Genomic DNA, 924,355 nt, shown 5'->3' with positions numbered 1-924,355 from the left:
GCTGCGGGGCCAGGGCAGCCTGGCCGGGGCCACGGGGCCAGGGCCGGGGCCACAGGGCCGGAGCCGGAGCCGCTGGGCCAGAGCTGGGGCCGCTGGGCCGGGGCCGGGGCTGGGGCCGCTGGGCCGGAGCTGGGGGTGGGGCTGGGGCCGCTGGGCCAGGGCTGGGGCCGGAGCCACGTGGCCGGAACCGAAGCTGCTCGGCTGGGCCGCACTGCCGCGCAGCACCTCCCTGGAACCCTCCTCATGCCCCCCCACACCAGCTCACCTGTGCGAAGCTGCCGCTTGCTTCTCAGCCCTCCCAGGCTTCCCACACGAACAGCTGATTCGAGGGAAGCAGGGGAGGGGGGAGGAGAAGAGGGGTGGAGCGTTCAGGGGAGGAGGCGGAGGTGAGTTGGGGCCGGGGGCAGGGCAGAGAGCTGCCGGAGCTTTACCGGTTGTTAAATTTAAAAGCCCTTTTAAAAGGGCTTCTAAATTTAACAACCGGTTCCCGCGAACCGGTGCGAACCGGCTCCGGCTCACCACTGAATTAGGGTTTTCTATAGTATCCATCACTCTAGTACCTGACTGCTTGCCAGGTAAATTAGATCTACATAGAACTGTAGGACTGGAAGGAACCTCGAGAGGTCTTCTAGTCCAGTACCCTGCACTCAAGGAAGGACTAAGTATTATCTAGACCATCTCTGACAAGTGTTTGTCTAACTTTCTCTTAAAAATCTCCAATGATGGAAATTCCACAACCTTCCTAGGCAATTTATTCTAGTGTTTAATCACCCTGACAGTTAGGAAGCTTTTCCTAATGTCCAACCAAAGCAGCCTCTGCTGCAATTTAAGCCCATTGCTTCTTGTCCTCAGAGGTTAAGAAAAATGATTTTTCTCCCTCCTCCTTGCAACAACCTTTTACATATTTGAAAACTGTTATCATGTCCCCGTCTCAGTCTTCTCTTATCCAGACTAAACAAACCCAATTTTTTCAGTCTTCTCACATAGGTCATGTTTTCTAGACCTTTAATAATTTTTGTTGCTCTTCTCTGGACTTTCTCCAATTTGTCCACATCTTTCGTGAAATGTGGCACCCAGAACTGGACACAATACTCCAGATAAGAACTAATCAGAGCGGGTAAAGTGGAAGAATTACGTCTCGTGTCTTGCTTACAACAGTCCTGCTAACACAGCATTCTAGTATTTGCTTTTTTTTGCAACAGTGTTACACTGTTGATTCATATTTAGCTTGTGATCCCTTTCCACAGGACTCCTTCCTAGGCAGTCATTTCCCATTTTGTATGTGCGCAACTGATTGTTCCTTCCTAAGACAAGTACTTTGTATTTGTCCTTATTGAATTTTGTCCAATTAACTTCAGACCATTACTCCAGTTTGTTCAGATCATTTCAAATTTTAGTCCTATCTACTTCTTATCAAACTGTCTGTACTGGGCTATCTTGATTATCACTTCAAAATATTTTTCCCCCTCTTACTTAATTGGCCTCTCAGAGTTGGTAAGACAACTACCACCTTTTCATGCTCTCTGTATGTGTATATATATCTCCTCAATATATGTTTCATTCTATGCATCCGAAGAAGTGGGCTGTAGCCCACGAAAGCTTATGCTCAAATAAATTTGTTAGTCTCTAAGGTGCCACAAGTACTCCTGTTCTTTTTGCGGATACAGACTAACACGGTTGCTATTCTGAAACCTTCCAAAGCACTTGTTACCCCTCCTGGCTTGGTATCATACACAAACTTTATAAGTGTACTCTCTATGCCATTATCTAAATCATTGATGAAAATATTGAACAGAACTGGACCCAAAACTGATTCCTGTGGGACCCCACTCAATATGCCCTTCCAACATGACTGTGAACTACAGATAACTACTCTCTGGAAATGGTTTTCCAACCAGTTATGCACCCACCTTTATAGTAGCTAGGGTTGCCAACCCTCCTGGATTGGCCGGGAGTCTCCCAGAATTGAAATCGATCTCCTGGTGGCTACTGAAACCAATCTGGGAGATTTTAATAGGCTACTAAGTGCCCCCCCCCCCAGATTGGCCTGCTGGGAAGGGTGGGAGAGGGGCTTTGTCTTCCTGCTGAGCCTGCCCATCCCACCCCACCACACTCAGCTCCGTCCCTGGCAGCCGGGCTGGGTGGGGAGCGGAAGGGGCAGAACCAGCTGTTTCTTGCACCAGCCGCTGGGTCACTGCTCCAGTAGCGCAGCAGCCACCTGAGAGAGCCTGGCTGAGGTGGCAGTGGCCCACCCAGGCCAGGCTTTGAGGGACTGGGGCTGAGAGAGCCAGAGCCCCCTCTCCCACGGCATGCTTGGCCCTTGTCACCAGCAGCCAAGCCCGGGCAGGGAGCAGGACACTGCCACCTCCCCATACAGGTTCTCTCTCAGGAAGCTGCTGTGCTGCATGGAGCAGTGATCCAGCACAGCTGGCTTCAGCCATGAGAGGTGGCTCTGTCATGCTTCTCACCTGGGCCCAGCTGCCAGGGAGAGCGGCCGAATATGCCGGGGGTGGGGTGGAGCAGTGGGAGAAGGACAGAGCCCTTCCCCCACAGATAATGTGGGGTGGGGAGAGTGCAGCAGCCTCAGGTTAGGTGCGGGGAGGGGGTCATTTGGCAGAGGAGACACATGGGGTGGTCACGTGTATGACGTTATTGACATGAACTGTGACCGTATAGATCATTGTTTCAACCAGGGTCCTATGGTTGCACCAGGTCTTGTAGAGAGGAGGTCAAGTGGGGTGTCTATGGAAAGGTTATAGTTTGCTGGTTATGATTATGCTATCTGTATGTGTGTATCATTTTTGTATTTGAAGTTATTAATTTTGGCTAGGTACTTGTATCTCAATGTGTTTGATTCTAAGTAGCCTCAGTGAAGCATTTGGTCAGCTTCTTGAGAAAGGACTATTCTTGCCCAATCAAAAAACACTTAACTGACAATGGACTTTGGGAGACGCCAATCCACATCTGAGCTTTCCTGGGAACATTCAAACTAACATGTAAACAATGGTGTCGGCTAACAAAAAGCTGAAACATTCATGGACATGTGACTTGCCCAGGTGGCTACAAATTCCATCTTGTTGCTATGACTTTGCACAGAAGAACAAAGGGATTTCCGCTCACAAGAGAGAGAATATAAAAGGCCCTGGAAGCCTTTCCATTTTGTCTTCAGCTGGCTCAAGAGATGGCCTCGCCACCCCCAACAGATGCCTGAAAGAAACTGGAATAAAGGACAGTAACTACAAAGGTGTGAGTGATTGCTGAACCCAGACTAGGAAGGAGTCCAGTCTGTGAAAGAAGCTTATTGGAACATCTCTGAGGGTGAGATTTCATCTGTAATTAGTTTCTTAATGTATTAGGATTAGACTTGCGTGTTCTGTTTTATTTTGCTTGGTAACTTACTTTGTTCTGTCTGTTATTACTTGGAACCACTTAAATCCCACTTTTTATATTTAATAAAATCACTTTTTGCTTATTAATTAACCCAGAGTAAATAATAAATACCTGGGGGAGCTGTGCATATCTCTCTATCAGTGTTATAGAGGGCAGACAACTTATGAGTTTACCCTGTATAAGCTTTATACAGAGTAAAACGGATTTATGTGGGGTTTGGATCCCACTGGGAGCTGGGTGTCTGGGTGCTAGAGACAGGAGCACTTCTTAAGCTGTTTTCAGTTAAGTCTGCAGCTTTGGGGCATGTGGTTCAGACCCTGGGTCTGTGTTGGAGCAGACTGGTATGTCTGGCTCAACAAGGCAGAGTTCTGGAGGCCCAAATTGGCAGAGAAAACGGGCTCAGAGGTAGTCTCAGCACATCAGGTGACAGTCCCATGGGGGCCTCTGTGACCGAACCCATCATAACGTGTTCTCCCCTTTAGATTATGTCCCCCCCAGTATGGGGAGGCATGAGTCATCTATGAAGTGGCCACTATTTCAGTGCATAGACTGCAGTAGCAAGTGCAAAACAGCTGTGTTCCATCCCTACCTAACCACTGCACAAACCTAGTTACCTCTGTACTCTAAAATTGCATGGGATTATTATAACCTATTAAAAATAATTCTATAAGCAAATCTGAGGCAAAAACATCTTTATTTGTAATTTAATGGGTATCAGGTTCAGAACTTTTTTTTTAAATTGTTTTTACTTACAATTATGCAGCATATATAGAACATATATTTTCTACAGAGCATCATGCCAATCGGCCAGACATTTCGTGTAGTCTAAAGACTGATTCTTGAGCACAGATGGAGGAAGTTTTATTTAATGTGTACACTAAATGTGTTTGCTGCTGTAGAGAGTGGCTCAGCCACAGCCAGGGTGGTGTTTGAGGAACACCGTCCCTGTGAAATCTCTAGGAGGCATCATGACCATAGAGAGCTGCAGCATTCCTTGCAAGATGGGGTGATAAGCCATGGCTCTAGTCCTCCACTTTTCCACTCCTTGTACAGCAGATATGCAGACAGTTGTGAATCCCAAGCTAAAACTTCCATTGGGCCTAGCCCTGGTGCATAGAGAAGGAGGAATGTGAGAAACTTCTTGCAGGCCCAAGCAGGAATAAATAAAAGAACCAATTATTACATTTATATAGAAAGCCTACCAAACTCACGGTTCATTTTGGTCAATTTCATGGTCATAGGATTTAAAAAATAATAAATTTCATGATTTCAGCTATTTAAATCTGAAATTTCACAGTGTTGTAATTGTAGGGGTCCTGACCCATAAAGGAGATGTGGGGGAGGTTTCAAGGTTATTGTAGGGGGGTTGCAGTACTGCTAACCTTACTTCTGCACTGCTGCTGGCGGTGGTGCTGCCTTCAGAGTTGGGCAGCTGGAGAACGGTGGCTGCTGGCTGGGAGCCCAGCTCTGAAGGCAGAGCCACCTCCAGCAGCAGCACAGAAGTAAGGATGACAGGGTATGGTATGGCCACCCTTACTTCTGCACTGCTACCTGCAGAGCTGCGCCCTCATTCAGCAGCCGCCACTGTCCGGCTGCCCAGCTCTGATGGCAGCAGCGCAGAAGTAAGAGTGGCATGGTATGGTATTGCCACCCTTACTTCTGTGCTGATGCTGGTGGGGCGCTGCCTTCAGAGCTAGGTGTCCAGCTAACAGCCCCTGCTCTCCAGCCAGTCCAGATCTGAAGGCAGCGCAGAAGTAATGTTGGCAATACCATGACCCCCGCAAAATAACCTTGTGACCCCCCTGAAACTCCCTTTTGGATCAGGACCTAAGTTCCCTGTAAGCTGTGCGGCCACACAGCAGGCTATCAAGGGCCATAGAGGTGGGGAGAGGTGCCGCTCCCCTGGCCCGGCCCAGCCCAGCTGGAGCTGCTGGGGAGAGGAGTCCCTCCCCTTGCCCGGCCCAGCCCAGCCCAGGCTCACTGGAGCTGCTGGGAAGAGGAGCCTCTCCTCCGGCCCAGCCCAGCCCCATTGGAGCTGCCGCGGCCAGGGGGGCAGCCTGGACCCCAAACTCCTCATCCCCGGCCACACCCCAGAGCCCGCACCCCCTGCACCCAACCCTCTGCCCCAGCCCTGAGCTCCCTCCCGCACTCCGAACCCCTTGGCCCCACCCCCACCACACATCGCCTCCATATTGGTGCACATAACAAAATTAATTCTGCACATGGATGTAAAAAATTAGAGGGAACCGTGGTCAGGACCCCCTATTTGAGAAACACTGGTCTCTCCTATGAAAACTTTATAGTATAGGGTAAAAGCATACAAAAGACCAGATTTCATGTTACGTGATGCGGGGTTGGAATAAAACATGACCTTGGAACCTCCATTCTGTTCCTATTCAGCTCCACCAGGTTGGAAACCTTCAGGAAGTGTCATACTTCATACCCATTAGAGTAGACTTCCCAATGGCTACTATCTCCAATCAGATGAGGATTTTTTATTTGAAATTGGGAGCTTTCTCTACAGAGATCCACTATTGTACTTTTAATTCAGACAGGTAGTCCTCACAACTGTCATAACATTCATTCCCCAAGTACATTTAAGAAATATTCTTTCTTTGAGGCTTAACCAAAGTCCAGTCCTTAGGAGCACTGACAGTCTCAGGGCAGAGTAATCATGGCTTCTGTACTAAGAGCTGTTAGATGACCACATGGCCATCAATACATAAATTCACCAAATTCTGCATATTGATCATCCAGTCGCAGCCAAAGACTTTTTTTTTTTTTTGGACATGCCTTAGTTCCCAGGGGAATATTCTCATTTTGGTTGTCCCTTTTTAAAGGATGATCCTGCTTCCCACCCTGAAGGCATGCTGCTGTGAAGATCCCATTGTAACAGATCTGTAGACCTTTAGCATGAGGAAGAATAGGAAAATGTATCTGCCTAAAAAGTCCCTTCTCTGAGTAATAAGGTCCACAGATCCAGCCCACCTTGGAGACAAACAGATCATCAAGACTAGAGATGGAAATTGACATAAAATAATTTGGTTTTGTTGTCATTAGGGGGAATTTTCTTACTGCAGAGCATGGGGAAATTGTGCTTTTTCCTCAAAGTACAGTTAACACAATCTGTAAATTGGGAAAGTAGAAGTGAATTATCCTAGCTGTGGAAATTGGAGGGTTGGAGGGTACTCCAGGGAGCAAGGCAATACCCTGCTGTCAATGACTGACAGGTCTGGTTCTGCCCCACAGCTGCAATCTGGCTGAAGTACTCATTGTAATGGATCCATGGATCTTATAAATAGAAGAAAGAATACTTTCAGGTAAGTACAGATACATTTTCCTATTTCTCTCTGCTCACTGCGAAAGAACAGGTCAGATATCACAATTTCTGAAGCTGCTGTACCCAGCCCACCTGGCCAAATGGCTGTTTAGCATACATCAAATTAAAAGAATGATATAGACATAAGAATGTCTATCGCAATTTCTTTAGTCACATGGCTGAGATGTAGCTGAACAATTAGGATGGGTTGTTCCATAACATAACAATTCAGAAATGATTCACACTCTGTTTGAAGCTGACCACCTGCTCTATCAGGCAGAGTGCTTGTTATCTGGCCAGCTTGATGTCATCTTTCTCTCTCTGGTCATGATACTAAAATTCCCCTCATCATAGACTTAGTTACCAATGCTGCAAATATTATTATTCCTATGGAGTCCTCTGATAAAGCTTCTCTTACAGGTCTTGGATCCAAAGTGCTGGCAGCTTCCCTGGTACAGTTGAGGCAGATGTCATATTGGCAGCTTCCTGTGCCCTTGTAACTTGTAACTGTGAATGAACTTGGCTCCCTTCACTTGGCTTGTAAATGCTGCCCCATGGAGGAAAACAGAAACATTAAAATTTCCCTTGCATTTCTTGATCTATCTCTATTTTATCCCACTGATGATTGTGTATTTGAGCCTTTGGAAAGGACAGAACACAGCAGCAGCTGGTTGACTCTTGGGAAAATTCTCTCTACCTGCCAGTTAGTGAAAGAACATAGTCTGTTGATTGGTAATAGTATAAACAATCAGGGCTGGATTGACAATATGCAGGTACCCAAGCTTACGGGAAATAGGAAATCAATCTATGAATTACTTCCTTTTACAGTACTCCCTCTTCAAGGGGGAAAGGGATGTCTAGCATTAAATTCCTTCCCTACTCCAGGCAAACTACCAGAGGGAAGATCATGCCTGGCAGCCAGCTGTTTCCCTCCCTACCACACTGTAGTTGTACTACTGGAGATGGAGATAGAGCTGGTCAGTGAGTTCCAGCATCCACATAGATTATGGGGGCCAAAAAAGTGGTGAGTCTCAAGCTTTCACTTGCTTTGCTTGTGCTTAAGGCTGGTCCTGTAAACAGTGCACTGTGAATAGATACTCTATCACTGTTTTGGGGCTGCTATGGGTTATTGTGATGGGATCCCCGGGATGCAGCCTGGGACTGCGGGACTGCTATGCCCTCCTAACTTTCCAGCCTGGGCTATCTCTCACAATGCTTTGCTAGTGACAAGCAGTGAACCCCTCCAGGCACTGTTATCACTCAGCACAACTGCATGTGGAGTCCCACACACAGCTAGATTGCATGAATGCTCCCAGAGCCACTCATGAAGCACACAGAGAAAGACACCAGCCAAATCCCCCCAGCTCCCAGCCTTGTACCTCAGGAATATACTGTCTTGCACTGCTCAAGACAAGCAGTGCAAATTTATTAATTGGTTCACCACTTCATCAATGGAAAGTGGATATACACCAGCCTTTGTAAACCTGCGCAGATTTACCAAACACTTCAGGCAAACTCGCTGGTAAAGATAAACAGTAAAACATGTTTATTGATTACAAAAGATAGATTTTAAGTAATTATAAGTGATAGGCAAAAAGTCAGAATGGTTACCAAAAGAAAAAATATATAAGCACACAGTCTAAACTCTCAACCCTATTAGACTGGACAACAACTAGATTAAGCAGTTTTTCTCACCCCACTGGATTTGCCATTCATAGTACACAGGTTTCACCCTTGAAACCTGGGCCAGTCTCCTCTATTGGAGTCTTTGGTCTTCTGAATGTCCTTGTTTGCTTGCACTGTGGGGGGTGGGGAGGGGAGGGAGGAGAAAAGGCAAAGCATGGGGCCACTGTGTTCTGTTTTATACCCTTAGTCCCATGTGCTTGGAGAACACAAGTCCAGGCATGTCTGGTGGGCATTGCTGAGGCCCCAGGCAAGGTTGAGCAATTCCCCTGGTGTGGCCTTGTGCAAGTGAGTAATTGCATTGTAGCTCCCTTGCTGGACAATGGTTGTTGATCGTTGTTCGACACACACCCAGGTGTTGGTTACTTTCCTTGTAGTTGTCTCTGGAGACCTAATATATGGCTGATTCCTCAACTTACAGCATGGTTTAGTGACAACCATACAACACAATCCCATAACTTGATATGCACTAATGACATACATATTTAGATAGAACAATGACTTTCTGCAGATCATAACCTTTCCCCTGATACCTTACATGGTATGCTTTATATGCAAGATCACAATTATATATATATGAGGAATATGGGGGTTACAGGGCGCTCCCCTGAGGTATAGCGTATCAGAGTTATTTATTAGGATCTCATCTGAGGATCCTTGGTCTGGGACTCGGTGTTAGGACATAATTAATCTCCAGGGTGGGCAAGAAGAAGGCCTCCTGCACCACTGTTGAAGCCTCCTTCCGAAGCTAAACAATACAGTGATATCATTGTTGGAGGAATTTTCGGCAGAAGCCATGTGAGTGCCTTGTCCTCCTTGATGTGTATGGAGGGGGACAACACTCCAAAATGGGCCTAATTGTTGATTATTTTAATTTGAACCAAAACTCTGGAACTGAACATTCTATCTTAGGGAAAGTTTGGCTCTAGTGTGAATTTTGCAGCTAACTCCTTTCTCTAGGTTGAGTCCAACCAAAACATAGATCCAAATGCCCTTGAATTTTGGAGGAGTTTGGATCTGGACCTGAACTTTACAGCTTGGGCCCATCTCTAATTCCAAAGTGTGGATGTATCCATTGTTGCCCCGAATCAAATTTATAAAAATGCTAGTGGGCCTTTTGTGACCCCCATCTCTATCTTCAATCAGGAAGTGAATACAGGGTGTAAGAATAAACATGAGCTAAAAGTTAACTACTGATTTTAAAGTAGTTGTTGTTTAAAAATATTATGATTCTATTTTGACATATTACTATTTTAAAAATACAGTTTTAAACCACTCTTTAATGTATGTAAATATTCACAGCGCCCTGAAACTCATGATCAGAGTCCTGTTTTTTTCCATTATGTCTAATAACATTGTCTTCCTGTCTGCTTTTGGGTAGCAGATATGGAACAGAAATTAGCAGTGTCAAAACACCAGAACATCCAGTTAGAGCCAAGCTCTAAGTCTGAGTTTACCCTGTAATGTAGAACAGGTCTTAGAAGTATTTCTGTGTAGGTCATAGCCACTGGAGAAAGACAATCTATGTAACTGACATGTGTAAATTTCCTGTCTCTTTTTTTTTTTGGTATATTTCTGTCCAATTGATTTGGACTATCTCTGAAACACCATCGGAGAGATTGTGCGGTAATTTGCAGGCAAGAAGTAGATTAGAGATTAGTGAAAATGCATGAAAGGAAAACTACCCAAGCAAAATCTTGCTGTGGTCTTAACGGCACACGCTCGTTCTGTTTCAGATTCTCACTATGCTGAGTAACAGTGGCATCTGCACACAAAACCAACTCATATAGTATGGAGTTGTATGCAGGGCTGGCCTGACGAGTGGGCAACATGGGCCATCACTCAGGGTGCCATGGTCAGGGGGGGTGCTGTGATCAAGAGGCAAAGAGTGGGGCAGGCCTGGGGTGCGAGGCCGTGGACTGGAGCTTGGGGCAATTGGGGTAGGCAGTGGGGCCCAGGGGTGATGGGTGAGGAGTCTGAGGAGGCAGTGGGAGCCAAGGGTGATGCGGGGCGGGGTGGGGGAGGGAGCCTGGGGAGGCAGCCAGGGCCAGGGGCGCCAAAATACAAGTGTCTCAATCTCTGATCTTATACATGCAGTACAATGAATCACTATCAACAATAAACTCACAGGACGCAGATGTCTGTGAACACAGACTGCTATGAGGCTTATTATGGCATTGGATTCCTACTTTATATCAGCAAGGGTCTTGTATTCTTAATATGCTACTCGTAGCTGGACCTGGGCTATAACTAATGACTAAATGAGAAAACCGACTAAGAATTATCTCCGTTATTTCTTTTTTTCCTTCAGTCCTCAGATTGTACCTCTGAGCCTGTCATGCTCTAAAAGGATTTGTTATAGCTATTGCACTTCAGTTTAAAAACTAACATGACATTTTTATAAGTAACTTAGTCACTATAAACTTATCTCTTTGGTTTGTGCTCAGCTGCAGCACCTTAACTGTGGGGAGACAAGAAGAAACAATGAGACACAGCAGTTATACAAGCAGAAGGTCTCTCAGGTGTGCAATTGATGAGAAATTGGGGACTTCCCTTTGTGCTCGTGTTTAGGGGACAAAATTAATTGTAAAGGGATAGACAACAAGGATAGAAAGGATTGTTTACACTGGTACAAAGGAGTATAACTAGGAGTAAGGGGATGGAATTAGGTAAGGGAAAAGCTAAACTAAATATCAGGAAAAATATCCTGACAATGATGTCTCACACCAGAAAATAGTCTCCCAAGAAATATGGTGAAAGCTCCATCCCTTGGAATATTTAAAGTAAAACTCCAAAATGCATTTGGATGCGGGGGATGGGGGGAGGGGTTAGATTGGATGACCTAATATATCATTTTCACCCCCATTCTATGATTCTCCTTGCACAAAGATGCTCTCAGGTATCAGAGTGAGTCTTCATTAGCTCATCGTGCTAAATCAGCTGCTGCAAAGGGGGTTCCTACACATGCATTCTTAGCTGCCCGAGTTTCCTTTTTCACAGCTTATTCTCTCATCCCTGTATACAGCTGCACTGCAGCATTAATGCCACAGTCCAGAGGCTAAATCTCATCTGAGACTGTGATGCAGCCTTGGTTCAGTAGCAGGGTAGTTCCAAAGTGATGCAGTCCACAACTTATCCCCAGAAACTGACAATGTAATTCCGTTGCTCTACCCATTGTTGAATAGGTATAAGCTTCCCGAGCCATTCTCATGTGTACTAGTTTTACTGTGATAACTATGGCAATAGTTACCTATCTTAGAAATGCATACATAATCATAGGTTTGAGGCTCTGTGATTGGGAGATCTCCAGAATGTGGCCATCCCCAGAGACTGACACTGTTATCCCCAGCACTTCACTCCTGACCAACTCAAGGTGTAAAAATCCTGGGGCAAAGTGTTCCCTACATAACTCACACAGAATCAGTTAATACTGGACAAACAACCTATTCATCATCACAATTAGGGCCAGGGATAAATTCTTAATGAGACACACTCTGGTACATCAGTAGTAAGATCACCCAGTTCTGTTGATGACAGAGTTGTTTGGAGGAATAAAGAGTGAGTGTGTTAGTGAAATTCTATGCTATCCATGTGGCAGCACTGAATCTGGCACCCAGAAGGGGCTGCACAGGCCTAGGAAATGGGGTATACATCCACTGACTAAAAGGAATATTCAAATCCTGAATAATGCCTGTCATTATATTTAGAGGAGTTGCTATAGAACCAAATTCTCATAGATTTAAAGTTTTTGCCTAATGTATGACATTTCCATCATAGTCATATAGCTCACAGGCTCCTTCACAGGCATTTGATATGTAACTGAATTTTGAATATGTTTTCCTTGATGAGGGAGAATGTGGATGTGAACTTACCTATGACTCTGGACACCAGACATGACTCTGGACAACAGATTATATTACAGCCATCCTAATTTTCATACTGTCACTAATAGGGCTACAATTTTGGTTTGGAGGTCACAGTGTTCATGATAACTGAATTTCAACAAAGTCAGTGACCCTGCTCCAGTGGCCAGGGCCGGCTCTAACTTTTTTGCCACCCCAGGCAAAAAAGAAGAGTGCCGCCCCGCTGTAACACCCTCTCCCCCCCCAGCGCTGCGCCGCCCACCCCGCTCCCGAGTGCCACACCGGGCTGCTGAAATCCCCACCCCCACCCCCAGCGCCACGCCGGGCCGCCCAAATCTCCCCCCAGCGCTGGGCCAGGCCGCCCAAATCCCTGGAGCACCAGGCCGCTCAAACCCCCACCCCAGTGCTGCGCCGGGCCGCTTTGGGACAATGGTGCACCAGCACTGAGGCTCCCCTACTCCAAGCTGAAATCACTAAGTGCTGTGTTAAGTAGTGGGGGGCCCTGAAGATATATTGCAGAGCAGTTGGCAGAGCAGTTTGTGGGAAGGCTGGAGTGGCTCATGGGACAGCTGGTGGAGCGGAGCAGCTGGCAAAATGGAGCAGTTTGCAGAATGGCTGGTGGAGCAGAGCGGCTGGTGGAGCAGAGCAGTTTGCGGAACGGCTGGAGTGGCTCATGGGACGGCTGTGTGGAGCGGAGCGGCTGGCGGAGTGGGTCGCGGTGAAGGCTGCAGCAGAACCCCACGGAGAGGTGGGGCAGTTGGCCTCGGACCACGTAAGGTGCCCCTTAACACCCCCATACCCTCTCCCCCATTGCCACCCAGGCTGGGAGGTAAAACTCTGCAGATAAACTTTTGAACTCTGGAGCTGCACTGACCAGGGACAGAGACTTTTGGGTTGTTGGAATTTTGGGTGATTTTTAGGTTGCTGGACTTAAGACCCTGAGGGGAAAAGGACACTGCCAAACTTTTGCAGTTCTTTTGCTCATGGTTTGTGTTATGAATCCTGTTTGTGGTGTTTCCCCAACATAATGCCGCATTGTTTCCCTCCTTTATTAAAAGGATTTTGCTACACTCAGACTCCGTGCTTGCGAGAGGAGAAGTATTGCCTTTTAGAGGTGCCTGTGGGGTGGTATGTAATTATCCCAGGTCACTGGGTGGGGGCGTGAGCCGGTTTTGCATTGTGTTATTGAAACGGAACCCCTAGATACTGAACCCGGTCCTTGTTGCTGCCAACTCAGACGGGCAGAAGGGTTACATTAACTATCCATAAACTTTTAAAATGTCCTGTGGGAATATAGCACTGGAAGGCTTTCCCTTCATGCTGCCTATTTTCCCATCTCTCATGCCAGCTAATCACTGGGGAACTCAGAAGAGTATTGGAAATTCAGGAATGCAAATACACAATTTTTATGCTTCATAAATGTTAAGATTGTACTTGTCTGAATGAAGCCTCTCTCTGTATAAGCCCCCTTGTACATACAAACATAAAGCTCTCACAATTTTTGGTTAGCCTTACCAATTGCAAACAACATTTGATTCACTATAGAATGGTGGTCATAGAGTATGGGTCTTTGAAAGTTTTTTCAAAATCTCTCCATATTTTAAAATCAGCGTGACCCCTCTACCTCTTCCATGGGAGAGAGAGAAAAGAAAAAAAGGTGTCTGTACTAAGGCAGTGAACCTGACCTTACCCATTATTGTCCTACAAAGAAAGAGAGAACATTGGAGCTCAGAGGAGGAATTATGACAAAAGGGAAACCACACGTGCATATAGATAAATAGATTCTAGGGCCATACGGGACCACTGTGGTGGTCATGTAGTCTGACTTCCAGTATAGCACAGACCATAGATCTTCCTTAAAATAATTACATTTGAACTAGAGTATATCTTTAAATAAACATTCAATTTTGACTTAAAAATTAACTATCTAGTCACTTAGTTAGGATTTGTGCAACACAAAGGCCAGCACTGTCCTGTAGACACCAGTAAATGGGGTTTGAATTGAAACAATCGTTTAAAAGGAATGCGCAGAAAAGGAGTAGTACACCTAGAGATTTCAGAAACGTCCTTTTTGTACTGAAAATCCTCATACACATAACAAGAAATCATCCGTCTATTAGAAGGAATTGCTGTGAGGAAACTTGTTTTGCTAGATAAAAGCTGTATAACAGAGCAGAAGTGTCTGAAATTTATATAATGCCAGAAGGTTGCACACTTCGTTGTTGTACACCCAGTGAGAGAGAGAGCGAGAGCAGTGTATTAAGCTGCTGTCTGTGTTGTGTGTAGGCGGCAGTAGCGAGTGCCAGAGATTCCTCTGCCTGCAGCATAAAATGGGCACTGTGTGGGCTTGATTTTCCTCTCACTTAAATTAGTGGGAAATCAGGTTTTTCTGGTTTTCCTATTTTCACCAAAATCTAGGCCCAGAACAAAGAATTTTGGGGCCCTGTGCACTATGGAAATTGGGTTCCCCCACACCTTCCTTAAACTACAGTACTGCTAGTGCAGCATGAACAGTATAGAATCATAGCAATGTTGGGCTGGAACAAGGGACCTTAAGAAGTCATCAAGTCCAACCTGCTGTGCTGAGGCAGGACCAAGTAAACCTAGACCATCCCTGACAGGTGTTTGTCTAACTTGCTCTGAAAAACCTCCAATGATGGGGTTCCACAATCTCCCTTGGGAAACATGTTCCAGAACTTAACTGCCCTTATAGTTAGAAAGTTTTTCTTAACATCTAAACCTAAATCTCCCTTGCTGCAGATTAAGCCCATTCCTTTTGGTCCTACGTACAGTGGACATGGAGAACAATTTGATCTCAGTCATCTTTATAACAGCCCTTTAACATATTGAAAGACTGTTATCACGTCGCGTCCTTCTCCCACCCCCCACCCCAGTCTTCTTTTCTTAAGACTAAACATGCCCAGTTTTTAAAATCTTTCCTTATGGGTCAGGTTTTCTAAACCTTATATCATTTTTGTTGCTCTCCTCTGGAATCTCTCCAGTTTGTCCACATCTTTCCTAAAGTGTGGTACCCACAATTGGACAGAGTACTCCAGCTGAGGCCTCACCAGTGCTAATAAAAGTGGGACAATTAATTCCCTTGTCTTACGTACAACACTCCTGTTAATACACTCCAGAATATTAGCCTCTTTCACAACTGCATCACATTGTTAAATCATATTCAATTTGTGAGCTACCATAACCCCTGGATCCTTTTCAGCAATGCTACCACTAGCCAGTTATTCCCCACTTTGTAGTTGTGCATTTGATTTTTCCTTCCTAAGTGAAGTACTTTGCACTTGTATTTATTGAAGTTCATCTCGTTGAATCAGACCAATTCTCCAATTTGTCAAGGTCATTTTGAATTCTAATCCTGTCCTCCAAAGTGCTTGCAACCCCTCCCAGCTTGGTGTCATCTGCAAATTTTATAAGCATATTCTTCACTCCATTATCCAAGCCATTAATAAAAATATTGATAGTACCAGACACAGGATTGACCCATGTGGGACTTTACTAGATACGCCCCCCCTTATCTTACAGTGAATCACTGCTAACTACTCTTTGAGTTCGGTCATTCAACCAGTTGGGCACCCGCTTTATAGTAATTTAATCTAGACCACATTCCCGAGTATGCTGAGCTCTTGCACAGGGACCACTCAGCAAAGTGCTCCTAAAGCCTCTCTCACCCCACCTATACCTCAACAACCCTCCACTAGCCCCCACTTATCCTGACAGCACCCACATACATCCCAGCAGCCCTGACATACAGCCCACTCACCTCAGCCCCACCAGCCACAACCCCCAACATCTCCCAGTTGCCCCCAAGCCCACTGCCCACCAACAGTTTGCCCCCAGCTCCTCACCTACTGCCCCCAGGACCTTCCTGTACACTCACCAAAGCCCTCCCCACTCAGTGCTTCGCTACCCTACCATCCTGGGCTATGGTGGCTCCTCCCGATCCCAGCCACCAGCTCTGCTTGCTCCCATCACCTGTCCTATGCTTACACGGATCTGCACTGCTCAGGTTTTGCCCGGCCACTGCTTCATCATGACCAGAAGGGCAGCTGTGTCAAATCTGAGTGAGTGGCATTGCGACCCCTTACATGGTGTCACAGCACTGCTTCCCTCCCCGCAGTGATCAGGGGCCCCGCTCAGATGGGGACCCTGTGCAAGTGCCCCAAGTGCACATTGGTTAATCTGGGCCTGCCAAAATCAATAGAGTTCTGCCCACTAATGCTAAAACATTGCCTGACATCCCCCCATCACCATTATGCTGCCTTCCCTGCTCCCCTTCTGCATGGAACAGTCTCTCCCTCTTCCCATGTGTCCTGGGACTTCCCATTCCTTCTTCACATCCTTCCCCAGAGCTCGCTCCTCTCAACAGTGACCCCTCTTTGACATTCCTGCACCTGGTCTCTGATCTCCATCCCTCTGCAGGAACTGTGTGAGGAAACTCACCTGGCTCCGTGGCAGAGCAAAGGTGTCTGCTAATTGTTTACTCTGCTGAGGTGACAGTATGAACCTGCACTGTCTTGAATAACAAGCTCATACCATGCAGTTGGCAATGCCCTGTGTTTGCTGTGATGAAAACAGTAGTGCTGCAACCCTCGCTGGCATCAGCAGGAGCTCCTTGTTCTTAATGTGCCCCTACATACATTAGCTTGGTGGGCTGGAGGGATGGCAGAAATATTTAAGAGAAGTAAAAATTGTAATGGATTTTGATGCATTTCTCACTCCTGCATTACATCCCTCCTGGGAGGTGTCCTTCTGGTCCTGCAGCTCCTGACGTGGTCTTCCTGGGAAAGGAGTGGCTGTGGCAGCTGTTTAGTTTGAAAAACAACAACATAACCTTTTATTAGTAACTTAGTTCTGATGATCTTGCTTCCCTGTTTGCACTGAGTTACAGCACATGAAATGTGAAACTTAATGGTAGGCATGCATTTGGTGGTGATGGGGGACTTCAACTATCCGGATATATGTTGGGAAAATAACACAGCGGGGCACAGACTATCCAACAAATTCTTGGACTGCATTGGAGACAACTTTTTATTTCAGAAGGTTGAAAAAGCTACTAGGGGGGAAGCTGTTCTAGACTTGATTTTAACAAATAGGGAGGAACTCGTTGAGAATGTGAAAGTAGAAGGCAGCCTGGGTGAAAGTGATCATGAAATCATAAAAAGAAGAACAGGAGGACTTGTGGCACCTTAGAGACTAACAAATTTATTAGAGCATAAGCTTTCGTGGACTACAGCCCACTTCTTCGGATGCATATAGAATGGAACATATATTGAGGAGATATATATACACACATACAGAGAGCATAAACAGGTGGGAGTTGTCTTACCACCTCTGAGAGGCCAATTAATTAAGAGAAAAAAAAAAAAAAAAAAACTTTTGAAGTGATAATCAAGCTAGCCCAGTACAGACAGACAGTTAGATAACAAGTGTGAGAATACTTACAAGGGGAGATAGATTCAATGTTTGTAATGGCTCAACCATTCCCAGTCCTTATTCAAACCAGAGTTGATTGTGTCTAGTTTGCATATCAATTCTAGCTCAGCAGTTTCTCGTTGGAGTCTGTTTTTGAAGTTTTTCTGTTGTAATATAGCCACCCGCAGGTCTGTCACTGAATGACCAGACAGGTTAAAGTGTTCTCCCACTGGTTTTTGAGTATTTTGATTCCTGATGTCAGATTTGTGTCCATTAATTCTTTTGCGTAGAGACTGTCCGGTTTGGCCAATGTACATGGCAGAGGGGCATTGCTGGCACATGATGGCATATATCACATTGGTAGATGTGCAGGTGAACGAGCCCCTGATGGTATGGCTGATGTGATTAGGTCCTATGATGATGTCACTGGAATAGATATGTGGACAGAGTTGACATCGGGGTTTGTTACAAGGATAGGTTCCTGGGTTAGTGGTTTTGTTCAGTGATGTGTGGTTGCTGGTGAGTATTTGCTTTAGGTTGGGGGGTTGTCTGTAAGCGAGGACAGGTCTGTCTCCCAAGATCTGTGAGAGTAAAGGATCATCTTTCAGGATAGGTTGTAGATCTCTGATGATGCGCTGGAGAGGTTTTAGTTGGGGGCTGAAGGTGACAGCTAGTGGTGTTCTGTTATTTTCTTTGTTGGGCCTGTCTTGTAGGAGGTGACTTCTGGGTACTCGTCTGGCTCTGTCAATCTGTTTTTTCACTTCAGCAGGTGGGTATTGTAGTTTTAAGAATGCTTGATAGAGATCTTGTAGGTGCTTGTCTCTATCCGAGGGATTGGAGCAAATGCGGTTATATCTTAGAGCTTGGCTATAGACAATGGATCGTGTGGTGTGTCCTGGGTGGAAGCTGGAGGCATGTAGGTAAGTGTAGCGGTCAGTAGGTTTCCGGTATAGGGTGGTATTTATGTGACCATCGCTTATTAGCACAGTAGTGTCCAGGAAATGGACCGCTTGTGTGGATTGATCTAGGCTGAGGTTGATGGTGGGATGGAAATTATTGAAATCATGGTGAAATTCCTCAAGGGCTTCTTTTCCATGGGTCCAGATGATGAAGATGTCATCAATGTAGCGCAAGTAGAGTAGGGGCGTTAGGGGACGAGAGCTAAGGAAGCGTTGTTTTTTTTTCTCTTAATTAATTGGCCTCTCAGAGGTGGTAAGACAACTCCCACCTGTTTATGCTCTCTGTATGTGTGTATATATATCTCCTCAATATATGTTCCATTCTATATGCATCCGAAGAAGTGGGCTGTAGTCCACGAAAGCTTATGCTCTAATAAATTTGTTAGTCTCTAAGGTGCCACAAGTCCTCCTGTTCTTCTTTTTGCGGATACAGACTAACACGGCTGCTACTCTGAAACCTTTCATGAAATCATAGAGTTTGCAATTCTAACGAAGGGTAGAAGGGAGAACAGCAAAATAGAGACAATGGATTTCAGGAAGGCAGATTTTGGGAAGCTCAGAGAGCTGATAGGTAAGGTCCCATGGGAATCAAGACTGAGGGGAAAAACAACTGAGGAGAGTTGGCAGTTTTTCAAAGGGACACTATTAAGGGCCCAAAAGCAAGCTATTCCGCTGGTTAGGAAAGATAGAAAATGTGGCAAAAGACCACCTTGGCTTAACCACGAGATCTTGCACGATCTAAAAAATAAAAAGGAGTCATATAAAAAATGGAAACTAGGACAGATTACAAAGGATGAATATAGGCAAACAACACAGGAATGCAGGGGCAAGATTAGAAAGGCAAAGGCACAAAATGAGCTCAAACTAGCTACGGGAATAAAAGGAAACAAGAAGACTTTTTATCAATACATTAGAAGCAAGAGGAAGACCAAAGACAGGGTAGGGCCACTGCTTAGTGAAGAGGGAGAAACAGTAACAGGAAACTTGGAAATGGCAGAGATGCTTAATGACTTCTTTGTTTCGGTCTTCACCGAGAAGTCTGAAGCAATGCCTAACATAGTGAATGCTAATGGGAAGGGGGTAGGTTTAGCGGATAAAATAAAAAAAGAACAAGTTAAAAATCACTTAGAAAAGTTAGATGCCTGCAAGTCACCCGGGCCTGATGAAATGCATCCTAGAATACTCAAGGAGCTAATAGAGGAGGTATCTGAGCCTCTAGCTATTATCTTTGGAAAGTCATGGGAGACGGGAGAGATTCCAGAAGACTGGAAAAGGGCAAATATAGTGCCCATCTATAAAAAGGGAAATAAAAACAACCCAGGTAACTACAGACCAGTTAGTTTAACTTCTGTGCCAGGGAAGATAATGGAGCAAGTAATTAAGGAAATCATCTGCAAACACTTGGAAGGTGGTAAGGTGATAGGGAACAGCCAGCATGGATTTGTGAAGAACAAATCATGTCAAACCAATCTGATAGCTTTCTTTGATAGAATAACGAGCCTTGTGGATAAGGGTGAAGCGGTGCATGTGGTATACCTAGACTTTAGTAAGGCATTTGATACGGTCTCGCATGATATTCTTATCGATAAACTAGGCAAATACAAATTAGATGGGGCTACTATAAGGTGGGTGCATAACTGGCTGGATAACCGTACTCAGAGAGTTGTTATTAATGGTTCCCAATCCTGCTGGAAAGGCGTAACGGGTGGGGTTCCGCAGGGGTCTGTTTTGGGACCGGCTCTGTTCAATATCTTCATCAACGACTTAGATATTGGCATAGAAAGTACGCTTATTAAGTTTGCGGATGATACCAAACTGGGAGGGATTGCAACTACTTTGGAGGACAGGGTCATAATTCAAAATGATCTGGACAAATTGGAGAAATGGTCTGAGTTAAACAGGATGAAGTTTAACAAAGACAAATGCAAAGTGCTCCACTTAGGAAGGAAAAATCAATTTCACACATACAGAATGGGAAAAGACTGTCTAGGAAGGAGTACGGCAGAAAGGGATCTAGGGGTTATAGTGGACCACAAGCTAAATATGAGTCAACAGTGTGATGCTGTTGCAAAAAAAGCAAACATGATTCTGGGATGCATTAACAGGTGTGTTGTGAGCAAGACACGAGAAGTCATTCTTCCGCTCTACTCTGCTCTGGTTAGGCCTCAGCTGGATTATTGTGTCCAGTTCTGGGCGCCGCATTTTAAAAAAGATGTGGAGAAATTGGAAAGGGTCCAAAGAAGAGCAACAAGAATGATTAAAGGTCTTGAGAACATGACCTATGAAGGAAGGCTGAAAGAACTGGGTTTGTTTAGTTTGGAGAAGAGAAGACTGAGAGGGGACATGATAGCAGTTCTCAGGTATCTAAAAGGGTGTCATGAGGAGGAGGGAGAGAACTTGTTCACCTTAGCCTCTAAGGATAGAACCAGAAACAATGGGTTTAAACTGCAGCAAGGGAGGTCTAGGTTGGACATTAGGAAAAAGTTCCTAACTGTCAGGGTGGTTAAACACTGGAACAAATTGCCTAGGGAGGTTGTGGAATCTCCGTCTCTGGAGATATTTAAGAGTAGGTTAGATAAATGTCTATCAGGGATGGTCTAGACAGTATTTGGTCCTGCCATGCGGGCAGGGGACTGGACTCGATGACCTCTCGAGGTCCCTTCCAGTCCTATATTCTATGATTCTATGATTCTATGATCTGCCCTATTATCAAGGGGGTGGGAGTGGTCTGTTTGTGCTGTATGTGACCTATTGGGGATCGTGGCCCTGCTTTTGTGGAGCAAGACTTTATCACAAAGGATGAAAAGAAATTTTCTAGGTTGGGGAAAGGGGGTTATTGCAACAAGGAATAATGGGATGTAATGAGGAAAAGGAAAATATAAATGGAATCTTAGGGAGAAATACCATAAGGTTTAGTTCTGACCAGCTATGGAATGTTCTCCCAAAGAAGGAGGCCCTAGTCCCATCCATCTCTTGGGTCTTTAGAACTGGACATAAAATGCACCTGTTGTACTTAAAGTACTGCACAGGATTTTTTCAGGGGGAAGAAGGCAAAGCGCCACATTTATTGGTAATACATGTATCAATCAACACTGTATCATATGCATATGATATATATATTACACTCATGCACTCACATACACACACACAAGCACACTCCATCTTGTTGTTGTTACCAATTAGTTGCTCCCCTTAACTTCACTGGCCACATGAATTAGATGGGAGAGGGGTGGAGCCGGGCTTCTGCCGATCCGGATCGATGATCCCATGTTGACAAGACGAGACCCAGGGTCCTCTGCAAGACACCTCACATTTATAGCAGCTTCCCTCTCATGCAAATTTATACCAGATTAAAAATCTGTATCTGTATCTGTTGGTCCTTTGTGCTGCTTTTTTTCTGGATGTTGTCCCAATGCTGTTCAAAGAGGGTGTTTTCAAAAGAAGGTGCTCGCTTCTAACCCCCAAAGCCGTCAATATGTCTGCTCTTCTTTAGTGAGCCCACTTGACAAGTTTTATTGTTCTTGGGTCTGGCTTACATCCCCTGTCCAACTGTTGCAGCTTGCCTTCCATGCCTTTACTCATTCACACCTCGTTCACTTAACAGGGCAATTGATTAAAACCGGGGGGCGGGGGGCGAGATCTTATTCTACTCCTAGCAAAAAGACATTTTAACATTATACCAAGACTCAATACAAAGTTTTCTATATAAGGACCTGATACAAAGTTGTATGAAAATAGAGGCATAATACAAAGTCATATGAAAGTTATGTGAAGATGCTTAATGCAGAGATTTATCTACACACCAAAGGTGACAATCTTTCATAATCACAGGGCTGGACCGAATGATCCATGGAATTTTTTGCACACTCCCACATGCAGTATCTGCATATGAGTTTTCTTGACTGACTGGGTTAAATCAGAGTCTCTGCAAAGTGACTCTGACATTCCTGGGCACCACTAGTTCCCACTGCATAGTTTCTTCCCTCTTCTGCAAGTAACACTACTGCTGCAATGCTCCTGTTCCCACAGCTGAGAGGACAGGGTTACTGCTTCTGAGGCTGTACTTCTGGTCTATAGACAGAAGTGGGGGAGTTCCCAAAGGATGTTGATTCTGCTCCTTGGAGCTGATACTTCAGCTCCCATGCTCAACCCAGGACTGACCCAACATGTGAGAATGCATGGACTGGTATTCATTCTGTGTTACATTCTGGTCCCAAACACAACTGCTTTTCTGTTCTCTCGGGATAGCACTGGGATACAAGGACCATAGCTGTCTCTGGCAGAACATGTGGATATTGGGCTAGTACTTTTCGAAGAGGCAAGATCCCAGCAGAAAACCTCACCTTGTTTCTGTTTCATTCACAAACAGTGAAGCTGAATGCAGGTTATGTCAAACAAATAGAACTTTATTCAACTCCGTGGTCTGCTCTGTCCATGTGGCTGTGTCCAGCCTAACTCCCAGCATTCCTATTCCACTGGTGTCTCATCAATAATAGTCCCTCCAGGGAACACAGGCCCTCCGACTCCTGTCCCACTGATCATGCTACAATTTCTGTTTGCACATGTGGTTCCTGGTCCTGGAGCAGTGAGACAAATAGGTAAAGACTGGTGGAGAGAAGAGAGAAAATGAAGAAAATTGAGGGAAAGTTTCCTTGTCTTTCTTCCTAAATTCTAATCTCAGGATAAGACTCTTTGAGGAAAGCCACAAAGAATCTGTTCTCTAAATCAGTGACTAAACTTGTAATATCAAATTCTTATGTGCACTGGCCAGTTGTGGTTTGCAGTTCCTAAGATGCAAGGTGTGGAAATACCGTGGAAACCTCCTGGTCAGCCCTCTGGTGAGGTCTAGTGCATATTGCACCGAAGTGCCACTTCTACATGACTAAGGAATGAGATTGATGGGGTGTGATTTGGAGTCCTGTGTTTCAGCCCACTCTCAGGGTGAGGATTACAGATGAGAACAGTAAAAGAGAAATCCTCAGAGTCCCAGTGAAAACACATAGCACACCACCTGTGTGCTATGCAATTCATCCCTGAGCCAGTTACAAACATCACTTAAATGCCAGTGCCCTATGACCTTCTGACTGGATCTACTCATTGACCCACAGCATCCACTTTGACTCCTCCTTTCATCCAAGATCTTCTTGATGGCCACACCTGTACACACATTTAGATTACTTCATAACCTTTACAGAGAAAGAGAGATTGCAAGAGTTCATTCATGCTTAGTTTTAGCCTATTGTTTGGTCCTGCACACTTCATTCTTACAGACCTGCTGGGCTTTTTGATACACACATTCTAAGCAAATACATTATTAATGGGGAGAGATAGCTCAGTGGTTTGAGCATTGGCCTGTTAAACCCAGGGTTATGAGTTCAATCCTTGAGGGGGGCCACTTAGGTATTTGGGGCAAAATCAGTACTTAGTCCTGCTAGTGAAGGCAGGGGGCTGGACTTGATGACCTTTCAAGGTCCCTTCCAGTTCTAGGAGATAGGCTATCTCCATTAATTTATTTATTTGTTTTACATGTACATAGAAGGATGTAAAAAGAACAGGAGTACTTGTGGCACCTTAGAGACTAACAAATTTATTAGAGCATAAGCTTTCGTGGGCTACAGCCCACTTCTTTGGATGCATAGAATGGAACATATATTGAGGAGATAAGATAAGTTGGTAAGACAACTCCCACCTGTTCATGCTCTCTGTATGTGTGTGTATATATATCTCCTCAATATATGTTCCATTCTATGCATCCGAAGAAGTGGGCTGTAGCCCATGAAAGCTTATGCTCAAATAAATTTGTTAGTCTCTAAGGTGCCACAAGTACTCCTGTTCTTTTTGTGGATACAGACTAACACAGCTGCTACTCTGAAACCTGTCATAGAAGGATGTGAAAATTTGGTTTTAACCGCACTTTTGACAGTTGGCAAAGTAACTCAAACTCATGGGAAGGTCATACTGAGGTCAGAGCCCTCTGATGTCCTAATCTTTGTGCTGTCTCTCTTTTTGTGAGCTTGCAAGGTGTTACATGGGGGCGTACCTGGGAAGTGTGCATTTCCTTTTTGGTATCTGGTGTCCCATGCAAACTAACCACTAGTGATGTTGGGAAAGTTCAGGGAGTTCATGGACTACTGCTGTTCAGCTAAGAAAAGAACATGGTATTTTATTAGAAAAATTTATAAAACCTCTCCTGCCTTGTGTCTGCTGTGCCCCAGACTCTTAGCTCAGTGAAGTGAAAAGGCAAGTTGGGAAAACCCTAATTATATAAATTTATATATATATATATATATATAATAAAACCCTAATTATATATATTTATATATAATTATATATTTGGCTCCCAGGCCAGTGGTGTTCAGAAACTTGGGTTCTTTGGTTTGCCTGTGTGGATTCCCCACTCTGATACAACCCTCAAATTCTCCCAAGATCCTGCCATTATTAACCCAGTAATCCTTAATGACTGATCCAAGGTGAGAGAATGCAGAGTTTAGTGTAATCACCGTGTCACAATGCCCTCTAGCTCCCCAAAGCATGAGGCCTCAAGCAGAACAATGGATGTTCTAATGAGAGCTATGGAATATTGCTTCTAAAAGAACCCAGGGGGTACAGGGGAAGCCCCACTGTAACAGCGAATCATATTCTCCACAAGGTATGCCTCTCACCTCAGCTCAATCTGTGCTTGCTTTCTCTGATCCCAGAGCAGTCTGGCCAGCAGGTGAAGGCCTGGGAGAAAGGTGGAAAGGAAGGCGAGAACTCAGAGTAAGTTTCCTTGTGTCTTCAAGTGTGAATTGTTGGTGGAATGCAGGGGTATGTCAGACAAAAACTGGTCTTTCAGCCAGTAACTGCAGAAACCCCAGGTGTGAATCCCAGTTGTGGGTTGCTATTGCTGTGGTGGGAATTTTAGACATATTGTGGAGGCTCAGCATGAGCCTACTCAGTGGTGAAATTTGTGAGCTCAGATTTGGAGCCCTGTTCTTCTGTTCTTTCTCAGATTGGGAGTTGTAATTTAGGACAAAAATGAGGAAATCTTCAGAGCCCAAAGGAAAATATCAGGAAAGCCCTTCTACCCCTACCTCTTCAATCAACACATATTCTAAAAAAGGCTCCCTTAACCTTCACTGCCATATTAATACACAATAAACGGATTACAACCATTTACAATCAGAAGAACAAACCAAACCCCTTTCAGGCAGAAGAAATGTCCATCCTTCTTACTAGAATCTCTCTGGAGTTATCCAGCTCCTTTTTTCTCTTTGGTGAGAGGCCAGTCTGTTCAGTAGTCTTACCTGCTGTATCCTTCAAAGCAAGTACACCTACAATTCCCGTTTACTTGAAAGTAACACTGCTCTACAGCCAAAATGCTTCTGAAATAAATGTAGTCAAACTTTACTAATTCTGGGTCACTGAGAACTAAAATGATGCTTAAAATTGTTGATTGGCTCCGTTGCCTTCCTACATAACGTACGCATTTCTGACATCTGTAAAGTGGCTACGTGGTCCTCTGAACAGACGTTTGCCAAACACTATGCTATCATGCAAGATACCCTGGCAGACACCATAGTAGGCCATACAGTACTCTCTACAGTACTCACTGCCGCATCTCCAAAGTCCTACTGACCATAGTGGGAACTGCTATACATTCACCTAGAGTGGAGCACCCACAGGGACAGCACTCGAAGAAGAAGGGAAAGTTACTCACCTTGCAGTAACAGAAGTTCTTCGAGATGTGTGTCCCTGTGGGTGCTCCACTCCCCATCCTCCTCCCCTCTACTTTGGAGTACTAGCATAACACTGCTCTACAGCCAAAATGCTTCTGAAAATAAATGTAGTCAAACTTTACTAATTCTGAGTCACTAAGAACGAAAATGATGCTTACAATTGTTGATTGGCTCTAGTTTTCAAGATATGCTATTGGGACCCTTGACTTGGGAATGGCGGAGGATAAGTGAGTTATAAAGGGAAGGGATCTCAATTTAAACCAGAAATGACTAAAATACATCTTTGACTGGATCTATGAATAAATCTATGACTGGGTTTGGACAGTACTTGCTTTTTAGGCAAAACAATGAATGATGCAATCTGAAGCTGGTATTGCATCATACATGATATGAATTGCATCATGTTATTCCTAGAAGTCATGGATGATGCAATCATAATGAAGCTTACATCACTCTGCTGAACAAATTGCCCTATATCAGCTCTAGAAATCATACAGTGTCGTGCTCTCTTATTTGTTAGTGTTTGATTTTGCAAAGGGACACATTTCTGTTTAGCCAAAGTGAGCAGAGATGCCTCGTACTTGTGTGAACAGTGCAGATAACTTCTGCTACGTTTGTGGTGAAGTGACTTTTGCATCACAAAAGCGCAGTATAACCACTATGGTTAAGAAAGCCTATCACCTTTATTTTGGCTGCAAAATTGGAGATCAGGACAAGAGGTGGGCCCCACACATATGCTGCAACACTTGTGCAACAAATCTTCGCCAGTGGTTGAACAGGAAAAGGAAATCTATGCCTTTTGCAGTGCCAATGATTTGGAGAGAGCCAACAGATCATACCAGCAATTGTTACTTCTGCATGGTGCCTCCAGTTGGGAAAGGTGTGTCAAAGAAGAAAAAGTGGACTGCGCATTATCCAAACATTCCATCAGCTATACGCCCAGTACCCCATGGAGAAGGACTGCCGGTTCCTGATGCACCAGAATCATTCTCATTTGAGTCAGACGAGAAAGAGGAAGAGGATGAAACTTCTGGTCCTGAACCATCAATGTCACAGGACCCACATTTTCTCCCATCCTCCTCCTCTGAACCACACCTCATAACACAAGGTGACCTGAATGACCTTGTCAGGGATTTGGAACTACCCAAGAGTAAGGCAGAGCTGTTGGGCTCCAGACTACAGCAGTGGAATCTCCTGGCAGGTGATGTTAGGGTTTCCATGTTCCGTGACCGTCAAAAGGATCTTGTCCCATTCTTCTTCATGGAAGGTGATCTTGTAGCCTGCAACAACATCGATGGTGTGATGGCAGCCCTCAACATCGTTCACAATCCAGATGAGTGGAGACTGTTCATTGATTCATCGAAGACGAGTCTTAAAGCTGTTTTACTGCATAATGGCCATGTTTTGCCATCAATTCCAGTTGGTCATGCAGTCCATATGAAGGAAACCTATGACAACATGAAACAACTTTTGAGGTGCATAAACTATGACCAACATCAGTGGCAGCTTTGTAGCGATTTGAAGGTTGTTGCTCTCTTGCTTGGTCTGCAGACTGGATACACAGAGTACTACTGTTTTCTCTGCGAATGGGATAGTCGTGCAAGAGATTCCCACTACATCAAGAAAGATTGGCCACTCTGACAGTCATTGGAGCCTGGGAGGAAAAGTGTTCAGCATCCACCACTTGTTGAATCAAGGAAGATTTTGTTACCACCCTTACACATCAAGCTGGGTCTGATGAAGAACTTTGTCAAGGCCATTGACAAAACACAAGCAGCTTTCAAGTACCTCTGTGGAAAATTTCCAAGGTTAAGTGAAGCTAAGATAAAGGAAGGTGTCTTTGTTGGTCCTCAGATTCATGAACTTCTTTGAGATGATGCATTTGACCATGCACTGTGTGGCAAGGAAAAGACGGCATGGTAAGCCTTCCAGTTAGTGGCAATAAATTTTCTCGGAAACAACAAGGCAGACAACTACAGGTTGTCTGTACCTCCTCAAGGCATACAAAAGCCTTGGTTGCACATGTCACTGAAGATACATTTTTTGCACTCTCATCTAGATTTTTTTCCACCGAACTGCGGAGCAGTGAGCGACGAGCACGGTGAGCGATTTCACCAGGACATTGCAACAATGGAGAAATGCTATCAGGGCAAATGGAGCCCATCAATGCTTGCAGACTATTGCTGGACAGTGACAAGAGATGCTCCATTTAATGAATACAAGAGACAAGCCAAGAAGCGCCGAGTAGACACTGAATAGGACTAAACTATGTACATAATAGTTTTTTGCCTTTTGTTTCATAATAAATTTTATTTATATAACCCTTTTGCTGATTAAGGCCCGGTTTGACAAAAACCTGGCTGGGATGATTTAGCTGGGAATTGGTCCTGCTTTGAGCGGGGGGTTGGACTAGATGACCTCTTGAGGTCCCTTCCAACTCTGATATTCTATGATTCTATGATTTTTAAAGTGTTACATAAACAGAACAGGTGAAATATTATCATGTAAAGCAACCATAAACACATGAAAAGACCTAGGTTTACAATTTATGATTAAAACTCTACTATCTACACAATATACATAGACATAAAATGTAAAAATTTAAATATCTTAGAAACAGTAGCCAATCAGTTGTTTTAATTGTCATATTTGAATTCAGCACATCAAAATACATAATAAATAGCACATTTTATCTCTGAAGCAGATGACTTCTCAAAAATTGTAGACCAGTGTAATTAAAGCCTCTAGCCATGACATCATAGTGAACTAGTTATGAAGTATAGATTGGATTTTGCTCTCCCCTGCTAGATCCGTTATCTAGTTCAATGAAGTAGGTTACAGTCAACATTTTCAAAATGGCCAGTGATATTGGGTGCCCAACAGGGGACACATTAAGCATGATTTCCAGAAGTACTGAGCACCAGCACCTTGATTCATTTGGGGTCATGGAAGCTCAGCAATTCTGAAAATCAAGTGCTAGGTGTTTCAAATAGGGAACTCAAAAATGGAGATATGCAAAATCACTGCCCACTCTGAAAGTTTTGCCCAATAATATTAACTGTCCTGAACTGCAGAGTTTGAATCCAGCATACATGAATCTTCACAAAGCTCAAAGATGTTTGGCATGGGCACCCGCATGGCCCCAAATATGCCAACATTTTTATGGCTGACCTGGAACAACGCTTTCTCAGCTCTCGTCCACTCACATCCCTTCTCTGCCTACGCTACATTGATGACATCTTCATCATCTGGACCCATGGGAAAGAGACCCTGGAAGAATTCCACCACGATTTCAACAGCTTCCACCCCACCATCAACCTCAGCCAGGACCAATCTACACGGGAGGTCCACTTCCTAGACACCAAAGTACAAATAAGCGATGGCCACATTAACACCACCCTATAGCGAAAACCCACCGGCCGCTACGCCTACCTTCATGCCTCCAACTTCCATCCCGGACACACCACACGATCCATCATCTACAGCCAAGCGCTGAGGTACAACCGCATCTGCTCCAACCCCTCAGACAGAGACCATTTGCAAATTTGACACCATCAGATCAGGATTGAACAAAGACTGTGAATGGCTATCCAACTACAGAAACAGTTTCTCCTCCCTTGGTGTTCACACCTCAACTGCTAGCAGAGCACCTCACCCTCCCTGATTGAACTAACCTCATTAGCTCCATACTGATTTATACCTGCCTCTGGAAATTTCCATTACTTGCGTCTGATGAAGTGGACATTCACCCACGAAAGCTTATGCTCCAATACATCTGTTAGTCTTAAAGGTGCCACAGGACCCTCTGTTGCTTTTTACAGATTCAGACTAACACGGCTACCCCTCTGATACTTGAGTTATATCTGTATCTCTGAGAGCAGAATTTGGCCCTTAATATTTTAATTAAGATACCCATTTAAAAATGAATACACTTAAACTCCCATTACTCCAATTCTCTGCCTTTAGTGCCTAGGATAATTGTTATGAGAGTAAAACATTATTATACCAAAACTCATTTTATTCCATGTTGGGTCAAGTTTCCCTCATAATTATACCTATGAAACCTCAGTGATTTCATTGGAACTGCACAATGTAAATATTAACAGACTTTTCCCCATACAGTATAAAATTATCACTTTTACTTTCTCCATCAGCCAGTTTGCCCAGTGTTTGCTCTGAATTCCCACTTCCTCTTCCTGTGAAATTCCTCTTCATTCTCTTGGTTAAATCCCTCAATCTCTGCCAGTTTCTGGGGATATTTATCATGCATTTCCATTCCTCTAGGATAGGCTATTCAGTCTCTTTCTGCTGACAGGATCTGATCTCTCCTGAAGTTCTTGAAACATCGCTCTCTCTCTTTCCCCCCCCACCCCCGTCTTAAATCTGTATTCACCAGATACACCTCTACCCCGCTATAACGCGACCCGATACCTTCTGCCTCTCAAGCTCCACGGCCTGTCCAAGGACATCTATGAAGGTCCACTTGGCCGCTATTTCGGCCTTCTGTCCACCGCTCGAGGGTGACTGCCAGGTTCCTCAAGGGCCTTGACCGCCTCTATCCACACGTCAGGGGCCCCGTTCCACCATGGGACCTGAATCTTGTGCTGTTACAGCTCAGGGGACCTCCCTTTGAGCTCTGGCTTCCTGCTCTCTCCTTCTTCTGTCCTAGAAGGTGGTGTTTCTAGTTGTGATAATATCCCCCCACCATGTCTCTGACATTAGGGTGCTTACCTCAGAACTACAGCTGCATCTGGCTTTCCTGCCCAAGGTGGTCTCACAGTTTCATATGGGCCAGAACATTTACTTACCTGTCTTTTTTCCAAAGCTGTGTAAGTCGGAGGAGAAGCGTAGGTTGCATTCCCGAGATATCAGGAGGGCATTAGCCTTCTACATTGAAAGGACCAAGCCATTCCATAAGTCGATGCAATTGTTCATTGCAGTGGCTGACAGGATGAAAGGTTGTCCAGTGTCTACTCAAAGAATTTCTTCTTGGATCACTGCCTGCATTCACTACTGCTATGATGAGGCAAAGGTGCCACCTCTGGCAATCGTAACTGCCCATTCAACCAGGGCGCAAGCCTCCTCGGCAGCTTGCCTAGCCCAAGTACCTATCCAGGACAGTTGTAGAGTGGCCAGCCAGTTGTCCGTCCACACGTTCAAGTCCCGTTATTCACTTACCCAGGAGACCCGGGCTGATGTTGGCTTTGGTAGAGCAGTGCTGCAAGCCACTAGACTATGAACTCTGAGCCCATCTCTGAGTATACTGCTTGTGAGTCACCTAGAATGGAATCAACATGAGCAAACACTCAAAGAAGAAAAAACGGTTACCTACCTTTTGTAACTGTTGTCCTTCAAGATGCGTTGCTCATGTCCATTCCATTACCCACCCTCCTACCCCTCTGTTGGAGTTGCCGGCAAGAAGGAACTGAGAGGGCATAGGGTTGGGAGTGCCTAATATACCAACACATGTGCATGGCACTCAAGGGGGTGCTATAGCTGACCCTACGGATACCGCTAAGGCAAAAATTTCCGACGACTGTGCATGTGGGCGTGCATGCATCTAGAATGGAATGGGTATGAGCAACACATCTCAAAGAACAACAGTTACAAAAAGATAGGTAACCATTTTTTGGAGGGAAACAAACCCTGAAGAAGGGGGAAGAAAGAGGCAGAAGAAAAAGTGGAAGCTGAAGAGAAAAGGCAGAAAAAGCTACAATAACATCATAAGAGGCTTTTAGAAAGTTTGCTTTTTTCAGTGTTTGGAATCTATGATCTAATAGAGATTTGGCTCTTTGCAGTTTATTACAATTGTTTTTAAAAAGGAGAGCAAGACATTTTACAGCCTATGGATAGGGAGAGGCCATCAATTCCTCCCCAGAGCCTATTTGGATACTGTTTATAACATTCCTTTTTGTTGTGGGAGGTTGCCAGGTGCACTGTGAACTCACCAGTGATTCAGCAAACAATGTGGGGGTTAGCAAGAAGACTTATTCCTCAGGAAATGTGTCTCACCAGAGACTAGTCAGGGTGAGGTTTGAAGTGACATAGCATTGTTACTTGATAGTGCTGAATCAGTCTTTCAACAACATTCTCAGGGATCTCATGTAGAAAGCCTGAAGCAAATAGCAGTACAAACTACTTGTCATGGCTGCCAAAGGGGACAGTGCTGCGTAAGATGACATATACTATAAATGGCTCAAATAGATAATGACACATTCCAATTGAAGGGCAGTTCTTTTCATGTTGGAGTTTGACAAAATCTCAATGATATTAGAAAAATCAAGTGCCTATTCTGAACTCACACTGGTTTTACACTGGGGTATCTCCACTGACTTCAAAGGAGATACTCCAGTTTACACTGATGTAAATGAGAGTAGAGTCAGGCCCAATATGTTTTAAAAGTACATCTTTTCTGAAAGAAAACTCATAGGGCCAGATATCCTGTTCATGTAAATCAGTGTAGTTCCATTGACTGGGATGGAGATATGCTGATTTACACCAGCTGAGGATCTGGCCCATAGTAAGTGCAATTTGTAATCAGAACTCTAACAAACCACTGTCTTCAATTAACAGACAAATTAGAGGATTGGGCCAAAAGAAACCTGATGAGGTTCAAAAAGGACAAGTGCAGAGTCCTGCACTTAAGACCGAAGAATCCCATTCACTGTTACAGACTAGGAACCGAATGGCTAGGAAGCAGTTCTGCAGAAAAGGACCTAGGGGTTACAGTGGATGAGAAGCTGGACATGAGTCACCAGTGTGCCCTTGTTGCCAAGAAGGCTAACAGCATTTTGGGCTGTATAAGTAGGGGCATTGCCAGCAGATGGAGGGACGTGATCATTCCCCTCTATTCGACATTGGTGAGGCCTCATCTGGAGTACTGTGTCCAGTTTTGGGCCCCACCCTACAAGAAGGATGTGGAAAAATTGGAAAGAGTCCAGCGGAGGGCAACCAAAATGATTAGGGTTCTGGAGCACATGACTTATGAGGAGAGGCTGAAGGAACTGGGATTGTTTAGTCTGCAGAAGAGAAGAATGACAGCTGCTTTCAACTACCTGAAAGGGGGTTCCAAAGAGGATGGATTTAGACTGTTCTCAGTGGTAGCAGATGACAGAAGAAGGAGTAATGGTCTCAAGTTGCAGTGGGGGAGGTTTAGGTTGGATATTAGAAAAAACTTTTTCACTAGGAGGGTGGTGAAGCACTGGAATGGGTTACCTAGGGAGGTGGTGGAATCAGCAGGGGGTTGGACTAGATGGCCTCCTGAGGTCCCTTCCAACCCTGATGATATTCTATGATTCTAACAGCTAATTAGAGATGATTCCATACATTTACATCAGAACATAACTAGAGGTATATCTGATAAATAACTGACACAAGCCACCTTCCTCTAAACTCCGTGTGTAAGAAGTGATAGCAGATGTTATGAATCAGATATCTAAAAGGACTGTAACAAACTGGATCATCTGGCAGGTCAACACCATGAAATATTAAGATGGTAAAATTCTTCCTAAAAAGCAACAGAGAGTTCTGTGGCACCTTTAAGACTAACAGATGTATTGGAGCATAAGCTTTCGTGGGTGAATGCCCACTTCGTCGGATGCATCCGACAAAGTGGGCATTCACCCACAAAAGCTTATGCTCTAATACATCTGTTAGTCTTAAAGGTGCCACAGAACTCTCTGTTGCTTTTTACAGACCCAGACTAACACAGCTACCTCTCTGAAAATTCTTCCTAGTACACCACAAATCAGATGTCATGGAAATAAATGATCTTGGTTAAAAAGTACTTCGTGGAAATCTTAGAGGATGTTTAATATATCTCAGTGCTTATTCAGACATTCACTATATTCTAGAGACTGGAATTAGCCATGGGAAAATTTCAGTCAAAAGCTTTAAAATAGATTTATGATTTTCAGAATCCTTATTAACATACACTTGATTGTGTTTAATAATACAATCCATTTCAGGTTGACCAACAATTAAATTACCACCCCCCCACCCCCCCCACAAGAAACATGTTTGTGGGAGATTATTGTCTTGTTGTCTTTTTTTAGCCTAGTCACATTTTTTCTGTTTGAGATAAATATATGTAGGTCTAAATAGAGGAGATAATGAACAGTATTCATACTGCAATAGGAAATGTAAGCTGTTAAATCTTCCCACACACCAGAGAGCAAAACATGTATTTTTCAGTGTAGATTACTTTTATTTTATAACAAGGAAGGCACAAAGAGAGAACTATATACTGTCCTCATGGGGGAAAAGAGAGAGCACAATGACTTAATCACTACTTAAATAAACCAGAAGAATTTTTTTCATGCCAGTGATAATATTTTTCCAATAGCAAATAAGTTACTGAAATATACCATCAGTTGATGAGACTTCTTACTCCAGTGGGTTTTGCATTCAAGTCCCAGTATCTTCACTGATCATCCATGGAGGATTGGCATTACATATTTCCTCTTTCTATTGTGATGGGGCAAGGCCAGATGGCTACAGTAAAGTAGTGAGGAACAGGTATGTTAGCCCCAGGCTAAACAAATCCCTGGTACCATGGTAACCAAATGGCAGTTGCTCCAGGTAATCAAGACACCTGGGCCAATTAAGATCCTTCTAGAAGGCAGTGGAGATAGCTAGATTGATTGGGACACCTGAAGCCAATCAAGGACTGGCTGGAACTAGTTAGCCTCCCAGTTAGTCAGTGCGGTGTGGGTGTCAGGAGCTATAGGAGGGAGACTGTGCTGTTGGAGGAACGAAGTAGTACGAATCCATATCAGGTGCAAGGAAGGATACCCTGAGGTAATTGTGAAGAAGATATTGAGTGGGTGCTGCTGTGGGGAAGTAGCCCAGGGAATTGTACATGTCCTATTTCCAAAAAGTCAGCTTCCATAGCTGCTAATTTTAGGGTCTCTGGGCTGGAGCCTGGAGTAGAGGGTGGGCCCGGGCTCCCCCCTCCCCTCCCTGATTAATCACTGATACTGGGAGACAACAGAGACTGTGCGAGGGAGGGTTGTTTCTCCTCACCTCCCTTGCTGGCTTATGATGAAAATGGCTCAATAGACTGTGACCCTTGCCTCTAGAGAGAGAAGGGCTATGTGGAGTGTCACAGTGAGCCTCTGAGGTTAGCAAAATCCGTCAGGAAATGCAGGACCCACAGAGTCAAGGACAGAACTTTGTCACAACTGATGTAAGGAGTGGGATCATTATTTACAGTGTGGCAGAAGAAAGAGGTTTAAAAAAAAAGTGCACTGGGGTTTTGGATTTGTTTTTGTGTTTTTTTGTTTGCTTTGTATCACAATGGAGGAGGTGGTAAGAGCTCTGGTACAAGCCACTGCAGCCCAGCAGGAGGCCACCCGGGTTCAGGCAATGGTGCAACAGGAGTCTATGCGGCTACAGCAAGAAACCAATCAATTATTAATGGGCCAGGCAACCCAAGATCGTGCCCTCTTGCGAGAGGTAGTGGACCAGCTGAAGATCCTCACCACCCAGGCCCGGCGGTCAGATGGGATGTGAACCCTGAGGGCCACTGGTTGTCTGCCAAAGATAACATCAGAAGATGACGTAGAGGCATATCTCCTCTCATTCGAAAGGACTGCTCAGCATGAGACGTGGCCCCAGGAGCAGTGGGCCAGCATTCTTGCCCCTTTTTTGTGCGGAGAGGCCCAGAAGGCCTACTTTGACTTGCCTGCCACGGACGCCTGACTATACCTGACTGAAGGCAGAGATCCTAGCACGATCAGGGGTGACGGCAGCGGTACGGGCCCAGAGGTTCATGGAGTGGAAGTACCAGGAGAACAAACCCCAGAGGTCCCAGCTATTCAACCTCATACACCTCGCACGGAAGTGGTTACAGCCCGAGGTGTGCAGCCCGGAGGAGATGTTGGAAATGGTCATGGACCATTACATGCGAGGACTGCCACCAGATCTCCGCAAATGGGTAGGCCAGAACAATCTATCCACCTATGATGAGATGATCACGCTGGTAGAAAGACGCATGACAGCCAGGGAATTGACCCGACTACCCAAGGAAGGCCCCTTTCGAAGCAAGCACCCGACCCCAACCCTGGAAGCTGGGACAGCCAAACCCCTGGGGAGTTCTAGGTGGGGGGGGGACAACCAGCAGGGACCCCAGAAGGAAGGGATTGGCCTGAGTGGGGGGAACCCTGGGATTAAACCCCCTAACCTCTGTGATAGGGAAGTGATTAGAAACAATTATAGATGTTATGCATGTGGGGAGCGGGGACACATAGCAGCACAGTGTCCCAGTACTGAGGAGCCTATGCAATGCAACTTGGGGGATTGGGAGATCCCATGCTCCCTTATCCACCTTGCAGGCATCGCATTAGCCTCACATAACTACACCAGGCTGGTGAAGATAAATGGAGCAGAGACTACAGCGCTTGTGGACTCGGGGAGTGCTATCACCCTTCTATCAGGTAAGCTGGTAAAAAGTAGCCAGCTGCTACAAGCCAAATGTGTAGCAGTGATGTGTGTGCATGGGGCCGTGAGCCATTACCCCACCATCCCAGTGGAGATAGAGGTTCAGGGGAACCCCATTGAGGTGACAGTGGGCATGGTTCCTAAACTCCCATATCCTGTAGTCATTGGGAGGGACTATCCAGGGTTTGATAATTTACTCCCGCCCTAGTAGGCAGATGGACACAAGCAGCCATCAGAGAAACTACCACCACGGAAGGTGAGCCAAAGGCTGGCCCCAGCCATGACAGCGGTGAGCTGTTGGAAGAAGCCGAAGCCAGCCCCTGGGAGCTCAGGCAGGTTAGTCCCGGGAGAGAGACTTTCGGGCGGGACCAGGCAGAAGACCCTAGATATGATAACATCAGGAAAGAGGTGGCTGAGATAGATTGGATACCAGTGGAGGGGAAGGTCCGGAGTCCAGGACCTTACTTTATAGTGAAGAAAGATCTCTTGTACCGCATGGTGCAGGAGCAGGAGATGCATCAACTTCTGGTGCCACGAAAACATCAAAAAGCCATATTGAGCCTCACCCACAGTCACCTGTTTGGAGGACACCTAGGGGTAGAGAAAACCCAGGCACGGATCCTGCAGAGGTTCTTCTGGCCAGGAGTACATGAAGATGTCCGGCGATACTGCACCTCTTGTCCAGAGTGTCAGCTACATAGCCCTCGCCCGCACTTGCGAGCCCCTTTGATACCTCTTCCAATAATAGAGGTACCATTTGAATGCATAGCCATGGATCTGATTGGGCCCCTAGAGAAGACAGCTAGGGGCCACCAACATGTGCTTGTTGTACTAGAGTATGCAACCCGATACCCGGAAGCCATCCCCCTACGCAACATGGCTTCCAAGACAATAGTTAAGGAGCTAGTACAGATCTTTTCCCGGGATGGGCTACCCAAGGAGATACTGACTGATCAAGGGACACCTTTCATGTCCAAGTTGATGAAAGATCTCTGTTCATTGCTCCATGTACAAGCCCTACGGACCTCTGTATACCACCCACAAACAGACGGTCTTGTGGAAAGGTTCAATAGGACCCTCAAGGCCATGATCAGGAAAGTAGTGAGCCAGGATGGGAAAGATTGGGATACCCTATTGCCTTACCTCATGTTCACCATCCGGGAAGTCCCACAAGCCTCCACAGGTTTCTCTCCGTTCGAACTACTATACGGGCGCCACCCCCAGGGCATATTGGATATAGCCAGAGAAGCCTGGGAAGAGGAGCCAAATCCTGGAAGGAACATAGTCGAGCATGTACTGCAGATGAGGGATCGGATAGCCCAAGTTACACCCACTGTACGGGAACACTTGGACAAAGCACAGGAAACCCAACGAACCCATTATAACCACCAAGCAAAGCTTCGACGGTTCCAACCAGGGGATCGAGTGACATGATGAAAAATAGTTTTAAAGGATTATATTATGCAAGGGCAAGAACATAATGATGAACTCAGCCCTCATTAAAGATCCTCACCTACCTTGATCCTCTTTTATTGCTTGATTAACAAACACTGAAGTCTGGTATAAAATTTTGAAAAGTTTTCCATCTTGCAATTATCCCTTTTTATACATGAACTTCTGGCATCTCTTTAGGCCCTAATTCTGTTGACTCTGGCAGCCAAAAGTCCCATTGGAGTGGAAACTACAGAATCTGGCCTTTAAGGATTGCTGACTTCTTACATTCAGTGCCAGCCATTCAGTTCCTTTCTTTGGGTCCAATTTTTTACTCTCATTAGTAGTGCCATTGGGACTATTCACATGTGCAAAATTACTCATATGCATAAGAGTTTGCAGGAACAGGTCTGTACATTTGTAAAAGCTTTTGGCTTATAATGTGTAAATAGGGAACAATACAAGTGAAAATAGGCCATAAACCTTTCCAACAGTTTTGTAACATTTCAGCAATTCACTACACATCAAAATAGAATTTAGAGTAAGCTACAAATGCAGTAATGAGATTTAGTGATATAATTGCTAGAAAAATAGACCCAATCCAAGTGTGCCTATGATAATAGAAAGTAACCCGAATATAAATACTGTCTCAGTGTGAGATGTTGGTAATTAATTACACTAAACTTATGAAGCCATAGAAAATATGTGATATAAAATGTTACATAAAAGATCACAAGAGAAACCCCTGAATGACAGCTAAATTTCAGCTGATGTTTATCTCCACTATTTTCTGTCAAACATTTTAGGCTCAAACCTATGAACACTTATGCATATGAGTAGTCCACTTGAATAAAATGAGATTACTAGTGCATAAATCTTTTCAGCATCAGGACCTTAGATCATGAAAACTCTTCAAAGGAGCAACTGTGCCTTCTTATATAATTAATAGAATCGTAGGACTGGAAAGGACCTTGAGAGGTCATCTAGTCCAGGCTCCTGCATTTATGGCAGGGCTAAGTATTATCGAGACCATCTCTGTCAGGTGTTTGTCTAACCTGCTCTTAAAAATCTCCAATGATGGAAATTCCACAACCTCCCTAGGCGATTTATTCTAGTGTTTAACCAACCTGACAGCTATGAAGTTTTTCCTAATTTCCAACCTAAACCACCCTTGCTGCAATTTAACCCCATTGCTTCTTGTGCTGTTCTCAGAGGTTAAGGAGAACAATTTTTCTCCCTCTTCCTTGTAACAACCTTTTAAACTTGAAAACCGTTATCATGTCCCCTTTCAGTCTTTTCTTCTCCAGACTAAACAAACCCAGTTTTTTCAATCTTCCCTCACATGTCATCTTTTATAGATCTTTAATCACTTTTGTTGCTTTTCTCTGGACTTTCTCCAATTTGTCCGCATCTTTCCTGAAATGTGGCACCAAGAACTGGACACAATACTCTAGTAGAGGCCATATCAGCGCAGAGTACAGCAGAAGATTTACTTATTATGTCTTGATTACCACACGCCTGCTAATCCATCCCAGAATGATGTTTGCTTTTTTGCAACAGTGTTACACTGTTGACTCATATTTAGCTTGTGATCCACTATGACCCCCAGATCCCTTTCCGTAGTATTCTTTCCTAGGTAGTCCATTCCCATTTTGTATGTGTGCAACTGATTGTACCTTCCTAAGTGGAGTACTTTGTATTTGTCCTTATTGAATTCAATCCTGTTTACTTCAGACCATTTCTCCAGTTTGTCCAAATCATTTTGAATTTTAATCCTATCTTCCATAACACTTGCAACCCCTTCCAGCTTGGTATCATCTGCAAACTTTATAAGTGTACTCTCTATGCCATTATCTAAGTCATTGATGAAGATATTGAACAGACCCAGAACTGACCCCTGCGGGACCCCATTCAATATGCCCTTCCAGCTTGACTTTGTATCATTGATAACTACTCTTTGGGAATTGTTTTCCAACCAGTTATGCACCCACCTTATAGTAACTCCATCTAGGTTGTATTTCCCTGGCTTGTTTCTGAGAAGGTCATGCAAGAAGCCTTAGTAAAGTCAAGATACACCACATCTACCGCTTCCCCACCCCATCCACAAGGCTTGTTACCCTGTCAAAGAAAGCTACTAGGTTGGTTTGACACAATTTCTTCTTGACAAATCCATGCTGACTGTTACTTATCACCTTATCTTCTAGGTGCTTGCAAACTGATTGCTAAATTATTTGCTCCATTATCTTTCTGGGTAGTGAAGTAAAGCTGACTGGTCTGTAATTCCCCAGGTTGTCCCTATTTCCCTTTTTATAGATTTGCCTTTTCCAGTCCTCTGGAATCTCACCTGTATTCCATGACTTTTCTAAGATAATTGCTAATGGCCCAGATATCTCCTCAGTCAGCTCCTTGAGTATTCTAGGATATATTTAATCAGTCCCTGGTGACTTGAAGACATCTAACTTGTCTAAGTAATTTTTAACTTGTTCTTTCCCTATTTTAGTCTCTGATCCTACCTCACTTTCACTGGTATTCACTATGTTGGACATCCAATCACTACCAACCTTCTTGGTGAAAACTGAAACAATGAAGTCATTAAGCACCTCTGCCATTTACACATTTTCTTTTATTGTCCCCCATCCCCCTTCATTGAGTAATAGGCCTACCCTGTCCTTGGTCTTCTTTTTGCTTCTAATGTATTTGTAGAATGTTTTCTTGTTACCCTGCATGTCTCTAGCTAGCTTAATCTCATTTTGTTCCTTGACCTTTCTAATTTTGTCCCTACATAATTGGTGCAATGCTGTGGTGTTTAGATGCTGCATGTGATTATTGGAACTGGGAGCACTGGCTGTTGGGAGTCTGAAAGGACAGGAAACAGGAAGAGGGGGGAGGAGTTGAGAAGGCTCGGAGAGTTACAGAGTGTGCAGCTACAGCTTGAAAAAGAGACTTCCACTGTAAAAAAAGTTCTGTTAAAGTTTGTTAATACCTTGCGTGGTGGATACAACATTTTGGCGACAAGGATGGATCTTCTGCCTCTGAACCCACCTGCACCCTTTCTGCAAAGCCCAGGTGAGCCTCCAATTGCTTTTAATGCCTGGATCCGTATGTTTGAGACTTATCTGCTTGCAATCAGTGCTACAGAGATTTCTGAAGTAAGAAAGCGTGCTCTGCTAATCCACTGCCTTGGAGCAGAAGGGCAGAGTATATTTTACACCTTTCCCCTTGCAGCTGATAAATATGAGACTGCATTCACTGCATTAAAGAACTTTTTTGTGCCAAAAGTGAATGTAGTAGCTAATCACTACAGATTTCGTCAGCGTGAGCAGAAACCAGGGGAGACTATAATGCAGTATATTGCCTCCCTGAGGAGTCTGATTGCAACTTGTGACTTTGGGAATATGGCAGATGAGATGATTAGAGACCAGCTCATTGAGGAAACAACCATGCTTCGTGTAAGAGAACGCTTACTTCCAGAACCACAACTTACACTAGAAAAAGCATTAACCATTGCTATTCAGATTGAGTCAGCTACAGCTGAAGCCAAAATAATGAGCAAGGGTACAGAAGGCCCAGTCCAGACTGTGACTCCTTTGCAGAAAAGTTCACTATCACTGCAGACAAACAATTGCAAAAGGAAAACTAATGAAAAGCCACTGAATCAGTGAATGCAAAATACAGTAAAAGCATGCTTTCGCTGTGGATCCCCACAACATTTTGCAAGCTACCCAGGATGTCCAGCAAAAGTAGCTCAGTGCAATCATTGCAAAAAGATTGGGCATTTTGCTAAAGTATGTCGCAGTAGCCAGTTCAATCAACAGGTGCATGCAGTTACAATACCAGATGTTACTGTGCTGAGTGTAGACAAAATCACTACTGCACATATTCCAGAACAGATAAAGTGCACTGTAAATGTTTCTGCCATACCCTCAGGCAAATCACACTCTATTCAGCTAATGTTGTTTCACACTGGCTCAGCAGTATCTATACTACCTGATTCCATCTATTTGCATTACTTTAAAGATGTGCCTCTTACTGAACCCAAACTTCACTTGGTATGCTATTTGAAAAACCATATTCCAGTACATGGCTGCCTGCCAGCAATAGTTACTTTTGGTGATTGCTGTGTAACTGCGGAATTCTACATTGTTCACAAAGGCACTCCTATCCTTGGCAGAGATTTATTAGCTGCTTTAAATCTCAGGGTAGTTAATGGACGAATTGATCTTCCTCAGCAAAGCACTCTTGCGGTACACACACCAGTTTCAGCTGGGACCCAACTCCAGGTTGAGGAGAAACTCGGCTGTGCTTATGGGTTTCTGCATAAAGTTAAAATGCAGAATAATGTGTTGCCTGTACGACAGAAATTACTTGCATCTGAAGAAGTGAGGTTCTTACCCACGAAAGCTTATGCTCCCAATGCTTCTGTTAGTCTTAAAGGTGCCACAGGACCCTCTGTTGCTTTTTACAGATTCAGACTAACACGGCTACCCCTCTGATACTTGACAGAAATTACGGCGCTTACCATTTTCAGTCAGGGAAGCTGTTTCAGAGGAACTTAGAAAACTTGTTCAAAAGGACATTATTGAAGAGATTAACTCCTCGGAATGGGTTTCACCTATAGTAGTGATGCAGAAGAAGGGTGGAGACATTCGCCTTTGTGTGGACTTAAGGGAGCTAAATAAAGCTATTGTGATTGACAGCCATCCTCGTCCTCACATCGAGGAAGTATTTGCAGAACTCTGTGGAGCAAAGATGTTTTCTACTCTTGATTTGCAGAGCGCATACCACCAGGTTATGTTGCATGAAGATAGCAGAGACCTCACAGCATTTATTACACATGAGGGACTATTTTGTTTTAAACGTGTTCCATACGGTCTCGCATCAGCCCCAAGTGCCTTTCAAAAAATGATGTCATTGATTCTGAAGAATCAACATGGAGTTCAGTGCTATTTGGATGATATTATTGTGTTTGGAAATACTACTGAGGAGCATGACAATAACCTGCAGTCTGTACTAAACTGCATCAGCAAAGCAGGCCTCAAGCTCAATAGGTCCAAATGCAAATTTAGACAAATTGAACTCTCCTTTCTGGGGCATACAATTTCAGAGGCTGGACTAAAACCTGATCCAGATCATATCCTGGCAATTTCAAATGCTCCTCCTCCAACAGATTTGCAAACCTTACGTTCCTTCTTGGGTCTTACCTCCTGGTATGCAAAATTCATTCCCAATTATGCTTCTGTCATTGAACCGTTACGAGAATTACTACGGAGAAGTTCAACCTTAGTGTGGACAACCGATGCACAAGTTAGTTTCGAAAGGGTGAAAGACTTGATTGTACATAGTCCAGTACTTGCATTATTCAGTCCCGCATTGCCCACAATTGTAACTACTGATGCTTCTGATTATGGACTTGGGGCTGTCCTCACACAACTTCATGAGGACAACACAGAGAGGACTGTTGCATTTGCTTCAAGGACACTAAGTAATGCTGAGAGAAAATATTCTACAGTTGAAAAAGAAGCACTTGCTTGTGTCTGGGCTACTGAAAAATGGAGAACTTACCTTTGGGGCCACCCGTTCAAGTTGCGCACAGACCACAGCCCTTTGACAACGTTGCTCACCACGATAGGACTGGGAAGAGCAGGATATAGTATTGCTAGATGGTCTGCAAGACTACTTTCTTTCAATTATGAACTGGAATATAAGCCTGGAAACCAAAATGTGGTAGCTGATTGCCTTTCTCGCCTGCCTTTGCCTTCACCAGATGGTCCACCGGAGGATGAGGATGTAGTAGTTGCGCTTATTACAAGCACTCTTACTGCAGTTACAAGAGAACAATTTCAAGCTGCTTATTCAGCGTGTCCAATTCAACAAAAATTACGGGAATTTCTGACAAAGAGATGGCCCAGTAACCCTAAAAACCTTGACCCAGTTTTGCTGCCTTATTTTAGAGTTCGGGATGAACTTTCTTTGCTCTATGGCTGTGTGCTACGAGGTACACACCGGCTACTTGTGCCAGAAGAATTACAGTCAAAACTCATACACCTGGCACACGATACTCATCAAGGAATTGTCAGAACCAAACAACGACAACGGGATCTGTATTGGTGGCCAGGGATGGACTCTCAAACTGAAGTACTCATAAAATCCTGTGTCACTTGCCAAATGCATGATAAGACAGCAGTGATCTGTACCCCTCCATTACAACCTGTTCCTCTTCCTGAATCTGCATGGGAAAAAGTGGCAATTGACATTGTAGGACCCTTTGATACTGCTCCACTTGATTGTCATTATTCCATCACTTTAATAGACTATTTCAGCAATGGCCTGAGGTAGCGTTTACATCGCAAATTTCTTCTGCTACAGTAATTAAGTTCCTCTCTTCAGTTTTTAGCCGGGAAGGTAACCCCAAAGAACTGGTTTCAGATAATGATAGTCAATTTACTTCCCTGGAGTTTGAAACTTTTCTAACAGAGAGGAACATTCTACACAGGAGGTCATCCCTATATTACCCTCAAGCCAATGGGGAAATCAAACGGTTTAACAGAAGTTTGAAAGAGAATTTGCAAACAGCTAAACTGGAAGGGCGATTGTGGATACCCTTCACTACTGATTTCTTGCAAGCATACCGGGTTACACGACATGCCACAATGAAAAGATCATCCACAGAATTACTTCATGGAAAACAGATGACTACTAAACTGAACATTGCTGGATTGTTAAAGGCACAACCTGATGCCCCAAACAAGGATGATGTGAGAAAGACAGTTGAACAGAACAAAGCAAAGTCTAAGGCTTTCACAGACAAACGGCAGGGTGCTAAGGAACCAAAGTTTGAGTGTGGTTCCTTTGTTAGAATACGAAAACCTGGAATCTTACGCAAAGGGAACCATAAATTCACAGCTCCTCTTAAAATCATAGAGAAGAAGGGATCTTACACCTATCGACTTTCTGATGGGCGGGTGTGGAATGCTTCTCATCTTGCACCTACCTATGCACCAAGAGGAGATTATGCCAACACCCAGTCTGCATTGGATGACTTCACTGTAGAACCAGCACAACAAGACATTGCACTGGAACCGGGGCTTGAGAGACGGCCTGTCAGACTCAGATGACCATCTGCCTGGACTAAAGACTATGTTATGTAGTATCTACAGTGTTTTCAGTGTAATATTCTTGCCAACAGTATAGAGTCTTGTTTCATATGTGTTCCTGTGGTTAGAACAACAATGTTTATTTTAATTTGGAAAGTTTCTTAAGAGAGGAGGGTATGTGGCGTTTAGATGCTGCATGTGATTATTAGAACTGGGAGCACTGGCTGTTGGAAGTCTGAAAGGACAGGAAACAGGAAGGAGCGGGGAGGAGTTGAGGAGGCTGGGAGAGTTACAGAGTGTGCAGCTACAGCTTGAAAAAGAGACTTCCACTGTAAATAAAGTTCTGTTAACGTTTGTTAATACCTTGCGTGGTGGATACAACAAATGCCTAGCAAATTTTGGATTCCAGTGTAATAAAAATTATTATACATAAAGCATACCAGTTAAAATGTTTAAATAACAAATATTGTTTGAGGAATGCTTTTTGAAATTTAAACTTCTCTGTGAGTGATATCAATGAGCTTTTTCTATTGAAGCTGCCATTTATCTGCTAACAGGAAGGAAGAAATTAAAATCATGGCTGGAGGTAAATCCTTTTGCATTGAAATCAGTGGTAAAACCATTGGACCATTTTTACGTAAATTGCATGATATAGTTTAAAATTTTCAGTTAAACATAGTTTTGTTTTTAGTTAACTTGTACTTCTTTTGCCAGGAATTTCAAAGAAAATAGATAATCTGCATCTCCTTTAATAAGAAATGCTATGAATCCTCTGACTCCCTTTTTCCCACTTCCTCCTACTCTTTTTCTTGCTACTGTTGTCTCTTAGTAATCAAGAATCATTAGTATTTGTAAAGAGATAAATGAGTGGGCATAGAGTTGGGATAGTTTTTCCTAGTCTATTTTTATGCACAGTGTTGGATATAGTTGCTATTATTGCTTTGAACATGGATGCATAATCAACAATAAAAGCACCAGCAAAGCTTACACAGATGTAGCACCACTTTTAGAGCTGCAGCAAAACAGTTTGGTGTTCAAACCTCCAGCCAGACTACTTTGCAGTCACAAAACTGCTGCATCCCAGAACCTGCTCCTAAATGCGGTGTGCCTTTGTACTGTACTGCTTGTATTGTAATGCATTAAAACAGTCATAGTCCTGGCTGTCCTTCATAGCCATTACCACCAGCCACCAACTAGATATCAGTCTGTCTCAGATTGCTTGGGGTTAGAAAAAAGGAGATTTTTTTTAGCCAATTACATTTGAAAGGAACTTTGTCTTAGAGACAGTGGGCCAAATTCAGATCTTGTGTAAATAGGTACAATTCCACTGAGTTTAGTTTAATTGTACCTGCTTACACCAGGTTTAAATTTGGCCCAATGTATTAACAGTTGTCTAAATTCTCTACTTAAGTGCCTTTAACACATAAGGTCCAATTCAGCCTTGGTGTTATTAGTGAAATTGCATACACTTACACCAGGTCTAAATTTAGCCTTACATTATTTAACCCAGTCTATTGGGCTAATGGGATAATGACAAAAGTGGTGTTTAGCCCTTCCTGTGTGGAAACTGAGATATTCAAATATGCCCTAGTACAGGGAGCTTATTGAGCCAGATCTCCCACTGAAGTAGAGCTATGCCAATGTAATCCTGTTGTGGACCTAACCCAATAGTTACAAATCTTCATCACTTTTATATTATTATTATTTAAGATAATCGTATTTAAGATACACTTATGCAGAATGTGGTAGTCTGCATTACTGAAGAATTTCCATCAATATATCAGTTGAAATGCACTATGATGCCTTGGATTTTCTGCTAAAACTCTCCTCTCCTCCCTAGAGCTTTCTCAGTTTGGACCAAAATATGTTACTAAAAATATGAAATATATTGTTTTTCTTGAAGCATTGAAATGTGTGTGCACAAGCACTTCCCTCTATAGTCCATATTTTTTAACTTTGGTAAATAGTGATAAAGGAATAAGGCTTTAGAACAGTCCTTTCTGTCACGGAGTTGAGTCTGTTGTACATGGCTTGCATTAATAAATGTAAAAAGAGTGAGGAGTACTTGTGGCACCTTAGACACTAACACATTTATTTGGGCGTAAGCTTGTTTGTTTTTGTTAGTCTCTAAGGTGCCACAAGTACTCCTCGTTCTTTTTGCTGATACAGACTAACACGGCTACCACGCTGAAATTAATAAATGTGACTATCGTACTAGCACTAGAAATGCCTGACTGATAAGCTGATGCACTTTTTATCTACTTTGAGCCTGATTGACATCTTTGAACACTTTTGTATCTGAACAGTTTGAATATGTGACCTCATTCTATAAATAAATCATTCCAACAGCTCCTGTTGCTAAAATAAAAATACCGTTGGGTTCCTTCTGTTTTAAAAAGGTCCTACAGACCCTCTGTCAAGTGCAAAGCCACACCTTCCTTTACTATGTTAAAAATGATTGCTACATTGCAGTTATAATGTATATAAAATAGCAATTACACTGCAGGTATTGCTTGCACTTGTCTGACATTAATTTTATATAAATATCATGTGACTCTCAGGGAGAGCTCTATTATAAAGAGTAAAAATATGAAACAGATCTCAAAGAAAATTATCCCTGAAAGGTAAAGTGGTTGAATAATTTAATTTTCTTATATTTATAGATAAGATATTTCTGAAATAATTTGCTAGCTGATCACATATAGCTAAATTTAGGAAAGGTTGGAGCTGAGCCAATCTTTCTAGGAAAATAAAGGGGGGACAAGGGTCATCCTTCTCACTCAATTCTGCCTTTTAAAGCTCTGAAATAGGCCTCCTGCTATGCAGTTTGTTCTAACTACTCTGTATCTCTATTCCATAATAAGGACAGATTTTGAAATGCAGGCTATGTTCTCTAACCAGATCTAGCTATTTTTCTGAGAACAGATTTCATAAGGGTTCTGCAAGATATATTCTCAGAACAGCGTTTAGCATTTTTTTGAGGTGGGGGAGTGCGACGGAATTTTTTTTTTCAATTTCAGCTTCTTCACAACTGGAATGATGTGAAAACAAGTTTTACTTAGAGAGTTCACTGCAAAAATCCCCACAATTTTTCTGATCTTACTGAAAATACTCTCTGACCGATGTTTAAACTGTCTCGTCAATTAGTTTATCGAGTTTAATGCTTAAAATTGCCAAGGCTCGGATTTTAGTATTCTCTAGTGCAGTTGCAATCCCATATGTGCTTACATAATCATAATTGTTATATTTATGCTTTATTACTACCAGCAGTACTGGGACAAATGACAAAAGGCCAAAGGAAGTAGTATGAGAGGTGGCAATGTTCAATTAGCTCAATTCATTTAACATTATAATTTAGTACAGTGGGGTTTGCTAGGATATAATCTAATTTCCTTGAAGTATTAAGTTTTCTCTATAAAAACTCCACTCTTAGGCCCAGTTCTGCAAACCCATACACGTGTGGTTAACTTTACTACCATGTGTAGTTCCATTGATTGTTAGTAAAGTTAGCAACATGCATATGGGTTTTCAAGATTGGGGCTTTATGTAGTACACTATATACGGGCATGTTGAATCCATGTATGGTTTATTCATGTCTGGAAATCAGAAACATTTCAACAGTATTCCGTTTGAATCACGTACTGCATATACCGATGACTTGTTTATTGAAAGTTTTATCCAATCTAAATAAAAATGGATTGTGTAGACTGATTTGGATTAAGGAGATCTGACTATAGGTATCCTTTTCGTCCAGTAATCAGCAAAAAGAATGTGTCTTTGGTCTTACTAAATGACATGGTATCCAGTTATTTCTATAACTTCTCTGTGATTTTGGTAATGTTACAACTTTAACTTGTACACTATTTTATAAAGAAGACACACATCAGAACATTTTACAGAAGAATAAAATAATGTAATATAACCTCCACTGCCAAGTCAGCAGTGAAATAACTGAAAATAAAAGGCAGAAGAACTGAGACTACAATCTGAATTTAACCAGTGATAATTACAGCAGCCTGGACATCTCTCAATAGGGAGTTGTAGGGGAAAGATGCTAGATACAGCCTAAGAACTTGTCACCTAGCACACATTTGTAGTATGCACTAGTGAGACAAATAAGAATCAGATAAATTTATTTGGCACATAGGGATGTAAGGGGTCATTGGATCAGACAACAATCTTGGATTAAGATTCCACAGGGCTTTATAAATCTAGAGGAAGCACCTTGAGCTAATATGAAATCTGGTGCCAGCAAGAATCCTGCCAGCATCATTTTGTACAGATAAAGTCTGCTAGTTCTGCGTGCATAGATACAAGCAGTAAGAGTCTAACATTACACTAAAATAAATGGAAGAAAACCTAGGCATGAAGATGGACCCCCCAAATCTGCTAGAGGTAAGGATGTGAACTGGCAAGGCTCCCAAAGAGAAAGGAAACAGTAAAGATTAGATTAAATTGCAGGAAATTTCTTGACCTACTGCCTCCACATCAGTTAGATGCACAAAAGTGGAAGCACAGTTCAGTAGAAGCACAAAAGTGGCAGTGGAAATATTTTGGTGATTTTTAAATAAATCTGTGTGACATTGACATATGAAGGAAATTTAAGTTCCATTATGACATCATAAATTCCTTACATGAAGAATGTACATATTACAAAGGTAAGGACTGAGAACAGAGCTGCGAGGACACCCATAACAACTGATTTAGTGAAGTGGTTAAATGCACTCTAGGACACAACTGATTTTAATTGGGAACACAGAAACTGAATTAATAAAAGAACAGGAGTACTTGTGGCACCTTAGAGACTAACAAATTTATTAGAGCATAAGCTTTCGTGGACTGCTAGAGTGGAATAAATATTGAGGATATATATATATATATATATCCTCAATATTTATTCCACTGTATATGCATCCGAAGAAGTGGTCTGTAGTCCACGAAAGCTTATATATATCCTCAATATTTATTCCACTCTATATGCATCCGAAGAAGTGGTCTGTAGTCCACGAAAGCTTATGCTCTAATAAATTTGTTAGTCTCTAAGGTGCCACAAGTACTCCTGTTCTTTTTGCGGATACAGACTAACACGGCTGCGACTCTGAAACCTGAATTAATAAAGAACAGTTTCGTCCTATCACAAAATGTTCAAGGAAAATCAAATAGTCAGTTGTATTAAAAAGTAGCTCAAACGCAAGGAGAAGGATACTTACTATCAACTCTCTATAAGAGGTCAATAACAAGTTTAATTGATTCTAATTCAGTGCTTATGCTGTGGTTGAAAATTAGAATAGAAATATTTGAACCAGTTGTTCTTAGAGAGATAGTGAAGGAGATGTCTTATTACAACTTATTCAGGGGAGACCTCAGCTAGGAATGGAAGGACAAGGATTGGATGGAAGTTAGGAATACAGTTGTTATAGCTTGGATTTTATGAGTACTTCTCATCTCATCTTGAAAACCAATTGTAGATTTGGCCAACATCCACTTACTATCAGGAATGCATGTTAATATTCAAGCTACACAGAAAAGCACTGCATCATTTGGTGTTAATTATTTTTGGGATGGAGGATTAGTTTTCATCTAAAGGGTCCCCGTACAGCTGCTCACTGTATGTTTCTGCGTACAAAGTAGAAAAGTGGACTCCTTTGAAAATCAAAATACTTCTGAAAAAAAGTAAATGAATATCATTTATGGCGGTTTTGAGACAAGTCTTTAGCTTGCTTGTTTGTTTGAAAAGTGTGAATTGGGAGTGCTTTGTTCCAGGTGGGCCTTGAGTGGGCCTGACTGGTATATAAGGGCAGTCAGCAGTGAACCAGCTGAGCGGCGAACAGCAGAGGCTAACAGAGGGAGTTTGCCTGGGATCTCTCCGAGAGGAAGTACGCTACGTGCTGCATTAGGGGGGCTGTGTTGGTGAGTATCTGAGTGTCTGTTGCTGGGACAGTTTGTCAGTTTGACCGTGTGCTTGATTGCTTGCTTGTTTGTTTGAAAAGTGTGAATTGGGAGTGCTTTGTTCCAGGTGGGCCTTGAGTGGGCCTGACTGGTATTTAAGGGCAGTCAGCAGCAAACCAGCTGAGCGGCAAACAGCAGAGGCTAACAGAGGGTATGTCTACACTACGAAATTAGGTCGAATTTATAGAAGCCGGTTTTATAGATATCGGTTTTATACAGTCGATTGTGTGTGTCCCCACATAAAATGCTCTAAGTGCATGAAGCCGGCGGACCGCGTCCATAGTACCGAGGCTAGTGTTGACTTCCGGAGCGTTGCACTGTGGGTAGCTGTCCCACAGTTCCCGCAGTCTTCGCCGCCCATTGGAATTCTGGGTTGAGATCCCAATGCCTGATGATGCAAAACAGTGTCACGGGGGGTTCTGGGTACATGCCATCAGGCCCCTCCCCGTCCGTCAGAGCAACGGCAGACAATCGATTCGCGCCTTTTTACCTGGGTTACCTGTGTGGACAACATACCACGGCAAGCATGGAGCCCGCTCAGCTCAGCTCAGCTCACCGTCACCATATGTCATCTGGGTGCCGGCAGACATGGTACTGCATTGCTACACAGCAGCAGCCCCTTGCCTTTTGGCAGTAGATGGTGTATTAAGATTGATATCCGTCATCATCGTATTCCAGTTCAATCAGAGGCACCTGGGCAGACATGCTTTGTGTCCTGGAGACTCAGTCCTGCCGGCAGTCCGATTGAACCGTCTTGACGATGATGGCTAGCAGTCGTAGTACAGTATCTTCTGCCAAGCACCCAGAAGATGCCGAGGGCTATCAGTCATGCTGCACCATCTGCTGCCAGCTTAAGATGTAAAAAATAGATGTATTCATTTGCTTCCCCCTCCCTCCGTGAAATCAACGGCCTGCTAAACCCAGGGTTTTGAGTTCAATCTTTGGGGGGCCATTCTGTGTGACAGTTGTTTGTGTTTCTCCCTGATGCACAGCCACCTTTGTTGATTTTAATTCCCTGTACCTGTACGCCATGTCGTCAGTCGCCCCTCCCTCCCTCCGTCAGTTTCGCGCCTTTTTTCAGACCAGACGCCATAGCACTGGGATCATGGAGCCCGCTCAGATCACCATGACAATTATGAGCACTATAAACACCACGCACATTGTCCTGGAGTATATGCAGAGCCAGGACATGCCAAAGCAAAACCAGGACCAGCCGATGAGGCGATTGCAGCGCGGCGACGAGAGTGATGAGGAAATTGACATGGACACAGCCCTCACACAAGGTACGGGCCCCAGTAATGTGCAAATCATGGTGTTATTGGGGCAGGTTCATGCCGTGGAACGCCAATTCTGGGCCCAGGAAACAAGCACAGACTGGTGGGACCACACGATTCCTAGTGGCTGCGAAACTTTCGCATGCGTAAGGGCACTTTCATGGAACTTTGTGACTTGCTTTCCCCTGCCCTGAAGTGCCAGAATACCAGGATGAGAGCAGCCCTCACAGTTGAGAAGTGAGCGGCAATAGCTTTGTGGAAGCTTGCAACACCAGACAGCTACCGGTCAGTCGGGAATCAATTTGGAGTGGGGAAATCTACTGTGGGGGCTGCTGTGATCCAAGTTGCCAGGGCAATGAAAGACCTGGTGATATCAAGGGTAGTGACTCTGGGAAACGTGCAGGCCATAGTGGATGGCTTTGCTGCAATGGGATTCCCAAACTGTGGTGGGGTGATAGACGGAACCCATATCCCTATCTTGTCACCGGAGCACCAAGCCACCGAGTACATAAACCGCAAGGGGTACTTTTCAATGCTACTGCAAGCCCTGGTGGATCACAAGGGACGTTTCACCAACATCAACATGGGATGGCCGGTAAAGGTACATGATGCTCGCGTCTTCAGGCACTCTGCTCTGTTTCGAAAGCTGGAGGAAGGGACTTTCTTCCCGGACCAGAAAATAACCATTGGGGATGTTGAAATGCCTATCATGATCCTTGGGGACCCAGCCTACCCCTTAATGCCATGGCTCATGAAGCCGTACACAGGCAGCCTGGACAAGAGTCAGGACCTGTTCAACTACAGGCTGAGCAAGTGCCGAATGGTGGTGGAATGTGCATTTGGATGTTTAAAAGCGCACTGGCGCAGCTTACTGACTCGCTCAGACCTCAGGGAAAAGAATATCCCCATTGTTATTGCTGCTTGCTATGCGCTCCACAATATCTGTGAGAGTAAGGGGGAGACATTTATGGCGGGGTGGGAGGTTGAGGCAAATCGCCTGGCCGCTGATTATGCGCAGCCAGACACCAGGGCGGTTAGAAGAGTACAGCAGGACGCGGTGTGCATCAGAGAAGCTTTGAAAATGAGTTTTGTGACTGGCCAGGCTACGGTGTGAAACTTCTGTTTGTTTCTCCTTGATGAACCCTCAGCCCCCCTCACCCGGTTCACTCTACTTCCCTGTAAACCAACCACCCCACCCTCCCCTCCCCCCTTAGAGCACCGCTTGCAGAGGCAATAAAGTCATTGTTACTTCACATTCATGCGTTCTTTATTAATTCATCACACAACTAGGAGGATAATTGCCAAAGTAGCCCAAGAGGGGTGGGGGAGGAGGGAAGGAAAAGGACACATTGCAGTTTAAAAATTTAAAACTTTAGCACTTATTGAAGGCCAGCGTTCCGATGCTTGGGCAATCATCTGGGGTGGAGTGACTGGGTGGCTGGAGCCCCCCCCCCACCGTGTTCTTGGGCGTCTGGGTGAGGAGGCAATGGGACTTGGGGAGGAGGGCTGTTGGTTACACAGGGGCTGTAGCGGCGGTCTCTGCTCCTGCTGCCTTTCCTGCTGCTCAACCATATGCTGGAGCATATCAGTTTGACGCTCCAGCAGACGGAGCATCGACTCTTGCCTTCTGTCTGCTAGCTGACGCCACTTATCATCTTCAGCCCACCACTTGCTCTGTTCATCCCATGATTCAGCCCGCCACCTCTCCTCTCGTTCATATTGTGCTTTTCTGTAATCTGACATTGACTGCCTCCACGCATTCTGCTGTGCTCTTTCAGCATGGGAGGACATCTCGAGCTCCGTGAACATATCATCCTGAGTCCACCGTTTTCTCCTTCTAATCTTTGCTAGCCTCTGCGAAGGAGAAACATTTGCAGCTGGTGGAGGAGAAGGGAGAGGTGGTTAAAAAAGACACATTTTAGAGAACAATGGGTACAATCTTTCACGTTAAATTTTGCTGTTCACATTACACAGCACATGTGCTTTCGTTACAAGGTCGCATTTTTCCTCTTATATTGAGGGCCTGCCGGTTTGGTGTGAGAGATCACTCACGTGGTGCCAGGCAACAGAATTCGGCTTGCAGGCAGCCATGGTAAGCCACAGTCTTTTGGCTTTTTTAACCCTCATAACATGTGGGAATGGTTTCAAACAGTAGCGCCCTCATTTCCCATACCAAGGACCCGTTGGGTTGGCCATTTAAAATGGGTTTGCAATGTAAAAGGAGGGGCTGGGGTTTCCGGGTTAACATGCAGCACAAACCCAACTACCCTCCCCCCCCCCCCCCCCCCCAATTCTCTGGGATGATCCGCTCACCCCTCACCCCCCCACCGCGTGGCTAACAGCGGGGAACATTTCTGTTCAGCCGAGCAGGAACGGGCACCTCTGAATGCCCCCTTAATAAAATCACCCCATTTCAGCCAGGTGACCGTGAATGATATCATTCTCCTGAGGATAACAAAGAGAGATAAGGAATGGATGTTGTGTGCATGCCAGCAAACACCGAGACCATACGCTGCCATGCTTTGTTATGCAATGATTCCAGACTACATGCTACTGGCCTGGCATGGTAAAGTGTCCTACCATGGCAGACGGGATAAGGCAGCCCTCCCCAGAAACCTTTTGCAAAGGCTTTGGGAGTACATGAAGGAGAGCTTTCTGGAGATGGCCCCGGAGGATTTCCGCTCCATCCCCATACTCGTTAACAGACTTTTCCAGTAGCTGTACTGGCCGCAATTGCCAGAGCAAATTAATCATTAATCATTAAACATGCTTGCTTTTAAACCATGTGTGATATTTACAAAGGTGCACTCACCAGAGTCCCTTGTGTGCCCTCAGGGTCTGGGAGAATGCCTTGGGTGAGTTCGGGGGTTACTGGTTCCAGGTCCAGGGTGATAAACATATCCTGGCTGTTGGGGAAAACGGTTTCTCCGCTTCCTTGCTGTGAGTTATCTTCATTGTCGTCATCATCATCATCATCTTCCACGTACCCCGAACCCGCTTCCCTGTTGCGTGTTTCTCCATTGACGGAGTCAAAGCACACGGTTGGGGTAGTGGTGGCTGCACCCTCTAGAATGGCATGCAGCTCCACGTAGAAGCGGCATGTTTGCGGCTCTGCCCCGGACCTTCCGTTTGCCTCTCTGGCTTTGTGGTAGGCTTGCCTTAGCTCCTTAATTTTCACGCGGCACTGCTGTGCGTCCCTGTTATGGCCTCTGTCCTTCATGGCCTTTGAGACCTTTTCTAATATTTTGCCATTTCATTTACTGCTATGGAGTTCAGCTAGCACTGATTTGTCTCCCCATATGGCGAGCAGATCCCGTACCTCCCGTTCTGTCCATGCTGGAGCTCTTTTGCGATCCTGGGACTCCATCATGGTTACCTGTGCTGATGAGCTCGGCGTGGTCACCTGTGCTCTCCACGCTGGGCAAACAGGAAATGAAATTCAAAAGTTCGCGGGGCTTTTCCTGTCTAGCTGGTCAGTGCATCTGAGTTGAGAGTGCTGTCCAGAGCGGTGACAATGAAGCACTGTGGGATAGCTCCTGGAGGCCAATAATGTCGAATTCCGTCCACACTACCCCAAATCCGACCCGCAAAGGCCGATTTTAGTGCTAATCCCCCCATCGGAGGTGGAGTAAAGAAACCGGTTTAAAGGGCCCTTTAAGTCAAAAGAAAGGGCTTCATTGTGTGGACGTGTCCAGGCTTAATTCGATTTAACCCTGCTAAAGTCGACCTAAACTCGTAGTATAGACCAGGGGAATTTGCCTGGGATCTGTCCAAGAGGAGGTATGCTAAGTGCTGCATTAGGGGGGCTGTGTTGGTGAGTATCTGTGTGTCTGTTGCTGGGACAGTTTGTCAGTTTGACCGTGTGCTTGCTTGCTTGCTTGTTTGTTTGAAAAGTGTGAATTGGGAATGCTTTGTTCCAGGTGGGCCTTGAGTGGGCCTGACTGGAATATAAGGGCAGTCTGCAGCAAACCAGCTGAGTGGCGAACAGCAGAGGCTAACAGAGGGAGTTTGCCTGGGAGTTCACCTGAGGAAAGCCCACTGAGGCTTTTATCTGCGGGTTTCTCTGAGTAGTTACTGCAACAGCTGATGAAGCTCTTAAGAGGAAGGTGATATGGAAGGTGAGCGATCAGCTGTTGTAACCTGCGCAGGTTGTGCCATGTTTGTCTTTCTTCCACAGGACAGAAGCGACTTTACCTGTACAAAGTGCAAGCTGGTCTCCATATTGGAAGAGAAGGTTCGAGGTCTGGAGAAACAAGTGTCGACCCTGCGTTGCATAAGGGAAAATGAAGATTTCCTGGACAGACGTCAGGAGATGCTTCTACGGCCACAACGTTCTGAAGATTCAGAGCAGGCGCAGCAGGGACAGAAGGATGGTGAAGTTTGGCAGCATGTAACCTCCAGAAGGAGAAAGAGGAGTGTCCATGTACCATCAATGGAGATACAGGTGAGCAATCATTTCCATGTTCTCTCTACAGCTACCAATGCAGAGAGTGGACTAGATGACACATCTGAGGGAAGGGAGCAGAAGGAGACTCCACCGATTGGAAGGCAAAAGATGCACTATCCTAGGGATAAGGGTTCCACAACCACCACTCCCAAGAGGAGGAGGAGGGTGGTGGTGGTCGGGGACTCCCTCCTCAGGGGGACTGAGTCATCTATCTGCTGCCCTGACCAGGAAAACCGAGAGGTCTGCTGCTTGCCAGGAGCTAGGATACACAATGTGACGGAGAGACTGCCGAGACTCATCAAGCCCTCGGATCGCTACCCCTTCCTGCTTCTCCACGTGGGAACCAATGATACTGCCAAAAATGACCTTGAGTGGATCACTGCAGACTACATGGCTCTGGGAAGAAGGATAAAGGAGTTTGAGGCACAAGTGGTGTTCTCGTCCATCCTCCTTGTGCAAGGAAAAGGCCTGGGTAGAGACCGTCGAATCGTGGAAGTCAACGAATGGCTACGCAGGTGGTGTCAGAGAGAAGGCTTTGGATTCTTCGACCATGGGATGGTGTTCCAAGAAGGAGTGCTAGGCAAAGATGGGCTTCACTTAACGAAGAGAGGGAAGAGCATCTTCGCAAGCAGGCTGGCTAACCTAGTGAGGAGGGCTTTAAACTAGGTTCACCGGGGGAAGGAGACCAAAGCCCTGAGGTAAGTGGGGAAATGGGATCCTGGGAGGAAGCATGAGCAGGAGAGCGTAAGAGGGGAGGACTCCTGTCTCATACTGAGAAAGAGGGACGATCGATGAGTTATCTTAAGTGCCTATAAACAAATGCAAGAAGCCTGGGAAACAAGCAGGGAGAACTGAAAGTCCTGGCACAGTCAGGGAACTATGATGTGATTGGAATAACAGAGACTTGGTGGGATAACTCACATGACTGGAGTACTGTCATGGATGAATATAAACTGTTCAGGAAGGACAGGCAGGGCAGAAAAGGTGGGGGAGTTGCGTTGTATGTAAGAGAGGAGTATGACTACTCAGAGCTCCGGTATGAAACTGCAGAAAAACCTGAGAGTCTCTGGATAAAGTTGAGGAGTGTGAGCAACAAGGGTGATGTTGTGGTCAGAGTCTGCTATAGACCACCAGACTAGGGGGATGAGGTGGACGAGGCCTTCTTCTGGCATCTAACAGAAGTTGCTAGATCACAGGCCCTGGTTCTCATGGGAGACTTTAATCACCCTGATATCTGCTGGGAGAGCAATACAGCGGTGCACAGACAATCCAGGAAGTTTTTGGAAACTGTAGGGGACAATTTCCTGGTGCAAGAACTGGAGGAACCAACTAGGGGCAGAGCTTTTCTTGACCTGCTGCTCACAAACAGCAGCAGGTTATTAGTAGGGGAAGCAAAAGTGGATGGGAACCTGGGAGGCAGTGACCATGAGATGGTCGAGTTCAGGATCCTGACACAAGGAAGAAAGGAGAGCAGCAGAATATGGACCCTGGACTTCAGAAAAGCAGACTTTGACTCCCTCGGGGAACAGATGGGCAGGATCCCCTGGGAGAATAACATGAAGGGCAAAGGGGTCCAGGAGAGCTGGCTGTATTTTAAAGAATCCTTATTGAGGTTGCAAGAACAAACCATCCCGATGTGTAGAAAGAATAGTAAATATGGCAGGCGACCAGCTTGGCTTAACAGTGAAATCCTTGCTGACCTTAAATGCAAAAAAAGAAGCTTACAAGAAGTGGAAGATTGGACAAATGACCAGGGAGGAGTATAAAAATATGGCTCAGGCATGCAAGAGTGAAATCAGGAAGGCCAAATCGCACTTGGAGTTGCAGCTAGCAAGAGATGTTAAGAGTAACAAGGAGGGTTTCTTCAGGTATGTTAGCAACAAGAAGAAAATCAAGGAAAGTGTGGGCCCCTTACTGAATGAGGGAGGCAACCTAGTGACAGAGGGTGTGGAAAAAGCTAATGTACTCAATGCTTTTTTTGCCTCTGTCTTCACGCACGAGGTCAGCTCCCAGACTGCTGGACTGGGCAGCACAGTATGGGGAGGAGGTGACCAGCCCTCCGTGGAGAAAGAAGTGGTTCGGGACTATTTAGAAAAACTGGACGAGCACAAATCCATGGGGCCAGATGCACTGCATCCGAGGGTGCTAAAGGAGTTGGCGGATGTGATTGAAAACTCATGGCGATCGGGGGAGGTCCCGGACGACTGGGAAAAGGCTAATGTAGTGCCCATCTTTAAAAAAGGGAAGATGTAGGACCCGGGGAACTACGGGCCAGTCAGTCTCACCTCAGTCCCTGGAAAAATCATGGAGCAGGTCCTCAAGGAATCAATTATGAAACACTTAGAGGAGAGGAAAGTGATCAGGAATAGTCAGCATGGATTCACCAAGGGGAAGTTGTGCCTGACTAACCTAATTGCCTTCTATGATGAGATAACTGGCTCTGTGGATGAGGGGAAAGCACTGGATGTGTTATTCCTTGACTTTAACAAAGCTTTTGATATGGTCTCTCACAGTATTCTTGCCACCAAGTTAAAGAAGTATGGGCTGGATGAATGGACTGTAAGGTGGATAGAAAGTTGGCTAGATCGTCGGGCTGAACAGGTAGTGATCAATGGCTCCATGTCTAGTTGGCAGCCGGTTTCAAGTGGAGTGCCCGAAGGGTCGGTCCTGGGGCTGGTTTTGTTTAATATCTTTATTAATGATCTGGAGGATGGTGTGGACTGCACTCTCAGCAAGTTTGCAGATTACACTAAACTGGGAGGCGTGGTAGATACACTTGGAGGGTAGGGATCGGATACAGAGGGACCTAGACAAATTAGAGGATTGGGCCAAAAAAAACCTGATGAGGAGGGGAGAGGAGGGATATGCCTCTGTAGTTTCCACATTCTGCTTTTCTGCCTTTGTTCTTGAAAAGAGAGACAATAGTAGTATTGCGAAGGTCCTGTGGTATGTTTTCATCCTCCCAGATGTTGATGATCACGCTGTGGAACGCTGCGAGTGCTGCTGGACCTGTTGCTGGACCTCTCTGCTGGTATCCCATCTTTTCCAGGAGCTTTCCCTGAACTCATCTGGCTAACAGCTTTCTTAATCTCATCTGTAGTGGTCGGAAAGTCAAGATCTGTCAGAGCAGGTTGTGGAATTTCATTAAGGACATTATTATTCACGGTTGATGGTCTATTGAGAAGGTTGCTGAAGTGTTCTTGCCATCTTTCGTTAATGCCTTCTTTATCTTTAATCAGTGTTGTGTTGTCTAATGAGAGCAATGGGGTGGTCCTTGGTTTAAAGGGTCCATAGACAGTCTTAATAGCACTGAAGAACATCTTTAAGTTGTGGGTCTCAGCATAGTGCTCAATTTCTTTGGCTTTGCTCTCCCACCAGTTGTCTTGTATCTGATGGAAGTCTTTCTGTGTTTTGCTCTGAAGGGACTTGAAATGGTCCCGCTTAGAGACTGAGGAGGGGTCATTCTGTCATTCGATAAAGGCTTTGCTCTTTACTTCCAGTGCTGAGCATATTTCTTCTTGGTTCTCATCAAACCAGTCCTGATGTGTTCTTTTCTTTGGTCCAAGACATGTTATTGCTGTGTCAGTCACTATCTGCTTGAACTGGTCTCACTTTTCAGTTACAGTACCGATCAGTTGTCCATGGGATGTCAATTTGTCATCAAGACTCTTCTGGAATTTGTTGAAACATTGAGCATCCTTCAGTTTGGCTATATTGAAAGCAGATCGCACATGCTTAGGGCTTTTGTGCCGAGAAGGAACGATGTAGAGTTGAAGAGACATCCTGACTAATCTGTGATCTGTCCAGCACTCTGCGCCTCGCATTACTCTGGTAATCAGTACGTCTCGGATGTCTCGCCTTCTAACAATGGCATAATCTATCAGATGCCACTGTTTGGACCTAGCATCCACGTCGTTTTGTATTTGTCCGCTTGTCGGAACAGAATGTTGGTAATGGTCAGGTCATTTTCAGAACAAAGACTCAAAAGAAGTAATCCATTACTGTTCATTTTGCCTACACTATGTGGCCCGATTACTCCTTTCCAGTTCTCGCTGTCAGCCCCAACTCGGGCATTGAAATCTCCAAGTAGGAGTAGTTTATCTGTTACAGGTGTGGCCTTGATCAGTCTGTCGAGATCTTCATAGAATTGTTCCTTTGAGTTGTCAGAGCATGTTAAAGTGGGTGCATATGCACTGATGATGGTGACATGACGTTTGGCATTTAGTGGGAAGCGTAGTTTCAGCAATCTTTCATTGAAACCCACTGGAAGATCAGGGAGTTGATGCATCAATAAGGTTTTTATTGCCAGACCAACTCCATGTATTCTGTCCTCTGTCTCAGGCTTATCCTTCCAGAAGAAGGTGTAACCACCTCCTGGTTCACTCAAGAAACCTTCCCCAGGCAATCTTGTTTCACTTAATGCCACTATATCGATGTTGTAGCGGACTAGTTCTCGGGCAATAAGGGCTGCCCTTCTCTCAGGTCTTGCAACAGCTTCTCGATCCATGAGGGTACGAACATTCCATACACCAATGGTAAGTTTTCTCAAATTTTTCTTTTGGTTTTGGTCGCAGATTGGGTTAAACTGCCAGCCGTGGCTTGCTGGCCAGTTGTTGTAGGGCAGGCAATTTTTAGGCCACCTTTTCTAGGCCTCGCCCTTACTAGGCGAGCAGTGCTGTCCTGGAGAAGACTGCTCAGACGCCTGGGATGCTGCTGGGCAACTCTGCTGTCCCAAGTACAGAGCTGGACGACCACCTATCCACAGGCCGCCTGCATGCAGGATTGGGACTACGACTCCCAGTGGTAACCTCCACCTGTCGCTTTGCCCCTCCCCCATCACCGCAGGACTTGGGTAGTATGATGATGATGATGTTTGGTGATTTGCATAGGACCTGTGCGTGAAAGCTTTTTAAGTGGTAGAGCCGTTGCATGAGAGCAATCCCACTCTCTCGACCTTAGAAGCCAGACACCAATCATACGAAAAATCATCACAACCGGTAACTTCTTTGGTTGCAGTGGATGGCCTTGACGTCTTTCGTGCCTCGTCAAGTCCTTCGCTTTCCACAAAGCATTGCAGACCCGCCTTCTTGGCCGTTGGATCTTAGCGATCTCTTTCGCCCAATCCGCCGGAGCTGACGTCGCATGCAGGGTAGACATATCCCAAATTCACTGAGGGTTTGAGTCCCATCAGTTACACTCACCTGGTTTAGCCGGCCTGTCAAAGCCGTTGCCTGGGGTGTGGCCGCTGCACATGCTGCAGCTACTTGGAGCCACAGGTGAGAGCTGAGTGACAGGTGGGGACCAAAGTGGACGGACTACCCCCAAAAGGTACGACAAGTCCCCCCGTCAGAGGTATTACCCCTCCCTGGCCACCCCAAACACCCCATGTCTTTTGCTATTTTTTTAGTTTTGTTTAGTTATCATTTGATGACAAATTATCCATCTACAAGTATATATCTGAGCGTTGGCATGCATCTGTTTAGATATGTGAATTATTAATTATTTAATAGATATGTGTATATGGCCATGTCAAATATTGGTTTATATAGTATAGTGCCTTCTTTTCATTAAAGCTTTACAGAATTACAAACTGAATCTCCACAGGAGCCGAGTCACTTCACACACCATGGAAATGTAGCTGTTGAAAAGGCTGGGTGACCTTGTGCCCCTGATTTTGGTAGTCAAGACTGCAAAATCCAGTTCTCAAAATATTAGTAACTCTGCAGTAGCAATACTGGCCCAAATCCATTCACCCTGCACCAGATTTAATTTCTGCCTTAGTAACTGTGCCCTCAGATACCCATGCACAACTGCCCATGACTTCCGTGAGAGTTGTGTGTGCCTATCTGAGAGAAGAATTTAGTCCTTAGAGATAAGATTTGAATAAGAGAATAAAAAAGAGAAATACTGTAGGATTTTTTTTTTAAATAAACAAGTTTGTTAGGCAGTGATTCAAGCCCTCCATACACTCAATACAGTGAGATAACTTGCAAATCACTTATCCGTTCAGCTGGATTTGTCAATATGGCTTTCTCCCCCATCTACTTTCTCTGCTCTCACTATAAGCAGGATTCCCTTACTCTATCTTTTTTTCTTTTGTCATCTCACTTTCAATTTCCTTACACTGGTCTTCTTATACACTTTACACTGTTTCTTGTTAACCTTTTCTCTTTGCTCTCATCTACCCTTCTTAAAGGGGACCCTGCTCCTGTCACTCCATTTTATTCTGCTCATTTCCTTCTTTATCCACCTGCTGCTCTCAATTCCCAACTGCCACTGCCCTGCCCAACTGTCCATGCCCCTCCAAATTGCAAAGCCCAGCTAACTTGCCAAACTGTCATTCCCAGATTCTCTCCTATACCCATATCGAACTGCCACCCTCAAGTGCCACTTCCAGCTTTCCCACCCACAAACAATTGCCACAGAACCCCCTGATTCCAACATGTCATCACTGCTTCTGTTAAAGGCGTATCACTCAAAACATTTGTCTTACTGTTTAAAAAACAGCAGATAGAAAAAGACAATCACTCTTTGTGTACCCTGTTACTTACACAGCCATTCCTTGGCAAGAATGCCACACACCTAATAATGATGTCAGCAGCACTACACAACAGTATAGGGAAAAGGAATCCCCAGCACCATTTCTTGTAACAACCTTGGGGATTCCACCTCAAGGTACTGACCAGGCCCCACCCTGCCTAACTTGTGAAATCTGATGTGACATTGCCCAAGGTGGTATGGCTACACACATTGCATACATACACACCACACACCTTTATGTTGCCAATGCTCAAAAACATTTTAAAACAAATAGCAGGCATGTGCAGACCAATATTTTTCTAAATCTGATACCTGGACTTTATCTGCTTATTGCATCTTGCTTGAAAACTGTTCCATTCTTTTCTTAATGGAAACAAAATTGTCCTGCATACTATACTATTAACTTGTATGGATAAAGTTTAAGCTTTCAGTAATGGTCTGATGTTTCCCAAAGGCACCCAGTATTCTGAGGCACCTTGCTACCAGCTGCTCTTAGCACGAGAGAACCTTGTCTGTGCCTGCCAAGGGTCAGCTCCCTGACTCTCCCAGCCACAGGCAACTTAAGCACTCCCCTCTCACCCCACACGGGCTCTACTGTCCCTCATGCAAGCTAGTGATAGGCACATTCTGAGTCCTCTGAGTGTCCCCCTGTGGTGTCCAGCCCTTTATCCACTGGATACTCAGAATTACCAGGCCTGTTGTTCTCAAAGGAACTGATCACCACAGCTTTCTAGTTACACTTTAAAATACAGCTCCACTTAATGCAATGTACAGCACTAAGATTTGTTTATTGGAAATCAAGTATAAGTTTAATTAACAAAGAATGCAAAGGCTGAAGTAAAAAACTAAATTACATTGGCTCTGGTCTGATCAGGTTTGGTTTTGTTTGGTTTCAGGATTATTTCATTACCTTTTCCGTAGGGATTGTCCAGTTTGGCCGATGTAAATAGCACAGGGGCATTGTATATTACATTGGTGGACATGCAAGTGAATGAACCGGTGATGTTGTGGCTGATCTGGTTAGGTCCTTTGATGGTATCACTGGTGTAAATATGTGGGCAGAGTTGGCATCAAGGTTTGTTGCATGGATTGGTTCCTGTGTTAGAGTTACTATGGTGCGGGGTGTGGTTGCTTCCCATGGGTCCAGATGATGAAGATGTCATCAGTGTAGCGTAGGTAGAGAAGGGGCGTGAGTGGACGTATGGAAGGAGACTCTGGAAGAATTCCACCACGATTTCAACAGCTTCCACCCCACCATCAACCTCAGCCTGGACCAATCTACACGGGAGGTCCACTTCCTAGACACCACGGTACAAATAAGTGATGGTCACGTTAACACCACCCCATACCGAAAACCCACTGACCACTATGCCTACCTTCATGCCTCCAGCTTCCATCCCGGACACACCACACGATCCATCATCTACAGCCAAGCGCTGAGGTATAACCACATTTGCTCCAACCCCTCAGACAGAGACCAACACCTACAAGATCTTCACCAGGCATTCTCAAAACTATGATACCCGCATGAGGAAATAAGGAAACAAATCAACAGAGCCAGATGTGTACCCAGAAATCTCCTGCTGCAAGACAAGCCCAAGAAAGAAACCAACAGAACTCCACTGGCCATCACCTTCAGTCCTCAGCTAAAACCTCTCCAATGCATCATCAGTGATCTACAACCCATCCTGGACAACGATCCCTCGCTTTCACAGGCCTTGGGAGGCAGGCCAGTCCTGGCCCACAGACAACCTGCCAACCTTAAGCATATTCTCACCAGCAACCACACAAATTTGACACCATCAGCTCAGGATTAAACAAAGACTGTGAATGGCTAGCCAACTACAAAAGCAGTTTCTCTTCCCTTGGTGTTCACACCTCAACTGCTAGAAGAGGGCCTCATCCTCCCTGATTGAACTAACCTCATTATCTCTAGACTGATTCTTGCCTGCATATTTATACTTGCCTCTGGAAATTTCCACCACATGCGTCTGACAAAGTGGGTATTCACCCACGAAAGCTTATGCTTCAATACTTCTGTTAATCTATAAGTTGTTACAGGACTCTTTGTCGCTTTTTACAGATCCAGACTAACCTGGCTACCCCTCTGATTCTTTACAACCTAAGAGAACACACATAAGAGTGTGGGGAGATGGACACAGTCAAATATATGTATAATGTTCATATACAATATATACTAGTATATACTGAAACAACAAGGAGTCTGGTGGCACCTTAAAGACTAACAGGTTTATTTGGGCATAAGCTTTCGTGAGTAAAAACCTCACTTCTTCGGATGCATAGAGTGAAAGTTACAGATGCAGGCATTATATACTGACACATGGAGAGCAGGGAGTTACTTCGCAAGTGGAGAACCAGTGTTGACAGGGCCAATTCAATCAGGGTGGATGTAGTCCACTCCCAATAATAGATGAGGAGGTGTCAATTCCAGGAGAGGAAAAGCTGTTTCTGTAATGAGCCAGCCACTCCTCCCAGTCCCTATTCAAGCCCAGATTAATGGTGTTGAATTTGCAAATGAAGAGGCATTGGCACTCTGACAGCAGGATTATCTGGCTATTTGGACTCTCTCCTCAGACCCTATGCTACCAGCACTCCCAGCTATCTTCGAGACACCACCGACTTCCTGAGGAAACTACAATGCATTGATGTTCTTCCTGAAAACACCATCCTGGCCACCATGGATGTAGAAGCACTTTATACCAATATTCCACATGAGGATGGACTACAAGCTGTCAGGAACAGTATCCCTGATGAGGCCACAGCAAGCCTGGTGGCTGAGCTTTGTGACTTTATCCTCACCCACAACCACTTCAGATTTGGAGACAACTTATACCTTCAAGTCAGTGGCACTGCTATGGGTACCCGCATGGCCCCACAGTATGCCAACATTTTTATGGCTGACTTAGAACAACGCTTCCTCAGCTCTCGTCCCCTAGTGCCCCTCCTCTACTTGCGCTACATTGATGACATCTTCATCATATGGACCCACGGAAAGGAGGCCCTTGAAGAATTCCACCTGGACTTCAACAATTTCCACCCCACCATCAACCTCAGCCTGGACCAGTCCACACAAGAGATCCACTTCCTGGACACTACAGTACAAATAAGTGATGGTCACATAAACACCACCCTATACCGGAAACCTACTGACCGCTATACGTACCTACATGCCTCCAGCTTCCATCCAAGACACATCACACGATCCATTGTCTACAGCCAAGCCCTAAGATATAACCGAATTTGCTCCAACCCCTCAGACAGAGACAAACACCTACAAGATCTTTATCAAGCATTCGTAAAACTACAATACCCACCTGGGGAAGTGAGGAAACAGATTGACAGAGCAAGACGGGTACCCAGAAATCACCTACTACAGGACAGGCCCAACAAGGACAATAACAGAACACCACTGGCCATCACATACAGCCCCCAGCTAAAACCTCTCCAGCGCATTATCCACGATCTACAACCTATCCTGGAAAATGATCCCTCACTCTCACAGACCTTGGGAGGCAGGCCAGTCCTCGCTTACAGACAACCCCCCAACCTGAAGCAAATACTCACCAGCAACTACACACCACACCACAGAAAAACCAACCCAGGAACCTATCCCTGTAGCAAACCTCGTTGCCTACTCTGTCCCCATATCTACTCTGGCAACAGCATCAGAGGACCCAACCACATCAGCCACACCATCAAGGGCTCATTCACCTGCACATCCATTAATGTCATATATGCCATCATGTGCCAGCAATGCCCCTCTGCCATGTACATTGGCCAAACCGGACAGTCCCTCCGCAAAAGAATAAATGGACACAAATCGGACATCAGGAATGGTAACATACATATGCCAGTAAGTGAACACTTCAATCTCCCTGGTCATTCTATTACAGATTTAAAAGTCACTATCATTGAACAAAAAAACTTCAGAAACAGACTTCAAAGAGAAACAGCAGAACTAAAATTCATTTGCAAATTCAACACCATTAATCTGGGCTTGAATAGGGACTGGGAGTGGCTGGCTCATTACAGAAGCAGCTTTTCCTCTCCTGGAATTGACACCTCCTCATCTATTATTGGGAGTGGACTACATCCACCCTGATTGAATTGGCCCTGTCAACACTGGTTCTCCACTTGCGAAGTAACTCCCTGCTCTCCATGTGTCAGTATATAATGCCTGCATCTGTAACTTTCACTCTATGCATCCGAAGAAGTGAGGTTTTTACTCACGAAAGCTTATGCCCAAATAAATCTGTTAGTCTTTAAGGTGCCACCAGACTCCTTGTTGTTTTTGTAGATTCAGACTAACACGGCTACCCCCTGATAGTATTTACTGGTTTCTCTCTATGTTTGTACAGAGCCCAGCACAACAGAGTGCTGATTTTGGCACAATGGGTCCCTGATTTTTACTATTTTTATTGTATGATTAGTTTCTCTCTCTGGTAGTGGATATTGTTACTTGCTTTGATTTAGATGTGTCTCTCAAGTCCAGATGAGTCCAGCAACACATGAAATAGAAACAAAATAATCCTGAAACCAAACAAAACAAAACCTGATCAGACCAGAGCCAATGTAATTTACTTTTTTATTTCAGCCTTTGCATATCTATTTTTGTATATGTGTATATAAAATTATAGATTGAGGTTGTCAGAGTTCAGGGCAACTACACCTGTATTTCCCATAAGAACATAAGAATGGCCATAGTGGGTCCATCTAGCCCAGCATCCTGTCTTCCGACAGTGGCCAATGTCAGGTACCCCAGAGGGAATGAATAGAACAGGTAATCATCCAGTGATCCATCCCTTGTAGCCCATTCCCAGCTTCTGGCAAACAGAGGCTAGAGACACCATCCCTACCCATCCTGGCTAATAGCCATTGATGGACCTATCCTCCAGGAACTTATCTAATTCTTTTTTGAACCCTGTTATAGTCTTGGCCTTCACAATGTCCTCTGGCAAGGAGTTCCACAGGATGACTATGCACTGTGTGAAAAAATACTTCCTTTTATTTGTTTTAAACCTGCTGCTTCTTATTTTCATTTGGTGACCCCTAGTTCTTGTGTTATGAGGAGTAAATAAAACATCCTTGTTTACTTTCTCCACACCAATTATGATTTTATAGACCTCTGTCATATCACCCCCTCCTAGTTGTCTCTTTTCCAGCCTGAAAAGTCCCAGTATTATTAATCTCTCCTCATACAGAAGCCGTTCCATACCCCTAATCATTTTTGTTACCCTTTTCTGAACCTTTTCCAATTCCTATATATCTTTTTTGAGATGGGGCCAGGACCAGCTCCAGGAACTAGCTAAGGAAGCAGGTATTTGGGGCAGCCAATACAAAGGGGCGGCACTCCGTCCACTATTGGGTCTTCAGCAGGAATTCGGTGGCGGGTCCCTCGGCCGAAGTGCCGCCAAAGAGGAAGAGAGGGAGTGAAGAACCCGCCGCCGAACTGCTGCCAAAGAATGGAGCGGCGCGATTGAGCTGCCGCCTAAGTGCCGCCGATTGGCTTTTTTTTTCTTTCTTTTTTTCGCCGCTTGGGGAGCCAGAAAACCTGGAGCCGGCCCTGGATGGGGCGACCACATCTGTACACAGTATTCAAGATGTGGGCATACTATGGATTTATACAGAGGCAATATGATATTTTAAGAACATAAGAATGGCCATACTGGGTCAGACCAAAGGTCCATCCAGCCCAGAATCTTATCTACTGACAGTGACCAATGCCAGGTGTCCCAGAGGGAGTGAACCTAACAGGTAATGTGATCTCTCTCCTGCCATCCATCTCCACCCTCTGACAAACAGAGACTAGGGACACCATTCCTTACCCATCCTGGCTAATAGCCATTAATGGACTTAACCTCCATGAATTTATCTAGTTCTCTTTTAAACCCTGTTATAGTCCTAGCCTTCAACCTCCTCAGGCAAGGAGTTCCACAAGTTGACTGTGAGCTGTGTGAAGAACTTCCTTTTATTTGTTTTAAACCTGCTGCCCATTAATTTCATTTGTTGGCCCCTAGTTCTTATATTATGGGAACAAGTAAATAACTTTTCCTTATTCAATTTCTCCACACCACTCATAATTTTATATACCTCTGTCATATTCCTCCTTAGTCTCCTCTTTAATCTCTCCTCATATGGGACCCATTCCAAACCCCTAATCATTTTAGTTGCCCTTCTCTGAACCTTTTCTAATGACAGTATATCTTTTTTTTTGAGATGAGGAGACCACATCTGTACGCAGTATTCAAGATGTGGACATCCCATGGATTTATATAAGGGCAATAAGATATTCTCCGTCTTATTCTCCCTCCCTTTTTTAATAATTCCTAACATCCTGTTTGCTTTTTTGACTGTCGCTGCACACTGCGTGGACGTCTTCAGAGAACTATCCACAATGACTCCAAGATGTCTTTCCTGATTAGTTGTAGCTAAATTAGCCTCCATCAATTTGTATGTATAGTTGGGGTTATTTTTTCCAATGTGCATTACTTTACTTTTATCCACATTAAATTTCATTTGCCATTTTCTTGCCCAATGTCTTAGTTTTGTGAGATCTTTTTGAAGTTCTTCATAGTCTGCTTTGGTCTTAACTATCTTGAGTAGTTTAGTATCATCTGCAAACTTTGCCACCTCACTGTTTACCCCTTTCTCCAGATCATTTATGAATAAGTTGAATAGGATTGGTCCTAGGACTGACCTTTGGGGAACACCACTAGTTACCCCTCTCCATTCTGAAATTTTACCATTTATTCCTACCCTTTGTTCCCTTTCTTTTAACCAGTTCTCAATCCATGAAAGGATCTTCCCTCTTATCCCATGACAATTTAATTTATGGAAGAGCCTTCGGTGAAGGACCTTGTCAAAGGCTTTCTGGAAATCTAAGTACATTATGTCCACTGGATCCCCCTTGTCCACATGTTTGTTGACCCCTTCAAAGAACTCTAATAGATTAGTAAGACATGATTTCCCTTTACAGAAACCATGTTGACTTTTGCCCAACAATTTATGTTCTTCTATGTGTCTGAGAATTGTATTCTTTACTATTGTTTCAACTAACTACTGATGTTAGACTTACCGGTCTTTAATGCCGGGATCACCTCTAGAGCCCTTTTTAAATATTGGCATTACATTAGCTATCTTCCAGTCATTGGGTACAGAAGCTGATTTAAAGGACAGGTTACAAACCATAGGTAATAGTTCCACAATTTCACATTTGAGTTTTTTCAGAACTCTTGGGTGAATGCCATCTGGTCCCGGGGGCTTGTTACAGTTAATTTTATCAATTAATTCCAAAACCTCCTCTAGTGACACTTCAATCTGTGACAATTCCTCAGATTTGTCACCTAGAAAGGACAGCTCAGATTTGGGAATCTCCCTAACATTCTCAGCCGTGAAGACTGAAGCAAAGAATTCATTTAGTTTTTCCGCAATGACTTTATCGTCTTTAAGTGCTCCTTTTGTATCTCAATCGTCCAGGGGCCCCACTGGTTATTTAGCAGGCTTCCTGCTTTGGATGTACTTAAAAAACATTTTATTATTACCTTTTGAGTCTTTGGCTGACTGTTCAACTCCTTTTGGGCTTTTCTTATTACATTTTTACACTTAATTTGGCAGTGTTTATGCTCCTTTCTATTTACCTCACTAGGATTTGACTTCCACTTTTTAAAAGGTGCCTTTTTATCTCTCACTGCTTCTTTTACATGGTTGTTAAGCCACGGTGGCTCTTTTTTAGTTCTTTTACTGTGTTTTTTAATTTGGGGTATACATTTAAGTTGGGCCTCTATTATGGTGTCTTTGAAAAGTGTCCATGCAGCTTGCAGGGATTTCACTCTAGTCACTGTACCTTTTAATTTCTGTTTAACTAACCTCCTAATTTTTGCATAGTTCCCCTTTCTGAAATTAAATGCCACAGTGTTGGGCTGTAGAGGTGTTCTTCCCACCACAGGAATGCTAAATGTTAGTATATTCTGGTCACTATTTCCAAGCGATCCTGTTATAGTTACCTCTTGGACCAGATCCTGTCCTCCACTCAGGACTAAATCAAGAATTGCCTCTCCCCTTGTTGGTTCCTGTAACAGCTGCTCCAAGAAGTAGTCATTTAAAGTATCGAGAAATTTTGTCTCTGCATTTTGTCCTGAGGTGACATGTACCCAGTCAATATGGGGATAATTGAAATTATTGAGTTCTTTATTTTGATAGCCTCTCTAATCTCCCTTAGCATTTCATCGTCACTATCACTGTCCTGGTCAGGTGGTCAGTAATAGATCCCTACTATTATATTCTTATTAGCGCATGGAATTACTATCCATAAAGATTCTATGGAACATGTGGATTCATTTAAGATTTTTACTTCATTTGATTCTACATTTTCTTTCACATACAGTGCCACCTCCCCTCACCACCCCCTCCCCCCCCATGACCTGTTCTGTCCTTCTGATCTATTTTGTCCCATTGATTGTCTCCACTCCACTAGGTTTCTGTGATGCCTATTATATCAATATCCTCCTTAACACGAGGCACTCTAGTTCACCCATCTTATTATTTAGACGTCTAGCTTTTGTGTACAAACACTTTAAAAACTTGTCACTGTTTATTTGTTTGCCCTTTTCCCCTTTTCTGATGTGTCAGATTCTTTTTTATGTGAATGGTTTCTCATCTAATCTGGCCCATACTTTATCCTCTTCCATTCTCTCCTCCTGACTAAAATCTAGACAGTCTCTATCAATAGACTCTCCTCGAAGAGAAGTCTCTGTCCGATCCACGTGCTCCTCTGCAGCAATCGGCTTTCTCCCATCTCTTAGTTTAAAAACTGCTCTGCAACCTTTTTAATGTTAAGTGCCAGCAGTCTGGAGCCACTTTGGTTTAGATGGAGCCCATCCTTCCTGTATCGGCTCCCCCATCCCAAAAGTTTCCCCAGTTCCTAATACATCTAAACCCCTCCTCTCTACACCATTGTCTCATCCACGCATTGAGACTCTGAAGCTCTGCCTGCCTACCTGGCCCTGTTTTCTGTCCTATTATCTACCCCTTTCTTAATGATTCCCAACATTCTGTTTGCTTTATTGACTGCCACTCCACATTGAGTGGATGTTTTCAGAGAACTATCCACAATGACTCCAAGATCTCTTTCTTGAATGGTAACAACTAATTTAGACTCCATCATTTTATATGTATAGTTGGGATTATGTTTTCCAATGTGCATTACTTTGCATTTATCAACATTGAATTTCATCTGCCATTTTATTGCCCAGTCACCCAGTTTTGTGAGATCCTTTTGTAGCTCTTTGCAGTCTGCTTGGGACTTAACTATCTTAAGTAGTTTTGATCATCTGCAAATTTTGCCACCTCACTGTTTACCACTTTTTCCAGATAATTTATGAATATGTTGAATAGCACTGGTCCCAGTATAAATCCCTGGGGGGACACCAATATTTACCTCTCTCCATTCTGGGAACTGACCATTTATTCCTATTCTTTGTTTCCTATCTTTTAACCAGTTACTGATCCATGAGAGGACCTTCCCTCTTATCCCATGACAGTTTACTTTTCTTAAGAGCCTTTGGTGAAGAACCTAGTCAAAGACTTTCTGAAAATCTAAGTACACTATATCCACTGGATCACCCTTCTCCTTATGTTTGTTGACCCCCTGAAAGAATTCTAATAGATTGGTGAGGCATGATTTCCTTTTGCAAAAACCCTGTTGACTTTTCCCCAATAAATCATGTTCATCTCTGTTTGATATTTCTGTTCTTTACTGTAGTTTCAACCAGTTTGCCCGGTACTGAAGTTAGACTTACCAGCCTGTAATTGCCAGGATCACCTCTGGAGCCTTTTTTAAAAATTGGTGTCACATTAGCTATCCTCTAGTCATCTGGTACAGAAGCTGATTTAAATGATAGATTACATACTACAGTTAGTAATTCTGCAATTTCACATTGGAGTTCCCCCTCTGTGGTCCCTCAACAGCACCCACTCAAGGTTCCCGGCTCCTAAGCCATCACCTCTCTGGGGTAGAGATACATGTATCTCTCCCCCCTGACTGGGCGTTTTCCAGGCTGCACAGTTCTCTGCTTCAATACTGTGATATCCCCAGCAAGCCAGACTGTTGAAAAGGCCAGTGTCTGCACTTTGTTTTCTCTCCAGAGGTATGAATAGGGTAATTGCTTGCAGTTAAAAGCTATCACACAGCTCATTATAAGCAAGCACATTTATTCTTAAGGTAAAAGCATTACAGAGAAACATTTAAAATAATAAACTGAAGATGAAAAATGTTACCAGTTAGATGTCTAACCACCTGATTTGTGGACATAAACAGGTCATTGCATGTATAACTGGTGGCATTTGTACCTAAGTTTCTATTCCTTGTAGGTGACTTTTGGAGACAAAAATGAGATTTTAGGAGGGATTTGAATGTGAGGGTGATGGCTGGGTGAACACAGATTCAGTGCAGAGGGACTGCATTCAAGGAACAATGGAGGCAAGAAAATAAAGACTGTTTATGTCTAGCCAGCATCTCAGAAGATGTTTATTAAAGGATATCTTCAGTTGGGTTGTGGTTTCTTCCATCATAAGGGTCTATTCCACATTTTAATGCTACAGTGCAGGAAAGATTGGATTCAATCAGTGTGGCAAATTATATTTTAAGACTGTATATGCTATAACTTTGAACAGCTATTTTTACTTATTAAAGGTTAAAATGGTCAGGATTTGGATCAGAAACAATTAAAGTATATTGCCTTCAAAGCCATATCTTTTATTACCTCGTGTATCTCTGTCCAGAACATGCTCAAGTTAAAACAGTCTAAAAATATGGAAGTTGATAGCATCTTGCCATAGTTTCTCCAAGTGGATTAGGTAATGTAGGGTTAAGGATAGGAGGAGAATCTGTTAACAGACTTCTATCTGAAACCCCACCAATCTAAGGATAGAATTGGGCAGGATCCTTGAGATCCAGATGTTGTGGTCTCAGGGTCTGGACTCAACACTGAGTTGGAAGGAATGGTTCATTGTACAGTTGATGTCCCTTGGTGGGCCATCAAGCCAGATTAGTGCTGATGCCATTCTGTCTGGGGGTGTCACCCAGAAACATAGCACAAGATTGGAAATACAGATATACCATACATATCTATAATTTACAATACAAAGGTGATACAAACATATAAACAAGATTATCATACTTGGCAAATTGTAACATCTTTGCAGATACCTTACATAGCATATGTGGTCAGATTCCTTGCAATTTTATAATATTTGTATCAGCAATATCATAAAGCGTCTCCCATATTCCATATAGCGTCACAGCCCCATTTAGCCTTAATCCATTCATTATGATTTCCTTTCTGTAAAAATAAAAATATACATCGGACTAAGTCATTGTCGTCTTCTTTCTTGCCACTTCCCTATTCAGGGGTTGGTAACTTTTATAGCCTTCTTACAAAACTTATGACAACCAGGTACTTCTGGCTGTCATACAAATTGGTCTCTCTAAAGTCTGCTGATATCCAGTCCATGTACATAATCTTTGGCCTCTCCCTTGGTCATCTTCCATCCACCATTATTGTAAAGGCCATTTTTACCAATATAACTCTCAGGGCTCCACTGGACATGTCCATACCAACATAGCCTACCCTCCCTCAACTTGTCTTCAATTGGGGCAACCTGCATTAGGCCCCTCACAACCTCATTTCGTCTCTTATTGCAGAGTGTCTAGCCATTTGACCATCTCAACATCTTCATTTCCATGGTGTAGAGCATACTGACTTCTCTTCTTGTAGCTTGCCACAAGATAGAGGAATGTCCTGCAGATGCTGAACAGCTGTGAATAAGCAGTTGCAGATCAACTGGTGGCATCTCTCAGCAGGGCATGGTGAGATAGCTGATGGGGTGGCTACCTCTATAAAAAGCCACATAGGCTCTATGACAAAGCCGTCAAAGTGAATAAAGACCATCTTAAAATAAGTCTTACCAGGGCAGGTGGGGTTCAGTAGCCTCAGTAGGCAGCTCATCTAGAAGAAGGGAAACTCTAATTTCAAATCCAGGCTGTCAGGCTAGGACAACTGACTTGTAAAGCTCATACAGTAGATACACTTAGGTGAACTGATATCCATGCCAAGTGTACCTCAGAAACTAGGGGGGGTGTTTGAATATACAAGGGGATGAGGTCTGATGAGGACAAAGGTGAGATTGTGACGGCGAAGGTGTGCTGTATAGCACTATAGTAAAAGATGAAAAAATGTTTTATAATCATTTTATTAGATTTAACTCATGTTTTAAAATCCTCACAGAAATTAAAGCTGGCTACTCAAGCCTTCTGTGAAGTACTACATCTACATCCTTTTTTGTTTCTTGTAATTTTGCACAGCTCTGTTAATTAACTTCTCTAATGCAGTGTGTTCATCTCTGGTGGCTTCTTGTGTGTCCAGTACATCCAGTCCTTCATGATATGCTCAAGATCAGGCAAGAGGTGACTTCTTTCAGAACACAAAATTCTATTCAATGATGAAAAAGAACGTTCAACTCTAGCTGTTGTGACTGGGAGTAGCAAGAGATGAATTCCTACTTCTTTCATCCCAGGAAACATAGCACGAATATTGAGTCGAACTGCTAGTGATGATAAAGAAGAAGTTGAAGGCAAATCTTCATTTGTTCATTGTATGATATTCTACTCTGTGTTCAAATGATCTATTCTGTCCTGATCACATAGCAGCCTCATTGCTGGTAGTGCCTCACTCCACTCAACTATTGATGTTTTATAAGACATGCATCTGTAAAAGCTATGTGGAGGTTGAATAGAATCCAGAAATCGCTATTGTAGATTTGTAAGACTCAAGTCTAAGTACTTATTCAGCTGGTTTAAAAAGCACTTTTTGTCCTCTTCACTTAAAGATTCAATGTAAGTGCCTTCATTAGTCAACTTCTGGACTAAAGTCTTTGCTTCTTCCAGTGTGTTTTCAATGTATATCTCTCCAATTGATCCAAGGGTAGCTTCTATTGCTGGACAAAGATCTACTACTATTGTAGCAGATACCTAAATGGCATTGTTTAATGACCCATGTGGGTTCAACAGTAGACTTACAAAAGAGAATGGCAATTGTCTTCTCTGAACTTAGTAGCAAAAGTAGTCCACCAGCCTCACTACTTAGATCCATCCCATCTCGGTAGATACTTTCCAAAGCCAGTAATAATGGTTGCAGTAATTTTAAGACAACAGGCAAGGATCGCTCATGAGAAAGCCAGTAGGTTTTCCCAGGTTGGACTAATTTGAACTTCAGTCCCAGTGTATCTTCTATTTTTTCCAAGATGTTCTATCCTTTTGGACTCTTGCTGAAAAAAAGAATATAATGAAGACATTAAATTTATGGCTTTTGTAATGTCCTTTGAAGATTCTGCAGCTCATGCTAGTGCTATTTGGAGTAGATGGCCTCTTCTGTGTGTATAGGAGAGATTAAGGTTACACTTTTCTCTGAGCAAACCTTGTAATCCACTGTGTCTTCCAGAGAAGTTTGCAGCACCATCAAATGCACAAGCATTTGAATTGGTTCATTCATCAGCCATGTATGCACATTTTCTGAATGCGGTGAGAGAGTTCTTCACTTTTTCAACTGCTGAATCTTTCACTGTTGTACCACACGCTTCTAACCAGTTAGTTGAATCTTTTGCAGAAAGATAGCGAGCATTTGCCAGTCTTGTTCAGAACCAGTGTCCTGATTAACCTATCAGGATTAACAGGTGACAATACATTTAACATTGGCCTCCAGTTTGTAGTGTGGTATTTCTTGCTTAAATAGAAAGTATGATGCAACAGGCATTTTTGTTCGCATAAACTGTGCTGTATCTCCAGCATTCTTAACAGCCTCATAAAGTATTTCTAAAATAGGCTTGGACAATGACTGGCTTATAAGGCTTTCTGCATGTCGATGCAGTCCAGAGGCTTGGAGTTTTGCAGCCTTTTCATGTAGGTTGTCAGTATTGGTGTCAGAAACATAAAGCTAAGGATAGCATAAAATCCCTCTTTACCTTGTAAAGGGTTAATTCCTCTTTTACTGTAAAGAGTTAAGAAGCTCAGATAACCTGGATGACACCTGACCAAAAGGACCAATAAGGGGAGAAGATACTTTCAAATCTGTAGGGGTTTGGGGGGATATTTGGGGAAGGTAGGGCTCCAAGTGGCCCTCCCTAAATGTTTGTTTAAATCACTTGGTGGTGGCAGCGATATTAAGGCTAGAAAGGAATTTGTGCCTTGGGAAGTTTTTAACCTAAGCTGGTAAAAATAAGCTTAGGGGATCTTTCATGTGGGTCCCCACATCTGTACCCCAGAGTTCAGAGTGGGGAAGGAACCCTGACATGGTGTCAGCGCGGTATGATCATTTTGAACCAAAAGCCCAGTAGGATTTTAAAAGGACACGTTTTTTTCTTTTTTGGCTGCTGAGAAAGCAGAGGTTTTTTTTAAAGCTGTGAGCTGCTGGAGATTTTTTTCTCTGCCTGAGAGCAGGGTAGTTAACTCCCTGCAAGGGAATTCACAAATGTTTTTTTTTCTTTCTAACGCTAGGATGACAGAAAGTGATGCCCAGAAAAAACTGGAATTAGCCAGATTTGAAGTTGAGGAAAGAATAAAAGAACATGATAGACAGATGGCCAGGGAAGAAGCTGCCCACAAGAGAGCTATGGAGGCAGAAAAAAACAGGATGGAGGCAGAAAAAGCCAGGATGGAAGCAGAAAAAGCCAGGGAGGAAACTGCCTACAAGAGAGCGGTGGAAGCAGAGGAAACTGCCCACAAGAGGACTATGGAGGCCCAGAAGCATGAACTGGAGTTAGAGATGGCAAGGGCTAAGCAGAATATACCAGACAACCCTAGCAATCCTTCTCCAGGTACCACTTCCCATCCCAGAGAGTTCCCCACCTACAAGGGAGGCGATGATACAGAGGCCTTCTTAGAAAATTTTGAAAGGGCCTGTCTTGGGTACAGTGTCTCTACAGACCAGTATATGGTGGAGCTGAGACCGCAGCTCAGTGGACTCTTAGCAGAGGTGGCAGCTGAAATGCCTAAGGAACACATGAACAGCTATGAACTTTTTAAAAACAAGGCTAGTATTAGAATGGGGCTAACACCTGAGCCAGGACGGACCGAACGGGCATACCACTCCATTGACACAGGTAATGCTCGCCCAATTAGAGTCCAACCTTACCGGGTGTCTCCTCAAGCCAAAACTGCTATAGAACGGGAGATCCAGGACATGCTACAGATGGATGTAATCCACCCCTCTAATAGTGCATGGGCATCTCCAGTGGTTCTAGTTCCCAAACCAGATGGGGAGATACGCTTTTGCATGGGCTACCGTAAGCTAAATGCTGTAACTCGCCCAGACAACTATCCAATGCCATGCACAGATGAGCTATTGGAGAAACTGGGATGTGCCCAGTTCATCTCTACCTTAGACTTAACCAAGGGGTACTGGCAAGTACCGCTAGATGAACCCACCAAGGAAAGGTCAGCCTTCACCACCCATGCAGGGCTGTATGAATTTGATGTGCTCCCTTTCGGGCTGTGAAATGCACCTGCCACCTTCCAGAAACTTGTAGATGGTCTCCTAGCAGGATTGGGAGAATCTGCAGTCGCCTACCTTGATGATGTGGCCCTTTTTTCTGATTCATGGGCAGAACACCTGGAGCATCTGCAAAAAGTCTTTGAGTTCATAAGGAGGCAGGACTAACTGTTAAGGCTAAAAAGTGTCAAATAGGCCTAAATAGAGTGACTTACCTTGGACACCAGATGGGTCAAGTAACTATCAACCCCCTACAGGCCAAAGTGAATGCTATCCAAAAGTGGCCTGTCCCAAAGTCAAAGAAACAGGTCCAATCCTTCTTAGGCTTGGCCGGATATTACAGGCGATTTGTACCACACTACAGCCAAATCAACGTCCCACTGACAGATCTAACCAAAAAGAAACAGCCAAATGCAGTTCAGTGGACTGAAGAGTGTCAAAAGGCCTTTAACCAGCTTAAAGCAACACTCATGTTTGATCCTGTGCTAAGGGCCCAAGATTTTGACAAACCTTTCCTAGTAACCACAGATGCGTCCGAGCGTGGTGTGGGAGCAGTTTTAATGCAGGAAGGACCGGATCAAAAATTCCATCCTGCTGTGTTTCTCAGCAAAAAACTGTCTGAGAGGGAAAGCCACTGGTCAATCAGCGAAAAAGAATGTTACGCCATTATATATGCACTGAAGAAGCTACGCCCATATGTTTGGGGATGGTGTTTCCACCTGCAAACTGGCCATGCTGCGCTGAAGTGGCTTCATACCATCAAGGACAAGAACAAAAAACTTCTTCGGTGGAGTTTAGCTCTCCAAGATTTTTATTTTGAAATACAACACATTTCAGGAGCTTCTAACAAAGTGGCTGATGCACTATCCTGTGAAAAGCGACAAAGAGTCCTGTGGCACCTTTTAGACTAACAGACGTATTGGAGCATAAGCTTTCGTGGGTGAATACCCACTTCATCAGACGCATGTAAAAGTTTCCCAGAATCAACTGGTTAAAATAGTCCTTGAAATGTGGAAAATATTGTTAGTTTTTACATAATCAGTAGCATATCTAAAGGTGCATGTGTCTTATTAATTCTGTTTTCTCCTAGAGTTCCAGGAGGAAATCACAGCCAGTGTGGAGCAGGGTGTCCAGCACTGTCTATGATTTGGGGGGGGCGTGTCATAAACATACAGCTCAGATAACCTGGGTGACACCTGACCAAAAGGACCAATAAGGGGAAAAGATACTTTCAAATCTGTAGGGACTTGGGGGGATATTTGGGGAAGTTTGTTTAAATCACTTAGTGGTGGCAGCGATACTAAGGCTAGAAAGGAATTTGTGCCTTGGGAAGTTTTTAATCTAAGCTGGTAAAAATAAGCTTAGGGGGTCTTTCACGCGGGTCCCCAGATCTGTACCCCAGAGTTCAGAGTGGGGAAGGAACCCTGACAATTGGCTTTGCTGATCAGTCTGGCAAACCAAACTCCTCCACTTTTACTACATAAATCCATGATACATCCACATCTTGAATACTGCATGCAGTTCTGGACGCCCCATCTCAAAAAAGATATATTGAAATTGGAAAAGTTACAGAGAAGGGCACCTAAAATGATTAGTGGTGTGGAACAGATTCCATATAAGGAGATATTAAAAAGACAGGGACTTTTCAGCTTGGAAAAGAGATGACTAAGAGGGGATACCATAGAGATCTATAAAATCTTGACTGGTGTAGAGAAAGTGAATGAGGAAATGTTATTTACCCCATCACTTAAAACAAGAACTAGGGGTCACCAAATGAAATTAAATGACAGCAGGTTCAAAACAAACAAAAGGAAGTATTTCTTCCACAATGCACAGTCACACTGTGGAACATTTTGCCAGGGGACGTGGTGAAGGCCAAAACTATAACAGGGTTCAAAAAAGAACTAGATAAGTTCCTGGAGGATAAGTCTATCAATGGGTATCAGCCAAGATGGGCAGAGATGCAATCCCTTGCTCTGAGTGTCCCTAGCCTCTGTTCACCAGAAGCTAGGAGTGGATGACAGGGGATGGATCACTTGATGATTGCCTGTTCTGTTCATTCCCTTTGAAGCACCTGGCATTTGCCACTGTTGGAAGACAGGATACTAAGTTAGATGGACCATTGGTCTGACCCAGTATGGCCATTCTTATGTAAAAATTAATATAATAAAAATATTTAGTACAGAAACTCCCCAAGATAAAAACCTCTTGAGATAGCAATGATGTGAGATAACAACCTTCGCAAATAAGGCATTTTATAAATCTTGGACTAATAGGAAATGTATATTTATATAAGTTTCCCAGTCACAAATCTAGCATTATGGATCAAAGTCACTAAAAGAGTCCAACAAACAAATGTTCCTTTAATGTGCCCCTCCCTTCTCCCTCCACTGCATCCCACTCAGAGTTGTTGTACTTGGTCAGTGGAGATCCAGAGTTCAGAGGTGATTTTGCATGAGTTCACCTCCCACACCTCCGACCTTTGCTTGTTCTTCCAGCCCTTCGCCACTCGCTCTGGCCACTTGCTCTGGCCATTGTTGTTTGTTGTGCCACCGTTCCCTCCACCGCTCCATCGCTGATGGCCCTGTGCCATCAATTTCTGCTGCCACCTGCCACTGTGACCTTTGTGAGTTGGTCTCTTGAGGTTCCACTCATCTCTCAGTGATTTCATCTCTCTGTGTGGCAACCTCACTGCTAGTGCAGGCTGGGCAGTCTTTTCCACAGAAACACTGTCCAGCAGCTGGTCTAAGCTCTTAGACCTGATTATGAGTGATTTCAGTTATAGTGGTCACTTAACAAAAGGCTCTCTATGGAGCCTAAGCAGCTCAAAGGGCAGGTCAAATAGTGCCTGTGACTCTTAGGCAAGAGACCACACCACCAAGCAAAACACCTGTCTCCACCCTCTCTCTCCACTGGGATCTGGCATCCAAACCCCCTGCTTAGTGAGTGCAGTTCATTTGAAGGTGACCAGTGCTTAATTTGTAATGAAAGAGGTGCAGGGGCTCAAGCAAGCTTTTACTTTCATAACTGATGTGGCAAGCCCAGAGGTCCCGGGGCTATCAACTGCCAAGCCTAGGATGTGCCAGGGCTCAGCCCTGGCAAGCCCTGGCACAAATGAAGCACTGAAGGTAACCCCCTCAATCAGGACAGGCTAAGTACAGTTCCGGTGCCCTTTACTCATACAATAAAGTGATTTGTAACTCAACACCAGGCAAAATTGATCACTTGGGCAACACAGCTCTGTCTGCTGGATAACTAGGCAGAGTAGTAATACAGTCTGATCCTAAAGCCTTTCCTTTCACCCCCTAGCTCATCATTAGCTGTCAAGAAAGAGCTCATTCAGACCTTGCTTACAAATCATAATTTGAAATTATTAGGTTGGACAACATCACCAAAACAAACAAACCGACATCGTCATAACAGCTTTGTGAGGAAGCTACTCTTTGTTCATACTTTTTAAACCTATAATGTTTTTTCAGGTACAAGGATTTTATATTGTATATGCTTTTAAAGTGTGCATTAATGTTTCAATTTAAATTCAAATTTCCAATCAATGACTAAATTGGCAACACTAGGGAGGTGCTGAGGAAATTCAGGGGGCATGCCTGGCTAGGGCATACCCTGCAAGCGACATAAAGCACTCTTGCCTGACTGTTGTAATTGGGCAGGCTGCTAAAGAAGTGAGTAAGCAGATTAAACTAGAGATATATGCAAAAGTTGGAATGTAGGAATGCTTACTGGGAGAACCTGGGAACTATGGGAGATCTTAAATAGGATAAGATACAGTGGACTAAGTAAATTCTTAAAATTGTCTTGAAAAAATATCTACAATAATTCAGAGTTGTTAAACTTAAGATGCTGTAAATGAACATTTGCTCTCCATAAAGAAATAATGATAACACAAGATGGAAATGGTGGAAATTTGATATGAAGAAACACCAATAGCAAAAGACTGGATTAGAGATTGCATTCTTTGACAGCAGATGTGGTATTTTTTCAGGCAGAAGTTATAAATCACAAATAGCTCATTTGATCTCTCTGAAAGCATCTACATTCTTTCCAGCATGTGCTTATTTATTTTTAGACTCAGACTTTAAACTCCATGCTATATAACACTCTAGTTCTAATTGATAGAACTAAAAACAGTTAATCTGAACTAATAATCTATCTGGACTGGTGAAGTCAATTTGAGCATGTGTTATATGAAAAGCTACGTTTTAGTCATGGGTATTTTTAGTAAAAGTCATGGACAGGTAAACAAAAATTCACTGCCCATGACCTGTCCATGACTTTTACTATATACCCCTGACTAAAACTTGAGGGGGGTGAGGGTGGCTCGGGAGGGGGCTGTGGGAGCTGGGGGGCTGTGGCTGTGGCTGTGGCTGTGGCAGGCTTCCTACCCGGCTCCTGGGAAGCGGTGACCCCAGCTCCTAGCTCCACCTGCTGCCTCCACTCTTCCCCAAACCCCAGTTCTGCAGCTCCCATTGGCTGGGAACCGCGGCCAATGGGAGCTGCGGGGGCGGTACCTGTGGGCGGAGGCAGTACATGGAGCTAGGAGCTGAGGGAGGGGAGTTCCTGTCACCTTTCCAGGGAGCCCCCACCAGGTAAGCACTGCCCCACACCCCAACCACCAACCCTGAGCCCCCCCCCACACACATACAAACTAACCTAGTGAGGAGGGCTTTAAACTAGGTTCGACGGGGACAGGTGAGCAAAGCCCACAGGTAAGTGGGGAACATGGAGACCTGGGAGATGGGTCGGAAACGAGAGGGAGTGTGGGCTATATTGGCAGAGAGAAAGGAGGGTCAGGACAAAACTGGGAGGAAAGATCAAACCAGTATCTTAGATGCCTATATACAAATGCGAGAAGTATGGGAAATAAGCAGGAAGAACTGGAAGTGCTAATAAATAAATACAACTATGACATTGTTGGCATCACTGAAACTTGGTGGGATAATACACATGATTGGAATGTTGGTGTGGATGGGTACAGCTTGCTCAGGAAGGATAGACAGGGGAAAAAGGGAGGAGGTGTTGCCTTATATATTAAAAATGTACACACTTGGACTGAGATAGAGATGGACATAGGAGATAGAAGTGTTGAGAGTCTCTGGGTTAGGCTAAAAGGGGTAAAAAACAAGGGTGATGTCATGCTAGGAGTCTACTACAGGCCACCTAACCAGGTGGAAGAGGTGGATGAGGCTTTTTTTAAACAACTAACAAAATCATCCAAAACCCAAGATTTGGTGGTGATGGGGGACTTCAACTATCCGGATATATGTTGGGAAAATAACACAGTGGGGCACAGACTATCCAACAAATTCTTGGACTGCATTGCAGACAACTTTTTATTTCAGAAGGTTGAAAAAGCTACTGGGGGGAAGCTGTTCTAGACTTGATTTTAACAAATAGGGAGGAACTTGTTGAGAATTTGAAAGTAGAAGGCAGCTTGGGTGAAAGTGATCATGAAATCATAGAGTTTGCAATTCTAAGGAAGGGTAGAAGGGAGAACAGCAAAATAGAGACAATGGATTTCAGGAAGGCAGATTTTGGTAAGCTCAGAGAGCTGATAGGTAAGGTCCCATGGGAATCAAGACTGATGGGAAAAACAACTGAGGAGAGTTGGCAGTTTTTCAAAGGGACACTATTAAGGGCCCCAAAGCAAGCTATTCCGCTGGTTAGGAAAGATAGAAAATGTGGCAAAAGACCACCTTGGCTTAACCACGAGATCCTGCATGATCTAAAAAATAAAAAGGAGTCATATAAAAAATGGAAACTAGGACAGATTACAAAGGATGAATATAGGCAAACAACACAGGAATGCAGGGGCAAGATTAGAAAGGCAAAGGCACAACATGAGCTCAAACTAGCTACAGGAATAAAGGGAAACAAGAAGACTTTTTATCAATACATTAAAAGCAAGAGGAAGACCAAAGACAGGGTAGGCCCACTGCTTAGTGAAAAGGGAGAAACAGTAACAGGAAACTTGGAAATGGCAGAGATGCTTAATGACTTCTTTGTTTCGGTCTTCACCGAGAAGTCTGAAGGAATGCCTAACATAGTGAATGCTAATGGGAAGGGGGTAGGTTTAGCAGATAAAATAAAAAAAGAACAAGTTAAAAATCACTTAGAAAAGTTAGATGCCTGCAAGTCACCCGGGCCTGATGAAATGCATCCTAGAATACTCAAGGAGCTAATAGAGGAGGTATCTGAGCCTCTAGCTGTTATCTTTGGAAAATCATGGGAGACGGGAGAGATTCCAGAAGACTGGAAAAGAGCAAATATAGTGCCCATCTATAAAAAGGGAAATAAAAACAACCCAGGAAACTACAGACCAGTTAGTTTAACTTCTGTGCCAGGGAAGATAATGGAGCAAGTAATTAAGGAAATCATCTGCAAACACTTGGAAGGTGGTAAGGTGATAGGGAACAGCCAGCATGGATTTGTAAAGAACAAATCATGTCAAACCAATCTGATAGCTTTCTTTGATAGGATAACAAGTCTTGTGGATAAGGGAGAAGCTGTGGATGTGGTATACCTAGACTTTAGTAAGGCATTTGATACGGTCTCGCATGATATTCTTATGGATAAACTAGGCAAATACAATTTAGATGGGGCTACTATAAGGTGGGTGCATAACTGGCTGGATAACCATACTCAGAGAGTTGTTATTAATGGTTCCCAATCCTGCTGGAAAGGCATAATGAGTGGGGTTCCGCAGGGGTCTGTTTTGGGACCGGCTCTGTTCAATATCTTCATTAGCGACTTAGCTATTGGCACAGAAAGTACGCTTATTAAGTTTGCGGATGATACCAAACTGGGAGGGATTGCAACTGCTTTGGAGGACAGGGTCATAATTCAAAATGAGCTGGACAAATTGGAGAAATGGTCTGAGTTAAACAGGATGAAGTTTAACAAAGACAAATGCAAAGTGCTCCACTTAGGAAGAAAAAATCAGTTTCACACATACAGAATGGGAAGAGACTGTCTAGGAAGGAGTACGGCAGAAAAGGGTCTAGGGGTTATAGTGGACCACAAGCTAAATATGAGTCAACAGTGTGATGCTGTTGCAAAAAAGCAAACATGATTCTGGGATGTATTAACAGGTGTGTTGTGAGCAAGACACGAGAAGTCATTCTTCCGCTCTACTCTGCTCTGGTTAGGCCTCAGCTGGAGTATTGTGTCCAGTTCTGGGCACCGCATTTCAAGAAAGATGTGGAGAAATTGGAAAGGGTCCAGAGAAGAGCAACAAGAATGATGAAAGGTCTTGAGAACATGACCTATGAAGGAAGGCTGAAAGAATTGGGTTTGTTTAGTTTGGAAAAGAGAAGACTGAGAGGGGACATGATAGCAGTTTTCATGTATCTAAAAGGGTGTCATAAGGAGGAGGGAGAAAACTTGTTCACCTTAGCCTCTAAGGATAGAACAAGAAGCAATGGGCTTAAATTGCAGCAAGTGAGGTCTAGGTTGGACCTTAGGAAAAAGTTCCTAACTGTCAGGGTGGTTAAACACTGGAATAAATTGCCTATGGAGGTTGTGAAATCTCCATCTCTGGAGATATTTAAGAGTAGGTTAGATAAATGTCTATCAGGGATGGTCTAGACAGTATTTGGTCCTGCCATGCGGGCAGGGGACTGGACTCGATGACCTCTCGAGGTCCCTTCCAGTGCTAGAATCTATGAATCTATGAATCTATTGTTTGCAGTAGCCATTTTAAAAAGGAAGCATACAGGGTTGGAACACTGTTTTAATCTTTAAGCAACCCGCAACAACAGTGTACAGTAGCTGAAGAATGAATGTTGAGATGAAGAAAAGTGCTGCACGATGGGGAGGAAATGACAATCACGTCATATACACAAGATTCAAAAATTAGTCACCGGTTGCCATGCCAATGCAAACATTACCCTACCACCCACTCCACCATCAACACATTTGAATAAGTAACAATGATGGTAGACTGCATGCACTAAAAATGCGATTTGAAAAAAGTTAAAAGTGCTACTGTCTTAGGCCCTTTCTCCCGAAAGCAGCCTGTACCCCCACAAACCAGGTTTCTCCCCCAGCCACCTACCCCCTTTCCGTCTTCTCACAAAGCCCGGCTCTTGGCCCCCAACCCCCTTCTCACCTCCACCACTGCCTCCTTCTTCCCACTCCCTCCTCCTGTCCCCACGACTGGCAGTGGATCAGACCTGGGGCTTGGCGGGGCCTATGCTCAGTCCTGGGCCTCCCCCGGCCCCTCCTCAGCTGTCAGTCACAGCTTGACAGGCCTGTTCTTCCAGGCCCCCTCCTTGGACATGCCCTGGCCACTGCTGGGGCTCGGTGCTGCCTTCACCGGGGCTGCCCCTGCCTCTGAGGCCAGGAAGGAAGAGGGGACATGCTAATGGAGTGTCGGGCTGGGTGCTCAGGGCAGCGGCGGCTGCCGGACGAGGAGAAGCCCAGATGTGCCCAGCGTCACCATAAGTCGTGCCAGTGCTGAGGAGGAGCCGCAGCTGCCATCGTTGCCTTCCCCCATCCCCTGCCCAGGGCCCTGGTGGCCAACACTACAAAGCCCCATGTCCTCATTACCCCTTAGGGTAGGGGAAGAGAACCTATGGGGCTGCGGGCCGGATGAAATTAAGCAATGGGCCGGATCCAGCCCGTGGGCCATAGGTTCCCCACCCCTGATTTAAGCCTTGCTCAAAAAAAGGACAGAGCAGACAGGTTTAATTGTATTCTTACGGAGGCAGCACTCTGTCCATCCTCAGAGCCAGAATGGGGCACTGGTACATTAGCATAGGTCCAGAATGCTCTTCCTGAGTCATCTCAGTTGAGAGCTCAATTGCTGTTTCTGCTGCTGAGGAAGAGGCACAAGACCTGCAGGGTCTTGGTACCTTGCTTAATAAGATCCCCATTACTTGAAGCCTTCTAAAGGCAAAAGCTCTGGAAGGGACACTGAAAGGAGGCACTCCTCAAAACACTCTTCAGTGACGAAGGGGTTGTCAACTCCGGAACCTGTGCCAGATCCATCAAGACTGACCACTGAACTGCTCACTGCAGCTTCTTCAGGCTATCTCCCAGCACTTCAGAACCAAGAGGCATTAGTGGTACTATTGACACTGGAGGCATATGCAGCTGCTAGGGAGCCACTTAACCTCTTGGTGCCAGTTTCTCTGGTAGTACAGGAAGGATTTCAGCCAGTATCAATGCCTAGGGACCCTACTCTGGCTCCTCTGAAACATGCAATGCTGATGCCACCTAAACTTTCCTTACCTTGGAAGACAGTACTGTTGAGAGGGAAACTAGCTATGATTTCTCAGGTACCATTATCTTCAGGTTCTGGCTATCTCTCTCCAGTACCAATAGATCCTGCTTCCCATTTATCGGGGGACTCAGATTCTTCATCTTCAGATTTGGAGGTTGGATCCTATGTGTCTCAGTCTAGATGAGACATGCAACCTCCTTTGGAGGCTTATGTCCTATGGTTGCCACAGCAGCCTCAGCAGTGTCCACCAGACAAGGGGCAATGGCCGGGTCAGGGTTGGGTCCCAAGACCTTGTCAATAGCCTTTCTGGACCCCAGGGGGTTTCCCCTCATCCATCACAGTCTGTCTCCTCGGGTATGCATTGGGAGCATAGGCACCAGAGACAACATCTTCCTGTCATCAGTACCAGGACTGGGGCTGAACAGGTGGAAACCACTCTGGTGGTTCCTCTAGCACAGGAGATAGAGCAAACTGTTTCAAAATCTGTATACTTCCTCTTCCTTATCACTAGATAAGATAGTAGAGGTAGTGAGTGACTCTTCTTCACCAGATGATTATAGAGCTCATCAGGTCTTGCTAAAACGAGTAGCCATAGTCCTGGATATCCAAGTGGAGGAAGTCTGCGAGAAATCCCACAAGCTGGTGGATATTTTAGCTTCAGCAGACCCACCAGAGTGGCTCTCACAATCAATGAGGATATTATGGAGCTGGTCAAGGCATTGTGGCAGACTCCATCATACCTAAAGAATCCTTATTGCGGTTACAGGAACAAACCATCCCGATGTGTAGAAAGAATAGTAAATATGGCAGGCGACCAGCTTGGCTAAACAGTGAAATCCTTGCTAATCTTAAACACAAAAAAGAAGCTTACAAGAAGTGGAAGATTGGACAAATGACCAGGGAGGAGTATAAAAATATTGCTCAGGCATGCAGGAGTGAAATCAGGAAGGCCAAATCACACTTGGAGTTGCAGCTAGCAAGAGATGTTAAGAGTAACAAGAAGGGTTTCTTCAGGTATGTTAGCAACAAGAAGAAAGTCAAGGAAAGTGTGGGCCCATTACTGAATGAGGGAGGCAACCTAGTGACCGAGGATGTGGAAAAAGCTAATGTACTCAATGATTTTTTTGCCTCTGTCTTCACAAACAAGGTCAGCTCCCAGACGGCTGGACTGGGCAGCACAATATGGGGAGAAGGTGACCAGAGCTCTGTGGAGAAAGAAGTGGTTCGGGACTATTTAGAAAAACTGGACGTGCACAAGTCCATGGGGCCGGATGCGCTGCATCCGAGGGTGCTAAAGGAGTTGGCGGATGAGATTGCAGAGCCATTAACCATTATCTTTGAAAACTCATGGCAATCGGGGAGGTGCCGGATGACTGGAAAAAGGCTAATGTAGTGCCCCTCTTTAAAAAAGGGAAGAAGGAGGATCCGGGGAACTACAGGCCAGTCAGCCTCACCTCAGTCCCTGGAAAAATCATGGAGCAGGTCCTCAAGGAATCAATTATGAAACACTTAGAGGAGAGGAAAGTGATCAGGAACAGTCAGCATGGATTCACCAAGGGGAAGTCGTGCCTGACTAACCTAATTGCCTTCTATGATGAGATAACTGGCTCTGTGGATGAGGGGAAAGCACTGGATGCGTTATTCCTTGACTTTAGCAAAGCTTTTGATACGGTCTCCCACAGTATTCTTGCCACCAAGTTAAAGAAGTATGGGCTGGATGAATGGACTGTAAGGTGGACAGAAAGCTGGCTAGATCGTTGGGCTCAACGGGTAGTGATCAATGCTCCATGTCTAGATAGCAGCCGGTTTCAACCGGAGTGTCCCAAGGGTCGGTCCTGGGGCCGGTTTTGTTTAATATCTTTATTAATGATCTGGAGGATGGTGTGGACTGCATTCTCAGCAAGTTTGCAGATGACACTAAACTAGGAGGTGTGGTAGATACAGTAGAGGGTAGGGATCAGATACAGAGGGACCTAGACAAATTAGAGGATTGGGTCAAAAAAAACCTGATGAGGTTCAACAAGGACAAGTTCAGAGTCCTGCACTTAGGACGGAAGAATCCCATGCACTGCTACAGACTAGGGACCGAATGGTAGCAGTTCTGCAGAAAAGGATCTCAGGGTCACAGTGGACGAGAAGCTGGATATGAGTCAACAGTGTGCTCTTGTTACCAAGAAGGGTAACGGCATTTTGGGCTGTATAAGTAGGGGCATTGCCAGCAGATCGAGGAACGTGATCATTCCCCTTTATTCAACATTGGTGAGTCCTCATCTGGAGTACTGTGTCCAGTTTTGGTCCCCACACTACAAGAAGGATGTGGAAAAATTGGAAAGAGTCCAGCGGAGGGCAACAAAAATGATTAGGGGTCTGGAGCACATGACTTATGAGGAGAGGCTGAGGGAACTGGGATTGTTTAGTCTCCAGACGAGAAGAACGAGGGGGGATTTGATAGCAGCCTTCAACTACCTGAAGGGGGGTTCCAAAGAGGATGGAACTCGGCTGTTCTTAGTGGTGGCAGATGACAGAACAAGGAGCAATGGTCTCAAGTTGCAGTGGGGGAGGTCTAGGTTGGATATTAGGAAACACTATTTCACTAGGAGGGTGGTGAAGCACTGGAATGCGTTACCTAGGGAGGTGGTGGAGTCTCCTTCCTTGGAGGTTTTTAAGGCCCAGCTTGACAAATCCCTGGCTGGGATGATTTAGTTGGGAATTGGTCCTGCTTTGAGCAGGGGGTTGGACTAGATGACCTCCTGAGGTCCCTTCCAACCCTGATATTCTATGATTCTATGACCTCTTCCCCAATAGTGAAAAGGGCAGAGAAGAGATAATATGTCCCTTCTAAGGGATTTGAGCATCTGTACATACATCTCGCACTGGGCTCCTTAGTAGTTGCCAAAGCTGATGAGTGGGAGAGGCAGGGACACCAGGCATCAACTCCAAAAGGAAAGGACTCAAAGAAGCTGGACCTTTTTGGTTGAAAACTTTATTCTACAGGGGGTCTGCAATTTAGGATTGCAAATCAACAGGCACTTCTCAGTCGGTATGAGTTCACCTTGTGGGATAACATATTGAAGTTCAAGGACAAGTTACTGGATGACTTCAGCCAGCAATTCACTGCAATGGTGGAGGAGGGCAAGCTAGCGGCCAGAACAGCCCTTCAGGCCGGGTTGGATGCAGCTGAATAAGCATCTCAAGTCTGCCATAACTATAATTCATGGTTGCAGCCATTTGGCCTCCCTCCAGAGGTCCAGTAGACCATCAAAGACATCCCATTTGGAGGTCCTTCCCTTTTTTTGGCAAGACAGATCATAGGCTCCATAGCCTATAGGATTCTAGAGCAATACCGAAGTTGCTTGGAAACATGCTGGTGACAAAAAGGAAGCAGTTCCATCTGCAGTAGACCCACACATATCTGGGCTTTATGCCTCAGTCCCAAGACCTATCAAGAAAAAGGGTCAGAAATTACAGGAGGTGACTGCCACCACTACCCTCTTCTTGAATTTCAGGTTTCTGTCATCCAGCAACTTCATTCAAACAAGTGTTTGATGTGTTGGTCGAGAACAGACTGCTAGTCCCCAGAGTGCCATCCACTTCTCGCCTTCTATTTGCCAATTGTTTATCCCACTTCCTAAGTACTTGGTCCCACATCACCTCAGAAAAGTGGGTCTTAACCACAGTGGTTTGGGGTTTCTACCCCTTCTCACCCCCATTCCCTGCCCCTTTTCAGGTACCACTTTCACAAGACTGTCCTTCAGCAGGAGGTTCAATCACTCCTTCCAGCGGGTGGCCATAGAGGAAGGGGACACAAAGACATCCACTCAAAAACTGGAACTCAAATCCTACTGAGGAAAATAGAAAGGAACATAAACTCTGGCAAGTTAAATGTAAAAGTATAATTAGTCAGGCCAAAAAAAGAATTTGAAGAGCAATGAGCAAAAGGTGCAAAAACTAACAGCAATTTTTTTAAGTACATCAGAATCAGGAAGCTTGCCAAACAGTCAATGGGGCTAGTAGATGATCAAGGTGCTAAAGGAGCACTTAAGGAAGACAATTAATTCTTTGCATCCGTCTTCACGGCAGAGGATATGAGGGAGATTCCCATCCCAGAGCTATTCTTTTTAGGTGACAAATCTGAGGAACTGTCCCAGCTAGAGTTTTCAGTAGATGTGGTTTTGGAACAAATTGATAAATTAAACAGTAGTAAGTCATCAGGAACATATGGTATTCACCCAAGAGTTCTGAAGGGGCTTAAATATGAAATTGCAGAACTACTAACTGTGCTGTCTAGCCTATTGCTTAAATCAACTTCTGTACCAGATGGCTGGCTGATTTAAAAAAAAAAAGGCTCCAGAGGCAATGCTGGCAAGTACAGGCATGTAAGCCTAACTTTAATACCAGGAAAATTGGTTGAAACCATAGTAAAGAACAGAATTATTAGACACATAGATGAACACAATATGTTGGGGAAGAATCAACATGCCACACCAATCTATTAGAATTCTTTGAGGGTGTCAACAAACATGTGGACAAAGGTGATCCAGTGGATATAACATACTTGGATTTTCAGGAAGCCTTTTACAAGGTCCCTCACCAAAGGCTCTAAAGTAAAGTAAGGAATCATGGGAAAAGAGGGAAGGTCCTCTCATGGGCCAGTAACTGGTTAAAAGATAGGTCTAAATTAGCTGTTACACTCAAGAAAAAGATATTGGAGTCATTGTGGGTAGTGAAAACATTTGCTCAATGTGCAGTGGCAGTCAAAAAGGCTGACAATGTTAGGAACCATTAGGAGAGGGATAGATATGACAGAAAATAAAATGCCAATATATAAATTCATGGTACGCCCACACCTTGAATAATGTGTGCAGTTCTGGTTGTTCTACCTCAAAAAATATATATTAGAATTGGGAAAAGTAGAGAGAAGGGGAACAAAAATGATTAGGAGTATGGAACTGCTTCCTATATGAGGACAGATTGAAAAGATTGAAACTGTTCACTTTGGAAGAGAGATGAATTGGGGGAGGGGGATGTGATAGAGATTTATAAAATCATGAATGGTACAGAGAAAGTGAATAAGGAAGTGTTATTTACTCCATCACAGAACACGAACCAGTGGTCACCCAATGCAATTAATAGGTAGCAGGCTTACAACAAACATAAGGAAGTACTTCACACAATGCATAGTTAATCTATGGAACCTGTTGCCAGGGGATTCTGTATAAAAGTCAAACACAAAATGGGTTCAAAAAAGAATTTGATAAGTTCATGGAGGATAGGTTCATCAATAGCTATTAGCCTATATGGTTAGGGATGCAACCCATGCTCTAGGTGTCCCTAAACCTCTGACTGCTAGAAGCTGAGACTGGATGACAGGGGATGGATCCCTTGATAAATTGCCCTGTTCTGTTCACTCCCTCTAAAGCATCTGGCACTGGCCACTGTCAGAAGATAGGATACTTGGTCTAGATACACTGTTGGTCTGATCCAGTATGGCCATTCTTATGTTCAGGGGGAACATAATACAAAGGCCTGAGACAACCTTTTGTTTATTTTCGATCTAAGAGAGTTAAATTCCTGAAGAAAATAAAATTCTGCTTGGTTACCCTAGCTTCCATTATTCTTTACCTGAAGCAGGTATGCTACCCTCAACTTGAAAGGCGTTTCTCAGATTAGTGGTAAAATGAATTTACTATCAATCTACAGTGCTTTCATTTGGACTGTCAGCAGCTCCTCATATCTTCACCAAGTGCATGGTGGTGGTAGCAGTGTTCCTTTGAAAGTCAAGTGTCCATGTATTCCCTTACCTGGATCACTGACTAGTGAGAGGCCAGGCCAGGTACTGTCCAGTATAGCCATTATCCAGTCCACTTTTGACATGCTGGAGCTCCTAGTCAAAGTGGACAAATCAGTTCTGAAACCAGTTCAGAGTAAAAAATGTATTGGTATGGTCCTGGACTTACGAAGGCCAAAGCTTTTCTATTGCAATAGAGGTTTGAAACACTATGGGACATAATTCTGGAACTAAAAGCACATCCAGTCATCACAGTATGCAGTTGCCTCAGGTTCCTAGGGCACATGGCATACTGCACCTCAGAAAGCTACAAGGATGGCTAGCTTTGGGGTATTCCCTGAGCCATCATAATCTAGATATGGAGATCTGAGTACCAATCCTAATCTTGACCTCTCTGGGTTGGTGGACAGACCCTCTGAAAGTGTGGGGGTCCCTTTTGCCTCCCCACAGCCAGTGCTCACTTTAGTCACAGATGTATTGATCCAGGAGTGCACATAGGATCCCTGCAGTCTTTGGTCTATCCAAGACTTGAAGGCACATATAAACATCAGGGAATTGTGAGTGGTCCATCTAGCTTGTTTGGCCTTCCTTCCAAATATCAGGGGGTTGGGGAGGAATCTGCTAGCGTTAACAGATAACACAGCAACTATATTTTATGTGAACAGACATGGAGGATCCCGTCAACTGTGCCAGGAGGTGATTCTCTTTTGGGAATTCTGCAAGTCAACTCCATTCATCTGAGAGCTGCTTAACGTCCAGGAGTTCAGAATACACTGGCAGATCATCTGAGCAGGTCCTTCACCAATCACCCTAAGTGGTCACTGCTTCTTCCATCAGTTGGGGAAGCCCCAAGTGGACCCATCTGCAACAAGCATCAACAGAAAGAGCTATCAGTTTTGTTCCTGGGTGTGTGTGTGGGTCACAACCCAGGGTGATTGACAGATGTCTTCCTGTTGCCCTGGAAGAATGGCCTACTGTATGCTTTCCCTCTGATTCTGCTATTTTCCAGAGCTTTATCCAAGACCAAACAAGACCATGATCACCTCATACTTATAGCACCAACATGGCCTTGGCAACACTGGTTCTTGAACCTACTAGCCTTGTTGGTTAGACCTCCACTGTCTCTCCTTCTGGACCCAGATGTGGTTTCCCAGGATGCCTCCTCCATGCCAGCCTGTAGTCCATACACTTAGCAGCATGGATGCTTCATAGCTAACACTGTTGGTAAAAGCTTTCTTAAAGAACGTACAAGAAGTACTTCTAAGAATAGAAAGCCTTCAAGCAGGAGTACTTACCACGCTAAATGGAAGTGTTTTTCCATCTGGTCCCACTAGAAAGGTGTTTCTCTGGAGCAAGCTCCCACCCATCATATATTGGACTACTAGCAGTTAGCTCTATCAGGGTTCATCTGGCACCCATCTCAGCTTTCCACCCGTTGGTGAATAACAGATCTCTATTTTCCAATCCCATCACTATCAGTTTTTTTAAAGGGCTGGACAGATCATATCCACAGGTGCAAGAACCTACCCGCCATGGGATCTGAAACTGGTATTAGCAAAGTTAAGGGAGCCATCCTTTGAATCACTTGGAACTTGTTCTCTACTCCAGTTCTCTGTGAAGGTGGCATTCTCGATCATAATTACCTTGGTGAGGAGAGTAGGCAATGTGATATAGCATGGCCAGAGGGCAGCAGGAGAGTGATAGATGGGAGATATGTAAGCCCCAGGATGATGAGAGCTTTATTCCCTATAGAGGGAAGAGAGGCTGCTACAGATTAATTAGAGCACCTGAAACCAATTAAGCCAATTAGAGCACCTGAAGCCAGTCACCTGATAAAACCCCCCTGCTCCAATCAGACAGTTGGAGGAGTTGAAGCAGAGTGGTTTGGTGTTGGAGCAGAGAGCAGTTTGGAGGAGTTAGAATCATAGAATCATAGAATATCAGAGTTGGAAGGGACCTCAAGAGGTCATCTAGTCCAACCCCCTGCTCAAAGCAGGACCAATTCCCAGCTAAATCATCCCAGCCAGGGCTTTGTCAAGCCGGGCCTTAAAAACCTCCAAGGAAGGAGACTCCACCACCTCCCTAGGTAACGCATTCCAGTGTTTCACCACCCTCCTAGTGAAATAGTTTTTCCTGATATCCAACCTGGACCTCCCCCACTGCAACTTGAGACCATTGCTCCTTGTTCTGTCATCTGCCACCACTGAGAACAGCCGAGCTCCATCCTCTTTGGAACCCCCCTTCAGGTAGTTGAAGGCTGCTATCAAATCCCCCCTCATTCTTCTCTTCCGGAGACTAAACAATCCCAGTTCCCTCAGCCTCTCCTCATACGTCATCTGCTCCAGACCCCTAATCATTTTTGTTGCCCTCCGCTGGACTCTTTCCAATTTTTCCACATCCTTCTTGTAGTGTGGGGCCCAAAACTGGACACAGTATTCCAGATGAGGCCTCACCAATGTCGAATAAAGGGGAACGATCACGTTCCTCAATCTGCTGGCAATGCCCCTACTTATACAGCCCAAAATGCCGTTAGCCTTCTTGGCAACAAGAGCACACTGTTGACTCATATCCAGCTTCTCGTCCACTGTGACCCCTGGGTCCTTTTCTGAAGAACTGCTACCTAGCCATTCGGTCCGTAGTCTGTAGAAGTGCATGGGATTCTTCCGTCCTAAGTGCAGGACTCTGAACTTGTCCTTGTTGAACCTCATCAGGTTTTTTTTGACCCAATCCTCTAATTTGTCTAGGTCCCTCTGTATCTGATCCCTACCCTCTACTGTATCTACCACACCTCCTAGTTTAGTGTCATCTGCAAACTTGCTGAGAATGCAGTCCACACCATCCTCCAGATCATTAATAAAGATATTAAACAAAACCGGCCCCAGGACCAACCCTTGGGACACTCCGCTTGAAACCGGCTGCTATCTAGACATGGAGCATTGATCACTACCCGTTGAGCCCGACGATCTAGCCAGCTTTCTGTTCACCTTACAGTCCATTCATCCAGCCCATACTTCTTTAACTTGGTGGCAAGAATACTCTGGGAGACCGTATCAAAAGCGTTGCTAAAGTCAAGGAATAACGCATCCAGTGCTTTCCCCTCATCCACAGAGCCAGTTATCTCATCATAGAAGGCAATTAGGTTAGTCAGGCACGACTTCCCCTTCGTGAATCCATGCTGACTGTTCCTGACCACTTTCCTCTCCTCTAAGTGTTTCATAATTGATTCCTTGAGGACCTGCTCCATGATTTTTCCAGGGACTGAGGTGAGGCTGACTGGCCTGTAGTTCCCCGGATCCTCCTTCTTCCCTTTTTTAAAGAGGGGCACTACATTAGCCTTTTTCCAGTCATCTGGGACCTCCCCCGATCGCCATGAGTTTTCAAAAATAATGGCTAATGGCTCTGCAATCTCACCCACCAACTCCTTTAGTACCCTCGGATGCAGTGCATCCGGCCCCATGGACTTGTGCACATCCAGTTTTTCTAAATAGTCCCGAATCACTTCTTTCTCCACAGAGGGCTGGTCACCTTCTCCCCATGCTGTACTGCCCAGTGCAGCAATCTGGGAGCTGACCTCGTGCGTGAAGACAGAGGCAAAAAAATCATTGAGTACATTAGCTTTTTCCACATCCTCAGTCACTAGGTTGCCTCCCTCATTCAGTAAGGGGCCCACACTTTCCTTGATTTTCTTCTTCTTGCTAACATACCTGTAGAAACCCTTCTTGTTACTCTTAACATCTCTTGCTAACTGCAACTCCAAGTGTGATTTGGCCTTCCTGATTTCACTCCTGCATGCCTGAGCAATATTTTTATACTCCTCCCTGGTCATTTGTCCAATCTTCCACTTCTTGTAAGCTTCTTTTTTGCATTTAAGATCAGCAAGGATTTCACTGTTTAGCCAAGCTGGTCGCCTGCCATATTTACTATTCTTTCTACACATCGGGATGGTTTGTTTCTGCAACCTCAATAAGGATTCTTTAAAATACAGCCAGCTCTCCTGGACCCCTTTGCCCTTCATGTTATTCACCCAGGGGATCCTGCCCATCTGTTCCCTGAGGGAGTCAAAGTCTGCTTTTCTGAAGTCCAGGGTCCGTATTCTGCTGCTCTCCTTTCTTCCTTGTGTCAGGATCCTGAACTCGACCATATCATGATCACTGCCTCCCAGGTTCCCATCCACTTTTGCTTCTCCTACTAATTCTTCCCTGTTTGTGAGCAGCAGGTCAAGAAAAGCTCTGCCCCTAGTTGGTTCCTCCAGCACTTGCACCAGGAAATTGTCCCCTACACTTTCCAAAAAATTCCTGGATTGTCTGTGCACCGCTGTATTGCTCTCCCAGCAGATATCAGGGTGATTAAAGTCTCCCATGAGAACCAGGGCCTGCGATCTAGCAACTTCTGCTAGTTGCCAGAAGAAAGCCTCGACCACCTCATCCCCCTGGTCTGGTGGTCTATAGCAGACTCCAACCACGACATCACCCTTGTTGCTCACACTTCTCAACTTTATCCAGAGACTCTCAGGTTTTTCTGCAGTTTCATACCGGAGCTCTGAGCAGTCATACACATCTCTTACATACAACGCAACTCCCCCACCTTTTCTGCGCTGCCTGTCCTTCCTGAACAGTTTATATCCATCCATGACAGTAGTCCAGTCATGTGAGTTATCCCACCAAGTCTCTGTTATTCCAATCACATCATAGTTCCCTGACTGTGCCAGGACTTCCAGTTCTCCCTGCTTGTTTCCCAGGCTTCTTGCATTTGTGTATAGGCACTTAAGATAACTCATCGATCGTCCCTCTTTCTCAGCATGAGACAGGAGTCCTCCCCTCTTGCGCTCTCCTGCTTGTGCTTCCTCCCAGGATCCCATTTCCTCACTTACCTCAGGGCTTTGGTCTCCTTCCTCCGGTGAACCTAGTTTAAAGCCCTCCTCACTAGGTTAGCCAGCCTGCTGGCGAAGATGCTTTTCCCTCTCTTCGTTAGGTGGAGTTGAAGCAGAGTGGTTTGGTGTTGGAGTGAAGAACAGTTTGGAGGAGTTGAAGCAGAGTGGTTTGGTGTTGGAGTGAAGAACAGTTTGGAGGAGAACAGTTTGAAGGAGTTGAAGCAGAGTGGTTTGGTGTTGGAGTGGAGAGCAGTTTGGAGGAGAGCAGTTTGGAGAAGTGCTATGGTGGGCCAGAAGACCAAGACCCTAAGTAAAGGGAAACCCGGCTTGTGCAGAGCAGAGGGACTCTACAGACACAAGGGGTTGAGAGAAACTTGGCCCAAGCAGAGAGAGGGCAGGAAGCCCCACAAGCTGAAGGGCTGGAGAGGGAAGCAGCCCAGGGGAAGGAATCGCTAGTTCAAGTGGTTTACTGCTTTCCCTAGGGCTCCTGGGCTGGGACCCGTAGTAGAGGGTGGGCCCTGGGCCCTCCCTCTCCACTCCCCTTTTCTTGGACACTAGTGGGACAGTTGATACCCCAGTTCAAGGGTGAGAAATGGTGTCCTGAACCCCCACAAGAGGAGAAAGCATGGGACCCATCATAATAGTGCTGGCAATTTGCCACAGCAAGTTGAGCACTCTGGGATCAGAGCCTCCCTATTCAGTCTATCAGGTCAAGGTTTACCTTCGGCCTCACCTGATACTGTTAGATCTTAAAAGTTGGATCTTAAAAGTTGAACAAAATATAAAACTGATGTCTTAACTACTTGTCTTTAAAGATCTTAAAAGTTAGATCTTAAAAGTTTAACAAGATATAAAATTGATGTCTTAACCACTTGTCTTTAAAGATCACCTGGTTCTTCTTGTAAGAGTAAGGTTGGCCTGGCCAAAATCCAACTTGGTTAATTACTTCTATTTACCTAAAATTCCCCTGGAGTTTCAATTTGATACATTCTTTACGTCATGTTCTCACTTACTGTGAAGTGTTGTGCACTATTAAATGGTTGCTAGGCTTCACTTCAGAGGCAGGTACATTTTGATGGTAGATAAAGTGTTCCTTGTTTATGATTTTAATATCAGTTTAAGGTTGCAAGTCATCGTGGGGTCCTTTCAAATGAAAGATGCTATACAAAAGTAAGTTATTTTATAATTATGATATAATGATAAACTTTACTTTATAGTAACAGGCAGTAAGAGAAATGACTGGCTGTATTATGAGAGAGAAGATTGATGAGGTAATATCTTTTATTGGACCAACTTCTGTTGGTAGAAGGTAGAAGCTTTCAAGCTTCACAGAGCTCATCTTCGGTGTTCTGAAACTTCTGATATTTGCTGTATTTCTCAGTTGTCAAGGACGATCTTATATGATACAGATGTTCAGATTTTTTTTCTTTAGTTTAGGGTAACTACATGCTAAAACCTTCTTACCCACATGATATTATCTGAGGTAGATATTGTATTAACTAGATATAACAAAGAACAAGCACTCTATGTAATAACGAACAAAAACTTTCCTTATACTTCTCATCTCCATGTTGTTACTGTGAATATATGTGAAGAATAAGGTAATATTTATAAGTATATTTTATTTACTATATTACTTAGCTAAAAAACAGAAACACTCCAATATCCCTTTGAATAAAATGTACATGCATCGGCGTGCGCACGGGGTGTGCCCGGGCACACCCTAATGCCCATGGGCTGGATCCGGATCCGGCCCCTCTTGGCTTTGGATCTGGCCTGCAGGATTTGCCCCCCGTGGTGCCACAGGCCCCACGCTGCTTTCAGAAGTGGCCATCAGGGCACCATGTCTCTAGGGCTGGGGAGTTGCTCCAGGCACCGCTTCCCGAAGCTCCCATTGGCCAGGAACGGGGAACTGCGGCCAATGGGAGCTTCAGGGGAGGTACCTGGAGGCGTAGCAAGGGCAGCATGCAGAGCCCTGTGCTGCCCCCCTCTCTCGGGGCTGCACGGGGACATGGTGAGCAGCGCGGCGTGGGGGCACTGGCAGGCAGGGAGCGTGCCCGAACCCCTCCTGTATCCCCCCCCTGCCCTGAGCCCCCGGCCTGCACCCTGTTGAGCCGGGCTCCTCTTCCCCAGGGCTGGGCTGGCTGCTTTAATAGCCCCATGTGCTCGCTGGCAGCCTCCCACCCGGCAGCACCAACACAGCTGCTTAAGGTGGTCTGCGGGACTCGCGGGGATGCTGCCACAGCTTCCCCCCCCCCAAGGCAGCTGCCCGCCTCCAGTGCCCAGGGCCACAAACCCGCCTGCGGCTCCCCGCGCTGGCCGGGGGCCCAGGCACCACCCAGGGGGTCAGGCCGCCCCTGAGTCCAGCCCACCTTAAGTGGGACCCAGGAGCCAGCAGGCCCGGGGCAGGGGGCGAGCCTGGCCCACAGGCCCCCCCCGCAGCCTGGCTGCAAACTCAGCTCCCCGGCCCTGTTTGGGGGCTCCGGCCCGCCACCCTCGGCCTTGAGTCCAGCCCTGGGAGCAGCCCGGCCCCTCTGCAATCCACCCCGGCTTCCTCTGCCCCAAGCGCCCAGCCCAGCCCCCTCTGCCTGGCCCCCGAGCCTGCCTGCCGGGACGGGGGAGCCCAGATCCCCAGCCCCGGGCCTGCCTGCAAACAGCCTACCCTCCTGCACCCCAACTCCCTGTCATGAGCCCCCTGTCTGCACCTCTCACCCCAACCCCCTGCCTGCACCCTGTACCCCTCCTGCACCCCAACTCCCTGTCCTGAGCCCCCTGCCACACCCTGCACCCCAATCCCCTGCCCTGAGCCCCCTCCTGCACTCCGCACCCCTCCTGCACCCCAACCCCCTTCCCTGAGCTCCCTCATACCCCTCCTCTGTCCCAGTCCCTTGCCCTGAGCCCCTTCCTGCACCTCTCACCCCAACCCCCTGCCCTGAGCCCCTGCCTGTCCCCCGCCCCCCAACCACCTGCCCTGAGCCCCCTGCCTACACCCTGTACCCCTCCTGCACCCCAACTTCCTGTCCTGAGCCCCCTGCCACAACCTGCACCCCAGCCCCCTGCCCTGAGCCCCCTGCCGCACCCCGCATCCCTCCTGCACCCCAAACCCCTTCCCTGAGCCCCCTCATAAACCCCACACCCCTCCTCTGCCCCAATCCCTTGCCCTGAGCCCCTTCCTGCACACAGCACCCCCTCCCACACCCTGCACTCCCTCCCACACCCCAACCTTTATGATGTTCGCCTTTAAAAAAAAAATTCCCTGGGTGCACACCCTAATGAAATGTGCTGTGCACACCTATGTGTACATGTATAAACATGTTTTCGTTTAGACAAGGTGCTGCTGCTATAATAGTGAGGATATTTTTTGGTCCATATTCTGCATTGTGTTTGGGTAGCTTTGTGCTGTACTGTCTTTGTGAAGCAAGCCCTAAAGCTGATGTAGCTACAGAAAAATCCCCCAGTGCATAAAGCAGCCATAGCAGCTCCTATTCCAACCCCCTCCTGGGGGCTGTGGTAGAGGGTGTGGCCAGGAGAAAGGAGTCCCTGTACCCAGCAATTCACAGCTACCTTAAATGCTCCTTGGAACTTGGAAGATGGTGTAATTTATAGCAGCCCTTAAACTGCTTTCACTTATACTGATGGATTGACCCAGTTCAAGACTGGAGAAGCACAAAATAGTTTAAGCATTTTTTTTACCTTGTGTGATTGATTTGGAGCTGCTTTGCAATAATGTATTACTCTAGAATACTGTATGTTGACCTGATTATTGGAATATTTGCTGTATGACTACAATGGTTTAATGGGGGGGTATCACAGGTTAACACTGGGCCTTTAAGAGGGAGTAGGGACAGTGCACCTGTGCCTCATCCACTGCTTCCAATTTGAACTTAAAAGAGGGCACCTTGGCCAGGAAGAGACCCAGTGCGGCAGGGCTACTTGGGAGAAAGAGATGAGCGGGGCCAGAGATTGCATGTGAGTGGTTTCTGGGAGAAAGGCTGAAGCTAAGAGAGCAGCAAGAGGAGTTTGCTAGCTGGCATCCCCAAGCCAGAGTGAGCAGAAAGCTAGAGAGCAGGGATGGAGTTAACATCTTGGATGTAAGCCAGAGAGCCAGAGCCAAGGGCTGCAGAGAGTTAAAGGCAGGAGAGGAGTGGAGGAGCTTACCTGCTGACATCTTCAAGGTTGAAGAGCTAGATACAGAAGAACAGTGAGAGGACCAGTGGGAGTGAGGGATGTTCCCAGCAGAGAAACTCTGGGGGTTTCCACAATGCACAGCTCTATGGGCTGGGGTGGCTGTTCTGGATCAGAGGGACAGAACAGGACTGACAGAGTCTGGGTGTGGCCAAAGGCACCAGTATGTGGCATTGAGGGATGAGATGTCAGGAGTTCTAATGTTGCACTGGAGTGAGAAATGGACTATATGTTTGGGACTTTTGTTTTTATAACAAACCAGCCCCAAGGAGGGTATTACTGAGTCAAGAGAGCCTGAAGTAAGTTATTGGGTTACCAGAGGAGGGATACTGAAGCAGGACACTGCTGAGCCACCTCATGCCATGAGGGGGCTTTCAGATGTCCCCCTTGTTACAGGGAGCTATTGGGGGCGGGGGGACAAACAGGAGAGAGAAAGAATGTCTCAAGATAAGTTATCCCTCAGCAAACGCTTGAGGGTTGTTAAAAGAAAATGCCAGGCCAGAAAAAGGCCTGGGAACATAAGAGATCAAAAGAACTATAGCAGGGTTTAGGGACTCTCCTTCAGGAGAGGGGAGTAACTGTTTGAGGGAACCAGAGTGATACACAGACCCCATCAGGGTATGTCTGAAGAAGATAGACCTGCATCCGTTACCATCAGGGGATGGTAAAACTTCTTGGTAGGATAGACATGAGAGTAGATTTTTTTTTTAAACCCTTTTTCTCTAAATGCTTTGTTCCTACTGTTAAAATACACAATACTTTGTTTCAAGAAGGCTATTTTGTCAGTGTATACCACTGGTCACAAACTCCTGAAGGGAAGAACTGCAGGTGTCTGAACTCAGTCACACTTGCTGGATAAGAATGGTCAATACCCAGAGCCAGGGCTAAGAGGGGGAGAAACGCAGAATTCCTCCTAACGAGAGGTAAAGGCATGAGGCTGAGATGTGAGGGAGTGAGCTGAGAAAGACCAGAAAGGGGACAGAGCTGCATGTAGTCCTGCAACCGAACACTTTGTTTTTAAATTACCACACATTTGTGTTTAAGCCATCACAGGCCAAATGTCCTCCATCACAGGCCAAATGCCCATCCTGTGTGATCCAGCTGTAAAGTCATAATGCTGGATTTGTAAAATTACAATTATTTTCCTAGCAGTAGACTCTGATATTACTTTAGTGTAGGATTGAGCAGAAGGCCACACTGGGACGTGAGGAAGAATGCCCTTATAAAACACTTCTAAACACTAAAAATCTTCAACACTGCCAAAGGAAATTGAAAAATATTAGCCAGTATATTTCTTTTTTAATTATAAAATGCTTTATTTTTCCAAGTAAGTTTGCTCCATATGAAAACTTTCCTTTCAGTTTTCAAATGATCCAGTTGAATATCTACAGTGGACTCTAACTACTATTGTAAATTTTTATAAGACTAAAATGTCTGTCTAAACAATTAATAGAATTGCTGTTGTACAGCATATATTAAGTACTTAGGAACTGTAGTTTCTACAGCCTATTGACTTGGATTGCTCAATCCACTTGGAACTTCCTCCTTACCTTCCTCCAAGATATTAAGTCACTTCCTCTTTAAATAAAAACACTTTCTTTTCTCTTTAGGTGGTGACTGACCACACATACAACCATTCTGTGGTACAGCATATGAAGGATTATATTTAAAAAAGAACTAATATATATATTTCTTATTTACTTCTAAAAGTCAAAATCAGTGATTAGTGAAATTTCAATTTGTGCTGTCATTATGACTGTGTTAAAATTATGTAAATTGTTACAAATAGGTTCTCTGTAGTCTGAAAATATACATTTTAACGGAACTTTTAATCCATTATTGTGGCCAACAAAAAATAAAAACCATTTTAGAACTGCAGATAAAATGATAAAGAAACAACTTGTTCAACTAAATTGCTGTTATTTGCAGTACAGAAAATAAAAAGATGTTTTCTCTTCCAGTATGCAATGAATGAATGAATGTATGTGAATTTTGCTTTTAGTAAAATATTTTAGGTCAGATTCTTTGCTGGTGACATGAGTGAAACGCCACTAAAGATAATGGAATTATGCAGAGAATGTGACCCATTATTTTTAGTATGAATAAAAGCTTTGGACCATGGGCCTACTTTTGATTAATTTCTTAAGTAATTCACTGAATTCATTTTAAGCTCCCTAAAGATGTTGTCAAAACCACTCAGCATTGTATTTGCATAGCATTCAGTGTTTAATAATCTATTTCACATATGTTCTAGAGACTTACTACTACATGGTAGGAAAGAATAGAAAAGTATTATGTCTTTAAGTACTTTGGAGATGCTCATGTATTATGGGTGCTAATAAAAGAAACTGGATGAAAGGATGAAGGCTGGTGAGGGTAGATCATATGTTTAAATACCAATGGCTCAAATTCATCCCTTGTGCAATTCAGTTGACTTCAGTGGAGTTACACCAGAGAACCTGGCCCATGCTCCTCCACCTTACTGTCTCCACAACCTTTACTTGATCAGAAGTAGTATTCAGGGATAACTATCCTAGCTCAAGGTGAAGTTCAAGACTTGAAGTTATGACACTGGACTAAATTCAACCCTGGTAAAGCAGTGCAGTCCTCCTGATTTTTATATGTATGACTTGGTCCACCGGGCTCAATTTTGCCTACACTTAACATATGTACAATCCATTAACTTCAATGGGGCTAAATAGGTGTAAGTAAGGGTAGAATTTGACCCATTCGTTCCATAGGGGAAAGCCTGCCTGTGTTCTGTTTTAGCACCACCTGTAATTTAATCAAACTACCTTGCTGCCACTAAATCATTCTTTATTATATTACTATACAAAGGCTGACTAAAAGTTGCACATGGATGAATTGTTTGTCCCCAGGAAGCAAAAATGTTAGAACAAACATAAAACCCAACCCTTATATATTGTTTTAAGTGCTTATTCACATGCAGTGAAACTTTAGATTTTTTAATAATGATACTTATGTCACCTTCACTGTACTCTTGAAACTGACTTAAATTGTTTTCTTACACACATTTTAGATGGTTTTCAGGAAACAGAACAAATGTGTGTGATCTAGGTTGAGTTTCACACGAGAGCAGCTTCAAGCTTGGGTATAAAATGCTGCTGTTCAAATGAAATCAGACTTGCCACGTAGGAAGGCATAAAAGAGGATAAATGGGTTATGGAATTAAAAATAGTTGGCTTATGGGCCTTTTACCTCCACATCACTGGTCTGAATCCAGCCCATGTCAATAATACTTAATTTGAAAATCATTAAATTTCATGGCTATCGTGGCCTATGTGAAATGAGAGAGTGGTCTCAGTTCAGTTTCAGTACACTTGAAGAAAATCTGCACTAATTGTTAGTTTCAGCAGAAAACACAAGAACTGAATGTAAGCATGGAAACTGAACTACCCTCTCTGCCATCAGGTGATTTATCTAGGTCTAGGATGAGGCAGAGAAGTAGAAGCTTATATGGGTGCTGCCTGTGCCAGATCTATTGTATGGACAAATTACATATGTCATTGTGACATTCCACTCTGGTGTTATCCGCACCTGTGATCTGCTAGGTCACTACAATCCTTGATTGAGCTGCTCCTTGGATTGTGCAACCAAATGACACAAGTCAGTATCTCTGGTCCCAGACACAACCCTAGGAACCTCTGTACCTTAGAGACTAACAAATTTATTAGAGCATAAGCTTTCGTGGACTACAGCCCACTTCTTCGGATGCATCCGAAGAAGTGGGCTGTAGTCCACGAAAGCTTATGCTCTAATAAATTTGTTAGTCTCTAAGGTGCCACAAGTACTCCTGTTCTTCTTTTTGCGGATATAGACTAACATGGCTGCTACTCTGTAACTAGGAACCTCTGTCTTGCATTGTCCAGTTATGCCCGCTGGATGCTGCAAACTTATCTGAGTTTGTCAATTTAACAAAGAAATTGATATGTACCAGCCTTGTTATCCCCAGGGGAATCTCTGACACACTTCAAACCAAACACACTGCTTCAAGTAGAATAAACATAAAGATTTATTAACTACAAAGATAAATTTTAAGTGATTATGAGTCAAAGCATAACAAGTCAGATTTGGTCAAATGAAATAAAAGCAAAACGCATTCTAAGCTGATCTTAACATTTTCAATGTCCTTACAAACTTAGAGGCTTCTCACCAGAAGCTGGCTGGTTGCTCTTCAGCCAGGCTCTCCCCTTTGATCAGCACTTCAGTCACTTGGTGTGATGTCTGTAGTTGTAGGTGGGAGAGAGAGCATGGCAAACGTCTCTCCCTTTTATCATGTCCTTTCTTCCCTCTTGGCTTTGCCTCCCCCCTCCCGCTTCAGAGTCAGGTGAGCATTACCGCATCACAGTCCCATACTGACCAAAGGAAGGGAGGTAACTCACTTGAACAGATCCTTTTGTTGCTGCCTAGGCCAGGGTCCTTTGTTCCTGTGAGGCTGGGAGAGTTTGTCTCATACCTGCCCTGATTAGGTGTGAAATGCCTCTCTGCTCTTGGAGAGTTTATGCCTGGGCTTATTTTAAGCCATGAGGATACATTTGTGTAACTATATACATAGTTATATAACCTATAACATTACTGTAACAATTACTATAACAACAATGCTCATTGCATCATGAGCCTTCCAAAGAAACCCAACATGACAAACTTTGCATTGGATAGCACACAGTCATTTTACAAGGATGAACATGGGGGTGCTGGGTGTTCCCCCGAGGTACAGAGCGTCACAGTCATTTATATCAAATGCTATTTTGAACAACAAAGGAAATTGAGAATTTTCACATATGTATTTTTCAGTTAGTAATAAGCTGACAATTGTGAACTATAGATCTACAACCCCATCAATCCCTTCTGAATCAACTGTTTTAGAAGTAGAGCTATTTGCTTGCTAGGCAGCAGACAGAACCCAAGTGCAGGGACCTAGGCAGTTCACAAATGATGAACTTTTATCTAGGCCTTGTGCTGGCTCTTTGCAAAGGGGTAAACTTTACCATGAAGATACAATTCTGCAACCCTTACTTATGTTGAGTAGTACTCACTAATGCAAGTAGTCCCATAGCTCATGTAAATATCTCCATTGAACTTAATGGGACTGCTCATTTGAGTAAGTAGAATGCAATGTAAGTAAATGTGGTAGAATTGGGCCCTGAAGTTAGAAAGGGTATTTGGTGCTTTTTATTTTACACTTAAATAAGGAGAGAGAGAATTACCCATTTGCACCCTTCCTTTTTCTGTAACTGTCACATGTGGGTGAATTTGCAGTTTGCATCTCACTTTGAATGTCTCCATACATTGACCTCTAAACCCATATATATGAAATCAAGGAATGTATGTGTCCATGATCCAGAGGTATGCAGTTTGGAAGAGTAGAGGATTATGCCATTAGAGAGGCAATGAAATGTGAGACTGTGCTCACTTGTCCTTGCTGTGGTGACTGTGTTGATTTAGTTAAACTGGTGCTAAGGGTTCTGTAGACACACTAATTTCTGTTTAAACCAGTCTTATTTCAGTTTAGTTTAAATTGATTAGGAATTGGTTTAAAAACCAATTTAAATTAAACCAGTACAACTTCCATGCCTAGAGAAGGCTACAGTCAGTGTGATAATAATACTCATCAATGCTTTAAAAAGCAATTTGGGATGCTTTGCATAAGAAAGGCAAGTCAGTACCATGAATCTTATTGTGTATGGGTCTTTTGAATAATAACTTAAAAACAGAGGTCTTGTCTTCTCTGCAGGGACATGGAATAGACAAGGTATTTTTTGTACATAGGGCATTTTTTTCCTCTGGTACTTTTGGCCAAAATTTCATTCTCCTTTTGCACCCCCTCCACCAATTCTGCTATTGAGTGGCATGCTGACTGGTCACCATCTTCCATTCCAGCAATGGCTGTATTTCAGTGATGGTGTCTGTATACAGTCTTGTGAGATGCTTGTGGGTAAGTGCTATATAAACATAAGATTTTATATAAAAAGTCTCAAAATGTAGATATGGTATCCCATAGATATTCTTTAATGTTGACTTCATATTTTATGATTCTGAGAAGTATAACTGACTAAAATGACTGTTCTTCCTGTTCACCAAAGGACTGATCCAGCAAGGTGATGATCTCTAGCTAAGATGTACTAGTACTGAGCACTCTCAATTCACCTTGAAGACAAGGGAAATTGAGGGTGCATTTTGCAATATAATCAAGTCCTAAATTAATAAAAGGATTCCCCCCTTTAATTTAATGCATTTAAGGTTGGCCAGGCCCTGTTAGAAATTGTTGAATCATTAAACTGAGCCCCCAAAAATTGATGAATAAATTAGCCTGGCATTATTTAAAATTCCCTTTCAGAGTTTAAGTTTTTAGCTGTGTCACTCATTGGGCTGACTCATCCCACAATTTATAAAACCTAATGCAGGTTGGAGAGCTACTGTATATAGCCACTGTGCAGAGAGAGATGTGATCCGCTCATTACTTCATATATAGCAGCAAGACACCGCAGCAAAGCCTGTCTGTGTCTGACAAAGAGGATTCTTCCAACCTCTCCTTGTCCCTCCGCCCCTCGCAGAAAAAGTTTTGTGCCACAAAATGTCTGGCACGCAGCAGACTGTTGTCTGAACCGCAGACTGGGAGCTATTGTTGATCCTCCTAGGGGCGACACCCTGAAATGGACCCATCCTTCTCCACGCCTTTTATCTCCGCTATACAGCCTCCCCGCCCCGCTGTACACACACACACAGAACCCCACCCCTCACAGAGCGCTCCCACCCTCTGCAGCCATACAGACCATCCTCTCCGCCTCAGACACAAAGAGCTCCCATTCTCCCCTGCCCCCCTCAGTTATAGAGCTCCCCTGTCCCTTTACAGTAAGAAAGCAACCTTCAGACTCTCATGGACCCCGTGCCCATTCCCCCATGACACACAGCTCCCCTCAGAAACACACGCAGCCCGCTGCCCCTCCACTGGGTCTCCCTTCCCCCTCACCAATACAGACTCTCCACCCTTCAGGGCTCGCCCCACCCACATTCTCTGCACCGAACTTCAGCCGACTTTTCTATCCCTGTTCACTCGCCAGCATCCATCCCCTGTTGAATATTCATAAGGCAGCGGCGGCGGCAGCAGGAGCAGCGTCTCTCATTGGTTCCCCGCGTGTGTCCCTGCTTCCTCTCCCCCTCCCATTGGCTAGCCGGGCTATCCCTCTCTACTCTCAGGCGGGGAGATTCAGCTCTGCCTCCCCTCCCAAGTCTGACTCAACAGGGCGTGGAGGCTCGGCACCGCGGCAGCTGCGCAGCCCGAGGAGCCGGCGGAGAAGAGCCCCGCTCACTCATTGTTCCTGCGGCCCCAGCACCATGGACGAGCAGGACCAGTCCCCCCTGGTCTCCTCCTCCGGCCCAGCCCGGCCGCAGCAGCCCCGCTTCCAGTACCAGTTCGTGCGGGACCCGGAGGAGGAGGAGGAAGTTGAGGAGGACGACGACGATGACTTCGACGAGCAGCTGGAGGTGATGGAGAGGAAGCTGCCGGCCATGGCCTTGCCCCCCGCCCCGCTGCTGGACCTGGAAGGCTCCGGGGAACTCCCCCGCCCTATAGCCGCTGAGCAGCCGCAACCGGACAGGAGGCCCCCCGTCGTGTCCTGCTTCTCCAGCCCGCCCCCCCCTCAGGAGCCCGAGCTCCCTGCCCCCCTGCCTCCCAAACCGGAGCCCCCTGCCAGCAGCCCCTTGCGGGCACACCCCGCCGCCGCTCCCAAGAGAAGCACGTCCTCCGGCTGTGCTGGTAAGTGCTGTCCCCCGCTGCAGCCCGGTTCCTGCTCCGGGGGGAGGGGAGCAGCCGGCCCAGGGGGCGTGGCTGGCTTTGTGGCGGGGATAAACTGGGGAGGAAGGGGCACCCCGGCTCCCACTCTTCTTCCCCGGCAACGCCGGCGGCCCCAGTCTGCCGCAGCCGTGCGGAGCAGGGAGTTTCCCCTTTGTCCGCAGCCTCTGCTGGCCTCCTGAGGCGTTTCGGGTCCCTTCTGCTGGGCTGGGATGTGCCCGGGCTTGGTGGCCCCGAGAGCGAGGTGTGCATGCGAGGAGGATGCTGCCTGCAGCAGCTGGGAACAAGAGCCATGTGCGTCTCTCCACGTCCCGCTGCTGCTGCCGCCCATCCTCCTCTAGTTCCTCTCCCTTTTCTGTCCGCTGCCTCCCATCCCCCCACCGCCTTCTCTGCTCCCCAGCTCCCTTATTGGCCGTTCCCTCCTCCTCCGCTCCTTCCCGTCTGCGCCCGGGGACGTAGAGCTGCTGATTCAGGGCAGATTTTCGTCTTTGTCTTTTAAAACAATATATATTAAATGGGGGACGGGGAAAACGCTGCCTTGCGCTGACTGCTGCTTCCCACTGGTCACTGTGCGGTGCAGTGGTGCACATTTTTTGTCTGCAAGTCTCTTGTCGCTGTCTGGAGACATGGGTGGTGGCGAAGCTGCTAGTTCTACCAGTCCATTAACCCTCAGCCAGCGCCCCACCTTTTCGACCCCGTCGCTCATGCTGGGCGGAGACTGGCTGAGTGGAGCGCCTCCCTCCCCTGGTGCCACGCCTAGAAAAAAAAAGTGGGGAGGGAGGCAGCTGCCTGCCGCGTGTCGCCGCCCAGTTTCCGCAGCCGCGATGTAGCTGCTGTAATAGCAGCAGTGAAGAACCGAGGCAGACCTTGTACTGTTGCTGGGTATTGTCTGCAGTGGAAACCCTCCCGCGTATTCCAAGCTAGGGAGGGACAACGGGGAATTCATTTGAAAAGAATGACTAAAGCTAAGAGCTAATTAGAGCGCATTAGCTATTAGAGGAGGAATGGTGCTGTTAAAATGGGCGACACAACTGAACACCGTGGAGCTGGTGGATTCTTTAAGTATTAAATTAAAGCTATCTGAGACCTAATAATTGTTTCCCTGCTTTTTCCCTGTCTGCGTCATTTTATTCCTCTTATGGGATATTTTTTGTTTTGAGTTTAATAACTAAGTTATAATCTATTACTGTAAAAATAATTTGTGGTGTTTCCACTAACACATTGATAGTCCGATATCATTAGTATTCTCAGTGACCAGTAAGGTGAACATACTGCAGTGTTAGGATCACTCTGTATCCTTCCCCAGAATATGCGTGTGTGTGTGTGTTTTTTTAAAAGTACTATTTGTACCCTGCCCTAGAATATGTGTATATATATAATTTTTTTTTAAGTACTATTTAGTACTGGGTGGGGAAGAAAGAGGGGAAGTGAAAAACAACTTTCCTCCTGTCTTAAGTCAATCTCACAGGGATGTAGTCAGGCAAAATACTCTTGCAAAGAATGCAATACAATTTTGTTTGTAAATAGCTTATTTATTGTAAATTCTGGGATTCTTTTTGTTTGCTAAAAACTATTAACCTGAAAATGAAATCTTCTCTCCCCCGAAAGAAAACTAATGTAATACAAAAGCATATACTGAGTACTAAAGACATATATAGGTATACATGTTATTACAGGTATGGAAATAGATCACAACCTCCCATCCCTCACTTCCAGCATGGGACCTTTAGAGACCCAAATGGCCTTGGTCTCGGTTCTGTTTCATTGTAGAGACAGCATCTTCAACAGTAGAGTGCTCCTTACATCATGATGAGTACTGGTTCAGTGCTGACACAGACTAAAAGAGTACCACTTGTTGAGCAACCACCGGTAGTACTGAGGTTTCTTCGAAAGTCTCTAATCCCAAGTACTGACCAGCATAGCTCTGTCTAATTTATGATAGTGCTTGTTGCCATTGTATTTTAGCACCAGTCATGCTTAGTTTGAAACTTGAAAAGATCATAGCCAAAGACGTAGTGACTTCTTGTTAAATAATAAAAGTGAAGAAATCAAGATTCCTCATAATCATGCTATCCTTAACTCATAATGACCCATGTGCAATAATACATAAGCAAGGCAAAGATACAAAAGTGCAGTAATACCTAGGTACATTGGTGGGAATAAAGACACTCAGTGAGATGCACTTAAACAAATGTTTCGTCTGGGTTTTAGGTTAATTTGTTATTCATCTTTTTAAAAAACTTTGTTAAAAGGATACCAACGTAAAAATTTCACTTCTGTCTAAAAATACTGTCACTTACAATTGTTACATTTAGCACCAAAGATTACTATAACTGAAGGAAATTTGCAATGTAAACTTTTCCTGTTGTTTCCGTTTATTTAATTTGAATATTTGACAGCAATGTGTGTAGACAGATTTGCTGGTTTGTTTTCATGTAGTTAGTTTTTCTGTTTGTATGGTCCTTCACAAGCAAGTGGGCTGAGGTGTATAGGGGAAGGGATAATAGTTGATGGCTGAGTAGAAATTTTGCCTAGGAAAAATTCTGCTTGAGCAGAGTGGGGAGTAAGGAACAGAGCAGGTCTCTTGCACTCCTTTTAGCTGGAGGTAGGGAGCAGTGTTCCTGGATCTGTTGTTTTTCAGATAAAGGGAGAGGCAGGGAGCAGAGCAGTTCCTGAGCCATTTCTTCTTTATAGAGTAGAGATGATGTATCAAACAGGATTTGGATGCAGGAGGAGGATGATGACCTGGGTGATATTTTCAGAGAGAGACCAGACATTAATAAGAGGGGTGCAGAATTTCACTTGGAAGAGGCAGAATTTATTGAAGACAAAATTAGTTTAAAGTAGTGGTGCAGAACTGACTGATGTAGGATGGGCTCTTTGGAAAAGCATGGCTTTTAGGTAGGGGGCATGGCAGCACTGTAGTTCACTCATGCTAGTAGCCTTAGTCTTTGTCTAGTAGGCAGTAGGGAAGTGTGTTGAGTACTTGTATCTGAAACTACTTTTAACTCTTTGACTCTATAAATATTGTCTATATAGTTGCTTTATTTAAGGACTACATGAGTAACTCCAGTTTTCTTAGATGGAAGAATATATTTCAAGCATATTGTGTGTCTTTAAACTTCAAATGTTTTTGGGCTGGAGCAGTTAGCTTAATAGCTGATGTTGGAACAGTTTATCCCTATGTAAGTGTTTAGTTTGGCTTCAGTTTAGGTCACTTTTTTAGTCTCTGTATACAATTGACAGGATTAAATTTGTACCTGTATCTTGAGGCAGTATAGCTGACAGCGAAGATGTGGTGTATATATGTAACAGTTCTGCCTGCTTTTGGGCATTTTAGTTGCATACACTTTCTGTTCTGTTGTATATGTTTCAGGTGTACTTTGTGATTTCATGTGTATGACTTAGAATTTAGAAAAATCACTTTTGGGCAGAAGTTGCCCACAATATGTGAGATTTGTTTGTTTTAATTCAGTTGTTTGCATTTTGAATAATTTAGAAGTTTTATTTAAAATAAACAAAGAATGGAGTAGCATTACCTGTAGTAAGAACATGTATGATGACATTTCGGACAAAGGAAATGGTTCTTCAGTGTCAGAATTGAGTAAATGTATGAGTATATTAATCTTAATATGTTGTCCAATACAGAAAAAGCAGCACACCATTGGAATATGTAGAAAAGACAGATGTACAAAGTTAAAGGATAGAACGTGGCATGCAACAACTTTGAATGTATATGCCTTTCCCAGGCAACATTTCCTGTCTGCATCATCAGGTTATCAAGATGATATTTTTCTTGATTATTAATGTTTGTTTATGTTTGAGATACTTTTATTTTCACTCCTAATCTAATACAGTGAGTATGTCCTACATTACAATTTTCCTCTACGTATATCAAACTTAGAATATGGCTTTATTTTGCTATTCAGTTTCTCCTTTTTAGAGCAGTGTTCCCATGTAATATGTGTAGGAGAGGTGAGTGATCAGTGGGTTGATTGGTTCCAGTAGTGCTATCTTCAATTTTTCCTCTTCTGCTCATTTCCATGGTCATGATTATTCAGGGAGGAACTATGCTTCATTGTTTTGTCTGAAATCTTCTGACAGTCATTGTCCATCTATCTGGATATGAGAGGGTGTTATTACTTTTTCCTTTACCATCAATGAAGTCAAAAGAATCTATTAAATTTTTGCAGTGGAGGGCTTGAAAACAGTCACTGGTGGGCCTAACTTTACTTGTGCTAAAGCATCTAAATTTTATTTCCATGGGAGTTGTGGGTAGTTGTCATCTCTGGAAAATCAAACCTTATTGCTTAGAAGACTCCATCTACTAGCCTGAGGATGGTATTTTTTTAATTTTTTTTTTTTTGGCAGGGGTCTAGAGAATGAGCCCAGTGTGGTTTAAAAGCAATTCTGTAGTAGGAAGCCCAGCACAGACAGTCCTTCTTTCTCTGGTGTCCGGAAAGGGAGAAATAGACCAAACTTCCAGCAGAGTTCAGGGCAGCACTTTAAATGAAAGATCCTGCCTTTCATATTTGCCTTGGTTAGATGAGATCTGCCAATTTGGAGCTCTCCTGGCTGCAGGAGGGAAGCTATTCTGTCAACAGCAGGGCAGAAGGGCTTCAGTCATTTTCAATCCCTTACTCCTTTGCAGCCTTTGCTGATTTGAGCATAGGTGTGAAACTGACATGCCAGTTTCACTTTGCTGCTCTCAGGGTCCCTATTTCAAGGATACTTTTGCACTTATGTTAACAAATGAGAAGACTGCCCCCCACCACCTGTCCCTAAGTTTTGTTGCTGGGCCATTTTGGCTTGTGCTTTGCTTACCTCTTAAATTAAGGGCTCTTGAATATTTTCCAGAGGTGGAACCCAACTTAGTAAAAGGATTGTATTGTGGATACCTCCTCTACCACTGGCATTTGTCTAGACCAGGCATAGGCAACCTATGGCACGCAAGCTGATTTTCAGTGACACTCACACTGCCTGGGCCCTGGCCACCAGGCCGGGGAGCTCTGCATTTTAATTTAATTTTAAATGAAGTTTCTTAAACATTTTAAAACCTTATTTACTTTACATACAACAATAGTTTAATTATATATTATAGACTCATAGAAAAAGACCTTCTAAAAAGGTTAAAATGTATTACTGGCATGCAAAACCTTAAATTACAGTGAATAAATGAAGACTCGGCACACCACTTCTGAAAGGTTGCTGACCCCTGGTCTAGACCATTTTCCTTCCTCCAGGATCACATAGCACCCATATGGAAACCACAACAATTTCTAACAATTTGGAGTAAATTTAGTTCATTTATTTTTAATGAACTTTAATGCGGTAAGTTTCATCCTCCCTTTTTTTTTTTTTTTTTTTTTTAAACAAAGTAGACAGTATGGGCAGTTCTTTACATATCCACACTCCTATTCATTCTGTTCTACTCTCCCTCTGCTCCCCTGCACATGGGTTCTCTGCTGCGTGTACCCCTTCAACTCTCTCCCTGCACCTGCTTCTCTGTTCCCTAGACATATTTCCTAGCCATTTGGTTCTGTTCTTCCTGCCCCATTCTATTCTGCTTAGCTCTCCTGGACTTTCCTCTTCTGCTGCTGATGTAACAGCATTTCACTTTGTAGGCCATCAGAAATGGGGAAAGAACCCCGACCTCTTGTTCTTAAAAGGTGTGAGCTTCTACTGTAAGAACTAAAAGACGTATGCCTGTTAGCCTGATCAACCTCTATATGTAGTTCAGAACAAAGACTCTTGATGGACCCTCCGAATTTGCTACGCTTTCAGAAACAAGGCTCAGATTTTGAATGAGAACGCAGTTTATTCTTGGAATTCTAACCTTTCTTCAGAGCTTCTTGTAGGCCAAGTCCTCCCAAAGCAAGCTGGCCTCCTCAGACAGCAGCACATACACTGCTGAGGGTATTATTCACCTTGTTCTTAAAGGGGTGGCTCCCATTTCTCTCATTCCATAATTTACAGAGCTAGTAACAAAAACAACAATATAAATGCAACAATAAATAAATATTCACACATTCAAAAACTTATTAAATACTAATGAGGGCTGTTGATTAATCACAGTTAACTCATGCGATTTCATCAAAAAAGATGAATCGCGATTAAAATAATTAATCACAGTTTTAATCGCACTGTTGAACAATAGAATACCAATTGAAATTTATTAAATATTTTGGATGTTTTTCTACATTTTCAAATATTTGATTTCAATTTACAACACGGAATACAAAGCATATAGTGTTTACTTTCTATTTTTTATTACAAATATTTGCACTGTAAAAATGATTAAAGATCTAGCATTTTTCAATTCACCTCAGACAAGTACTGCAATCTCTATCATGAAAGTGCAACTTACAAATGTAAGGTTTTTTTGTTTTGTTACATAACTGCACTCAAAACCAAAATAATCTAAAATTTTAGAGCCTACAAGTCCACTCCGTCCTACTTTTTCTTCAGCCAATCACTAAGACAAACACATTTGTTAACATTTACAGGAGATAATGCTGCTAGCTTCTTGTTTACAATGTCACCTGAAAATGAGAACAGTTGTTTGCATGGCATGGTTGTAGTCGGCATTGCTAGGTATTTACGTGCCAGGTATGCTAAACATTCGTATTCCTCTTCATGCTTTGGCCACCATTGTAGAGGACCATGCTGATGCTTGTTTAAAAAAAAATACATTAATTAAATTTGTCACTGACCTCTTTGTGGGAGAATTGTGTGTCTCCTGCTCTGTTTTACCTGTATTCTGCCATATATTTCATGTTATGGCATTCTCAGATGATGACCCAGCACATGTTGTTCGATTTAAGAATACTTTCACTGCAGATTTAACAAAACGCAAAGAAGGTACCAATGTGAGATTTCTAAAAATAGCTATAGCACTCAACACAAGATTTAAGAATCTGAAGTGCCTTCCAAAATCTGAGAGGGACGAGGTGTGGAGCATGCTTTCAGAAGTCTTAAAAGAGCAACACTCCGATGCGGAACCTACAGAACCAACCACCAAAAAAGAAAATCAACCTTTTGTTGGTGGCATCTGACTCAAATGATAAAAATGAACGTGCATCAGTCCGCATTGCTTTGGATTGTTATGGAGCAGAACCCGTCATCTAGAATGGTGGGCGAAGCATGAAGGGACATATGAATCTTTACCGCATCTGGCATGTAAATATCTTGCAACGCTGGCTACAACAGTGCCATGCAAATGCCTATTCTCACTTTTGGGTGCATTGTGAACAAGAAGCAGGCAGCATTAGCTCCTGCAAATGTAAACAAACTTGTTTGTCTGAGTGATTGGCTGAATAAGAACCAGGACTGGGTGGACTTGTAGGCTCCAAAGTTTTAAATTTTTTATTTTTGAGTGCATTTTTTTTGTACATAATTCTACATTTGTAAGTTCAACTTTTATGATCAAGAGATTGCACTGCAGTACTTGTATTAGGTGAATTGAAAAATACATTTTTTTTCTTTTTTACAGTGCAAATATTTGTAATAAAAAATAAAGTGAACACTGAACACTTTTGTATTCTATGGTGTAATTGTAATCAATATATTTGAAAATGTAGAAAAAATCCAAAAATATTTAAATAAATTATATTCTATTATTGTTTAACAGCGATTAAGTTTTTTAATTGCTTGACAGCCCCAATACTAACAATATGAACCTATTTCTAAAACTTTATTTTAGCATCCTCATGCTGGCTTAGAGGTCCAATCCCACTAAAATACAAAAATGTGGGCATAGCATAAAATTGAATGGATCTCAAAACAAAGACAGGTCCTATCATACTGACATATTATAATTTAAATAATCTCAGTCTTCTAATTTAAATAAAGAAACTTCAGAATTTTCACTATGCTACATCAAAGTGGCATGATATCTAGGGATTTTGCCATAGAATTTAGGTTTAGCTTGTTTGGACTACGTGGGGTATTGTAATCAGTCATGGTATATTTTTCCCAAACATCTATGTTTTTCCTTCCACATTCTTACATATTTGTTTCACTACACTGTGTGCTCTATCTACCTCTTCTATTGTATTTTATCCTACCCTTTCCACTCATGCACCCCTCAAGCTGTTGGGGGGAAAAAGCAGGATACTCAATTTATATCAAGAGTGCTGTCCCTGGATTCTACTTGGGAGTTTCATCTTTTGTAACTGCTAGCTAGTAGGCGTCTGACAAATTTGAAGGATGCTCTCCTTCTCTCCCTTCTTCCTCACCCCTCCAAAAAACAAAAGAAACCATAAAATAACTAGGGTTGTCAAGCGATTAAAAAAATTAATCATGATTCATTGTGTGATGAAAAATATTGATTGCAATTAATTGCGTGATTAATCGCAGTGTTAAACAATAATAGAAGACCATTTGTTTGAATATTTTTGGATGTTTTCTACATTTTCATATGTATTGATTTGAATTGCAGCACAGGGTGCAGGGTGCAAATATTTGCACTGTAAGAAAACCAAAAGAAATAGTATTTTTCAATTCCCCCATTGCAAGTGCAATATTTGTCATGAAGGATGAACTTGCAGGTGTAGAATTATGTGCAGAAAAAACCTGCATTCAAGGATAGGACAATGTGAAACTTTGGAGTCTACAGGTCTACTCGGTCCTGCTTCTTGTTCAGCCAGTTGCTCGGACAGACAGGTTTGTTTGCATGTGCAGGAGATGCTGCTGCCCGCTTCTTGTTTGCCATGTTGCCTGGGAGTGAGAGCAGGCGTTCACATGGCGTTGTAGCCGGTGTCGCGGGATATTTACATGCCAGATGGGCTAGGGATTCATGTGTCCTTTCATGATTCCACCACCATTCCAAGCATGTGTTGATGATAGGTTCTGCTTGATAATGGTTCAAAGCAGTGCGGACCAACGCATGTTCCTTTTCATCATCTTAGTCAGATGCCTCCAGCAGAAGGTTGATTTTCTTTTCTGGTGGTTCGGGTTCTGTAGTTTCCACATCAGAGTGTTGCTCTTTTAAGACTTCTGAAAAAATGCTCCACAATTCCTCCCTCTAAGATTTTGGAAGGTATGTCAGATTCTTAAACTTTGGGTTGAGTGCTGTAGCTATCTTTAGAAATCTCACATTGGTACCTTGGCCTGTTTGACCTTTCCTCTGCATATTTTCTTTAAAAGAAAAAAATATACACACACACTATACATATATATATATATATATATATATATATAGTCCACATTACTGCCTATAACAAACACTAACAACTTGCATATTTTTGCCTTCATTTGAGATGAATAAGTCTCTGCATCCATTTTTTTTATTTTTCATTTTGGTTCTACAGGCTATAATTTCTTAGGTAAGAGGCTTGGTACACAAGGTAATGTGTTGCAAATAGATGTTAGTATGGATGCTACTGATTTCTTCTAAATCCTGTTAACATAAGAATGGCAATACGGTGTCAGACCAAGATCCATCCAGCCCAGTATCCTGTCTACCGACTGTGGCCAATGCCAGGTGCCCCAGAGGGAGTGAACCTAACAGGTAATGATCAAGTGAACTCTCTCCTGCCATCCATCTCCATCCTCTGACAAACAGAGGCTAGGAACACCATTCCTTACTCATCCTGGCTAATAGCCATTAATGGACTTAACCTCCATGAATTTATCTAGTTCTCTTTTAAACCCTGTTATAGTCCTAGCCTTCACAACCTCCCCAGGCAAGGAGTTCCACAGGTTGACTGTGCGCTGTGTGAAAATGAATTTCCTTTTATTTGTTTTAAACTTGTTGCCCATTAATTTCATTTGTTGGCCCCTAGTTCTTATATTATGGGAACAAGTAAATAACTTTTCCGTATTCACTTTCTCCACACCACTCATGATTTTATATACTTCTGTCATATCCCCCCTTAGTCTTCTCTTTTCCAAGCTGAAAAATCCTAGCCTCTTTAATCTCTCCTCATATGGGACCCGTTCCAAACCCCTAATCATTTTAGTTGCCCTTCTCTGAACCTTTTCTAATGACGGTATATCTTTTTTGAGATGAGGAGACCACATCTGTACGCAGTATTCAAGATGTGGGCATCCCATGGATTTATATAAGGGCAATAAGATATTCTCCATCTTATTCTCTATCCCCTTTTTAATGATTCTTAACATCCTGTTTGCTTTTTTGACTGCCGCTGCGCACTGTGTGAACATCTTCAGAGATCTATCCTTGATGACTCCAAGATCTTTTTCCTGAATAGTTGTAGCTAAATTAGCCCCCATCATATTGTATGTATAGTTGGGGTTATTTTTCCCAATGTGCATACTTTACATTTATCTACATTAAATTTCATTTGCCATTTTGTTGCCCAGTCACTTAGTTTTGTGAGATCTTTTTGAAGTTCTTCACAGTCTGCTTTGGTCTTAACTATCTTGAGCAGTTTAGTATCATCTGCAAACTTTGCCATCTCACTGTTTACCCCTTTCTCCAGATCATTTATGAATAAGTTGAATAGGATTGGTCCTAGGACAGACCCTTGGGTAACACCACTAGTTATCCCTCTCCATTCTGAAAATTTACCATTTATTCCTACCCTTTGTTCCCTGTCTTTTAACCAGTTCTCAGTCCATGAAAGGATCTTCCCTCTTATGCCATGACAACTTAATTTACGTAAGAGCCTTCGGTGAGGGACCTTGTCAAAGGCTTTCTGGAAATCGGATCCCCCTTGACCCTTTCAAAGAACTCTAATAGATTAGTAAGATATGATTTCCCTTTACAGAAACCATGTTGACTTTTTCCCAACAATTTATGTTCTTCTATGTGTCTGATAATTGTATTCTTTACGATCATTTCAACTAATTTGCCCGGTACTGACGTTAGACTTAGCAGTCTGTAATTGCCCGGATCACCTCTAGGGCCCTTTTTAAATATTGGCGTTACATTAGCTATCTTCCAGTCATTGGGTACAGAAGCTGATTTAAAGGACAGGTTACAAACCATAGTTAATAGTTCCGCAATTTGACATTTGAGTTCTTTCAGAACTCTTGGGTGAATGCCATCTGGTCCCGGTGACTTGTTACAGTTAAATTTATCAGTTAATTCCAAAACCTCCTCTAGTGACACTTCAATCTGTGACAATTCCTCAGATTTGTCACCTACAAAGGACGGCTCAGGTTTGGGAATCTCCCTAACATCCTCAGCTGTGAAGACTGAATCATAGAATCATAGAATATCAGAGTTGGAAGGGACCTCAAGAGGTCATCTAGTCCAACCCCCTGCTCAAAGCAGGACCAATTCCCAGCTAAATCATCCCAGCCAGGGCTTTGTCAAGCCGGGCCTTAAAAACCTCCAAGGAAGGAGACTCCACCACCTCCCTAGGTAACGCATTCCAGTGTTTCACCACCCTCCTAGTGAAATAGTTTTTCCTGATATCCAACCTGGACCTCCCCCACTGCAACTTGAGACCATTGCTCCTTGTTCTGTCGTCTGCCACCACTGAGAACAGCCGAGCTCCATCCTCTTTGGAACCCCGCTTCAGGTAGTTGAAGGCTGCTATCAAATCCCCCCTCATTCTTCTCTTCTGGAGACTAAACAATCCCAGTTCCCTCAGCCTCTCCTCATAAGTCATGTGCTCCAGACCCCTAATCATTTTTGTTGCCCTCCGCTGGACTCTTTCCAATTTTTCCACATCCTTCTTGTAGTGTGGGGCCCAAAACTGGACACAGTATTCCAGATGAGGCCTCACCAATGTCGAATAAAGGGGAACGATCACGTCCCTCGATCTGCTGGCAATGCCCCTACTTATACAGCCCAAAATGCCGTTAGCCTTCTTGGCAACAAGAGCACACTGTTGACTCATATCCAGCTTCTCGTCCACTGTGACCCCTAGGTCCTTTTCTGCAGAACTGCTACCTAGCCATTCGGTCCCTAGTCTGTAGCAGTGCATGGGATTCTTCCGTCCTAAGTGCAGGACTCTGCCCTTGTCCTTGTTGAACCTCATCAGGTTTTTTTCGGCCCAATCTTCTAATTTGTCTAGATCCCTCTGTATCCGATCCCTACCCTCTAGTGTATCTACCACGCCTCCTAGTTTAGTGTCATCTGCAAACTTGCTGAGAGTGCAGTCCACACCATCCTCCAGATCATTAATAAAGATATTAAACAAAACCGGCCCCAGGACCGACCCTTGGGGCACTCCGCTTGAAACCGGCTGCCAACTAGACATGGAGCCATTGATCACTACCCGTTGAGCCCGACGATCTAGCCAGCTTTCTATCCACCTTACAGTCCATTCATCCAGCCCATACTTCTTTAACTTGGCGGCAAGAATACTGTGGGAGACCGTATCAAAAGCTTTGCTAAAGTCAAGGAATAACACATCCACTGCTTTCCCCTCATCCACAGAGCCAGTTATCTCATCATAGAAGGCAATTAGGTTAGTCAGGCACGACTTCCCCTTCGTGAATCCATGCTGACTGTTCCTGATCACTTTCCTCTCCTCTAAATGTTTCATAATTGATTCCTTGAGGACCTGCTCCATGATTTTTCCAGGGACTGAGGTGAGGCTGACTGGCCTGTAGTTCCCCGGATCCTCCTTCTTCCCTTTTTTAAAGATGGGCACTACATTAGCCTTTTTCCAGTCATCTGGGACCTCCCCCGATCGCCATGAGTTTTCAAAAATAATGGCTAATGGCTCTGCAATCTCACCCGCCAACTCCTTTAGCACCCTCGGATGCAGCGCATCCGGCCCCATGGACTTGTGCACGTCCAGTTTTTCTAAATAGTCCCGAACCACTTCTTTCTCCACAGAGGGTTGGTCACCTTCTCCCCATGCTGTACTGCCCAGTGCAGCAGTCTGGGAGCTGACCTTGTTCGTGAAGACAGAGGCAAAAAAATAATTGAGTACATTAGCTTTTTCCACATCCTCTGTCACTAGGTTGCCTCCCTCATTCAGTAAGGGGCCCACGCTTTCCTTGATTTTCTTCTTGTTGCTAACATACCTGAAGAAACCCTTCTTGTTACTCTTAACATCTCTTGCTAACTGCAACTCCAAGTGTGATTTGGCCTTCCTGATTTCACTCCTGCACGCCTGAGCGATATTTTTATACTCCTCCCTGGTCATTTGTCCAATCTTCCACTTCTTGTAAGCTTCTTTTTTGCGTTTAAGATCAGCAAGGATTTCACTGTTTAGCCAAGCTGGTCGCCTGCCATATTTACTATTCTTTCTACACATCGGGATGGTTTGTTCCTGCAACCTCAATAAGGATTCTTTAAAATACAGCCAGCTCTCCTGGACCCCTTTGCCCTTCATGTTATTCTCCCAGGGGATCCTGCCCATCTGTTCCCTGAGGGAGTCAACGTCTGCTTTTCTGAAGTCCAGGGTCCGTATTCTGCTGCTCTCCTTTCTTCCTTGTGTCAGGATCCTGAACTCGACCATCTCATGGTCACTGCCTCCCAGGTTCCCATCCACTTTTGCTTCCCCTACTAGTTCTTCTCTGTTTGTGAGTAGCAGGTCAAGAAAAGCTTTGCCCCTAGTTGGTTCCTCCAGCACTTGCACCAGGAAATTGTCCCCTACACTATCCAAAAATTTCCTGGATTGCCTGTGCACCGCTGTATTGCTCTCCCAGCAGATATCAGGGTGATTAAAGTCTCCCATGAGAACCAGGGCCTGCGATCTAGCAACTTCTGCTAGTTGCCAGAAGAAAGCCTCGTCCACCTCATCCCCCTGGTCTGGTGGTCTATAGCAGACTCCAACCACGACATCACCCTTGTTGCTCACACTTCTCAACTTTATCCAGAGACTCTCAGGTTTTTCTGCAGTTTCATACCGGAGCTCTGAGCAGTCATACTCCTCTCTTACATACAACGCAACTCCCCCACCTTTTCTGCCCTGCCTGTCCTTCCTGAACAGTTTATATCCATCCATGACAGTACTCCAGTCATGTGAGTTATCCCACCAAGTCTCTGTTATTCCAATCACATCATAGTTCCCTGACTGTGCCAGGACTTCCAGTTCTCCCTGCCTGTTTTCCAGGCTTCTTGCATTTGTTTATAGGCACTTAAGATAACTCATCGATCGTCCCTCTTTCTCAGCATGAGACAGGAGTCCTCCCCTCTTGCACTCTCCTGCTTGTGCTTCCTCCCAGGATCCCATTTCCCTACTTACCTCAGGGCTTTGGTCTCCTTCCCCCGGTGAACCTAGTTTAAAGCCCTCCTCACTAGGTTAGCCAGCCTGCTGGCGAAGATGCTCTTCCCTCTCTTAGTTAGGTGGAGCCCGTCTCTGCCTAGCACTCCTTCTTCTTGGAACACCATCCCATGGTCGAAGAATCCAAAGCCTTCTCTCCGACACCACCTGCGTAGCCATTCGTTGACTTCCACGATTCGACGGTCTCTACCCCGGCCTTTTCCTTGCACAGGGAGGATGGACGAGAACACCACTTGCGCCTCAAACTCCTTTATCCTTCTTCCCAGAGCCACGTAGTCTGCAGTGATCTGCTCAAGGTCATTCTTGGCAGTATCATTGGTGCCCACGTGGAGAAGCAGGAAGGGGTAGCGATCAGAGGGCTTGATGAGTCTCGGCAGTCTCTCTGTCACATCGTGTATCCTAGCTCCTGGCAAGCAGCAGACCTCTCGGTTTTCCTGGTCGGGGCGGCAGATAGATGACTCAGTCCCCCTGAGGAGGGAGTCCCCGACCACCACCACCCTCCTCCTCCTCTTGGGAGTGGTGGTCGTGGAACCCCCATCCCTAGGACAGTGCATCTTTTGCCTTCCAATCGGTGGAGTCGCCTTCTGCTCCCTTCCCTCAGATGGGTCATCTAGTCCACTCTCCGCATTAGTACCTGTAGAGAGAACATGGAAACGATTGCTCACCTGTATTTCCATTGCTGGTGCATGGACGCTCCTCTTTCTCCTTCTAGAGGTCACATGCTGCCAAACCTCCTCACAATCCTTCTGTCCCTGCTGCGCCTGCTCTGAATCTTCAGAACATTGCGGCCGTAGAAGCATCTCCTGACGTCTGTCCAGGAAATCTTCATTTTCCCTTATGCAACTCAGAGTCGATACTCGTTTCTCCAGCCCTCGAACCTTCTCTTCCAATATGGAGACCAGCTTGCACTTTGTACAGACAAAGTTGCTTCTGTCCTGTGGAAGAAAGACAAACATGGCACAACCTGTGCAGGTTACAACAGCTGATGGCTCACCTTCCATATCACCGTCCTCTTAAGAGCTTCCTCAACTGTTGCAGGAACTACTCAGAGAAACCTGCAGATGAAAGCCTCAGTGAGCTCTCCCCAAGCGAACTCCCAGGCAAACTCCCGCTGTTAGCCTCTGCTGTTCGCCGCTCCCTGAAGCAAAGAATTCATTTAAAGATGATAAAGTCATTGCAGAGAAACTAAGTGCTTCTTTTGTATCTCGATCGTCCAGGGGCCCCACTGGTTGTTTAGCAGGCTTCCTGCTTTGGATGTACTTTAAAAAACATTTTCTTATTACCTTTTGAGTCTTTGGCTAGCTGTTCTTCAAACTCCTTTTGGGCTTTTCTTATTACATTTTTACACTTAATTTGGCAGTGTTTATGCTCCTTTCTATTTACCCAACTAGGATTTGACTTTCACTTTTTAAAAGATGCCTTTTTATCTCCCACTGCTTTTTACATGGTTGTTAAGCCACGGTGGCTCTTTTTTAGTTCTTTTACTGTGTTTTTTAATTTGGGGTATACATTTAAGTTGGGCCTCTATTATGGTGTCTTTGAAAAGTGTCCATGCAGCTTGCAGGGATTTCACTCTAGTCACTGTACCTTTTAATTTCTGTTTAACTAACCTCCTAATTTTTGCATAGTTCTCCTTTCTGAAATTAAATGCCACAGTGTTGGGCTGTAGAGGTGTTCTTCCCACCACAGGAATGCTAAATGTTAGTATATTCTGGTCACTATTTCCAAGCAATCCTGTTATAGTTACCTCTTGGACCAGATCTTGTCCTCCACTCAGGACTAAATCAAGAATTGCCTCTCCCCTTGTGGGTTCCTGTACCAGCTGCTCCAAGAAGTAGTCATTTAAAGTATCGAGAAATTTTGTCTCTGCATTTTGTCCTGAGGTGACATGTACCCAATCAATATGGGGATAATTGAAATCCCCCACTATTATTGAGTTCTTTATTTTGATAGCCTCTCTAATCTCCCTTAGCATTTCATCGTCACTATCACTGTTCTGGTCAGGTGGTCAACAATAGATCCCTACTGTTATATTCTTATTAGAGGATGGAATTACTATCTATAGAGATTCTATGGAACATGTGGATTCATTTAAGATTTTTACTTCATTTGATTCTATATTTATTTTCACATACAGTGGTAGAGAATGGGACCAAGCAAGTGAACGCTTGGCTTTCAGATCTCCTGTTCCTAATGTTAATGATATTCAATGCTAATTTGGATATCTGTTGTGGATCATCATAAACATTATTTTATCAACTTAGTTAATAAAGTTGTCACTCGCTGTGAAACAATCTGTCCGGACATTCTGGCTGATACAGTGCTATCTGCTTGTGAGATAACTGAGTTGTGTATGTTTTTGAAGATTGTATTCTCTACTTTTTTTTAACACTGCTTTTGTGTTGCTCTAGTTGGGTATTATGGTTTCTAGATGCTACAAATGACACTGACTATCTTAAGAAGAAATAGCAAAATGGTCGAGTGGGTCTTATTCTCCCCTGAATTAATTTTTACCTAGACTTTTTTTTTTTAAATACAATCCATAGGTTTGCTTAATGAATTGCATTAGGACACTAGATTTTCTAATCTCTTCTTAGCTGCTTCATTCATGTATCTAATTCAGTTCTCCAGTTTCAGCCTAATTGTGCCTCAGTTTCAGTAACTTTTTAAAATTGTGACAGCATAGTACAGTCCAGATAAATAGCAAAAAGTACATCTACAGATTACTAATAGTTCAAATTTTTGATGGCACATCTAGCATTTCGTAAATAATAAATATGAACTGCAGTGTCTTCTCTCGCACAAATTAGGTACCAAGTCTGTAATCCTATAGCTGATTCCCTCACATGGGAGAGATTTATCCACAATTTAATATTAATTCAGATAATAATTCTCATATCTCTTAATGAATCTCCTACGTGTTTACTATGTCAAGTGTTGTGCCAAAATTCAAGTAGCCTTTCCACCACAATTTATTTCATTTCATTTATCCATCCTGTTTAGAATTGGTCAGGGTTGCTTGGTATGACATACGTATCGCAAGCCAATGCTAGCTGTTTTATGGTGTTCTTTCGTTTCACACAGATTGCCTTGTTTTCAATAATTTTACTTAAATCGAATAGCTTAATTCTCATTTTTCTTTGGGGTCGATTAATGTATATTACCCTACATTATCTGCTCTATGAACAAAATTTGGTGGATCAACTTCCATTGTTAAGAAAATAGAGACGTTGCGTAGTTTAGGAGATTGGTAATTTGAAAATAGCAAATGGAGCCTTTCTCTAAATTACTGGTTTGGATCTTGCCTAGTGACAAAGTTATATTTGGTCTTTATAAACAAATTGGTGGTCAGAGTCCAGTTCCTAATGTACCTCCCCAGTAATGTGGTAAAGGAGTGAATAGGCAAAAGGACTGAACTAACGTATTTTTAGTCACTGTTCTGACTTATCAGTATGGCAGGATGGTGTAGAGAATCTTGCAATTGTGTAGTCTGTGTTGCTTTTACTATGTGGCTAAATAAAAAAAAGTGGAGCTGCATCTCTAGTGCTGTCAGTTCAGACCTTTGGATCTTTATAAACTACTTTTGAGTAATCCATCTCAGTAGTCTTCCTTTCCAGGGGAAGAATTGTTGCTTCAGAAATAACTACCAATTTCTCTGGGAGATGTGCAAGCCTGATGGGGAAGAACTTGGACTCATTCAATAGGAAATCGTTATTTAGCCATAAGATATGTTCCTTGGTGCTGAGATAGGGAAAAAACTGAGCAGGTATGAAGATTTTTTTGTAATGATCTTGGAAGTGGGGGAAGTAGGTTGCAGAACTTGAAGGAAAGTACTTGTTTTGAGTCCATTTTTGTCATTGGTCTGAGGTGACAAATTCTGTATGGGAGACTACTAGATTAATGTACCAATCTTCAGATTAAATTGCATGACTCCAGTTTGCACTAATTGCATGAAAATGTGAGAGGACCTAAAATATTGTAAAAGGATAACTGATATCCTCAATATGTCAAAACTATAGTTCCTTTTTACATATAAAACTTTATTGATCTTCACTGTTATAGCAATTTGCATTTCTTTTCATCCAAGCACTTCACAAGGTGGATCTGAGTTTCATTTTACAGGTGGGAAAACTGTGTAAAAGGAAACCTTTAGTAACTTGTCCAAAGTTCAGTCATTGAAAGAACCTGGGGTTTTTATTCTGCCAGGTGTTCTTATTAGATGGTTTAAGGGATTTGAAATACTTCATTTGTAGCCTTCAACAAATGGAAAGTGAAGATATCTGCTTCTTGAAGAAATGTTACTTAGTTCTGCAGAGATTTTTTCCCCCCATTAGCTGTCTTACTAGCTTTCTTGACTTATGTGATCAACTTGTAGCTGTTGTTTTTAAATTGATAGGGACTCTTCCCAATTACTTATCAGCAAGTAAATTGGTAGCTGGGTGTTCTAAACTACAGCTTGACTAAGCACTTTTGTTGGCAAAACTATGTTGGTCAGGGGCTGAAAAAATACCCTCCTGACTGACATAAGATTTGCTGACAAAAGCACCTGTTTGAACAGTATTGTCGGCGGGAAAGCTCTCTCCCCCGTACATAGCTACCACCGACCCTTTGGAGTGGTTTAATTATGCCGGCAGGAGAGCTCTCTCCCATCATCCTGGAGCAGCTACATGGGAGACCTTACAGTGTAGTGTAGACATAACCTAAATATGGCTTCAGTTAATGGAAAAAATCCAATTACTGATTGCAGAGTTGCAGTCATTCCTAATGTTACGAAATGATACTTCTAGTATCTAATTGTGTTCCTTATTTTGTATTCCTTAAACACTTTGGTACAATGTGGTAGTTGTAATAGTTGTATCACAATGGGAAATCATTTAAATTGAATATAGGCTTTGTCTACACATGAAAGTAAATCCAGAATAAATTAAGTATTCCTGATTAACACCTTGTGTGGATGTGTTTATTACAGAATAAATAAGAATAAGAGCATCCACACATGGAATTAATCAGGAATAGCTATTCCAAGAATGACTCCCTTTGCAGACAAGGCTTTATTTTGGGCAGCTTTCAGATTATGGTCTTGGTTTTTTTCATGAGATTCTTTCATAGTAAAATATTCATTTTAATGTCCATGTATACTAATGAGAAGTTTAACAGATGAAGGATAAAATTTTCAGAAGTGACTTCTCCCTCCTAGTTAGGGTCCATCAATTTTGCTTTCCAGATCCAAAGCTGAGGATGAGGGATTTTACCCATATGGGTTCTCTTCTGTTGAAGGGCATGGTAGTATCCTCCTCTTTCCTTTCTCTGCTCGCTAGGACCCTCTTGGAAAAACTAATGTAATAAGAAAAAGTCAAAAGCCAAAAAATGTAATAAGAAAACCCAAAAAGGAGTTTGAAGAACAGGTAGCTAAAAACTCAAAAGGTAATAATAAAATGTTTTTTAAGTACACCAGAAGCAGGAAACCTGCTAAACAACCAGTGGGGCCCCTGGACGATGGAGATACAAAAGGAGCACTTAAAGATGATAAAGTCATTGTGGAGAAACTAAATGAATTATTTGCTTCAGTCTTCATGGCTGAGGATGTTGGGGAGATTCCCAAACCTGAGCCGTCCTTTGTAGGTGACAAATCTGAGGAATTGTCACAGATTGAAGTGTCACTAGAGGAGGTTTTGGAATTAATTGATAAACTTAACAGTAACAAGTCACCGGGACCAGATGGCATTCACCCAAGAGTTCTGAAAGAACTCAAATGTGAAATTGCGGGACTATTAACTATGGTTTGTAACCTGTCCTTTAAATCAGCTTCTGTACCCATTGACTGGAAGACAGCTAATGTAACGCCAATATTTTAAAAAGGGCTCTAGAGGTGATCCGGGCAATTACAGACCGGTAAGTCTAACATCAGTACTGGGCAAATTAGTTGAAATGATCGTAAAGAATAAAATTGTCAGACACTTGGAAGAACATAAATTGTGTGGCAGAAGTCAACATGGTTCCTCACCAAAGGCTCTTCTGTAAATTAAGTTGTCATGGGATAAGACAGAAGATCCTTTCATGGATTGAGAACTGGTTAAAAGACAGGGAACAAAGGGTAGGAATAAATGGTATATTTTCAGAATGGAGAGGGGTAAATAGTGGTGTTCCCCAAGGGTCAGTCCTAAGACCAATCCTATTCAACTTACTCGTAAATGATCTGGAGAAAGGGGTAAAAAGTGAGGTGGCAAATGAAATTTAATGTGGATAAATGTAAAGTAATGCACATTGGGAAACATAATCCCAACTATACATACAATATGATGGGGGCTAATTTAGCTACAACTAATCAGGAAAAAGATCTTGGAGTCATTGTGGATAGTTCTCTGAAGACGTCCAGTGTGCAGCGGCAGTCAAAAATGCAAACAGGATGTTAGGAATCATTAAAAAGGGGATAGAGAATAAGATGGAGAATATCTTATTGTCCTTATATAAATCCATGGGATGCCCACATCTTGAATACTGCGTACAGATGTGGTCTCCTCATCTCAAAAAAGATATACTGTCGTTAGAAAAGGTTCAGAGAAGGGCAACTAAAATGATTAGAGGTTTGGAACGGGTCTCATATGAGGAGAGATTAAAGAGGCTAGGACTTTTCAGCTTGGAAAAGAGGCGACTGAGGGGGGATATGTTAGAGGTATATAAAATCATGAGTGATGTGGAGAAAGTGAATAAGGAAAAGTTATTTACTTGTTCCCATAATATAAGAACTAGGGGCCACCAAATGAAATTAATGGGCAGCAAGTTTAAAACAAATAAAAGGAAGTTCTTCACACAGCGCACAGTCAATTTGTGGAACTCCTTGCCTGAGAAGGCTAGGACTATAACAGGGTTTAAAAGAGAACTAGATAAATTCATGGAGGTTAAGTCCATTAATGGCTATTAGCCAGGATGAGTAAGGAATGGTGTCCCTAGCCTCTGTTTGTCAGAGGGTGGTGATGGACGGCAGGATAGAGATCACTTGATCGTTACCTGTTAGGTTCACTCCCTCTGGGGCACCTGGCATTGGCCACTGTCGGTAGACAGGATACTGCTCTGGATGGACCTTTGGTCTGACCCAGTACGGCCATTCTTATGTTTTTATGTAAAGACCTTGTCAAAATAATTGTTGTTCTATTTTGGCTATTCAAATCCTTTTTCTCTTGAAGATGTCAGTGGGCGTGGCTATTCAGGGAGACCAGGGCTTTAAAAAGCCCACTTCTAAGCGACCGGAGGAGCTAGTGACCAGGAGCGGCTAATGGGAGTTTTGCAGGGGGAATGTGAGTAGGGACTAGAACTCAACATTCTTTAAATTTAAAAGCCAAAAACACCCCCTTGATATAAACAAAACAACAACAAAGGAACCAGCTGCAGGAGTAAAAAGCAAATGCTGGCAGAAGTCCAGCAACAGAGTGGGGGCTACTGAGTTTATTGCACCCAATGCAGCATGTATGAGTACCTGCCCTATGGGTAGGTGGCGTACGTGTGCATTCAGTGCAAGGAGCCCCTGGTCCTCAGAGACCGTGTACGGGCTTTGGAGACCAGAGTGGCTGAACTGGAGGAGCTGTAGGAGACCGAGAGGTACATAGATACGTACATAGATGAGACTTTCCGGGACACAGTAAAACGGTCCCACCCCAGGTCTGACCGCCTCTGTGCTGTTGAGGAGGATGAAAGGCCGAGGGAAGGAGAGCATCTAACTGGAGTAGAGGGAAACAATCCCATAGTTGGGACCCTCCTTCCAGATGATGATGAGGTATCCTCTTGCACTGAGCATACCTCTCCGGGGGAGGGAACTCCAGCTATTAGAAAGAGACAGGTATTAGTAATGAGCGATTTGATCATTAGAAACGTAGATAGCTGGGTTTGTGATTACCAGGAGAACCGCATGGTAACTTGCCTGCGTGGTTGCGGATCTCTCGAGACATCTAGGTAGACTTGTGTGTAGTGCTGGGGAGGAGCCAGTAGTCATGGTACATGTAGGTACCAATGACATAGGGAAGAATAGGAGAGAGGTCCTGGAGGCCAAATTTAGGCTGCTAGATTGAAGTCCGGGACCTCCAAGGTAGCATTCTCTGAGATGCTCCTAGTTCTATGTGCAGGGCCAGTTAGACAGGAAGACCTGCAGTCTCAGTGCATGGATGAGATAATGGTGTAGGGAGGAGGGGTTTAGATTTATTAGGAACTGGGGAAACTTTTGGGAAAGGAGGAGTCTGTACAGGGAGGATGGGCTCCACATAAACCAAAATGGAACCGGATTGCTGGCACTTACCATTAAAAAGGTCATAGAGCAGTTTAAAAACTGATGGGCTGGGGGAAAGCCAACAGGTGCAGAGGAGCATGTGGTTCGGACATCCCTTAGGGGAGGATCTATTAATAGAGAATCTCTATGTCCTAGTGAGAACGAGAGGATGGAAAATGATAAAATCCAGGCAGGGTCTGATCAGAAATAGTCAAATAAAAAAGAGTCCCATTCAATTACATCATGTAATGGCAGACAGCTAAAAGGAGACAAGTTTTTAAAGTGCTTATATACCAATGCTAGAAGTCTAAATAATAAAATGGGAGAACTAGAGTGCCTCATATTAAATGAGGATATTGATATAATAGGCATCACAGACACTTGGTGGAATCATAGAATATCAGGGTTGGAAGGGACCTCAGGAGGTCATCTAGTCCAACCCTCTGCTCAAAGCAGGACCAATCCCCAACTAAATCATCCCAGCCAGGGCTTTGTCAAGCCTGACCTTAAAAACCTCTAAGGAAGGAGATTCCACCACCTCCCTAGGTAACCCATTCCAGTGCTTCACCACCCTCCTAGTGAAAAAGTTTTTCCTAATATCCAACCTAAACCTCCCCCACTGCAACTTGAGACCATTATTCCTTGTTCTGTCATCTGGTACCACTGAGAACAGTCTAGATCCATCTTCTTTGGAACGCCCTTTCAGGTAATTGAAAGCAGCTGTCAAATCCCCCCTCATTCTTCTCTTCTGCAGACTAAACAATCCCAGTTACCTAAGCCTCTCCTCATAAGTCATGTGCTCCAGCCCCCTAATCATTTTTGTTGCTCTCCTCTGGACTTCCTCCAATTTTTCCACATCCTTCTTGTAGTGTGGGGCCCAAAACTGGACACAGTACTCTAGATGAGGCCTTACCAATGTCGAATAGAGGGGAACGATCACGTCCCTCGATCTGCTGGCAATGCCCCTACTTATACAGCCCAAAATGCCTTTAGCCTTCTTGGCAACAAGAGCACACTGTTGACTCATATTCAGCTTCTCGTCCACTGTAACCCCTAGGTCCTTTTCTGCAGAACTGCTTCCTAGCCATTCAGTCCCTAGTCTGTAACAGTGAATGGGATTCTTCCATCCTAAGTGCAGGACTCTGCACTTGTCCTTGTTGAACCTCATCAGGTTTCTTTTGGCCCAATCCTCTAATTTGTCTAGGTCCCTCTGTATCCTATCCCTACCCTCCAGTGTATCTACCACTTCTCCCAGTTTAGTGTCATCTGCAAACTTGCTGAGAGTGCAGTCCACGCCATCCTCCAAATCATTAATGAAGATATTGAACAAAACCGGCCCCAGGACCGACCCTTGGGGCACTCCGCTTGAAACCGGCTGCCAACTAGACATGGAGTCATTGATCACTACCCTTTGAGCCCGACGATCTAGCCAGCTTTCTATCCACCTTATAGTCCAATGAGGATAATCAATGGGATACAGTAATACCAGGGTACAAAATATATCTGAAGGACAGAACATGTCATGCTGATGGGGGAGTGGCATTATATGTGAAAGAAAGCGTAGAATCAAATGAAGTAAAAATCGTAAATGAATCAAACTGTACCATAGAATCTCTATGGATAGAAATTCCATGGTCTAATAAGAAGAATATCGCGGTAGAGATATATTACCGACCACCTGACCAGGATGGTGATAGTGATTGTGAAATGCACAGGGAGATTAGAGAGGCTATTAAAATAAAAAACTCAATAATAATAATAATGGGGGGTTTCAATTATCCCCATATTGAGTGGGTACATGTCACCTCAGGATGGGATGCAGAGATAAAGTTTCTTGACACCTTAAATGACTGCTTCTTGGAACAGTTGGTCCTGGAACCCACCAGAGGAGAGGCAATTCTTGATCTAGTCCTAAGTGGAGCACAGGATCTGGCCCAAGAGGCGAATATAACTGGACCTCTTGGTAATAGTGACCATAATATAATTAAATTTAATGTCCCTGTGGCAGGAAAAACACCACAGTGGCCCAACACTGTAGCATTTAATTTCAGAAAGGGGAACTACACAAAAATGAGCAGATTACTTAAACAGAAATTAAAAGGTACAGTGCCAAAAGTGAAATCTCTGCAAGCTGCGTGGAAACTTTTTAAAGATACTATAATAGAGGCTCAACTTAAAAGTATACTCCAAATTAAAAAACATAGAGAACCAAAAAAGAGCCACCCTAGCTAAACAAAGTGAAAGAAGCAGTGAGAGGCAAAAAGGCATCCTTTAAAAAGTGGAAGTTAAATCCTAGTGAGGAAAATAGAAAGGAGCATAAACATGGCAAATGAAGTGTAACAATACAATTAGGAACGCCAAAAAAGAGTTTGAGGAACAGTTAGCCAAAGACTCAAAAAGTAATAGCAAATTTTTTTTTAAGTAAATGAGAAGCAGGAAGCCTAAACAAACAGTGGGGCCACTGGACGATCGAGGTGCCAAAGGAGCACTCAAGGACGATAATGCCATTGCGGAGAAACTAAATGAATTCTTTGCATCAGTTTTCACGGCAGAGGATGTGAGGGAGATTCCCAAACCTGAGCCACTCTTTTTATGTGACAGATCTGAGGAACTGTCCCAGATTGAGGTATCATTAGAGGAGGTTGTGGCGGGTTGGATCACAGAAACCCTGTTGGGAGCTGCCACCCGATGTGCCAAGACTACTTCTACACCTGCCTTCCCTGCCAGCTTGGGGCCCCAGCACCCTGTCTTGCTGAGCCAGACACTCCCGTCTGTTCCAACAAAGACCCAGGGTCTGAATTAATTGCTCCAAAGCTGCATGTTTACCTGAAAGCAGCTAACAGAAGTGTTTCTGTCTTTAACACTCAGATGCCCAACTCCCAATGGGGTCTAAACCCAAATAAATCCGTTTTACCCTGTATAAAGCTTATGCAGGGTAAACTCATAAATTGTTCGCCCTCTATAACACTGATAGAGAGATGCACAATTGTTTGCTCCCCCAGGTATTAATACATACTCTGAGTTAATTAATAAGTAAAAAGTGATTTTATTAGATACAGAAAGTAGGATTTAAGTGGTTCCAAGTAGTAACAGACAGAACAAAGTAAGTCACCAAGCAAAATAAAATAAAATGTGCAAATGTATGTCTAATCAAACTGAATACAGATAATCTCACCCTCAGAGATGCTTCAGTAAATTTTTTTTCCTCAGACTGGACACCTTCCAGGCCTGGGCACAATTCTTTCCCCTGATACAGCTCTTGTTCCAGCTCAGGTGGTAGCTAGGGGATTCTTCATGATGGCTCTTCTCCCCCTTTATATATCTTTTGCATAAGGCGAGAATTCTTTGTCCCTCTCTGGGTTCCCATCCCCTCCTTCTCAATGGAAAGACACCAGGTTAAAGATGGATTCCAGTTCAGGTGACATGGTCACATGTCACTGCAAGACTTCATTGCCCACTTGCCAGCACACACACATACAGGAAGACTTACAGGTAAAACACAGCCATCTGCAGACAATGGTCCTGGTTAATGGGAGTCATCAAGATTCCAAACCACCATTAATGGCCCACACTTTGCATAATTACAATAGGCCCTCAGAGTTGTATTTCATATTTCTAGTTTCAGATACAAGAGTGGTACATTTATACAAATAGGATGATCACACTCAGTAGATTATAAGCTTTGTAATGATACCTTACAAGAGACCTTTTGCATGAAACATATTCCAATTACATTATATTCACTCATTAGCATATTTTTATAAAACCATATAGACTGCAATGTCACACCCTCCTTCGGAACTTGCTGCCAGAGACTTGGACACTGACCATGGTGGAGGCAGTATACCTAAAATTAGTTTTTGGCTCCCCTATGGGGCAGACACTCCTGTGTCCCGCAAAAGGGAATACCCTGATCCAGCTATAGGCTCACAGGTATCAGCTATGACAGACTTTTCACTGGCTAGCAAAATCCCGCCCCCCCCCCCCCTTTCACTCAGGTTGGGTTTGCTTCCAGCTAGAGTCCTTGGGGTTTGTTCCCACCGCAGCAGTCACCAGGATCCCAACTTCCAGCTCCAGAATACATGTCTGTGTGCACTTCTTCCACTCCATTACAGCCAGTTCATGCTTCTGGGTCTTAATTGCTTTGTCTTTTAAGTCCAGGGTTTGCTGGTGGGCAGCCTTTTCTTTTACCAGGGCAGCCTTTTCCCAGGCAAATTGCACATCAATTTCCATTTGTCTTCCCTTGAGATCATCACTTGATGAGCTGGGATACCACAGAGAACCCCCTCCTGCCAGAACAGGCATCCCTCCATTCCTGTCTTCCTAAGTTAGACATTCCAGTCAGCTTCAGCACAGACACAGAGGTTGGGCCACACCCGTTTGCAGTTCACTGAAACTGAGATGCACTCAGCTCCGGGGCTTCTTAGTTAACAGAAAGAACAGGAGTACTTGTGACACCTTAGAGACTAACAAATTTATTAGAGCATAAGCTTTCGTGGGCTATAGCCCACTTCTTCGGATGCATATAGAATGGAACATATATTGAGGAGATATATATACACACCTACAGAGAACATGAACAGGTGGGAGTTGTCTTACCAACTCTGAGAGGCCAATTAAGTAAGAGAAAAAAAACTTTTGAAGTGATAATCAAGATAGCCCAGTACAGACAGTTTGATAAAAAGTGTGAGAATACTTACAAGGGGAGATGGATTCAATGTTTGTAATGGCTCAGCCATTCCCAGTCCTTAATTAACAGAGTCCTTAGTTAACAGAGACTTTCCCAGTGCTCAGTGTTGATTGAGCCTTTCTGGGCAATTTGCAACTTGTATAGTTCTAGCTTCTTTTGATCTTCAATCTTATTTATTTTGCTTCCTTTTCTGTCCCTACTTCCCTTACCCGAAATAAGCAAACAGAAAATAACAAACCAGTAACCACTTTGTCTGTTCTCCAGCCACCACACTTAAAATCACTACCAGTACCTCAAAGCAATCAGCTGTGCACAGATCCTGCTCGACTACGCCACTGTGACGGTTTTGGAACAAATTGATAAACTAAACAGCAATAAGTCACCAGGACCGGATGGTATTCACCCAAGAGTTCTGAAGAAACTCAAATGTGAAATTGCATGAACTGTGACCATATAGATCATTGTTGCAACCAAGGTCCTATAATTGCACCAAATCTTGTACAAAGGAGGTCCAGTAAGGTATCTATGGAACGGTTATGATTTGCTGGTTATCATTATGCTATCCTTATGTGTGTATCATTTTTGTAGTTGAAGTTACGAATATTGGCTATATACTTGTATCTCAATGTGTTTTGATTCTAAGTAGCCTCAGTGAAGCATTTGGTCAGCTTCTTGAGAAAGGACTAGTCCCAGTAAGTGCCCAATCAAGAAACATTTAACTGACAATGAACGTTGGGAGATGCCAATCCACATCTGAGCTTTCCTCGGAACATTCAAACTAACTTGCATGTAAACAATGGTGTTGGCCTGTAAAGAACTGAGTCATGCATGTACATGTGACTCCAAACTCCATCTTGTTGCTGAGGTTTTACAGAGGAGAACCAAGTGGTTTCCGCCCACAAGAGAGAATATAAAAGGACCTTGAAACCTCTCCATTTTGTCTTCAATCTTGGAACTTGGGTACAAACTGAAGCTCTGAACAAAGGACTGAATGACCCATCCCAGCTATGGATGTACTCCAGAGAATTGATTTGAACCTTCAGTTTATTCCATCACTGCTACAAGCCTGAACCAAGAACTTTGCCATTACTGTATGTAATTGATTCCATTTAACCAATCTTAGCTCTCATCTATATTTGTTTCTTTCTTTTTCTAAATAAACCTTTAGATTCTAATGGATTGGCAACAGTGTGATTTGTGGGTAAGATCTGACTTGTATATTGACCTGGGTCTGGGGCTTGGTCCTTTGGGATCAGGAGAACCTTTTTTCTTTTACTGTGGTATTGGTTTTCATAACCATTCGTTCCCATAACGAGTGGCACTGGTGGTGATATTGGGAAACTGGCGTGTCTAAGGGAATTGCTTGTATGACTTATGGTTAGCTAGTAGGGTGAAACAGAAGTCCTCTCTGTTTGGCTGGTTTGGTGTGCCTTACAGGTGGAGAACCACCAGCGTGGGGCTGTAACAGCCTTGCTCTAAGCAATTTGTCCTGAATTGATACTCTCAGTTGTGTCCCACCAAAGCCAGCATCATTACAGACGTGAGTTTTTAAAAAGGGCTCCAGAGGTGATCCTGGTAATTACAGGCCTTTAAGTCTGACTTCAGTACCGGGCAAACTGGTTGAAACTATAATAAAGAACAATATTGTCAGACATATAGATGAACATAATTTATTGAGGAAGAGTCGAGATGGTTTTAGTAAAGGAATATCATGTGGATGTAAATATTAATTACACATGGTTACTGATTGTAAACTGAATACTTGCTTACTCTTCTTTTCAAACTAACTAGCCTTTATTTATTTCTGCTGAGGTTTTATGTATTTGTTTTTCAGATGAGACCCTTTTTGCTCTTCCTGCTGCATCTGAGCCTCTGATGCACTCCTCTGCAGGCAAGTTCTTTCTGCTAGCCTTTTGTCTTAGAGTACATTCTGCACTTTGACTGTCATCTCATTAACTCCTTCCAACTAGTTTGCATTTACTAAAAGTTAGCATGGGTCCAAGAATAGCATTTATCTTCCAAATTCTAAGCTTGCAGTTTATCTGCTCAAGATTCAAATATGCATTTATTTATATAGATGGCAGATAATTCCTATTATAAACAAGCTACTGCTCTGTAGATTCTTGGACTCTTGATACAGGAAATCATGTGATACAATTAACAGGTTAAAATTTTAAAGCATAGTTGCTCTTACTGACTAGCGAAAGCTTTAATCAGTAATAACTTTTTACAGTATTTTATGTGTAAATGAAATCCATGGTATAGCATTTACTAGGTGGCTGTTCTTCTAATATGCTATTCATTGAATCACTTTTTTGTAAAAGGGAAAATAAGACCGATTTCCCCTCCCACCTCCCTGCCAACACACACACCTGGTTAGAGTTGCCTGACATTCTTATTGGTGATACTTGGATTGGATACTATTCTCCTCTGATCTTTTGATCTTAACTAATCTTTGCACTGCATAAAGTTGCTGCTTCTCTAACCTTTTGCATACTTCCCTGCTTGCTAAAAGAGGTGAAATAGAATAACATTATATTCTAACCCACACTTTATTTTAATGGCTAGTAATATTTATGATAGTTTTAGAGGAATATTTTAATAACTAATATTATTTTGAACTTGTCATACAATTTGCATTAACTTTAAGAACACTTGCATTCTCTAACTTTCCTTTCTGTCCATGGTCACAGAAAAAGTTATGGACTTGCAGGAGCAGCCAGGTAGCACTATGTCGTCTGGCCAAGAGGATTTCACTGCAGTCCTGCTTGACACTGCTGCTTCTCTTCCTTCTCTCTCTCCTCTCTCAGCCGATCCCTTTAAAGAGCACGCAACCTTTGATATGCTATCAGATGGATTACCTGCAAGAAGCATTTACAACAAAAATGAAAGTGAGGCTTATAAAGAAACTAAAGAAATTGCAAGGAATCCATTTCTTATAGAGAAAAATGCCAGAGATGTTCCAGAGATGGAATATTCAGAAATGGAATTCCCATTTGCTAAAGCAGAAGAAGCCATTATATCACAGACTATAGAAGAAAAGCTGCTAGAGAACAGTAAAGAAAGGTTTAACCTAGAAAAAATCTCTGCACATCAGCACCATACATTTCCAAAAGTTCCTGTTGATTTATTTGGAAAGCATGATGAAGAGGCATCTTCCGAGAAAGTGAAATGTGATAGCAATGATCATGGTGAAAAAGTGGCTTTAGAAGAAAACACTCCTATAAGGGAAGAATATGTAGACTTCAAACCATTTGAGCCAATATGGGAGGTAAAAGATACTTGCCATGGAGTTAGCAGCTTGAAAGTGGTTGTTGGAAATCAGATAGATAGCAAATTAGAAAGCAGTTTAGATGAGAAATATGATGCAGATAAACTTCAGATACTAACAATACAAAAAGATCTTGAAAACAAAAGTGAAAGCAGTAATGAAGATCTTTCTTTCCCAAGCACCCCAGAAGCTATAAAAGAATCTTCACAAGCTTATATTACTTGTGCTGAATTTGAATCTACTGTAACAATTGAGGACAATATAGCTAAAACTCTTTTTCCATTAGAGGAGAATATGTCAGAAAATAAAACGGATGAGAAAAAAATAGCAGAAATGAATGCCCAGATTGGCACAGAACAGAATGACACCAGCATTAAAGTAGTAGAAAGGCAGAGCCAGGAAGCTGACTATGCTAAAACAGATAGTTTATCAGAGATGTCTGCTGATACTGCAACAAATATGTCTGAAGGTCTTACTCCAGATTTAGTACAAGAAGCATATGAAAGTGAAATGCATGATGCAACATGTACAAAACTTGCTTATGAAACAAAGATAGATTTAGTCCAAACATCTGAGTCATCACAAGAGCCTTTGAAACCTGTGATACAGCTCTGTCTTTCATTTGAAGGAGCTGAAGCTGCCCCATCACCAGTCTTGCCTGATATTGTTATGGAAGCCCCATTAAACACCGGAGTTGCTGGTGCAGATGCCACTGCTGGGCAGCTTGAAGCCTCCCCATCAGAAGCTTTTACTCCTGTCATTGATTATGATGATGTTAAACAAGAGTCTGGGAAATCTCCACCATACCAAGCGGCAGTGAATGTATCATTAACACAGGCACAAGAAGCAAAGGAGGAAGCTGTATTAAAAGAACCTGATCATAAGAGTAGTGCAGTTGCTGAAGAAATAGAGACTCCTTATATATCTATTGCTTGTGACTTAATTAAAGAAACAAAGGTCTCCAGTGAATCTGTTTCCCCAGCCTTTATAGATTATTCAAAGACACTAATAACAGAATGTGTTTCACAGCATGTGCCTGAACATATTGAGTCCTTTGAAAAAATTTCACCCCAGTCTGGAAAAACTGCCTTGTTAAGTGGTCAGCCAACATCTGAGCTTCCTCAGAAAGAACAAGTAGTTGCATCCCTCACTGTGGAAGATAAATCAGTTGAAAATACTGACAAGATTGTAACAGATGATGATGGTAAGGAGGGACTTACAGATTTGCTACATTCTACTGGCAAACCCTATTTGGAGTCTTTCCAAGCTGAAGTGGAATCTTCCATAACTACTACTACTTTGCCCTCTGAGTCAGCTTTTATAGAAATAGCCAAGGAAAAAATTCCTCTTCAGATGGAGGAGTTGAGTACTGTGGCCTATTCAGGTAATATGTCTGTTTTTAAGGAATCAAAAATAGTAGACAAAGTTCATTTACTCACAAAGTCATCTCCAGTCACGCTGACAGAAGACTTTATGACATTAGTCAGTCCTAAAACTGCTCCTAAATTGGTGACAAAAAACACTGACAAAGAAATATTCCACAAAGATGAAAGTAAACAGATTACTAATGTTATCAAAGCTGAGATAAGTCACTTGCCTTGTCCAGAACTATCCCATGATCTGTCTTTAAAGAATGTGCAAGTGGAAGCTGAAGAAAATATTCATGCCTTGGAAAAGTCCTCAGAGGTTTTGGTCAGAGAAGTGCCTGAAGTATCCAAGGTGGTGTTACTGCCTACTGATGTTTCACCTTTGTCCACTGAGAAAGAGGTAGTCAGTATAGGAAAGCCTGAAGCTATTGAGAAAGAAGCGGAGAGAGAAGTTGCTTCTGTTAAAGACAAGGAAAAATCTACTGCTATATTTACAGCAAAGATGAGTAAATCCTCAGGTAATCTGCATACACTGTCTTGCACTTCACTAATCAACATATTTCTTTAGCTAAACTTAAGCATTAATGACATCTTTTTTTTTTTTTTTTTTTTTAATGGATCATTATTTGTACATTTTATTGTCTAACGTATTTCTGGTGCCCTCAGCTTAAAATGTGAGTACATTTTCCCCATCCTGACTGCACCAGTATTTTTTTGTGTTGAGTCTTGCCTACCAGCCACTCCGGGTGGATTTCCCTTCCCCAGTCTTCTCCTCTCCTCTCCTCTTTTTACTGGTCTGTCGGTACAGAGCTTTACCCTGAGCAAAGAGAACAGCTTACTGCTTACTTCAAAATTCTTTGGTGCTCCTTAATAAACTAGGCATCAAAAGCCCTGGAAACCAGTTTTTATTGCTCGAAGCCGTGCATGTTATCTCCATGTTGCTAGCCCCAAGTTTTGAGACCAAATTATCTGTCAAAGGCAGGTTGCCATAGTAACTGGGGTGGTGAGTCTCTTAATTTATGTTGTATGAGTTTATCTCAAATGCTTTGTTTCTTCACCTACAGAGTTTAATCATAAATCAGATCTTAAAACTGTCTGGGTAGCTTTTCTGCAGCTGCATGTACAACTTGTAGCCATCAAAGGCGTACTGATACAGCCTAAGCAATAACTTATGTCTTGTTTTTCATTGTTGTAATCATTGGGCCTACATGTACATCAGGGATCTTAATATTCACATTATTGAAAATGCTGAGCAGTAAGAAGTCAAATATTCTGTGAACATTAAAATCACTTTGTACACATACAGTTATATTAGACATGCCCATTTCTTATTTTTAAAATGAGATCTTAGTGAGCTGTACTCTAGCACAGTATTTCCCTACATTCACATTGATTTAAAGTAGCAGAAAGGTAGAGGGTAGGATTCTCAGCATTTCATGTCTCATAATTGCTGCTCCAAACTATATGCCTCATTCAAATCCAGCTTAATTGTGGGATAAAATAAAACTGCTTGCCTTTTTGGTGCAGAACACTGTGCTGCTTCTTGAAAAATTCTTGTGAATTATACATAAGCCTGTGGTTTACTGGAAATCTGCTTCTGGCACAAGTAGTGGTCAGTCTTTATACACTTCAGTTTAGTATAAATGTGGATACATTGGAATCAGCAATCATTTCAGTGTATGTATCCCTATTAATCTGAATTCTGTGAACTCTTGTTTTACTACATGCATGATGTGCAGTTTAATTTTTATGCTTTGTGTTGGTATTCTGTGTTACCTGCATGCAGCAGACTTCAAATTCCATAAAGGTTCTGTTTTGTGTAAGTGTGTGTATACCTACTGGTACGATTACCTTATTTATCCAATCCCTACTTCAAGAGCTTACAACTTAAAATTACACAACATAAAATTAAATGCAGACGTTTTCCTTCCTAAAAGTTGCCGCTGTTTCTTTAAAATAAACAAAAAGACCTTTTCTTTTCCTTCCCGGATCCTATTGCCACTTAGTATAGTGGTATTTATATTACAAAGTATTCCTTTGCTGTTGTATGAAGACTTCACATCCAACACCAGTTGACCTCCCTGGCATTTTTCTTGAAACTAGTTTCTCATCATTTGAACTCAGGGAAGCTATCCTCTGTTTTAAAAAAAGTTGTTATTTGGAACAAGAACTTTTTAAAACACATTGTTAATAGACTCAGACTTTAACGCCAGAAGGGACCATCATGACCATCTAGTCTGACCTGTGGCCTGCAATGTGCAGGAGAACCTCACCCACACTCTCCTGTAATAGATCCATAGCTAAGGCTACATTTTAGTCACAGGTATTTGTAGTAAAAGTCATGGACAGATCACGGGCAGTAAACAAAAATTCACGGCCCGTGACCTGTCCATGACTTTTACTATGTACCCCTGACTGACTTGAGGGGAGGGGCGGCTGTGGGTGCTGAGGTGGGAGGGGCACTGTGCGTGCTCAGGGGACGCAGTTCAGGGGGGAGCTGTGGGTGCTGGGGGTGGGCTGGAGCAGGCTCCCTATCTGGCTCCTGGGAAGAGGCGACCCTAGCTCCATATGCTTCCTCTGCTCTGGTCCAAGCCCCAGTTCTGCAGTTCCCATTGGCTGGGAACTGTGGCCAATGGGAGCTGCCGGGGGAAGTGCCTGCGTGCAGGCAGAGGCAGCACATGGAGGTAGATGCTGAGGGAGGGAAATTGCTGTCGCCCTTTCAGGGCCCCCCCAAGGTAAGCACCGCACCCCAACCCTGAGCCCCCCCCACCCAAATTCCTGCTGCTGGGGAGTGGGGTTGGGGCCTGAGACTGCTCCAGCAGGGGCCAGTGAGCCTGGCCTGGAGCTGCCCGAGCTGCTCGGGTGCACTGGCTGCTGCAGAAGTTGCGGAAGTCATGGAAAGTCATGGAATCCGTGACAAACACGGAGCCTTACCCATAACCTCTGGATAAATTACTGAAGTCCTCAAATCATAATTTAAAGACTAAAGTCACAGAGAATCCACCATTTACACTAGTTTAAACCTGCAAGTGACCAAGGCCCCATGCTGCAGAGAAAGGCGAAAAACCCCTTAGGGCCTCCACCAATCTGACTCGGGGGGGGGGGGGGGGAATTCCTTCATAACTCCAAATATGGCAGTCAGACCCTGAGCATGTGGGCAAGACCCACCAGCCAGACACCTGGGAAAGAATTTTCTGTAGTAACTCAGAGCCCTTCCATCTAGTGTTCCATCACTGGCCGCTAGAGATATTTGCTGCTAGCTGTTGCAGATTGGCTACGTGCTATTGTGGGCAGTCTCATCATACTCCATCAACTTATCAAGCTCAGTCTTGAAGCCAGTTATTTTATTTTATTTTTTTTGTCCCCACTATTCCCTTTGGAAGGCTGTTCCAGAACTTCTCTCCCCTGGTGGTGACAAACCTTCATCTAATTTCGAGCCTAAACTTGTTGATAGCTAGTTTATAGCCATTTGTTCTTGTGTGCACATTGGCACTTAATTTAAATAACTCCTCTTCGTCCCTCTGTTATATTTATAGAGAGCAATCCTATCTCCCCTCAGCCTTCTTTTGGTTAGGCTAAACAAGCCAAGCTCTTTGAGTCTCCTCTCATAAGGTAGGTTTTCTATTCCTTGGATCATCCTAGTAGCCCTTCTCTGCATCTGTTCAATTTTCATTCATCTTAAACATGGGAGACCAGAATTGCACACAGTGTTCCAGATGAGGTCCCACCAGTGCCTTGCCTGATGCATCCTAGGATTGTAGTAGCCTTTTTCACGGTCACATCACATTGCTGGCTCATAGTCATCCTGTGATCAATCAATACACCCAGGTCTTTCTCCTCCACTGTCACTTGCAACTGATATATCCCCAGCTTATAACAAAAATTCTTGTTTTTTGTCCCTGTCACAGGGTCTGCACAAGTCTCCGCCCTCTCGAGCCTGTGCCCTGCATTGGCTGGTTCAATAGAGTCCCCACGCCTTCTTGGTGCTTCACCCATGTGTCTTTATTTACAGTGCAACTGTGTAGTCCCCCTTAATCCCCCAACAGCTATCCCCATTCAGACCCTTCTCAGGGTCTAACCACCATGAGGCTCCCTGCCTTTGGTGAGGAGACAGAGATGTAAGCCTCCTATCCTCTCCCAGGCTAGCCTCCTGACTGAGCTTTCTCCAGGGCTTTTATAGCCCTCCCCTTCCTCAGCCCAGCTGTCTCTACTTAACTCAAGTCATTGCTGTGAGCTGGCCCTCATTAGGGCCTGCAGCTGGGCTCTCTGCTGGCTGCCCAGACCCCTGCATCTGGCTCCCTACCAGAAAGCAGGGCTTAGCCAGCATTTTAGCAGGGCATTCCAGGGGTTTACCCCTGCCCTGCCACAGTCCCTATATGCATGACTTTGTACTATTAAATTTCATCCCATTTCTATTACTCTAGTTTTCAAGGTTGGTCAGATATTCTTGTATGATATTCTTGTCCTTCTCTGTATTGGCAATATCTCCCAACTTTGTGTCATCCGTAAATTTTGTTAGCACACTCCTACTTTTTGTGCCATTGTCATTAATAAAAATGAACATGCTACATTATTTTAGAGGAGGAAAAACCTCTTTTCTCCAAGATCAGGTACTGAGGTAAAAAGGCTGTAGCAGCAATTTGTATTTGTTCCCACTAGTCTTAAAGCTAATGTGATATTTTCTTGAGACCTGTTTATAGGGAAGATACTTAGATTGTTGGAAACTGGATGCAATTTGTTGACAAAATTACTCTTTACTGTTTCATAGTTTCATGGTTTCCATGCTGTTCCATCCTCCTATCACTGTCCTGAGGAAGACATATCTCTCCTAGTCTTTGTCTTGAATGGAGTTACTCCAGGCGATGCCACGGACCCCCTGATAGCCATCAGGATGAATGGCAGTCTTTGGTCCCAATCCTTCCCTTGCTGGTTTACTACTTTTCTGAGAGCTGTTTTTAGAGTACAGTTAGTTCGCTCTACTTGGCCTGAACTTTGGGGGTGTCCAGCTGTATGTAGCAGCATTTGTTTAATTCCAAACACTTGGCAGATTCCTTTTGTGATTTCCCCAATAAAGTGGGGCCCTTGGTCTGAATCAGTTTCCCTTGGGATATCCCATCTGGTTATTACTTGTTCAGTGAGCACCCGAGGTGTAGTTTAAGCTGTGTTATTTTGAGTAGGGATAGCCTAAATCTATTTAGTAAAGCGATCAACAATCACCAGACAATACTGATTACCCCTTGTTGTCCTCGGTAGCGGCCCAATAAAATCAATTTGCATTCGGGTCCATGGTCCTTCTATTCTCTGAGACATCAGAGAATAGGTCCTTTGATTATTTTGGGATCAGCATTATTAGCCGTGGTAGACAGTTATTTACAAACTGCTCCACATTGCTGCTCATGTGTGGCCAGCAGTCGGCAGCCTGAAATCAGGTTAAGGTTTTCTCTACTCCTAGGTGTCCCCCATCGTGAACTAGGGAAATCATTTTTGTTCTTAATGCTGCAGGAACTACCCAGATTGCTTCTGGTTCCCCTTCTTTAGTTGCTAGAATTAATTTTGATTCATTCTGCCACACCTTCCACTCCCGGTGCTTTCCCTTTTTCACTAATTCTGTCAGGCTGGGATACTGGCTTTGGAGGGTTATTAAATCTGTTTGAACTGAGTCTTTTTCTGGCTGCAGCTATAGGAGCTATACCTTCCCCCATTTCTTGGCTGCCACAATTTTCCTTCTTTGGCTCCCCCTCCTTGCTTCCTCAAATGCCCGATTTTTCCATTTTGACTCCTCATTCCCCTTCTTGTGTGCTCTGACTTTTCCCAAGTGTACCACAGTGTTCCGGGCCTTCGTCAGTGCCCACACATATGTCATTTTGTTGGCATGGGCTAGGGGTTTCCAGTCTGCAGATCTCATCCCTCTCTTTTTCCATTCCGGAACCCAATCCACTAAGGACCCAAGGACCCAGTCTGAGCCTGTGAAAATGGCTACCGCCTGAGTGGTGGGGGTATTTTCGAGGGCTACTGCTATAGCCACAATTTCGGCTGCTTGGACAGAATATAGTGTACACTGTGCCCTCAGCACCTCGCCCGTAGGCACTTTTAAAGCAGCGAAGCCCGCATGCAGATGGCCGTTTTTGTAAAAACAAGAGCCGTCCACAAACCAAACAATATCTGCTATTTTCAGCATCTCACTCAGCACGGCCCCTCCCTCGAAGAGCGACGGCTCCCAAGGCAGTGGCTCAGGTAACGGACATTCGTGCTCTTCCCCCTCTATCAGGAGGCCGTAAGGTATTGGGAACAGTACTGGGTTTTTTTCCATATCTACATTTTTGTTTAACAAAGCAAGGGTCCATTTTGCCAATTGAGAGCTAGATACGTGGCCATTGTTGATTTTGCCAGTGAGTACATGCTTCACTGGGGAGTGGGTTATTTTTAGTAACACAGGGGACAAACCCACCAGGTAGTCCCAATGCTGTAGTGCCCAAACGAGTGCCAAGACCTCCTTTTCACATGGGGTGAATCCCTTCTCTATCTCACTCAGGGTCTTAAAGGCATAAGTTACAGGTTGGAAACCTGTTCCATGGTTCTAGCTTAGCACAGCTCCCATTCCCTTGTCTGTAGTTGCCAGTTGTAATACAAAAGGTTCTCCTACCTGGAGACATGATAGGGCTGGGTCTTGGGCCAAGGCTTGTTTTAACTGGGCCATAGCTTCCAGCTGCTCTTGGCCCCAGTTCCATTCTGACCCTTTCTTTAACAATTCATGCAGTAGTGCTGCTTTTTCTGAAAACCCTTCTATAAGATCTCGGGAAAAGTTAACCATGCCCATGAAGGATCTCAGAGCGGTTATGTCTGTGGGGGCTGGGTCATTGAGAAATAATTCAACCCTCTGTTGGTCAGGGGAGTGCCCTTCTTGTCCGAGGGTTACCCCAAGATAGTGTACCTGCTGGGAGCACAGTTGGGCCTTCTTTGGGCTTACTTTAAACCCTGATTCCTGAATCTTTTGCAGCAGTCTGTCCAACACCTTTAAATTTTCCTCCTGGTTCAGGCATTCTCTCCCACACTTTTGCTACATGGGCATGGCAGATAACAGGTGCGTTATTCCAGCCATGGGGACCTGGGCAAAACACAATAGTTTTTCCTGAAAAGTGAAAGCAAATTTTATAGTAGCTGTCCTGGTGTAAGGGGATAGCAAAGAAAGCATTAGCCAAATCTAAAACTGAAAACCACTGGGCCCCTCCTACAATGGAAGCCATTACCTCCTGATATTTAACCACTATGGGGGCCATAGGTGGAGTCACCCAGCTGAGAGGGCAAAAATCCACAAGTCTCCAAGTTTTGCCATCACTCTTAAGGATGGGCCATAGGGCAGCATTGTTAGTGCTGAGCTGTTCCACTAAAACTCAAAAGCCCATCAATTGTTTCCTTTAGACTAGCTTCCGCCTCCTTTGGATATTGATACTGCTTCTGGCTTGGAGGATCAGGGCCCATGACTAGGAATTCTGCATCAATTTTACCACATTCTATTTTATTTTTGTCCCACACCTCCCGATATTTCTCTGCAATTGCTAAAACTTCTGGGGGTCAAGCAGCCCATTCCAATTCCTCAGATGCCTTAAGGGCTGCTATTCAATAGCTGACTGAAATCTCCACTGGCTCCCTTGGGGTGCAAGGAGGCATTTCCCACAAATCCCTGTTAGCACAATCAACCAGCACTTTCAATTCCCTCAGAGCATCTATTTCTAGAATACCTTCTCCCCCCAAATCCATCAAGCCAAATTGCTTTTCACTCTTCTTCGTTCCCACACTATATGGGATTTTTTTTTTTACAGAAGGGGACGATGCTTTGTACCTCATTAAATCCCTGTAAGGTTTTGACTCCAGTCGGAGGTCCAAACACTTGCTTATTTTGGGTACTAATTAGGGAGTAGGTGACACCTGAGTCTACGGGTAAATTTTGTCCGAACGCCCCTCCTGCAAACTTCACATAAACCACGAACCTCCCCCACTCCACCAGTGTTTAATTGTGCTACAATTGGGGGATCCTGGGGCGCCTGTCCTCCCTATAGGACAGCAGTCGGTGGTGCACTGGCGCTTTTTCCTCGATGCTTGGCCAGTTCATGTTCTGCCAATTTCGCTAGGAGTTCAGCAGTAGGCAGCCAGTGTACCGTTTCCTTTTGCTCATATTTTAAAAGCTGCTTCCAAATTTCCCCACGCCATGGGTTCTGCCTCGTCCCTTATGGGGTCTGTCTCCTCTTTCCTTTTTCTGTGTGCTACTTGGAGGGGCTATAGCAGCCACCTTATCAGTTTTTCTTTTAGGAGAGTGGATATCCTTTTGGATCTCAGAGGCCTGTTTTGCTCTATTCTCAATATCTCTTGTTAGAACTGCTGCCAGATCCATACCCACTAAGGCCATACAAATTAAAGGGAGAAATCCTTGGATTGAAGCTTGTTTGAAAGGGAGGGCTGCAAAGTCTGGGTTAATGACATTTGTCAGCCCAGAATGTCTTCGTGCCAGTTTTTTTCTGCCTATATAATTTTCCACTCTCTCCCCGGACTGTTTCTTCTCTTGGTGAAATATAACTGTAGGGCTTTCTCCCAGGACGAGGGTGTGTATTACTTCTCTGTGTGCATTTATGTGCTTCTCTATATCATCTGCTCCGGGGGGTGGCGCATCTGGATATCATAAGGGGGCCCTACAAAATCCTTGGGGGACATACAATCCCTGCATATAGCTGACACATCAGCCGGAGTGAATACAGCCATGCCAACTTCTGTTAGTCTCAAAGGTGCCACAGGACCCTCTGTTGCTTTTTACAGCCATGCCAGATACTCTTATCATCCACCCCAAGGCTGCGCTCCTATTCAGCGGGCCAACTGATTTCTCTACTGCCCTAACCTGGTCAGGGGTAAAGGGTCTAGTCTCCAGCTGCTCCTCTGTTCCTCCCTGACGTCCCCTTTTTGTGACAGAGGTATTGTCTATGGGGGCCATTGGAGGAGGTCTTTGCAGCTTTTCCAGTGATTCCTGTAGGGGACTTTGTGGAGACTGCCCGATGGGATCTAGGTGAACTCACCAGGGTCCTTCAGCTCATAATTGCAATAAGGGGGTATGCATTGGGATCCTCCTCTGATTCTATGTCTTCCTCCCAACTACAATTCCCGCTGATCCCTGCCATGATCCCCCTTTGCTCTCCCAAATGAGCGTTAAGGGCACAAATCAATCTCAGGCATTCCCCGTGGTCTGCCTGGCTTCTGCTTTGTGAATCCTGATAAAATACAGGCAGAGTCTGATCAGAAACAGTCAAATTAAAGAGTCCCATTCAATTACATCATGTAATGGCAGACAGCTAAAAGGAGACAATTTTTTAAAGTGCTTATATACCAATGCTAGAAGTCTTAACAATATTGTCAGACATATAGATGAACATAATTTGTGAAGGAAGAGTCAAGATGATTTTAGTAAAGGGAAATCATGCTTCACCAATCTACTAGAATTCTTTGAGGGGGTCAACAAGCATGTGGACCAAGGGGATACAGTGGATATAGTGTACTTAGATTTTTCAGATAGCCCTTGACAAGGTCCCTCACCAAAGGCTCTTACGCAAAGTAAGTTGCAACAGGATAAGAGGGAAGGTGCTCTCATGGATTGGTAACTGGTTAAAAGATAGGAAACAAAGAGTAAGAATAAATGGTCAGTTTTCAGAAGAGAGAGAGAGGTAAATAGTGGTGTCCCCAAGGTGTCTGTTCTGGGACCAGTCCTGTTCAACATATTCATAAATGATCTGGAAACGGATAAACAATGAGGTGGCAAAATTTGCAGATACAAAATTACTAAACTTAGGTAAGACCGAGGCAGCCTGCAAAGAGCTATAAAAGGATCTCCCAAAACTGGGTGACTGGGCAACAAAATGGCAGATGAAATTTCATGTTAATAAATGTAAAGTAATGCACATTGGAAAGCATAATCCTAACTGTACATATAAAATGATGGGGTCTAAATTAGATGTTACCACTCAAGAAAGAGATCTTGGAATCATTGTGGATAGTTCTCTGAAAACATCCACTCAATGTGCAGCGGCAATCAAAAAAGCGAACAGAATGCTGGGAATAATTAAGAAAGGCATAGATAATAAGACAGAAAATACCATGTTGCCTCTATATAAATCCATGGTACTTCCACATCTTGAATACTGTGTGCAGATGTGGTTGCCCCATCTCAAAAAAGATATATTGAATTGGAAAAGTTTCAGAAAAGGGCAACAAAAAGGATTAGGGACATGGAATAGCTTCCATATGAGGAGAGATTAAGACTGGGATTTTCAGCTTGGAAAAGAGATGGCTAAGGGGAGATATGATTGAGGTCTAAAATCATGACTGGTGTAGAGAAAGTAGATAAGGAAGTGTTGTTTACTACTTCTCGTAACACAAGAACTATGGGTCACCAAATGAAATTAATAGGCAGCAGGTTTAAAACAAATAAAAGGAAGTATTTCTTCACACAACACATGGTCAACCTGTGGAACTCCTTGCCAGAGCATGTTGTGAAGTCCAAGTCCATAATAGGGTTCAAAAAAGAACGAGATACATTCATGGAGGATAGGTCCATCAATGGCTGTTAGTCAGGATGGGCAGGAATGGTGTTTGCCAGAAGCTGGGAATAAGCAACAAGGGATGGATTACCCGTTCATTCCCTCTGGGGCACCTGGCACTGGCCACTGTCGGAAGACAGGATATTGGGCTTGATAGACCTTTGGTTTGACTCAGTAGGGCCATTATGCTCTCATGTTCACTTTTCTCTGAAGGCTTTTGTTGCTGCCTTGCTTGTGCTCTCCTTTTCTCAGTTGCCATGGAACCTTTTCTCTTCTCTGATTGATTATTATTTTGTCTATTTTCTTTGTTACTTAGAGCTTTTATACTAAATGTATACATAGCATGTATGTGACTACTGATGGTTGTAATCAGAACATGATTACTTTGTTTTCAGACAGTTGCTAACAGGTAACAGTAAAATTTAGCAGTAAAAATGGGGATTTAAAGCAATATATACGTGCCACATTGTCATTTCTGTAAAAATAAAAGGCCTATTTATGTCCCTAGTCTCTGTTTGCCAGAAGCTGGGAATGAGCGACATAGGATGGATCACTTGATGATTACCTGTTCTGTTCATTCCCTCTGGGGCACCTGGCATTGGCCACTGTCGGAAAGCAGGATTCTGGGCTGGATGGGCCCTTGGTCTGACCTAGTAGAGCCATTCTTATGTTCTTTAAAAGGGCTCTGACTGCAACTTTGCTCTCTGTGGTCTGCTGTGTCAACTCAGAAACTTCCTCCTGCAGCTTGCCACTGACCCTCTCACTGTCACACACCTGCTTCTGCAGTCCTACAATCTGTGCTGCTTGTGTCAGAGACGTAGCTCTGAGAACATCAGATTCTGCCTTCAAATTAATCACTTCACTTTCCTTTTCAGCTCTGATTCTTTCCAATTTCTGTACCTGGTCTTTTAGCCGATCTATCTCCTGATCCAGTGTTGTTGCAACCATCCACAACCCCTGCAAAACAGCCTTTTTCTTTGCCCTAACATTCAGACCTCCCCATCTTCCTGCACTAACCCAGATATCCCATTGCTTGTGGAGCTGCAGGAAGGCTCGGGGGCCAGTGAGGGCACCGTGCTTCCAGAGTCCATTACCCCTATACTTTTGTACAAAATCTGTCAGTCTGTTTCCCAACATCATTTTCAACTGTTCTTTCTTTCCAGTTGTTTCCCTGTCTCTGGACATAACTTCCTCCACTGGAGCAGGCAATCAGCCTGAGTTCTGAGTCCCAGTAACGGAATGTATCGGTAAATTAACTCATGAACTGCAACACAGAAACTTGTAGGGAGCGACCCCACCCCGCTGTCTTTTACTTCCTATTGCAATGGACAAACTACAAACTATTTGTACCATCCGTCTCCTTCCTCTCTACTATCCTCGCTGGGGCCTTCAAATTCTGTTACCTGGGGTTCTTTCAACCCAAAGCTCTTGGTAACTTACTCTTTGCGAGGTGATGTCAGGAAATAAATTAGGGGAGACACTGCCATCCGACCGATAGATGGCTGGCACAAACAGGACAATACAAGAGTGCTTACACTTTAAGCTAAACTTTACTTAGTCTCAAGCACTTACATCTGCAACAGGTTAGTAAAACACCCCCAGCCCTCAATAATTACCAAAGCTGAGTGTGGCTCTCGAGTGGCACAGCAGCAGAAGGAGAATTCCTGAAGAAACCCTCCCGAAGAGTCCAGCTAACTCATACTTTCCCCCCTAATTTAAACATTAGTAATACAATGACATGTCACTTAAAGAAAACTTGTTAAGCAAGCAGTTTTAGAGGTCAAGCAAGAGGTTTCCTTCTGGTCATCGATTAACCAGGTGTGTTTTTTTCAGAGTTTGCACACCTTGAGGCCCTGTCATTCCTGAGGGCACATGGACAAACTTCCTGTTCTTCTAAAATTCATGTATCAGCAATTTCAATAGAATTCTTATCAAGAAGGACGCGGAGTCAAGCTGACCTTTCTATGGCACCTGAAACCCCCTCCCCTCCTGCCTTGGTTATGCTAAGGCTGCTGCATGGCCATTTTATGGCCTGCTGACTTGGCTGCTTTTAGCAATAAGCAATAGTGGTTTCAGGCACTTTATTGGTTTGCCAAAATCTCCCCGTACAGTTCGCACTTTCAGAAACTCAAGTATGTAACAATTACATTGAGAGGAATATCTGTAGATGAGGAGTTTGGTGCCACCTAGTGTTTGTAAATGAAAAGGGTAATTTAGTGGATATTTTTCACTCAACACAGTACTATACAAAGGCGTGACAAACTCCTAAGCGGAGCAGTTCAATGGGATATTGTCAAATAGCTTTGGTTTTCTTTCTTTATCTGAAATGCTCTTAGAAGTTAGGAAATGAAAAGCCCGTTACATTTCTTGATCCTCTTCCGTTTCCCAAACTTCGTTCACACCTTTGTATATTTGAATAATACCTGCTTTTACTTACATAGTTTTATGAAAAATACTTGTACACCAGCATTGTTTCCCTTAAGTGATGTTATTGTTTTTAATTTTTTAATCTTTTGCCCTCCTGTTCCCCAAACACACAACGTACAAAGGCATTGAATATCATAAATGTCAGTTGAAAGTCAGTGGGAGATGTGGGTTTTCTGCGCTTCTGGAAATCAGACCACTTATTTAGGTTCCGAACTTAAGCACCAGTTTCTGAAAATGTTTGGGTTTAATTCCAGCTAAGAATTTCAATGCTTTTGTAGGTTTGTGTGCGTGTCTTGTTTGTGAACTTAAACCTGGCCAGGTGCATGTGGATGTAGTTCATACTAAATGCTGCCAGCATACCAGTACTTCAATCTCGATTATATTGGTCCATAGGAAGTAAAACTTAATTTGCAGACCAAATCAAAGTACTAAACAGCAATCCAAAAAGTCTGTTTAACTGTTCCAAATGCACTCTGATACTGTGTTAAAAATTATGAAACATCTGTTTTTACATAATGAGAGCACTAGTATGATACTTGCCTTGTGCAAGTCTATAACTAAAAACCAAATCATTTTATGTGAAGCTCAAAGCAAGAGAAATAACTAAATGTTACCTTGTATCAACATTATCCAGTTACTCATCTCCATTGATTTCAAATATTCAAGTCTGTAGCACAATCAAACATAAAGAGCAGCCCTGCACCTAGGTAGTATCGTCATTGAAAGAAAGCTAACCCTGAAGAAGCTTCAAAATTGCTTTGAGAAATACATTTTTATATTAAGGGTATGTCTTCACTACCCGGATCGGCAGGTAGTAATCAATCTATCGGGGATCAATTTATCGCATCTCATCTAGACACGATAAATCGATCCCGGAAAGCGCTCCCCGTCGACTCCAGAACTCCTCCAGGGCGAGAGGCGGAAGCGGAGTCGACGGGGGAGCCGCGGCCGTCAATCCCGCGCCGTGAGGACGCGAGGTAAGTCGATCTAAGATACATCGACTTCAGCTACGCTATTCTCGTAGCTGAAGTTGGGTATCTTAGATCGATTTCCCTCCCCCTCTCCCCAGTGTAGACCAGCCCTAAGTCAATCCTGATAAAATTTTCCTGCTCTAAGTGCCATTCAGTTTGTATTATCTTGCCTCTACTACTGGCTGAAAGGTGAAAGGACACTTCTCAGTTAAGATGAAGAAGAAGAAGAAGTGTTTTCCGTTGAAACTGTTCTGAGTGTACATATTCGCAGAATTTCCTTATGGATGGAAAACGTTGTGAATTTTAATTATTAAATGAGACCAATAGTAGTGCCTATTACTTAGCATTATGCAGTCATTCTGTGGTAGTTCACTTCAACCTGCATCACCCCTGCTATTCTACTTTTTGGCCTCTCCTGAGCAGCAGCTTCCCCTTATGCTGGCTTTTGTGATAAATAGTCTTGTAATGTTAGACAGTTTAATTAAGGACTTAATCTAGATGACTAAACACATTTTGGATCACAGTTGTCCAGAGGCAGAAGGCTAGACCACTGCCTGGTCTTTAGGACTCTTTATTAATAAACATTTTATAGTTGCAGGATTGAGAAGCTGTAGAGTTTTTGGTAATGTCTACATTAACATTTGGATTTTCATAAGCACTGAGTGTTGGTCTAACTCTGTTTCCAGAGAAGTCAGTGGGCATTTTACATTTAACTTCAGTGGGAGCAGAGTTAGTCCAATGCAGAATGCTTTGTAAAAATCCCACCCTAAATTATGGCAAAAGAAAGCCATAAGAACTGCTCTAGTATAGAAATGCCACTTTAATTCTAGCAGCTCTAGATGAGCTAGTCAGTAGCTTATGACTCAGAAGCTTCATAGCAGCATGGGAGCAATTTTCAAAGAATGTAGCTATGTATAATAGGAGAACCTGTTTGTGAATCTCAAAGTTGCACCTGTTTTAGATGTGTAGTACTTGAAGCCATTACTTTATAATTTGCTTGTTGACTGAATAGCTATCTGTTTTATTTAAGTCTTGATGCTGAAATATACTTTAACATTAATATTTAATAGCCATCTATCATTCCATAATAAAAATTCAAGTGTTAAGATCCATTTTGCGTGTATATGTGAAGTATGTGGCGGGGAGAGCTGTCTGAAATTAGTAATTACTGAGGGGCATAGATTTGACTGTACAGAGTATTTAGACTAAATGACTGCAAAGAGAAGGAGGAATAAATATTGTACATGTAGAGAATAAAGGAAAAGATCTGAGTACAGGGGTAAGGAAGTGAGAAGGGTCTGTCCAGGAGGCTAATGAAGCAGTAGTGACTTCTAGTGCACCTAGTGCTCTTTGTGTCGTGTGTGTATTAAAACACAAAGAACAAGAGAGAAAAAGGGACAGATTTTAATTGTACACTTACAAGAATTTTACCACTGGCTACAAGAGATACCCACAGCATCAGGGTTGTTTATTAATTTTAAATGTTTAATAAAGTTTATATCTGTTCTAAATTACTGTAGGTGAGAAGGGTAAGTGTCAGCAGCAGAAAATAAATAATTGTATGGACACTAAAGTGAGTACAGCTTTATCATGCTTAAGAGTTAAACCATTTAAATAATAATAATACCTAGCTCTTACATAGCAGTAACAACAAAAAATTATATCTGGCTTCAGAAAGCAAGAATTTAGGAATCGCCTTCTTCCAGGCTAAAAAGATAGTTGGTCTAGGGCTCTGATAACAGCAAAATCTGTGTGCTGGTTGGTGACTAATGTTCCTGAGTGCTGAAGAGAAGCTGTTGCACACCATGCATGTCAAGCTTAACAAGGAGTCAGATTTGGGTGGTTTTTAATGGAGTTCATCTCAAGTGAGAGGAAAACAGGAAAAGATGGTAAAGCTCATTTTGGTAGTAACCAGCCTACCTTCAGTTATAGTTTGGTAACTGAAGATAAGATCTGAGGGAATGTATATAGTTGTGAATATAAAGATTATGGTAATGTTAAAGTGAATAAAATTTAGATGTCTGTTATGCCTATTAAGTCTAAAACTACAGATGCAAACCTAAAGTCAAGAGGCATTTTATTCATAGTAACTGAGTGCAAATCCGTGTAAAGCAGGCCTGCACAACATGTGGTCCGGGGGCCGCATGCGGCCCGCGTGGGCTCACTGTGCGGCCCGTGGGGGGTGAGTAGGCAAGTGACGGGTGAGGGAGGGGGGCTGAGGAGGCGAGCGGGCGGGCAGTGAGTAGGCGAGTCAGGAGTGTGGGGGGCTGAGGAGGCGGGCGGGCAGGCAGGTGAGCCAGTGGCAAGGGAAGGGAGCTGAGTAGGCGAGCCGGGGGGGGTGGAGGACTGAGAAGGCAAGCGGGTGGGCAGTGGTGAGGGGTGAGTAGGCGAGCCGTGGGAGTGGGGCTGAGGAGGTGAGCAGCGAGTCAGTGGCTGACTTGTTCTACTGATCTGGTCTGGCTCCCATCCCCTCTCCAAAGGTTGCAGCTGTCTGAAGGTGCCTGCCTTCCATGCCTTCCTCATTCACGCCTCATTCATTGAACAGGGCAATGATTACCAAGTGGGGGGAAGATCTTATTCTACTTCTAGCAAAAAGACATTTTTCTTTTATCTTAATTATGCTACCTTAGAGGCCCGCTATAACATATTACCAAGGTTCAATACCGCTGTTTCGGTGGGGCGGCCATGGGGAAGGAGGGTTTGTTTCCGCGGGGCAGGTGGCGCTGGGGTGAGGGGTTGTTTTGGGGGAGGCTGGGTGGCACTGGGGGGGTTCCATGGGGCAGGCAGCACTGGGGTGGTGGTGTTGTGTTTCGGGGGGGGCTGGGCGGTGCTGGGGGGTGGGGTTCAGCGGGGCCAGGGGGTTTCAGCCCTCAGCTGTTTTCTTTGGAGTAATATGGCCCTCGCCGCTTTACGAGTTGTGCAGGCCTGACTGTAAAGTCATGTCTAGGACTACTTTGAGTAGCTTTCTGATCAGCTTGGTCTGTGCAAGATAACATTTTACAATATGAGAGATTTACACATTCTGCGGAGGAAGCTGAGTATTAAGATGCAAATCACTAATTTAGCACCAGCTGCAAGAGCACACTTTGATATAATTTTATGAACGTCTCTTTCTGGTTTGTTTTTATAATATGACACATCAAGTCTTGGCTATGTTTCTAAACAGCATTGGGGAACTTCTTGTCATGCTCAGTATTGATAAACCCAAGTACTCAGAAATCATAACTCAAGTGCAAAAAACCATGAACATTTTAAAATATTTGGGATTCTTCTGGATTTTGAGCCTTCAGGTTTTATTTGTGTCATATTTTCAAGCTTTTCTAACCCTAATGGATGTGGAGAAACTTACTCATTTTTAAAATTCAGATTTGTGATTCCTGGATTGGGTGCTTTAAGAATAACTCAAAATATGATAAAATCATGAGCATCTCTGCATGCTGGTAAAATAACTGTCTGTAAGATTGTTTACATGTGGTAGGAAAAACCTTTTTACACTAATACTTCTACATTAAATACTCTTTGGGAATTCTGCACCACTGCACGCACACAGAATTCATGTGCCCCGCAGAATTTTTTTTCTCCACAGAAAAGTGCTGCAGTTACATTTTTTGCCCACCATGGGCTGCTCTGGCAACATAACAGAAAGCAGCTGCTCCTGCCAGCAGCAGCCCCAGCTGTGGATAGAGAAGAGGCCAGGTTAGGAGGCACAGGGTACAGGGGAATGGACAGCGTGGGAGACATGGGGCTGCTGGAGGGTCACAGGCTAGGTTCAGAAGGGCTGGGGGCGGGACAGACTGGGGCAGGGGCTGAATGGGAGATGGCAGCACCATATGGGGACAGGGGGAGGTGGGTGCAGGGGCACATGCTAGAGGGGGTGGCTGAGTGGGGATGCAGGGACACATGGGGGGATGGCAGATGTGCCTGACTGAATGAAAGAGGCTAGGTGTCAGCCAGGGTCTGCATGGGGGAGGCTCCCTAACAATCCTAACCCTAGTCACAACCCTAACCCTCTTCCTCCTCCTTCCCCCCCCCCCCCCCAAAAAAACCCCCTGTTCCATACTTCTCCCACCCACACCCAACAATTATTTCTCTCTCCCTCAGCTCCTCCATTACCCCTGACTCTCCCAAGCCTTTGCACTGCTTCTGAGAGAGGTGGGAAATACGGTTCTTTATTGTAGTTTAAATGAATTATTATTCAAAGTTCTGTATTAATATGCCTAGCAAGGAATCTATTTGTCAAAAAATATTTCCTGAATCTTTTATGTTATCTGTATTGTTACAGACATACTTGCTGGCAGGTATTTTGAAATGAATCTCCAAAATAATGGAAACTGGTATGATTATATTGTGGTTTTTTCATCAAATAAAATATGCAGAATTTTGCAGAATATTAAATTTTTTGGCGCAGAATTCCCCCAGGAGTAAATGAGGTATGAATAAAGAATGAGTTAAGGATTAAGGCTATTGGAAGGTATTTCTGGTATTGAGATTTCCTTCAGTCTCTTTATGAGCTTTTAACTACTTCATTAGAGCTGTAGACAGAATGATAAAGCACTTTGTATTTCCTACTTTCCCAAAGAAAATGAAATCTATAGTTGACAAAAATATTAAGGTTATAAAGAAATCTGCGTAGGTGTGAGGAAGGGAAAGACAGATTTTGTAGAAATGTAAATGTAAACTTTCACCTTTCCATTTTTTCATAAGAGCAAACCATTTTGAGTTTGTCTGGTGAAGTCTTGCTCTGAGCATGAATTTTATAACTTCTGGCAATGTGACAAAAAAAGCAAGATTGAAGTAGTTTAGCTTTGTTGCAAAAGCCTCTGTGTAATGTTGTAGTATTGATACATTTCAAGTTTAGCCTAGCTGCTTTGAGGAAAAGCTGATTTCCTTTGTACTGGAGATTCCTCTCCCTACCTTCCCCACTCCCTTCGTTCTGTGTGGTACTAGCATCAAGAAAATGGTTTTAACACTAAGGAGATTTAACTGAAGAATTAGTGCTGGAGTATTAGTAGCTTAGTTACAGATTGCACTGCGTCAGTCTTCTTCACACCCAGAAGACAGTCATGTGACTTAAGTCCTGCTGCAATTGTGCAGCAGACAAGACTGCAGACCTCTGTGGAAACTGATGTTTCATATTTCAGACTGTAGATTTCTCCAATTGCAGCTATTCTATTGGTATGCCTAATTGATAATCACAGCTGGAGGGTAGATCCTGAGGAGAGATGGACAGTCAGCTGAGCAGTTGGAAAGATAAGGGTATTTGCTGTTTATTTAACATTTTTATTAAGCTAAACATGCTGTGGTTTATTTTTCAGTAAATGAGACTTGTAGCATAGATATTTTTAAAGTTGTAAGACATGGTGAAATATGTAAAAATGCTAAATGTCTAGGGTAAAAGGAATAAACGATGACCAATACAAAGTAACAAAAATTATTTAAAAAAGAAAAATAGCTTGTATAACACACTGCAAATATCTTAGCTGGTTAGATTTTTGCAGTCCTACATAGCATAGCACAGAATAGCTTGGTTCAGTATACTGCACAAATGTCAATGCAGCCCTGATTTAGCCAATATGTTGCTTTCAAAGTTTTTAAGTCCTGTTAATTGTTAATGCAATCAAATTGTTAATCTAATGAGGTTAAGTGTGTCTGTGTGAAGTGTAATCTATGCTGTGTTGGTCTCAGGATATTAGAGAGACAAGGTGGGTGAGGTAATACCTTTTATTCTCAAGCTTACACAGAGCTCTTCAGGTCTGGAAAATGTACTCAAAGTGTTGCAGCTAAAGGCAGGATAGAACATATTGTTTAGCCTAAGTAATTAACACACATGTCAAGGGACTGTGGTGGGTTCGGTCACAGAGACCCCCTTTGGACTGTCACCTGACGTGCTGGAATTATCTCTGAGCCCGTTTTCCACTGCCAGCTTGGGATTCCAGAACCCTGCCTTGTTGAGCCAGACATGCTAGTCTGCAACAAAACAGATCCAGGTCTGGTCCACGCCCCCAAAGCTGCAGACTTTAACCAAAAACTGCTCAGCAAGTCACTTATCTCCAGCAACCAGACACCCAGTTCCCAAAGGGATCCAAACCCCAAATAAATCTGTTTTACTCTGTATAAAGCTTATTCAGGTTAAACTCATAAATTGTCCGCCCTCTATAACTGATAGAGAGAGATGCACAACTGTTTGCTCCCCCAGGTATTAATCACTTACTTTGGGTTAATTAATAAACAAATGTGATTTTATTAAGTATAAAAAGTAGATTTAAGTGGTTTCAAGTAATAACAGACAGAACAAAGTAAGTTACCAAGCAAAAGAAAACAAAACATGCAAGTCTAAGCCTAATACATTAAGAATCTGTTTACAGGTAAAATCTCACCCTCAGAGATGTTCCAATAAGCTTCTTTCGCAGACTAGACTCCTTCTCAGTCTGGGCCCAATCCTTTCCCCTGGTACAGTCGTTGTTCCAGCTCAGGTGGTAACTAGGGGATTTTTCATGACTGGCAGACCCCTTTGTTCTGTTCCATCCCCTTTTTATAGCTTTGGCCCAAGGCGGGAATCTTTTGTCTCTCTGGGTCCCCTGCTTCTAAATGGAAAACCACCAGGTTTAAGATGGATTCCAGTACCAGGTGACATGGTCACATGTCCTGTGAGACCCCAAGCCTCCATTCTTTCTGGCCTGACTCACAGGAACACAGGAAGGCTTACAAGTAAACAGAGCCATTTACAACCAATAGTCCTGGTCAATGGGAGCCATCAAGTTTCGAAACAACCATTAATGGCACACACTTTGCATAATTACAATAGGACTTCAGAGTAATACTTCATATTTCTAGCTTCAGATTCAAGAATGATACATTCATACAAATAGGATGAACACACTCAGTAGATTATAAGTTTTGTAATGATACCTTACAAGAGATCTTTTGCATAAAGCATATTCCAGTTACTTTATAGTCACATTCATAAGCATATTTCCATAAACATAGGGAGTGCAATATCACAGGGACCATACAAGGTGACATGGCCTATTAACACCTGTCCAGTCATATAGGTGAAACGGGGGTAAAAACTGGAGGAGGGGGGAGTTAAATGTGTTATAGATTATTGTAATAAGCCATAAATCCAATTTCTTTGTCCAGTCCATGTTTTTAGTGTCTAGCAAAGTTAAGAATTTAAGTTCTCAGGCTTGTCTTTTGAGGATGATGTGCAGGTTTCCTTTGAGGATGAAGACTGAGAGGTCAGATAAAGAGTGATCACTTTGTGAAAAGTGTTAACCCACAGATGATATGGTGTTTTTGTTTTTTATCATTTTTCTGTGTGAGTTCATTTAAGAGCATAGTGATTGTCTAGTTTCACCCACACAGTTATTTGGGCATTTAGTGCACTGGATGAGGTACACCACATGTGATAGGCATGTGTAGGACCTACGGATCTTGAGAGTTGTGTTGTGGGGGATGTTGATGATCATAGAAATTTCACGGTGTTGTAATTGTAGGAGTCCTGACCCAAAAAGGAGTTGTGTGTGAGGTCGCAAGGCTATTGTTGGGGCGGGGGGGTTGCGGTACTGCTACCCTTAGCACTGCCACCAGCAGCAGTGGAGAAGTAAGAATGGCATAGTATGGTATTGCCACCCTTATTTTTGTGCTGCTGTCTGCAGACCTGGGCCCTCAGTTAGCAGCCGCCACTCTCCAGCCACCCAGTTCTGAAGGCAGCGCAGAAGTGAGGATGGCAATACTTGGACCCTTGCCCTAAAATAACCTTGTGACCCCCCCTGCAATTTGAGAAACACTGGTCTCCCCTGTGAAATACGTATAGTATAGGGTAAAAGCACACAAAAGATGAGATTTCACAGGGGAAGACCAGATTTCATGGTCCGTGATGCATTTTTCATGGCCGTTAATTTGGTAGGGCCCTATGCATAGTTGTCTGTAGGGTTCCATCATTGGAGATGATCATGGTGTCCAGGAAGTTGGTGCTAATGTGGGAGTGTTCTAGAGAGAATTTAATGGATCAGTGTGATGGTTGTTGAAGTTGTGATGAAAATCTGTTTAGGTCGTCTGTCCAGAGGATGAAAATATCATTGATGTATCTCAGATATATCATTGGTTTCATGGTGCATTTGTCCAGAAATTCTTCTTCAAGATGGCCCATGAAGAGGTTGACATATTGGGAAGCCATCCTAGCACCCATGTAATTTAGTCATTTAATGAGTACTAGGGAGAAGCATAGTACAGCAGACTTTCTCTTTTTATAGTTTGTTTATATTGTATGCTTTAAAACATTGATTGTTTACAATCTTTCTTACTGGATCACAAATAATTATTTTTGTGACTAAATTTCAGAATTTGCCAGCATAATCTACAATAGTTTTAGATAAATAAGTAGTTAGGCTTAAAATAGTGTGACCTTTGTCCGGTAACCACCAATCTGCAATCACCCTTCTGAATCTCTCTGAATCATTTAGAAGAATTTAAGTCCTATTTGTATGTGTGAGCTTCAGATTTTGTCCTTGGATCTACAAACTCAAAGAAATAACTTCTTAAGGTTGGTACTGGTATGTCCAAATTTGACAATTTTTATAACTGGCTTTCCAAGTTCATATGGGTTTTGGATTGTTCCCCCTCCCTCCCAATATATGCCAGCTGCCTCACACTCACGAGGTACCCTACAATAACCACCTGCGCATACATATGTGGATAAGGGAGGAAAAAAACTTCAGTCAGGTCATAACTTCCAGTTTTTAAGTCTTTTATTAGAGGTTCAAAATTTATAAAGCATGGAAAATCCTTACTAGTATCATTTGCAATGTTTAGGTTATATAGTAAACAGTATTGCCAACCTCAAGCATTCAAAACTCCATGTGTCAGGCAAAAAAAAAAAAAAAAGACTTCCTTAAAAAAATTTGTTTTGTTTTTTTTCATTTGCCTTCAAATTTTTGAGTCTTTAGGGTACTCCCAGGCCATGTTTTCAAGTTTTTTCCTGCAACCATGGGAAACTTACTTTTTCCCCTCCCCTGCCCTCTTTTTCTAAATGAATGCTGAGACTCGCATGTAATCATTCCAGAATATGGGGCTCTAAGACCTTTTCCCCTCCTTACCCCCTAAATAGTCATACTGGTGCAATCCACTACAACAGTAGTGTGGACACCGTTATAGCAGTATATCTTATTTCCCTTCCTGTAAGCACAAGCTACACCAGTATAAGCACTCTTATACTGATATAACTGCATCCACACTGGGGAAGTTGTACTGCTTTAATTATACTAGTATAGTAATTTTTGTGTAAAACAAAACAAAAACCCCATAGCCACAAATTTGTGTTTTTCCTTTTAGATGTAAAGTCATTTATTTACATAACATTTCAAACTGTACATTTTCAGCACAATCTCCTTACATGGGCTTGAGGGGAGGTCTCGGTGTTGCACAAGCAGGTCTGAATCTGGGCAGAGGGGCATGGTCCTTTCAGGCCTCCCAGAAACAGTTCTTGATATGGATGGCACAGCTGACGCAGTAGTTCAGCTTTAGATAGAGCTTGGTCAGCATGTACGAATCAAATTAGGGAGACAAAGTGAGCTCGGAAAAGCAGGTTGACAAATCACTTCCATTTTACTCTGCTTTTTCAACTATATGTCCTGTGTCATTGCTTTTAAGTCTCCACCTAAGGACTGGGTAAGTTCTTGAAACCTGTTAGTGCTGTACATGATAAGGTTTGCTACAGGAGGTGGAGATATCTCACTTTACAGGGGACATATGTTTCTATCCTACTTTCCTCTAGTATTCCAGGCTCTGCTAATCTGCAAAATATGCGGCGAAGTCCAAAAACTGGTTAGACCAGTAGTCTGGTCCCAAAATAAATATATCATTTGACATACCCACCTACTATTTTTTTTTGAGTGGGGAGTTTTTAAGCTTGTTTGCCTGGAAAGATCAACTTTAAAACTAGAGAACATTTAGAAGCTTCATTGTACCTGGGATTTTCAGTTTAAACCAGAACATACTAGCAAAACTCAGCTGAATTTAGGGCAGGTCTAGACAGATTGTGTACTGCAATAATTCTATGGGTTTACAAGGCGATATAGGTATAGCAGTGATGCAGTTACACATACATAGTTTATTTAGGTAAATTTGCCTAACTGCATCCACACTAGAAAGTGAGATATTATAACAGTACAACCTACTAAACAGGTGGGATTACACTGATACAAAAACTAGGGGTATACCAGTCCTTAAAGTTGTCTGAGGACTAAGTAATGAATATTCATATGCTCAAAAATTCAAGTTTTTTTTTAAATCACTTCCCATAGTCAGTCTTGTCTCTTTTATAAAACTCTCTAAAAGTATTGTTAAGATGAGCAAAAGAGGTGGAAAAACACCTTTCTGCCCTCTGTCTGTATATCTCATGAAAATTGACTTTTTGGCTTAACATTTTACTGAAAACCAGAGTCCTTATTATAACAAGTTACATGATGGAAAACAAAAAAGTGAATCTTAAAATGTTAATTTTTGAATGATTTGCTCAGGATGCTTAAGGCTTTGGGATGGGTGCCTCTTGTTAGTACATAGAATGGTTGGACTGGGAGGAACCTCAAGAGGGCATCTAGTCCAGTCCCCTGCACTCATGGCAAGACTAAGTATTATCTAGAACGGAGATGGCCAAACTTACTGACCTTTTGAGCTGCTTATGACAATCTTCAGAAGTTTGAGAGCTGGGGTGCCCCTGCCAGGGCTCAGGGCTTCAGCCCTTTGGGGAGGGGGTTGTTGGGACTTCAGCCCTGCAGAAGGTGCCTGCCAGGGCTCGGAGCTTCAGCCCTGCAGGAGGTGCCTGCCGGGGCCCGGGGTTGCAGCCCTGCTTCTGCTGAAGCCATGAGCCCTGGCAGGTGTGCCCCGCAGGGCTGAAGCCCCAAGACCCCTATCCCTGCTGGGCAGAAGCCAGAGGCGATGCGTGGAGGGACACGTAGGGTCATGTGCTCCACCAGATTTTTGCCAGGGCTTGCTGGCCCTGCTTGGTCACATGGTACCACCCTGCATAGTAACTGCTGGAGCTGGCAAGCTGGGAGGCAAGGCAGTGGCAAACAACAGGGAGAGCTAACACCTGGGAGCTGGAGGGAGGTGCTGCTGAGGGTAAGAGGGGGAGCATGCCTGGGGGGCCTGACTTAAGTTGTTGGAGGGGGGCAAAGCTTTAAATTGTGCCTCCCGACTCTCAGCAGGCACCAGTCATCTCTGGCAGAAGCCCTAAGTCCCACTGCATGGCAAAACTCCCAAGCTACCTCCCTGCCAGTCTGGCAGGCGGAGAATTGGATGGCGGGGGGCTCTGCAAGCCTCACTTTTTAATTATAAAAGAGCTACATGCAGCTCACAAGCTGCAGTTTTGCTACCCAGATCTAGACCATCTCTGACAGGTGTTTGTCTAGCCTGCTCTAAAAAATCTCTAATGATGGAGATTCCACAACCTCCATAGGCAATTTATTCCAGTGCTTAACCACCCTGACAGGAAGTATTTCCTAATGTCCATCCTAAACTACCCTTGCTGCAACTTAAGCCCATTGCTTCTTGTCCTATCCTCAGAGCTTAAAGAAAACAGTTTTTCTCTCTCCTCCTCGTAACAAGCTTTCATGTACTTGAAAACTGTTATCATGTCCCCTCTCGGTCTTTCCTTCGCCAGACTAAACAAACCCAATTTTTTCAATCTTCCTTCATAGGTCATGTTTTCTAGACCTTTAATAATTTTTGTTGCTTTTTTCTGGACTTTCTCCAATTTGTTCACATCTTTCCTGAAATGTGGTGCCCAGAACTGGAAACGGTGCTCCAATAGAGGCCATATCAGCGCAGAGTAGAGCAGAAGAATTATTTCTTGTATCTTGCTTACAACACTCTTGCTAATACATTCCAGACTGATGTGTTTTTATTTTTTTCCAAGTGTTACTCTTTACTCATATTTAGTTTGTAATCCATTATGACTCCCTGATCCATTTCTGCAGTACTCCTTCTTCGGTAGTCCTTTCTCAGTTTGTATGTGTGCAACTGATTGTTCCTTCCTAAGTGGAGTACTTCACATTTGTCCATATTGAATTTCATCCTATTTACTTCAGACTGTTTCTCCAGTTTGTCCAGATCATTTTTGAATTTTAATCCTATCATCCAAAGCACTTGCAACCTCTCCCAGCTTGGTATCGTCCACAAACTTTATAAATGTACTCTCTATGCCCTTGTCTAAATAATTGATGACGATATTGAACAGAACTGGTCCCTGTGAGACCCCATTCGTTATGCTCTTCCAGCTTGATTGTGAATCACTGATAACTACTTTCTGGGAATGGTTTTCCAACCAGTTATGCCCCCACCTTATAGTAGCTCCACCTAGATTGTATTTCCCTAGCTTGTTTATGAGAAGGTCATGTGAGACAGTATCAAAAGCCTATGGGCTTGGCTACACTTGCAAGTTAGGGCGCCCGGGGCTGCTTTAATGTGCTCTAACTCCTGAGGTGTCTACACTGGCAAGGCACATAGAGTGCCTGGACTCTGCAGCTGGAGCGCTCCTGGTAATTCACGAGAAAGCATAAAGCTTGCTGTACCCTGGCTGAAACAACCAGGCGTCAGTGTGGATGACGTGTTGCGTTACTTTTGATCCCTGCAATGAGCTCTGGGAGAAATATGGCTCTTTGACTTTACAATGCTCTCAGAGCAAATGTCCGTGAGTTTAGTGCTGCTTCTCAGGGCTTGTCTACATGGGAACAGGCAGGAAAATTAATCTGAATTAACTAAAGGTGTTAATTTGAACATGATTCACTGAACCACATTAAATCCCCATGTGGATGCTGCTGTTCAGAATTCAAGTGGTGTTAATTCACTTGAATTCTGAATGAGGGTATTCACCAGGGCTTAATGCATCCACTGCAGTTTAATGTATCCACTTCAAGTTCACACCGTTAGTTAATTTGGATGAACTTTCCCGGATGTCCCTGAGTAGATAAGCCCATAATAGAAGGGCCAGTCTACACTACAACATTTTGAGTATACCCCTATGGTGTCATTCCACTTACAGCAAGCTTAAAATCAATCATGGGACACGAGACAAGGTAATAGGTCAACAGAGTGGAGTTTTGTAGCTGATTGGACGAAGCCATACGTTACCATATTATTGAATCATTTTAGGGCCTGTCTACATCATAATTACATTTGAGCTGGGGATCTGGTTACAACACTGTTCCAGCTTGCCGTATAGAAGGGACTTTAACTGTCTTCTGCAACATTGATTGCTTTATTCCCATTATGGAAGATGAATAAAATCTCATCTGGAGTACAGATGGAATTGTGTTGTAGGTAGATCCTCTGATTTCCTAGTAATTGTAACACAGACAGATCCTCGCAGAACAGTAAAGATCAGAAATGTACCGTGATTTTGTTATATGGTTTAAAGTATTCTTGTCCCATTCAGAGCCAGGAGCAAATCCGGTTATAACACAATTCAGGGTGAGTGCTCTTATAACTATTTTATCAATGCACACATTTTTCTAATGTATGTATCCATCCCTTAATTTAAATATGAGCAGCACTAGACCCAAGGCTTTCATTTCAGTGAAAGGGGCAATGAGATCAGTTTCTTTCTGGTACAGTCGCAAAACTCACCACCATCTTGCAGTCACTGTTGTCTTGGCTTAATTTTTTGTGAATAGTTTTATTGGTAAATATTGGTTTAAACCAAGGATCTTTAGGCCTCAGTAACTTGCAAAATCCTGTGAAGTAGCCCACAGAGGAAGTGGCACTGTCCTGCTTCTTCATTCTTGTCTGCCTCTCTTTTGCAGCTACTTTGATCCCTCGCTGGTAGCTCTTTCTTGGCTTTGACTGTCTAATGCTTTTCACAGAAGATGCTGCAATTTATGAAGACCTGTGTGGTACTTCCTCAGAAGCAGAATGAGGCAGCCAAGCCTAGAAGGCATGATGGTCAAGCTTCTAGCCCACAAATGGCCCGATCATATTTGTTCTCTAGCCTGTTTGGATACCCCTGGTTTAAATAAAAACAGCAGCTTTATTTTTTATATCCATTTTTTTCTAATGGTCTTTTAAGCAGAAAACCTAACATTTTGGAATTCATGTATATATTTAAGTTTTAATTTGCCTTACTGGAAAATGATGCTATAGTAAGGGGTAACATAAGACCTTCATAAGAATGTGCCCATATAAGGTACTATCATAATACATATTGTAGATGGTTGATTTGACAAAAATATTGCACCCTAAAGCTGCAGATGTTCAACCCTTCTTAACAGATTCCCATGTTAGTACACTAGCAATTGTAAAATCAGGCCAAAAAATGGCAGTTGTCTGCAGCTGTAATTTTTTTTTCTTTTAACTGGTATTTGAATGAAACAGTCATCAAGAATTTCAACTTAACTGTTAGACTATAGGAAGGTATTTGAGAAATGTTTCCTGATTCATGCATTCAGTCTCTTAAATGGGATGTGATTTTGTCCTTTCTCTGTTCATTCCTTTTTTCTAAATAGAATCTTTATTTGGCCCTGAAATCTTTTTTACGCTAGATGTAGAATGTTTACTTGTCCGATTCAGTTGCAAATATCTATTTTTTTAATTTTTTTTTAATACTTTAACTGCATTCCAAGGACTTAACTGGAGAAACAGCTATTGGCTGAACACTTAAAGCATTCTGTGTTAGTCTGTGAAGCTTCTAACTGTAGTAGTGAGACGGCAGGCAGTTGCGTATATCAGTTGACCTTTGAATACCCTAGCCGGAAGTGAAAAGGATCTGGCTTGTCAGCTGTACAAGATCTGGGTGCATGCAGGCAAACTCAAGATGGATGCCAAAATTGGTTAGTTCTTTTTTGTTTTAATATATATACATGAATTTAAAACTCTTGTGAATCCTGAGGCTTTTAATTTGTTCAAAAGACAAAAACAGTTTCTTGTGGCTCATTTACTTTTTGAGAGAGGATTTTCAGGTCAAATATATAAGCGCTTGTTTTTGTCACAAAAACAGCTATTGAAAGCCTTAAAAATAAGAACCTGTGATAGAAAAGGCTTCAGAGAATTCAGCAATCAGCCTCTTATCACGGCATTTGCGTTAAAGGCAAAATGTAATTGGATGCGTTCTGCATGTGAGGCATGGATGCTAACAGTACTATTTTTAGATGTGCCAGATGACAATTCATGCTTACCATATGTAGACAGCTGCACTTGCTTTAGATTAGGCCTGGAATACTTACGTTGAAGGGCTGTAATTGTAGTTTACACAAGTGTAAATTTAAGCAAACACAATTAGTATAAGGAAGGATACTGTTTGGAGTGTCCCTGAGTATATTTATTTTTTGTGGGTATACTGTGTTTAAAGCCAGCACGCTGTTTTCACTAATATACAGTTTGGATTTTCTAAATTACCTTCTCTTGGAGGTGTGGGGGAATTTAAAGCAGCTTTTACCTTTTATCAGTCACATGGACTAAAAGTTACAATTCAATTTTGTAATTGTTTTACAACATTGAATTTTTTTAGAATGTTTACTGTTTCATTTTGCAATAGTGTATACATGTGGGATTAGCATTGGGACTTATATGGTACTTCTCATTTTGAATGGGACAGGGCAGAGTGTATGTGGGGGAAATGTAAAATGAAAATACAGTTCCAGGTCCAAATGAAAGATGGGAGTAGATTGAGGTCACCAATCTTCAGTCATTAATGAACAAAGTATTTGAAGCTAGGGTGCTAGTTTTTTGGAAGACACTATACAAATAGACCCTCGCGGACTACCCCAATTTTAGAATATCTCCCTTTCCAGTGAATGTTACTGGGAATTTTCATGATTGCTGAATTATTGCCTTTACACTTGTTATAATTTTTAACTGTGCAGATGTAGTCCTTTACCACAGTTACAAACTGGCCCTATCAAGAGACAATGACACACTATTAATGCAGATCTTAAAATAAAAAAATCATGACAATGAAGCTATTGTACATATATATGAAAATTGTTAATATTTTTAGAAGTTTCAAAGCATAGAGTTCTTGCTTTCCAACACCAGCTGATTAGTTCAAATCTTGTATTGAAATGATTTCATAATGTTGAAAGGAAGGCTTCAGTTTCAAAAAAGCTTATGCATGTGCACTTGTATGAATAATTCTATTGTCTTTAATGGGACTATGTATGATAGTAAAGTTATGTCTACACAGGTATTAGCGGAATCTGGCCCTAAGGTAGCACATAATTATTTAAAGCTAGTGCATGCAAATTTCCATCAGATTATACCTACAACCCCATGTTATTTCAACTGCTTATCGTGTTCTGAATTAATATAGGGATTTGTTCTGGATTGTGATTGTTTTGTCGTTAGAGTAAAATTCTTAAGGTAGACAAGATGCTATTGGAGTGCTAAGCTCAAATAAAGCTTAACACAACCAAATTCAGGAAGATAAACAGATGTCCTGGTGGTTTTAGAACAGATAATAAACATAGTAGTGCTTCACATTTTGAAAAGACTAGATAACTAGCTAACATTATGTATAATGCTAATAAAGCTTTTTCTTTTACCTTTTTTTATATTGCGCTCTATATCTAATAAATTTTATATACTCGCTATTGATGGAGAGGGAAATCAGCTGTGAAGTTAGGCAACTCAAAACTCACCCATGACCGTTTCCCATTACATAGCATTGAGAAGTGAATAAAACCCAGTTAGATCAAATACTCCTGCATGCTACAATGGAGGTTCTCTCTAAATCTGTGATACTTCACTTAAAAATGCAGCAGACTCAAACCCAGAAAGAGGAAACTTGATATTTTAACCCAGTGACCAGACTAATTGCTCTTTGGGTAAATCTTTGAACAGTAATACTAAAAATGGCATCATGTGTTTCTATGGTTATATAGAAAATATATGCTCAGTTTACAAATAAACATTTTGCCCATCATTGGCCTGCAAATTTAGCTTTGATTGGAAATCAAACTGGGTTCTCTCAAGGTCCCTTCCTACATTTCCATGATTGTTCCTAACTTTGCATCAACATCATCACCAGTAGAAAAGGTTATGCAAGCCCAATTATGCCTTCAGTTATATTTGTGTAACCAGCCCCATTGTCTTAAAATGCTGCCCTCAGTGATATGTGTGCACTTGCCATCATTGGGTTTACACAGGTGTAGTGGTTTCGAATTCAGTAAACAATTCTGTTGATTAGCCTCAAGAAAAATAGAATCTCTCTTAGCTGTTGGGTGCACAGAGGTACAGGAATAAAAAGCAGTAAAAACTTTTCACTGATGTGAGCAAGTATGGCTTGGAATGCTCACGAGGAGCAGATTAATTAAGATTTCATTTTGACATAGTCTCTTTTCAGGGCAGAACTGCACTTGAATTTTAGCAAATGCATTTTGGGTAATTCCAACAATCCAGAGTCTAGTGTAAAACCAGTTCTAACTCTTCCCAGAATGCTTATTGTTTATAATTAGAAACTTCTAATAATGTAGAAATATGAGATACTGGGTTCAATTTTTTAAGATGTCATATTCAGATAAAACAAATATATGTAAGATGTCTTGTATTCTAATTTCAGTCCTTTTAACTTTTAGTTGTTGACCTCCTTTACTGGCGAGACATTAAGAAGACAGGAGTGGTGTTTGGTGCCAGCTTGTTCCTGCTGCTTTCGTTAACCGTATTCAGCATTGTGAGTGTGACAGCTTACATTGCTTTGGCCCTTCTTTCTGTGACAATCAGCTTCAGGATATACAAGGGAGTTATCCAGGCAATCCAAAAGTCCGATGAAGGCCACCCATTTAGGTGAGATTTTTCTTTAATACCAAATACATGGTTGTTGGAATAGCACTACAGATTCAGCTAACTGCATTTGAATATATATACGATACCAGTGCATGGCAATGTAAAACAGCCTCAATACTGTACAATCTAGCTCTCTCAACTGTAGCTACTCTCAAACATGATTGGGATTTTCACAAAATAATTTCGTAGAATGGACACAAGAAATGGTAAGAAAAATGAACTAAGACTGTCTGGCATAGTGTATTTCTTCAAAAAGTCAAGACAGACTCCAGTAGCACTGTAAAACTTTATATTCCGTATATATTCGTTCATTAGGCTGTTTGTTTATAAGCCGACCCCCCCCTAAGATGGTTAGGTTAAAAATAGGAAAAACTGTATGACCCTTTCATAAGCCGACCCTATATTTCAGGGGTTGGCAAACTTTGGCTCCCGGCCCGTTAAGGTAAGCCTCATTGGCTGGGAATGGTGAACCGCGGCCACAGGGAGCTGGGGGGCTCCATGCCTGCAGACGCTCCAGGTAAACATAACGACAATGTATTAGATATTCAATTAAATGATTCCATAGAGTTTAAAATCATCAAAGTTTGGTGTAGGCCTATTTATAAGCCAACCCCCACTCTTTGATGCGTCACTTTTTTACCAAAATATTCAGCCTATGAACAAGTATATACGGTATTTATTTCAGTTTGGTTCATTGAACTTACTTACACATTAATACTTGATTCAGCACTTCAAATATGCCCTGACATCAGGTACTAAACCACTGAAAATGTCATACTTGGATACCTGTAAAGCAATTTGTGGTTTGGTAAAGATTAGTAAATACAGCACAAGGTATGTTCAGTTGCTAATTATTCACATTTTGTTATATACCGCTTTCTGAAATCCTTTCTCAATAGCATGCTTAACTCTTACTATGCTAGCATGAATGTGCAATAAGGCAGCAACATTCTAAATGAGTCTATGTGGTTGGATTATAAGCAATTGGTTAGATGCAATATCCGGGTTCAGTGACCTGATCAGTGGATAAATCTGAAAACTTGGACTCTAATGAGGAAAACTGTAAACAATTAGGGTCAATTTTGAAAACGTGGATGACTGAGTTCATTGAAATCCCCAAGAGAATCAATGATTAATTTGTTAAATAATAATTGTGCCCACTCCCAAGAATGTGGCATGGGCATAGTTCGTGTGGTGTAGAAAGACAGGGAGCTTTGCTATTACTATTGGGTTCATATAGGCCATAGTAGTGCACCTACTGTAGAATTATGTCTTTAGAGATGTAAACTTCACATTAATGCATTAAAATAATTAAGAGTGCATGTTTCTTAATCTCACAACCAGCCACACTATCCAGCAACTGCTTTCCTCCTCTCCATTCCAAAATATGGTTCAGTCTCCTTTTCTCCTCCTTTATTTTCCCATTTTGCGTTTCTTCAGCTGCTTTTTTTGTGCTATTGCCAATTCTCTTTTCCAGATAACATTGATATGTGGTAGTTTTTAAAACCTCTCCTCCATGAGGACAGATGTAGCCTTCCAGTGGAAAGGACTCTCAGGGTCAGTTCTCCCTTCCCTCCCTCCCTTCCATTCCTTCAAAACCAAGGCAAGAGAGGTTTGCTGAGGCAGCTGGTCTGGCTTCCCCTTTGGAATCTCCTCAACTGCACTCTGTAAATGCTTACAGAGGTGGCCAGTCCACACCACCCCCTAAAAGCCAACAGCTGCCTGCAATAAGCTTGTCCTTTAAATTAAGGTGGGTGAAAACTCTAAGAAGGGGTAATGTTACAGTGCAGTCAGATCAGGAAAAATGCATCTGTGGCTATAGATGTTAAAACCATAGACCCACAGCTGTGACAGCATTCAGCAGAGCAATGCAAAATAGGATGCTGGCCACCTTAAAGAAGCTGGTTTAAAAAGGAAAGCCTTTAATTTAAAGGAACAGTCTGCTGGCAGTTGGAGTACTCTAAATGTAGTTTCTCTGTTACAGGTTTTCAATAAGTACAAACTGGTTTACAATAAGTACATAGTAAAATCCACAACATTTCTAAGATCTGATCTTTTCTTTCTGTCCATACAGTGGATATTCTCATTCAGGCCCTTTCTTATTCACTACAAACTGTTCCTCCCTGGCCTATCCTCTCCCTGACAGTCCATACAAAATGCAACTACTGGGACCACATTTCTGACCTATTGATCAAGTCATGTCATACACCTCACCATCAAGGCCTTGCATGACTCTGCCCCTCCTTCCTTATCCAAGGTTGTCTCTTGCTAGGCTCAGCTCTGCCAATATTAGCAGCCTTGATGCCGCATTTGTCCACTTCTCCTCTGTTTCCCCCCTCTCCCAGCACTGCTCACTTACCTTGGAATACCCTTTTTGAGTTGGTCCCTGTGGCCCTTACCATCTCCTCTTTTAAAATCCACTTCTTCTAGAATGCCTACCAATGAATAACATAAATGTCTTTGTTGTCCTAACGTGCTGTGTGTTAACTTCATTTACGACGTCCCCTTTTTCCACCCTCAATCCATTCAGACTGGTTGCTCCGCTATATTGCAGTTTGCCTGAACTTAGATTTCAAACTCCTCAGGACAGGGAATCTGTCCTCTTTTGTTTGTAGTTTTGTGGGACACCTAGCACGTTTTTTGAGAATTGTAAAACAATAAATACTTTTTACAGGTAAATAATACTTAACACAACTGTATAAATACTATATAATGTGTCTCATAATTCTAATTACCTGTTAAATAAAATAGGTGACTTAATGCGTAAATGTGGAACAGAGCTAATTTGCCAGTCATGGGGCAGTGTAGAATTTGGTGCCATATTCCAGATAAGCAACATCTCCCCTCTGAGCCCTTACTGGACATGAAACTAAATTTTAAAATGATAATTTTCTATTTAAAGAATCTAATACTGACCTAGCGACTCTGCTTATTAGTAGATGGAAAAGGTGGGAAATGGAATGGGGGATGGGTGTGTGTGAGAACACTTTAACAGGATTACAGGATTTTTATCTTTCTGATTGGAAAATTCCCAGAACTTTCAGCTAAATCTTCAGACATTAAGCAAAGAGAGGGAGATTGCATGGCAGAGTGGAGGAAGCCTGACCTGTTGCAAATTGCAGACCTTAACCTTTCACTTCCAAAAAGTGGGGTACTAAATCCTTTTGGACCAAACTCCTTCTCTAGAACATTAACCATCATTTGTTTAAAGAAATTCCATTTAGAAGACTTAGTAAAATGAAGAGTAACTTTATCCATGTCTTCGAGTTGATTATTGCTTAAAGGTGAGCTGCAAAGAATTTTTTTAATACTGCCTTTTCACATTTTTGCTGCATTAAAACAGGGTCCTGACCCACAGTTTGAGAACCGCTGCTATAGAGTCTTCCAGAGCAGAGAAGACCAGATTTAGTAACGTAAAAAACAAGCAGGTAAAGCTTGTGTTTCATGAATGATTCTTTCATTTTTCAGGGCTTACTTGGAGACTGATGTTGCTGTGTCTGAGGAGCTTGTCCAGAAGTACAGCAATGCTGCACTTGGCCACATTAATGGCACAGTAAAGGAGCTCAGACGTCTTTTCCTAGTTGATGACTTAGTTGATTCTCTGAAGGTAAATGATAAAGCATTCAACATACAGCTGTAGATTTGACTTTCCTCAACAGGGCTTAAAAAGAGAGGTTTAAATTGAACTAGTGGTCAGATGTTAAAGGTATTTGGAATGTATCTATTTCTTTAAAAATCTCAATTTGGGGGTAGCTGGGCAGAGTCTAACTCCTTTCTATTTTTGTTTTTTGGCTCACATGTCAGCACCAGTAAGTGGCCAGCATCTGGCCAATTGAATTTCTTGGTACAGTTTCTCATTCTGCTAATCTTAAATACCCAAAAGAATATTTATAGCTGTGCAGCTTGAGATTACCTAAAGCATTGATGAACATTACATTTCAAATGGCGTTTGACATGAATTTTCTAATGTTGTACAAGTCTCCAACAATAATAGACTTGTAAATAGTTCCCTCAACCACCTGTTATATCCTTTCCCTCTGTGTCTGGGTCTACCTGTTGCAGTGCAGACTCCCGCAGTCCCAGGGAGAGGCTACATAATAACACTGTCATATAATTTAAATCCTTAGCAGCAGGGAGGTTTGACTCATGCCAGTATTTTTATAAAGATCCTGTGGTTCTTCAAGTGCTGTCCCTGGGGGCGCTCTACTCTAGGTGACGGTGCGTCCTGGCGCCGCTGATCAGTGATCTTCGGTTGCAGTGCCTGGTCGGGATGCATGTGCTCAGCTGCTGTCTCGTGGCGTTGTTAGGGTCTGCCTGAGCGCGCGCATCCCGCACCCCTCTCCGTTCCTTCTCAGCCGTCCTCGGCTGAAGACGGGACTCTGGGCAGTGCTGATCCTCTTCCCTGGCTTCTGAAGGAAACAATTACAAAGATCATAGAAATAGTTAGTTAGTAACATCCCAGTTGTTTCCCTTCCTTTAGAATAGTTACTTAGTTTAAAAAAAAGAACAAAAAACTTTTCTCCAAGTTTGTCTCCCACTGAGACACTCTCCCCTGGCATTCCTAGCGCAATAATGCCAGGGGCTTCAGGATTCAAGAAATGTGCACCCTCTCATGTGAAGAGGCAAGAAGCTCTGCAGCTGCCTACGGAGCAGGGCAGTAAACCCTCTCTCTCTCAGGCTCCCCTGCCAAGGCAGAACCGACCGGGAGCCCAGCTTCACCCTCTCACACTAGTAGTCAAAGATGAATTAATTGCCAAAATTAGGCTATCCCATTATACCATCCCCTCCATAAATTTATCAAGCTTCGTCTTGAAGCCAGATATGTCTTTTGCCCCCGCTACTCCCCTTGGAAGGCTGTTCCAGAACCTTCGTCTAATTTCAAGACTAAACTTCCTGATAGTCAGTTTATATCCATCTGTTCTTGTGTCCACATTGGTACCGAGCTTAAATAATTCCTCTCCCTCCATGGTATTCATTCCTCTGATAAATTTATAGAGAGCAATCATATCTCCCCTCAGCCTTCTTTTGGTTAGGCTAAACAAGCCAAGATCTTTGAGTCTCCTTTCATAAGACAGGTTTTCCATTCCTCGGATCATCCTAGTAGCCCTTCTCTGAACCTGTTCCAGTTTAATTTCATCCTTCTTAAACATGGGAGACCAGAACTGCACACAGTATTCCAGATGAGATCTCCCCAGTGCCTTGTATAACAGTACTAACACCACCTTATCTCTACTGGAAATACCTCGCCTAATGTATCCCAAGACTGCATTAGCTTTTTTCATGGCCATATCACATTGGTGGCAGTCCAAAGTGGAGGATCTCCCCTTTGACAAAGATAAACTCTTTTCCAAAAAAACTGCTGAAGTCCTTCACACTATGAAAGACTCTAGAGCCACCGTGCGCACATTGTGCATATACCCATTCATTCCCAGGAGACCACAGTATCAACCTTATCAAAGGCCCAGCGCACAACAATATCATTGACCCTAGTCCAGACCGTATGACACTGGGAGAAACCGCAACAGACCTCCTAGGCACAGGCAAAACCAGGCGCAAGCAACTACTTCCCACCATCGGGTAACAAACAACAATTTTGAAGTGTTGGTCGGGGGTCTGCGTGACCATCCCTTGACTCCGCTGCCTATTTGCCCATTTGGCTACCGCCTCCAGGCTTTCACCATGTCTGGCAACAGATCACACAGGACCTCTGGGTCCTGGAAATAGCTCAGTCAGGTTACTCCATCCCTTTCCTATCTTTCCCGCCCACCCTTTCCCCTTCCCCATCCCTCTTCAGGGACCCCTCTCACAAGCACCTTCTCTGCATGGAGGTGGCTCATCTTCTCCACCTAGGTGCAGTCGAACATGTACTGACGCAACATCGGGGAAAAGGATTCTACTCCGACTACTTTCTAACCCAAAAGAAAGGTGTACGTCCTTCATCCACAGCTCTGGAAACTCCATCTGACGGCATGGTTCTTTCATGGTTTCAATCCCATGAATTAGCCTGCTCGGAACAGGTCCAACACGTCCTCCTGCACAGTAGAAGGGGCTCCACTCCTAAGACTTACCTGCAAAAGTGGAAACGCTTCTCCATCTGCTGCTTCCACACATGCCTAGTACCCCAGACTGCAACCCTCCCTGACATCTTATATTATCTTTTCGAACTAAAACAGGACGGGCTTTCGCTCAGTTCTGTCAGAGTACACCTCGCAGCCCTTACCATCTTCCATGACACTCTGGATGGCTATTCACTTTTCGCCCACCCCACCATGAAACGCTTCCTCACTGGTTTGCAAAATCTCTACCCTGAGATTCATTCACTAGTAGCCTCCTGGAGTCTCAACCTAGTTCTCTGTGCTCTTATGAAACCCCCTTTTGAGCTCCTGGCCACCTCATCCCTGCTCCACATGTCCATGGAAGTGGCTTTCTTGGTTGCCATAATATCAACAAGAAGAGCTGGTGAAGTAAGTGCCCTGATGGCCTACCATTCCTACACCATTTTCTTTAAAGAGAAAGTTACTATACCCGCCCCAAATTCCTCCCCAAGGTGGTGTCTACCTTCCACCTTAACCAGTCAATACGCTTACCTGTATTCCATCCCAAGCCTCACACGACTCCACAGGAAACTGCGTTACATACCCTTGGCATCCGACGGGCTCTTGCATTCTATTTTGACAGAACTAAACCATTTCGTGAATCCCCTAGGCTATTTGTTTCTACTACCGAGAGATCAAAGGGTGACGCTTTCTCTAAGCAAAGACTCCCCAAGTGGATCTCAGCCTGCATCAGATCCTGCTATCAGACCAGAATGTTCAAACAACAGGGGGTGTTAGGACTCCTTTTACTAGAGCAATGTCAACATCCATTGCCTTCCTCCACAACATACCTGTTACAGACATAAGCAAGGCGGCCACGTGGACATCTGACCACGCCTTTGCCAAACATTATGCTATCACACGGGATACCACGGCAGACACCATAGTCGGCCGTACGGTACTGTTTACCGTTGTCCCTCACACAATTCCAAAATCCCACCAACCATAGTGGGTACTGCTTCACATTCACCTAGAGTGGAGCACCCATAGGGACAGCACTCAAAGAAGAGAAAGTTACTCACCTTGCAGTAACTGAGGTTCTTTGAGATGTGTGTCCCTGTGGGTGCTCCACTACCCACCCTCCTCCCCTCTACTTTGAAGTAATAATAAGACAACTCTACGGTAGAGAAGGAACTGAGGGAGGTGCAGGACACGCGTGCTCAGGCAGCCCTAACGACGCCATGAGATAGCAGCTTAGCGCGTGCGTCCCGAGCAGGCACTGCTACCGAAGATCACCGATCAACGGCACTGGGACGCACTGTCACCTAGAGTGGAGCACCCATAGGGACACACATCTCGAAGAACCTCAGTTACTGCAAGGTGAATAACTTTCTCATTCTCATTTCTTGCACTTCCCATTTCTATTTCTGTTGTTACAGTAGTCCTCTGGTGAGGTGGTCCAATCAGATCTGTTTCTACTTCTGCGTGAGTTTCTGCAGTAACTATATTCTGACTGCTGCCCCTCCCTCTCAATCTTCACACTTAGTGATCCTCTGGGGGAAGAGAACACCACTTCCACAGTCAATAAGAGGGAACTGAACTATAGACCACAGATTGAAAACCACAGTATAGAACACTGTAAAATGTAAAAACACAGTATAGAAGTAATGACAACCTTTCATGGACCCCTTACACATAGTCTGCGGACCCAAGGGGTCGGCGGACTACAGGTTGAAAACCACAGTTCTAGCCAATTGAACAGCTGTGAAATGACCAAAGTTACATTTTGATATATAATCAATTATCTTTTAAATTGCCCTTTTTAAAAAAAGCAAATTCCCTACATATATTGTATGCTCTTATAGTTAGCTATTTGTGAGGCATGTTTTAGCCTTAGATTTAAAGCCTCTTTTGGCCAGGACTAAAATCTTGTGGATCTGTCTAAGGAATTAAATACATCATGGAAAAACTTAATCACAAAGGGCTTTTGTCTGGCAAAAAGGTTTTAATAATTAAGGTGCTCCTCAAGGTGCAAGCCCTCATTTGTGATATCACCAACTGCTTGTGATGCTACAAACAAAGAATTAGGCCATCGGTTAAGGGAAAAGAATGGACAGCCAAACTGTTCTTGAAGATCTGATTTTCATTCAGTCATTATTAATGAATGCAAGAAAAGAGGAAAAATCCTTCCAAATAAATATTCCAGTTGCTCTTTAAATATCTTGGTTTGTGAGCTTCAGGAAAGCTGCTGTTTATCCTGCTAAACTATTATTTCTTTTTCTTCAATTTCTTTTGATTTCTAAATAATATTGAAAGAGGCTCATTTGTCTTGGAGGAAAGCTTTAACCTACTTAAACCTAATGCACTTTTTTATTGTATGGTAGTTGGATGTAGGCTTTGTATGAAATCAATAAACTGGAAAGTCAGCTTACAAAATTTCATGGCTCTGAAGTAGTTTCTGTTGTAGGAAAACTTTAAGATATTGAGGTTTTATGCCTAATAAGGGCCCCGGTGAACAAATGACATTGGTTTATCTATTTAAATAAACATCTTGGGTGTAGAAAATTACATTTATGCTTTTACATAATATTCCATGTTACTGAAGTTGAAAGTGGAACAGGAGTATAGTCCAGTTTATCATATGTACTTATGCTAACAGTGAAATCTAGGTGTAATCATTTCTGAGATATTTTGATTTATTTGTACTGTATATGGTCAAGTTCAAAGGAATTCTTTCAGTTATAACTTCAAAGAATAGCTTTGTACAGTACTTGCCAGGAAAAGCCAAGGAAGGGAACTGTATTGTATTGGGTGTGCGGTTATATAGTGATTCATCCAAAACTCATGCGATAAAGAACATTTCTGTTAGGACATGAATACTATGAAGCCATGTTGTTACTTGAGTGATGGAGTCCATTACTTTAATTGAACTAGCTCATAGTAAAACAACTTGTTTTTTTTAAATTTGCCATTAAATTAGATTACAAATTACTTGTATTGTGTAATCAGTTACTAATAATTGGAATAAAGTGGGTGAAGAATTACTTACGGCACTTGGCTCACCCATCAGGATTACAGTAGGAGTCAAGCATATCACTGTAACTCATGTAGACAGTTAACTTTAGACCTTATGCATGCATTCTTTCCTGTATGGAGCAGTACTATCTTTGTGATAGACTTTGGACTGCTTATGCTTCACTCTGGCTTGGAGCCATAGAAATAAAGAGCTTTAAAAAAATCTTACTAAGAAAAAGCAGCAGTAGTTACCGTATATACTCGATCATAAGCCGGTTCGTTTATAAGCCGCCGCGTCCCGCCCCCCCCCCCCCCCCAAGACGGATAAGTAAAAATGGAAATTTTTTATAACCCGTTCATAAGCCGACCCTATAATTCAGGGGTCAGCAAACTTTGGCTCCAAGGCCATCAGGATAAGCCGCTGGTGGGCCGAGATGGTTTGTTTACCTCGAGCGTCCGCAGGCACGGAGGTAAACCTAAGTAAACAAAGTGTCCCGGTGTGCCAGCTGCTTACCCTGACGGGCAGGAACAGCAACTGGTGGGGAAATTTTTTGGGGGGGAGAAGCAGGGAGTCAGGGGAGTACCCCTGTGACCACCCCCCACATGACCCCACCCCTAGCCCAGGACCCCTACACTCTCCCCATCCCATCCCTTCCCACCTTATCTGGGGAAGGCCCGGGGAGAATGTCTCTGGCCTGGCTGGAGCTGCTCCAGCAGGCTGGGCAGTGCAGCCGCAGCCTGCTCTGGCAGGCCAGACTGGGCGGCGCAGTCGCAGCATGTTCCAGTGGGCTGAGCAGGGCGGCGCGGCCGCAGCATGCTCCAGTGGGCCAGGCGGCACGGCTGCAGCCTACCAGCCCCGGAGCTGCAGCTGCTTCAGAGGCTGGGGGGAGAGCAGCGTGGCCAGAAGCGGAGAGACTGGCCCCGCCTCTTCCTTTCTGCCTCTCCTTGCTCCCTCTGTTGGGGGGAGGGGCTGTGTCCCACCTCTTCCTTTCTATACCTGTTCATAAGACAACCCCCTTCTCTGGTGCTTCCCTTTTCTGCTAAAAAAAATTTGGCTTCTTCTTCGAGTGATTGTTCACGTCCATTACACATTAGGTGTACACGCGCTGCGTGCACGGACGTCGGAAACTTTTTCCCTTAGCGGCTCCCGTTGGGCCGGCAGGGCCCCCTCCCTCCCGCCAGAGCGGCGCCCCGCTCTAGGGTATATATATATCCCTGCCGACCCGACCCCTCCAGTTCCTTCTTACCGTCCGTGGCGGCGTTGGAACAACTCTGTATCTCGTCTGAGAGTGTCCCTTAGCATAGTCATTAGTGTTATCTACAACAGTTATCAGTTATTTAGTAGTTAGTGTTGAGCTTAGTAGTTAACAGCTCATTAGGTACTTAAAGTTCCTGCCGTGGTTGCTTGGTCAACCCCGGCACCGGCCCTGGGCGGCGGGGCATGCCGCACGCCCAAGGCTTCAAGGCTTGTGCCACGTGCCGTAAGCCTATGCCATTGAGCGACCCCCATGACTCGTGTCTCCGCTGCCTGGGGGAAGCTCACCAGAAAGAGCGCTGCAAGATCTGCAAGGCCTTTAAGCCCAGAACTAAGAAAGAAAGAGACTTTCACCTCAAGCAGCTGCTCATGGAGACGGCGTTACAGCCCTCCACTTCGGCGGCACCGTCTGCCTCAGTGCGGAGCGCCCCGGCATTGGTGCGGGAACCGGCGCCGGCGGGTCACTCGAAGCACCGACCCAATGGGGGCATGTACGGCACCGGTCGTCTTTGCCGACAAAATCGAAGGGCCAACCCAAGGTCCGAGGACGCTCCCCGCATAAGAGGGTAGCGCCGGCGAAGACCTCGAGTGCGCCCAAGGCCGGCATGGCCCCGGCACAGGCCCCGGTAGTGGCTCTGGCGCCGAAAGGCCCGTCGAGCTCCAGGATAGGCGCGTCGAGTGAGGAAGAAGGGCTGGAGGAGCTCTTGGAACAGCCCTCCACTCCGGACACATTTGAGGCAGCAAAGGACCTCACTGCATTGTCCGTTGAGGGCCCTCCACAAACTGAGGACGCTCCGCTGAGACTGCCACACAGAGGCAAGCCGGCGATGGTGCGCCCATCACGGTCGCCATCTCGGCACCGTTCAAGGCACCGGTCCCAGTCGAGCTCCGCCTCGGTGGACTCCCGGTTGCCCTCCGCGCAGAAAGCGCCGCAGCAGTCGGGCCTCAATAAGCGGTCGGCACCGACTCAGCAGCCATACTCGAGTCGGCACCGGGATGCGTCGACGGTACGTTCCCCGAGACCGACCACCCGTAGTCGTTCCCGGTCCCGTGGTCACCGGTACCGATCCAGGTCCAGGTCGGCGAGACGCTGCTCCAGGTCCTGGTCCGGAGGCGCTACTCCCCATACCCAGACCGGCACCGTTCTACGGCTCCGCCGTGGCCTTCCAGATCACCGTCCGTGGTGTCGGAGACTGACTCGGGCCGGTACGGTGGGTATGCCCATAGGGCACAGGCTAGTAGGGACTACGAAGCCTCTGGTCATCCCCAATGGGGCCAACCAAGCCAATGGCCGTTCTGGACACCCTGGGCCTACCACCAGCAAGGGCCCCCATCCAGGACCTTGAGATCCGGGCCATCGGGGTACCGATCCCGCTCTCCGCGGTACCGCCCGCCCTCTCACAAGGAGGCAACGGTCTCTAGACCGCAGGAGTGGGAGGGAGTGGACTCAGCACCGAGCACGGTACCGTCCCAGTCCCACACCGTGGGACAGGCCCCAGAGGAACAACCAGGCGATGAAGGGTTGCAGGAAGGTGAGGATGGACAAAAGGCCCCGACCTCTTCCTCCTCGCCGGACGAGGCAGTAGCGGGCACGACAGTGTCCGGCCCTCCCCCGATTGGTCATCGGGCGCACCAAGACCTGCTTCGCCGGGTAGCCCTCAATCTGGGCTTGCAAGCGGAGGAGACTGTAGAACAGGAGGACCCCATGGTTGACATCCTGAGCCCGGAGGGGTCCTCCAGAGTCGCTCTCCCGATTATACGGCCAGTCCAGTCCAACTATAAGACGGTGTGGCAAACGCCGGCCTCCAGTGCACCAACTGCAAAAGGCGTGGAGAGAAAATACTTCGCCCCGTCAAGAGGGTTTGACTTCCTCTTTTTACACCCGTCTCCTTGTTCGCTGGTGGTCTCGGCGGTCAACGAGCGAGAGCGTCATGGCCAGCAAGCCCCTGCGCCCAAGGGCAAGGAGGCAAAACGATTGGACTTATTCGGAAGGAAAGTCTATTAGTCTGGGGGCCTCCAGCTGAGGATCGCTAATCAGCAGGCGATTCTAAATAGGCACAATTTTAATTCTTGGGCATCAGTCTCCAAGTTCAAAGACTCCCTACCTCAGGACGCACATCCTGAGTTCACGGCCCTGGTGGACGAGGGGATGGCGGTGGCCAAGACCTCATTGCAGGCCTCCCTTGATTCAGCCGATGCAGCGGCTAGAACAGTCGCGTCAGGGGTAGTGATGAGGCGTTCGGCATGGTTACAGGCTTCAGGCCTTCCGCCAGAGGTGCAGACCACCCTGCAGGACCTCCCGTTTGAAGGTTCGGGCTTGTTCTCCGACCAAATGGACGCAGCGCAAGCCCTTTAAGCCTCAACCACCACAGAGGCAGTACCACCCTCGCCCTCGGCACGAACCGTACCGCCGTCGTGGCAGGGATAACAGGCGGAGACGTAACAATACGCCTAACCAGAGCCAAGGTCACGGCCAGGGCAAGCCGCAGCCAGGGAACAAACCAGGCTTTTGAAGTTACGCTCGAGGACAGCGTACCACATTCCATACCGGATCCTCCTCTGAGTTTCAAGGACCGCCTGTCCCATTTCTACCGGGCATGGTCGCGCATAACATCGGACTGCTGGGTCCTGCGCACAGTGAAGGCGGGCTATATCCTCCAGTTTTCCCCGTCCCTCTTCAGGGACCCCTGTCACGAGCAACTTCTCATGCAGGAGATACAGACCCTTCTCACAGTAGGAGCAGTGGAAGAGGTCCCACCAGACCTAAGGGGAAAAGGATTCTACTCCAGGTACTTCCTGATTCCCAAGGCAAAAGGGGGCCTCTGTCCTATCTTGGACCTGCACGACCTAAACAAGTTTCTGGTCAGAACGCGCTTCCGTATGGTCTCCCTTGGAACTATTATCCCATCCCTGGATCCGGGGGATTGGTACGCTGCCCTCGATATGAAAGATGCCTATTTTCACATCGCCATCAATCCGGCCCACAGGCGGTTCCTGCGCTTCACCGTCAACCAGCGCCATTTCCAATTTACAGTCCTGCCTTTTGGCCTGGCATCAGCACCACGAGTATTCACGAAATGCATGTCCGTGGTAGCAGCCTTCCTTCGGAAAAGAAGGATGCGCGTGTTCCCGTACTTGGACGACTGGCTCCTCGCGGGCAGGTCGGAGGCCGAGGTCCGCTCTCACATGACGCTGGCTCTACAGATGTTCGGCAGGCTCGGCCTCCTGGTCAACGTACCCAAGTCCACGTTAGCTCCCACACAGAGACTGGACTTCATAGGTGCAGTCCTGGACTCGGTGACCACGTGGGCAAGCCTCCCAGAGTCGCGGTTCCTGACAATTCAGAGGGCCGTAAGCTCAGTCCAGAAGTTCCCCACGACAACGGCAAGGTGTTGCATGCAGCTCCTGGGACACATGGCAGCCTGCACACATGTAGTCAGACATGCCCGCCTAAGGGTCCGGCCCTTGCAGTTGTGGTTTACCCAAACGTACTGCCCCAACAGAGACCCCTTGGATCTGGTGGTGACGATCCCGGATCGGGTGTTGGGCTCGCTCCGCTGGTGGCTCGATCAACAGCAGGTCTGCGAAGGGATCCCCTTCACTGCCCCACAGCCCACTCTGACGTTAGTAACAGATGCATCGGACCTGGGTTGGGGGGCACACCTGGGGGAACTGCGGACCCAAGGCTTGTGGTCCAGGGAAGACAGGTTGCTTCACATCAATCTAAAGGAGCTGAGAGCGGTTCGCCTCGCCTGTCAGACCTTCCACGCCACCATAGAAGGTCACAGCGTGGCAGTCCTGACGGACAACACTACCGCCATGTTCTATATAAACAAGCAGGGCGGGTCCCAGTCCTCTCCCCTCTGTCACGAGGCACTCCAATTATGGGACTTCTGTATAGCCCATGCGATCCATCTTATTGCAATGTATCTCCCGGGGATCCTAAACGGGTTAGCGGACCGCCTCAGCCGATCCTACCAAATGCACGAATGGGCGTTGAGGCGGGACGTCCTGCATTCGATCTTCCGGAGGTGGGGCTTTCCCCGGGTGGATCTTTTCGCCACCAAGGACAACAGTCAATGCCCTCAGTTTTGCTCGTTTCAGAACCTCAGCCCGGGATCATTGGCAGATGCCTTCACGATTCCGTGGGGAGGGAGCCTGAGGTATGCCTTCCCTCCATTCCCGCTCATCCACAAGGTCCTCCTCAAGACCCGCAGGGACAGGGCGACAATTATACTCATCGCCCCGGCCTGGCCACGCCAGCATTGGTTCACGACCCTGCTGGAATTGTCCATAGCCGACCCGATCACCCTACCCCTCCATCGCGACCTAGTCACACAAGACAGGGGTCGCCTGCTCCACCCGAACCTGTCATCGCTACATCTCACGGCGTGGTATCTCTCTGGCTGAACGATGCGGAACACAGGTGCTCTCACCAGGTTCAACAAATTCTCCTTAGTAGTAGGAAGCCCTCCACAAGAGCGACCTACCTGGCCAAATGGAAAAGGTTCTCCCACTGGTGCGAGCCTCAGCACATACAGCCTCTACAGGCCTCAGTTCCGTCGATCCTGGACTACTTACTACACCTCAAGCATCAGGAGCTTGCGCCCGCCTCGATTAAAGTGCATTTAGCTGCCATTTCGGCATTCCATCCGGGAGAATTGGGAGTGTCAGTGTTCTCCAACCCCACAGTAGCCCGATTCCTCAAGGGGCTGGAGAGGGTGTTTCCCTACTCGCGCCCACCGGTCCCTGCGTGGAGTCTGAACCTAGTCCTAACTAAGCTCATGGGGCCCCCCTTTGAACCCCTAGCCACTTGCTCCCTCATGCACCTCTCGTGGAAGGTGGCGTTTCTCGTGGCCATCACATCGGCCAGGAGGGTATCGGAATTGAGGGCCCTCACTTCAGAACCCCCTTATACAGTTTTTCATAAGGATAAGGTGCAACTGAGGCCGCACCCCAAATTCCTCCCGAAAGTGGTATCGCAGTTTCACATGGGACAGGACATTTGTCTACCGGTGTTCTTCCCTAAACCCCATACGGACCCTCATCACCGCAGCCTACATACCCTCGATGTTCGAAGGGCATTAGCGTTTTACCTGGAGCGGACCAGGTCGTTCCGCAGAACACCTCAGCTGTTTATTGCCATTGCGGAACGTATGAGAGGCCTGCCTATCTCGACACAGCGCTTATCGGCGTGGATTGTGCATTGTATACGCACATGTTATGAGCTCGCCAATGTTCCGGCCCCAGAGATCCGGGCCCACTCGACTAGGGCCCAAGCGTCCTCGACGGCCTTCTTGGCGCAGGTCCCTATCCAGGAAATCTGTAAAGCGGCCACCCGGTCGTCCGTACATACGTTCACAGCCCACTACGCGATCCACCATCAGACCAGAGAGGACGCGGTGGTCGGACGGGCTGTGCTACAGTCAGTTGTACCTTGACTCCTACCCACCTCCAATGGTAAGCTTGGGAATCACCTAATGTGTAATGGACGTGAACAATCACTCGAAGAAGAAAGAACGGTTACTTACCTTCTGTAACTGTTGTTCTTCGAGATGTGTTGTTCATGTCCATTACACTTCCCACCCTCCTTCCCCTCTGTCGGAGTCTCCGGCAAGAAGGAACCGGAGGGGTCGGGTCGGCAGGGATATATATACCCTAGAGCGGGGCGCCGCTCTGACGGGAGGGAGGGGGCCCTGCCGGCCCGACGGGAGCCGCTAAGGGAAAAAGTTTCCGACGTCCATGCACGCGGCGCGCGTACACCTAATGTGAAATGGACGTGAACAACACATCTCGAAGAACAACAGTTACAGAAGGTAAGTAACCGTTCTTTCCCTTTTCTGCTTAAAAAAAAAATGGTACTTTTGGGGATCAGTAAACTTCCTTATTCTATCTAGTATCTCGGCATAAAGGAGATGAATATATGGATGTGAGGCTAAGCTGGGCTCTAGTGTCTTCGGTATATGCTACTTAATTTTAGAAAGTGCTTGTTCCTGCAATAGTGGGGTTTTCACTTTACATTACTATGATTTTGTGCCACGTCCTTCAGGGTAAGGACTGTCATTTACTAAATGTTTGTATCGCCCCCAGCACAAGGTTGCCACTTTTGCAGTATAAATAGTGAAGTTGACAAAAGTTTAAAAAATTGTAGATTCAGAACTTACATAATTTTGGGCTTTCTCTGTGTAGAGCAGGGAGGCAAACCTTTCTATCAGCAGTACTGCTCCAAGTCCAAACAAAGTCCTGCCTTCCTGATACACTCTGCTGTGCTGAGTATGGACTGGACACAAGCAGAGGATTTGGTCCAGACTGTGTGAGTGAGAGAGAGTTTAATTCTGCAGTGTGGTTTATGGGTATTATGCCTATAATTCAGAAATTACAGCAATACATGGGTTTCAAGAGTCTTTCCTACCAGAATATACACTTATTTTCTAAATTTTTGTTAGTCCAGATTTTTAAAGCTTTTTTGTAACCTTAAAATTCCATCAGCACTTTTAATTCTTAAGGCTTTATGCTTTTTGGTTTAAATGTTCTATGCCATAAAATGGAAGATCGTCTTTGGCTCCTTCCTACTATGAATATTTAATAACTGAATCCACACTTGTAAGAGTATCTGTACTGTTCATTTAAAATGAAAAAAGAAGGAAAATAAACTTGCCATTTCTTCCACACTGCATTTCAAACAGGCCTGTGCCCTGACACAACATTACCAACTCTTAACAGTTCGGGCTACAGATTATTCAATTCTTGGCCTCTGTACTGAGTCAAATCAGCAAAAATGTGGGTATAATGGTGCTTTTTGTGATGTTGACTCTTGTACAGGGGTAACCAGCTTAATTTCAGCAACTCACATCCTATGTAAAGGGGAGGCTCTGACCTTGTGGATTTGGGTGTTGGGTTGTAAGTCAGGAGACGTGGGTTCTATTTCATCTCTGCCACTGACTTGCTGTATGACCTTAGGCAAGACAGTTATCCTCTTACCATGCCTCACTTACTCCATCTGTAAGGAAAAAATATTCATGCTTACCCGTCATTATAAAGCACTATGGATTGAAAGTGCTGTGTAAGTGCAGAGAACACTGAATAGTCATCAAATGGTAGCAGCTTTTTGGTCACTACTGACTTGGGCTGAATTCAGACTTGTGACCTCGAAATGAAAGGCTGCGTATCCTATTACTCATCGCCTCACCCATACAGTCCCTCATCTATAATTATCTTTGACATACAAAGTGTGTTTTTGTTGAGCTTTATACATGCCTTCAGAGCAGGGCTTTGGAGCGCAGAGCAGCTCCGGAGCAATGGAGCTGCAGGTCTTTGCCTGGAGCTGGAGCGGAGCCAGAGCACAGCTCCAAAGCTATGCCTCAGAGAAGGGTAATTTTGTTAAAGGCACCTCTCTTAATGTTCTAATTAACACATCTTGATTAGACTGTTTATGGCCTAACTGACCTTTGTTCTTTCAGTTTGCAGTGCTGATGTGGGTATTCACTTATGTTGGTGCTTTGTTTAATGGTCTGACATTACTGATACTGGGTAAGTGCTTTAAATTGTGTTAAATACTTTGACTTGTAAAATAACTCTGGAAAAGTATTGAAGCCTCTTAAAATGCTGTGTGTATCTACTCGCAGTACAACAAACTGTAGGGGAGGGATAGCTCAGTGGTTTGCGCATTGGCCCGCTAAACCCAGGGTTGAGTTCAATCCTTGAGGGGGCCACTTAGGGATCTGGGGCAAAATCAGTACTTGGTCCTGCTAGTGAAGGCAGGGGGCAGGACTCTATGACCTTTCAAGGTCCCTTCCAGTTCTAGGAGATGGGATATCTCCATTTATTTTATTATCTTTTATTTTATTTTTTTAGATTGTGGAATTATAAAAATAGTATTTTTGAATTTCATTGTTTGTCCTTAGGTTGCCAAGTTTCAGGACAAAACAACATCATTTAAAAAGTTATATTCAGTTTTGCTCATTGCTTTCCAGGCTGCCTGTAGTTCTTACTTTCAAATTCCAGTTGCCTTGTATAAATTATATGATGATGCAAAACTGTTTACTGTCATGTTCCACCAGGATGACAAAAACCTGAATTGTAACTAATACAGTATTGCTACACAACAGCTTTTTCTTATAAGATCCATTTAAATTACAATAACCTAACCATTTTTGCATTGTGATTTAGTTCTTTTTTTGCTTTTTTAAAAAAATGCCAGACTGTGAATTTAAATTTTAAGTTTTGGTTGAGTGGCGTCTTTATCTTGTTTGTATTTAAACCCGCTTTGTTCCTTTCCAGCTCTGATTTCACTCTTCAGTGTTCCTGTTATTTATGAGAGACATCAGGTGAGTGCTTAATGTCTGACATTCACAAATGTCTGATTAAAAATTACTCCTGTCGAATCAGAAACACTTAAGAATGAATAACTAGAAATCTGATTTTAGTCTTCTAAACCTTTAACCTCAATACCTGATATTGTTTCTGAAGATTGCCAGTGTAGGTTTCCTGACAGTGTTCCGATGAGTAGTACAATTAAAGCCCATAGTGCATTGTGCATCTCCCCTCTTCTTTAGGAAATATGTGAAGGCTCTCCCAGCAAACAATAATTATAAGAGAGCTTTGCTTAGTATGATTTCACCTTCTGTCCCTCTGATCCCGATTTGTTCAGTACTAAAGTAGCAATATCTGAGTTATGTAAAATCTCAGTAAGTACTTTATTTAGTTTTTTGAGACGCCACCTTGGAGCTGGCATTCCCGACTTTTATCCCTGAGCCCATGTGATCTGTAGAACTGGCTAACGCATGTAGGGAGAGCTTGGCACAATCTAATGCTCCTCTGGTAAGTCTGTTGACAGTAATTGCCGTGAGGGACAGGAGATTGTAGCAGTACTAGGCCGGAATTGGCCAGGGTGAGCAGTGACACAGGGATTCCTTCTCTTCTGAAAAACACCTATACAATAAAGACCAGTGTAAACGGGCAATGCAGTGAAGAAGGCAGCAGGGACCAAATACAATGAGGCATACAGGGCAATTTCGGGATGCTCCCATCATCTGCTCTCAAACCCACCTGCACAGCAAAGAACACTCAGCACCAGAAAAGAAGGAAGTACTCATAAGATGAAGGGAAGTCACATGGCCCTGGAGGAGGAAGACTGACAACTTATCCTGGCTGCCGGCTTCCTAGTCCCACTGACTTAAATCACCAGCTGCTTGTTGCTTTCTGAAAGTATAAAAATAATCCCTTTAAAATGCCCAACCTCACTTACGAAGCCTTCAATCTCTGAGGGCAAAGGGACACAAAGGAACTGAATGAATCTCAGTACATCCTGGCTCCCAGTAAGGCACGCTGAAGACAAACAAGGCTCTGCTTGTGCATTCTGCGTCAGACTGATCTTGATAGTCATGATAGTATTCCTTGTGCTACAGGTCAAATGATTGTCAGGTGTCTGAGGTAGATTTTTTTTTTATGTTGGAGGGAAGTCCAAATTTTTGAGGTAAATTCATCAAAATCTTGCAGTCCTTGAAAGTTGGCAGCTCATAGGTTCTGCTGTCCAAACAGAGGGGACTAGGCCCCATGTTTTCATTATAAGGGAATTGTTTCTTATAAAAGACAAAGCTCACGGGGCTCTGCAGTGCAGTGATCAAGTGTACCAAGATAATGAGCTCTCAAGAGAGACTCTGCCTTGGCAGAAGCTGAGAGATTTAGCAGTTTTACTGTCAATTTCCAGGGAAATTTCTGAACCCCTGGTGAGAAACTCCTACTGGTGATAATGTGTGAGTAGTAATATACATTTTTATGGTGGGCTTCATCCCACCCTTCTGCAGTCCAGCTTGGCTGTTCTGTTTCAGTGGTAATAAACTACTTTTTGTAACATCCTTGTGGCATAGTGACTAGGAGTAAAGGCAGATCACATAATTGGCCCATGTGCAGACTTGACTGTTTGGAACCTGTTAAACTCCAATGTGCCAGCCAGCATTCAGTTGATCAGCCCCTTCAAACTGCCATGGCATCTCTGGTAACTGTCCAGGTGTATGTGGAGAATAGCAGAAGGGAACTGCGATATCTCACTTGTTCAAAGCATTGTGCTTCTAACAGTATACATATACAGAGACCCAATACTGCACTGTCAGGAAGAGCCCAAGAATGGTTGTGACTCTTAACGTATACCTCTACCCCGATATAACGCGACCCGATATAACACGAATTCGGCTATAACGTGGTAAAGCAGTGCTCCGGGGAATGGAGGGGGGGCGCTGCGCACTCTGGCGGATCAAAGCAAGTTTGATAAAACGCGGTTTCACCTATAACATGGTAAGATTTTTTGGCTCCCAAGGACAGCATTATATCGGGGTAGAGGTATATAAATTACCACCTGTTTTGGAGCTGTCAATATAAATAGTTCCTCAAAATAAAGCAAACCAGAAGCGTGAACAGTACATTTGTTTTTGTGCATACAAGGGTCTTGGCTGTGCACTCTGTGTGGGAGCAGTCTGAAGAAAAGGGCGGTTTGAGCTGCTAAGAACTAGACTACTTATATGGAAGAAACACATGAAACGCTAGAATATACTGATCGTGGTTTGCAAGTGTACATATGTATTAATCTCTGCTGCATCACATGCATTTCAAAAAGCAAATAGTGATGGTGACTTACTGCATGAGCTGGTTAGAATCCAGGAACCTACAGTAGCAGGCCTTTCCATGTTCAGAACGAGGGTTTCACCATCCTGTCACTTTATGTTGCCTGTGACTGGGAGGGGCAAAGACTAGTGAGATTTTCCTGCAGGTGGATGTATTGATTCAGCTTCCTTTTCGCAGTGATTCTCAGTATCTGTCCATCTGCTATTATTCTAGGAAAGTCTCTTCCTTCACCATACAGCACTGTTTATACTAGAAGCTGGGCTGTTTTATTTACTGGCTGGTAGAGATGTGAGCAGAATAGTTTTATGCCTGTGATTTGCAAAAAATTATATGAAACCCCAGAATAAACAAAAAATGGGCTCTTTGCTTGTCTTAGAATATTTCAGGGCAGTTAATGAAGCATAAACTAATTAGACAAGGAACAATGATGACTTGCAAGTAGTAAAGCAGCCTTTAGCAGCAGTAAAGCTAAACAGCTAACTTTTCTGTTTTCTCTCTTAAATTTCAGGCTCAAATTGACCATTATTTGGGACTTGTGAACAAGACTGCCAGAGATGCAGTGACTAAGTGAGTTTATGTTGGCTGTTTTAAACTAGCTTGTATATAGCCTTTTTGATGTACATACAACATCTTGGGTATGTTAAGGAAGCTATGTATAGTCATCAAGAAGAAAAAACTTACTTAAAAACTGTGGGAGACTTGCAGAATCAACTGATTCCTTGCAGTGCAGTTAAAAATATTTGATGGAAAATGTTTGAATCATTCTAATAGGAGTCCAGATAAGTAGATTTATGTGCAGAGGACTTTAGGTCCTCAGCGGAACAGGGCTGAGTGAAGAGAGATTTAGCAACTTTATTGCCAATTTTCTTAGTGTGGCAAATTAATATATCTATGATAATTATCTGTAAACATTGACATTTTCAAGGCTACATTTATGCTATAAATACTGCTTTATTTCCAAATTTAAATATCTTTTTAATTTTCTCTCACTCTTTTTTAGGATCCAAGCTAAAATACCTGGATTGAAACGCAAAACTGAGTAAAAAGCCTGAAGCAACTTCTCAATAGGAGTTCATCTTTCAGGGGGCAAATATTCATTTGAATTACATGGGGAGGGTCAGGGAATAGCAAAACCTTGACATTGCAGTGCAATTTCACAGATCTTTATATTTTAGCAGCACAGTGTTTGAGGAAAAATACCTGTTTTGACTGGCATGTGTTTCATCATCTTAAGTATTGTAAGCTGCTATGTATGGATTTAAAACTAATCATCTTTGTTTTTCCTGTGTGCAGCACCAGCTAATGCAAAAGATTTAAGAAAGCTGTACATTGTGCTTCATCAGAGGTAATTTTGCTGCATTCAAGAAAAGGTAGAGCAGAGGATAACATTTCTCATTTTGTGCACTGTGTATGGTCTGGGTATATTGAGGCAGATTTTCTAAAATGAGCTGTTAGAAGAATATACCATTAAGCAAGTTTGAAAAACTTTATCTTTTTGGTATGAGTGTAGCTGTATTGTGATTTTATTGTTTTATCAATTTTATATATATATATATATATATATATTATATATATATATATTATATATATATATATATATATATATATATATATATAATTTCACAAAGCTTAGAACTTTAAGCTGCTCCACAGTGCTTGATATTTCAGAAAATGGACTGATTTTAGGACTAGCCATAGCGCACAATCTTGAAAAATAAAATATTTCTAGAAACACTACCATCTATTTAAAAAAACAAATGAATTTGCACACACATAAAACTTAAAGCATACACTGTGTTGCACAAACATAATCTGTGGAGCAAATATCTAATTCCTCAAATGTTTGAAAATGTCAAGCATTGTTATGCAAGAAATTACAAATGAAAATGTATACACTTGTGGTTTTGAACTAAGCTGTATTGAACTAAGTCTGTGGAATGCATTGTGAAATGTAAAAACAAAAAACCCAAGTATCAATAAAGCTTATAGACTTAAAGAATTTTGGTGTTTTGTCTTGAAGAGACTACCAGATTATAATATATATATTTATTACACAAGTCAGTCGAGCATCTGTCTTATGTAGTTCAGCACTTTGGAAAATTGAGAGGGATACGAAGTTAGTCCAGCAATATTTCTGGATAACTTGTTGATTCTACTAACTTGACTGTAAAAATAAGATCAATGAAAATAGATAACCAAATTTATTTGACACGAGGGTTTTCAAATAATTATTTGGCCATTGAAAAATAAATCCATGCATTAATATTTTCAAATACAATATAATAATACAGCATTACTTCTGAGCATATTATATATAAAACCAAACCACATAAACATATACAAATCATATTTATTTAAATGTTTTCCTGATAGATACTATTGCTCTTAAATATTTTTCACAAATCACCATTTAGCAATTCATTCCATCACACAATTATTTTTATTCAGAATACAATCAACGTGAAAGGCCAACATTACAACATAGGCAAAGAAAATGCTCATCCAACATGGTTACATTATCATAATACAGAAAAGATTTCTTAAAAAAAAAAAAAAAAATTAAGACTACATAGGGTCTCCTATTGTGTGTCTGACAAACTGATCTTTTGCAGAGTATTGTAAGGCAATAGTTCCATTTATTTAAAAAAAAAATTCACTAAGCTTCCTCAAGCACTTTTGTGTTAAATATATATTCATTACATTTTGATAATGCTTGCCTTCTCTCTTTTCTATGATATCTTATAGCCAATAGCTACCTTCTTATTAGAGAAGTGCAGGAACCAGAATTTCCATTTTTCAGGAAATTTTGTGTTGCTTTGGAACAAAAACAAGATTTCCTGTAACCCACATTTACTTAAACCAGGGGTAGGCAACCTTTCAGAAGTGGTGTGCTGAGTCTTCATTTATTCACTTTAATTTAAGGTTTTGCATGCTGGTAATACATTTTAACGTTTTTTAGAAGGTCTCTCTCTCTAAGTCTATATTATATAACTAAACTATTGTATGTAAAGTAAACAAGTTTTTCAAAATGTTTAAGAAGCTTCATTTAAAATTAAATTAAAATGCTGATCTTACGCCGCCAGCCTGCACAGCCCGCTTCCAGCCTGGGGTTCTGTTCACCTAGGCCGGCAGCAGGCTGAGCGGGGCCTGTGCCGGGATGCCGGCTGGCAAGGGGCCGGCAGCCGGGACCCCAGACCTGGGGGGCGGTTCAGGGGTCAGGGCAGTGGGGTGGTTCAGGGGTCAGGGCAGAGGGCTGGGGTGTGTGGGGGTGTAGGGCAGAAGGGTGGGGGGTGCAGGGCAGAGGGCTGGGTGTGTGGGGAGGTTCAGGGGTCAGGGCAGAGGGCTGGGTGCGTGTGGGGGTGCAGGGTAGAAGGCTGGGGTGTGTGTGGAGGTGCAGGGCAGAAGGCTGGGGTACTCGGCTCGTGGGGGTGCTCCCAGCCCCCTGCCCTGAGCGGCTCATGCCAGGGGGCTGGAAGGGTTATGCCCTGTTCCACCCCCTTCCCCAAGGCCCCTCCCTACCTCTTCTCTGCCTGCTCTACAGAGCAGCGAGAACGCTGCCGCTTGGCTCTGCTCCGCTCCCCCTCCCTCTCCCCCTCGCAAGAGCCATCAGCTGATCAGTGCAGGGAGAGGGAGGAGGAGGAGGGGCAGGAAAGTACCACGCTGGGGGAAGAAGCGAGGGAGGGGGGAAGCTTGGCTGCCGCAGGACCAAGCTTCTGTCTCCTGCCCCCGCAGGGGAGAGCGGTGGGCGTGGGGGCTAAGTGGGGCTGGGGGCCGGGACCCCCCACCGCTCTCTCCTGCAGGGGCAGAAGCTTGGTCCTGCGGCAGCCAAGCTTCCCCCCTTCCCCGCTTCTCCCCCCAGCGTGGTGCTTTCCTGCCCCTCCTCCTCCTCTCACCGGGCAGGCAGCGTGCCACTCAAAATCAGCTTGCGTGCCGTGTTTGGCATGCGTGCCTTGGGTTGCCGACCCCTGACTTAAACACACACACACAGGCTTGGGTCAATCAAACATTTCACTTTTTACATTTGTTTATAATATGAAATATATACCAAAATGAAAAGTTGTTTTGTTTTGGAATGAAAACTCAAAATGGAGCATTTCCACTGTGTGGTAGTTTAGACTTTTTTAAAACTAAATTTCACTGAAATAGACAATTTCTGTCGAAAGATTTGGTTTTGAAAAAATGGCATTTTCTGACAAACGTTCCATTTGAATTTTCATTCAGTTCTATTTATTTTTGTTAATGTCACATACATGTTTCTAAACAGCATATTAATGGTTACCAGACTAACCTAATCTCTTCTTACTGCTTTAACTGTCATTCATTATGTACAATTAGCACATCTCCGAGAAGCTCTTCCTGAGTAAAAGATGGGAAATGGTGCTTCTTGGAAGAGTCCAAAGCAATTTACTAAACTTTTACTGTATAAGTAGTCAACTATAAAGCACAGACCCAAAGAGAGGGAGGAACACAAGAAGATAACAGTAGTTTTTAATTATTTTCTTTTCCCCCCTCCCTGAAAAAAGTCCTTTGTACCCATATCATCCCTCAGAGTTGAGTTGAGTTTAAATCCTGGCCTTGACCTGCTACCTTCTTGAGCCAGATACATTCCGCCCATTAATAGATTGTTCATGTCACTGACAAACAGGAGGTTCAGATAATTGCTTGTATAACAGTATGTATGTTCTTTCTGAAGGAAACATTTTGGAATTCAGTTGTGACAGTATTAAGAATAGTACCAGCAAAAAATGGGTGACCATGTCAGATCTGGAAAAAGTGTTTGTGTTAAGCCCTCCTCATGATGGAAGTTTATAGCACCATATGAAGAATGCTGACCGTGGTGGGAGGCCTATTGGCAAACTCTTTCAAAGGCACTTCATGGATAGAAAACTTTGTAAATTAAATGTGTTCTTTTAAAAAATAGTGAACTTTAAAAATGTGTTACTTGGTTCATTTGGTTATTGAACGTGAATGTGAAACCCCCTGTGGTCATTTAAAAAAAAATACAAAGCCTTACTCACAATGCATAAAATTCCAAACAGGAGTTTTAAAGTTGTGTTAAAATGGGAACATTCCTGAAGGAAGGTGTAAAGAAATGATTTTACAGATTCACAAATTAAATTCTGTGTTACATTTTAGGATTACTGACTCTCAAAGGTGGGGTGTTTTTTTGTTTTTGTTTTTTTTGATAGGCTTCAGTTGTAGCTGCTTGGAATAATTAAAAAATATTTAGCAAAAGCAGTTTAATGATTGAACTGTTCATTGCTGAGGCCTAGGAACAACCTTTAAAACTTCAGCTTCCATCACCAGGGCATCACAGTCTTTCAAATACAAGATCGTAGTAGCACTCAATATTACCACACTCAGATTCCGAAAGTGTGTAATCCATGCAGCATTTTTGTTATGAAATTAGAGCAGCCAAAGCATTGTGGACTGGCGTGACTCTTCACTCCTCTGCAGTCACATGGTAGTTGCAGCACCAGAAGCAAGGGAATTCCTCTTTCAAAGACATCTCCACACAAATACACTAAAAAAAGTTAATTGGTGGTAAAGTTATCTTTAACAATTAGCACTAGAATAATACTGTACAGATTGCAGGTTGTGTTTGCAGCTTCAGCACTTGTGGAAAAAAACCCTATCCTTTTACTCCCAAACTGAGCAGGTGTAGTATGGATGTCAATAAGAGAAAATGACCAAGGAGCCCTATGATACATTTTTGCGCAGTCACTTTTCAAAGAACAACACTACTCCCTTATTCATAAAACAACTGTAAACACCTAGTATGTGGGTTTTTTTTTTTTTTTTACTTTCAGCGTTTGCTCACAAATTATCCAGCTTGCTTCAGAGAGAAGTTGGGCGGGTACAATGACTGAATTTTAATCTTGGCTGTACCCCAACTCATTGTGTGCCTTTGGACAAAGTCACTGGCATGTTGATGGTTACTCAGTAACACATGGTAAACTGCTCAACAGTTACACTTGAACCAGTATTTGGTTTTGTGAATCATGGAAATATGCATATTTCCATAGAACCAATAGCAATTCCTACGTGAATCAGATCAATTGTCCTGTCTGTGAAATTTTCCTCTGAATGAGGTTGGTTCAGGATATGGTGACTAAGCATCTGTGAACAACTGATAGGAAAGATTTGCCTAATTGCCAATCAGTTAGGGTTGTCATATCTATGGAAATCAGTTTCTGCCAACACTTTCATTTTTGACATTTCAAACAGTGCCTCATCTTTCGTACGTAAAAAATGTAGGTATCTCACTACCATGGTCTAGGACAACTGATTCAAAGCAATACTTCAGCTGTCTCACAGTGGCCTTTTACTTACTCCTTTTGCCTGTGCTAGGTCAATAGCAACTTTCTCTTGCAGCCTTCCTGCTTCTCATCTACATGAACTTCATTGTGTTATGGGTATGGTTAGTTGCTCGTCCATCAAACCACTCTAGTTACACCTTACATTTCACTGGCATTGCTTACTTTTCTGTTTGAGCTGCATTTCTATTTTCTGGATCTCTGTGTGGCTCAACTAAGTTCTTGCAATTTGCCATTTAGCCATACTTGGAGTTTGTTTCTTGCATTTCTGCTTACCTGTTTTTTGAGGATTATTATTAATAATAATCATATGTATTATACTGAATAGGAACCCCACTCACAGACCAGCGCTTTCCTGCCTCTGGGCTATATAGCCTCCAATCTGTCCTCTGCCTGATTCAGAGCAGAGACTTCAACCCGTCTCCCACCTGAGTGCTCAACGTCCTATACAATGATTGAGGTGGGTTAGGCAGCTGAGAATGGGATCCAAAAAGCCAACAAGATGAGTGGGAAGACACCAAAGCTAATGAGAAGGGTGTAACCTAAGCCTAAGGGCTTGTCTACATAGTGCATTAGTGTACACAAGCCAGGTGTAAATACTACGGCTGACCAGTGGGTCACACACTAACTGGCCCTGTGGAACCTGCTGGCTTGCTCTAAAAGTTCCTGAGTGCATCCTAGCATTGTATTGGGCTGAAGGGAGACCCTTTGGGAGATTCTGCTCAGGATTCACAGCTGGGCCCCCTCTCCTGGAGTTAGGTACTGGAGCTGTTTGTTTTGGAAGAAATGCTGCTGCTGCTGCATTATGCCCCCACCCCCTTATACACTTTAAGCCAGAGGCTAGGACAGTGTGATTTGGGAGAGTTCTTCTCCAGCTAACGTGGAGAAGGATTTTGGGTCTCCCACCTCTCAGGAGTATGCCTTAACCCCGGAGCTATAGGATATGCTGGGGTGGGTCACTCTCAATTTCTCCTGTTGGAGCTGTTCCACTTTGGATAAATTATTAAATGAATAATTATATAGGCATTGGGCCAGCAGGAGAGTTGAGTGGCTCTATAGTCTAGAGTAGGGCACTCCCTGCAGATGAGAAACCTAAATTCAATTTCCTTCTTCCCCTCAGGCAGAAGGGAGAATTGAACCTTGGTCTCCCACACCTAGGGTGACCAGACAGCAAGGGTGAAAAATCGGGACCGGGGAGGGGGGGTAATAGGTACCTACATAAGACAAAGCCCCAAATCTTGGAACTGTCCCTATAAAATTGGGACATCTGGTCACCCTACCCACACCCCGCATGAGTGCTCTAACCATGGACTAAAGGTTATAAGGGAGAGTGCCTCCTTGCCATCTTATGGGGGCTTAGAATGTGTCCTAAGTGTGACTCCTGCTGGGGTTTAGGTACCAAGTTTATGGGTGGTGTCTGGACTTAGCTGCTGAATTTTGGGGTCTTTTCCATCAGAGATGTAGGCACCTAGGGACTTTAGGTGCCTCTAGGGCAGTGGTCCCCAAGATTTTCATGGTTGCAGCTCCCAGGCAGACAGGGGCAGGAGGGCCAAGGCTGGGGGGGGTTGCAGCTTGGAGCAGGTGTGGGGCCGGGACTGGAGCCACAGCTGGGAATGGAGCTGGGGGTGGGACTGGGAGCAGAAGCCATGGCTGGGCCATAGTCAGGGGCCAAAGCAGAGGCCGAGAGTGGAGCCACGGCCCGGGGCTGAGGCTAGGGTCAGGGCTGAGAGTGGAAGCCGTGGCTGGGCCATGTTTCGGGGCCAAGGCTGGGGCAGGGAGTGGTGCTACAGCTGGGAGCCGGGGCTGCAGCCGGGACTCCGGCAGAGCTGGGGGCGGAGTGGGACTGGGTGGTGCTCCCTCCTGGGCCCCCTGTGGGGGCTGGCCAGGCCTTGCTTTGTCCTTCCCGAATGTTCCTCTGCACTCCTCTAGGGCGGGTGTGCCCCACAGTTTGGGGCCCACTGCTCTAGGGTAAGGGGCAGCTGAGCAGGGGTTTTGTGAATGACAGTGATGCCTTTGGGACTCTACCCCTTCATGGTTAGTTTAAATCCAAAGCATGAGGGTTGATATTCCTTATAACGTTTTATCCTGGTTTGTGATCTTTGAGGTTGTCATTCATATTATTTTTCTTTAAAATGTGTTAAATTTTCTGACCTGTGTTTATTGAGCATGACATCCTCATCAACAGTCCAGCCTTGATAGCCAAGTACTGAGAGTGTTTTAGCCTAGTCTTTATGTTGCTACATAAATGGATCTCAGATGCCGTGTGGCAGCATGCTCTGAGAAGATGCAAACACAGTGTTGCAATGGGGGGTGGACCATACCTGTTTATAAAATTCTTGCTTAGTAAAATAAGGAGTTACCTGCAGTCATCTCCTCCTGTACTGATAACATACTTGTCATCATGAGAAAAGCGTATGCTGGTAACATGAGCAGAATGACCAAAATAACGCTTGTGTTTGGCCTATTAGAAAGAAGACAGAGTATTGCAGACAATAAATAAACTATTACAGCCATTAAAAACAAACAAACCCTATATTCTTTTGCAAGTATATGAAAATACACATTTCATTTAGTGTAATACACTTCTAACCTATTGGTACTTCTTTGTCTTCAGGGCATTGTAAAACTGGTTAAACACAAAACCAAGCATTTTAGAGTAAAATAAAAGCTAAAATGTACACTTACAAATTTTTCTGTGCATGGAAAGTCAAAAAGTTTCACTAGACCAAAATCATCTCCTGTCACTATATTTAAACCAGCATGGGTCACACACGCACAGTTCACATCTGCTTTATCAGCGTTTCTTGGCCAAATCCCAATGACTTCATCTCCAAGAATGCTGCTCCAAAATATAAAAAAAGAAGATAGTTATGAAAAAGCATGGGCCACTAGCTCTTCTGGACCAGTGTTATGGGCATAATGGTTGGCTTTACAGCAGGACAATGGTGGGTGACTATTAGTAAACTGCTCTCCCTAGGGATTCACCTTGTCCTTTTACATTATTGCACCCAAATGCATCTTCATGGTATGGAGAGAGCACCCCATGTGCTCATTTTCCCTCATGCCCTAGACCACAACACAAGTCCCATCAAGATGTACACCCCTCATGAGGCACTAGTCCCCATATATCCCCCCTCATGTGAGATATAAATACATCCTGTCTCAGTGAGACTCTTCCTTTCCCCCACATGTATGCTCCCACTCACATTGAAATTTTATAGCAGTGATGCCTCCTAGTAATACTCCTTTCCTGGGCCCTAACTACTCAAGTGAGGGGATTATTGTTTGTATCTAGAGTGTTTCTTAAAATAACTGTTATTCCCTCACTTAGAATGTTTGCCTACATATCAGCTGTCAAATGTATCGGCACCCTCTCCTACACTCGCTGACAGAAGAGGCCATTGTAATTGCATTGCAGTCTTGTGTTTGCTTGATAACAAGGCAGTAAGAGCGAATGTGTTATTCAATCCTACCCTTGTTCCCTAAGAGCTAAGCTTGTGTGTATTGTCATCTCACTGGATACTGGCAGATCTTCTGATTAATGCCTGTACCAGTGGCATTAGTATAGTTCATTAGTTTTAAACTACACTGTAATTAAAAAGCCATAGAGAGTAAATAGGCTGCGCTGTTCATTACAGCTCTGTCTACACTACGCGTACAGCCATGTTTTTTTAATCAGGTTGTGATGGTCCTATGTAACTCAGTTATAATAACCACATTTAAGTAGCGGCCATGCAACAACTTTTTCATAACATGATCATGTCAGCCCTGCTTTCTTTCTAGCCACATCTATCATGCCGCCTAACTGTGTATGTATTGGTGCAAAATGGCAAAATGTGAGAAGTGACCGCAGAGTGCCTCAGCAAGGGACAGAGTGCCTGGAGGGCTGCACACAAAGTGCATTCTGGCATATCAGGCAGCTCAGGTGGCTGGGAGTAAAGGGGACTGGCCAAGAGTGATTACACAGATGTGGGTAGGGGATAATCCTGAGTACCAACCACATTGTGTGTGTGGGTACAAACCATCTACAGAGGCAACTGTGACACCAACTAGTTATAAATTCATTCTAAAAGTACAGTGCAGACAGGGCCTCAGAAAAGCAAAAGAGCTAGCGTTCTTCATATAACAGTTTTGCAAATCTAAAAGAGCCCAAAACTCTGTGAATCCCAGCACTAGCTGCACTTTCATAACAGTTCATAACACTTATCCTATTTCTGTAGTACAGATTCATGCACAATCAGTTGCTTGTAAAAACAAGTTCTTTGGTTTTTAGACATTTCATCACCTTGTCCATGTGGCCCATGTGATCTTTTCTATTAGTGTGGCATCTACCACTTGCTTTCCCAATGGCACCTCATGAACCTGACGTTTATAGGCACCGGTTGATACCTGAATGTAGAAAGAGTATATTAACTTTTCCATAAATGTATTTTGATGTTATTTCAATGTTTCAAAATTAAAAGTTTATTTCTTAACAGTAATGGTTTCCAGAGGGACAATATAGTAATTTACCTATATCTCTAAGTTTATGGCTTTCCTTGGGCTTTTGTAATTGAGTTATATACAATATAAACTAATCACAACAAATTTACAGTATGAACTAACGATTTGGCTGTTGAATGAGCAGCTCATACTAATAATCCATTGCTGATGAATAATCTCTCAATCAGATTATTACCTGTACTATCTCACATCTTCCTGTCAAAGTTGGCAGCATCTGACATCTTGGAAGGAAACTGTGAACCATTTGGGTTCATGTACTTTAGTACTGTTGACTTGGACAAAAATATGTGAGATACTGTATAATTATCTAGTGTGGTATTAAAAGTGTGAAACTAACTTTGCTTCTAGCTAATAGAGAACTTTTGCATTTTTGTTGCCAGCAGATCCTCTTGCTATGTGATGATATACATTGCACTATGCTCAGTCTTAGAGATTTTTCATACAGTATCTGAGAGTAAAGAGAAGCCTTTATGCTCTCAGCTTCCATAGCAAAAATTATAGGTCAAAACATTGCTGGCCCCTTGAAGCAGGTGCAAGGTAAAACAAAATCCCTACTCCCTGAATCCCCTTGCAAGAACTAGCCACCCTTGCAGACTACTACTCTTTTGTGATCCCAAAGGGGCAATGACATTTGTGAAAGACAAGGATCTGCCCCCACTCCCTTTACTGTGGATAGCATAACTGCCCAGCTGTGGAGAAGAGCACATGCTGTACCTCCCCCTTAAAAGGAATAGCAACAGGTATGCTACCCACACACACTTGGGAGCTTCAAAAGGTGTCGTGCACAATACTTCATGCAGCTCCCTGTAGCTCAACATCTTTGATGATGAACAGCGCTCTAAAGGCATATTTGAGCCCTAAGGGAACAGAGTACTTGTGTGTGTGAGACCAGCCTTTTTCTGTGGACTTTGCAGAACACAATAGTGAAAGAATGTTGTGACAGGTTGGACACCCCCTCTCCCCCCGGGATGTCACCTGGTGTGCTGAGATACCCCTGAGTCTACCTGTTTTGCCAGCCTGGGCCCTCTTTAACCTGTCTTGCTGAGCCAGGTTCTTAAAACATCCTCTAACACACACACAGGCAGGGTCACACCCAGCTGCAGATCAGCTCTGGGAAGACTCAGCTTAAGGGACTTGCTCCAGCACTCAGATGTCCATCTCCCTTGGAGTACAGACCCAAAGATATATTATGAAATGCGCCTCTTCCCTCAATGTGGAGGAGGGGGTACACAACTACTGTCCTTCCCCCACCCTCTGCCGCTAACACTTCAGGTACAACAATGAAAAAGCCCGATAGTGCTGATGGCCCATCAGCAAGAGACAATGGAATGTAAAAGAGTTTTGTGTTCCTGTGAATATGTGGGTCAGCCTGTGAAGAATGGCTACAGGAGCCCTACAGAGTCAGGTGGTCTTGTTACCTGATACTAAAACATTACCTGGGACTTCTTGTAACTTTCCACTGTAAGAGAAGGGGGGCCAAACTAGGAAACAAAGGACTCCCGCCTTATGCAAATCCTATTTAAGGGTGGGGAGTGAGGTAATCCTGGTTGTGAGAGCTCTCCTGCTTCCCCACCCAAGATGACTGCTGGAAACAACTAAGAATGAACTGGGGAAAAGAACTGAACCCAGGCTGGAAGGGCGTCTGGCCTGTGAAGAAGATTATTAGAACCACATTTAGAACTTACATGTAACCAGTTTCTTTAGTGTATTAAGCTTAGTTTGCATGCTCTGTTTTATTTTCTTAGTAATCTGCCTTGTTCTGTCAGCTACCTCCTTAACTATTTCAAATACACCTGTTATAGTTAATACATTTATTTCTGGTTTATAATATAACCCAGTTTATGTGATTTCTAACTGGGGGAAAGGAGCAAGAAATTGTGTACACCCTCCTCCACATTAAGGGAAGAGGTGAATTTCATATAATGTTGGGTTTGTACTCCAAGTGGGGGTGAACAGCTGGGTGCTGTGGCAAGCCCCTTAAGCTGAGCATTCCCAGAGCAGATCTCTATCTCTTTGTGCAGGTGGGTGTGGCCCTGCCTGTGTGCTTGGCTGGAAAAGGCTGGGGACCCTAACCCAGCAAGGCCAGGTAAAGGGGGGGACCCAGGCTGACAGAACAGTCTGACTCTGGCATCCCAGCACACCTGGTGACATCCCAGGGGGTCCAACCCGTCACAAATGTACCCATTTTTACTGTTCTACCATTACTGTGGGCGCCTGTACTCTAGACCCAGCTTTTACCTTCATGAGGCCAGGTAATTCTACCATACTGATAAGTCCTAATAGGGTAATATATAAATGTAGTTACAAATCCCTAGATTCATTAATCCTTAATTCCAACCCAACAGCTATTTGTTATTGCAGTTTTGAATACAGGAATTTTGCTGACAATTGGGATGCTGGTTATACTCACTTGCATACATGCCAGTACCCCAAAATGCTCTTCTAACTCATAGACCATTTCATAGCAAGGCTTGTACTTGTTTCTTGGGACAATGGATAGATTTACGGGATGTTTGTGGATGAACAGAGCTCTTTAGATCATAGAATATCAGGGTTGGAAGGGACCTCAGGAGGTCATCTAGTCCAACCCCCTGCTCAAAGCAGGACCAATCCCCAGACAGATTTTTACCCCCATTCCCTAATTAACCCCCTCAAGGATTGAACTCATAAGCCTGGGTTTAGCAGGCCAATGCTCAAATCACTGAGCTATCCCCCCCCTTTAGTCTTATGCTTTACAGGCCAGACTTTTGGAAGGCTTTTTATATGCTTAATTTTGTTCCTTTAAGTGTTTGATGATCAATTAATGAGAGGAACTCTAAACAACTGCACACCCACCTAAAACATACCTGAATATATCTGCTGTCTGCTGAAAAATCCATCTGAATAATAAAACTTGGAATATCTTTGCAGTAGCCTATCCGGTTTAAGGTTGTGCCTTGGGTGAGGTCATAAAAATCGACCGTATGTTCGTGTGAGCCAACAGCCAAAAATCTGTTATCGGGGCTGATTCTAGACAACAAATCATGAAGCAGGGATATAATTTGCTGTATTGGTGCATTTGTTAAGATTTTTGTTTGCTTTGATCCACTGTTCTTAAGGTATAAAAGTTCAATCTTTTCTAAGAAAAGACTGACAAACAATAACAAGTTCTGTTCCAGACCAAACCTCACCACTAATGTTGAAACAGTTGAATCAGAAAGAAACACTGATGCTTGAAGCATATGTAGTTAAGAATTGTTAATATTTCATTATTATGAAGTGCCTAACAATATGGGTAAAGTACCATTTACCCTTTGAGGCTGAGATACGGGATTTCCCAGTGCTATGTGGTGATATTGTACCGTAACTCCTCTTATTAAAAGTCTAATATGCAAAGACTACTAGCTGTATTCAGGTGGAGATTAGACTCCTAGACTTTAAGGCCTGAAAGGGCCATCATGATCACCTAGTCTGACCTTCTGTACAGCACTGGCCACAGAACTTCACCCACCCATTCCTATAGTAGGCCCATAACCTTTGTCTGAGTTACTGAAGTCCTCTAATCTTGATTTAAAGACTCCAGTTAAAGAGAATCCATCCTAGTTCAATCAGGAAATGACCCTAATAAGGACTGCAGGTTTAGGGCCACATTGTCCTATTTCAACTGAATTTCTGATGTACCTGATATCCTGAATAGCTGATTTCCGGTCTCGTTTTTTGCCCCAAACTTTAAGACTGTTTACAAGCAAGATGACAAATTCTCCATTCTTCATTCCAATAGCTACCATCTCACCATCAGGACTATATGCAGCACATCTTGCAGCATGGCCTAAATTCACTTTATTCAGCAATTTCTGTAATAACAAAAACAATGATTTCTTACTAGTTTTTTCTCTTTATAGAAAACTATCAAGAAATAAGTCTCTTTTAAGCAAAGCTATCTATAAGAGAACAAAAATACACTTACTTAAAAGAAAATTGTGTAGTTTCCTCAAAATGACAGTGTGAAATTTCGCATCGTAAGTCACTTCTCACCAGATATACATTGTAAAATAAATTTGAAAGTAAGGCTTTGATTAAAATGGACATTTCAGTGCTTCCAGTCATCTTGCACTGAACTCATTACAAGGAGGTAGCCCAGCAAAAAAGGCTGTAAAATCAGTTTCTATATGGGTTTAACGTTGATTTGAATAATTTATTTAACTATTAAATCTGAAGTTCTTTTGATTTGTTAAACCAGTTAATGCCATCAATGTTCCTACTTTTTCACTTACCTTACTGTGTTTATATTAAATGTAGTTGATATTAAAAAATGGTCCATATTATTTTTGAGCCACTGTCAGGTAGTTTGGATGCAAATTATTCCAGTAAAGGGGTGCTTTTATTATCTTATTCCACATACATACCCAAGCAAAACAAGCTATAATGGTAAAAGTGTGAGCTTTGCTGGTATAACTGAATCTACCCCAGGGACTTCTGCCAGCACAGCTATGTTGTTCAGGGATCACATCTCTTTACATACCTGACAGACATAACTATGCTGGCAGAAGTCTGTAGTGTAGATATAACCCAGGTCCAACCAGATAATTAATGCAAATTTAAGACTAAGATACAGCTCTGGGGGCCAGTGGAGCTACAGAACTTAAGTGGTGGTGGAAGGAGGTATTATGTTTGCAGACAGGGAGTTTTGGAGCACTTTCTACACAATTTTTGACGGCACAGTGTGTACTTTCCCCACTGCTGGCCCTGTGCACCCTAGCTGTTTGCATTCAATTAGAACATTGACCCAAGCCATTCTATATCTTCTAAATGTTGTTTTTAAATACATTTCACAGTCCATACGTGACAGAAAGCACTTCTTAAGCCTGGGAGGTTTCAAATAGCTGTACATCTCAGCAAAATGCAGATGGATTTCTTTTAGAAACAGCAATGAACCATATCACCAAAGACTCACCTTTTCACACTACAGATTAATATGGGAACAACATGGAAATATAGGGACAAACGTGCCCTGTATATGTGTATGCTTCAAAGAGAGTTGCATACATGAACAGAGGGCAACACATAGCTTACAGTTGGAAAAATCTTGATTATGTAATGATAGTGCTACTGATGACATGCTTCTTAGTTTAAATGGTACTCACTTTGTCACAGAGGTCCCATATTCTTGCTGTTCCATCATTACTTGCAGTGATAAATATGTCTTTCGTGGGGTGAGCTGCTAAACCCCAAATCTCTCCTTCCATGTGATTGTCAATCAGCAGGTTTGAAGCAGCATTTTTTTCTCCTACTTCAAGTATTTCCCCATCTTTGGTTCCCACTAAAATTTTGCCCTGTTGTAGTCAAAATATGGTGAGAACCAGATTATCAAAATAATGCACATAATATCAACACATTAAAATATAAGATGTGTAACAGAGAATTTATTATAACTAGCCTTGATTTATGCTTCATTCAGCATCTTGAAACAATATATTAAGTGAACTAGTCTTTCATTTCCAGAGGCCACTTTTCAAATCCTTGTTTAGGTCCCTAGGGGTTTTTTTTGTCCAGATTATAGAGTTTATATACAATTTGGCATGACTGGCAGACTCTGCTCATGAAAGACACAGAAGTGGAGTAACAGTGATGTTGGAAGGATTCAGATGCAGTGGCGGGCTTCACGATAAATTGTAGCACCTGCGTATGTTATCAGTCCTTGACTGGTATGAACACAACATTCATCCACAAGATTAGGAAAAAATGTCACTGTTTTCCACATTCTTTATCTTTCATTATTTTTATCTTATATTCTTTTACCACTGAATCTCTGTATCTCCTCCACAGTCAAATATACTCATCCACTGTCAAGTAGTGACATTCACTGAAAACGGGTGGTTATAACACTTAGGTCAAATTCAGAAATGATACATAAGGTGGTGTAATTTAGACCTCTTTTGGCTAATTTAGACTTGCTTGATCCTGATTCTCATTTATGCTAAGGGCTCCTTTACACTGTGAGAAATGTGCAAAGGAGTCAATGTAAATGATCATTAGGGCATCTTATGCTCAGTTAGATTTTCTTAGACCTGCTCTACCTATACTTAATGTACTCTAAGTTGGTCTAACTTACACTGCAAGGAGTTGGAAGAAAAGTGTAAGAAGAGGTAAATTAAAGTAGAGTGAGACCTACTTATTAATGATTTAGAGCTAAGTAATATTGTTATTATTATTGCACTGAATTTGAACCTCTGACTGTACACTAACACAACATGTTTAGAAGATTAAGGATATTCTGAATTCCTAGGGTCCAATAATGCAAAGTTAAATAGAGCCAATATCATTATGTATCAGTATGTGCAAATAGCTGTTAGACATGTACTGTTTGTGCCTAAAAATGTAGATGTGCAATTGTTTACTCATTACCATAAAAGTCAGGCCATAATGTCTACATTTTACTGGTGCACAAAAATCTACTATTCAGGCTGAGTTACAAAACTTTTTACTTTTTTAATATTAAATAGAAAACTATTTGTAATTAACATGTTTAGAATTTTAGTGTATTCTATTACTGATTTATTATACAGTTTAAATCAAATGTTGTAATTCACCTTTTAAAATAGTATTCTTTGTCTATCATTTACATCTAAAAATACTGCCATGTATTACACAAATACAAAACATAAGTATTTGTTTTTAAGAGCTGATGCACATGAATCAATATTATATTAAATTTCCAAGGTCTAAATTTAGCAAGGTACTTAAAAGCAGTGCTTAACTATAAGCATATGAGTAGTTCCACTGACTTCGCTTGAGGACCAAATCAGGGTCTAAAGCCAATTCTGTCCTCAGAATGCATGTATGACTCCCACAAAGGAGTGGTTTGAGCATTGGCCTGCTAAACCCAGGGTTGTGAGTTCAATCCTTGAGGGGGAGGGGGGATTTGGGGCAAAAATCTGTCTGGGGATTGGTCCTGCTTCGAGGTCTTGAGGTCTCTTCCAACCCTGATATTCTATGATCCTAAAAGGAATCTCTCTGAAGTTCCACATGCACTGATCTAAGCACAGAATTTGGCTCATAGAGGCACAGTTTAAGCCAGACTTCTAAAAATGTTCATACATCCCTTTGGAATTCATACCCCATATTTGGATGTGCAAATGGGCATGCAAATCAGGTAGATTAGTGCATGCAAACTGAGCTAGGTGCATGTGCAAAATTTTTGCACATAAACTTACAGGGGCCTCAGGGGCCTCAGTGATTATCATCTCTTTGCTCTCTTCCTGCTCCTCCATGCAACAAGAACAACATCAAGAATAACATAGGGACTTCTTATGATGAAAGTAATAGGCAGTAAATTGTAAAACTTTTCATGTTGACTCACTTACTTTTCCTCTACAAACCGAGCGCACACTCTCAATGAGCTGTCCTGTCTCAAGCTGAAATGCTCGGCAGCGCTTCATCTCCTGGTCCCACAATTTTACGGCACCGCCTTCTTTTGTCCTGAAAAAGAGCAAGTTGTCAACTATTATATGGAATTCTCCTTTCCCACTGACTGGAATTTATCAAATATGCAGATTTCAGTGCTAACGTAGTACTTTTTAGAAATTATTGTTTAAATACCAAAACATATGCATAATCTCCTTGTATTGTATTTAAAGAAGGTGCATTACTGTATTATGGCAAGGAAATAATAAAAATGAGTGTATCAAGCCATCATTTTGCATATTTTCCAAAGCAGTGCTGCTACTATTACTACTACCACCACTACCATGATGTAAATGGCAAATAGGTTTTGTGATAAAATCAGGACAAATGGCTGCAAGGGGAGAGGAGAAAACAGACCCAGAAGGTTAAAAGGCCCTCCTCCCTATCAACTGGGGAGGGGTGACTACAGGTCAATCAGGTTCAGCTAAAAAGTGGTTACCAGAGCTCAATTAGGATCAGCTGAGTGGGAGTTACATGAGATCAGTTAGGATCAGCTGATTCCAACTAAGGGCTGCCTGAGACCTTTTTAAACTTCTCCCCTCCTGTGGGGAGAAGAAGTGGGAAGAGAGAGAGGAGTCAAGCTACCAGTAGGCAAGTAGCAGCAAGGAAGCAAGCCTCTCCAGGAGGAGAGGCTGCATTCCCTCCCAGAAGGGAGAAAAACAAGCCCAAAACACTGGCTAAGAGAAGGACGGACTGCCCCTGTGCAGCCAAGAGGGACTGTTTTACCCCAAGCCCGTCTCATCAAGGCTAAAAACAGCTGAGGCTGGTCAGACCGAGAAGGTGCCTTGCCACAATCTCTCTGTTAATTAATCTCAAACCACTATCGCATTGGCTGTAAAAGTGGTCAACTCTGAAAAAGGATATTTGACTTCTGGAAAACAGAATATCTTGTAAATGAAAGATAAAGAAATGGTCAGAAGAGAGAGTCTGGAATTTGAGTAAATCTAACAATTATGACAAAAATGCTGCTCTCAGTCTTTACTATGCAGGAGGTCAGAAACCCCACAAAAACAGAAGGAAGATTGCACAAAAGTTATCTCTGCTGCCATACTACTGCTCCTCCTGCTCCCCATTCCACTGTTGTGACCCACATCCTCCCCCCGTATTTTACTTATTAACATCCCTTGCTATGTTTTGTGTCATTTAGATTATAAGCTTTGTGGGACAGGTACCTCTGCTTTTTATATATAGACGCTCCCGAATTACATAAACCCGACGTACGCAAATCCGAATTTACGAAAAAAGTTCAGTTAGCTAGAAATAGGAGGGGGGTTTTTGGGAGGTGGAGGGGGGGGTTGCATAATGGTCAGAGATACATTTCCGACTTATGCAAAATTTGAGTTACACAAGGTGTTCCGGAACGGAACGCTTGCATAAATCAGGGAGCATCTGTATCTATGAAGCACTTTGCACATCTAGGGCTTTGTATAAATAATGATCTAATAATCTGCCACAGACATAAACAATCTATTTTAGGAAGATGTGTATCTTACGGTCTTTCCTTCCCTCCAGTTACAATTAGTCCATCTCGAAGAGTTGTGTACATTGTAAACACTGGACCTGTATGAGCTTTTGCCACCAGTCTAACCAGAAAGTGATCCTTCCACACATAGACATCTCCATTTATGGCACCAGTAAATGTAAGGTTATTCTATAACAAACAGAAACAGTCTTCACTATAGAACTCATTAATAACATTTTTACCATTTCTTTAGAAAACTGAATTAAAACTCTCTTCTTGTTACTGTATTTCTCACAGAAAAGTCAGCTGTGATACAACCATAGTATGTTAGTAAAATCACATACTTTGGAAAAGAACAATTGCTTACCCTATAGTATCTGTGGTTCTTCAAGATGTTGTAGTCAATGTGGATTTCCCTGTAGGTGTGCATGTGCTGAAATTTTCAGTGTCCACTGGGACCACACATTCACCCTCTGTCTGGTGCCTCCTTGTGTTCTCACATGAGGGCATAAAGGGTGAGGTGGACACAACTCTCCTTCAATTGCTTTGCAATTCAAAGCTCATGTTAGGTGAGGACTCTAAAAAGTGGGGATGGATGGCAGGTTGTGAACTCCACACCTACAACATCTCAAAAAACATAGTTACTGCCAGGTAAGTAGCCATTCTTGGATGTGAAAAGATTGTGTGCTTCTGTATTAGAGTGTGATAGGCCAGTATTGTTGCTAGGTGGACTTGGAGAGAATTGAATGCCAGTGCCACCTTTTTTCAGGAGCAGCATAGAGTCCAGGATCTTTGGTATCAGTGCCTCCACTGGGTTCAAACTGATTGCCCTGTCCCAATTTAAGAAGTCATACTCAGCCAGTTAGACATGGCAGTGAGCCAGATGAAGAAAGGCAGAAGAATGTAATTTTCTCCCAAATAGGCTGAGTTGTCTTTGGGGCCACTCTTGCTCCATTTAGACTTCTCCTGTCCACAACTAAGGACCCTGGAGTTGGAGTGTGTGTAGAAGTCCTCAAATCACATTGAAGGTACTTGGTACCTCAGTCTTTCATTTATAGGGAAGGCAATCCTGGCTTGACCAGAAGCTAACAGGATGTCAAATAGCTTGTGGGGGTTCTCTGACATGCACAAGTTGCCACTGAAATGATTTAAAGACATCAGACACTGGTACTTGTGTCACTTTGTCATGAGATGAAGATGAGAGGTCCTTAGGTGGTGATAGGGGGTGTTGGAGTTGCTCTGGCCCCGATTTGGTTCTTCCTGATTCTGTGGCAGCAGCGGTCTGCCCAGCAATGCTGAAGGGGAGAGTGACTTCTTCCTCTTGGCAAGTGCGGTGAAGACTGAGACAGTGGACCCCAGTAACCCAAATAGGGCCAGCGGGGCCTTCTGTATTAGTACAGTTGGCTCTCTAGGTAGTGGCCATTCTAAGAGCTGGTGGTGTCTGAATCCTGTAGGGGAATCAGGCAGATCTCTCCATGGTGTTGACCACTGACCTGAGGGGATAGGGTTCTGTACTTGAGTACAGGGAGACTATAGGACCTTGTGAGGAGTTGCTCTCTTCTAGGGTCATGGATGAAATGTATGGCACTCTCAGTACCAAGGTCTGTCCTGGCAGGTCCTTCCTAGATCTGTCTTCCACTGAAGGGTGCAGTCCCAGAGCAGGCTTGGTGCCAGCAGGGTCTCATGCAATGTAGTCTGCTCCTTTCCTCTAGCCCAGGGGTAGGCAACCTATGGAATGCGTGCTGAAGGCAACACGTGAGCTGATTTTCAGTGGCACTCACACTACCGGTCTGGGGGGCTTTGCATTTTAATTTAATTTTAAATGAAGCTTCTTAAACATTTTAAAAACCTTATTTACTTTACATACAACAATTGTTTAGTTATATATTATAGACTTATAGAAAGAGACCTTCTAAAAATGTTAAAATGTATTACTGGCATGTGAAACCTTAAATTAGTGTGAATAAATGAAGACTCGGCACACCACTTCTGAAAGGTTGCTGACCCCTGCTCTAGCCCTTGATGCCGTGGGAGGCCTGGTGGATTTTTCTCCAGAGAGTTTGTGTTTTCCGTCCTTATGGAAGGACACCAAGTTCCCCTGGAGACTCTGCCTCTATGTTTGTAGCGACTCCTGACAGCGCTGGGACTTTGACATTGTAGATGTTGGTGCCTGTTGTGATTCCAATGATGTATGTGGTGGCTTTTGTGATGGGGTAACTATGTTGGTTACTTTTTTGGCACAGTATTTTCTGTGCCAGTTTCGGATGTGGTCTGTCTACTGACAGAGAGCTGGATGACACTGGCTTGTCCACTAAGAGGATCTTGGAGCTTGTCTCCTCAGGGTCTAGTGAAATCTTCATGAAATATTCCAGAAGGTGGAATTTGAGGCTCCTGTCTTTCAACTTCTGCATTCTAGCAGAAAATGACAGGCACATCGAGCATCTGCTAGTTATGTTGGACTCTCCTAGATAGAAGAGGCACTTATTGTGCCCATCTTTTAAGGGGATTAGTTCATCACAGAATGGATAGGGCCTGAAGCTCACAGGTTTTGAGCATGTCATGTTAAGAAGCCTCGCACCAGGAGGTCTGTAAATGAAGATGTCCAGATTTGTGTGTATAGAGGTGTGGGGTCTAAATTAGCTGTTACCACTCATGAAAGAGATCTTGGAGTCATTGTGGATAGTTCTCTGAAAACGTCCACTCAATGTGCAGCGGCAGTCAAAAAAGTGAACAGAATGCTGGGAATAATTAAGAAAGGGATAGATAATAGGACAGAAAATATCATGTTGCCTCTACATAAATCCATAGTATGCCAACATCTAGAATACTGTGTGCAGATGTGGTTGCCCCATCTCAAAAAAGATATTTTGGAATTGGAAAAGGTTCAGAAAAAGGCAACAAAAATGATTAGGGGTATGGAATGGCTTCCGTATGAGGAGAGATTAATAAAACTGAGACTTTTCAGCTTGGAAAAGGGACGGCCCATGGGAGATATGATTGAGGTCTATAAAATCATGACTGGTGTAGAGAAAGTAGATAAGGGAGTATTGTTTACTACTCATAACACACAAGAACTAGGGATCACCAAATGAAATTAATAGGCAGTAAGTTTAAAACAAATAAAAGGAGTATTTCTTCACACAACGCACAGTCAACCTGTGGAACTCCTTCCCAGAGGATGTTGTGAAGACCAAGACATAATATAATGTTCAAAAAAGAACATGGAGAATAGGTCCATCGATGACTATTAGCCAGGATGGGCAGGAATGGTGTCCCTAGCCTCTGTTTGCCACAAGCTGGGAATGAGTGACAGGGGATGGATCACTTGATGATTACCTGTTCTGTTCATTCCCTCTGGGGCATCTGGCACTGGCCACTGTCGGAAGACAGGATACTGGCCTAGATGGATCTTTGGTCTGACCCAGTAGGGCCATTCTTATGTTCCTATCGATATTGGTCTAGATGGGTCAATATGAACACAGAGGTTGAAGATCAAGACAATCAAAGGAGTTCAGAAGGGCTGCAGAAGGTTTAGCCAAAGCCAAAGCTCAGAAGTAGGGGGTCCGACACTTTCCAGGTTCCATCTTGCTGCCACAGGTGGTAAGAGGGAACTCTGTGAGGGGAGCAGCCACCGCCTCACCCTTTATGCCCTCACATGGGAGCATGAAGAAGCACAGGATATATGCCTGGCCTCAGTGGACACAGTTCCTCAAAAAATTCTGGTCTCTCACATGAGGCATATGTGAGACCCACTGACACATACTTGAAGAACAAAACTTCCTTTGGACTTGTGTAAACTGTCTGGATTATGAGTGTTTAGGAGAGGGTCTACCTGCTGATTTTGGAGTGTAATCAACTTTTGTTCAATGCTCCCAGCAAACAGTGCCCCTTTACAGGAAGTGGGTCTCAGTTTATAGAAGATATAATTTCTGTTGGAATCTCTCCATGAGAAATACAAATGAAAAGGTTAAAATGAGTTAACAGTACAATATTGCTTCTTTTTGTTGATTATTGTTCTCTACTGAATAAATAGTGATTAATAATTCTGAGTTTTGACTTGTCTGTAGGTGGACCTTCATGTATGAAAAGAATTTTGTGATGACAAGTAATGGGGTTACACCTTGGAACTTATGTAATGAGAAATAATTAATAGTATAGTCTACAACAGCTGTGATTTTGGGCCTTATTCTCCACTGCATTATTCCAGTTTTACAACACTGTAAATCCATGAAATCAAAGGGTGCCAGGCACTTTTGACAATAAGGACACTTATTTGGGCACCTGAGGATTTAGGAACCTACCTTTATGCACTGATATTTAAAACCTTGGCCCTGTTGTTTAGCATGGAAGTTTAAGGGCAGGTTTAGTGTTACCATTGGTGTCTTGTATAGATTATGCCTGTCCCTGGCAAGAATAATCTGCATGGGATTTCTGCAGGAGGCAGAGACTAAATAAGATCCTGGTCTCACATTAACACTTCATTTTCAGTGCTGATGCACATCTGCGTGTGCCCTTAAAATCAAATTCGACCATTAAATTGTTCCCTAATGACCACACAGGAAAGACTATACAGTGTCATCACAAGCTAGATCACTACAGTATGTCACATATAACATCATGGGAAATTTTTTTTTATAAAATCTCATCACAAAATTAAAATATTTAATTTTTCTAAATTAACTGATCATCTGCTAAATAATTTAGTACTGGAAATAAAAAAACACATTAGGAGATGTTCCAGGTAAGCACTAATATTCCAAAGGACATTTATTATGGGACAAATCCTAGTTCAAGAGGACCCCCACAATGTTTAGAGCACCATTTAAAAGTCCCAAGTTAAAGGTTTAAGTGTGGAGTAAGGGTTCACAGAGCTTTGCATGGGTCACCCACATTGGAGTGAATTTCATCCAAACTGGCATTGATACTTTTGGGTTTTAATAAAAAATTATTGAAATTTCATAACAAGCAATTTGAACTCACAGCTCCGAAGGCAACAGAAAGCATGGTTTGCATTTTGGCATCTTCCCTGGAACCAACGACTCCTTTTTTATAAAGTAAAGCACTGCCAGCTAGTGTCCAGAACTTCATGTGTTTTACCCCAACGGACACAAACTGAGTATCTGAATCCGGGCGGAACTCTACAACAAATATTCTCTCCAGATGTCCTCCTCTGCTAGCCACTTTAGCCCCTGTTTTAAATTAAGAAGACATTAAAAATAAAGCTAAAGTTACTTGCAAAATTAATCTTCCATGTACTTTTATAAAAATAAGTTGACTAGTACTACTGGATGGCTTAGGGCACTACTTCCCAGACACCAAAAGATGAGTCCCTGTTCAGGAAAAGAAATAAATGCACCCATCTTGCACCATTGCTTAATTTATTTTAATTTTGCAAGCCCCCTGTCCCTTTACAACACCCACACTTAAGAAATGTTGATGTGCAGACAAATGGATCCTACTTTCAAAATTCTTTGGCTCTGGGCACATGCAGTGCATGCATACCCACAGTGTAATACACATAGGGACCAGTACTCAAACAAGAACACTAGTTTAGGGGTCACTCTACCTCTGATAGTATGAGCCATGCCATGAACTGCTAACTGCAGGCATGCCAGGTCAAAACACTAAAAAATAAAATCAGAACAATTTGAGACATGGCCACTTTAAAGAATGCGGTACCTATAAGTCAAATGCAATTATACGTTGGGATTTAAGGGTTTTAATCCATACCACGTACAGAGAAAAGACTTTTTAGTATCAGGCTTGTGGAGAAGAACCTCATAGGGATGGATATGCAGGAGTGGGGAAAATAGTGGCAGGGTGAGTGAAGTGCCCTGGCTGTGAGTGATTACATACAGACTCTCAGCCTAATGGGAATTATTATCACTGATCTACCTACTGCAGGGTTGAAAACTAAACCTTATGGAGCCATTAAGATCACTGATCATTGTCAGTCTGACAGCTACAGCAATTTCCTGCAATATCTTTGTGAGATCTTATTGAATTAAGTTTAAATAGCTTTGGAGTCTATTGGATTATAAATACAAAGTTTATGTATTATTGTGGGATTGTATGTAACTTCTCTAGGGAGGAGAGCTGGCCAATATAAACCCTAAGAAGTGTTATAAGCTTCAAAGAACTACAATAGATTCCACTTAATAGCAACCAACTATTGACAACTTATTATTTAGTTGACAAGTTGTCAAGATATTGACGACTTCCAGTTCATAGCAACATTTTGCTGGAAACCAATCTTGTCCTATTGACTTTAATGGTAATGGGATTTGGATATTGGCAATGGCATGCCTCTTATTAACAACATTTTTTGGAAGATAGGCGTAGTGCTTCCTTCTGGGGCTGCAGCCCCACAAACCTGCCTATGCACAGAGACTGCACAGGAAGTAAAGGGCTGTGGGCTGGGAGAGGAGGCTGTGGACAGGGCAGTAGCATGGAGGGGACGGCAGCCCAGATGCTGGAACTGCACAGTATCTCTCCAAGCTGTGTCCTGCCAGGAAGGGAGGGAAGGGGAGGCTGCACCAAAGAAAGGATGTGCTGGGCCCCAATCCCCAGAGAATATAGGGACAAGTATGGAGCCCCCAGCTCCCCTGCTCTCTGTAGAAAGCCCCAGCATCCGGGCTGCAGGTTCCCGTCACTGCTGCTGCCCTGCCTGCAGGCAGGCTTGCAGGGGTCCAGCCACGGAAGGCATGTCCCAGAGCTTCCTTTCCTGGCTAAAGCCCCACAAATCTTCTGTCTGCTTATTAGCAACTGCTGGATAATTGCAATTTTTTGCTGATAACTGAGGGGTTGCTGAGGGGAGAGGAATCATTTTTTTAAACAATACGCCAGACAAGAAGGAACTTTTGGGACAATGTTAAATGGGTGTTCTAGGAAATACCTGGAGGGAGGGGAATGCAAATTTCCACCTCGGGTCCTAACCTGAGGGACCCAACCTATGCCCTGAGGAGAGAACCATTGTCTGACTGATTCAATCTCTGAAGATCAAAGACCCAAGCAGTCTAAAGGCCAACTTATGCATAGGTGTTCTTGTTCTGAGCAAAATGCTCTTATGAACTTGTAAACAAAGAAAACCCCTGTGGGGGGTTTGAAGGACTGATAACCTACCAGAGCCCTTGCTGGAGCAGGGGGTGATCTCTGGTAAGCTTATTAGCATGCATGTAGGTTTGTTTATTGTTTTTAGTATATTTTATCTGTAAAACTTTAATTTTAAGAATAAATGTTCTTGCTTAGCTGTGTGGTAACTTACAACTGTGACAATTATTCTGTTTTTAGCCTCTGGAGAGAAAGCAAAGTGCAGACACAGGCCTTTTTAGGTAGTCTGGCTTGCTGCGGAACTCACAGTGTAGGCAGGGATCTATGCAACTTAGAAAAACTCTGGTCAGGAGGGAGAGAGACATGGATCTCTGCCCAAGAAAGCTGAGGAGCTGAGAGCGTAAACTGGTTGCCCTTGCTGGACCATATAAAAAAATACAGGTGCAGTTGCCTTGAACTGTGACATTCTGGAGCACCATTAATCAAGGGTACAGGTTGAAAGCCATACAGGAGCCTCCCTCCATAACAAATGAAGGAAGCAACAATTCCTAGTGTGTGGTCTTCTCCTAGAGTTAAGATCAGAGGCCAGTAGTTTCTTGTGCAGTGAGTGGCAAAGAGATCCATTTCCCACACCTCGCACTGGAAGATCTGACGAAAACTTCCCTGACTTAAGGACCACTAATGAGGTTCTATTAATTACTGACAGTCACATTCTTCTTCTCTGCTAGATAAGTTGAAACCAGGAATTGTATTACAGAACAGAGCCCTCTCCCACACCTATTGAGTTTCTTGACATATGATGTATTCCCTTGTGTAATCCCTGTGTACTAGGCTGAATTTCACCTTGATGATAGTTATATGAATTTATTGAAGATAGAATGGATCACTTAGTACAGAAGAGTTGTCGTTTGATTTATCTGTGTCACACATGGGGCTAATCACAAAGTCTTGACCGACAAAGTAAATAATTGCAAATAATAAAGAGTGAGGGGCTCTAGATTTACCTTCTTGCCACCTCCACACAATGATAGTATGTTCTGGATCGACTCCTACTGAAACCAGAAGTTTGCCAGTAGCACTGAAGTTAATATAGTTGACCCCTTTGGCATGGAAGCAGCGCAGCATAGAAAGAGTCTGCTTATTCATAGCATCCCATACATGAATAGAAGGAGTTGTACCTTAATGCAAAGATATGCATTAAAATGGAATTAATTCAATTTGTGAAGGCTTCAATGTAAAATAAGAATTTTCAAGAACAGGGCATTAAAAACATTTTTTAAAAGATTAAGAACCACACAACTTAAAAAAAAGCTTCTAACAACTTATGAAACATAGGGAAAAATTACTGTAGTTCATGAAATAAGACAAATTCTAAATGATCAGCAAAACACACATGGAAAACCTCATGCAAAATAAACTGTCTGTAGATGTTTTTACTTGTATCCGCAATTCACACAGATACAACCAATTAACATGAAACTTTTACATAATTGCGTTGACTAGAACTCACAAAACAGCCTTACCTGGAAATTCTGTTATATCACCTGCATTGTGAGAGCAACAGCAAATGAGGAAGAACCAAGGGAAAACGATAGCTGAAATAAGTCATGTTTCTAATGCTGAACTCAGCATCAGCACCAGAAGGAAGCACAAAATTAAAAATTTGAAAATGGATATGGATTAAATAAACAAAATAAAAAAGTAGGAATACTGTTGATGTTCTTTAGGAACACTGTCTTTTATACACAAATATAAAACAACAATATTGATTGCTTTCTCTGTTTTAAATAAGGCATTTAATGCTAGAGCTATGCAGGCCTTTTTACATTAAGTGATTTTTTACACTAAAATGTGTCAATAATTATGTAGATCAAAAGTCAGAAAAACTGATTTTATGGGTTCTTTATTAAACAATGACAGAAAAGAAGAAAGGGGCTGTTCTGCAAAATTTTGTTTTTCATTCCATCCCATCACAGGAATCTAGTTGAGAAAAATGTACATGTATTTTATTATAAGGAACGTGTGAGTATAACAGGTCCTAAACATATTTTTAAAAGGGCTCAGAAAAAGTATGCAATTTGGGTTCTATTTCAAAATTTAGGACATGATAGTAAAAGCTATCTCCAAGATACTATGAGGAATGTTGAAATATGGTGAATTGTTTTCCAAATATAAGAAATTTAAACTTAGGTACCAATGAAGTCATGGATAAGGGTTACTCTGATGAGAGTTACATGAAAATGCCCCTTTGACTCCAAATATCAGGAGAGAAATACAGGGTGAGATTCTCCTTTCACTTAAACTGGTGACTTCAGTTGGACTACTCACATGAATAAAATTACACACAAGCTTAAGTCTTTGTAGGACTGAGTTCTACTTTAGCATTGTTGCATGAACTGCAGAGTCAACTATTCTGTCAAATGAGATCTTAAGTTAAACACATGCTGCTTTCTGTGGGCATCAAAGATTCCACTGCACTTTTTGTAAATGTTCTCATATTTCTCTTCTCGGTGTTGTGCAGCATGTTGTGCTATGGTTCGCTCCAGAAGTGAATGCATTTCAGAGAGCTCATATATAGCTAGTGTGTAATGCACTTTGGGACCCTTCAGGATAAAAAGTGTTATACACATGTAAATTATTATTATAGAATATTATTAATGTATTTAACTAGACACTGTGGATTCACCTGAATGAGATAGAGGCAGAGTGAGACCAATAGGGAAAAGGCATTTTTTCTTTTTAAATGTTATACAAACTCTGAGAATAAGAAGACAACAGCAAATAGAATATATAAAATAAGATTTGCTCCTGGCCTGAAACCTTTTTATTCTGAGTTTTAGCCCAGGATGCATTTACAGGTAAGTTCTAATCTTCTATAAATAGAGATTTCTAATGGAAAGGCTGACAGCAGCTGAACATTAGCAGGAATAGCATGTGAATTTTAAGAGCAAAACAGTGAATAAAGAAACTGCAAAATATTCCTTTGCAATAGCACACTAGGTACTCTTTTGACGGAAGTAAAAGAATTCCATGTAGTAGTTTTTTTGAATATTTTTCCTAATTGTAATAGTTTGAACTTGTATTTCAAATAAGGCTAATAGATAGCTAAATATATTTTCCCTACCTTTGAGCCTGCTAAATAACCAAATTTGTATTAATTTCAATGAGAACCGATCATGCTCAGAACCTCACAACTGGCAAGGACTATTTGTCAAGGTGATGCTATACTGACATCTCCCTGTCTCACTGTTAAGGTTCATTAGTATAAAAGTTATGGGTTTGAGTCTTCTCTCACTTACTGTGGTGTAAAATCAGGAGTAACTGTGCAAAGTTCAGTGGAGTTACTTACAGCAGTGTTAAATCAGTTTAAGTGAAAAGGGAAATCAGACCCTATTTTTCTATCTTGAAGCTTGCATCTGAAGGGGCTTGATCATGCAGCTCTTAGTCCTGTGAGTAACCCACTGGGACCACTCATGTGGGTAAAGATTACTCATATAGGTAAGATTTCAGAATTGGGCCTTTGGGGCTCAAACTGTTTTTTACTGCTAAAGGGAGTTCTTTGCAGTTTTCTCTTATCCTGTTTCACTTTCTGAGGTTTTATGAAGGTGGTTTCATTATAATGCTTTCATTGTTCAGGAATGTCTTTGTTATACTGTCAAGTATCAGAGGGGTAGCTGTGTTAGTCTGGATCTGTAAAAAGCAACAAAGAGTCCTGTGGCACCTTATAGACTAACAGATGTATTGAAGCATAAGCTTTCGTGGGTGAATACCCACTTCGTCAGACGCATGTGACACATCTGTTAGTCTATAAGGTGCCACAGGACTCTTTGTTGTTTGTTATACTGCTGAACAGTGGCTTGGTAGGAGCAAGAAAGTGGGCTCTTTATAAATGAGAGGATTACCAGCAATACTAGCAGTCCTATTAAAATTTTTTGTTTTTCACACTATTATAAGACATGATATCCCATGATCTAAAATTCAGTGGCTCGCAATCAGAGATGACAGACATTTAAATAATAAGATAATGCTGAAAGTTTTCATTAAGGGTGAAAGGATAATCTGGGGAAAGTAACTCTGATAATTCCCAGATTCCTAAATATGAACGCACCCAGCCCCAATTAATCAGTCCCCCAGATAAATTTTAAGTAATACTTTGTTAATATGGAGAATCACTTACCAATCTGGCTGGTAGCCACAACATTTTTATATTTCGGGTGCTGGTTCACAGTGAGGCAGAGAATATCATCAGTATGCTCCAGATAGAAACTCTGACTTCCTAAGAAAATTCAAATAAGGTTTTATTAAAAATAGTATTTCAGCGATGGCAGTGAAGAATTTTTCCAGCAATCCATTGCTATGGTCCACACTAAAAGATCAAGTGGAAGGATGGGAGGCAGGGCAATCATTACTTAAAATACAGCACAAACTTGCTGTAAACAGAGTTTTAAAACTGTTCACAAAAAGACTGTTTGCTCTTTTTCAAATACTTACAATCAGGGATGACTAGGGAGCAGCCCAAGGGCCACAGCCTGTAGCCATCATCTCCCTATAACTTCAGGGCAAGGACAAAGTTGATCAGTGGATAGCTCAGCTCTCTTTCTTAAGTGGAGAAACCTGTGAGAGGGGGCCAGAGGAACTCTAAAGCTTTGTGAAGTTCATTTAGCAAATTATCCCCTCAAGGATGACTTTGGATGGAGAGAGGAAAATAGTGTAGATGGGATAATGCCTCCCAACCCCACAGATACTGGGGATGCACTGGGAAGGACATTCCCAAAGTGATGGAGACACGATGGCTCAGATGGCTCTCCTTTCTTCCTGGCAGAAAGATCCTTAAGATGTACTGCTGACATTATCTTTGTTCCCTCTGGCTACTCAGTAGCAATTACAGACTGGGGCCTTGTCTTCACTACAGAGTTTTGTTGACAAAACAGTGGAGGTATACACACTACAATGCTCTTTCCACTGACAAAACTCTCCTGCTTTGCCAACAAAATAAATCCTCAACGAGAGGCGTAGAGCTTTTTGTGGCAAAGTTACATCGACAAAGTGTCAGTGTAGGCACTGCACTTGGCTATGTTGCTGTAAATAGCCTTCAGGAGGTGTCCCACAATGCCAACACTGACTGTTCTGGTCAGCAGTTTGAACTCCGTTGCCCTGCACCCAGGTACACAGGCATCCGCCCCTTCCCCTTTAAAGGCCTGGGAATTTTTGAAATTCCACTACCTGTTTGTTTGGCGTAGACAGCTCACATCCCAGCTGACCATGGTGGCTCCACACAGAAAACATTGTCCTGTTTGGAGCTGAGTTGTTGGATCTGCTGGTACTGTGGGGAGAGGAGGCTGTGCAGTCCCAGCTCTGCTCCAGCCATAGAAACTTTGATACCTACGTCAGATTTCTCATGGCTGTTGAGTAAGGGCTACAAACAGGAAAAACATCAGTGCCATGTGAAGATAAAGGAGCTGGGGTAGGCGTACCAGAAGGCAAGGGAGTCAAACTGTTGCTCTGGTACTGTGCTGAAGACCTGCCAATTCTATAAGGAGTTGGACGCTATCTTCGGCAGCAATCCCACCTCCACAGCCAAGAGACCCAGGATACTTTGTGGGGATGGGGCTGGAGACAGCGGACAGTGGGCTCAATCCTGAGGACGAAGTGGTGGACAAGAAGGTCGAGTTGGAGGACAAGATGGGACGGGAGACAGGCTTGTCCGGTACCGTGGTGAGCCAGGACCTCTTCTCAATCTAGGAGAGTTCAAGCCAGTCCCAGCACTCCATCTATGGTGTGCATGATGCAGGAGAGGGGAGCTGTGGTAACTAGTCTTTTGAGTTGATGCTGCTCAGTTACATGAGGTAGAGCTGTCCTTTGCTTTGTTATATGATAGAAGTGGGTTAAGGGATAGAAATGTACAAGACTAGCTGCACTGGTGTGTGCTTCACATTCCCCTGTGCAGCTACACAGTAGGACAGAACATGTGTTAATGCACACTGAGATTTCACAGGAATCCTCCAGAGAGATCTTTAGGAAACTTTTCTGAAGGTACTTGCCAATCCTCTGCTGAAGGTTCCTTGGCAGAGCTGCTTTGTTCCTTCCCCCATTGTGGGAAACTTTCCCGCTCCAATTGGCAATTACCTATGCAGGGACCAAAGTGGCACACAATGACCAGCATATGGACCCAGTCTGAAGCCGCATGCATACAGGAGATGCACCTTTGCTTACCCTCAGGATATTGGCTTTAATGACCCCTGCCTGTGGAAAATGGTGGCAGAATTTGTAATTTTATCCCTACTCCCTTGCAGTGATCCCTTTAAAAAAAACACCTAGACCCTTTGTCCCATCTTAAGCGTCCCCCGCCTCTGCCAGGCAAACTCACCATGTTTATGGTATTCGCTGAGCTGTGTGCTTGCCAAGGGACAGTGAGAAACTGATTCATATTTTAAAAGAGGCGTATTTTACTGTAATGTTTCAATGCTGCAATAACCATCATGCTTCTGTTTCTTGTGCTTCTGCAGATGTGGCCTTCAAAGAACCCCCTACACACCGGTGGAGTGCCTCTGCCAGATAAGGAGGACATGTTTTGAGAGATGCGCCAATCCTCAGATGCCAAAAAACAAGAACACAGGGCATGGAGAGAGACTTTAAATGAAAATTAGAAACTAGAAGGCAGGTTGGTATGGAGAGCCAGGGGAGCACCTGCATAGATGATAAATGTGATAGAGGAGCAAAGGGAGATGTTGAAGTCCCTAATCGCACTGCAGGCAGAATATATGCATGCTCACCCCCCACCCCAACAGCTGATACGGCACTGCTTGCCACATCCTCCCCAAACTGCTCCCACCCATTCCTTGCAGCTTCCTGGCCCGTCTCAGTACCCCATTCACTCCACCCCTTCAGACAGCTTCCAAAATGATAGCTGGAGTTACACGCAGGAATTAGAGCCTATATCAGGACACTGCCCTTCACTGTTATCTCTCTTTCCACCAAACATTTTCTGTGTGTTATTAATTGGCTTTTAATAAAAACATACTCTCTGAAAGATAATCTTTATTTGTCTCCTACACACGGTGGTTTCTGTTGGAATTAATATACAGTGGCAATTGGAACATTTGCAGACTACAAATTATGGTCAGGAATCATCAAAATTTTCATGCAAGGCGGCAAGTTAACAAAGCATGGCAGAGTGCTATATAAAAAGACTTACATTACTGGTTCTCATTGTCAAAATGGTGTCTCAAAGTCTCCTTGATTCAAATAGCCTCCCATTGTGCCCCTCTAATAGCCTTGGTATCCGGCTGCTCAAAATCAGCTGCTAGGTGATCTGCCTCTGTGCTCCATCCATTCCTGGGGGAAACTTTTTACTCTTAGTCTCACAATATTATGGAGCACACAGCAGGCTGCTATGACCATGGGAATATTTTCCTCATTCAGGTCAAACCTGCCATAAAGGCAGCCCCAGCGTGCTTTCAATCTGTCAAACGCATATTCAACGGTCATTCTGCACCTGCCTAGCCTATTGTTGAAGTGCTCCTTGCTTCTGTCCATGTTTCCGGTGTAAGGCTTCATGAGCCATGGGAGCAAGGGGTACCAAGATCACTATGGGTATTTCAACATCCCCCATTGGAATCTTCTGGTCTGGAAAGAAAGTCCCTGCCTGCAGCTTTCTGTACAGGTCAGTGTTCCTGAAGATGTATGAGTCATACATCTTTCCCTGACCACCCCGTGTTTATGTCAGTGAAATGACCACGGTGATCCACAAGCATCTGCACTACCATAGAGAAGTACCCCTTTCTATAGATGTACTCTATCACAAGATGGTCCAGGGCCAAGATTGGGATATGCTAGTCATCTATCACCCCACCGCAGTTAGGGAATCCCATTGCTGTAAAGCAATCCACTATTTCACACACATTGCTAAGAGTCACAGTTCTTTGTAGCGGGATGTGATTAATGGCCCTGCACACTTGTGTTAATGCAACCCCAACAGTGTACTTCCTAACTCCAAACCAATATATGACTGACTGGTAGCAGTCTGGAGCTGCCAGTTTCCACACAGTGATCGCCACGCACTTCTCCACCAAGAGGGCTGCTCTCATTTTGGTGTTCTTGTGCTGCAGTGCTGGGGCGAGCTCCACACACAGTTCCAGGAAGGTGGCTTTCCACATCCGAAAGTTCTGCAGCCACCTCTCGTCATCCCAGACCTGCATAATGATGCAATCCCATCACTCCATGCCTGTTTCCCGAACCCAAAAACGACGGTCCACTGTGTGCAGCTGCTCCTTCAATGCCAAAAGTGGTGTTTCTTTCCATGGCACACAGCAGATGAGGCACCTTGGATGCCTGTTCAGATTTGGTGCTCATGATATACTGCATGAGCAGCCACGATGTGTTCAAAACAGTGACCCCCAACAGTAGAGAGCAGTGCAGGATCCATCCTTTCAGGCAGAAATGACGGGTGCACAGTAATCAGGGACCATTAAAAATGGCATGAAATGCAGTTGGAAGCCCATGGAATAATGGGATAGAAAAAACATTGAGCCCACACCCATGATGCACTGTGATCCACTCCACCTTCCCACAACTGCTTGCTGCAGAAGGTGGTGAGTAGCACAGTGGAATAGCTATCCACAGTGAACTGCTCTCACTGTCAGTGCTAGCGCACCAAATGTGGATACGCTCCGCCGACAGAAGGAACGTTGTGTGAACATGCACAAGCGATATAATTATATTGTTTTTTGATTGGCGGCATAACTTGGGCCGACAAAACTCTAGTGTAGATAAGGCCTGGGACTGAGAGGGAGTAAATACAGCTAAAAGCAGGATTAACTTCCAAGTCTATTTCTCCATGGAAATCTGGGGCATATGGAAGGGTTGGGGCTAGTGCTTAATTTGTGCCAGGGCTTGCCAAGGCTGAGCCCCGGCACCTCTAGGCTTGGCAGTTCATAGCCCCAGCACCTCTGAGCTTGTCATGTCAGTTATGAAAGTAAAAAAATTGCTTGAGCCCCTCTTTCATTACAAATTAAGCACTGGTTGGGACTGTGGAGCATGGCCAGACTTCTCCTTGCTCCTCCTCCTGTTTGTTATATGAAGAGAAAGTTGTTTTCTTATCCTCTCCAAAACACAACATACACACACTGTGCAAATGAGTAAAACTACGCTTTTCCTGGGATTTGACTGTGTTAAAAAAGTAACTCAAAATGAAAAAACAGGTTGGGATCCTCCTAGGGTTCATTCCTGAGGACTGTTCAGCCCTAGGGTTACCATATGTCTTGGTTTTCCCAGACATTGCCTCTTTTTTGAGCTTCCTTTCTCTCTCTGGGTGGATTTTTCAAACAACAGGAAATATCCAGGATTTCTAGAGAGCAGACAAGCTGCAGCTCAGAAAGTGCCCCAGTAGGTCCACTCCTTGGTTGTTTCCTCCCTTGCATCCACAGCTGATTGGTCCATTCCCTTGAAAGCCACAGCTCCTGTATTCCGCCCACCCAGGCCCCAGTTCCCATCCTTGGGGTGGGGAGGTCTTGCAGGAATGTGGTGACTGATGGCTGGCGCTGTGTCCTGAGCTTGCGCTAGCCACATTGCCAACATGACAGGGTGTGACATTGCCCCCCATCTCCAGTGAGTACCCATGCCACAGGTAATCCCTCTAGCTGTCCCAACTATACTCCCACCGGCTCCCTCTTTTTGGGAACCTGAAATATGGTAACCCTATTCAACTCAACCCTAGGCCCCCTTTTCCTAGAGAGCCACTGCCATCTCTCTTATATTCAGGGTGGATTTTAACAAGGGACAGTCAAAAAGCCTGCAAGAATTTCCATAGCATCTCTCACAGGAGCTACATCTGCTCACAGGAACAGGGTGGCTTCACAAAAAACAGTGGCACCCTATTACATTCATACTACAGTACAGTAACCAACAACTATAGGCTAATTTACATTAATTCCCTACCAGGATGCAAAAAGAAAAAAGATATCTAAGAAAGTGACAAAATTATGATTGTTGAATGAAAAGGTTGTCTTGGCCATAGATTTTTTGTTTTTGTTTTTTTAATTTCGCAGTACTGTTTCATTGTCAATTACCTGTGGAAAGATTTTGAACTATGCCTGCTGCAGCTGTGTGGAAAATAATATCAGCACCATCATTGAGGTAATGAAGATTGTTGCGACAATCAAATCCTCTGTATCCAAAAACATGGTCTAAAGCCAGCTCCTAGTTAAGTAAAGAAAAAAGATTACATAGTGGAATAAAAACAAACAAGGGAGTTACAAACCATGTTTGGATCAGATAAAGCGGGGTGCTAAACTAATTAGACAAGCAGGAGCGGCTCCAGGCACCAGCGCACAAAGCACATGCCTGGGACTGCAAGCCGCATGGGGCGGCCTGCCAGTCGCCATGAGGGTGGCAGTCAGGCTGCCTTCGGCAGCATGCCTGCGGGAGGTCCGCCAGTCCCGCGGTTTCGGCGTCAATTCGGCAGCGGGTACGCCGAAGGCGCTGGACCAGCAGACCTCCCGCAGGCATGCCGCCGAATCCGCGTTACCAGCGGATCTCCAGCAGGCATGCCGCCGAAAGCTGTCTGACTGCCGTGCTTGGAGCAGCAAAATACATAGAGCCGCCCCTGTAGACAAGCAAATATTTTGGGAGACAAAGAAATAATTAAACAATAATTAGTAAAATTTCCCTATTCTACTATTTTGAGGATGGTATTTTCATTGACTATCTACAATACTACTGATTGACTAAACCACTGAATTCATATTCTGATTCTTAAATATATCAGTCAGCTATAAACTGATTGTTTCTTTAAGGTCTATTCAAGGTAAATTTAAGGTTAACAAACATCTACATTTATTTTTTTTCACCCAAATTAATACAAAGAAATTACAATGCAAAATTTATGTGTAAAAAACAGTTACCTACCTTTCATAACTGTTATTCTGCGAGATGTGTTGCTCATGTCCATTCCATGTTAGGTGTGTGTACGCCCATGTGCACGGTTGTTGGAAATTTTTCCCCTAGTGGTATCCGTAGGGCTGGCTCTGGATGCTCTCTGGAGTGCCGCACCTATACACCAGTATATGAGGCACCACCATATGAAGTTCCTTCTTGCCATCGAATCCAACAGTGGTGATGGGCGGGTCATGGAATAGACATCAACAAAACATCTCAAAGATCAACAGTTATGAAAGGTAGGCAACTGTTTTTTCTACTTTGAGTGCTTGCTCATGTTGATTCCATGTTAGGTGACTCACAAGCAGTATCCCTAGAGGTGGGCTAGGAGTTCACGGTCATGCAGCCTGCAACAGTGCTCTGCTGAGACTGGCATTGTCCCGGGCCTGCTGGATGATGGCATAATGGGACTCAAAGGTATGGACAGCCGATCAGGTAGCGGCTCTACAGATGTCTTGAATTGGCACCTGGGCCAGGAAGGCTGCTGCTGAGGCCTGCACTCTTGTGGAATGGGTGGTTTCAATTGCCGGCAGTGGGTACCTTTACCTGTTCAGAACAAAACTTGATGCAGGCTGTTATCCATGAAGAGATTCTCTGCAAAGAGACGGGCAGACCTTTCATCCTATCCGCCACTGCGACAAAGAGCTGAGTTGGTTTTCAGAAGGGTCAGATCCTCTCAATGTAAAAGCTAAGGCCCGTCTAACATCCAGAGTGTGTAACCTAGTTCTTCACTGGATTTATGAGGTTTTGGAAAGAACACCGGGAGGAAAATGTTCTGATTATTGTGAAATTGCAACACAACATTCGGTAAGAAGGCTGGGTGCAGTTGCAGCTGGACCGTATCCTTGTAGAATACAGTATATAGGGTGGTTCCCACATGAGTGCTCTAATTGTGGACATCTTCGGGCCGAAGTGATTGCAATATGGAAGGAGACCTTCCACGAGAGGAGCAGCAGTGAGCACGAGGCTAATGGCTCAAAGTGGGGCCCTGTGAGCCTTGATGGTACCAGGTTCAGATCCCAAGCCAGGATAGGGTAGCAAACTTGAGGATAAAGTTGCTCCAAGCCTTTGATAAATCTAGTTGTCATAGCATGGTAGAAAACAGATTTGCCCTGGACCAGAGGGTGGAAGGCCAAGATGGCTGCCAAGTGGACGTTGATAGATGAGACCACTAGGCCTTGGTACTTTGAGGTGCAGCAGGTAGTCTAGGATGGACTGTAGTGAGGTCTGGTCAGGAGACAGATTCTGATCTAAGGCCCAACATGAAAAGCGTTTCCATTTGGCCAGGTAGGTTGCCCTTGTGGAGGGCTTTCTGCTACCCATCAGGACTTGCTGAACTTGAGTTGAGCATGCTTGTTCCTCCTCATTCAGCCATGCAGCAGCCACATCGTCAGATGCAGGGATGCTAGGTTCGGGTGCAGCATATGACTGTGATTCTGGGACAGTAAGTCCGGCCAGAGTGGGAGCTCTAGCGGCGCTGCTGTTGAGAGCTGCAACAGCATGCCAAACCACGGTTGGTGTGGCCATGCAGGAGTTATCAGGATAATCCTTGCTCTGTCCCACTTGATCTTTAAGAAGGTCCTGTGCATCAGTGGAATCGGGAGGAAGGCGTAGGTCAGTGCCCCCGACCATGGGAACAAAAAGACATCAGACAGGGAGCTGCTGTTGAGCCCTCAGATCGAACAGAACTGATAGCATTTTCTGTTCTGCCTGGAGGCAAACAGATCCACCTGGCGAGTCCCCCACCTGTGGAAGATCACATTGACCACCTCTGGGTGGAGTGACCACTCATGGTGAGACAAGACGGACCTGCTGAGGAGATCTGCTAGTGCATTCCTGGCCCCTGGGAGGTGCGATGCTACGAGATGAATGGTATGTTGGATGGAGAAGTCCCCCAGCCTGACACAGGGCTGAGGAGCGGGCTCCGCCCTGCTTGTTGATATAAAACATAGCAGTGGTATTGTCCATTAGAACTTGGACTACCCTGCCTCTCAGGTAGGGAAGGAACGCCTGGCAAGCCAGGCATATCACCCTGAGTTCCCTGATATTTATGTGTAGGGAGGGTTCCTCCTGCAACCAGAGACCTTGAGTGCTGACATCAGCTCCCCACCCTAAGTCTGAAGCATCAGAAACCAGTGTCACTGATGGGGAGAGAGTTATGAAGGGGACCCCCTCCAATATCACATGCAGGTCTGTCCACCACACCAGGGATGACAGAATGTGTGGCGGAACTGTGACCATTAGGTCCAGATTTTGTCTGGCAGGGGCATACACTGAAGCCAGCCATGCCTGCAGTGGTCTGAGGTGTAGGCGAGCATGTCGGACCACGTAAGTACATGCTGCCATGTGGCCCAGTAGTTTGAGGCATACCCGGGCAGTTGTGAGTGGGTGAGCTCTCATATGGGTGATGAAGTATGTCGTGGTCTTGAACCGTGACTCTGGTAGGGAGGCCTTGGCATAGGTAGAATCTAGCACTGCCCCTATAAACTGTATCCACTGAACAAGGATAAGAGTTGATTTTTGCTCATTTATAAGCAGGCTGAGATCCTGACAAGTGGCTCGCACCAACACAAGGCTGTGTTGGACCTGGACCCACGATCTGCCTCTGATTGGCCAGTCATCTAGGTACGGATAAATCTGTATGCCTCTCTGCCTCAGGTAGGCAGCCACTACCACCATACATTTCATGAAGACCCTTGGAACGGAGGCAAGACTGAAGGGCAGCGCCGTAAACTGGTAATGACTCTGGCCCACCACAAAACAGAGGAATCTCCTGTGCTAATGGAAAATAGAAATGTGGAAATATGCATCCTTCAAATTGAAGGTGGCGAACCAGTCTCCTGGATCCAAAGAGGAAATGATGGAGGCCAGAGAGACCACACAAAATGTCAACTTTTTGAGATATTTGTTGAGGCAGCGCAGGTCTAGAATGGGTCTGAGGGCCCCTTTAGCCTTCAGTATTAGGAAATACTGTGAATAGAAACCCTTTCCTCTCATGTTCTGAGGGACTTCCTCCATGGCCCCTATCTGCAAGAGGGTCTCCACCTCCTGGGTGAGGAGTTGCTTGTGAGAAGGGTCCCTGAAGAGGGACAGGGAAGGGGGGTGGGAGGGAGGGATGGAGGATAACTGCAGGATGTAACCAGATGTTATGGTGTTGAGCACCCAATGGTCCGAGGTGATTCTGGACCAAGCAGTAAGGAATGGGAAAAGCTGATTCAGGAATCGAGAAGGGGCTGGATCCAGGGGCAAGTCTGGTGCGTCATCTCGTAGCATCGCACCTCAGCTGGGCACACCTTTAAAATGACTGCCTCGAACCACCTTGGTGGTGAGCAGGGCCCAGTTGGGAACTGTCTCCTGGTGGCCTAAGGTGTATATAACCGGAGGGATTGGAGGCTGGCCTTTGAGTTCTTTAGCCTGTGCAGCCTAGTGTCCATTTGCTGCGAAAAGAGAGCTGGTCCTTGTTTGACATCCCAGAAGACTGCAGCCATGAACTATGCCTAATGGTCACAGCTGAGGACATAGATTGTGAGGCACAGTCAGCTGCATCCAGTGCCGCCTGAAGAGAGGCCCTGGCCACCGCCTTAACTTCCTCCAAGATGGCCGAGAACTCCTGCCTTGCCTCTTGAGGCAGGGAGTCTGTGAAAACTTGACAATCTAGTTCCAAGTGTTATTATTGTATCGCCCCAGTAGAGCTTGCTGGTTGGCAATACGTAAGGCTACAATTATGTCATGGAGGTCACGGAAGTCACGGAATCCATGACTTCCACAGACCTCCATGACATTTTCTGCCTTGGGGTTGGAGCTCCTAGCTGGCTCCCCTGCAGCTCCCAGCCCTCACCCTGGTGGGGGGACATTACACCTCCCAGCCATGGTGGATGGTGGGGGAATCCCACGCAGCTGACCAGCCATGGTGGGTGATGGGGGGACCCTGCAGCTGCCCAACCACAGCGGGTGGCAGAGGGATCCCATGCAGCTGCCTACCTGTGGCAGGTGGTTGGGGGACCCCCTACAGTTGCCCAGCCATGGTGGGGGGACCCAGCAGCTCCCAGCTGCCGTGGGAGAATCCTGAAGCTGTCCAGCTCCAGCAGGGGAACCCCCTGAAGCTCCCAGCCACCATGGGGGGGTGAGGGGACCCCGCAGCAGGTCAGTCCCCAAGAGTGGTGGGAGACCCCGGAGCTCCCACTCACCACACGTGGCGGGGAAGCCGCTGACCTCCCTGTTGCCGGGGGTGGCGGGCCCCACCCAGAGTTGCTCAGCTGCTACACTGGGGGGGACCCCAGAGCTTCCTCTCACCGCAGCGGCGGAGGACCTGGGACTCCAGGCAGCAGTGGGTGCTGAACCCGTCTCCCCATTTTGTCAGGAATATATTTAGCAAAAGTCAGGGTCAGGTCACAGTCTTCCATGAATTTTTGTTTATTGCCCATGACTTATCCATGACTTTTACTAAAAATATCCATGACAAAATCTTAGCCTTAGCAATACATAACTGGAAACTGGCTGTCGAATAAACTTCCGAAAAGGTCCAGTTTGTTCGCGTCTATGTCCTTCATCGTCTGTTGAGACCACCAGTGACCTGGGGGAGGGTGGAAATACATGTACTCAAACCCCAGGGCCAGGACATAGTACTTTTTCTCTGCCCTCTTTGAAGTTGGGGGCAGAGAAGATGGCGTTTGCCACAATGCTTTTACTAGTTTTAGCACCCCTGTCATGCACTGGTAAGGCCATCTTAGAAGGAACTACTGCAGCCAAGATGTCAAATAGGCTCCTTGAGAACCTTGATTTGCAGTCCCAAGTTGGAGGCTACGCTTTTGAGCAGCTCTTGACGGGCATGGAAGTCATCAGGTGGCAAAGGGTTGGCAGGCCCGGTCACTGCCTCATCCGGGGAAGAGGAGGAGGAGGCAGCTATAGGCAGTGTGGCTGGTTCCTCCTCTGCCACAGGTGCCAATTGTGCAGGGGCTGCCAGAATCTTGGTGCTGAGGTACAGCTCCGAGTCTGATGCCTGTAGCGCCGGTGCCTGTAGTGCTGAAGCTAAGGTCTAGCCCTCAGAAACCACAGAGGGGTTTGAATATGAGCCCTTCATGGACAGAAATCCCCAGGGGGCCCAATACTGTCATTGGGGTGGCTATTGGGTGGACTGCCAGGGGCCCAACGGTGGGCCTGTCGCGGTTCTGGCCCATGGGATCAGTGCCGACCATGCCTAGGGGATTGGGAGCGCTCACACTCACACCCAGAGGAAGACTCCTCCCTGGGAGTCCAGGGTGGGGCTGAAGCTGCCACATGCTAGCTGGTACCTGGCTGATTGGGGACAGACGTCATGATTGGAGAGATGCCTCGGAGACAACGACTGGCATCTTGGTGCCAGAGATGCACTTTGTGGTGCCAGGGATCGGTGCCAGGCAGGCAGAGATTGGCCGGCTGGAGAGTGACAACGTGGTGATGGGGAGCAATGGGCTAGGGATTGGTGCTGTGAAGGAGATCAGTGCCACGAAGGAGATTGGTGCCATGTTGGAGGCCCAGATGGTAGGGTCTCATTGTGGGCTACCCTTTAGAGGGAACCCGCCTTCGAGGAGTCCGCCGAAGATGGGCCCAGATCCTGAGGCATGAGTGGCACCAGGAGAGACATCAAGTCTCTTGCCGCTCAGAACACCTCCGGCGTTGAAGGCACCAAGAAATGTTACAGGCCCCGACCACTCGTGGGAGTCGGTGGTGGATCCTGATTTGGGCTTGGTGTTCTGGGTGGAATAGCCACTGCCCAAAGTGGCTCCAGGGAAGATGAGTAGCCCGGCAGGGGTCTCAACTCATGTGGGGATTCCAATTTCCCGGGTAGTTGTGCATGGTGCTGGGGAACAACCTCAGTTCGACTGTGACTTCTTACATTTCTTCTTAGACATGGAAGAGGGGGAGCGGTGCCAGGAAGATCCCAGTGCTGGGGGAGCACTCCACACTGATGCCGAGGTGCTCAGTGCTGAGTCGGAGCAGCATGGTTCTGACGTGGAGCACAGGGCAGCCTCCATTAATAGTGCTTTTAATCTGATGTCCCTGTCTTTGAGAGTGTGAGGTCTGAAGTTTTTGCAGATCCTGCACTTCTCTTTAATATATGCCTTCCCGAGGTACTGAAGGCAACTAGTGTGTGGGTCACATAGTATAGATTATTTTTAAAACCTATGTGATATTGACAGACCAGGTAATTGCTGCAAATTGTGTCGATAGATAGCTATAGTATTTGGCTTGCTCAATGCATGTAGTGAACATATATTTTTAAAATTAGGGACTACATTTTCAGAAAAATGTGCACTCCATAATGCACAAAAAACCAGCATAATTTGGGGCACCATTTTGATTTTGTATGCAGTCATGATAACTGCATGTGCAAATAACCAATGTGTAACTAGTATTTACATGTTTAATATATCAAATGTCTGTGTAAATTAGGGATGTACAGAGAGTCACAACCAGGCCTATACATTATTTTAGTCTGCACTCAAAGTATGGGTGAAATTAACACAATAAGCATTAATACTACAAAAAAAGAAGAAAAAGTGCTAAGCCTGACCTCAACCAGTTTCTTTTTTTTGTTGATATCATTCTTTTGCAGTTTCTCAGGCTGAGGAGCAGCTCTGCTAACTGGTGGCCTGAAACAAACACAGAGAAAACAAAAAAAGAAGATAATTAATACATCTGAAATGCCTGCTGTACTTGCATTGTAATCCTTGTATAATTAATCCTTACTTGGCAAAAAAATCACTTCAGATGCAAACGGTAAATGATAATTTATTCCTTTTTATTTAATCTGAGCTGCTTTTTCTGTGGTGATATAATCTTTGGGGTATTTTAAGGGCAACATTTCACAAAGCATAGAGCTAGTGTATTTATTGCAACATTATATAGCACAGAAAGTTGGACTCTAGAAGAACAAAACAAAATCGAAAGTAAACAAATAGAAAGTAAACAAACCAAACCCCCACAACTCAACCAGGCAAATAAAAGCTCAAAATATACATTAACAAAATATATCAGCAGGTGATCTTATGACAATAAAAGAGGAAAGAGTTACCTTGATCCCCTTGTAAGCGGCAAATAAAACCAAGTAAGAAACTTAGTACGGTTTATACAAATATTTTGGCCATTTTAATCATGCACAAGCATTTTCAGAGTTCATCAGTCATTCCTATGTGGCACAAACCATGCTATTCAAGCATGCCAGCAAGAACTAAAACAGAAATTAAAGAGTGCACCAGTCTACAAATTCAGAAAGGTCATACCCTGGCATCACTGGGCAAACTCTGCACTAAAGCTCCTACAGAACAGGGAGAAAAAAGGAAGCTATATTAATGCTTCCCACACACTTTATACTGAACTGAGAGTATACTTTTGTGTATTTTAGTTATTTCAGAGTGCCTTATAGAAACTGTAGCTGTTGGAAACATAACAGTCTCATGAGTGCTGCTGAGAGTTTCACACAATGGATGTTTGTTTGTATTCTAGTTCATCTCATAATTTAGCCTAATTCCTATTGATTCTTGGTAGGTCAACTTGTGTACTGAGACAGCTTCTATTTTTTTGCTCTCAGGGAAACAAGGTTCCTTTATTTTCTCTGAAAGTGTTCAGTCAAAACACATTATGTAATCATCAGTGATAACTGAACCAAACCATGGTATAATCACCACCAGAGACTAGATAGGAAGTAAATGATCATAAAATTTCATTCCATATAAAACATTAAGCTAAGCTAGAACATTTTGCAAAGGCCAATTTGAACCCAGAACTAGTATGAGGCCTTTAAATGAGCAATTCAGAAAAGCATCAATTGTTTTCTTGCATGTTTCCTGTTCTTTTTTCTGTTTTAGTGTAATTTTAAAATGAATTGATTTTACGTTTCTTCACCTAAGAATGTCTGTTAAAGTTTATGACAAAAGCAAGCCAGGATTTGTGATGAAAGTAAGAGGATACTATCACTATGACACAATCAGTAAATAATTAAGTAGCCAACACAAAATTTATTTTGAAAATATAAACACACACAAACACACACACACATATATATATATATATACACAAATATTGTGTGTATTTATATATACATATACATGTATATATATACACATATGCATTCAGTGCTTTATTTTCACATTGTGATTCATAAAAGAAATGTAGAAGAAAAGCAGCATCAAGTTCATTTTCACTTTTAAAAAGTCTATGGTCATCGCTAATTTGTTTGAAACTTAAGATGGCAGTGTTGAGGGTGAGAAATTTGCATTGTAATAAATTAAGAATATTTACCCTTTGTGACCTGTGCATTCTGTACTGCACAGTCATAGAAACCTGTGATTTTCCTGTGTGTTAATACTTACTTGACAATTCCCTGCCTCCAAAGGAAAGCAAGTTAAAACATAATACAAGTATTAACGGTTTCTTTCCAGTAATTTAAAGAAAATGTGTGCACATTAAGAGATAGGAGAAATGAATTCTAGAAAAATGTAGACACACTCAAATGTTATGGGCTTTAATATTTGCAGGCACTCTGAATCACTACAGACTTAGTTACTGTTCGTAATAATGGGCCTGATTCTGTTCTTACACCAGTTTTACACAGCTGTAACTCATCTTCCATGGACCTAATCCAGATTTATACTTGTGTGAGTCAGAACAGAATTAGCCCTGCTGTTTCTATGGATGGTTAGGTGGGAGTGGAAAAAGATATGAGTGACAATTCTCTTCCTCCCTTCAGCTAACCAATAAGTCTGTAGTGAAATATTTAGATGTAGCAGCAGAAAGAGGAGGATAAAACATGCATGAGCAGAGGTTGCAGCATTGGGAGGATATACAAATTAAGTGGCTAGGTGAAAAGTTGGGAGTGGGAGATTTGGAAGAGAGAGGAAGAAAAGGGGAGAGGTTTTTAGAGGAAATGGAGTCAGGGTTGAGAGGAAAGGGTACAAGTGCTGAAGGGAGAGAAAAAGAGGCCTGACTGCAGGAAAAAAAAGAGACAGAGCTATTTAGGAAGGAGAGTAAAGAAGTAGAAAGGGCAGGTCAGAAAGAATTAGGATAAGCTCCCTGGGGCAGGGATTGTCTCTTGGTCTGTGCGTGTACAGCACATAGTACAATCTGACTCTGATTAGTGCAAGCATAATAAAAATGATAATAATAATGAAAATCCTGTTCCTAGTGAAGTCATTGGAAACAGGATTGGGCCATCAGAGAGGACCTTACATGAAAGAGACAAATAAAACCGCTGTCACCTGAGAGAATCCAAGGAAAAAGTCCTGGCAACTGAGATTGGGAGTGAGCCCAAAAGCAAAGAGATGGGCAGAGAGGAGGACCTGGGTGCCAAGTCAGACACAAAAGTGAGCAAGGTGGCTAGCTCGAGAGCGCATGTTCTAATAACAGAAAAAGAAAAAAAAGCAAGCCTGAGAGAGAGCATACTCCCAAGAAGAGAAAGGCATGGTCAGAGAGAGAATAAGGGGATCCAAACCTGGGAAATCTGTTTGGGCGACGAAGTTATAATCTGAGATTTGATAAAAAGTTGTTCATATCATAAAAGATGTAAGCGAGACCTTAAAAAGCAATTTCCATTGGGTGCTGAGAAGGAATGCACATGTTTTTCTCATCATTCTAAAATCTGTTACAAAACATCGAGAACTTTTCACAGAAGTTTTAAAGATTTTGTGAAACCTAAAACTTCTTCATGTTCTCCCATCCTCATGTATGTATGGGAGTGTATTATAATAACATCATAATATTCAAGTAATAGTTAGGCTACACAATCTTTTTTTGTCATTACTTTTACTTAACATTTCATGGATATTGGACAGGGGAGTAAAAATAATGTTATTTGACACTGGAAATAGCCTGCTTTGGAATATAATGGATCAAATCAAATTTAATCAAGGTTAGAAGAAAACATCATTTAAAAAAAATCATATCAGTACAACAAAGTCACTAACGTTTTTACAGTACCCTGAATGATTTGACATGTATGCTGATGCACTCTTTAAAACAAAAATAAGATATTGCAGAATGCATGGTGGTCATAGCCATTTTCATATATTTTAAGAAAGGAAGCTATTCATTGCATTCACATGTCATTCTAATTCAGTCTCCAAACATGAACAAGCAGAAAAGCAGATCAATAGGAACTATAGTCAGTTCTGAATGGGAACTAGAGACCTTTATTTTTAAATCAGCTGATTGTTGTAAGTATCCTGCAAAGCTGTTTAGCTGTTTGGCTACTGCAGGATCTTGGTATAGGCCTCCTGCACCTATCTATGGTTCCTTCCTATATAATAGTATGCACAAATAGGGCAATTTGGAAGATCTTGTTTGGTGATGCTAGCTGCAGACAGCATATTGCATCAGTTTCTTGCTTCACTGACTTCCAGGAAAAAATTAAGTTGTTAACTCTGAGCTAAAAAGCTTTGTATAACTTGTTTACTGGCTATGCGAGAGATCACTTTCTCCCCACATATTACCAGACTAGTAGGTATGATCAGCTGAGGCACTCAAGCCAACAGTCCCCAAATTTAAATGGCTAGCTGATCTTACTGGAAATTCCTCAACTCTGGTATTTATTTCCCTTAGTAGTCTGACAGAATCCAAGTTTGCTGACATTTAGCATACCCTGCAAAGTATGTCTCTTTTCACAGGCTTCTCTCGGGTGCTGGGGCTAGGTTTGTATTTGGTGTGTTGGGGGACATCAATTTATTGTATTAATTTAATACATCCATGATAAGACTGTTGGTAGCTGGGGACATTTGATAAATAAAAATATTCACTCAGTGAATGGAGAACTTTTGGAATGAAGGAGGTGGTATAGTGAGTGAATACATTAGTCTCTCACCTCTGGATGATTGGATTCAAGCCAGGTCATAAATGACATGCCTTTGAAGGTTTCCCTATGGTCCCTAGTGGACTCCAGTCCACATGATAAAAAAACCTCAAAGCAGTTGACAGTTCCTGAACAATGCTGGAGCAGAAAGCAATTTTCAAGTTAGAATGGAGAAATGTTGATGGCACTTTGTGTGGATAGACGCACTGTACTGGAATGACTTCATTTTCAAGCACACAAAGCTTCACACAAACAAAAAACCAGTTTGGAGCCAGCCCTCTGATCTGGCAACAGCACAATGGCTGCCTTGTAGAGATTGATCCTGAGTTCATTAGGCTACCAGCAGCTGGGAGTATAGCAGTCATAATATGTTCAAGTTCTGGGGGAGAACCACAGTGGAAGCAGTGTCCTGTCAATTACAGCTTGAATAGGTCATTTTGACATCAAGCTGTAGAGAAGGTAAAAAAGTGGGATCCTAGAAGACTCCAATCCACCCCAATGACCACTCTTCTGTTAAAAGACTCATTGTATTATTTCCTACACCCCAAATATATTTTTTTCCAATATATTCTGAATAGTCTCCACGAATGCGTGTATACAAATAGGGATTCATTTCCAAGCTGGCTTCTGAAATTGCACCCACAAAATTATACATGTAACATCCATATTTGCATGAGCAAATTGTGTAACTATGCATCTAGCTATTCAATTTATAGTGCAAAAATGTGTGTGCAATTTTGGAGGCTTGTTTGAAAACTGAGCCCCTGTGTTATAAGAAATAAATCATCAACAAAAGAATAACCAATATTTGAGGATAGGAAAATCCTCTTTTTGCACCCTACTACAGTGTAGGATTACAAATGATACACAGTAGATAATTTGAAAAACAGCCTATGACAGATAATTTACAATAAACAGGACAGACTAGTGTGATACAAAACAGAGGACTAGACATGCTAACGCTGCTTTTGGTTTTCCACATATTCAACCTGCATTGAAGGATTTTCCATCACCATAGTTATTAAGCTGTTAGTTTATGTAGACATGCAAGTCAAACAAATGAATGCTGCAAACACAAGATATGAATTAGTGTTAGCAGAATACAAAATGCAAACATTATTATGCCTCCCATATTAGTGGCATGAAACGTAATGTTAGTCAACAGGCTCATTGTACTTCTTGTCATTTAAATTCTAGCTTTGGTCAGTTAAAATGGTCCCAATTCAACCATTAAACTGGTTCTCATATAAGACATAATTCCTATGTATTTTCCTAAGTAATATATAACATGGCTTACAATTGTCCTGGATTGTCCGGGACAGTCTTGCCACTGACCAAGGTGTCCCGTGGTGTGGGAGCGCTGCTCTTTGGGCTCCCACACCGCGAGACTATTCCTGCAGCAACTCTGATTGACACCCTGTTCCTAAATTACATAGGCAGAGCAGCGAGCAGAATGCCAATCAGAGGAGCAAGAAAAGAAAAGAGAAATAAGGGGAGAGAGGAAGACAGATATGGAGGGAGGGGGGAGAAGAAAAACAAGGTGGAGGAGAGGAGAGAGAAACAACAATGAATTAATTATCTTAATTGAATGCACAAACTAATACATCTGCGAAGACATTTTAAAATTGCACCCCCAGCCCCACCTCCCCGGAGCTCCACCTCTGCTAGGGGGAGGGTCCCAGAGCCCAGGCTCCAGCCTGAGCCCAAACATCTATACCGCAATTTTACAGCCCTGCAGCCTGAGCCCAATAAGCCAAGTCAGCTGACACAGACCAATCATGGGTGTTTAATTGCAATGTAGATATATACCCACTGTTACATGCTAAAACTGCATCTGCTGAAGAGGCTTCACCCAGACTCCCTGACCAGTACATTGCCATTGGACTCTGCTAAGCCTCAGGGGCTCCCAACCCTGGCCATGACTAATCTCACATTTTGTATACTATATGATTTCTATAATCGTCACAGGTACTTACACAATGATTATTTTTTATTAAGCAACTAAAAAAGTAAAAGAAAAGGCATATGCTACAAGGGGTTTTAACTCTTTTCTGAAGGCATTGACTTAGGTTAGGTTAGACTTGTCCAGATGGGCTTACAAAGTTGTTGTCTTCCCCTGTACAAGGATGAAAATCCTGCTGCTTAAAGGCTCGGCACTTTGGAGTGTCCTGTCAGTCTGCCCCTGAGTTGGAAGTCCAATGCAGTACAGGACTTTGATCTGTACTCCACTGGCTTTGAATGTGCTGTCTCTACATAGAGCTTGGATGTGTGGTGAAATCAGGGCACATTGCAACAGCGGGATGGAGTTCAAAGTCCCTGCTCACTCTGCTAGTGGCAATTCAGCTATCATAATCAACCCTCTTCTTATAGCCTCTTTCCTATGGAGCGGCAAGAACAATCAGCCCCTTTCCTACATAGAGAGGGAAACAGTAGAATAATCCTGCTTCCCCACAACCCTGCCTGAAGAGAGAGGTGGGTTCTGATGGCTCCCTTCCAAGACAGAAACATCCACCTGGCTCCCTTCCTCTTGTCTGTGGGGATGGGGAGGGAGGAACTTTTCTGTCTCAGGGGGAGGGGAGGGGAGCTGAGGAGAGGCACTTGAAGGCTAGAACCCTTCTGCTCCTCTGACGATACCATGGAAGGTACTCTTGCCTGTCTACCGCTAGTGTTAGTGCACGTCCTGGTGTGTGACTAGTGTGTATGGATGTTGGCATATATCTGGTATGCATGGGTGTGGGTGAAGACTGTTTATGCTTGGGTAATGACATGCATACAGGTGCATGGCTTAGGAGGTAGAAAGGGAATGAAGACTGATGCAGAAGTTCGTGGAGAGACTATCTGAGGAAAGGAAGAAAAACTGTGTGATGGAGAATGGGGAGGCGGTCACTTCACATTTTGTTTGAGGACTTATTTAAAAATGGTTAAGCTCATGGTCCATCAAACTGGATCATCATTTCACCACTGAAATCTCAGCCCTTCTTCCCTTTTGCTTTTCCAAAGGCTGAATGCAGAGGAGTAAACCAAAGTCACAAAGTCTAGCCTCCTTCCTCAGACATGGAGAAAGTCACCTTTGCAACACTTTAGCAAGTGATAGGCTGAAACCAGGCCTCCATTGTGATAAAACATTTTGTTGCTAGCCTGCTGAACTGGTTCAGCTCAATGTCTTGTCAGCTTTCTCAAGGAGTAATCTTTTCTAAACTATGGAGCTTCAACACCTTCATTTGTAGTAGATGTAAAGAATTTTTGTGACTGGCTCCATCAGTGCTCAGTGCTATCCTCATTAATCAATGCCAGGGATGCCAAGCCTGGAAGCTCCTGCTATGTCAAAGAATTGAGGCCTTCCTATCCATTGGCAAGAGAAAACTTGTAGGTTTTTTATTTTGTATCGTTTGTTCTATCGCCAACTCTTTGTATTCTTGCAGCCCAGCATCTTTAGGAAGTGTTCAGAGTGTGGTTGGACATGTCCCTCACAGACTGGCATAAACGTTGAATCTTGAGCCCAGGAAAAGAGTTTGACTGGCACAGCTATGAGACTTGCTTCCAAATGTCCTTGCAAGTTGTTAGCTCCCATCTAGCCTCTCTGGGCCTCCTCTGATGTTTCCCAGACATCTAATATAACGTCGGCCTAGCAGACCTGGAGGTTCTACATCAGTGTTGCATGTATCAGCCAGATTGGTCCCAAAGCCAGACCTCAAAAACCCCCTTTCGGCCATCAACAGACAATTCATCAATTTAATCTTAATGTATAACGGCTCTAGAATTTTTGATGACTTAATGCACTACTCTGGCCATCAATACCAACTCCATGTCAAGTGAAGCTTTACCTGCTCTGCACTAATGGAACTCCACTTTATACTTGACTCTGTCTTTTATTCCTGACATAAGAAGGTCGATGACTGTGCTGAGGCAATTGAAGGTGTGATAGCAACAGATGGATCAGATCTTTGACTGAAGAACACAGCAAGAAATAATGGACAGTCTGATGTGTTCACTTAATTTGTACTGAAAAGTTTTGCACTGATGTATTGAAATCTAGTCTCAATGCCAACAATACTGTCAGCCCTTAATATCATGGGAGCATAAAATGTAATGGAATTGAGGCTTGCACCCCTATGTCTCAACTTCAACACACTTTCAGCAGATCCTGTACCATTGGCCTCAGAGAAGCAGGTGTCTATGAATGCTTCAAATACCTTGACATATTTGGCCACTGATCTTGTAAATTGTGAACTCTGTCCTTGAGCTCGGTTAATACATGCCTAGGTTGCATATAGGAACATAATGATTAGTAGTGATTAGTATCTTGGGATAATTCATAATTATTTGTATTGTTTGATGGTCTCATATAAAAACAAACTACCTAATTCAGACTGAAGAAACTTTTTATCATAATATGTATGAGTCATATTTATTTGTTACTTGCACATATAATTCAGATGAACTAAATGTGTATCAAATATGATTTGTATATGTTTAACACATATTTTTATCCAGTAAGCTACATATGAAATGTGTGTGATCCACAATAAGGTCATCAGATCTGCAAATTCCATGTATATAAAGTAACCCAAACCATACCTTTCATATATAAAAATATGAACATCAGCCTGTGAATCTTTTGTGAAACACATGGAAAAATGCAGCTCTTAATCTGCATTATAAGGGATTTTTGAAAAATTTCAGATAGCTGTTAAAATGTAATATGCTAATCTTGATTATTAGACAGAAACAATAGCTGAAGAACACATAGTGCACAACAGATGGGGGATGTTGTAAGCTACGATTGTACTCTCTCAATCTCAGGCTGGCTGTGGGGTGGATTGTCCTCTGCAATAGTTTACAGCAGCTTGAGTGGTGTTCTAATTTATACTGATTGCCAAGAAGTTATTATAACAGTTGGGGACTACTGGAACAAAGCACCTCCCTTCCCTAGGCTGTGTTCCCTATCACAGCTAGAGGCAGGGGGAGCGATGTAGGAGCAGGTCTACTGGCTCTGCTTCACCAGAGAATCCCTCTGCTCTGGTCTGATTCTCCCACAGCTAACTGCAGCAGCTGTAATGTTGTTTTGTACGGATTAATAGCACAAAGCAATCCAAATGTGGGGGGAAATCTGGGCCAATATATCATATAATGAGGAAACATGTATCTCCTATGCCACCAATCATTAATGTAATGATGAAGATTTAGTAGTCTTGTAAACAAGGTGGGTCAGATTCATGGGTATGCCATGGCTGCTTTTGATGCGCCAACAATGCAAAACAGGTGTAAACCAGATTTTTAGTAAGTTAAACTGAATATACAGCTACTTTGTATCACCCAAGCAGCATAAGCAGCCAGAACATATGAGGGAACGTGGCCCAGTATATTCTGGAATTGTGTTTTCTGGACCCAGTGTGGTATTCCATGCATACTACTGACTTAGGTCTATTCTCCCACAATTAAAATTTAACATTTCTAAATGAACCTCAAAATGTTGATGTGCAGTAGGTATCATTATACACATTTTACAGAAAGATAAAATGAAATACAAGGATTTTGTTACTAAGAAAGTAGAGAAGATGTACATATGGTGAAAGAAAGGGGAGGAAATGATGCCCAAACGTAAATTTTTAAAAACACATGAACTCTGGGACTTCATGTCTTTGTTCCAAAAATTATGGGTCCCAAAATATGTGGGCCAAAATTTTCAAATTTGGATTAGGTGCCTATATTTTCATTTAGGCACTTAAATAAATGACCTGGTTTCTGAGATGCTGGGCATCCAGAGCTTCCATTAAAGTCAATGGGAAATGTAGGGGATTTTAAGTGCTTACATATAGATATAGGTGTCCAATTTTAAGCACGCCAGTCTGAAAATTTTAGCTGTGTATTTTGCAATGAATTATTGTGTTCCTTCTGTGCAGCATGAGGTCTTGACCCAGGAAAACATCTCTAATCAGGAAGGGCACATAAGCATTTGTTTAAATATGTGCTTAAGTCTCATTGATTTCAAAAGAACTTAAGAAAATGCTTAAGTGCTTTCCTGAATAGAGGTGGATTTAAGAACAGGTTTAGAGGCTTTCCAAAATCAGGGCCTAATATAAGAATTTGATTTTTTTTAAAGTAGTATACTAAATAGGTCCACCATATAACCCATCACATCCTTAAAAACAACAATAAAAGCAGCTGAACTACATGCAAGAAAATTAAGCTGAGAATAGAATCCAGGGTTCTTGACTGAGTCCTGTGCTCTAACTAGTAAATCACAAAAATACATATCGTTAATCCATTTTAATTTCCAGTGTATCCTATTTCTATTTCCAGGTTTGATGTCCAATTTGAAGTTCCACATAGCACACAGTTTGCATTGCACTGCAAATGCCACATAATGTATAGAATATTTGAGCTCCTTTAAATATGGAGTCACCTGATAATTGCCAAGTAGTTATTAACCTACTCTTTTTTCTATTTACTTGCAAGAACTACAGTAAATAACAAAACTATGCCCCCCAATTTTTTATTGGTAGGTGGTACTAATTAAAAAATAAAAATAAATTGTGACACTTCCCTGAGGCCCTGTCCCTGCCCTGTCCTTTCTCCAAGGCCCTGCCCCCCACTTATTCCCCCCTCCCTCCATCGCTTGCTCTCCACCACCCTCATTCACTTTCACTGGGCTGGGGCAGGGGGTTGGGGTGAAGGAGAGAGTGAGTGCTCTGGCTGGGGGTGTGGGCTCCAGGGTGGGGCCAGAAATTAGGGGTTCATGGTATGTGGGGGAGAGGGTTGGCGTATGGGAGGGGGTGAGGGTTGGGGGTGGAATTTCTGGTTTTTTTTAGGGTTTTTTTCTTAATTAGAGAATTACATTTTTTTTAAAAAAAGATGAAGCTGCAAAGTCAAGCACTCAAAAGTTAGTGAGGGCTGAGAGAGTAAAGCCCAGAACTGCTGGGTTCTGTGTCCCTGGACTGGGACCCAGAATACTGGGCAGGCCAGAGTTCCCCTACCAGCCACTGGGGAAGAGGCACCATCAAGACAGTGCTGGAGAAGGCGACCTGAGATGGTTTGCATGGAAGGACTTTGGATAAATCTCTGTGAGAGACTGTCCTGGGAAGCTCTCATTGCTAGCGGCGCCTCCCCTTGGTTGTCCTGGGGATTAGCTCTGCCAGGCATCACACCCCTATTTGATGGTGTCTTCACACATCCTATCTCATGCTGCAGCTCCTCTCACTCCAAGAACTGCAGCCTCCTCTTCATGATGCTCTTCCAGCCAGGTCACTACATGGTTTCCTCTTCTGAGTCATCAGTAGGGTTCAGACTTTTAGATCCACAGCACAGACTTTTACTACTTGAGCTAACATAGTAACTGGTAGCAGTACTAGAGTGTTATCCTCCATGTGGATTAGCCACATACTCTGCCAGTGCTTTCACAGCAGAGTAATGCCAGTGATTTGCTCAAAGCAGAATAATGTAGAAACTCAGGACTCCTAGGTTCAATACCTGGTTCTGTAGGGAAGCATGCTGTAGTGGTTACAGAACAAACTCTTCTGTCCCTGGCCTGTCTCTGTTCCCCTCTGCTCCACCTTGGTTCCTTTCCCACATCCCTTTTGCAACTTCTCATCCTCTGGCTTCTGCAACACCCCTCTCTCCTTATCTTCCTCCCAATTTCTCACTCCTCTGCATTCCTATAGGACTACTTCCTCCTTCTTACTGTCTTATAATGGAAACTATAAACTATAGGTGATGCTACCAGTTCCATCTTTTTAAAACAAACACACACTAATTAAGAGAGCATACAGCAGCCATGTAAAAGATAGAAGGGGAATTCAAAAATGCCCACAAGGAATTTATAGGATATAAGGCTGGTACTGAAACCAAATGCACAGATGAATGGGAATATTTTTAAAGAATAAATATTTCAAAAAATGAGCATCTTCACCCAAAGAGCACAGTATAGTTCAGATCTGATCAGTAATGCCCTTTTTATTCATGTCCTAAACCACTCTTGAAGGCAGACTGCTGAATTCTATGGTTTAATGATAAGGACAAACATCCTCTAGATATCAAGATGAATCATGTCAACTCATTTAACTTGAGATTTGATTTGATTTCATTCTGTAATTTTGAAGATGTAAGTTCACAAAGATTAGCAGATATTACTTCCTATTTGGGGATACCTTAAGTTTACTGTTTTACTTCATATCTAAAAGTAAGAATACATAAGTCCGTAAACATGAATTTGGAAGAAAAAAAGATTGACACCTCTGTGATTAACAAATAACCCTTCTCCACTGCCCAAGGCACACAAACATATCCCCAATTTAACCCATGATGCACTGGGACATAAGAATTTTAAAATGCTGTCTTGTCAATATTTATAACAGACTTTTTTTAGTTCAATAAAAGCAAAGTCAGAAGAATTTATTGAATATATGGAAATGAATGCCTTTGCATGCCATACCTTTCCTCAACTGAAACCTCCTTCAGCTGCTGGTGTGGCTTTGTTCCTTCCATTTCTCGGATGCTTACTGCATAGATCTTTGTTGTATAATCAATAGCCTTTTCTCTTGCAACATCACTGTCATAACCTTTAATAATGTGAAAAATAAAATGACACCTGTGTAGTTTGTTTTCAATTTTGTATTGGAGAAATAAGAAATAGAAAGATCTGCAACAACAGAAGCAGTCTAAGGCCTGGTCTACACTCCGGGAGGGGGGCTTGACCTAAGAGCCAACTTCAGCTACGAGAATAGCGTAGCTGAAGTCGACGTATCTTAGGTCGACTTACCTCACACCCTCACGGCGCGGTGTCAACTGCCACCGCTCCCCCGTCAACTCTGCTTCCGCCTCTTGCCGTGGTGGAGTACAGGAGTCGATGGCAGAGCAATCGGGGATCGATTTATTGTGTCTACACTAGACACGATAAATTGATCCCCGATAGATTGATCACTACCCGCCAATCCAGTGGGTAATATAGACATACCCTTAGGTCCTGATCCTACAAAGACTTACACATAGTTAACTTTAAGCATGTACTTAACTTTAAGCACATGAGGAGTCCCATTGAACTCAATAGGATTCCTCACATGCTTAAAGTTAAGAACATATGTGAGTCTTTGTGAGATCAGGGCTACATTTAATATGTATTTTGCATATTCTTCTTTTACCTCCATCCTCTTCTGCATCTGTATCTGACTCCTCACTGTCAACCAGTTTACTCTCTTGGATGCCCACAAACTCTCTAGTCCAGATCATCAAAGCAGTATCAGCACCACCTACAGTCAGTAGCACAGAATCATTATGTAACCATCGAACGTTGGTTACATGGGCACTATGACCCACATACTTCTTGAACTTTGCACGTTGTCCCTGAAATATAAAGAATACATGTTATCACTTAAACTATTCATTTTTCACATTTTCCTACAGAAATTTTCCCCACTTCCCTTTCCAACACGGCTTCTAATCTGATGAGTAAATACTATTTATTACCTTCACAGGATATGAAAAAAGCTTCACAAAACCAAAGTCATCTCCTGTAGCTAACAGTGAACCATCTTTTGTCAGAGTAGCTGCATTTACAACAGTGACATCACTATGCATGGGCCAGATTCCTTCACAAGTAGGACCAAGAACACATGTCCAGGTATCCCATTCAATCTTCTCTATCTGGAAACAAAAATTCCCAAAACAAAGTAATCTTGACAAATGTCCAATACACTGCTTGAGTTGTTACATTTTTCTCTTGAACTACGAAACTAACAAACTAGTTTTGATAGATCAACTTGCATATGGGCTTGGCCAAAATGATTTTTTGTTTTTGTTTTTGTTAGCTTACAGTATGTTTATTTCCAGATGATTAATGCTAAATACCATTTATTACCTTTATTAAAACTGCTATACTACAAGGTAGAGTTCCTGGTATTTTACTTTTTTGCTAGTAAAAGGAGAGATCATTGGTCATTTGGGAGAGATCATTGGTCATTAGCATTTGGATTTAAACTGTTTAGAGATTTTCGGAGGTGATGAATATTGGCACCTCTCATTAAAGTTATTGAGAGTTGCAGGTGTTCAGCATCCCTTAAAAATGAGGCCACACGCTTTTAAAAGTAGCTTCCTACATTGCACTTAAATTGCCTGCACACAGATTAAATATAAAACAAGTTCATGCAAAGAGATTATGTGGAATTACTTGTCTGGAATGCACAAATACATATTTGCACATAAATCCTTCTTCTAAAAGAACAAATGGATGCACCTGCAGATATTGCAGGTGATGGAAAATTTGGTGTTGTCTTTTCTGCACTCATGTAATTTCATTCTGAGATTTATTGTGAGAATTTTAGTAAATTTGCACTTTTTAATCTACTTTTCAACTTATTTCAATGGGAGAGAAAAGTTAGTTCAATGCCAAGTCCTTTTGAAAATCTCACCCACAATATTTACAATATTTGATCAGATCTGAATTAAAGTGCTTATCTGAAATGGTTCTAATTTTGAAATACTAATGTTTGTTAAGTGCTTAGAGTAATGTAGCTGCATAAAAGGTATGATACTGAGTGATTAAGCAGTTCTAATTATATCCATTATAAGGATCAACTTTTGTATATGTAACATCTGTATGTTATAATACTTACAAAGGCCTACTTCACAGGGCTGTTGTGAAAATTCACTAATGTCTGTGATGCACTTTGTAAACTTAAAAGTGCGGTAGCATAGGGGAAGGTATATGAAGAAGACATACCATTTAAATAAGTAATACACTAATTTTCAGCAGTAGCATATAACAACATTCACAATATAAAACCTTCAAGTTAGTACTGAGTGAAGTAATCAGAAAATGTAATTAGTATGATCCATACCTCAGCAGCTCTTATAATATGTCTTTTTCCTCTTGGTGCTTCAAAAAACAGTTGTTCTTTGGCACCAGAATTGACTTGCAATAACTTTCCTGTATATGAAATACGAGTTTATTATTTATTTTATACATGATTGGAATATTATGAAGTGCCCTTTTTATTGAGTGATGAGGTGTTATAAAAAATTTGAATGCACATCCTGCATAGGTATTTGTGACAAAATGATAAGCATGACCTACAGAGCATTAATATAAATACAGTCCATCTGTATTAATATAAATACAGTCCATCTGTATTTATATTAATGCTCTGTAGGTCACGCTTATCATTTTGTCACAAATACCTATGCATTATCATTTATTAATATAAATTCAGTTTCTAAAAATGGTTGTTTAGATACTACTCACAAACAGCTGAGTACGGGCCAAGTCATGCATGGTGCTGAGTAGCCTCAGAGGTGCTTAGCACTTTGCTGGATCAAGTCCTAAATGTGAGATTTCATATAATCATATAATAATTATATATATGATTATTTTATAAGACGGCTGTATAGCGATTTTAAAAAAGTTATAAATCTCTCTCTCTCTCTCTATTCAAGCACTGCCCAATACAAATGTATAACAAACAATCCTTGAATACAAACATTACAAATGTGATCCAAATTGTATGCTAACAATTAGGCAGGCTTATGTGAAACTGAATGTACATTATTTCAGAGTGGTAACCGTGTTAGTCTGCAAACCGTGTTAGTCAGCAAAAACAACGAGGAGTCCTTGTGGCACCTTAAAGATTAACAAATTTATTTGGGCATAAGCTTTCGTGGGCTAAAATCCACTTCATCAGATGCATGGAGTGAAAAATACAATAAACAGTATATATAGTACAGCACATGAAAAGATGGGAGTTGCCTTACCAAGTCGGGGGTCAGTGCTAATGAGGCCCATTCAATTAAGGTGGAAGTGGCCTATTCCCAACAGTTGACAAGAAGGGGTGAATATCAACAGAGAGAAAACTACTTTTGTAGTGCTAACGAGGCCAATGCAATCAAGGTAGACATCGCCCATTTCCAACAGTTGATAAGAAGGTGTGAGTATCAGCAGAGGGAAAATTACTTTTTGTAGTGACCCATCCACTCCCAGTCTTTATTTAGGCCTATTTTGATGGTGTCCGCAAATGAATTCCAGTTCTGCAATTTCTTGTTGAAGTCTGTTTTTGAAGTATTTTTGTTGAACAATTGCCACTTTTAAGTCTGTTATTGAGTGTCCAGGGAGACTGAAGTGTTCTCCTTCTGGTTTTTTAATGTTACAATTCTTGATGTCTGATTTGTGTCCATTTATTCTCTTGCATAGAGACTGTCTGGTTTGGCCATGTACATGGCAGAGGGGCACTGATGGCACATGATGGCATATATCACATTGCTAGATGTGCAGGTGAATGAGCCATTGATGGTATGGCTGATGTGGTTAGGTCCTGTGATGGTGTCCCATGAATAGACATGCAGACAGAGTTGGCAACGGGGTTTGTTGCAGGGATTGGTTCATTAGTAAGCCATTGGGCAGGAAGGGGAGAAACAGAAAAAATAAACAGGCTGCCTTAAATTTGAGTTTTATGATATAACTGAAGCAGCAAGAAAGACCACTATAAAATGACTCTGGAGCTTCCCTTGATTGATAAAGAGCTGGGATGCTCCGGGTTCGAAAGGCTTCTTCACCCCTTCACATTGATGGAGGAAAAACAACATAAGATAGCTGACTTCTGGCTCCACTAGAAATCTGCCACCCTCCCTCACCTCCTGTGCTAGAGCCTTCAAGCAGGAGCAAAACATTTTCTTACTCCTAGGCAGAGAGTGGGAATATATTTATCAGCTGCATGTGTGCTGCCTGGATATTCTGCCCACATGTCATCAGGAACAACACCCTCCTGTATAAGTCTCAACCAGAAATTGAAGGCAGAACCCACAAATTTAAAATTTGGTCAAAAACTAAGTTATTTTTTAAAAATCCACTTGGGAATTTATTATAAAAGAGGTTTTCCAGTAAATAAATAGTGTGGTTTGATAAGGGAAGCAGTTATTAACTAAGAAACACTGGATCAGATCCTCAGCCAGTGTAAATAGTGTAGTTCTAATGGAGTTATAGAATAATAGAATATTAGGGTTAGAAGAGACCTCAGGAGGTCATCTAGTCCAACCCCCTGCTCAAAGCAGGACCAACACCAACTAAATCATCCCAGCTAGGGCTTTGTCAAGCCGGGCCTTAAAAACCTCTACGGATGGAGATTCCACCACCATTCCAGTGCTTCACCACCCCTACTAGTGAAATAGTGTTTCCTAATATCCAACCTAGACCTCTCCCACTGCAACTGGAGACCATTGCTTCTTGTTCTGTCATCTGCCACCACTGAGAACAGCTGAGCTCCATCCACTTTGGAATCCCCTTTTGGGTAGTTGAAGGCTGCTATCAAATCCCCCCTCACTCTTCTCTTCTGCAGACTAAATAAGCTCAGTTCCCTCAGCCTCTCCTCATAAATCATGTGCCCCAGACCCGTAAATCATTTTCATTGCCCTCCGTTGGACCCTCTCCAATTTGTCTACATCCCTTCTGTAGTGGGGGAACCAAAATTGGACACAATACTCCAAATGTGGCCTCACCAGTGAAGAATAGAGGGGAATAATCACTTCCCTCGATCTGCTGGCAATGTTCCTACTAATACAGCCCAATATGCTGTTGGCCTTCTTGGCAACAAGGACACACTGCTGACTCATATCCAGCTTCTCATCCACTGTAATCCCCAGGTCCTTTTCTGCAGAGTCATGTTGATTTACATCAGCTGAGGATGTGGCCCATTATTCCAAGAGCCCTGTTCAATTCTGCAGGAGTCACTGCTGATGGCACTTGGGGGGGGGGGGGTGAGTTATATTGCTGCCCATCACTGTAGTATCTGAGCCTCTATTTTATTCTTCTCTACTATGTTGAACACTATGACCAAATAACTTGTGGATGAAGTAGACAATATCTTTTGGGAAGCCATGTTGCTTTCAAGACCATTACACATACAGAGGGGAAGGGGGTAAATCAGCATGAGCTTCAGAGAAAAGGCAAAAGACGTAATGGAAAGGAATGCTAGCCTACATCTTCTAAGTAGTAGTAGAAATAACGGAGAGTAAAATCAACAACAAAAAAGGAGCTAGTGGTGTTCTTTCATATGTGTTCCTTCAAAACAGATAGATCATTTCCAAATAATTGTAAAGATACTTAAAGAGATTTCAGTGTCCCTATTCTTAAGACAGGCATTATCCGCTATACATGTTGTGACACAATGCCCTCTGGTGCCCACTGGCAAAGGGTTCACTGTTCTTTACAAGCAACTCCTGTCTCAAACCTGAGAAACTCACTACACCAAATACACCACTTTCACGGTATTTATCCATAAAGGGTAATTATATGAGGTCTCTACTGAAAGCTTGCAACTTATCAATACTCATAATCATTGTGAGATGTGTGTATGGGTAATATTTAAAGAATAATGTAACTATATTGAAAATTATGCCCTTACAGTTCGGGGGTAAAAGTGAGTCACCAGGGAATCATATGTCTCAGTGATGGCCCATTCAAGCAGGAGGGAGTTGCTACCCCTCCCTGGCTAGCTAATTATGTAATGTATTGTTTGATTGCCCACCTTTGCACCAACCCATAAAAGTCAATGGGAAAACCTCAAAGATAAACTATAAAAACATCAAAACCACTTGGAAGTGAAAAGGAACAATATGACAGCAGGGGGGTTGGCCTTGCTGTGAATAAAAACAAAAGACTGATTCAGTAGATAATAGAGTGGAAAAAGACACTCTGGGTCCATTCGCTGAGGAGGTACCTTGATGAGCAGGGGTGCTTCATGAAAGACTGAGTTCTAGCTCCTTTGGCATCAGTACTGCCAAAGATTGAACCTTTGGGGTAAAAATGTGCTTTATTAGGCCTTGTCTACACTACAGAGTTTTGTCAACAAAAGTCAGCTTTCGTCGACAAAACAGTGGAGCTGTACACACTACAACAATGCTCCTTCCGGTGACAAAACTCTTCTGCTTCACCGACAAAATAAAACCACCTCGATGAGAGGCGTAGAGCTTTTTGCGGCAAAGTTATATAGACAAAGTGTCAGTGTAGACACAGCAGCAACCACCATATGTAGACAAATAAAGATTGATTATCTTTCAGCGAGTGTGTTTTTATTAAAAACCCATTAACAACACACAGAAAATGCTTGGTGGAAAGTCAAATAACAGTGAAGGGCAGTGTCCTGATGTAGGCTCCCATAGCTGTGTCACTCCAGCTATCATTTTGGAAGCTGTCTGAAGGGGTAGAATGAATGAGGAACTGAGACAGCCAGAAAGATGCAAGGAATGGGTAGGAGGAGTTGGGAAGGGCATGGCAAGCAGTTTTGTATCAGCTGCAGGGGGGCTGAGCACAGATGTATTCTGCTTACAGTGCAATTAGGGACTTCAACATAGAATCATAGAATATCAGGGTTGGAAGGGACCTCAGGAGGTCATCTAGTCTAACCTCCTGCTCAAAGCAGGACCAATCCCCAACTAAATCATCCCAGCCAGGACTTTGTCAAAAACATCTAAGGAAAGAGATTCCACCACCTCCCTAGGTAACGCATACCAGTGCTTCACCACCCTCCTAGTGAAAAAGTTTTTTCTAATATATCCAACCTAAACCTCCCTCACTGCAACTTGAGACCATTAGTCCTTGTTCTGTCATCTGGTACCACTGAGAACAGTCTAGATCCATCCTCTTTGGAACCCCCTTTCAGGTAGTTGAAAGCAGCTATCAAATCCCCCCTCGTTCTTTTCTTCTGCAGACTAAATAATCCCAGTTCCCTCAGCCTCTCCTCATAAATCACATGCTCCAGCTCCCTAATCATTTTTGTTGCCCTTCACTGGACTCTTTCCAATTTTTCTACATCCTTCTTGTAGCGTGGGGCCCAAAACTGGACACAGTACTCCAGATGAGGCCTGACCAATGCCGAATAGAGGGGAATGATCATGTCCCTCGATCTGCTGGTAATGCTCCTACATATACAGCCCAAAATGCCGTTACCCTTCTTGGCAACAAGGGCACACTGTTGACTCATAAGCATCTCTATTTGCTCTTCTACTCCTGGCTAAAATTTGCTCCTGGCTTTTCTTACTGTTCTGCCTTCGGGTTTCTAATTTTCATTTACAGTATCTCTCCATGCCCTGCGTTCTTGTTTTTTGCTGTCTGAGGATTGGACCACCTCTTGAAACATGTCCTCCTTGCTCCTCCTTGGTCACTTCCTTATCGGGTGGAGGCGCTGCACTTGTGTGTAGGGGGTTCCCCAGAAGGCCACATCTTCAGAAGCACAATAAACAATAAACAGAGCATGATTGTTAATGCACATACAGCATCGAATCATAACAGTAAAATGCACCTCTTTTCAAATTTTAATTAGTTTCTCAGTGTCCCTGACAAGCACACAGCTCAGTGAATGCCCTAAACATGGTGAGTTCACCCAGGAAAGGGGCACTCAAGATGGGGCAAAGGGTCTAGGTCAGTGGTCCCCAAACAGTTGGGCGTGCCCTCCTAGGGGGTGCAGCGGGCCAGGGCCAGCAACCCTGGGAGACAGGGAGAGAGTGCCACTTGGCCCTTAGTTCTGCTTCAGCCCCAGTCCCAGCTGCCCAGACACTAAAAGTCTGATTACCCGCAGTAACTGGCCTCTGCCACTGGGGGGTGGGAAGAGCAGCAGCAGCTGCTGGAGCCTGGAGGAGCACTCAGGGATGGCTCAAGTGTGGCTCCCCATCCCCTGTCCTGCCCCATTCACCCCCTCACCTCCCACCCCGGCTCCTGGGTGGGATGTGGACCAGGTAAGGGGGGGGGCAAGTGAAAAAGTTGGGGACCACCAGTCTAGGTGGTTTTTTAAGGGGATCACTGCAGGCGACTAGGGGCAATATTGTAAATTCTGCCACCATTTTCCACAGGTCATTGAAGCCAATATCTTACTCCTGAGGGTAAGCAAGGATGCAAGGGTGCATCTCTTGTATGCGTGCGGCTTCAGACCAGGTCCCTGTGCTGCTCGCTGTATGCCACTTTGGTCCCTGCACAAATGATTGCCGATTGGTGCTGGAAAGTTTCCTACAGTGGAGGAAGGAAAAAAGCAGCTCTGCCAAGGAACTTTCAGCAGTGGATTGACAAGTATCTCCAGGAAAGTTTCCTAGCGATCTCTCTGAGGATTCCAGTGAACTCTTGGAGCTGCACAGGGGAATGTCCAGCACACACAAACACAGCTAGTCTTGTACATTTCTATCCCTTAACCCACTTCTAGTGTATAACAAAGCAAAGGACAGCTCTACCTCATATAACTGAGCAACTTCAACTCAAAAAGATCACTTACCAGAGTTCTCCTCTCCTGCATCACGTGCACCAGAGATGGAGTGCTGGGACTGGCTCGAACCCTCCTGGGTCAAGAAGAGGTCCTGGCTCGCCACACTACTGGATGACCCAGTCACCTCTCCCATCTTGTCCTCCAACTTGACCTCCTCTTCCACCACTTTGTCCTCGGGGTTGAATCCACTGTCCACTGTCTCCAGCTCCCACATCCCCGAAGTATCCCCGGGTCTCCTGGCAATAGAGGTGGGGTTGCTGCCAAGGATGGCGTCCAACTCCTTATAGAAGCAACAGGACTTCGGCACAGCACCAGAGTGACAGTTTGACTCCCTGGGCTTCTGGTATACCTGCCTCAGCCCCTTTATCTTCACACGGCATTGATGTGTCTCCCATTTGTAACCCTTATCCAACATATGGATAATCTTCTGGTCTGGAAAGAAAGTCCCTGCTTGCAGCTTTCTGTACAGTCCAGTTTCCTGAAGATGTGTGTGTCATGCACCTTTCCCTGACCACCCTGCATTGATGTCAATGAAATGACCACAGGGATCCACACACGCCTGAAATACCATAGAGAAGTACCCCTTTCTATAGATGTACTCTGTTCCAAGATGGTATCCAAATTTGGGATATGCTAGCCATCTATCACCCTACCAGTTAGGGATTCCCATTGTTGTAAAGCCATCCAGTATTTCACACACATTGCCAAGAGTCACAGTCCTTCGTAGCAGAATAAGATTAAAGGCCCTGCACACTTACATTAATGTAACCCCAACGTTGGACTTCCCGACTCCAAACTGATTTTCAGTGGACTAGTAGCAGTCTGGAGTTGCCAGCTTCCGCAGAGCAATCGCCACACACTTCTCCACCGAGAGGGCTGCTCTCATTTTGGTGTCATTGCACCACAGTGCTGGGGCAAGCTCCATACACAGTTCCAGGAAGGTGGCTTTCTGCATCCAAAAGTTCTGCAGTTACTGCTCATCATCCCAGACCTGTATAATAATGTGATCCCACCACTCAGTGCTTATTTCTCGAGCCCCAAAATGATGGTCCTCCATGTGCAGCTGCTCTGTGAATGCCCAAAGTAATCTGGTGGTGTTTCTTTCCACGGCACATAGCAGGTCAGATATCTCAGATTCCTGTTCAGATTGGGTGCTCATGATATACTGCATGAGCAACCGCGATATGTTTATAACAGTGACCACAACAGTAGAGAGCAGTGTAGGATCCATCCTTTCAGACAGAGATGGTGGGCACACAGTAAACAGGTGCTGATGAAAAATGCAATGAAATGCAGTTGGAAGCCCATGGAATGATGGGATGGAAAAACTGCATCATGGGATGTTGAGCCCGCACTCATGATACATTGCAATCCATTCCACCTTCCCACAACTCCTAGTTGCAGAAGGTGGCGAGTAGCACAGTTGGATAGCCACCCACAGTGCACTGCTCTCTATCTTGATGCTAGAGCACCAACTGTGAATGTGCTCTGCTGACAGAAGGAGCATTATGTGAACATGCACAAATGATGTAATTATATTGGCGAAACTTGCATCGACAAAACTCTGTAGTGTAGACGAAGTCTTAAATAGGAAAAGTAATTATTGATAAGCATAGGCCCTAGTTCACGTTTTATGATTTTGTTTTGTATGTAACCATTTGTTTCCATCATTCACACTTGTTTCTATTTCAATCTCTAGTCTTACTTAAATAAATTTCCTTTTGTTTTACTATAATTGAACCCAAGTGCTGTGTGTGATACAAGAGCGGTGGGCTGAGGTAAAACTGGGGTACACTGTTCCTTTGGAAACAGAGGACCTGGCATTTCTGTGGGCTGGACACCACAGAAGGACACTTTGAAGGGACTTGGACGCTGGGGCATATCTGTTGTGAACCTGCAGGGCAAAGGCAGGCTGATATAGCCCAGAGGAGAGTGCTTGAGTGGCTGACAGGCTGGTTGGGTGGAGCTAACACCAGCTAGCACAGACAAGATTCCCTTGTGCTGGAAGCAGGTGGCCAGAAGGAGGACTCACTGCCCCGGGTGCCCCGAGAAGTGTCATACATGTATCATATCCCACAACTTGATGTCCAGGTATTGTAAAACAAGTTGTTATTGTTTGTATCACAATAGTGCCAAGGAGCCCTAGTCATTGACCAGGACCCCATTGTTCTAGATGCAGTACAACCAGAGAAAAAAAAGATGGTCCCTGCTCCAAAGAGCTTAACTAGTTAAGAGTGACATTATCTTGGCCCAGGTTCTAATCAAAATGCACAGACCCTGACCCGCAGTAAACTCTGATGAAGAGAAATTAAAATATATAAGCTGCATATCACTTCTATTCCTCTGCTGACTACACCCTCCCTTCCACATTGCAAAGTGGGATTTTGGTGTAAGTACAACATTCCACTTCTTCACTAGAATCGTACCTATGAAAAGGACTCACTCACTGTCTTTTTTCACTTCCCCTTATGTCAGTCATAACCCTCAAAGTGGGAAAATGTTCAGTAGTTGTTGTTCACAGAGAATTGATGTGACACAACTGGTATGCTGGATAACTTGCAAACTTGTACATGTTCGTTAATATGAAAGTAAGATCAAAGAGAAGCTTATTTTAATGCTTTTGTTTTACTCTCATCCCTGAGCCTCAAGTACTTAGGTGGGTGTCTGGTACTGTACAAAGCACATGTATAAAAGAGTCAGAAAGTGAAATATTTTAAAGTAAATCGATCCAGTTAGTGGACTGGAGAAGTTAGAAAGAGGAGGAGGTAGCTCAAGAACTAATAACTGTTTGGAATTAGCTTAATTGAAGGGATTCTAGTATTTAAGGAGTGAAGAGCTGATAATGAAAGCAGGTTTAAAACTGGAAAGTATATTGGCATCTACCATGCATATATGATAGGGTCATAATTCAGAACCTGAATGCTTATATGATAAGATCAGAAGTCCCTCACTTTCAAACTGCATCAGCCTTATCCAACCAAATCAGAAGTAACAATAGCAGGCTTCTAAAAGAAGGGTATCCAGCCCTCCTTGATCAGGAGCACAGGTCAGTTTTATGCCAGGTAAGAGAGAGGGAGAAAAGAGCAAAAAACGACCTAAAAAATTAGAGGACTAAATAAACAATAATCATACTTAAGTCTTTTTAAACTGGTAGGTCAGCACATTCCCCTGGATGTCCACATGACTGTGATCAAAATTATTTAATGTACTACTCCTTTTGTTGGAAAGTTCCCACAGTCAGAAATCCCCATAGACAGGAATGCATACCAGTCTTTGCTTCCTTACTTATTCAAAACTTTTTTTTTTTTTTAACTTTTCAGAAAGTTAGAGCTGTATAGTATTATGAAACATGATGCTCGATTACCAGAAGACTGTTCAACAGATAGAGTTGAAAAAGATTATGTTTAATCAGCTTTGGACTGTGCAACTGCATGTAGCAAAACGCAGCTAAAATTCATAAAATTTGCCATTGTGAAATATTAAAATATTTCAGTATAATAGGCAAATATTTTTGTAATTTTGTAATTACTTCTTAAATACAGCAAATCCTCATTATAATTTCACACAGGGAGATGGAACTAAAAGTTGCATATCCATGGAAAGTTATATCTACATTTGAAAAAGACTAAGAAAATGAGGCTACTTGTATCACAGTATGGTATGATTTTGGTAATGCTCTCTGACTGGCTTCATCACAATAAACGCCACGTAGTGCTCAGTGAACAGAAGAAGGAGGAAATCAGTCATGAGAGGTGGAATAGATGTTCGTCATGTGTTGCTAGCATGCAACTACAGAGCATCAGATAAAGAAAAACATCAACATTACATTCATGCATGACATTTTAGTTAGATGTTCTAAGTGAGTACCACAATCTTCAGCACAGATGTTGTCAGTAAGTATGCATTCCATCAATAAAAATTAATTGCATTTGGGATGTGGGATGTATAAGAGCATTTTTTCTGGAACAAGGATATTATGAGGCAGTTTTTCTATATCATAATTGGAACAGGCACACATTTGACATTTACTTTTACTGTAATTATAGACATTTCAATTCACATATTTGGTCAAAGATTTTACCTCTTGAGTCCCAGTCAATGTGTGTGATATAGCTAGATGCACCTTTGCAGATGCCAACTCTTTTGCTGGTAAGCACATTGTAAATATCTACAAAATTATCATGGGAAGCCACTGCCAGATATTTTCCTGAATCTGTAAAAGAAAGAAATCCAAGTTAACTAAAGTATATGTGAGTATTCTTGATATTATTATTATTATTATTATTACTTATTTCTAATGCAGTAGTACTCAAACACCTCAGTCAGGATTAGGGGCCCATTGTGCTAGGCTCTGTACAAACACATCAGAATGAAAAATACCTAATAGCCATGGTTCACATATAAAACAAATTTGCCCTCAACATTCCATTTTAAGTCTATCATTGAAAACAAAACCAAAAAACAACAACTTATTTTATCCTTTGACTGCACCTCGTGAAAATTTGATATCAGAGATCATTTCCTTTCTGTGGTGGAAAGAGACCATATCTTCAACAGTATCAACATTCACTACCAGAAAACTCCCATCAGTCAACCCTACAGCCAAGGCTTTCCCATCAGGAGAAAAGGCACAGCATCTTCCACCTGGAAAAGAAATTCAAAAGAAACACCTTATTGTTTATAATGTTGGACTGAGGAAACCAGCAATAATCTGCAGCTAGAAGGTCTCCCCACAGAAAAGGTCTATAAATTAATCATTTCTTAGGGTATGTATACACTGGAATCAGAGGTGTGATTGCAGATCATGTTGGCATACTGACACTACGGGTACGTCTTCACTACCCGCCGTATCAGCGGGTAGCAATCGATTTATCTGGGATGGATATATAGCATCTCGTTAAGACGTGATATATCGATCCCTGAATGCGCTCACCGTTGACTCCGGAACTCCACCAGCACGAGTGGCGGTAGCACAGTCGACGGGGGAGCCGCAGCCACCGATCCCGCGCCGTGTGGAACCGCTATTCGCGTAGCTGAAGTTGCATATCTTAGATCGATCCCTCCCCCCAGTGTAGACCAGCCCTACCTTTAATCTAGATAGTACAGCTAAAAATAGCTGTGAAGATGTGGTGGCACGGACATGGCACAGGCTGTACACTCATCATACACACTCATGTTACTAGCCTATGCTGGAATCCATGCTGCTACATTTTCACTACTATTTGTAGTTGTGCTAGGTAGATTAAAGTTACCATGGATATGTCTAGCTAAACTGCAATCACACCTCTGAGTGGAGCGTAGTCATACCCTCCTAACCTTAATGAAACAGTCTAACTGCATAACTATTATTTGTTGGAATTTTCAGGAGGCACCATTTCAACAGTTACTCCCTGCTTTATGTAGAGGAGGAAGGATGTATATCCACAATTGACCAGCTGCCCAGAAGTTGAAGTGGGGGAATAAAATATAAAGTTCACATTGCCACTGGATCCTGATCCTGACTGCTTTTTATCACATGGAAAATTATCTTGTCTGTAACTTGGTAAGAAAACTTTTTAAAGCAGAACAATAAACAATTTGTGGGCTTTAAAATGTCCTTAGGGAGAGAGAATGATTTTGTGGTTAAAACATAGGACTTGTAGAGTCAGGGGAAATGGGTTCTTTTCCCTCCTTTGCCGTAGACCTGCTTTATGTCAGGGACATCACCCCTTCTGTGTCCCAGTTTCTCTATATGCTCCTATTCCCTATCAACTTACTAGGGATATTAGAGGCTCAATTCATTTATGTCTGTTGAGTGCATTGAGAGACACAGATGGAAGGCATTATAGAAATGCAGTGCATATTATTCTTGCAGTATATACAGTCAAAGGAGAAAGTTACCTTTTTTCAGTTTCCTCACTGCTAACATGCGGTGTTGTGAGGAAAGTTCCCAGATTCTCAGTGTTTTATCATCACTCACTGTTGCACAGATAGGCAAGAGAGGGTGAGCTGCCAAGCCCCACACTTCTCCTTCCATATGGCCCTAAGGAAAGTCATAGAAGTTAAGGATGGATAACACCTTTTAATGTCTGTAGGCCATCCCCCTGCGAGTGCATTTTCTAGTGCTCTGTCTAATCTTTTAAATGTCTCAGATAATAGGGCTTCCACCACCTCCTTCAGAAGATGTTTCTCATTCTAAGGAAGGGTATGTCTACACTTCCAAGATGGAGATATAAATTCCCAGCACAAGGAGACATACATACACACTAGCTCTGATCAAGCTAGTGGGCTAAAAATGCAGCTATGGCAACGTGAGGGACTAGATGCCCCAAGTACGTTCTTAGTGTCTCTGATGGGCATGCATTCTGGGTAGCTAAACCCTTCACTGCTGAAGCTGCTGTGACTACACTATTTTTAGTGCACTAGCTCAATCAGAACTAGTTCAAATATGTGTCCTCGAGCAGGGAGTCATCCCCCCCACTTCCCCAACTCCAACCCAAGTATAGACATACCCTAAGAGAACTTACTGTCAGGTCCTGCTCCTGATAATCAGCCTAAATGTACTCTTCCTTCATTTCATTCCATCACTACTAGGTGTAAACCTTGTACAATCCTAAACAAATTATCTCTCTTCCACCCTTCAATACTTGTACAGGAGACAGTTATGTCCATAGAGTGCTATCCTAAGATCCTAACACAGGCAACGTTCTCAATGATGTTTATGGAAGTTAAGCATTCTGCAGGATTCTGATCTGGTATTAGTCATTGTTTAGTTCTTTTAATTTTTTCTCATAAGTCAATCTTTATATCCCTTTAATCATTTTTGTTGCTCTTCTCTGGATTTTCTCCAGTTTGGATACAGCTTTCCAGTACTAGATACTGCCCAAATTACAGGCCTGAATGACAGGCAGGATGGTGGTGGTGTCAAATGTCAGAAAGAGAAACCAAGATTTTAATTTGGCTAAAAGGAGACAGGTCTGTAGTAAAGAGCACGTCGAGCTACCTATCTCTTCCTCATACCTTTTCAGTGATTTTTCTCACATGCATAAACAGAGGAATCTTGAGTATGAGTTGACAGATTATTTTACCTCTGGTGTGGTGTGACCACTCCTGGTATACTGTGCCCACAATTCAACAAGGATGTTGATACAGTGGAGAAGGTTCAGAGAAGAGCCACAAGAATGATTAAAGGATTAGATCACATGCCGTACAGTTATAGACCCAAAGAGCTCAATCTATTTAGTTTAACAAAGAGAAGATTAAGGGGTAACTTGATTATAGTCTGTAAGTGTATATATGGAGATCAAATCTTTAATATTTTCTCCTCAATCTAATAGAGAAAGGTATAACATGATCCAGTGGCTGGAAGTTGAAGCTAGACAAATTCAGATTGGAAATAAGGTGTACATTTTTAACAGTGAGGGTAATTAACCATTTGGAACTACTTACGAAGGGTCGTGGTGGATTCTCCATCACTGACCATTTTTAAATCAAGATTGAATGTATTTCTAAAAGATACTCTTTAAGAATTGTTTTGGGGAAGTCCTATGGCCTGTGTTATGCAGGAGGTCAAACTAGATGATCACAATGGTCCCTTCGAATCTATGAGTCTACTGAAGGACAAGGTCAGATCATTTCCTATTACTGCGAATGATGGACTCCAGTTTAGCAATTTGCATTTTGTAGACATGGAAAAACTACACTAAAACAACAAAAGTTTACTGATTCATCAGGACCTCTTGATTACATCTTACATATTTTCTATTTGTGCTTGAGTTGATATATGTATAACAGTAATTTTGTCTGGATGACATATTATAAAAATTATTTCTATATAACTTTATTATGCTAGATGCAGGCACCACATATTTTCTTTATCAGCAGAACTCACCACAGAAATCAGGTTATTTTCATACAATTTCAGTATCACACTACATTAGCATTTGTCAGAGCAGAAATATATGAGAAGATTATCATTTCAAATGTTCTGATTAAAACTCAAGTACAAAATACATCTGCTCATACCCCACGTTGTTATGGCTATCACACAAGTAGCAGAAACTGCAAGGTTGCTTTACATGCCTGGAACTAATTCCATACAATAGTATTACAGATAAGAAATAATGTTTTGTAAAAACACTACACATTTTAGATATAGCTATGATTTAATAAAATAGAATGTAAATAAAACAAAAGAAACATTTTGACTACTTTAACTGAAGTCTTATTTTTAAAAAGTGGCTCAAACTCCCCAAAAGTGGATCAAATTACAATAAACTCCATACCTGAATTAAAAAACAACAACCCAAACATACAAAAGGAGAGCTTAAACAACTTTTCAGTATAAAAGGAGTGCTATCCTGCAAAGTTGGTACAGTTATTAAAACAAAACAACATCAAGGGGCACATATACTAGAAATTTGTAAAATATTTTGCTAAATCCATAGATGTTATAAGTCACACAAATAGTTGTCTCTCCACTTCTCAGGAAAGATGTAATAGCAGATTGCTGTAGTGAGCTGTCAGTTTACTAAAACATTTATTACAAAATAAAGTATAGAATATTTACTAGTATGCTATATGATTTCAGCATAAATAAACTGAACCACAACTATCAAAATAAAATGAACAAATTACGTTTTGTGTTGCAAAAGCCCTGCTTTTTAGTTCTTATTGTTATATATATATATATATATTTACATAGGTCCTAATCCAGCTCCCATTAAAGTAAATGAAAAGACTCAATAGTACTCAAAGTTAATGGGCTCTTACTTGTTTTTCCCCCCTCAAAATTCAGTAATTCACAACAGGTCTCCAACTCTTCAGTATGAATCATCAAGATCCTACTGTACATCAGTTTCTGAATGAACAGGGAGGGATGGCAAATAACTGACCAACAATATTAAAGAAAACAAAAAGAGAGCAATTGGGGAAATCTTAGGAATTCTTGCATTCTTATGAACTATTTGATGAAGAATACTAGATTGTACCTGAACAAGCAGAGTCATGGGGCCACTTTTATCAATTTCAAGTATCTCTCCATTTCTGGTCCCCACTAGTATATGCCCATGTCCTAAGGTGATGGCACGAATGGAGGGATTATCTTCCAAAAGTAAACCTGAAAGATAAAAAAATGTGCATTTAAACTTCTTATTTGCAAAATCAAATATTATACCTTATATAATATATTAGTATTATACCTTATGTTTTCTATGATCAAAATCTATTTAAGATAGTCACACCATTAATATGTAAGATGTGCTTGTTTGTTAGTTAACTGACCTGTGGATTTATGTAATAGTTGGGAATGGGGGCGGGGTTGTGCTCTTCTGCACTGTACAGGGAATCCTCTTGATAATTTAAAGGCAGATATTTTATTATATTGTAAATCATTGTGTTTAATTGCATAAGGTGCTCAGGTGCTATAGCAATAAAGGTGTTAGTTTTGTAAATATCTGTACATATTATTTTGAAGACTTTGATCATATGATCCAAACTAGCACCTAACAATAATCCATTACAGAAGAAGAAACTGTATCTGAAACATCATAATTCACAGGGTTCTTTAAATTTACAGAGAATCTGCTTCTACTCAGAAATCTGGCCATGTAGACAGAGCACTTGAAGAGCTAGTTATTTAACAAGGAGAATGCATTTTGAAATGGTTGGAAAAATAAGTTGGTGACACTTTTTTTAAAATGCTCTTACTTATCCAAAACCAATGCCAAATGTCAGGAGAATGAGGGAAGAATTTAATTGGTCAACCGGTTGTTTTGGTAAGATTTTGATACTTTTCACACCATTTTACCAACCCTGATGCATATGTCCTTTATCAATATATTCTGAAAAATAATACCTTTAGAGCTAGGGGATAATGCTGATCTTTTAATAGCATATGTCTTCAGGCACCTCTCAAACATATCATCCCAGAGTGCCACAACTCCATCTTTTCCACCTGTTACGAAACCCTGCACAAACACAGTTTGAAAAATACAATTAAATTCCAATCTTCTACATTAAAATGTTAATTCATAAAATGAGATATGTCCATATTGATCAAGTTACAGTACAACTTTTTCTTTGTTTGTTTTGCATAGGAGTCTCCCCCAAAATCTGTGGTCAGATTACAGATGTCCTGCACACAGGTATTAAAGCAGCAGAAAGTTTCTTCCCTAGAGCCAGAGGTGAAAGTAAGCCGGTACGCCCCAGTACAGCATACTGGCAAGAGCCGGTGCACTGTACTGGGGCGGCCTGGCTTCCCCAGGCGGCAATTTAAAGCAGTTGCTGGAGCCCCAGGCCCTTTAAATTGCCTCCAGAGCCCTGCTGCTGGAGCCCTGGGGTAGCAGCAGAGGGCTCCGGGGGTTATTTAAAGGACTGGGGCTCTCGCTGCCTCTACTGCCCTGAGCCCTTTAAATAGCCGCCGGAGTCCCGTCGCCACTACCTGAGGGCTCCGGGGGCTATTTAAAGGGCCGGGGCGGTAGAAGCAGGTGAGTCCTGGGCCCTTTAAATAGCCCCCAGAGCCCTGGAGTAGCGGTGGGGCTCCTGGGCCCTTTAAACCGCTGCCGGAGCCCCTGGCTGCCGCTGCTACCCCAGGGCTCTGGCAGCAGGGCTCCAGGGGCTATTTAAAGGGCTGGGGCCGTAGAGGCAGTGGGAGTCCCGGACTCTTTAAATAGCCGCTGGAGTCCCGCCGCTACCCCAGGGCTCCAGGGGCTATTTAAAGGGGTAGAAGCACTAATGACACTACAAGAAAGAAGAAATAGTTTTGCCAGTTATTCAAAGTATCCTGAAAACAATATCTTCCTTGGATGTTGGAAGTTTTTCTTGTCTGTGTGATATTCTAATGAAAAAGGCATTAGTGCTATCCCAATGCATGAACAGCTTCATCATAAAAATAGGTTTTGTGGTGGTGATAGGGTATTAAAAATATTCTTTGTTACGCTGCATGCCTTCAAAGACATGGAAATGAAAGAAATGTGTACACAGTGAATGTATATTTTAGAGTTACAGTATTTTGGCTCATCTTAGAAAGTTATTGACCATAGGTCAATACATTAAATGTTGGCAAAGGAGCATATCACCACAAAACATTGCAGCTCATTATCGTCAATTACATTTTGTGTTTTTAGCCACATTCCATTTTACCTACTGAAATCTGTTCTGCTGATACAGAAGCCATGTTTTTAAAGCACATCCATTGTTTTCACTAACAAAACACAATGTACTGATGTACTTCTGTACAAAACCACAAGTGTCTTTTTTAGTATATACCCTCCCTCTCTATGCACTTTCAAAATCCTCAATTGTTATGAAAATAATGAACAGAAAACAGACTATATAAGAAGATGAATACCTTATCCAATGCATGCATAGCAAATACTGGTCCATCATGGGCTTTCACTGTCTTAAGCAACCGAATATCTTTCCAGATGTAAATGTCTCCAGTAGCAGCTCCAGAGAAAACCAGATCTTCTATTCGCCCATAAGAAATATTCATCATAGTTTCCAGTTTCCCGATATTTCCAAAGGTCCCTCGTTTAGATGTAAAACCTCCTCCTGTAACGTGAACAACATTAAGTCTCACTACATTTTCAGTTTGTATCCTCAGTGCGCCGAAGGACAAAAACTTGCTGTGAATGTGGAATACCAAGCTGGCAATAGTAATGTTGGGATTTCAATGCACAGCAAGACAGTAGAATGTGGGAAATTCATGTAGGGCTACTATACCCCCCACCCACCCCCAACGCTGTGCAGAATTTTCTTCTACGGGTGATTATTTCAAGCTGCTGATGAATCTTGGGGATAGATCAGACGGAGAAAGTAGGGGTCTGGTTGGTGAATCAATTGTTCCACAAATCCACCTGCCAAATCTCCTTTTCCTCTGTGGTTGTGGGCACAGTAATGCAGAAGCTATGTATAGCATGAAGGTTGTAGAAGTGGGCATGGAGCAGTTCTGCAGACTGAGTGGGAGGATTCTGTCCTCACTTGACTGCCAGAGATCCATACTGTGCCATATTGTGCTAAAACCATTTGCTTGGTACAGAGGTCACAGCTTGGGCCTAAGAGCACAAAGAATGAAAGATCCTCGACAAAAATATAAGTACAATATGTACTAGGATAATAAGGAAATAATATAGAATTTGATTAATTTGCTTCAATTTACACATATAGGCTCATATTCAGATACTCTTAACATGAAGAGTGGCTTATTCCACAATAAGTCTCATTAATTCCAATGAGTCTATCCATGGAAAAAGCTGCTATTTAATGTGAATATATATACCAGACTTTGTCCAGTAATACTGCATGTGCTTTTATTTTATTACAGTAATACAAAATATAATAAAATCTTGTCTTCTTTAATCTGTTGGTACCTGAGCCATTTTGGTGTTATAAACCAGCATGGCATCTTGTAAACTATGTCATTCTGAGTTAGCTTCAGTTCTAGTTTTAACTATCCCTGTACTGCCTGTCTTTATTGATCTTAACATAGCCAAGGTTTAATCCAAAATTACTTTACATAGTACTTCATGAATATGAGAGTAATAGTCCTGGAGAGTGGGTCAGCCAAAATCCTTACTCAAAAATCAAGTCTACGTGTTTGCTCTCTCTCCTATCTTTGATAGGACAGTCAAGAAGAATGGTGTCAAGTATCAGAGGGGTAGCCGTGTTAGTCTGAATCTGTAAAAAGCAACAGAGGGTCCTGTGGCACCTTAGTCTCAAGAAGAATGGTCACTCCCAGTCTGCAAGGCTTGCTTAATAGTTTGCAGAGTGTAACAAATGTTCTTAAGCTGGTAAAAATCCTGTGTGTGTGTCATACATAGGCATGATACTGTATTACTATGAAACAATATCATGACATGGCGAAGAAATTTTTTTGCCCATAGGATAAATGTAAACCATCACAACTTATGCAAAATAATTGGTCTCCATTTTTTTTTTCCAGGCAGTAGGTGTTTTGAGGCCACTCACAAACCCAGTTGTTCAGTCTGGCAACTTGAGTCTAGGCTGCTGTGTCTTTCTGATGACTAAAGAAAACTCTATCTGGAAAACATGAGGATTACAGAACTGTTATGATGGTAGCTGGAATTCAAACACTACCATTTTTAGCAATCCAGCTTGAGGTCATTAAGGCTCATAACTACCAGCTGGCTTCCCTATGGGAAAGGTCACACCTCTTGTCTCTACATCTGGCCAAGTGGCTCAGCCAAGTCACAGGAATGCATCTTTTCTGAGAGCCAAAGAGGCATGCTCAGTGGACTCTCTTTAGCATTATGATTAGAGTTAATACAGCTATTAGCTGGAGATGGCTTCCAAAGAGAAGGGCAGGAACATGGTTTCATTTGCAGACCCAGAAATAGATTCTGCAGTTCTACTGTATTTTGATTACTAGAAACTTCAGATAGACTGAGACTCCTGATATACAAATGCATTAAAATATTAACCCAGTACAGTACCTGCTTGTTGCCAAAATTTAATATGTTTCATCCCAACTGTGACTAGTTTGTCTACATGATGTGGGTTACACTTCACTACAAATATTTTATCTTTATGGCCCCTGCAATAAACAAACACATGATAAAAATGACTGAACATATTTAAATAAATAATTGTATACATTTTTGAATGTTTTACAATTTTCTACAAACCAACTGCAAACAAGTAGATTTTGGATAAAAAGATTACTTACCCATACCGTACCTCATGTTCTTTGAGATGTGTAGTTTGTATATATATTCCACAGCTGGTGAATGCACATTTAGTGTGCATGCATCAGAGAATTTTCTAATCAGCAGTATTTATTGGGATGGCGCGTGCAACCTTCCTCTCCTCATGCATTCCAGCAAAGTTGAAGTCACCCCACCACACCTAGTTCCTTCGCTACTGGGAGAGCCCATGACATCAGACTGGTGGAGACATCCATAAGATGCCTTTCGGTAACCTCTTTGTCATAGGTGGAAGAAGACTGAGGATTGGTCAGTTGGTGGGTGGATAGTTGAAACAGCTGCCAGATGAACCTGCAGCAAGCTTTGCAAGAGCCCAGAGTGCTTCAGGTGCCACAGGTACTGTTGCAGGGTGGTCTATCCAATCAGCTGGCCTCATAATTAGGCCCTGCTGCTTTAGCATCTCTTTCAGTTCAATGTGTTAGGGACCCCCTGAACAGGATTCAGCTTGGTCAGTTTTCTTAAGAACATAAGAACGGCCACACTGGGTCAGACCAATGGCCCATTTAGCCCAGTATCCTGTCTTCTGAGAGTGGCGAATGCCAGGTGCTTCAGAGGGAGTGAACAGAACAGGTAATAATCAAGTGATCCATCTTCTGTGGCCCATTCCCAGCATCTGGCTAACAGAGGATAGGGACACTTCAGAGCATGGTTTTTCTCCCTGCACATCCTAGCTAATAGCAATTGATGAATCTAACTTCGCATGAACTTATCTAGTTCTTTTTTGAACCGTTATAGTCTTGGCCTTCAGAATATCCTCTGGCAAAGAGTTCCACAGGTTGACTGTGCGCTGTGTGAATAAATACTTTCTTTTGCTTGTTTTAAACCTGCTGCCTATTAATTTCATTTGATGAGCCCTAGTTCTTGTGTTATGAGAAGGAGTAAATAACACTTCCTTATTTACTTTCTCCACATCAGTCATGATTTTATAGACTTCTATCCCCACCCTTAGTCGTCTCTTTTGCAAGCTGAAAAGTCTCCTCATATGGAAGCTGTTCCATACCACTAATCGTTTTTGTTGCCCTTTTCCAATTTCAATATATATTTTTTTGAGATGTGACAACCAGACCTGCATGCAGTATTCAAGATATGGGCGTACCATGGATTTATAGAGACGCGACATATTTTCTCTTTCTTATTGGTAGCTCCCTAGTCCTGCCCATCCCAGGGCTAGACGTAGGGGAATCTGATCTGGATAAGAGAACCCGGGCACTGGTCCTGGCCCATGGACCTGAAAGTGTGACAGTGAGGGCTAGCCTACCCTTCTGTTCACCTTCCCCATGGCCACTTCCTAACCCACCCAATGCCTCAGTTTGTGTGTAGCTGCTGTTTGATTATAGTCCTTTGTTACAAACCTCCAGAGTCTTGGGGCTGATGCATGCAACCCTCTGGTGCCCTGCACATGGTCTTGCTATCTCTGGGTGACGTGGCTGAGAGGTAGACCCCCCAATTAGCTTTCTTTTCAAAGACCTCTGCCTGAGTCTCGAGGGCACAGGTTGCCTATACTAGAGAACAGTGGCTGCTGCTGATAAAGTTGGGGCCTGAAATGCTTTCTCTAAGGCAGCCCTAAAAGCCTTGAGGGATCTCTGCCTCATCATCTTCTCAAGGAAGACTGAGCAGACCCTAAATAGCAAGTCCTTAGGTGGTGCATCGTAATCATTGTTGCCATTGCTCTGAAGGCCATGCCTGCAGTGTGCTTCTGGCCACCATATGTCCTTCCACAAGGATACTCTGGAAATTGACCCTGCAATCTTGTGGCAGCCTGTCAATAAACTTCTGTAAAATGCACCAGTTGATGTAGTTGTAGTCTGCCAAGATCACCTCGAAGTTCGAGATCCTCATTTGGAGGCTCAAAGTAGAGTAGGATTTTCAGCCTAGCAGGTCAAGGTACTTTGCTCCTTGCCTTTAGGATTCTATTTCTGGTGTCCCTGATGGGTTCTCTCATTGGCAACCATTACCACCAGGGAGCCTGGTTACAGGCACAAATAGAACTGTTTATATCCGGTTGCTGGGACTTGGTATCATCTATCTGCTCATTTTGATATTGGTGCCAATGAAGCTGGTGTCTGCCAATAGCCCCTCATTGATTGGAATTGTTATGCATCCTGGTCCCAACAAGTGCAGGATATTAAGGAGCTTGTGTGGCAAGTCCCATACCTCCTCAGTAGCTATCTCCAAGGCCACTACTACCCACCTCATGAGGTCTTGGAACATCTTGTAGTCCTGGGGAGTAGTAACCAATGCCAATGCTAGGGCATCATCTAGAGATGATGAAGTCATGGCTAATATCATCTGCCCTTCACCCTAGATATGCTGTACTGGAGCCACCCATTCCTGGCTCTGGTCCTGGGGAAACACAGGGAACGAAGACAGCCTCTGGTGCGTTGGGACAGTTTGAGCCTTGAATGTGCCAGAGAGGCTGGGCCCAGGTACTACTCTGGTCCCAAAGGGGCCTACATGTGTCACATGTCACAATCACATAGGTCAGGGGCCACAGTATTTAATACCAGTGGTCCTGGTACAGTGATAGATTGGTACTGTGCGCCACCTTCTGCCATAAGTATATACCTCTCAGCACCCTGGGCAACATCGAAACTGTCAATTGGACAGGGATGGCTGTTGGCTCTCCAGCAAGTTATAATACAAAAGGGCATAGTCCTCCAGGAAGGGTGGGCTCACCTGGTGAACAGAGAGAGAACCTGACTAGAAGGTGGAAACCTTCAAGTCACTGGGTCCAGAAATCTGGACTGTGGGGCTCCAGTTTCTGCTAGGCTGTCAGCCCTGGTGATGCAGCCTGAAGTGGTGGAGCACTTACAGATCAGTGCAACAGTGATGACACAGGTACTTGTGCCTAAAACAAGAGCATGGTCCTTACTGGAGACAGGCTTCTACCACACTAGCCAATGATCGTTCCGACTGTCTTGGTACCAAGGAGGTTAATGTATGGCTGTCTGTCATAGCCAATGATAATGTCACAGCATCTCATGTGTTCTCTTGTGACTGTATAGTTCCATCTGCAAGGAGCAAGGTCGTGAACAGATATCACATAGGAATGTGTAGGCTCCCAATGAAGACTTGACATGATGCTTGGCCCTTTTTTCAATCAGTTTTTCCTGGCTGTCTTTCTCAAAGTGTTTACAACCTGTATTGATAGTTGCTCTTCATTCTGGTCTGTCCTTGCCTGCGTCTTAAAAGGTATCAATATTTATGCTACATGAGTTGAGCTTCTGCTTAGGGGTGTCTTTGAAGTATTTATGTTGACCACCTTTCATGCATTCTCCAAGTTTAAGCTCACCATAGGAGACTTTTTGGGGGAGTCTATCATCAACCATTCTGGTACCATAACCTATCCATTTAAGCTGAGTTTTGATCATCATTACCTCAATGCTGGTTATTTTTGCTCTTTCAAGGATGGATATCTTGTCAGCAGACCTTCAAGATAGAGCAAAGATAGTGCATATGACATTTTTCAAGTTGCTTGATGTGTCTGCAGTAAGCTTTCCACATTTCACACCTTTATAAAAGAGATGCTATCACTGCTGCATTGTATATCGTCAGTTTTGTTGACAGTTTGATGATATGCTAGTTGAGTATCCTATAGCGAAGTTTTCTGAAAGCCTGGCTTGCCTTTTGTATTCTGTGTGATATTTCTTCATCCAGGGAACCATCACTTGAGATGGTACTGCCAAGGTATATAAAGTAATTGACTTTCTTCAGATTTGTACGATTAATGGTGGTGTTTAACTCAGTGGTAATGGTTGATGGAGCTGGCTAAAGAGGACTTCAGAGTTTTCCAGCATTATGATGAGTTGAAACTGTTTAGTTGCCTCTGAGAACCTGCAGGTTAATACAGACATGACAGTGTTGGGTAGGGCCTCTATTGCAGCCAAGTGTATTTGGTGGGTACCTGCTCCAGTGCTCAGGGAACTTTTCCTAAATTTTGAGGCACCCTTAATATTCAACAGCTTGGTAGCCTTATACAGCCTTGAAAACAGATCAGGGGAGGTGATCTTCGCCTCCTCTCCTTTGAAGACCTGAACTCCAAGTTTGATCAGTCTCTGTGCTTCCCAGATAAGGAAGCCACAGGTCTGACTGACCCTGCAGCTAGTTTAGAAGTCAATGCCATGGCACATTTTGATGACCTCCAGTCCCTCAAAGACCCAGATGCCTAGAACCCATGGTCAGAGTCCAGCCTCATCACCTGCTGCATGATGAAAGCCCTTAGATGTGCTTCTCTCAAGTGGTGAGTCAGCTTTGAGAAGGACTTGCAGATGTCACAGTGTTCCAGGGCATGTCTCTTGATGAAGCAGAACAGATACCTTGTGTGTCCATCATTCAGAGGCATAACTGTCTCACAGAATGGAAAGTTCTTAAAGCCTAGGGACTTGTTGCACTCAGCCATGGTGGCCAGTACCACTGGTAACTGCAGGAAAGGGAAAGGGAACCCCTCTCCCCACAGGGTCCCATAGGCCTACCTAACTAAACCGACACTGCTAACTAACTACAATGCTGAAGTGGAGGTAAAATCCAAAGAGAGTTGCTTTGACATGTACCACAGGTAGCAGAAAGAACTTGCATGTGGTGAGGCAGCTCTGGAAGAAAGGAGGGATGCATGCACTGCCCTATTGGATACTGTTGATTGGAAAGTTCTCTGATGCATACACACTGGACGTGCACTCATCAACTGTGGAATATGTATACAGGCTAGTGCTCGAGGAACTAATAACATTAACTCTGAGAAACTAAACAGACACTAGTAGTGGATTCATATGTATTTTGGGCCCTGTACCAACCCAAGGACTAGAAAAGGCTATGGAACTGTTGCGTGCCCTACTACAGGTTGGGGTTGGTTTCTGTGATCCCTGACCCAAGCTTAATTCTCCCACCGTCTGTATTTTCTCAGGCTTTGTGTGTATGCCAATGTTACAGAAAAGAGTGAGGGAAGCAGGGCAGAGAAAGAGAGCACATGCAAAAGGAGGATTAATTTTGCCCTCTATGTGTATATTTTTCAAAATAATTGCTTCCATGCTCTTTTTCAAAAATGCAAATTTATAAAACAGACCATCTCTTACAGGAAGTGGAATAACCCCAAACTAGTGTATGCTCTTGATGGAGAAAAACTATCAATAAGGATATGGAATAAAAAAAAATTAAAAACCACCTAAGTCATTTAAACATTTTTTAAAATTATAAAAAATAGTTGCTAGTTAAAAGAATTGAATTACAACTGTAGTGCAGTGGACATAACACTCAACTGGGAGTTAGGAGGCCAAAATTCTATTCCTAGCTCTTACACTGACTAGCTCCATGACTTTGGACAAATCACTTCACTTCTCTATGCCTCTGTTTTCCCTCCCATGCTTAGTCTGTCTTGTCTAGAGTCATAACTTTTCAAGATAGAAGAGATCATTATGATAATCTAGTCTGACCTCCTCCATAATACAAGCCAAAGAATGTCACCCAATAATTTCTGCATCAAATCCACAACGTGTTTGAACTACATACATCTTGTCTTTCAGAAAGATATCCAGTTTTGACTTAAAATCTGTAAGTGACTGAGAATCCTTCACATCCCTGAGTAAGTTGTGCCAATGGTTAATTAACCTCGCTTTAAAAAGTTGGCACCTCAGTAATCTGAATTTGGCTAGCTTTAACTTCCCATCATTGGATCTCATTATGCATTTTTCTGCCAGAATGAGGGTTGGCAGAATGAAGCTGTAACAGAGTTGCTTGCCTTTGGACTGAGGAGCTGGAGTCAAGCCAACCCTGATTACAGAATGAGCCCCACCTGCAGGGAATGAGACAGTTTCTGATAAAGAACAGAAGGTGGCTGCAGTAGGAGAGGAAGACTGTGTGAGACTTGAGAAAGGTCTCCCTGAGACCAGAGGAATTGCTCCAGCTAGGAAGGGCTGATGATAGCCTGCTAAGCAGGGGCGGCTCTAACTTTTTTGCCACCCCAAGCATGGCAGGCAGGCTGCCTTTGGCGGCGTGCCTGTGGGAGGTCCGCCAGTCCCGGGCTTCAGCGTACCCACAGACGAATTGCCGCTGAATCCGCAGGACCAGCAGACCTCCCGCAGGCACGCCGCCAAAGGCTGCCTGACTGCCGCCCTGGAGCTAAGGCAAGAAGGACTCTGACCAGAATGGGGGAGTTTGGGCTGTATTAGATTGGAGAAAAGACTTTGTTTTTAACTTTGAATTTTAAGTTAATAAATCAGACCATAAGGAGAGCTTTAATGACTGGACTAGGAAAATTCTGCATGGAGTTTATTTGGGGATGCAAGAAGGGAGGTGAGGCGCTGTGTGAAGGGCTGCCCTAGGGCCACGAGGAGGGGCTCTGAGGCAGTCACTCCTCTACAGTATACTACAATATAGGAAACAGACTATAGCTAAGTGGTAAATAATTCAGAAAGTGTAGGTGGAACAATTGACTTTGAGTCTAGTTAAGGCTTAGAGCAAGAAAATAGGCAACAAAAGTCAATTCAATTAGGCAAAGATGTAAAGGATGTATAAACAGACAGATACGTAGGCATTTTAAAATATTTAAACAAATCTGGCAAGGAGGACTAGGAAATGTGAAATAGGATGACACAAAATAAAATAATAATTAGAAGGACAAAAACTAAAATTATATTTCAGAGGATAGTTTAACTAGCAGCAAATAAGTCTTCAAGCCCATTCTCAGGTAATTACAGTTACAGTTGTTTGAGTTCTGGGATCTTCTATGTTCAGTTTTGGACCTGTGCAAAAAAAGCAATGCTAGATGGGCACTAATGATAATTTCTAAATTCAATGTGTTGTCAATCATCAAGGGTAGAAACTGATACTTTATACCAGGGGTTCTCAAACTGGGGGTTGGGACCCCTCAGGAGGTAGCAAGGTTATTACATGGGGGGTCGTGAGCTGTCAACCTCCACCCCAAGTCCCGCTTTGCCAGCATTTATAATGGTGTTAAATATATTAAAAAGTGTTTTTAATTTATAAGGGGGTCACTCAGAAGCTTTCTATGAAAGGGGTCACCAGTAAAAAAGTTTGAGAGCCACTGCTTTATACTATTAGTATTTTAACACGAGGATTCTCAGCTTTCTAGAATGACCATGTAATTTGTTCTAGATAGGTCCAAAATATCAGACCTTAAAAAAAGTCATATAATTCTGATGACCCTCTTGATTTTAACAACCATTCTCTGGTGAACCATTAGAGACAGAAACCAATTCTTTATACCCCAATGAGTAACTTGGCATCCCAGCTTTCATATGATATGGAACAGTATTTCTCAAACCTTTTCAGCTGGGCTACCCCTTATTCAAAGTAAAAAAATTTCATGAACCCTTTACATTTACTATATAAGGAAGAGTAAAAGATGTATCAAAGAAATAATTTGTGTATTATGAGAAGCTGACAGAGAATACTTCCTTGAAGAGTGTGAGGAGAGAGGGAGCAAGATTCTCTCTTTCTTTAGTTTGCTATAAATTTTTAACACTTTTGTCTGAATCTTGCTACGAACAGAACTATTTTAATAAAAAGAAACAACTGCTATTCAATATTTTAAAATAAAAAAAGATCTATCAGACATGTGACCTGCAGACCAATTCTATTCATACTATCTGTTTCAAGCAATTACAAAAGTTTCTTAACTACCACTGAGTTAGCAGCTAAGCTTCCTGATAGTGACTCAAAGGGTACATCTTCACTACCCGCCGTTTCGGCGGGTAGCAATCGATTTATCCAGGATCGATATATCGCGTCTCGTTAAGATGCGATACATCAATCCCCAAATGCGCTCACCGTCGACTCCGGAATTCCACCAGAGCGAGCGGCGGTAGCACAGTTGACAGGGGAGCCGTGGCCGTCGATTCCATGCCATGTGGACCCCAGGTAATTCGATCCAAGATACTTGGATCGATTCCCCCCCCCCCCCCAGTGTAGACCAGCCCAAAGGGACAAATACTGCAGAAACTGCTGATTCATCAGGGAGACAGGTGACCTGGCAGTACCAATAGGCCTGGAAAAATCTGTTTATATTAGAGGAACCACCTCCCCTCATTTGAAATAAAGCAGCATATGTACATTCAGAGGGAATCTTCATCCAGAATACTATCCATCATATAAGGGAAAATATACAATTTTTGATTTAAATGATTTTGACAATCCTGGGTCAGGGGATGAAAGAATGAAAAAAAAAATGTTACATGAGCCCTATAAAAAAAAGGTTATTCTTTTTTAAATTAAGATTCCAATGCAGCAATCTTCACAGAAAGGATAGGGAGTTCCCGGTTAGAAACAGTTTACATAATTTTACAATTTTAAACTATATATGCTAATGTTTTTTACCTAGATATGTTCTTCTGAAACATTACTCTGTTTTCAGTGAGATGTGATACTTTTTATTGCAAAAAATATCTTAAAATTTTTAGTTAATATTATACAGAGCAATGTAAAATGGTGATCAGAAATAGGCAGTGATCATTACAGTGCATGTTTGCATTTGGAAATATTCTTACCTTGTTGTGGCTATCTTTTCTCCTTTTTTCCAATCCCAAAATACAATGGTGTGATTATCATCTAACCCAACAGATGCCAAAAACTTCCCATCAGCTGTACAAAAATAATATACAATATCAAAGGTGATACTTCATTAACAGCTTGTACAACACAACAAATATACTGCAAATTGAATTTCAAAGCAGTGATAACATTACAGATGGAATGTTTTACGGTGGGCAATGTTATATCCTTGGGGGCAACAGTTTTAGGAAGAAATCACTGGAGACACAGAGAGCTGTAAACCTTGGAGCAGCCATTTATTGCTACACACAGAACTAACCAACAGCCAGCCAAATAGGCTGGGCTATCCCCAAATAATCGAACTCAGTTGCCAGAGCAACACAAGATTCTATTACCACGACAACCAAATACATAACAGGCAACAAATACATAATCAAGTACTCTTACACTGAAAATACTTTTACAATTCCTGATCCTCTGACATGGCACAAAAGGCCTTGAATGCAACAGAAGGGTAAAATTGTATTGTGCCGGGTTGAGGTTAGGATTTGAGAAAATGTGCAAGGGTCTATACAGCTATATGGAGAAACCATTCATTCTACCATAGAGAGCAGGTTTAAGAGCACACCAGCTGCAAGTCTTGTGTGTAACTATTTGATCCATTGGCCAATTGACCACCATGAAAAGGGATATAGGAGGAAAGAATGGTTACTTACCCTATAGTAACTGGGGTCATAGGCACTGACTTCTCCTCTGCCCAGTGGGTTTTTTGGCCCCGCCCCTGCCCAGCCCCTGCACCACCCTTGTCCCACCCCCATTCCACCCCCTTCCCCCAAGTCCCCGCTCCTGCCCCACCACATCCCTTCTCCTCCCCGCCCTCCCGGAAAGTCCTAAGCACCGCCAAACAGCTGTTAGGTGGCAAGGGGTTGGGAAGCGCTGGGAGGAAGGGGAAGGAGCAGGGACACGGCATGCTCGGGCGGGGGGGAGAAGGAGGTGAGGAGGGGGGAGCTTGGCTGCCGGTTGGTGCAGAGCACCCGCTAATTTTTCCCCGTGGGTGCTCCAGCCCCAGAGCACCCACGGAGCTGGTGCCTATGACTGTGGTTCTTTAAGATGTGTTGTCCATACAGATTCCACTCTAGGTATGCATCCATCTAATTCATGTGAGATCAGATTATTTTTGAATAGCAATTCCACTGGGGCCATGCCTGCACTTGCATAACCTCACAACCGCCATAGCTGAGGGTATAAAGGAGCCTCAGCTGCAATTCACTTCCTTTACCAGTAAGAATCCCATATGGATAGGACTCTGAATTAGTCCTTAGGGAAGAAGAGTAGGCCATGGAATTTTTAATCAACACATCTCGAAGAACCACAGTTATTGTAAAGTAACCATTCTTTCTTTGAGTGATTGCCCATACAGCTTCCACTCTTGGTGACTAGAAAGCAGTTATCTCAAGCCTGGAGGTGGAAAGAGACGTCCTACTTAAAGAGTGACTGCAGGACTGTGCTATCAGAGTTGGCTATTCAATCTGGAAGTCTGTACCAGGGAATAATGGGAAGTAAATGTATTAACAGAGTTACAGGTTTCACCCTGCATATTTCAGATATTAGTCTATTACCCAAGCAAGCGGCAGAGACTGCCTGAGCCTTAGTGGAATGGGTTCTAACGTAACTTGGATGATACTTCTTAGCTATCTGATAGCAATTCTTAATACAATCTGAAACCCATTTAGATAACCTCTGGGTGGAAATAGGTTGTCCTGTAACCTTTTTTGTGAAAGCCACAAACTGTTTGGGAGAGGATCTAAATGACTTCCAAATAAAAGGATAAAGCCTCACCAAGTCTAGAGTATGAAGTTTTGTTTTGCCTGGGGTGGAATGAGGTTTTGGGGAAAAACTAGTAGGTAGATAGATATGACTGAGGTGAAAATCCAAGCCTTCCTTAAGAAGGAACTTGGGGTCCAGCCTAAGTTTGACCTTGTCTTTATGAAATATGGTGTAAAGTGGGACTGGCATAAGGGCCTGAATTTCTGCCACTCTCCTAACTGAAGTAGTAGCCATCAGAAAGGCCATTTTTATTGACAGGTAGTAAAGAAAGCAGGTTGCCATGAGTACAAAGGGGGCTGGGTCCTATTAACTGAATGACAACTAAGTTGAATTCACAGGAAGCGGGAAGCTAACCAACAGATGGGAAGACATGGGTGAAACCCTTAAGAAAATCTCCCCATCAAGGGATGTGTAAATATAGTGTAACTCTGAACTGGAGGGTTATTTGCTGAGATCACTGTTAAATGTACCTTAATTGAACTGACGAAGTCTAGATTGCTTCAGGATAAGTAAAGAATTCAAAACAGTCAGGACTGAGGTTGCCAATGGCAAAAGCTGCTGCTGAACAACCACGATAGAAAATCTCCTCCATTTAGCACTGTAGGTCATTCTGACTGAAGGTTTTTCTGCGTTGTAACAAGATGTTTTTGAATTCAGATGAGCAGCTCCTCTCTAATGAAGTCATTCAGCCACCACCTGGGTGGTCCTGCTGGAGCTGGTTGCAGGATCTGGCCTTAGTTGTGGGAAACTAAGTCAGAGAGAAGGTGTAAGGCAATTGACAAACAGGCTGGTAGACTCACCAGGATGGAGAACCAAAACTGCCAGGTCCATGCTGGGGCTACCATGATCACATGGCCTGCATTCTGTTGTAGTTTTCTAAGAACTCTGGAGCAAAATGTCTGACATTTGTTTTTGAGGTGTATAGCAAATAGGGAAACCCACCTGAAGATGATGTCATGGAGGACTGAGTCATTGAGGGACCATTTGTGATTCACTGAAAAATCCTTGCTGAGTTGATCCACCAGGTGGTTTTGTTGCCCAAGTAGGTAGAGGACTACTGGTGTAAAATGGTGAAGTATGCACCAGTTCCAAAGTTGTGTTGTCTCTTGACACACTGTGTGTTGGGGGAGAGAGGGAGAAATGTGTCCCCTCCCTGACCACGTTTGTTGATATAGTACATTGCAGTGATGTTATCTGTCAGCATTTGAATGGTGAGGCCTTGGGGAAGGTGTAGAAAGGCTTTGCATGCCAATCATATGGCTCTGAGCTCCAGGACATTTATATGTAGCATGGCTTTCCATGAAGACCATAATAATTGAATCCTGAGTTGGTCGAGACGAGCTTCCCATGCTTCTGTGTAGGCATCCATCAGCAAAGCCCAGGCACCAAGAAAGGAATTCCATTGCATAGCTGAAGTGGTTCTGTCCAGCAATTTAATGAGAATAGGACTTCTAGAGCAACTGTAACCAACAGTTTCATGCTGTGTCTGTTCGGTAGATATGCTGATCTCAACGACCCTTGCAGAGGCTAAAGGCAAAGTATGGCATACTGTGTAACAAAGTACATGCTGCCATGTGTCACATGACTTTAAGGCACATCTCATTGATGTTCTGGGAAATGTCCAAAACGCTCTGACCTATCATCATTTGGAATTTTATATGGCCTCAATGAACTCCATGGTCTGAGTCGGGGTCAAAGTGGATTTTTCCTTGCTGACATTTAGCCCCAATGAGGTAAACAGATGGAGGATATAATCCATCTGTTGGCAGCCGGTATCAAGTGTAGTGCCACCTGGGTCGGTCCTAGGGCCAGTTTTGTTTAACATCTTCATTATGATCTGGATGATGGGATGGACTGCACCCTCAGCAAGTTTGCGGATGACACTAAGCTGGGAGGAGAGGTAGATAAGCTGGAGGGTATGGATAGGGTCCAGAGTGACCTAGACAAATTGTAAAAAGCAACAAAGAGTTCTGTGGCACCTTATAGACTAACAGATGTATTGGAGCATAATCTTTCATGGGTGAATACCCACTTCATCAGACGCATGTGACGCATTCACCCACGAAAGCTTATGCTCCAATACGTCTGTTAGTCTATAAGGTTCCACAGGACTCTTTGTTGCTTTTTACAGATCCAGACTAACACGGCTACCCCTCTGATACTAGACAAATTGAAGGATTGGACCAAAAGAAATCTGATGAGGTTCAACAAGGACAAGTGCAGAGTCCTGCACCTAGGACGGAAGAATCCCATGCACTGCTACAGGCTGGGGACTGACTGGCTAAGTGGCAGTTCTGCAGAAAAGGACCTGGGGATTATAGTGGATGAGAAGTTGGATATGAGTCAACAGTGTGCCCTTGTTGCCAAGAAGGCTAACGGCATATTGGGCTGCAATAGTAGTAGCACTGCCAGCAGATTGAGGGAAGTGATTATTCCCCTCTATTCGGCACTGGTGAGGCCACATCTGGAGTATTGCATCCAGTTTTGGACCCCCCACTACAGAAAGGATATGGACAAATTGGAGAAAGTCCAGCAGAGGGCAACGAAAATGATTAGGGGGCCAGAGCACATGACTTATGAGGAGAGGCTGAGGAAACCAGGCTTATTTAGTCTGCAGAAGAGAAGGGGGGGAGTGGGATTTGATATCAGCCTTCAACTATCTGAAGGGGGTTTCCAAAGAGGATGGAGCTCAGCTGTTCTCAGTGGTGGCAGATGACAGAGGGAGGGAAGGATTGCTCAGTGGTTTGAGCATTGGCCTGCTAAACCCAGGGTTGTGAGTTTAATCCTTGAGGGGGGGATTTGGGGATTTAGTTGGGGATTGGTCCTGCTTTGAGCAGGGGGTTGGACTAGATGACCTCCTGAGATCCCTTCCAACCCTGATATTCTATGATTCTAACAAGGAGCAATGGTCTCAAGTTGCAGTGGGCGAGGTCTAGGTTGGATATTAGGAAAAAACTATTTCACTAGGAGGGTCATGAAGCACTGGAATGAGTTACCTCGGGAGCTGGTGGAATCTCCATCCGTGACAAAGCCTGGCTGGGAAGATTTAGTTGGGGTTGGTCCTGCTTTGAGCAGGGGATTGGACTAGATGACCTCCTGAGGTCTCTTCCAACCCTAATCTTCTATTATTCTAATAAATCAAGTCGGTTACCTGCTGTAGGGATTTTCCCTGAACCACCAAGTCATCTACATAGGGATAAACCTGTATTCCTCACCTACAAAGATGTGCAGTCATTACAGCCAGGACTTCAGTGAAGACCTGAGGAGCTCTTAAGAAGCCAAAAGGCAGTACTCTGTATGGGTATTGAGCTGCTTCTACCAGGAATCTCTGGTACTTTCTGTGAGCTGGGAGGATGGAGGTATGAAAGTAAGCATCTTGAAGATTGAGAGCTATGAATCGGTCCAGAGTATCCAGGGAAGGTATTACGGAAGCAAGCTGATGACACAGAATTGGACATGATGAATAAACATATTGAGACCACAAACATTGAGGATGGGTCTCCAACTCCTTTCTTGTTTGGAAGTAGGAAGTAATGGGAATGAAAGCCCTTTCCTGTGAATTCTATGGACACTTCTTCCATTGCTCTGAGTTGTAGCAGGGAGTCTATTCCCTATTTCAACTGTTTCTCATGAGACTGCACTGGCTGTGAAGGTATGCAGAGCACAGCCATTGAAACAACAGATACTGCTATTCAAAAAGAATCCAATCTCAAGTACATGGGGGCATGAGCACTGAGAATGGAATCTGGGTGGGCAATCACTTGAAGAAGAACATAGGTTTATGCAGCAGCAATTGTGAAACAGCTCAGCTGCTGCTCGGTAAACATGGGTAAGAATTCTTTCTCCCACTGTACATGAAGAACTCCTAAGCACACATCTGGTTATCAAGCTGTATGCTAAGAATACGATTTGTTTCCAAGTGAAGTATTGACTAGCAATAGAGAAATGTTTCTTTGTAAAAATTCTTTATTAATATCCCTGCTTTAAATGCGAAACAGAATTCCACTTTAACTAAGGAGTTGCAATTGGCATCGGCATAATTTGGAACTATGAATTTGTAGGCAGAATTTTCAGGGCAGGACACAATGAATGATTCTGAAAAAATGTGTGTACCTGTTGTACCATATGTGAATGGAAACAGACCTTTGTGTTCAAAAATCCAGTAACTGTTTGCAAAACATACCATTCCCATTAACATACCATTCCCATTAACATTTAGAGGAGAGGAAAGTGATCAGGAACAGTCAGCATGGATTCACGAAGGGGAAGTCGTGCCTGACTAACCTAATTGCCTTCTATGATGAGATAACTGGCTCTGTGAATGAGGGGAAAGCAGTGGATGTGTTATTCCTTGACTTTAGCAAAGCTTTTGATACGGTCTCCCACAGTATTCTTGCCGCCAAGTTAAAGAAGTATGGGCTGGATGAATGGACTGTAAGGTGGATAGAAAGCTGGCTAGATCATCGGGCTCAACGGGTAGTGATCAATGGCTCCATGTCTAGTTGGCAGCCGGTTTCGAGCGGAGTGCCCCAAGGGTCGGTCCTGGGGCCGGTTTTGTTTAATATCTTTATTAATGATCTGGAGGATGGTGTGGACTGCACTCTCAGCAAGTTTGCAGATGACACTAAACTAGGAGGCGTGGTAGATACACTAGAGGGTAGGGATCGGATACAGAGGGACCTAGACAAATTAGAGGATTGGGCCAAAAAAAACCTGATGAGGTTCAACAAGGACAAGTGCAGAGTCCTGCACTTAGGACGGAAGAATCCCGTGCACTGCTACAGACTAGAGACCGAATGGCTAGGTAGCAGTTCTGCAGAAAAGGACCTAGGGGTCACAGTGGACGAGAAGCTGGATATGAGTCAAGAGTGTGCTCTTGTTGCCAAGAAGGCTAACGGCATTTTGGGCTGTATAAGTAGAGGCATTGCCAGCAGATCGAGGAACATGATCGTTCCCCTTTATTCGACATTGGTGAGGCCTCATCTGGAATACTGTGTCCAGTTTTGGGCCCCACACTACAAGAAGGATGTGGAAAAATTGGAAAGAGTCCAACGGAGGGCAACAAAAATGATTAGGGGTCTGGAGCACATGACTTATGAGGAGGGGGGGGATTTGATAGCAGCCTTCAACTACCTGAAGGAGGGTTCCAAAGAGGATGGAGCTCGGCTGTTCTCAGTGGTGGCAGATGACAGAACAAGGAGCAATGGTCTCAAGTTGCAGTGGGGGAGGTCCAGGTTGGATATTAGGAAAAACTATTTCACTAGGAGGGTGGTGAAACACTGGAATGCGTTACCTAGGGAAGTGGTGGAGTCTCCTTCCTTGGAGGTTTTTAAGGTCCGGCTTGACAAAGCCCTGGCTGGGATGATTTAGTTGGGAATTGGTCCTGCTTTGAGCAGGGGGTTGGACTAGATGACCTCTTGAGGTCCCTTCCAACCCTGATATTCTATGATTCTATGATTAACTCAGTTTTGTGGAACTAAGTACCTAAACATTGGGAGAGCTCCCACATCCATTATAACATTCTATTGTTCTAGAGATTATTATATGTTTATAATAGCACCCATGATGTGCTAGGCATTTTCTGGACACATAAAGAAGGGGTGTCTTGAAGAGTTCATTGATGGACAAACAGCAAAATAAACATACTTCAAAGAAGAGCAATTATAAAATGGATTTTCTATACAAATCAACTAGATTAATTATGAGTAACAACAGAAATAGATGTTTAAGAAGGACTTAAATGTGAACGGGTTGAGGCCTGGAGGATGAGCTCAGGAAGGCTGGACCATGTGGAAGAAGGCATATAAGTGATTGTTAGAGCAACTAACTAATAGGTGGATGAATGTGAGAACGGGGGCAGAGTAGAGGACACTGCAGAACTTGACAATGGGAAACCAATTGTCAAGGATCTCACACCTGTGTGGTTGTCAGCCATCACCTTAAGTCTCTCCCCTGCAAGCTGTATCTTACATGTACAGTCCATGTCTAGACTAGAAAAACAGATTGTGTTTTAATATGTTAGCTATCATATTTTCTATCTAAAGTATTTATGTGACCTCATTACAATAGTATCTGAGGACTTCACAATCTTTTAAAATGTATTTTTACCTCACAGCATCCCTGTGAGACAGGCCGGTACTATTCTTCCATTTGACAGCTGAGGGACAGAGGGTGAGATTCACAAAGGCATTTAGGCACTGTGATGCTGTGCACAACTATACCTCACTTTCAAGCACCTAGAAAATCACTGGGATTCACAAAACCTGAATTGATGCTCAGGTTTCTTATTCTGTGAATGAAGAGCTACAGGACGTTCTGATGTGGGTCTCCCTCAGTCTCTCCTGTTGAAGCTGCTGCCCTTTGGATAAAATAATTCAAGCCACTGGAGTAGGGGGACTGGACCATAAATCTCCCGCAGCCTAGAGGAGTAATCTAACCACTAGAAAGTCATTCCCCCTCTCAGTGACTAATTATTTATTCAAAGCGGAACAGCTTCAACAGGGAAGAGGGAATATATGAGAACTCAGCACAAAAATGAGATGTTGTGAACAAAATGAACCAAGGAACCAAAGAACATGAAGAGAAGAAATTCTTGAATTGTCTATACACCACTGCGAGGAGCCTGGGTAACAAATAAGAAGAAAAGACAGTTACCTTTTCCGTAACTGGTGTTCTTCGAGATGTGTTGCTCATGTCCATTCCACAATAGGTGTGTGTGCTCACCACGTGCACTGGTGCAGGAAGATTTTCCCCTAGGAATACCCGTAGGGGAGCACCCCTAGTGATGCCTGGAGTGGTGCCTCTATGGTGCGGTATAAGAGGCGCTGTGCGCTCCCCCCCACCCTCAGTTCCATAGAATCATAGAATATCAGGGTTGGAAGGGACCTCAAGAGGTCATTTAGTCCAACCCCCTGCTCAAAGCAGGACCAATCCCCAACTAAATCATCCCAGCCAGGGCTTTGTCAAGCCTGAACTTAAAAACCTCTAAGGAAGGAGATTCCACCACCTCCCTAGGTAACCCATTTCAGTGCTTTACCACCTCCTAGTGAAAAAGTTTTTCCTAATATTCAGCCTAAACCTCCCCCATTGCAACTTGAGACCATTACTCCTTGTTCTGTCATCTGCTACCACTGAGAACAGTCTAGATCCATCCTCTTTGGAACCCCTTTCAGGTAAATGAAAGCAGCTATCAAATCCCCTCTCATTCTTCTCTTCTGCAGACTAAACAATCCCAGTTCCCTAAGCCTCTCCTCATAAGTCGTGCTCCAGCCCCCTAATCATTTTGTTGCCCTCCACTGGACTCTTTCCAATTCTTCCATATACTTCTTGTAGGCCCAAAACTGGACACAATACTCCAGATGAGGCCTCACCAATGTCGAATAGAGGGGAACGATCATGTCCCTCGATCTGCTGGCAATGCCCCTACTTATACAGCCCAAAATGCCGTTAGCCTTCTTGGCAACAAGGGCACACTGTTGATTCATATTCAGCTTCTCATCCACTGTAACCCCTAGGTCCTTTTCTGCAGAACTGCTATCTAGCCATTCAGTCCCTAGTCTGTAGCAGTTCATCGGATTCTTCCATCCTAAGTGCAGGACTCTGCACCTGTCCTTGTTGAACCTCATCAGATTTCTTTTGGCCCAATTCTCTAATTTGTCTAGGTCCTTCTGTATCCCATCCCTACCCTCCAGCGTATCTACCACTCCTCCCAGTTTAGTGTCATCTGCAAACTTGCTGAGGGTGCAGTCCATGCCATTCTCCAGATCATTAATGAAGATATTGAACAAAACTAGCCCCAGGACCAACCCTTGGGGCACTCCGCTTGATACCAGCTGCCAACTAGACATGGAGCCATTGATCACTGCCCGTTGAGCCCGATGATCTAGCCAGCTTTCTATCCACCTTATAGTCCATTCATCCAGCCCATACTTCTTTAACTTGCTGGCAAGAATACTGTGGGAGACCGTATCAAAAGCTTTGCTAAAATCAAGGAATAACACATCCACTGCTTTCCCCTCATTCACAGAGCCAGTTATCTCGTCACAGAAGGCAAATAGTTAGTCAGGCATGACTTGCTCTTTGTGAATCCATGCTGACTTTTTCTGATCACTTTCCTCTCCTCTAAGTGCTTCAGAATTGATTCCTTGAGGACCTGCTCCATGATTTGTCCAGGGATTGAGGTGAGGCTGACTGGCCTGTGGTTCCCCGGATCCTCCTTCTTCCCTTTTTTAAAGATGGGCACTACATTAGCCTTTTTCCAGTCATCCAGGACCTCCCCCGATCACCATGAGTTTTCAAAGACAATGGCCAATGGCTCTGCAATCACATCCGCCAACTCCTTTAGCACCCTCGGATGCAGCGCAGCTGGACCCATGGACTTCTGCTCGTCCAGCTTTTCTAAATAGTCCTGAACCACTTCTTTCTCCACAGAGGGCTGGTCACCTCCTCCCCATGCTGTACTGCCCAGTGCAGCAATCTGGGAGCTGACCTTGTTCGTGAAGACAGAGGCAAAAAAAGCATTGAGTACATTAGCTTTTTCCACATCCTCTGTCACTAGGTTGCCTCCCTCATTCAGTAAGGGGCCCACACTTTCCTTGACCTTCTTGTTGCTAACATACCTGAAGAAACCCTTCTTGTTACTCTTAACATCTCTTGATAGCTGCAACTCCAAGTGTGATTTGGCCTTCCTGATTTCACTCCTGCATGCCTGAGCAATATTTTTATACTCCTCCCTGGTCATCTGTCCAATCTTCCACTTCTTGTAAGCTTCTTTTTTGTGTTTAAGATCAGCAAGGATTTCACTGTTAAGCCAAGCTGGTCACCTGCCATATTTACTATTCTTTCTACACATCAGGATGGTTTGTTCCTGCAACCTCAATAAGGATTCTTTAAAATACAGGCAGCTCTCCTGGACTCCTTTCCCCCTCATGTTATTCTCCCAGGGGATCCTGCCCATCAGTTCCCTGAGGGAGTCAGAGTCTGCTTTTCTGAAGTCCAGGGTCCGTATTCTGCTGCTTTCTTCCTTTCTTCCTTGTGTCAGGATCCTGAACTCAACCATCTCATGGTCACTGCCTCCCAGGTTCCCATCCATTTTTGCTTCCCGTACTAATTCTTCCTGGTTTGTGAGCAGCAGGTCAAGAAGAGCTCTGCCCCTAGTTGGTTCCTCCAGCACTTGCACCAGGAAATTGTCCCCTACACTTTCCAAAAACTTTCTGGATTGTCTGTGCACCACTGTATTGCTCTCCCAGCAGATATCAGGGTAATTAAAGTCTCCCATGAGAACCAGGGCCTGTGATCTAGTAACTTCTGTTAGTTGCCAGAAGAAAGTCTCCACCACCTCACCTCCCTGGTCTGTTGGTCTGTAGCAGACTCCCATCATGACATCACCCTTGTTGCTCACACTTCTAAATTTAATCCAGAGACTCTCAGGTTTTTCTGCAGTTTCACACCGGAGCTCTGAGCAGTCATACTGCTCTCTTACATACAATGCAAGTCCCCCACCTTTTCTGCCCTGCCTGTCCTTTCTGAACAGTTTATATCCATCCACGACAGTACTCCAGTCATGTGAGTTATCCCACCAAGTCTCTGTTATTCCAATCACATCATAATTCCTTGACTGTGCCAGGACTTCCAGTTCTCCCTGCTTGTATCCCAGGCTTCTTGCATTTGTGTATTGCCAGACAACTCCGACAGAGGGGTAGGAAGCCGGGATGTGGAATGAACATGAGCAACACATCTCGAAGAACACCAGTTATCGAAAAGGTAACTGTCTTTTCTTCTTTGAGTGATTGCTCATGTGTATTCCACAATAGGTTATTCCAAGCTATATCTGTTGGAGGTGAGTAGGAGTTCAGAGACTCTCGGGACGGAGTACAGCCCTGCCGAACCAGGCATCCTCCCTGGTTTGGGAGACGATCACATAATGCGAGGTGAACGTGTGAACTGAAGACCATGTGGCAGCCCTACAAATGGGAACATGGGCTAAAAAGGCAGCCGACAAAGCTTGCACTCTAGTCGAGTGTGTCCTCACAATTGGCCACGGGGGGACTCCCTCCAGGTCATAACAGGTACGAATACACAAGGTGATCCAGTTGGGGAGCTGCTGAGTGAAGATCGGCCGACCTCTCATGCGTTCAGCCAAGGTGATGAACAGCTGCAAGGACTTCCTGAATGGCTTAGTACATTCCAGGTTAAAAGCCAGAGCCCGTCTCACATCCAGCATGTGGAAGTGGCGCTCCCCACTGGATGCATGGGGCTTGGGACAGAGCACTGGCAGGAAGATGTCCTGACCCATGTGGTAGGTGGAGACCACCTTGGGGAGGAACGAAGGATGTGGTCGGGGCAGGACCTTATCCTTGTGGAACATGGTGTACAGGGGCGTGGAGATCGGGTCCTAAGCTCTAAGACCCATCTAGCCGATGTGATCGCCACCAGGAAGACTACCTTCCACGAGAGGTGCGACCAGGAGCATGTGGTTAGCGGCTCAAACGGGGGACCCATCAACCGGGCCAGCACCAAGTTCAGGTCCCACTGTGGGACTGGGGGGCCTAACATACGGGAAAAGACAATCCAATCCCTGGAGGAATCGGCCAGTCATAGCATGGGAGAATACTGTGTGGCCCTGCAATGGTGGGTGGAAGGCCGATATGTCCGCCAAGTGCACCTTAATGCTAGGCCCTGGGCTCGAAGGTGAAGGAGGTAGTCTAAAATGAGCTGGATCGGACCAGCCATGGGTGACACGCCCCTATCAGCTGCCTACCGGGAAAACCAAGACCACTTTGCCAGGTAGGCCTGATGTGTGGAGGGCTGTCTGCTTTCCAGGAGCACGCGCTGAACCCCTTCCAAGTACGTCCTTTCCTCCTGGCCTAACAATTGAGCGGCCATGCCATGTGGTGGAGTGCCACTAGGTTGGGATGGAGGAGGTGGCCCTGGTCCTGGGAGAGCAGGTCCGGGCGGGATGGTAACGGCCACGGCGGGGCTACTGCCAGGCTCGTGAGAGTCCCATACCAATGTCCATTTTTATCTTCTCCAAGACCTTGCCGATCAGCGGGATTGGGGGGAAGGCATAGAGAAGCTGGCCAGACCAGGATAGGAGGAAGGCATCGGAGATGGCACCCGCGCCCAACCCCCCCAGAGCAGAAGCGGGAACACCAGCGGTTCTGCCATGTCACAAACAGATCCACCTGGGGAGTGCCCCACTTTTGGAAAATCCTGTGCACCCCCTCTGGGTGTAGTGACCAATTGTGCCAAGAGAAGAAGTCTCGGCTCAGGTGATTCGCCCACGAGTTCTGGGCGCCTGGTAAGTGGTGGGCTTGTGACCAAATATTGTGGGCTATACACAGCCTGAGGGCTTCCTGGCAGAGGGCAGAGGAGCGGGCCCTGCCTTGCCTGTTGATGTAAAACATCGAGGCCATGTTGTCCATGAGAACCCTGATCACTCTGCCCTCCAGGTGCGAGCGGAAGGCCATGCATGCCAGACAGACCGCCCTGAGCTCCTTGATGTTTATATGCAGGACAAGGTTCTGTGCAGACCACAGACCTTGGATCTGAACGTTCCCCACATGGGCTCCCTATCCCAGGTCCGACACATTGGACACCAGCTCCACTGATGGGGGCCTGCCCCTGAACAGGACCCCGTGGAGCATGATCCCCGGGGAGGATCACCATTGTAGGGAGCTGATCACCGGTTCGGGCATAGTGAGGACTTTGTCCATCCTGTCTCTGGACTGGGAAAAGACCGAGGCCAACCAGAGCTGGAGGTGCCTCATCCTGAGTCTGGCATGGCAAACCACATATGTGCACGCCGACATGTGACCCAGAAGTTGGAGGCACGCTCTGGCTGTGGTCACGAAGAACCTTGTGACTGTGTCGATGAGCCTTTTCAAGATCTCGAATCTGTCCGGTGGGAGGGAGGCCCTGGCCGATGTTGCGTCCAGGACTGCCCCAATAAACTCTATGCACTGCACCAGGATTAACATGGACTTGGTGTCATTTACCAACAGGCCTAGAGTGGCGCACGTGGACAGGAGGAGCGCCACGTGATCCCGCACCTGCGACCTGGAGCTGCCCTTGACCAGCCAGTCGTCGAGATAGGGGAAGATCTAAACCCCACAACATCTGAGGTAGGCTGCCCACCACAGACATGCACTTTGTGAATACACTGGGAGCAGTGGACAGGCCAAACGGGAGGACCGTAAATTGGTAGCGTTCCTGCCCAACCATGAAATGGAGGAAACGTCTGTGGCCCTCGAATATATGAATGTGGAAGTACACGTCCTGCAGATCGAGGGCGGAGTACCAGTCCCCAGGATCCAGGGAGGGGATGATGGAGGCCAGAGAGACCATACAAAACTTGAGCTTTACCATGTATTGGTTCAGGCCTCGCAGGTCCAGGATGGGCCTGAGCCCCCATTTGGCCTTCGGGATAAGGAAGTAGCGAGAGTAGAAAACCTTGTGTCTGAACTCCGTTGGCACCACTTCCACTGCTCCTAGGCCAAGGAGCTGCCCCACCTCCTGCTTGAGCAGGGCCTCGTGAGAGGGGTCCCCCAGGAGGGACGGGGGTGGAGGGTGGGTGGGCGGGGTAGAGGTAAACTGTAGGGTGTAGCCCCGGGAGATGGTGTTGAGGACCCATCAGTCCGAGGTCAGCGGTGACCACTCCGGGAGAAAAGCACACAACCAGTTGGAGAAGGAAAGCTTTATTGCGGGTGGATCACTGGTACGAACTGGTAAGTCGCCTCCAGGCGTCCCATCAAAATTGACGTTTTCCTGCCTGTTTGCCCTTGGAAGGCCCAGGTTGGGGGTCAGATCAGGACTGCCTCTGCGGGCGTTTCTTATAGTCCCTTGATTTTTTATAAGGGGGCTCATATTTAGAGTGGCCTGGGTGGGAGCCTGCTGTGGCTTAAACTTGGTTCTGGCTGGAGCCGGGACATAGAGGCCAAGGGTCTTAAGCGTTGTGCAGGAATCTTTCAGGCCGTGCAATTTCACATCCGTCTGTTCAGCAAACAGGGCCTTGCCATCGAACGGAAGGTCCTGTAAGGAGTTCTGTGCCTCGCTGGACAGCTCAGACAGCAGGAGCCACGATGCCCTTCTCATGGACACCGTGGAGGCCACAGACCTTGCAGCCATATCCACAGCATCCGACAGTGCCTGAAGGGTCGCCCTTCTTGTCATGCTCTTGGAGGGAGTCCTCAAATTTGGCCAGAGAGCCCCACAAATTGAACTCATACCTCCCCAGGAGGGCTTGGTGGTTTGCCACCCTTAACTGGAAACTTGAGGCCAAATAAACCTTTCTCCCAAACAGGTCCAGACTCCTTGAGTCTTTATTTTTTGGAGTAGGGGCTGGTTGGCCCTACCTCTCCTTGTGGTTGACTGACTTGACCACTAGGGAGTTGGGGGCAGGGTGGGTGTACAGGTATTCATGCCCCTTGGTGGGCACAAAGTACTTCCGTTCTGCCCTCTTAGAGATGGGGGGCATGGTAGCCAGGGTTTGCCACAAGGCATTTGAAATCTTTGCCACCCCTTCATGGAGTGGGAGGGCCACCCTGCCTGGTGCCGAGGCCAAGAGGACATTGAAGAGGGAGTCCGAGGGTTCCTCCACCTTCTCGGCTTGAAGGTTGAGGCTTGATGCCACCCTTTTTAACAGTTCCTGGTGGGCCTTAGAGTCCTCTTGCAGAACAGGTGGAGGAGGGGCCGTAATCACCTCATCAGAGGAGGATGAGGATGGGGGTGTGGTACTCTGTGTACCCACCAGTGCCGGAGGTCCCACCACTTGATTGCCCTCTGGGCGCAGAACCGGAGATGAACACCCCACTGACTCCTTCCTGGGAGGCTGAGATAGGGTGGCTGACGGTCTCTCTGAGGCTCCGGCCACTGAGCGAGCTACCACCGGGGGCTGTATTGAGGGCCACGGGGCCCATTGGTACCACGGTGCTGGCCAAGGAGCCGGGATGCCACTGCACCTGCTGTGGCACCGGCGGAGCAGGCTGTTCAGCCTGACTAGCCTATCCCATCAACTGATGACTACGAAGGGAGACCAGGCTGGCGTACGATCAGGAATGGTGCCGACCACAAGACCATGATCCCAGCGTGGAGGAGCGGGAGTACCACCGGTAGCAGCTGCTCCGCGATCGGCTCTGACGGGCACATCCGCGATGACAAGGTGCCGGCAATTGACACCTGGGACTGCGGGAGTGGTGCCACAGTAGGGTCCTGGAGCGAGACGAAGAATGGGAACGGCGTAGCCTCTTGGAGACGAGGACCTCTGGTGCCATCTGTTCCGGTCTTGATGGGGCATGTTCTCCTCACAAGGTCTATGGTCCCTCGAGGTGGAGTGGTGTCTGGAACCCATGCCAGTCGGTACCCAGCCAGACAACCTGGTGGGGTGGACGGGGACTGGCGTGGCCTGCGCACGGAGCGGTCGCTGAGCCGTGAACGGCGTCGGGAACATTCCCTAGACCGCGAATGGTACTGACCAGGTGGCAACTGCAGAGATCCAAGCAGTGGCTTGCCTCTGGACCAGGAAACCAATGGTGGCAGTGCCCCTGCTACCAGCAGAGACATAATGTCCCGGGCCACTTGCAGGGCCTCCGGCATGGAGGGTACCTGGACGTTGGGGAGATCGGCACAGAGTGGGCCGGGTTACTCAGCTCAACCTGAGTCGGAGGCCTGGAGGCCGACGGGGATTGGGAACTGCCCAACGTGGGTCTAGTCTCTCCCCCAGTCTTGCTACAGTGTCTCGGTGGAGAAGACCTCTTCTTAGCCTTTTTGGAGTGTCCCGCAGATGGCGAGCGGTGCTGGCTGGTGGAAGGCACTGAAAGGTCGCCGTGCACCAACGCTGCAGTGCTTGGTGCCGACTCGGAGTGGTGCACCGGAGTTGGGGTCAACGCCGACTCCATCAGAATGGCTCGGAGCCAAATGTCCCTTTTCTTCTTGGTCTGAGGCTTGAAGGATCTGCAAATCTTGCAGCAATCGCTGAGATGGGTTTCCCCCAAACAGTGTAAACAATCTGTGTACGGATCACTCACTGACATCAGCAGCCTGCAAGTGTTGCATGACTTAAAGCCTGGGACACGGGGCATGCCCCAACCCGGGTGCATTAAACTAACACTAAACTAAACTACTTTAACTACAGGTACTAATAACTATGAACGAACAAGACTTCCAGAGGGAAGCTGCAGCCAAGCTGGAGCAGAGCAGTTCCGATGCACCTTCACTGACGGCAAGAAGGAACTGAGGGTGGGGGGAGCATGCAGCGTCCCTTATGCTGTGCCATAGAGGCACCACTGCAAGGATCGCTAGGGGTGCTCCCCTACAGGGTTCTGCTAGGAGAAAAACTTCTGGCACTGGTGCACGTGGTGAGCACACACACTTATTGTGGAATGCACATGAGCAATCACTTGAAGAAGAATTGGAATTGCTCATTTATGAGCATAAATTCCATCTAGTTGGTATTACTGAAAACTAGTGAGATTATTCATACCACTGAAATGTTTATAACCTATTTAGACAAGATCGAGTGGGCAGAATGGAAGGGGGAGTGGCACTCTGTCAAAAATCGCATTACCTGTTTCTGAGTCACTGATAACTCAGAAGAAAATTATTTTGAATGCTTATGGATGAATGTTCTAACAAATAAAGCTGGGGTATTAGTTGGTGTCTGCTACAGCCCACCAAATCACACTAGGGAACAGGATGACAGCCTCTTTAAGCACCTATCTATTATGTATAGGGAAAAAGCTACATGATTATGGAGGTCCTAAGTTTGAGTGACATATGCTGGAGGTCTCATTCTGCCAGTACTAAAACATCCTTGGAATTTCTAGGTTTCAGAGTAGCAGCCGTGTTAGTCTGTATCCGCAAAAAGAAGAACAGGAGGACTTGTGGCACCTTAGAGACTAACAAATTTATTAGAGCATATTAGAGCATAAGCTTTCGTGGACTATAGCCCACTTCTTCGGATGCATATAGAATGGAACATATATTGAGGAGATATATATACACACATACAGAGAGCATAAACAGGTGGGAGTTGTCTTACCACCTCTGAGAGGCCAATTAATTAAGAGAAAAAAACTTTTGAAGTGATAATCAAGCTAGCCCAGCACAGACAGACAGTTAGATAACAAGTGTGAGAATACTTACAAGGGGAGATAGATTTCAATGTTTGTAATGGCCCAACCATTCCCAGTCCTTATTTAAACCGGAGTTGATTGTGTCTAGTTTGCATATCAATTCTAGCTCAGCAGTTTCTCGTTGGAGTCTGTTTTTGAAGTTTTTCTGTTGTAATATAGCCACCCGCAGGTCTGTCACTGAATGACCAGACAGGTTAAAGTGTTCTCCCACTGGTTTTTGAGTATTTTGATTCCTGATGTCAGATTTGTGTCCATTAATTCTTTTGCGTAGAGACTGTCCGGTTTGGCCAATGTACATGGCAGAGGGGCATTGCTGGCACATGATGGCATATATCACATTGGTAGATGTGCAGGTGAACGAGCCCCTGATGGTATGGCTGATGTGATTAGGTCCTATGATGATGTCACTGGAATAGATATGTGGACAGAGTTGACATCGGGGTTTGTTACAAGGATAGGTTCCTGGGTTAGTGGTTTTGTTCAGTGATGTGTGGTTGCTGGTGAGTATTTGCTTTAGGTTGGGGGGTTGTCTGTAAGCGAGGACAGGTCTGTCTCCCAAGATCTGTGAGAGTAAAGGATCATCTTTCAGGATAGGTTGTAGATCTCTGATGATGCGCTGGAGAGGTTTTAGTTGGGGGCTGAAGGTGACAGCTAGTGGTGTTCTGTTATTTTCTTTGTTGTTCCATTCTATATGCATCCGAAGAAGTGGGCTATAGTCCACGAAAGCTTATGCTCTAATATGCTCTAATAAATTTGTTAGTCTCTAAGGTGCCACAAGTCCTCCTGTTCTTCTTTTTGCGGATACAGACTAACACGGCTGCTACTCTGAAACCTTTCATTATGCAAGGCACTGCATTTAGCCGTATGGAGTGGAAATCCATCAACCTCATGAAAAAACTCGTACAGATACAGACAGACATCATCTTCCTTTCCAAATGCAAGCAGATGGACATCATACCAAAAGGACTAAAGGTAAAAAATCCATTACAATCTACATATCACACAGACTATGCTGAGAGACTGTGTCACACACTCTCAAAGAAACTGCGAAATCACCTGATCAGCATCCTATACAGCAAACAGGGAAAGATTAAGAATGAGCTCTCAGAACTGGATACTCTCATAAGAAACCAACCTTCCACACAAACTTCCTCATGGATAGACTTTACAAAAACTAGACAAGCCATTTACAAGACAAACTTTGCCTCTCTACAAAGGAAAAAGGACACTAAACTATCTAAACTGCTACATGCCACAAGCAGCCACAACAGTAGTTCCCTTAACCCACCCAGCAATATTGTTAATCTTTCCAGCTATACTCTTAGCCCAGCAGAAGAGTCTGTCCTATCTCGGGGCCTCTCCTTTTGTCCCTCCAGACCCATGAATATGATACAGTTCTGCGGTGACCTAGAATCCTACTTTCGACGTCTCCGACTCAAAGAATATTTCCAACATACCTCTGAACAGCATACTAACCCACAGAATCCTCCCTACCAGCACTACAAAAAAAAGGATTCTGCGTGGACTCCTCCGGACGGTCGAAACAACAGACTGGATTTCTACATAGAGTGCTTCCGTCGACGTGCAAAGGCTGAAATTGTGGAAAAGCAACATCACTTGCCACATAACCTCAGCCATGCAGAACACAACGCCATCTACAGCCTCAGAAACAACCCTGACATCATAATCAAAAAGGCTGACAAAGGAGGTGCTGTCGTCATCATGAATAAATTGGAATATGACCAGGAGGCTGCTAGACAGCTCTCTAACACCACATTCTACAGGCCATTATCCTCTGATCCCACTGAGGATTACCTAAAGAAACTACACCATCTGCTAAAAAAACTCCCTGACAAAGCACAGGAACAAATCTGTACAGACACATGCCTAGAACCCCGACCAGGGGTATTCTATTTGCTACCCAAGATCCATAAACCTGGATATCCTGGACGCCCCATCATCTCAGGCATTGGCACCCTAACATCAGGCTTGTCTGGTTATGTAGACTCTCTCCTCAGACCCTACGCTACCAGCACTCCCAGCTATCTTCGAGACACCACTGACTTCCTGAGGAAACTACAATCCATCGGTGATCTTCCAGAAAACACCATCCTGGCCACTATGGACGTAGAAGCCCTCTACACCAATATTCCACACAAAGATGGACTACAAGCTATCAGGAACAGTATCCCTGATAATATCACAGCTAACCTGGTGGCTGAACTTTGTGATTTTGTCCTCACCCACAACTATTTCACATTTGGGGACAATATATACCTTCAAGTCAGCGGCACTGCTATGGGTACCCGCATGGCCCCACAATATGCCAACATTTTTATGGCTGACTTAGAACAACGCTTCCTTAGCTCTCGTCCCCTAACGCCCCTACTCTACTTGCGCTACATTGATGACATCTTCATCATCTGGACCCATGGAAAAGAAGCCCTTGAGGAATTTCACCATGATTTCAATAATTTCCATCCCACCATCAACCTCAGCCTAGATCAATCCACACAAGCGGTCCATTTCCTGGACACTACTGTGCTAATAAGCGATGGTCACATAAATACCACCCTATACCGGAAACCTACTGACCGCTACACTTACCTACATGCCTCCAGCTTCCATCCAGGACACACCACACGATCCATTGTCTACAGCCAAGCTCTAAGATATAACCGCATTTGCTCCAATCCCTCGGATAGAGACAAGCACCTACAAGATCTCTATCAAGCATTCTTAAAACTACAATACCCACCTGCTGAAGTGAAAAAACAGATTGACAGAGCCAGACGAGTACCCAGAAGTCACCTCCTACAAGACAGGCCCAACAAAGAAAATAACAGAACACCACTAGCTGTCACCTTCAGCCCCCAACTAAAACCTCTCCAGCGCATCATCAGAGATCTACAACCTATCCTGAAAGATGATCCTTTACTCTCACAGATCTTGGGAGACAGACCTGTCCTCGCTTACAGACAACCCCCCAACCTAAAGCAAATACTCACCAGCAACCACACATCACTGAACAAAACCACTAACCCAGGAACCTATCCTTGTAACAAACCCCGATGTCAACTCTGTCCACATATCTATTCCAGTGACATCATCATAGGACCTAATCACATCAGCCATACCATCAGGGGCTCGTTCACCTGCACATCTACCAATGTGATATATGCCATCATGTGCCAGCAATGCCCCTCTGCCATGTACATTGGCCAAACCAGACAGTCTCTACGCAAAAGAATTAATGGACACAAATCTGACATCAGGAATCAAAATACTCAAAAACCAGTGGGAGAACACTTTAACCTGTCTGGTCATTCAGTGACAGACCTGCGGGTGGCTATATTACAACAGAAAAACTTCAAAAACAGACTCCAACGAGAAACTGCTGAGCTAGAATTGATATGCAAACTAGACACAATCAACTCCGGTTTAAATAAGGACTGGGAATGGTTGGGCCATTACAAACATTGAAATCTATCTCCCCTTGTAAGTATTCTCACACTTGTTATCTAACTGTCTGTCTGTGCTGGGCTAGCTTGATTATCACTTCAAAAGTTTTTTTCTCTTAATTAATTGGCCTCTCAGAGGTGGTAAGACAACTCCCACCTGTTTATGCTCTCTGTATGTGTGTATATATATCTCCTCAATATATGTTCCATTCTATATGCATCCGAAGAAGTGGGCTATAGTCCACGAAAGCTTATGCTCTAATATGCTCTAATAAATTTGTTAGTCTCTAAGGTGCCACAAGTCCTCCTGTTCTTCTTTTTTCTTGGAATTTCTAAACATTAGAGACAAAAATTTCCCAAATCAAAAATAATTGCAATCACCATGGGGGAGTTCTTTATTAGACCTTGTCCTAACAGATAAAGAGGAACTGATCACAGAACTAAAAATTAATGGTAGCTTTGCCCCCTGTCATCATGACTTGATCATATTTAAAATGGGCAAGCACAGTAAAGTCCAGAACAGTAGTATATATACTTGGTGCTTTAATAGGATCAATTTCACAAAGCTGAAATAATTCTAGCCAAATCAGCTGGCAGGAAGAATTTAAATCAGAAAAATGTGAATGATAATTGAGAATCATTTAAGAACACCTTACCAGATGCCCGGAAAGCCATAATTCCACAACTGAGGAAGAAGGCTGTGCTGATTTAGCGGGAAAGTGAAGGCAGCTAAACATTTTTTAAAAATTAACAAATGGAAGAAAGGAGAAGTTGATAGTAATTAATATAAATAAAAAATTATGAATTGTAGAAAATTGATATGGGAAACCAAGGGACACAAGGAGCCCTCTAAGGCCAGCAGAGTTAAGGACAACAAGGAGTTTTTAAAATATATTAAGAACAAAAGGAATCCTGGCAATGTTATTGGTCCATTACTAGATGGAAATAGTAGAATTATCAATAAGAATGCAGAAAAGGCAGAAGTGCTCAATAAATATTTTAGTTCTGCATTTGGGGAAATTACAGATGATATAGTCTCATCATATGGTGATAACACTCTTCCCATTCCATTTGTATTCCTGGAGGATGTTAAACAGAAGTTACTAGACATTTTTAAATCAATAGGTTCAGATAATTTTCATACAAGAGTTTTAACAAAGCTGGCTGAGGAGCTTGCTGGCCCATTAATGTTGATTTTCAATAAGTATTGGAGATCTGTGAAAGTTCCCGAAAACAGGAAAAAAGTGAATGTGCCAATTTTTAAAAGGATAAATGGGGTGACCCAGATAATTATAAGCCTGTCAGTCTGACATTGATCCCAGAAAAGATAAGAACTCAATAAATAAATAGTAAGAGGAGGGTAATGTAATTAATGGAAATCAACATGGGTTTATGGAAAATAGATCCCGTCAAACTAATTTGATATCTTTTTTTTGATGAGATTACAAGTTTGGTTGATAAAGGTAACAGCATTGATGTACTGTACTTAGACTTCTGTAAAGCATTTGACTTGGTACTTCATAACATTTTTATTAAAAAACTAGAACAATACAAAATTAACCTGGTACACATTAAATGGATTAAATGCTAGCTAACTGATAGGTCTCAAAATGTAATGGTTAACAGGAAAAGCATCATTAATATAGTGTGTTTCCAGTGGGGTCCCACAGGGATTAGTTCTTGTCCCTACACTATTTAATATCATCACTAATAAAGTTTGCAGATGACTCAAAAATTGGGGAAGTAGTAAATAATGACGAGGACAAGTCACTGATTCAGAGTGATCTGGATCACTTGGTAAACTGGGTGTGAGCAAACACTATGTGTTTTAATAGTCTAAATGTAAACATCTACATCTACAAACAAAGAATATAGGCCATACTTACAGAATGAGGGACTCTATCCTGGGAAGCAGTGACTCTGAAAAAGATTGGGGGGGGTTTGGTGGATAATCAGCTAAACATGAGCTCTTAATATGTGACCCTGTGGCCAAAAGAACTAATGTGATCCTGGGATGCATAAATGGGAATCGTTAGTAGGAGTAGAAAAGTTATTTTATCTTGTTGATAAATTGTATAGTCAATTGCTTGACCACACTTTGGTTCATTATGAAATATACTCAAGAGACCAAATTACCAACATCAGTCAGGTTTTATTAATATGGTACAAGACAAGGTTCTATACGATACCAGTCTCTGAGGAGCCATCCAGTGTAGCGATGTTACATTCACGTTACACAGAAGGTGCGCTCCTCAAAGTTACATCCCTAAAGCCATCTTTTTATATCTTACTTCTTTACCAGTAAAAGGTACCGTATATGTCATCTGAAACTAGATTTAACCAATCAGCTTTTTACCTTGTTTTTCTGGTACCATCGTGTATCCCTTATCTTTGTTTTGAAAACATACATTCCAGGTACTGATCTGTGAAGGTACTTTCCTAGCTTGTACTAAGACTTAGAATGAATGTATCTTGATTTTGACAAGTTTCCTATCTGCTTGTGCCAAATGCTTACATCATAAATGCAAAGAGTTATGGGATATTTAGCATAAGTGAACAGAAGTATGATTTAGGGTAGTTTAGGCTATATCACTGTTACAATATTTGTGCTTAATGTTATTGGATATATATATATATATATGGTGTTGGTAATACATATTGTTAATATGATTTTATATATGCTAATCTGCATATATTAGTCAAACACCACTATAATTTGACATGGGGGTGACCGCTACTAGAGTACTGTGTCCAGTTCTGATGCCTACAATTCAAGAAAAATGTTGATAAATTGGAGAGGGTTCAGAGAAGAGCCGTAAGCGTGATTAAAGGATTAGAAAGCATGCTTTATGGAGGGAAATAACAAAGAGTATGTTAAGGGGTAGCTTGATTACCACTTACCACTCAAGTATCTACTTGGGGAATGAATATTTAATAATGGGCTCTTTAATCTATCTAGCAGAGAAAGGTATAACATGGTCCAATGCCTGGAAGTTGAAGCTAGAAAAATTCAGACAGGAAATAAGGCATACATTTTTGACAGTGAGGGTAATACGGGTTTTGGAGGCCAGGGTGGCGGAACTGGAGGAGCTAAGGAAGGCAGAGAGATATGTTGATGAGGCTTTCCGGGACACTGTAAAATTGTCCCACCTCCGGTCAGACAGTCCCTGCGCTGTTGAGGAGGATGAAAGGCCCAGGAAAGCAGAGCAGTCAACGGGAGCAGAGGGAAACCTTCCCATAGTTGGGACCCTCCTTCCAGATAGTGTTGGGGTATCCTCTCGCACTGAAGATACCTCTCCGGGGGAGGGAACGCCAGTCACTAGGAAAAGGCAGGTGTTACTAATGGGAGATTCGATCATTAGAAACATAGATAGCTGGGTTTGTGATGACCGGGAGAACTGTATGGTGATTTGTCTGCCTGGTGCAAAGGTTGCGGATCTCTCGAAGCATCTGGATAGGCTTATGTGTAGTGCTGGGGAGGAGCCGGTGGTCGTGGTACATGTAGGTACCAATGACATAGGAAAGGTAGGAGAGACGTCCTGGAGGCCAAATTTAGGCTGCTAGGGAAGAGACTGAAATCCAGGACCTCTATGGTGTCAGTCTCAGAAATGCTCCCAGTTCCACACGCAGGGTCAGGTAGGCAGGCAGAGCTTCAGAGTCTCAATGAGTGGATGAGACGATGGTGTAGAGAGGAGGGGTTTAGATTCATTAGAAACTGGGGAAATTTTTGGGATGGGAGGAGCCTACACAGGAGAGATGGGCTCCACCTAAACCAAAGTGAACCAGACTGCTAGCACTTAACATTAAAAAGGTTGCAGAGCAGTTTTTAAACTAGGAGATGGGGGAAAGCCGACTGCTGCAGTGGAGCATGTGGATCGGACAGAGACTTCTCTTAGAGGAGAGTCTATTGATAGAGATTCTCTAGGTTATAGTCAGGAGCAGAGGATGGAAGAGGATAATGTAAGGGCCAGATCAGATGAGAAACATTCACATAAAAAACCAGACACATCAGAAAAGGGCAGACATATAAACAGTGACAAGTTTTTAAAGTGCTTGTACACAAATGCTAGAAGTCTAAATAATAAGATGGGTGAACTAGAGTGCCTTGTGATAAAGGATATTGATATAATAGGCATCACAGAAACCTGGTGGACTGAGGACAATCAATGGGACACAGTCATTCCGGGATAAAAAATATATCGGAAGGACAGAACAGGTCGTGCAGGGGCGGGAGTGGCACTATATGTGAAAGAAAATGTAGAATCAAATGAAGTAAAAATCTTAAGTGAATCCACATGTTCCATAGAATCTCTATGGATAGTAATTTCATGCTCTAATAAGAAAATAACATTAGGGATCTAATATCGACCACCTGAGCAGGATGGTGATAGTGATGATGAAATGCTAAGGGAAATTAGAGAGGCTATCAAAATTAAGAACTCAATAATAGTGGGGGATTTCAATTATCCCCACATTGACTGGGAACATGTGTTACCAGTGGCACCTAAATTCCTTTGTGAATCTAGCCCAGAGAGACTATGTGTCTTGCCCAAGGTCACACAAGAAGTCCGTGGTAGAGCAAGGAAACTGAGCCCAGGCTTTCTAAAACCCAGGATAATGCCCTAACACCGTCTCATCCTTCCTCTTTTTAACTAATATGACTTTAAATAGGATTTTGCATCTAATGTGGACAGGGCAAGTTGTATTTAAGGTCATGGTAGTTGGTCATGGTAAACTTGAATGTGACCATGATCAGCTAATATACTTTTAGCACAAATTGCCTTATCCACACTAGGTGCAAAATCTTGTTTAAAATCAAGTTAGCTAATGTGATTTAAAACACTACCTATTTTTCTAGTCTAAACATGTCCAATGGTAGCAAACTGTCAGGATTACAGAGACCATAAATGATGCTTAAAATATTAAACTCATGAAAAGGTTTAAATGTAATTTCATAAGCTTACATTTAACTAATTATTATGGTGGGGAAATTAAGAACAAATTCTGATCTAAGTAACAGTGACATAACTACTGACTTCAGTGGAATTACTCCAGAGGTAAACAGCTGTAACTCAGATTAGAATTTCCATTTTAGCATAGATAGCACTTTCATCTTCAAGGCACTTTATAAACAGTCAGGAACTAAACAGCTGACCTTCACAATACTACTCTGAGACACAGAACTCCCATTGTTACTAAAATGGTAGTTCTGAAAACAGATCAAAGAGAGGATACTAGACCAAATGAGTAAGATTTTGCAAAAGGTTATGAACTGTAAAAATGAAAAGCATTTTCAAGGACTTTTTGTGTACAGTTGTTATTTCACTCCATCCCTTTCAGCAGGTACCTGAGCGTGTGCTTACCTTTAAGCATTTGAGTAGTCCCATCAACAATGGGGACTATTCACATGCTAAATAACTTGCTGAATCAGCACCTTAATTTCCCCAAAATGATGCCATTAATTTGCATGTACATATACTGTATACAACTGCTCAGAACTGTAAGCCACTGTAAGTGTTATCCCTCTGCCTCAGAAAGAGTGAGCACCACTGGAGATTAGACTGTGTCAGCTCCTTGCCACACCAGACTGTTCACCTCACTAGTAAACTCAAGACTCTGCCAGTCTTAACCTTGCCTTGCAGGTTACAATTAGTGAATCCCAATTCCCGAGCTCCCCAGAGATGTCCCTCTGCAGTGTCCAGTCCCTCTGACAGGACTCACTCACAGAAATTAAGTTCACTGCCTCCAAAGAAACAATGAGGAGTCCGGTGGCACCTTAAAGATGAACAGATTTATTTGGGCATAAGCTTTCCTGGGTAAAAAAAACCCACTTCTTTAGATGCATGGAGTGAAAGTTATAGATACAGGCATAAATACATATTGGCGCATGAAGAGAAGGGAGCTACCTTACAAGTGGAGAACCAATTTTGAAGGCCAATTTAGGCAGGGTGGATGTTGTCCACTCTCAATAATTGATGAGGAGGTGTCAATACCAAGAGAGGGAAAATTACTTTTGTAGTGAACCAGCCACTCCCAGCCACACCCAGAATAGGTTGGATTATGAACAGGAGGCTGCCAGGCAGCTCTCCAACACCACATTCTACAGGCCACTATCCTCCGATTCCACTGAGGAGTACCAAAAGAAACTACACCATCTGCTCAAGGAACTCCCTGCTACAGCACGGGAACAAATATACACAGACACACCCCTAGAGCCCCGACCAGGGATATTCTATCTGCTACCTAAGATCCATAAACCTGGAAATCCTGGACACCCCATCATCTCAAGCATTGGCACTCTTATAGCAGGATTATCTGGCTATCTGGACTCTAGCCTCAGCACTCCTAGCTATCTTCGAGACACCACCGACTTCCTGAGAAAACTACAATGCATTGGTGATCTTCCTGAAAACACCATCCTGGCCACCATGGATATAGAAGCTCTTTACACCAATATTCCACACGAGGATGGACTACAAGCTGTCAGGAACAGTATCCCTGATGAAGCCACAGCACACCTGGTGGCTGAGCTTTGTGACTTTGTCCTCACCCACAACTATTTCAGATTTGGGGACAACTTATATCTTCAAGTCAGCGGCACTGCTTTGGGTACCCACATGGCCCCACAGTATGACAACATTTTTATGGCTGACTTAGAACAACGCTTCCTCAGCTCTCGTCCCCACCATCTACCTCAGCCTGGACCAGTCCACACAAGAGATCTACTTCCTGGACACTACAGTGCAAATAAGTGATGGTCACATAAACATCACCCTATACCGGAAACCTACTAACCACTATACTTACCTACATGCCTCCAGCTTCCATCCAGGACATATCACATGATCCATTGTCTACAGCCAAGCCCCAAGATACAACTGCATTTGCTCCAATCCCTCAAATAGAGACAAGCACCTACAAGATCTCTATCAAGCATTCTTAAAACTACAATACCCACCTGGGGAAGTGAGGAAACAGTCTGACAGAGCGAGATGGGTACCCAGAAGTCACCTACTACAGGACAGGCCCCACAAGGAAAATAACAGAACACCACTGGCCATCATGTACAGCCCCCAGCTAAAACCTCTCCAGCGCATCAACAACAATCTACAACCTATCCTGGAAAATGATCCCCAATTCTCACAGGCCTTGGTAGGCAGGATAACTAGACTGACTTTTTGCTTCCCCTTATATTTTCCAAAACCCAGTATCTTTGTCTCAAGAGCCAAGAAGACTTCCTAGGGGTGCAGACTCGTACCACTGGTGAGCTCACTAGCTCTTTTCTCTGTTGTTTGTTAGCTTGATTGCTTTGTTTACCTTATATGTAAATGTACTTTCTTTGTCCTCTGCCTGTAATCAAGATGGTCAGACAGGTAAATCCACGTTCCTTTTGTCTAGGGCAGGCCTGGTTTATGCACTGCCTCCCAAACACATTTTAAGACTATACTTTCAGTATACATATATAACTCTGTACACAACCCGTACATTCAATGATTTTCAGGATCAGCATGTCACCAGTTTACATACGATGCCTTACATGACACCTTTTCGATACATACATGATAACAGTGTGTTGGGAGTAGTGAATGTGTCAGGCCTGATATGAGTTACAGTACAGTGGGCCCTCTGCCAGTTAGCATTGAGGGGTTCTTAGGGTCACACAGCTCTACTGAGTGCTTTCTCCCCACTATTTTCCCACTAATTTAAAGTCAATTCTGTACCTGCAGTCAAGCTAGTTTGAAACCTTCATTGTTATAATTTAAAGTAAAATGCAGATCCATACAAGCCATATTCCTACAGTACTACAGAGTATAAAAATAATCGAAAAAGACATTTCATATGAACAAAAAATCCAAGTTAGAAAAAGAATAGTTCACTTAGATGTCAAGCTAATAGAACTAACTTGAGGACTGATCCCACTCCTAGTGAAATCAACAGGAGCATTGCCACTGATTTCAGTGGGAACAATATCAGACTTCTAACACATTTACCAAAGTTCATAAGTCCATATGGGAATTCTCAATTTTGGTCATGTGAGCCTTAATAATGTTTTGTTTAAATATATATGGCAAGACTGTTTTTTCTAGACATCACATCCCTTACGGTTTTTTATGATGATTTTTTGTATGTGAAATGTTTATGTTTTATTTTATATTCATTAACTGTTGGCGAAAACACAAAACAGTTTACAGTTTCTGAGGGCAGACTTGACATATTCCTATACTGTAGTTACTATATTCAATTAAATAAGATAATAGAAATCAATTTCCACAACTCAAAGTAATCCAGAATTAGGGTCCATTTTATGTGAAATGTTTTTGATCAGAAACCATTTCTTCTTTTCTTTTGCTTTAGAAAAGTGTCAAGAATGAATTATTCCATAATCATATGGACGAATACAATTTAATGAAACCACAGCAGGAATGAAATGATGAAAAACTGATCACCTACCAGAAACTATTGCATTTGATTAATGTAATGGAAACATTTATAATGACAAAGAAAAAGAAAAAAAGATTTAATACAGAATTCAAACATACTTATATATAGTATGTGGGAAGAGCACGCACACCACGCTTGGTTAAAAAAAAATGCAGACAAACTACTGCCATGCAAAATTTCAAGAAAAACAGACTTGATCAGTGCAGTACGTAATAAATTAATTATCTTTTCCAAGATTATAAGCAGGAGCTGACTTGGCCCATCTCTTGCTGTTCTTTCTGGGAAACAGATTCAAGAAGAGGAAGTATAGAGAACCTGGGGAGAAGGCCATAGCAGTCAGCGAAGTCATTGGGAGTTGACAGTGCCCAACCTCATTGGACTGACTACTAGGGTCTCGATTCTGAAAGGTGACAAGCACTTTGGCCTGATCCAGCAAAGCACTCAAGCATCTGCTTAACTTTATGAATGCAAATAGTGACACTGACTTTTCCCCCCCTCAGATTCTACAGCCAGAAAGTGTGATGCTATATGGGAGACCATTTATAATAATAATTATACCAATATTGTAAAATTACAAGGGATCTGACCAGATATGCCATGTAAGGTATTTGTAAAAATGTTATAATTTGCAAAGTATGATAATATTGTTTATATGTTTGTATCTCCTTTGTATTATGAGTTATAGATATGTAGGATATATCTGTATTTCTAAACTTGTGCTGTGTTTCTGGGTGACACTCCCAGACAGAATGGCATCATAGAATCATAGAAGATTAGGGTTGAAAGAGACCTCAGGAGGTCATCTAGTCCAACCCTCTCCTCAAATCAGGACAAACAACAACTAAATCATCCCAGCCAGGGCTTTATCAAGTCGGGCCTTAAAAACCTCTAAGGATGGAGATTCCACCACCTCCCTAGGTAACCCATTCCAGTGCTTCACCACCCTCCTAGTGAAATAGTGTTTCCTAATATCTAACCTAGACCTCCCCCATTGCAACTTGAGACCATTGCTCCTTGTTCTGTCATCTGCCACCACTGAGAACAACTGAGCTCTGTCCTCTTTGGAACCCCCTTTCAGGTAGTTGAAGGCTGCTATCAAATCCCCCCTCACTCTTCTCTTCTGTGGACTAAACAAGCCCAGTTCCCTCAGCCTCTCCTCGTAAGTCATGTGCCCCAGCCCCCTGCTTGATGTCCATTAAGGAACATCAGCTGTACAATGAATCAATTGAAACGGTCAGGAACTACACCTTTTCACTCAGCAAGGCATGCAGGGGCATGCCTGTGGGGAGAACTCTAAGCCCTTTCAATGCCATGTGCTATGAGTTTATGTTTGAAACAAAGGAAGTACCAGACACATGGCAAAAGGACTATAAAGGGCAGCTGCATCAACTCCATTTTGTCTTCAATCTTGCTTCTTGTCTTCATTCCTGCTTCTTATCTCTGGAGGAACTTTGCTACAACTGAAGCTCTGAACAAGGCAGAAAACTCATCAATACTGCTAACAACCTGATACATGGACTTTGAATATATGTATGTATGTGACTGCTTTACCATTTAACAGATCTTTTCTTGTTCTTTCTCTTTTCTTTAGTTTTAGACACTAAAGGATTGGCTGGCGGCATGTTATTTTGGGTAAGAGCCAATCTAATATTGACCTGGTAATGTGGCTGGCCCTTTGGGGTCAGAAGAACATTTTGTACAGTGAGAAGAGTTTTAAAATAACTTCTACTGTACTGGATCTAGGTGCTGACTAGGAGCCAGAGAACTGGAATGCAATAATGGGGCTGTTTTTTGTTTTGTTTTGTTTTGTTTTTTTGCTTCTTGATAACCAGTCTGGGGTTCAGAAGAACAGTTTGGGACTGGTTGGGGAGTTTAACTTCAGTGTTACCCACCATTCTTGGGAGTATCTGCTCTCCTTTTTGCAGCTTGCCCTGACCTTGGCATTTCCAGTTTGGGCTACCCCAGGCACCCCGGGTTACAGAAGGAACCACTATGGTCATCTAGTCTGACTCCTGAATAAACAGGCCATAGAACTTAAATGACTTCCACAGGGCTATTCAAGTGTTTAAAGTTAAGTAGGTGCTTAAATGCATTGCTGGACTGTGGTCAGAGTGCTCAGCATCTAGCAGGATTGAGCCATAGGAGAAGCAAGGTGAAAAAGGAAATGCAATGGGGACTTAAAGAAGTAGAAAGAGGAACTGTATTGGGAGTGGAATGGAACTAAAAGGGAGGAGGAAGATTAATTAAGAGGCAGGAAGTAAAGAAGTGGAAAAAGGAGGACAAGAGAACATTAACTGGATTGCAAAGAAATAAAGGAGAAAGAAACACACAGAAGGAAACAAGAAATAAAAAGAAAAAAGACAGTAAAAATATATCTTGCTTTGGTTTTGGTAGCGATAAAGGGAGCTAACAATGAAAGGTCATATAAAGGGTTACTATGTTTGCTTCTTTAAGAAAAAGATCTGTTTACATATTTCTTAGAAAAATACAATGTTCAAGGGTAAAAAGTGCTAAAAAGCTATACATTTGTCATAGAAAAAAGATATGAACACTTTTCATTAAGAAAACAATCTCACTTAGATTTAAACTCTATACATTTGAAATATAAGGGAGCACTTTATTCACTAAATTACATATAATCTGGTTAATATCTATGGAAAAGTACAGGTGTTAAATTTGCCACCAAGGGCACACATAATGTTGCATGAATGCAATAACACCAAGTGTCATACTAATGCAATTTGAAACTAATTTGGGTGTGTGCGGGAACAAAATGAAAGCTACTACTACTTCTACCACCATTCCCCACCACCTACACAGGTCCACACTAGGGCCCCAACCCTGCAATGAGATGCATGTAGGTACACCTCTGTGTTCATGCAGAACCCGAATGACGTCAACTGAAGTCAGTGGGATTAGTCATATGCTTAAAGTTAAGCATGTGTGTTTGCAGGATCAGGGCCTAAGGTACTGCCATGACAATACCAAAGATTGTATTTTTTTGTATTTTTGTACAGACCTATCACTAACAGACAGGTGCCCAGTTCATGCTTTGTGTTTATAAAAGGATATCTATCTATCTATATATCTATATATATACACATCAAAAGTAAACTAAAATTAAAATGCAGGTGAAATATTTAGTTTATGTTGAAGAAGTAAAACACACATTTCAATTGTGTTTGTATATTCATTAACATTTGTAATCATGTAGATATTGACATAAACTAGGTAACACAATCACTGAAAGTTATGGCCTTTATATTAATTTTAAAATAAGTCAATTTTTCCTTCCATCTAATTCTTATTTCTGTTGCATTCATGAAATAGTACGATTAGACTCTCTAAAGTTGATAAGAAAGCACCTTCAAATTCTCATTAATGTTAAATTCCCATTCACATTAACAAAGATTGTTTAGTGGATAGCGAATCTCTATTATATTTCAAGGGTACTGAGAGTACAAATCCTGTATTTTTTTTAAACCCTTTTATTTTTTTCTCTTGGGCCATGTATAAACTAGAAAAATAGGTTTTATTTAAGAATATGTTTCTAAACACTATAATAGATGGGGGATCCTCAGGTTGACCAGGACCAGCTAACACATTTTCAAAGGTGTTCAGCTCTGTCTATACTACGGTTTAAAACACACTTTTTAAGGTGCTAACCAATCCATTTTTAAACTCAACCTATTTTCCTAGTCTAGGCATGACCTTAGTGCCAAACAGATTGATAAAGATCATTAAATGCTGAAAATGTAGCAATAAAAATGTTTAAGCACTTTATGTTGAAGAAGCTAACACATATAAGATTAAGTCTATTTTCAAGAAATTTTGCTTCAGAAAAGGTTGGTAAACTTTTAGGTATAAGGATTCTAGCCATGCTTGTCACATGAAAATTAAGGGCCCAAACTGGCAGTCCTTGTAGAACATAAGAATGGCCGTACAGGGCAGACCAACGGTCCATCTAGCCCAGTATCCTGTCTTCCAACAGTGGCTGGTGCCAGATGCTTCAGTGAGAATGAACAGAACAGAGCAATTTATTGAGTTATCCATCCCCAGTTGCCCAGTCCCAGATTCTAGCAATCAGAAGTTTAGGGACACCCAGAGCACAGGGTTGCATCCCTGACCATCTTGGCTAATTGCCATTGATGGACTTACTTCATGAACTTATCTAATTCTTTGTTGAATTGAGTTATACTTTTGGCTTTTACAGCATCCCCTGGCAATGAGTTCCAGAGGTTGGATCTACATCATGTGAAGTAGTACTTCCTTTTGTTTGTTGTAAATCTAATGCCTATGAATTTCATTGGATGACCCCTGGTTTGTATATTAGGTGAAGGGGTAAATACTTCCTTATTCACTTTCTCCAAATCATTTGTGATTTTATAGACCTCTATCATATTCCTCTTTAGTCATTTCTCTTCTAAAATGAGAAATCTTTTTAATCTCTCCTCACATGGAAGCTATTTCATATTCCTAATAATTTTTGTTGCCCATCTCTGTGTCTTTTCCAATTCTAATGTACGTTTTTGAGATGGGGTGACCAGAACTGCATGCACTATTCATGGTGTGAGCATATCATGGATTTATATAGTGGCATTATGATATTTTCCATCTTATTATCTATCCCTTTCCTAATGGCTCCTAACGTTGCTAGCTGTTTTGACTGCTGCTGCACATTAAGCAGACGTTTTCAGAGAACTATCCACGATGACTCTAAGATCTCTTTCCTGAGTGATAACAGCTAATTTAGATCCCTTAGTGACAAATTATTCAAGACCCAAAGGGCTGCTCCTGGTCTTTCACTAATGTCACTAGGTTGTGCTATCTAGAACAATGGTAGAAAGGAAGAGTCATTTAAAGGGTGAAGTTTAATAAAGATGATCAGGATGCACTTGGTCCCGCCTTTTCAGTTAAGACTTCAACGTGTATATTTGTGAAAGAGGAGGATCAAACTGGTCCTTAATTTATTCTTGTTCATCTTGACTATTTAAACAGCAAACACTTTTCAAACATAGCTAGAATTGTATGTGTCTTCTTGTTTACATGATGGAACTTTTTTCTTTTTTTTAATTAACTGTGAATTCTTTGTGGTCAGATATATTATGATCTTACACTCTGTAAACATCAGCCAGAAGTGGAACCTTGATTTTGAAACTCCTCAAATTTTGATGGAGGGAGAAATAAAATCAGTAGATTTTAACCAAACCCTACAGTTTTGGTTCCAGATAAAGATCCAAAACTTGAAGGATAGGTGTTTGTACTCTAGTTTGAATCCAGATGCATTTCAAATCACCACCAGAACAGCCAAAGTTTGCAGAAAATTTGCAAGGACAGATGATCAGCTGATCTTGCAAGATTTCCTTAATTTTGGAGTAGTTTACAAGTTTCTAATGCTATTGAATGCAAACCTGAACCCAGAAGAACTTTTACCTAGGACTAGCTCTGAACCCCAAAACCTCAATCCATTCCTATTTTTAAGAGCATTATAATTAGACAATGTTTCATCATTAATATTTAATTAGGGATGAAAATTTGTGAATATTCAGTGCAACATTTTATTTAGTTTCCTTTTTCTGCTTTTTAGTTAGAGAGGCAAAAAACTATTGTTTTTCCAGAATTTTGTAATTTTTGAGGCACCATTCTGCTATTTAGGGATAAACTTGAAAAGGAGGCTTAAAGTTGCCACATACCATGCAATATACTATACACCACAATTGTTGTTGATTATATTGCACACACAAAGACAGGACAACCCAGTTACAGAGACTGAGTCAGAGAATGCAGCCATGCAAAATTACAACAGCACCAATACTGTGTTCTCTTAACTTACTTTGTGAGCTAAATAACTTATTCAAAAACCTGCCTCAATCAACAATGAAATATCACAACTTTAAGAGAAAGGATTTCATATTAAAAATGAATAAATTTTTAAACACATTTACCTGGTACCTTATGGTATTATTATGTATTAAACCCTCCATACTTTTAAAAACAGACACGTTATCAATGTTTAAAAATTCCAACCAGTGCATGAACAAGTGTTTATAATTTTCCAATACATTGCTGATTAACATATAGTAGCATCACAAAGTCAATCTTATGTGTTGACATGATACAGCACAACTAGAGATGGGCCCAAGCTGAAAAATGGGATCCAGTTCTAAATTTTTCCGAACCTTGTTGGGCATTTGAATCCAGAATTTTGGTGGAAAGTCTGGCTACTTACCTGGTACAGTAACTGGAGTTCTTTGAGATGTATAGTTCCTATGTATATTCCACTTGAGATGTGCATGCATTCCATGTGCCTCCGAGATCAGAAGATTTTTCATTAGCAGCATCCATTGGTCTGTACCTCAGCTTTTCTCCTCCTCATGTTCCAAACTGAGGGCATAGGAGGTAATGTGGACCTCTCCAGTTTCTTCTCTATTGTGAATAACCTTAGAATAAGGATCAGAAGCAAGGGAGAAGGAGGGTAGGTAATGGAATACACATTAGGGACCATACATATCAAAGAACTCCAGTTACTGTACCAGGGAAGTAACCAGACTTTGTCAAATGATGGTCCCTATGTGTATTCCACATGAGGTGACTCACAAGTAGTATTCATTGAGGAGGAGGGTGTGAGGAACCCTATTGTACCAGATAGCAGGAGTGCTCTGCAAGGGCATACACCTGCCATAGAACCTTGCACCAGGGTGCAATGTCCCACAAATGTATGCACAGAGCTTCAAATTGCCACTCTATAGCTCTCCAGAAGAGGTGCATCACTAAATGAAGCTACTAGCCCAGCCTGAGCTCTGGTCAAGTGGGCTCTCACACCCTGTACGGCAGGGATCAATGTCAGCACATAGCAAAGCAGGATGCAGCCTGATATTCATTTGGAAAGTCTCTGTGCAGAGATAGCTGAAAGTATGACAGGGGAAGCAAAGGAGACAAGCAATTTAGGATATTTCCTGAAGGGTTTCGTCCTTTGCAGGTAGAATGCCAAGATATGACAGACATCCGGAGAGCAGAGCCTCCTGTCTTCTCTAGTGGCATGGGGCTTTCGATAGAAGATAGGAAAGTGGATGACCTGGTTCAGATAGAATTCTGAGATTACTTTAGCAATAAATTTAGGATGTTAGCACAAGAAAACCTTATTCTCATGGAAGAACATAGAAGGAAGATCCCTGATAAAGGCCCCTAGCTCACCCATGCTTTCTTCTGGCTGAGGTCATCGGAACCAGAAAGGCAACCTTCATAGATAGATGACAAAGGGGCACGAGGCCAAAGGGTTGAATGGACAATCGGTTAATTCTGAAAGGACTAGACTGAGGTCCCATATCAGGGTAGTCTTCAGCACTGGAGGAAGAGTTCTGACTAGTTCCTTCAGAAACCATACTGTGGTAGGATAGGTGAAGAGTGAATGTCTGTCAACCAGAGGGTGAAAGGTGCTAATAGCTGCCAAGTGCACTTGCAAAGAGCTGATAGTCTAGATATTTTTAGAAGGAGAGGTAGTACAGAATAGTAAGGATCTCAGCAGCCTCTGGGGGGTATCTGATAAGACTGGCACCAGGTAGAAAACCCTTTTCCATTTTCTGTATAGCATTTTCTTGTGGAGTCTTTTCTGCTATTGTTAAGGATGGATTGTACTTCCACCATGGATTGTACTGCTGCCGAGCATGATTGCTCTAGGTTCGTCACCCATCCGAATACCAAGCTGTTAGACAGAGATATGCTGGGTTGGAGTGGAGAGGCTCTTGCCCTTGTCCTGGGTCAATGGTCTGAGAAGAGCTGAATGTGGATGCATGTACACAAAGCCATCTGGAGAATGCTTGTAAACTAGAACTGCCTCAGCTACTGAGAAGCAACTAGAATCATTGATGCTTTTTCTTGTTTAATTTTCCTCTGAACGTGAGGTAAAAGAGGATGGGCCGAAATGCGAGCATTGTGGTTCTGACTATTGCACTAGAAATGCATCTCCTCTGGAGTAGAGGCCCTGAACTGCTCTGGAGCAGTAGATCAGGTATTTCTTTATCACTAAGAAATCTCACAATGGGAATCTCCACTGCTGAAAATGCTCTGTACTACCAAATTGTGTAGTTCCCACTTGTGGTCTCTGGAGAAATGTAGACTGAGGCTGTCCATCAGAGCATTCTGCACTCCCAGAAGTGCACTGCCGAGAGCATGATTTGGTGGTGAATGCACCAATTCCAGAGATTGACAGCTTCTATAAAAAGAGGGGTGGAGCTTGCTCCTCCCTGTTCATGGATAAAATAAGCTGTCATCTTCTCAGACATGACTTGTACATGCAGAGTTCAAATAAACAGCAGGAACTGTTTGCAGGCCTCATGGACTGTAGACTGTAGGCCTCATGGACTGTCTACAGTCCATGAGGGTCCAAGTACCCTGTTGTTGGGTCCAAGTACCCTGTGCCATTTGTTTGATGAGATAGGCTCCCCTGCCTAGAAGGGAGGCATCTGATCAATCTTTTTGTGGATGGCAGAGGTGCAAAGGAAATCCCCTCACACACTGCCTCCCTGTTTTCCCACCAGATAAGTGAAGCCAGAACTCTGTGGGGGAGCAAGACCAGTTTGTCCGGACTGTGCTTGCTGGTGCGTAGACTGTGCACAACCAAATCTGTAGACTTCTTAGACAAAATCTCACAAAGGATGTCACAAATATGAGGCCATCTGACCTCGGAAGACAAGACAGGATCTTACTGTCATCTGAGGGCTTAGCTGAAGCTAACTCATGAGGTTCTTCATAGATCGGAACCTGTCCTGAGGTTGATATGCTTTGGCTCTGATTAAATACAGGGCTGTTCCAATAAAGTCTATAACCTTTGTGGGAGTTAAAACGGACTTTTCTACTTTAACCACAAATCTTAATGAACGTACGAGTTGGAGTAAGAATAGGGATTACCATCTGCACTTCTCAGTTGGATTTCCCTGTGAGCATGTGGTTGTCAAGGTAGGGGAATACAGATGTGCCTTGATGATGCAAGTGTGCTGCCACTATGATAATACTTTTGTGAAGCCAAAGGGGAGCACTCCATATTGGTAATGGTGTGGGCCAACAGTGAACTGCAGGAACCTTCTGTAGGCAGAGTGGATGTCTATATGATGTGATCCTTCGCAATCCTGTATTCACACCCTACACAGTACTGCAATAATAATTGTCCAAAATATGCCTTCTGAGGTATCATATGAAAGCTAACACCACACTGGTTATTAATGTCATTGTAAAATGCACATGTTAACATTATATGTGAAAGTATACATTCTCTCTGTATGATGTTACAAAAATGGGTTTGAACCAGACAGGTCTGGGGAGTGGGTGAACAGGTTTTTTCCCTATACAAAGGAAAGACCAATGCTTTTGTGAAATCACAGACAAGTGGCCATTCATTGGCATATCGGAGACTGCATGGACAGATCGATTTGCATTGTAGAAAGCACCAGCAGGGAAGAAACCAGCAGGGAACCTTCCCCATCAGACTTAATGGCTCTTTCCTCACAGCAGGGGCACTGAACTTTGAGAAGGATACATTTCTATAAAAGAGAGGGGCAAAGAAGCCCAAGTTATCCTTTACCTATGACTACAAAGGAACCAAGCACTTTGTATTTTGTGGGAAATCTGACCAAGGGGGTGGACAGCAATCTTGCTGGAAGGAAGTGTGGTAAGAAACTCATCTTGAACCAAGGCTGTAGTGTGATTAAGTTTTGGTTACTAGAAAGCATTTTTCACTTTTATTTACCTGTAACCATTTCTGATTTTATCCCTTATACTTCAACTCACTGTAAACCTCTCTCTTTCATTAAATAAACTTTTACTTCTATTCTGAATCACTTTGAAAAGGTTGGTGATGCTCTCCTGTTGATTCCAGATTTGCTGGGAGGAGTATGAGGTCTTTGTATTGATAGGTGGTGCCATCTGTATTGGTGGTCTTATTATACCTCAGCTAGTCATTGGTACAGGTGAGTGTTGAACAGATGGTGTGAGGACCTCCCTGGTTAGGACTGGATTAGATAGTATTGGCAATACCTTACTGACCTTACTGCACAGATAGTAAGGTCCTCCAGGATAGCATACATGTATGGAACTGAAGAGATGGCTGGTCTGCATTGCCCCTTATATCCTTGGTTCAGAACATGAGGAGAAGGGGTCAGGCATAGATCAATGGACACTGCTAGTGAAAAAAATCTTCCAGTTTCAGGCATGTGGAGCACATGTGCACCTCCAGTGGAATAAGCATAGGGACCATCACTCAAACAAGTACCTATTTTAGAAACAGAGCAGCCACAAAATTTAGATTCAGATCCAAACTCTTTTGAAGTTCAGAGATGTTTAAATCAGATAATCACAACAGTTCACAAGGAGCAATTAAACCGATGTCTGAATATCAAACTACTTGTAGCTCTGCATCATGCATTGACGAGATACTGTTGAGAATGAAGGCTAAAAGGAAAACTGGATCCACTAAAACTTCAGGGCCCTTGGACAATCTTTTGTTATCAACGTACCACCTCTTCCTCCTAGTCCAATACTCCTGAATGGACCTTTTCTCCCACTCCTGTCACCTTCCTGTTTATGGACACCACTGTAGCTAAATCTTGCAATTTTATCACTAGGCTCACAATATTTGATGGCTTTCTTAAAGTCCTATCTCCCAAAGATATGCAAATACTTGAGGATCTGAGCTTTCATTAAAAAAAAAAAAGAATGAAATTTCTAGCCCTCATGGCTAGAGAAAAGTTGCAGAAAAAAGTTTGACCTGAGAGTACCTTAAAGGTAAACCAGTAGAAAAGTTTGAAAATGTGACCTGAGAGTACCTTAAAGGTAAACCAGTAGTCAGTAGTTTTCTTTTAAAATGTTATGATTTTTAAGCCTATCTGATGATTTTTGGGGCATTTTTAAGCCTATCTCATGATTTTTGACCATGTGGGGGTTTGCAATACTGAGACACTGTCTTTCTCCCACTCTTGAATCTTGCCTCTCAAAAAGTGAGGCAACCCAGACAGTACAAGACCATCTCAGAAGGAGATTATAGCAGCAACAGACAACCATGCTTTGTACTGCCCTCTGCCTCAGACTCACTCCTGTATTTGGGCATCTCTAACCACAATTAAGAAATTGCATCAGCATGCAAATTACACTTCCATCTCGCTTACATGCTCCAGGAGATTCTTTTGTCTACTTCAAAATAATTGCACCATCCTGTAAGCATCCAATAAATGGAGTCTAATAGCTGTACTCTTGATATATGTAGGAACTCACAGAAGTACATGATTTCATTGGGACTATATGCATGAGTAAGGGCATCTAATCTACCTTCTCCTTGAATAGGCTGGCTTGCAAGTGCATTCCAGGAGGCCACTGATATTTTGGCTGACTAGGGACCTGAGAGATGAGAAGGTTACTTACTGTAACTGAAGGTTCTTTGAGATGTGTGGTCCCTATCTGGATTCCAAATGTGGGTGCACATGCATACCATGCACCAGAGACGGAACTGTTCATAGCAGTATCCGTTGACCCGCACGTGCGTCGACCGCATGGCATGCCTGAGGCTTTAAGAGGCTGTGCAAGTCGACGCCACTCTAGTTCCCTCGTACCCGTAAAGAATGGAGCCTGGAGCAGACGAGATGGAGGGAGGGATTAGAATCCAGATAGGGACAACACATCTCAAAGAACTTTCAGTTACAGTAAGTAACCTTCTCTTCTTCGTCAAGTGCCGGGCCCTATGTGGATTCCAAAGGCAGGAGAATAGCGAACAGTGGTCAGCATGGAGGCTGACGTGAGGGCTCTCGAAAAGACCAAGTCTGTAGGACAGCGTGACCAACTGCTGCATCCGCAGTTGTGGAGGGAGCAATGGCATAATGAATGGAGAAGGTGTGGATGGAGAACATAAGAATGGCCATCCCAGGTCAGACTAAAGGGCCATCCAGCCCAGTATCCTGTCTACTGACAGTGGCCAATGCCAGGTGCCCCAGAGGGAGTGAACCTAACAGATAATCATCAAGTGATCTCTTTCCTGCCATCCGTCTCCACCCTCTGACAAACAGAGGCTAGGAACACCATTCTTTACCCATTCTGGCTAATAGCCATTAGTGGACTTAATCTCCATGAATGTATCTAGTTCTCTTTTAAACCCTGTTATAGTCCTAGCCTTCACAACCTCCTCAGGCAAGGAGTTCCACAGGTTGACTGTGCGCTGTGTGAAGAAGAACTTCGTTTTATTTGTTTTAAACCTGCTGCCCATTAATTTCATTTGGTGGCCTCTAGTTCTTCGATTATGGGAACAAGTAAATAACTTTTCCTTATTCACTTTCTCCACACCACTCATGATTTTATATACCTCTATCATATCCTCTTAGTCTCCTCTTTTCCAAGCCGAAAAGTCCTAGCATCTTTAATTTCTCCTCATATGGGACCTGATCCAAACCCTTAATCATTTTAGTTGCCCTTTTCTGAACTTTTTCTAATGACAGTATATCTTTTTTGAGATGAGGAGACCACATCTGTATGCAAGTATTCAAGATGTGGGCGTATCGATTTATATAAGGGCAATAATATATTCTCCGTCTTATTCTCTATCCCTTTTTTAATGATTCCTAACCTTCTGTTTGCTTTTTTGACTGCCGCCGCACACTGCGTGGATGTCTTCAGAGAACTATCCATGATGACTCCAAAATCTCTTTCCTGATTAGTTATAGCCCCCATCATATTGTCTGTATAGTTGGGGTTATTTTTTCCAATGTGCGTTACTTTACATTTATCCACATTAAATTTCATTTGCCATTTTGTTGCCCAATCACTTAGTTTTGTGAGATCTTTTTGAAGTTCTTCACAGTCTGCTTTGGTCTTAACTATCTTGAGCAGTTTAGTATCATCTGCAAACTTTGCCACCTCACTGGTTACCCATTTCTCCAGATCATTTATGAATAAGTTGAATAGGATTGGTCCTAGGACTGACCCTTGGGGAACACCACTAGTTACCCCACTCCATTCTGAAAATTTACCATTTATTCCTACCTTTTGATCCCTGTCTTTTAACCAGTTCTCAATCCATGAAAGGATCTTCCCGCTTATCCCATGACAACTTAATTTACATAAGAGCCTTTGGTGAGGGACCTTGTCAAAGGCTTTCTGGAAATCTAAGTACACTATGTCCACTGGATCCCCTTTGTCCACATGTTTGTTGACCCCTTCAAAGAACTCTAATAGATTAGTAAGACATGATTTCCCTTTACAGAAACCATGTTGACTTTTGCCCAACAAGTTATGTTCTTCAATGTGTCTGACAATTTTATTCTTTACTATTGTTTCAACCAATTTGCCCGGTACTGACATTAGACTTACTGGTCTGTAATTGCCGGGCTCACCTCTAGAGCCCTTTTTAAATATTGGTGTTACATTAGCTATCTTCCCAGGAGGACGAAGTAGCAGTTTGACGTATCTCCTGCCAGGTAGGCTGATGTGGTAGCGTATGCCCATGTGGAGTGGACCGTGACTCCCAGGAGAAGAGGAGTGCCAGAGAGCTCATAGCAGGTCTCGATGCAGTGGGAGATCCACTTGGAGAGTCATTGTGGGGATGCACGGAAAGCACAAGTGCAGTAGAGATCCATGGGTGAGGTATGGAGTTTGGGGTAGAAGACCGGAAGGTATATACTTTGGTTGAGGTGGAAAAAGGAGGCCACCTTGGGTACAAACTTGGGGTGTAGACGTAAAGAGACTTTGTCCTTGTGGAAGACCATGAATGGTGGGTCCACCATCATGTCCACTAGTTCACTTACATGGTGTGCGGAGGGGATGGCTACCAAGAAGATTACCTTCATGGAGAGGTAGGTGAGGGAGCAAGTAGCAAAGGGTTTGAAAGGTAGCTTGGTGAGAGCAGAGAGGACCAAATTGAGATAACAAGACAGTGCAGCCTTCTGCATGGGATGAAAAGCGTTGAAGAGGCCCCGGAGGAAGTGGGAGGTCTTCGGGTGAGTAAAGACGGAGAAGCCATCCACAGGAGGAAGGAAGGCACTAAGCGCTGCTAGATGAACATGAATGGAGGAGTGAGTGAGGCCTGATTAGTGGAGATGAAGAAGATAGTCTGGAAGGACAAAAATAGACAAGAATGGAAAAGGAGTCCAGAGAGATGTGATGGTGGCGTGTCCATGCAGTGAAGCGGCGCCACTTAGCTGCATAAAAGGTCTGAATGGATTGGCACCTCCTGTTAGTGAGGATGTTACTGATGGGTGCGGAGCAGGCTCAGTCTATATGCAAGCTCCGATCAAATACCAGGCCACGAGATGGAGAGGGGGCAGGTTGGGGCTGCTGCAGTTGTCTGCGGTCCCACATCAGGAGATCTGGGAGGGTGGGAAAGGGAATGGGGGGCAAGCGAAGGGTTGGAGAAGATTGGTATAACAGTGTTGGCGAGGCCAGGAGGGAGCCACGAGGATAACTATTGTGCAGTCCCTGCACACTTTGCGTAGGACCTGGGGGAGAAGAGGAATGGGTTGGAAAGTGTAGAGGAGATCTGAAGTCCAGGAAATGAAAAGGACATCACACTCTGAGCCCAGGCCCAGGCTCCCTCAGGAGCAGAAGAGGGGAAGTTTGTGGTTTGTGGACATCGCGAAGAAGTCCCAATGCGACATGCTCCACCGACAAAAGATGGACTGGAGAAGGGGGGTTGTGGAGTTCCCACTCATAGTTGGCATGGAAGGAGTGGATGAGTCTATCTGCCAGATCTTGTGTTGGAGACACCAAAGATGGGCAGCTTCCGGACAGAGATAAGGAGACCTAGCACCGCCCTGTTTTTTGATGTATATGACATCCGTCATATTGTTTGACAGTATTTGGACATTGTAGGAGCGGAGGAAGGACAGAAAGGATTGACAGGCAAGGTGACTGCCCATAGCTCCAGGACGTTGATGTGCTTCTCTGCATCTCTGACCAAAGGCCCTGTGCCATGCAGTCGTCTAGAGGGTGCCCCAGCCTACCAGCGAAACGTCCATGGTGAGAGTGGTGGTGGGCGTCAGAGATGTAAACGGGATGCTCACTAGAACTGTGGATGGGTTGCGCCACCAAGAGAGGGAAGTCAAAACAGGAGGAGGGAGGATTGGTGGTTTGTTTAGTCATTCCAACTGTGGGTTATAGACAGTACGGAGCCAGAGATGAAGGCAATGTATATGAAGGTGCGCATACAGTGTAACAGCAGTGCAGGCCACCATATGACTCAGGAGGGAAGCACTGACAGATGTGTGTCTGCAGACGGTGCCAGAGTGTCGTAATAAGGGAAGTAAGGGTGGCAAAGCAGTCCTTTGGAAGAAAAGTGTGGGCCGAGACAGAGTCCAGGCATGCCCCTATGAAAGTGAGCATGCGGGTAGAGACGAGGATTGACTTGTCCGTGTTGATGCCGATACTGAACCTGCTGAGGAGGGTGCGGAGAGTCTGTATAGTGGCGAAGAGATGGGACCAAGAGGGCACCACAAGAAGCCAGTTGTCCAGGTAAGGAAAAAGGGAATGGCCCAGTCAGCACATGTGGGCTGCCACGACTGTGAAGACCTTTGTGAAGACACAGGGACAGAAGCGATTCCGAAGGGGAGGATGCAGAATTGATAATGGGCACTGCCCATTGTGAAATGGAGGAATTAGCGATGAGTGGGGTAGATGTCTATGTGAAACTATGCATCTTTCATACCAAGAGCCGTGAACCAACCTCCCTGGGGAAGGAGGGGATAATGAGAGGGAAGGTGACCTTACTAAAATGAAACTTGCAAATAAACTTGTTCAGGGAGCAGAGGTCCAGGATGGGGCGAAGACCACCTCCTTTCTTCGGAAAGAGGAAATAGGGGGAATAGAAGCTATGGCCATGGTAGCATTATGGGACAGGTTCTATGGCACCCTTTCGGAGGAGGGTGGTGGCATCTTCGTGGAGACCATCTTTGGAAGGGTCTGGAGGATGGCCACCAGGCAGGTGGCAAGGAGGGAAGGAAAGGAATTTGATAATGAAAGCCCTGGTGGATCATGTCCAGCACCCATCGATCAGTGGTGATCCTGCCCCAGTTGCAGGCAAAGAGGGCAAGATGACCCCTGAAGATGACTTGCAGTGTGGCTGGAAAGACTAAGGAGGGTTCGCAGATCTTGAGGGAAGAGTCAAAAAGGTTGCTTAGATGGCCGGTGAGAGGTGGAGGTAGCGGAGGCAGCGGAAAAAAAAGTCAAGGCCATTGGGAGTGAGGGTGGTGGCAAGGTTGGTCAAGTGGTCATTGGTATGGCTGGTAAGAGGCACAGGGGTGAGGATGGAAGGACAAGCGTTGTTGTCAACAGGTGGGGGCTGGAGTATAGATGCCCAGGGAATAGAGGGTAGCTTGGGAGTATTTAAGGGAGTGAAGGGACTCGTCCGTTTTATCACTGAATAATTTGTGATTGTCAAAGAGGAGGTCCTCGAGGGTTGTCTGCACCTCTTTGGGGAAGCTGCTAGACTGGAGCCAAGAGTCATGGTGGAGTACTATGTCGGATACCAAGGAGCGAGATGCAGTGTCCATGGCATCAACAGTAGCCCAAAGAGTAACTGGCTACCAGTTTGCCCTTGTCTAGCAGGCATTGGAAATCTTGCTCTTTGTCCGGTGAACGGAAGTCTTGAAAGTCCACTAGTGTAGAGTAGGACTAGGAGTCATATTTAGCAAGAATAGCCTGGTAACTGGCAATGTGGAACTGTAACCCCCACAGAGGAATAAACTTTGCAGCCTCGCAAGTTCAGTTTTATAGCAGTGCAGTCTGGAGGAGTAGACTTGAAGTGTTGCTGACGGGTGCATTCGGTGGCAGCATGGACAACCAGAGAGTTAGGTGGTGGGTGGGTAAAAAGGAAGTTAGTGCCCTTAGAGGGGACAAAGTATTGGCATTCCACCTGATTTGGTGTGGGGGTGCAGGACACTGGCACGTGCCATAAAGCTTGGACTGTCTGTAAGGTGATGCCATGTATTAGTACGGTGGTACGAGAGTCTGGGAGGTTGAAGGATGCCCAGGAATTGGTCCTGGGAGTCTTGAACATCCTCTACTGGGAGATTGAGTGCAGCAGCCATCAATTGTGTATGGTCATCCAGTGGTGAGAGGGAAGGTGGAATAAGGGCATCGTCCAGTGACTACAAAGTGTCTGTAAGGACTGCTGGTTCCGATGGTGCGGCTGAGGGCAGCAGTGCTGACGGAGTGGGAGCACCCAGGGGTTCCTCCTGGAAGGTGGCAGTATGGACAGGAGACAGGCCGTACAGGCAATGCATACTGAAATGGTGGTAGGGGTCCCACGAGAGCCAGTAAAGCTAGGAGTCGGGATCTCCATGCATTGGCGGTGCCTGAAGGTAACAGAACCATGGGTTGGCCGCAGGATCATATCCTGGAGGGTAGGACTGGTGTATTGGTTCCAGGCTGCAGGAGCTGGCCAGGGAAAGGGCCATGTCTGGGTCAGAAGACCAGTTGGATTCTGAAGGGTCCGGAAGAGGAGGAGCCGTTGGTACCAATGGAACCGACAGTGTTAGGCATGATCCGGGAGGACGGTCAACTAGGAAGAGTGGAGAAGGGTGGATCACAAGAGGTTCATTGCCCAAGAGTCCCAGTGGAGTTGACAGTGCCGGGAATGAAGTAGGGGGCCCTGGTCTGGAATGGAAGACTGAGACGGTGGTGTTTGGAGTAGTGCTCCGTGAGCGCTCTCTTTGGAGCTAGAGCAGGAGCCGAACCTTCCGCAGTAATGCACGACTTCTCGCCCGACCAATCATGGCTTGGGGAGGCAATGCTGCATTTTGAGGTGGTCCCAATCGGGGAGCTGCCCTTGTGTCCATACTTCTTGTGCACGCAGTGGGGCTTCGGTGGGTGCGGCGGTGCCGCTGGTGCCAGGGACGGTGAGTTGTATGGACCCATTGTGCCCGGGCTGCAGCAAATTCAGGGCCCCGGGGGCCTGGCTCCACCAATGTTCAGGGGCGGGTCTATCCCCCAGCCCTGCCTGCCACCCCAGCACACCTCCTCCATCAAGCGTCTCCTCCCCTAAGCGTCCCTGCCTGCCCTAGGTAGCGGGTGGCTACCCCCCTGCAGCTCCACGCTGTGCTCCCTTGCTGGCTGCTGATGGCTACAAGGGAGTGGCACCGGGGGGCAGGCTGAGGCAGCTGCCAGGGCCAGCCTTTGACCAGGGTGATAAGGGCAGTTGCCCAGGGCGACGTGCTGATGGGGGCGCATTTGATATGTCCCACTCAGGGCCAGCTCCAGGCACCAGCCGAGCAAGTTGGTGCTTGGGGCGGCACCTTGTAGGAGGTGGCATTCCGCCCAATCCTAGGCGGCACGGCCACTTTTTTGTTGTTGTTCCGCTCTGGCCGCCCTGTAGGGGGCAACAGCGTGGAGGACGGGAGCACCCTGCAGCAAGCCCGGCAGGGCAGCCAGCGTCCTTCCCTCCCAGCTGACCGGAGCGGTGCAGAGCCCTCCCGGCAGGGGGCACGGCGGGAGGGGCCACGTGGCAGCGCCCCGCTGAAGCCCTGGCCACCCCCCTTCTCTCTCTCCCTCCGCTCCCTCCCTCTCCCCCGCTAGCCAGGGCACATCTGCAGGGCACCCTGGCTCCGGCCATGCCGCGGGTTTGTTTGTTTTTTGCTTTGCTGTTCTGGCTGCTGCAGTTTTTTTTTTTTTGCTTGGGGCGGCCAGAAAGCCAGAGCCGGCCCTGGTCTTAAGGAGGGGAAGCCAACCAGCTGGGCTTAAGGAGGGGAAGCACTACTGCCAGCCCAGCCAGGGTCAGGGAGGGAGAGAAAAAATAAAAACACACATCCAAGCTGCAGCTTGAGGCACTCACTCTCATGTAATTCCTCTGGTGGGAGCAACAGCAGGGGTGGGTGTCCAGGGTGGGCAGAGAGTGGGCTCCCCACTCTCCCAGGACAGAGGGCCCCCTGTAGAAACCATGGGGAGTGAGTGGGGCAGGCTGTGCTGGGTCCCGACCTGATGTCTGGGATGGGTGGCTGCAGTTGATGCGGGTGTTGAAGGAGGAGTGTGTGTGCAGCTTGTCTCTGTGTTCCGGCTGACTGGATGCTTGGAGCAGCCCTGCTATCTGGTTGTGTGTTAGTGTAGAACAGATCCTGGTCCACCCCCCTTTTCTTCCCCGTCCCCAGTAAGAGCCACACTTGTCCAGAAAAGGGCTTGCTCTTTCCCTGGGCACTGCCGGCAGGACTGGAGTGCACATTTAGCTCTGCACATTTAGCTCCCATGCTAACCAGGGGTGCTGCTGCAGCCTGCCTGCTCCCATCCTATCCATCCCATCCCTGCAGAGAGGTGACACATGGAGGGCGGGGGCATTCACTGGGTCACATTACCCCTCCTCCCCAGTTTCTGCCAGGGTTTGCCTGCTGAACTCTCTCCCTTCTTCCCCCGCTTGCTGGAGGCAGCCTGGGACCCCAACGGGAGAAGTAAACAAACAGCATGTGCACCAAATAGCTGGGAGATTGGGAGCAGTAGAGAGGAAGGTCTGCTGCTTCAGCTCTGCAGGGAGAGGTTAGGTAGGGGAGGAAGGAAGGAACAGCTTCTTTCCCATAGGGGAACTGAGAGCAAGGGGGAGGGCTGGGCTGCCTGGGGGGGGGGGGGTATGACGACACTGGAGCTGTTGGAGGGGAACCTTTAAATTGTGCCCCCCCCACCCATCAGCAGCTGACGGTCCTGTCCTCCCTGCTCCCATGGCTCAGAAGCTTCACTCACGTGGTCCGGGAGAGAGAGAGAGGGGGGTGCTGGGCTGCTGCCTCCCCAGAGTCAGGCAGGCGGGTGCATCAGAGATAAATGAGTGTGACTGAGATCAGCTCCCCCATGTGCCTCCTTCCCTCCCCCCCGCACAGTATTCTTGCCAGCAAGTTAAAGAAGTATGGGCTGGATGAATGGACTGTAAGGTGGATAGAAAGCTGGCTAGATTGTGGGGCTCAACGGGTAGTGATCAATGGCTCCATGTCTAGTTGGCAGCCGGTTTCAAGTGGAGTGCCCCAAGGGTCGGTCTTGGGGCTGGTTTTGTTTAATATCTTCATTAATGATCTGGAAGATGGTGTGGACTGCACTCTCAGCAAGTTTGCAGATGACACTAAACTAGGAGGCGTGGTAGATACACTAGAGGGTAGGGATCAGATACAGAGGGACCTAGACAAATTAGAGGATTGGGCCAAAAAAAACCTGATGAGGTTCAACAAGGACAAGTGCAGAGTCCTGCACTTAGGACGGAAGAATCCCATGCACTGCTACAGACTAGGGACTGAATGGCTAGGTAGCAGTTCTGCAGAAAAGGACCTAGGGGTCACAGTGGATGAGAAGCTGGATATGAGTCAACAGTGTGCTCTTGTTGCCAGGAAGGCTAATGGCATTTTGGGCTGTATAAGTAGGGGCATTGCCAGTAGATCAAGGAACGTGATCGTTCCCCTTTATTTGACATTGGTGAGGCCTCATCTGGAGTACTGTGTCCAGTTTTGGGCCCCACACTACAACAAGGATGTGGAAAAATTGGAAAGAGTCCAGAGGAGGGCAACAAAAATGATTAGGGGTCTGGCGCACATGACTTATGAGGAGAGGCTGAGGGAACTGGGATTGTTTAGTCTCCAGAAGAGAAGAATGAGGGGGGATTTGATAGCAGCCTTCAACTACCTGAAGGGGGGTTCCAAAGAGGATGGAGCTCGGCTGTTCTCAGTGGTGGCAGATGACAGAATAAGGAGCAGTGGGGGAGGTCTAGGTTGGATATTAGGAAACACTATTTCACTAGGAGGGTGGTGAAGCCCTGGAATGCGTTACCTAGGGAGGTGGTGGAGTCTCCTTCCTTGGAGGTTTTTAAGGCCCGGCTTGAAAAAGCCCTGGCTAGGATGCTTTAGTTGGAAATTGGTCCTGCTTTGAGCAGGGGTTGGACTAGATGACCTCCTGAGGTCCCTTCCAACCCTGATATTCTATGATCTGAATAGGAGTGGGAATGGGAGTCACAGTGGGTGGTGTCTGGCTGCCTGCTGGGACCTCCTTGAAACCCATTTACCTTTCATTCAATCCCTGATAGCCCAAGGGTGTGGGTAGGCATTCTTTTTTTAACTGTTTCAGTTTCCACTACAAGTTGTATTTAATGGTATACTGAAATTCCTTGGGGCAGGACCTTGTCTAAGCTGTTGGGCACAGTGTTGTGTACATTTCTATGCTGCATCAAGATTAAGAATAAGGAAATTCCTTTCTTTACTCCCAGCTTAATCCCATATCCTTCAAACCTCATTCATCCTCTGGAAGTCACTGGGGTTCCTGCTGTTAGTGTGAGGATGGAACTGAGGATAATGTGTGATTGTTGTGGCTTACAGTTTCAATCAGGCCCTTAAACTGAGACATAACTCTAGAGGGGACATCTAGACGGGACATCCCCACTTCATCTCTGCTGCTCTGGTTTATAAATAGGCTTGGTAGAATGCACTTTTTTATAACTTTGATGTGTAATATACATTGTTTATTTTAAAAATTGTTTTATTTTTAAGCACCCCAAGCTCCCTCCCGCACCCCCTCCTGCACCCTAACCCCTTGACCCAGCCAGGAGCTGGCACCCAGCACCCAAATTCACTACCAGAGCCTGCACCCAAACTCTCTCCCAGAGCCTGCACTCCAAACCCTCTCCTGCACCCAAACTCCCTCTCAGAGCCTTGGGCAGGTGTGGGGGGAGGGTAGAATTTGGACCCATTCTGGACACCACCAAATATTATACAAACCCGCTGTCCCTGGCCGGTGGGGCATAGACTAGTCCCCGGGCAGGAGAGGAGGAGAAGTCCCCAATAGGGGAAAAAAGCTCAAGGGAGAACCTAACTAACTCCTACGAACAAATGGACAACTATCTAACTAGAAAAAACTATGTACAATGAAAGGCAAATGTAGTACTCTTAGCTGGGTAAGAGCACAGAGGAACAGAGGGTTCCGACTCTGGAGTGGCGTCGACCCACACAGCCTCGTAAAGCCTCAGAGTGTCATGTGATCAATGCATGATGCACATGTGAGTCAACGGAAACTACTATGAACAGTTCTGGATCCGGTGCATGGTGCGCATGTGCATCTGCATTTAGAATCCACATAGAGAGCAGCACTTGAAGAATAATAATCCATTTTCAGGGAAAAAAAAAAAAAAAAAAAAAAAAAAAAAAAAAAAGTCTGTGTATTTGATTTCCATACACAATCCTGCTTTTATCAAACAACCTATGTGAAACTGATCTTAATTATAAAAATGTCCTTTTATCTAAAAGAGAAAATTTATTTTTAGACTAAATGACTAATTTTAATAATTTATTCTGATGTGCGTGGGTTGTTGCTTACCTGAAAAATCCAGTGCACATACTCCTCTTTGGTGCTGGCCTTTCAGCAATGATAAACATTTTAGTGTCTGTGTGTCCCACACATGGATAGCAGCATCTCTTCCAACCTAAAGTAAGTATCAGAGGGGTAGCCATGTTAGTCTGGATCTGTAAAAGCAGCAAAGAGTCCTGTGGCCCCTTATAGACTAACAGACATATTGAAGCATGAGTTTCGTGGGTGAATATGCATGAATATTCACCCACGAAAGCTCATGCTCCAATACGTCTGTTAGTCTATAAGGTGCCACAGGACTCTTTGCTGCAATCTAAATTAGAATGCTAATCTTAATAGCTTTTCATAAACTACTATAACAACAACATTTAGCAATTTTGCATCTTCAGAACACTTTAGAAGCATTAACCTTTGCACTCATTAGATCTTATCTTCACCAAGAACTGCTCTCTCTCCAATTTCTCCATCTCTGACTTCCACATTCCTGGTCACCACCACATCTCCCTTACTACCACCTACCTGCCCCCTCAGCCTTGCCCCAAAACCCCATCCTTCTGTGATTTCCTATCCATCAACATTGAGAACTTCTCTTTCATTCTCAGTGCCCTCTTCCTTGCCTTCTCCTATGGTGGATATCCCACAACCATACACATTCTTCCACTAATTCATTTTTCTGTTTTGCCGTCCTTTCAGCCACACAGCTCTACTTCTCCACCTTCACTCAATCCCACACCCACAACCCCAGCTGTATTTTTTTTACCACCTTTGAATCTTTACTTAACCTCCCCCTTTCTGTCCCTTCCCCCAATCTCTGCCCAGTCTTGAAAGGAAATATTGAAAACAATCTGGTATAACCTCCTCCTTCTCATCTCTCCTTTTCCACTGCATACTCTCCTGCTTCCCTCCTCCTCCAGCTCCTTCCAGTCTCCTGACCTCCCTCACCCCTTACTCTATTTCTTCCTTCCCCTCCCTGTATGAGCATGCTTTGGTCTCCCCCATTGTAAAAAAACAAACAAAAACCGCCTCACTCATGGTAGCTTCCTTTCAAATTATCACCCAATCTCTCTTCGCCTGTGGGGGAGGAATAGCTCAGTGGTCTGAGCATTGGCCTGCTTAAACCCAGGGTTGTGAGTTCAATCCTTAACGGGGCCATTTAGGGATCTGGGGCAAAAATCTGTCTGGGGATGGGTCCTGCTTTGAGCAGGGGGTTGGACTAGATGACCTCCTGAGGTCCCTTCCAACCCTGATATTCTATGATTTCCAAATTCCTTGAATGCACCTTCTAGAACCACTGTGTGAAGTTCCTTTCCTCCCATTCCAGCCTAGATCCTCTTCAGTCTGACTTCCAGCTTTACACGCCACACTTAACAAAGGGTCTATTGAGCACTTTGCATCCAAATAACATGGCTTCCTACTGGCTAACTTTGATGCTGCTGGCCATGGTCTTTTAAAATTTCACCTTCCCTCAGCTTTTGAAACTGTTCTGCCCTAGTTCTCTTCCTACCTCTTTAATCATTTCTTCAGTGTTTTGTTTGGTGGGTCCTCCTCATATGCCCTGTAACTAATGTTGGGGATTCAAGAAAGCTCCAGCCTTTACACTCTTCTTCCTCTGCACTCTGTCTCAGGATGATCTTATCCATAAACAAAATGTTGACTTCATATCCACTCCAGACTTGCCTTCATCTGCACAAACTTAAATCTCAGCCTGTCCTTCTGACATCTCTTTGTGGATGTGCAGCCATCAATTTAAATGCAACATTCCCAAATCAGAGGTCTTATAAATTGTCCCAAAGCCTCTCCTCTCTCTCTTTTCCCCTCTGGGCACCATCTCTAATTCAGCCCCTCCTTCATCTAGGCTGAGTCTAAATTTGTGGTAAAGAATGTTTCTGAAATTTGACCTTTTCTCTCTCTCCACCATCAAATTCTCATCTAGGCCCTTATTTTGCACCTTAACTGCAGCAACTTCCTCCTCCCTGGCCTTAACTGCTGCACCTTTGTTCCCCTCACGTCCATTCAAAATGCTGCTTCTAGGGTTATCTTCCTGGTTCTGAGCACATCAGTCTTCTCTTTGAGTTTCTCCAAATGCTTTCACTTATCTGCACATCCAACATATGCTTCTTGTCTCTATCTATAAGCCTTTTCATGATTTGGTCCCACACTACATAGTTGACCTAGTAATTTATATCATGATGATGATCCCTGCTTTTGGTTCTCCAACATTCCCAGTCTTTACTGCCCACCAGTCAGCTTCTCCCTAAACACCTTTGAGCTTCCCCCCCCCCCCATCACCACTCTTTATACATAGGTAAAACTCACTTTTATAATTCATATAGTTCTATTTCATCTTCCTTCAAATCCCTCAACATTCACCCCTGCCATGATGAGTACAAATCCCTGCCTGATGAGAATGGATAGGGAAAAAGTAGGGCTACAGGTTTGTCATGGTGGGTGAAAAAAACAAAGTCACCTTTAGTGTGATTTTCCCATTTGCCCATGACTTTTTCTGTCAGTCACTCACTCACAGCAGCAGCAGCGCTGACCCTACAGGGCTGGGCCCAGCTCCCTGCTCTGGGCATTATGACCTAGTACACCAGGTTGCAGTGCTACTCAGGTTTGACCCACTCAACCTCTGTCATAATGTGTGTGTTGGGGGGAAGGGGGTACTGGGCAAACCAGAGCAAACATGCCAAGTCACAATGCCCAGAGCAGGGTGCCAGGCGCAGGCCCACATCCTGCAGCAGCAGGTCCTGAGTGTGGGCAGGCTCTCATTTTTCAGAGCATCCTCCACCTCGTGGGGGAGCCCTCCCTTCCATACCAAGTCAGGATTAGGGTTGCAGTCCTGAGGTTGAAGGGGCTGCTGTGGATGGTCCATGTCTCCTCCACAGGGTAAGGAGGACAATATTTTTTTTTAAATCAAAAGGCAGGCAGAAGTCAAGGTAAATTTGGTAACCCATGACTTACTATATCTGCCATAACTGCTTCCTGATTTTTGTTTAAAAAAATGCTATGACAAATCTGCAGCCCTAACAATCAGGAATCTAATGTTACTGCTCTTCTTCGTCTTATTATACCTAAAGATTGTGAACATTGCTAATCTTTACACAAATATTCTGTTACTATCATTAGCTCATCCTCCCTGGCCCCTGTCTATATGTCTTGCCATCCTGTTGTATCTTAGCATTAAGAATTAAAGCTTTTTGCGTCAGGACAGTCTTATTTTGTCAGTATGGTGCCTACTTGGGACCTTTAGGTGCTACTGTTATGCAAATATAATAAAATAATAAATACCGAACTAAACATCAGAAGACTCATGGGAGGTAGGCAAAAATGTATTATTTTCTACATTTTACAGATGAGGAACAAAGGTTCAGAGTGAATACTTTCCAAATGCCACAATAGGAGACTCGAATTTCTGTTTTTTAGGAATACTGTAACAGTGTCATAATCATTGTTTCCACTACTGCTTTCCCTAGCAGTTAGGCAATGACATGGGTGGCAAAACATTTAATCTGTGATTTTCAAAGCAGGAAAATGCCTCTTTATGACAAAGGTACACAAACTGTTTTGCATTTCTCAAATATAGTTTGTGATAGAGAATCCCTTAATTTGTTTTGTCATGACCAACACTCCTAGATACACACCTGTCCAGTAGCAACATAATCTTTCATTGGATGGATGGTTAGGCTGAGGATGTCATCATCATGACCAAGATATAGTCTTTGGGTGTGTTGTTGCCTACTGTATACAATGGCAACAGCAGCGATATGGTAAACTACCTCTCCAGTTTGTGTGTAGAACAAATTATTTCGACAGTCGTAGCCTCGGTAACTGAAATAAATATAAAGCAAAGGAAGTTGAATATGCCACCAAAAAAATCCATGTACTTTGGGGGAAAACAATCTAACTGCAAATGACTTACCTGAGCTAGACCCAAAATATGATACTATACAGACTGACTACAACCATTTAAATGTCTTATATTACATTCATAATTGTTAACAACTAGAGCTGTGTAAAACTCCATGGTTTTCTTTGCACTAGTTAAGTATACATTTTTTTCTGCATTCAAAGAGTTACCTCTCAAGTTTCATTTTGATTTTGGGGATTAACTGAACCAAAAACTCATCCAAAACTGTCAGGGTTCACCTGATTTTGCATCAAAATTATGAGAAAATCATGATTGGTTCTGCTTTGAGGAGGAGGTTGGACTAGATTACCTCCTGAGGTCCCGTCCAACCCTGATATTCTATGATTCTAAAAAACAGAGTTCCTATGGTCTAGATGAGACATCATAAATTAGCTCAAGTTCATACAAAATTATGGCAAGGAAAGTTTTGCATGCTTCTGTGCTGCAAATGTAACAACCATAGCCTATGGACCTAATGACAGCTCCAGGAAATACCAGGGAAAATCAACTGTGAGTTGAAAAGGTGATCTTAAAAAAAAGGGTAATGCTTGGTCATTACTTAGGTACATCTTTATATCCTCCTCCCTAACAATCACAATTGAAAGAAAGAGAAATGTATAGGTGATATTCCCATTTTTACCACAATACTAGTAAGCACAGTAATTTACCTGTGGGTAAGCAGTGGAAAATGTTACATCAAATACTTTACCTCAAATTAATCAAGATGTGTTTAAGAGTATTTATTTAAGCACTGTGATATTCAATGGAACTTGTGGTTTACAAAAGAGAAGTCCAAGAACCTTTACTTAGTAGTTACAATACCCATGTACAAACTGCAGTTTTAAGCTGTCCCCAGGAGCTCTCTCTCTTTTAAGGAAGGGCACTGAATGGTTTTTCTCTTTACTTTGTTGTTTCAGCTGAGGTAGATCTTCTTTGTAAACCTAAAGAAGAAGTTAGACTTAATTATACATCTCAAGTGTATTGAATATAAATACACACTGACCAATTCCTTAAATAATAATAATGAAAAATATTAGTTATATGTCGGTGTGCTCAACAATGTACAAGATATAGAAGAAGTCATGATCCCTGCCCTAAAGAGAGGAAGAGGATCCCCACTTGTGGTATATGATATTAATGGAATATCAGAAAAAGGTCATTGCTATTCAAGAAGTTTCATGTATCACATACTACTTTGTGAACAGGATTTTTAATACCAATTCTCTAAATTTCTTTTTCCAAATTAATACATGTACTCAAACCTGTACATAATAATGAAATAATTCCATCAAGAATTCTGGCGACATACACAATAAGCACGCTACTTAAGTGATTTGCAAATGTCACCAGAATCCTGAGATGGAATTACAGTCTTAATATATATACCAGAGATACAAAATATTATACATATAAATCAGTTAGAGATGCTGACACATTGTGGAACTGCTAGAGCTCCTTTGAAGCCACTCAGAGGTTGTGACATCAATTAAATCCACAATGAGGCTGAAATATAGCTTTACATTATTTTTTTTTGTACATCTCTTCATTTCTTGGTTTTAGCTGGCAGTGGAGGTACCAAAATCTCTTTCAACAAAAGTTATTTCCACACTAATTCTGACCTAATTGCAACCCAAGGGTGCTGAAAACTTCATAAGAATGTCTGATCTGGAAATGTTACCACACAGAGGTTTAGATAACCATCTGAAATTTGGATGCCTATACAAACACAACCTCTAGACATTTTGCCTGTTACTAGCATACACTGTACTGTTCACACACTCTTTTAATCTGGTTTCAAACACCATCTTCAAAAACTTTTAAAGGATGCAACCTGTAAATAAGTCCACTCACTATTAGGGCCCCCCTCCTAGCCAGGCATGGCATAGCAATTCTCTCACTACTCTAGCACTGTCCTGCCAACGGTTGCTCCGGCACTGTGGTGGCTTCTCTTCCAGTAACTTGGCCCTTCGGCTGGGTCACCATTTTAAGTCCACCCCTTTCAGAGTCACAACTGTCCAAACGAAAAGTCCCAAAATGTCTGGGGCTAATCATCTGCCTATCTTCAGGGCATACTCTGTAGCCCCCCCCCATCCTGGGCTCAATAATCCTTGCGAAGGGTTCGTAGGTGAACCCAGTTCCACCCTCTGGGTTTTGACTTAAGGCCATGTACTCATACACTTTAAGGTTAGAAGGGACCATTATGATCTTCTAGTCTGACCTCCTGCACAAAATCTCACCCACCAACTCCTGTACAAACCCCTGACCTATGTCTGAGCTACTGAAGTCCTCAACTTGTGGTTTAAAGACTTCAAGGTGCAGAGAATCTTCCAGCAAGTGACCCGTGCCCCCTGCTGCAGAAGAAGGTGAAAAACCCCTAGGGCTTCTGCCAATCTGCCCTGGAGGAAAATTCCTTCCCAACCCCAAATATGGTGATCAGCTAAACTCTGAGCATGTGGGCAAGACTCACCAGCCAGACACCCAGGAAAGAATTATCTGTAGTAACTCAGCTGTATTGAATAACTAGGTCTGCTCCTTTACCTGTGCTGCAGTTCTGTCTGGGCTGCTTCCTATCCAGCCTTTTCAGTTCCCCTCTGGGTCTCTCTGTCTCCTCCCTGCTTTAGTCAGGGTCTCTCCCAGACCTCCCTGCCTAGAGAGCTTTCCTTCTTCCTCTGGCTCTTCTGCCATCTCTTTCCCCAGCCAAGCTTTATCACCACTTAAGCCCAGTTCTCCTTCTTTACTGCAGCCACTTTCTGCTTGATATGGGGAATTGCCTGATTCCCCTCAGGTGGGGCTCATTTTGTAATCAGTTTGGTTTAGCCCCAGGCTGTCCAGTGCGTGGGGCAAGCCAGCCCATTACACTAACAATGAAACATAAAATATTATAGATAACATTTTCAAAAGTGCCAAAGTAATTTAGGAGCCTAAGTTCCATTTTCAGAAGTGAAAAGTAAGATGATAAGTCACTTCTGTAAATGGGACTAGGCACTTTTGAAAATTCTAGCCTATCTCTAATCTCAGCCAGAACTGTTCAGTTGTTTCCACTAATGAGGCTTGTGGAAAATGCACTCTTTTACTTATAATAAAGTAATTCTGGCAACTTTTTCTTTAAATATCTTTACCAACCATGATTTGGAGCAAGGATTTGAAATCTGGCATTTGTTTCAGGGATGTGCCCTTTACCATGTATCTGAAAATCTGCCAATATTTGGCCAAGCTATAAGTCTTTGAAAAATCACTGTTCACACATGCTCAATAGAGACTTTTTCAGTTTTAGCAGCTACAGCTAAAGGTGGAGCTGGAGGGTGATGATGGGGGAACTAGGTCTGAACAGGCAAAAAGACTGGGACAAGGAGCCACATAGTGAGGAGACTGGGGCAAACAGCAGGGTGAGGAGTAAGAGGGGAGGACTAAAATTGAATGAGGATCCCAGGGAGGAAGACAGGGAGCCAGTGTTGGGGGGTGGGCAGGGAGGAACGGGACAGACAGAGTGGACAAGGAGCCAGGAGTGGGGAACTGGGTTTGGCAAGGAGACTAGGAGTATGAGGGGGCTAGGAGACTAAGCCCGGAAGAGGAGACTGGGTAGGTGAAAAGAATGGGACTGAGATGAGAAGCCTTAAGAGTGGAAAAGAGACTACTGGGACAGAGACATGTTGGAAAGGATAGGACAGAGCGGGTTAAGCTGGAGAGGAATGGGCAGAAGAGTTTGTGCCCACTAGAGCACACTCCCCTCGAATAGAACCCAAGATTACTGAGTCTCACCATTCCTCTGCTGTTAGCAAACACCTGTGAAACCCACAGGCAAGATGTGTGTTTAATCACCCTCTAGTGCTGATTGACATAGAGGACAGTAACCTACTGTTGCTATCAGTTACTCCACTAGTTCAGAGGTCAGTACAGTGGATCTAAAGCTTCCAATCCTGCTGATGACCCATGTGACCCATATGATGCCACATGATGGAATTTCTGTTCCTTCGGTTTGCTTTTTAAAAACCTAGACAATTACACACAAAAAACTATATTGAAAGACCATTATTAAGGTTGTAAACTCAAGCTCTCAAAAGTTAGGAATTGCCAGAATTGATGTTCATAGATTCATAGCTTTCAAGGCTGGAAGGGACCATTGTGATCATCTAGTCTGACCTCCTGTATTACACAGACCATTGAATTTACCCAAAATAATTCCTATAATATATTTGTTAGAAAAATGTCCAATCCTGATTCAAAAATTGTCAGTGATGGAGACACCACCATGACTATTGGTAAATTGTTCCAATGGTTATTTACTCTCACTGTCAAAAATTTACATCTTATTTCCAGTCTAAATTTGTCTAGCTTTAACTTCCAGCCATTGGATTGTGTCATACCTTTCTCTGCTAGACTGAACAGCCCATTATTAAATATTTGTCCCCTGATGATCAAATCACCCCTTACCGTCTCTTTGTTAAATTAAATAGATTGATCTCTTTGCATCTATCACTTATAAGACATGTTTTCTAATCCTTTAATCGTATTTGTGGCTCTTCTCTGAACCCTCTCCAATTTATCAACATCCTTCTTGAATTGTGGGCACCAGAACTGGACTCAGTATTCCTGCAGCGGTCACACCAGTCCAACTACTACGGTAAAATAACCTCCCTACTCCTACCTGAGATTTCCCTGTTTATGCATCCCAGGGTTAGCTTTTTTGGCCACAGCATTACATTGGGAGGTCATGTTCAGCTGCATATCCACCACTGACCCCACATCTTTTTCAGAGTCAGTGCTTCCCCAACGTGTAGAACCTTAATTTGGCCCCCTAGTGACATTATGATACAGTCTTTAATTACATGATGATACACTATTTTTTCCACAGGACCCCTGCCTCAGTTAGGGCACAGGATGGACATTACTCACTTAATAAGCAGCTATCCAATATTTTGTTTTGTTCAGTGTGTGACCCTAGGCCTCATTTACTTAGCTCTGAACACAGAATTATTAATTTCCTCATGTGCCTTTCTATGGTGCTCGTCTCAATAGTATCTGAATGCTTCACAAACATTCATTAATTTATGTTCACAACACCTCTGTGAGATGAGGAGGTGGCATTATCCCATTTTACTGTAGGGAGCTGAGGCACAGAGAGTAAGTTCAAAGTATCCACTAATTTGGATGACCAACGTGAGACAGGAAGGATGTGATTTTTCAGAATAACTACCATTATTAGTTAGCATTTTTTAAATTCAAAGCGGAGCTCATCATTGACTTCAGTTGCAGCTGTGAGTTCTCAGTACTTCTGCAAATCAGACCCCAGGGTATCAAGTCAAACTCCCAGAAAATGAGGAACACGCAATTAATGACTACTTCTAAAAAGCCTGATTTAAATGACTTGCTCGGCATCACATAGAATTCTGTGGCAAAGTCAGGGATAAAATCCAGTTCTCCAGGACAACAGCATTTAACTGCCTTGACCATCAGAACTTTCTTTTTCTTCTGCTAATCCCCTACCTCATTCAAAATACACCTTCCAATTTCTACAGCAAATGAGGCAAGGTCCTACAGACAACAGCCTCCTTTATTATACCACCCTAATTCATCCCAAGAGCAAGTCCATCCTGTAAGCTGAATGATGCATTGGTTCTGTGGAAAAAATAGTATGTGAACATATAATTAAAATCTATCATAATGCATACACACAAGGAGAAAGAATTAAGGTTGCATAGCATCCTTAATTCTGTCATTTCCATACTTCTGAGTTCTTGATTTTGAAACTTTAATAGTGTTCTTTTTTAAGTAGTTTTTATGTGTGATATATTATAATACAGGTTGGGTGAAACCTCATTGAAGCTGGTGGGCATGATAATAAAAGGGCATATCTACCATACTAGTATATGGCTTTTTCTTAAACTCTTTTCAAATACTCATCTGTAGCTAAAGTACACACTACAGTATTTTTATTTTGTATATTGGTTGCATAGCCAGCCTAAATATTGCCAAAATATTTTTTCTCAAAGTAGACTGATGAATTTGCTGCAACTTTATTTTAACTGGCTTTACTGAAAAGGTATAGTGGATTATTAGGCAGCTGAGTTTACATCTGTAAATTCATTTTTACTCACTTGGCGATCATAGTTGATTTGAGCTTCCTGCTCAATATCTGAATCTAGCTCTGGCACATCAGATAAATCAGAATCTGATTCTTCACTGTATGAATCAATACCACCCTCTGCATAAAAATTAATCCACATGTAACAGTTATTATCTAGTCAGAATAGAATATTATGTCACATTTTCACAAATTTTTAGACTACCAGGAATTAATGCAAAACCTTTAGAAGCTTTAAAGTGTTTGCAAACATTCTATGGACTTGGTGAACATTTCTGGTTTTGTATCACAAAGGTAAATACAGATAATTCTCACACTTCAATGCCAAGGTCTCTATTGTAAAAACCTGAATAATCAGTTAACTCACGCGATTAACTGAAAAAAATTAATCGTGATTAAAAAATTAATCGTGATTAATCACAGTTTTAATCGCACTGTTAAACAATAGAATACCAATTGAAATATATTAAATATTTTGGATGTTTTTCTGCATTTTCATATACATTGTATTCTATCTTGTAATTGAAATCAAAGTGTATATTATTTTTGATTACAAATATTTGCACTGTAAAAATTATAAACAAAAGAAACAGTATTTTTCAATTCACCTTATACAAGTACTGTAGTGCAATTTCTTGGTCATGAAAGTGCAACTTACAAATGTAGATTTTTTTGCTACATAACTGCACTCAAAAACAAAACAATTTAAAGCTTCAGAGCCTACAGGTCCACTCAGTCCTACTTCTTGTTCAGCCAATCGCTAAAACTAACAAGTATGTTTACAATTACAGAAGATAATGCTGCCCACTTCTTATTTACAGTGTCACCAGAAAGTGGAAACAGGCATTTGCATGGCACTTTTGTAGCCGGCATTGCAAGGTACTTACGTGCCAGATATGTTAAACATTCGTATGCCCCTTCATGCTTTGGCCACCATTCCAGAGGACATGCTTCCACGCTGATGACACTCGTTAAAAAATAATGCGTTAATTAAATTTGTGACTGAACTCCTTGGGGGAGAATTGTATGTCCCCGGCTCTGTTTTACCCGCATTCTGCCATATATTACATGTTCTAATTGAAATCAATATATTTGAAAATGTAGAAAACATCCAAAAATATTTAAATAAATGGTCTTCTATTATTGCTTAACAGTGCGATTAATCACTATTCATTTTTTTTAATTGCACGATTAATCACGATTAATTTTTTTAATCACTTGACAGCCCTAATAATGATTACTGCAATTCATGCAACTGGGACTATAGCTTACTACCTTTTATAGTGATGACATGCAAAAATTATATGGTCATCCTGAAATATTGCATGATGTGTGATCCCTCTACGTGCTTGAAATAATGTGTTATATCACATGGAAAAAATCAGTTAATTTCTGCAGGGCCTGAGACAATGTGAAAGATTTCCTGCAGGGAAATCCAATATTTAGCAGTTGACATTATGTAATGTATATGCTTCTGTTGATTATTACAGGCACAATGCACATTACAGGTACAATTTTCAAATATGACCATTTAAATTGTACACACAAATCTCACATATTCGTATGCATATTTGCACATAGACACACAAAATGGCATTTACACAGCTAAGTGCCTTTTTCATGCACAATTAGGATCTGTGTCCACAATTCAGGTGTCCAATTTTGAAAACTGACTCTGATCTAGTACATCTCTCCCTCTTAGACGTTTCTTATATTTGATGTGTGTTGAAAATATCCCTGCTTTCTTCCCAGATATATTCTCTGAATCCTGCAAAAGGATTATTTAAGTGGACTTTGCCTGGTCCATACACTAGTCTATTAACTCTAATTAATCTACAGGAAAGCAAAAGGCACTGTGCATGCTGGATGTGTCGCATTCCAGAGATTAATATGAAAAATAATATTTTTCTCTTCATTCAACACAACCTTCTGCATCAGTGCTACATATTTCTTTGATTTTTATAAAATAAAAATAACAAAGTAAATATCATAAACAAATTTTCAGAAATGGTAATTTTTACCTTGGGATGCTGTTTCGGTTATTCCATTTGTTACACTTTCTGGAATAAATCTCCACTGAAAAACAGAGTGATCAGCACCTCCTGTACTTAACACCCACTGAAAATCATGTGACCAATGTACATTAGTTACATGAGCTGAGTGGCCAGCATATTTTCTAAATTTAGCTCCTAAAATATATAAAAATAAAATTGTTAAAAGTGAAAATAGCCACTGAATGAACAAATTATATAGTTAATTTTAAAAAAAGGTGACAGGACAGTACATATAAATTGTTTTTTTTAATGGGACCATACATTAAAAATCTGCCTTGTGGCTTGTAATCTCTTGCAAATTTCCAACATTTCAAATCAAGCTTCCACCATCCTAACTGTTTCATTATATGGCCTAAAAGATAGAAGGTTATTTTTTTAAATTTCATGCTGAAATAAAATAAAATAAAAAGCCAAATTGTCAGCAAAGTAACAGCATAATGTGGTACAATTATAAAAAAGCACAAGGTTCAGCAGTGCTATTGAAACTCTTGGTTCCTCAAGGCAACTGTATGATAATGTTGAAATGGTGAAATGATTAGACTGCAAAAGAGAAATATGAGCAAGTAGGCAGCAACATGGCAGTGCTGGAGTTGGTTTTAGGGGATACCATTTACATATCTTCTAAGGGTCTGTCTAGATTAAGAAAGGAAGTTGGGGTTAGCTAACAAATTTTACCTAACCCCAACCTTTACTCTACTGTACACACAAGGTCAACAACTTTTAGCTCAATATAGCTGGTCAAGGTCAGGTGACCTTGATCATTGATCGTTTCCTAATCTGGATGAAATTTCAGACAGAGTATAACAACAATAGAAGTCCTTTACCAAAACAAAGTAGTGATGGAATTATAAGACATTCTCCAGTCCCCTCTGTATAATTCTGAAAGCCTGACCAGAAAATGGAGTAGAAACTATTCTTAAAACTAGGATGAAGCGGATCCCTGTCACCACCAATCTAATAAATAACTACTGATGAGCTACCTAAGAAAAATGAGAACAGTAGCTCAGTAAATTCAGTATTTCCCAAGATAAAATAATCTTCTGAAGTTGGATTTTGCATGCCAACAGTACAAATGTGTGACAGAGAGAGACACACACTGCCCCTTTAAGTACGCTGCCCTTTTAAGTAGATTGGCACTCAGGAGTCTGAAGCCTGCTTGTTCAGACATAGCAACAGCTGCCAGCAAGCTCCCTCCATCCTGAGCCCTGTCCTGAACCCTGTTATGTCCCACCCCCGCTCTGTGGAGATGGGGTACAGGGGCAGGGGGACACCCTGATATCAGCGTCCCCTCTCTTCCCTGATCTGCACAGCAAGCAGGAGGCTCCCTGTAGCAACTGGGCATGGGCTCCAAGGCAGAGGGCAGGAGCAGCACAGCAGTGGGGGGAAGGACACCTGAAGTGCCCAGCACTTGATAGCCTGCTGGGTGGCCACCTGGCCGCGCAGCTTAGAGGGAATTTAGAATCTGACCTATTTATTTATGAGGGCTGGAATAAAGGTTGGTGCCCTAAGGAAGCATTTAAAGTTGGGATTTGTACAAAACTTTCTTTTCTTGAACATGCTGAAGACATTATATTACAAAGGCTTAACCTCTTTGCCTATTAAGGCCACATTAACACCTCCTGGACGATGTCAAGGCTATACTTAACATATTAGTTAAACTATGGACTTTGCACCAGCCAGTAGAATAAGTTCTATTCATTGACTTCTTTTGAAAATCACTTCACACAAATATCCATTTTGAACCTGTCTGGACCAGGATAAGGATTGGTTTTTATACTATGGATGAATGACTTTTGCAATAGCAGACCTCCTCTGTGAGACAGAGACATCCAAAGGTCCAATGCTAAGTTAATCCTGCCTGAGAGTCCAGACCTCTTCAGTCAGAAAGGCATAAAAAGTATTTATCTTTTGTATAGTCCTGGAAAGCAGTGGAAAAGGCAGGGAGGCATATGGAAGAAACATTGCCCAACTTTGTGAGAAGTCATTCCCCACATCACATCTTGACCTTTCCTGAAGAGGCTACAGGTCACTTTATTGCTGTTTCCAGATACAAAGAGGTCAACCACTAGCCTGCTAACTTGATGAGTGAGGATTTTTCTGGTGCTAATTCCACAATTCTGCCATGCAAGTCTTATTGTTCATCTTTCCCTTAATGATCAGTGCACACAGAGATAGGAAATTTTGCTTTGCCAGGACAGGAAAAGTTGATTTTTCTCTCAGGGATAGGGCTGATCATGTTCTTTGTAGTTTATTTATGAAAACCACATCAGATACATTAACTGTGAACTCTACGTTATTGATGTTTATCTTCAAGAACTAGGGGTCACCAAATGAAATTAACAGGCAGCAGGTTGGAGGGTTTGGAATTGCACTTTGTCTTCCTGAAGGAACTTGTCTCTGAATTCCAAAAACTTGCAGTAGTTGATGAAATCATACTTCACAAGTAGTGCCTGATAACTGGCTATTCGGAATTGCAGACTGGAAGATATAAACACTTTTTTCCCTAGGAGGGCCAAGCATTTAGCCGCCTTATCTGAAGGGGTGTCTTGTTGCCTACTCCTTTCTGGAGCAGCCTGAACAACCAGGAAATTCAGGGCAAGATGCGTGAATAAAAATTCTGCTCCCTCACTTGGAACAAAGTACCTCTTTTCTGCCCTCTGAGGAATAGCTGCGCATGTTGCTGGAATATGTCCCTACTTTGGCCACTATAGGATATGACGGAGAGCTCCACCTTATGACACACTGCATTCTGTAAAATGACCAGGAGTTTGTGGGATGTCTCTTGGACTTCCTTCAGAGGAATCTGGAGTATATCAGCAACCCTCCTTAGCAGCTCCAGGATCTGCTTGTGATCATCCAGCAGAGACGGTGAGACCAGGGCAACTGCCTTGTTAGGAGATGAAGATGATATTCTTGGCAGAACCAGCAGAACTGCTGAATCCTCCACAGGCTCCTGGAGCAGGCCAGATTGGTCTCTTGGTGAAGAAAGAATGGTGTGATTCTTGATAGGACTGTACCATTTCTGAATACTGCATGTATGGGTTCCACATCCCCAGTAAGGCCAGTGAGAAGAAACCAACATGGGTTGAGGCGGTCCCCGTAGCATAGGTCATGGGGGAGCCCAGGAGATTCTCAATCCTCTATCTGGGCTCACCTTCTGTTGTGGAGATGATGTCAGTCCCTCCTCAATGTTGAATTGTCTTGAAGAGGAGAATGTAGGGTTCAATTCTAATGTAGGTGCCAGCAATATGGTAGGTGCTGCAATGCCCCTATTGATAGACAGACTGGAGACCAGCTTCTCCCTTTATAGTGCTCATGGACTGATGGTGTCAGAATCTCCCTAGACAGGACCAGATCCAATAAGATGAGAGACTGCAGATCTGGGAGGATACTCTGTTGTCATATACCTCTCCTCAGTTAGTTTCTCCCCATATTGACAAAGCCAGTGTATGAAATCCCTCAATGCAGATGGAGGTGCGAAACTGTTTTCAGGCTCTCTGCACAGGTATTAGTGCGGAGAAGGATTTGGAAGAGCCCTCTGTGGGAAGGTATCAGAAGGAGACCCCATCAGCCAGAAGGCATGTGATGCATTGTCCTAGGGATGGGGGTTCCATGACCACCACGCCCAAGAGGAGGAGATGGGTGGTGGTGGTCAGGGACTCCCTCCTAAGGGGGATGGAGTCATCCATCTGCCGACCAGACCGGGAGACTCAAGAAGTGTGCTGCTTGCCTGGAGCTAGAATCCAGAATGTGACAGAGACAGACTGATCAAGACCTCGGACCACTACCCCTTCCTACTTCTCCACCTGGGCACCAATGATACTGCCAAGAATGACCTTGAGCGGATCACTGCAGACTATGTGGCTCTGGGAAGAAGGATAAAGGAGTTTGAAGTGCAAGTCGTGTTCTCGTCCATCCTCCCTGTTGAAGGAAAAGGCCCAGGTAGGGACCGTCAAATTGTGGAGGTGGTGTTGGAGAGAGGGCTTTGGATTCTTCAACCACGGGATGCTGTTCCGGGAAGAAGGATTGTTAGGAAGAGATGGGAGCCACCTAACGAAGAAAGGGAAGAGCATCTTCATAGGCAGGCTTGCTAACCTAGTGAGGAGGGCTTTAAACTAGGTTCGCTGGGGAATGGTGACCTAAGCCCAGAGGTAAGTGGGGGAGTGGGATACCAGGAGGAAACACAAGGAGGAGGGTACAAGACGGGAAGCCTCCTGATTCATACTAAGAAAATAGGGCAATCGGCTAGTTGTCTTAGGTGCATGTACATGAATGCAAGAAGCCTGAGAAACAAGCAGGAAGAATTGGAAGTCCTGGCACAATCAAGGAACTATGATGTGATTGGAATAACAGAAACTTGATGGGGCAGTTCACATGACTGGAGCACTGTCATGGATGGGTATAAACTGTTCAGGAAGGACAGGTACGGGAGGAAAGGTGGAGAATTTGCATTGTATGTAAGAGAGCAGTATGATTGCTCAGTGTTCCAGTTTGAAACTGGAGAAAAGCCTGTTGAAAGTCTTTGGGTTAAGTTTAGAGGCGAGAGCAATAAGGGCGATGTCGTGGTGGGCATGAGCTATAGATCACCGGATCAGAAGGATGAGCTAGATGAGGCTTTCTTCAGACAACTAACTGAAGTTTCCAGATTACAGGCCCTGGTTCTAATGGGGGACTTCAATCACCCTGATATCTGCTGGGAGAGCAATACAGCAATGCACAGACAATCCAGGAAGTTTTTGGAGAGTGTTGGGAACAACTTCCTGGTAAAAGTGCTGGAGGAACCAACTAGGGGTCGTGCTTCTCTTGATCTGCTGCTTACAAACAGGGAAGATTTGGTAGGGGAAGTAGAAGTGGGTGGCAACCTAGGCAGCAGTGACCATGAGATGTTTGAGTTCAGGATCCTGAAAAAAGGAAGAAAGAAGAGTAGCAAAATACAGACCCTGGATTTCAGAAAAGCAGACTTTGACTCCCTTAGAGAACTGATAGGCAGGATCCCCTGGGAAGCTAATATGAGGGGGCAAGGAGTCCAGGACAGCTGGCTGTATTTTAAAGAAGCATTATTGAGGGCACAGGAACAAACCATCCCAAAGTGCAGAAAGAATAGCAAATACGGCAGTTGACCAGCTTGGTTTAACAGTGAAATCTTCAGTGAGCATAAATTCAAAAAGGAAGCTTACAAGAAGTGGAAATTTGGACAGATGACTAGGGAGGAGTATAAAAATACTGCTAGAGCATGCAGGGGTGTAATCAGGAAGGCCAAGGCACAACTGGAGTTGCAGCTAGCAAGGGATGTGAAGGGTAACAAGAAGGTTTCTACAGGTATGTTAGCAGCAAGAAGAAGGTCAGGGAAAGTGTGGGACCCTTATTGAATGAGGGAGGCAACATAGTGACAGATGATGTGGAAAAAGCTGCAGTACTCAATGCTTTTTTGGCCTCGGTCTTCACAGACAAGTTCAGCTCCCAGACTGCTGCACCGGGCAACACAGTATAGGGAAGTGAGCAGCTGTCAGTAGTGAAAGAACTGGTTAAGGACTATTTAGAAAAGCTGGACGTGCACAAGTCCATGGGTCCAGATCTAATGCATCCAAGGGTGCTGAGGGAACTAGCTGATGTGATTGCAGAGCCATTGGCCATTATCTCTGAAAATTCGTGGCAATTGGGGGAGGTCCCGGACAATTGGAAAGAGGCAAATATAGACCCGGGGAACTACAGACAGCTCAGCCTCACTTCAGTTCCTGGCAGAATCAGCAGGTCCTCAAGGAATCCATTTTGAAGCAGTTGATGGAGAGGAAGGTGATCAGGGACAGTCAGCATGGATTCACCAAGGGCAAGTCATTCCTGACCAACGTGATTGCCTTCTATGATGAGATAACTGGCTCTGTGGATATGGGGAATGCAGTGGACATGATGTAGCTTGGCTTTAGCAAAGCTTTTGATACAGTCTCCCACAGTATTCTTGCCAGAAAGTTAAAAAAGTATGGATTGGATGAATGGACTATAAGGTGGATAGAAAGCTGGCTAAATTGTTGGGCTCAATGGGTAGTGATCAATGGCTCGATGTTTAGTTGGCAGCTGGTATCAAGCGGAGTGCCCCAGGGGTCGGTCCTGGGGCCGGTTTTGTTCAACATCTTTATTAATGATCTGTATGATGGGATTAATTGCACCCTCAGCAAGTTTGCAGACGACACTAAGATGGGGTGGAGGTAGATAGCTGGAGGGTAGGGTTAGGGTCCAGAGTGACCTAGACAAATTGGAGAATTGGGCCAAAAGAAATCTGATGAGCAGGGCCAGTGCAACCCATTAGGCGACCTAGGCGGTCGCCTAGGGTGCTGTGATTTGGGGGGGCGGCGACCGCGGCGGTATTTCTGCGGCGGGAACTTCCGCTGCCTCTGTGGGGGGACGGCATTTCGGGGCAGGACCTTCCACCGCCTAGGGTGGCGGAAAAGCTGGCAGCGCTCCTGCTGATGAGGTTCAACAAGGACAAGTGCAGATTCCTGCACTTAGGACAGAAGAATCCTATGCACTGCTATAGGCTGGGGATCGACTGGCTAAGCAGCAGTTCTGCAAAAAAGGACCTGGGGATTACAGTGGACGAGAAGCTGGATATAAGTCAGCACTGTGCCCTCATTGCCAAGAAAGTAAATGGCATATTGGGCTGTATTAGTAGGAGCATTGCCAGCAGATCGAGGGAAGTGATTATTCCCCTCTATTAGACACTGGTGAGGCCACACCTGGAGTACTGCGCCCAGTTTTGGTCCCCAAACTACAGAAGGGATGTGGACAAATTGAGAGAGTCCAGTGGAGGGCAACAAAAATTATTAGGGGGCTGGGGCACATGACTTACAAGGAGAGGCTGAGGGAATTAGAGTTATTTAGTCTGCAGAAGAGAAGAGTGAGGGGGGATTTGATAGCAGCCTTCAACTACCTTAAGGGGGGTTCCAAAGAGGATGGAGCTCGGCTGTTCTCAGTGGTGGCAGATGACAGAACAAGAAGCAATGGTCTCAAATTGCAGTGGGGGAGGTCTAGGTTGGATATTAGGAAACACTATTTCACTAGGAGGGTGGTGAAGCACTGGAATGGGTTACCTAGGGAGGTGGTGGAATCTCCATCCTTAGAGGTTTTTAAGGTCTGGCTTGACAAGGCCTTGGCTGGGATGATTTCGTTGGTATTGGTCCTGCTTTGAACAGGGGATTGGACTAGATGACCTCGTGAGGTCTCTTCCAACCCTAATCCTCTATGATTCTATGATTCAATCACTACTCACTTAGTAAGAATGGTGCAAGATTACAGAATTAAACTAAAACTAAAACAAAACCTTCCCCCCCCAATACTCTGAAATATTTAGCTGGCCTCTTGGTATTATATAGTCTCTATGTTCTCTGTAGAACAGTCTACAATGTGGCAGAAAGAAGAACGGGAACAGCCTACTCTGCTAATTATTATAGAAAACCATGACTTTTCTGTTTTGCTTATGTAATTCCCTTGGTTCCTCTCTCACCCAGAGACAATGAGAAAGAAAACACTAGAAATAAGATGGCAGCTTGAGGTCATTTGACCTCCAGGCCTGATGGAACTTGGGTCACAGGCTACAAAAGGACAGCAAAAAAATCACAGTCTCCATAATGTCTAGCCTCTCCACTTTCTTAGTGAAATGAGCATACTGACAGGGGTAGAGAAAGATGTGAAGAGACAATCAGGAGGCTCTAGGAGTCAGCCCCAGAGGAGAGTCAGCTGGCTGGACCTATCTCTGGTTTCCTCCGAGAGAGAGAATCAGAAGTCCTCATGCACAGAGACAGAAAGAGAATCAGTAATTTTGTGAAATGAGGGAAATAGTCAGCCTAGCTGAAAAAGAGTGGGAGAAGCACAGATGGTGAGCCCCACCCAGATGCACAGATCTCACCTCCCAAGAAGAGGTGACCCTGCTTGCTGAGCTATTTCCCAGCCAGGGAAGAAAGGAGTCAGAACCTGCTGCAGGAAAGAACTTCAACCCAGGCCCAGCTACCAAGAACCAGCTGGTATCCTGGGGGAAAAGATAGGGACTTCAAGCAGCTGAGGCCATCACATGCTAAGCTGACGAGAACAAACTGAGTTATCCGTGGACTGTCCCTGCTACAACAATTAGGTAATGTGAAAATAATATTCAACAGCTATTATTTTTAACTGTAGACCTTCCCAAATAAAAAAAGTTGCCTATCTCCCTGCCTGATGAAAGGATTTGGGAAAGACTGCCTGTTCTCAACGTACCCAAAACCGAGAATCCCCTTGTTACCCTCTGCCTCCAGTGAGAGGGAGTCTTTCTTGGGCTAGCTGGGTATTAGCTTCCTGACACTGCTACTGCCACTGCCATTTCAGCCACTCAAGGTGGGCTTATGCCAGCCCTTCCTTTGCCTTGCAGGTTAACAACAGTACACCCCAATCTTTGAATCCCTTTGAGTCATTCCCCTGTGATATCCAGCCCAACACTGGCTACTCTCAGAAATTCCAGATCCTCTGCACCCCAAGATGTAGTGTAGCTTGCCAGTTTTACCTTAAACCACTGTTCCTGTAAACCACACAGCACTTGTGAGCACTTATAATAAAACAGAAAATCATTTATTTAAGTAAGAATTAAGATTTAACTAGAAACAAAGTAGAGTGGTGGAAACAAGTAGTTACAATACTAAACAAAATCATAAAATGCAAACATGAGTCTATACTTATCAATAGTTACCTTTCCTAGCTAGTAAAGTAGATTTCTCCCCAAAAGTTCAGAGCACATCTACACCTAAAACACTGCATTGGCACAGCTGCACCGCTGTAGCACTTTAACGAAGCCACTCCAAGCTGACAGGAGAGACCATTCCCATTGGCATAGTTAATCCATGTCCCTGTGAGGCAGTAGCTATGTCAGCAGGAGAAACTCTCCCGTTGACATTGCGCTATTTACATGGGTGGTTAGGTTGGTATAATTACATTGCTCAGGCATGTGGATTTTTCACACTCCGAGCGACATAGATATACCAATATAGGTATGTCATCTAGACCAGACATAAGTCTGTTGCAGAGCTGATCGGTTTCTCAATAACCAGGATCCAAACATTTAAAAAACCCCTCTCCCCAGTCTGTCTCATCAATACATGAATATATTATGCTAGTAAGGAGATGATTTTTATAGGACAGAGTTATAAAGATGCTATGAAATAACAATAGCTCAATTGCAACAAGTGGATCTTTTCCAGAATGGTGAGATAGGAATATTTTACTAAAAGGCAAGGGTCTAAAATATGCAGGGGAAAAGAAATACACTCTTCTGGAAAGAGATTAGAATAGTCTTATTTGACATCTGCTTATATTAGGCTAGGTCTACACTACCCGCCTGAATCGGCGGGTAGAAATCGATCTCTCAGGGATCGAATTATTGCGTCTCGTCGGGACGCGACAATCGATCCCCAAATCGACGCTCTTACTCCACCAGTGGAGGTGGGAGTAAGCGCTGTCGACAGGGAGCCACGGAGGTCAATTTTGCCGCCGTCCTCACAGCAGGGTAAGTCGGCTCCGATACGTCGAATTCAGCTATGCTATTTGCGTAGCTGAATTTGCGCATCTTAAATCGACCCCCTCCCCCCCGTAGTGAAGACCTGCCCTTAAGTGTTACATAAGGCAATACCCACTCAACTGATCATTTTAGAATCAATGGAACATATTCTCTCCTATGTGCACATCATTCTCATTAATATTAATGGCAGTTTTGAATGGGCATCAAGGGGAGATTGAATTCCCAATAATTATATTAGTATAATATCAGTGTAATATGGCATACATTCCGTGGAAGTTTAATTACTTAATTCCTGAGACGAAAACTGTGTCTTACCTTTCTTTAGGCAAGGAAATTTGAATAATTTTACAAATCCAAAATCATCTCCAGTCACTAGCACTGAGCTACTGTAATTTCCATCCACAGAGTTGACATCTGTAATGTTGGTATATTTTGGCCAAATTCCATTCACTTCAGGCCCTATCACACAGGTCCATGAGGCCCAATGAATTCCTTTGATCTCATCTTTGCTTGTTAAATGCTTCCCAGCTGAAAATAGTCAAATTAATATGCTGTTTAACCAACTATCTTTCCATTAAAAAGATGCTTTTCTCCATTATAGTTAGTTGTGTGTTCTTTTTGAGCTCCGTGTTTTTATGTCAAGAAAGAAAGAAAGATTATTTTATTTTAAATAAACAAGATCTATCTGGTTATGATTTTTCCTAGATCATCACTGTGGAATCTGAGCACTTTAGAGATTATCTAGATCCTGATTTTACACCATTTTGACTCAAAAAGTCACATCTTCTATGGCAGTTCTACAAAAGAAATGCCTCTAACTGTAGTTATATATACACATAAATAAAGAGAACACTTTTAGGTGCTATAAAATTAATAAAATAATATATACTAATTCAAATTTTGAAATGAGGACTAAAATTCTAAAATATCCTATCCTAAATCTACCTCCATTTATTAACGTCACTTTAACAACTGGTACAGGAGTTTGCTTTATTGGATTATATAATATCAATTAAACAAGAATATTTGGTTAATCTGTCACTATACAATAACTCTTTACATTAACAACGACTTTTCTATGGGTAATAGCTTTCCCCTAAGTTAATTAGGCATGTTATTACTTCATGGTAATCTTTAATGCTCCCCGTGTAAATAGCATTTCTGAATGTCTTGTATGTACTAGGAGAACACAACTGGGGAAAGAATATTAGCTGACAAACATTTTTATTCATGTTTCATTTGCGATGATCGCAAGTAATCTTATTGTATTAAGATTGTATCAGCAACACAACATGAGCTGATCAGCAGAATAATGTTTGAAGTCAAATTTCATTGAAGAATAATTTCAAGAATTGTTATGAAGAACTTTGGACTTGTCCCAAGAAGACTATAACAATTCTGTAGGGGAAACAAAGTTAAACTTACCACACGTGATAGAATGCATTAGCTACATTTTAAACATATAAGGAGATGTCAGCTGAAAATAAAGCAATTTAATTTTAAAACTTCACTAAATTAGAGCTGGGTCTAATTCTTGGGGGTGTCAAATCCAGGGTTTCTGGTTCAAGCTCATATATACAGTAGACATTAAAAATTATGTGAAATCAATTAATTGTAACATTTCTTTTTTCTTCAAAATTGTTAAATATAGAGTAAATCTTTAGCTTTCATTCTAAAATGATTATAAAGCTACTAGGGATGTACAGCCCACTGGATTTCTTGGCCAGAAGACTATTAAAAACATTTTAATCTAAATGTAAATCTATCAACAATTCTAAAGTGCCTATCACTATATTACACTGGTCTACAATTTTTGAGAAGTCGTCTGCTTCAGAGATAAAATGTGCTATATGTATTTTGATGTGCTGAATTCAAATATGACAATTAAAACAACTGTTTGGCTACTGTTTCTAAGATATTTAAGTTTTTACATTTTATGTCTATGTATATTGTGTAGATAGTAGAGTTTTAATCACAAATTGTAAACCTAGGTCTTTTCATGTGTTTATGGTTGCTTTACATGATAATATTTCACCTGTCCTGTTTATGTAACACTTTAAAAATCAGCAAAAGGGTTATATAAATAAAATGCATTATGAAACAAATGCAAAAAACTATTATGTACATAGTTTAGTCCTATTCACAGTCCACTTTTTCTTCTTTGACACACCTTTCCCAACTGGAGGCACCATGCAGAAGTAACAATTGCTGGTATGATCTGTTGGCTCTCTCCAAATCATTGGCACTGCAAAAGGCATAGATTTCCTTTTCCTGTTCAACCACTGGCGAAGATTTGTTGCACAAGTGTTGCAGCATATGTGTGGGGCCCACCTCTTGTCCTGATCTCCAATTTTGCAGCCAAAATAAAGGTGATAGGCTTTCCTAACCATAGTGGTTATACTGCGCTTTTGTGATGCAAAAGTCACTTCACCACAGACATAGCAGAAGTTATCTGCACTGTTCACACAAGTACGAGGCATCTCTGCTCACTTTGGCTAAACAGAAATGTGTCCCTTTGCAAAATCAAACACTGACAAATAAGAGAGCATGACACTGTATGATTTCTAGAGCTGATATAGGGCAATTTGTTCAGCAGAGTGATGTAAGCTTCGTTATGATTGCATCATCCATGACTTCTAGGAATAACATGATGCAATTCATATCATGTATGACGCAATACCAGCTTCAGATTACATCATTCATTGTTTTGCCTAAAAAGCAAGTACTGTCCAAACCCAGGCATAGATTTATTCATATATCCAGTCAAAGATGTATTTTAGTCATTTCTGGTTTAAATTGAGATCCCTTCCCTTTATAACTCACTTATCCTCCGCCATTCCCAAGTCAAGAGTCCTATATACTGACCCAATAGCATATCTTGAAAACTAGAGCCAATCAACAATTTTAAGCATCATTTTCGTTCTCAGTGACCCAGAATTAGTAAAGTTTGACTACACTTATTTCAGAAGCATTTTGACTGTAGAGCAGTGTTATCTATGTGCTGGATATGCTTAATTTAGCCTTTAATGTGCCACAATTTATTGAAGTAAACATTTTTTCCTCTGTGCTACTCATTATTTAATATTAGCAAAAAAACCTTCAAATTGTTATTCCCCAGGACATATGTATATTACATGCAGATATGGAAACCTCAAGTGATGCAAACTTTGAGAAACAGAGGAATGCTGGTCATAAACTGATTTTTTTTTAAGATTTGTTCATTTTAAAGTTAACACAGTGATGACAATTAAATAAAGTTTAACATGAGAGATTTAGGTAATCATTTTAAACTAGTTTTTACACTAATTTTGATGAAGACATGTTTTAAACCAAAACAAAATCTTTCCCTGTTATTTGTCATATTTTTCTAAATCTGAAAGGCAGTTTTAATCTAAGTACTTACTTATTAAGCTTTAAACAAAAATTAATGATTTTTACTATGGTAGCACTCAGAGGGTCCATACAGGATTGTGATCCTGTTGTGCTAGGTGCTGTACAAACACATATGATCAAGCCCCAAAGAACTTATTACGTGCTTGTCCTTTCAAATGTATAAATAATATAAAGAACCTTTCAAATTCTAAATTTTGGTGCAGGCTAATATATTAGCTTTTCACTTTTGGTGACCTGGATTCAAATCCTGGCCAAGGTCATAAGTGAAAATGAGTTTAGTAGTCTCATCATAATCTTTATGTTGTTAATGTCACAAAACCATTACATAGTTCGTCATGATCAGTAGATCTGGCCAAAACTCAGGATTTGCAGTTTGGGAGAAACAAGCAGCAATGAAATGGACAAGAATGTCAATTTTAGTCAGCAGCTGCCTGGGCTACCAGGGTATGCGTATCCAGGGTAGCCATATCATGCAGACTGCCCCAGGGCCAGGTCTTCCAGAATCCCAGCTCCACAGCAGAAAGCCCATAAATCCTGAAAGCCCCAGCTTGAGCCAGGGTTGTCATGGCTTCCAGGCTCCGTGCTGTGGGGTTCTCTCTGGTGGTGTGGGGTTCCATCCAAGAACCTGCAGGTTCCCAACGCTGTGCCCTGGAGCCTGGATATCCTGAGAGCTCTGTCTCAAGACTGAGTTCTCATGACTTCCAGCTCTGTGATGCACAGCCAGGATCCTAGACCATGGACGCCTGGGCATGGTGGGGCATGGGACTCCACTTTCTGACCAGCTCTTATGATTAGCAGTTTTTGTTCTACATAAGATCAATATTGGAAGAGTGGACAAGTTTAGGTTTAAAGTGAATTAGCTACTCTCTTGGGTAGAATGAACTCTACTCTCATACCCTCTTTCTAATACTAAACTTGTTACTACACTTTAGGCTGTACTGCTCTTCAAACTGCTGTTACCCATACATTTCCAGTCTTCTGCTGAGGATTTTCTGGCATGATCTGTGTTCATGATTTTCAGTGGCCCTGTCAAAGCTTCACAGTGTCATTTTGGAGTGCCAATAATTATTGTGGAATTTTGAAAATGTTTATATTTCAAGGATACATTTGACATTTACCCAAACATTTTTAATAATTAGTTTAACCACCAATTCCAGAATTATGCATTATATGAAAGGAATGAAACCAGTGTATAACAAAGGGTGGCTGTTTCAGAAATTAATGATGATTTAGAATTTATTTCTTTAGTGGATCAGTATATAATATAACTAATACTATGGGAAATGTGCAATTAGATGAATACTGATGTGGAGAGATATTTCTTTTACTAAAAAACTAATGGAGATATCTGATCTCCTGGAACTGGAAGGGACCTTGAAAGGTCATTGAGTCTAGCCCCCTGCCTTCACTAGCAGGACCAAGTACTAATTTTGCCCCAGATCCCTAAGTGGCCCCCTCAAGGCTTGAACTCACAACCCTGGGTTTAGCAGGCCAATGCTCAAACCACTGAGCTATCCCTCCCCCCAGATTAATATGAATTGTAAATATATCTGATTTTATAAGTAAACAATAGATATTTAGGTAAATAATAAACAAGTATTTCTGCTTTGAGATGTAAAATTTGAATACACATATTGTATTGTCCTCTTAGAAACCATAAAACTAGCTTATTTGTTCATAAATCTAACTTCTCTGAACTTACATGGCATTTTGTAGAACAGTCGCTCTCCTGCACCATCATTGCTTTGCAAGAATTTACTATCCACAGACCAGTCAATATGAGTAATAAAACTAGAAGACTTGTTGCATTCTCCTATCTTCTTGTATCGTTGAGCAACTGCATAGATATCCACGAGGCCATCATTAGAACCCACAGCAAGATAAGAGCCATCTGGTGAAAATTTCATTTCATGAATCACTTCCTTTCGGTCTTTAATATGAACTACCTCTGTCATATCTCTGAAAGAACCAAGAGCAAGAATATAGATTATGGACTTGTAAGTATGAAACACAAAAATATTTAAATTAAGACAGACATACTAAACACTTTCTAAAAGCAAAATCGGACTTCAGAAGTCAGAATCCTCCATTCTGAAAAGTCTCTGTTGCTCTTACTGTCTATACTCACAAGTTTTAAAGCAAAACAAACAGGTTTATGTCTAGCAAAGTGACTTTACCATTTTGACTTGACATTTATAAACATTTATGATTCTCTTTGTTATACTCCTCATGGCCAATTAACTGCTTTCATCTTGTTTTTTTCTAGTTTAGAAAGAGAAATGACTATACCTCTTTGTAAATGTTTTTCATTAGAAAGAAAATTATGAAGTCAAAATATGAACTGTTACTCTAAGTTATGTAAAGTATATTTGGGGATGTAATGTAACTCAGTAGCCCACTGTTTGCCATTATAGTAGTATAAGTTAGGTTTTTTCTGTACAAGAGACTACTTAGTATCAAAGCCAGTCAGCATTATACTGGTTATATTATAGACTGGGGCTCTAAGGAAGATTTTTGGAGATGAAGCTGCTTGTGTTACCTCATGGAACTTTTAACATTTTTAAAATAATGTAGTTTTTAGTTTGCTTCATTACTGCTACGTGGCCTCAAAGTTTATAAATTTGAATAAACTTTAATGAGACTTTTCTTGTTGCAGATCTATCACAGAATTCAGAGAGGAGAATAAACAACATTAAGAGTAGGAATAGACTGGGATTTGGTGGTATTAGTGGTGAAGCTGGTCAAGGAATGATTTTTTTTCCTCCACAAGAAAACAATTTCTTTTCATTGAAATGTTTCATCAAAATGTTTTGGGTATTACTTGAAAACCCAAAATCTGAAAAAATGTCGGGTTTTGGTTTTTCAAAACTCCAAAATTGTCAAAGAAAACACATTATTTGTTTGAATATTTCCATTTTGTCATAAAGAAATTGGTTATGAACCTGTCCTGTATTGTGAGATGTGTTGCACATTTTCATTCCACTTCAGGTGTGTGCATACCCAGTGCACAGTTGTTGGGGGGTTTTCTCTCAGCAATAACCATCAGAGCAGTATGTCCATTTTCTGCTGCCTCATGCCACCATTCGAAGCTACAAAGGCGGAGCTTCCCCCAACCCTCCTCAGGTCCTTCCTTCTAGAAGATTCAGACAGAGAGAAGAAGGAGGATGGGTCATGGAATGGACAAGTGCAACACATCTCAAAGGACATCAGTTACAGGACATGTTAGGAACTGCTTTCTTCTCCAAGTGATTGCACATGTCCATTCCACTTTAGGTGACTCACAAGTAGTTTGATCAGGAGGTAGAATCAGAATCTATCTGAATAATGATTGAAGGACCACATGTCCAAACCTGGCATCATTTCTAGACTGCTGAGAGATGGCATAAAGTGAAGCAAAGGTATGAACTGATGACCAAGTTGCTGCTTTGCAAATGTCCAGACTAGGCAGCTGGCCCAGAAAAGCTGCATGAGATCTGGTTGAACGTGCTAGCATTCTATTCAGTGGCAGAACATCAGCCAAGTCACAGCACAAATGAATACAAGAAGAAGGCCCTTCATTCTGTCTGTAATTGCCAGGCATAATGTGAGAAAATGGCCTAAATGGTTTAGTCCTGTCCAGGTAAAATGCTAACACTCCTCTAATGTCTAATGTGTGGAGCGTCTCCTCATCCCTATGATTATGAGGCTTAGGGGGGAAAAGTTGGTAAATATATTGCCTGATTAATGTGGAAGTGAGGTCCACCTTGGTGAGAAATTTCAAATGAGGGTTTGTTTTTGTAGAAGATTGTTTATGGAGGTCCAGAAACTAGTACTTGTAATTCACTCTCTCTCCTGGCTGAGGTGATTGCATCAAAAAAGTCTATCTTTATAGAGAGATGGAGCAATGAACAGCTAGCCAATGATTCAAAAGGAGGACCCATTAGCTTTTCTAATGCCAGGTTTAAGTCTTAAGGGGGAATAGGATCCTGTACTTGAGCATATAAACCCTGCACGAAGCTAACTGTCAAAGGATTGGAGAAAAATGAACAATTATCAATAAGTGACAGGTGCCACAAGGACTCCTCGTTGTTTTAGCTGCTAGATAGACCTTGATGGAACTAATGGCAAGACCTTGTTGTTTCAAGTGTAACAAATAGTCCAACACACGATGGAGCAGAGCCCAGACAGAGTGAATGCCTTTTTGCTGGGAGCAAATGGAGGATCTCTTACACTTTGCCAGGTAAATAAACCCAGGAGAAGGCTTTTTACTATTTACAAGTACATCTTGAATCCCCTTTGAACAAACCTCCTCCTGTTAGCCATGGAGCAGCTAGACTATCAGATGGAGGGCCTGCAGGTTAGTGTGGAGGAGGTGACCATGGTCCTGAGAGATCAGGTCTGAGTCCAGTTGGTAGTGGCAATAAGGCTCCATATAAAAGGGTCAGCTTAGTAGAAAACCAATGTTGCTGAGATCATACTGGATCTATGAGTATGACTCGAGCATTTCAACAACATTCTGGATAGAAGTGAAACTGGGGGAAATGCATATGGGAGCCTGTCTGTCCAAGGCAACAGGAAAGCATCCATCAGAGACTGTGGGCTGTGACCTGCTCAAGAACAAAACTGACGACACTTCCTGTTGACTTTTGATAAAACAGGTCTATATGGGGAGTCTCCCACAGTTGGAAAATGTATCTGGCTGTGTCTGGTAGGAGAGACCATGGTTACTGGTAAAAGATCTGCTTAATCCATCTGCAAGATTGTTTTGAACACCTGGAAGGGTGAGAGGCTTTGAGATGGATTGAGTTAGCAATACGAAAGTACCACAGCCACATTGCATCCTGGCAAGTTGACCATGCCCCTCTTTGCCTGTTCTCATAGAACACGGCAGCTGTATTGTCTGCAAGTATGAGAAGATTTCTTCCCTTGTTATGGGGAAGGAAGGCTTGATATGCTAGCCAGATGGTCCTTAGTTCACTGACATTTTATATGTAGAGTTAAATCCTGAGCAGATCATAAACTTTGAGTTTCAGGGACCATAAGTGAGCCCCTCAACCTAGGGCAGACATATCCATAGCTATGGTCAAAGATGGTTAAGGAAGAGCAAACAGAACCCTTCTATACACACACACCTTGAAGGGTCTCTCCACCAGTCTAGAGAGGCCAAGATTTGAGTGAGCTCCTGAACCACCATGTCTAGGGGAAGACAAATTGTACATTACACCGATGCCAGCCACCTTTGCAGCTTCCAGAGACAGAGCCTGGCAAATTAAACTACATAAGTGTATGAGGCCAATTGCCCCAGACGTTTGAGGCAAGTGCATACTATCATTGGCCTTCAGGTCTAACACAATGGCCAGCATAGTCTGGAATCTTATCTGTGAAAGGAAGGCCTTGGGTTCCATAAAGTCCAAGACTGCTCCTATAAATTCTACATTTTCTACAGGAGACAGGATTGACTTTTGTATGTTGATGAGCAACCCTAGCACATTGAAGGTGTACTGGATGACAGACACACTGAACAGTACTGAGCCAGTTGTCCAGGTAGAGAAGAACTTGAACTCCTGACTTCTTCAGGAATACTGCCACCACTGTAATGTAGTACTTTGTGAACACCCATGGAGCTGTGGACAGGCCAACCAATAATATTGTGAACTGGTAGTGGGATTGATTTACCAAAAACCTGAGGAATTTTCTGTGGCTTTGATGTATTGCCATGTGAAAATACAAGTTTTTTAGGACAAGGGAAGCATACCAATCTCCAGGGTCAAGGGAGGAGATAATGGAAGCCAGTGTGACCATATGAAAGTTTATTTTCTTCAGATGTTTGTTGAGCTGCCACAGGACTAGTATGGGTCTGAGTCTTCCCTTTGCTTTTGGGATCAGAAAATAGTGGGAATAAAACTCCTTCCCTCTGCATAACTGAGGAACTTCCTCTATGACTCCCAGCTGGAGGAGAGATTACACCTCCTGAAGGAGGATCGCCTGGTGAGAGTGGTCCTGAAAAGGGATGGAGAAGGAGGGTAGAAGTGGGGATAAAAAGAAATTGAAGACTGTATCCTAATTCTTCCATGCTTAAGACTCACTGGTCTGTAGTGATGCAGGACCAAGCACCCACATAGTTGGAGACCTGGTTGGCAAACAGTGTTCTAAGAGAGGCTGGCATTCTGGAAACTGGGAGGGTGTTCTCGACAAACACATGCAAATATTTACTTAGAATTCCCAGGCTGTGTGGGTTAATGAGGAGCTGAGACAAAAGGAGTGGGTGGTCTTCTGCACTTTTTTTCTGGCTAAGTCTGGGTGACAAGGCATGAAAGCAGGATAATGGTGAGGCTGCTGAGGACAGAACAGCTTCCTCTTTGGTGTAGGTGTATAAATGCCCAAAGATTTGAGCATCAGCCTAGAGGCTATGCAGCTTGTCATCTGTCTGCTCAGAGGAGAGTTGCAACCCCTCAAAGGACAAGTCCTATATGGTCTGTTGGACCTCTTGAGGAAGACCCAATGACTGGAGCCACCAGTATCTGCACATCATAATGGCCAATGCCATGGCTCTATCTGCAGTCAACAGTGTCCAAACCCACCTAAAATGAGATTTTGGCTACTAATTCACACTCGTCTGTGAAATTCCTTGCATCCTCTGGCAATTTGTCTTTACATTATAATATATTGTCCCAGAAGCTACAGTCATAGTGGTCCAGCAAAGCTTGCTGTTTACCAGTCCTGAGCTGCAGATCTGGTGTCAAATAAAGTTTTCTGCCAAAGAATCATAGAAGATTAGAGTTGGAAGAGACCTCAGGAGGTCATCTAGTCCAACCCCCTGCTCAAAGCAGGACCAACACCAACTAAATCATCCCAGCCAGGCTTTTGTCAAGTAGGGCCTTAAAAATCTCTAAGGATGGAGATTCCACCATCTCCCTAGGTAACCCATTCCAGTGCTTCACCACCCTCCTAGTGAAATAGTGTTTTCTAATATCCAACCTAGACCTCCCTGTAACAGCGCTGACTCATCGGCGCAGTGCCTCCTGCTGGTCAGTCTGGGAATTAGCTCATACAGCTCAGGAGTGCCCTCCTCTGTCCAGTTTCTCCCCTGCCCTTACCTGCCCCTCTGCAGTCTCTTTATCTCCACCAGTTCAGGCCCCGCGTCCCATCCGAACCACGGTGCCTCTTACCTTGGGGTGCTGCCTCTTGGCAGTGTCCCCACACTCTGGGTCTCCCTTCTCAGGGGAACCCCAACCCCCCTATACCCACCTTGCCTCAGCGGCTACTGCCAGCCATAATCTAGGCCCTTCTCTCAGGGGCAACCTGCAGTCTGAAAAAGCCACTCATCAATAACAAGGTGGTTGGACATGTTGCCTTTTCTTGCCCTGGCTGCCTTCCTGCAGCCCTAGTACCTCCTCAGGCCTTTGCTGCAAGGCCTCATCCTGGGAGGTTGCCAGGCCAGAGCTCCCCGGCTCAGCCTGCCCTTTCCCAGTACTGCTCTGTCCAAGGTACCCATGTCTCTACCAGGCAGCTAGGTCCTTCTTGCTCCACTCCTTCTCCCCAGGATCCCTTCTTATATTGGCCCAGCCGGGCTCTGATTGGCTGCCTCAAGCCCGCTCATGATTGGCTCCCCGGGGCAGCCCTTTCCCAGGGCTGTTTTTAACCCCTTCCAAACTGGAGCGGGGCCCCGCTACGCTCCCCCTCTGTAACTTGAGACCATTGTTACTTGTTCTGTCATCTGCCACCACTGAGAATAGCCAAGTTCTATCCTCTTTGGAACCCCCCTTCAGGTAGTTGAAGGCTGCTATCAAATCCCCCCTCACTCTTCTCTTCTACAGACTAAACAAGCCCTCTTATTTAGAGCCCTCAGCCTCTCCTCGTAAGTCATGTGCCCCAGCCCCCTAATCATTTTCATTGCCCTCCGCTGGACTCTCTCCAATTTGTCCACATCCTTTCTGTAGTGGGGGGCCCAAAACTGGATGCAGTACTCCAGATGTGGCCTCACCAGTGCTGAATAGAGGGGGAAATCACGTCCCTCGATCTGCTGGCAATGCTCCTACTAATGCAGCCCAATATGACGTTAGCCTTCTTGGCAACAAGGGCACACTGTTGACTCATATCCAGCTTCTCATCCACTGTAATCCCCAGGTTCTTTTCTGCAGAACTGCTACTTAGCCAGTCGGTCCCTAGTCTGTAGTAGTGCCTGGGATTCTTCCCAGGCACTATTACATGCACTCCCCTAAGGTCTCAGAGCCCAACTACTTCCCAGTCAATGGTCTCTGGTTGATGGCCAAGATGGAGCCTCAAAGGAATACCAAGGATGGTAGGCTGTGGAAGGGGAATGGCTCCTAAGTGCAAAACTCTGCATTTTTCCTTGTTGAACCTCATCAGATTTCTTTTGGCCCAATCCTCCAATTTGTCTAGGTCACTCTGGATCCTAGCCCTATCCTCCAGCATATCTCCCCCCAGCTTAGTGTCATCCGCGAACTTGCTGAGGGTGCAATCTATCCCATCCTCCAGATCATTAATAAAGATGTTGAACAAAACCGGCCCCAGGACCAACCCCTGGGGCACTCCACTTGATACCAGCAGCCAACTAGACATTGAACCATTGATCACTACCCATTGAGCCCGACAATCTAGCCAGCTTTCTATCCACCTTATAGTCCATTCATCCAATCCATACTTATTTAACTTGCTGTCAAGAATACTGTGGGAGACCGTATCAAGAGCTTTGCTAAAGTCTTTGCTAAAGAGATCTAACTTCTTTGCATCCTTTCCTTTGGGGGTAGATGCCTGCTGCCACTATATTCTCTCTCATTGGCAGCTCAGACTACCACCAATCCCGGAGTGGGGTGGTGTAAAAATGTTCAAATCCCTCTGAGAGGACAGAATATCTGTGCTTGGCCCTTTCTGCTAGGTGGGAGGAGCGAAGGTGGAGTTTGTCACAACACTTCGGTGGGCTCAAGATAGCTTCATTAATTGGAAGCACTACTCTCGATGGTTCCACAGAAGCTAAGACGTTAACCAGCCTGTAAGACCTTTCTCCAACCTCTTCCACCTGGATATCCAGAGTGGAAGTCACCCTCTTGAACAAGTCCTGATGAGCCTATAATCCTCAGGGGGAAGTGAGGAACTTTCTGATACCACTGCCTCATCAGGTGATGAAAGAGGAGAAAGCCAAAACTGGCTGTAGTGGAGCCTTCTTCAATTCCTCTAAAGGGAGAATTTCCTCCTGCTCGGTACTGAGACTGTTACTGGGAGTGGCCTCCCTCTGCACCTGGTGTGGTAAATCTTGGTGCCTACTTGATGAAGCAGAGTAGGAAGGGTGTGGAGACGACCTGGAGGAAGGAAAAAAAAACCTAAGGGGTCCAAAATGTCTATTGGTAAGGACTCAGAGCCCAACTACTTCCCAGTCAATGGTCTCTGGTTGATGGCCAAGATGGAGCCTCAAAGGAATACCAAGGATGGTAGGCTGTGGAAGGGGAATGGTTCATGGTCTGGCTGCGACACACGGGAGCCAAACTCGGAATTTGAAGATGAACCAGCCTCCTCTAACCAAGTAGGGGCTATTCCAATCATTGCCCAAGATCAAGGTTGGGAACCTGGAGATGGTGCTATCAGTGAGATCATGGCTGGCTTCCTTCTTGAAAGTACCACATGAAGACATACACGGAGTACTAGAGGCACCCACAGTACCGCATGCTGGGACAAAGTCAATAAAGTTACAGTGGGCACTGGTACTGGGCAAGAAGATTATTGGATCGCTGGCAAAGCCGGCACATTGAGAATCACCAGATCCCATGCTGTCACATTAGCCAGAGTAGACGGTACCGGAACAGTACTATTGAACTAAATGGAGCCACTTTGGGAGCCAATCTCAACGGTGCCGGTGCCAGAGTTGACAGTCCCTGCTGAGCAGATGACTGCCTTGGAAAGTGCCTTGGCCTTGAGTGCACTCTGTTGTGCTTGTCCATGTGCCTGCTGGACTTAGGTGCTGGGGACCTCAATCTCCCAGCGACTGGGCCCTTAAATGCCTTCTTCTGGTGTCTCTCCCACACTATTAGGGAGGGCAATAGGCCCCAAAGCTCAATCAAAACAGAGGGAACACTTCTGATGGATGCAGATGCACTCAGTACCCACTCCGAAGGCTCTAAGGGTTGATGCAGGGCTGCCTCCATCAGAAGAAACTTGAGTCTGGCCTCCCTGTTTTTCTTGGTTTTTGGGTTAAAGTCCCTGCAAATTTGAAACCAATCCTGATGTAAGTCTCACCATGACACTTCAGGTATCCTGAGTGAGCCATACTCACAGGCATTGGTTTCTTGCAGGAAGGGCAGGGCTTGAAACCCGTGGACCTTGCCATGCCCTACCTCTGGGACTCAGCAGTGGGAATTGAAGCTTTAAAAACACTTTAAAAAACAATATTTCTATATCTACCAAACAGTCTAAACTAAAAAACAAGTACCAACTACATACAAATATGAGGGGAAATTTTGCAATTGCAAGACAACACATTCCTACAACTGTCACAGGTGGTAAGAAGGAACTGCTGAGGGGTGGGGGGGGGAGGTCAGAGGCAGCTCTGCCCTTTATACTTTTGCATCGTACCACCAAGGGAAAAATCTCTGACAAGTGGGCTTGCACACACCTGCAGCAGAATGGACATGTGCAACACATCTCAAAGAACCATTTTTTCTTGAAAAAGTGTTTTGACAAAATATGTTCTACCAACTCAATGCAATAGTTTAGTAGTGACTACAGCACTTAACCACTCCACAACAGGAAATGCCACCCTCTAGATTTCCTGTTTATGGCCACAGGGCCCAAATCACTGAGATTCTGAGAGCTCCATGCCACAGAGTCCATTTGGATCAGAATTTGACCCTAAAAAAAAAAGAAAAATATATTGCCAGAACCCATAGTTTCCTGCGTTCAGGGTTTGCAGAATTGCTCATCTTCCAAGAAATCTTGGAACAGGAATAGATGGAGAAACACTTACACTTAGGGTTTCCCACACAAACATTGTCATTTTTTTAAGACTAGAATAATGGATCCAGGATTTGTTATTACCAGTATCTAACATCAGAATCATGAATAATGTTACATGCCAGCCAAATCATCAAAAACAAGATTACCGTGAGCCAGAGACGAGATTAATTGCCAGAGAATGAAACTGATCTTTTAAAAGGAGTTTTAATGTAATATTACTACATTATTTAAAAATTAAGCTTTGTAAAAGTCTGTGCTAGTACTATTATGTGGCAGTACTTTTAATGACTTTAAATAAAAATTGTATGACTATACAGCTGAACAAATTTAGAAGTTTAAAAGTCATTTTTGTGTTAGAGAATAGCTGACAGATCTCCCTGGGTTTTCTTCACTGTTTATGCTCTCCCAGCCATAATATTATTAATACCCTCTTAGTGCACACCTTTTGCAAATCTTCACTGGGTGAGGAATACCTTTGTATTTATGTATTTGGGATGTGTACTTCAAGTATCCAAAGAAGTGTTCCTTTCTTCCTATTAAAAAGCCTTGACTGCATAACAATATCATGCATTTTACTTCTATTATGTACTCATTTTTAATTCTTTTATCCACCAACCTCAATAATAAATGATTTATTAGGGCCCTATTCAGAATCTTTTACTCATGCAAAACCTTTGTTGACATAAATGAAAGTCTTCCTGGAGTAAAGAGTGCTCAGTAAGATGGACATGTTATATTGCTTTGGCTTTCCATAGAAATGAATGGGTAATTTTTTCTATTTCACATAACATGAAGCAGAAAAATGGAGGTTCTGATTGTGGATTGCTTCTGCACCTTGTATAGTGAGACAAAGTTCCTCCTCTGCCTTGGTGGGTCCTGTCTTATAGGTGGATTTGCTCACCTCAGAGATTCACGGCAGCCTTCAGCTTGGCTATACCTATCTCATAGAACTGGAAGGGACCTTGAAAGATCATCAAGTCCAGCCCCCTGCCTTCACTAGCAGGACCAAGTACTGATTTTGCTCCAGATCCCTAAGTGGCCCCCTCAAGGATTGAACTCACAACCCTGGGGTTAGGAGGCCAATGCTCAAACCACTAAGCTATCCCTCCCCCCTTTAAAATCTTCCAACATTTGTGCACACCTAATTGGAATCGATACAAGCAAGCACTTGAAGAAGATCTTTTATTGGACCAACTTCTGCTGGTAGAAGGGACAAGCTTTTGAACAGTGGCTACTACTTTTGCTAGTGGCTCAAACCTGCCGTCCACTCAGCTAACCTCATCACTGGCCAGCATGGGGGAAATGGAGAACAATCCCCACAGTCTCTGTGTCCCACCTGGTGGGTCAGGGACAGGCCAGATCCCTTTCCAATTTAGACCTTCCCTTCTGGTGTTTCTCACAGATCAGGTCAACTCTTCCTGCGTCCGATCAGGAGCTGGGGGGATGGGGGAACCCGGGCCCACCCTCAACACCGGGTTCCAGCCCAGGGCCCTGTGGATAGAAGCTGTCTACAATGTTCCCTGTATTAGCTGCGTGACAGCTACAACTCCCTGGGCTACTTCCCCATGGCCTTCCCCAGCACCTTCTTTATCCTCACTGCAGGATCTTCCTCCTGAAGCCTGATCACGCTTGAACTCTTCACTCCTCCAGCAGCACGTCTTCTCACTCCCTGCTCCTTGCACACACCCCTATTATCTGATGGGAGGTCCTTTTTAAACCAGGTGTCCTGATTGCTCTAGGGCAGCCCCTGCTCTGGTCACTCAGGGAACAGAAAATTGTTCATCCAGTGGCCAGTATATTTGCCTTCTACCAGACTCCTGTACCCCACTGTCTGGGTCTGTCACAATAGCCATTTGCATCTCTGCAATTAAGGGTAAAACACAATCAAAAGAGGATAGTAGCATTTTACTCTCACTTAGCACAGTGGTTCACAACTTTACACAAGCTGCAAGGCAGTGGAGAATCAAGTCTGGAAACATTTGGGTAATGAGTTATATAAAATATGGGATTATTTTATGGGAAAAAATAATAGGCCAATTTTTCATATACATATGCCTTCATTGCAGCCACAAAATATGTATGCACACCTATGGAACTTACAGAGCAGCATGTGCATGTGCAGTAGTTACATATTTAGTTATCTGTTCTCATGCACAGTCACTTGAGTTTTGCTCACAAATGAGAACTTCATTTATATATCTGTTCTGCTGGTGAAATGTGGGTACACATTTTAAAATCTGTCCCAGTATGGTAAAAGTGCACTACAGCAACTTTCACAGATCTCCCACTGTTTATAGGTTTTTCTTCCTACCTAAATATTTCACTTGCTGTTGCACTTCTTCCATTCCCTTATTCCAACAAAAAATACCTTGTGATATGGCTTTTGAAATAGACAAAAATTCATTCTAAAGAGTTAAAAGGGGCTGTCCTATTACATGGGAAGTTTGATTTTCACTTAACATGCAAATGTTTGCAAACTTTCCTGCAGACAACACTAATGAAACTATTACAGATAGCAGTCTTTCCTATATTCGTGCAGGAAATTGACTTGGTGATTGAAGAGGTTCTTCTCAAACCTAGCATCTATTAGTATGTCATTAACATGGTTTCTGTTCCCCAAAAGATGTATTTAATTTCAGAGCTACTAAGCCACAAGACAGATGCTTTTCACTTGAAAATGCTAAGTCTGAAAGCTTAAACTTAGACAACATTATTAGTGATGTCATGAGAGACATTTTATGTTAACTTTAAATTTAAATAAAATTATACATTAAAGCTTGGATGTAATATACATTATTTAAAAGTAGTCACCTCTAAAGTCAACTGAGGAGAAATACCTAGAGGCTTTGATAATTTTTTATTCAATTTTTTTTCCAAAAAATATACCCACTGATTTAAAAAATATTAATAAAGGACTTTAGGATTTGGCCTTGAGTTACTAGAAGAGTCATCAGTGCTGAAATACAATTCACTATCCTACCTTACTCTGAGAACAATGAAGGAGCCATCTTTCATTCCAAGAGCTAGTTGAGATCCATCAGGACTGAAAGATACACTGCGCACAGCTTCTTCCATATTACAGCGAGCAATCAAGGCATGATCAGCAAGGCTCCATAATCTACACAAAAAATTGAGAACCAAAGCACATTACTTAAGATTACAGACTTTCAATACTATCAACTGCAGAAATGAAATGCCAGCTTCTACAAATTGATCCACAGTAAGTATGCTTACATTGACTGCACACATGAAGTAATTTTTGTGGCTAGAATGTGTAACTGGGCTTTCATAGAATGCTCCCGTATTCCACTTATATCTGTACCCCTCCAATGTTATAGTTAATAAATTCATGAAGTAGTCATAGTTTGGTACAAGGTGGTGTTTTTACCATAATGCACTATTACATTAAGTTGAATTTTATGGTTACCACACATGCTCATGTTAAATGAAGGTCTGTTGAGATAGAAATCTTATTTTGATAATTAGGTCATTAAAAAAATCTCCTCCAATGTTAAACTAGTAGGCTCTTGGCTAGGTGCATATTTTCTCCCACAAATACTGATATCTGTTAATGTAAAGAACCAATACATACACTGTCACTCAGTAACTGTTTTATGTTCATAGGAACATAGAAACTGCCATACTGGAATAGTGGTTAGTCTAGTCCAGTATCCTGTCACTAACAGCGGCCAGTACCAAATGCCACAGAGGAGGTGGAAGAAATCCTGCAGGCTATGAGATAACCTGCCTCTGGGAAAATTTCCTCCTAAACTTCAATGAAATTAATTGAGTTAAAACTGGTGTATGACTGAAATATTGCATTGGAGACTCAGAACTGTTATGGAGCTTTGGGACACTCTTAGAATGATGTTGGTTTCCTAGAAAAAATTATGGTAGCTGGTGACAAATTTATTTAGAGAGCCACTGTATCCAGTTTTCTCAGATTCTAAAATTACAAGACAAAAAAGCACCTAAGGGGAAAAAAACCAAAGCCTGAAATATATATGGATGAATAAACTGGCATAAGTTTACGGAAATGGAGAAATGAAGGAGAAATGAAAGTTACTTATTTGTAGATGGACTCATGGGATGCGCCAGCCAGTGCAGCTCAGACAGTGGAACCTTCTTATAGGAGTGCCTGTTGGAGCACTCACCCCTCCCCAACCGCCATTGCTGAACATTCTGAGGATGAGGATATAAAAGGGCACTTGGCACCCTCGGCCAACAAGTTCCATCATGATTTCCTCAGACTCAAGATTCCATTGGGATTCTGAGAAGAAGGGCAAAGTGGGCAGGGAGAGTGAATAGGCAGAATCCATCTAAAAGAACTCTGTTATAGATAAATAACCTTCATTTTGTCTTTTGAAGTCTGTACATTCCCTTGGAGAGTTGAAGAAGATCCACGAACTATTCTTGTCTGGGGGCGGCCGGGGGTGACTAGAATTATCCTGTTACTACCTTGCCTTATCTTCTTTATCACTCTCTGAATGAGAGGAAAGTGGGGGGAAACATAGAACTGATCCTTCCCCTAGTTTAGGAGAAAGCATCTGATACAGACAGACTCTCTCCCTGCTTTTGAGCAAAAGTGGTGACACTCCAAATTCTTTCTAGTAGCAAAAAGATCTATGTCCTGGAACCCTCGCAGATTGAAGATATCATCTATCACCAATTTCTTTAACAATGATCATGCAATCCTGTTACATCTCTGCTCAGTTAGGCTCCTGCTAGATACACAGCTGTGAGATAAACTACTGTGCTGGAAACACCAATTTGACTGCTTCTTGGGTAGGCTGAGAACAATGAGCCCCTCTCTGTTTGTTCATGTAATATACTGCTGGCATACAGTCTGTGACAACTTCCACTACATTTTTCTGGATGTGAGGTAGAAAAGATTTGAGAGCCAAACAGATCACTCAATTCTAGGATGTTTATAGGTAATCTCTTTTCTTAAGAGCTCCAATGACCTCAAACTGCTAATTTGTTGAGGTGTGCTCTCCACCCTTTGTTGGAGGCATCCAAGATGTTTGTTACCAATGGAGCTGCTGAGTTGAATAATAGCCCTGTCAGAACATTTGCAAACATACACTATTGGTGAAACTACAGGAACTGATATGTGGAAAATGGTGAAGGGTGAAAAAACTTTACAGAAGGAGCCCAAAAATGGGGGCAGTAAGGAAGGGTCCATGGAAAACTGAGACAGCTCATCCAACTGCTTCAGTTTCTCAGATGGAGAGTTCTGAGAAGTGTGACTCACAGGAATATTCTTTTTATCCCCTTTAGGCAATGTCTTTTCAGATCTGGTAAATGACCCAACTGTGGATCTATGCAATGCATTCATAATATCACAACAACAATGGAAACTGAGAATTGGCAATGGAGACATCACCGCTAGTTCCAGAACTCTCTTTGGATCTGATGCAACCCTTGGAACTGGAGGATGAACTTTAGGGAAGGATTCACCCTGATCCAAACTCCTCATCTTTGGTTTAGAATTCAGTGTTCTTGGATCCAGATCTGAGAAGTCTTCTGAACGTAACTTGACTCTGCTAACAGGAAACTACTTGTCTTGTGCAATCTTTTTAGGAATCAGTTTAGGCAGTTCTGATGGTTTTTACTGCAGTTTGGTTGTTATCTCACAGGCATGTTTTAAGGTTGAATCCAGTTATTTAGGAACCAACTGTACAACAGTCTTGGAACTTGCATCTTGTGTTCAGATCTCTTTGAGGTATCAGATCTGACAGGCTTCACAGCCAGAGCCTCTTGGAGCATTAGGACTTTCTGCCTGTTATGGCACTCCTTAGGTGCTCTCTGGTAAAGGAGCTGCCAATAGAGTACCTCAAAGGAGAGTGGCCCCCACTGAGACACTCCAAGCATCAAACATGGACCTGTCTTGATCAAAAAGACTACAGACAAAACACACACATTTTAAAGCCAGGTGTCGTCACCTTTGGATCCATCACGGAACCAGTAGTCAAAGCTGAAGAACTATTAACTATGCTAAGAATAAAACTTTTCCTTAACAAACTAACACTACAAATTGCACTAGGCTGGGACACTAATATCTACATGAAAGAAGGCTCTGGAAAGGCTCAAGTCCATCTGCTGCTGCAGTTGGAACAAACTGAGGCATCAGAGAGTGCAACACTTCCTCTTATAGAGTCATCCTCAGAATGTCCAGGAAAGCAGAAGAGAAGGGCAGGAGGGGTGTGTGAGTGCTCCAACTGCAACGAGAAGGTTCCATGGCCTGAGTTGCACCCACTGGCACAAAGGACACTGTAAGATGTAGTCTAGGATAAGTTGTTCTTTAATGGTTTACAGACACTATATCTGAGGGCTTAAAAGAGATTGGAAGTTAGTTATCTACACTGTATGAGGAACTTGCAGCATTCTGTGACATTCAGTAAAATGAAAGACATGTTTCACACCTGCTTTTCAACTATATCATACCATCTTGCTTCTGCCACACCACAAATTAGCAGTAGCATGGCAAAACCTAGGTGAAATAAGACTAAAAGCAAGTGTGTAATATAACTGTCACTTCACTGACATTCATGTGTGGCACAGAGTGAGCTGGCCCTTTTTAACGAGTTTGGACCCTGTTCTGTCTTTGTTTTACTCCTGTCTCAGAAGACCAAGGAGCTCCCAGGTGAAGTCCCCTAGTCAGAGGGAGTTTGTGACTGGAAAAGATCATGTGACTAGCTGGAAGCAACACCTCTGAAAAGGTCTGGCTTCCTCTTAGTCGTAGGCCTTGGCTACACTTGCAGATGTACAGTGCTGTGAGTTAAACCTGACTTCGTACAGCTGAATAGGGAAAGCGCTGCAGTCTGTCCACACTGACAGCTGCCCAGCGCACTGTCATGGCCACATTTGCAGCATTTGCTGCGCCATTGGGAGTGGTGCATTATGGGCAGCTATCCCACAGAGCACCTCTTCCCATTCTGGCACTGTGGGTTGTGGGAAGGGGGCGTGAGTGCGGAGCATTCTGGGTCCTGTCCCAATGCCCCGTGATGCATCGCTTCGCATCCCAGAAATCCCTTTGTGTCCGTCCACCTTTGGAGCCATCTTTCAACGGTTTCTGTGCAGCGCCATCTATCTGCGGGAAATGGAGCCCGAACTGCTGAGGCGTATGCTGACTTATCCCGCCAGCACGTCACGTTTGGCAGTCAAACTATTCCTTAAGATCCAAAGTGACAGTGAGAGCGAGGAGTCCGACGATGCTATCGAGCCGCGTAACGCGTACGGCATGAAATTGCATGTGGCATTCACGAACATGCTCAGCACCGTGGAATGCCACTTTGGGGCTCGGGAAACAAGCACCGAGTGGTGAGATCACATCATCATGGAAGTCTGGGATGACGAGCAGTGGCTGCAGAACTTTCGGATGAGAAAAGCCACTTTCACGGGACTGTGTGAGGAGCTCGCCCCCAGCCTGCGGCGAAACGACACAAGATTGAGAGCTGCCCTGCCAGTGGAGAAGCGGGTGGCTATTGCAGTCTGGAAGCTGGCAACTCCAGACAGTTGGTCGCAAACCAGTTTGGAGTGGGAAAGTCAACCGTTGGAATCATGTTGATGCAAGTTTGCAGGGCCATTAATCGCATCCTACTCAGAAGAACCGTGACTCTGGGTAACATGCAGGACATAGTGGATAGCTTTGCACAAATGGGGTTCCCTAATTGTGGAGGGGTGATAGATGGGACGCACATTCCTATTCTGGCACCACCCCACCTAGGATCCGAGTATGTTAATCGGAAGGGGTATTTCTTTATGGTTCTCCAGGCGCTTGTGGATCACCGTGGGCATTTCATTGACATTAACGCAGGCTGGCCCGGAAAGATGCATGACACACGCATCTTTTGGAACCCTTGGCTGTTCAGGAAGATGCAGGCCGGGACTTTTTTCCCAGAGCGGAAGATCACGGTAGGGGAAGTTGAAATGCCCATTGTAATCCTTGGAAATCCCGCTTACCCGTTGATGCTGTGGCTCATGAAACCCTACACAGGGAGCCTTGACAGCAGCAAGGAACGGTTCAACTTCAGGCTGAGCCAGTGCTGAATGACTGTGGAGTGTGCCTTTGGCCGTTTAAAGACCCGCTGGTGATCTCTGTATGGGAAGCTGGACTTGGCCGAAAATAGCATCCCCGCCGTTATATCTGCGTGCTGTGCCCTCCATAATATTTGTGAAGGGAAGGGTGAAAGCTTCACTCAGGCATGGACCTCCAAGGTTCAACACCTGGAGGCTGAATTTACACAGCCAGAGAGCAGGGCTATTACAGGGGCCCAGCCCGGGGCTGCAAGGATTAGGGATGTCTTGAGGGAGCAATTTGAGGCTGAAAACCAGCAGTGATATCTGGTGCCCTGCAGGGGAGTGAAGTGCAGTAGTTCCAATCTTTAGGAATCAGTGTTTGCTAAGCAGACAAGCAGACTTGCAGTGCCTGTTTATTTCCTGGGCTAAGGAGTCTTTTACTTTATGCAATAATAGAGAATGTTTTCAAAGCCAAAAAATCCATTTATTGAAAAGAAAAAAAATGTATTTATTGAAAAGAAACAAGGGGGTGGAGTGGGGAATGGTACAATCAGAGATTCGCGTATGTCCTGTCTGGCGTGCTGTGCAGTGAGTGCTGCACTTCAGGATAGCTATACTGCATGGTGATGGGGGTTGAGTGCAGAGAGTAAGCATCATGGTTTTCAGGGCTGGGTGGTGAAGATACTGGTGTTGGAGGCAGCTGGTGGCGTGAAGAACACGGAAGTTGGGGAAAGTGGGTTGGAGGTGACAGTGGGGCACAACGGAAAGAGTTTGGGGACAAGGGCTGTAGGGGGGGGCGTTTGCGGTACTGCTCCTTCTGCATGGCTACGAGCTCCTGGATAGTGTCTGCTTGGCGCTCCATGATGCTTATGAGCTGATCCGTGCTTTGCTGCCGGTGCTCCGTGCTTTGCCGCCGGTGCGCTGCGTTTTCCTGGTGGATCCTGCTTTCTCTCTCCCTCCAGTTCTGTGCTTTCTCATTCTCTTTAATAGATTGCTGCATCACTTCTTGCAGCATGTCTTCTTTGCTTTTTCGCAGTCTCTTCCTGAGTCTTTGCAGTCTCTGAGCAGGTGATAAGAGGGACGGCTGAGGTCTCAAGGTTGGTGCAGCTGTATAGGCAAAATGCAACATTTATCAGAGGCAGCATTGTTTATACCAGAGTAATGATTTCCCCCGCACTTAAGGAGTAGAAAACACACAGGGTCTACACAATTGCATAATTTTCCCGTCCGAAACAGAACACACATATCCCACGGGAGCCTCAAAATGGTGAGTAAGGGGGACTGATTGTTTCAGGGCTGCACTGTCCTCTGGATTTCTGTGCCTTGGGGAGAGCCAACAGCTTCAGGGGGCACCTACACTGAACACTGTCCCAACATTTTCCACAGGAGTTTGTCCTGGATGATATCTCGCTGCTGAGGGTGACCTGGGAAGCAAGGGAGGGTCTTCTACTGCAATGCGGCTTCCGCCTTGGCCCATATGCAGCTTGCCTGTGTGCAGCAATGGTCCCCGCCCCTTGCGGCACAGTGGCGCGGACATGTTAGCCTGGCTGGGACAAGGACCACGGTGGCCCTCCCGATAAACCTGCGCAAGCACATTGCACACGTTCTGGATGAGACATTTGAGGAGATTACCGAGGCCAATTACCGCGATATGATAAACCACATCAATGCACTATTCCGCATCTAGGCATGCATGCCTAACCCTCCTCTCCCAAAGAGCCCGCACCGAAAAAAACCCGCTCACCGGGAACCTGCTCTTCTGTTTGTCCTCCACCAAGTACCGGCCGCTGTGACTGGCTACCTTCCTCCTGGCTCGAGAAGAGCTCCTGGCTGCATGGCTCCAGGGATTCCGGGGTGTCTCCATCCGGCCCAACACCCTCACTCCCGTTTTCCTCCTCCTCCTTCTCCCCCCACACTGGCTCAGAAGTGTCTATGGTGGTGCTCGGAGTGGAGGTGGGGTTAACCCCAAAGTATCGCATCTAGCTCTTTGTAGAATTGGCAGGTCGCGGGGGGAGCACCTGAGCGGCCATTTGCGTCGCGGGCTTTGCGGTAGGCACTCCGCAGCTCCTTCACTTTAATCCTGCACTGCAGGGCATCCCAGTCATGGCCCCTTTCCATCATATCCTTTGATACCTTCCCGAAGGTATCAAAGCGGAGCTGGGACTGTACAGCTTCCTCCCCCCAAACACTGATGAGGTCCAGCAACTCGCCATTGCTCCATGCTGGGGCTCACTTGGCGCATGGAGGCATGGTAACCTGGAAAGATTCGCTGATAGCACTCCACGCCATGCCGGGCTGAGCAAACAAGAAGGGGATTTTTAAAATTCCCGGGGAATGTAAAGGGTGGGTCACATGGTTGGTTACCTGAGGCCAGGCAGTAGAGTTTGAACTGATGACCAGAGTGGTTAGAACAGGCATTGTGGGATACTGCCGAATACTTCTGGAGGCCAGTCACAGCGATTGGACGGCCACACTGGTGCCGGCGCACTGCAGTGGCAGTGCAATACACGCTATTGCTCTTGGGGCTGTGGAGTACATGCAGTGCTGCAACCACGGAGATACAGCGCTGCAAATGCCTTGCCAGTGTGGGCGGGTAGTGAGTTACAGTGCTGGGGGCGCGTCAGGCCTTTGTAGAATTGGCAGGTCATGGAGGGAGCACCCAAGCAGCCGTTTGCGTCACGGGCTTTGCGGTAGGGGCTCGCTTGACGCGTGGAGGCATGGTCACCTGGAAAGATTCGCTGATAGCACTCCATGCCACGCCACGGGGAGTGAGTTACAGCACTGGGGGCGGCTTTACAGCCAAGGCCTGAGGCGCCCCAGCGCTGTAACTCACTCCCCGTCCAAGATATAAATGTAAATAAACTTGCTTGTCTGAGCAATTGGCTTAACAAGAAGTAGGACTGAGTGGACTTGCAGGCTCTAAAATTTTACATTGTTTTATTTTTGAATGCATTTTTTGTACATAATTCTGCATTTGTAAGTTCAACTTTCATGATAAAGAGATTGCATTACAGTACTCGTATTAGGTGAATTGAAAAATACTATTTCTGTTGTTTTTTTACAGTGCAAATACTTGTAATCAAAAATAAATATATAGTGAGCACTGTACACTTTGTATTCTGTGTTGTAATTGAAATCAACATATTTGAAATGTAGAAAACATCCCCAAAATATTTAAATAAATGGTATTCTGTTATTGTTTAACAGTGCAATTAATTTTTTTAATCGCGTGATTAATCGCAATTAATTTTTTTAATCACTTGACAGCCCTAATAATTTCCAGTTGTGGTGTATACTAAAGAGAAATTGGACCTCATCAAGTATTTTGGGGAATAGGGGCCAAATTGTTTAATATGATCATAAATACAAGAGGAAAATGTGACAATATCAGTGATTAAATATGTTAGGGTAATGCCTTCCATTTTAGCCACAGGAAGAAATGAAATTCAGCATGCTTTAAGCCTAAATTTTTATAGGCAATTTCCGATGGATTTTACATGATTTACGGAATGTGTGCACTAGGGCTGATTCAAAGGTATGGCTGCAAGGAAATAAGTAGAAAAAATACTATCTTAATTAAGCTAAAGGTTTTACGATTTCTTGGGAAATTGTTGCAATTCTTTACTTACCACTAAACCTATTTTTAAAGAAATGACAAACGTTTCAAAAAGAATATTGGTTAAAAAATGTTCTTGTTAAAAGTACATGACTAATTGAATATATATATCAGTAAATGAGCTCCAGCCTTACCGTACGGATCGATCATCACTGCCTGTGACAGCTAAAGGCTTCTTTGGATGGACTGCCAGGGCCCAGAGCTCCCCTTCACAATGACCCTGCATTATCAGCATTGGTTTATCTCTTTCTCTCACTATCACCTCAAATATTTCACTGTCCTGTGTCCCCGCTAAAAGTCTGTCTCCTTTCCAACAAACACTTCGGATGGACAAACCTGACAAGGAACAGCGTAGTTTTAGGTAACCAGTAATAACAAGACAAAGTTATATCCAACATAATAAAGAATAGGAATTTTAAAAATTCCTTTATAACAACCATATTTTGAACTTACATAGTATCTTCAGTCTGAAGACTGAAGGCACTTCATAGCTTATCTAGCTATAAAGCTAAACAGAAAGCTATAATTGCACTTCTATGAGGTAAGGCAAATATAATTATTCCCATTTTACAAATAAGGAAGTTGAGGCACTGGGAGATGCAGGGGCAATCCTGAGAAGCGCTGAATGCCCAGAACTCCTATTGCCTATAGTGGGAGTTGAGTATGTTCATCATGTCACAGAATCAGTCTCCTAGGCTTTGTCTATAATGGGGAAATTTACCCCCCCAAAAATCCAACTTTATTTAACACAGGTTCCCCTGTGTTAAAACTTGTGGGAAATTTAGATTAGGATAGGCTCCTGTGACTGGAACTGTTTTTACCATCATTTTCATTAGACTTGCTTTTTAAGCAGACTTAACTAAAACAGTGATAAAAATGGTTCCCGTAACCACAGCCTTATCTACACCATGACTCTCAGCGGTTCTATTTTTAAATTTCAGTAAATTTCTCCAGAGGAGAACTGGCCTAAGTGACTTACTCTAGTATGTGCAGGAAATTTGTGGCAAAAGTGGAAGTGACATGCAGATTTTCCATTTATCAGTTCTGTGCTTTAACCATCAGAGTATATTTGCCTCACAAATCATCCTCCTTCCTGCCCTTTTTATAAGGAAAAGAGTTATTTTTAAACCACATCTGTCGTTCATTACAAGAAACAACCCTCACTTTAAAACCAAATATATGTCTATATCACAGACAGGCTGAGATTTCACTTTTATTGTAAATTATTTACACTAGTAATAGTGAATCATGACTCAGGCAATAGAATTTATTATAAAAATTAAATAATTGATTCAACATAATTTTAAGTCTCTGTACTTTTGGGTCTCACTTTCCATTCCCCCAGTGTAAACTGGGAATAACTCCAGTCAAAAGAGTTACACTGCTGTAAAACTAGTACAAGGAAAAGGATAATCAGATCATATTTAGGTTTTGGGAGGTAGAGAGGCATACATACATTTTTATAGTTACTTTTTCATTTTCCACAGTTTTAATCTAGTGATTAAGTTTATTTTTTATTTTCATGTCAAGCCTAACATTACAATCAGATTTCATGCTATCTTTTTAAATATGCAATATTTTTGCTAATTTATGGATCTGCCTACATATATTTGCAAAATTATATTCCTTTTTAACCTGAGCAGTTGCCATAGATGAATTTATACAAAGTCATGTATTTTTTAAGAACTGTAAGTGATGGGTTTTATTTGATATGGAAAATGATGAATCATTTCTATCTCTGGGATACCGGCAGTGTCTGTATTAATAAAGTACCTATGGATGAACACCACAGAATAGTTAATCTCATTGGAGGCAGGCTTGGCATCTGCTTTATCAGAACAGACTCCTTTCTACTACATAAACTGATGTGCCATGTCCCAGAAATATGCAAATGAAAGTGATTTCAACTTCAAAATATCATTATAAACATTTGTCACTGAAAACTTCACAAATAAATGAATCTCTAATTGATTAGTTCTAGGTTTAAGTTTCAGATCATTCAGTTCACCATTTATTCTGCCAGTTTATTATGCTCCCTCTTTTACATGCACAGCTTCTGATGCTATTTGTTTCTAAAGTGAAAGTAAAAACGTGCAGTTGTTCATACTATTTTATTCAATGACTTAGGATTCATAAGGTGAGTTACTGAACTATGGGTAAAATTTTCAGACATGCCCAACTGATTTAGGAGTCTAAGTGCCATTTTCAAAAGTGACAGTCACTTGGAAGCCCAAGTCCCATTGACTCCTAAGTGTCTAAGTACCTTTTGAAAATGGGACATAGGCTCCTTAGATTTAGGTGCTTTTGAAAAAATTTACACTATAATTCCAGGTTGATAGTGTCGTTACCCAGCAAGTTTTAATCCTGATTATTGATCCGGGCACAGAAGTGAATGAGGACAGACACAGGGATGGATTTGAAGTGGCAGGCCACAACTTTATTAAATTTAACATCGGAGACGAATTGTATCTACCCACATTTTGCCATTGCAAGCATTTAAGTGAGTCTATTGTAGGGTTTATAGGGCTCCTGCCATATAGCCTATCATTCAGGCTAGACTCCCCACTGCCTACTCCTAGGATTCAGCTCATTTGCTGAATTATCTTACTCTCACCAGTGAAGGGGACAAAGGTACAAAAGAAGGACCTTAGTCTGCAAAGACTTCAGATCTCTCCCTTTCCCATAGGTCCATCAGCAAAATCACATCTTTATTTCTGGATGCTGACCCTTTTCTATCCAGTGTGGACACCACCACAAGTTGTGACAAACTAAGCATTCATACAATTCTTAATAGTAAATTTCTAAATCCTAGAATCCTAGAATCCTAGAATATCAGGGTTGGAAGGGACCTCGGGAGGTCATCTAGTCCAACCCCCTGCTCAAAGCAGGACCTTAAAAACCTTTAAGGAAGGAGATTCCACCACCTTCCTAGGTAACCCATTCCAGTGCTTCACCACCCTCCTAGAAAAAAGTTTTTCCTAATATCCAACCTAAACCTCCCCCACTACAACTTGAGACCATTACTCCTTGTTCTGTCATCTGCTACCACTGAGAACAGTCTAGATCCATCCTCTTTGGAACCCCCTTTCAGGTAGTTGAAAGCTGCTATCAAATCCCCCCTCATCCTTCTCTTCTGCAGACTAAACAATCCCAGTTCCCTCAGCCTCTTCTCATAAAACATATGCTCCAGCCCCCTAATCATTTTTGTTGCCCTCTTTCCAATTTTTCCACATCCTTCTTGTAGTGTGGGGCCCAAAACTGGACATAGTACTCTGGATGAGGCCTCACCAATGTTGAATAGAGGGGAACGATCACGTCCCTCGATCTTCTGGCAATACCCCTACTTATACAGCCCAAAATGCCATTAGCCTTCTTGGCAACAAGGGCACACTGTCGACTCATATCCAGCTTCTTGTCCACTGTAACCCCTAGGTCCTTTTCTGCAGAACTGCTTCCTAGCTATTCGGTCCCTAGTCTGTAGCAGTGCATGGGATTCTTCCATCCTAAGTGCAGGACTCTGCACTTGTCCTTGTTGAACCTCATCAGATTTCTTTTGGCCCAATCCTCTAATTCAGGGGTCAGCAACCTTTCAGAAGTGGTGTGCTGAGTCTTCATTTATTCACTCTAATTTAAGGTTGTGAGTGCCAGTAATACATTTTAACATTTTTAGAAGGTCTCTTTCTATAAGTCTATAATATATAACTAAACTATTGTTGTATGTAAAGTAAATAAGGGATTTAAAATGTTTAAGAAGCTTCATTTAAAATTAAATTAAAATGCAGAGCCCCCCAGACCGGTGGCCAGGACGCAGGCAGTGTGAGTGCCACTGAAAATCAGCTCGCGTGCTGCCTTTGACACCCGTGCCATAGGTTGCCTACCCCTGCTCTAATTTGTCTAGGTCCCTCTGTATCCTATCCCTACCCTCCAGCATATCTACCACAGTTTAGTGTCCAGTTTAGTGTCCTATTTAACTATTCCTATTTAACCTCTGTCTCTATGAGACTGTGAGGTTTTTTATTTTTTGCCTTCCTATCAGGCCTCAGCCAATATGGCTCCTATGGGAAAAAATATTTTCTGACCCCCTAAAACCAGGTGATTGGTCAGACCCACAGCATCTTAACACCACAGTTCCAATATTATATAACTACAGGGATGAAGGGTGTTTTCAGCTAAAATGGAGCAAGAGGCTTAAGAAACCCTGGGCAAGGGTTTAAATTAATGAAATATGGGAAGCAAGGAGCCAATCGGCACTTCTCTATCTGGCTGACCAACTGGCAAAGGAGCATGCAGGGGGAAGAGAGGCCTATCCCTGCATACATTCCCCCTTTCATTCTATCTAAAGCTATCATGTACCAGGCGGATCCAATCAAGTCTCCGACCCATTAAACCAAGTGGGTAGCATTGCTTACTGAATTTTCAATCTGGATTTTTCTCATGTTGCCCAGTCCGAAAAGCCCTGAAATCAACTTCTTGACCCTGCCTTACATATAATGTAGAGACTCTGGGCTCAGTTTTGCAAAGTTAAGCTCTTCACTTAGATGGCCCAATTCTGCATTTGGACATTCAAATAGCCATTAAGGCATGTCCATTTTTAACACAGTAAGAACCAATTTTAAGAACCAAATATGGGATTGGCAATCAATTTAGGTAGCTAAATGTGAAGATTAGAGCTCTCTATCTCAATATCTCCTACAAGAGAAGAAAGCCTGCTGAGGTTGAACACTTTAAAAGAAGACAGTAACAACTTGATAGCATTTTCTGTTTGGTTGCCTGCTTTAGTAAATTATTAAAAAATCAGTAACTTCTGTAGTGGGATGAAGTATGGGGGAATGAAATGAATGAATGAAAAATCAAATTGTCATGTTAAAATCCATGAAAAAGTCAATTGCAGCTATGGATTTTATAATAAAAGAGTACTTGAATAAAATATTGGTGGAAAATTGCTTGTCAATAAAATTCCCACTATGAATAAAATATATGTATTAGCATTTTGTTGGCCCCTTGAAAGGATAAAAGAATGTTCATGCCTTCTATCTTGCCAACAAGAACAAAAATCAGAAGATGACTTAGTCTGTACCTTTCTGTAAGTTATCTAGGAAATAGTTCAAGCTCAGGTCTTACAACACCCTCCTCCTGCAGAGCAGCAAATTCAGCATAGGGAATGGAGTTCTGATATACCTTACAAATCCTCAGTAATTGCAGTAAAGCATGGGTGTGTAGACAATCTTATGACATCTACACCAAACCTGTTTTAAATTTCTTGAGAGCAATCATTCCTAGTATATATTTGAAGGAAACTGTATTCTTCATCACATGTTCTATTACAGGGATGGGAAAATTTTTTGGGCCGAGGGCCACATCTGGGTGGGGAAATTGTATGCAGGTTCAGGGCAGGGGGTTGGGGTGCCGGCGGGAGGTGTGGTGTGCAGGATCGGGCTCAGGGCAAGGGATTGGGACAGAGGAGGGGCTTGAGGGGGCTCAGGGAAATAGGTTGGAGTGCAGGAGGGGTGCGGAGTGCAGGAGGGGGCTCAGGGCAGGGGTGCAGGAGGGGTGTAGACTGCGGCAGGGGGTTCAGGGCAAGGGGTTGGGGTGCAGGAGTGGTGCAGGGTGCAGCAGGGGGCTCAAGGCAGGAGGTTGGGGAGCAGGATGGGTGCGAGTTGCGAGGTGCAGGAAGGGGGCTTACTAGGAGGATGGTGAATCACTCGAATGGATTACCTGGGGGGGGGGGGGTGGAATCTCCATCCTTAGAGGTTTTTAAGGCCCAGCTTGACAAACCCTGGCTGGGATGATTTAATTGGTGTTGGTCCTGCTTTGAGCAGGGGATTGGACTAGATGACCTCCTGAGGTCTCTTCCAACCCTAATATTCTATGATTAAGGACTGCTCCTGTCAGAATCCATGTTAGGGTTTAGGTCAACTCTGGTAAGTTTATTAGTATGCATGTAGGTTCTTTTATAGTTATTAATATGCTTTCTCTGTAATGCTTTTTACCTTAAGAATAAAGTAGGTTTGCATAGGAAGTGCTGTTTGGTAACATATCTGTAACAATTACACCTGTTAACAGTCTCTGAAGAGAAAGCAAGCAAGTGTCCTTAGTCAACCTGTCACTTTGTGTTTCCCATCATAGACACCAGGGAACTATGTGACCTGAAAATACCATGGTCAGAAGGGAGAGGGACTTGTGTCTCCACCCAAGAGAGGCAACAGCTGAAGAGCTGGCTGCCTGAGATTGGGTGCCTTGGCTAGACCACTGAGGGTGGGGGGGAACAGGTGCAACTGTCCTGAACTGTGACAGTGGCATTTCTACCATGGAAAAGTTTTGGTATACTGAAGGAAGGGGATAGCTGGTTAGTTAGTATGTGCGAGAAAATGTACAAATTCCTGATAGCACTCTAGTACTAAAACAATTGTAAATCCAGCAGTGGGCTGCCTCTGCAAAATGCTTAGGAAAGAAACAAAGGGGGAGGGGACGGGGAAGAAATTGGGACTACTCATATACTTAGTGTTAAGCACATACTTAAATGAACCAGGGCCGCATAGAAGATAGCTGAAGTCATCACGGAATTTCTAGAGTTCTGAAGAATCCCAAGACCTTGACAGGGATGTAGACTATCAGTTGACTTGTACGGGGCTGCTCAACCACTTAAAGTTAAGCATGTGTTTTACTGGATCAGAGTCTATGTGCACTATCAACAAAGTGAAACAGACAAGAATCCTGATGTCTAAAGTGCTCTCTGGCAAAGCTCCAGTGATAGAATTCTAGTCAAATTAAATCCGTAGCTTGCAAACAGAATAGATCAGCAGTGGGTAACAATACAGGAACCAAAGAAAGGGCTAGAGATGGAAGAAGGGATAAAGGAGGCAGGTGAGAGAAGCATCACATTGAAAGGACACAGTGGAGAGAGAAAACAGAAAAGAGGACATGAGAAGACAGACAACAAAGGGTATGGACAGGGAGAGGTAAGACCATAGGTTGCTTGGATTTTATGATCTGTAACCTTTTTCCTGCCCTAAATTGATATTTTAGTAGTTTGTCTATTGTTAGAAAGCAGTTTTCACAGATAAATTTCTTCTTACTTAATCTAAATGATTATGCAAGTAAACAGATCCCCTTTACATTTTTCAACACAAAGCACTTTCTTCCAATAGAATAGCTGTAGCATAATTCGGTATTTACTGGCTTGTTTAAGTAAAAGTTCTAGTCTTTGTCACTGTCATTTCAGTACAGAGTGACAAAATCTCTTCTGGGTTTGGAAAAACAAATTTAAAACATGAGTGGGAGAGGCCTGAAGTGCAGTCTTGCATGTTGAACCATGTAAGTACATGCCACCATGTGCCCCAGTAGCTTGAGGCAAACCCAAGCTGTCATAATTGGGTGGACCATGACATTGGATATCAGGTCCAACATGGTCTGGAATCAGGCCTCTGGCAGGAAGGCCCTGTCTTAGTTGAGTTGAGCACTGCCCCAATAAATTCTATTCCCTGAGCCAGGCCAAGAGTTGATTTCCATTCGTTTATCAGCAGGCCAGCACTTGGAAGGTGGCTTGGACTGTGCTAATGCTGTTCTGAACTTGAGCCTGTGACCGACCTTTGATCAGCCATCATCAAGGTATGGGTAGATGCCTCACCGTTTGAGGAAGGCTGCTACTACCACCATACACTTCATGATAACCCAGGGGGCCGCCGATAGGCTGAAGGGAAGAGTGGTGAATTAGTAGTGGTGCTGACCCACGACAAACCTGAGAAATCTTCTGTGGCCACAGAAGATAGAAATGTGAAAGTATCCATCCTTTAAGTCAAGGGCAGCATACCAATCTCCGGGATCCAGGGAGGTATCTGTTGAGGCAACGCCGGTCCAGAATGGGCTGGAGGCCCCCTTTGGCCTTTGGGATTAGGAAATATCAGGCGTAAAACCCCTTTTCTCTCAAGTCTTGTGGAACCTCCTCCATAGCCCCCAATTGTAGGAGGTATTGCACCTCCTGGACAAGGAGTTGCTCGTGAGAAGGGTCCCTGAAGAGGCATGGAAAGGGGTGTATGGCAGGGAGGGGATAAAAACTGAAGGGTATAGCCAATTGTCACTGTACTTAGAACCCAATGGTCCAATGTTATGTATGACTATGCTGGGCTGAAGTGGGACAGACAGTCCAAAAATAAAAGGGGAAATGGATCTGAAGTGGTGACGATATAGCGCCCTCTGGCATACCTTTAAAAGGCCTGCTTGAACCCCTCATAGTACCTCTGAGACCCCAACTGGGAGGTTGAGGTGGACAGGAGTGGTTGGTGCCGATTGTAACCTCTCCCTTTTCTTTTGTAGGGCTCTTGTCTTGGAGACACCGAGAAACAAGGAGTTTGCTGGGGCCCAAAGTGCTTTCTGAAAAATGATGGAGCATAAAGGCCTAAGGATCATAGGGTGGCCCTTGAGTCCTTCAGGCTGTGAAGTCTCATGACTGTCTGCTCTGAGAATAGAGAGGAGCCCTTGAAGGAGAGGTCCTGCATGGACTGTTGGACCTCATGAGGAAGCCACGAGGCCTGGAGCCAAGAATGCCTCATGGTGACAATAGAGGCCATTATTCCAGCTGCCGAGTCAGCTGCATCCAGAGCTGCCTGGAGAGAGGTCCTGGCCATATTTTTTCCCTCTTCCAAGAAGGCAGTGAACTCCTGCCTTGAATCTTGGGGCAGGGAGTCTTTAAATTTAGCCAGGGAGTCCCACAGATTATAATCCTATCTTGCCAGCAAAGCTTGCTGGTTATAGATACGTAGTTGAAGGCTACCTGTCGAATAAATCTTTCTTCCAAAAAGGTCCAGTTTCTTCACCTCTTTTTGTTTAGGGGTAGCGCTCAACTGTCCCTGTCTGTCCCTCCTGTTTGCTGCAGACACAACCAGGGACACTGGGGGGGGGGTGCAAGTACAAGTATTCAAACCCACTCGCTGGTACATAATACTACTTCTCTGCCCAATTTGAGGTGAGGAGCAAAGAAGCAGAAGTTTGCCACAGGGCCTTGACTGGCCCCATCACAGCCTCATTGATGGGTAAGGCCACCTTGGATGGAGCTGCTGCATCCAGGATATTACTAAGGGTGTGTGATGTCTCTTTAAGATCCTCAATTTCCAGACCCAGATTTGCAGCAATCCGCTTCAAAAGGTCCCAATGGGCCCTGAAATCATTCTGTGGAAGAGGACACCTGGTCCCACGACAGCCTCATCTGGAGAGGATAAGCAGGAGGCTTGCACCAAAGGAGGAGCTCCCTCTTCTTCCTCAGCCCCAATGACATCCATTGGAGCCAGCTCCTGAACATCGGTACTGGGGTCAGTACTGGGGTCAGGGTCCAGTGCTGACTAAGAAGGAGTGAAAGCCTGTCTCTCGGAAACCACTGAGTAGGAGCAATGGGAGGGAGGACCCGGTGCCGGGGGAAAATCCCAGGGGTTCCAGTAAGATCACTGCATTGGCCAGTGACCCACTGACCAGGTGCTGGGGTGGGGGGCCAGCTTGGTGCCGGAGGAGCACTTCGCACTCATGCCAAAGTGCTCGGCACCAAATTGTAGTGGCTCTGCTCTGGTCCGAGGGCAGCTTCCATGAGGATACCCTTCAGCCTAATGTCTGTCCTTTTTAGTGCGGGATTTGAAGTCCCGACAGATCTGGCAATTGTCCTTCAGATGAGTTTCCCCCAAGCACTTCAAGCAGCTGGAATGTGGGTCACTCACAAGCATAGGTTTGCCACAGGATACACAAGGTTTGAAGCCTGGGGACTGAGGCATGCCTGGCCCATGGTGCAAAGGAGTCCCTCAACAACGGAAGCTAATTATGTACATTAATTCTAATTTCAAAAACTATATACACTAAACTATGATAACTAAGAATGAAGTGTTAGAGTCCAAAAAACACTGGGAAGAAAATCTTGCTGAAGCAAGAAGGGTCATTCCAGTCATGGGCAGTCATGGGCAGTAAGAAGGAACTGAGAGGGTGCATAGCCAGTAGTGCCCCTTATACTGGCACACGAATGCACAGCTCCAGCAGGCACTAGAGTTGGCCCAATGGATATCACTAAGGGAAAAATCTCCAGCAATGGTACGCAGAGTGGGCACATACCTAACATGGAATGGACATGAACAAGCACTCACAGAAAAATATTGAATACTAAGAGTCATAATGACTGGCTTCCTCTCTCTTCCCCCTCTTGTGCTCAGAAAGCATGAGTAACCTCATTCTCACACTTTTGTGATGAGTGTACCTTTGTAGATCATGTTCTGAACTTCCACAGCATGTTAAAAAGATGACAAAGCACCCTTCTATTTTTACTATGGAACATGAAAACTGCTCAAAGATATTAAAAAACATTATTGTCAAACAAATAATTGTTTAAAAATCTGTATATAATCTATCCTGTCTGGTAAAATTCAAAAGGCATTATGCACAGGCATTAAAATTTTATATTGTATTAAAATGTAACATCCATTATCCAAATATATCAAAATCCACTCACAAATAATTGTATTACCTTTGTATCCTTGTTCAGTCTCCCTGAGATCAATTTTAGTTATTGGCTTGAAATCGTTGTCCCATAACCGAATACAACCATCTCTCCCACCAGTGGCAAAACCTTCCTCACAAGCATACATACTAAAAATTCCAGCCTGTTAATCAATAGTATAATAGTTTTGAAAGTTGATAACAATTTAAACATAAAAACAAATCCAAGTGTGTTTGAGTATGCTCTTGTTAAAGGCCAAACTATTAAGAACTGTTAGATAATACTGTTTAAAAGACAAGACGCTCTCCACTCAGAAAACAAACCAAACACACAGGTGACAGTTTATTTCAAGTGCTCTCTTACCAATCCATTGATTGTGAATTATAATGGAACTTTCGTATAAATGTCATACATATAGCATACATATGTGACTATAAATTAAATTTAATGAATGTTGTTTCAAAAGAGTATTAAGTAAACGATGGGACACTTACAATAAATTGTCACCCAGAATAAACAAAAACAAGCAAACAATTGACACAAATATTCTTACAGGTGAAGAGATGGCTCAGACAATGTTTCATGAATTCATTTCAAACATCATTTGGAATCTGATATAAACTGAAAGAGTGTGAATTTCATTTTTTGTTGGCACAAAAAGTATCTACTTAGTTTGAATTGCTTTTTCACTTTTAAAAAGGGCAAAATTTATGGATTACCATGTTCTTCTACATTAAAATATTTTTACAGTACTTGTTAGAATGCTTACTAATGTATCACCCACCTTGTCTCTAGTATAATATCTTTTATTGGACCAACTTCTGTTGGTGAGAGAGACAAGCGTTCAAGCTTACATAGAGGTCTTAATGAGGTTTGGGAAACTTAAATCAGAGTGTCACAACTAAGTACAAGATAGAATAGGTTGTTTAGCATAAGTAGTTAACACATATTTCAAGGGATCATTCAAGATGAAGTGGCCATTAGTAGGGTATAGATTATTGTAATAAGCCATAAATCCAGTGTTTCTATTTAGTCCATGATTTTTAGTGTCTAGCAAAGTTATGAATTTAAGCTTCCAGACTCATCTTTTGAAAGTGTTATGCAGGTTTCCTTTGGGGATGAGGACTGATAGGTCAAATGTAAAGCGATTGCTTTGTGAAAAGTGTTCACCCACAGATGAGGTGATGTTTTTGTCTTTTATCATTTTTCTGTGCAAGTTCACCCACATAGTTGTTATTGGGGCATTTAGTGCACTAAATGAGGTACACCACATGTTGTGATAGGCATGTGTAGAGCTCATGGATCTTGAAAGGTGTGTTGTGGGATTTTTTTTTTATCATTGTAGTAGTGGAAGATATGTCTGCAAGTTTTGCATCTGTTGTTCTGGCAGGATCTGGTGCCACTTTGAGCTGGTATGTCCTGGTCTGTGGGGAGCTTGTGTATGATGAGGAGGTTGGAAAGGCTGGGAGGTTATTTGAAGGCCAGAAGAGTGGGTTCAGGAAAGATTTATTTCCAGGTGGGGTCCCCATCAAATATGGGTTGTAGTTGTTTGATAATACCCCATATGGGTTCCAGTGATGGGTGCTAGGTGACAACTAGGGGTGTGTGGTCAGAGGGGGGTGGTTATTTCTGTATTGAAGCAGTTCCCCCTGGGGTATTTGGGTGGCCCATTCCATGATGGAACTCTATTTTTGAATATTACTGTGATTCTTCATACGTCAGCAAAGCTGTGTTTTTCTTAGGCTCATAACTACTGAGGCTCAGCAACAACTATATATCGAAATTGTTGTTTCTACCAAGGTTCCAGAAATATGCTATAAGAGCTACTCAGGGGATTTATAAAACTGCTCTAAGGAAACAATCCCTATCCACATGTTACAAAAGGTAACATGAACATATGTAATCTAATTAAGGCACTAAAGTTGAATGTTTAGGAATATGAAATAAACATTTACAGTAGTAAAATATGCCTCTGATATTTTTTAGCTCCAATGTTCATCTACACTGAATAGATTGAGATTTTTGTTTGCTTCAAATTACATTTTTAGTATTTAATGAGAGTTTTTAAAATCATTTCCATGTTATGTGAGCAAGCCAAAGAGGAACTCCACTGTAAAGCAGATTTGCTCATATTCTTATTGCCTTGGTTAATGAGAAAAACACATAAGATGCTTATTATGCTTAAGATCTCATTTTTATGAAAAACCTTAGTACAGAATATTGGGAATCCTATTTTAAATAAGACTAGCACATTAGAATATATGTTTATACAATTAGTCTATTCAGAACTGAAGCCACTTTAAAATCTGTCAAGATGATACCTTACATTTAAGTCTGTTCCATGAAATCAGTGTCAAAACTACAAACAAACAAACAACAGCAGCAGTTCTGTCAGTAGAACAAAATACTGTAGCTAATACTTAAATACCTACATAATCAGAGTATAAAGTGAACAATTCATAAAGTCCCACTGAACACTATACATTCGGTTATGATTTGACACAGATTAGAATCTATTGAAATATCAAAGATCCATTACAGTTCTTCAATTCAGTGAACAAGGTTAATTTTCATAAATTAGAATTAAAAACACAACTTACACTATGAGCTCCTTGAATTGTGCGGACTAAGTTTAGCCCTTTCCAAACATAGATGTCTCCATTTAAAGCACCAGAGTATGTGACATCTTCTTTTGCACATGCTAAGCAAAGGATAGTTTGGAGATCTCCTGTTTTGCCAAATATTCCTCTTTTTGCTGTCAGTGCATTTCCACACAACGTCCAAAACTATTAAATGTAAATGATACATGAAGAGAAGTCTCTGCAGCATTTTTTGTTTTGACATCAGTTTGCAAATCTTACAGACATATCTCCGCAGGGCCGCCCGGGGGTGGGGGGTGGGGGGGGGAGGACAAGTGAGGCAATTTGCCCCAGGCCCCGGGCCCCACAGGGGCCCCCACGAGAATATAGTATTATATAGTATTGTAACTTTTTTTTATGGAAGGGGCCCCCGAAATTGCTTTGCCCCAGGCCCCCTGAAGCCTCTGGGCGGCCCTGTATCTCCGTATTGTTCAGTAACTGAGCTAGACACTCTTGCCTCTTAACTGACTGTTCCATCATGCTACAAATAACTTATAAAGAATGGGAAACTACTACAGTATATCTGAAGATCACATATACAATGTGATAGTTCAATTTTTTGTGTATGTATGTATGAAACTGAAAAATAACTCATGGTGTTTTATTATTGTTACCCTCATTCTTTTAATAACCTCACCCTCACTTTGTCTGTTGCCATTTCATGCGTGATATGTAATAGAATGGAATCTTCTTAAACAAGGGACCTGTCTCATTTGTTTGCAGAGCTCCATACATACCTATGGGCTGTAGAAATACAAAATAAATAAAACTAAAGACCAAGTCCTGAGGTCTTCTCTTATTACTTATTCGTGTAAAATTCCCATCCAGTTTGCCTGATTAAGGATCAAGTAAGACTCTCAGAATTTGGCCCAACAGTAGTGTGTGCTGATAGGAAGTCAGGAAAGACAAGAAGATGAGCCATTTATAACCATTAGATTGTAATCTGAGACAAATTAAGAACATGCTTTGGGCATTTATAACAAAATTCAGATCTTGATATGAACTTCCTTAGAGTTGAAAGTATTTGGATCAAGGATTTTGGTTTGGGGCCCATCTCCAATTTCCATATCTTTTAACAGGGGCTTAACATAGTGAGGAGGGATTGCTCAGTGGTTTGAGCATTGGCCTGCTAAACCCAGGATTGTAAATTCAATCCTTGAGGGAGCCACTTAGGAATCTGAGGCAAAAAATCAGTACTTGGGCCTGGTGAAGGTAGGGGGCTGGACTCAATGACCTTTCAAGGTCCCTTCCAGTTCTAGGAGATAAGATAATTAATTATAGGTGTGGAAGGGGAACATTTTCCACACAGCTTTCAAACTTAGGGAACACTATACTCCCCACCCTAACTTTTGGTTGGCTGTAGAGGGAGAAAGAGGAGGCAGAAAATTATACCTAGCTTAAGAGTCATTAGAACTCATAACTGCTGCCCCATTAACAACAGTTTAGCAAAATAATTCAGCAGGAGGTGGCATATCCAGTGCAGCCTCCACCCCAGCAGGGGCTATTGATGTGGACACCACAGCAAAATGAAGACAAAAAGTTGAATGGAATGTGGGGGAGGGATAGCTCAGTGGTTTGAGCATTGGCCTGCTAAACCCAGGGTTGTGAGTTCAATCCTTGAGGGGGCCACTTGGGGATCTGGGGCAAAATCAGTACTTGGTCCTGCTAGTGAAGGCAGCGGGCTGGACTCGATGACCTTTCAAGGTCCCTTCCAGTTCTAGGAGATGGGATATCTCTATTAATTTAATTTAATTTAAAAAAAAGCGGCAGGCTGCAACTTTTATTAAACTTTAACAAAAGGGAGGGGCCCTACTTGTCCATCACCCATATTCTCCTATACCAGGCATTTAATTGGCTCCAATGAGGGGATTATAGGGCTCCTTACCATATAACACATAACGCAGGGTGACACTCCTCAGCCTACCCCCAGGACTCAGCTCTCTCGGAGTCCCATGTGGGGGACAGAGGATGCAGCAGGGTAGGGACCTCAGCCTATGAGGGCCACAAGGTCTGCCTCTATCACATGAGCCCTTCACCAAAATCCCAGTCTTTTACCTCTTGGAGCCGTTCATTTTATTCTTTTAACCACACTAGAAACCAGCTGCAAGTTGTGATAAATAAACACCATCACTCCAGTACCTCAGTCAGGCAGTAAGAGCATTCCTATTTAATCCACTGTGGCTTGAAGATGCTGCAAGGATGCCAAAAGATTCTCTGGTCTTCTGCTAATTGGCCCATGGAAGAAAAAATTCCTTCCTGACTCCCTAAAAAGGCGATCAGCTAGACCCGCAGCTCCTGTCTGGCCGGGTTCCCATTCCTAGTTCTGATAGGTAGGGTGGGCTGCTGGAATGGAGCTGGAAGAGGCTCCACATTGTCCCTGCAACAGTTAAATCTTGGGAGCTGGGGAATGTTGGCCAATCTGCACCCCTCTCCCCCAGCTGACCAATGGGTGCCTTCCAGGGGGAGGAGCTGAGTGTCTCCCTTCCTTGCTACTGGGACTGTCCCCCTTTCAGCACTGACCCCACCAACTTCCCCACCCATTGATGTGGATGGCCAGCATTTCTGACTAGGCAGGAGGTAGCAGCTGTGATTCCTGCCTACAGCAAGCTCAGCAACAGACTCAACTCCATCCAGCCTGGGGCCCTCTGGCCAACTGTCTATGGGACACAGATTGCCAGGACTGAGTATCTACAGAAGATAGAACTCAGACATTGTTCCTCCTGCTGCACCACTTAGGGATAATTTTATATGTGGCAAGTCACTTTTGCCAAGACTTTTGCTAAACTTAGGCACCTAACTACATATTCAGGAAGCTAAATTAAACTGATCCTGTGAAGTAATTAATAAGAAAAATAAGAATAACACCTACCTCTTAAATATGTTTTCATCTGTAGACCTCAAAGCTCTTCACAATCTTTTAAATGTATTTAAAAGTCAATGGTACTTATTCATCTGAAATTGCACACAGGCTTTGAGAAATGTGGAAGGTTGCAGGTCTGGCTTTGATACCCAGCCTAGCCATTCAGCAAAAGCTCAGCTGTAGTACACTTCAGAAATGGTTTGGATTGCTTGAATAGAGAGAAGCTCAGGCCTAGTCTTCACTTACCGGCTGGTCCGGCGGCACGCCATCGATGTTCTGGGATCGATTTATCGCGTCTGGTTAAGACGCGATAAATCGATCCCGGATCGATCCCGGAAGTGCTCACAGTCGGCGCCGGTACTCCAGCTCGCTGAGAGGAGTACGCGGCGTCGACGGGGGGAGACTTCCGGCCGCGTCTGGACCGCGGTAAGTTCGGACTAAGGTACTTCGAATTCAGCTACGTTATTAACGTAGCTGAATTTGCGTACCTTAGTCCGAAGTCCGGACTAAGTGGGGACCAGGCCTCAGAGAAAAGACTACACTCTCCCCATTTCTCCCTCCCCAAATATTAATCTTGATTTTACAATGCAGAGTAATTACCCTATAGTATAGAGCAGGAGAAGCTATTTATTTTATCTACCTCTAAGTTCAAGCAGTGATCCCCATCCCTCTAACCTTAATATGCAGAAATAGTATGGACTACTGTTTGTACATTTTTTGATGGGAATCCAACACCTAATCCACAAACATTTTAACACACAGTTTTCTGGCATGCCTTAATCTATATCTGTTTGTTTGAATGGTTAATTATGACCATTTTAACAGTGCACAGGTGCTAACGAAAGATAGGTTTTGAGAAGCAGCTTGCAGAACACAGAAAATAGCATAACTACTGCCAAAACTACCCCACAGTTTTGAAAATAGTGCAAGTTTAGGGGTTCAAATTTCTCAGCCACCTGAGTTAGAGAGATTAGCAAGTTTTCTAAAACTTCTGTTTTTCCCACCCCTAATCATGTGAAATAATTGCCATCTAGTAAAGATGCGTCTCAAAGACAGGGGAAAACAGAAAACTTTGTCAAAGTGAGAGACTTCCCTCCAAGCTTTGCATAAGCCCAAGGAGGTTTTATCCAAAATATGAACCTTTCAAGGGGATTTTCATTTTGCTTTCAATTTTACTTAAATTTTGGTCCTATTTAAATTTTAATACTAGACAACAAATTAAGGCAGCAGGAAGGCAATTTACAAATATGTATTTAGGTCCTCACGTGCCTCCTGTGCAAAATTGTGTGAAAGGAACAAATACTAGAGCTGTGGAGTACTCAGGTTCTCTCCCCAGTTTCATGAGATCAGAGGTACAGAAAAGGCAGGGAGCTGAGCCAAAAAATGGACTGGAAAACCAAGGATCTCTAAGAAACCTGACTCCCAAAGCTGAAGAGGATGTCCAGCAGCATGGAGTGACTCCTCTCATACCTTCTTTGTAGTCTCTGTCCAGACTGTGGCTGAGCAGTTAGGATCCCTATCTCATTCATAAGAACATAACACAAGAATGGCCATACTGGGTCAGACCAATGTCCTGATTTAGCCCATCTAGCCCAGTATCCTGTCTTCCAACAATGGCCAATGTCAGGTACTTCAGAGGGCATGAACAGAACAGGTAATCAAGTGATCCATGGTTCTGCAATTTTCTTAGCTTGAATAAGTGAAGCAGGGCTCCATCAATCCTTTCAGACCTTTTCAGTGATGCCTAATTGAGACTTAACTAGGAAGAGATAACTGAAGACCTTGATGAGCAGTTTGGTGGAATAGAGAGGGCAGAAGCCAAAAATGGGAGTGAGTATTGGTAAATATTAAGACATTAAATGTTTATACTTTGCTTGTTAAGCTGTCCTGCACTGCAGTCACTTCGTATTTCTGAAAATCTGCCTCATCATGTTGAATTGGCTGCAAACCTAGAAATCTAGATAGTGTTCATGGGGTTTGGGGGTGGCAGGAAGCCGCCTACTGAAAGAAAAGATGGCAAGCAGTTCAAGACATCAGATGACTTTATAAACTTTAAGAAATGAAAATATAAAAGCAACAAAACCAATTTACCTTTATATGTTTCACTCCACAGCTAACCATTCTGTTTGGCTGATATGGATCCCAGGAAATATCAAAAATCTGTTAAAAATATTTAATTTGAATTATAAACCAGTTGAATCTGCCATATATTTAATTTGCTTTTGCACATTTTTAAATGCAGTTCCATCGCTCAGTATTTGATTAAATTAATAGCATAATCTTTAGGTGAATGTAATGCTGTTTGACATGAATGACAAGTATAACTATAGCTAGACTGAGAGATAATGCAGACATGTGCTTGCAGGCTTCCGCACACAGCTCAGCCAGCAGACCTTATTCATAACTTGCAACAAACCACCTATTCTAGTCCCAAGAAACTCTTGAACAGAGAACATTTACTTTGCCAAACTGGGGAAAATAAAGTGCAGGTTGTGTGATGTGAGCTAATGTCCCCCAAAAGTTAAGAGGAGAGACCATTACTCATCTTCACTCATTACCTATGGGAAAAGGTGTACCCAGGTCAGGTTAGGTGATATTAACTCAATATGCCACCTTTTGTAATGCAGCTAAAGTGGTAATATACACAGAAATAAATTTACATAATAAAATTACATTCGTCATTTTCGCAAGCAATATATATTTTTGTCTATAATACAATGTAAGCATATTTCAAAATTAAGGACTAGATCCCACATTTTTTACTCAGAACAAACTCCTGTTGAGGTCAATGAGAACTTAGTCTAAGTAATGACTGCACAATCAGTCCCTCAGGGACATATTGTATAAAGCTTGAAAATGAAGAGTTTATACTATGGTCCAAACTTTCAAGAGTGCTGCAGTTTTTGGGTCTCCATATTCAGACACTTTACAGGGGCCTGATTTTCAGAAAACACTGAGCAGCCAACCTCTGAAATTTAAGGTGTCTCAATTTGAGTACCCAAAAATTGAGGCACCCAAATCACTAGTTTCTTTTTAAAATGTAGACTAGTGATATTCAGACCTCAGAGGTTCAGGAGCCAAATTAGCAATCAACATTACCCAAAAGAGCCACAGTAGTGTGAATTCATTGTTTCATTTACTATATATATATATATATATATATATATATATATATATATATATATATACACACACACACACACATACACCCTTGCCTAATTTCTCCATTTTGATTTAAAGCACAGTAGCTACTCCAGTCAGCTAATAAGTATTTTATCATATTAAATATGCAACCAGTCATTTAGTATAATAAACAACACTGTCTTTCAAAATATAAAGTGTAACTCTTCTTTATAGAAAGTTGTGATTTTGAAGTATTTTCTAAGTATTATACTTCTTAAAATATGTAAATGACAGACTGCAGCAATGCCTTATGACCCCCTCACACTAGAAAAGACAGTTACCTTTTCCATAACTGGTGTTCTTCGAGATGTGTTGCTCATGTCCATTCAACTTAGGTGTGTGTGCTCACCATATGCACCGGTGCCAGACGTTTTTCCCTCAGCACTATCTGTAGGGGACCGGCTATGGCACCCCCTGGAGTGGCTTGAACATGCCATGGTATATAGGGCACTGCTGGTTCCCCCCACCCTCAGTTCCTTCTTGCCAGAAACTCTGACAGTGGGGAAGGAATGGACATGAGTAACAAATCTTGAAGAACACCAGTTACGGAAAAGGTAACTGTCTTTTCTTCTTTGAGTGCTTGCTCATGTGCATTCAACTTAGGTGACTTCCAAGCAGTACCCCTCAGAGGTGGGTAGGAGTTCATGGACGTGTAGATTGCAACACCACTCTGCCGAACCCAGCATCATCTCTGTCCTGCTGAGTGATGGCGTAGTGGGCTGTGAATGTGTGCACCGAGAACCACTTCACATCTCGAAATGTGCCAGGAAGGCCACCGAAGATGCCTGCGCTCTGGTCGAGTGGCGGCTGAGGGACTCCCACCAACTCACAGCAGGTCTGAATGCAAGAAGTGATCCAGTTAGAAATCCTCTGCATGGACACTGGGAGGCCCTTCATCCTATCTGTTGTAGAGATGAAAAGCTGAGTCAACTTACAGAAAGGCTTTGTCCGATCTAGGTAGCAAGCCAGGGCCCTTCTTACATCCAAAGCTTGAAGGCACCTCTCTTCACTAGTCTCATGGGACTTAGGGTAGAAGACCTGGACAGAACCAAGTTGAGATCCCACTGAGGGACTGGGGACCAAACTTGAGGAAAAAGTCTCTTGAGTCCTCTGAGGAACCTCACCATCATGTCATGGGAGAACACCATCTGCCCCTGGATAGGCGGATGAAAGGTGGAAATGGCCGCCAGATGCACCCTGACAGAGGAGTGTGCCAGGCCCTGGTTCCTTAAATGAAGCAGGTAGTTTAAGATTGACTGCACCGAAGAATGCAAAGGGGAGATGCCCCATTTGGCCCTCCTGCGGGAGACCCTCATCCACTTTGCCAGGTAGGTCTGTCTGGTTGAGGGCTTCCTGCTCTCAAGGAGGACCTTCTGGATCCCTTCCAAACAGACCTGTTCCTCAGGGTTCAGCCACGCAACATTCAAGCCATGAGGTGGAGGGACGAGAGGTTGGGGTGCAAGAGTCAACCATGATCCTGTGACAGCAGGTCCGGTTGGTTCGGCAGCGGGCATGAGGGATCTCCAACAGGCTCGATAGCATCCCGAACCAGTGCTGGCGAGGCCATGCTGGGGCGATCATGGTAACCTGTGCCTTATCTCTCTTGATTTTTGCTAGGACTTTGCTGATGAGTGGAATCAGAGGGAACACGTACATCAGGCTTTCTGCCCACAGCAGGAGGAAGGCATCAGGGAGGGAGCCCTTTCCCAGACCCCGTCTGGAGCAAAACCTGTGGCACCTCCTGTTCTGCTAGTGGCAAACAAATCCACTTGGGGAGCTCCCCACCTCTGGAAGATCATGTCGGCTACCTCTGGGTGGAGCACCCACTCGTGGTGAGAGGAGAAGTCCTTGCTTAGGTGATCTGCTAGCATGTTCTTGGCACCGGAAGGTGACACACTTCTAGGTGGATTCCATGTCGATGCAACGTCCCAAACACGGAATGCTTCTTGGCAGAGTGCTGAGGATCACACTTCCCCGGTCTGTTTATGCAGAACATTGAGGGTGTGTTGTCCATCAGGACTCTGACCACTTTGCCCAACAGGTGAGGTAGGAAGACCATGCACGCACTGTGCACCACCCTGAGTTCTTTGACGTTTATATGTAGCATTGTTTCCACTGGGGACCACATACCTTGGGTCTGGAGGGTGCCGAGGTGCGCCCCCCAGCCAAGGTCTGAGGCGTCCAAAACCAACTCACTGCCATGTGACCTAGTAGGCGCAGGCAAACTCTGGCTATGGTTAGGGGAAATGCGGAGACTTCCGCGATGAGGTCTGTCAGTGCCCAGAATCTCTCCAGTGGCAGGAATGCCCTGGCGCAGGTCGAGTCGAGCACCGCTCCGATGAACTCTATACTCTGTACCAGAACTAACATGGATTTTTTGTCATTTACCAACAGGCCGAGGCAACGGCAGGTGGCTAACAGCATCGTGACATGTCTTTGGACCTGGGACCTGGAGCTGCCCTTGATCAGGCAATCATTGAGGTACAGGTAGATCAGGATACCCCAATGTCTGAGGTAAGCAGCCAACACCAACATGCACTTGGTAAATACCCATAGTGCTGTCGCTAGATCAAATGGGAGGACCACAAACTGATAGTGGTTGGGACCTACCATAAACTGGAGGAAGCGTCTGTGTCCCTCGAAGATGGCGATGTGAAAGTAAGCATCTTTCAGATCAAGGGCAGTGTACCAGTCTCCCGGATTCAGGGAAGGGATGATGGAAGCAGGGAGACCATGCGGAACTTCAGCTTCGCTAGGAAGTGGTTCAAGTCTCACGGGTCCAGGATAGGTCGTAGACCACCCTTGGCATTTGGGATTAAAAAGTAGCAGGAATAGAACCCCTTGTTCCTGTACTCTGGAGGAATGACCTCCACTGCACATAGCTGCAGTAACTCCTCTATCTCCTGCGTGAGGAGACTCTAGTGAGAAGGGTCCCTGAAGAGGGATGGGGAGGGGAGGTGGGAAGCAGGGGTAGAAAGTAACTGAAGGGTGTAACCCCACGCCACCGTACTGAGGATCCATCAGTCCGATGTTATAGATGCTCATGCACAGAAGAAAGGAGAAAGGTGGTTGGAAAAAATAGGGGAGGGAGGATCCTGGGAACAGACCAGTAGATCGCCCTTGGGCGTACCCTCAAAATGAGCACTTGCCCACCTACTTATTGCGGGTTGAGCTCGACTGAGAGGCCTGCGAAGGCTGTTGGCTAGGACGCCTCTTGTAGCCTCTGGATTTCTTATGGGGAGACTCCTGGTGAGGGTGGCTCCCCTGGCCCTCAGGCTGCTGCAGCTTAAACCACTTGTGGGCAGGGCCAGGAACATACAGGCCAAGCATTTCTCTTGGAGTCTGTGTTCTTAGGGGTAGCCCTGGGTTGACCTTGTCACTCCCTGTGGTTAACAGCTGCTATCACTAGGAAGTTGGGAGCAGGGTGGGTGTACAGGTACTCGTGGCCTTTGGATGTCACAAAGTACTTGCACTCAGCCCTCTTGGAGATGGGTAGCAAGGAGAAGGGAGTTTGCCACAGGGCATTAGTGATCTTAGAGACCCCATCATGAATAAGCAGAGCCACCCTGGCTGGTGCTGTGGAGCAGAGGACATTGAAGAGAGATTCTGAAGGCTCCTCTAGCTCCTCTGCCTGAAGACTCTGGTTGGCAGCGACCCTCTTTAGTTCCTGGTGCGCTTTAGCATCATTCGGAGGAACCGGGGGAGGGGGCCCCGTTACCGCCTTGCTTGCGACGACAAGGAAGATGACAGTGCTGTAGGGTCCTCCACAACCATTGGTGGCCCAGTGGCTTCTTCCCCTGCTCCCTCTTGGACCTACAGGGTCCTCGCACCCGAGGTTTCGTGCACCAGAGGAGGGTGGTAGAGAGAGGCAGCTGGACTCTCCAAGGCTCCGGACACCGAGCGGGCAGCCTGGGAGGGCTGGTGAACCCACGGGTTCCATGGGTACCACGGCGCCGGCCACTGTGCTTGAGGCCCCGGGGCCGGTTTCAGTGCCAACAATGTAGCTGGTATCGCTGGTACCGGAGCTTGTTTCACTGTCAGGGAACCTTTCTCTGAACCAGGGCTAGATCCTGAGCGGTTGCTCCCAGGTGACCAGGACGGAGTGGAACGGTGGCTCTGTCGCAACCAGTGCCGGTTACTCCGTCTGAAGTCTGATGTGGAGTGGGATCTTAGGGATCGGTGGCGCTCGACAGATCCGCAACGGCTTGGAGTCGGTGATCTACGTCCTGCACTTGACGAGCGGTACCGGTATGAGGAACAGGACCCGGAGTCAGAACAGGCCTGGTGCCGGGAAGCACCCGCACGCGGTGATGCCCTCCTAGGGGATCGGCAACGGTCTGAGGAATGGTAACATTGATCCATCGACGGGTCCCTGGAGTGGTACCGCAGTCTCAGAGATACCGGGTGCCGAGACCGGTACTTCTGCCAGTGGGCAAGTCCCTCCAAGGGTCTGCACCCAATGGCCACCGAGCTGTGCCTCAAGCCTCTCTGCCCGAGGCCAAAGTCCAGGGACCGAATGGGGCTGCGCTGCGTCTGCCTTTCGCAGTCAGATGCGTGGCGGCTACTGGAGGGCGAGCACTGGCAGGACATTCCCTATGACGGGGAACGGTGCTGCTGAGGTGGGGACCAAAGCAGTCCAAACGTGGGCTTACCCCATGAATGGGGAACCACAGGAGCCGGTGTGGGCAGCACCGGGAGGGACATGATCTCCTGCGCTACCTGCAGGGCCTCTGGCATGGACAGCACCCGGAGCTGACAGAGCCCTCTGCCGCTATCCGGGGTAGCTGACCGGGAGCCGGTTGGGCTACATCACTCCACCGGAGCTTGGGCCTGAGATCCCAACATGGGTGAAGAGTTGCCCAGCCTGGGACCTTGCTCACACCCAGTCTTATCCTCTCCCTTGCGGGAGGTTGGAGACCAGCCTCGCCCCACCTTCTTGAGCTTCTTGGTTGGAGCCAGGGATGGGGACCGGTGCCAGCCAGTGGATGGTCCCAGTGGGGCGCTGCGTACCAAGGTCATGGTACTCGGCTCTGAGTCAGAGCATTGCTCCGGTGCTGGGTTGAGGGCCGACTCCATAAGGCGCACTCTTAAACAAATATCGTGCTCCTTCTTAGTCCTTGGCTTGAAGGACTTGCTAATTTTGCACTTCTCACTAATGTGTCCTTCACCAAAGCAACGCAGACAACAGCTGTGTGGTTCACCAGTTGGCATAGGCCATTTGCAGAGATCAAAGCCTGGGGACCGGGGCATGCTCCGTCCCAAGGAAAAGTCCCATTCGGGACTTACCAAGTCTCTAACTATAGCTAAGGGATTTACAAACACTAACAGAAAACTAATATACACTATAATACAAGAGATAACTAGTTTGTACGAACGAACAGCAACAGCATGAGCTGAAGCAGCAACAGTTCCAGCACTGTCACTGGCGGCAAGAAGGAACTGAGGTTGAGGGGAACTGGTGGCACCCTGTATACCACAGCATGCACGCGACACTCCAGGTGGCGCCAGAGCCAGTCCCCTACAGATACTGCTGAGGGAAAAGCTTCCGGCATTGGTGCATGTGACGAGCACACACACCTAAGTTGAATGGACATGAGCAACACATCTCGAAGAAGAACAAAAACATTCAACCACTAGAATTTAGGATCAGATTAGACAATCCCCTGCTGAACACCCTTTTGCTTTCGCTGTGGGGAGGGCTTGAAGGGCTAAGCCTTGAAACACTTCAATCATGGCTTAGAGCAGGGATGGGCAAACTACACCCCGTGGGCCAAATCCTGCCCGCGGGACTGTCCTGCCCAGCCCCTGAGCTCTTGGCCCAAGAGGCTCACCACCGGCCCCTCCCCCACTGTTCCCCCTCGCCTCACTCAACTCACTCACTCTGCCGCCGGTGCAATGCTCTGGGTGGCAGGGCTGTGAGCTTCTGGGGCAGCGCAGCTGCAGATCCCGGCCTGACCCAGTGCTCTGTGCTGCGTGGTGGCGGCGGTAGGGTGACCAGATGAGGGGAAGAAAATATCGGCACACATGGGGGTGGTGCCCGCCAGCAAAAAAACAACCGGGTCCTGCCGGCTGAGCAAAAAAAAAAACAAAAACACAGTGCTGACGGATATCGGGACAAGATCAGTCGGGACACAGGACAATCACCGAGATATGGGGACGGTCCTGATTTTATCGGGACATCTGGTCACCCTAGGTGGCGGCAGCAGCGGCAGCATGGCCCGGCTCCAGCCAGGTGGCGCGGCTGTAGCGCTGCCAGCCACTGGTGCTCCAGGCAGTGCGGTAAGGGGGGAGGGAGCAGGGGGGTTGGATAGAGGGCAGGGGAGTTCGGGGTGGTGGTCAGGGGGTGGGGGTGTGGATGGTGGTCGGGGGGGAAATGGGGTTGAATGGGGACAGGGGTCCAGGGGGCAGTCAGGAAGCATGGGGGTGTTGGATGGGGCAGCAGGGGGCAGTCAGGGGCAGGGGTTCCGGGGGCAGTCAGGGGACAGGAAGAAGGGGTGGTTGGATGGGGCAGGAGTCCCAGGGGGGCCTTCAGGAATGAGAGGAGGGGTTGGATGGGGCAGGGGTCCCGGGGGGGGGCTTCAGGAATGAGAGGAGGGGTTGGATGGGGCAGTGGGGGCCCAGGGGCAGTCAGGGGATAGGGAGCGGGGGTGTGTGGATGGGGCAGGGGTCCCAGAGGTGCCATCGGAGAACAGGGGGGGTTGGATGGGGCAGGAGTCCGGGGGGGGGCAGATAGGAGGTGGGGGCCGGGCCACGACCCCCTCCCCTAACCAGCCCTCCATACAATTTATGAAACCCGATGCGGCCCTCAGGCCACAAAGTTTGCCTGCCCCTGGCTTAGAGAAACAGAGCCTGAAATGGCTCCCATTGAAGTCAGTAGCAAAACTTCCACAGACATCAATGGGAGTTGCATCGGACCCTAAAAAAGTAATTTTGAAAAGCGAATAAAAATATTAATCTTGATGTGTTAGAAATATAGTACACAACAGTGAAGCACTGAATTCACCCAACTCACAAACACAGTATTGTTTTGTTTTGCTGCCACTATTTATGTATATTCTATCATGTGAAATATTCACAGATATACCATGCATAGTAAAATATATATGCACAATGAAAAGATTAATTTATCTTCATATATGTGTATGTTTATGTGTGTGTTTTTTTGACTGGTGGTGAAATCGCTTTGACATTTCCCAGCTTTGGGCAATATTCTCCACTCAGATCCACCTGATGGACCTTTCTGTGGACTAACCTAATGAAAAAATAATACAATATAGAAACAAAAATGTTACATGTTATCGAGAAATGCTCCGGACAAAATTCAGATAATTCCTTCTATATGATTACCCTATCTGAATGGCCAGTAGCTGTTGCTAGTAGTTTTCCTTTCTTCCAATCCCAAATACATACTGTATTTTTGGCATCCAGTCCCACTGAGGCTAAACACTAAGGAAAAAAAATAATCTAGTTAATTGAAGATCAGCCCAAAATAAGTCTTTCAAGTAAGCATTGTATGTGTACAGAAGGATTTCTCCAAATATGACTCAAATTAAAACTAAATTGCTAAAGATACCATCAAGATATCCATGTTAAATATTTGTTTAATATTAGAACATGCCAAAAATTCTAGTCTTTTCTAGAAGCTTGACATTAATGACTTGACTTTTAAGTGTACCAAACATAGGTTAAATTCATCAGAAGATCTGAAGAGCTTGCTTCAGTAACACAACAATCTGGCATTCACATCTTACTGAACTGTTATTAAAAGTAAATGGGGGATTAAAACACTCCTCTCCCACCACCCACACCACCACATTTCATTATGTTTATGGTGCTCATTTTTGTGGACTTTTCTAGTAGCATTTTATAACTGTAATTTACCCTTTAATTTTCAATTTTGTTTTTGAAAGAATGCATAACTAGTTATTTTAAAAGCTTAATACAAATAAATGAACTCCCCTCTCCTAAGAAACAAGAATCCCTTTTTGTCGAGGCTATGGCTATAAACAAACAGGATGAAGAAGAGATGTTTAAGATATAAATTAACATCTAAGTCTCTTCAAATTTTGTCTAATTTCACAGATCCTTAGGAGGATGCAGGAACATAAAAATTGTCCTGTTGTATAACACCAGTGGTTCATCTGGTTCAGTATCCTGTCTCTATTAGTGGCAAGTACCTTGTCTGCAAAAGATTATTTTCTTCACATTTCCCACTGTTGATATCACCGGTACTGCTATACCAGGCAAAAGAGCAAAAAAAGGCACCAACTCATGGGGATTTGCAGAAATACAAGGCCATGTGCCTCCATGCTTGGCTATCCTCTCCACACAATCAGGGAACACTGAGCCAGGAATTGTCCTCTATGCTTCATCAGAAGGCATTTCATGGCATGGAGGACAATAAGGCAAAGTTAATATAGCTTCATATTGCTATAACTTAATGGTAGATTACTCATAGGCCTTGTGGGAGGTGACCATGTGCATCCCCCTCAAACCCTCCCTGTCCTGTTTTCTCCCCAACTATAGATCCCAGAAAATGAAAGAAATTCCTGGATTCAGAAAAGTAAACAAAAATGCACCTAAGCACTTTATAGTCACCATTCTTTTATTTAACAACACTGAAATGCATCTCTACCTTTGGCTTCTTGGGATGTGACACACCACGTGTCATCTCTTAGTATCACTGGTCCTATCTAGGGAATAGTGCATGCCCAAAGCAATAGGGAATAGTTCTGGTGAACAACTAAAATTATTTTCCTCTGCTGGCTGCCAAATGCATCTATATTTTTCCTGGTTTGTGCAGAGTAATGAACTTGCAAATAAGTAAATCTGACTTACTGTAATTTCTCGTATGTGTGTGTGTATGTTGAGAGAGTAACAATGTGTGATGATGCTGAATCACTACTCAATTATAGCAACAGGTGGATTAAATTAAATCCCAGGGGCCATGGATCAGTGTTCATGTCACAATCCCAGTCAGTACCTAGCCCAAGCTAGGGATACTAATGATCCAACCAGTGGCCAAATTCAGTGATGAATCCTAGGGCACGTCTTCACTACCTGCCGGATCAGCGGATAGCGATCGATCTATCGGGGATCGATTTATCGCGTCTAGTGTAGACGCGATAAAATCGATCCCTGATCGCTCTGCCGTCGACTCCGGAACTCCACCGCAGCAAGAGGCGGAAGTGGAGTCGGCGGGGGAGCGGCAGCGGTCGACTCGCCGTGGTCCTCACAGCCAGGTAAGTCGACCTAAAATACGCAATTTCAGCTACGCTATTCGCGTAGCTGAAGTTGCGTATCTTAGGTCGACCCCCCCCCCCCGTAGCGTAGACTAGCCCTAGTCACGTGCCACCTGAGGCACATTGCACATACGCTAAGAAGAATTAAATCCCAACCAAGATAAAAGGAATTGAAGCATCCCTTCAATGAAGAGGGTATGAAACTCTGGGATAAGGCAGTTCTTCAGGAAAAGCCTAGGAACATGCAATTTGGGGATAAAGAATAGTTTGAGATTTATGTTAGCGTTATCTGAATTACCAGAAAGGGGTTAAATTTGGACTATGCATACACTATATCAGGGGTCGGCAACCTTTCAGAAGTGGTGTGCCGAGTCTTCATTTATTCACTCCAATTTAAGGTTCCACATGCCAGTAATACATTTTAACATTTTTAGAAGGTCTCTTTCTATAAGTCTATAATATATAACTAAACTATGGTTGTATGTAAAGTAAATAAGGTTTTTAAAATGTTTAAGAATCTTCTTTTAAAATTAAATTAAAATGCAGAGCCCCCCGGACCAGTAGCCAGGACCCGGGCAGTGTGAGTGCCACTGAAAATCAGCGCACGTGCCATAGGTTGCCTACCCCTGCACTATATGTTTTATTAGCAGCAGGGTAGGAACTCCAGCTGCTTATATAAAATTGTGGCACAAAGGCTGAACTCAATTTTAACATCTTTATACTCTTAGTAACAAAAATAAAACTAATTTATTTTGGAATTAAGTGTAAAGAAAGAAAAAGTGTCTAAAATAACTTTTTGGCAGTCCTATTACTTGAAACACAAAAATGGTCAATTGTAGCGCACATTTAGGGTTGCCAACTTTCTAATTACTGGGAATTGAACCCCTGAGGCCTCCCCCTGGCCCTTCCCCGACAGCCCTGCCCCCATCCTGCCCCTTCCTCTTAGCTCCGTCCCCACCCCTTTCCCCCAGGCTGTTCCATTTCAGGTAGAACCCAGCACTTTTGAGAAGCCTACTGACTTCAGCGCAGAACAGCTTGTAATATGGGTCATAGTTAGTTCCTGATTCAAGTAAATTGTTTCCTCATTAATTTTACGGTAGCTATGAAAAAATTCTGAAGATGCAAAATATAAAAAATGTAGCTTCAACAAAACATATCTTCATCTATATGCAAATTGACCGCTCTTTTCTTTAAAAATTTGTAAACTATCTAGGCCATAAAATCTGATAAAGGAAGTAACATTTTTTCAATCAAACAGGAAAAAATTCTTAAGTGGCAGCAGCTCAGACTGGTGTGCTGGATATTCAGGATGTATTTTACTTTAGTTTTTAATTATAAAAAATTTGAATAGCAAGTTTATACTAAATACAGGCTGGGAAGGATTAGATTTTTATCTGTAAATGTCTATAAACGTTGATTTCACTGTTCACCACCCAAAAACTGATGAAAAATATATCCACCAATAATCATTGGAATTTTCAGATAGGAAAAATAAGAAAAACAGTACTTGAGAACCTATTAGAGTGTGATCTAAGCATACTTTCTTTGTATATTTTGACATGATGATGACATGTTGTGTTTTAATGGTTATAACACTTGAACTGTTTGAATCTCAATGATTATTGTAATTAAATAATTATCTGTCTTTCCCCATTATTTCTCACAACTGTGAAAATGTATCTCCATAAAAATAAAAAAAATTGCTTAAAACCCATAATTTTGTGCAAATGTGAAAATAAATAAAAGTATAAAAATACTTAAAAAAAATTATTATCCATCAAAATTATAAAAAACCCAAATTCTCCCAAGCCTAACTAAATATATTTGTCTCTGAAACTCGGCATCTTATTAAGTATACATAAATAAAAATGTGTACATAAAATATTTCCTGATTTAAACTGCAGATGTTTTTGTATGTTTTACCGATGATAAAGTATAGTAATACCAAATTACTGTGGACAAATTGGAGAGAGTCCAGTAGAGGGCAACAGAAATGATTAGGGGGCTGGAGCACATGGCTTACGAAGAGAGGCTGAGGGAACTGGGCTTATTTAGTCTGTAGAAGAGAAGAATGAGGGGGGATTTGATAGCAGCCTTCAACTACCTGAAGGGGGGTTCCAAAGAGGATAGAGCTAGGCTGTTCTCGGTGGTGGCAGAAGACAGAATAAGAAACAATGGTCTTAAGTTGCAGCGGGGGAGGTCTACGTTGGATATTAGGAAACACTATTTCACTGGGGGGGGGGGGGCGGATGAAGCACTGGAATGGGTTACCTAGGGAGGTGGTGGAATCTCCATCCTTGGAGGTTTTTAAGGCCTGGCTTGACAAAGCCTTGGCTGGGATGATTTAGTTGGTGTTGGTCCTGCTTTGAGCAGGGGATTGGACTAGATGACCTCCTGAGGTCTCTTCTAACCCTAATATTCTATGATTCTATGAACACATAGACAACCTTATTCTCCCTTTTCAGCCCAAGATATTTACTGGTTTTTCAATTTTAAAATGCATTCAGTGTATAAGGATGAGGAGTGCATTTGAAGGAAGTGAGTAATACATATGTAGGCGGAATCTGTCTAGTCCCAGAACAGGACACAGATTTCCCACAATGGTGTTCAGAACCTAGAAGTGTCTTGGCCAAAATGGAACTGTTGACAGCTATAAGCTCCAGGTACCTGGTTTCCATGACTCCATGTCCCTCCTGGTCTCCTCTCCCTCAAATCCATGCCCTCCAGTTCTGGCTCAGCCCCACAACTAAAGCTGCAAAGCTTATACTCAGCATCTGGTCAGTTTATATCATGTTCGTAAAAATAATTCTTTATATCTTTGGAATTCCCACACTAAAACCCAACCTCAACCCCAACCCCTGCTCCCACTGCATGTCTAGAACACTGTTATGCAAGGTCAACAAATTTGGAATCTGTAGGGTAAGGGGCCAAAATTTGAACGGTATTTAGATGCCTAAAGATTCAGATAGGCACATAGTAGGATTTTCAAAAGCACTTAGTGGTCTTAGGCACTTTTAAAATTCCAACTAAATGCCTATCTGCATCTTTAACCACTAAACTACCTTTAACAATCTGTCTCCCAGTCATTTTGAAGATAGGAGGACACAAGAAAGTTAGGAGATTTTGGGACACAATAACATTATAACTCCCTTCCCCATTTTTTCCCAGTCTTCCCAGAAAGACTGTACACTGGGGATGAGATATGGTGTATGAAATTTTAGAGGGACTGGTTTCCTTTTTTAGGAAGTTGGGGGAAGAGAGTTGAAAATTGGGCTTGAAATAGAAAGCAAGCTTAAATCTGGAGCAGCAACCTATAATAATGTTAATTAGTTGATGCTGCGCAATATAAAGCACTACGTGATAACTATTATTATTACAATCCTATATATGTACTGAGTGTTATTACCTTTATAGAGAAGGAAGGAAAAACTTAGTCATTGAATTGGTTTAACACCCGTGACCCTTGAAATTTCCTAAAATTCCTCATTCCTCTCATGTCTATTAACCATTTCACAAATCTTTCTATGTTACTAGGTAGCAAAATTAACACTCACATTTATTAATTTAAGACTAAAGTAATGTACTATTACAAATAAGATATGTTAAAGGGAAGTTGCTTCTGGCAGTGTCCTTCCTTTCAGATTAAATTTTAAACTGAGTGAAAGGATGTTAATTTACATTAAAAAGTAAAGGTAGTTTTGCTCCATATGAGACTATTCTTTTAAAACATCATGGTCCAATTCTGCCCTCAGATACAGACAATCCAACGCTCAGTGATGTCAGTGGGAGCATATCTGTGTATCTGATTGTGCAACACAAACCAAATATAGCTGACTGATTATTTTTTAAAAATATGCAAATTCAATTCTCTCTCTGATGGGATTAAACTTTGAGTTAATGGGGAAGACTGCACAAGGTGAAATGTACTCTAATGCAGATGGCCTCTAGAAGGATTTAGGCACCCATAAAGGTCCTTAAAACTAACATAGGGTAGGAATTTTAAGGTGTGACAAAAATTTACACAGTGGAATACTCCAGACATTGATAGTACAATATTACACAGGTAATCTTTCTGTAGGGATGAACTGTTCGGAATAATTTGCTCAGGTCTCTGTCTGAAGCACAAATATGCATTCTTTTGACACTATGTTAAAGTCCTTGTGGTTTACCATTACTTTTTCTTCTAGAAATTTACTTATTGTGACTAATAAAGAAAAATCCATTTCTCCATTTATATTTGACTTCCATCTTTCTTAAAATATCTAGTTAATCATATGGTCAAAACACTCTGATTCTCAGAGATTTTTGTGAGTGATCTTCTGTTTGTTTGTTTTTTGCAGGATTCCAATGCTAAGCTCCAAAGCCATACAGTTTTTCTATTTCAAACACTTTATTAAATTAAATTTACTATGCATTACAGCTGGTGAGAATCCCTTAACAGTGAGACCAATGCAGTTCTGCTGCCCAAGGAGGGACAAGACTGGGGGGACACAGTGTATATCAATATACTGTAGAAGCTCTCTGAACAGTAGGCTCAGGTGAACACTGGCTGGTTCTGAAGACCAAACAATCACTATGCAGTTCCTCCAGTACTAACTCTTCAGGAGATAGGGCTGCATTTGGGCCATGGAGGGCTATGTCTACCATCTGCCCAGTGTCCCACACAACTACCTGGAGTGCTAGGCTGAGGTCTTGGCCCCAAAAGCATTTCTTTTTAAAAAAGAGAGAGATTTGCAGTATTTTGGATCCTGTATTAGTATTCAGTGCTGATGTAATGCTATAATTCTATATGCAGGCTACATATATAAAAATTTACTTCTATGTGTAAACTTAAATAGAAGAAAAAGAGAAACTGAAAATATACAAACCTGGCCATCTGAATCAAAAGCCAAGCAGGCAACTCCATGCGTATGCGCATCCTTAAGAACAGAAAGAGTCAGTACACTGTAGGAATTCCAGATGCAAATGTAAGGGTCCTTCCCAACCTGTCCTGTAGCAACTAAGGTTTTATCTGGGTGTACAGCCAGGCTAGAAAAGAATATAGTTCAAACCACACTTCATTCTCTAGTTCAGCACAACATTGTAGAGTAATCAAAGATGAGAACAAATATTGATTTTTTTCAGTTTTCAAAAATCCCAACTCCTTTAACATATCAAAACCTTGATAGCAACAATCTCTAGATAAATGTATTTCAAATTGTTTCCATCTTAATTTAGCTTGCTAAATTTAAACAGTATGTTCAGCTGAGACAGATTAAGACGATCAATAAAGTACAATTCAGCACACAGTCAGATTTTAGCTAGTGTATTGTCAACAAAAATATAAACTATTGTATTTTAAATAGTTTTGTTTATCTGATAGGCCTGTTTCTTTCATGGGCCTCTCTTTGTCTTTCCATGGTTTTAGAAATTAGTATGCAAATTTCAGTTCAAATTAAAAAAAAAAGTAGGCCAGCAGCTGAGTAAAATATATTTTTCACAATTAATTTAAATTATAGGAAGGCCTTCATCATCATCATTATACATTTTTTAAAGAATCAAAACCTCAGAGGGGATGGGGAGTCAAACTACTGCTTCTACCTCTGAGATAAGGAATTGCATGTGTTTATGGATATATTTTTAGTTACTACATCCTCAGGAAAGCTGAAATTTCCTGTACCTATATATTTTACCTTCTTTTCTCTGATATTCAAGAAAAATTAGCAACAGCCATATCAAACAGTACTTGTACTACCTCATTTTTGTATATAGATAGAAATGTTTAAAAAATATTATGCAGGGTTTTTAACCCCTCCCATTGGGGTTACAGAGAAATTGGTTTTGAACACTGCCCATATGCATCTCTTTAAAAGTAAATATATTATAAAGTATGTCAAGCAACATCCTTACACTCTTTGTTATTTGGATATGCTTGTTACTGCAAAATAGTATAACCCAGGCCAACCTGAAAGCCTCCCCCCCCCAAAAAAAATTGTTATTGCAGAATTAAGGTTGCCTGCTCTTCCAGAATATCAAATTCAAACCAACAAAACTCAAACTTAGTAAAAACCAGGAAATGAAGAGTAAGTTTCATATCAAACTTTTGAAAACCAGGAAATACAGAATTGGGAGGAGGGATGTCAGACCCCCCTCAGAGGGGCAGGCAGTCCTCTCCCCAATCTCTCTCCACCCTCCTGCCCAGATCTCAGCTGGCTTTCACTGAGAGTCCCTGGCATGGCAAACTGCAAATTCAGAGGCAGCTTCAAATAAATATGAAAACGGAGTTTAGTAAATGAGACACAAAAAATAATACAATCAGTACAGTAGCCCCTGTTTTGTTTATATTGTTAAGTTTAATTTTACAATAGTCTAGTATTTTAAATTTTTGTATTGGCAATGAATATTTACGTTGGAGTAGTCAGAGGAAACTAGAGATTTGAGAGCTAAGCATGGGTATGGTTGGGGAGACGGAAGCATTGCCCCCCCAAAACCCTCTGGCAGGCACAAATTCCCCCCCACCCCACCCCACACAGACGAAGCCCCATTGGCCTGACTGGAGCTGCCCCCCTAAATATAGAAGTCAAACTATGCCTGTGGAGCTAAATAGGAAATATTTGGAGCTTTTGGCACTGAGGAAGGGCTGAGGTGGTTTAAGATTGTGGAATAAGCACATTAACTGGATGTCCGCTAAAATGATCAGCAGTGAAATAGGTAACTATTTGAACGGTTTCATCATTTGTTTTTAGAAACTACCCATTCAGATGAATGGGACAGTTACAGTGTTCTCAGAAGTATAATTTCAGGCTGACTGCAGATTCAGGAGACAACAGTGAAACAGTTTACACTCTGTTCATGTTTACTTTGCACCCATAAAAGTTACACATGGGGAAAAACACTTATGCTGGGTCTACACTACCCGCCTGAATCGGCGGGTAGAAATCGACCTCTCGGGGATCGATTTATCGCGTCCCGTTGGGACGCGACAATCAATCCCCGAATCGACGCTCTTACTCCACCAGTGGAGGTGGGAGTAAGCGCCGTCGACAGGAAGCCGCAGAGGTCGATTTTGCCGCCGTCCCTACAGCGGGGTAAGTCGGCTGCGATACATCGAATTCAGCTACGCTATTCGCGTAGCTGAATTTGCGTATCTTAAATCGACCCCCCCCGTAGTGTAGATGTAACCTTAGATTCTGTGGTAGGAGGTGAATTAGAAGGCTAATTATCTAGCTGGACCACATGGGCCCAAACTAGAACATCTTTCACTATGATTCTTTTGTAACTAAACACATTGTTTGGAAGAGAATTACCCAAATTATTTGTTGCTGTCCATTAAAAAAATCAAAAGAATAGAGAACACTTTTGAGGAATAAGAATATTGGAGAGCACGCTAGTTAGTGTGTTGCCCTATTCCTTTATGTGCCACCATTTTGTTTCTGTTCTAGGAATACAATAAAGAAGTAGCCAGGGCCGTAATCAGGATGGTGCAAGTGGGGTAGCTGCCCAGGGTGCAAAGCCATTGGGATGGAAAGATGGGGCCAGAGGCGCCCCCAACCCACACAGGCTGGGTGGCCTGTTGAGGTGAGTCAGGGGTGGAGGTGGTGTTCCCTCTCTGACCCCGTCTGGCATCGCCGAACCAAGCCACCTGGCAACGCCACTCTCCCCCCAGAATGTTCCTCCACAACCCCTGGGGTGTGCGCCTCACAGTTTGAAAACCTCTATGGGGTGGTCACCTGCTCCACACCCCATTATGAATAGTTACATGTTACCTCTGAATGGGGTGGAAAAATAACCCCCCAAAATGGCATGGGTGCTGTCAAGGCTGCTTCCCCACTCTGAACTTTAGGGTACAAATGTGGGGGCCTGCATGAAAACGTCTAAGATTAACTACCAGCTTAGATCTGGTCCGCTGCCACCATTCCCAAGTGGATTCCCTTCCCTGGGAAGCCTTGAGAAACTCTTCACCAATTCCCTGGTGAATACAGATCCAAACCCCTTGGATCTTAAAGCAGGGAGAAATGAACCATCCCCCATCCTTCCTTCCACCAACTCCTGGTGAATACAGATCCAACCCCCTTGGATCTAAAAACAAGGAAAAAATCAATCAGGTTCTTAAAAAGAAGACTTTTAATTAAAGAAAAAAGGTAAAAATCATCTCTGTAAAATCAGGATGGAAAATAACTTTACAGGGTAATCAAACTTAAAGAGCTCAGAGGACCCCCCTCTAGCCTCAGGTTCAAAGTACAGCAAGCAGAGATAAACACTCTAGTAAAAGGTACATTTACAAGTTGAGAAAACAAAGTAAAACTAACACGCCTTGCCTGGCTGTTTACTTACAAGTTGGAAATATGAGAGACTTGTTTAGAAAGATGTGGAGAACCTGGACTGATGTCTGGTCCCTCTCAGTCCCAAGAGTGAACAACTTCCCAAACAAAGAGCACAACAAAAGCCTTCCCCACCCCCAAGATTTGAAAGTATCTTGTCCCCTTATTGGTCCTTTGGGTCAGATGCCAGCCAGGTTACCTGAGCTTCTTAACCCTTTACAGGTAAAAGGATTTTGGAGTCTCTGGCCAGGAGGGATTTTATAGTACTGTACACAGGACAGCTGTTACCCTTCCCTTTATAGTTATGACAGGTGCAAATATGCTTGTTCGCCCTGGGCACTAAAATGGATCTGGGGGTAGCCACATTAGGACCTAACCCAGCTGAAATGAGCTCCCCCGTTGCTGCTTACTCAAAGGTTTCAAAGGCTGCTCCCTTTGAGGGGAAACTAGTCCCTATCTAGAACATATTGAATGCAACATCATTTTCCCATAGCCACTCTCTCCCCAGGAATGCAGTGTATGTCTGAATAGTAGTTATGTGGTTGTAAGTAACTTTTAAAGATGCTGGCACTGAATTGCATTTATGTCAGATTGAAAGAAAAGGGGAATCTGGCAGTTAAAGAGTATGTCTACACTTTGAACTGGGGATGCAATTCTCAGTTCAAGGAGACATACCTGCACTAAAACAGAGTGTAGCTGTGGTGGCACTAGCAGTGGGAGGAGTTAGTCATCTGGAGTATGTGTCTAGGGCAGTGGTTTTCAACCTTTTTTCATTTGCAGACCCCTAAAAATTTCAAATGGAGATGTGGACCCTTTTGGAAATCTTAGACATAGTCTGTGGATCAGCAGGGGTACACAGACCACAGGTTGAAAACCACTGGTCTAGGGTCTCAGACAGGATCATATTCAGAGCATCTAGCCCCTCCCGCTGCCATGGCTACACTATTTCTAGTTCACTAGTTCAATCAGAACTAATTCAGGTATGTCTCCTCGAGCTGGAAATTATATTCCCAGCTCAAAGTGTAGACATACCTTAAAGATTCACACATGCCCCTCTAAAATATAGCAACTATAACTTGAATAAACACTCACCCAGATTTCAGGATTCACCTACACACTAACTGGGTAGATGGGCTAGAAGTTCTCTGCTCATCTGTGTCTACCTTCACTACATCCTGATGACAAAGTACTCCCCCCCCAGTTATCTTTTTTCCTAAAGCACGTGTGTGCATAGACGCTTCCCGATTTACGCAAGCATTCCATTCCGGAACGCCTTGCGTAAGTCGAATTTTGCATAAGTCAGGGACGTATACCCGACAATTAAGTAAAAAAAAAAGCTTACAGAATTTACGGAACTTTCCGTAAATGCGGATTTGCGTAAGTCGGGTTTGTGTAACCCGGGGAGCGTCTGTATTATATTACAAACAGGTTAAAATCAAATGTTCATGGTTTAAGTATTAACCTTTCTTTCTAGTGATCCAAAGGATTTCTAGTATAAGAACATAAGAACAGCCATACTGGGTCATACCAAAGGTCCATCTAGCCCAGTATCCTGTCCTCCGACAGTGGTCAATGCCAGGTGCCCCAGAGGGAATGAACAGGTAATCATCAAGTGATCCATTCCCTGTTGCTAATTCCCAGCTTCTGGCAAACAGAGGTTAGGGACACCATCCTTGCCCATCCTGGCTAATTGATGGACTTATCCTTCATGAATTTATCCAGTTCTTTTTTGAACCCTATTATAGTCTTGGCCTTCACAATATCCTCTGGCAAAGAGTTCCAGGTTGACTGTATCACCACATACTTCCTTTGTTTGTTTGTTTGAAACCTGCTGCCTATTAATTTCATTTGGTGATCCCTAGTTCTTGTGTTATGAGAAGGAGTAAAATACACTTCCTTATTTCCTTTCTCCACACCAGTCATGATTTTATAGACCTCAATCATATCCCTTACTCGTCTCTTTTCCAAGCTGAAAAGTCCCAGTCTTATTAATCTCTCTTCATACAGAAACCGTTCAATACCTCTAATCATTTTTTTACCCTTTTCTGAACCTTTTCCAATTCCAATATATCTTTTTTGAGATGGGGCGACCACATCTGCATGCAGTATTCAAGATGTGGGCGTACCATGGATTTATATAGAGGCAATATGATATTTTCTGTCTTATTATCTATCCCCTTTTTAATGATTCCCAACAGTCTGTTCACTTTTTTGACTGCCACTGCACGTTGAGTGGATGTTTTCAGAGAACTATCCACAATGACTCCAAGATCTCTTTCTTGAGTGGTAACAGCTAATTTAGACCCCATCATTTTATATGTATAGTTGGGATTATGTTTTCCAATGTGAATTACTTTGCATTTATCAACGTTGAATTTCATCTGCAATTTTGTTGCCCAGTCACCCAGTTTTGAGAGATGCTTTTGTAGCTCTTCGCAGTCTGCCTTGGACTTAACTATCTTGAGTAGTTTTGTTTCATCTGCAAATTTTGCCACCTCATTGTTTACCTCTTTTTCCAGATCCTTTATGAATATGTTGAATAGGACTGGTCCCAGTAGAGACCCCTGAGGGACACCACTATTTACCTCTCTCCATTCTAAAAACTGACCATTTATTCCTACCCTCTGTTTCCTATCTTTTAACCAGTTATCAATCCATGAGAGGACCTTCCCTCTTATCCCTTGACAGCTTACTGTGCTTAAGAGCCTTTGGTGAGGGACCTTGTCAATGGTTTTCTGAAAATCTAAGTACACTATATCCACTGGTTCCCCTTTGTCCACATACTTCTTGACCCCCTAAAAGAATTCTAGCAGATTGGTGAGGCATCATTTCCCTTTACAAAAACTATGGTGACTTTTCCCCCACAAATTATGTTCATCAATGTGTCTGACAATTTAATTTTTTACTATAGTTTCAACCAGTTTGCCCGGTACTTGAAGTCAGGCTTACTGGCCTGTAATTGCCAAGAAAACCTCTGGAGCCCTTTTTAAAAATTGGCATCACATTAGCTATCCTCCTGTTGGTGTCACTAGGCATAGCTACCATGTAACTCGGGGGAGTGGAAGGCCATAAGTGCCGATGAAACTCCTGCGCTCTGGGTCTAAGTGAACCACAGAACTCCATCTTGTGAACTCTCACCTACTTCTATGCTAACTGCTTACATGCTGAAGCAGGCTGAAGCAAAAATGTAATGGTCAACTTTTCTAGCAAAACTTGTAGTGATAATGTGGTGAAAAAGGGGGAGGGAAAGACTGCGTAAGACTGCGTGTGCATGAAACTACAAGGTCAAAGATAAGCATACGGACGGGAATCTTTCTAACTGTAACTGCTCGAGGAGGGAGGGGTAGGAGGGGTAAGAGGGAGTAACAGAACAAAGGCTTGCACAGAAACAGCTTGGAATATAAAATGGGACACTTGCTTGTATTTGCCGCGCTTGATTTGAGACATGCTGGTCTCCTAGTGCCTATTCGGAGCTCTTGAATAAAGTTGGTTTGTTTCTCCACCCCTGGTGTGTTCATTGGTGCAAAGCACACCAGGCAAAAACTCCGCTGTTGCCCCCCTCGGGCTCTTTTGGGCCGGCAACAGTTTTGGCGTCCCTGGGTGGGCTCGAGGCTGAAATTTAGCCTTGCCCAGATCCCTCCTGGCGGCCGATGGATTACAGCGACGACCGACGCCTAGCGCGCACCGGTGACTTCATCGCGAGCCTCAGCGGAGATGTGGTTTGCTCGACCCCGGAGGGCACAACGGTGCAACGCACTCGAGTAGTGGAAAAGCAGTTGGGGGCGATGGTGAGGAACCAGATCCTTGGATAAGGTAGGAACAGTCCAGAGGGGACTTTACCTGTTTTGACCTGGGTGTCTCCCTAGAGTATGGGGCAGGGACAGAGTACAGCCGGCAGGGTACAGTGTACACCCTTAGAATGCATTCTGGTGAACTGGAAAGTGTTTGGATCGGACCCGTTGATTAAAAGTAAATTGAAAAGGTTCTGTACAGTTGATTGGCCTCAAGAAAGGTGGCCACCGGAAGGATCACTTAATTACAACACGATCCTTCGGTTACTTTTGTTTTGTCAGAGAACAGGTAAATGGAATGAACATCTCTATGCGTATACGTTTATGGTGTTAAGAAATAGGACTGATATTTTGCACAAGTGCCATTTGACTCCGACAGGCTCGGTAGCACCTGCTGCTAAACCCCAGAACCCTCCTACAGTTGTAATGGCAGAATCGGTATCCCCTTCAGCTCCAGCACCCCCACAGGCTCCAGAGAGTACCCCCTCAGTGGGATTGTATCCGTTGATTACTGAGAATGTGGTAGCCCGTCCAGGAACACAGGAGCGTGCAGCCCAGATTGTGCCAGTGTATTCTCATGTTCCTTTTAACCCAGTGCACCTAGCTGCCTTTAAGGCAGAAGCAGGGGAATTCTCAACGAATCCAAGCAAGTTTATTTCAATCTTTGAAGGGTGTCTAGCTAGCATAAGCCTGACTGGGATGATTGCAATATACTGATGAGAACCTTGTTGTCTGAGGTTATAGCTAAGGCTAAGGAGGAGGCACAGAGAAGGCATTTAAGGTTTAAAAAGGAAAGCTATTGGACACCAGAGGTTGTACCGAGTGGAATCCTTAAGAGTGAGTGTGCTCGTCCTGGTTTGTTGCTTCAAAGCTCTGTATAGAAGTTATGTTACTGAAAGGGTTTATAATGGCAATGTGTATGTGTTCATTGTTGGGAAAAGGTGTATGAGTGAAGAGTGGAAGGTTCCTTTGTAAGTTAGAAGAAGCCAAGAAAGGGAGAAGGAAAAAGAACAGAACGAGTTAACTGGAAAATATAGCTAGCAAGCTCAGTCATGCTGGCCCTATCCAAGGACATTGTTCACAGTTAAGACTTGGCCGACAACCAAGAGAAAGGGGGGCCTGAATGTGCCCAAGCAACTGTGAGATCTGGAAAATACTGCCAGGCATAATGAGGACAAACAAAGGGTTAAAAAGCAGCTTTGCTGGACAGTATTGGCCCAGGGATTTAAAAATTCCCCCATTCTGTTTGGCCAGGCTCTGGCCAGAGGCTTGGAGGAGTAGGACAATGAGGACAAAGCCCTCCTTCTGCAATATGTAGATGATTTGCTAATTGCTGCTGTGCGTCTAATCCCTTGTCTTAAAGCTACTCTGAGTCTCCTGAACTTTGTTGGACTCCGAGGATACAGGGTAGCTCGAAGCAAAGCTCAAATTGCACTCTCTGAAGTACAGTATTTGGGATTTCACATCAGGCAGGGAGAGAGAAGACTCTCAAATGACAGAAAGGAGGCTATCTGCCAAGTTCCTGTCCCTAGCAACCGTAAACGGCTTACAGCATTTTTGGGCATGGCAGGTTTTTGCAGAATATGGATCCCAGAGTTTGGACTGTGGGCTAAATCTCTGTATGAATGTGTTAAGGGAGTGGATCATGACCCCTTTCACTGGACCCCAGAAGCGGACAGGGCATTTAAAATCTTGAAAAGGAAGCTGATGAAGCCCCAGCCCTGGGTCTGCCAGATCTCTCTAAGCCATTCCAACTGTATGTGCATGAAAGGAAAGGGATAGCCCTGGGAGTGCTTACTCAGTTATTTGGTGCCTGGAAACGTCCTGTAGCCTACTTTTCTAAACAACTGGATCAGGTTTCAAAGGGGTGGCCAGCATGCTTGAGAGCAGTCACAGCCACTGCCCTAGTGCTTGGGGAAACTGAAAAACTGACACTGGGAGGAACTGTGCAAGTGTATATTCCCCATATGATTCAAGCCCTGCTGGACACTAAGGGTGGTCTCTGGCTCACACAGGCTCGGGTTGCTCGGTACCAGGCAAAACTGTTAGAGAATCCTGAAGTTACCCTGCAAACCTGTCCCTCCCTTAATCCAGCTACCCTGCTACCAGAAACAGAAAAGCAGGAACATGACTGTCTGGAAATCATAGATGCTCACTACTCCAGCCGCCCAGATTTAAAAGATCAACCACTCTCAAATGCTGACTTGGAATGGTATACCGATGGCAGTAGTACTGTTGTAGATGGGCAAAGGAGGGCGGGTTATGCTATTGTGACACTCCATGATACCATGGAAGCTGAGAGTTTACCTGCTGGGACATCTGCCCAACTTGCTGAACTAGTGGCCCTGACTCGTGTACTCGAGCTGGCAAAAGACAAACGGGTTAATATCTTTACTGACTCAAAGTATGCTTTTGGGGTATTGCATGCTCACGCTGGTCTGTGGAAGCAAAGGGGAATGCTAACAGCCCAAGGTTCTCCGGTTAAGCATGGGTCTCAAATTCCCCGGCTGTTAGAAGCGGTACAACTCCCCGCAGCAGTAGCAGTGGTACATTGCAAAGCCCATCAAAGGGAAGATCAAGATGTAACCAAGGGCAATGCCAGAGCAGACAGGGAAGCCAAGCGCGCTGCTACCCTGAAGTCACCAACAGAGGAGAATGCCCAAATGCATGCCCTCATCCCATCAGTAGGTGAGCTTGCAGCTCCTAAGTACTCCCATGAGGACAGAAACCTGGTTGACAGGCTTGGTCTCCAGGAAAAGGAGGGATGGCTTTATTCCACAGAGGGAAAAATCCTCTTGCCCAAGGGCCTAATCCAACCGGTGTTGCAGAAACTGCATCAAACCACACATGCAGGCAGAGAGGCTCTTACCCAGCTTATGAATAAGTATTTTCTAACCTCTGGACTTAAACCCCTAGCATCACAGGTACAGGCTGAATGTTTAATCTGCCAAAAGAACAGCCCTCGACCAGTAGTAGCAGTGTTGCCAGCCTCTCTGGAACCTACTCCAGGCCTAGGATTGGTGTGGCAAATAGACTTTACTGAGTTTCCCCGGACCCAAGGGTACCGGTACCTCCTTGTCTTGGTGGATCGATTCAGTGGATGGCCTGAGGCCTTCCCATGTCGTAACAACACCGCCAAAACAGTGGCTCTTAAGTTTGTCAAGGAGATCATTCCTCGCTTCGAACTCCTCCAGTGGATGGAATCTGATAACGGAACACACTTCACATCTCAAGTTGTTCAAAAGATATCAAGTGCTCTGCAAATCCCCTGGAAGCTCCACACACCATGGCGACCACAAGCCAGTGGAGTAGTGGAACGCACAAATCAGACACTCAAGCGACACCTCTCAAAGGTCTGTCAGGAGGCCTCTCTTAGGTGGCCTGATGCTTTGCCCCTTGTGTTACTCCGCATTCGTGCTCTCCCTAAGGGCAGGTTAGGGCTTAGTCCCTTCGAGATTATGTTTGGAAGGGCATGGCCTCTGAATGGTACACCGGTTCTGGCAGGGGAGTGGGAGATGGAGTGTGTTTTTTTGTCTCAGTACATGTGCTCTTTGTCTGCTGTTCTTTCTTCTCTTCACAGATACACCAAAGATTCACAGCCTCTTCTGCTGGATGCCCTGGTCCAATCCTTACAGCCTGGTGACTCCGTTCTCGTACGGACCTGGAAGGGCGAGCCTATCCAAGAGAAGTGGAAGGGACCCCACACCATCCTGCTTGTCTCCCACACAGCGGCAAAGGTTGAAGGACACAAGAACTGGATTCATCACTCTCGACTGAAAGCAATACCCACTCCTGAACAGTGGACTGTCCAGCCTGCAGAGAAGACTGCTAACGACGCTTTGGGACTTAAGCTGTTATTCAAAAGACAGTAAGGGTCGTTGGGAATGCTTTGTGATATCTCTGAACAGCCACAGCACACTCCCCGCGAGAACCCTGAGCGTTGGTTTTATCTATTCACAGAAGGCCAACCTAACCTATGGTCCTGGTCCTTTTATTTTTTTGATTTGTTTGGTATCAATAATTCTTATCTTCTGGGCATTTGGGTTGTGTAATCACAATATGGGTTCAGGTTTAGAGTCTCTCACAACATTCCTTTTTATCACAGGAGCAATCCTTCTGCTACCTACTGTTTCACTCAGTTTGCCAATGATACCCTGGCCATAGAAAAAAGCATAAATTCTGAGCTGTACCAGCTTCGATTGCTGGCTCTACAAAACCACCAGGCCCTAGATTATGTGTTAGCCTCACGGGGCGGGGTCTGTGCCCTTATTGGAGAAGAATGTTGTACCTATGTCCCAGAGTTTTCACAGGATACTAACAAGCATATCTTATCAGCCGAACAGGCCTTGAACCAGTGGAAGGCCCAGGAAGGGGAACCCACTGTTTTTGATTCCCTTTGGGGTTGGTTACCTAGTCTAGGAGGACTAGGGGAAGGCATTGTTCGCATCTTGCTCACAGGTGTTGTGATATGTTTTGTCCTTTTCCTTTTGCTCGCTTGCTGTAAAGTGCTCATACGTAAGATTTGTACCTCCCATTCCCCAGAAGTTCCTTTATATTCTCTCATCGCTGATCCCAAGTGCATGGAGCTTAATCGCATTTTGTCTTTAGAGTATGAGAAAACTCTGCCAAAGGTTTGTTGAGTGTTCTCAAAGGAGGGATTGTTGGTGTCACTAGGCATAGCTACCAGGTAACTTGGGGGAGTGGAAGGCCATAAGTGCCGATGAAACTCCTGAGCTCTGGGTCTAAGTGAACCACAGAACTCCATCTTGTGAACTCTCACCTACTTCTATGCTAACTGCTTACATGCTGAAGCAGGCTGAAGCAAAAATGTAATGGTCAACTTTTCTAGCAAAACTTGTAGTGATAATGCGGTGAAAAAGCGGGAGGGAAAGACTGCGTAAGACTGCGTGCGCATGAAACTACAAGGTCAAAGATAAGCATATGGACGGGAATCTTTCTAACTGTAACTGCTCGAGGAGGAAGGGGTAGGAGGGGTAAGAGGGAGTAACAGAACAAAGGCTTGCACAGAAACAGCTTGGAATATAAAATGGGACACTTGCTTGTATTTGCCGCGCTTGATTTGAGACATGCTGGTCTCCTAGTGCCTATTCAGAGCTCTTGAATAAAGTTGGTTTGTTTCTCCACCCCTGGTGTGTTCATTGGTGCAAAGCACACCGGACAACGAACCCCGCTGTTGCCCCCCTTGGGCCCTTTTGGACCGGCAACACTCCAGTCATTTGGTACAGAAGCTGATTTAAATGATAGGTTACAGACGACAGTTAATAGTTCTGGAATTTTGCATTTGAGTTTCTTCAGAACTCTTGGGTGAATCCATCTAGTCCTGGTGACTTATTACTGTATAGTTTATCAATTTGTTCCAAAACCTCCTCTAATGACATCTCAATCTGGGACAGTTCCTCAGATTTGTCACCTTAAAAGAATGGCTCAGGTTTGGGAATCTCCCTCACATCCTCAGCCATGAAGACTGATGTAAAGAATTCATTTAGTTTCTCTGCAATGGCTTTATCATCCTTGAATGCTCCTTTAGCATCTCAACCGTCCAGTGGTCCCACCAGTTGTTTAGCAGGCTTCCTGCTTCTGATGTACTTAAAAAAAATTTGCTATTACTTTTTGAGTTTTTGACTAGCTGTTCTTCAAATTCTTTTTTGGCCTTCCTAATTATATTTTTACACTTCATTTGCCAGAGTTTATGCTCCTTTCTATTTTCCTCACTAGAATTTAACTTCCACTATTTAAAGGATGCCTTTTTGCTTCTCACTACTTCTTTTACTTTGTTGGTTAGCCACAGTGGCACTTTTTTGGTTCTCTTACTATGTTTTTTAATTTGGGGTATATATTTAAGTTGAGCCTCTATTATGGTGTCTTTAAAAAGTTTCCATGCAGATTGCAGGGATTTCACTTTTGGCGCTGTACCTTTTAATTTCTGTTTCACTAACCTCCTCATTTTTGTGTGGTTCCCTTTCTGAAATTAAATGCTATAGTACTGGGCTGCTGTGGTGTTTTCCCCGCCACAGGGATGTTAAATTTAATTATATTATGGTCACTATTACCAAGGGGTCCAGCTATATTCACCTCTTGGATCAGATCCTGTGCTCCACTTAGGACTAAATCAAGAATTGCCTCTCCTCTTGTGTGTTCCAGGACTAGCTACTCCAAGAAGCAGTCATTTAAGGTGTCAAGAAACTTTATCTCTACATCCCGTCCTGAGGTGACATATACCCAGTCAATATGGGAATATTTGAAATCCCCCATTATTATTATTATTGAGTTTTTTATTTTAATAGCCTCTCTAATCTCCCTAGGCATTTCACAGTCACTATCACCATCCTGGTCAGGTGGTCAGTAATATATCCCTACTGCTATATTCTTATTATTAGAGTATAGAATTACTATCCATAGGGATTCTATGGTACAGTTTGGTTCACTTAAGCTTTTTACTTCATTTGATTCTATGCTTTCTTTCACATATAGTGCCACTCCCCGACTAGCATGACCTGTTCTGTCCTTCCGATATATTTCGTACCCTGGTATTACTGTGTCCCATTGATTATCCTCATTCCACCAGGTTTCTGTGATGCCTATTATATCAATATCCTCATTTAATACAAGGTACTCTAGTTCACCCATCTTATTATTTAAACTTCTAGCATTGGTATATAAGTACTTAAAAAACTTGTCACCTTTAGCTGTCTGCTATTACATGATGTGATTGAATGGAACTTTTTTTCATTTGACTGTTTCTCATCAGATCCTACCTGTATTTTATTATCTTCCATCCTCTCCTCCTTACTAGGACATAGAGAATCTCCATTAATAGATCCTCCCCTAAGGGATATCTTTGTCCGAACCACGTGCTCCTCTGTACCTATCAGCTTTCCCCCAGCCCTTAGTTTAAAAACTGTTTTATGATCTTTTTAATTTTAAGTGCCAGCAATCTGGTTCCATTTTGGATTAGGTGGAGCCTATCCTTTCCTGAAAGTTTCCCCAGTTCCTAACAAATCTAAACCCCTCCTCTCTACACCATCATCTCATCCACGCATTGAGACCCTGCAGTTCTGCCTGTCTAACTGGCTCTGCGCATGGAACCGGAAGCATTTCAGAGAATGCTACCATGGAGGTCCCAGACTTCAATCTCTTACCTAGCAGCTTAAATTTGGTCTCCAGGACCTCTCTCCTATCCTTCCCTATATCATTGATACCTACATGTACCACGACCAGCGGCTCCTCTCCAGCACTACACATAAGTCTATCTAGATGCCTCGAGAGATCTGCAACCTTTGCACCACACAGGCAAGTCACTGTGAGGTTCTTCTGGTCATCGCAAACCCAGCTATCTATATTTCTAATAATCAAGTAGTGAGTATTCACCCACGAAAGCTTATGCTCCAATACATCTCTTAGTGTATAAGGTGCCACAGGACTCTTTGTTGCTTTCTAATAATCAAATTGCCAATTACTAATACCTGTCTCTTCCTAATAACTGGAATTCCCTCCCCCAGAGAGGTATCTTCAGTGCGAGAGGATACCACAACATCATCTGGAAGGAGGGTCCCAACTATGGGATCATTTCCCTCTGCTCCAGTTGGATGTTCTCCTTCCCTGAGACTTTCATCCTCCTCAACAGCACAGAGGCTGTCAAACCAGGGTTGGGACCATTCTACTGTGTCCCAGAAAGTCTCATCTATGTACCTCTCTGTCTTCTTTAGCTCCTCCAGCTCTGCCACCCTGGTGTCCAAAGCCCATACATGATCTCTGGGGGCCAGGAGCTTCTTGCACCGAATGCACACATACGCCACCTGCCCATAGAGCAGGTAATCATACATGCTGCATTGGGTGCAATAAACTGGATAGCCCCCACTCTGTTGCTGGACTTCTGCTTGCATTATCTTTTTACTCCTGCAGCTGGTTCCTTTGTTGAGGTTTTGTTTTTATCAAGAGGTGTTTTTGGCTTGAAGTTTAAAGAATGTTAAGAGTATCTAGCCCCCCACTCTCCCACTCCACCTGTAAACTCCCTTGCAAATGCCCCTGTTAGCCGCTCCTGGTCGCTAGCTCCTCTGGTTGCTTAGGAGCGGGCTTTTTAAAGCCCTGGTCTTCTTGAGTAGCCCCATCCCCTGGTTAAGGGTTGATGGGTGCTAAAGGGCTTAGGGATCAAAGCCTTGTCAAGAAACTCTCAGCTTTCAGCCTTGCCTAGCAGGCCGCTAGGCTCAGCACACACATGGTCGGCATATGGTCCCCCAAACAAACAGACCACACGGTATGTTTCAGTCAAGCAGCAAGCACACCACAAACACACACACTACAGACAACAAACTTACCCCAAGGGTCACATAATTGCTCCTCCTTCACCTGGAGAATGCCCTTGAAAAACTCCCCTGTTAGCCGTCCCTGTTTGCTAGCTTGAACACTTCTCCCCTCAGCCCCACAAACACTGAAAATGATAAACATCCTCTAACCAATCCACTGTATTCTCCCCTCCCATATCCCTATTAATCTCTGCTTCCATTTCAGAATGTTGGCAACACTTTGGTCATACATCAAATATCTTCCAGAACTGTGCAGTAGTGCAATTTTTAAAATTTGGCTTGTCCAGGGACACTAAAATTAGCAGCTATGGAAGCTGACTTTTTGGAAATAGGACAAGTACAATTCTCTGGGCCACTTCCCCACAGCAGCCCCAACTCAATATCTTCTTCACAATTACCTCAGGGCCTCCTTCCTTGCACCTGATATAGATTTGTACTGCTTCGTTCCTCCAACAGCGCGGCTCCCTCCTATAGTCCCTGACACCCACGCCTCACTGACTAACTGGGAGGCTTTTAACTAGTTCCAGCCAGCCCTTGATTGGCTTCAGGTGTCCCAATCAATCTAGCTATCTCCACTGCCTTCTAGAAGGATCTTAATTGGCCCCAGGTGTCTTGATTAACCTGGAGCAATTGCCATTTGGTTACCATGGTACCAGGGATTTGTTTAGCCTGGGGCTAACATACCTGTTCCTCACTACTTTACTGTAGCCATCTGGCCTTGCCCCATCACAGTGGATAGAAAGCTGGCTAGATCATCAGTCTCAATAGGTAGTGATCAATGACTCAATGTCTAGTTGGCAGCCAGTATCAAGCGGAGTGCCCCAGGGGTCGGTCCCGGGGCCAATTTTCTTCAACATCTTCATTAATGATCTGGATGATGGGATGGATTGCACCCTCAGCAAGTCTGTGGATGACACTAAGCTGGGAGGAGAAGTAGATATGCTGGAGGGTAGGGATAGGGTCCAGAGTGACCTTGACAAATTGGAGGATTGGGCCAAAAGAAATCTGATGAGGTTCAACAAAGGCAAGTGCAGAGTCCTGCACTTAGGATGGAAGAACCCCTTGCACTGCTACAGGCTGGGGACCAACTGGCTAAGCGGCAGTTCTCCAGAAAAGGACCTGGGGATTACAATGGATGAGAAGCTGGATATGAATCAACAGTGTGCCCTTGTTGCCAAGAAGGCCAATGGCATATTGGGCTGCACTAACAGAAGCACTGCCAGCAGATCGAGGGAAGTGATTATTCCCTCTATTCGGCACTGGTGAGGCCACATCTGCTGTATTACATCCAGTTTTAGGCCCCCCACTGCAGAAAAGATGTGGACATTTTGGAGAGAATCCAGTGGAGGCAACATAAATGATTAGGGAGCTGGAGCACATGGCTTACGAAGAGAGGCTGAGGGAACTGGGTTTATTTAGTCTGCAGAAGAGAAGAGTGAGGGGGGATTTGATAGCAACCTTCAACTACCTGAAGGAGGGTTCCAAAGAGGATGGAGCTAGGCTGTTCTCAGTGGTGGCAGATGACAGAACAAGAAGCAATGGTCTCAAGTTGCAGTGGGGGAGGTTTAGGTTGGATATTAGGAAACACTATTTTACTAGGAGGGTGGTGAAGCACTCAAATGGGTTACCTAGGGAGGTGGTGGAATCTCCATCCTTAGAGGTTTTTAAGGCCCGGCTTGACAAACCCTGGCTGGGATGATTTAGTTGGTGTTGGTCCTGCTTTGAGCAGGGGATTGGACTAGATGACCTCCTGAGGTCTCTTCCAACCCTAATCCTCTATGATTCTATGTCCAAGTTGCTGCTCTAGGCTATGGATGTTGAAAGTGCTCTGGTAAAGTTTGTGCAGGCTCCCATTGGGGCTTATAACTTATATTTTTGATAACAAAAGTGGATGCACTCCGATATTCATTTGGATAGTCTGTTTTGAGACTACCCTTTTGATCGTTCTGTTATCGAGACGAACAGTTTCAGTGATTTTCTAAATGTTTTTTTTCTTTCAGTGTAGAAAGCTCATGCTCTTTGCACGTCCAGGGTGTGGAGTCATGCCTCTCTTTTGTCTGCATGCTGCTTTGGAAAAAACACGGGTAAGTAAATGGGTTGGTTTAAATGAAAAGGGGAGGCCACTTTGGGAAGGAATTTGAGGTGTGGTCTTAAGCTAACTTTATCTTTAAAGAAAGTTGTGTATGGAGAGTGTGCCATTAAGGCATCTAGTTCTCCAGCACATCTAGCCAACATACTGGCTATGAGGAAAGCCACCTTCATAGATAGAGGGAGTAATGAACACATGGCCAGTGGTTCAAATGGAGTTTGCATAAGTCCACGTAAGACCAGGTTGAGGTCCCACATAAGAGTTGAGGTCCTTATTTCGGGGTAAGTGTTCTTAATGCCCTTGAGGAAGTGTTTGGTTGTTGGGTGGGTGAATATGATGACCCCATTCACCTTATCATGGAAAGCCATGAGAGCTGCAAGGTGTATTTGATGGAGCTTGTCGAGAGTCCCAATTTTTTTAGTTCTAATATGTAATCTACAGCTGTCAAGCAATTTAAAAAATTAATCGTGATTAATAGCGCAATTAATTGCATTGTTAAACAATAATAGAATATCATTTATTTAAATACTTTTGGATATTTTCTACATTTTCAAATAGATTAATTTCAATTACAACACAGAATTCAAAGTGTACAGTGCTCACTTTATATTATTATTTTTATTACAAATATTTGCACTGTAAAAAACAAAAGAATTAGTATTTTTTCAATTCACCTAATACAAGTGCTGTAGTGCAATATCAACTTCATGAAAGTTGAACTTACAAATGTAGAATTATGTACAAAAAATAACTGCACTCAAAAATAAAACAATGTAAAACTTTAGAGCCTACAAGTCCACTCAGTCCTACTTCTTGTTCAGCCAATTGCTCAAAGAAGTTTGTTTACATTGCAGGCAATAATGCTGCCCGCTTCTTGTTTACAATGTCATGTGAAAATAAGAACAAGCGTTCACATGGGACTGGCGTAGCTGGCATCACAAGATATTTATGTGCCAGATGCATTAACAATTCATATGTCCCTTCATGCTTCAACCACCATTCCAGAGGACATGTCCATGCCAACGATGAATTCTGCTCAATAACGATCCAAAGTGGTGTGGACTGATGCAAGTTAATTTTCATCATCTGCGTCAGATGCCACCAGCAGAAGGTTGATTTTCTTTTTTGGTGGTTTAGGTTCTGAAGATGAGTGGTATCCTGTTTGGTGGAATGGTCCTGATTTGGGTGAGGAGTGATGGGGTGCATATATCTACCCTTCATCCTCATCCTCATGATCACTGGAGAGAGGGGGAGCAGATCTAAATGGAGTGGTCAAACGGCTCGGTACTGATCAAATTGGAGTGCCATCGGTACTGAGGAGTGGAGATTCCAGTGTTGAAGAGACCAGTAGCTCTGTATGCCTAAATAATTGGTGCAGTACTGGGAACGATGGTACCGATGTTGGCATTGCCGCCGGTACTGACATGTGAGTTGTAGCTGCCGGTGCCGAGGGTCTTGTGCTATGCAGCATAGGTGCCGCTTGTGTAACACCGTTGCAAAAAAAGCAAACATCATTCTGGGATGTATTGGCAGGAGTGTTGTAAGCAAGACATGAGAAGTAATTATTCCGCTCTACTCCGCTCTGATTAGACCTCAACTGGAGTATCATGTCCAGTTCTGGGTGCCACATTTCAGGAAGGATGTGGACAAATGGGAGAGAACTCCAGAGAAGAGCAACAAAAATAATTAAAGGTCTAGAAAACATGACCTATGAGGGAAGATTGAAAAAATTGGGTTTGCTTAGTCTGGAGAAGAGAAGACTGAGAGGGGACATGATAACAGTTTTCAAGTATGTAAAGGTTGTTACAAGGAGGAGGAAGAAAATTTGTTTTTCTTAAACTCTGAGGATAGGACAAAAAGCAATGGGCTAAAATTGCAGCAAGGGAGGTTTAGGTTGGACATTAGGAAAAACTTCCTAACTGTCAGGGTGGTTATGCACTGGAATAAATTGCCTAGGGAGGCTGTAGAATCTCCATCACTGGAGATTTTTAAGAGCAGGTTAGGCAAACATCTGACAGGAATGATTAGTCCTGCCATGAGTGCAGGAGACTGGACTAGATGACCTCTCAAGGTCCCTTCCAGTTCTATGATTCTATGAGTGCTGAGAGTCCCTTCTGCTTCGTGGGTACTGAGGCAGAGGATTTCACTTTGCCCTTTGAGCCTTCGGCAGAGCTAGCCTGCTTAGGGTCTTTTGCTCTCTGGGTACTTGCAGTACCAGACGGTCCCGGTGTCTCAGAGAACAACGTACCAGGTGCCAACGATATCGATGTGGTCTTGGCAGCAGGGGAGCGCTTTTTCTTAGCTGCTTCCTGTGGAGATGAAATCTCAGCCCATTTTTTTGTAGCCTTCTTGGGCAAAGGCCCTTTAGTAGGAGCTATTGCAACAGAACCTTTGTCAGAAGCTGCTGATGGTGACTGTTGGCCAGGGTGGGTCCTTGACTCAGGGGCTGAGGCTGGTCACAGAGATTTTTCCATCATAGAAGCTTAAATTGGAGATTCCTCGCTTTCCTTGTTCTGGCCTTTAGATTAGGGCAATGCGAGCACTTCTGTGGGATATGTGTCTCACTAAGACAGCAAACACACTGTGCGCATCCGTCAGAAACGGATTGACAGCCTGCATGTCAGGCACCGTTTGAATGCCAGAAAGACGGGCATACTGGATAGTTTTCTGTCCCAAAATGAGAGGGGGGAAACAGTAAAACTCTAGACAACCTGAAACTTATTTTCCTAATAAGGGATATAAGGATAGAAGAAGAAAAAAAATGTTGTTGTTTTTTTAAAGAAAATAAGATAAGATAAGTAGGAAGGGTAAGAATAACTATTAACTAACTGCTAACTAAACTATTTACCATAAAGGAATCTTATACTAAATGTAGATAAGAGGAGCTGCTAAGTGCTCTGACTCAAGCCAAAGGCAGTAGAGAAGGAACTGAGGGATGGTTGGTCGCACAGTGCTATGTAACCGTCTGAGGCAGCGTGAGACAGCGACAGTGCATGCGTGACCCAAGCAGGCACTACTATTAAAAATCTTCAAATACAAGCATAGGGCACATGGACACCTAAAGTGGAGCACCGACAGGAATACTCCTCGAAGAAGATTTTTTTCTTATGATTTTAGACACAATATCTAGCTACAGCCAATAACTGGAATTTTAATTCTGTGTATTTCAAATATTGTTGATTTTATTTTAAAATCTTGAGCAAACATTTTCAAAAATAATCTAAAGTTTTAGACTCTTAAATAAGTAGACTGATATTTCCAATGTTGTGATAATCCAGCATCTCCCACTGGGAACTGCTAGGTGATTTACAATTTGAAAATCTAGACAGAAATATTATTTAAGTACTTTGGGCCCTGGTGCTACATAAAGTGATGAACATGCTTAACTTTAAGCACATAAGTAGTGTTATTGACATCAATGGTATTACTTACGTGATTAAAGTTAAGTATGTGTTTAAGAGTTTGCAAAATCAGTGTGACAGATTTATGTTACCAATCTGCCTTGGGCGTCAGGCCTTCACCATCTCATCAGGACTTAAATATGGATTTAGAACCCTAAAGTTAAAGCTCCAATTAAAAAAAAAGTTATTTTTTCTGGGGACAAAGATCTCTACAAGTTCAGTTCAACTTCCCATATTTGGCTGGAGGCAGGAAACAAGAGATGTCCATGTTGTCCCTATTCTATCTGAGAAAAATATAATTAAGTTAGAATATTTGTTCAAGACTAGGAGGGTAAAGATAGGCCAGGGTAAAGATTTACCAAACAAGATGATCAGTCTTGTTGCTAGTGGTAGTGCAATTTGGTCATAACTTTATAAGGACCTGAAGTGGATCACCAAGCCAAACACCTCCTTAGAGAAGTTTGGGTTCCAAATCTAAACATTTTGACTCAAGCACTTGCTCGTTCCAATCTTGACAGTGACATTTTAAAATGTGTATGAATTACTACACAAAACCAGGAAAACTACTTTAGAGACAGGAAATGATTATTTGCCTTCCCTTAAACTGCAAGAATAATTTTAGAAAGAAAAGATACTTTTGGAGATGGATATTACTGCAATAGAAATTGTGTTGGTAGAATAAGTGTTTACGATCTGGCAAGGCCACCAGACCAGATGGATTCACTAATGAGTTTTATAAAAATGATTAATCGGGCTCTACTGGAACACGTGATTGGCACATATAATTATTCTGCTTTAACAGGGATCCTGCTGTGGATGCTAAAATAATGAGCATTGCTATTTAAAAAAAAGAAAAAGGCATAGTCCCAAAAGTCTGTGCTTCATTATAGATCATTTTTATTAATAAATTCTTGGTCAAGGCCTTGCCTGTTCATCAATTACCATATAAATCAAATCCCCCACAACCAGACTGTAAGGACTGTAAGACTGGGGGGAAAAGGTATAGAACAACAGGTTAGTAACTGTACAGAATTCATGTATTCTTATTGTCTGAAACGATTCTATTAATACCAATGGATGTTTAGTGCAGCACAATATTTATCACTAGCACAATATTTGTAGCATTCCCAGGGCTTCAGATAGGAAATACTGTAAACCCCTCTATAAATGTAATATTAGTATTAAATATCCAGCTTTTAAATGGAGCAACTGTATCTGTTTCTAAACTTCACTTTTATGAATAGTCTGGTGTTTTATTAAAATGAAGTTTTTAAATACAATACTAGTGAACAACTCTCAGTTTTTAGAAACATTAATTAAAAACAACAGAATCTAAATAATTTAATATTTTATTATTCGAGAGAAAGTCAGTTAGTTTGCCTTATGAATTCCACAAATAAGGAAGAAACAATAATCCTTAGGCAAAATTGTAGTGCATTAAAGTTATCTTTTAATAATCTTTCTCTATCTAGTCCCACTGTAATTTTTTTACACTAACAAAAATTGCCACATGCCTAAAATTTAATTTTGTTTAAAAAGACATCCAAAGAAAACAGAAAAAGAAATTATCTTATGGAGTTATGGGATATCTCTCACTCTAAATTAGACATAGGTCAGTAACAGACCCTTTTATCCCACTCTCACTCCTAACAAAAACTCACTTCTTATTAAAAGGGAGCTACTTCCACACCAGATCTCCTTCAATCCATATTCATTTAAATTCACTGATACATTTTTAAAAAAACTTTGACAGTCATGTTGCTACAGATTTCTGCAAAGGTGCACTATCCATAACTAATACAATAAAAGAAACTCATCTAACATTGCCAGAAAACAACATAGCCTGGGGTTCTTCTGATGTATTATGTTAATAGATATTAAAACCGCCACAATTCTTTTTATTTGTTATACACAAACAGGATTTTGGCTAAACTAAAGTGTGATGCATCTATACAATGTAATCCTCTGTACCTATCAAAATAATGTGCTTTGTTTTGTACTGAACTAGTGTGTGACCAAATGAAGGAATGTGTATAATCTTTTAATTCCATTAATCTAATCCAGAGGTCCAGGGTTGGACTCCTGGAAACTAACAAAGGATGATTTTACTACAGATGTGTGTTATAATAAATAAGACTGGGTAACTATAAGGGGTGCTTTTGATCCAATTAAGTTCTGGGATTGCAGGTTTTTTCTGTTATGTATGAAATGATGACCCATTGAAAGATATTAGGACCTGCCTGTTACCACAGCTGTTAGTAATTGTATATACTCGTTCATAAGCCGAATTTTTTTAGTAAAAAAGGGAAGCACCAGAGAAGGGGGCCGGCTTCTGAACGGGTATAGAGAGGGAAAGGTGGGACACAGCCCCTCCCCCCAACAGAGGGAGCAAGGAGGGGCAGAACAGCCAGCAGAGCCAGAAGGGAAGAGGTGGGGCCAGAGTCTCTCCACTTCTGGCCAGGCTGCTCTCCCCCCAACCTCCGCAGCAGCTGCAGCTCCAGGGCTGGCAGGCTGCAGCCGTGCCGCTCGGCCCCGCCCCCCAGAGCAGGCTGTGGCCACGCTGCCAGGCCCACTGGAGCACGCTGCGGCCGTGCCGCCCGGCCCAGCCTGCTGGAACATGCTGTGGCCGTGCTGCATGGTCTGGTCCGCCGGAGCAGGCTGCAGCCGCACTGCCAGCCTGCCGGAGCAGCTCCTGCCAGGCCAGAGACATCCTCCCTTGGCCTTCCCCAGATAAGGTGGGAAGGGATGGGATGGGGAGAGTGTGGGGGTCCCGGGCTAGGGATGGGGTCATGTGGGGGGTAGTCACAGGGGTTACTCCCCTGACCCCCAGCTTCTCCCCCCCAAAAAATTTCCCCATCAGTTGCTGTCCCAGCCCATCAGGGTAAGCAGCTGGTGCTCTTGGCCCACCAGCGCTTATCCTCATGGCCCGGGAGCCAAAGTTTGCTGATCCCTGAATTATAGGGTTGGCTTATGAACGGGTCATAAAAATTGTCCATTTTTACTTATCCATCTTGGGGGGGTCGGGTTATGAACTAACCGGCTTATGATCGAGTATATATGGTAATTGAATTAGAAATCCCTTTAGTTTATCAATCATGTAGAGTGAGATATTGTAAAAGAAATTCCATGAGTAGTGAACTAAATGGGGAGATGCAAAACAGATCACAGTGGCATTAACTGTTGAAAAGTAACTTTTCTCTCCCCACAAAGGAATTTCTTTGTCTCACACCCTATAAAAAGGAAAGAGTTTTTGGGAATTAGGTTGGGAGTTAACAAGCTGCCATAATTTCACCAGGTACAGATGAGAGAAACAAGATGCCATCTCTTCACCATTGAAAGAGGGTGGAAAAGTGTACTTTCTTTCTGTATTAATCATTGACTAAATCTCTGATTAACTAATTCCTATTGGGTCAATTACTTGACATCTTGCATTATTATTGTTCGGCCTGGTCTACACTATGAATTTAATTCGGATTTAGCAGCGTTAAATCGAATTAACCCGGCACCCATCCACACAACGAAGCCATTTATTTCAAAATAATGGGCTCTTTAAATCGATTTCTGTACTCCACGCCAAGGAGTGGAGTAGCGCCAAAATCGATATTGTCATTTCGAATTAGAGTAAGTGTGGCCGCAATTCGATGATATTGGCCTCCGGGAGCTGTCCTACAGTGCACCATTGTGACCGCTCTGGACAGCAATCTGAACTCGGATGCACTGGCCAGGTAGAAAGGAAAAGCCCCGCGAACATTTGAATTTCATTTCCTGTTTGCCCAGCGTGGAGAGCACAGGTGACCACAGATAGCTCAGCTCATCAGCACAGGTAACCATGCAGGCCGATAATCGAAAAAGAGCACCAGCATGGACCGTACGGGAGGTACTGGATCTGATCGCTATATGGGGAGAGAATTCAGTGCTAGCAGAACTTCGTTCGAAAAGACGAAATGCCAAAACTTTTGAAAAAATCTCCAAGGGCATGATGGAGAGAGGCCACAATAGGGACTCAGATCAGCGCCACGTGAAAGTCAAGGAGCTCAGACAAGCCTATCAAAAATCAAAGGAGGCAAATGGTCGCTCCAGGTCAGAGCCACGGACATGCCGCTTCTACGCTGAGCTGCATGCAATTCTAGGGGGGGCTGCCACCACTACCCCATCTCTGACCGTGGATTCCGAGGTGGGGATATTCTCATCAGCTACACCTGAGGATTCTGCGGACGGGGAAGAGGAGGAGGAGGAGGAGGAGGAGGAGGACGAGCTTGCGGAGAGCACCCAGCACTCCGTTCTCCCCAACAGCCAGGATCTTTTTCTCAGCCTGACTGAAGTACCCTCCCAACCCTCCCAAGCCAATATCCAAGACCATGACCCCATGGAAGGGACCTCAGGTGAGCTTACCTTTTAAAATATAAAACTTGCTTTTAAAACAAGCGTTTTTTAATGATTACTTTGCCCTGAGGACTTGGGATGCATTCGCGGCAGGTACAGCTACTGGAAAAGTCTGTTAACGTGTCTGGGGATGGAGTGGAAATCCTCCAGGGACATCTCCATGAAGCTCTCCTGGAGGTACTCCAAAAGCCTTGCCACAAGGTTTCTGGGCAGTGCAGCCTTATTCTGTCCTCCATGGTAGGACACTTGACCATGCCATGCTAGCAGCAAGTAATCTGGTATCATTGCATTACAAAGCCTGGCATTATGGTCCCGGTGTTTGCTGGCATTCAAGCAACATCCGTTCTTTATCTCGCTGTGTAATCCTCAGGAGAGTGATATCGCTCATGGTAACCTGGTTAAAATATGGGAATTTAATTAAGGGGACAGAGGTGGCCGTTCCTACTGGGCTGTTTGCCTGTGGCTGAAAAGAAATCCTTCCCTGCAGTTAGCCAAGCGCGGGGTGGGGGGGAATTGGCCCTGAGCTTTTCGCGTTTGGATCTTCCCTGATACCAGCCACGCGGTGGGGGGAGGGGTACAGCGATCATCCCAGATAATTCATGGCAGGAGGGGAGGGTGGGGGGGTTAGTTTGGTTTCTGCAGGGATCTTCCCTGATACCAGCCACGCAGTGGGGGGAGGGATAAAGTGATCATCCCAGAGAATTAGATGGGGGGGTTAGTTTGTTTGCTGCTGCTGAAGGTTAACAGGAAAAACGCAGCAGTCAACGGGCTTTGCTTGGTATGTGGGAAAGGAGGGAGCAGAAGCCGAAAGACAATGTCTTACCATGGCCGCATGCAAGCTGAATTCTGTTGCCCGGACCTGCGTCTGTGATCTCTAACACCAAAGCCACAGGCACTCAATATTAAGATGGAAAATGCGACCTTGTACTGAAATCACATGTGCTATGTAATGTGAATAGTGTTGTTCACTATGAAAGAGTATAAGCATTGTTCTGTAAAATGTATCATTTAAAAAACTTCTCTCCTTTTTTTCAACCCTCCCTCCAGCAGCTGCAAATTTTTCAAGCCTCCCTCCTCTGTCCCGAAGGCTATCTCAGATAAGGCGGCGGAGAAAGAGGACGCGAGACGAGATGTTCACGGAAATAATGGAATGCACCCGCAATGAAAGAGCTCATTTGAATGAGTGGAAGGACATGGTATCTAAATTTAGGAAAGATGCCAGTGAACGTGAGGTCATGAGGGATGCTCGAGATGAGAGGTGGCAGGCTGCAACGCTGGGGCTGCTGCGTGAGCAAACAGACATGCTCCGGGGTCTGGTGGAGCTTCAGGAATGGCAGCAAGATAACAGACTGCCGCTGCAGCCGCTGTATAACCTCCATCCCCCCTCACCATGTGCCATATCCTCCTCACCCAGACGTGTAAGAACACGGGGGGGGGAGGCTCTGTGCACCCTCCCACTCCACCCCAGTGGACAGCCCAACCAAAAGGCTGTCATTATATTGAATTTTTTCAGTGGCCTTTTACTTCCCTCCTCTCCTCCTCCCAAACCTCACCCAGATTACCTTGTCGGTTCTCTCCCTATGTTTATAATCAATTAATAAAGAATACATTATTTTTAAATGATAGTGACTTTATTTCCTTTGAAAGCAAGCTGGGGGAAGGGGGAGGGTGGGTTCCTTACAGAGAATGAGTCAATAAAGGGGGCAGGTTTTCATGAAGGAGAAACAAACAGAAATTTCACACTGTAGCCTGGCCAGTCATGAAACTGGTTTTCAAAGCTTCTCTGATGCACAGCGCTTCCTGGTATGCTCTTCTAATTGCCCTGGTGTCTGGCTGCGCGTAATCAGCAGCCAGGTGATTTGCCTCAGCCTCCCACCCCACCATAAAGGTCTCCCCCTTACTTTCACAGAGATTGTGGAGCACACAGCAAGCAGAAATAACAATGGGGAGATTGGTTTGGCTGAGGTCTGAGCGAGTCAGTAACGATCACCAGCGACCTTTTAAACGCCAAATGCACATTCTACCACCATTCTGCACTTGCTCAGCCTGTAGTTGAACAGCTCCTGACTCCTGTCCAGGCTGCCTGTGTATGGCTTCATGAGCCATGGCATTAAGGGGTAGGCTGGGTCCCCAAGAATAACTATTGGCATTTCAACATCCCCAATGGTCATTTTCTGGTCCGGGAAGTAAGTCCCTTGCTGCAGCCATTTAAACAGATTAGTGTTCCTGAAGACGCGAGCGTCATGAACCCTTCCCAGCCAGCCCACGTTGATGTTGGTGAAACGTCCCTTGTGATCCACAAGTGCTTGCAGCACCATTGAAAAGTACCCCTTGCGGTTTATGTACTGGGTACCCTGGTGCTCCGGTGCCAAGATAGGGATATGGGTTCCATCTATCGCCCCACCACAGTTTGGGAATCCCATTGCAGCAAAGCCATCCACTATGACCTGCACATTTCCCAGAGTCACTACCTTTCATAGCAGCACCTCAGTGATTGCTTTGGCTACTTGCATCACAGCAGCCCCCACAGTAGATTTGCCCACTCCAAATTGATTCCTGACTGACCGGTAGCTGTCTGGCGTTGCAAGCTTCCACAGGGCTATTGCCACTCGCTTCGCAACTGTGAGGGTTGCTCTCATCTTGGTATTCTGGCGCTTCAGGGCAGGGGAAAGCAAGTCACAAAGTTCCATGAAAGTGCCCTTACGCATGCGAAAGTTTCGCAGCCACTGGGAATTGTCCCACACCTGCAACACTATGTGGTCCCACCAGTCTGTGCTTGTTTCCCAGGCCCAGAATCGGCGTTCCACGGCTATAACCTGCCCCATTAACAGCATGATCTCCAAAGCACCGGGTCCCACAGTTTGATAGAATTCCATGTCCATATCCTCATCACTCTTGCTGCCGCGCTGCCGTAGCCTACTCCTCGACGCCTGGTTTTGCAGGTTCTGGTTCAGCATAAACTGCACGATAACATGCGAGGTGTTTACAATGTTCATGACTGCTGTCTTGAGCTGAGCGGGCTCTATGCTTGCCGTGGTATGGCGTCTGCACTATTCACCCAGGAAAAAGGCACGAAACGGTTGTCTGCCGTTGCTTCCCTGGAGAGGGGGGAGGATATACCCAGAACCACCCACGACAATGTTTTTGGCCCCATCAGGCATTGGGATCTCAACCTAGAATTCCAATGGGTGGAGGAGACTGCGGGAACTATGGGATAGCTATGGGATAGCTACCCACAGTGCAGTGCTCCAGAAATAGACGCTAGCCCCAGTACATGGACGCACACCACCGAATTAATGTGCTTAGTGTGGCCGCATACATTCGACTTTATACAATCTGTTTCCAAAATTCGAATTATATAAATTCGGATTAATCCCGTAGTGTAGACATACCCTTAAAATCAAACATACACCAATTACCTCAGCACTGTAGTGAATGGAGGTGGAGACTTCCATGCTCCAAGGCTATGGATAAGCTACATCAGTCAAAGTCAGGGTTGCCAGGTGTCCAGTTTTCGACCGGAATGCCTGGTTAAAAAAAGGTATCCCGGCGGTTCCAGTCAGCACCACTGACCGGGCTATTAAAAGTCCAGTCAGTGGCACAGTGGGGCTAAGGCAGGCTCTCTGCCTGCCCTGGCTCCACACAGCTCCTGGAAGTGGCCGGCATGTCCATGCTGCCCCTAGGTGCAGGGGTGGTCAGGGAGGCTCTGTGCGCTGCCCCTGCCCCAAGCGCTGGCTCCACAGCTCCCATTGGCTGGGAACTATGGGCAATGAAAGCTGCAGTGGTAGTGCCTGTGAACGGGGGCAGCGTGGAGAGCCACCTGGCTGCACCTCTGCCTAGGAGCCAAAGGGAAATGCCAGCGACTTCCAGGAGCTGCTTGAGATAAGCGCTGCCTGGACCCCGCACCTCAGCCCCTGCCCTAGCCCTGAGCCCCATCTCGCACCCTCCCAGAGCCCACACCCTGCACCCCCTCCCACATCTCAATCCCTTGCCTCAGCCTTGAGTCTCTTTCCGCACCCAAACTCCTTCCCAGAGCCTGCACCCCCTCCCACACTCCGAACTCTTCAGCTGCAGCCTGGAGCCCCCTCCTGCACACCAGCCCCCCCAGCCCCACACCAGAGCCCTCATCTCCTATCTGCACCTCAACCCCCTGCCCCAGCCCGGAGCTCCCTCCCACACTCCAAGCCCCTCATTTCTGGCCCCACCCCAGAGCCTACACTCTCAGCTGGAGCCCTCACCCCCTTCCACACCCCACCCCTTACCCCAGCCTGGTGAAAATGAGCAAGCGATGGAAGGTGGGGGATGGAGTGAGTGGGGGTGGGGCCTTGGAGATGGGGCAGGGCAGGGGCAGGGCCTCCGGGCAGGGCAGAGGTGGGGCAAGGGTGTTCAGTTTTCTGCAATCAGAAAGTTGACAACCTTAGTCCAAGTCACTCTTTACACCAGTAAGTGCATATACAGTAGGGGTTTGCATTAATGCAACACCACTACAGTTACATTGGTGTAGGCACACCAGTGACTAAAATCCAAGTGTAGGCATGCCCTTAAACCTTCCTGCTTTCATGTGTAAGCCTTTGAGTGGCATGCCTGATTATCTTCCCCTGAGTAAATATGTTTCATTTAAATTGTGTCTTTCATCCAACTTCATAAACATTGATTAAGCCTCAACACCTCTGTGATGTTGGTAACATGGGCATTTTACAGACAGGGACATGGAAATACAGAGAGAGTGTCCTGACTGATTTCATATATGAAGGGCTTGTATACATGAGTTTTTTTATCCATTTAATTATATTGTTTAGAAACTGATATAGTTAATTGGAACAACTGGTATATGTGCATTCACACCAGGAACTGTACCACTTTAATTATATTGGTTTCTAAAATTGATATATAGTTAAAAATCATTGTCATAACTATAAAGGGAAGGGTAACAGCCCTCCTGTGTACAATACTATAAAATCCCTCCTGGCCAGAGACTCCAAAATCCTTTTACTTGTAAAGGGTTAAGAAGCTCAGGTAACCTGGCTGATATCTGACCCAAAGGACCGATAAGGGGACAAGATACTTTCAAATCTTGGTGGGGGAAGGCTTTTGTTTGTGCTCTTTGTTTTGGGGGTTGTTCGCTCTTGGGACTGAGAGGGACCAGACATCAATCCAGGCTCTCCAAATCTTTCTGAACAAGTCTCTCATATTTCCAACTTGTAAGTAAACAGCCAGGCAAGGCGTGTTAGTTTTTATCTTTGTTTTCTCAACTTGTAAATGTACCTTTTTGCTAGAGTGTTTATCTCTGTTTGCTGTAACTTTGAACCTAAGGCTAGAGGGGATTCCTCTGGGCTCTTTAAGTTTGATTCCCCTGTAAAGTTAGTTTCCATCCTGATTTTACAGAGATGATTTTTACCTTTTTCTTTAATTAAAAGCCTTCTTTTTAAGAACCTGATTGATTTTTTCTTGTTTTTAGATCCAAGTGGGTTGGATCTTGATCCACCAGGAGTTGGTGGGATGTAGGAGGAGGGATGGTTAATTTCTCCTTGTTTTAAGATCCAAGGGGTTTGGATCTGTATTCACCAGGGAATTGGTGAAGAGTCTCTCAAGGCTACCCAGGGAAGGGAATTAGCACATTTGGGAGTGGTGGCAGCGGACCAGATCTAAGCTGGTAGTTAAGCTTAGAAGTTTTCATGCAGGCCCCCACATTTGTACCCTAAAGTTCGGAGTGGGGAAGCAGCCTTGACATGGTGGCAGAGCGGTGGGATCATTTTAAACCAAAAGCCAGTAAGATTTTTTTTCTCCTTTCTAGCTGCTTGGAAAGCAGAGCTGTAGGTAGATGCATATCTTATCTCTCCTTGCCTGAAGGCAGAGGTGTTAAGTTTTTTTAACAAGGGTCTTTGTTAAGAGAAGGAGTCAAGCAGTGAGCAAACAGCTGGCAAAAAGAATTTACAAGCTGAATTGTTTTTTTTTTCTTTCTATTGCTCGGGGATAGCTAGTTAGAAAGTCTCTGCTGCCTGAGCTGAGTGCATCCCAGTTTCAGTCAACTGCAGAGGGGTGTGGCCCAGCACAAGAAAACAGGAAAATGACTACCAAAGAAGTAGCTAACAAACTAGAACTGGCCAGACTAGAAGCAGAAGAAAATGAAAAAAAAAACATCAGAGACTGCTTCAATTAAAAAAACTCGAGAAAGAAGCTGAAGAGAAAGCCAAAGAGGAGGCCCACAATAAAGCTATGGATCTGAAAGAAAAAGAGATGGAGGAGAGGGAAAAAGAGAGGAAGCATGAACTGGAATTAGCAAGGGCTAGGCCGGATATACCAGCCAATCCTAGCAACTCCTCTGCAGGTACCACTTCCCATCCCAGAAAATTCCCCACCTACAAGGCAGGCAATGATACTGAGGCCTTCTTAGAAAATTTTGAAAGGGCCTGCCTTGGGTACAGCATCACTACAGACCAGTACATGGTAGAGCTGAGGCCGCAGCTCAGTGGACCCTTAGCAGAGGTGGCAGCTGAAATGCCTAAGGAACACATGAACAGTTATGAACTTTTTAAAAACAAGGCCAGAATCAGAATGGGGCTAACACCCGAGCATGCCCGTCGGCGGTTCAAAGCCCTAAGGTGGAAACCAGACGTGTCATTTACCCGACATGCCTACCACATTGACAAAAATTGTGATGCCTGAGTATCAGGAGCAAATGTTAAATCTCTGGAAGATCTTGTTTTCCTAGTAAAAATGGAGCAGTTTTTAGAGGGTGTGCCTGAGGAAATAGAAAGGTACATCCTAGATGGGAAGCCCAAAACTGTAACCGAGGCAGGGGAGATTGGAGCCAAATGGGTGGAGGTGGCAGAAAAGAAAAAAACTAGTAGCAGTTGGAGCGAATATCAGAAGGGGCAAGCCGAAACAAAACCTTACCACCGGGGACAACCCAAGGCCCCACCCACATTCCAAGGGAAACCCCAGACGCCTTCTCACCCCACCACACCAGTCTCCACGAACCAACATCGCCCCGGTGATACCTTAGCAGGGCGATGTTTTAAATGTAATGAACTGGGACATATAAAGGCCCACTGCCCCAAAAACCCCAACCGATTACAGTTCATTACACCACACTCACACCAAAGATCCCCAGGCCCAGATGCCTCTCTCATACCCTCGGAGCGAAGGGAAACCTTGAGAGTGGGCGGAAAGAAGGTTATTGCTTGGAGGGACACTGGGGCACAAGTGTCGACTATCCACCAATCTCTAGTAGACCCCAAACTCATCAACCCGGAGGCTCCAGTGACAATTCAACCCTTCATGTCACAGTCTGTAACCTTGCCTACAGCCAAGTTGCATGTTCAGTACAAGGGCTGGTCAGGAATGTGGACTTTTGCAGTCTATGACAATTATCCCATCCCCATGCTGCTGGGGGAAGACTTGGCCAACCAGGTGAAGTTAGCCAAGAGGATGGGAATAGTCACCCGCAGCCAGGCTAAGCAAGCCTCCACCCCCATCCCTGTTCCTGAGCTGTCTCCCAGGGCCCAGTCTGTGTAACCAGAGACCCAGCCAAAGGTGGTGGAACCAGATCCCCTGCCAACGACTGCAACAGCCGTAGTGGATCCAATCCCAGAGACCCAGCCAAAGCCAGTTCCAGAACCGGAACTGGCAACGCAACCAACAACAGAACCATTGCCAGCACTGAGTCCAGCGCTTGCAAACCCGTCTACCACTCCAACGCCAGAGGGCACTAGCAAGCCTGAACTGGCAGAAGCAGCAGATAACCCTACCCAAGAGGCTCAGCCAGAGCCTGAAATACCACATAGTGCACCAGCGGACAGCGGTTCACAGTCAACGGAAACAGCCCCAGCACCTGCATCACTTCCAGAGGGACCAAGCCCAAGTCCACAGTCCAAGGAAGAACTGATGTCTCCAGCATCAAGGGAACAGTTCCAGGCCGAGCAGGAAGCAGATGACAGTCTTCAGAAAGCTTGGGCGGCAGCACGGAGCACCCCACCGCCTCTCAGCTCTTCTAACCGATCCCGGTTTGTGGTAGAACAAGGACTTTTATACAAGGAGACTCTTTCTGGTGGGCACCAGGAAGACTGGCATCCTCAAAGACAGTTGGTAGTTCCCACTAAGTATCGGGTAAAACTCTTGAGCTTAGCCCATGATCATCCCAGTGGCCATTCTGGGGTGAACAGAACCAAAGACCGGTTGGGGAAGTCCTTCCACTGGGAGGGAATGGGCAAAGACGTTGCTAATTATGTCCAGTCTTGTGAGGTGTGCCAACGAGTGGGAAAGCCCCAAGACCAGGTCAAAGCCCCTCTCCAGCCACTACCCATAATTGAGGTCCCATTTCAGCGAGTAGCTGTGGATATTCTGGGTCCTTTCCCAAAGAAGACACCCAGAGGAAAGCAGTACATACTGACTTTCATGGATTTTGCTACCCGATGGCCGGAAGCAGTACCCTTAAGCAACACCAGGGCTAAAAGTGTGTGCCAGGCATTAGCAGACATTTTTGCCAGGGTAGGTTGGACCTCCGACATCCTTACAGATTCAGGAACTAATTTCCTGGCAGGGACCATGAAAAACCTGTGGGAAGCTCATGGGGTGAATCACTTGGTTGCCACCCCTTACCACCATCAAACCAGTGGCCTGGTGGAGAGGTTTAATGGAACTTTGGGGGCCATGGTTGTGATGTCCAAACTGCTTGCAGATCCTCTTTGAAATGTTACTGTTTAAAAAAAACACAAAAAGCATGGAGAACATGGTGGGAAGATGTGTCATGATGATCAGGGTTTATTTTGGGCAAAGCAATTTTGCTAAAGCAACTAAAGATTCACAGGGAAAGCAAATAGCCCCCATAGACAAAACCACAAAGGGATTGGAGGGGAAAACTGGATATTCAGGGAAATTGTTGTGCCTCCTTTGAAAGAAATAGTAGTTTTCATTCCACCCTCTTTATATATTGATTTAAACACCTGAAATGTCCTTAGGCCATAGGGTGCAATCTCAGATCTCTTTTTGTTTTGTCCTGCCTGCAGAGTGCAGAGGCTGAAATTGACAAAACTTTCTCTAAATATCTTGTATATTTCATGAAGGCTATTCCAGCTGTCCTTCATTCACCCTTGCCTTCCCCTACTACTAGCCACCCATTGGTATGCCCCCTGCACTCTTTTATGTGCCTGGAAGGGAGATTAAAAAATCCTTGATATCTGACTTGCTAGGAAATAGGGAGGATCTAGGGAAAGCGGGGCACTGGTGGGCATGATGCAACGCAGTCCCTTTCCCCCCTGGCTCCCTCCCTGGCTGGCTGGCTATGTTTTTTGCCTTGGTTACTTACTCCTTGGCAGACCCAGCCCAGCAGCATCTGCTGGCTCTCTGCAGGCAGCAGCAGCCCACAGGGGCCGGTTGCTGGGGTCGCTGTGGGTCGGCGGCAGGGTGCAGCTGCATTGTTTGTGACACATTCATACACATACACATACACATACATACTGTATGTATTTCTATCCCGTGGGGAGGGCGCCGGTGCCCATTTGAGGGGTGGGGGAACAGGGGAGACAGTATTTCTGCTGCTCACACCTCAGGAACTTCTGTAAGAGGCAAGGTCTGGCTGGGCACTGCCAGCACATCTGTGGGCACCCAGCTTTTGGGTTGCTGCTTAATGGTGTCCCCAGGAAAACTTCCAGCCTCAGCAGCTGCTGTTCTCTCTTCCAGGCTGTGGGAGGGAGCCGCCCGGGAGACAGGGGAGGAGACGGAGGTCTGGGGGGCATGCAGCAGCAACAACACAAGCAATAGGGGCTGGCAGGTGGGGGCTGCAGCTCCAACGGGAACCACTACCCACAGCAAAGCTGCCCCAGCCCCCGGCTCAGTCCTGGCATGTGGAAGGTGTGAGTGGGCCAGCCCAGGGGGAGCAAGAAAGGGGCATCCATGGGAAGGATTGGATGGAGCAAAGCATCCTTATAGCAACTCCTACATTGGGCCATACAGCTGCTCTCGCTGCTGTCCCTGTTGTCATGCCATGCCTCAAGATGAATGTGCTGCACGTCGGCCCTTTCCAAGCCACAATTTCACATATGGCATGGGATTCCACTGAGTATAAGGAGGTCCCACACATGAAATGAATAGCAAGTCCACCACATGATGAGTGGTAAGTGCAGTCCGTTTCACTGTAATGATGTTGTTCATCACACTGAATCCCCTTTCGCAGTCAGCATTGCTTGCAGCAAGGGTGTCCACTGCAAGGACGAATTTTATAAGTTTACCAGGAATGTTTTTTCCTCCAAAAGCCTTGAATTCAACAAATCCCTCAGTTGATCAGCCAATGCTCTTATTTCCTTTTCTCTGACATGGGGATTCTCTGGATTCTCTTGCCATTTTTCAGGATTCAAAACTGACAAATTGTTAATTAAGTTCTTATAATTGGAAGACCTTTCTTCACGTGTGCTTTGATCGGCTTTGTTTGAGGCAGTTGTAAATAGCAAGCCCGCGTGATTACCATGTGGGGGTACCGTATGGCATTCAAAAGCTAACTTTGGAACATCCACATGAATGTCTTCCTGGGAAAACAAAATCTTCTTGTCTTGCATCACAGATCTAAATCTACTCTGATCCAGGTATATTCTAAATGTATATGTACAGTATGGATGGATCTCTCAAAAAAGATAGCTCTTCAGTGTAGGAGTTGGACCAACAAATAGCCCCCTAGGGAAGGACGGACTCCATTAAGCAGCACACATTAAGCAGAAGCTCCTGAGGTGTGTTAGCCCAGAAACACTTGTCTCCTCCCCCCACCCCTTAAAAGGGCACTGGCACCTTCCCCACTGGACAGTAATACATACAGTATGTATTGTGACAGACCTAGACCAGTGGGGTACAGGAGTCTGGTAGAGGGCAAATATACTGGTCACTGGATGAGTAGTTTTCTGTTCCCTGAGTGACCAGAGCAGGGGCTGCACTAGAGTAATCAGGAACCTGCTAGAACCAGTTAAGGCAGGCAGGCTAATTAGAACACCTGGAGCCAGTTAAGAAGAAGCTGCTAGAATCAATTAAGGCAGGCAAATCAGGGCACCTGGGTTTTAAAAGGAGCTCACTTCAGTTTGTGGTGCGAGTGTGAGGAGCTGGGAGCAAGAGGTGCAAGGAGAGTGAGAGTGAGAGGGTGTGCTGCTGGAGGACTGAGGAGCACAAGCGTTATCAGACACCAGGAGGAAGGTCCTGTGGTGAGAATAAGGAAGGTGTTTGGAGGAGGCCATGGGGAAGTAGCCCAGGGAGTTGTAGCTGTCATGCAGCTGTTACAGGAGGCACTATAGACAGCTGCAGTCCACAGGGCCCTGGGCTGGAACCCGGAGTAGAGGGCGGGCCCAGGTTCCCCCCAAACCTCCCAATTGACCTGGACGGTGGGTTCTTCCAGAGGGGAAGGTCTCTGGGCTGTTCCGCAACCCACATGGTGAATCTTTGAGGCAAGAAAATCCACCAATAAGCACAGGACCCACTAAGATAGAGGAGGAACTTTGTCACAGTATGTGTATGAATGTGAGTGTCACAAACAATGCAGCTGCTGCCGACTGCCCCGACCCCAGCAACCAGCCCCTACTATTGTATTATAGTAGTATTGGAGATCCCCTCATCCAGGGGGCAGAAAAGAACTGCCCCTCCATGGTCACACACACCTTCCCCCACCCCCACCCCCAACAACTGGGGGTATGTCTACACTACGAAATTAGGTCGAATTTATAGAAGCCGGTTTTATAGAAATCGGTTGTATACAGCCACATAAAATGCTCTAAGTGCTCTAGTCGACAGACCGCGTCCACAGTACCGAGGCTAGCGTCGACTTCCGGAGCATTACACTATGGGTAGCTATCCCACAGTTCCCGCAGTCTCCGCCGCCCATTGGAATTCTGGGTTGAGATCCCAATGCCTGAATGATGCAAAACAGTGTCACGGGGGGTTCTGGGTACAGGCCCCACCCCCTCCATCAGAGCACCGGCAGACAATAGATTCGCGCCTTTTTACCTGGGTTACCTGTGCAGACAACATACCACGGCAAGCATAGAGCCCGCTCAGATCAGCTCACCGTCACCATTTGTCATCTGGGTGCCGGCAGACATGGTACTGCATTGCTACACAGAAGCAGCAGCTAACTGCCTTTTGGCGGTAGATGGTGAAGCATGACTGGTAGCCGTGGGGCTGGCAGCCGTAGGGCTGCTTTGCACCAGCCCCTTGCCTTTTGGCAGAAGATGGTATATTACGACTGGTATCCGTCGTCATCATACTGCAGTGGCTGTCAATCATGGGCATCTGGGCAGACATGCAACTGTCTCGATGATGATGGCTATCAGTCGTAGTATGCTATTTTCTGCCAATCGCCCAGTATTTTCTGCTAAGCACCAAGAAGAGGCCGAGGGCGATCTGGGTGCTGGAAGACCTGGGGCTGGCAGACGTGGGGCTGCATTGCTACACAGCAGCAGCCCCTTGCCTTTTGACAGAAGATGGTATATTACGACTGGTATCCGTCGTCGTCGTACTGCAGTGGCTATCAGTCATGCTGCACCATCGGCTGCCAGCTTAAGATGTAAAAAATAGATTTGTTCTGTGTTCTCCCTCCATGAAATCAACGGCCTGCTAAACCCAGGGTTTTGAGTTTAATCTTTGGGGGGGTGGCATTCTGTGTGACAGTTGTTTGTGTTTCTCCCTGATGCACAGCCACCTTTCTTGATTTTAATTCCCTGTACCTGTACGTCATGTCGTCACTCCGCCCTCCCTCCCTCCCTCCTTCCCCTGGTCCATCAGATACTAGTTTCGCGCCTTTTTTCAGACCAGGCGCCATAGCTAGCACTGGGATCATGGAGCACGCTCAGATCACTGCGGCAATTATGAGCACTATGAACACCACGCGCATTGTTCTGGAGTATATGCAGAGCCAGGACATGCCAAAGTGAAACCCGGACCAGCCGAGGAGGCGATTGCAGCGCGGCGACGAGAGTGATGAGGAAATTGACATGGACATAGACCTCTCACAAGGCACAGGCCCCAGCAATGTGGAAATCATGGTGTTACTGAGGCAGGTTCATGCCGTGGAACGCCGATTCTGGGCACGGGAAACAAGCACAGACTGCTGGGACTGCATCGTGCTGCAGGTGTGGAACGATTCCCAGTGGCTGCAAAACTTTCGCATGCGTAAGGGCACTTTCATGGAACTTTGTGACTTGCTTTCCCCTGCCCTGAAGCGCCAGAATACCAGGATGAGAGCAGCCCTCACAGTTGCGAAGCGAGTGGCAATAGCCCTGTGAAAGCTTGCAACGCCAGACAGCTACCGGTCAGTCGGGAATCAATTTGGAGTGGGCAAATCTACTGTGGGGGCTGCTGTGATCCAAGTTGCCAGGGCAATGAAAGACCTGGTGATATCAAGGGTACTGACTCTGGGAAACGTTCAGGCCATAGTGGATGGCTTTGCTGCAATGGGATTCCCAAACTGTGGTGGGGCCATAGACGGAACCCATATCCCTATCTTGGCCCCGGAGCACCAAGCCACCGAGTACATAAACCGCAAGGGGTACTTTTCAATGCTTCTGCAAGCCCTGGTGGATCACAAGGGACGTTTCACCAACATCAACGTGGGATGGCCGGGAAAGGTACATGATGCTCGCGTCTTCAGGCACTCTGCTCTGTTTTGAAAGCTGGAGGAAGGGACTTTCTTCCTGGACCAGAAAATAACCGTTGTGGATGTTAAAATGCCTATCGTGATCCTTGGGGACCCAGCCTACCCCTTAATGCCATGGCTCATGAAGCCGTACACAGGCAGCCTGGACAGGAGTCAGGACCTGTTCAACTACAGGCTGAGCAAGTGCTGAATGGTGGTGGAATGTGCATTTGGACGTTTAAAAGCGCGCTGGCGCAGCTTACTGACTCTCTCAGACCTCAGCGAAAAGAATATCCCCATTGTTATTGCTGCTTGCTGTGCGCTCCACAATATCTGTGAGTAAGGGGGAGACATTTATGGCGGGGTGGGAGGTTGAGGCACATCGCCTGGCCGCTGATTACGCGCAGCCAGACACCAGGGCGGTTAGAGGAGCACAGCAGGGCGCGGTGCGCATCAGAGAAGCTTTGAAAATGAGTTTTGTGACTGGCCAGGCTACGGTGTGAAACTTCTGTTTGTTTGTCCTTGATGAACCCTCCACCCCCCCCACCCGGTTCACTCTACTTCCCTGTAAACCAGCCACCCCACCCTCTCCTCCCCCCTTCGAGCACCGCTTGCAGAAGCAATAAAGTCATTGTTACTTCACATTCATGCATTCTTTATTAATTCATCACACAACTAGGGGGATAATTGCCAAGGTAGCCCAGGTTGGGTGGGGGAGGAGGGAAGGAAAAGGACACACTGCAGTTTAAAACTTTAACTCTTATTGAAGGCCAGCCTTCTGATGCTCGGGCAATCATCTGGGGTGGAGTGACTGGGTGGCCGGAGGACCCCCCACCGTGTTCTTGGGCGTCTGGGTGAGGAGGCTATGGAACTTGGGGAGGAGGGCTGTTGGTTACACAGGGGCTGTAGTGGCGGTCTCTGCTCCTGCTGCCTTTCCTGCAGCTCAACCATACGCTGGAGCATATCAGTTTGATGCTCCAGCAGCCGGAGCATCGACTCTTGCCTTCTGTCTGCAAGCTGACACCACCTATCATCTTCAGCCCGCAACTTGCTCTGTTCATCCCGCGATTCAGCCCGCCACCTCTCCTCTCGTTCATATTGTGCTTTTCTGAAGTCTGACATTGACTGCCTCCACGCATTCTGCTGTGCTCTTTCAGCGTGGGAGGACATCTGCAGCTCCGTGAACATATCGTCCCGCGTCCTCCGTTTTCTCTTTCTAATCTTCACTAGCTTCTGTGAAGGAGAAACATTTGCAGCTGGTGAAGGAGAAGGGAGAGGTGGTTAAAAAAGACACATTTTAGAGAAAAATGGGTACACTCTTTCAAGTTAAATTTTGCTGTTCACATTACACAGCACATGTGCTTTCGTTACAAGGTCGCATTTTTCCTCTTATAGTGAGGGCCTGCCAGTTTCGTGTGAGAGATCACTCATGCAGTGCCAGGCAACAGATTTCGGCTTGCAGGCAGCCATGGTAAGCCACAGTCTTTTGGCTTTTTTAACCTTCTTAACATGTGGGAATGGTTTCAAACAGCAGCGCCCTCATTTCCCATATCAAGCATGAATTGGGTTGGGCATTTAAAATGGGTTTGCAATGTAAAAGGAAGGGCTGCAGTTTCCGGGTTAACATGCAGCACAAACCCAACTAATCCCCCTCCCCCCATACCCAATTCTTGGGGATGATCACTTCACCCCTCCCCCCCCACCTCGTGGCTAACAGGGGGGAACATTCTGTTCAGCAGAGCAGGAATGGGCACCTCTGAATGCCCCCTTAATAAAATCACCCCATTTCAACCAGGTGACCGTGAATGATATCACTCTCCTGAGGATAACAAAGAGCGATAAGGAATGGATAATGTCTGCATGCCAGCAAACACCAGGACCATACACTGCCATGCTTTGTTATGCAATGATTCCAGACTACGTGCTACTGGCCTGGCGTGGTAAAGTGTCCTACCATGGCAGACAGGATAAGGCAGCCCTCCCCAGAAACCTTTTGCAAAGTCTTTGGGAGTACATGAAGGAGAGCTTTCTGGAGATGTCCCTGGAGGATTTCCGCTCCATCCCCATATACGTTAACAGACTTTTCCAGTAGTTGTACTGGCCGCGATTGCCAGGGCAAATTAATCATTAATCATTAAACACACTTGCTTTTAAACCATGTGTAATATTTACAAAGGTACACTCACCCGAGGTCCCCTGTGTCCTCAGGGTCTTGGGTGAGTTCGGGAGTTACTGGTTCCAGGTCCAGGGTGACAAACATATCCTGGCTGTTGGGGAAACCGGTTTCTCCGCTTCCTTGCTGCTGTGAGCTATCTACATTACCTCCATCCTCATCTTCCTCGTACCCCAAACCCTCTTCCCTGTGTGTTTCTGCAGTGAGGGAGTCATAGCACACGGTTGGGGTAGTGGTGGCTGCACCCCCTAGAATGGCATGCAGCTCCGCGTAGAAGCGGCAAGTTTGCGGCTCTGCCCTGAACCTTCCGTTTGCTTCTCTGGCTTTGTGGTAGGCTTGCCATAGCTCCTTAATTTTCACGCGGCACTGCTGTGCGTCCCTGTTATGGCCTCTGTCCTTCATGGCCTTGGAGACCTTTTCTAATATTTTGCCATTTCGTTTACTGCTACGGAGTTCTGCTAGCACTGATTCATCTCCCCATATGGCGAGCAGATCCCGAACCTCCCGTTCACGCCATGCTGGAGCTCTTTTGCAATCCTGGGACTCCATCACGGTTACCTGTGCTGATGAGCTCTGCGTGGTCACCTGTGCTCTCCACGCTGGGCAAACAGGAAACGAAATTCAAACGTTTGCGGGGCTTTTCCTGGCTACCTGGTCAGTGCATCTGAGTTGAGAGTGCTGTCCAGAGCAGTCACAATGAAGCACTGTGGGATAGCTCCCGGAGGCCAATAACGTCGAATTCCTTCCACACTACCCTAATTCCGACCTGCTAAGGCCGATTTTATCGCTAATCCCCTCGTCGGAGGTGGAGTAAAGAAACCGGTTTAAAGGGCCCTTTAAGTCGAAAGAAAGGGCTTCGTCATGTGAACGTGTCCAGGCTTAATTCGATTTAATGCTGCTAAAGTCGACCTAAACTCGTGTGTAGACCAGGCCTGGGAGTGAAATTAACAAGGATGCCAGAAACAGCTCCTAACCCTGGGGGCTGAACTGCCCAGGGAACAGCTGAGTTTAACTATTCTTATGCAGGCAGCAGCAGCAGGCATCTCTCAGCCAGTCTCCCTGCTCACTGCAAGCTAGAGCCTAGAGGAGATCCCCTGCTGAGTAGTGGGTGGGGGAGGAACATGTCTGCAGCCTGGCTGGAGGAGGAGGGAGAAGACGAGAAACCGAAGTGACACTGAGTTTTCCCCTTCCACCTGCTTTTATTAGCTCTGGATTTAAGCTGTGCAGCCAAATGCTTGTATTTGTTGTGTATATTAGTATTGGAGATCCCCTCATCCCAGGGGCAGAAAAGAACTGCCCCTGCCATGGTCACACACACCCTTCCCCCTGCAACAACTGTGAGTGAAATTAACAAGGATGCCAGAAACAGCTCCTAACCCCGGGGGCTGAACTACTCAGGGAACAGCTGAGTTTAAACTGTTCTTATGCAGGAGGCAGGCTTCTCCCTCCCTCAGCCAGTCTCCCTGCTGCAAGCTAGAGGGGAGTCCCTGCAGCCACTGCTGAGTGCCAGGCAGGTGGAAAGCACAGCCTAGCATCGGCAGCCTGGCTGGAGGAGGAGGGAAGACATGGAGAAAAATGTGACAGTGAGTTTTCACTTTTTCAGGCTTATTCCAATATTAAAGTTTTATTAGAGACAGTATTTTTAGTAGTAGTAGCAGCTTTATTTTCTATATCTATGTCATGCAAAGGGAGGAATCCATGAAGTATGTAGGAGAGGTGGGTTGCTGGCTTGCGATTGGACCATATGGGTAAGAAATGTAAATTACTTTCACCCCTGCCCAAACCCCAGGGCTCCCAGCTGCCTCTGCAACTGGTAGCTCCGGGGGTGATTTAAAGGGCCCGGGGCTCTTAGCTTCAGCCAGATCTCCGACCCCTTTAAATCCTGATTTAAAAGCCCCGGGATTTAAAGGCCCCACCTCTTCCGGTAGAGGCCACACCTCTTCCAGTTGAGGTCCCGCCCCCTCCGCAAGACTCTGGAGTACCGGTAAGTCCTTTAAGTTACTTTCACCCCTGCTGTAGTTCCCCGGGTTCTCTTTCTTCCCTTTTTTTAAAGATGGGCACTATATTTGCCTTTTTCCAATCGTCCGGGACCTCCCCCGATCACCACGAGTTTTCAGAGATAATGACCAATGGCTCTGCAATCACATCAGCCAAATCCCTCAGCACCCTCAGATGCATTAGATCTGGACCCATGGACTTGTGCACATTCAGCTTTTCTAAATAGTCCTTAACCTGTTCTTTCACCACTGAAGGCTGTTCACCTCCTCCCCATGCTGTGTTGTCCAGGGCTGCAGTCTGGGAGCTGACCTTGTCTGTGAAGACCAAGGCAAAAAAGCATTGAGTATTCAGCTTTTTCCACATCATCTGTCACTATGTTGCCTACACTACACTATGTTGCCTACATTACAAACACTGTATGTAAATCAACCCTAAATCAGTGGCAGAGCCAGGAACAGTGCTAGCTACAAGCAGGGGTGCTGGAACAATTTTTACAGTGTGGGTGATAGAAACCATGTATTTGGTGTTTGTTATTACTACTACTAGCCAGGGGGTACAGAAGCACCCCCAGCACCACTGGCTACAAGTCACTCACTCAAATCATTAGTCAAATTTCTCCACAGGGTACTGTGCAAGAAATACACACATACCCCAACTATTAGAAATTACAACCCCCCAACTATTAGCAATTCCTATAATTATTATTTCAGTGCAACCAGGAAAGAACAGCCCACAGCAGCTACAGCAAACGAAAACACTAACAACTGGAATAGTTACTCATTATAAGCCATTCATTTCTTTTTAATAATTGCAGAAATGAATCAAAAGGAGAGAAATTGAATGGACAACACTGTAGTGCAATTTAGTGGGGTTAATAAATGTTTAGTTACATATTATATATTTCTAGACTGCGATGAAAAGTGTTCTTTATCTTTTTAGGGCTTACGAAAAATATTTCCAAACCTATGCTGCTGCTGCTGTTGAAAAATTACAAATTAGATTTCAAAACAAACCTCATATGGGAAATATGTTCAACAGAAGTGAAGTAAAGGTCTTTGTATGCCAAAAGCACTATTTATGAATATAATGGTGGAAGGTCATTGATTTTCATCTTGCTTTTATCTTTCCAACACAATAACTCCACATCACAGCATACATCTTCATCACAAGAACTGTATTTCATTCATTGACTTCACAGAATAACGGTTACCTCCTAAGAGCAGCACAGATCTCTTGGCCTTGTAACATCAGTTACAGAGATGACAATTGAGACCTACCATATATAATTTCTTACTTAAAAACGTCTCCCTTCAGAATCACTACAATCTACTTATATGGGGTTAAATACCTGGCCTACAGAGACTGGCTTTTATAATAGATAATCACATTTTAAAGTTATCACCATACACTGCTGAACATCTCACCTAATGGAAAACTTTCATAGTCAAAGAAATAAATGTCTAAATAAGGGATAAGAAAAACAGGAAATCCCTTCCCAACCTGAATTTTGTAATGCACATTGGAAAACACAATTCCACTATACATATAAAATGATGGGGTCTAAATTAGCTGTTACCCCTCAAGAAAGAGATCTTGGAGTCATTTTGGATAGTTCTCTGAAAACATCCACTCAATATGCAGAGGCAGTCAAAAAAGCTAATAGAATGTTGGGAATCATTACGAAAGGCATAGCTAATAAGACAGAAAATATCATATTGCCTCTATATATTGCCCACATCTTGAATACTGCATGAAGATCTGGTAGCCCCATCTCAAAAAATATATATTGGAATTGGAAAAGGTACAGAAAAGCGCAACAAAAATAATTAGGGGTATGAAACAGCTTCCATATGAGGAGAAATTAGTAAGAATGGGACTCTTCAGCTTGGAAAAGAGATGACTAAGGGGGGATATGATAGAGGTCTATAAAATCATGCCTGGTATGAAGAAAGTAAATAGGAAAGTATTATATGCTTCTTTTCATAACAAAAGAACTAGGGGTCCTGAAATGAAATTAATAGGCAGCAGCTTTAAAACAAATAAAAGAAAGTATTTTTTCACACAATGCACAGTCAATCTGTGGAAGTCTTTGCCAGAGGATTTTGTGAAGGCCAAGACTATAACTAGATAAATTCATGGACGATAGGTCCACCAATGTCTATTAGCCAGGATGGGCAGGAATGGTGTCCCTAGCCTTCATTTGCCAGAAGCTGGGAATCGACAACAGAAGATGGATCACTTGATGATTACCTGCTCTGTTCATTCCCTCTGAAGTACCTGGCATTGGCCACTGTCGGAAGACAGGATAATGGGCTAGATGGACCTTTTGTCTGCCCCAGTATGGCAGTTCTTATGTTCTTATGAGAGTCATAAAGTGTTGGATGAGAACAGTGAGCTGGGTGAAAATTTTTCCAATGGAACAAATTTCCATCAAAAAATACAGATTAGAAAAAATTGAAATATTTCACAAGAACATATCAATTTCATTTAAAAATGTTAAGCTGAATTTCAATGTTATCATTTTTCCTAGTATATATTAATGATATATGATAATTGAACAAAGCACTTGGACCTTATCAAAACAGAGCAGTTTGATACTTCTAAATGCATTTTTTTTCACAAATTTCATTTCATGAGAAATTCCAACACTTTAGAATTTCCAGGTTCCAACTAACTGTAGAACAGAACTTCTGAACCTTTACAGGCAACTGTAACTATTTGCCAGACTCAGGGCTTAAGGATTCTTCAAGGAACATTGATTTTCGTCCAGAAGCTCCACTCCCTACTGTTGGGGTCCACTAGGTATAGCTACCAGGTAACTCGGGAGAGCGGAAGGCCAAAAGTGCCGATGAAGCTCTTTTGCTCTGGGCCTACCTGAGCCACAGTGACTCCATCTTGGGAACTCTCACCTACTTCTATGCTAACTGTTTACATGCTCTGAAGTAGGCTGAAGCAAAAATGTAATGCCAGCTTTTTAGCAGATGGCTGCAGTTTCACTCACACTAGCAGAAATAATAGAGATAAGAAGCGGGGTAGTTAGTTTGCAGGCATCTAATCCAAGGTCGCAAAGACTGAGAAAGTTTTCTCACAAGCTTATGTAGAGTTTATTGTAACAGTTGTCTGGAAGGGAGGGGTAAGGGGGAACAGCCAGACAAAGAGATGTATGTAAACAGTTTGGAGTATAAAAGGTAAAAGTTGTTTGTATTTGTTGCACTGGATTTGAGACATGCTAGTCTCCTAGTGCCATTTCAGAGCTCTGAAATAAACTTGGCTTGCTTTCTCCCCTCGGTGTCTTTATTGGTGCCAAGCACACCGGGCGACGGACCATTGTTGTCCCCTCGAGCCCTTTAGGGCGGGCAACAGTTTTGGCGTCCCTGGGTGGGCTCGAGGCTGAAATTTAGCCTTGCCTGGATCCCTCCTGGGAGCCGACGGATTACAGCGACGCCCGACGCCCAGAGATCACCGGTGACTTCATCGGGGGCCTCAGCGGAGACGTGATTTGATTGACCCCGGAGGGCACAACGGTGCAACGCACACAGACAGTGGAGAAGCAGCTGCGGGCGACGGTGGGGAACCGGTCCCGTGGATAGGGTGACGGTGCAGAACCAGACCCTTGGATAAGGTAGGAACAGTCCAGTGGGGACTTTATCTTTTGTGACCTGGGGACGCCCAGTGTCTGCCTGTTGTGACCTGGGGACACCCAGAGTCTCCCTCGGTATGGGGCAGGAACAGAGTACAGCCGGCAGGGTACAGTGTATACCCTTAGAATGCATTCTGGTGAACTGGAAAGTGTTTGGATCTGATCAGTTGATTAAAAGTAAATTGAAAAGGTTCTGTACAGTTGATTGGCCTCAGTACCAGCTGGAGTGCCAAGAAAGGTGGCCACTGGAAGGATCACTCAATTACAACACGATCCTTCAATTGCTTTTATTCTGTCAGAGAACAGGTAAATGGAATGAACATCTCTATGCGTATACGTTCATGGTGTTAAGAAATAGGACTGATATTTTGCTCAAGTGCCATTTGACTCCGACAGGCTCGGTAGTAACGGCTGCTAAACCCCAGAACCCTCCCACTGTTGTAATGCCAGAATCGGTGTCCCCTTCGGCTCCTCCACCCCCACAGGCTCCAGAGAGTACCCCACCCCCATGGGATTGTATCTGTTGATTACGGAGAGTGTGGTAGCCCGTCCAGGAACTCAGGAACGGCCAGCTCAGATAGTGTCTGTATATTCGCATGTACCTTTTAACCCTGTACATCTGGCTGCTTTTAAGGCAGAGGCAGGAGAATTTTCAACGAATCCAAGCAAGTTCATTTCTATCTTTGAAGGATGTCTGGCTAGCCATAAGCCTGACTGGGATGATTGTAATATACTTATGAGAACCCTGTTGTCTGAAGTGGAGCGGATTCAGGTCATAGCCAAAGCCAGGGAGGAGGCACAGAAAAGGCATGATGAGGATAGAGAAGGCAAGCCCTTGCCGGATGTCGCTGTCCCCCTAGGGGACCCCCAGTGGAATCCGAACGAGGAGGGGGATTTGAGGTTGCTTAACTCCTATAAGGAACTGCTTATGCATGGTCTCCGACACTCAGCTGTCAGGCATAACAATTGGGCTAAGCCTTATGAACTAATCCAGGACTCGAAAGAAAGTCCAGGGGCTTTCCTGCAGCGTATTCGGGATACCATCAGGCAAAATACTAGTGCAAACCCAGATGATCAGGCAACTGAGGCAATTATAAAGGGTATCTTCACCAGCCGTGCGGCCCCTGATATTAAAAGGAAATTGCAGAAGAAGAAGGATTTAATGGGAATGTCTATGGCTCAGATTTTGGAGACTGCAAACAGGGCTTATAGCCTTAGAGAGGGAGAGAAGGAAAAAAGGCAAGTGAAAATGATGGTAGCGGCAGTGCAGGCCGGCGGCAAAGAAAGGCCACAGAAAGGTGGAAGGGGAAGGGGAATGAAAGGCCGTGGATGTGGACGCCCTGGTCCCCAGGAAAGGCGCCTGGGTCGCAACCAGTGTGCCATATGCCAAAAGGAGGGACACTGGAAAAATGAATGCCCTGAAAGGGAAGGTACCCCTATGATGGCAGCGGAGGATCGAGATTAGGGGTGTCAGGGGAGACGGACCATCCTACCCCCGGAACCCTGAGTAAATGTGCGGGTGGGAGATGTGGATATAGACTTTTTAATAGACTCTGAAGCAGCAAGGACCGCTGTAAACAAACCCCTACAGTTGCCAGTGGCAGGCTCCCTCACAGTGGTGGGTGCCACAGGGAAAGGAACCAAGTGCCCAGTATATGCCCCAGCGGAATGTGCCTTGGGAAACAGAACTGTATCACACAAGTTGGTTTACCTCCCTGATTGTCCAACACCACTACTAGGACGGGACCTGCTTTGTCGCTTAGGTGCCACCCTGCATTTCACTCAAGATGATATAACCCTCACCTTAGCCCCTGAGAATGCTTGGATAATGACCCTTGCAGTTGAACCCTCAGCTATGCAAGCCCCAGAGTGGAGTGAGTGGGAAAAACAGGTTTTTCCTCTAGTCTGGGCATCAGGGGTCCCAGGGAAAGCAAACCGTCAAACCCCTGTGCATATTCAGCTCCTCCCAGGAAAAAGCCCAGTGCGGATCAAGCAATATCCGATTAAAAGGGAAGCCAGAGAGGGACTACAAGAGACTATAGATCAGTTCCTAGAGTGCAGTGTACTACGAGAATGCCAGTCAGCTTGGAACACCCCCATTCTGCCCATACAAAAGCCCAATGGCACGTATCGGCTGGTCCAGGACCTCAGGGCAGTTAATGAGCAGGTTAAGACTCTGCACCCCCTGGTTCCAAATCCGTATACACTGTTGGCCTCTATAGGGGGGCAATATACCCATTTCTCGGTCCTAGATTTAAAAGATGCTTTCTTCACGATTCCAGTTGACACCCAGTCTCAGGAGATATTCTCCTTTGAATGGGAAGACAAACGAAGGGTTAAAAAGCAGCTTTGGACAGTATTGGCTCAAGGATTTAAAAATTCCCCCACTCTGTTCGTCCAGGCTTTGGCCAGAGACTTGGAGGAGTGGGATAATTCAGACAGAGCCCTCCTGCTGCAATATGTAGATGACTTGTTAATTGCTGCTGTGGGTCTAATCCCTTGTCTCAGAGCTACTGTGAGTCTCCTAAACTTTATTGGACTGCGAGGTTACAGGGTATCTCAAAGCAAAGCCCAAATTGCTCTTTCAGAGGTTCAATAGCTGGGATTTCACATCAGGCAGGGAGAGAGACAGCTCTCAAACGAAAGAAAGGAGGCTATCTGCCAAGTTCCCATCCCCAGCAACCGTAAACGGCTTAGGGCATTCCTGGGAATGGCAGGTTTTTGCAGAATATGGATTCCAGAGTTTGGACTGTGGGCTAAACCTCTGTATGAATGTGTTAAGGGAGCGGAACATGACCCCTTTCACTGGTCCCCAGAAGCGGACAGGGCATTTAAAATCTTGAAAAGGAAGCTAATGGAAGCTCCAGCCCTGGGTTTGCCCGATATATCTAAGCCGTTCCAACTGTATGTGCATGAACGAAAAGGGGTAGTTTTGGGAATGCTTACCCAGCTATTAGGTGCCTGGAAACGTCCTGTGGCATACTTTTCTAAACAACTGGATCAAGTTTCAAAGGGATGGCCAGCCTGTTTGAGGGCGGTCGCAGCTACTGCTCTAGTGCTTGGGGAAGCTGAAAAACTGACACTGGGAGGAACTGTGCAAGTGTATGTTCCCCATATGGTCCGAGCCTTGCTGGACACTAAGGGTGGTCTTTGGCTCACACAGGCTCGGGTTGCTCGGTACCAGGCGAAGCTGTTAGAGAATCCTGAAGTCACCCTGCAGATCTGTCCCTCCCTTAATCCAGCTACACTGCTACCAGAGACAGAAAAGCAGGAACATGACTGTTTAGAAATCATAGATGTTCAGTACTCTAACCGCCCAGATCTAAAAGCTCAGCCACTCCCAAATGCTGACTTGGAATGGTATACGGATGGCAGTAGTACTGTTGTGGATGGGCAAAGGAGGGCTGGTTATGCTATTGTGTCTCTTCATGATACCGTGGAAGCTGAGAATTTACCGGTAGGAACATCTGCCCAACTTGCTGAACTAGTGGCCCTGACTCGTGCACTCGAGCTGGCAAAAGACAAACGGGTTAATATCTTTACTGACTCAAAGTATGCTTTTGGGGTATTGCATGCTCACGCTGGTCTGTGGAAGCAAAGGGGAATGCTAACAGCCCAAGGCTCTCCGGTCAAGCATGGGTCTCAAATTCTCCGGCTTTTAGAAGCGGTACAACTCCCCTCAGCAGTAGCAGTGGTGCATTGCAAAGCCCATCAAAGGGAAGATCAAGATGTAACCAAGGGTAATGCCAGAGCAGACAGGGAAGCTAAGTGAGCTGCTACCCTGAAATCAGCAACTGAGGAGAATGCCCAAATGCATGCCCTCATCCCATCAGTGGGTGAGCTTGCAGCCCCTCACTACTCCCAAGAGGACAGAAACCTGGCCGACAGGCTCGGTCTCCAGGAAAAGGAGGGATGGCTTTATTCCAGAGGGAAAAATCCTCCTGCCCAAGGGCTTGATTCGACCAGTGTTGCAGAAACTGCATCAAACCACACACGCAGGCAGAGAGGCTCTTACCCAGCTCATGAATAAATATTTTCTAACCTCTGGACTTAAAACCCCTAGCATCACAGGTACAAGCTGAATGTTTAATCTGCCAAAAGAATAACCCTCGACCAGGAGTAGCAGTGCCACCAGCCACCCTGGAACCTACCCCAGGCCCAGGATTGGTGTGGCAAATAGACTTTACTGAGTTTCCCAGAACCCAAGGGTACAGGTATCTTCTCGTCTTAGTGGATCGATTCAGCGGATGGCCTGAAGCCTTCCCATGTCACAACAACACTGCCAAGACAGTGGCTCTTAAGTTTGTCAAGGAAATCATTCCTCGCTTCGGCCTTCCTCAGTGGATGGAATCTGATAATGGAACACACTTCACATCTCAAATTGTTCAAAAAATATCAAGTGCTCTGCAAATCCCCTGGAAACTCCACACACCCTGGCGACCACAAGCCAGTGGAGTAGTGGAACGCACAAATCAGACACTCAAGCGACACCTCTCAAAGGTCTGTCAGGAGGCCTCTCTTAAGTGGCCTGATGCCTTGCCCCTTGTGTTACTTCGCATTCGTGCTCTCCCTAAGGGTAGGATAGGGCTTAGTCCCTTCGAGATTATGTTTGGAAGAGCATGGCCTATGAATGGTGCCCCAGTTCTGGCAGGGGAATGGGAAGTGGGGTGTGGTTTCTTGTCTCAGTACATGTGCTCTCTGTCTGCTGTTCTTTCTTCTCTTCACAGGTACACCAAAGATTCACAGCCTCTTCTGCTGGATACTCCGGTCCACTCCCTGCAGCCTGGTGACTCCGTTCTCGTGCGGACCTGGAAGGACGAGCCTCTCCAAGAGAAGTGGAAGGGACCCCACACCGTCCTGCTTGTCACCCATACAGCGGCAAAGGTCGAAGGACACAAGAACTGGATTCATCACTCTCGACTGAAAGCAGTGCCCACTCCTAAACAGTGGACTGTCCAGCCTGCGGAGAAGACTGCTAATGACGATTTGGGACTTAAGCTGTTATTCAAAAGACAGTAAGGGTCATTGGGAATGCGTTGTGATCTTTCTGAACAGTCACAGCATACTCCCCGCGAGAACCCTGAGCATTGGTTTTATTTTCTCACAGAAGGCCGACCTGGCCTATATATTTGGTCTTGTTATTTTTTGACTTGTTTAGCGTCAACAATTCTTCTTATCTTCTGGGCATTTGGGTTGTTGTAATTGTCTGTGCCCTTATTGGAGAAGAGTGTTGTACCTATGTCCCAGAGTTTTCACAGGACATTAACAAGCACATCTTGTCAGCTGAACGGGCCTTTAACCAGTGGAAAGCCCAGGAAGGGGAACCCACTATTTTGGATTCCCTTTGGGGTTGGATACCTGGTTTAGGGGAACTAGGGAATATAGGGGGAAGCATTGTTCGCATCTTGCTCACAGGTGTGGTGATATGTTTTGTTCTTGTTCTTTTGCTCATTTGCTGTAAAGTGCTCATACGTAAGATTTGTACCTCCCATACCCCAGAAGTTCCCTTATACCCTCTCATTGATAATCCTGATTGCATGGAGCTTAATCGCATTTTATCTTTAGAGTATGAGAAAACTCTGACAAAGGTTTGTTGAGTGTTCTCAAAGGAGGGATTGTTAGGGTCCACTAGGTATAGCTACCAGATAACTCGGGAGAGCGGAAGGCCAAAAGTGCCGATGAAGCTCTTTTGCTCTGGGCCTACCTGAGCCACAGTGACTCCATCTTGGGAACTCTCACCTACTTCTATGCTAACTGTTTACATGCTCTGAAGTAGGCTGAAGCAGAAATGTAATGCTAGCTTTTTAGCAGATGGCTGCAGTTTCACTCACACTAGCAGAAATAATAGAGATAAGAAGCGGGGTAGTTAGTTTGCAGGTGTCTAATCCAAGGTCGCAAAGACTGAGAAAGTTTTCTCACAAGCTTATGTAGAGTTTATTGTAACAGTTGTCTGGAAGGGAGGGGTAAGGGGGGACAGCCAGACAAAGAGATGTATGTAAACAGTTTGGAGTATAAAAGGTAAAAGTTGTTTGTATTTGTTGCACTGAATTTGAGACATGCTGGTCTCCTAGTGCCATTTCAGAGCTCTGTAATAAACTTGGCTTGCTTTCTCCCCTCGGTGTCTTTATTGGTGCCAAGCACACCGGGCGACGGACCACTGTTGTCCCCTCGAGCCCTTTAGGGCGGGCAACACTACTGAGAATTTTCTTTGTCATCAGCAGAGGCATGACCAGCAGAAGAACTAGGGAAGGAGGTTCCATGGAAGCAGCACCTACTCCTTTCTACAGCTTGAGCTTCCAACAGTGAGCTCCCCTTCTGTTATTTTCCCTTTGCTCTCAACTCCCTTCTGGCAGCAGATCAAACAGTGACCTCTGTATTCCTCCCATCTCTCCTGGCACTGTCTACAGAGAGATACTACACCCCTTCACCGCAGAGGAAATAGTAAAGATAGCAAAGAGGGAGAAGGGTGAAAAGGGCCCAGTTTATTCCTATTACCAGCAGATCAAGAAGAAGCCATGAGGAGAGATGCTCATTGGTGGTTGCCAAGGCTTGCTGTCTCATTTTTGAGAGTGCAGGATATTCCTCCCGCATTACCAGATCACTCCTTTTGCCTTTGTCTTTTATGACAGTTCCTTCCTCCTCACCACATATTTTTCCTATTTCTGGGGTAATGGAGGGAACAGGTGCTTCTCCCTACTGCCTCTCCCCTGAAGTTGCTCTTCTGTGTTGTATTTGCTGGCAGGTGTGTCTGCTGAGCCATTCAGCCCTTGTTGATGACATTAACAGCAAGTCTCCATGAAAGAGCAACTGAAGGGAAAAGGAGGTGGGGCCTCAAAACAAAAATAAAAATGACTTTGTTTTACTTTAAAGATCAAGATTTGCCATTTATCTACTTTGACTATCATTTTTAAAAGTGTGAGGAACAGCCAAAATAACACACTCACTCCAGACAAACTGGGAATGCACTGTGCTCAATTGCTCAATAATCCCTTGCAGAGGACAGCCAGTCATGTAACAGTGGCAAAAGCTTGACATGTAGAACCCATATTGGTATACAAATCCATTTGATTAGAGAATATGCTATCACAATATAAAAGCTAAATAGAAGATAAGGAAATAGATGGTACTATGAGTTCATACTCATAACTAGAGAGATGGGGAGCGAGAACATGCAAGATATTGTAACAAATCTGTGGCCATCACAGTTTGTCACTATACTACACACCATGACCACCTGAAATTCACAGCCACAGTGGGGACAGAATTCCAATCCTTTATTCTCCAAAAGCACATACCTGTATCACAAGAGCTAAAGGAGAATTTTTGTTGTCTGTTACTGTAGCAGTATATGACCTATGACATATAATATATTTTTTTTATTTAAACATGTCTATTTTGCCTAAAGGCCAGCCGAGAGTGGGGCCTTATTGTGCACACAGAGACTAGTAGATGGTCCCTACCCTGAAGAGCATACAATCTAAATAGACAAGACAGACACAGGGTGGGAAAAGGGGTATAAACACAAACAGAGTGAACAATGGGATGGTGGCAAACACCATATTAATTTCATGATTTTTGGGGGAGGAGGGAGGAGTAGGTTTAGTTAGGAGTAGATAAACTAAATGGAAAGAAAAGGGAAGGGAAGGGGTGACAAAGACAGGGCAGGGGACACAAGGGTAAAAGGATAACAAGGAGTCTGGTGGCACCTTAAAGACCAACAGATTTATTTGGGCATAAGCTTTCGTGGGTAAAAACCTCACTTCTTCAGATGCATAGAGTGAAAGTTACAGATGCAGGCATTATATACTGACACATGGAGAGCAGGGAGTTACTTCGCAAGTGGAGAACCAGTGTTGACAGGGCCAATTCAATCAGGGTGGATGTAGTCCACTCCCAATAATAGATGAGGAGGTGTCAATTCCAGGAGAGGAAAAGCTGCTTCTGTAATGAGCCAGCCACTCCCAGTCCCTATTCAAGCCCAGATTAATGGTGTTAAATTTGCAAATGAATTTTAATTCTGCTGTTTCCCTTTGAAGTCTGTTTCTGAAGTTTTTTTGTTCAATGATAGTGACTTTTAAATCTGTAATAGAATGACCAAGGAGACTGAAGTGTTCACTTACTGGCTTATCTTTGTTACCATTCCTGATGTCCGGGATTTGTGTCCATTTATTCTTTTGCAGAGGGACTATCCGGTTTGGCCAATGTACATGGCAGAGGGGCATTGCTGGCACATGATGGCATATATAACATTAGTGGATGTGCAGGTGAATGAGCCCTGGGTAAAAGGGACAGACATGGAGTGAAATTGAGATGAAAAAAACAGAAGGAGAGGGAGTATTGGAGCAAACAGCCAACCAGCACAAGGCAGACAGAGTCCAGTCAAAACTGTAGAAAGTTCTCCAAATGTCAAAAGGATCAAAGGTTCTGTATTTGGCTGCTTCTACTGGCTGGAGCTGATTCCATCATGCAGTGGTCAGTGATACACAGACATTTTGTTAAGTCTTTAGAGATTTTCCAAGTGAGTAGTTATAAACTTTTGATCACATCTATAAGCCACAGTGCACATTATTTGGTCATGGTGACCAACAGCAGAAAGGAAAACACGAGTTTATGAAATAACACATTCATTTACTTGGAGCCAAATCCTTTTTGCCTCACTTACAATAGCCCCACTGACTTCAACAAAAGGTGAAAAAAGAAGGGACTTCAGTGGGACTACTTATGTGAGTAAGATAAACAAGAATCAGCTCTTGGTAAATAACTGTGTGCTACTGTAGTCTGAAGCCCTCTTATTAAGGAACAAATCCACTGAAGCTAGAAAATCAACATAAAGGTCTATTTTACAGTATAAACTAATTCTGCGTTTACTAACATTTTTATACAAAGTGGTGTGTGAAAACCAATATTGAGTTCCTATAGAGACAGAAATACTGTTTGAGGGCAGGAAAATTATTCATTCTGAGTGTTGCTCATGTCTTTGGAGAATTTGAATGATGTCTCCACTATGGATATGTGTGATGCCAGCTGCTCCAGAAGCTCTACTGGTGAATCATAGAAGCATTTGAGAAGCTATAAGGGATACAAACTGTTGCCTTATTTTCTTATCACAATACACTAAAAATGAAAATCCGTAATAAATAGAACACATTAGTATTTTTTAAAATATCTTTACATTAGTGTTAGTATAAATTATTACTATAGAAAACTATCGCTATTAGCTATTTAAAATGTCTCTTTTGCATCTTTCATAACAATAATTACAACTTCATAAAAGAGCTCCAAAAATTCAACATCATAGAAAGGAATATTGAAATATTCCTTTAATTATTTTAGACAATATTAGATAACATTTAGCTCAAAATTTTCAATACAATTCAATCTTTATTTAAGAATCTTGACAGAACAGACCCATAGGGCTGCATTACAATCTACCAAAGAGGGGACTTGGCAGTAACAGTGCAGGGTTACATGGGCGGAAATGAAAAGTAGGCCAGAATTGAAGGGCTAAATAGATATTGATCACATAATTCAAATTACCCAACCCAGTAGAACGGGGCAAGTAACAAGAAAAAAGAAAAAATACTTTAGAATTTAAGTATCAGGGGTAGTGTGTTAGTCTGTATCCACAAAAACAACTCCTTGTTTTTTTAGAATTTAATGTTTTGAGAAAAAGATTCTACAATTTTCATTCCTGCCAGTTGTGATTTACACTCACGAGTGCTGTATATAGAACAGTTTTGGCACATTTAAACAGTGACACTGAACAGAATGGTACTGCAGCACAATCTGATTCCTGATCATGCATGAATTTCAGTAGCACAAAGATCACAATTCTGATGAGAGATATTTTTAGCACCTATTTTTGAAACTCTGAGCTTCAGCCTGTGAAATGTAGTCTCAACAGATTGTATCCCAGCTGCACTTATGAATAGTCTATATGGCCACATAAAGTCAGGCAAAACAGATTATCCATGTTCTCATGAAAGGTCCTCATGAGCATGGAGTGGTCAGCAGAAGCTATCCAGTACTTCTTTTCCAGGTGGGAGTGCAGCTGCAGATCAAGGAAATCTATTGCACACCAATAGCCGAAGTGTACCATTCTCTACTGCATAATTCGCAGTGTGAAACCAACATATATCAGCCTCCCCTTTTAACTTTCACCTGCAAGCATAGATCCCACATTTCTATCCTAATATGATTCTTGTTGCGTTAACATCAAAGCTCCCCAGGCTCCTGTGAACATTCAAAAATAATCACAGGAACCACATTAAGATGAAAATTCTAGTTCTGTATAAAGAAGACAGGAGAAAAATGAAGTATGGTGAGGTGAGTAGCAAAGATAGATGGTATGTGAAATGTTAGGAGTCCCTTTCATGAAAGAGATGAAGATGGAATGGAAAGGGGGAAGTCCATGAGCACATCTGAGGGAAGACAGATGAAGAGACATTACTAGATGGAAGATAAATTGGATTATTTTAGAGTTGTGCACAGGTGTGTAGACAGTCTGTAACAATCCAGAGGGAAGTTCCAGACATTTTTTCAACAGTGAACCATAAAACTTAAATAGCTCCTTATGTAGACACAGAGCAGCAAGCTGCCAAAATTATAACTTGGAAGAGGGAGGGATGAGGTACTTCTCTGATGCTTCAAAACTTCACAGTAATCTCCTGCTGTGCTGTATCCATTCTTTGTTCTGCTACTAGAATGCTGGATGCATCACTATCTGCAAATTATAGCAGCTAAACAAAAAGGCAGGGATAGTAAGCAAGAATACACAGTTGATCCCAGCAGCCCCACCTCCATGAGTATGATTGCTTTGACTATAGAGTAAGGAAAGGGGAGGCAGACATACAGATCTAAGCATTGTTAATGGGAATGTTGGTGTCACTAAGCATAGCTACCAGGTAACTCAGGGGAGTGGAAGGCCATAAGTGCTGATGAAACTCCTTTGCTCTGGGTCTAAGTGAGCCACAGTGACTCCATCTTGTGAGCTTTCACCTACTTCTATAACTGCTTACATGCTGAAGCAGGCTAAAGCAGTAATGTAATGGTCAGCTTTTCTAGCAGATAGCTGCTGTTTCGTTCATACTAACAAGGTCAAAGATAAGCAGACGAATGGGAATTTTCCTATCTGTAACTGCTTGAGGAGGGAGGGGAAGGAGGGGTAGGGGGAAAAGTAACAGACAAAGCCTGCACAGAAACTGCTTGGAATATAAAAGGGAAAACTTGCTTGTATTTGCTGCGCTTGATTTGAGACATGTTGGTCTCCTAGTGCCTATTCAGAGCTCTTGAATAAAGTTATTTTCTTCTCCACACCTGGTGTGTCTATTAGTGCGAAGCACACCAGGCAACGAACCCCGCTGCTGCCTCCTCGAGCCCTTTTGGGCTGGCAACAGGCAAAACCAATAAGAAAAGAATGAATCAACTAACTGAGACAAGAAAAACAAATAAAAGCTGAACATTAAAAACAAAAGGAAATGAGAGGAATGGGTGTCTTTTCTTTGTCTGATGGGGCAAGGCCAGATGGCTACAGTAAAGTAGTGAGGAACAGGTATGTTAGTCCTAGGCTAAACAAATCCCTGGTACCATGGTAACCAAATAGCAGTTGCTCCAGGTTAATCAAGACACCTGGGGCCAATTAAGATCCTTCTAGAAGGCAGTGGAGATAGCTAGATTGATTGGGACACTGAAGCCAATCAAGGGTGGCTGGAACTAGTTAAAAGCCTCCCAGTTAGTCAGTGAGGTGTGGGTGTCAGGAGCTATAGGAGGGAGTTGTGCTGTTGGAGGAATGAAGCAGTACAAATCCATATCAGGTGCAAGGAAGGAGGCCCTGAGGTAACGGTGAAGGAGATATTGAGTCGAGGCTGCTGTGGGGAAGTGGCCCAGAGAATTGTACGTGTCCTATTTCCAAAAAGTTAGCTACCATAGCTGCTAATTTTAGGGTCCCTGGGCTGGAGCCCGGAGCAGAGGGCGGGCCTGGGCTCCTCCTCCCACCCCCTGATTAATCACTGAGACTGGGAGACAACAGAGACTGTGCAAGGGAGGGTTGCTTCTCCTCACCTCCCTTGTTGGCTTATGATGAAAATGGCTCAGTAGACTGTGACCCTTGTCTCTAGAGAGAGAAGGGCTACGTGGAGGGCCACAGTGAGCCTCTGAGGCTAGCAAAATCTGCCAGGAAATGCAGGAGTCACATTTGGCATTACTATTCTTCCAGAGTATATGTATTTTTTTAAAAAAAATTAAAGGACAACCATTCACCACCCCTCCTCCAGATTTGGGATTTAAAATCTCACACACCTTTATTTCTTTCCTTAGAATCTATTTCTTTGCTCTTCCTCCTCCCCAATAAACTTTGAATCTGCTGCTGTTCCAGTTCCTACCTGCCAAACATTTGCCTCCAAAGCCAAGTGAAAGCTTCAGTAGCTCTCAGCAACACAGAATACAAACTGTACAGTGCTCACTTTATATTTATTTTTGATTATAAGTATTTACACTGTAAAAAACCAAAAGAAATCATATTTTTCAATTCACCTAATACAAGTACTGTAATGCAATCTCTTTATCATGAAAGTTGAACTTACAAATGTAGAATTATGTACAAAAAATTGCATTCAAAAATAAAACTATGTAAATTTGTAGAGCCTGCAAGTCCACTCAGTCCTACTTTTTATTAAGCCAATTGCTCAGACAAACAAGTTTGTTTACATTTGCAGGAGATAATACTGCCCGGTTCTTGTTTACAATGTCACCTGACAGTCAGAACAGGCGTTCTCATGGCACTGATGTAGACAGAATCGCAAGATATTTATGTACCAGACGCGCTAAAGATTCATATGTCCCTTCATGCTTCAACCACCATTCCAGGGACATGCGTCTATGCTGATGATGGGTTCTGCTCGATAAGACTCCAAATCTCATTATCTGAGTCAGATGCCACCAGCACAAGGTTGATTTTCTTTTTTGGTTATTCGGGTTCTATAGCTTCCGCATTGGAGTGATGTTCTTTTAAGACTTCTGAAAGCATGCTCTGCACCTCGTCCCTTTCAGGTTTTGGAAGGCACTTCAGATCCTTAAACCGTGAGTCAAGTGCTGTAGCTATCTTTAGAAATATCAAATTGATACCTTCCTTGCGTTTTGTGAAATCTGCAGTGAAAGTGTTCTTAAAATGAACAACATGTGCAACATCACAAATCGCATCTGCAAAGCCTGCACAAGCTGGAGGCAGGACTTTAAAAAGGAGGAGCAGAGCAATTCAGAGGTGGGCAGTGGAAGGGCGCAGAAGGCTGCTCTGAAAGGAAAGTACTGCCCAGAAGCTCATCATCTGGTACTTGGCAACATGACCTGTGCAAATCCACAAAGAAGAGGCAGGTGACAGAGCAGGTAAGAGATTTGATTGGAGTGATTTACTCTGGGAAGATAAAGGGGACTGGGGTAGGAAGTGGCCTGGGGGGCCAGTGGCTTAGCACCCCAAGGTGTCAGGTGTAGCTGCCCACCATTGGACTGGAGCCCAGTGGAGAGGGTAGGCCTTTGCTCGTCCACCCACTCCGAGAGGATGTTACCACACCAGGAGTCTTCACCCAGGTCAGAGCCAGCTGGAAAAGGCCTTGACTGTTCAAGAGCCCAGCCCCCAATAAAGTCTCTGTGCTAAAGGAGAGGACTGAAAACTCTTGGGGTGTGGGTGCTGTAGGACCAGACTGTGTTTTCAATGGGGAGACACCCTGCCAAAACCCTGCCTAACCACTAGGCAGCACTGTTGGTGATTGTGCCCCTTATACAATACTGCAGAGTACCTGAGGAGAAAGCAGTCTGCAAGCCTGTCCACTTTTCAGAAAGGGTAATCTAGAGCAGTGGCTTTCAAACCTTTTTTTCTGGGGACACAGTTGAAAAAAACTGTTGACGCCCACGACTCAACAGAGATGGGGATGAGGGGTGTGGGAGGGGCTCAGGACTGGGACAGAGGGTTGTGGTGCGGGGATGAGGACTCCGGGTTTGGGGGTCTCAGGGCTGGGGCAGGGGATTGGGGCATGGGGTTGTGGTACGGACTTACCTCCAGCGGCTCCCGGTCAGCAGTGCAGCCAGGGTGCAGAGGCAGGGTTCCCACCTGCCTGGCACCGCGGACCGCACTGCGCCTGAAGCAGCTAGCAGCAGGTCCGGCTCCTAGGTGGAGGTGCGCGAGCAGCTTCACCTGGCTCTCGCCTGCAGGTACTGCCCCCCACCCCCCCCCCCAGCTCCCACTGGCCAGTTTCCGGTCAATGGGAATGTGGAGCTGGTGCTCGGGGCAGGGGCAGTGCGCGGAGCCCTGTGGCCCCCCTGCCTAGAAGCCTGACCCACTGCTGGCCGCTTCCAGGGCGCAGTGCGGTGTCGGAACAGGTAGGCACTAGCCTGCCTTAGCTGGGCAGCACCGCTGATGAACTTTTAACTTCCTGGTTGGTGGTGCTGACCAGCGCCACCCAGTGCCTTACATGCCACGACCCAGTACTGGGTTGCGACCCAAACTTTGAAAAACGCTGATCTAGAATAACCAGAAAGCTTCTGAAACAAAGCATTTTCAGATATTGCTAAAGTAAAACATCCAAATCACCTCTGTCATACAGCTTCAAAATGCCAAGTAAAGCACTTATCATGACTTCATGTTTTTTCTTCCATCTTTTTCTTTTCTTATCCTACACTTAAATTTGTCTATATTTTGCTGCATAATACCTCCACTCTTCACAGGGGTTTCTTTCCTCCCACCTTACAGATAAAACATCTTGAAGAACATCAGAAAACCAAAACTGTCTTGCAGAAAGAGAGGGTTTCAGACAAATAATGACAAAGTTTAAAAATTGAAGAAATTATAGTACTTCGAGTGATTATATGATTCCACTCTTGGTGATTCACATGCCCCTGTGCTGGAGATCAGAACTGTTTTGACCAGCAGTGTCCATTGGCCTGCGCCAATTCCAGTCTCTGGCGCTGGGGGCACATGAACAGCTGAGAACGGAATACATATAATGAATCGAAGAACTATAGGCAAATTAAGAAATGCCAGAATTAAGATTGTCTTTGCAACATTAGGTCAGCCCCATGTGCATGTGCATTATAATATAATCTTTAATTACATGATCAAATATTGTTTTTTCCCACAGGACACCTGCCTCATTCAGTACACAGCATAGGATGGTATTCAATTAATGCTGACACAAGTAACTTATACTAGTATTAATAATGTGCTGACAAGCTTTCAGGCGCGGAAAGCGGAAGCGGGTCTGAAGAAAGGACTACACGGTTTTGCACAAGATCTCAGAATTTTAATAGTGTCCTGGCTCTGGAGTTCTACATATTAGGTATATACCTTCCTAAAACCTGCACTGTGTTACAGCAAATTCTACCCAAAATAGGTTATTACAACAAGAAGTTGATGAGCACTGCAAAGTTGAAATAAATACAGTATAATCATTGGACAGGAGGTCAGACTAGATGATCATGATGGTCCCTTCTGACCTTAAACTCTATGAGTCTATGAAACAGAACTCAGCCATTTAAATACAAACATGAATGGGCCAGAAACAAAACAAAAAACACCACACCACATGATAGGGAATAGTGTAAGGTATTAGTCCTGTCTTTATTCTGTGTGTTAGCCCTTTACTCAGAAAAAATTGTGATTGGTTGCATTATCTGAGACCTCTTTGCAGCTTGCAGATGTACTTGATACAACATGTGTCTGATATTGATTACATCAATTGTGCACTGTTACTAATAATCAGACTGTCCATTTTCTGAATTCAGCACATTTTGGAGCTGCAACAACTAAAACAGGCTTCATTTTAAACCATGTCTTTGCTTCCAAATGAGCAGATCTAATAATAACGCAAACAAACAGTATGCCAATTAGCCTTAAAACTGGTGGTGGCAATGGATAGCAAATATCTCAACTAGGTGCCCTAATTAAAACACATACAGCATGATGATGTCACTCAAATCACCCTACAATTGTTGAAGATTTGTTCTATGATTTGACAGCTCAGCTGAGGGGCTTTTCCCCCCTGGGCTGAATCAATAATTAACTGCTTTGGGATTCCTTGGACCTACTGTACTGTTCATACAATTAACAGTGAACATCAAAATCAGTGAGTACAGTCTATATCTCTGTAGCTCACTAAGACAATGCAAGGCACAACACTGTTGTCTGTAGTGTTTGTGTTTGTGGTGTGCTTGCTGCTTGACTGAAATATACCGTGTGATCTGTTTGTTTGGGGGACCGTGTGCTGATCATGTGTGTGCTGAGCCTAGCAGCCTGCTAGGCAAGGCTGATAGCTAGGAGCTTCTTAACAAGGCAGCCAATCAACCCTTAACCAGGAGGCGGGGCTACTCAGGCAGAGCAGGGCTTTAAAAAGCCCGCTCCTGAGCAACCAGAGGAGCAGCTAAACGGGGAGTTTGGCAAGGGAGTTTACAGGGGGAGTGTGAGCAGGGGCTAGATACACCTAACATTCTTTGCACTTACAGGTCAAAACACTGCTTGATAAAAACAAAGCACCAACAAGGGAACAAGCTTCGGGAGTAAAAAGAGAATATAGGCAGAAGTCCAGCAACAGAGTGGGAGCTACCCAGTTTATTGCATCCAATGCAGCATGTATGATTACCTGCCCTATGGGCTGGTGGCTTATGTATGCATTTGGTGCAAGGAGCTCCTGGCCCTCGGAGACCTTGTACAGACTTTGGAGACCAGGGTGGCTGAGCTGGAGGAGCTAAGAGAGACAGAGAAGTACATAGATGAGACTTTCTGGGACACAGTAGAACGATCCCACCCCCAGTCTGACAGCCTCTGTGCTGTTGAGGAGGATGAAAGCCTTAGGGAAGGAGAACATCCAACTGGAGCAGAGGGAAATGATCCCATAGTTGGGACCCTCCTCCCAGTTGACGTTGTGGTATCCTCTCGCACTGAGGATACTTCTCCGGGGGAGGGAACTCCAGTTATTAGGAAGAGACAGGTATTAGTAATGGGCGATTCAATCATTAGAAACATAGATAGCTAGGTTTGCAATGATTGGGAGAACTGCATAGTGACTTGCCTGCCTAGTACAAAGGTTGCGGATCTCTCGAGACATCTAGATAGACTTATGTGTAGTGCTGGGGAGGAGCCAGTGGTCATGGTATTTCTAGGAACTAACGACATGGGGAAGGATAAGAGAGAGGTCCTGGAGGCCAAATTTAGTCTGCTAGGTAAGAGATTGAAGTCTAGAACCTCCATGGTAGCATTCTCTGAAATGCTTCCAGTTAGACAGGCAGAACTGCAGGGTCTCAATGCATGGATGAGACGATGGTGTAGGGAGGAGGGATTTAGATTTATTAGGAACTGGGAGAGGGGGAGCCTATACAGGAAGGATGGGCTCCACCTAAACCAAAACGGAACCAGATCACTGGAGCTTAAAATTAAAAAGGCCGTAGATCAGTTTTTAAAACTAAGGGCTGGGGGTAAGCCAACAGTTGCGGAGGAGCTTGTGGTTCAGACAACCCTTAGGGGAGGATCTATAAATAGAGATTCCCTATGTCCCAATAAGAAGGAGAGGATGGAAAATGATAAAATACAAGGAGGATCTGATGAGAAACAGTTAAATGAAAAAAAGTCCCATTCAATTACATCATGCAATAGGGGACAGCCAAAAAATGACAAGTTTTTAAAATGCTTATATACCAATGCTGGAAGTCTAAATAATAAGATGGGTGAATATTAGTATTTTTTTAAAAGTATTGATATCATAGGCATCACAGAAACCTGGTGGAATGAGGATAATCAATGGGACACAGTAATACCAGAGTACAAATTATATTGGAAGGACAGAACAGGTCGTGCTGGTTGGGGAGTGGCACTATATATGAAAGAAAGCATAGAATCAATGAAGTAAAAATCTTAAATGAACTAAATTGTACTATAGAATCTATATGGATAGTAATTCCATGCTTGAAAAATAAGAATATAGCAGTAGGGCTATATTACAGACCATCCGATCAGGATGGAGTTAGTGACTCTAAAATGCTCAGGGAGATTAGAGAGGCTATTAAAATAAAAAACTCAATAATACTAATGGGGGATTTCAACTATCCCCATATTGACTGGGTACATATCACCTCACGAAGGGATGCTGAGATAAAGTTTCTTGACACCTTAAATGACTGCTTCTTGGAGCAGCTAGTCCTGGAACACACAAGAGGAGAGGCAATTCTTGATTTAGTCCTAAGTGGAGCACAGAATGAGGTCCAAGAGGTGAATATAGCTGCACCGCTTGGTAATAGTGACCATAATATAATTAAATTTAACATCCCTGTGGCAGGGAAAACTCCACAGCGGCCCAACACTGTAGCATTTAATTTCAGAAAGGGGAACTACACAAAAATGAGGAGGTTAGTGAAACAGAAATTAAAAGGTACAGTACCAAAAGTAAAATCCCTGCAAGCTGCGTGGAAACTTTTTAAAGACACCATAATAGAGGCTCAACTTAAATATATACCCCAATTTAAAAATCATAGTAAGAGAACCAAAAAAGAGCCACTGTGGTTAAACAACAAAGTAAAAGAAGCAGTGAGAGGCAAAAAGGCATCCTTTAAAAAGTGGTTGATAAATCCCAATGAGGAAAATAGAAAAGAGCATAAACTCTGGCAAATGAAGTGTAAAAATATAATCAGAAAGAGCAAAAAAGCATTTGAAGAACAGCTGGCCAAAGGCTCCAAAAGTAATAGCCAAAAAATTTTAAATGCATCAGAAGCAGAAAGCCTGGAAGATCGAGATGCTAAAGGAGCACTCAAAGACAATAAGGCCATTGCGGAGAAACTATATGAATTCTTTGTATTGGTCTTCACTGTTGAGGATGTGAGGGAGATTCCCAAACCTGAGCCATTCTTTTTGGGTGACAGATCTGAGGAACTGTCCCAAATTGAGGTGTCATTAGAGGAGGTTTTGGAACAAATTGATAAACTAAACAGTAATAAGTCTCCAGGAACTGATGGTATTCACCCTGATGGTATTCTGAAGGAACTCAAATGTGAAATTGCAGGACTACTAACTGTCATCTGTAACCTATCATTTAAATCAGCTTCCGTACCAAATGACTGGAGGATAGCTAATGTGACGCCAATTTTTAAAAAGGTCTCCAGAGGTGACCCTGGCAACTACAGGCCAGTAAGGCCTGGTCTACACTATGAGTTTAGGTCGACTTTAGCAGCATTAAATCTAATTAAGCCTGGACACGTTCACACGACGAAGCCCTTTCTTTCGACTTAAGGGGCCCTTTAAACCGGTTTCTTTACTCCACCTCCGACAAGGGGATTAGCGATAAAATCGGCCTTAGCGGGTCGGAACAGGGGTAGTGTGGACGGAATTCGACGTTATTGGCCTCCGGGAGCTATCCCACAGTGCTTCATTGTGACTGCTCTGGACAGCACTCTCAACTCAGATGCACTGACCAGGTAGATGGGAAAAGCCCCACGAACGTTTGAATTTCATTTCCTGTTTGCCCAGCGTGGAGAGCACGGGTGACCACGCAGAGCTCATCAGCACAGGTAACCGTGATGGAGTCCCAGGATCGCAAAAAAGCTCCAGCATGGACCGAACAGGGGGTACGGGATCTGCTCGCCATGTGGGGAGATGAATCAGTGCTAGTTGAACTCTGTAGCAGTAAACGAAATGGCAAAATATTAGAAAAGGTCTCCAAGGCCATGGAGGACAGAGGCCATAACAGGGACACACAGCAGTGCCGCGTGAAAATGAAGGAGATAAGGTAAACCTACCACAAAGCCAGAGAGGCAAACGGAAGGTCCGGGGCAGAGACGCAAACATGCCGCTTCGACGCGGAGCTGCATGCCATGCTAGGGAGTGCAGCCACCACTACCCCAACCGTGTGCTATGACTCCCTCACTGGAGAAACACACAGGGAAGAGGGTTCGGGGTATGAGGAAGAGGAGGATGAAGATAATGTAGATAGCTCACAGCAGCAAGGAAGCGGAGAAACCGGTTTCCCCAACAGCCAGGATATGTTTATCACGCTGGACCTGGAGCCAGTAACCCCCGAACTCACCCAAGGCGTGCTCCCAGACCCTGAGGGCACACAGGGGACCTCTGGTGAGTGTACCTTTGTAAATATTACACATGGTTTAAAAGCAAGCATGTTTAATGATTAATGATTAATTCGCCCTGGCAAACGCGGCCAGTACAGCTACTGGAAAAGTCTGTTAACGTGTATGGGGATGGAGCAGAAATCCTCCAGGGACATCTCCAGAAAGCTCTCCTTCATGTACTCCCAAAGACTTTGCAAAAGGTTTCTGCGGACGGCTGCCCTATCCCGTCCGCCATGGTAGGACACTTTACCACGCCAGGCCAGTAGCACGTAGTCTGGAATCATTGCATAACAAAGCATGGCAGCGTATGGTCCCGGTGTTTGCTGGCATGCAGACAACATCCATTCCTTATCGCTCTTTGTTATCCTCAGGACAGTGATATCATTCACGGTCACCTGGTTGAAATGGGGTGATTTTATTAAGGGGGCATTCAGAGGTGCCCGTTCCTGCTCGGCTGAACAGAAATGTTCCCCACTGTTAGCCACGCGGTGGGGGGGAGGGGTGAAGTGATCATCCCAGAGAATTGGGTGTGTGTGGGGGGGGTTAGTTGGGTTTGTGCTGCATGTTAACCCGGAAACCGCAGCCCCTCCTTTTACATTGCAAACCCATTTTAAATGGCCAACCCAATGGGTGCTTGGTATGGGAAATGAGGGAGCTACTGTTTGAAACCATTCCCACATGTTAAGAAGGTTAAAAAAGCCAAAAGACTGTGGCTTACCATGGCTGCCTGCAAGCCGAAATCTGTTGCCTGGCACTGCGTGAGTGATCTCTCACACCAAACCGGCAGGCCCTCAATATAAGAGGAAATATGCGACCTTGTAACGAAAGCACATGTGCTGTGTAATGTGAACAGCAAAATTTAACGTGAAAGAGTGTACCCGTTGTTCTCTAAAATGTGTCTTTTTTAACCACCTCTCCCTTCTCCTCCACCAGCTGCAAATGTTTCTCCTTCACAGAGGCTAGTGAAGATTAGAAGGAGAAAACGGCGGACTCGGGATGACATGTTCACGGAGCTCCAGATGTCCTCCCACGCTGAAAGAGCACAACAGAATGCGTAGAGGCAGTCAATGTCAGACTACAGAAAAGCACAGTATGAACGAGGAGAGGTGGAGGGTTGAATCGCGGGATGAACAGAGCAAGTGGCGGGCTGAAGATGATAGGTGGTGTCAGCTTGCAGACAGAAGGCAAGAGTCGATGCTCCGGCTGCTGGAGCATCAAACTGATATCCTCCAGCGTATGGTTGAGCTGTAGGAAAGGCAGCAGGAGCAGAGACCGCCGCTACAGCCCCTGTGTAACCAACAGCCCTCCTCCCCAAGTTCCATAGCCTCCTCACCCAGACGCCCAAGAACACGGTGGGGGGGCCTCCGGCCACCCAGTCACTCCACCCCAGATGATTGCCCGAGCAGCAGAAGGCTGGCCTTCAATAAGAGTTAAAGTTTTAAACTGCAGTGTGTCCTTTTCCTTCCCTCCTCCCCCACCCATCCCGGGCTACCTTGGCAATTATCCCCCTAGTTGTGTGATGAATTAATAAAGAATGCATGAATGTGAAGTAACAATGACTTTATTGCTTCTGCAAGCGGTGCTCGAAGGGGGAGGGGAGGGTGGGGTGGTTGGTTTACAGGGAAGAAATGTGAACTGGGTGGGGGGGTGGGGCGGAGGGTTCATCAAGGACAAACAAACAGAAGTTTCACACCGTAACCTGGCCAGTCACAAAACTCATTTTCAAAGCTTCTCTGATGCGCACCGCGCCCTGCTGTGCTCTTCTAACCGCCCTGGTGTCTGGCTGCACGTAATCAGCGGCCAGGCGATGTGCCTTAACCTCCCACCCCGCCATAAATGTCTCCCCCTTACTCTCACAGATATTGTGGAGTGCACAGCAAGCAGCAATAACAATGGGGATATTCTTTTCGCTGAGGTCTGAGAGAGTCAGTAAGCTGCGCCAGCTCGCTTTTAAACGTCCAAATGCACCTTCCACCACCATTCAGCACTTGCTCAGCCTGTAGTTGAACAGGTCCTGACTCCTGTCCAGGCTGCCTCTGTACGGCTTCATGAGCCATGGCATTAAGGGGTTGGCTGGGTCCCCAAGGATAACTATAGGCATTTCAACATCCCCAACGGTTATTTTCTGGTCCGGGAAGAAAGTCCCTTCCTCCAGCTTTCAAAACAGAGCAGAGTGCCTGAAGATGCGAGCATCATTTACCTTTCCCGGCCACCCCACGTTGATGTTGGTGAAACGTCCCTTGTGATCCACCAGGGCTTGCAGAAGCATTGAAAAGTACCCCTTGCGGTTTATGTACTTGGTGGCTTGGTGCTCCGGGGCCAAGATAGGGATTGGGTTCCGTCTATCGCCTCACCACAGTTTGGGAATCCCATTGCAGCAAAGCCATCCACTATGGCCTGAACGTTTCCCAGAGTCAGTACCCTTGATATCACCAGGTCTTTCATTGCCCTGGAAACTTGGATCACAGCAGCCCCCACAGTAGATTTGCCCACTCCAAATTGATTCCCAACTGACCGGTAGCTGTCTGGCGTTGCAAGCTTCCACAGGGCTATCACCACTCACTTCTCAACTGTGAGGACTGCTCTCATCCTGGTATTCTGGTGCTTCAGGGCAGGGGAAAGCAAGTCACAAAGTTCCATGAAAGTGCCCTTACGCATGCGAAAGTTTCGCAGCCACTGGGAATCGTCCCACACCTGCAGCACGATGCGGTCCCACCAGTCTGTGCTTGTTTCCCGGGCCCAGAATCGGCGTTCCACGGCATGAACCTGCCCCAGTAACACCATGATTTGCACATTGCTGGGGCCTGTCCTTTGTGAGAGGTCTATGTCCATATCAATGTCCTCATCACTCTCGTCGCCACGCTGCAATCGCCTCCTCGGCTGGTCCTGGTTTTGCTTTGGCATGTCCTGGCTCTGCATATACTCCAGGACAATGCGCGTGGTGTTCATAGTGCTCATAATTGCCGCGGTGATCTGAGCGGGCTCCATGATCCCAGTGCTATGGCGTCTGGTCTGAAAAAAGGCGCAAAACTAGTATCTGACGGACGGAAGGAGGGAGGGAGGAGCGAGTGACGACATGGCGTACAGGTACAGGGAATTAAAATCAAGAAAGGTGGCTGTGCATCAGGAAGAAACACAAACAACTGTCACACAGAATGCCCCCCCCCAAAGACTGAACTCAAAACCCTGGGTTTAGCAGGCCGTTGATTTCACGGAGGGAGGGGGAAGCAAATGAATACAGAACAAATCTATTTTTTACATCTTAAGCTGGCAGACGACGGTGCAGCATGACTGATAGCCCTCGGCATCTTCTGGGTGCTTGGCAGAAAATACTGGGCGCTTGGCAGAAAATAGCATACTACGACTGATAGCCATCATCATCGAGACTGCCCAGGTGCCCATGATTGACAGCCACTGCAGTACGATGACGATGGATATCAGTCATAATATACCATCTTCTACCAAAAGGCAAGGGGCTGCTGTTGTGTGCAATGCAGCCCCACGTCTGCCAGCCCCACATCTGCCAGCACCCAGATTGCCGATGAAGGCTACCAGTCATACTGCACCATCTACTGCCAAAAGGCAATTAGCTGCTGCTGTATAGCAATGCAGTACCACGTCTGCCAGCACCCAGAGGACATATGGTGACGGTGAGCTGAGCTGAGCTGAGCGGGCTCCATGCTTGGTGTGGTATGTTGTCTGCACAGGTAACCCAGGTAAAAAGGCGCGAATCGATTGTCTGCCGTTGCTCTGACGGAGGGGGAGGTGCCTGACAACATGTACCCAGAACACCCCGCGACACTGTTTTGCATCATTCAGGCATTGGGATCTCAACCCAGAATGCCAATGGGCAGCGGAGACTGCAGGAACTGTGGGATAGCTACCCACAGTGCAACGCTCCGGAAGTCGACGTTAGCCTCAGTACTGTGGACGCGGTCCGCTGACTTCATGCACTTAGAGCATTTTATGTGGGGACACACACAATCGGCTGTATACAACCAATTTCTATAAAACAGGCTTCTATAAATTCGACTTAATTTTATAGTGTAGACATACCCTAAGCCTCACTTCAGTACTGGGCAAATTGGTTGAAACTATCGTAAAGAACAAAATTGTCAGACTCATAGATGAACATAATTTGTTGGGAAATAGTAAACATGGTTTTTGTAAAGGGAAATCATGCCTCACCAATCTACTAGAATTCTTTGAGGGGGACAAAGGAGATCCAGTGGATATAATGTATTTAGATTTTCAGAAAGCCTTTGACAAGGTCCCTCACCAAAGGCTCTTAAGCAAAATAAGCAGTCATGGGATAAGAGGGAAGGTTTTCTCGTGGATTGGTAACTGGTTAAAAGATAGGAAACAAAGGATAGGAATAAATGGTCAGAATGGAGAGAGGTAAATAGTGGTGTCCCCCAGGAGTCTGTTCCGGGACGAGTCCTATTTAACATATTCATAAATGATCTGGAAAAGGGGGTAAACAGTGAGGTGGCAAAATTTGCAGATGATACAAAACTACTCAAGATAGTTAAGTCCCAGGCAGACTGCAAAGAGCTACAAAAGGATCTCACAAAACTGGGTGACTGGGCAACAAAATGGCAGATGAAATTTAATGTTGATAAATGCAAAGTAATGCACATTGGAAAACATAATCCCAGCTATACATATAAAATGGTGGGGTCTAAATTAGCTGTTACAACTCAGGAAAGAGATCTTGGAGTCATTGTGGATAGTTCTCTGAAATCATCCACTCAATGTGCAGCGGCAGTCAAAAAAGCAAACAGAATGTTTAGAATCATCAAAAAAGGGTTAGATAATAAGATAGAAAATATCATATTGCCTCTATGTAAATCTATGGTACACCCACCCCCTTGAATACTGTGTGCAGATGTGATCGCCACATCTCAAAAAAGATGTATTGGAATTGGAAAAGGTTCAGAAAAGGGCAACAAAAATTATTAGGGGTATAGAACGGCTTCCGCATGATGAGAGATTATAAAACTGGGACTTTTCAGCTTGGAAAAGAGGTGACTAAGGGGGGGATATGATAGAGGTCTATAAAATCATGAGTGGTATAGACAAAGTAAATAAGGAAGTGTTATTTACTCCTTCTCATAATACAAGAACAAGGGGTCACCAAATGAAATTAATAGGTAGCAGGTTTAAAACAAACACAAGAAAATATTTTTTCATACAATGCACTGTCAACCTCTGGAATTCCTTGCCAGAGGGTGTTGTGGACCTTTGGTCTGACCCACTATGGCCGTTCTTATGTAACATTCGCAGGAACATCTATTTTTGGGCAGGCAGAAAAAGTAAGAAGGTGTGGGCAGGGAAACTAATGTAAAGGCAACAGACAAGGGAGGGAAGAAGAGAGATACAGCTGGAGGAGAAGGAGTGAAACACACAGCCGGAAAAGTTTCAGAGTAACAGCCGTGTTAGTCTGTATCCGCAAAAAGAAGAACAGGAGTACTTGTGGCACCTTAGAGACTAACAAATTTATTAGAGCATAAGCTTTCGTGGACTACAGCCCACTTGCATCCGAAGAAGTGGGCTGTAGTCCACGAAAGCTTATGCTCTAATAAATTTGTTAGTCTCTAAGGTGCCACAAGTACAGCCGGAAAAAAACATAGTGTACAAGTGAAAAACCAAGGAGACAATAGAAAAAGAAGAGGAAAAGAACAGCAGCAATTATCCCACCTTTCTGGTTTATTCCCAGTTTAATTTTTAGTTTGCAATTCAACCACATGTTCAAGAGTCTTGATACTTCAATATACATCCCAATTACAAAACTTCTTAGGAAACCCAACAGATATTATCTAAAGTCCCACTAAATTATTAATCAAGTTCATATAGGTTTGCCTTCAACTGATATGTAGATATTGGAAATTTCATGCCCTACATAAAAGATTTTCTTACAAGGCACAAGGAGTTTAACTATGCTGCAGCTTTATTCCATTAAGGCATTTGTCTCTTGTTGATTCGGTCATTCAACATTTTGAGTTTAAGCACTTTTGAAGAAGGGGGCTGGGATGGGTTATAGCTTGAATCAATAATGTATCTTGTAAACAGATTCCAAACTCTGCATTAAACCCATCAGAAGCAGATGCTGACACTTTTTTTAATGCAGAAAGGAGTCTTGAATAGATGTCTACAGAAATGATAAGTGTGGTAACATTAGATATAAGTGGGGGGGAAACAGTCTTAGTATGCAAGAAGCTATTCAAAAAGTTTCAGTGCTGCTGGGAATGCATCTGTCATGGTGTCTAGAATGGTTCACTACCATGAGTGCCAGACAAAGGGCAGATGGTCAAAAAACAGGGCAGACACCTCCAACTGACTGTATGCTCTATAATTTAATTTCACCAACCCAGTAACAAATGTGAACTCTTGAAGCACACTTACCATGGAGTCACAGACAGTTCCCTAGGACATTCCAGTCTATCGTGCCACCCAGGCAAGCTGGAATTAGTGATACTTGGTTGCTATACATCAAAGATCACATAAGATTCAGGTTGCTTCCAGTCCAAAGAGACCAGTCACTCACCCCAGGTCAATTTGTACCTCAGGTCTCAAACCAAAGATGAACACTTACAGCCAATACTGTAGTAAATTAACTAAGGATGTATTAACTAAGAAAAGAAAGAGTTATTACAAGGTTAAAGCATGAAAACTTATTTACACAAATGAGTTACAGTTTATGGTTTTTAAAAGTGACAGTTGTAGTAATCTGTCAGCTCTGAATGTCTTTTAGGGCTAATCCAGGTTGACCCTGAGGATCTCTACTTCTGTTTTATAGCTCTGGCCCTGTCGGAGTCCAAACAGCAAAAGAGATGAAAAATTTTCTTGTTCATTATTTTTATTTCCTTCTTCCAGAAATCAAGCTGATGGGACGAGCCCTTTTATATATAGCCCTTTCATAGGTATGAAGGGGCAATTAAGGTCCTTGTATTATGATGTCCCACAATAGCCCATTTAGTTTTGATTGTCCTTCCTGATGGGCAAGAGATAATATCTTTCATAGGGATTTAGCATTTTGCATTAGGTAAAGTTCTTTTGTTTGGTGAGTTACATAGTTTGGAACAAACATTTTACTTCTATATAGCAAACAATTAAGTATTATCTAATAGCATGGAATACAGCCATTATAAGTAAAATACATGAAGGAACTTAATGCATTTCATAAAGTCTAAACACTGTCTGCGCTTCAGTTCCCCATTTGTAAAACGGAGATGATAAAACTATTTCATAGGGGTCTTGCAAAAATATATTCATTAATGTTTGTGAAGCACTCAGATACTATAGTGACGAAACCATAGAAAAATCCATAAAGAAAACTAATAATTCTGCATTCAGAACAGGATTTTGATGGGGAGTAAATAAGGCATGGGAACACACACTTAGTAATGATGATTAAGGCTAATATTTTGTAATGGACATTTTTAGTAAAAGTCATGGACAGATCACGGGCAATAAAGAAAAATTCACGGAAGCCTGTGACTTGTCCCTGACTTTTACCAAAAATATCCATGACAAAAATGGAGAGCCACTGAGCTGCTGTGGGGGCCCAGCTGGGAGATCCAGGGGCCCCGACCATCCAACCACAGCCCTCCCACCACGGTCAGGATCTGCAGGGTCCCCTCCCACTCCCAACCCATGGCAGCTTGGATCCCTCTCAGGAGCTGCGGGGACCCCCACTGTCCACAGTCGCTAGGTGCTCTGGCCCTTTCTGCCGCCCACAGCAGTGGGGAGCTCCGGGGTCCACCACCACCCACGGCGGCCAGGAGCTGCAGGGGACCCACACCACCTGCAGCGGCCGGGAGCTCCAGGGTCCCCCACTGCCCACAGCGGCTGGGAGCTGTGGGGGCCCAGTCAGGAGCTGTGGGGTCACCCCCCCACCGACTCAGAGCCTCCCGGCGCCCCTGGCCGCCTGCAGTGGCTCGGAATTCCACGGTCCCCCATCATTTCAGGTGGTGGAGGTACTCCACAGCTCTCTGCCGTTGCGGGCAGCAGCAGGAACCTGCAGCTCCCAGCTGCCTGCGGGCTGAAGTCATGGAGGTTTTTGGAAGTCACGGATTCCATGACTTCCATGACCTCTGTGACAAAATCATAGCCTTAATGATGATTCACTATTTTGTGTTATATCTTCTCATTTAGCTTGCGCTATCCCTCATGTTCACCAAATGAGACGGAATCATGTAGTAAAAAATAGTATGTGATCATATAATTAGAGACTAATCAATACTGATGATGCGATAGGGAGGTTTAAGCTGAGGACTGTAGGTGATGGCCAGTGGAGTTCTGTTGGTTCTCCAACGCATCATCAGTGATCTACAACCCATCCTGGACAATGATCCCTCGCTTTCACAGACCTTGGGAGGCAGGCCAGTCCTCGCCCACAGACAACCCGCCAACCTTAAGCATATTCTCACCAGCAACCACACACCACTCCATAGTAACTCAAACTCAGGAACCAATCTATGCAACAAACCTCGATGCCAACTCTGCCCACATATCTACACCAGCGACACCATCACAGGACCTAACCAGACCAGCTACAACGTTACCGGTTCATTCACCTGCACGTCCACCAATGTTATATACACCATCATGTGCCAGCAATGCCCTTCTGCTATGTACATCGGCCAAACTGGACAGTCCCTACGTAAAAGAATAAATGGACACAAGTCAGATATTAGGAATGGCAATATACAAAATCCTGTGGAGAACACTTTAACCTCCCTGGACACACAATAGCAGATTTAAAGGTAGCCATCCTACAGCAAAAAAAATTCAGGACCAGACTTCAAAAAGAGAAACTGCTGAGCTTCAGTTCATTTGTAAATTTGACACCATCAGATCAGGATTAAACAAAGACTATGAATGGCTAGCCAACTACAAAAGCAGTTTCTCCTCCCTTGGTGTTCACACCTCAACTGCTAGAAGAGGGCCTCATCCTCCCTGATTGAACTAACCTCGTTATCTCTAGACTGATTCTTGCCTGCATATTTATACCTGCCTCTGGAAATTTCCATTACATGCGTCTGACGAAGTGGGTATTCACCCACGAAAGCTTATGCTCCAATACATTTGTTAGTCTATAAGGTGCCACAGGACTCTTTGTTGCTTTTTTCATGGTGAACAAGGCATTATAAAAACCTAAACAGATGAGAACAGAATATAAAGCTATTCCTCACAGTGACTCTCCAGCTCCTGACAATACAGAGGCTGTCATCTCTCCTGAGGGCAGGCTGACTTTACTACCAATGGGAGGTGGTGGACATATTTTCTCTGAACAACCTAAACTTCCCCCTGCACAAACTGTAGGGAAATGGTGACCATTTCAAGTGAGGGCAACCTGTAGACTCAGTCCTTTTGAGAACAATAATAGATGGCAGCCATTTTAAAAGTATTTATCCTCTGATGATGGATAAATGTTCATTTCTGAAGAGTAACATAAAAAAATTATCCTTAACTCTAAATATTTCTTTTTCAATCAACTTCCCATTTTTTCTGACCTATCTGATATTAACTTCTTTGCAAAATTGATACACACTGTTATATTACATGTTGATAATAAAACTTTTATGAAACTTAATAACTACAGAGAAAATTCAGACAGCATAAACACTAAAATTATGTGAAGTTTCATTATGAATGGCCACCTACATACAGAGAAAAACAGGAATTCATATAGCCTATTTCAGAATGCAAACTTAGCTATGGAGTTGTGATCAAGCACATCCTGGGAAGAGTTTCTACAAATCTAGCATTAAAAATGTTTATAACTTGTTTATTTTTGTTATTTTGTTTATTAGTTGGTTGATAGTTTTCATCTATTAAAATAATTGTGTGCCATTTAATACCCAAATCAATATTTTTATATGCTCATTTTACAAAATGATATAATTATTCCAATTTGTAATAAGTTTTTAACCTTTAGTATCAGAGGGGTAGCCGTGTTAGTCTGAATCTGTAAAAAGCAACAGAGGGTCCTGTGGCACCTTTGAGACTAACAGAAGTACTGGGAGCATAAGCTTTCGTGGGTCAGAACCTCACTTCTTCAGATGCAAGTTGCACCTGAAGAAGTGAGGTTCTGACCCACGAAAGCTTATGCTCCCAGTACTTCTGTTAGTCTCAAAGGTGCCACAGGACCCTCTGTTGCTTTTTAACCTTTAATCTTTCACCTTTGGTAATAATGCGCATTTTCTCCAAATCATATTATATAATATTATATAAGCAGTTTTCATGCTTGGCTGAAATAAATGAACAAAAGGAAAAGAAAACATAGTCAGTAGCTTTATCAGCTACTCACTACAACAGGTTTCAGAGTAGCAGCCGTGTTAGTCTGTATCCGCAAAAAGAACAGGAGTACTTGTGGCACCTTAGAGACTAACAAATTTATTTGAGCATAAGCTTTCGTGGGCTACAATCCACTTCATCGAATGCAACAACAGGCTCATCCTAGTACACTGTTGCATACAATGGCAGATTGCCTGGGGAGTTCTCCATTAGAAGGTCAATTATTTTACTATCAACCCATCAACAGTCTAACCAAACAACAGTAGGAAACAACTTCAAAGATGTAAATGTTAATGCTGATCATTCAAACTAAAGTGAAATCTGACTTTTGCACTCTTGAAGCCCACACAAAAAAATGTATAAGTCCTAAAAATACATTATGCAGAATAGCATAGGCTTCAGCAGTATGTTCAAGCTTGATGTTTTTAATTAATCTAGCTCAGGAAATCAAATTAGGTGCTAACACTTCTATGACTTCAAATCTTACTTCTGTGATTGCTATTCCAAAGATCAAGCAGCAAATGGCAACTTATCATTTTAGTTAGCCTGCACACTTAAGAATAAGATAAAGGCCCCATTCTAACCTATGTGAGAACAAGTAATGTATAAGTGTAATATAGATGTAACAAACATAAACTCTAATAAAAATATGACCTATTTCCGGTGCTAGGAAATTTCTAAGGAATTCCATGGATCTTACCAGATGTGTCTCCTGAAGAATCTGTTAAAAGGGAAGAAGCATCTGCACAGATGCCCCTTACCTCTGCTCTCCTTCCCAGATCCTCAGCCAGCTCCTCTGCCACAGATGACCACAGAACACACCCTTCCCAAAAGGTGGTCCCTAGCACGCAAAGGGGAACAGCAGAAGTTAATACATCTGTAAGTAAACAGATGTCTGGTGGGTGAAAGGTGAATCCAGGTAAGTCCAAACTGGCTACCACATACAGAGCTAAAATCCTGCAAAGCCTTGGGATTTCCTGGGGTAAGAGGCCAATATTACAGAAGTGGAATTACTCCCCTTCCCCAGATACAGAGGGGAGCATGAAGCATTGAAAAACAAATTTCTTTCTTTTAAATCCTTTCACTTCCCATTTCCACAGCAGCCTGTGTACCAGAATTAGCAAGAAGCAGAATTAAATTGATGAATGTACAACCTTCTGTGATTGCCAGCCATGCCAAGGAGCAAATGCTGTTTGTAAAAGCAAAGTCAAGGTGGGGTGGGGATCTTTTAAACAACCAGATGGGGCAAGAAACAAGCTGAATTGATCTATTAATGTACTTACAAGTTCATAACACTTCACAAATATTGTTTTGAAGATAAACTCAATAAACAATCCCTATGAGATAAGGAATTATTTTTACCCTCATTATATAGATGGTGAGCTGAAGCAGAGACAGATGCCCAAGATAACAGAAAAATTGTGGCAGAGGCAAGTACTGAACCCAGACATCTGGAGTTACAGACATCTGGAGTTACAGTTCAAGTCCTTAATCATTCCTACCAGGAACCATACAAGTCCATCTCACTTTTAAAGCAGCAATAAAGTAGGATAGAAAATATATTGCCATCTTTGCTGAGATCACAAATGGTGGTTCTAAAATATCAGTTTTAAATGAATGCTTGCTTTTTAAATGGATTTAATACTTTATACACAGTGAAAGCTACATTTCAATATATACAATATCTTACTGAAGTTTTCAGTAGAATGTAGTTTCTTTTCAAAGAAAAATATCACATATGGTTAAGAAAATTGAAATGTACAGTACACATCTCACATAACAGTGTTATCTGTCATGCAAAAAGTGTCAGTGCAAGGCTAGACCTCTGAGGGATGAAGGATTATTCAGAGAATGTCAAGAGACACCCCCTCCCATGTGGATAAAGAAGAAAATGTATCAAATTGTGTTTATGAAAACCTCAATATGTTGGTGATGTTAAACATACATTTAATTTTGGTACATACTGTGACCCAAGGTACTTAGGGTAGCCCACACTGAAAATGCCTAGGTCAGGGCAGGCTGCAAAAAGGAGAACACATTCCACCAAGACTGGTGGTTAACACAGTAGTTAGATTCACCAACACCAACCAGTTACAAACTGTGCTCCTGATCCCCTACATTGGTTATCAAGAAGCTGAAAAAAAGAAATCACACAGCCCCCTTTATTGCATTCCAGTCACTGGCTCCCAATCAGCAAATAGGTCCAGTAAACTGAGAAATTACTTAAAACTCTATTCACTGTACAAAATGTTCTTCTGATCCCCAAAGGGCTGGTCTCTTACCAGATCAATACTAGTTTGGATCTTACCCAAAATACGACACTGCCAGCCAATCCTTTAGTATCTAAAACCAAAGGCTTATTATAAAAGAAAAGAACAAGAAGAGTTGTTAAATGGTCAAAGCAATCAGATACATACATATGACTTCAGAGTCCGTATATCAGGTTCTTAGCAGCATTGATGAGTTGGCTTTGTAAAGTCCCTCTCTGGAATACAGCCAAAGTTTGGATGGGTCTGCCAGTCCTTTATTCAAAGCTTCAGTTTGAGACAAGTTACTCCAGAGGTGAGAAGCAGGACTGAAGACAAAATAGAGCTGATGCAGCTGCCTTTTTATGTTCTCTGCCATGTGGCTTGTACATCCTTTGTCCCAAACACAAGCTCACAGCACATGGGCATGGAAAAGTATTTGGAGTCCCTTGTCCATAGGCATGTCCCTACATGTCCTGCTGACTCATAGGTGTAGCCCCTGGCTTCTTTCAATGGGTTCATTGTACAGCTGATTCCAGCCTGCTAGATGGCCCATCAAGGGCATAGTGCTGATGCCAATCTGTCTCGGGGGTGTCACCCAGATACACAGCACAAGTTTGATATATGAATATACCACACATATTTATAACTCATAATACAAAGATGATACAGACATATAAACAAGCTTATCATATTTAGTAAAATCATAACTTTTCCACGGATACCTTACATGGCATATCTTGTATAAGATTCATTGCAATTTTGTAATATTGGTTTCGATATTATAAATGGTCACCCATATTCCATACAGCATCACATACTAATTAATCAATCTGTTTTGTTCCAAGTGTCCATGACCTCTTATGCTCATGACAGTCTTAAATATTCATATATTAAAATCACAACTATTATCTATAGAAAGATACTGAGCCATTCATTGGCTGGCCGACTCCTATTGCTTTGCAGTAGAAGCAGGGCACTTAACTCCCTTATGCCAATTTGAAAATTTCTACCTTAGATATTAAAGACAATTTATTTTATGCTTTAATTTATCCAGAGTATATGTTCAGTTTTTGATTTGCCAAAAATTTTGTTTTGGTAGCTGACCAGAGGCAGCTGAGGATGTGTGGGAGGCCATTAGGAATTATGAGATAAGCACAATAGCTGAATGTTTTTGCTGAAATGATCAGCAGTGAATACATTAATTCTGACAGTTAACTTGTCCTACTTAGGTTTCAGATTTAACAATCCTTTGAGATGAATGAGGAAGCTCACACCTCAAAATTATTCCAAGCTGCCTCCAGACCCAGGAAGACAACACTGAATCAGACTACACTTGGCTGATGTTTTCAAGATGTTCTTTTCAATATAAAAGCTACATTTGTTTTTTTAATGTAAGCTTGGTTTCCGGACGCAATTCTGTAGCAGAAGGTGTATTCTGCAGCAGTGAAACTGTGCAAATATACAGCGTTTATTATAAGTTTTATTTCAATATCATTTCATGAACTACAATCAAGACATTTTACATGTTAATCATAAAGAAACCTGTATTTAAATTGACAGTTACCTTCTATCCCACTTCTGCAAAAATTACAGAAAGAAATTCTTAGAATGTAGAAACAGTTTTTCAAAGCATTGATTCTGGAAAATATCAAAAGAAATAATACCTCACTCAATGTTTAACAACATTGTTTCTCAGCAACATAAGGTGTGGCTGTCCTTGTGTTGCTGAGTGAGGCACTGCAGACATTCCCTGCCTCAGTTTACCATCACCTGGGTTTTTTATCACTTCTGAGGATTCACATAACTCAGTCCTCCAACTGGGTCACCCTTAGAGCCCAGTCCCTTTTCTGGGATAACAAAAGCACAAAATAAGTCCATACAAACAAAAGTTAATCCAACCTGCTTGGGCTACTCTTCAGCCTTCCTTCTGGGTTTAGTTCCCAGTGTCTTTGGGGCTATTTTTGAGTCTCTCTGCTCTGGAATAAAGCTGTAGAGCCACTCAGCTGAATTGCGCATCATTTCTGGCCTGTTGAATAATGGCATAGTGCATAGAAAAACTGTGTACCAAGGACCAGATTGCTGCCCTGCACATAGCTCGAATAGGGACTTGAGCCAGAAAGGCTACCAACAAGGCTTAGGACCTTGTAGAATGTTTGGCAGAGGGGAAACACCTGCAAAGTAATAACATGCTTTGATACAGGACGTTATCCACGATGAGATTCTCTGAGCCAAGATGGGGAACCCTTCATCCTTTCGGCTATCGCTATGAAGAAACGCAGAGATTTACGGAATGGTTTGGTCCTTTCAATATATAAAACGCCAGGGTTCATCTAACATCCAAGGAGTGCAGGTGTTGTTCCTCCCCATTTGCATACAGTTTAGGGTAAAAATTTGGTAGAAAAATGGGTTGGTTGCAAGGAAACTGGGACACCACCCTGGGAAGGAAACTTGGGTGTGGGCCTAACTGCACCTTATCCTTAAAAAAGATTGTATAAGGAGGCTCCGCTGTGAGGGCTCAGATTGCCGATACTCTCCTGGTCAAGGTGACTGCCACTAGAAAAGCTACCTTCTAAGACAGGTGCAGCTGTGAACATGTTGCTAGTGGCTCAAAGGGCAGCCCCACTGATCTCGAAAGGATGAGATTCAGATCCCATGAGGGGGACTGGATTCTTTATCTGCAGGAATATCCTCTCTAGACCTTTAAAGAAGCGGATTACCATCTCGTGTAAGAAAACTGACCTATTGTCTATTTTCAGGTAGAATGCCGAGATGGCTGCCAGGTGAACCATGATCAAGGAGTGGGCCAGGCCCTGCTCCTTCAGAGAAAGGACGTAGTCCAAGATGAGCTCTAGTGAAGCCTCCAGAGGGGGCACTCCAGTACACTGGGAAGACCAAAGGGAGAAACCTCGTCTGTTAACAGCTAACGTATTGTCCATGAGAACCAAAACTGTTTTGTTTGTAATATGGGGCCGAAATGCCTGACAAGCTAGGCAGACTGCTCTGAGTTCCCTCGTATTGATGTGGAGCGAGAGCTCCTCCTGGGACCACAGAACTTGTCTCCTGAGATGTCCTAGGTGGGGCGCTGGAGTGCCAAGGCATTGGAGACCAGATGTGTGGACGGTTAGGGCCTTGTGAAAAGCACACACACACACACCCCACATACCACTTGCGGACCAACCACCACTCTTGCGGACCAACCACCACTCCAGCAGTTGAGGACTTGAGGCGGCACCATGAGGACCCTGTCCAGATGATGTCTGGAAGGGGAGTACACCATGCCCAGCCAGGCCTGGAGAGGTCTGAGTCTCAGCCTCACATGTCGTACTACATATGTACAGGAAGCCAAATCACCAAGTAGACTTAAACACATGCTGATGGTCATGGTTGGTTGTGCTTGAAGGGAGAATATTAACAATGAGATTGACTAGAAATGGTCCTCCGGGAGAAGGACCCCTATCAATGTCGAGTCAAGAACTGCCCCTATGAACTCTATCCTTTGAACAGGCATTAGGATCGACTTCTGTACATTTATCAGAAGACCCAGCTCTGGGAAGGTTAACTGTATGAGGGCAATGCACTTGCACTGGGGACCAGCCTTTGATGAGCCAGTTGTCCAATATGGGAACACATGGACTCCTCTTTTCATTGGACACACCGCTACCACTTGGTGACGACTTGTGGAGTGGCTGAAAGACCAAATGACAGGGCCACTAATTGGTAATGCCTCTGGTTCAACACAAATCTGAGAAATCTTCTGTGGCCCTAAAATATCGAGATGTGAAAGTATGCGTCTTTCAAGTCGAGGGCGGCATACCAATCTCAGGGACCAGAGATGGGATGATGAGCCAAAGGAGCTCATGCGGAACTTCAGTTTTTTTAGGTAGCGGTTGAGTCAAAGCAGATCTAGGGCTGGTCTGAGACTTCCTTGGCTTTGGAGATCAGAAAGTAGTGGGAATAGAACTCCTTTGCCCTTAGTTGTAGTGGAACTTCCTCCCATCGCTCCCATTTGGAGAAGTGATTGCATTTCTTGCTCTAGCAGAAATTTATGAGACGGGTCCCTGAAGAGGGGTGGGGAAAGTGTCTGGGAAGGAGGGGTAGAAATAAACTGGAGGGTATACCCTGACTCTACCATACTCAAGACCCAGAGGTCAGAAGTAACCTGTTACCAGGCCTTGAGGAAATGAGAAAGGCAGCTGGAGAAGACAGGGTGGTTGATCCTGGATCTATGGGTTTGATATGCCATCCTCGAGCACCTTGTCAAAATGAGTGTCTCAAGTTACCTGAGCAGTGTGGGCCTGATTGAGAAGGCCCTGTGGAGGAAAAGGGTGGGAGTGGCCTGCGTCCGAACCCCTCTTCTTTCTCCTTCTCTAATCATGATGGGGCTGCTGGGGGAATTAGCGCCCATTTTGCAGGGGCCTATATGGTCTCCTAGGCTGTGCAGGGTTATGCAGCCCCAGGGACTTCAGTGTCGTCCTGGAATCTTTAAGGCCATGAAGCCTAGCATCAGTTTGTTCTGAAAAGAGTGAAAGGGCCTTCAAAGTTCAAGTCCTGCAAAGTCTGCTGAACCTCCTGAGGGAACCTGAATGCCTATAACCCTTAGCTCCTGCACATGATGACAGCTGTGGCCATTGACCTGGCCACAGAATCAGCCACATCCAGCGCCACTTACAGGGAGGCTCTGGCAACCAACTTGCCCTCATCCACAAGGGCCGAGAACTCCTGCTGATTGTCTTTAAACTTGTTCTTTGTCTCCCACATATTAAAATCATAGCGACCCAGCAGCGCTTGCTGGTTCACTATGAGAAGTTGGAGACCTCCAGCTGAATATGCTTTCCTCCCGAGCAGGTCCAACTTTGTGGGTTCTTTTGCCCTTGGTGTATGTCACATCTGGCCCTGACGGTCCCTCTCATTGGCCACCACCACCACAAGTGACCCAGGGGGAGGGCGAGAAAATAGAAATTCACAACCCTAGGCAGGCACAAAGAATTTCCACTCAGTTCTCTTGGTGGGAGGGAGGCTGGGGTCTGCCAGAGGATCTTGATGGGCTTCATAATCGCCTTATGCAGTGGAAGAGTGACTGTGGCGGGGCGACGACTAACCGGCACGGCATCTCCTGCTGGTCATCCTGGAAATAATCTCTTCCAACCCAGAGCGCCCCCTGCAGGCCAGTGTCTCGCCTGCCGCTGGCCCCCATGTCCCTCCCAGACCCTCTACATCAGGGTTCTGCCCCCAGCAGTAACCCACAATCTGAGTCTCCCCACCCAGAGGAACCCCCAACTCTCTATCCCCACCTTGCCTCAGTGGCTACTGCCAGTCACCATCTAGTCCCCACTCACTGGGGCAGACTGCAGTCTGTAAACCACTCATCATCGGCAAGGGGGGTTGGACCAGCTGCCTCTGCCTATCTCTGGGCTGCCCCTCTGGATACAACTAGAGAAAAAATTTCTGACAGCTGTGCTCGGGGTGAGCGCACACCTAAATCGGAATCGACATGTGCAACCACTCAAAGAAGAACATGCAATTTTACTGATTCTTGAAACTTATTTAGAATTCTTCACAACTCCAAATGCAACTGTTCAAAACACACTATTTGTAAGTGAAATTGGTATCCCACATTTACTGTACAAGCATTTTTTTTCTGAATACTGAGGCAGATCCTCAGCTGATATAAATTGAAGTTAGCGGAGTTATGACAATTTATACCAGCTGAAGATCAGCTCCACTGACTTCAGTGGATCAAGTGAATAGCAAACCCCATATAACCACATGAATAGTAATGAAAGAAGAAAAGTCATCACAGATAATATTTCCATGTTTTTAAGTGAACAGAGCTTTCCATGATTGCTTTGGAAAAGACTGGCTAGTTTTCTTCAAGGTTTCTCAAATTGCAGATTGTTTACATATAGACAGCTATCCATGAAGAAACAGACAGAAAAGCACACATTGGAAAAGGTCCTAAAATACTGACAAATACCGTATCTATAAAAGGGAAACACTAGCAGAAAAGCATGACAATGTAATTAGAAACCCTGATCGGAATATAATGAAGTTAAGTTTCTATAGTTAATAGAATCATTAACAGTAAACAGCATTTATAAAATGTATATAACTTATAAAAATGAAATGTTGCCTGCTTTTGTTTGATTTAATTACAAAATTAGTAGATTAATGATATGCAGCAGAAGATATTTAGATTTTAGCAAAGCATTTGATGCACTGTCTCATGAAATCATATTTTACAGGATGTTTCAAACTGGCATGGATAGAAGAAGCACTATCATACGGACTGAAAACCAACTCAAAGACTAAATAAAATGTAGTGATAAATAATGTTGACAGAGTTATCTAGGAGGGGCACCATAGAAATCATTGTTAGGTCTAGTCTTATTTAAAAATCTTCATTAATTATCTGGAAGAGCACATTAATGAAATACTAAATCGGAAGTTCTTAACACAAGTGAGACACAGAAAATACTAAAAAGGCAGTTAGAAATATGGACAGAAGATATATTAATTTTGGCTAATTCTGGGAAATATAATCTGAAATGCAGGGATTCAATGTGAGATACACAGAAGTACTAATGTTGACATCTTAAATGACTGCTTCTTGGAGCTGCTAGTCCTGGAACCCACAAGGGGAGAAGCAATTCTTGATTTAGTACTAAGTGGAGCACAGGATCTGGTCCAAGAGGTGAATATAGCTGAACCACTTGGTAAAAGTGACCATAATATAATTAAATTTAACATCCCTGTGGAGGGAAAAACACCACAACAGCCCACCATGATAGCATTTAATTTCAGAAAGGGAAACTACACAAAAATGAGGAAGTTAGTTAAACAGAAATTAAAAGGTACAGTGCCAACAGTGAAATCCCTGAAAGCTTCATGGAAACTTTTAAAGACACCATAACAGAAGCTCAACTTAAATATATACCCCAAACTAAAAAACATAGTAAGAGGACCAAAAAAGGAAATCAAATGTGAAATTGCAGAACTACTAACTATGGTATGTATTTAAATCAGCTTCTGAACCAGATGACTGGAGGATAGCTAATGTGACACCAATTTTTTAAAAAGGCTCCAGAGGCGAAACCGACAATTATAGGCCAGTAAGCCTAACTTCAGTACCGGGCAAACTGGTTGAAACTATAGTAAAGAACAGAACTGCCAGACACATAGATGAATGTGATTTGTTGGGGAAGTATCAATATGGCTTTTGTAAAGGGAAATCATGCCTCACCAATCTACTAGAATTTTTGAAGGGGTCCACAAGCATATGGACAAGGTAGATCCAATGTTGATAGAGTAGTTAGGAATAAATGGTCAGCTTTCAGAATGGAGAGAGGTAAACAGTGGTGTCTGTACTAGGACCTTTACTGTTCAACTTATTCATAAATGATCTGGAAAAAAGGGTAAACAGTGAGGTGGCAAAATTTGTAGATGATACAAAACTACTCAAGATAGTTCAGTCCAAAGGAGACTGCAAAGAGTTACAAACAATGGCGGATTTAGAGTTAGTGGGTCCCTGTGCTCAGCTTCATTTTCGCCCTACCCCCAACCCCCCAGGACCCAGCCAAGAAAAAGAACATTCTCTCTTATCTCCCCCCACCCCGCTTTTCATTCCTTTTCTCTTCCCCCTCCTCCTATATTATAAGTAATGGGAAGTAAATGAAAATAAAGTGAGGTACCTTGATTGGAGCAGGGGGTTGGGGTGCAGGAGGGAGTGCAGGGGTCAGGCTCTGGGAGGGAGTTTGGGTGCTGGGTGCAGGCTCAGGTATGGGGGTTGGGGTGTGGATGGGGTGCGGGAGTCAGGCTCTGGGGGGGAATTTGGGTGCTGGGTGCGGGCTCTGGGCTGGGGTAGGGGGTTGGGGTGTAGGAGGGGGTGCTGGGTGCAGGCTCTGGGCTGGGGTTTGGGGTATGGGATGGGGTGCAGCAGTAGGGCTCTGGGAGGGAATTTGGGTGTGGGGTGCAGGATCTGGGCTGGGGAAGGGGTTTGGAGTGTGGGAGAGGGGCAGCGTTTATCTCAGGCAGCGTAGTTCCCAAAGCAACTGGCACACACACCTCTCTGGCAGCAGCTCCTAGGCAGGGGGGGCCAGGGGGTCTCCACGCACTGCTGCCCTTAGGTTCCGCCCCCGCAGCTCCCATTAGCCACAGTTCCCCCTAGGGGGAGACACACAACCCCCCCCCCAAGAGCCGCAGGACATGCTGGACGCTTCCAGGAGCAGCATGGCACGGAGGGAGGGAGGGAGGCAGAGCGGGCAGGGAGCCACCTTAACCCTGCTGCTGGCACATCTCTGAGCACCCTTTGGGGGGAGGGGGAACAGCGGGTCTCCATTGCTGCCTGGGGTGGGGGCAGCATGTGGAGCCACCTCCCCCTGGCCAAGGGCACACAGAGACGTGCCAGCAGCCGGCCACTTCCGGGAGCGGCGTGGGGCCACCAGCCGCAGCATGCAGGCAACCTGTCTGCCTGAGCCCTGCGGCCAGCTCCCTCCCTGTCGTTGGGCGCCCTGTGCCACTGCACGGTTTGTTTCATGGTAAATCTGCTTCTGGTTACAAAGGGATCTTACAAAACTGGGTGACTGGGCAACAAAATGGCAGATGAAATTCAATGTTGATAAATGCAAAGTAATGCACATTGCAAAATACATAATCCCAACTATATATATAAAATGGTGGGGTCTAAATTAGCTGTTACCACTCAAGAAAGAGATCCTGGAGTCACTGTGGATAGTTCTCTGAAAACATCCACTCAATGTACAGTGGCAGTCAAAAAAGCTAACAGAATGTTGGGAATTATTACAAAAGGCATAGCTAGTAAGACAGAAAATATCATATTGCCTCTATATAAATCCATGGAATGCCCACATCTTGAATGCTGCGTGAAGATCTGGTCTCCCCATGTCAAAAAAGATATATAGAAATTAGAAAAGGTACAGAAAAGGGCAACAAAAAAATTAGGGGTATGGGATAGCTTCCATATGAGGAGAGATTAATAAAACTGGGACTCTTCAGCTTGGAAAAGAAATGACTAAGAGGGGATATGACAGAGGTCTATAAAATCATGACTAGTATGGAGAAAGTAAATAGGAAAGTATTTTATACTCCTCGTAACACAAGAACTAGGGGTCACCAAGTGAAATTAATAGGCAGCAGGTTTAAAACAAACAAAAGGAAGTATTTCTTCACACAACACACAGTCAACCTGTGGAACTCTTTGCCAGAGAATGTTGTGAAGGCCAAGACTATAACTAGATAAATTCATGGAGGATAGGTCCATCAATGGCTCTTAGCCAGGATGGGCAGGAATGGCGTCTCTAGCCTTTGTTTGCCAGAAGCTGGGAACAGGCAACAGTGGATGGATCACTTGATGATTACCTGTTCCGTTCATTCCCTCTGAAGCAGCTGGCATTGGCCTCTGTCAGAAGACACGATCCTGGGCTAGATGGATCTTTAGTCAGATCCAGTATGGCCATTCTTATGTTATGAAAGACTTTGGGGCAATTCTGAGCAAATTAGATATAAATTTCACAGTGCAATATAGCCGCAAAAAACTGCCCATGCAATTTTGGACACACATATAAAAGTATTGCTTCACAGATATCTGGTGCAATCACAGCTGGAAAATTGTATTCAGCTCTCGGCACCCCAATACCGGAAAAAACGGAGAAGTTGGAGGAATTTCACAGAAGAACAATGATTATCAGACACCTGGTGGGACTGAATTATGAGGAACAATTAAGAGGGTTAGATGTATGTTGTTTGGCTACATAATAACTAAAAAAGCACACAGAAGCAGTTTCATATTTCAAGGATGGTGAGCGATTATTCTGGATGGTACACAAGGCTGTAATTAGAAGCAATGGGATGGAATTATGGAGAAAATTTCAGCCTGAATATCAGGGGGGAAAATACTGGAACGAGATACTCAGCTGTAGAGTAATCTCCCTAAAGAGGTAGAGGAAGCTCTATAGCAGGGGTGGACAAACTTTTTGGCCCGAGGGCCACATCGGGGTTGCACAATTGTATGGAGGGCCGGGTAGGGAAGGCTGTGCTTCCCCAAACAGCCTGGCCCCCGCCCCATCCACCCCCTCCCACTTCCCGCCCCCTGACTGCCCCACTCAGAACCCCCAACCCATCCAACCCATCCAGCTACTTAGGGCATGTCTACACTTACCAGTAGATTGGCAATGCTGCAATCGATGTAGTAAGTGTTGATGTAGCAGGTCTGGTGAAGACACCCTAAATCAATGGGAGAGCACTCTCCCATTGATTTGTGTCCTCCACTTCCCCAAGAAGCGTAAGGGAAGTTGATCAACACTCTCCGATCAACACAGCGCAGTGTAGTCACTGCGGTAAGTGGATCTAACGACGTCAACTTCATTTATGCTATTCACGTAACTTACGTTGCATAAATTAGATCGATTTACTACAGTAGTGTAGACCAGCCCTTAGCCTCAGGATTCTTTCCATCAGAACTCCTCGTACATCATTCATTTTCTCAAATTATATGCAGAGTTCCAAATTTGTCCATAATCTGCTATATAATAGTATATAGTATATAATAGCTCAACATAGTGGATAAATAGCATTTTTACTCTACTCTTTTAGAAAATTACTAACTTGAGCTTTTACAAAAATTATTTTATTTTCAAAAACAGTCAATAATTTATATAGAGTCCTAAAATTACAGTATTCAAAACACAAACAGATCATTCTGATTTGTCAAAAGTTTGGCTCACATAGATCTTCAATATCTTATCTGTCAAATTTTTGGAATATAAAATGTGTTCTTCTGTATTAGATAGTACCATCTATGGATATTTTATTTGTATCCACAAATTTCACATTTAGCGGGCAGCTCTAGAAAGATTAGGGAGTATTCTCTGAGTACTTTCCATAGTAAATTGATTTGTACTTAGGAGATATCACTTTTTCAATATATAATACTGAACAGATTAAGAACCATCAAACTGTCATATTACTGTTGAGTTAAATTATGTTTAGGTTGCACCAGTTAACATTCCATCATTACAATACTGTCAAAAGAGAATTCAAGATGCTTTGTGGAGATAGGTGACAGAAAATAAATGTTAGACAAAAGCTAACTTCCTGCCTATATCTGAGGGGAAAATAAAGAAGGAAAAACTAATCTTGCATTTGGTTTAGTATCACCATTTCTAATGCTATGGCTCGAAAACCATTATTTTCAAAAATGGGTCTTATGTAAGACTCTTGTGTCTTAACTATATTTACACACCTAGATAAAGGGCCTGAATTTAAAAACGCTGAGCACCCACTATCTCCTACAGACATCAGTGAAAGCTGCTGTGAGATCAGTGTTTTTGAAAATCAGGCCCCTTATTTAGGTGCACAGGCAGGGGCACAGGAGGTAGCAGTTACCACAGTGTGACTGAGAGACCAGTGTTTGCAAAAATGATGGGGGGGGGGGAGCCAGAGGCGCTTTTTTATTTCCCCTCTTAAAGACAGCACCTCTCAGCATTGGCTTCCCAGGGTGGGTTCTTAAAGGCACATGCATCCCAATGCCTAGTCAATGCATCTCCTCTTTGTCTGATCTAACCTACTGAGGCTATGTCTACATTACAAAGTTCAAAGCACTGTCGCGGGTGCCAGAGCTCCTGGTAAGCCACCTCGACGAGGGGATTAGCTCCGAGCACTGGGAGCCAAGCCTGTCCACACTAGCGCTTTAAAGCGTTCAAACTTGCTGCACTCGTGGGGGGAGGAGGACATGATTTTTCATACCCCTGAGCCAGCAAGTTAAGGCGCTTTAACTTGCCAGTGTAGATAATCCCTAAGACTTAATTCAGTGAAACATTTTACATATATCCCCTCAGAAACAAAGAATCCCTTATCACTGTATCTGAATGCATAGAATCTCTGAGCAGTTTCCCAAATTGTCTTATCTGCTGCTGGGATTCCCTCAATTCCCTGAATTTTTAATTCTAATTTTTTCTTCTCATTTTTAGAGCAGATGTTTATTCTGTTGGATCATCTGACTTCCACTCTGACTGAATTTCTGGCCTATTGTCAAAACTTTGTTTTGAATCAGTCTACCAATGGTGTAAACATTGGTGGTCAGACCAATAGTCCGCCTAATCTAGTATCCTGTCTTGTGACAGTGGCCAATGCCAGGTGCTTCTAAGGGAATGATCAGACCAGGCAATGACTCAGTGAACCATCCCATTGTCCACTCCCAGCATCCGGCAGTCAAAGAATGTTTTAGGGACATGCAGAGCATAAGCCTACATCCCTGATTATCTTGGCTAATAGCCAATCTACTTATCCTAAGGGACTGATCTAATTCTTTGTTCAACCCATTCATGGTTTTTCATTTCAAAATATAATGAACACACATCTACAACCCCAAGATACCTTTACAACCACAAGAATTCTAAAATCATGAGTTATACACCCTTGAGTCAAGAAATTTTAATAAATAAATGATATCTTTTTTGTGCCTGTTTGTTCCTGAGCCTGTAGGGTGCACTAAGGCCAGTTCCAATGCCTTGAGCCTAAACACCTGAATGAATCTTAGTCTACTCTCATACTCCCAAACATTTAATATACCTAAAGCCATATCTACAGTTTAAGTGTGGGTTAACTCAAGTTATGTCACCATAGAGTCACTATGGTTATTATGTCACTTGTGTGCGTGCCTCCTGGACTCATTGCCTCAGTAGTCAGGATACTCACCAGAAGTACTTGTATAGATTCAGAGTGAGGTGCACCATGAATAGATATCCCACTGTCCACCCACTGTATTTTGGGAAGCTTTGGTTTGGCAGTGTATGCTGGGTACCAAACAGGTCAGACAGGGGTGGTTGTGGTCATGGGATCAAACTTCTTATAATGCATTGTTAACCATCCACTGAACTAAGTTAATGAGATTACAGCAGGGTTTTGCAAAATGGAGTAAGCATTTTAAAATGGGGTTTTAGTTACAATATGGAATCTTATTAAAACAAGTGTAATGAACAATTTAAAATGTTGGGAGGCAAACAGGAGTTACAATGTTAGAACAGTGAAGCTGCTATTATATTAAACTGCGACCTGATGTAGCAAATGCCTACAGGTAGCAGTTTCTTGCACTATAGTATATGTGAAATTGCTACGTGTAGAAATGTGCTATCTGTAGCAGTTAGTGATACGTATAGATTGTAAGAAATAGCTTCTGTAAAAAGATACTACTTTATTTGTACATGCTTGAAAACTGTTATCATTTTTCTATGCCATTATCTCAATCATTAAGATTTTGAATAGAAACTTATCCAGAAGTGATCCCTGGAGAACCCCACTTGTTATGCCCATCTTATTTATCAGTATGTCCATCTATGTTTCATTTCCATAGTTTGTTTATGAGAAGGTCATGGGAGACAGTATCAAAAGCCTTACTAAAGGCAAGATGTACCACATCTACTGCTTGTAGGCTTGTTACACCGTTAAAGAAAGCTATCAGGTTGGTTTTACATGTGAGACTGCTTGAAATACCTTTTTTAGCAAAGTTGGACCTGTCACTGCTGTGAGTAGCACGGTCCTACAGATTGCAGTTTCATACACATATGTGCTACCGGTAACACTGCAATGTGAAGGCCATCTGATGTAGCTTATTCCTACAGATAGCAGTCTCACATACCGGTGGTGTGAGAAACTGCTTCCTGTAGGAATTAGCTTCTTCACATTGCAGTGTTATCGGTAGCACATCCCTATATTTTGCAGTTTCATACATATATGTGTGTGTGAAAATGTTATCTGTAGGACTGTGCTACCTGCAGCAGCGAGAGGTCCAACTTTGCTAAAAAAAGCCCATCTGATGTAGCTGATTCCTACAGATAGCAGTCTCACATACCAATGGTGTGAGAAACTGCTGCCTTGGAAAAACAATTCAAAATGAGATCATACAGTTACTGGCAACAAAAGTCAAACAGAAAATTGTGACAGATCTGAAGTCAGCAAGATATTACTCTGTAAAAAGCAACAGAGGGTCCTGTGGCACCTTTAAGACTAACAGAAGTATTGGAGCATAAGCTTTCGTGGGTGAATGCCCACTTCATCAGACGCAAGCTTATGCTCCAATACTTCTGTTAGTCTTAAAGGTGCCACAGGACCCTCTGTTGCTTTTTACAGATTCAGACTAACACAGCTTCCCCTCTGATACAAGATATTACTCTGTTATTCTGGACTGCACACCTGACATCAGCCATACAGAACAAATGACTTTAATGGTGCGTTTTGTAACAACAACAGAACCTAGTGAAAATGTCCCTGCAATGGTGACTGTCAGAGAGCATTTTCTAGAATTTATTGACATTGATGATACTACATGGTATGACAAATGTGCTTTTTTAAAAGCTGGAAGATACGGGAATTGCGATTGTTGACATGAAAGGTCAGGGCTACAATAATGATGCCAACATGAGAGGAAAGAATAGAGGAGTGCAGACACGGATCCGAGAGTTAAATCCTCAAGCTTTTTTTGTCCCATGCAGTTCTCATTCATTGAACTTGGTGGTCAGTGATGCAGCATCAGCTTCTAGTGAGGCTGCTGATTTTTTTAATGTAATTCAAAGCATCTATGTATTTTTCTCTGCATCAACTCATCAATGGCAAATTTTGAAGCAACATCTGGGAACATCCTCTCTGACACTGAAACCACTGAGTGCCACACGATGGGAAAGTTGAGTGGAGGCGATAAAGCCTATCAAACACCAAATTGGGAAGATAGATGATGCTATAGTTGCCATTATGGAGGATAATGCTATGACAGGGGAGAACAGTGGGAGAACAGTGGCAAAGGGAAATGGAATCACCAGAAACATACATAACTTCAAATTTCTGTGTGGCTTAGTGTTGTGGCATGAATGTTGTAAGCAAGAGACTCCAAGGTGTTGACCTTGATATATCTGGAGCAATGGAACAACTGGACAAAGCAAAGTCATACCTACAGTCTTACCAGTCAGATGAGGGATTTCAAAACGTTCTGAAGAGTGCACAGAAGTTGGCAGAGGAACTTCACACTGAAGCTATTTTCCCACCCATTCAAGAATACAAGAGTCACTGAAGAAGAAGATATTTTGATTACAAGGCACGAGATAATCCCATAAGAGACCCCAAACAACAATTCAAAGTTGAATTCTTTAACCAGGTGCTAGATTGTGCACTACAGTCAGTTGAAGAACGTTTCATGCAGCTCAAGGAACACAGCAGTATATTTGGGATGTTGTATGATATTCCATAACTCCTCACTATACCTGAAGAAGACCTACACCAGCAATGCAGGGCACTAGAGACAGTGTTGACAATGATGACATGTGCGATATTGATGCGAGTGAGTTAGGTGATGAACTGAAAGCCCTTTCAAAATACATTTCAGCAGGATCAACTCCAAAGGCTGTTCTGGAATATATGTGCACAAATAAGATGATCACCCTCTTTCCAAATGCTTTTGTTGCTCTGCGCATACCTCTAACACTTCCTGTAACAGTTGCCAGTGGAGAACACAGCTTTTCTGAGCTGAAGTTAATAAAAACACATCTACGTTCCACAATGACACAGGAGAGGCTTGTCGGCCTTGCAACCATCTCAATAGAGCATGAGCTGGCCCAGACTGTGGACCTTCAGGAAACAGTTCAAATCTTTGCAACCAAGAAGGCACGGAAAACACCACTTTGATTATTCAAACAGATAAATATGCCAGTGTTTACTATGCAGACAAGAAAAGTTACATTTGCTGTTCAGGCATTTGAAAGTTAAGTGTTACTTAAAATTTTTGAACAAGGCATTTTAAGTTATTAGTTTTCCTTTATTAGGGTAGGTAGCAGAGCAGTATCATGAGAGGAGTAGAACAGGAAGAACGCAGAATTGAGACCTTTAAAAGTTTTGGCCCAAGCGAGGGGGCATGGGGGCGTCATTTGAGCTCCCCGCCTTAGGTGCCAAAATGTTGTGGGCCAGTCCTGGTTGTCGAGATAGTCTGGCCTGCTGACTTCCCTAAGTCCTTCTGGTCACTCTCTGCTGATGAACTAAAAGAATAAACTAATAACTATAACTAACTAGAAGATAAATCAAACAGTGAACACTGAGGGTTTTCCATCTTGCAGCCATGGATGGTAAGAAGGAACTGGAGAGTGGCTGCAGCTGCCCCATGCTTTATACCCTCAGCTACTCAGTGCTGGGATATGCATAGGACACAGGCACAGTCCCAATGTACAATGCTACTCAAAAGAATCTGGTTTCATACATATGTGGTGCATGTGCACCAGAATTTAAATACATATGGATAACATAACTTGAAGAAAAAACGGTTACTCACCTTTATAACTGTTGTTCTTCGTATGTGTTGCTCATATCCATTCCAATTAGGTGTGCACGCGCCGCGTGCACGATCGTCGGATAAATTTTCTACCCTAGCAACACCCGGTGGGTCGGCTGTGGAGCCCCCTGGAGTGGCGCCTTCATGGCGCCGGATATATACCCCAGCCGACCCAGCGCCCCCTCAATTCCTTCTTGCCGGCTACTCCGACAGTGGGGAAGGAGGGCGGGTTTGGAATGGATATGAGCGACACATCTTGAAGAACAATAGTTACAAAGGTGAGTAACCGTTTTTTCTTCTTCGAGTGCTTGCTCATATCGATTCCAATTAGGTGACTACCAAGTCTTACCTAGGCAGTGGGGTCGGAGTGAGACATCGCTGTGTGCAAAACCGCTGATCCGAATGCAGCATCGTCTCTGGACTGCTGTACCAGCGCATAGTGAGCGGCGAAGGTGTGGACCGATGACCAAACCGCCGCTTTACAAGTGTCCTGGATCGGGACATGAGCCAGGAAGGCAGTCGAGGAGGCTTGGGCCCTCGTGGAGTGGGCGGTGAGGCGCGGCGTCGGGACACCAGCCAGGTCGTAGCAAGCACGAATGCAGGACGTGATCCAAGAGAAGAGACGATGTGAGGAGACCGGTAAGCCTTTCATCCGGTCGGCCACTGCAACGAAGAGTTATGTCATCTTCCTAAACGGCTTTGTACGCTCAATATAGAAAGCCAGGGCCCTGCGTACGTCCAAGGAATGCATACGCTGGTCTCGACGGGTAGCGTGCGGCTTAGGATGGAAGACCGGGAGAAATATATCCTGGTTCACATGAAAAGCTGAAACTACCTTGGGGAGAAAGGCAGGGTGGGGGCGGAGCTGCACCTTGTCTTTGTGGAAAACTGTGTATGGAGCCTCAGACGTGAGCACCCTGATTTCAGAAACGCGCCTTGCTGAAGTGATGGCTACGAGGAAGGCTGTCTTCCAAGATAGGTACAGGAGTGAGCAAGTAGCCAATGGCTTGAACAGGGGCCCTGTGAACTTGGAGAGAACCAGGTTGAGGTCCCACGCCGGAACGGGTTGTTGTTGCTGTGGGTACAGCCGGTCTAAGCCCTTGAGGAATCTGACGACCATCGGGTTAGAGAAGACCGAGGAAGCGAGTTCTCCTGGGTGAAAAGCCGATATAGCGGCCAGGTGCACCCTGATTGAAGATATCGCCAAACCCTGCTGTTTCAGGGATAGGAGATATTCGAGTATAAAAGGAATAGATGCCTGCAAGGGGGGCGTGGCCCGATCCTCGCACCAACAGGAGAACCGTTTCCACTTGGCTAAGTAAGTGGTCCGTGTAGCAGGCTTTCTACTTCCCAGCAGAATCTGCTGCACGGGATGTGAGCATTGTAGCTCTGTCCGATTCAGCCATGGAGCATCCACGCCGTGAGGTGGAGCGATTGCAGGTCGGGGTGACAGAGTCGGCCGTGGTCCTGAGAGATGAGGTCTGGGCACAAGGGAAGCATCATCGGAGTTTGAACCGATAGCTCCAGAAGCATGGTGTACCAGTGCTTCCTTGGCCAAGCTGGAGCGACTAGAATCATACGTGCCTGGTCTCTGCGTAGCTTGAGCAGTACCCTGTGGACCAGTGGGAATGGAGGAAAAGCATAGAACAGCTGGTCTTTCCACGTCAGAAGGAAAGCATCCGACAGGGAGCCCGGAGATCGCCCTTGTAGGGAGCAGAACGCGTGGCACTTCCTGTTGGCTCGAGATGCGAACAGGTCGACCTGGGGAAATCCCCACCTCTGGAAGATGGAATAGATGATGTTTGGACGAATCGACCACTCGTGCGTCTGGAAGGACCTGCTGAGACGGTCCGCTAGAGTGTTCTGGGCTCCAGGGAGGAACGATGCCGTGCGATGTATCGAGTGGACAATGCAGAACTCTCACCGGCGAATGGCCTCTTGGCATAGGAGAGACGACCGGGCTCCTCCTTGCTTGTTGATGTAGAACATGGCCGTGGTGTTGTCTGTGAGGACTGACACACAACGGCCATGCAGGAGACCCAGAAATGCCTGACAGGCTAGGCGCACCGCCATCAGCTCTCGAACGTTGATGTGCAGAGCTAGTTGGAATGTGGTCCACATGCCCTGGGTATGGTGCTCCCTGAGGTGAGCGCCCCAACCTAGGGACGAAGCATCTGTGACCAGGTGCAGGGAGGGTTGTGGGGCGTGAAATGGCACTCCTGCGCAAACCGCCTTGTGATCCAGCCACCAAGTGAGAGAGGTCAAGACCAAGTTCGGCACCGTGACTACCATGCTCAGGTTGTCCCGATAAGGATGGTACACCGACAATACCCAGGCCTGAAGTGGGCGAAGCTGAAGTCTGGCATGCCTGGTTACGTAAGTACAAGAGGCCATGTGTCCCAACAGGCCGAGGCACGTCCTTATTGTGGTAATCAGGAAGACCTGGAGTCTGTGGATGATGTTTGTGATGGTGTGAAACCGAGCGTCTGGCAGAAGAGCTCGGGCGAGTCTGGAGTCTAAGACTAACTCTATTCTCTGGGTTGGCTCCAAAGTGGACTTCTCCTTGTTGAGTAGAATGCCTAACTCGTGGAATGTTTGCAGTATTATCTGGATGTGAGCTTGAACTTGCTCCCTGGTATGGCTGTGCACCAGCCAGTCATCTAGATACGGGAACACCTGTATCCTCTGTCGACGAAGGTATGCTGCCACGACAGCCATACATTTTGTGAACACTCTCGGAGCCGCGGACAAGCCGAAGGGAAGGACGGCAAATTGGTAGGAATCTACAAATCGAAGGAAACGCCTGTGTGGGGGGTAGATTGCTATATGAAAATATGCGTCCTTCATGTCGAGGGCGGCGAACCAGTCTCCAGGATCCAGGGAGGGGATGATGGACCCCAAGGAGACCATGCAGAACTTCAACTATGAATTTGTTGAATCCGCATAAGTCCAAAATGGGTCGCAGACCCCCTTCTGACTTGGGGATCAGGAAGTAGCGGGAGTAGAACCCCCTGCCCCTTAATTCCAGGGGCACCTCCTCTATGGCCCCCATAGCGAGGAGGCCAAAAACCTCCTGTATAAGGAGATGCTCGTGAGAAGGGTCCCTGAAGAGGGACGGGGAGGGGGAGTGGGAGGGAGGAACAAAGAGAACTGGAGAGCGTATCCCCTCTCCACCGTGCGAAGGACCCAACGGTCCGAGGTTATAAAGGACCAAGCACGGTGGAAACGGGAGAGGCGATCCCAAAAGGAGGGAGATGGATCCTGGGTAGTGGCTGGGGCGCCGTCCTCGAGCGCACCTTCAAAAGTTTTGTCTAGGACCAGAAGGTGGCCTAGGCGGGCCCTGGTTCTGACCAGGTTGAGGGACGGTCGACCTTCGTCTACCACCTTGACCCCGCCTTCTGGGAAAGTCCTGTCTCGGACGAGGCGGGGGAGGGTAGAACCTTTGCGGCTGGGACCTAAAGGGTCTTCACTGGGGCCCTGGGACATGCATCCCCAGGAAGCGCATGATGGTTCTCGAGTCCTTGAGGCTCTGCAATCGAGAGTCCGTCTTATCCGAGAACAGTCCCTGGCCCTCGAACGGCAAATCCTGCAGGGTCTGCTGCAGTTCTGGCGGCAAGCCCAAAACCTGGAGCCAGGAGACGCGTCGCATGGCTATGCCCGATGCTAGAGTCCTGGCGGCAGAGTCCTCTATGTCCAAAGAGGCTTGCAAGGAGGTCCTAGCCACCTTCTTACCTTCCTCCACTAAGGCCCCGAACTCCTCTCTTGAGTGCTGGGGAACCAACTCTTTGAATTTACCCATGGAGTTCCATGAGTTGTAACTGTAGCGGCTCAAGAGCGCCTGTTGGTTCGCGGCTCTGAGCTGCAAACCCCCGGCGGAGTACACTTTACGCCCAAACAAATCGAAGTGTTTAGCGTCCTTCGATTTGGGCACCGCCGCCTGCTAACCATGACGCTCTCTTGCGTTCACCGAGGACACGACCAGTGAACACGGTGGAAGGTGCGTATGTAAGTACTCATAGTCCTTGGATGGGACGAAGTACTTTCTTTCTACCCCCCTGGCTGAGGGTGGGATGGAGGCAGGGGTTTGCCATATGGTAGTGGCATTAGCCTGAATCGTCCGAATCAGTGGTAACGCCACCCGGGATGGGGCACCACCGGGTCCTGCACCTCTACTATCTCCTCCGCCTGGCAGTCCATATTACGTGCCACCCTACGTAATAGGTCCTGGTGGGCACGAAGATCTATTGGGGGTGGGCCCGAGGCTGATGTGCCCGCCACTGCCTCATCCGGGGAAGATGAGGAGGATGCCTCCGGGGGCAAGGGGTCCAAAGGGGGATCTGGCTCTAAGGGTCCCTGAATCGGAGTCTAGGGCCTGAGGTGTAGGCACGGGAGCCTCCATGCCCCCTGGGAGAGGACGGGAGATGGTGGCCTCCAGGACTCTGGGCTCGGAGCGTGCCAAGCGAGAGGCTGATGGTGGAGCCCCTTACGCTTGGTGATACACCCACAAAGTCCAGAAAGACCAATGCGTAGGGTCCTGCGCAGGGTCCTCTGCCCCCTCCTGCCAGTGACCCAAGTCAACGGCAGCTTGACCCTGAGGAGGATATGCTGATCACGAAGTGCCGTCGGAGGAGCGAGACGCTGATCTCGAGGGCCAAGGCGGTGCCGAACACGTCTGAATAGGCTCCGTATGATACGGTGCTGATTGGTGCCAGTCCGCAGGCGAGCGGTCCCCGCGTGGTGCCGGTGAGTGGTACCGTGATCAAGATCGGTGCCGTCGGTGCCAAGATCCAGATCTGGACCGAGACGATGACGACCGCCTATAGATGTGATGCCGGGAGCAGCCCCTTGAACTGGAGCGGCACTCATACCGGTGCCGAGAGCTACGTCGCAACTCCGATCGGTACCGATGATCCCGACGGTGCCGAGACGTAGATCGGTGCCGTGAAGAGGACCTAGGCCGCGAGTACAACTGGTGCCGGGGTGAAAGTCGGTGCCGGGACTGCAAGCGGCGTCGGGACCTGCTCCAAGACCTGGAGCGGTGCCGCGAGTCCTCGCTCGGAGACGGCGGGCGTACCAAGGCAGGCTTGCCCCTGGATTGCACTGACCGAAGGGCAGGCGGTGCCGCGGGTTGAGATGGCGCCGGCTCCATGAGAGCGATGAGGTCCTTCACCGTCGCAAAGGTCTCCGGGGTAGACGGGAGACAGGGCTCCACCACGGATCGTGGTGGTGAGCCAGTCCGCACCGGACTCAACGGCCCCGGTGCCAGAGTCAACGGTGTAGCCGATATCTGCGACTTCTGGCGCTCTAGAGGCGGACGCGGCTCTACCACTGGTACCGAGGGAGCCAGTGTCTGTAGGACAGCGGCCTCCTGTGTCTTGCGGGGTCTCTTATGTCCCGGAGACAGTGACCGGCGCCAAGACACTTGCGGCGGACGCGGTGCCGAAGGAGGACGGTGCCGCGAGGCCTTATCCGCGTCTGCTCGCGGTGTAGTACCGGTAGGTGCCGCAGGGGCGCTACATACCGAAGCGCTCGGTGCCGGAACTTGGCGCACCGAGGGAGGATCTGAGCTAAGTGCCGCCTCCATGAGAACTGCTTGAGTCAAAAGTCCCGCTCCTTTTTGGTCCTGGGTCTGAAAGCCTTACAGATTTTGCACTTATCTGTTTGGTGGGACTCTCCTAAACAGTTCAGACACGAGTCGTGCAGATCTCCCGTTGGCATAGGCTTAGCACAGGACGCACACAGCTTAAAGCCAGGAGCCTTGGGCATGAGCCCGGCTATGCGCCGGGGGAAAAGGGGGAGAAGCAACCCCCTTAACCCCCCGCTAACTATTTACAACTATTTAACAATGAACTATGAACAGGAATAACTAATCTAAAGAACATACAACTGTAACTACAACTATCTATAAGAATTAACTGGATAAGCTAGGGAGAGTGGAGAAGAGCTATGCCGCGCTCCACAGTTCCAACGACCGCCAGGGGCGGTAAGAAGGAACTGAGGGGGCGCTGGGTCGGCTGGGGTATATATCCGGCGCCATGAAGGCGCCACTCCAGGGGGCTCCACAGCTGACCCACCGGGTGTTGCTAGGGTAGAAAATTTATCCGACGATCGTGCACGCGGCGCGCACACACCTAATTGGAATCGATATGAGCAAGCACCCGAAGAAGAACACAAAATTATGTGTATGACATTACATTAGATTACCATATCTTTAGTTAATTGTAAAATGACTAATATGAAACGCCTGTTTTTCAGTTTAATATTAACATAAACTTCCTGTTATCCTATTATAGTCACAAATAAGAGTTAGACTATATTTTTTAGAAAAATAAATATAGTTGCCTTTCAAAACTAAAATGAAGAGTTGTATTACATTTAAGAAAAGTTTTGATATTTGATTCTAATCCTATGGCCCTGTATATATTGGAAACTTAAGCCTCAATAGGTATTTTTTTATTATTATACATCAAAAGTAATAAACAGCTATGCAAAGTAGTCTGCATTTTCAGTTCTGTTATCTGTACACAAGCTTCTCTTTTAAAAGTTTTCCTAAAATACCTCATTTTTATACTGACCTCTAATTCTATATGGTGAGATTATGTAAGGAGACTGTTGGCCCCTTACTGAAACTTAGTCAGGGGGGTTGGTTGGCCCTGTACTAGTACCAAAAGAAAGGGGAAGAGCCCATGAGAAATCAAGATCCTGACAGTCCCCAGGGCCAATGGGGAGAGGTCAACGCAGTGCTCCAGGTCCTGATTGACAGGGCACGCAGGCCAATGAGGAAGTGAGGAGCCTGAGGTCCCAACCTCCATGTGAACTGCAGCATCTTGAGCCAAAGTGGGGCCGAGCTAAGAAGAGAGCAGCAGCCTGAGTCAGAGAGAAGCAGCCCAGGGAGCAGAGCCACAGCAGCCCGAGCCAGAGAGAACCATAAAAGCAGCCTGAGCTGAGCTGGAAGCAGAGCTACAGCAGCCAGCGGGGCCAGAGGAGCAGTCCAGAGAGCTGAGCTGGAGGCAGAGCAGCAGCAGTGCTGAGGCAGAGTGGAGCTGGAGCAATCTGGAGCCAGGCACAGTGAGCAGCTGAGGAGAGCGAGGGGGACACTGGGCAGAGCCCCAGCACAGGGAGATGCCACCAGCCAAGAGGTCTTGTGAACCAGCCTTGGAGGAGGATCGTGACCCTGATGGGAGGGCTCACTTTGGGGAAAAGGGTCCTGCCACCTAGAGCCTGAGGGCATATGGCCACTGCCAGAGCAAGTGTCTGACCCACAGTATCACCGCAGTGCAGCCAGGGCCTCGGAAGGAGGCCTAGGACATGTGAAGAACAGACTGTGAACTTCCCTTACATTCCAGACACTCCTGTTTGTGGTTCCCCATGCCCATGAAGTGGGGTTACTTGTTTTCTTTTAACCTGTCCCATTTTTTCCTTATTTTTTTTTAATTAGTTGCTGCTTAATAAGTTGTATTTGCTTTGAACTGTATGTAAGATCAGTGGATCAGGGAAGCATCCAGTGCGGAGAGAGTACCCCGGAGAGGTACGCCCCGCCCTAAGTGACCATGACAAGATTGGGGAGTCAAGCGCACCAGGATTCCTGGGCCCAGCCTTGTTGGCGTTACAAGGATTCTGACATACAGGAGAGTGGAAGGGGAGACCTCGAGGTCAGGCAGGCCTCTGGGTGAAGGGAACTGGAGCAAGGACTCAGATCCTTCTGCTAGTCAATTCCACCAGGGTAATGTATAAGCCAGGAAAGTTCCCTACAATAGTGGGACCATTCCTCTGCTTACAATTAGAAGGGGACATTTTCCCTACTTATCAACTTTTTCTCTTCAAGACAGTCCAGCCACTTGGGTTAAAGTTCCTTCCAAACAGCAGATGGAGACAATTTTCTAAGTATTTTGATGATATCCTCTCTTAGGCTTCAGTTGAATATTCTGAAAAAAATTGGTAGAAACTAGACTGACACCATTCTTTAGTAAACCTACAGCTTTAATCATAAAATGAATATAAGCTTTCACTAAATTTTTATGCAGAATTGATTATAAAGAATATACACCAGTCTAAATAGCAGTAGAATCTGGACTGATATATATCTCAAAATAAAAATATTAACAAGTAGGGGAAATTTTCCTTTCTCTCTCCCTTCCCTTTCTCTCATTAATCTTCTATACCAGCCTAAATGCTTGGGACTGCCCAATGCAATTCAACCACTTGAGTACAAGAGAGATTAGTGCTTGACAACCACCCACAATACCTTTCTGCCAATGCCTGTTTTCCTAGAATCCTCTATATCAATTCTGTAATGATTTGAAGATACAGAGGTAGCCACCTTACATATCTCTAGCAAAGTTTCCCTTCCCCGATCTCAACCCAAAGTGATCCCATTGATCAATCCTGTCTAGATAGATTTCCTAACATTGCAATCCTCTTTTCTTCTGTAGAAAGGGTCAAGCAAAAGTTGGCAATCTTTTGATTGAGATGGAAAACCAGTGGTGTCTTGCATCTGAACTCTAGAAACATTCTAAGCATTACATTATCTTGGTGAAAGATCATATACTCTTTGCCTAAGAGTGCCTGTAGCTGCCCAAGCCTTCTAGTCATACAAGGAAAAGAATCTTTAAAGGATAATAATTGTAGAGATAGTGGATACCAGTACTAAATCCAAATCCCATATGAGAACTGGGGGCCAAACTACTGACTTCGTTTTATCTACGTCAGGGGTCAGCAACCTTTCAGAAGTGGTGTGCCGAGTCTTCATTTATTCACTCTAATTTAAGGTTGCGAGTGCCAGTAATACATTTTAACGTTTTTAGAAGGTCTCTTTCTATAAGTCTATAATATATAACTAAACTATTGTTGTATGTAAAGTAAATAAGGGATTTAAAATGTTTAAGAAGCTTCATTTAAAATTAAATTAAAATGCAGAGCCCCCTGGACCGGTGGCCAGGACCCAGGCAGTGTGAGTGCCACTGAAAATCAGCTCGCGTGCCGCCTTTGGCACCGGTGCCATAGGTTGCCTACCCCTGATCTACGTCTTTCAGGAATCTGGAAACATAAGGATGTATATCTATGAGAACCTGGAATTTGCTATTGCTGCAAATTGAATCAATGTGGCTGGCACTCAGTCCCATATCTAGCCTGGCTTGTGGAAACGCTGAACTCTCTGGTACTGTGGCCTGAAATGAACTTATCCTTGTCCTATCACACCGAGAGAAGTCTTCCAAACTCTCAAGTATGTATTAAAGGTGATGGTTCCTTGGAATGCAGCATGGTTGGCAATAACCTTAACTCAAAGGCTTCTGTTATTCAGTAAGCACATCCAACTGCCAGACTAATATGAGTAAATTGCACTCATCTTCATAGTGATTTGTCCCTTGGTACTTAAGTTCTTCTCTTATCAGAAGGCTATGACCCTCCACCTACATCATGTTCACTAGCTCTGTTAAAGAGGTAAATACTTTACATACAATTAGTCAGGTAAATCAGATTTTGGGTGTCATGAAACTAATGGAGCTATCCTGATTTACACCAATTGAGGATCTTGCCCTAAGAATACTGTCTCCTCCTGCTGATCAGCAGGAACTATTACCCATGTATCTGGACTGACATAAAAGACTAAAGACAGAATTTTGTTTTTGATCAGAAAGAGAGGGAGAAAGACACACAACATACACACACAAAGTAACAATGGGAGGAGAAAAGAAGTCAGAAAAAGATAAATCTTTTGACAGAAAAATAGGTTACTTGCCTGAAAATAACTGTGATTCTTCAAGATATCTGCACATGTGGATCCAACTCACGATATCTGTGCACCCCAGCACAGAAGATTGGAAGGTTTTCACTAGTAGTGTCCACTAGGGATCACACAAGTTCTAACATCCCCCCCACACCAAGGGCATACACGGTGAAGCAACCACAACTGCCACTCATTTTCTTTGTCACCAGAATCCATATTTATAAGGCTCCAAGCTGTGGGTAAGGAAGGTGGGTCATGGGATTCATATGTGTGGACATCTGGAAGAATCACAGTTACTGTAAAATAAGTAACCACTCTCTTCTTTGAGTACTGCACATGTGGATCCCACTCATGGTGATTAGTTATCAGTCACCCTTAATGGAGGTGGGATCTAGGAGTTACTTAAAAAGAGATTGGAGAACTCCACTCCCAAAACATGCATCTGATCATAAAGCAGCCACTAATGAATAATGTTTTGTAAACATGTGATCTGAAGACCAAATGGCTGCTCTACAGAGTTCCGATATCTGCACTCAGCTTACACAGTGATATCATTTGTGCCCTCTTGGAATGAGTCCAAATGTTCAAAGGGGGAATCAATTTATTAATATTTTATACAATTCTTATACAGACCGATATCCATTTTGAGAGTCTTTGTAATGATATAGCCATCCCCATGCATATATTACCATAAGCAACAAAAAATATTGGTGTCTTATGAAAAGATTTAGTTATATCCAGGTAATAAAATAATGATGATCTTCTCACATCGTTGATGATGAATGACGTTTTGGTGAAAAAACAGACAGGTGAATAAATTGATTGATATGAAAGTCTGATAATACTTTTGAAATGAAAGACAGATGAGGCCCCCTAGTTACTCAGTCCAAATGAAAAACAGAATAGGGAGGGTATGTCATTAAAGCTTGTATTTCCCCCTCATGAATAACATGAGAATAACATGAGGGGGAAAGGAGTCCAGGAGAGCTGCCTGTATTTTAAAGAATCCTTCTTGAGGTTGCAGGAACAAACCATCCTGATGTGTAGAAAAATAGTAAATATGGCAGGCGACCAGTTTGACTTAACAGTGAAATCCTTGCTGATCTTAAACACAAAAAAGAAGCTTACAAGAAGTGGAAGATTGGACAAATGACCAGGGAGGAGTATAAAAATATTGCTCAGGCATGCAGGAGTGAAATCAGGAAGGCCAAATCACACTTGGAGTTGCAGATAGCAAGGGATGTTAAGAGAAACAAGAAGGGTTTCTACAGGTATGTTAACAACAACAAGAAGGTCAATGAAAGTGTGGGCCCCTTACTGAATGGGGGATGTAACCTAGTAACATAGGATGTGGAAAAAGCTAATGTACTCAATGCTTTTTTCACCTCTGTCTTCACAAACAAGATCAGCTCCCAGACTACTGCACTGGGCAGCAAAGTATGGGAAGGAGGTGATCAGCTCTCTGTGGAGAAAGAAGTGATTCAGGACTATTTAGAAAAGCTGGACGAGCACAAATCCATGGGGCCAGATGCACTGTATCCGAAGGTGCTAAAGGAGTTGGCAGATGTGATTGCAGAGCCATTGGCCATTATCTTTGAAAACTCATGGCAATCGGGCAAGGTCCCGGATGACTGGAAGAAGGCTAATGTAGTGCCCATCTTTAAAAAAGGGAAGAAGGAGGATCCGGGGAACTACAGGCCAGTCAGCCTCACCTCAATCCCTGGAAAAGTCATGGAGCAGGTCCTCAAGGAATCAATTTTGAAGCACTTTGAGGAGAGGAAAGTGATCAGGAACAGTCAGCATGGATTCACCAAGGGCAAATCATGCCTGACTAACCTAATTGCCTTCTAAGACGAGATAACTGGCTCTGTGGATGAGGGGAAAGCAGGGGACATGTTATTCCTTGACTTTAGCAAAGCTTTTGATACAATCTCCCACAGTATTCTTGCCAGCAAGTTAAAGAAGTATGGGCTGGATGAATGGACTATAAGGTGGATATCGTCAGGCTCAACGGGTAGTGATCAATGACTTCATGTCTAGTTGGCAACCGGTATCAAGCGGAGTGCCCCTAGGGTTGGTCCGGGGGCCGGTTTTGTTCAATATCTTCATTAATGATCTGGAGAATGGCATGGATTGCATCCTCAGCAAGTTTGCAGATGACACTAAACTGGGAGGAGTGGTAGATACACTGGAGGGTAGGGATAGGATACAGAGGGACCTAGACAAATTAGAGGATTGGGCCAAAAGAAATCTGATGAGGCTCAACAAGGACAAGTGCAGTAGGAAGGAAGAATCCCATGCACTGCTACAGACTAGGGACTGAATGGTTAGGCAGTAGTTCTGCAGAAAAGGACCTAGGGGTTACAGTGGACGAGAAGCTGGATATGAGTCAGCAGTATGCCCTTGTTGCCAAGAAGGCTAACATCATTAGAATCATAGAATATCAGGATTGGAAGGGACCTCAGGAGGTCATCTAGTCCAACCCGCTGCTCAAAGCAGGACCAATCCCCAGACAGATTTTTACCCCAGTTCCTTAAATGGCCACCTCAAGGATTGAACTCACAACTGTGGGTTTAGCAAGCCAATGCTCAAACCACTGAGCTATCCCTGTCAGCAGATCGAGGGACGTGATCATTCCCCTTTTTTGACATTAGTGGGGCCTCATCTGGAGTACTGTGTCCAGTTTTGGGCCCCACACTACAAGAAGGATGTGGAAAAATTGGAAAGAGTCCAGTGGAGGGCAACAAAAATGATTAGGGGGCTGGATCACATGACTTATGAGGAGAGATTGAGGGAACTGGGATTATTTAGTCTGTAGAAGAGAAGAATGAGGGGGGATTTGATAGCTGCTTTCAACTACCTGAAAGGGGGTTCCAAAGAGGATGGATCTAGACTGTTCTCAGTGGTACCAGATGATAGAACAAGGAGTAATGGTCTCAAGTTGCAGAGGGGGAGGTTTAGGTTGGATATTAGAAAAAACTTTTTCACTAGGAGGGTGGTGAAGCACTGGAATGGGTTACCTAGGGAGGTGGTGGAATCTCCTTCCTTAGAGGTTTTTAAGGTCAGGATTGTAGCCCTAAGGATTAATCTGCTTGCTTGCATAGATATATATTTTCTTATAAATTTGAGTATTTGATGTAATAGGTTTATAAAGCTATATTAAAAATAAGTTTAGCTGAAATGCAAGAGACCTACAGGTCAAAACCCAGTATGTTAAGCTAAGGCAAAGTTAGCACATTTTGGGACCCTTTACCTAGAAAAGTAAAAATAGATAAAACACCCACGCAGATGTCTAGAGACCTTTTGCTTAAACCAATAGACAATGAAGGATGGCAAAGGGGATTTTTCAAAGTTGTACCCACAGTCTTAACAAGTACACCACAAGAGCATACATACCTGTCATCCATATGCACATACATACTGGCCAATGAGGTAAATGTACCCTAACATTTCTGTGGGGGAAGGATGAAATTTGGGCATAAGAGGAAGGATAAAAAAGTGATTAATCTCACCATTTTGGAGGCAATCTACCCACCTATCTACTCTTCATTGTCTCCATCTTCAACAACGTATCGATGCTACCCATCTTCGACAGCTATTAACTATTAATAGGCCGTATTTTGTTTCTTTTCAAACTTTAAGTTTTAAGGGGTCTAGGCTAAGCTTGGTTTCCCTACACTTTATTTCAGTTTAAGGTTTATTGAGTTAAGTGAGAGAGTAAACAGCTTTAACAGCTCTGCATTAGCTTCCTCTGCTAGAGGTGTGAAGCTGGAACTGCCAGAGGTGTGGTCCTATAGCTTCCAACACCAGGTTATTAAAACAGAATGTGAGTATTAACCAAAGTTTGCAGCACATAATATTGTATTATCATATGTATCTCGCGAATAACAGTAATACAATTGCAACTCTGTAATTCTAACTGTTTTACCATTTGCTTACTATTTCATTGATTTTAATAAAAGGTTTTTATGACTATATCTGCCTCAGTGTGAGCTTCCTGTCATACCCCCGAAGGTCCTTTTATAAACTCTGTGAAGCCTGATTCAGGACGAACTATTATCTTCTGATCAAACAAATTGGCGAGCCTAAACCCATACTAATTAATATCCATAATAATTATTATTAATAAATTAAAATTAATTAAATTAAGTGGATAAATTAAATCAGCATTACTAACACACCCCAAATCAGGCTACAGACTTGACAAAGCCCTTGCTGGGATGATTTAATTGGGGATTAGGTCTTGCTTTGAGCAGGTGGTTGGACTAGATGACCTCCTGAGGTCCCTTCCAACCCTGACATTCTATGATTCTATGATGTCAAGTATCAGGGGGTAGCCGTGTTAGTCTGTATCTACAAAAACAACAAGGAGTCTGGTGGCACCTTAAAGACTAACAGATTTATTTGGGCATAAGCTTTCGTGAGTAAAAACCTCACTTCTTCCGATGCATAGAATGAAAGTTACAAATGCAGGCATTATATACAGACACATGGAGAGCAGGGAGTTACTTCACAAGTGGAGAACCAGTGTTGACAGGGCCAATTCAATCAGGGTGGATGTAGTCCACTCCCAATAATAGATGAGGAGGTGTCAATTCCAGGAGAGGAAAAGCTGCTTCTGTAGTGAGCCAGCCACTCCCAGTCCCTATTCAAGCCCAGATTAATGGTGTTGAATTTGCAAATGAATTTTAGTTCTGCTGTTTCTCTTTGAAGTCTGTTTCTGAAGTTTTTTTGTTCAATGATAGTGCCTTTTAAATCTGTAATAGAATGACCAGGGAGATTGAAGTGTTCACTTACTGGCTTATGTATGTTACCATTCCTGATGTCCGATTTGTGTCCATTTATTCTTTTGCGGAGGGACTGTCCCGTTTGGCCAATGTACATGGCAGAGGGGCATTGCTGGCACATGATGGCATAAGTCCACGTGGCTGGACTTTACAAAAATGAGACAAGCCATTTACAATGCACACTTCACTTCTCTACAGAGGAAAAAGGACTGTAAGCTATCTAAACTAATACCTGCCACTGGGGGCTATAACAATGGTACCCTCAACTCATCTAACAACATTGTCAATCTTTCCAACCACACACTTAGCCCAGCAGAAGAGTCTGTCCTATCTCGGGGACTCTCTTTCTGTCCCACCATCCCCACGAACATGATACAGTTCTGCGGTGATCTGGAAGCCTACTTTCGTCGTCTCCGACTCAAGGAATATTTTCAACGCACCACTGAACAGTGCACTGACCCACAGGAACCCTCCTACCAACACTACAAGAAGAAGAACTCTGCGTGGACTCCTCCTGACGGTCGAAATGACAGACTGGACCTCTACATAGAGTGTTTCCGCAGACGTGCACAGGCTGAAATTGTGGACAAACAACATCACTTGTCCCATAACCTCAGCCGTACAGAACGCAATGCCATCCACAGCCTCAGAAACAACTCTGACATTATCATCAAAGGGGCTGACAAAGGAGGTGCTGTAGTCATAATGAACAGGTCAGATTATGAACAGGAGGCTGCCAGGCAACTCTCCAAGACCACATTCTACAGGCCACTATCCTCTGATCCCACTGAGGAATACCAAAAGAAACTACACCATCTGCTCAAGAAACTCCCAGCTACGGTACGGGAACAAATCTACATGGACACACCCGCAGAACCCCGACCAGGGGTATTCTATCTGCTACCCAAGATCCATAAACCCGGAAACCCTGGACGCCCCATCATCTCAGGCATTGGCACTCTGACAGCAGGATTATCTGGCTATTTGGACTCTCTCCTCAGACCCTATGCTACCAGCACTCCCAGCTATCTTCGAGACACCACCGACTTCCTAAGGAAACTACAATGCATTGATGTTCTTCCTGAAAACACCATCCTGGCCACCATGGATGTAGAAGCACTTTATACCAATATTCCACATGAGGATGGACTACAAGCTGTCAGGAACAGTATCCCTGATGAGGCCACAGCAAGCCTGGTGGCTGAGCTTTGTGACTTTGTCCTCACCCACAACCACTTCAGATTTGGGGACAACTTATACCTTCAAGTCAGTGGCACTGCTATGGGTACTCGCATGGCCCCACAGTATGCCAACATTTTTATGGCTGACTTAGAACAACGCTTCCTCAGCTCTCGTCCCCTAATGCCCCTCCTCTACTTGCGCTATATTGATGACATCTTCATCATATGGACCCACGGAAAGGAGGCCCTTGAAGAATTCCACCTGGACTTCAACAATTTCCACCCCACCATCAACTTCAGCCTGGACCAGTCCACACAAGAGATCCACTTCCTGGACACTACAGTACAAATAATTGATGGTCACATAAACACCACCCTATACCGGAAACCTACTGACCGCTATACGTACCTACATGCCTCCAGCTTCCATCCAAGACACATCACACGATCCATTGTCTACAGCCAAGCCCTAAGATACAACCGAATTTGCTCCAACCCCTCAGACAGAGACAAACACCTACAAGATCTTTATCATGCATTCGTAAAACTACAATACCCACCTGGGGAAGTGAGGAAACAGATTGACAGAGCAAGACGGGTACCCAGAAATCACTTACTGCAGGACAGGCCCAACAAGGACAATAACAGAACACCACTGGCCATCACATACAGCCCCCAGCTAAAATCTCTCCAGCGCATTATCCACGATCTACAACCTATCCTGGAAAATGATCCCTCACTCTCACAGACCTTGGGAGGCAGGCCGGTCCTCGCTTACAGACAACCCCCCAACCTGAAGCAAATACTCACCAGCATCAGAGGACCTAACCACCCCTGATGGTGTGGCTGATGTGGTTTGGTCCTCTGATGCTGGTGAGTATTTGCTTCAGGTTGGGGGGTTGTCTGTAAGCGAGGACCGGCCTGCCTCCCAAGGTCTGTGAGAGTGAGGGATCATTTTCCAGGATAGGTTGTAGATCGTGGATAATGCGCTGGAGAGATTTTAGCTGGGGGCTGTATGTGATGGCCAGTGGTGTTCTGTTATTGTCCTTGTTGGGCCTGTCCTGCAGTAAGTGATTTCTGGGTACCCGTCTTGCTCTGTCAATCTGTTTCCTCACTTCCCCAGGTGGGTATTGTAGTTTTACGAATGCATGATAAAGATCTTGTAGGTGTTTGTCTCTGTCTGAGGGGTTGGAGCAAATTCGGTTGTATCTTAGGGCTTGGCTGTAGACAATGGATCGTGTGATGTGTCTTGGATGGAAGCTGGAGGCATGTAGGTACGTATAGCGGTCAGTAGGTTTCCGGTATAGGGTGGTGTTTATGTGACCATCAATTATTTGTACTGTAGTGTCCAGGAAGTGGATCTCTTGTGTGGACTGGTCCAGGCTGAAGTTGATGGTGGGGTGGAAATTGTTGAAGTCCAGGTGGAATTCTTCAAGGGCCTCCTTTCCGTGGGTCCATATGATGAAGATGTCATCAATATAGCGCAAGTAGAGGAGGGGCATTAGGGGACGAGAGCTGAGGAAGCGTTGTTCTAAGTCAGCCATAAAAATGTTGGCATACTGTGGGGCCATGCGAGTACCCATAGCAGTGCCACTGACTTGAAGGTATAAGTTGTCCCCAAATCTGAAGTGGTTGTGGGTGAGGACAAAGTCACAAAGCTCAGCCACCAGGCTTGCTGTGGCCTCATCAGGGATACTGTTCCTGACAGCTTGTAGTCCATCCTCATGTGGAATATTGGTATAAAGTGCTTCTACATCCATGGTGGCCAGGATGGTGTTTTCAGGAAGAACATCAATGCATTGTAGTTTCCTTAGGAAGTCGGTGGTGTCTCGAAGATAGCTGGGAGTGCTGGTAGCATAGGGTCTGAGGAGAGAGTCCAAATAGCCAGATAATCCTGCTGTCAGAGTGCCAATGCCTGAGATGATGGGGCGTCCAGGGTTTCCGGGTTTATGGATCTTGGGTAGCAGATAGAATACCCCTGGTCGGGGTTCTGCGGGTGTGTCCATGTAGATTTGTTCCCGTACCGTAGCTGGGAGTTTCTTGAGCAGATGGTGTAGTTTCTTTTGGTATTCCTCAGTGGGATCAGAGGATAGTGGCCTGTAGAATGTGGTCTTGGAGAGTTGCCTGGCAGCCTCCTGTTCATAATCTGACCTGTTCATTATGACTACAGCACCTCCTTTGTCAGCCCCTTTGATGATAATGTCAGAGTTGTTTCTGAGGCTGTGGATGGCATTGCGTTCTGTACGGCTGAGGTTATGGGACAAGTGATGTTGTTTGTCCACAATTTCAGCCTGTGCACGTCTGCGGAAACACTCTATGTAGAGGTCCAGTCTGTCATTTCGACCGTCAGGAGGAGTCCACGCAGAGTTCTTCTTCTTGTAGTGTTGGTAGGAGGGTTCCTGTGGGTCAGTGCACTGTTCAGTGGTGCGTTGAAAATATTCCTTGAGTCGGAGACGACGAAAGTAGGCTTCCAGATCACCGCAGAACTGTATCATGTTCGTGGGGATGGTGGGACAGAAAGAGAGTCCCCGAGATAGGACAGACTCTTCTGCTGGGCTAAGTGTGTGGTTGGAAAGATTGACAATGTTGTTAGATGAGTTGAGGGTACCATTGTTATAGCCCCCAGTGGCAGGTATTAGTTTAGATAGCTTACAGTCCTTTTTCTTCTGTAGAGAAGTGAAGTGTGCATTGTAAATGGCTTGTCTCATTTTTGTAAAGTCCAGCCACGTGGACTTATGCCATCATGTGCCAGCAATGCCCCTCTGCCATGTACATTGGCCAAACGGGACAGTCCCTCCGCAAAAGAATAAATGGACACAAATCGGACATCAGGAATGGTAACATACATAAGCCAGTAAGTGAACACTTCAATCTCCCTGGTCATTCTATTACAGATTTAAAAGGCACTATCATTGAACAAAAAAACTTCAGAAACAGACTTCAAAGAGAAACAGCAGAACTAAAATTCATTTGCAAATTCAACACCATTAATCTGGGCTTGAATAGGGACTGGGAGTGGCTGGCTCACTACAGAAGCAGCTTTTCCTCTCCTGGAATTGACACCTCCTCATCTATTATTGGGAGTGGACTACATCCACCCTGATTGAATTGGCCCTGTCAACACTGGTTCTCCACTTGTGAAGTAACTCCCTGCTCTCCATGTGTCTGTATATAATGCCTGCATTTGTAACTTTCACTCTATGCATCGGAAGAAGTGAGGTTTTTACTCACGAAAGCTTATGCCCAAATAAATCTGTTAGTCTTTAAGGTGCCACCAGACTCCTTGTTGTTTTTATATGATTCTATGATTTCACTTATCCTACTTGCTGATATGATTACCACCCAGAACATCACTGTCATCAACAACAGATGAATTGGACAGTTTGATATGGGTTCAAAAGGAGAGGCCATAAGTGAAGAAAGCACTAGCTTTAAATCCCACAACAGAGCGATCTTTTTCACAGGAGGAAAAACTCTAATTAGACCAGAGAAAGAGAATGATACTGAGAAGCTGATTTAGAGCCTCTCTCTTTTCATCCTCAGACAGCAGAATTCCCTGACTGATCCACAAGATTCTAAAGTGACTCTTTTGTTTCTTTGCTCTTGCTGAGTTTGGAGGAGCGGACACATCCCTGATGTCCAAGGGGCCCAACCAGAAGGAGGGGGTGCAGGTTTAGTGTTCCTATGGGCTGTTGGACACCACAGCAGCCACTCCAGGTCCCACTCTTGCCTGTGCGGAGTTTACAGGGAATGACACACAAGGGTGGAAACACAGATCAGCCTCCCACAATTATTTCCATTGTGGGGGCACTTGCTTCCCACTACCACCGTAGTCTGCCACCCATGGAAACAGCAGCCCCTCAGCACTATGAGCCCAGCATAGCACTGGGAGAGAGCCTGGTCACCGGGGTGTGGGACAGACGGTCTCCGTTGGAGCCCTGACCCTGGCTGCAGCCACTGCAAAACCTGCCAATCCCTGCCCCACCCAGGCAATCAGGGCCAGAGTCACCCAGCTCCAGGAATCATGGCCCCAGATCCATACACATCAGAGGTAGCAGCTGTAAATAGAAGCCCCTCACCATGTCCAAGACCAGCAGCACTCACAGAGTGTGTTGGCCTCTGAGGTGGAAGGCAGAGGGTCTCCCCAGGCCAGGGGCAGTGAGTTGTATGGGCCCGTGGTGCCCAGGCTCCAGCAATATTCAGTGCCCGGGGGTCCGGCTCCACCAATATTCAGGACCTGGTCTCTCCCCCGGCCCCACCTGCCGCCCCCACACACCTACCCCGAGTGTCCCCCGGCCCCCACTTGCTGCCCCCGCATACCTCCCCCGGGTCCCAAAGCGCCATGCCTCTCCCCTGCAGCTCCACGCTTACTCCGCTCTGCTGGCTCCCAGCATCAACTGCCACCGCAGGGTCGTAGTGCCCCTAGTGGCTGCCCTTACCCTGCCCTTCCACCTCGGACCCTTCCCTTTTCTGGCAGAACCCTCCACCAGCACAGGGCCCCCCCGCCCGCAGTCACTGCTCCTGCCCCACACTAGGCAAGGGGCAGCCCCATCCCTCACCCCCAGTGAGGCTACAGTGAGGGGCAGCAGCAGGAGAGGAGGCGCACATGTGATGGCAGCCCCCCACCCGGCACCCACCACAGGGGAAGCGGGGGGGCTTCCTGGCCCTAAGAGTGGCCCTAGGAGCATGTGCAGTGATAGTGGTGCGGGGTAAGTGTGCTGCCGGGGGGGAGAGGAGGGCCCCTCCCCCAGAGCTCACTACTGTCGGCGGGGAGAGGGCTGGGGGGAGTCCTCTTCTCTGGCCCCAGCCCCGGGGCAGCCTGCCTACATCCCAAACTCATCCCCAGCCCTGCCCCACCCCAGAGCCCGCAACCCCAGCCAGACCCCTCACCCCCCCTGCACCCCTACCATCTGCACTAGCCCTGAGCCCCTCCCACACCCCAAACTCCTCAGTCCCAGCCCCACCCCACAGCCCTCACCCCACACCCAACCCTCTGCCCTAGCCCAAAGCCCCCTTCAACTCCCAAACTCCCTCCCAGAGCCTGCACCCCCTCACCCTTCCCATACCCCCCTCCTATCCCCAAACTCCCTCCCAGAGCCTGCACCCCCTCACCCTTCCCATACCCTCCTCCCACCCCCAAACTCCCTCCCAGAGCATGCACCCCCTCACCCTTCCCACACACCCCGTCCTGCCACCAAACTCCCTCCCAGAGCCTGCACCCCCTCCCTCTGCACTCCCTCCCACCCCCCAAACTCACTCCCTCCCCGCAGCGTGATAGACAACCCGGACCCAACCTTCTCGGGTCCACTATCATGGGAAGTCTGGAACATTAATTGGAATAGGTTGGTATGCCCGTACGAGAGAAGGTGCAGGGCACTGTACTACACAAGGGGCAGTGGGACAAATGGAATATCGACACCTTCCACCTTGATGCCTGACCCTATCAGGAAATGTGTTGCGGTATGTCCTATGCTTTTCAAGGGATACCTGGGCAGGAGGATCCCAAAAGAAAAAGAAAAAAAAGGGGTGGAGTGTTAGGATATAAATATTCAGGCCTGTCTGCAAAGGCCTATACTTTAAGAATTTAGGTGTATTCTTATCACTAGTTATAGAGGTATAAAAGAAAGAATCAAAATCACTGTCTGCTGGTGTAAGGGCCTTCTCTCACTGTGACAGTCTGCGGTCCTGTTCTTAGGCTAAGGCCTTTGGCTAAGCAGCAGAGGAAGCCATAACCTGGGAAGCGAACAGTCACATCCTCACATTCCAAACTAGTTACATTGAAATAAGGCAATCTGGGGCTGTTAGAAAGGTGATCCAATCTATCACCTCCAGAGAAAAGGAAGAGCCTAAAAGATTTAAAGAAAACTTAGTTTGATAGCATCCTGTCTCGCAAGAACTCACTTATTAATAGCTGGGGTGTAAAATCCTCATTTCTGTATTGTTCTATCACTGTAGTCTCCACTTCCCTATGTTTGTCTGTATAATCTCTGTCTGGTTCTGTGATTGTTTCTGTCTGCTGTATAATTAATTTTGTTGCGTGTAAACCAATTAAGGTGGTGGTGTAATCATGTTACAATATGTTGGGATTGGTGAGTTAAATTTCAGTAAAATGATTGGTTAAGATATAGCTAAGCAGAACTCAAGTTTTACTATATACAGTAGTCTGCAGTAAATCAGGAAGTAAAGGGTGGGGGGAATGGGAATGGGAATGGGAACAGGGAATGGGGATGGGGGAATTGGAATCATGTTTTGCTAAAGGGGGGGAATGGGAACAGAGAAAGGGAACAGGGTCACAGGCAAGGCTCTGTGGTGTCAGAGCTGGGAAGGAGGACACTGAGGAAGGAAACTGGAATCATGCTTGCTGGAAGTTCACCCCAATAAACATTGAATTGTTTGCACCTTCAGTCTTCGGGTATTGTTGCTCTCTGTTCATGCGAGAAGGACCAGGGAAGTGACCGGGTGAAGGCATAAGCCCTTTCCCACCCCCAAACTCCCTCCCAGAGCCTGCACCCTCTCCCTCTGCACCCCCTCCTACCCCCAAACTCCCTCCCAGAGCCTGCATCCCCTCACCCTTCCCACACACACCCTCCTTCCCACAAACTCCCTCCCGGAGCCTGAACCCCCTCCCTCCACACCCCCTCCCACCTCCAAACTCTGTCCCAGAGCCTGCACCCCTCACCCCCTCCTGCACCCCCAGAGCCTGCACCAGCACCCAAACTCCATCCCAGAGCCTGTACCCCAGACCCCCTCCCCCACCCACACTCCCTCCCAGAGCCTGCACCCTGCACTCCAATCCCCTGTCCCAGCCCAGTGCCTGCACTCCAGACATCTTCCCCCCACCCAAACTCCCTCCCAGAGCCTTAGGCAGGTGGGGGGCGGAGTTTGGGGGGGCGGGTTCTGGGCACCACCAAAATTTCTATAAACCTGCCACCCCTGCCCAGGGCCTCAACTCTGGCTGCAGCTGCTAGCAAGCCCTGCAGTGTCTGCAGACGGACCTGGGGTCATGGGGGAGATCTCCTACCTTGCGCCCCGGCTGCTGGGCCCATTCCTTGCATGCTGCTGGGCTTGGACAGGCCAATGGGACGCTGGCTTCCAGCTGCTGCTGCTGCCTCATCTATGGCTAGGGAAGGTGGGCCTGGGCCTGCCTCCCTCACTCCGTGCACTCCTGCTGGTGACCAGAGCACTAGAAGAGAGAACTCTTGAATGAGGAGCTTTCTGTGTTATTCCTCTGCTCAGAGTCAGACATTGTTCTGATGGATTTTTCCATGAGGAAAACTATTGATCAGGACTGTCTTTCCTTCTGTGCACAATATTTTTTGGAAGATTTACAGATTGCACAAGTAGCAATGACATGCTCCTTGCCCCGACAACAGACATTTGTCCTGGGCATCAGTCAGCGGAATAAGGGAGGGGCATGACTTGAAGCCAGGAAATCTAGGCTCGGTCACAGCTTGTAACACTTCTCGTCTTTATTTTTTTTTAACTGCCAACATTCTACACTGAAACCAACAATATTAATAACTAGAAACAAAACAACAACCAAAATACAATTACTACTCTAACTGCTCCGTAGCAACAACAGTAAGGACACAATGTTGTTCCGACTCTGCCTAAGCAGGTTGAAAGGAACTGAGTGGCAGGATTGCTGCATCCTTTGTACCATCCAGGGGGTTAGAAAATATGGAGGGTGCATACCCGATCCCTACTGGACACTAATAGCAAAAACATTCCAAATTCCTGTGCTGGGGCACACAGACACTATGAATAGGGCCCTACCAAATTCACAGCCATGAAAAATGCATCACGGACCATGAAATCTGGCCTCCCAACGTGAAATCTGGTCTTTTGTGTTCTTTTACCCTATACTATACAGATTTCACGGAGGAGACCAGCATTTCTCAAATTGGGGGTCCTGACACAAAAGGGAGTTGCAGGGGGGTCACACAATTATTTTCCGGGAACTGCAGTATTGCCCCATTACTTCTGCGTAGCCTTCAGAACTGGGTGGCCAGAAAGTGGCAGCTGGTGGCCAGGCGCTAGGGTCGCCAGGTATCTGACCATTAAAAGTCTGGTCAGCGGCGCAGCAGGGCTAAGGCAGACTCCCTGCATGCCCTGGCTCTGCGCGGCTCCTGGAAGCAGTAGCATATCCTCACTCCGGCTTCTAGATGTAGGGGCAGCCAGGGGGCTCTGTGCGCTGCCTCGGCCCTAAGCGCCAGCTCTGCAGCTCCCATTGGCCAGGAACCACGGCCAATGGGACCCGCAGGGGCTGTGCCTGTGGACTGGGCAGCACGCAGAGCCAGAGGGGATACATACTGCTGATTCTGGGAGCCACCTGAGGTAAGCATTGCCCAGAGCCTGCACCCTTCACCCCCTCCCACACCCCAATGCCTCAATGCCCTGCCCCAGCCCTGATTCCTCTCCCTCTGATCCCCTAGATCCCAGCCCAGAGCACCCTCCTGCACCCCAAATCCCTCATCCCCAGCCCCACATCAGAGCCCTCACCCCCTGCCGGATCCCTCACCCACCCCCAACTTGCATCCCCAGCCAGAGCCCTCACCCCCCCGTGCCCCAACCCCCTACCCCAGCCCTGATCCCCCACCCTCCGAACCCCTCGATCCAAGCCCTGAGCCCCCTCCGACACTCCAAATCCCTCATTCCTGGCCCCACATCAGAGCCCTCACCCCCTGCCAGATCCCTCACCCACCCCCCCGCAGCCCAAACCTGTGCCCCAGCCTAGAGCCCCCTGCCACACCCAGAACCCCTTGTTTCTGGCCCCACCCCAAAACCCACACCCTCAGCCCAGAGCCCATACCCCCTCCTACACCCAACCCCCTGCCTCAGCATGGAGTTCCCTCCCATATTCGGAACCCCTCAGCTCCACCCCCCAGCCCAGAGCCCCCTTCTGCACCCCAAACCTCTCATCCCCGGCCACACCCCAGAGCCCACACTGCCAGTCAGAGCCCTCACCTGCTCCCACACTCCAATCCCTCTGAGCCAGCCCAGTGAAAATGAGGAAGTGAGTGAGGGTGAGGAGAGCGAGCAAAGGAGGGGGGTGGAGTGAGCAGGAGGCAGGGCCTCAGAGAGGGGGCAGGGCCTCAGAAGAGGGGTGGGGCAAGCATGTTCGGTTTTGTGTGAGTAGAAAGTTGGCAACCCTACGGGGCACCCAGCTGTGAAGGCAGCACACCACCAGCAGCAGCACAGAAGTAAGGGTGGCAATACCATAACATGCCACTCTTACTTCTGCGCTGATGCCTTCAGAGCTGGGCGGCCAGAGAGCAGCAGATGCTGACTGAGGGGTCAGCTCTGCAGGCAGCAGCGTGGACGTAAGGGTGACAATACCATACCATCCTTACTTCTGCACTACTGCTGATGGCAGTTCTGCCTTCAGAGCTGGGCTCCCGGCTAGCAGCCGCTGCTCTCCAACTGCCCAGCTGTCATAACTATAAAGGGAAGGGTAACAGCCCTCCTGTGTACAATACTATAAAATCCCTCCTGGCCAGAGACTCCAAAATCCTTTTACCTGTAAAGGGTTAAGAAGCTCAGGTAACCTGGCTGACACCTGACCCAAAGGACCAATAAGGGGACAAGATAATTTCAAATCTTGGGGGGGGGAAGGTTTTTGTTTGTGCTCTTTGTTTTGGGGGTTGTTCGCTCTTGGACTGAGAGGGACCAGACATCAATCCAGGTTCTCCAAATCTTTCTGAACAAGTCTCTCATATTTCCAACTTGTAAGTAAACAGCCAGGCAAGGGATGTTAGTTTATCTTTGTTTTCTCAACTTATAAATGTACCTTTTACTAGGGTGTTTACCTCTGTTTGCTGTAACTTTGAACCTAAGGCTAGAGGGGGGTCCTCTGGGCTCTTTAAGTTTGATTACCCTGTAAAGTTATTTTCCATCCTGATTTTACAGAGATTATTTTTACCTTTTTCTTTAATTAAAAGCCTTCTTTTTAAGAACCTGATTGATTTGCCTTGTTTTTAGATCCAAGGGGGTTGGATCTTGATCCACCAGGAGTTGGTGGAAGGGAGGAGGGGGATGGTTAATTTCTCCTTGTTTTAAGAGCCAAGGGGTTTGAATCTGTATTCACCAGGGAATTGGTGAAGAGTCTCTCAAGGCTACCCAGGGAAGGGAATTAGCATCGAGAGTGGTGGCAGCGGACCAGATCTAAGCTGGTAGTTAAGCTTAGAAGTTTTCATGCAGGCCCCCACATCTGTACCCTAAAGTTCAGAGTGGGGAAGCAGCCTTGACACCAGCTCTGAAGGCAGCGCCGCCACCAGCAGCAGTGCGGAAGTAAGGGTAGCAGTACCGCAACCCCCCCTATAAAAACCTTGCACCCCCCACAACTCCTTTTTGGGTCAGAACCCCTACAATTACAACACTGTGAAATTTAAGATTTAAATAGCTGAAATCAAGACATTTATTATTTATAAAATCCTATGACCATGAAATTGACCAAAATGGACTGTGAATTTGGTAGGGCCATAACTATGAGTGGGCTCCACATGTGAAATACTTGAAAACGAACTCTAAATTAATTAAGAGAAAGATCTTTTGGCCAGCCTCTATGAGGTCATCAAGCAAAGCAGACTGCTAGAGTTGTACAAGAATTTGATGGATAACTATGAAGTCATTTTACTTAAAAGTTAGCCAAAAGGGGCTCATTTTTATTTACTTGTTCAGTGCAGATTTTTTTTTGCAACAATGTAACAATTTGCAACAATTTATTTTTGGCAAAATAAATAAATGTTAGCAATCAAGCCAAGGAGTTTATTTCTTAGTGTGTGAAAAGTTGTGTAAATAAGGAAAAATGATTAAATACTTAACTAAATGCTATAAAAACGTATGAGCTGCTGCCAATTTATCCAGAAACTGAGTGCTTGAAGATTTCTCTGAGCCCTTACACTGTTCTGTGAAGCAGCTGAAAATAAGACGTTGGCGAAAATTTTCAAAAGTGATTTAGACCTTTGAAAGTCAATGGGATTTAGGGTTATAAATATGTTTTAAAAGTGGGATTTAGATGGTTCTGAAAAATTTTACCCAGTAGCCTTATGTTCACTTCAGTCTCTGCTTCATTGAAAATAAAGAAATAGATTAAGTAACATTCAAATCTTTATTATAGAGCAGCAGCATGAGCATTATCTACAAACTGAATTTTAATTTACTGATGTAACTTCAAGACTGATGTAAAAATAAAATCTACATTTTTATTACCATTTCTGGAGAATAGGGAGATCATGGACAACTTATGGTTTGACTATGGAGAGCTCTCTGGTAACATAATGTTCGCTTCTCATTTCCAAGTAATAAATTCAATTAAACATAGCTAAAACTACATCATATATTTTCCTAATACCACTTTTTTTCCTCCATGTGTAGCATTGCTGTGGTTGCTACACAGATGAAATTCAAACATGAATGGAAAGGGATGTGTCTGGCCACATGATGAATTGAAGAGATGATGACCTACAAGGCAATCTCTTTATTAAGATGTGATCCTCACTTTGAAATAGGTGTTGTTTTTTTGTTGTTGTTTTTTTTGGGGGGGTGGGGTTAGCACATATGCGAGAAACAGATGTATTTATTCCCAGTTACCTATTAGATCAAAATCCTGAAAACTTTCTGTAGATACTAACTATACTGTTACTGAATGTCTGAAAAAGATTTTCCTTTTCTTATTAGTCTAATGTCTATGAAAGAATAAACATGAAACCCTCCAAGTCTAAAGTTTACAGTTGACAAGCTCATCATCTTGATAAAAACTCTGTAGGCAGAGGCTAGCCTGAAGGGCATTTGTTATATTAAAAGAAATCCTAATTTGTTGTGATGCATATATACTGCTGATAGAAAGGGGTTTTTTAGGGACATGTAGATGAGTATTCTTGATATTATTGAAGCCAAAATGTCACTTGAGTGGATGGCATTGATAATGATCTGTTTGAAATAATAGTGGAAAGAGGTAACAATTTCATATTGGAGCAGAAAATGCATTTAGTCACTGTCAAGAAACAATAAATGAATTTAGGTAGTTGAACCAGAATCATATTCATGCACATATATGCTTACAAGTCCTTCCTTCTGCAGTTCAATCTTCCAAATATTTATTGGCCTCAGAAATACATACATTTTGCAAAATGAAGGAACTTCACTACATTTTCAGCTTCTAGAATTACAATACATTTTTCTTAGCATGCTATAATTTCACCAAATAGGTATTAACAATAGTTGAACATTTTTGAGTTTTGATCATGCATATTGATCTATTTTTCCCAATGCCTACTTTGCTGTGATAAATAAACATTTTCACTAAACTGAACTGAGATGCAAAACTATGGGAGATATTTGTCCAATAGCACCACTATAGGAGAACTCCCTATCTTTAACAGCATTGTCTGTTTTATCCTGATAAATGCCTATTTTCTTTGGATTACCTTTATGTGTGAGGAAATGACCTGTGCCATTTGCACTTTTAATATTATCCTGTTTAAAAAATTGCATATTTAACTCTTAGAGTAGAAATTAAATGACTTCTAATACTTTTCCTTTTTGAGGATGTAATATCATTTTCCCTTTTCCTATAATTCAGGTTATTTTTGTGGAGCAAGTGTAAACATCACAACAAAATATAAAGGTATTTCTGGTATGGGTGTATACTTTTTATCTAGAATTAGGGCATTATTAGGCAAGGTGTAGCTATAATTAGTCTGATTGACTAATCAAGGGTTGCCAACTTTCTAATAGCACAAAGCCGAACACCCTTGCCCCACCCCTTCTCTGAGGCCCCACCCTGCCCACTCCATCCCCCGTTCCCTCTGTCACTCGTTCTCCCCCACCCTCACTCACTCGCTTATTTTCACCGGGCTGGGGAGGGTCCCTTTTCGACCGGGTGTTCTGGTTGAAAACCAGACACCTGCCAAAGTACACAAACAACTAGAAATTTTCTCTACTACAAAATGGACTTGAGAAGACTAGTTAAAACAATTAATTTGAAAAACAACAGAATCATGACTTGAGGGTAATATTAAAAGATCTGTAAACTGGATCAGTACATAAAATCTATCAATACAGCTCTGCATTTTGATTGCAAGTCAACTCAAATTCATAGTGATTTGTGATGGTTTTACTGAGTGCTCTGTTGGGGTTTTTTTTATGATGATAATATAATTTCAACCAAAGGGGAGGAGGAAGCCAGAGAGAACAACTATATATGTCCAGTGCATTTAACTGTCATTATATATAAAGTAACTAATTCCAGACTAATTGACAGAGTGAAGGAGCAGTTACCTTAGGCAGAAGGGAGTCTCACAGATTCACAGAGAAAAGTGAAAGATAACATGGGGAAAAAGTGAAATATAATATATTATTATGAACAAAATACATTCAGAATAAGTCCAACAAACAATGATTGAAAATTGCAAACAATTTTAAATTCTAATGATATTCCTCCCTGATCGACAGCATGCTCATGTTCCATCTAACCTATGTTTTCTCTTCTAAAATAATTTACCATAAATGTTCACAACTGAAATAGTTCCATGACCTATTTCCAACTTCAACCATTAAAGAAAAGAAAAATCTAAAATGCTACCAGTGTAGAAACATGCACTCACAAAAAGCAAATATAATCTGAATTATCTGCCAAAACACTCAACTCAGTTTCCACACTGCTGCACATAGAATCATAGAACATTAGGGTTGGAAGAGACCTCAGGAGGTCATCTAGTCCAAGCCCCTGCTCAAAGCAGGACCAACACCAACTAAATCATCCCAGCCAGGGCTTTGTCAAGCCAGGCCTTAAAAACTTCTAAGAATGGAGATTCCACCACCTCCCTAGGTAACACATTTCAGTGCTTCACCACCCTCCTAGTGAAATAGTGTTCCCTATTATCCAACCTAGACCTCCCACACTGCAACTTGAGAACATTGCTCCTTGTTCTGTCATCTACCACCTCTGAGAACAGCTGAGCTCCATCCTCTTTGGAACCCCCCTCAGGTAGTTGAAGGCTGCTATCAAATCCCCCCTCACTCTTCTCTTCTGCAGACTAAACAAGCCCAGTTCCCTTAGCCTCTCCTTGTAAATCTTGTGCCCTAGCCCCCTGATAATTTTTGTTGCCCTCCACTGGAATCTCTCCAATTTGTCCACATCCTTTCTGTAGTGGGGGACCCAAAACTGGACGCAATACTCCAGATGTGGCCTCACCAGTGCCCAATAGAGGGGAATAATCACTTCCCTCGATCTGCTGGCAATGCTACTTCTAATGCAGCCTAATAAGCCGTTAGCCTTCTTGGAAACAAGGGCACACTGCTGTCATATCCAGCTTCTCAGGGGCATGCTGGCTGAGGCAGGCAGCCCTGCTGCGCTGTCGCGGCCGGAGATTGTGATTGACTGGGAGAGTCTCCAGGATTGACCAGTCGATCACGATAGATGCATTGGTGATCACTGCTCATATGTCCCTTCATGCTTCAATCACCATTCCAGGGAACATGCGTCCATGCTGATGACGGGTTCTGCTCGATAACAATCCAAAGCAGTGTGGACCGACGCATGTTCCTTTCCATTATCTCAGTCAGATGCCACCAGCAAAAGGTTGATTTTCTTTTTTTGGTAGTTTGCGTTCGGATTTTGGAAGGCACTTCAGATTCCTAAACCTTGGGTTGACTGCTGTAGCTATCTTTAGATATCTCACATGGGTACCTTCTTTGCATTTTGTCAAATCTGCAGTAAAAGTGTTCTTAAAATGAACAATATGTGTAACATCACAACATCAACATCCTCCGAACAACATGAGACTGCTATAGCATGAAATATACGGCAGAATGCGAGTAAAACAGAGTAGGGGACATACAATTCTCCCCCATTATTTTTTTAATGAGCGTCATCAGCATGGAAGCATGTCCTCTGGCTGAAGCATGAAGGGGCATATGAATGTTTAGCATATCTGGCACATAAATACCTTGCAATGCCGGCTACAAAAGTGCTATGCAAATGCCTGGTCTCACTTTCTGGTGACATTGTAAAAAGAAGAGGGCAGCATTATCTCCTGTAAATGTCAACAAATTTGTTTGTCTTAGCCATTGGCTGAACAAAAAGTAGGACTGAGTGGACTTGTAGGTTCTGAAGTTTTACATTTGTTTTGTTTTTGAGTGCAGTTATGTAACAAAAAAATCTACATTTGTAAGTTGCACTTTCATGACAAAGAGATTGCAGCTCTTGTATGGGGCGAATTGAAAAATACTATTTGTTTATCATTTTTACACTGCAAATATTTATAATAAAAAATAATATACACTGAATTCAATTACAAAACAGAATACAATATATGTGAAAATATAGAAAAACATCCAAAATATTTAATAAATTTCAATTGGTATGCTATTGTTTAACAGTGTGATTAAAACTGCAATTAATCACGATTAGTTTTTTTAATCGCAATAATTTTTTTTAGTTCATCGTGTGAGTTAACTGCGATTAATCGACAACCCTAATTGTAATGTATATTCTTTCTCAGATGCTCTTACTAAAGTCAGAAGAGACCATCATGGTCATCTAGTCTGACCTCCTGCACATTGCAAGGCACCGATCCACACCCAGTCACTCCTATAATAGACCCCTAATTCTGGCTGAGTTACTAAAGTCTTCAAACCATGGTTTAAAGACTTCAAGTTACAGAGAATTCACCATTTATACTAGTTTAAATCTGCAAGTGACCCATGCCCAATGCTGCAGAGCAGTGGTTCTCAGCCAGGGGTACGTGTACCCCTACGGGTACACAGAGGTCTTCCAGGGGGTACATCAACTCATCTAGATATTTGCCTAGTTTTACAACGGGCTACGTAAAACGCACTAGTGAAGTCAGTACAAACTAAAATTTCATACAGACAATGACTTGTTTATGCTGCTCTATGTACTATACACTGAAATGTAAGTACAATATTTCTATTCCAATTGATTTATTTTATAATTATCTGGTAAAAATGAGAAAGTAAGCAATTTTTCAGTAATAATGTGTGTGACACTTTTGTATTTTTATGTCTGATTTTGTAAGCAAGTAGTTTTTAAGTGAGGTGTAACTTGGTGGTACACAAGTCAAATCAGACTCTTGAAAGGGGTACAGTAATCTGGAAAGGTTGAGAGCCACTGATGTAGAAGAAGCAAAAAACCACCAGGGTCTCTGTCAGTCTGACCCAGGGGAAAATTCCTTCCCAACCACTAATAATGGTGATCAGTTAGACCCTGAGCATGTGGACAAGACCCACCAGGCAGATATCTGGGAAAAAATTATCTGTAATAACTCAGAGCCCTCCACATCTAGTGCCCCGTCTCCAGCCATTGGGGACTTTTGCTACAGGCAGTCACCGATGGGCCATACACCATTGTAAGGAGTCCTGTCATACCATCCCCTCCATAAACTTAACAAGCCCCGTCTTGAAGCCAGATAGGATTTTTGCCCCCACTGTTCCTCTTGAGAGGCTGTTCCAGTGGAGTTCACTCCACTGATTGTTAGAAACCTTCACTTAATTTCAAGCCTAAACTTGTTGGTGGCCAGTTTATATCCATTTGTTCTGAGGTCCACATTGGTGTTTAACTTAAATAACTCCCCAGTTTACAGCAAAAATTCTTGTAGTTAGTTCCTAAATGCATGACCTTGCATTTTGCACTATTAAATATCATCCCATTTCTATTACTCCAGTTTACAAGGTCATCCAGATCTTCTTGTATGATATTCTGGTCCTCCTCAATATTGGCAATACCTCCCTATTTTGTGTCATCTGCAAATTTAATTAACACACTCCCACTTTTTGTGCCAAGGTCAGTAATAAAAATGTTAAATGAGATTGGTCCCAAGACTGATCCCTGAGAAACTCCACTAGTAACCTCCCTCTAGCCCAGTGGTTCTCAACCTATTTACCATTGTGGGACACATCCACACAATAGGTACACTACCTGTGTGGTGCTGAGGATGTCACATGGACCACTGCTCTAGCCTGACAGTTCACCTTTCACCTGACCCATGTTGTCTCCCCTTCAACCAGTTCCTTATCCACCTTTCAGTTCTCATATTAATCCCCATCATATTAATCCCCTAAGCAGAACCATTACATTGCACACTCAGGCTGCAATGCCCCCCCACCTCCAGCCCCCCCACCAACTCCACCCTGGGGCAAAATATCCTATCGTGTTTGGATTATATAAGAGACTTGCTGGGCATTCAGTAGTAGTTCAATGTAGTTTAAAAAACAGCTTTGACACATTTTTGGAGGGAACATTTTGGACATTGGACACAACAGTAACAACTCTTGTAACAATGGCAGCACTTCACTTTCACACTTAATACACATATCAACATTGGTGAAAATGCAACATAGAGTGAATCAGTAGTAAAGTGGATGAACACAATGTGGGCCAATAAAGTCAGATAAGAGGCAACGCATAGGAGTGGGCACGCGGAGGTCACATGCTTCCCCTCCCCCCAATTTCTGTCAGCATTTGCCAGCCCTGATTGGTTATATGGAACCAACGAGCTGCAACCTGCAGGAAGAGGCAGGAGCAACAGCTGGGAGCTGCAGGAAGGGAGCCGTAGTTCCTTGGCCAGCTCCCTGCCTGGAGAGTCGGCCCTGGAGCAGGGAAGAAACTACATTTCCCAACATTCCCTTGGCCACTATCAACAGGAAAGGGAGGGGGAGGGGAAGGGAGTGGGGAAGCTGCCAGGGTTGGTGAGACCCAATGTGCCGGGCTTGCTGTGAATGGGGAGCTGGCTGCTAGAAGAGGGTGGTACTGTGAATGGGGAACATGTATGCACAAGGAGTAGAAGGCTTTGACCCAGATATCACCCTCAGAAGACTTCACCAACTGGATTAGGGATGGTGGCCTCAGCTGGCAGTCCCCAAAGAAGGAATTGGGTGGAATGAATAGACAATACACCTCTATCTGAAGCCTAGCAAGGGAGGTATGTGGACCCCACCAGGAGAAGTTAAAATTATAAGTAAAGGAAGGAAGGCTCTACTAAAGGACCTGGGCAGCTTTAGGTACAGTACTAGGCACACAGGCGGATGTGACTCAATTTCCACTTCTGAGACATGGAAACAGATATTAGCTTTTCCTTTCCAGATTTATCTAATATTCAGAAAGGGAATCTAGCACCTCCCTTCCAGATTTGAACACCCTCAAAGTTCAGGAGCGCTCAAGTACAATTTGGGCTGCTCTCTGTTACTTCATTTCTTCCAAATCAAATACTGATCCACCGTAATTTGCTGTAGAAAAAGTAGGATAAAATTGAGCAGCAAATACTGGCATCTTCCCAATGCTAACTAGGTCCGGAATTGCTATTTTCAACAACCATTAGTGTTTGTTTTGTTTGCATGTGTATGTGTGTGTGTGTGTGTGTGTGCATGCATATGTGTGCGTGTGTGTGTGTTTGTTTAAAAAGAAGATGCCAGTAATATTGCATTGGCAAGTTCCCCAAGAAAACTAAGTGTGGAACAAAAGAACAGCAAAGGCACCTCAACTTTTCCTCATTATGTGGGAAAATCTTACAATATGGATCCAGATATCACGCAAACTGAAAATTGTTCCACTTTACTGCAGTTCTGTAACAATGCAGGAACTAGTCCTGTATTCTGTGCACATCCAAAATTCCTACTGAATTCAGAAGTGCCTTGCTTTTGTAACCATACCACCTGATATTTTCAGACCTTGTAAGTTAAGCAGGTTTACATTTAGTAATTGGGTGGGAGGCCTCTCAGAAAAAGTTAAGTGCTGCAGGAGGTGTTGATTATTCACTATGTAATGTGAGTCACTCCTGTTTACAATAGTAAACCAGTGCAGCATAGTTTTAGAATGCACTGTACTCCTAGAGCCTAGAATGAGTTCCTTTGCTTCTATACACAGCCCATTAAAGACAATGAAAGGCTATTGCCAGCTCAAAGGGGGCAGAGTTAAGGTTGCATAGCAGTATACCTTAACTCTCCATTTCCTGGTTTTCAGAAGTTTGAGGTTTGCTGAATTTGTTCCAGGACATGAGATACCACCAGGCATCCTTAACTCTGTGTTAATGGAGTTTTTGTCAGTGTGTTTAATAAGTTTCTCACTAAATACCTTACTATTACACAGCCCAGTTTCTTGAGCTGCATGCAACCCCCTTCAGGACCCCTCAGTCATACAGCTAACTGAATCCATGTCTACAATATTCCTCTTGCTCTGCCTGGCTCTCAGCTTTAGCACGCAGACCACTGATCATGGAGCATACCACATATTGTTAAATATGGAAGGCTGTACTAAGCAATATAGCCCTGATTTAGCCAAAGCTCATGCCTAACTTTAAGCACACAATTAGTCCAATTCACTTCAACAGGACTATTCACATGCTTAAAGTTAGGCATGTGCTTAAGTACCTTACTGAACTGGAGCATCTGACCAATGATAAGACCTGCTCCCTGTTTCACATAAGGGCAAGAAAAGTGATCTCTCCTCCATTTCCTCCAGAAATAGAAAGGAAAGAAAAGGAGGCAGAGAGAGAGGAAAAATAAATATGTTCTTCACAGAAACTAGGTAATTGGGGCATGAGAAGAAGCCTGTTATTTCCACCCTACCATGAGGTAGTAGGCAGAGAGACTAAACAATCCCCATTCCCAGTAGCCAGGAAGGCAGAGAAGAGATATTGTCCCAAAGTGAAATAAGATAAACACAACAAAACTCCTTTGGTTTACATTACAGTATTTGTGCCACAATGCAGTGTCAATAAATGAAGCTGTTGGATAGGCATCAGTGTAACGTGTGCAAGGTCATAGAGATGGCAAAGCAATTTCAAAATCTCAAGCTGAGGTTATTTGTCTGCTCTCTGCAATTCCATTAAAGAGTAAAGTGATCTGTTCTAGACTCAGAATCAATGCTTCAAATCATTAACTACGAAAATCAGGAAAAGACATAGGGAAATAATAGGCAAGAAAAAGGGAGTCACTTGGAATTGTTCACATAGAAATCAGTATATATATAAACAGTCATAATTTTGATGAGTTCTGATATCACTCGGGTACCCACATGAAGGTTGGGGAAACAATGTCCAGGCAATTATCACATTTTTTCAGTACAAAATCTCATGCATGTTGTTACTCATTAAAAGAACTGTAACTGCTTGTTTAGGTCTGCAACATACTTTCTGGCCTGTCCAATAAAATACATACAGGTAAAATTTATAATTCATCTGAATACTTAGTGATCTTATAGTTATGCTTTTTTGTTATATTTATGAGTTATGCTGCTTGTAAAGGGCTTATGCTTTTGCAGAGTAAGGAAGTTCTATAGTCAAGGTGGTGTTTACTGTTGTTAGCTCTAGCAAAGAAAAAATTAACTGCAACAATTTGTGAGGAACTGCCCAATAAAAACGCTCATAAACATTCGCCACAAACATGAAAACTAAAGATCATTCAGAATGTCTGACAGAGATTAAAGCACAGGAAGTGAGGTAGGAGAGAAACATGGAGTACTTGAAACTGGTATTCAAAATGTAAATTACCATCTTGCTCTGTTTTATGGGGAGAGCAGATACCTACAAAGGTATCTGAAAGGTACTACACACAGTTACAACATCTTTTGACTCTTCTTCTTGGCTTTATTTCCATCAACACCCAGGACACAATTTTCAAAAGCACCTAAGTGATTTAGTAGGCTTGAGTTTCATTAACTTTCAATGGGACTTAGATTCCTCAGTGACTTAAGACATTAATGAATATTTTATCACAGTAATTTATTTATTTTCCAAAAAAATCTATGTTAAAATAATACATCTCATCTTAGAGGGTGCTCGCTGTTGGGCAGGGAAAGAATAGCAATCACAGTTACATCAAACAGGGAATTACTTGGCACTACAAACTCCAACAAAAGGGTATAACACTAATCAAAATAGAGCAATGCTTTTCTAAAAGAAGAATCCTTAAATAAATTCAAAAACAGAAGGATTTGAAAAGACAAAGAGTGGACTAGAAAGCATGACATGACAACAAAACAAGAATAGGTATATACAGGACAAATCTTACTCCTCCCTTATGCACGAGCACTAAGAGGAAGGGAAAGAGAAGACAGAAGAGACAGCCCACCAAATGGACTACCACACCTGCAGAGGAACATCACAGGATTCCATCGTACAGCTTGCTTATGTTGTTTGAGTACAGTATTCCAAGAGCCCAAGAATGTGGTATATCAAATTGGCCCAGGCCCAGACCCATGCACCTATATTGCCATCTGAAGCAGATTTAGGAAGGAGCACACACTTATCCTTTTTCAAAAAGTAAGATTTGCTTCATGGCATGATTCCTCATGCTTTCCTTGAGCCATCCTGCCCTCCACCAAGAAGACACTTATAGCTCCATTCTTTCTCACAGAATGGCTCAAAAGAATAAAAAAAAATTGCATAACATTTTCAAAAATACCTATGCTCCATTTTCAAAAGTGGAAACCTTTTGTAAAGATATTTAGATGCCTAAAGATACAGATACGTGCCTAGTGGGAATTTCAAAACCACCTGACTCCCATTGAAGTCAAATGGGAATTAGACACCTAAGAGCTTTTGAAAATTCCAGAGAAGCCTATCTAAGCACTACCATATATGCTAGTGTATACATTGATCTGCTTACACAGATGTCATTTTTTAAAAAAAGTTTTAGATGTAAATATGATTCACTTTGTACATTAATATGTACTTTAATAGTTTCTGAACATACCTTATCTTTCAAAACTTATTTATATCCAGGGATTAACCACTGCATAATGTTAATGTTTAAGACATTAACCAGATAAATAAATCCTTTACTTTTATACAAATCATAGACAGGTCCAAACTGGAACTTTTGATTCAAATTTGGATGATTCAAATAAAATGGAACCTAGATGTAAACCACATATGATTTTGGTATTGTAAGAGTAAAACTCCAGTGAAGTTTTGCAGAACCCAAATCTGTCCTCTATTTCAGGAGGGTCAACTGAAATTTGTATTAGTTCAATGTTCAGGCACACAAAACTCATGCTGGATAAGACCTCGGTTGTGGCAGATGCATTCAGAGTAATACAGAACATGATATAGAAGCACAAGTGCATATGCTTACTGAAAAAACTAATACTCTCTAGAGAAAAATAATACAAGAAACTTGTGAAGATGCAGAAATACAAGCTGTGATGCTGTATGGAATTTGGATGACCATTTATAATATTACCAATACCAGTTTTACAAAATTGCAAATAATCTTATACAAGATATGCCGTGTAAGGTATCAGTGGAAAAGTTATGATTTGCTAAATATGATAAGCTTGTTTATATGTATGTATCATCTTTGCATCATGAGTTATAAATATGTGTGGTATATTGATATTTCAAACTTGTGCCATGCATCTGAGTGACACTCCCAGACAGATTGGCATCAGCACTACCCAGGCTGTTTGATGGCCCATCCAGGGCAATCAGCTGTACAATGAATCCATCGAAAGAAGCCAGGGGCTAAACCTATGAGTCAACAGGACATGTAGGGACATGCCTATGGACAGGGGACTCCAAACACTTTTCCATGCCCATGTGCTGTGAGCTTGTGTTTGGGACAAAGGATGTACAAGCCACATGACAGAATATAAAAAGGCAGCTACATCAGCTCCATTTTGTCTTTGATCCTGCTTCTCACCTCTGGAGGAACGTCTCTATGAACTGAAGCTTTCAACAAAGGACTGACAGACCAGTCCGAGCTTTGGCAGTATTCCAGAGGGACTTTACAAGCCAGCAAACTCACCAATGCCACTAAGAACCTGATATATGGACTCTAAAGTCATATGTATGTATCTGATTGTTTTGACCATTTAACAACTCTTCTTGTTCTTTTCTTTTATAATAAACCTTTGGTTTTAGATACTAAAGGATTGGCTGGCAGTGTCGTATTTTGGGTAAGATCCAAACTAGTATTGATCTGGTAAAGAGACTGGCCCTTTGGGGATCAGAAGAACATTTTGTACAGTGAATACAGTTTTAAGTATCTTCTAAGTTTACTGGACCTATTTGCTCATTAGGAGCCAGTGACTCGAATGCAATAAAGGGGGCTGTGTGATTTCTTTTTTCAGCTTCTTGATAACCAATATAGGGGATCAGAAGCACAGTTGGTGACTGGTTGGTGAATCTAACTACTGTGTTAACCACCAGTTTTGGTGGAATCTGTTCTCCTTTTTGCAGCCTGCCCTGACCATGGCATTTTCAGTGTGGGCTACCCTAAGCACCTCGGGTCATACAAGCTTCCCAAAGAATCACACTTGGAGAATAGCTAAGAAAGAAGAGAGACATCTCACCCATGCTCATTACTGATGTCTGTGCTGAGTTTCTGTTTGTTGTTGATGTAATTCAAGAACACAGTGATTCCAAGCAGCATGAGGGAGAAAAATGCTGTCTTATTTACAAAAGACAGGGGGTCATATTATATGTTGTCATAACTATAAAGGGAAGGGTAACAGCTGTCCTGTGTACAGTACTATAAAATCCCTCCTGGCCAGAGACTCCAAAATCCTTTTCCCTGTAAAGGGTTAAGAAGCTCAGGTAACCTGGCTGGCATCTGACCCAAAGGACCAATAAGGGGACAAGATACTTTCAAATCTTGGTGGGGGGAAGGCTTTTGTTTGTGTTCTTTGTTTTGGTTGTGCGTTCGCTCTCGGGACTGAGAGGGACCAGACATCAATCCAGGTTCTCCACATCTTTCTAAACAAGTCTCTCCTATTTCAAACTTGTAAGTAAATAGCCAGGCAAGGCGTGTTAGTTTTCCTTTGTTTTCTCAACTTGTAAATGTACCTTTTACTAGAGTGTTTATCTTTGTTTGCTGTACTTTGAACCTAAGACTAGAGGGGAGTCCTCTGAGCTCTTTAATTTTGATTACCCTGTAAGGTTAATTTCCATACTGATTTTACAGAGATGATTTTTACCTTTTTCTTTAATTAAAAGCCTTCTTTTTAGGAACCTGATTGATTTTTCCTTGTTTTTAGATCCAAGGGGGTTGGATCTGTATTCACCAGGAGTTGGTGAAAGGAAGGAGGGGGAATGGTTAATTTCTCCTTGTTTTAGATCCAAGGGGGTTGGATCTGTATTCACCCGGAGTTGGTGGGAGGAAGGAGGGGGGATGGTTAATTTCTCCTTGTTTTAAGAGCCAAGGGGTTTGGATCTGTATTCACCAGGGAATTGGTGAAAGGTTTCTCAAGGCTTCCCAGGGAGGGAATCCAATTGGGAAATGGTGGCAGCGGGACCAGAGCTAAGCTGGTAGTTAAGCTTAGAAGTTTTCATGCAGGCCCCTACATTTGTACCCTAAAGTTCAAAGTGGGGATACAGCCTTGACATATGTGTATAAAATTATACAAAAAGATAGCAGGAGAAACCTTTTACTGGCATGGAATCAAGACACAAATTGCTGATATGATTCTGAAGTGTGTGTCACCCCAGCTTAAGGAACATTTACATTATTAGCAACCACCAGCAAGGCCCTGGCAAAAAATATAATAAAAAATACTGCACGAAAAAGCTCTTGTTTTGAAGGCAAAAACAGTTTAGTGGTAGTTGTCTCAATTCAGCCTACTTGGAGTTGCCTACTACAGCACTGTTTCTCAGTCTGGGGGTCACAATCACCCTGTCATTCCCATTTTGCTAAATAGGAGGGTAGATTCTGGTATGGAAAAGATTGAGGACCACTGTTCTACAATATATCCTGAGTGAAACACATGCAGTATCCCACTCTGAAATACATTTTCACAAGACATGGAATTCCTGATAAATTGTATCAGGTAAAAAGCAACAAAGAGTCCTGTGGCACCTTATAGACTAACAGATATTTTGGAGCATAAGCTTTCGTGGGTGAATACCCACTTCGTCAGGTAGTCGTCCACATCATACAGTGCTTACTTCAACACTTTTGCAAAGTGTTGGGGTTTTGGAGATACTATAGACTCTAAAACGGTCAAGATAAAATGTGCTAGCAGAACAAACTGTTTAAATAGTCAAAAATACACTCAAACAGAAGGCTAATCAGAAGCACTATTTAATAAACCCTAAAAGGCTAATCTAGAATCACCTGCCAATTACTAATGGATAGATATCTGAAAATCAATAATAGCATCTAGTTTACTTAAATCAAGCAGAAGTGACTCTATTGGAATGACCGCTCATAAACAGATACCCTCTTTAAATACTGGTGACAAACCATGACAAACACATGACACTCTCCAGAAACAGAAACCCTGTTCAAGGTTTGGTCATAGAAAAGGATCACAGATCCTACTTTAAAATATCATATATTGTGATACTACACAATACAAGTTACTATATATAAACCAACAGAACAGGTTTTGATCAGGATGTGAAAACTACATACCAATATTACACAATTCCAAATGCATCTTTGATATAATCACTTCTTTAAAAGATTTGCATAAATATCTGTAAAACAGATTCAATTAAAAACTCCCAGATTCTGGATAAAAGATTAAGAAACCTCCATTATCTGTGAATCTTTAAGTCCATTTGTGGGTATCTACTGAGTATAATTTTCACTGAATCTGTCGTTATGGTATTGTGGACTATTTATAATAATTCTTCAGACATTTCACTATACAGTCTTACTGTTTGGTTCCTTTATCATGGCAGTCTGAGAACAAGGGGCAGATCCTCAGTTGATGTCAAATGTTATAGCTCCATTGAAGCTAATGGAAATAGAACAATTTTCACCATCCAAGGATCTTCCCTCAAGTATCTTGCTCCCTCTCAGCTGAGAAAGCTTAGTTGAAGCAGAATATTGTAAATTCTACCTCAGTGCATGTAAATTTTACTTTCAATAATTCATATTTCCAACATCTCATCTGCAATGTGTGTGGAATTTATGGAAATATTTGGACATGTCAAACTTTTTTAAAGCTCTTTATCTTTATTTTTGATATAACAGCATCTTTATCACAATTTGATAAAGAGGAAATAATTAAGGTGTAACACTGCTGATAAGATAAATTGTGTGAGTTACCAGCATCTGTTTTGCAATCATATGGTCCATTATGCTTTGTTTACCAATAAAGTCAGATCATATTTTGCTTTCAGTGCTGTTTCTAATGTCCTAAATAAATTCGCAAAATCCAAGTTTTACAAAATCCACTAAACCCAGTGATTTTTTGCACTTCAAAAAAAATCTTGAATATTTCCATTTTTCTTATTTTCTTTTTTTTCATGCCCTGGTTACTGGTTTTGCACCATGATTTATAAGGATTTACAGGTTTGACAGACTACTTGGACTTGACCTTGGCAAAGAGCAAAAGGTGGAATTCATGAAGGGACTTAGGCATTTCAATGCTGAGCATCACAGTGCCTAACCTTTAGGTGCCTAGAAAAATCACAGGAACAACACTGTGACCCACAAAAGCCAAGTTAGGCATGTAGTCTCTCTCCACAATCACTGGGGAGAGGTAGGAGCCTTAGAATGTGAGCCACAAAAGCAAGTACACTAGGTGTGGAGCCACCTAAGCTAGACAATGGGAGATGCTAACCAGAGGGGCTAAGTCCCGCCCATTTCTCTGGCTCAATGACTTAAATATTTATCCACAGTGCAACAGTCATTGGGCCAGACAGAGTGTGTGAGAATGACTTTGCAGTCCAGTGGTTGGTTAGAGCACCCATCTGGGAGGAGGGAGACCCCAGATCCAGTCTCTCTGCTCTAATCATTCTTTTATTATTTATCCACAGTGTCATAAACAGATAGTTGAGGGTTAATGCCTCTTTTACTTGTAAAGGGTTAAGAAGTTCACCTAACCTAGCTGACACCTGACCAGAGGAACCAATGGGAGGACAAGATGGTTCAAAAGGAAGGAGGGAAGTTCCCTTTGTCTGAGTCAGTTTCACTTTTGACCGGAGTGGGAAAGCTCCAGAATTCAGCCTCTTATCAAGTAGTGAGTATTAGTGAAGGGAATAAATAGGTTTATGTTTATTTTCTTCTGTAACTTGTCTTGTGCAATTAGGGAATAATCAAATTGGGTATTCTTTTGTGTACTAAGTTTTTGCCCAGGGGAACATCCTCTGTGTTTTGAATCTGTTGTCTGTGAGAGTAGCTGGTATGCTAATCTCTCCCAGAGGGTTTTCTCTTACCTTTCTTTTCTTTAATTAAAAGCCTTTTTTTTTAAATAACCTGATAGATTTTTCCTTGTTTTTAGATCCAAGGGGGTTGGATCTGGATCCACCAGGAGTTGGTGGGAGAAAGGAGGGGGGGGGGTTAATTTCTCCTTGTTTTAAGATCCAAGGGGTTTGGATCTGTGCTCACCAGGGAATTGGTGAAGAAGTCTCTCAAGGCTACCCAGGGAAGGGAATTAGTGCTTGGGAGTTGTCATAACTATAAAGGGAAGGGTAACAGCCCTTCATACTGCCAAGGGAAATAACAAAAAACTTCTTCGGTGGAGTTTAGCTCTCCAAGATTTTGATTTTGAAATACAACACATTTCGGGAGCTTCTAACAAAGTGGCTGATGCACTCTCCCGGGAAAGTTTCCCAGAGTTAACTGGTTAACAATTGTTCTTGGAATGAAACATATTGTTAGTTTTTATATAATCAGTAGTATGTCTAAAGGTACATGTGTCTTATTAACTCTGTTTTCTCCTAGAACTCCAGGAAGAAATCACAGCCAGTGTGGAACCGAACGTCCAACACTATCTGTGATTTGGGGGGCGTGTCATAACTATAAAGGGAAGGGTAACAGCTGTCCTGTGTACAGTACTATAAAATCCCTCCTGGCCAAAGTCTCTAAAATCCTTTTACCTGTAAAGGGTTAAGAAGCTCAGGTAACCTGGCTGACACCTGACCCAAAGGACCAATAAGGGGACAAGATACTTTCAAATCTTGGGGGGGGGGGGGGAAGGTTTTTGTTTGTGCTCTTTGTTTTGGGGGTTGTTCGCTCTTGGACTGAGAGGGACCAGACATCAATCCAGGCTCTCCAAATCTTTCTGAACAAGTCTCTCATATTTCCAACTTGTAAGTAAACAGCCAGGCAAGGCGTGTTAGTTTTTATCTTTGATTTCTCCACTTGTAAATGTACCTTTTTGCTAGAGTGTTTATCTCTGTTTGCTGTAACTTTGAACCTAAGGCTAGAGGGGATTCCTCTGGACTCTTTAAGTTTGATTACCCTGTAAAGTTATTTCCCATCCTGATTTTACAGAGATGATTTTTACCTTTTTCTTTAATTAAAAGCCTTCTTTTAAAGAACCTGATTGATTTTTCCTTGTTTTTAGATCCAAGGGGGTTGGATCTTGATCCACCAGGAGTTGGGGGGAGAAAGTAGGGGGAATGGTTAATTTCTCCTCGTTTTAAAATCCAAGGGGTTTGGATCTGTATTCACCAGGGAATTGGTGAAGAGTCTCTCAAGGCTACCCAGGGAAGGGAATTAGCACTTTGGGAGTGGTGGCAGCGGACCAGATCTAAGCTGGTAGTTAAGCTTAGAAGTTTTCATGCATGCCCCCACATTTGTACCCTAAAGTTCAGAGTGGGGAAGCAGCCTTGACAGGAGTGGTGGCAGCAAGACCAGATCTAAGCTGGTAATTGAGCTTAGGGGTTCACATGCAGGTCCCCATGTCTGTACTCTAAAGTTCAGAGTGGGGGTGAAACCTATGACACACAGTGAAACAGCTTCAACAGGAGAGACTGAGGGAACCCAACATAAGAATATTTCATAGCTCAGTGGTTACAGCACTCTCCTGAGAGGTGGGAGATCCCCTGTTTAAAGCCTTTCTCCCCCTCTGCCTGAGAGAGGGGAATTGAACGTGGATCTCCCACATCCCAGGTAAGTGCATTAACCACTAGGAAAAAAGTTATCCGGTGAGCAGCCCCACTAACAATAACAACAACAACCAGATCCTCCTTCTCTTGCCAGATAGTGAATGGGACTTGACCTGGTAGGCAGCCTCTGAGCACACATACTGGATCAGTTCCCACACATGACTTAGACAGGCCAATACCTATTTTTCCCCATCTCATGAATCTGGGGATTAGGCAGGTAGATGGGTGTCCAGACGCCTAAAGGGAGGCACTAGTGCACATGCCTAGGGACTGAAACATGGGTGCCTAGGGAACTTTTACCCTGAAAACTTAGGCAAACAAGTGAGTTTAGGTGCCTACCAAGTTCAGCAGGAGTTTTGTGGATCACAGTGGAGCCAAAAAAAATCTCTGGATACTCACCTCTCATAACTGTTGTTTTTCAAGATGTATTGCATATATCCACTACACTGTAGGTATGTGCACATCCCATGCACTGGTACCAGAGAGTTTTCCCTGTAGGGGTGACCCTCCCACACAGCCCAGCTTCTCGTGCTCTGAAGCAAGGGGGGGTGAAGCTCCCCAGACCCTCCTTCAGTTCCTTCACACCAGAAGTCAATTGTAGACGCTGATGCATTGGGTGAGGAGGGTGTAACGAACATATGCAACACATCCCAAAGAACAAAAGCTATGAGAAGGTAACTATTTTTTCTTCTTGAAGTGCATATGTCCATTACACTGTAGATGACTCTCAAACTGTTATCCCAAGCAGTGGGGCACTAAGTCTCATTAGAAGAGGGACTGTAGGACCACTTTCCCTACATTTGCCTCTTACCTCAATGCAGGAGACAGTGCACATCTGGTGAATATATAAATGGAAGACCACGTCGCTGCCCTGCAGATGCCCATAATTGGGAAGTGTGCCACAGATGCTGCTGAGGCCGAAAGTACTCTGATAGTGTGCTGGTTGTCAGAAGCCACAACCCCTATGACAGCATAACACAGTGAAATGCAGTTGGTGATCCATTTCAAGTCATGATTGGTTGACCTCTCATATGCTCTGCATAAGAAACGAACAGCTGGAAAGAAACTTGAAAGGCCTTTGTCTAATCAAAGTAAAAAGCCAGATTCAGGATGAATGTCCAGAGTGTATAGCCTTCACTTGTCCTCATGAGGATGCAGTTTTGGGAAGAAAACTGGCAGGTATATAGACTCAATCAGATCGAAAACAGATACCACTTTTGAGAGAAATTTAAGGTGTGGTCTAAGTTGAACCATGTCTTTGTACAAAACTGCAAATCAGTAACTCTCAGGGTGCTGAGCAACAGCAGCTATACCAGCATTCTGATCACCGGAGTAAACTTGAGGGCAAAGCTGTGCCTAATTGATAGATTGGAGATGGACTAGAAAGAGCAACACGGCTAATTAACCAATTAGCACAGCAAGTAGAAAAGACACAGGAAGGAAACACTCAGGGGTGAATATAGAGACTCACAGATTTTTCAGAGTCAGAGCCAGGAAAGATTTCTCAGAGGGAAGATACCTTTGGTTTTCCTTCTCATTGGCTGAGCGAGGTAAGGAGTGTATGCTATTGTAAATATAGAGCTACACAAATTTGTAAAGGTGGTGGGGAGAACACTGTAAATTAATTGCACAAGGTGTTTGACCAGAAAGAGGTCTCTGAGCAGTTTGTGGCTAGAAATGAGACAGGAGCAGGATGACGCCCTGTCACAGTGACCAGTGTATTCAGTTCTCCACTCTCCTAGTGAAGGTGATGGACACTAAGAAAGCTACCTTCGCCAACTGGTGTAGAAGCAAGCGCAATGCTAAAGGCTTGAAAGGAGAGTCCATGGTCCCTAGCAGGTGAAAACAACCTATCCAGATCTTTCAGGAATCTGGTTGTGATAGAATGAGTGAAAACAGTCTTACCATCTATGCGAGAGTGGATGCTGAAATGGCTGCCAGAACTATCCTAATGGGGCTGATGGCTAGATCTAACTCCTTAAAGTGCAAGAGATACTCCAGAATTGTTTGAATCTTATAGTCTGATAATTTTATGGGAGGCTGTCCGGATGAAGAAACATTTCCACTTATGCAGGTAAGTAGCTTTTGTGGAAGGTATTCTGCTATTAAGAAGAATATTCTGGATTGCCATTGAGCAATGTGCCTCCTCTACATTCAAGCACTGATGAACCATGCCATGCGATGCAGCACTTGATGAGTCGGGTACAGCACCTGACAATGGTTCTATGAGGTCTATCGTTATGGCTAATGGCAAGAGTTCCCGAGTGGACAGTTTGCAGAGGGGTGAATAATAAGTCTGTCTTGGCCAGGGTGGAGCTATAAGGACCATTCTGCCATGATCTTGCTTGAGCTTGAGAATCACCTTAGGAATGAGAGGTACTGGCAGGTATGTGTGGAGCAGATCCCTGTCCCGTGGAAACAGGAAAGTATCTGATATTAATCTGGGGCTGTGACCTACCCTGGGACACTTCTTGTTCTGCTGATTCGCAAACAGCTCCACCAATGGAAAAACCGTCACATGGAACATTCATCTAAGCTAGAATGTTTACGTTGAGAAACTATTCATGATCTAAACTCAATAATCTGCTCAGATGATTCGCCAGGCCATTCTGGACCCCTGGCAAGTGAAAAGCCCTGAGAGTGATTGTGCTCTGGATGCATAAATTGTTCCAGATAGAGGTTGTCCAACCTGGTGCCCCTCCTTCTGTTCACATAAAATAACACAGTGGTGTGGTCAGTGAGTACCTGGACAGTTTTGTCTTGAATGTGAGGCAGGAACTGCTGACATGTATGGAATACTGCATGCAACTTGAGTATGTTTATGCATAACCTGACCTCGTGGGCAGTCCACAAACCTTGAGCCTGAAGGACACCCAGATGCACTCCCTACCACATGACTGAGGCATTCATTACCAAAGTCATGGAAGGGAGAGGAAGAGGGAACGGGACTCCTACACATGTTGTCTTGGCACATCCACCAGCTCAGAGATGACAATACCCTGTCTGGAATGCATACCAGCTCTAAGGCCTCCCTGATGAATTCTATCCTTTGCAAAGCCAATAACATCAAACTTTCTTTGTTTAATTTTAGGCCCAAGACATTTAACAGACAGAGTTTGATGGATGGTGACCTGTGCCGGGTGTCTGAAGGGACCCTGAAATAACCAGTCATCATGGCAAGAATATACATGGATATTTCTTTCACAAAGTTTGGCTGTCACCAATGCCATGCACTTGGTAAAGACCCTTGATGTTGATGACAAGCCTAAGGGCAAAATGGTGAATTGGTAATGTTTGTCTCCTATGACAAACCTCAGAAACTTCCTGTGGCCAAGATGGATCGTCACATGGAAGTAGGGTTCCTGTAAGTCAAGGGCAGAATACCAGTCTCTCAAATCCATGCAGGGGATAATCAGTCAGGGATACCATACATCACCTTGTCTTCTTAATGCATTTGCTGAGGTTCTGAAAATCAAGGGTGGGTCTGAAATCTCCCTCGACTTTGGGTATTAGAGAGACTGGACAGAGGAATTTTATTTTTATTTTAAGGAGGGGATAGAAAGAAAATGCAGGGTATATCCTGATTCCACTAAAAGAACAGGAGTACTTGTGGCACCTTAGAGACTAACAAATTTATTAGAGCATAAGCTTTCGTGGGCTACAGCCCACTTCTTCGGATGCATGATTCCACTGTGCTTAGCACCCATTTATCTGAGGTGACATAGGAATGTAGGAAATGTAGGTGATGCCAGGCATCTAGGAAATAGAATAACCTGTCCGGAAAGGTGGAGAAGGACCAGTGAGATCCAGGTCAAATACTGTGCTATCCTTGAAATACGGGTGAAACCCGCTGCTTCAAGGCATAGGGATACTAAGATGAAGAAACAGAGGAAGTAGAAAGCATCAGTCTCCACCTCTGGGACTTGTGCCTTCTCTGAGATTGGTCTGCCTGACAGAAGGGGTAATATTGCTGTCTAGGCTGGTCACAGGCGACGCGTGACTCTTGCGTTTGGGGAGGCTGGGCGCGAGTGCCAGAAGCTCCGTAGAAGTGGGGGGGGCCCCAGAGGGACCCGGACCATGGCCTCGCTCCCTGCTCTACCCCAAGGCCTTGCCCTGCTCAGCCTCCTCCCCCTGAGGCCCCACCTATACTCCATCCCCACTCTGCCCCAGTGCCTTGATCCCGCTCGGCTTCTTCCCCTGAGGCCCTGCCCCCACTCCACCTCTTCCCCCAAGGGCACCCCCACCTGCCGCTTGCTCCTCTCCACCCCCTCCTCTGAGGGTCCCCTTGCCCGCTGCTTGCTCCGCTCCTTCCCTGAGGCCATCTCGCCTGCTCCTCTCTGTCCCCTCCCCAGAGGTCCGCCCCACCCGCTGCTCGCTCCTCTCTGCCCCCTCCCCCAAGGTGAAGAGAAGCAAGTGGTGGGTGGGCGAGGCCTCAGGGGAAGAGGCGGAGTGGGGGTGGGAAGAGACAAAGTGAGGGTGGGGCTTCAGGAGGAAGAGCAGGGGTGGGAAGATGTGCAATGCAGGCGGGGCCACAGGGGAAGAGGCCAAGTGGACGAAGGGCGTCAGGGCGGAGCAAGGAACAAAGCATGTGCAGGGCCATGATCCGGGTGCTGGTGACCCCCCATTTCTCGGGAGCTTCCGGCGGTGGTGCTCCAAAGATGGCACATCTGGCATTTCTTGCCCTGTTTGAGGAGGCTCAGCCTCTTATACCTGCTGCCCATGAGACTGGTATTCAGAAAGATATTTTGTCCTCTTTGCTGCCGGAGTGTAGAAGCCAAAGGATTTCAAAACCACTCACAAGTCCTTTGGCGTGTGCAATGCCTTACCTGTTTTAGATGAAAATAATCCACATCTTTCAAAGGGGAGGTCCTCAGTTGTGGGCTGCACCTCCATAGTAATCCCCAAGGACTGCATCCAGAAGGAATAGTGCATACTCACTGCTGTCCCTATAGCTCTGGCTGAGGAATCTGCTGCATCCAAAGAAGCTTACAGAGCTGATCGGCAGACAAAGTGGCCTTCTGTGATGAGTGACTGAAATTGTTCTCTGGAACCTTCCAACAGGTTGCTCACATACTGGGAAACTGCCTTCCAGTTTGAGAAATCATACCTTGACAACAGAGTGTAACGATGGGCAATGCGGAATTGCGAACTTGCTATGCATAAATTTTTCTACCAAAAAGGTCAAGCTTGTTGACATCTTTGTCTTTTGGAGTAGCCTCAGCCCAGCTCTACTGACTCTTCTCATTCATCATGGCCTCTAATAAAGAGACAGGTGCTGAATGTAAAACTGTTCAACCCCCTAAGATGGAACCTGGTATTTATCTTCTGTTTATTTGGCCACAGGTGGAATGGAGGAAGGGGTATGCCAGCGTTTTTTGGCCAGCTGCATAGTGGCCTTGTTGAGGCAAGGCTACCTTTCTTGCAGGAGTGGATAGTGAATGTATTTTCCTCCACTAGCTCCATTTCAATGACCAGACAAGTTGTCATTCTCCTGAAGAGCTCCTGATATGTCTCAAAGTCATCTGGTGCCAGGGATGATGACTCTGGTACCAGAGCCTTGTCAGGTGATGAGGAGAATGCCTGAAGAAGAAACAAAGGAAACAAACCTTGACCTGCCTGAGGTAAATCCTGAGCTTGAGAGTCCAAAGGCTGATTGGTAATGACTGTCACTGGTCTCTCAATATCAAAAGGAGATCTATTGGGGGATCTACTTTTATGAGGTATAGGCGATCTGGATGCTGGAGGAATCCTCCAGGGCATCCAAGAGGACCATTGAGAGGCCTGGTATGGTGCTTGACCCAAGTGTCCCAATCCCTGGCTAAAGTCTTCTCCAAACCACACTAGTGAGTGAGGGAACAGGATTGGGAGAAAGCTCTGGACACTCAGTATTGAGATACCTGAGAGTCTACCTCACTGTCTGACGAAGAATCAGAGTATTCCAAGACCCAGGGTGGCATGGTCCTGGGAGGAGTCTTCTATGACCAAGATCTAGATCTGCATTTGAGACATGGTACAGAAGGAAGCATGGACAGCCTCCAAGCCACCAGTAATGTGTGGCGTGTTGGATCTGGTACCGGACCAGAAGAGGTGGAAGGAGGCGGTACCAAGCCCAAAGTTGGTGGCTCCAAAATAGAGCATATTGGTGCCCACTATCTTGGCAGTTGTTCTGGTGCCAGACGAGGCACTTCACCGTGAAACAATGGTGACAATGACACCAACAGCTCCAGGTCTGTCGCATCTTACGCTGGGGTTACGTTCCACAGTCAGCATGTAAAGCAAAAATCGCATATAGTCAAAATTACATTGAGTGTAATGGTGGACAGAATCGCCCGCACTACAGGTACAGTATTAAAATTGTTATTTTTCTCTTTTTTTTTTTTTTTTTTGCCGACCACGTAAAGCTGAAATTGCACATGTTAAATGCGCGTAAGATGTGACAGACCTGTATTACATGTCCCTGGCTCTGGCATGCACCTTTAGCATGGTCTGTGCAGACATGGGCTGCTGACCTGCAGTGAGTGGGGATGACTACTCCATTGCAGCCAGAGAGGTAGCCAATCTTGATGGTCCCTGGAAGGGCACTGGAGTTGACAGCTCAGATCTCTCTGTATGAGCCAGTATTGGGGAGCAGCAAGCCAAAAGAATGTTCTACCATCGGTACTGGAACAACCTTCTGCTGAGCAGTCTCATGCTCAAAGCCCAGTGCTGACTTCTTGTGTTTCAAGTCTGGGATTGATCTGAAGTGTTGGGTCCTGGAGATGGGAATCTTCTGGGACACCCGTTTGTGGGCAAAGCTGGGGGAGCACATCGGAAGGAGTCAAAGAACTACCCTTGACGATGCTGGGGGTTCTGACCCTGATCTAACAGCAGTCTCCACAAGGATGTAATGGAAATGCTCCTCCCTCGGCGTCTTTGTCCTGGCCTTGAAACCACAAAAAACAGAACACCGATCTCTAATGTGACCCTCACCTAAGAACTTGAGACAGTTTGAATGAGGGTCAGTGCACAGGCTTTCTGCAGCCCAAGCACGCCTGGGGACCTTGGCATGGGCTCCCCGGAGGCCCAGCTGACTGGGAAAAACAATCAAGAACTAAAAATATTTGAAATAAAATAAAGATTTTAAAAGAGTCAAGTGACAAAAAGAAGTACCGCTAGGTATAACAGAGTAGAAGAAAAGTTTTGTTCACAGGAAACATAAAAATTCTGACCACCAACCACAGATGGTGTGAAGGAACTGAAAGAGGGATGGGGAGGCTCCACCCTTTATACTCTTGCTTTGGAACACGAGGGGTTTGGCTGTTGGTGAGGCCACCCATATGGGCACTGGTAGGGAAAACTCTCAGGGACTTGCACACAAAGTGTTATGGCCATATGCAAGCTCTTGAAGAAGAACTAGTACTTAGGCACCTAAGTACCTTTGTGACTTCTGGGCCAATATGTTTTCAATTAGTTGCTATATAAAACTAAATGAGAGACTATACTATCCATCTTTCTTTCCAATTATCCCTCAATACCTTTTTCTGCCATAAAATGTATTATAAAGAGAGTTTTTACCTGGATCCAAAGTGACCCATTCCACCTGCACCAAATTATTGCTCCCCCACACAACACACCCCTAAGAATAGTGTCACATAATATTTATTTTTAGAAGCTGCAAATAGGGCTGAACCAGAGATTTTCCCCACGTCTAGTGCTAGAAGGGGTCTACCCATTCATGCATATTGACTTTTGTTGTGGCTGTTACTTCCATTTCTCAAGTAATTTCTTTACTCCCTTGATGTCACGACTGCACTAAACACAAAACCAAGAAGACAAATGAAGTAAGCCAACAGTAGGAAAACCAAAGCTATAAGTAGCACATCCACACACATATAACATGAACTGCTGAAGAACAGAAAAACAAACAGTTTGTATAAAGGTCTCCTCTTTAAAGAAAGTACTTAGGAACAACACAGCTGCCTCTTAGAAAACAGGCAGTAATTATTTTAGACTGTTAACAGTGCCCCTGGGATGTGTTTTGTTACAGGATGGATGAAGCAGCTTTTATACCGGGCAAAAAAAAAGTTGCTTAACACTGCACAATTCACAAAAAAATAAGGGGCCAAAGATAGAGTATTTTTTAGACTGCAACAAAGTCCATGGAGTATTAGAAGCCAGGCTATGTCCCTCCACTGCAATCGCTTGCTTCTTTTCACCCCATCCCTCAAAATATTTTTTTTTAGTATATTCTAGGTTGTGATGATCAGGAATATGCAGAATTGAAGCCTTATTTGTTTACTCTAATTTGGTACCTATGGGCTGATTGCTAGTGGCATGCAAGAGAAGGGGCACAAAGGGGGCAGCAGTGTCATACTAAAATCAAGAAACTGAGGCAGGCATACCACAAGGCAAGGGAGGCCAACCATCGCTCTGGTGTGGCACCGAAGATATGTTGCTTCTATCACACCATCCTTGGTGGCGACCCCACCTCCACTGCCAAGAGCCCCATGGATACTTTGGGGGGACTGGAGGCAGTGGCCAGCGGACTCAACCCTGATAATGAAGTGGTGGACGAGGCGATGGAGCTGGAGGATGAGGTAGAGCACACAGCAGGGTTGTCCAGTGGCGTGACGAGTCAGGATCTCTTTTCCACTTCGGAGGGGTCTAGCCAGTCCCAGTGCTCTGGCTTTGGCATGCAGGATACAGAAGAGTGAACACTTACTGGAGCTCCCTTTTGCTTTGATACTGCATGGTGAGAGGAGATTGAGCTCTCATGTATTTTGTTATATGGTAGAGGAGGGATAAGGGACAGAAATTAATAACAGAGCCTGTCCATCTACACAGTAGGAACCACAGCAGAAAAGTTTGTTACTGTACATGGGTATGTCTCTAGAATCCTCCATAGTGATCTCAAGGAAACTTTCCTATAGGTATTCTACAATTCTCTGCCACAGGTTCCTTGGGAGAGACCCTCACTGTAGGAAACTTTGCCATGCCACTTGGCAATTATTTCTGCAGGAACCAGAGCAGCACATAGACGAGCGGCATATTGAGCCAGTCTGAAGCCACACGCATGCAGGAGAAGCTCTCTTGCATCCTAGGTTACCCTTAGGAGTGAGATATTAAGTTTGATTACTTTAGCCTGTGGAAAAGGGTACCAAAATTCAGAATAGACTCCCTGGCTACTTATACTAACCCCTTTCCCCACAAACTCACCATAATTGGGAATCATGGCGACCTGTGTTCTAGCCAAGGGCAGGGAGAGGAAGAGGTGTGTGTAACTTTTGTGATTCACAGCTGTGAGCACACTCACTATAATGTCTCTATTGTTTCTTTGACTTCTGCAGATGTGACCTTCAGAACACACTCCTCCACACCATCAGAGCACCTCCATCAGATAAGACGGTGACCCAGGAGGAGTAAGAAGGATATGTTTTGCAAGGTGCTGCAGTCAACAGATGCAGCACATATCAAAACAAGAGCGTGGAGGGAGACAATTAATGAAAGACTGAGGCTGGATAGCCAGGAAAGGACACAGGGGAAGGAGCAGTGATAAAGCTCTTTGAGGACAAGACAAATGTTGAAGTCTCATTAGCCTGCAATCACAGCAAATCCATGCCTGACTTCCCCTCCAACTATTACAGAACTCCGGTCCATGCCCTCCCCAAACTCACCCACCAAATATTCCCAGTCCCTCACAGTACCCCACACACTCCACATCTGGGGACTGGTTTTCCAGTGAAAACTGGAATTGCACCCATCTGTGAGAGCCCTAACCACAAGACTCTTTCTCATTTTCATGTCCCCTTTCTGGTCAACAGTTTGTGTTTTATCCTGTTATTAAACTTGAGTCTTTGAAATAAAATGAGTCTTTATTCGTGACATACATACATTGCTCAGTGCTAACATTGAAAGACAGTGATTATAGATAGGACTATTTGCTCCTTGCAATTAACACTCAAGAAGGAAGCACTACAGGGGTAATTGATGGCGGCAAGTAAACATTGCCTGCCAAATGCATCACATACAGACACATTACTGGGAATCATTGTCAAAATGCTCCTTCAAAGCCTCCTTGATTCAAATAGCCTCCTGCTGTGCCCCTCTATTTGTCCTGGTATCTAGCTGCTCAAAATCAGCAGCCAGTTGATGAGCCTCAGTGGCCTACCCAGGGGGGACAGGACTTTTCCCCATTCAAGTTGCAAATATTATGGAGAGTACAGCAGGTTGCAATGACCATTGGAATATTTTCCTTATAGAAGTCTAACCAGACAATAAGACAGTGCCAGAATCCTTTTAATCAGCCAAAGGCACATTCAATGGTAATTCAGCACCTGCTGAGCCTGTTGTTGAAGCATTCCTTGCTGATGTTCAGGTTCCCAGCGTAAGGTTTCATGAGCCACGGGAGCAAGGGGCATGCAGGGTCTCCAAGGATCACTATGGACATTTGCACATCCCCCACTGGAATCTTCTGGCCTCGAAAGAAAGTCCCAACGTGCAGCTTTCCAGTGTTCTGAAAGACACGTACATCATGCACATTCCTTGACACATTCCTTTGCTGCATTGATGTCAGCAAAACAGCCCCAGTGATCCACCAGCTCCTGCAAGACCATGGAGAAGTAGCCCTTTCAGTTGATGTACTCGGTCACAAGATGGTCAGAGGCCAAAATTGGGATATGCATTCCATCAATCGCCCCACCACAGTTAGGGAATCCCATTGCCGCAGAGCCATCAATTATTTCCTGGACCGAGAGTCACAGTTCTTCATAGCAGGAGGCGATTAATGACCCTTGCATCACCACAGCCCCCATGGTGGCCAGATTCCACACAGTGATCACCACTCGCTTTTCCACAGTGAGGACATCTCTCATTCTGGTGTCTTTGCACCACAGTGCTGTGGTGAGCTCCACACACAGTTCCAAGAAAGTGGCTTTGCACATCTGAAAGTTCTGCAGCCAATGCTCATCATCTCATACATGCATCATGATGCAATTCCACCACTATGTGGTTGTTTCCCAAACCCAGTACCGATGGTCCATCATAGCAAGCCAGTCCGTGAATGCCAGCAGCAATCTTGAATTATTTGTTTCCATGGCAGACAGCAGGGCAAGCATCACCAATTCATTCTCTGTTTCATAGATAATGAAATACTGCAGGACCAGCTGTGTTCTGTTCATAACACTCATCATCGCTATGGTCAGCAGCTCAGGATCCATGCTGTCAGGCAAAGATGGCGGGCAAATAGTTTACAAGGGCTGTTGAAAATCAGCGTGAAATGAAGTAGGAAGCCTAGATAGTTTAGCATCTCTTCAATCTTGTATTTAGCTGTGTGATCAATGAAGCGGGGGAGGGGGGTAGCCCCCGTTTATGAACACCTACCCAGCCAGATAGCTGTAAAATCCCTCTTGGTGTCAGTTCTCTGCTTGCTTTACCTGTAAAGGGTTAACAAGCCCACAAGTAAAAGAAAAGGAGTGGGCACCTGACCAAAAGAGCTGTCATAGGTTTCACCCCCACTCTGGACTTTAGATTACAGATATGGAGACCTGCATGTGAACCCCTAAACTGAATTACCAGTTTAGATCTGGTTTTGCTGCCACCGTTCCCAAGTTCTAACTCCTTTCCCTGGGTAGCCTTGAGAGACTTCTTCACCAATTTCCTGGTGAACACCAATCCAAACCCTTGGATCTTAACACAAGGAGAATTTAACCATCGCCCCTCCTTTCCCCCACCAATTCCTGGTGAGTCCAGATCCAATCCCCTTGGATCTTAAAATAAGGAAAAATCAATCAGGTTCTTAAAAATAAGACTTTTAATTAAAGAAAAGAAAGATAAAAGAAAACCCTCTGATCTCACAGACAAGATTCAAAACACAGAGGATGTTCTTCTATCAAAAACTTAGTTACACAAAAATTACCCAATTTGATTATTCCCTAATGCCCAAGACAAGTTACAAAGAAAATAAACATAAACCTATTTATTCCCTTCACTAATACTCAATACTCTGATAAGAGGCTGATTTCTGGAGCTTTCCCACTCCGGTCAAAACTGAAACTAAACTCTAAACAAAGGAAACTTCCCTCCTTCCTTTTGAACCATCTTATCCCCCCATTGGTTCCTCTGGTCAGGTGTCAGCTAGGCTAGGTGAACTTCTTAACCCTTTACAGGTAAAAGAGACATTAACCCTTAACTATCTGTTTATGACAAGAGCCAGTGAACTTTTAAATTTGGGAAAGAAACTTTCCCTTTGTCTGTTGTTCTCTGGGCTGCAGGGACACGGAGCAGCAATGCTATAAGCAGAACTGCTGTGTAAGAACCAGGTATGAAAATTCATCTTCCATATCTAGAAGAAATTATTTGGATAGGGAATGTTTAGTTAGATACAATCAGGTTTATTTTTTATTTTGGCTTGTGGATCTCCTCTGTGCTAACCCCAGATGCTTTTGTTTGCTTGTAACCTTTAAGCTGAACCCCCAAGAAAGTTATGTTGGGTGCTTGATTTTTGGAATTGCTCTTTTAAAATCTAGCAAAAGCCTAAGTTCCAGATGTATATCCTTTCTTTTTGTTTTTAATAAAATTTACCTTTTTTAAGAACAGGATTGGATTTTTGGTGTCCTACGAGGTTTGTGCATATGTTGTTTAATTAGCTGGTGGCCACAGCTAATTTCCTTTGTTTTCTTTCTCAGCTCTTCTCTGGGGTGAAAGGGCGTGAGGGTACCCCACAGGGAGGAATTCTCAAGTGCTCCTTCCTGGGTTCAAAGGGATTTTTTTGCATTTGGATGATGGCAGCGTTTACCAAGCCAAGGTCAGAGAAAAGCTGTAACCTTGGGAGTTTAATACAAGCCTGGAGTGGCAAGTGTTAATTTTTAGAATCCTTGCTGGCCCCCACTTTCAGCACTCAGAGTGACAGAGTGGGGATTCAGCCTTGATAAGCTGTGACGCTCTAAGTACCTTCCTAGAGCTGAGGAAGAGTTCCATGTAGCTTGAAAGCTTGTCTCTCTCACCAACAGAAGTTGGTCCAATAAAAGATATTACCTCATCCATCTTGTCTCTCTAATACTGATACAGCTACATTAACCCCCCCATGCAAAAAAGCAGCATGACATTCTCATAGATTCATAGACTTTAAGGTCAGAAGGGACCATTATGATCATCTAGTCTGACCTCCCGCATGACGCAGGCCACAAAAGCTGACCCACCCCCTTTCCCTTGACTCAGCTGTTGAAGTCCCCAAATCCTGTGATTTAAAGACTTCAAGTCGCAGAGAATCCTCCAGCTAGCAACCCCCACCCCATGCTGCAGAGGAAGGCGAAAAACCTCCAGGGCCTCTGCCAATCTACCCTGGAGGAAAATTCCTTCCCGACCCCAAATATGGCGATCAGTAGAACCCCGAGCATGCAGGCAAGATTCTCCAGCCAGACCCTCATTGACCATTGATACTATTTACCAGTGATGGCACGCTGTTGATTGACTAAAATCACGTTATCCCATCAAACCATTCCCTCCATAAACTTATCTAGCTTAATCTTAACGCCAGAGAGGTCTTTCACCCCCACTGTTTCCCTCGGAAGGCTGTTCCAAAATTTCACCTCTCTGATGGTTAGAAACCTTCGTCTAATTTCAAGCCTAAACTTCCCCACGGCCAGTTTATATCCATTCGTTCTCGTGTCCACATTAGTACTGAGCTGAAATAATTCCTCTCCCTCCCTGGTATTTATCCCTCTGATATATTTAAAGAGAGCAATCATATCCCCCCTCAGCCTTCTTTTGGTTAGGGTAAACAAACCGAGCTCCTCGAGTCTCCTTTCATACGACTGGTTTTCCATTCCTCTGATCATCCTAGTGGCCCTTCTCTGTACCCGTTCCAGTTTGAGTTCATCCTTTTTAAACATGGGAGACCAGAACTGCACACAGTACTCCAAATGAGGTCTCACCAGTGCATTGTATAACGGAAGCAGCACCTCCTTATCCCTACTAGATATACCTCGCCTAATGCATCCCAAGACCGCATTAGCTTTTTTCACGGCCACGTCACATTGCCGACTCATAGTCATCCTGTGGTCAACCAGGACTCCGAGGTCTTTCTCCTCCTCTGTTACTTCCAACCGATGCGTCCCCAGCTTATAACTAAAATTCTTGTTAGTCATCCCTAAATGCATCACCTTACACTTTTCACTATTAAATTTCATCCTATTTCTATTACTCCAATTTACAAGGTCATCCAAGTCTCCCTGCAGAATATCCCGATCCTTCTCTGAATTGGCAATACCTCCCAACTTTGTGTCATCCGCAAACTTTATCAGCCCACTCCTACATTTGGTTCCGAGGTCAGTAATAAATAGATTAAATAAAATGGGACCCAAAACCGAACCTTGAGGAACTCCACTGGTGACCTCCCTCCAACCTGACAGTTCACCTTTCAGTATGACCCGCTGCAGCCTCCCCTTTAACCTGTTCCTTATCCACCTCTGGATTTTCATATCGATCCCCATTTTTTCCAATTTAACCAATAATTCCTTGTGCGGTACCGTATCAAACGCTTTACTGAAATCGAGGTATATTAGGTCCACCACATTTCCCTTATCTAAAAAGTCTGTTACTTTCTCAAAGAAGGAGATCAGGTTGGTTTGGCACAATCTGCCTTTCGTAAAACCATGTTGTAATTTGTCGCAATTGCCATTGACCTCAAGGTCCTTAACTACTTTCTCCTTCAAAATTTTTTCCAGGACCTTGCATACTACAGATATTAAACTAACAGGCCTCTAGTTACCCGGGTCACTTTTTTTCCCTTTCTTGAAAATAGGAACCACATTAGCTATTCTCCAGTCCAACGGTACCACCCCCAAGTTTATAGATTCATTAAAAATTATTGCTAACGGGCTTGCAATTTCTCGCGCCAGTTCCTTCAATATTCTCGGATGAAGATCATCCGGTCCGCCCGATTTAGTCCCGTTAAGGTATTCAAGTTTGGCTTCTACCTCGGATACGGTAATGTCAATCCCCCCTCCTTTATTCCCCTCTGTCACGCTGCCACTATTCCTAAGCCCTTCATTAGCCTCATTAAAGACTGATGCAAAATATTCGTTTAGATATTGTGCCATGCCTCATAAGCTAACTAGGGAAATGTGGTCTAGATTAACTTACTATCAGACAGGTGGAAAACTGGTTGAAAGACCATATTCAAAGAGTAATTTACTGTCAAACTGGAAGGACATACCCAATGTGGTCTCACGGGAGTCAACCTTGGGTCCAGTACTATCAATATTTTCATGAATGAACTTAGATAACAGAGTGGAGAGAATTCTTATAAAATTTGCGGATGACATCAAGCTGGGAGGAAGTGAAAACACTTTGGAGGACAGGATTAAAATTCCAAACAACCCTGATAAATTAGAGAATTGGTCTGAATTCAACAAGATGAAAATCAATAAAGACAAGTGCAAAGTACTACACTTAGGAAGGAAAAATCAAATGCTCAACTACAAAATGGGGAACAGGCTAGGTGGTAATATTGCTGAAAAGGATCTGGGGTTATAATTGATCACAAACTGAATATGAGTTAATGTGATGGAGTTGCAAAAAAAAAAGCTAATATCATTCTGGGGTGTAAAAACAAGAGTGCCATATGTAAGACACAGGAAGTAATTGTCCTGTTATACTCAGCACTGGTGAGGCCTCACCTGGAGCAGTGTGTCCAATTCTGGGTGCCACACTTTAGGAAAGATGTGAACAAATTAGAGAGAATCTAGAGGAGAGCAACAAAAATGATAAAAGGTTTAGAAAATCTGACATATGAATAAATTTTTAAAAAACTGGGTGTGATGGGTTGGATTACAGAAATCCCCTTGGGAACTGCCACCTAATGTGCCAAGACTACTTCTATTTCTGTTTTTCCTGCCAGCATAGGACTTTAGCACCCTGTTTTGCTGAGCCAGACACTCCCATCTGCTTCAACACAGACCCAGGGTTTGAATTACTTGCCCCAAAGCTGCAGGTTTACCTGAAAACAGCTTACAGAAGTGTGCTTGTTTTTAGCACTTAGATGCCCAACTTCCAATGGGGTCTAAACCCAAATAAATTTGTTTTACCCTGTATAAAGCTTATACAGGGTAAATTCATAAATTGTTCACCCTCTATAACACTGATAGAGAGATATGCACAGTTGTTTGCTCCCCCAGGTATTAACACATACTCTGAGTTAATTAATAAGTAAAAAGGTGATTTTATTAAATACAGAAAGTAGGATTTAAGTGGTTCCAAGTAGTAACAGACAGAACAAAGTAAGTCACCAAGCAAAATAAAATAAAATGCGCAAATCTATGTCTAATCGAACTAGATACACATAATCTCACCCTTAGAGATGCTTCAGTAAGTTTTTTCCTCAGACTGGACACCTTCCAGTCCTGGGCACAATTCTTTCCCCTGGTACAGCTCTTGTTCCAGCTTAGGTGGTAGCTAGGGGATTCTTCATGATGGCTTTCCTCTCTCTTTGTTCTGTTCCACCCCTTTATATATCTTTTGCATAAGGCGGGAACCCTTTGTCCCTCTGGGTTTCCACTCCCCCTCCCTGGAAAAGCACCAGGTTAAAGATGGATTTCAGTTCAGGTGACATGATCACATGTCACTGCAAGACTTCATTACACACTTGCCAGCACACACATATACAGGAAGACTTACAGGAAAAACACAGCCATCTGCAGACAATGGTCCTGGTTAATGGGAGTCATCAAGATTCCAAACCACCATTAATGGCCCACGCTTTGCATAATTACAATAGGCCCTCAGAGTTATATTTTATATTTCTAGTTTTAGATATAAGAGTGGTACATTTATACAAATAGGATGATCACATTCAGTAGATTATAATCTTTGTAATGATACCTTACAAGAGACCTTTTGCATGAAGCATATTCCAGTTACATTATATTCACTTATTATCATGTTTTTATAAAACTATTCCAGTTACATTATATTCACTTATTATCATGTTTTTATAAAACCATATAGAATGCACGATGTCACACTGGGCATGGTTAGTCTTGAGAAAAGAAGACTGAGAGGGACCTGATAACAGTTTTCCCAATATGTAAGAACATGATTTTGTCATAGAGGTCACAGATTCTGTGACTTTAACAGACCTCCATGACTTCTTTGGCTTCAGCTCTCCCCAGAGCAGTGGGACTGGAGCAGTTGTCTGGCCCTGCTGCAGGAGCAGCAGCAGGGCTGGAGCAGCGGCCGGTGGTCAGCCCCCAGGGCTGGAGCAGTGACTGTTGCTGGAGCAGCCACCTGGGGCTGGGGTAGAGCAGTGGCCAGCCAGCTGGAGCAGTGGCCAGGGCTGGGTCAGCCACTCAGGCTGGAGCAGTCACCGTGGGCTGGGGTGGAGCAACTGCTGGTGGCTGTCACAGCTGCTGGGGCTGGGTCAGGGTCAGCTCACAGGGGCTGGAGTAGTGGCCAGGGGCTGGAGCAGTCGCCCAGCTGGAGAAGGGGCTGGGGCTGGGTCAGCCACCCAGGCTGGAGCAGTCACCGTGGGCTGGGGTGGAGCAACTGCTGGTGGCTGTCACAGCTGCTGGGGCTGGGTCAGGGTCAGCTCACAGGGGCTGGAGTAGTCGCCAGGGGCTGGAGCAGTCGCCCAGCTGGAGATGGGGCTGGGGCTGGGTCAGCCACCCAGGCTGGAGCAGTCACCGTGGGCTGGGGTGGAGCAACTGCCGGGGGCTGGAGCAGCGGCTGGGGCTAGGCTAGAGCAGCGGCTAGGGCTGGAGCAACAGTGGTCAGCCCTCACCGCAGGAGTAATGGCGGCACTGGAGCAGCAGCTTGCACACCCCATTGTTAGTGTCCCCCACACACACTTCTGTATTTTTAGTAAAAGTCAGGGTCAGGTTGCAGGCTTCCAGGAATTTTTGTTTATTGTCCACGACCTGTTTGTGACTTTTACTAAAAATACCTGAAACAAAATCTTAACCTTACCAATATGTGAAGTCCTGTTATAAAGCAAACAGTGATCAATTGTTCTCCATGTCTACTGAAGTTATAACAAGAATAATGGGCTTAATCACCAGCAAGGGAGATTTAGGTTAGACATTAGCAAAAGCTTTCTAACAATAAGGGTAGTTAAATTCTCACATAGGCTTCCAAGGGAGGTTGTGGAATCACCACCATTGGAGCTTTTAAGAACAGGTTGAACAAATACCTATCAGGGATGGTCTAGGTTTACTTGCTCCTGCTTCAGCGCAAGGGGCTGAACTTGATGACTTGTCAAGGTCCCTTCCAGCCTGACATTTCTATGATTCTATATCAGCCCAGGAGACAGAACTGTCCACTTGCAAAGTAAATACATTTACATCAGAAAGATCTAGGTCCTAAGACTGGGAAAAATCATGTTCATGAATATATATTTTGTGTCAAGCAATATTAAAACTGATTAGATGAAATATGGTTTTCCTTAAATTACAATGATGGCACAAGAACTATATAAAAATAAAATATTGAAAAAGCAGATTCTGAAATCACAGAGGTATTTTAAAATGACAAGGCACTACAGTTGTTTAACTTTAAAAAAAAAAGATGTTTTATAAATATACCTGCTGGGCTTTTTTCCTCTCATGATAATTACTATTGCCCCAGGTTTCCCTATAGAAGTATATTCCTTTTTTTTTAATGTTGTCAGTAATATTGTGTCATTCATAGAATCATAGAAGCTTAGGGTTGGAAGAGACCTCAGGAGGTCATCTAGTCCAACCCCTTGCTCAAAGCAGGACCAACACCAACTAAGTCATCCAAGCCAGGGCTCTGCCAAGCCGGGCCTTAAAAACCTTTAAGGATGGAGATTCCACTACCTCCCTAGGTAACCCATTCCAGTGCTTCACCACTCTCCTAGTGAAATAGTGTTCCCTATTATCCAACCTAGACCTCCTCCACTGCAACTTGAGACCATTACTCCTTGTTCTGTCATCTGCAACCACTGAGAACAGCCAAGCTCCATCCTCTTTGGAACCCCCCTACAGGTAGTTGAAGGCTGCTATCAAATCCCCTCTCTCTCTTCTCTTCTGCAGACTAAACAAGCCCAGTTCCCTCAGCCTCTCCTCGTAAGTCATGTGCCCCAGGGCCCTGATCATTTTCATTGCCCTCCGCTGGGCTCTCTCCAATTTGTCCACATCCTTTCTGTAGTGGGGGGACCAAAACTGGACACAATACTCCAGATGTGGCCTCACCAGTGCCGAATAGAGGGGAATAATCACTTCCCTCAATCTGCTAGCAATGCTACTACTAATAGAGCCCAATATGTCATTAGTCTTCTTAGCAACAAGGGCACACTGCTGACTCATATCCAGCTTCTCATCCACTGTAATCCCCAGGTCTTTTTCTGCAGAACAGCTGCTTAGCCAGTGGGTCCCCAGCCTGTAGCGACGCATAGGATTATTCTGTCCTAAGTGCAGGACTCTGCACTTGTTCTTGTTGAACCTCATCAGATTTCTTTTGGCCAATCCTCCAATTTTCTAGGTCACCCTGGATCCTATCCCTACCCTCCAGCATATCTACCTCTCCCCCCAGTTTAGTGTAATCTGTGAAATTGCTAAGGGTGCAATCCATCCCATCCAGATCATTAATAAAGATGTTGAACAAAACCATTGAACATGTTGAACATTGTAACTCTTAAACCTGTAACAACATTAATACGTTTATTGTTGACATTTCAAACATTATCTTTTTAAAATTCTAAAAGAGGACATACAAAAAAGGTTGCAACTTAGCAAACTTTTATCCAAACTACTCAGCAAATAATTTCCCACATTAATTTCATATCTCAAAGTGATTTAGTATGTTTTACATAGGGATACATTGAAGCTATTTGAAATTAGAAAATTCTGTCATATGGTGATTTTTGAAATGGTTGTAACTAGCCTCATATTGGAATTATATCCCCCTTCAAAATGCCTTAGAAAATATAAGCAAAATCACAAACTACAACAAGCCATTGAAATTGATCCTCAATATCAAAACACAGAGGTATGAACACTGGCCTGGCTAGCAAAGTGATGCAATGGCAATAAGGTTGCCACTTAAAAATCTGTGCTGGTTAATAACATCATAGGTAGTAGTGCAGGATGGGAAACAGGCTCTTCAAGAGCCAGTACGTTCCTCCCCTGCATGGGAGGGGACAATAAGGGGAGCTTTTACTCCCCAACATGTCCAATAGTGCAGCTACAGTGGCACCTCAGGGAGCATATGCTGCACCAGGTGTCAACCTGCAATAGCTTACTTCCTCCCTGGGGCAGCAGGGAGACCCAGAGGAAGATTGTGACTAATTTAACAAAGAAAGATGGCTTAACAAAACCAATTTTAATTTCATGCAGCTACACAATGCTTGACAAATGAGAGCACTTTTAATATAAAAAATGGGGTGGGGGAAGCTCTTATCTCCTGCACTGTTCTTGGGGTAACTTAGACGACATTTCTTTTTATTGGCTGCATTCAGTGAAATACGAATGACACTGTTCCGAGCTACTTAGCTGTGAAAATATTCAGTACATTACAATGAGGGTGATTTTCCTCGAGTATATGACTTTTTCCAAAGGAGTTTAAAATTAGTATAGTTAGTGATGAAGGCTATGTAAGTTTAGAGATACTGTAATTTTTTCCTTTTGGAACTACCAAGCACATCTGCTTTCCTTAGCATATCTCAGGAGTATGTTAAACAGCAGCTACTAAAGTTAGACCTATTTAAATTAGCAAATCTGGATAATTTGCACCCAAGAGTTTTCAAATAGCTGGCTGAGGAGCTGGCTGAACTGTTAGTGTTAATTTTCAATAAGTCTTGAAACACCAGGGAAGTTCCAGAACACAATATGTTGTGCCAATATTTTAAAAGGTCAAATGGGAACACCCAGGTAATTATAGGCCTGTAAGCCTGACATCAACTCTGGGCAAGATGATGGAGCAGCTGATATGGGACTCAATTAATATATAATTGAAGGAAGGTAATATAATTAGTGCCAATCAATTTGCATTTCTGGAAAATAGATCCTGTCAAAATAACCTGATTTTTTTAATGTGATCACAAGTTTGATAAAAGGATTTGGTACTGCATGACATCTTGATAAAAAAAACCTAGAAAGATATAAAATTAACATGACATACATAAAATGGATTAAAAGCTGTCTAGATGATAAATCTCAAAATGTAACAGCAAACAGAGAATCATCATTGAAAAGGTGTGTATCTAGTGTGTTCCCACAGTGATCGGTTCTTGGCCCTATATTATTTAATATTTTTATTAATGACTTGGAAGAAAACATAAAATTTTGCATAAAGTTTGGAGATGTCACACAAATTGGGCAAGTGGTAAATAATAAAGAAGACAAGTCACTGATTCAGAGCAATCTGGATCACTAGGTAAGATGGGCAAAAGCAAACAATATGTGTTTTAATATGGCTAAATGTAAATGTATACATCTAGGAACAAAGAATGCAGGCCATACTTACACAATGGGGAACTCTATCCTGGGAACAGTGACTCTGAAAAAGATTTGCGGGTCGCGATGGATAATCATCTGAACACAAGCTCTCAGTGTGATGCTCTGGCCAAAAGGGCTAATGTGATACTTGGATGCATAAAAGGGGAATCTCGAGAAAGAGTAGAGAGGTTATTTAACCTTTGTACTTGGCACTGGTGCAATCATTGCTGGAATTCTGTGTCGAGTTCTGGTGCTCACAATTCAAGAAGAATATAGATAAACGGGAGGGGGTTCAGAGAAGAGCCATGATAATGATTAAAGGATTAGAAAACATGCCTATAGTGATAGACTCAAGGAACTAAATCTATTTAGCTTAACAAAAAGAAGGTATGGGGTGATTTGATTACACTCTGTAGGTACCTAGATGGGGAATAAATAATAATGGGCTCTTAGACTAACAAAGAAAGGTACAATATGATCCAATGGCAGGAAGTTAAAGCTAGACAAACTTAGACTGGAAGTAAGGCATATAATTTTAATTGTGAGAGTAATTACCATTGGAACAGTTGTGGTGGATTCTCCATTACTGACAATTTTTAAACCAAGATTCGATGTATATATGCTTTAAGGATTATTTTGGTGAAATTCTACACCCTACATTATACAGGCGGATAGACTAGATAATCACAATGGTCTCTTCTGGCCTTGGAATCTATTAATCCTTTCCCGGATGTTTCTCTCCTGATCACATCAATGAAAAATCTCCACATGTAGGAGAGCAGAATGCCACATGGCTCTGAGCGGAGAGTTCTGTATTATGTGTTTAACAATGCCATATAGTTGCAGGGAGAGGTGAGAGTGTGACAGTAAATATCCTGGTGCAGTGTCAATAATGTCCCCCTTTCTGCCATCCAAATAGAGCAGATATGTTCTCAGTGATGTAACAAAGCTTCATGCAGAATTTCAAAAGGATTTCAAGGGGGCATAATTTTTTTGGTGGTGATGGTTTTATAACACCAGAGAAAGTAATGTATTTATTATTTTTCTATTTTTTATTACAATTAGCTTTCGATCAATTCCCTCAACACTTAGGAGCAACAACATTATTTAGTTCAGGGCCAGGCAATGTTCCAACTTCTATCTATAACAAGGTTTATTCTATATATAAAAAATTTAAACAACTTTCAAGTGTATGCTGTTTAAATGCAAGAAAATACTAATTGAGACTCTGTCGAACAAGGACTTGATCATGCAAAGTACTGAAATCACTCTAGCTCCCATTGAAGTAAATGAAGGATCAAGCCCCCATGTTTTCAAAGCAGGATGCCAGGGGTGTATCAACTTTGAAATCTGCACGTAAATAGGGATTAAACCTCTTTTTATGTATGATTAACACTGTATCCACTCACACTTAATTAAACAGTTATAAACATTTTAACTGGGCCTTTCAGACGTCTTGTGAATCTGACTTCTGTTTATTTTTTTAATCTTTCTAACAAAAAATTCCTGATTTTTGAGATTTGAAAACATTCATTTCTAGACTGTAGCAAAATCTATGATATTGGTGATGTTTACAGTGTATTAATCATGTTAATTTTGATAATGAACGTTGTTAGATATAACCATTTCTATTTACACTGAGGTCTGTTTTATAATTTTGTCAGATTTAATATGTTGTTTGTATTATATATTTTACATTACGATGTGTAACTGATTTGCATGACTTTCAAAACGATGGTTTGTACAATATATTTTGCAAGACAAGTTGATAGAGATAGCATTAATCAAAAGGACTTTCTTATAGTTTGGACAGTTACACAATTCCGCACTTCACTACCTAAGCTTTAAGCAAGCATCTACTTCTAAAGTTTGGCTCCTGAACCTTGAGAAGTCCACAGGAAGGGAGATGCTCTCCTAGGTCTACAGGAGAATAATCTCTTCTGTGCATTGCCTAAATTGTGTAACATGGGAGCTCTTCTTTTGGCCCTCCTGCAGACCTTAACAAACCCCTTTGCTCACAGACCCCCTGACTCCTGAATAATTTCCCATCTGTAAAATATAAGCACATAAGTTTTATATGCACACATTTTATACACAAATTTATACACACAACATTTTAGACTACTAAAATTTAAGTCGAAGATTTTTTTAATTGATGCTTAAAATAGGGCTCCCAAATCTGTAATTAGGCATCCAAGTGGACTGATTTTCAAAAAGTGTTAAGCACCCAGCAGTTTCCAATTTAGTCTTGGGGATGGGACAGAAGGTATTTACCTAAGATCTAAAGGAGGGGACAGAGACTGGCTGAGGGTTTCAAGTGTGGAGCTGGCTATGGAACAGGGAAACTGGGAAGCCACTGAAGCAATTATGTATGCTCTGTTTAAAACTTTACACTTCCAGCACAGTGAAAGTGGCATTCATGCTTTAGCTTTTCAGGATGCCAGGCTCCTACAGTTTCATACTGAAAGCTTTGAGTAGCAGATGGAGCTCTTGCACCATTGAGAATCAGACCTATCTCTTCAATCTCATGCTATTATCATCATCACTTGTGAACACTGCTCACTGGCAACTGACAAATCCACATTCATTATTGCAGCAACTAACTTAAGTTGTGAAGGAAGACTTGCTTTCTTTGAATAACACAACCGAGCACAAAAATATTTTTGATTCTTTAAAGTCATTTTGATCACCATTGCAGATTCCTCTGAGGAAACTATCCTCTATTACAACTGAAGGAGACATGTAATTGATGGGGAAAGATACTGGACACAGTATTCTTGTGACAAATGATGAGTTCCAGATGTGCAATTTTTTCACTGAGTCATCCATCAGCAGGCTTTGTGAAGAAATAAATTGAAATGTGATGAGGTCATGACTACAGCACTTAAAACTGTCCACTACATTTAAACAAAAGCACTGAACCATCAGCAGTTTTGTAGTTTCTTAGAAGACATCAAAAATGAATATACTGATCTTGCTTTGACTATGTCTGTTGGCACAATAAATGACACATTTAGGTCTCTAAAAGCATATGAAACATTAAATGATCAAAATATACATATTTTGGGGAGGAACAGGAAAACCTTGGAAGCAGTAATGTCAACAAAGACCAAGTAGATGATAGTGGACAAAAATTTGAAAGGGATTTGCAATGCCATATGGCTTTCCTAAATAAAATAAAATAAGCCAATGTGATTTGGATACATATACAAAGGCATCATGTCATAATGCATCTGGAATAGTTCAGGCAGTTCTGTATACCACATTACCAGACAGACATTCACCAATCGAAATATCAGAAAAACACAATAATAAAATTAGGAGGATGGAGGGATTGATTTATGAGAAAGAGTAAAGAGGCTAATATAGTTAACTTGACTAAGCAACAAATAAGGGACAACGTGATAACAGTCTACAAATATTTGAAGGGGGCAAAGATCAAGAAGAAAAAGAAATTATGTACAGTAATACAAGTGATAACTAGATAGAATGGGATAAAATGAAGAAAGGGAAAACTTAGGCCTAATATTAGAAAATATTTCCTAACTGTGAGATGGTATTAGGCTGAGTCTTAGGGTGACGGTGGAAACTTTACCCAGCTTATTTTGCTTAAAACTAGATGGGGCAAATCAATAGAAATATACTTTGGATAATAGTCTTATAGCACAGTATGGACTGTGTGATGGAGGTAGATAAAAGCCCTACACTGGAACAGGGTAAGGAGCTAAAGCCATCATGTCATAATGCATCTGGAATAGTTCAGGCAGTTCTGTATACCACATTACCAGACAGACATTCACCAATCGAAATATCAGAAAAACACAATAATAAAATTAGGAGGATGGAGGGATTGATTTATGAGAAAGAGTAAAGAGGCTAATATAGTTAACTTGACTAAGCAACAAATAAGGGACAACGTGATAACAGTCTACAAATATTTGAAGGGGGCAAAGATCAAGAAGAAAAAGAAATTATGTACAGTAATACAAGTGATAACTAGATAGAATGGGATAAAATGAAGAAAGGGAAAACTTAGGCCTAATATTAGAAAATATTTCCTAACTGTGAGATGGTATTAGGCTGAGTCTTAGGGTGACGGTGGAAACTTTACCCAGCTTATTTTGCTTAAAACTAGATGGGGCAAATCAATAGAAATATACTTTGGATAATAGTCTTATAGCACAGTATGGACTGTGTGATGGAGGTAGATAAAAGCCCTACACTGGAACAGGGTAAGGAGCTAAAGCCAGCCTGCCTGCCTTCTGAAAACAGAAAAATGAATAATACCGTTGAGTTTTCTAATATACTAATAATGACAAAAGCACAACTAATTTTCTTCTGACTTTACTGCCCTAGAAAGACAACCCTCTTTTTCAGGACTGATGTAGCTGAAAGAGAATGCTGAAGAAATAGTGGCTTTCAACAGCTTCAAAAATTTCCTTTCAACCTAACATTTCATTGCAAACTAAATACTTTGTGTAACCCAGCTTATTTTGCTTACAGTCTTATACATATTTTTACAGACATAAATATTTTATAACAATGTTATTAATAATAAAGAAAATGTTACAAGTTTTTAAAAAGCAGTGACAGCCAAAGTGCAAACATCCAAATAAATCACTGAAACTTAAATTTGGTCCAGTACGTTTTTGAGTTTAAAGGTCATGTTTTCAAAAAAAACAAAAACTACATAACCAAAAACAAAGCTCTATTGATCCAACCAAAGGAAAAAAATGTAATTTTGAACACTTTCACTTCTTTTGTCTAGTACTGATATTGCCTCATTTGATATGTATTTTATTGAAACATAGGTGGGATCTTCATCCTGGTTCTGTCTCCTTTAGGATGGGCAATGGACCAGAGCTGCTTAAAGGGGCTCCAAAGCCCAGGTTGTAGCTGGCAGAGTCTCTGGGCACAGACACTGAGGAAGAAAACCATAAATTTGTCTTCTGAGGAGGGCCTCATCACAAGCTCCAGTGTAAAGGTAAATGGGGGCTGAAAGGGTGTGTGCATGGCACGGGCTGTGGAGATTCAGGGCAGTGATGCAGCCTGTATGGCAGCCTGGGGAGGCTGATATAACGTAGACAGGGATTCATGGTAAAATTATGCTGGGGGCCTCTCCAAGCCACAGAGTGGCTCAGGATTGGGATGGAACAAAGGTCATCTAAGCTACTTTGACCCCCTTTCTTCGAGCTGAGAGTTGTGTTGAGAGCTCTTAGCAGAGAATTTCATCCCTAGTCCACAACTCAGGTTTATGGAATTGTTTGAAATGGTTTTACCTAGTGCCGGGGTGGTCAAATATTTTGGCCTGAGGGCCACATGGAAATTGTATGGCGGGCCATGAATGCTCACGAAATTGCAGGTGGGGTTTGGGAGGGGGTGAGGGTTCTGGCTGGGGGTGTGGGCTCTGGGGTGGGGCCAGAAATGAGGAGTGTGTGGGGAAGGAGCTCCGGGTTGGGGGGGGGGTGAGGGCTCTGGAGGGGGCTGGGGATGAGGTCTTTGGGGTACAAGAAGAGGCTCTGGGCTGGGACTGAGGGGTTCGGAGGGCAGGAGGGGGATCAGGGATGGGGCAGCTGTTGGGGCAGGGGGGGTGAGGCTCTGGCTGGGGGTGAGGGCTCTGGGGTGGGGCTGGAGAAGACGTGCTTGGCGTACAAGAGGGGGTTCTGGGCTGGGATTGAGGGGTTACGAGGGCGGGAAGGGGATCAGGGCTGTGGCAGTGGATCGGGGCACAGGGCGGGCTCAGGGGCGCAGGCTTTGGGTGGCGCTTACCGCAAGCAGCTCCCAGAAGCATGCCCCCTCCAGCTCTGAGGCACGGCCAGGTGGCTCTGCACGCTGTCCTGTCCACAGGCACTGCCCCCGGAACTCCCATTGGCCATGGTTCCTGGCCAATGGTAGCTGCAGCGGTGGCGCCTTTGGACGGGGCAGCATGCAGAGCTGCCTGGCCACTCCTCCACATAGGAGCCAGAGGGGGGTCACGCCAGCTGCTTCCTGGGAGCCATGAGGAGCAGGGCAAGCCCCTGACCCTGCTCCCCGGCTGGAGCCCTGGAGCGGGGTAAACCCCCAACCCCACTCCCCAGCGGGAACTGAGGGCCAGATTAAATGGCCTCACAGGCCGGATGTAGCCCGTGGACCGGAGCTTGCCCATCCCTGACCCAGTGTATAGAATAGCCAGGCAAATTGTTTCAGCCTTGCCTGAAGATTGTTTTAAAATAATTCTTTCGGCACAGTGCTCATATAGACAGCCTTATTAAAGGCCAAACATAATGCCCTTTTACACAATTGAAAAAGAAATAAGTATATCCCCAATTAAGGCCCTACCCATAATGAGATCAACATAGGGCTAGATTAAGCCAGGGGCATTATAGGCCCACATCTAGGATCCAATCTACTGGACTCATGTGATTACATTAAAAAAAAGAAAGGTTTTAAGTTTCTAGCCTTCATGGTTAAAAAAAAAACTTGGGGAAAAAATAAATCAAGAATACCCCATTCAGAGCAATCAGCCTGAGTGTGCAGAGAGCCTGAAACAATAGCTTTGAGAAGTGTGAATTGCCCTAATTCATTTCAATGGGTTATCAATTGCAACACCAGCTACTTTTGGGGCCTCACCAATACCACCCCTCCTCAACAGAAGATTCTGTGCATGGCAGAGGAAGAATGCAGCAGCGGGACCTGCTGTGATAACTGGGCCTACAAATGTATCTTACCTGTGAGCTCACCTGTGAGAAATTTTATGAAGTGTCACAATAACCTATAACAATAAATGTTGATGATAGAAGGTGCAAACCAGAGACAGAAATGCTGAACAACAAGGCCTACTGACATAATCCAAGGACTAGTCATGCCTGATAAGCAAGAGAGGTGTTGCACCAGAAATCCATGGATGAAAATTGATGCATCAGAAATTAGGCCTAATTGGTGGACAAAATGGGGGAACGGGCTTCACTCTCTTTTGGAATCCTTAAAAAAAATGTGAGACTTTGGAGGGAAAATCTGGCTACCGTGACACTGGCTGACTGAAAGAGGGGGAAGGAGCAAGCTTCATCATAATGACTGCCAGCCCGCCATCTTCTGGGACCTGACACCTTCTTCATCTTAATCATGAGAGACACCCTGACCAGACAGGACCAAATAAAGGGAGCCGGATGATACTGATACCTCCACCAGCTCTAGCTAAATCCCAAACACCACCTGGAATGTGAGACTTTGTCTCCCCCTTCTACCCCATACGTGTCCTTTTCCTTCCCTACTTATTTCTTCTCTTTCCTACTCTCCTTTTTCCTTCTGTCTAATAAGAGTTTGACTTAGCCATCCAAAAATGTCTATTTTTGCAACACTTCTGTAACCCTGTGACTAGAAAGGCAGCTAAAAGCAATGTCCAATGCTAGTATACATTTGCCAGGTCTTGGAGTGTCTGACAAGACAGTATGCTGTGCCTGTGTTTTTCCAGCAGTGAGGCTGCAAGTTAGAGTCCACACCCGGGTTAAAAGATGCATTCTCTATCTTTGCAGTTCTTTTCTGCCCCCTTATTATGTGTGTTCATCTTGTTTTGTCTTAAAGGAAGCAGAATCGAACTATAACAACAGCAACAACAAGAACTCCAGCCCATCTCAACTAACTTCTTCTCTTTTCCTCAAAAGGATGGTTATCCTCATATTTAATGCCATCTAAGAGATTTTTCCTTCTAAACTCTCTCCAGCTAAAGGGAAAGGGCACAAGAGACATTGTTAAAATTAAAGCTTTATTAATACCCTACCTTTCAAATGCTTTAACTCGTTTTCCTTTTTCTGTATCTTTAGTAAAAGGTTAAAGGGATTCTTAATGGTGTGTTTGCCATGGTACTAACCAGGCTGAAGTCTCTATACTCCGAACTTCTAACCTTATTTAACATTATTTAATGTTGGACAGTGTCAGGGTCATAACAGCTTTGACCCCATATATTCCATCCAAATTAATACAAAGTCTCCTTGCTTGTCTCTGCCCCTGATGAAAGGAGAGCCCCCTCTCACTCCAAGTGAGGATGGGGTCCAGGCCATGGGTGGCCACACATCATGGTGTGCCTAGGGTCCCATACTGACTTAATCTGACCCTGGATCAGAACCATGATAGCTACAAGCTACAAACTTGTTTACACACAGTTGTTGCTAACAGGAATTATTTTTCAAAACAGTATGTTAACTATGTCAGAAAACCATTCCAGAGACAACCTGCAGAAATCAGGGAAGCCACTAAAACTCTGCTAGCAACAACCTTGCTTAAGCATAGTTATAGTTGGCATGGATCTTGTCCCAGTGTGGACAAAGGCCCAAGAGTAATTAAGCAATACATATACCCATCCTTCTGTGTATAAAAGAAGAGGCAGAAGAAGAGGAAAGAGGCTTAATTTCAAGGGTGATACAGTAACTAATTTACCTAATCATGCTTCCCAGTTTCCACAACTTGGGGAACTAAGTTGAAAGATCCTTTAGGTTTACTACCACTAATATTCAGAGAACAATTAGATAGTGATATAAAAGACAAGGTTATGGAAAATGGCCACTGACTACTAATTATGTGGCTGGCTCTGATTCAAGATTTTGACTATCCTTTCATAATTTGTATGATATGTCCTTTTAAGATATGTAATGTTATTGTGAAAGAGGCAATGTGGTTTAGTGGTCTGTACTGGGAACAAAAAATCCTTAAATTCTAATTGTAATTATTGTTATTAGAAACTGGAGACATTTATAACCTCTCTCTCTCTCTTACTACAGATTACCAAGTAACTGACTTACTAAATCTTATGCATGGGGCCCTTTGTTTTCAGTTTTTATTTTGTTTAATTTTTCCCAGGAATTTATCAGTTTATTACTACAACAACAAAAACAGGTGAAAATCAGTGCAAAAAACTATTAATAATTTTCTGGGTAAATATTGGGGTTTATTCTGGTGGATGAGGAAGGTATTCAGTAGATTAATGCTTTGAATTCCTTTCATCAATGTGGTTTGCTGCAGAACTAAAACAGAACTCAAAACACAATGCCACCTCTGAGTTTAAGAAAACAATATATCTCTAATCCCCAAATAAAACTTTTCATTTGAATAAACAGTTTACTGTTGTAAACTTAGAACTATTAGCCTATAAATATTTACATTTAATAATTAGGCCACCCCATTTGCAGCACATACACTCAACTTCATCCTTTTCTCCTGTTTTTGTTTCTGTTTTTAAACTTTTGAATACTTCCTTGTGTTCTGAAACATAATTTTGAAACAGATTTTCATTTTATTCCCATTTTAGTATGTCAAATCTTTAAACCATGATCTGCTAACAGTTTACCATGAGGCAAACTGAGGCAGCCGCTTCAGGTGCCAGACTGTGGGGGGTGCCACTAGGACCGAGAGTGTAGAAAATTGTATCTGCTGCTGGTGCATATGTATTCTCTCTGCTCTAGATGCACAGAGATGGTGGAGTGCTGAGCTGGAGGAAGGAAGGCACAAGAGACATAATAGGCAGGCAGGAGAAAAGGTGAGAGGGAATAACAGAAAGCAGCAGGAGCCGCAGGGAGAGAGAGGAGGAGGAGCCTCTTATGTACCTCTCTAGCACCCCCAGCAGCCTGGGCTGATTAACACCAGCTTCTCAGGGACCTTCCTATTTCCTGCTGCTTCCCTGAACCCACTTGAGGAGAACAGGCAGTCAACTGAAGTAGTAGGAGCCAGTTAGGCCCTTAAGACACTGATATCTTCCCTCACTCAGGCCCTGCTACCAGCCTGCTTATTTGTCCCCTTCAACTGAGTGTTGAGAGCCACTATAGCTGGCACAGAACAGCAGTTATGAGTGAAAGAAGAAAACACCCCTCTGGGGCAGCATTCAGGAAAAAAAAGAAAGCAAAGGAAGCTTTTCTATCTAATTAGGAAGGATCTCTCCTGAGATATATAGACACAAATGTTCACGTGAGCCTTCCGGCCCCAGTGAGGATGTGAATGGTGAGGAGATGCCTGATCTTCCAGTCAGTCAGAGTGCAGGTGACTTGGCAGCTACTGCAGCATCCATATCTCCTTCTCAAATGGATGTAACCATGCACATTCCAGAAGAAAAGTGTAGATCAGAGAAGAGTGTGGTGGAGGCACACGAAACAGCTGCTGATGAGTTTAGTTCCTTAAGTCTAGATGATCCAGGGACTTCCTTGTACTACATGGGCCACAGCAAGTGAAAAACTTCATGTTCACCAAAGACAATGAAAATAGAAGTTTCCATCCAACACATTACTGGTGTGAAATCCCCAATGGTGACAAAGTGGAGAGGCCATGGCTTATGTACTCAAAAACCCAGAATGCTGCATACTATTTTTGTTGCAAATTCTTCCAGTTTAATGTTCCAGCCACGTTGGGTTCTACAGGAACAAAGGACTGGAAAAATATGGCTAGAAATCTGGTATGTCATGAGAAAGCAACAAGTCACCAGAGAGCATTCCATAGGTGGAAAGAGCTTGAGATAAGACTAAGGTTAAAGGCCACCATAGATGATCAGCATCAAGAGAAGATTGCATCAGAGTCTCTTTACTAGCAAAATGTTCTGAAAAGGCTCATTGCCATTGTGAGAATGCTTGCTACCCAAAACCTAGCACTGTGTGGCACTTCAGATCAGCTGTATGTGCCAAACAATCGAAACTTCCTTAAAATTGTGGAGCTGATGGCTGAGTTTGATGCTGTACTCCAGGAGCATCTAAGAAGAGTCACCACCCAAGAAATGTACACACACCACTACATTGGAAAAACAATTCAAAATGAGATCATACAGTTACTGGCAACAAAAGTCAAACAGAAGATTGTGGCAGATCTGAAGTCAGCAAGATATTACTTTGTTATTCTGGACGGCACACCTGACATCAGCCATACGGAACAAATTACTTTAATGGTGCGTTTTGTAACAACAACAGAACCTAGTGAAAATGTCCCTGCAATGGTGACTCTCAGAGAGCATTTTCTAGAATTTATTGACATTGATGATACTACAGGAGCTGGTATGACAAATGTGCTTCTTAAAAAGCTGGAAGATACGGGAATTCAGATAGCTGACATGAGAGGTCAGGGCTACGATAACGGTGCCAACATGAGAGGAAAGAACAGAGGAGTGCAAACACAGATCCGAGAGTTAAACCCTCAAGTTTTTTTTGTCCCATGCAGTTCTCATTCATTGAACTTGGTGGTTAGTGATGCAGCATCAGCTTCTAGTGAGGCTGCTGAATTTTTAATGTAATTCAAAGCATCTATTTATTTTTCTCTGCATCAACTCATTGATGGCAAATTTGAAGCAACATCTGGGAACATCCTCTCTGACACTGAAACCACTGAGTGCCACACGATGGGAAAGTCGAGTGGAGGCGATAAAGCCTATCAAACACCAAATTGGGAAGATAGATGATGCCATAGTTGCCATTATGGGGGATAATGCTATGACAGGAACTGTTCGTGGGAGAACAGTGGCAGAGGGAAATGGAATCACCAGAAACATACATAACTTCAAATTTCTGTGTAGCTTACTGTTGTGGCATGACATGCTGTTTGAAATAAATGTTGTAAGCAAGAGACTCCAAGGTGTTGACCTTGATATATCTGGAGCAATGGAACAACTGGACAAAGCAAAGTCATACCTACAGTCTTACCGGTCAGATGAGGGATTTCAAAACATTCTGAAGAGTGCACAGAAGTTGGCAGAGGAACTTCACATCCACTTTTGCTTCCCATATTAATTCTTCCCTGTTTGTAAGCAGCAGTTCAAGAAGAGCTCTGCCCCTAGTTGGTTACTCCAGCACTTACACCAGGAAATTGTCCCCTACACTTTCCAAAAACTTCCTGGATTGTCTGTGCACCGCTGTATTGCTCTCCCAGCAGATATCAGGGTGATTGAAGTCTCCCATGAGAACCAGGGCCTGTGATCTCGTAACTTCTGTTAGTTGCCAGAAGAAAGCCTCATCCACCTCATCCCCCTGGTGTGGTGGTCTATAGCAGACTCCCACCATGACATCACCTTGTTCATTTTAAGAACACTTTCACAGCCGATTTGACAAAACGCAAACAAGGTACCAATGTAAGATTTCTAAAGACAGCTACGGCTCTCGACCCAAGGTCTAAGAATCTGAAGTGCCTTCCAAAATCTGAGAGGGATGAGGTGTGGCACATGCTTTCAGAAGTCTTAAAAGAGCAACACTCCAATGTGGAAACTACAGAACCCGAACCACCAAAAAAGAAAATCAACCTTGTCCTGGTGGCATCTGACTCAGGTAATGAAAATGAACCTGTGTTGGTCTGCATTGCTTTGGATTCTTATCGAGCAGAACATCACTTGGACGTCATCAGCATGGACGCTTGCCCCCTGTGATGGTGGTTGAAGCATGAAGGGACATATGAATCTTTACGGCATCTGGCACGTAGATACCTTGTGATTCTGGCTACAACAGTGCCATGAGAACATCTGTTCTGACTGTCAGGTAACATTGTAAACAAGAACTGGGCCGTATTATCTCCTGCAAATGTAAACAAACTTGTTTATTTGAGCGATTGGCTTAACAAGAAGTAGGACTGAGTGGACTTGCAGGCTCTAAAATTTTACATTGTTTTATTTTTGAATGCAGTTTTTGTACATAATTCTACATTTGTAAGGTCAACTTTCATGATAAAGAGATTGCACTACAGTACTTGTATTAGGTGAATTGAAAAATACTATTTCTGTTGTTTTTTTACAGTGCAAATACTTGTAATCAAAAATAAATATAAAGTGAGCACGGTACACTTTGTATTCTGTGTTGTAATTGAAATCAATATACACCTCTACCTCGACATAACGCTGTCCTCGGGAGCCAAAAAATCTTACCGCATTATAGGTGAAACCGCGTTATATTGAACTTGCTTTGATCCGCCAGAGTGCGCAGCCCTGCCCCCCTGGAGCACTGCTTTACCGTGTTATATCCGAATTCGTGTTATATTGGGTCACGTTATATCGGGGTAGAGGTGTATTTGACAATGTAGAAAACATCCACAAATATTTAAATAAATGGTATTCTATTATTGTTCTTTCTGAGTCTTTTCTTTTGAATGGAAACAGTTTGGGGGTTACCATTAAAACTGTAACAGGGAATTATTTCTATTTTTCAATGAGCTGTACCAACTGGTACCACTTGCCTACCCCAAAGTAAGTTGCATTTCAGTGGTGCTCTATGTGCATTGGTTGCTATTAAAGTCACCATAAACTACAGGTCAGTTTTTCCTAAAAGCATCATAGGAAATAACTATAGTAGCTTGGTTATTATTGTGTGATGAACATTCGCCAGCAGGTACCATTATAGAAAATAATAACTGTATGTAAAGTTTGTTAAGTACTTTAGAATCTTTGGGCATAAGAGACACCATGTAAACGTAACATATTATTACAATATGCAATTTTTAAAATATTGTACTTGATCCAATGAAACAAAGATGGTTTGACTCAAGGTGGTTGATGGCCATGACTTTGTCTTCATTTTTTTTCTCTAAAATAATATATAATATCTCCAGGAACAAGTGACATTGGTTCAGGCATCACATTTATTTTTCACAACCCTATCAACCCAGCAAAAATGTGTAGCCATTCTCTAACATGTCATCTATCTTCTGAAATAATCACCGTAAGAAATAAACCAAACCTCCATCTACTCACTCAACCCATTAAATCCCATCAGCGGTGGCATGTCAATATTTTGTAATCTGTCTTAACCTCCTAGCCTGTCAGCACAGTGGAACACATATACCAGAGTACTTACAGAGTTGTTCTGACAAATCCCACATTATTATTAAGTTGCAGTTTCTCTCACATAAATAACATGGTTTGTTACCAGAGGTTAGCAGGTTGGCTTTCTAGTTAATATCCAGAGGCACAGACTACTATAATAAAACTAGAGTAAATGTGCTGTGATTTGTGGTTTCCTGTCTCACAGCTGATTTATTTTTTCCCCAGCTAGAATACAAATGTAGTCTTGTAGATGTATAACATTATATTATTTTGGTATTCAACAGATCAGCCAAGGCAAACACAGTTATGATTCATACTGTGTTTTAAGAACTGCAGAAACAACAAAACCAATGTGATTTATAAAAATCTCTCATAACTTCAAAGCTGTTAGGAAACTCTTAAATACTGTAGAAGTTCTTGGAAATGTAGTTTAGATCTAGAAATCCAAAAATTCTGACTATGTTGCTGCCAAAGTTTGAGAAGATTGTATTTTGTTGTGGAACATAAACTATAAGATGAGAGACAATGGAGTTACTCTAGAGATGAATTTGATCAATTAGAACCCAAAAGGTTAAGTATCTGTGTTTACAGACTAACTATGCAATTTCAGACACTGCACCAATTTAAAAAATAATCAAATTATCAACTGCATTTAAAAAAGTATACAGAAAAAAAATCTAAACTGATTAAATTTATATTTTAACTATTTCCCATGGTAAACTTCTTTTTGGTATGGAAAGATTGCAGAAATTTACTATTCTGGACATCCTCAGACTAAAGTAGGAGAGACAGTGTGACCTAAGAGTACAACACTAAACTGGGACTCTGGCCACTTGGGTTCTATTCCTGGTTCTACCACTGGCCTACTAAGTGACAATTCAATTAAAAGTAGAATGCCAGCAATGTCCCTCTGCCATGTACATTGGCCAAACCAGATAGTCTCTACTCAAAAGAATAAATGGACACAAATCTGATATCAGGAATTATAACATTCAAAAACTAGTAGGAGAACACCTCAATCTCCCTGGTCATTCAATAACAGACTTAAAAGTGGCAATTCTTCAACATAAAAAACTTCAAAAACAGACTCCAACGTGAAACTGCAGAACTGGAATTAATTTGCAAACTGGACACCATCAAATTAGGCCTGATTAAAGACTGGGAGTGGATGAGTCATTACAAAACCTAATTTCCCCATACTAATTTCCCCCTACTGTTACTCACACCTTCTTTTATCAGAGGGGTAGCCGTGTTAGTCTGAATCTGTAAAAAGCAACAGAGGGTCCTGTGGCACCTTTGAGACTAACAGAAGTATTGGGATCATAAGCTTTCGTGGGTAAGAACCTCACTTCTTCAGATGCAAGTAATGGAAATCTCCAGAGGCAAGCGAACAGGGGCTGCTAACAGGGAGTTTTGCAAGGGAGTTTGGAAGGGGAGCAGGAAGGGGGCGAGGGTCCCTTGCCAGTTCCATCTGTTTTTCTCTTGATTCCCCTTAATACCTATAAAGCAACTACATTCATAACTTTTTGCTTAAACAACCCTTTCAGCTGACAGGGGGCTGCAGACGGGAGTTTGACAGAGGGAGGCTTACGATGGTTAGGAAGACCCGCAACACCTGTGCCAGCACTGCTACTGTCTCCTCCACCTGTGCCTGTAGCCAGACAGAGCGCCTGAGCATGGATGCCTCTACCCAGATCCTGGTGTGGTTTTGCAAAGACTGTAACTTGCAATTTCCACTTACTGATATCCAGGCTGCGGGGACCATCCAATGTGAGAGGTGCCTGCTGGTGGAATCTCTCAGGCAGCAGGTGGGAGAGCTACAGGAGGAGGTGGCTAGGTTGAGGAGCATCCGAATCCACGAGCAATTCCTCGACAGTATCCATGTGGAGACAGCTGAGGTAGCTGTCCCAGTACACAGGACTGCTGATACACCACTGGTGGAGGAGGAGATGGCTCAGGGTGGACACTGGCAGCTGGTTACTTCTGGCAGCAGGCAGTGCTCCACTCTTGCTCCGAACCCTCCTGCCGTGGTTATAGGTAACCGTTATGCTCTCCTTGATACAGGAAAGAAGGAATCACTCCCTACAGTAAAGGAGGAGAAGCCTCGTACCCCTAAGGCTGGAAAGTCTGCTGCCACCACTGCGAATAGGAAACGTAGGGTAGTGGTGGTCGGAAACTCTCTGCTGAGGGGGACGGAGGCGCCCATCTGTCGCCCTGACATTTCATTTCGGGAGGTATGCTGCCTGCCGGGGGCCCGTATCCGAGATGTTACGGAGGCATTGTCGAGGATTATCCAGCCCTCTGACTACTACCCCATGCTACTCATCCATGTGGGCACAAATGATACTGCGCGGTGTGACACTGAGCGGATCAAGAGTGACTACAGGGCTCTGGGAGTACGGGTGAAGGAGTTTGGAGCGCAGGTGGTATTCTCTTCAATTCTTCCTGTCAAAGGTAGGGGCCCGGGCAGAGACAGATGCATCATGGAGGTGAATGCCTGGCTGCGAAGATGGTGTCGCCAGGAGGGCTTTGGCTTCCTAGACCACGGGATGCTATTCGAGGAAGGACTGCTAGGCAGAGATGGCGTTCACCTTTTGAGGAGAGGAAAGACCCTATTCGGACACAGACTGGCTAACCTAGTGAGGAGGGCTTTAAACTAGGTTCGACGGGGACAGGTGAGCAAAGCCCACAGGTAAGTGGGGAACATGGAGACCGGGGAGATGGGTCGGAAACGAGAGGGAGTGTGGGCTATATTGGCAGAGAGAAAGGAGAGTCAGGACAAAACTGGGAGAAAAGATCAAACCAGTATCTTAGATGCCTATATACAAATGCGAGAAGTATGGGGAACAAGCAGGAAGAACTGGAAGTGCTAATAAATAAATACAACTATGACATTGTTGGCATCACTGAAACTTGGTGGGATAATACACATGATTGGAATGTTGGTGTGGATGGGTACGGCTTGCTCAGGAAGGATAGACAGGGGAAAAAGGGAGGAGGTGTTGCCTTATATATTAAAAATGTACACACTTGGACTGAGGTAGAGATGGACATAGGAGACGGAAGTGTTGAGAGTCTCTGGGTTAGGCTAAAAGGGGCAAAAAACAAGGGAGATGTCATGCTAGGAGTCTACTACAGGCCACCTAACCAGGTGGAAGAGGTGGATGAGGCTTTTTTCAAGCAACTAACAAAATCATCCAAAGCCCAAGATTTGGTGGTGATGGGGGACTTCAACTATCCGGATATATGTTGGGAAAATAACACAGCGGGGCACAGACTATCCAACAAATTCTTGGACTGCATTGGAGACAACTTTTTATTTCAGAAGGTTGAAAAAGCTACTAGGGGGGAAGCTGTTCTAGACTTGATTTTAACAAATAGGGAGGAACTCGTTGAGAATGTGAAGTAGAAGGCAGCCTGGGTGAAAGTGATCATGAAATCATAGAGTTTGCAATTCTAAGGAAGGGTAGAAGGGAGAACAGCAAAATAGAGACAATGGATTTCAGGAAGGCAGATTTTGGGAAGCTCAGAGAGCTGATAGGTAAGGTCCCATGGGAATCAAGACTGAGGGGAAAAACAACTGAGGAGAGTTGGCAGTTTTTCAAAGGGACACTATTAAGGGCCCAAAAGCAAGCTATTCCGCTGGTTAGGAAAGATAGAAAATGTGGCAAAAGACCACCTTGGCTTAACCACGAGATCTTGCACGATCTAAAAAATAAAAAGGAGTCATATAAAAAATGGAAACTAGGACAGATTACAAAGGATGAATATAGGCAAACAACACAGGAATGCAGGGGCAAGATTAGAAAGGCAAAGGCACAAAAGGAGCTCAAACTAGCTACGGGAATAAAAGGAAACAAGAAGACTTTTTATCAATACATTAGAAGCAAGAGGAAGACCAAAGACAGGGTAGGCCCACTGCTTAGTGAAGAGGGAGAAACAGTAACAGGAAACTTGGACATGGCAGAGATGCTTAATGACTTCTTTGTTTCGGTCTTCACCGAGAAGTCTGAAGGAATGCCTAACATAGTGAATACTAATGGGAAGGGGGTAGGTTTAGCAGATAAAATAAAAAAAGAACAAGTTAAAAATCACTTAGAAAAGTTAGATGCCTGCAAGTCACCCGGGCCTGATGAAATGCATCCTAGAATACTCAAGGAGCTAATAGAGGAGGTATCTGAGCCTCTAGCTATTATCTTTGGAAAGTCATGGGAGACGGGAGAGATTCCAGAAGACTGGAAAAGGGCAAATATAGTGCCCATCTATAAAAAGGGAAATAAAAACAACCCAGGAAACTACAGACCAGTTAGTTTAACTTCTGTGCCAGGGAAGATAATGGAGCAAGTAATTAAGGAAATCATCTGCAAACACTTGGAAGGTGGTAAGGTGATAGGGAACAGCCACCATGGATTTGTGAAGAACAAATCATGTCAAACCAATCTAATAGCTTTCTTTGATAGGATAACGAGCCTTGTGGATAAGGGTGAAGCGGTGGATGTGGTATACCTAGACTTTAGTAAGGCATTTGATACGGTCTCGCATGATATTCTTATCGATAAACTAGGCAAATACAATTTAGATGGGGCTACTATAAGGTGGGTGCATAACTGGCTGGATAACCGTACTCAGAGAGTTGTTATTAATGGTTCCCAATCCTGCTGGAAAGGTGTAACGAGTGGGGTACCGCAGGGGTCTGTTTTGGGACCGGCTCTGTTCAATATCTTCATCAACGACTTAGATATTGGCATAGAAAGTACGCTTATTAAGTTTGCGGATGATACCAAACTGGGAGGGATTGCAACTACTTTGGAGGACAGGGTCATAATTCAAAATGACCTGGACAAATTGGAGAAATGGTCTGAGTTAAACAGGATGAAGTTTAACAAAGACAAATGCAAAGTGCTCCACTTAGGAAGGAAAAATCAATTTCACACATACAGAATGGGAAAAGACTGTCTAGGTAGGAGTACGGCAGAAAAGGATCTAGGGGTTATAGTGGACCACAAGCTAAATATGAGTCAACAGTGTGATGCTGTTGCAAAAAAAGCAAACATGATTCTGGGATGTATTAACAGGTGTGTTGTGAGCAAGACACGAGAAGTCATTCTTCCGCTCTACTCTGCTCTGGTTAGGCCTCAGCTGGAGTATTGTGTCCAGTTCTGGGCGCCGCACTTTAAAAAAGATGTGGAAAAATTGGAAAGGGTCCAAAGAAGAGCAACAAGAATGATTAAAGGTCTTGAGAACATGACCTATGAAGGAAGGCTGAAAGAACTGGGTTTGTTTAGTTTGGAAAAGAGAAGACTGAGAGGGGACATGATAGCAGTTTTCAGGTATCTAAAAGGGTGTCATAAGGAGGAGGGAGAGAACTTGTTCACCTTAGCCTCTAAGGATAGAACCAGAAACAATGGGTTTAAACTGCAGCAAGGGAGGTCTAGGTTGGACATTAGGAAAAAGTTCCTAACTGTCAGGGTGGTTAAACACTGGAACAAATTGCCTAGGGAGGTTGCGGAATCTCCGTCTCTGGAGATATTTAAGAGTAGGTTAGATAAATGTCTATCAGGGATGGTCTAGACAGTATTTGGTCCTGCCATGCGGGCAGGGGACTGGACTCGATGACCTCTCGAGGTCCCTTCCAGTCCTATAATCTATGAATCTATGAATCTATGAATAAATCAGTATGGAGATAACGAGGTTAGTTCAATCAGGGAGGGTGAGGTGCTCTGCTAGCAGTTGAGGTGTGAACACCAAGGGAGGAGAAACTGCTTCAATGAATTTAATTTATTTTAACATGTGACCTTTTCACTATGGAAAAACATTCATGCCCATGACTTTGGTAAACACTGCAAAGTGGGATGGTAACTCTCACTCTCTATGAATGTTTTTATAGGGTTCATCAACTCTCATAAAAACAGTACATCCCTGAAAGCTTTCGCTACAAATGGAGCAAATAGGAACCTATGGAAGCAGAAAAACCACACATTCCAAGGCCTTCATACTGATTTTGCAGTATTTTCCAAAGTATAAAGTTTCATTTTAAAAAAATGTTACAAATCCCTTTAGTTACAATGAACTTTCATATTGCAAATTTATGCACTGTTGTCATGAGTCTGGACATAGAAAAAGTAAAACAATTGCACTAATTGAAATACTGGAGAACTATTCCCCATTCATCTCAATAAGATGTTGGCTCTGACACCTAACTGTGACAATTAAAATGTTAGCATTTATTACACACTTCACTGCTTATCATACCAGTAAACATCCAGTTAAAAAGTGGTTATATTGGATGCTGTGTCTGAATTCTCTTTAATGAGAATCACAAAACGTACCAAAGGAATAAAGGCATCAAGTATTACAAATGCAAAAAGAAAAATATTCTATCAGAATATATGTGAGGAGGGATTCTCAGCAGAAGACTTGTCTTTTCCTAAACCCCACATCACAGCAACTTTCCTTGGCCATGAGCAGATACATGGAACTCCTATTTGGACCCCACTGATGCTGCTATTTACTTGGCAACAGAGCACTCATTTTGAGCAATGCAAAATACTCCTGCCACCTCCAGGAGTGGAACATGCTGACTCAGCAGAATTCTCAGCCCTAACGGCTCAGGAATTGAACTGTAGTTTCAACTCCCAGCATATTACGCTAACCACAGGGCTAGTCCTCAAACAGCTTTTTGATTTAAATAACTGATTTGCATACTACTATCCTTTAAAATTAGAATAAAACTGGCATGCAGTGTCAAAATGCCAATGCTGAACGCCTACATAGCCTTCCCCTGTTTTATCATCAAAATTTAGTACTTATGTAATGTGCTGGAAACAATCCTTCGAAATGTTCCATAAATGACCAGCCATACAGTTTATACAATAGTAATCATCAGGACACTATTTCCTTAGCAGATAGAAATGCAACAAAATCAAAGCTTTGAATGAGTGTATTAAAATAAAACTCATATATATATTGCTAAATGTGGACCTTGATGTATTATACTTTCTAGCTTCTAAGGAATAAAATAAATTACCAGCCACATAAAAGGGAGGTACCAGGCATTTAATGAAGTACCATGGGTGCATTTTAAAAGTTCATTCTGGTTTTAGAGGTAGTAGAATTTCAAGAAATAAAATTTAAATAAAGAATGCTGCATGGATTGGTAATACCTATAAAACCAAAATTAACTTCGTAAGTGCACCCAATGAAAGGAGGGAGGTAAATGAGCCAACTAACATATGTATGTGATAGTGAAAGACATCATGTTGTATAAGGTAGATGGATTTCTGTAAGCTATGACTCCAGTATGGTTATCCGATAATTGTAGTATTTGCATATTCAGTGGCAAAACCCAGATGGACACCCACACATTCAATTGCTGGATATATGTTTTCTGCAGCACTGTTGCACCATGATTCATCAGGTACTATTCTGAATTCCAGATTATTCTGCTTGAGTAGGAGAAGTTTCAGCTATACTAAATTTAGGTGGTAAAAAAAGTGGTAGGTGGCCAACAGTTAGCTGGTTTCAGTAGTCCATGCAGCTTTTTTGTACTGGAGTCCAGATTTCTCTGGTGGAATAGTAGAAGCAAAACTTGTTCTCTGTTTTGTTGATACAATTTCTGTGTTTGTGAACAAAATTTGGCAGGATCCAGCTGAACACAGAAACTGAATCCAAGTTTTTGCAATGCTAGGGCACATCTTAAGGTACAGCAGGGGTGGCTAAACACATTCTCTATTTAGACAGTAGAATTTGAGAGACTGGGATGAAAACTTGGCTTAATCCAGGGTTCAGGTATTGAATCTGGATTTTTGTGGTTCTGTTGCAACAGAATGCACTGGCACACAATTTTTTTTCCTGGGGCATGAGCAGCTAAACTTGTTCTTTGTTTAAGTGGAATTGGCAGTGTGGGAACCAAAAATTGGCTGGATTCAGGTGCCAGATTGAGGCATTTGTGATATTGGGATATCTGGAGTCCAGATTTTTATTGCTGTAAGAATAGCATATACACCATATTCTCTATTTAGACATTATAATTAAGGGACTGTGGACCAAAAATTAGCAGGGGTTTTGCAGTAAAGTGTTGCACTACAGTTTTTTTTTATTGTTGTGGTGGTGGTGGTGTTTTTCATGTATTTGTTTGTGGTGCAGTCGGAGAGGCTAAACTCGTTTTCTATTCTGAGTTACAATTTGGGGGCTTCCGTACAAAAAAGATCAGCAGGATCCAGACAGATCCAAATTTCACCCAAACCTTTGATGAGAACCTGTGCTTCTCCCTAAAATTACAGAAACATGCTCAGAGATGAGTAGAGGAGGAGGTATTTACTAGTCCTCCTCTCCCCACCCCCCATTAACCCCACCACACCAACTGTCTGCCCCCCCTTACCTGATAATATCATCGTTGTGTCCCAAGAAGAATTTCTGGGTGTGCTCTCTGGTGTTATAAATCACCCCGACTCCAGCCACGAAGTAAACCACCTCCTTGCCTGCCGTGTAGTACAGGTTGTTGCGGCACTGGTGACCCCTGTACCCGTAAACCCATTCCAGACGGAGCTGGCATCTAGGAGCTGTCCGATCCGCCATGATAACCAATCCCCACTCCCTCAAGCACACACAAAACCTAGTGCCACCCTCTCTTCCCCCCCTTAAAATTTTTCTCTCTTTTAAACGTTATCAATTCCTGCCTAGCTGCTGAATCTTCAGGTGCACTTTCCAATGCTGATTTTAATCAGAAAACACATTCACGGACCAGCTCTGCTGCTGCTGCCGTTGCTGCCGCGGCTGCTTCTGTTGTGCTGCCACCATAATGTTCTGTTGCCCGAGACAAGCAGCTGCTGCCTCCCCGCTGCTTTGCAGCCCAGACAACTTCTGGGGGGAGGAAGGGGAATAATGCACATACACGTAAATTAATACCACACAGGTCTTTTCTTTCCAAAGGCAAAGTAACTTGTGTATGTCACCACCACCTGCAGAAGAGTCCTGGCTGTGTCTCCGCTAATGCACTTTCATATCTTCCTGCAAAAAGGCTTTCTGGATTTTTCCCTTTTAAAATGTATGTCAGTAGATTTAAACTGAAAAGGAAAAAGAGAAAAAAAGTATATTTAAAATGTGAAATAAACATGTACTTAAAATGCAAAGTGCAAAGGGTTTTCCAGCAATAAATCTGAATTTAATCTGTCAGTTCTAAACGCGTTATACGGAAGTCTTCTAAGCTTTTCCACCATGATCCATTTGCAATTGTCAATCTGCATACAGGATAATGTTAAAGAGCAACAGAATGAATATAATACACCCAAAACCTCTTCCCCGCTCCGTCCCCAAAAATAGCTCTCTCGGAGTCTAAAACAACAATTTAATTCAAACACTGTCCATTTTGCAGCCATCAAAACATTTCTATTTACCATCACAAGAGAGCATTTTAAAAAAAATGTTTACTCCCATGTATTGGAATAACATTTTTTTTCCAGCGCCAACACACACTTTCATGATTTCCTTTTCCTTACCCTAAAGCCGTAATTAATTTTTTAGTTCTTAACTGTTCTGCGTGGTTTCTCCACATCTTTTGTAACATTCACCTCAAACCACACTCGTTCACCAAAAAACAGTCACAAACGTCAGAGAGAGATTTCTGAATCAGAGAAGAAGAAAAGCAAAGACTCATGCAGATAACACTGTTCAGTACTAGATGGAAGGGAGGGTAGGAATAAGCTAACCATCAAAAGGCTAAACCATGCATCTATTTCCACAGAATATGCCTCTAACCATATTCATTATCCTCCATTTAACCTTATATTAACAAACTAAACCAGACTGTATTGATATCGGGTAATATAAACTGTACCTCACAACCACAGCAGTACTCCCCAGTGGTACCTCCCCCCGACACATAAGCAATATTCCCCACGTAGTATATAACCTACTATCGATGAATCTACACTGAAAGCAAAACGACCCTTAGGGCAAAATCTGGCATAACACACAAAGCTATACTCCACACAAGAAATATAATCCGGCATCACACTCAAAACAATAGTCCATGGTGGTGATATAACCCGGCGCTGTCCCCCAGAGCAACACTCCACAGAGGGGACTGGACTGGGGAGCTTTAAACCTCATGTCACACGCTGAGCAATATTCTCCGTAGCAGGAGTAAAACGGGGCACCATCCTGCACAGGAGGTAATCTGATACGAATACCCCCCCCCCCCAGACAGAGAAATTTTCCCACAGGAATGAAAGGATACGAACACCCACGGCCAGAGCAATGATCTCCTTGGAGGGCGGGGGGGGGGGGGGGTATAACGCAGGGCACCATGCCCCAGAGGGGCAAGCGGATACTAACCCCACAGCCAGAGCAACGATCCCCTCTGTCTGTGTATGGGGGCACCGTGCCCCAAACAGGGGAGCGAGTGGATACTAACCCCACAGCCCAAGCAATACTCCTCTGTGTGTGGGGAGGAGGTATAACACAGGGCATCGTGCCCCACTAGGAGGTGGTAACGGAGGATGTGACCTGACACCAAAGCCCACAGCCAAAGCAGCGTGCCCCAGGGGTCGCTATCTGTCACCTGGCAGCAGCGCTCTTCCCTGCAGCCTGGTCCGTGTGCTCCGGAGCCCTGAGGCGAGTGGCAGCGGAGGCGAGTGCAGCTCGCCCAGGCAGCGCTGGGAGGAGAATGGCACTCCCTTGGCTGCTGGCAGGCGTCCTCCCATCCTTCCCCCTCCCGGGGCTCAGTCTCCAGCGCACACGGCCAGGCATGTTTCCTAGGCAGCCCTGGCGCCTCATTCAACGTGGGCGGGAAGGTTAGTGAGTTGTCGTAACCGGCTTTGGAGAATCGGGGAGGTTCTGTTGGAAACCCCGACGCCCACAGCCCAGTCTGCTGCTCGCGGAACCGGCTTGGCGGCTTCCCAAAGTGGATCATGGGGATTGGAGTTTCACTAACGCCTTTGAGTCGCCTCGCCCGGCAGGAAAGAGTCCGTGAGGCGCCTACGAGTCCCAAGATGCAACGCGGCTGGGACCGGGACCCGCCCCCCGCGGTTGCTGTGGCGCTGGCTATGCGGCTTGGTGGTTTTGGGTTGTGGCTGCATCTGACAGAAACTGCGGATGAGGGGAAACAAATGGGCTGGGGAGCAACGGCCAAGGTGGGGGAGTGTCCTGTCACGCCTGACACTCTGTCTGCGCCATTGCTCATGCACAGTTTCCCCAGCCTCTCCTTTCCCTCCCGTCCTGTCAAGCTTCCCGCCTTCTATTACCTCAGCCTTTGGGTGCGCCACTCCCCTCCCCACATCCCCTCACTCCTACCTTTCTCCCCCTTCCCCCACAGTGGGAACAGTCTCTGCTTACACCAGGGCTGGATTTCACCGTCCCCTCTGGCTATTTGTAACTAAATTTTCCTTGGCTGCCTTCCACCCCTGCCCCACTGTTTAAAGACCTGCCTATTGAGCTATTTCCAATGGAAATATTACTAGGTTTGCCAGCCTCAAGCCTTCAAACACAGCGACCCTGAAAGCCTGAGATTGGCTGACAAATCATGAGGTTTTAAAAAATAAAAACTTGGGGTGCTTTTATTTGTCTTCTGGGGTTTGGCCCTATAGTGTCCATGTTTCTAGCTTTTCTCTGCAACAATAAGGGCTAGACACATCCATTTTTTAAATTAAAGCTGAGAATCTCACAAAATGTAAAGGACTCCAGGAGCAGGGGCTATACATAAAACACCAGATATGAGACTCTGCCGATCCACTGTGCTATACTATGCTGCATCCCTAGAGAGAAGGAGGTAATAGCACAAAAGTACTTACATGCAGTGAGAGTGCCCTAGATCCCTAAAGTGTTCATCCAAGATTTTGAATTTGATTTTTGGTATTGTAAAGGTTGTTACTATTTGACCCCTTGGTGGTGCTTTTGGGAATTGTGCTTCAGCAGAATTTTGAAAGTCAACACAGGGTCCAGATAATAGGCCAGATTTAATTCAATGATCATGAGGAAATATAATTTATGCTTCACTACACCCATTGGCAAAGCTACACCAGAGAGGGATTCACTGTCAAGGAAAAGCAGCTTTAAATTCTGACTAGTGTGTTATATGAATCCATCTGGTAAATAATCCTCAGAAGATGTATGCTGAGCAAGAGTTGGTTTGGTTTGTATTACTGCTTTATGTTCCAGAATGACTTTTTACCACCAGAGGCCTGCAAGCTAGGTTACACCAACTAACAACATGGTGCCAAGTGCCAGAGGGGTAGGCATGTTAGTCTTGTATCCACAAAAACAACGAGGAGTCTGGTGGCACTAACAGATTTATTTGGGCATAAGCTTTCATGGGTAAAAAAACCCACTTCTTCAGATGCATGGAGTGAAAATTACAGATACAGGCATAAATATACTGGCACGTGAAGAGAAGGGAGTTACCTTACAAGTGGAGAACCAGTGTTGACAAGGCCAATTCAGTCAGGGTGCATGTGGTCCACTCCCAATAATTGATGAGGAGGTGTCAATACCAAGAGAGGGAAAATTGCTTTTGTATTGAGCCAGCCATTCCCGGTCCCTATTCAAGCCCAAATTAATGGTGTTAAGTTTGCAAATGAATTGTAGCTCTGCAGTTTCTCTTTGAAGTCTGTTTTTGAAGTTTTTTTGTTGAAGGATGGCTACTTTTCAATCTGTTATTGAATGTCCAGGGAGATTGAAGTGTTCTCCTACTGGCTTTTGTATGTTACCATTCCTGATGTCTGATTTGTGTCTATTTATTCTTTTACATAGAGACTGTCCAGTTTGGCCAATGTACATGGAAGAGGGGCATTGCTGGCACATGATGGCATATATCACATTAGTAGATGTGCAAGTGAATGAGCCCCTGATGGTGTGGCTGATGTGATTGGGTCCTCTGATGGTGTCACTAGAGTAGATATAGGGACAGAGTAGGCAAAGGGTTTGTTACAGGGATTGGTTCCTGGGTTAGTGTTTCTGTGGTGTGGTGTCTAATTGCTGGTGAGTATTTGCTTCAGGTTGGAAGGCTGTCTGTAAGCGAGGACTGGCCTGCCTCCCAAGGTCTGTGAGAGTGAGGGATTGTTTTCCAGGATAGGTTGTAGATCGTTGATGATCTGCTGGCTCACTACAAAAGCAATTTTCCCTCTCTTTTGTTTTTTATCCACGAAAGTTTATGCCCTAATAAATCTGTTAGTCTTTAAGGTGCCACTGGACTCCTCGTTGTTCAACTAACAACAGAGACCACTTGTGACGGGTTTGGTCACAGCGACCCCCTTGGGACTGTCACCTGACATGCTGGAATTACCTCTGAGCCCATTTTCCCTGCCAGCTTGGGACTCCAGAACCCTGCCTTGTTGAGCCAGACACGCTAGCCTGTTGCAACACAGACCCAGGTCTGGTCCATGCCTCAAGGCTGTAGACTTTAACCAAAAACTGCTCAGCAGATTACCTATCTCCAGCACCCAGACATCCAGTTCCCAATGGGATCCAAACCCCAAATAAATCCATTTTACTCTGTATAAAGCTTATACAGGGTAAACTCATAAATTGTCCACCCTCTATAACACTGATAGAGAGATATGCACAGCTGTTTGCTCCCCCAGGTATGAATCACTTACTCTGGATTAATTAATAAAAGTGATTTTATTAAGTATAAAAAGTAGTATTTAAGTGGTTTCAAGTAATGACCAAGCAAAGTAAAACAAAAACATGCAGGTCTAAGCCTAATACATTAAGAAACTGTTTACAGGTAAAATCTCACCCTCAGAGATGTTCCAATAAACTTCTTTCGCAGACTAGACTCCTTCCTAGTCTGGGCCCAATCTTTTCCTGGTACAGTCCTTGTTAGTTCTAGCTCAGGTGGTAACTAGGGGATTTCTCATGACTGGCAGCCCCCTTTGTTCTGTCCCACCCCCTTTATAGCTTTGGCCCAAGGCGGGAATCTTTTGTCTCTCTGGGCCCCCACCCCTACTTCTAAATGGAAAAGTACCAGATTTAAGATGGATTTCAGCATCATGTGACATGTAAGACCCCCAGCCTCCATTCTTCCTGGGCTGGCTTACGTGAACACAGGAAGGTTTACAAGTAAACAGAGCCATTTACAATCAATTGTCCTAGTCAGTGGGAGCCATCAAGATTCTAAACTACCATCAATGGCCCACACTTTGCATAATTACAGTAGGACCCCAGAGTTATACTTTATATTTCTAGTTTCAGATACAAGAGTGATACATACATACACATAGGAGATGTATATTCAGTAGGTTATAATCTTTGTTATGATACCTTACAAGAGACCTTTTGCATAAAGCATATTCCAGTTACATCATATTTATACTCATAAGCATATTTCCATAAAACATATGGAGTGCAACGTCACACCACTATTACATGATTTAGCTCAGTTTGGGACATTTTTATTAAGAGGGGAGGGGGAAACCACCTTTCAGAGACATGGGAGCCATATTTTCTTTAATATGAGAAATAGAAAATATAAAAGCCTCAAGGGACCAAAAACTTATACAAGCTTTGGTTTATTAATAAAATATCTGCAATTTTCTCATTCTTCACTGGTTTGCAGTGTATTGCGGACGGTTCCTTCAATCTTTTTTCACGACTCAATTGTGTAGTAATCTTTTTTGAGTACTTCCATGTGAAGTCTGCAAAATAAAAGTTAAATGTTTCATAAAAACTCACTCAACGCAAAGTCAAATCTAGTCTCTTCCTCCGCGTTTGTACTGCAGTTCTGGAACAAGGTATGTAGGATGTTTATGACTGGCATACCATTATGGTGTTCTGCATACCTGCTTGTCACAGAGCCCAACCCTGCTGGGGTTTTCTTGACAGCTGTAGAAGGGGACTGCAACTCTGTATATTTACGGGCTAACCACCTCTGTGTTGTGGGCACACGGTACCTAATACTGCAAGAGTGGTTGCAAAGTGGCTCTGCTGGGACTCCAACATTGAGGGTAGGTATGCAAATGGGGAAATCTTGGTTGGCTTCTTGGGATTTGTTCAGCGGTGGGGAGCATTTCCCCACCCAAGTTTCTTTACTTAATACTAATAAAGCTTCCTTCCAACTTTTCCCAGATCCGTACCATCCTCCCTATTTTAATAAATAATTTTTAAAATGCATAAAAGACCAAGCTTAACTGATTCTTTCTTCACAGCCATCATTTGCACTGAATTCAGTTGTCTTTTTCAGCAGTTACATGCCAAGTCTATATGTCAGAATTTGCTTCCTGCTTTGTCCAAAATTATATAGATAGATATTGAAGTTGTTGCTTATTGTTATTACCATATATTGTTATTATAGTATATGGGCCTTTTTTCTAAATGAATAGAAGTAGAAATAAGAAACATTTCTGCTTGCAGAATAAAATCTATGGAAATGCAAAAAAAAAAAGAAGAAGAAGAAGAAGAAGAAGAAAGAAGTTAAAGCCAAATGTAACTTTGTAACTATGTGGATAAGGTGTTGGATACATATTAAAAGCCCCGATTGGCCAGGAAGCCAGTTACTGGAGAAACTGCCTTTCTCCTTATACCCCTCCCTGCATTTAAGGTCTGTTGGGACGCTTATGCTGCTGGTTGCTAAGACTGAACTTTCTAGAAATGGCATGTTTGGAATACACTCCCTTCTGGTAGTATGCCAGAGAGTTGATTTGGCAGTCTTCAGGCCATGATGTAAGGTACACTTACATGAGTGTCTCCCATCCTGACACTATGAGAGCAATATGACTGCACAGATTTAAACTACACCTTTTGGAGTCAAGTTTATGTTTAATTTTGTATGCTCTTAGGGCCAGATTTGTAACATTATTTAAGTTCCTAAAGATACAGTTAGGCATCTAGTGGGATTTTTCAAAAGCTTGAAAATCCCACCTGATACCTATCTACATTTTTAGACATCTGTAAATACCCCCATAACTTTTTCCCAGTGGTTACAACATTACAACATTCAACCAGGATCTGGATGGCTCTGGTTCAAGTCCTTCCCCCCCTTCTCTGATGTGGAGCAGGGAGTTGTACTTGGTCTCCCACCTCCCAGGTGAGTGCTCTGAGCATACCTACTAGATTGGGCCCCAAAGGCAAGATAAGTGGGGGAATGTCTCTAAGCTGTGATCCCACTGGAGCTTGAATCAGGTGCCAAGCATCTGGGTGGTGTTAGGATTTAGGCAGCTGTATCCACACCCAGCTGCTGAGGTGTAGGTGCCCAGTGGACTTCAGTGGTAGAAATGTAGGCAATTAGGGACTTTAGGTGCCTACAGCATTATGCATCAGGTAAGCAGGAATTTTGTGGATGTCAGTAGTGCCTAAATCAGGGCTTCCCAAACTGGGGGTAGGGACCCTTCAGGGGGTCGTGAGGTTATTACATGGGGGATCACGAGCTGTCAACCTCCAACCCAACCCCACTTTGCCTCCAGCATTTATAATGGTGCTAAATATATTAAAAAGTGTTTTTAATTTATAAGGGGGTTTCACCCAGAGGCTTGCTATGTGAAAGGGGTCAGCAGTAAAAAAGTTTGAGAACCACTGGCCTAAATGTTGAACATGGGCACCTAAAGTGGCAGTTACAAACCTAAGTCCCCTTTGTGGATCCCACCTGTAGAAGCTAAGTAGTATGTGCTTAAAACATTTAAATATATATTTAACTTTACTTTACAGAAGTGTACTTTTTAAAGATTTGAGATACTTCACACTCTTTTAAATTTTGATATTATAAAACTTCTGTGTTGAAGTGTATTGCACTGATTATGAATAGGTAACTTATATTGGTAATTTTAAGAAAGAGCAGTTTAAACAATTATTGTGAGGCATGAATCCCTGTTCAATAAAGCTGGTACTGAATCCCAAAGGACCAAGAATCCCAAAGACATAACTATGAGAAACCAAGCATAGGATTAATAAAATGATATACTCTCATTGAATTTCAAAGAGTTTAGCTAAATTGTAATTAGGAAGCTCTACTTACTCTATTTGCATGTTGGATGATGATTAGTTTTAGAAAACTGAATCTTATGTAACTATAATATTTCTTCCCCACTGAATACTGTGTGAATATTTTTCAGTTATTTAATCTATATATTATATTTAACTTTACATAAATGTCATAGAGCTATTTTTATGTCTTGTATAAATGTGAATGAGTAAATTTAATCAGACTTTTTTCTGAAACAAAAACACTGGGAAGTAGCAACATCAATATATGCACCATAACCCTAATTCTTCATTCTCTAATGTAGATAACATTGTCATTTAGTAAAACGTGGCACTAGTTCAACTGCACAGAGATCTAAAGGAATACTGATTTCGTCTGTTTCACAGATACTCTCCAAAATGCATTATCAGTAAAAGTCAAGATATGACTCAGTACTTCACCTTATCTTATATAACTGTGCTGTTGTAGTACACATAGCTGCTCTATGTGTGAGTGGATAATTGTAAACATCAGTCTTCTCATGCTTTCACTTATAACACCAAATAAAATTATATTAAAATACTGCCAGGATTTATTTCTCCCCTCTCTCTGGTCTCCATTCACTGCTGCTGGAGAGGGGTTGTCCATTGGTGGTGCAATAGGCTTGGACCACATGTGATAAGGGCATTGACATCATAGAAAAGGAGCTTGGTTTGATAGGCTGCTGCCTGAGCATACAACCCTTTACATCTGTGAGCCACTTTTGTGGGCAGCTGCATTAGTTGCTGTGGCAGCAAGGATAGCTTTCAAGGAGCCACCAGCTGCTTTACTGACATCTATGGATGCATATCTGCAGTGGAAGTTGAGATGGAACTAGGTTCCTGCAGTTTTCTTCATCTCATTGTAGATTGGAGATTGTCTTCTCCTCTGCCCTGAGGACCCAGAATGGGAAAAACTGCTGATGTATATAGAAATTGGGTTGTATCCCTTTAAATAGTCCCTCTAAGGGCCATCACTATCAGTTGTGTTTCAGAAGCCATTAGAGGGCTCACAAATTATACACACTGCTGCTCTGGCTAGATTCCGGTGGCTTCTGAAATATAGAAGATAGTGAGAGCCTGCTCATAAACTATTTGAAAGTATAAAGGGATTCTACCCAATTCCTATTCACTCCATACTTCCCCGCCTTTTGTGTAACATGATATTTTTTTAAAATTACAAGTGCATTCCCAAAGTTAAATATACAACAGTCACGATAGAAGAGTAAGTGTTACTCCATGGTCTTCATTAGTAAAATGGACTGGAGCTAAAGCTCTTCTACAATAGTTTTATTTTGATCACACTGCATATGATGGCTTCACTAATTCTAAAATGCTTTTCCTGGCCAGTTTCCTGTATGACAATTCCATTTAGAAAGTGATGACTATATTGGCTCATTGTCCCAAGAGTTATTATTTTACATTACAGTAATTCCATTTACTGGATTAATCATCCAAAAGATGAAAATCTTTTTGAATATACATTTTCCCTATTTTCTTTTTCGAGTTTTTGTATAATCAAACTTTGGTCTCATGTCTGGCTTGTTGTTTGTCCTTTAATTAGCCTTTGAGCTACAATCCTTTGAGGCACTGTGCACACTCAGCTTGCACTGAAGTTAATGAATGAAGGGTACTCAACACCTCTCTGGAAGGATTCAGAACTTTGCAGGACTGGGGCAAAATTGATCTAACTTTTAATTTAGTTCTGCTTATATTTTGTAAATCTACCTATCTCCCTCTTGCATAGGTTATTTAAAGGTAGTTGTGACAGGGTGTACCTGCCCTGCACTGGACAAAAAGGGGTTAATCTCATATTGTGAGCTAAGAAAGCCACATCCCTTCGCCACTGCTAGGCATGCTCCAATGGGAGCTTCGGACTAAAAGGAAGCAGCCCAGCTCAGTCTGGCCTAACCACTGAGGAAGGAGGATGCAGATTGCAGGCTCCCTCCTGGGAGCTGCTGGAGCCCCAGACCCTGGAGACCAAGCATGCCAAGACCCAGGCAGATACCCAGCTGCCCATGGAAGCCCAAGAGGAGACAGCACTGTTGGGATCTTTGCCAGCTGACAACCCTGGAGGTCCAGAAGACCTGTGGATGGTAGCACTGGAAAACAGGGTAGGAGGTAGCCCAGGGGGACTTTACATTGATCCAGTTGTGGAATCGGGACAAAGGCAGTGTGTTTCAGGAGGATCCCTGCTGACCTAGTGGTGAATCCATTTGCCGCTGACAGAGCCCTAGGTTGTGATCCAGTGGAGTAGGGTGGGCCTGGGTCCCTCCAGCCCAGACGCCACCCATCCTGGGTAGAAACCTACCCCTCCTCCCAGCCACTAGGGCACGCAGCCCTGTAGAGAAGGGCTGCCATATTCACTCTGGCCACTAGGCCATGCAGCCCTGCAGAGGAGGGCGGTCATTTGGACTCACCCATGGGGCTATAATGCCCCATCCACCTCTCCAAAAGGTGACAGGGTATACTATTCCTGGGGGAATTCTGCACCAAAAAATTAAAAATTCCGTGCACAATATTTTAAAATTCTGCATCTTTTATTTGTCAAAATAACACAATATAATCATGCCAGTTTGAATTATTTTGGTAATTTATTTCAAAATATCTGCCAGCAAGTATGTCTGTAACAATGCAGACCAAAAAAAAAGATTCTGGTAATTTTTTTTTATAAATATATTCATTACTAGGCAAATTAATACAAAACTTTGAGTAATTCATTTAAATTACAATACAGAACTGTATTTAATGCACCCATGAGAAGCAATGCAAAGGCTTGGGAGTGTCAGGGATAATGGAGGAACCTAGGGAGAGGGAAGGAGCCTGGAGTGAACCTGGAGAGTTGTTGGGTGTGGGTGGGAGAAGTGTGGAACAGTTTTTTTGGGGGGGGCAGGATTGTTAGGGAGTTGGGGAGCCTCCCCCATGCAGACCCAGGCTGATCCCAAGCCTCTCCCATTCAGTCAGGCACATCTTCCCCTGTCTCCACACACACCCCTATCCTGATGGGTCTCTGCAGCCTCCTTCCCATGTGGCCATGCACCCCACTCCCATTCAGCCCCTGGCTCAACGCTGTCACACTAGCTCCTGAGTCCATGCCCCACTCTGTCTCCCCCACTAGCTCTTCTGAACCCCCGTCTGTGACACCCCCCAGAAGCCCTGTGTGCCCCACTCTGACCTAACCTGACTCTGTGGACCAGGTGCTGTGATTAACTTCTACACCTGGGGAAATTCTGTGCCACTGCGTGCACACAGAAGTTTTTTTCCCCACAGAAAATACATTGTGCCCCAGAAGTGATGTAATTCCACCTTTTGCCCACCAGAGGCCACTATGGCACCAGAACAGCCTGCTGAATTCATGCTGTTGGCTATTCTGGCACCACAGTGGCCTCTGGTGGGCAAAAGGAAGAACTGCAGCACTTCTGGGTCAGAATGTGTTTTCTGCGGGGAAAAAACTAAAATTCTGCGGAAGACATGAATTCTTCACATGTGCAGTGGTGCAGAATTCCCCCAGGAGTAGTGTACCTGCCCTGTGACAATTGGTGGAGAATGCAAGCAACAACCGGGATCTGCTAAAAGGCCTGAGTAGAACGTCGCCTCTTCTGTTTGTCAGTCGTGCCAAGCTAGGATGGAGATGGACAAGATTCTGAAGTGGCTGCTGGAGAGTCAGCAGCAACAGCACCCGCACCAGACACAGCTACTACAGCCCAGTAACAACAAATTATGCGAGAGCTGTCCACCTAACACCAGACCCAACGAGACTGCTTGATCCAGCACATGGCAGCACTAAGACGACACCCAGTTGGCTCGGATGCAGGGACCTCCAAGTTGGTCTCCCTGTATGGCTCACAAAGATGGGGCCCAACAATGACGCTGAGGTGTTCCTGGTGACTTTTGAGTGGGTTACCACCGTCACCCAGTGGCCCCCAGACCCCTGGGCTACCCTCCTGTCCCCATATCTGGTGGGACCAGATCAGTCAGCCTATCAAAATCTAGACCCCCCAGGACACCCTGGAATATGGGAAGGTGAAGGCAGCCATCTTAGATCAGACTGGCATCAGCCCCGAGACCACCAATGCTTTTGCCGAGAATGGTACCCACCTGGGGACAAGCTAAGGGCAGTAGCCAATATCTCCAGGACTATACTTGGTGATGGCTGGAGCCAGAGAAATGGTCTGTGGCTCAAGTGGTGGAGGCAGTGACCTTAGAACATTTCACCCAAATCCTCCCTAGTGGGGGGAAGGATGAGTACAGCAGCAGTGACCAGCGACTGTCACCAAGGCCATCGAGCTGATGGAGAATTACTTGGTGGCCCAGGGGTCAGAGCCACAACCCTGTAAACCAGAAAGCCCAGACAGCAAAGACAGACCAAGTGGGGGAAGCCCCCGCCAAGCTATGTGGACAGCCGTCACCCCAAACCCTGACTAGAGGCGACCAGCCAGCCGGGCCCTGACTCAGAGAGAGGAAGACCCATCAGGAGGACCACCACTAATGAGAGCAGACCTACCAGCTGAAGGAATGTGGACTGGAGGGGTACTTTCAGCTGGACTGCCCATATATCAACTGCTACTATAGCCAGGTGTGGGTGGCCAGCCCTCAGGCCAGGAAGAGGGACCCAGAGAAACTCTGAGCCCCACACAGGTTGAATGGCACCCCAGCAATGAACCTTGGTGAACTCCAGGTGTAGTCAGAAGCTCGTCCAAGTTGACCTGATCCCAAACCACAAACCAGCAGGGACTGAGATACACCTACAGTGCATCCACAGGGATGTACAGTCTGGGTAAGATTGGAGACCACCTACCATGACAGTGTCCACCAGGTCAACCAGGCCTCCAAATTGGTTTACCCCATGATCCTGGGACATGACTGGCCTTGGTTCCTTGAGCTCCTATGAGAATGCGGCCGCCCACGCCAAGACTGGAAGAAGAAAAGGCCAGCAAAGAGGGTTTTTCTTGGTTACCTCATGAACCCCAACTCTGGGGAAGGGCCTGTGATGGGTTGGACACCCCCCCCCATTTGGGATGCCACCTGATGTGCTGGGGTCCCACTGCATCTGCTCGTCCCACCAGCCTGGGCTTCCTCACCCTGTCCTTGCTGTGCCGGGCCTTCAAGCCTTCTCTAGCATACAAACAGGTAAGGCCACACCCAGCTGCAGACACAGACTGAAATCAGCATTGTGTGAGAAGAATCAGCTCAGGGATTTACTCAGCATTCACGTGCACACCGCTTTTGGGGAATAAACCCAAAATAATATTGTCTTGTGCTATACAGAAAAATCTGCACCATGCAAGCTCATCAAAATCGGCCTCTCCCTCAATGTGGAGAGATATGCACAGCTTCTTGGTCCCCCCACCCCACCAGATATGAATTGCACAAACTGGGTTATGTTATAAACAAGAAATAAGTTTATTAACTACAAAAGGTAAATTTTATGTGATTAAAGGGGATAGCAAACAGAACAAAGCAGATTACTGAGCAAATAAAACAAAACACGCAAACTAGGCTTAATACACTCAAGAAACAGGTTACAAAATGTAATTTCTCACCCTCAATTCGGGAAAGTTGCAGAGTTTCTGTAGCTTAGAGTTCCAGTTATTTCTCTTTACAGACTGGACACCTATCTTAGCCTGGACTCAACCCTGACTTTCCCTCCAGGTGTTTTTAGCAGTCTCCCTTCCTGGGCAGGCAATAGAGGAGAGTCAAGATTAACCCCCTCCCTAGCCTTAAAAGGGGAAAACAGGAATTAAAGGCCTCTGGGGATAATGAAGAGCTATACTTTTCCCAATATTTTGTGATTCTCTATTCCAATATTCTTAATTAATCTTTTTTTTTTTTTTTTGTAAAATCATTGTACTGGTTTATATAATTACATATAAAAGTATCCAGTAAAGAAAGAATCTCAGGCAATGGTATAATCTGGGACATGGAACAAACTGTGTGGTATGTGTGAGATAAATCCTTCTTGCACTATATAGTTTTACCTTACTTTTATGCAGCTAGTGGCATAATCAGTACTTGAGTAATTACATTTAGTGTCCTGAGCTACGACTAGCCCTTCCTTATCAATAAAAATTGCTAAGCCATTTTCTGTAATTGTTTTGGTGTTCTGTAAATAACATAATTAAAGAATGCCTGGCTTTGTTATGTTTGTAACAACCAAAAAATGTATAGTGTTTGTCTGCAAACCCAGTATAATTCTTCATCAACTTGCCATAGGTCCTGCTTTATTATGATTTGGAAAGTATTTTAAATTTTCACTTGTTTTATCAGTTTTAGCCTCTTTTGAATTCCAAGTGGCCTACCATAGAAGTCCTAATCCTAGGGTGGGGTGCCCTACCCATAGGATACCTAACCCTAGAGGGGATGCCTACCCCTAGAAACCCTATTGCCAATCCATAGGAACCCTAACCATAGAATGTAGATCCCTAACATAGGAACCCTACCCCTGAGGCTGGGATCCCTACCCATAGAAACTGTAACCCTAACACCAAGTGGCCTACATATAGAACCAAAACCCTAAATCCAAGTTGCATACCCATAGGAACTCTAACCTTATCTCAAAGTGGCCTACCTATAAAACCAATTACACTAGGGCTGAGCGTCTCACCCAAAGGAACCTAACCCTATTTCAATGTGGCCTACACTTAGAAATCATAACCCTAAATCCACGTGGCCTACCCTTAATAACCCTAACACAGGTGAGGGGTGTTGGAATATGTAAGGGTTAAGTAAAGACCTGGAAAACCGCTGGTGTGCTATCATGGTAATAGGGAGTAGGCACAGGCACATACTATTTCTTCATTTAATAAAGTTGCCATCCTTCCCCTTCCTTTCTGCTTGTTAAGAATAGATAAGCGCTGCAGCTGCATAAGGAATGTGGTTGTCTGAAGGATACCCTTTGTGTGAAGAAGTGTTATCTCTCCTCTCCCAGCTACAGAAACGAGCTCAGGGTCATGGTCCCTTCCTCCCTCGCCTGTGAACTGCTAATTAAGGGAACTTGTGGCTAAATTACTGCAAAAAATGTATCTTCAAAGTAAAAATGTCTGTATAATATGCTTAATGCTGTAAACAGTAAACAGGGTTGGGTATAATTATATTCAGTATATAGCTATTAATATTCATTATATGAGCAATCATATTATCAAATAAGGGTTAGGGGAGCATTGTAGTAAATGTGGGTATTTACATATTAACTTAAATAAAAAAAGTGTGATGTCATTAACTCGGGGCTTACTCGACAATTGGGTCGAGGGGAACAAGTTCTGCAATAAAGATGCCTGTTTACTCAATCAGGGTCCTCCTGTTTCTTCTTTATCTCTAACATCTGCCGTCACGAACAGGATCCCAGGGGAGAGTCATGCCTGATCACCATGTCTCACCATGGATTCGATAAATAAGTTGAACGGGCCCTTTACTGCAATCCAGACTACGAAGTTTATTAGTAAACTGGTGGGGTAATGGGGGGGGTCCTTATGCGGCCCCTCCCCCCGGGAGATCGTAAGGATTGGCCATCCATCCAGGGGTGGGTGGATGCTTCCCTGGCAGCCAAGTGCTCCCAGAATTTAAAAAAGGCTGTTTTGTTGTAGGCTCTGTGTGAGGGTCTGTCAGGTTTATGGGAGGCGGTTACCACTCTTAAAAGCAAAGTGGAAACTTTGCAGCAAATTGCTGAGGAACCGCGCATGGTAAATCATCACAGTCTTCATTCAGATAACCTGACCCTGAAGGGTCAAGTAGATGCCTTAAAGCAAAATTCTTGTGTTCACAGGCTACGGGGTAGGGAACACCCCCAAGCTGTCTTCTGTTGTTTCTTTCGTGCTACTGGTAAACGGGACTGGTGCATTGTGTACCCATGTGCAGATCTCTGCTCCGGTTGACTCTGGCAGTGCTGTGACTCCCTGGACACTGATGAGGAGTCCTCCTCAGTGTTGGAAAGGTAGGGCTGTGGTCCCTCACAGAGGTCGGCACACGCCTGAAAGAAGCAGAGGTGCTCGGTGCTGAGTCGGCATGCCCCTGCTATGAGGTAGAGCAAAGAGCTGCCCCCAACCTGAGCCTGAGAAGGAGCCAGAATTTACCAACCTACATTGCCAAAGACCCAGAGTAGTATCTCTATGGCCCCGCGCCCATCAGACGTTCTCCCTCCCACCCCTCTCCGAGTGCATCCCACCCACCGGCAGACCTACCGGTGAGTGTCTCCCCCTCCCTCACCGCACCTCCTGATCAGCTGTTTCATATCATGCAGGAGACTCTGGGGGGGACGGGGAGGAGCGAGGCTAAGGCAGGCTAAGGGGAGGGGGCAGGAAGGGGGTGGAGTGGTGGCAGGGCCTGTGGCAGAGACAGGGGTAGAGAAGTGAGTATCCCCCAGCACAATGGAAAGTCGGTGCCTATACAAGAAGATGCCTGGTGCCCCCCACCGCTCTAGGTTGAGGGGTCCGATGGGTATATTTATGTATATTTATGGTTCGTGTTCCTATGGGTAGGTTTCCCGCCATTGTAATTCTTCCTATACATAAGCCACTTGGTCGTAGGATGGGGTTATGCTAGCTGCACAAAGGTCCGCCTCCAGACCTCCGGAAGTTCGCACAAGCCACGGCCTCACAACCCCGAGGTCACCGAGTCAATTCCCAGGGCCACCAGGGAAGTTGTCTCGCCTTCCGAATCCCCTCCCAGCGGAGATGGCGGGGGCTAGCCCCCTTTATTAAGGTTCAGTTCTCCCACCTTCAGCCAGGAATCTTCGAAGCCTCAGCTTGGCCACGCCTGATCCGGTGCCTTTCTTGCTGGAGCCAGTGTTTGAGACTTTTACATATCTTTCACCTCTACCCATAGGAACCCTAACACTAGGGAGTCGAAGCCTACCCACGGGAAGGCTAAACCAACAGCAGGGAGCCTATACACAAGGACCCTCAAATTAGCTTGGTGAGCCCTAACCGCTAGAACCCTAATCCCGACTGGACTACTTATAGGAACTCTAACCCTAATTCCATGTGGCTTAACCATAGGAACTCTAACCCGAATGCGGGGAGCCTTACCCTCAGGAATCCTAATTCTATGGCGGGAAGACTAGCCGATCTACCCCAAATGCTCAGAAGAGAAGTCTAACTGCTTTAAAGTGGAGCTTCGCTATGAAATTTCTCACACGCCGTGATCGCTAATGCGTTTTGCTTTTGTTGTAATCTTCACGAACTGATCTGGTCCAACCGATCAGGACAGTATCGTAATGTCTTTACAAGGAAGAGTCCCTGAATAATTTCACAAAGCTACTGAGCAGTAATGCGTCTTGCTTCGTTTGTAATCTTCACGAAGCGATCTACCCCCTAGATCTCTGGAGAGAAGCCTAACTGCTTTCAAATGAAGCCTCTCCGAGAAATGGCTTATCCACAGTGCTCAGCAATGAGTTTCGCTTGGTTTCTAATGGTCACTAATCGATCGCTTGTTAATGAGGCGAGACTCCAAATGGCTTTGCGATGACGATCCCTGAGAAACGTGTTACAGGTACTGAAGTGAAGGACTTTCTCTTTTTTTTCTAATGGTCATGAACTATTCGTCTCCAAATGCCCAGGACGGCATCGTAACTGCTTTTAAATGACGATTCAAGGAGACCCTTTTCCCCCAACATTGATTAATGACTTTTGTTTTGGTTGCAATTTTCACGTACCGATATGCGCTTAATGCACAGGACCCGAGCCTAACTACTTTAGAATGACCATTCCATGCGAACTTTCTCACAAGGATTGATCAGGAATGAGTTTTACTTTGTTTTCATTTTCACGCTCCGAAATCGTCCAAATCGGCTAGCTAGAATTCTAGTGGCTCTTAGATGAAGCTTCCTGGAGAAATTTCACAAAGCACTGATGGCTAATTAGTTTTGCAGTCTTGTATGTCTCACGAACCGATCTCTTCTAAATGATCAAGACAAATGCCTAGCATGAAGATTCTAGGAGTAATTTTTCCCAAGACATGCTCAGTAAGTACTGGTTCTTTCTGTCTCATTTTCACTAACACGTCTGCCCCAAATGCTCAGAAAAGAAATCAAACTGCTTTAGAAATGAAGCTTCTCCGAGACATTTGTCGGTAATGCGTTTTGCTGTGTCTGTCATGTTCAGGAACCGATCGCTTCCAAATGCTCAGAAGAGCGTTCCAATTGCTTTAACATGGCGAGTCGATGAATAATGTTTCTAAGAACTGATCAGTAATGACGTTCTCCTTGTAATTTTCACGAAGCGACCTACCCCTATTGCTCAGGACAGAATCCGAAGTGATTTGAAAGAGGTTTCCATGAGACTCTTCAACCGTAATAAACAGGAATGAGCTTTGCTGTGTTTCAAAGCTTCATGAACCGATCTCTTCCAGATGACCAGGACCGAGTCCGAATGTCTTTAAGATGTACATTCTATGAGAATTTTTGTCACAAGCAATGACCAACAATGACGTTCTCTTTGACTGCCATTTTCTCGAACCTACCTATCTATCTACTCCTAACGGTCAGGGTAGTATTGTCACTGTTTTAAAATGAAGATTGAGTTCGAAGCTTAGAATTGGTGCTTGGAAACATTTCCCATATCAGCCCCATCTTAAAGCCATTGGAAGCCTCTACTGAGCTTTTGGAAGCAATCTGTGCCAGAAAATTACCAACAAGGAGGCTGTTCCTACTGAGCAGTGCTAAGGACAACTTTATCATGGAAACGTCATAGTAAAGCCATTAGGATTCTGCCCGCATCATTTGGAAGAAATGGGATCGTGAACATTACAAATCGAGAGAAGAAATTGCTGATCACTGCTTGGGGGAAATGTCTGATGGACTCTCCAGCTTATTGCCTTTAGGATGCTGTACTGATCATTTAGAAGCGATCGGTTCGGGAAAATAGCAAACAAAGTGAAAGGTAAGGTCCCTAGATGTAGGGCTCAAGTGCGTAGGGAGTGATGTCTTAGGCTTACTGTTGCTGTGGTTAGGGCTCCCCGATCTATGAGTAGGGCTTGCCACCCTAGAGTTAGGGTTCTTATCGGAAGGCCAACTGGAGGTAAGGTTGGGATGTCTATCTGTGGCACTCCCCATCCTAGAGTTAGGGCACCTCTCGAGTGGACACCGCGCCTTAGGGATAGGCTTCCTACGGGCAAGCCACTTGTTGTTGGGGTTAGCATTCCAGTATTTAGGCCACTTGGAGAGAGGGATTCCATTTCTATGGGTAGGCCACAAGTAGCTTGGCTTAGGCTTTCTACGGGTCTCATTCCCGGCACTAGCTTTAGGATTCCGCTGGTTGTGCTCCCCGCTCTATGTTGAGGGGTCCGATGGGTATATTTATGTATATTTATGGTTCGTGTTCCTATGGGTAGGTTTCCCGCCATTGTAATTCTTCCTATACATAAGCCACTTGGTCGTAGGATGGGGTTATGCTAGCTGCACAAAGGTCCGCCTCCAGACCTCCGGAAGTTCGCACAAGCCACGGCCTCACAACCCCGAGGTCACCGAGTCAATTCCCAGGGCCACCAGGGAAGTTGTCTCGCCTTCCGAATCCCCTCCCAGCGGAGATGGCGGGGGCTAGCCCCCTTTATTAAGGTTCAGTTCTCCCACCTTCAGCCAGGAATCTTCGAAGCCTCAGCTTGGCCACGCCTGATCCGGTGCCTTTCTTGCTGGAGCCAGTGTTTGAGACTTTTACATATCTTTCACCTCTACCCATAGGAACCCTAACACTAGGGAGTGGAAGCCTACCCACGGGAAGGCTAAACCAACAGCAGGGAGCCTATACACAAGGACCCTCAAATTAGCTTGGTGAGCCCTAACCGCTAGAACCCTAATCCCGACTGGACTACTTATAGGAACTCTAACCCTAATTCCATGTGGCTTAACCATAGGAACTCTAACCCGAATGCGGGGAGCCTTACCCTCAGGAATCCTAATTCTATGGCGGGAAGACTAGCCGATCTACCCCAAATGCTCAGAAGAGAAGTCTAACTGCTTTAAAGTGGAGCTTCGCTATGAAATTTCTCACACGCCGTGATCGCTAATGCGTTTTGCTTTTGTTGTAATCTTCACGAACTGATCTGGTCCAACCGATCAGGACAGTATCGTAATGTCTTTACAAGGAAGAGTCCCTGAATAATTTCACAAAGCTACTGAGCAGTAATGCGTCTTGCTTCGTTTGTAATCTTCACGAAGCGATCTACCCCCTAGATCTCTGGAGAGAAGCCTAACTGCTTTCAAATGAAGCCTCTCCGAGAAATGGCTTATCCACAGTGCTCAGCAATGAGTTTCGCTTGGTTTCTAATGGTCACTAATCGATCGCTTGTTAATGAGGCGAGACTCCAAATGGCTTTGCGATGACGATCCCTGAGAAACGTGTTACAGGTACTGAAGTGAAGGACTTTCTCTTTTTTTTCTAATGGTCATGAACTATTCGTCTCCAAATGCCCAGGACGGCATTGTAACTGCTTTTAAATGACGATTCAAGGAGACCCTTTTCCCCCAACATTGATTAATGACTTTTGTTTTGGTTGCAATTTTCACGTACCGATATGCGCTTAATGCACAGGACCCGAGCCTAACTACTTTAGAATGACGATTCCATGCGAAGTTTCTCACAAGGGTTGATCAGGAATGAGTTTTACTTTGTTTTCATTTTCACTCTCCGAAATCGTCCAAATCGGCTAGCTAGAATTCTAGTGGCTCTTAGATGAAGCTTCCTGGAGAAATTTCACAAAGCACTGATGGCTAATTAGTTTTGCAGTCTTGTATGTCTCACGAACCGATCTCTTCTAAATGATCAAGACAAACGCCTAGCATGAAGATTCTAGGAGTAATTTTTCCCAAGACATGCTCAGTAAGGACTGGTTCTTTCTGTCTCATTTTCACTAACACGTCTGCCCCAAATGCTCAGAAAAGAAATCAAACTGCTTTAGAAATGAAGCTTCTCCGAGACATTTGTCGGTAATGCGTTTTGCTGTGTCTGTTATGTTCAGGAACCGATCGCTTCCAAATGCTCAGAAGAGCGTTCCAATTGCTTTAACATGGCGAGTCGATGAATAATGTTTCTAAGAACTGATCAGTAATGACGTTCTCCTTGTAATTTTCACGAAGCGACCTACCCCTATTGCTCAGGACAGAATCCGAAGTGATTTGAAAGAGGTTTTCATGAGACTCTTCAACCGTAATAAACAGGAATGAGCTTTGCTGTGTTTCAAAGCTTCATGAACCGATCTCTTCCAGATGACCAGGACCGAGTCCGAATGTCTTTAAGATGAACATTCTATGAGAATTTTTGTCACAAGCAATGACCAACAATGACGTTCTCTTTGACTGCCATTTTCTCGAACCTACCTATCTATCTACTCCTAACGGTCAGGGTAGTATTGTCACTGTTTTAAAATCAAGATTGAGTTCGAAGCTTAGAATTGGTGCTTGGAAATATTTCCCATATCAGCCCCATCGTAAAGCCATTGGGAGCCTCTACCGAGCTTTTGGAAGCAATCTGTGCCAGAAAATTACCAACAAGGAGGCTGTTCCTACTGAGCAGTGCTAAGGACAACTTTATCATGGAAACGTCATAGTAAAGCCATTAGGATTCTGCCCGCATCATTTGGAAGAAATGGGGTCGTGAACATTACAAATCGAGAGAAGAAATTGCTGATCACTGCTTGGGGGAAATGTCTGATGGACTCTCCAGCTTATTGCCATTAGGATGCTGTACTGATCATTTAGAAGCGATCGGTTCAGGAAAAGAGCAAACAAAGTGAAAGGTAAGGTCCCTAGATGTAGGGCTCAAGTGCGTAGGGAGTGATGTCTTAGGCTTACTGTTGCTGTGGTTAGGGCTCCCCGATCTATGAGTAGGGCTTGCCACCCTAGAGATAGGGGTCTTATCGGAAGGCCAACTGGAGGTAAGGTTGGGATGTCTATCTGTGGCACTCCCCATCCTAGGGTTAGGGCACCTCTCGAGTGGACACCGCGCCTTAGGGATAGGCTTCCTACTGGCAAGCCACTTGTTGTTGCGGTTAGCATTCCAGTATTTAGGCCACTTGGAGAGAGGGATTCCATTTCTATGGGTAGGCCACTAGGAGCTTGGCTTAGGTTTTCTACGGGTCTCATTCCCGGCACTAACTTTAGGATTCCACTGGTTGTGCTCCCCGCTCTATGTTGAGGGGTCCAATGGGTATATTTATGTATATTTATGGTTCGTGTTCCTATGGGTAGGTTTCCCGCCATTGTAATTCTTCTTATACATAAGCCACTTGGTCGTAGGATGGGGTTATGCTAGCTGCACAAAGGTCCGCCTCCAGACCTCCGGAAGTTCGCTCAAGCCATGGACTCACAACCCCGAGGTCACCGAGTCAATTCCCAGGGCCACCAGGGTAGTTGTCTCGCCTTCCGAATCCCCTCCCAGCGGAGATGCCGGGGGGTAGCCCCCTTTTTTAAGGTTCAGTTCTCCCACCTTCAGCCAGGAGTCTTCGAAGCCTCAGCTTGGCCACGCCTGATCCGGTGCCTTTCTTGCTGGAGCCAGTGTTTGAGACTTTTACATATCTTTCACCTCTACCCATAGGAACCCTAACACTAGGGAGTGGAAGCCTACCCACGGGAAGGCTAAACCAACAGCAGGGAGCCTATACACAAGGACCCTCAAATTAGCTTGGTGAGCCCTAACCGCTAGAACCCTAATCCCGACTGGACTACTCATAGGAACTCTAACCCTAATTCAATGTGGCCTAACCATAGGAACTCTAACCCGAATGCGGGGAGCCTTACCCTCAGGAATCCTAATTCTATGGCGGGAAGACTAGCCGATCTACCCCAAATGCTCAGAAGAGAAGTCTAACTGCTTTAAAGTGGAGCTTCGCTATGAAATTTCTCACACGCCGTGATCGCTAATGCGTTTTGCTTTTGTTGTAATCTTCACGAACTGATCTGGTCCAACCGATCAGGACAGTATCGTAATGTCTTTACAAGGAAGAGTCCCTGAATAATTTCACAAAGCTACTGAGCAGTAATGCGTCTTGCTTCGTTTGTAATCTTCACGAAGCGATCTACCCTCTAGTTTTCTGGAGAGAAGCCTAACTGCTTTCAAATGAAGCCTCTCCGAGAAATGGCTTATCCACAGTGCTCAGCAATGAGTTTCGCTTGGTTTCTAATGGTCACTAATCGATCGCTTGTTAATGAGGCGAGACTCCAAATGGCTTTGCGATGATGATCCCTGAGAAACGTGTTACAGGTACTGAAGTGAAGGACTTTCTCTTTTTTTTCTACTGGTCATGAACTATTCGTCTCCAAATGCCCAGGACTGCATCGTAACTGCTTTTAAATGACGATTCAAGGAGACCCTTTTCCCCCAACATTGATTAATGACTTTTGTTTTGGTTGCAATTTTCACGTACCGATATGCGCTTAATGCACAGGACCCGAGCCTAACTACTTTAGAATGACCATTCCATGCGAACTTTCTCACAAGGATTGATCAGGAATGAGTTTTACTTTGTTTTCATTTTCACGCTCCGAAATCGTCCAAATCGGCTAGCTAGAATTCTAGTGGCTCTTAGATGAAGCTTCCTGGAGAAATTTCACAAAGCACTGATGGCTAATTAGTTTTGCAGTCTTGTATGTCTCACGAACCGATCTCTTCTAAATGATCAAGACAAACGCCTAGCATGAAGATTCTAGGAGTAATTTTTCCCAAGACATGCTCAGTAAGGACTGGTTCTTTCTGTCTCATTTTCACTAACACGTCTGCCCCAAATGCTCAGAAAAGAAATCAAATTGCTTTAGAAATGAAGCTTCTCCGAGACATTTGTCGGTAATGCGTTTCATGTTCAGGAACCGATCGCTTCCAAGAGCATTCCAATTGCTTTAACATGGCGAGTCGATTAATAATGTTTCTAAGAACTGATCAGTAATGACGTTCTCCTTGTAATTTTCACGAAGCGACCTACCCCTATTGCTCAGGACAGAATCTGAAGTGATTTGAAAGAGGTTTCCATGAGACTCTTCAACCGTAATAAACAGGAATGAGCTTTGCTGTGTTTCAAAGCTTCACGAACCGATCTCTTCCAGATGACCAGGACCGAGTCCGAATGTCTTTAAGATGTACATTCTATGAGAATTTTTGTCACAAGCAATGACCAACAATGACGTTCTCTTTGACTGCCATTTTCTCGAACCTACCTATCTATCTACTCCGAACGGTCAGGGTAGTATTGTCAGTGTTTTAAAATGAAGATTGAGTTCGAAGCTTAGAATTGGTGCTTGGAAACATTTCCCATATCAGCCCCATCTTAAAGCCATTGGGAGCCTCTACTGAGCTTTTGGAAGCAATCTGTGCCAGAAAATTACCAACAAGGAGGCTGTTCCTACTGAGCAGTGCTAAGGACAACTTTATCATGGAAACGTCATAGTAAAGCCATTAGGATTCTGCCCGCATCATTTGGAAGAAATGGGATCGTGAACATTACAAATCGAGAGAAGAAATTGCTGATCACTGCTTGGGGGAAATGTCTGATGGACTCTCCAGCTTATTGCCATTAGGATGCTGTACTGATCATTTAGAAGCGATCGGTTCGGGAAAATAGCAAACAAAGTGAAAGGTAAGGTCCCTAGATGTAGGGCTCAAGTGCGTAGGGAGTGATGTCTTAGGCTTACTGTTGCTGTGGTTAGGGCTCCCCGATCTATGAGTAGGGCTTGCCACCCTAGAGTTAGGGTTCTTATCGGAAGGCCAACTGGAGGTAAGGTTGGGATGTCTATCTGTGGCACTCCCCATCCTAGGGTTAGGGCACCTCTCGAGTGGACACCGCGCCTTAGGGATAGGCTTCCTACGGGCAAGCCACTTGTTGTTGGGGTTAGCATTCCAGTATTTAGGCCACTTGGAGAGAGGGATTCCATTTCTATGGGTAGGCCACAAGTAGCTTGGCTTAGGCTTTCTACGGGTCTCATTCCCGGCACTAGCTTTAGGATTCCGCTGGTTGTGCTCCCCGCTCTATGTTGAGGGGTCCGATGGGTATATTTATGTATATTTATGGTTCGTGTTCCTATGGGTAGGTTTCCCGCCATTGTAATTCTTCCTATACATAAGCCACTTGGTCGTAGGATGGGGTTATGCTAGCTGCACAAAGGTCCGCCTCCAGACCTCCGGAAGTTCGCACAAGCCACGGCCTCACAACCCCGAGGTCACCGAGTCAATTCCCAGGGCCACCAGGGAAGTTGTCTCGCCTTCCGAATCCCCTCCCAGCAGAGATGGCGGGGGCTAGCCCCCTTTATTAAGGTTCAGTTCTCCCACCTTCAGCCAGGAATCTTCGAAGCCTCAGCTTGGCCACGCCTGATCCGATGCCTTTCTTGCTGGAGCCAGTGTTTGAGACTTTTACATATCTTTCACCTTTACCCATAGGAACCCTAACACTAGGGAGTGGAAGCCTACCCACGGGAAGGCTAAACCAACAGCAGGGAGCCTATACACAAGGACCCTCAAATTAGCTTGGTGAGCCCTAACCGCTAGAACCCTAATCCCGACTGGACTACTTATAGGAACTCTAACCCTAATTCCATGTGGCTTAACCATAGGAACTCTAACCCGAATGCGGGGAGCCTTACCCTCAGGAATCCTAATTCTATGGCGGGAAGACTAGCCGATCTACCCCAAATGCTCAGAAGAGAAGTCTAACTGCTTTAAAGTGGAGCTTCGCTATGAAATTTCTCACACGCCGTGATCGCTAATGCGTTTTGCTTTTGTTGTAATCTTCACGAACTGATCTGGTCCAACCGATCAGGACAGTATCGTAATGTCTTTACAAGGAAGAGTCCCTGAATAATTTCACAAAGCTACTGAGCAGTAATGCGTCTTGCTTCGTTTGTAATCTTCACGAAGCGATCTACCCCCTAGATCTCTGGAGAGAAGCCTAACTGCTTTCAAATGAAGCCTCTCCGAGAAATGGCTTATCCACAGTGCTCAGCAATGAGTTTCGCTTGGTTTCTAATGGTCACTAATCAATCGCTTGTTAATGAGGCGAGACTCCAAACGGCTTTGCGATGACGATCCCTGAGAAACGTGTTACAGGTACTGAAGTGAAGGACTTTCTCTTTTTTTTCTAATGGTCATGAACTATTCGTCTCCAAATGCCCAGGACGGCATCGTAACTGCTTTTAAATGACGATTCAAGGAGACCCTTTTCCCCCAACATTGATTAATGACTTTTGTTTTGGTTGCAATTTTCACGTACCGATATGCGCTTAATGCGCAGGACCCGAGCCTAACTACTTTAGAATGACCATTCCATGCGAACTTTCTCACAAGGATTGATCAGGAATGAGTTTTACTTTGTTTTCATTTTCACGCTCCGAAATCGTCCAAATCGGCTAGCTAGAATTCTAGTGGCTCTTAGATGAAGCTTCCTGGAGAAATTTCACAAAGCACTGATGGCTAATTAGTTTTGCAGTCTTGTATGTCTCACGAACCGATCTCTTCTAAATGATCAAGACAAACGCCTAGCATGAAGATTCTAGGAGTAATTTTTCCCAAGACATGCTCAGTAAGGACTGGTTCTTTCTGTCTCATTTTCACTAACACGTCTGCCCCAAATGCTCAGAAAAGAAATCAAACTGCTTTAGAAATGAAGCTTCTCCGAGACATTTGTCGGTAATGCGTTTTGCTGTGTCTGTCATGTTCAGGAACCGATCACTTCCAAATGCTCAGAAGAGCGTTCCAATTGCTTTAACATGGCGAGTCGATGAATAATGTTTCTAAGAACTGATCAGTAATGACGTTCTCCTTGTAATTTTCACGAAGCGACCTACCCCTATTGCTCAGGACAGAATCCGAAGTGATTTGAAAGAGGTTTCCATGAGACTCTTCAACCGTAATAAACAGGAATGAGCTTTGCTGTGTTTCAAAGCTTCACGAACCGATCTCTTCCAGATGACCAGGACCGAGTCCGAATGTCTTTAAGATGAACATTCTATGAGAATTTTTGTCACAAGCAATGACCAACAATGACGTTCTCTTTGACTGCCATTTTCTCGAACCTACCTATCTATCTACTCCTAACGGTCAGGGTAGTATTGTCACTGTTTTAAAATCAAGATTGAGTTCGAAGCTTAGAATTGGTGCTTGGAAACATTTCCCATATCAGCCCCATCTTAAAGCCATTGGGAGCCTCTACTGAGCTTTTGGAAGCAATCTGTGCCAGAAAATTACCAACAAGGAGGCTGTTCCTACTGAGCAGTGCTAAGGACAACTTTATCATGGAAACGTCATAGTAAAGCCATTAGGATTCTGCCCGTATCATTTGGAAGAAATGGGATCGTGAACATTACAAATCGAGAGAAGAAATTGCTGATCACTGCTTGGGGGAAATGTCTGATGGACTCTCCAGCTTATTGCCATTAGGATGCTGTACTGATCATTTAGAAGCGATCGGTTCGGGAAAATAGCAAACAAAGTGAAAGGTAAGGTCCCTAGATGTAGGGCTCAAGTGCGTAGGGAGTGATGTCTTAGGCTTACTGTTGCTGTGGTTAGGGCTCCCCGATCTATGAGTAGGGCTTGCCACCCTAGAGTTAGGGTTCTTATCAGAAGGCCAACTGGAGGTAAGGTTGGGATGTCTATCTGTGGCACTCCCCATCCTAGGGTTAGGGCACCTCTCGAGTGGACACCGCGCCTTAGGGATAGGCTTCCTACGGGCAAGCCACTTGTTGTTGGGGTTAGCATTCCAGTATTTAGGCCACTTGGAGAGAGGGATTCCATTTCTATGGGTAGGCCACAAGTAGCTTGGCTTAGGCTTTCTACGGGTCTCATTCCCGGCACTAGCTTTAGGATTCTGCTGGTTGTGCTCCCCGCTCTATGTTGAGGGGTCCGATGGGTATATTTATGTATATTTATGGTTCGTGTTCCTATGGGTAGGTTTCCCGCCATTGTAATTCTTCCTATACATAAGCCACTTGGTCGTAGGATGGGGTTATGCTAGCTGCACAAAGGTCCGCCTCCAGACCTCCGGAAGTTCGCACAAGCCATGGCCTCACAACCCCGAGGTCACCGAGTCAATTGCCAGGGCCACCAGGGAAGTTGTCTCGCCTTCCGAATCCCCTCCCAGCGGAGATGGCGGGGGCTAGCCCCCTTTTTTAAGGTTCAGTTCTCCCACCTTCAGCCAGGCATCTTCGAAGCCTCAGGTTGGCCACGCCTGATCCGGTGACCAACAATGACGTTCTCTTTGACTGCCATTTTCTCGAACCTACCTATCTATCTACTCCTAACGGTCAGGGTAGTATTGTCACTGTTTTACAATGAAGATTGAGTTCGAAGCTTAGAATTGGTGCTTGGAAACATTTCCCTTATCAGCCCCATCTTAAAGCCATTGGGAGCCTCTACTGAGCTTTTGGAAGCAATCTGTGCCAGAAAATTACCAACAAGGAGGCTGTTACTACTGAGCAGTGCTAAGGACAACTTTATCATGGAAACGTCATAGTAAAGCCATTAGGATTCTGCCCGCATCATTTGGAAGAAATGGGGTCGTGAACATTACAAATCGAGAGAAGAAATTGTAATTTGCAGTAAGCGACCTACTAGGGTTGTTGTCTCGCATTCCGAATCCCCTCCCAGCGGGGAGCGGGGCGGGGGGGCTCATCACCCTTCTTCAAGGTTCTCCTCTTCCTCCTTCAGCCATGTAGCTGTAGCTGGGAGTTGCAGTCCTGCGCTCCCGTGGCTCTCTCCCAGAAGTGAGTCCAAAGGCTCTGGACTCCCTGGGGCTGGAGTCAATTGTTCCACACTGGAAGCTGCTGTGCCTGAACTGCTCTGCATTGGTGTCGTTCTGCCGGTGTCCTTGTGTTCACAGGCTTCGGGGTAGGGAAACGCCGCGAGATTAACTACCCCAGAGTGGTTCCATGCCCTCTTAAGGACACCACAGATCTCTTTCCGGTACCCTCTGTTAATTATTTGTCCTTAAAAAACGTATTACATTCTTTAAAGGGGAGAGGAGGGATTTTTCAATGGTCCTTTTCCCAAGCAGACAGATCTTTTCCTTGCAGAAAAAGCAGAATGGTTTTATAATTCACAGGGAATAAATTCAGAGACCAGGTGTTTGGATTGGGAGATATCAAAGGCTGGTCCTGGTACTGTTTGCGGATTCAGGAGTCCAATTGTGCAGAACTCAGCCTAGGACTAGCCTAAGTTAATAGGTTTGGGAAGAAAAATTCAGAATTTGGAAGAAACTACTTGCATGTTATTGGAAAAAGAAATTTCAAATATTTCAAAGAAAGTTGCAAGCACCATCTCCTTCAGGATCCAATCCAAAGCCCAGTGAATTCAATAGAAATATTTGTCTATGACATACTTGATCACCCTTTAACTAGGCTAGGTTGTCTGGTCTTAAATATGTTTTAGTAACATCGTATGGAGGAAATTCATGACTTCACATGTAATGTTAACACATTTTACAATTATATTAATAATCAGTGTATTAGCTTGCATATGATACCTGCTGGATAAATATCATGTCAGAATGTTGAGCGTAGTGAGTTGGTTGGGTCTGATGAGAGACAGTGTACCTTATGACAGTGGGCATTAAAAGCTCTTAGGATCACACCTAGTCATTCATTGCCAGCCACCTTTCCCTTCACCTGTGTTACCTGTTATTATGAGAACACCAGTCATGGTGTTAACCTAACGCAGCAAAAATATTATATACATTCCCTTCCTTGATAGCTGCTGTAGTGTAAGCTGCCATACACACCTGTGGTACTATATAGAGTATCAAGGTTGGAAGGGACCTCAGGAGGTCATCTAGCCCAACCCCCTGCTCAAAGCTGACAAATCTCCAGACAGATTTTTGCCCTTAGATCACTAAATGGTCTCCTCAAGGATTGAACTCACAACCCTGGGTTTAGCAGGCCAATGCTCAAACCTCCCACCCAATTTTTTTTATATGTGACCTCAAATATTACCAACTGCCCCCACACCAAAAAACCCCCAACCAAACAAAAAAAACAACCAACCATCTCCCCACCAGACCCAGAGTGTGGAAAGCATTTGTCCCTAATACTGTTGAAAAGACTCACAGCAGAAAGAAGGATTCCCAGCTTCTTAAATAATCCTCTAGCAAGACAAAGAACTTCACAACTATAGACTCACAAAACACTCCCAAGAAATTGTAACAATAGTTTGTCATAAAGAAACCAAAGGGCTAGAGACGTCAGATTTTTCAACTACTTAAAAAAATCTGCTTTAAAGAAGCATTGTCAGAGTTAACCAGAAGATTCTCCCCAAAAGGAGATGCACCAATCCTGGAGGCACTGCTATACCAGGTCAATGCATGGGGCAGACAGAGCAAGCTGCTGCTCCAGCCCCCTATTTCAAAAATCAATTTAATATACAGTCCTCAAATAAAGGATACATCAGCTATTTAACTGATAAGAACAGACACTACACTTTGATCTTAGCTCCAAGGAGCCAAGAAGTATCTGCACTGGAATTCCTACTAGGCAGGAGTTACAATATAACAATCCAGGGTTGTTGCCATTGCAGACAGAACCAAATAATATTTTTTGTGGTACAGTTTGCCATTTTAGTAGAGGTGTTCCATTGTCTGGGAATATAGTGAAAACACAGTTCAGTTCCACACACTGAAAGCTCAAATATTATTTTTATCTATCTCAGTTGAAAGCCTCCACCATGACAGACAAAGGTTTACAATACAAATATAACTTTATTGAGTTATGGTTCAGGTTAAAAGGATACTTTAGGTATGATAAAGCCACATAATTCCACAAATTCAGCTCTTGGATGTGCATGCTTATCCAAGAACAAGAGTAAGCCCTCTATATTTGTTTATTCAAATAATTAAATTACTATGTAAAACAAAATCAGCAGCCAAGCCCCGCTAAACAACTTGGAGAACAAACACATGTTAATGCATAAATTTGACAAAAGATGGGCATAAAATATTTCGAGTGCTGATTCATGGTTTCTAATATTGCTTAACTGTGGCATTAGAGCTAGATTCCTGAAAGTTTTGTCAGTTTCACACACACACATTTTTCAAATGTTAGTGGCTAACCATAGGCAAATTTAATTATGGGTCATTAACTGGCTCAGCATGAGTTTGAATAGGATTTTTGCAAAAAGGCTAGTTTTAAATTCTTTCAAACTTTTGCATGTATTTCCTGCATGTGCCCAATGTGCTTTTATTTGATATTTGAATAAATCTTTCTGGTTTTTGCTGTCACGACCTAAAGAGTACATAAAACATACCAGGCTACGCATCTCATTAAGATTTGTTTGACCAAGCTTCTGTGGTCTTACACACAACTCAGTTGCATTTCTGTTTGTCACATGATAATTTCTGAACACAGCATCTGATCAATTCTAAAATTTCAGAGAATGTTCTAGGCATCAGTGGGCAGAACCCTGTTGACTTTGTTAAAAATTAGAAAAACCGAAGGGGCACACTGGGCCCCTTGCATCTGATTAGCAGTCCCAGCATTTTTAGCTACCTATGTAATTATCTACAGTACATACAAAGAACTGCTTGATGCCAACAATTAATATCCCCATCTCAGCTCTGCCCAGCCTCCCAATGGGGTTTAAAATGTTGACACCTTAGTTGTCTCCCAGAATGAAAGAGAAGAAATAGGAATGGGGGGGGTTACCGTGGGGGGGGGGGCTAAGCTGCCAACTTTTTAATTGCAGAAAACCAAACACCCTTACCCCACCCTGCCTCTTCCACCGAGACCCCTGAGGCTTTGCCCCCTGCTCACTCCATCCCCCATCCCTCTGTTGCACTCTCCCTCCCTATCACTCACTTGCTCATTTTCACTGCAAGGCCCAAGCAGGAACCCGGAGAATGCCAGGAGCTGCAACAGTTTGAATGTGGGAGATGGAATGTGTGATTCAAATACTCTTCAGCTCACCAGGGAGAGATTTTAAACACTATTGTAAAATTAATTGCCCCGCCCCCCCCCAAAAGTCCCACTCACTCACAATGAGTGAGACTAAAGAGACTATTGCAGGAGCTTGATTTTTCTTGCCTTCACCCAACTGTCCTGGTAGGGGAATCCAGTAGTGCTGCAGCCACTGACTGACCCCTTCCCTACCTGAGTAGTATAAGGGCCCTACCGACAATCAAACCCTAACCCCGCCCCTTGACCCTTAAATCCCGCCCCTTGACCCTTGGTCCCTCCCACCTGTCACCGGAAGGCCCACCCCATCGGGGTATTACTTCCGGGGTCAAGGTGCCACCTGACCGGAAGCAAGGTGTTTCATGTGACCCCTCTAAGAACTCCCCCCACCACCCTTTACCAATCAGGAGAGGTTTTGTGCCAAAAGGACCACCCTGAGAGGAGATTTTGACCAATCAGGGTGACTTCCGGGGGGGGTGAACCGCCAAGAAGTGGGTCGTGTGACCCCTCTAAGAACTCTCCCCACTACCCTCTACCAATCAGGAGGGGTTTCGTCCCGATAGGACCGCCCCGAGAGGAGATTTTGACCAATCAGGGTGAGTTCCGGGGCGGGGGGTGAACCGCCCGGAAGTGGGTCATGTGACCCCCTCTAAGAACTCCCCCCACCACCCTCTACCAATCAGGAGGAGTTTCGTACCGACAGGACCGCCCTGAGAGGCGATTTTGACCAATTTTGACCAGGTTGGGGTGACCCCTCTGGAAGTGAGTCGTGTGACCCCACTAAGAACTCCTCCCAAGGCACTCCTCTTAAGAAGTGATGGTCAAGGAGGGGTTGGTAACTCTGAGGATGATGGCTATAAGGAGTTTAGGAGGCTTGGCATAGAAATCGTGGAAAGGCTGCTGAGAGGAAACATGGACTCCTCCACCACCCCCGTGAGAACTTCGGACTTTGTTTTAGGCCCGAGGGTCTTTGACCATCCGCGGAGAAAACGCTACATCAGCGATAGTTCCGAGGAGGAGGAGTGAGCGACCGAGGGGAGCCCTTTGGCCCAGCCATTGCTGGATATGCCGGAACCCGACCCCAAAACCCTTGTGAGGCAGCCCGATGAGCGTGGTGGTCTCTCTTTGTCCACCCCTCAGAGGTGGAAGGCGATCGTGGCTCGGGGGAGGCACCGGCGGACAAAGCGAATGGAAAAATGAATGATTAAGACGCGGCGGTTAAGGAGGGGTGGGTAATGGGGTAGGAACCGGGGTTGCGTAAATTAAAAAAACAAGCAGTGGGGGTGCTTACGCGGTTTCTTTTCTGAAAATCTCTCAACAGGTCGACGATGCCTTTTTAGAGGCCTTTAAGAACTTACACATTGGAAGCCCTGTGGGAGTAAACATATCATGCGTCAGCTGCTTTTGCTCATGTCTGAGACACAGATCTCAAGCCAAAAAGGACAAAATGGAAGAATGAACCATCTGAGACTGGTAGGGGTCATGGCATCCATTTTTAAAGGTGGCTGTAAAAGTCGTGTTAAACCAGGCGATTAATAAAACTTATTTAAATGTGTCAATATGAATGTGTTCCCTTTCATACTCGTGGTAGTAAAAGACGGTACCAGTAACAGTCATGTCTACACAGACGGCTCTGTTAAAGAAAATATATTACGCCCCCGGGGAAGTTGGGAGCTTCGGCGGGGTCAACCCTCTTTTTCAAGCGGCCAGAAAGCATAGTAAAACTTTAAACAGAAGACAGGTAACAGCATGGCTTTCAGACCAGGATGCTTACACTTTACACAAACCGGCTCGAATACGTTTTAAAATAAACCAGACCATTGTTTCAGAGGTGGATGCGCAGTGGCAGGCAGATTTGGTGGATATGCACCAGTTCTCCAAACACAACAGCAGTTTTAAGTACATCTTAACAGTGATAGACATTCTATCCAAATATGCCTGGGCCTTAGTCCTAAAAGACAAGATGAATGGTGAGGTATCCAAGGCCTTTAAAGCTATTTTCAGTGAAGGTCGCGTGCCTCAAAAATTACAAACCGATCGGGGGAAAGAATTTTTAAACAAACCTTTAAGTGGATTGTTAAAGCGGCATGGAGTTCACCATTTTATTACCAATAATGAAGTCAAAGCAGGGGTTGTGGAGCGATTTAACAGAACTTTAAAAACTAGGATGTGGAGATATTTTACAGCCCATAACACCTTTTGCTACATTGACGTCATGCCTGACTTTATAAAGAGTTACAACCATTGTTTTCACAGAACTATACGTATCAGACCCATTGATGTTAACCCTTCAAATTCTCTGAAGGTATGGAAAACGGTTTACGGAGATGGTTTTAAAATAAAAACACTAGCCCCTTTTAGAAAAGTTACATGAGAAACTGGGGTGGTCAGATCAAAATCTCCTCTCGGGGCGGTCCTATCAGGACGAAACCCCTCCTGATTGGTAGAGGGTAGTGGGGGGAGTTCTTAGAGGGACCACACGACCCACTTCCGGGCGATTCAAACCTGCCCCAGAAGTTACCCTGATTGGTCAAAATCTCCTCTTGGGACGGTCCTTTTGGCACGAAACCCCTCCTGATTGGTAGAGGGTAGTGGGGGGAGTTCTTAGAGGGGTCACATGACACACGTTGCTTCCGGTCAGATGGCACCTTGACCCCGGAAGTAATACCCCATAGGGTGGGACTTCCGGTGACAGGTGGGTGGGACCAAGGGGTCACGGGACGGGGCTTAAGAGGTCAAGGGGCAGGGTTAGGGTTTGATTGACGGTAGGGCCCTTATACTACTTACCTGACTATGAACTGCATAGCACGGAAAAAAAGTTATACTGGTCCATGTTTAATGACTAGTTAAATTGTTTAAATGTATGTTTTAATAGACAATACATACAACGTGGACAAATTAATGTTATGGGAGTCTTAAATGTTAAAATTTCCTGACACTTTATGTTTAAATATATAACCTTAATATTGCATTGATGTTATTTTATTAATTAATTATAGCTCTTTAATGTTAAGAAGGTGACACAGCATAGAATGTAATTCATATGGCAGAAACTGACCCCTCACTATCTTACCATCCTGCTAACCAATAGATTTTCTAGTGTTCTTCTTTTCAATTTTTTCCACATGTACTGTGTCCCAGATTTGTCCCAAAGCAGGTTGAGAGGAAATATGTTAGAATGTCACACACAGCATGACCATCTGTCCCTTGTTTGGTGCCCATTGTTCCACATTACACATCAAATCAATAAATATTGTCTTGCATACACCAATAATCATGCAGAGGATTGTACACTGTAATACAATGTGTTATTTGTATATGAGTGTGTGTCACAAAACATTGGGGAGATGCCCTTAAAAATAAACTTTCTCCTATAATTTCTAAGTTGTCCTTTATTTGAAACATAAAGGGTCTGTTTATGGATGTGAGGGAGATCGCCATAGCCAGGGAATAGCCCTTCTGTTTCAGCAACATAGCCCTAGTGAAGCTATGCATTCCCTGTTGCCAGGCCCCTTCTGTTCTGCCCATGGTGTTGGCACCATCAGACCATATCACTATGGTGACCATATTTTCCCAAAAGGAAAACAGGACACCCTATGGGACTGGCCCAAGGCCCCCCCTCCGCCTCCCTCCCTGCCTCCCACCTGCGTGGGGACAGCCTGAGGCCCCCCCTCTCCTGCCTGTGCCCAGCCCCTTGAGACCCCCCCCTGCCACCTGCCCATGCAAAGCTGGCCCGGCTTGAGCTGCTCTCCTGAGCCCTCTCTCCCAGGTGAGGCAGGCATTGCCACTTGCCCCTGTGATGTTTCCCTGGTGTTATCTAGATCTGTGAGCTGCTAGGTCACTCCACTCCTCAACTCTGGGAACCAGCCTTACCCTGCTTCGCTGTGAGAACCCCCACTCCCAGGCTGTTCACGCACAGCCTCTAGCATGTAAGCTGCTCCCAGCATGTGAGTGAGCACTTTTAGCCAGCTGCTGCTTGGATTGTGCAACCGAATGACACTAGCCAATATCTCCAGGCCCAGACACAACCCTGGGAACCTCCGTCTTGCAGCGTCCAGTTATGCCTGGTGGTCGCTGCAAGCTTATATGAGTTCATCAGTTTAACAAAGTAATTGATATGTATCAGGCTTGTTATCCCAAGGGGAGTCGTTGACATGCTTCAAACCAAACGCACTGCTTCAGGTAGAATAAACAAACAAATTTATTAACTACAAAAGACAGATTTTAAGTGATTATAAGTCAAAGCACAAGTCAGATTTGGTCAAATGAAATAAAAGCAAAATGTATTCTAATTTACTTTACTTTACTTTAATATTTAATTAAGATGATCTTAACATTTTCAGTGCCCTTACAAACTTAGATGCTTCTCACCACAAGCTGGCTGGTTGCCCTTCAGCCAGGCTCTCCCCTTTGATCAGTGCTTCTGTCACTTGGTGGTGGTGTCTGTAGGTGGAGGTGGAAGAGAGAGGAAGAGCATGGCAAACATCTCTCCCTTTTATCATGTTCTTTCTTCCCTCTTGGCTTTGCCCTCCCCTTTCAGAGTCAGGTGAGCATTACCTCATTGTAGTCCCAAACTAACTAAGGGAAGGGGGTCTGACTCACTGGAGAGTCCAACAGATCCTTTGTTGCTGCCTAGGCCAGTGTCCTTTGTTCCTGTGAGGTTGGGCTGGGTTTGTCCCATACATACCCTGATGAGGTGTGAACTGCCTCTCTATTCTTGAAGAGTTTTGTATGGTCTTGTTTTAAGTCATGAGGACACATTTTCAGCCTCATAACTATATACATGACATTACAACCTATAACATAACATTACTATAACAACAATGCTTGGTGCATCATGAGCCTTCCGAAGACATCCAACATGACAAACTTTGCATTGGATACCACACAATCGTATTACAAGGATGAACATGGAGGTGGCGTCTGTTCCCTCGAGATACAGTGTCACACCCCCAACCCCCGCATGTTCCTCCCCACTATGATCAGTTGGCAAGAGCAAATGGAACAAATGCCCAGTTTTGCCAAAAAAGTCAGGATGGCCAGGAGGGCTCAAAACAGGGTGTATGGTCACCCTACATATGACCCACTTACCTTTTGCAAACTCCGGCGGGCACCCACCAGTGCGAAATGCCAGGCTTTGCACACAGCAATGTCTGGCTGCTGGCGTGGCTCCTGATGTGCCCCACTGACTGGGTGGGTTGCAGTGACCGCTCCAGTGGCGGAGACCAGCCCAGCCCCAGTGCACTGCCCCTGGATGCACTCACAGAGACACACCTAAAACCACACTAACCTACATGCACCTCATACAGGGACTGACTGGCCTGCACAGCTACCTAGACTAGCAGCTGCTGTGTCCCTTACTGGGAGGACGTGTGTGTGTGTGTCTATACAGCAATTAAAGCTGGCTGCCCCCTGTCTGCTGATTGGGGCTCATTGTGGAGCTGTGTTTGTGCTAGCTGAACCTCAAGCTCTGAGCCCCCCCACCCAAAGGCGGGAGGGACTCAGAGAGCCCAAATGTTTACACAGTAATGTTACAGCCCCAGTCCACTGAGCCAGGCCAGCAGGGCATTTAATTGCAGTGTAGACATACCCCCTAGAGCTCAGAGGGGCTGAAGTGGAGGCTCCAGGGAAGGGAACTGCAAATTCAGAGCATCTCCACCTGACCCCTCCTCCCAAAGCAGCCGCTGGCCACTTGTGGGGAGCAGGGCCACCCAGCTGGGGCAGCTGCTAGGAAAAGCTGGAGGGTGCTTGGGCTGGGGCTCTAGGAGAGGATTAGGTGTGTGGGTATGGGGTGCAGGCTGTGGGACAGGGGTTTGGGGTGCAGGATGGGGTACAGGCTCCAGGTGTGGGGTCTGGGGTTGGGCCAGAAATGAGGGGTTGAGGGTATGAGAGGGGACTCCGGGCTGGGGTGCGGGAGGGAATGAGGGCTCTGGGCTCAGGTGCGGGCTCTGGGGTGGGGATGAGGGATTTGGGGTACAGGAGGGGGGCTCTGGGCTGGGGCTGAGGGACAGGAGGGGGTGTGAGTGCTGAGCTCCAGGAGGAAATTTGGGTGTGGGAGGGGGTTCTGAGCTGGGGCAGAGGGTTGGGGCTTAGGAAGGAGTTCAGGGTGCAGGCTCCGGCAGCTCTGGCTGGTGCAGTTCATGGGGGCTGTGAGAGGTACTGACCTCAGGCGGTCCCTTACATAACAGCTGCATCAGTGCTGCCCCAGTATTTCCCAGGGATGGAGGAAGCTGGATGCGGCTGCAGCTCCCCAGATTCGCATCTGCCATAGATTCCTGGCCAATGAGAGTTGCGAAGCCAGCACTTGGGATGACACCTGTAGGCAGGGGCAGCGTGTGGAGCCCTCCTGGCTATCCCTCTGCCTAGGAGCCAGACATGCCCTCACTTCCTGGGAGCTGTGTGGAATCAGGGACGGAGCCTGCCTTAGCCCTACTGCCCCCCATGCAGCCTGACCCCAGTCTAATGTGGCCAACTAGACTTTTGGCATCCTAGTCAGCTATGTCAGGGTCCCTTTTTGACCCTTTCTGATAGAAAACTGGATGTGGCGGGTTGCCCCCCACTCCTGGGTGCCACCTGATGTACTGGGGTACCACTGAACCCACCTGTTCCACCAGCCTGGGCTCCCTTACACTGTCCTATTGACCCAGGCCCTGAAGCCTCCTCCAGAACACACACAGGTAGGGACACACCCAGCTTCAGTAAGACACAGACACTGAAATCAGCTCTGCATGGGAAGACTCAGCTAGGGAAGACCCAGCACTCAAGTACAAACCCCCTCTGACGTGTAAACTGAAAATTGTATTGGCTTGAGCTGCACAGAGAACTCTACAGCATAAGCTCATGATATTCGCTCCTTCCCTCAATGTGAATGAAGATATGCACAGCTTTTTGCCCCCCAGTTATGAATTCCACAAACTGGTTTTAGAGAAAACAAAAACAAGTTTATTAACTACAAAAGATAGATTTTAAGTGATTATAAGGGATAGCAAACAGATCAAAGCAGGTTATTGAGCAAACAAAACAAACACGCAAACTAAGCTTACTCCATTAAAGAAACTGGTTACAAATAGTAATTTCTCACCCTAAATGTTGTTTTAGGCAGATTGCAGAGGTTATTGAAGGCAAGCTGCTCTTGCTTGCAGCTTAAAACTCCAGGTATTTCTCTCACAGGCCAGACACCTTTTCCAGCCTGGGTTCAGTCCTTTCCCCCTCTTTGTCATTTAGATATTTTCAGCAGTCATCCTGGGCAGGGATCCAGTGAAGAGTGAACCCTGATTAACTCACTTCCCTGCCTTAAATAGGATTTACATATGGCAGGAATCCTTTGTTTGCCAGTTTGATCCCCACCCCAGATTAGTGGGGAAATACTAGTAGTTCAAGATGTCACCTGGTACTGGACTCCATGATCACATGACCCTGCAGTGTCAAAGCAGCCATGAGTCAAAGGCTGTTTGAAGCATTGGAGGAAGCTTCTCAGGAAGGTGGGAGATTAGCATCTTCCAAGACCTAATGTTCTTCCTAATGGTTCATTGACTTGTCCCTAGCTAACCAGCCAGACTGATTGCATTTTTTCCTGGTGAGTGCAAACACTTTTGTAGTGCAGATAATATATGGAGATATACCTATCTCATAGAACTGGAAGGGAGCTTGAAAGGTCATCAAGTCCAGTCCCCTGCCTTCACTAGCAGGACCAAGTACTGCCCCTGACAGTTGTGTGTGTGTGTGTGTGTACACCCCAGATCCGTAAATGGCCCCCCTCAAGGATTGAACTCACAATCCTGGGTTTAGCAGGCGAATGCTCAAACCACTGAACTATCCCTCCCCCCCATTGATGTATAGTCAATATGCCTAACTTTAGATACAAAAATTATATATGCATACAAATAGGATAATCATATTCAATAAATCATAACCTTTCCAAGGATATCTCACATGACCCATCTTACATAAAATAAAGCTTAAATATGCTACAATCATATTATAACAATATTTCTATGAAGAATATGGGGCATAGTGTCACATCGGACACCTGGCAACCCTACACACAATGCCTCTGGCATGGGAGGGAAGATGGGAATGGGGACACAATTCCTGATGGGGTGGAAGGTGGAGAAGGGAGGCACACAGCCTCTGCCATGATGGAGTATAGAATAGTAGACTCACTCCCGGCTTGTGGCTGGGCACAGCGTAGCAGCTCTCATCTTTAGCACTCTCTGCCAATGATTGCTCTGGTCCCGTGATGATCTTGTCTCACAACTAAGCTGTCCAGGTCAGATTTCAGCTACACTCCTTCCCAAGTAACAGGAAGTCCAAGAAATAATTCCAAGATCTTGTGTCAGGCCTCTGGCCCCTGCCACTGGGCCCAGTGGTCCTTATACCCACAGCCAGTTCTACGCGTTCTACTGACTGGCCTGCCTTTTTGCTCTCTGCCACTCAGGGGAGAGAGAGGTACTCTGAAAACATTTTCCACCCTGGTCAAATAGCTAGGGCTGCTCCTCTTATACCCTTCTCTCAGGGTTTTAAATAGTCCTTATCTCCTTATGTCAGGGGGCTTCACACTGCCTTCCTAGTGGCCATAGTGGAACCCAGGCCCACCCTCCACTGGGTTCTGGTCCAGGGAACGAAGGACAAGCAGCCAAGGTCTGCTCTGTTAGATGCCTTGCTGCTGTCTCTCTGAACTCCTTTTTACCATTAGCCTTTCTTCAGGCTTTTTCCTCAGCTCCTTCCTGGACTCTTATCAGCAACTCAGAGGTCTGGTTCCTAGCCTTATGTCAAGCACAGGCCCATGTGCCAATCCTTTGTCTTCCAGGTATCTCACCGACAGGCTTCCTCTTCACCCAGCAGTGACTCCCTGTTCCACACAGGTATCTCTACTACCAAATGAGTGACTGCAGAAGTCTTACCTCTCTCTGAAGCCCCTCATACATCAGTCCAACCACCCCTTATGCTGTACCGTCACTGCCTTAGGCTTTACTGCCTCCAGCTTCTTCCTGGCTCAGGATAACACTTCTCTGTTGCCAGGTTTCACTGGCCCCATCCTGGCTTAGGACCCCTCAGGTTTTGATTCCAGGACTCATGAAATTCACTCTGTTTAACCAAGAGAGGAAACTCCCAGCTACCTCTCATTTGGGTCTCCTCACTGTTGTTCTTTTTTCCATTAACCTGTACTCCCTCCTTTATGAAGATTCAGCTCCTCCCCAGCTGTGTCTGATCATCAGTTATGCCTAACATCCCTCTAGGTGCCACTCAGTGGCCTAATTCATGGTTAACCTGTGTGAGGTTTTATACACTCACCACAGGGGAAATTGGGAGCATACAGAGCCCTGCTATAAAGGAAGAACAGGGGACCAAAGTATAGGGGAAGAGGAATAGGGGACAGAGTGCCCTCTGGCATCAAAGAGGAGTTGGGAATTGCAAGGAATCCCTGCAAGAGAAGGGAAAAGAAGGGTGGCACACAGGGAGCTTGTAGGGAGGATGGAGGAATGTAAGGAGCCCCTGGTATATGCAATATATTCAGCCTATAGAAGCAAAGTATGTGACCCTCTAGTATATAAAAATACTGGTTACGCTGGTCATTTACCCATTTCCCAATAACATAAAGCCTGACCAAAATACTATAAATGAAGCAGAAGGAGAGAGTGTAAAGCAAAACACTATTTCAAACTGAAATGTAAAATAATGTAAAATTAAAATGCACTAATTCAGAGAAAGAAAGTGCTCAGATATACATAATGAACCTGATACTGTGTGTTCATGTGCCCAGTGTTGTACACTGGCACCAGCTACAGATTGTCACGCATTGTGGCAGTTATGACATTAGAAAGACAATGGGAATAAGCCTATATGAACTCTGACACGAATGGAGTTGGAACAAACAATAAATACATCTTTTAAAACCCCCACACAATGGGCATTTAAAGGCCAGTTCCATTATGAAATACCTGCAGCCTTCTTATGCTGTCTCCATAACAAATTGATCTCTAAAGGGCAAAATATGAACCATTTCACTTGGTCTTTTGAACAAAGACCAGGTTCAGGAAAGCGCCCCTAAGCTTATGAATAGGCATGGATTTAAGGATATCCGTAAGTGCTTTCCTAAAACTAGGGCCCAAATTACTAAAGTTGCAATCATGATTCTAGACCAGGCCTGCACAACTCGTAAAGTGGCGAGGGCCATATTACTCCAAAGAAAATAGCTGAGGGCCGAAACCCCCCCGGCCGTGCTGAAACACGCCCCCCCCCAGTGCCACCCAGCCCCGCCGAACCCCGTCCCCCCCCCCCCCAGCGCCGCCCAGCCCCCGTGAAAGCAAGCAGGACTCATCCTGGCGGCGTCTCCTGCTGGTCTTCTCAGGAATTAGCTCATCCAGCCATTGGAGCGACCTCTGCAGGCCGGTGTCCCACTGTCGCTGGGTCTGTGTCCCTCCTGGACCTTTGATCTGGGGTGCTGCCCCCTGGCAATACCCCCACACTCTGGCTCTTGGTCTCCTCTCTCTGGGGAACCCCCAATCCTCTAATCCCCACCTCACCTCAGTATAAGGCTACTGCCAGTCACCAACTAGCTCCCGCACCCTGGGGTAGACTGCAGTATATCAGCCACTCATCACAGGCAAGGTTAGGTTTGGACCTGCTGCCTCCCTCTATAGCTGGGCTGCTCCTCTGCAGCCCTGGTATTGGCCCTTAGCTAGGTCCGCAGCTTGGGGGTTTTCCAGGCTGGAGTTCCCCAGCTCCTCAGCCTTCCCCAGCCTTGCTCCACTCCCAGTACCCTGCTCAACTCCCTAGCAGCCAGACCCTTCTCTCTTTACAAGCAGAGAGAGACTTCCTCTGGGCCTCTGGCTCACAGCCTTTTTATACAGGCCAGCTGGGGCCTGATGGTGGCATGGCCCAGCTGCAACGGCTTCCCCAATCAGCTCAGCTTTTCCCCTGCCACAGCCCTCCTCCAAGGCTGTTTTAAGCCCTTCAGGGCAGGAGCGGGGTAACCACCCTGCTACACCCCCCAAAACACATCCCTCACCCCAGCACCGCCCGCACCGCGGAAACAAACCCTCCTTCCCCAGCGCCACCCCGCCGAAACAGCTGTGGGCCAAAAAGGAAGGTTTTTTTGAGGGAGGAGAGGGTGTGATATTTTATTAAGAATTTTTCAATTAAAGCAAACGATTTTTAAAATTATTTTATTTTTTTTATGAATTATAGAAAAATGAAAAACACGTTGAAAGAAAACATTTGTACTTTTCATAATTATCTTGCAAATTTAATGAGCGATATTCCATCTCTTTTCGGCAACAAGCTTGTCGTATTCGGGGGTCATATTTGAAGCGGATATTTTCATAATGTCTTCCAAATGGTCGTCAATCAGAGAAGAACGTTGCTTGTTTTTATTCATGTTCATGATGGAAAATATTTGTTCACATATGTAAGTGCTTCCAAAAATGCTGAACATTTTCAGTGCAACTTCAATAAGATTCTTGTATTTTTCATCATCCAGACTTTTGTAGAAGTCCCACAGGCTGCTTTCTCTGTGCTTATTTCGGTAAACTGCCGAACATTGAAGTTCAATAACCTCCAACTTCAAATCTTGTGGCACTTCCTCTGGATCCACAGAAAAGGGATCTTCAATCAGCTTCAACTGGATGTCATCATCTTTAGACAAAGTAAGTCTTCTGTCAAATTCTTCAATCAAAAGATTAATGTGCTTTGCGTATTTTTCTCCTAACTTGGTGTGTTTGTGCTGAGGGATACGCTGTGCACAAGTGGGAAAGTGACACATTTCACCTTTTGACAGCTGACTTCTGAAAAGTTTCAATTTCATTTTGAAAGCTTTCACTGCTGCACACATTTGAAATATAAGTTGATTTTTTCCCTGAAGTTGAATGTTGAGATCATTCAGGTGTGCTGCAATGTCACAAAAGAAAAAGAGATCTTGATTCCAGGACTCATTTTCAAGCTCCGGGAATTTTATTGGCCCATTTTCTAGGAATTTTGCTATCTTCTCTTTCAAAGCAACGAAACGCTGGAGCACTCTTCCTTGACTCAACCACCTCATTTCCGTATGGTAGATTAAGTCGCTGCACTCGGCGTCTTCCCCTTCAAGAAAGGCTCGAAATGTCCTATGTTTTAGTCCTCTAGAACGGATGAGGTTTACAATGGAAACTACTACTGACATTACATGCTCAAATTTTAAGACTTTGCTACACAAAACCTGCTGATGTATAATGCAGTGATGTTTGGTTATTTGTCTCCTGATAAATTCTTCAAGAAGAGTAACTGCTCCAACATTTTTTCCACACGTAGCTGGAGCACCATCAGTACAAATGGCCACCAAGTTTGTGAAATCTACTCCCAACTTATCATCACTTCACTGGAGATTTCTTTTCCAGTTGTGCGACCCGTCATGGAGCACATGTCACAAGTTCTTCAGTAATTTCAAAGTTTTTATCAATACCTCTAATAAAAATAAGAAGTTGGGCGGTGTCTTTTAAATCGGTGCTTTCATCCATAGCTAGGGAGTAAAAGCAGAATTCACTGACTCACTGCTTTAACTGATCACTTAGATTAGTAGAAATGTCAGCTATTCTTCTCTATACAGTCATGTGTGATAGACTGATATTCTCAAATATTCCTCTCTTTTCTGGACATAACTCAGATACAGCAATCAACATACACTTTTTTAAAAACTCGCCTTCCCAGCAGCAGCAATTTCCTTAGAAATTTGAAAGCTTACTTTAGTAACTGTATCATTCTCAGTGCTCACTTTCTTGAAAATTTGCTGTTCTCCACTAAGGTTTTTCACTAAACTGGCTGCTTTAATTATTTTTTCATTTGGGTTCAATTTGGCGAGATTGGGATGTTTAGTTTCAAAGTGCAGCCGAAGATTGTATTCTTTTGGAACGGCTAACCTTTCGCGACACACAAGGCACAGTATTTTGTCTTTGGAAACAGTACATAAGTATTTATTTGTCCATTCAGTGTTGAAAACTCTGTGCTCTGATTCTCTTTTTCTCTTTTTCTTTTCAGCTCAAGATTTTGTTGAATAAATTCACACACAAGGGAAACACTCAGTCACACACAAAGAGAAGAGATATCTCACGACGCGTGGCACACTAGCAAGGCACTGACAGTGTGTGGAAGCCTGTAGAGGGGAAAGAAACGGCACGCATAGGGTAACCAGATCACAGCAGTAAAATAGGACCCGCCCCCTTCCTGCTCGGCCCCACCATTACACCCCTCTTTAACCCCCAGGGGTCACTATATTACTGCACACAGCAGTACCAAAAATTAAAATACTGAAAATGGATGCCTCCTTCCAGCCACCGACTCGCTGCTCCCCTCCTCACCTCTCCCCAAGTATAAAGCCTTGCCACCACTACCTGCCCACCCGCCCGCTCGGTTCATCATCCCCCCATGAAATAAGGGGAGGGGAAAAGGGGGATAGTTTGAAGGGATTTTCTGGGGGTATGAACTAAGCCGGGAAGGGGAGCAGTGTGAAGGGATTGGATGTGACTGTCCCACACACAAACACAGGGGCCGCAGGGAGCCCTGGGGGGGGGCAGTGTGATAGGGGCTGGGGAGGGATAAGGTCCCTGGACCAGGGAAAGGGGCAGCAGTCAGGGCAGGGCAGGTGCAAAACACATACACACACAGGGCCGGCTTTAGGAAGTGTGGGGCCCAATTCGAACATTTTCGGCGGGGCCCCAGCAGGGATGACTAGAAGAAAAAAAAAACATGTAAAAAAAGCCTTTCATTTCTTCCATGTATTATTTACTTTCCATAACTATATAAATAATAAAATGATATATTATGTACATTGTGTTATATATGCTGTTGATCGGTTATTAATGAGCTCCATTTCACATGTGTGGGTCTCCGCCACTCCCTGGGGGTGTGTGCACATGTGTGGGTCCCAGCTGCTCCCTGCCCCCCTCATTGAAGCAGGTGTGCAGGGTTACTGCCCTGGGAACTGCAGGGCACCAGTGGACATGGGGCTGGCTGGAGGCAGGGCAGGGTCTGGCTGGAGATAGGGTCTGGCTGCAGGCAGGGCAAGGGGTGCGGGGCTGGCTGGAGACAGGGGGGTATGGGACGGGCTGGCTGGCTTCAGGCAGGGCCGCAGGGGGGTGCGGCAGGGGTTGGTAGGGCTGGAGACAGAGGAGTGCGGGACTGGCTGGCTTCAGGCAGGGGTGTGTGGCAGGTGTTTGCTGGAGACAGGGCAGGGGGTGCGGGGCTGGGGCGGGCAGGGGTGTTTGTGGGGCTGGCTGGCTTTGGGCAGGGCCGCAGGGGGGTGCAGCAGGGGTTGGCTGTGGGCAGGGGGTGCAGAGCTGGCTGCAGGCAGGGCAGGGGGTGCAGAGCTGGCTGCAGGCAGGGCAGGGGGTGTGGGTCTGGCTGGAGACAGGGGCTGGCTGCGGGCAGGGCAGGGGGCGTGGGGCTTGGGCGGGCAGGGGTGTGTGTGGGGCTGGCTAGCTTTGGGCAGGGCCGCAGGGGGGTGCGGCAGGGGTTGGCTGGACACAGGGCAGGGGGTGCGGCAGGGGCTGGCTGTGGGCAGGGCATGGGGTGCGGGGCTGGCTGGGAGACGGGCTGGTGCAGGCAGGGCAGGGGGTGCGGGGCTGGAGGCAGGGCAGGGGATGGAGCAGGGGCTGGCTGCGGGCAGGGGGTGTGGCGCTGGCTGGAGATGGGCTGGCTGCAGGCAGGGCAGGGGGCGTGGGGCTGGGGCAGGCAGGGGTGTGTTTGGGGCTGGCTGGCTTCGGGCAGGGCTGCAGGGGGGTGCGGCAGGGGTTGGCTGGAGACAGGGCAAGGGGTGCGGCAGGGGCTGGCTGTGGGCAGGGGGTGCAGAGCTGGCTGGAGGCACGGCAGGGGGTGGAGCAGGGGCTGGCTGCGGGCAGGGGGTGCGGGGCTGGCTGGAGACAAGTTGGTGCGGGCAGGGCAGGGGGTGGAGCAGGGGGTGGCTGCAGGCAGGGGGTGCGGGGCTGGGGCACGCGTGGGGCTGGCTGGCTGGCTGCAGGCAGGGCAGGGGATGCGGGGTGGTGTGGGCAGGGGGTGCAGTAGAGGCAGCTGGAGCCCCGGCCCTTTAAATAGCCCCTGAGCCCCCCCCCCCCGCTATCCCAGGGCTCTGGGGGCTAAAGCCCCAGGCCCTTTAAATTGCCCCCTGGGGAAGCCGGGCCACCCAGGTACGCCGTACTGGGGCTTGGGCTTGGGCTTGGGCCCGATTCAGGGGACTCAGTTGAATCGGCCTAAAGCCAACCCTGCACGCGCGCGCACACACACACACTCTCTCTCTCTCTCTCTCTCCCTCCTCCCCCCCGGGTTTTCCCAGCTGCCCACAGACAGTTCAAACCCCCTCCCCCCCATCACTACGGAGGCCGCCCTGGGAGCAACGAGCGCAGTAGCCACCCCACCCCCAACCGAAGAGGGAGTTTGGGGGGGGGGGGAGTCTCAGCCCAGTCCCCCCCAGCTGCGGCTTGAGCCCAGGCCGGGAGCCCCTCCCCTTGCTCGCACTTACCGGCTCTGTCTCGTGCCCAGCGCTTCCCGCCTCACCAGGCCCCGGAAGTGACGCACCCGCTGTACGCCAGGCGGGGGGAGCGGGAGACGGAGACATATGCATGCATGTGCGCGCTTCTGGCCATTCGGGCAGTTGGAGACAGATTGACTACCTGCTATATAAAACTCTGTTAAGGCCCAATCTACCTTTCTTGTGGTTCCATTTTCATTACTCCCCAAGAGTTGCACCAGATATCTTCTCTTCATCTCATCCCTTCTTCAGCCCCAATGGCTGGAGACTGGGGCTTCATCACCTTGTGTTTGCAGGGGCGTTGGCCCTGTACCAAATATCAGTCACCCCAACTTCACTTGTAGTCAGGAAACTACCTATAATATTGCACCTTTATAGCCGCTAGCAGGGATAATAATAGTACTATGCACTTCTATATCACCTTTCACCAAAGGTCTCAAAGACTTTAACAAATGTTGGTGATTTGAAGCCTCACAGCACCCCTGTAAGGCACAGAAGTAGGGTTACCAATTTTGGTTGGACTTATTCCTGGAGGTTTCATCACATGACATAATCTTTAATGAAAGATTAATTTTTAATTCCTGGAGACTCCAGGGCAATCCGGGAGGGTTGGCAACCCTACACAGAAGTAGGTTTATCCCAATTTTACAGATGAGGAAACTGAGACACAGAGAGGTTATGCTTTGCCTAAGGTTACACAGAATGTCTGTAGCAGAGCCAGGAAGAAAACTCATCTCTTAGCTTTCAGTCCAGTTCCTCAACCACTAGACCACCTTTCCTGCCTCAGAATGTCTCCTCACACTGCAAAACAGTAGAAAATCTAAGAATTTATGTTCAGCCCTTGGGATTTCAAATTCAAATTCCATAATCTGAACCCATGGTTTTGGTTCCAGGTCAGGTCCCATCACTAGCAGGGGCCTATTTTCCATTTCCAATTCAATTGTGGCCAGAATCTCTCAAGAAAAGCAATTTTTCTGATATTTCAGCCCAACACGGCAAAAGCCTTGCAAAATCAGTTGATCCCACACTATTTCCTTCATTAGTTAGATTGTAATCTCTTCCAGGGACTGTTCTTTTGCGGTATGTGGCTAATACAGTGGGGTTGGGTTTCTAGGTGCTACCATAATGCAAATACTTAGAATTTATGTAGTGCTTTTCATCTGTAGATCTCAGAGGGTCATTCCCAACTAACCAGGTCATGAGGTCAGTGGCAGAGCAATGTCAGTCACTAATGGCAAAGCACAGCATATATTCCTGAGCACAAGAACATCTTGTAAAATTTTGGTGCCATTTAATGGGAACCAAACATGCTCTAGCTATGAAGTGGACTCAACCCTTAAACTTATTTTAAGTCTATATTAACAGCACCTCCCTGGCAGTCTCCAGTACAAATACACCACAATCTTATTGATATAACAAATCCCAATAAGTGAAATGAGAACGGGATCAGGCTCACAAAAGAGAAACAACAACAACAACAAAAGTAGTGAAGATGGAATGCTTATGACATCAGAAACAAGAAAATGCAGACCAGATCCAGTTCCTCATTATGTAATTTTTGCACAAAGAGGTTGTAAAATTGGCCTATCCAGACAGCCAAGGATTCTCCTGGTATGAGGAAATCCCCAAGTAGTGTAGAACAATGGACATTCTTCACCCAGCAGCACCGACCCATCCATCTCACATGGAGCATGCCTCCACACCTCCAGTGTCGGGTGCATGCTGGAGATAAGACTAGAGGAATGGGACATTGCTCTGGTAATCCCTAATGGCATACTAGCTCCTAAATGTGCATCTGCACAACATTATGGAACTAGCAGGAGTGAGCCTCCCACCCCGGGTTGGCAGACTCAGGCTACTGAGGATTATGCTAGCACTCTAAAAACAGGTGTATAGACAGCCGTTTGAAGTTGTGGCTCAGACTCTATACAGCTATTTTTAGAGCACTAGCACAAGCCCCGCTAGCCCCAGGCTGGAAAGCTCACTCAAAAATTCTATATAAACATACATTAAGAGCCAACCATCAGGTAGAGTAGCCCTAAAGCTCTCCAAGTTGAACTAGGGGTTGAACTAGTTCCTGGCTGGCCCCAGAACTGGAGCAGCACAAAGGTAATCTTTGCCCCCACCCCCTTTGTATCTTGTGTTAAGTAGAACTCAGCTGAATCTGAAGTTCAGGGCCATTAGGCCATGTTCTTTATTGTTTCTTCCCCACAGTTCTTTAATATATCTTTCCATTAGGGAAACAAAAAAGAAAAAAGAAAAATAAAGGAGATTTGTGAATGACTCTTACAAGCAGGTTGCAGAAAGGTCTTATTATAAGAGCTTCCCATGAACTGTAAATGAGTTGATCATTGAGTGATTTAAGTATAACACCAGCAATCAAACCAGAGTTGATGTTATGATTTAAAGATTTCTCATACTGAGAAAGAGGGACGATCGATGAGTTATCTTAAGTGCCTATACACAAATGCAAGAAGGCTGGGAAACAAGCAGGGAGAACTGGAAGTCCTGGCACAGTCAGGGAACTATGATGTGATTGGAATAACAGAGACTTGGTGGGATAACTCACATAACTGGAGTACTGTCATGGATGGATATAAACTGTTCAGGAAGGACAGGAAGGGCAGAAAAGGTGGGGGAGTTGCGTTGTATGTAAGAGAGGAGTTTGACTGCTCAGAGCTCCGGTATGAAACTGCAGAAAAACCTGAGAGTCTCTGGATAAAGTTGAGAAGTGTGAGCAACAAGGGTGATGTCGTGGTTGGAGTCTGCTATAGACCACCAGACCAGGGGGATGAGGTGGACGAGGCTTTCTTCTGGCAACTAGCAGAAGTTGCTAGATCGCAGGCCCTGGTTCTCATGGGAGACTTTAATCACCCTGATATCTGCTGGGAGAGCAATACAGCAGTGCACAGACAATCCAGGAAGTTTTTGGAAAGTGTAGGGGACAATTTCCTGGTGCAAGTGCTGGAGGAACCAACTAGGGGCAGAGCTTTTCTTGACCTGCTGCTCACAAACAGGGAAGAATTAGTAGGGGAAGCAAAAGTGGATGGGAACCTGGGAGGCAGTGACCATGAGATGGTCGAGTTCAGGATCCTGACACAAGGAAGAAAGGAAAGCAGCAGAATACGGACACTGGACTTCAGAAAAGCAGACTTTGACTCCCTCAGGGAACAGATGGGCAGGATCCCCTGGGAGAATAACATGAAGGGCAAAGGGGTCCAGGAGAGCTGGCTGTATTTTAAAGAATCCTTATTGCGGTTGCAGGAACAAACCATCCCGATTTGTAGAAAGAATAGTAAATATGGCAGGCGAACAGCTTGGCTAAACAGTGAAATCCTTGCTGATCTTAAATGCAAAAAAGAAGCTTACAAGAAGTGGAAGATTGGACAAATGACCAAGGAGGAGTATAAAAATATTGCTCAGGCATGCAGGAGTGAAATCAGGAAGGCCAAATCACACTTGGAATTGCAGCTAGCAAGAGATGTTAAGAGTAACAAGAAGGGTTTCTTCAGGTATGTTAGCAACAAGAAGAAAGTCAAGGAAAGTGTGGGCCCCTTACTGAATGAGGGAGGCAACCTAGTGACCGAGGATGTGGAAAAAGCTAATGTACTCAATGCTTTTTTTGCCTCTGTCTTCACAAACAAGGTCAGCTCCCAGACTGCTGCACTGGGCAGCACAATATGGGGAGAAGGTGACCAGCCCTCTGTGGAGAAAGAAGTGGTTTGGGACTATTTAGAAAAACTGGACGTGCACAAGTCCATGGGGCCGGATGCGCTGCATCCGAGGGTGCTAAAGGAGTTGGCGGATGAGATTGCAGAGCCATTTTTGAAAACTCATGGCGATTGGGGGAGGATGGAGCTCGGCTGTTCTCAGTGGTGGCAGATGACAGAACAAGGAGCAATGGTCTCAAGTTGCAGTGGGGGAGGTCCAGGTTGGATATTAGGAAACACTATTTCACTAGGAGGGTGGTGAAGCACTGGAATGCGTTACCTAGGGAGGTGGTGGAGTCTCCTTCCTTGGAGATTTTTAAGGCCCGGCTTGACAAAGCCCTGGCTGGGATGATTTAGTTGGGAATTGGTCCTGCTTTGAGCAGGGGGTTGGACTAGATGACCTCTTGAGGTCCCTTCCAACCCTGATATTCTATGATTCTATGAAAGCAACTGTGTGTGAATTATAATCTGAAAAACTTTATTTAGGTTGGTAGGTACAGAATTCACAAAAATGGGAACTTTCCACTATGTTGTCTCATCACTTTTTTTCGTTTGCTCCTGGCCTTGAAGTCATAAAAATATATGTGCAATTGTTCTAAAAGTCATGACATTGAATATCTCTGCTATTACCACTATGTAGCTTTGCTCCCATTTCTTCCCACTAGTTTCAAATGGAGGACATCTGAAAGAAAAATAAAGAGACATTCAAATGATTCTCTATTAATTCAATGCTATAATTCTCTGTGACTTGGAAGAGAAGGGGCACTGTAACAGGAGCGGCTGCCTCCTGAGCTCTCCCATAGCCAGAGGTCACTCTTCAGCATCCTGCCTCCGGTTCCCTCTCTTCAGAGCCCCTTAAGAATTGTGCAGTCCACAGTATTTCAAACAAAGTTACCCTTCTGGGTGCCAAGGGGATTCTTGTTTATTTAATCTTTTCAACTGCTAGCCAAAAACTCAAAAGGTAATAACAAAATGTTTTTTAAGTACATCAGAAGCGGGAAGCCTGCTAAATAACCAGTGGGCCCACTGGATGATCGAGATACAAAAGGAGCACTGAAAGACGATAAAGTCATTGTGGAGAAATTAAATGAATTCTTTGCTTCAGTCTTCATGGCTGAGGATGTTAGGGAGATTCCCAATCCTGAGCTGGCTTTTGTAGGTGACAAATCTGAGGAATTGTCACAGATTGAGGTGTCACTAGAGGAGGTTTTGGAATTAATTGATAAACTTAACAGTAACAAGTCACCGGGACCAGATGGCATTCACCCAAGAGTTCTGAAAGAACTCAAATGTGAAATTGCGGAAGTACTAACTATGGTTTGTAACCTGTCCTTTAAATCGGCTTCTGTACCCAATGACTGGAAGATAGCTAATGTAACGCCAATATTTAAAAAGGGCTCTAGACGTGATCCTGGCAATTACAGACCAGTAAGTCTAACGTCAGTACCGGGAAAATTAGTTGAAACAATCATAAAGAATAAAATTGTCAGACACATAGAAGAACATAAATTGTTGGGCAAAAGTCAACATGGTTTCTGTAAAGGGAAATCATATCTTACTTATCTATTAGAGTTCTTTGAAGGGGTCAACAAACATGTGGACAAGGGGGATCCAGTGGACATAGTGTACTTAGATTTCCAGAAAGCCTTTGACAAGGTCCCTCACCAAAGGCTATTATGTAAATTAAGCTGTCATGGGATAAGAAGGAAGATCCTTTCATGGATTGAGAACTGGTTAAAAGACAGGAAACAAGGGGTAGGAATAATTGGTACATTTTCAGAATGGAGAGGGGTAACTAGTGGTGTTCCCCAAGGGTCAGTCCTAGGACCAATCCTATTCAACTTATTCATAAACGATCTGGAGAAAGGGGTAAAAAGTGAGGTGGCAAAGTTTGCAAATGATATTAAACTGCTCAAGATAGTTAAGACCAAAGCAGACTGTGAAGAACTTCAAAAAGATCTCACAAAACTAAGCGATTGGGCAACAAAATGGCAAATGAAATTTAATGTGGATAAATGTAAAATAATACACATTGGGAAAAATAACCCCAACTATACATACAATATGATGGGGGCTAATTTAGCTACAACTAATCAGGAAAAAGATCTTGGAGTCATCATGGATAGTTCTCTGAAGACGTCCACGCAGTGTGCAGCGGCAGTCAAAAAAGCAAACAGGATGTTAGGAATCATTAAAAAGGGGATAGAGAATAATATGGATAATATCTTATTGTCTTTATATAAATCCATGATATGCCCACATCTGGAATACTGCATACAGATGTGGTCTTCTCATCTCAAAAAAGCTATACTGGCATTAGAAAAGGTTCAGAGAAGGGCAACTAAAATGATTAGGGGTTTGGAACGGGTCCCATATGAGGAGAGATTAAAGAGGCTAGAACTTTTCAGTTTGGAAAAGAGAAGACTAAGGGGGATATGATAAAGGTATATAAAATCATAAGTGATGTGGAGAAAGTGAATAAGGAAAAGTTATTTACTTGTTCCCATAATATAAGAACTAGGGGCCACCAAAGGAAATTAATGGGCAGCAGGTTTAAAACAAATAAAAGGAAGTTCTTCTTCACACAGCGCACAGTCAACTTGTGGAACTCCTTGCCCGAGGAGGTTGTGAAGGCAAGGACTATAACAGGGATTAAATGAGAACTGGATAAATTCATGGAGGTTAAGTCCATTAATGGCTATTAGCCAGGATGGGTAAGGAATGGTGTCCCTAGCTTCTGTTTGTCAAAGGGTGGTGATGGATGGCAGGAGAGAGATCACTTGAACATTACCTGTTAAGTTCACTCCCTCTGGGGCACCTGGCATTGGCCACTGTTGGTAGACAGGATACTGGGCTGGATGGACCTTTGGTCTGACCCAGTACGGCCATTCTTATGTTCTTAACAGTCGTCAGTGGCCTTCTAGACCCCAAACCCACCCCTCTTGACTAAGGGAAACCCACAGCCCTCCTTCTCAGGCTTGAGCTGTTTTTCTTCCTCATCCCTTTGATTCATCCTTCACCAGTTCCACGCAGGGTGCCAACAAAGTCTGTCAGAAACAGAATTCAATGGTATCTCTTCCCTGATAGTCCCAAACACATAGTTTTTACACCACTTTTAAACTGAGCCCAGCCCAGTTCCTCCTTCCCAAGGAGTCTGCCTTCCCTTTTCTAGTTCAGTTGCTACTCCCAAGTTTTACCTAGCTGGAGCTCAGTCTTCTGAGTCTAGCTTCCAAACTCCCCTAGTATCAGGATCTTTCCTACAGGAGCCTTTTTTACTCTCCACAGCTTCCTATGCTCCCAGGTGTATTCCCCTATGGCTCTTCACTAGCCCCATCAAGGCTGTGAACAAGGCACAGATGGGCTGGAGCAGTTCCCTCTTAAAGGACCTAGTCCACCCTGTGACAAGCATTAGCCTATTAGTAACTTTAAATTTAAATACATTAGGGATATAAAACCCTCAAGTTTCAGGACAGAAACCCAGCCACTAATTGGTGAGGTTTAGGAAGAAACTACCCCTAAATAGCAGGGTTTAGATTCACTGTCCTAAACAACAGGGGACGCTAGAGAACAAAGACCTACTTCAGGAAAAAAAGCCTGGTAATCTATTTAAAGAGAGGCAGCACAAAAATGTCTTTTCAGCAAGACCACAGATCCTCAAGCTGCTTATTCAAAAAAGAGTTCACAACACAAAGCAGGCACATGTAACTTTAGCGCCCTCGTGGCCAAGAAGGAGTCTGCTCTGCAGGCAGCTCTGGCCAAAAGAAGGCGTGCGCAGGAATGCAGCAGGAGAAATCTCTTCCACCCCAGGGGCACCTGTTCCAAACTCCCCAGAGTGAACACACACCCCCACAGGAAAAGTACAGTGGATATAATAAGGGAAATATTTATTTACAGAGGGATGAGAGGAGAAAAACAACAAGGGCAAATATAGGGGGAGCAGTAAGACAGGGCTGCATCCAAGCCAAGGCCCCACAGGCCCAGTGGTAATGCAGTCTGGAAGGGCAGACACCGAGCAATGTGTCTGCACACAGAGTTCAGGAGTCCTGAGCAAAGTTCCAGTCCAGTGGTGAGTCTTGGGTGCTCCTGGTCGTCCTTCAGCACCAGTGAACCTTCCCCCAACAAACCCCTCCAGTGCCCTCTTCTGCAGCTCTCTGCAAAGCCACACAGAGCGACCACCTCCCCACTTAACTAGCTAGCAACCTCCCTCCTTGTCCACAGTGCAGAGTTGCAAGCCCCAGTACTCACAGCCCCATGCAGCTCTGGGCAGCAGTGATACTGGGTCCAGCTCCGGCCTGTCCTTCTCGGGTGAGTCCTCCCTGGCACAGTGCTCCTCCTGGCTCCTGTCCTGGGGTGTCCCCAATCGGCCCTGTCCTTCCCAGGCTTCAGGCAGGTTCTCTCTGCTTCACTTTTCCAGGGCCTGCAGGCTGCCTCTCCCCTCCTTGGAGCTCCAGCGCTGCCCCCTGGAGTTTCCCTCCTTTTTTCTTACTCTCCCATCCCCCTTAGGAAAAAGATTTAAGGGCCATACTCTCTAAACCCCAAAGGGGTTACACTCTCCCCCGCTCCAAAAGAAATAATCCTTGATGTCCCCATCAAGGTAGGCAACTCTAAACCATGGATCCCCAGCAGGAGACCCAGGGCCCTGATTCATCAGAAGCATTCCCATCATCCATCCCACAGGACCCCGAGGGGTGGAACAGGTTTCCCATGAGGCAGCTCGCCCCCAGTGGCACCCCAGGGATCTGTAGGTCACTGGGTTCCCCTAAACGATCATACATCAGCACACACCTGGGCTTCCCTTCCCTAGAGGAACGTCTAGACTGGCTGTCGGGTATTGGCTGAGGTGATACCACTGAACATGGAGGCAAGATGATGGGTCCTTGAGGCACAAATTCAAGTGCATCTGGGTTTAAAGTGGCTGTTTGGGGTATAGATTTTCTGCCTGCACTGAACCTTCCTCATCATGTTCTTGGGGGGGTCTCCACAGCTTGGGACAGTGGGGCCTCGGGAGTGCTCAGTGTGGGTTCTTCCCCTTCACCATCTCTTTGTGTGACAACAAGAGGATCCATTAGGGTCAGGGCATTCCAAACTGGATGTTCGCCAGACCCCATTTCATCCTCACTCTCCGAGGAGCTGGGTGTTTGCAAAAGACAGGTATATTTCCGTCGTTGGGACCGTGTCCGACTCGCAGGGCTGGGAGTCTCAGAAACATCCTCATGGGGAAACAATACTTGTCCTACAGGTAACAGATGATTCCGGTGGAGAGTTTTGGTGGGGCTGTGACTGCCCTCAGGACGTATGCGATATGCTGGTAGATCCCCAAGTTTCTTCTCTATAATGTATGGGTGTGACTCCTAACGATCTGCAATTTTGTGTTTTCCCTGTAGTCCAAGATTTCGGGCCAAAACTCGGTCCCCAACCCGAATCTCCTGTTGCCTCTCTCGCTGATCATATCGGGTTTTATTCTTTTGATTCTGGTGATTCTGATATGCCTTCTTCAGTTGGTCTCTTAAGCAAGTCACATACCACAAGTATGTTTTTGGGAATGCCCCATCTGAAGACACTCCAAAACAGAGATCAATCGGCAACCGGGCCTCTCGACCGAACATTAACATGTATGGTGTGAACCCAGTTGCATCGTGTCAGGTGCAGTTATACGCATGTATCAAATGCTCCACATGCTGGCTCCAGTATTTTTTCTGCTGAGGCGCCAGAGTTCCCAGCATGTTCAGTAGTGTGCGGTTGAATCGTTCTGGTAGTGGATCCCCTTGGGGATGATAAGGGGTGGTGTGTGATTTTTTGATCCCCATGATCTTACCAAGTTCTTTTATTAACCGACTTTCAAAATCCCGTCCCTGATCTGAGTGTAGTCTGGCGGGCAACCCATAGTGGATGAAGAACTTTTCCCACAGGATCTTGGCAACCGTGGACGCTTTTGATCTTTGGTGGGATAAGCCTGGGCATAACGAGTAAAATGGTCCGTGACCACCAAGATATTTGCAGTACCCCAGTGGTCAGGCTCTAATGACAGAAAGTCCATAAAGACAAGCTCCATGGGTGCAGAACTCGTGATGCTGACAAGAGGAGCTGCTTGCTTAGGTAGAGGCTTTCGTTGGATACATCTGGTGCAGGTGCAAATATGGTGGGCAATGTCAGGCCCCATCCGGGGCCAATAGAATCTTGCCTTAACTAGGACCTCCAATCGCTCGACTCCCAGATGCCCCATTCGATCGTGGCAGGCCTCTAACATGCCTCGCCGATACTTCTGCGGTAGCACCAATTGCTTAGGGTGAGGCCTCTCGGGATGTTTCTGCCCTCGGTAAAGTCGTCCATCCCAAACCAATAGGCGATCCCATTCTTTCAGCAAAAGGGCCTCCTCTGGATGACTTGGTCGAATAGCCCTGGGATCCTTTCCCCTTTCCAATGCATAAAGGATGTCCTTCATCCACGGATCAGCTAGCTGAGCATGCTCCACCTCTCGATCCTTTAGTTTGGGCAGCTGAGGGTCCTGTACTCTAGTAAAACTTGAGTAGACTATGGGTATGGCTTCTGGTGGTGCACCCAGACAGTCAATTGCTCGTTCTCCATTGGCTGTGGATTTTTCCTCCACAATGGATACCCATTGGCATAAAGCTCTCAATTCAGGGGTCTCCACATTCATTTGATCATTGGGTAATAAATCCTTAGAGTGAGGCTGCCGAGACAAGGCATCTGCATCCATGTTTGTTCGACCGGGTCGATACTGCAGAGTGAAATCATAGGCAGAGAGTGCCGCTAACCACCGGCGCCCTGCTATGGATAATTTTGCTGTTGCCTTGATGTATGTCAAAGGGTTATTATCGTTTTTTACAGTGAACTTGGCCCCATAGAGGTAGTCATGGAACCTCTCTGTGATGGCCCATTTCAATGCCAGGAAGTCCACTTGATGAGCAGGGTAGTTTCTCTCAGGCGGTGTGAGACCCCGACTTGCAAACACTACCGATCAGAGTTTGCCCTCACGCTCTTGATAAAGGACAGCGCCTAAACCAGTGTAGCTTGCATCAACATGAAGTTCATATGGCTGGGTGGGATGAGCGTACACCAAAACAGGTGCTTGCATGGGCTGTTGAATGATTTTACGGAAAGCTTCTTCACACTCAGCAGTCCACCGCTTTCCAAAAGGTGCACCCACATTAAAGTATTGATGCCGAGGTGAGTTCCCCTTCTTCTTATTTGTGGGGGGGGGTATCCCTTGGTGAGCTCTGTGAGTGCATGTACGATGTGTGAAAAATTCTTGATAAACTTGCGGTAATAGCCACAGAATCCCAGAAACGACCATAATTCCTTGAGTGTTGTGGGCCTTGGCCAGGTGGTTACTGCCTTCACCTTCTCTGGGTCTGTAGCTATACCATCTGCAGACACTATGTGTCCCACATACCGCATGGATGTCTGGCAGAAGATGCACTTGTCTAAGGATAACTTGAGGCCAGCCTGTTCCAAACGATCCAGGACTTTGCACAGCTGAGTCTTGTGTTCTTCTAAAGTGCGCCCGAACACTATAATGTCATCCAGGTACACTAGACACTCCAACAGGTGCATGTCCCCTACCACCCGCTCCATGAGTCGCTGAAACGTGGCTGGAGCTCCAGATAATCCCTGAGGCATGCAATTAAATTTGTAAAACCCTAAAGGGCAGATGAGGGGGGAGGGATAGCTCAGTGGTTTGAGCATTGGCCTGCTAAACCCAGGGTTGTGAGTTCAATCCTTGAGGGGGCCACTTGGGGATCTGGGGCAAAATCAGTACTTGGTCCTGCTAGTGAAGGCAGGGGGCTGGACTCGATGACCTTTCAAGGTCCCTTCCAGTTCTAGGAGATGGGATATCTCCATTTAAAAAAAAAAATGCTGTCTTCTCCCGGTCCTCTGGCCCCATGGGCACTTGATAGTATCCACTGTGGAGGTCAAGAACAGAGAACCAGCAGCTACCATTCAGGCTATCCAAGGCGTCATCCACCCAGGGCATTGTGTATTGGTCAGGGATCATCCGCTGGTTCAGAGTGCGATAGTCGATGCACATGCGCACCTTTCCACTTTTCTTTCATACTACAACGATCGGCGATGCGTAGGGGCTCCTGGATTCCTCAATGATACCTGCTTGAACCAGTTCCTGTAGGTGCTGCCTCACATCTTCAATATCAGCGGGGGCTAATCATCTTGACCTCTCTCGAAAAGGCCGACCATCCTGCATTTGGATATGGTGCTCCACATCATGTGCACACCCAACATCCCATTCGTGCATAGAGAAAACAGCCTTCCTCTTGACTAACTTCTCACACAGGCAGTCCTTCCACTCAGCAGGAATGGGGGAATCCCCAAACTGGAAACTATCCCTCCCAAAAGGTCTAGCCTTGGTCTTCTCTTGGGATGGGGGTCCCCTTGCTCGCTGGTATGCGGCTTTACATAAAGCGTGCATTGGCAGCTCCTGCAGATAGTTGTTTCCTGCCATCTCATGGCATTTCCACTCCAATCTCTGGAACAGGTTTGCATTTGTCCCTAGGATTAAAGGTGCATACTTTCTTCCCTTTGGATCTGGGCAGACCAGTGCCAATGTTTCTATTTCCTGGTTTACCCTTGCAACATTCTTTGGAAACTGAACATTTAACAGGATATATCCCAGATAGGGGCAGGAGTCACAGCCAATTCCCCAAACTGTCAGGCCAGACAGGGGATGCAAGGGTAAATGCTGCAGGTGTTCTCGGTAGTAAGATTCATAGAGTATGGTGACCTGTGATCTACTGTCCAGCAATGCCTCACACGATCGTCCTTCTATACGAACGGGTACTATAGCCTGGGGGCCTATCAGCCCATCTGTTCGTGTTTTTTTCTGGGGAGCCTTGGAATTTCGGGGTCTTGGGTTGCTCCTTCCCCAAGCCCTGTTGGTGTTTCCCTGAAGCTTCCTAATGGTCTGCTGCAATCTCTGAGATACCCTTGCATGATCTGTCTTGTTTTGGCAGTCCAAGGCATAATGACCATCTCTTCCACACAGTTATAACAGAAACCTTCTCGCTGGCTATCACCCCTCCTGCTACTCTCCCCTCTTGAGGATGGCACAGTATGTCCCTGAGCCTTCATCATGGCCACTTCTCGGGTCAAATCTCTCAGTGCTGCTGCCACTGACGGGGCATCTTCCATCTCTCCAAGCACTGTAGTGGTGCGACTCCCTGCCATCTTCGGCTGCACCACCGCATCCACTTGCAACAATCGCTCCTCCACTTCACGTATCTCTCGAATGAGCTTGTGGAATGGGGGTGGGTTTTGGGCCCGCTCTCTCAGCTGCAGTCGCCACAACATCAACCCATCTTGTCGGGTGCCCCGAAGGACTTGGTCCAACCTAGCGGAATCAATGCGCTTGGTGGGGATGCCCTCCTTCCGCACTACCTGCTGTAGCAAATCCTCTAGTCTCCTGATGAAATCCGACAATCGTTCGTGGGGCTCCTGATAGGTATGGCGGAACCGATAATACAGGTCTTCACTGCTATCAGTAGTACCGTAGACACTCTCAAGAGCGGTTAAATAGTCTTGCACTGTGGCAGCTGGTTGTGAGTCTTTCAGGGCTCGGATAATTCGCATGGCAAGTCCCCTCAGACACTCAAGCACACGTTTCCGCTTCTCAGCATCAGAGCATTCTCACTCTTGGACAAGTGGCACCGTAAAATCCCTCCAGGTCTCGTAATCCTCCTCCCCTGGGGGTACAGGTGACACCCCTGAGAATGAACGCAACCGCTTGTATGGAGCACTTTCATATACCGGCCTCAATGCATCTTTGAGAGTGTTTCCCAGCTCTTTGGCCCATCCCACCAGGCTGGGTGCTGCAGGTGTTGGAGACCCTCCTAATGCCAAAATTAATTCTTCTCTTGTCCGCTTCTCATCCACCATCAGAGTTTGCAATTTCTGAGCTAAAGAATCCACCTCAAGTGACACAGGCACACTAGGAGGGGACTGCTCTGCCCCCAGAATTGTCCAGGGAATACCTTCTACTTGCACCTCTTTGGGCACTTTATCAAGATCTGTTTCCTTGGAGTGAGTACATAGTGCTACCATGTACGTATTTACAACTTTGCGGTTGTAAATACGGTGCAGACCTTTACTCTCCCCAGTATTTCAGCTGCATCTAAGCTCTCCTCAATTTCATTTGGTTCCATCTTTTCTGGGAACCCCGCCACCAGCACAGCTTTGGTTACTGGGATTCGTGCCCCTCGGCACAGGTCTTCTAATAATCCTCTTTCCATTTTTTTTTTTAAACTGAGATGAAAGTCATTCAGGAGTTTCTTTGTTCTGTGAAGAAGAGCCCAGGGTGCACAACGTAGGGGTGTGTGTATGTGTACTGCAAAGTCCCCGTACGGGCCCCCAAGTGTAACTTTAGCGCCCTTGTGGCCAAGATGGAATCTGCTCTGCAGGCAGCTCTGGCCAAGAGAAGGCGTGCACAGGAATGCAGCAGGAGAAATCTCTTTCACCCCAGGGGCACCTGTTCCAAACCCCCCCAGAGTGAACACACACCCCCACAGGAAAAGTACAGTGGATATAATAAGGGAAATATTTATTTACAGAGGGATGAGAGGAGAAAAACAACAAGGGAAAATATAGGGGGAGCAGTAAGACAGAGCTGCATCCAAGCCAAGGCCCCACAGGCCCAGTGGTAGCGCAGTCTGGAAGGGCAGACACCGAGCAATGTGTCTGCACACAGAGTTCAGGAGTCCTGAGCAAAGTTCCAGTCCGGTGGTGAGTCTTGGGTGCTCCTGGTCGTCTTCAGCGCCAGTGAACCTTCCCCCAACAAACCCCTCCGGTGCCCTCTTCTGCAGCTCTCTGCAAAGCCACACAGAGCGACCACCTCCCCACTTAACTAGCTAGCAAATTCCCTCCTTGTCCACAGTGCAGAGTCACAAGCCCCAGTACTCACAGCCCCATGCAGCTCTGGGCAGCAGTGATATTGAGTCCAGCTCCGGCCTGTCCTTCTCGGGTGAGTCCTCCCTGGCACAGTGCTCCTCCTGGCTCCTGTCCTGGGGTGTCCCCAATCGGCCCTGTCCTTCCCAGGCTTCAGGCAGGTTCTCTCTGCTTCACTTTTCCAGGGCCTGCAGGCTGCCTCTCCCTCCTTGGAGCTCCAGCGCTGCCCCCTGGAGTTTCCCTCCTTTTTTCTTACTCTCCCCCTCCCGCTTAGGAAAAAGATTTAAAGGGCCATGCTCTCTAAACCCCAAAGGGGTTATACACAGAAAAGCACCTACACATGTAGAATACTCCTTCATAATTTGTGTTTGTGCATTCACATACCACAACTGCATACATAAATCACTGTAACTGTGCTCACAACTGACCGGTTAAATAACTAACTGGCCATCTGCCTGCACTGTGGCAACAGCACATATATATGTTCATTTGCTGCAACTGTCCACACAAGTTAGGCACATATCATACATTGCTGAGATGATCTGCTTGTTGGAATAAGTAGGCACACGTTGCTTTTAGGTCACATTCACCACCATTTGTGATGCTGTAACTAACTTCTTGGCCTCAGCTAAAGTGAGCCATTTTTTGTTCAGCAGACAGACTTTACAACACTATGACCACATCTAAAGTTTTGTTGTCAGAATCTACACAGAAACTGAAAGCCACTGACATTGACTGTCAGCCTTGAGGGACATGTTGCAAAACTATCAAAGAGAATTAATGTTTGAACATCTGCTTGGGGTTGCCAACTTTCTAATTGCACAAAACCAAACACCCTTGCCCTGCCTCCTGCCCCGCCCCTTCCCTGAGGCCTCCCGTCCCCCACTCACTCCATCCCCCCTCCTTCTGTTGCTTGCTCTCCCCCACCCTCACTCATTCACTTTTCACCGGACTGGGGCAAGGAGTTGGGGTGCGGGATGGGGTGAGGCCTCCAGCTGGGGTTGCGGGCTCTGGGGTGGGGCCGGGATGAGGGCTTTGGGGTGTAAGAGGGGTCTCCAGGTTGCGGCAGAGGGGTTTGGAGTGCAGGAGAGGGCTCAGGACTGGGGCAGGGGGTTGGGGTGTGGGGTGCAGACTGCAGGAGTTTGGGTGCGGGAGGGGGCTCAGGGCTGGGGTGTGGGCTCCAGGTGGCACTGACCTGAAGTGGCTCCTGAGAAGCAACAACATGTCCCTCTGGCTTCTAGGAGGAGGGGTGGCCAGGTGTCTCTGTGTGCTGCCTCCATGCACAGGCACTTCCCCCACAGCTTCTATTGGCCATGGTTCCCGGACAATAGGAGCTGTGGAGCTGGTGCTTGGGGTGGCACCTGTGGGTGGGGGCAGTGCCTGGAGCCCCCCAGCCACCCCTTCGCCTAGGAGCCAGACATGCAGCTGCTTCTCAGGAGCCATGTGGAGCCAGTCAGGAAGCCTGCCAGCCCCACAGTGCTGACCGGAGCCGCCAGGGTCCGTTTTCGACCAGGTGTTCAGGTAGAAAACTGGACACCTGGCAACCCTACATCTGCTATAAAGTCAACATTTGAATAATCTAGTTTGAAGTCAAATGTCAATGTGCTGAAATATTTGGTTAAAAAAAGAGGTCTATTTTTAGTAGTAAATTTACTGTTATTTTTTCCATTTATTATAACAAGAGGGTAGTTGCATTATTATGAGTCACCAGATGCTGCTACTTTAGATAATAATGTTGTTCTGTGTTTGTACAGCACCCAGCACAATGGATTCCTGGTCTATGACTAGGGCTCACTGGTGCTTCAGTAATACAAATAAATAAATAAAATAATAATATATGTTGTGATTAACAGAACGCATACAAGTTAGATTGTGGATTAAATGCTGTTTCTTGGCTTGATGCAATTTGTTTTACACGCTCAGCATATCATCAATACATTCTGTTGTTTCAACATCTGCCTCTCTCTGAATGATTTCCTACTATAACTCCCAGATCCTTTTTAGCAGTACTATGCCTAGCTAGTTATTTCCCATGTTGTAGTTGTGCATTTGATTTTTCCTTCCTAAGTGAAGTACTTTGCATTTGTCTTTATTGCATTTCACCATGTTGATTTCAGACCAATTAGCCAAGGTTGTTTTGAATTCTAATTCTGTCCTTTAAATGCTAGCAACTCCTCCCAGCTTGGTATCATCCACAAAGTTTATCAGAATACTCTCCACTCCATTCTACAAGTCATTCATGAAAACATTGAATAGTATCAGACCCAGCTCAGACCCCTGTGGGACCCCACTAGATATGTCCTCCAAATTGGGCAGTGTACCATTGATAAACTACTCTTTGAGTACTGTCTTTCAACCAGTTTTGCATCTACCTTATTGTAATTTCGTCTAGACTACATTTCACTAGTTTATTTATAAGAATGTCAGGTAGAACTGCATCAAAAGCCTTAGTAAATTCTAGATACATCACATCTACAGCTTTCCCCCAAGCACTAGGCCAGTAACCTATCAAAAAAGGAAATTAGGTTGGTTTGGCATGAGTTGTTCTTGACAAATCCATATTGGCTATTACTTATCACTCTGTTATCCTCTAGGTGCTTACAAATTGTTTAATGATTTCTCCCAATATCTCACTGAACACCGCCCAAAATGGATATCAATAGCCAAAATCTATAACATACATATATATGGCTTCTTTTTGTGGAGCTACAGGGGCTACTGTTATTCTGTGGCAAGCTAACATTTCCTGGCATACAATGATCAAGTCAGCATTGTTAGCTTTAAGATAATGAATATTCTTTACCAGATCAAGCCTCAGGATATTACCCCCTCCCCCAAAAAGTGAATTAAGAAATATAAAATATAAAAAATATAATCACTCTTCAATCTCTTTTTATTAATGGGCAGCTTTCCATACCTATGCTTTGTCTTTTTACTACATCACTTGCTTTAGTAGCTATTGCTATCTGAGACTCTTGAGCACTTAAAATCAAACAGCTTTTCTCTTGGGAAGACACTATTTAAATCATGCTATTTTCTCTAGAAATCAATGCTATTTTTGGAGTCATGTTTTAGAGTAGATCCATATTTCAAAATCTCAGCTTCTCAAGCTCAGCAACTACCTGAAAATAAATCCTGGGTGCCAAGACTGGACATTTGTGCAAATCACATTGTCATTGCAGTCCAGGTTTATGGGAAGATAGCATAAAATAAATTGAATTTACTAAAAAATTAAATAGCACAGGGAGCACTGTAGTATCCACTATCATATTTAATGCAATAAAAACCTTCTTTTTTTTAATTTATGTGAAATTGCTTCAGGAACTCCACTCTACTGCATGCAGTCTACTCCAATCCACTGTGCTGCAGAAATCTAGGGACCTTCTAAGGCCTGGTCTACACTACGACTTTAATTCGGTTTTATCAGCGTTAATTCGAATTTACCCTGCAACCGTCCACACAACGACGCCATTTATTTCGAAATAAAGGGCCCTTTAAATCGATTTCTGTACTCCACCCCGACGAGCGGAGTAGCGCCAAAATCGATTTTAACATTTCGAATTAGGGATAGTGTGGCCGCAATTCGATGGTATTGGCCTCCGGGAGCTATCCCACAGTGCATCATTGTGACCGCTCTGGACAGCAATCTAAACTCGGATGCACTGGCCAGGTAGACAGGAAAAGCCCCGCGAACATTTGAATTTCATTTCCTGTTTGCCCAGCGTGGAGAGCACAGGTGACCACAGATAGCTCATCAGCACAGGTAACCATGCAGGCCGATAATCGAAAAAGAGCACCAGCATGGACCGTGAGGGAGGTACTGGATCTGATTGCTATATGGGGAGAGGATTCAGTGCTAGCAGAACTTCGTTCTAAAAGACGAAATGCCAAAACTTTTGAAAAAAATCTCCAAGGGCATGATGGAGATAGGCCACAATAGGGACTCAGATCAGTGCCGCGTGAAAGTCAAGGAGCTCAGACAAGCCTATAAAAAAACAAAGGAGGCAAACGGTCGCTCTGGGTCAGAGCCGCGGACATGCCGCTTCTACGCTGAGCTGCATGCAATTCTAGGGGGGGCCGCCACCACTACCCCACCTGTGATCGTGGATTCCGGGTCGGGGATAGTCTCATCAGCTACACCTGAGGATTCTGCCGATGGGGGAGAGGAGGAGGAGGAGGAGGAGGAGGATGAGCTTGCAGAGAGCACACAGCATTCTGTTCTCCCCAACAGCCAGGATCTTTTTCTCAGCCTGACTGAAGTACCCTCCCAACCCAGTATCCAAGACTCTGACCCCATGGAAGGGACCTCAGGTGAGTTTACCTTTTAAAATATAAAACTTGTTTTAAAAGCAAACGGTTTTTAATGATTACTTTTCCCTGAGGACTTGGGATGCATTCGCGGTCAGTTCAGCTACTGGAAAAGTCTGTTAACGTGTCTGGGGATGGAGCGGAAATCCTCCAGGGACATCTCCATGAAGCTCTCCTGGAGGTACTCCAAAAGCCTTGCCACAAGGTTTCTGGGCAGTGCATCCTTATTCCGTCCTCCATGGTAGGACACTTGACCACGCCATGCTTGCAGCAAGTAATCTGGTATCATTGCCTGACAAAGCCTGGCAGCGTATGGTCCCGGTGTTTGCTGGCATTCAAGTAACATCCGTTCTTTATCTTGTTGTGTAATCCTCAGGAGAGTGATATCACTCATGGTAACCTGGTTGAAATACGGGAACTTAATTAAGGGGACAGAGGTGGCCGTTCCTACTGGGCTGTTTGCCTGTGGCTGAAAATAAATCCTTCCCTGCAGTTAGCCAAGCGCAGATGGGAAATTGGCCCTGAGCTTTTCGCGTTTGGCTAGCAGGGATCTTCCCTGTTACCAGCCACGCGGTGGGGGGAGGGGTACAGCGATCATCCCAGAGAATTCATGGCGGGAGGGGGGTGGGGTGGGGTGGTTAGTTTGTTTTCTGCTGCTGCTGAATGTTAACAGAAAAACCGCAGCACTCTACGGGCTTTGCTTGGTATGTGGGAAAGGAGGGCGCAGAAGCCGTAAGACAATGGCTTACCATGGCCGCATGCAAGCCGAATTCTGTTGCCCGGACCTGTGATCTCTAGCAGCAAAGCCACAGGCACTCAGTATTAAGAGGCAAAATGTGACCTTGCACAGAAATCACATGTGCTATGTAATGTGAATAGTGTTGGTCACCGTGAAAGAGTATAAGCATTGTTCTGCAAAATGTATCTTTTTAAACAATTCTCTCTTTTTTCCCCTCCCTACAGCAGCTGCAAATTCCTCAAGCCTCCCTCCTCCATCCCGAAGGCTATCACAGATAAGGCGTCGTAAGAAGAAGACGCGGGACGAGATATTTGCAGAAATTATGGAATCCAGCCGCAGTGACAGAGCTCATCTGAATGAGTGGAAGGAAACGGTTTCAAAGTATAGGAAAGAAGCCAGTGAACGTGAGGACAGGAGGGACCAACGTGAGGAGAGGAGAGACGCTCGAGATGAGAGGTGGCGGCAGGAAGATCAGAGGAGGCAGGATGCAACGCTGGGGCTGCTGCGTGAGCAAACAGACATGCTCCGGCATCTGGTGAAGCTTCAGGAACGGCTGCAGGAAAACAGACTGCCGCTACAGCCCCTGTACCCCTCTCCCCCTCCCCATGTTCCATATCCTCCTCACCCAGACGTGTAAGAACGCTGGGGGGGGAGGCTCCGTACACCTTCCCATTCCACCCCAGTGGACAGCCCAAGCAAAAGGCTGTCATTTTTTTAACCTTTTTTTAGTGGCCTTTTCCTTCCCACCGATCCTCCTCCCAAATCCCACCTGGGTTCCCTCCCTCTTTTTCTAATCTATTAATAAAGAATAAATGATTTTTAAATGATAGTGACTTTATTTGGTTTGAAAGCAAGCTGGGGGAAGGGGGAGGGTGGGTTCCTTACAGAAAATGAGTCAATAAAGGGGGCAGGTTTTCATGAAGGAGAAACAAACAGATATTTCACACTGTAGCCTGGCCAGTCATGAAACTGGTTTTCAAAGCTTCTCTGATGCACAGCGCTTCCTGGTGTGCTCTTCTAATCGCCCTGGTGTCTGGCTGCGCGTAATCAGCAGCCAGGGGATTTGCCTCAGCCTCCCACCCCGCCATAAAGGTCTCCCCCTTACTTTCACAGAGATTGTGGAGCACGCAGCAAGCAGAAATAACAATGGGGAGATTTCTTTGGCTGAGGTCAGAGCGAGTCAATAATGAACACCAGCAACCTTTTAAACGGCCAAATGCACATTCTACCACCATTCTGCACTTGCTCAGCCTGTAGTTGAACAGCTCCTGACTCCTGTCCAGGCTGCCTGTGTATGGCTTCATGAGCCATGGCATTAAGGGGTAGGCTGGGTCCCCAAGAATAACTATTGGCATTTCAACATCCCCAACGGTTATTTTCTGGTCCGGAAAGTAAGTCCCTTGCTGCAGCCCTTTAAACAGAGTAGTGTTCCTGAAGACGCGAGCGTCATGAACCCTTCCTGCCCAGCCCGCGTTGATGTTGGTGAAACGTCCCTCGTGATCCACAAGTGCTTGCAGCACCATTGAAAAGTACCCCTTGCGGTTTATGTACTCGGTGGCTTGGTGCTCCGGTGCCAAGATAGGGATATGGGTTCCATCTATCGCCCCACCACAGTTAGGGAATCCCATTGCAGCAAAGCCATCCACTATGGCCTGCACATTTCCCAGAGTCACTAACTTTCGTAGCAGCACCTGAGTGATTGTTTTGGCTACTTGCATCACAGCAGCCCCCACCGTAGATTTGCCCACTCCAAATTGATTCCCGACTGACCGGTAGCTGTCTGGCGTTGCAAGCTTCCACAGGGCTATCGCCACGCGCTTCTCAACTGTGAGGGCTGCTCTCATCTTGGTATTCTGGCGTTTCAGGGCAGGGGACAGCAAGTCACAAAGTTCCATGAAAGTGCCCTTACGCATGCGAAAGTTCCGCAGCCACTGGGAATCGTCCCAGACCTGCAACACTATGCGGTCCCACCAGTCTGTGCTTGTTTCCCTTGCCCAGAATCGGCGTTCCATGGATAGAACCTGCCCCATTAACAAAATGATCTCCAAAGCACCGGGGTCCGTGGTTTCACAGAATTCTGTGTCCGTGTCCATGTCCATGTCCTCATCATGCTTGTCGCTGCGCTGCCGCCGCCGCTGCCTCCTCGCCTCGTTTTTCTGGTCCTGGCTCAGCATAAACTCCACGAGAACGCGCGAGGTGTTTACAATGTTCATGACTGCTGTCTTGAGCTGAGCGGGCTCCATGCTTGCCGTGGTATGGAGTCTGCAGTGTTCACCCAGGAAAAAAGGCGCGAAATGGTTGTCTGCCGTCCGTTGCTTTCATGCAGGGAGGGAGGGAGGGAAGGAAGGAGGAGGTGAGGCTGTACCCAGAACCACCTGCGACGATGTTTTTTGTCCCATCAGGCACTGGGATCTCAACCCAGAATTCCAATGGGCGCGGGAGACTGCGGGAACTATGGGATAGCTATGGGATAGCTACCCAGAGTGCAACGCTGCAAAAATCGACGCTAGCCCCGGTACTTGGACGCACACCGCCGAATTAATGTGCTTAGTGTGGCCGCATACATTTCGACTTTATACAATCTGTTTCCCAAATTCGAATTATATAAATTCCGATTAATCCCGTAGTGTAGACATACCCTTAGAACCATAATTTAGACCCACCTTCCTGCACCGGTTGTGCAATTGATTAGCAGATAATAGACCTACAGGGAAGTGAAGGGTGCAGGGTGCCGCATTGCATTGAAGCTGGTGCGTGTTGATAGGGTGCAGGTCAGGCTGCCACAGTGCAGTGGGTATACGGCTGTACAATGACAGGGGGTTACCCAGTGAAGAATTAGCCAGATTATTAAAGTAGCGCATAATAATACCAGTTTATATGTTAGGGGCGGGTCTGTGTCGCCGCTGGGGGATGGGGGATAGGAACAGCTCTGGGCAGGCGCTGCCTGTGGCCCAGCCCCTCCGGGTCACTCCACCCCCAGCAGAGGCGGGGCCGACGGTGGTGGGTTTCGCGCTCTGCCCGGATTGGGCGGCAGGTCGCTGGTTCCCGCCGCAGCCATGTCTCGGCAAAGCACCCTGCTCCGCTTCTTCCCCAAGGCCCGGGCGCCAGGCGTCGGTCCGGCCCAGGCCCCTTCTCCTCCGGCCGCAGCGAGGCGGAGGGGCTGGGCCTGCAGCGAGGCAGCCGGGGATGAGGCAGCCCTGGCTCCCGGCGGTGGCGCGGCGGAGATGGGACAATCCGGCGGAGTCGAGGCCCAGGGGGCGAGGAAGGGGAGAACCAAGGCCGCCCGGGCCCCCAGGTAACCGGGCAGGCGGGTGTGTGTGGGTGCTTTGGACTGTTGGTGGTTGGGGGCACGAGGTGCCGGGGGCATTGGTAGGCAGGGATGCGAGGGGCCGGGGGCGTTGGGCTGGTTGGCGTTGGGAGCATGGCGCGAAAGGGGCTCGGTTTCTGTGCTTTCTCTCAGCACTCGCACCAGATGGAGCCAGTCCTGTGGCCTCTCCCGAGTGCCGGGGTGGGGGCAGGCTCCCGGAGGTATTTGCTGGCTCTAAAGGCGCTCTAAAGTCTTATTCACATTCTGTGTCTTCCCCCTCCCCTCCACCTGTAAACCCCCCCTCATCTCACAGCGGTGTTGGGAAGATGAATACCGTAATGATAAGTGCCATAGATAGGATGACCAGATAGCAACTGTGAAAAAACGTGCCCGGGGGTGGGGGGTAATAGGCGCCTATATAAGAAAAAGTCCCCCAAAACGGGACTATCCCTTTAAAAATGGGACATCTGGTCACCCTAGCCATAGAAAAACCCATGAAAAAATTAATAATACGGTGTTCAGAGCAGGGTTTGAATAGTGTGCAGTAACTAAGGGCTTATCTACGCCAGTGGTTCTCAAACAGGGGTCCGGGGCCCCCTAGGGGCCTCAAGCAGGTTTCAGAGTGGCCTTCAAGCAGGACCAACATTAGACTCACCAAGCCCTGCCACCCAGGGCTGAAGCCTGAGCAGTGTAGCTTTGTGGGGGCCCCAGGCAGTTGCCATGCTTGCTATCCTCTAATGATGGCCCTTGCTTTTATATGCAGAAAACCAGCTATTGTGGCACAGGTGGGCGGTGGAGTTTTTATAGCATGTGGGGGGGGGGGGCGCTCAGAAAAAAAAGATTGAGAACCTCGGATCTACATGCACTACAGCGCTGCAGCACTGTAGTGAAGACCCTATTACAGGGACAGGAGAGTTTCTATCAGCTGTAGTTAATCCACCTCCTTGAGAGACAATAGTCATGTTGGCAGGAGAAGCTCTCCTGTTGACATAGCACTGTCTACACTGGGGGTTAGGCGGATTTTTCACAGCGCCAAGCAATGTAATTTCACTGATGTAAGTTTGTAGTATAGACAGCCACACACTGAATAAGGGAGAAAACAAAATATTGAATAGCTGCTTATTTAGGGTGACCAGATGTCCTGTTTTTAAAGGAACAGGCCTGTTTTTGGGGACTTTTTCTATTACCCCCCACCCCGTCCCGTTTTTTCACAGATGCTATCTGGTCACCCTAGTCAGTGAGCACCATCCATCCTATATGCTGAATGAGACGAGGGTGCTGTCGAAATAAAATGTGATAATTTTAATTACTGTATCATAATACGTGCATACAAGGGACTGATTTGAAATTGCAATCGTAATACTGGCATTTCCTAACTTTTGAGTGCTTAACCTTGCGATCTTAGTGTTTTAAACAATTTTTTATGTATAATTATTATAATGTTGTTAAAGATAATTCTCCAGATTCTCTAGATTCTAATTCTGTTCTCTAAATGCTAGCGATTCCTCACTTAAAGTGGTCCCGGTTAACATTGTGCTGCAGCCGCCCAGCAGGCTATCAAGGTAGTTCAGCTGTCCCTCCCCCCACTGCCATGTGCTGCTCCTGCCCTCTGCCTTGGAGCTGCTCCCAGAGACTCCCGTTTGCTGTGCAGGGGGAAAAGGGGGGGCTAATGTCAGGGTGTCCCTTTTCCCCCTGCTCCTGCACCCCACTTACCCTTTCTTCATATAGAGCAGGGAGCTGCCTCAACTTCCTGATCCACTTAAAAAGACAATGCACTTAAGAGTGGGTCAGCTTACTTAAAGGGGCAGTGTGCCTTTCTCTCTCTCTCTCTCCCACACACAAGGTGTGTGTCTGTCTCTGTCTGCTATGCTGTCTCCCCTCCCTTGTGTTCATGCTGCCTTGTGTGAGAGGCTACATTAACAACAATGTGTTAACCCAGTGGTCCCCAACCTTTCCGTGTGGTGGGCGCCGGACGACTAGCTGCTGAGGAGTGTGGCTGCCGGATAAGCAGCCGCCGAAATGCCGGTGAGAAGCGGCAGCGCCAAGAAGCGTCGCTCCCAAAATACCGCTGAGAAGTAGCGTCATCAGCGGCATTTCGGTGGCAGCGCTTCTTAACGCTGCTTCTCGGCGGCATTTCGGTGGCTTCTTGTCTGGTGGCCAGTAGGTGGGCGCACATAGATGCCCTGGCGAGCGCCATGGCGCCTGTAGGCAGCATGTTGGGAATCCCCATGTTAACCCTTGAGGGCTCAGCAAGGCTTTCCCTGTGAAATAGCCCTCCCTCTTCAACCCTCTAACTTCACCACCACAACCAAGCTTCACAATCATCATAGCTGTGAACAGTATTAAATTATTTGTTTAAAATGTATACTATGTGTATATCTATAGAATATATAGTTTTTTGTCTGGTGAAAAAAATTTCCCTGGAACCTAACCCTCCCCTCCCCCCCCCCCCCATTTACATTAATTCTTATGGGGAAATTGGATTCGCTTAACATCGTTTCGCTTAAAGTTGCATTTTTCAGGAAAATAACTACAATGTTAAGCGAGGAGTTACTGTAAGGTACAAATTTACAGTGGGGTACACAAACAGTTTATGTAATCTCACCACTTTCAGATAAAGTATGTGTCCTTTTTTAATACAGAAAGTCCATTTTCACTGAAACTGGCTTGTTGCTAGCCAGTACTGGAAATAAACTGCTATTGTAAATGGAATAAAACTGTCTTTTGGGTGGGAAGGACTTAAAACGGCTTTGAAATCATTTCTTATAGCATTTTGTGAAAATCATGTTCAAAGAAACAGTGAATAGCCATTTGTGAAGAAACAATTTTTCTTCTAGTTTAAAGAAACGATGGTGAGTCAATTAGCATTTAGTTAATCTCTCCTGAATATTGTTGCTTGTTTGACTGATGTCTTAATATGTGCTATAAAATCTGTGCTAATCACTGGATTCCAGCTTTTGCTGATTTGAAAAGCAGGCCATTATTTTCCAGTTTTTTTTTTTCCCAAGTCCTCAGAATCCAACAGTCAAAAAACCTCAGCAGCTAACAGAAATAGGAAAGTTCCAGTCACTTCCCTTAGGTATCTTAGTGAGAACTGAGTTCTGTTAAAAATCTGTTCTTAATTGCGTCTGCTAATTGCTCTTGAAAATCTGTTTCTGAAGATTTTTCCCTGTTAGCTAAATTATGTCTGGTATTTTTACACCCCATAGATAATCTGCTGGTTTTTTTAGAGGTATTTGGGAGTGTTCAGTAAAAGTGTTTGCATGTAGAATATAACTGTTAACCCAAGAGCAACCAAGACCTGCAGAGACCAACCCAGTCTCTCTAGTAGCTTCTGATAAATAGTTTGACTTAGAAGTAGTGCTATAACTTTTATGAAGGGACTGACTTAAAGATTGGGGACTTTTTACCTGTTAATCAAGTTCTGTCTCTTTGTGTTTGCAGTGTCTCCTGTGATTATTCACCTGGTGATTTGGTTTGGGCCAAGATGGAAGGGTACCCCTGGTGGCCATGTCTTGTATACAACCACCCAACTGAAGGAACTCTAGTCAGAGCGAAAGGAAAATCCTCTCGTGTACATGTACAATTTTTTGATGATAGCCCAACAAGGGGCTGGGTTAGCATTAAATACTTAAAGCCATATAAAGGTAAGAGGTGTAACTTAAATATTCGAAAAGGGAACTGGAGAGAGGCAGTTTGGTCTAAAGGAATAAACACGTCTGCTGAAGTTCCTGTGTAGGGAAAATTCCGTTTCCCATTGAATGGAAACTCTTTGCTTTAAAGGGTTTTAAACAAAAAAAAAAAAATGGGTTTGTCCTTTTTTGCTTATTCCGGATATAGAAAGTATATATTTTGTAAAGATTTTTCTGTTTGTTTTTATTACCCTAGGAATGTCAAGCCTGGTCTTTCCTGATTTTGCTGGGGTACCTTGAGATGTCTCAAGGATTGCTATTTGTCTGAGAACAATAGACTAGATGTAGGATTAGACACACATTGATTAAATAATTCTGGTGATCCTTAAGATTTTGGCTGGCTTAGCGAAGTACAGCTTTGATTTTTTCTAAATTCATACGTTATATTAAAATTTTATGGTAATATTAGAAATTACAGAACAGATTAAATTATAGTGTTTATATTGTTTCAAAGATTGAATATAACTAGGGCTGTCGATTAATTGCAGTTAACTCGTGATTAACTCAAACATTAATTGATTAATCAGTTTTAATCGCATTGTTAAACAATAGAATACCAATTTAAATTTATTAAATATTTCAGATGTTTACATTTTCATGAGTACTGTATTCTTTGTTGTAATTAAAATCAGTGTATATTTTTATTACAAATATTTGCACTGTAAAAATGATAAAAGAAATAGTACTTTTCAATTCACCTCATACAAGTACAGGCAGTCCTCGACTTTACAACGTTCAACTTAGGACGAACAGCACTTAGGACAGTTCTGAATTGACACCCTGATTCGACTTATGACTGCTGGTTTTGACTTTGACAGTGTGTCCCGCAATGGAGTGGATTGCGGTTCCTATTACAACTTGTTGACTTATGACGCAATTTTCAGGAACCAATTGTGTTGTAAGTCTGAGGATATCCTGTACTGTAGTGCAATCTTTGTTGTGAAAGTGCAACTTACAAATGCAGTGGTATTTTTGTGTGTGTTTTGTTACATAACTGCACTCAAAAACAAAACCATATAAAACATCAGAGCCCACTCAGTCCTACTTCTTGTTCAGCCAATCACTAAGACAAACACGTTTGTTTACATTTACAGGAGATAATGCTGCCCACTTCTTCTTCTTTACAATGTCACCAGAAAGTGAGAACAGGCATTTGCATGGCACTTTTGTAGCTAGCATTGCAAGGTGTTAGAGTGACCAGATAGAAAGTGTGAAAAATTGGGATGGGGGTGGGTGGTAATAGGCATCTATATAAGAAAAAGCCCTGAATATCGGGACTGTCCCTATAAAATCGGGAGACCTTGTACGGTGACCAGATATCTACATGCCAGATATGCTAAACATTCGTATGCCCCTTCATGCTTCGGCCACCATTCCAGAGGACATGCTTCCATGCAGATAACACTCATTTAAAAAAATGCGTTAATTAAATTGTGACTGAACTCTTTGTGGGAGAATTGTATGTCCCCTGCTCTGTTTTACCCACATCTGGCGTGTAAATATATTGCAACGTTGGTTACAACAGTGCCATGAGAACACCTGTTCTCACTTTCAGGTGACATTGTGAACAAGAAGCAGGCAGCATTATCTCCTGCAAAACGTAAACAAACTTGTTTGAGCGATTGGCTGAATAAGAAATACGATTGAGTGGAGTTGTAGGCTCTAAAGTTTGCATTCAAAAATAAAACCAAATTAGTTATTTTTTGTATATAGTTCTGCATTTGTAAGTTCAACTTTCATGATAAAGAGATTGCACTACAATACTTGTATTAGGTGAATTGAAAGACTTATTTTTTACAGTGCAAATATTTGTAATAAAAAATAGTGAGCACTGTACACTTTGTATTTTGTGTTGTAATTGAAATCAGTATATTTGAAAATGTAGAAAACATCCAAAATATTGAAATAAATGGTATTCTATTGTTTAATTGCATGATTAATTTGTTTATAATTTTTTTTTTATAATTTTATTTTAAAAGCTGTTAACTACTTATCTTATTTTGCTCCCATCTGCATGTAAATTGAAAAATGCTAATATATTTTCTAATTCTGTATTTGACTCTAGAATTTATTTTCTATGGGGAAGATGTATTAAAAATTACATACAGAAGATGTAGATGCATTTCACGCCAACAATTATATGTTAAATAATTGGGCAATTTTCATTTTTTTTTTTTTTTTTATAATGGGTATATAAACTTCAGGGAGGTGCAATGTAGTTGAGTGTGCATGAATGGAAAGGCATAACTACTGATATCTGTACCTGAGAGGTAAATATGAATTAAGTTCCTGTTTTGAATAATTAAGCAACTGTCCAAGTTCTGAATTGTTTCACTGACTTAGCACAACCAATTCCCATAGTCTGTAACTCGCATATTAACCTTGACTGGAAAACTGATAAAGAACTTGTACCAAGAACTGTTAGTTTTATACGGATATCAAAATTACATAGTGAAAATAGGTTAGAGTAAATCACTGCTGTCCTAAGGTTTATTGTGACAAGATATAGATTTGTTGATTCTTGATAAAGTGTTAGTATGTTATATTTAGGACTGTCAAGCGTTAAAAAATTAATCGTGATTAATTGCAGTGTTAATAATAGAATACAATTAGTTTAAATATTTTTGGATGTTTTCTACATTTTCAAATATATTGATTTCAATTACAACACAGAATACAAAGAGTACGGTGCTCACTTTGTATTATTTTGATTACAAGTATTTTCACTGTTTAAAAAAAAAGTATTTTTAAATTAACCTAATAAAAGTATTGTAGTGCAATCTCTTTATCATGAAAGTTGAACTTACAGATGTAGAACTATGTACAAAAAAAACTGCATTCAAAAATAAAACAATGTAAAATTTTAGAGCCTGCAAGTCCACTCAGTCCTACTTCTTGTTCAGCCAATCGCTCAGACAAACAAGTTTATATTTGCAGGAGATAATGCTGCCCGCTTCTTTGGCCTTGGCTACACTTGCGAGTTACGGCGCTGTAAAGCCGCCCACAGCGCTGTAACTAACTGACCGGCTACACTGGCAAGGCACGTACAACGCTGTATCTCCCTGGGTACACTGCTGCAGGTACTCCACCTCCCCGAGAAGCATATGAGATACAGCGGAGTGGCTACGACTCTCCCCTGTGAGTGTGTACCAGGAATCAACCTGCAGCGCCGTACTGATCACCTTGTCAAGTGGCCAATCCTCTCCATTGTTGTGACCGGCTGCAGGAATACGGAAGTGCCGGTTTCAAAGCTCGTACCACAGAGAAAAAGCAAACAGTTTGCTGTTTGCTTTGAGTGAGTGAGTGAATGAATGAGCAGGGGGCCGGGAGTTTGGAACTTGCAAAATAGAGTGCTGACACGCTCCAAAAAGCACACTGTCCCCACACTTCCCGTCACACTTCACCCCACCCTCCCCGTTTTGAAAAGCACGTTGCAGCCACATGAATGCTGGGATAGCTGCCCATAATGCACCGCTTCCCAACACAGCTGCAAATGTTGCAAGTGTGGCCACGCCACTGCGCTGTCAGCTGTCAGTGTGGACAGACTGCAGCGCTTAACCTACTCAGCTGTACGAGGACAGGTTTGCCTCACAGCACTGTACAGCTGCAAGTGTAGCCAAGCCCTTTGTTACAATGTCACCTGAAAGTGAGAACTGGTGTTCTCATGGCACTGTTGTAACCGGCGTTACAAGATATTTACATGCCAGATGTGCTAAAGATTCACATGTTCTTTCATGCTTCAACCACCATTCCAGAGGACATGCATCCATGCTGATGACGGGTTCTGCTTGATAACAGTCCAAAGCAGTGCGGACCGACGCGTGGTCATTTTCATCATCGGAGTTAGATGCCACCAGCAGAAGGTTGATTTTCTTTTTTAGTGGTTCGGGTTCTGTAGTTTCCGCATCGGAGTATTTCTCTTTTCAGACTTCTGAAAGCATGCTCCACACCTCATCCCTCTCAGATTTTAGAAGGCACTTCAGATTCTTAAACCTGGGGTTGAGAGCTGTAGCATATTTAGAAATCTTACATTGGTACCTTCTTTGCATTTTGTCAAATATCTGCAGAGAAAGTGTTCTTAAAATGAACAAGATGTGCTGAGTCATCATCTGAGACTACTATAATAGGAAATATATGGCAGAATGCAGGTAAAATAGAGCCGGAGACGTACAATTCTCCCCCAAGGAGTTCAGTCACAAACTTAATTGACGCATTATTTGTTTTTAATGAGTGTCATCTGCATGGAAGCATGTCATCTGGAATGGTGGCCGAAGCATGAAGGGGCATATGAATGTTTAGCATATCTAGCATGTAGATACCTTGCAATGCTGGCTACAAAAGTCCCATGTGAATGCCTGTTCTCACTTTCTGGTGACATTGTAAATAAGAGGTGGGCAGCATTATCTCCCGTAAATGTAAACAAACTTGTTTGTCTTAGCGATTGGCTGAATGAGAAGTCTGACTGAGTGGACTTGTAGGCTCTAAAGTTTTACATTGTTTTGTTTTTTGCGTACTCCCCCGGATGTTCCTCTATGCCTCTGTAGGGGTGTGTGCCCCACAGTTTGGGGACCTCTGTTCTAATTGAAAAGCCAATGGGTAGAAGCTGGATTACTAACTTCAACCAGAGTTCTTTAAAGTGATCCATAGAAAGGGCATAAGGTTCTATTTGAGTAGGTCCCGTTCCCAGATCATAGTCTCAATTTGAGCTCTCATGCTGCCAGTGTAAAATGTTGTCATTTTTCAACCATGACGGGTACTGTCAGATATAGAATTTAATTGTAAATGCTAAATCCAGAAAATAGTTTTCTTATAATTGGATAAATGTTCAGACCAAGACTAATCAGTTGTAGAAATGTGAGACTCATCCAGTGTTCTTGCACTAGGTACACATTTTACTGGACAGATATACAAACTAATTCTCTTAGGCAAGTCTTGCCCCCACTTCATGCTGAACAAATAAGTTTACATGTTTAAAATCAGTCAGATGGAATAATCTCACATTGAACTTGTCATATTGGACTTGTGATTCAAAAATGCTGGATGATACTAGTGGTCTGAACATAATTTATTTAAATGCAGAGAGTGAGCATCTACAGTGATGACTGGCCTCAGGCTAGACTTTGCTTCAGGTTCTGACCTATTATTTGCATGTTTTGTAGGCTCAGCAGTTAGGGAAACTCAGAGGGGAGGTATGTTTTACAGTTCAAAGCCTGAAATTAAAAGAGCAATGGAAATGGCAGATGATGCTATGCGCAAAGATAAAACGAAGCGGCTTGAACTGGCAGTGTGCAATGAACCTTCAGATACTGAAGATGAGGAAGAGATGGAGGTAACTTTTTTCTGTTTTCTGTGATCTCATTGCAGAGGTGGTGTTAGAACTAGGAAAAAGAGCCCACATTTGTTATGTTGTCATCTTACCCTTTCCTTTCTCAATAACCTCTTTAGTTGTCTGAATCAGGAGTAATCCAGAAATAATTTGGGTTCTAATGAAACCTGTTAATAGCCAAATAATAGTATTCCAGCATATTGTTACTGTTGAAGAATGTAGAATCATAGGAAAGAGATGAATTGTCATATTGGATCAGACCAGTGTCTCAACTTATACTTCAGAGTAATGTACAAGAAACAGCATAGTGAGTGAGCAGTTATGGAACAAATTATCCATATGAAACATTGGTCTTAATTGTAGAAATATGGGGCACCCTCACTGACAAACTTGTGTCATGTGGAAAATTGGGTGTTCGTTCATACTCATGTCTCCTGGCCAGTTTGTAATCCATGAAAATACTTTACATCTCATCCCATGTTCACTTTGGTTTCCTTAACAGATTTCAAAGATTTTCTTTTACATTCAGTCACAGCTTTCATTTTTCTTCAAGAAAAACACAAAACCTCCTAGGTGTGTTCTTCACAAAAATAACCTTGAAAAAACAGGAACAATCAGCTGGGCTCCACTTTAGCAGGAATTTCGGGGACCTAGCCCCATTCTACGGGAGATAGGTAGAGAGATACTCATTTATATAAAATGAGTTAGGGATGTGTTTAAAAAAAACCCCCAAAAAACAAAAAAACTCTTAACTTTCCCAGCCCTATGAATAATAATGCTGTGGTTATGGTGGATGATTGTGGTGCAGGCCTTCCAATATTTAGTAATACCTAGTTTTATATGGAATTTTTCGTCAGTTGATTTCAGTACTTTACAAAGGAGGTCAATATCATTATGCCTATTTTACAGATGGGGAAACTGGGCAAGTTACTTCACCTCTCTCTTCCTCAAACTCACTCAGTAGGCCAGTGACTGAGCAAGGACTAAAATCCAGGAGTCCTGAACCCTACTCCTGTACTCTATCCACTACACCACACTGCTAAGGCTGGCTCTCTTGAGAGCAGGTTGCGGTGGATAGGGCACTAGACTGGAAGTCTTAAGACTTGGGTTTGTTTCCTGTTCTGCCACTGACTTCCTGTGTAACTTGTTGTCTCACTTAGCCAGTCTGTGCTTCCATATCCCTATCTGTAAAATGGGGGTAATATTTACCCACCTCTGAAGCTTTCTGCAAATGATAGCTCTTACATAGCATTCCATCTGGCCATGATACATTTGTTATATTTTGAAATGTGAAGGTGGTTATGTTGGAGAAATTAGTGGGATCTAAGATCTTTTTGTTGAAGAGATCTACAATCATGGACCATGCAGTGCCTGCATTTGATAATCTGAAAAGGGATCTAGCCCAGAGGTTCTCAAACTGTGGTCCGCGAGCTCCATTCAGGTGGTCCGTGGATAGTTCCCTCTAAGGTGCGTGCCTGGGCGGCTGCACATGAGAAAATGAAGGGCCACCCACCTAATTAATGAAGCCACACAAGCGTGGCTCCACTAATTAGGGGGCTGGACCCTGGAGAATACGCACATTTAAGGTGAGGTCGTGGCCTTGGGGGGAATAGGGGGTAGGGGGAAGTGGGGTGAGAAGAGGGGGTGGGGGGAATTTGGGATGTGCAGGGCTGCGGCGGCCAGAGAAAGAGGCGACTTTCCCCAGCTCCAGGGCTGTGGCTGCTGGGGAGAGACCCCTTCTCCCTCCTCTCCCCCCTTCCCAGCCTCAGCTCTGTGGTTACTGTGGTGGTGGAGAGCCCCTCCCGCCCCCTTCCCAGCCCCAAGTCGGGGGCTGCTGCGGCAGGGGAGAGAGGGCACATCCATTGCATTAGAAAGGGCAGACTACTGATATTAAAATAAGTTGTGTGCTTTTATTTGTAGAACAAAAAAAGTTTGTTTTTTTTATATAGCGCTTTTATCCAAAGCACTTTACAATAGTTAGTTAATGTTACAAACAACATTTGGAAAGACCATTAAGTGGTCTGCTGAGACCCTCAGCAATTTTCAAGTGGTCTGCAGGAAAAAAAAGTTTAAGAACCACTGATCTAGCCTATAATTATTCCTGGCTATTTTAGCTGTTGAAATGTAATTTATTAGTGCAGTCCAGTTGTAGCACATCAGGTGGCATTAATAGTAAATACAAATTAGCAGTCAGAGGTAAATCAAAATTCCACTACAATGTGCATCTTGTAAGGGGTTTTGATTAAGCTCTGAATTTTCAATAACTGAAAACTTGGTGAGAAGAAAATTGGGTTTAATGTTCAATGTTTGTGTGGGAGAGGGCAGACAAAAGTACATCTGACCACAAACTAGGGTCAAGATTTAAAAAAGGAAGGGGGTGTTTAAAATCAGGCACTTAAACATGAATTTCAGAAGCTAACTACAAACATGCATTTTTTGCAAATTTTGACTTAGACTTCTGATCATAGCCAATACAATAGCTATGTACTCAGCACAAGAAATAGACATGCATCACTAGGATTGTTAAAGCAACAGCGTCAACAGTGTCACTTGTGTTGCAGTTAACTGGAAAGACTAAAGGAAATGCGTTACCTAGGGAGGCTGTGGGATCCCTGACCTTTAAGAACAGGTTAGATAAACAGATGTCAGGGAGTGTCCAAGTATACTTATACCCTGCCATGCTGAGGCAGGATTATCTACACTGCAGTGGAAAAGTGTAATTTCCAGTCTGAGTAAAACAGACCTGTGATAGCTCAGCTTGAGCTAGTATGCTAACAATAGCAGTGTTGGATGTTGCTCATGCCACCATCAGTGCTGCTAGCTGTCTGGGGAGAGGGGTCAGGTGGGTTTGGAATGTGGTGGCTAGCCCAGGCTGCCATCAGTGCTGCAACATCCACACTATTTTTAGCACGCTATCTCAACCTGAGCTAGCGTGACCCTGTCTACTTGTGCTGGAAATCTCACCTCCTAGCTGCAGTGTAGACATAACTTTGAGGTCACTTTCAGCTTTTTTTTTGTGATTCTAAAAAGAAGTCTTACTTTAGTTTTTGTTTTGGGTGTTTTGACAGCACTTTGATCTGTTTCACATTTCTCTTGCTTTGTGTGATTCAGACAGCAACAGGGAAGAAAAAGTCTTAAAACATAGTGAAAATCAAAATTGGCAAGGGAACTATTGAGCAGGTGGTATTCCTGAAACTACTTCTATTTCAATGTTTTGAAATTGACTAGGTTTTTGAGAGGGTGTCCACTTTAATGTTAATTTTGCAGAGGCTTCTAGGAAATGGGACTAACCATCTTAAACTTGTCATAGCTATTATTAATTGACGTGTGACTGTCTAAATTTGCTGATTCACTAAGATCCAGCGTGCTATTTGGTTTGCTGACTGGTGAATTTTGTAGTCTTAAACTGCAATTGGATTGCACAGCTTCAAGCAGCCTCTATGTGTGGGAAGATCCCACCTTGCAGCTGGACTGCTAAAATGAGAGCCAAGCAGGGAATCCCCCGGGCCAGTTGGGGCTGTGGGGGAAGGGAACTGGTTCAGATCTTTACTCCTCCATCACTATTTCTGTGCAGCTGCTAAGCAGGGTTATGTTTCTCTTCTGAGTGGCTACAATTACATTATTTAGTCTGAAGCCATTGAAAGTAGGTCCAGTCTGATGACTCAGCTATGCCCTTTTCCCTCAGTTAATACATTTAAGCTTGTTCTATCTTTTCAGTGTCATAAGTCTAACAGTTCTGTCTGTCTTATGTATTTGTATAGCCCCCATCATAGAATCTGATAGTCTCACAGTCCTTTATGTATTTATCCTTACACCACCTCTGTGAGGTAGGGAAGTGCTGTAACACCAATTTTACAGATGGGGAAACAGAGGCAGAGAGAGTGTGATTTACCCAAGATCACAAGTCTGTAGCGGAGCAGGGAATCGAACCAGAGGCCTGGGCTGGTACCCTAACCGCTGAACTGGATCATTCTTCTTCTCATTTCTCCATAGTTGTTTTTAAAAAATGGAATAAACAAGAACTAGATTTCTAATTGTGATTGATCCTTAAATATACAGGCAGGAGAAAGGCAAGGACTTGGAGAGATCAAATTCATCAGTTTTTATTGGTTCTGCCTGTATTTATGCAGGGCTTTGCAGAAGTCCCTACAGAAATCATTGTATAATTTTGACTATATAATTTGGGATTGAAGGCCTTTTGAGCATGGAACTCCATTAATTCGTTGTTGATGCAAAAGTACAAGAGTCCAGTATACTCCATAGAAAATCAGATTGTATCAGCTTAGTTTGGCATCTCTTAATACTATAAAAAGGTTCATTTAAAGAAATTATTTAATTCCATCTTCTCCCATTAATACCAAAAAGATGGTCAAAATGGAAAATTAGTTTTGTCAAATGAGAACCAAAAAATGTTGCCATGGCTAAAAGAGAGTAAAAAAGTGGTTAGAGGCAAAAAGGCATCCTTTTAAAAACTGGACATTAGCTTCTATTGAGGAGAATAGAAAGACACAAAAACTCTAGTAAATCAAGCGTAAAAGTTTAATTAGGCAGGCCAAAAAAGAATTTGAAGAGCAACTACCAAAAGACTTGAAAACTAACAATTTTTTTTTTAAGTACATCAGAAGCAGGAAGCTTGCCAAACAGTGTGGCCACTGGATGATCAAGGTATGAAAGGAGCACTCCCAGAAGACAAGGCCATTGTAGAGAAGTTAATTCACTGCAGAGGATAAAGGGGAGATCCCCACACCCAAGGCTTCTTTTAGGTGACAAATCTGAGGAACCGTCCTAGATTGTCACTGGAGGTGGTTTGGAACATGTCTGATAAAGTAAACAGTAATAAGTCAGCAGGATCATATGGTATTCACCCAAGAGTTCTGAAGGAACTCAGATATGAACTAACTGTGGTATGTAACCTACCACTTAAATCAGACTCTGTACCAGATGACTGGATGATAACTAGTATAACACCCATTTAAAAAAATGTCTCCAGAGGCGATTCTGGCAATTACAAGCCAATAAGCCTAACTTCAGTACCAAGCAAATTGTTTGAAAATATAGTAAAGAACAGAATTATCACAGACACAGATAAACCTGATATGTGGGGGAAGAGTCAACACTGCTTTTGTAAAGGGAAATCATGCCTCACCTGTCTATTAATATTCTTTGAGGGTGTCAACAAGCATATGGACAAACGTGATCCAGTCAATATAGGGTGTTTGGATTTTCAGAAAGCCTTTATGAAGGTCCCATATCAAAGGCTCTTAAGCAAAGTAAGCAGCCATGGGACGAGAGGGAAGGTCCTCTCGTGGTTCAGTAACTGGTTTGAAGACAGGAAACAAAGGTAGAGGTAAAAAGCGGCTGTCCCCCAAAGATCTGTCCTGGGACCAATGCTGTTCACTATATTCATAAATGATCTGGAAAAGGGAGTAAAGAGGGAGGTGGCAAAATTTGCATACTATACAAAATTACTTAATTACTTAGTCCAAAGCTGACTGCTCAGAGTTACAAAGGGCTCTCACAAAACTGAGTGAACAAAATGGCAGATGAAATTCAGTGTTGATAAATGCAAAGCAATGCACTTTGGAAAATATAATCCCAACTATACATTCAAAATGATGGGGGTCTAAACTAGCTGTTATCACTCAATAAAGATCTTAGAGTCATCATGGATAGTTCTCTGAAAACATCTACTCAGTGTGCAGTAGCAGTCAAAAAAGCTAACAGAACCATTAGGAAAAGGATAGATAATAAAACGCTGCTATATACATCCATGATACACCCACACCTTGAATAGTACATGTGGTGCTGGTTGCCCCATCTCAAAAAAGATATATTAGGATTGGAAAAAATAGAGAAGGGCAACAAAAACAATTAATGGTATGGAACAGCTTCCATATGAGGAAAAATTAAAAAGACTGGCACTCTTCAGCTTGGAAACAAGATGACAAAGGGGCGATAAGACAGAGGTCTATAAAATCATGAATGGTGTGTATGGAGAAAGTGACTAGGGAGGTGTTATTTACCCCTTCACATAACACAAGACGCGAGAGTCACCTAATGAAATGAACAGGCAGCAGGTTTAAAACAAAAGGAAGTACTTCACACAACACACAATCAATCTGTTGAACTCCCTGCCAGGGGATGTTGTGAAGGTCAAAAGCATAAGTGAGTTAAGCAAATTCATGGTGGATTGGTTTATCAATGGCTATTGGCCAAGATGGTCAAGGGTGCAACCTTATGCTCTGGGTGTCCCTAAGCCCCTGAATTCCAAATGTTGGGACTGGACGACAGAATGGATCACTTGATAATTGCCCTCTTCTGTTTTATCGTTGTAGCTGATCAAGCAATTTGCCTTTTGCTTTCTAACAGGTTAGTGAAAGTGCGTCGGGCAACAGTGAAGATTATGATAGTGAGGAGGAGGAGAAAAAAAAAAAGCTGCTGGCAAGCAAGTGGAGAAGTGGTGGGAAAGCCAAAAAACGAAGAGTGGTGGACTCTGACAGTGATAATGAAGGTTCAGATGAAGAGTTTAAGCCAGATGCTAAAGATGAAGCAAGCAGCGATGAAGCAAGCAGCGGAATGGGCGAAGGTGAATCTGCCAGTTCTGAGACAGACACAAAGCTGGATGTAGATAGTCCTGTGACAGTCCCTTCTAAACGAAAGAGAGAAACTGACCACAAACCTGCTAAAAGGAATAGCTTGGAAAATGACCTTTCTGAAGCACCCAAAAGAGCAGTAACTGTTTCATTAGAAACCAAGTCAAGGCTGACCTCTTTTGCAGCGCCTGAAAACTTTGAGTCTCAGCCAAATGTTAGCAGTTCTGCTATATGGGAACATGATAAACTTGAATGGCTTCAGGAAGGGAAAAAGAGAGATGGATGTAGAAGAAGACAAAGTGATCCTCATTATGACCCATGTACCCTCCATGTGCCAGAGGACTACCTTAACAAGTGTACCCCAGGAATGCGGAAGTGGTGGCAGCTAAAGTCTCAGAACTTTGATGCTGTAATCTTCTACAAAGTCGGGAAGTTCTATGAGTTGTATCATATGGATGCAGTCACTGGTGTAAATGAACTGGGACTGATATTTATGAAAGGTATTTGGGCCCATTCAGGTTTTCCAGAAATTGCATTTGGCAGATTCTCTGATGTTCTGGTACAGAAGGGTTACAAAGTAGTCCGGGTTGAGCAGACAGAGACTCCTGAGATGATGGAGGCACGCTGCAGATCCCTGGCCCACCCAACAAAGTTTGATAGGGTTGTACGCAGAGAAATATGCAGGATAATTACCAAAGGGACACAGACCTACAGTGTTCTGGATGGAGACCCTTCTGAAAACCTTAATAAATACCTTCTCAGTGTAAAAGAAAAAGTTGAAGACTCTTCTGGCCACCACCGTGCATATGGTGTCTGTTTTGTTGACACATCAGTAGGAAAATTTTATGTGGGCCAATTTCCAGATGACCGCCACTGCTCAAGGTTTAGAACTTTGATGGCACACCACACTCCTGTGCAGATCCTGTTTGAGAAGGGAAATCTGTCTGCAGACACACACAAGATATTAAAAGGCTCACTCTCTTCTTCCATGCAAGAAGGCTTGATCTCTGGCTCCCAGTTCTGGAATGCATCTAAAACACTGAAAACTCTAATCGAAGAAGGATACTTTGAGGATAAGCAGAATGTTGATAATAGGTTTATTCTGCCTCCTGTGATCAAATCCATGACCTCAGAAAGTGACTCTCTGGGTCTTACTCCTGGTGAAAACTGTGAGTTAGCTTTGTCTGCTCTCGGTGGATGTGTCTTCTACCTCAAGAAATGCCTTATTGACCAGGAGCTCTTATCTCTGGCAAACTTTGAAGAGTATGTTCCTGTGGACACTGATGTTGCCAAAGCTAAAGGATCAAGCAGTTTCTTTGCTAAAACTAATCAGCGGATGGTGCTGGATGGGGTGACACTAGCGAACTTGGAAATCCTGCAGAATGGAACTACTGGCACCACAGAAGGCACATTATTGGAAAGGATTGACATTTGTTGTACCCCTTTTGGAAAGCGACTCCTGAAACAGTGGATATGTGCGCCCCTCTGTAATCCCCACACTATCAATGATCGTTTGGATGCAGTTGAAGATCTTCTGGCAGTTCCTGATAAAATGTTTGAAGTTAGTGAACTTCTGAAGAAACTTCCAGACCTTGAAAGGCTCCTGAGCAAAATTCACAGTATTGGATCACCACTTAAAAGTGAGACTCATCCAGACAATAGGGCTATCTTTTATGAAGAAACCAGATACAGCAAAAAAAAAATCACTGACTTCTTGTCTGCGCTGGAAGGATTTAAAGTAATGCTTGAGACCATAGGGATTATGGAAGAAATTGCTGCTGATTTCAAATCTAAAATACTTAAGCAGTTAGTCACCCTGAAGTCTAAAAATCCAGAGGGTTGTTTCCCAGACCTGAGTACAGAACTTAAAAGATGGGATACTGCTTTTGACCATAATGAGGCTCGAAAGACTGGAGTGATTACTCCGAAGGCTGGGTTTGACCCCGATTATGATAAAGCACTAAAGGATATTATAGACATTGAAGAGAATCTTCGGGAGTATTTGGATAAACAACGCAAACGACTTGGATTCAAAGCCATGCTGTATTGGGGAGCAGGCAAAAACCGCTACCAAATGGAAATCCCAGAAAATGCAATATCTCACAATTTGCCTGAGGAATATGAATTGAAGTCCACCAGAAAGGGTTATAAACGTTACTGGACCAAGGAGATAGAGAAGATGCTGGCGGAGATGGTCAATGCCGAAGAACGGAGAGATGCAGCGCTGAAAGACTGTATGAGGAGACTATTCCACAATTTTGATAAAAATAGCAAAGACTGGCAAACAGCAGTGGAATGCTTTGCTGTATTAGGTAAGTTGTGTGTTTGTTTTTGTTAGCTTGATAACAGAATTTTTTTTTAATTGATTATCTGATAGTATAGAAAACCCAGAAATCTGGTGTGGACAAACTAAAACTGCTGAGGGGCAGCTGCTAACCTGCTCTTAAAAATCCCGAGTGCAGTGTTAGACCAGTGCATTTGACCTTGGCATGAAAATGAGAAGTAGCCACCTGCCTTTTTTCCCCTCAACTGCGACTAAACAGCAGCAATGAATCACCGGGCCCTGCTGTTTTACAAGTTCCTTCTTCCCATATTGCACTTGGAGGTGTGCATTGCCAGTTATGTCCAAGTTCAATATAAATGGTCAGTCAGCAAATTTAGGAATCTTAAGTGCAGATCAGCTGCTTGTATGTTTTAATCACTCCTTGAGAACAAACATTACTGTGCAAAAAATTCCTAATGAAAGTATAGACCTTTTTAATGGCTTCAGATTTTATCGTGGAAGTAAAACTTGAGCCAGGAAAGGCCCAACAATCCTCCTTCTGCCTTAGCTGTTTTATTGTAGGAAGCCAACTACCTTTTACTCCTGAATGACTTAAACCACCACCTACCTTCCTTACTTCCTCTTCTCTCTTGAAAAGGAGGGTTGGGGGTTGGAAGATAGGCCAGTAATCCTCAAACCTGCTGTTAACTCTTCTCCCAGATATTATCTGCTGTGTTCACCTTCCACATCTGCAGAACTAGAAGTACTGCTGTGCCTATTGGGAGTGCTCTATTAGCATGGAGCACTCTGGGATATCTTTGCTCTGGAGAGAAATAAAGCATAGTGTTCATGGTCCCACTGCTGTGGGAAAGGGAGGGCAGGCAGGCCAGTAATATCATCTGGGACTGGGTGGTTTGGAAGAAGGGTCCAGCCAGCCACACCCTGAACACGAAACAGTTGGTCTCTTTGCAGAAGATGCTGAGGCAGATAAAACTGCAAGGCAGTTGGGTCTAAATGTTTAAAATGTGGGTGCCTAGTCACCAAAATCCTTTTTTAGGACACCTAAAATACATGGCTTGATGCATACGGAAACTAGGGACCAATAATTCTTCTTGGGATGTGGTCCTGGCTCAGCTGTCCCTTGCCAGAAAGTAGGATTCTCTCATGTGGGGCAACGGAAAGCTTAGGACAGGTTTTCGTTTAAGTAGTACACAGTTGTGACCATGCATTGAAGTTAGAGCCATGGCAACTCCAGCTGTGAGATGCATTAGACTGAAATAACATTGATTTGATTGTGTCCATCTCTGATAGGACAACAGACTTTTAGTATTTTAAAACTTTATTCTAATAAATTTGAAGCAATAACTGAACCTTGTGAGTCCCTTTTTGCCATGAAGTAATTCATTGTTGTAGAAGCCACTTTTCTTCCTAGTTTTCTGTCAGAACCCGGGGAAATCTAGTGTAAGATGCACTAAATACAAATATATATTGCTTGTGTACTTGAGTTTTTGCCTTCTAACCAAAGCACAAGGCAGATGTTGAAGGCTTATATTTAAAGTGATGTCCAGTGGAGGAAATTACTTATGACCAAATAAAATCAATTGGGTGGGAAATATAAAATCTTTACATATAGTCTCCACTTCAGAAAGCGTGAGTGCTACTAATGTATTAAAGGTTCGGCAAGGGTAATCTCCTCAGGAGAGGGAAGGATCATCTTGTTCTTCTTCAAGTGATTGCTCATGTCTATTCCAATTAGGTGTGTGCCTGCCATGTGCACAGTCGTCGGAAAGTTTTTCCCCTAGCAGCACCCATTGGGTCAGCTGTAGAGACCCTGGCAGTGGTGCCACCATGGCGGTGAATATATGATCCTGCTGACCCAGCATTTCCTCAGTTCCTTCTTACTGCCAGTGACGGTCGTTGGAATTGTGGGGGCTTGCTCTTACAAGTGCTCTTGTAGTTCTCCTAGCATAATTTCAGAGTTGTAATAGTTTATTAGTAGGATAGGAGTGGAGGTGCTCCTTTCCTGTTTCCCCTGGGGACTCGAGGCACGTGCTGCCTCAGTCCCAAGGATTCAAACCCTGCAGATCCTGCCATGAGCCCATGCCAACAGGCGACCCACACGACTCTTGTCTCAAGACAAACGGACCGCTGCATGATCTACTAGGGGTTTTGTCCCAGGACGAAGAAGGTATGGAACTTTTGCCTAAAACAGCCCCTGATGGAGGTGGCTCTTCGTCCCCAGCCTGCCTCGGGCGGGCAGGATCCGGTGCTGAGCTCCTCTATGCGGAGTGCTCTGGCCTCTGTACGTGAAGCGGTACCAAGGAAGGACTCTGGGTATAGAGACACTCTGCACCGGCGCTCCCCAACACTGCAGCTGTCAGAGGCGATGCGGCACCGCTTCCACTCCTGGTGTTACAGAAACAGCACCGAAAGTCGGACAGGGGTGCTTGCCTGTGCCGAGGATGGCCACCTTGGAAAGAGCCACTGGTGTGTATCCTGGAGAGGAGCACCCAGCACTGGTGACCCAGGAGATGGCACGATCGACTTTGGCCTCACAAGGGGGGGCCGTCGAGTCCACGAGAGTCCATAAGCACTGGCTAGGAGTGTGAGGTGGAGGACATAGAGTTCCCGTCCATCCCGGACACCATTGAGACCGCGAGGGATTTCACCACAGTCCCCGGTTGTTTGGGATAAGCCTCCGGTACTGCAGCGCACAGCACCGTCTAGAAGCAAGCCGGCGATGCTGATGCAGAGATTGCCTCGATGATCTCTGACTACGTGTCTGCGGCACCGTTCCCTGGCACCAGACGGCACCACACCCCATCATGGTGCTGCTCCCGGCATAATTCAATGTCGTGGCACCGTTCCCCAACCTCCCAGCACTGATCCCTGGCACAGCTCTCATTGGCACTGCCCTGGCCTTTGTGTTCCAGGTCCTGGAAGCATCCTACCTCCCAGGTTCCCAGAACGAGCTGGCCGACTACCTCAGCAGATCCTTTCACAACCACGAGTGGTCCATCCGTCTGGATGTGATGCACAGAGTTTTCCAGAGGTGGGGAGTTTCCCAGATCGACCTCTTTGCCACACAAGGCAACAGGAAATGTCCGCGAATCACAGTCCAAGCTCTCTTGCGGACGCATTTCTCCTCCCCTGGATGGAACATCTGCTGTACGTGTTCCCACTCCTCCACAAGGTCCTCCTCAAGAGCTGCAGAGATAAGGTGGCGATCATACTGGTGGCGCCGGCATGGCCTTGCCAACACTGGTACCATGCTACTGAGCTGTTGGTGGACACCCTTATTGCATTGTCCCTGGTCCTAGACCTGATTACCCAGGACCATAGTTGCCTTCAGCACCCTGACCTCCATGGCTTGGAAGCTTCATGGCTAAAACCCATGGAACTCATGCTCCAAGCAGGTTAGGAAGGTCCAGCTTGGTAGCAGGAAACCCTCACCCAAGGCTGCCTACCTGGCCAAGTGGAAAAGGTTCACAATCTGGTGCGCTCAGCGCCGCACACTCCCAATACAGCCACCCATATCGCTTATCCTGGAATACCTGCTGCTCTTAATCTTAGAATATCAGGGTTGGAAGGGACCTCAGGAGGTCATCTAGTCCAGCCCCCTGCTCAAAGCAGGACCAATCCCCAGACTGATTTTTTGCCCCAGATCCCTAAATGGACCCCTCAAGGATTGAACTCACAACCCTGGGTTTAGCGGGCCAATGCTCAAACCATTGAGCTATCCCTCCCCTATCTGTCTTCAGGTGCCACTGCACATTTCTCCCGATGACTGACTGCACACACACATCTGATTGGAATTGATATGAGCAATACCTCTTGAAGAACAACAGTTACGAGAAGGTGAGTAACTTTTTTTTTTTTTTTTTTTTTTTGGGGTATGTGCACAATGAAAAATCCAGGAATGGGGGATGATTACAATTAATTGGAATTTTTCTAACTTTTGTAGATGTCTTGATGTGCCTCGCTAACTATAGTCAAGAAGGTGATGGACCATTCTGCCGACCTGTAATTCTACTGCCAGAACAGAATACTCCACCCTTCTTGGAGCTTAAAGGTTCACGCCATCCATGCATTACAAAAACATTTTTCGGGGATGATTTTATTCCTAATGATATTGTGATAGGTTCCAAGAATGAAGATGAAGACAGCAATAGTGAAGCCTACTGTGTTTTAGTAACTGGCCCAAACATGGGTGGCAAATCTACACTAATGAGACAGGTGACTATGAAATATGGTTACTTAAAACATCTTTTGTTCCAGGGCACTAAAGAACATTACATCAAGGAATTATTAAATGCACTATTGAAATCTCAAGGTTGGAGTGTAGTCACAGTTGACAGCACACAGCAACATGTCAGCAGTTTGGGCTGTAAAGTGAAAAATACAGCAAGTATTTACATAAGAAGGATGTAACCTGCCAATAAGAATTTAGTCAGAGAAACAAGACACATACTCTTGTTCTCAGGAAGTGGCAGAGGTTCTTTAATAAATGCAGTTGGGCTCAGGACTTCATTTCATTCGATAGAGGGTGCTTCTCATAACATACTACCTCTGTTGGCATATTGATTCAATATGCACTTTGGAGTTAGGTGGGGGAGGGAGTACTGAATTGCCAACACCAATTCCTGTAGTCTTTTGTTTTTTCAAAGATATCTGTCCAATTATTAGCTAGGTTCAGTCCTGCTTAGTCTGAGGTCTGACACTCTTGTAGTCCTAGCTGGTGTATGATGCAATGTAGTGTCTATGGGCCCAGGAGACGGGGAAGATGTACTTTGATTCCTTCGTTCTTGCTGTGGAACTAAATCACCAACTGAAGCATGTGGGAGGAGAAAAGTTGGACAGTAGTATGCTTTTTCTTTTTGTTCTGCAGGCTGGCCTTTTGGCAATAATGGCTCAGTTGGGATGCTATGTACCTGCTGAAGCTTGCAGGCTTACTCCTATTGACAGAGTATTTACAAGACTAGGTGCTTCAGACAAAATTATGTCAGGTGAGTTCCTAAAATTGTACCCATGTAGAACTGAGTAGGTTGGTAAAAGTACTTGAGTAGATTCAAGTCGTTCACTGGGTGGTTTTCTAGACATTTGGGTACAATTCTAAACCCTTGCTAGTGGATCAAGTCTGAGGCTGAAGCTGTGTATGTCATCCTGTATTAAAGGGGCCAGCCAGTTGCAGTTCTTCACTTACCTGTCTCCTGGGGGAGAGTGAACCCTGAGGTGTGGCTTTCAGGGCAGAAACAGGACCTCAGTTGTGTCTGGGTATTCCACATGCTTGTCTATTATGTCTGATGGGAGACCAGGATAACTCTCTTGATTACCCTTGAAATTGGAGTCCACGTTGGGAGACAAATTTTGAGGTAGCTTTCTGGAAGTTAAACAGCTGATGGTAGGTCTCCTTAGAATACCCTTTTCCAAGTACTGTGGAACAGAGAAAGTCAGCTACTACTTAGACTTTTGTGGTGTAAGGCTCTGTTATAGGAACATCATCTGCCTCACAAATATCCAAAACAGTGTGGCTTAGGTCAGGGCTGCTTTCCAGGTTCTTGATGTCAAAATGCATCAAGAACTCTGAGTCCACATCACTCAGAGAATGTAGAAAAGTAGAGCTCACAGATTTCTTGGAATATTTTATCTTAGCCATCTATTTAGGGAAAAAGAAGCCAGTGTGGAAGAGGTTGATTGCATGGTAGCTGACTGTAGGGCAGAGGTATAAGTGTCAGGGAGGTGGAGACATGAGGACTTACGGATTCATAAGCATATACAGTAACTCCTCACTTAATGACGTAGTTGTTCTTGAAAAATGCAACTTTAAGCAAAACTATGTTAAGCACATTCAATTTCCCCATAAGAATTAATGTAAATAGGGGGGCTTAGGTTCCAGCGAATTTCTTTTCACCAGACAAAAGACATTATATACATACACAGTATATGTTTTAAATAATTTTAAACACTTTAATACTGGACTCACCAATGATGATTGTGAAGCTTAGTTGGGGCAGGGGGCTCTGCTCCATCTGCCAGGGGTTGGGGGCTTGCTATATTATATTCACTCTCTCTATCTTGGGCTGGATTTTTAGCTCTACAATGTTCCATTTTTATTTCTGTTAATGAAAAGTTCTTGCAAAAATGTCCTGCACATCTGTATAAAGATGTGGTCTAGAGAAATCAGGGCATGTAACACTGGTTTCTCCTTAATCGGCCACACATCTTAGAATACCACATACACACATGGAATTAATGCATACAGTAGTCATCTGAGGAGCAATATTGAATACTGCATGAGAGCTCATTTTGGAAATATGACTGTCAACATCAGCATCATTTAAACATATCAGTGGGAGGAGAGAGAACAGCTTTATGGCAGTCAGTGGAAGGAGAATTGATAGCAGGACTGAAGAGTTACTTGAAAGAAGCAGCAAGTGTTCAAAATTCCTCAGGATAATTCTGCTCTGTCTCCAAAAACTTCCTCCTTGTCAAAGTTTTATTGAAACCTGAGAAGAGTTACTGGTTAAATTAAATAAATCTATGGGATTTCCCCCCAGCTGGAGAAAGTTAAGTTCATATCTGGTTTAATTTGACCATTTAAAAATAGCTGCTGCAAAGTCTGCTGTCTTGCATGTATGGAACTTTGTGTTTTGTCAGTTCAGAATTCTACTCGGGTGAGTCCCATTGAGAATTTTGTGATATGTAAAGATCTGAAATATGTTACTTCTGCTTGTATTGTGTTTGTAGAAATAGCAGAAATTTCAAGCCTAGTTTTCTCTTACTTCGTTGGAGAATCTCCGGGACGTTTGAATTTTGTCTTAAATTGAAATCTGTAACTGAGGCCTGGTCCCCACTTAGTCCGGACTTCGGACTAAGGTACGCAAATTCAGCTACATTAATAACGTAGCTGAATTCGAAGTACCTTAGTCCGAACTTACCGCGGTCCAGACGCGGCCGGAAGTCTCCCCCCGTCGACGCCGCGTACTCCTCTCGGCGAGCTGGAGTACCGGCGCCGACTGTGAGCACTTCCGGGATCGATCCGGGATCGATTTATCGCGTCTTAACCAGACGCGATAAATTGATCCCAGAACATCGATGGCGTGCCGCCGGACCAGCCGGTAAGTGAAGACTAGGCCAAAGGCGTTATTTTCCAAAAATGTTAGTAAATAGAGTTAAATAGGTGTTTGTAACAACATTTAACAGTCTAATATCCCCTTCCCCATCATTTTCTCAACGTTCATTGGTTCTTGTCACCATTTCACCAGTTATTCTTCTACCAGAGAAAGAACTTCATTTTTTTCCTGCTTGCTTTTTTACATTAAGACTAGTGTACAAACAGAGTTGTTTTTTTAGTATTGCCAGTTTTCACTCAGTTATGCTTTTTCCCCTACCTGATAGTCTGAATGTCTCTTTTTTTTTTTTTAAGCTCAGCTTTTTCCTAGTGAGATTCTCTTGCTAAATCTCTGGTCACAGACTAAACTAGCTGCTAATAAATGTTGTATTGTTGAATTGTATGCTGTACATGCCTGCCTTTGCAAAACTTCTATATGCTTTGAATGAAGCTTTGTTTTTGTCCTTTTTAGGAGAGAGTACCTTTTTTGTTGAGCTGAGTGAGACTTCCAGCATACTCCGGCATGCAACAGAGCATTCCCTTGTGCTTGTGGATGAACTAGGTATTCAGGCTCTTTTAATAAGTATGGGGAATAAACAGGGAAAACTGGAAGTATTAGTACATAAGCTAAATTATGACTTAGTTGACATCAGAGTTTGTGGATAAATCTCATGACTGGAATATTGGTATAGAGGGGCATAGCTTGTTCAGGAATCCAGATGGGAAAAAAAGAGAGGTGGTGTTGCATTATTTATCAAGAATACGTATCACTTGTTTTGAGGTCCAGAAGGAGGTGAGAATAGACTAGTTAAAAGTCTGACTGGGTGTTTAAAAAAAAAAAAAAAGAAGATATCATGGGAGAGGTCTACTGTAGACTACCAAATCAAGACTAGGAGGAAGAGGCATTTCTAGAACAAATAGCCGAGTCTTGTGTTTTGGATATTTATGGGGGACTTTAACTACGTCTGTTGCAAAATTAATATAGCAGCACACACATTTCAAGAACTTATTGGGGACATTTTGTTCCAGAAAGTGGAGGAAATAATTGGGGGGGGGGGGGGGGAATAGCCATTTTAGACTTGATTCTGACCAGCAAGGGAAGAATTAGTTGCAAATCTGAGATGGTAATAAATACATCAGGAGTAAGAGAAAGATGAAGGAAAACTTAGGTCCTCTCCTTAGAGAGGAAGAGTTAATAACTGTTGACATAAAGACCGATTTGTTTAAGTCTATTTTGTTTGTCTTCATGAAAAAGGTTAATGGTGACCACATATTCAACACAATTAGTATTAACAGTGGGGAAGAAACACAAGCCAAAATATATAAAGAACAGGTTAGAGTATTTAGATAAATTAGATGTATTCAAGTCAGGAGAGCCTGGTGATATTCATCATAGGTGATACTTGGAGGAACTAGCTGAAGCAATCTTGGAACCCTTAGCACTTTTCTTTAAGAACTCCTGGAGGACAAATGAGGTCCCAGAGACTGGAAAAGGGCAAAAATCTTTAAAAAAGGGAACAAAGAGAACCTGGGAAATTATAGACCAGTCAGACTAACTTTGATATCTGGAAAGCTACTGGAACTCATTATAAAATAATTTGTCAGCACCTAGAGGATAATAGGTTATAAGAAATAGCAAGCATGGATTTGTCAAGAACAAAGCATGCCAAACCAATCTAATTTCCTTAGACAGCATTACAGGTGGGGAAGTTGTAGACATGATATATCTTGATTGTAGTAAGAACACTAGGGAAATGTGACTAGATTGAATTATCATAGAGGCTACACTTTTGGTTGAAAGGCTGTACTCAGTGTTGTTAATGGTTTGCTGTCAAACTGGGAAGATGTATCTAGTGAAGACCCACAGGGGTCAGTCCTGGGTTGAGTATTAATTCAGTATTTTCATTAATGACTTTTGAGAGAAGAGTATGCTTATGAAATTTGCAGATGACACCAAGTTGGGAAGGGTTGCTAGCACTTTGGATGACAGAGTTAATTGACTTTGACAATTTAGAGAATTGGTATGAAATCAACAAGGTAAAATTCATTAAAGACATGTGCAAAGCACTACTCTTAGGAAGGAAAACTCAAATGTCCAATTACAAAATGGGAAATAACTGGCTATGTGATAGTACAGCTGAAAAGGATTTTGGGGTTATAGTGGATCACAAACTGAATGAGTCAACAGTGGGATACAATGGGAAAAAAGTCTAATATTCTGGAGTTAATTAATAGGAGTGTTTATATTGAAGACGTGAGGTAATTCTCCCACTGTACACCATACTGGTGAGGCTTCAGCTGGAGTCCAGAAGAGAAAACAAAAATGATGAAAAGTTTAGAAAACTTGGCCTATGAAAGAAGGTTAGGAAAACTCAGCTTGCTTAGTCTTGAGAAAAGAGGACTGAGGGACCTGATAAGTCTTCAGCTCTGTTAAGAGGACAGTGATCAATTGTTCTACATGTCCACTGAAGGTAGGACAAGTAGTAGTGGGCTTATTCTGCAGCAAGAGAGATATTTAGAAAAATCTTTCTAAAAATCTAACTTAAGTATAAGGATAGATAAATTCTAGAATAAGCTTCCAAGAGAGGTTGTGCTATAAATTCCACTGTAGTTGTTTTGCACTAACTTCCCTGAGTAGACAAGCTGTTAGTAATTTAGGGGGCTCTATTTCAATAACATGTATAATAACTTGAATTTGGCTTAAGTTATCTCTTTAAATGCTGGGTTGAACTCAGATTTTACTTAGTGTCTAGAAACGCAAGTTAGTTCGTTCCACTTTGGATGTGTGAAGGATTTTCTTCTTCTCTTGCAGGAAGAGGCACAGCTACTTTTGATGGTACAGCTATAGCAAGTGCAGTTGTTAAAGAACTTGCAGAAAATATAAAGTGTCGCACGCTTTTTTCCACACACTATTATTCATTAGTAGAGGACTATTCACACAGTGCTGCTGTGCGACTGGGCCATATGGTATGTATAAACTGTTGAACTTCAAGGAAAGGTATTTGCATCACTTTGGGAAGTGGGGTTTTTATTGGTAGGCCATGTTCCACAATGTGCCTAGAGCCTCAGTTTTCTACCTGTAATCAAAAAGGGTGTCCTGAAAGAAGGAAATGTCTATGTACACTAATCTAAAAGTATTGGATAAACTGCTTTTATGACTTTTTTTTTTAAGGCATGTATGGTTGAAAATGAGAGTGAAGATCCAAGCCAGGAAACTATTACATTCCTCTATAAATTCATTAGAGGAGCTTGTCCTAAAAGCTATGGTTTCAATGCAGCAAGGCTTGCTAATATTCCAGAGGAAGTTATTCAGAAAGGTCACAGAAAAGCACAAGACTTTGAGAAAGTTACACTCTCACTGAGACTGTTTAGGTAAGTTATTTCCTGAATTTATTTATTTAAAAAAAAAAAAAAAAAAAAAAACCCAAAAACTCAGGTGCTGTGCTATGTAGAGAGGGATTAAGTGGCTATGCTAGAGCACAACAGAAGGAGGGGCGGGGGTGAGGGGAAGTTTTCCTCTTGGCTCCTAGGGGGAGCCAGACATTTTCTCAAGGTTCACCTATGTTATTTTTAGAAGTATGCCTTGGCTAGATGTTAGGTGCTACATGACTTCAGAGAAACAGTAATATGTTTAAAATCATAAGACTATCCTTTAAAAATTCATATGAAACCTATCAAGTATCTGAATAAAAGAGTAATAAAATACATCCTTAGACATTAAAAAACCACTTCTTCAAAAATAGACTAATTAAATTAAGTGGTAAAACTGAAGGCAAAGGAGGGTTAGCCCCTTATTTTGATTAATTGCCTGCCAGAAAAACTCATGATCCATCCTTAAAAAGGTGGAGACTGATTTACCTAGAAAACATATTACTTAGTGAAGAACTTACTAGATCTCTTTTACTAAACATAAATGTTACTTAGCAATGTGGACTAATTTTTCCCCCCCCTTTAGGCACCTTTGCCTGGTGGCTGAGAATGCGGCAGGAGATAAAGCTGTTCCTAAACTGATGACTGTAATCAATAATCTGTAAGATACAGTAACAAGTGTTAGAGTGGTGGTTTTCTCGCAAAGATGGTATGCAGACAACATGATGATCTAATAAACTTTATTTTTTAAAAATGACCATTTTTCCATTTTCTTTCCTAGGAAATTAAACCCTTTTAATTCTTACCTACCCTCTACATAATGGTTATTGAATACTCCACAATATATTAAGTCTAGATGTTATGGTACATGCATACACTTTCAGGCTGTTGATTACCCACTGTCACCAATACACATAAATGGAAAAAAGCTATGAAACTGTATTGAGCTGTATATATACTTGTCTCAGCTTCATTATAGCAGGAAATTGCTGTGATTTCCCACTGTTGATATAGGTAATGTCCAGACTGTTCAAAAAAAAACTATGAACAGAATAAAATACAAGCTTGTTCTGAGGAGACTTTCTAATGTGTACTTTAAAACATAGTAAAACTTTCATTCACAAAACTTAGTTACATGAGTACTTTGTTTTATAGTGCATTATTTATGATAGGAAGTCTCATTAAAACACTTGCTTTTTGTTAGGGTGATTTGAGGACAGACTGTTGCTGGGGCAGGGAAGGAGATTATTTTAACTTTTTCAAAGGATACCAGAAAAATTGCTGGATATAATTTAAGATTAGTGTTTTCTCTTTCATAGAAAGAACGTACATACTGGGACATGAGTACAGTTACAGCAAGTCTAGGTGTGCTAACAAAACAGGACACATTCAAGTACAATAAGATTTTTTTGCTTGAAATTAAAAACAAACTACATGAGTAAAGCATTTAAAATCATATTTTTCAATCTGAGTAAATGTTAAAAAAAAAATCAAAAGAAATGCAGAAGTGCTAGCTCACATTTTACCATGTTACAAAAGCAATTGGTACCCATGTCCATAACAGCAGCAACAAAGAATGCTGCTTGTCTACAGAATAGTACTACTGCAAATTTGACTGCATTTCAATGCTACTTGTAAAAACACCAGCTTTTCAGAAGTTGGTATCTGTACAAAATTGCAGCTTATTTTCTTCACTTCTGTCCCTTCAAGAGTCTTTGTTTACACAGTAATGCTAAAACGCCCAGTTCTGTTATCCTGAGTCAACATATTGCCACTTTCTTTTTGGTAGGTTGAGCTCCATAGTGTCAACACCTTACACATCCATTTTTAATACAGTCTCTTTCTGCAGAAATGGGCAAGTATAATTTCCTCCAAAAAAAAGTTTAACAGTTATGATATTAGAATGGCAGGACTTTTTTTTCTGAAAGGAATTTAGTTGTGCTGCAATGTATTAGATTCTATAGGTGGAGCAGAGTCATATAGTGTATCTGTATCATGGGTAGGCTCTCCAGCTAGCGTACAGGGATTAGACAGTGTTCCAGCACCACAGTCACAGAAAAACCTAGAAGAAAAAAATTATCTTCAGTAGGAGAATTAAACTTGCTTTAAGTCTGAATGGTAAAACTGCTCAGCCAAAGTATTCATTCTTGTTAACATACCTATCGTGTCTAATAAATTCTACATCATGTCCTTGATGGCACTTCTTAATGCAGTTCACACATATGGCATTACGATCTGTGGTGTTACAAGTGTGACATCTAAAGTAAAATGGAGCACATTAGGCATGATTTGAAAATGGACAGGTGCTAACAGGCACATCTGTAATTGGCAATGTTACGCACATAAAAATACCAACCTCCTTGTAGAAGTAATGTTCTTAATAAAAAATCAATCATTTTTATATTACATCTGAGTACTTAACTTGCAGACTCTAGAAAATAGATCTAAGTTGGTTCATCATTTACACTACACAGCTTTCTATTTAATCACTTATATGCTAGAGGGATGCTAGGTGAGGGAGATTACTATTTTTTCTTACCTTTCATGACCTACAACTGTTTATAAATTTGTTACCTGTAGAAGTCATGCATGGGGTAGCTGGTGTAACTTGATATCTTATATAGACACTGGCCTCTACTGACAGCCTTTTCTATGGCATCTTGATTGTTCATTATTTTGTTATCTGTAATAAAAGGATAAACTATCAGATAATTAGAACATTCCTTTTAGGTCTCACCTGCCTCATCCCCCATGGAATACTCCTGGGGAAATTCTTGTGCACACGGTATTTTCAAATTCTGCATTTGTCAAAATAATATAATCACACCAGTTTCAATTACATTTATTTCAAAATACCTGTTGGCAAGTATGTCTAACAGTACAGACAACAAAAAAGATTAAGGAAATGTTTTTTGACAAATAGATTCCTTAACTAGACATATTAATACAGAACTTTGAGTAATAATTTATTTAAATTACAATACAGAACCGTATTTCCTGCACCCCCTCAGAAGCAGTGCAAAGGTTTGGGGGAGTCAGGGTAACGGAGGAGCTGAGGGAGAGGCAAGTAATTGCTGGGAAGGAGCCTGGGTGAGAATTTTTGGGGGGGGGGGGGGGGAGGGAGTACAGAACAAGGTTTTTGGGGGGCAGAGAGGGATTGTTAGGGAGCTCTCCCCCCATGCATACCCTGGCTGATCCCTAGCCTCTCCCATTCAGACAGATACATCTGCCCCTGTCTCCAGGTGTCCCTGCATCCCCATGTGTTCTTTTGGCCCTCCTGTCCCTATGCATCTCTGTGGCCCCACTCAGCCCCCATGTGGCCCTGCACCTCCACACCCATTCAGCCCCTACCCCAGTCTGTCCTCCCTCACTAGCCCCTGTCTGACCCCCCCCAGCAGCCCCATGCTGTCTGTCTCCCACCCTGGCCCGACAGGCGCTGTGAAGAAGGCAGACACTTTCTCTTTCCTAGCTGGCCAGGAGCTGCTGCTCTGTTCTAGTGCCATAGCACCCTCTGATAGGCAAAAGGCGGAACTACAGCAACTTTCTTGCAGAAAGTTTTTTCTGCACAAAAAATTAAAAATATGTGCAGCTCGTTAATTATGCACAGAATTCCCTGTGAGTAATGGAACTACAGGAACAGGTTGAGTTCTCCATGTCAGAATTTTAGGCTATAGTTCCAGAGTTTAAGTATTCCTGATAGGTAAACAACTAAGCCATCCCTTCTAGATTCCAGGTCAGGGTTGCTGTCAGATTAGTAGGCCAATTGATAAGGCTGCTTCTGCATACCTCAGGGAATGCACAGCAGAACTGAAATCCTCATTGAAAGTGAGACAGAGAAAAACACCAAGCAGCTCTAGTCTTACTTCTTTCAGTAGTACCCACAGCCCTTATTGACCAAGGTTTCACACCTATATTCTAGGAAGCAGACTATTTCCCCTAATTTTTCAAATAAGGTAACAAGTTGTAAAAGGTTACTTCCAGCAGAGCTGGGAATAGAACACAGGTCTCATCCACTCAGTCCATCTATACCCATTGTTCTTAGCAGTAGGCCATACTTTCCTTTAGAACCAAGCACAGACCCTAAGAATCTTGGTACCCAAGTCTGCTGTCTCACAACTAGCTTTATAATCCACTTGCAAAGTGGTGCCTCACTAGTGTTTGGTTCATAGCTACTTACTTTACAAGTCTGTTAAAGTAAGTTTCTGAACCATACTGGCTACTTGTTTTCACTCATGTAGCAAGGAGTTCTGATTACAGGAATTTAGTATGGTCTTTCAAATTCCCAACCAGAAAGAATTAACCAATATCAAAACAGTCTGAAGAAGGATTAACTCAGGGGTGGCCAAACCTGTGGCTCTTTAGAAGTTAATATGTGGCTCCTTGTATAGGCACTGATTCCAGGGCTGGAGCTACTGGTGCCAACTTTCCAATGTGCCGGGGTGGTGGTGGGGGTGCTCACTGCTTAACCTCTGGCTCTGTGACAGGCCCTACCCCCTCCCTTGAGCCTGCTGTGCCCTCACTCCTCCCCCCTCCCCAGAGCCTCCTGCACGCCATGAAACAGTTGACAGGAGGTGCTGATCACAGGGGCTGCCAGTGGGTGGGAGGTGCTGGGAGCAGGGGGGGAGGGGCCGAGCTGATGGGGGGCTGCTGACGTAGTACTGTGGCTCTTCGGCAATATACATTGGTAAATTCTGGCTCCTTCTCAGGCTCAGGTTGGCCAACCCTGGATTAACCGATGAAGTTGTCAATGGAAAAGGCTATAGTCTGCCAGGGAAAATTTAGATACAAACAGTAGTTTTCATTTTATTCCCTTGGAATCTGCAGTGCTTTAAAGGTGTTCCAGCTATTGGTTTAACTCTGAACAAAGCTCAACTTATTTCTTTTAGATGAAGTTTTTAGGTTCAGGGCAATTTAAAGTGTAATACTGCCAAAAATGAGACACTGGGATATGACAAATTCTACAATACTGAAGTCTCCAGCATGCCATTCATCTTTAAGAAATGTCATATGTAAACAAATATGCAATATAAAATCCACACACCTTTCATTGTTACATTGACACCAGATGCCAGAAATAAGCCTCCAAAACGGTTGTTGAAAATCTGATTGCCTTCTAATGTTGCAGTTGCATGATTTGTTATTTCAATACCTGTATTTGGGGGAGGTGAGGTAGAGAATCAAAGCTTTAGTGTGCATTTTATACCTTTTTCAGCAGCCAGATTTACAGTTAAAGCACTTAGTATTTCCTACTATCTGTCAGACAGTCATTGGCAAAATTACTAATATCTAGAAATTGTGCTGTGACTGACCGAGCTAAAGTCCAAACATTCCCACTGCATCTCTTCATAGAGGTAAAGCCAATTTCATGTTTTCCAATTAGCAACTAATAATCAAACCACTAGTTTCTCAGATAACAGAACAGTACAACTGGCCAAGATTTTCAAAAGTGATGTTATGTTTTTAGGTGCCCATCTTGACCTGGTTTTCAGGAACTATACACTATCTGAAAAGATATCAAGTTGGGCACCCAAAAAGTCTGTTGATTAAGCCCAAGATTTTCAGAAATCAAACTCTTTCAGGTCACTTGGCCAGAACTCATTTTGGCAGCTCCCCAGCAGTACACAGAAGCAAGACCTTTTAAAGGTCTTCACAGAAGCTTGCTTTTTCTGAAAGACAAATGGAGAAAACTCAAGCATGCAATTTCAATTGATTAGGATTAAAGAACTATTATAGCACAATTTCTAACAAGCAGCAGTGTATGAAAGTCACCATTATTACAATAAGACTTAGTATTCCTATTCAACTGATTCCATAAAAAAATACAGATTTCAATACTTTTGATGCCTTCCACGCAAAGTGATTCCAGAATCTCAGAAGTATGTTGCTAAAATTGTCCTTGCTCTAAAACAGGATTAGTGATAGAAAATTCAAGTCAACTCTCACCAAGTCAGTAACATTTACATCCTGATTGACTTTCAAAAGAAAATTGTGAACAGTTACTAGAAAGTCTGCTATGTGATGAGATAGAAACTGCATTATTTCCTGACAATCTCAGAGAATGCTGCAAAACTGGCATTTTCACAATTCTAAAATCCCAAATGATTTCTAGAATATAACTATAGAATATCTCACACTGTTCAAATGAATAATAATCCTAGCTGTAGAAAAGGACTCTTGCCTGTTATAAATACTGAACTAAAATCTGTAAGCTCTAACCCTTCAAAATATGATTTAAAGAATACAAACCTGCAGCAAAGCCATCAAATATTCGATTTTTCCTTAACACAGGGTGACTGTTGGTGCTGATGAGAACACCAGCTTGAGCATTCCTAAAAATATCATTCTCTTCAAGGAGACCTACAACAGAACCAACAACAAACACCAGATTTAAGGCTAAGCATCATTGTGTTTCTCTTTATAAGCAATTTGTATGATATTTTACTCATAGTACCAATGGTTTCAATGCCAGTGATGGGTATTCCCAGGATGAAAGGATTAACAGGATATTGGAGATAATACACATCATCCTTTGAAAGTTATTCTCAATTTATATGCATCTAAGGATATTTAATACAACTAGGATTTTCAGTACAATGGGGAAAACATGGGACCTATGACCCACAATAAGCTCGTAAGTAATACACCTAGACTAGTGGTTCTCACCCAGGTGTACACGTACCCCTGGGGGTACATCAACTCATCTAGATTTTTGTGTAGCTTTACAACAGGCTACATAAAAAGCAGTAGCCAAGTCAGTACAAAATACAATTTCATATAATGACTTGTTTATACGGCTCTATATACTAATACTCTGAAATGTAAGGTTTCAGAGTAGCAGCCGTGTTAGTCTGTATCCGCAAAAAGAAGAACAGGAGTACTTGTGGCACCTTAGAGACTAACAAATTTATTAGAGCATAAGCTTTCGTGGACTACAGCCCACTTCTTTGGATGCATATAGACATATAGATGGATGCATATAGACATAGGCTGTAGTCCACGAAAGCTTATGCTCTAATAAATTTGTTAGTCTCTAAGGTGCCACAAGTACTCCTGTTCTTCTTTTTTCTGAAATGTAAGTATATTCCAATTGATTTATTTTATAATTATATGGTAAAAATAAGAAAGCAAGCAGTTTTTCAGTAATAGTGTGCTATGACACTCGTATTTTTTATGTCTGATTTTGTAAGCAAGTAGCTTTTTAAATGAGGTGAAACTTTGGGGTACGCAAGACAAAGACTCCTGAAAGGGGTACAGTAGTCTGGAAAGGTTGAGAGCCACTGACCTAGAGGCTACTCTATATTTAAGAAAACCAAATCTGTCAGACTTTGTGCTCTGTTCTTTTTTCTACAGCAGCATTTGGTAGTCTCAAAGGAGAGCATAATTTTTTGACTGGTACTTTGCCGCTGCAGTGCAGCTCAACTCAAAACTACATAACCTAAAATTAAAGTTTATAATCCACAATGAAGGACTACCCACCTAATTTCTTAATAAGATATTTTCCTTTTAGTGGGTAGTAGGGGAAGTCTGGCTCTTTCCAGATCTTTGGTATTGACAAAAACCATACTTTTAAAAACAAAAACAAAACCCCCACAAATCCAAGATCTGAGATCTTCAATTTGATGGTTACATCAGACCTTTTGTCCTTCAGTTAAATGGCAAAAAAGTTACAAATGTAGATCGCACGTAATAAGGAAGAAGTCTAGCCTTATAGAAGCAGTCTGGAATAGGCTTCCTGGATGAGGTGAATTATTCCTTTGCCTGTTACAGTTTAATATTACAGATTTAACTGATGACACTAAAAAGCATCAGTACATTTTAAATAAATATTTTACTACTTCATAAAGAAAAATAATCAAATTTCTAAAGAGCAATTTAAAAGAACTATATCTTAATCTGAAATTAGGTTATAATCCAATATATTTAGTGTATTCTAATGAGGAAAGAATGCTACCTCTGCCCCCATTAAATATACAGATGCCCCCATCTCTTCCATCATGGATTTTATTTCTTCTTAGTGTAGGATTACTGTCTGTCTTAATCCATACTCCAGCCATTGCATTATCAAAAATTTCATTGTCTTCTATAAATCCAAGCCCTATAAAAAAAAAAATTCAACATAACTGTCTTTCTAATAACCATGTTGCAAAGCATCTTAAGGTCTGAAAAAAATGAAAGAATAGACCTACCAGAATTATAAACAAGAATACCACCATTCTGACCTCCCCAGATTTTGTTGCGCCTAATTTTGGGGTTGCTTCCAGTTCTACAGATAACCACAAGCAAATGAATTATTAAAAAAGGTTTCCTAAAACTAAACATTTAAAATACATCTGAAAATTGGGAAAAAAATAATACATCAATCACATCAGCGTTCTGTAGGTTTACACATCAGACCCCATGTAAAAATATAAAAGACATTGCTTGTAAGCCTTTAGAAATCCTTGATTGCTTACTTGGAAACAAATAGACTTAAGACTTCACACTATTATCAACGGAGAAAGAAACTGGAGATAAAAGTCAGTATCCAGATTCTCCTGACAAGAATTCCTCCCCTTGAATTGAAATTAAGAACACTAGATTTAAAAGGATACCCTCCTCCCCCAGGGTAAATTTTAGAAACCGAATGATAAGGAGGAGTAAAGAGAGAAATAAGGATAATACAATAAAATCTCTTTTTATATGTAAAATGAAAACACATATTACCTTATTTGAACCCCTGAGTACATGTGATTATAGATGTCATTGTCCTCTAACACTCCATGTCCATTGTCATAAAAATAAACACCAACCTGACATTAAAAATAAAATAATTAAATTAGAAGTAAGGAAGAAGTGTGAAAACAGTATTTCTATCACGCAAAACAAAACCCACCTGTTTCCCACTATGTATTCTATTTCTCCTCAATACTGGAGTACTTCCTGTTGTCACCCAGACTCCAGCCAAAGTATTACTGTAAACTTCATTTTCTTCAATAACACCTTGTCCTTTTTCATGCTAAATACAAGCAAGATAAGTCGAAGATTAAATAAAGTAGTCTCTTGCAAATATTGGCTTTATGGCCTTTTTCTTCTTGTAGGGAAAAAAAATTGCTTTGTCCAGGTGTGACGTCCTTTCTTATGGTAGAAGTTTCCCAGAGTTCTCAAGTTACTACCATTTTTAAAAGCATTTTGTACTATTCATGAGACTTTATATTTCTGAACATTTTAAGTGTAAAAACAGATTAAGTATTTCTCGTTTTACATCTGATTTACTACTTGAGATTTCAAGGGTTTGTACTGAAGTTTAGAAATCTCTGCTGGGTTTTGCTAGTGGAGCTCTGCACTCAACTGTGTGTGCTAGGAAACCAGGTTCTAATCTTACATCCAGCATTGTCTATTAAAAATAAAATAAGTTATATAAATTATCATGTTTCTTCCTTAAGGCATATAACAATCTTTACTGGTGCATTTGTGTTTAAAATTAAAGCAACATTAGACTCTGAGGGTCAGATAGTAAGACAAATAATTATACAATTCTAGTCTGAGAGTTTCAGTTCATTTTATATAACCCTTGGTTTCACATGCTAGAGACTTAAATTCTAGTCTTGACTTCTAACTTCTCTGCGTACTTTTAGTAACACATGCCAGCCAGCTTGTGGGTGGGGAGATAGGAATTTTGCCAGTCTAGTGATAACTGTGAAATGCTCCAGGTTTCTAGATTTTAAGTCTACATGATGTCAAATTATTACCAAAAACTGATGTAAGGTAAAAAAATTTTTTTTTTAAATTTGCTATTTTGCTAGCTAGCTCTTTTAAAATTACACTGTAGAGCAATGTCTTGAATTTAAAAGAAATATTCTAGCTATATTTGCCAAAATTAAAACAAGATTAATTGTAATTAGGTGAATCTATCTGTAGAACGTAAGAAACTACTTCAATCGAAGTATAACAAAACAGAAAAGGAAACTTTAAATGTTTACTTTAAAGTTTAAGTGTGTATACAAGGCATTACACTTCCATAACACCCACAGAAAATACTACCTAGCAGAATTTGCACGCCTAGACTCTATATGTAGTTAGTACTCACCACATAAATTCCACCATGTTGGCCATCATGAATCTTGTTGTGTCGAACAATGGGACAACTATTTGTTCGAATCTGAATTCCTGCTAATGCATTACCTATTGAAAGGAGTCATACTTTAGGAAAATTTGGCACACACAATATAAAAAGTCCAAGATGCAATAAGGTAAATGTATAAATTTACCATAAATGTCATTTCCTTCAATAAGGCCTCTCCCATCACCAAAGATGTAAACTCCACCTTGATTCCCATTAAAAATTGCATTGCCCCTAAGGAACAAAACCACACGTTACAAAACTATGAAAGTAAGTTACACTGTACCATATAATCTAAACATATATAGAAAATGTACAAATATATGTGAAACTTACCAGGTTTTGAAATCTAGAATAATGTCAGGATTGCAGAATTTTAAGAAACTATATACTTCTAAAAATGTACTGTATGCATGCAAATTAAAAATATAATTCCATTGCACCCTGACACATACATGTCATTTTTATATATGTAGGAATGTTAATGTTATTCAAAAACGGAAGTAATATGGCACGCATTTTCCCTTTCTCCCTAAAACATTCCTACAAACAAGCACCAACTAAACACCCAACCACTAAAGAAACAAACCAACCTTATTGTTGGGTCACTGTTTGAGGTAATCCAAACACCTGCAAAATTGTTTGCATAGATTTTATTCTCTATGAATTGTCCTCTTCCTTTTTCATGAACATAGATTCCTCCAGTCTGACCGTGATGGATTTCACACCGAACTACTGTAGGGTTGGCATAAGCTTTGACCTCAAAGCCAGCTATCCTGTTTCTATGTATGTTGCAGCTTTCAAAATAACCCTACACAAAACAACACACAAAGTTTTCTGTAAGAAAATCTTTTTAAAATATGAGAAAAAGATTGTAGTTATAAAATGCTCTCCCTAAAGCTTGGGAATCTAAAAAGAAAAAAAAAAGATAGCCATGTCTACAAAAAGTACCATTATTGCTATAGATCTAGGTAATTACATAGCCATCATCACTGTAGCATAAGCATCTTCCAAGTAAGTAAAATGAAACAAATCTTACATTAATTAAGTGAGAAAAGATTTCTTTGTATTGCTATCTATTAAGGAATTTGTGTGTCTACTTTCAGTATTCTAGTGCTGCGTATTTGGAATTGTCTTATACTAATATTGCTGAGAGTCAAATTTAAAAAACACATACCAAAATTGCTATTTTAAGAAATTGCTCTATTGAATCTGTATTTTGTTAGTTTACCAAATTGAACAACATAAAAAATAACTTAAGACTTTACTTGTGTTTCCCAAATACACTGCAATCAAAACCAAAATAAGAACTAGTTTAGGTGCTGATTCTGAAAAGTGATTAATTTTATTAGACTTCACTGTGACTGCTCATCAAAGTAAAGTTACTTCTTAAAAGTCTTTTCAAAATTGCACCTGAAAGACCTAATCCAGGAAAGCACCAAAGGGAAATTAATCAAAGGGAACTGGGTGCTTAACCAAAAACAAACAAACAAACAAAAAAAATCAATCAATCTAAAAGAGCAAATTATTCCACATGGAAAATTGGGGCAGAGGGAGGGGAGAGGAGAAGAGGCATGGCGTCAAGCAGCATTCTGTTTCCAAAATAAAAGTTTGTTTATATGTCTTCTTTTCAGGCCTTTTTCTTGGTCCTTATTTATTATTAGTGGTCTGTGAAGAAATAGAATCTGTTCCTACTGATTATTCCTTAGTCATAGTCTTGTTTATGGTTTCAATCATTTCCAGAGCAACTAACTGTGATGTTAAACTGACACATTATTACTTCATGTGAGAAAAATGCAACAAACGTCTTTTAAAGAAAAGGATTTTTTTTCACAAAAACATCCCCAGTAGTAATAATAAAAATATTAACACATCTTAAGTGTTTTTCAAATGATTCTCCATGAGATGCCTGCAAATCTTGAAATGAAAGTTGAGTACTAATGAGAAACAATTTAAGAGTAGGATACTCAAATTAGTGAGAAAAATCCTCAGAATCTAGCTCCATGCATTGCTGCAATTATAAAAACAAACCAACCAACCCATTAAAATTGCATAAGCAAAGGAAAAGAATATTTGTACTATTTGCCCTACTGTCATCCTCCAATTACTAGTATTTTCTTACTGCATTTTAGTGGAGAAAAGAGTATTTGAATTACTCATTTACTTCATTTCCTTTTTAGATTGGTTTTCAGAATCCCTTCCCTCCCCCGAGTTCATAAACTGCCTTGATCAATGTTTTCAATATAAACTGAAAAAAAAAAACACGCTTTAATCTTCTTTCACAATTTCAGGTAATCAAGGTAAAGTCTGAAGACCTAAATGACACCCTTCCCAATAAAATAGCCAACATTTCCCAAGAGTGACTAATGACTTGAGATGTCCAACTTCCGACACCCTAAAAAGGGCTGTCTTTCAATGGCAGGTACTGACTGAAACAGTGTCCCTTATGGGGTGTGACGTTTTGGGGCTCACCCAGGCCAATAAGGTAGGGGTTCTTAACCTTTTTCTTTCTGAGGCCCCCCTCAACATGCTATAAAAACTCCAGGGCCCAGCATGGGAATGGGTGTGGGGGGGGACTCAGGGCTTCAGGCTGGGGGGGGGCCTTGGGCATAGGCGTAGTTTGACTTCTATTTTGGGGGGACAGGTTAGGGGTTGGGCCAGCTCTGCACAGCACGGTCCAGGAAGGCAGCACCACCTCCACCCCCTGATTCACCTCAGCAGGCCACCCAGCCTGTCTGAATTGTGTGTGGTGGGGGGTTCAGCTCAAAACGTTTGAAAACTGCTCAGGGTACAAGGAGGGGGTAGCTAGGGGCTGTGTGCAGGTGGGGGGGGGAGCTCAGGATGCAGGGACAGGGTAGCTAGGGGCTGTGTATGGGCAGGAGGGTAACTCAGGATGCAGGGAGGGGACAGCTAGGGGCTGTGTGCCAGGAGGGCTCCCCTGTGGTCACTGCTCCCCAAGAGCAGTGCCAACCACAGAGTGGGGTCCCCCTGCCTGGGCAGCTCTTACCGACTGCGAGAGCTGAGGAGCAGCCGCAATCCCAGGCACCAGCTGCAGAAGGGGGAATGCCGTGGCTGCCTGCTCCATAGCTGCCCGCACTGCCTGACTCTGGCTTCCCACCTCCTACCTGGCCAGGGGGTGTAGCCTCAGGGGCGGGGAGGGGAAGGGGGTGGAGCTGCCCCCAGGACTTCCCCACTCTGGCACTGCAACTAGTGCTCGGCTTTTCAGCCCTGCGGCAAGGGGCACCGAGGCTCAGGGTTTCAGCCCCGCGGTGAGGGGTGCCGGGGCTCAGAGTTTCAACCACGGGGTTCTGTGGACCCCTGGTGGACCACCGCTGCAGTAAGGGTTCAATCAATGTATGCCTGGCCACCCTGGGTGTCTTATGCCTGTGCAGCTTTCTTTCAGAGTTGTGACCCCAAAAGCTTGCCAGCAGCCCACAAGCCTCACCCTGACTTTGCCCAACTTGGATAATCCTTGCCGTCTGACCTTAGTACTCTTCCAGATCTAAATTCATACCAAAACCGTCTTCCTGCAAGGTCCAGTCCCTCTCACTGGACCCTCTCAGAAAAAGTATTAGGTTCACATATGTTCCCAACATTGCTTTCAATGTTCCCGTGAACCTCTCACCAAGCCATTTGTCTCTAGCTGAGCTGAGGCAGCCTTTAGTTGTTTCACTCCACATAATTTACTGAATAGCTGGGACATGAAATTTGATAGATTATCTGATAAAATCTCTTCACTATGCTGCAAATAGTGAACGAGATGCCACAGTATCAACCTCTAGGTTAGTTAGTGTAACTGCTTTGGGGTATCTAGTGGCAAAATCCACTACTACCAAGGTACGTTTTTTTCCTGTTTGAGTAAGACGCAGCATTGGGCCCACAATGTCCATTGCTACCCTATACAATGCCTCTTGTATCACAGGTAAGGGGGGGCAGGGGACTTTTTGGGGTCCTACAGGTCTCCTCTTCGGACATAAATCACAAGGTCTGTAATAGGTGCCCACATCATTCTGTATCCCTGGCCAGTAAAATTTTTTCTTTAACCTCTCATTGGTTCTATGTGCCTGCAAGAGACGAGCAAAAGGACAATAATGTGCTTAGCAACATTAAAACCCCATGGTGCTGGGCAGGCACAACTACTTGCTTGTAAGGTTTCCGAGGGCCTCTATCTTTCCCCAGGAAAGCTTCCTTCCTCAATCTCCCTTCCTCATTTTTTCCCTTCACTGGTGTCCCCTTAAGGATGTACCCACAGATGCTGTCTAGCATGGGGTTTGCTTTGTGCTCACTGGAAAACCCTGGCTGCAGACAACCAGAATACCCTCTCCAGTTACAGGGGACAACTTCTCCCTTTTCGGATCTGTATGCTCACTACTCTCCTCTGCTATGCAGGAGTGACCTGGACCTCCCACCATACCTGAAAGCACATTGTTTTCTCCTGCTGAGCTGGGGCTGTACCCCTCTCCCCCACTGCTGCTTCTTTGTCTGCACTATCCGCTCCTGAGATTACAGAACAACATTCTTTTTTGCTGCACCATTTTAGACAGACAAAATATCATTTCCTACAAGAATTGCTGTTGGAATACTGTCAAGTAGACCAACTTTCAAAAGTTTCCACCAGATCTTCCCACCTCACATGTGCTTTAGCCAAAGGTACAGGGAATTTGTATTGTCTCAGTTCTAGAAATTCTGAATTCTCCCCAGGGAGCATGTATGATTGTCTAACCATGCTTTCCCTGACCAAAGAAATTAGTGCACCAGTCTCTCTTCTCTGAATGCATTAAGCTTTAACAAATTCCATGTCCACCTCCAATGGGTCAGACCTCCCAAAATAATCAGGTGACCTGCAGGTACCTCTTGGGATTCTGTGTTAAGGACAGCTGCATTAACCTGGTTGGATGGAGCATGGGCTTGGCTTTTTTTCAGCTCAAGACAATTATTCCTCAAGTATTCAGTGGAATTGCACATAAAATATCTTCTTAGACCATTCTCCTCTACAGGGGCCTGCATGTGAGATCCTAATGGGGAGTTCCTAGGCTCTCAGCCACCCTCTCCCTTCCCAGAGACAAAATGCCGCACCCCCTATAAGTCTGGGCTTCTGTCCCTTCCCTCTTCAGCTTACACTCAGTGGACATTCTGGCTTGCATATAGGAATAAGCCAGAACTGCTGTTTTTTGGACAGGTTCCAGAGATTTATCCCAAATAGCATGTCTGATTTCTTCAGAACGTATGCTCAGGAACAGGTCCTGTGCAGAAAGATCAAACAATTGTTCATATTTCTCTGCTCATCCCCTTCCTGAGAGCTTAGTAATCAAAGTTGGAATTTCTTGTCCTCTAGAACTTTATGAACCTCACATAGCCTTTCAAAAGTGGTAAAGTATTCTTCAATGCAGTCTACTTCTATGTATGCAAGGCACAACTTGTTCCAGCTGTGTGTTCCTTGGAGAGGGAGAGTACCCGTGGGCTGTGGGATCTGCCCCTGCCCATCCTTTATGCTTTAGCCTTTCCTTCTCTTTTGGGGCTTCTCTCTCTTTCAGCTCCACCGTTTGTTGGTGTGCAGCTGCTTCCTTCGCTATCTCTAATTTTCCATGGAATGTTTGTATGCTTCTTCTTGCTATTGCTTTTCTGCCTTCCTCTCCTTGGCTCTCAGGTCAGCCTCCCATTTTTGGTGTTCAAACTCCTCTTTTATTCTAAGAATGCTCTAGCCTAGCCAGATTCAACTTTGTACGTAGCTTTCCTGATGCTCATGTTTATGCTTCAGTTTTGTTCTCTGTCCCTTACCCGAGACAAAACAGAAAATAATGAAACTAACCTCTTTTTAACCTGTCTCCAGCCTTTTCACTTATGAATCACTTTAAACAAGTTTATCAATGCTGAAAGTGTGAATCTCAGTTAATCATCAAACTGTGTTCCTCGTTCAACTATATCACCATGACATTTTGGGGTTTACCCAGGCCAGTCAGGAGTTCAGACTTGCAATCTTGGGTGTCTTGTGGCTGTGCAGCTTTGGTTCAGAGCCCTGACCCCAATAGCCTGCCAGCAACCCACAAGCCTCACTCTGTCTTTGGCCATCTTGAATACTCCTTGCAGGTTGAACTGAGTACCCTTCCATCCCTGAATTCACACCCAAATCATCCTCCTGCAAGGTCAGTCCCTCTCACTGGAATCTTACAGAAAAAATGTTAGGTTCACTGCCTCAATAGAAACAGTACAAGTTCAGTTCAGACTTGAAATTAGACGAAGGTTTCTGACCGTCAGAGGGGTGAAATATTGGAACGGCCTACCGAGGGAAACGGTGGGGGCGACGGACCTGTCTGGTTTTAAGATAAAGTTAGATAAGTTTATGGAGGGAATGGTTTAATGGTAAAACATAGTAGTCAAGGAAAGCCAAGCAATGGTGGGTAAATAGTATAATGGCTAACGGGGTCGGGCTGGAGACTCTTGCCTATATGCTCGGGGTCTTACTGATCGCCACATTTGGGGTCGGGAAGGAATTTTCCTCCAGGGCAGATTGGCTGAGCCTCTGGAGGTTTTTCGCCTTCCTCCGCAGCATGGGGCAGGGATCTCTAGCAGGAGGGTCTCTGCCGATTGCAGTCACTAAAAACAGGATTGGGGACTTCAACAGCAGAGTCCAGGGAAGGGGTAGGGACGGTTCTATGGCCTGCAGCATGCAGGGGGTCAGACCAGATGATCATAATGGTCCCTTCTGACCTTAAAGTCTATGAGTCTATGAGTACAACATTTCAACCTTGTTAGCTTACTAGAAGCACACACTTCACTGAACTTACCCAGCACTGATGATTTCTAATGAAAGAAAAACAAGAGCATGGATTAAGTGATACCAAGTAAAAGAGATAAAGGCAGAGATGGTTACAAGCAAATAAAAGTGAAAGTACGCATTTAAAAGTCAGACTTAGGCTAGCAAGATATAGTCTTTATTAAAGATGGTTTCTCTCACCCCAAGTCTTCTTTCTAGCTTTTTACTGGCTGGCCTGGCCAGGACCCAGGACAGAGATCAAATCGCTTTGTTTTGTCTCCTTAAAGTGAAGGACAATTGAGGGATTTGATCCCCCTCTCTTTATAGTCCAGTGAACCTTTGAAATGTATTCTTCTGAAAGGTACCCCCAGCTAAAGTTCATTAGTTCATGCAGAGTAAAGAAGCCATGAGGTCTGGAAGATAAGGCTCCATGCTGGTTCTTTCCTGCTGATGGTTGCTATTATGCAAAATTATCTCTTCCTGCTGCAACCTCCAATACAAATGAATAGCCCACTGAATTTGGGCCACACCCAGTTTGACGTGTCAGTCTTTATCCTTTGGCTGGAGAAAACCTGTTTATTAACTCTCCCTGACATGCCTGATTTAAATACCTTTTAGTCTCAGATTTTAAAGCATAATTATCCATAAGTATCTAAATTCACATACATCACTAATACATGTTTTACAATTATATTATTGACCAGTATGTTATTAGTTTTCAAATTATACCTCAACAAGGCATATTCTGTACAAAAATCATTGCAACAGTCTGGGGGTGTGTGAATACAGGGGTGCATAGGGTCACAAGGGGTCTAAAGTTGGGCACCCAAAAACTGAGGCATTAACAATCACTATTCACTTTTTAAACATTTTCCTCCTGTAACACTGGTCTACAATTTTTGAGAAGTCGTCTGCTTCAGAGATAAAATGTGCTATTTATTATGTATTTCGATGTGCTGAATTCAAATATGACAATTAAAACAACTGATTGGCTACTGTTTCTAAGATATTTAAGTTTTTACATTTTATGTCTATGTATATTGTGTAGATAGTAGAGTTTTAATCATAAATTGTAAACCTAGGTCTTTTCATGTGTTTATGATTGCTTTACATGATAATATTTCACCTGTCCTGTTTATGTAACACTTTAAAAATCAGCAAAAGGGTTATATAAATAAAATTTATTATGAAACAAAAGGCAAAAAACTATTATGTACATAGTTTAGTCCTATTCAGTGCCTACTCGGCGCTTCTTGGCTTGTCTCTTGTATTCATTAAATGGAGCATCTCTTGTCACATAGTCTGCAAGCATTGATGGGCTCCATTTGCCCTGATAGCGTTTCTCCACTGTTGCAATGTCCTGGTGAAATCACTCGCCGTGCTCGTCGCTCACTGCTCCGCAGTTGGGTGGAAAAAAATCTAGATGAGAGTGCAAAAAATGTATCTTTCGTGACATGTTGCAACCAAGGCTTTTGTGTGCCTTGAGGAGGTTTTCCAACAACCTGTAGTTGTCTGCCTTGTTGTTTCCGAGAAAATTTATTGCCACTAAGTGGAAGGCTTTCCATGCCGTCTTTTCCTTGCCACGCAGTGCATGGTCAAATGCATCATCTCGAAGAAGTTCACGAATCTGAGGACCAACAAAGACACCTTCCTTTATCTTAGCTTGACTTAAACTTGGAAATTTTCAACGGAGGTACTTGAACGCTGCTTGTGTTTTGTCAATGGCCTTGACAAAGTTCTTCATCAGACCCAGCTTGATGTGTAAGGGTGGTAACAAAATCTTCCTTGATTCAACAAGTGGTGGATGCTGAACACTTTTCCTCCCAGGCTCCAATGACTGTCGGAGTGGCCAATCTTTCTTGATGTAGTGGGAATCTCTTGCACGACTATCCCATTCGCAGAGAAAACAGCAGTACTTTGTGTATCCAGTCTGCAGACCAAGCAAAAGAGCAACAACCTTCAAATCACCACAAAGCTGCCACTGATGTTGGTCATAGTTTATGCACCTCAAAAGTTGTTTCATGTTCTCATAAGGTTTCCTTCATATGGACTGCATGACCAACTGGAATTGATGGCAAAACATTGCCATTATGAAGTAAAACAGCTTTAAGACTCGTCTTTGATGAATCAATGGACAGTCTCCACTCATCTGGATCGTGAACGATGTTGAGGGCTACCATCACACCATCGATGTTGTTGCAGGCTACAAGATCACCTTCCAGGAAGAAGAATGGGACAAAATCCTTTTGATGGTCACGGAACATGGAAACCCTAACATCACCTGCCAGGAGATTCCACTGCTGTAGTCTGGAGCCCAACAGCTCTGCCTTACTCTTGGGTAGTTCCAAATCCCTGACAAGGTCATTCAGTTCACCTTGTGTTATGAGGTGTGGTTCAGAGGAGGAGGATGGGAGAAAATGTGGGTCCTGTGACATTGATGGTTCAGGACCAGAAGTTTCATCCTCTTCCTCCTCTTCGTCTGACTCAAGTGAGAATGATTCTGGTGCATCAGGAATCGGCAGTCTTTCTCCGTGGGGTACTGGGCATATAGCTGATGGAATGTTTGGATAATGCACAGTCCACTTTTTCTTCTTTGACACACCTTTCCCAACTGGAGGCACCATGCAGAAGTAACAATTGCTGGTATGATCTGTTGGCTCTCTCCAAATCATTGGCACTGCAAAAGGCATAGATTTCCTTTTCCCGTTCAATCACTGGTGAAGATTTGTTGCACAAGTGTTGCAGCATATGTGTGGGGCCCACCTCTTGTCCTGATCTCCAATTTTGCAGCCAAAATAAAGGTGATAGGCTTTCTTAACCATAGTGGTTACACTGTGCTTTTGTGATGCAAAAGTCACTTCACCACAAACATAGCAGAAGTTATCTGCAGTGTTCACACAAGTACGAGGCATCTCTGCTCATTTTGGCTAAACAGAAATGTGTCCCTTTGCAAAATCAAACACTGACAAATAAGAGAGCACGGCACTGTATGATTTCTAGAGCTGATATAGGGCAATTTGTTCAGCAGAGTGATGTAAGCTTCGTTATGATTGCATCATCCATGACTTCTAGGAATAACATGATACAATTCATATCATGTATGACGCAATACCAGCTTCAGATTGCATCATTCATTTTTTTGCAAGTACTGTCCAAACCCAGTCATAGATTTATTCATAGATCCAGTCAAAGATGTATTTTAGTCATTTCTGGTTTAAATTGAGATCCCTTCCCTTTATAACTCGCCATTCCCAAGTCAAGGGTCGTATATACTGACCCAATAGCATATCTTGAAAACTAGAGCCAATCAACAATTGTAAGCATCATTTTTGTTCTCAGTGACCCAGAATTAATAAAGTTTGACTACATTTATTTCAGAAGCATTTTGGCTGTAGAGCAGTGTAATGTAATTAGGTTGTACCTCAACCAAAGATTCGGTCTAACCAATAATTTATAAAATCATCATCACACCAAAACATTTATTTTTGTAGCTCAAAGGAGGAGGAAACAACATTTAGTTAAAGCAAAATATGTAGCCTGATTTTAATCCAACTCAAGAAATGTACTGGGCAAAATGATGCCTCCTGTTCCTAAAGTTCCTTACTTGAAATAAGTGATTATAAAAAGAACAGGAGTACTTGTGGCACCACGGCTGCTACTCTGAAACCTGTGATTATAAAAAGTCACTTCCTTTTTTCTGTCATTCCTATTCAGGAGGGTATTGTAGTAAACAGTTTTTGCATTTACTTCATCCAAATCTCTCGAACATGAACTCTCTGAAAATCATTTTGTTTTCCAGATTGTTTATTGGCTTCTTGGGTACTACATTTTAATGGAGGTAGATTTACCACAGCTGATGAAAAAGTGTGTGCACCCTCAATTGCTGGCAGTTTTAATACTCTCACTGATTCATATCAGGTAGCTCTGCAATTGTCTTAACCTACTAATCTAGCAGTGGATGCCTCTGTGATGAAATAAAGGATTTATCTAGACTGGGTTTAGCAAAGACCTGGCACCTTCTCTGCTGCTTAAGCTTATCAAAGAAATTAGAAACAGAAGATACATATCTAGATCATCTAGCTAATCCACCTCACCCTCAGTACAGAACTGTCTAAGAATTAACAAATAAATCCATTAGTTTATGAGTTGAATTAAATTCTTTTCGTTCTTTAAGAAAACTAGCACCCTGTGTCAGACTTTTCTTTGTTCCAGATAATCTTGTTTAGACGTGTATCTATACTTCAACTAATAGAGAGGTGTGTCATGATTACATCAGGTGCAATGAGTAGGGTTTTTGGTTTTTTTTTTTGAAAAAATAAATAAACCTCTACCCTGATATAATGCGACCCGATATAACACGGGTTCGCATACAAGGTGGTAAAGCTCTGACACGCTGCTCTGAGCAGCGTGTTAAGGGTGCCGGGCCAGGCTGGGGCCGAGGGGTTGGATAAGGGGCAGAGGGTGTCAGAGGCGGTCAGGGCCCCCCCCCCCCCAGAGTCTGGGAGGCAGGAGCTGTGGGGAGGCACTTTTGGGGGCCCTGCAGTCCCAGAGTGGCCCTAGGGATTAGCGGGGGGTCGGGAGCAGCCCGCTCCGCTTCCCTCGCCCAGGCCCCAGCCGTGTTGCTTGGGGGAGAGGGCTTGGGGGAAGGGATCCCCCCCGCACTCACCAGCAGCAGCAGAAGTGGAGCAGTCCGGCCCCAGCCTGCTCCACTCTGCCACCTCCCAGCCGCGGCACTCTGCTTCCCACCGCAGGTGAGTACGGGGGCCGTCCTTTCCCCAACCTCCCTGCAATGGGTTGTGGAGTCTCTCAGTGCGCCACCAGTGCTGCTGTAGTCTCCGAACGCATGGAGAAGAAGCACCTTGAGCTAGTGGCTTGACCTGGGGGAAACCCCCATGGGTTCCAAAAGGGCCATTGTAAGGGTGGCTTCAGTCCCCACCGGCCAGTATTCTGGGGTATCATTGCTCCTAGTGCTCCCGAAGTCAAAGATGGGTGCAGGGATTGGCGCGTAGTCCCCAGATGGTATTGGTGTCTCAAAAAGTCAGATCGGGAATCTGAGCTTGAAGATAAGGAGCCAGCGAATACCACTAGGGGAAAAATTTCCTGACAGCTGTGCTTGCGGCACGCACATACCTAAATTGGAATGGACATGTGCAAGCACTCGAAGAAGAACTGGTCTCTTGCAAAATGGCTGCCATCTCCTATTGCTCTCAGCTGGACTGAAGCAACAAGATGCCCTGAGTGAGCAAAAAGGGCCACTGTCTCCATTCCGCTATTCTCCAAAGAGCTCCTCTCTGCTTAACACGGAGCCACCATCTTTCCTAAGAGTAGCTTGGCCTCACTTCTATTCGAAACAATGGGAACAGAGCAGACTTTTTTCAGGTGAGGTAAGGAGACAGGGAGCAGAGCTGAAGGTGCTGCCTACTCATTTTCAGGAGACGCCCAAGAACTATGGTGGGGCAGAATTTACTTAGGGAAGAGGAAGACCCCCAAATTGTTTACTTCACTGACTAATTCTATTTGGAAGATCAGAATAAAAGAGAGAAGTAATTTCTCTCAGGGGTGGGGTATCCAGCCTTTCCGCCTATTCTGGGCACCAGCTATCACTGAATAAAATTGTTTTCTTATAATACAAGTTGAGAGCTAAATAATACACTAATAGGAGGCCCATGCTTTGAAAACAGATGTTTATTTCAATGTAAAGGAAATTCACAAGTAATATTCTGACTGCTCCTTTCAACAGCACCAAGAATTCTGGTATGTAATAAATTCAGCTTTGTCCTTTGAAGCCAGTTTTAATGTGGTTGATTGTTCTTCTCTTTATCCACGTAAGAAATTGTGAAGCAAAGCTTGATGCAAGCAAGGGGATACATCTTTTAGAAACTTCAAGGACTGCTTACTGAAAATCAATCAAATCAATAAATCGATCTCCACTTGCTGGTTTTATCACAGAGTTTTGTGGCATATGCTGATGGTTCAGAAAGTTGCTGCAAGATTTACAAGTACTATGTTTTCAGCATTAAGCACTCACATTTGACAGTTTTATTTGTTTCATGTTAAGCAACTTATTGTCTAAGCATTGCTCTTCTGTTTAACGATTATATCTTCCCCATCAAAGCACCACCTAACATCTTTCTTAAGAACAGCAAATATACTGCTCTTAACTACCAAACTGAAGTCTCAGTTACTGGGTTTTTATTTCTTCTAGAGTGCCTTTCAAAGAAAAATGAAATGACTAAGACTTTTCAAAAGTTCAGTTTTTGTTCAATATGGTTTTAGGTACTAAGTTATCTTGGATGCTTTCATGCAGGGTTTCACAGAAATGTAAGATTGGTTATTTTTCAGAGAATGTACAATTTTTGTTATTCCTTTGAAAGGTTGCTAGCCTGAAAAAGGAGCATGCAACAACCAAGTATAAGAATATAGAAAGGGATTCAGCCAAGCAGGTCAATGCCCATACTCTATTGTGGCAGAAGAAAGAGCCTAGAGAAGCGCCATAGCTATCTGATGGAGAATTCCCACAGCATAGGCACTGCATAAGGATGCCATACTGGCCTTATGCAGAAATCCTCACATGCCCTAACTGTAGGGAACATGCTGGGGGAGACAGGCCAGCTGGGAGGGATTTGCTGGGGCTGGGCTACTGTGCACAGTACTATGAAGATTCTCTTATTGGTGCTGCTGCTGCTGGACTCCACCATCCCTCAACAGCCCAGCACCAAACACAAATCGTGGCTTGAAGCTACCTTAACCCCACCACCTCCTTGGCTGTGCCTGACCATAATGTCCAAGAAGTCCAACACAGTACCTATAATCTGTATAACATGTGACCTAATCTCAGCAGCTAATCACTAACTAATTATCAGTGAATCTTTACAATATGCAGCCCCTGCTAGCTGCCTAGGCTGGAATATGGTCATTCATGTAAGCCTTTAAGTACACTTATTTTGCTAAAATGGGAATCCCTAACCATGTTGCTATGCCTCAAAAAGCTATTCCTCCCTCCCCTTTCTCTGCCCAGTTAGATATCCGACAGTGCACATCTACACATGATCATGGAACCATTACTTTGTATGCCTGAATCTCTGATGATTCTATCTTTGATAAGTTAGCTCTCCTATACTTGGAAATATCAAAATGTGAACTGGTTTTAAATTACCAGTATTTATTTTTTTTTTTTGGGGGGGGGGGGGGGGGAGAAGTTCTCTACCGATGTCCTGGATAGACACATAGGCCAGAAAGGCTGCCAAAGCAGAGTGGGTGGTGAAAATCGCCAGGGGTGGCATCTTTGCTTGGTCATACCAGAAGCAAATACAGGCAGCGATCCAAGAAGAAATTCTTTGAGTTGATACAGAGCGACCTTTCATCCTGTCAGCCACAGTGATGAATAATTGCATTAACTTATGGAATGGCTTGTTCCTATTAATGTAGAAGCCCTCATGACATCCAGGACATGTAGCCTGCGCTCCTCCTCTGATTTATGCGGCTTCGGAAAGAAGACCGGTAAGTAAATGTCCTGGCTCAAACAGAACTGAGAGATGGCCTTAGGAAGAAAAGCCAGGTGTGGCCTTAGCTGGACCTTTTCCTTGTAGAAGACTGTGTACGACAGCTCTGAGGTGTGTGCCCGAAACTCGGATACCCAGCAGGCCGATGTCACCATGATCAGGAACATGACCGTCCAGGAGAGGAGAAGGAGAGAACAGGAAGCCAAAGGCTCGAAGGAAGGACCCGTGAGCTGCGACAGCACCAGATTCAAGTCCCATGGAGGAACAGGGTCCCTAACATGTGGGTAAAGGCTTTAGACCCTTAAAGAAGGATGTAGCCCAAAGAAACTGTGTCGAGCACCCAGCGGTCTGAGGTGGGCCTACCAGAAAGGGCAGAGGAGGTTGAGGAAAGGGAGGGTTGGATCCAGTACTTTGGCTGGGGCGCCATCCTCAAGCGCACCCTCAAAATGGCTGCTTCTGGCCTCCCTGACTTCTGGGAGGGTCAGGTTGGGCAGCCGAGCGGGAAGAGGACAGATAGCATCTCTTAGGCCCTTTACCCTTGTCCTTTCTCCTGTAAGAGCCAGACCTGGGAGGACTTTGACTGTGTCAGAGGAGGAAGAGGTGGAGGTCAGAACGGCTTCCTGGACAGCTGAGGAGTGTGTAAGCACAGGGAGTGGAGGGTGGCTTGGGAGTCCTTGAGCCCATGGAGTCAGTCAGCTCAGAAAAGAGCCCCGAACCCTCAAATGGGAAGTCCTGGATCGTGGTCTGCATCTCCTGGGGCAGCCCAGAAGCCTGCAACCAGGAGCCGCGTCTCATGGCCACTGCTGACGTGATCACACTGGCAGCCAAGTCCGTTGCCTCTCAGGCCATCTGGAAGACTCCCCAGACCTTCACTCACCAACGTGGAAAACCCTTGGGCATGATCCTATGGGCGGGCCTCAGTGAACTTATAAAGTGAGTCCCACAGGTTAAAGTTATAACGTCCCAACAAGCCCTGGGGGTTAGGGACCCTAAACTGTAAGCTGGTCGTTGAATAAACTTTCCTGCCAAACAAATCCGGTCTTTTGGCCATTTTATTCTTTGGCGTTCCACTGGGGTGGCCCTGTCTGCCCCTTTCATTCACCACGGACACAACCGTAGCCATGTTGTCCATCAGGACCTGAACCACCCTGTCTTTGGGGGTGTGTGTGTGCGGGGGTGATGAGTATATAGATACTTGAAGCCCTTTGTAGGGACATAGTATTTCTTTTCTGCTGAATTGGACATCAGCGGAACAGGGGAGGGGATTTGCCACACCGATTTGGCTATTTTGAGCACCCCTGGGTGGATGGCCAATGCAATCTTTGCCAGTATGGTGGTCGAGAGGACACTGAAGAAGTCATCTGCCTTCTCAGCGACCTCCTCAATAAACAGGCCAAGGTTTTCAGTCACCTGTTTAGGGAGGGCCTGGTGCTCCTTAAAATTGTCCGGGGAACTGCTGGTTTGGGAGGGTCCAGCCACCGCCTTGTCCAGAGACGATGAGGATGATTATATCACCTGAGGGATGGTGTCATCCCTTCCCTTGTCAGAGGAGGGCTCCCTCGGTGCTGGGGTACGGTGCGCGGGCTCAGCCTCTGCCTTGTGCCGTGTTCCAATTGCGGTACCGGTGGTGCCTTGTCCAGTTTGTCTGATGCGGCCAGGGAGGGTTGGGAGTACTGGACAGGCATCACCGGTACTACCCATGGGTTCCAGTATGGCCACTGGGGGCCCCACAGCCCCTGCTGCATTGGCACCGTATCAGGTGCTACCTCGGTCTCCCGCATTGGTGGGGAGTCGCCCCTTCTCGGTGATGGGCTGAAATCGCGGTCCAACCCTGACCACTGTCCCTTCGGTGACCACGGCGGGGCTGTTGGGGCCTGGGTTTGCCTACTGACCCCGGTAGGCGATCAGTGGCGGGACAGGGAGTAGCACTGCCTGCTGGAGGAATGGTCCTGGGGCGAGCGCGAAAGACGCTGAGATCCTGAATGAGCCCTCTGGGACGGAGACCGACGACAAAGAGACCTTCTGGGAGAGGGCAATTGGCGTCTAGGTGACCTATGGCCAGACGGTCGTCAGTACCGAGGAGTGGCACCACGAGTCCAGAGTCCTTGCCTAGTAGAAGGGGATCTCAATGGAGATCTAGGCTTTCTGGCCGGCGAGCTAGGCTGCAGTGCCGGGTCCTGAGGTTGCAGTGATGGGGACTTGCGCCAGTAGTCCGGCGACCTGGAGTGTTCTGCCAGTCTATGCTGCAGCACCCCTGGTGGCTTTCCCCTTTGGTGGCGTGAGCAAAGCCTTATCGGTCACCTGGCGTGGCACCTGTGGAGCCGGTCGGCTTTGCTCCTTAGCCATTGGGACTGCTTCGGGCACTGAAGTCCCCATCACTGGCTGGGAACCCCTGCCGCTGCCTGGGGTGGGGGGTGGGTGGGTCCCTGGCCGGGGTGAGCGGTCCCACCTCTGTGGTACTCCCGTGAAGCCCCATAGCAGGTGCATGGCCTGACACAGGTCCTTTGCCTGAGGCCCCTCTGTCCTTCGGTGCTTCTTTTCTTTTGCCTCTTCTTCGGCAGTGCTGGCGGTGTGCTGCGTGCTGAGGCCAAAGTGCTGGGCGTAGGTGCTGTGGTGGAGGGTTATGACGCCGGACAAGGAGCAGCCTCCATCAATAACACCCTCAAGCGGATATCCCGCTCCTTCTGAGTCCGCAGGCTAAAGTTTTTACAGATGCGGCACCCGTCTTTCCTGTGGCTTTCTCCCAGACACTTAAGACAGCTGTCATACAGATTGCTAATTGGCAGGGCCTGCTGCATGATGCACACAGCTTGAAGCTGGGGGAGTGGGGCATGCCCCGCTCAGGGAAAAGTCCCAACTGGGACTCCCCTGACTAACACTATCAACTAACAATGAAACTATGTACAACAACAACTAAATAAGTCAATGTATAAACCATTGCTGCTCTTGCAAAACAAGACAAGGCGTTCCAACTAACTGTCACAGGCGGTAAGAAGGAACTGAGGGGGCGCAGGGCCGGTGGTGCCTGATATACTGCCGCATGGGAGTGCCACTCCAGAGGGCACTACAGCTGTCCCTATGGATACTGCTAAGGCAGAAATCTCTAACAACTGCACATGGGCGTATACACACCTAAAATAAAATCAACATGAGCAAGCACTCAAAGAAGAACATCTATACCTATCTGAACTGGGCAAAACACAATCATGTGTATCAGCATCCGTCTTGCAGAGTTTGTCTGATCCAGTGGACTACTGTGCACTTGCTAGGGAAAAATAAAGTCCAGGAAGTGTTAATACAATAGGGTGAAAAATCTGAAACAAGGTTTTTGGTAAGCAAGCCATCAGTATTATGTGGTTTGCAAACAGCCAGGCCATTGAGCTCATTAAACCTTCAAAAAAGATGCTCCAGGCATGGGCAGTGTGGTCTCAGCCTTCTTTGGTCTCAAGGCCAGTGATAAAATCATAAACTGAAAAGACTGCCTCTTGTAAACATTTAAAATAGGTTTCAAGGACGAAGGATCAGAGTTCTTCAGAGTGAATCAAGGAAACTCCCTTTTTCAGTACTCAGCGGCTCCAAGAAACGGGTAGATAAAATCAGGAGGGGATCCGAAAAGGATCATCTTAGAAATTTATACTTTATGCCAAATAGGTGAAGTCTTTTGGACTCCTTATCCCCAAGGTAGATACTACTGCTTTCCCAGTTTTAGCTTTCCCAGAAATGAGCCAGGGGTACGGATGCTGAAAAAACTATATTCATGCTTCCTTGGCATAAAACAGGGTTTTTCAAATTTCATAGGGTAGATAACCTCAGTACAGATATTGTATTGTGGCCTACCACCTCGCTTTTTCATTACTGCATGGACTAGCTTCCCATTCAGTGGCAACCACATAACATCCTGTGGCACCTGTAGCAATTGCTTAGATGGAAAAGTAGTATTAGGAAAATTATTAATTGTAGCCCTGTTTAAGAAGTGTAACATCTATAAATAAGAGCCAGCACCATCAGACCAGCCAGGGCTTTGTAGACTTCAGCAAGTGTTCTGTATACTATAGTTTGGGAAGCACTGATACAAAAAATCCTTTTTCCTAGAAAGAGAGGTAGTGCAAGCAGGATAAATTTTCAGACCTCTTTGAATGCTTTTAGTAGAACCTTGTTGATGAAGAGAGCTACTTTCTCTTTTCTTAGTGCTCCAAGTTTTACACTGTAAGGGTATGTGTCTACACTACAAAGTCAGGTATGACTGTAGAGTGGGTAGCTATATCCTCACTAGTTTCAATCTAGCTAGCATAGGTAACACTACCAATAAAGATATGGCAGCACAGGTAACTGTGCAGGCTAGCCGCTCCAGTAGAAGCCTACAAAGGATACTAGCTTCCACTAGAGTCCATGCTGCCACATCTTCAGTGTTATTCTTAACCATAATAGCTAGATTAAGGTTAGTGATGATACACTACCTAGGCTGCAATTACACTTTAATCGCAATGTAGACAAACACTCCATTTGCAACCAGTTCCACATATGGAGAATAAAAAGTGGGCTTTGTCACCTGCAGGTGCCTGAAGGCACTGTTGATCCAAATAATCACTAGGTAGTGTTTGGCCTGGTTCAGAGTCTACTTTTCTTGTAGTTGAATTTGACAATATAAACACAAACTCTTCATTTCCCTCCACCTCCTTCTCAGGACCCACCTCTGCACACTCGGCACCATTACCATTTCTATTTCTGCCTTGCTCTGCTTATATGCCATCAAGCATCAAATTCCAGAACGTAGAGGATGGAGCAACTTGAAGAGAGAGGATTCCATGACAGGAAATGGTCAATGGGACCATAACATAGAAAATTATAGGGTATATGTGGGAAATGTGAGGTGGAAATGTTAGGAACGAACAGAGGCTCCTAAAAATATCCATAATGTGTAGAGCAGGCAGCTGCTGCTAAAGCACTACAAGATAGCTACCCAGAGTGAATTCATAAAAACCATCACTAGGCAGAGTGCTAGGTGTGGACACAAAATCACAAGAGTAATGGCAAAGAAGATGCTCAGAGGTCATAAATGGAACCATGTCACCTGTAATCAATTAAGCTAAGCATGCCTGTGAACAGTTACAACAATCACTAATGTAGTTGTAACGTTGGCAGCTAGGGTCTATGGTGATGCAGTTTCTGTTTAAATTCTGCAGAATCAGACAAATTAAAGAGACTTTACCCACATTTTCATGTTAAAAGTTATTCAGTAGTTAAAGTTACATGTTTTCTTTTATTTTCTGCATTTCAACCATACTAGCAAGTGCAATACAGTAACTCCTCGTTTAATGTTGTAGTTATGTTCCTGAAAAATGCTACTTTAAGCGAAACGATGTTAAGCGAATCCAATTTCCCCATAAGAATTAATGTAAATAGGGGGGTTCAGATTCCAGGGAAATCACACACACACACACACACACTTAAACAAACAATTTAATACTGTTCACAGCAATGATTGTGAAGTTTGGTTGAGGTGGTGGAGTCAGAGGGTGGGATATTTCCCAGGGAATACCTTACTGCTAAATGATAAACTAGCACTCAGCTGAACCCTCAATGGTTGACACATTGCTGTTAATGTAGCCTCACACTCTACCTGGCAGCAGAAATGGAGGGAGGAGACACAGCACAGCAGAGACAGACACGCATTGTCCCTTTAAGTGACCTCACACTAAGTACACTGCCTTTTTAAGTAGATCAGCAAGTTGAGACAGCAGCCGCTGCCAGAAAGCTCCCTCCGTCCTGAGCCGTGTCGTGTCCCCCCCCCCCGCTCTGTGGAGAGGGGGTACAGAAATGGGGGGAGAGGGCAGGAGTGCAGGGAGGGGGACACCCTGACATTAGCACCCCTTTTCTCCCCCCCCACCATTCTGCACCGCAAGCAGGAGGCTCCCGGGAGCAGCTCCAAGGCAGAGGGCAGGAGCAGCACACAGCTGTCTCTCTGTGTGTGTGTGTGTGTGTGTGTGTGTGTGCGCGCGCGTGCTGCCTGGCAATTGAGTGGACAAAGCAGGCGACTGCCAAACAACATTATAAGGGAGCATTGCGCAACTTTAAATGAGCACGTTCTCGAATTGATCAGCAACGTAACAACAAAACAACGTTAACCGGGACGACGTTAAGTAAGGAGTTACTGTATATAATTCTGCAGTATACGATCATTCTATCAGTAATTAAATAATTTTTTTTTTTAATATAAAGAATTAATTCTTCTTCTCATGTTGAAATTTTTCTCATGCTCCTAAGTGTAGTAGGAGGAGGGCCTGAAACATAAGCCTGTATTAAAGACCTTGTATGAGGCCTGAAGCCTAAACTAAAGTAGCGATCAAAACTTTGCTGCAAACAAAAGTTAAGTTGTGAGCAAAAGGCAGGGCCTGCTCACAGAATATGGCAAGAACAGGGCTGATATTGTAAAAACACATATTCCTACACAGTGCTAGACACAAGAACACACACGCAAACACATTCCAGAAGGACGATACCCCGATACCAGCACATTCCCCAAAGATAACGGGAACACACTGACCCATCTTAAAGCTAAGGTCAGGATGACAGCATGATGGAGAGAGATGTTTTGATCAAACCAACAGGTACAAGACAATGGGTGGCACCAAAATATGTCAGAGAGGCAATACGTAACTTGTTTGTATCAGTGTATAAAGATGTATCTCAGAGGGAGTGTTTTTTTCTGGCCTTCAGGAAAACGAAAAGTCCCGCCGTTCACTGAGCTAGTCCATTGTAAAAGGTGTTAGTGGTCCTGTAGAGTGTGCGGGGTACTAGAACCGTGCCTTGTTGTTAATAAACCTGGCCGGGTGCCTTCACTAAAAAACGAGTCTGTAAATTTATTGGGCAGTTTAATTGAGGTCTGCTTTCTCTGCTATCTGCGCATAGCTAGAAAAGTACACTGAATGAACACACACACAGCCAACATCTGACCACACCAAAATTTTGCAATGAAGAAGTTATTCACCTTGTGCAGTAACGATGGTTCTTCGAGATGTGTCTCCTTATGGGTGCTCCACTGTAGGTGTGCTTGCATCCCTGCACTGCTGATCAGAGCACTTTGGTAGCAGTGCCGTTAGGCCCACACATACGCTGTCTCTCCTTGTGCTGCACCATGAGGCTAGTCAGCGCGCACAGGCTAACCCCCTTCAGATCCTTCTCTACCGCAATCATTGACAAGAACTCCAAAGTAGGGGGGAGGAGGGTGGGTTGTGGAGCACCCATAAGGACACATATCTCAAAGAACCATCGTTACTGCACAAGGTGAGTAACAACTTCTTCTTTGAGTAGTGTCCCTAGGGGTGCTCCACTGTAGGTGACCCCTGAGCAGTATCCCTTCTGGAGGGCTGGAACTTTGGAGTTGGGTCAGTTACAGATAACAGCACTGTGGAGCTGAAGAAGGCATCGGAGGCAGAGTCCCCAATGATCGCATAGTGTTCTGCGAAAGTTTGGATTGACGCCCATATTGCAGCTCTACAGATCTCTGAGACAGGGACATTCTTGAAGAAGGTGACAGATGAGGAGATCAACCTTGTGGAGTGTGTACAAATACTATCTGGACGGGTCATATGGCGAAGTTGGTAACAGTGTTTGATGCACTTTGAGACCCACTTGGAGAGTCTTTGGGCTGATACTGCTGACCCCCTGGACCTTTCCGCAATGGAGAGAAAAAGCCTGGGGGACTTCCTGAAAACTTTCATCCTCTCCAGACAGAAGGATAGGGCTCTCCTGACATTTAGCGTGCGTAATATAACCTCCCTATTGTCTCGGTGAGGAATCAACTGGTTCATGTGAAACGGAGAGGTTACTTTAGGAATGAATTTCGGATGTGGCCTAAGCGTAAATACCGTGTAGTGAGGATGTGCCATCAGAGCCACTATTTCTCCTATTCTCCTAGCTGAGGTAATCGTTACCAGGAAGGCTGTTTTCACTGCGAGGTACGTAAGCGAACAGGTGGCAATGGGTTCAAAGGGAGGCCTCGTCAGTCCTTTCAGTAACAGGTTTAGGTCCCATGCGGGAATAGGAAGTCAAGGTTGTAGGAAGAGGTTTACTATACCCTTGAGGAACCTTTTAGTAGTCAGGTTTGCCAGCACCGAGTATCCCTCTATTGGTTGATGGAAGGCTGTTATAGCTGCTAGGTGGACTCAAAGAGCTTAGAGGTAGCCCTGATATTTTTAGGGCCAGATATGTGGAAGAGTGGAAGATGTCGGGGAGATTTGTTGGGAAGTACACCCAAATCTGAAACCTGGACTATTTTTGGAGTACGTCATGTTGAGGAGTTTCTACTGTGTAATACCACCTCTTGCACCTCTTTCAAACAGGAGCCTTCTAGGTGTTTGAACCAAGAAGGATAAACTTTGAGGCAGAGAACCACCAAGTTGGAATGTAGAATAAGTCCTCTGTCCTGGGAGAGGTGGTACAGAGTGACTGGTAGAGAGATTGGCGGGCACATCGCAAGCTGTGACAGGTAAGGGTACCAGGTCTGTCTCAGCCAAGTAGGAGTGATCAGATGATGTGTGCTCCATCTTTTTTTATTTTCAGCAGGACCTTCGATAGTAGGAGAAAAGAAGGAAATGCGTAAAGGAGCTTCCTGTCCTGGGTGGGAGGAGAGCATCACTCAAGGAGTGTTGTGCTATCCCTGCTCTGGAGCAGTAGTGTGGACATTTCTTGTTCAGGTAAGTGGCGAACAAGTCTGTGGTTGGCGTCCCTCACTGCCTGAATAGATCATGATGAATTGCTACTGGGTCCATTCATGTTTGTGTAGGAATGTTCGACTGAAACTGCCCACTATGGTAGGCTACTGGCAATGCGACGTGATAGGAGATACACCAGTTCCATAGTCTCATCGCTTCATACAAATGGAGGATGACCTAGCTACCCCTTGTTGATTTATGTAGTATATGCAGGCTATGTTGTCTGTTAGAACTCTCATGTGTGATCTTTTGAACAATGGTAGGAAGTAGGTGCAGGCATTCCTGACTCCCCTGAGTTTGAGGAGATTGATTGACAAGACATCTCTGTGGGTGACTGCTTGCCTTGCCTGGTGAGATTGTTTAGATGTGCACCACACTCTCTGAGTGATGCATCAGTGGTGAGAGGCAATGATGGATGAGGTTGCGAGAAGGGAATCCCTCTGCAAATATTGGTTGGGTCTTTGCACCTGGGTAAGGAGTTTTTGATCCTGGACAGTAGTGACTGGGGTTTCTCTAACCTGTCCATGTTTGGGCTGTAAACTGAGATGAACCACATCTGAAGGAATTGCATATGAAACCCGGCATGTGCTATGACCGCTGTGCTTGCTGCCATATGACCCAAGAGTTGGAGACAGTGTCTGGCTGACATCTGCGGTCTCTTTGAGTGTGACCAGGGAGAGAAGTCTGTGTTGAGGTAGAACAGCTCTGGCCTATAGCGAGTCGAGGTCTGCGCCTATGAATTCCAGGCGCTGTACTGGAACAAGGGTTGAATTCTAGGCATTGATCTGTAGGCCCAATTCTGTAAACAGGTGTATTGTAGCTTTGGTGACTCGGTGAGCCTCTAGGAGAAATGGGACTCTGAGAAGGCAATCGTCCAGATAAAGTAAATCATGACACCTTGGGAGCATAATTGCGCAACTACTACTGAGAAAACCTTGGAAAATACTCCAAAGGCAGATGATACTCCGAAGGGGAGCACTGTGTGTTGGTAAAATTGCCTGTGAGACAATAGGATTGAGATATGAAAGTAGGCATCCTATGGTCGAGGGCTGAAAACCAGTCTCCCTGTTCCAACACTGGAATGATTGTTGCTAGAGTGGCCATCTTGAATTTTTGAGCTTTGACAAACTTGTTGAGAGCTCTGAGGTCTAGTATGGGTCTCCAGCCTCCCTTCCTCTTGGGTATTAGAAATACCAAGAGTAGAACCCTTTGCCTCATAGATGTTGAGGTATCGGTTCTATGGCGCTTAACTGGAGGAGGCGATATTTCTCTTGTCATAGTAGTAAACTCTTGTGAGAAGAGTCCCTGAAGAGGAACGGGGAAGAGTGTTGTGGAGGGAGTAAGGGGATAAAATGCATGGAGTACCTAGTGTGAACAATCTTGAGGACCTGCCGGTCCAGTGTTATGCATTCCCAGGAACTGCGGAATGTTGCCAATCAGTGGCCAAATAGGTGTATAGTGTTGGTCAGCAGTAGTGGTTGGGGGGAGTGGTCTATGCCTCGACCAGCCCGTCAAAATTGATGTTTGGACATATATGGCTGGGACAAGAAAGATTGTGGGCCAGATGACTTACTCGTAGTGGCACTGAGTGGGATACTGGGATGTATGTGGTCTTTGCTAGGATTGGGTATTGAACCTCACTACCACCATGGAGATGGACCTAACTGCTACGTTGGCTGCGTTGAGGGCAGATTGTAGCATTGTCTTTGTCATTAAATGGCCCTTCTGGATAATGGCCTTAAATCGGTCATGATGTGACCCCAGCAGCTGTTCAATAAAGTCATTCAGTTTTGAATAATTTATATAATCTTATTTCATCATGAAGGCTTAGTAGTTGGCGATACAGAACTAAAGAGTGGCCGAGTACACTTTTCTTCCAAAAAGGCAGGGTGGATAAAAATCAATGATTTAAAAACAAAACAAACAAAAAATTGGATTATTTTTTGATAAAATGCTTTTTGAGGAAAAAAAAATCTATCTAAAGATACATTATAGCTCAAAGATATCTCCTCATGGACTAGGGATTATACATTCTAATTCTATAGTATGAGACAATATATTCATGTAATGTTTAAGAAAAGTTTTCTAAACGAGTTCCAATAGTTCATGGATTAGGGACCCAATTTTATGGGATTCCAGGGGCTTCTGTATAGATTATTTAGGTTAATCTTTCTATCTACCCAATGGGACTCAGTGCTCAGTCTAGAAGATACCAAGATACTAAGAGATGCTTAGTTTTGCAGTTCTCAAACTGTGGATTTGTGTCTCCAGAGATAATATTGCTTGTTAACAGCAAAAATGTTTTTACACAAATAAATAAATAAATAAAATATAGAGGTGAGAAATAACAGACTTCAACCTCATTGTCCCTCTGCAAATTTGTGTACACTGAGTCAAACCCTTACCTCTCTCTAAAAGTGCAAAGTTTCAAAAAGTTCAATTAATAGAAGATTGTTGGGGGCGGAATAGATCTGGACAAGGAGAAGTCTGGAGAGGGACAGGAAGCAGAAACAAAAATGAAACTGTCTGAGCAGCATATTCCAGAAGTCTTGAGGTCTTTCTGAGTGTAGCTCTCATTGATTTGAGATTTACCATACCGTTTTTTCACTAGAAGGGAAAACCTATAATGGCAGCAGGCCATAAAAGAGACCCATTTTAGACGTAGTCGTGATAAAAGATAAATCGCTGAAATAGGCAGATCTTCCTTTTACAATTTCACCTTTAAAGTAGTACTGAGTGTCAGTGAATGCAATGAGTAATACTAAATGAGCAGTATGGTAATAATAATTAAATAACTGCATTGACTTATTTTGTTTAGGAGAATCCATCCTCAACATACAAGATTCTGAAGACTATCCACCTTCAAGATCACCATCATTTTCTATAGTTTCAGAGTTATCTGCCAATTACAGTATTTCAGTCACATCATGTATGTCATATAGCCACAGTACATCATCACCTATAGCAAAAAGAAAAAAAAAAATCTCCATCATCCAGAAACAACCACAGATAAGTTTGTGGTAATAACCAGCAGATTCCAAAAAGAGGTAACTGATTAAAAAAATGCCCCGTTTGTGCAACAAACTCTCCTTTCCGTATGATTGAGACCCACGCTTCATTAACATGGTTCAGTCATTAAGACCAGGATACAGTCCACCCAACAGAGCAGATGTCGCAGTCAAATTGCTGGATAAAGTATACGAAAGAGAAATTGGGCAGTGTGCAAAAGGTCTAGAGGGTAAAATTGTTAACCTGAGTCTTGATGGGTGGAGCAATGTCCACAATGATCCTGTTGTATGTGCTGTGTGACAACAGAAGAAGGGAATGTCTTTCTTACAGAAACAATTGATACAATCAGGAAATGCGCACACAGCAGAATACTTACAAGAAGTAGCAGTAAAAGCTATAACAAGCTGTGAAAAAAAAATCAAATGTCTAGTACCACAGCTTGGTCACAGACAATGCTGCAAATGTATCAAATATGAGAAGGAATTATTTAGAGGAGAGTGAAGAGACTCGCAAGCTAACAACATCCAGTTGCAGTGCTCATTTGATGCACCTCTTAGCCAAAGACTTCAGCGTTCCAGAAATAAAGGCTAATGTTGTTGAAACTGCAAAATGCTTCTGTAACAACCACTTTGCAGCAGCTGCTCTGAAAAAAGTGGGAGGAACCAAGCTAACTCTCCCAGAAGACGTGTGATGGAACTCAGTAGTGGACAGGTTTGAGCACTATCTATATCAAGAACTGGCCTAATCCGATGACAGTTTGTGAACAAAATTGTGAAAAAAAAAAAAAAAAAAAAAAGATAGCACTGTCACAGCCAAAGTTCTCAACATTGGGCTTAAGAGAAATGTTGAACACATGCTGAGTGCCCTGAAGCCTATTTCTGTAGCCTTGAACAAAATGCAGGGAAATAGCTGTTTTATTGCTGACACTGTTGAAATTTGGAAGGAACTGAGTGAGATCTTAAAAAGAGAAATAAATTACAAGCTTTAAAAAAATGAATGGGACAAGTACTATCTCCAGCTCATTTTCTTGCAAATATTCTCAATACTTGGTACCAGGGTCAAACCTTAACTGCTAAAGAAGAGGAGTTGGCTATGACATGGACATCCAGCAATCACCCTTCCATAATGCCAACTATAATAAACTTCAGAGCCATTCAAGAAATATATGTTTGCTGATGATGTTTTAAAGAAAGTCACACCATTGAACAGGTGGAAGTCACTTAAGCACTTGGATTCAGAGACTGCTGAAGTGATAATCTCACTTTTAACAGCAGTAGCTTCTTCTGCCAGTGTAGAAAGAATATTTTCTTCCTTTGGACTAATGCATTCCAAACTGAGAAATCGTTTGGGACCTGAAAAAGCAGGAAAGCTTGTTTTTCTTTTCCAGATTATGAACAAACAGGAAAATGAAGGTGAAGGCGACTGAGTTAGCTGCAGAAGCCAATATTTTAAGTTTCTCATGTTGACCTGGGGGACAGAGTGGATTAAATTTTTTTAAAAAAATATTTCATTTAACTATATTAGTTAAAAACAATTTTAACAAAAACAAATAAGATTTTAAAAACTTGAATGTTTAACTAAATTCAAAAATTCATATGCTTGTTTTGTTAAAATATGTTTGCTGTTGAAGAAAAAAATCCAGAATTCATGTCTGGTGATGTTCTCCTCCTAATACAGCATGGCAAGAAAATCTGCCAAATATTAATGATTAACCTGTTGAATTGGAGATATATTTATGAAGTCATTGGGAGATGAACTATCTGCTCTAATTACCTTTGGTAAATGATATAACCAAACAATCATTCATTTTCTGATATAGTTGTAAAACTAATCTGAAAAGTTTTCAAAATAAATCACTTAAAAATGTATAGTGTGTACCTTCTAAAAATGAAACCTACATCTATCTCTGAGTTTTGAAGAATATGTATTAAGGTTATAACAACCAACAAGAATGCACTTTTATGTAGAAATCCATGATTAAATTGAGTCTTCCTGACTACTGATTTAAATCAAATCCACCCTGCAAAAAAGTCCAGGCACTTTCAGTTCCTATCGTAGAGAATGGACCTCATCTGGTGTTGATGGCCACGGGAGTTGATGGCATCCACTGTGATGGAGTTGGATGGAGGCTGGGAGAAGAGAATTCAGATTCCGTAGCTGGGACATAGTATTTTTTTGTCTGCTTGCTTGCAGGTAGGCGCTACCAACACTGGGGTTTGCCAGACAGTTCTTGACGGGTCCACGATGTCTTCATTAATAGGAAGGTATATCTTTGAGGAAGAGGGTGAATGGAGCACGTCAAGGAGACGGTGGTGTGTGTCCTTGACTTCTTCCAGTGGTATTTGGAGAGTGTCTGCAACTCTCTTTGCCAAATCCTAGAAGAGACAAAAGTCATCAGCTAGAGATGGTGGGGAAGGCATGATGGCTTCATCCACGGAGGAGGATATGGTCCTTGGGGTCACTTTTTCCTCAGCATCGCTCTCATGTTCTTCTATGATATTTTCTGGAGGCTCCGAGGCTCTGGATGCTGCAAGCTGAGGGGGTGTCTCTCAAGACTTCTTCGGTGAGGCTCAAAGCTCGAGGGGCATGCTGACAATATGCTGCCCAAGGATCCCAATACGGCCACCGGGGTGGTGGTGGCATAGAGCCCAGCGGTGGTGTCCATGAGTGGCCATACCAGGATGGTGATGGTGGGGTCATCTGAGGGTACATTCTAGGGCCCTGCTGATATTGGGCACCATATGAAGCCTGGGAGGAGTACTGTGATGCCACCTCCTCTGGCTTACTGTCTGAACCCTCGCTAGAGAGCAGGAGAGCGTGGTATGGCAGCCGAGAGGATTCCCATGCTAGGCGGAGACTTGGTCCAGAGGTCCTGGTACAGAGAAGTGAGCACTCGGATACTTTCAATATGCGGAGGTGTCTGGAGTGGCGGAATTCCACTGGTACTGACTGGCTCAGTGCCAAGGGCAGTGCTGGGATCTTGTCCATATCGGTCGCTTTAATGCCGGATGAGGTGTCGATGACGGTACCGATACAGACGCGTGTACCAGGAGCGCCTTTTTAGTGGAGTGCTTACTCCTGTCTCTCGATGCCGATGACTCGGTGTCCATGCCCATTGGGTCCATGAGCATGTCAATGGTACCTGCTGCTGTTGGTTTCAGTGAGCTGTGGGTAGCAGACTGGGAAGGTCTCGGTGCTGATGACACTGAGCATGATAAGGACTGCTTACAGCTATCTTGGGGCGCACTATCAGGGCTTCCCACCTTCTTTTTCAATGAGAAAAGCAGTTTGCTTCTTCAACCCTCAGCCTTTAGATGTAAAGGGCTATGGGGAAGACTCACATCTGCCAAGTGACTCGTGGCCTGGGTCCTGAGAAGATAATATGAAGATAATCTTCTGTCGGAGCTCTTTGTCCTTACATGAACGTGGCCTGAGTTGCTGGCAGAGACCACACTTCCGCTGGACGTGGCCTTCCCCAAGGCCGGGAGTGCTTGTCTGCAACCAGAATTGCCTCCGTGCAAGTGAGGCACTTCTTGAAGCCCAGTGAACTGGGCATTCCTTGTAGGGGAAAGAGTCCCCAGTGAGGAAGAAAAAGAGGGAGGGAAAGGAGGATAAAGTTTTTATTTATTTTAAGAGAAAAAAAAAAGGGGTAAAGAAAAAACTACAACTATACTAAGAGACTAAGGCCTGGTCTACACTAGGCGTTTATGTCGAAGTTAGCGCCGTTACATCGAATTAACCCTGCACCCGTCCACACTGCGATGCTATTTAGTTCGACATAGAGGTCTCTTTAATTCGACTTCTGTACTCCTCCCCGACGAGGGGAGTAGCGCCATGTCGAATTAGGCTAGGTGTGGATGGAAATCGACGCTAATAGCTCCGGGAGCTATCCCACAGTGCAACACTCTGTTGACGCTCTGGACAGCAGTGCGAGCTCGGATGCTCTGACGAGCCACACAGGAAAAGCTCCGGGAAAATTTGAATTGGAATTCCTTTTCCTGTCTGGCCAGTTTGAATCTCATTTCCTGTCTGGACATCGGGGCGAGCACAGCAGCACTGGCAACGATGCAGAGCTCTCCAGCAGTGATGGCCGTGCAGTCTGTGAATAGAAAGAGGGCCCCAGCATGGACTGATCGGGAAGTCTTGGATCTCATCGCTGTGTGGGGCGATGAGTCCGTGCTTTCCGAGCTGCGATCCAAAAGACGGAATGCAAAGATCTACGAGAAGATCTCTAAAGACATGGCAGAGAGAGGATACAGCCGGGATGCAACGCAGTGCCGCGTGAAAATCAAGGAGCTGAGACAAGGCTACCAGAAGACCAAAGAGGCAAACGGACGCTCCGGATCCCATCCCCAGACATCCCGTTTCTACGAGGCACTGCATTCCATTCTCGGTGCAGCCGCAACCACTACCCCACCAGTGACCGTGGACTCTGAGGATGGGATAGTGTCCACGGCCGGTTCCTCGGACATGTTAGGGGACGGGGAAGATGAGGAAGGAGATGAGGAGGGCGAGGCAGTCGGCAGCGCTCACAACGCTGATTTCCCCGACAGCCAGGATCTCTTCATCACCCTTACAGAGATCCCCTACGAAGCGTCCCCAGCCGTTACCCCGGACACAGAATCTGGTGAAGGATCAGCCAGTAAGTGTTGTAAACATCTAAACATTTATTTTTAACAAAACAGGAATATTAACAATTAAAAGAATGGGTTGTTCATGATTAGTGTGCCCTAGGCGCTTAACGGTTTAGTCATGGGCAGTGCAAGTTTTGAAAAAAAATCTAGCAATGTCCGGTTTTCAGTGATTGTCCTGCACAAGCCGCTCTACTGTTTATTCCCTGCTACTGCAGCTACAGTAAAATGCGGTCTATATGTCCGGGGATAGAGCAGTAATCCTCCTGGGACATCTCGATGAAGCTCTCCTGGAGGTAATTTGAAAGCCGTTGCATGAGGTTCCTGGGGAGAGCGGCCTTATTGGGTCCTCCGAAGTACGACACGTTGCCGCGCCACGAGACTATCACGTACTCGGGAATCATTGCTCTGCATAGCAGGGCGGCATACGGCCCTGGTCTTTGGAGGCTTTCCCGGAGCATTCTCTGTCTGTCGCTCTCAGAGATCCTCATCAGGGTGATGTCGCCCATGGTGACCTGCTTTTAATTAGGTAGGGGAATGTTAGTGTTGGGACTGCTTTCCCGTTCCTTTACAGAACTGTAACCGCTGGTTTGTAGCCACGCGGTGGAGGCGGGAGAGGGGCAGCCGAAAGGGATCGTTCCCGGGGACAGCCGCGAGGGGGTGGGACAGGGGCAGAGTTCCCGCTTGCCGGATTGCTGGCTGCAGGAACTGACATAGCTTTAAATGTGAAATGAGGCCAGTGGTAATATAAAAGTTTTAAACTGCCACAAGTGTACGGCTTACCATGTCTGCCTGCAACAGAAATTCCGTTGTGCTGCCTCGCTTCTCAAATGTGCTGTGCAAGATCCCAGGCACTGAATGCGAAGGCCGAGAATTCGACCTTGTGCTGAGTGCGCATGTGATAGGTGCTGTGCATGGTCTTGTTCACAGAGAAAGACTATGTTCTTTGTTCACAACTACATTTTTCTTTCTGAGGAATTCACTCCCTTTTTCCCATTTCCACAGCCCCATCTGCGACTGTCTCACAACCTAGCCTGGAATCACACTCCCAGAGGCTAGCGCGGATTAGGCGTAGGAAGAAGAGGACACGGGAGGACATGTTCTCTGAGCTTATGGCCTGTTCCCAAGCCCAGGCAGCACAGCAGACCCAGTGGCGGGAGAACTTGACCCGAATGCACCAAGCCAACATGGATCGGGAGGAGAGGTGGCGGCAGGAAGACCAGCAGGCGACTCAAACACTGCTTGGACTACTGAGGGAGCAAACGGACACGCTCCGGCGCCTTGTGGATGTTCTGCAGGAACGGAGGCAGGAGGACAGAGCCCCGCTGCAGTCCATCTCTAACCGCCCTCCCCTGCCACCAAGTCCCATACCCACCTCACCCAAAGTGCAAAGAAGGAGAGGCGGCAGAGTCCCTGCTAAGTCTCACTCCACCCCTGCAGAGAGATCTAGTAGCAGAAGGCTCTCATTTCCCAAAATTTGAAAAGTTCTTTCCTTCCCGCCTGACACAAGCCCCCGTCCAAGTTTCACCTCCCAATGCCATGTGTAGTTGATAATAAAAAATAAGTTTCTGTTAACTACTGTTTCAATCATGTTCTTTTGGAGGAGGATGGGAAACGGGGTTGGTAATTGGACAGGACAGTCACCTTTGGCAGGGTACATAGTCGGGGGCAGGCACAGCAGCAGGGCACATACACAGTGCAGTGATGCAGTGACTAGTTACCCTGGTTAGTCTGGGAGGTTGTTTTCATGTTATGTGGTGGGGGGTGGGTTGCTTTGTGACTTTGTGGCAGGGGAGGGCAGTTACAGATCTTAAGCGGCGGTCCTTAGGCATGATCACAGAGCCACACAGCAGGGGATCTGTAACCGTCCTCCCCCTGCCACAAAGTCACATAGACCCCCCATACACACAGTCCCGATCAGGAGGGGTGACAGGCTCCGTTGAAACAACCATCCCACCGCAGCGGAGCCTGTCAATCCTTGAGTTTAGAAGCTGCATTCGCGTCACTACACTCGCTCCGCACCACAGTCTGCGTCCCAGTTTTAAAAAATTCCCGCGAAAACAGTATTAAAGAAAACGGTGTGCTTTAACAAAGTAGAACTATTTTTATTTCGAAACGTGTGTTGGAAGGGGGGTGAAGGGGGTATGTAACTGGATAGGATAGTCAACATTAACTGGGTAAAGAAACGGGGGCAGGTTTAGCTTCTCAGTACACAAACTTTAAAGTCACAGGTTACCCTGCCCACTCAGGAACTTTGCTTTCAAAGCCTCCCGGATGCACAGCGCTTCCCGCTGGTCTCTTCTAATCGCCCGGCTGTCTGGCTGTGAGTAATCTGCAGCCAGGCTATTTTCCTCAACCTCCCACCCCGCCATAAAGGTCTCCCCCTTGCTCTCACAGAGATTGTGGAGCACACAGCAAGCTGCTATAACAATGGGGATATTGGTTTCGCTGAGATCACAGCGAGTCAGTAAGCTTCTCCATCTCCCCTTGAGACGGCCAAAAGCACACTCCACCACCATTCTGCACTTGCTCAGCCGGTAGTTGAAGAGTTCTTTTTCAGTGTCCAGGGCGCCAGTATAGGGCTTCATGAGCCAGGGCATTAGCGGGTAGGCTGGGTCCCCGAGGATGACTATAGGCATCTCCACATCCCCAACAGTTATTTTGTGGTCCGGGAAGTAAATACCTTGTTGCAGCCGTCTAAACAGACCAGAGTTCCTGAAAACACGAGCGTCATGAACCTTGCCCGGCCATCCCACGTAGATGTTGGTAAAACGTCCCCTGTGGTCCACCAGTGCTTGCAGCACCATGGAAAAGTATCCCTTTCGGTTAATGTACTGGGTGGCCTGGTGCCAGGATAGGGATGTGAGTTCCATCTATGGCCCCACCGCAGTTTGGGAATCCCATCGCTGCGAAGCCATCTATGATCGCCTCCACGTTTCCCAGGGTCACTACCTTTGGCAGCAGTACATCAACGATTGCCTTCGCTACTTGCATCACAACAACCCCCACGGTAGATTTGCCCACCCCAAACTGGTTCGCGACTGACCGGTAGCTGTCTGGCGTTGCAAGCTTCCAGAGGGCTATGGCCACTCGCTTCTGTACACTCAGTGCAGCTCGCAACCGGGTGTCACTGCGCTTCAGGGCAGGGGACAGCAACTCACAAAGTTCCAGGAAAGTTCCCTTCCGCATGCGAAAGTTTCGCAGCCACTGGGATTCATCCCAGACCTGCAGCACTATGCGGTCCCACCACTCAGTGCTTGTTTCCCGTGCCCAGAATCGCCGTTCCACGGCATCAACATGACCCATTGCCACCGTGATGTCCTCGGCGCTGGGTCCCCTGCTTTCTGAGAGGTCTGTGCTACTCTCAGACTTCAGGACATCACCGCGGTGCCGTAGCCTCCTCGCCTGACTTTTCTGCATCTGCCTCAGGGAAACCTGTATGATAAGCTGCGAGGCGTTGAGAGCGGCCACAACTGCAGCGATGGTCGCAGCGTGCTCCATGCTCGCAGTGCTGTGGCGTCCGCGCTGTCAATGACTGGAAAAGTGCGCGAAATGATTTCCCGCCGGCGCTTTCAGGGAGGGAGGGCGGGAGTGATGGACGGATGACGACAGTTACCCAAAAGCACCCTCGACACATTTTGTTACCCAGAAGGCATTGCTGGCTACACCCAGAATTCCAATGGGCAGAGGGGACTGCGGGAACTGTGGGATAGCTGACCACAGCGCACCGCTTCGAATGTCGATGCTTTCACCGTTAGTGTGGACGCACAAAGTCGAATTACTGTCCTTAGTGTGGACACACACGCTCGACTTTGCAATATCGATTCCAAAAATTCGATGCAAGTAAAATCGAACTACTCTCGTAGTGTAGACAAGGCCTAACTAACTATAGAAATGCAAATGATCGAAAGTAATGATCCTAATGGACTATGAATAGCTCCGTCTCTAGCAAGGGGTGGTTGAGAAGGAGCGGGGAGGTGGGGGCGAACGGGACGGTGTTAGCCTGCGCGTGCTGACTAGACGCATGGTGCATCACAAGGAGAGACAGTGTATGGCACTGCTACTAAAGTTTTCCGATCAGCAGCACAATCATACCTACAGTGGAGCACCCATAGGGACACTATTCGAGGAACTTTAATTTGTAGGTATTTATAAAACAGGAAGACAAATTTCCAGAAATTGAACAGTATGTAATAACTTCTAAAAAGAGACAAGTAAATTCAGAAAGATTAGATTAAATACGAAATTGGTAATTCTGCATTTTAATCTAAGAGATATGAGAACTGAAGTTCACAACAGGATGCTCACATCCCTACCCCTCTTGCATTTGTCAAGTTACCCAAATAGACATGCAGCAATTCTCCAAAAAAAGTATATTTTTGGAGTTGAATTTACCCATCCTACATGCACCCATATCCTATATCATTTGAAATCTTATTTTATGTACATTTAAATGAGATATGTGGTGCTGTAAGCCTGTAAGGCGAGGCGAAACAATGGTACACAAAATAAGAAAGTGTCTTGAAAAGGAGTATACCTCTTTAAGGGCAGGGGCATGAACATTGCTGCAGACGCAGAGCAGGTCAGCACTGCCACATTGACAAGAAGAAGGTGGAAAGTACATAGGTGCAAGTCAGGTAAGAGAAGAGGAGGTTACTCACCTATGCAGTAACTTATGTTCTTCGAGATAAGTGTCCCTGTGGGTGCTCAACTCCAGGTGTTGGTGTGCCCCTGAGCCTTCGCTCGGAGATTTCGACAGCAATACTTGTACCAGTCACGCATGCACAGAACCTGCCCCCATGCGTTGAGCGTGCTTTAATACGTGTGCACAACCAGTCTCCTCAGTTCCAACTGAGGCTACCCCACCTCCGAAGTAGAGAGGAGGAGGGTGGGTAGTGGAGCATTCGAGAACATTCATCTCGAAGAACGTCAGTTACTGCACAGGTGAGTAACCTCCTCTTCTTATTCGAGAAATGTCCCTGTGGGTGCTCCACTCCAGGTGACTTAAAAGCAGTGTATCTCAAGGAGGTAGGAACTTTGGATCTGGTAGAAATACAGTGGATAATACAGCTCTGCCCAACCATGTATCAGTGAGAGGGCCTTGAGTAAGGGCATAATGCTTAACAAATGTATGTTCAGAAGTCCAAGTGGCCGCTTTACAAATGTCAGCCAGAGGAACTTTGCGTAGAAAAGCCACGGAGATAGCTACAGATCTAGTGGAGTGAGTTCTGATGAAGGCTAGAGGAGTTGCATTCTTTATTTGATAGCACAGACTGATACAGTTGGAGATCCAATTGGAAAGTCTCTGGGTAGAAATAGGTGTCCCTTTGGATCGCTCCGCAATGGAGACAAAGAGTCTGGAAGAGTTCCTAAAGGGCTTGGTTCTATCCAAATAACAGGACAGAGCTCTGCATATGCATCGTGGATCCAAAGAAATTTGCATGCGGACTGGGAAAGAAGGTTGGTAGGTGTTCATTGATCTGAAAAGACAAATGCACTTTTGGAAGAAATTTGGGATGTAGTTGGAGGATAACTTTGTCCTTAAAAAATATTGTGTAGGGTGGGTCCGTCATGAGAGCTGCTATTTCTCCTGCACGTCTGGCGGAGGTGATTGCCACCAAGAATGCTGTTTTCATGGAGAGGTGTAAGAGAGAGCATGTGGCTAGTGGCTTGATAGGTAATTGAGTCAAGCAGGTTAATACTAAGTGAAGGTCCCATGGACGTGTAGGGGGTTTAATGTCCGGGTATAGGGATTGTAGCCTTTTGAGAAAATGCTTGGTGTCTGGATGGGCAAAAACAGAGGTATCATCGATCTTGTGGTGAAAAGCTGTAATAGCAGCTAAATGGACTTTGATGGAGCTGAAAGACCAGATTGCTTAAGGTCGAATAGGTAGTCAAGTATTAACGGAAGAGGTGCGGAAGTGGGAGGAATTTGTTTGGTCGAGCACCATTGTGTGAATTGCTTCCACTTTCGGAGATAGGTGGTGCGAGTAGATTGTGTTCTGCTGTGTAAGAGTACTCTTTGAACCTGTTCAGAGCATGCAAGTTCATTTTGTGAGAACCATGTAGGAATCAAGCTTTGGAGGTGAAGCATGGATAGGTTGGGGTGGAGAAAGGGGCCGTGTTGCTGTGATAGGAGGTTCGAAGTGAGGGGCAATGGAATCGGTGGGTGAATTGACATTCTGGTGAGGAATGGATACCATGGTTGTCTGAGCCACGACGGGGCAATCAGAATTACCATGGCACGATCTGTTTGAATCTTTGTCAGAACCCTGTGGAGAAGCGGTGTCGGGGGAAATGCATTGAAAGTGGTAAAATACCAGGTTTGATAAGGTTCTGCTGTGGGCGCACTGCGCACTGCGCTAGCTGCTCTTTTCTTGCGAGACTGGGAAGGAATTTTTCCCTCACCGCCAGATTGGCAAAGGCAGAATGGCCTTCCCCACAGTGGGTTGGTGGGAGGGGAAGGGGGGCTTGGTTAGGTTATAATATCACAACTCATTCTGTAAGTGTGGAGTGGATGTCCAGTGCAGGTACTCTGACACTCCGTAGGGAAGGGATACAGTGATCAGATAATTGGTTTTGTAAAGGATTTAAAGGAGATGTTTGTTAAAAGAGTGGAAAATAGGGTACGCCGGGGTAGGAGGCGGTGCTGGGGATTTGGGGAAGGGGTGGAGTTGGGGTGGGCCCGGGGGCAGAAGGGCACGAAAAAGAAAGGGGAGGCGGCCAAAATTTTTTTTTGCTTGGGGCGGCAAAAATCCTAGAGCCGGCCCTGCCCTCTCCAAGAGTTGCAGCTGTCTGGAGGTGCCTGCCTTCCTCATTCACACCTCATTCATTCACAGGGCAATTGATTACAAAGTGGGGGGAAAAATGTGTTTTTGCTACTTCTAGCAAAAACACATTTTTCTTTTACCTTCATTATACTACCTTAGGGGCCTGCTATAACATATTACCGAGGTTCAATACTGCTGTTTAGGTGGGGCGGCGCTGAGGAAGGAGGGTTTGTTTCCGCGGGGCAGGTGGCGCGCCGTGGGGGCAATGTGTTTCGGCGGCGCTGGGGGGTTGTTTCCATGGGGCGGGTGGCGCTCGGGGGGGGTGTTGGCGACGCTTGGGGGGTTTCAGCCCTCAGCTGTTTTCTTTGGAGTAATATGGCCCTTGCCGCTTTACGAGTTGTGCAGGCCTGGTCTAGAGTGACCTAGACAAATTGGAGGATTGGGCCAAAAGAAATCTGATGAGGTTCAACAAGGGCAAGTGCAGAGTCCTGCACTTAGGATGGAAGAATCCCATGCACTGCTACAGACTGGGGACCCAACTGGCTAAGCAGCAGTTCTGCAGAGGGGTATAACAGTGGACGAGAAGCTGGATATGAGTCAACAGTGTCCCCTTGTTGCCAAGAAGACTAACGGCATATTGGGCTGCATTAGTAGAGCACTGTCAGCAGATCGAGGGAAGTGATTATTCCCCTCTATTTGGCACTGGTGAGGCCACATCTGGAGTATTGTGTCCCGTTTTGGGCCCTCCATTACAGAAAGGATGTGGACAAATTGGAGAGAGTCCAGCAGAGGGCACTGAAAATGATTAGGGGGCTGGGGCATATGACTTATGAGGAGAGGCTGAGGGAACTGGGCTTATTTAGTCTGCAGAAAAGAATAGTGAGGGGGGATTTGATAGCAGCCTTCAACTACCTGAAAGGGGATTCCAAAGGGGATGGAGCTAGGCTGTTCTCAGTGATGGCAGATGACAGAACAAGGAGAAATGGTTTCAAGTTGCAGTGGGGGAGGTCTAGATTGGATATTAGGAAAAACTATTTCACTAGGAGGAGAATGAAACACTGGAATGGGTTACCTAGGGAGGTGGTGGAATCTCCATCCTTAGAGGTTTTTAAGGCCCAGCTTGACAAAGCCCTGGCTGGGATGATTTAGTTGGAGTTGGTCCTGCTTTGAGCAGGGGTTGGACTAGATGACCTCCTGAGGTCTCTTCAAACCCTAATCTTCTATGATTCTATGGTCAAGACCACCAAATTTAAGTCTGGCAAGGGAGGGAGAATCACAGCAGCTATCAACCCAGATACTGTTTTCTATCCTTAGCAAGATACAGAGATGATGTTTCAGAGGTGATGGTTGTTAGTTACCCAATAGGATCTGTGCCTATTTCCCTTTTCCAAGCTGATGGAACAATGGAAAGAACACACAAAGCTGATTTTGGATATGAGCTGGAAGCTCAAGTTGAATGAATCCATGAGCTAAGAGCATGCAACCAAGAAACTACAGTGTACATGAGAGATATCACAGGTTTCACACAAATGATGGCTGGAGACAAATTCCATACATTCAATAAAATTGGCTACTGAGTACCTGAGGCCAGCCCTAACGGATTTGACAAAGCTAATTCTGTAATCTAAGTCTTTGACAGATGACAACAGTAACTCTGTGAAAACTGCAGAAAGGCAGCACCAGACAGGATCTAAGGTTGGATATAAGAAATACCAGTGGGTTGTGGATGCCCTGTGCCTCCATGGAAAAAGTTTCTAAACGTGGCATCCAACAATCACTTATAAAAGTCCTCTGTGAATACATGGGTCAAAATGCACCTGAGATTGTAGGAGCACACCCAACACAAACACTCCTCCTTGCTGGAGGCTTTTCCAACAGCGAAGTAGCAAAGTCTGTCACTAGTAGATGTGCTGAAGAAGCCCAAAACTTGTACAGTACTCAAGAGGAAGCCAACGCGAGGATGCTTCTGCATGCGTATGGATTTTTGGGTCTCGATGTCAAAGGAACCATAGTTTTTAGCTCACTTGATACAGCTGTTTTTGTCCTTGCTGGTCATTTTCCAAAAAAAACTGAGCACATTGCTAATGCATGGCTTGAAATTGGCACTATTACCACCACAATTGACAAGTGTTGCTTCATATCTGTACATGCAATTTGTTACGCCCTCACTCCTGACTTCTGAAACATATTTTCTGCTTTACATGCATTAATAGGATGTGACTGTGTCATGCCTATTTGAAATTGGGGAAAAACTATGTTTAATGTTGTCAAAACAAAGGGAGCTTACCATTTCACAGATCTTGCCAAATCAGGAGAAAGTGACACACACCCTGCAACTTCTGCAACAAGAATGTTGGTAGCATTGCTGCATGATCAGAGTGAGGACGAAAAAGGACGAAAGAGACCTGGATCGCTTGTGCCTCAATCTAGGCTAGTCAGGTCACTGACCAAGCTTCCACCAGGTGGGACAGTTTTGAAGAGCGTATCAAAAGAACATCTTGGCAAACAAAGATTTGGATGTCTTTGCTCATAGGTAAACCGTATATTGGATCACCGTTGCAACATGGATGGAAAAATGTGGATGATGAACTACTACTTGTATTCTTCAAGGGCCCAATGACATCTGAGCTTCTACAAGACCTTATTTGTGCCTGTACCAGTAGGGTCACTGCATAATCAACTGGGTCTGTAGTCAGAACAATCCTCCCTGCACATAACTGGGTACATGCCAAGGCAATGAAAACTGGGATACAGACTAACATGGCTACCCCCGATATGTGATAACCCAGAAACTCCTGACAGACATCATAATGAAGAACAAGATGATGTTGATAATGATAATGATGTTGACTAGAAATGTCACCGGCACTATTACATTTCAGTGATACTGGTACAAATGTATTATTAGATTTTGTTTTACTTTTTAAGATTGTTCTTGCAATGCTTTGAGGTCACAAACAAATCCAGTTTTTTGTCTTGAAATAATACATGTCGTTCAACTAACAAAAATGAATCAAAATATTTCGGTGGTCATCATTTTAACATGTTGATGTCATTGTTTATCCCCATTTCCATGGTAATAGTACCACTTGTCAGCTCCACACCATACCTCATCATTGGTAGACATAATTAACTTTTAAATGATTTATGATGTGCATGTATGCAGAGATGGTACATTAAGTCAACCAAATTGGTTGTGTCTGCTACTCTCCTAAAAGGAACACACCAAGTGCCCCAGCTGCTCACAACATTTACTCAGCAAATCAGAATGAACATGAACCTAATCAGTTTTACTCCTCTGACTCACCCAAATAGCTGCATGCAGAAACACCCAACAATCTGCTAATTTCTGTTGGGAATATATGATGAGAAGAGAGAAACAGAAATGACTCCTTCAGTTTATTGAGAGCCAGCTTCACTCTGTTGCTGCGGAAAGTGCTACAGGCAGCAGTAGAAGCACCAGCGTGAAGGGAACAGAATGAGTGCAACAAACCAAATAGAACAACAATGTGGGAAATACTATAAAGAAAGGACTAGAAGAGAGGAATGGATAAGAAACAAAATATCAGGGGAGCAAGAAGGAAAAAAAGTGAACTGGTTACAAACCAGGTGAAGATTATCTGAATTCCTGATATCAATTCAATTAACAACCATAGTTAATCTGATTGGTAGCTTAAAAAGAAATGCAAATATAAAATCTGCCTCACAAAATTTTGGAATCCTCTCTACTTCAGTACAAGTGTCATTTATTTTATACCATGATTTGAAGTTAATGGGACTAAGCTCAATTTTGAGGGTTTACAAGATCAGACCTTTGATTTGACAGCCAAGATTAATTTTGATTACACTACTGCACATGGACAATGTGCAACACAACAAAAAGGCTTTTTATAGCTATTTTTTAATTTAAATAAGCTTTCTATTTTATTTTTTATTTAAAAAATGAGCTGCCAAATTCCTGATATCACCCAGTAAGTCCTATGCTACCACACTGTTTCTCAGTGTGGATACAGACACACTGTACAGATACAGAACATTCATCAGGGTAGGCAGTATATATTGGGAGGGAGGGAGGGCGGGGGGGGGGGGGGAAGAGGAGGGGAGGAACAAAACTGACTGCCTGCTGCCAAAGCTTTAAGTTAGAGAATTATGAAAACTTATTCTCTTGGTAAATGAAAGTTTCTTTTCATGCACTGAGTAAATATATGATTTATGGTAGATGGCTGTGGCAACTCATGTCAGGCATCTAGTAACAGTGTCCAGTGCACGACATCTAAGACTGTCAACAACATACCGCATTTTTAAATGCTTCTTGTTAAACGTTTGGCACTGGCAGATCTGAAGCGGTGCCATAGCACTTATACAAATGTTGGAAAATTGCCACACCAGTGACAAGAGATTAAAGAGCCCATGATTGCTGAAACACAAAGAATGGCCTGAGAACAAGAAATCTGACAAAGAAAGCACTGTAGAATCTTTTGCAGCCAGCACTCAAGTGCAGAAATTTGGAAAAACTCAAAGGAACAGAGTACATATAGGGTAGGAATTCAATACTGCAACATACTATCTCTGGATTTTTAAAACGTAAATGTGTCAGAAAGGATGAAAAAATATATCAAAGAATGACAGAAGTTGAAGACGAAGGCTACACAGAAAATTTATTTAGGTGTTTTTAGTGCTTAGACATGCTTAGTAGTTGCATATAAAAAGTGTTACCAAAAAGAGATTTTGTCCAGTGATGTTACCCAGTTACCAGCACAAAAAACCCCAAAGAGAATATTGTTAGCCAAAAAGAGCCCGTAAGATGCGGGAAGTGCTCTTTCAAAGGATTTTATTATTAAGAACATTACAATACTAAAACTGGGAGATTATGGTTCATTGGTCTCAGTTTGACCTATTTCTTCCTTCCACTTAGAGGGGATAGTTATATATGTCTTACTGCATTATAAGCAAACAACAGAGACAGGGCTGGTGCTTTTCTTTTTTTTTCAATGTAAGAAATCAAAACAGTGCATCATCACGAACATCTTTATAAAATCTCTAAACCTTACAGCAACACCGTGAGCACATTAAATAGATAAGAAAACTGCTATGGATGATCTGTTTTTTATATATTTATTTTAAGATAAATACTCAGCACCCTAAATAAAACTTAGATAAGGAGCCATTTTATCATTTTTAAAGGCTTGAAGAGTAGTCCCTATGTGACATCCAACGATACTCTCTGCTCATGATATCACACACCCATCACTGAACAGCATTCCAGCACTGAAGTATGAAGCTGCCTTTCAAAAAAGATGGCAAGTCTACTTTCTGTTCCAAATTACACAGGTTAGTAGACTTTTATTTATATTAAATATTAAAATTGAATAATATAATTAGTGAAGTACCACCCATGTTTAGTTTCATATTACATTAAATTCACCTTATTCTCTCTCCACAGTCAATGTACTGCACATATTTATATATATAACTGCGTGAGAGAAGTGGCTAGAGGAAACTGCTGGTTTTGGCAACTGGGTGAAGTCAAGACTTTTGGCACTCAAGCATGCATGGGTTACGCTTTGGGAATGTTGCACTCTAGCAGGGTATTTCTGCTAATATGAACAGCAATAAAACAATTAACAGTGTAGACATGTATAGTGTCATCTCTGTATTTCAGAAATGATAACCCATTGGGATTATTCAGGGCAGTTTACACTCCAGTTATTGTTTCAGGGTCTGTGCAGAATCAAGAAAACACCATTGCATCAGTTTTCATTCAGTTCATATTTTTAAGGTTTTCTCTGCAATACCTAGGTGCAAGAAGCTTTTTCTTCTAAAGGAAAGCTTCAATTCTGAAGCACAATTCTGTGATAATGGGTGGATTACACCACCAATTCCATGACAGAAGAGCCAGCAGCCTGCAGATTACTCAGGACCCTCTACTAAAATAGGTTTGGTATATTCTGTTGCAGAGATGCAACATTAAATCAGATTGTTTGTTCTCATGCTATATTTTACTACACTCCTAAATCTTTCAGGTACTTTCATAAGGTACAGAATTAATGTAAAATCCTTATTTTATTTATTTAAGAGCCAACAGTGTAAGTGTGCACCTAAATATTTACAACATTTTGTTACGGCAGTGATTTTTCATTATTTTGAATCCTAAATCTAATCCATTTGTGTGGCCAACCTACACCTCTACCTCGATATAACGGTGTCCTCGGGAGCCAAAAAATCTTACCGCGTTATAGGTGAAACCGCGTTATACTGAACTTGCTTTGATCCACCAGAGTGCACAGCCCCGCCCCCCCGCAGCACTACTTTACCGCGTTATATCCGAATTTGTTTATATCAGGTTGCATTATATCGAAGTAGCGGTGTACTGTGAAGTGGTCCTGTGCTATGCTTTGTTCTGACTGGTTTTCACTTTTCAGCTACATTTGTTTTTAAAATTAAGGTAAACAATTTTGTACTATGAAGAGAGTTGGGGGAAGGAACATTAGAGATTTTAAAAGTATCTGGTCACAAATAAAAAACATTTCTTCAAAACTATTGTGCAGTGATATTTGAGAGCTACAGATGTACAGTAGTGTACAATTATTTCTCTTCAAAACAAAAATGTACATTACCATGCCATGGTCAAATGTGAAAACACCAACATCACGTCCATGATGAATGTGATTCCGTCTGATAATGGGGTTTCCATGGTTTTTAACCCAAATTCCTGCCAATGCATTATTGGAGATCTCGTTGTCCTCATATATTCCCTGGGAAAAAGTAAGTAAAAACCAAAAATCAACAGTAATAAATAGTTCTACAAAAGTTAGGAGGGAAATTAGAAATAGAAAATACCTGTGCATGATCTGTAATATAAAGTCCAACATTTTCACAGTCGCTGATGTTACAGTGTTTGATAGTGGGACAAGCTCCCTGGCCACTAACACATACTGCAGAGCCCACTGGAAGAAAAGTGTACAGTTATCAAAGATTCAAAGTGTAGTGTATTTATAGATAGTTTGGCCCTACTCTTACAAGAAAACATACAGTATGCAATGGCATCTAAAATGGATATTTTAAAAATGTAGCATTCATTTAATGCCTTTTATTAAAGCAATGAAAAGTACTTTGCCCAGACAGGAAACTATTACCATCCCCATTTTGCAGATATGGAAGCTGAGGCAGAGAGAGTTTAAGTCACATGTCAAAAGTTACACAAACAGCATGTCATTGGCAGAATGGGCAATATTTTGTATATTTATTTAAGTTAATAAAAAAATACTTCATCCAACTTTTCACACCCTCACTGAACAATATGCAGAAGAAAAACACACGATACAACAAAACTCTGTACACTCTCTCAAGACTGCTAACTACTCCCCCACTTGAGTCTATTTACACCCTCAGTAATCTATCATCTTCAAGGGCCTGGAGCAATCAAATATTTTGTATCATGCCAAGATCATCATCAGAGTATTGCACTGTCTAACTAATGGGGAAGAAGAGCAGGTTCCAGAGTAAGGGGCTCCTTTCCAGAGACACCCTTCCACTAATCTTCAATGGGGCCAGGATCTCATCCATGATGACTGGTAAGCAGACATCAATAATAACTGTTATGCCCTCCCAACATGAAATATCACCATCCAAACAGACCAGGGCACTCTGTACCAGCTGTAGTTTCTAAATGATATTCAGGCATAGCTTTACATAGAATGCATGGTAATAATTTCAAAGTGACTAAAGCATAGATAAATTATAGCAAGGTCTGCATCCAAAAGGACAGGTTCTAGCCAAATATAATTGAGAGGGAAAAATGTTCATGATTAAGTTTTGTGCTGCATATGGCTGAAAAAAAATTCTGTTCACTGCAATTATCCTATTTCAGTAACAGTGTTTAGAATTAATTTAACAGTGAAGAGGACACTAACCTGTACAGGTACTTCGAATGATACAATGATCTATTATTGGGCTGCAGTTCACGGTAATCTCTAAGCAGTGGTGTGCATTGTGGTGTTGAGCAGATTTGTCATCAGGATTGAACTAAAATAATAAAATTTAATGTTTTGATATTTTATAAAAAAGCATAATTTTGGAAATTATTGGAAGTTCTACTAAGGTTGCTTACCCTGATTGTCATATACCCAACGTACGCATCTTCAGAACCCTCCATAAAAACGAAGGTGGAATCCCTAGTGTTTTCTATTATGACTTTATCTGCTACTTTTCCAGGTGCTGTAAACAAGAAGTTATTTTAAAAGCTTACTCTTTTCCTATGAAAACTGAAAACAAAGATGATGCAATTTCAAGTTCTACAAGTGAAAAAAAAGATGCGGATTCTCAGGCATATTTACATTAGGAGCACTTTACCATATAGGAATATTGGTATACTATACTGGAAAAGTGCTCCTAATGTGGACACAGCAATACCAGCAAAGCTGTGCTTTGCACTGGCATAGTGAAACCACTCCCCATGAGCAAAACAAGCTATTCTAGTAACAATGCAGTTTTGCCAGTATAGTTGTTTACCACCGTCTGCCAGTACAGCTGCATCAGTCATAGGTACAAAGAGGATCCCTGACCTAGCTACACCAGCAGAAGTCTGTAGGATAGACGTGGCCTTAGTTTAGATGCAGATATACTGGCATAAAAGTGCCTTTGCTAGTATAGCTTATGTTGTTCAGGGAAACATTTTTTTTGTACTGGTGTAAAAACCACACTTAATACTAGTATTAAATATATACCAGCAAACCTTTTCTAGTACAAACTTGGCCCAGGAGTTCTGACTTCCAATTCCCTAACTACTAGGAAATTGTTCCCCATTAAAACAAACCAGAAATAGATAATTCAATATTGGGCTCAAACTTGTACTATTGTAAAACAGTTACAACCTGGTGCTGTATATGGTCTGGATTCTAAATCTTTTTATTAAGACTAAATACATAAATTCAGTACACCATCACATAGTAAGTTGATCCTTGCTAATACATGCATATTATTTACAACTTTTACAAAACCAAAAAAGTGGTATCTCCTCATGTCTCACCACATACATACAGAGTGCTGTAGGAAAGTCTATTTTTTATACTTAATGTATTAAAAGTTTACTACAGTTTAAAACTGAACTACAGTTTACAATAAATAAGTGTTAAGCTTTTCAAAGTAAGTGTTAAAAGAATGTTTTAAAATTGCTAATCTACAAGATGCAGTAACTTGAAATGTGAATAGCAAGGTTTTTCAGCAATCTTTATACTGAGTCTAGACAAAAAGTGTTTGCATGCTATTGCTGAAGAGCCAGCAGAGGGAGCACAAGTTTTAAAAAAATATTCTTATAGATGTGTTGACCTCAGTGATGTTGGCGCTCAAGAACAGTAATAAACAAAAGAGCCAATTTAATGTCACCACAAACTGGAACTGAAATAACTAAACCAGTTACAATTCACACTTTTAGTTATTTTGGTACAAGTCTGTATGGAATACTCTTATTCAGAAATAAGGGCTTCTCTATAGTTTTTATATTGCTATAACTATATCAGTTTAGAAACTTTTATGAGAATAAATCATACTGAGAAGCATACTTATAGCAGTAAAACTGCATCCACTCCAGAGGGTTGTACCACTAACTATATCAATCCAATATACTTATAGCAGTACAAAAATATGTTTAGACTAACCCTAAGAATATCCACCCAGATTTGCATCAAAACAACTAGCCTGAGGGAATATTACAAACAAAGAATGAAATGAAGCACTTTAGTATTCTTTGTAGTTCTACAATACAATGGCATTGCTAAGTAAACAGTAGAGAGCTACTTCTTAATCTCTTCCTCTATGAGATAGGTATATCTCCATATCATATAGCTGTGCTGGGTACAGCGATAGGAGAAGGAATCCTTCTGCTGTCCATGGAGAAGCAAGGACCACTATCCTTGAACCACTATCACAGTAGTGGTATTTCAGCTGCAGTAGTTCCTGCTGCTGTGCTACTCTAAATAGAGTTGGTGAAGCACTTGGAGGAGAGGAAGGTGATCAGGAACAGTCAACATGGATTCACCAAGGGCAAGTCATGCCTGACCAACCTGATTGTGTTCTATGATGAGATAACTGGCTCTGTGGATATGGGGGAAGTGGTGGATGTGATATATCTTGACTTTAGCAAAGCTTTTGATGCGGTTTCCCACAGCATTCTTGCCAGCAAGTTGAAGTATGGACTGGATGAATGGACTATAAGGTGGATAGAAAGCTGGCTAGATTGTTGGGCTCAATCAATGGCTCGATGTGTAGTTGGCAGCCGGTATCAAACCGAGTGTCCCAGGGGTCGGCCCTGGGGCCGGTTTTGTTCTACATCTTTATTAATGATCTGGATGATGGGATGAATTGCACCCTCAGCAACTTCACAGATGACACTAAGATGGGGGGAGAGGTAAATATGCTGGAAGGCAGGCATAGGGTCCAGAGTGACCTAAACAAATTGGAGGATTGGGCCAAAAGAAATCTGATGAGGTTCAACAAGAAGAAGTGCAGAGTCCTGCTCTTAGGACGGAAGAATCCCGTGCACTGCTACAGACTGGGGACCGACTGGCTAAGCAGCAGTTCTGCAGAAAAGGGCCTGGGGATTACAGAGGACGAGAAGCTGCATATGAGTCAGCAGTGTGCCCTTGTTGCCAAGAAGGCCAACAGCCTATTTGGCTTTATTAGTAGTAGTGGACCTTTGCTAACAGATCAAGGAAAGTGATTATTCCCCTCTATTTGGCACTGGTGACGCCACACCTGGAGTATTGGGTCCAGGTTTGGTCCCCCCCACTACAGAAAGGATGTGGACAAATTGGAGAGAGTCCAGTGGAGGGGAATGATTAGGGGGCTGGGGCACATGACTTATGAGGAGAGGCTGAGGGAACTGGGCTTATTTAGTTTGCGGAAAAGAAGAGTGAGGGGGGATTTGATAGCAGCCTTCAACTACTTGAAGGGGAGCTCCAAAGAGGGAGCTAGGCTGTTTTCAGTGGTGGTAGATGACAGAACAAGAAGCAATGGTCTCAAGTTGCAGTGGGGGAGGTCTAGGTTGGATATTAGGAAACACTATTTCACTAGCAGGGTGGTGAAGCACTAGAACGGGTTACCTAGGGAGGTGGTGGAATCTCCATCCTTAGATAGAGAACAGCAGAGGCTAACAGCAGGAGTTTGCCTGGGAGCTGTCCAAGAGGAGGTACGCTAAGTGCTGCATTAGGGGGGCTGTGTTGGTGAGTATCTGAGTGCCTGCTGCTGGGACAGTTGGTCAGTTTGACCGTGTGCTTGATTGCTTGCTTGTTTGTTTGAAAAGTGTGAATTGGGAGTGCTTTGTTCCAGGTGGGCCTTGAGTGGGCCTGACTGGTATATAAGGGCAGTCAGCAGCGAACCAGCTGAGCGGCGAACAGCAGGAGTTTGCCTGGGAGTTCGCGTGGGGAGAGCGCACTGAGGCTTTCATCTGCAGGTTTCTCCGAGTAGTTCCTGCAACAGTTGAGGAAGCTCCTAAGAGGACGGTGATATGGAAGGTGAGCGATCAGCTGTTGTAACCTGCACAGGTTGTGCCATGTTTGTCTTTCTTCCGCAGGACAGAAGTGACTTTGTCTGTACAAAGTGCAAGCTGGTCTCCATATTGGAGGAGAAGGTTCGAGGGCTGGAGAAACAAGTATCGACTCTGCGTTGCATAAGGGAAAATGAAGATTTCCTGGACAGACGTCAGGAGATGCTTCTACGGCCACAATGTTCTGAAGATTCAGAGCAGGCGCAGCAGGGACAGAAGGATTGTGAGGAGGTTTGGCAGCATGTGACCTCCAGAAGAAGAAAGAGGAGCGTCCATGCACCAGCAATGGAGATACAGGTGAGCAATCGTTTCCATGTTCTCTCTACAGGTGCTAATGCGGAGAGTGGACTAGATGGCCTATCTGAGGGAAGGGAGCAGAAGGAGACTCCACCGATTGGAAGGCAAAAGATGCACTGTCCTAGGGATGGGGGTTCCACGACCACCACTCCCAAGAGGAGGAGGAGGGTGGTGGTGGTCGGGGACTCCCTCCTCAGGGGGACTGAGTCATCTATCTGCCGCCCTGACCGGGAAAACCGAGAGGTCTGCTGCTTGCCAGGAGCTAGGATACACGATGTGACGGAGAGACTGCCGAGACTCATCAAGCCCTCGGATCGCTACCCCTTCCTGCTTCTCCACGTGGGCACCAATGATACTGCCAAGAATGACCTTGAGCGGATCACTGCAGACTACGTGGCTCTGGGAAGAAGGATAAAGGAGTTTGAGGCGCAAGTGGTGTTCTCGTCCATCCTCCCTGTGCAAGGAAAAGGCCGGGGTAGAGACCGTCGAATCGTGGAAGTCAACGAATGGCTACGCAGGTAGCCATTCGGAGAGAAGGCTTTGGATTCTTCGACCATGGGATGGTGTTCCAAGAAGAAGGAGTTCTAGGCAGAGACGGGCTCCACCTAACGAAGAGAGGGAAGAGCATCTTCGCCAGCAGGCTGGCTAACCTAGTGAGGAGGGCTTTAAACTAGGTTCACCGGGGGAAGGAGACCAAAGCCCTGAAGTAAGTGGGGAAATGGGATCCTGGGAGGAAGCACAAGCAGGAGAGCGCAAGATGGGAGGACTCCTGTCTCATGCTGAGAAAGAGGGACGATCATTGAGTTATCTTAAGTGCCTATACACAAATGCAAGAAGCCTGGGAAACAAGCAGGGAGAACTGGAAGTTCTGGCACAGTCAGGGAACTATGATGTGATTGGAATAACAGAGACTTGGTGGGATAACTCACATGACTGGAGTACTGTCATGGATGGATATAAACTGTTCAGGAAGGACAGGCAGGGCAGAAAAGGTGGGGGAGTTGCATTGTATGTAAGAGAGGAGTATGACTGCTCAGAGCTCCGGTATGATACTGCAGAAAAACCTGAGAGTCTCTGGATAAAGTTGAGAAGTGGGAGCAACAAGGGTGATGTCGTGGTTGGAGTCTGCTATAGACCACCAGACCAGGGGGATGAGGTGGACGAGGCTTTCTTCTGGCAACTAGCAGAAGTTGCTAGATCGCAGGCCCTGGTTCTCATGGGAGACTTTAATCACCCTGATATCTGCTGGGAGAGCAATACAGCGGTGCACAGGCAATCCAGGAAATTTTTGGAAAGCGTAGGGGACAATTTCCTGGTGCAAGTGCTGGAGGAACCAACTAGGGGCAAAGCTTTTCTTGACCTGCTGCTCACAAACAGGGAAGAACTAGTAGGGGAAGCAAAAGTGGATGGGAACCTGGGAGGCAGTGACCATGAGATGGTCGAGTTCAGGATCCTGACACAAGGAAGAAAGGAGAGCAGCAGAATATGGACCCTAGACTTCAGAAAAGCAGACTTTGACTCCCTCAGGGAACAGATGGGCAGGATCCCCTGGGAGAATAACATGAAGGGCAAAGGGGTCCAGGAGAGCTGGCTGTATTTTAAAGAATCCTTATTGAGATTGCAGGAACAAACCATCCCGATGTGTAGAAAGAATAGTAAATATGGCAGGCGACCAGCTTGGCTAAACAGTGAAATCCTTGCTGATCTTAAACGCAAAAAAGAGGCTTATAAGAAGTGGAAGATTGGACAAATGACCAGGGAGGAGTATAAAAATATTGCTCAGGCGTGCAGGAGTGAAATCAGGAAGGCCAAATCACACTTGGAGTTGCAGTTAGCAAGAGATGTTAAGAGTAACAAGAAGGGTTTCTTCAGGTATGTTAGCAACAAGAAGAAAATCAAGGAAAGTGTGGGCCCCTTACTGAATGAGGGAGGCAACCTAGTGACCGAGGATGTGGAAAAAGCTAATGTACTCAATGATTTTTTTTGCCTCTGTCTTCACGCACAAGGTCAGCTCCCAGATTGCTGCACTGGGCAGTACAGCATGGGGAGAAGGTGACCAGCCCTCTGTGGAGAAAGAAGTGGTTCGGGACTATTTAGAAAAACTGGACGTGCACAAGTCCATGGGGCCGGATGCGCTGCATCCGAGGGTGCTAAAGGAGTTGGCGGGTGAGATTGCAGAGCCATTAGCCATTATTTTTGAAAACTCATGGCGATCGGGGGAGGTCCCAGATGACTGGAAAAAGGCTAATGTAGTGCCCATCTTTAAAAAAGGGAAGAAGGAGGATCCGGGGAACTACAGGCCAGTCAGCCTCACCTCAGTCCCTGGAAAAATTATGGAGCAGGTCCTCAAGGAATCAATTATGAAACATTTAGAGGAAAGGAAAGTGATCAGGAACAGTCAGCATGGATTCACGAAGGGGAAGTCGTGCCTGACTAACCTAATTGCCTTCTATGATGAGATAACTGGCTCTGTGGATGAGGGGAAAGCAGTGGATGTGTTATTTCTTGACTTTAGCAAAGCTTTTGATACTGTCTCCCACAGTATTCTTGCCACCAAGTTAAAGAAGTATGGGCTGGATGAATGGACTGTAAGGTGGATAGAAAGCTGGCTAGATCGTCGGGCTCAACGGGTAGTGATCAATGGCTCCATGTCTAGTTGGCAGCCGGTTTCAAGTGGAGTGCCCCAAGGGTCGGTCCTGGGGCCGGTTTTGTTTAATATCTTTATTAATGATCTGGAGGATGGTGTGGACTGCACTCTCAGCAAGTTTGCAGATGACACTAAACTAGGAGGCGTGGTAGATACACTAGAGGGTAGGGATCGGATACAGAGGGACCTAGACAAATTAGAGGATTGGGCAGAAAAAAAACCTGATGAGGTTCAACAAGGACAAGTGCAGAGTCCTGCACTTAGGACGGAAGAATCCCATGCACTGCTACAGACTAGGGACCGAATGGCTAGGTAGCAGTTCTGCTGAAAAGGACCTAGGGGTCACAGTGGACGAGAAGCTGGATAGGAGTCAACAGTGTGCTCTTGTTGCCAAGAAGGCTAACGGCATTTTGGGCTGTATAAGTAGGGGCATTGCCAGCAGATCGAGGAACGTGATCGTTCCCCTTTATTCGACATTGGTGAGGCCTCATCTGGAATACTGTGTCCAGTTTTGGGCCCCACACTACAAGAAGGATGTGGAAAAATTGGAAAGAGTCCAGCGGAGGGCAATAAAAATGATTAGGGGTCTGGAGCACATGACTTATGAGGAGAGGCTGAGAGAACTGGGATTGTTTAGTCTCCAGAAGAGAAGAATGAGGGGGGATTTGATAGCAGCCTTCAACTACCTGAAGGGGAGTTCCAAAGAGGATGGAGCTCGGCTGTTCTCAGTGGTGGCAGAGGACAGAACAAGGAGCAATGGTCTCAAGTTGCGGTGGGGGAGGTCCAGGTTGGATATCAGGAAAAACTATTTCACTAGGAGGGTGGTGAAACACTGGAATGCGTTACCTAGGGAGGTGGTGGAGTCTCCTTCCTTGGAGGTTTTTAAGGCCCGGCTTGACAAAGCCCTGGATGGGATGATTTAGCTGGGAATTGGTCCTGCTTTGAGCAGGGGGTTGGACTAGATGACCTCTTGAGGTCCCTTCCAACTCTGATATTCTAGATGTTTAAGGATGAAGATTGTTTAAGGCCTGGCTTGACAAAGCTCTGGCTGGGATGATTTAGTTGGTGTTGGTCCTGCTTTGAGCAGGGGATTGGACTAGATGACTTCCTGAGAGCTCCTCCAACTCTAATATTCTATGATTCTATTATTCTAATCCACACAGCAGCAAATCAACCCATGCCAACTGTAAACTTTGCTGTATACACAAAGGTGAAGGGAGCCAGAGATCTCCCCTCAGTTATACAGTACCTGGGACCTTCCAGGGGCAAGGACAAGATTTTGCTCTTAAACCAGATTTGATCTTTTTCTGTTGCCTGATGACATGTTATGTCCTCTTCTCTATCAGGCAGAAAAGTCCCAATCAGAATGAAGCAATTTTCACATCCCACTCTGCAAACATGATTTCCATTTTGATTACTCCAGAGCTGTGAATATAGCCTGTCTCACTTCCCTAATGCTACCCTCTTAACCTAAGGTCATTTGGCTAGGGTAAGGGTCTGTACTGGTGCCATCATGTCATGGAAAAACATTTATGAGTACACAATTTGTACTTCCTATGTCACAAGTGCCAATGTTACAGGTAAGTAGGTCAAACTAGCAAGTACCCTTAATCTGGGGAGGGGATCCAGAAACCTTACAGCTGGGCTGAAAACAGAAAAGGAATGGAGTTGTGGGCAGGAGAGGAAGAAGCTAGAAAACCCAATACCAGAACACTTGCTCCTCAGAGAAAAAAGGCAGCCCAAGGATGACTGCACTAAGCATTAGATGCTCAGAAACAACATTGGCCAATGTGGACAGATTCAGGAAGCAGTGCTTCAGGAAAGCGTGTACCAGATGTCAGTTCAGTATTTAGTTCATCTACAGATGCTTCTCTCCTCTTTCTACCAAGGAGGTGATTGTAGGATAACCCTTTAATTACACTGCTCTACAGCCAAAATGCTTCTGAAATAAATGTAGTCAAACTTTACTAATTTGGGTCACTGAGAACGAAAATGATGCTTAAAATTGTTGATTGGCTCTAGTTTTCAAGATATGCTATTGGGTCAGTATATACGACCCTTGACTTGGGAATGGCGGAGGATAAGTGAGTTATAAAGGGAAGGGATCTCAATTTAAACCAGAAATGACTAAAATACATCTTTGACTGGATCTATGAATAAATATATGACTGGGTTTGGACAGTACTTGCTTTTTAGCCAAAACAATGAATGATGCAATCTGAAGCTGGTATTGCGTCATACATGATATGAATTGTATCATGTTATTCCTAGAAGTCATGGATGATGCAATCATAACGAAGCTTACATCACTCTGCTGAACAAATTGCCCTATATCAGCTCTAGAAATCATACAGTGTCGTGCTCTCTTATTTGTCAGTGTTTGATTTTGCAAAGGGACACATTTCTGTTTAGCCAAAGTGAGCAGAGATGCCTCGTACTTGTGTGAACACTGCAGATAACTTCTGCTATGTTTGTGGTGAAGTGACTTTTGCATCACAAAAGCACAGTGTAACCACTATGGTTAAGAAAGCCTATCACCTTTATTTTGGCTGCAAAATTGGAGATCAGGACAAGAGGTGGGCCCCACACATATGCTGCAACACTTGTGCAACAAATCTTCGCCAGTGATTGAACGGGAAAAGGAAATCTATGCCTTTTGCAGTGCCAATGATTTGGAGAGAGCCAACAGATCATACCAGCAATTGTTACTTCTGCATGGTGCCTTCAGTTGGGAAAGGTGTGTCAAAGAAGAAAAAGTGGACTGTGCATTATCCAAACATTCCATCAGCTATATGCCCAGTACCCCACGGAGAAGGACTGCCGATTCCTGATGCACCAGAATCATTCTCACTTGAGTCAGACGAAGAGGAGGAAGAGGATGAAACTTCTGGTCCTGAACCATCAATGTCACAGGACCCACATTTTCTCCCATCCTCCTCCTCTGAACCACACCTCATAACACAAGGTGAACTGAATGACCTTGTCAGGGATTTGGAACTACCCAAGAGTAAGGCAGAGCTGTTGGGCTCCAGACTACAGCAGTGGACTCTCCTGGCAGGTGATATTAGGGTTTCCATGTTCTGTGACTGTCAAAAGGATTTTGTCCCATTCTTCTTCCTGGAAGGTGATCTTGTAGCCTGCAACAACATGGATGGTGTGATGGCAGCCCTCAACATCGTTCACGATCCAGATGAGTGGAGACTGTCCATTGATTCATCAAAGACGAGTCTTAAAGCTGTTTTACTGCATAATGGCAATGTTTTGCCATCAATTCCAGTTGGTCATGCAGTCCATGTGAAGGAAACCTATGACAACATGAAACAACTTTTAAGGTGCATAAACTATGACCAACATCAGTGGCAGCTTTGTGGCGATTCCAAGGTTGCTGCTCTCTTGCTTGGTCTGCAGACTGGATACACAAAGTACTGCTGTTTTCTCTGCGAATGGGATAGTCGTGCAAGAGATTCCCACTACATCAAGAAAGATTGGCCACTCCGACAGTCATTGGAGCCTGGGAGGAAAAGTGTTCAGCATCCACCACTTGTTGAATCAAGGAACATTTTGTTACCACCCTTACACATCAAGCTGGGTCTGATGAAGAACTTTGTCAAGGCCATTGACAAAACACAAGCAGCGTTCAAGTACCTCCGTTGAAAATTTCCAAGGTTAAGTCAAGCTAAGATAAAGAAAGGTGTCTTTGTTGGTCCTCAGATTCGTGAACTTCTTCGAGATGATGCATTTGACCATGCACTGCGTGGCAAGGAAAAGACGGCATGGAAAGCCTTCCACTTAGTGGCAATAAATTTTCTCGGAAACAACAAGGCAGACAACTACAGGTTGTTGGAGGAAAACCTCCTCAAGGCATACAAAAGCCTTGCAACATGTCACTAAAGATACATTTTTTGCCTTCTCATCTAGATTTTTTTCCACCCAACTGCAGAGCAGTGAGCGACGAGCACGGCGAGCGATTTCACCAGGACATTGCAACAATGGAGAAACGCTATCAGGGCAAATGGAGCCCATCAATGCTTGCAGATTATTGCTGGACAGTGACACGAGATACTCCATTTAATGAATGCAAGAGACAAGCCAAGAAGCACCGAGTAGACACTAAATAGGACTAAACTATGTACGTAATAGTTTTTTGCCTTTTGTTTCATAATAAATTTTATTTATAACCCTTTTGCTGATTTTTAAAGTGTTACATAAACAGGACAGGTAAAATATTATCATGTAAAGCAACCATAAACACATGAAAAGACCTAGGTTTACAATTTATGATTAAAACTCTACTATCTACACAATATACATAGACATAAAATGTAAAAACATAAATATCTTAGAAACAGTAGCCAATCAGTTATTTTAATTGTCATATTTGAATTCAGCACATCAAAATACATAATAAATAGCACATTCTATCTCTGAAGCAGACGACCTCTCAAAAATTGTAGACCAGTGTTATGGGATATTGGAAAAGGCTAAAAAAAAGAACGGGACTTCCTCAACCCTTTGGTTTTAACCAAGTACATCAAAGGAATTCTGGAAGATTTTTTTACCAAACCTTAGCAGGAGGGCAACTCAGGAGAGAAATTTCCTGGTTAAAGTGAAATAGTGAAACTACTTTAAAGGAGGGAAACAGATAAGATAGATAGATCATGGAAGATTAGGGTTGGAAAAGACCTCAGGAGGTCATCTAGTCCAACCCCCTCTCAAAGCAGGACCAACCCCAACTAAATTATCCCAGCCAGGGCTTTGTCAAGCCGGGCGTTAAAAACCTCTAAGGATGGAGATTCCACCACCTCCCTAAGTAACACGTTCCAGTACTTCACCACCTGCTAGTGAAATAGTTTTTCCTAATATCCAACCTAGACCTCCCCCACTGCAACTTTAGACCATTGCTTCTTGGTCTGTCATCACTGAGAAGAGCCTAGCTCCATCCTCTTTGGAACCCCCCTTCAGGTAGTTGAAGGCTGCTATCAAATCCCACCTCACTATTCTCTTCTGCAGACTAAATAAGCCCAGTTCCCTCAGCTTTTCCTCATAAGTCATGTGCCCCAACCCCCTCCAATTTGTTCAAATCCTTTTTGCATTGGGGGGCCCAAAACTGGACGCAATACTCCAGATGTGACCTCACCAATGCCAAGTAGAGGGGAATAATCACTTCCCTCAATCTCCTGGCAATGCTCTCATTAATGCAGCCCAATATGCTATTAGCCTTCTTGGCAACAAGGACACACGGTTGACTCATATCCAGCTTCTCGTCCACTGTAATCCCCAGGTCCTTTTCTGCAGAACTGCTGCTTAGCCAGTTGGTCCCCAGTCTGTAGCAGTGCACGGGATTCTTCCGTCCTAAGAGCAGGACTCTGCACTTCTCTCCTTGTCGAACCTCAGATTTCTTTTGGCCCAATCCTCCAATTTGTCTAGTTCACTCTGGACCCTATCCCCACCCTCCAGCGTATCTACCTCTCCCCCCAGCTTAGCGTCATCCACGAACTTGCTGAGGGTGCAATTCATCCCATCAGCCAGATCATTAATGAAGATGTTGAACAAAACTGGCCCCAGAATCAACCCCCTGGGGTATTCTGCTTCATACCGGCTGCCAACTACACATCGAGCCATTGATCACTACCAGTCGAGCCCGATGATCTAGCCAGCTTTCTATCCACCTTATAGTTCATTCATCCATCCAATCCACACTTCTTTATCTTGCTGGCAAGAATACTGTGGGAGACCGTATCAAAAGCTTTGCTAAAGTCAAGGTATATCACATTCACCACTTTCCCTATATCCACAGAGCCAGTTATCTCATCATAGAAGGCAATCAGGTTGATCAGGCATGACTTGCCCTGTGAGAATCCTACAGACTGTTCCTGGTCACCTTCTTCTCCTCCAAGTGCTTCAAAATGGATTCCTTGAGGACATGCTCCATGACTTTTCTAGGGACAGAGGTGAGGCTGGCCGGTCTGTAGCTCCCCGGATTCTCTTTCTTCCCTTTTTTAAAGATGGGAACTATATTTGCCTTTTTCCAATCATCTGGGACTCCCCCAGTGTCCAAGAGTTTTCAAAGATAATGGCCAATAATGGCTAATGGCTCTGCAATCACATCAGCCAACTCCCTCAGGGGCATCCGGCCCCATGGACTTGTGCATGGCCAGCTTTTCTAAGTAGTCCTTAACCTGTTCTTTCACCACTGAGAGCTGCGCACCTCCTACCCATACTGTGTGGCCCAGTGAAACAGTCTGGGAGCTGACCTTGTCCGTGAAGACCGAGGCAAAATAAGCATTGAGGAGAGGCTGAGGGAACTGGGCTTATTTAGTCTGCAGAGAAGAGTGAGGGGAGATTTGATAGCAGCCTTCAACTACCTGAAGTGGGGATCCAAAGAGGATGGAGCTCAGCTGTTCTCAGTGGTGGCAGATGACAGAACAAGGAGAAATGCAGTGGGGGTGGTCTAGGTTGGATATTAGGAAAAACTATTTCACTAGGAGGGTGCTGAAGCACTGGAATGAGTTACCTAGGGAAGTGGTGGAATCTCCATTCTTAGAAGTTTTTAAGGCCCGGCAGGGGGTTGGATTAGATGACCTCCTGAGGTCTCTTCCAACCCTAATCTTCTATGATTCTATGACTTCAGCTTTTTCCACATCATCTGTCACTAGGCTGCCTCCCGATTCAGTTGCCTTTCCTTGACCACCTTCTTGTTGCTAACATACCTGTAGCAAACCTTTTTGTTACCCTTCACATCCCTTGCTGGCTGCAACTCCAATTGTGCTTTAGCGTTCCTGATTACATCCCTCCATGCTCAAGCAATATTTTTATACTCCCTAGTCATCTGTCCAAGTTTCCACTTCTCGTAAGCTTCCTTTCTGTGTTTAAGTTCACCAAAGATTTCACTGTTAAGTCAAGCTGGTCTCCTTCCATATTTGCTATTCTTTCTGCACATTGGGATGGTTTGTTCCTGCGCCCTCAATAAGGCTTCTTTAAAATACAGCCAGCTCTCCTGGACTCCTTTCCCCCTCATATTAGTCTCCCAGGGGATCCTGCCCATCAGTTCCCTGAGGAAGTCAAAGTCTGCTTTTCTGACCAGGGTCTGCATTCAGCTGTTCTCCTTTCTTCCTTTTGTCAGGATCCTGAACTCGACCACCTCATGGTCACTGCTGCCCAGGTTGCCACCCACTTCTACTTCCCCTACCAATTCTTCCCTGTTTGTGAGCAGCAGTCAAAAGGGCACGGCACCTAGTTGGTTCCTTCAGCACTTGCACCAGGGAGTTGTCCCCAACACTCTCCAAAAACTTCCTGGATTGTCTGTGCGCTGCTGTATTGATCTCCCAGAAGATGTCAAGGTGATTGAAGTCCCCCATGAGAACCAGGGCCTGTGATCTGAAACTTCTGTCTGAAGAAAGCCTCGTCTACCTCATCCTCCTGGTCTGGTGGTCTATAGCAGAAGCCCATCACGGTACCACCCTTGTTGCTTTTGTCTCTAAACTTAACCCAAAGACTCTCAACAGACTTTTCTCCAGTTTCATACTGGAGCTCTGAGCAATCATACTGCTCTCTTACATACCGTGCAACTCCTTCACCTTTTCTCCCCTGCCTGTCCTTCCTGAACAGTTTATACCCATCCATGACAGTACTCCAGTCATGTGAGTTACCCCACCAAGTCTCTGTTATTCCAATCACATCATAGCTCCTTGACTGTGCCAGGACTTCCAATTCTTCCTGTTTGTTTCCCAGGTTTCTTGCATTCGAGTACAGGCACTTCTCCAGGATGAATCTATGATCTGGCAGAAGAGGCGACTCTAGGACCCTAATGTGTTGCACAAATTGTTTGGGCTTCTTCCATTATGGTCAACAGCTGATCGCAAAAAAACTGATGCAGTCTGCTCTACAGACACAGTGAAGCTCTGCATATAAACAGGTACCATGAAAGAGGACTGAGCATCTCAGTTGCAGCGAAGAGCAGGTGATATTTCAAAAGTGATTTTTTTTTTAAGTCTCTCTTGTTTTTTCTCCATTATAAAGAAAACCAGCTACAGCAATAACTAAAACAGAGAGAACACCTCTGTCAGAACCATCAGCTGCTTTCTGAAGTGAGGCAAGAAGAAAACTGCACAGCCTACTTGTAGAAAGTAGAAAAAGACAGTGTGCCAAGAGTGTAAATTGCTTCATTCTGATCTGTGGCTTCTTGTCTGGTTGAAAGAGGACAGGACATACCCCAGTTGTCTCTATTAGTGACACACACTCTTGCCACAGAAGATACACATTATGACTGGACTGATATAGAAAAGTCTTTATACATGCTACTTGATATTCTACGATTTATTTGTAACACAGCTGTTAAGAGACGAGAAAAGTTACACATTGAGATAAAGATTTCAAATTAAATACCTGCACCAATCATAGTGATTGGAGATTCGATATATATCCATTCATCAGTATATATACCAGAGTGAACAAAGATAAGTCCATCAAAATGAGCTTCCTGAACCCCACCGAGGGCATCTTCAATGGTGTCATAGTACTAAAAAACAAAAACAAAATACAAACATGAGTTTAGCAAAAAAATAACGATGAGAAAGGTATGCAAATATTCACATGAAGTGATTTAGAAACATACCAACATATTTTCTCTTCCTTTATATCTTGCAGGGTTACTGTAGAAATGTTCAGCAAAGCCTGGCTTTACATGTGCTCCTTTGTACTGAAATAGAGAAAATATTTCAAGATAAACCTATAACTAAGCAAGCTTGTTGTGTATGTACATATACACATTTATATGTATATATAAACATTTTAGAAAGTAAATCAGCAAAAGGGTATAGTTGTAATAGTTTGATAGGTTCCTTAACATAATTTATATTTTGAAAATGTGTTCATTATACATCTGGACTCCATGAGTTGCAATTTCCACCCAGTATGGATACAAAAATTTGCATCCCTTAGCTACATTTTAAGGTGTTAATTAGGACTAAGGAAGAAGTTGTAAAGTTAATACTGATATCAACCATTAAGCAAGCAGTAAACGATTCAGAATTTTTAAGATGAGAAAGGACCATCATGACCATCTTATCTGACTTCCTGCACAGGGCATAGAATTTTAAGTCATTCCTGCATCAAACTCATAACTTCTGATTGAGCTGGAGTATATCTTTTACAAAACATTAAATCTTGATTTAAAGACTTCAAGTGATGGAGAATCCATAGGTAAGTTGTTTCAATAGTTAATCTCCCTCTCTGTGAAAAATGTGTACCTTATTTTAGGTCTGAATTTGTCTAGGTTCAGTTTCAAGCCACTGGATGTTATTACTTTGTTTGCTAGATTCAAAAGCCTTCTGATATCAGAAATATTTTTCCCCATGCAGGTACTTGCACATTGCGATCAAGTGACTTCTTACTAACCTTCCCTAGGATAAACAAAAGATACCGAGCTTCTTTAGTCTCTCAACGTACAGCACATTTTTCCAGACCTCAGATTATTCTCGTAACTCTTTTTCAAGCCCTTTCCAATTTTTCAACATCCTTTTTAAATTGTGGACACCAGAACCGGACACAGTATTTCAGTAATGATCTGACCAGTCCTGTATACAATGGCAATATCACCGCCTCACTTTTATATGGTATTCCTCTACTTAAACATCCAAGGATTGCATAAAAATAAAGGTATAAAAAACACACATGATCCTTTCTTTTAAAAAGCGCTTGATTGAGTAAGGCAAAAGTCAGAAAATGGGAGCAGAATTCTCATCTTATCAAAATTTGGTTAGACCATGGTAGCTTTTCCCACCCCCCATTTTCATTCTGTGGCCACATGCCACATTACCAAAATGTGGTGGAGATTTTATTTTAACAAATCTTTCAACTTTCTTGCAACTTTGCACCTGATTTTTCTGGGCTAACCATTAGCCCCATATTTATAGCCAAACCAAGTGCCCTTATTCAACAAGCTTAGAATGTGAATACTATTATAAATATTAATAAACTGAACTCAATATCTTACTTTGTTACTCCTTTACACACATTTTGGAAAGCATGGTGCCCACCCATTCTTATATTTTGGATTAGAATTCCCATCATTGGCCTTAAAAGATGATTTGCTGCTAAACTCCTGGCACATAACCTGGAATGTCCTATCGTTTAAGACCAAATGCTAGTCAATGTATTCTGAGTTTACTAAGAAAAGTGCACCAAATATTAATGAGTCAGTTCCATTATGACAACAAGAATACATAGCCAAGGGCTATGACAAAGCTCCATAGAGTCAATGATGAACACGCTAATAAGAACCTCAATTCACGCCCAGAAACATTGAGCTGGCATGCTCACCAGATGCTCCATCACAGGAAGTCAAATTTCTGCAAAGAGTGGTCCAAGATAAGTTACTCAGATACAGGCACCTTTTTCAGACAGGTACAATGATTTTTTAAATCATGATTTATTATAATATTGCACCATCAAAGCTTGACGGAATATGGTGTTTTAAAAGGTGACTAGCAAATGTAAAATTCCCTCAATATTTCAGTAACTTTGCCCGTGTGTTGACTGCCCAGCATAAACAAGCTAAGAGGAACAAGACAAAAAAGGGACTCCCCCCGCAACCCCAAAAACACCACCACCACACAACTTTTTTCTTTCTTTCAGATTTTAAGAAAAACAACATGTTTTAAGAAAAACAGTCTCTCTCTGTCTGGCTGTTGAGGGAATCCTGCACATATTGGCTTACTTACTGAAATCTGGTACTTCATCTATGCAAATTGTCTTTAAATTACAATATAGAATCTTTCTGGGGATGTGAAAAAACAACATTCATACCAGCTGCTGAAAGCTTTCTTTCCAGGGATTTGGGTGTTCATATTCTTCTGGATTAATCTGATAGAATTTACCAGGTTCTGGATGCATCATTGGACGTGTATATTCAAATACTTCCATATACAGTCGTTTCCTAAACAAAAGTGTTTTCATAAAAAACAATCAGAACAGAAAATTAAGAATGTATTTAAATGGTACAAAGTTATAAGTCAGGTGTATCACAATTACAACAAACCTATTTAAAACCTTAAGGGAGGAATTTTCAAAAGCATTCATTGTTTACTCTACTCCCACTGAACTCAATGGTAAAACTCCACAGATTTCAGAGTTTGGCCAATATTGAGTATTTTCAAAGATCTAAACCCAAAGTTCTAAAACCAAAAATGGTGCTTATAAAATTAATGAGTAAAAGTGGCTTTAAGTTAAAACAATTCTAGTTGCTGAAGACGGAAGAGAAGAGACACTGCTGCATTTTGTAACATGCATTTGGTGCACATTTAAAGGCTCAAGACAGCAAAGGACTTAGGTACATGCTTAATATTAAGCACATTACATGCTTTTCTAAATAGAGAGATTTAAGGATGTGTTTACGTGCTCTGCTGAATCAGAGCTGAAGTGTGTGCTAACATAAGGACAGAAAGGTTATGCTGCTCTGTCCTTTCTTAAAATTTTGCTATTCTTATTGATGTTCACCACCACACCCCAAAAACAGCTGCCAAATATCCTAGTGCAAGAGTACACGATGCGCTGCATTTGGTAGTGCAAAGAGAAAGTTACTCACCTTGTGCAGTAACATAGGTTCTTCGAGAGGTGTGTCCCTGGGGGTGCTCCACTTTAGGTGCTTGTGCGCCCCTGTGCTTGTAATCGGAGACTTGTGGTAGCAGTGCCTGGTTTGGTCGCACATGCGTCATCCCCGTCTTGTGCTGCTTTAAGCGGTGATCTGGCGCTGTGCGACCAGCCCGCCCTCTGTTCCTTCTCTACTGCAGAGCATTTAGTGTGCAACTCCAAAGTAGAGGGGAGGATGGAGGGTAGTGGAGCACCCACAGGGACACACATCTCAAAGAACCTATGTTACTGCACAAGGTGAGTAACTCTCTCTTCTTCTTCCAGTGCTGTCCCTGTGGGTGCGCCACTTTAGATGACTTCAGAGCAGTGCCCTCCAGTGGAAGGAAGGGGCTTTGGAGTTGAAGTCATGGCAGATGACAGTACATTGAGCCCGAACATTGCATTAGATGTTATATGTTGTTCTAATGCATAATGTTGCATAAATCTATGGGCTGATGCCCAGGTTGAAGCTTTACAGATGTCAGTAATGGGAAAATTGTTTAGAAAATCTATCGAGGTTGATATTTCCCTGGTAGAGTATGTGCAATCCCAGTAGGGGGTTGCAGGTTATATTGACAGTAACAGTTTGATGCAGCCAGAAATCCAGTTGGAGAGCCGCTGTTTAGATATGGTGTCTCCTTTTAATCGTACAGTGATTGAGACAAACAGACCTTGTTATGTATCAGAGGGGTAGCCGTGTTAGTCTGAATCTGTAAAAAGCAACAGAGGGTCCTGTGGCACCTTTGAGACTAACAGAAGTAACAGACCTTGTTATGTTTATGTAAAAGGCAAGGCTATCTCCAAGCCGCCCCAAGCTCCGAGAGCGCAACTGCCCAAGCAAAAAAAAAAAAAAGAAGAAGAATGGCCGGAATGCTGCCCCTGGAATTGTGCCGCTCCAAGCACGTGCTTGCTTTGCTGGTGCCTAAAGCCAATCCTGGTAAAAGGCCAGGGTCCTGCATAAAGCAAAGGTATGGAGGAGTATGGCTTCCCATCTGTCCGTATGTGGTTTTGGGTAGAATGTTCGCAGGTGAATGGGTTGGTTGAGGTGAAATGATGACGTTAGATAGGAACTTAGGATGCGGCCTGAGGGTAATTCTATCTTTGGAGAACACTGTGTAGGGTGGATCAGTCACAAGGGCCCCAAGTATTACTATCTGCCTTCTGGAAGTAATGGCAACAAGGAAGACCACCTTCATTGAAAGGTGAAGGAGAGAACACATAGCTAACGGCTTGAAGGGGTGTCTGGTGATTCCCCAGAGAACTAAATTGAGGTCCAATGGTAGGGTAGATGTTGTTGAGGCCCTTGAGAAAGCACTTGGTGATGGGATGTGCAAAAATGGATATGCCATCCATTTTGTGGTGGAATGCTGTGACGGTGGAGAGGTGTACCTTGATTGAACTCACTCAAAGTCCTGATTCCTTGAGTTGAAGTAAATAGTCCAGAATCATAGGTAAGTGAGAAGAGATCAATATGATCTGCCTCTTTTGATGAATTTGTGTATACATGCGTGACAGATAGTTGCTCTGCGACTATTCAGTAAAAGGTTCTGCACTTCTTTGGAGCAGGTCATCTCTGAGTGTCTGTTGCGGGGGACAGTCTGTCAATTTGACTGTGCTTGATTGTTTGAAAAGTGTGAATTGGGAGTGCTTTCTTCCAGGTGGGCCTTGAGTGGGCCTGACTGTTATAAAAAGGCAGTCAGCTGTGAACAAGCTGAGCGGCAAACAGCGGAGAGGCTAACAGAGGGAGTTTGACTGAGAGTTCGCCCGGGGAGAGCCCACTGAGGTGTTCAACTTGCAGGCTCCTCTGAGTAGTTGCTGTAACAGCTGAGAAAGCTCTTAGAAGAAAGGTGATATGGATGATGGTGAGCGATCGGCTGTTGTGACCTGCACAGGATGTGCCATGTTTGTCTTTCTTCCACAGGACAGAAGCGACTTTGTTTGTACAAAGTGCAAGGTGATCTCCATATTGGAAGAGAAGGTTCAAGATCTGGAGAAACAAGTATCAACCCTGCATTGCATAAGAGAAAATGAAGACTTCCAGGACAGACACCAGGATATGCTTCTACGGGCACAACATTCTGAAGAATCAGAGCAAGCTGTGCTGTGGGGACAGAAGGAGGTGAAGAAAATTGACAGCATGTGACCTCCAGAAGAAGAAATAGGAGCATCAATGTACCCGCAATGCTGATACAGGTGAGCAACCGTTTTCATGTTCTCTCCACAGGAACTAATGCGGAGAGTGGACTACATGATACATCTGAGGGAAGGGAGCAGAAGGAGACTCCACCAAATGGAAGAAATGAGATGCACTGTCCTAGGGATGGGGGTTCCACGATCACCACTCCCAAGAGAAGGAGGCGGATGGTGGTGGTTGGGGACTCCCTCCTCAGGGAGACTGAGTCATCTATCTGCCATCCCGACCAGGAAAACCGAGAAGTGTGCTGCTTGCCAGGAGCTAAGATTCATGATGTGACAGAGAGACTGCCGAGACTCATCAAGCCCTCGGATCGCTACCGCTTCCTGCTTCTCCACGTGGGCATCCATGATATTGCCAAGAATGACTTTGAACGGATCACTGCAGACTACGTGGCTCTGGGAAGAAGGATAAGGGAGTTTGAGGCATAAGTGGTGTTATCGTCCATCCTCCCTGTGGAAGGAAAAGGCGTGGGTAGAGACCGTCAAATCATGGAAGTCAACGAATGGCTAGGCAGGTGGTGTTGGAGAAAAGTCTTTGGATTCTTTGACTATGGGATGTGTTCCAAGAAGGAGGAATGCTAGGCAGAGACGGGCTCCACCTAACTAAGAGAGGGAAGAGTATCTTCGCAAGCAGGCTGGCTAACCTAGTGAGGAGGGCTTTAAACTAGGTTCACTGGGGGAAGGAGACCAAAGACCTGAGGTAGGCGGGGAAGTGGGATACCAGGAGGAAGCACGAGCAGGAGAGCGCAAGAGGGGAGGACTCCTGCCCCATACTGAGAAAGCAGGACAATCAGCGAGTTATCTTAAGCGCCTATACACAAATGCAAGAAACCTGGGAAACAAGCAGGGAGAACTGGAAGTCCTGGCACAGTCAAGGAATTATGATGTGATTGGAACAACAGAGACTTGGTGGAATAACTCACATGACTAGAGTACTGTCATGGATGGATATAAACTGTTCAGGAAGGACAGGAAGGGCAGAAAAGGTCAGGGAGTTGCATTGTATGTAAGAGAGGAGTATGACTGCTCAGAGCTCCGGTATGAAACTGCAGAAAAACCTGAGAGAGTCTCTGGATTAGGTTTAGAAATGTGAGCAACAAGGGTGATGTCGTGGTGGGAGTCCGCTATAGACCACCAGACCAGTGGGATGAGGTGGACGAGGCTTTCTTCCGGCAACAAACATAAGTTACTAGATCACAGTCCCTGGTTCTTATGGGAGATTTCAATCACCCTGATATCTGCTGGGAGAGCAATACAGCGGTGCACAGACAATCCAGGAAGTTTTTGGAAAGCGTAGGGGCCAATTTCCTGGTGCAAGTGCTGGAGAAACCAACTAAAGGCAGAGCTCTTTTTGATCTGCTGCACACAAATAAGTAAGAATTAGTAGGGGAAGCAAAAGTGGATGGGAACCTGGGAGGCAGTGACCATGAGATGGTCAAGTTCAGGATCCTGACACAAGGAAGAAAAGAGAGCAGCAAAATATGGACCCTGGACTTCAGAAAAGCAGACTTTGACTTCCTCAGGGAACTGATGGGCAGGATCCCCTGTGAGAATAACATGAGGGGGGAAAGGAGTCCAGGAGAGCTGGCTGTATTTTAAAGAATCCTTATTGAGGTTGCAGGAACAAACCATCCCGAGGTGTAGAAAGAATAGTAAATATGGAAGATGACCAACTTGGCTTAACAGTGAAATCCTTGCTGATCTTAAACACAAAAAAGAAGCTTACAAGAAGTGGAAGATTGGACAAATGACCAGGGAGGAGTATAAAAATATTGCTCAGGCATGCAGGAGTGAAATCAGGAAGGCCAAATCACACTTGGAGTTGCAGCTAGCAAGAGATGTTAAGAGCAACAAGAAAGGTTTCTTCAGGTATGTTAGCAACAAGAAGGTCAAGGACAGTGTGGGCCCCTTACTGAATGAGGGAGGCAACCTAGTGACAGAGCATGTGGAAAAAGCTAATGTACTCAATGCTTTTTTTGCCTCTGTCTTCACGAACAAGGTCAGCTCCCAGACTTCTGCACTGGGCAGCACAGCATGGGGAGGAGGTGACCAGTCCTCTGTGGAGAAAGAAGTGGTTCGGGACTATTTCGAAAAGCTGGAGGAGCACAAGTACATGGGGCCAGATGCGCTGCATCCAAGGGTGCTAAAGGAGTTGGCGGATGTGACTGCAAAGCCATTGGCGATTATCTTTGAAAACTCATGGTGATCGGGGGAGGTCTCGGATGACTAGAAAAAGGCTAATGGAGTGCACATCTTTAAAAAAGGGAAGGAGGAGGATCTGGGGAACTACAGGCCAGTCAGCCTCACCTCAGTCCCTGGAAAAATCATGGAGCAGGTCCTCAAGGAATCAATTATGAAACACTTAGGCTTGGTCTACACTAAACCCCCAAATTGAAGTAAGGTACGCAACTTCAGCTACGTGAATAACGTAGCTGAAGTCGACGTACCTTACTTGGAACTTACCGCGGTCCACACCCGGCAGGCAGGCTCCCCCGTCGACTCCGCGTACTCCTCGCGGCGAGCAGGATTACCGGAGTTGACGGGGAGCACTTCTGAGTTCGATTTATCGCGTCCAGACAAGACGCGATAAATCGAACCCAGAAGTTCGATTGCCTGCCGCCGAACCAGTGCGGTAAGTATAGAGAAGCCCTTAGAGAAGAGGAAAGCCATCAGGAACAATCAGCATGGATTCACCACGGACAAGTCATGCCTGACTAACCTAACTGCCTTCTATGACGAGATAACTGGGTCTGTGGATGAGGGGAAAGCAGTGGATGTGTTATTCCTTGACTTTAGCAAAGCTTTTGATACGGTCTCCCACAGTATTCTTGCTGGCAAGTTAAAATAAGTATGGGCTGGATGAACAGATTATAAAGTGGATAGAAAGCTGGCTAGATCATCGGGCTCAACGGGTAGTGATCAATGGCTCCATGTCTAGTTGGCAGTTGATATCAAGCGGAGTTTCCCACGGGTTGGTACTGGTGCTGGTTTTGTTCAATATCTTCATTAATGATCTGGAGGATGGTGTGGACTGTACCCTCAGCAAGTTTGCAGATGACACTAAACTGGGAGAAGTGGTAGATACGCTGGAGGGTAGGGATAGAATCATAGAATCATAGAATATCAGAGTTGGAAGGGACCTCAAGAGGTCATCTAGTCCAACCCCCTGCTCAAAGCAGGACCAATTCCCAGCTAAATCATCCCAGCCAGGGCTTTGTCAAGCCGGGCCTTAAAAACCTCCAAGGAAGGAGACTCCACCACCTCCCTAGGTAACGATAGGATACAGAGGGACCTAGACAATTAGAGGATTGGGCCAAAAGAAATCTGATGAGGTTCAACAAGGACAAGTGCAGAGTCCTGCACTTAGGACGGAAGAATTTCATGCTACAGACTAGGGACCGAATGGCTAGGCAGCAGTTCTGCAGAGAAGGACCTAGGGGTTACAGTGGACGAGAAGCTGGATATGAGTCGATAGTGTACCTTTACTGCCAAGAAGGCTAACGGCATTTTGGGCTGTATAAGTAGGGGCATTGCCATCAGATAGAGGGATGTGATCATTCCCCTCTATTCGAAATTGGTGAGGCCTCATCTGGAATACTGTGGCCAGTTTTGGGCCCCACACTACAAGGAGGATGTGGAAAAATTGGAAAGAGTCCAGCGGAGGGCAACAAAAAGGATTAGGGGGCTGGAGCACATGACTTATGAGGAGAGGCTGAGGGAACTGGGATTGTTTAGTCTGCAGAAGAGAAAAATGAGGGGACATTTGATAGCTGCTTTCAACTACCTGAAAGGAGGTTCCAGAGAGGATGGATCTAGACTGTTCTCAGTGGTAGCAGATGACAGAACAAGGAGTAATGGTCTCAAGTTACAGTGGGGGAGGTTTAGGTTGGATATTAGGAAAAACTTTTTCAGTCGGAGGGTGGTGAAGCACTGGAATGGGTTACCTAGGGAGGTGGTGGAATCTCCTTCCTCAGAGGTTTTTACGGTCAGACTTGACAAAGCCCTGGCTGGGATGATTTAGTTGGGGATTGGTCCTGCTTTGAGCAGGGGGTTGGACTAGATGACCTTCTGAGGTCCCTTCCAACCCTGATATTTTATGATTCTATAATTTCAGATCCTTGGAACCATGGAGCAAACACGCTTTGAGACGTAGTCTTTTCAGATTCAGGTGAATAGTTCGGCCTGTGTCCTGGAAAAGGAGACGGGGTAGGAGAGGAAGGGTGTGAGGTAAGGGAACCATGTTTGACAGGGCCACGTGGGAGCCATCAGTATCACTGTGGACTAGTCCAGTTTGATCTTGTGGAGTACCCGTGCTAGTAGGGGGGTGGGAGAAAATGCAGATAGGAGAGGAGCATCCCATTTGATAAGGAAGGCATCTCCCAAGGAGTGGAGGTCCAGTCTGGCCCTGGAGCCAAACTGTGGACATCTGGCATTGTGCATGGTAGCAAAGAGGTCTACTGTGGGGAATCTCCATTGTTTGAATATGTTGTGCAGTACCTGGATAGCCAGTTCCCACTGAGAGAAATTCCTGCTGAGTGCATCTGCTGTGGTGTTTTGATGTCTGGGGAGATAAGATGCTGTGATGTGGATGTTGTGAGTGATGCACCAATTCCAGAGCCACATGGCTTCCACACACAGGGAATGTGAGCGTCCACCCCCTGCCTTGTCTGTTCATGTAAAACATGCATGCTACATTGTCTGTAAGAATCTGTATAGTTTTCTGCTTGATTATGGGTAAAAATTGGGTGCACGCATTGTGAATGGCTTGTAATTCCAGGAGATTTATGTGTAGCAGGGCTTTGGTTGGGGACCAGCGGCCCTGGGCAAAATGAGAATTCAGATGTGCTCCCTGGCCTAGGAGTGACGTATCCATCACAATTGTCATTGTAGGGGAAGGAGGACTGAGTGTCTTTTACTGTGCTTGGCATTGTGAGGCGTTTGTTTATGCTGTGCCTTCTTGGGGAGTAGTGTGTGCAGAGCCATGCCTGCAAGGTCCGCATATGGACTCTTGCGTGCTGGACAACGAAAGTTGTTGCAGCAATGTGGCCTAATAACTGTAGACAAGTCCCGGCTTTTGTCTGAGGACTGTTTAGTATTGTGGAAGTTAGCTTTGTTAGAGGTAGGGACTGTTGCCTTGGTAGAGAAGCTGTTGCCTTAGGTGAACTGAGGTAGGCTCCAATGAATTCCAGTTCTTGTACTGGTGTGAGGGTTGATTCTTGAGCGTTTATCTGGAGACTTAATTGTGTAAAGAGAGCTACCATTTGTTCGGTGGCCTCTATTACTGCTGCTTCATTTGGCACTTTCAGTAGCCAGTCGTCCAGATACGGAAATATGATTCTTTTCCTGCATAGGTACGCTGTGAATACTACAAGTACCTTTGAGAAGACTTGGGTAGCAGTGGACAGTCTGAAGGGTAGAATCTTCTATTGGAAGTGATCTGGTCCTAGAGCGAAGCGAAGAAACCTCCAATGTGATGGGTGAATTGTTATATGGAAGTTTGCGTCCAGGAGTTCGAGGGCCGAGAACCAGTTTCCCCTTTCTAGTGCTGGAATTATGGTGGCCACTGTGACCATCTTGAAGTGTTGGTGTCTCACAAATTTGTTGAGCCATCAGAGATCAAGAATTCGTCTCCACCCTCCTGTTTTTTTGGTGAGAGGAAATAATTTGAATAGAAACCCTTCCCTCTGTGTTTTGTTGGTAATGGTTCTACTGCTCCTAGATGGATGGAGGTGGGTTCCCTCTTGTCGCAGTAGGTCTTCGTGAGAGGAGCACCTTAAGAGGGAGGGAGAGGGAGGGTGGAAGTAAATGGAATGGAATATTCAACCTCGATTATCTCCAATACCCATCTGTCTGTAGTGATGGATTGCCAAACTGGGTAGTATGGAGTCAGACGAACTCCAAATGGCTGAGAGATAGAAGTAAGTTCCAGCACTGAAAGATGCGGAGGGTCTTGGACTCTCAACCAACGTCTCAAACTTGCTGTCTGGAAGAAGGTTGGTGAGACGTGGTAGATTGAGGTGGAGGCTGTCATCTCTTTGTGGGCCGCTGCTTTCAGCTTTGTGGCTCGTATTGCCTGTGTGTTTGTGAATATGGTGTGGGCCAGAAGCTCTGTGGGTTGCAATACTTTCCTTGTCATCTCTTTGTCCTAGGAGTATAGATGACCAGGGACTTCAGTGTTGCCCTCGAGTCCTTGAGCCTGTGCAGATACCCATCTGTTTCAGCCGCAAAGAGCTTAGGCCCATCAAAAGGCAGATCTTCCACAACCGATTGCACCTCCCTGGGGGAACCACAGAGAGGCAACCAAGAAACTGGTCTCATGACTATTGCAGTATCTGTAGATTGCGCAGCAGTATCTGCTGAGTCCAAAGCAGCCTGTAATGCCACCCTAGAGATCAGTTGTCCCTAGGGGCTAGTCTACACTACCCGCCTGGATCGGCGGGAGAAATCGATCTCTCGGATCGACGCGCATACTCCACCAGCCCACGTAGGAGTAAGCGCCGTTGATAGGGGAGCTGCGGCGGTCTATTTGCCGCCGCCCTCAGAGCGGGTTAAGTCGGATCAGATACGTCGAATTCAGCTACGCTATTCCTGTAGCTGAATTTGTGTATCTGAAATAGATTTCCCCCCGTAGTGTAGACGTAGCCTAGGAGATGAGCGCTTTGAACTGTTCTTTTTTTCTCCTCCAGCAGGAATTCAATAAATTTGGAGAACTTCCCATAGTTTGTGTGGTCATATTTTGCCAGCATTGCTTCATAATTGCCAATCCGAAGGTGATGTGTCGCCAAGGAGTAGGCCTTTCAGCCAAAAAGGTAGAGCCTCTTCCAATCTTTGTCGTACGGGGTGTTTTGGGAGTAAGACTGTCTGCCCCTCTTGTTAATAGCGTCCACCACCAAAGAATTGGGCATAGGTAGAAAAGAGAAATTCTGTTCTCTTTGCCGGGATATAATATTTTCTGTCAGATCTATTGCAGGAGGGAGGGATCATTGCTGGAGTCTGCCAAATTAACATAATGGGTTCCATGATTGCATCATTCATGGGCAAAGCTATTTTGGAAGATGTCGATGTATGGAAAATGTCGAGGAACTTATGTTGTCACTCCTGGACTTCCTCCAATACGATGTCCAGGGACTCTGTGACCCTCCTGTAGAGGTCCTGAAAATGTTTAAAATCATTGGCCGCCCACATTGAGCGGGGGGACGGGGTAACAATGATGATGATGTCATCAAGGGAAGGTGAGGATAGGTGGGTTGCTGGTTCCATCTCTAAGTCAGAGGTCTCCTCCGGAGTTTCAGATGGTCCTGGTACCGATGGTATGGAAGACTGTCATGTGCTCTCCCTGGGTGGGCTGGGAGGCTTGCAATAGTGTGGAGGATATGCCATCCAAGGGTTTCAATAAAGCCAGTGTGGTGGGGTAGACATGGGTGTCATCCCAGGGTATCCAAACAAGTGGTGTTCTTTAGCCCCTGTATAATATCCCCTTTGTGATGGGGAATCCAGTTTGGTCGGTTCATGGATAGGGGGAAAAATAGTGTGGAAAATACATTTCCCCTTCATCTTTTCTTCATCGCTTGAGAATGGAGGAGCAGAGCAGCAAGGTGAGTAGGTACCAACTATGTTGGAGTGACGCTGGTGCAGAGAATGGGGGTTTCTGGTGTCGAGGAGACCAGGAGGTCCTTTTGCAGTAACTGCTGTAGTATTGAAAGGGTACTGATGTCTGCGCTAATGTCTGCGAGGTCATTGTCAGTATGGGTGGCTGCATCGATTGTGTTGTGCCAACGGTAAGTGACAGCATAGTCAGTAGTTGTCTCGATGTGCTCGGTGCTGGGTATCTAGTCAGCTCTGATGGTGCCACGGCATGGATTTTCAGTTTCCCCTCATTGCCTATGTCAGAGCTAGCTCTCTTGGAGTCTTTAGCTCTCGTGGTACCACAGTACTAGAGGGTCCAGGCACCTTGACTGCAGAGACTGCCAGTGCAGTATCGATGGTGTGTCTCTGTTCGGGGACTGCCGTTTCTTGGTTGGTTCCCAAGCTGTTGAGGACGGAGCACACTTTTTAGCCATCTTTTTAGGTCTGTAGTGTGAGCCACAGAGGAAGAAGAGCCTCTGTCAGAGGCTGCTGTTGGTGACCTCTGTCCAGGAGGGGTCGGACCCTCTGGCTCAGATGCCGGTCGGAGAGACTTCTCCATCAGGAGCAGTCTGAGCAGCAAGTCTCTGGCCTTTTTGATCCAGGCTTTTAACTTCTGGCAGCGCACTTTTGGGGTATGTGTGTCTTGCCTAAGCCACAAACACAGTGCGAGTGTCCGTCTGACACAGGTATTGACACAGGCAGCTTTTGAAACCCAGTGAACCAGGCATGCCCCTGAGGGGAATGTTTCCCCTCCTTATCAGAGGTCCTACACTAACGGTTAACAGAAACCTGAACTTCTAATTAAGGGAAGAGTAACACATTCTTTTTTGGAAGAAACAAACAGGGAGAGAAATAAACGGGGAAAGAAAGTAAAAGATAAGGGCTATGCTAGGAAGACTAAGCTCTGCGGCGCTGCTAAATGCCCCGACTCAAGCTAAAGGCGGTAGAGAAGGAACTGGGGGGGGGAGGGGGAGGGGTTTGTGTGTGTGTTGGTCGCACAGCACCTGAAGTGGCATGAGATGGGGATCGCACATATACAACCCAACCGGACACTGGTACCACAAGTCTCTGATTACAAGCACAGGGGCGCACAAGCACCTAAAGTGGAGCACCCACAGGGACATCATTTGAAGAACTAAAATTGCATCTGTCAAGGCTGATTCCCCACTCTGGCACTCTGAGTGCAGAAGGTGGGGGCTTGCAAGGATGTTAAAAATTAATACTAGCCACTCCAGGCTTGTATTAAACTCCCAAGGTTACCGCTTCTCTCTGACCTTGGATGGGTAGATGCTGCCACCACCCAAGTGCAAAAACCCCCTTCAGAACCCAGGAAGGTGCATTTGGGAATTCCTTCCTGTGGGGTACCCTCAAGCCCCTTCACGCCCCTTCCTAGCAAGAGCTGAGAAAGAAAACAAAGGAAATCAGCTGTTGCCATCAGCTAAATAACCATCATGTGCACAAACCTCTTAGGACACAAAATCCAATCCTGTTCTTAAAAAGGTAAACTTTATTAAAAACAAAAAGAAAGGAAATACATTTGAAAACTCAGGCTATTGCTAGATTTTAAAAACCCTCTTACAAAACCTAAGCATCAAGAATAACCATCTTGAAGTCCAGCTAAAAGTTACAAGCAAAACAAAAGCATTTGGGGTTAACACAGAGGCGTCCACAAGCCATAAAGAAATAAACAGAGATAAACCTAATCGTGTCTTCCTAGATATTCAAGTTCAATTTTTTTCTAATCTGGCATATTGGTTCTCAATTAAATAAGATGTTTTCAGGATCTCAATAACCCTAGAAAGAGAAAAGTCCGCATACCCAACACCTATATTCTTTTTAAAAATCCAAACAAATAAAAATCATAGTGCAGTTGTAGGCAGAATCTTCCTTGACACTTAAGGAAGACTTTGCTATCTTGGATCAAGGTATACAATTCCCACACAAACTTTAAGAGGGGGGAAGGTACTAAAAGAGTAAGTAATTGAACTTTCAGATAACATTACTAAACAGGTATAATTCTAGGGGGAAAAGTTTTACTATTTTTAACTGCACGTAACTGATATGTTTATGCATATCTGCTTGTAACAGATAAAGCTGATATAAGGTAAGCATATTAAAACACAAGCATTTGTTTTAATTTAAACTAATTATAACTCCTAACCAGCATTTTAATTTTTCTATTGTACTTGGCATTTTGTGCAGCACATACAATATATCTCAAGATAATGAGGAATAGCTTTTCACTTACCACAAAATTGGATCATTAGCCAGCTCACTGAAGCGTTTACATACACAAGCTGCTCTACAAAGATCTTGCTCCAGCAAGTAGGAAAAGATCTTTAGAACCACTTCATCTGGCAGTTTCTCCTGAAGATATTGTTCTGCAGGTGCTGCTATTAAAATATTAATGTACATCAAATTATTGATGCATTTAACCTACCCAGTTTCTGATTTAAAGCAATCATTGACCTTTCGACTATTCTAACGATTAGAGTGTTTTTTACACATGATTAGTACTACAAATTGAAGGAGAAAAGCTGTTTAAGCTCACACAATACTAAACATTACATCCTCTGTAGCCTGAATCTGGCAGTTTATTTAAACAGTAAATTTCATTGAGTAAATTTAATCTACGTGCAGAGGCAAGCATGAACAATCAGCATAATATGGAGGCACTGTCTGTGACTCAATAGTTAAGATTAATTTAGACCAGGGGTTCTCAAACTGGGGGTCGTGACCTCTCAGGGGGTCACAAGATTATTACATGGGGGGGTCATGAGCTGTCAGCCTCCACCCCCAAATGCCGCTTTGCCTCCAGCATTTATAATAGTGTTAAACACACAAAAAATGTTTTTAATTATAAGGGGGGGGGGGTGTCGCACTCATAGGTTTGCTATGTGAAAGGGGTCACCAATATAAAAGTTTGAGAAACATCCTTCTAATCCTACTTTTAAACTTCTCCCCTCAACCTTTTGATTTATTTGCATATTACTATACTTAAGTTATTATACATGCCTTTATATAGAAACATTCAATAAAACTCTTAAATACTAACTGTTTTAAATTTATTCTCTGTCATTCAATTTTTGGCACATATCTCAGTATAGAAAGCAAACAAGAACTCAAAATCCCAGAGACAAAATACCATCAAACACCCAAGCACAGGACAATTTTCTCAGAAGGGTTAATTGCCAGAAAACGCCATTAATAAAATGTTCTTGTTTTTCCACATTGACACTAGAAAAGATATGTGAAGGGTGCCGGGGACATGGGAGATCGCTATCCAGCAATAACCCTAATGTGCTCTGCCCCCTTTTCTCCTCAATGTCCTTGCCCTGATCTCTATTTTAATGTGGGAAAAATGTAACTAAGAATTAAAGTTGATCATTTCAAATGTTACCTTTAAAAAATATACTAGGGATTAAGCTAGGACATCAAGGTGGAGAAAATGGGACTATAGCTAGTACTGTACTCCACCTCTCATACTTTGCACTCTCTTTCTCCATACATTTTAGATGGAAACATTTTCCGTTTGTCTGTCAAGGAAAATGCACTCTCTTCACAGTGGGGATATTCCCCATCTCCTTAGTCACTGAACTCAGACCAGTTCTTTGGCTCAGATTGTGTTCAGGATTGCTCCTCAGGAAGAACTGTACAAAACAACAGCTTCCAAAGTTTCAATAAATAAACCTATACACAAGTTAAGTAATATTATTCAACTCAAATCATTTGCTGCAGAGCCTCCACAACAAATTTAAGGATTGAGACATTTAGGAAGGAGGAACACACGTCCCTTTAAAATTATTTAACAAGCCAGCAAAAGCCAGATTCTGGACATAACTCAATCCTCTCAGAGAGGGTCAGGCTGGCTGACATGTACAATTCTAGAAAGAAAATTAATGGTGAGACAGAATTTTTTCTTCTCTGTCCCCTCCATATTAGGCAGTCTTTGTTGTTGATTTACAAAGGTGATATCACCTCTATGGAGGCAGGGAGGAGTCAATACAGTAACTCCTCGCTTATGGTTGAGGTGATGGAGTCAGAGGATGGAAGAGAATGGGATATTTCCCAGGGAATGCCTTGCTGCTAAATGATGAACTAACACAGGGGTTCTCAAACTGGGGGTCGGGACCCTCAGGGGGTCACGAGGTTATTACATGGGGGATTGCGAGCTGTCAGCCTCCACCCCAAACCCCGCTTTGTATCCAGCATTTATAATGATATTAAATATATTAAAAAGGGTTTTTAATGTATAAGGGGGGTTGCACTCAGAGGCTTGCTGTGTGAAAGGGGTCACCAGTTCAAAAGTCTGAGAACCCCTGAACTAACACATTGTTGTTAATGTAGCCTCACACTCTACAAGATAGCATGAATGGAGAGAGAAGACACAACAGATGCATGGCAGTGTCTGCAAACATTCCCTGCGGAAACTGAATGTGATGATGAACCCACGCTATCCCATTGGAGCTCACCACTCCCTCCACTTTCCAAAGTGCCGGGGGAGGAGGGGGTGCATGTATGTGAGAGACAGAGACACAGTGCATGTGTGTGTGTGAGAGTGTAAGAGACACATGCGCATTGCCCCTTTAAGTATGCTGAACCCATTCTAAGTACACTGCTTTTTTAAGTATATTAGCAAGTTGAGACAGCAGCTGCTGCCAGCAACCTCCCTTCTTCCAGAGCCCTATTGTGTGTATCCTCCCCCCCTCTCCACCGCTCCATGGAGATGGGGTACAGGAGTGGGGGGCAGGAGTGGGGGAGGGGACACCCTGACATCAGCACCCCTCTTCCCCTCCAACCTCCTGCACAGCAAGCAGGAGGCTCCTGGGAGCAGCTCCAAGGCAGAGGGCAGGAGTGGGGATAGGGACACCTGAACTTCCCAGCACTTGATAGCCTGCTGGGCAGCTACCGCACAGGGAACTTAGGGGAGCAGATGGGGGGCTGCCAGCCCACCCTGGTTCCAAGCCCCCACCAGCTAGCTCCAATCGGCTGCTCTTCCTGTAAGCAGTGGCCTAAGCAGGCGGCTGCCAAACAACATTATAAGGGAGCACTGTGCAACTTTAAACAAGCATGTTCTCTAATAGATCGCCAACGTAACAACGAAACGACGACATTAAGTGAGGAGTTACTGTCTCTCCAGAGGAGGTAGTCAGCTCCATGGTGTTTTGAGAATGAGAAGGCATGGGTGGAACACGACACCGTGACCTTTCATTTCTCATTGCAAGATGTGTGTAATGTCTCCACCCACAATGATCATCACTCCTTTAAAAAAGTGAGCAGTAATACACTTGGCAAAAGCTGTACTTAAGACTTTGAATACCTTTGCTATATACACATTCTTTTGATGGCCCTATTCACATAAACTTATGATATTATACTTCAGTATGATGTTTGGTCTTAGCCAGAATGACAACAGTACCACTTCCTCTTATAGCAGGAAGATTATGGTGACATTGAGAAAAAAAGGCCAGGTCAGTTTGAAGAATTACCATACTTCGATAACTATCCAACTGAGGTTTCATAGAGAGCATGCCAAGCTCCAAAATCCCCCTGGTTAAAGATGTAGTAAGCAGGTAAGTTACTTTCAGTGAGAAGAGGCACAGACCAGAGTGGCTTGATTTAAATCAAAATGATATAAATCACTGATTTTTATCATGATTTAAATGAGCAAGCGGGAAGCCTTGATTTAAATAATCAATTTTAATCTTGTTTCATATTTGTACTTTTTAATTATTTTCTTAAAGAAAGCTGATTCTCATAGGTTGGTAACCATGAAACCATGTTGATTTGCAACTAAATATAGCCTTTACATTAAATGTAGTTCTTTTTGCCATTTGTTAGAGAACGGTGAATGATATGCTTCTTATTTACTGGAGGATTAATTTTTATTTGTGATTTGTGTGATGTTCTACTTTGATGGAAACAAATTAAATAAAAGTGCATAAAAACACCATTTACATATTTTTATTTTATTAAATAAAATTATCTACAATGTGCTGGATTCATAAGAAAAAAAATGTTTGATAAACAGATTTTGCATTCAAAATTGATTTATTTTGATTTATTTAAAACTAATTTATTAAAAAAGCAAGTATTATCTGCAGTTAGTGAATTAAAGCAATTGTTTCTGATCTCATCCTCTCACATTTCATTTTTGTTCAGAGATTGGAAGAGGAAAACAAGCTTTCCTGTTTTTTCAACTTCCAATCAATTTCTTTACTTTTAATGAACTAGTCATTGAACTGAACTGGCTGAATACAAGGAATTTAAAGTATTCTCTCTACACCTGCAGAAGAGGCAATTGCTGTTAAAAATCCGATTTAGCACTTCTACAAACAGGTGCTTACCCAGTTACTTCCACCTGTTCAGTGGTTTGACTTTTTAAAAACCTTTGGCAAACAAATAAATAAATATTGCTTAACGTCAATTTTATTTAATTTAAATAATTGTAATAGATTTCTAGATTGTAAGTATAAAAGATCATAAGTTTAAGCCTTAACATATATAGTCATAATTTCAAATTTAATTTTAAAATAATTTAAAAAAAAATAAACTTTTTTTTTTTTAAATAATTCATTTTTAGCCATGCTGGTATGAACATACTGTCTGTAAAAGCTAGAAAGATGGTTTAGGAAGGCTTGTAACACACAAGTCAAGATCTCAACAAAAACCTGTGTATTACTAAGGGACTGAATGAGAATGGTGGTCTGGAGGAATCTTACTGTGGCGGTGATCAGAGATGTTCCTTGATTTCTTACAACTGCAGATTTGTCTTTCCTAAGTATTAGCCTTGAGTAGAAACACTAGAATGTGTTTTACTTTTGCTGACTTTGTCCTGATGCGCCCCTTTTAACACCAGTATGTTAACCTGATTCAAGTGCGTCACAGACATCAACAAGTCTCCACTGAGATGCTAGGAGGATGTTTATCACCTACTCATTAAAAATGAATGACAAGTTCCTTCTTAGTATCCTAGCCGACAATTTTAACAGCATGTGATTTTGATGTAGAATATGCCCATTACTTTATGTTCTTTCATGTTGGTATCTTGAGACAAAGATCCAGTTATGTCTGAAGTACCAAGTACCAAGATTAAGGTCAAGCAGAAGGTAACCAGGATCATTCTGGCCTGTTCCTTTGAAATCTTCTTTACTAATCTCACCTTCAATGGCTTAAGGGGAGAGATGGGCATATAGGAGACCACTTTTGAGATAAGATGACCTTTTCTGCCACTTCTGGGTGTGTCTTCCTCTCATAGTAAGAGAAGGTTACTTACCGTAACTGGAGATTCTTCAAAATTGTTTAGTCCCTATCCAGATTCCAATTGTGGGTGCGCATGTGTGCCATGCACCGGGTCTGTTCATAGTAGTATCTGTTGACCTGCACATGCGTCGTGCATTCACCACGTGGCGCGTCCGAAGCTTTAAGAAGCCGTGCGGGTCGACGCTGCTCCAAGTCCCTCTTACACAGAAGCACGCCGTGGAGGTGATTGAGGACGGGTGTTGGAATCCAGATAGGGATGACACCATCACGAAGAACCTTCAGTTAGAGTAAGTAACATTCTCTTATTCAAGTGATGGGCCTTACGTGGATGCCAATCGCAGGAGAGTAGCGAGCAGTGTTTAGAGTGGAGGTGGGTGCAAGGGCTTGACAGCAGTCACTGTGTGTAAAACAGCTTGTCCGATGACAGTGCCTGCCAATGCAGCAGGGGTGATGGCATGATGTGTGACAAAGATATGAACAGATGATCAAGTGGCCACGACAAATGTCCTGCCATGGAACGTCCACAAGGAAGGCTGATGTGGTGGCATGGGACTGCGGGGAATGAGCCGTGACCCCTATTGGCGGAGGAACATGAGAGAAAGTAAAGCAGTCAGTAATACAGCGGCAGATACAGTGGGAAATATGTTGTGAGGAGAGCACACAGCCTTGACAGCAGTCAGCAATGGCGACGAAGACGTGGGAGAAAGTGCGAATGGGGCGTGTGTGTTGAAGGTAGAATGCAAGCGCCTACATATGTCCAGGGAGCGGAGTGCGCGGTGCCTTGTGGAGGTGTGTAGCTTGGGGTAAAAGCATTGATTGAGGTGGAACAGGGATGCCACCTTGGGGAGAAATTTGGGGTTGAGGCAGAAGGAGACCTTACCTTTGTAAAAGACAGTAAAGGGAGGCTTTGCCATCATGGCCACCAGTTCGTTAAGGCAACATACAGAGGTAATGGCCACTAAGAAGAGGACATTCATGGAAAAGTGAGTGACGGAGCACGTGGCGAGGGGTTCAAAGAGAGGCAGAGAGTGAGGGCAGGGAGGACCAAGTTAAGGCCCCAGGGAGTGTATGGGCTTGCGGACTGAGGGAAAGACATTTAGAAGGCCACAGAGGAAGTGGGCAGCAGTTGGGTGAGTGAAAACAGAGAAGCCATCCACCGGAGGGAGGAAGGCACGGAGTGCCGCCAGGTGGACATGAACTGAGGAGTGTGAGAGGCCGGATTGTCTCACGATAGATGTCATCCAGGGAGAAGCCATGGTCATGTGACCAAAGGGTGAAGTGGCGCCATTTGGCTTCATAGGAAGCTCCAGTGGATGGGCACCGGCTGTGTGCCAAGATGCCGTGGACAGGAGCGGAGCATACCGTATCTACCCATCAACCCTATCCAAATACTAGGCCATGAGGTGAAGAGGGCCAAGGTTGGGGTATCGGATATGAACATGGTCCTGCGTCAGGAGATTAGGAAGGTTGGAAAGCCGGATTGGAGGCAGATTCAGAGAAGAAGGTCCATAAACCAATACTGGCGAGGCCAAGTAGGAGCCATATGGAGGACAGTCACCTGATCCTGGTGTATTTTGCATAGGACTTGTGGAAGCAGGGGAATGGGTGGGAAGGCATAGGGGCGTTCGGTGGTCCAAGGGAGAAGGGCATCCTTGGAAACCTGGGCCTAGGGCTCCTCTGGAGCAGAAGAGAGGTAGTTTGTGATTGTTCGCAGTGGCGAAGAGATCCTAGCAAGGTGTGCCCCGCTGGCAAAAGATGGAGCAGAACATGGGGTTGTGGGGTTCCCACTCGTGTTTGGCATGGAAGGAGTGACAGAGTATCTGCAAGGGAGTTGCTTGCACTGGGAAGGTGCATAGTGTGGAGAGTTATCTCATGTTTGAGGCACCAATTCCAAAGGAGGATGGCCTCCGCACACACTGCTTGTTGACATATACAACCGTCACCATGGTGTCGGAGGGCAGCTGGACATGGCAGGAGTGGAGGAGTGGCAGGAGTGCTCGGCAGGCCAGGCAAACAGCGTGGAGTTCAAGGACACTGATGTGCATTCTCGCTTCCCTGGGCAACTAGAGGCCATGGGCCGTGTAGCCTTCCACATGTGCTCGCCAGCCCGCCATGGAGGCATCGGTGGTGTGTGGCACTGGAGGCATCAAAGGGACACCCATTAGGACAGAGGATGGGTTGTGCCACCAAGCAAGGGAGGTGAGGACCGAAAGGGGGAGAAGGACCGGTTTGGTGAGAGGGTCCGTCTGCTAATTGCAAGTCAAGCAGAGCCATCGTTGCAGGCAGTGCATATGAAGGTGGGTGAAGGGTGTAACTGAGGTGCAGGCTGCCATATGGCCAAGGAGCGAGAGGCACTGTCAGACGAGCATGCATGGTCAACGACGAAGCCTCACAATCGGAGCAATGAGGGCAGTGAAATGGTCTGATGGTACGAAGGCACGAACCGTGACAGAATCAAGGAGCGCCCTTATAATGATGAGGCTGCAAGTAGGGGTAAGTACTGATTTTTCTTTGTTGATGCAAATGCCAAGTTCGCCAAGTAAGGCACACAGGGTTTGGACAGTGGCAAGGAGATGAGTGAGGGAAGGTGCAACAAGGAGCCACTCCTTGAGGTAGGGAAAGAGGAAGTGTCCCAGGTGGCAAATATAAGCCGCCACAATGGCAAACATCTTGGTAATGACCCGGAAGACAGTGGTGAGAGCAAAGTGAAAGGCAATTCTCACTACCAGTTTCAAGTCCACCATGAAGCAGAGGAATCTGCAGTGGGTGGGATGAATGTTGATATGAAAATAGGCATACTTCATATTGAGAGCCGCGAATCATGCTCCATCAGGAAGACACGCGAGTATCAGGGGGAGCATGACCATCCGGAAGTGAAACTTGCGGAGAAATCTGTTGAGCAAGCAGAGGTCCAGGATAGGGTGGACACTACCCCCTTTCTTCGGTGTGAGGAAATAGGGGAAGTAAAAGTCACAGCAGTAATAGTGCTACGGCATGGGCGCTATAGCACCCTTTCAGAGGAGGGCGTCCACTTCCTGTTGGAGGTGGTGATATTGGGAGAGGTCTGAGGGACAAACACGGGGAGGGTAGTGAGGAAGAAAGGAAAAAAACTCGATCAAGTAGCATTGGCAGATGACATCCAGCACCGATCAATTGGTGGTCATCTTGCCCCAGCTGCAGACGAAGAGGGCAAGGCAGCAGCCAAAGAGGACGTGGGGTACAACCGGTGGAGTGGAGGAAGGTTTGCGTTTCTCTGCGAAGGAGTCAAAAGTTTTGTCTAGAGGAACGGTGGGTGAATGTGGAGGCAGCAGAGCTAGAGGTGGTAGACTGCCGCATGGGTTGAGAGCATGGGTAGCATTGGTGTTGCTCAGGCTGGCACTGGGGGTAACGTCAGTAAGTTGGGCGGGGGCTGAAGATTGGTTTAGCCTATGGGTAGGGGCCCAGGGATCGGACGGTGGCTCAGGATTTTTTTAAGGAGTGATGGGACTTGTCGGTCTTGTCAGTGAAAAGTCTATGGTTATTGAAGGGAAGATCTTCCAGGGTAGTCTGGACCTCCTTCGGAAAGCCCCTGGATTGAAGCCATGAGTCGCAGTGGAGCATCACCCCGGAGGCCAGTGATTGGGAGGCGGTATCAGCAGTGGCTACTGCAGCTTGAAGCACAACGTTGGCAATCAATGTGTCTTTGTCTACGAGCAACTGAAAGTCCTGTTGTGTGTCCGGGAGAAGAGGAGGTTACTCACCCTGTGCAGTAACTGACGTTCTTCGAGATGAGTGTCCCCGTGAGTGCTCCACTCTAGGTGTTGGTGCGTCCCTGCGCCTTCACTCGGAGATTTTTCGTAGCAGTACTCGTACTGGCCACGCATGCGCAGAGGCTGCCCCCCCGCAGTGAGTCTAGGATAATAGTGCACATGCGTGGCCAATCTCCTCAGTTCCTTCTCTACAACGGAGGCTACCCCAACTCCGAAGTAGAGGGGAGGAGGGTGGGTAGTGGAGCACCCACAGGGACACTCATCTCGAAGAACGTCAGTTACTGCACAGGGTGAGTAACCTCCTCTTCGAGAGAGAGATGTCCCTGTGGGTGCTCCACTCTAGGTGACTTAAAAGCCGTGTATCTTAAGGAGGTAGGGACTTCGGATCTGATAGGAACGCCGTTGATAGTACAGCCCTGCCCAAACGTATATCAGATAGAGGGCCTTGAGTAAGGGCATAGTGTTTAACAAATGTGTGCTCAGATGACCAGGTAGCTGCTTTACAGATATCAGCCAGGGGAACTTTGCGTAAGAATGCTACAGAGGCAGCCATAGATCTAGTGGAGTGTGTCCTGATGCCGTCTGGAGGTGTAACTTTCTTCATCTGATAGCACAATCGGATGCACTGAGAAATCCAGTTAGAAAGTCTCTGGGTAGAAATAGGCGTACCTCTGGAACGCTCCGTGATGGAAACAAAAAGTCTGGAAGAATTTCTAAAAGGTTTGGTTCTATCCAAATAGAAGGACAAAGCCCTGCGTACGTCTAGTGTATGCTCTGAGGCTTCGAACGAGTTCACATGTGGCTTCGGGAAAAAGGTTGGTAAGTGAATAGGCTCATTAATGTGGAATGAGGAGTGTACCTTAGGAAGAAAATTGGGGTGTAACCTGAGGGTAACCTTGTCTTTGAAAAATATCGTATATGGTGGGTCTGCCATAAGAGCTGCTATTTCTCCTGCCCGCCTGGCGGAGGTAATTGCCACTAAAAATGCTGTTTTCATTGAAAGGTGTAAAAGGGAACACGTGGCTAGGGGTTCAAAGGGTTGTTGGGTTAGGCAAGAGAGAACTAGATGAAGGTCCCACGGGGTGGTGGGTGGTTTTATGTCTGGGTATAGGGTTTGGAGTCCCTTGAGGAAGTGCTTGGTGATAGGATGAGCAAATACAGAAGTATCATCAATTTTGTCATGAAAAGTTGTAATAGCAGCTAAATGGACCCTGATGGAACTGGAAGAAAGGCCGGTTGCTTAAGGTCCAATAGGTAGTCAAGTATGAGCGGAAGAGATGCTGACGTGGGACTAAGTTGTTTAGTTGAACACCAGTGTGTGAATCGTTTCCACTTACATAGATAGGTGGTACGAGTAGATTGTGTTCTGCTATGTAGGAGCAGTCTTTGAACTTGTTCAGAACAATCTAGTTCGTTTTGGGAGAACCATGTAGGAACCATGCTTTGAGGTGGAGCATGGATAAGTTAGGGTGGAGAAAACGGCCATGTTGTTGTGATAGGAGGTTCAGAATGAGAGGCAAGGGGATTGGTGGTCGAATCGACATTTTGGTGAGAAACGGAAACCAGGGCTGTCTGGGCCATGATGGGGCAATTAGGATCACCTTGGCTCCATCTCTTAGTATTTTTATCAGGACCCTGTTCAGAACCGGTATTGGGAAACGCATAGAGTAAGTTTTGGTGCCATGGGATCATGAATGTATCTCCCAGGGAATGTTTGCCTAGCCCTGCTCTGGAGCAAAAATTGGGACATTTCTTGTTTTTTGCAGTTGCAAAGAGGTCTATTGCTGGGTAGCCCCAAATGCGGAATATGTTGTGAATGGTGTGCTCGTTTAATTCCCATTCCCATTCGTGATCCCACGGGAAACGTCTGCTTAGTTCATCCACTGTGGTATTCATCACTCCGGGAAGATAGGCCGCTGATACCCGGATGTTGTTCGCAATGCACCACTTCCAGAGTTTCATAGCCTCTGTGCACAGAGACTGGGATCGAGCCCCCCCTGCCTGTTCACGTAGAACATGCACGCAATATTGTCTGTCATTATGCGTACGTGTTGGTTCTTGATCAGTGGCAGGAATTGACGGCACGCATTGCGAATGGCTCGAAGTTCTAGGACGTTTACATGGAGAGAGGTCTCGGTTGAAGACCAAAGCCCCTGGGCTGTGTGGTGAGACATGTGTGCACCCCATCCTGTCAGAGATGCATCGGTCGTCAGTATGAGGGATGGAGCCTGCTGAAGAAAGGGGACTCCAGAGCAGAGGTTGGAGTGAATTGTCCACCACTGTAGAGCATCTTTGACTCGGACAGGTATGGAGAGAGTCTTGTTTAGAGGGTGCACATTCGGTCTGTACACCGTGGCCGACCACGCTTGGAAGCGCCTCATGTATAGACGTGCATTTTGGACGACGGAGGTGCACGAGGCCATGTGACCTAGTATTTGTAGGCAGTCCCGGACAGTCACCTAGGGACTGTTGCGAATCTTTGTGGCTAGTTGACTTATAGAATTGAAGCGGGCTGGTGGGAGAGATGCCAACCCCGTCCGGGAGTCGAGGTATGCCCCTATGAACTCCAGATGTTGGGTGCGGTATAATGTGGATTTGTTTTTGTTTACTTGCAGGCCTAAAGATAGCAAACAACCGATGGATCGGAGAGCTTTGTCGAACGTTGAGGCAGCTTTCGTGCGGTGCCTGAGGAGCCCGGCTCTTCAAAAGTGCTGAGGCGAGGAAACACAGGCAGGGAAACTGTTGACCTGCCTGAGGCACTTTTGTGCCTCACCAACTTCTTTGTTGGAGAGGTCTGCCCCTTTTTTGTAGCTTTCTTCAGTTTTTTTGAAGCAGGGGGGCTGTGGCGGGCAGTAGAGCTGGAGTCGGCGCCTGGGTCTGAAACTGACCCAATAGACTTCTGCAGGAGGAGCAGTTTCAGCTTAAGCTCCCTGTCCTTTTGTGCCCTGGAACTGAGTTTGGTACAGTGGGCACATTTTGGGGGAATGTGAGTTTTCCCCAGGCATTTTATACAATGAGAGTGGCCATCAGAGAGCGGGATAGCATCCTTACACGGAGCAGCCCTTAAAGCCTGTGGAGCCAGGCATGGTAGAAGCGGCTGCGGCTGAGAGAAAAAAAAATTTTTTTTTTTTAAACAGATAAAAGAACTAATGAGCTACACTAACAAGAACTGACAACAAACTAACTACTAGAACAGGTAATTGTAACAAAGTGAGGGATTTCCTAACGAGTCTGCTGAGCTCCGTCTCAGGCCGGGGACGGTAGAGAAGGAACTGAGGAGATTGGCCACGCATGCGCACTATTATTCTAGACTCACTGCAGGGGGCAGCCTCTGCGCATGCGTGGCCAGTACGAGTACTGCTACGAAAAATCTCCGAGTGAAGGCGCAGGGACGCACCAACACCTAGAGTGGAGCACCCACAGGGACATCTCTCGAAGAAGAAGGAAGTCGAGGAACGCTGTCAGTTTGGTTTGTGAATGGGAATCATACTTGGTTAGGATGGCTTGGTAACTGGCAATACGGAATTGGAGGCCTACAGAGGAGTATACCTTATGTCCGATAAGGTTAATTTTTTTGGCTGCCTGGTTGGGGGTAGGGGTGGAGCGAAGGTGTTGCTGGTAAGTGCGCTCTGGGGCCACCTGGACCACCAGGGAATATGGAGGTGGGTGTTGGAAGAGAAAATCTATATCCTTGGGCGGCACAAAGTAGCGGTGTTCAGCCCACTTTAGAGTAGGTGCACAGGAAGCCAGTGTGTGCCAGACTGCCTGTGCAGGCTGAAGAATAGCATTAGGGATGGGTAAGGGAGTATGAGCAGGACTTGGAGACTGAAGAATATCCAGGAATTGGTCCTGAGGGTCCTGGATGTCCTCCATGGGAAGGTTGAGGGCAGTTGGTATATGACGAAGGAGGGCTTGATATTGAGCATGGTTATCCAGTGGCAAGAGAAAGGGAGGGTTGAGTGCATTGTCAGGTGAGGAAGAGGCACCAGTGGCGACCTGCGGGGCCAGCAGTTACGACACTGCCAGTGGCACAGGCGGATCCGGAGGAGCAGAGACATCCGATGAGCTCCGTAGGCGGTGGTGGCAGATGACGAGTGTGGATGGTGCACATGCTGGTACAGGCCCCAAGCTGCCCAATAGGGCTAGGCATAAGGGTCACTCAGAACCAGTGGTCCCCTCGGGTCGGCGAATTGCCCATGAGCTGGTGGATAGGGCTGCCGTCTGGGCTGTAAGAATGGGCTGGCGAAAAGGCAGGATCTGCATCAGAGCACCAGTCCAAGTCTAAGGATGGGCCTAGCAGAGGTGGAGCCATCAGAAGCAACGGGACCATCTGAGGACGGGAGGCAATGGAAGACAGTCCATCAATAGGAGAGGTTCCTCAAGCGGGAACGGAGGACCAACGGTAGCCAGCGGGAAGCCAGCTAATGGTAACATCAGCTCAGCCATGGGAGTCAAGGGGGACAGGCATCCTAACATGCGCAGAACCAAGCAGGAGAGACCAGACAGTCTTAGCATAATGGATGGTGGCAGAGGCAAAGACTGCGGAGCAGTCACTGGGGCCAAGGTCAACACCACTGGAGCACGGTACCTGGACTTATGCTCTGAGTGAGACTTCTTCGCATTGTCGGCGTGCAACTTCTCACCCAAACTGGCACGGCTTAGAGAGGAAATGTGCTTGGGGGTGGCCCCCATTGGTGAGCCACCCTTGTGCTCGTGTGTGCTTCGTATGCACACAATGCAGCTTGGGCGGATTCGGTGGTGCCACCAGTGCCAGGTGGGATGGACCAGGAGTGGGGCTGGACACCGGTGCGGATCCTGTAGCGCATAAGGGCGCATTGCCGCATCCATCAGGAACTTATGGAGGCAAAGCTCACGAGCCTCTTGGGTTCGGGGCAAGAAGTAGTGGCAGACTGTCGCTGCATGCAACAGAGAACTAGTGAGGGCAAGAAGCACAGTACTTAAACCTGGCTTGCCTGGGCATAGTCCCCTAGCCGGGGAAGAGTCCCACCAAGGGAAAGTCTTCGATTCCCATTCCTAATCTAGCAAATGGATTACTAACAAACTAATGGATGGGGAAAAACAAGGATGGACAACTATACTACAAAGAACTATATCCAGCAATAACAGAAGAAGTACAGTACTCAATGCAAGCTAAGAGCACAGAGGAACAGGGGTTCGGACTCTGGCCGTATGGCGGTAAGAGGGAACTAGAGAGGGGTTGACCTGCACGGCTTTTTAAAACCTTGGATGTGCCACGTGGTCAACGCACGATGCACGTGCAGGTCAACAGACACTACTGTGAACAATTCCAACTCTGGTGCATGTGCACCTATGATTGGAATCCAAATAGGGACCATCATTCGAAGAAGAATTTTTGGTTTTCCAACTAGACCTGGACTCAAGTAGGTTCCTCAGTGGGCTTTCTACTTACAATGCAATGATCTGGAAGTTGATTGGGTCTCCAAAAAGGATATATTTCTCCATGATACCGCCTCTTTGGGCCACATCCCATGAGTCACATGAGTCCAGATGTGCTCCATTTACACAGAATCTGGTATCTGTATTGATGGCCAGCCTCTCTGAACCCAAGATCAGGTAGCTGCTGCTAAATCCTTAAGAGCAACTTCTCAAGCGATGGAAGTCCCGGCTCTAGACCAGGATCTTTATATACCAATTTGCTGCAATTGCAGGCTGGATGTGTAGCAGAAATTGTGCAGAGTATCTGTGCAGGAGACTACAAGCTCAGGCGCAGAGTCAATCATTTAATAATTGGGAAAAATGTTCAAATGCTTGACAAATCAGAAATACTATATTCTGGAATGGCAACCAGAACCCATAGATGCTGGCATTTTGTGAGGACTACAAAACTGGCTCTTCCACTCATTCACTTAAAGCTGAAGGCAGATGGCACTGGCTACTACATCCTGCGTAGCACTGACTGTGAAATGGTCCTGATGAACTCATCAGGACAAGAGTAGACATATATATCTCTTTCTTTGAAAGGGGAAGGATGCTTAGAGTCTTTATGAATACCCATGTGGAAGTTATGGGTCAAAGGGCTTACCTACACAGGAAACTTCTACCAGTTATAACAGTATAATTAAACAGATATAAACCCCTGTGTGGACATACTTATTCCACCATACAAATGGCTTTTGGGAATTTTATTTAAATGCCTTCCCAACAAATAAGCTAAATCAAATCAAGAGGCCTTCTCATACTGCAGTAAGAGTGTTCACAAAGGAGATTATACCAGTATAAACATAGTGGAATAAATCACACCTTAGCTTATATTTGAATCTTGCACCGTATAACTTTCCTATGTAGAAAAGCCCAAAGAAGGGGAGTATTGAAAAAGTTTCCTATTGTATCAGAAACTAAGATATCTTCAATAACTCTTCCTGATCAAAGTGTCAAGAAAAACCTCTTGGCCATCTATTAAAGATATGCAGTCTTGGGAGGATAATGCCATAATGATAAATTTCAGTATTTCCATTCAGAATCTGTTTGGCTATGATACTTCCCCAATGCCCTTTATTAAGGACTAGTAAGCAGGTTCAATCTTAGGCAGGGTGATGAAGTCCTTGTAGTATTTTGGGTGCAAATAAAATTTCTTCGTTTGTCTGTTGGGGAATTCCCACTCCTGCTTAATCATGTCCTCACGAAGCAGTTGAGGAGTAATTACAGATCTCTTCTTCAAATTAGCAAGAACGTTATTTTTTCCTCCCATTGCTTGCTTGTTTTTCTATAAACACAGGAGCCTGTACAGTTAGTTCTCCTTTTGTGCTTAATTCTAGAAAACCTAGCTGAAAGTCTGAGATATCTCGTTCCAAACAGCAGCTTCAGAAATTCCCCTTAACTTTAGAGGATCTTTGAGGGGAGAATATTTCCACAGGTTTTTAAGACTTCAACAGAAGTTCTGAGGCCAACAGGATAGCCTATTTTAGGGGATGACTAAAAAATTTGCTGCCTCTTTAAGAGGCCACAGTGAGCAACATCTTCTTTTGCTGTGCCCTGGATCAAACTCCTGAGTGAAAGGGGAATCCCTGTGAGAGAAAGGGAGCATTACCAGGGTGACTATAAGGACAGAGGCTGGAGATGCGTGTTCCCAACACGTCTCCCAAAAAAAGAGTAGCCAATTTATAACCTCCTGTGGGACTCATGGAGGTGGGGAGAGGAGAGAGGATCATCCCTAATGGAAGGGGATTTGAACTGTGCAACTCCCTGCTTTCTACTTCTTACTCTTAGCCGAGTGTGAACCAACCACAGAGAACAAGTGAACCAGAGCAACTGAAGATAGATGGGTGACCAATATCTATGGAGCTGCCAGAGGTGCTGAAGTACCTTAGCTACCATAAAGTATAAAAGCTTCCATGGTGTAGGGTCACCACTGCAGACCTCTCCACCACCTCAGCATGAACCTCACCTAGGTGGTGGCTGGGAGTAGGGATTTCTTTCCTCTTGGATACTATGGAGTCAGGGAGCTCCACTGAAGCTTTCTTGGCTGGGTGTGCAAACTGTGGAAATGGGACTCCCATGCTTGAGGGGCGAGAGGCAGCCTTTTCAGGGGACATGCAAACAAATGAAACCTAATCCTTGATTCCATGCTACTACTTCTTGACCCGGTCTCAGATAAGAGAGCTTCCCTGCAGCCTGTTCAATCATAGCAACATGGATCTTTGCCTATACACTGGCCAAGACCTGAATTTCCTTACAGCTTGATCAAACACCTCACTGTGGATAATGCCAATGTGCTGGCTGGGAGCTTCATCTTTGCCTCCAGGAACCTACCAACTAAGAGCAGGGGGAGCTGCTTACCCAAGCCATCTGTCTGACATTTTGGATGTGGGGAGGGGAGTTACTGACCTTCTCAGAAAACCAACTGAAAGTTTTAAGAAAAACTTAGAAGCCAATGAAGAAACAGAGATATTTAGTTAACACTGTTTTTGAAATCCTGTGAAAAGCTGCTAAAAAGGAAGACCTGAAATCTGCCATCTGTCCAGATCTGGAGGCAGAGACATTTGGGAAATTCTTCCTGAGAGCCAGTCCTAAACCCATTTTCAGAGCCAAAGATACAGTCTGTCTTCAGTTGCTATGGAGACCGGAAAGGCCTCACTGACAATGAGCAAGGTTACCAACTGTCACAGATCTTGTGTGACACTCATGTATTAGGAAGCCCAGTCTGCACTCCCACAGCTCAACCTAAATGTCACATATCTGGCTGAGCTGCAGGCAGGATCTACAATTCCACCAGAGGCCACTACAGGCAGCTGTGGAAACTGGATTCAGGCAAACAGGCCACATGTCTGTCTGCCTTTTAGCTGCTGCTCCTGCAGGATTCAAGTGGAAAAGGAGCAGCAGCAATATAGGCAGAGAGGTGGTGGCAGCAGGTAGGTGACTGGAGAATACAGAAGATAAGGGGGGCTCAATACTAGCCCTCAGCTCACCCGGCCCCTGAACCAGACCCCAGACTCCCAGCATCCCAGCCAGATCTCATACTCCCAGAGACCCCGATTCCCTGCCAAAGCCTAAACCACCAGCCAGAACCCCAAAGAGACCCCACCCCCATCACCAGATAGCATCCACCCACCTACCTTAGCACTCCCAGACATACCAGCACGCTACCTACCCTAAGAGCATCCCACACCCAGGCCCCATCCATCCACCCACTCAAACAGTACTCATGATCCTACCTCCAACAATCCAACAACCCCAGACGCCAAAATAATACCCAGTTTCCCAACTACCCCCAGACACTCTCCAGGACCCACCAATCCAAGCGTCCCACACACCCTAGCAACCACCTATTTAGTTTAGCAATCCCAATCACACACAAGCACTCCTCACTGCTACCACCGAACCCTTAGATACCCTCCAACCTAGGTGCCAAGTTTTTGTGCAGTTCCATGTCCTACCCTCACCGCTGCTCAGGGAAGGGTGTATGGACCATACAAAAAAGTTTATAGTCATATGCAATTTTTTGCACATAGGTAAATCAGCTCATTAAATAATTTATATAAAATGTCATATGGAGCCACACAAACATGGCAACTAAGAGAGAGAATGGTCACAGTTTGTTTGTCTGTCTGTGGGGGGAGGGGAGATTGCTATTCTCTACTCTCATACCTCTCTACCAGTTCACTAACTCCTCACTATCTTCTTCTGTCCCCACCCTGCCCACTGCTGACACATCCTTACTTTCATTTACAAAGGAAAGAATGTATGTATTTTTATTATTATGTATAAAATTGACAGCTTTTCAAGTAATTGGTATAACCATAAGGGACAGTAGATTAGTGGATGGGGGAGAGGGAGAAAAATGTGGGGGACTGGAGAAGGAGAAAACCACTCTGCTATCCCCACTCCTTCATTCTCCTTCTTCTCTTTGTTTTAACACAATAAATGGTAAGATTTGTAATATTTAAAAAGTAAACATTTTCTTAAAATGTTTAATATGACTAATTGACTGGATCACAGCAGACATGAAGACTTAACCAATGGTAAAGTCTTTGCTGTGTTTTAAAGTTTTCTCTCTCTCTCTCTCCTTGTGTATTATGTGTACAGAGGTGATTCATATTTATTGTTAATTTAACAGTTGACTGAGGACAGGAATTAGTATAACCAAAAATGAGGGATGAGGGATTGAAAGAATTTACAGCCCTCATACATATAGCTCAAAATTGTAATGGTCTCTCAATCCTGATGTGTAGCACTATGTCTTGTATGGAAGCCTTTTTGTAGGGGAAAGCTGGAGACTACACAACTGAGGAAAGCAAAAGATCAGTATATACCCAACTGGAAATTATTAAAATTAATTGGGAGGAGAGGGTTAGATGCAGACATATGACAAACATTTTCTAAACCCATCACTATACTATAAAAAAGTCAACAAATATAGGAGGCTGAAAACACAGTTTTGGAAGAGAAAGAAAGGCAAGTTACTGTGTAAATTATTTTTTGAGTCTGCATGTTTATCTGAGTACATATACATTCAAGTAATGGATCAGTAGTAACCAATAATATGTGATGCAGTACTCTGTAGCATATTCTAGCATCTACAGCAGTGCTAGAGCCTTTTGAGCAGGAAACGTTGGCTGAGGAAGCACAAGATCAAAGGCAGTCATCTAATGTTCCAAAAGCAGTTAAAATGCAGTAGGAGGATACATCATGGGAGAGGTACAAACATTTACAGTTAAAGTAGAAGATGAAAAAGGTGACATGGCAAGCAAGGAGAGAAGTGGAAGTCAGATGACTTAAGCAGCGGATTTAAGGTGACAAGGAGGAGCAGGTGACAGAAGAGAGCAAAGGATCATGGTAGAAATGGTGTGTATCTTCCTGCAGATTGTTCCAGGTTAAGTAAGTAAATATTTAGAATATATGAAAGGAAATCTTTCTATTTTTATTTGGAAATTAAATGCCATTTGAGTATTTCAAAGAAGCACTATACAAGACTGTCATTTTGTAAACTGAATTATTTTATGTGGGTGTTTCATATACATTGAATTTTTATTTTAGTAAAGCAATTAGGACATTCATTTGTAATGTTAATATGAACATTACATTTTTCATCAAGGTTTTCATATGTTAATAATATATTTTCTTTCACAGAGTGGAAATAGTGTTGTCCAGATAAAGACAACTAAATGAGAGGGTTACAGAGATTAGAAAACTAACTCAAATTGTCAAAAAAAGACTGACATACAATTAGATACTGTACAGAGATAGATGTTAAAATTTTGAAATGGTAAACTCGTTTTACACATGAGTAACAAGCCTGGGATAGATGTTAAAATTAAGAACCAGTTCCTAGGCTATGTGTTTTTTTCAGATACTGTATGTGGTTGCCATTAATGTTGAAGACACTATAATCAATCAGTGCTATATTTTTGCTGTCTCTCTATTTGGAAAATCCATGTAATGACAGTGATTATCTTCTGAGATACATTCTCAAGGTCCCCTGTGCTCTTCACCCACACCACCATTTGCACCAGTGGTCCTGAGGCCTCACTCCATCTCTTGGTTCCCTATGATAATTGGTCCTCAGTGACACCACACTGTCTTCAACAATGGCATCTCAGAAACACTTTATTCCCCATCACTAATATCTTCCATTATTTTTACTCTGTTAAAACAAAATAAAACCCCACAACACACACAGAGACACACACCCTGTCATAACTATAAAGGGAAGGGTAACAGCTCTCCTGTGTACAGTACTATAAAATCCCTCCTGGCCAGAAACTCCAAAATCCTTTTCCCTGTAAAGGGTTAAGAAGCTCAAGTAACCTGGCTGACACCTAATGATTAGGGGTCTGGAGCACATGACTTATGAGGAGAGGCTGAGAGAACTGGGATTGTTTAGTCTCCAGAAGAGAAGAATGAGGGGGGATTTGATAGCAGCCTTCAACTACCTGAAGGGGGGTTCCAAAGAGGATGGAGCTCGGCTGTTCTCAGTGGTGGCAGATGACAGAACAAGGAGCAATGGTCTCAAGTTGCGGTGGGGGAGGTCCAGGTTGGATATCAGGAAAAACTATTTCACTAGGAGGGTGGTGAAACACTGGAATGCGTTACCTAGGGAGGTGGTGGAGTCTCCTTCCTTGGAGGTTTTTAAGGCCCGGCTTGACAAAGCCCTGGCTGGGATGATTTAGCTGGGAATTGGTCCTGCTTTGAGCAGGGGGTTGGACTAGATGACCTCTTGAGGTCCCTTCCAACTCTGATATTCTATGATTCTATGATTCTAACCCAAAGGACCAATAAGGGGACAAAATACTTTCAAATCTTGGGGGGGTGGGGATGCTTTTGTTTGTGCTCTTTGTTTGGGAAGTTGTTCGCTCTTGGGACTGAGAGGGACCAGACATCAATCCAGGTTCTCCAAATCTTTCTGAACAAGTCTCTCATATTTCCAACTTGTAAGTAAACAGCCAGGCAAGGCGTGTTAGTTTATCTTTGTTTTCTCAACTTGTAAATGTACCTTTTACTATGGTGTTTACCTCTGTTTGCTGTAACTTTGAACCTAAGGCTAGAGGGGGGTCCTCTGAGCTCTGTAAGTTTAATTACCATGTAAACTTATTTTCCCATCCTGATTTTACAGAGATAATTTTTACCTTTTTCTTTAATTAAAAGCCTTCTTTTTAAGAACCTAATTAATTTCTCCTTGTTTTAAGATCCAAGGGGGTTGGATCTTGATCCACCAGAAGTTGGTGGGAGAAAGGAGGGGGATGGTTAATTTCTCCTTGTTTTAAGATCCAAGGGGTTTGGATCTGTATTCACCAGGGAATTGGTAAAGGTCTCTCAAGGCTACCCAGTGAAGGGAATTAGCTTTGGGATGGTGGCAGCGAACCAGATCTAAGCTGGTAGTTAAGCTTAGAAGTTTTCATGCAGGCCCCCACATTTGTACCCTAAAGTTCAGAGTGGGGAAGCAGCCTTGACACACCCCATTACAAAATTAGAATATGGAACAAAAAATTGAACAAGGAAGAGAATGAGAGCATCTGGGCTGGCAGACTGAGTGGGTTCAGGGACAGGCCTTTTTAGCCACAGTTAGGAAAGTCTGATCTGTAGCTGGCGTGTACTTGTCTACTAAGAATACGGCTATGAAACATCTGAGGGCCATAAACCATGGTTTGCAATTCTTACAGTGAGTATCTGTGAAGCAATTCCATGCTGGAGCTATCTGCATAATCTGAATTCTTTTTCCAAAGATGCAAAGCACTGTGACAGCAGTGGTAAAAGAATGGGGGAGAGAATCAAACTTGGTGATTAAAGGGATAGATATGGTGTAGAGTACAAAAGAGAAAATCAGTAGAAAAAAAATATAACAAGAAGTAAAGCTTACAGCATGGAACAAGGAGCTGTCTAGGAGCAGTACAGAGGTCAGAAAGGTTGGTGTAATGAATATCACAAAAGCTGTGTGGAAGAGCAAACAAGGTTGAAGAATAAATAAGAGTTGGTGAGACAGTGACATACAGAGACAGACACAAAAACCAAGTCAAAGGAGAGTAGCAGAATTGGCACAACGTTAGAGATCAAATAAAGTTAACAAAAGAAACTGCAGAAGTAGAACCACACTGGTAGTTGTGGAAGTTATTCTAGACAACCTCAAGGGTAAAAGATGGAGGTTTAAAGATTTATTAATTATTATTAATTATTAATAAATAATAAAATAATAATAATAATAATAATAAAAAAAATACTCATCAACATCAGAACTGGGGGTCGGCAGGTAAAACTTACTCAGAGAGACGAACCAAATAGAGTGGCCTTCCAAAAAAAATAAAAATAAAATAAAATTTAAAAAATGAGCTAGAAGTTACAGAATGGGTGGAGGAGCAGCCTAGAGCCAACTCCATGACCTTCAGATTTGGAGAGTGAGGATAAAGAGAACCATAGGGAAGAAAAGCAACAGATGCTGAGTCAGTGAAAAAGAACCAAGTTTTGATAAGAAGTGGAAGGAATCAGAGATAAAATGGTCAGATCTTGCTGACAAAACAGGAGAAGGGGAATTTAATGAGAGATAGCAAGTAGGTAAGAAGATGGTGTTAAGAGTAATAGGAAAGGGAAGATGCTGAGAAAGAATGAAGAGGGACACAGATGACAGACTACATGCATGGGAGTGTGGAAATGGATGGGGTAAGAGAGATACACAAGCATTGTTGTGTTCCTCTGTTTTGAGGCACTGCCCACAAAGGAGAAACAGCAGCCCTCCAATTCTTAATGCAAAATGAGCACCACAAAGGGCTGACACATGATGGGAGGATCCAACGGCGTGAAAAGCAGGGCATATGGTCACACTGAAGTGCAGGAAAGATCCACTAAAAGAGAATGATGTTACAGAATCCAGTATCTGGAGAAGCCGTGAAAGATGGGGAGAGAGGCCATGGTGGGTGTGTGGAAGGATATGGCTCCAGCTGCGAGAAAGGAAATCCACTTGGCAGTTGATTCTTCTCCTGTCTTTGTCAAAATTCTGTTTCTTACAAAAGGTGTTGAATTCTTGACCCTGTTCCAGACCAGCAGAACCACCATTTAACATCAATTGAGTGAGGAGTATGGAGAGCCATATTTGTCACTGTGATGCGGTGTATAACCCAACCCTAGGACAGAAGGGGTTAAGGAGCAGTTCTGGGCTCAGGTGATTCGGTTCTGCTGTACCTGTGAAGCCTGCTCCAGCTGGAGGAGGGGCTTAAAAGGGAGCTAGGCATCTCAGGGGTTCAGGAGACAGGGCATGACAGTAAAGGAGGAGAGACTTATATTGGGGGCTCCTGAATAAGGGTACAGCAGAGGTCCTGGCCGCAAGGAACAGGCCTACAATGGCAGCTACCCCCGCCTTCAGAGAAGGGGCCAGAGAAAAGACTCAGGAGAGAGGTAGCTGGAAACTTCTCTCTTTGGCTGAGGGAAGCCTGACTGGAGATGGAGGCCGATCAAAGACTGCAACCTGCCTGAAACCCTAGGTAGACAGAGAGTGCAATGGCATCAGGCACTGGGAGTGAAACGCAGAATTTAGGCCAGTTTGAAGCTGGGGCTAAGCTGTAAAGGCGGCGCCTACCAGCTGAGCCCAGGTGTGCTGAAGATTCAGTTGTTTTTGTTATTTTCTGTTGGATTTTAAGTGAAGGATTTTAAGGCCTTGTGAGGAAGCAAGTATTAAGATGTGGCACAGGAAGGCAGCCCCGAAGCACTCCAGGGTGTTTGCTATCACTGCCTCTCATAGGACTTTGGTTAGAGCCTGGTGGAGATGGAGGTCCAGGCTACCCTAACAACTGCCCTTTTTGGGGAGGGGGCATAAACTTGGAGGAAAGGAGAGGTTAGAGACATTGTAAGTCTCAAGTCAAGGGTGTACCAATCCATAGAGGTCTGGAGGTGAGCTGAAGATCCTTTCTGTTGTGGGGTTATTGAACTCTATATGTTTTATTGGATTTTTTTGTCCGGAAGGGGGAAGATGGCGATGTGGCCAGAAGGCCAAATTGCTACCTAGTGGAAGATGAACCACCACAGCGTTGGAGTGATGGCTGGCGAGGGATGCCAGTAATTGAGGAGAACTGGGACCCAATGACCTAACCACTAGGTAACACCACCAGTAAAGCCCAGCCCTCGCCAAAGGCACCTGTTCTCAGGCAGCAACGTTTTCTAGTGCAGACATACCTTTTAATCAGTGTGCCTTTATACCTTTAAAAGCCGGATCTGAACACCTATAAGCTTCCAAAATTCAAGTTCAAATAATCAGAAACTTGGTTTTTCCTCTCACTTCATTTTCTTTTATTTATCTATCTGAGGGGGAAAAAATCTCTTTTGAACACTGTACGCTGTAGTCCAGCGGTTCTCAAAGTATGGGTTGGGACCCCAAAGTGGGTTGTGATCCTGTTTTATTGAGGTCACCAGGGCTGCTGTTAGACTTGGTGAGGCCTGGGGTCAAAGCCCAAGCCCCACCGCCCATGGCCGAAGCCCGAGGGCTTCAGCCCTGGGTGGCAGGGCTCAGGTTACAGGCCCCCTGCCTGGGGCTGAAGTCCTTGGGCTTTGACTCCAGACCCCCCCGCCTGCAGCAGTGGGGCTCAGTCTTTGGCCCCCCACTCCTGGGATAGTGTAGTAATTTTTGTTGTCCAAAGGGGGTCGCAGTACAATGAAATTTGAGAACCCCTGCTGTAGTCAAAACGTTTTTTCTCCAATCTTCCCCCTCCCCAAAAAATATTACCTGATAAATCCTGGCATTTTCCAGATACTCTAGCACGTTTAGCTCGATGACCAAAGTTCTCGGTTGCTGAAGTGGAGGCACCCTTTAACCATATAAATAAGAATTAATTAAGACATTATGGCACTTGCAAAAGTGTTCGTGTTAGCCACCTATTCCTGAAAACAAAATATACTTTATAAAAAAAAAAATATTACCTCCATACTGCTCTTTGTAGGGCAAGCTGTTCTTTTAGGTAGAAGAGTTTTTCTGCGAAGTTGGTATGGACTATTTTGTGCACCAGGACCCGATTCTTCTGCAACCATATCTGCAGGTACATCATCATCTATCAAAAGGTCAAAAGGAAATTCAGTAATTTGAATTATACAGCTTCCACAAACTCATTAAAAAAGCGTGCAGGAAGTTTTGGTATTTTCCTGGTGCAAAAGAAGCATCAACGACTTGCTTTTCTAAGCACATGCAGCCAGAAAGATGCCACAATAATCCACTTGCTGGAAGTGCATACACAAGTTCATCTTCATGTATGCTCTCTATATTTTTATTTTCAATTGTTTTCTACACATTAACCCATTTCTTTCTTTGTATTTACACAATATTTATGCTACAAATTCTATGACGTCCTTTATACTAGGGCTTACTTTAACTTTATTAAATAAATTATTCACTGTGCTAATGAAGAGTCAACTTTTAAGTTTCAGTGCTTTTTACTTCTGCATACCACTACCTTTACAGTGAAAGATACAAAAGTTGTAAGTTAACCATAAGCTATCAAGAAGGCATCTACTTTGTCATCATATGTACCACAAAATTTAAGGCTGGTTTCCCTAAGCATTTCAGGGATGGTGCATCTCAATGTGCTAGGTCTTTACTACAGAGGTGAAAAACTAGCATAGTATTATCTAAAGAGGGAAAAAAAGTTGCTTTGTTTTTCATTTATTTGGCTAAAGACACAAAGAAGATGATAGTAATAAGCGTGTGCTCCCTCCAACCCCTTAATAAAACCAAGAACAATGGTATTATAAATTTCATTTGTACGGTTTTTGTTTTATTTCATGCTAGTACCTCATGAAAATGTTCTGACAGGAATACACTTAATGCAATGAGAAAGGAATAATCTGTTTTGATACTTTAATAATTAAATCATTCATTCACGACATTGTACCACACACATTAAACAATATAAGAACAAATACATGTGGAAGTCAAAGTATAAACTTGATGCTTCTTTCTTAATTAAGAAAGAAACCTGTATCTCTTACATAGGCCTCCTCAGAAAACACACTTTCTGCTTAACTGAGGAAAGATTTTTGGACTCACCTTTGTATATCTGTTCTCTCTCATTCTAAACCATTTTAAACTTGAAATATGGAATAAAAGTGAGTGATGGAGGTTGTGCAGGAAGAGATCTACTGAGGAAACCCCAATTTTTTTGTTCAAATGTAAGATATGCTAAATAGTCTGTGGTCAATGCATTTAATCTAAGAATAAAAATAATACAAAACAAAAGCTATCTTCACAGTTCAAGATTTTAATATCATTATTTCAAAAACATTAAAAAATTATAAAATACACCTCTACCTCGATACAACGCTGTCCTTGAGAGCCAAAAAATCTTACCACATTATAGGTGAAACCGCGTTATATTGAACTTGCTTTGATCCACCAGAGTATGCAGCCCCGCCACCCCGGAGGACTGCTTTACTGCGTTATATCCGAATTCGTGTTACATCGGATCGTGTTATATCAAGGTAGAGGTGTATATGCATAATATAGAGAGGATAATGCATACTTTTGTAAGCAAAGCTACTTCAAACAGCAGCAACTAATGTGAAAGAAAATTCTAAAAAACCATATACTTCGGATGTTCTCTCCCCATTATTATTTCTCTATCCATTATGTAAACCATCACTTCTCACCCTACAAGCCTTACTGAAAAACTGTCAGGTCACAGAGATGCTGGAGGAGATGTGAAATGGACTGAGCTCCATAAGAAAACAGGATTTAAAAAATAAAAAAAACCCAGCAAGCTTCACAGCCATAATTAAACTACTCATCTTAGCTAGTTATATGGCACTTATTACCATAGTATATGAGCACCTCACAATCTCCAAAGTATTTATCTTCACAACACCCCCGTGAGGCAAGACAGTGCTAATATCCCAATTTTATAGATGGGGAACTGAGGTGCAAAGAGACTAATGATTAGATTCATGATGAAGTTGAGCGCTGCCAAACCTAACTTTTAGGTGTCTAGAAAATCACTGCAGTTCACAAAAACCGAGTAAGACGTTCAGGCTTCCTGTAAAACGAACGGTGCGTCAAAATGGGATCACAAAATCCAGCACACCAGTCAGGTCCCACCTAAACTAGCCAATGGGAGAGTCTAAGGTGAGGAGTGTGTGCTAAGCCCTGCCCCTCTCACAAAGATACGTGCCTGAGTCCAGGCTGCAGGGGAGGCACCTCCCTCTGCCTGGGATTCTCAGCTGCAAACTCGCTCTTGGCATTAGGAGCCTATGCTGTTTTTGCAAGAAGCTGAGGTGCGGGGAGCTCCCTCATAATAGACAAGAGTTCTCACCTAGGATGTGGGAGACCCCCAGTCCCTCCTCCATGTGAGTGGGAGAAGGCATTTAAACAGGGATCTGCCACCTCTCAGGTGAGCTCTGGGATATTCTGATGGGGGCGGGGGGGGAGAAAGAGGTTCCATCAACCTCTTCTGCTGAAGATATTCCACCGTGGATAAATAATGTTTAAAAGTTATTGAAGCAGGGGACTGGATCATGGCTTTCCACTCCCAGGTGAGTGCTCTAACCAGGCTATAGCGTCATTCTGATGCTTGCTCTCTCTCGCTCTCTCTTTGGCCCAATGATTCTTTCATTATTTATCCTCATTCAGCTTCAACAGGAGAGACTAAGGGAGACCCACATCAGAATATCCCATAGCCCAGTGGATAGGGCCCTCACCTGAGAAGTGGAAAATCCCTGTTTAAATGCCTTCTCTGCCTCAGTTGAAGGGGAAATGGAACTGGGGGTCTCCCACATCACAGGTGAGAACCCTAACCAATGAGCTAAAAGTTATGAGGGAAGTCCTCCTCAAACCCCTCAGGCTGTTTTGTGTAAGCTCATCTACAGGGGCCCCATTTGTTAGGCAAGCTCTGAGCACACTTACCTGATCAGGACCCAAAAGCAAGTTAGGAGGAGAAACACCTATCTTCCCCCAGTTTGTGCACTGCTCTGGGCCTGCAGTGGGGTTGCAGTGCGCATGCACATAGGCAGAAACATAGGTGACTAGGGAACTTTTACTGCAAAAATGTAGGCATCAAATGACTTTAGGTGCCTACAGGGTTTGGTGGCAGCTAAACAGGGGGGTTGTGAATCCCAGTAGGGCCGGATTCTGAGACTTAGGCTTTACCAGCCTCCTCTAACCTAGAACTCAGTTTGTTACCACCAATGGTGAATTACAGCCACAAAATGTATTAGTGTAGATGCACCCCTGCTCTAAACAATGAGGCTGTAATGCTGCAGAATATGTGTCACTGATTAATGCAGTACTTCCAAACTACTATAAGAAACAGAAAAAAGAATCAAGGAGACAAAGAAAAAATTGGAAAAAAACTCCCAACTCAGCAGTTTGATCTTCCTACAACTAGAGAGAGAGGGAAGATTTTCATGGATAATCCCACTCTGGTTCTTAAAGTAAAACAGTAATAGTCACTTCGGATAAAAAGATGCTGTCATTGCTGCAAGAGAAAACAGAAGTTTAAGTAAAATCAAAATTTAAATATTAGGATGACACCACTAAAAAAAGTGTCTAGTGCGAAGACAGAGGCAAGGACATATTCCCTTTCTTTATAAGTAACTATTATCCTCTACCACGATTATCTGGAGGAAGAGAGCATGTCTCAGAATACTTCTCTAGAATTAGAAGATGTATATACATCTCCAAACGCGAATTCATAAAAGTTAATCAAAGACTTTAAAAACCTTCTATATGATCAAATAATCTACATTACATAATGATAGAAACAGAGGTGGCTAGGATATACAAAAGAATGACATCTTGGATTTTTGGGTTAAAACTTTCAAAGAAAAGATCTTAAGTGCAAAGTAAGATTCATGTGTACATACACTATACTTTTATTAGAGCAATTTAAGATCTAAATATAATTAGAAAGAGGAGAGTTGAATGAGATGATAGGGGTAAGAGGAATAGCAGAGATCTGTGTAGGCCTGGAAGAACTGTAGGTCTTTGGGGAAAGGGCCTTGTTAGGGAGTCTGGCGCTGTGTGAAGGGGAGAGCTAGGTTGGAGGGAAGGACCCCAATCCCCTGGGTCCCATCATCACTGTTTTTAAGGGCCGTGTAATAGTCCCTCACTCGGAGGGAGGCCACTCAGGCTTGTCCTGTCGGGCCAGGACCAGAGTCTGCAAGACAGGCAAGAGCCTGCAATAGGGCTGTGCGATTAATAGTTGCTGCGACCTTGTGTAGATAATATGGAATGTAGACTAAGAGTCTACATTAGTGAGCAAAACAAGATATCAGAATGACCTATGTATAAACAAAATGCAGCTGTTGCTTATTATTGTCTGTAACAAAAGGTATAAATGCTTGCTCTAATTGTTTACCTGTTGAGAGACCTGCTTAGCTCTCTCCCTCTGCGCAGTTGTGAGAGTTAATAAAGCATCTGACTTGCTGTACCCAAACAAATAGTGAGAACTCTGTTTTTCTCCGACAATTTGGGGGCTCGTCCGGGATGGCAACGCCCGCAGAGGCGTCGGCAGCTGCTACGGATCGTTCCCCTTCGAACCCCATGGCGCCACAATAGAGGTAGGAGACCTTTTGAAATCTCTATTGGGGTGTCGGAGGAGGACTGTCCATGGGGCCGTCTGTCCCTGTTGGGCTCACGCCATCCGAACTTACTGACTGTGCAGCAAGGTCAGATGCTGAGCGGCTTAGGGGAATTGTTGCTGCCCCCTGTATGCATATGCGAGGTGCATAGGCATGCACCAGTGTTGAGGGATTGTTACCGCCTCAGGAGGGGTTTTTACCGCCTCGAGTGATGCATCGAGGTACTTGGGAATAGTACCTGGAATAAGAGAGAGAGAGAGAGAGAGAGTGTGTGTGTGTGTGTGTGTACACGCACACACCAGTGTGAATTGAATGTTACCGGAAGACGTCCAGAGTCCTCTGCGAAGTCTTTTGGCTCGTGACCAGAACTACTCTAACGCAAGCCCGGTAACTAGAGGATCTTTTAGGAGATCCGACCCACGGTGGGCTAACTCGGCCTGGCATCGTCCAGCGAGGAGGCTACCTGGGTCTAGGAGCGTGTGAACCCATCTTCCCTCCCCTTTTCCTCTCCGTGTCAGCCACTGACTGTCTGATCATCTCACTGGATGCAACAGAGTAAGCGGTGCCGTCTCTCTGAGACTAGCCGACACTCTTTGCTGAAGGGAGGTGTAGGAGGGTCGTGGCCATCCTCGTTAGTCTCTCCTGTGTGAATACCCTGTAGGGAGAGATCCTTAGTTTATGTGCCGCTAGCGTGGACAGGGCATCCTCCTCCCTGTGTGTGTGATTGGAAAATGCGTGGGGGACAGTCTAAGGATTCCCTCTCACCCACTAAGGGTACCCCAGCTTATTTCATGTACGTACATTATGGTACTAAAACCTGCAGGTATTTAGAGAATTGGAATCATTACATGCGTGAAAATTCATCTAAACAATGCCCACTAGAAGGTACCTTCAATCTAGATAAGATCATACATCTCAGAGGAGCTTTTAATCACCAAAAAGCCTCTGACACACAATGGGAGCAATTTGTCTATTGAGGAAAGGAACGGGTTAATTTGAAATTCAGCTTGGTCCAGAGATAAAGAGAAAGTTAATCTGCGTTCAAGGTCAAGAATCAATGCAGACCAGGCTAAGTACAAAGAAAAACTGCTTTCGGCCCCAGCTGGCTGTGAAAAAATATAGATATAGTCAAACCAAAGGCAATACAAGTTACAGTGCTGAGATTACATTTGCAAAGCTTAACTGTCCAGTGAGATCCAATAGTCTGCCTTTCCGACCCTGGAGCCGGCGTGGTTTGGGGACGCTGAAGAAGCCACAGGCAGCCGGCCTGGACTGGAATCACTGAAAAGACGGCGCAGGAGACCTCAGGGTGTAAAAGAACTGCCCTCCCAAGAGAGGAAGCAAGTTGGAGATTGCACAGCACCTTCTCTGAACGTTATACACAGACATGACCAGTCTGGATGTACGTGTGTGAGTATGAAAGTGTGCCTACTCTCAGCCGCAGTAAGTCTGAGAACTGGAGAGGGATTTAGCATTCCTCTTTCCACCCCGGTTGACCGGGAAGGGTGTCAGGTGGATCTACCCCAGTCGTAGCAGGACTGGGCAATAGAGAAGTTGGAGAAAAGGGAAGAGTTGTGTACTTGATAACTAGAATTGAGCAATTAAGAGCATAGATCATGAACCAGGCAGCAACTCAAACCTACGCCCAGGGCAAGTTGCAAGCCTTAAGACAGGATTTCCAGGCAGAAAAGGAAGCACTGGCTAAGCAAGTACCGGTCCTTCAGGGACTTGTCAGAATTTAACCATTTGTGTTTGCATATGTAAGAGCAGTGTGTTTGCCACAAGAGAAAATTGAATAGTTAAATGCCAATGGGCCATGCGTTTTGCCCAAGTGGCAAGCCTCACGAGGGAGGACTCGGGTAGCCTTGTGTGTAAGAATGTTTAAGAGAAGAGACCAGGAAGGGTGGGGGCTAGTTGAGAAGCCCACCCTCCTATCTAAATTGGTAGTGAAAAAGCTGGTGCCCATGGAAGGGACGGTTCAGCGAGAAAAGCAGGATCAGGCCCAAACGGGCAGGCAATAGATAGAGAGATTGGAGAACAGGTTGGAAACTTTGAGGGCATAGTGGAAGGAAAGGAGTAAGTAATTATAAGCATGGGGATTTTAAATCCCCAGGATAATAAATGAAATGGTAAAATGTGTGTAAGACAGAGTCTTTGTACCAAGGTGCAAGTCTCTCCTTTCTTCTGCTGAATAAAGCAACTCTTCCTTATCCCTGTCTAGCTGTTATTGGCTCTCAGCTAGGTGGACCCGATATTTTGGCGACAGTTACTGGCGACTCCGGTTAATGAATTTCTGTCTTATACATTTAGGCATTAGGTGTGTGGACGGAACTGAGCCTCTCATTCGTAATTCCTCAGAGTGGAAGCCATCGCGTGCGATGAAGCTCTGAGGTCGAATTGGGATCCTTCTGTCCCGTCCCTTGTAGCGGTCAGTATTAGTAGAAATTCCTGTAATAGGATCCTATTAGGCCATAATTCCCTCTGTTCTCTGTGTAATTCTCTGTTAGAGTGTCAGCAGGCAGATGGGTGGGTCTCTGGTAAAACCCTCTAAGGATAGCCCTTTGAATTATATGTTAAGTAAATGGCCTTTACCTGGTGTTCAGGAAAGAATAAAGATTTGAATTTGTTTTTGGGTAACAAAATAGCAGATAAAAGATCTGGTAAAAAGAGAGAGAAGGACAGTGCCCCTGGCTCTGTGTGGTCAAGCTGTCACTTTACTAGGGGTGCATGGAGATTTTGTAAGCACAAAAGAAACAGTTACATCTTGTGTAGAAATTGATGTGGCTAGTGTTGTGGAAATTGAATTGTGGATAGGATGTGCATTTTCCCCAGAACATGTGCAGTGTATATTGTAGCAGAGGTAAAAGAAATGCAAACCTACCAATATAGGTTGTGTTGTCTCTTTCAGATCACTGGGTGTTTGAAAGCAGGAGTTAGAAGTAAAAGGCAATCAAAAGTCTGGGAAAGTTAATTGTGACCCTTTTTACGTAAGAATCTTTAAGCTGTGGATAGCTTTGGATCTGGAAGCAAGCCAGAAAGCATCTGTATTAATACAATTTTCTAACTAATAAGGTAGAAGCCACTGAAACCTGGGCTGCCTATGAAACAAATACACGGAAATATGGGGCAATTCCTCTGTTTTGTCTAAAATCAACAAGAGTATGTGTATATAAAGGAAATATTTTAAGCAATGACTGACTACCCAGAAGGGGTAGACCTCTGTTCTTTTGTCTTTCAGATCATCAGAGAAAATGGATGCCAGCTGAACAGCATTCAATGTACCATGCATTTACTGGTACAATAGGAATTATTTTTGTGTTCTTTGTCCTGTCTTGTGGCGTTTGTCTTGTGGCCAGAATTGTTGGGTTTAATATTTTCATAAGACAGTCTAGTTCAAAATTAAATAGAAGGGTTAAATCAAAAAGCAGATATTTGTTTTATTCAACTTGGAATACAAAAAGTGTTTGGATAAATCAGGAAAATGTGATATACTAAAGTCTAATACAGTTGCTTAAGTAAGAAAAAGAAACTTCATTGGCCAGATTTTTTTAATTGAAAAAAATTGTTGTTAAAATTTGCATACCAACAGTCTTTGGAAGCAAGGACATGGAAGGTTAACCCACTCCCCATATTGCCCATGGGATCCTTCTGGCTACCTCAGATTTCTAGGCAGAGGGCTGGGGAGGGAGGAAAACTATTGGACACCTGAGGTTGTACCGAGTGAACTCCTCAAAAGTGGGTGTGCTTGTCCTGGTTTCTTGCTCCAAAGCTCCGTAATAAAGTTATTTTACTGGAAGGGTGTACATGGCATACATTGAATAATAAGACTAATGTACTGTATAATGGCAATGTGTATGTGTTCATTGTTGGGAAAAGGTGTATGAGTGAAGAGTGGAAGTTTCCTTTGTAGGTTAAAAGAAGCCAAGAAGGGGAGAAGGAAAAAGAACAGAATGAGTTAACTGAGGAAAAAATAGCTAGCAAGCTCAGTCCAAAGATAAGATGCTGGCCCCATCCAAGGATACTACCCACAGCTAAGACTTGGCTGACAGCCAAGAAAAGGGGGGCCTGAATGTGCCCAAGCAACTATGAAATCTGCAAAACACTGCCAGGCATTAATGAAATGTGTTAGGTTTCTTTTCTCACAGATAAAAGAAGTGCTACCCAAAGACCCAAGCAGCCCTGCCATTCATTGAAACAAGGAGACTGAGTCTACGTAAAGTCCATCAATGAAAGACTGCTTTGGCTCCACACTGGAAAGGCCCTTTCCAAGTCCTGTTAACCACCACCACCACTGTGAAGTGCCAAGGACTACCTGCCTGGACCCATGCTTCTCACTGTAAAAAGACCCCTCCACCTCGGGAGGACTCTCCGACTGATGATAAGCCTATTTCTCCTTCTAGCTCTGCTGTGTCTTCTGGACAGCAGGAAAAAGAAAGACAAGGTGAAGTGCTAGTAACCTCTCCCTTGTCCACTGACAGACCTACTGTGCCTTTGGATTTTTCTAGAAGAAGCAAAACCATTACAGGGTGATGTGCTAGTAACCTCTCCCCTGTATGATGCTAAACCACACTGTTTCAGGAAAAGAGAAGAAGGAACACTTGCTTCATTGAAACCATAAAGTCCAGGGATTCCTGACTACAAGAGACATTAAGAACTGACCCTGGTGAAGAAACAAAGAATTATACACTGGCAGGAAGAAACTTGTGGGACCCATGCTTGGGAACGTGGTATTGAATGGATTTTGGGGTTTATTCTACAGGCTGCGCCCTGTGTTTTGGATAAGTCCTTCAGCATGTATTGCCTTCCCTAATTGGATTTTAAATGGTAAGTACCAAAGGCACCTTGTTGCCATTGCCCCTGCCATCTCCTCCATTACACTATTACCCCTGTAACACATCCAAATACAGACAATGCCATATATTTGATAAAACCAATGACTAAGGCCTTCACACTTTAGTGATTTATTTAAATATTGTTTGAAAAAATATATTTTTAAGGTTCAGGATATCCCATATAAGCAAACAATTGAATGGATCAGTGAAGATAAAAGTATATGATATCACTACCAGTGAACCCCAAGAATCTGTAATTGCAATTGATGGGTTCTATAGCGAATGTTCCTGGAATTTGCACTGTGTTAAATGAGAGAGGCCCTTATTGTTATTTGGTCACCCAATTAGTGAACAATTAAACGAATACCCAGAGTTTGTTTTGCCACTGGAAATTTTACCTGCATAGAAATTATTCCAGTGACTAATAATGTGACCTGTACCTTATTGCAATACACCCCTTCTTATGCCATTAATATCAATGCCTCCCGGAAGTACATAAAGGTGTTCAACCAACAGATGTGGTATAGTACTACACCAAAGAGAGATGTATTAGGATATCAATGGACTGTGATTTACACTACACTAGGGACTGTTAAATTTTCATTGCCCTTATCCAGTTTCCAGATTACCTCTACATACCCAAATTGCTCACAGGGGGCTGCCATTAGATTAGCACAACAGAGGGCTTGGGTTATTTCCTCTAGAAAGAAGAGAGACTTGACCGGCTCCCTTTGGGATGGGGCCAATAATGCAGCAGCAGTTTGGAATATTTTTAAGAACCAAGAACATGATGAGAAATTCGGGCAACTAGAGAAGGCCATTGGCCTTGTTTCTGGAGTACAACTAACCCAGGTACAGGCTGGAGTTGGTGAGTTACATGTTATTTCCGCCCTTAGTTCAATGACCCAGAAGTTGCTGACAGAGATGGCATTGAATATCACTGAGGCTGGGAAGGTATTGCAGTGGGATCTAGCATGTTCAGAAATTCAGGATTTCCTGAATGACCAGCTAATGGCCATTCGGAATGATCTAGAGCATCAGGCTTGGCCCACTGCCCTTACAGACACATCAGGAGTACCATCTGATCTGTGGCCAGGGAGACAAACTTGGAGACTTTCTGGGTGGAAGTGCAGACATTCTCAGTGCCCCTTCCAAGCATATGGACCAGTTGGGGGGCGTGTGTGGGCTCCCACATACCGAATCCTGCCAGGTCCATGGGGAGGATGCATGTGGGATTGGGTAATTCACCGAGACATCTGGGAAATTAGACCTCCTAGTATGCCCAATCGATTTTTAGTCAGTGCTCCTGGGATTACATCTGACATTTGGATGGGGTTAGGGAGTCAATGGACATTTTGGCCGTTACAACCCCCACAGCTTCAGGGTATCCGTAAACTGAAGCCAGGAGAAGTTGTTACTCTTCATGACTACGTTTGCTGGGAGGGTAGGGGACAAGGAACTACCCTGACAGGACACTTATTTTTTCAAGCTAATGATAGCTGTGTGTATGTTAAAGCCACCACATTGCAAGACATACATTTTAATCTCATTACCACTGCAGGCAATCATATTATTTACTGGCCTGCAGATAGAATTTTGCAAGTAGTCCTTAGGTTCCAGATACCCTTTAACTGAACTAGTTTAGTACCTGATCGATTTCAAAATTTGCTTTCACTGTTACCAGAGGTTCAGAAAATCTCTGAAGTACAAGGGCAAATTCACATGCTTCAAAATATATATCAAGTTAAAAAGTATGCCTTTCAGACAGCTTATAGAGTATCCACCTTATGTACTAAGTATGATGTATTGTGTTATATGACTAAGATTGTACAACAACCCCATCATATTATCGCTATGGGAATGTTATTGCTTGTGTTGTGCAGGAGTATGTTATTGTTGTTGTAAAGGACGTAATAATAGTAATACCTTTCATGTCCATGCTCATCATGCATTGTCATTACATCCAGTCAAAACCCCTAAAGTTGAAGCATCTGATGTAGAATCTGAATTCCCAGATTTAATGCAAATAGAGATTTGAAAATGTTTGTTGTACTAGTAGTACAAAAGGGGGGGTTGTGGAAGCAGAGAAAGAACTGACAGGAAGGGGATGCAATGCATGACAGTTCGTTAGCAAGAGTTAGGCTAACTGTAACCCTAATAACGCGAGATTTGTAGAAGCGAGGAATGTGTGAGGCGAGTGGGAAAGAACTGTGTGAGAAGTTGCTGCGACCTTGTGTAGATAATATGGAAAACAAGATATCAGAATGACCTATGTATAAACAAAATGCAGCTGTTGCTTATTATTGTCTGTAACAAAAGGTATAAATGCTTGCTCTAATTGTTTACCTGTTGAGAGACCTGCTTAGCTCTCTCCCTCTGCGCAGTTGTGAGAGTTAATAAAGCATCTGACTTGCTGTACCCAAACAAATAGTGAGAACTCTGTTTTTCTCCGACAGTAGTTATCAGTAAGTATTAATTATTAGGATCTGACAACAAGAGTAAGGTGCATTATAATAAAAATGTTGTCTACAATTTAGATTATCCTATAAAGATACCTATATCCACTTGTTTCAACAGAATATTATTTATGCTCTGAGGCACACCTCTTGAAGCATATGCCATCTGTAATCATCAGTTTTATCCTGTGAACACAGGACCAGATTTCTGAAAATTATAAATACATAGCATTTCTCTGCCTCAGATTATTAGTACAAGATGCTTTTGTATTTCTTACACTAAGTATATTATGTAATAAGAAAAAAAAATCAATATAATTTCACAAAAACAAATTGCTATTGTTTTGTTATTAAAAAGAAAGAAGAAGTTAAAAACATATATTGAACATTAATTTTATTACTACCTCTAATAATGAGAGCTCTTATCAGACATCTCAGAAGTGGTTACAAAAAGTAAGCCATAAGACTGTATAGGTACAATTCCAATGTAAGTCAAGGAGGCGTTTAACACCCCTGAAGGAAAAAAAAAATAGGCCACTAGTCTGATTACTAGTCCTGTACTCCAACCACAAGACCAGCAAATATCACAATCAACTGTGAATACTTATAAAAACTTGTCCAGGTAATAGCTCAATATGTACCTTAGTTTTCCTGCATAAACTGTAAAGTCTAGGGAAAAGGTCTAGACAATTGTTGGACTGGTTCAAGAGGAATTTGGGGACCTTAGTGAAAAATTTGGAAAGTAGGCACATCATTATTTTATCAGTGAAAGGAGGATCAGCCATAAGCCTTTGGTTCTCAACTTCATCCTGGATTCAGGCTCTCTCTCCACAAGTCTTGTTAAATACTAATATTATTAGTTAAAGCTATTCATTCAAAATATGATTGCTCTCTATAAATATATCAGAGGAATAAATACCAGGGAGGGAGAGGAATTATTTAAGCTCGGTACATAAGAAGAATATAAGAATGGCCATACTGGGTCAGACCAAAGGTCCATCTAGTCCAGTATCCTGTCTACCGACAGTGGCCAATGCCAGGTGCCCCAGAGGGAGTGAACCTAACAGGTAATGATCAAGTGATCTCTCTCCTGCCGTCCATCACCACCCTCTGACAGAGGCTAGGGACACCATACTTTACCCATCCTGGCTTATAGCCATTAATGGACTTAACCTCCATGAATTTATCCAGTTCTCTTTTAAACCCTGTTATAGTCCTAGCCTTCACAACCTCCTCAGGCAAGGAGTTCCACAAGTTGACTGTGAGCTGTGTGAAGAACCACCAATGTGGACACAAGAACAAATGGATATAAACTGGCCATCAGGCGGTTTAGACTTGAAATTAGACAAAGGTTTCTAACCATCAGAGGAGTGAAGTTCTGGAACAGCCTTCCAAGGGGAGCAGTGGGGGCAAAAGACATATCTGGCTTCAAGACTAAGCTTGATAAGTTTATGAAAGAGATGCTATGATGGGATAGCCGAATTTGGGCAATTAATTGATCTTTGACTATTAGCAGTAAATATGCCCAATGGCCTGTGATGGGATGTTAGATGGGGTGGGATCTGAGCTACTACAGAGAATTCTTTCCTGGGAGTCTGGCTGATGAGTTTTGCCCACATGCTCAGAGTTTAGCTGATCGCCATATTTGGGGTCAGGAAGGAATTTTCCTCCAGGGCAGATTGTCAGACGCCCTGTGGTTTTTTCACCTTCTTCTGCAGCGTGGGGCATGGGTCACTTGCTGGAGGATTCTCTGCACCTTGAAGTCTTTAAACCACGATTTGAGGACTTCAATAGCTCAGACATAGGTTAGGGGTTTGATACAGGAATGGGTGGGTGAGATTCTGTGACCTGCGTTGTGCAGGAGGTCAGAATAGACGATCATAATGGTCCCTTTTGACCTTAAAGTCTATGATTCTATGAAAACTTTCTTTTTTCCCAACAGAAAAACTTCTGCAAATATATATATATATATATATATATTTTTTTTTTTTCCAAATAAAAACCAAAGATTCCTAAACTTAAAATATTTGTTTTGTTTTCCCTCTATTAATTTTTTGCCATTGAATTCATTAGAATGACTGATTGACTAGGGTTTTCACTTCACATTTTATCTTTCATTTTGCCACTCTAGCTTTTCAAAAGAATGAAGTTTTGAAAAGTTACAAAGTAGCAAAAGAAAAAAATGAAAAAAATGGATACCATTCATTTTATTGCACTCAGTATGAAAAGGAAAAAACGATGAAGAAACAAGGAAAATAATATGAATTAAAAATAACAAATAAGCTGAAATAATGAAAAAATTTCCATTCTGAATCCTGCAAAATGGATACCACTTTGAAGTTTTACCCAAAATTGTTTGCCCATTTTTCAACCAGCTCTAATGGACAGCCCTGCACTAGGGAAGAGACTTGGACGAGGCCCTACACTAGAACATCTTTACAATCTGTGTGGCCAAGACAGAGGCTACTTGTACTTATCTGAAGGATGACTGTATCTGTCAAATACACTTTTTATCCGTTGTTAAAGGCCAATCCTGTAAAATAGCTTGGAACAGAGCACGATAAAGTATCTATAATGCTGTTTTGGAGTCAAATAATAAACCATTGCCTTTTTAAAGTGAATTTCTAGTCCTCATAGTTGTAAAGAAAACACAGGAAATATGAAAAGTATGAATGTTCTTCCCAACTCTGCAGAGTTTGAAACAATACCTCTAAAAAAAGACAGTTACCTTTTCCGTAACTGGTGTTCTTCGAGATGTGTTGCTCATGTCCATTCCTTATTAGGTGTGCACCACATGCACCAGTGCCGGAAGTTTTTCCCTCTGTGGTATCCATAGGGATACCTGGAGTAGTGCGCACATGCTGCGGTATGAGGGGCGCCGCCGGCACCCCCCACCCTCAGTTCCTTCTTGCCAGAAACTCCAACTGTGGGGAAGGAGGGCGGGTTATGGAATGGACATGAGCAACACATCTTGAAGAACACCAGTTACGGAAAAGGAAACTGTCTTTTCTTCTTCAAGTGCTTGCTCATGTCCATTCCATATTAGGTGACGCCCAAGCAGTACTCCTGGAGGTGGGTAGTTGTTCACGGACATGTAGATTGCAACACAGCTCTGCCGAACCCAGCGCCATCTCTGGCCTGATGAGTGATGGCGTAGTGCACTGTGAATGTGTGAACTGAAGACCATGTTGCGGCTCTGCATATGTCCTGAATGGGGACGTGCACCAGGAAGGTCACCGAGGATGCCTGAGCTCTGGTCGAGTGGGCCCTCACTATCGGCGGCGGTGGGACCTGTGCTAGCTCGTAACAGATCCAGATGCAGGAAGTGATCCAGTTGGAAATCCTCTGCGAGGACACTGGAAGGCTCTTCATCCTGTCCGCTGTCGTGATGAATAGCTGGGTCGACCTGCGTAAGGGCTTGACACTCCAGGTAAAACGCCAGAGCATGTCTGACGTCCAGAGCGTGCAGCTTCCTTTCCACACTAGTGGTGTGCAGCTTGGGACAAAACACCGTGAGGAAGGTGTCCTGGTTAACATGGAAGGAAGACACCACCTTCAGCAGAAAGGCTGGATGGGGTCACAGTTGAACTTTGTCCTCGTAGAACACCGTATACGGAGGCTTCGATGTCAGGGCTTTAACTCCAACAATCCTCTCGTAGAGGTCATGGCCACAAGGAAAGTGGCCTTCCGTGACAGGTAGGAGAGGGAGCAGGAGCCCATAGGCTCAAAGAGTGGGCCCGTGAGCCTAGAAAGAGCCAAGTTAAGGTCCCACTGTTGGACAGGGGCTCGGGCCGGTGGGAAGAGTTTCTCGAGGTCTCTGAGGAATCGGACCGACATGTCGTGCGAGAACACCGTCTGACCTTGAATTGGCAGGTGGAAAGCGGAGATAGCTGCAAGGTGCACCTTGATGGAAGACTGGGCCAGCCCCTGGTTCTTAAGACGGAGCAGGTAATCTAAGATAGATTGTAAGGAGAACCTCGTCCACTTGGCCAGGTAGGTTGATCTAGTGGAGGGCTTCTTGCTTTCCAGGAGGATTTGCTGGACCTTGTTAGAGCAGGCCCGCGCTTCCAAATTCAACCATGCAGTATTCACGTCATGAGATGGAGGGGGCGAGATGGGGGTGTAAGAGATGCCCATGATCCTGCAAGAGCAGATTTGGTCAGTCGGAAAGGGGCCAGGGAGCAGTCACCGTCAAGTCCATCAGTGTGCTGAACCAATGCTGGTGAGGCCATGCCGGGGTGATCATGATGACTTGGGCCTTGTCTCTCTTGATCTTTGACAGGACTCTGCTGATGAGCAGGACTGTCAGGAACACGTACATCAGGCTCCCTGACCATGACAGGAGGAAGGTATCGGAGAGGGAGTTCTTGCCCAGATCCTGTAGGGAACAGAAGCGATGGCATTTCCTGTTCTGTCTGGTGGTGAACAGGTCCCCTTGGGGAGTTCCCCACCTCTGGAATAGTGTCCGGGCTACCTCCAGATGGAGCGATCACTCAAGGTGAAAGAAAAAGGATCTGCTGAGGTGATCGATGCGATGTTGATGTGAACATTGAGGCCGTTTTGTCCGTCAACACTCTCACCACCTTGCCCACCAGGTGCAGTAGAAAGACCCTGCAAGGCAAATGTACTGCTCTGAGTTTTTTTATGTTTATGTGCAACGTCATTTCCTCCAGGGACCACATGCCCTGGATCTGGAGGTCATCGAGATGCACTCCCCAGCCTAGGTTCAAGGCCTCTGATATCAACTTGATGGAGTGACAAGGGCTGTCGAATGGAACTCCTTCCAGGACTGCCCTAGTGTCGGTCCACCATTGAAGTGAGGTAAGTATCGTCTGTGGGTGGTAACGACTTTTTCCAGGTTATTTCTGGACTGGGAATAGATCGTCGCCAGCCACTGCTGTAAGGGCCGCATCCGGAGCCTGGCATGACAGACGACATACATACATGCTGCCCAGCAGGCACAGACAAACCATGACTGTGGTCAGCGGGAATGCGGAGACTCCTGTGATGAGGTTCACCAACGCTTGGAAGCTTTCCTGCGGCAGAATTGCTCTGGCGCAGGTGGAGTTGAGCACCGCTCTGATGAACTCTATCCTCTGCACTGGAACTAACATCGACTTTTTGTCATTTACCAGCAGGCCCAGGGACCGGCATGTGGCCTGCAACATGCAACATCCCTTTGGACTTGGGACCAGGATTGACCTTTGACCAGCCAGTTGTCGAGGTACAGGTGGATCTGGATACCCTGATGCCTGAGGTAAGCCGCTACTACCGACATGCACTTGGTAAACACTATCGGTGCTGTAGCTAGGGGGAAAAGGGAGGACCGAAAACTGGTAGTGGTCCAATCCTACTGTGAAATGTAGGAAGTCCCTGTGTCCTTGGAAGATTGCTATATGAAAGTACGCATCCTTCAAGTCAAGGGCAGCATACCAGTCTCCCAGATCCAGGGAGGGAATGATGGAGGCCAGGGATAGCATGTGGAATTCAACTTCTGTAGGTATTTGTTGAAGTCTTGTAGGTCCAGGATGGACCATAGACCGCCCTTGGCTTTTGGGATTAAGTAGTACTGAGAATAGAACTCCTTGTTTCTGTACTCGTGAGGAATCCCTTCCACCACACCCAGCTGCAGCAACCCTTCTACCTCCTGCGCAAGGAGACTCTCATGAGAGGGGTCCCTGAAGGACAGGAAAGGGGATGGGTGGGAGCGAGATGTAGAAAGAAACTGGTGGGTATAACCCTGAGCTACTGTACTGAGGACGCAGTGCGAAAGATAGATCCAGGGTACAGTCTGATAGGTCCCCCCTTGGATACACCCTCAAAATGCCTGCTTGCTCCCCTGCTGAGTACAGGTTGAGCCCACTTGGGCGGAGGGGGGTGGCTCAGGCAGTGCTTGTAGCCCCTGCCCTTTTTGTGGGGTGATTCTTGCCGGGGTTGGCTCCCTTGGCCCTGAGATGGCTGCAGTTTGATCTGCTTACGAACTGGACCAGAGGCATACAGTCTTAGAGTTTCAGGAGTGCGGGAGTCTTTTAGCCCATGCACCTTGCTGTCCATCTGCTCCAAAAACAGGGCCTGGCCGTCAAAGGGGAGGTCCTGCATAGACTGCTGATCCTCAGTCAACAGACCAGAGAGGAGCAGCCTGGATGCCCGCCACACGGAGATGGCCGAGGCCATTGTATGAGCAGCAGAGTCCGCCATGTCGGAAGCTGCCTGGAAGGCATGAGTAACTAGGCTTAGTCCCATCCGGGACTGACTAAACTAGAATTAACACTAAGGGAACTATTAACTATTTTACAAGAAATGTTCTGAAAAAACACTGAACAAAACGCAATGCTAGCCAAAGCAGCAGACATTCCAGAACCGTCATGGGCGTCAAGAAAGAACTGAGGGTTGGGGGAGCTGCCGGGACCCCTTATACCATGGCATGTGCGCACCGCTCCAGGGAGCATCAGAGCCGGTCCCCTACGGATACCACCGAGGGAAAAACTTCCAGCATCAGTGCATGTGGCGAGCACATATACCTAATATGGAATGGACATGAGCAAACACTCAAAGAAGAAGAACAACAAACTTTCCCGCCGTCATTAAATGTGTTAGCTGTAAAGATTAATGGCAACACTTTAAATATTAGCTTTAGCTATTTAAGTTTAGTGGACAGAATAGGGAACAGAGTAGGACGGGAACCCCAGGGGATAGGAATTGAGAATGTAAGTAGTGAAGGAAATCTGTGGCAAGGGAAGAGACAAAAGAAAGGATGGAAAAGAGGGAGAAAAACAGAGAATGGAATATAGGGAAGAGAAACAAAAGGTAAAAATAGCAGTGGTCCTAAAGGGGAGCATATTTTTCCCCACTCAGTGGTAGTGACTGACAACGAAGTACAGATTAAATAACTAAAATCTTACTTGCTATACAAATACCACATTCCACTCGATTTTGGGGAAAATTTCTATTCGTATCAGTGGAAACTCTGCTGTAGATTGAGGAGGACATTTAGTTATAAACGTATTCCAGACCCACAAAAACTATAATTAAATATGGAATTTGGTCCTCTCCATAGAATGAGTTTCAAAGAAGAAAGATACTGACAACAGGAATAGAACTTCTAATATCATGATGAGGAGATCCAAGTACAAAGCTTGTGGAGCCCAGACCACATCATGAGGATGTGACTATTGTCACGCTTGGCTTTCCTGAAAACAACAACTTGTGGAAGAAAAGGGAACAGTGAGCACCCATGCAGGAGGCTCCAACTCCAGTCTATGCATCTATTATGATAACTCAGTGAAATACATACAGCTATTTGTTATTCACTACTACTGCACCACTCAAAAGCAAAGAGCATGAAGAATGCTATATCCGTTTTAACTAAAATTGTGTAAACACTACCAATGTTTTCCAACCAACTCAAAAGAAAAACAAACCCTTAATTTCCTTTGGCAATTTCACATTTTAGGCTGAGAATTTTGTATTCCTCCAAAAATTCTAACTAGGAAAGATTTTTTTACACTTGTTTCTTATTTACATTTTTTTTAAATGAGGAGCATATGAAGATGAAATTTGACATAAAACATAGCACAAGTCTTCTAAAGAACAGTAACAGGATGTAATAGCTACTACATATGGCTAGACTATATTCACTGAGGACTTGCACCTGCAACATAAAACATTTCATTAACATACACAATACTCCTGAATACAACCCTATCTCCATTCTACAAAAGCACAATTTAAATAAAGATTGTTTTTACAACCAACATAATCTTAGAGCAAATGGAAAATTGTTACTGCAGTATAAGAAATCAATATTTCCCAAATGGGGGGAGGAAAAGTAGAAAGGTATGTTTCAAGTTAAAAAAAAGAAAAAAAGAAAAGGTCAGCATATTACATGCAACGAAAAGAAAAAGAAAAAAAACCACTCCATGGTATCTTGTTAGAGCAGTTTAGGTTTTTAAACTTCAGACCCAAAACATACAGCAAGTTAATTCCTGAAAATAACTTATGCAATTGATAACAAAATGACCTAAAAAGATCATTACTGTTAATCAGTGACTGCAAGTCTATCTTTTTAATTACTAACATACTGGGGAAGATACAGTCAGATTTTACAGAGTATACATTGTTTACTTTGTGTTTTTTAATATCTGCGTAAGGATTTCTTAACACTCAGTTTGCCTTGTTTTGAGGATAAAGTAGAAATATACTTCTAATTAATGTTTTATTACCTTCAAGCCAGACTGTTCGTAGCCCTAGAGCAGTGGTTCTCAACCAGGGGTATTCGTACCCCTGGAGGTACGTAGGGGGGTACATCAACTCATCTAAATACACCTCTACCCCGATATAACGCGACCCGATATAACACGAATTCGGATATAACGCGGTAAAGCAGTGCACCGGGGGCGGGGCTGCGCACCTATAATGCAGTAAAAAATTTTGGCTCCCAAGGACAGTGTTATATCGAGGTAGAGGTGTATTTGCGTAGCTTTACAACAGGCTACATAAAAAGTACTAGCAAAGTCAGTACCAACTAAAATTTCATACAGAATGACTTGTTTATACTGCTCTATATACTATACACTGAAATGTAAGTACTATATTTATATTCCAATTGATTTATTTTATAATTATGTGGTAAAAATGAGAAAGTAAGCAATTTTTCAGTAATAGTGTTCTGTAACACTTTTTTACTTTTGTCTCTGATTTTGTAAGCAAGTAGTTTTTAAGTGAGGTGAAACTTGTGGGGTATGCAAGACAAAACAGACTCATGAAAGGGGTACAGTAGTCTGGAAAGGTTGAAAGCCACTGCCTTAGAGTGGGTGCCTGAAAGGAGAAGACATAAGAATCTTCCTTTCCCCTTTGCTTCCACCATCTCCAGGTAAAAGCCGGACAATAGCAATCCCTGCACAATTCATTGAAATGGAATGAGAAGGAGACGACATTCACTCAGAAGAAAACAAGTTGCACCCGGGACCGGCTCTAGGCACCAGCAAAGCAAGCAGGTGCTTGGGGCGGCAAATTTGCAGGGGCGCAAGAATCCAGCATGAGAGCTGAGAACCAACATATATATATATATATAATAGGGAGTCCTTCTCACCGGGATCTAGTAAAGCTTACATTAAAAAGTAACTGTCAGAAAGGAACTGACAAATATGAACCAAGAAATCCCACAGGAGCGATACTAGGAAGAAATATACCACTTTTCATGACCCAAAAGTGTGTACACTGGAAATTTCTGATACTCAGGAGAGGTATCAAATTTCAAAAGTGACCAATCCAGCTTTATAGGCAGGAGGAAAGGGATGAAACAGAACTTTAGGAAAGTGTGCAAGTATAACTATGATTTCACACACACATACAAAACACTCGCTAAAATACTCCAACAAGTCCTCATCCCCCATCAAATTTTGCACACTTAATGTCTGACTATTCATAGATGTAATTGGAAAAATAGGTCTTGTTAATTTTAGTCTGCCCCCAGTTACACAGTCCTTACAGAACTAACCCTTAGATACCAAAAAGACAGATGAAAGAGGTGATTTATTTTACCTATACAATGGTTTTCTGTTAGATCAGCTACAATAATCCATACTAATGGGTCTTCACTTTCGACAAGTGATTGTCAGGCAAACAGACAAATCCAAGTCTTCATCACGTAAGGTCATTCTACTAGTGCACACATTAACCAAGAAAGCTTAATTCTATTGAAATGCTGACAGAACCACTTTACATGAAAAATACAAAATAACTGTGCGGGTATATGAATACTGGAGCTACTCTCAAACCCATTTTACAGACAAGGAAAAATTCCCATTTTTAAAGCATGCAGCTCCAATAATCCATACTAGTAGACTTTAAACAACAATGCCAATGAGCTAAAACAATGAGACGAAAAAATATCCCCCTTAATATTTTTTTAATGGATTCCTGAATTAAAGCCCTTAGAAATATTAGGCTAATATTTGGACTAGCTGAGACACTGAAGTACATCCTATAGTGCTTAATAAATGAGTGGATTAACTTCCTGGTGGCTGCTTGGCAAATCTCTTCTATTGAGAGCACTTCAACTTCCCTGACCCCTTTCTGCTGGGCTTTTACTGACTAAAGACAAGGGTCCCTTTTTGGGAGATATGCTTCAACAATAGCTGAATTAATTAATTGATAAAGTGATACTTTGGAAGCGGCTTTGCCTTGCTGTGCTGATCCAAAACATATAGGGAACAACTGACCAAAATATTTTTGTCCTTTTCCAAACAAAGTTTAAAGATTTGGGCCATTTACAAAGAATGCAAGATCCTTTTCTGGTTACATTTCAAAATGAGATAGAAGGAAGGGAAAGAGCAATTGATTACTTTAAAGCTGAAATGTACTTTGGGATGAAGACGGACAAAGTCCTCATGATCTCTCCATCACTAAGAACTGTAATGAACAGATATTTATAAGAAAAGGCTGTGATTTCCACTAGAGGAATAATGATTTCAAATTTTAAATGAGGATGGGCCACAGTATTTTGAGTACCAGATTGAATTTCTAAATTGGAGCAACTTCATGGAGTTAAGGCTTCAGTTGCTTAACTGCTTTTAAAAACAAAAAACAAACCTTACTAACAGAAAATAAAGAACCAATAACAATAAATGCAGAAGATTGAAACTTTTTAAAAGAAACTCAATTTTTCTCTAGATCACATTGCAGAAAATTAAACGATCCCTTGAAGGCAGCAAAAAGGGAGAATGATCCTAATAGCATAGGCTTCAGAGTAGCAGCCGTGTTAGTCTGTATCCGCAAAAAGAACAGGAGTACTTGTGGCACCTTAGAGACTAACCAATTTGTTAGAGCAAAGGTGCCACAAGTACTCCTGTTCTTTTTTCCTAATAGCATAGAAAGTTCTCTAGGCCAGTGGTCTCCAAAGTGAGGTGCATGCACCCCAGGGGATGTGCAAGAGGATCCTTGGGGGTGCGCGGCAGGAAGAGTGCTTTTTTTTTTTTTTTTTTTTTGCTGCTTCGTTAGGCGGGAGTCCGAGCAGCTTTTTTTTTTTTTTGCTTCTGCAAAAATGGTAGAGCCGGCACAGCAGGGGGTGCGTGGTCAAAATTTTTTTTTACTGATAGGGGTGCGCAATCAAAAAAGTTTGGAGACCACTGCTCTCTAGACTGTCTACATCAGTCTGAGCAATTTGAGAGATGGGGTCTGAAGTGCCAAGAGCTATCCAAATGCGACCTGCTAAGATAGTCTGCCAACCTATTCTGCACTCCGGGGAAGTACGATGCTTTCAGGTGTATCGAACGAGCTACACAGAAGTCCCACAGCTTGAGGGCTTTCTGGCAAAGGGGAGAGGAGTGTGCACCCCCATGTTTGTTTATATAAAACATCGCTGTGGTTTTGTCCATCATAACCGATACACATTTCCCTGCCAGCTAAACTTGGCAGGTCAGGCATGCTAGGCAGACTGCTCTTAGCTATCTGACATTGATGTGGAGAGCGAGCTTCACCTGAGACCAGAGACCTTGCATCCTGAGGTCTCCCAGACATGCACCCCACCCCAAGGCTGAAACGTTCATCCCCAACAAGAGGGATGGCTGCGGTATGTTGAACTCCCGCACACATCACCTGCGGGTCAAGCCATCACAGGAGGGAGTTGAGGACCGGAGGAGACAGAGTGACGACCTTGTCCAAATTGTCCCAAAACAGCCGATACACCGAGGCCAGCCATGATTGAAGCGACCGGAGTCTGAGCCTGGCATGCTGCACCACATAGGTACAAGCCGCCATGTGACTGAGAAGCTTCAGGCAATTCCTTGCTGTGGTGGTAGGGAACTGCTTGAGACTTTGAATAATGTCGCCCATGACCCGGAACCACAATTCTAGGAGGTACGCCTTGGTCTGCGTGGAGTCCAGTACCGCCCTATGAACTCTATCCATTGAACGGGGGACAGAATAGATTTTTGCACGTTCAGAAGGCCCAGTTCATCAAAAGTCACTGTTCTGAACCCGATTTGTGGCTCCACTTGATCAGCCAGTCGTTGAGGTACAGGAACACCTGTAACTGTTGTCTGCGCAGGAACGCAGCCACAACTGCCATGCACTTGGTAAATACTTAAGGCACTGCTGAGAGGCTGAACAGGAGAACTGTGAACTCTTAGTGACTGTGGTTCATCACAAACCTGAGGTAACTTCTGTGGGACGGCATAATTGCAATGTGAAAGTAAGCGTCCTTTAAGTCGAGGGCAGCATATCAGTCCCCTGAATCCAAGGAAAGGATGATGGAGACCAAAGAGACCATGCGAAACTTCAGGTTCTTCATGAAATTGTTGAGTTCCTGCAGGTCTAGGATGGGCCTGAGACCGTCTTTGACTTTTGGTATTAGGAAATACTGGGAATAGAAGCCCTTGCCCTTCAGCGCCTGAGGAACCTCTTCCACTGCCCCCAGCAATAGGAGCGAGTGCACCTCCTATATAAGGAGTTGCTTGTGAGAGGGGTCCCTGAAGGGGGACAGGGAAGAGGGTTGAAAGGGTGGGAGGGCCGAGAATTGGAGGGAGCATCCCCTTTCTACTATGTGGAGTACTCAGCGGTTTGACGTAATATGGGTCCACATAGGGTAGAAAGGGAATAGTCTGCAAGAGAAGGTATGGCAGGGGGGATCCAGCGTCCGTACCAGTGCGCTGTCCTCGAGCGTGCCTTCAAAAGGCCTGCTTCTGGCCTAAAGACGGCTTCGACTGACCAGAACCCTGACCTGAAGAAGGGTGAGGTCTCTTTTTGTTATTTCTGTTCCTCCACTGGGAACCATTCTGTCTGTTGTGTGGCTGGTAAACCACGACAGAGGTAGTGGCCAATGTTCCCTCTAATTTTTTCCATCCATGTGCGGAATAAATTTTATATGCACCGAGCTATGTGCCACCAGTACTCAAAAAACCTAGATATATATTTTTTAAAAGTTACCATAGGGATAATTACTCCAGCCAGGACAGGTTAGGCATTTTAGAACTCACTACCCAAAGAATTAAATTTAAATGTAAAAGAGAAATAAAAATTATGAAATGCATAGACCAGTCAAAAAAACTAAAATAACACACTTTGAAAGAATAAAATTACAGCGAATATATGTGCATTGCAGGAAGTACCAAGAAGTAACAACCAACAACAACACAAGTATGTGTTGGGAGGTGTGTGGTCTGTGTGTAGAGAGACAGACTGTGAGTGTGAGTGTGAGTGTGTGTGTGAGTTTGTGTGAGAGATTGAGAGAGAGTGAATGTGAGTGAGAGAGAGATTGTGGGTGCTGTGGAAGTTTCTGAAAGACCGTGCGCTGTCTCTTTAAAGTAAAGGCGCTCACCTCCCGGAACAGCAAGTCCTGAGAGAGGCTGTCCCGTCATAGATCTCATACTACATATGCCCCTACACAGATCTCATACTAATCTCCAATAGTTAGAGCAGGGGTAGGCAACCTTTCAGAAGTGGTGTGCCAAGTCTTCATTTATTCACTTTAATTTAAGGTTTCGCGTGCTGTTAATACATTTTAACGTTTTTTAGAAGATCTCTCTCTATAAGTCTATATTATATAACAAAACTATTGTTGGATGTAAAGTAAACAAGATTTTCAAAATGTTTAAGAAGCTTCATTTAAGATTAAATTAAAATGCTGATCTTACGCCGCCAGCCTGCTCAGCCCACTGCCAGCCTGGGGTTCTGTTCACCTAGGCTGGCAGTGGGTCGAGCGGGGCCTGCGGCCGGGACGCCAGCTGGCAAGGGGCCGGCAGCCGGGACCGGGGGGTGAGGGAGGCGTTCAGGGCAGAGGGCTGGGTGTGTGTGGGGGTTCAGGGGTCAGGGCAGAGGGATGGGAGCTGTGGGGGTGCAGGGCAGAAGGCTGTGGGGGGGGGTCAGGGCAGAAGGCTGGAGGTGTGTGGGGGTGCAGGGCAGAAGGCTGGAGGTGTGTGGGGGGGGTTCAGGGGTCAGGGCAGAGGGCTGGGAGGTGTGGGGGGTGCAGGGCAGAAGGCTGGGGTGGGGGGGTTCAGGGGTCAGGACAGAGGGCAGTGGAGGTGTGTGGGGGGGTTCAGGGGTCAGGGCAGAGGACTGGGGTGTGTGGGGGTGCAGGGCAGAAGGCTGGGTTTGTGTGGGGGTTCAGGAGGTGCCAGGAGCAGCTCATGGCAAGGGGCTGGAAGGGATATGCCCTGTTCCACCCCCTTCCCCAAGGTCCCGTCCCTACCTCTTCTCTGCCTCCTCTACGGAGCAGCAAGCTCGCTGCCACTCGTCCCCCTCCCCCTCGCAAGGGCCATCAGCTGATCGGCGCAGGAAAAGAGAGGAGATGGGGCAGGAAAGCACCACGCTGGGGGAAGAAGCGGGGGAAGGGGAGAAGCTTGGCTGCCGCAGGACCAAGCTTTTGCCTCCTGCCCCCGCAGGGGAGAGTGGTGGGCGGGGGGACTGAGGGCTGGGACCGCAGCAGGCAGCAGCGTGCCACTCAAAATCGGCTTGTGTGCTGTGTTTGGCATGCGTGCCGTAGGTTGCCGACCCCTGAGTTAGAGGTTGGATTAAGGCCTGAAACATAAGGTTTACTATCTCTTCTAAAATTTTAAATGTCATTAATTAAAATAAAAAATTAATCGTGATTTAAAAAATCTATCGTGATTAATTGCACTGTTAAACAATAGAATACCAATTGAAATTTATTAAATATTTTTGGATATTTTTCTACATTTTCAAATATTTTGATTTCTATTACAACATAGAATACAAAGTGTACAGTGCTCCCTTAATATTATTTTTTATTACAAATATCTGCACTGTAAAATGATAAAAGAAATAGTATTTTTCAATTCACCTCATACAGGTACTGTACAAACACCCCCCGACTTACGCAATCGTTCCATTCCGGAAAGCCTTGCATAACTTGAATTTTGCGTAAGTCGAAAACGTATACCCATACGTTACGCAAAAATTTCCTTAACTCGAAAATCCTATTACTGGCTTATGGAACTTTTTCCGTAAGTGCGAATTTGCGTAAGTCGGGTCTTGCGTAACCCGGGGAGCATCTGTAGTGCAATCTCTATCATGAAAGTGTAACTTACAAATATATATTTTTTTGTTGTTACATAACTGCACTCAAAAACAAAACAATGTAAAACTTTAGAGCCTACAAATCCACTCAGTCCAACTTCTTGTTCAACCAATTTCTAAGACAAACAAGTTTGTTTACATTTACGGGAGATAATGCTGCCCGCTTTTTATTTACCATGTCACCTGAAAGTGAGAACAGATGTTGACATGGCACTTTTGTAGCCAGCACTGCACGGTATTTACATGCCAGATATGCTAAACATTTGTATGGCCCTTCATGCTTCAGCCACCATTCCAGAGGACATGCTTCCATGCTGATGATATTTGTTAAAAAAATAGTGCGTTCATTAAATTTGTGACTGAAGTCCCCTGCTCTGTTTTACCCACATTCTGCCATATATTTCATATTATAGCAGTCTCAGATGATGACCCAGCACACGTTGTTTGATTTACAAACACTGTCACTGCAGGTTTGACAAAATGCAAAGAAGGTACCAATGTGAGATTTCTAAAGATAGCTACAGCACTTGACCCAAGGTTTAAGAATCTGAAGTGATGTCCAAAATCTGAGAGGGACGAGATGTAGAGCATGCTTTCAGAAGTCTTAAAAGAGCAACACTCAGATGCGGAAACTACAGAACCCAAACCTCTAAAAAAGAAAATCAACCTTCTGCTGGTGGCATCTGATTCAGATGATGAAAATGAACATGCATCAGTCCTCTCTGCTTTAGATCGTTATCGAGCAGAACCCGTCATCAGCATGGATGCATATCCTCTGGAATGGTGGTTGAAGCATGAAGGGACATATGAATCTTTAGCGCATCTGGCACATAAATTCTTGCGATGCTGGTTACAACAGTGCCATGAGAACGCCTGTTCTCACTTTCAGGTGACACTATAAACAAGAAGCGGGTAGCATTATCTCCTGCAAATGTAACCAAACTTGTTTGTCTGAGCAATTGGCTGAAGTAGGACTGAGTGGACTTGTAGGCTCTAAAGTTTTACATTGTTTTGTTTTTGAGTGCAGGGTTTTTTTTGTACATAATTCTACATTTATAAGTTCACCTTTCTTGATAAAGAGATTGCATTATAGTACTTGTATTAGGTGAACTGAAAATACTCTCGTTTTTTACAGTGCAAATATTTGTAATAAAAAATAAATAGAAAAAGAGCACTGTGCATTTTGTATTGTGTTTAACTGAAATCAATATATTTGAATATGTAGAAAACTAAATTTTTTTAAATTAATGGAGATATCCCATCTCCTAGAACTGGAAGGGACCTTGAAAGGTCATCGAGTCCAGCCCCCTGCCTTCACTAGCAGGACCAAGTATTGATTTTGCCCCAGATCCCCAAGTGGCCCCCTCAAGGATTGAACTCACAACCCTGGGTTTAGCAGGCCAATGCTCAAACCACTGAGCTATCCCTCCCCCCATCCAAAACATCCAAAAATATTTAAATAAATGTATTCTATTAATGTTTAGCAGTGTGATTAATCGCAATTAATTTTTTTAATCACGCGATTAATCACGAACAGCCCTAATTAGAATAACTTAGGACAGTCTTGAATTTCATGTAAATAACCTATCCCTTTTTTAATCTTGCTAAATTCTTCGTCTCACCTTCCTGTGGCAACAATTTCCACAGTTTAATCATATATAGTGTGTAAAAGTTTCTCACCAACCAAGCTTCGCCTTCACTCTTCAGCTATGAGAAACAGTTTATTTTATCATAAGAATGGCCATACTGGATCAGATCAATGGTCCATCTAGCCAAGTATCCTGTCTTCCAACAGTGACCAATGCCAGATGCTTCAAAGGGAATGAACAGAACAGGGCGATCAAGTGATCCATCCGTTGTCGTCCAGTCATAGGATGAGGCAATCAGAGGCTTAGGGACACCCACAGCCGATAATGAATAGCCAATGATGAATCTAGCCTCGATAAACTTATCTAATTCTTTTTTGAACCCAGATATAGTTTTGGCCTTCACAACATCTCCTGGCAATGAGTTCCACAGGCTGACTGTGCATTGTGTGAAGAAGTACTTCCTTTTGTTGTTTTAAACCTGCTACCTATTAATTTCATTGTGTGATTCCTGGTTCTTGTGTTATGTGAAGGGGTAAATAATACTTCTTTATTCACATTCTCTACACCATTCAAGATTTTACAGACCTCTATTATAACCTCTCTTAGTCATCTCTTTAAAAAGACTGGGACTTTTCAGCTTGGAAATCTCTCCTTTTGTACATTCCTAAGATACAAGAAGATACAGACGTTGAGAAATACCTTCACATCTACAGACTAGAAATGAAAACAATTCACCTGCTGCTCTTACACTTCAAGCCTCAAATTTTACAGAATACAGCCCTCATATGTTTGCAGCAGTGGTGGCTTATCTCAACAATCAATCGGAAACATGTAACCTCACTCAGATAGGCATCACTCACTCTGAAAAATGGATAGAAAAGAATCCATTAGCTATCAGAGCAATCCATATAGTTGGGAATCTCTTCATTACTAAAGACTTTCAGCGCTGTTCCAGCGTACCTCCCATGAAAGGGAGCCTCAGTTCACAAATATTTCACCAAGTTTGCAGGAAATGGAGAACTCCAGCAACAGACCTCTTTGCTACAAGCCACAACTGCAAAGCATCTCTAATTTTATGGCAGATATAGGAATTTACTAACACTAGGGAATACAGGAATTCTGTGTCTCTTGGAACCACAACTATCTCACTACTTGCCATGCAGAAACATCTGCTTCATATGGGCTCTATGTCAGATGTGACTGGCATCTGTAATTATGGTGACCAAATTGGGATCTGACTGTGGAACTGCATGGTTTGGGTCCACCTTTTCTGAGGTCCTCCAGAATGGTGAGTTTCTTCCCCAGGAGGTGAATTTTTTGATGCCCGTAGTGAGGAAATCACAGATCTAATGGGTAGTGGGGAAAAAGTTAGTATGTCAAAGCATGACAGCCTTAATCCAAAGTTTTGATACTTGTCTGGCAAACAGATGGAGCTGAGAAAACAAACTATTTGCAAGTGAAACACATTTCCAGAAATCTTCCCATTAAAACTTCTTAGTGAATGTCCTGCAAGTGTAAAGGTAACTCTGATTAGATGATAAAGAAATTGCTTCTTCTTCCTTAGAAGCCTCTGGGAATATATGCTTTTTCTTGTTAGCATTTTTAGGCCTCTCATTATAGGCTTCTTAGCATGCGGTGGCTTTGGCTTCTCTAGAGAACTTTTTGAGGTAATCTATCAACTCCATATCCCCAAAGGGAAAAGAGGAAGCAAGAACAGCCAGATTCTGAACAGGGTCAAGAAGCACTGGGAGGGACTGTCTAGTGGTGTGAATGTGCCTGGGTGATCTTGTGGTGGTGCAGGCAGAACAACAAGCAGCCAATATGATGTGTTATATCTTTTTTCTGTGTGTCTATCCAGTTCATGGACAGTATGCCTTTCTTTGAAAAGGGGAGGATTAACCACATCAAATGCAAAAACACAAAATGTGGAATAACTGGCTAAGCAGTAGTACAGCAGAAAAGAGCCTCAGGTTTATAGCAGATCACAAATTGAATGTGAGCCAAAATTGTGATGCACTTGCAAAAAGGCTAATATTGTTCTGGGATATATTAGCATGACTGTAGCACATGAGACATGGGAGGTAAACTTGCCCCATTCTACTCAGCGTTGGTAAAGTCTCAGCTGAAATACTGTGTCCAGTTTTGGGCATCATATTTTACTTAAGATATGGACAAACTGGACTGTTCAGAGGAGAGCAACAAAAAATGACGAAAGGTTTAGAAAACCTAACCTATAAAGGTTAAAAAAACTGGGCATGTTTACACTTGAGAAAAAACGACTGTGAGGACTTGATAACAGTCAACCAATCCACACAAGCGGTCCATTTCCTGGACACTACTGTGCTAATATGGTCACATAAACACCACCCTATACCGGAAACCTTACTTACCACGTGCCTCCAGCTTCCATCCAGGACACACCACACGATCCATTGTCTACTGCCAAGCTCTAAGATACAACCGCATTTGCTCCAATCCCTCAGACAAGAAACAAACACCTACAAGATCTCTATCAAGCATTCTTAAAACTACAATACCCACCTGCTGAAGTGAAAAAACAGATTGACAGAGCCAGAAGAGTACCCAGAAGTCACCTACTACAGGACAGGCCCAACAAAGGGCCCCAACCTGAAGCAAATACTCACCAGCAACCACACAACAAAAACACTAACCCAGAAACCTATCCTTGCAACGAAGCCCGATGCCAACTCTGTCCACATATTTATTCAAATGACACCATCATAGGATCTAATCACATAAGCCACGACATCAGGGGCTCGTTCACCTGCACATCTACCAATGTGATATATGCCATCATGTGCCAGCAATGCCCCTCTGCCATGTACATTGGCCAAACTGGACTGTCTCTACGCAAAAGAATAAAAGGACACAAATCTGACATCAGGAATCATAACATTCAAAAACCAGTAGGAGAACACTTCAACCTCTCTGGTCACTCAGTAACAGACTTAAAGGTGGCAATTTTGCAACAGAAAAGCTTCAAAAACAGACTCCAACGAGAAACTGCTGAGCTTAAATTAATATGCAAACTAGATACCATTAACCTGGGTTTGAACAGAGACTGGGAGTGGCTGGGTCATTACACATGTTGAATCAATTTCAACATGTTAAATATTCTCACACCACCTTCTTGTCAACCGTCTAAAATGTTTTTTTCCTCCTGCTGATAATAGCTCATCTTAATTAATTAGCCTCTTACAGTTGGTATGGCTACTTCCATCTTTTCATGTTCTCTGTATGTATATATATATATATATATATATATATATATATATATATATATGTTCCATTTTATGCATCTGATGAAGTTGACTATAGCCCACGAAAGCTTATGCTCAAATAAATTTGTTAGTCTCTAAGGTGCTACAAGTACTCCTGTTCTTTTTACTTTTATATTTGTCATTACAAATATTTGAATTGCAAAAAGGAAACAAAAGAAATAGTATTTCAATTCACCTAATAAAAGTACTGTAGTGCAATCTCTTTATGATGAAAGTTGAACTTACAAAAGTAGAATTATGTACAAAAAAAAAAACTGGATTCAAAAATAAAACCATGAAAAACTTCAGAACCTACAAGTCCACTCAGTCCTACTTCTGGTTCAGCCAATCGCTCAGAGAGACAAGTTTGTTTACAATTGCAGGAGATAATGCTGCCCGAAGCTTGTTTACAATGTCACCTGAAAGTGAGAACAGGCATGGCACTGTTGTTGCTGGCATCACAAGGTATTTATGTGACAGATGCACTAAAAATTCATGCTTCAACCACCATTCCAGAAGACATGCATCCATGCTGATGACGGGTTCTGCTCGATAGCAATCCAAAGCAGTGCGGACCAATGCACGTTCGTTTTCATCATCTGAGTCACCAGCAGAAGGTTGATTTTTTTTTAGTGGTTTGGGTTCTGTAGTTTCCACATCAGAGTGTTACTCTTTTAAGACTTCTGAAAGCATGCTCCACACCTCATCGCTCTGAGATTTTGGAAGGCACTTCAGATTCTTAAACCTTGGGTCAAGTGCTGCAGCTATCTTTAGCTATCTCACATTGCTACCTTCTTTGCCTTTTGTCAAATCTGCACTGCACTGAAAGTGTTCTTAAAATGAACATGTGCTGGGTCACTATCCAAGACTGCTATAACATGAAATATAGGACAGAATGCGGGTTAAAAAAAAAAATGCTCTTTGGGAATCATCTCCTGACTGGAATTTAATACCAAGTTGCAAGAACTCTGAACCTCTGCATGACTGTGATGGCATTGTTGAACCCCCCCAAACAAGAGGATCCTGACTGGCAATTGGGTGAATTTTGTCTGTATGCTGGGAATGGTGAGCATAGAAGATTTGCTTGGCATATGTATTCTGTGTGTGTTGCTAATAAATAGATGTTTAGAGCACAACTGTGTAAGGCTCTTTCACTGGGGAAAGGTTCCACAGTCCTCAAGAACCCTGAGTCCCGAGGGAAAGGGCGGGTACGTAAGTTGACCAGGTTTCTTCCTGAGCCCCGTGGTTAAGGATAGGTGCCTTATACCTTGAACCCTCGGAAGGGAAAGGGTGGGGATGCCTGAAATTGACCAGGTCATGCCTTGAGCCCTCGGTAGAGTATAGGCAGAGTGCCCTGGATTTTTTGCGGGTAACAAATCAATATATTTGAAAATGTAGAAAAACATCCAAAAATATTTAATAAATTTCAATTGGCATTCTATTGTTTAACAGTGCGATTGAACTGCGATTAATTGCAATTAGGGTGGATAAAAATCAATGATTTAAAAAAAACAATTTTAATTGGATTTTTTTTTATTTAAATAGGATTTTTTTCATAAAATGCTTTTTGAGGAAAAAAACCTATCTAAAGATAGTTTTAATTAAGATATCTTTGAGCTATAATGTATCTCCTCATGGAATAGGGATTATAAATTCTAATTCTATAGTATGAGACAATATATTCATGTAATGTTTAAGGAAACTTTTCTAAATGAGTTCCAATAGTTCATGGATTAGGGACCCAATCTTAAGGGGTTCCAGGGGCTTCTGTATAGATTATTTAGGTTAATCTTTCTATCTACCCAATGGGACTTGGGGCTCAGTCTAGAAGATACCATCAGAGATGCTTAGTTTTGCAGTTCTCAAACTGTGGATTTGTGTCTCCAGAGATAACATGCTTGTTAACAGCAAAAATGTTTTAAAATAAATAAATAATATATAGAGGTGAGAAATAACAGACCTCAACCCTACTGTCCCTCTGCAAATTTGTGTACACAGAGTCAATCCCTTACCTCTCTCTACAAGTGCAAAGTTTCAAAAAGTTCAATGATTGTTGAGGGTGGACTAGATCTGGACAAGGAGAAGTCTGGAGATAAATGTGAGAAGGGAGAGACAGGCAGTAGAAACAAAAGTGAAACTGTTTGAGCAGCATATTCCAAAAGTCTTGAGGTCTTTCTGAGTGTAGCCTTCACTGATTTGAGATCTACCATACCATTCTCTCACTAGAAGGGAAAACCTATAATGACAGCAGGCCGTAAAAGAGACCCAGTTTGGGAATATTTTAATGAAGTTCCTCTACCTGTGGGTAAGACAGGCATGCGTGCAAAATACAAACAGTGCAACAAAGCAATGCAAGGCCTGGTTGCCCGAATGAAACAACATCATGAGAAATGTTCTCTCTCAGGAGGAAGCTGCGTTGAAGATGATGAAAGGAACATGTCTGAATATGCAGGATCTTCAGGTTGGTCAACTTTTTTATTTCATACTTCTTTCTTAAGGATTGCCTGTCTTCTTTCTGGACTGTTCTTGAATTCTCATATTTGAGCAAAAAAACATAGGCGTTACTCTATGGTACTATCATATCACAAGAACTGGCCTAATCTGATGACAGTTTGTGAACAAAATCGTGAAAAAAATAGATGGCACTGTCACAGCCAAAGTTCTTAACATTAGGTTTAAGAGAAATGTTGAACACATGCTGAGTACCCTAAAGCCTATTTCTGTAGCCTTGAACAAAATGCAGGGAAATAGTTGTTTTATTGTTGACGCGCTTGAAATTTGGAAGTGAGATCTTAAAAAGAGAAATATGCAATGACAAACTTAAATTACAAGCATTAAAGAAACAAATGGGACAAGCACTATTGCCAGCTCATTTTCTTGCAAATATTTTCAATACTCGGTACCAGGGTCAAACCTTAACTGCTGAAGAAGAGGAGTTGGCTATGACATGGACATCCAGCAATCATCCCTCCATAATGCCAACTATAATAAACTTCAGAGGTAAGGAAATATATGTTTGCTGATGATGTTTTAAAGATAGGCACACCAGTGAACTGGTGGAATTCACTTAAGCACTTGGATTCAGAGACTGTTGAAGTGCTAATCTCACTTTTAACAGCAGTAACTTCTTCTGATGGTGTAGAAAAAATATTTTCTTCCTTTGGACTAATTCATTCCAAATTGAGAAATCATTTGGGACCTGAAAAAGCAGGAAAGCTTGTTTTCCTTTTCCAGATTATGAACAAACAGGAAAATGAAGGTGAAGACGACTGAGTTAGCTGTAGAAGCCAATATTTTAAGTTTCTCATGTTGACTGGCGGACATAGTGGATTAATTATTATTTTTTAAATATTTCATTTAGCTATTTTAGTTAAAAACAATTTCAACACCAAACCTTATTTTAAAAAACTTGAATGTTTAACTAAATTCAAAAATTCATATGCTTGTTTTGTTAAAATATTGTATGTTTGCTGTTGAAGAGAAAAATCCAGAATACATAATGTTGTTTTAGTTTAATAAAACAATTGAAATGTCTGTCTGGTAATGTTCTCCTCCTAATACAGCATGGCAAGAAAATCCTCCAAATATTAATGATTAACTTGTGGAATTGGAGATAGTTCACCTCCCAAGGACTTCATAAATATTTGCTTCAATTACCTTTGGTAAATGAAATAACCAATCATTCATTTTCTGATATAGCTGTAAAATTAATCTGAAAAGTTTTCAAAATGAATCACTTTAAAAATGTATAGTGTGTACCTTCTAAAAATGAAACCTACATCTATCTCTGAGCTGTGAAGAATATGTATTACGGTCATTACAACCAACAAGAATGCATGGGGTTGGTTGTGTGTATGCAGTCATTTTTAAATTGACCGAAGGCGGCTAAATTTGACCTAACCCCGTAGTGTAGACCAGGGCTAGGATTCTTTTTAAATGTGAACATAAATCTTTAAAGAGTGTAGCTCATGCTTTCTATTCTGTTATGTGTTAGACCTAGTAGAATAATTCTGTTACCAAATTTAAAAATTTAAATTTGAATACAAGTTACACAAATATCACTGTCCAATTCCATCAATACACATTTCCAGAATGGAAGACATTTAAGCTGGGAAAAAGCTTTCATGTCATGTGACTGAAGACATAATTTATAAGTACTACTTTTTCTATATTTTGGAATAGACATCCTTCCCAATCCCATACATTCCATGCAGCAGCTACAGTGTTTGGATATGAGAAATCATATTAGGAAAATATCCACCACATGCAAAAATCTACTATGATGGAAACAAGTTCAGCTGTTTAGTTATATTCCCCCAATTTTGCCTCCGCGTGGTTTACTTCCTCTCTCTTAGCGTAGGATTTTGCATATATCACAAAGAAAAAAAAAAAACTTTGTTAAAAAGAGTTACGGTTGAAAAACAATATTAAATATTCCACACTTTTAAAAAAACCTAAACATCAGAATGTTGGAAGTGAACAGTCAGGCAACCCATCCAATACCCCATCTGCCATATAATCTAACCCTATCCAATTTACAATGCCCACCCAACTTTAAAATTTTCCTCACTTGGTTTCTTCTCTTATTGAAATGTGATGTTGAGTGTAAACTATTGATTTTATATAGTCTTTAATAAATGGACATAAATATTTTGAAAGAAACACACGATACGTGATGTTCTGAACGAATTCTGTAAATTTCCATATTTTAATGTGTTGGGGTAGAAGAATATTTTATTGTTATTTTCATCTATTTGGATCATGAATTTATAAGTGTATGTAAACCTCAAATTTACAATTTTAAAATCACATTCAGGACTCCAGGAAGCCTACAATTCTGCTGAATTTTCCATACAAGTCACAGCTTGCTACAGAATTGTGCTGCAGAATCTTATATGAGGTCAAAAGCACTTTTGAAAATATATGATCACTTATTTACATGCCTAAATATGGCCTTGGGCTCCTACTTTCAGGCATACATTTCTGAAGAGTTCTGGAATAAAATGATTACCTATCTTTCGTAACTGTTGTTCTTTCAGATGTGTTGCTCATGTCCATTCCATTCTAGATGTGTGTGAACCCATGTGCACAGTTGTTGGAGACTTTTGCCTTAGCAGTATCCGTAGGCTCAGCTGTGGCACTCCCTTGAGTGCTGCACTCATGCATCAGTATATCAGGCGCCGCCAGCCCTACGCCCTCTCAGTTCCTTCTTGCTGGCAACTCCAACAGAGGGGCAGGAGGGCAGGTAATGGAATGGACACGAGCAACACATCTCGAAGAACAATTACAAAAGGTAGGCGTGACGTTACTGACATAACCTCTGACCGTATAGATCGTTGTTGCAACCACTGTTATATATTTGCAGCAAATATTGTACAAAGGTTGTCGTGTAAGTTGTCTATGGAAAGGTTATGATTTGCTGATTATGATATCTGTATGGATGCATCATTTTTGTAGTTGTAGTTATGAATATTGGCTATATACTTGCATATCAATGTGTTTTGATTCTAAGTAGCCTCAGTGAAGCATTTCGTCAGCTTCTTGAGAAGGGACTATTCTCAGTAAGTGCCCAATCAAGAAACACTTAACTGACAATGGACTTTGGGAGACGCCAATCCACATCTGAGCTTTCTTGGAACTTTCAAACTAACATGTAAACAATGGCGTTGGCCTGTAAAAAACTGAGTCATGCATGGACATGTGACTTGCCCATGTGGCTCCAAACTCCATCTTGCTGAGATCTTGCACAGGAGAACCAAGGGGTTTCCACCCACAAGAGAAAGAATATAAAAGGCAGCTGCATCTCCTCCATCTTGTCTTCAATCCTGCTTCTTACTTCTGGAGGGACTTTGCTACAAACTGAAGCTCTGAACGAAGGACTGAATGACCCATCCCAGCCGTGGATGTACTCCAGACACTTGATTTGAACCTGCAGTTTATTCTAAAAGCCTGCACCAAGAACTTTGCCATTACTATATGTAAATTATTCCATTTAACCAATTCTAGCTCTCATCTATATCTGGGTCTCAATTATTCATTTGCAGACATTCTAAAGTTTGGCCATCTTTTACCTAAATTGAAAACTAAATGCTTAAAATTTTATATCAAGAAACCAGTGTAACATGGATAAAGACTATCTCCTTTTCTCCTCCACCCTCACCATCTCACTCTTGGCTTCCTGTACTACCCATCCCAGACCCTTGCATCCATCATTCGTACTTCTCCAAATCTATATGCACCTTAATCTTTATGCTCTCTGGTCCCTACAACTCCCCTTCATTCTCCTTCCAAATACAACTGGGAAAATTTTCAGTTCAGTCAATAGGAAAATATTTTAAACTCCATCCACTACTATTAAACTCTTTCTCTGACTTTTCCCCCAAACACAAAAATCCACCCCAAAATTAGATGTGGCATGTTGGATTTTAGTGGTATTTATTTATTTCTAGAGAAACTGTGGGGAAAGAGTGGGGTATTTTTTTTTAAATGTTTATCATGGACAATCTTAACTATGGAGTGACTACTTCCATTCTATAATTGGTACTCACTTTCCCCTTATTCTTGAACATTCCCAACTGCTCCACTCTCTCCAAGTCCCTTTGCAATTTGGTTCTGTTGTCCTGTCTGCTTATTTTTAATCTAAAAATACTAAGGGAGCCTTAGATTAAAAAAAAACAGATATAAAAATACACTTATTTATGTATTTATGCATGTTTGCTTAATATGTGACTTTGTCTGCTGCTCCTTTGATATAAATTCAAACATGATCAAATATGCAGACACCATCAGATTTGGACATGGAACAAATGCACAGAAGGGCAGAATTAAACTTCAAAAGGGACCTGAAGAAATTAAAACAGTGGGGATTGCGAACAGGGAGACTGAGCAGAAACAGAAAGTAATATATGCTGTATGTGAAACACAGTAGAGTTTGAATCTTAACTTTTGCAATCTTCTTAATGCAAACTGTCCCATCTGCAGCCTGAGTGCAGCAATCCATGTTATTTCCTGTCTAACTTTACCAATAGGCTCTGGCTCAGTAACGTCAAAGAAAGTGAGGTTTCATTAGTCTTTCCTGGAATCTTAGATGCCCACTGTTCATGCTCAGAAAGTATGTTCAAAGTGCGGGTAGTTTTTTCCTCTGTATTATACAGGAAGGTCCAGAAAAATTATTTGCCTGGTAATTCCATGCCTCTTGGGTTCTGTACCTCCAGAACAAATTATGCAAAGAAGTTCTGCTAGCTCTTCAGTTTTTTTACCCCCGGGGCACCTTTTGGTTGGTTCAAAGGTTCTGCACAACAGTGCATGCAGTTCAGAGACCCTGGGACGTTCAAGCCACTTCCTGTTGTTGAAAGGAATTAAGAGCCCCCATTAAATGGATGCTTGTAGATATTAGAAAAATTCTAGAAAAAAAATTGAAGCATGTTAATATAAGTAAAATGGCTCCAGAGGTAACCCAGAACACTCACCTCAAAAACCCATATCGCTAATGACACAAAGGAGGTGGGTAGGTGATAATCCTTTATAAAGGCATCTTTAAAATTACAAGGCAAGTAATTTTCCCTTTAAACAAAAAAAAAAAAAGGCCGCACATAAAGGCTTTCCACGCTTGGAGAATTAGCTGCTCAAAAGGATGTCCCAAATAACAGACAAGTACTGGAACAGGCAATGCTCAAATTATTAATATAACTTTAGCATTCCCAAGGTTCAAGGGTTGTGGAGTTCTAACCAATGTATAGCTCCTCATTCCTGCAGAGCTCTGAGATGCCAACTTTACCAGTATTAAAAGGATGCTAAAACAATTATCAGCAACCTAGTATTCCTTGGCCCCCTCCCTATGCACTTAAGCCATAACTGAAGTCACTTCATAATTACGCTTTGCTGGTACTGAGGCTGGTTTTCTTTTTCAGGGCAGAGGATAGGGAGGAGAAAGGGATGTAGGGAAGAGAATTAGTACATTTGGTGTGCTAATAATCTCTCACCACTCCCCAAAACCAACTGCATCTTTAGCAGCATCAAAATATGTTGTTCAGATTTTCATGAAGCTAGCTAACACACATGCTGTCAAGGATGTTTCAGAAGCCTGTGCCTCACCATCTCATAGCACCATGTGGAAGTGCCTATTCCTCATTATAAAAACATGCTTATGTAGATCCACGTCTGTAGGACCCAACCTTGTAGACTCGGTGTTTCCAAGCCTGTGCCTGAGAGTCCACAGCGCATTGTAACACTGGGTTTACAACTGCTGGACCCAGATCTCACAGCTGCATGAGCACGTCCATTCTGCTCTACGCAGACCTTCTGCTTGAGCTGCATCCATAAGGCAAAACTGACAGGCCTGGACCTGTCACAGCAGGATTTAGATTCTGATGCACCCTTCCTAGCAGGGTCCTAGGACACAGGTCTTGAGTCCTTGGTGACCAGTATCAGACTGATCTGAGTCAAATCTGAGTCAGAGCCCAAGCTTATTGTGAAGAGTAGACAATCCTGTTGACGCTTTACAATTGCTGTAAAGCAGATACATTTTCTAGAATAGACAAAACCAACATATTTGTTAAATAACAAGACAAGACTATCTATAGAACAAACCACATTTTGCCAGCATGAAGTTGAATACAAGGTAATGTGAAGTGTTTGAGACAGGTAAGCTAAATATACTCCTGGGGGCATTCTGCACCAAAAAATTAAACGTTTTGCGCACATTATAAAATTCTGCAAATTTTACTGGTCAAAACAACACTACATAATTACACCAGTTTCAATTATTTTGCTAATTTATTTAAAAATACCTAACAACAAGTATGTCTGTAACAATATGGACGCACAAAAATTCTCCCAGGAGCAGAGAGTTAAAGAAACCCCTATGATAACCCAGTTCCTATTTCTCCCCCCTTTCCTCCCCCAGAGCCCAGCCAGGGGGACCGGACACCCACAACCCCTCCCACCCCCCGGTGCCACCTGCAGGTCCACCTCCCCAGACAATGCACCTGAACCTCCTCCCCCCCAGAGCCTAGTTGTGGGGGCCCCCTTGCCCAGACCACTCGCCCTCCGCTTCCGCCCTCCTCCCCCGTAGGGTGACCAGACGTCCCGATTTTATCGGGACTGTCCCGATATTTCCTTGTTTGTCCCGCGTCCCGACCGACGTGCGGTCGGGACACTGGACAAACAAGGAAATGCGCCGGAGCCTGGAGCCCGGAAGTGCTCGCATCCCCCCCCCCGCCCCGACTCCACCCCCTCCTCCCCCAATTGGCTCCCTCCCCGAATCCCCGCCTCTTCCCCGGGCTCACCATTCCTCCTCCCTCCGCAAGCGCTGGAGGGAGGCCCGGGAGACTCAGAGGGAGCGCGGGGCTGGGGTGAGTAAGAGTCCGGCCTAGCCCAGTGCAGGCAGGACTCAGTTGGGTGGTAGAGAGAGGAGGGGGGCGGCCCGCGGGGCCAGGCGGCGGCTGTTGTTCTCCCCCCCGGGCAGCGGGACACGGGAGCAGCCACTGCTGCGGCTCCCACTGCCGCGGGGGAGGAAGCGGCCATGGCGCTCGGCGGCTGCGGCTGTGGCGCCCCCGAACCCCCCCGAGCCAGGGCCTGCTGCGGGGACCCACCAGCGCGCATGCTGCGTCCAGCCCCTGGGCAGTCGCGTCTGGGCTGCTGCCCAGCTGGTGCTATCCTGCGGCGGCCCCGGGGCGGAGGCATCGGCAGCCCAGCCCCGTTCGTTCCCCTGCGGGACCCGAGCGGGACGGGGGGGCTGGGGCCTGCTGCCCCCGCTCCGGGGCCGCCGCGGGATAGCACCAGCTGGGCAGCAGCCCAGACGCAACTGGCCAGGGGCTGGGCCCAGCGTGCGCGCTGCTGGGTCCCCGCAGCAGGCCCCGGCTCGGGGGGTTCGGGGGCGCCAGAGCCGCAGCCGCCAAGCGCCATGGCCGCTTCCTCCCCCGCGGCAGTGGGAGCTGCAGCAGCGGCTGCTCCCGAGTCCCGCTGCCCGGGGGTGAGAACAGCCGCCGCCTGGCACCGCGGGCCGCCCTCCTCCTCTCCCTACCACCCAACTGAGTCCTGCCTGCTCGGGACCAGGCCGGACTCTTACTCACCCTGGCCCCGCGCTTCCCCTGAGTCTCCCGGGCCTCCCTCCAGCGCTTGCGGAGGAAGGGTTTTTTTTTTTTGCCCCCCCCCCGCGTCACCCTCCTCCCCTCCCCCCGCATCCCGATATTCTTGGGTGATCTGGTCACCCTACTCCCCCCGAGCCCAGGGATTCAGAGGGAGAAACAGCCTGATGTTTGATCTCAGGCTTGCACAGAATTTCCTGCACTCTGCCCTCTCCTTCCCTCAGGGCATGCTGGGAACTGCAGCTGCCAGGAACCCTCTAGCTCCCTCCCCCCAACAGTGTCTTCTATGTGCAAGCTGGGCTCTGCTGAGTCCACTGGCCCCTAGTGGCGTCTAGCAGCACTGCAGCCCATTTCTGTGGGGGAAAGGAAATTCTGCATGCACAATGTTTAATTTCTGCAACATTCTGCATTGTACAGTGGTGCAAAATTCCCCCAGGAGTAGCTAAATATTTTAGAGACAAGGTTTGCAAGATAATATCTTTTACTAGCCAACTTCTGTTGGTGAGAGAGACACGCTTTTGAGCTTACACAGAGCTCTTCTTCAGATCTGAGAAACATACTCGGTGTCCCAGAACAGAAGAGAAATTGGTCCAATAAAAGATATTACCTTACCCACCTTGTATTGTTAATATCCTGGGACTAGCATGACTACAACAACACTACATACAACGATGCTAAACATTTTAAGCATTAATTGAAGTTATTGATTATGTAGTCAAAAAAAAATATATCAATAAGTTTGGCACCTTGCCTCCTATTTGCAAGACCCAGCTCCCTCAGCATCACCATTCTAGTCTAAAAGGCTGGACAGAGCCTTTTGTCCAGAATCCCTGCTGTCTGCCACTCCCAGACGCTGCTGGACAGGGGAGCAAAGCGTTACAAAGCCAAGAACATACTGCATAGAAGTGCAACACTCTACTTCCACTACTAGGCTTACAGGCCATGAACCTTTTATAAAAAGGAAGAATTCAGTATAAGTAACATTAAGACTTTCCTTAAAACAGAATGCTGAGGGATAAATTAATAATCATTCATTTTTAGCTGAGGTCAGAATGGACCCTTCATTTTTCTTAATTATATTTAAAAAAAATTAAAGTCTATGTTAAAGGACACCCGCAAAGTGATAAAAAAAAAAAGGCACAAAGCCACATTTTAACTTCTTTATGATGAATAAAGGCATTCTGAAAGTCTTTTCCAAAAAGGAGAAGGTGACTGTTCTACTTGGTTTTTTACGTTAAAAATTAGGTATGAAAACAGTATGGACTACTATAGGCTTGGAAGGATTAGATTTTCATAATTAAATGTTGGTGTCACTGTACACACACAAGCCAACAAAAATATTTCCATTGATAACAATTGAAATTTACAGATAGACAAAGAAAGAAAAATGTTGCTTGAAAACTTTGAGTTTGATTTAAGGATATTTACTTTGTATGTTTTGACATGTTATATTGACTGACAGTTTGTGTTTTAATGGTTATAAAGCTTTAACTTTTTGAATCTCAACATCTACTGTCAAATAATTATTGTCTGACTCCCCCATAATATCCTGCAACTGTGAAAACTTAAATCGATATAAATTGAAAAAAATTAAAAATAGACCAATATTATCAGTCATAATTATAAAAATAATAAAAATGAAATTCTACCTACTTAAGATTGTTCTCACAGCTAATTAATCTACATACTGCACTAAAATAGTTTTTAAATGGTACCTGTGCTTCTTTAACTTTCTTTCTGGTCCTGCAGAAACACCTGTCTTTTTTCCCCCCGTTAACCTTTGTAGCCATCATTTCTATTTATGATCACCTCCATTGAGTGATCTTGTCACAATTTAACCTGCTTTTAGTTTTCTAAACTCCCAAGCATATCTGGGACTGCTTAATCATTCCAGTACTTTTTATAATATAGTAACATCTATTGAGAGACTCAATTGTGCTAATCACAGTTCAAACATGTACAAGAGAGACAATCCTTGCATTAAAGAGCTTATAGTCATGGCTTATGACAAGACACAATAGTGTAATGGAATTGGGGGAGGGGTGGAAGATATAATGCAAACTAACGGTAATACAAGACTAGGTGCAATAATGTGTGTTGTGTGCTCTGGCTATGTTAAGAGTCTACATTTCTCTGCCCATACTATCCTATCAACAGCTGGTTTTCCTTGGTCATATACTTTCTTCTAGTTTATTTATATTTAGGATGGAGGCTGCATTGTTCAACTATATCCTCAAATCAGGCATTTTTTAATGTGTGGTGGAAGCATAGAATGACTGATGGCTGTAATCTTCCTTTTCATAAGTGACTGGGATCCTTGGAGAGGATTCCAAAGGATGGTGAGCCACTGGAAGGAAGATCATGGAATCACAGAATATCAGGGTTGGAAGGGACCTCAGGAGGTCATCTAATCCAACCCCCTGCTCAAAGCAGGACCAATCCCCTACTCAATCCCCAAATCACCCCCTCAAGGATTGAATTCACAACCCTAGGTTTAGCAAGCCAATGCTCAAACCACTGAACTATCCCTCCCCCCAAGTTCCAGCATGCTTGCTTTTAAATTGGTTATGTTTCAACCACCACCTCAAAGAAAGTACAACAGATTGGGGCAGGACTAGCTGTTTCTTCAAGTGCCTGGAATTCAACTTCCACTGAGGAGGGGTACCTGATGACAACACAGAATGATCTATTATTATACTTTTAGGTTGTCTGTCCTGAACTGGAACTACTCTGCCTAGTTTGGTGCTGAATTTGGTTCCCAAATATACAAAAGTTCTTCCTCATGGTTAGTTTTTCTTGATTGAACATTCAGCTAAGCTATTCCAGTAACAAGCACATTTTAGAGACGGCTGTCCATGCCAATAGTTAGTTAATTCTAACTACACCTCTATCCCGATATAACGCGACCCGATATAACATGAATTCTGATATAACGCGGTAAAGCAGTGCTCCGGGGGGGCGGGGCTGCGCACTCCGGTGGATCAAAGCAAGTTCGATATAATGCGGTTTCACCTATAACGCAGTAAGATTTTTTGGCTCCAGAGGACAGCGTTATATCGAGGTAGAGGTGTACCAGTACCCAAAATTAGTGGCTATTTTTGAAAAATTAGTCCATCTTCCTAATACTCTGTTCTCTCTCTCTCTAAAATAGGGTTAAGACTTCCCTATCTTATTAATTAATTTATCCTCTGGACTAATTTGTAACTATGAAGCACTCAGATACAATGATGAGTGCCACAGAAAAGCCTCTGAAGAAATAAAGTGCTCATTCAGAGCAGGGTTAAGATGATGTGCAGTAAATAAGGCATAGAGCCATACGATGAATGATACAGACAAAAGGAAATACTGAACACTGTCCACTTGGTACACTGAATAAGGCAGTGGTTCAGAAACATAGTATGCAGTAATGTAATTAATGATTTCTCATCACATGCATATTTACATTGGAGCTGAATTAGGATTGCCTCGGTAGCCTTTATTCTGGCATTTCCTAATTCTTCAGTGCTTGACTTTGCAACCTTAATGATTTTTAATGTAGTTATTTTGCATGGACTATGCACAGACACAGAATGGGAGATAATAAATTCACTCTCTCCCACCCACCCCCTCTTACCCATCAATATCCCCATTCATTTGGAAATGTAAGCAGATATCGGCCAGTCTCTAAACCTACTAGCTGTAGATTGATAGTAAAGGGACGTGCCTCTGCCATGGGACCATGAACATGTGAGAAGCCAACTATGCCCCAAAAGCAGCTGGAAAAAGGGAGAATGTTGCCTCTAAATCCCATGCCACAGCTAAATACACTTTTAGTACCTTTCCCAGACCTGAAGAATGGCTCTGTGCAGCTCAAAAGCTTGTCTCTCTCACCAAAACAAGTTAGTCCAAAAAAAGGTATTACTCAACCTACCTTCTTTCTCTAATATCAGACTCTTGCTAATAGTTACTCAATATTTGATGCTCCACACATACCCTTCCGCCAGAAAATCAAGCCCTTCTCTGGCTCCTCTCACCCACCTCTCTCATTCCAGATTCTCCCAGCCCCTATGGGGGTGGGTGGAAAAGGAGTCTGACACTCTTCCCTCAGCTTTTTGGCTGCTGAACGGAGGCTGTAACAGGGTGGCTTGCTCCATAGACTGGAGAAGCTGGGGCTAGCCAACCCTGATTACATAATGAGCCACACCTGATAGGAATCAAGTGATTCTCCAATGGAGAGCAGCTGGAAGCTGCACTGAATGGGGAGATGCTCAGGAAAATAAGAAGCTGCTAGGAGTGAGCAGGCTCCAGCAGAGAGGCAGGAAAGGCCAGGAAATGATCCCAAAACAGGATAAAATGGATGAATTTGGTTCAGGACTGAGTTTTACTTTTAAGTTTATCTGAATAAACCCAGACCTGAAGAAGGGGTATGGTGATTGGATGAGCAAAAGGATATGGAGTCTGTGTAAAAAGACCTGGAAGATGGAGAATAAAGAGTAGGACAGCACAGAGGTACCCCTGGCCATGACAGATCCTTGAGAGGCAATAAATGGACACATCACTATAAGGGAACACCCTACAATCACCTCAATGAGCCCTCTTGCCTAGTTCAAAGCTCCAATACATGCCTCTAGTGCTGCTCAAAGCTCTGCCAAGAGGCAACAGAGTGAAATGTTTCCAATTCTTCTCAGTTTCATTGCTGCCAATAAAGTTCTCAATAATAGTGAAGCTGACCAGAATCTTGTCAATTTCACTCTGATATAATTTAGCAAAGTTATAAGCAGAAGCAGTAACACCACAGTTGTCAGCCTGCAGACTTAACTTTGTAGCGTAGACATGCCCTTAGAAAAAGTAAGTCAACTTAAGTCGACATCCAGCTGCCACAGTAATTAAGTCAGTCGTGCGTGTCCACACCATGCTCATTGTGCCGGTGGAGTGCCTCCTCACTAGCAGTGCTTGCATCGATGCAGAGAGCAGTGCACTGTTGGTAGATATCCACAGTGCAACTAACTGCAGAGGGTTTTGGGAAGGACTTGCAATGCCTCATGGGACCAAAACACTGTTGCATTGGGAAATGGGAACATGGCTTTGACCTCCCATGATGCAGTTTCCTCCCTCCCTCCCTACCCTGATTTCAGCCACAAACACCCCATACTTTTCTGCGCCTTTTTTCAAGAGGCTGGCTTAGCCGGGCATACGCCATAGTCCAAGAAGCACAGACCCCGCTCAGCTGTGCGCTATTATTGTGAGTATTAGAAACACCTTGCACCTTATCTTGCAGCATTTCCAGAGATGAGACAGAAGCTGCCATGTGGAACATTGCAATATCATTCAAACAGCTGGTGTTGCAAGCGCTGGTGGATCACCAGGGGCATTTCACTGACATCAACGTGGGATGGTCAGGAAAGGTGCATGATGTGCACATCTTTAGGAACACGGATCTGTTCAGAAGGCTGCAAGAAGGGACTTTCTTTCCAGATCACAAAATAACCACTGATGACATTGAAATGCCAATTGTGATCCAAGGAGACCCAGCCTACCCCTTGCTCCCATGGCTCATGAAGCTGTACACTGGACACCTGGATAGCAATAAGGTGCCATTCAACAATAGGCTGAGCAAGTGCAGGACTGCGATGGAATGTGACTTTGGATGTTTAAAGGGTCGCTGGCACAGTTTGCTTACTAGGTTAGACCTCAGTGAAAGCAATATCACCATTGTTATTGCTATGTGATGCATACTCCATAACATCTGTGAGGCAAAGGGAGAGAAGTTTCCACAGGAGTGGGATGTGGAGGCAGAGAGGCTGTCTGCTAATTTTGAGTAGCAATAAGAAGAGGCCAGTGAGGAGCACTGCGTCTCCAGGATGCTTTGAAAACCCATTTCAGTAATGACCCTTATGCTTGGAATAAATATAGAGTATTTCATTCTTGAAACATTTACTTTTATTGCACAAACGCAAAGAAACTGAAAGACCAGGAAAAGAATTTAACCTTAGACAAACGGTGTAATAAATTTGGGAAGGGAGAAACCAAGTCAGCTTGTCTGTAAAAGCACAGCAGTCTTGCCCATCAAAGGTCATCGAATCGCCGCCTTTTGTTCTTCGTACCCGACCTTGGTGTTGTGTGGAAGGGATACTGCTCTTTTCCCCATCCCGCCTCCTGGAACGTTTGGGGGAGGAGGAGTGGGAATATGGTGATGTTTGCAGGCTGTTCTGCTGTCTCTTCTGAAGTTCAACTGGATGCCTCAACATGTGTGACAGGTCCTTCATAATACGCAGCATCTCATCCTGTGTGACACGCTCCTGCGATGCTCTCCTGTTCTCCATGTCCAGTTTTTCAGAGAATGAAATCCTCCAGGCTCTTATCTCCATTCCCGCTGTCCAAGAGGCATTCATTATCTCGTTGAACATGTTGTGTTCTCTTTTTCCATCTTCTAATCTGGGAAAGCCTTTCCACTGGTATGAAAGATGCGCTGAAGGCCAAGCTTTCCACAGTAAGGCATGCAAAGCACAAGGCAACCATTGTCAGTGCATACCCTGGGTCTAGCATACAGTTAGTATTTAAAAATCACTCCCCTTATTCCACTGAAGTGAAATCCAGAACATAAGCAGTATTCCTAGCTATTCAATGAACCAGTTTGCTGTTCCAGCCATGGTGAGTATGGCCCAGGGATATGGGCGACAGGCATTGTGCTGCAACATGCAGGCAACCTGTATTGGGAGTACAGGTGTGCAATGCCCCCTCCCCTTAGCAACACTGACGGTGCACGGAGAACGGGGACCAGTGTTGAGCATCCCAAAGTGTGGTCTTTGTCCAAGGAGGCTCTGAGGGAGAATAGGGGGAAGGGAGGATGCAGCTGTGAGAGAAGACAGGACCCCCCCCCCCCCCTTAACATTGCTGGTAGCCGTTGTCCAGGGCTTGCAGATTCCTAGGTCAACACCGATCCCTGCCACTCAAACCACTGGCATGTTAGGGAAATCGTGTTTGAGAGGGACCCAGAAATCATGATGGGTGGAGGATCACATGCTCTACTGTTTGCGGTATGAGCACTTGTAATGAAAACTACCACCGTCTCCCTAGGTGACTCTATATGATATCAGTCTCCAGAGGGTAACAGAGGCAGCAAGGGAGCAGATGCTGAAAGCATCTGGGTACAACCTGGTCCTTATCCTGCTATGCTGTGTACCACAATGATGCCAGCAGAATTAATACTGGAGTGGCATGGGAAAATGTCCTACTGTGGTAGAAGAAATAAGGCAGCCCTCCCCAGAAACCTTCTGAAAAGGATTGCAGAGTACCTCCATGAAAGTTTCCTGGAGATCTCCATTGAGGATTCCCGGGCCATCCCTGTGCACATAAATAGTCTGCATAGTTGGAGCAACCACTCGCAAGCAGATACTCACTGTATCTCACTTTTTCTTCAGCTATACATCAGAGCATATAACCCCTACAGTTTGATTGGAATTGCATACTCACCAGAGGTGCCTTCCCCGGCATCACACTGGGCCATGATGCTGTTGTGCGACTGGTTGGACTGCTCCGGGGTTAAAAACAGCTCCTGGCTCTCAGGGAGAATGGATCTCCCACTTGCCAGTCTCCCATTCTCCTCCTATTCTTCCTTGTCCAAAACTTTCTCCTTGTTGTTGACTGAGGCGGCCCGATACTCAGACTCCTCTGAGGTATCCACGCTGCTTTTGGGGGTAGTGGTGGGGTCCCAGCTTAGAATCGCATGCAGATCACTGTAGAAGCATTATGTCTGCAGTGCAGAACCAGTACAACTGTTTGCCTCCCTTGTCTTCTAGTATGCCTGCCCAAGTTCTTTGATTTTCACATGGCACTACTGCATGTCCCTGCTGTAGCCCTTTTCCTCAATGGCCCACGTGATCTTCTTGTAGATGTTAACGTTTCTCTGGCTGGTGCAGAGCTGTGCCTACACAGACTCTACTCCCCACAGACCAATAAAATCCACCACCTCCTGCGTACTCCAGGCTAGAGCATGTTTGGGGCGCTGAGTTGCCATGATTAGCTGGGCTGGTGAGCTCTCCACGCTGATCAAACAGGAAATGAGAATTCACAAGTTCCTGGATCTTTAACAGGAGGAACTGTTTTGTGTGTAACTGGTTGCTGTGCAGCAGAGTTGAAAACGATCACCAGAGCAGTCACAGCAGAGCATTGTGGGATACTTCCTGGAGGCCAATTCAGTCGATTTAAACAACGCTGCATCTATTCTCCCTCTATGTCGACCCACCAACATCAAATTAAGCCCTAAACCTCTCGTGGAGGTGGAGTAATTAAGTAGACATAGCAGGCAAATTAGGTCGGCAGAAGGGACCTGGAGGTATAGACACATACATTATTAGGTCGATGTAAGGCAGCTTCTGTCAACCTAAGTTTACAGTGTAGACCAGGCCTAAGCGAAACGGAGTCTGCAGAAGTTGATGGCACTTACCAGGAACAGCAGGGTTTTCAAGCTCTGGTATAACAGCAGGTCTACCTTGGGAGACTCATATACTTGAGCTGGAAGCAACAAATCAGCTAGTGCAGGAGGGCCAAGCGCATTATGTGGAGAAATCTTAATTCCATTTTCAATTATTGTCCATGAGCCAGTGTATGAATGTCATATTATATATTTTCTTCCAACCAAAATGGAACTCTCATTGATGTCAATGGGATTTTTGAATGAAGATCAAGCAGTAAGTAAACAATCACTAAAAAGTCTGGTACCTTACTAGCCTACTAAACCCAAGGTTGTGAGTTCAATTCTTGAGGGGGCCACTTAGGGATCTGGGGCAAAATCAGTACTTGGTCCTGCTAGTGAAGGCAGGGGGCTGGACTTGATGACCCTTCGGGGTCCCTTCCAGTTCTAGGAGATAGGTATACCTTAGTAGGGAAATACTCTCACTTTTAGGACCATTACAATTTCCTTTTTCTTTCTAGCTTCTCCATCCTCCTTTCTCTCTGTCTCTTCTTTATTTCCCTGCAGCAACCCCTCAATTCAATCCCACAGCCTGTTTGCTTTCTTTCCTCTTCCATCCACTAAAATGATCAGCAACTAACTATTTAATGCTAACTTAACACTAGTGCCTCATGATGACTAACACCACAATAAAATGAATGAGGGGAAGAGAGAAGGAGTCACAGCCATTGTTTACACTTTCTCCAGACTCAGAAAAAATGGTAACTTTCTCTACAGTAACCGTAGTTCAATGAGATATATAGTCAGTGTGGATCTAACTATAGGCATGCATGCACCTCTTGTGTGTGAGATCAGAGTCTTTTGAAAAGCAGTATCCTGGGCTTGCATTCACTCTGTGCCTCCTCCTTCTCTCCTATGCAACCATAAAGGGAGAAGCAGCTGTGACCGTCCCTCAGTTCTCTCACAATTCAAAATCTGTGATAGCTGAGAACTCCAAAAAGCAACGGTGGATTGGTAGATCTACACTGACAACATCATCTTGAAGAACCACAATTACTACAGAGAAAGTAATCGTTCTTAGAGTATATGTCAGTGTGGATTCCACTGTAGGTGACTGGCAAGCAGCATCTCTTCAGGATGGTGAGAATGAGTGTCAGCTACAACAATCAAAACAGCAGTTGAAGAACTGCTCTTCTGAACTTGGAATTGAATACGGCTGCTAAGTCCAAAAAGCAATGCTTAACAAAGGTTAGTGGGTTACTTCATGTCATTGCTTTGCAGTTTTCTGATATTCGCATAGGCCTGAAGCAGGCAGAGCATGCCACTTGTTCAATATTCTCTGTGAAGAGATGGTCTGAACTTAAGAGTAGCCAGAAATAGATGGAGAAACAGTTTGAATACATCGACAGGACTGAATCAAAGTCCCAGATACATCTAGCATGTGCAATTTCTTGTTTGGATGAAATTCCTGGGTATGAACTTTGGGTGAGGTTTAGCCATAAGTAAATATATTTGATTGTCCTAGTCTCAAATGACTGGTTTTTTATATTAGAAAAACACCCATCAACCGTAGGCTGAGAAAAAGCATGACAAAATTCTACCCCAGAATTGTTTTAGAAAGTTATGCTAAACCTCTGTTTTCATTGGGTGCATCTTAACCATGAACTCAATTAAAAATAGCCCATGATTCAGTGCATTCAAGGAAGACTGAATTTTAGAATTCCAAAGCCTAGTATGGACACATTTTATTATGAAATACTAATTTGAATAAACTACTGACATTTCCCTACCTACTCCGCCTCCAAACACAGTTTTTCCCTTTTTTAAATTTTGCCATTTTAGAAAAAGAAAATAGCATACAAAAAAGCTCTTAAAATATCAACCTGAACTATGCACCAACCTTGTAGAAATTAGGAAATCCAACATTAAGGTTTTCAGAACAAACTTAACTCTTCCTTCCTGTGAATTACAATAGAGTCTTACTACCCACTATTGTGAAAGAGATGAAAGATTAGACTGCAACTTCAATATACAGTAATACAACACACTTTTCCTATATTACTCCAATGAGATTAAATATGCTGAATTGTATATTCTTTTACAACAAACAACAATTGTATTTATTGTGTGTTGCGTGACCATGTAATAAAAGATCTTGCTGTAATACACACACACACACACACACACACACACAGGGGCAAAGTTAAGATTCCCCCTGAGCTAAACTTTGAATTTCTGGACTTTTGTGCAACTAAAATCCTAAAATTTGTTTTAAACAAAGCATTGCAAAGCCAACACTCAAATCTGTTAGCTCAAGCACACAAATCTGCTCTCTTACCCATGATGCTATAGAAAAAAAAACAATATTTTACTCAGCCCAAACAAGTGATAGTATTTGGAATGACTGCAGTAAAATCATTTTATTACAATTATGTTAAATTATATTATTTTAAAGTAGTTTAAATCTTCAGTACTATTAAATAAAAATTTATCTTAAAGATAAGCTGTAAAGAATATTAAACAAATCTGATCTTGTGCTTTTTTGTTTAGTTGTTTCTTTACAATGTATAAACAAGATCTGAAGAGTTAAAAAAACTTCTGCTCGTTTTTTAAATTATGAATTTAGCCTGGAAGTCTCTGAGCACTAGAACTAATGAAATGGTGACATCACGCGAGTCAAGACAATGAAAGATGAACTATTCAGAGGGGAAAGGATTTAGAGGCAATGTCTTGATTACAAGTTGCACAATCTAAATAAAAACTTATTTTAGACTGATTTAAGTAAGTCAGTGCAAACCCCTGTGCAGACATTTAAATTGATTTAAAGTTGATTTAAACCTCAATATAAGTCAGTTTTACATCACTTTAAAGAAGGCCATGTAGGGGGTTGTAACAGCTCACCCAAAACAGGTTTTAGTTAAACCAGTGCAACTTGTAATATAGCCAATGAAGCCTCAGTCAGACTACATATAAAAAAATTCCAGGGTTAACTTCAATGGCTAACCAATATTTTGGAGAAAGGAAGTCTGTGTTATAAGCCCTCCTGTTTCAATTAATGTGTGAGAGCTAACTATACACATCTTGTGAGAGTCCCCACTACCTCCAGGCAAGGTTGGACTTGGCATTTCTGAGATTAAAAATAAACATAACAAACCTCCCTACTTTTCAGTTTCTCCTTATACATTATAATTAGGGCTGTCAAGCAATTAAAAAAAATAATCATGATTAAACGCACTGTTAAACAATAATAGAATACCATTCATTTAAATATTTTTGGATGTTTTCTACATTTTAAAATATATTGATTTGAATTACAACACAGAATACAAAGTGTACAATGCTCACTTTGTATTTATTTTTTATTACAAAAATATTTGTACTGTAAAAAAAAAAAAGAAACCGTATTTTTCAATTCACCTAAAACAAATACTGTAGTACAATCTCTTTATCATGAAAGTTGAACTTAGAAATGTAGAATTCTGTACAAAAAATTAACTGCATTCAAAAATAAAAAACAATGTAAAACTTTAGAGCTTACAAGTCCACTCAGTCCTACAAACAAGTTTGGTTACATTTGCAGGAGATACTGCCGCCCGCTTGTTTACAGCGTCACCTGAAAGTGAGAACAGGCCTTCGCATGGTATTGTTGTAGTCAGCGTCGCAAGGTATTTACGTGCCAGATGCGCTAAAGATTCGTATGTCCCTTTATGCTTCAACCACCATTCCAGAGGGAACACGTCCATGCTGATGACGGATTCTGCTCGATAATGACCCAAAGCAGTGCAGACCGACGCATGTTCATTTTCATCATCTGAGTCAGATGCCATCAACTGTAGTTTCTGCATCAGAATGTTGCTCTTTTCAGACTTCTGAAAGCATGCTCCGCATCTTGTCCCTCTCAGACTTTGGAAGTGTACTTTAGATTTTTTAATCTTGGGTCGAGTGCTATAGCTATCTTTAGAAATCTGATATTGGAACCCTCTTTGCATTTTGTCAAATCTGCAGTGAAAGTGTTCTTAAATTAAACAACATATGCTCCCACAACACAAAATATATGGCAGAAAGTGGGTAAAACCATGGAACAGGAGACATACATTTCTCCTCCAAGGAGTTCAGTCACAAATGTAATTAACACTTTTTTTTTTAAACGAGCATCATCAGCATATCCTCTGGAACGGTGGTTGAAGCATGAAGAGGCATATGAACATTTAGCATATCTGGCATGTAAATACCTTGCAATGCCGGCTACAAAAGTGCCATATGAACGCCTGTTCTCACTTTCAGGGGACATTGTAAATAAGAAGTGGGCAGCATTATCTCCCATAAATGTAAACAAACTTGTTTCTCTTAGCGATTGGCTGAACAAGAAGTAGGACTGAGTGGACTTGTAGGCTCTAAAGCAGGGGTCAGCAACCTCTCAGAAGTGGTGTGCCAAGTCTTCATTTATTCGCGGTAATTTAAGGTTCCGCGTGCCAGTAATACATTTTACATTTACAGGAGCTGGCGGATGGAACCCCAGACTGGCAGTGGGCTGAGCGGACCAGCGGGTGGGACCCCAGACTGGCAGCGGGCTGAGCTGCTCAGCCCGCTGCCAGTCTTGGGTTCCGTTCGCCAGCCCCTGCCAGCCAGGGTTCTGGCTGCTGGCCCCGCTCAACCCGCTGCCAGTCCAGGGTTCCGTCCATCCAGGACGGGACCCCAGGACGGCAGCACTGTGTCCAGTAAATCGTCTCGTGTGCCGCCTTTGGCACTTGTGCCATAGGTTGCCGACGCCTGCTCTAAAGTTTTACATTGTTTTGTTCTTGAGTACAGTTATGTAACCGGAAAAAAAAAAAAATCTCCCTTTGTAAGTTGTACTTTCACGATAAAGAGATTGCACTATAGTATTTGTATGATGTGAACTGAAAAATATTATTTCTTTTGTCATTTTTACAGTGCAAATATTTGTAATCAAAAGTAACAGAAAGTGAGCACTGTACGTTTTGTATTCTGTGCTGTAATTGAAATCAATATATTTGAAAATTTAGAAAAACATCCAAAAATATTTAATAAATTTCAATTGGCATTCTATTGTTTAATAGTGTGATTAAAACAGTAATTAATCGCAATTAATTTTAATTTAATTGCATGAGTTAACTGCAATTAATCAACAGCCCTAATTATAATGAAGAAAAAAAAGACAAGTAATTTTTAAAGATGTTTATTTTCAGATCTTTTTAAAATGACTCATTTACTAGTATAAATGTATAGTAATTAAATACAAAGAAGAGTTCAGGTATTCCTTGTAATTTAAGTAAGGCTCCTAAGATGTCATGAACTTCTTACGCCCACAGAAGTATGCAGAAGGCAGCAAAACAGGTTTCCAGAACCTGCAAACCTATCCACATGAAACTGACATGGCCAGAGAGGTTGGTTTTTCACTCATTTCAAGGGACCCCAAAGAGTCTTCAGACACAAGAAAGTGGAAATTTCCTTGCATGTTTCTCCAATCTCCACAGCATACTACATGATTTTAAAGGTAATAAAAGTTTGCTTTATACAGCTAAAGCATTTGGGAGGGAAGAAGGTGGGGGGTGGAAGTTGAATTTTTAAAGTGTACTGAGACTTACCCTAGCTAGATTATAGATGACACTTACATATCCACTGAAATGAAATCACAGGATGAACAGAGTTTTCTGTATTTTCCAGTTAAGTGTACACACACACATAGACACTCTCTCTCTCTCCTGGAAGCCTCACCCTGTGACCATCAGAATGGCATAGTATCTACTCCAAATTGCTCAAACTCTTGTCCAAAGACCATGCAATAATAGAATTTAAGTGAGCACCCTAAACTTAATGTACTAGCAATGGAACATTAACAAGTTCTACCTTATACTTGATCATAGCTGTTGGCACTTATGTGCCAAAAAAAACACACAACAAAGGGAAGGGAAAGATCACAGGTATTACTGGGTTCCAAAGGGAGGTACGTATTGCCATCAGGACACACAAAAAACACTTAAGACCACTCTGAGTCACAAACATTATGCAAACCCACAAGCAGTCTGTAAAGGTACATCAATGCTATACAAAGCATCGAAGGACATTACAGTAGAGTGAATCAAATACAACTGAAAGCACAAGCTACAGTAAAAGCTGTATTATCCGGCACTTTACCAACTGGAAAGCTCTATAAACTGGCATTTCTGATCTTCATTGGAAGTCCGGTTTATAGTCCGGTTGGTGTGGGGCCGGCAGGCTCCCTACCTGGCTCTGCGTGACTCACCGCAAGTGGCGACATGCCCCTTCTGCTCATAGGCGAAGGAACAGCCAGAAGGGGTTTGGAGTGCGGGAGGGGGTATGGGGTCTGGGAGGGAGTTTGGGTGCAGGAGGGGGCTCAGAGCTGGGGCGCAGGAGGGGGAGCAGGGCGTGGGCAGTACTGGATCCGGGCAGCGCTCACCTTGGACAGCTCCCTGCAAGCGATGACCTGTCGCTGCTGCTCCTAGGTGGAGCCGGCGCTCAGGGTGCACTGGGGGCACTGCACAGAGCTGCCTAGCCACACCTCCGCCTAGGAGCAGCAGCGACATGTTACAGCTTGCAAGGAGCTGCTCGAGATGAGTGATGCCCAGATCCAGCACCCCGCAGCCCCTCCTGTGCCCCAAGCCCCCTCCTGCACCCCCTCCTCCGCCCCAACCCCCAGCCCTGAGCCCCCTCCCGCACCCGAACTCCCTCCCTCTTAGTTAACTGGAATTTTTTTTTTTTAAACTTACAGGCACCCCCATTCTCCCAACATGCCGGATAACAAAGGTTTTATTGTATATGGTAAGTCAAACTGATCAGCACTGTACGCTTTACTTTCACAAAGGAAAAGCGACTTCTCCACATTGTGAGAGGTGTTTTGTTAAGCAAGACTACTTTATCAAAGTTGCACTGGTTTAATTAAGTTTATTTCAAATCAGTCTAGTTAAACCAATGTAAACCTTCAACACAGACACAGGATAAAACTGTTTTAAGTATGTTTCAAGTGTGTCAACTTTGGAGGTTTATACCAATTTGACTAGACTGATTTTTAAATAAAACGTATTTAAACCAGTTTGTTAATGTAGATCAATTGGCTTATAAATTTGTCAGGGTATTTTATTTTTTTTTAAATTACGTTACAGGCCTATACTAACCCATCAGCTCCTGAATCCCAGACCTTCAATTCTTACTCATGGGAGCGGATATTGTCATGTTCACACCTACTCCAATGCCCTACATCCACCCACTGCATGGGACATAACAGACAAATGGCCAAATATTCACTGCCACTTTCTGCTCATCCACAAGTTTCCTTTAGATCTCTGCTTTAACAGCACCTCTGGGAGAAACTGGCACTGCATCTAGTCCCTGAGGTACCTCCACTTACTGCCCAGAGTGAAAATCTCTTAGAGACAGGTAAGTGGGAATGCTATTTGCAGACATTTTTAGACACTGAGATGGAGGCTCCAGAACACCTACCCTCAGTTAGGATATTCAGTGAGCTTCATTTAACTCTCCTCTACTTCTGTGTCTTTGGATTTGAGACAGCAAGCTGCCTCCTTCCAGTGGCAGGCTAGTCTGGATATGTCTCTCCCCTCAGAGGCTGCAGGAAATACACGCTACACATCTTTTCCAGCAGCATAATATTCAGCTTCAACTGCAGGGGAAGCATGCGGTAATAGATTATTCAACTCTTAAGTGGCTAGGCAGAATAATCTCCTACATCTCCCCTTCCACGCAGCCGTGGCACTTCTTTGACACCATATATGGTAAAGATTAAAAGCAGAGGGGCAAACCAGGAAAGACAAAAGGCTACAAGTTTGTAAGGGGGGGGGGGGGGAAGAGAGAGAAAACATTATTAAAGGAATCCTGAAAAGACTATTGTATAACATAACAAGCCTTTAAAAATTCATTAAAGGAATCTGACATACAAGGGTATCTCAAGTTTGTCTGTTTTTTGTTTGTTTTTTAAGTTTAGCAAAAAATTTTACTATTCTGGTTGAGCCTTTCAAAGCTGCCAGAGGGACTTAGATACCCAATTCCTATAGGACACAATTTTCATTAACATTCATGTGAATTGGCTAGAAAGTTTTCAAAATCTCAGTCTGTATCTTCACAGAAACAGAAAGGAAGGAGATATAAGTTTAGTGCTAACTTTCTAAATTGGGTGGCTGACATTTGAAAAAATTTGACCCTGATGCTTAAGATGTCATAATGACACAGATCAGCTTAATTTTATTTTTGTTAATTAAAGTTTTTCATGAATCTGTATGAGGATAAGATCGCTTGGTATTGGTATGAAAACAGTAAAAACAGTTATGCTAAATACAAGTTTCTATGCAAAAGTAGCAATTTATTTCACCAAGGAGAATGCAGTATGGTTACTTAAAAACTGGCTCTGTGGTTACTCAAAAACATATTATTTAAGCCATCATGACTGATCATCAATATGCCCATTTAATCTACAGGATAAAGTACACAACAGGCTTTAAAATTGCCACCCCTGCATACTGATCTTACATTCCCTTTCAAGGTTTATATCCCTGTATCTGGTTATCAAAAGAAAAAAAACCCACCCAAACACATACACGAACCTAGGGCTAAAAACGTATATAGCACTAAATAGTTTAGTTCAAAATCGTAACTCCACCACCATCTAAAAATTACTGTGTAGTTTTCTAGGGAGACTACAAGAAATTAAGACTATTCTCCACCATCCCTCTGCACCAGTAAAGGTATCAGGAACTTCTGCATTAATACCCAATTTTATAACAGATACAGACAACCAGATTAATTGAAGAGGATTACTGGACCAGCCTGCAAAAGGTAGCATTCACCAATCTACCACTTCAAAAAGACAAGAAAAAGTATATGAGGATGCCAAAGTGACTGCCTTGTTCAGATCAAAAGGGAAGCATTCCCCTCTCTCATTCTAAGAGAGGGACCCTTCTCACTGAATAATTCTTGTTTAAAGGGTAGCCCTTATCTAGGACATTGGTCTCCTTAATCCAGTTGTGACCTCAACAAGAAAAAAAGCCCTCTAGAAACTATTAAGCTTTTCTTCCTAGAACTCATACACATTAAAAAAAAAAAAATTAAAAAAAACAAACAACCCAAAACAAAACACGCACACTTCACAAACAAGAAAAACCGTTTCATTTTCTAACTTTCGAAGTTCTCTTCAGATGTGTAGAATCATAGAAATGTAGGACTCAAAGGGACCTTCATAGATCACCTATTCCAGTCCCATGCACTAAGGCAGGACTAAGGATTATTTAAAACGGGGTGGGCCACCAAACAGTTTGTTTACATTTGCACGGCCGCCCGCATCTCCCAGCTCGCTGTTCCTGGCCAATGGGAGTTGCAGGAAGTGGCAGCCAGCACGTCCCCGCGCCACTTCCCACAGCTACCATTGGCTGGGAACAGCGAACCACGGCCACTGGGAGCTGTGGGCGGCCGTGCAAAAGTAAACAAACAGTCTGGCGGCCTGCCAGCGGATTACCCTGACGGGCCGCAGGACGCCCACCACTGATCTAAAACCATCCCAGACAGGTATTTGTCTAACAAGTTCCTAAAAACCTCCTATGAGGGAGATTCCATAATCTCCCTAGGTAATTTGTTCCAGTGCTTAACTGCCTTTATTGTTAGGAATTTTTCCCTAATGTCTAACCTAAATCTCCCATGCTGCAATTTAAGCCCTTTAGTTCTTCTCCTTATCCACTTAGGATAGGACAACAATTTATCTTGCTCCTCTTTATAACAACTTGAAGACTTATGTCCCTTCTTCAGACCAAACCCAATTTTTTCCCACTCTTTTCTTGTAGATCATGTTTTCTAGACCTTTAATCATTTTTGTTGCTCTCCTATGGACTTCCTCCAATTTTATCCACATCTTTCCCGAACTGGACACAATACTCCAGTTGAGACCTTATCAGTGCTGAGTAGTGAAAGAATTACTTCTTTTGTCTTTCTTACAACACTCCTGCTAATACAGCCCAGAATTTTATTTTTTTTTCCAACAGTATTACATTGTTGACTCACATTTAGTTTGTGATCCACTAAAACCCCCAGATCCTTTTCTGCAGTAGTCCTTCCTAGGCAGTCAGTTCCCATTTTGTATTTGTGCAATTGATTATTCCTTCCTAAATGAAGTACTTTGCATTTGTCCTTACACAATTTCATCCTATTTATTTTAGACCATTTCTCCAGTTTGTCAAGATAATTTTTAATTTTAATCCTGTCCTCCAACACTTGTAACACCTCCCTGCTTGGTATCATCTGCAAACTTTTATAAATGTACTCTCTATGCCATGGGTCGGCAACCTTTCAGAAGTGGTGTGCCGAGTCTTCATTTATTCACTCTGATTTAAGGTTTCGCGTGCCGGTAATACATTTTAATGTTTTTTAGAAGGTCTCTCTCTATAAGTCTATATATTATATAACTAAACTATTGTTGTATTGTAAAATAAACAAGGCTTTCAAAATGTTTAAGAAGCTTCGTTTAAAATTAAATTAAAATGTTGATCTTACGCTGCCGGCCCACTCAGCCTGTTGCTGGTCTGGGGGTTCTGTTCACCTAGGCCGGCAGTGGGCTGAGCGGGGCCTGCGGCCGGAACCCCGGCTGGCAAGGGGCCAGCAGCCAGAACCCCCGGTTGGCAGTGGGCTGAGCGGGGCCTGTGGCCGGGACCCTGGCTGGCAAGGGTCCGGCAGCCAGAACCTCAGACCGGCAGCGGGCTGTGCAGGGCTGGCGGCCGGGACCCCACAGCCCACTGCTGCTCAGGGGTTCCATCCGCCGGCTCCTGCCAGCCAGGATGCCAGCTGCCAGACCCGCTCAGCCTGCTGCCGGTCTGGGGTCCCGGCCCTGCCCACATACAGTGGGTACCTACCTTCTCCCTGGTTCTGGCCCATTCTCTTCCTCTCTCTGCACTGAGCTGAGGGTGGAAGTGCACTGAGCACAGGGCTGGGGGTGAATGGTCTGGCCAGGAGCTAGAATGAGGGAGGGAGCTCAGGGTTGGGGCAGGAGATTTGGGTGTGGGGCACTTACCTGGGCACTCCCATTTGGTGCGAGGGGTGCAGGTGGGAATGTGTGTGTGTGTGTGCGTGCGCGCGTGCAGGAGCTCCCGTTTGGTGCTCAAGGTGGGGATGTGGGGGGTGCATAGGGTGTGGGGGTGCTGGGTATTTGGGGGGGATGCAAGAGTCAGGACAGAGGACTGGGGGCATGTGAGGGGGGTGCAGGTGTCAGGGCGGGGGGGGGCTGGGTATGTGTGTGGTGCCAGAGTCAGGGCTGGGGTCGTGGGGGGGAGTGAAGGAGTCAAGCAGCGGGCTGGGTGTGTGTGAGGGGGGTACAGGGCTCAGGGCAGGGGCCTGGGGTGTGTGCGCGGCACAGGGCTCAGGGCAGGGGCCTGGGGGACGTGCGAGGCTGTGGGGCTCAGGGCAGAGGTCAGAGGGCTGGGTGTGTATGTGGGGTGGCTCAGGGCTCAGGGCAGAGGGCTGGGGGTGCGTGGGGAGGGTCACGGCAGAGGGCTTCCCCCACTCCTGTGGCCCCCAGCTGGTTCACCCACTCGGGGGCCCGCGGCACACCGCACGAGTGCAACTAGCGCCCCCCAGCAAGAGAGTCCCCTCTGGCTGTGTCTGGAGGAGCCGCTCCGGGCGGCGCATGACCCCGCGGTATGCAAGCTCCTCGTCCCAGGGCTCTCTGGCCACCACCGATTCCCGCTCGCCTGCACCTGCTGTGCGCTCAGCGCCGCCGGGCTCTCCACTCCTCCCAGCAAGTACCGATCTATGGCCACGGCCGGGTGCCTTCTCCCGGAGACGCTCAGCAGCCGGCGCTTACTGCCGCCGGGAGTCGGGACTGGGTCCGGCAGAGAACCCGCTCCCCCGGCACGCCACCAATCCACCATGGCCAGCTATACCAAGGCAGCCCAGGTGAGCGGGCTCCTTGTTGAGTGAGGGGACGCGGGAGCCCACGGGCAGGCTGCTGAGGCGGCTCCTCTCTGGGGCGGCGCAGGCTCTGCCCCTCACTGGCTGCGTGTCCTCGGGACTCGGGCAGGCAGCAGCGTGCCATTAAAAATCGGCTCGCATGCCATCTTTGGCACGCGTGCCAAAGGTTGCCGACTCCTGCTCTATGCCATTCTCCATATGCAAAGTTTCCTTTGTGCACAAAGGAGAATGAGACAAACCTTATGATCAAGTGGAAACAGAAAACCACTTTGACAGGAACAAGCTTATTCACTATTTAACCTTTGGTGGAGTGGGGGGGGGAGAAAACCAACATAACTATAAAACTATAAGTTTTAAGTGAAGACCAAGACCAAGATAAAATGGCGGCAATTAGAAAGACAGTTTTAAGGGGGAGGCACCTCTCAAGACACTCTCTTTTCTTCAGAAAGAACCATCTGTTAACAGCATTTAACATCTGGTTGTGTCCCACTGAGTTAAGAGCTTTGTGTACACCCAAAAGTTCTCAGCTTTAGCTTCCAAGCTGCTCTGAGGTCACCATCTCCAGATGGGAACCCATGGAGCAACATTTGTTGTTTCTCAAGGCCCCCCAATAGCTGACACTTAGTCATTCAAATCTTTATATATTTTACCCTGAAAAGTGGCAAAAATGCTAGAACATTGCATTTTAAAGATTTGGATTCTCTCCCTCCCATGCATCATTTAAGAGGGCGGTGAAGCACTGGAATGGGTTACCTAGGGAGGTGGTGAAATTTCCATTCTTCGAGGTTCTTAAGGCCCAACTTGACAAAGCCCTGGCTGGGATAATTTAGTTGGGGTTGCTCCAGTTTTGAGCAGGAGGTTGGACTAGATGACCTCCTGAGGTCTCTTCCAACCCTAATCTTCCATGATTCTATGATCTGAAGTTACCTCAGATTAACAGATCATGCAAACATCACAGGTACACCAATGTGGAAAGCATCCATTCTGAAAACTGTTGCTACTTCACACACAACTACCTAAAAACATGCCATCAGGTTGCCAACAGATTATCAGGTTTCCCATGGTGAACTGTCGGTCAAAGCCTTGCTTTTGGGGAATACAGAGAGACTGATCAAGGAAGAAGTTAGGCAGCTCCCCAAACTAAGGATTCCTGGGCCACTCCACGACTAACAAGCTGACCTGGATTTTACAATCTTGTGAAGGACTGTGCCTGTCATAGACAGGTGGGGAAAGATGGACACTAGATCAAACCCTCAAGGATATGAGACATCTACTCCCAGTGTCATCAGGGACCAGAACCCAGAGAAGCTTTCTGCTAAAGCATTTGGAGTCTGGCATTTCTCAGCTCGCGCTACATGGTGTCAAAGTGACGAAATTCAACCTAAATGAAAGGAAGAAAAGGAGAATGTAAAAAACTCTTCTACTGTGGGAGACGAGAGTTCCTCACCCTCAAAGAAGTGGAGCAGACCCAGTGCAGACTGGGGCTGAACAATCACAGAAAGAGGAGAGAGCAAGAAAAAGACCCAGCCCAAGGAAGAGACAAGGGGGAAAAAAGCAAGCACAGCACAGCAAAATAAACTCCATTAAAAGCTGCAGTAAGGAGCCCTACAAACAGAAACTGAAAGGGCATCTCCACAGGGACACAGAGAGAGCATGGGACAAAAGCATAAAGGGGGAAGGAACAAGGAGGATGGAGCTGATAATTATCCTAATACCTCCAACGATGGAGCCAGGATTCCACTCATACCATTCCTATCCTGCAGTTACCAGAATGCATCAGGACATGTTGTAAGAGGAACTCACTAAAAGTGAAGGATTTCCAGGGAAGTCATTCTTGAGCTCTTCTGTAAAGCATTCTAAGCTCTCCTGTAAAGCAATCCACCGAATTGCTGCCGAACAGCTGGACATGCCGCCCCTCTCCAAAGTGGCCGCCCCAAGCACCTGCTAGGTAAGCTGGTGCCTGGAGCCAGCCCTGGAGGAAAGTCTGAGGCAGGAATGAGGAAGGGAGGTAGCACTCTCACCCAGCTAGCCTCCCACCCACTCAGCACTGCTGTTCTTAGATGCAGGAGGCCAGTATTACATTTTTTTAAAAAGCTGCTGCCAGCATCCCAGGAAATTGGCTGTGACCAAATTTTTGTAAAAACTGGGCCAGTTACAACCAAAACAGACTGTTGCCAGTATGCAGTCATTGCTAAATGATCCATAGGAAGCAGGGTCTCATGGTCAAAACATGCAGTCTGTAGTCAGGAGATCCAAGTTTTACTCCCGAGTGCTCCAAATTTCATGTACGATCTTGGTCAAATGCTGTAACCAAAGTAACTGAACAGAAGGGGATTATGAAAAGTGAAATCTTAAATTTCTGGACTGCTTACCAATACACTTGGAGGCAATCATTTATCAAAGATGTTTCTATCACATATTGTAAATTTTTTAAATATGCTTTTTAAAACATTTTATCTGTTAAAATTGTATTTGTTACGGTCAAAATATTGATAACCAAATAAACGCTAAAAAGAAAGGTTCACATTTTGGCTGAAATAAATATTTTCCTCTGTTGAAGAGTTACTTGCAGCAGGCAAATGACAAAATGGAATTTTGCACAGTAACTTCACACCAAGTTTTAATTCCAGTTATTTTCTAATTTATGTGGGACGGAGAGTGATGGTGGGTTGTTTAAAAATGCCATATTGTAGGGTCGGGGGGGCCAATCTTTTCAGCCTCGGGACCAAACTCTCTAATTCACAAAGGCCACAATCAATACTTTGAGACAGATTCTTAGGCACGTCAAAGGAAGGAAAAACCATCCACATCCTGTTGAGAATTCCCCCAGCAGACAGAATTCCCCCAGCATACTCATCTTCTACCCATCCTACCCCACAGCCTCTTGTGCAAGGGACATGTCAGGATGAGAAGGGAAAATAGATGGATTTTGCTGTACTCCAGCTATCCTCAAATGGCATAAGGACCCTAGGCGACTATTACCAGTGGGTACAAGCTTAGAGCACCACCCGAACTATACTAACCTGGCTGCAGCAGGGAGCCCATTGCTTTACACATTTGTTTGCTGGACAGCAGTCACATATTGGAGATCAGGAAATCGAGTTCTATCCCTGGCTCTAATAAAAGAGTATACTGGACAGAGAAAGGATAAACAAAGCACATTCTATCTGAAAAGAATATGGGTGAGTAGCTACGATTTAAGCCTATCATGGCTTAAATCTTGGAATCTATTCCAGACATTGCTTGCAATGACCTTGCGCCACCTTTAATTGGAACATTTCTTTTCAGTTATGGAGAAAGTGAAAACCACAACACTGACAAATACCATTCATTTATAACCAATATTGTATTAATCACCATAAGAAAAGAAAAGCACAGATCATAGAGCATTTTAGATTTCTTGCAAAAGGTGTCTGAAACAAGGTGAGACAATCCAGTAAAAAGCTTTAAAGGGATCATTTATGAACACTTACTGTTTTTTCTGAATCTAACCCAACTTCTATCAAACTATCAACAAAAATCCTAAAAGCATTCAAAGTATATCTTCTATATTTAGGTTTCTTAAAAAAAAAAAAAAAGGTTTAAAGCTCCTGTTAAAGTGAAAACTTCTTATTCAACCTTAACTATGGAATAGACATAAGCAACTCCATAATAAGGCATGAAATGTAGAAAAATGAGATCGCCCACTGCAATATTAACTTAGGCAGCATACATAAACTTTCTATTAAATGTTCAATATATTTTCACTGGTCATTGTATATTTTGTGATATCCATTAACATAATGGTGAACATTGGTATAGTATGACCAAGCTCACTTCACTGTAGAAAGCGTGAGTGAAATTCTCCCCCTTTCCTATTTGTTTTGTTTTTTGCTTTAAAAAAAATAAATTTAAGTGTGGAGAAGGTGCTGCAAGGTAAAAAAATATTACTTGTAGTTAATGTATTCCTGACAGAATTCTGCGCCAATCCGGGGTACAGAATTCATATGGCCCACATATTTTTGTGCCCCCCGCACAGAAAAAGGCAAAAGAAATCTGCAGGGGGACCATGCGTCTCTTCCCCAGCAGCACGTCTGTTCCAGAATGCCTGGAGCAGCTTCAGAGATGCGAATCACTGCAGGGAGAGGGGGGCTTGGCGTGCAAGCCTGTGGGGGAGACGTTGATTACCATCGGGGCGCAGGCCAACAAGCCTCTTGATGCCGGCTCAAGGGGCGTGGAGGAGGGTAGGTCTTTTTGTTATATAGAAGCGGCAGAAGTGTAGCAGACTGTCTGCCTAATAAAATGTAACTTCTTGTGAATTGAAAAAACACTTAATTAAATATTAGTATGTTACTGAAAAAAAATTAATTAAAGCAAATAGCTTTTATAAAACAAACAAAAAAAACAACAACACATTTTGTTAATGTTGCTGGTTAATTGATCTCATTCTCTGAGGCAGAAATGTAGCAACCTGTCTGAATAGTAACATTGTTAATTATTCTATTGTTAGTTAAGTATTCCCATTCTCAGTCAATTCCCCCAGGAGCATAAAACCCTGAAGAAGTTTTAAGGCCCCTATACTGCCAGAGTGATGTAAAGCCTTATGACAGTAAGGAAATCAGCTAGGAAGATCTATGCGCTTTCTCACTTTTTTCCTGTGCCAAAGTGGCACAATTGGGGTAGATTTTTACTTACCCATTTAAAAAAAGGCTTTTGAGGGCAAATAAAACTTTTAACAAGCAGTCAATAAAATGTCAGGACAATCAGAAACAAGTACTTCCCAAAGTACCCAGCTAGGTCCAGGACAATGATTAGCAAAACTTTATGACTTTCATGTGTGAAAGTCTGAGCAATTTAAAATGACATTCTACTTTTTTTTCCTGTTTGGTGTTCTGTAATGTAATTTAAATGAAAATCCAGGATAACTTGAATGCATGGTATTAGTTACAAAGTATTTGTAAGTTAACTTTCATGTGTTTAGGAAAAGCTGAATAGTTATTGTGACTTTTTTCTGTATTTTAGTTTAAATAACTTACCAAAACAATTGAAACTGGTGTGATTATATTGCATTATTTTGACAAATAAAATTTGCATAATTTTGCATAATTTTTAGGCACAGGATCCCCCCAGGAGCAATAATGTTAATACTGTATTTAATTCCAATTAAGCTTAGATATTCAAACTTCATTTAGAAAACTGACTTGGACAGGATGAGTTCTCACCATTGCTACTGCTACTAAATGGATGGATTAAACAGCATTTCTTAAATGCGGCCACCAGGGGCTTTTCTTGCAGCCACAGCCTCCTCTGCTGTGGGGGAGGATGGAAGTAGCAGCCCCTCCCCCTCTCTGTTGCTCCAGGGTGCACCGCCTTGGTGTTGGGTTGCTAGGGCCGCCAGCAGGGGTTGGGCTCTGCCCCCCTCTGGAGACGCCTGGGACATAACACTGGAGGATTACATTCCTCGGAAAACTACAGTAAGAATGTGCGAAGTTTGATGTTTTAATATGATGCTTAAATTGCAGACACAAAAACAATACTCACAATCACTTGCCCATGCTCAGATAACTGGGCAACACTGAATTATAACAAGCGTTCCAAAGAAAGTTACTGTTGAACTCAGAATAAACATGAAAAATTTGAGCAGAAGGTAAGCTTTCCTTAAACAATAAAATAAATAAAATAAAGAGTCTGGAAAAAGTGCCTCTTCAGGCATAACTATAGGACCACTATTCAACCACCAGCTGTACTCACAGGGCTAGTGTGATAAGAAAAAGAAAAAAAATTAACATGGGAAGTTTTTTCCCCCAAGACTCTCACTGTTTAATCACTGATGTGTGGATATTTGGCTACATGAAGAGACATTTTCCATTATCTAGCTATTTAAGCAATACATGCTTTATCATTTAAAAAGCTGACCTGTTAGGACAGTTTGTTTCATCAACAGCTACTGAGATCTTTACTTCATATAATTCAGATTTTACTTTCAAAAAAGCTTTAGCTAAATGTACAGTAAATGGATAAGCAATTGAAAAAATGGGAAATTGGCAGTTTTGACCAGTGTCATTTAAGGGCCGATCCAAGTATCACTGTAATCATTGGGACTCTTTCACCTGACTTGAATGGACTTTTGATTAGACCATAAATGCATTATTTCCATTTTCATGACAACTATCTAAGTTTTCATACTTTGCTCATCACCCTTGAAAATGAGAGCATACATATATTTACCGGTTGTCTTAGTCATCATAGTGGGTTTTTTTTAAATGCACATAAAATTGCTGACTTTTTATACTTTATTAGTAAGCACATTCTAAAAGAAACTGATGTGAAAACAGTTTGTTTATATAGGTAAGAAGTCTTTCAAGACAACATGAAATAACCAACATTAACTAATGGATAGGATTCTAAAAATCTACTGATAAGCCCTCTCTAAGTACAAGAATTTATTAATGGAAAACACAAAGAGTTGAAACATCATTCCCATAAGATGCGACTCAATGAGAAGCCTGACCAAAAAAGACAGGTTTTATTCCAGGTACTTTAACACACACTATGGTTCTTTTGGATGAAAAGGGGAAATGAATTTCTAACTCAAGGACTATCCACTAAGAATGTCCTAGTTCCAGCTTTCAGCCACTCAAAGCTACAGACCAGGGGTCGGCAACCTTTGGCATGCAGCCCATCACAGTAATCCGTTGGCGGGCCGCCCGCAAGACATTTTGTTTACATTGACCGTCTGCAGGCACGGCCCCCCGCAGCTTCCAGCACGTCCCTGAGGCCTGCGCTGCTTCCCACAGCTCCCGTTGGCTGGGAACGGCGAACCTCGGCCACTGGGAGCTGCGGGGGGGCCGTGCCCACAGACGGTCAACATAAACAAAATGTCTCGCGGCCCACCAGCAGATTACTATGATGGGCCGCGTGCCAAAGGTTGCTGACCCCTGCTACAGACTATGAGTAAACCAACTCAGCAGTCATGGAAGTACATACAAAGGCAGTTTCCGAAGCAAAGACCAAACCATTTATGACTTTATAGGTCAATCAACACCTGAGTTTCTTCCAGAAGCAAGCCTGAAATTAATAGACTTCAGCAAACAGGTGGAATAGGCTCCCTATGACTGGCACCTCTGAGGAAGTTTGGAGATGCACATTGCACTAGGCTTTTGAGCGGTTATCAAGAGTAGTCCCACGTAGCGTTCAGTGCCCATATCCAATCTGGAGGCAATTAAGACATGGGAAACTGTGGAGTGGTCCACACCTTAGGGAAAAGATCTTAAGCGCCCAAACAGATCATTTAGGGTGAGAAGCTTCTTCACCACCACGATCTGAAAATCCAGGGCAATCCCAAATTGTGAACTGTCTGACAACACACAGAAGAGAAAACACCCCTAGCAACCTTTTCCAGATGCTTTCCTCCACAAACCAGAATCACTCCTATTTTGTCTGGACAGAACTTCTGTCAGGATGTTCTGTTCTAGAACTTATCTCAACTAGACTCTGGCTAGTGGGAGAATATGACTTTTGAGTCAGATGCAGAGCCACACATCACCTATATACTGAATGCTACACAACCTAGATTGTCCAACTATACCCCTTTGCTACCACATGTACATGTTATAAAGGGGTGATAGAATAGAATTCGCAAAACAGAGCCCTTGGGACAGATGAGTCATTACTTAATGTTACAATGTGGGATCATCCCATGGGGAACAGACACTGAAATGTGATCCTGCCTATGCTAAACATGGTCAGCAAGCAAGTCAACAAAGCCTCATGGTCAATGGTATCAAAGAACACCGATTAAGTGTAAAAGAATAAACAAAAACAATGGACCTCACTTGCATAGTCTCCATACAATATTTAGTTAACAGCTGATTTCCTTCACCTATCAGCTTGAAGACTTCAAATGAGGCCAAAGTTTCCTCCCAACAATCTTCTCAATAAACTATCCAGAAAGAGAAATGTTAGAGATAGGGCGTTGGTTGGCAAGAACACCAATGTCAAGGGATGGTTTCTTGAGCAAAAGTCTAATCACTACACAAGAGAAGCTGGCACCTGGCTCTCTAGGACGGAGGTGCTAGTAATCTCAAACAACAGTGAACCCAATCCGTCACTCTAGCTAGATTTTAATCAGCCATGAAACAGAGAAGTCCAGCTTATGAATTATAGGCAAAACCTAATTTATTTTTTTATTTTTTTTAAAAGAGTATAGGCAGTACATTTAGCATTACAGGTATCCAAACTTACCAAAACTCAAAGAAGACAAATAGTCTTCTCCAGGTTCCACACTTACTTCTGTTTATAATTAGAATCTGCTCAAAATCAGCAAGATATTGCCCACCTGAAAATAAATTCCATGGTTTGGGTCTTCACCAACAGTAAAAGTGAAAGGAGAAATGTTCATTTCCATTATCCACTTGCACGATCATCATAAAAATTAGCTTTTGCTACTTTGGGTACAACTGCCACATTTCATCTGGTGCAGGGCATGCATGAAGCACAGTGACACGTGAGGATTATATATTAAGAAGAAATTGAAGAGCCATTGTTAGAATTGTCAAGGACAAAATACAATCATGATAACCAACAGAAAGAAACATATGCCATATATAGTCTCCCACAGAGAGCACTGAAATGCAAATAGGCCCATTAATTCTGTAGACAAGCCAATTAAATGCATTCTCCACCCCAACAGTAGTAAAAGTGGCCACAAATTTCAAACTGCAAGCGAATGAAAGATTATGACAAAAGTGTAATCCTCGTCCTTACCCCTCATATGCACCCCAAGCTGAGAACCAGAAAACATGCACTTTAGAGAGCAGAGTACACCCTTCACTGTGAATGAAACCAGCCACTTGGAATACACATACAACAGACATGATGACCATGAAATCCCTCTTCTTGTCTTGCCCTAGATGTTGAAGTCACCCAAGACATCAAGCTCTGCTGACTCCAAAATCAGAGATGAGACCTCGGTCAACCTGGGCAGGAAATATGAAATGCAAGTTTGTATATTCCACCTACTCAAAATGTATTTCCATCCTGGGACTCTCACACAGTAGACCTACAAAAGTGAGCCAGTTTTTGGAGCAAGGCACCTCTTGTGCAAGGAGCAGATACTGCCTCCCCTCTCATCTCTATTTCTGCTGAACTAAACAGCCATCTAGAGAAAGCCGACTCAATAAAGCAGATGCATGGATCAGACAAATGAAATTGGGATCCTTTTTGATAACAGTTATGGATGATAATAGCCTTATTAACTATAAACTTTGCAATCAGTAATATGAATCAAAGCACTTGATGGATAATAAATGCCAAACCTTAGGTCTACGCCTGGAAAAATGTGTCTTCCATCCTAGTCTCCCCATTAGGGATATAAAAGGTTAAACGGTAAGCATTAGGCTTACCATTAACCGACCTTAACCATCCGGAGGGACCCCAGCCCCAGCAGCCATGCCAGGCCGAAGTGGCCCCAGTCGGGCCATGCTAGCTGGCCGGAGCAACCCCAGCCCCAGCAGCACCACGCTACAGGAAGAAGTAAGATTTAGTAACAACTGGTTCCTATACGGCAAGTTTAAAATACTTAATCTCAGACTGCACACTTAATGTTTGTTAGTTTGCTCTAATAAAACAAAATTTAAAAGTCTCCTTTTAAAAAATTTTGTAAAAAAATGCTACATTTAAAAACTATGGAAAGCAATGTTTCAGAGGTTATTTAACTTATAGTTTTCTCTGTTATTCATAGGAGACTAATTTCACTGATCAGTAAAGAACTAAAACAAAGATGTCTGAGCTATGTGCCGATCATATATGCAAGTAACAAACTCACCAGACATATTTACACCATTACACACACCACTCAAACTACCAATGGAGATTTTTTTAGCTAAAAACTAGCCAAAGTATAACAATTATGAGAAAAGTGTAACAAACAATGTCAAAAGATTAAGTAATGACAATATCAAACAGATAATAAACATTACTTTTTCTTGATCACTTTTACTCTACAATACCTATTCCAAAACAAAATATTTTTCCTATTTACATGTATATCTTATTCTTTGTCCTTACTCTGGATGTGTAGTTTACATACATCATATGTTACTGAATTATTTTTCCTACATCAAATACATTTGGCTTTGGCTCTTATAAAAAAAAGTAAAATAAAAGGCAATCACATAACAAAATTTAGCAATGTTACAGAAATGTATTTGCTTGTCTCTGTATGTATACATAGATAGATAGATTTCTCTCTTTTAAATCGATAAAAAAGGAAATTTAAGCAACTATGAAAAATAAAAGCTTTTGGAACCCTGTGTGTTGGCATACAAAACCCAACTATTCTCAAATCATGGAAAAGGTCTTTGGGGCTTTTATATGAGGTATATGTCTTGATATTAACAATGGACAAACTTGCCTTTGAGTTTTCGACAAGTGTGTGACAGCATTTTTACTAACTTAGGCATCAAAACCTGCATCCCACAATTCACAACACAGAATTTGGGCCCAAAGCAGTACTGCAGAACCGAGTGTATAACTTCCACTAATTTTATTTAAGCTACTTTTTCAAAATTTCCCTTTAGGGGAATAAGAAACACAGATCCCTGTATAAACATATCACCTTTTCTTAGCCAGATGTGATTGTTAAGGAACATGAAAAACCGACATTAAATTTATTTCTACCTCTAGTACTTCTCTCTGATTTCTTGCCATCTTGGAGCTGATCTATACACAAACTGAAACTGATTCAGTTATTTTGGTGCAAGTTTGCGTGTGGACACTCTTATTTCACAATAAAAGTGACTGAACTGACTTTAGCCACTTTTATTCCAAAATAAGAGTGTTCACACAAACACACCAAAATAAAATCAATTTTCACACACACCTTTTGTTATGCCAATGTAAATGTATATGTAGATGAGGCCTAAGTAAGGCCTGCTCTACCAATTTTCTATTTTGTAAAATACAGGTAGAATCAAAAATCAAACTTGCAAGGTATACTTTCAATTTACAATATAGGATCCTCAATTCCATTAAGAACTTGGTGCTGGACATAACCCCTGGGCTTCAACTGGATTATGCCCAGTAGCATATGCAAGACTAGGACACAAAGAATATATAGATATAGATATAGAGATATAGATATATATAGATAAAGTGAACAGCTGCTTTTTGCAAACAAGGGGAAAAAACACGTATCTTCTGTGCCATTTCTCATGCTAACAGTTTTAAGCTATGTACTGAGCAAGAATTTTTAAGATATGGTCTAACCTTGTTTTCTTCCACAAATTATAGCCATTATTTCTATTAGTGAACAATGGTATTAGTGAACAATGGTACTACACAGGAAATGTGGGAATATTTAAGCATAGAACAAAAAGTCCATCTAGTCCAGTATCCTGTCTCTGAAAGGAGTCTGTCCCACATGTTTCAGAGGAAGATGAAAGGACTCAACTACACCATAGCCTTAACCACATCACAGCTATATGACACAGGAACAGATTTATTTGATTTGCATGTGCTTATGATGATGTCCTTTTCACATTGCAAACAAAAGAACCCACTGGTTACCAGCTTCTAATAGTTTATACTGTGGAGATATCATGATGATACTACACTGCAAATATGAAATATCAGAATACAAATGCCCATGACTGGATTGTGTCAAGTCACACAGCGAAGCATTGGCAAACCCCTTGTAGTTCAAACCCCTATAATGAACCTATCCAAATGTACCATGGGCAAAAGATTTTTTTTTTATTCCACCTAGTGATCCATTCATTTCCTGTAACAGGAGGTATAACCTTTAGTTATTACTCAAGTTTGTTTAAATGTTGTTGCTATTGTGGTTTAAAGCATCAATATATAAAAGGTCTGATCTCTATATAAACAACACCATTTGTCTCAAGCAATAAGGAGTTGTACAGATAAACAGTACAATGCATTAAAAACGTTATTTTTTTATTTGCATCCCTAAAAGTCCCCTTGCTTCTATATTAAGGCATGAGACAAATAAATACCATTCGTTATTTTATACATCATCACATTTGCTGCTCTTCTTTCTAAACTAGATCCCAGTATTATATATTTCTTTTCAGATGAAAGCCTTTTACTAATAATTTTACATTGCTCACGTCTCTATTACTTTTATTCAGACGGTGACCAAAACTGAAGGTAGTAATAAAAATGAAAATACACCACTGATTTATATAATGCCATTTCTCTAATCCCTTAATATTTTGTAATATTTTATTTACTTTATTGACTCCTCTGTACTTATGGTCCAGTCCAACTCCCTTGAAAGCCATTGGAAAAGCTCCTGTTAATTTCCATGAACATTGGTTCAGGCTCGTACACCTCTAGGAAAAAAACAAGCATGGCAGAGATGCTCTAAATGTTAGTATAAAACTGACATAACATCCAACAATTTATAATCAGATTGGGGTCAAGTCAAACTTAGAAAGTGGAAGAGGGGGAAAAAATCACTTAGGTTCAACAAACAGTGAAACTTGATGTTGTTATAGTTCCTTTATCATAAGTAGGTGGTAAACAACATTAAATAAGTAGTCCACAAATTTCAGGGTACACAGACCTCCTCAAATATGTAATGTGATTAATTAATTTACAGCCTGGCATGTAACTGAAAAAGTTTCTGCTCATATCATTAACAAATTAGTACAGTTTGAGATGATTAGCAGAACCTTAAGGTTGAATAGTCATAGCCATTTACCTATAACTATGTAATTTTTCTCTTTTACAAAATTATTCTGTTTTTAAAAACATCAACCCAGGAGAATTAAAAAAAAAAAAAACTTACATTATACATAACATAGAAGATGAAAGCCTTTAGTGCATGTCACACAAAAGGAGGAAATAAAAATGTTTTAAATATCAGTTTATCAGAGAAGTCATTTTAATTATATAATTACTGAAGATTTGTAAAGGTTTACACAAACTCCATAATTGGGCATAAGACATCACATCCTCTAGTTATATACACAAGGATCTGGTCTGAGTAACATTCCTTGCTCTGACCAATGTGTGTGGTGGTGGGGACATAGAGAAGGAGGAAGGAAAAGAAGAGAAGGGAGAAATGGAGAATTTAAAATACTTCATTTTAAATTCTTTACTTCATTTTTATACAGTTTAGTGTTTTTATGCAATCAAAACATAATGCATCTCCATCGTGAATATATCTTGCTTCTAATGTAACATCCCAGATACTCAGAAACAAAAGACATTCAGCTGACAATGAAACCTTTTTTTTTTTTAAGACATTTGTACATCTAAAACGGCATCACAGGTCAGTTCCCTTTATCAGGCGAGAGGTGTGACAGCCAATGCATAAAAAATTGAAATCCAATCCACCAGAGAAGACGTGCAAAATGTCTCCTTCAATCCCACCCCAACCTCTCCTTTAAAATATACCCCCTGAAAATACTGTACACACAAACCAGCTAATTAATATGGCAACAGTTAGAGAGCTAAGTGATTAAGGAACCATTCTCCCTCCAAAAAAAAAACAAAAAAACAAAAACAAAAAACACCTCGGCTCCAGCGTTTCTGCTACAGTCTCCATTAGAGGCGGAATCCCACCTCGGTGAATTCTCAGCCCTTTTAGACAATGGTGCTTCCCTGATTAGGTCCAAATTGACAACATTTTTGCACTAGGCCCTGGACCAACATACAGACAAAAAACAACCAGGGTTCAGATGCATTTGGTCGGCACCTACCGTTTCCCACCCCGGATCCTGGCACTAGCTTTTCTCAGGAGGGACAAACGTGGTGAGGGGATATTGGGTGAAGGGAGAGAAGAGTTGCGAGGTGGAGGTAAATAAATGGCCGATGTGTTACACTGAAATGCTTCGCTGTAATGGGTCCCCCTCCCCCTTCGGGGCTGTGTAACCAAAGCACTGAATCCAAACTGCGCAGCAAACATTGTGCGGCTCAGGAGACTGGGAAGAGGCAGAGAGAGAGGAGCCGCGGCGGCTGCCGCTGTCTCCCTGAGACACCATTTAAACGATGGGGGTGGAGAAGAGGAGACGGTGTCAACACAACTTACTCGGTTACCCCAGCAGCCTAGTTACTATCTCCCCATGTCCCCAGGCACAGCGGATCCCCCTCGGCCCAGGGGACTAGTCCCTCACCCTGCATCTCGGGGGTCACTGTGCCCTGCCTCCTCCCAGCACTAGCGGATCGCCCACAAACCTCAATGAGGGGCTCCCCCGAGGAGAAGGGGGAGCAGCTGCCGCCCCCGCATCGGGGAGGAGAGCGAGACCCTCCCCGGAACCGGGGAAGAGCCGAGCGCCCCCGCCGCTCGGCTGCAGGGCCCAGCAGCCCTAGCTGGGGCAGAGCCCAAGCCAAACAAAGCGCGGCCTGAGCAGGAGCCAAGGGTGAAGCAGCCTGGGCTTTTCCTGGCGGTGCATGGCCGGGCGACGCGGGGAGGGGGACTGCACCACCACGGCCTCCCCCTTCTCCTCGGGCAGGGCCCCTCCGCGCCGCGGCCAGGCTCGCTTACCCCGTTCCCCGGCGGCGGCTGCGTTGTTTCTCTCCTGCTGCTGCTGCACCGGGCGCGGCCTGGACACTCGCCTGGGTCTCCTGTTGGCGGCTCGGACCGAGTTCATTTGCCGGCTCGTGTGGGTGGTGGAAGAGGAGGGGGGGTTGATCCTCCGACAAACGGTGCCTCTTCGGGGGGGGGGATAGGGGAGCCCCGGGGTGGCCGCTTCACGGCGGCGGCGCGGGGGTGTCTCCAGTTGCGGGTCCCGCCGCTGCTGCCGTCTCCTCCCCGGCTCGCTATGGAGGAACAGGGGCCGCCTGGGTCTCCCGAGCGCTCGCTATGGGGGATGTTCGCTCCGCTCCCCCCCTCCCCAGCCCCCCCAAAAACCCTCTCTTAAAGGAGCCCCGCAATCCTCAAGACCGTCGCTGCTCCGTGGCAGGAGGAGCCATTGACACTGCCTGAGACACTCAGTGAGAGGCAGCCACTCGCGGCCGCTCTCCGCCAATCAGCACCTCCTACACAGAGAGGAGGCAGTCTCGCAGCCAATCACATAGCAGCTTTCATCATAGCCAAAGTGGGGAGGGGGTTCTGGGGTGAGCGGGGTGGGGTGGCTGGAGGCAGAGGCAGGATATAAGCCAAGGGTTTGGGACAGACACCCCATAGGGGAGGTTGGAGAGGTTGTGGGGGGTAGAAGAGGGAGACGGGTAGCAGCTGTTGAGGCTCAGTGTTTATGAGGGGAGTTTCGTACAGACACTGTGAGAGAAGAGGCCTAGAAGTGTTTGGCGGAAGCGGAATATAAGGATTTGGGTTATAAAGGATGATGCTTTGGGGGAGAGGAGGAGAAAGGGGGCTTTTGCAGGGGAGTTGAAAGCAGTAATGGTTTGTTCACAAGGGTTACAAAAGCCTTTCTTAGTGGAAGTAGAACGGGTTCTTGAATGACTGGTGGTAACAGCAGCAATATCGATGAAAGGATCATAGATGTGTGTGCCTCTGGAAGAAGAGGGTGGAAGAGAGGGGTGAAGGTTTTGCATTTAAGAAGGGAGGCTAGATGCATTTCTTTGTGGGAGGAGGAAAAACGTAGGGTGGAAATAATAATAGTGTAGGTATAGCTGGTGATCTCATGGAGAGAAGTGATTAATCAATTCCTGGAGCAACAAAGTGAAGAGAGCAGCTATTTAAGCAGCTTGGGTTTATGTGACTCGTCAGAGAGCAGGTTAAGATTCCAGTTGCATCTGAACTGAAGTCTCTACAGAGTCTGCTATTTTTGGTAGCAATGTGGAGCAGCAACAAAAGAGGAAGCGTGGTGGGAGAGTAAGCATTCAGAACCTTCAGTTAATGTAATGTATTAAATGGTAGGTAGGGAGACACGAAATGATTGACTAAAATGCCTTGTTGTGTGTATTGTGTGCCCTGGTAACTTTGTTAGATGTGTACTTGGCCTCAATGGCTTGGGGTGGGGGTTTCCTTGGTTTCCACTCAATGCCTACCTATTGCCGGATTCTGTTCAGCAACTCTTCCATCCCGGCAATGTATATCTCCCTCTTCCAAATTCTCACTTGTATTATCTTTTGCTAAATATAACAATATATTATTGGTCTTGTTCCAATGTTTCAGACCTACACTTCTTTTAAACAATCACTGCTTGTCATGGCTGGTAGTCAACAGGGGACTTTAGACCAGAAACCAGTGAAATTAGTTACATTTATTTTTCTTTTTTATAAGATACACATATCCTGTGGAAATGGTAGCAATACAAGGAAAATCATTTGCTGTCTCCAAAGTTACTCCCTTAAGACTATGGTCTCAATCCTGCAAGCATGCATGCTTAAGTATAAACACTTGAGTTATTTCTGTTTACTCAGGTCCTGATCCTGCAAAGCCTTCGACTAATTTATGTCTGAGCTTCAATAACAAACACTCTAGCTATGCCAAGTGTAAGCAAATAGTTACTGAAGACTAAAAGCATGCCAGGCTGAAGGTAAATTTGTTCTAGGTGAACAAATGGAGATCGCATAGGCTCTAGGAAACAACAGTTATTCTAAAAAAACTCAAATCTGAATTCAAAGAATTTTTCTCTTGGTGTGTTTCAGGTTAGCCTAATATAATGATAAAATTTAATTTAACATCTTTGTGTTACAACAAGATGCCATCTATTGAGCAATATACTGTGGCCTGTACCATTTTGTTGCCTTGAGAAATGGTCAAGAAATCAGTACTGTGGAGTTGCTTCATAAGCGCATTTAACTTACGCGATTTTAACTATACCACTTGGCAAAACAAAAACAAAAAAAGAGAAAAACAATGATTTAAATACTGTACCTGTAGTGCGGGCGATTCTGCCTGCCATTCCACTCAATGAGCATTTGACTATACGCGATTTTCGCCTTACACGCTGACTTCAGAACCTAACCCCCGCGTAAGATGTGACTCCCCTGTATAGTTTTTCCTCTTGCCTGAAAAGAATTCTAACTCTACCCCTTCCACTGAAAGCAGAGAGATGAGAAATAAATTACATTATTTTATTTGTAGAAAGATAACTTTATTTGTAGGAAGAGAAAAGAACTTTCACTCAGAATTATTGCCAATTTCTTATTTGGGTCTAGTCCACTTTATCCATTCCAAAAAGGCTCTGAGTGACAGCATGATTATAATTCCACTGTTCTGAGAAGAAAAAATTCTTTGTAACAAAACTGCTTTCGTTTGGACCTTGATCTAGTCTGCAGAATTTTACCAAATTTAAATCTTGGTTGTAAGGCTTCTGAGAAATTTTTTAAATGCTCTTCTTTAAATAATCATTTGAATACTCTTGATTTCATAATCACTTGGTTCTAAAACTCAAATGAGTTTTAGAAACAAACATAACTTCTGCAAACTTGCAAATCTTTAAATACAATATTGTAATTTTATAGATGTACTTCTATCTAACTGCTTTTTCCTTTAAACCTAGCTCTAATCTGTGAAATCTTAGTGCCCCAGCTCGTTATTTAAAATTCTTCATTACCAGTATCCTCCTTTACTTTTAGTGCATTGGTTTTAAGTAGGCCCTACCAAATTCATGGCCATAAAAAAATGCTTCACCGACTGTGAAATCTTGTCTCTCCCCATGAAATCTGATATTTTGTGTGCTTTTACCCTATACTATGCAGATTTCACAGGGGAGACCGGTGTTTCTCAAATTGCGATCCTGACCCAAAAGGGAGTTGCAGGGGAGTCGCAAGGTTATTTTAAGGGTGTCACAGTATTGCCAACCTTACTTTTGTGCTGCTTTCAGAGCTGGGCAGCCAGAGAGTGGCAGCTGCTGACCAAGGACCCAGCTCTGAAGGCAGCAGTGCAGAAGTAAGGGTGGCAATATCATTCCATGCCATCCTTACTTCTGTGCTTCTGCTGGTGGCAGCTCTGGCCACCTAGCTCTGCTGGCAGTTCCGCCGCCGCCAGCAGCAGCGGAAAAGTAAGATTAGCAGTACTGCAAACCCCCCTACAATAACCTTGTTTCCCCCCTCAACTCCTTTTTGGGTCAGGACCCCTACAATTAGAACATCGTGAAATTTCAGATTTAAATATCTGAAATCACTATATTTACAATTTTTAAAATCCTATGACTGTGAAATTGACCAAAATGGACCATGAATTTGGTAGGGCCCTACTTTTAAGATTTGGACATGAGTTGCTGAAAGGCAACCTCCAGATCTATGATCTAATTTTGCCAGAACTAAATCAATTTGTCTGAAGGTCCAAATTCATAGGCTAGCATAGAACTTTACTGAAAAAGCTTAGAGGCAAATCAGGGTGGACACTTTTTTCAAATGAGGATCTCAAATATTGATGATGTGTTGGTCATGCTGAAAACTGGAGCCATTGACCAGTGTTGGGGGTACTTGACAAAACTTAGTTATAAGCCATTTCAGTATACATTACGGCCTATGGATTTTTGTTATAAGCAGTTTCTCTGTGTGTCTGTGTCTGTGTGAAACCAAGTGGTTTCTTTTGGTGGTGAGGAGAATGAGAACTGAATGTGCGAGTGAACTGTGCTAGAGTCACATTCTGGGAGGGGGATAAAACAAGCTTGTACAGAAACTCATGTTGCTAAGCAACTTTTACACTTTATAAGATACCTAAATAAATTCCTGGCCAAAAAACCCTTAACATTAAATTAAGATAGTAAACATTCATCAATGATTTAAAGGAAAAAAGAATAAGAATACTATAGTTTCTCCAGAATAACAGTAAAGCTTAGGCTGAATTTTTTTTTGTTTAAAGATCACATTTTTAACACACCCAAACATTAGAAAGCTTGGAAATTTACAGTTAATTTAACCAAAACAACCTTAACTTTAGCTGTATCTCTTCTAATAACAAAACTTGGAATCTACCCTATCCTCTAGCAATGGCCATCTTTATTGAATCTGTGGCTCTGAAAACTGAGATGTGATCTTAAACAAGTTTTGTTCAGAGATCAACCGTACCCTACTGTAGCATTAAACCAAAGTGAACCTGTCTTTGCATGGGTTTAGTTACATCTCCTCCTTTCTTGCAGTCACTGGGAAAATACTTCTATTATTGTATTACAATAAGGTCTAGAGACCCCCAACTGACTATACTAACTGCTGTAAAAACACATAGGTCATATCTATGCTAGAAGTGCTTCGCCAGTATAAGTATATTAGTATATTTTATGGACAAAGCATTTTTAGGCAGGTCTAAGAGTTTGTGTAGGCATAGCTATGCCAGCATAGCTCCCTAGTGTGGCCACTGACCCAAAGAGTTTTTCTGCTGGTGTAGGAGCACCGCCTCCCCAAATGATAATAGTACTTTTCTGTCAGCATTACTGCAAGTACACTGGGGTTTTTAATCAGAATAGCTATATCAGTCAGGGGTGAGTTATTTTCCCCCATGCCCTTGACCAGTGAAACTTGTATATCAGCATAGCTATAAGTGTGGATGCAGCTATACCAGCAAACATATGCTTTTGATTGTATAGCTTGTTCCCGCCCCCCCTGCTCTCATGTGAAATTAGCTGTACTGGCAAAAGCATACTTTGTTAGCATAACTGTGTCTATGCTAGGAGCTTGTAACTGGCATAGCTGTACCAGCAAAAATTCAACTCATTGCACCCCCAACTGACATAGCTATGCTGGCGAATGTTTGTAATGTTGACCTATCTATAGTAAGATGGTCCTTGGCCCCAAACTGCTTAGTCCAAATAGGCAAGGCAGAAAAAGGGTGGGAAAGGAAATGTCCACCAAAGTGACCACCATCAAGGCAGTCATTTGAGACAACCTCCCCCAAAATGCAAAGGATTTCAAAGGAAATGCATATTTTTTAAACTTGTGGTAGTGCTTGTACTGTGCTCTAACAGCAGACACATTAGACTCTACCCCTCATATTATACTGAGGTATACAAGCCAGTTTTGACAGGTTGTGGGAAAACAAGTCAAAAATCCAGATAATTCCTAGCTATAGGAAAGCCTGTGGAAGGGGGTCTGGGGAGATAACGTTCCCCTTACAGATTTTCGCTAGCGTCTTCTGGTGAGGGAGTGTGGAGTTTGCCCCCCTCCTGACAAAAGCAGGGAGGATAGACCCCCTCAAATCTCATGAACACAATAAGATTCACTAATGCTACTGTAGTTTTGATGTAGCTTTGCAAGGTTGTCTGCACAGTGACTGCTGTCTCCCTACTGTCTTGCAGCATAGCTCCAGTGCAAAATTTCTTCCGAGCTAGACAGGACCAGCAGCAGAAATATAAGTAATTGAAAGTGGTTCCAAACACTGTGTTCCTCCCCAAGCAACCTGTTTTATTTTGTTCCTCTCTGTTACACTTCTGTTTTCAAGTGTTATTTTGATTCTTTATGCAAGAAAGATGGAATGTTGGAACTGGAAGGCTCTGTGACAGTTGTGAGAGTGGCAAGATAAAGAGAAAATGTCTTGTTAGTTCTTGAATCTATTCTAGGAGTAGTTTGATGGAAGAACCTTCACAGTGTCCTACCTCGTGTCCCTGTCCTCATCCCCCTCTTATGGATTCTCAAGAGACAACATTCTCTCCCAAGATAGCTTTGAATCCCAGTGATGCCATTGGGATTGTAAAAAATGATTAAAAGTGTAGTTTTGATTACAAGTTAAGTTCAGCAATCATTTCCACCACGATTTGTTACTTTTTTGCAGTTGGTCTAGGAAGTCCGTTATAAATATTTAAAGAATATATATTATTATGCTTTAGGCTTCTACTAACCTTTTCTTGGGGTGGAACCTAAGAAGAGAAACCAGATTTTGTTATATGATGTTCATATGAACACATACCATTTGTTTAACAATGTGTTTGAAGTTTTTTTCTCTCTTTTTTTTCTTATTTCAGAAGCCAAGAGTATGTAGTAACAGCAGAAGACTCCCTTAAAGACTACACTCCAACGCCGGGTAAAAATTGACTTGCAATGATTTAGGAAAATAGATAGGTTTTCAGGTAAGTTACAGGAATAATAAATTGTCAAAATTTTGTTCAGCAGGAGTAGAAAGGTTTACATGTACTGAGATCAAAAGTTCTTTTCCTTTCATGAATATAGGAGGCAACTGGGGAAAGGAGTTGCCAAAACAAAGACAAACCAAACCAACTACATATAAAGAGTGAAGTACTACTTTTCCAGAGGCACAGGATTCAGCTAATTCTAGATATGACTAGCAATATGAAGGAAAGGATGATCTTAGCTGCACCTGGAAGATGCACTTTGAGGGTGAAAAAATAATTCAGTAGCCCATGTTCACTCAGCCCAAAGATCCTCTTGATAGAAGATTTCTAGTCAAAATGACTGAATGGCCTCAGAACAATGTTGGAAATGACAATCTTTCATACTAGGCAGTATAGCTTCATGGATAAAGGACTGGATTGGGACTCAGGAGACCTGGATTCTATTCCTGGTTCTGCCACAGGCTTATTGGGAAAGTCATTTCACCTTTCTGGATGTCACTTGTAACATGGAGATGATGATGCTGACCTCCTTTGTAAAGCACTTTGAGAGCTACTGATCATAGGAGCTGACTCCATGGGTGTTCCTGAGCTGGCGCATCCACGGGGAAAAAAAATAGTGGGTGCTTAGCACCCACCGGCAGCCCTTCCACCCTCCGTCCCACTGGCAGCCTCCCCATCAGCTTCTCCCCCTCCCTCCCAGCACCTTCTGCCCACTGCAGATCAGCTGTTCAGCGGCGTGCAGGAGGTGCCAGGGGGAGGAGCAAGGGCAGGGCGTGCTCGGGGAGGGGGTGGAGTGGGGGCAGGGTCTGGGGGCAGAGGTCAAGCATTCCCTGGCAACTTAGAAAGATGGCCCCTCTGCTACTGATGAAAAACGCTACACAAGGATTGGGTATTGATACATCACTGGTTCAAATCCAGCTAAGGTAAATAGTAGTATTAAAACAGCTGTTTGAAGGCTGTTTGGTGGTCTTTGTGAAACAAGCCACCTAAGTAGCCTATAATTAAATGTTTATAATATAAACAAAAGAAAAAAAAGACATTGAATTAACAAGCATTTCAGCCATCAATGCTCATGCTCTGCTGGACTACTGTATCCCTTTCTGCATAAAGAGATTTGCAACAGCTGCTATCACTTACTATATTTTAGACAGCACAAACGACATTCTGAGCACCATTTGAAATCCTTTGTGTTTTGGGGAAAGTTGTCTCAAATGACTGCCTTGATTGTGGTCACTTGTGAGTGCAAGGACACATGGGGACGGGGCAGATGTGCCTGACTGAATGGGAGAGACTAGGGGTTAGCCAGAATGTGCATGGGGGAAGCTCCCTAACGATCCCTCCCTGCCCCCCAAAAAACCCTGTCTGTACTTTTTCCCCACCCATACCCAACAACCCTCCAAGTTCACATCCAGGCTCCTTCCCAGCCATTACTTCCTTCTCCCTCAGCTCCTCTGTTACCCCTGACCCCCCCCCCCCAAGCCTTTGCACTGCTTCTGAAGGGTGCAGGAAATACAGTTCTGTATTGTAGTTTAAACAAATTATTACTCAGTTCTGTATTAATATGCCTAGTAAGGAGTCTATTTGTCAAAAAACATTTGTTGCCTGTATTGTTACAGGCATACTTGCTGACAGGTATTTTTAAATAAATGACCAAAAATAATTGAAACTGTTGTGATTATATTGTTATTTTGACAAATAAAATATGCAGACTTTTGCAGAATTTTAAAATATTGTGTGCAGAATTTTTATTTTTTTGGTGCAGAATTCCCCCAGGAGTAATATTCTCAGATAATCTCAACTGAGAAGGCAGTCCATTCCTTTGAGCTCAAAAAGCAAAATATCCTATTGGGAAAGAAACGGGAAGGATGTAAAATAAAGCGACTTATCAAGAATCCATAGATTACTGTCTTATCTGTATTCCAATCTCATTGCTCTGGTGTAAGTCAACTTGGGACTTTTACATTAGAAGATAATTCCTTATACTTGCACTCAGGAATTTGAGCTTCTCATTTTACAAAAGGAAGTTATAAGGAAAGAAAAGACTACTAGTATAAGGTGGTGTGAATGGGGATTTTAATGCTATCAAGGGTGCAAACATGTTGTCTATTAGAGAAGATTGTCTTTTAATGTTCTGGGGTGGGAGAGAATGCACTATCCATAATATGCTTTGCATGTCTGCAGAGAATTTATTAAAGCCATGTGAAGACACCAGATAGCATTCTGTCATGAATCACCATTTTACTTAATTTATTTAATCCAAACTGTAAATTTGGGGCACAAAAAAAATCTGAAATCTAGGATGAATGGTGCAAGAGCTAGAGAATGTCATATAATTTCATGCAACTGTAGACACCTGTGTTATGAAACCAGACTTCTACTATCTTCTCAGGAAAAACAATTAAAATTGTTGATCAAAGATAAGAATGCAAAGCTAAAACTGTAGTTGTAAGCTAAAAATGAAAAAGTGGTGATTTTTTTTTGTTTGTGTGTGGTTGGTTTGTTTTTTAATGCACCACAATTAGTATTGTGTAGACTTTTCCTGGGTGTTTCAGTCAGCTTATTTTGATGGGATATGATCCAATTCCCAATATGTCAAGGGTAGTCTTTTGGTTGATGTTAGTGGGAGTTGTATTAGGCCTGTCAGGGTTCCCTCCTCACTCTGAACTTTAGGGTACAGACATGGGGACTGGCATGAAGACCCCTAAGCTTATTTCTATCAGCTTAGGTTAAAAACGCCCCTATTCCTTGGATTAAGTAACGCTGCCACCACCAGGTGATTTAAACAAACATTTAGGGAGGGCCACTTGGAGCCCTGCCTTCCCCAAATATCCCCCCAAGACCCTACACCCCCTTTTCTGGGCAGGCTTGAGAATATATCCTCACCAATTGGTACAGGTGAACACAGACCCAAACCCTTGGATCTTAAAACAATGAAAAATTAATCAGGTTCTTAATAAAAGAATTTTAATTTAAGAAAAGGTAAAGGAATCACCTCTATAAAATCGGGATGGTAAGTACTTTACAGAATAACAAAAGACTCAAGAACGAAGAGGATCTCCCCTCTAGGCAAAACCTTAAAGTTACAAAACCAGAGATAAACCTCCCTCCTCCTACAAAGGAAGTCACAAGCCAAAATAAAAGTAAGCTAACGCATTTCCTTATTATTACTTACTAATTCTAATTGAGTTGGATTGCTTGCCTTCTTGATCTGTCTCCGGCAAGCACACAGAACAGACAGACAAAGAACAGACAAAACAAAGCCTTTTCCCCCTCCCCAGATTTGAAAGTATCTTGTCCCCTTATTGGTCCTTTTGGTCAGGTGCCAGCTAGGTTACCTGAGTTTCTTAACTCTTTACAAGTAAAAGGATATTGTACCTCTGGCCAGGAGGGATTTTATAGTACTGTATACAGAAAGGTGGTTACCCTTCCCTTTATATTTATGACAAGGCCTACGACCTCCGAAATCCATTAAAATTCTCCTGTTAACTTGAAAGGGAGTTGGATCAGCCCTACGTTAATCGCTGGTTTAAAAGGATGCAACTTCTTGGCCATGCATGTAGTCACGGATGCTGAAAAAAGAACCCTTATATATTCAATGGCAAAAAAACTACATTACAGCAGAGTTAAGGTAGGGTGGTGGTACATTGTCCCTTTTGCAGAATTTTGAGTTGAGCAAGGCTCAAACTTCTGAAGACTAAGAAATGCACAGTTATGATTGCCCATGCAATCTTACCTCTGTCCTCTTTCGGCTATGCCCCCTTATTACCTTTACTCTGCCAGCCCCACAGCTTCTGAAATGTACAAACTCTTCACCTCCTTTTACAACCCATTCATTCTAATCCACAGCCCTATTCATCTAACAGGCCCGTCTTGACAAAGCCTTGGCTGGGATCATTTAGTTGGTGTTGGTCCTGCTTTGAGCAGAGGATTGGACTAGATGACCTCCTGAGGTCTCTTCCAAACCTAATATTCTGTGAGAGATGGTGGCTCGGTAACATGGGGAGCCCATACTGTGAGGCAGGAGACGATCTCCTCATGTTACCTCCTCCATCTCTTCCTTTCCAGTGTGGGCAGCCAGCGTTGTGGGGGAGTCTGGACTCAGCTCAGCTTCTATCTTTCTTTCCACTCACATAATGCTCCTTTTCCACCCCACACTGCACTCCTTGCACTGGGATCTACACCTCCAAGTACAGGTTGTTGTTTGGTAGCAACGAGTAGACATTTAGGTAGTTGTACATATCACATCCTATGCTTTGCATACAGAGCCAATCAGTATGCAAACCAATTAGCTGAGTTCCACCAGCCTTAATTCAGCATACCTACCCCTGACCTCTTCATTGCATTCCCCACTCCAACAAGCCCCCCGTCAACTCATGTCCCTGATGTCTTCACTCCTTGCTATACAAACATTTCTGTGGCCATTACTTCCCCCTTTCCTCTAACCCCCCTCATGTTCAGTTTCTGGAGTCAGGTTTCAGAGTGGTAGCTGTTAGTCTGTATCAGCAAGAACAACGAGGAGTCCTTGTGGCACCTTCGAGACTAACACATTTATTTGGGCATAAGCTTTTGTGGGCTAAAACCCACTTCATCGGATGCATGGAGCGGAAAATACAGGAGCGGGTATAAATACATCAGAAGATGGGAGTTACCTTACCAAGTGTGAGGTCAGTCTAACGAGACAATTCAATTAACAGTAGGATACCAAGGGAGGAAAAATAACTTTTGTAGTGGTAATGAGAGTGGCCCATTTCAAACAGTTGACAAGAAGGTGAGAGTAACAGTAGGGGGAAATTACACCTCTAGCCTGATATGACGCGACTGATATAACATGAATTCGTATATAACGCGGTAAAGCAGTGCTCTCGGGGGGGCGGGGCTGCGCATTCCAGTGGATCAAAGCAAGTTTGATATAAGCGGTTTCACCTATAACGTGGTAAGATTTTTTTGGCTCCCGAGGACAGTGTTATATCAAGGTAGAGGTGTAGTATGGGGGAGTTTTTTATTTTTTTTGTTTCTGGAGTGTATTTCAGAAGGGAGGGAGGGGGGAGTTTTTAGACAGGCTGGTGAGAGAAATCACAGACAGTGTTTTTTGTTCCAAAATACTGACAGTTTTATGACTGAGAGAAAGATCCTCTGTCCAATAAATACCCCCTTACTCTGCCCATCTCTGAGGTGTCAGCATGGGGGTGTCAAACCTCTGTAGATGGGTAGGGGTCTCGAGGTACTGGTGCATATATCTGGGCATGGAGCAGGGCTCAGATACTACTGGGGAGGAGGGCGCCCCTCTCAGCTCATTTGGCTCAGACCTTCCTCACAACTTGGCTCATGTGAGGGGGGCAGGGAGGAGGGGTCAGATCATCACAGATGACCAGAGAGCCCCTGGAGGCTGGTACACGTATGGGGGCAGGGAGTGGGCCTCAGGGACCCTCAGCTCACATAGGGGAAATAAGAAGAAGGGCTCAGACCCCCTCCCACACACCAATAGGCAAGCCCCCTCCAGAAACTGGGTCACATGGGGGGGTAGGGATGGGGGTCACACCTCTGTAGATGAGCTCTAATGGTGGCAGATCATGACACAAATGGAAGGGGATTGTGGGCCTGATAGGCACCCCTGCCTCTATTCTCCCCCAGGCCTCCATCACTGAATCCCACATCCCTCTTCCCAGTGTCCCACTGCTGTAATCCCCATTTCCCATGCCTCCCTCATATGAGCCCACAACCTCTTTCTCCTCTCCATGACTCCACTCCCCTGCCTGCAGCCCCAAACCCCTCTCCTCCTATTCCCCCTGCTTCTCTGCCCCCTAATGCCCCTCCCAGGAAGCATTCCTGTATGTAAATTCCCCCCAAAATAAAATTGCCACCCAGAGCTCAGGAATTGCAGCAATCTCCAGCCACTTAGTCCAAAACTCCTTTTGTCTTAGGTGGGGGCCAGTGATTAGCTTATCCTTAGTTATGTTAATCCTAATGAAGTTTGTGATTCAGCTGATCCTTAGTACCACTCAGCTTAATAGTGAAATACAGTAGAAGAAAATTGGGTTGGGGGGAGTCTATAACTCATGAACCCTTGGTCAAGTGACCCCAAATCTGGATCACTAACACCATCCTGTGCCCCCCAATGAGGCACATCACATTTCAAAGCAATCTGAGTAACCATTCAGATTTTAGAGCACTTACCAGAGTCAAAATTTGAAGCCTATAAAATAGTGGGAATGGCATTTTTCTGTATTGGTGCATGTACAGTGGAAAAGATATATATTTCTTAAATACTGTTCTCAATTTGGGTCCCCAAAAGATTTAGCGGGTGCCATGCACTATCTTAGGTAAAATTTGACAGGTTGAAACCATTTTGACTTACATCACAGCAATAATTTGGTCTCTAGCTCTATGCAAAAAACCAAACCAACCACCTACAAACTTTTTGAAAAATGGTTATGTTGGGATTATATCTCCAGAACCTCTAGCTCAAATGACCCCAAATTTGGCTCACTAACCCTATGTTGCACCTAGTTGAGGCATGGCAAATTTCAGAGGAATCCAACTGAGAATGTCCATTTTAGAGGACTTAGAAGAGTCAATCTGTCTGAGTAATGAATGCAGTACAAGGCATATTATTTATAGTTGTTCAAGGGGCTTCCATAAAATTCTTGTGTTAAAGAACCTAAGGCTTAAAACAGAAGTTGTGACACAAGCTTAATTTTAGTGCTGTCATGCCACTACCAAATTGTTTTTCCACACGTTCCTAAATGGTTGACATCTTATTGTAAGCATTGGAGCCACCTCACAATCACAGCAAAATCTTGAATAAAACTTGAGCTTGAATACTAAAATGTGAAAAAGGCAGGAAATTCTCAGCAAAGGTGACCACACCAGCCTGAACTCCTTGCATGAGCATCATAACGTGGGTTTTTGTTATAAAACCACCCATTTTTCTCCTTTGCTGCACCTTATTTCAGGATGACAGATATAGTTTACTAGTAAATTGGCATCTCCAGGCCACATCCTGAGGGTAGGCATCAGGAAGGAGTTGGGTAGACATAGAGGTTGGTAATTAGACTGTATTGGGAAGGTGGCTAGATGTTGAAGAGTTCATCGGTCAGTAGATGCAGAAATAGAGGAACAACTGAAACCCACATTGTGATAGATATAAAGGTTGTCTCTGGTCTGCATTTGGGAGGGGAGTTAATACCAGTATGGGATCCAGCCCATATATGATGGATAGGTGGAAGTATACAGGGCAGAATTAAGATTGGTGAGAACTTTCTGACACTTTTCTTCTCTTGGATCATACCCTTTTTTGCTTTGGTGAATATTCTTGTTTGGTTTTCTAGAAACAGATGGAAGTATTTTTTAAAATACTTTTTAATATGGTAGCTGAATATAAAATGCATAAAACTTCACTGTATAGTTTGCCTAGCGGTTAGAACTGAAGTGAAATAACTTCTGGCATTACGTTCACAGGTTAGTAACAATGTCTTAAATACTAACTCTCTTTTTACATATAGATATGTTATGTGTTTCGAAGTAGCTTCAATATATCATGCTAAACAGTGAAAACAAACTTCTAGCAGGGCATGGTGGAAATGCTGCACAGTGATAAACTTAACCTTCTTGATACATATGTTTTGTAAGTGCAGTTTTTAAATATATATATATATATATATATATATACACACACTACACACACACACACACACACACCAGGGGTCAGCAACGTTCGGCACGCGGCTCGCCAGGGTAAGCACCCTGGCGGGCTGGGCCAGTTTTATTTACCTGCTGACGCGGCAGGTTCGGCCGATCGCGGCCTCCGCTGGCCGCGGTTCGCCGTCCCGGGCCAATGGGGGTGGCGAGAAGCCGCGGCCAGCACATCGCTCACCCGCGCCACTTCTCGCCGCCCCCATTGGCCCGGGACGGCGAACCGCAGCCAGCGGGGGCCGCGATCAGCAGGTAAATAAAACTGGCCTGGCCCGCCAGGGTGCTTACCCTAGCGAGCCGCGTGCCGAACGTTGCCGATCCCCGATATACATTATTTATATGCTGAATATTTATTTATACATGTTTAATTCAGCTGTAGCTTTCTTATCAGTACCAAAAATAATCCTGTTCAATGGTTAAAGAGCTATTTACTAATTTATTAAAAATATACAACCTTAACCTATAACTACTAACATCCATTAAATTGCTTTCATTTCACATCATTCATATTAACAATCTGCATTTCAGATGTGGAAAAACAACACTCTAATGCTTTGTTTTTTCTCTTCAAATAGCTATTAAGTGGAAGATGGTTAAAAATCCTGCTGTATTTATATAAATCTGGTGTTCTCAAGTAATTTGCATCAAAAGGTGTGAGGTGGGGAGAAGGGGATAGGTTTTATCTGACCAGGATGGGGATGCATCTCAAATAAATGAACGTGGGGATGGGCGAAATGGTATATAATAATAGGTTTATACTGATCATTTAATCATAGTGGGTGAATCCAGGCCCTGTGGAAATCAATGGCAAAATTCTTATTGACATCAGTGGAACCATGATTTCACCCAGTGAAAGATGACAGGACTGCAGACTGTATCAAGGTGCTATAGGGAAAAAAAGTATTAAAATGCTATTAAATTGATGCCTTGCCTGGTAATTTGTCTGCTAAATAAGAAATATGGGAGAAATGAGATGGGTGAGGCAATATCACCATGATGACCTTGCTATCTGCCTCAAATGTCTATAAGATCATGTCCAACTCTCAGATATCCATCCCAAACACATCACCAAATTCATCCTTTTCAACCTCACCCATAACAACTTTACATTTAACTTTGTCCAATACATGGGAACAGCTATGGGATGTTGTGAAAGCCAAGATTATAACAGAGTTCAAAAAGAACTAGATACATTCATGGAGGATAAGTCCATCAATTAGCCCGGATCGGCAGGGATGGTGTTCCTAGCCTCTGTTTGCCAGAAGCTGGGAATGGGCGACAGGTGATGGATCACTTGATGATTACCTGATCTGTTCATTCCCTCTGGGACACCTGGCATACACTAAGGGTATGTCTACACTACGAAATTAGTTCGAATTTATAGAAGCCGGTTTTATAGAAATAGGTTGTATACAGCCGATTGTGTGTGTCCCCACATAAAATGCTCTAAGTGCTCTAGTCGGCGGACCACGTCCACAGTACCGAGGCTAGCGTCGACTTCCGGAGCATTGCACTATGGGTAGCTATCCCACAGTTCCCGCAGTCTCCGCCGCCCATTGGAATTCTGGGTTGAGATCCCAATGCCCGGATGATGCAAAACAGTGTCGCGGGAGGTTCTGGGTACATGTCGTCAGGCCCCTCCCCCTCCGTCACAGCAACGGCAGACAATAAATTCGCGCCTTTTTACCTGGGTTACCTGTGCAGACAACATACCACGGCAAGCATGGAGCCCGCTCAGCTCACCGTCACCATATGTCATCTGGGTGCCGGCAGACGTGGGACTGCATTGCTACACAGCAGCAGCAGCTAACTGCCTTTTGGCGGTAGACGGTGCAGTAGACTGGTAGCCTTCATCGGCGATCTGGGTGCTGGCAGCTGTGGGGCTGCATTGCACCAGCCCCTTGCCTTTTGGCAGTAGATGGTGTATTACGACTGGTAACCGTCCTATTACAAGTTGGATCATCGCACATTAGCAGAATCTTCCCTGAGCAGCAGATTGTGCAATAGGCCTGAAGGCCATCGTAATACACTAACTGCCAAGCGCCCAGTATTTGCTGCCAAGCACCCAGAAAGATGCCGAGGGCTATCAGTCATGCTGCACTGTCGTCTTAAGATGTAAAAAATAGATTTGCTCTGTATTCATTTGCTTCCCCCTCCCTCCATCAAATCAACGGCCTGCTAAACCCAGGGTTTTCAGTTTAATCTTTGGGGGGACCATTCTGTGTGACAGTTGTTTGTGTTTCTCCCTGATGCACAGCCACCGTTCTTGATTTTAATTCCCTGTACCTGTACGCCATGTCGTCACTCGGCCCGCCCTTCCTCCCGCCCTCCCTCCTTCCCCATGTCCGTCAGATACTAGTTTCGCGCCTTTTTTCAGACCAGGCGCCATAGCTAGCACTGGGATCATGGAGCCCGCTCAGATCACCGCAGCAATTATGAGCACTATGAACACCACGCGCATTGTCCTGGAGTATATGCAGAGCCAGGACATGCCAAAGCGAAACTCAGACCAGCCGAGGAGGCGATTGCAGCACGGCGAAGAGAGTGATGAGGAAATTGACATGGACATAGACCTCTCACAAGGCACAGGCCCCAGCAATGTGGAAATCATGGTGTCACTGGGGCAGGTTCATGGCGTGGAACGCCGATTCTGGGCCCGGGAAACAAGCACAGACTGGTGGGACCGCATCATGCTGCAGGTGTGGGACGATTCCCAGTGGCTGCGAAACTTTCGCATGCGTAAGGGCACTTTCATGGAACTTTGTGACTTGCTTTCCCCTGCCCTGAAACGCCAGGATACCAGGATGAGAGCAGCCCTCACAGTTGAGAAGCAAGTGGCGATAGCCCTGTGGAAGCTTGCAACGCCAGACAGCTACCGGTCAGTCGGGAATCAATTTGGAGTGGGCAAATCTACGGTGGGGGCTGCTGTGATCCAAGTTGCCAGGGCAATCAAAGATCTGCTGATATCAAGGGTAGTGACTCTGGGCAACGTGCAGGCAATAGTGGATGGTTTTGCTGAAATGGGATTCCCAAACTGTGGTGGGGCCATAGACGGAACCCATATCCCTATCTTGGCACCGGAGTACCAAGCCACCGACTACATAAACCGCAAGGGGTACTTTTCAATGCTGCTGCAAGCCCTGGTGGATCACAAGGGACGTTTCACCAACATCAACGTGGGATGGCAGGGAAAGGTACATGATGATCGCGTCTTCAGGAACTCTGGTCTGTTTTGAAAGCTGGAGGAAGGGACTTTCTTCCCGGACCAGAAAGTAACCGTTGGGGATGTTGAAATGCCTATCGTGATCCTTGGGGACCCAGCCTACCCCTTAATGCCATGGCTCATGAAGCCGTACACAGGCAGCCTGGACAGTAGTCAGGACCTGTTCAACTATAGGCTAAGCAAGTGCCGAATGGTGGTGGAATGTGCATTTGGACGTTTAAAAGCGCGCTGGCGCAGCTTACTGACTCGCTCAGACCTCAGTGAAAAGAATATCCCCATTGTTATTGCTGCTTGCTGTGCGCTCCACAATATCTGTGAGAGTAAGGGGGAGATATTTATGGCGGGGTGGGAGGTTGAGGCAACTCGCCTGGCCGCTGATTACGCGCAGCCAGACACCAGGGCGGTTAGAGGAGCACAGCAGGGCGCGGTGCGCATCAGAGAAGCTTTGAAAACGAGTTTTGTGACTGGCCAGGCTACTGTGTGAAACTTCTGTTTGTTTCTCCTTGATGAACCCTCCAACCCCCCCCCCCCCCGAGCCGGTTCACTCTACTTCCCTGTAAACCAAGCACCCCACCCCACCCTCCCCTCCCCAATTCGAGCACCGCTTGCAGAGGCAATAAAGTCATTGTTACTTCACATTCATGCATTCTTTATTAATTCATCACACAACTAGGGGGATAATTGCCAAGGTAGCCTGGGATGGGTGGGGGAGGAGGGATGGAAAAGGACACACTGCATTTTAAAACTTTAACTCTTATTGAAGGCCAGCCTTCTGATGCTTGGGCGATCATCTGGGGTGGAGTGACTGGGTGGCCGGAGCCCCCCCCCCACCGTGTTCTTGGGCGTCTGGGTGAGGAGGCTATGGAACTTGGGGAGGAGGGCTGTTGGTTAAACAGGGGCTGTAGCGGCGGTCTCTGCTCCTGCTGCCTTTCCTGCAGCTCAACCATACGCTGGAGCATATCCGTTTGATGCTCCAGCAGACGGAGCATTGACTCTTGCCGTCTATCTGCAAGCTGACGCCACTTATCATCTTCAGCCCGCCACTTGCTCTTTTCATCCCGCCATTCAGCCCGCCACCTCTCCTCTCATTCATATTGTGCTTTTCTCATGTCTGACATTGACTGCCTCCACGCATTCTGCTGTGCTCTATCAGCGTGGGAGGACATCTGCAGCTCCGTGAACATATTGTCCCGCGTCCTCCGTTTTCTCTTTCTAATGTTCACTAGCCTCTGCGAAGGGGAAACATTTGCAGCTGGTGGAGGAGAAGGGAGAGGTGGTTAAAAAAAAAAAAAAAAAGACATTTTAGAGAACAATGGGTACACTCTTTCATTACAAGGTCGCATTTTTCCTCTGCCTGCCGGTTTGGTATGAGAGATCACTCACGCAGTGCGCCCCAGACAACATATTTCGGCTTGCAGGCAGCCATGGTAAGCCACAGTCTTTTGGCTTTTTTAACCTTCTTAACATGCGGGAAAGGTTTCAAACAGCAGCGCATTTCCCATATCAAGGATGAATTGGGTTGGCCATTTAAAATGGGTTTTCAATGTAAAAGGAGGGGCTGCGGTTTCCGGGTTAACATGCGGCACAAACCCAAGTAAACCACCCCCCCACACACACACCCGATTCTCTGGGATGATCACTTCACCCCTCCCCCCACTGCATGGTTAACAGCGGGGAACATTTCTGTTCAGAAGAGCAGGAACGGGCACCTCTGAATGTCCCCTTAATAAAATCACCCCATTTCAACCAGGTGACCGTGAATGATATCACTCTCCTGAGGATAACAAAGAGAGATAAGGAATGGATATTGTCTGCATGCCAGCAAACACCGGGACCATACGCTGCCATGCTTTGTTATGCAATGATTCCAGACTACGTGCTACTGGCCTGGCGTGCTAAAGTGTCCTACCATGGCGGACGGGATAAGGCAGCCCTCCCCAGAAACCTTTTGGAAAGGCTTTGGGAGTACATGAAGGAGAGCTTTCTGGAGATGTCCCTGGAGGATTTCCGCTCCATCCCCATACACGTTAACAGACTTTTCCAGTAGCTGTACTGGCCGCGATTGCCAGGGCAAATTAATCATTAAACACGCTTGCTTTTAAACCATGTGTAATGTTTACAAATATTTACAAAGGTACACTCACCAGAGGTCTCCTGTGTGCCCTGAGGGTCTTGGGTGAGTTCGGGGGTTACTGGTTCCAGGTCCAGGGTCACAAACATATCCTGGCTGTTGGGGAAACCGGTTTCTCCGCTTCCTTGCTGCTGTGAGCTACCTACAGTACCTCCATCCTCATCTTCCTCGTTCCCCGAACTGTCTTCCCTGTGTGTTTCTCCATTGATGGAGTCATAGCACACGGTTGGGGTAGTGGTGGCTGCACCCCCTAGAATGGCATGCAGCTCCGCATAGAAGCGGCAAGTTTGCGGCTCTGCCCCAGACCTTCCATTTGCTTCTCTGGCTTTGTGGTAGGCTTGCCGTAGCTCCTTAACTTTCACACGGCACTGCTGTGTGTCCCTGTTATGGCCCCGGTCCTTCATGGTCTTGGAGACCTTTTCTAATACTTTGCCGTTTCTTTTACTGCTACGGAGTTCAGCTAGCACTGATTCATCTCCCCATATGGCGAGCAGATCCCGTACCTCCCGTTCGGTCCATGCTGGAGCTCTTTTGCGATCCTGGGACTCCATCACGGTTACCTGTGCTGATGAGCTCTGTGTGGTCACCTGTGCTCTCCACGCTGGGCAAACAGGAAATGAAATTCAAACGTTCGCGGGTCTTTTCCTGTCTACCTGGTCAGTGCATCTGAGTTGAGAGTGCTGTCCAGAGCGGTCACAATGAAGCACTGTGGGATAGCTCCCGGAGGCCAATAACGTCGAATTCCGTCCACACTACCCCAGTTCCGACCCGCGAAGGCCAATTTTATCGCTAATCCCCTCGTCGAAGGTGGTGTAAAGAAACCGTTTTAAAGGGCCCTTTAAGTCGAAAGAAAGGGCTTCGTTGTGTGGACGTGTCCAGGCTTAATTCGATTTAACGCTGCTAAAGTCGACCTAAACCCGTAGTGTAGACCAGGCCTAAGAACTCTAATCTACAGCCAGGCACTCAGACACCACAAAAATTGCTCTGAGGAGAAAGTTTGGGATACACAACTTAACATACTTAAAACTGCCTTCACCAAACATGGACACTCCACCAGAGAAGTAGATCGCATCATGGAACAGGCCGCTCAAATACCCCAAAAGGACCTGCTTCTATTAAAAAAAAAAAAAAAACAACCCAAATCCTTAAGTGACAACTAGAGGTGTGCAGTCACTGTCACCCCACTCAGGAACCCATACAGCAATTACAACCTATACTTGATGGGCACTGCATCCTGAAAGAAATCTTTTCTGAACTCCCTCTCCTGGCCTTTAAACAATCCTCCAACCTCACCAAGCTCATCATCAGAGGTAAGCCCCCCACAGACCAGGACACATCAATTCAAAGTGGCACCAGACCCTGCCATAACAACAGATGCAAAACCTGTAGACATATCTTCACTGCTACAATGATTATTACTCCCCACAATACTCTTTGTGACATCCATGGCATCCTATACATGCCTATCACAACATGGTGAACCTAATCCTGTGCATCAAATGCACCAATAACAACTACGTGGGTGAAACCAGACAAATACTACACTCTTGAGTGAACTCACAGAAAAATATAAAAAGACAAAAACACCCCATCACCCAGAGGCAAACACTTTTCACAAAGGGGATCACTCCATCGCTGACTTCTCAGTCCTCATCCTCAAAGGAAACCTGCATATCACTTTCAAAAGATAACCCTGGGAACTTAAATTCATAACGCTGCTATAAAATAAAAATCATAGACTCAACAAAGACATTGGTTTTATTGTTTCATTACTACAATTTGTAACCTACTAACTTTCCTTTGTCTTATGACTGGTCACTCAGGGAACAGAAAACTACTCATCCAGTGACCAGTATATTTGCCCTCTACCAGACTCCTGTACCCCACTGGTCTGGATCTGTCACAAAGGTTTCCACCGGATGGCCTGAAGCGCGGGTGGGAGGGAGCTCGCCTGCCACCCGTCCCGTACCACAAGGCCAGAGCTCTTGACCCAGTTGACCCGGGCGGAGGAGGCCGCCGAATAGATGGTCTGGCAAGCCTCCACCCGCACCAAGTCGCCCGGGTCCTGGACCACGAGGAGCACGTCGTCGGCATACGCTGACAGGACCAGCCGCAGCTCCGGCTCCCGCAGCACCAACCCTGCCAACCTCCTACAGAGGAGACAGAGGAAGGGCTCGATCGCCAGAGCATACAGCTGGCCCGAGAGGGGGCACCCTTGACGTACTCCTCGCCCAAAGCTGACCGGTTCGGTCAGGGTCCAGTTGAGCCTGACCAAACACTCTGTGGAGGCGTACAGCACCTGGAGAAAACCCACAAACTGGGGCCCGAAGCCAAACACTCGCAGAGTGCCCAGGAGATACCCGTGGTCCACCCTGTCGAATGCCTTCTCCTGATCCAGGGACAGGAGGGCGAACGACAGACCATCCCTACACCCGAGTTCCAAGATACAAGTTGTCGAAGATGGTGCGGCCCGGGACGGTGTAGGTCTGGTCTGGGTGGATCACGTCCGCCAGCACGGACCCTAGCCGCAGCGAGATGGCCTTCGCTACGATTTTATAGTCCATGCTGAGGAGCGAGATGGGACGCCAATTCCGTAAATCGCGGAGGTCCCCCTTCTTCGGCAATAAGGTGAGCACGGCTCGCCTGCACAAAAGAGGGAGGACCCCGCCCTGCAAGAACTCGGCCCAGACGGTGACAAGGTCCGGGCCGAGGACGTCCCAAAACACGCGGTAGAACTCCACGGTCAGCCCGTCCATGCCCGGAGATTTATTGGTGGGCATGCGGCGGAGGGCTTCCGAGAACTCTGCCAGAGTGAGAGGCAGCTCCAGCCGGTCTTGGTCGCCCGCGCTGTCCGTCGGGAGTTCATCCCAGAGCATTCTGCAAGCGTTAGGATCGGTCGGATCTGAGGAGAAAAGGCCTGCGTAGAAGGCCCTGGCCCTCCTGCACATTTCCGCCGGATCTGTGAGGGGGGTGCCGTCCTCTGCTAGAAGGCAGGTGATGTGCTTCTTGGCCCCCCCTCTTTTTCTCCAGGGCGTAGAAGAAGTGGGAGCCGCGATCCATCTCCCGAAGGAGGCAGATGCGGGATTGAACAAAGGCACCTCGGGCCCGATGGTCCTCGAGGGTCCGGAGCTCTTCCCGCTTCTCCCGGCACGCTCCGCAGAGGGATGGATCACCGGGGCTGGCGGCCAGACGCCTCTCCAGCTCTAAGACCTCCCGTTCCAACTGCCCTATCGCCGCATCCCTCCATCGGCTGGCGTCCCGGGTGTAGTCACGGCAGAAGAGCTGGGCGCTCACCTTCCCCAGGTCCCACCACCGCCGCGCCAAGGGAAAGGCACGCCGCTGCCCTCTCCAGGCCAGCCAGAACTCTAGGAAGGACACCACGAAGCCCACATCCTCCAACAAGCTATTATTAAAGTGCCAATAGGCCGGCCCTGGCCTCTCCGCGCAGAGAGAGGCTGTCACGGTGGCTAGATGGTGATCTGACAAAGGGGCCGGCCGGATGCTGGAGGAGTGGGCCTGGGAAAGATGGAAGCATGACATATAGATGCGATCCAACCGGGAGTGGTATGACCGATGGACCTCCACCCAGACAAAAGTGAATGTCGAAACGTCATCCGGGTGGTGGTCGCACCAGACGTCCACCAGGGAGTGATGTTTGACGATCTGCCGGAGGACATCCGCGGCGGCCGGGTGCTGCTCGGTCCCCGAGCGGTCCCGTTCCTCAAGGGTGGCATTAAAGTCCCCGCCCAGGACCAGGCACTCGTGAGGATCCAAGGTGCCGAGGAAGGCAGACGCCTGCTGATAAAAACACAACCTCTCCGGGCCCAATGTCGGGGCGTAAACATTGACGAGATTAACCACAAGCCCCTCCATGCGGACCCGGAGGTGCAGCAGGCGGCCTGGCACAGCCTTGGCGACCCCCAGCACCTCGGGCCGTAGGTCGGGGGAGAACAGGGTTGCCACTCCAGCCGTACGAACGGTGAAGGTGGCTAAAATAGACCCTGTCCCCCCACTCCAGCCGCCAGCTAGCTTCAGCGGCCGGATCCATATGGGTCTCCTGCAGTAAAATCACAGAGTACCCCCCGTCCCGAAGGAAGGGGAGCACCTGGCTCCTGCGGAGACCCATCCTACAGCCCCAGGTGTTTAATGTTGCAAAGATGATCGGTGCCATAAGGAGGGCTGGGGGGGATCCTCGCTAGCAGAGACACCCACGGCCTCCGTCGGGCCGCGCAACAATCCGTGACCTACCCCATAGGCGATTAAGGAGTCACGGAAGAGGCGGACCCGTTGGTAGGCCGCGGCGGCCTGCCTCCCGGTCCTCTTACCCTCCCCCATGAGGGCCCTCGCGGCCTGGAGGATCTGATGGAAATCCCCCCATCGCTGGAGTGCAAGCTGTACCTTGTTGTGGGAGCCACGGACGTCCTCAAGGAAGTCCCGTAGCTCCTCTCTCAGCGTATGGGGGGGTGGGGTTATCGATCTATGGCTATCCCCCTGCGGGGCCCCTGTCTCAGCCCCGTGGCCCACCGAGACGGGCAAGCAGGGGGCAGACCCTCGACGTGGCGTCCGATGGGCTGGCGCCACGTGGCCCGCCTCAGACCCTGGCTCAATGGGGGGCGGCGGAGGGAAAATAGCAGCCCCTGGTGGGTCGGGACAGGGAAAAACAAATTCCGCTCCTTGGGGGTCATCCTCTGGGATACGGAAGGAGACGGCCCCAGGGGTGGCAATAGTATCATGGGAAGTGGAGGGGACAGGGACGGGGTCAGTGTCAGGGGCAGGGTCGGAGTCAGGAATAGGGACAGGGGAAGGGGCGATAGTGGGATCGGGGGACCCAGCAGCCAGGCTACTGGGTGGGGGGGTGGCACCCGCAAATGGGCTCAGGGATTTTCGGGAAGGGAGGTGGGCCTTCCACGATGCCGGGTTCATGCGCCAAGGCAGATGGTAAGGCCACGGCATCCGTAGGTGGAGAATCAACGATGGGACCCCCACCCAGGAAGGAGGTCAGCTGCCCCTCAGCCACGAGGGAATCCCCTGGCGACTCGTGTGCCGGTTGCATGGCACTGGTGACCAGATAGCAAGTGAGAAAAATCGGGACAGGGGGTGGGGGGTAATAGGAGCCTATATAAGAAAAAGACCCAAAAATCGGGACTGTCCCTATAAAATCAGGACATCTGGTCACCCTATCATCGCTGCAAGAGGCTCGGCAGTCGCTAGCGAGGTGCCATCTGCGGCCGGGTTACTGGAAGAGTCCAGGGGCTCCTCGGAGGCGGGAGCGGAAGCAGTGGGTAAGGGGACGGAACATGGGGAAAGGGGGGCCGAGGCGAGGTCTCTCAGATCGAGGCCCGCTGGCAGAGGGTCGTCCTCCACCTGGGTAACCGGGGTCAGACCCAGGGCCTCGATCTCCTCATAAATGGAAGGGAGATCACCTTCCACCACCCCAGGGCTCTCCCCGCCTGCACTCGAAGCGACGCTCGCCTTGGTGCGTGCAGGGGCTTCAGATTGTAAGGGGGCGAGAGGGGCTCCATCAGGGGCTTCCATAGGAAGGGACACCGGAGGAGGGGTAGTGATTTCCTCCAATGCTGCCATGTCTTCCCTAGCTGGCAATGGTGGACAAAACCCACCCAGGGGCAAAGCGGAAGGCTCAGCATCGGTTTCCCCCTTCCTGGTCTTCCGGGGGGCTACCGCCTCAGATGGAAGGAGCGGAGCTCGAGCCTTCCGCTTGCCCCGCTTCCCCTGTACTAAGGACCAGCCCTCCATGGCATCATCCGGGGGCTGGCTAACAGGAGTTGGGTCAGGGAGCAAGAGCGAAGGCTTAGGGACTCAGAGAGGCAATGGTGGGGCAGCATGTAGGAGGGAGGATTCTCTCTGGGGCATGCTCTCTTCTATGCCCGGCGATATCCCTACCTCACCCTCCTCCACAGGACCCGCCAGATTGCAGGTGGCAGAGGCGGGGCCCTCTCGCTCGTCTAGGCGCTCTGGGGGAGATACCCCTTGGGCCCGAGCGAGAGTGTTGGTGGGCCGGAAAGGAGGAGGGGCAGCTAGGGGTGCTGGCGATGACGGGGCTGGCGCCCTGCCGGGGCTCAGGGGTCCTGGATGTCCCTCCGTGCCGGGCCAAGGGGCAGTCCCTCTGGACGTGTCCTATCGCCCGGCAGAGGTAGCACCGGGCCTCCCCCATTGAATAATGCACCCGGTAGCGGGCCCCCTGGTAGGGGACCAAGAAGGACCCCTCGAGCGCCTCACCGTCACGTGCCGCCAGCGGCAGTTGTAACTGTACCTGCCGGCGGAACGAGAGGACGTGACGGAGGGTGGGGTCTTTGCAGCCCAATGGGAGAGGGCTGACCACAGAGATTGGCCTCCCCAGGGTAGAGAGGGCGGGTAACAGGGCGGCATTTGGAAGGAAGGGAGGGACAGAAGTCAGGACCAGTCGGGCGCCCAGGTCTTCTAGCGGCTCCGGGGGGACATACACGCCCCCCACCGCCAGGCCCTTCTCCACTGCCTCCTGGGCAGCGGCCTCCGATGCTAGGAAGAAGACGACCTTTCCGTACATCTTGGAGGCCGCCACAATGGCCGTGGGCTCCACCACCCTCGCCAACGCCCGCACGTAGGTCTCCGCGTGGGGCGAGGTGGGTACCCGGAGGCAACGGATGCCGTGCTTCCTGGTCAAGGTGGGGAAGGGGCCCTGGCCGCTATAGATGGTAGCGGAGGCGGTGGATGGGGGAGATGATGTAGCGGCAGGCGGGGGGGGCCGCCACCTCCTGGGCGTATGCCCTGGGAGCTGGGGGTGGGACACCCACAGAGCTGGTGGAGGGAACAGCAGGGAGGGACGCCGCGGCTTGTTGTGGGGCCGCGGCAGTGGGGGCACTCCCTGCCATGGAGGGCCTGGCTTTTTTAGCGGGGCCTTTACCCTTCTTTGTGCCCTGGCCCTTCCTGCCGGCTGGGGGGACTCCCCCAGAGTCAGAGGGGGCGAGGGACGTGGAAGCAGCGGAGGTCACCTCGTTACCCACCGCTGCCGGTGCTCCAGCAGGGGTGGTAGTAGGTGGCTTGGCAGCGGTGGTTGAGGTAGAGGCTGGGGGGGGGATGATGGTGGGGTGGGTGAAGGAGGGGCAGCAGGGTCTGCCCGAGGGGTCTCACTCTCCTCGTCCCCTGCCATAATGAGGACGGGGGGAGAGCAAACACTGGAGGGGGGGTAGGGAAGAGGGAAGCAGGTCGACCACTCCTCTCCGCTAGGCTGTAGGCAGGGGAGGAGGGCACCAAAAAAAGCAGGGGGTAGATGGGGGGGGCTATTAAGGGCTAGGGGTCAGTCACCAACTCAGGGAAGGTTTCTGGCTCCTCTTGTTGCACCAAGGAAGGGAGGATATAACAGCATTGGGGGGTGCAGTGAGATAGAATCAAACTAAAACGGGGAGGGGCACAAGCGCATAGGAGGGGACATGGGCGCACGAGGGGAGGGGCTAATCAGGGCAAGGGGACCGCAGGGGGAAGGGAGCAACCAGGTGGGAAATGGGGCAGAGGAACCACGGGGCTAGCTTCGGAAGGTGGGTCAAACAAAGGCTGCAGAGGGAAACGGCGGGGCAGACAAACAAACTGGAGCTAGCGAGGGGCTGGGGCAAGGGGGAGGGGCAAAAGGCAGCAAGGGGCAAATGGGTAGGCAGCAGGGGCAAAGCTGGGGGCTTGTCGCAGGGGGGAGGGGGTCAGTCAAAACTGGGGGGGGTACATGCACCCACGTGCGCTTGCAACAAAAAGAAAGTCCTTGGAAGCTGGCTGCTGTATCAGGGCCAATGGTGGCAACAGGGCATAGCAAGCCTAGGTGAGCAGCTGAAATCCCAGAGGCAGGAGCTCGAGGTAGATGGTAAGTAGCCAGTGGGAGTGGTGGAGGGCGCAACGATGATGGTGGTGGTGGGGATCGGGGGGGGGACACAGATGGATCAGGGGGCAGGCACCACACCACACCCCCTGTGTCTCCACAAACACATTCTAGATCCCCACCACAAGAGCACAGTTCAAAAGTTACTCAGTCCGGGAGGGCCCCCTCCACAGTGGTCTGTAGAATTCCTACGCGCTCCCCCACTGGCAGATGGTCCTCTTCTTCTCCTCAGGGCTCCAGCAGCTCCCCAGCAGCAAACGCAGCAGCTCCAGGTGGCAGTCTGGTGGCCCGCAGGAAGGACCCTTCTCAGGTGGAGGTGGCATCCCCAGCAGCAGGAGCAATGGTTGGGGTCTCTCCCTCCTCTCCTCTGGGGAGTGGGCCAGCAGCCCCCCCCCCCAAGGGGCTGTAGCTGGAGCAGCAGCACCCAAGGGTGTGGGTGGGTCTAGCAGCCAGCCAGCAAGCAGGTAGCAGAGAAAGAAGAGGAGGAGCAGCCCCCTCCCTCCAGGCCAGAGGGCTACAGGAGAGTGATCTATTAGCCCCAGGTCAGACAGGGTTTCTGTTCCCTGAGTGACCAGAGAAGGGGCTGTACTAGAGTAATCAGGAACCTGCTAGAACCAGTTAAGGCAGGCAGGCTAATTAGGACACCTGGAGCCAATTAAGAAGAAGCTGCTAGAATCAATTAAGGCACCTGGGTTTTAAAAGGAGCTCACTTCAGTTTGTGGGGTGAGTGTGAAAAGCTGGGAGTAAGAGGTGCAAGAAGCTGAGAGGGTGTGCTGCTGGAAGACTGAGGGGCACAAGTGTTATCAGACACCAGGAGGAAGGTCCTGTGGTGAGAATAAGGAAGGTGTTTGGAGGAGGCCATGGGGAAGTAGCCCAGGGAGTTGTAGCTGTCATGCAGCAATTACAGGAGGCACTATAGACAGCTGCAGTCCACAGGGCCCTGGGCTGGAACCTGGAGTAGAGGGCGGGCCTGTGTTCCCCTGAAACCTCCCAATTGACCTGGACTGTGGGTTATTCCAGAGGGGAAGGTCTCTGGGCTGTTCCCCCAACCCACATGATGAATCTCTGAGGCAGGAAAATCCACCAATAAGTGCAGGACCCACCAAGATAGAGGAGGATCTTTGTCACACCTTGTTAAAACTAGAAATTCCAAAGACAAATTCTAGTCAAAAGACTAAATGTTAGTTCTCATTATGTACTATAGCTTTTTTCCTTTGGTAAAAAGAAACCTTTTCAAATGCATTTACACTGTGCAATTCATATCAGTTACTAAGAATCATACAGTTAAAACTCAGAACAATGTTTTGATGACATAACTCCTACACCTTGTACATCTTTAAATCTGTAGATACGTTCAAGGTAGTAGTTAATAACAAATCTTAAATAAGGCACATTGGTTTAGGGTTTTTGTTAATTAGTGACTCATATTAATAACATGATTCCTCAAAATAACCTCTCTAGATAACCTCACACTTACACTGGAAGCCCTAAAAAAAAATGTATTTCTTACCTAAAGAAAGGAGTATAAATATGTTTTTGTCAATTTGGCCTCAAAATCCAAAATACAAGTGGTGTTTTAAAAGTGTCTGATTAAGACAACAAAGATCAGGAAGATGTCTAGCAAGATGTTATGCAATAGATCTCAATAGCAGGAATTGACCTGTTTTGACTGCAGTAACAAGAGTACTATATATAACTTGTACTAATCTTTACTAATCACCTATGTCTTAATATCTCAAGTCCTCAATATTTTGTTGTAGAGGGACAGAGGGAGTGAGGGAGAAGACCGTTCAGATGCATATGCACAAAATGTGAATCAACAGCAGTGTAAGGTCCGTACTAACCATTGAACTGTTGTGAACATTCATGTGATCTAATCGTTGAAGTAATGTATGAAATATAAGCAAATGTGTGTTGCTTCTACAGTTTATTAATGAAATAAAATTATGAAATACTTATTAAAATTAAATCCACGTTAAATAGTGTACTGTTAATAGCCACTCATCCATAGCCAGTATTATCAACTCCTAGTGTTAAAAATTAATGAGTCAACCAAAAAAATCAAGATTGGTTTAAAACTCATAATATAATAATAATAAATAATAAATGTGGGGTTCTTTTTATTTAGCTTTTGGTTCCTTTGGGATACACTCAGCTCATGTTTTCAGGCTTTTCACCACAACCACAGAAGTTAGAATCTTACTTTTTTTTTTTTTTTTAAATGAAAACTGAGATTTTTCTTGTATTGACATGGCTCCAGGAACTGGGACTTTAGAAAAAACATTAAATAGCACAAGACTTGCCACCAACACTTCTGTGAATTCAGAATTTGCCTTTCTAGTTGGAGTCGGTGTCAAAAAGAGAAAATCAGCATCCCAGTACATGGTATTCTTGTTTGTTTGGGCAGACAGATTACTGACCGTCACTCTGAGGAGTAGAGGGGCTAGCTATCTTTTTAGATACTTAGAAATGTTAATTTAACCTCTTCATAGTCTCATTAGTATTCTTTACTTTCCAAAATCTTATCTTTGGATCACTTGTTTTTCCATCCAAATTATGGTTCCATGTGAGTCAATGAGTGATGCTGCCTTATAATGCCACTTATCTAGTCCTTGCTATTAACTACATATGATTTACATTCAGTCTTTCAATTCTTTTCCATGTAAATAACATTAACCTCTGTAATCCACTTCCAATACTTGTTAATGGGATATTTGTCCAGTACAAAACTGAGTGTGCAAGTGAAAAATTGAATGTAAAAATCTCCTTCCTGAATGTTACATGCCCACAGAACAAGTCAGAAAAAAATCAACAGAAATATGTTCACTGTAAAAATTGTCTTGCAAAAATGATGAATGCTGTATCTTAAATCAGTATTGTACAGTGATGGAATGTGTTAACTTTTTTTCACTCTATGTTGCTTTATGATTTGTGACAGTGTGGTGGTTTTTTTTTTTAAGTGATGCATCCTGTTTACTTGATCTGCATTACTACTATAATTGTTATAGTGCTGATAACTTTAATTTGTTGTTGTTACTCAACAATAGGTCTGATTCTTTTACTTATGTGTGTGCAAGACCTCTGAATTCAGTGGACCTGCTCCTGATTCTCACTGATGGGAGAAGAGAATTAGGTCCATTACATTTTTCTTACATCAAGTGAGCTGTTCCAGTATGCTAATTTTTTTTAAAATAAAATATATTTTTAAAAATAAAGTTTTGGGATATTTGGAGTTTTTCTAAAACCCTAGTTCCTGATTCATGTGAGAATCTCTGCTTTCATTTCAACAAAATAGGTTTCTAGCCCTCAGGGTTATCAAGAAAAGTTGGCAAGCATGAAAGGAATGCTCAAAAACCAGAAGAGAAACAAAAAGAACCTCAATTTTAAGACTAATTTTTAAGTCAGTCATGATTTTGGGGGGCCTGACTCATTTTTAATGTTTAAGGTTAGTGATATTGAGTTCATATTCAATTAATTTTAAATCTAAAGCTGTATTTGCTTAATCTGTGCTTAATTTGCAAGCAAATATATTAATTGTTTGGAAAAAAAATGAGACTTGGAGAAATACAGCTGCAAAATGACTATGAAATCTCTAGTAAGGGTTTTAATAAAAGATAATACTTTCATACTTTAAAAAATAGAAATAATAGACAACTTTACTCAAATCTCCCTATACAAGAATATTGGGTATTCTGGAATGTTTCAAAGGGGAGGAGTTATTTAAAATTGACCTGTTTGAAAAATTCCCTTATTAAGTTGTCCCCTTCCTTTTCTTTCCCCTCAACCTCTGCCATTTTCTAAAGAGATTATACATACTCTCAAATCTTCCCCTATTTAAATCACTGTCTATATCAGGATGATTATAGTGACTTTGGTATTACTATGAGGCCAAGAAAATGTTAGGATTAGGTATGGAGAAGGAAGAATACACAGCATCAGACCAAAAAGACTCCAGATGTGTTTTTGATTAACTGAACACCATGTACAGTCCACAATCTAATGGTACCACCCCATTTGGAATGCAGATGAGTCACTGCAGCTAACGATCATGGACAAATTCTGGAAAGGTGATCTGAACACTTTAATAAGCTTCTGAATTGGCTGTCCACCACATCATCATCAGCACTTCATAATCCTGAATAACTTCCAATTCAAGACCAACTTTCAATTCCACTGAACATATCTGACATATGGGAAGCTGCATGCAGTATTGTTGTAGCCCTGTTGGTCCCAGGATATTAGAGAGACAAGATAGGTGAGGTAGTATCTTTCATTGGACCAACTTCTGTTGGTCAGAGAAACAAGACCTGAATAAGAGCTCTGTGTAAACTCGAAAGTTTCTCTTTCACCAACAGAAGTATGTAAAGCTGTCAAGCAAATGACAAACAGCAAAGCAGCAGGTCCAGATGGTATTCCTGTTGAGATCTTCAAATGTGGGGGCCATGAGCTGATTAGGAAGTTCACTGGTCTCTACTGTGGCTGTGCCACAGGAACTTATAGTTGGCAACATTATACATCTTTACAAAAGGAAAGGCAATCACGCTTCTTGTGATAACCATTGTGGCATCCCACTCTTCATCACTGTAAGAAAGATACCCAAGGCATGCTGAACCAACTAATTGATCAACTTGCAGAGTAGATAGTGCCTGAAAGCCAATGTGGTTCCTGTCCTGGGTGTGGTACTTCAGATGTGATCTTTGTACACTGGCAAATTCAGGAGAAATGTCATGACCAGAATCAAGACCTATATGTAATTTTTGTCACTCTTACTAAGGCCTTTGACTCTAAATTAAGATGGCATGTGGACAGTCTTCCACAAGTTCGGTTGCCCCGATAAATATGTCAGCATTATTAAATTTTTTCATGCAGGTTCCTGTCCTTGACCACGGCTGCTTCTCGGCTCCTCTTGTGTCACCGATGCAATAAAACAAGGCAGTGTTCTTGCTCCAACATTATTTAGTGTATTTGCGGTAGTTCTAATAAGTGCATTTAGTGTCATTGATTGTGGCATTTATATGCAGTACTGTATGAATGGAAGTATCTTAATCTGCATCACCTGTGTGCAAAGACAAGTTATAGAGACAATTATTCACCAATAACTTCAGGGACATTCAGTTGCTCACTGACTGTTTTGCATGTGCAGCAAAATGTTTTGTCTTAACAATCAGCCTAAAGAAGACAGAAGTCATGGTCCAGTCACAACCAGGAAGTACTGCAATTATTTCAGTTGTAATTGTCGACAATGTACTATTTAAGGTCAATAACAAATTTTGCTACGTAAGTAGTGTCATTTCATGAGATGCAATGATTGATGATGACATTACAAAGCACATTGAGGAAGCCAGTGATGCCTTTGGAAAATTTGTGTCATGTCCAGAACGAACACAGTGTCAGATTGCCAAAAAAAAAAAAAAAAATGTTTACCACAACACTGTCATCACCACCCTCCTCTACGGCTGCAATACGTGGACTGCTTATCAACACCACATAAAATGCTTGGAACAGTTCCAACTACACTATCTAAGGTGGATACTTGGCATTAAATAGCAAGATTTTGTTCCAAACACAGAGGTCCTTGATTTCTGCAACATCACAGGCATTGAAGATTTATATCTCAGATTGTGTGGTCTGTATGTCTGATAGTAGAATATCAAAGGCTTTTCTACAGAGAATTGCAGTGTGGAACTTGTTTTAGAGGTACACCAAGAAAATGTTACAAAGACACTCTGGCCACTGGTTTGGGGGACTCTGAATTTTAAATGAAGCTTCTTAAACATTTTAAAAACCTTGTTGTATGTAAAGTAAATAATAGTTTAGTTATATATTATAGACTTATAGAAAGAGACCGTCTAAAAACGTTAAAATGTATTACTGGCACGCAAAACCTTAAATTAGAGTGAATAAATGAAGACTCGGCACACCGCTTCTGAAAGGTTGCCAACCCCTGTCTTAGCCCATGATAAGACTTAATGACAACAGTTCTGCCATCTCAGATTGAAAAACTTTGCAGCAATCCCCAAGAGCTCTCAATCAAGTGGAAATATGCAAGGCATAAAGGTAAAAGCAGTGCACATTCTGCTACAATTGCTTTCACCTGTCTGAAATTGGTCTTTGGTCTTATCTCAGGACCCACGATAAGTGACTGTAGCTCATCCATCAAATTCAACAGGAGACTCCAGCACCACCAGTATGTGTGTATATTATAGGTGGGACTTGTAGCACTTCCCCTTATAAAGCCCTTATCTTTAACCATGTAGGCTGAAATTTTCCATATTGCTTCAGCCAGGATTTATTTTGGAAACTTTCAGTCAAAATGGTTCCTCCTTTTCTGAGACCAAAGCTAAGAAAAAATAATATTGCTTTGCCCATTGTAAAAATTTCTGTTGGTCTTTTTGAGAAGCTGTCATCGTGCCCAAAGCTTTGAAGACGGGACTTGAAATTTGGCGTTTGTCAGGGATGTGCTTTTTTTGCCATTCCTAGGAAAATCCAACCAAATGTGACCAAGTTATAAGGTTTTGAAAAAATGCAGTTTGCACATGTTTAATAGAGGTGAGTCAGATTTTTAGTAGCTAAATTCTCAAGATTCTGTCCATACTGGGTATGCTCTAACCTGAGGCTGAGCAGGTCTCCTACTGTAACTGCCTCTCCATGTTGCTGTAGGCTGGGCTGGGGCCAGAGACCTGAACTGAGAGCAAAGAGACTCACTCCTGTGCTCTCAGTACCACCTCCCACCCCAGGGAGTGGGGGTCCAGGGAGTGTAGACTGGGAGTTCCCGGGCAAGAAGACTGGGAGCTGGTGGAGAGCGAGACATCTAATAAGAGGAGCTGAGTATGGGGGAAGAATTGGGATTGGCTGGGTGAAGAGACTGAATGAGGATTCGAGACAGGGAGATTCAGACACTGTGATTAAGCAAGCCTGGGAAGGGAGACTTGGATTGGGAACCAGTGGAGAAGGGGAATGTAGGTGGGGGCAACAGAGCAACTGTAAGCCCTGCGGGCAGGGAGAGAGATCACCTGGACAAGGAACCAGGAAGAGTGGGGGGAAATGGAACTGGCTGGCTAGGAGACTGGGGACAAGGAGCTGCTACAATATAAGGCCAGATTCTAGTTAATTTAATTAATTAGTGGACAATATCTACCACTCCTGGGGGAATTCTGCACCACTGCACAGTGCAGAATTTTGCAGAAATTAACATTGTGCATACAGAATTTCCTTTCCCCTGCAGAAATGAGCTGCAGTGCTGTGGGCTGCCACTAGGGGCTGCTTGACCCAGCAGAGCCCAGCTCACACATAGAAAACACTGCCAGGGGAAGGGGGAGGGAGCTAGAGGGTTCCTGGCAGCTGCAGTTCCTAGCATGCCCTGAGGGAAGGAGAGGGTGGTGGCAGGAAACTCCATGCAAGCCTGAGACCAAGCATCAGGCTGTTCTTCTTCGAGTGCTGTCCCTGTGGGTGCTCCACTTTAGATGTTCGTGCACTCCTGCGCTCATAGTCGGAGACTTTTGGTAGCAGTGCCCGGTAGGGTCGCACATGTGTGGTCCTTGCCTCGCGCTGCTGCAGGCAGTTAACCAATGCTGTGTGACCAACCCCCACTCAGTTCCTTCTCTACCGCCCTTGGCTAGCAGTTGGAGCAATCAGCAGAGCCTTGCCTACCTTGTAGTTAATTAGTTACAGTCAGTTACTTAGTTTTCTTGTTAGCAGCTACTTAGCTTGTTTCACTTTTCTTTTCTCTTTTCTCCTTGGTTTAAAAAAAAATCCTCACAGCCAGGAACTTCAGAAAAACAGCCATTTTGGGGGTGAAAGCGCCCCCCCCCCCTCGGGAATGTCTGGTTTCCCAGGCTTTCAGCGCCTTTCCTCCACAGTGTCCCTGACAGCCACAGCCGGTGTTTGCTGCCTGGGCGAAGCAGGCATGCCACAAAGTGTTGCATTGCCTCAGGCTCACGGCCAGAATGGCACAGAGTAGAGAGATCTCTCAGACCTGCGTCGGTGCATGAAACTCAGGACTCCCCCCCCCCCCCCCCCGCCAACCGCGGTTTCGGACAGTGGTCCTGTCTCCAACCCCACGTCAGAGTGCCCTGCTGGGCATCACTCGTGGAAGCACCTGGGTCCCCACCACAGGAATGGAGGGAGGGGTGGTGGGGGAACAGCCATCCTAGCACTGGCTGTGCTCTCAGCACTGGGAGCAGCGGTGGCGGAGAGCTCTGGCACTGCTGCAGAGACTGCGGAGGACAGCTCCGGCACAGGCACTGAGGGGAGGTTGGAGCCCCGTGCCTCCACGCCACAATCTACAGCCGCTCCGCGGGCAGGCATCCAGCGCCGGGAGACGAGGTGGTGGAAATCCCCGGCACCGCTAGAGCCAGAGACTCTACAAGAGTGGGCTCCAACACAGGCACTAAGGGGAAATCAAAACCCTGTGCCTCCGCACTGTGATGTATGTTCATTTCGCGGGCAGGCATCCAATACCAGCACCAGCTGTGCTGTCAGCACCGGGAGCCGAAATAGTGTAAAATCCCGGCACCGCTAGAGCCACAGTCTCTACAAGAGCTGACTCTGACACAGGCCCTGAGGGGAAATCAAAATCTGTGCCGCAATCTACAAACGGCGGTGCAGCACTGCTACAAAAGGCGGCTTCTTCAAAGGCGCTCCTGACACGCATAGAGGCGCAGCCAACAGCGCCACCTTCTCCTCCGCCTTGGCACTGACAAGAAGGCAGCCACAGGGGCCAATCAAACCAGCACAGCAGCAGTTCCTCAGACCGAGGGTTCTGGTATTCGGCTCTGCCCCGGATCCCCCTATTCACAGTACTGATATGAGAATGATACCCTCAGCACCAAGTCTCCCTGCGTCCCCAACACCACTCACTGTCTCTCTCCTTATTTGAAGGAGGAAGATGAGGAAGAACAGGGAGCTATTCCCCCACCAGCTCCTATCTATCAGGAGTCAGTCAACCTGAGTCTCTCCTGGGGCATATTATGCTGTCCCCAGGTACTTACAGTAATATGGGGACCCCCTATGCTGCTCCCATTCCAATGGGCATACTGGAATCCATGGGTCATATGCCCCACACAAGGGGGGACTGCCCACCATGGCCAGACCCAGCACCCAGTATTTCCCCACAGCTTCTGTACCAGCACCCTAAGTGGTACCAGGGGAAGAGGAGGAAGAACCCCTGCTTCTGCAGGGGCATCACCTACCCACTTGCCATCATTGTCCACAGAGGACACCTTTATGCCTCCTCCCCCTAATATAGGGGATGATTTCAAACTCTTCCATGGCTTCTTTGAGAGGGTGGCCCTCTTTGGACATCTCCCTCGAGGCAGGGCTGGCTCCAGGCACCAGGCACCCAAGCACATGCTTGGGGCGGCACCTGGTAAGGGGCGGCAGGGGGAGCGCGGTGCGGCATTCCGCGGGGGGGGGGCGCGGCGCTCGGTGGGGGGGGCGGCGCTCTGGGGGGGTTCCGGCGGCGCTCGGCGGGGGGGGCAGCGCGGGGCTCGGTGCTCGGGGGGGGTTCCTGCGGCGTTCGGCACGGGGGCGGGCTCCGGTGCGCGGCACTCGGCGGGGGGGGGGCGGCGCGGGCGCGGCGCTGGAGGGGGGTTCCGGCGGCGCTCGGCAGGGGGTGGGAGCGGGCTCCGGCGGCGCGGCGGGGGGGGCGGCATGGGGCTCGGCGCTCGGGGGAGGGGTTCCGGCGGTGCTCGGTGCGGGGGGGGGCAGGCTCCGGCGCGTGGCGCTCGGCGGGGGGCAGCGCGGGGGGCGGCGCTCTGGGGGGGGGGTTCCGGCGGCGCTCGGCGGGGGGGCTTGGGTGGGCGGCGCTTTTTTTTGCTGCTTGGGGCAGCAAAAAAGCTAGAGCCGGCCCTGCCTCGAGGAGGTCGCTATGATACAGCATGGGCTAGTGGACTTTTTGCATACATCCACTTTGTTTAAAAAAAATTGCTCTTCACATGAATGAGGCACTGATAGACCCTGTAAGGGTCATTCTGCGGACCCCTGTGGCTGCCCCTCCAGCTGGCGGGAGGTCCGACAGGAAGTGTGTACCAACAAAGGGTGCAGAGTTCGCACCCAGCGCCTAATTTCTTAGTAATAGACGCAGTCCAGTGACGTGGCATGCGACGACAGCCCAGAAACACAACTCATGATAAGGATTGGAAAAGACTTGATCAGTTTTGGCAATAAGGCTTACTCCTTGGCTACACCTTACCTCCACATAGTCAACTATGCGACATTACTAATGAAATACAACAATACAAACTACCCAAAAATATCCGAATTGATTAATTTCATTGCCAAGGACAAGGAAGAACAATTCACAACACTTGATTCTGAGGACAGGGCTGCAACATCTGTGTCGACGGTGGTTGTACTGAGAAGGGCCTCATGGCTCTATTTTTCTGGCTTCCCCAAAGAGGTGTAATCCATGGTGGAAGACTTGCCACCCCAAATTATTCACCAAAAAGACAGATGACTCACTTCACGCACTCATGAGTGACTCTCCAATCCTTGGGAACCTATAATCCCAAACCCAAGAGGAAATAGAGGAAT

The 924,355-nt window shown here is 44.2% G+C and overlaps 4 protein-coding genes, 1 long non-coding RNA gene and 1 other non-coding gene across 25 annotated transcripts; 3 read left to right on the top strand and 3 right to left on the bottom strand.

The window, feature by feature from the left end:
• Positions 1 to 110,389: 110,389 nt before the first annotated feature.
• On the top strand, positions 110,390 to 197,412 carry RTN4 (reticulon 4). Of its 6 annotated transcripts, XM_005308042.5 has the most exons (9): positions 110,390 to 110,961; positions 139,935 to 139,991; positions 140,794 to 143,256; positions 174,281 to 174,488; positions 177,957 to 178,095; positions 192,254 to 192,323; positions 193,074 to 193,120; positions 195,922 to 195,980; positions 196,414 to 196,812. In XM_005308042.5, exons 1-9 carry the CDS (start codon positions 110,541 to 110,543, stop codon positions 196,454 to 196,456), a joined length of 3,507 nt encoding a protein of 1,168 aa, XP_005308099.2. In that variant the 5' UTR covers positions 110,390 to 110,540; the 3' UTR covers positions 196,457 to 196,812. The 6 variants fall into 6 exon arrangements, 5 of the variants coding, with proteins under 5 accessions (XP_005308099.2, XP_065446839.1, XP_005308103.2 ...); XR_010600246.1 differs by lacking the exons at positions 195,922 to 195,980; positions 196,414 to 196,812 and adding an exon at positions 181,963 to 182,008; XM_065590767.1 differs by lacking the exon at positions 140,794 to 143,256 and having other exon boundaries at positions 110,411 to 110,961; positions 139,935 to 139,985; positions 174,275 to 174,488; positions 196,414 to 196,595.
• Positions 197,413 to 199,591: 2,179 nt separating this feature from the next.
• Positions 199,592 to 602,635, bottom strand: EML6 (EMAP like 6). Of its 3 annotated transcripts, XM_065590765.1 has the most exons (43): positions 602,384 to 602,635; positions 600,203 to 600,887; positions 416,342 to 416,501; positions 409,579 to 409,677; positions 401,140 to 401,208; positions 396,150 to 396,335; positions 393,577 to 393,712; positions 383,216 to 383,417; positions 374,424 to 374,561; positions 362,199 to 362,455; positions 357,419 to 357,631; positions 347,536 to 347,703; positions 345,528 to 345,634; positions 340,255 to 340,373; positions 339,167 to 339,353; positions 335,535 to 335,640; positions 283,378 to 283,471; positions 274,610 to 274,710; positions 272,506 to 272,708; positions 271,012 to 271,123; positions 270,146 to 270,273; positions 267,057 to 267,198; positions 265,668 to 265,820; positions 265,258 to 265,389; positions 254,778 to 254,866; positions 253,408 to 253,584; positions 253,083 to 253,284; positions 252,377 to 252,503; positions 239,677 to 239,755; positions 232,256 to 232,385; positions 226,366 to 226,464; positions 223,712 to 223,732; positions 223,193 to 223,366; positions 220,119 to 220,327; positions 215,170 to 215,327; positions 213,577 to 213,691; positions 211,357 to 211,545; positions 209,894 to 210,066; positions 209,080 to 209,242; positions 206,016 to 206,119; positions 204,416 to 204,569; positions 204,091 to 204,191; positions 200,576 to 200,937 (listed from the first exon to the last, which is right to left on the bottom strand). In XM_065590765.1, the coding sequence occupies exons 2-43, from the start codon at positions 600,397 to 600,399 to the stop codon at positions 200,913 to 200,915; spliced, it is 5,898 nt and encodes a 1,965-aa protein (XP_065446837.1). In that variant the 5' UTR covers positions 600,400 to 600,887; positions 602,384 to 602,635; the 3' UTR covers positions 200,576 to 200,912. The 3 variants fall into 3 exon arrangements, with proteins under 3 accessions (XP_005308106.2, XP_065446837.1, XP_065446838.1); XM_005308049.5 differs by lacking the exon at positions 223,712 to 223,732 and having other exon boundaries at positions 199,592 to 200,937; XM_065590766.1 differs by lacking the exons at positions 383,216 to 383,417; positions 393,577 to 393,712; positions 396,150 to 396,335; ... (2 more) ...; positions 600,203 to 600,887; positions 602,384 to 602,635.
• A 28,331-nt stretch (positions 602,636 to 630,966) lies between these two features.
• On the bottom strand, positions 630,967 to 631,159 carry LOC112058750 (U2 spliceosomal RNA). The gene has a single exon (XR_002887909.1). It is a non-coding gene; the product is annotated as a U2 spliceosomal RNA (small nuclear RNA).
• Positions 631,160 to 670,734: 39,575 nt separating this feature from the next.
• On the top strand, positions 670,735 to 700,181 carry MSH6 (mutS homolog 6). Of its 3 annotated transcripts, XM_005308051.5 has the most exons (10): positions 670,736 to 671,058; positions 674,515 to 674,717; positions 679,922 to 680,091; positions 686,458 to 688,993; positions 692,909 to 693,180; positions 693,833 to 693,950; positions 696,528 to 696,617; positions 698,868 to 699,022; positions 699,228 to 699,427; positions 700,011 to 700,181. In XM_005308051.5, exons 1-10 carry the CDS (start codon positions 670,820 to 670,822, stop codon positions 700,087 to 700,089), a joined length of 4,062 nt encoding a protein of 1,353 aa, XP_005308108.3. In that variant the 5' UTR covers positions 670,736 to 670,819; the 3' UTR covers positions 700,090 to 700,181. The 3 variants fall into 3 exon arrangements, 2 of the variants coding, with proteins under 2 accessions (XP_065446825.1, XP_005308108.3); XR_010600245.1 differs by lacking the exon at positions 693,833 to 693,950; XM_065590753.1 differs by lacking the exons at positions 692,909 to 693,180; positions 693,833 to 693,950 and having other exon boundaries at positions 670,735 to 671,058.
• Positions 700,151 to 886,996, bottom strand: FBXO11 (F-box protein 11). Of its 10 annotated transcripts, XM_065590758.1 has the most exons (24): positions 886,480 to 886,951; positions 884,219 to 884,320; positions 809,728 to 809,855; positions 809,534 to 809,615; positions 785,088 to 785,232; positions 772,196 to 772,325; positions 770,004 to 770,087; positions 769,775 to 769,907; positions 755,014 to 755,120; positions 754,817 to 754,928; positions 753,744 to 753,850; positions 753,521 to 753,658; positions 710,117 to 710,334; positions 709,672 to 709,757; positions 709,491 to 709,585; positions 708,297 to 708,419; positions 708,128 to 708,213; positions 707,611 to 707,687; positions 707,376 to 707,519; positions 705,671 to 705,781; positions 704,466 to 704,573; positions 701,999 to 702,107; positions 701,584 to 701,682; positions 700,151 to 701,486 (listed from the first exon to the last, which is right to left on the bottom strand). In XM_065590758.1, exons 3-24 carry the CDS (start codon positions 809,833 to 809,835, stop codon positions 701,357 to 701,359), a joined length of 2,532 nt encoding a protein of 843 aa, XP_065446830.1. In that variant the 5' UTR covers positions 809,836 to 809,855; positions 884,219 to 884,320; positions 886,480 to 886,951; the 3' UTR covers positions 700,151 to 701,356. The 10 variants fall into 10 exon arrangements, with proteins under 10 accessions (XP_065446830.1, XP_065446831.1, XP_065446826.1 ...); XM_065590759.1 differs by lacking the exon at positions 884,219 to 884,320 and having other exon boundaries at positions 700,151 to 701,504; positions 886,480 to 886,996; XM_065590754.1 differs by lacking the exon at positions 884,219 to 884,320 and having other exon boundaries at positions 886,480 to 886,996.
• A 100-nt stretch (positions 886,997 to 887,096) lies between these two features.
• LOC101952103 (uncharacterized) lies at positions 887,097 to 893,950 on the top strand. 2 transcript variants are annotated; one of them, XR_256905.4, is made up of 3 exons: positions 887,097 to 887,769; positions 892,808 to 892,912; positions 893,013 to 893,950. It is a non-coding gene; the product is annotated as an uncharacterized LOC101952103 (long non-coding RNA). The 2 variants fall into 2 exon arrangements; XR_006172665.2 differs by having other exon boundaries at positions 887,118 to 887,810.
• The last annotated feature ends 30,405 nt before the right edge of the window (positions 893,951 to 924,355 follow it).

The sequence above is a fragment of the Chrysemys picta genome, chromosome 3 (genome assembly GCF_011386835.1).
Source record: "Chrysemys picta bellii isolate R12L10 chromosome 3, ASM1138683v2, whole genome shotgun sequence".
Taxonomy (NCBI): Eukaryota; Metazoa; Chordata; order Testudines; family Emydidae; genus Chrysemys; species Chrysemys picta.
The sequence above is the reverse complement of the archived record's forward strand: the minus strand, read 5'-3'. Positions and strand labels throughout refer to the sequence as shown.

Bases quoted from the DNA above. Each gene is read 5' to 3' on its own strand.
- MSH6 (XM_005308051.5), top strand. From the start codon at position 670,820: ATGTCTCGGCAAAGCACCCTGCTCCGCTTCTTCCCCAAGGCCCGGGCG. The intron at 671,059-674,514 runs GTAACCGGGCAG...TTGTGTTTGCAG, and splicing joins AAGGCCGCCCGGGCCCCCAG to TGTCTCCTGTGATTATTCAC. The intron at 674,718-679,921 runs GTAAGAGGTGTA...CATGTTTTGTAG, and splicing joins ATACTTAAAGCCATATAAAG to GCTCAGCAGTTAGGGAAACT.
- FBXO11 (XM_065590754.1), bottom strand. From the start codon at position 886,585: ATGAACTCGGTCCGAGCCGCCAACAGGAGACCCAGGCGAGTGTCCAGG. The intron at 809,616-809,727 runs GTAATATTTTTT...ATATGGTTAAAG, and splicing joins CTACAAAGAGCAGTATGGAG to GGTGCCTCCACTTCAGCAAC. The intron at 704,574-705,670 runs GTTTGTATTCTT...CCCCAAATACAG, and splicing joins ATTTGATGGCTTTGCTGCAG to GTATTGAAATAACAAATCAT.
- EML6 (XM_065590765.1), bottom strand. From the start codon at position 600,399: ATGGCGGATCGGACAGCTCCTAGATGCCAGCTCCGTCTGGAATGGGTT. The intron at 383,418-393,576 runs GTAATACAATTA...GTTCCTTGTCAG, and splicing joins GACTGAACAAGGATACAAAG to GTTTGTCCATCCGAAGTGTT. The intron at 254,867-265,257 runs GTAAAATCTTTG...TTTCATATACAG, and splicing joins CATTGACTGGGACTCAAGAG to GAAAGTTATTGCAAGTCAAT.
- RTN4 (XM_005308042.5), top strand. From the start codon at position 110,541: ATGGACGAGCAGGACCAGTCCCCCCTGGTCTCCTCCTCCGGCCCAGCC. The intron at 178,096-192,253 runs GTAAATGATAAA...TTGTTCTTTCAG, and splicing joins ACTTAGTTGATTCTCTGAAG to TTTGCAGTGCTGATGTGGGT. The intron at 192,324-193,073 runs GTAAGTGCTTTA...GTTCCTTTCCAG, and splicing joins TCTGACATTACTGATACTGG to CTCTGATTTCACTCTTCAGT.